This window comes from Schistocerca americana, chromosome 3 (genome assembly GCF_021461395.2).
Source record: "Schistocerca americana isolate TAMUIC-IGC-003095 chromosome 3, iqSchAmer2.1, whole genome shotgun sequence".
In the NCBI taxonomy this organism is placed as follows: domain Eukaryota; kingdom Metazoa; phylum Arthropoda; class Insecta; order Orthoptera; family Acrididae; genus Schistocerca; species Schistocerca americana.
Genome location: NC_060121.1, coordinates 543,618,611 through 544,772,043, shown reverse-complemented (window position 1 = coordinate 544,772,043; position 1,153,433 = coordinate 543,618,611). Strand labels below are relative to the sequence as shown.

Genomic DNA, 1,153,433 nt, shown 5'->3' with positions numbered 1-1,153,433 from the left:
GGAAGCGGCGCCTTTCCGTTTGAAAAGTAGTAGAATGGCATAAAATCGTATTTACTTTTTATCTCAAAAAACGTTGTTCAGAAATAACTTGTTAACGGAATACTTTTTTACTTTCAACTTAATTATCAATACCGTACTGGAGCATTTAATTTCATGGTAAAACCTTAAACCGACTATTTACTAACCGTGTGAGGCAAATATAACAAGAAAATCATATTTTATTTTAAGCATAATTTTTTTCTATTAAGTATCTTTTTTGCTATGGAACCTTATGGAAAACTCAGAGTTAACCTGAATATGTATGGAATAGCTTCAGATCCTCGCGTTCCTGGAAATTATTTGTTAAAATTTCCCTGAGCTTGACGCCTGTCTCAGCCGTACAGTTAGTAGCTAGGTGTAGAGCGTTGGAGACATAATTTTCATGCTACTGTGAAGAATTTGACTTAAGGAACATAACAGTGAAATAAAATCTGTTCAAAAATACTCTTATTTTATTCGAAACAAACTGTTCAGTCTCATTAGTCATATTTTTAGGATTTTATAGATTCCTACTTTAATCCTTATACATCTTCGTCTGATGTTTCTGCTTCATAATCCAATTTACAGACTGTTTTCGTTTTTGTTTCAGAAGATTAAGGCGACAGAACAGGTGATAAGAACCACAAACGATTCTTCAATTTTTCTAAGTTGCACGCGAGGTGTCACTGTTGACGATCTGATATACATATATAAAGCTTGGAAATACGGTTCTTTGGCTTCTGTGGCAGCACAGGATCATAAAAGGAAAACCAACTACAGTCTCTTTTTGTGGCCGTAAATCAATTTCATATGGAATATAAACTTTTTCAATACACAAATAGCTTTCGCTACCGACCTTGCATGATGGACCCCTTTGGAACACGGAAAGATATTCCATAGGATTGTTCTTCGAGAAGAGAGTAGGTAGTTAATGCAAAAGCTATCAGCATAATCTTTTCAAATATGTTACACATACAAGATAATTGCAAGTATCTTTCGTATTTTACGCTGCTGTGACAGAAACTAAGGATTTAGCTAAAAAAACGTTCAGCGTGAGTTACATGAACGATTTTTTTCTGATCTTTTCCGTAGTAAGTTAAATGACCCAAATATACGTAAACTTATCAGCACTGGTCTAATAGTAAACTTTTCTTTTCTTTTATTTTCAAACACATTTGGTGTAAAGTTTATATTTTAAGAGAATTAATACGTATTCTCTGAATTTTTTAATTTCATATTCCTTTCGTCCTTGTCTTTTCTTTCTCAAATAAACGATGATTGATTCCATGCGTGACCGTCGGGGTCCCTTTCAACTGATGACTGATCAAAACAGATTATCTTTTTCAATTTTAATGACCTTCAGGGCATTTATGTGCGTTATGTAGTCAACGTTTTGAGAAAAAAGTCTTGTTTCTTTTCACTTGTGAAATTCCAACGATATCCCAGCATATTTATATTGTTGCCCCGATTACTGACACAATTGTTCTGTTAGTACGCTGTTTAGGCTCGAGTGGCAGAAGTCACGATTTTTCCACAAAAAAAAAAAAAAAAAAAAAAAAAAAAAATCTGTGCCTCCAACACAGATAGTATGGCACTTTCATGCCTAATTCATCAACACACTCGCACATCATATCACATTATGTCACAGGTCCACAACTCGTACTTCTAAAATTTCTGAACACTACAGGAACGCGATCCAATCGATCATACATACAAGTACGTCGTTAGTGTTCCAGCACTGGCAAAATAATGATCCTAGACAAGATGGTAATCGCCCTATCCTACCCTCACACTGCCATTACGAAAATTTACATGCAAGTGTTTGCCATACTAACTTAAAACTGTTAATCTGTCTCTGCATATGTGTATGATGTCCATAATACTATATAAAGACAAGCCGTTGTTTAACGTTGTTAGCAAAAATCTCGACACGTTCATGATCGATGTACCCCACATTTTTACACAACACCCTAATAAATGCTCGGACGGATGTAGGCTGCATATTTATAGTGCATGTGGTGTATAAACAGATACATAAAATCTGTACCACTCTAGAAAGACAAGTCGTGGTTTATCATTGTTACCAAAAATCTTGAAAATTTCTTCAGCGCGATACTCTAATAAACGTTTGGACGGATTTAGACTTCTTATTTTCTATGTACACATGAAGCAGAAATGTTGATAGCAAATATATCGAAAAGCTCTTCACCGATTTGCTTCAAATATTTACACAAAACTCTAATGAACATTCTGACTGACTCGGACAAAAACTGTTAGCAAAAATCTCGGAATTTACTTCATATTTTTACACGATACCCTAACAATCATTGGTTGGATATAGATTATATATATTTTGCCTCTATAATACATAAATATCTTGTTGCGGTTTCCGGCCATAAGGCTGGTATGATGCAACTCTCCATGCTGTTCTATCCTGTGCAAGGCTCTTCATCTCCAAATAACTACTGTATCCTACCTTCTTCTGAATCTCCTTACTGTATATAATTCTTGGTATCCCTCTACGATTTTTACCTCCAGTGCTCCCCTCCACTCCTAAACTGGTGTTCCCTTGATGTCTCAGTATGTCTTCTACCAACCGATCCCTTCCTCTAGTCAGATTGCACCACAAATTTCATTTCTCCCTAAATTCTATTCAGTACCTCCTCATTACTTACGTAATCTGTCCACCTAAACTTCAACATTCTTCTGTAACACCACATATCAAAGGCTTCCATTCTCTTATTATATACAGTGCTTATCGTCGATGCTTCACTTCCACACATGTATACACTCCATACAAATACTTTCGGAAGAGAATTCCAAACAGACAAATCTATATTTGATATTGAAAAATTTCTCTTCTTCAGAAATCTTGAAAATCTTTCATGTCATTGCCAGTCCACATTTTATAACCTCTCGACTTTGGCCATTATCAGTTACTTTGCTATCAAAATAATAAAACTCACCTACTACTTTACGTTTCTCGTTTCATAATCTAATTCCCGCAGCATCACCCGATTTAATTCGACTGCATTCCGTTGTCCTTGTTTTGCGTTTACGTCCATCTTATCCTCCTTTCAAGACACTGTCCATTCCGTTCAATTGCTCTTCCAAGTCCTTTGCTCTCTCTGACAGGATTACAACGTCATTGGCAAACTTCAAAGCTTTTATTTCTTGGCCCTGACCTTTAATTCCTACTCTAATGTTTTCTTTTGTTCTCTTTACGGCTTGTTGAGTGTACAAATTGAGTAACTCTGGCGATAAGCTACAAAACTGTCTCATTCCCTTCTCAAGCACTGATTTCCTTTCATGCCACTCGACTCTTATAACTACCGTCTTGTTTCTATACAGGTTGTAAATAGCCTTTCACTCCCTGTATTTTACCGGTGCTGCCATCAAAATTTCAAATGGTATGCTCCAGACAACTTTGTCAAAAGTTTTCTCTAGTCTAAAAATGGTATAAATGTAGGTTTGCATTTCCTTGGTCTATCTTCTAAGATAAGCCGTAGGAACAGTAATAGCTTCACGTGTTCCCACTTTCTCCGAAATCTGAACTGATCTTCCCGAGGTTGGGTTCTACCAGTTCTTCCATTGCTCTGTAGAGAATTCGTGTTACTGTTTAGCAACCATGAGTTTTAAACCGATCGTTCGGTAATATTCACACACGTCACAACCTGTTTTCTTTGGAATTGGAATTAATAATCGTTCTTGAAGTCTCGGGGTATTTCGCCTGTGCCATACATCAAGCACACCACATGAAAGAGTTTCGTGATGGCTGGCTCTCCCAAGGGTATGAGTAGTTATACAATTTCGTCTTCTCCCGGGGCCTTGTTTCGACTGAGGTGTTTCACAGTTCTATCACATCTATCACATTCTTCTCGTAGTATCGTATTTCCTATCTAATCTTCATTTACGTTCTTCCAGTTCTGAAATATTCTCTTCAGGTTCATATTCCATGTATAGACTCTCTATATACTCCTCCCATCTTTCAGCTTTCCCGTCTTTGATTCGGATTGGTTTTCGACCTGAGCTGTTGTTATTCATACAACTGCTTCTCTTTTCTCCAAAGGCCTCTTTAATTTTCCTTTGTGCTTTATCTAATTTTCCGCTAGTGATTTATGCGTTGTATATAATTACGTATTTACTCTAACCATTCCAGCTTAGCCATTTTGCACTTCCTATCAATCTGACTTTTAGAAGTTTGTATTAATTTCCACCTGCTTGATTTTTTATATTTTCTCCTTTCATCGGTTAAATTCAGTATCTCTTGTGTTATCCAAGGATCTGTACTAGGCCATATCTTTTTACCTATCTGATCCTCTGCTGCCTTTACATAAATACATATTTCTTAAAACATGGAAAAGTTTTTAGCAGAAATCTCGACAAGTTTACCTATTTACTTCAGACGTTCATAAGTTGCTCTAAAAAAAATATCTGGACGAACACAAATTACGTATTTGTAATATATAATATACATAATATGAAAAAGTCGTCAGCAAAAATCTCGAAATATCTTGACTTTACGCTTTTACAGTGTTATAAACATTGGGACAGCTACATACTTTTCTAAATAACAGACAAATCTATATTTGATATTGAAAAGGACATGTTCTGAGGCATCAAGGGATCACAAATTTAGCATTGGAGGGCAGCGTGGAGGGTAAAAATCGTAAAGGGAGACCAATAGATGAATACACTAAGCAGATAGAGAAGGATGTAGGTTGCAGTAAGTACTGGGAGATGAAGAAGCTTGCACAGGATAGAGCAGCATGGACAGCTGCATCAAACCAATCTCAGGACTGAAGACCACAACAACAACAACAACAACAATGTACAAGCTTGCTGTTAAAAGCGACTGAGAGAAAGAGAATGTTGTGTTATGTTGCGCAGTTTCATTTTCGTTCTCGCATACAGTTTAAACTTCGGTAACACTTCATTTCAGCATTAGACAAATTGTTTCTTCCGTATAGTTTTTTTCTCCTTATATCTAAACTTAAAAAAAAACTGTGTACACAACTATGCTCTGTTTTCTTTTCTTCCCCGTAGTCAGTTTTAACAGAAAATAAGAAAGTTTATTTATTGCTTATCGGCTTTTGAGTGGAATACTACTACTACTACTACTACTACCGCATCTAAATCGCGCAGAATTTTATATTCCAACTAAGCAAAAAGACTGTCACTGAAGTTGCTGTTGTCACAGATCCAGTAGCAGGAGAGGTCTCTGATGTTCCGTACACCAATGGTCGCAACCAATTTATCCATTCATCCTAAGCTTCTTCAGTTCACAATCAAGGTTTCGTTGGCAACAACAACAAACATGGCTCAAGGTCACAGAGAGGGGTGAAGAGGAGGGAAGTGGAGGCAACCAAAGTGGTAAGTTCCTATGGGACCAAACTGCTGAGGTCATCGGTCCCGAGGCTTACACACTACTTAATCTAACTTAAACTAACTTATTCTAAGAACAACACATACACCCATGCCCAAGGAAGGACTCCAACCTCCGACAGGGGGAGCTGCGCGAGCCGTGACTAGGCGCCTACACCTCGCGGCTACCACGCTCGGCATAAGAGGGGGGGCGGGGGAGTCAACATAAAGAAGAGGGAGGAGAGATGGACAGAAAGAGGACGAGGCGGAGGTGAAGAGAGACAGGAGAGGAGGGAGATGGACAGAGGTAGGGGGAGAAGGAGAAATTCAAAGGATACAAACCTCTTTTGAGAATTGAAAAACTTCCTGAGTTGCTTATTTTATAGGCTTTTCTGGTCTGGTTTGAGAATATCAGATAACAGTCAAATAATAATAGATAATGATAATAGCATGTGATCAGAGCATAAATTTCTAATAGTGCTTAATACAAACTTTGGGGGCATGACAATGACTTTCTGCATGACGTCCGTTCATTGTAAGTTTGACCGTTAGTGACTCTTCTGAAAATGTTTCTTTATCGGAATGAGAGCTGCATCAAACCAGTCTCAGGACTGAAGACCACAACAACAACAACATCGGAATTCGTAGATTGAAGAATTGCAAATCATTGGCTCATGTTGGACTATTCACAACATTTGCCACACGGAACCTTTAGCCATGCCAAGACGCCGTTTGATTGGAACAACAGCCTGTAACATAAATGAAACACAACATTAAATAATATCACTGTATTCACAAAATATTACGCGAAGTTAAATCACATAGACACTTATATTAATTCTGTTGCTGTGTGTAACTATGAGTACGCCTAGTGAGATTGCGTCTCAATAAAATAGTGATAGTAATAAAAATGGTGTGTCAAATAATTATCTGCAGCGATGGCTATAACAACAAAAATGTGCCGTCTTCTTCGCAAGACAACTGAACTGCGTAATTATTCTAATGTTTCAGCCGTTGCACGCCACAATCGATACAGCCGCTTATACTAATTAATATCTTAAGTAATTCTTTATTTATATTCTAACTTAGGTCTACGTTTTTGCACTACATTAACGCCCATGTTGCAAATGTGTCTTTAAAGGTCCTTCGGTAAAATTCTCTAAAGTTAGTTTAATGTTGAAACAGTTCTCGTGAAACAAACGCGGTACTGTGTTTCAGATCGAAAAATTGTATGGATGTTCCAAGTGTTTCATTTTATATGGACTCAATAGCAATTATTACACAAAGAGATGCGTTCCTTTATATAAATTACGAAGACCCCTGTCTTAAAGAAGTATCATCCTCACTCAAGGAGCTCATGACCAGAACTGATCCAGAAAAATATGCCTTTTATACTTTAAGGAGAGTTACAAAATTAAACGAGCGGGAGGCATAATTACAGAAACCAGTACCTGTATGTTAGAAGTATTGATCCTGGCTGTTGAGACACTTGTCACACTGCGACACAAAGCGGTGAGTGGCTGTCGCAAAAAATTCCTGAGGCTGAGATGTCAACCAGTTCCGCATGTACTGATGGACGACGTCGTACAGACGAGTGCAGGAAAGGTTATGCTGACGTCCTTCTTTGACCCCTTCTGATGCAATTCCTTCAGCATGGGACGACAGCATAATTCCCAGCGTTATTCGCAATCCTTGACCACCTTTCACCAAGCGATCAGATCAAAACGACCAGGCCATCTCACCGATGGGATCATTTTGCTCCACGACAATGGAATGCCGCATAGGGCCAACACAGTCACGGCACTCTGCAGAAATTCAAATGGGAGGTTGCCGGCCACCCTCCATACAGTCCGGACCTCTCTCCCTGTGATTACCCCATTTTTTGCCCCCTTAAAAAGGCTCTGAGCGGCAAACGATTCACCACGGATGACGACGTCCAGCTGTACGTGCGGGGCTGGTTAACATCTCAGCCAGGGTCAATACTTCCAACATGCAGGTACTGGTGTCTGTAATTATGTCTTTAACTCGTTTCTTTTTGAACGCCCCTTATATATAGATTTAGTTAGGAAGCTAACTGTCCAGTCAGGCTACACAATCGTTAAAAACATGTTTCTTCTGCACCAGTGCTCTCCTAGCGATAGTTGTTTCACCTATACCCTGCACCTGCAGTTAAAATCAGCAAAGTTAATATGTGTACGCAATAAATCTGGAAAGAAGCAGAGAACTGTGTAGCACCAAAATATTTCATGAAATCATCTTTTCGCAAACTCACAATAGCTTTTGTTGTTTCTTATTTTTTGTTTTTCCTTTTTTCGTAAGTAAGTACGTTCATAATTTTCATTCGCTGCGACTTCCGTGTGTGTCGTGGTCTAATCTAAACTAGCCTTATTCCAGTTGGTAGCAAGGGTCTTCGTTTTAAAATAGGAAGTCTTACGACAATGGAGCCGGCTGACTTGACTTTGCCAGAGGAAATGGACATGTTTTGGTGAGTGTTAAAATTTGAAACTCAGATGAAAATCAATCATTTTATTTTGTAATTTCAAGCAAGAACCAATCCATCAGTACACCCGATCCCATATAAATAACGTAGAGGAATATAGACTTGCCGACGTTCGACTAACACTAAAGTAAAAGTTTCGTCTCTAGCCGAAGTGTGGCTAGTAAGAGGCTAACCGTGACAGTAGCGTACTACTAAAATCTCCTGACGACGCTAAGGGAGGCTATCGTGACAAAACTTCGCGGTAAGGGGGTGGTTTTATTAAACAACAACACCACAGCTCATTCGGCAGGAGACTATCACTCCTGCAGTACAGTCCTGACATGACATTCAGTGTCTTCTTCTTTCTTCGCTTGAAGAAACCACTGCGTGGCAGGAATTTACAGATTGACAATAAGGCGGTTTTCCAGGAGCAACATTTCCTGAACAGCCAAAACGCACTTCTACAACCAAAATCTCCACCAGATCATCAAGCGTTAGTGGTAGATATGTTTCAGTGTAGGGCGAATATGTTGATAAGAAAACACCAAGTTTCACAGTCACGGCTTGATTTTTCCGATGAGATAATTAAAAGTTTATGAGTAACATATGTATTAGGAACTGCGCCCAGCCAGAGGGGTGATTCAGCTCTTTCCAAACACAGCAGGAACGCGAGTCACTACGAGCTAACGGACGCGCAATTTGCATGCAGCGTCGAAAGGGCGGAGTCCCGCGTGCTGTATAAAGCGCAACACGGCACCGAATCACCGCAGGTCGATGTCAGCGACGCTCCGCTGCTGATGAACAGACTGGCGCGCCGTGACGTGGAACGGTATAGGAGCGGGGCGGAGCGCAGGGCAAGCGGCGGCCGGTCGTACGCACGTACACGCGCCCACTGTAGCGCACCCGGGTGTGGGACGAATCTGTGTTTGCCTTGCTGTCGCGACGGTCGTTATTCACAGCTTATTGGCGAGCGCAGAAAGCCGTGTTCCGGTCGATAGGAGTGTACAGCTGTGCCTGTAAGCTCTCCTCGTCTCGCACTGCGGTAAGCAACTGTTCGCCGAACCACCGTCAGAGCAACGGAGAGAGGCGGAAAAAAGTACATGCAGAGTGGGCGCCACACAAAAATATTTTGCATTAAATTATCCTCTAAATAGCGATATTAGGGTCAACAAACTTTTATGAAGGTTTAATTAAAAGTTTCTAGCCAATTGTTTGGCATAGAACTTTGAAAAGAAGTACCACATACAGATCAGAATACGTAACAAATTTACTTCCGCTACATGTGTAAAATATGACGACAAGTAAGTGGAAAAGATTGACGTGTTAAATTCTTGGAATTACGATTTTGTAATGGATTCAATTGGGCGTAGCATACCACGGAGCTGCTGAGGCACCCAAACAAATCTCTGTTTGCAGTGTGGATGTTGTCAGGTAAAGGAAATATAAAGAAAAAGCTACCACACGTCACTTACCTCCTTTCCACTCTATCTTTTGAGATCATTTTTTGGGATAACTCAAAACACCAAGCTAAAAATTTCAGAATCCAAAAGCGAGTAATTTGAACTATTTTTCATGTAAACTCAAGAACGTTTTGCAAAGATATCTTTAAGGAACTGGTGATGCTGATTGCTGTTTCCCAGCATATTTATCCATAACACAGTTTGCTATAAAAAAAAATCTCTTCTTCAAAGCAGCAGTTCAGATCATCGAATCACTGCTAGAAATGAGAATAATTTTCATACATACGTAAATTACCGACTGGGGTGGCGCAATGGTTAGCACCTGACTCGCATTCTGTAGGACGACGGTTCAAACCCGCGTCCGGCCATCCTGATTGAGGTTTTCCGTGATTTTTCTAAATCGCTTCAGGCAAATACCGGAATGGTTTCTTGGAAAGGGGCCGGCCGACTTCCTTTCCTATTCTTCCTTAATCCGGTGGGACCGATGACCTTGCTCTTTGGTCTGCTCCCCAAATCAACCAACTTACAAACAGACGTAAATTAATTTGCTTAGGCCTAGGAAGCCCTTGTTCGCAGCTCGTGGTCGTGCGGTAGCGTTCTCGCTCCCCACGCCCGGGTTCCCGGGTTCGATTCCCGGCCGCGTCAGGAATTTTCTCTGCCTCGTGATGACTGGGTGTTGTGTGATGTCCTTAGTTAGGTTTAAGTAGTTCTAAGTTCTAGGGGACTGATGACCATAGATGTAAAGTCCCATAGTGCTCAGAGCCATTTTTTTGAACCAAAGCCCTTCATTATACAGGAACACACATTATCAATAACTTGCCAGCTGCTATTACAATAGACTACTAACCGATTTCAGTTTAAGAGGAGCCTGTTTGTTCGAGGCCAACTTCGTGTACTCCACTGCACAATTTCTTAGTAGAAAGAACTGCTGAATGTATTATTAATATCAGATAACATGAGTGTTAATGATGGTCGAAGTAGAGAAGATATAAAATGTAGACTGGTCATGGCAAGGAAAGCGTTTCTGAAGAAGAGAAATTTATTAACATCGAGTATAGATTTAAGTGCCAGGAAGTCGTTTCTGAAAGTATTTGTATGAAGTGTAGCCATGTATGGAAGTGAAACATGGACGATAAATAGTTTGGACAGGAAGAGAATAGAAGCTTTCGAAATGTGGTGCTACAGAAGAATGCTGAAGATTAGATGGGTAGATCACATAACTAAGGAGGAAGTACTGAATAGAATTGGGGAGAAGAGGAGTTTGTGGCACAACTTGACAAGAAGAAGGGACCGGTTGGTAGGACATGTTCTGAGGCATCAAGGTATCACAAATTTAGCATTGGAGGGCAGCGTGGAGGGTAAAAATCGTAGAGGGAGACCAAGAGATGAATACACTGAGCAGATTCAAAAGGACGTAGGATGCAGTAAGTACTGGGAGCTGAAGAAGCTTGCACAGGATAGGGTAGCATGGAGAGCTGCATCAAACCAGTCTCAGGACTGAAGACCACAACAACAACAACATGAGTGATACGTAAGATCTGATGCTCACATGCTTAGTGCAGTAATGTGATAAAAGTACAGAGGTGTCGCACATTGATATTCTGTTTGATGATATGTGGCTACAATAGCCTGAAAATTATTACGTACACCTCAGCGTATTTTACTTTGACATGCTTTGTAACTGGTATGTTATCACAACTTAAACAAAAATATGTTTAAGACCTTTTGATTTATTTCACACCCGTCAGTAACATTTCACTACGAATCTGGGGAAGCAACATAGCATATCGGTCTTTTTCAAAATGTGTTCTGTGTATTGTAGTATGATGACTTATGTTTCATCCTTGAGAATCTTGTCGCTATGCCCCTATGAAAGACTTCCCTATCTAATCTAAGGACATAATCTTTATTATTCATTAAGAAAACCTAAATCATTCTACAATACAAATGACATCGGAAGCAAATACCTCTTATATGTTAGGCGGAATGCATACTGGAGTGATACGACAACTTTCGTGAATTGGAAGTGATATGTTCAAAAATGGTTCAAATGGCTCTGAGCACTATGGGACTTAACATCAGTCCCTTAGAACTACTTAAACCTAACTAACCTAAGGACATCACACACATCCATGCCCGCGGCAGGATTCGAACCTGTGACCGTAGTGGTCACGCGATTCAAGACTGAAGCGCTTAGAACCGCACAGCCACACCGACCGGCTAGTGATATGTAATTATCATCCTAAAATAACTTGGGAGTTAGCAGTTGTAACACTCACTACACACTGAAAATTGCTTCATGATAATATAAAAAAAGGTTGTTAAAATAATCAGTACTAATTGTCTCATGGACTCATTAGCTCTGTGTTTAATAAAACACCTACAGATATCAAATGACATTCATTTCTCATAATTTTGAAGATAAAACAGTTCGAAGGAAATTCTTTTTCATTATAAACTTAAGTTAGACACTGGGTGAGGAAGGGGGCAGAGAGGGTACTAGCTAATATCCGATTGCATTGTGGGGTAATGCTGTCAGAAAAGTTTGGAACAATTGCTCTGTCCCATTAATAAATAATGAATAAGACAATCAGAAATAGCAGTATCTGGACCTTAGTGCAACTACGAGGACTACATTAAGGCATAAAATGGTTCGCATATAGATTTAAAACCGTTAAATAAATATGTTTCTCCAAAGTTATGATTATCGGCTCCTAGGGTATCCACCCAGCGTTCGTCAGAAACCATATTTGTACTACGACATCTAGAGTCTTATTGGTGTCTCCATTGACTGAAACCGCGATGACGGGAATTTGGAGAAGGATATGGCACCGGCTTAAATCACAGGGAAAAAATTAAAACTCCGTATTTGCAAAACCTGAGAACGATGTCTTTCGCGATGGCACTATTGAATAAAACATTCTCGGACTTCTTGCCGCGCCAGTTCAGGGTAAAACATCGAGCTTTCGACGATTTCTACCATCATCTTCGTCAGTTGCTCCTGACGAAGACGACAGTGGAAATCGTCGAATGCTCTATGTTTTATCCTGAAATGAAGAGGCAAGTTCGAGAATACATTTACTTCTTCTGTTTGCGAGCTCCATGTGTCATGTCATACAAAAGATCGTGCATCACTTCATTAAGTTGGTATTACTCGCTGTGATGCCAGTAGATGTACATGTTCCTTCCCCGGTTTATGATAGAAGATATAGGAGCTTTTTGTTATAGTGATTTTGCTTAAAACTCGTCCTCTCTTAATTTCTAACTTCGGTCCCGTTGGTATCGCACTTTTAGTTTGCTGTAAGAGACAGTAAGGACACATGTCAGATGACAGTGTTTCTGTGTCTTTATGCCTGGTATGCTATTCAGTCACTCGAAAAGGAGAGAGGTCTCGCGAAATGTTTCCCCGACTGTATAATGACAGAGTTGTAACTACAACCAAAAAATAATAATTACGTCAATTGATTTTTTTCGAGACAATAAATTTACCTTCACGACAACCTCTCACAGTTTATATGCAGAGCGTTTATTTAAGAATCTACACAACACATTAGATGTGCAGATGTGCAGCCAAATGAAGTAACACACACAACAAATACACTCTAAGACATAAAAATAAGATAAGACGCACCACGAAGGGATTATCCAAATGGGACGGAAATCGGTGGATTTGATGTACGTGTACAGATAAAGAAATGATTAAAATTTCAGAAAAATTGGATGATTTATTCAAGAGAAAGAGCTTCACCAACTGGGAAAGTCAATAACGCGTTGGTCGAACTCTGGGCCTTATGCAAGCAGTTAGTCGTCTTGGCGCTGATTGACAGAGTTGTTGGTTGTTTCCCCGAGTATATCTTGACAAATTTTGTCCAATTGTCAAGTTAGATCTTCAAAATCCCGAACTGGTTGGAAGGCCTTGACCATAATGCTCCAAACGTTGTCAATTAGGGAGAGATCAGGCGATCTTGCTAGTCAAGATAGGACTTGGCAAGCACAAAGGCAGACTGAAATGTAAGCCCACGATGGCTGGACATGAAGGGCAACAAAACGAGGTGCATAATATCGTCGACGTACCACGGTACTGTTAGTGTGCCGCGGATGACAACGAAAGGGTTCCTCCTATGAAAAGAAACGGCACTCCAGGTCGTCACTCCTGGCTGTTGGGCCTTATGAGCAGTTTATTATCTCACCGCTGTCCACGGCGTCTCCAGAAAAGTCTGCGGCCTGGAATCTCATTGACTGAAATTCTTCAGTGATAAGTTCCACTTCGAAATGAGCCCAAATGACCAGCGATGAAGTGTCAGGAGACACGCTGAACAGCGGTGGGATACCAAGCTGACTGTTGCCCGCCATAATGCCAGACAACTAGGGATCACAGTTTGGGATGCCATTTCTCATCTGAGCAGGACACCTTCGGTTGTAATGCGCGGTACTCTCAGCACGGATGTATTTCGACGATATTCTACGCTCTATTTTGTTGTCCCTCACGGGAAGCCATTCTGGGCTTATATTTCTGCACACAGCTAGAGTTTCTGCTGCTAGTGTTCGCGCTTGCCAAACCTAACGTGGCCAGCAAGGTCGCTGGGTCTCTCCCCAGCTGGGAACTTTTGGAGTATTATGGACAGGGCCAACCAACCAGCTCAGCCTTTTTGACAACATAACGCAACAACTGGGCAGAATTTGGTGCGATATTCGTCAGGAGCACATTCAGCATTTCAGCTCCAAGCCGAACAGTAGACCGAGCGTGGTAGCCCAGTGATTAGCACACTGAATTCGCATTCGGGAGGACGGCAGTTCATACCTGCCTCCGACCATCTTAATTTAGTCGAGCAAATTCCGGGATTGTTCGTTTGAAAGGACACGGCAGACTTCCTCCCCCATCCTAGCCTAATCCAATGGGAACGATTACCTCACGCGTTGGTTCCCTTCCCAGAACCAAACAACCAACCAAATAACTGCTTGCTTGTGGATCAGAGGTGGATCAACGCGTTATTGACATTCTCAGTTTCTGAAGCTCTTTCTTCTGAATAAATCATTCAATTTGTCTGAAAGTAACTGTTTATGTACATCACATCGACCGATTTACATCCCATTCGTAATAGTAGTAGCAGTATTTTTTCCTTAAAGTGTAAATTCAAACTCAAGGACCTTGAAGACAATATTTTGCCAAACAAAATTAAAATATGGAACTGAATATTAACGCGCAGCGGCTTTATAGCCGTAGCCTATCCCTAAAAATCAGTGATACCCCAAGTATGAAGCATGACCTGCTAATGAACGCTGTTGTTGTGGTCTTCAGTCCAGCCACTGGTTTGATGCAGCTCTCAATGCTACTCTACCTTGTGCAAGCTTCTTCATCTCCCAGAACCTGCTGCAACCTACATCCTTCTGAATCTACTTAGTGTATTCATCTCTTGCTCACCCTCTACGATTTTTACCCTCCACGCTGCCCTACAATACTAAATTGCTGATCCCTTGATGCCTCAGAACATATCCTACCAACTGATCCCTTCTTCTAGTCAATTTGTGCCACAAACTTCCCTTCTCCCCAATTCTATTCAATGCCTCCTCATTAATAAATGACCTACCCATCTAATCTTAAGCATTCTTCTGTAGCACCACGTTTCGAAGGCTACTATTCTCTTCTTGTCCAAATTACTTATCGTCCATGTTTCACTTCCATACATGGCTACACTGCATACAAATACTTTCAGAAACGGCTTCCTGACACTTAAATCTATTCTCCATGTTAACAAATTTCTCTTCTGCAGAAAAGCTTTCCTTGCCATTGCCAGTCTACATTTTATATCCTCTCTACTTCGCCCCTCATCAGTTGTCTTGCTCCGCATCTACTACTTTAAGCATCTCATTTCTTAATCTAATTCCCTCAGCATCATCCGACTTAATTCGACTACGTTCCATTACACTCGTTTTTCTTTTGTTGATGTTCATCTCATATCCTCCTTTCAAGACACTGTCCATTCCGTTCAACTGCAGATCCTTTGCTGTCTCTGACAGAATTACAATGTCACCGGCGAACCTCAGTTTTTATTTCTTCTCCATGGATTTTAATTCCTACTCCTAATTTTTCTTTTGTTTCCTTTACTGCTTGCTCAATACACAGATTGAATAACATCGGGGAGAGGCTACAAACCTGTCTCACTCTCTTTCCTACCACTGCTTTATTTTCATTCCCATCGACTCTTATAACTGCCATCAGGTTCCTGTACAAAATTGTAAATAGACTTTCGCTCCCTGGCACCTTCAGAATTTGAAAGAGAATATTCCAGTCAACATTGTCAAAAGCTTTCTCGAAGTCTACAGTGCTAGAAACGTAGCTTTGCCTTTCCTTAATCTAAGATAAGTCGTAGGGTCTGCCTCACGTGTAATTTTCCATTCGTCTGTAAAGAATTCGTGTTAGTATTTTGCAGCCGTGACTGATTAAACTGATAGTTCAGTAATTTTCACATCTGTCAACACCTGCTTTCTTTGGGATTGGAATTATTATATTCTTCTTGAAGCCTGAGGGTATTTCACCTGTCTCATACATTTTGTTCACCAGATGGTAGAGTTTTGTTAGGACTGGCTCTCCCACGGCTGTCGGTACTTCTAATGGGTTGTTGTCTACTCCCAGGAACTTGATTCGACTTAGGTCTTTCTTTGCTCTGTTGAACTCTTCACGCAGTATCATATCTCCCATTTCATCTTCCTCTACATTCTCTTCCATTTCCATAATATTGTCCTCAAGTACATCGCCCTTGTATAAACCCTCTATATACTTCTTCCACCCTTCTGCTTTCCCTTCCTTGATTGGAACCAGGTTTCCATCTGAGCTCTTGATATTCATACAAGTGGTTCTCTTTTCTCCAAAGGTCTCTTTAATTTTCATGTAGGCAGTATCGATCTTACCCCTAGTGTAATATGCCTCTACATCCTTACATTTGTCCTCCAGCCATCCCTGCTTAGCCATTTTGCACTTCCTGTCGATCTCATTTTTGAGACGTTTGTATTCCTTTTTTCCTGCTTCATTTACTGCATTTTTATATTTTCTCCTTTCATCAATTAAATTCAGTATATCTTCTGTTACCCAAGGGTTTCTACTAGCCCTCGCCTTTTTACCGACTTGATCCTCTCCTGCCTTCACTATTTTATCACTCAAAGCTACCCATTCTTCTTCTACTGTATTTCTTTCCCCCATTCCTGTCAATCGTTCCCTAATATTCTCTCTTAAACTCTCTGCAACCTCTGGTTCTGTCAGCTTATCCATGTCCCGTCTCCTTAAATTCCCACCTTTTTGCAGTTTCTTCTGTTTTAATCTACAGTTCATAACCATTAGATTGTGGTCAGAGTACACATCTGCCCCTGGAAATGCCTTACAGTTTAAAAACTGTTTCCTAAATCTCTGTCTTGCCATTACATAATCTGTCTGAAATCTTCCAGTGTCTCCAGGCTCTTCCATGTATGCAGCCTTCTTTCATGATTCTTGAACCAAGCGTTAGCTATGAATAAGTTATGCTCTGTGCAAAATTCTACCAGGCGGCTTCCTCTTTCATTTCTTACCCCCATTCTATATTCACCTACTACGTTTCCTTATCTTCCTTTTCCAATTGTCGAATTCCAGTGACCCTTGACTATTAAATTTTCGTCTCCCTTCACTATCTGAATAATTTCTTTTATCTCATCATACATTTCATCAATCTCTTCGTCATCCGCGGAGGAAGTTGGCATATGAACTTGTACTACTGTGGTAGGCGTGGGCTTCGTATCTATCTTGGTCACAATAACGCGTTCACTATTCTGTTTGTAGTAGCTTACCCGCACTCCTATTTTTTATTTGTTGTTTAACCTACTCCTGCATTATCCCTATTTGATTTTGTATTTATAACCCTGTATTCACCTGACCAGAAGTCTTGTTCCTCCTGCCACCGAACTTCACAATTCCCATTGAATCTAACTTTAACCTAACCATTTCCCTTTTTGAATTTTCTAACCTACCTGCCCGATTAAGGGATCTGACATTCCACACCCAGATCCGTAGAACGCCAGTTTTCCTTCTCCTGATAACGACATCCTCCTGAGTAGTCCCCGCCCGGAGACCCGAATGGGGGACTATTTTACCTCCGGAATATTTTACTCAAGAGGACGCCATCATCATTTAACCATACAGTAAAGCTGCATGCCCTCGGGGAAAATTACGACTGTAGTTTCCCCTTGCTTTCAGCCGTAAGTTGCCCAAATGATCGTTGGAAGTAACCATTCGACTGAAATGCAGCCAAAGACCGCTGTATCGTAATGTGCTTTCTCGGCTACTTTGTCACTCCAAAGAGCTTCTGCGCCCCAGTACAAAGATACATGCATAAGTTTGTGGCACAAACAATCCTCATGCTGCTAAGTTGTGTGTCAGGCGCACACTCACGTCGACACGGACGCGTTTCAAGTTCTCGGACTTGAATGGATTTTCACCAGATTGGCGTTAAGTAGGAAGTTAATTTACTCACGAATTCTTAATAACACTTGACTGGTGTACCACAGGGCTCGGTGGCTGTATTAAGTCTGAGCGATGTCATCCGTTTCCCAGCACTACTGTAATGTACGCTACACCGGAAGTGGCACAATTAAAATCTGTCCTGGCTGCACACCTTCTCGCATCCTTAGGAGCGTGTAGGCGTCGGTAAGGTGGAACGAAGGTAAGTGCTCTCCTCAGATGACGAACTGGTCACATCTTACTCGATGTTGTCTACAGCAGTACTTAATAAAGCTAGACAAAGCGATCCCCCATATCTCTGCCCCACCGCATAAGCAGACAGCACCCTACTATACCTCCCTGCCGCTCTCTCTCTCTCTCTCTCTCTCTCTTTCTGTCTTCCTCTCCCTCTCTATCTCTCTCTCTCTCTCTCTCTCTCTTTCTGTCTTCCTCTCCCTCTCTCTCTCTCTCTATTTCCGTCTTCCTCTCCCTTTACCTCTCGGCGCCACCGTCGTCCCCATGCAATGGGCTCTATAGCACTGATCAGTACGTCACGCGTCTCCACAGCAGTACGCCAACTGAATAAAAGCAACGTTTCTTCATTTTCACATTTGAATGAATATATTATGACGAATTTCCAATTTACTGCTATCGTTTTGGTATTATCTATTTCTGGCACTATGTATCCCCAAAATCTTACCGACAGAAGCTTTAGTGAATGAAAATAAAAAACATTAAACGCATAATACGCATTCAAATTATAAAAAAAATACAGGCCAAGAATGATGAGATGTTTCCATCAGCCGCGTAGATGTATGAAGGTGCTTTATTCGGAACTGTCGTATTCACGTCAATATAGACACATCTTGAGGTTCACAAGATTATAAACGTCAAGAGTCAAACCACATTGGTGTTGTCATAATAAAATGAGTTTGCCCAAAAGATGTTTGTCAAAAGTGTACAAAGTATGACTGCTGAATGAGTCAGGCACTAGGATATATTACAGGATTTGGTAAACACCAGCTGTATAAAACCGATATTAAGAGGTCCGAGCAGATGTAATTTTATGTAAGAGGTCCGAGCAGATGTAATTTTATGTAAGAGGTCCCAGCAGATGTAATTTCGATGTATTGCTCATGCGCTGCCTGCGATATGCAAGGTATAAGAGAATCGCTGACCAGAGAGCAGTGTTGACTGAGTAGGAACTGTGTAGCTGTAGCAGTAAGTTGTTGCTAGTCTGCGCTTGTCTGGTGTGGAGTCTGGTCTGGTCTGGTGTATCGTGTTGACTGGCCCGGTCGCGGTGCAGCGATGCTGGAGCCCGAGTATTATTGTATAAGGTAAAAAGCAGCCTCGCGCATATCTAGTAATGTTATGTGAACTCCCATGTAAATTTTAAAAAAAATGTCCTAATAATAATCTTTCTGATATAAAGTAATTTTTAACAAGCTTTCATTTCAATTTAAAGAATTTACTAATTTCTTCAATCCATGATCATTCCTATTGTTGCAAAAGAAAAATCAGTTGCTTCCTTTCATAAATGGCAAATCTATCGGCCAGCATTGCACAGAGCTGTGCCGGAAAATTTTTATTAAGAGCAGATATATTCGCCGTCTTTGTTGAGGTAAGAATTGTTACTTTTTATTCAGAATGATCTTACAGGGCTATCACGAAGCACTGCTGTCGTCCAAAATTTACCAGGTTACTGAATTTATTTTTTATTACGAGGTATTGGAATTTTTCTGTTTCGAGCTTACATTAAATGAAAAAACGAATTTTTTGGGTACATTAAATGTGAATGCATTTCTGTACGGAGATTATAAATGGGAACCAATTTTGTTCTGAGGTTACACTAAAATTGGAATCATATTCATATTATTATTATTCTTATTATTTTTTTGTGGGGATGTTACACTAAAGTCAGAATCATTATCCATAATATTCATTTTATTAATTTGTGTGGGGAGGTTACAAAGCTAAACTTAAAATCCTGTATGATGTGTGTACACAGTGTACCAACAGTGGTTCAAATGGCTCGGAGCACTATGGGACTTAACTGCTGAGGTCATCAGTCCCCTAGAACTTAGAACTACTTAAACCTAACTAATCTAAGGACATCACATACATCCATGCCCGACGCAGGATTCGAACCTGCGACCGTTGCGGTCGCGCCGTTCCAGGCTGTAGCGCCTAGAACCACTCGGTCACTACGGCCGGCCACACAGTGTACCGCTAGCCTCCACGGCCTATTACACACATCGGCCTGTAAGCAATACGGCGATTGTTTGCACTTAATACAGGATTTTAATTTTTACTTGCATCAATTTTATAAGGCTGATGTCTACCGAATCCTGTAATACGTCCTACGGAGAGTTATCCGGCTTGGGTCATTCAGCAGTCATGCTTTGTACACTTCTGACAAACATCTTTTGAGTGTACTCGTTTTACAGTGACGTCTGCCCCCTCAGCTGAGTGATCAAGGCGTCTGACTTCCATGCAACGAGTCCGGTTTCGATTCCCAGCCGGGTCGGAGATTTTCTCAACTGGGAGACTGAGTGTTTCGTTGTCCTCAGCAGGCGAACTTCCGCAGGTGGGGACGCCCGGGCCTCAATGATGTACGATCATTTCATTTCATTTTATTATGGCAACCTCCCAATTTGATTTGACTCTTAATGTGGATAACGTCTAGAACCTGGGACTTTATAACCATTATAAATCTGAAGATGCGTCTGTACTGACGTGATACCGGAGTTTCGAATAAAGCACCTTCATTCAACAGTGCGGTTTTTGGAAACGCATCATCATTCCTGATTTTTCTAATTGTTAAAAGTTTTACGATAATTTGAAGGGCTATTGAGGGCTCAGTATTTTTTTTAGTTTTTTATTCACAATGTACCTGAACTGTGCTTGCCCTCCCCAGAAAGTTTGTTTGCAGAAACTTTAGTGCTACCGACAACACACACATACAACCAAAATTTTGCGTTCAGCAAACTGTTATCCGTCGACTATTATGCTAATGAGCTATACTTGGACTCATATAATAACATACAGGAACATAGGGAACGTATAATTACCCTGCTGTAACGTCTTTTGGTATATGGAGGCTAATGAACAGATAGGCTCGTCGTAGATAAAGCGGGTGCTAGACTTCGGTCCATTGGTAAAATATTGGAAAAATTTAATCACTCTAAGAAAAGGAGATCGCTTATGAAATATTCGCATGACTCGTTCTAGAATATTGCTCAACTGTGTGGCAATCGTACCAGACACGAAAATCAGAGGATATTGGAAATATACCGGGAAGGGCAGTACAAATTACAAAAGGTTTGTTTCACCCATGGAACAGCGTCACTCTGAGTCCGTAAAACGTGGACTGGCAGACGCTTGAAGATAAACGCCAACTATCACGCGAGTACCCATTTACAATGTTTTAGCAGCTGCACGAAGTTAAAGTTTTAATTATTGCCTTGAAAAAGTAAAGTTAGGTAATTAATTTTTTGTTTACCTAAAGTTAAATGTCTGCAGTCCAGGAACATACTTAAAACCCCGCGAAACAGGTCCGTATCACGCCGACAGAGGAGCCACAGCAAATCAAAAAGTTAACTACGTAACTTAAGTTTTCCGAGGTGCTAATTAAAACTTTTGTAACTAGTTCTCGCAGAGATTCAGGCAGTGTTTACATAGATATTTGTTTTGTTACCTGTTTTTGTGATGTTTTATGATTTTTCTACGGTAGATGTTGAGGACTTCACTTAGTATCCGTTAGGCAGTATAAGCGTGTTTCGTTTATTGTGTGCCCAAATGCAGACCATCTTCCAAGCTGCATAAAAATAAGCTGTAGGGAGTAAAGAAAGACACGAAGAAGTAGTTTTAGGAAGAATGTGAGAAAGCTGCAGGCAAGATTATGAAATTACACAGTAAATGGCTACGAGCAAATACGAATTCTGAAATAGAACTTACGTATTGTCAGGCATAAAATCACGCTAGTAAAATATATCGTAAGAAAAAGAAACAATACCTAAAACAACGCATTGAAACTTTTCACGAAAAACGTCAAAATAATAACATTCGTACACCGTATGATACAGTCAACAAAACTAAAAGACGTTTCAGTCAAAAATCTAAGGCTATGTAGGATAAGAATGGTAACATGGTTTTTCAACAATAAAACATTCTGTCACCAAGCAAGAAATATTTTGACAATCTACTGAGCTGTTCTGATCCAGAATCACGAATTAAAAATTCCAGCAGCAGCCCTAATAATGACAGAATTCTAGAACTTACAAATGGGAAGGTCCTTGGAAGTATCAGACAACTAAAAAATGACAAAGCAACGGGTGTGTTGGAATTGCAACTGAGATACTAAAAATGGAGGAGAACCACTGCACAGATGTCTCTGTCACCTGATGCAGGTAATCTGGAAAATTGAGGGTATGGCTACAGAATGGAAAGAATCATTAATAGGGATCTTTCCATTCTGAGATTATTCCCTCATAAAAAAGGAAACAAGGAAGACTTTGAAACCATACACAGAAAACGTAATCGGTTTTAATCAAATTGGTTTTCGCAGATGTAGATCCACTACTGACAATATTTTGTAGTCAGTAAACTAAATGAAAAAATGAAGGAATGTAAACAAAACGTACATTAATTTTTCATAGATTCTATGAAAGCTTATGATTCTATTCACAAGCGAAACCTGTAGAATGTAATGATGGGCTTCGATTTCCAGTTAAACCTCTAAATATTTATAACATGTGGGTGGATGGTAATATAAGCAGAGATTTACTAAATGCAAAAAATTTAAAGTTTTAAAAATAAAAGACAGGGAGATGTTCCCAGCCCCTCTCTCCTTCAATGTAGCCATGCAGAGAGTTGTGAGAAATCTCAAAGTAGTAGCTGCTGGAATCCTCTACAGAAGTAGAGTTAAGGTTTTAGCGTGTGAAGATGTGCTCATTGGAAAAAGTGAAACAGAAATTATAATGTTATTTGTGGAGCTCGTAGAAGAAGCATCGTAACGTATCCTAAAACCAGATAACAAAACACGTAATAATTTAAAGATATAGAGATGAACAATACAACCAACGGCGTCTAACAAACGGTAAACACAAATTCTAACTCGCAGAGCAGTTAAAATTTCTGGTTAGAATTATACGAACAAATCAGAGACAAACAGGAGTGGAAACGTGATTGCAAAATGCTAATCGAGCCTTCTACGCCATAAAAAACTTCCATAGTCTAAACGATTGAGAAGGTAAATCAAATTGAAGCTACATAACAATATCATGAGACGAGACCAACTTATGGAGCAGAAACACGGAGCTTAACTAAAATGGAAGAAAACTAGTTACAAGTATTTGAAAATGAAGTTTGCAGGAAAACCTGTGATCCATAGTATGGCAATGAATCACAGAGCTGGAGGAGAAGAGTCAACACGGAAACCCACATGCTAGCAGAACAGGTGACAATAATGAGCTCAATACATTCCAGAAGACTTCAACAGTCAGGCCATCTGCTGAGAATGAGAGACGAATAAGTGGTTTCAAGAATATTCACAGAGAATTCTTGTGCTAAGAGACATGGAAAAATGAAATTAAAACAATATGCAACTGAATGGACTTAAATAATTGGCAAAAATTAGCGCCAGATGGTGGCACGGGAGCTTCGAGTCCGTGAAAAGCCAAGAAGAAAGTTTTAATCTTTGCTCTTTCATATTATGCAGTAGCTATTGTTTCTTGGTTTGTATTGCGAAGGAAGCTTTTTGTCGTGTTAAAATAGCCTGTTGGCTACTGATGATTTTAACAGAACAGTAGATAGTGCAGTACATCTGGTAATAGAACCAGACACAAGATTCTACTAAGACAGTATATCTCCTTGGGTTCTATCAGTTCAACTTTAAGAAGATATCGAAGGAATTCAGAGACCTGCGACTCGTCAGAGCCTATTCATAGGTATAAGAGATTATAAGGGAAATTATTTGAAATCGTAGGGAGAAATGTAATTAAAGAATCACACAGACAGTCTTTCAGATTGCGAATCTCATGAAACGTAAGAATACGACTGTCATTGACTGTAAAATAATTGAATCATAGTTAGTCAGTTACGTCATAAACATTCTTGGAAGTAATAAAGTGTGGAGAAATTGACTGAGAAATCCACATGAGTTCCGTTGCAGACAAAGCTGATGGAAAGGTTCGATTTAGTGGAAGTATAGTGGGTAACTGCAATAAGTCTACGAAAGAGGTCGCTACAACTGGAATACTATTACATCGAACAGCCAAAGAAACTGGCACACCTGCCTAATATCGCGAAGGACCCTGGCGAGCACGCAGAAGTACCGCAACATGACATGGCATGGACTTGACTAATTTCTGAAGTACTGCTGGAGGGACCTGACGCCATGAATCCTGTAGGGCTGTCCATTAATCCGCAAGAGTACGAGGGGTTGGAGATCTCTTCTGAACAGCACGTTGCTAGGCATCTCATATACGCTCAATAATGTTCATCAATGGGGAATTTGGTGGCCAGCGAAATGTTTAAACTTCGAAAAGCGTTCCTGGATCCACTCTGTAGGCATTCTGGAAGTATGGGGTGTCGCATTATCCTGCAGGAATTCCCCAATACGCAATGGACACGAATGGATGCAGATGATCAGACAGGATGCTTACGTGGGTGTCACCTGTCACAGTCTAGACGTATCAGGAGTCCCAATCACTCCAACTACACACGCCCCACATCATTACCGAGCCTCCATCAGCGTGAACAGTCCCCTTGCTGACATACAGGGTCTATGGATTCATGAGATTGCCTTCATACCCCAACACGTCCATCCGCTCTATACAATTTGAAACAAGGCTTGTCTGACCAGGCAACATGTTTTCAGTCATCAACAGTCCAATCTCGCGAAAATATTTGTATCGTGCAATCATCAGGGTTACACGAGTGGGACTTCGGCTCCGAAAGTCCATATCGACGATGTTTCGTTGCATGGTTCGCACTCTGAGACTTGTTGATGGCCCAGCATTGAAACCTACATCATTGTGGTGAAGGGTTGTACTTCTGTCACGTTGAACGATTCTCTTCAGTTTCCTTTGGTCCTGTTCTTGCAGGATCTGTTTCCGGCTGCAGCGATGTTGGAGATTTGATGTTTTACCGGATTCCTGATAGTCACAGTACACTAGTGAAATTTTCGTGCGGGAAAATCCCCTATTCATCTCTATCTCGGAGATGTTGTATCCTATCGCTCGGGCGCTGACTATAATACCACGTTAAAACTCACTTAAATCTTAATAACCTGCCATTACTGCTCCAGTAACCGGTCTAAAAACTGTGCCATACACTTGTTGACGGCAGCGTAGTATTCTGGCTGTTTACATATCTCTGTATTTGAGTACGCGTGCCAATACCAGTTTCTTTGGCGTTTCAGTGTAACATGCTTTGGATACATATGGACTAGCATAAGGAACATATACAAAGAAACACGGACCATTTGGTCGCAGGTGCGTTTCTACATCTACATACACACTCCGCGAGCACACCTTCCGGTGATGGCCTACACAGAAAAACTGATCACATACATGGCTGCACTATGAGGACTCAATGGTCTTCGTCTCTCCGAAACGAAACGCCAAGACATGAGCTACCTCGTCACTGTGGAAGATGTGGACAGCTGTTTGAAAACACTCCACAATTCCGCAAGCTCTTACAGTTTCCACGTGCTGCGCTGTCTTCCATATTTTTTTTCAATAAGAAACACCACTTCTGTCTTTTATTTCAACCATCCTCTGCGTTGTAGGAGCGGCGTAGTTTACACTATGAGATGTGCACATTTCTATAAGAGTCAATGGTTAGAAACATGTTAATGTTGTAAAACAATAAACTGATACCCAAGATCGAAGGAAGTCTTTTTATTCCATGATGACCAGTTTCGGCGAAATTAAAGCCGCCATCATCGGATCTTAGGACACATGCAGTTTACAACATCAACTGTATATGTCCTAAGATCCGATGATGGCGGCTTTAGTTTCGCAGAAACCCGTAATCATGGAATAAAAAAAATCCTGCGATCTTGGCTACCAGTTTATTGTTTTACAACCATCTAGATCGCTCCCACATGAGCACAATATGCTCTCTACAAAATGTTAATGTCGATTTAGCACATGACATAGACCTCAAAGTCATGGCGATAAAACAAAATTTATGGCTGTATACACAGCTATGGTCATGCACTGCTTCGTGCTTCGATATGTTAAACAAACACCCTCTCCTTTGTGACTGATACTCGGTATGGTCTTCCTCCAGTGCAGGTGACAGTACTTTCCACAGATCTGTGGAAGTGACTTCGATCACTGGCGCCTGCTCCAGTGGAACAATACATGTATGTTTAATGGGATTCCCACATATGGTCGATATCAACATGCAGACGTTATTTGTTTCCTGATATATAGGAAGAGATGCGGCAAAAATCTTACAGAGTTGTCTGTCGGTTGACGTTAGCGGAGCTTTTATAGTTCCTAAGTTTTCTCTATTGGAAGGTACAGAATAAGGATGATAGAACGTTTGGGTGATAGAAGTGAATGGACTCTTAGGGGTACAGAGGTACGGAAAATCTTATTGAGTGCTCTACCAGATGACACTAGCAAAGTTTTCATAGTTGGTAGTTTTACTCTGTTGGATGTTACACAAATAACAAGGAGAGAGAGACAGAGAGAAAGAGAGAGAGAGAGGGACACTGTGCTATCAACGAAAACACAGTCTCCATTACACTGTCTCATTTCTAATGTGGTAATCATAGGGACATGATGAAGGAGATTAGGACATTTAGAAAGTGATATTTATAGACCGTCGTTCGATATAGATGAATTGTAGGTGTTACGCTTCTGAACTTCTTTGTGCACTCCGCATGTACTCTGCATGGTTGTGAATTTCCCCCTGTACGTTAGTGACCTGTTTTATTTTGTATGATACCTCTCTACCTGTCAGCCTTCTAACTAAAGGAACAGTACTGTCGGAACATGATGGGATTTCGAGAGAATTAGCAGGGGTCGGTGACTTGACGGGGTGCACTCGTCGAAATCAGCTGGATTCAAATGCTATATATCGAAGACAGGACGATTCGTGAGAATACGGTAGGTGAAAGATACTCTGAGGAGAAGGGAGTTACGAGGTTAGCTCTATACCGTTTCTTCTAAGTATTGTGGGCAAAAATGTGATAACCTCTCCCATACGTCTCCCGAGGGGACTGCAATGAGAAAATTAGGGGCTGATGAGAAGGTTTTTTACAGAGAGACAACCAGCAGCAGAGGTTCCGTATTTTGTTTTCTCGATAAATAAGAGATAACATTCTTCAGTGAGTTTTCTGTGCCTATAAATGGATGGACTGACATCTTAATTGGTGGAATAAATTTACATTTACATCCATATGCTTACTTCCCAAGCCGTCATACGGCGTGTGGCGGAGAGTACGATGTACCATTAATGGTCATTCCCTTTCCTATTCCACTAGCAAACAAAGTGAGGGAAAAATACTACGTATGTGAATCCCTAGGAGCGCTGATTTGTCATATCTTACCTTCGTGCTCCTTATGCGAAATGTATGTTGGCGGCAGTAGAACCCTTCTGAAGTCAGCTTCAAAAGATTCTCAATAGTGGTCTTCAAAAAGAATATCGTCTTCCCTCCAGGGATTCCCACTAATTTGGCGGGATCCAATAGGAACACTTCTATAGGGCAGCATTCTGAGGGAAACCTTAGGCCTACTGACTCTTACACGTTTGGGAAGTGGCGGTCAGTATATAGGTATTTTATTATTGGTCACTTTGTCAGCCTTGCCAGGATATTTCGAAAACACATCTCAGAATGTTTCGGTTGGCCATAGGAATGAGGGGAAGCATATTGTTCAACATCTTGGAACTTACCCCAGCGACATTTAAGCTCCCAGTCCTTCTGAGCAGGAGAGTACAACTTTTCCGAGTCTGGAATCATTAACAGCTGTTTTCGGCCAGAAGAGGTACAGCCCTGACACGTGGGTGTAGGTTCGCCATCCAGTAGCTGCGGTGGCAGCTGTTCACAGGCAACCCAGTGGGGTGGTGTCGCAGGGGTGGGGAAGAAATTGAAAAAAACATCCTACTGTTCCCATGGTGTTCGACAGGTCTCAGCAGGAAGTAGTATACGAGAATTCTAAGTGGCTCACTTCCAGCAGCATGACAAGACGACGGTGAGAGACAGAACGCATTCAATGTAGGATGTCTTCAGCTATTTGACGACGGTTACCATCTATTTTGGTATCGGAGGAAGTGTCTACCCAGCCTGTGGGAAGCCTCCAGAGATGTCACGGAAGCGTCTGTAACGGTTACATGGCGACTGTAATCCGGCTCTGAGCACTATGGGACTTAACATCTGAGGTCATCAGTCCCCTAGAACTTATAACTACTTAAACCTAACTAACCTAAGGAGATCACACACATCCATGCCCGAGGCAAGATTCGAACCTGCGACCGTAGCGGTCGCGCGGTTCCAGACTGTTGCGCCTAGAACCGCTCAGGCATCCCGGCAGGCGACTGTAATCCGACTACAGGAAAAAAAATACTCAACATTCAAAGGGACTCTCATGATCAATTTCATTAATAAGCCTGACAGTTTGATATCAATGACGTACCACCGGGCGGGTGCAAGTGAGGTGAGATTGCCAGCCGGAGTGGCCGTGTAGTTCTAGGCGCTACAGTCTGGAACCGAGCGACCGCTACGGTCGCAGGTTCGAATGCTGCCTTGGGCATGGATGTGTGTGATGTCCTTAGGTTAGTTAGGTTTAATTAGTTCTACGTTCTAGGCGACTGATGACCTCAGAAGTTAATTCACATAGTGCTCAGATCCATTTTTTGAGGGTGAGATTACCACGGATATGATTGGAGTATTGGAACGGTAATCAGCCGCATTTCGTTGCTGATAGACCTTTTAATGGAATTTCAATCTCCCACCTACACATCGAGAGATGATCAGCTATATTATCGAATTTATAAAGTAATATTCAGTATAAACTAGATATTTACAACTTCTCTCTGCGCTGTTTTTTACATTGCCAGAGACTTTGAGTGTGTCGAAACATCTGTTAACTTCCTTAAGAGAGTTCGAAAGTGAAAAGGCTTCTTGTGACAAAGGTAGAATGCTCTTATCACTCCACCATGAGCCAAAAATGAGTTTAATATTCTAGTCCTGTGATGCAGGACGTAGCAGATTAGAATACATATACATACCTTATCAGGAAATATAGTCTATGCCATGGTGTTGTATAGGATTTTCACAACAAGTAACGATACTTTAGCGATGTGTAAACGCGTTTATGGTTCGATTTCTTCTGTCTTTGAAAATAACATATAAACGGAAGAAAATGCAAGGTGTGTTGACAAAATAGATCCCCATTTAGAATTTTTTGAACTGAGGAGTCTATGTCATGGATGGAGCTGCGGTTAGTCCAAGTCGCGCCACATGGTGCTATGACCAGTGGCAGGAAAGGTCACAAGGGTGTCAGGCAACCCAAAGTCGAGGCTTAATGCTGAGCGAGCGGCGGTTTCCCAGCCTTCTAACTAAAGGAACAGTACTGTCGGAACATGATGGGATTTCGAGAGAATTAGCAGGGGTCGGTGACTTGACGGGGTGCACTCGTCGAAATCAGCTGGATTCAAATGCTATACATCGAAGACAGGACGATTCGTGAGAATACGGTAGGTGAAAGATACTCTGAGGAGAAGGGAGTTACGAGGTTAGCTCTATACCGTTTCTTCTAAGTATTGTGGGCAAAAATGTGATAACCTCTCCCATACGTCTCCCGAGGGGACTGCAATGAGAAAATTAGGGGCTGATGAGAAGGTTTTTTACAGAGAGACGCTCACAGTACACTCGATAGATGGCGCTAGGTTAGTCTGGAGGTGACTGCTCAGTTTTGTTTTTTGTCTTGAGACGTTATGTTCACGTGTGTTAATGAACACTACATTTCTACAAAAATCACAGTTCCCGTGCTCCTGTTGGCCAGAATGTGACCTGCTACCCATTAACAGCAATAAGTGTCTTTCATTCACAAATGTTGTTGCTACAGGAGTCCTGTACATAGGAGTAGGGTGTTACAGACGTATTAGTCCTCTACACCTCCCGCCGACTTGATCCCCCTCATCCCCTGGTTGCTCCTCTTGTCTCCAACCCCCACCCTCTGCCGCTCCTTCACAGTTGTGCCCCCCCCCCCTTCCCTCCATCTCTACACCGTTCATCTCCTTTCTCAAGGTGGCTTCCGTCGACTCCCCCTCCCAGATGATGCCCTCTCTCCCTCCATTTATCCCTCCTATCAACTATGATCCACACCTCCCCCTCCCTTCCTCTGTCCTTTTCTTGTTCTCCTTCTCCCCCTTCCATCCTGTTTTTCCCTGCCTACCCTCTCTCTGCCTCCCTTCTCTCCCCTCCTCTGAGTCCTTTTGCTCTCCCCTCCACTGCCTTTCCCAGTCCTTCTCCCATCCTCCCAGGCCCCCCTTTTTCTATGTCCCCTCCCTCCATCGGCTCCCCCTTTCTTTCTTTTCCTCTCCTCCCCCCCTTTTCCCCCTCATCAGTCCGGGTTCTTCCTCTCCCCCCCATCTGCCGCTGTGTCATCTCTATAGTGCTGTTTTAAGTGAGTGTTCAGTGTTGTGGGTCCACTGTCACTAGTTGTGTTTTTTATCATCTGAAAACAAAAACCAGACTGTTGCTGTGTTTTTTAATTGTACCTCTCTATTTACTATGTGTTTTAATCAGCATCACCGACTGTTTGTTCTTATTTTTCTTCACATCTTTTCCTCCATGTATCAGTTTTTAAAAGTCTCCATTTTATCGCCTGATTTTATTGTTCTCATATGTCCTCACTCTGTTTTTCAACTTTTCTCTAGGCTGCAGAGCGGCGTATTGTAAACCTGCTAGCCCCCCCGCCCCTGGAGGGAATCGAAATTCAATAGAAAAAAAAAAACAGATGTACTTCCTCACCCACCTGTTCATCACCTCTAATTTTCTGATGACACCGCTTTCCTGGCCCTGTATCCACCCTTCAACGGTCCCAATGTACTCTCCAAACCAACCTTGGTGCAACCAGTGGTTCCTCCTTACCAACCCCTCCAGGACCCAGGCAATCATCATAGGCTGCACCACCCACTCCTTCCATCTCCATGATTTCTACCTAACCATTTATGGTCGTCCTCACCCTTGACCGCCACCTCACCTGGACCTCTCATCTCCTTACAATCCAACACAAAGCCCACAATAGACTCCGCCTCCTAAAACTGATGTCTGGCCAGACATGGGTCCTTCCGACATCCTTCACGCCTACAAATCCTTGATCAGCCCAATCGTTTGTTATGCCAGTGGCGCTTGGATTTCCACCCCACCCAGATTCCATAAAACCCTCCAAATCCTAGAACACCATGCACTCTGCCTTGCCTTTTGTATCCGCCTTCCGTCCCCCAAACAAATCCTCTATGACTTCATCCCCTTCCCACATCTCCTTCTTTCCTTTGAACACATCTGCACCCTGTATATTGTCCAACAACTGGTCCCCCTCAGCCCCTGGTGTCTTCTGTCCTCTCTACCCCCACCCTACTGCTGTGACTTTACCACTGTGTCCAATCCTCTCTCCATCTCCACACCCTCCACCACCTTTCAGCACCTACCCCTCCCAGATGATGAGCTTCACCCTGATCACTACCCCTCCTACCAAATCTAGCCCCACCTTCCCCTTTTCTACTCGTCAGAGCTCCCTCTCCCCTCCTCCTTCCTTCCCGTGAGTGGTTTTCCTGCCTCCTACACACAAACCCCTCTTTCCTGTGCCCCCTTCGGTGTCTCCATGTTCCCTCCTGCCCTCCCTTCCCTCTCCATCCCCTGCCCTGCCCATCTCTTGCCTCTTGGTGCACCCTGACCCCTCCGTTTTTCATTCCCTCCCCCCCCTCTCCAGCCACCTCCCCACTGCACCTTTCTCCCCTCTTTATCCCTCCTCTCAGGCCCCCTCTCCCTCGGCAGGTCCCTCCTGGCAGGTTTTATCCCACATCTGTGCTACATCACTTACAGTGGTATTTTAAGTGTCTCTCGCTCTGGATGCTTTTGAACTGTGGCCACCTTTTAACTTGTGTGTGTGACTCCAGTGTCTTTTAAGTGCTCTACAACTTGCCAACTGTGTTCTTTTAACTTTATGTTGACTTATTTAAATGTTCCACAATGAACATACCCTTGTCAGTGTATATTTTAATCCTCATTGTCTCCATTTATTTTGTTTTCAGTCCCCCTTTTTCCACCTTTTTGTGTATAGTTTGCTCTTTTTATTTCTGCCCATGCCAGCCAGGGTGGCCGAGCGGTTCTGGGCGCTACAGTCTGGAACCGCGTGACCGCTATGATCGCATGTTTGAATCCTGGCTCGGGCATGTATGTATGTGATGTCCTTAGATTAGTTAGGTTTAAGTAGTTCTAAGTTCTAGGGGACTGATTACCTCAGAAGTTAAGTCCCATAGTGCTAAGAGCCATTTGAACCATTTTTTTCTTCCCATATAGGGCAGGAGAATGAAATCACAATAAAAAATAGACAGCTGTACGTCATCCAGAAGGTTGGAATCCCTCCTACCACACAGAAGTATCTATTTTCTGGTTGGTAGCTCAGTGGCCCCACTCTACACCGTCTGCCATCGCCACTGTCGCCTGCTGCTTTGGGGTCCACAATTGGCCACCCACCGTCCGCCATTCACTGCTTTCCGCCCCCCCACATCAGAGCTTGTTGGTGGCTTCCTGCTGCCGCTGCCGCCACCACTGCCCATTGCCGTCACTGTCACTGTGGTGCATCTTCATCATTTCTTGGAGTATCTCCTCCAGCCCTCCTCCTTATGCCCATCCTCCCCTCATTACTGTTTCTTCCCCCTCCTACTCCTCCCCCATTAGTCTTCTCCTGCTCCTGTTACCATCCCCAGCCATGCCACTTGTCCTGACGAGTTTCCAACTCCCCAGTCACCCACAACCCCAGCACTCCCTTCACCTGCCACCTGTCCTGTCAGGCCATAGTCACCATGAAAGGCGAGTCACTGAAAGCACCCCCTGTTGATGCTTCTGCATCCCAAGCAGGGCCTGCGTCCCATCACCTCCAGTCTATTCCTAACCCTTCTTCCCAGACCACCCTAAAAGTTCGAGAGAGTCAACCCCACTCCTGCCCCATCCACCAAAAAGCCACCACCCACCTCAGCCCTTCTGACCCCAACCTGGATACTTCCCCATGCACACCTTTGTCCTCTCCTGCCCCAACCCCAAGTTCCTTGATGTCTGGAAATCTGCAAATACTTCCCCAATGCCCCCATTTCCCAACTTATTTCCTGACAAGGACTCTGTCCTTACCAAATCCCCCAGTCCCTCAATCCACACCGACCTCCTCAGAAAGATCTCCCATGTCACCTTTGGCCCCCATGCCACCCTTACAACATTCCTTATCATGTGCCTGCCAGCCCCAACCCCATCAGTGTCCGCCAACCCTATTGCCATAATCACAAAACTCAGCCACATGGTCGTGGAGGCAGAGGTGCTGGTGGAACTGAATGCCTGGCCTGCTCTCGAAATACATTCCGCCCGCCATATCTACAATAACTCTGGACCCACTTTCCTTATCGCTGTCTTCACTGAAACCCCCTCCTTCATCGACCACCTACTCACCCAGGGAGCCCTTATTTTTAACTGCTGCCACCCTGTTGACCCTCCCTGCTCCCCTCCCCAGTACCAGTGCCAGAAGTGCCTGGTTATATCGATCACCTTATCTGACTGTAAAAATTCCCCCACTACAAAGCCCCTCATTTCCACCAACAGTGTCCCAATCTCACTTCTTCCTACAATACATCCCACCTATTCCTCTAAATGTAAGGCAACCCCTTCCCCTCCACTGAATCAGAGTTCAACAGCCCTGTTTGTCCCATTGATGAACCCCTCCATCCCAACAATTCCCTCTGTCCACTCCCCAAAACCAAAACCAAAGATATTGTATGGTTCCCTGCCATTGTCTTTCAAATCATCCACCCCTTCCAACATCCATATACCCTCCAGCAGATCTCCCTCACTGCCTGTTCCATTTTCCACCTGCAAACCTATGCCACCTACTCCCACAACCAAACCCACTTCATCTTTAAACACATCGACACCCTCATCTATGCATTTCTCAGCTCCACTCCTTCCTCTCGCTCTCCATCCTGGCATTTCAGTCAGTGTTACCTCCTTTATCAAAACATTTGCTCCTTCCCTACCAACAAGCCCCAATTCATGTATATCATGTCCCAGCATCAGGTTGACACCTTCATCCTCAATAAAATCTTCCTCCAACCTTACCACATTGTCCGCACTTCTCCCTACGTCCTTCGCCGTACTGATAATTCCCGCCCATTAGGGTGAGGTGGATCGCTATTGGTCACCTTAAGCATATCCCCATGTGTACACAACCCCTACTCAATGATCCTACCGAACACCTGATCTTCAGTGTCTTTTCCCCCACCCTAACTGTCACCTGCGCCACCATGTATGTCCATCCTACTGTTTCCATCCCCTATGACTTTCTCTCCCATACTGACAGCACCTTTTCCACCTTTGTCATTGCTGCTGACATCAAATTTCATAGCTATGACCCTGCCAACTTCCTGTGATAGCATCTGTCTCTTTCCACCATCCAAGGCGACCTTGTCCCCTCCCTCAGCATACCCATCCCAAAAGTAACACAGTCCCCATTGTCGTCCTTGCTTCCCAAAACCTCATCAGGCATATCACCACAGAAGTCCTCGACCACATTGGCAGTGACCACCCACCAGTCCTTCTCAATATCTCATTTGCCCCTCGCCCTCCCCAAGCTCCCCACCCAATCTCCCCTCCAAAGGTCATCCAAGACTACTGCCATGCCAATACATACCAACCCCTCCCCTTCCATCATACTGATGACATCGCTCACACCTCGTTCTTCCTCTAGAACATGGCTTCCCCACCTTTTCAGTCGAAAATCCATGGCGGACCCCTAGTCAGTCAAGAGCACAGTAACTTTAAATTTCAGAGTGAAACCCATGGGAACTGACAGCTTCTTAATGCAACTGCCATGTTCCCAATGACCCCCCCTCCCCCTACAAAGTATCAATAGTCTGTGATTTGGAGATAAATGAAAACAACTTGAAACTAACGATCCAATATGAATTTCCACTGTATCCAGACACTTACTAGTGGATTTACTCCCTTTGTTCAACACACTATAGCCTGATTAAAATTACTTGGTAATTGACATTTCACACGTTGGAGCTGCCTTCCTCCAAGAGCAATCAACGTCACGTCCAAACTGTTCGCTGTTGACAAGCTGCCACTTGTGATCTGTTCACTTCCACTGTTTGGCTACTGTTGTGTAAGGAGCACGCATATTTCGTGACAGTCGTGTGTGTGGTTTTTCGTGAAATCTGAAGAAAAATGTTCAAATGAATGTAAAGTCTATGGGACTTAACTGCGGAGGTCATCAATCCCTAGTCTTACACATTATTAACCTAAGTTTAACTTCCGCTAAGGATAACGTTCTACGAGTCGGAGCGTGGAATGTCAGAAGCTTGAACGTGGTAGGGAAACTAGAAAATCTAAAAAGGGAAATACAAAGGCTCAATCTGGATATAGTAGGGGTCAGTGAAGTGAAGTGGAAGGAAGACAAGGATTTCTGGTCAGATGAGTATCGGGTAATATCAACAGCAGCAGAAAATGGTATAACAGGTGTAGGATTCGTTATGAGTAGGAAGGTAGGGCAGAGGGTGTATTACTGTGAACAGTTCAGTGACCGGGTTGTTCTAATCAGAATCGACAGCAGACAAACGCCGACAACGATAGTTCAGGTATAGATGCCGACGTCGCAAGCTGAAGATGAACAGATAGAGAAAGTGTATGAGGATACTGAAAGGGTAATGCAGTATGTAAAGGGGGACGAAAATCTAATAGTCATGGGCGACTGGAATGCAGTTGTAGGGGAAGGAGTAGAAGAAAAGGTTGCAGTAGAATATGGGCTTGCGACGAGGAATGAAAGAGGAGAAAGACTAATTGAGTTCTGTAACAAGTTTCAGCTAGTAATAGCGAATACCCTGTTCAAGAATCACAAGAGGAGGAGGTATACTTGGAAAAGGCCGGGAGATACGGGAAGATTTCAATTAGATTACATCATGGTCAGACAGAGATTCCGAAATCAGATACTGGATTGTAAGGCGTACCCAGGAGCAGATATAGACTCAGATCACAATATAGTAGTGATGAAGAGTAGGCTGAAGTTCAAGACATTAGTCAGGAAGAATCAATACGCAAAGAAGTGGGATACGGAAGTACTAAGGAATGACGAGATACGTTTGAAGTTCTCTAACGCTATAGATATAGCAATAAGGAATAGCGCAGTAGGCAGTACAGTTGAAGAGGAATGGACATCTCTAAAAAGGGCCATCACAGAAGTTGGGAAGGAAAACGTAGTTACAAAGAAGGTAGCTGCGAAGAAACCATGGGTAACAGAAGAAATACTTCAGTTGATTGATGAAAGGAGGAAGTACAAACATGTTCCGGGAAAATCAGGAATACAGAAATACAAGTCGCTGAGGAATGAAATAAATAGGAAGTGCAGGGAAGCTAAGACTAAATGGCTGCAGGAAAAATGTGAAGACATCGAAAAAGATATGATTGTCGGAAGGACAGACTCAGCATACAGGAAAGTCAAAACAATCTTTGGTGACATTAAAAGCAACGGTGGTAACATTAAGAGTGCAACGGGAATTCCACTGTTAAATGCAGAGGAGAGAGCAGATAGGCGGAAAGAATACATTGAAAGCCCCTATGAGGGTGAAGATTTGTCTGATGTGATAGAAGAAGAAACAGGAGTCCATTTAGAAGAGATAGGGGGTCCAGTATTAGAATCGGAATTTAAATGAGCTTTGGAGGACTTACGGTCAAATAAGGCAGAAGGGATAGATAACATTCCATCAGAATTTCTAAAATCATTGGGGGAAGTGGCAACAAAACGACTATTCACGCTGGTGTGTAGAATATATGAGTCTGGCGATATACCATCTGACTTTCGGAAAAGCATCATCCACGCAATTCCGAAGACGGCAAGAGCTGACAAGTGCGAGAATTATCGCACAATCAGCTTAACAGCTCATGCATCGAAGCTGCTTACAAGGATAATATACAGAAGAATGGAAAAGAAAATTGAGAATGCGCTAGGCGACGATCAGTTTGGCTTTAGGAAAAGTAAAGTGACGAGAGAGGCAATTCTGACGTTACGGCTAATAATAGAAGCAAGGCTAAAGAAAAATCAAGACACTTTCATACGATTTGTCGACCTGGAAAAAGCGTTCGACAATATAAAATGGTGCAAGCTATTCGAGATTCTGAAAAGAGTAGCGGTAGGCTATAGGGAGAGACGGGTCATATACAATATGTACAACAACCAAGAGGGAATAATAAGGGTGGACGATCAAGAACGAAGTACTCGTATTAGGAAGGGTGTTAGACAAGGCTGTAGCCTTTCGGCCCTACTCTTCAATCTGTACATCGAGGAAGCAATGATGGAAATAAAAGAAAGGTTCAGGAGTGGAGTTAAAATAAAAGGTGAAAGGATATCAATGATACGATTCGCTGATGACATTGCTATCCTGAGTGAAAGTGAAGAAGAATTAAATGATCTGCTGAACGGAATGAAGTCTAATGAGTACACAGTATAGTTTGAGAGTAAATCGGAGAAAGACGAAGGTAATGAGAAGTAGTAGAAATGAGAACATCGAGAAACTTAACATCAGGATTGATGGTCACGAAGTCAATGAAGTTAAGGAATTCTGCTACCTAGGCAGTAAAATAACCAATGACGGACGGAGCAAGGAGGACATTAAAAGCAGACTCGCTATGGCAAAAAAGGCATTTCTGGCCAAGAGAAGTCTACTAATATCAAATACCGGCCTTAATTTGAGGAAGAAATTTCTGAGGATGTACGTCTGGAGCACAGCATTGTATGGTAGTGAAACATGGACTGTGGGAAAACCGGAACAGAAGAGAATCGAAGCATTTGAGATGTGGTGCTATAGACGAATGTTGAAAATTAGGTGAACTGATAAGGTAAGGAATGAGGAGGTTCTACGCAGAATCGGAGAGGAAAGGAAAATGTGGAAAACACTGATAAGGAGAAGGGACAGGATGATAGGACATCTGATAAGACATGAGGGAATGACTTCCATAGTACTAGAGGGAGCTGTAGAGGGCAAAAACTGTAGAGGAAGACAGATATTGGTATACGTCAAGCAAATAATTGAGGACGTAGGTTGCAAGTGCTACTCTGAGATGAAGAGGTTAGCACAGGAAAGGAACTCGTGGCGGGCCGCATCAAACCAGTCAGTAGACTGATGACCAAAAAAAAAAAAAGGACAACACACACACACACACACTTGCGCGAGGGAGGACTCGAACCTCCGACGGGAGTGGCCGCGCAATCCACGACGACATGGCGCGGCCATTCCGCGCGGCTGTGAAGAAAAGAGACAGACCCATGATTCGGGATACAAACATATCGCGAAAGAAAAGAGGCCAAGGAATTGCCTTTATTGTGACGTCTGTTGTGCAATGTGTGGGATACATTCCCCCAGTTTACATGCGTTTCCAAAACCGTATTTCATAAGCTGATGTGCCAGTTCTGCTTTTGGTTGGTCAGGTAAACACTTCAAAATCGATTATGGAAATCTGCTTTTATAAAGCCGTTTTCCTGTTCCACAATCGATTTTCGTGCCCATGTAAACAGCTCGGAAAGTCTAGTTATTTTTACGTCTTTGCATATCCACTGAACGGCAGCTGTCAGTCCATAGCCGGCAGCTACCAGGTAGCGTTGCAGCAGTGTACTGTCAGTTGGTAGCTGGCAACTAGCTGGCGGTGTGGCAACAGTTTAGCCACAGCTGGCAACTTCAACTACTACTTACACACTACATCGTGGCAGTCAGCCTCGACTGTAAACAAATCAGGAAAACAAACAAACAGACTCTCTTATTTCTACATAAGAAGACAATTTCACAGGACGTAAGACTTTTTTTCTCAAAGGAAACAATTCTGGCAGAGGTGGTTTACCTTTTACAGGGTGGCACGTGAAAAGTCCTCATTTGTTTACGCTCGCAGCCAGTTGCCACAATATGGGGTCAGAGTAATAGCAAGTAATTGTAATTGAAGTATAGGTAGGCCATATTTTTAACTGAGAGGAAGGAATATATTATAAAGAAAAGAAATTAGCTTTAGAGAGTATGTTAATTTTTGTAACAAAAATATCAATGCCAACATAATTCAATTAATAATTATTTTGTAAATGATAGAAGACGTAAACAAAATTCCTACAGAGTTACAGTTCAGGTACGTTCACTGAGTATCTACGAAGAAAAATGCTTTCTTCTTTACTACAGATGAGTCTGTAGGAATAATAATGGAATCCTAATGTGATGGTTGAGGGTGCTTGTCCTGACGCAATTTTGAAAAGCTGGGTTCAATTCTTGACAACTGGAGACGGATTCTGGTTCCACATCTAGATAGCTTCGGTACTTAGTTTTGTGGGCAGCACAGATCGAGAATCCAGATTCACACATGTACGTTATGGCAAACGGGAGAAGTAGGCCTACACGTTTTGCCTTTTCAACAAGGGGGTAGTATTTCTTGCTATCCAAACGGATCCAAAAGTGTAACTGTCAAAGTCAAAACTTAATTTCAAGGTAGGGTTTGTGGTAATTTCCATCAACAACTCCTATTCATTGATGATAGAATGTTCGGCTTTTTGAATACAGCGAATGGGTTGACCACCCATTCGTATTTCTGCAGCTTCCCATCTTCATCTGTTGGGAAATAATGCTCCAACATTGACATCAATTTTCGAAGGTGTTCCAGGATTTTATGAAACAAATTCTTCCCAAGCGCCAATGTTTTGTTTTGCAAAAACTCCTTGAGAAGAGGAAAACACTCGACCTCCCCCTCCTCGACACTCTCTGCCCAAAAACTGATTTTCGTCTTGAATACTCGAACTTTGTCGATGGTAGTGACCCTTATTTCACTTTGCCCTTGGAGTGAAATATTCATTTCGTTCATTTTGGAGAAAATATTTGACAAATAGGCAAGTGTAAACTGCCAATTTTCGTCATTAATAATTTGGTGTTATGCTCCAAAAGGAAAGCTAAGACTTCCAATCTTAATTCGCACAACCGAGAGAGTGCATTCCCACGTGGGAGCCACCTCACTTCTGTGTGTAGAAGCAGGGAAAGATGAAGGCTTCCCATATCTTTACGTAGTTAATGATTTGAATGGATTCGTCTAAAACTTTCGTAAATGAAACAGGTACTTGTTTCGTAGCTAAAGCGTATCTGTGGTGAGCACAATGACTACTGCTGCAATTCTTGGCGTTTTCTTTCATTTTCGTTATTGCTCCGACTGTAGGACCCGTCATAGCTTCTGCATCATTGTGCACACATCTATGCAATTAGACCATGAAACTTCGTTAGTCCTTAAAAAATCATCCAATAGATGGAATATTACAGCACCTGCTGTGTTGGCAGGTAATGGTCTACACAATAAGAGGTCCTCCTCAAAACATCCAGAATATTCATAACGGACAAAAGCCAATAAAATAGCTAATTTTGCAACATCAGTGGATTCATCTATCTGCAAAGAAAATGAATTGTTTTGGATGCAAGAAACAAGAGTGTCTTTTACAAAATTTGACATGTCAACAATGCGTCTCTTGATAGTATTGTTTGATAATGGCACCGAAGATACAAGCTTTACTGCCTTTTCGTCTAGCATGTAAGAAACAATATCTCTAACACACGGCTTTATGAGATTTTCTGCAATGGTATGAGCTTTGCCTATTTTTCCACTCGATAACTAATCAAAAAAGAAGCTTTTAATGTATTTTCATTAATTGTTTTGGCACGAGTTTTCATGTAATGCTGAGACGCAGCTAGCTCAGCACTCTTCCTTTTGAAAAAATCGATGTCTTTAGCCTGGAAATCCGGGTGAGTATCTTCAAAATGATGGCGCAATTTAACTGGAACCATTGAACTGTTCCTAAGGAACGCGCACAAATTACACAGTGAGCTTTACCCTCCTTTGTCTCCATAAAGCCCATTTCTAAACAGCTTTCGTTGTACTTACACTTCCACAGGATATTGCAACCAATGGAGTACTCGCAGCGTTTTGACATAATAAATCTGACTGTGGAGCTTCTTGTGATTGTTCTTCCTTTGGTCGTCCTCCCTCCTCATTCATTTCAACTGGAAACTTCCCTTGTTGTGAAAGTGATGGAGAAACTGCACCCTTTTTCAATGATCCTGACTTCAGCCACCGATCCATGTTATAAGTAATAAACTGGTCAAAAATCGACTTATGAAATAGGTAGTGCACTGACAAAGCAAATTTAACATTTAATGATGCCTGGGGCCGCATACATGCCAGCGAGCGCTGTGATTGGTCGACAAACCTCACTCCGCGCATGCGTAAAAGGTTTCAGCGCATCTAGCGCCGTGAGCCGGCGCACAAACGACCCCCGTATTGTTGCGAAACAGTCGATCAGAGAAGCCGCATTCTCCCACACTTAACTGTGTATGCGTTCTCACTTAGGAACCGCAAAGGCTTCTTGGGAATGCGACCTGAAGTAAAAGTACAAATGTTTTTCACACACAAAAAATAGTGATGAATTTGATTTTCACATTTTTTTTCAATAATTTTACTCATTATTTTACACGATTTGGTGAAAGGTGGCCGCGGACCCCCTAGAAAGGTCCGGCGGAACCCTAAGGGGTCCGCGGACCACACGTTGGAAAGCCCTGCTCTAGAAGATTGTCTCTGCTGCTGCGGTGGCCCACGTTTCCTCCAAACGTATCCACCTCACTGGCCTATCCTTCTTCCACAGGCCATACCCCTTCTCCACGAATCCTACTGGCTCTACCGTTCCTTCATCCACACTCTTGACCAGGACACACTCGTCTGTCAGCAGCAATTAAAAAGACACATTAGAAACCTTCTGACAGCAAAGAAACGACAAGACTGGCGCCATACCTGCACATGACTCAACGCCATACTCCCTATCAACTCCTCCAAGTATTGGTCTGCATTTCATTCCCTTACTGGTAGCCACCCAGGCCCAATTACCCACTGCTCCACGACAATTGCCCCTTTCCTGATAACCTCAGAAAAGGTAACCATTTCGCTTCCTACTTTCAGAAGTATTGTCCACACCAAATGATCCTCACTTTGATTCTTCCCTGTTCCCCAATGTCTTTGACTGCACTGATCCACTGCTCTGCCACTTTCTCCAAGCTTCCTGTACTTGTACCAGTTACTGCCTTGAGAACTGAACACTTATATCACAGCACAAGACATTAAACTCATCATCTGCTCCAAATGTGCCCCTGGTCACGATTGCATCACTTACTGCCACTTTAAGGAATGACCTCTCTCCTTCCTCACCGCCCTTGCCACCCTGTACAATATCATCCTCTCTACTGGTTTTTATTCTGACCTGTGGAAGACTTCCCACATCCTGTTGTTTCTTAAACCTAATAAACCCATTTCTGATACCTCCTCCTATCGCCCCATATGCCTCACCTCACCATTTAGCAAGGTCTTCGAGTCCATCCTCTCCCAATGTATCCATTACTGACTAACTCAAAACCACTTCCTCACTCTTACCCAGCGTGGTTTCCAGCCCTCCTTCTCCACTGACAGCCAGCTCCTTAACTCTACCTGCCTCCTCTCCCTCCAACTTAGCTCCTGTCGCTCTGCTATTTTTGTCTCCATAATGCCCATGACCATGTATGGCATTTGATTTGGGCTCCTTTTCAAGCTCCAGACCTATGTGCTTCCTATGAACTTCATCCGCCTCATTGCCTCCTTCCTCTCTCACTGTCCTTCCTATGTCACCATTCATAATACCAATTCCCGTATCTTTACCCTACTACAGGTGTGCCCCAGGCCTCTATCCTGACTCCTCTCCTGTACCTCCTGTACACCACTGATATGCCCAAACCACATGCACCCATCCATCTCTTTCAATATGCTGATGACACCACCTTCCTACTGTTCAATGGTCCCAGACCTCCCTACAAACCCACCAAAACCAGTTTACCACTTGGTGCAATCAGTGGCTCTTTGAATCAATCCTTCCAAAAAAATAGGCAATCATTGTAGGATGTAATACCCCTCCTTCCAGCACCATTATTTCTACCTCAGCTCTACGACCACTCTATCCAACTTACCCCACACTGAAATAGCTTGGCGTCACCCTTTTGACCATCACATCACCTGGATTACCCATCCCCTTACCATCTAACACAAAGCCCACAGTAGATTCCACCTCCTCGAACTCCTGTCTGACTGGACATGGGGATTCCATCGTTCCACCATCCTTCATACCCATAAATCTTTCGTCTATCTCATCCTTCGTCCTTCGTTACACTAGTGTCACCTGCATCTCCACCTCATCCCTTTCCCACATCTCCTCCTTTTCCTTGAACACATGTGTATCCTCTAAACCAACTGCTGCCTCAATCCCCCCCATCCTCTGGTGTCTTCTTTCCTCTCTACTCCCTGTCTCCTGCCATGCCTTTACCGATGTGTCACGCCCTCTCTCCATATCTGCACCCTCTGCCTCCGCTCCCAAGGGAACTTTCAACTTCTTTCCATCCCAGATGGTATGCTTCCCCTTCGCTCCCCTGCTCTCTTGATCTCCCTGTCCTTTCCCTACCCTCTGCTGTTTGCTCCCTACTACACCCTGTCCTCACTTCTCATATCACAGTCCTTGTGTTCCCTCCTGGGCTGCTCCCTCCCCACCTCCCCTGTTTCCTGCGCCTTGGTGTGCTACTGGCTCCCCACTTCCCATTCATTCCAGCTGCCCCTCTTCTGTCGACCCCCAATCCATCTTCCCTCTCTGGCCTCGCCTGCCTTGGCAGGTCCTTCCAATTTTAATCCAGTTACGTTGTCGTGTCTTGGTGTTCACTGTGTATGTAACATCAGTGAAATGTGTGTTCAGTGTCATTGTCCTGTGTGGCTCTCATTACTGTGAACATCGTTTTTAAATGTGCTCTTAGTGCTGCCAGTGTGTATGTGCTACATCTTCATCGAGTGTCGTTTTAATTATATGTGGATTTTATGTAAACATGCCTCGTGAAACTACTTTTTTTTGTATATTTTAACTTCCATTCTTTCTCCTTCTGATACATGAACTTCATCTTTTATCCCAATGTAAGCAGGCTGGTTAGGTTTTTTTTATTGGTAACGCCAACTCTGTATGAAAATCACTGGCTGTGCTGTGTGCAGTCTGTGGCTAGTTTGCATTGTTGTCTGCCATTGTAGTGTTGGGCAGAGGCAGCTGGATGTGAACAGCGCATAGCGTTGCGCAGTTGGAGGTGAGCCGCCAGCAGTGGTGGATGTGGGGAGAGAGATGGCGGAGTTTTGAAATTTGTCATGAACTGCTATATTTATATATGATGATATCAAGGTAAATACATTGTTCGTTCTCTATTAATATCTTTCATTTGCTAACTATCCATATCAGTAGTTAGTGCCTTCAGTAGTTTGAATATTTTGTTTAGCTGGCAGTAGTGGCGCTCGCTGTATTGCAGTAGCTTGAGTAGCGAAGATTTTTGTGAGGTAAGTGATTTGTGAAAGGTATAGTTTACTGTTAGTCAGGGCCCATTCTTTTGTAGGGATTATTGAAAGTCAGATTGCGTTGCGCTAACAAAAATATTGTGTGTCAGGTTAATCACAGTCTTGTATAATTGTTCAAAGGGGATGTTTCACCAATATTTTATGTATGTACCATTCTCCTGTGTTGTTTTATGTAGTCTCTTGGCTGAAGAACTGCGAATTGTGCCGCTGCCAGCCCACTCCTGCCCACATGAGGCATATAATAACAAGAAAGGAAAAAAAAAAACAGACATTCTTTGACAGTGGGTCACTGTTCTAACATTATTATTACCCATCCTTATGTTCCTCCCAGCAGCTGGTCAGTTCTATATTGGCAGGAGGCTACTGCCGTGGACTTCAGTGATAGCTCGCTGTCCTGTCATTATTACCCATCCTTCTCATGTGAGTCTGTTGACTAGACTGGCTGGAGCAACTCTCTAGTGCTAGACTAATAGTAAAAATATCCACTCCACATCTGGCAGCTATTGATGAACCTGTGTGGAGTTACTGTCTAGTACTCAATCAATGGCAAATAAACAACATTCCACACCGTGCACAGAACGAAGACACACGTCTGTTCCATCAGCAGCTCAGCACAGACTAAAGCTCCATAACAAGTGCTGCAGGAAAGGGGAGTTGGAATGGCCAATAGCACCTTCTGGTGCTGGTGTTGTGAACTAGGTCAGTTGGTCTCCAAACCTCAAAGTTAACACACAAAAATTTATATTCCCATCAACAAATTTGAATATCATGCCATTTTTTAATTTCCACCAAAAATTCAATTTCCGCCATTTCCTGGGGACAGAGGTTAGAGGATGGGGTGGAGATGGGAAAGAGACCCATGTGCATGCTGTGGAAAACCCATGACATCGTGAGTGGTTGGGTTAATTAATCGATCAATTTAATTAAATGACATATTAAATTGATGTCAATTTGATATCAAAAGTGTGCCAGAAACCCTGTTACCCTACTGCTACCGTTCTTTGTTGCATTACTTAAGAAGTCTTCGAGGCACTCACATATTTGGGAACCTATTCCATACGTTCATGCTTTTGTTAACAGTCTCCAGTAGGCGATCGTGTCAAATGAATTTCGGGAATCTGCAAATATGGAATCTGCCATTTTCTCTTCATCCATAATTAGCAGTGTATCATGTGAAAAACTGGAAGCTGAGTTTTTTACATGCATTCTAAAACCATGCTGATCCATGGACGTAAGCTTTTCGATCTCAAAGAAGTCAATGATATTCGAACTGAAAACGTCTTCAAGAATTCTGCAGCAAACCTCTGTTAAAGATATCGGCTTGTAATTTTGAGGCTCCGTTATTTTTCTCTTCTTAAATATAGGAATCATTTGCGTTTTCTTCCTAGTCGCTTGGGACTTTGCGGTGGGCGACAAATAAAAGTAGGGAGCCAATGATGTAGAATATCTTTTGTAAAACCAAATTGGGATTCCATCTCCACCTGGCGACTTATATATTTTTAACTCCTTCAGTTCCTTCCCTGCGCCAGGAATGCCTATTTCTATGCCTTCCATGCGGGAGCCTGTGCGATAATCAAACGACGGTATGTATGTCTCCTGCGTGATCGATTTCTTTAACGCGAAATTAAAACTTCGGCCTTCTTTTGGCTATGTTCTATTGCAATAACGCACTGGTCAACTAGTGACTTTCAGGCAGCCTCAGACCCGCTTAGCGATTTTACATAGGACCAGAATTTTCTCGGGTTCTCTACAAGATACTTCGATAAGATATGCCAGCGATAATTACTGCATGCTTCACGAATAGATCTTCTCACAGACGCTTGAATCTCTACTGACCTTTGCCTGTCGTCATTTTCACGTCCTATCTTGAACCGAGTGTGAAACAGTCTTTGATTCCTCAGCATTTTTCGAATTTCATTGTCAAACGACAGTGAGTCATTTTCGTCCTTAATCCACTTATAAGAAGATTGGAGGAGCGAACCATAAAGGTAGACATTCGAACGTATCTGCTGTATATCTTCCAGAACACTGCTGAGATAATTCCGAGAGATGGTTTCAGCGAGGAGACTAAGAACATTCTTCAGCCCTAACTTACTGATCAAATAGCGATAGCAAACATAACTTCTACATCTACATCTACATGATTACTCTGCAATTCACATTTAAGTGCTTGGCAGAGGGTTCATCGAACCACAATCATACTATCTCTCTACCATTCCACTCCCGAACAGCGCGAGGGAAAAACGAACACCTAAACCTTTCTGATCAAGCTCTGATTACTCTTATTTTATTTTGATGATCATTCCTACTTACGCATGTTGGGTTCAACAAAATATTTTCGCATTCGGAAGAGAAAGTTGGTGACTGAAATTTCGTAAATAGATCTCGCCGCGACGAAAAACGTCTTTGCTTTAATGACTTCCATCCCAACTCGCGTATCATATCTGCCACACTCTCTCCCCTATTACGTGATAATACAAAACGAGCTGCCCTTTTTTGCACCCTTTCGATTTCCTCCGTCAATCCCACCTGGTAAGGATCCCACACCGCGCAGCAATATTCTAACAGAGGACGAACGAGTGTAGTGTAAGCTGTCTCTTTAGTGGACTTTTTGCATCGTCTAAGTGTCCTGCCAATGAAACGCAACCTTTGGCTCGCCCTCCCCACAATATTATCTATGTGGTCTTTCCAACTGAAGTTGTTCGTAATTTTTACACCCAGATACTTAGTTGAACTAACAGCCTTGAGAATTGTACTATTTATCGAGTAATCTAATTCCAACGGATTTCTTTTGCAACTCATGTGGATCACCTCACACTTTTCGTTATTTAGCGTCCACTTCCACCTGCCACACCATACAGCAATCTTTTCTAAATCGCTTTGCAACTGATACTGGTCTTCGGATGACATTATTAGACTGTAAATTACAACATCATCTGCGAACAACCTAAGAGAACTGCTCAGATTGTCACCCAGGTCATTTATATAGATCAGGAATAGCAGAGGTCCCAGGACGCTTCCCTGGGGAACACCTGATATCACTTCAGTTTTTCTCGATGATTTGCCGTCTATTACTACGAACTGCGACCTTCCTGACAGGAAATCACGAATCCAGTCGCGCAACTGAGAAGATACCCCATAGGCCCGCAGCTTGATTAGAAGGCGCTTGTGAGGAACGGTGTCAAAAGCTTTCCGGAAATCTAGAAATAGAGAATCAACTTGAGATCCCCTGTCGATAGCGACCATTACTTCGTGCGAATAAAGAGCTAGCTGCGTTGCATAAGAACGATGTTTTCCGAAACCATGCTGATAACGTATCAATAGATCGTTCCCTTCGAGGTGATTCATAATGTTTGAATACAGTATATGCTCCAAAACCCTACTGCAAACCGACGTCAATGATATAGGTCTGTAGTTCGATGGATTACTCCTACTACCCTTCTTAAACACTGGTGCGACCTGCGCAATTTTCCAATCTGTAGGTACAGATCTATCGGTGACTGCGTCTTGCCGCTTGTGTACTTTACATTTCTACCAAATTTCGAGACAATGTTTCGTTGTGGAACCTATTAAAGGCATCTCGCATTGAAGTCCGTACTAAATTTCGCGCGTCTATAAATTTTAGCCAATCTTCGGGATTTTGCGTTCTTCTGAACTTCGCATGCTTTTTCCGTTGCCTCTGCAACAGCGTTCGACCCTGTTTTGTGTACCATGGGGGATCAGTTCCATCTCTTACCAATTTATGAGGTATGAATCTCTCAATTGCTGTTGCTACTATATCTTTGAATTTGAGCCACATCTCGTCTACATTTGCATAGTCAGTTCGGGAGGAATGGAGATTGTCTCTTAGGAAGGCTTCTAGTGTCACTTTATCCGCTTTTTTAAATAAAATTATTTTGCGTTTGTTTCTGGTGGATTTAGAAGAAACGGTATTGAGCCTAGCTACAACGACCTTGTGGTCATTAATCCCTGTATCTGTCATGATGCTCCCTATTAGCTCTGGATTATTTGTGGCTAAGAGGTCAAGTGTGTTTTCGCAACCATTTACAATTCGCGTGGGTTCGTGGACTAACTGCTCGAAATAATTTTCGGGGAAAGCATTTAGGACAATCTCAGAAGATGTTTTCGCCTACCACCGGTTTTGAACAAGTATTTTTGCTAACATATCGAGGGAAGGTTGAAATCCCCAACTGTAACCGTATGAGTGGGGTATTTATTTGTTACGAGACTCAAATTTTCTCTGAACTGTTCAGCAACTATATCATCGGAGTCTGGGGGTCGGTAGAAGGAGCCAATTATTAACTTAGTTCGGCTGTTAAGTATAACCTCCACCCATACCAATTCGCACGGAGTATCTACTTCGACTTCACTACAAGATAAACCACTACTGACAGACACGAACACTCCACCACCAATTCTGCCTAATCTATCTTTCCTGAACACTGTCTGAGACTTCGTAAAAATTTCTGCAGAACTTATTTCAGGCTTTAGCCAGCTTTCTGTAGCTATAACGATTTCAGATTCTGTGCTTTCTATTAGCGCTTGAAGCTCAGGGACTTTGCCAGCACAACTACAACAATTTACAACTACAATTCCGACTGTTCCTTGATCCAAGCACGTCCTGTATTTGCCATGAACCCTTTGAGATTGCAGCCCACCCCGTACTTTCCGGGGCCTTCTAACCTAAAAAACCGCCCAGTCCACGCCACACAGCCTCCGCTTCCCGTGTAGCCGCCAGCTGAGTGTAACAAACTCCTGACCTATTCAGCGGAACCCGAAGCCCCACCATCCTATGGCGCAAGTCAAGGAATCTGCAGCCAACACGGTCGCAAAACCGTCTGAGCCTCTGATTCAGACCCTCCACCCGGCTCTGCGCCGAAGGTCCGCAGTCGGTTCTGTCAACGATGCTGCAGATGATGAGCTCTGCCTTCACCTCGTAAGCAAGACCGGCAGCCTTCACCAAATCAAATAGCCGCTGGAATCCAATTTCCTCAGATCCAAAGCGACACACATCAATGCCGACATGTGCCACCACCTGCAACTGGCTGCACCCCGTGCTCTTCATGTCAACCGGAAGGACCCTTTCCACATCAGGAATGACTCCACCCGGAATGCACACTGGTTTTCTTCCCCTCCTTAGCCTAAGGGGCCCCATTACGCGCCTAACATTGGAACTCCCAACTACCAATAAGCCCACCCTCTGCAATTGCCCAGACCTTGGCTGAGAATCAAACCTCTGAAACAGGGCAGGCAGCTGCATATGGCTCAGCCAGAGACAGTACTTAGTCTGATAAGAATTCACACAGACACTTAAAAGCAATCGTTCTTGCCAGGCCCTTTCCATGAACTGAGTCACAATGAAGTGTATTACAATAGAACAAAAAATGTCTTCTGTCCAACATTTTACAGTGATTGGCAAGGTATTGCCGTTGATCTAGACACATTCTACGATGTACATTCAATTCCGTTTCGTTATCACCGATTTCAAGTGTTGGAACTATTGGATGGCGCACTCAGGAAAATTGACACTCATTTGAATGCCTTATTTAAATGGACATCCCGTCACGAGAAAGTCAATCTGAACAAAGCAAATTGTGTACGGTATCTGCTATCGACCCCTACAATTGTGACATTTACAGTTTTCCAACTGAAATTAATCGAAATTTGATTTTAATTAATTTGTACATAATTTGTTTAAATATACTAGCTACAGAACAGCAAAATATTGTTCTACTGTAAAAATCATAAATCACTGTTTTAGCATCCTTCAAAATGACTCTGTAATTAGTGTAACGCTTCTTATGTTTGTCTATCTAAATAAACATTCCTTTCATTTATCATTTCGCAAGTCACAGAGAAAAACGCCTTATTCCACAAGGCATTATTCAGTGGAAATATGCAAAATATGTCAGGAGGTTGATTCATTTGTTTGCAAGATTAGCAGTTATACGAAGAACAAAAGTAGCTGAACTTAATTGTTTTAGAAACTCAGAAATAAGCTTCTTCCAGTTCAATTTTTCTTCAACATTACACCTAAAATTTAGTTTCATTGTACTGTATTTACTGGCATCTGATCATGTGCTGGTATGACTCTGGTTGTTCTGTAGAACTAGGTATAGTGTGTTTCTTCAAAATTTAAGGAGAGCCCATTTTCTGAGAACCACTTTCAGTTCTTTGGAAAATATCATTTACCCTCTCTTCTGTTGTTTTCTTTCTAATGGGATCTATTAAACATTAGCATCATCTGCAAAGAGTATCAATTCTGCTAGTTTAATATTAATTCGAAGATCATTCACATATATGAGGAATAGGAATGGACCCAAAATTGAGCCCTGTGGGACATGCTTTGTGATTTTTCATTTTTTCACACAGTCACTAAAATTTGCTACCTTTACGACTTTATTTGAATTATTCAGCACACACATTTGCATTCTGTGTTAAATATGCTTCAAACCAGCTGTGCTTGGGACCATCAATTCCATAAAACTTGAGTTTTTCTGAGAGAGTAACATGACCTACACTGTCAAACGCTTTGGAAAGAGCACATAAAGTATCAGCTGGCTTATTTTATTGTTTAAGGCTTTTACTATTTGAGGAGTGAATATATAAACAGCATTCTCAATCAAGCAATGCAAAGTGTGATATGCTAAGTAAGTTGTTTCCACTTAAGTGTGAGACTTGGTACATTACTCTTTCGAATGTTTTGGAAAAAGTTGTCAGTCAGGAAATCGGACGATAGTTGTTTAAATCCGTCTTGTCACCTTTCGTATGAAGAAGTTTCTGGCTTAATGGTGTACTGACCAAGCCAAATAAAAGAAAATACGGGAAATCATGCTGATGAAAGAAATAGAAGATGTGCCTAACATGGCTACCGTCGACATCTCGGTCACTCGAGGATTTGCGAACCAGATGCGGTGCTACCGAAATGCTCGGATCTCTCAGACACAGCGGAGAGCAGCGAGCGTCTGAAATGCAGACCACAGTGCAGGAGATGTTACGGCCGGCGAGGCGTGAAGAGCGCGGCCGGACGGGCCCTCCGAGGGCTCTTCTGCGCATGCGCAGCCACGAGCCGGGCAGCGCTAAAAGGTTTACAGCCCGCAAGCTCTCAGCCGCGGGGCACGTTACCACCTCTGCCCCGCCGGCGGCTGCGGCCTCTCGTTCCCTCCGTCCTGGGCTGCGGCTCCAGGAAAACACAACCAACTACTGCACAGCGTTGGGCCTTCAATCCTATTTGCGAAAAGCAAAAGCGACAGCATTCACAAAGTAACGCAAAATACAGAATCAGAGGCTTGACACGCTGAAGAAACAAGAGAATATATTAAAAATGTGATTCCACAAATCTTTAAACCACTAGAAGTAGCACCAACGTCCTTCATTGAACTCAACACGATTATAAAAATTCTAAAAAACAATAGCTCTTATGTGGTTGATGAAATTTCAGACAGAATTCTGAAAAGTTGTTGCCACTCCCTAAGCATTATCCTTAACGATATATGCAATGTATCACTGCCATAGGTAATTTTTCCAAACAGGTAAAATTATGCAATAATGGAACATTGTAAGCAAAGTGACTAGGCAGACTTAAGCAATTATCGTCAACTTTCCTTGCTGACATCCTTTTCCACAATATTCGAAAAAGTAATGTACTTAAGAGTAGGTGCACATTTCAGTGGAAACAATTTACTTATTATAGCGCAGTTTGGGTTCCAGAAATGGTGCTCGACTGAGAGTGCTGTTTATGCATTCTCTCATCAATAGTACAAGCCTTAAATAATAATGCGCTGCTAGTTGGTATTTTCTGTAATGTTTCCAAGGCGTTGGATAGTGTCAACCACGATACTCTCTCGGAGAAACAGAAGTTCTGTGAAACTGATGTGTTAATGCACAGCTGGTTTGACTCATGGTTGGCAAACAGAATGCAAAAGTTAGAACTGAATAGTTAAGACAGAGTTGGAAAGATAGAAAAATTATTTCTGTGCAACATACCCGTACCTGATGCAGCAAATGACCAGAAGTTATTAAGTAGGGCAGAATGCTCCCAAATTTTTAGGTATACGTATTCCTGAAAAACTTGAACTGCTTTAGATTGAATTATATTAGTACTTGTTCCAAAGATCATGAATACGACACTTTGTAATGATGTGGAACGTGTCAGGTTAATAAAAGGTGTCTATACTACTAAAGTAGTACTAGTTTATATGCCAACTAGCTCTGCAGATGACGAAGAAATTGAAGAAATGTATGATGAAATAAAAAAAATTATTGAGATAGTAAAGGGAGACGAAAATTTAATAGTCATGGGTGTCTGGAATTCGGTAATAGGAAAAGGGAGAGGAGGAAACGTAGTAGGTGAATATGGATTGGGGGTAAGAAATGAAAGAGGAAGCCGCATGGTAGAATTTTGCACAGAGCACAACTTAATCATAGCTAACACTTGGTTCAAGAATCATGAAAGAAGGTTGTATACATGGAAGAAGCCTGGATATACTGAAAGGTTTCAGATAGATTATATAATGGTAAGACAGAGATTTAGGAACCAGGTTTTAAACTGTAAGACATTTCCAGGGGCAGATGTGGACTCTGACCACAATCTATTGGTTATGAACTGTAGATTAAAACTGAAGAAACTGAAAAAAGGTGGGAATTTAAGAAGACGGGACCTGGATAAACTGACTAAACCAGAGGTTGTACAGAGTTTCAGGGAGAGCATAAGGGAACAATTCACAGGAATGGGGGAAAGAAATACAGTAGAAGAAGAATGGGTAGCTTTGAGGGATGAAGTAGTGAAGGCAGCAGAGGATCAAGTAGGTAAAAAGACGAGGGCTAGTAGAAATCCTTGGGTAACAGAAGAAATATTGAATTTAATTAATGAAAGGAGAAAACATAAAAATGCATGAAATGAAGCAGGCAAAAAGGAATACAAACGTCTCAAAAATGAGATCGACAGGAAGTGCAATATGGCTATGCAGGGATGGCTAGAGGACAAATGTATGGCTGTAGAGGCATATCCCACTAGGGGTAAGATAGATACTGCCCACAGGAAAATTAAAGAAAAGTTTGGATAAAAGAGAACCACTTGCATGAATATCAAGAGCTCAGATGGAAACCCAGTTCTAAGCAAAGAAGGGAAAGCGGAAAGGTGGAAGGAGTATATAGAGGGTCTATATAGGGCCGATGTTCGTGAGGACAATATTATGCAAATGGAAGAGGATGTAGATGAAGAATTAATAGGAGATATGATACTGCGTGAAGGGTTTGACAGTGCACTGAAAGACCTGAGTCGAATCAAGTTCCTGGGAGTAGACAACATTCCATTAGAACTACTGACAGCCTTGGGACAGCCAGTCCTGACGAAACTCTACCATCTGGTGAGCAAAATGGATGAGACAGGCAAAATATCCTCAGACTTCAAGAAGAATATAATAATTCCAACCCCAAAGAAAGCAGGTGTTGACAGATGTGAAAATTACCAAACTATCAGTTTCATAAGTCACGGCTGCAAAATACTAACGCGAACTCTTTACTGACGAATGGAAAAACTGGTAGAAGCCGACCTCAGGGAAGATCAGTTTGGATTACGTAGAAATATTGGAACACGTGAGGCAATACTGACCCTACGAGTTATCTTAGAAAATAGATTAAGGAAAGTCAAACCTACGTTTCTAGCATTTGTAGATTTAGAGAAAGCTTTTGACAATGTTGACTGGAATACTCTCTTTCAAATTCTCAAGGTGGCAGGGGTAAAATACAGGGAGTGAAAGGCTATTTACAACTTGTACAGAAAGCAAATGTCAGTTATAAGAGTCGAGGGACATGAAAGGGAAGCAGTGGTTGGGAAGGAAGTGGGACAGGGTTGTAGTCTTTCCGCGATGTTATTCAATCTGTATATTGAGCAGGCACTGAAGGAAACAAAAGAAAAATTTAGAGTAGGTATTAAAATCCATGGAGAAGAAATAAAAACTTTGAGGTTCGCCGATGACATTGTAATGCTGTCAGAGACAGCAAAGTACTTGGAAGAGCAGTTGAACGGAATGGATAGTGTCTTGAAGGGAGGATATAAGATGAACATCAACAAAAGCAAAACTAGGATATGGAATGTAGTCGAATTAAGTCGGGTGATGCTGAGGGAATTAAATTAGGAAATGAGACTCTTAATGTAGTAAAGGAGTTTTGCTATTTGGGGTGCAAAATAACTGATGATGGTCGAAGTAGAGAGGATATAAAATGTAGACTGGCAATGGCAAGGAAAGAGTTTCTCAACAAGAGAAATTTGTTAACATCGAGTATAGATTTAAGTGTCAGGAAGTCGTTTCTGAAAGTATTTGTATGGAGTGTAGCCATGTATGGATGTGAAACATGGACGATAAATAGTTTGGACAAGAAGAGAATAGAAGCTTTCGAAATGTGGTGCTACAGAAAAATGCTGAAGGTTAGATGGGTAGTTCACATAACTAATGAGGAGATACTGAATAGGATTGGGGAGAAGAGAAGTTTCTGACACAACTTGACTAGAAGAATGGATAGGTTGGTAGGACATGTTCTGAGGCATCACTTGAGTAGTGAAGATCATCCTTTCTCATAGTGTTGTAGCTATGTACACTGCTATTACTTTTGAATTCGTTCGGATTGTTAATAATAAATTTCATAAGTGAATATATATATATATATATATATATATATTGTGAGGCTACAGTGAGGATCCCTAGCTCTTTAAATAAGTGTCTGCAGGATGATCTTGGATGAGCTCCAGCAATTATTCTGATTACACACTTTTGTGCAGTGAACACTCTTTTACTCAATAATGAGTTACCCCAGAATAAGATGCCATACGAAAGCACAGAATGAAAATAGGCGTGGTAAGCTAATTTACTGAGATGTATATCAACAAAATTTGCAATGACCCTAATAGCATAAGTAACTGAACTCAAACGTTTCAACAGACCTTCAGTGTGTTTTTTCTAGTTCAACCCCTCATGTATGCCTACACCTAAAAACTTTGAATTTTCTACCTTAGCTTCCGATTTCTGATCGAAGTCCATATTTATTAATGGTGTCATTCCATTTACTGTGTGGAACTGTATATTCTGTGTTTTGTCAAAGTTTAATGAGAGAACCACTTAACGATTTTCTGAAAACCATCGATTACAATTTTATTAGTTAATTCTTGTCTGTTGGGTGTGATAGCTATACTTGTATCATCAGCAAAAAGTACCAGCTTTGCATCTTCGTGAATACAGAATGGCAAGTCATTAATATATATTAAGAACAGCAGAGGACCCAAGACCGAACCTTGTGGCACCCCATTCATGATTGTACCCCAGTTTGAGAAATCATCAGTTTTTTGCAGAGTATGTGAACTGCTTATTTCAACTTTCTGCACTCTCCCAGTTAGGTATGATTTAAACCATTTGAGCGCTGTCCTATTCATACCACAGTACTTGAGCTTATCTAGGAGTATTCCATGATTTACACACTCAAAAGCCTTTGAGAGATCACAAAAAATTCCAACAGGTGACTTCTGGTTAATCAGAGCATTTAATATTTCATTAGTGAAAGTATGTATAGCATTTTCCGTTGAAAAACCTTTCTGGAAACCAAACTGACATTTTGTTAAAACTTTATTTTTTCAAAGGTATGAAGCTACTGTACAATACATTACTTTTTTCTAGAATTTTGGATAAGGCAATCAGAATAGAAATTGAACAGTAGTTGTTGACATCAGACGTATCTCCTTTTTTATGCAGTAGTTTAACAATGGCATACTTCAGTCTATGTGGGAAAATACTCTGCTTCAGAGAGCTGTTACGTATGTGCCAAAGAATCCCATTTATCTCTTGGGAACAAGCTTTTATTATCCTGCTGGAAATGCCACCAATTCCATGTGAGCTTTTATTCTTGAGAGAGTTTATTATCTTCCTAATTTCAGAAGGAGAGTTGGGTGGAATTTCAATTGTATCAAATTGTGTGGCTAAGGCCTCTTCCATTAACTGCCTTGCTTCTTCTAATGAACATTTAGATCCTATCTTCTCTACATTTAAAAAATGATTATTCAAAATGTTTTCGACTTCCAGCTTGTTGTTTGTTAAGTTTCCATTCACTTTGATGGTAATGCCGTCATCCTGTACTCTTGGTTGCCCTGTCTCCCTTGTGATAATATTCCAAATTGTTTTGATTTTGTTATCAGAGGTATAAATCTCAGATATAGTGCATATGCTTCTGGACTTTTTAATAACCTTTCTTAATGTAGCACAGTAGTTTTTATAATATTTGGCTGTATCTGGGTCATACCCTTTCTTTCTGTTAGATACAGTTCCGTTTTGTGGTTACAAGATATTTTTATTCCTTTAGTAAGCCAAGGGTTTGTGCATGGTTCCTTATAATTAGATTTAACTTCTTTCTTGGAGAAACAGGTTTCAAATTCTCTTACAAGTTTATCATGAAATAAGTTATATTTTAAATTAACATCAGGTTCCTTGTACACCTCATCCCAGTCTAAGTGCTGAAGATTTTCCCTGAAATTTCTAATTGTTGAGTCATTAACTGAATGCACAACTTTGGAGGGTAGTTTTGAATTACTGAATGGAGCTATGTCATATACTGTAACTATTTGAGCACCGTGATCAGAAAGGCCATTCTCAACAGGACAAGAATTTATGTTTTTAAACTTATCTTCGTCTATAAAAGTGTTATCTATCAATGTGCTGCTGTCCTTTACTACCCGAGTAGGAAGATAATGACAGATGTCAAATTGAAAGGACCGAGCAAGACTTCCAGGTCATTCTTCCTATTACACTCTTTCAATGAATCAGCATTGAAGTCCTTACGAATAATAATTTGCTTTCTCCTATCCTACAGATAGCACAACAAGGCATCCAAGTTTTCCAGGAATAAATGAAACTTTCCTGAAGGGGACCTGTATACTGTTACAATTATAAAAGAGCCCTCCTTCAGTTTAAGAAGAGAGGCACATGCTTCTGTATGTTGCTCTAGACAAAACTTTTTTGTCCCTAAGCTTTTTACACAGTGATAACTTTTGCCATATATGGCAACTCCTCCTCTCACCTTATTCTCTCTACTAATATGTGCAGCTAGTTTATAACCACTGATATTTACCTTTTCCATATCAGTCACAATGTGCTGTTCAGACAGGCATAGTGTATCTATTACATTATCAGATTCAATGTCATCTAAACAAACCAGGAGCTCATCTACTTTATTCTTGAATCCCGGAATATTTTGGTGAAAAACGGTAACATTATTTTTTACTTTACTTTAGTGAGAATCTACTTTTTTCTTTAATCCACCAATATTTCGGTTGAATATGGCAAAATTATTATTTACACTACTGTTGTGAGAATCTTGCGAGTTTTGGACCTCTCTAGCACCTGCCTGCCTGAACTGGAAAAAGTATATTACTGACATTCTCCATCAATTAAGTTCAGCTACTTTTACTCTTCGTAAAATTGCTAATCTTGCAAACAAACGTATCGATCTCTTCACAAATTTTGTATATTTCCACTTAATAATATCTTATGGAAAATTTTCTGGGATAACTCATCACTTAGAAAGGTAGTATTGATTATACAAAGGCAGATAGTAAGTATAATATGTGGTGTTTAGCCACGGACGTCATGTAGGAACCTCTTCAACTAGTTCGACATTTTAACTTTGTCGTCACAATGCAGTCTTCCTTGCAACAAGAGTTTGTTGATTATTTTTCTGCGAATAAAGCTGCCTAGTACACTTAATATGGTTACATTTACTACATTGTTCAGGCAGCTGCCATCTCAGAACTTAGGATTCGTAAAATAAAGTTAGCTGTCAGTTACAATAAAACCTATATTGTCTGATCAAATGTATCCAGAAGCCGATATGAAATGCAGAATGGATCGCTAGATGTCACGAGATGCGGACCGGACAGAATAAAGGAAGATGTGGATCACTGTGTTGCCAATAGAGAAGTAGTTATCACAATGGGCCAACCAGGAGAGCTTCAAACGTGGGCTTGTCATTGCATGTCACCTGAGTAACATATCGACCAGCGACATTTCAACCCTTCTAAATCTGCCCGAGTCCATGTTGGTGATGTAATTATGAAGTGGACACATGAAAAATCAACTACATTAAAACCAAGGTCAGGCAGACCTGACGAACCGACGAACAGGGATCGTCCAGCATTGCAGAGGGTAGCTGTAAAAAATCGCGTGAAATCAAAGGAAGGGATGACTGTCGAATTTCAGAGTGACGCCAGGAGTCCAGCTAGCACAGTGATCGCGCTTGGGGAGTTAAAAAGAATGGTGTTCAATGGTAGAACAGCTCCTCATAAGCCACACATCTCTATTCGTATACTCAGTGCTAAGCGACGCCTGAGGTGGTGTCAAGAGTGACGACACTAGAGAGTGTATGACTGGAAACGAGTGATTTCTGGGGATGAACCACGCTATAGCCTGTGGCAATACGACGGAAGGGTTTGGTTTTAGCGAATGCCTGGAGAACGTTACCGCTCATCATTTATAGCCATTTATTTCTAGCTTCCATTACGCTACCAATGCCATTCTCTAACGAGACCATCCTTTCGTCTGCAGTTACTATAACCTCCCTCAATGTATTTATCTCCCCATGTAGAAATTCTATGTTTTGTTTAACGAAGATACTACGTAACATTTGTTGAGTCCCTTTCATCAGTTAGTTGGGTTGTTGCTGTGACGTCGTTATTCAGTAGCAGATAAATAATTTCCATTTCCTTCCTTGTTCCTTCTACTATCAAAGTTGTTATGGGAAAAGAAGTCTCTGCCTAACTACTGCAGTTTCTCGTACAAGGGGAACAAATTTCTTACATACTTTGTTTCTTCTTAACCTTCATTCTGCTTTTTAGTATAGTTTAACATCTAATACAATTGATTACAATACTAATATTAATCGCAAATATTGAAGTGTTCAGAGAGAAATTATAATACTACGCAAACAGTTTCTTACGCTACAAACAGATGGCATTACTAGTTACAGTTAGAACATTGGCCCATACTTTGAAATACCCCAAATCGGATTGCGATTTGAAATTGTTGAGTTCACAAATAAAACTTATGCTGTGCCTTTCATGCTTCACAAGTGAGTGACTTTAAGTGCATGCTATTGCCCTGGCATAATTGCGTCGTTACACATGCCCCTTCAGTTCAGCGTAGGTTTTCAGCAGAGAACACTGACTGAACTGCCAGACTGTGCAGAAGAGATACAAAGATGTTATAGATGAACCTATGGACGTGTAACTGTCTGTGTTACCTTTAACAAATAATTTATAGAATTTACTTTCTCTTGTTTAAAAGGAAAAGATTATATATAGCTACTTGATCAATTCTATTTATATGAAAATATTAATAATAAATTGATATAACGCAATGCTATACTTGGTGTGATAAGACCGAACTGAATCAGCACTAATCTGTCTATGTACCATAGGTGGCCCTAGAAATGTGTAATTGTTTGTGCTGTAACACAAACTTTAACCTCGTTACTAAATAGTGTAACAATTAAAGAAAGTAAAAAATATATGGTACATTTCTCATGATCATAGCAAAATAATTAATTCCGAAACTCAATAGAAGTTCTACAGCTATACTGTAAGTAGGCTGTTTATGTTTTTATATTGGTAATGCCACGTAGCGCTCTGTATGAAAATCACTAGCTGTGCTGTGTTCAGTCTGGGGCTGGTTGTCATTGTTGAAATATTCTCTACTGTAGTGGACAGTTGGACGTCAACAGTGCGTAGCGTTGCACAGTTGGAGGTTAGCTGCCAGCAGTGGTGGATGGCTTGCGGAGTATCAATGTAGATGTAGATGTAGTTTTGAGAGCGGATGATCTGGACGTGTGTCCCTCAGAGACAGTAAATTTGTAAGACTGGATATCATGAACTGATATATATATATATTATGACTTTTGAACACTATTAAGCTAAATACATTGTTTGTTCTTCATCAAAATCTTTCATTTGCTAACTATGCCTATCAGTAGTTAGTGACTTCAGTAATTAGAATCTTTTATTTAGCTGGCATTAGTGGCGCTCGCTGTATTGCAGTAGTTTGAGTTACGAAGATTTTTGTGAGGTAAGTGATTCATGAAAGGTATAGGTTATTGTTAGTCAGGGCCATTCTTTTGTAGGTATTATTAAAATTCAGACTGCATTGCGCTAAAAATATTGTGTGTCAGTTTAGTGTTGATCAGAATAAGTAAAGAGAGTAATGTCTGAGTACATTCAGTTTTGCTCAACTGTTTGAAAAGCAAATAATGTAAGAAGTTTATCAGCACAGCAACTCATAAATTTTTCTAAGGGGACGTTTCAATACAAATGATCAAAATGCTTGTATGCTAATCAGCAACTAAGTACTGAAGGTTGTAAATTCTTAAGAAACAAGAAAATATTGAAACATACACCATACAAATGTTACCACTCTCATATTTAACTAAGAAAAATTGTACTTATTAATAACAATATATATATTGGAATAGACATCACTTATTAGTTATGCCTTTGACCCTTCAATTGTTCATTGTGCTCTGAACATCCACTGCACTTGTCAATATTATATCTCTTTAGTTTCATAACATAATAAATGATTCAAATTACTCTATTTGTCACCAATACCAATAATAATATTTTACTAATTTCTAGCTATTTGTGTGAAAAGCAGTCACTTTGTCAAATAATGAATAATTGTATTTGTTAATGCCCCTTGGTACAACCATATTTGCAACATCTACATCTACATGGATACTCACACTTAAGTGCCTGGCAGATGATTCACTGAACCACCTTCACCATAATTCTCTGTTATTCCCCTCTCGAACAGTGCGTGGAAAAAACAGCTATATCTTTCCGTGCGATTTCTGATTTCCTTTATTTTATTGTGATGACTGTTTCTCCCTATGTAGATTGGCGTCAACAAAATATTTTCGCATTCGGAGGAGAAAATTGGTGATTGAAATTTCGTGAGAAGATTCCGCCTCGACGAAAGACGCCTTTGTTTTAATAGTGTCCATCCCAAATCCTGTATCATGTCAGTGTCATTGTCTCTCCTATTTCGCGATAATGCAAAACTTGTCGGTCTTCTTCGAACATTGTCGATGTACTTCGTTCATCCTATCTTGTAAGGATCCCAGACAACGCAGCAGGGCTTCAAAGAGGACGGACAAGCGTATTGTAAGTATCCTCTTTAATAGATCCGTTACATTTTCTGCCAATAAAACGTAGACTTTGATTTCCCTTCCCCACAATATTTTCTCTGTGTTCTTTCGAATTTAAATTGTTCGTAATTGTAATTCGTAGGTAATTGGTTGATTTCATGGTCTTAAGATTAGATTGGTTTGTCGAACAACCGAAGTTTAACATATTCCTTTAAGCAGTCATGTGGGTGACGGAACACAATTCATTATTTAAGGTCAACTGCGAATTTTCGCACCATTCAGATATCTTTTGTAAATCGTTTTCAATTTGTTTCGATCTTCTGATAAGTTTACTAAACACTATGAGCATCTGCAAACGAACTAAGATAGCTGTTCGGATTGTCTCCTAAATCGTTTATATAGATAAGGAACAGCAGAGGACCTATAACACTACCTTGGGTAAAGCCAGAAGTAATTTCTGTTTTGGTCGATGACTGTCCATCAATCACTGTAAAGTACAGGTTATTAATATTGATATAGTTCTTCCACATTTGCCTCCTCCTATATATTCATGATCATCGTCTCATTTAGAGTTCAGTGGTAAAGCAGCGAATGACCTTAATAGCACAACTTATTTGTGGACAATTAATCACTAACCTTCCTTCAGTACTCATGGCCTCTTTCTACATCATGTGTTAAATCCATTTGTATATCAAAGTGTCTGTTCACAAATTAATCACGTCCTACACCTTGAGCCACATGTAACAACAAAACTGAAATTAATATTATTTTCCTTGGACAAATTTCTACCATATAAGAAACTCAGTGACACACTCAGTAACACATTAAAAACGTCATCTGCCTAACTATTCATACATTGCATCATCATCAAAATGAATTTATAAGAGAGACAAGAATAATACAAAAATGAATTTTTGACAGATTGATAGAACAGTACAAGAAAAATGCAGTAGAGACAAATGAAACTGGAAAGTAGCACTATATGGCTCAGAGTCCTGTGCTCACCTACAGCATGATCCACAAAGAGTGTGAATCCCCGTGAAGTCAACTATTCAACTATTACAGTCAAGCCCCTGCTTGTACAACTTAATGTTCACAACATTTCTTATAGCTATTTTTTTAAAATGTCCAAACATGCCTTGAAGGTCCAATGATACCGACCGGCTGTCGTGTCATCCTGAGCCCTTAGGCGTCACCAGATGCCGATACGGAGGGGCATGTGGTCAGCACACCGCTCTCCTGGCCGTTTTCAGTTTTCATGACCGATGCCGCTACTTCTCAATCAATTCAATTGACTTCGCAAGGGTAGAGTGCACTCTGCTTGTCAACGTACCCGGACAGTGACCCATCCACCTTCTAGTTAAACTCGGGAACACTTAACTTTATTGATGGGAACCAGTGTTATCGCTTCAGCAAAGCCGTCAGCCAATTTCTTGTATAGATCGTGGAAAAATTAGATAATAGTCATAAATGAGTCTAAAAACGTTTCTCACCACGTATAATGGCTTAGGGCAGCTGAATCTGACACGGTTTCATTTGCAGGCTTTTTCTCAACACTCTCCAAACAGTTTCTTTTGATATTCCTAGGTCGCGGCTGACAGGACTTTGTCGACATCTGAGTAAAGTTTCGTTGACACTTTAAAACAGTTCCTTAGATGTTGACGCCACCCTCTGCATCTGTCTTTACAAAGACTTCTTGTTTTCTTAAACTTCTATTGCCCCTCGTAAATGGATTGAATGGTAGGTGGAGCCTTGTTAACTGACGTCCAGAATTTCCAACACACTGTGGTGATGGACTCGCTCTGCAGAATTACGTCTTTCAGAATGCCTTCACCATTGGTGTAGGAGCCATATTGTTGGAAGTCACTGAAACACAACAAACTTCTTGAGTTGCAGTTTCCATACAGATTATCATACAATATCGTACCTGAACACAAAATTTTTTAAACTCACTTAATGTGTCTAGATCATTTTCAATAACCTTGATTACGTGAAATAATTACGAGATTTCCAACTGTCATATGCTTCGATTTTCCATCGATATTTACTATCATTTGGTTTCGTATCTTAATCTTAGAATCTCTGAATTTATATCATGTCTCTTTTTTCCTTGTCAGAATCTGTTTTTCCATACATTGCTTCACCAATTTTATTTTCTCCTCAATTATCATATCTTGTTTGGGTGGAAACCTAACGAATTCTTCCGTTAAGTTTCCTGTTCTTACTCACTTCAAAATTTCCTCAGGAGTGAATTCAGTACTCCCCTGATTTAAACAGTTCATTGTACTTTCGAAATCCTTCAGATACATTCCCCAAGAACTGCTGTTGGTTACAATACCTCATGAAGAATCTGCCCAACTACCACATTAAACATTCTGCAGGATTGTTGGCCATGTGTTATGCTGCTATGTGTTAGGTTGGTGCATAACTTCGTAGCGTTTTTGTTTTACATGTCGGTATTCCGGTTCTATGGGTTCACTTATTGATTGTCATTTCTTATTTGTAGTTCACGGCTACTAGTTTACATATTCTCATTTTGTCATTCAGAGATAATGAGTGGAGCTGTGGTCGCTAGAATATGGAGTGTCAAGTGGAGAAATCGTAACATTTACGACACATTGTTCTGTTTGAGCTCAGTAGAGGGGTGACAGCAGCGGAGGCAGTTAGAAACATTTTTACCATGTATGGCGACAATGCCATTTGACAGAGCACAGTAAGAAAATGGTTTTCTCGTTTAAAGGAGGTCGTTTTGACTCTTGACGTTCAAGAAGACCTTTCGGGTTTGATGAGAATCGTTCAAATGCATTAATCCACAATGCCTACGTGTACTAGGGAACTGACAAATGTGATGAAATGTAATCATTTTACCACTGTGAGACATTTTCATGCAATGGCGAAGGTTAAAAAAAAAACGAGTGTTTGGGTAAGGCATAGTCTAAGGCAAATTCACAATAAACAGCTGGTGGCCACATAATCCCTGTTTGTTTGTTACCAAATGACTCGTGAAAAAAAAAAAAACACTGACCTTTTCCATATAGTGTCGTTACTGGTGACGAGAAATGGTGCCTTTTTGCTAATATTAGGTAAAGAAAGGAATGGATGATCTTGCAGAATTCCATCTTGTACATATACAAAAGATAATGGTACGCATCTGCTGGAACAGCGATGGTATGTTGTATTACAAACTGCTTCCGCGAGGTATAACCGTCACTGCTAACACTACCAACAACTGAGACGTCATGCAGACGCAGTCCAAGAGCAATGACCTGGAAAACTACTCCACGGTAACAGCTGACCACATTCTGCTAGACTGACAGAAAACACTAAACAGGAGACGTGTTGGGAAGTCATTCAGCACTCACCTAATTCACCTGATCTTGTGCCACCAAATTTTCACCTTTTCCGCTTTCTTTCGAAAAACCTTCAAGGAACGTCCTTTCCAGATGAAAATGCGCTCCAGACATGGCTCGACAAGTGCTTTACGTCAAAACCATGTAATTTCTACAGTCGCAAATTTGGAAAATTAGCCCAATGTTGGCAGACTATTGTAAACAGTGTAGGAAGATATATTATTGATTACTGAAGTCTCTGTTATGTATATCGGTTGTGTTTATTGAAGTTACAGAATAACGCTACGAACTTATGCACCATATTAATATTTTAATTCAGCTCCAGATTCAATCAATGCATTTTCCTACACTTTCAGAAATGCATTTAGATCCATTATCCAATAAGGTAACTTCAGGCTCACCTACTTGCACAAAGGAATCTTTGATCATTTTATCCCTTACTTCCTGTGCCAGTGGCTATTTTTAAAGGGTAAAACTAGATTTATTTTGAAAAAAATATCTGCTGCAACCAGAATATAAACAAACCCAGCGAAGCTTTCGGTAGTGAGCCCGACAAGTCAACAGTCCAAAACCACATACTTCATTAACCAAGACAGATTACATGGGTCGTTTATTTTTGAATTTAGAAACGTTTGAATTTTGACATTTGTCACATGTCCTTATTCATTCCTGCGCCTTCCTAGATGTGTAAATTAATCACCTCTATTATTTCTCCCAAGCACTTTTAAGCTCCACAGTGACCATATGTTAAGTGTATGCATTTAATGAGTACTTGCACATGCTTTTTTGGCCAAAACCCCTTCCACTCATCCAAATGTCCCTCTTTCTGCCTGAACAGAAGCCCTTTAAGTACACAGCAATATTAAGATAAGTTATTATCCCTGCGTTTCCTCAATTATCTTTTCACCAATTTTAAACATTCATCACCAGTTTGTTCCCTGCACAAGTTTCTATATATTCTGTCTATCTCGGTCTGTCCAAAATTTTCAATTTTACCTCCATAATTGCATATCCATTATTCTCTTCCATACCTACAGGCAACATAGAAAAGATTTTTAGACAACATAGTTGCGTGGAGATAGCAGCGATTGGTTTACTTATAATCAATCAATCAAAATGCCAGTCACAGTCGCGTTATTTATTTTGTCGCCAACCGGTCTCAACCCGTGATGGAGTCATCTTCAGGGCAATTTACACCATTTGGTTGCTCGCTGAAGTTGTCACCCTGCCTATGCACGGTTGGTAACTATTTACACCAAATGGTGTAAATTGTCCTGAAGATGACCCCGTCGCGGGTTGAAACCGGTTGGCGACAAAATAAATAACGCGATTGTGACTGTCTTTTTGATTGACTGAACCGATAAAAGGTTTCAGGCAATATATAATGTCCAACTTGCAAATGCAACGGTTCTGTAGTTAACTGGGGCAAGAAATCAAACTAAACGCAACAACAATGTAATGAGCTGCCAGTGAGCATTGGTCCCTTACAACTAGATATTCATAAAATGTCTGAACAATCCCTGAAATTTTGTCACTTGGGTTAATTGTTTACAACGTACCACAATGGTGAAGGTGAAGTTGGGACAAACCAGCTGATACAGGAGACCGTCAAAGCGGCCTACAACCTAGGGGTGCGTTAATGCTGCATCCTCGCTGCTGACACCTCGCTGCTTACTGCTCGCTGCTGGCGCATCGCTCCGCGCTGCCAGCCGGTAGCACCGTTGCATCCACACTGCAGCCTCGCTGCTTGCTGCCCGCCAGGAGGACTTACCCTGCAGCTGTTCACATATCGAGCAGAGAGCTAGCAGAGTCAGACATGGTGCTGCTCGAGTGACTTTGATGCAACCAATCATGGCTCGAGTTTCAGGTCATAAGGCGATGGTCACAGCGTGAAACTCAAAGCATCTTGATACCATCGCCTGGCGGACTGCAGTGAGCAGCGTTGGTTCAGGTTAAGTGAACCGGTAAGACGCAGTGGGTTTGATCCACGATTGCTGGCGAGCAGCGAGATGGCAGCATAACGCACCTCAGGACAGGACAGTACAGGACCACCGAGCGAGATTTCGGCAAAATTGTCCATGACTATTGAGAACCCTTTGTTCTTGCTCTTATAAAATGTATAGCTAACATAGCTGTAAATTTTAGTTCAACGTATTGTTACTTTTAACAACCTTAAATTAACAGTCAGATCTGTTTGTCTGTCTGGCCTTCTTACCACGGAACTGCTGTGCTTATAAGGGTTAAATTTATACAGAATTGTTGTCGTATTTACGTTTTTCGCAGCATTTACAAGTCTTTTCTCTTTCGCTACATTCGCGGGAGAGTTTAAATATATTAACGAAATAGCCAGCTAAACTGATGGCGTAAGAGAGCGAGAGGATATTGACAAATCTCGCAACAATTTAAAAGTTGTTCCCCAGATGGACAGACCGCTAGTACCCTGCATGGAACTGTTCATCTCGATATCCAATACAGCACTTGAGTACGTTGTAAATAGCTATCGGTTATGCCGTGTATATATATACACTGTTCTAATTAAGGTCAGTATTTGCTGCTTCACAACCTCAAGGATTGATTACAGGGACGAAACTAGCTGTTACAAGCGTAAATCGTTCAGGTCTCCTGACTCTGTTTGAGCTCTGCATTGCATTACATATAGTTCCAAATATTAAAGTTAACGATATTTCATTCTGTTTAATGAACAGTTAAAATAACATCAGAGGACCTCTGTGATGCTTTTGTTCGCTTGCTCTAGCATTACCATAACAGGTAATTCGAGCAGGACTAGGCATTTCTTTTTAAAGGCAGTAAGGATTTGGAAATTTGCAAATATTTCATCAGTACTCAGAAACAGAATTTTCGTGTCGAATCTCTAACGGTTAGTGCACTGATTTCTGGCCCAGAACGTGTACAGACGAGCAAAGTAAAGCACAGTTGCAACTAGCTTGCAGGTAAGCAATGACAGAAACAGTGCAGTGCTTCGAGAAACTGCCATGCTATTCAGTGTCTAGCAAAGATTCGGATTTATGATAGCCTTTTTTTGGAGCGTGAAATATACTTTATGGCCTATTGTTAGCTCATATTGAAAGTCGCAATAAGAAGCACTTTGCGTACATTAACGTGCATATGGTTTTTTTTTTTATAACTGTGTCTCAATTTAGGTGCTTTTTGATGTAGTTCTGAAATTGGGTGGCGTGTTTATTCCATGTTCTGAGAAACGCGACGTAATAATAAATAATTAATACGATCCTTTATTAGCTGCACATAATAACAGCTAATATATTTCGTTTATTTAAATTTCTCAAATTTTTAAGTAATATTAGCTGGGCTATAGCACATTAACAACATTATACGAAGAATATGTAACTTACACGCAATTATACTGCACTATGGCGACCGTAAAGATAAAATATAGAAAGGAAAGCATTATTCAATACAACAATTAGAAGCGTAAGAAAAAAATGGTTCAAATGGCTCTGAGCACTATGGGACTCAACTGCTGTGGTCATCAGTCCCCTAGAACTTAGAACTACTTAAACCTAACTAACCTAAGGACATCACACACATCCATGCCCGAGGCAGGATTCGAACCTGCGACCGTAGCAGTCGCACGGTTCCGGACTGCGCGCCTAGAACCGCGAGACCACCGCGGCCGGCCAGAAGCGTAAGAAAGAGACGTTACAAATTATCAACCCAAAGGGACAGTGGAAAGTACGGCAAAGATAATGAGTTTGATTCCCACCTTGAGGATAACTGTCAGTTTTAAATGTGCCGTTACCTTGTGTGTTCACGAGGAAACATTATATAATGTAATTCAACGATAGTAAAGGTCGCGTCATATGTTACCTCTAAATAAAATGAAAGTTAGTGGCTGTTCGGATTAGGCCTTCGGTAGTTAAAACCTTCGTAAGTGCAAGGTACCCAGGAAATAATAATAATAATAATAATAATTGCTTTTATGGATTACAACCATGTAGAGTATAGCGTACTTGATTGACATACGGTTCCAGTCTCTGGTGGAATGAATGAACTTACTGTTGGAAACAGTCTCAGGTTCAACCTCATTTTGTCTGTATTTGTTTACAAATAAATTAGTATCATGGAATTCTTAGTCTTCATCGTGATTCACATTTCACAATCCACAGACTTTTCTGTTTTCGCAGCTAGCAATCTCGTCGCTCTTGTGTATGTTTTGTTTTTCATGCTTCACTCCTTATCCAAGAGGACACGGACGGCTTCTGCTATCCCATGTGTTTCCGTCCCCCAGAGCTCAAAAAATGGCTCCAATGGCTCTGAGCACTATGGGACTTAACATCTGTGGTCTTCAGTCCCCTACAACTTAGAACTACTTAAACCTAACTAACCTAAGGACATCACACACATCCATGCCCGAGGCAGGATTCGAACCTGCGACGGTAGCGGTCACGCGGTTCCAGACTGAACCCCAGAGCTCAGTGGACCGGAATGGGACAAGGTGAATCCCATCATGGGAGGTGTGTTTCTGTATCTGGCAGAGGATATTTGTGTCTCTGACAGTTGTCTTATAACCCATTGAAGCTTCTCGTAAATTTGGTCATAACCCAAGGAAAGAAGTAGGCTGAAGGTATAGTTGTTGTCTTTCTCCTTCCGTATTTCCTTTCTAATCCTCCTCCTTGCGGCTCATATCCGATCTTCTTCTACTTTACAAGTGCCGTGCTGATTTCTTACCCGTCTACCTGTGGGTAACTGGTACGTGCTATGAATTATTATATTAAGTGTTTCAATATAGTAATATCAGAAAAACTGTTAGAAGCTTGAAGGAAGATGAGTTTATGAATATAATGTCATTATGTAATCTCGTACCCTGTGGATTTAGAAAAAGACACAAAAAAAGAGTTTTCTCTACATTAACGTTATTTATGTAAGCGTATCACATGAATAAATATCAGTTATTTTGTAATTGTGCGATTAATGACAGAATAAATGAACGTATTTCGGATCGTTGAAATAATATTCTAGTGATCAGAATGTAAATTCAGATAATAGCTTATTTTATGGGCAAATAATGGCTAATGTTAAACCAACACCGTACTTCAGAATTAAAACGAATTAGTTTGATCTATTGAGAGTGTATTTGTTTTCACAGCATACATGCAACAAATTGTCGACAAAAACGACACCAAATATACAACGTACATTTACGCATCTGTATGAGCTTTTTTGGGCGTGATATTAGGTTAAAAACGTTTGTCAGGGATTGAGCTGGAAATGTTTGACCCTTATCCTTTGCACTGCATTCATTCCGTGAATCGTATTTGCAGGCTCGGTAAACGGGACGGCCTTTTGTGAAGGGATGCCTGTTTGTCGTTTGACGTGTGGTTCTTTGGCTTCATTGTGCAGGGCTGGTTGGTTGGGTGCGCTGTGTACACCTCGGATCTGGCGGTGACACGGGGCGCAGTCGCCTCCCCCCCCCCCCCCCCCCCCCCATCGCTGCAACTGCATGCAGCCCGTCCGCTGTCAGACGGTGCGGGCGCTGACACGGGAACAAACAAAGTGGGCCGCGTGTGTCATGTGCACCGGCTAAACAGCCGTGTTCAATCGCCACAACATATTACCAACATCAGGACGACAAACAAGCTCTGCGTTTGACATTGGCTTTTTCTGCAGTTCTAATCATCCGGAATTACGAACGAGGGGAAACATGACTATAATTGATTGACGTCGTACTCCGCCGTATTTACGCTGCATACTTAAGTTTTCTTAAACGAGCTTTTTTGAAACAATTTTTAAACGATTATCGTGAAACTGATATGTAGTAGCAATTAGCTTCTCTTCGTAACCGATGCATCTGAAAAGTTGCGATGTGTGTGTGTGTGTGTGTGTGTGTGTGTGTGTGTGTAAAAAGTAAAAAAAAAAAAGTTCAGTACTGTAATTTGAGTGTCAAGAGATTTAGTTAGTTTGATTTAGTGCTTAGCAGGTCCGTAAATGATTTGCCTAAATATAGGTGTAAGTTATAGGGAAAGATATGTTTTATATGTACAAGAATCAAGAGGGAACAATAAGTGTCAAAGATGTATATATAGCCCAATAGGTCGCACAAAATTTTTTGTCACATTGACCATGGTTTCGACTGCACCTGGGCAATGTTCAGAATAAAAAAGAATTATATGAATTACATGTAATCACACCACGGATAAAAATGTCTGAGCAAAAGAGCTCTCGTCAAATTCAATTGTAACAGGAATAAAAACTAAAATGTAAAACTATAACATGTTTGTCAACTGGATAAAATATTCCATGGAAATACAATGGCAGTCGCAAGGTCGCTTAGGGCCAAGAGCGCCATCTACACAGCTGCTACTGTCTGACATTTTCACCCATGGTGTGATTACATGTAATCCATGTAAAAAAAAATTTATTCTAATGAAGATTGCCTGAGTGCAGTCGAACCATGGTCAATCTGACAAAAAAAATTGTGCAACCGATGTGGCTATATATACATCCTGTAACAAAATGATGTATGGTTGCTGGATCTCAGCCAATAAAAAAAATGGTTCAAATGGCTCTGAACACTATGGGACTTAACATCTGTGGTCATCAGTCCCATAGAACTTAGAACTACTTAAACCTAACTAACCTAAGGACATCACACACATCCATGTCCGAGGCAGGATTCGAACCTGCGACCGTAGCGGTCACGCGGTTCCAGACTGAAGCGCCTAGAACCGCACGGCCACACCGGCCGGCGCCAATAAAAATGCTTAAAATTTCAAGTATGAAACACCAAGAACGAAGTGCTCGGATTACAAAGGGTGTAACAAAAGGATGCAGACTTTCGCCCCTACTTTTCAGTCTATACATCGAAAAAGCTATGACGGAGATCCAGAAGTGGGACTAAATTCAGGCTGAAGATATATCAGTGACAACAGTTGCTGATGATATTGCTAACCTCAGTGAAAGTGTAGAAGAATTACAGGACATTTTGAATTGGTTGAACAGTCTAATGAGCACACGCTAAGGACTGAGAGTAAACCGGAGAAATACGGAGGTAACGAGGTGAATGAGACAGAACATTTTTGACAAACTTAACATCAATATTAGGAACTACGAAGTAGACGAAGTTGAGGAATTACTGTACCTTGGTAGCAAAATAATGCATTACGGAGGAAGGAAGGAGGTCATAAAAACCAGATTAGCGCAGGCGAAGATAAAATTCCTGAGCAGAAGTAGTATTATTCGTCGCCTTTAGTGTGAGGAAAAGAAATGTGAGGATGGAAAACATTGTATGGAAGTGACTGTAAGAAGGCTGTAAATAAAAAAGTTGAAGGTTTCGAGGTGTCCTGCGACAAATGCATGGTAAAAATAAGTTTGAAGGATAAGAATTCGGTTTTCTGCGAGAAAGGAATATGAGGAAAACACTGACAAGAACAAAAGACAAGAAGGCAAGAGACGTGTAAAGACATCTGGAAACAACTCCCGCGGTACAGCTGAAGAGGGTAAAATCTGTAAGGGGAAGACTGGAAAATATCCAGCAAATAATTGAAGATGTATGGATCAAGAGCTATTCCGGTGTCAAGAAGTTGGCACAAGAGAGAAACTCTTGACGGGACCAGTGAAAAGCCTGATGACGCAAAAAAAAAAAAAAAAATGGAATGAAGACGACAAAGTGCATTATTGTTATCAGTCCGCCAGCTATGGAGAAAATACCGCCAAATACCACCTTGTTGGCTTTGGAAAGACGTAGCTCCCCTTTTTTCCTCTTATTTCATCTGTTTCTCTTGTACCATAGATTCCAAGGCCTGTATCCACTCACAAAGTTTAATGAGGACCAAAGAATTTATAAATGAAATATGAGCTCTAGAACGAAGTCTCAACCTGCAGTGGGGCGTGCAGTAATCTGAAACATCCTGGCTGGACTGGGACTGGAGCATGTGACCTCTTTCTTGCTGTGCGCAAGTGATCTACCGACTCTTTTCTACAGTCTTCCTTTCCATCCCACCCAGGCCCTCTCCATTATGCCTTCATCAGCCAGTTATTGCTTTGCGACGTCACGCCCTGATATTTAAAAGACGTGACTGTCAAGCAGCACACTGCTAATGTTGTATTCAAACGTTATAGTTTTGGTGTTCCTACTCATCTACATTAAATTACATTTTTCTACGTTTAGAACTAGCTGTCATTCATCACACCAACCAAAAATTTTTGTCTAAGTTATCTTGTATCCTACACCTTCCCGTACACTACAGTATCATCAGCAAACAGCTGCAGACTGCTGTCCGTCCTGTCGGCCACATCGTTTATTTACGTATGAAGAAAATAACAGCAGTGCTATCACACTTCCCTGGACTACACCTGATGATACCATTGACTTTAATGTACCGGGTGATAAAAAAGTAAGTATAAATATGAAAACTGAATAAATTACGGAATAATGTAGATAGAGAGGTACAAATTGACACACATGCTTGGAATGACATGGGGTTTTATTAGAACCAAAAAAATACAAAAGTTCAAAAAATGTCCGACAGATGGTGCTTCATCTGATCGGAATAGCAATAATTAGCATAACAAAGTAATACAAAGCAATGGTGATGTTCTTTACAGGAAATGCTCAATATTTCCACCATCATTCCTCAGCTGTAGTCGAGGAATAATGTTGTGAACAGCACTGTGAAGCATGTCTGGAGTTATGGTGAGGCATTGGCGTCTGATGTTGTCTTTCAGTATCCCTAGAGATGTCGGTCGATCACGTTACACTTGCGACTTCAGGTAACCCCAAAGCCAATAATCGCACGGACTGAGGTCTGGAGACCTGGGAGGCCAAGCATGACGAAAGTGGTGGCTGAGCACACGATCATCACCAAACGACGCGCGCAAGAGACCTTTCACGCGTCTAGCAATATGGGGTGGAGCGCCATCCTGCACAAACATCGTAAGTTCCAGCAGATTTTTATCAACCAGGCTGGGGATGATGCGATTCTGTAACATATCGGTGTACCTCTCACCCGTCACGGTAGCAGCTTTATTGTCCAGCGCCATCTGTCGGACATTTTGTGACCTTTGTTTTTTTTGTTCTAATAAAACCCCATGTCATTTCAAGCATGTGTGTCAATTTTTACCTCTCTATCTACATTATTCCATGGTTTATTACGTTTTCAAATTTATACTGACTTTTTGATCACCCGGTACATTCACCTTCGAGGGAAACGTACTAGGTTCTATTACTCAAGAAGTCTTCGAGCCACTCACATATCTGGGGACCTACTCCATATGCTCGTACCTTCGTTAACAGTCTGCAGTGGGCCACTGTGTCAAATGCTTTCCGGAAATCCAGAAGTAAAGAATCTGCCTGTTGCCCTTCACCATATTTCACAGCATGTCACGTGAGAAAAGGTCAAGCTGAGTTTTTCACGAGCGCAGCTTTCTAAAACACTGCTGATTCGTTCACAGAAGCTTTTCCGTCTCAAGGATATTTATTGAAAATATGTTCAGGAATTCTGGAGCAAACCAACGTTAAGGATATACAGGACGACAATTACTGCACTATATGAAAAAAAACGTAATTTAGTTAGAAACTACGGCGTGTACACACTGTATTCAACATGTAACCATCACTACAGATATTCGGATTTAGGTTATGACATGTTCGATATGCCTACCATCCTTGACGAATAGCGAAATTCTGCATGACCGGCCGAAGTATCGGAACATCGATGCTGTCGATGACCTCCCGAATGGCTGTTTTCAGCTCAGCAATGGTTTTGGGGTTATTGCTGTACACCTTGTCTTTAATACAGCCCCACAAAAAGGAGTCGCATATGTTCATCATCATCAGTGTTCTGCAAAAAGGCTGGTTTTCACATGGTAGTTCTCCAGGCTATCCGGTCTTCCGCCATCCTCATCAGGTCTGCATAATTTCCTCTTTCCTTTATGTCGTCTATCATCTTGTATCTCCTCTTCCTCTCAGTCTTCTCCCACAATCCCTCCAAAGCATCTGCTAGCAAGCACCCCCTTCTCAATGAATGTCCCAACCAGTTCTTTTCTCTTACAACCTTCAGCAGACATCTTCTCTCACCAACCCTTTCCACTACTCTTTCATTACTCACTCTTTCCACCCAGCTTATTCTCTCCATTCTCCTCCACATCCACATCTCTAATGCTTCTAATCTTTTTTCATCCTCTCGTCTGCCCCACATAGTGCCACACTCCAGACAAAACATTTGCCAAGACTTTTTTTTAGTCCTTTATCTAATTTGCCACATAGGAGTCTCCTCTTTCTGTTGAATGCTTGTTTCGCTATGGCAATTCGAGTTTTCACCTCCTGGTGACATTTCGAGTCTTCAGTTGTTGTGTTTTCAAAGTATTTAAAATGCACTTACTTCGCTAATGGTAGATTGTCCTATTTTGATACTGGACTGTCTGCGTCTTGTACTGATGACCATACTCTTTGTTTTCGCTGTTTTTATTTGCATCCCATATTCCACACAAGCTTCATTCAGATTTTTCAGCATGTTATTCACTTTCGCTCACTTTCTGCCACTAATACCATGTCATCAGCAAATCTTATAATTCTATTCTCTTTCCACCAATACATATTTCTCTTTTCCCATCCAAGCTTTTCGCAATAATCTCTTCAAGGTATACATTAAACAACAGCGGTGAAAGGCAACAACCTTGTCTAACACCTAGTCCAATGATGCTTCCTTCTGGCATTTCATTTCCAATTTGGTGTAAATGTAGATTCTGTATCAGTCGTCTTTCTTTCCAATCTACTCCTTTCCTCTTCAAAATATCCATCAACTTGTTCCACTTCACTCTGTCAAAAGCCTTTTTCTAAATCTACAAAAAAGCAAAGATTTCTCTACCTTTTTCCATATATCTTTGCCCTATAGTTAACAGGCCAATAGCATATCTTGATCCTTATCCTCTTCTAAATCCGAACTGCTCCTCTGCAATCCCTCTATCCAGCTTGCCATATAGCCTTCTATTCAACACTCTCAGCAATACTTTAGCTGCATGATACATTAGACTGTGCTCTTCACATTTTTTAGTGTTTCTCTTTTTCTCTATTGGTATCATAACTGTCGCAAGGAAGTCCTCAGGCCATTCCCCTTTGTCATATATCTCGTACATGTTCAGATCCGAAAAATATGGTGGCCAATCGAGGCCCATTCCAGAGGCCTCTGGGTACCCCAGAGCCAGAGTGCGGTTCTCAAAGTGCTCCTCCATGACATCAAACACTCTCATGCTTCGATGAGGTCGATCTCCGTCTTGCATGAACCACATCCTGTCGTAATCAGGGTCAGTTTGGATAATGGGGATGAAACAATCTTCCAAAACGTTCATGACCGTTTGATAGTCACCGTGCCATCAAGGAACAGCCCACCGATTATTCCTGACTGCACATTGCACACCACACAATCACCCGTTGAGGGTGAAGATATTTCTCCATCGTGAAATGCGGATTCTTAGTCCTCCAAATGCGCCAATTTCGTCTATTGACGAACCCACCCAAATGAAAGTGGGCTTCGTCGCTAAACCAAACCATACAAGGGCATACTAATTCCCATCATGTCCCACGGCCAACCCTGCGGTTTGGAAGTCCTAACTCAAACCGTCGGAAGTTATGACGATTTTATTTCATATAGTTTAATAATTGTCACCTGTAGGTCTGTAGCTTTGCCGCTCCGATCTCTTACCTTTTTAATATACACGAGTAATCGGCGCTTTTTTCACTGCTGTCTTCCATCCAAAATTCAGTGGGGAGGCAGAAAGAATGGCCGCACTCTTAAGGAGAAAATGAAGGCAGCAGCACTACAACATTATTAACTTTTTAGGGTACCTACAGAGCCGCACGGGCCGCTGGGAAAAACTTATCAGAGCTCCTGCATGGCAGACAGCCACATATCCTTCTCCAGCCAAAAACAGCATCAGCGAGGGTTATTATACCATTTGTAACATGGCTGGTAAAGATCGCTACACCATTCTGTATCAGTTCAGTTATATTTTATGTTGATATATCAAGTGGACTTTAGTAGCAGATGCGTAATGACTGAAAGGTTCTAATTCAAGGAAGTGGATTCTGGGCCATTCCGTGTTTACTCTGGAGTTGCAGCAGAAAAGCTTGCCTCCAGTTGGATGGCATTGTAGGATGGTTCCTAAGGCGTACTCGGCGTAGTCTGAAGTTCCTGTTTCCACGAGTTAGTACTTTATGCCCCGCTGCGGAGTGCCTCAGCTCCCAGGAACCCATGAGAGACGTAGTAAGTATCTATTCTGCATGGATATCAAGAAGCATTCCGCCTTTCTGTTTCGCACTATCTCAATATCATTTCTGTTTGTACAGTCCTGTGTTTCGCCTCTGCTGCTAGACATAGCGTAATCTATGTCAACAAATAATAAAAGGCCATTCAAACTCGTTACCGACCTACTAAATTGTTTAGGCACATTTGTACACCATATTAGGGAGACTTTTGAAGCGTTCCTCTCTATTTTCATTCTCGTTCATCATATTGCCTATAAGCACGTTGCCATCTCTCCAGAAAGTTGGATTGAAAAGCTGTAACTTTTTATTCTTATCATTTGCTTCCTGACTGTCGTTCTGAGCCGACTATGCAGTTTTAAGATGTAAGTGTCGCTTTTTCTAAGAGCATGAGGTCTTAGTTTCATATCTCAGAGTCTGTGCTCTAAGCAGCTTGCTTTTATCTGGTTGTTTGTGCATCATGGATGTGGAGGTCATTGGGTTATTCGTCCTGTTATTCTGAAAATGCGGGTTGCGCAGATGAGGAACTCTGATTTTGTTCTTCTTTCAGTTTGCACGACAGTGTCAGTAAAAGTTGCACAAAATGAGCTGTAGTATTTCATGTTATTTATCTGTGGTTTTGCTTCACAAAACAAGAATTGTGGTGGAGCTGTTCCAGAAAGTGGACACGAACAGAAAAACGCAGCAGTTTCGTGTAAAACACATAGCACGAAATAAGAATGTAGTCACAGAATCACTATCCTACTCATCCGTCGGGCTGAGTCGAGGAACAGGAAAAGAAATCAACTAACATAGGTCTGATATTTTATTCCTGATGAACAATTGGAAATTTGTGGTAAGGACTATGGAACCAAACTGCTGAGTGGTCCCTAGGCTTACGCACTACTTTATCTAACTTAAACTAACTTACGCAAAGGGCAACACACATACCCATGCCCGAGGGAGGACTGTGACAAGACGCCTCAGACCGAACGGCTACCCCGCGCGGCCCTGAAGAACATTTCATAGGAAATGCCCTAATGAACAAAGATCTGGAACAAGGTGAAGAACCAGCACTGCAAGTGGTGAAATAAAAGATGAAATACAAGAATTATTCAGACTGAGGCAACTCTGCCTGCTTAGGAATGAAGTTTTATTCCACCACCGAAATTCGAATAGCTCTTGATGGCAGGTATGTGTGCTGGAGGAACTAATATACAATCGCATGTGGTACAAGAACCTGAGCTGTACCCATTTTGGATCAGACAAATGCAACAATGAGCTTAAGGAGTTGGTCTGTGTTAATAGTGTGGACTGACAGATGAAAAAGTCTGTGCAAATTGTGTCAGATGTCAACAGGCAAAACGTCCAACTACAACACTAGCTGTTCGCTTTTTACTAGTAATTCCTAGGAAATTAAAACAACGCACAGCTGTCGACATCAAGAGACTGGTAAAGAGAATGAAAAATGGTTACCATTATATCAGCATAGCTGTTGAACAGGTGTCAAAATTTGTTACCTTCACACCACTTATAAAGACTACACGAAGCTCTGTCTCCAAGACATTGACCTGAGACTTTCTGAGAGTAGTGGGACATCTCAAAAATGTCTTCTCTAACAATGGGAAACAATTCGTTTCGTGACAGTGGAAGGGAATGGTGAACAACCAGAAAATAAAGGAAATATACACTTTAAAATACCATCCACACGCCAATCCAGGGAGTAGAATGACGTGAGAAATGGGAAAGATCTGTCTTACTTACTACAAGAAGTTACATGATACCTAGAATGTACTTGTTAAAGGTTTCGAGTGGATACTCACGACGCAACAAAGACGATAACAACACAAGTCCTGGGGACAGATTAGAGAAGTGGTGGCATTTCCATCGCAACAGCTGGCTCTACACAAGCAGACGACTGTGGAATCAATCGTAAACATCGAGGAAGTGGCAGCTAAAAGACAGAGAAGCAAAGCCACGAGCTGTAGGCAGCGATTTTTCTATGTGTACCAGAATGTACCTGTGAGGAATCACTGTATATCCCGTAAAGCGCAAAATAATTCACACAAGGTGTTTTCTTTATACACTGGCCATTTTCAAATATAGCATCTACCAATGCAGCAGTGCTGGAAAGGCTACATCCAACAAGAACCATAGCACGCACTGATTTTCAAGCATGAGAGGTTTCATTCACTAGAGTTCATTTATTTGTGTTAAAGGTAAGTTTTTGCTAAAATCTGCCTAACTTTTAATTTGTGCTCCTAATGAAAAAGTATTTAGATTTATGTGTCTTATCTAATATGATGTAAAAGTGTAGCATAGTGTTTGCAGGCACACCTCCCCTAGCACTTACATTTATCATAAGGTTTCTTTTATTATTGTATAAATATCATTGGTAAGCTGTTTGTGTTTTTATGTCCTCGTGGAGCAGCGTTATGTTTTGTGCCAAAGAAGAAACGTGTGAATTACTGAACAGGATGTTGGGGACAGGCATTCCTGCAGACAGCAGTCATGAATGTAAATATATTCTTCATTTCATGCTGATAAACAAGCAGAGGGCATAAGAATCAGATTCACCTCGCAGTTTTACAAAGTAAGACGTAACGTTGAGACAAACCACCTTTTTCTTCAGAATTAGTGTCATCATTGCATCAGACAGTAACTTCATTTTTCTTTTGTTTTGTCAGTCAGTAAGTGCATGGCTTGGGAATCCTGCAGCTCAAAAAAAAAATAATGCCTGTTTTCTCAAATGTTCTAGATAAAGTTCTATAGCAATAATCAGTGAGCGATGTTGAGGGTTGTTATTCCTTTCAGCCCTTTCGCAGTGTGACAGGAAAGGTAGAGTAATGCGAAGTACACTACTGGCCATTAAAATTGCTACACCAAGAAGAAATGCAGATGATAAACGGGTATTCATTGGACAAATATATTATACTAGAACTGACATGTGATTACATTTTCACGCAATCTGGGTGCATAGATCCTGGGAAATCAGTACCCAGAACAACCACCTCTGGCCGTAATAACGGCCTTGACACGCCTGGGCATTGAGTCAAACAGAGCTTGGATGGCATGTACAGGTACAGTTGCCCATGCAGCTTCAACACGACACCACGATTCATAAGAGTAGTGACTGGCGTATTGTGACGAGCCAGTTGCTCGACCACCATTGACCAGACGTTTTCAATTGGTGAGAGATCAGGAGAATGTGCTGGCCAGGGCAGCAGTTGAACATTTTCTGTATCCAGAAAGGCCCGTACAGGACCAGTAACATGTGATCATGGATTATCCTGCTGAAGTATAGGGTTTCGCAGGGATCGAATGAAGGGTAGACCCACGGGTCGTAACACATCTGAAATGTAACGTCCGCTGTTCAAAGTGCCGCCAAAGCGAACAAGAGGTGACCGAGACGTGTAACCAATGGCACCCCATACCATCACGCCGGGTGATACGCCAGTATGGCTATGACGAATACACGCTTCCAATGTGCGTTCACCGCTATGTCGCCAAACACGGATGCGACCATCATGACGCTGTAAACAAAACCTGTATTCATCCGAAAAAAATGATGTTTTGCCATTCGTGCATCCAGGTTAGTCGTTGAGTACACCATCGCAGGCGCTCCTGTCTGTGATGCAGCGTCAAGGGTAGCCGCAGCCACGGTCTCCGAGCTGATAGTCCATGCTGCTGCAAACGTCGTCGAACTGTTCGTGCGGATGGTTGTTGTCTTGCAAACGTCCCCATCTGTTGACTCTGCTAACAGTCATTGGATCTCGACCAACGCGAGCAACAATGTCGCGATACGATAAACCGCAATCACGATAGGTTACAATCAGACCTTTATCAAAGTCGGAAACGTGATGGTACGCGTTTCTCCTCCTTACACGAGGCATCACAACAACGTTTCGCCAGGCAACGCCGGTCAACTGCTGTTTGTGTATGAGAAATCGGTTGGAAACTTTCCTCATGTCATCACGTTGTAGGTGTCGCCACCGGCGCCAACCTTGTGTGAATGCTCTGAAAAGCTAATCATTTGCATATCACACAATTTTTTCCTGTCGGTTAAATTTCGCGTCTGTAGCACGTCATCTTCGTGGTGTAGCAATTTTAATGGCCAGTAGTGTATTCTGAATCTTGAAATTGTAGATATTGTGTCCCCTTTCATTTCTGTCATGTCCCATTACTTTAAGAATATTGTAGCTCTTGAGATTCCTAAGCTCTTGTGTAGACTGTGGTTTCCTCCGTTTGCATAAAGTTTTGAAGGGTGTGACTGAATTCACTGTTGTGTACGCTGTAAGTCTGGAGTACATGCCATGCGAATCATTTATAGATATTCCTTAGATGGTCTGTGTGTGAGCAGGATACACTCTAGAGGCTCTTTTATGAATATGGCATACTGGTGCTAGCGAGTAAAGTTCTGGAGGTTCTATCACAAGTTTTAGGATATGTTATGAGGACTTTATCAGACGTCAGTTTGTCATAACAGCGCTGGGCGATCTTGATTTTATTTGTGTTGTGGATATTGCGAGAGTATTGTCAGATGCCGCTGGAAGAACTTGATTTTCATTTCTGTTAGGGACTATGTTTTATTTTCCATGCCAGTTTGGTCACAATAGCTAGCAGATATCATTTGTTTTTGCCATTATTGCACCACCAAATACAAACATTTTGTGCATATCAGATGTCCCACCAACACGATCACTAATACAACCTAATGAAACGGTACCAGTGATAAATACCTTCTACAAGTATGTGGAAACGGTTTTGTCATTTATAATGTTTTTTAAATATGTTGACTGTGAGGTTAAATATTATAACCCTAATTTTTTAATTTCTGTGTTACACACGCTTGCTTTATTTTTTAGAATCAAAAGGAATTTGGTATTTTGACAGAGTTATCAAATGGTTGTACTAAACCATGTTCAAGTATAAAATATGTTAACCATATTTACATGAACCTGCTTCCATTTTGCAGTGAAGGTGAGTTGCAGAGGTCGAGGGGATGCTTACGGGAAGAGACAGTATCAGAGCAGAGAAAAGATGGGCAACCAGCCCTGGCAACAAGGGGAGGGGCGGGGGGGAATCCATCTCGGTCATGTGGTCAACACAACTATCAATAAAACTTGCAGTGATTTGTCTGACACAAGTCGCCAGAAAAGATGACACACAAATCACAGTTAAGTCAGAATTATTTTCGGTTATTAGGACAACACGAAGTTAATCTCAACTTATCTTCTGTCTGTTTTTTTTTTTTGTTATAATAATAAGTGAGCAGTGTGCTGTATAGTATTTTTCCATAGCACGCTTCATGGGCCTGCAGCACCGCTTTTGAGAACGGACACTGGTGAGCAGCGAACCTCTCTTTCTTTCAGGCACCGTCTGATCTTTATTCCCCCCAGGTTTTCAACAGGAACAACTAGAGCCAGGGAAACTTTTCCAGCGCCATCTCAGCTGCGCTATACCAAGATGGTCTGGCGTGACGTGTCCCAGTGTCTTCAGCAGGGTGGCTAATGTGTTCCACTGGCAGCATATGTTTCTTACCAGGAGATTTGCTGGACACTGGTTCTGTCGAATGAGTGAGGGTAAGGGCTTCGTGATGAAAGTTGCAACCCCTCACTTGTGTACTGGGTCACAGAATACGTTGTTCGAGCTCTGATGCGGTAACGAGATCGAGGGATGTAAGCATCTGCGATCTTACAGCACAACATGGACTCCACAGGAGGTCCTGCAACTGTGTTATTGCTCGGCTTTGAACATGGCCCACGTGCGGGTTTTGCCTTCTTCTGCGTCTGATAGTGAGTTTGGCGATGGACTAGCAGCCATTTGTGTGATTTTCTTTTTTTTCCTGACTAGTCCTATTCGGACTAATTTGATTCACTCTTCGTTTCGCAACGCCTTACACTTAAGGTGAATTCAACTGGATGATTATACTGGCCCACATGAACGAGGTTCTCCGCTTGGTTAGTCAATTGCCTTTTAAGAACCTTGTTTGACTGTCTTCATATTCAGCATTTAATATTTCTATGTGGGCTTAGAGTAACTGCTCGTTATTGGTTTCGGGTATTATGCAAATGTTAACTTCATCTGCTTATGTCTTATTTTAAAAAAATCAAGTGCCGTGGTATTTGCCTTGCCGTTTAAATTTGATTTTCAGTGTAATGCCTTATTTTACGAGTAGTGCCTATTGTTTTATTTCGGCCTGCGCTGGGATGGATACAACCATTAACGGGCAGTTGCAGTAACTGGTTTTCAATAGACCTTTCTAATTTCGGCTAATAGGTCCGTTTGTAGGGTGAACTCAGGTACTGTGCACTCCTGTGTCTCGCTTCTAAGGATCGCCCATGTTGTTTGCGTGTTTGCTCGTGGCGCAGTTGTACTCAGTGATGCTTGTCTCCGACCCATTCCCGTTTTGTTTGCTCCTACCCAGTGCCTTAAATCACTTGAAGTGAGATCATGTATATGCATGCACATTGATATCTGTGTGTATTTTGGTATTTTATATTGGCCATAACTGGTCGCTTAAGGGCAACCTTAGTGTGTTATGGATGTGGCCCTTCTGTGGGTTTCCCCACTGCAAGTAGCCTGTCTAGGATGGAGTCACGACAGTGTCCCGTCCTGGAGCCGAAGTGTTCAGTCCACCTTCGGCTTTGATTACATTCATTTATTGTAGTACTGTTATCAAATAACTTTGCTAATTCAGTGGCTACAGTTAAGAGTTAATTACTTTGGAAATATGAACTTTAGTATGAAAAGCTATTTGTTTTAAGAAAAATATTTTCTTACCATAATTATTATAGCCATTCTGGGCGAAAGAAACTTACAGTAAAGTTTATTGCCTTGGAGATGAAAATTTATCTCTTTAAGTTTTCATTGTTTTGAGTAAAATTTTCTCATTATTACTATTATCGTTACTTTGGGCTGAAGATACTTACAATCGAAATTAAGTGCTATTAGGATTAACATTTAACGTCTGAAAACCTCATGGTTCTGAATACAAATTCTGATATCTTTGTTATTATGCTAATTTGGGTGAGCATATCTACTGTCAAAATTATGCTTGGGGACAAAATTTTAACTATTCAAGATTGATTGTTTCAATTTTTTACGTTTTATTATTGCCACTTTGTGCAAAAGAAACATACAGCAAATTAATTGTCTTGGAGATGAGAAGTTAACTAAAACCTCATCGTTTTGAGTAAGTTCTTCTCCTTCTTATCATTATTATTATTATTATTGTAGTTATTACCATTTTGGCTGGAAGATACTTAAAGTAAAAACGTAATTGATTTTGGGGTTAAAATTTAACATTTTTAGAACCTAACTGCTTTGAGTACAAATTTGTATATCTTTATTCCTAAAGCTAATTTGGTTGTATTAAAATTATGCTTGTCGATAAAATTATAACTATTCAAGACTGATTGTCTTGGTAAAATTTTCTTACATTATTATTATTATTATTATTATTATTATTATTATTATTATTATCTACATCTAGGTACATACTCCACAAGCCACCGTACGGTGTATGACGGAGGGTACCTTGTACCACTATGAGTCATTCCCTTTCCTCTTCCTGTTGCAAATGGAGCTAGGGAAAAACGACTGTCTAGATGCCTCCGTATGAGCCACAATTCCTCGAATCTTATCCTCGTGGTCCTTATGCGCAGCAGTAGAATCGTTAGGCAGTCAGCTTCAAATGCCGGTTCTCTAAATATTCTCAATAGGGTTCCACGAGAAGAACTTTGCCTTCCCTCCAGGGAAGTATCTCCATAACACGTGTTGTTAGAACCTACTGATAACAAATCTAGCAGCACACCTCTCAACTGCTTCGAAGTCTTCCTTCAATCCGAGCTGGTACGGATCGCAAACACTCAAGCAGTACTCAAGAACAGATCACATTAGAGTCCTGATGTGGTCTCCTTTATAGGTGAACCACACTTTACTAAAATTCTCGCAATAAACCGGAGTCGATCAGTCGCCTTCCTTACAACAGTTCTCACGTGCTCGTTCCGCCCCATATCGCTTTGCATCCTTATGCCAGATATTTAATTTACTTGACTGTGTCAAGAAGGACACTAGCAATGCTACAACTGAACATTACAGGTTTTTTCTTCCTACCCATCCGCGTTAATACAGATTTTAACTCGTTTAGATCTATCTGCCATTCATCACACCACATAAATATTTTGCGCAAGTCATATTGTAGCTTCCTATAATCACTCAGTTTCGATATCTTACCGGACGAAACGGCATCATCAGCCATTTATGCATATAGAGAACAACATCGGTCCTGAGGCACTTCTGACGATACCCTTGTCTCCGATGAATATTCGCCGTCGAGTACAACATACGGGGTTCTATTACTTAAGAGGTCTTCGAGCCACTCACATACCTGTGGACTTATTTCATATGCACGTACATTCATTAATAGTCTGCTATGGGGCACCATATCAAATGCTTTCCGGAAATGTAGAAATACGGAATCTGCCTTTGCCCTTCATCTGCTATGGGGCACCATATCAAATGCTTTCCGGAAATGTAGAAATACGGAATCTGCCTTTGCACTTCCTCCACAGTTCGCAGTATATCAAGTGACAAAAGGGCCAGCTGTGTTTCACACGAGCTATGCTTTCTAAAACCACTCTGATTCGTGGACATTGACAAAAGGGCCAGCTGTGTTTCACACGAGCTATGCTTTCTAAAACCACTCTGATTCGTGGACATTAGCTTCTCAGTCTCAAGAAACTTTAATTATATTCGAGCTGAGTATGTTCAAGGATACTACAGCAATCCGAAATTAGGGATATTCTTGTGTAATTTCGCGGGCGGGACCTTTCCTTTACACTAATATACTGGAGTCACCTGCGCTTTTGTCCAGTCGCTTGGAACTTTGTGCTGCGAGAGAGATTACCTATAAATGCAAGCTAGAAGAGTGGCCAGTGCCATGGAGTACTCTACGTTAAACTGAATTGGGATTCCATCCGGACCTGGTGATTTATTTGCCTTCAAATCTTTCAGTTGTTTCTCTCCGCCTGGGACACTTATTACTATGTCGTCCACACTGTCCGATGGTCAAATGATGGTATGTCTGTACGATTCTCCTGTGTGAAAGATTTCTTGAACCTGAAATTTTAAACTTCTTCTTTCCTTTTGCTATCTTCAGCTGCCACACCAGGCTGGTGAACAAGAGACTGAATGGAAGACTTAGACCCGCTTAGCGATTTTACATGGTACTAGAATTTTCTCGGGTATTCTGCCAGATCTTTTGCTAAGGTTTGATGTTTGTTTTATGCGTCGCGCGTAGATCTTTTCACAAACGCATGAATCTCTACTAACCTTTCGTTGTCGTCATTTGTGCGTTCTCCTTTGAAGCGAGAGTGCAACAGACTCTGCTTCCTCATCATCTTCCGGATTTCGTTATTAAACCATGGTGGGTTCATTCGATTCTAATCAACTTACTAGGCACGTAGCTCTTCAGAACAGGATTTACGGCCCGCTTAAACTTTGCCCATAATTCCTCTAACTCCATCTTACTGGAACTATGTGAAGTTTTTCCCATTTTGGGCGAAAGAAATTTACAGCAATTCATCTGCTTTGAAGAAGGGAATTTAACTATCTGGGAGCTTATGTTTCGAGTAAGTTTTTCTTATTATATCATCACAATTTTGTGCGTAAGATATTTACAGCCAAAATTTAATTGCTTTTGGGATTGAAATTTAACCTCTTAAGATCTGCTTTTTTTTCAGTGGAATTGTCTTGTCCCTATTAATGTCACCATTATGACCCAAGAGACCAGACGGTTGTAGTTGTATCGCTTATTGCTTATTAACCAAATATGGATTTTCAGTGCCTGGATTTTAATCACTTTGAGATAAATTTTTTACCGTTTAAATTTTTTAGGGGGGCGGGAGGGAGGTGGCATAATTGTTTTTCTTGAAGAGTAAGTTCTTGTTTATCAAATGCAATCTGGTGAAATAAAATTATCGTATGTAACTATGAATGCTGCTGCTCTTGCATGCTTTCCAGGTCCAGTCCACCACACCACAACCATGTGTGCTGACCCTTGCGCCGTTTATTTACTTTTTTTCACCGAAATTGAAGCATCAGAAAGAACACGCTTTAAGCATGTATTAATAGTGTTTTCGGCAAAAACTGCACAGTTAACTTTGCTATACTTGGTGTCACGCGCTAGTGTAAAAATTTCGATGTTTACGCTTATAGCACAGTAAGTTCACAACACAAATATCAATATCGAAAGCTGTTCTATGCGACTCTAAAAAATTCTTGAGAAAATCTAACACCCTAAAATAAAGTCAGTTATTTCGATAGGCATGGTGGACCTGGGCAGAGTGCTTAACTTACAACTGGGAGTCGCGGATTGTTATGAGTGGAATTTTTTTTTTTTAAGAAAAGGTGCATGGTTCATGAGCATTTCCGTGAACTGCAAAATATATAAGATTGAAAAAATTTATTTGCACAATTTCTTTTAAAATTTAAACGCCCTATGTAGACAATGTTCTATAAAACATCGCTAATTAAGAATTTTTATTGCAAAGAAAACTCGATTCGCGTATGCAATATAACTGGTAATTGAAGACGTGCATTTTTAATAAGAATGACAGTTATGTGTTAATTACCACATATTTGATTAATTTTATATTGATATTATCTAAATATTCGAAATGAACGAAGAAGAACGAAAATATAAAACGCGAAACGAGACACGAGCGCTACTGATTTTTTTCTGTTTGTACGTATTTTACGCTTTACTGAAGCTGTCGTAAAACATCCACCTCTGTTTCAAAAAAAGATCTTACATCGGCCAGAAATCAAACCCAGACCCCGTAAGTGCAAGGCGAGCTTTGTACCAGAGAGCTACGGCACCTGTCGATAAAAATAGACCTTCGTTCAGAGTATTAAGAACTGTCAGAAAACTTTAAATTTTATTTTCTCGAGAATTTTTGAGGGTTGCATCGACTGCTGTGGATGATTGATCTGTAAGTTCTGAACTTCATGTACTACAAAGATAAAAATTTACTGTCGCTTGCAGTTCGCCGATGACAGGGCCCGGAATCAGTTCTGTGGATATGATTGATGTACTGTGTAAACTTTTACTGTGCTTTATCTTCAATAAACCATACGTTATGGCAAATGTATACGCAAAATATGAACAAAATAAGTAAACCACAGAAAAGGGCCGTAAAGGTAATAACCATTGTAAAGTTCTGTTCAAAAAATGGTTTACATGGCTCTGAGTACTATGGGACTTAACATCTGAGGTCATCAGCCCACTAGAACTTAGAACTACTTAAACCTAACTAATCTAAGGACATGACACACATCCATGCCCGAGGGAGGATTCGAACCTGAGACCGTAGCAGCAGCGCGGTTCCGGGTGAAGCACCTAGAAACGCTCGGCCACCGCGGCCGGCAGTTCTATTCAAAACAGTTGGGATTTCAACTACAACATGTGAGTGAATTTACCAATTAGTTATGCATATGAAAATAACACAGATAATAACTTTTAAAAATCTGTCCATGAACACGGAACAAAAAAGCATCCATTAAACAATGCATTGCATACTGCGAAGGATTACTTACATAAGACAGAAAGGCATTTGAGAGAAAAAAATTATCGCAAATAATTATAAAAGAATCAATAATTTCAGATAACTCTTTAAGATTGTGTTTCCTTTTGTTTCTTTTTCGTTTCTGTAAAACCTTGCCCGAACAGCCCAGAAACGTGTGATACTAACGCCTTATCCTCTTTCTGCTCTCAACACCTCACTCATTCTAGAGAGAAGCAGATTCAGTTTTGGAAAACATATGGTTGCACTCTGATGACCGTACGAAGTGCATTGTGAGATCAGTGTTACGCTAGCAATGAATCTATCGTTATACACTGGTGGAAAAACAATATGAGCACCAACGAGGAGTTGTACGACATAAAAGAATGATCTTAGTCAAAACAGTCTTTAAGGCGACAAGGCGCCACTGAGTTTGAATGAGGTCATGTTTACTGCTACGAGAAGCTGCATGTAACTTCTGCAATATTGCAGAAAGACTTGGCAGGAATGTAGCCACTGTACACGATGGCTGGCAGCTGGGGTCACGAGAATATACGGTCACAAGAAGTCCCAACTCCGTACGGCTACGTGACTATCGAGTGGGACGACCGTCGTGTTCGGCATATGGCTCTAGCGCATCGCACTGCGCCTCGAGCAGCAATTTAATCAGCGGCACCACAGCGAACTGTTACAAATCGGTTATTCAGTGACAACTCCGAGCCAGGTTCCCTGTAGCCCACATTCCACTGACCCCAAACGACCACCAGTTGCGACCAGTGGTGTCAAGCGAGAGCTCGTTGGAGGACAGGATGGAGGTCTGTTGTGTTTTTTGATGAAAGCTGGTTCCGCCTCGGTGTCAGTGATGGCCGTGTGTTGGTTAGGAGGAGGCCAGTTGAGGGCCTGCAACCAACCTGTTTGTGTGCTAGACACACTGGACCTAAACGTAGAATTTCATTTCGTATGACAGCTGGAGCGCTCTCGTGGTTATCCCCCGCACCCTGATAGCAAAATTGTACTTCAGTCTGGTGATTCGACCTGTTGTGCTGCCATTCACGAACAGCATTCAGCGGGTATTTTCCAACAGGATAACGATCGCCCACATACCGCTGTACCGAGTGTCGACATGTTGCCATATCCTGTTCGATCACCAGATCTGTGTCCAACCGAGCTCAAATGGGACACCAGCGGACGACTCCACCGTCATACAGAAACACCATTAACCACCCCTGTATTAGCCGATCAGGTGCAACAGGCATGGAACACCATCCGACAAACTGACATCCGGCACCTGTAGAACACAGTGCATCTACTTTTGCATGCTTGAATTAAACGTTCTGGCGGTTACACTGATTGTTTAAGTACCAGCATTTCACTTTTACAATGGTTTACCTCGCACTTCCATTAACTTGTGATCTTGCAACGATAATCACTTAAACGAGTTAATAGACAAACGTATTCCCAAAATTTCGTAATTCTACATCAATTATTTTCCGGCCTTGTGATTTTTTGTCCGTCAGTGTAGTCTGATTTTTCCATGAAGGGCGGCAGTTCCTTGAAGTTGCAAGGGGAGAATATGCTCCCAATGGCCTGTAGGTGCTGTTAAGTGGGAAAACGTATTTGTATATAATTATGATAGCTATATATTCCTCAGATTGAAACACGTAGGCAATATGCACATCAGCTGTTCTAGATAGCGCTGGAAAATGACGGGCGTGCCGAAAATCTAAAAAGGAAGTCTCTGAAACTGATATTAGCTAAATGACACATTTGAAACTAGACCTATTCGTACTCTGGATGCAACAGAAGTAGTAAATTTGGGTCATACAGCTCGACCTTGGTACAACATTCATCTCGTTTTCGTGTGGAAACTATATCTTCAGGCTGACAAATCCGAAATGTGTCTACAGCACTTGGGAATTTACTGTTTTGAAGTCCTCACAAAGTCTAAGGGAACCATTTATCTTCTCAGTAACTACTAATAGAGACGCGCAGGAACTATATAAGATGGACGTTAAACGTTTTCTTCCTGGGGATCAGGGGTTTACAAACGTGCTAGTACCGCATGCCATAAACCCCTCAGCGTGACTACTTAACAACCGCTAGTAAAAAAAAAATTAAAAAATAATTAAAAACTGCGTGCATTGAGAGGGGTTGCCCCCTGTTTGGCTTGGCACCCGTGGTCTAGAGGATGCCGGCACGGTATTTCAGCATGTTCGGTCAGAGAGCTGGTTAGCCTCTGTAATGAAAAAACTGAGTGAAAGGATCAATAACGAACTTGAACGGATATGTGACGTCCGCAACGACCAAACACAACGAACAAAATGCAAGAAAAAAAGGGTAGCGTCTTTGATTAACAATCATCGGTCCCGGGTTCGAATCTCGCCGTAGGCCTTGTCAAAGAGGGCGGAGGAGCGGATAGAGGTTCAGGGCACTCTCTTGTCCTAGGTGGGAAACTACCCCTACAGGCAGAAGAATCAGCAGTGATCAACGGCATGAGGATGCAGAAAGCAATGGAAACAACTGCATTAAAAACATGCGACATGAATCCACAGGACATGTGGCCTGAAACTGATCTCTCCATTGGCAAAAGATTTCGTAATAGTCCCCCATTCGGATCTCCGGGAGGGGACAGCCAACGGTGAGGTTACCATGAGAAAAAGATTGTATAATCAATGGAAGGATAACGTTCTACGAGTCGGGGTGTGGAATGTCAGAAACTTGAACGTGATAGGGAAACTAGAAAATCAGAAAAGGGAAATGTAAAGGCTCAGTGTAGATATAGTAGGGGTCAGGGAACTGAAGTGGAAAGAAGACAAGGATTTCTGGTCAGATGAGTATAGGGTAAAATCAACAGCATCAGAAAATGGCAAAACAGGAGTAGGATTCGTTATGAACAGGAAGGTAGGGCAGAGAGAGTGTTACTGTGAACAGTTCAGTGACAGGGTTGTTCTTATCGGAATCTACAGCAAACCTACACCGACAGCGATAGTTCAGGTATAATGCCGATGACGCAAGCTCAAGATGAAGTGATAGAGAAAGTATATGAGAATATTGAAAGGGCAATACAGTATGTAAAGGGGGATGAAAATCTAATCGTCACGGGGGACTGGAATGCAGTTGTAGGGGAAGAAGTAGAAGAAAATGTTACAGGAGAATTTGCACTTGGGACAAGGAATGAGAGAGGAGAAAGAATAATTGAGTTCTGTAACAAGTTTCAGATAGTAACAGCGAATACCTTGCTGAAGAATCACAGGACGAGGAGGTATACTTGGAAAAGGCCGGGAGATACAGGAAGATTTCAGTTAGATTACATCACGGTCAGGCAGGGATTCCGAAATCAGACATGGGATTGTAAGACGTACCCAGGAGCGGGTGTAGACTCAGATCACAATATAGTAGTGATGAAAAGTAGGTTGGAGTTTAAGACATTAGTCAGGAAGAGTAAATACGCAAAGAAGTGGGATACGGAAGTACTAAGGAATGATGAGATACACTTTAAGTTCTCTAACGCTATAGATACAGCAATAAAGGATAGCTCAATAGGCAGTACAGTTGAAGATGAATGGACATCTACAAAAAGTGCTATCACAGAAGTTGGGAAGGAAAACATAGGTACAAAGAAGGTAACTGCTAAGAAATCATGGGTAACAGAAGAAATACTTCAGGTGATTGATGAAAGGAGGAAGTACAAAAATGTTGCGAGAAACTCAGGAATGAAATAAATAGAAGTGCAGGAAAGCTGGGACGAAATGGCTGCAGGAAAAATGTAAAGACTTCGAAAAAAATGATTGTCGGAATGACAGACTCAGCATACAGGAAGGTTCAAACAACCTTCGGTGACATTAAAAGCAATGGTGGTAACATTAAGAATGCAACGGGAATTCCACTGTTAAATGGAGAGGAGAGAGTAGATGGGTGGAAAGAATACATTGAAAGGCTCTATGAGGGGGAAGATTTGTATGACGTGATAGAAGAAGAAAGAGGAGTCGATTTAGAAGAGATAGGGAATCAAGTATTAGAAAAAGAATTTAAAACAGCTTTGGAGGACTTAAAGTCAAATAAGGCAAAAGGGATAGATAACATACCATCAGAATTTCTAAAATCATTGGGGGAAGTGGCAACAAAACGACTATTCACGTTGGTGTATAGAATATATGAGTCTGGCGACGTACCATCTGACTTTCGGAAAAGCATCATCCACAGAATTCCGAAGACGGCAAGAGCTGACAAGTGCGAGAATTATCGCACAATCAGTTTAACAACTCACGCACCCAAGTTGTTGACGAGAATAATATACGGTAGAACGGAAAAGAAAATTGAGAATGCGCTAGATGACGATCAGTTTGGCTTTAGGGAAGACAAAGGCACCTCATAGGCAATTCTGACGTTGCGGTTGATAATGGGGACAAGAATAAAGAAAAACCAAGGAACGTTCGTGGGATCTGTCGACCTGGAAAAAGCGCTCGATAATGTAAAATGGTGCAAGACATTCGAAATTTTGAGAAAAATAGGGGTAAGCTGTAGGGAGAGACGCATAATATACAGTATGTTAAAGAGCCAAAAGCGCATAATAACAGTGAACGACCAAGAACGATGTGCTCGGATTAAAAAGAGTGTAAGACAGGGATGTAGTCTTTCCCTCCTACTGTTCAGTTTGAACATCAAGGAAGCAATGATGGAAATAAAAGAAAGGTTCAGGAGTGGAATTAAAATACAAGGTGAAAGGATATCAATGATACGATTCGCTGATGACATTGCTATCCTGACTGAAAGTGAAGAAGAATCATGTGATCTGCTGAATGGAATGAACAGTCTGATGAGTACAGAATATGGACTGAGAGTAAATCGAAGGAAGACGAAAGTAATGAGAAGTCGCAGAAATGAGAACAGCGAGAATCTTAATATTAGGATTGATGGTCACGAAGTAGATGAAGTTAAGGAATTCTTCTAGCTAGGCAGCAAAATAACCAATGACGGGCAGATCAAGGAGGACATCAAAAGCAGACTAGCACTAGCAAAAAGAACATTCTTGGCTAGGAGAAGTCTACTAGTATTAAATATGGGGCTTAACTTGCGGCAGAAATTTCTGAGAATGTAAATCTGGAGTACAATATTCTATGGTAGTGAAACATGGACTGAGAGGAAACCAGAACCGAAGAATCGGAAATAAATGGAATATATGGGAAACACTGACATGGAGAAGGGACAGAGCGATATGACATTAGTTAAGACGTCAGGGAATGACTTACATGGGACTAGAGGGAGCCGTAGAGGGCAGAAACTGTAGAGGAAGACAGAGATTTGAATAGATCCAGTAAATAATTGAGGACCGAGCTTGCAAGTGCTGCTCTGAGATGAAGAAGTTGGCACTTCTCTTGTGATTTTCTCTGTACTGCCATTGTAGTGCAGCTTACTGCTTGGACATTATGTTGTTTTAATGACGTACTAAAGCCATACAAAGTTTGAAGTAAAAACATCATCCCAACGTCGTGGCCTCCCTTTGTGAGATAAAGAAGTGTGAGCAGTCGTACAGTATTTATCAGTGCTGTAAATTTTTTTCAGCATACCTGTATTTTTAAATAGCAAATGAAAACACTGAACTCATGCCTCATCATAATTCACTCCAGTCACTAACATTTCTTTCGTAGTTTCTAGATCAATCTGTGTTTTGTTACTCATCCATGCATTACTTATCTGGCAAAATACCCTTTCAGTAGCAGCACACTGATACAGGTGAAATGAACTAAGTTGCGATAAATAATTTCATAATTGTTCGGTAATACGAGAGAAATCGTTTCATAATTGTTCACTCCGGGGCAAATAGATGTCCTGAGTTACTTTTGAAAAAAATCGGGACAGTGCAAAAGAATATTGTGATTGTCACAAGGAAAAGAGGGAGGGCACGGATGGTCACCTTAAATATAAACGCTCCCAACAGCACACAGCATATCTAAGCGATATTCCGGTTCCATGAGCGGCCTAGCATGTCCTCGTTAACGTGTACTATTGCTGCTCTGATGCGAGCTCACAGTTCCTGCACGTCCCGCCCAAAGAAAAAAAATATTCTATAATGCGGTCCCGCAGGACTCGAGTGCCAGATATGGTTTACACCAACCATCCCACACACTGTGCCAATTGCTGGTGACGGTGGGAGCTGGAGGGCTGGGGATGGATGGCCAGTCAATAACTAACATGGAGAAAAAAAATAGCTTTAGGAGAGTGTGAACGCTACACCGCAAACCGCACCTTTCTGCCTACTTCCATTTTTAAAATCTTTGTCATCAGAATTGTAAAGATTATTTTGAAACATCCTCTATATGTGTACCAGGGCGCCTAAGCGTGCTTGCCGCTGTGTTTTTAATAGACTAAAACGAAGAAACTACCTACGGGCTGGTCCTCAGTTAATGAATTTCAATTAAAGTTTATTACAGTCTCTCTATTTACAATCAATCAGATTTCCCCATACATGAAAAAAGTACACTTGTATAAAAATCGCTGCAGTACACCACTGGACGCTTTCAAAATTACGACCAATCTGGGGAAACCCGCACTTACAGCAGCTCTAGTTGGGGGTGCAAATGTGGGGGTAATGGTTCCCTTATGGATATACGAAAAAAGTCTCGTTTTAGAAACAGTTTGCATTGTTGGTAGTGTTGTTGTGGTCTTCAGTCCTGAGACTGGTTTGATGCAGCTCACCATGCTACTCTATCCTGAGCAAGCTTCTTCATCTCTGAGTAACTACTGCAACCTACATCCTTTTGATTCTGCTCAGTGCATTAATCTCTTGGTCTCCCTCTATGATTTTTACCTTCCACGCTGCCCTCCAGTACTAAATTGGTGATCCCTTGATGCCTCAGAACATGTCCTACCAACCGATCCCTTCTTCTAGTCAAGTTGTGCCACAAACGTCTCTTCTCCCCAGTTCTATTCAATACCTCCTCATTAGTTATGTGATCTACCCATCTAACCTTCAGCATTCTTCTGTAGCACCACATTTCGAAAGCTTCTATTCTCTTCTTGTCCGAAGTATTTATCGTCCGTGTTTCACTTCCATACATGGCTACACTCCATACAAACACTTTCAGAAACGACATCCTGACACTTAAATCTATACTCGATGTTAACAAATTTCTCTTCTTCAGAAACTCTTTCCTTGCCATTGCCAGTCTACATTTTATATCCTCTCTACTTCGGACATCATCAGTTATTTTGCTCCCCAAATAGCAAAACTCCTTTAGTACTTTAAGTGTCTCATTTCTTAATCTAATTCCATCAGCATCACTCGAGTTAACTCGACTACATTCCATTATCCTCGTTTTGCTTTTGTTGATGTTCATCTAATATCCTGCTTTCAAGACACTGTCCATTCCGTTCAACTGCTCTTCCAAGTCCTTTGCTGTCTCTGACAGAATTACAATGTAATCGGCGAACCTCAAAGTTTTTATTTCTTCTCCATGGATTTTAATACCTACTCCGAATTTTTCTTTTGTTTCCTTTACTGCTTGCTCAATATACAGATTGAATAACATCGGGGGGAGGCTACAACCCTGTCTCACTCCCTTCCCAACCACTGCTTCCCTTTCGTGCCCCTCGACTCTTATAACTACCATCTGGTTTCTGTACAAATTGTAAATAGCCTTTCGCTCCCTGTATTTTACCCCTGCCAACTTTAGAATTTGAAAGAGAGTATTCCTGTCAACATTGCCAAAAGGTTTCTCTAAGTCTACAAATGCTAGGAACGTAGGTTTCCCTTTCCTTATTCTTTCTTCTAAGATAAGTCGTAGGGTCAGTATTGCCTCACGTGCTCCAATATTTCTACGGAATCCAAACTGATCTTCCCCGAGGTCGGCTTCTATAAGTTTTTCCATTCGTCTGTAAAGAATTCGCGTTAGTATTTTCCAACTGTGACTTATGAAACTGATAGTTCGATAATTTTCACATCTGTCAACACCTGCTTTCTTTGGAATTGGAATTATTATATTCTTCTTGAAGTTGAGGGTATTTCGCCTGTCTCATACATCTTGCTCACCAGGTGGTAGAGTTTTGTCAGGACTGGCTCTCCCAAGACTGCAGTAGTTCTAATGGAATGTTGTTTACTCCCGGAGCCTTGTTTCGACTCAGATCTTTCAGTGCTCTGTCAAACTCTTCACTCAGTATCATATCTCCCATTTCATCTTCATCTACATCCTCTTCCATTTCCATTATATTGTCCTCAAATACATCGCCCTTATATAGACCCTCTCTATACTCCTTCCACGTTTCTGCTTTCCCTTCTTTGCGTAGAACTGGGTTTCCATCTGAGCTCCCTTATGGATATACGAAAAAAGTCTCATTTTAGCGACAGTTTGCAATCCGGTTCATAAAAAGGGTGTGATGATTTCCAAAAACAAAAAATAAATTGGATCTACCCGGTAAACATGTTTTCAAGCATTTATTAGTTTGAAAGATATGTATTTTGTATAGAAAATTACGTCAGTGGCTCTATACGTACAAATACACCCATGCACACAGTGCTGTCTACATTTCACACTCTGTGAAAAGTAGCTTGCGTTGTATTTCATGGGTGTGAAGAAGTACTATTCAAATTCACACATTGTTAGTTCAGTTTCCTTTTTAGGCCTATCTCAAGGCAGATTTGTAAACACTGTATAACAGTGTAACCAAGTTCGCATTCTAGCAACCTGGGAGCGATAACTGGAATCGCCTGAGCACCGGTGCGTTCAGTTCTTAGAGGAAACAATGGATCGTTTTGGTGCTGTTAAACCATTATCATTGACTGCACTGTGTTTCCACCTTTCATCAGTAATAACGCTGTTCCCATAGGTTTTAGATCAATTTTTCGTCCGTGTTTATTAATAGTGTATTCACGTTGTAGTGAGTGACCGTTGTGTTTGCCGTTTGGATCAATATGCCGAAACACTCAGTAGCGTCCGAATTTTACACCAAAACTGAATGAGATGTTTCGTTCTGTACGATATTTGAAAAGGAAACACGTTTTCATGGTTCATCCAATAATGCAACCGACCACTTGAAAAGGAAGCACTATCAGTTCTCACACATTGCATCTCTTGATAATTCGTCTGATGGTACGACAGGTAGGCCACTCGCTCCATCAGCTGCTGGCACCACGTCTACCTCTTCCATCTGTGGCTCCTCTGGTGGCACCCTATATTCACGGGTGTAGCAGGTATGCCAGTGAAACAACAGTAGTAAACCAATCTTCTAATCGTGCAAGTACTGCAGTCCCACAAGCGTCTAGAAAAATACCAAGGCAGGCGACGATTTTGGTACCGTGAAGGTAAAAGAGCAATCTAGTAGTAAAAATAAAGAGACTGACATCCTTTTTTTGATTGTTCATAAATAACTTTGGTACAATTATATCTATATTCAACGTTAACAAATTTCTCTTCTTCAGAAAGGCTTTCCTTGAGATAACCTGTCTACATTTTATATCCTCTCCACTTCGACCATCATCAAACTCCTTTACTACTTTAAGGGACTCATTTCCTAATCTAATTCCCTCAGCATCACCTGATTTAATTCGACTACATTCCGTTATCCTAGTTTTGCTTTAGTTGATGTTTTGTTTTTTGTTGATGATAAACTGCTAGAAACATTCTTTACCGTAAAATTACGAGTAACTATTGTAGGGAAGCAGCCTACTCACGCCGTATAAAATTCACATCAGCCTTTCGATTGTGTGCCAGCCAGTCCGCTGTAACTAGCTCTGACGTCATAAATGTTGCACAATACTTTAAAAATCAAGAAAATTACCTGAAACGTTTCTAGCATGTCAGGAGCAATACTAAATCAATATGTGTTGAGTATCAGTTCAATAACTTTAACCATTTTCGAAATTTGGACGTTTTTCTGTAAAAATCATTGGCGCAACAGAAAAGAGCTAGAAACTTAAAAATTTATATTTAGGTTCCTTTTGCATAATAATTTAGTAGAAACAGTATTCTGGATATCACAAATTAAAATTTTAGTTGAAATTCATGATTTTCTGGTTTTTGTCTTAGAAATTAAGGAAGCAAGATAGATTAAGTAGGCGAATAAATAAAGCTAGGATGTTTAAATTTAAGTAGAATGGAGATCCGCTATAATCATAAATATGTGAGAAGTTTCAATTGAATAACTATAAAACTATAGAGATAGTGTGTCTCCAAAGGGCAAGTTCAGAGCTCGTCTACTGCATGTAGTGTAAGTAAATTAATTCTCTCGCCCAAAATATTTGGCTTAGCCACGTCAGACTTTTATTATGATTACTTACCTGTGTGCTGATTGCATATTTAAATTGAGAGCTTCATCGGCCATCAGCAAAGGAAGCAATGATTTATTCGGTAACTTAAAGTGGTGCATTACTAGCCCAGCGGCTAGTCGGGAGAGCGGATTTGATCAGGCGTTCCCTTAGCCGTACGCACCGCGGCTTTATATGTAAGAAAACTGCGTGAGAAGAAGGCCCCAGTTCTCTCCAGATGCTGATTAACGCACCACCTGTGCCGGGAGTCGCGTCGCGTCGGTATCATTGCTATAAACAGCCTCGGATGCCGTAATAAGTTACTCGGGATACGCGTAACCATGAAATCGTTTTCGAGTGAAGTGTTAATTCTGGGATGACTTTAATGATCTATCTTCAGTTTGCGTATGTCGTATTTTCACGTGCCGCCGCGGGACATTGAAATGTCCCCTTTTGAACATTTATACATGACTGTGCTTAAACTGACACACAATATTTTGTTAGCGCAACGCAATCTGACTTTCAAAATTCCCTACAGAAGAATGGCCCTGACTAACATTAAACTATACCTTTCACAAATCACTTACCTCACAAAAATCTTCGCTGCTCAAGCTACTGCAATACAGCGAGCGCCACTACTGCCAGCTAAATAAAAGATTCAAACTATGGAAGGCACTAACTACTGATAGGGATAGTTAGCAAATGAAAGATATTAATAGAGAACAAACAATGTATTTACCTTGATATCATCATATATAAATATAGCAGTTCATGACAAATTTCAAAACTCCGCCATCTCTCTCCCCACATCCACCACTGCTGGCGGCTCACCTCCAACTGCGCAACGCTACGCGCTGTTAACATCCAGCTGCCCCTCTACAATGGCAGACAACAATGCAAACTAGCCACAGACGGCACACAGCACAGCCAGTGATTTCATTTTCATACAGAGGTGGCGTTACCAATAAAAAACCTAAACAGCCTACTTACATAGCCCCCATGCTCCCCACAAAAAAATTTACAAATTATTTTGGGCAGTGGCCAAAAATGATTTGAAAAAATTTTTCATAATTGCAATAACAAAGATATCAAATGCACACACTTATTGATACAATGTTGGTCAAAAGCTAAAAATTTCTCACAGTCCATAAAGACAATCCAGATTGTTCATCACAGTAAAAATGCAGAGTTTTTCTCAAAGTCTGAGCAGTAAAAGAAAATGCACACGGAAGTAGTGGATTTCCATGCAGTCCTGAAGAAGTAGTGTTGTCCTTCCAACGGAAAGACAGTGCTGACTCGACATGCAGACAGGTAATGGGCCACAACAGAGTAAACCCACAGCAGAGTCAGTCGACGTTTTGAAGAATATTGGTAGTTAGGTCATCACAGAGCAGACCCACTGTAGTCCTGGTAGAGATTACGGTATTGGTGGGCCACCAGAGGTGCAGACCCACTGCAGGCCTTGTAGAAATAATGGTACTGGTGAGTCAGCAAAGGTGTAGACCCACTGTAGTCCTTGTAGAATTGGCCAGCAGCCATCTGTTGCGACTGTGCAGGTGCACAATCACCATCGAAGAGTCTTGCAGAGAATATAGCAAGTCCATAAACCACCACTTGTGCACTCACAAAGTGTTTGGAATTGTCCTTAGAACCAGCAATGCTGTTATCCAGTCCCTTGCTGAATTATTAACACACGTGCAAACACTATCAGTCTCTACTTCTCACATATTGTCCATATACTACGACCAACAGAAACGTGTGCAGTGAAATGTAACTAACAAGTTAATAATATCATGAACTGGTGACAATTACAATTTGGTAACATAAAAATACAATAACAAAGGTACAAAATACATCATTAAAGAACATAATAATACAGATAACATTTGTAGTACAGGCTTTACAAAAGAATAGAAATAAACATATACATCAGTGGAATTATGACATGAGTACATACATAAAAGATCAGAATAACTTTCGAAACACCAACTTCACACATGAGCATTAACACAAAACAGAATAAATAATGTCTAAACATCTTTACAAAGTAAATAACATATTATTAATGCCAATTATATTCGAGGATAACAGTATTCCTCATCATAGTGAATGTAGCTTAATATTAAAAGAAGAAAAAATTCTATGAAACTACACAGAGACAGGAAGAAAACAAATACACAAGGGTACACAAACACATAGTGGGATAACACCAATAGGAAAGGACAGGGTTCGTTTTCAGTGTAACATTTGGTACTGCAGTCCAACCCAAAAGTTCATATATCTTTCCTCTTATTTCATCCTTTGTTTCCACCAAAAAAATTCTATCTAAGCATGCTTTCTGTATTTATATGTTCACACATTTCTTACCTCAACATTTATTTCCAAGAAAATCCTACCTAAACCTGTTTTCTCAATGCATTTCTTCCAATTCATCGCAACTCATTCTCTTAGAGGCTACCCCCTCTTAAGCTAACTTAAATCTACTGAGCTCAGATGCTAAACTAAGGGACGAGGCAATGCAGCAGCACAAAATAAGTAACACAAACAGCAATGACCAAAAAATTGGAAAATTGCAAAGCAAGCTACAGTAAATCTAAATTACCAAGCAATGCAACATTACAACTAATATGAGCCAATGTGCAGCAACAAAAAAATAAATCTGGCTTAGCAGAGTAACACAAATTAAAATTCAGTAGCACTATGCCTGGCAAACAGCAGCTTATATCTAAACATGACATAGCTCAAGCAGAAAAAATATTACAGTAAAAACAACAATGCAGATAGGGAAGTGTATATTCACATCTTAATGTCTATGTAAATTAAACTGGTGCACCACAACAACTTATTGCAAAAAAAAATATTACCATATACTTCAAAAGAAAATTATGTGTTACTGTTACTAGTTCCTTCTTATTGTTCTTTCCTTTCCAAGTGCTCCTTTTTTGAAGAATGTGGATCACAAAATTATTATTTAATAGATCTGTTGACAGAAAGTGTTCACATTAGCAAATGCATTTAATTTTATTTTATGAAACCAATGCTGCAACACAGCTGAAAAACAGATGTCAAATGAAATAAGCAATTACGCAAACCAAAGAATAAAAACATCATTCAATAGTCATGTGGCATTTCGTAAGTCAGTAGCAATTCTCTCAACTCTCATAGAAAGACGCTTGTCGTAATCAGGTGTGCAGATGTAAAAATATTTCTCGTCATTTCATTAGGCATTTCAGTAAATATGCCGGCCGAAGTGGCCGTGCGGTTACAGGCGCTGCAGTCTGGAATCGCAAGACCGCTATGGTCGCCGGTTCGAATCCTGCCTCGGGCATGGATGTTTGTGATGTCCTTAGGTTAGTTAGGTTTAACTAGTTCTAAGTTCTAGGGGACTAATGACCTCAGCAGTTGAGTCCCATAGTGCTCAGAGCCATTTGAACCATTTTTTCAGTAAATATCATAAATTACGAGCTCCACAGTATGCTTTCAACAAGGAAATGTCAATATAATGGCCTCCCCCTTCTTTTTTTTTTTTTTTCTACCTGTGCTTCCGGAAAGGCACACCCTAATGGCTTGTTCTCCAGGTGTCTGACACAGCGGTGTGCCGACGGCGCACGTGCAGGTGGTCACTTAACTTTCTTACGGAAATATTTACGACAGCAGTTTCCGCTACAGTGACAGTCTCACATAAAAATATTTCACAGGTCAAGAATTAGCGTTGCAAATCTGTAGAAAGAAAATCCTATAAATATAAGTGTCCAAATAAAATATTCGTCAGCATTGTGATACAGTCACGCATTTACGCACATTTCATAACTCTTAAAGTACGATTCTTGGTTTCCAACATACTTCTTATTCCTCATATACGGTAGCATCATCTTATTGATCATAAACATATCTCAACAGCATAGTACACATCGTCGTCGTAATAATAACATCATAACACCTCAGTCAAATCTCAAAAACGTCGTAGCTTTCTGCAATAATTTCAAACCCTAAAAAAAATTCTCTGCTCATTTCAATAGTGTCATCTACCTCAAACGTACTTTAAAAATCATGATCACATACCAAATACATCATTCAAAGCTCTCATAGTATCACAATGATTCCGAAAAAATATGAACAGTTTACAAAGTACAGACAAAATACAGTTTCATAAGTGTGAAGTTATCCAACTGTGTAATTACGTAAACATCTGTCACTGATATAGTAAAATAAATGTTTGTCTCTCTCAGTTAAATGATCAGATAGCTGTGTAATTTGTGTGTTAGAGAAATATGGTACCGATGTGTAAAGTTGTATAAGCAAATACCATATTAGCTAGGGTTCCTTGTGCTTGCCAAACACATGGTACACAAAGTAGGCGTGTACCCCCCTGAGGATTAATGTAATTATACCCTCAGGTGCTACAGATTACACCAATGGAATGAAATATATCACGGAAAACTTTCTTTGTAATTCAAAAATCTTTAAAAATAAATGTTTTAAGTATAAAATTGATCACTCAAATACGTGTACTGTAGCGCTAAACTGTGCGTCTTGTAACATAATCTCTGTGGAAGTGTCGTAGTTATCGTCCTCCGAAAGCTAAGTTCTGCAGAAGTCAATGTACTTACCTCATGATAAACAAAAGTGAAATGCTTTGCGTATAGATATCGTAGCTATTATGCTTATTGGCGTGATGAAGAAAGTACTGTACAGTAACGTATTGTTGTGCCACGAAAAAGGCTGTCTCATTGTTGCTATACCACAAAAGTTACTACTAAAACATGTTTTTCTTTCCAGAAGAATTCAGAAAACTGTGCAGATATAAAACAGATACACCGCAAAAGCAACATTGTAAATTGTCACTCATTAGTAGTGTCGTGATAAAAATCGTGTAGCTGTCACATAAACTAACCTCTGTGTCATCTGGTATCTCTCAGAAAGCACTTTAAATTCAGAATGTATTTTCAAATAAACCAAAATGTTGCATTAAAATCTCATTAGCAGTACTGGTAAATGTTCTAAGTATGTGAGCCTTATAGTCATTACGTAATCGTGCAACAAACAAGCAAGAATGTACACACACAATAACACTGTGACGTCTGTTCACTATAACAATGCATTCGTCATTTCTGTTTAAATAAGTTCTCTTGGTTCTTGATTGGATATTTAACTTCAAACATTGTTGTATGTTAACAGATTCTAAGTCTGACAAAGCATATTAGTAATGTGAAGCGAAAAATTTTATGGCAAAGACAAAGTTAAAAAGCAGATTATCTTTCAATAATCGGTTTTACATGTGAAATGTGGTACAATCTTTTACTCTTCAAAGTACTCAGAATTTCAGCTTGAACGCAATTATCATGCAGTATACGTCGGTAAAGAATACTGGAATTTTTCACAGGGTTAGCGTCAATGTTATTTTTCTCTGAGCCAGCCGGCGCACGTGGGTGCCTGCGGCGCGAGTTATTGTCTGTCTCTTTGTTGCCGCGCGTTGTTATTGGGATTAGGAGACCTAACTTCTACAAATTCACCGTGACGAGAGGGCCCTGCTCTGTTTGAATCCCGCCAGTTCTGATGCAATTCAGGTCTGTCGTTACGATCATATCGTCTGTCGTCATGTCGGTAGATTCCATAGTTTCTTTCTTGTCGGTCACATGGTGGAGAATTTCTCCTTGAATCGTAACTGCGCGCTGATCCGTTGCGTCTAAAGTTATTCTGTCTCCCTTGATAGTATTTATTTTGGTTCCCATATTGTCTGTTTCTCTTATTGTCTCTGTGATAGTCATTACCACGGAGAGATGATCTTTCCCTGTAGTTATTACTACTTTGCCAACGGTTGTCATACGGGTGGTGTCTGTTTTGGTCACGATTTGTGTTGTGATAATAGCCTTGTCGCGTCCAGTTATCATTTCTGTCGTCACGGAATTGTGACGGATGTGACCTGTAGTGATTGTTTTCCTGTTTTCGCATCCCGCGACCGCGACGGTATGTGTCAATTTCCAGTTCTTGTAACAGTCCCTGAAATGCTTCAATGTCGTCTTTGCAACGTCCTGCTAAAATAATATGTCGTAAATGTTCAGGCAATTTGAGTAAGCAAATGCGGATGAGTTCTGAGGGGCTGTATGGGTTTGAAAGATATTGATTCTTATGCAACATGTCTTCAAAATATTTGACAAGACTGGAAAATTCAGATTGTTCAAAGTGTTTCATCATCATGATGCTATGTTTTAAACGGTCTTGTGTAGCTTGAGACCAATATGCTGAGAGGAAGGCATGGTAAAACTCTCCTTCACTGTGGCAATCGTGAATTACCGATCGCATTCTTACAGCTGGTTCATTCTCTAAGTAGCCACACATAAATTCTAATCTGTGCTCCAATGACCAGTTGGGAGGAAAACAATGAGAGAATTGATGGAGCCATGCTTGTGGATGAATGTCGTTGCCAGAATTCTTAAATGTTTTGAATTTACGTGTAGTAATGAACAGCTTATAGTCAAAATCATCATGTCGGCGAGTCGCATATCGGTCATTGTTAGGTCGTGTCGGCCGTTCCATCTCAAAATTCGGTGCACATTGCCAATTTCTTTCATAACTTCCGAAATGCCCTGTGTTATTATTTTGCGGCTTTTCCGTATTTCTAAGTCCCTCTTCCCGTGTTGGAGCGCGAGTGTCCTCTGAAATACGTAATACTTGTATTACCTGTGTCAGCTGATCTTGTACTTTCCGGATTTCTCTTTGGTGTTGTGTATTAATTTGATTCTGATTTTGTTTGAATTTCCTAATTTGTTCGTACTCTTCCGTGTCATTAAAGACTACCGGTCTTGCGTCAATCAGATTATCATCTACCTTCGTAGATAAATTAGTGAACTGATCCAAAAGTTCGGCTACTTTCTCCGATAGTGTACTTATTTCCTCAGTGTGTTTTTCTGAACCAAATTTCAGAGTATCTACTGTGTCCTTAAAGTTTTCCTGAGTTTTTGCAAGTTGCGTAACCGAATCGGTAGATGCAACTGAGTCAAATTTAGCTTGCAAGGTCTCATGATTTTCATGAACAATAATTTGCAGTTCTTTTATGGCTGCTTCGTGATTCTGTAATGCATTTTCATGCCGCGAAAAAATAGGTTGAAAATGCTCACAAATTTGAGTTTTTACGTCATTACAGACTTTTTGACATTTCGATTCAATGTGATGTAACTCAGTAGTTAAATCTTCACGCGTTTTTTCAAGAGTTTGTTCCAATGAGTCTAAGTTTTGAAGCTGTTGCTGTGTTTGTCTCTGATTTTGTTCCATTGTGTCTAACTTTTTGAGATTTTGTTCCACTGTGTCTAACTGTTGCTGTGTTTGTCTCTGGTGTTGTTCCATTGTGTCTAACTTTTCAAGCTTTCGTCCCATTTGTTGCATTAATTGTAATAACAATGCACTGGTGTCTGAAACATGTTCCTCAGTGCTTTTCGGCAGTGAAGTTGCACCGGCAACATTCACATTTTGACAAGCGGAAAATGTGTCTTGACTCATTTGAGAAAACGGTGAGAACCCAAAACCTGAGTCTGCAGTATTTGCAATATTGTGTTCTGTCATTCCCGATTCCTGAGGCGAGCTGTTGCCGACCAATCGATCGATAATGCTTCCCTGTTCACTACCTGTTTCACTGTCTACACCATTGTTTGCCGCCCGCTCCATTTCCCTATGCGCAATTACCAAATTACTACTTTGAACATTAGTTAATTCATTACTCTGCGGCGCTAACACACTGCTTTCATTTTCACTGTCATTTCTCAGTTTACTTTGGAGCCTAGTATTACGTTTTTCACACGCCATAATTGTCACAATATTTCACACGATAACACAGAAAAGCAAAATTTGAAGAGCAAAATAAAATAACATAGCAATGGAAATAATGTCTACTTAATTGCCAGCGCAGCTGCGAAATACTTGGTGCAAATCTACATGCATGCCACAACTGTTTTACTGTACAACAATGAAAAATTACAACTACAAAGGAAATTCTCTCTATGATTACGCGCTACCAATAAACAATAGCTACACCAATTACACAAACTACAAGAAAAAAAAATCAGAAGATTCCAGTGAGGTATCCTCGGCTAAGGGTCGACATATGAAACGTCCCCTTTTGAACATTTATACATGACTGTGCTTAAACTGACACACAATATTTTGTTAGCCCAACGCAATCTGACTTTCAAAATTCCCTACAAAAGAATGGCCCTGACTAACATTAAACTATACCTTTCACAAATCACTTACCTCACAAAAATCTTCGCTGCTCAAGCTACTGCAATACAGCGAGCGCCACTACTGCCAGCTAAATAAAAGATTCAAACTATGGAAGGCACTAACTACTGATAGGGATAGTTAGCAAATGAAAGATATTAATAGAGAACAAACAATGTATTTACCTTGATATCATCATATATAAATATAGCAGTTCATGACAAATTTCAAAACTCCGCCATCTCTCTCCCCACATCCACCACTGCTGGCGGCTCACCTCCAACTGCGCAACGCTACGCGCTGTTAACATCCAGCTGCCCCTCTACAATGGCAGACAACAATGCAAACTAGCCACAGACTGCACACAGCACAGCCAGTGATTTCATTTTCATACAGAGGTGGCGTTACCAATAAAAAACCTAAACAGCCTACTTACAACATACATTCTACCATTATTTAGCGTGGCGTTTGATGAACATTATCATCAAATTATGGCGAGCATTCACTTAAACATTTAATTTGAACAGTTATGGTTGCATCAGCGCATTAGACTCTGAACTGCTCTGGTAGTTGGATTGTGTGGGTTCTTTTTGGTCTGTGACTTTCAGAATATAGTGAACATTTTAGAGAAAATGGTTTTTGATTATGAATCCCAGACAATCTCCTAATTCCTCAGAGCTATAAGCTGTAGCTATAAATGTATTTCTCAGATGAAGTGGGCACTAGGAATTCTAATTACAGGCTTCACGTTTTGCTAATCACTTTCTGGTTGCCAATATTGTAGTTAGAGAGCCAGCGTCGAGAACGGCGAACAACAGCATTAAATAAATAACAACAACATATTTCATAACAAATAATTCCTCCCGCCGCCCCACATATGGTGCATCGGCCGGGAATGCATCCTTTCTACATTACATTCTACATGTTATAACAACTAATTCCACCCGCCGCCCCACACTATCTAGACCGACCTTAACTGGAATGACCAAATAATACGAATATTAGGAAAATCAGACGCCAGACAGATTCGGAGGAAGAAAAGGCAATGTAACTCGTCCACAAAGGAAGTGGCTTACAAGGGGTTTGTTCGACCGATTCTTGAGTACTGTTCAATCAGTATGGGATCCTTACCAGGTAGGACTGATAGAGAAGATCCGCCGAAGATTGGCGCATTTCATCACGGGAGAGTTCAGTGGGAGCGAGTGTGTTGCAAAGTTGCTCAACAACCTGCGGGTTGTGCGTCACAGAGAGGCTTAGTATTGAAATTTTGCGAGAGCACTTTCCGGGAAGATTCAGAAACATATTACATCCTCCCGCATACATCACGTGATTTTCATGATGAAATTCGAGAAATAAGAGCCAATACAGAGGCTTACCCCTAATAATTCTTCCCACGCCCCATTCGCGAGAGGAACAGGGTAGGCGGGATAGCTTCGCGGTACTAGAAGTGCCCCCTCCGACCACTGTCACAGACGATAAATATCGCAAACTCATCGATGATTTGAATAAAGATTACTAGTGAATCACTGAAAAGCGCATCGCGAACCACATTTGGAACACCCAAGGAATTTGTCTGCGTAGTTACTGAACAACAATCGTGCAATATGACACCGCTCGTCTACACACAGCGGGCGCAGCTGAAGAGGCTCTGAAGTTCGAACAGACTCCACACCTTCTTTACTTCCCCAATCTGGCGCCTTACAATATGTATTTCTTTCTCAAGTCAAGAGAGACCTTACAGGTTATCATTACACCTCGGTTTAAGAGGTTAAGGGAGCTGTCAAGTCCTGGATTCGAGAAAAGTCTAAGAATTTTTCAGTGACGGAATGAAAAACATATTACACGTTGGGAGAAATTTGTTAGTCTTGACGGCGACTACGTGGAAAAACAAATTTATGATTCTGAAGCTCAGATACTGCACTTAAATGCACTTTTTGCCCGACCTTCCTAATTATTTTGGTTCATGTTCCACCAGCATGTGTGCCTTACTTTTCAGCCTACCACTGTATAAAACCTATTAGTATTCACTTCAGTTAAAGTAACAGCTTGGTAACTATTTCAAAAATACTCTCCTTCAGTTGTGAAGTTTTAGAACCACCTCATGTCCAGATCTTTAGTGCTTTTCTTTTGTTGAGTCGTACACTACAGTTACCATTATCATTTACATTCTAAAGCAAACAGTGTCCGTTAGTATTAAACAGTTTGTCGCTATTAAATTCAACCAGAAATCTGTTCCATTCATGAATAGTTAATTTGCTAATACATGCTAGGGTGTGTTGTTGTTTTAGCAGCCGATTTACCAAACAGGTTTCTAAGTAAAATGAAGTTTAATGCCGGCCAGAGTGGCCGAGCGATGCTAGGTGCTACAGTCTGGAACCGGGCGACCGCTGCGGCCGCAGGTTCGAATCCTGCCTCAGACATGGATGTGTGTGATATCCTTGGGTTAGTTAGGTTTAAGTAGTTCTAAGATCTAGGGGACTGATGACCACAGAAGTTAAGTCCCATAGTGCTCAGAGCCATTTGAACCATTTTTTTGAAGTTTAATTCGGAAGTTATGTTACTTTGTTTACTGCGTATTTGGCTGCAGTTAGTTTCACCTGATTAGGCGGCAATCACCTTTAATATGCATGGCTCTGAGCACTATGGGTCATCAGTCCCCTAGAACTTAGAACTACTTAAACCTAACTAACCTAAGGATATCACACACATCCATGCCCGAGGCAGGATTCGTACCTGCGACCGTAGTGATATGCATGAGCACAGCTTTACGGTTCTACTATAATACCATGGTCCGATTCCCGCTAGAATACCTGTTATATCCTTCACAGAGTGTATCAGCCTAGGAAACGAATTACAGTCCGATTACCTATCCAGTAACTCATACAATCACCATCAACGTTAAATAACATTAAGGGTTAGCATTTTAAGGTGTTATTGCTATTACAGTTGCAAGCATTTGCTTACTTTAATCACACATATATGTCTGAGTGATATTAAATGCAATTATTTTTACATAAAGAAAAGTGTTATCTTCTCAGTAACCTTCAAATCGTGAGCTACACACTTAATTTCTATGTATGCATTAGTGAATTGAGTCATGGTACTTTTGTTGCCTTTGCCTGCGGTCACTTTAAGATCTCAAATTAATAATCTAATTAATTAATTTAGTAAGATTTAACTTTAAATTGGTGGCTTACCTGTGTACCACCACACTAAAATAAAAACAGTGAATAATTGATGGAGTATGAATGAGAACAGTGATATATTTCAGTTGATAAAACAATGACAAGTTTTATTAACCCTTCTGTAACTACAACTAGCTGGTAAATCTTATACAAAAATGACAAACACAAATGAGGCAAGGGATGGAGCTCGATTGGCAAAGCATACATTGTGGTGGAAGTTATACAAATTCTCCCCTGAATTAATTCCTTTTAGAATGCAGTCTGACTTTGTTTGCGTGAATCCTCAGTGAGGCCCAACTCTATGCAAATGGAATTAATTACTACCAAGTATACCACAAACTATGGTTCACTTGAGTACAGGGAGCTGTGAATGTCATTTAACAACCTTACGTCGGTGCAGCAATAATTTACCTTTTTACGTTGATTTCGGTGACAGCAGAAGGGCCGACCAGAGTGGCCGAGCGGTTCTAGGCACTACAGTCTGGAACCGGGCGACCGCTACGGTCGCCGGTTCGAATCCTGCCTAGGGCATGGATGTGTGTGATGTCCTTAGGTTAGTTAGGTTTAAGTAGTTCTAAGTTCTAGGGGACTGATGATCACAGCAGTTAAGTCCCATAGTGCTCAGAGCCATTTGAACCAATCGACAGCAGAAGGCGACGCACTACGGGCGAGGAGCGGTGCGCTGTGGCAGCTGTAATGTTCTGACGCGTCCGCGAAAATTTGCAAAATACGCGGTCTGGCGTTCTGTTTATCAGAGCGCAGGAAACTTCCTATCAGAGCCCTGAAATCCCGGCAGGTTTTAGTGTAACGTGTTTTTTTTGCTCGAGTATCATGTCGTTTTTGGAAACCCAGAATCTACTATGTAGGAATCAACATGGATTCCGGAAACAGCGATCGTGTGAGACCCAACTCGCTTTATTTGTTCATGAGACCCAGAAAATATTAGATACAGGCTCCCAGGTAGATGCTATTTTTCTTGACTTCCGGAAGGCGATCGATACAGTTCCGCAATGTCGCCTGATAAACAAAGTAAGAGCCTACGGAATATCAAACCAGCTGTGTGGCTGGGTTGAAAAGTTTTTAGCAAACAGAACACAGCATGTTGTTATCAATGGAGAGACGTCTACAGACGTTAAAGTAACCACTGGCGTGCCACAGGGGAGTGTTATGGGACCATTGCTTTTCACAATATATATAAATGACCTAGTAGATAGTGTCGGAAGTTCCATGCGGCTTTTCGCGGATGATGCTGTAGTATACAGAGAAGTTGCAGCATTAGAAAATTGTAGCGAAATGCAGGAAGATCTGCAGCGGATAGGCACTTGGTGCAGGGAGTGGCAACTGACCCTTAGCATAGACAAATGTAATGTATTGCGAATACATAGAAAGAAGGATCCTTTATTGTATGATTATATGATAGCGGAACAAACACTGGTAGCAGTTACTTCTGTAAAATATCTGGGAGTATGCGTGCGGAACGATTTGAAGTGGAATGATCATATAAAATTAATTGTTGGTAAGGCGGGTACCAGGTTGAGATTCATTGGGAGAGTGCTTAGAAAATGTAGTCCATCAACAAAGGAGGTGGCTTACAAAACACTCGTTCGACCTATACTTGAGTATTGCTCATCAGTGTGGGATCCGTACCAGATCGGTCTGACGGAGGAGATAGAGAAGATCCAAAGAAGAGCGGCGCGTTTTGTCACAGGGTTATTTGGTAACCGTGATAGCGTTACGGAGATGTTTAATATACTCAAGTGGCAGACTCTGCAAGACAGGCGCTTTGCATCGCAGTGTAGCTTGCTGTCCAGGTTTCGAGAGGGTGCGTTTTTGGATGAGGTATCGAATATATTGCTTCCCCCTACTTATACCTCCCGAGGAGATCACGAATGTAAAATTAGAGAGATTAGAGCGCGCACGGAGGCTTTCAGACAGTCGTTCTTCCCGCGAACCATACGCGACTGGAACAGGAAAGGGAGGTAATGACAGTGGCACGTGAAGTGCCCTCCGCCACACACCGTTGGGTGGCTTGCGCAGTATAAATGTAGATGTAGATGTAGATGTAGACCTGTTCGCTGGTCTGGCCAAGCCGATTTGACTAACGGTCACGACGGTGGGTGCTGGAATTGTCAACCGTCAGACGGCCGACTCGGGACGAATAAGTTCGCCCACATGACACACGATATATCCAACATGATATGCCGCTCCACTGTCGGTAGAGCTGGAAACTGCCACTGGCTGTAACCCCACCACAAGATACAGACCACAAGTCTCACCTACTGGGGGAAGATCTGAAGTTCTCCACCAGGGGAGGACCAGAAGACGAAGAAGGAAAGAATCACAACCACTTTCCTCCAAGCCTCGGTATTGGAGACGAATTAGCAGTATTGATACCGCCCCCACATTGCACGAACCAATCGAACTATCCTCTACTTATTGAATCTCCCCTCTTGGCTGTTCTGTTGACCTGGTAGCCTATCCTGACGCAGCACAGGGGTTCCCAGCTGACGATCAAGACTACATTTTGCATACCTTGAGAGGAGCCAATCACCAAATCCAAGTCCCTCTTGTCCGAAGAAAGACGATTTTGGACTAGGGAGGCGTCGTTCTCACCATAAGCATGGCCATGTTTTGGCAAAAAACATCTACCTAGACGGGACAACATTCATTTATGGGGAGATCTAATCTTTCTGAAAGAAGGCTGTAAAGCTCCCTAGACAGTCATGCCCATGAAATACATGTTTTTGACCCTTGCTAAAGGAACCTGGCGACTTCCTGGCGTCAGGGGGTTTACAGCCTTGCCTCCGGAATGAATAGAGTCCTATGACCTTCCCACTGTTTGCACAAAAGCTCTGTTTGCAGTAGTCTCTCTTAAATGGCTTCCTCCACGCACTTTCTGCCAACTGGCTGCCTTCTCGATGGACTGTCACCTGGTCCAGGTAAAATATCTTGCGAACCAGCGCCTTTTCCTCCAACCCTACACGGGAAGGAGGGGAGCGCTTCGGCCAGATGTCACTCTGTAGATACGATCCACTGAGCGCTGCTTCCCAGAATCGTCCACATAACCCGGTCGCTGCACTCAGCATTTATGGCTCCCAGTTCATCTCTCTCCCAGTTTTCCATCACCTCCATTATGGTTCCTCAAGTACATGGACTCTATAGGTTATGCATGCAATTATATCAATATTCTGTCCATAATTTCCTCATGTAAGAGGTCATTAACCACATACAGTAAATCTGTGGTCCACCGAGATCATGACCTAAAACATGAACGTTAATCTGACTGACGTTGTTAAGTGAGACAGTGACGTGCTCTCACAGTAATAGTCTGCACTGTTATAAACTGCTTTCAAATATCAGAATTTGTTCTGAGCACCATCTCCCTTTCTTAACAGCTGCTTCACATGGAAGCCGCGCGAAGCGGACACGTGGTTTAGGGTGCCATGTCACGGATTGCGCTGCCCCTCCCGCCGGAGGTTCGAGTCCTCTCTCGGGCATGGTTGTGTGTGTTGTTCCTAGCATGTTAGTTTAAGTAGTGTGTAAGTCTAGGGACCGATGACCTCAGCAGTTTGGTCCCTTAGGAATTCACACACATTTGAACATTTCTTTCTTCGCATGGAAACTTCCTGATAGATTAAAAAGTGCGAACCTGAGCGGGAATCGAACCTGAGACCTTTTGCTCTCGCCGACACTCTGTTCTGCTAACGGAGCTATCCATGCACGAATCGCCCTTGCGACTCCACTTCCATCGGTAGAAGTTCCTACCTCCCAACACTCACAGAAGATATCCTGCACATCTTGCGGGACAAGCATTGCTTGAAGAGTGGATATAACAGAGAATTTATTTAGTTACAACTTCGGAATTGTTTCCATAATTAACTTTCAGCCTGCAGCGAACTGTAAGTTGACTGAAACTTCCTGGCGAATAAGAACGTGTGCCGGACCGAGACTCGAACCCTAGACCTTTACCTTTCGGTAGCTCTGTCGATAGAGTTCTTTAACGCTAAATGTGTTCTGGACATGGTTACCACCCTATTTCTTGCTCACTATTGACGTCTTTTAGATATTTGAGTGAAATACTCAACTGACCAAACGGGAATACCTACCTAGTTGTGCACATCTGTCTTATGACTGTTTTTGTGTCGCATATATCAGTTATGAGACTTCTTTATTTCTCTGCCACAATAACGCATAGGTACGTAATTAACATATTGCCGCTCTTAATTTGTGATGTTTTGCGCATAACTCTTCAAACTATGGACAATCACAGTGACTATTCCGGCTTTTACAGTCTCTCCACCCGTATTTCAATATCTTTTATGTAAAGCAGAACGGTGCACAGTCATTTACTATGTACTTGCGCTGGCGTAGCCCCACGCCGTGGAAATTCTGTTAACGTGCCACCTGGTATTGATTCCCTAATCCTCATTTTTGCGGTAATTATTAAAATAAACGCAAATTTTAGTACTCTAAATTAATTACACCGTCATCAGCGGAGTTGCCTCAATAAGTTAATCGGTAGACTTATTATTCGGCTTCCGCCCAACATCATCAACATCAATTTCGACGTTAAGCAGTAATTTCGGCGTTAATTCACGCTCCCTCGGCTAGCGGATTAGTAACGACTATTGATATTCGTCAGGTGATTCACACGGACACGGGAGTACGCCAGAGGCAGTGCGTAAATTTATAGCTCTGTACAGCAAACACTGTCTGGGCAAAGGGTTCGACGAGCGCTGATTAAAAGTACTGCCTGGCCTACAGCAATAAATTCCGACAATCGTTTCGGGCCAAAAGCGATAATAAATAGAATTTCAGCTCTTTTACTTTCATTTTCGGACTCTGATCTTTTTCCACGACCTCGCAAAAATTCCGCACGGTGCAGGAGATAACAATTGAAATAACGCGGCATCAAGTACGTAACTCACTGCGTTCGGTCGTTTAGATTCCATTGTAGTAGCATTTGAATATTCCAGCATTAACCATCCCCCCCGCCCCTCTCCGATCCCCCTCTCCTGTTCATGCGCATTCGTGCGCATGTATGTAAGCCAATATCAGAAGGGATACTGACATGGGATGTACAAAGGGGTCGAAAAGAAACAAATGATAGAAAAGCTATTAAATGCGTTCGTTTGAGAAGTCGACTGAGAGATAATGGCTTACTCCATAAATCCGATTATCCTCCAAAAAAGCAAAAGGACGAAAAGCCAGAATATACATTCGGTGTGCGCCATTTAACTGGGAATTTGATCTGGACGTGTACAGAAACTTCACGCTGTATGGTCGCTGTCCGCAATCGTTCCCAATATGAAAAATAAACTTTCAGAAAGCAAAGGGAGAAGAATAGCAAGAGGGAATATATTGTGCAGCGGAGAGAAAATATTGTGGGTGCATACATCAGTAAGCATTTCTCGTGTTCGAATAAAATAACCGCACAAATAAAAAACAACCCTCAGCAAATAATGAGATGATTGGTATATCGCAATAGCTTCATTGTGAATCCTGGACTACAAAAATAAGCAATTATTTCATTCTCCGTAAGTAATTTGTCCTTCTTCATATGTAATTTATCGATTTTTAAATTTCTCGCAATGTTTTGCTTTCAAGATTGGTATTTCGTTGAAGTGCACGAAACATTTCGCTTTAAGTCAAAAACGTTTTGCTTTTTTGTTCCGAAAAATCAGGACGTGTAAAATGTTTCTTGTAGAACGTAGTCGTTACACATACACATATACTGAACTTGAAATATCCGCTGGTCCAACAACAATATCGTTGAGGTTAGTTAATGAAGGCATTTTAGAGCAAACTGCATATGTTTTCCACTTCGAATTAGGTTGGAATGGATTGCATTCAATAAACGGTTGCATATACTTAACTGGCTTCCAGAGCAGTTACGCTGGTGTGAAAAAATATAGGTTACGACATATATTTCTGTACACTAAAAGTAAAAAATTTATGCGTTATTTCAGACTAAGTTTTTGTGATAGTACATTTAATAATTATGTTTATTCAATTTCGTTTTAAATCAAATGCAAAGTACCTCGACGACCATTCTTTACGGTGCTGCAACAGTCATGTCTTCGAACATATATAAAATATTCGCATAAACTTTAAATGAGAAACGAGCCTGCATTAGCGAAAGCGAGCAGAAATAAAAGCGCCCTTTGCCAAAACCGAAAGACATAATGTCTTCGCTTAAGAAATCTGGCATCGATAGATTCAATAACGGCCACAAAGCATCAGCCCAGGATCGTTATAAAATTTTCTCTCGCTCTGGTAGGTTAATAAAAATTACGTTTTGCTGTCACATTTCGTTTATTGTGTATCTCCGTTGTTGAACTTGTGTTTTATGCGGCTCCCTTCGACTGTTTACAATTTCCATAGCATGTACATCTACATCTTCATCTACATCTACATGGTTACTCTGCAATTCACACTTAAGTGCCTGCTAGAGGGTTCATCGAACCATTTTCATACTACTTCTCTACCATTCCACTCTCGAATGGCGCGTGGGGAAAAGGAACACCTAAATCTTTCCGTTCGAGCTCTGATTTCTCTTATTTGATTATGACGATCATTCCTCCCTATGTAGGTGGGTGTCAACAAAATATTTTCGCATTCGGAAGAGAAAGTTGGTGATTGAAATTTCGTAAATAGTTCTCGCCGCAAAGAAAACCGCCTTTGTTTCAGTGACTGCCCCCCCCACCCACTCGCGTATCAAATCAGTGACACTCTCAGCCCTATTGCGCGATAACACGAAACAAGCTTCCTTTCTTTGTACATTTTCGATGTCCTCCGTCAATCCTACCTGGTAAGGACCCACACCGCGCAACAATATTGCAGCAGAGGACGGACAAGTGTAATGTAGGCTGTCTCTTTAGTGGGTTTGTCGCATCTTCTAAGTATTCTGCCAACAAAGCGCAGTCTTTGTTTCGCCTTCCCCAAAATACTATCTATGTGGTCTTTCCAATTTAAGTTGCTCGTAATTGTAATTCCTAGGTATTTAGTCGAATTGACACCCGCTAGATTTGTGTGATTTATCGTATACCCATAATTTATCGGATTTCTTTTAGTACCCATGTGGATGCCCTCGCACTTTTATTTGTTTAGTGCCAATTGCCACTTTTCGCACCATACAGAAATTCTCTGTAGATCATTTTGTAATTGGAATTGACAGTCTGCTGATTTTACTACACAATAAATTACAGCGTCATTTGCAAACAATCTAAGGGGGCTGCTCAGATTGTCACCTAGATCATTTATGTAAATCAGGAACGGCACAGGGCCTACGACACTACCTAGCGGAACGCCAAATATCACTTCTGTTCTACTCGATGGTTTACCATCTATCACTAAGAACTGTGACCTCTCTGAGAGGAAATCACGAATCCAGTCACACAACTGAGACGATACTCCATCAAATGCACTTAATACAGTAATTAAAAACAAAATATAGCCCGCATCTCGTGGTCGTGCGGTAGCGTTCTCGCTTCCCACGCCCGGGTTCCCGGGTTCGATTCCCGGCGGGGTCAGGGATTTTCTCTGCCTCGTGATGGCTGGGTGTTGTGTGCTGTCCTTAGGTTAGTTAGGTTTAATTAGTTCTAAGTTCTAGGGGACTGATGACCATAGATGTTAAGTCCCATAGTGTTCAGAGCCAAAAACAAAATATATTGCACGTTGAATTTATATTAACAATGTATGCTCGAATGAAAGGTATCAACTGGGCCTTCCGATTCGGACATCGGAAGTTTTGCGTAGGACTATTTATTACTCAGTACTGGAACGTAAATTTAATAACGTGACATGCATGGCTTAAGTGTTAGCTAGCACTCCACCAAATGGAACCTCGTTCAGGTCACACACGCAGCTACCATCCAAACAAGAATGGTGACGGAATGCATCAAAGTCACGAATAAACTTTTAAAATAATACTCGTTTAGCCAAAACGTAAAGCTATTTAGAAAAAAATTCGGTGTAAGGATCATTAGCCAAGTAGTGGATGACAGCAGGCGAAAATAGCAACTCCAGTTTATCTCGGGGCAGCGATGAGGTAAGATAATCCATTAGAAATGGATTCCGTGATAATGCAATAACGACATTGAAATACGCAGTCATATGTTTTTCTATTTTGAAGGGGACGAAAAATATCAGGTACCGGATTTCAAAAATGGATCACAAAAATTCATCTTAATTTGGATGTTTCATATTAATGCTTTTGTCCCTTTTTAGATTTACCCCACAGATTAAAGTGCACATATTGTCCGAAACAAGTACGTGCTTTGAAATACTACAGGACAGCAATTCCGAGTCAGGACGCCGTAAACGGAATGCGCCGCTGAGTACAGAGAATCACTTAAGTGTCGCAGTCAGAGAACACAAAAAAAGGATATGTAAATATAACCTATTCTTACGTTGTGCTTAAATACCGTAACTGACGAGGTTCGTAAGTGTAGAAACAGAGGAGTTTCAGTGACGGTAAATGGTGTGAAATTAAATAAGAGCAGAAATTTATGCTGTCATTAATGCAGAAACTGACTAACATCGCTACAGTTTTACAAAAATTACAACGTCCTATACTGCTGTCGTGTGCCTATGTCTGCAGAGCTTTAGGTTTTGAGTTGTTGTTCAGATAATCACTCGTTAAAGTCGCAGTCCATATTTCAGAAAGAGATGTTATACAAGAATTAGTGCTCTTGATTGCAGAAGATTGATATCTAAACTGTGCAGTCGACAGGAGGTATTCACTGATCAAACTAATGTAAGTCAATGGCATCACAAATCACTGTTGATTTATTTTATACGAACACTTTTTTTAACATGAAAAGTTGCTATTGATTAAAATACAGGATGACCTAAAGTCTCTCCTTGATTGCAGTCATGCATAAGGCAGAACATATCACACCCTAAAGTGTAAGTAACGTATTCAAATATTCAAGGTAGGTAGTGCCGTTTCACTGAAGCAAACGGTCTTATGACTTTCTTGTGCGTGAGACCACACCACACGTTCAGCTTACGGCTGTCTCTGATGGTCTCAAACACTGCATGGGAATCCTCGTACACCAAGATCCTAGCATTGCGTCGGTTGAAAACATCTTCAAATGAAATGTGACCTCATCTGAGAAAAGAGCACATTTCAGATAGTCATCATGGCAACAGCAAACTCATAACGAGCTTTGTAATCCTTTTGTAGGAGGGACTGCACTGAACTTAGTACGCACGGGAAAGAAGTTGTTCATGCAGGATGCGGTGCACTGACGTCACATGTAATTCAAGATAAAACGTGTTGCTGTCTGTGTCATACTCGTATTTTATGAATTATGAATGTTTGTAATCAAGAAAAGACTTGTGGGACAACCGTTGTAAAATACATTCTAAATAAAAGTAGTAAATAATAATAAAGTTTTGGTGTTAAATAAAATTTTATAACTACTTAAAAGCAGCTGCTGTTGCTACACATAAACAATGTCTTTCATACACCAAATCAAAGCAAGAGTACTAATTAAAGCAGAGTATTCTCTATCTATACGTTGACAACAGTTTTTATGTGGTACCAACTTTACATATGAATATCCTGCTCGTTTGATTCTGGTGAGCAGTGACGCACTTCGAGTCAATATTGCTCAATGCAGAGGCACGGGCACAGCGCATCTTGTTCTGCTTTCGCCTTTTCCCGTTTCTCTCGCTCGATCGGCATAAGAGTTGGGGAAATGTTAGTGGTAGCAGGTGGGCCGATACCCTTCACAACACCCCTACTTTCCTCGGGACGGCATTCGTGTACCGCATCTGTCGGTGTCTTGAGTAAATCTATGTGCAAGTGTGGAAACGTTTTTCTAAATGGTCGCTGGCGTGTATGCGAGGTGCAAAGTTGGAACCTGTTCGGTCTTTATCTATTGGGTTTGTGCGTTAGTACGTAGCGTTTTTGTTTTGCACGTTGGCATTCCGGTTGCTACGAGTTTATTTATCGCTTCTGAGTTTTTGTTTGAGATCACTGTTGCTATTTCAGTTTACATATTGTTATTTTGTCGTTTGGAGATCGTGAGTGCTGCTATGGACGCTATAAAATGGAGTGCCAAGTGGAGAAATCGGTACATTTCCGATATATTTTCCGTTTGAGTCCAACAGAGTGGTGACAGCAGCAGCGGAGGCAGAAACATTTGCACTGTGTGTGGCCCTTTGGACAGAGAGCGGCAAGAAAATAGTTTTCTCGTTTTAAGGAGGGTCGTTTTGACATTAGTGAATCTCCATGTTCAAGAAAACCTTTGGAGTTTGATGAAGATCGTTTAAACACATTAATGCACGACTGTGTACTCCATAATTGGCAAATGTGATGACCTGTGGTCATTCCACTACTGTGTGATATTTGCACGCAACAGGGAAGGTTCAAAATTCGTGTATATGGGTGCTGTATGTCCTAACACAAAATCACAAAAATAAGAGTGTTTCAGTATCTGTATCTCTGCTTGCTCGTCATCAATTGGCGGGAGAACAACACCGACTATTCCTATCCAGTATCGTAACTGGGAAATGGTGTCTTTATGCCAACAAAAGGAAAAGAACGGTATTGTTGAGTCCAAACAAAGCAGCAACTCCCCGTACGAAGACCTATGCGCATCCACAAAGATAGTGTTATGCATCTCGTGGAACAGCGACGGTGTGATATACAGGGTGATTCAAAAAGAATACCACAACTTTAGGAATTTAAAACTCTGCAACGACAAAAGGCAGAGCTAAGCACTATCTGTCGGCGAATTGAGGGAGCTATAAAGTTTCATTTAGTTGTACATTTGTTCGCTTGAGGCGCTGTTGACTAGGCGTCAGCGTCAGTTGATGCTAAGATGGCGACCGCTCAACAGAAAGCTTTTTGTGTTATTGAGTACGGCAGAAGTGAATCGACGACAGTTGTTCAGCGTGCATTTCGAACGAAGTATGGTGTTAAACCTCCTGATAGGTGGTGTATTAAACGTTGGTATAAACAGTTTACGCAGTTTACGTCAACTACTCGAGGCGATGGATCGGCCGCCAGGCAGCCCGTGACAGAGCACTTCATCACTGGCCTCCAAGAAGCCCTGATCTTATCCCCTGCGATTTTTTCTTATGGGGGTATGTTAAGGATATGGTGTTTCGGCCACCTCTCCCAGCCACCATTGATGATTTGAAACGAGAAATAACAGCAGCTATCCAAACTGTTACGCCTGATATGTTACAGAGAGTGTGGAACGAGTTGGAGTATCGGGTTGATATTGCTCGAGTGTCTGGAGGGGGCCATATTGAACATCTCTGAACTTGTTTTTGAGTGAAAAAAAACCTTTTTAAATACTCTTTGTAATGATGTATAACAGAAGGTTATATTATGTTTCTTTCATTAAATACACATTTTTAAAGTTGTGGTATTCTTTTTGAATCACCCTGTACTGTGAATTGCTCCCCGAGGTTTAACCATCACTGCTGTCATTTATTTTCACCAACTGAGACGTCTCGCAAACACTATCCAGGAACAACGACCAGGAAGACCGCGTGAAGTAATGCTGCTCCACAATAACGCCCGCCCCCATTCTGCTAAACTGACAAAAACCACTATAGAGGAGTTGGATTGGGAAATCATTCCGCCCCCACCTCATTCACCTGATCTTACGACCTCAGATTTTCACTTTTACTGCTCTCTGTAGAATAACCTCCAAGGAACGTTGTTTCCAGATGAAAATGTGCTCCGCACATAGCACGACAAGTTATACGCCCCAAAGTAACTTTATTTCTACAGACGCGGCACCGAAAAGTTACCTCAGCGTTGTCAGATTGTTGTACATATTGAAGAAGAATATATTATTAACAACTAGTCTCTGTTATGTGTATCTGTTGTGTTTATTAAAATTAAAGGAAAACACAACCAAATTTTGCATTAACTCTTTAGTTCAAGAGTGGACAAACGGCATCCCGCGGAAAGCCATTGGTTTCAGTCCATCCCGCGGAAAATATTCGCTAAGTTACTCCTAATTATTGCAGTGCCTGTGTTGTTAAGAAGAACATTATTTCTTAACAACACAGGACCTGCAATATCATCTTTATCTGCCAATACCAGACTGCAACTTTCAATTAAAATGTCGTCCTCTGTTCGGGAATTGCATAATGTGTGTACGAGTACAGGTTCTGACACAGAAACGACGATATGTGGTAGTTTGGGTCGGAGAGGGAGTAGTGCGAGGGTAGACAAAGCGTTTGAGGCGACAGCTCTCTCTAAAGCGGGAAATCTGGGTTCGAGTCTCGGTCTGGCAAGGATTTCCATTCTTGTCATTGCCTTATACAACGGTGGCGCTAGTTGGTAACGCCCGCACGTAGCTGCGACCTGAGATGCTGAAACACGTGCCGGATGGTTTCGAGGCGTTTCTGCCCAGAATGACTGCAGCTCTCACAACGTGCGATCATCGCTCCTACTTCCAGCTAATAGGTTCCTCACGCGTATTCAAATACAGAGATATGTAAACAGGCAGAATACGGCGCTGCCCGCTACGGTCGCAGGTTCGAATCCTGCCTCGGGCATGGATGTGTGTGATGTCCTTAGGTTAGTTAGGTTTAACTAGTTCTAAGTTCTAGGGGACTAATGACCTCAGCAGTTGAGTCCCATAGTGCTCAGAACCATTTGAACAATTTGAACGGCGCTGCGGGCGGCAACGCCTATATAAGACAAGTGTCTGGCGCAGTTGTTATCTCGGTTTGAACTTTGCGTTGCTCGGAGTGCGAGCGATGGGACACAGCATCGCCGAGTTAGAGACGATATGGGGATTTTCCCGCACGACCATTTCACGAGTGTACCGCGAATGTCAGGAATCCGGTAAAATGTCAAATCTCCGACATCGCTGAAGCCGGAAAAAGATCCTGCAAGAACGGGCCCAACGACATCGCAAGAGAATCGTTCAGCGTGACGAAAGTGCGACCCTTCGGCAAATTGCTGCAGATTTCTGTGCTGGGCTATCAACAAGTGTCAGCGTGCGAACCATTCAACGTAACATCATCGCCGGCCGCTGTGGCCGTGCTGTTCAAGGCGCTTCAGTCCGGAACCGCGCTGCTGCTACGGTCGCAGGTTCGAATCCTGCCTCGGGCATGGATGTGTGCGATATCCTTAGGCTAGTAGGGTTAAGTAGTTCTAAGTCTAGGGGACTTAGATGACCTCAGGTGTTATGTCCCATAGTGCTTAGAGCCATTTGAAGCATTTTGAAACATCATTGATATGGGCTTTCGGAGCCGAAGGCCCACTCGTGTACCCTTGATGACTGCACGACACAAAGTTTTATGCCTCACCTGGGCTCGTCAACACCGACATTGGACTGTTGATGACTGGAAACACGTTGCCTGGTCGGACGAGTCTCGTTTCGAATTGTATCTAGCTGATGGACGTGTACGGGTATGGACACAGGCTCATGAATCCATGGACCCTGCATGTCAGCGGGGGCTATTCAAGCTGGTGGAGGCTCTGTAATGCTGTGGGGCGTGTGCAGTTGGAGCGATCCGGGACCCTTGATAGTCCAGATACGACTCTGACATGTAATACGTATGTAAGCATCCTGCATCCATTCATGTCCATTGTGTATTCCGACGGACAATTCCAGCAGGACAATGCGATACCCCACACTTCCAGGATTGCTACAGAGTGGCCCCAGGAGTACTCTTCTCAATTTTAATACTTCAATTGGCCACGAGACTCCCCAGAAATGAACATTATAGAGCATATCTTGGATGCCTTGCAACGTGCTGTTCAGAAGTGATCCCCACTCCCTCATACTCTTACGGATTCATTGATAACCCTGAAGAATTCATGGTATCATTTCCCTCCAGCACGCGTTCAGACATTAGTTTAGTCGATGCCACTTTAGTCGATGGCACTTCGGGTGCTCACGGGGGCCGTACACGATATTAGGCAGGTGTACCAGCTTACCAGTTTCTTTGGCTCTTCAGTGTTAATGTATGGCGTACGAAGAGCTGTTGAATTATGGTATCGTATTCTTTTCATCTCTCTACGCACAGTCATTGCACTACCTGGACTTGTGATAGCACTATGAATACTACCAATGTTTTCTTCCTCCGATTTCATGAGATTTTTTTACAACTACGCTCCGCGATGCTCGTCGGTCCCTGTCCGTCAGGACATGAGGTCTGCCTGGACTTGTTTTAGTTGTGGTCGTTCTTTCACGTTTCCAATCACAGCTTTTCAAGGCTCAAATGTCTCTGAGCACTATGGGACTCAACTGCTGAGGTCATTAGTCCCCTAGAACTTAGAAGTAGTTAAACCTAACTAATCTAAGTACATCACAAACATCCATGCCCGAGGCAGGATTCTAACCTGCGACCGTAGAGGTCTTGCGGTTCCAGACTGCAGCGCCTTTAACCGCACGGCCACTTCGGCCGGCGCTTTTCAAGGGTTGAAATGTCTCTGATGGATTTGTTGCACATGTGATATCGAGTGGCTAGTCAGCTCTCCTGACCGACCGATTCTCCTATTACTGATTGTCTGCTGACGATACTCCCCGACTTTTTTATATACTTTCGGGTCCACCTCTCGTGACGTCTAGTGCTCAGTTCAGAAATACATAGCCGCGTTCGTATACCTCTGACAATAAAGTGTGTGTGAAAACTATGGGACGATTAGTGAGTCAAGTAGGGCTTGTAAACTGCTGACAAACATAATATGCAAAAGAATAAAAAGAGAAATTGAAGACGCATTGTGGGATATCAATCTCATTCCAGAAGGAGAACAGTTATGAAGAAGCAAAAAAATGGCTCTGAGCAGTAAGGGACTTAAACAGCTGAGGTCATCAGGCCCCTAGAACTTAGAACTGCTTAAACCTAACTAACCTACGGACATCACACACATCCATTCCCGAGGCAGGATTCGAGCCTGCGACCGTAGCGGTCTCGCGGTTCCAGACTGAAGCGCCTAGAACCGCTCGGCCACTCCGGCTGGCTATGAAGATGCAATTCTGACAGTATCCTGGTAATAGAAAGCAGCTTAAAAATATAATATCAAGTTCCGTTTTTACAGTTTATGGACCGAGAGACAGCCTTCGACAATGTAAGGTGGCAATATAATCCTTAGAAGTACAGAGAATTATGAATGATCTAAAACACATTCAAAACCCACGTGTGAATGATAAAAGCGAAGGGTCAGGAGTGATAAGTTCATGTTAAGAAGGGTGTAACTCAGAACTGCACCTTATCACCACTGTTGTTCAGCTTGTATCTCGAAAAATCAATAAAGTTTAAGGCAGTTTCTGTTTGGAGACGAAATAGCTCTCCTAGCCTTCTCTCCAAGACTTCTTGAAAGGAACGGACAAACACAGGGTGTATCAAAAAGAATCATCCGCTTTAAGAAAAACATAACTACGAGTATTATGTTACCTGAGATAGGTGCGTGAACAGTGTACTGTTGGGAAGAAGAAACTTTCGAGTTTTACGTGGTTCCCGTTAGGTAGCAGCAGTGTGCGCACACTTCAGTTCACTTTAAATCAAACGATTACTGAACGATGGATCGGTCGCACTGGACCAAATTTAGCCTTACATACTGGCCTCCAGAGTCACAGGACCTAAGTGGATGTGGTGGGTTTAAAAAAACTCTGTTTATGTGCCTCCGTTACCAACAACCATGAATGAAGTAAGACATTGCGTAAGAGCAGGTGTGCAAGCTTTAACTCAAGACTTGCTCGTTGAGGGTGTGGGAACAATTTTAATTGCGCGTTGACATATGCTGTGCATCTAAAGGGGGTATATTGACCACCTATGAAAAGGTATGAAAAAACTTTTTCAGTTTCTCATTCGTCAAAAAACAAAATTCATTGTATATGCTTATTAGTTTCAGAAATATAGACGCCGGCCGCGGTGGCCGTGCGGTACTAGGCGCTGCAGTCCGAAACCGCGGGACTGCTACGGTCGCAGGTTCGAATCCTGCCTTGGGCATGGATGTGTGTGATGTCCTTAGGTTAGTTAGGTTTAAGTCGTTCTAAATTCTAGGGGACTGATGACCTAAGATGTTAAGTCCCATAGTGCTCAGAGCCATTTTTAGAAATATAGACATGCCAGATCGGATGATTGTTTTTGATGCACCCCATACTTAACAAGGAATATAGGTTGAGGATAAAGAGAGCGAAAAAGAAGGTGATTAAGAGCAATGGAAACGGGAATAACTGCTTGTTTAACACCAAAACTGAGAACTAAGCAGTAGTGGAAGAAGTAAAATAGTTCTCTTATCTACACACACAGGATAGCCTGTTAGGAAGATATTATATGAGACCTGGTCTATGCGAAGAAGATAACATACTGATAGGGCTCTACTGATAAGCTCTGCGTGCACCACATTCTCATTAGCTAATTGCTGTGGACTTTCCGAGTTGATCCCACGAAAAAGGTCTTAAAAGTACTAGCAATCTCCCTCCTTCTAAAGAATCTGCTGTGATTAACCACTAACACACAACATTTCCCTTCCAGAGCAGGGCAGAAAGTAGAAATTCCTTCCCGCTATGAGGGTAGTTTCACGTTAAGGCCAGTGACAGCGGCTGCTCGTAGCCATTCACAAATTTTCATCTGCGCTGCAAAAATAATTCATCAACGGTGATGGACACTCACCTGAAGATGGCTGGACGATTGCCAGCCGAAATATCGCGGCAAGAAGTCACGATGATCCGGCTGCAATCCCGAAGCCTCATCGAACATGTCTATAAACGCTTCTCTAAACGTGAGTTTACAAGTTGGCGAGTTTGGTGATCTCCCGCCCACTTCTGTGATCCTCACCGGGAAACCAAACACCAACCAAACACCGCCAGACGACCAGGGACTCTGTCTTTTAGCGAAAAACAGTTTTACGACCCACTTACTATTCTACCCCTGCGTCCCTCGCATTCTCAAACGCCAGACTCATCTCACAGAAAAATTACACGTAGCTTCCACCACTACATAGAAAAGTATGGAGAAGTGGGCCTACTTATTAAATTCTCTATCATTGGTGTTTGTTTCAATTACACGCATAGTTGCATGCATTGTTTGAAATTTTAATAGGCTTTGTAATCTAATTTGAACATTAATTAGGTTATCAAGTAATTTCTGGGAAAAACTGACCTGTGAAAGTGTAAAGTTATCATTGAATAATCTTTATAATTCAATTTCCAGTCTTACAAACGCATTCTGTTTTTTATGTGCACCTTTCTTTGAAGGCTCTGGCAGGAAGAAGAACAGAACTGTTACCGTAGTAACATCCTTTGATGCCTCTGCCTTTCAGTTGGTGACCTAGTCCAACCACATGAAGCCAAGTGTCACTAGTATGTTTTAAATAAAATATTTCTACACATATCCGCTTTGATAAATCGATCCCTTAGCTGTGTCAAGACACTACTCACAGGCAGCTGGGGTACAAGTATTCCGTTCCTGGGGGGAGTGACGCGGTGCTCACAGGAAGGGCATCTCGCAACCTCTTTAATTAATCCTGACAAACGCATGAATAATCATGCTGACCCTGCGACGATGCCGGACAAAGGCATAAGAAAAACAACAAAATTCTGTAGCTGTGTCAAGCAGGAGCGCTCTACAAGCCTGACACGACAGCTACATATAGCAGCACGAACTTCCAGGTAGTCAGCAATATATTTTATGTTCACAATAGATAAATCCTAACTTCTATACATCGTAATTTCATCAAACAGCCGGCCGGAGTGGCCGAGCGGTTCTAGGCGCTACAGTCTGGAATCGCGCGACCGCTACGGTCGCAGGTTCGAATCCTGCCTCGGGCATGGATGTGTGTGATGTCCTTAGGTTAGTTAGGTTTACGTAGTTCTAAGTTCTAGGGGACTGATGACCACTGCAGTTAAGTCCCATAGTGATCAGAGCCATTTGAACCATTTTTTTTCATCAAACATAATAATAGTATTTTGACCAGTGAAACACTGTTGAAATTATCTCTCTTTAGAACGACGACACTAGCAGAAGAAGTTACTGTAGACCCTTTCGAAAAAGCATAGTTAACACCGATATCTGAGTAACTAATATAGCTGTGAGAAGAGACTATGTGCCATTTAGTGAAGATTATTTCACAATTCATTTGGGTGAAAACAGCATTACAATTTGTTAAACTGTTCATAAAACATCTGATGTGTGCTGCTCAGCGGAATCACTCTGTATTTAAGAGTCAAGTGTTAGAGAAATTTGGAATGATGGCAGTGCATTCCCAGTCGATACGTTGCATGAACATGTATTTCGAGCAATTTTCACCTCCAAGTGAGTTTTGTATATGATACCCTAAGTCATTTCCTCCGGATTATGCGGATTTTCAAACGTTTACAGTCACTTAAAAATTACAATAGGAAACTGTAGTTGCAGTATCAATGATGTGTGGAATGATTACGCACGATTGATATTCTACTTTCTTCAAGCACACCGCAGATTAAAAAAATGGTACCAGGAATAAAAAACCGAAGAATTTCACCCAGGCATTGAAATGCAAAACGAGATCGGCAGCAAAAAAGTAAGTATACTGTTATTTATTTAAAAGTAATTGCCATAGCTCTTATACGTGTGGCAATATGGTTAGTTCCTTCATGGAAAAATGTTAGCGATACGCTACAGAACAAAGATTACACCCAAACTCGCATCTCTTCGTCCGAAGTAAATCGACAGCAACAGATGTTTTTCTTCAGGGCTCGAAAAATGTGGAGCTCGCATGGGGAGTGATCGGAACTGTAATGTCCTGCCCAGAATCGCAAATGTCGCTAAGATTGTCTCGACTACGATGCAAATTTCCCTTGGAGGCTCTCTCACATCCCCCACACAGTTCCGATCCCCACGCCCCTCCCCTTGCATTTTCCGTATTTCTGGAGACCTGAAGAAAGACATTCATGGCCGTCAATTGGTTTCGGACGAAGAGAAGCACACCTGGGTACAGTCATGGCTGTGCAGGCAACTGCTAACATTTTTCCACGAAGGCACTGAGCGTCTTGCCTCATTGCCTCACAGTGGGATGGATGTATTGACAGTTACGGCGATCACTTCTCAAATAAAAGCAGTTTACGTACTTTGTCCCGTCTGTCTCGATTTCATTTGACTGCCTCTTATTTGAATTTCAGAGTGTGATAGACAGCTAACTCGCTGCATATTGTGCGGTGTCGGTTGTGGTTGAAGCGTACCCCCAGGGTGCACAGATCCAAACTCTCGTCACCAACAGTCAAGGGCACTGTTGCGCAACAGAAAACGTGTTATTTAAGTGAATATTAACAAAGGAACGAGTCGGTACCATACCACTCACGTGGATCTTTTGATATCGGCTTCCGGCAAACTTCTCAGTACTTACAGCCGAGCTCTTCACCCTGTATCAGGACACGGAGTACATCCGGCGACACAGATATTTCAACTGTGTCCTCTGATCACTCTCTCAGCGCCCCTTAAAGTCTATGTGCGCCGTACACCGCCAATCCTTTGGCGCAACGGGTCCAGGAAAACTGTCACTTATAGGGAAGGTCAGCGTTGGCCGTAATTTTGATGGTTTATTGGCAGCAAAATCGATTTTCAATCACATAATGATCATCTTCAGTGCTGTAGTGTACAAATTTGTACTTAACTGTAGAGTAACATGTGTGAATAGGATCATTTATTGTTAACTGGATTCAATTGTGTAAGCATTAATAATAGGCCATCTTTGTAAATGCGAGTGTGCATCTTTAATAATGGCGCTACAATCAAACAAGAACGTTATATAGCCAGTGGGTGGTGAATGTTTATTGTAATTGATGGTGTTTCCATCTTATATTTTCTCTGAAATACAGTTCCCATTACACCAGTACGTATGACTGAGTGTGAGGTAGTCTCCAGATGGATGTGCTTGCAGAATGTTAAAATGTTCCTCTTGGCACGTCTGTCATCGAACAATGAGTCTGAAAAAAAATCCCAGACCATCTGAAAATGTCTTTGACGAAATTCTGCAACAGATTTGTCTTAGCACAACTTCATTTGCATTCATTTTAATTCGCGACAGGGGTGTCATGTAAAGTGCCCATTTTTATCTGAAACTGTCCACTGAGATATTTCAAAGGATGATCTGCAAATTCCCTTGATCAAGTAGTCGTTCAGTTGCAATGCTCTGTAATTACAGATCTGGATTAGCATCGCCAGTGGCTGTTTTAGTTTCACTGTTTGTTCTTCTGTTTTTGCTATGTAATTGGTGGAGGCATCGAAGAGCTGAAAGCTTACTGGTTGGGTGCGCGAGGGGAACATGCCGCAAAACTGTTGAGTTATGGGCAGAGGTGCTGCTGCAGGTGGCCACATTGGCATCCACATCCATTCCAGCTCGCTCTCCAGGACGGTTAGGGGACATGCTTTTTTCTGTCGAAAGAAACACTGAATTCTTCGTTGACGCCTTTTAGCTAGATAAGAGATCCCTAAGCAAGAGTGGCTTCCCTCAGGGCGTATTAATGTTTGTGACCTTGCTTCGGAATAATGTTCAGTTCAAACTTTCAGAATCTTACTTTCTTATTGGGTTACACAGTTAATTTCGGGAGAGCCTACACTTTTTCACTGTGGCTCCGTGCAGAGCACTAGGAAGGCCTTTTTATGGAATGTGCCATGGAGTGGGACAGATTCTCTGTCTTCCTCCACACCTAAGAGCTCTATCTGGTTAACATCGTAGTGAAAATATGCGAGAGTGAAATACGAGGGTTGGAACTTTACTAGTGGCAACTATTTATTTACAGCTGGTACAAAATAGATACGTCTTTCAAAGTTTTACCGACCTTCAAAGTAGTCACCAGCATTATGTACAACCCGTCACCAGCGATGTGGAAGTCATAGGATACCCTTAGCAGTGTCAGTTGTGTTGACAGTTCGAGCGGCGCGGTGTATTGCCCAACGAATTTGTAGCAGTTCTGAAGCGAATGACGTGAAGTGTTAAAAATCGTGTTGAACTCACGAGGTCTAAAGTCAAGGGAGTGCAGTAGGTGGTATAGCACTTAGCAGCCCCATCAGTCAAACAAATCAGTAACAGCTTGCACTGTACGTGCTTGAGCATTGTTCTGCAAAATGATGGTCAGGTGCTGCAGAAAGTGTCATCACTTCTGTCTCTAAGCTGGTCGTAGGTTGTGTTCCAAAAATGAACAGCATAGAGACATAAGTGATGACACTTTCTGCGGGACCTGCCCATCATTTTGCAGGACAATGCTCAAGCACGTACAGTGCAAGCTGTTACTGATTTGTTTGACTGATGGGGGTGCTAAGTGCTATACCACCTACTGCACTCCCCTGACTTAAGCCCTCGTGAGTTCAACTCGATTCCTAACCCTTCAGGGCGTTCGCTTCAGAACTGCTACAAATTCGTCGGGCAATAGACCGCGCCGCTCGAACTGACAATACAACTGGCACTACTAGGAGTATCCTACGACTTCCACATTGCTGGCAACGGGTCTATACACAATGCTGGTGACTACTCTGAAGGTCAGTAAAACACGTATCTATTTTGTACTAGCTGTAAATAAATAGTTGCCACTATTAAATTTCCAACCCTCGTATTTTTTAACACCTTCACTTGAGTTTTACTGGTCGTCACTCGGAATGTTTGCCACCATAGATCCAATGTGCTCTTGCTCTGACAAAAAAAAAGTCCAGAGCAGCCAGAAGGATAGCACTTCACTTTAGGTCACCGTAAAGTAATGACTTCAGGTTAGGACAGGAGAGATGGCTAACGAGACGAGCCTTGCTGCCGTGGGAAGGATGTCCGTACAGAAGCACTAAGTACAACGAGAGGGCGGAAATTGTATTCTAAGGTCGCTGCTGCCGCCGGCTACTTTATTAACTTTCCATGTGTTTTTGGTAAGATGGGCCATCGTCCACCCGCTAATATCATTCAGACGTGAGGTTAATTTGCCCCCTTTCGGAACCGAGTACGTGATCTTAAAGCAACGCATCCAGTTTGTTGCTCTCAGTGCATATATTGGCTGTGTTATGGTGTTTGCTTCTATCCTTCAACATACTGACTGCTTTTAACTAACAGATTTTGCAGTCACTGTCCATGTCCACTAATTATCAACGTAACTGTGTTTCATCCTCCCAAACCACATGTGCGAATGTTATTCTTCAGAGTCATATTCCACTGTCCGTTTGCCAGTAGTTCTTTACGAATATCAGAGGGTAATTTTCATGTTTCAACATAGTAAATCTAAATGTTATATTGACAATTTCTCCCCATTCATAGCTAGAAACTCCGTCCTCTCATTAATACGTCCACGTGAGCATTGTTTTGTTTTAGAGCGCAAAAACAACTGAGGTCATACACTCCCAAGTCAAAACTATAGAACACGAAGACACAGAGGAGCTAAAACACGACTATACGTCAATCCCAATTGACATAAGAGAAGACAGCTAAGACAAGGGACGAGGAGAAAGGGCTACAAAAGACACCATACAAAAACGGAGGTCCAAAACTAAAAATTAAATGGCCTTCGCCATATTGCTTTGACGGTAATAAAGTAAAACGCGGTCGACAGCCCGCCCGTCATTTACTAAAACGGCCGATAACTCAGACGGCAAACCCAAGTGGAAACGTAAACGGTTAAAAAAATGGGCAGTCTGTCAGGAAGTGGCGGACAGTTAAAACCAGGGCACAATGTGTGCAATGTGGTGGGGGAGCGCCACTTATCAAATGATGATGGCTAAAAAGGCAGTGCCCAGTACGCAGCCCAGTTAACATGACATCCTCCCGGCGGGAGAGCCGACAGGAGGTCGTCCAAGCCGCTGGGAGAGGCTTAATAAACCGGAGCTAATTCCCATGAAATCGCTCATTCAGTCTGAACCATAGGTTACTGCATAACACATAATCTCAAAAAGAATACTGTTTTCACTAGAAAACTTGAACAGTATTATGTTAAACGACATTCGTGTAGTATAGTAAAATGAATGGAACTTAACAGACCACAAAATAGACGTATAGTAAACCATCGAATTACAATATAAAGCTCCCCCGCCCGTTTATTGTGTGTGTTTCGTACAAGCGTGATTTTCGCGAGTAATTTTCTAACTCTCAACTGCATCAAAGGTAAGCGGGTGGGCCGACCTATCTGGGCTAATGTGCGCAAAGGAAACTTTAAATTAACGCAGCAGTTCTATACAAAAGCACATTACCCAACAAATAACTGAACTACGAGCATTAGTATATAGGTGTATCTGACAATGTTTGTCATGTTCTTCACCTTTATTAAACGGTTCCAGGCCTATCAAAAGATGTCTAATCGCTATATACCCGCTTTTACAGCAGTGGGACGGAATCTTTGTAAGCTGCCAAAATACTGCCATCATACAATAGAAAAAGATTTTTAAAATAACTAAAGCATATGTACACAAAAATTAAACATAGAACAAATTAACGAACCATTAGTGGATACTGACATCGAAATCCTGCCATTACTTTCGATAACTACCCATCAGCAAACATTTCTGTAGCTGTGTGTTCAGTGTGGCTTGCATATCAGTAAATGAGTATTTACGAAAAACGTCAGAAGTAGTACCAAGAAAGTTGTGTACACGGTTACAGGCAGATACAGATGACTTTAAAAGTAACTGTGGCACCGCTAATGGTGCCCGATGAAAAATGTTTATTTAGTACTGAATTAAGCATAAAAATAGAACTTTCGCTGTAAGTAATATATTGCATCACTGATGGCATGCATTAAATTTCAGATCACAATGTATGTTAGCGGAAAAACCAGTTCTACAATATTTATAAGGCCGGATGGCCAGTCTTTAACCAATTATCCCTAAATGTACATTATACAAAAACACAAAAGAAAAGAAAAAAATTACATTACTGTTCTTCAGAAGAACACTGTTCGTCACATAGAAGGCTCCTGTACATCTTCGACACATGAGATGAGTAAACGGGTTTTCTAGTTTTCATAGTTTCAGCCAAATCTTCTCGCGCACGTGCGACGCCAATCACAAGTCGAAAGTCTGTTCAAATGTTTCAAAAGGCTCTGAGCACTATGGGACTTAACATCTGAGGTCATCAGTCCCCTAGAACTTAGAACTACTTAAACCTAACCAACCTAAGGACATCACACACATCAATGCCCGAGGCAGGATTCGAACCTGCGACCGCAGCGGTTGCGCGGTTCCAGACTGAAGCGCCCAGAACCGCTCGGCCACACCGGCCAGCGAAATTCTGTTCCTTGTTGCACGTGACGTGTCTTGACTGTAGTTAAAGTACTGACCAGCATAGAATTTGTGTCCGCAGCCTGCTCTTTATAGTAATTAGTCCGTCTCTGCCTCACTCGCAGCTTGTAGCAACATAAGAGTCAGGAGCTATCAACTCTGACCAGTCCTTTGTAGATGACGTGGGCAATTGCAAAAGTGTTCATGATCACAAGTGTCATGTTAAGTGTCATATAAGAATGTTCACTCTACTACAAACCCGAAACTGACAGCAAACTTCGGGCCAGGAACCGTCTCTTTGCGAGGCATCGGGCTATCTGTGGCCGCAGAGCATGGAAGTAAACTGAGCGGCCTTCATGGCGCGCGACGCGTGTCTAGCTATCTCCCCCCCCCCCCCCCCCCCAATGTTTACGCAAAACCACTGAGGTTCAAATCGTATTGCGCGATACAGGGGGAATGAAATTTCAAATAATCAGATTTGCTAAAGAAAACACTGTTTAGTGTAGATGAAACATAGATACATCCTTCTCTGTAGTTAGTTTCTCAGTAAAACTTTTCCCATTAAGAAATAAAAACCTCTGTTTTAAGATATCTGCACGTTCTCCGATATCCAGTCTTTGTCATCCGATTTTCAGGAAACTATTCGGTAGGAAAATATTATTTTTCTCCATCTTCTAGCCACACATTGCAGCTTGAAACTGAATTTGTTTGCTTTATATTATGGCCATAGTTATTGTGATGCTCAAAGTAAAGTACGACACCGCACATATTTTGAAAAGTGTGCAGTGAAAAATGTAGTAGTTGGCCAGTTTACGTTTGATGCGTTTCACGCCAACCATTACTGCCTACGAAATGTAGCTAACATACTGAAATGTTTTTTAACTGTGGAAGGAGAGTCATACCTCTTTCCATTCTCGAGAAAATACGAGAAATAGATTGGAGATTGTCCGCGACGAGGTGCAGCTACTGCTGCCTATGTGGAGGGCAGAGCTGCGTCGTGTTTCTCATCTTCGTACGCTGCCAGTACAAACGGAAGCTGGCAATGAAAGAAAAAGTTAATGAAATGAAAAGACACCGCCATCAGCTCATGACGCTGTCTGTATGTTTTTTTAGTCTATTCTGAATTGTTTGAGGAAACAATGTTACCTATATTATTTCGTTCATAACGTTACCGACAGTATTGAATTTTGTTGGTTGTTTCTGTGTAACCTGTTCGCTTTACTATTGCCGTTTCAGTCAAGCACGCTGCTAACTGTGGACTGTTCTGCTATTTGTTGTTTCTAATGATGCACGAGCGATATAACTGCGCTCTATCAAAACGTAAAATGATTCGTGGACTACACTTCGTGTACGTGCTGCAAATAAAACAAACATACGCTTTGTTGACACATTCTTCTGCAGAAAAACATTCGATATGAAAAACTGGCAAATATAATTATTTTATGGTCGCACAACGCACTGTGCATATAGCACACAACGGTACATTCTGTTTTAATATATCCTCCTACAGGAACGCGTAGGAAATGGAAAAAAAGAAATAAAATAAACCTGTTATGTTACTCTCTAATAACTGAAGCGAACGTGTAATACATATGCTATTAATACATTGTTCTACAGAGAAGCGTACGAAATTAAAATAAAACTGTTGTTTTCCGATGTGATGACTAGAGTTGGGGATCAGAGCACCGCTACAGACTTCTTCGCACCTTTCTCATTTTCTTTCATTGGTCTCAGAAAGCGTGCGCGTCATTATGTCCTCCCTCTCAATCAGAAATATTTTATTTTTACATTTTTTGAAACGTAACAAATCTGTCCCTTTTTCTTCTAGACAGAACTGAACTGCGTTATTTACTAACAAATTTCTATATGATTAGTTGGTTGGTTGATTTGGGGGAAGGGACCAAACAACGTGGTCATCTGCCTCATCGGACTAGGGAAGGATGGGGAAGGACGTCGGCCATGCCCTTTCGAACAAACCGTCCCGGCATTTACCTGAAGCGATTTAGGGGAATCACGGGAAACTTAAATCAAGATAGCCGGACACGAGTTTGAACCGTAGTCCTCCCGAATGCGAGTCCAGTGTGCTAACCACTGCGCCACCTCGCTCGGTCGCTTCAATCTGAGCGTACTGTTCGACAATGTTTATTCGCGCGATGACTGTCCATTTCAGCAGACGCTAATAATACGCGAGAGTAACGCATTATGACCACAACGTGATTGTACTGGGTGTTCAAAAAGTCTCTCCGCAGTGCCGTATGATGGTTAGCCGCGCGTGCCGTATGCCGCTGTGAATACACCGAAATGAAACTCAGTGAAATACAGGTTATTAATTTATTGAATATTCATTTTTACTAACAAATTTTCATATTAAATGTTGAAAGTGTTTCCCCTGTTGCTGAATACACAATTCAATTCGTCTAATCATGTTTCCAAACAAGCTGCAACATTTATTCTGCAACAGAAGCAGTGAAAGTGGATATTGCAGTTTTCAATTCATCTATGGATTTTGGACGGATTTATAGACAGTTGCTTTCGCTGAATCCCAGAAGAAAAAGTCAGTATTAGGTCAGACATCAGCAAGCAGTGACATTGAAACGCGAGTTGTATGCGCGGTTGCACCATCTTGTTGAAAATAACCGTTCAGTATTTCACTTAACACAAGTTCTCCTATGAATGGGTACAGACTATCACTGCAATATCGTTGTGCGTTTATTGTTTCGTTGAAAATATGAGACCCACAATCCGACGTCTAGAAATTGCAATCCAAACCCCTGTTTCCACAGATTGAAGTGGTTTCTCATGAATACACAATGGATTTGCAGTACTCCACGTAAGAGAATTTTGCGAGTTCATACACCCGGATAAATGAAACCACGCCTCATCAGTAAAAAGCGTTTCATTAAAAATATCCCTTCCATTTTGTTGAACGAAATTTTTGAACCATTGACAATAATGCAGCCTCTTGCCATGATCAGTATTTTTCAGTTCTACCATGACTGTCACTTTGTATGGGAAAAGTTCTAATTTTCTCCTTGTAGCTGTGTGGGCCGTTCCGACACTAACATCGACTTCCTGGGCTAGTTTTCTTACTGACTTGTTCGGACCCATGGACATTTTATCGGAAATATCGAGTAGTTTATCCTCAGACAAGACGCTAGGACGACCACGTCTCGGTGCCTCTGTCACTAAACCCGTACTTCGAAATTTGTTAATCAAATCTGCACAGTATCGCGATGTGGGAGTGTTGTCTTCGAGAAAACTGAATTAAATGTTTGACGAACTGAAACTGTGTACTTATCTCCAGCTTTCAACACTTGTTCGACTAAAAACATACGTTCTTCAATGGTTAGCATTTTAACAGTGACAGAAACGAAACAAACGAATAAAAGAACTAAACTTAAACGTCCACGTCAACCCGTAACGACACACACCAACGATACTACTGACGCTGGCTCAGATAACCGAAAACAGAGGAATGTTGGGAGAGTCCACTTGATGAGAAGTAACCCAGGTAGGCGAACAATCATACGGCACGGGCGGCTAACAATCATACGGCACTGCGGAGAGACTTTTTGAACACCCTGTACAAAGCTGAGCGACGTGCGTCAGTCGGGTCGTGTATTTCCGAACGCCTTCGGCCCAATCTGTACAGTAAACAAACCTCAGTTCCACGTTCTGCCATCAGCAATTGTAAAATGAACAGGTTATAATTAACTTTAAAAACAAATCTAAGGGAGGCCCGGTATAAAGCCGAGTTAAGGTAGTGAGTAAACAAGTAAACACAGTGAAAACCGCAGCAATACTGCTGCTGCGCTAGGCGCTGTAGGTACCGAAGGGATGATGGGTCCGGCACATGGCCTGAGGTCCTTAGCCACAGGAAACGCCACTCTACTTACTTCTATGCTCTGTTCCAATGGCGGAAAAGGCGCGTTTGCAGGAGAATGTGCCTGTCCGTGTGGTAACTGTGGAGCGTTGCCATGCGTACATGGAGCCCTCCCTCGTCCGCTTGGGTCGCAGTGGGACGTCTCCGTAGCCCGCGGCACAGATTCGAGGTTGCATTTCCTCCACTTGAGTCAGCTGTGGTTCGCCCCAGCTCTTGCCTCTAGTCTCCGCGCGCTCGTCCGTCTCACGTTGGGCGTAACCGCCTTTGAACATTCATACCATTTAACATTAGATATACAGTACACCAATTTCAAAAGAAATCATTTCACAGGAGAACCTGTAACACCATAATTAATACTGTAAATATTTTGTGCCGATTGATTCTGTTCAGTGTCAGGTATGTATTTTTCACTATGTAATGTGTCTGACCTATCGTAATGAAAAGGAAAATTCTGTAAAATGTTTCCTCTTTACCATTTAAATTCTTTGTATTAATTGGATAAAAGTAGTATTTAACTATGGTTACTCTATTTTGAGTTATTAATTTGTTTAAATGTTGGAATTTTATTAAATATGTTTGCTTGCAACTATGTATAAGCTGGTTCATATCTAGGGACTTGCATAGTATAAAATGAAAAGCAACAGTACTTCCCATCTGCAACGGAAGTGATTTGGTGCACTAGGAAAAGGTGGATGTGGCGCTCAATCTGGGCGCCAAGTGAGAGAGCACAGTCAGTCGGCAGCTGGCTACTCGACAGCTGAGCAGCAAGTGAGTGAACAGTGCAAGTGCTGAGGGTAGCATCCAGTACCTGGATTAATATGGAGAGGCCTCGGATGTTTGTGCGGCTATAAATGGTGCTCTATTAATGGAAAAGGCTCTAATGTTTGAAGTATCGTAGCCAAGAAGAAGATAATGGAGCATATTTGTGGTGTGCGTACCATAAGACCTTCAGTACACACACCATCAGATTATTTGACTTGTCGCTCTAACGAAGTAGGCGATTGTCAGCAATATGCCTCGTGGTCTTATCGTGGCGTGTTTATCTTCTGCCGTTAGGTCAGACGATAGAAATGCCACTTGCACGCTTAGAGTAGCAGATTGACGGTGACCAACTTTAAAAGGAACTTGATTAACTTTCACACACATTTATTAAAATAATAACAAGCATAAAAATGACTTAACTTGATTCTGGATGCTATTTACAATTGACAATCTGAAGTTTCTTTGGTATTGGTATGTTAATCTGATTCTCACATATATCTCTGATAATTGACAAAAGTGTCTATACATTTATCTTCATGGCTATGTACAGTAATATGGTAATCTTATTAGGCGCAGACTGAAACTTGACTATATACTGGTACAGACAATTGTAGAACTGGTACAGACTAAGGCAGACTGGTACAGACTGGTGCAGACAAATGCAGACTGACTAATCGGACGTCTGTACACTCGTTATAATACCTCGCACGTTCATGTATCATCACTGTGCAAGTGCGATCTGCGAGGAGAGAAGGTTCTACGTTAGCAGCAATCTCATTGGCTGCGTTACATATTAATACGCGGATCGGCAGAAGCAGAATTTGGTCCATCTCTATGGCAGCGCCATCTTGTAGTGCGGAGACGGACAAGCACCGCGCCTGCGCTGTTGTGCTTAGCGGGACGCGCTCTAGTGGGAAAGTTGTGTACGCGCTGACTACGTGGAAATATGTACACAACAATATTACATCCAGAGGAAAGACCAGGTAGCCACCATGTACTCGCCACCAATATTGCTCCTTCAATTCAGCAAATCTAAAAGGTCGGATTTATGTCAAAGTATGGTTCAAATGATTCAAATGGCTCTGAGCACTATGGGACTTAACATCTTAGGTCATCAGTCCCCTAGAACTTAGAACTACTTAAGCCTAACTAACCTAAGGGCATCACACACATCCATGCCCGAGGCAGGATTCGAACCTGCGACCATAGCAGTCCTGCAGTTCCGGACTGCAGCGTCTAGAACCGCATGACCACCGCGGCCGGCTGTCAAAGATGAACCAGTACATTTAAGTGTTGTTTAGTTTGTAATAATAAGGAAAATTTTGTGAAACTTGTGTCCGATACTTGATTTGGTTCCTCTCATGATACCTCTTCGGATCCACTCCACATAAATATGACATCTGAGAATCTTGTCTGTTAAAAAATTGATGAAAATGAGTATTTGTTTATTTGCATAATTCTGAACGCAGAAAGATATCTGGAGGTACTGTGGTTTCAATTGCAGTTAAGGGAGGATGTTAGTGTTTCATTTATGAAAGCCTTCATAGTGACTGATTTGCTTTACTTCAAAGTTGTGCTTTAACCACTACCTGCATTAAATTATGTTAGTGAAAATTACTGGTTGTATTAATGGCAATAAGACAGCACGTTGTCTTGAAGTTAGTTAGAGTGTAAATGCAATTTAAGTCTTACTTAAAATTATATAGACAGAATTGCCGGCATTAACGGTTTTAAAAACCATGCATGGTGAGTGAAATTAGTGAAAGAATAATATCAAAATTTGCATCTTACAAATTTTCTCAGAAAATTGTGTTTAATTTGGTTTATAGTAGTGGACAGTGTAAGTCCCCAATTTTGAGTCGCTTAAAATGAATAAACCTGCTTGAATAATGAATATATAAATTGCAGTGGAAGCAAGTTTTGAGTTTTGCTTGCTTTGTGTGATGAAAACTGAAAGCCAGTTTGAGAGCCCCCACCAACAATTTCGGTTATTGAAGATAAAGTTACCGTTATTGCCCTTATACATAAAAAAATAGAAACAATATTACTTCTTACAGAGAATAAAAATCCTATTGCAAGTGACTTTTAATTATATTTGTAACTTTTTGGAAAGTTACTGTTGAAATAGGACTAAGTCCATGTCCATTTCTGGTTTAATATTGACTTTCATAACTTTTGATGATCACGTAATTCATATATAACAAAGTAATGACTAATGAGAAGAAATAAGCTTTTAACTGTTTGTATGAGAACTTGCATATACTATCTATAACTGCTAGCATCACTGTACCACTTATCCGATTATAGTAGAGTTCATTGCACCACTTTGAGAAAGAAGTAATAGTAGCTTTCCTTTATCATAACTCTATTCAGATTATATAAAAGTAATGTTTCACATTACTATGCGTAATTAGTTTGGCGACCGATTTTTATTTCATTTTGTAAACTTGGTTACTTAAAATATTTTCCAAATTGCAATCTTTAGCTTTCTAGTTTCTTCTGTAGCACTGAATTCAGGTTCGATAAGCCAAACTCATTAGGTAACTCATGGTCAATTTTAATTAAATCCTCCCAGAGGGTAACATTTACTGCATCGTAATACCATATTTGGTAATACACATTGTATGTTGATATAATACGCGATGCAGTATAGTGTTACAAACCATCTGCCCACAATATAAGATAATCCTAACTTATAAATTATGTAACAGTGATGATAGTGATGACTCTGTAGTCTTCGATGAATTTTACATTACAGAACAAGGTAATTCTAATCGAAAGTGTGACACAACAGTACTACAGGATGGGGCAAAGAAAAGCGGCCAGGACGAGTGGATACGATTGAAAGAGAATGTATGCACTGACTTGACGCTCGTATCAAGTGTACGTCCGCCAAGCGATCCACACCGGTTCAGAGCGTAGTGCGGGCTGTGTCAGTGTGAGTGGAGCAGTGTAAAGGGGACGACGTATTCACAGTGGAGCAGCAGTTGTTCACTGTGGAAAGTTACGTGTCAACAAAATCATGGAAAAGGTGCGGTCAGTTGTTCGCTGAGAAGTTTAATGGTGTCGAAGTGCCAGCAAAGAGTGCCATGCCACGCTTAGTTCCAAAATGGTGTCACACAGGATCTGTTTTGAATAAGTCAAAAAATGTTCCAAAATGTTCCCGCACATCAGAAAATGTGGCTGCAGTTCACCAGACAATGCTTCAGAGTCTTACCAAATCAAGCAGACACCTGTCACAAGACAACAGCACATCACGTCGGTCATGTGAACGAATACTCCTGCATTCTGGTCGCGGTCAAAGCTGACCACCCACATCACATGATCTATCAGTGTGCAAATGATTTGTGTGGGGAGCCCTCAAGTCTAAGGTGTATCGGAACAACCCTCATAGTCTTCGAGAATTGCAGTAGAACATTTCGGATGAGACTGCAGCAATTCCAGCAGTCCAGCTTCGACCTGGCTTCAGTAGCTTGCTGACCAGGGCCCAAAAGTGCCAAGAGACAATGGTGGTCACTTTCAGCACCTGCTACAGTCAGATTAGTACTGTATTTCCTTTCCTGTGCGGTGTTTCTTTGTACGCTGGAACTCTTTCCTCTGGGCACTTTTACTTGTCCCATCCTCTAACTGTTGCTCGATCGCCTCAAAACTTTAAAATTGCGTAACGAGCAAGCACTGTAGCATTAAAATTCTCAAGTTACTTTGGCTCTGGCCTATGAACAGTCCACCAGATTACAAAACATCTACAGTATGACCCTGGGCTCCATAGTCTTGTAAAAAACTTCTAATCTAACAATAAATTTGGAAATGCCGTTCAACAGATGTTTCTGTGGCCTAAAATACGTACAATATATTGAGAATTCACGCTATTACGCTTTTAAACACGACTTTATTCAAATGATGTGCAAATACAACTTAGAAATCGTGCCCAGAAAAGCATTCATTTTTACAGTGACAGTGAGAAGGGGCCGGCCGGAGTGGCCGAGCGGTTCTAGGCGCTACAGTCCGGAACCGCGCGACCGCTACGCTCGCAGGTTCGAATCCTACCTCGGGCATGGATGTGTGTGATGTCCTTAGGTTAGTTAGGTTTAAGTAGTTCTAAGTTATAGGGGACTGATGACCACAGCAGTTAAGTCCCAAGTGCTCAGAGCCATTTGAACCAAGCCAGTGAGAATGAAATCATGCATTACTAGGGTAATCACCGTTAGCAGTTATGCAAATAGTGGTGAATAGCACGCATTTTCGTTCTACGGTTGTTGCCACGCCCTACGATCAGTTACTCTGAAAGTAACGAAACTGATTATACTCGTTGATTTACATGGTGGACCGTCATATCGCATTTTCTCTGTCCTTTCCCTTTTTTTCCCAGTTTAAGATACTCCCTTTTAACAAACGCATGTTTTAGTATGATAGTCATGAAACATACAATAATCACGAACATAATACACGTTTAATTACTTCACAAAGTATGAATTTTTCTAATCGCACTCAATAAATCCAAACGTTTAACTCAAATACTTCCATGCGATTCCCGTACTGAACTCCACATTACCTCTAACCTTACTTTCACTAATTCTTAATTTTCGTGGGCGATATCACTGCTGTAAACTGGTTTAATAAGTGAACTTCCACTGTTCAATCGTCTCATATCCTACGAACAGCATATTTAAACAACACACTTTCTGATTTCTTGGACACATGTACTTTTACGCGGCATGGCGTGCTGCAAAACTACTCTCCCCTAAACAGTCGCGCGGTGTCTTTCCCTACTGGCGTACTAAAGTTCGGCGCCTTGCCGTGTCAGGAAAAAAGACTTCTGTGCTCTTTGGCTATCGGTGATAACCGCTCAGTGCACGCCGCTACTGGTTATAAACACCAAAAGTAACGAGCAAGGCCTCGTTATCGTCCAATACACTCATTATCGCCATCCCTTAAATATTGCCTCAAAGGCTTAAATATCGCCGAAAACTCATCCTCCTCACTGTTCCCCTCTTCTTATCTTCGTCCATCACTATACTCATGGTTATGTACTGAACAAATTTCTTGAGTTGCGAAATGTGTTGTCTGCCTTTAGATCTTCGGCTTCAGTTGGTCTCAATTCCCACAACGTTATCGTGGATAATTTTTCTGACGCGTTATGGCCCACATTATACAATACATAGGAAAGCTTATAGCTGAAAAATCTCCTTTTACATGACCTACTCCTAGTTTTCAGTAACACTTTATTGTTCAAAAACTGTCTCCATCATATCGCTCTATTGTGGCGGGACGTCATCTGAAACAAACATTTATTTTATGGATACTAATGGCTCTAATGGGACTTAACATCTGAGGTCATCAGTCCCCTACAACTTAGAACAACTCAAACCTAACTAATCTAAGGACATCGCACACATCCATGCCCGTGGCAGGATTCGAACCTGCGACCATAGCAGCCGCGTGGTTCTCGACTGAAGCGCCTAGAACCGCTCGGCCACAGCGGCCGGCTGCATACTAATGATTCACATCTCTTTACCTCTCTTATTGCACCTCCACTGCACGAAATACCTTCCAATTTTAATGGCGTCTCATCGTCTTTATTTTCGTACTAAGTTTTCAGTGCTGACGGATTCTTCTACTGCACATCCAGTACTCAGTGTTACTTCTCCTTCTCTTACTGCACTTCCAGAGTACAAAATATCTTTTATCTAATTTACTTCTATTTGTAGCGCATTAATCATCAATGATCCACGTCATTGTACACGAGAACTGGCAAACGTGATCACCTGTGACCATTCCATCACAGTGCAATATTTGTATGCAATGGGCAAGGTTCAAAAGTTGGGTTATAGTTGCCGCATGCGCTAAGCTAAAATCGCAAAATCAGCTCATGGCCGTATGTGCATCTTTGCTTGCTCATCATCGACTGGCTCGTGAACAACACCGACCGTCCCTATTCTGTATCGTTACTGTTGACGACAAATGCCGACATAAGGAAGAACGGCTGAGCCCAAACAAAGCAGCAGCTGCCCCTAAAATGTCCTGTGTGCAGGCAATGTTATGCGTCTGGTGGAACAGTGACGGCGTGCTGTACTACGAATTGCTTCCCTGAGGTGTATTCATCACTGCTGACGATTATTGTCAACAATTGAGACGTCTTACAGACACAGTATAAGAAAAACGACCAGGACGACTGATGCTACTCCACAGTAACGCTGGCCCACTTCGTTTGGCCAGCCGGTGTGGCCGAGCGGCTCGTGGCGCTTCAATCAGGAACCGTGCGACCGCTACGGTAGCAGGTTTGAATCCTGCCGTGGGCATGGATGTGTGTGATGTCCTTAGGTTAGTTAGGTTTAAGTAGTTCTAAGTTCTAGGGGACCGATGACCTCAGATGTCAAGCCCCTAAGTGCTCAGAGCCATATGAACCATTTGAAGCCACATCCTGCTAGACCAGGGGCGGCCGAGTGCTCAGCCTCGTTGTACATTTCCCCTACCGCCAAGCCACGATGTCTGTGCGCGAGGAAGAGGAAGAGGGAAAAATTACGAACCGCCGCATTAAAATTGCAGTGCAGTCACACTGCGTAAGACTTGATTTTCTATTTCACATGTCTCAACAACACCAATCACAAATAAAATCAATTCTCAGCACTATTTAATTATTTTTGGCATGCTGGAGACAATATAATTTTTATTTGGTGCAAACTGTGGCATTTGTCCAGACGCAGACATTTCCACAGAGCTTCAAACTCAGGTCACCACGTAATTGTGGCTAATTTAGTTTCACAATCGAAAAGAAGTCTTTCACGCATGTACATCCATTAAAATACTGAAGCACACTTGCAGCCTCGTTATAGAGACGTGGAAACCCTACCTGAGGAAATCAATGTAGATGTCCTAGACAGTTTTAGCGTTAAAAGGATTCATCTTTGAAACAGGAATTACATTGGAGATCAGTCAGTTAGATCTGCACATGCGCAGAGCGGATTTCAACCGAAACAGGGAGAGCTCCAAAACAGATGTAAGACTAGCAGTGTCCTCAATATCTTTAGGGAACTATTCTTGTACTTTTTTCAAGGACACAATAAATTCTTGAAATCTTGAGGTTATTTTTAATAGCAGTGAGCTTAAGAAACTGGACTGTCTTTTTCGGAATGTGTCTCTTCAGGAACAAGATTTTCTTTTTAACTGAATCGCCATCAAATCAGAAAGAAGTTACCCAGCAATATCTTACTGTGGGTAGTGTGCAGTCAAGTTCACATAGAAAGCGAGGTCTCCAATCCATTCTGGCTGTTCTGATTTTCGTTCCTGCACTCCTTTTTCGCCGGCCGAAGTGGCCGAGCGGTTCTAGGCGCTACAGTCTGGAACTGCGAGACCGCTACGGTCCCAGGTTCGAATCCTGCCGCTGGCATGGATGTTTGTGATGTCCTTAGGTTAGTTAGGTTTAAGTAGTTCTAACAAGGGAACATCCCCATCGCGCGCCCCTCAGATTTAGTTATAAGTTGGCACAGTGGATAGGCCTTGAAAAACTGAACAGAGATCGATCGAGAAAACAGGAAGAAGTTGTGTGGAACTATGAAAAAATAAGCAAAATATACAAACTGGGTCGTCCATGTGTAATATAGGCACTGTTAAGAGCAGTACGAGACTGGGAGCGCCGTGGTCCCGTGGTTAGTGTGAACAGGTGCAGAACGAGAGGTCTTCGGTTCAAATCTTCCCTCGACCGAAAATTTTAACTTTTTATTTTCAGTTTGTGTGAAAAACTCTTATGTTTTCATCACTTTTTTGGAGTGATTATTACATCTACAAGAAAACCTAAATCGGGCAAGGTAGAAGAATCTTTTCACCCATTCGCCAAGTGTACTAGTTAGGTGGGTCGACAATATATTCCTGTCATGTGACGCACATGCTGTCACCAGTGTCGTATACGAAATATCAGACGTGTTTTCCTGTGGAGGAATCGGTTGACCTATGACCTTGCGATCAAATGTTTTCGGTTCCCATTGGAGAGGAACGTCCTTTCGTCAACAAATCACACGGTTTTGCGGTGCGGTCGCAAAACACAGACACTAAACTTATTACAGTGAACAGAGACGTCAATGAACGAACGGACAGATCATAACTTTGCGAAAAAAAAGAAAGCAAAATTTTCAGTCGAGGGACCTCTCGTTCCGCAGCTGTCCACGCTAACCACGGGACCACGGCGCTCCTCGCCTTACATGGCCCTTAATATGGCCTATCTTACGCATGAACGACCCAGTTTGTATATTTTGCTTATTTTTTCATAGTTCCACACAACTTCTTCCTGTTTTCTCGATTGATCTGTGTTCAGTTTTTCAAGGCCTATCCACTGTGCCAACTAAATCTGAGGGGGGTGTGATGGGGATGTTCCCTTGTAAATTCTAGGGGACTGATGACCTTATATGTTAAGTCCCATAGTGCTCAGAGCCATTTGAACCATTTTAACTCCTTGCTTCATAAATTCAACAACCGAAAAATCGTTACAGGTGTGTCCCTTTACTTAATCGACGTACTCTTCAAAAGCATACGAAGTCTCCACATTCTTCGTACAATTCTATCGAAAAGTGTTGCAACTGACAAAGGAATAATGCGTGCTACTTCAGAAATTTTTCTATTTGTACCACGAATTTCTTCACGTGCTCCGCACCTGCAAATTTAGCACTAAGTGCTTCTTGATGTATAGAACAGTGAATCCCGTCTGTCGCTCGTTCTAATTTTTTGCACTTTCGTTGCGAACTAAATCTTTACATTCTTTCTACGTGGTATTGTAATGTCGTTTGACAGCAAATATGCAGTATCTGTCGCTTATGCGAATTGAGGTTTCTCATCCCTCTCTTCCGTCATTCTCATTCATTTTAAAGACTTGTGATGATAGAGTTGTGCCAACCGAAAAATGCCGGACTGCAATACTCAACGAAATGTCGCGCTGTACCGGGTGCTCCCGAGGACGACCGGACAAAGCCGTGTGACAAGCCAGGCCTTGGACCGCCCCCGGCCCGCGCACGCTACAAGTGTTAATTTTGGCATGCCCTGTGCTAGATCAACAAAAAACGCTATACAGGAGCTGGGTTGGGAAGTCATTCCGCACCCTCCTGATTCACCTGATTTTGTGCCCTCGGATTTTCACCTTTCCTAATATCTACCGAACAGCCTCGAAGGAACTTCCTTTCAGGATGAAAATGCCCTCCGAACGTGGGTTGACTTGTCCGCCTCAAAACCAAATGATTTCTACTGTAGCGGAATCGACATGTTACCCCAGCGTTGGCAGACTGTTATAAGTAGTGAAGAAGACCAACAGAACTGCCGGACCCCCCGGTTCAGTGATACAGTGTGTTTCAAAAATGACCGGTATATTTGAAACGGCAATAAAAACTAAACGAGCAGCAATAGAAATACACCGTTTGTTGCAATATGCTTGGGACAACAGTACATTTTCAGGCAGACAAACTTTCGAAATTACAGTAGTTACAATTTTCAACAACAGATGGCGCTGCGGTCTGGGAAACTCTATAGTACGATATTTTCCACGTATCCACCATGCGTAGCAATAATATGGCGTAGTCTCTGAATGAAATTACCCGAAACCTTTGACAACGTGTCTGGCGGAATGGCTTCACATGCAGATGAGATGTACTGCTTCAGCTGTTCAATTGTTTCTGGATTCTGGCGGTACACCTGGTCTTTCAAGTGTCCCCACAGAAAGAAGTCACAGGGTTTCATGTCTGGCGAATAGGGAGGCCAATCCACGCCACCTCCTGTATGTTTCGGATAGCCCAAAGCAATCACACGATCATGGAAATATTCATTCAGGAAATTAAAGACGTCGGCCGTGCGATGTGGCCGGGCACCATCTTGCATAAGCCGCGAGGTGTTCGCCGTGTCGTCTAAGGCAGTTTGTACCGCCACAAATTCACGAAGAATGTCCAGATAGCGTGATGCAGTAATCGTTTCGGATCTGAAAAATGGGCCAATGATTCCTTTGGAAGAAATGGTGGCCCAGACCAGTACTTTTTGAGGATGCAGGGACGATGGGACTGCAACATGGGGCTTTTCGGTTCCCCATATGCGCCAGTTCTGTTTATTGACGAAGCCGTCCAGGTAAAAATAAGCTTCGTCAGTAAACCAAATGCTGCCCACATGCATATCGCCGTCATCAATCCTGTGCACTATATCGTTAGCGAATGTCTCTCGTGCAGCAATGGTAGCGGCGCTGAGGGGTTGCCGCGTTTGAATTTTGTATGGATAGGGGTGTAAACTCTGGCGCATGAGACGATACGTGGACGTTGGCGTCATTTGGACCGCAGCTGCAACACGGCGAACGGAAACCCGAGGCCGCTGTTGGATCACCTGCTGCACTAGCTGCGTGTTGCCCTCTGTGGTTGCCGTACACGGTCGCCCTACCTTTCCAGCACGTTCATCCGTCACGTTCCCAGTCCGTTGAAATGTTTCAAACAGATCCTTTATTGTATCGCTTTTCGGTCCTTTGGTTACATTAGACCTCCGTTGAAAACTTCGTCTTGTTGCAACAACACTGTGTTCTAGGCGGTGGAATTCCAACACCAGAAAAATCCTCTGTTCTAAGGAATAAACCATGTTGTCTACAGCACACTTGCACGTTGTGAACAGCACACGCTTACTGCAGAAAGACGACGTACAGAATGGCGCACCCACAGAGTGCGTTGTCTTCTATATCTTTCACATCACTTGCAGCGCCATCTGTTGTTGAAAATTGTAACTACTGTAATTTCGAAAGTTTGTCCGCCTGAAAATGTACTGTTGTCCCAAGCATATTGCAACAAACGGTGTATTTCTATCGCTGCTCGTTTAGTTTTTATTGCCGTTTCAAATATACCGGTCATTTTTTAAACACCCTGTACATTCCTCTTTTGATTTAGTTCTAATTTCACCGTTTACGCGTTCATACTCATCTGTCAGTCATAACCTCGCCCCACCCCTTTTGTTAGGGGGAAACAAATCAAACCAAACGTTTTTCCAATCTCTTCAAATCCTCCGACACGTTAAACCAAACTTCTTCCCATTCGTCATCGTCCTTATCCGACATTTCGTCCGTTTATTTGTTGTTTTCTGTGACTACTACGGCGATCGCCTTTGTTTTCTGTACTCCAGCTGAAACAAGGGCATCAGTCCCATCTTCTTCCATTCTTAAAGCGTACTTCCACTAATTTAGCGCCTTCGCTTTGGTATGATGAACTTCCTTCATGAGTAGTCTCCCAGTACTCCCTCTCTCTTTCACCTTCGTCTATTTCCTTTAAAATGAGTCTATCATTTCAAAATTTTCCTCCCACGAATCATCCTGTTTATTCCTGGATTTTAATCTGAAATCTATCCTGTCTGAATGTACTAGTACATACCTTTGTTTCATGTACACCACCACCTGGTAGAACTTGACAACATCGATTCCGAGAACCGCTTTTACAGACAGTTTTTTTAACATTAAAAAGTTGTCGTTAATTGTTTGTGAGTGTCACGGGAAGTCGTCTCTGACTTGCTCGTTTACTCCTGTAGGTTTTCCTTGTATTTCACTTTCATCCCTTGAAAGGGTCCTGTAGCCACCTTTCAGTAGTCCGGTAGCCCATTTTCATTACCATTTCTCTTTCTTTTCCTTGTTTCACTATTCTCTTTACTCTCATAATAGTGTGATTGAATGAATGTGGTTGTGTGTCATGTTGCTAGACGGTGGCGTAGTCTGCTGCAGAAAGTCTGCGATAGTCGTACAGATTCAGCAGCAGTTGCACAGAATAGCCAACTCTCGTAGTGGTCAAGTCGGCAAAGAGGTTTCTGCTACTTGTGAGAAATCCACCTGCGTTAGGTTGGTGGCGGAAATGGCATCCTGGGGTTTTCCGGTCCACGCGGAGCGTGGAAGAGGCTGGAGAAGCGGGAGGCAGTCTGCCGCCGGTACGGGAAGCGTCCACAGCTGTGCTCCAGTCGAAGAAGGGTGAGTTAGACTGACCGCGTGGCGCGTTGTTACTTGGCAAGGGGAGAGCTGTTAGCCTTTGGTCTCGCTTTTCAAATCTGGAAGATTGCTTTGCCTTGTCGCAGCAAGGAATGCAAAACTTTGGCAGATTTTTCTTTTAGCAAATTTCTGTAGCAGACTTGGATCCGCCGGAAGAGCGCCACACAAAGGTGTCGATAAGAAGTGAGCACTCGCTTCTGTATGAATGTCTGTTTGCCTTCAGCTGTGCCTGTATAAACTTTCACCTTTCTAAATATTTAGAGCCTTGTCTTCTCGTAAATTTTCCTTACTTTCCGTGTCTTTCGTCCGTGGGGAGCCAACCACGTGGTAGAACATTATAGTTGTTGGGCTACCGGCATCACTAACTGTCCGATCGCATGTTTGTTTTAGAAAATGTTAACATGATTGTATGATGTGATATTGTTGGAATTTGGCACTATACCTAGAAATTGTGCCTCCACAAACCACGTGTTATCAGGAATCGTGTACATGCCTCACATCCTTAGTTTAGGAATAAATGATTTTATCTACAATTTTCTCTTGTGTTCCGAGATTACGTTTTTGCGCCTAAGCCACTCACCACGTAGCTCTCCCATTAGCACAGCCAATGCGTTTCCTTATGCACAGGTCCAGTGATTAGTCTCCTCTTGTATTTTATAACAAATGCTTTAGAGTAAGTCATATTTTCAGGTGTGTTGCTGGGAGCTGATCTTATGCAGTGTTCATGCATTTTCTATTTTATTTTAACTGTTTGATTGTCGTGAACAGCGCACGGGCAATACTATTAATTACATCGTATCCGCTGTGAGCGACCTCACAACGTATGCATTTTTGTGAGTTTTTGGTCTGTGATCAAATTAATTTATTTTCCGACTCGACCAAATCTTTGATTAGTTGTATGGTTTGAGTCGGTGGCGACCCTATTCTTCTCACGTTGATTTCATAAGCAATAAGTATTTCCATTCCCAATAATAAGGAATAACCCGTAGTAACCGGTTAGTTACACCCTTGTATTTTAAACATCACCCACTTCTTATCCTTACCGCAAATGTCATAAACGTTCTTATGGAGTACCGAGAGGTGACTGTCTGAATCTGAAATGACCGGAACATACACATCCCTAACGTCATATCAAGCACTGAGTGCGCAGTATCTTCCGTTCTGTTGTCGAAATGAACGACACTTTGGACGGTTACTTCTTTAAATCTTCGAAATGGACAAATATGGTTCCTGGCAGGTAAATTCAATCTATCGGTGAAGCAAAAGCCTCAGCGTCTAGTCAATCTCTGCTCATCTTCTTTTCTTCTTCATTTCTTTGCGGGTTCCTTCGTTGATCATCACGTCCTCTGTGATCCCGCTTATCGCCGGTTCGATATTGTTGTTTCCACGAATTGCGATGATGATTATCATTTTTGCAGGGTAAGTGCTTTTCTCGCCACTATCCACTTGGTGACCCACGTTGTGGTGAACTATAGAGCGTTTGCACAAAATGCATTGGATCTCTGACCTCGTTTTCTCGATCGTAGCCAAGTTCACCATGCAAAAACAAGAGTCCGCCTGCGTCGTCCATACCACCGCCCGCTCCAGTAAATGTCTCCTTGGACTCACATAAGAAATTTCATTTGGCAGATCCGTATGAGTTCCTTCACCTCAAACGATGTGTCCAAAAATCGGTTTCTCCTAACCATTTCATTGAAGTATTGAGCCGGGCTTCGAAATTGAGAACCTGCGTAAGGTTACACCACTAAGATGCCTAATTTGACACGTTCCTGTTTCTCGTTCGCCCAATATTCGTGCAGGAATTTCTTAAAAGTTTTGTGCTTCGACGTGATCACGCGCATAGTCGCACCTGCTTCTTCGCGTAAGTGTGCGCAGATAAATTTGATCCTGTAACGCTCATCAAGATCTCGGAGCACCTTCTTGGAACCGTTCAGTCCAAATTTTGGGATGTAGACTATGTGATCTGTCTGGAAATAATGCATACTTTTGAGCTGAGACGAAATTCTTTCGTATTTCATCCTCGCCCACGTCCCGATAATTTATGCCAACCGTTACCGATGATTCCATGTTCACTGGAGGTGGTACCGGATCATCGCGAATGCAACAGATCCTGCCAGTTAATTCATGCAATTCTTGTTCTTCCTTGTATCTGTTTTCTTGACTAATTAGTGTTTCTCCGTTTCTCTAACTGTTGGTCGAACCGCCGTTTCGCTGGCTCTGCGTAAATAATTCGACCAATGCTTTCCGATTCCGACGGTCAGTATCAGTCTGAATTTCCTTCCATTGAAAAAGTAGTTTTATCTCTTCCTCGTCTCTTAAATCAAGAGGAACGGTCCTATCCGAGCTCACACCACTGCGAGTTGTCAAAAATCTTCTGCTACTTTCTTTATTTGGGACGCGTCGGTGAGTACATCCTTGCTAACTTTAATGCTGTGAGCGTCCTTTCGTAATCCAACGGTCGTTTTCTTCACCTCTTGAGTCTCCGTTCTTAATTTATTCTCGGAGCTGCTAATCTGCTCCTCTCTTCAGATTTCTTGACTTCTTCCCCGATTTTTTTGCCCGACTTTCCCATTCGTTCGTCACACCCTTGCACATGACGGGTGAGTTGTTCTGATTTCTTAAGGTGATCGGTGTGTTCCATCAATTGATCTGCATGTTCACAGAAGTAAAAAAAAATGTTCTATTCCCTATTTCACGCTCTCAGAAGTAGATTTTCTTTTTATTTTCTAAAGTACCCTTCGTTCTTTCTCAGGGTTCAAGTAACCTCCACACCAAATTTCATCGAAGTCGGTTCAGCGGCTTACTTGTGAAAACATAACAGAGAGAATAAAATAACGTGGGTATTACGTCGCATTATTATAAAACGCTAAAGCAACTAAACTGCCGACTTTAGACCGACTCGCTGTGGTTCCCTTTAGGGCTGTCCCGAAGCGAAAAATTATAGACCTGCAAGATTAGGAATAAGGGCATTGTATTGTTTGTTAACTTTTATGCTTATACTTAATAACACACTTACGACTATCAGCTTATTCTAGGTCAATCGTACAATGTTCGCAAATAATAATGTTCTTATTGCCTTTGCTGTCATTGTCAGAGCAGAGTAAACGCACACGATATGTTTTCATAGACCTTGTTACTGGATTTAGATGTTTCATTAATTTTCCTATGCTGTGTTTGCTACTGCTAGTGGGTTGAAAGTATACGTGACTAACACCTCTATGGTACAATAGTTGTGTGTGATTCCAATTAAGTCCTATTTGACAATATTTGTGTATAACCTTTGTTGAATTTCATTCTGAGTATAACAACTTAAACATTCGATTAGTTCATCATTAGCAACCTTTACGTATGTATTCCAAGAGATAATCTCGATAAAATAAAGATATCAGTTGTTACTAACAGTTTGGTTATGTTGTGAAACATGCATCTGTCATAAAAATTGATAGAGCAATAAGGACCAACATTGTATGTAACTGGCATGAGTGACCTCAAGTCAATTAGTGACTGTCATATCACTTAGACACTAATCAGGGAGCCACACTTTGAGAAGGGCAGAATAGTAAAATAATATTGTAACGTAAGTTCAACTCTTACCTGGCTAAAGCTGTGAATGGTTCGACCTGCTGGAGATTTTATATTCAATTTGTGAAGTTATTGATGATCAAAGAATCGCCTTGAGCACCATGGCCAGCTTTAAGGATGAATGTGTCAGACGGTTTCCCTGTGAATAAATGTGTGTCGTTTTTCTGATTTTCACTTCCATGTTCCGAGCGGCAAAGATACTTTCTCATGTTTTACACTCTTTCCTAATAGTGACAATGAGTATTTAAACTTGCTGACTTTCTCAGATACAGCTCACTTGGACTGTTGGTGGTCCAAACCTCTCTCTAGAGGAACACTTCCTGCACAGAATTTCTATGCAAGTGGGGTGTGATGGAAAGTTACAAGCCTTTGGCTCACCTCTTTTCATTTACCACATTTATGACAAATAATTCGGCTAAATGGGATTTGTGTTAGACATGCTCTGAGCATATAAAAGTATAAATGGATTGTTGAGATTACAATGGTTGTGTGTGCTGTCTTCATTTCTTTTTTTCTTTTTTCTAACATGGCGCTGGCTACATCAGTTGCTTTTCTGGGTGAGCTTTAGTAGTGAGAAGCGCTGTGGATATCGGTTAGGTGAGTTGTAGAGACGTTCGGCGAAATCTCTCTCTCCCTAGTGAGAGCGCAGAACTGTGAGAACTGTGGGCAGGGGAGCGACATATAGAGCCGCTCACACTGTCATACGAAAGCCGCTTCGGCGAGCATCGTACTGGCACCCGGGCTTTGGACGGTGGAGTTGAAAGCATTAAATCTGGATGATGGAACTCTGCCAGCAGGAAGTAGGAGCTCGGGCCATGTTAAGGAAAACGCTTCCAGCAGATAAACACCTCCTAGCTTTCCAAGAAAAAAAAATGAAAACAAGTTTCGAGTGCAGTTTTTTAACTTTTTCCAGGGCCTATAATGCGATGCTGGCTGCTGCTGGGAACACACCGATTTGTAAAATTGACTCAACAAGTACCAGGAAGTTTGTTAGAAAACGGGAGGAAATCCACATCTTTGGTTTCTTAACTTTTCACCCCTTTCGCAAGGATATTTTTTAAAGATACAGTTTGTAAAGGGACATCTTCCTTTTGCGTTATTTTTCCTCAACAGTAGTAGTCGACACCAGTAATATTTTTCGAATTTTGTAGAGGTCCATATTATCTCAACCGTTTTTCTGAAAAAATTCAAGTAATTTTATACACAATATGTTATATTTCAAGCTAAAACGCATGAAAGGAATTACCTTAGTTTCGTTGTTGCAATCGATATGCACTAGCTCTGAATGTACAGTCAAAATTGTTTTTTAGAAGCATTTGAAAATTACGAATTATTTGACACACTTGAAATTTCTATTATTAATTACCCAGTCTAGTACTGTTTATTATGTTTATTTCTGGATTCATGTAAAAAATAATGATCTAAACTACTACAAATTCATTTGTCGGTTAAAAACTGTAAGCCCTTCCGATTATTGTCATTACCGCAGAATGAGGGAGTAGTTGTAAGCATGCCCCTGATGTGATCGGACATATTTTTGTATTTTGGACAAACAATGTAATTTCGGCTTTGTTAATGTGAAAATTAAAAGGACAGTGTCGTATATCTATATCTACATCTACATATATGCTCCGCTAGCCACCAAGCGGTGTGTGGTGGAGGGCACAATTCGCGCCATAGTCACATCCGCCCCCCCCCCCCCTTTCTGTTCCATTGGCGAATCGTCTGAACGCCTCAGTACGAGCTCTAATTTCCCTATCATTGAATTGTGGTAATAATATGTGCTCTGCATCCTCGGTGAAGATTGGATTTCGGAATTTAGTGAGCAGCCCCTTCCGTTTAGAGTGCCGTCTATCTGCAAGTGTGTCGCACTTCAAACTATAAAGTATAGTAAAATGTGACACAATAAATTAACGTAGAAAGAAAAATTCTACAACGATGTTCTTCAAAACTATTTAGAATAACTGGACCATGAGATCCTAAAATGTGAGAATTTCAGCTTCAAGATTCAGACCCCCAGATATGAAGAACTGCAGCCAACTGTGCAAGAAAACGTAAGTAAAAAAGTTTATTGTAAATCTTATCCTCTCGAATCTTCAGTAAAGACTTTACCATAGTGGAATACTGGGCAGTAGCAACAACAAGGATGGAGGGGTAGATTACAAGTTACAGAATTGATGGGCTTATATAATTTTAAAGGGGATTGGTTGTCGATATTCTCGGTAGCAAGAAGGTAGCAGTCAGTTCTTTACTGACTATAAAGAGGGACATCGTCTCTGTACTTGACACTGATCACATCGATACTCCGCTGAGCACGCTCTCAACTGTAACAGGCAGTTGGGGTTCGATGTTCCGAGTACAGTGAGATCGCGACAATCCGGCACTCGACAATATGGCAGACCCGATAGTCCGGCACTGATCAAATATTTTCCCGTATTTTTAGCTAGGCGCGATTGGCAGTGCAGTCGGACGTCTTCGAGAAACATCGGAATCGTTCGACACGGTTCCTCGTCTGTAACATTTATTGTCTGCCTCAATGAACGATTGTACTGTCGCCAAGATAAGACAGTTATATTGTTACCTTTGCACCAGTATCAACGATTCTTCGTTCACTAGACCTACATTTACAGTACTTACATTCGAATCAGTTCCGTGAGGTTTTATTAAATAGTTATTTAATAAAGTCATTGTACTGCAGCAACATTCAGCTACTGGTACGTTTGCCAAGTAAATTATTTACGATGCGTAGACGACTGCCTGGATGAAAGCTGATTTATTCAAAGACTGGTCCTACCACCACTTCGTTCCAGCTGTGAAAGAAAGTTTCGACAATATATGACTATCAACATACTCTAACGCGTTTCTCAGCCTTGACAATTGACGAGCTCAGTCACCATAATCAGAGATTGTGTCAGATAATATTTTTTGCTTGAGTCTTCCTGCCAGTGTAACGTCACTAATTCAACCGTTTGACCAAGGGGTAATACAAAACTTCAAGTGCTGATAGAGAGGGATGTTTGTGCAAAAGCAGCTAAGCTCAGATTGCAGCGTCAAAGAGTTCCAACCCAATTTTAACATTAAAGACGCTATTTTCACAGCTGCAATTGCTTGGACCTCTATGAAAAATACAACACTGCGTAGGACCCGAAGAAAACTATGAGCTAAACTGTCGGAGACGCCGAGAAGGGAGAGGCATAAATGATGATGAGTCGACAACTGATCGCTCTGAAATTGTACGAGTGATAAATTTTGCAAAACCTAATGAACTGAGTGCGGTTTCAGCAGAAGTTGACAACTGCATCGACACTGACAGAAATTTTGCTATCGAAGACTGACTGAGGATGTAATACTGCGAAGTCTTTTCAACTCAGAGGAGGCACCAGGAACTGTTAGTGACGAAGAAGAAGCGCCTACAAATCAAATGTCTTGGGCTGAGGCTTAAGAAGGCCAGCCAACAACAAAACACGTCTGTAGTTATGAATCTGCACATCAAACAAACTAATTGTTGTCAAGAAAGAGCTGTATCCCAGAAACAAATTAGCGTTTGTGCAATGTTCCAGTCCGACATAATACACTACGACATAATACACTACTGGCCATTAAAATTGCTACACCAAGAAGAAATGCAGATGATGAACAGGTATTCATTGGACAAATATACTAAACTGCCATGTGATTACAGTTTGGGTGCAAAGATCCGGAGATCACAAATTGTTGCCTGTGGTCTAGTGGTAGCGTCTTTGATTCATAATCAAAACGTCTTCGGTCCCGGGTTCGATCCCCGCCACTGCCTAAATTTTGAAAAATAATCAGCATTGGCGGCCAAAGACTTCCGGCATAAGAAGTCAGCCTCATTCCGCCAACGGCCTTGTCAAAGAGGGCGGAGGAGCGGATAGAGGTTCAGGGCACTCTCTTGTCCTAGGGGTGGGAAATTGCCCCTAAAGGCGGAAGAATCATCAATGATCAACGACATGAGGATGCAGAAGGCAATGGAAACCACTGCATTAAAGACACGTAACGTGTATCCACAAGACATGTGGCCTGTAATTGAAGAAGTGTCATGATGATCTCTCCATTGGCAAAAGATTCCGGAATAGTCCACCATTCGGATCTCCGGGAGGGGACTGCCGAGGGGGAGGTTACCATGAGAAACAGATTGAATAATATACGAAAGGGTAACGTTCTACGAGTCGGGGCGTGGAATGTCAGAAGCTTGAACGTGGTAGGGAAACTAGAAAATCTGAAAAGGGAAATGCAAAGGCTCAATCTAGATATAGTAGGGGTCAGTGAAGTGAAGTGGAAGGAAGACAAGGATTTCTGGTCAGATGAGTATCGGGTAATATCAACAGCAGCAGAAAATGGTATAACAGGTGTAGGATTCGTTATGAATAGGAAGGTAGGGCAGAGGGTGTGTTACTGTGAACAGTTCAGTGACCGGGTTGTTCTAATCAGAATCGACAGCAGACCAACACCGACAACGATAGTTCAGGTATACATGCCGACGTTGCAAGCTGAAGATGAACAGACAGAGAAAGTGTATGAGGATATTGAAAGGGTAATGCAGTATGTAAAGGGGGACGAAAATCTAATAGTCATGGGCGACTGGAATGCAGTTGTAGGGGAAGGAGTAGAAGAAAAGGTTACAGGAGAATATGGGCTTGGGACAAGGAATGAAAGAGGAGAAAGACTAATTGAGTTCTGTAACAAGTTTCAGCTAGTAATAGCGAATACCCTGTTCAAGAATCACAAGAGGAGGAGGTATACTTGGAAAAGGCCGGGAGATACGGAAGATTTCAATTAGATAACATCATGGTCAGACAGAGATTCCGAAATCAGATACTGGATTGTAAGGTGTACGCAGGAGCAGATATAGACTCAGATCACAATATAGTAGTGATGAAGAGTAGGCTGAAGTTCAAGAAATTAGTCAGGAAGAATCAATACGCAAAGAAGTGGGACACGGAAGTACTAAGGAATGACGAGATACGTTTGAAGTTCTCTAACGCTATAGATACAGCAATAAGGAATAGCGCAGTAGGGAGTGCAGTTGAAGAGGAATGGACATCTCTAAAAAGGGCCATCACAAAAGTTGGGAAGAAAAACATAGGTACAAAGAAGGTAGCTACGAAGAAACCATGGGTAACAGAAGAAATACTTCAGTTGATTGATGAAAGGAGGAAGTACAAACATGTTCTGGGAAAATCAGGAATACAGAAATACAAGTCGCTGAGGAATGAAATAAATAGGAAGTGCAGGGAAGCTAAGACGAAATGGTTGCAGGAAAAATGTGGAGACATCGAAAAAGATATGATTGTCGGAAGGACAGACTCAGCATACAGGAAAGCCAAAACAACCTTTGGTGACATTAAAAGCAACGGTGGTAACATTAAGAGTGCAACGGGAATTTCACTGTTAAGTGCAGAGGAGAAAGCAGATAGGTGGAAAGAATACATTGAAAGCCTCTATGAGGGTGAAGATGTGTCTGATGCGATAGAAGAAACAGGAGTCGATTTAGAAGAGGTAGAGGATCCAGTATTAGAATCGGAATTTAAAAGAGCTTTGGAGGGCTTACGGTCAAATAAGGTAGAAGGGATAGATAACATTCCATCAGAATTTCTAAAATCATTGGGGGAAGTGGCAACAAAACGACTATTCACGTTGGTGTGTAGAATATATGAGTCTGGCGATATACCATCTGACTTTCGGAAAAGCATCATCCACACAATTCCGAAGACGGCAAGAGCTGACAAGTGCGAGAATTATCGTGCAATCAGCTCAACAGCCCATGCATCGAAGGTGCTTACAAGAATAATATACGGAAGAATGGAAAAGAAAATTGAGAATGCGCTAGGTGACGATCAGTTTGGCTTTAGGAAAAGTAAAGGGACGAGAGAGGCAATTCTGACGTTACGGCTAATAATGGAAGCAAGGCTAAAGAAAAATCAAGACACTTTCATAGGATTTTTCGACCTGGAAAACGCGTTCGACAATATAAAATGGCGCAAGCTGTTCGAGATTCTGAAAAAAGTAGGGGTAAGCTGTAGGGAGAGACGGATCATATACAATATGTACAACAACCAAGAGGGAATAATAAGAGTGGACGATCAAGAACGAAGTGCTCCTATTAAGAAGGGTGTAAGACAAGGCTGTACCCTTTCGCCCCTACTCTTCAATCTGTACATCGAGGAAGCAATGATGGAAATAAAAGAAAGGTTTAGGAGTAGAATTAAAATACAAGGTGAAAGGATATCAATGATACGATTCGCTGATGACATTGCTATCCTGAGTGAAAGTGAAGAAGAATTAAATGATCTGCTGAACGGAATGAACAGTCTAATGAGTACACAGTATGGTTTGAGAGTAAATCGGAGAAAGACGAAGGTAATGAGAAGTAGTAGAAACGAGAACAGCGAGAAACTTAACATCAGGATTGATGGTCACGAAGTCAATGAAGTTAAGGAATTCTGCTACCTAGGCAGTAAAATTACCAATGACGGACGGAGCAAGGAGGACATCAAAAGCAGACTCGCTATGGCAAAAAAGACATTTCTGGCCAAGAGATGTCTACTAGTATCAAATACCGGCCTTAATTTGAGTAAGAAATTTCTGAGGATGTACGTCTGGAGTACAGCATTGTATGGTAGCGTAACATGGACTGTAGGAAAATCGGAACAGAAGAGAATCGAAGCATTTGAGATGTGGTGCTATAGACGAATGTTGAAAATTAGGTGGACTGATAAGGTAAGGAATGAGGAGGTTCTACGCAGAATCGGAGAGGAAAGGAAAATGTGGAAAACACTGATAAGGAGAAGGGACAGGATGATAGGACATCTGCTAAGACATGAGGGAATGACTTCCATGGTACTAGAGGGAGCTGTAGAGGGCAAAAACTGTAGAGGAAGACAGAGATTGGAATACGTCAAGTAAATAATTGAGGACGTAGGTTGCAAGTGCTACTCTGAGTTGAAGAGGTTAGCACAGGAAAGCAATTCGTGGCGGGCCGCATCAAACCAGTCAGTAGACTGATAACCAAAAAAAAAAGATCCTGAGAAATCAGTACCCAGAACAACCACCTCTGGCCGTAATAACGGCCTTGAAATGCCTGGGCTTTGAACAGAGCTTGGATGGCGTGTACAGTTACAGCTGCCCATGAAGCTTCAACACGATACCACAGTTCATCAAGAGTAGTGACTGGCATATTGTGATGAGCCAGTTGCTCGGCCACCATTCACCAGACGTTTTCAATTGGTGAGAGATCTGGAGAATGTGCTGGCCAGGGCAGCAGTCGAACATTTTCTTTACCCAGGAAGACCCGTACAGGACCTGCAACATGCGGTCGTGCATTATCCTTCTCAAATGTAGGGTTTCGCTGGGATCGAATGAAGGGTAGAACCATGGGCCGTAACACATCTGAAATGTAACGTCCACTGTTCAAAAAATGCCGTCAATGCGAACAAGAGGTGACCGAGACGTGTAACCAATGGCACCCAATACCATCAGGCCGGGTGATACGCCAGTATGACGATGACGAATACACGCTTCCGATGTGCGTTCACCGCGATGTCGCCAAACACGGATGCGACCATCATGATGCTGTAAACAGAACCTGGATTCATCCGGAAAAATGACGTTTTGCCATTCGTGCACCTAGGTTCGTCGTTGAGTACACCATCGCAGGCGGATGTCTGTGATGCAGCGTCAAGGGTAACTGCAGCCATCGTCTCCGAGCTGACAATCCATGCTGCTGCAAACGTCGTCGAACTGTTCGTGCACATGGTTGTTGTCTTGCAAACGTCCCCATCTGTTGACTCAGGGATCGAGACGTGGCTGCACGATCCGTTACAGCCACGAGGATAAGATACCTGTCACCTCGACTGCTAGTGATGCGAGGCCGTTGGGATCCAGCACGGCGTTCCATATTACCGTCCTGAACCCACCGACTCCATATTCTGCTAACTGTAATTGGATCTCGACCAACGCGAGCAGCGATGTCGCGATACGATAAACCGCAATCGCGATAGGCTACAATCCGACATTTATCAAAGTCGGAAACGTGACGGTACGCATTTCTCCTCCTTACATGAGGCATCGCAACAACGTTTCACCAGGCAACGCCGGTCAACTGCTCTTTGTGTATGAGAAATCGGTTGGAGTCTTTCCTCATGTCAGCACGTTGTAGGTGTCGCCAGCGGTGCGAACCTTGTGTGAATTCTCTGAAAAACTAATCATTTGCATATCACAGCATCTTTCCCTGTCGGTTACATTTCGCGTCTTTAGCACGTCATTTTTGCGGTATAGCAATTTTAATGGCCAGTAGTGTACATACTCTTAAGCCACGTCCTGTGCAACGTCAGATGTCGGCGCTAGTCCTAAAGGCAGTGACTTCAATTAAAGTACACCATATTTTTACGAACAATTTTCATTAATTACCTTGTCCTTTATCTTTTCAAATCAGTAATGTTTATTTCATTTCGTGACTAGGATACAAGAAATTATTTATTTATACTGAAATTTCCTAACAGTTCGAGCCTTAAACAGATTTAATTACGTAGTGCAGTATCCGATTTTTAATTCAGTTTTGTTCTTACGGAAAAGTATTATATATTACTAATTCTTTATATTGTAATCCTTCCTGTTGCGTTTAATAAAAACATTTTCTTGCTATTCTACGTTAATAGTATTGGTTTAGCTTATGCCCCTTCTTTAAACTAGGTTTTTAAAAATGACCTTGATAATCCGGATCCCTGAGCGTGCCGGATTATCAGGGTACTACTGTACTTATCAGAGCAATTCCACCGTCGTACATCATGGCAGACAGACGTGGTGTCGCCACTCTGCTCGCATTTCGCTGAAGATTGTGTTGAGCAAATCTAGCAACTGCGACATGTTAGGACAACAGTGAGCTCAGAGTTGAGATTGTCAGATCACTCTCAGATGCACAGGCTCCATCGGTTCTCTATTCACATAATCACTGCAGTTTACGCGCAGGCCAGGTAGCGACAAATTTCACATAGTCATCTGCGTGATTATTAAGCAGTTTAGACCCCTTCGAGTAACTTTTCCAACCGATCGATTGATTTCCTAATTCTCACGGTTAATTCTATCTTTGTAATTTTAGTAATTTCATGACTGATTTAGATGGTTGTCCATTCTAATGTTTTTTTTCAACAAACTAAAGCATTCGTTTAAATATTATCATTATTACCATATTTAATACTTTTCAATGTCACAACGCAAATTCCCCGCCTTATAATTCACTGCCTTGGCCACAATCCATTGCAAACATTTATTCTATCTCTGGATCTCAAGGATGCTTGTGTATTGTAACCTCCCCACAGAAATTATGGAATGATAATTTGAAATGGAACCAAGTGTAACCTCCTCACACAAAAATTAATGAATGATAATTGACCATAAACCCACACAATAATATTAATTAAATAATGAACCATGAACGAAATGTAACCTCCTAACAGAAATAATAATATCTGGTAAAATTTATAAGGACAGCAGCACTGACCTTCGGCCCTGTATTCTGAATAAAACAAAAGCAAAATTCTTACCTCAATAAAAACTGCAACTATATCTGCTCTTATTTATCGACACAGCTTCGTGCAATGCTGGCGTATATATATATATATATATATATATATACGCCAGCATTGCATATATATATATATATATATATATATATATATTATTCTTGGAAGGAATGCATAGGAAAAATTCTTTAAATTGAAATGAATGCTTTTTCTTCAAAAGAGTGTAAAAATTCTTTAAATTGAAATAATTACTTTTCTTTTAAAAAAGTTACTTTATAAAAATTATTATTGGGGCATTTTTTCTGAACAAATTAAATTACAATTAACATACATTATTAAATATGCGCAAGGCTGCCTCTTTACCTTCTACAATAATACTCATCCTCCAGAGTCCTGACCAGAGTCGCGACCAGAGCACACAGCCGACGCATGCCGACCCCCGCAGACTACCGTATCCGACTGACTACTACTGCAGACTCGCGACAAGCAACAACTAACAATAAACTACTCTCTGGTCAGAGATTCTGTCATGCCTCGCCCATCGCCGGCGAAGCATACACCTTACATAACCCTCCACTGGAGGGGGGGGGGGGGGGGCAAAAATTTGGCAGTGATGGTGAGTCAGTTGGACTTGCCTTGAGCAACAAATTTTTCATAATTAACTAACTTTACAGTCACAGAATATTTACAGATATATAAGTGCAGAACATGAAATAAAATATAGTGCACACGCACTGAGTACAGACATATCAAGCAATGATAAAATGTATACACAATGAGTACAAAACATATTAACAAATGGCAAAAGTGCACACGCACTGTAGTAGTGAACATATCAGGAAATCACAAATGTATAGGCAACGAGTACAAATCATATTGAGAAACGACAAAAGTGCACACGCACTGTAGTTCAGAACATATCAGCAAATCACAAAATGTATAAGCACTGAATACAAATCATGTTAACAAAATGACGAAAGTGCACACCGACTGTAATACAGAACATATCTGGGAATTACAAAATGTATACATTAACAAATGGCATAGAGTGCACACGCACTGTAAAACTCTCTAGCATTTTTTTACAACAAATAAACATATCAAGGAGTGAAATAAAGTGCACATGCACTATAGAAGTCTTTAGTATTTTTAGGTCTCATACGAGTTGCCGGTTTGCCTTCCAAAAAACTGCAAATAAATTCAAGTTTATGTGTTACGGGCCAAGTCGGTGGAAAAGCAAAGCTAAATTGTTGTATCCAATCCAAGGGGTGAATCTGTGTTCTGTCATTTTTAAATACTTCAAATTTTCTCACTGATAGAAAATGTTTCTAATCAAAATTATCATCTCTGTATGTCTGAACAGGTTCACGATTGTATGAGAATTTATTTGTCTGTGACTTTTCGGTCGGAATCTAACTCACCTACTCTCTGTAAATTACCTAAATTATATTGGCTGTGTGAGTCTGACAAATGTTCGCAAAGTGGCGTCTGATGTGATGTATTAAATGCTGAAACATTTTTCATCTCTGTTACCTCTTGCTGTAAAGTTGACAATTTTCTACGCAATGTATTATTAGACGAATCTATCTCACTGATTGTCTGCTGTAGATTTTGGAATTCAGGTGTTTAATTAAACGAAATCGGTGAAGTATTGTCTGATTTGCTGTCATTATTACTTTCAATAACGTGAATACGACTGGCCAATTCATCATATTTTTCGGTCAGTATTTTTACCTGATCATCGTTTTTAATGTCAGAAGCATTAAATTGTTTTTGTATTTTACGTGTGGTTTCGTTCAATTTCTTAACGTCAGCTTTGATGTCATCGGAATCCTGTGTTAGTTCTAATTGTTCGAGTCTGTCTGTCACTGTCTGAATATCTACTGTGTGTGTATCTGTTTTTTTATTTAAGATCAGAAATTTCATCACGCAATTCTGTGTTCAACTGCTTGATAGTGTTAATTTCGTCTGATACTGGAGCAGTATTATTGTCTACGTATGTTTTTGCTTTCGCAAACAATTTACGTTTATCTTCCTGTCTTTGTGCGGTAATTGTTTCCATGACTTGTCGTTTTAGTTTATTTTGTTCCTGTATAAATTTACGGAAACGCGTTTCACTGTTTTGTAGGTGCTGATTAAAACGTTCGTCAATTTGACTGTTCTGTATGTCGAATTTCGCGTCTACTTTTGCATCCAATGTGCGCGAAAGTTCTGCTGTCATTAATTTTAAACTCGTCGCATAACTGTGTTGCTTTTTCAGAGCATTGTTTACCGACTGCACTAATTTCGTCTCTAAGTGATTCTGTTGAAGCTGTTTGCATATCCCTTAATTCTTGAGCAACAGATCTAATTTCTTCACTACTTTTCCTATCACAAGCCTCAATTTCCGCACGTAATTGTTCCTTAGTATCATGACACTGCGCGGCAACGGCTGTAATCTGTTCACTAAGCTGTCTGGAACTGTTGTCTAATTTTTCATTAAGGTTGTCTTGTTTTTCATTAAGTTGTTTGTTCTGTTCACTAAGTTGTTTGAAATTTTCATTAAGGTTGTCCTGTTTTTCATTAAGTTGTTTGTTCTTTTCACTAAGTTGTTTGAAATTTTCATTAAGCTGTTTGTTCTGTTCACTAAGTTGTTTGTGATTGTAGTCTTGTCTTTCATTCTGTTGTTTGGAATTGTTGTCTAGTTTTTCATTAAGTTGTTTGTTCATTTGTAGCAACAATGCCATAATTTGATCCGAGCCAAAATTAGCAACTCTATTCTCTGTGCTGTGTGATGGTGTATCTGCAATTGTCACGTTTTGTGTAATCATTCGGTCATTTTGTGATTCTTGAAAATGCTTGCTAATCGGATGTGTACTGTTAGTCACTACCTCGGAATTAAACAAATCTGTCGTACTCTGATTACGCTGTTCATTTTCGTTAGGAAAATTTGTCTGTTCGTTACGTAAATTTTGCAAACCGGGTGTGTCAAGCTGGGCAGCGCTCATTGCAACAGAACGCCCCGCGTCATCAATTGTCGTTAAATTAACAGAGAACACAATTGAATTCGTCTGTTCATCACTAGGATCAAAATCAACATTAGTGGTCGGTACACACTGATTGTCTGTAAATGGAGGATTGTCATCATTACACTGCGTGTCGCAAGTACTACAGGTCAAGTTATTTAAGTCGGCTATTTCACTCATTACACATCGCGATGTACTGTTAACAGTTTTTCGCGGCATTTTTCACTAATCAAAATTATTCACAAATGAAACAAAGACAATACAAAATCCAACAAACACTATTACAACAAAGAGCAACAAATTGCCGATGATCTGTGGAAGAAAGAGTGACAAATTAGTAAAATGCGTTGCGCCAGATGCTAACTACGTTTAAGCATACAGTATCACGATTCGTTCAGACTCAGTTAAATTCACTCACACATGCTCTGTGTTTAACACAGCATCCAGGACCAGTCCGAGTATATTTTTCGGCACAAGTGACATATCATTTGGCGCAGCCTCCCCGCGTTACCTCCCTCTGTCGTACATTAGATGCTGTTCCTCAGGCTCTTGTAAGACCTTTAAAAATAAATCTAGAGCTAGGGGACGTGGGAACGAATCATTTTTCGCTACTAATAATGGTACACCCTGTATACAAATGTTGTACTAGACGCGCCCCTGGCATCCCTTTCAGCTGGGCGTCCCAAGCCGCCACTTGTGTCGCTTGGCCTTTAAAACAACTGCGTATCTAATCTCTGATAAGTATCACATGTATCAGTTTTGCTCTCGGATTTTTTGCAAATACTAGTGCATTGATTATCTTAAAATGATGTAGCGTTATCATCTTTCCTTTACCTATGACAGCTGAAGGAGTGCAAAGAACTGTGAAGCCCTGTCAGTCGTCTCTAAGTTCTCTTACGTTAGTACTGCACACTCAGAGGCAGCGTTCTTTTAATAGTCTGCATCACAGACATGTTAATACGTTCCACAAAAGACGGCTGACAATAATAAGGCATAATCGTATTGTGAGAAATGCCGTTATTAAAACAATACTTTTTGAATTCATTTGACGTAACTTCGGGAGCACTGTCACTTAATAAGGCCTCATAAACAAACAAATACCGTCCGAATAGGCCTTGAAGACCCAAGGGTACCGACCGGCCGCCATGCCATCTGAGGATGGCGTCACCGCATGCGGATCTGAAGAGGTATGTGGTCAGCACACCGCTCTCCCGACCGTTGTCAGTTCTCGTGACCGGTGCCGCTACCTCTCAGTCTCGTAGCTCCTTAATTGGCCTCAAAAGGGCTGAGTGCACCCGCACTTTCCAACTGCACTCGGCAGTCCCGGACGGTGACCATGCAAGTACTAGCCAAGCCCGACAGCGCTTAACTTTGGTGATCTGAAGGCAACTGTAATTCCACTGCGGCATGGCCGTTGAAACTAAAGCCTTAGGAGGACCAAAAATTGCAAAAGTAACACTTAGGCCCTCGATACTAACGGCAGTCGTCGTTCCTTTACTAGGCACTAACCAGACATATCTCATGACGGCATCAACCACGACTAACTTGTACATATTAACATTTATGACACTCTCGATGGACCCCAAATAATCAATAAAATCGTCATTTTTTTTCTTCTACCGTTGTTCCTCCGTTGCTTCAAAATTCATTGAGGTATGTTCCATCTTTGCAAATAAATAAAAGGCAGTTTGTGTCGTCCTGGAGATGTGTTTACTCAGCTCCATACTCCAGATGGACTATTTTCGGAACTGTCAACAAAAAAATGGTTCAAATGGCCCTGAGCACTATGGGACTTAACATCTGTGGTCATCAGTCCCCTAGAACTTAGAACTACTTAAACCTAACTAACCTAAGGACATCACACACATCCATGCCCGAGGCAGGATTCGAACCTGCGACCGGAGCGGTCACGCGGTTCCAGACTGAAGCGCCTAGACCGCACGGCCACACCGGCCGGCAACTGTCAACACACAGCGAAAGGTGCAAGTGAAGTTTTGTAATCAATGTGGGTGAGAAAATGCCGAAAATCGGCCATCAGGCGTATGGAGACCGAGTAAACACGTCACCAGGATCAGGACGCCACACGTGGACTAGAAACATTGGAAATCGCCAATGAAGGTGCTTCATAAATGACAAAAGCGAAATGCGTACTGTAATAATAATAACGTATCTATCATTCAGTTGCAAAGACCGAACACACCTCCGTGAATTAAAACAAGGTTTATCCATGAGTTGATATTTCCGGGTGTTCTGTAGAAATCCTCTTTGGTGTTAGTGATGGGCTTAGCAGTCTTACACTCTTGACACTGACAATCCAATACGTAGTGTGTGTATTGTGTGTGTGTGTGTATTGAACCAGGGACCTAGAAACGACGGAGAGACTCCGTAACGCGTAGCCCTCAGTGGTTCACAACCCCACAATAGGCCACAGCAGTCCACCCACCCCACTGCCGTCCCACACCGAACCGAGGGTTATTGTGCGGTTCGTCCCCCAGTGGACACCCGCCCCTCCCCTCCACCCTCCCTCCCCCAGAACGACTCATACCAGACGAGTGTACGCCAAACGTTTGTGTGGTTGAGTAATTATGGTGTACGTGTACGTGGGGACAATGTTTGTGCAGCAATTGCCGATATAGTGTAACTGAGGTGGAATAAAGGGAACCAGCTCGCATTCACTGAGGCAGATGGAAAACCGCCTAAAAACGATCCACAGGCTGGCCGGCACACCGGACCTCGACACTAATCCGCGGGGCGGATTCGTGTTGGGGACCGGCACGCCTTCCCGCTGGGTAAGCAGCGCGTTAGACGGCGCGGCTAGCCAGGTGGGCCAATACATAGTAAATAGCACACAAAGAAAACAAGAACCCAACAACTAACTTTGAAGCAAGCCCGTCAGCGATAGTACATTTTCGACGTCACTCATAGAAGTCTCAAATTCTTAACTTAAAATGAGCCTTCCCTACCGTGGTATCGGTAGCTACGATGCCACAACGTAGGTGCGCTGCGCTGGGTTGACACTACGACACCGACGCCGACGACAGCGCCATCTAGCCGGTTCTGTGCAGCTCTACGACGGCCGCTTCAGATTCTACCCAGTTGATTTCGAGGAGACGACCTAGCAACATTGTTTCTACTTCATAGGGGGCTAGCCATTACAGATTTTACCTTTGTACCTTCTAGCCGATGTTTGATTTATGCACAGTTTCGCATCTACGTGCTCATCTTCAGTGTAAAGTTACGTATGTCTTTGTCTAATATTCTCTATTAAATATTCTGTCAAGTTAAACGCAGTACCGAGGCATTTCACCTTTTCCTGCTCCTACTCACTTCCTACATTCGGCCTACCCTTCAGTTTACAGGAGCAGACCCACGCGCCGCCTTCCAGGCGGGATACAAAACCTACAACATTTAATAAATCATATGAAACAGAACGGAAGTTCCGCGAACAGCGGGTAAACGAGAAAATTTCCCTACCCGGTGGTATCTACAGTATATGCGGCAATCCATTAAAGAGATGTTACTGCCATAATCCAGCAAAGCACAATTTTTTTCTGGACAGAGGGTGGCAGAAGCAAGAGGCAGAAGCACTTTATCAACAACGTATATCTTACGACAGCCATCAGGCAGCGAATGAGGACTATCACTCCACGCTCAGGGTTGTCAACTCCTCTGCCTCCGATCCCTCTGCTCCACACAGTCTTTCATAAAATGATCAATCCTGCCACGGCCGAAAACGTGTAACCCAGAGCAATCTCCGTGTTCTATCTGGGCCAGCGGAAACGCCATCAATGACCAACCTTCTGTCATGCCTCTGCCCCCAATTTTTCGTTTTTCAGCAATGAGTGGTATTTATTTGTACCGACAACCATTTTCTCTAAAGCAGCTTGTTAGTGAACAATATCCTTGAAAGAAATTACAGTTAAATCAATTCCATTAGCTGCTGACAGGCGTTGATATACATCAACGGGGACAGTTGAAAATGGGTGCCCCGACTGGGACTTGAACACGGGATCTCTTGCTTACATGGTAGACGCTCTAGCCAGCTGAGCCACCGAGGGCACAGAGGACTGCAGGGGCTTATCGCCGGCACGCTAGCCGTGAGACCCACATTCTCAACCTATAGTCCACACACTACGTTCGTGGTGACCCTGCCATTATACTCATTACTCGCGGCAGACAATCCACGGAGACCCGTAAGAGTTCAGGCAATTCGCGAGCATCCACACTGAATAAGGTCATCAACCAGTTAGCCTTAACGGTATGAAGATGGCATCTGTTCTTTCGAACATGTCCGAAAGATCAGATGCCATCTTCATAATATCCTTGGAAGGTCTTCCGGTTACATCCCTTTCAAACATGTCACATTAGAGCCAGCCTGCCAATTTCCTTTTTTGTTAGGAGTGCTACTCAGTCTAGAGATAGGGAGATTACTTTTCCCTTTTCGTGTTCGTACAATATGGGTTTTGACGTGCAAATGAATCTTGCATCATGACTGCGGATGTTACAATTTCCGCCTAACAAAGTATTTTCCATCAACTGCATGTTGCATGGGGGCTTAATTTATATAATGAAAATGATTTTGATAGCTGTATGTCCGATTACGCTGTGTCTCGTAATCGGCTGGCCCTGACCAGTATTATTACGCTATCTGACTGCAACAATCAATGTAAGTAGATTTTCGTAAACACAATTAATTAATTAAGTCCCCAGCAACTAAAAAAAAAAAACCAACAAAACCAATAAGCAAAAGAGTCACTGTTCTGTATGTGGGAGTGTGACTCAACGTCCACATGTGGCACGGTTCTTTTCCAACAAGACAAGAATTTTGATACCAATTATACTGACGTGACAAAAGAAATTTAGAAAAACTCTAATTACGCAAGAAAAGCAAAATTCACTCTAATACAAGAACACGAGCCAGATGCTTTGTTGACTGAACCTGTAGTGACACATTATTTCAGATACACAACTAATAAAGGAACATTATAAATTTTACCTTCATATATATTGACGAAATGCACTCATTACAATAACATCTGCTATCTCTCCCATCAAATAACTGCATAAGACATGGAACTACACTCTTTACTACAACATCTTGCTCCAACTTCACAACAACCACGAGCTCTCGACAAAACTGTCCTCTACGATCTCTTCACAAGCACTGACTGCCACGAACTCTAAACAAGCACTGACTGCCACGAACTCTAAACAGGCACTGTCTTCTACGATCTCTCGACAACCACTGACTACCACAATCTCATAACAAGCACTGTGGAGGCGGCTTAATAGTACTCTTTGGCGCACTCTCTGGCGCAGTGGCACAGTGTAGCCACCTTTCATATGCCTCTCCTCCACAGGCCAGAATTTGATGGTATTTTTGCCAGCATTGGTGGTGAAAATACCACCAAATTCGTCCACAAAAATACAGAAAAAAATAAAAGATAATATTAATACCTAAACATCACATAATTAGTTAAAAATTTTGGCTTTGCACTGACCTTTCACTAACCTAATGTATGAAATACAGCAAGCAATACAACTTCTTTTCATACATGTGACTTTACATAATAGTTTACAATATACAAAAATCAGTTTATGCAAATGTTCACATAAAATGCCTTCAATGATTAGTTTATACAAAAAAGAACACCAACAGGTAACATCTTTTCAGTAGAAGCAGTCCATCAGTTGCACCCAGTAAAGTTTAGCAGGTACACCCAGCAACAAGTCACATTAATTCAGTAGAAACAGTTCATCAGTGGCACCCAGCAATGTTAAGCAGGTGCAGACACCAACAAGTGACATCATTTCAGTAGAAGCAGTCCATCAGTTGCACCCAGCAATGTTGAGCAGGTGCAGACAGCAACAAGTGACATTATTTCAGTAGAAGCAGTCCATCAGAGGCACCCAGCAATGTTGAGCAGGTGCAGACACCAACAAGTGACCATCATTTCAGTAGAAGCAGTCCATCAGTTGCACTCAGTAAGGTTTAGCAGGTACACCCAGCACAAGTCACATTAGTTCAGTAGAGGCAATCCATCAGAGGTACCCAGCAATGTTGAGTAGGTGCAGACAGCAACAAGTGACTTCATTTCAGTAGAAACAGTTCATTAGATGCACCCAGCAATGTTAAGTAGGTGCAGACAGCAACAAGTGACATTATTTCAGTAGAAGCAGTTCCATCTGTGGCACCCAGTAAAGTTCCAGAGGTACACACAGCAACAAGTCACGTTAGTTCAGTAGAAGCAGTCCATCAGAGGCACCCAGCAATGTTGAGTAGGTGCAGACAGCAACAAGTGACTTCATTTCAGTAAAAACAGTTCATCAGTTGCACCCAGTAATGTTGAGTAGGTGCAGACAGCAACAAGTGACTTCATTTCAGTAAAAACAGTCTATCAGTTGCACCCAGCAATGTTGAGAGCAGGTGCAGACACCAACAAATGACACCATTTCAGTAGAAGCAGTCCATCAGTGGCACCCAGCAATGTTGAGTAGGTGCAGACAGCAACAAGTGACATTATTTCAGTAGAAGCAGTCCATCAGTTGCACCCAGCAAAGATGAGCAGGTGCAGACACCAACAAGTGACATCATTTCAGTAAAAACAGTTCATCAGTTGCACCCAGCAATGTTGAGCAGGTGCAGACAGCAAGAAGTAACATCATTTCAGTAGAAACAGTTCATCAGTTGCACCCAGCAATGTTGAGTAGGTGCAAACAGCAACAAGTGACTTCATTTCAGTAGAAACAGTTCTAACAGTGGCACCCAGCAATATTGAGTAGGTGCAGACAGCAAAAAGTCATATCTCTCAGCAGAAGCCGTTCCAAAAAATTCACTAGCACTGATCACACTGTTCATCAGCAGAAATTAAACACGACCAAATGTCACACATCATATTGAAAAGTGCAGGTAACAGTTCAGAATATTTATCTTCACTAATCAGACAGTTCAGGCATGAACAATAGTTTGAATGCACATACAGTGCTTTTACACTAAACATACAAATCATAACAAACACATAAATGATATCAGATAATTGTCCTATTAACTATTACAATACACAAATACCAGTAAACCTATAATATTCATGGGTGTCAGTGCAAGCCACTACCAACAAATAAAATAATATTTAGGAGATAGGTGGGTAGGATTAGGAAAGGAAAACACACAGAACACACTCACTCATCTTTCATTCACATTAAATACTACTGTGTAATTGAATAGTGTTAATTGTGTAAATGAAATTCTGTCTAAATCTGATGTTCATCATGTGTATCAAGTAGTACTGGCAGCAATGTATAACAGTCAATAATAGTTAGTCAACGTCATAGTCATCATGTCAAGACCAATGTTTGCCAAGCCAGATCAAAATGTACTGTTGTTGAACAACTGTCAGTGAGCCAAGATATGCAATTACTTCCTCTCTCCAAAAAAAAGTATATACTGCTTATTGATTTAACAAAGTGTGTATAGACAATCTTCCTTCTATTTTAGTGTTCTAGTCTGCTATCTTCATCCTCCTTGTTCCATAAGACCAACAAAAAAAATATGCTCCTCACTTACTTTACCTCTTATACACCAAAACTCCAATAATTATCAGCATCACATAATCTCAATAATACCTCAATAATACGTCGATAAATGTAAACCTCAGCACCAATATCACCTTACCTCTTGTCCACAAACAACTTCATATACTCTCAATACCTATAATAATACATCGATAAATATAAACCTCAGCACCAATATCATTTCACTTCCATAACAACTCTTTCCTCTCGTCAGTCTCCTCGAACAAGTACAGATAAAATCCTAATGCAACTTCAATTCAGCATCCCATACAATCCGAAGACACATTGTCAACACACAACCTCTGTGTAATCCATCTGACCCAAATTTTCTACTCATTATAAATTATAAGATACATTTTGGTTCCTTGTCCATCATTAAATAAAAGAAATGCATACCTGACCTCTAACAGACTTAGTTCGAATAACTCTCAGTAATTAAGTACGATTACGGAGTGTGAATGATCATAATATTTCACAGTGTGTACACCACTTCAAGAATTATGGCAAACAGAAGCAAACATGTGGAGTATTTCTTGTGTCAAGTGTCACTTCCTATTTCAATTGCTTACGAAAAATGCAGTCTAATAATTGTTAATGGTCTAAACCTAGTTTTGGTCTGTCATGTTGTTAGCTTCCTTCCTATTAGCATAAATTTATACAGCTTCTATAAAACCTCAGCTCATGTGACTTCTATCACTTTCTTGTACTAATGTCGTTCGTCGAATTATAGCAGTTCATTTTCTTATCTTAAAAATGTAAGGCACTGAGCGTAAGCAAAACAAGCAATAGCGAGTAAATATACCAGTAGAGAACAGAATGTCAACAAGTGGACGCAGCACAATTCCTACAACGAGGCTTTGCCAAGCGAACAATCTATAATTAATACCACAGTGTAACCTAAACTCTATGTTCGTACACTGTACATCAGCATTGCTATACACCAAATTAAAGAGCAGTTATGGCAACAAAACAGAAATGTGTAAATATGTAATCCATACGCATAGCAGTAAACATATATCTTACGTAATAAACAGGTCATTAGCATCATATCAGCCTAAGCAAATAAATGTTCATATGTCATCTTAATAAGTAAACATGAAGGCGCAAGCAGATAAATCACAAAGTATAACTTACATACATAATCACAGTCAGCACAATTAATCAGGTTACAATTATGTAAATATGTAATCCATACAGAAAGCAGCAAACATATATCTTACGTAATAAACAAGTCATTAGCATCATATCAGCCTGAGCAAATAAATGTTCATATGTCATCTTAGCAAGTAAACATGGATGCGCAAGCAGATAAATCCAAAAAGTATAACTTACATACATAATCACAGTCAGCACAATTAATCAGATAACAATTATAATTTAAATAAATAAGCACAGCAGGCACATAATAGAAAAATATGACATCAGTGAAAAAGCAGTGCAGCCAAGCGATGCATAATATATACAAGTTACAACCCAGTTCATTAATCAATAATTGTCAAAATCAGTAAATGTACGCAAGCACGTCGCTTCACAAGTAAATTCATAGAACATAAAATTAGCACAAAGCATGAATCACGTAATCGCGAGCAGCAAATTACGTCTAAAGTACGTACCTAAGTGGAAATATGTTACCTGAAAAATAAACTCCATTAATAGTTACCTTTTTAGTTTATTAGTTTCTTCTTCGAAATTACATTCTTCCTGAAAATTTCTCGATAGCAAGTCGTCTTAACGTCGGACACGCACAGAATTTACCTGAAGGTCTTAAATACTTTATACACCGTATCCTGCAAAATACTGAATGTTAATAACATAATTCATCAAGTCACTATAGCTCTATACTGAATTTAGCCGGAGAAATTAGACTGTGTGTTTGTTTACGGCTGTCAGTGCATTCGCACTGAGCGCTCGATCAGTTGTGGGCGCGTGACGTAGGAAGCTATTGTTCGCGGTCAACGACTGCCTTGTGCGGCGCGCAGACTTGACTGTTGCTTTGAGTATGTGCCGCCGCCAAAACACAGCGCGGTATCCTTGTACTCTCCGCATGTTTACATGTGGCTGTTAGTTCTCCAAAGTATGTCATTCTACAAAAATTTTTACGTTTGATATATGATGTATTCCTTTAGAGCGTCGAGATTTAAGAGTTTCTACTTCAACAGTGTTATCATGAATAATTTTGCGAATTCTATATGGACCGTTATAAAGCAGAAAAAATTTGCGACACAAGCCTTTTCCTTTGTGAGACAAACGGTGGGACTTAATTAATACCTTTTGACCAACTGACAAGATTTTTGAACGACCAGGGCGTCTAACTGATTTCTCTCTTCTAGCAGCCGCAGATGCAATATTTCGTAGAGCCAGGTTGACAACTTCAGAATGCCGCAGTTTCCGTGAAGGCGGAAAAGGAACGATTTCAGAAATGCGATTTGTTGGTACTTTATTTTTTAGTATCAATAGAGGCGGTAAAGAAGTTGAATCATTAGGGAGTTCATTCAGAATATTTTGAAAAATATGAAGATACTGATCCCAAGTTCTGTGATTCTGATGACAATAAAGACGGCACAATTTATTGATTTCCTTCATCCATCTCTCTGAAGCGTTAGATTGAGGGTGAAAAAGTGAGATGAAGATTGGTTTAATTTTACGACGCTGTAGAGTACGAAGCCAAACTTTAGAACGAAACTGTGATCCATTATCTGATATAACCTTGTCAACATGACCAACTTCTTTAAGAAAATGTTTGAGGAAAGCATTAGATACTGAACGAGCTGTTGCTTTGCGTAAAGGTGTGAAACACACATATTTTGACGTCAGTTCCACTGCTACGAAAATGTACGCAAAACCATTAGTAGAACGAACCACTGGACCGAACAAATCGACTGCAGCCATCTCCTTTAATTTCGCTGGAATGATGGGAAACAACGGTGCTCTGTGAGAAATCGTTGGAGGCATAGCCATTTGACATAATTTGCATTTGGCAAGAACAGATCGAATACGTTTTTCCATATTACTGAAATAGCAATTTTCTCGTAATTTATGATAGCATTTTCGGGGACCAAAGTGTGCATAACTGAAATGCGTATACCAAATCAATTTATTGACCCACTCATCAGGAATACAAACTAACCAAACGGAGTTGTCGACCGATTTTCGTTTAAAAAGAATGTCATTGCGAACTAAATAATGCTGTCTAATCGCCACGCTTTCCTTTCTCCTCCACTTCTCCTTAATATCCTTCCAGATTGGATCCTTATTTTGCTCCTTAGCGATGTCCTGGAGCGAAGACGAAATAAAGTTCTCAAACGCAACACCTTGAATATACATCAAACAATAATTGTTTTCCTTGTAGTCCTCTTCAGCATTTTGTTTCAAACCCATAGGTGCACGTGATAAAGCATCGGCAACAATATTAGAAGAACCCTGTATGTAAACAATACTAAAGTCAAATTCCTGGAGGTACAACGCCCATCGTGACAATCTGCCGTGAGTTAATTTTGTTGACATAAGAAATTCCAGAGCTCGATGATCGGTGTAAACCTTAGTATGTCTGCCATACAAAAATGTGCGAAATTTTGTAAAAGCCCAAACAACAGCCAAAGCTTCAAGTTCCGTAATCGAATAATTCTTTTCGGATTTAGAGAGAACGCGACTTCCAAATGCAATAGTCTTCTGTACTACAACGCCGTTTTCTTCTATCTCTTGAAATAAATGTGCACCTAGGCCCTTGTATGATGAGTCCGTTGCCAAACAAAATTCTTTAGATAAATCTGGATGTGAAAGAAGTGGAGCAGCAACTAAAGCATCACGAAGCTGTTCAAATTCTGACTGAGCTTCCTCATCCCAACACCAATTAGATTTCTTTCCAGATAGTTCACATAAACGAGGTGTGGCCAAATCGTCCAATTTAACAAAGCGTCGCAGAAAATTACAGACACCAAGGAAACTACGAACATCACGTTTTGTAGTAGGAACAGCATAATTACGAATAGCGTCTAATTTCTCTGGATCAGGAAGAATACCTTCTGTAGAAATAATGTGACCGAGAAATTTCACCTGAGAACGACCAAATTCAGATTTTTCCAAGTTTACTGTAATGCCAACCTTTGCAAAGACACGTAATAATGAGTCCAAAATTTTGTTGTGTTCACTCCAAGAACGTTTAGCAATAAGAATATCGTCAACATATGAAGTAATATTGTCACGAAGATAAACAGGTAAAATTTCATTTAAGCTACGAATGAATGCTGCTGAAGATACAGTAAGTCCAAATGGTAATTTCCGAAATTGGTAACAGTTACCAAAAGCTAAAAAGGCAGTATATTTTCTACAGTCAGGGTGGAGTTCTATTTGCCAAAAACTTGCGCGCATATCAATCGTGGATAAAACTTTAATTCCATGGAAATGTTGAAGAAGTTCATCTAAATTTTGTGGGCGGTCAGTTTCAGGAATAATGATGTTATTTATCTGTCTGGAATCCAGAACCAAACGAATTGACCCATCCTTTTTAAGAACAACGTGTAATGGGCTAGTATAAGGACTGACTGCAGGCTCAATAATGCCCTGATCTAACATGTACTGAAGTTCATTCTTAACCTTGTCTCTGTAGGCCAAAGGAATAGCGTACGTTTTCCCGCGAAATGGTGTGTGTTCTTTTACTTTAAATAAATATTGTAAGCCGTGTATAGTTCCTGTGTGATGACTAAACACTGTAGCATGTGAAGTTAAAATGTGGTGCAGCTCTTCTCTTGCAACGTCATCTGGCACTTCAGCTTTCTTAACCTTCTCTTTAATTAATTCTTCGCTATTAATTATCTCATCCATCGCGTCTCTGTATCTATTGTCATTATCATGAATAAACACATTGTCGTCATAATGCTCAACGAAAACATCAGAAGTAAGAAACCTTAAACATTTTGTATCTGACTCAGATCTTGTTAAACACTCGAAAAATTTTAAACATTTCGGCATTCCAGCAACAGTCAAATTTACACTTCCTTCTTTAAAGTTCAAAATTGCCTTATGTGCGTTAAGAAACTCCATACCTAATATAATTTGTGTACTGAGTAATGGAACAATAATAAAATTAGCAGAAAATTCGTATCCTTGACAAATGAAATTTAAATTGGTCTGTTGTTTGACCTCCACACTTTTTCCGGAAATCGCTCCACGAATTGTAGTTTTAGAAATAGGTAACACAGGACAGGCAATAGTTCTTTCACATATACGAAAAACTGATTCACTAATGACATTCAATGGGCTCCCAGAATCTAAAACTGCAGTGAACTTATTCTTACCCACACATACTTCAATAACAGGATGTAAAAATGCGTCTACATTATTTTCCTTTTCATCTAACAAAATGTCTCTCATGTCTTCCAGGCGTACGTAGTGTAAAGTCGTAGTGTCATTACCTTCTGAACCGTCTATATTGCTCCCAGAAGCCGAAGCTGCAAGTCATTGTCGATTGTTTGCGTCACGTCTTTGAGTATTCGCGTCATTTCGCGGATCCATTTCTACGATTTGCACTTGTCTCTCTGAAGTTCTGTCACGTGGAGGATGCCAATTAGGTCCCTCCTGTCTGTTAGATGCAAATTCTGGGTTGTGTCTGTTATTAAAATTTCTATTTTCCTGTCTGTCTGCATAACTACTTCTTGTATAATTTCGACTGTCACTTCTGAAATTATTGTTGTATCTACTACCCTGGTTATTTCTGTAGTAAGAATTTCTATTACTGTATGAATAATTTCTGTCCTGATGATACCGATTACTGTTTCCGTATGATTGATCATTCCGGTACGAATAACCGCTATTGTCTGTGTAATTTCTGTTAGAACGTCTGTTATTGTCATAGGGCTGGTATCTATTGTCGTGTCTGTTACGTCTGTCATTCTCAAAATTACCCATATAACGCCCGTTCCGACCACTATCACTTTTCTCTGAAAATCTATTGTAATTACTGTTACTGAAAAAGTTACAAGAGGTCCCGTCGTCGTTGTCATACTCCAGTTCTTGCAACAAAGTCTTAAAAGTCTCAATGTCATCTTTACATCTTCCGGCCAAAGCAATTTGTCTTATGGATTGTGGCAGCTTAGTTAAACAAATGCGAATTAATTCAGTCGGGCTATAAGGGTTGGACAGGAACTGATTCTTTCGAATCATGTCTTCAAAGTACTCTGCCGGCGTGCGGAACTCAGACTGTTTGAAATTACGCTGCATAATAAGACTGTGTTTGACTCTGTCTTGCGTGTTTTCGGACCAATATGCCGATAGAAATGCATGATAAAAATCATTCAGATTATTACAATCTCTAATGAGTGCGCGCATCCGCGTCGCCGGTTCGTTTTCTAAATATCCACACATAAATTCCAGTTTGTGACTTAGTGGCCAATTTGGTGGAAGTGCGTACATAAATTGATCTAACCATGCACATGGATGTATGTCATTCTTAGAGTTGCGGAAGATCTTAAATTTCCGAACAGTCAAAAAGTGTTTATAGTCAAAGTTTTCGCCTCGTGGCGACAAAGACCTACCGCGTCTGTCCCAGTCCGAGTGTCGATTATTATAAAGTTCGCGCGCCTGGCGCTCTCTTGTTGCATCCCGTAAATGAAATAAATTACTTTCTTCATACCCCTCTGCTATCTGTGATTCTAAGTTCCTTCTGCCGTCTTTTCCTACGATTTCGCCTTCGATCTGCTTGACTTGCTTTCGTAATGCCTCAAATTCCCTTTTCACGCGTTCATTAAATTTTCCCTGATTTTCAACATGCTTATTTATGTTCTGGTATTCTTCGGTTTCTGCAAATGGCAATGGGGCTGTATCATCTGAATCTCTGTCCCCATGTAAACTAAGATTTGTCAATTTATCTGAAATTTCCTCAACTCTTTCCGATAAGTCACCTATTTTTTCTTTCTGTTTATTTACGTCTTCCGTAAGTGTCGCGACTCGGGTTTCAATACTGACACATTTGGTAGTTAACTGTTCACACTGTTGCGTTAAGTTATTTATTCTGTCATTTGGTACGGATTCCTCGATTCTTTCAATTATTTCTTCCTTGTCTTGTGCACGTTGTAAATTTAACTCTGAAAATTTCTGCACTATCACGCGATCTCTTTCTTCCTGTTCTCTATCCTGTTCCCTTTGTCTAATTTCTACTGCAATTAATCTATTATTGTGAGAATTCAGAATCGGTTGTACTTCTTCCCTGATTTCTTTCTTTAATTCATCTTTCATATTTTTGAAACATGTCCCTATTCGTGAATCTATCCGTGTTTCCAAAGTTCCCATCTCTGTTTTAAATTCAGATCCTATCCGTGTTTCCATTGTTCCCATATCAGTTTTAATTTCAGATCCCAAAGTTCCCATCTCTGTTTTAATTGTTCCCATCTCTGTTTTAATTGTTCCCATCTCAGTTTTAATTGTTCCCATCTCTGTCTTCATTGTTCCCATCTGTGTTACCATAGTTCCCATTTGTGATCCCAGATTTAATATTGCACCCATCAACTGTTCCAAGGTAGCCGGTTCGCAATTCTTTCCGCGCCTAACATTTCCCGCACAACCAGTTTCCTCCGTCATAGCTGTAAAGCTATCTGTGTTCGATACAATTTCAGAATCTTCTATCGTTAATCTCGGATTCTGTGAATTTTCTGATTGAGAAAAATTTTGAAATGGTTCCGGACTATTTTCCCGACTTATTACATTGTTTTCCACTTCATTATCCATCATACTGTTTTCCTCCGTTGGCGAGTTCGCCATGTTAACAATTTCATTATTCTCACTATTCATCATTTTTGCCTTTTTCATTGATCGCGTAATCATTTACAAAATATACGAAAGATTCGTCACTGTACGAAAATTACACACAATGACTCTTTATCTCCAACAATACTATTCACATGAAATGTCTCCCTCAGACACGATCAATCGAACAATTGAAATAACTGCACTAATTTGTCAAACGCGTATACAAGGCAATAAAAATTAAATTTTGAAAAATACCATTAGAAGAATGCCAATTACCAAATCTACACATGCAAAATAGACTACAATTATTAACTACAAATTACTACCACAATACTACAGTCTACAATTTTCACAACCAGAAGAATCCAAGGGACGATCCGAAGCAGCGGTCGCCACGTGCATGGGGGCTTATTTAAATTTATGTGATTGAAAATACTTTTGTAACTGTCTGTCCGATTACGTAAGTCTCGTAATCGGTTGGCCCTGACTAGTATTATTACGCAATCTGACTGCAAAGAACAATGTAAGAAAATTTTCGTAAACACAATTAATTAATTAAGTCCCCAGCAACTAAAAAAAAAAAAAACCAACAAAACCAATAAGCAAAAGAGTCACTGTTCTGTATGTGGGAGTGTGACTCAACGTCCACATGTGGCACGGTTCTTTTCCAACAAGACAAGAATTTTGATACCAATTATACTGACGTGACAAAAGAAATTTAGAAAAACTCTAATTACGCAAGAAAAGCAAAATTCACTCTAATACAAGAACACGAGCCAGATGCTTTGTTGACTGAACCTGTAGTGACACATTATTTCAGATACACAACTAATAAAGGAACATTATAAATTTTACCTTCATATATATTGACGAAATGCACTCATTACAATAACATCTGCTATCTCTCCCATCAAATAACTGCATAAGACATGGAACTACACTCTTTACTACAACATCTTGCTCCAACTTCACAACAACCACGAGCTCTCGACAAAACTGTCCTCTACGATCTCTTCACAAGCACTGACTGCCACGAACTCTAAACAGGCACTGTCTTCTACGATCTCTCGACAACCACTGACTACCACAATCTCATAACAAGCACTGTGGAGGCGGCTTAATAGTACTCTTTGGCGCACTCTCTGGCGCAGTGGCACAGTGTAGCCACCTTTCAATGTTGATTTTATTACGGGTCTGCGTAGTACTTTTTCTGAGTGTCGGCTGGCCGCTATCAAAGTGATCCAGCAGTGCAGATTGTGGGGGTGTGACAGTTTCTTGGCACCTCAGATACGCTAGTCGTCAGCAGCATGGGTGGTCCTTCCTCCCTCATCCCCCAGTGCTGAGTACTTGAGTGGGTTACTGACTGCTCGCTAAGCTACCCCGTGGAGCGCTGTGCACAGACCAAGTCCTCATGTTCTAGGCAATTTTGCCAGGTGCTGATAATATCTTGCGAAGGCCATAGCAGAGCAAACATGTACACTTCATGTGCAATTGGAATTCCACCATACTGCCAACGAAGCCCGCCCATCGAGCCGAGAGGGCGCTTCTTGAAAATTTTGGCCATAGCTTGGACTGTGGACAAGATCTTGGGGAGGATTTGGTGAGCTGTCTCGTACATTAAGATCGCTCTTGAATTTCGCCACCGCCATCCTGGCGTCGATACTACGAGCATATCTACTAAAGATTTTGACGTGGGAAGTCGCATATCCGTCGATTGGACGATGTCATAAAAATTGGCCAAAGTGGGAGAACTGGCACCGACTTTCTAAGAAACGGAAGCTAGAGTTCTCTCACATTGGCCAAGGCTTCCACAGTCTTCCCGGATGGGCGTCTAGAACCAAATTGTTGTAAATTTGTTTAAGATGATGAACTAAGACATTGGTCCGAGTAATGGCAAACTTTTCGGAAGAGAGAAGAAAACGATTGCTACGTGGTATCTCATTGGTGGCGTTTCTAACATTCTGGCTGATTGGACAAGCAGTAACCTTTGGCGGTCTTTTGACAGAGTGCACAGAGGAGCGTCGTTTTTAAAGTAATCTCTGTCAGCACACAATGCAGTACAGTACGCTTAGTTAGGAGGCGGAGCCAAAAGGTGCTACCGAGCAATATGTCTCAGCGGTTAGCGCACTGGATTCGCATTCGGGAGGATGACTGTTCAAACCAGCTTCCGGCCATCCTGATTTAGATTTTCCACGATTTCCCTAAATCGTTGCAGACCAAGTCCGGGATGAAGGGCACGGCCGACTTCCTTCGTCATTCTTTCCCAATCCGACGGTGCCGATGACCTTGCTGTTTGGTCTCCATCTTCGAATCAACCAACAACCAACCAAACCGCTACTCGTGGTGAGGACCGGGTTGTAGCAGTTCTCTTCATCTGGACGGGGACCGAGATGAGTAAGTCAAGCCCTGGCCTTGGGGAGAACTTTCAGTCCAGATGCCTTTTTCCATTGCTGAAGTTGCAGCTCATCTTCTTAAAGTTGGTAAATTCTGGCAGCAAGGCGAGGCAAGCTGTTAGTGATGAAACAGGAGTAGACACGTTTACAGTTGAAGCACTGGGGATCTTACTTTGAATCACGCTCTAGCAGTCGATGGCTTACCCATGACTCGGTTATTTGGTTTCTTTTGCAGATTTCATGTTACAATTTTTACTTACCTCCAGTGTGTGAGACAGTTAACTACATATGTTTGTTTATCATGTGCTGTTCTTCCTGGAGACTATATTTTAATAAACGATGGTCTAAGTTAACGCTCGGTCACTTCACTATTTAGAGATGAAACCCCTTGACACTTATTATCACTATTAACTTCGACAACAACCACACCCACAACTCACGTATCAGGGCCATCCCTCCTCTTTTTGTTTCCATTGCACGCAATTTATTAAATTCGACAGATTCAGCGTGTGGGGGCAACATACATATCGAACAGGCTCTTTCGTTTCAGATCAGAGGAACTGTTTATGTTTAGCCGTAGCGCAGTGGCATCTTGCATGTTCACTCGTTTAGATACAACTAATGATTAATTACGATGTAACTCGACCAGAGGAAGCGACTAGGGTCATTGACAATTTCGTTGATAAACATATCAGTAAATTAGCCTGCTATGCCTATTTTCAGTGACTACTTTCATATGGCATCATATTTTAGAGTAATTCATCATTAAGAGAAAAAGTATTCGCTGCACAAAAGCGTATAATCAGAATAATAGCTGGTGTCCAGCATAGATTACCTTGCAGACATTTACTTAAGATGTAAGTAGGCTGTTTAGGTTCTTATGTTGGTAACGCCACGTAGTGCTCTGTATGAAAATCGCTGACTGTGCTGTGTGCAGTCTGTGGCTGGTTGGACTCATTGTTGGAATATTCGGTTGTGTGATGTTGGGCAAACGGATGTGAACGGCACGTAGCGTTGGGCAGTTGGAGGTGAGCCGCCAGCAGTGGTGGATGTGGAGAGAGAGAGATGCCAGAGTTTTGAGCGGACGATCTGGACGTGTGTCCGTCAGAAAAAGGAAATTTTTTAATTGGATGTCACAAAATTATATATATATATATATATATATATATATATATATATATATATATATATATATATATTATGACTTTTGAACGCTATTAAGGTAAATACATTGATTGTTCTCTATCAAAATCTTTCATTTGATAACTATGCTTCTCAGTAGTCAGTGCCTTCAGTAGTTAGAATCTTTTATTTAGCTGGCAGTATTGGCGCTCGCTGTATTGCAGTAGTTCGAGTAACGAAGTTTTTTGTGAGGTAAGTGATTCATGAAAGGTACAGGTTATTGTTAGTCAGGCCCATTCTTTTGTACGGATTATTGAAAGTCAGATTGCGTTGCACTAAAAATATTGTGTGTCAGTTTTGTGACGATCAGAATAAGTAAAGAGAGAACTGTCTGAGTACGTTGTGTATTACCCAGCTGTGTCTGTATCAAAAAACGTAAGAGTTTTTCCTGCACTGTCATTCATAATTTTTCAAAGGGGACGTTTCAAAGAAAGTCAGGATATTCGCACTACCTTCGCAATACATTCGTTTATTTATGAAATTTGTTATTAATAACTCGTCCCAATTTAAAAATAGTAGCAATGTGCATAGCTATAACACTATAAGAAAGGATGATCTTCAATATTCTGCGTTAAATCTGACTTTGGCATGTAAAGAGGTGAATTATTCTGCCACAAAAATCTTTGGTCATCTAACAAATAGCATTAAAAGTCTGACAGGTAGCCAACCAATATTTAATAAGAAATTAAATGAATTTCTGAATGACACCTCCTTGTACTCAACATATGAAGTTTTAGATACGAAGAAGCAAAAAATAAAAAATAAAAAAAGTTATACATGATGTAAGAAAAAAATTATGTTGTGTAAAAAAAACTTGTGTTAAGCCGATACGTTCCACATCGTACGAAATGACGTATTCATGATCTATGGAACAAGTGTTAATGTAATGTCAACATCAACTTGCGGGTAATGATAGTTGTAACGCTCTCACAGTAGGTACACTTCGATGAACTGCTTCCGTGACCAGACCAGACGAAGCGACTGGATTCACCACACGAAAATGCTCCATACCAGCAATAGAAGTCCAGAAGGAACCGAACAGTTTATGTGCGGCTACCAGTCACGTAGCGAAACCTAAACTGGGAAGGCCTTCACCTTTTCATGTCGGCGACCGTTAGAAAGAGAGGTCAGTGTTGACGCGCTCTCTGCGAATAGGAGGCTCTGTGCCCAGTGTCCTATCAAAGACCCATTCTTTGCCTTGTACTTGCGCACCGTGTTAAGACCGGCGTATGTGGAACTCGTATTCCCTAGCGACGCGCCAGGTAGACACCTACCGTCACAGGTCGACCCATCGATGCTATCTAACTGGATATCGATATGAATGTATCAGAATCCATCTGCTGTTCCGAGTATGCTTGTTTAGTGATACTGCGTTAACTAGAGATTTTGCATTTGTGTCTGTATTATCACTATCATTGGCTGCCGGTCAGGGAAATCGATTTGTCAATTGGCTGCAGTCGTACTTCCTAATGTTGCAACTACATCTGCCGTCTCCGCCTTCAAAGGAAGAGAATGAAATGTAATTTAAGAAAATAAAAAAAAGAGACATCGAGATGGAGTTAAGTAAAGCTGCTAGTAAAGCTGATCACCAGCCTCAACGCTCACCGTAGCACTTTTCCGCAGCCATCCGCTATGATAGTTCCGCGTCCAGTGTTAATCGAATCTCCCGCCATTGTCTGTGCAGACGAACTGATATTACGTCCGTAAATCAAACTTTTCCATTTCCTCTGACAGTGCGCGAAGCTGCACGATGATGCCAGCCTTAACTTCTCCCCCTCGGTACACAAATGCCCTGCCACGTCCGCAGCGTCCTCTGGGAAGCTGAGTCGTGACTCATCAAAGTTTGTTGCGATCGAAGGGCACATCCGCCGAAGCGCAGCATAGCTCTCTACACGGATTTATGACTGTCGCAAAGCTGCAGCTGAAGCGGTAGCAATAATTTGGCCACATCTTGAAGTGCTCCTTTTTGTAACTAGAAGATGTTTTCAGCAATGTTTGGAAAGAGCCAGTCTGCTGTGCACATGTGCGTTTTTTTTTTTTTTTTAAACAGTTTCTGTGTAAGGAAGAAGAAAAGATGTCACACAGTTCCCTAGATGTTCAATGTAATGTAACAGCAATTGTATTGCGTGACCTCATTGGAGAAATTTATCGGCCGCCAGCCATACTGAAATGCCCTATTGCTGAAACAGGTAAAACTGTAGGACTTCTCTCTCTCTCTCGTTTTTTATACGAGAGTGCCTTTGGAATCTTCTGTTGCTGTCGTAGCGAACAGACATGTTATGTAAGCTACAATTAAGTGGTTTGCTAACTTAGAGTAACTAAAAGTGATATCTGTTTCGAATTACAGTAATTATATTAAATTTACTTTTTCCTAGTGCGGGTGCGTACATGACTTTTAATGTTTTGAAATATTTGTGGGACTGGAACCAGCGGAGTCAGCAGGTCGTTGTGAACAAACCTAACGGTCGAACGCGCATTCCGTTCAATAATTAGTTTGTTTTGCTCATAGCGATCAGCGGCCCTGGGATTAAATACCGATCATTTTAATGTATCTTGCATGCATTCATGCAAGAGATATCACGAACGATTTTGTCATTCGTCTCTGAACAATGATGCTCTTTGTCTTTGCTCATGCCAGACACCGTGAATAATTAGACTGTGATGGGAAAGGAAGCCAGTTCACGTATCCCTTAGTTTACTGCCATTTTACTGAGATTGTACGTCCCCTTTTTGTGTGCTAATCCCAGGTGGGGCATATTATTCACATCCTATTTCTTCTGCCATCTTGTATGATGGGTTATCCTGCCTGGTGATCATGCTTACAGTAAAAGTAGATGCAATACTTTTTATTTAGTCCAGCTGATTGTCTCGTTGACAAACTTTCTCAACACTCACGTGAAATTCAATACACAAAAAAATAGCGTGAGGCAGGGGAACTGTAAGGGTAACGCGCCAAAATGTGTAGTGAATAAGTCGTGCTTTTTCCACTTCTCTTCCTAGGTGTCAAATGACGTGTCCGACTTGTGATTAGAGACTGAACATCTGTAACGGAGCTACAAATTTTCCTTCTATCGAATCAAGATTTTTTCATACTCAGTTGTGTATTTCAATTCTCAGAAGAGCTTACAATCAATAAAGAATTGCAATGAAGCTTTAACGGGGAGAATTTAAAACACATTTTAAGATGAAGAGAACTGTTGTAAGAGCAATTCTGAACACTCTGGATTGAAGTATTAATAAACCAATACCGTCTAACTTCAAGAAATGTCATGTTCATGAATGAGACCTCAGAGTTTCTTGTCTGTATTTCACTAAAATGCTTTGCGGTTTGCCAAAGATTTTCTAATTCTGGCAGAGGCGGCAACAGCCTTGCAAGAGCAGTTGAATAGAGTGGATACTGTCTTAAGTGTAAGCAAAAGTAAAGCAAGGGTGATCAAGATCGCCTATACGATAGTTTCTTTAATTTGTAGGGGGTGGGGGTGCTAGACCCTGAGGTATGGAGTACTTTTAACTATTTTGAACACATATGACGACTTGTAAGTAGCAAAAAAAAAAAAAGATCCAGTTAAAAAGCTACGTAATATTGACTTGTTAAATCATTTTCTTTAAAAACACCCGATTACATTACATTGTTTTATTTGCGTGAGAGCTAGGGGAGATGGTGGGGGCTTTGCCCAAAGCAGGGGCGCCCTTGAGGGTGATGTAATGTTGCTGAATTAAACCAGGTGATGCTAAGGCAATCGGATTATGAAATGAGACACTAAAAGAAGTCGATGACTTTTTCTAAAAAAAAAATGGCTCTGAGCACAATGGGACTTAACTTCTGAGGTCATCAGTCTCCTAGAACTTAGAACTACTTAAACCTAACTAACCTAAGGACATCACACACATCCATGCCCGAGGCAGGTTTCGAACCTGCGACCGTAGTGGTAGCGCGGTTCCAGACTGTAGCGCCTAGAACCGCTCGGCCACCACGGCCGGCTGACTTTTTCTATACGGGCAGCAAAATAACTGACTACAACCGAAGTAGAGGGGACGTAAAATGCAGCCTATCAAGAAATGCATTTCTGAAACAGATATGTTTGTTAACACTGAACATATATTTAAATTTTAGGAAGTCTTTTCTGAAGGTTTTTGTATGGAGTGTAACCTTATACGGAATTGGGACGTGGACAATAACCAATTCATACAAAAAGAGAATAGAAGCTTTTGAAGTCTGTTGTTGCAGAGGGCTGTTGTAAAATAGGTGAGTTGGCCGAATAACTAATTAGGAAACACTAATTTAATTTGGGAAAAACAAGAAATTTGTGGCATAACATGGCTGTTGTTGGACAATCGATTCAACTGTTTTATTGATGGTATTTAACTCGCGTGGTCGATTTCGAAATTCTGCTGACGGACTTGTGGCATTGAAGCTCAACTGAAGTATTGAAGTACAAGTGATCTAAAACATACCCACATTGAAAAGTAGGAGTGCTAACGTAAGCATGAATTCTACCAGTTCTCGTGTGCTCTCAGTGTGATGGCCGAGCGAAGAGAAACCAAACAAATACGAAAGTTATTACTGCAAGAGAAATAGTACTTATAGGCGAAAAGCAAGTTGTAAAATACTGATAGAGAAAATTGATAAGTAAAAAAAATCTGGAGACCACATTCGATAAGGTGGAAGTGAAATATGATTTGCTCAATATGCAATTCTATACGTTATGAAACTGGATATATTGTGCACATGGTTCAGTGAGAATGAAATTGTCAATTGGTGAACAGCAAAAAATTGCCCAAGGCATACCGCATCCTGAAACATACGGCGACACTGCATATGTCGTCAACCAAAGACAGCTAGAATTACACGATACGTCAGTAGTTCCTGCTTGGTCTTAACCTGTGAAACTTTTTAAACGTGACGAATGTTGCGGGATGTTTATTTACCATCGTGGTCGCGTATCATACCTACGCCGTTGTCTCCTTCTTGCAAAGAAACTCTATATCTACAACTACATCCATACTCCGCAAGCCACCTGACGGTGTGTGACGGAGGGTACCCTGAGTACCTCTATCGGTTCTCCCTTCTATTCCAGTCTCGTATTGTTCGTGGAAAGGATTGTCGGTATGCTTCTCTGTGGGCTCTAATCTCTCTGATTTTATCCTCATGGTCTCTTCGTGAGATATACGTAGGAGGGAGCAATATACTGCTTGACTCTTCGGTGAAGGTAAGTTCTCGAAACTTTAACAAAAGCCCGTACCGAGCTACTGAGCGTCTCTCCTGCAGAGTCTTCCACTGGAGTTTTTCTATCATCTCCGTAACGCTTTCGCGATTACTAAATGATCCTGTAACGAAGCGCGCTGCTATCAGTTGGATCTTCTCTATCTCTTCTATCAACCCTATCTGGTACGGATCCCACACTGGTGAGCAGTGGGCGAACAAGTGTACTGTAACCTACTTCCTTTGTTTTCGGATTGCATTTCCTAAGGATTCTTCCAATGAATCTGGCATCTGCTTTACCGACGATCAACTTTATATGATCATTCCATTTTAAATCACTCCTAATGCGTACTCCCAGATAAATTATGGAATTAACTGCTTCCAGTTGCTGACCTGCTATTTTGTAGCTAAATGATAAGGGATCTATCTTTCTATGTATTCGCAGCACATTACACTTGTCTACATTGAGATTCAATTGCCATTCCCTGCACCATGCGTCAATTCGCTGCAGATCCTCCTGCATTTCAGTACAATTTTCCATTGTTACAACCTCTCGATACACCACAGCATCATCCGCAAAAAGCCTCAATGAACTTCCGATGTCATCCACCAGGTCATCGTTCAGACCGCAGGTAGGAAATCGACTGGAATAAGATCTCCGTTCGTTTCCTTACTCCAACCGAATCGACCGCCTTGGCGTCCTCGCAAAGCGACGTGTGTGTCGTGTGACGCCATCGATCCCCAGCTGAGTGCGTTGTTGCCCTTCGTTGCCGGCCGACGTGTTCCACAGTTTCGGACCGCGACCGCGAGGCGGCTCTGCGCGCGGCAGGCGCGCATGCGCAACAGTGGCGGCGTCCGGCGGCAGCAGTGCTGGCGCAGGTTAGCTGGCAGGGAGGTTGTGTTCCGCCGTCACAGTCCTGCTTCACCGCCGCGCAGCGCGCCCCGTGTCACAACATGGCCATGTGAGGCTGAGGCTGAGGCTGCCGACGACGGCTTCCAGCTGTAAGTCTGATGCGTACTCCCCGTAAGCAGTAATTAGCATAGCTTGGCTGTAGCAACCACAGTGACGAGTTTGTGGATTGTGTTTACCTATACGCCTAGCAGCGTTACATTCACGATCTTGAACAAACTTGCACCTGGTTGTTACAGAGTGAACGATTTCAGATCCAACTTTGTTTTCTGTTTCTGATATGCTTTAAATCATTTGCTGTTTATATTTCCCTGCCTTAGCGTTATTGTGCCCATCGATTTTAACAGTGCCGTAGTCATAGAGTTTGTCAGCTCCTGTGTCTCAACAGTGGCGGAAAAGAAATGCAGTGCTATTTTCCGTTGTGTCAATAACTTTGAATCGTGTGATTCTTAATAGCATTTTTCGCCAGAAACTAAAGAAATAACATTTACAAGTGACTTACTGATCTCGACGCTTGCCGAAAACGCTACTGTCATTGTGTGTTTACAGTTGGTCGATGTAGCGTTTTGGCGTCTTTGTGATGTACAACTAACCTAAAAAACTGCCAGCTTTGTAAATATAGCTATAATTTGTCTTCACCTTTAGAAACACCTTTGTTGAGACAGTATTGGGCAGCAGATATTGTTTACGTGCGTCATTCCACGAGGCGATTTCTTGGAACTAAATTGTCACTTACGTATTCGGATTATAAAAGACGCTACTTGGTAACACCTAGAATAAATCTGCTAACAATATTATATCATAGCATTTTTGTTGAATTAAATAACCTTTTTAGGTCTACGAAATACGTATTTATAGTAACACTCCTAGAAATAGTAGCAAATACAATTCGCACAGTTTTAAGAAATGTTAGCGTTCTCCAACAATGTTCACATATACACCATTCTATAAACGTTGCTTTTGGTAACGTCGCACTGTTCTTGGTGTGTTTAGATGGCGAAAAATCTTCAAATAAAAGTTTACAGTGTATTAGAAAATTTGACGTCCACAAACAGTAACATTTCCTTTTGATGGATATGCAGTGAAATTCCCCAGATTTGCCCGTCTGGCGTCTGAGGAATGCATCTCCGTCGACAATGATTAAAAAACATTGCGAACAAGAAATATGACAGGTGCAACGCATCAATTATTGTCATGTTCATTGCATTGTTTGATCACTGCGGTGCATCAAGACTGGAAGCATCCTCAATACGCCATGTGATCTTCTACGAGCTTAAATACGTAGCTCGTTTTCCACGGCATCACTGACAGAACTCCGTTTTGTACCTTAGGTCTTGTTCCGTGCTGACATTATTAAAGATTAGTTTAGAAATCTGAATGAAGAGTGTTCACAACATTGAATAGTCGGTTTCATCAATGTTATTGGACAGCAGTTGACGTGAACGCTGTTACGCTCCTTGAGAGAGACGTCGAAAAATTACGTGAATCGCTGGGTAATTTCTACTGCCAAGTGAGTAACTGAGGTAACTCGCTTGAACCAAAGAAAAGTAGGGGATGCCCTTGGCACTTTTTTTGTCTTAGGTAGAACAATATCGTAACAATCATTAACGGTTTCGGCCATACATACATCACCTTCAGATTCTATAATAGAAAATGCAGAGATCTGTATTACAATTATTTTTTCAGTTCCGTTTGTAGTTATTGTAAAGTAAAAATAAATACATTAATTTGATACCTATATATCGTAAAAGGCATTCAATAAACATACGTTATAGTACTAAATTCGAGGATAATACTAGGTAATCAAGGAATAAACATAAAAATTACAGTGAATGAGATTAAAAAAATTCTATTCCACAATGTTTGTTTATAATAAATAATTCATAATTATTCGTATTTTACATTAACTTACAATTAAAAATATATTAAGTGCAAACCAATAAATTTAAAGACTTATTTAAGTAACAAAACCATGATAAAAACAGCACAAGAACTTTTTTTAATAAAAACGCAGGAAGAATGCAGCTCTTTATACATACTCCCAACTGCTGACGGCGTTCCATTTCCCAGTGCGAGGTATTTATTTTATTAGCTACACGCCCAGATAACGCTGGGCAGGACTGCGCTAAAAAGAATCCACAAAATATTTGTACTTTAAAAGAAAATCTCTTGCTCGTAAAAATAATGTACGGGATGCAGTCGGATAACGTAATCGACAACCGTCAGTATTTCGGCAGGTGAGGTTCTCGTCATTTTCAGGGCACAAATGCAACTAAAGTTCGCTGTATATGGTAAATTCAACGTTGGGCAGGCGTACACCAACTAGGAATCAAATGACGATGTATACAGAAAAGAAATACACACCGTAAATTACTAGCACCACCACAGTATCAAAGGTAACCAACATCAGACGTCATCAACAGCAAAATTTTATCTAACAATGGGTCAGTAAGTAGAATTAGCTTGTTCCTCTGTTTAACCAGGGAGACGGCAGGGTTTCAGCTAGAATTTAAGCAAATACCTGTGTCCAGAATGAAATTTTCACTCTGCAGCGGAGTGTGCGCTGATATGAAATTTCATGGCAGATTAGAACTGTATGCCAGACCGAGACACGAACTCGAGACCCTTGCCTTTAGCAGGCAAGTGCTCTACCATCTAAGATACCCAAGCACGACTCACGACCCGTCGTCACAGCTTCAATTCTGCCAGTGCCTCGTTTCCTTCCATACTTCACAGAAGCTCTTCTGCGAACCTTACAGAACTAGGACTCCCGGAAGGAGACGAGGTACTGGCAGCATTTACGCTGTGAGGAGGGGTCGTGAGTTGTGCTTGGGTAGTTCAGCTGGTAGAGCACTTGCCCGCGAAAGGCAAAGGTCCAGTTTTAAGATGACGGGAAGTTTCAAATATCTCTGTCTAAAAGGTCACTTAGTAGCTTAATCCCCATGACACTATCCCAGCAACTGTAACTATGCGCCAGAATCTGTTATATCCCACTGGATGACTATTACTAAGGCAGTGTACTGCAATCGCAGATATGCTCGCCTTTTGTAAGCATGTGTGATGCTTACGTGTAATACACCGGTCTTCCATGGCCAAACAACTGCAGGGGATACAATACACACAACCCTTGAGACTTAGGCAAAGCAAGACCATACACTGAGGCGCCAAAAGTCTTGGGATACATCCTAATAGCGTGTCGGATCTCATTTTGCCCGGCGTAGTGCAGTAACTAGACATGACACGGACTTAACAAGTCACAGGAAACCCTGCAGAAATACTGAGTCCTGCCTCTATAGACGTCCATAATTGCGAAAATGTTGCCAGTGGAAGATTTTGTTACATATATGTTCGAATGGATTGAAGTCGAGTCATCTGGGTGGCCAAATCATTCGCTCGAATTGTCCAGAATCAAACTAATCACGAACAGTTGTGGCCTGATAATATGGCGCACTATCAGCCATAAAAAATTCCGTCGTTGTCTGGGAAGGTGAAGTCGATTAATGGCTGCACATGGTCTCGAAGTAGCCGAACATAGCCATTTCCAGTCAGTGATAGGTACAAGAGAATCTAATCAATTCCACGCAATTATTAGCTCAAACCGTCCTCCCCCAGTAGCTGAGTGGTCAGCGCGACAGAATGTCAATCCTAAGAGGCCAGGTTCGATTCCCGGCTGGGTTGGAGATTTTCTCTACTCAGAGCCTGGATGTTACGTTGTCCTAATCATCATTATTTCGTCACCATCAACGCGCAGGTGGCCAAAGTGGCATCAAATCGAAAGACTTCCACCCAACGAATGGTCCACCTGACGGGAGGCCCCTGTCACACGACATTTATTTTATTAGCCCAAACTCTTATGGGACCACCACTAGCTTGCACAGTGCCATGTTGACGACTGGTCCATGGCTTCGTAGAGTCTGCTCCACACACGAACTCTTACCAGCTGAAATTGGACCTGTCTGACAAGGTCACGATTTTCCAGTCGTCAAGGGGCCAAACGATATGATCACGAGCCCAGGGGTCCTATTCTGTGTCGTTCATACTGATCGGTGCAGTAGGTTAGCCTCGATAGTGACGTCATTTTCGGTTCTTTATCAGAAGTTCCTATTCAGTAAGCTTCAGAGATCTATTACCGATCGGTCTTCCCATCAATTTTTCGACAACTGTACTGAGAGATTTTGGATTTGAGTATGGCCCTCTCGTTCGATTCGGTGTGGTTTTTTTACACCTAGAATTTATTTTAAACATATTGAGCGGTTTTAGTTTCGAATTTTGTGATTATGTAACTGAATAATCATTAGGACGCGTCTGGTTGGAAAAGGAGTTAGACTATTTTCCTTTGTTAGAAATATGGTTTGTATTTTTGTTACTGTGAATGATTATAACAAAATTTCGATCAATATTTTCACAAAATATCTATTTTTATGTAATTAAGAGTTTAAAAAATCATTAGATTTCAAAAGGTCGGTTCTGCTTACTCATGAGCGTTAGCTGAAATTACTAGTGACTTCGCGTACTTTTTTCCGCAAATGCATTACTTATTAACTACCCAAACGCATTTAAAACTTTTAAGTAACGCAAAGGAATTTTGTTAAACCTGGTAGAGGAAACCTTCCAAAATTTCATTCATTTACGGGTTACGCCCGCATCATTGGCTACGAAGTGAGCCTGCGTCTCTCTATAGTGGAATTATGTGGATTTAAGCGCTGCTCGCATGTGAATTGTAGTAGCTTACTTTTAACAATATTTGGAGCGATGAACATATCGGATACAAGATGTATATGGAAATTGAATTCGATGAAACATTTAAAGTATCAAAATCACATGCTCCGAATTGTCTTCAACAGAATGGCTATAGGTTAGAAACTGGATTCCTCGTGGAGAGGGGATGGGTTGGGTCACGTTCCCGACCCTAATCTCACCTGCAAGCCACACACTAAAAATAAAACAGCAGTACAGTAGATACAAGAATATGACGGCAAACATCTGGTGTCTGTTACAAAGGAAGATCTTCAACTCCCTAAGGATGCGTTTAGAAGGCTGGAACTGACAAAAATAACAAGGCAGTGAAGGGCTTTGCGATGTCGCTGTTCGGGACTTCTCTCCTGTCCACGTAATTTACCCTGGAAGGAACACACATCAAGGATCTGCTGAATGATTCATTTGGGTCTGGGAAATGATGCGGAACCTCAGGCTGCAGAAGAAGAAAATGTGCATGCTGAACTGCCACCAGTTGAAGGAGACAGTGAAGGTGCTAAATGTGTGCTACTGCTAAAAATTGAATACCATTCCTCATTCTTTGAATGCTGTAATTTATGACTGAAATTATCTGTACCTTATTTGTCATTTCATTGTAAGCTAGCCATTTTTGTTACTGTTTTTGTGGAATGAAAAAAAAGTGGGTAGGGCAACGAACTGTGGTGTCGAAGATCGTAGGTTCACAGATCGCTGGGTAAGCAAATATTTTTGTTTCCTCTTTGTGTTTGTAACACATTCTGAAACTTCGTTAATCGTCTAACTTAAGCATTTTTCTGAAATATTTGTTGTTAATATACACGTAAGACCACGCGTTCTCAGAAACGAGTATCTTCGATTTCGTGACTTCCATATGTTTAAGAAATGAAAGATGAAATTGCTGTGAGTGAAACAACTGACAGTGACATTTATAATTTCTCTTGTAACAAATAATTCACCGTTTTTTCTGAATACGTGGCGATTTCCGAGAATGTGTTCAGATGGGAATCTAAGAGCACAAATTAAATTACTGCGAATGAAACTAGCATCAATCCTCTTCATACTCTAGCTTGTCACAAGTATTCATCCGCGATAGAATCCTTAACAGTAGACAGTGATGAAAGATTCGTCAGATGCATGGTATAAAGTAGAACAAACTTCTGTAGCTGCACTCGCCACACGCTCTCGAAAAGGCGTTTTTTAAAATTTTTTATGAACCAAATCCTTGATGTATCATATAGGGAAGTTGGCTACTTCATCATCTGGATCTCTTGGACGAGTTACAACCACGTTCTATGCATCTTCTTATTCTTAAGCAATTATGGCAATAAGAAAACTGCCTTCAATTAGTTGCAAAGACAGAACGCAGCCCCACGAACCTCCATGAATTTTGAAGCAACTAAGGAACGACGGAAAACACAAAAAATGACAAACTTTCTGGTGTTTCTATAGATGTATTCGTACAATGTGGTACTAAACTCCATTCCTAACTCATATTCCGAAACGTAAAATCCAAAACAAGACGTCGATGTGGATGAGAATAAAACGACGTATTGTGGCATTTGACTGTTTCCAGGGCACAGTCAATATTCTGTCGTTATCATGCATTTAAGGAAGCACGTGGTCAGTGAAATTTGAACAGTATTACGTACTGTAACCACACTTTTCAGGACTGTGAAGAAAGGCGTGCTGCTGACCGGTTAGAGTTCGTGGCGCTGCAGTGCGCATGTGCGGATCTGAGGCAGATCGCTTTTGATTGGTTGGCGCGAGGAGAACTGACAGCAGTGATCCTGTTCACTAGGACCATTTGGCATCGCTTCCGAAATGCTTACTGAATAATGGTGCGTGTCTCCTTCGAAAACACGACCGGTCGGTGCGCTCGCGTACCGAACCGTTCGGCAAAATGGGGGAAGGATACAGAATAGGGCCCCAGGAAAGGCGCTGCAGGCGATATCGTGCTGTTAGCAAAGGCACTCGCGCAGATCGCCTGCTGGCACAGCCCATTAACTCCAAATTTCGCTGCAGTGTCCGGACGGATACGTTCGTCGTACATCCCACATTGATTTGTGCGGTTATTGCAGGCAGTGTTGCGTGTGTGTTAGCACCGACAACTCTACGCAAACGCCGCTCCTCTAGGTCGTTAAGTGAAGGCCGTCTGCCACTGCTTTGTTCATGGCAATGCCTGGAATGCGGTATTCCCAGCTAACTCTTGACGCTGTCGATCTCAGAATGCTGAATTCTCCAAGTATTTCCAGAATGGAATGTCGCATACGTCTAGCTACAACTGCTATTCCGCGTTCAAAGTTTCTTAATTCCAGTTGTGTGGCCATGATCACGTCAAACCTTTTCATGTGAATCGCCTGAGTACAGACTAGTCTAGGCCAGTGCACTGCCCTTTTATACCTTGTGCTCGCAATACTCCTGCATCTGTATATATGCATATCGCTATCCCATGGTTTTTTCACTTCACTATAGTGTACAGGGCCTTAATCTTAGAGTTTGGGCGAAAACACATTTCGCACTGTATTTCCTCCGCCGGGCGCGGTGGCCGAGCGGTTCTAGGCTCTTCAGTCTGGAACCGCTGCGACCGCTAAGGTCGCAGGTTCGAATCCTGCCTCGGGCATCGATGTGTGTGGTGTACTTTAGTTAGGTTTAAGTAGTTCTAAGTTCTAGGGGACTGATGACCTCAGAAGTTAAGTCCCTTAGTGCTCAGAGCCATTTGAATTTTGTATTTCCTCCTAGTGAGAATAATCCTACTGAAAGACAAGAGCAGTCTACTGAGGCGCTGCCTCATTATTCTCATCACTGACCCGATTCACGGTTTGTCGGCCGGCGCAATTCTCGTCTGATCTGTCTCATATCCATTCTGCCGAAAAATAGCGTCAGTGTGGACTAACTCAACTGAAAAACTTTCAGGGGCTGAGATGACGTGAATCAAATGAACAAAGGTAAGAAGTACATCTTCATGCTTAGCCAGGCGCTGACAACTGTCAGCCTGAAGACACAGATCAGTGTAGGTTTGGGTTCCATTGAAGGACGTATCCCAACGTACCGAGATCATTCCTCGTAACCATCAAGGAAGGGATTGCAACGATCCTTCTACACCTGCGTAGTGAAGGGAATACTAGTGTATTGAAGAGAGAAGCTCTAAAAACTGTGCAAATTCTCGTAGCCTTAAGGCGAAATAAGAAATGTTTCGTCTGCACATCTACAAAAACATGCAGGTTTCAAGCCGCCGACTCGCGATTTCTTTCTGCGAAATCTTCCATAAAAAAACTCCCAACGATAGCTGACAAAGGGTTCCCAATGCAACTCCATCTACCTGCTCATGGAATCAAAATAAATGGAAATGAACCCATGTCGAAACCAAACCAAACCTAGCCTCAGATAGTCGTCTCGAATTCGACGGAAGAACACGTTGGAGACCACATTAAAACTTAGTAAGATAACCGGCCAGCCAACGCTATCCCTCTGATCTTTTTACAGGGAGTACCTGAACTCCCTTCGAAGGCTTCGAGGACAGGTTTCCTACGCCAAAACAGAAAACGTCTAGTAAACACGGACTCTAAAATGCACACCTTGAGAGCTATGAGCACTCTTCTCAACAAATGCTCAGCTCTTATTTAGTTTCGAGTCTATGATTACTAGACTTTTTTTCTAATTTATGTGGAAGGAACCTGTCCGCGAAGTATGCAAAGCGAATTTAGTAGAAATACGTCTGATTCCTTGTTGACTCAATAGAGTAGCAAGGTACATCGTAGCACATAAATTGCTGTTAACTGATCTATGTGAAACCTTTTCTTTATGGAACTTCGGAAGGCCTTATGATCAAGGAGGGCAGCGGGATATTACAGTACACTGCGACAAGGAACTTTTCGTCAGAAGTTGTTAATCTTCCTCTGAACCCTTTTAGTAGTGTCAGCACTGAGTCCCGCGATAGGTTTTATCTGTTTTCGCAAACTGTCTGATTAGCTCGTCAGTGTCTGACCTCTTTGTCGACAGAACGTTAAAGAGTAAATTTCCAGCTTTCCTCAAGTACATAGTTCATTATTGTATGACCAGGACCACTGCGCATTTTTTGGCCTAAAGACAATGTGGGAGCGTTCACTGCATTCGAAAGCAAAATCCTACCTGCGATTCGTTAGAAACCCCATACATAATGATTCTACGTTATATGAATCAATGGGTCATTGTCGCCCTACAGATTCATTCGGCAAGAATGACATCAAAACATAAAACGACAAAATTAAGACTGAATACAGAAATTCTTTTCTGAGACTGCTTCGTCGAAGACGCCCACATCACTGTTCCTGCTTTATATCGTCACAGGGATGGAAAAATTATAGGTAGAGAAAGAACTGAACGCGGAATTGAAAAATTACTGGATACGGGACCAGTTAGTCGTGTAACTGATAAACAGAAGAGTTCTCGTCTTTTCTTCCTACAAAACATTGGAGATCTTTTAAGTAAAGAAGCCTCTGACACATATGCAGGAAAACTGCAGGTTTTTATTCTTTACGGAAACGCGCTCGATGGATAATCGAAACTACAAACCTATCCCACCGATTTAAATTCAGTATGTAATGGAACACGTTTTCAGCTCGTGAATAATGACTTTCCTAAACGCCAATTATCTATTCTGCAGGTACCACTTAGATTCCGCAAGCAAAGGGCATGTAAAACTAAGCTTGCTCTGTTCATTCATGATATCCAAGAGACAGGTTGATACTATATTTCTTGGTTTTCGGAAAGCGGTACACTTCGACCCCTTCGCCTAGAAAAAAAGTGGATACAGAACATCGTGGCAGATATGCGATTGCATCGAAGACTACGTAGCCAGCAACACAGTAAGTGGTTCGTAATGGGGAGGCATTGTTGAATGCGAACGTAGCCTCCCATATATTCCAAAAAAGTGGCAGTGACTTCACAGTTCATTACGTATACGTAAACGAACCGGCAGGCAAAGTTTTGCCTCCGTATAGCTGTGGCAGACGTTGGTGTTACACGGCTGCGTTCCAAGAAGAGGTTCAGTTTTGTTGCTTATGAGTTTACGATGACCAGCGCTTTGTAGAACTGATAAAAGACTGCTGACATAGTTGAAAAGAGCGCTCGGTGCCTTTTGGTTACACGATCGGTGATCAATAACTGCTGTCAGTTAAAACGTCCCAGTATCTCGTAGTATTTGCACGTAGCTTTTGAAGGCGGAACGACCGCTTAAACAGCGTTGTGGAAGACGCAAGCCAGACTGAGTCGCGCGAATATTCGAGAAGAAATATAGTGTACCTACGAAGGATGACCCTTACGGAATCCGCAATCGACGAATTGTTAAGTTTCTCGTCACGCTGGTCCTTATCAATTGCGTGTAAGGGAATAGGGACAGAACAAAGGAGAGCCTAGTATTTCTTGATAAGTTTTTTTCAGCGAGCATGAGTGTCATGGAAACGACCAGTACAGTGGGAGACATAACAAAAAAAGGCACTACGGTCGCGTAGATTATTGTAAAAAGTCGTAGAGCCCTTATTCCATTAAGAGTCAAGAAAGCCTGCACTTCCTCCAACTTATGTATCCAATAATGGCCACCAGGAATGAAATACGGAAATACGCAAAAAAGTTCACATAACAGTACCGACAATCTTTCCTCCGCACATTGTCCGCGAGTGGAGCAGCAGGAAGGAAAACATTTGTCAGTTGCTGCACCATCCAGAATACATGTTGTTTTCCGAAATGCGCTTGTAGAAGTCGAGAGCAAATATAGGTGTGGCGACGTAGTTATGCCTACGATCGCAGCCAGTCACGTAATATTATTAATGCTCGTGTTTCGGTTGATGATGCGGCGTTGTAGACCCCAACTTATCAAAATCGCGGACAATAAAAAGCAAACATTAATCGCTGTTGCAGGTAAGATGATTTGTTAACTCCATAAGGTACTTCTTGGGATCAAACTAAACGATTATGGTTTTCTCGTTCGCTGTAAACGAGCTATTTATTACTTTTTTCATTAATAGGTGTGATTCAAAGACCAAGAATGTCTCGCTCTTTACCAAGCTTGCAACTACTAACTTCTCAGTGGTGTTCAGTGACATTCTATGATCTATCAAGCACCGAGAGACAGTCTGATTACTGCAGACTTGCAGTCTGTAATTACTGTCTTTGTCGCCTGCGTTAAGACTGTAGAATTTTGGTCCTTCTTTACGAAGTCGGCGATCGTCTTTTACTGAACATCTGACTAATCTTACATTTTAGGTTTATAAGTATGTTGCTATGTTGAAGCTCCAGCCGAATTTTGAGGAAATAATTTCAGCGCAAGATAAAGAACGTATTAGACAACATAGTCTGATATGTGCCGTGCGCCCTTCTTTGCCTGTCTAAGAGGCAGCTAATAGGAATTGCTTATATTTTTACCTTGAAATCTTGACTATTCTTTAGTCCTATAAATGTTTCGGCTCTTCTTGGTTTTCTTAACGCTTTCTCCCTCTCATTTTTTAGCTTTTTAAATTCTAGTTCCCATTTTGGGTTCGACCTCCATTTTCAAATTTTACAGAAGTGCGGGCCGTTGAGGGAAGGACGCCTTACTGTGATGCATTAACGTTCTGCTGTACGCTATTATCTTCTGCACCTACCAGCCATGTGGATCTAACTCTGCTCCCGAAATGCAGCGTGGTTTTCACTCCGTCGTGGTGGGGTTGTCTCATACCCTCTCGGCAGTAGCCCCTGAAAACGCAGGGGTCGCACTGCTGATGCCTAAGCTTTAAACTCCCCGTGTCAGCCAAGGAGTATGAGCGTGTGCACTACTCGGACAATGACTACCGTGCTACGTGGCCTATGCCTTCGCGGGGCGCCGCCCATGGGGAGAGTCTTCGATCGGACTGAATGGCACCGAGACGGATGACCCTCAATGTATGGGTCAAACTCAATGATGGCTGAGCCAACACGACCTTCTCATGAATAAGTCATTTTAACGCAAACGTTTACAATCCTATGACTTGTCCGTCTCTCACCATGCCTCAAGACGAGAGCCAGGTAAAGAGAAATCGAAGTGGACAGTTTGCCGAGTTCTTGGTTTGTTCCTCAACTGACGGCGACTGTTTCGCTATGATGAAGAACGTTCCTGGGGAGGTTGCAGCAGTAGAGAAAATGAGGAATGGATCGTTGCTGATCGAAACAACACACATCATCCAATCACAGGCACTTCAGGCCTGTGTCAGGTTAGAAGATACACCAGCCACCATTTCTCCTCTCAACAACCGGAGTGGAATTCAAGGTGTTATCTTCCAATGGGACTTATCACTACAAACTGATGAATAGCTGCGCACTAATTTGGCACGCGTCCATTTTGTTTTCCGCATCAGGAAGGTTCCAAAGGTTTATGGAGTGGACACTGGAGCTTTTATCCCAGCCTTCGACGGCAACATTTTGCCTGAGAATGTTAAGGTAATGATCTATAGGTGTGATGTCAGGCGTTATTTTCCTCCTCTTGAGATGTTTTAAGTGCAAGAAGTTAGTGACACATGTTCTCCCACTGTTCTAATGGGGCCGCAGGGCCTTCAATGGCACAAGCATCATCCATCTATGGATAATTTAATAGCATTCAGAAGACTCCGGGTGAAAGGGCGGTTTTTCATAAAGAAACGGAAGCAAGAGTGTTGGAAGCGATCCCACACCCCATTGTTCCAAGAATGGACTAAACTCCGCCACAATGTGAACATACATCGCCCACGGCACTTCCTGGGATCCTTGTCAGTGGTAATATCTACATGGTACTTGAATATTTTGCTATACATTTCGCTAAAGTGTCCGCTTGCAGTAATTACCATCCTCACTGCCTGACTCGGAAATAACTTATTGAGCGCCGGTCGCCATCCTTCCAGGCACACGGCTCTCTATACTACAGTGTCCCTTTTACTGAGTGGAAGCTTCCCCCAGGGGGTCCACAACTCTTTTGTGGATACGTGCGTAGCGAGCACGGGACCCCAAGCTAATGTGGCCCTCCTTCCTTTCCGGGCTGCATACCTTCCCTTCCCACATCCTTCCCTGTCCCCCATCTTCGCCCCCCCCCCCTCACCTCTGGCTCTTTCCTTCCCTTTCTCCCCCTCTGGGAGTATGGTTTGAGCCTACGTCCAGAGACGGACGCTCGAAACTGTTACAAATTCCTTGCTTTCTACACTTGCAAGTCTTCGTCCTTCCTCTGTCCTTCTCTTTTCCTTCCCTCTTCTCTTTGCCCTTTTCTCCGCTGCGGCGTTTGAGACCCCTCTTCTTTCCTTTCCCTTCTCTTTTTTCCTCCCTGTGTGTGTCTGAAGGCCGACCCACGCACTTCCATGCGTAGCCGGTGACGGGGTAACACGTAATTCCCCGCCCCGGGTAGACAGGTAGGACACTTACGCACCCCCTGGTAACGGCCAGGCCCAGGGAGGGGTGATTACCCGAGCTGATACCTACCGAAAATGCCGATTGGTCCCTCCGTCCGTTTGTCGGGAGGTGTGACCTGAGGTGTGAACAATCACCTAAGGCGGGAGTGCCCTCAGAGAGGGCCCCCACAAGGGAGGAGCGCGCCATCGGAGACGCAGGTAATCATGGGGGATTCTTCCGCAATGGTTTCCTCACCTTCCACTATGTCGGCTCACAAGCGTAAGTTCAATGAGTCTCAGCCACAGACAGTTCTTCCATCGTTGCCACAGTTCCTTGTTGTTTCTCGGTCTGACGAAGGTCACGACTTCTCCACGGTCAACCCTTTCATTATTCAGAAAGGTGTCGATGCAATTGCAGGTCTTGTAAAGTCTTGTTCCAGATTACGGAATGCCACCCTGTTGCTAGAAACAGTCAGTGCCCTCCAGGCACAAAAATTGCTGTGTACCTCACTACTACACACCTTCCCTGTCTGGGTGGAACAGCACCGTACTTTAAATTCCTCGCGTGGAGTCGTTTATACACGCTCCCTCGATGGATTGTCTGACGAAGAAATTCAACACTACCTGTCTGACCAGGGCGTAACAGCTGTTCATAGTCATGAGAAGGGTTGATACGAACATCATTCCAACCCACACTGTCTTCTTGACATTTGACAAAGTTCAACTCCCATCGAAAATCAAAGCAGGCTATGAGATAATTTCCGTTCGCCCATACGTCCCAAACCCTACGCGTTGCTATCGGTGTCAGCAGTTCAATCACACCACCCAGTCCTGTTCCAATGTGGACAAAGTGTTACGTCTGGCAAGGATGCCCATGAGGGTGCTTGTCCACCTCCATCCCCTCGCTGCATCAACTGTATGGGTGACCACGTTGCTTCCTCTCGAGATTGCCCCGTTTTTAAGGACGAAATGCTTATCCAGGAAATCAGAGTGAAGGAAAAAGTGTCGACCTTTGCTGCTCGAAAATTATTCGCCAGTCGACAGCCCACCGTGCCTCAGACAGGAAAATACAGCACTGTCCTTGCTTCTCCTCGGCGAACAAAGGAGGCGGCCACGCAGACTTGCGACCTCACCTTTAGTGCCACGGTCGTCATATCGGCCAGCGCAAAGATCGCCCGTTCAACCTCACCACTTTCGCCTGCCCACTCCATGGCTCACCCTTCATCGGGTTCTGCTAAATCTGGAGCCCAAAAGTCAGGCACCAAGACTTCGAAAAAAGAGCAAACTCGTGAAGATTTTTTACGTACCCCAACTTCACACCCATCGGTTCCTCCTTCATCTAAACATCATACTTCCAAGAAGGCTACAAAGAAACCCAGTTCATCTCCTTCTCCGCCAAGGCGTGTCCCATCCACAGCACCACCTGGCGGAAATCGCCCTCGGCCGTCTTCTGTGTCGCCGAGGCGCACTGCTGGCGGCCGATCAACCTGCCGATCGCTGGTGGCAGGAGCTGCTCGTGAACAACCTATGGATCAGGATCTTCTGCCTTCGGCTGAATGCCATTCCATGCTGTCGGTCGCAAGCTCTGAGCAGTCGTTGAGTTGACAGCGACCTTGGTCACATTCCTCCATTTTCTGTTCACCCTATGTCCATTATCCACTGGAATATCCGCGGCATTCGAGCCAATCGGGATGAATTGTCGGTCCTCTTACGATCCTACTCGCTGGTCATCTTCTGTCTTCAGGAAACAAAGCTGCGTCCCCATGACTGCTTTGTTCTCCCTCATTTTCAGTCCGTCCGATATGATCTCCCCTCTGTTGAAGGCACTCCAGCCCATGGAGGACTCACGATTCTTCTCCATGATACTCTCCATTATCACCCAATCCACTTAAACACTTCCTTCCAAGCTTTCGCTGTCCGTCTTTCCCTTTCCGGATATCCCTTTTCTCTTTGTACTGTGTACATTCCATCGTCCACACCATGGCACGAGCTGATCTTTTATCTTCTTGGTCAGCTTCCACCCCCCTATTTGCTGGTTGGGGACTTCAATGCCCACCACCCGCTTTGGGGATCTCCACATCCTTGTCCACGTCGCTCACTATTGCTAGACGTCTTCCACCAAGCAGATCTAGTTTACCTCAACACCGGGGTCCCTACATTTTTGTCTGCCTCCACGACAAATTTATCTCATTTAGACCTTGCGGTCGGTACTGTTCCGCTAGCTCGGCGCTTCGAATGGTTCGCCCTTGACGATACACACTCGAGTGACCACTTTCCATGTGTCCTTAGACTGCAGCCTCAACTGCCATACATGCGCCCGCGACGCTGGAAGTTTGCCCAAGCTGATTGGACACTTTTTTCGTCTCTAGCGACATTCGATGACCGTCACTTTCCCAGCGTCGACGATGAGGTCACATATTACCGACGTTATTCTTACAGCTGCGGAACATTCAATACCACGCACCTTCGAATTGCCCCGGCGCCCCCCAGTTCCTTGGTGGAACGAGGCATGCCGTGATGCAATACGTGAGCGGCGACGTGCTCTCCGCGTTTTCCGCCACCATCCTACTTTGGCCAACTGTATCCGCTATAAGCAGTTCCGAGCGCGATGCCGTCGTGTCATCCGCGATAGCAAGAAGGCAAGCTGGAAATTCTTTATTCGCTCATTTAACACTTTCACTCCCTCCTCGGAAGTTTGGAGTCGGCTTCGACGGTTCTCAGGCGCGCCTAGTTTCTCCCCGGTCTCTGGGCTCACTGTCGCGCATGATACATTAGTGGACCCCGTCGCAATTTCTAACTCGTTGGGTCAGCACTTTGCTGAGAGTTCGAGCTCTTCAAATTACCCGCCAGCGTTTCTCCCTAAGAAACGTGCAGCGGAAGTGCGACCTCTTGCTTTCTCCTCTCAAAATCGCGAAAGCTACAATACTGTTTTCTCCATGCGGGAACTCCAAGGTGCACTCTCTTCTTCTCGCTCCTCCGCCCCAGGACCGGATGGTATCCACGTCCAAATGTTGCTGCATTTATCAACCCATAGTCTGCGTTACCTCCTTCGCCTTTATAATCGAATTTGGACCGACAGTACTTTCCCCAGACGATGGCGGGAAGCTATCGTCGTTCCTGTTCCGAAACCTGGAAAGGACAAACATCTCCCCTCTAGCTATCGCCCCATTTCTCTCACGAGTAGTGTCTGTAAGGTTTTGGAGCGTATGGTGAATTACCGTTTAGCGTGGTGGCTGGAATCCCGCAGTCTTTTAACACCTGCCCAATGCGGATTCCGAAAGCATCGTTCTGCAGTTGACCATCTTGTTGCTCTCTCCACTTATATCATGAACAATTTTCTCCGGAAACGCCAAACAGTAGCAATATTTTTTGATCTGGAGAGAGCATACGATACCTGTTGGCGGACAGGCATCCTCCGCACACTGTTCTCTTGGGGCTTTCGAGGTCGGCTGCCCCTTTTTCTTCGCGAATTTATGGCAGAGCGCACATTTAGGGTGCGGGTGAACACTACTATCTCCCGTACTTTCTCCCAAGAAAACGGGGTACCCCAGGGCTCCGTGCTGAGTGTTGTACTGTTTACCATTGCCATCAATCCAATTATAGATTGTCTCCTTCCTGATGTCTCGGGCTCCCTCTTTGTGGACGATTTTGCGATCTACTACAGCTCTCAACGGACCAGCCTTCTTGAACGACGTCTTCAAGGATGTCTCGATCGCCTCCACTCTTGGAGCATCGAAACCGGCTTCCGTTTTTCTCCCAGTAAGACCGTTTGTGTTAATTTTTGGCGACGTAAGGAGTTTCTTCCGCCCTCCTTACATCTAGGTCCTGTCAACCTTCCGTTTTCAGACGTCGCTAAATTCTTGGGTCTTATCTTTGACAGAAAACTGTGCTGGTCCTCCCAAGTTTCCTATCTTTCGGCTCGCTGTCTGCGATCCCATAACACCCTACGTGTCCTGAATGGTACCTCCTGGGGAGCGGACCGAGTGGTCCTTCTCCGCCTCTATCGCGCCTTAGTGCGCTCGAAATTGGACTATGGAAGCATAGTCTACTCCTCTGCTCGGCCGTCTATTCTTCGGCGTCTCGACTCTATCCACCACCGTGGATTACGTTTAGTGTCTGGAGCTTTTTACACCAGCCCTGTGGAAAGCCTTTATGCTGAGACTGCTGAACTTCCGCTGTCCAATCGGCGAGCAGTCCTCCTGAGTCGTTACGCTAGCCATCTGTCTTCCATGCCTGCTAATCCAGCCCATGACATTTTTTTCGACGCCTCCTTTGATGTAGGGTATGCAGGCCGCCCCTCCTCCCTACTACCACCGGGAGTCCGCTTCCGTCAACTGCTCCATTCTCTTTCCTTCCGCTTTCCTAAAACCTTCTTGACAACTTGGGGTACAGCACCGCCTTGGCTCCGTCCCCGGATCTGCCTGCTCCGTGATCTTTGTCGATTTCCCAAGGTTGGTACCCTTTCACTTGTTTATCGTCGGGCATTTGCTGCTCTATGTGCACAAATGACAGACGCCACATTTATTTACACCGACGGCTCGAAAACATCGTTAGGTGTAGGGAGTACCTATATTGTTGGCGACACCCCAAATCACTTTCGGCTTCCCGACCAGTGTTCGGTTTATACTGCGGAGCTTTACGCTGTTCTCCAGGCTGTCCACTACATCCGCCGCCATCAGCGGATACAGTACGTTATCTGCTCAGATTCTCTCAGCTCTCTCCTCAGTCTCCAAGCTCTTTATCCTGTGCACCCTCTGGTCCACCGGATTCAGGACTGTCTGCGCTTGCTCCACCTGGGGGGCGTCTCGGTGGCGTTCCTCTGGCTCCCGGGACACGCTGGTATCTGTGGAAATGAGGCGGCCGATATTGCAGCCAAGGCTGCAGTCTCTCTTCTTCCGCCAGCTATTAAATCGATTCCCTTCACCGATCTACGGAGCGTTTTATGTCCTCGTGTTGTTCATTTATGGCATACGCATTGGTCGACACTTCCCCATAATAAATTGCGGGACGTGAAAGCTCTTCCTTGTGCTTGGACCTCTTCCTCCCGAACGCGTCGTCGGGAGGAGGTAATTTTAACTAGACTCCGGATAGGGCACTGTCTTTTTAGCCATCGACATCTTTTAAGCGGCGATCCTCCCCCACTCTGTCCCCCCTGCTCTCAGCTGTGGACGGTAAGACACCTTTTAATTGAGTGCCCCTATTTTAATCCGTTACGCTCCCGTCTCCGGCTATCGCCTGATATATCGTCGATTTTAGCAGATGACACGCGCTCAGCCGACCGCGTTCTCAAGTTTATTAGTGCCAGTGAAATGACGTCAGTCATTGGAAGCTTTTTTTGGGGACAACCGACCCCTTTCTGTAATGGATTTTTAAGCCTTCCTTCTGCTTTTAGTTTCTCCAATTTTATGACTTTCGTTCCCATTGCTGCTGGTTTTCAATTTCGGTTTTTTACTGGTTCCTAAGTCACGGACTGGGCGCAAATGACCATAGCAGTTTTGCGCCCTAAAACCAAAACAAACAAACAAATACCTGTGCTCTTTTCCAATCATTTGGAACGTTCCGTTCCTCTAGAGACTTGCGGTACACGGCTGTTAGAAGGGGGGCAAGTTCTTTCGCGTACTCTGTGTAGAATCGGATTGGTATCCCGTCAGGTCCAGTGGACTTTCCTCTATTGAGTGATTCCAGTTGCTTTTCTATTCCTTGGACACTTATTTCGATGTCAGCCATGTTTTCGTTTGTGCGAGGATTTAGAGAAGGAACTGCAGTGCGGTCTTCCTCTGTGAAACAGCTTTGGAAAAAGGTGTTTATTATTTCAGCTTTGCGCGCGTCATCCTCCGTTTCAATGCCATCATCATCCCGGAGTGTCTGGATATGCTGTTTCGAGCCACTTACTGATTTAACGTAAGACCAGAACTTCCTAGGACTTTCTGTCAAGTCGGTACATAGAATTTTACTTTCGAATTCACTGAACGCTTCACGCATAGCCCTCCTTACGCTAACTTTGCCATCGTTTAGCTTCTGTTTGTCTGAGAGGTTTTGGCTGCGTTTAAACTTGGAGTGAAGCTCTTTGCTTTCGCAGTAGTTTCCTAACTTTGTTGTTGTACCACTGTGGGTTTTTCCCGTCCTTCAGTTTTACTCGGCACGTACCTGTCTAAAACGCATTTTACGATTGCCTTGAACTTTTTCCATAAACACTCAATATTGTCAGTGTCGGAACAGAAATTTTCATTTTGATCTGTTAGTTAGTCTGAAATCGGCCTTCTATTACTCTTGCCAAACAGATAAACCTTCCTCCCTTTTTTTATATTCCTACTAACTTCCATATTCAGGGATGCTGCAACGGCCTTATGATCACTGATTCCCTGTTCAGTACATACATAGTCGAAAAGTTCGGGTCTGTTAGTTATCAGTAGGTCCAAGATGTTATCTCCACGAGTCGGTTCTCTGTTTAATTGCTCGAGGTAATTTTCGGATAGTGCACTCAGAATAATGTCACTCGATGCTCTGTCCCTACCACCCGTCCTAAACATCTGAGTGTCCCAGTCTGTATCTGGTAATTTGAATCCCCACCTAAGACTATAACACGCTGAGAAAATTTATGTGAAATGTGTTCCAAATTTTCTCTCAGTTGTTCTGCCACTAATGCTGCTGAGTCGGGAGGTCGGTAAAAGGAGCCAATTATTAACCTAGCTCGGTTGTTGAGTGTAACCTCCACCCATAATAATTCACAGGAACTATCCACTTCTACTTCACTACAGGATAAACTACTACTAACAGCGACGAACACTCCACCACCGGTTGCATGCAATCTATCCTTTCTAAACACCGTCTGTACCTTTGTAAAAATTTCGGCAGAAATTATCTCTGGCTTCAACCAGCTTTCTGTACCTATAACGGTTTCGGCTTCGGTGCTTTCTATCAGCGCTTGAAGTTCCGGTACTTTACCAACGCAGCTTCGACAGTTTACAATTACAATACCGATTGCTGCTTAGTCCCCGCATGTCCTGACTTTGCCCTGCACCCGTTGAGGCTGTTGCCCTTTCTGCACTTGCCCAAGGCCATCTAACCTAAAAAAACCGCCCAGTCCACGCCACACAACCCCTGCTACCCGTGTAGCCGCTTGTTGCGTGTAGTGGACTCCTGACCTATCCAGCGGAACCCGAAACCCCACCACCCTATGGCGCAAGTCGAGGAATCTGCAGCCCACACGGTCGCAGAATCGTCTCTCTGATTCAGACCCTCCACTCAGCTCTGTACCAAAGGTCCGCAGTCAGTCCTGTCGACGATGCTGCAGATGGTGAGCTCTGCTTTCATCCCGCTAGCGAGACTGGCAGTCCTCACCAAATCAGATAGCCGCCGGAAGCCAGAGAGGATTTCCTCGGATCCATAGCGACACACATCATTGGTGCCGACATGAGCGACCACCTGCAGATGGGTGCACCCTGTACCCTTCATGGCATCCGGAAGGACCCTTTCCACATCTGGAATGACTCCCCCCGGTATGCACACGGAGTGCACATTGGTTTTCTTCCCCTCTCTTGCTGCCATATTCCTATCGTCGAGCTTTTTACTTAAGTTTGCAGGGAGGGAGAATTTCCCTCTCAATGGCGGGAAGGTGGTGTTATTCCTGTCCTGAAACTGGGAAAGGACACACACATTATAGCTACCGGCCTGTCTCTGACGAATGGGCTGTGTAAGCTATTCGAACGAATGGTCAACTGCCGTCTTTGTTGGTGCCTTGAAGTCGGAGGGCATATATCACGATTCCAAAGTGGCATTCGGGATTTCTGGTCCACCACAGATCATATGGTTCGCCTGGAATCTGCCGTGCGCAATGCTTTCGCGCATCGCCAACATCAGATCGCTACGTTCTTTGATCTACAGAAGGCATACGCTACCATCAGTGACATCACATCTTATCTACACTGCATGAGTGCGATTTCTGGGACTGTTTAGTCATTTTTATCCAGAACTTCCTCTGGCTTTTCCAGGCCCAGATGAATTTAACTCTCAGCAGCTAATATGTACAGGAAAGTGGAGTCCCTCGGAGATCGGTCGTGAGTGTAACACTGATCGCTACAGCCATCTGTGGTGTAGAATATGCTGTGAGCTTCACAGGCTTTCAATCACCGTATGTAGCTTATGTTTGCCTTTATTATGCCTCTGCTTCACTGTGTACCACTGATTGCCAACTTCAGAGGGCTATCTGCAGAGTTCATGACTGGACCCTGAATCACAGCTATCAATTTTCTCCAGTAAAATAGTTATGCATTTTTGCCAACTCTGAACTGTGCACCTGCACCCAGAAATTTATTTTGGTGACCAGTTCTTGAAGTCTTTGAAACTTTTCGATTCCTAGGTACTTCATTCGATAACAAGCTAACTTGGCTGCCACATGTCCGCCGGCTAAAGGCAACTGGCATGAAGAAGCTAAATGCTTTGTTTTTTTTAGTAACTCCTCGTGGAGTGCTGACCACACAGTTCTTCTGAGATTTACAAAACGCTGATTTCGTCCCACTTTGACTGAGGACATGTTTCCTATGAATCGGCAGCACTGTCCACACTGAGATTGCTCAAAACTGTTCACCACGCTAGCCTGGAGTTGGTAGTGGTGGCCTTCCATACGAGTCCTATGACAGACTCCTGGCGGAAGTTGGTGTCCCACTGCTGCAATTTCGACGATGGCAGCTTCTGGCAAATTACGCAGTCACAATCTGTCAGATGCCTACTCACCCTTGTCACTCAACTCTGTTCCACAATCAACAGATCAGACAGTTTGGGCATAGCCCACAACTGAGTAGAACAACTGAGATACGACACCATACTCTACTGAAGCACCTCAGAAACAACCTCCTTTAGTCTTTGTCCCTAGAGTTCCCTCTCAACACTCCCTGTGGTCTCCAATCTGTACTGTGATACAGATGGACGCCTTTTGTGGACCAAAGAAGGATGCCGTTTCTACCCTTCTACCAATCCTGTTTCGTTCGCTCGTCCAGGATTATTCAAATTCGCTACGCATCAACACGAATGGATCGAAAGTCAGTTAGTTGCTTACGCTTTCGCACATGCAAGGGGACACGAGAGGTACTCTGTGACGAGTGCCCCCAGTTTATACACTGCAGAGTTGGTTGCCAGATCTCAGGCTTTGGCTTTGCAGTATGTCAAATCCTTGGCCAAGACGGATTTTTTGGTCTGTAACGATTCCATGAGTTGCTTAAAAGGCATATCCCCGTGTTGCCTAAAAATCTTTCACTCGCCAACATCCAGGACGTACTGGTTGACTTCTACAGCTCTGGAAAGGCAGTGACCTTTATCTGGACATGGAGCTACATAGCCTACATAGGCATTCCAGGAAATTAACTCGCCGACCGTCTAGCTGAAGGCGCAACTACATGAGATCAATTTAACGTCAGAATACCGGGCAGAGGCTTAGGTTACAACTTCGACGCAATATTTTGAGGCTCTGGGAACTGGAGTGGCAGGCTAGTAAGATGCAAAACGATTTTAGGCGATTAAAGGCTCCACTAAGGTGTGGCAGACATGTTCCCAGGACTCTCGCAAAGATGCCATTGTGTTGTGCCGGCTACGCATTGGCCACACGACTCACCCACGAGTTTCTTATGTGCCGGTAGAATCCTCCTCACTGCAGCTGCGGCATCTACTGACGATAGCGCACGATCTTGAGTGCGCCTTGCCGACCGAACCGCAACACGCTCTCAACTTGCCTACCCCACTATCTCAGACGCTTGAGGATGACGAAAGAGCCACTACTAAGGTGCTGCATCCGCTGAGCGAGAGCGGATTTTACGCTAAACTGTAATACTCCTCAACTTTCAATGTTAGTGATGTTTGTGGGGGAAGAGCCTCCCCAGCGGCGGGTACCCCTCCATGCGACCGCTGGTTGCTTTCTTCCCCCGTCCCCTTGTTGTGCCTTTGCACACTCTTGTGCAAGTGTTTATCTCTGTTTTCTTTTACCTATCGTTTTACAATTATCACGCCCTTTTTCAAACTCTTTGGCTTGTTTTTATAGCTGGAGCTGCCAAGTTTCCAATTTCTTCGCTTTCTTCCTTTTTAAGTGTTTTACGGAATAGGGGACTGACGATTTAGTAGTTTAGTCCCTTCAAACCAATAATACCAATAATAATCAGTCGGCCCGGAAATCAACATCTACACAGAAAGAGTAACAACCTGCTGAGAAATGTGCTGAGATAGACTGAAAAGTCTGCTGACGTGGTTGTGGTTTGAGACATTCCGCCAGTTGTCCACCCTGTCACAAGAGAGGACTGAAAGGAGATCAGGACGACACAACACTGAAAAAACCCCAAACATTTCCGTTTAAAACCTCTATGGTTTACTTCGGGGTTAAACTCCCCTTCTTGATAAGTGTGGCACGTCTGTGGACCCCTTAAAAGGTGCAAGTTCCGTCCACTGTGAAACGAAACATCAAGTAACCGTCATATAAATGGGCAAATGTCAGCACCGGATAGCAAGCTCTGTAACCACCTTGTTTTAGGACAGAGGGGAGGTGACTTCACGCTCTGCTTCTCTTGATAACGGAGGGATCGTTCCCATATGTGGGCTATCAATTCTCCATATATCTACATCTACATAATCTGCCTCAGAAAAAAAGTAAGTACGAACAGGGGAGAAAAAAACGAAGGAAAGCTACACCGGGTGAATGGCTATGTGATGTCATTTCAGCTTATAAATAGCAACCGGCCAAATAGACCAACGGTGAAGCTTTCTTCGAATTGCTAGGTGGTGATGCTGTCTTACGCGTCTGTGTAATACATTGCTTAGTCAACATCCCACAGTGTTAACGCCGTTATATTCCGAACCCATACTAGGTTTAGTAACTACACTACACTACACTAAAGTTGGACAGCACTGAAGCACGCTGGTGGCATTTCTGTCACAGAAAATGCCAACTAATCATATACAGACACGGCGATAGTGTGTATGTGTAGCAAGTTATACAGAGATCCAATCATTTCTTCTCAGCGCTTCATTTTTTTTTTTTTTTTTTTTTTTTTTTTTTTTTTTTTTTTTGAGGCAGTTTATATACGCCACAGGTACGTACGTGCTAATAGTATTGATTTTTTTCCCTATGCAATTCCTGTACTGAGGCAGACGAAGACTACTATGTGTATATTTTTTATCACTTTCTCATGACCCATACGTGTAGTATAGCATGGTGTTGTCACACGTACCTCTTGGGGTACGAGTCACAGGATTTCACATTCCGGAGCATTTTAGTGACACTTTCGTATGACTTGTACTGGGCTGTTACGGTGCTGTAAAAACTAGCAGCTCGTCTCTGAATTTGTTTGTTGTATGTTGTCCTGGCACTTGGGAACACCGGTTACTGGAACAATTTGAATTGACTGAACCAGCGTTTGTGGTGTGATTTCCTCGACAGATGCACTGCATTTTCCCAGAACAATTCCAACAAATCCAAGTTTTCCTTTAGCGTCCTCTAATAATGATTCTACGCGATCCGCCCATTTCATATCGCTTCTTAGTATAAGAGGCGATCAGAAAATTAGCGTTTTAGAGCGTTGCTGCAGCGTATATGCGAGGCAACGTGACTCCAGTGAGGGTGTATAATCACTGACATGTGGGAAAGGTAAATGAGGGAACGTTAACTATGACGACGTTATTGCCAAATGCTTTCAAACAGGACGAATGTGTTATTCTTGTCTTGGTTGCCGAAGGACGAGTTTCGGTAGACATTGCAAGTATATGGAAAAACTTCTAAACTCGCTTTTGTGTCTGGTTGGTATCTGAGGCATTGGTGAAGCTTACTTTGATGTCGAAATACGTAAATGTCAGTGCAGGGCAGCAGAAATGTGTTAAAATCAAATTTTGACCGGAAATATGTTGACTCTTGCTACACGATGCGATATACAGGGATAGCCAGCACATCAAACAATTCGCCTGCGAGAATGCAAATCAGTTTTCAATGAAATTTACATATTCTGTTTGGATGGAAAGAAATGACTCAGATTAAAATGTTAGCCCTGAACATTGTTAATCTTTCTCTACCCCTGCAAACAATCACTGTACCACAACTGTTACTTTAATTACAGAGCAAATGGACATATAAATAAACGCATCTGACTTTCTGATAAACTACATGAAAAGTTAAAAGATAGCACTTTTCTGAAATCATTTGCTAATTTAAAACCTCTGAAATTATATGATACTTTCACAAATACATTGCGACATTCACCGTACCTCACAGTGGACATGACTCTTGATGATAATTAAATTCACTGGCCTAGCTATGCACACAGAGCACTCGTCAGTTCTGCAACCTGTTACTATCGCGATAATGATGAGACTCTCAAAAATAAAATTCTATTTATCATACTTGTGAAGTGCAATGCAAGACGGTACGGTGTCTTATCACTTCTCGTAAGAATATTTCTGCAGCACATAACTCGAGATGTGCAATGAGTATACAAACACATTTATAAGGGTGAAGAATGAAAAATGAGGAACTAAATTTAACGACTGATAAATACGAACAAAGACTCAAAGTACAACGATACTTCATTAAGCCATAACAATAGACCGTTTCTTTAAGCTCTCACAACTAGGCAAATTAACAAAATACACTCCTGGAAATGGAAAAAAGAACACATTGACACCGGTGTGTCAGACCCACCATACTTGCTCCGGACACTGCGAGAGGGCTGTACAAGCAATGACCACACGCACGGCACAGCGGACACACCAGGAACCGCGGTGTTGGCCGTCGAAAGGCGCTAGCTGCGCAGCATTTGTGCACCGCCGCCGTCAGTGTCAGCCAGTTTGCCGTGGCGTACGGAGCTCCATCGCAGTCTTTAACACTGGTAGAGTGCCGCGACAGCGTGGACGTGAACCGTATGTGCAGTTGACGGACTTTGAGCGAGGGCGTATAGTGGGCATGCGGGAGGCCGGGTGGACGTTCTGCCGAATTGCTCAACACGTGGGGCGTGAGGTCTCCACAGTACATCGATGTTGTCGCCAGTGGTCGGCGGAAGGTGCACGTGCCCGTCGACCTGGGACCGGACCGCAGCGACGCACGGATGCACGCCAAGACCGTAGGATCCTACGCAGTGCCGTAGGGGACCGCACCGCCACTTCCCAGCAAATTAGGGACACTGTTGCTCCTGGGGTATCGGCGAGGACCATTCGCAACCGTCTACATGAAGCTGGGCTACGGTCCCGCACACCGTTAGGCCGTCTTCCGCTCACGCCCCAACATCGTGCAGCCCGACTCCAGTGGTGTCGCGACAGGCGTGAATGGAGGGACGAATGGAGACGTGTCGTCTTCAGCGATGAGAGTCGCTTCTGCCTTGGTGCCAATGATGGTCGTATGCGTGTTTGGCGCCGTGCAGGTGAGCGCCACAATCAGGACTGCATACGACCGAGGCACACAGGGCCAACACCCGGCATCATGGTGTGGGGAGCGATCTCCTACACTGGCCGTACACCACTGGTGATCGTCGAGGGGACACTGAATAGTGCACGGTACATCCAAACCGTCATCGAACCCATCGTTCTACCATTCCTAGACCGGCAAGGGAACTTACTGTTCCAACAGGACAATGCACGTCCGCATGTATCCCGTGCCACCCAACGTGCTCTAGAAGGTGTAAGTCAACTACCCTGGCCAGCAAGATCTCCGGATCTGTCCCCCATTGAGCATGTTTGCGACTGGATGAAGCGTCGTCTCACGCGGTCTGCACGTCCAGCACGAACGCTGGTCCAACTGATGCGCCAGGTGGAAATGGCATGGCATGGCAAGCCGTTCCACAGGACTACATCCAGCATCTCAACGATCGTCTCCATGGGAGAATAGCAGCTTGCATTGCTGCGAAAGGTGGATATACACTGTACTAGTGCTGACATTGTGCATGCTCTGTTGCCTGTGTCTATGTGCCTGTGGTTCTGTCAGTGTGATCATATGATGTATCTGACCCCAGGAATGTGTCAATAAAGTTTCCCCTTCCTGGGACAATGAATTCACGGTGTTCTTATTTCAATTTCCGGGAGTGTATTTCGTAATAACTTTCTTTTGTATAATTACTTTTCTTGATACTTGTTTCAATTGCGAGACAAAACCATATCGCCAAACTTCAGTCATGTGCAATGTTCCAACAATAAGAAATTATAAAGTTACAAATATATTTAAGAACTTAATTAGCTTAAATCCTCCTCTGACATTATTGTACTGGTCTAATCTCATTTTCTTTACTCAAAACATATTCGTACGAAATCTTGTTTAAGTAATGCTGCCTCCACTACACGGCAGGGCAGCTTCCATCCTTCTCAAACCAACTACGTAGCCAGACTGTCCCAACGCACTCTCATTGTTACTCTCTTCAAAAGAAATAACCTCTAACGAACATTTGTCGTCTCAAGAAAAAACTTACAAAGATTTTTTTTTTACATCGATACTACAGATTTTAAGTACATTAACCAAATTCGCAACTACATTCACATTTATGGCCAAAACATCTTGGAAATCGTCGTAGCAAATAGGACAGCTACCTTTCAACATCCATCTGAGATTGAAGAACACGTATGGGGCAGCATGTGTCTCTAAAACCACCGCTGTGGAATGACGTGAAACAAGGGGTGCTGCAGCTTCATGATAACGCACGAAGAAGTTAGGCTAACTCAAGTCGTAGACACTCCAGCAGCTGAGCTGATCTCTCCACATGCGATTATTACGCCTTCGGTCCCTTGAAAGAGGCGTTGAAGAGTCAACGATTCCTGTCTGACGGGGATGTGCAGCAGGCAACTGCGGACTTCTTCACACAGCAGGACCAAACGCGTATCTTAAACCCGGTGCGTTGGTGGGAAGACTGCCTCAGTGCTCACGGCGATTTTGCATTCTTGGCATACCGTTTCTGGACTGTACGGCCTTCGAACGGAAACTTTTTGATCACCCCTTATATTATCCCATCAAACTACCAAATTACCTGATATGCTCTAGATGTTTGCTTCTCCTTTTTATAGACGCTGTTACATGCATCCTTACTTAGAGAGAAGTACCATTCATTGCATTAAGAGAAATTTTTCTTAAGTCTTTCTGCAATTCGTTAAGACTGACCAACGATGAACTCTTCTGTAGACCACAGGACCGTCAGCAAATAATCGGATGAATCGTTCATGAGTACAGAGAACATTAAAGGTCCTATTACGCTTGCTAGGAGCACACCCAATGTTATTGTAGAGGTCTAACAAATGCCGCCTCATATGCCAGTCGACGATAGACAAGTGGAGGAGCGGTGAAGGAGTGCTGTGGAGTGCTCTGGGGCGCTAGTGAGGAACCATTCGGTTAAGACGTTTAGTTTCGAGAGTTTTGAAGTCACTCGGTCTTCTTCTCAGTGCTGCCTAGCAAGGAGGCCCGCGTTGCTCGAGGGCACAGAATAGCGCGTCAGGACCCGGCGAGGAATGTGCAAGTGCGGGCTGTGGCGTTAGCTGTTGTGGACTGACAAGACAGCCAGTCCACAGCGACGGGTAACCGAAAGGCACGCGCTTAAACTCACGCAGGCTGGCGTGAGGTCTGAAACAGGATACGTAATGAATGCTATAAAGAGAAGTACGTAGCTGCTGGAATGCTTAACTTTAATCCACAATTGGTGAACATTGGTCTTGTTACTGTACATGCTTCATTAGATACATAGCAAAGGATAAATGGCGCCTTGCTAGGTCGTAGCAATTGACTTAGCTGAAGGCTATGCTAACTATCGTCTCGGCAAATGAGAGCGTAATTCTCAGTGTCTGTTGCTAGCTACGTCGGCTGTACAACTGGGGCGAGTGCCAGGACGTCTCTCTAGACCTGCCGTGTGGCGGCGCTCGGTCTGCAATTACTGACAGTGGCGACACGCGGGTCCGTCGTATACTAGCGGACCGCGGCCGATTTCAAAGCTACCACCTAGCAAGTGTGGTGTCTGGCGGTGACACCACATTAGCTAAGGTCAGTGCCGCGGTCCCGTCATAGGAGGGTGCGGCGACCGGAGCGTCGGTACAGACCGGCGAGGCTGTGGACGTCTGTCGAAGCCTCGGCATCTCGTTGAGTGAAGGTGCGCTTAGGCTCAGCCTCATAAATCTCCATACCCCTGTTGTCAGTTGCCGAGATGGCATGCAGGCAGACGAGCCAGGGGCGGCCTGAGAGGCGGTCCCAGCATACAGCCGGTAAGGCGGTACCTGTGCCGCCCCACTAGTGGCAACACAGGCGCCCTGCTCCCAAGTTCAACAGCTCGCTGGTGGAAATATCAGTTCTTCACTCAAGGAAAGCAGGAGCAGACCTCATATTCAGTCACCGCTCTGCCCAGCAGGAGCGCACCTCGCAGACTAGCAGTTCCCTCCCCAAGCAGACAGCTGCGGAATCGTAGCAGTGGACTCCAGGGTGGTGGGTGGCGGCGGCTTAGACTGTTGTATTTACCAGGGCATTCTGCAACAAGCAGATCTGACCTTCCATCGGTATTAGTGATGCTGATGGAGTGGCCTTAATCTAAGAGCGAGAGGAAGAAAGGCGAGGATTTTACAGTAGTCGGACTTGATTACGCCCCTTACTGGTCATCGAATGTGCTCCTGTTTTCTGAGCCTGTCAGCACTCTCTGCTGGCTTAATGCTTAATTCAGAGCTTCAGAGCGTATTTTTACGCAAAATTTGCAGCCTGAAACACCTTGCGTCATCCCTAGGTGAAGTAACCACATGTAACCCCGTTATATGAGGGTGAGTCAAATGAAAACCTTAAATATTTTTTAAAGTATTATTTATTGTGCAGAAGTGGTACAAAGCTGTATCACTTTTCAACATAATCTCCCCCACGCTCAATGCAAGTCCTCCAGCGCTTACAAAATGTATAAATTCCTTTAGAAAAAAATTCGTTTGGTAATCTGCGCAACCATTCATGCACCGCGTGGCGCACCTCTTCATCAGAACGGAACTTCCTTCCTCCCATTGCGTCTTTGAGTAGTCCAAACATATGGAAATAACTTGGTGATGAGGAATGGCGCCATTCCTTGCTCGCTCTCTTCGTTTCCGGTTGGTGGAAGTGAACCCAGGTTTCGTCGCCAGTAACGATTCTTGCAAGGAAGCCATCACCTTCTCATTCAAAGCGCCGAAGTAGTTCTCCACAAGCATCAACACGTCGTTCTCTCATTTCAGGAGTCGGCTGCCGTGGCACCCATCTTGCAGACACTTTGTAAAACTGGAGCACATCATGCACAATGTGGTGTGCTGACCCATGACTAATCTGTAAACATGCTGCAATCTCATTCAGTGTCACTACGCGGTTTTCCTTCACTATGGCTTCAACTGCTGCAATGTTCTGTGGAGTCACAACTCGTTATGCAGGCATACCTGGACGAGGAGCATCTTCCACTGAAGTCACACCATTTGCGAACTACCTACTCCATTCGTAGACTTGCTGCTGTGACAAACGTGCATCACCGTACTGAACCTTCATTCGTCGCCGAATTTAAATAGGTTTCACACCTTCACTACGCAAAGACCGAATAACAGAACGCTGTTCTTCCCTGGTGCAAGTCGCAAGTGGGGCGGCCATCTTTATACTGATACTGCGATGGTATGTGTGCATCTGCACTATGCTGCCACCTGCAGGCCATTCTGCAAGCTGTTTGTAGCTCGCTTACCAGCTTACAGGATAACGGCGCGAAATTGCGATTTGTTATTAAAAATTTAAGGTTTCCATTTGACTCACCCTCGTAGAAGAGCATTGTCTGCTGTCCACTGTTGTCAACGTGACGTTCCCTCTCGCACACTCAGACAAATAATCTGTGTTTAGTTCTATAGTGTTAACATCGGTTACACCACCGTTGCGTACTCAGTGTACGTTATCCACTTAGCGTCGTACCAGCCAGTTCTAACAAAGTTTCGTTCCTACACTCAATTACTATTCTGCTGTGCAACATTAATTTCTAGTGAACAGTCGCTGCCAAATGTAACATCCTGGATTCGTTGCCTTGCTGGAAGTGCCGAAGACATGCGAACAACACAATACCTGTTCTTGCTGGAACCCAAAATCTCGAGTTCCACTCTGTACCCGTCGGCTTGGAGAATGCAGTGCTTGCTAGGCGGCTCGCCAGGTGTGTTCTCCATCCTCAGCGAGCGTTCTCACATCTTCTGAAAGATAACCCAGAGCAATCCCGTAATGTCATCACAAACGAGCCGGGCTTTTGAGACCTATTTTCGTCGTCTGAACGTCTGGCGCACTATCGTGAATCGTTGCAAACCTGCCAAATTTGTGGACAACGCTCGATATGGCGGCGCCTGTATTCTCGTCTAGGGAAGCGTCGTTGTAGAACTCACGAGAATTACAAATAAATTTTCTCATGTACAAAAATTAATGCTATCGATTGGGATTTAGTCACAGACTTAAATCATATTTAAAATCTACATCTTCATTATTTCGTTACTGATATTTATTACACGTTAGCCACTTAATTCAATTGCTACATAAGTCCTCTTAAAGGCCTTTGGTGTCTGAGTAAACTGAATGATTTTTTTATTTCGCCCGTCTCATTTGCATTGATACAAAGTTCAGATGTGGTGTTTAGCGGCTTCGAGATTACACACCACATACCTTGCTATTAACCACAATTATTCATACAGCCGGCCGGAGTGTCCGTGCGGTTCTAGGCGCTACAGTCTGGAACCGCGCGACCGCTACGGTCCCAGGTTCGAATCCTCCTCGGGCACGGATGTGTGTGATGTCCTTAGGTTAGTTAGGTTTAATTAGTTCTAAGTTCTAGTTGACTGATGACCTCAGAAGTTAAGTCGCATACTGCTCAGAGCCATTTGAACCATTTTTTTATTAATACAATATAGAGCCAAAAGGCACAGCAAAGTACATGAGGGCCACAAGTGCCCTCATTGTTCTTGGACAATGCGTCAGTTAGTACTGATTGAAAACCAGTGTTGCCCACTGTGTAAGTTGCTGTCTTCTGGCGCCATATGGTATAAATAATTACCGTTAATAGCAAGGCATTTGGTTTGAAAATGGGCATGTCAGCCCGAAACCGGTAACCACTATAGCTGAATTTTAAATCAATGCAAGTGAAAAAGTCAAAATTAATTTTTTTAATTCTAGTTTCTTCAGTACCGAACAATTACGGACCTACCATCTCGTGACAACATGCCTCGAATAATCAAAACGTTTGCTTTTTCGACAGTGCGTACTTTCTGATGTCATGTTCCCACCGTCGATTAGGATGTCGTCTCGGACCTTCCATATTTCTTTGAATCCAGTAGGGACGTTCCATAGTTTTACAATCATCTGTTCGCCAAACCAATTTCATTTTCCTTGTTACGCATTCCGCTCCAGCCTGTTCGCTGCGAAATTCGACTCAGAGGTAAGGCAGCTCGAATCATGGTGGTGGATCAGATTTGCGTCAGTGTGTTGTATTCAGTTTCAAATCTTCCTGCAGTGCTTACGAAGGAAGTGAGGGCATGTGACACTGTTGATGACGATCCGTCCGTTGGATGGGGGTGTGAAGCACGGCGTCTCCATTGATGCTCTTAGAGAGGACTAGGCTATGTACTGGCACCTGCTTTCACTCTCTCCCTTCTCTCTTCACCACCATGAGCCGCAGTGCTATACTGCGCCATACACGCTTCCAGTTCACTCACGGACTCCACAAACATACGTACAATACAACTATCACCTATTCACGAGGAAAGGGGGGGGGGGGGCAATGTGCGCGGTGGAAGAACGCACTTTCTGCTAGGCAGCTAAACCCACCCCTTCAGACAATGCAGCTAACAATGCCATACGACATTTCGCCAGGAAAAATCATTAATTTTCTATGTTTTACTTTTTTCCTGTGTCTCGTAGTTTTTCCAGTCATGCAAACCCATCGCTCGCTGAAGTACTCCCAGTTTTACCACGGTTTCCGCAATGAAAAACGTCTCGTTTCTGTATATCAATAATTGTAGTGTTCTCCAATTGCAGACGTTCACATTCAAACACAGTAGAACTTTCCTTTTGCAATCAACTCTCAAGGAATTTTTACTCACGTGTTAATTTCTTTTGCTGCAGATCTAGTTGTACTAGTCAGCACTCAACAGTGAAAAGTTCTAATAGTAGCTAAATACTTACTTGGTGTGGCGAATAACGGGGAGCTAAATTTGTTTTTCTGTGAGTGAGAGTATTTTTACATAGTGAAATTCGAAACAGTCCAATATCTTCTGTTCCACAAAGGCATTATACTCCAAACAGATACCGATAAAATATAAAAAGCATTTTGAATAGTTTCCATTCACCACAACTTGCAGATACAAATACATAGTCTGCGGTGCTAACAATGAAAACAAGATCTAGGAACGTTATGAACTCGGAATAAGGCCTGAGATGTTAATCGGCGGACACAAAACGGAATATAAAAGAGACCATTAGGATTAACTCTCCAGTGTCAAACTACTTGTGTTAATAGAAAACGTACAAACCACATGAATTTTATTGATTTGAGTGCCTATGGCTCTGAGCAATATGGGACTTAACATCTGAGGTCAGTCCCCTAGAACTACTTAAACCTAACTAATCTAAGGACATCACACACATCCATGCCCGAGGCAGGATTCGAACCTGATTTGAGTGATAATTATTGATTATGATTACTCACTTATAAACATGACCGCTAAATTTTGGTTTTTAACTCTTGAATTCGGAAAGAGATTTAAAGTTAACGAGTGTTTTAGATTTACCGATGACATAGTAATTCTGTCAGAGGACAGCAAAGGAGTTTGAAGAGACGTTGAACGAAATGGACAGTGAAATACAGAAACAGCCAAAATAGCTAAATATGATTTTATTTTTGATGACCAGTTTCGGCAAATCAATGTGGCTATCATCAGATCTTATGCAAACACATCCCAGTACATATCCATCATATGTATAACCTTTCGTGTCGAGACACTACATTCCAAGAACATGCAGTATCACTAAATGTAGAATTATACACACATCAAAAATATTTTTGCATCACCCCGGTTACCAGAACTCCTCAAGATGGACGTTCACTGTGAATATTGTATCACACACACAGTTCCATTGACTGTTCAGAGATGTCACTAAACCCACCCGAAGATGTAAACAACCATGCATGAGCAGCTCCCATTAGACGGAGGGGGTTCGACAGCCGACCAGTACCAGTAATTCCACGAGCAAGGACGTACACGGCTCGTGTTGCCCGTAGTTCAACCATGCCTAGACGATCAATACAGCGGTTCGATCACGTCCTCATTGTTCACTGTCAGGAAGGGTTCTCAACAAGGAAGTGTCCAGACGTCTCGGGGTGAACCAAAGCGATATTGTTAGGACATGGAGATACAGAGACAGGAACTGTCGGTGACATGCCTCGCTCTTGCAGTCAAAGGGCTACTACTGCAGTGGACGACCGCTACCTACGGATTATGGCTCGAAGGAACCTGACAGCAACGCCACCATGTTGAATAATGCTTTTCGTGCAGCCACAGGACGCTGTGTTGAGACACAAACCGTGCGCAATAGGTTGTATGATGCGTAACTTCATTCCCGACGTCCATGGCGAGGTACATCTTTGCAACCATGACACCATGCAGCGCGGTACAGATGGACCCAACAACATGACGAATGGACCGCTTAGGATTGGCGTAAAGTTCTCTTCACCAGTGAGTGTCGCATATGCTTTCAACCAGACTATCGTCAGAGACTGGATTGGAGGCAACCCGATCAGGTTGAATGCCTTAGACACTGTCCAGCGAGTGCAGAAAGGTGGATGTGCCCTGCTGTTTTGGGGGTGGCATTATGTGGGGCCGACGTACGCCGCTGGTGGTCATGAAAGCGCCGTAACGGCTGTACGATACGCGAATGCCGTCCTCCGATTGATAGTGCAACCATATCGGCAGCATATTGGCGAGGCATTCGTCTTCATGCACACCTTGTCAATGACTTCGTTCAGGATAACATAACTCGACTAGAGTGGCCAGCATATTCTCCAGACATGAACCGTATCGAAAATGCCTGGGATAGATTGAATAGGGCTGTTGATGGACGACGTGGCCCACCAATCACTCCGAGGGATGTACGCCTAATCGCCGTTGAGGGGTGGGGCAACGTGGACAAACAGTGCCTTGATGAACTTGGGGATAGTATGCCACGACGAATACAGGCATGGATCAATGCAAGAGGACGTAATACTTGGTATTAGAGGTACCGGTGTGTACAGCAATCTGGACCACGACCTCTGAAGGTCTCGCTGTGTGGTGGTACAGCATGCAATGTGTGGTTTTCATGAGCAATAAAAAGGGCGGAAATGATTATGTTGTTGCCTACTCCAGTTTTCTGTACAGGTTCCGTAACTTTCGGAACCGAGGTGATGTAAAACTTTTTTGATGTTTGTATTAATTTGATCTTGGAAGTTAAAATTCTTGCTTCTGCATTTAACATTGATCTAAATCGCTCCCGCACTTGAATGATGTCAAGCATAAGGAATGTACAAGAGTTTTGAAAGTTGGATATAAGATGAACATCAACAAATGCTAAACAAGGATAATGGGTTGTAGTCGAATTACATCGAATTAGATTAAGTTACGAGACACTAAAAGTAAATGACGTTCGCTGTTTGGGCACTAAAATAAATTACGATGGCCGAAGTAGAGGATATAAAATATAGACTATCAATGGCAATAAAATGGTTCCAAAGAATAGACATTTATTAACAACGAATGTAAATAGCGTCAGGAAACCCTTTATGGAGGCATTTGCCTGGAATGTAGCATCGTACTTAAGAGAAACGTAATCAGGAAGTACTAAATAGAATTAGGGAGAAAAGAAATCTGTGGATAACTTGACTAAATAACAAGATCAGTTAATAGAATGCGTTCTGAGATATCGAGGAATCGTCAATTTGGTAGGAGAGAGAGAGAGAGAGAGAGAGAGAGAGAGAGAGAGAGAGAGAGAGAGAGAGAGGCGGGGGAGAGGGGAGGGTTAGGGTAATAGTTCAGATAGTCCAAGAGACTAGTATAATAAGCGGGTTCACAGGGGCGTGGGTTGCAGCAATTAACCGTAATGAAGGGACTTGCACGGGATAGAAGTACCATGGAGAGCGGCCTCAAACCGGTCTTCGGAGTTACGACCATGACGATAGTAAAACTTAGATTTGGTTAGGAGATAAACTGTGTTGGGTTGCCGCTGATCAATTTCTCAGCTTCATGTAACAATGCACACAGTAGTGATTTGATGTATTTTATGTAACAGCTGTTAACATCGGTAAATGTGACCATGACATGCGTATGTGTCACATGATTTTTAGGATTTGCCATTGATGATGCGTAATTATTTTCATTTTATAATGACCTTACGGCTGAAATTGCAGCTGTCGGTTGTGCAAATAAATAAGGTGGCGTTGATGTCAGTTACAAAATTACTGGCGGATTTCTGATCCTGTTCAAGGTTGCGGTCTCGGAAGGATCAGTAATCAGTGTTTTAGAAGCGCAGCCGCCAACGCTGACCTGATACACGTCTAACAGTAACGTGAAGTCCTCGTACCAGTGGCCCGCCTCGATTCCCCGGACGTGAATCTAATTGCCTCTTTAGCGTGGACAGGATTACAACGCTAAAGCATTAGCTAACTTTGAACTGGCGTAGGCCACGTGTTAGCAGCTGAATGGATCTCTTAGTGCTTAGCGGAGCGCTCGGCTCTCCAGCGACTTTCAGTAGTCCGTTGCGCAACGAGGACAAGCTGTTTTACGAGGTGCATTCAAGTTCTAAGGCCTTAGATTTTTTTTTCTAATTAACTACTCACCCGAAATCAATGAAACTGGCGTTACTTCTCGACGTAATCGCCCTGCAGACGTACACATTTTTCACAACGCTGACGCCATGATTCCATAGCAGCGGCGAAGGCTTTTTTAGGAGCCTGATTTGACCACTGGAAAATCGCTGAGGCAATAGCAGCACAGCTGGTGAATGTGCGGCCACGGAGAGTGTCTTTCATTGTTGGAAAAAGCCAAAAGTCACTAGGAGCCAGGTCAGGTGAGTAGGGAGCATGAGGAATCACTTCAAAGTTGTTATCACGAAGAAACTGTTGCGTAACGTTAGCTCGATGTGCGGGTGCGTTGTCTTGGTGAAACAGGACACGCGCAGCCCTTCCCGGACGTTTTTGTTGCAGTGCAGGAAGGAATTTGTTCTTCAAAACATTTTCGTAGGATGCACCTGTTACCGTAGTGCCCTTTGGAACGCAATGGGTAAGGATCATGCCCTCGCTGTCCCAGAACATGGACACCATCATTTTTTCAGCACTGCCGGTTACCTGAAATTTTTTTGGTGGCGGTGAATCTGTGTGCTTCCATTGAGCTACCAGGCGCTTTGTTTCTGGATTGAAAAATGGCATCCACGTCTCATCCATTGTCACAACCGACGAAAAGAAAGTTCCATTCATGCTGTCGTTGCACGTCAACGTTGCTTGGCAACATGCCACACGGGCAGCCAGGTGGTCGTCTGTCAGCATTCGTGGCACCCACCTGGATGACACTTTTCGCATTTTCAGGTCGTCATGCAGGATTGTGTGCACAGAACCCACAGAAATGCAAACTGTGGAGGCGATCTGTTCAACAGTCATTCGGCGATCCCCCAAAACAATTCTCTCCACTTTCTCGATCATTTCGTCAGACCGGCTTGTGCGAGCCCGAGGTTGTTTTGGTTTGTTGTCACGCGATGTTCTGCCTTCATTAAACTGTCGCACCCACGAACGCACTTTAGACACATCCATAACTCCATCACCACATGTCTCCTTCAACTGTCGATGAATTTCAATTGGTTTCACACCACCCAAATTCAGAAAACGAATGATTGCACGCTGTTTAAGTAAGGAAAACGTCGCCATTTTAAGTATTTAAAACAGTTCTCATTCTCGCCGCTGGCGGTAAAATTCCATCTGCCGTATGGTGCTGCCATCTCTGGGACGTATTGACAATGAACGCGGCCTCATTTTAAAACAATGGGCATGTTTCTATCTCTTTCCAGTCCGGAGAAAAAAAATCGGAGGCCTTAGAACTTGAATGCACCTTGTATTTTTAGCGTTCCTAAATTGTTGTGGATTTGTGATACAATTATTTGTGATAACATGAGTTACTGCCAGTCGCGATTGCGAATACATCAAAACATCAACAAAGAAAAAACCGTCACTCTTATCACCCTAAGAACAGTGCCATAGACCAATGGTGTTAGTGATTTCGTTTTGTAGAACACATTTGTAATCGTCTTGGGGCAGTGTGTAAACGGAAGTTGGGCTTCACTCCTTCAATGGCAGTGCTGTACACAAGCAGGACACACAAATCCAATACAGGCTATGATAGGATCACGTTTGCTTAGTTCAATTCTGTCTTTTCTCATCTCTAAAATGAGTGATAAATAACCTCAGAACCAGTGTCACTCGGGTGCTATGTCCTTAAATTATGTGTCGCAATGTTTTTAAGAAGTTTTGCCTGATAATAATCTGTGCCATACGGTGATCACGTATTTCATATTGCATCTTGCGGCTGCCGGCGAATTGTGGCCGACCGGCGTACACGGATAATGGTGGCCAGAGTTATGGATATAGGAGCTTATCGCCCGTGGCCTAAGCAAACAAAGGCCCAGCACGTGCGGGCGGGCCGGCGATTTTGCTCTGTGCACACAGCATCTGGGGACGGCTGGCAGCCCTCCATTCCTCTTTTTCCCCCATCCATTGGTGCCTGGCACGTGGATACAAACGAGGTCATCCCAGCGAGGCGGCTCACTTTGCTGCTACAATGTTTGCATAATGATCGGCTGTTTGCGAAAACAAAAAGCACTGAGCATTGATAAGTCTCGTGAAGATGATTCACGTGAAGATCCTTAAATTGCAACCACAGATGAAAAACATAAAAGGAACAATATTTTACTCGGCGATATGCGGATACAACTGTGACATACTTCATACCATAAGCACACCATAAAAAACAATGATACATTTCATACACAGAAATCGTTGAGACGGGCGTCGGATTTGTTGAGAACTGACCAAAAGCAGTTGTAATGTTCCCACGATTTTAAATAGAATTAAGCTGTCTTGTGTTATGTGCCGTACATGGATAGGCCTATTCGGTAAGAGCATTGCACACTATATGCAGGGATCAAATAGAGGCACGCACCGGCACTAAGTTTTTATCTCATGTTTCACGGCAGTTGATGTGGAAGGAATCACATTAGAGTTCTAATTACCGATTGTTTCGAAGGGTTAAATGGAAAATTGAGTGCGTCTTCTGGAGCAACTGAATCAGAAAAGCCAAAGGAGCCCAGCTTTATAAAATGAAGTGTTCTGGCCAGGATTGTTGTAATTTAACGCGACCCAAGCGAAAACACGAGTTTAAAAATAGCCATCAAACCTAGCTATTTCTAATTACGAAGATTTAATTAACATACAAAATGTTGCATAGCTAACCTCACAGAAATTAGAAAGAGCCGTTATATTTATAGAAGGCAACTATTTACTGTCACAAGAATTTATTCTAATGCTGTTGTGTTTTAGCTTTTATTGCAATGTAAGACGTAGATTAGTAATATTTGTACTTCCAAAAAGCCTTCAACTTGATGTGGGATCGTAATGACCGTAAAGCACAATTTACCTCTTATGGGAAGCCTGCAGAAACCTACAGATCTCCACTAATTTCTTGCGTCCTTTCTCTGATGAATTATTTCTCAATTTTGATCACACAAGCCCATAGGTGGAAAAGGCTCTCAATGGATGCAATGCTGGCATGGCAAGAAATGAGGCACTAATTAAGCAGTTTAAAGATTGAGTTAGTGTACTGATTAAATTGATCATATAAAATTTAATTTAATTATTTACTCGTCAATACAAAAACCCGTTTTTACCCACTGTATTTGTATTTTAAAAACAGTACCAGAGTTTTTCTCATCACTTGTTTTAACAGTAAGGAAAACTGACTGATCTGAATGAAATACCATTTGTTGGAAAATCACATTCACGAGATTTTTCATGCTCTGACTTGAAATAATTCTCATATCTCAACACGTTAAACAGAGTTTTGAAGGAGGGTAACGGTCGTGCTAACCACAGATATTCCTGACAGCGCTGCAGGAACATTCGTTCAAAGCAACAAGTTTTTCATAATGAAGATAAAACTCGACTACGATTGAAGAACATTTGTGGTCTCAAAGGAAACTGGCAAAATACGAGAAGCACACGCTGCTATAGTTTACGTAGTAAAAACTACTTGAGCGAAAAGTAATGCTGCTACCAAAAACAGTGAAAACACCGTGTTGTGGCTTGTTCCATGTTTTGTATGTCGATGAAAAATTAAACTCCTAAAGTGATGAAGCTGGATGGAGACTCTAAATAGGTTGTAAAAAAAGGGTAATGCAGTTCAGTACAGTTATATCAGATGGCGCTGTATTAATTCGATTAGGGTATGAAGCAATAAAAGCGGATTAATTTTGGTATTTTGGCGTCTGAGTAAGTGACGATGGTCAAGGTAAAGAGGATATAAAATGCATACTGGCAGTAGCTAGGAAACATATCCTGAACAAGGGAACTCAGTTAACAGGTGGTCCGTTACAAAGTATTTCAGAAGGTATTTGTATGGAGTGTGTGCAGCCTTCCACAGAAGTAAAGTATATAGCCCCTGCTAAAACAGGAAGTAAAAGAAGAGGAGCTATAATGGCAACAGATGAAACAAATAAGAATAGGAAAAGAATAGAAGTTTGTGAAATATAGATCTACAGGGGAATGCTCTAGATTAGACGGGTAGATCGTCTAAGTGATGAGGCAGTACTGGGCAGAGTTTGGGAGAAAACATATTTATGGCAAAGCTTAAAAAACGGGATCGGTTGGTAGGACACATCGTATATCAAGGTATCTTAGGTTGGTGATGGAGGGAAGCAGGGAAAAACGATTGTGGGGAGACAGACATGACGATAGTATGTTCAAATGGATGTGGAATGCGACATTTCCGGAGATGAAGAGGCTTGTCACCGGCTCGACGGCGTGGAGAGCTGCAGCGAACCAGACTTCGAACTGAAGTCATCAACTCGTCTCGCATCCGCAGACAGCATTCAGAGTCCTCATCCATATTAAAACACATGTAAAACTACACTACACAAACAAGCAACGGGCTGTCGACACGCGCAACAGAACTCTACTGGTAGACACTTAGGAAAATGTAAGAACTGTGCCTAATAAATCAGATTAACACGCAGAGATTAAAAACTGAACTAAGAAAGCACTCACGTGGGACTAAATAATTTGCTCCTCATTAGGAACTTGTAATATGTCACAAAATCGGTTTACCTTCCGATACAAACGAAAACGCGAGAACGCTGTCCATTAAATATTAAATTAACAAGCAGAACTTCAAGAAACTAAACTGCCAAAGTACACAGATAAAACTATAAAATTCGCCTCCGATTAGGAGCTCGTAAAGCGTCACAAAATCGGTTACTTTCCCGTTGGTGCTCATGTCTTGGCCGGCTGTTACTGCCTGACCATAGTCGCAGAGCTGGCACCACTTCAGCCCTCCAGCCACCTCAGATGCGAGGTCAGGCCATCGCTGGGTGGATCGAATTCAAACCACCCCTCTTGTTATGTTGGGTGTGGTGTCCAGTTTTCTGTCGACGGACGCCTACAGTGTTGCGGCGTCCGGATTGATACAAAAGGGACGAAAACTGCTCTCGCCACCTCAGACCGTCTCAGTTCTTAGCCAGAGCCACTTCGTGACAGCACTGGTGCGGGTGTCGCCGCCATTTTCATCTCTGCGTTCATGTCTCTTTTACTTGGTACCAGCCACAGATCAAGCAGCTCTTGTTGGTACCGCCATTGTTTAGTAAGACGCTCGTAGATATTTCGGTCGTGATTATCTATTGATCCTTCCGCCAGCACCTCGATTGATAGGCATTTCGAAGCTGTCTATGCTTCCGCGATCAGTTATTTCGTGCTTGGATTTGTTCAACGCAGATCATTGCTGTTAACTGTTTTGAATGTAATTTTCAGTTCTCTCTCTCTCTCTCTCTCTCTCTCTCTCTCTCTCTCTCTCTCTCTCTCTCTCCCTCCCGCTATCATGTTGTTACACTTGGTTAGTGAATGCCGTTATTTTCTCTTGACCAGCAAGACTTCTCCGTGCCAGAATTTTACTTAATTGGTAAATTGGTAAGAGTGGATTAACCGCTACCGGATTGTAACAGTCTCCCTTGCATTTCATGTGTTTTATGGTCAATATACGCGAGGCGTTCAATAAGAATGCAGCTCATTTTTTTTCAAAGCAGGTTGGTTTTATTAAGGATTGCAATACATCATTACCTGCAAAACCCTGTTTTTCAACAATCTTGGTTAAAAGCGACAGTCTTACGCCACCTTACTTAGAGGGTCTGGGTACCGCATGGTTTCATTTTACTGGTCGACGTTGGAACTGATATCTCGCTGCATAAATAACCTCCCCATCGTCCAGGTACTGCTGCCCGTGAGGTGCATCCTTCATTGGGCAAAAACTATGGAAGTCGGGAAGTGTGGTCTTCCGTTTGGCAGTGACGAATCCAGCGGGCACACACAGAGTACCCCAACTGGTGAAAGTGTGTGTCAGCATTACCAACGGAGACGTCTAGTTGAGCAGCAAGGTGTTACAATGTGATTCGTCGATCACCTCGACTGAGTGTATCTTCACGTTCCAACATAGCAGGGGTCATAGCCGTGTGCGGTCGGCCAGCAAGCCGGAGATCGGACAGGTATGCGCGACTCTGTTTCGATGATGACAGACGCCTTGCCCAAGGACTCATCGCGCTTTTGTTCGCTGCCAGGTTTTCGTAGACGTTTTGCGAGCGTCTGTGAATATCAGCGACTTTCTGGTCGCTCTGTGGTTCGAACGAATTTGCGTTACAGACGCCATTTTGAAGGCTAGGTACATGAAACCACAGGGGCTGAAACGGGAATTGTCCACAACGTCCCACAACAAATTGCGGATTTTTTTAACCGAAATTGGCAGAGATGAAAACGTGTTGCATTACTTATTGAACGCCCCTCGGATTTGAATTTTACCAGATCTGTATGTCAACTGGGCTGTAGAATTTCCTTGTAGCCACATCTATAAAGTTTTATTTAGAAACCAGAATCCTCTTGGTCGTGCCCCACCAAGGCGAGTCAGCAGCAGATTGGCAGGTGGGACTAATTAATGTAGCTAATTGGGAATCAGAGGTAGACAGTTAACTAATCTGACGATTTACAATCGTCATTCCGCATCCATTTCATTTAAATCATCATTAGCTAGGTCTACAAACCGACTCCTTATTCAACACCTCCAAAATATCAAATCAGAAACGCGTGCTGCTTAAAGCTGTAAAGGTTTTTGTAGCTGCTGCCAGCGGGTGCTAAAAGATTGACTACTACTGGATAAGATGATATGGAAAACTAGCGGTTGTTAAGACATTGACGGCAGACTGTTTAAGAGATGCGATGGAAGTGAATGTATTAGAGTAATACATTATGCTACGAATTACCGTCTTTGTATTACTCCACTCAGCTAGAGTGGATAATCGCGACGCTAATGGGAAGTCGCAGAAAGTGTCTGTGAAAGATCACGCGACGTCTAATGGCACTGAAAATTTCACTCATTTAATTCTTTTGTATGTGTATTGGATTAATAATATCCGTCGTCCCACGCGATGCCTATCAGTGAAGACTTCTAGGATTTGACTTGGAACTAACCACAGTGAAAGTACTCACCACATGGTGTAGACCACTGTGGCTCAAACTGATAACGACAGACACGCTACACAATGCTACGTCTGCAGTCTGCGACTATATCTGGAGGTGACTCAGGCGCTGGGTGCGGCCTCATATGCACAGGAGATGCTAGCAGCACTGTATCTCGCGAAGGCCTTAACTGCGAAATTTACAGCGATTTCAACCGTTATTCTCACTCCTACACGCTTTGGGATATGGCGTTGTGGGCAGATCCTGTATTCGTCATGTCTAAAGCAAATGGATCTGCACCGAGCATTCGTTCCACTGAGCGCAGTAAAAAAGTAAGTTACCAATACTATGCATGTATTCGCGTGCCACTGCATCTGCGAGCGAACCGCAAAGTAAATCCAGAGAATTTATCGGGACGTGCGGTGCAACAGAGAAACGGACAGATAACATCCCCATTCACGTTACGGAGTTTCCCCGTCACGGTGATACAAAGTGTAATCGAACGCTGGAATCAGTTGGAAGAGTCAACCTCTCTAGCCTATTGGGCCAGCCTGCTTGTCTAACGAAACCAGCTAGTCTCATTTCGATGTCAGCATTGAAGTGGCCACGTCGCTGTCAACTCAAAATGTCAAAAAGAAATGGTCGTATGGTGTTTTTCAGTCTATCAGCAGTCTACGCCGTGTTTATACCGTAGTCTAGATTTCTCAAAATTATTACTTAAAACATTAGGGTGTCGCTAGAAGTTAACAATGTTTTCGTTGTTGCTGTGGTCTTCAGTCCGAAAATACAGCTCTCAACGATTCAGTAAAGCTGCATGCACTCGGGAAATGTAACGGGTGTAGATAAATTTGGGTTCCGGATGTCATGGACTGTGCGGCTGGTCTCGGCGGAGGTTAGAGTGCTCCCTCGGGCATGGGGGTGTGTGTTTGTCCTTAAGATAATTTAGGTTAAGTAGTGTGTAAGCTTAGGGACTGATGACCTTAGCAGTTAAGTCCCATAAGATTTCACACTCATTTGAACCTTTTTTTTTTTGTTCCGGATGAACGCTGTAAAAGGTGAGGAAATACCGACCCTACGACTTACCTTGAAAGATAGTTTAACGAAAGGCAACTTTCACCTACAGCGTTTGTAGATTTGGTGAAAGATTTCGACAATGTTGACTACAATACGCTCTTTGAAATTCTGAATTTGGAAGGGATAAACTACATGGAGCGGAACGTAATTTAAAAGTTGTACAGAAACGAGACGGCAATTATAAAGAGTCTAAGGGCAGGAAATGATAGCAGTGACTGAGAAGAGAGTAAGACAGGCTGTAAACTTATCTCCAACGTTATTCAGTATGCACACTGAGCAAGCTGTGAAGGAAAGAAAGGGGAGATGTGGAAAGGTAATTAAAGGAAGAAGACAGAAAACTTTGTGGTTTGCTGGTGACATTGTCGTTCTGTCAGAACTTCAAAGGACTTTGAAGAGCAGTTCAACGGAATGGACAGTGTCTTGATACTACTACTCATATATAAGATGAATATTGAGCAAAACGATGGTAATCTGAGTCGAATTACATCAGGCGATGATGAGGGAATTACCTTAGAGAATGAGGTATTAAATGAAGCAGATACGTTTTGTTATTTGTGCAATAAAATAACTTACGATGGTTGAAGTAGAGGAAATAAAATATAGCATTGCAATGGCCAGAAAATAGCTCATGCTCACTCACTGTGAGGTCAGGGTGTAGATTCCGCGCAGGATACGGTGGCCAATGCGCAGTGAGAGTTTTCGTCCTAGGCGCTGGGCGAGCTCATTCGTTCATCCGGAAGGGGACGGAGGGCAGACATCGTCTACCTGCTTTCGGTCGGTCGGTGACAGTCAGAATCGAGGCGCACGCCCTGCAGTCTTTATCAAACGATTTTACAGAAACTTATTTGGTAAAAGAGCTCATTTTTGCGTTACTTACAGCTTCGTATGTCAGCTTCGTGATGTGTCCATTTCGTTAATGGTCATTTTATCGTGATATTTGCACTTAAGACATTGTTTGAAAGTTGAGAAAGAATGCAATGAAAAATAGGAGTCACTATGAATTTGCGTTTGGTACGTGTTACATAATATGTTGCTGTATATGAAATTTAACTATCATAATGAATTTTTCTTTAGACTTGGATGGAGGTCCCTACCTGTCACGAATCTCCAGAAAATTGATCTGATGTAGCATACTCAATTGCGATCACGCGCACCAGCAGTAACGCCAAAATGAAATATTCGTTACATCCTTCATGTTTCATAAATTGTTAGAGATATCGAAAAGAGATTTTGGCAAATGATAGCACGCAAAGGGGAGAGTATTTTGCCATAGTGTTTTTCCACTAATTACAAACTTTTTCGATGAAAGGATGTAATATTTAAGGACCGCCGATAGATGGTGAACAGAGCAATGTTGTGGGTTTTGGAAAAACATAAGTGAAGACATGAAAAGTTTAGTTTTGTACCGAGGACGTGCTTCGTCATAAGCCATTGACAGTACTTTCCCTCAGTTACTCATTTAATAAACCACTGTTTCAGAATTCTGTCGCAGTTGCGTCTGCACAACATGTTAGTGAGTTGACATTGTGAAACGCCGCTGTGTTCTTGGGCAAAAGACGCAAATTTCAACGTGGCAACAAGATAAATGTAGATTTTACTCAAAATGCGCCACTTATTTGTAAGTTTCAAATGGTTAACAAGCCAGGCAAAAATATATCGTTGCTTTTTCAGAGGAGTTCTTTTTAGATACTAACCAAAGCAGAGGTCCTATTGAACGGTCTCCGTGCAAGTGAGGTTGTGGAGGGGCTCCACTTAATATTTATAAAAAATGTTACAGCAGGCTTCAGTTTAGAATCGCACTCCCCCTCCAGCAATCGACATTCCCCCGTAACAACCGCCACTACTGCTCTCCCAACACGTTCCCTGCCAACGGCGCATCTACCTGCCAAGTTTTCCTGCGCGCACTACACGAGGTATTCTCAAATTCATTAGTAGTTAGATCGCGTCTGTTAACAGCTGTGCCAACGGCGACGATCTCTGCCGACAAGTACCGTATTGCCAAATTGTCGCGGCGAAAAAGTGTTCACTTGATTATTTTTGTATATTGAGCGCTTAGATCGCGTGCTGCAACTATACATAGTACCGTTTTTAAGGTTGTGAATTTTGTTCAGCGTGGTTAGTTTTTCAAAGAAACAAATGCAAGATAAGTGTAAGAGAGTATTTCAGACTTGTTGGACTCAGAAATATGGCGTGGTCTGCAACGAGTTTCTCGTCTGAAATGTCATTGTCCAGCATGGTAAACCTGTTGGGCACGGGAAGTTTTGAAGGACGCATGGTTAACATGTGCCCAGTCACTTTCAGAAGATTTTGGAAATAAAGGTAAGGTAATTCGGCGAATAATTCTTCTCCTTTATCTAGAAGCACAATAAAAACGGATCCTAAAACGAGCGGAAAGTGGAGAGCAAAAAAAAAAAAATCTAATCATAGCCTTTCATTGGGTTATGCCTTGACAAAAGTACAGGTGTAACTAAATCTGCCTGTTTAGTGGTGATTACTCGATATTGTGTTGTGAACGTTTCATCGTATTATCAAGATTCGTATGCAGAGTGGTTTCGCTTTCCCTGCTAGTATCCGTAGTCGCAAAATAGTGAAGATTATATCGTCACAAGCGTTTAATAAGAGAATGTTGGAAGCGTTGTTAGGTGAAGTCAACTCTGTGTACAATAGCTTAGTGATGGCTAATATTTGTTGGTTGAGCCACGGCAACGTACTTTAAAGATTTGCGGATTGTGTGGAAGAAATCAGACTGTTTTCCCTCATTTAGAAAAAAAATTGTTCAATATTCACAGGTAATGACGTAAATTACGTGGCTGACAAACTGACCAGTGATTTGCGTTTACACGAAAAGTCAGACAAGGAAAAACTGGTTTTCTTTGGTAATAATAGCCTTCAATCGAAATATGATTGAGATTTTTCTGAGACCAAAGAGTAGTCGGAAACATTAAAATTTATTATGTATCCACAGGTGACTTCAAAGCATAAATTGATCTTCCCTGAATTTCATTGCTTTGAAACTGAAATGCAGCTGATGGATTTCCAGTGTAGTTTAATATGGACACAAAATTTCTCGAAACAAGAAAAGAATCGGCACTAAATTAATTAGAAAGACAATTTGAGCAAGGATGCCGACATTAACGTCATGCAAACGTGGGTTCCAGTAAGAACTTCTTTGATCCATCTATCTTCCATTCACCTGGTTGCTATTCTTCCACCTCTGTTTCATTTCCGTTAGTGTGATAATTACGTCTTGCATTTTAACTTTTCAATGTTGAATTTTTGTATAGCATTTCGCACTCTATCCAGATACGTGCGTCTAACATTTTAAACTTTTCCCTAAATGAATTAAAGGTGACGGCTTATCTTTCACAAGCCATTTGGCGTATGCACTCCTTTCGACCGGGCTTTTTAAACTGCTTAAATGCTGTCGCTTATATCTTTCCAACCCGCTAAGTTTCATTTTTGCGTGCTTTGTCAATGCTATGTTTACACTTTCGTGGCCTTGTCCGCTTTTCCTTGTCTTCTATCACACCCTTTCTTAATTCCTTATCGTGACCACTAGTTGAAAGTTTACTCAGTTTCTTTTCTTTCTTTTCTTTTTTCTTTTCTTTTTTCTTTTCTTTTTTCTTTTTTCTTTTCTTTTCTTTTTTCTTTTTTCTCATTATTCTTCGTGGTTGTTTCTCGCTGTGTCTTCATCCTCTTTCTTAGCTTTATCGTGGTATAACACAGTTCATTTTTATTTTTCTTTGCAGCAGGATGACTAATCTGTCGCCAGTCGTCAGGTAACTTATGGGAGAGAAGTCGTATGCGTCATCAGTCTGTCAATTGTACATACTAATCGATAATATAATACAAACATCCTAAGTTTCTCTACTTCGTAATTTCTGTGTGTGTGTGTGTGTGTGTGTGTGTGTGTGTGTGTGTGTGTGTTGGATGAGGGGGGGGGGGGGGGGGGGGAGGCAGGCGCTCACAGTCAAACAGAAAGTGAAAGCAAAAAGTGGCAAAGTTGATAACACTTGAGAAAACAAATGCCAATCTTTGACACCGAAAATGACAGTTGAATTGTTTCGAAACAGTGACTACACAATGGGGTTTCAACAGTTTTTCAAGCGAGGGAAAGCTACACGGTTCACTGTAAGTACCTTCTCATTTTATTATGAAATACTTTCATGAACTGTTTTTAAATCCATAACGAAATGTGACTACGAGAAACTAATATTAGAGGACAGCTACAGAAAGTGCCTTACTAAGAAGGCGAAACGCATCTGGGTGCATAAATAAAATAAAAATTGTTTCCTAGTATGGAAAAGGCATTTTTCTTGTAAACTACTGCAAAACTTTGTGCGGTTTGTGTACCATAATTTGTGTGTCGGAGATTGGTAACAGTTTGCCTAAAAGAGCGTGGAAAACCGCCTGATAAGAGAGTTTTGGTTGGTCCCTGGACATTCAAACGGTGTTCATACCTCTGCGCAGATCCGATGTGGGTATAGGTCACCTCCCTGTCTCGCAAACAAGCACGCTTCGCTTTTAACGATACAAGCAGGTCCTGTGCGTGCCGTTTGTGTGAATCATAGTGCATATAGCATCAGCTGCTGGAACACACTAACTTGGTAAGTAATTATTAATGCTTTTTACCAGTACACAGTACCAAGTATTATGTAGGTTAGTAGCATCCTAGTAAATTGGTAATCCAGTTTTCTAACGGTAGAAAACAAATCATTTTAGGAAATATTTCAACAAATTATGTTATCATTGTACTTCCGGACAACACAAAACATATCTCCGTTGCTGTTGGACGTTCTGTAGCACACGTTTGACAGCAGAAGCAGTTAACGTCCCGCTCAAGTTAACGTAATTGTGATCTCGTGTCTCGTCCTTAACTATAGCGAAAATGTTAATCTCGATAACACTACCCTTCATCTCTAAATGACGCGGTACACGCTCAGATATTTGCACAGAGTTTTTCGTGCAGCTAGTGTCTGCACAGACAAACCGTTGGCTGCGAATGAATTGACGACGGAAAAGTTTGTCCATATTACTGTCTGTGTTCTACCTACATGAAGTCTGGCGGCGCTTGAACTGACGCAGACCAGCTGAAGTGCTTTAGTACTTCATGTATGGCAAAAACTTTGTGATACCAGAGCAGAAAATTTAAGGCCAGCTTAGCTTCTGCCAGTTGCCAAGTGCCCCAGTGTTACTGTAAGTCTTCCATAGATACCAATTGATTTTTAGCGTCATTTCTCCTTGTATACCTCGGAATAAACAGCGATTAAAATTAAAATATTGGTACTTCAGGAAAGGGGGGGGGGGGGGGGGGCGAGCGATCGCAACAAAATTAGTTTGTGGAAATGTTTTTAAGGACATGGGGGAAGACGGAAAATGAATAAAACGTTGAAAGAAACATACGAGAAAGTAACGCTCGTTAACTGCGTACCTGCCGGCCGCGGTGGTCTAGCGGTTCTAGGCGATCAGTCTGGAACCGCGCTACTGCTACGGTCGCAGGTTCGAATCCTGCCTCGGGCATGGATGTGTGTGATGTCCTTATGTTAGTTAGGTTTAAGTAGTTCTAAGTTCTAGGGGACTGATGACCGCAGATGTTAAGTCCCATAGTGCTCAGAGCCATTAACTGCATACCGTGCCTATGTTCCAGGTTACAAATGCTGTTCACTAGAGCAGTGCATGATCTCGAAGTCTCATACCCACAGGAAAATCTGCTTAGTCTATGAATTACTCATCCCAAAAACAGTAGTGTTAGTGATTCCCATGTAAAGCTCCATGTCACTACGAACGATCCCCTATTGACCTTACCAGAAAGGAATTGCGATAATGCGAAGAAACAAAATATCTCTGTAGTAGGACCAAAACACATTTCAATGTCATGACTCATTTCTAAATTTCCCTCTGCTTAAAAGACGCAATCTGAGAAACAATTTTTTTTCTACTTACCCAATAATGTTGCGTACTACTCAATCTACAATGTACAGGTGTGGGATTTCAGGAAAATGGTTAAAGCAATGTGGTACAGAATACTATGTTTGAATAAAGCGACCTTTTCCCACTAAGTATCACTTTCGCATTCAAGCAGTCCTACATCAAACGTCAGTGATAACATTTTTAAATGGTGTTGGTAAGTCAGTGTCGTGACGTGTCTTTCGACAAGCGTATTCTAACACTTTTTTACAACGGTGCATAAAACTGTATAGAACAGAGTGTAGTCTAATGATAAAATGAAGATCGCCTAACTTGAGGATTTGCACACTGTAGTCATCAAAATCGACGATCCTCTTGATGTAGAGCTTAATTGCCTAAAGAGACATAAGGGGAGGTTGACGATATTTTCTTGTCCCGAGTGTTTTACATTGATATTTTTGGTTTTTCGCGTTAGCAAAGTTTCACATTACATCATGCACAGGTGATCATTCAAATGTCTCTTGTGGTGAGACTTGCAGTTTCCCACGCGAATTGCTCATACTACTATTTTTTGGACAAGCGATTTATATTCTAAGCACATTTTCGTGCGGTCCTTAACGTTAAAGATCACGCATTGCCTTTGTCAGTGTAAACCACTATCTGCGTCCACGACAGCTTGGAATCCCACTAGATACCATTTCGAAACTGTTAGCGGCACTTCTCGAACAGTGGACCATGGAATGTTTAGCTGTCGTGATACAACTAGTGCACTGTTTCAGGATCGCACATTATTTTCGGCATTCTTAGCCCTGGAAACAGTAACTTCAACGGTTTGTCCTGTAGTTGACCATCAGCCTCTTACCAGGAGCAACTCCAAGATAGCAAGTTAATTCGAACCCCCGAATTATGTTCTTCGACCATGGTGCGGAAAGAAAACACATCAGTCTTCTTCTAGTGCCACTATAAACCCGAAGAGCAGAAGCACTATAGATTTTCTGATAAAACAGCTTTGCGAATTAAGCTCCGCTCACTTGGTCAAGACTCGTGTTGACTGTCTGCAAATGTAATTCGCACTTACGCTTCTGTTTCAAAGTCGCCGCAATAGTATTGGAAGCCTAATGGCGAGTCATTGAACTTACACTACTAACAAAGCAAATTTTGTAGCGATCAGTTTGAATATCACTTCTTTGAAATGGAATACCTATACGGCAAATAATTTTCCATCTAAACAGGCTCAACTAGCTAAAGTTTACATATAACCACCCTGTATACTGCAATAACTGCAACAAAGAATGTCTCGTCATCTTAGGACCTAGGTTGTTTGATCAGTTCCGTTTTTCAGTAATTAGCTCCTTCAGAAGAGTGACATGCGAAAGCATTACGTGTTTTAGAAGGCATTCTTTCGTCCATCTTCTCCGTACTGGTAATTTTTTCGTAACTTCTGAAATACTGGCACTATCCAGAATAATTAATTTATAAGTAAACTTAATTAATTTTGCCATGACCAGAAAATATTCTGCACTCTTGACTACTGATTCAGTACTGCACGAAATCTGTACTGAGGTTGGAAGACGTAAATGCAAACTGAATACTGCAGGCAAGATGTGCAGAAGATACACAACCCTCAGCTTGCAGAAGGGGCGCTAAAGATACAGTAGATAAGCTGCGATTAATCCTTGCAACGTGCAGAGAATGTTCCTTGACTGGGGTTTGTCGGTGATCATGTAGGCTTCCCTCTTTCTACTGAATTAAATTGTTACAAACGTTAGACGATAATTACTGTAGCATTATTCATAGCGGTATGTGAAATACAAACCACTGTAACAAGACAATATATCATTAACAAACGGCAAAATAGGCCAAACACAATAGTTAATTTTACACCTAACATCTTCGTTCAGTGTAACCAATGTAATACAGACAAATACTTACTAGCTGCGGACGAAAAACTGTACACTGAGGTAACAAGTCATGGAATACCTCCTAGTACCGTGTCGGACCACCTTTTGTCCGGTGTAGTGCAGTAACTTACTTGACGAGGGCTCAACAAGTCGTTGAAAATGTTGAGCCATGCATCTTCTATAGCCGTCCATAATGTCGAAAATGTTTCCAGTGCAGGATATCGTACACGAACTGGCCTGTCGATTATGTCCCATAATCTTCGATGGGATTCACGTCGGGTCCATCTGAATGGGCAAACCATGCGCCGACTTGTACGGAATGTTCTTCAAACAAGTCGTGAACAACTGTGGCTGTGTGACGTGGCGCACTGTCATCCGTAAAAATTCATTGTTAGCTAAAATGAAGTTCATGAATGGCTGCAAATGGTTTGAGTAGACGAACATCCAGGGGACACAGTTTGTTCCATGTAAACACTGCCCACACCAGTATGGAGCCACCAACAGCTTCCACAAGGCCGCCATCAGCCTATTAGCCGGTATGTCCACCTTTGGGACGAATAACAGCGGCGACACGTCGTGGCTGGAGGGAGTTGGTACCGCATTTGCACACAGAAGTCACCCAACTCCCGTCAAGCTGCAGTCAAGTCTGCGAAGGAAACATTTGAGAATTCACGACATGCAGAAACAGATGGTCCCAATATCGATAATTTATTGGAGGTACATATGGCACCTAAAGATTGGATACTGAATTGCCGAAACACATTGCGAAAATAAAACTTCTCAATTTGCAAAGCTGTTTGGCGAATTTCTTTGTTAAATAATTGCCGTAAATTCCGAGGAGGGGAGCGATGAGCTCTGACGCCACTTGCAATCACATCCAAGATGTGTTCGATCGGGCTCAGATCTATAGAGTTGGAGGACCAGCACATCAACTGAAACTCGCCACTGTGTTCCACTCCATCACACTGCTGGCCTTATGACATGACGCACTATCTTGCTGAAACGTGCCACTGCCGTTGGGAAACATGATTGTCATGAACGGGTGTACACGATCTGCAGCCAGTGTACGATACTCATTGGCCATCATGGTGCCTTGCATGTGCTCCACTGGACCCATGGATGACAACGTGAATGTTCCTAGCTTGTCTCCCTCCCGTAGTACAGTCATCGTGGAGCTTCCCCTGGAAGACGACGGATTCGCGTTCTGCCATCGCCATGATGAAGGTACAGGGATTCATCAGACCATGCAATACACTGCCACTGCGCCGACGTCCAGTGCCGATGTCGTGGTGCGGAGGTCCATCTTTAGGAGTGTTCGGTGCACTTCGTGTCCAGACACACTTGACTCTGCTCAGCATTAAAGTCTGGTTTTAGTTCCGCACCAGTTGGCCGCCTGTTCTGTTATGCCTACGAGTCCTACATCTGGAATGAGGAGTGGCGGCTGGACCCCACGACGCCTGGACAAGGTTTCGCTTTGGTTTCGCCTCAACACTCCTCGAACGCTCGACAAGTCGTGCAGTTTCTGAAACGCTCGTGTTGGACCTCCGGGCCATCATAATCTGCTCTCGGTCACTCAGATAGATCGCGCGCCTTCCCCATTCTACACACGGGCTGCACGCTCACCGATACTGTAAGCACTGTGCGTGTGTCCGATCAGCAATCATTCCTCACCAGTTGACGCTGCGGTTCCCTGGACGGGTTTATATCGATAGCAGGTCGGTGTTCATACTGTTCTGGCTGAAAAGAGCACACATTGCTTTTAAATGTATGTCTGCATACACTATTCGTCTCCTGTTCGTCCACTGCTACACGCCGTTCATTCACAAACCGTTTCACAGCTTTGTCCATGCGTTCTTGTTCCTGTGAAGTACTCGCCATTGTGCCATGAAAGTTAGTTCAGTACAAATGACTGTACTGTGGAGCATCAATGTCCTACTTCACGCCCGCATGTCGTGGTCGTGCGGTAGCGTTCTCGCTTCCCACGCCCGGGTTCCCGGGTTCGATTCCCGGCGGGGTCAGAGATTTTCTCTGCCTCGTGATGGCTGGGTGTTGTGTGCTGTCCTTAGGTTAGTTAGGTTTAAGTAGTTCTAAGTTCTAGGGGACTTATGACCACAGCAGTTGAGTCCCATAGTGCTCAGTCATTCCTACTTCACGCTGGCTGCGAGAAGACGTAACATCCATAGAGGCGAAGAGGCGTCTTTTACGACAGGAACTGCAATTGCCTCATGTTTACGGGCGCCTTTAAATTAGAGGTTGCATGATTAAAGGAAGAGTTAGCTTGTGAATACTCACACGGTGATATGGAAATGTGTCGCTCGACAAAATGTGCTCGGATGTCGCTTTTTTTCGTAGTGAGAGGGAGACGGCTTGACTCCTTCAACGACAGAACATTTCGCTTTTAGTTTGAAGTGGATTCCATTATCCGTAATGGCGGGACCGGAAATGGAACTCGCCCGACTGTGCCAGAAAATCTCATACCCTGCACTTCTGATTCGTTGCTTTTTGTTAATGATCGGTGTTTTGATCAGTTCTCTGCCACTGTATGAAGTTCTACATCTCAATAGGTATAGGGGGCAGTCATATCAAAGCGAGACAGACGGAAAAATAAAAGTAAACCGTCAATTATTTGGAAAGTAATGACCGTAACTGTCACTACACTTACCCCACTGAGAGACTACACAGTCAGTGCCTTAACGGAAAAATGTTTCCGGTTACAAAAAAAAATGTTCAAATGTGTGTGAAATCTTATGGGACTTAACTGCTGAGGTCATCAGTCCCTAAACTTACACACTACTTAACCTACATTATCCTAAGGACAAACACACACATACACACCCATGCCCGAGGACGGACTCGAACCTCCGCCGGGAGCAGCCCCAAAGTCCATGGCTGCAGCGCCTCAGACCGCTTTTTTTTTCTTTTTGTTCGTTATTGATCGTTGTTTGGTCGTTGCGGACGTCGCAAGACATCCTGTTCAAGTTCGGTGGTTGATCTTTCCACTCAGTTTTTTATTACAGAGGCCAACCGGCTCGCTGACCGCACACGCTGAGCTACCGTGCCGGCGACCGCTCGGCTAATCCCGCACGGCTTCCGGTTGCCCACGAAACCATGATTGTACCCTGGCGTGCACCACTTCGAAGCAAATCGTTCACCCATGTCTTTCTCTAGGGCTCTAAAAGTATGGAAACAGCGTAGAAAGAGAGGGGAGGATGTGTAAGGGCTCCCCAGAGAAACTTCTGCAGTGTACTCCAGACAACATTGGCAACATGTCGGCGGGCATTGTGTTGGCAGGTTCTTTCGACTACGCTGCGTAACCTTAGCTGTGCAGCTCTTACGCTTTCTACAAACAGCTTTGGTGTCCCCATGCGATTTACATTTCTCTTTGGAGCCCTCATGAAAGACAACCGTCGCCCCAAATTGCTTTGGGCGAAGAAGTGCACGCCTGGATACAATCATGGTTTCGTAAGCAACCGCAAACATTTTTCCATGAAGGCACTGACCGTCTTGTCACACAGTTGGATAACTGTGGTAAGCTATGGCTGTTACTTTTGAAACAATAAATAGTTTACTTACTTTATCTGTATCGTTTCCATTTGACTGCCGCTTAGCCGGCCGCGGTGGTCTAGCGGTTCTAGGCGCTCAGTCCGGAACCGCGCGACTGCTACGGTCGCAGGTTCGAATCCTGCCTCGGGCATGGATGTGTGTGATGTCCTTAGGTTTAAGTAGTTCTAAGTTCTAGGGGACTGATGACCACAGATGTTAAGTCCCATAGTGCTCAGAGCCATTTTTGAAGTGCCGCTTATAGGGTACATAAGGGTTCTGCAACATTACCAGATTGATTGTAAATGCGTCGTTGTTCATAGTCTACTTAGATTTATATCCTATTAAGTTATCAACCTTTCCAGACAAGACGGACTACTTAGCTACTTTTTATTTCAGTCTATAGCTGCATTTGTGTTAATAACGATTACCAATTTCGTTCAGTTTCTTGAACATCTTTGGATTTGTTAGTTGCAGAACAACCTGTTAGTTGTGTGTGCTGTGCCAAGTCTCTATAGGTCAATGTACACTGAGGAGAAATGAATCATTTTGAGAGCAAGAGGCAGGAAAAAGCTTTGTTACCTGTAGCAAAAACCTACCTACACTACATAGTCAGCACAGTAAAAAGACCAGTAAAAAGAATGCTGCCGACAGAAGATGAATCTGTCGATAACATTTCTTTAGCAGAGTACAGTAGGAGCCAGATAAGAGAGAGAGAGAGAGAGAGAGAGAGAGAGAGAGAGAGAGAGAGAGAGGAGGGGGGGGGGACAAACGTGGGCGATGAACAGAAGACAAGAAGAGGATAGTCTTTCAAGTATGTGCAACAGAAGGATGCAGGAGATGGACAGATCGCGTAACTGTTGAAGAGGTAGTATAGAAATTTGTGACACAACTTGGCTATAAGAAGGGACTGGTTGCTAGGACACGTTCAGAGATATCAGTGGATAACGAGTTCACTATTGGAGGTAAGTGTGGGGTAAAAAATCATAGGGGAACCAGGAGATGAATACAGTAAGCTGATTCAGAAAGATGTAGATAGCAGTAGTTACTCGGAAATGAAGAGAGTTGCACAGGCGAGAGTAGCATTGAGCGCTACATCAAACCAGTTTTTGGACTTAAGACGAAAAAACAACAATTGGAAAATACTGTATTGCATTATAGTATATAAAACCTACAAAATCCGACTACTTAGGTTCATTTTACACCTTTTCGTTTGCATGTATTGTTTTATGTTCATCATATGCAACAACTGAATATGGCGTGGTTCACATCGCCTCCCTCCACGTAACCTCTGTGTTTATTAACATCCACTGGGAACGTCTCCTCAGTCGCCTTATTCCTATTCCTTGGCGGCTTTACTATTCTTTCCATACAGCATCTACGAAATCTATGAAGTTATTTCGTTGACTGCGTCAGTGTTAATCGTGAGACGTGTGTTAAAGTTCCTGTATATTGACAAGTCATACCAAATATTATGTTTATTTAACCTCATCCCTACCAATTTTTTTATTTTTATTTTCAGTGCCTGACGGATGCAGGAGTCATTGGCACTAGAGAAACGCTGCTTCCATAATGTAACAAGATTTTTGCACCGCTTTATATCCGAATTAGCGGTATATTGGGCTTTCGCTGCAGTTAGCGGCATCTAACTAGTTCTTGCTTTTTTCGAGCAATCAGCAGCCATCTGCATATTAGCGAGTGACGCAGTACAGGAGATTTCTTCGCTGTCGTGTACCTCTTCGGGAAGACGTGGCGTGCGCGGCTTGTCCGCTTTGAGGAGCGCGGCAGATAACGAGTCTCCTTCGGGCGACCTTGAGAGCCGCCGTCACTCAGAGTGGGCTGGGTTGCGTGCAGCTGGTGAGTGAGTGGGTTGAACGAACTTCCGGTTGGTGCAGGGGCCGCCAAGGACGCCCCAGGCCGGGCGCCGAGCTGTCTGCCCGCGGGCGTCTACGTGGCAGCGTACTGCTTAATTCGACATGATGGGTCACCACGGTCCCTAGCAAAGAGAACACAGCTTGTCATTGTTAACGAAAAAAAAACCATCATATCTAACAACTTAGGACATTACTGAAAGGCATATTACAGTATTATTATTGTAATTTTCTTTTTCGGCTCACCTAAAGGTGGCTGGCAGTTGTCCAGCCGAAATACCGTGCGACGAAATTTACGACGACCGGCTGCGACCCCGAAACCTTTCTCAACAGATTATTGTTGTCCGCGATGTATACAAATACCTACAGTACAACGTCTGGAACGTTCTGGGGCTATTCGTAGAAGATAGTTGTGTAAGGTGTCAAATGAAAACTGAACGCCGGCCGTAACGGAATCATGGAATGGTTCCATTCAAATGTAATCTCCACACACGTTAAGTGATGTATCCTACTGGCATCCACGGCCGCGATCAGGTCTCGCACTTCTTCGGCCGACTAAACCCGACGTCCACGCATGTCTTATTTAGGTCGCCAAAGACATGAAACACACAAGGTGTAAGATCCGGGTTTTACGGATAATGTTGCAGTGTTTCCCCAACCAAATCGCTGAAGCATAACCTCCGTTCGGTTGGCAGTGTGGAGGCGGCGTCATCATGCAACAGGATGATACCGTCAGACATCATTCCTGCGGGTTTTGACTTCATGCCGCGTCGGAGTATTCTGCAAAGTATCCTCATAGTGCTGCGCACTAACTGTTTCCACGCACGAGGAGCTCTACGGACACAGGGGCCCCTACAAACGAAGATCATCATGATGACCTTACCAGAACTTGTGCGGATAGCTTTGGAATGTTGTTGGCGAGGAAAATGTGGGATGATTCCATTGTTGGCTTTGCCGTTTGCCCTCGGGATGTCTGAATGCTGCCGGACGGAATCATGCTGTAGCACGATAACGCCTACCCGCACTGCCAATCTGACAAAGGCTGTGCTTCAGCGATTTGGTTGGAAAACACTGCAACGTCATCCGTACTGCCATGATCTGTCACCAGTGATCTGTCACCAGTGATCTGTCACCAGTGATCTGTCACCAGTGATCTGTCACCAGTGATCTGTCACCAGTGATCTGTCACCAGTGATCTGTCACCAGTGATCTGTCACCAGTGATCTGTCACCAGTGATCTGTCACCAGTGATCTGTCACCAGTGATCTGTCACCAGTGATCTGTCACCAGTGATCTGTCACCAGTGATCTGTCACCAGTGATCTGTCACCAGTGATCTGTCACCAGTGATCTGTCACCAGTGATCTGTCACCAGTGATCTGTCACATCTTTGGCGACGTGAAGGACGCACGTGGACGACGGTATCAGTCGAAATAGCAAGTGCAAGATTGGGGTCGACGTTCTGGATCCGTTAGAGGGCGACCACGTTCTACGAAACAGGAGCTGATAGTCTCTTCTCCGTTTGGGACAAATATCTTAACGTGTGTGGTGATTACTTTTGAATCGAACCATTCCATGGTCTCGTTGTGGTGGATGTTCGGTTTTTATTTGATTTCCCCTTACGTGCAGACGAGTCGCAACGTTGGAAAATTGCATTGAAATGCAGGACGACCTACTGAAGGTCCGCACTATGTGAAAAGCCGCTAACACACTGAGCCTGATACATGTTCGAAACATGTTTCCGGCCACTAAATGTGATCACCGTTTGCAAACGTGTTTCGAAACACGGAAGCAGCTATCCGTAGCAGTATCGATACACGTGAAAGGAAACTACGTTTCAGGCCAGCTACCATGTGTCACCGGTACACGGTAGCAGCGTATGTTTGTACGTCGCGTTGTATCGACTATAATAAATAGTTTCTATGTGTTGTTTCCGCTTGCTGCATTAAGTTTTTCCAAAAGGAAATGGAGTGGACGAGGCAGTAGTGTCGAGTTGTCACTGCACGTACCAGGCTGAGGGCTGATATTCGAATGTGTGAAGCGAGCAGTAAAAGAATAGCAAAAAATACCAAGACACTGCAGAGACTTGGTGCCACGTTTATTACTGACGAGAACTGCTTGAAAAGGAATCAAGGTCGCTTGTCGTAGTTTTCTTCGAAATGCGAAATAAAAACTCAGAGCTTTGAAGTTAATCTTCCTTTGTCTGAAACGAAGACTAACAGCACGTCTTTTATTTACTCTAACTGCTTTCATTACCGTTGTTTTATTTTGAAACAGATGGTACTTGCGAGAAATTCGAAATCGGTAGACGTCATCTTCCAGAAATTATAGAAAGCAGAGCCATCTTCCATATTCAGCTCAAACAGGAAGTTATTTCCAACAGTTCTTGTATAGTACGTCTTTGTTCACCAACGACGGCTACGTCTTTTGTTTGCGTAACCGTTCGACTAGTAGTAATGCAGCACCAAATACAATTAGTTTCCTCGTCTCTAGACATAATGTAGCAGACGGTACGAAAACAATAAGACAGACAGCGTTGTAGACGATGCGAACAGACTACGAGAAATGTTTGCCGCCGCCGCAGACAAAGACAAGAAGCAAAGTTAGAAACATGTTGCGAAAAACCGCACGAAAATTGTTTCCAGTGGCAGTGTGTACGGAGCTTAAGGATTGGCGGTTGACACGCATCGGAGACAAATGTAACGCATTGCTCACAAGTAGGCGAAAACGGCCGTTATTGTGTTAAATAGTTGCAGCGCTATCACTGAAAGGGGTCACATACATAAAATATCTGGGAGTACGCGTATGCAGCGATTTGCAGTTGAAACGACCACATGAAACGAGTCGCAAGAAGGGCAGATGTTAGACGGACAGTGAGATTCATTGTATCGTCAAGTGTGCTGCAGCCACGAAGGAGATAACTTACAAAGCCGTCGTTCTGCCTATTTGCCAGGAGGACGCAGCAAACGCTGCGTAGATACGAGTTTCTGAGCGCATGACGTCAGAGATGAACACTTACAGACCATGTTTCCATACTTGAATGTTGGAGGGTGTGTGATTTCGTGAGTGTCGTCGCTGTTTTGTTAGTGTGGTGAGCGGTTTGGAATGGTTTTGCGTGTGTGCAAGCAATGCCTTGTTCTTATGTTATGGGCAGTAATTCTCACAATCGCAACAATAAAAGAACTGAAGTGTTTCTTCAGGCTTTCCTTTGAGACGCAAGTCTGCAAACGATTTAGCATTTCGAAATGCTGTAGAACAGAAGCTGTGATATTGCTAATGCTAGAATACATCCTCGTCGTTTCAGAGAAACTGATTTATAGATACTTGCTCTCGTAACACTTTAAATTTACCGTGGAAACGAGCACTTAAGAGTGAGGCATTTCCATCGTGTAATTTGCCTTGCAGTAGCGGTAGTGATATCACACCACATTCGACGTAAGACAGGGAGGAATGTTACAACAAGCATGAGATAGAAGCAGCACAGAACTTCATAAAAACTTTCGCCACCGAAGAATGCTGATAAATGTATATTTACAGATGAAATTGTTTGTATTGCTTCAGATAGTCAGTTTACAGATTTCCATAGCGATATTACAGAGGAGAAACGCTCATTTGAGAAACTTGTGCGTGAAATTGCGAGCACGTAATAAAGATACTCAATCAACGAATCTGCGTCTGAAGAATATAATAAAAATGCATCTGTGTCTCCAGAATTTAATGGAATATTGAGCAAAATACTTTCACCCAATCAAATCTGAAGTTCGTTACAGGGGTCAAAACTGTGTCTAGGAGTCGAAGACCGGCAAGTTGATTGCTTTGCTCTCCGTTCGCAGAAAAGAAAATTTTCTCGGGGGAAAACTGATATCCACAACCTGCAGTGCCAACTTTGCGTTCTTGAATAAACAGCAGTTTGAAACTTCCTGGCAGATTAAAACTGTGTGCAGGACCGAGACTCTAACTCGGGACCTTTTCCTTTCGCGGGCAAGTGCTCTACCAACTGAGCTACCCAAGCACGACTCACGACCCGTCCTCACCGCTTTAATTCCGCCAGTACCTCTTCTCTTACATTCAAAAATCACAGAAGTTTTATATTAGCGCACACTCCGCTACAGAGTGAAAATCTCATTCTGGAAACAGCAGTTTGTTGCCATCCATGAATTTTGAAGAGCGTCTAAGACAGATCAGCTAAACCAAATGCTTTCTGCAAATAAGGCAGTGTATGTTTGAAAGTTGGGGAAGTTACCGATTGTAGCAGTAACAGTCTGGCAGTGGCATAATAGCAATTTACATTTCATTATTACAACAGAAATTAAAACAGACCACAGATTCATTGCATAAATGCGCGGCCACATGTTATGTTGTTCCCGGCGAATAAGCTTTTCCTTAGTGGCGTCAGTCAGCTACCGGCAGCACACAACGCTTACAGCCCAATCTTGCTTTTATAAAGGGCCTTGATTCAACCGATAAAGAACCAAGGAAGAGCAGCGCCTTTCATCAAACGTTTCGTTCAATATGCGCGAACGAAGCAGCTCAACCAACCTCAGTAATAGATCCTCCAAAAGACATACTGTGCAACAAGGTGTGGTTCGCTCTCATATGACTGATCAAATACAGAGAGCGTGCATTTTTGCAAAAGTAGCCAGTATATTCTTCCCTCTTATCGGCATTTCAAGGAAAGACCACGAGGATAAAATCAGAAACATTGGAGCTCACATAAAGGTTTAGGAACACTCCTTCCCGAGCATCTTTCTCAAAGGGGACGGGAGAGGGTGGAAGTGGTAGCGGTGCACATTTCGCCCTGTGCCACACGTCAGGTGGCGTGCAGAGTGTGGCTGAAGATGTAGGTTGTATTCAGTTTGAAACTCTAGTCATCCAAAATGGTTTTGCCAACCAAATTTACTTGCGTGCTACACCTGTGTACAGACATATTTATCTGCACTCAGCAAGCGTATGGCAGACACACTGTAGCATTCTAATTTCCTCCGCAGTATTTAACAGAGGACGAGATTCAAAAGTGTAAGCCCCATTGCGTGGGCATTTCTCCCTTCAGAGTGCATATACTTCAACGCGAAATAAAGGAATAAGTATAATTTGTTATCCTATCATTTCATTTTCTGATTGTAAATTCGCTAGTTTCTCCTGGGTCACAATAAAATTCCACCAAGAATTCTTCCCATCTTCTCTCCGTACTTTCTGCTCCCAATAACCAATTGCTTTTTCATCTCTTGCCATTGCGCTCCTTCAAATGATTGAGAATCCTACAGACTAAAAAACAAAGCTGGCCGCTGTTTCAACAAGTGAGATTTGGTCTAATGAGCTCAGTATTTGCACGGTGAGTACATAGAATGGCGATTTGAATCTTCTGTTGCCCATTTAGGCACACTACAGCCGCATTTGCTTACGTCGGACATAATTTGGTAGTTATTTCAGTTTTTATTCACTAACATGAAACAATACCAGGAGCTGCTAAAACTGAGTAAGAAGAGTTTAAAATACGGAAATGTCTATTCTATCAGTTAGCAAAATCATTTATTTGTACAAGCCTGCTTTTATGTAGATCGGTGTTCGAAGGCCAATCAGTTTGGAAATTACAGGCGACAAAGTTGCCGAAAAAACAGTAACATGTTAAGTCAGTTACCACTAGCAGACTGATAAGTCGCAAGTGAGGCATTATTTAGCAAGAAACTAATAATATACTTGGAACAGTATATATATTAAGACATGAAGTAGTTCCCAAAGAAACTAAAGCTGAATGAAGCGAAAATGAGCGTAGCAAGAGCAATGAGAGAAACTTTCCGAGACCTTGAAAGTAAAATGTTGTCAACTAATCTGACTAAAATGCCTAAAGGTCATAAGTAAAATCAGTAAGCAGTTCGAAGTCATCTGTTCAGTAACTTAGTGACAGTACTGGCACCAAAACGGAGGATAACAGAGAAGGCCGAAACGCTGACTTCGGTCTTCCGAGAAAGGCATCAGAACCAGATGAGAGGTATCTGGAAAGTTCGACAAAGATAACACGAAAGAACTTGCTCCCGTTTATATCGTCTTCCTCTCCTCTTAGGCGTTAAAATATTCTCATTTTATCGCAAGATGAGGGCAGGATTGTTGTGAAAAAGTAAAGGATACGGTATTTAATAGACAGTTGCCGTCGCGTAACTATGCACGTTCGTAAGTGGGGCTTACAATACGCAGACTATTATAAAGGTTGCTACGAATGAACAGATTAGTAAAAATAAGTATAGTTTTGCTTGCAATGGTTTAATTAAGCTATCTATACTCGCGGCTGGCTCAAAGATAATCAGAAGTAGCATGAAACTGTTAGTGTTATTGTCCCTTAAATTAATTGAAAAGAGAAGCGGAATAACCACCAACGTAGCTTATGTATCTGTACTCAAGATAAATAATTTCATCGATACAAATCTGGCTTCATTTTAGGTTAAGCATTTCCTTGACAGAAATAAATTTAAAAGCAAACCTAAGCCTTGTTGCCTACTGCAGTTAAATCTATCCATGCAATTCCGTAAAAATTCTGATAAAATGAACTACGGAAATATTAATACTTTAAAATTAGCAGTATTAAAAGAATTTTTTGTGTTAACTTCAGGGTCAAGCCCTGTATTTAATATTTTAATTACGTTCCACGTAATGGTCGCCTGAGCGCCATTACGACAAAAGAAAGCCAGATGGGCTATCTTCTTCAAAACTGAAATAATATAATTGTTTTCACTTAAATATGCCCACAGGGACTGTTTTTGATGAAGGAGAAATTAACTTCTTCCCATCTGTTATTACATGAACTAAGTACATCAAATACTGCAGCCGGCCGCGGTGGTCTAGCGGTTCAGGCGCTCACTCCGGAACCGGACGACTGCTACGGTCGCAGGTTCGAATCCTGCCTCGGGCATGGATGTGTGTGATGTCCTTAGGTTAGTTAGGTTTAAGTAGTTCTAAGTTCTAGGGGACTAATGACCACAGATGTTAAGTCCCATAGTGCTCAGAGCCATTTGAACCAACCAAATACTTCGTGCGCCAGAACAGCTAAGCGACTTAATTCTTCAACAGCAGACACAAAAGTATTATTCGATCTTTAACCTTATTGGGATAAGATGTCCATGGTTAAAAAAAATGTCTTGACATTCTATTGTTACTCTTTGATACTAAAATACTTACTTTACGGTATTTACATTTTAACATAAATACCATATTAACGAGTTTTAGGCTTTATAGTTACGTCATATTGGCTATGGTTTTTACCAACACAAATACACTCCGTTTCGTGCTTTCTTTACACTACACATTTACACGTCTGGTCTAGGTTAAGCTTAATCTTAATTTTTATACGGCTTTCCAGGAGACGTCAAACCTTCCAGCAGCAGTTTATCGTAGATCGCTGGAGAAACGGAAGTTACCTAGCGACTGGAAAAAAGAAAAGGGCATTCCTGTCCTCAGGTAGTAGGGGCGTAGGATAGATGCATACAATTCTAGGCCTATTTCGTTGACATCAGTCTATTATGGAATAATGGAAAATGTATTATGTTGAGAATTATGTCTTCTTTGGAGGACGAACATCTCTATAAATGTCAACATGGGTATCACAATCAGATCGTGCGAAACTCAGCTCGCTCTCTTTCTCCATAAGATCCGTAGCACAGATTAATGCCGTGTTCCTCTACTTCAAAAACATACTTGACGCCTTCCCGCACTACCGTTAAACGAAAAAAGAAAAAACTAGCATACCGAGTATCGGATCAGAATTTCGACCGATTTCAAGACTTCCTCGCAGATAGAATCGAACACGCCGCCCTCAACGGAACAAAATCGATACATGTAAGAGTAATTCTCGGGTTATCCCAAGGATGTGAGATGGGATCGTTACTCTTTACGGTCCATATATATGATGTACTAGAAAGCGTCGGATGCTCTTTAAGACGATTTGCAGACGTTACCGTTGTCTATGAGAAAGTAGCAACGCCAGAAGACGGTATCAATTTGCAGAATGACGAGTAGAGGATTTATGATTGGTGCAGGATCAGGCCGTTTGACCTTCAACATAAATAAATGTAACATACTGCGCTTGCACAAGAAAGGGAATCCAGTGCTGTAAAGTTTCACTAGTGATGACAAATTACTGGAAACAGTATACGAGGATACCGTAAAATCTCTGGAAGTGTGTGTCGAGTGAGACCTAACGTGGAACGACCACATAAAACAGTAGGGAAAGCAGATGGAAGACTTTCATTGGAAGAACCTCCAGGAAATATAACTCATTCACAAAAGAAGTGGTTTACAAACCGCCTGTTCGACCGGTTCTTGAGTGTTGTTAATCAGTCTGGGATCCTTAACAGGTAGGATTGATAGGGGGAGGGGGGAGAGAATATCAAATGAAAGGCGGCGCGTTTCATCACGGAATCCTGTAATCGGCGCGAGAGCTTTACGTAAATGCTCAACAAATTCCAATGGCAGGCGCTGCAAGAGAGGTGGTGTGCATCACAGAGAGGTTTACTATTGAAATTTCGAGAGATTACTTTCCGGGAAGAGCAGGGAAAGATTTTACCCACTACGAAATACATCTCGTGGAAACACCACGATGAAAAAATTCGAGAAATTAGAGCAATATGCAGGTTCTTAGTCATTCACTAGTGGAACAGGGAAGTACCCTCCGCCACACACCATCAGGTGACTTGTGAATTATTGATGAAGGTATGGAAACAGAAGTTTCTGTGTTGTCATCGGTTCTTCCTCTATTCACCATCGAAATACAGATGGACAGTTTCAGTGAAGTGATTCAAACACAGTGGAATAAAACAGTGCGTACGCTTGATAAGAGCAGCATATGGACTGGCTTATTTTTTCGAAGTGCTGCATCAAAAGCTACAGTGAGCACATCATCCAGGTCTTTGCCACGAGCTGTTCATTTCTCTGTTTCTTTCACATTTGCTCCTTGATGATCAATCAGATAAGAACGTTAGACAGCACAGCAACTTCTGTTTCGTGGAAATATGATTCTGCAATCGCTGCGTGTTGTAACATACATAAACGTTTAACATTTTCTATTAAAGGCTTCTAGGGGTAGTAGATGGGGGCTCAGTAGATAAAGCTTCAAATGCGAACCAATGTCGAGAAATTGACCGTACGGATGCAGAATAGTTTAAAGATCGTATCTCTTTCAAGCCTCCCGCTTTACGATAGCGGAGTCAACGAGATCTGACGTGAGTCTCCACATGAGCTGCACTATCTGTCGACTGCAGACTTCGTTGCACACGGTGTATCAGCGTCACGTGCTTTTATACACACGGTCCAAAACCCTGGCGCGCGTCCGTAGTGCACCGCAATCAACCCTTCTACCTGTAGTTCGAAACGTATGTTTGTCGTAGCCGTTATGGTAGTCGTACGAAAATTGTGTGATGGACTGAGGCGATCCGGAAAAGGTTCCGTTTACGTGCATTTGGCGTTTCCACCAACACATACCGTGCCGTAAAGGGGGAGATTTTTAAGTGATGGGAACTATACACTTCTTTTGTATCCAAATAGAACCTTTCCGGACAGGGGTTTCTTATCAAGACCATCTACAAAAGGCTCTACAGCAACCACTCGAAGTCTGTGAAAAACTGTTCGTATTGATCGAAACCGGGGGTTTCCAAACATTTGCTCTGACGGAGCCCTTTGAGAATGCCGATAATTTGATGGAGAACCTTATTTGCAAGTTGATGAAATTAACAAAATTTTAATAACTGAGAAACTTGTTTTATTCCGAGATTACCTCAGTTTTAAATCGTAACTAATGACACACAAATTCATAAAATTTTAAAAAATGAAAAAAGTAAAAAAAATGTTATTCATAGTTTACGCGGAGCGCTTACTCACCTCCCGTGTTGGAAAACTGTTCTAAGCAGATGTTGAGAGGCACCCACATGCCTTGCTCATACCGTGGCATCAAGCAGTCAGGCCTGCAAGATGAGTGGTCTGCCAAGCGAGTGGATTCATTCTTATTTATCAAGTAACATGAGCTCTAGTACTCACAATTAAGTTCCAAATTATTCTCCTGTTTGAATATTACGCAACGGAAACGGAAACTCACATCTGACTATTAGTAATTTACACAACTCTGACTGTTCACTACGCACTGGCAATACCACATTTTCTTTCTTATTTAACGGCTTTGATCAACACGTGGCCATCGCACTGAATATGAATGGCGCACACATTATAAATTCTGGGTATCATGACTACATACTATTCAAAGGAAAAGGCCACCAATCTTTTTCTTTTCACTATCTTATTTATTCCGATAAATTCTATAACCTAAAAACACAAATTCTATAGCTTACAACAATAACACATGAGAAATTCCGCCCAGTGGGCATGGCTTTACATTGGTGATTCTCTATCTTATGGTCTCTTAATTATTTAACGCTACAGTGCTCATTTTGGATAGGATGGTGGATCTTTAGCTATATCTCACACTTCGACTCTCACACCCATCATCACGAAAATTTCCTCCAGACCGAGTGGTACCAAAAGGAACATGCATAACCCACTGCCTCTGAAACTATCTTGTTACTCTCCCATGCCAACCACACATACTTAAATTTCATGAAATACATCACACTGGCAACATACAATATAAAGAATAGTCACAACGTTGTAATCACATCACTTTCAGCTTTCCCACTTCAATTCGTATTTATCACAGTTTCACACGACACTGCCCCACTTCGTAACTTTTCTTTCCTACTATGAACTCTGTAGGATATATGCACGCCTTCCTGTGCAATGCAAGCCAAGTGGCGTTGCTGGATAGACGGCTGACTCACCTTGCTTCTCTCTGAGTATAATAGTTTGAATCAAGCGTCACACGGAAACATAACACGCAAAGTAATATTAAAAACGTCTTCATCACACACGCGAGTCCTCAACTGATACCATGGGCGAGTACTTTTCTTAATCCTTTGTCTTATACACAGATTGAGACCCACAAAGTACTCACCACGTGGAAGTACTCGTCTCTAATTTCAAGTCCTGCACACGCCATTTCTTAAATATTTCCAACTTATAGTACACGCGCTAGTGATTCAGCTTAACTTAAACACTCGGAAGTATTTCAACTTATTGCTACACGTGGTTTCATTGTGACCGTTGGTCACTTCCGAAGATTACTACGATGCCCTTAATATTACCTGCCTGACATTTAATTCTCCCCACAAAATTCCTGAAATAGAGAAATTATTATTCCAAACTACTCTTAAGTATTTCACATGTATACCATGTCTCCACTCTTTTGTCTTTACGGAGCACACGTAAGACAGGTCTTACCAACACTAGATCCAGCGGCAGAGTGCTGAAACATAGCCGTTCTTCAGGTCATCTCGCACCTCCGTCGAGGTGGGGGAAGACCATGCTACCCATTGGTCAGCCACATTTCAGGCGCTCAAAGCTCAGGTAAATGTCATCTGTTTGGTTCCACCAATAGGTGATCAAAAGATCGTCCAAAGATGATCATATATTCACATTCACCATCTGCGGTTAGCAGACGACCATACATTCATTCATTCATTCATTCATTCATTTCACAGATCTCACCAAACTGGATGTAGGGATTTATTTTGTGGGAGTGCATATGTGATCAATTAACTAAATAGTCATTCTTTCCCGCACTGGTATCCGGCTTCGCTGTATTAAATGAAATTGAGTTGTTATTAGAAAAAATATGTTGTACTGACAAGAATATCGAAGAATGTTGTACCTATTTTCAATGTCGGGCGGTACTGTACCCTTTCAATGTTAACCCCTAATTAAGCATCTGTGCACCTTTAAAAAACAGAGTTTGAAGTGGATGTTTTTCTCCCGTCAGTCAGTCTCACATTGCCGATTTCTTTTTTTATTTGAACTGGCGCGGCTCTAGTCGGGCTTTAGTAGACGTGCCCAGTACACACACTTTGAAGATATGCAAAGTACACTACTGTCAATTAAAATTGTTACACCACGAAGATGACGTGCTGCAGACGCGCAATTTGACAGGAAGATGCTGTGATATCCAAATGATCAGATCATTCACACAAGGTTGGCGCCGGTGGCGACACCTACAACGTGCTGACATGAGGAATGTTTCCAACCGATTTCTCATACACAAACAGCATTTGACCGGTGTTGCCTGGAGAAACGTTGTTGTGATGCCTCATGTAAGAAGGAGAAATGCGTACCATCACGTTTCCGACTTTGATAAAGGTCAGATTGCAGCCTATCGCGATTGCGGTTTATCGTATCGCGACATTGCTGCTCGCGTTGGTCGAGATCCAATGACTGTTAGCAGAATATGGAATCGGTGGGTTCAGGAGAGTAATACGGAACGCCGTGCTGGATCCCAACGGCCTCGTATCACTAGCAATCGAGATGACAGGTATCTTATCCGCATGGCTGTAACAGATCTTGCAGCCACTTCTCGATCCCTGAGTCAACAGATCGAGACATTGGCAAGACAACCATCTGCACGAACAGTTCGACGACGTTTGCAGCAGCATGGACTATCAGCTCGGAGACCATGGCTGCGGTTTCCCTTGACGCTGCAGCACAGACAGGAGCGCTTGCGATTGCGTACTCACCGACGAACCTGGATGCACGAATGGCAAAACGTCATTTTTTCGGATGAATCCACGTTCTGTTTACAGCATCATGATGGTCGCATACGTGTTTGGCGACATCGCGGTGGACGCACATTGGAAGCGTGTATTCGTCGTCGCCATACTGGCGTATCACCCGGCGTGATGGTATGGGGTGCAATTGGTTACCCGTCTCGGTCACCTCTTGTTCGCACTGACGGCACTTTGAACAGTGGACGTTACATTTCAGATGTGTTACGACCCGTGGTTCTACCCTTCATTCGATCCCGGCGAAACCCTATATTTTAGCAGAATAATGCACGACCGCATGTTGCAGGTCCTGTACGGGCTTTTCTGGATACAGAAAATGTTCAACTGCTGTTCTGGCCAGCACAGTCTCCAGATCTCTCACCAACTGAAAACGTTTGGTCAATGGTGGCCGAGCAACTGGCTCGTCACAATACGCGTCACTACTCTTGATGAACTGTGGTATCGTGTTGAAGCTGCATGGGCAGCTGTACCTGTCCATGCCATCCAAGCTCTGTTTGACTCAATGCCCAGGCGTATCAAGGCCATTATTACGGCCAGAGGTGATTGTTCTGGGTACTGATTTCTCAGGATCTATGCACCCAAATTGCGTGTAAATGTAATCACATGTCAGTTCTAGTATGTTTGTCCAATGAATACCCGTTTATCATCTGCATTTCTTCTTCGTGTAGCAATTTTAATGGCCAGTAGTGTTGATTCCATAATGGTCTGGACTTGCTGGCAGGACCGCGTCTCGTCACTTCTAATGGTCAATTCCGCGTGACACGGGTGTGCTAGATACTTTTGATAAAATAGAGTATATCGCACTTCGTGAATACAGGGAGAGTTTTGTGCACGGGCTTTTTAGTAATTCTCAATTTTTTGCTTATTGCTTCATATTTAATATTTTTAGATAGCAGCGGATTCAAATGCTTAGTTATGCTGCCGATCTTAGACGATCGATGTTGCCCCTCCGTAGGATGCTGTGTACCAGACGTACGTCTTGCATACAAATATTTGATTCTAGTAGCGCTCTTTTGTCGAAGAAAGCTGTCTTCCCTTTTGCCAATTCCCTTCTGAGGCGTCCTTGCTTCGTCCGGCCTTAAGTCATCTTACTTCGTAGAGTCCTTTCACTTCGTTACAATGTCGCTCCTACTTCGGACGTTCAGGAAGTCGTTAAAGCCTTTCAACTACTCTTACCTTTCGTCTTGGCTTTGTTTATTCTCAAGCCATATCCTGTGATAGGTATGTAACCAGTCCTTTCAGCATGTTCTCAAAGTCGTCGTTACATCCGACCAGGACCGCTTTCTCGTCTGCGAACCTTAGCATTGGCAATAGTTACACTTGCACCGGTTTTCCTCTTTCAAATTTCTTTCCACTTCCTCCATTGCAGTTTTCTGTAGCACAACACCAGAGTTCATATTATTATGTCAACGGTTGAAGATGCGCACCCAAACAACTTAGCTGATTACTGCTAAATCCTTCCAAATGCTGGGAGAGCTTTCAATTGACGGTGTACCACTTACGTTCATTGACACAAGTAACACTAAAATGTAAAAAGTACTTTGTAAAGGTGGTGCCACACAGCTCGTAATTACCTTCGATAAGAGTAGAAGCTGAAGCAATGTACTAAAATTGGTGTCACAGTGTAGTGGTTAGCACATCTGCCTAGTAAGCAGGAAAACTAGGTTAAAGTCATGGTTCCGGTACAAATTGTAATTTATTGCTTCAGCTTTTAACCTTATCGGAGTCAAAGTTGGCAGTCATAGTCTAGCAGTTCTAGGCGCGCAGTCCGGAACCGCGCGACTGCTACGGTCGCAGGTTCAAATCCTGCCTCGGGCATGGATGTATGTGATGTCCTCAGTTAGGTTTAAGAAGTTCTAAGTTCTAGGTGACTGATGACCACACATGTTAAGTCCCATAGTGCTCAGAGCCATTTGGGAGTCATATGTCTACACGAAAACGTAGTTCCGCCAGATCAATAGCCAATAATTATGTTTGTCATTTTGCAGGCCTGCAAACAGCTGTTGATGAATATTGGTATTAACTAAGGTTTTCTATCATTCCATCAGCTTCAGTTATAAGTCTACATAGCAACGTTGTTAATGGGTCACCAAATGAAATCAGTCATTGTGGGTCACAGTCACTAGCAGTAAATTGTATTACATAGTGAAAAAGATCAATAACCAGTGTCAAAGTGCTTTACTGTTGAATCGCATAACACTTGCGTGTCTTTTGCTTCGTGAACGATTCAGTGTATCGAAACGACGTTCATGGCAAATGACAACTGGCAGAGGGGCACGTAATTTTGTTTTGTGATTAATAATCTGAATTCTCGTATCAACCCACATGTTGATGCAAGCATTTTTTCAATAGCCACAAACTTAAACAGCTGTTGTAAGTAATTTTATGAATCCTGAAGATGATCAGGTGATAGAAACTTCTGCTTGATACAGATTCATTTAAGAGATTATTTCGGCGGTTCTGAAATATAACTAGTTTCAAATATTGAAATTTGGAACCATCACAACCCACGTGTTGTGAGAAACTGTATAGTCGCTAGGTGTGGTTGGAAAGGCGGGCTAGGAGAGCAGAACCGAAGACACCGCAGATGCGACTAGCCCCGTTTTCGCCTGCCGTGAACCTTTGCCCTTAAGGTCGGCCCGTGAGGAGGACTGCTGCCGCGTACTGCCTTTGTTTCGCCCTTCCGGTCGAAATCCGCAAGACGCGGTGCGCAAACAGCGGCACTTTGTCTGCGGGGCTCCCGCTTGTCTGCTGCTTGCCCTCTTCTGTACATTCCGACGGTTGACGTCACGCACCACTCGCTTGTATTGTTTCTTTGTAATATCGACTGACCTTATCGCACAACTGGACCTACACAGAACGAAGCAAGGGGGCTTAGTTTAACGTCCCTTCGACATCGTGATCCCTAGAGACGGGAGAGGAGTGACGTTCAATGGAACACAGCCTTACCGAGTAAACCACGTCTGAAGTAGCCGGGAGTAATTCGCAGACTATTGCTCTGTTCTGCATCTATACTTCGCAAACCACCTTGCAGTATGTGGCAGAGGGTTCTTCACTTTCCAGTTCCAGTCGCGAAGAGTTCGCGGAAAGAAAGCTTCCGGTAACGCTCCGCGTGGGCACTAATAAGATTTTATTTTTACGCTCTTTTCGCAAGATGTACTTGGGAGGAATTAAAATATTTTTTGACTCGTCAAGGAACGTACGCTGTTAGAGCTTTAACAGTAAACCACACTGTGATGCAGAACACCTATCTTGGGGCATCTACCAATGGAGAGGCGCTTTCGCCCTTAGCAAACGAATTGTAACCTAACGCGCTGCTGTTTTGCGGGTCTTTTCTACTTCATCAGTCTTATCGGGTCTGGGTCCCATGCTGTCGAACAGTATTACAGTATTGGTCGAACGAAGGTATTGTTTGGTTGATGGACTAACTTTCCTTAAGATTCTTCCAATAAGTCGGCTGGATCTACCTTTCTTGCGATTAGTGTTACGTGGCCATTCTACCTAAAATCGATCCGTACGCATACTCCTAAATATTTTATAGGAAAAATTGCTTGCAATTAATGTTTCGAATAATTTAAGCATGCAATAATGGGTCTTCCTAGACATTTGTACACAATACTTCACAATCGTTTGAAGGTCAATGGCAACTCCCTGGACAAAGCATCGATCCCCGGCAGGTCTCCCGGCATTTCGCTATAATTTCCTAGCGGTGCGGCTTCTCTGTATACAGCAGTGTCATCCGCGAAAAGCTTCATGGAACTGTCGTTGTTGCCTACTAATATAGTGAGAAGTAGTGTATCTATAAAACTTCCTTGGGATACGGCCGAAGTCATTTTATACGCCTGAAGACTTCTTTCGATTAAAAATGGCAAGCTGGATTCTCTTCGCTAGAAACACTTCAGTCCAGTCGCGCACTTGGTCTGATATTCCTTATGCTTGTATTTTGTTCACTAGGCGGCAGTGCGTAACTGTATAAAATGCCTTACTGAAATCAAAAAACACGGCAGCTATGTAGGAGCCAGTATCTATCGGCTTGTGGTCCTCGCGGACGAACAGAGCTAGGCTAGGTCTCACACGACCGTTGCTTTCTGAACCTATGTTGATTCCTACAGAGGAAGTTCTTCAGTCTCCATAAATGTCAGTACGCTAGCATAAATTACGTTAAAAAATTTTACAACTGACTGATATCGGAGATAATAGGCCTTCAGCTTGTTCGTCTGTTAGACGTTTTGACAAACGGGAATGACCAGTGCTTTTTGTTTTTCGATAATCAGCAACATTTCGCTTCTCCAAAGACCTATGGTACGCTACTGCTAATAAATGGGCAAGTTCTTTCGCACACTTCATGTGGAATCGAACTGATATCCCGTCAGATCCAGTGGCGTTCTTTCAGTTGAGCGATTCCAGTTACTTTTCTATCGCATGGTCAGTTATTTCGGTATCAGCTATTTTCTCGTTACTGCGATCTTCCTCTGTGAAACAATTTTTGAAAGGAGTTTTAGTATTTAAAGCTCTTTTTTCATGGCTTTCAGCACTATGGGACTTAAGATTTGAGGTCATCAGTCCCCTAGACTTATAACTACTTAAACCTAACTAACCTAAGGACATCACACACAGCCATGCCCGAGGCAGGATTCGAACCTGCGACCGTAGCAGCAGCGCGGTTCCGGACTGAAACGCCTAGAATCGCTCGGCCACAGCGACCGGCTAAAGCCCTTTTGTGTCGTCCTCCATTTCAGTGCTGTTTTGGTCTCAGAATGTCTGAACAGAAGCCTTCAATCCGTTTACTGATCCAACATAAGATCAAATATAATTAGCATTTTCTGTCAAGTTGGTAGACAGAATTTTACTTTCGAATTCCTCGAACGCTTCACTCAAGGCTCTCCATATGTAGATTTTGGTTTAGTTTCAATTTTGTTTGTGAGGCTTTGACTATGTTTAAATTTGCAATGAAGCTCTTTGCTTTCGTAGCAGTTTTTCTAACATGGCTTGGAACTACGGCGTGTCTTCTCCATCCCTCACAACTCTACTCTGCACGTATCTGTGCAAAGAGTGTTGCACAGTGCTTTGGAACGTCGCTCATTAATGCTCAACTTAGTCACTGCTGGAAACAAGACCTCCTGCTCTCGCCTTTGGAACAATCTCCCCTGCTCTTTGCGCACTGTTCAGTGACCTGCTGTATTTAAGAGAAGCGCTCAAACACTTGCTGCTGGCAGTATTTTTTAAAGAAAGCTCCCACCTTCTCTCCCTTACGCTCCTCTCTCTTCCCATTTCGCAATCAGTCACGCTGCCTTCTTTTCTCCCATCTCCACTTGACTTTTTATCATGCTCCTCTTTACCTATCTTCCACCCAGTCCCTCAAGTCCATTGCTGCCCGCACTTATAGTTCAAATCCACTTGCCGGTAATTTGTTTATATTGTTCTGCTTTTCATAAGCGAATATAAATTATTCTCTTCTTCCACCATTTGTCACATTTGCTTCTAAATGATGCGTTCTACATTAAATGTCAAACGCCCAATAATGTGATCCACACATATTATAAAATGCGTAGTCTATGTATGTACCACATCACTTTCAACCAAACTTGGCATACATATCACGTCTGGAGAGAAACGGTGTGGCGGTAAGAACCACCGCCGTATCATGGGGGTGAGGGGGAAAATGAAGTGTAGCCCATGACGCGCTAATACAGGCTTTATTCATCCAGTATTTGGGAATGGAAGCGCTTTGTGACTTGGTACGGACTGCCCACACGATTTCAAACCTTCACGAAACTTTATCTCTCTGACAACACCCACAAAATGATGAATGGCAAAAAAGTTCACCACTTAATACATTTTCCCTGTTAATGCAGAAAAACTGCTCCAATAACCATGACGTTTAATTTATTACATATTTACTACTAAATTTTATCAGAACACCGCCAAGGGCCCACGCTTCTTTCGAGCGTAGCGCCCACTGGGCCCCGATCTATTGCAGCCCATTATTCCTTCATGAGCTGCATTTCCTTTCCAGTGCCCAACTCTCCCTGTCCTCACTTCTTCCCAACTGCCTCCTCCTTCCCCTCCATCAGTGTTCTTTTTTACGTCGACATGGCTGTCCACCTGTCCACCTGTTTTCCTGTGTTCCTAACCTTTATTTTGATCCTTCCTTTTTGGCATCTTTGGTCCCCCTTGGGATTGGACCTCTACTTTTAAATTTTCTCTCAGTAGTGTTGAGAGGTAGGCATGAGCCCCCTCTCATATTTCTATCTTACGATTTTCCTCTCCAATTGCATGCAGTGAAAAGTTGCTATTCCTTCACACGCGGACTTCCCACGCAGCGTCTCTCGTCACCCAGGAGGTCCGGTGACAGGCGGGCTCTGCCGATCTTGAAGGGGTAAGCCGACGGGTGTGAGGGAGTCGAGTGAATGCTTTCCAGACGCCTACATTGTCAAAAGACACGCCCGGAGGGGCCTGAAGTAGTGGCTGGGCTAGAGGATCCGTTACTTCACAGAAACTTAGCGAAAACACTTTCTGGCGGGCTACCAGTGAGGCGTGGGAATGACTTGTGTTCCCAAGCAGCCTTGGCGCGCAAATTCCCGCGTTTTCTGCCGTATAGTAACTGTGATTGGCTTGCTCAGGGCTTAGCTCCGTGACGTAGCAATATCGGCGCAGAAATTGGCGCCAAGAATCTCCATTGGTGGAATGGTAGTGCTCTGGCAATAGAGTGGAATTTTCCGCCGGTTTTCGAGTTGCTGATTGGAACGGTTAACCACGGCCACTGTCGTGGGGGAGGGAATGTTCTGTGTTCGGTTTGTACGGGTGCTCTTGTGGGGTAGTTGGCTCTCGCCTTTCGGTGGAAGTAGGTTACAAGACTGAGCTCTCGCTGCTCGGGTCAGCCTGCCTTCCGTTGGCTGTCTAATATACTTTTATTTAATTGTAACTGTTTGACGAAGTTTCTGAAGTTTCGACTTCAACGTAACTTTCCGAATTCAGTTGGCAATTGAGCGTTCTGTATACAATGTTGACTGTATCAGAGTTACTGGGTGACTTCGCTTGTTAAAATCAATCACTGTACCGTCAGTGATTGTGTGGCGAGCCTTCTTCGTCTCCCTCAGAGGCGCATTTGTATTGCTAGGAAGTCTTTAGTCTGGAACAACCAGGCCAGGATAATTTGTTTCGGGCTATACTCGCAACATTATCATCACCACGACGGGACGTTGAAGCAACCAACCATCGCTTCCAGTACGCCAGATCGTGTCCTTGCAGCTAAGAAGACAGCTGGGTAATGTGCGTCTGCAGCACTGGCAAAGAAGGCATTTTTGCTAGGCGATAATCAGAGCTCAGCAGAGCGTGGCTGTTCGTCTTTTCTAACTTTGTTCTATCTTGGGTGTTCATCGTCTGAGTTCTCACTAATGTAGCAGCAATTAATGTTGGGTTAGCTGTGTGTCTCTCTTAAGATTTGAGTGGCAAGGAATTGGCTCCACATACCACTTCGTCATAAACCTCACAATCTAGTTTAGGGACAACTTCACCTTCACAGCGTTTGTTTGTGTATCCAATTTGAGCCAATTTGATGTATTGTAAATGTTTCATGTGTTTTTGTTTATTATTTTGTGTTTAGTCTTAAAAAATCATATTGTTATTTTGGACAGAAATTTCATTCTGTTAATCGGAAGAGCTACCCTGTCATTTCTCACTACGTTAATGAAATCTTCTTTTATTTAACTTATTTATCAAATTAAATTATTGGAGGTGCCAAACTCTTTTCTACTCCACTTGCAGGGTTGATTACAGTCAGTTCGCGTATTTTTTTAAATCCATGTGCAACAGCAAAAGTCGGAGTTAGAATGGGGGGGGGGGGGCTTAGAGCATCATCTACATATGTAGATTCTAGAAGAATTTAGTGTTAAATACACTGCTAGCCCCGGCACCTCGCAGTGTGAGGCAGTTCGGGAAGAATTCCTTCCCCCAGTGTCGACGGCGTGGATTCCTCTAACCCCTCCCTTCTCCCTTCCATACTGTAGGTCCCCTCAGCCCTTCTAGGTCACCAGCACGTGCAGCCAGTCCATGGGATGGATCTGTTGCGTACCCATCTGGCTGAGCCCCTGATAACACAGGGATCACACTTCCGATACTTGAGCTGTTGCCTTCTTGGACTGGGGGATATCAGGGTGGATGCTTCGTGTACGAGACTTATCAAGCTCCAAAACTCTGGTCGTTGCTCTACAGACGTCTCTTCAGTTGTAACAGATAATTGAAAGCTGCTTCTTATGACCCTACGGCCTTCCCTTCCCTGGCTAAACTATGGGAGGAGGGTCACGCTCACCGGATTTGGGTGAAATGCTTTCCCCGCTGCCTGGTCTGTATTAGGATGGACAGGGACACATTCACAAACATGAAGCCGTTCTTTTATTTTTCTAAAAATGTTGAAGACAAGTTTCACAAAGTGGAATCTCTCAGTAGGGTGTGGTCACATTCCTGATAAAAATTTCTTTTGCCACCCAATATATGCAGCCCAATATATGCAGCCCTTCATCCTTCTGATCATCTTCGCAACGTCCTGCTCTCCATTAACCTCACCAGTCTTTGAATGTGGTTCAGGGTGCCATTTTCATTAGGAGCTCATACTTCAAACTGATAAGAAACTCTTGGCCAGTCTTGAACGATGGGAATTTCATTTGTGACTGTGAAGCAGGACACTACTAATACTGTACCCGAACATTATGGGTTTGTTTTTCCTAATCATCCACTGCAACTTACGTTTTTCTACATATAGCGCTAACTGCCATTCATCACACAACCAGATATTTTGTGTACGTCATGTTGTATCAAACTGCCGTCACTCAGCTTCGACACTTTCCAGTACATGACAGCATCATCAGCAAACAACCGCAGATTGCTGCCACCCTGTCCGCCAGAAGAAAATAATAGCGGTCCTATCCCACTTGCCTGGGCACTCAGAGCACGTGTCGTCGAGGAACATGTAGTGGGTTATGTTACTTCAGAAATCTTAGAGCCAATCACATATGTGGCAACCTACTCCATATGCTCTATCTTAAAGTCTGCATCGGGGTATCGTACCAAACACTTTTCGAAAATCCCAGAGTACGTAATATGCCTGTTGCCCTTCACCTATGGTTCACACAATGCTTTCTAAATCCGTGCTGATTCGCGGATATAAGCTCTTTCGACTCAAGGGAATTTCAGATATTCGAACTCAGAATATGTTGAATTGTCTGGCAAACCGATGTTAAGGATATTGGTTTGTAATTTTGCTTGTCCGCTGTTTTACCCTTCTTACATAAGTCACCTACACTTTCTTCCAGTCGCTTGACACTTCGCGCTGGGCAAGAGGTTCGTGAAAAATGCAAGCTGAGTAAGGGGCCAATGTAGTAGTACTCTCGGGTGAATGATTTCTTAAAAGCGAGATTTAAGGCTTCGGCTTTCCTTTTGCTGTCTTCTATTGTCACAGGGGACTGGTCAACGATTAACTGGTTAGAAGCCTTCGATCTGTTTAGTGATTCTGCGTAGGACCCGTATTTTCTCGGGTTCTCGGCAAGAGCTTTTGTTTCTGTGTATTAATCAAAATTCAACTTCCCTGCACCAGCAAATGCAGACAGCAAGGAAAGAAACGAGAAAAAGTAGAAAACGCTGAGAAGATAAGGAAAATAGGTTGTTGAAAGTTCACAGTAACATCATAATAATCATGATAGTGAATTTAAATGATGACCTGGGTAAGGAGAAATTGTTCCGAAGATGTATTGAAGTAATCCAACTGTCAAGATAACTAACACGAATTGCTCAAAATTAGGAGTTACGTGCAGGTCATTCTATCTTAAAAGCATTAAAAACACTTAAAAAAACTATTTACAAAGCAAAAAGCAGAGTTACAACGGAACGCAGAACATAGAAAAGCATCAGATCATGTCACCAACCCCAGATAAAATTTCAAGAAATCAAAAACGTTAGAGATGTGAGGAATGGAAGTAGATTCAAACCACTACCCAACTTAGAGCTACATAACATATATTCTAAAACATATCATGGAACAATCCAGTACGCCTAAGAGATGTAGTAACAAAACTTTCAAGGAAATTGAATGTTCTCAAAATATGCCGAAGGAAGTGAATACTGATGTCAACACTACAGGATTGCATCTGAGATAGCACCACAGAAGAAGAAAACCAAGCACAGTTAGTGGAGTAGTAAATGTCAATAAACGATTAACAGAAAAGAAGAAAGCTTGTAACGACTGGTGTAGCAGCAAAACAAGCAGTATTCGGAAAATGTGTCCTTGCGAGGTCGTTAGCAGATACAAATATTAGCTCATAAAGAAGTACTTTGAAAAGGAGCAACTTGAAACTATAGAAAGAGTTTTAAAAAATGACAATTACAAAACATTTCAGGACTCTGAGTGTATTTCATAATGACTGTGCTTTAAGAAATAAAACAGAAAATCTGCACTTAACAGTGAAGGTAATTGTAAGCTCCTGACAGTATGTTTAGAAAATCTATTGAACTGCCGCAAAACGGCCGGACAATTGGACTTCCATGATGATATTCCAAATGAAAATTCCAAACTACAAAATACTGGTATGATAGAAACCTAAATCAAGCAAAACTCAACAAAGTTTCAGGTGAAGACAACATCACAGCAGATATGGTAAAACCAAGTAGAGATTTAGGTGTCACAATTATAAAAGAAAAACGATAGACACTGAAACAATACTAGAAAACTTGAGTTCCATTAATTCACACACTTAATAAAAAACGGGAGAAAACAGATATCAGTAATTGCAGAGGTATTTCATTGTTGCCCTTAAGAGTTCAAAATGTTATCGAAATCTCTTACGAATATAATAAATCCTTTATTATATAAACAAGTTTAAGAGTATCAAGCTGGATTTAGGACAGACAGATACTGTCCAGAGCACATTCTAAACGTTATTAAATAATTAGATAAATGCAAACTAAAAAAATAGATTTTAAAAACGCATATGATTCATAAAGACACTCTCCTCAAAGTCTTGAAGGAATTTCCAGTAGATAGAAAACCTCTGAAATTAATTAAAAGAACCCTTACAAACAAACAGTCTGAAGTTAAATTTCTCGAAACAGCTTCTAGTCCCTTCCGAAATAAGTCACCTGTCAGACAAGGAGACAGTTGGTCACAAGTTATTCAATTTTTTGTTGAAAAAATAATAGAACGGAAAACAGAGTAAAGGAAAAAAGTTAAGAAATACAGGAAGTTGGGTAGATCGAGAGAAGCAATAAATTGTTTGGCGTTTACAGATGATATTGTGATAATGCGTGGAACCTTCGAGAACGCAAAGAAAGCTCTAGAAATTACGAAGTAAACAGGTGAAAAGGCAGATCTACAAATGACGTTGACAGAATACATGACCAATGACAGTAATTCACAAGAATATTTGAGACGAAACATGACAATTGAAACAAGAGACAAAACATGTGGGTGAAAATATAACATAAAAAGCGAAAAAGAAGCCCAACTGAAAACAAGTGAAAAGACCATAGATGCAAGTTATAATTTTGTACAATAAAAAGGTCTCTCTGAATTGGTAACTGAAGGCATTATATTACAGTCGTAGAAGAATTACTCTGTAGGTCAGAAACACTACTTTTACTTGGTTTCAAAATGGCGTTAGATGATTTGGAAAAGATAGAATATTGCAAAAAATCTTAGGTCCAATCAACAGTGAAGATTACAATTAAGTTTTGAGAGCAATTAAAGAGGTTCTCACTCTACCCTAAAATAGCGAATGAGATCAGCAAAAGACGTGTTACATTCTATGAATATCTGAAGAAAATGGACGATACACACATTCTTCCAAAACAGGAAAACACGAAGCAAATGAGTGGGGAAGCAAGACGAGAAACGACTAACAAGAAATGAAGACTGAACAAGAGACCTTGCTCAACAGACAAATTCAGACTAGAAGTTAAGAATTCAAATTGCAGCCCTTTTGGAGCGATGAAGTAGTGTGCGTAATGCGTTCCCAGGCGCGAGCATTGAATTGAGTGGGTTAGTTTCAAAATCCCGTCACTCTTTTCGACAATTCCGTTTTATGAGAGAAAATGAAAGTTGAAGGGTAGACTCATCACTATATGTAGGAACGCCGTAAGTATTCTGTACACAGTCCCTGCGACGGGCTCGTAAATATTTGGTTTTGGAACTCCTTAAGTCAATGACTTCAGTGGCTTTCCAACGTTTTACCACCAGTGTGAAGCAGGCAACCGCAGCTGGTAACAGGAATTTCAGTGATGTTCCTAAAAATGCAAAACATTTTCGCATTTTCTCGGACGGTTGTTCTGCCGAAAAGGGGAGTACTGCTACGACGAGAATGCTTCTTAGACTTCTTAAAAACAGATTTCATCCTGAATGGTGGACTCCATGTGCTTCCCAAGCCGTGCAGCGACCTTAAACCATAAAATTACCAAATACTACTCAGGGCACATATTGGTTGAAAGCACCGATGATGGCTGTTAATCAGTTGAAATCGATTTGCAAAAGTGAATAAATAAAACATGATTTTGCGACTGGTTGCTGCACATTTGGTGATTTTAGATTCCATTCTGTAAACAAAAAACACTGAGAGACCCTTCCTCCCTTCCTTCCGACAGACATTCCTGCCACCGGAAAAAAGATAAAGAAATGTGATAGTGTATGTACATTGATAGTGTTGTTACTGATTACTAATGCAAACAGGAACAATAGACCCACAGTCAACACCGTAGAAGGTAATGATGTAGTTGATTATAAACCTTAGTAGCCTCACTTATTCAGGAAAAATGCCATATCTATTGAATCCTACGGTAGCGAGAATGAATGCTCTGAAAAAACTGGCGGAATACCTGCCAAATGAGGAGGAAATTAAAACTTTATTGAATAGTAATGTAATTCGAGCACCACTAATGAGTAGATTACGACTTTTCATTTAAGAAGCATGTTCCATGTATCATTACGTATTGCAAATATTTATCTTGTGAAATTTGGGCGCAATTTATTGGTACTATAGGTACTTATTACTTTTCTATTCAAATAAAGTAGATACATCAATGAATCCTAAGAGTATTGATGGTGTAGTTTTAACATCTGTATGTCAAAGTTTTTTGTCCGCTGCTCGTGGTCGTGCGGTACCGTTCTCGCTTCCCGCGCCCGGGTTCCCGGGTTCAATTCCCGGCGGGGTCAGGGATTTTCTCTGCCTCGAGATGACTGGGTGTTGTGTGATGTCCTTAGGTTAGTTAGGTTTATGTAGTTCTAAGTGCTAGGGGACTGATGACCATAGATGTTAAGTCCCATAGTGCTCAGAGCCATTTGAACCATTTTTTTTTTTCAGAAAGTTTTCATATCATACCTCCATGCTGTACTTCCATTTAGAATAGGTGGACTTGATCGGTAAGAGAGACCTCAAAGAAAAGCGCGGAGCCATTTACCTGGTGGTGGTGGTGGTGGTGGTGGTGGTGGTGGTGACGGTCTTTGTTGGGGTTAATCAATGCTAAAAATTTTCTGTTTGGGTGCAGATTTGAGGGTTATGTTGTTGCCTGACTCTTTTTCTATTTACTTTTCATTGTACTCCTATTTTGTTGTTGCGACGATTGCCGGCGAGAGTTCGTACTCGTTAAAGGCTGTGAAAGACTATTAGCGATGTATATATTCCAATCCAGTGATCGGATTTCGGAATCTTTCAGTTAACATTTGGTTTGCGACAGGTTTTTTAATTATTGATGTTACAGTTCTAAGAAGAATAATCCCGTCTCACAAGTCAAAGCGAGGTTCACAATCTTAATTCTAACACGATGCTACATACTTCGCAGTGCCGGTAATTTACCTGCGTCTGTTAATGTTTCCGTGTTGGAAAGTAGGGAATCTGGCGCATCTAAGGCATTTCCACTATAGTTTTTGTTCTACAACAACTAGTCTCCAATTTTCGTATGGCATTAGGCGCATGTGTTTACTATACCTTATATTAAAGGCATAAATATACCAATACATGTTTCATGATAAAAAACTGGTAATTACGTCACTGCATTGCGCCATTTCATCAGAATGGTGTAAGGTATCCAAATGCACACACTTCATGATACCAAATATATATATTGAATATTATGTTTATTAAAGAAAGCACTTAACTAGATAGTTTACAAAATGAATACAGCGAAAATATCTGCTTAATTAACTACGGAACAGATACGAAAAACTGTGTTATTACAAAATGACTAGGAAAATGAAGATGAGAGTAAGTGTATCCAGTAACTGGTCTCTTGGATATTCCTAAAACTAACGCTTCTTCAGACAAGAGTGACAGTTTTAGTATTCACGAGTATCCCACTCGCTTCGTTCAGAATGGCACGAGAAAGCACATGAAATATACCGGTACCATTCCTCGCTATCTTTGCCAAATTCACCACATACTATGCACAGATCTTTGCCTCTGGTATGTAATACTGGGTAGCGATCTGTTTAATAGAAGCCCCATTACGAACATCGCTGACGGCATTTCTTAATTCACTGCCCAGGAAGCTCTGTTCGTTTTGCAGGTATACGTCCTCGGCATCTAAACAGGGGAACACTTTCTTACAAACATGGTGCACTATGACGCACTCGGCCTGTGTGTGTAAATTACACGAAGAAGCATGGCGTATGTAAAACTATTGTTCCACGCTCCCGCTTTATTTAAGAGAAATAATAATTACATAATCGCGAGAGTTAATGTGCAGAGATGGGCATAATAAAAAGACTTCTATTTCGACATAACACAAAATGGCGTCCCGTTAGAAACTAGAAACAGAAAAACGCACTACTGCTTTTTGCGCCGACATCTGGCAATAACGGTTCCCTCGTTCTGCATGCTTATTTGTATAACTAAGCAACAGATGGCACCACCGATCAGATAAGACTAGCTGTCACAGCTATACATATTGACGTGCGTCATTGTACCCGCTGTGCCAGATTCCACCATTCCCCCTAAATGCTCGGAGAAGAACGTCGATTAATTTCTTTCGCGCGAAGTACATCTGCAAGAGTGCACGGATTCTGGCCACGGCCGCCAGTGTGATTTCGCGCGACGTTACTGAAGCTTGAGGAACGGACCGAAACGAACGTTTCAGCAGTGTTGGTGTAACGCAAACAAATCCCAAATGGAGACTTGTTAATGCAACCGGCTTTTGAGAAGGCTGACGTGGCCACTTCATAAGAGTGGAGTCGAGGTGGGCGAAGCGGAAATACTACCCGAAACGCAAAGCATTTTCGTAGTCACTTTCTGCAGCATTAGTTGTGTGGGACGTCACTGAGAACAAGGACACGATAAATCCCTGGTTCTGAATCGTCATGCTGTTCGTGCTCCGCTTCTCTCGAAATCACAGAAATGTTCTATAACCACTGCGTAATTTCGTGTGATGAAACAACAGTTGCGATAGTAAGACCACATGCTGATCAAGAGTTACTCCTGTGTGGAGGACGGGAATCAACTACACAGCGGAGGAGGACATGCAAGGTGTCTGTGGATTGCTACACGAGTAAGTCTTGCAGCTAGGGTGGCATGTTAACTGCACCCAATGAAATTTGCGCCCAGGAAAATTTGACGAAAGGTCACCGTGTCTCCCTCTTCGAACTATGAAACTTGTCCGGCAGGATGTACACTGTAAGACAAAATCAACGCACCACGAAGGAATCACCCGAATGGAACGGAAATCGGTAGATCTGACGCCCCGGACAGAGGTGAGATACTAACCTGACTGTCGCCCCACATCCGTTTAGAAATCCAGGAGTGATCGTCTGGGGTACCATCTCATTTCATAGGACTCTTTTGGTTGTCATCCTCGACACGCTTAACAGCAAAGCAGTGCGTCGACGAAAAATCTACGCCCCGGTTTGTTGCCCTTCATGACAAGCCCTCCTCAGGTTAAATTTCAGCAAGATAAATCCCGCCAGCACTCGGCGAGACTTCCTACTGCTTGTCTTCGTGCTTCCCAAACGCTACCTTGTCAGTAAGGTCGCCAGATCACTTCCCAATTGAGAACGCTTGGTGCCTTATGGGCCTTCAGCCATCCCGGGATGGACATGCTTTGGCACGATATCCCTTAGTAGGACATCAAACAACTCTGACAATCATTGCCAAGCCGAATAGCTGCTTGCGTAAAGGCCAGAGGTCGACGAACGCGTTATTGACCTTACGAGGTCATCAAGTGCTTTCTGTCGATCATAAAGTTTCTCTTAAACTGTAATGATTTGGTTGTGTGTACACACACTTCATATTTCCGTCCTATTCGGATAATTACTTCGCGAAGTGTCTTTATCTTAAAGAGTACTGTACAATAACTACTTATGAAGAGGACTGAAGATTCTTGAACAAGAAGTGTAATGCTATAGTTCCTAAAATCGAGGATTACCGTAATTCATTATGTTTGATGCTATTAGAAAATGTTTAATTCAGAAATCACAATGGAAAACATAAAAATGAAATTACAAGCATGAAATTAAAAAAATTATATTTTGTACTTGATAATGGATGCCTCAAAATAAGCACAAAATAAAGTACCGAAAAAGATCAGCGATATCGGTCCATCGACATCATTAGAGATGGAGCACACGCTCTGAATGTTAAAAAGATAGGAAGTCGGCCGTGTCAAATGAAAGGAGCCATCCCACCATTTGACTGGAGCGATTTAAGGAATTCACGGAATATCTATGTCTGCACTGCAGGACATGGATTTGAATCATCGTTCTCCCGAATGAGAGTCCAGTGATCTAACCACTGCACCATCCCGTTCGATCAGTAATGTAAGTTCCAAACTATTTAACAGCATATAGCATACGTGTGAGAAACGGAAGTCTTCCTCTTGTGCCTTCTTCGATTGATTCAGTGTGTTATGCACAGAAGAGAATCAATTCGTTTGAGACATGGTGCTGCAGAAGAATGTTGAAAGAATTGAGGAGGTTCTGCGCAGAATCAGCACAGAAAGGAGCTTACGGAAAACACTGCCAAGGAGGAGGGAAAGCGGGAGAGGACATTAAGACACCAGACAACAACATCCGTGCTACAAGAGGGAGCTGTAGAGGGTAAACACTGTAGAGATGGGCAGAAATTGGAATACATCCAGTAAGTAACTGAGGACGTACTTTGCAAGTCTTCTTCTAAGATGAAGAGATTGGCAGAGGTGAGTTCTTCGTGGCAGGCCGCATCAAACCAGTCAGCGGACCCTTAAAAAAACTTATAAATACAGCGTCCTCAGGAGTTAAACTGCTACTCTCATGAACTAAACAGCTTACAGTCTTTCCTCGACAGTATGTTGATCTAAGTTTTGAACAGCACAAAACCAGAGTTCCCAACCCTTTGGTTCTTTTTATAATGTTTATTTGCTATTTTATTTTGGCCTGTTGTTTTCATACAAGAAAGGACCAAACGTTGCACAGCAATTGGCATGAATGTAGCATATAATATTAATAAAAATTCCAGATGTGTTAGGATAACTAAGCATTATGATATTTAAGGGGAAGACTCTACATAAAATATCTACATTAAAATGATTTTTAAATGAAAAAAAAATCTACAAACTACCCTTCGGTCATATGGCGCACGGATCCAGAATCCAGAAGGCACGTGCTACTGTTCTGCTGTACTACGCTGCAGTGCTGTATTAGAAATTTTGTAATTTATAATGGTAGACTGATGATGCACCCGTGTCAAGGGGTAGCATCTTTGATTAGGAATCAAAACGTCATCGCTTCTTGGTTCGGAAATAGCCACTGCTTAAATTTTGATTAATAATCAGCACTGGCGGCCGGAAGACTTCCGGCGTTAGAAGTCACCCTCATTCTGCCAACGGCCTAGTCAGAGGGCGTAGGAGCAGACAAGAGGTTCAGGGCACCCTCTTGTTCTTGGGTTGGGAAACTGCCCCTTAATACGGAAGAATCAGCAATGATCAACGGCACGAGGATGCAGAAGGCAATCGAGGCCTTGCATTAACGACACTTCACGTGTATCCGCAGGACATGCGGCCTGTAACTGAGAAAGTGTCATGATCATCTCTCCATTGGCAAAGGATTCCGGAATACTCTGCCATTGGGATCTCCGGGAAAGGACTGCCAAGGGGCAGGTGACCATCAGAAAGACTCAGTGACCAGCGGAATGATAACATATTACGAGTCGGGGCGTGGAATGACAGAAGTTTGATTGTGGTAGGAAAGCTAGGAAATCTAAGAAGGAAAGACGAAGGCTCAATCTAGATATGGTAGGGGTCAGTGAAATGAAAAGGAAAGAAGACACCGATTTCTGGTTACATCAGTATAGGTTAATATCGACAGCAGCAGAAAATGGGATAACGGGAGTAGGATTTATAATGAATAGGAAGGCAGGGCACAGAGTGTGCTATTTTGAACAGTTGAGTGTTAAGTTGTTCTTACCAGAATCGACCGCAAACAAACACCGACAACGATAGTTCAGGTAATCATGCGGATGTCGCAAGCGGAAGAGATATAGTAAGTGTATGAGGATATTGAAAGGGTAACACAGTGCGTAAAGGGTGACGAAAATCTGATAGTCATGGAGGACTGGAATGCAACTGTAGCAATAAATAGAAGAAAAGGTTATGGGAGGGGATGGAATAGGTACAAGGAACAAGAGAGAACAGACTAATTGACTACTATAATAAACTTCAGCTAGTGCTAGAGAATCCTCCGTTCAAGAATCACAGGAGTAGGTACACTTGGAAAACGGTGGATTGCTTTGTTTATACGTGTCCAGAACAGTACCTATTGTACATAATATATTCCATGTGCTGCCCAGAATTCCACTGCTTACCATTGGCGACAACCAGATCGTCCATGGAAACAGGTTCCGATAGCTTCCTGCAGTACAGATAACTTGTTAGATTACATCATGGTCAGAGATTCCGAAATCAGATACTGGATTGAAAGGTATATCCAGCAGCAGGTATAGTCAGATCGCAATTTAGTAGTGATAAAGATGTGGAATAGCGTTCGACAATGTCATATGGTGTAAGATGTTAGAAATTCTAAGAAAAACATGGGTAAGCTATAGGGAGAGATGGTTAATATGCAATATGTAAATGAGTCAAGAGGGGATAATAAGAGTGGACGACCAAGAACGAAGTGCTCGGTTTAAAAAGGGTGTAAGTCACGGATGTAGTCTTTCACCCATAATGTTTAATCTGTACATCGAAGAAGCAGTGATAGAAATTTAAAAAAATGGTTCACAAGCGGCATTAAAATTAAAGATGAAAGGATATCAACGATAAGATTCGCTGATGACATTGCTATCCTGAGTGAAAGTGAAGACAAAATACATGATTGGCTGAATGGAATGAACAGTCTAATGAGAACAGAATACGACTTGAGAGTAAATCGAAGAAAGACGGAAGTAATGAAAAGTAGCAGAAATGAGAACAGCGAGAGACTTACCAGGATTGATGGTCACAAAGTGGATGAAGTTAAGGAATTCTGCTACCTAGGCAGTGAAATAACCAATGACGGACGCAACAAGGAGGGCATCAAAAGCAGACTATCAATGGGAAAATGGGCATGCCAGGCCAAGAGAAGTCTACTAATATCAAATATCTGGCTTAATTTAAGGAAGAAATTTCTGAGTGTGTATGTTCAGAGCACAACATTGTACGGTAGTGAAACATAGACTGTGGGAAAACCGGAATAGAAGATAATCGAAGCATTTGAGATGTGGCGCTACAGACTAATGTTGAAAATTGGATGGACTGATAAGTAAGGAACGAAGAGATTCTGCGCAGAATCGGAGGGGAAAAGATATGTGGAAAATACTGCCTAGGAGAAGGGACAGGATGATAGGATATCTTCTAAGATATCAGGGAAAGACTTCGATGGTACTAGAGGAAGCTGTTTAGGGGAAAAAAAACTGTACAGGAAGGCAGAGATTGAAATACATCCAGCAAACAGTTGAGGACGTAGGTTGTTGGTACTATTCTGAGATAGGCTCAAGAGAGGAATTCGTGGCGGGAAGTATCAAACCAGTCAGAAAACTGACGACTCAAAAAACAAAGAAGAAAATTTGGAGTACGCACAGCACAGCACAGCACTACACAACACACTAGTGCAGTTCGTGTCAGAAAAGAGCTAGATTTCTCATTTGTTGGGTAGTTAGCCTCTGGCGCCCTGAGGTACGACTGGATTCACAGAGGCTGTGCCACCAGAGCTGTAGATATTGAGAGATGGCTGCCAGCGTCTCAGAAAACCCGTCCTGGTCCTCCCTGAAGCTCATCTCCTCACTGCTTCCGGAAGATAGTTTCAGGTGGATATTCTGTCACGATGTATGGTCTTTTCGCCGTTGTCTTTCTGCGGTGTAGGCTTGCAATTCATAAGCTGATATTTTAACTGTCAGCGAATTCATGTTGCGTCACTGTACCGCATTCGTTATTATGTACAGACAATTGCACTGCCAAAGAGGTTTCTGTCTTAGTGTGTAAAATTTTGTCTAATTTCACACTCACAGATGATGTCTGGGGTGTCCATTGCCCCACATTCACAAATGTCTGGTGCATTGTCACATATTTGGTAAGTAGCTGGAATATGTACCATGTCCAGACGGGTAGTTAATAGCTCTGTTGATCGAAAGGAAGTATGACATTCTGGATCTTTGTCATGTTAGGAAGGCACTGCCAAGTCCCCTCTTTCTTCCCCGTCCCTGATATCTAGCCTTTCTCTATCAGTGCATGCTTTTATTTCCTTATTCGTTGTGGCTCTTGCGCCCAGTATCTCCTTTACTTACCATATCCGCCATTTTTGACCTATTTTGCGCATATCTTCCCTTACGGCTAGGTGCAAAGGTAGCAGGCTTAGTATCACCAACAGGACGTAGGAGCACACTTCTCTGTGCTGGCTGGAGAGGCTTGTGCTATCCTTAACTGCAAACTTCTTTGGCCAGTTGTTGCTATTTTGTTCGGGATTTTAATGCTTTTCTGGCAGACTACTTCTATATATGCATGAAAGTTTTGCTTTTCGTCGATGTTTATTCATTCCTTTTCACAAGTTCGTCATTTATTCCGGTTATGAGGTTTCTCGGTCGTTATAATGTTTCTTTTAGTAACGTATAAAATGTTTTGTGTGCTGATGTCAATAGGTTTCTCTGCGCCAGCTGATAGGGTTTCAAGAACCACCTTACTATTTTCCTATATTTTAACCTCTATGTTGTCAGTCCCTGTAATTAGCAGATCTGCGCTGACGCTGCAGCCTGTATTTTTACGTTCTTAAGCTGATTCAGTATTGGCTCTGACAACATCCCAGACCTCTGGACCACAAACAGAGCCGTACAGGCAGCTGTTGGTGGCGTTCTTCACAATTTTCTTTCCGGGACGTTCCAGTTGGACTTGCCTGTCCGTGCAATAATAGCATACTAGTTTACATAGGCACTTGGAACAGTCTGTTCCATTCTTTTCAGCAGGGCAATATACTATAAATTGTCAAACGCCCCAGCTTCCTCAGTCATTACACCTATAATGTTCTTGTTGTCTGAAGTGTTTGTAATATTCATTGCATGATATATCGCATTCTCTGTGTATTTTCCGTTCGTGAAACCATACTGCAGGGGACTCAGGATAATTACCTGCCTTTGATCCTTTGAGCAGCGGCATAAAAGTTTTTCTTGTACTTTGGCTGGAGCGTTAACAAACAAATCGGCTAACAAGATTTCGATTTTCTTGGGTCTTTTGGGTTCCCCTTTTTTAATATAATCACATTCGTGATTTTTCAGATTCTCTGCATCAGTCCCTGCAAAAGGCATTAGTTTAATAACACAGTTATATACACTTCTGCTATAATTCTGTAAGGCTCTGGTGCTTTTTTCCTTCTGTAGCTTCAGTGTTGCCAGCTCACCACCTCCTGGCTAGGTGTAATCTCTGTTTTGCAGACTCGGCTCTTAGTAATACAGAACGAAGATGATGATGATGATGATGATGATGATGATGATGATGATGATGATGATGATGATGTTGCCATGTCTTCGTTGTTGCTGCCTCTTACGTTGTTGTATCATCCGGGAACGGAGTTCCGTGTAGGTACTTCAGTGTTATCTCAACGTCTTTCATCATGAAGCCATCATACCGTCTGAGTTGATAATACAGTTGCTGATCGAACCTTGTTTGTTGCAAGTTTGGATGGAAAACTCCGAACATCTGTTACCATTTGAGCCGTGATGTATGCCTCTCATTTTTATACTCTTGTTTGGTGTAATAGCTTCTTCTACTGTTGCGTGAATGTTCGGTGGAAGCTCGGGCTTCGTCATTATGCTCCTGTGATAGTATCTTCCCAGGTGCCTTTGTGTGTGTGTGTGTGTGTGTGTGTGTGTGTGTGTGTGTGTGTGTGTGTGTGTGTTCAAAGTGCAAGTGAATAAGTCTCCCATCATCATCATCCTGCTATCCACTGTAGTGAAATGTGTTACTCCAAAGAGCTATACAGTTTGAAGTCAGGACAAGTGTTCTAATTATGACAACCAATGGGCTTCACATCATTTTGAACTTACTATAAGTGCATTCTTATGTGACAGCTTGCCACATTAAGTTCGAAACACAAGAGCAAAGAGACAACTTGTCTAATGTCCAGAATGGCAGGAAATTCAAAAAAATCTTCCTGTTCTAATTTTAAAGCGGTGGCAAGAAATTTAAAAAAATTTAACTTAGGGCAAGTGAATTTTTGAGTGCCGCTTTGAACTTAAAACTGGAAATTTTTTCAATATTCCGTAATTCCAAACGTGGGCAAAATGGACTCTCGGATTTCCAACAGAGGGTGTATAGCTGTGATGCCAGAGAGGCAGGGAAAATTGTTTAAACTCACACTAGTACTATTTTAAACTTAGACAAGTGACCTGGCACCCATGCTTGTGTTGCAGTCTTGAATTGTGACATTAGAGAGTTGCGATTGTGTTCCCGGATCAGCCATATTGCAGTTTTTGAATTTAACACCTACAGAACAGTGCCCAGTCCTGGATTTTTTAAATTTCCGAGCAGTTTACACTTACAATAATTGATCTCTGAACTGTCATAGGAGTGGGGAGGGGCCGGGGGAGGGAAAAATTAAAATGTTTTGAATTTCCCACCATTTTCTACATAGGGCAATTGGCCTAAGATATCAGAGGGATGGAGACAGGCGAGGGGACAGAATCTGGCAGGAGTGTGTGAGGTCATTGCCGCACAGGAATAGTGTGGAAACTGACAACAATGCAGGCTGTCTTCGAATTGGCCCAACTGTACTACAAAGGCCCCCATTCATAGGCTGCCTGTACTTGCTGTCTACAACAAATCCGACACAGTTCTTTAATCCACAGGCCGAAACGACAGACCACAGCAAGTCAATTACGGGAAGACTGAAAGGGGGAGGCCCTCCGCTAAAAAAAAAACTAACAAACACTGCTTCTCCTTACCACAGTTGGAAACAAGTCATTGGCACACTCGCGTGGTCGTGGACAGCAGACCTGTACTCTCAATCATAGTGCAAGCTGAAATATTGGTAATGGTGAGTGCACACTTCGATTTTGTATCGCCGGCCGGAGTGGCCGAGCGGTTCTAGGCGCTACAGTCTGGAACCGCGCGACCGCTACGGTCGCAGGTTCGAATCCTGCCTCGGGCATGGATGTGTATGATGTCCTTGGGTTAGTTAGGTTTAAGTAGTTCTAAGTTCTAGGCGTCTGATGACCTCAGCATTTAGGTCCCATAGTGCTCAGAGCCATTTGAACCATTTTTTGATTTTGTATCTTGTAAATTGATACTATTGTAAGTTGTGCTAAGCATGTATAGCCCGCAAGATAACTGGTGTTATATTGAAACATTTTGCATTATTATTTTTATTATTATTAATCCTAGAGGACTGTGGTACCTTAAAGGGGAACTGACAGCAGATTATGTTTGCAAAAAGAGGGGGCGCGGAGGGAGAAAGTAAGTAAATGACTTTCCCCTCACACCCCCTTTCCCCCCAGAACTCAATACTGGATCCACCCCTGGCACTACTTCAGGTGCCAGTAGCATATTATATGACCAAACAGAGAAAATGGGTTTTAATCGTCTGAAACCTGTAACAGAGCCATGGAACATCTACAAATATAGGATAAAATCCTTCAGAGGATAATATAAACAGATTTCACAGCTGTGATAAACATCTTGAAAAATGTTTCCTGCATCGGCTGTTTTTTATTTCCATTTCACTTTTTTTGTACTACGAATTCGCGACTGTGCGACCTTCCTCAAGTCAAATGTTCCACCAGTTAACTACAGTCTTGCAGTCAGTCAAGGAGGTCAATTCTTGGTCTAAATCGCACGGACGCGATGTTGTGGGCAATAATGGAACGGTCTGGTACGACAATAAGTTTTGCGTTCTGTCAGGTCTGGTTGAATATTGAAGGATACTCTGATCTGTTGAAATTTGGCTTGTTTACTTTGTAATTTACTTGACTGCTCGCCATATATATATATATATATATATATATATAGTAGTTCAGTATTTGCTTACAAAGTGCTAACAACAGAAACATTGATTTAAATACGAAAATAGTTTCACTGATGGCGTAGATTGGAGGAAAAGGAACCAGTAAAAATATAAACTGTCTGAGGCAATGTCTTCTGGCATGGGTTGAGCTTGAATTCTCATATCCTGTGGGGCGACTCGATACTGAAGATCCGTTCGCGAAATAATGACGACGTTGCGCATGCCTGAGATCATATCTGTAGAAAACTATAGATTTATTTACGCAGCAGCTAACATACGACTGCCATAATTGACATGCTTTTACAAATAAAGTATCTGATAACTCCGATGACTTTTGTGGTTTTCGTGCTTTCTTATTTTTGACGTATTTCTCTACAGCACTAAACAACGTTTGTAAGTTTCATGGTATTACTCCGTCTGAGTGTATTTCAAGATTTTATAGACTGGTAGACATTACTACAGGGATATTAGAATTAATATCGGGTGTCACAAATCACTTACAAAGAGCGCGAATACGACAGCGTCATATTCTCGCCTCAGCTGACCACCTGACGTCACTTCCTCATTAGCCAGGGCAGACCGCGGATGCCGAAGTAGAGCGTGGGAGAAGGCTTCAGTGTTCACACCGGTCAGTGACCTGTTTATACGATGTGCGGCTTCCACAACTCTTCGGGTATAATTATCTTTATGGGCAGAGACAGACGTAATACGAGCCCAGAAAATGCCTGTCTGTAACCTGCCGACGTCTACGTGACACAGGGAATCACATTTTTTTTTTTTTTTTTTGCCTGTCTCGTCTGTTCGGACAATACCCGATTTATCTGGTTGCTTGGCGAACTGATTTTAATAAAAAGCATCAGGTTAGTTTTCGGAACGACCCCTAGTCCTTAAAAAACACGTTGCTCTACAATCTACTACTACCTTCACAAGTTGTTGTTGACACACAAACAAATAATCGCATTAAAAAAAAGTTGCTTCATAAATACGTATAAATATTATCTTATTTCCCAGTGATTAGAGAAACTACGGAAATGTTGAAATTAGATGGTTGGACGGGTTCTAAACCCTGCACATCAAGAATTCTCCATCACGCGCAGTAAGGTAGATGTAGATGTAATGGTAGTTCATTATATATACATCGCTTGACAAGTGAAGCACCAAGAAGCGGAGGAGGAAACGAAATGAAATTTCATCAGCTTTAAGGGAAATGTGTGGTTTTTTCAGTGACTACAAAAATGAGTTAAATGTACAATAAATTTGGCAACATGAGCCCACTTATTTCTGGTCTCGATATGTACACTGATTAGCTTGGAAACAGTGTCAGAAAACCGACGTATTGTCTCGTGGGACGAGCTGGCCCAAAAATGCGACGGGTCCTTCGTATCCTGGATACTGATAATGGGACGAAGTCCGAGTTGGTCCGATACAGTCTATTTGAGACGGATCCGGATGGAATCCCAGTATGGTTTTACAAAGAGTACTCCACAGCATTGGTCCCTTACCTAGCTTGAATTTATCATGAATCTCTCGCCCAGTACAAAGTCCCAAGCGACTGGAAAAAAGCGCAAGTGACTCCAGTATATAAGAAGAGTAAAAGAGCGCACCCACAAAATTACAGCCCAATATCCTTAACCACCCGTGGTCTAGGGGATGCCGACACGGTAGCTCAGCGTGTCCGGTCAGTGTGTTGGTTGGCCTCTGTAATAAAAAAACAATGAGTGAAAAGATCAACAAAACGAACTTGACCGGATGTCATGTGACGTCCCCAACAACCAAACACAACGAACAACATGCAAAAAAAAAATCCTTAACTTCTGTTTACTGCAGAATCCTTGAATATACTCTCATTTCGGATACAATAAACTTTCCTTAAACGGAGAAGCTTATGTCCACGAATCAGCATGGTTTTAAAAATCATTGTTCTTGCGAAACTCATATTTCCCTTTTCTCAAATTATATGCGGCGAGCTATGGATGAAGGCCAACAGGCAGGTTGCACCTTTCTAGATTTTACGGAAAGCATCTGACGCGGTGTCCCATAGCAGGCTGTTAACAAAAGTACGATAATATGAAGTAAGTTCACAAATATGTGAGTAGCTCGAAGGATTCGTAAATAATAGAACACTGTATGTTGTCTTTGACGGCGAGTGTTCATGAGACACAAGAGTATTGTCAGGAATGTCGCGCGGAAGTGTGATACGACCGCCGTTGTTCTCTGTATATATTAATGATTCGGCGGATAGGGTGGGCAGCAATCTGCGGTTGTTTGCAGATGATGCCGAGGTGTACGGTAAGGCGTCGAAGTTGAGTGACTGCAGGAAGAGAAAAGACAACTTGGACAAAATTTCCAGTTGGTGTGAAGAATGGCGGCTGGCCCTAAATCCGTAAAAATGTAAGTTGACGCGGATGAGTAGGTAGATCATAACTGTAACGTTGGGATACAGTATTACTAGTGTCCTGCTTGACAGTCACATCGTTTAAATATCTGGGCGCGACGTTGCAAAGCGATAGGAAATGGAACGAGCATGTGAAAACTGTGGTAGGGAAGGCGAATGAACGACTTCGGTTTATTGGGAGAATTTTAGGAAAGAGTGGTTCACCTATAAAGGAGACTGCATATAGGATGCCGATGCTACCTGTTCCTGAGTAGTGCTAGTGTGTTCGGGGTCCGTACCAGGTCGGATTGCGTGAAGCATCGAAGCAATGAGAAGCGGGTTGCTAGATTCGTTACCGGAAGGTTCGAACAAGGAGATGCTTCGGAAACTCAAATTGGAATCCCTGGAGGGAAGTCAGTTCTTTTCGAGAAACACAGTTGAGAAAATTTAAAGCACCGGAATTTGAAGCTGACTGTCGAACGATTCTACCGCCGCCAAAATCCGTTGCGCATAAGGACCACGAAGATAAGATACGAGAAATTGGAGCTTATACGAAGGTATACACACAGTCGTTTTTCCCTCACTCTATTTGCAAGCGAAACAGGAAAGGAAATGACTGGTACAGGGTACGGAGGCCATGCACCGTATATATACACTCCTGGAAATTGAAATAAGAACACCGTGAATTCATTGTCCCAGGAAGGGGAAACTTTATTGACACATTCCTGGGGTCAGATACATCACATGATCACACTGACAGAACCACAGGCACATAGACACAGGCAACAGAGCATGCACAATGTCGGCACTAGTACAGTGTATATCCACCTTTCGCAGCAATGCAGGCTGCTATTCTCCCATGGAGACGATCGTAGAGATGCTGGATGTAGTCCTGTGGAACGGCTTGCCATGCCATTTCCACCTGGCGCCTCAGTTGGACCAGCGTTCGTGCTGGACGTGCAGACCGCGTGAGACGACGCTTCATCCAGTCCCAAACATGCTCAATGGGGGACAGATCCGGAGATCTTGCTGGCCAGGGTAGTTGACTTACACCTTCTAGAGCACGTTGGGTGGCACGGGATACATGCGGACGTGCATTGTCCTGTTGGAACAGCAAGTTCCCTTGCCGGTCTAGGAATGGTAGAACGATGGGTTCGATGACGGTTTGGATGTACCGTGCACTATTCAGTGTCCCCTCGACGATCACCAGTGGTGTACGGCCAGTGTAGGAGATCGCTCCCCACACCATGATGCCGGGTGTTGGCCCTGTGTGCCTCGGTCGTATGCAGTCCTGATTGTGGCGCTCACCTGCACGGCGCCAAACACGCATACGACCATCATTGGCACCAAGGCAGAAGCGACTCTCATCGCTGAAGACGACACGTCTCCATTCGTCCCTCCATTCACGCCTGTCGCGACACCACTGGAGGCGGGCTGCACGATGTTGGGGCGTGAGCGGAAGACGGCCTAACGGTGTGCGGGACCGTAGCCCAGCTTCATGGAGACGGTTGCGAATGGTCCTCGCCGATACCCCAGGAGCAACAGTGTCCATAATTTGCTGGGAAGTGGCGGTGCGGTCCCCTACGGCACTGCGTAGGATCCTACGGTCTTGGCGTGCATCCGTGCGTCGCTGCGGTCCGGTCCCAGGTCGACGGGCACGTGCACCTTCCGCCGACCACTGGCGACAACATCGATGTACTGTGGAGACCTCACGCCCCACGTGTTGAGCAATTCGGCGGTACGTCCACCCGGCCTCCCGCATGCCCACTATACGCCCTCGCTCAAAGTCCGCCAACTGCACATACGGTTCACGTCCATGCTGTCGCGGCATGCTACCAGTGTTAAAGACTGCGATGGAGCTCCGTATGCCACGGCAAACTGGCTGACACTGACGGCGGCGGTGCACAAATGCTGCGCAGCTAGCGCCATTCGACGGCCAACACCGCGGTTCCTGGTGTGTCCGCTGTGCCGTGCGTGTGATCATTGCTTGTACAGCCCTCTCGCAGTGTCCGGAGCAAGTATGGTGGGTCTGACACACTGGTGTCAATGTGTTCTTTTTTCCATTTCCAGGAGTGTAGATCTAAGGATTTTGAGGGCCACTGGACTACCTCAACATCATGCAGACGGTTCATAGAGACTCTTGCCTTGTGTGGACGGGTACTGCCCTGTTCAAAATTGGCACGACGATACTGTCACATGATAGGTAAGACTGACGTAGGATATCCGTGGCACATAGTTGCGCTGTCAGAGTTCCTTCAACCACTGCCAGCTGTGACCTCAACTGATACCCGCCAGGAGTAACACGGCTGTGCTTCTGCAAAACGGTGTGAGAATGTGACTCCACATCTCGCCGCCGTACTCTCCAACTGTGGGTATGCCTAACGGAACAGAAATAAGTGTCTTCGCCGTTCAAAATGCGACCCATTCCTCAAGAGCGCATGGTTCCCAGCCACAGCACCATTCCAGTTCCAGCCGTTTGTGTTGCGTTGTTAACGGCATCATACACATGGGACGGTACTTCACTAGTCAGAGTACGGATAATCTCCGACAAATGGTGCGGGATGACACAGAATTTTGCAGGGAGCCCATTACTAGTTCTCGGATGGCAGGCGTAAATGTGAATAGCTTAAGATGTGCTTTGTGCACTATACGGCGATCCTCTCTTGTAGTGGGCAGATATGGTCGACCGCGATCTTGGCGACGTGTATACGTGCCCTCATTTTCCCACTCACACTGGACCACTTTCACATCCGAATGCCCCACAAATCTGGATGTTTGACCATTCTGCTACCCAGCCAAATGGAGACGCACGAAGAGACCCCTTTCAAACTGTCAGATGTTACACGCTCTCTTAAGACTATGCAGCATCTCCATGTCGTTCATAGCGATCACTCGATATCTGACGCTGTTCACACCCCTTATACAACCTACCAAGCCGTGTAATAACACTCAGCACGAGCGACATTGTGGTAACCGTTCTACCTGTCACAGAGAAATGCAACTTTCCATTTACGAGTAAATACCATTCACAGTGTGTACGTGTATGAAATTACATTGACAGTCGACCTACCTTCTGAGCGCGCGACTATTTTTTGTCAGGCAGGCAGCGTTAGTAAAGAATGCGTGGATTTACACTCTGCATGTAAGTAGCTTATCAGTATTTAAAGCGGGTTATGTAGATCTTGCGTGTTATGACCAGCGTGGTCCTCTCAAGGAACCTCTTACACTGCAGTGTCTTCTTCTACAAATGGGGAGTTCTACTAAATCTTTATTCCCCTGCAAACGTATGATTAATAAACACGCTGCTTTATTTCAGTGACACTCTAGTTATACTTCAGGCTTACAGTTTATTTAAAGGTTACGTGTACACACTGTGGAAAACTGAAGTTTGTTAAACGAAAAAGTTTAACTTTCGCATCAGTAAAATATAACTAATAACAGATTCTACATTACTTCAACAGTCAGAAATAAGATATAGCGTTGTCGATCAATAACTAAATACGGAATAAGAACGCGAACAATCACAATCCCATGAGTGAAGTAAATCATCGGAACAGTGTCGATTCTGCAGCTTTTTTTTATTTTCTTTCCATCAGTCTTCTGAGGTTCCATTTGAGCTCATCTCCTCCTAGCGCTTAGACCCAACGTATTGGATAATTTGATGGATTTTTTTTGTTCAAAAATGGCTCCAAGCACTATGGGACTTGAAATCTGAAGTCATCAGTCCCCTAGACTTAGAACTACTTAAACGTAACTAACCTAAGGACAACACGTCCATGCCCGAGGCATGATTCGAACCTGCGACCGTAGCAGCAGCGCGGTTCCGGACTGAGGCGCCTAGAACCGCTCGGTCACAGCGGCCGGCGATACTTTTTTGTCTCAGCGTTCCCTATAGCTTTTACCCTACATCGCTCTTTCTATGGAAGTAATTCCCAGAAATATTGACACATGTCCTATCACTCCTGTCCCTTCCTTTAATTGGTATTTTATACGTATTTATTTCCTTGCTGATTCTGCACAGTCTTATTTCATATGTTACGTCGTCAGTTCACTTGGGTTTCACCATCTCTGTGTAATACCATACCTCAAGACCATAGGTTTTTCTTCTCGTTTGTCACTGTAGATGATTGAATTACACGCAGTGAGTGTTTTACACGTATGTTTTTTAAGAAAAGCAGTGACTTTTATTCGCGAAATCAGTGTTGATTCGAAATATTGCGTTACTATAGAAAATGGAAAAATGATCAGTGCTATTTTAATAACAATGCTGGCAGAACGAGCAATAAACACGTAGCGTAAGAATTAACACAGCACTGCTGAGACAGTAACGACCCTGTTGCCGTGTGTTGTGTAAGACATGAACCGAGGCTAGTCTATACGATAGCTTCTCGCTGTCGTCGTAGGACATGCGTTGTATTGCAGAATGGCTCTATTCCTTGTCTCCTAATGTCTTTACGCAGTGACGTAGCAATGAAGTACATTGTTCCAAAAATTGTGTTCAAATATGTTTTAAATCTTATGGGACTTAATAGCTATGGTCATCAGTCCCTAAGCTTACACACTGCTTAGCCTAAATTATCCTAAGGAAAAACACACACCCATGCCCAAGGGAGGACTCGAACCTCCGCCGTACAATGTTTCATTTGCTTTAAAAGACTAAAGATTTGTCTGCCATTTCTGTGAAATAATCGAGGAGGAAGGAAACTATATAGTACAGTAATAAATTAAAAATTTGACAAAATTTATCTATAGCACACAATAAAAATAGAAAGTAGCCGATCTGCTGCTTGTATCTACATAACATGGCTGTATCTGCTTGTAGCCATTGAGAACGGACAGATTAACACGCAAAACAAAGATCCTCGGCGTCTGTGTTCACCCTTTAGCACTGGCTATTCGTAATGCCTAAACGGTGGGGTGATATTCCGGTTACAACACGATTTTGGAACAGTTTCAAAAACATTAAGTCAACCACTTATTACTTTGCGGGACATCGAACGGTGGATGAGCTAAGTTTTCTTTTTGATCCTGTGCGTATTAAAAGTGAGTGAAATTTTTTTTAACCTTTCTTCGATTTGCACGAAATAAGCGATTTTTTGTATTTTATTTCTGTTACTTTAGAAACCGCTTATTTTGAGGGGTTTTAAGTCGGGTTACACTGGCATGGAAAAAAAGAACGATATAACCGAAAACCGTTAGCTTCATCGATTACCGACCCCACCACACACACACACACACACACACACACACACACACACACACACACACACACAGAGAGAGAGAGAGAGAGAATGTGTATGTGTGTGTGTGTGTGTGTGTGTGTGTGTGTGTGTGTGTGTTTACTTCATCCCGTGTCCCAATTTGTGGCAAGTGGTTGCTGGCGAACGTGAAGGATTAAGTGGAGTGGAGTCAGATGGGTAGGAGAACGACCTCTTGCAGCCGACGCTGAGCGGTAGGGAGTGGTAGTAATTTCGTAGTCCCTGCAGTCTCCTTCTCCCGGACTCGCCCACACACTCCCCATCGGAGGGTTTTGCGGCAGCAGAGGGGTTAAGCTGCGCTGCGGCCGGCGGTATCTCTATTAAAGACTGGCGGTGAGCGGCATGGCGGGAGCGGGGAGGCCTCATCGACAGCTGGCGTTACGGCGGCCTCGGCCTCGGCTGTGGCTGCGGCTGGCGGGCACCTAATGCCCGCGGCCCTGGGGTGCCGTCCGGTTATTGGCCCCGAGCGCCGCCTCGCCCTCGGCAGCAGCTGGTCGCGTCATCAAAGCCGAGCTCACGGACAGATACGCCGGCCAACTTTGCACCGGCGGGACGCACCATTCCGCCACATCCTCGGTGGTGCCGCTCTGTTCCACTGCCATCCCTACGGTAATAAGCTTATTACGCTTCTGACTTGCTATTTCCATTGAATTCGGCAAACTCAAACGAGGGTATGTGAGTAGTCTTCACTGATTTTTTTTCCCCCCCTGATTGAGAATCGTTCAAATGGCTCTGAGCACTATGGGACTCAACTGCTGTGGTCGTAAGTCCCCTAGAACTTAGAACTACTTAAACCTAACTAACCTAAGGACATCACACACATCCATGCCCGAGGCAGGATTCGAACCTGCGACCGTAGCGGTCGTGCGGTTCCAGACTGTAGCGCCTTTGAAAGCTCGGCCACTCCGGCCGGCCCTCTGGCTGTAATAACGGCCTAGATACGCCTGGGCATTGAGTCAAACAGAGCTTGGATGGAGTGTACAGGTACAGCTGCCCATGCAGCTTCAACACGATCCCACAGTTCATCAAGAGTAGTGACTGGCGTCTTGTGACGAGCCAGTTGTTCGGCCACCATTGACCAGACGTTTTCAGTTGGTGAGAGATCTGGATAATGTGCTGGCTAGGGCAGCAGTCGAACATTTTCTGTATCCAGAAAGGCCCGTACAGGACCTGCAACATGCGGTCGTGCATTATCCTGCTGAAATGTAGGTTTCGCAGAGATCGAATGAAGGGTAGAACCACGGGTCGTAACACATCTGAAATGTAACGTCCACTGTTCAAAGTGCCGTCATTGCGAACTAGAGATGACGAAGACGTGTAACCAATGGCACCCCATACTATCACGCCGGGAGATACACCAGTATGGCGATGACGAATACACGCTTCCAATGTGCGTTCACCGCGATGTGGCCAAACACGGATGGGACCATCATGATGCTGTAAACAGAATCTGGATTCATCCGAAAAAATGACGTTTTTCCATTCGTGCACCCAGGTTCGTCGTTGGCTGTTGACTCAGGGATCGAGACGTGACTGCACGATCCGTTACAGCCATGCGGATAAGATGCCCGTCATCTCGACTGCTAGTGATACGAGGCCGTTGGGATCCAACACGGCGTTCCGTATTACCCTCCTGAACCCACCGATTCCATATTCTGCTAACAGTCATTGGATCTCGACCAACGCGAGCAGCAATGTCGCGATACGATAAACCGCAATCGCGATAGGCTACAATCTGACCTTTATCGAAGTCGGAAAGGTGATGGTACGCATATCTCCTCCTTACACGAGGCATCACAACGACGTTTCACCAGGCAACGCCGGTCAGCTGCTGTTTGTGTATGAGAAATCGGTTGTAAACTTTCCTCAGGTCAGCACGTTGTGGGTGTCGCCACCGGCGCCAACGTTGTGTGGATGCTCTGAAAAGCTAATCATTTGCATATCACAGCATCTTCTTCCTGTCGGCTAAATTTCCCGTCTGTAGCTCGTCATCCTCGTGGTGTAGCAATTTTAATGGCCAGTAGTGCACTTAAACCTAACTAACCTAAGGACGACACACACATCCATGCCCGAGGCAGGATTCGAACCTGCGACCGTAGTGGTCCCGCCGTTCCAAACTGAAGCGCCTAGAACCGTTCGGTCTCTCCGGCCGGCTTGGGAATCGTTACCAAGTTACTTTATAAGATAGTAACTGTCGCCAAGATGATAACTTTCATTAAAGCTAAGTTATTGTATGAATCTCAAGCTTCGCACTTGCAAGATGTTGTGCGTCAAGTTTACAGTGTCTGGACACTTAACTCTCCCGAATGGTACCTCAGGCACTGCTGCAAAAACCAGTCAGGGTGGTCATAAAATGTTGTGCCCCTTTGTTTTCCTTACAGTTTTCCACGAAGCAGTGCTTTTAAATGACACCGAAGGAGGTGTCCCTAACTTGTACAGTCTTGGAGGGGACGTAATACGCTTCCACTAGCGGTACAGTCAGCTACTGGGCCACCTACACTTACTGGACACCATGTTGTAATAGTGTTCCAGAGCGCTGAAAGCTCAGAAAGTGGGAAAAGACTGCAGGTTTTCGACGAGCAAAGCATTTAAGCGTTTTGTTGCTCGCTACGCGAGACAACCTGTTTAACAAATGTGATGATCGCTCGAAATTACGGCCGCAACCCAACCGTAGGGTCATTCATACTGATGCTCATGTGATGCTAACTTTCCTGCAACCGTAATATCATTTGAAGGCGTGCCATGCCATGTTCTTTAGGCATTGATGCATTTCTGAAGGACATAGCATAGTACAATGCTAAACGCATACTGCATACAGTATTACATGCCTAGACAGGCTACGATAAAAGTGTCTCCGTGTGCGGGAATCACAGTGCGGCACGTGGGAAACTCAGTGGCATTTGGAGGTTTTTGTCGTTCCTGGAGGGGTGCTCGGACAGCAGAAGTTAATAAGAAGACTGCTCGCGCAAAGTGGAAAATCTGTGCTTGAGATCTGTCTGGCACAAATGTTTATTTTTATGGAATAATCCTTCGGTACTTGGGGGAACATAGACATATTAATAATTTGTATACAAAGTATTAATGATCCACAATAATTTTTAGTTAGTTATGAACCGACTTTCGACTTCTTGAGCTGTCGTCAGATAATTTAATGCTCAACAGATAGTCCACACGACTTCACCCGAGAATTCATAGCTGACAAAGACAGGTGGCAATTTAAGACTGTAGTGATACAAAAGACAAGCATAATGTAATACCTAAGGAGACTCTGACCAAATAACTATTACAGAAAAGTATATTCAAATATTGAAACCATGTGAGTGTATAAAACAGAAATGCTCTAAAAGTGAGTAATGGCAAGGCTTCTACGTCATGTGGACAAAGTGGTGAATGTGACGAACAGACCGAAAATAAACTTACTGAGACTGAAAAAGAGAGATTACACCTTTGCTGAACATGCTCTGAGTATCATTCCTATGACGTGAAGTGTGGTGTTCTCCATAAAGGAACTAAAGGGAGAAAACCAACATTACTTTAAATTCTGGCCATTAATAAACACCAATCAAAGAATCCTTAATGACCACACACAGTTAAATTTTCACCCTTATTAAAGTACCAGCCAGCTAGCTAATAAGCTTGTTATATCTGTTCCACACCCACATTCCATATATTTCTCTCTTCCCCCTCCCTTTATTCCGTCTGTTCGTCGCATTCGTCAGTTTGTGCATATGACATAGTTGCCTTCGCCATTACTCGCTTGTAGAACCTTTCTGTTCTGTACAATCACATAGTTTTAATGTTCGAACATACGATAATATAAGATTTTTTCTTGTTAAGAGTCCCTTCAGGTATTACATCATCCTTCTGTTTTGTATCGATATAGTCATAAGATGTTATATATCTTCGTACAGCTACGAGTTCTCGGGTGAAGTTGTGTGCACTATCAGTTAAGCATTAAGTTATCTGACGATGGCCTAAGAAGTCGAAAGCCGGCTCTTAACGAGCTAATAAATATTATCGTGGAACATTAATACTTTGTATTCAATTTATTAATAAATTTTTATGTCACGAATAAATTTTGCAGCTGAAGTGTGATCGTATTCGCAATTCCAAATACATTCCTTATCTCACATATAGCTCTGTAGATCGTAGCAGTGTCTGCATGTAGTCATTTGGCGCGAAGCCGGTAGCAAGCGAAGTGACTCCGCCTTTTCTAATTACTCAGAAGTCCCGTAAAAGTTAACAATAAAGTGATAATTTGATTACCTGATCGTAGCACAGTATTAAGAATTATCTGTGATTATTACGAACAAAATCTGCATGATCGAAGATGCTAGTTTTGGCACGCATGTAGAGGGTAATTAATCTTTCGTTTCACCGATCAAACAGCACGAAAGATGATACAGTTCCCGAAAGCTGTGGCTCCGAAAACCAGAAATATTGCAAGTGTAGTGGAGCCACAAACGCAGTGCTCATAGGTAAAATTAAAATCTTGATTTTTTTTTTTTTTTTGACAAATTCATTTTTCCCTGCTCAACAGTGACGATCCCATTCGTGTGATACGCTGTCATGGTAGCTACAATCTGATAACGCACAGTGTTGGACGCTAGTGTGTGCAGTAGCAAAGTTTGATGGTGAACGGTGCCAGGTGATCCAACTCGGCACCTTATTACAGTGAGCAATCGGAGCAGAATTCGCTTGTCAGAGTAGATTCAGAATCAATGACATCTCTACACGCCATTATTCAGCAGTACAGCTCTCGATAATGTGATGAATCTTACAGGAAAGAATTACTGATTCGTTGCTTTTCAGACTTCCGTATTTGCGTTATATGTCGACCATAGAACGTCTTCAGTATAATTGGTCGGCAACTTGTTCGTTGCTATCGCGCATTAATCATTGAGGATGACGCGTGTACTCATATACAACATACGTGGCAAGGTTTTCCTCACGAAAATATCGAAGTCTTATTAGATTCCACGTCGTGGGATTTCACACACCACTGAATCTCCACGGTCGATATCACGTAGTAGTCCGTAATTTATGTATTGCAATTGATGATGTAAAGTTAAGTAACATTTACAGTTTGTTACGAAGGAACAATTTCGCAAAGATTATCACCTGCTGATTTCCTTACATCAACAGACAAGGGATGGAAAATAAATGGACACATCAAAATCGCAACATATTGCCTAACACGGTGTAGCAGAACCGTTGGCGACCAAAACAGATCTCACTCGTCTCGGAGGGGGTACGTACGGATCCTTTGTTTTCAAGAGAGACTTACACCATTCTTCCTTCACAGTAGTGCTAACTGAAGGTAATGGTTTTTAAGGAGGATAACGATCACGCAGTCCTCTCTCAAAATTACACCACAAAGCCTTAATAACGTTGAGATCTGGTAATGGTAGTAGCCAGGGGAGACGAACCAGTCATGGACCATGGGAGTGAGCGAGCGGGGCCCCCGTCGCCATGGGATGTAACATCGCCGTTGGGAACAAACATTACATCCTGGGATGGACCTTGCGGGCTTTCATATGAAATGATGTGGTGTGGTGCCCCCAAACTACATACCCTGAGACTCAGGCTTAAAATATCAAAAGTTTTGGATGGTTTCGTTGTCTAGGGGCTGGGATACGTAGTTGCCGCATTACAAGCCAAATACTGCTGAGTCTACAGTATACCATATGAATACACACAAGAATCGGCGTCAGTGAGGCTCTCACCGATAGTCGTCAGGGCAGCGCGAAAATGCTTGTCTGGCGGGCATATCAAACACTACAACATTATGTCCTATGTTCATCTGGTTACGGTTTTTTATGTTAGGTTTGCGGCAAAGATGACTGAAATGCCTGGGCTAGCAGGACAGCGCGGATTAGGTTGTGGAAAGGGGCCTTAATGAGTTCCTGTCAGTTGCACACAACATACAAACTTTATCAACACACAATATTACAACAAGGATGCAGAACACTCAAAACTTTAATCGACTTTTTTGAATAACTTTAGATCGGCTGGAGGTCACATTTAAAATCCAAGGCACAAGGCTTAAGCAAAATTGAAATACAATGTTCTTCTGGAGGTTTCACCCAAGAGTATTTTATAAATCTTCAATCTAATCGGCTGAAGGCCTTAGCAATTTAATTTTAATGGAACTAGGCTGGGCCGGCCGCAGTGTCCGTGCGGTTCTAGGCGCTACAGTCTAGAATCGAGCGACCGCTACGGTCGCAGGTTCGAATCCTGCCTCGGGCATGGATGTGTGTGATATCCTTAGGTTAGGTAGGTTTACTTAGTTCTAAGTTCTGGGCGACTGATGACCACAAAAGTTAAGTCGCATAGTGCTAGGAGGAGGCTGGAGGTGTCACATATTAAGCAATAAGAGGAGTTTCAATTAAAAGGCAGAAGGCCTTATCTTAAAACATTCCAGGCAAGTTGGGCTTAAGGCCCCATTCAAAAGCATAACAATCTTACGCCTTAAGGGCAAGACAAGGACATTAATTTAAGAGATATTGATACTCGGCGGAAAGCCACACATCAACCAAATAACTAAAATCCAAACAGGGAAATTAGTACATAAGACACAAGGTACGACACTTGGAAGTTTCCAAGGGTCGGTCTGGGATTGTAACACTAATGCCCGTTTAGGTGAGACAGGCAGCCTGTCCAACCACTTCTTAATCTGGAGGCAACCCAACCAATAGACAGCCGACCGACCAATCAACCAACTCAGTTCTGCTCCGTGCAACCAGCAAAACGACCATATTATTTCAATACACGACACACAGAATATTGGCGCCCACAACGACCAACAACGCCTCTGCTGTCGAACTACACGCCGCGCTGGACAGCAACAAGACGACGAGGAAAATACACTGCCTAAAATTACATCAACGACCAGGGCAGGTAAATGGAACGTAAACGGCTACAAGGCAGAAGATACCGCTGGTGAACAGGGAAGAAATTTAAATTTCACAGGAAGATGGCTGGAATGTAAGGCGACTTAAATACACACACGTTGTCGCTCCCGGGAATGTCCCAAAAGCGACAACCAGGATGAAACGAAAAAACGTAAGTAAAGCGAGGACTCAACTGTCACGTCAAAGATCGATGGGCGACGAACTGCGTAGCACTCGCAAGTAGAATTTCACACTCCAACAGCGCGTGCACGCCGCCAGCGGCTCCAGCCCGACTCCGCACGACGGTCTTGCTTGCTGCTCCAAGCCAACCGACCGACTGGACTGCTGATCCGTCCGCGACTGCACTGCACTGCTGGTGCGTCTCCCACTCACTCACTCCATATCCGACACACGACGACTCAGAAATACTATCAGTTGCTCCAGAGATGGTACGGCAGTGCGCTTATCGATATGCGCTGCTGCTGCTGCCACTCATGGGTAAGTAAGGCAGGAAGTTAGTGACGTCAGTAAATTGAGTAAGAAAACAAGGCGGCACTACCGTAATAGAAGATGACAAACAATTAAAGGGATGAACACGAGCCGTGTACGGCTCAGTGACAGTCAAAGGCAGTTAGATCATTCACCTTTGGCTCTCTCTCATAAAGGTCTGTGGATGAACTACAGTGCTGTTAAAGTTCACTATGATTTACATATAATGAATAAACTATCTTACCAAAAGTACTCTGATACCTCTACGTAAAGTTGTTCACGATGTGACTGTGCAGTAGAACGGCTTAGGAGCAAGCGCAGCTAAACAAAGCCCAGACAGACCTCACGTACTGACGGGCTGGGACTGTCCAGCATTGCGGAGGGTAGTTGTAAAAACAACCAGCATGAAATCAGCAGGAGGAGTCCCCAGTGAGTTCCAAATCGCTGTCAGCAGTGCAACTAGCACAACAGCAGTGCGTAGTGTCGCGTCCTAGCACAGCCTCACTATATCAGAATGAAGTAAGTGCGAACTGCGTAGCTCAATCGGGACGTTAACGACAATGGGTTGGTTATAAATTGCTGTCAACCTTTATATCGGAGATGAGAGGGAGAGAATCTCCTTGGTTTGAAGCAAATAAGTTTCCTGAAATAGGTTACAGAATTGCAGTAGGCAGAAAAGATTGGTTAGTTACTACCAAGTTTATTCTCACATACACTTACGTGAGGTGTTGGACCATAAACCCCTTAGTAAGATTCAGTCTATTTATTCGGACCTGCTACTTCAAAGCTAAATGTCGGTACATATAAGAATCAAGTACAAAGAAATCACTTGTTCTTGTTCAGCACTGAAATCTCTCTTAGTAATTGAGACAGACTGACAGCCTCTGTTCGACACTATTCCAATGAAACTCTGAAAATCCTACATGACTGGCAGTTCCTGAGTGAGTGTCCAGCAGAGTCTATCACAGTCTTCTCGTAGTTGAAGTCTTTATCAGCTGTATCGGCTGCTATGGGCCTACTCGACCCCACTGGCGTCTTGCTACAGAATCTCCAAACTTTCGGCACTGGCTCTGAATCTGCATTTGAATCTCTGCTTCTAGCTATTCCGCTGCCTAGCCTTTTATTACGTTTCTCATGTACTTGGGTGCACACGAGTTAATTTGTTTCACACGACCCTCTCATTTCTAAATGGTCGGCCTGCGCAAGAATTCCTTCGGTTCCACACGACACTTTCGTTTCTAGCTACACACAACTTAATTTGGTTCCACAAAAGTCTTTTCCGCACGTGACTGACATTCTCTCTTGCTGTCTTATCGCCGTGGTGTTTGCGTCTTCCATTGCGCAAGTTTGATTCATGCTGCTTCCTCTGGCAGGAAGTCGAACACTAAGTTATTTGATCAACAAGCCATACTTGGCAGCCTCCGCCGCTTATCTTGTCCCTACGTCCTGGTGGACTATTTCTTAATGTCGGCTGGCTGTTTGCCTATGGAGCCTGGACTCTTACTATTGTCACAAAAGCAAGAATAAAGGTTAACATTTTCTATGGTCACAACAGTAGGGAGTACCATGCTCGAGCAGACAATTAAAAGCCATATATTTTTGTACTCAGTGCTAAGCGACGCTTGTGGTGATATAAAGATAGAGGCAACTGGACACTGGATGACTGGAAACAAGAGAGAATCACACTGAAACCCGTGGCAGAACGATGCAGAAGGATATGAGCACGTTTCACAGCATTGCCTACTGCTCGCAGTACACGAACAGTTCGGAGAAAATGATCGTAACGCAGACAATGCGCTCTCTCGTAAAGCAGCAACTGTGAAATAATGGTCTGTTGACAATAAAACTCCTGGAATGGACTCGCCTGCCCACAGTGCCGATGTAAAACAAGTAGGACATCTTGGGATGAGTTAAAATCAGACTTGGCTCCGGACTGCAGCGTCCAACATTACTGACATCTCTCGTATCGGATCTTGAAGAAGAATAGGCTGCCATTTCTTCAGACATTAAGCATCTCGTTGAAAGTGTTCCCAGTAGACGCCAAGCCGTCATAAAGGCTAAGGGAGTACACACTGAGTATGAATATCAACTAATAGTAGTCCAGATACAGACAATACAAACGGGTTGATAAAATGATCTAACTGTAAACTGAAAGTATAATCTCCTAATGTTGTTTAACCATTATTTGTTCTACTTCAGAACAAGTAGAGTGAGTTTCGAAAACACTCATGTGCTGTCACTCTACTATGTCTTCCACATGAATGAAGACACATACTTGCAGTGAATTTTAACTTGTTACTAAATTTTTATTTTGAAGGATAACCATTCAACTTTTCAAGGGCATGTCCCTTAAATGCTTCCACGTACAACCTTGGTTATTATTTACAATTAGGTTTAGGACCAGTCTTAATATACCTTTCACAGATGTTCAATATATCCTTCACCGGATGTACGACTAACATTCAGCCGACAGTCAAACTTGTCGCATACATTTACGAGCGTGTCTGGAGTCACTACTGCCGTTAACTGGCGCCGACGTCCACCTACAGTGGTTTATAATGGGATGGACGTAGAATTAGCCTTCAACAAAAACCCTGCGACGAAAGTCACGTACCGGAAGGTCAGGCGAACCTAGCGGCAAATGGTGCAGTGTGAGACCCGCATCTTATATGCTGCCAGTCCGTCGTTGCAGTGGCTTACTCACGACGAAAAACATGCCACGTTCTAACTGAATCAGCCCTCTTGAAACGGAGAACGAGAAGGGCCTCTGGCTGCCGTTTCGACGCTACTCACATCCGCTATTGAAAGAGGGACGAGGTTGCGGACGAGGGAGCTGCACCAAGAGATCCCCACCCGGCCACCACATGAACCGGTCAAACTTACAACTGGCGCGGAGCTAAACTTCCAGTTTCACTGCGAGGTTAAAATGTATTCCACATTTGCCTTTATTTCTAGTAACAGAAAGGAGAAAGAAATTTTTTGAATGCGTGCTGGGTATTTATATGCCTTCCGAAAACGGCAGTCAACCGGTTTTCTCACTTGACATCCTGAAAGCTATGGATCAAGGCAATCAGGTAGACGCAGTATTTCCTAACTCCGTAGAACACAAAGTATGACCATATGGGGTGTAAAACGAACTATGTAAAGAAATTAAGGATATGTTGGTATAGAGGATGCAGAATTAGAAGTAACTTCAGGCTTACTAGGACCCTTGCTGTTGATGTTTTACATGAATGGCCTAGGAGAAAACGTTAACCGTACTATCTGGCAAAAGGTGCTCAAATGCAGGCTGATTTGGATCAGGTTTCAAATTGTTGCAAAGGATGTAATCTTGTTTTAATGCACAGAGTTGTAAAACTGACCTCTTCACAAAAAGCAAAGTAATAACCCCATGACTGCAGTGTCAGTCGTTCAGTTGGAATCAGTCAACACGTACAAATACCTGGGTATAACAATTGGTATGAAAGTGAAATTGAATGATGAGATAAGCACGTAGTTAAAGTCGGTGACAGAGCAGTTTGTTGTCAGGCTACTTGGAAAATACACTTAGTCCACAAAAGACTGCTAAGAAATCACTTGTGCATCCCATCTTAAAGTATTGCGTAATTGTGTGGAACTCGTACTTACGACTAATATGGGATAGTGGTCGTTAACAAGGTGGGCAGCACCAATCGTCAGTTTTAATCATCCTACAGCGTACCTTTTCACGGCCGATATTTGCGATATTGTTGATATTTAATTTAAGAGTATAAGGGCGTAGTCAAAGACTTAATTCTCTGATTAACGTTTCGTTTTCCACTGTTGGCTTCATCAGAGGCTTTGAATCACTCATAAAACAGGTGCAAACCCAAAACAAGCTTAGCAAGTTTCTACAGCCCCACACAACACGTCAGTGCGACTCCTCGATCTTAGAGACAAAGGTCTGACTACGTCACGAAACGACCGTTGCCTAGACATAAACAGTTCATCTTGCTGAGCTAATTTCGAGCCTGTAACAGCTTCCTGAATCGTTAAATTCCTGTGGTCTGCAACAGTTGAAGGCAGAGAATTACACCTTGGACCACAGCCTTAGGTCAGCGATAAGGTCACATGTTCGTTTTGCTTATTCGTGACTGTTACGGAATTGGTGGTAATCGCGAATTGGCAGGTGAGTAAATGTATCCGCCACGTATAACGCAAAAGGTAACTTACAAAATTTCAAAAACCAGTCTAAAATGAAGAATGTAGGGACTTGCTTTAGCTTCCTACGTATCGCTCCTGTGAGATCGCGAAGACAATTAGTGAATTACAGCGTGCACAGAGGGGTTTCAGCGGTCATTCTTCCCACGCTGCATGTACGATTGGAACGGGAAGCATCCATAAGATAGGCTTCAAGAACTCTCTTCACGGCTGCTTGCAGTGTATGTATGTTGATGTACATAGACTCATATACACGCTCTTCTAACGATTAAATGTACAAAATAATTTAAAAAACCCATGTGCGTTTTAAGCAGAGATGAGCAATACCTTGAAAGTCTGAAGAATTAACCAAGGGCAGTGATGATTAGACGGAGGGCTTTACCAAACTTCACTACGTAAGATACGGTATTCTTCGCACTCCATTAACTAATTAATAGAGCAGTTTTGGGTAGGATTTCGAAAGAAAACCATTGATTGCAGGAAAAACAATTAGATTAGATTCAGTTATCATTCCATAGGCACAAAAAGAAGATTCTTGTGGGCGTGGAATAAGTCAGAAAGTATAAATAAAAATCAAACATTTCAGTATACGAGGGTGACTCAAATGAAAACCTTAAATATTTTTTAAATATTATTTATTCTGCAGATGTGGTACAAAGCTGTATCACTTTTCACCATAATCTCCCCCACGCTCAATGCAAGTCCTCTAGCGCTTACAAATTGCATAAATTCCTTTAGAAAAAAATTCTTTTGGTAGTCCGTGCAACCACTCATGCACCGCGTGACGTACCTCTTCATCAGAACGGAACTACTTTCCTCCCATTGCGTCTTTGAGTGGTCCAGACATATGTAAATCACTTGGGGGCAAGGTCTGGTGAGTATGGTGGATGAGGAAGTCACTCAAAATGCAGGTTTGTGGTTGTTGCAACTGTTGTACGGACAGTGTGGGACCTTTAGTTGTCATGTTGCAAAAGGACACCTGCTGACAGCAATTCACGTCGCTTTGATTTGATTGCAGGCCGCAGATGATTTTTTAGGAGATCTGTGTATGATGCACTGGTGACAGTGGTCGCTCTAGGCATGTAAAGCTCCAAAATTACGCCTTTTTCGTCCCAAAAGAAAGCCAGCATAACATTCCCTGCTGATGGTTCTGTTCGAAACTTCTTTGGTTTTGGTGATGAGGAATGGCGCCATTCCTTGCCCGCTCTCTTCGTTTCCGGTTGGTGGAAGTGAACGCAGGTTTCGTCCCGAGTAACGATTCTTGCAAGAAGGCCATCACCTTCTCGTTCAAAGCGCCGAAGTAGTTCTTCACAAGAATCAACACTTCTCTCATTTCAGGAGTCAGCTGCCGTGGCACCCATCTTGCAGACACTTCGTGAAACTGGAGCACATCATGCACAATGTGGTGTGCTGACCCATGACTAATCTGTGAAAATGCTGCAATGTCATTGTGTCACTAGGCTGTTTTCCTTCACTACGGCTTCAACTGCTGCAATGTTCTGTGGAGTCGTTGTGCCTGACCTGGACGAGGAGCATCTTCCACTGAAGTCACACCATATGCGAACTTCCTACTCCATTCATAGACTTGCTGCTGTGACAAACATGCATCACCGTACTGAACCTTCATTCGTCGATGAATTTCAATAGGTTTCACACCTTCACTACGCAAAAACCGAGTAACAAAATGCTGTTCTTCCCTGGTGCAAGTCGCAAGTGGAGCGGCCATCTTTATACTGATAGAGCGGCGGTATGTGTGCATCTGCACTATACTGCCACCTACAGGCGATTCTGCACACTGTTTGAAGCACGCTTACCAACTTACAAGAAAAAGGCGCGAAATTTCGATTTGTTATTACAAATTAAAGGTTTTCATTTGACTCACCCTCGTATTACTCAGTACCCTGATCATTTGTCAAGAGACTGTCAAAATAGGTGATTACAATAATCTGGAACTGCTAATATTTACAGAATTAATGCACTGTCAGAAGGATCTTAGTTATGCAGTGACAAAAAAATATAAATGTGCATAACATTGTTTCCTATTTAAGATTATCATGTTCTGTCAAGCACCGACGAAAAATCCTCCCAATGTTAAATTAAAAACATAATATTGCGATCGCAGAAATGACTAGTACTATCACAGAAATTGGTTTCCTCTACTGTGAGCAGCATTTAAACGAAATGATTCTCCATTGCACTTAAGTAATTATTAAACAGTGTCATTGACTTAAAGTTTGATTTGGAGAGAGAGAAGTGGGAGACTTCCATGAAGGAAATAATGGATTCCAAAGGTCGTATAAAGCGGTTAATAGATATGAAATGTCAAACTCAGTAATTCGTTGATACTGTTTCCGCCTGTTACGCAATCGAAATTTGTGATGCATATTTAGAGTAAACGCTCATAGCAAATATCAGCTACATAACTGATGTAAATATTCAAAAAGATTAAGTACCCGACTGAGTACCAAACGCACTGCCGGAAAAAAATTAGTACACCTGGAAAGACGTCAATTTTGATCTGGTGATGGCATATGCCACCTGGGAGATGGTAGTACTAACACCGGTTTTAACGTTATCCGTCAACAGATAGCGTAGTGGAATATTTACCAGGGCGCCATGTGTGTGTCAACCTTTCAATAGGGAATTCTCACAACAAAACGGTTCAGTATGGTGCACACATGTGAAGCAAGCACACAACCACGCCATGGTGACCCACTCGTGTTTCATGCCGCCAACTGAGAGAGTTTGGAAAGGGTCAAATTGTGGCCTTCCTAGTGGCGGGGTGGTCCTTTCTGAGAAATGCCGCACAAGCTGGACGCGCTGCGTTAGTTGTGCCACGATGCTGGTATCAGTGGTCACGTCAACATTCTCACAACCATAGACGAGGTTCCAGACGGGCACGCAGCACAAATACCCGCCAGGATCGTCGTATTGTAAGGGCAACAGTGGCAGGTCGTAAAGATAAGATGGTTCGTGAGCCGAGACGTGCCAACAGGAACTGTTGCGGACCGGTCATTAGCAGTGGGACTACGTGCACGCACCCCTGTAGCTCGTCTTGCACTCACGCCGCAGCATCGAAGTGCACGACTCGAATGGTGCCGTCAGATGACGACTTGGAAGATGGAATGGCGAGCCGGGATCTTCAGCGATGAAATCAGATCTGCCTGTATGCAGGTAATGGTCGTCTGCGTGTTCGACATTGACCTGGCGAGCGCTGTCTTGTAGTGTAGTCAAAGGCACACTGGCCGCAAACCAGGTCTAATTGCCTGGGGGTGCGATAAGCTACAGCTGTCGTTAAGCTTTGGTGTTTCTGGTGGTAAGGGGAGGAAGGGTGGGGGGCTAACCAGCGCTCGGAACGTGCAAAATGTTGCTAGACTTTTCTTGTCGTTCTTGCAACAGGAAGATTCTGTTGTTGCAACACGCTAATGCTCGGCTAGCCACTGGCCGTGAAATTCAACGTGCCTTGCAATGTGCAGCAACTTCCTGTCCAGCACGATCTCTGGACTTGTCGCCAACGGAGCACGTGTTTTGGGAAGTTTGATGGCACGAGAAGTGACTGATGCGACTCGTCAACCAACAACTCTTACAGACTTACGTAAACAGGTCGAGCAGGGGAGTATTCGCCATCTCTACGATCAACCAGTGTCAGCGCCTGCATTGCGGCCCGTGAAAGCTATACCACGTACTAATAAAAGTACTTCACTATGGTTTAATACCTATTGTCTCAGAACTGCTTGTGCTAGAATGCTAGTTATATTTAAATTTAATTATTTCCTGTACTCCATATGCACTGTTTGAACAAAAAATATTGACTGAATTGGAAAACTATAAAGGATGTAGTAAGTTTTTTTTCCGAGCAGTGTGTAACATAGCTGTGCGAAAAGGTCAAATTTAATGGTGAGTTTCGTATCGAGTTGAGTATGTAATTATGTTCGCATTAATTAGAGAATAATTACTAGTCATACATATTACGCCAGTGATGCCCTTCACTCTTCCGTAGACCCAATTATATAGCTCGTACGCGCCATGCAGGTCCCGTGGGGCCCGTTGCGCGCGCGCCTTGGTTCGTCTCTCGCCTGCTATTGGAACAGACGTGCGGCGTTATCGGAATGACGTAGCGCGCGACATGAAATTTTCAGCGCACTTCAGCCGATGCCTTTTCCAGCGGCCATCTGCAGGCGCCGCTAGCCGGCAGGACTGGCAGAAATAATTAACAGCTCGGACGGCCATTGAGCGGAGGCGATTTCCCCCAGAAATGGCAGTGAATTATTCGGCCGGCGGACGAATGGTAAATCATGGCGCGCAATAAAAGACCGTTTTATGAGGCGGCTCCTCATTAATTGCGAGCGCCCGACGCCGCCGTTATTGGTCCTGCCCGTGCGCTGCCGGCAGATGCGCCGTGTTCGCTCTCCCCCACTCCACCCCCGCCCCCCCCCCCCTCTCTCTCTCTCTCTCTCTCTCTCTCTCTCTCTCTCTCTCTCTCTCTCTCACCCCCCTCGACCCATAACCCTCGACCGCTTTCGCCACAGCTTCGTCGCTTTCCGTGTTACTAGGGATCGTAAAGAAGCCGCTGCCAGTGACACTTCCCGTGCAGAGTTCAGCGTTGCTCTAGCCTACTGGTACCTCCATTACACGGATGGAGATAGACTTATCCTGCTAACACACCAACGTTACTCACAGCAAGCGGATTTCGCAGGCGAAATGGTGTTAAAGCACAAACAAAAGTAAAGCTTGTGGACAGGGCAACCGTAGCTTTTAGTGATCATCATGGGTGTTAACAAACGGTTCAAATGACTCTGAGCGCTATGGGACTTAATATCTGAGGTAATCAGTCCCCTAGAACTTAGAATTACTTAAACGTAACTAACCTAAGGACACCACACACATCCATGCCCGAGGCAGGATTCGAACCTGCGTCCGTAGCGGTCGCGTGGTTCCAGACTGAAGCGCCTAGAACCGCTCGGCCACACCGGCCGGTGGGTGTTAACAAATCGCATCAGCTGTATAAAGCCCTTTATTTTTAGATCACTGTGTGTTCCATGACATATGGCCACATCTTCAGGTCAGTATCTGCGTAACAGTAAATCAAGCAGGAATAATAATCCTGAGATATCAACTGACAGGATAATTTTCCAGAATTAAGATTTTTAAAAAATTTTAAAAAGCTTTTATAAAGTTCTGTGTAAGAATATTAAAATATTTCTCACATAACGAAAACATTAGGGCTAAAAAGCTCAGAACTTCATAGCAAAGATTCTTTGCCCATCAGAATAAAACACGACTAAAAGGCGCCTTGTCATGGAGTAAAATAGCTGGATGTATGGATTCCAACACAATATGGTTGATAGGTAAAATTTTTAAGTTTTATTATGGGACATTGTCGGCAGGTCTCTTCCTTTGCAGTAATTACGTGCGTCTCGTGTCCCTCTTAAGTCATTAAACACTCTTCGTTCAAGAGCTCCTTTAGGTTAGCATAACTTACAGATGTTACTAATGAACTGTCACCTTTATATTCTAGGGATTGTCTTTTTTTTGTTTTTTGTTGTTTTTTTTGAGAGTTTTTGTACTTACCTCCGTATTCTTTGTTCTCATTCAGAATTTGCGCGTTGCCCCAAAAGACTACCGATCATTTGGTTGAACCCGCTCATCAGCGCATGCGCGCGCCCTGTATAGACTGTTGGGTACAAAGTTCCGAGCGTTTTAGCTATTATGCTTTAGTTATGTAAGTATAAATATTTTAATACTCTTAAAAGTTTCTAAAGGTCCTAAAGTTATAGAAAATAATCGTATATTGCAGTATCTCCCGATGTTGTTATTCCTTCCTGATTTATTCTTATGCACATCTGCACCTGAAGATCTGGCTCTGCGTCATGAAACCGGCAGTGATCTAAAAATAAAGAACTAAATACGGCTAAAGGTATTTATTAATATCCAAAACTTAATATTCCCCACATTGATCATCGTTATGAACTTCGTGCCGTTACCTACAGGAGATGGATAAAAATATGGGGCCATTGCGAGGAATGCGTACTTGAACATACGTTGCAAATGTCAGTCATGGTTCGAATAGTGTTCTCTGTAGTAGAGTGCATTACGTCGGAGCTAAGTGCGCTCGAACGTGGACCTATTGTTGACGCTCGTATGGCGGGTGCTTCGTAACAAAGCTAGGCGAACAGTTTGGTGTTTCAAGAGGCAGTGTATCGAAGATTTATACCGCCTACAGGGAAAGCGGAAATACATCATCCTCTAAGCCACAACGCGGACAAAAGTGTCTGTTGAGTGATGGTGACACACACATTGAGGACGATTGTGACGAAAAATAAGAGGATGACAGCCGCATGAGTCGCCACAGAACTCAATGTCGCAATCGCAAACCCTGTCAGCACCAAAACAACACGAAGGGAGCTCCATAATCAGAGAATTGCAAGATGAGTTAGAAATCCCAAATCACTTACCAGTGAGGTTAAATGTCACTAACAGGAAGACGTGGTACCTGAGCCGTAAAACCTGGATTATGAAACAATGGAACACTATATCTTCTTAAACAATGTTCCCGAATTCTGGTAGACTTCAGTCCCAAGTGTGCAACATAGCAGTGGTTTGGACCTGATTTGGGCAGCCATATGTTAGTATTCGATGGGCCGCATGGTTGCTCTGGAAGGTCTCATTGCTGCCAAAACATTTTGACTGATCAAGTACAGTGTTTTTTCCCCATGGTGGCCTTGTTCCAAGATGATACGGCCCATGTCCACGTAGCTCGCATTGTCCTCAACTCACCTGGTGAACGCGACGGTGAATGGTCGCATCTATGCCAGCCACCGTCACCAGATCTCAGTATTATTTAGCCTTTGTGGTGTACTTTGGAGAGAATGGTGCATGATCGACATCCATCTCCATCATCGTTACTTAGTCTTTATTGGGCAGAAACTAAATCGTACATGACTTGTATCAATCCCTTCAGACAAGCATGAAAGCTTTTTTGAATTCCAACTGTTTTCCTACACGTTATTAGGCATGGTAGTGTGTTGTTTTTGGTGTTCCATATTTTTGTCGGCCCACTGCATGTTTGGGGTCGATTACAAAAGGGCCAAATTCCCATTCAGTATAGCGTGACAAAAATTCAGTTTGTGGATTTCATCAGTTGATTGCAGGTCTCTGACCCTGAAATTCACTTACATTTCAAAGTTTTGTAACTATGTGCAATATAAATATTTATGGTTCAAATGGCTCTGAGCACTATGGGACTTAACTTCTCTGGTCATCAGTCCCCTAGAACTTAGAACTACTTAAACCTAACTAAGCTAAGGACATCACACACATCCATGCCCGAGGCAGGATTCGAACCTGCGTCCGTAGCGGTCGCGCGGTTCCAGACCGTAGCGCCTAGAACCACTCGGCCACTCCGGCCGGCATATAAATATTTATATATCAAAGTATATCTTCATAGCTCAGAATTGATTTCGTAAAGAACGCGTAAAAGAAGCTCATGACTGACATCGGACATGTTTATGCGCAGTTGCCAGCCTACATTTGGTTATACTCACAAAAGTAAAAATGCACCATAAGTCTACGTGGCGTGAATCGTAAACTCTTTCACGAGTGATAGTTCGCGTCTGTCAAAAATGCATACAAAGACACCCCTCTCCCCGCTAGTTTAAGGCATGTGATGTCACAAAACGAAGTATCAAAATGTATTTATTACTAGAATTAAGATCACTGAAACCTGATTCAATTTTATTTACTTTAGTGTTAACTTAGTTTTTCTATTGCATATGACATTTGTACGAGTGCTTAACCATACTTCATACGGCTATTATTTCTTAAAGCTTGCCTGTCATCTTAGCAAAACAAGAGTATTTTTTACGAAATTTAAAAAGACTGAGATTTCGTGTAATTCCTTTCATCTGAAAGGAATTTTTGCACAGTTCCCAAATCTGCTCTTACACTGTGAGTCCGTGAGGTTTCCCAAGTAGTGTAAGATTTAATATTTTGACCAATATTTTAGAAATATTTTTTCAGCTGGTGCGTCTGGATTACAACTGTAGCTGTAAAAAAAAGTTACTTCTCAAAAATCCTTTTCACTGAATTTGAATGGCACGCAACATACATACTTGTTCGTATGTGATACAATTTTCGAACAGCCAAATAACGTTGTCTCCCATGGAGCCTACTATCCATTACGGTCTTTAGTTTCTATTGAACTTCAATTCAACGTACCAAAATATCGAGTAACGCATTAAAGTGGTTTCAGCATTCGAAATGTGGATTTGTTACAGGAATCATAATAAACATTTTCTGCGAAATTTTTGTTCGGTTTAGAAAGTTTGTTGCAGGGGGTCGGGATCGACGTTGCATCGATAGTTAAGCCTGAAATTATCAGTAAACCCCAGAGCCCCAAAAGAATCGAATTCCACGTAAAAAAAAGTTTCAAACGTGTGATCACGTAACGAACGAATTTATAAGTGTCTGAAGCGTCCACGTCACAGCTCCTGAACTATGTGTCGTACAATGATGATATTCTCCGGATACATTCATGATATATGTAAGTACTGTCAGAAAAGTGTGTTGCTGGTAGAGTAAGCAGTAAAGAGGTAATAAATTAAAACCTCATATACGATGCTGTCGGTTTACTGCATGAACAGCTGAAATACAGTAAGCGAGAAACTTCTTTCCTTCCATCATTTTGTGATGAGTGTCAGGTACAAAATTTCGAAAAGGTTTGAAATTGCTTGTAAAATTAGTTGGAAGTCACTAAGTGGTCTTATTCTCAAATAATGGATGAGTGAAGTCCAAGCATTGGCGCACAGTCACTTTGCCTAGAGACGAACTCGCAGTTACTGACTGTAATACGTACGTTGTGTTAATTTTTAACATAAGATTTAGATTATAACAACTTAAATTTTTGAATGCTGTCAATTACGCGAAATATTGATAATGAGATTTCTCTGGTGCCTGGAAGCCGTTAGATACGCAACTTTCAAGTGGGTTTGGGATTGTTTTGCGGGAGTAATGCTGATATCACACCTTCAAACATACTGCTTCTGTGTTTCCGGAATAAAGTCTGTGTTTGGGCAGGACACAAAGTAGCCATCTATGTTTCATGCAGCTAACAAAGTCACAAAATAATCAAAACTTAACATTTCCCCTTCATTACTATTTTTTTAATTTATTTTTTTGGCCTACTGTAGACCATGTTGCCATTAACTCTGGCTAACTTTTGACTTAGCCCAGTATTCCACGGTAACACTGCACCGATTGTACTAAAAGGCAAAGTGTTGCAACTAGTGGTGTCTAGAGAAAGTATGATTTGACAAGCCTTACTTGTACCAATCTCATAGATACCACCTGGATATATAGAGGGGATGTAGAAGGCGTCTTGAATCACAAATTGAGGATAGTAACCCATGTCCGGAAACAATGGATGACCGTGTCGAACATGGGTTTCCATCCGCAGTTTTTCCCTGGAACCCTCTAAAATCTCCACTGTTATTTAACATACAGGAGAAAAATAAACTGCAGATGGAAACCAGTCATCGGCCAAACCAACAGAGTATCGCATCCTAGGAAACAAGGTCTGTCTACGTAGCAGCTAGCTGCATTTCTCCATTGAGGATCGGCAATCAGTCGCGATCACTGAATAACAAAAAGCGTTGCGGTTAGTTCCGACTACGGTCCGTCTACGTACGAAGTCACGTTTGCTGTCTAAAGGGTTGCCTAGTGGTTGTCGTCGTTGAATGAAGTGTCCCGACACGGGCTTGTATCCCATTTGTTCCTCTAGACACCCTCTACACCCCGCAACATTTCTCGGACACACTGTTTATTAAAGTATTTCAAATTTTCGAACTACTTTGCCGCCTCACCCTAGCATGCCATCCTTCTGGAGAAATCCAACTTTCCTAAATGGATTGTAGTGGAGGTGATTTTATCGGTACCGAAATTTGAATGAGAGTTTTTACAGCTATGTAAGTATGCTCATAGACCTGTAGTCTGTCGCCGTAATCGGTTATTCGAACGCCGTTGCTCATGTGGTATTCAACAGGCTCCTAAAACTTTGAAAATCGATCTCTCGAAACTCCCGAGAAGCACTTGGTACGACAGTAGCATGTTTTACATCTAAGCGTGTCCCGCAATCTAACGGGCGATGAGACACATCGGCGAGCTATTTTGTGTGTGTTTAGCGTGTTAGAAAACTGGCACACTGGCCCATGTTTGCCAGCAGAATCGACGTTACTGTGTAACCTAATAATATCTTGTGATAATCTGCCGCGAAAGTATACCATTTCGTAGGCCTTGTTGTAATTCGCCTTGCAAAGCGCCGCTTCCCGGACGAGATGTTGCACCGGCCGCGAATCAGATCCACCCGGCGGGTGAACGACGAGGGTAGTGTGCCGGCCAACCTGGATGTAGTTACTAGGCGGTTTCCCACATCGCCCTTGGTGAATACCAGGCTGGTACCAGAGTTCCACCTCAGCTACACGATTCGTTCACTTTCTCATAGATAACACTACACCCTCATCCCAGAGGTAATGATGGGGCGACAGGAAGAACATCCGACCACCCTTAAATTGACCAGCCCAGATCGGTTAATAACCATGCCGACCCTGCGCCGATGCGGGACAAATGTACAAGAAAAGAAGTAAGACTCGACATAAGTTTTAATCATATTACGATTTACATAATTATTTAAAATGTGTTACTTTTGGTTTAAATAACAAAATAGTACTCATAATATTGTAATCAGAGAATGTGAAACCAATGTTACTAAAATGTTAAGAGCTTTCCTTACAGGGTACAGAATCAACCAGACGTATGAGTGCCACGTGGCGTTATTAGTGACATTAATAATAAATGTCACATACAGTATCCAATAAAAATCGTATCACAAGATATGAAGCAATATAGGTAGTGGCCATTCTCGTAATGTGAAGATATGCAGAGGCTCACAATATGTATCAAAAAATTGTCACACCTATTTGGCTAAGACATTCCGAGCTGTTACCACTTGTCGAATGAGAAACCAAATGCTTTATCCTCTTCGGAGAAGGATATCATCTTAAAGAGGGATTATATCGGATGGTCACAACTATAGTACACTTTTTCACAGAGGTCCATTGTGGACTGTATTTATCGTACGGCAGAGAAAGATTGTAGATATTCTAATGCGTTAATGTGGAACCGATTTAGGTTCGAAAAAATTTGGTCTAATTTTGGCCACCAGATGCAAATCTAGCAGTGTGAATGGAAGAAAGACGTATAAAAATGATTCCGTATGTATTGCATTAGGAACGGACCGTAGCAGTCGCTCGGTTCCGGACTGAGCGCCTAGAACCGCTAGACCACCGCGGCCGGCCTTTCGGCACAAAAGGTGAAACTAATGAGAGGAACATAATGTTGATTTTATTATTAACCACGCCCTTCCATTATTTATTCAACATGAGCACCGAGATTATGAAGCACGCCAATAATGTTCAGAGGGAGGAGGAATGTGTGAAACGGAATGGTACCTGGATTCAGGGTTGTATATCATTCTTCCACCATGAGGCGGTAGCTAAAGCGAACGACAGTAATCGGCCACGGCTAGAATTGCGCTGTAAATTTGAAAATCTGTACCTCATAACTCTGCGCAGGATCATTCGGAAAGGATTTCTCTTCAGTAAGAAGCGATCCTCTTTGACCTTTATCGAAGCTGCATACCTCCTTGAACGTGTCCTCGCAGATGAGGCAAAATACTGAGTCTTACCAAGTAATTTATTCGACCACGGCGTAACAACCCTGGGCATGTTAAGTGAGAAATTACCGACCGTGAAAGATGGCGCTTTCTGTTTAAAAGTGGTAACAATTTCTGTGTATCAGATTTCAATGTCTTGTTACCGTGACCAACTTTATAGGAGGGCCAAAATATTTTAGTGAACACTTCGAAACCTTCGGTATTCTTATTGAGTTGTTAGATGTAATACCATTGAACTAAATTGCCAACTACAGTCACTGCGGACGTGGAATGATCGTAGACACAAATCCACAACAAACATAAATCACACACATTTGATTAACAATAAATATCAAAGAACTGTGCAAGTCACCAAAAATAAAGACACGGCACCATAGCTTGTACAGTTTACAACATATTAAAATGACATTGGCTTTGAGATGAGATGCAACGGATCGCGTAGCCTTCACAATCAAACGGTGCCTATGACCATCCTGACAGCTGCCTTCACAAATACATTGGCAAATAAGACTCAGGGGAGTCAAAAACACACTTATAAAATCAAGAACACAACGCTAACAGATGAAGCGGTCAATAATGCCGATATTAAAAAATCAGAAAACTGCTTTAAAGGGATCAAATCTTACTCTACCAATCTTGCTGTCGTAAAAAAACAATTAACGTAACTTAGCAGTCAGTAAATGAACCATAAAATCTTCATTCAAAGAAATGCGGGAAAAAGTTCCACGACTTTCAAGAGGAAACTTAAATTCTTTAAACAGAAAAATCCTAAGAGAACGTTCCTTAAAGCAGATCTTAGAATACTAAGGTTAAAGTGATTTAAAAGGTATTAGCTCTTATTCTCGGCACACAATAGTCAGCCGAACTAAATCACCGAGAATTTACAGCCCAGCTAGAATCTTTCAGTGCTACTCACTCCATCAAAAACAAAACAAAAAAAAAAAAAAAAAAAAAAAAAACTCATCGCCCTGAGTGGCTGTAACAGAAAAAATAAGAATGTGAGCCAGCAAATGAAAAACTTAGAAATACCGCTTCGTGCATAATTATGTGGTATTTTTTTAAGTATGCAGGCGCCTTAAGGCAAAGTAGCGCACCGCAGCATCAAGAAACAAGAAAATAATTGAGCCACGCGTCCCAACACGAGCCAAAACTGTTAATTGCCAATATAACGCTCACCACTTCTTGCCCTCAAGTGTTCCTTGCTCTCCGCAATAAAAATACATTGGTCATGTATCGGGAAACATTCACAATCCGCAACTAGTAGAGCCAGTGTCTGGCAGCTTCATCTAATCCGTTCGATCGCACGCAGATAACCCTATTAACAGACCGTGTACCACGGCCATCACGGCTAGTCCCCTCCAGGGTGCACGTGTCGACCGCCAAATTACGTTTCTACCAGCTGTATCGACATCGCACAGCCAACACTTGGTCTTCCCTAGAACGTAGACAACTACTGCCTAGCCAGAGGAGGCACTGCCTGCCAAGCCACTGGAAGAGGGTGAGAGGTACTGCTGAAGGAGAGAGTATATACCCTAGGGTTGAGGGGCGTGGGTATGAAAAACAAAGTAAATCAAAGGTAGGAGATGGATATTGGGAAGTACAGTCAGTAGGTATTCCTGCCTGTCGTAAGAGAGGACTAAAAGGAGTCTCACACCTTTCGGTCTTTATGTGATGGTCCCCTGTAGGGTTTGACCTCCATTTTTCAAAATGTTCCCGAAGAGCGAACCAGTTGGGGAAGGGCGCCTTACATGCTGCATCGTGTCCATCGTGCATTGAGATCTTTAGCCCACTTTCTTGTCGTCGCATTGCAGTCCGCTCATCCTCCATCTCTTGAACGAGGACACCTTCCTGGGTGCATTTTCCTCCACCCACTATCCAGTGTCGTTTTCTGCGCCAACGAGGACCATGGAATTCCTTCCACATCATATCCAGCACGATAGCCAGTCCGTTGTAGTGGGGCCGCCATGTACCCTGTTCGTAGTAGCCCCCTGGCTACACAAGGAGTGCTCTAGATGCCTGCGCCGTTAACTCCCCACGTCAAGGAATTGAATGCTCGATAGGGCGTTCCGAACGTTGTTCACGTGGACCTGGTGATCATCTTGAAAAATAGTCTCGTATAGCTGTGTCACTTTTCAGTATAGCGCAGCATTCAGTAAAAGTTATTTGGCCTGCCATAGTAATGAGTAACTCATTTTTCTAAGACGACTCTTACAAAAATTCACTGAGATCTGAGATCTGCCAATTCAACGTAGTGATCTCATCCGCTATGTTCATTGTAGTAGTATTAGTATTATTATTATAGAAACAAAGAAAAAAAGGATCTCTGAATATGCTTCGAAAAGGCCAAGATTGTGACAAGCTTAAAAACCTACCGAAATATTCTTAAATAGGAGAATAAAGACTGCAAAGGAATTAAAATATATTGGAGAATGTATCAGCTGGAATGCCCTGGAAAAATAAATGTAATCTGAAAGAAGTTGGACTGGTCTTCCAGCTCACCAAAACACACATTACGAAGTCCCTCTCATGGGGAGCAAAAATAAGGCATTACATCACAGTCGACAAACTGGAACCCCTGTATGCAACCGAAACACTGTCCATCACCAACAGTGGCCCAGCGTAAAGGCTGAATATCGAAGGAAGATACTAAGAAAAATCATTGGCCCCAGATCCACCCCCCACCCCATTTGGCGCCTCAAGTGCTTGTAATTTGGCCATGTGTCCTCGCATTGCAGTGCTAGCCCCACTCCATGAAGATCGTGAACGACGATTACATATGACTGCTCCTTGTGTCCCTTTCCCCATCTGTGTTAACTGTGAAAATCACTATTGGTCCTGCTTGCCAAATGGTGACTTCGGTTGACAACAGAGCGAAAGATGGAGTTTTAGGTCGTGATGACTTTTTGCAGTCCGATTTGGGATAACGCCAGTGTCCGCTAGTGCTGTATCATAGGGGTAATATGCACTAACTTTTCTTTCCATATGTATTATACTTCACCACCACCACAATCTATTTCGTTTCGCCCGAATTTGGGTACAACTTTTAATGTTCTATTAGCCCAGTATTAATTCTTTCTGATCTTGTTTTCGTTTCTTCAGAGATTTGGATCGCTCGCTTTATTTTCATTTTGACTTACAACCATTCTTTCTCATCCTTTTTTTGCAGTTTCATCTCTGTGCTTATTTTCTGTGATTTGGATTTTCGAATGTCGTCATCCATTTTCTTAAGCTAATTTGGTGGTTTGTTCTGTTGCGGAAACAGTCAAAATATTTTTGTTGACTTATTTGCGTTCATTATGAGGATGTGTCCATAAAAAATCATTTCACCTTTTCCTCATTGTCAGTTTTTGCGTAGTTTTGTAAAGGGTTTCATTTCTGATGCAAACTAGTATGTTGCTGTGGAACTTGGTTGGTTGGTTGGTTGGATGATTAAATGGATTAAACTATTAGGCCATCAGTCCCTTTTCCTCGAACAAACAGATCTACGTAACTGTACATCAGAGATGGCCTACCGCGCAAAATTCAGGGGAAGAAAATCCTAAGGTTTGCCAAAGGCCAACGAAGGCTAGTAAGGGACAAGCAAGAAGAAAGGGAGGACATAGGATGAAAGGCAGGCGAGATGCCCTGTTCATGGAGCAGCTGGAAGCCCACCGATCGACTGTTGTTACTGCGTGTTAACTTGGCGTGTAAATATATTACTCCCATTTTTGAGCTGCCCATGGCCTATCGTCACAGCACTGCTCTGTGTGTTGACAAGGAGTTTCCACAAGTCGATGCTTTGAACTATGGATACAAGTGGAACGGTGTTTACCATTGCTGAGGACACATGTTTTAAACGGCTATCGAGGAGACGCTCAGGGTTACTGTCATTAATGAGATCCGCGTTAATTGTGTGTTTTATAATAATTAAACTTACGTTGCAGTAGAATGGTGAGCGTAATATAATCAGTTTTCCTGTAAAAAATGCCGAGAGACACTAACACGAATTTCCTTCCATTGTAAAGAGTTTCTCCTGAAAATGATAATACGAGGGCAGTTCAATAAGTAATGCAACACATTTTTTTCTCGGCCAATTTTGGTTGAAAAAACAGAAAATTTCTTGTGGAATATTTTCAAACATTCCCGCTTCATCTCGTATAGTTTCATTGACTTCAGACAGGTGGCAGCGCTGTACGGAGCTGTTAAACTGGCGTCTGTAACGGATGTGCGTTGCAAACAACGGGCAGTGATCGCGTTTCTTTTGGCGGAAAACCAAGGCATCTCAGATATTCATAGGCGCTTGCAGAATGTCTACGGTGATCTGGCAGTGGACAAAAGCACGGTGAGTCGTTGGGCAAAGCGTGTGTCATCATCGCCGCAAGGTCAAGCAAGACTGTCTGATCTCCCGCGTGCGGGCCGGCCGTGCACAGCTGTGACTCCTGCAATGGCGGAGCGTGCGAACACACTCGTTCGAGATGATCGACGGATCACCATCAAACAACTCAGTGCTCAACTCGACATCTCTGTTGGTAGTGCTGTCACAATTGTTCACCAGTTGGGATATTCAAAGGTTTGTTCCCGCTGGGTCCCTCGTTGTCTAACCGAACACCGTAAAGAGCAAAGGAGAACCATCTGTGCGGAATTGCTTGCTCGTCATGTGGCTGAGGGTGACAATTTCTTGTCAAAGATTGTTACAGGCGATGAAACATGGGTTCATCACTTCGAGCCTGAAACAAAACGGCAATCAATGGAGTGGCGCCACACCCCCTCCCCTACCAAGAAAAAGTTTAAAGCCATACCCTCAGCCGGTAAAGTCACGGTTACAGTCTTCTGGGACGCTGAAGGGGTTATTGTGTTCGATGTCCTTCCCCATGGTCAAACGATCAACTCTGAAGTGTATTGTGCTACTGTTCAGAAATTGAAGAAACGACTTCAGCGTGTTCGTAGGCACAAAAATCTGAACGAACTTCTCCTTCTTCATGACAACGCAAGACCTCACACAAGTCTTCGCACCCGAGAGGAGCTCACAAAACTTCAGTGGACTGTTCTTCCTCATGCACCCTACAGCCCCGATCTCGCACCGTCGGATTTCCACATGTTTGGCCCAATGAAGGACGCAATCCGTGGGAGGCACTACGCGGATGATGAAGAAGTTATTGATGCAGTACGACGTTGACTCCGACATCGACCAGTGGAATGGTACCGTGCAGGCATACAGGCCCTCATTTCAAGGTGGCGTAAGGCCGTAGCATTGAATGGAGATTACGTTGAAAAATAGTGTTGTGTAGCTAAAAGATTGGGGAATAACCTGGTGTATTTCAATGCTGAATAAAACAACCCCTGTTTCAGAAAAAAAATGTGTTGCATTACTTACTGAACTGCCCTCGTAAATAGGGTGTAACATGTAAGTGCGTATATGTTTGTGTGGTTCCATAATACACTGAGGTGACAAGTCATTGGATACTTCCTAATCGAGGTGGACCTCCTTTTGCCCAGTGAAGCGCATCAGCTCGACTTCGTATGAACTTAACAAGTCGTTGGCAGTCCTGTGCATAATCGCGAAAGTATAGCCGGTCCAGGATGTTGCGCACGAACTGACCGCTCGATGGTGTCCCATAAATGTTCGATGGCATTCATGTCGGGTGACCTGGATGGCCAAATCATTCGCTTGAATTCTCCAGTATGTTCTGCAAACCAATCGGGAACAATTATAGGCCGGTGGCATGACATCGTTGTTTGGGAACATGAGGTCGACGAAGGGCTTAAGTGGTCTGCAAGCAGTCGAATAGAAAGATTTCGTCAATGATCGGTTAAGTTGGGCCAGAAGACCCAGTCCATTTCATATAAACAGCGTCTCCATCATAATGGAGCCACTACCACCTTGCACAGTGCCACGTTGACAGCTCGGGTTCAAGGCTCCGTAGGGGTCGGTGCCACAGTCGAACACTACCAAGTGAAACTCTTACCAAGTGAAATCGGGACTCACCCCCGGACCAAGGTTTTACAGTCGTCTACCGTCCAACGGGTATGGTCACGAGCCAAGGAGAGGCGCTGCAGGCGATGTCGTGCTATTAGCAAAGGCACTCGCGTCGGTCGTCTGCTGCCGTAGCCCATTGATGCCAAATTTCGCCGCACTGTCGCAATCGATACGTTCGTCGTAAGTCCCATACTGTTTTCTGCGGTTATTTCTCGCAGTGTAACTTGCCTGTTAGCACTGACAGCGTTGCGCAAACGCCACCGCACTCGGTCGTTAAGTGAAGGCGTACGGCCACTGCATTGTCCATGGTGAGAGGAAATGACTGAAATTTGGTGTTCTCGACACACTCTTGGCACTGCGTATCTCGGAATATTGAGTTCCCTGACGGTTTCTTAAATGGAGTGTCCCATTCCGCATTCAGTCTGGCAATTCCGGTCGTACGGCCATAAAGACGTCGGGAACATGAGTACAAAAGTCACCTTCATCAATGCACTACCCTTTTATACCTTGTGTACTCATTAATACCGGCATCTGTACATATGCGTATCGCTGTTCCATGACTTCTCTCACTTCAGTCTGTGTACACTCATCAGTGTGTAGGTTGTTTCACCTCTGCGACGAACAGTCATCCCACAAAGACGCCACGAACTTAAGGACCTGGTGTTTCCTGCTTGACTGTAGTACACCATTAAGTGCAATACGCCTATCAGTATAGACGAACGTTTTGTGTCCACGCGCCCAAACTTCTAATACCTGACCTGATGCAGAGGGAAAAACATACATTCCAGAATGAGATTTTCACTCTGCAGCGGAGTGTGCGCTGATATGAAACTTCCTGGCAGATTAAAACTGTGCGCCCGACCGAGACTCGAACTCGGGACCTTTGCCTTTTGCGGGCAAGTGCTTGGTGAGACTCGAACTCGGGACCTTTGCCTTTCGCGGGCAAGTGCTCTACCAAGCACTTGCCCGCGAAAGGCAAAGGTCCCGAGTTCGAGTCCCCGTCGGGCGCACAGTTTTAATCTCCCAGGAAGTTTCAAAAACATACATTAATGGCTCGCTCTCGCCGCATCTACATGGAGGCATTACCTAACCTAAAAACATGACTATAGCTATAATTATTAGTTAAGAAATTACGTAAATTCTGATGTAATGTTGTTCAGTACACGATCCTCAGATACGAATAGAAATATCCAAAATTATACATTCCGGGTTCGATTCCCGGCGGGGCCAGGGATTTTCTCTGCCTCGTGATGACTGGGTGTTGTGTGATGTCCTTAGGTTAGTTAGGTTTAAGTAGTTCTAAGTTCTAGGGGACTGATGACCATAGATGTTACGTCCCATAGTGCTCAGAGCCATTTGAACCATTTTAAAACTATACACATTTGACCCTGTGTATACGTTGGCGGTAGTAGAATTATTCTGCAGTCAGCTTCAAAATTCCGTTCTCTAAATTTTATCAGTAGTTACCCTCGAAAAGAACATCACCTTCCTCCTACGGATTCTGATCAGTTCCCAAACCATCTTCATAATACTTGCACGTTGTTCAGTCCTACCGAACTGTTTTGATGTGTTCCGTTAATCGTACCTGGTGTGGATCCCAAACACTCTAGCAGTATATATGAAGATAGTAACTGTTCTCGAAAAAACAGATACCATTGACGGTCGTGCAGGTTCTCTAGAATAAATAATTAATTCAAACCCTCAGCTGCCGACAGGTGTTGTTGATATACCTCGATGGGGACAGCTGAAAATGTGCGCCCCGACCGGGACCCGAACCCGAGACCTCTTGCTTACATGGCAGACGCTCTATCCATCTGAACCACCGAGGACACACATGGATAGCACGACTGCAGAGACTTACCCCTTGCATGCCTCCCGTGCGACCCACATTCCCAGCTGCCCACAATTTACATACGTAATGTTTCTAGTTAAAGGTTACCCAGCGATTGACCTTCATCTGTGCAAATGCGCACAGGTTGCCCGAACTCTTACGGGAATCGTCACCTTACTGGGCGCGAGTAATAAGTGGGTGGGCAAATATCTATTAGGAACATTACGTATGTAAATTGTGGGCAGCTGGGAATGTGGGAGGCGTGCAAGGGCTAAGTCCCTGCAGTCGTGTTATTCATCTGTCCTCGTTGGCTCAGATGGATAGAGCGTCTGCCATGTGAGCAGGAGATCCCGGGTTCGGGTCCCGGTCGGGTCACATACCTTCAGCTGTCCCCATCGAGGTATATCAACAATACCTGTCGGCAGCTGAGGGTTCCAATTAATTATCATGTACTCTAGCAGTACTCAAGAATAGGGCGCCCTAGTGTCTCACAGGTGGTCTTCTCTACACACGAAACACACTTTGCCAGAACTCTCTCAACAAACCGAAGTCGACCATTGATCTACCATGCTCATCCATTTCATACCACTTCGCAACGTTACCTCCTGATATTTAAACGACGTGATCGTCAAGCAACACACTACTGACGCTGTATCCGAAGATTACAGGTTTTCTTTTCCTATTAGTCGGCATTAACTTACATTTCTCTATATTTAGAGCCAGCTGTCATTCATCGCACCAACTAGAAATTTTGTCTAAAGCATCTTGTATCATCCTACAGTCACTCGACGACGATTGCTTCCCATGCACCACAGCATCGTCAGCAAATAGCTGCAGACTACTGCCCGTGCTATCCGGCAGATCATTTATGTATATAGAAAATAACAGCGGCCCTGTCATACTTCCCTGGGACATTCTGACGATACCCTTGTCTGTGATACACTCTCCGTCGAGTACAACGTACTTACAAAGTCTTAGAGCCACTCACATACCTGGGAACCTATTCCATACGCCCGCACCTTCGTTAAAAGTGATGGGGCACCGTGACAAATCCTTTCCGGAAAAATCTAAATATGGACTCTGCCTGTTGGTCTTCACTCATAGTTCACAAAATATCCTATGAGGAAAGGGCAAGCTGAGTTTCGCACGAGCGATGCTTTCTAAAAAGGTGTTGATTCGTGGTCAGAATCTTTCCGGTCTCAAGGAAACACCGTCTTTGCCCGGACTCCTGTCTGCGTCCTCAAGAACATCCATTCTACTACATTTTATAGCATCAGAGAATAAGAAAAAAATGGCTCTGAGCACTGTGGAACTTAACATCTGTGGTCATCAGTCCCTAGAACTTCGAACTACTTAAACCTAACTACCCTAAGGACATCACACACATCCATGCCCGAGGCAGGATTCCAACCTGCGACCATAGCAGTCGCGCGGTTCCGGACTGAGCGCCTAGAACCGCTCGGCCACTGCGGCCGTCAGAATAAGAACTACTTCCATTGAGTAGCCGGGTTTCAGGGGTTAAAAATAGTTCTCCCTGACCGTCGTGCCTCAACAGTTGACGTTAAAAATGAGACGTTTTTAACGACTGTAATGTGTATCAGGATGGAACGGTACGAGCAACTGCAGACTACTGAGGCACAGTGAGAGTGTTTCTGTAACGGTAAACGTAGGCGTGGACTCGAACCGTCCAAAGAGAGATTAGCAAACGGTAAGGGGACAGTGTGTACAGAAGGTCAGGACAGGAGGACTCTGCTGTCGGTATACAGCACAGTGGAGTACAGTAGGAGCGCGCTTGTCGATTGGACGGCCACACTTGACGCGCCATTGTCCGCCACCCCCGCTTCTAATTAAGGTGGCGCTGCTGCCGCTGCCCACAGAGACGCCTGCAGCGCTCGTCCGCTCCGCCCACGGGAAATTTGCTGCAGGTTCCGTCGTACACGCCAGTTGTTGTGTGCATCCCAAACCGTGGCCGCGTGTTGATCATTGATTAGGGCACCGACGAGTACGCAGTGACAAACGAAACGTGGATAGTGAATTAAGGGCTTTTTGTAAGGCGAGTACGCGGTGACAAATGAAACATGGATAGTTAATTCAGAGCATTTTGTAAGAAAAAGTGAGGAAACATAGGATAAAGGAGAGTAACTTGTTGATTACCATTAAAAATGGTGGGGAGCAGTGTAAGCAATGAAACAGCTCTACCTAGGAAGCAGTAGTAGGTAGGACATGATAGCTTCCCGGTATATGTGAATGTTTGTTCGAGGAAACATGTTGTGATGGCTCACCTCACGTGACCCACACCCAATACAACATGTCAAGTGCAACCCACAGTAGATAAGGCCTTTAAAACATGTGCCTCGACCCTACTTACAGACGTAAAATCAAAGATTTTAGCCGGCCGTTGTGACCGAGCTGTTCTAGGCGCTTCAGTCTGGAACGCGCGACCGCTACGGTCGCAAGTTCGAATCCTGACTTTGGCATGTATGTGTGATGTCCTTAGTTTAGTTAGGTTTAAGTAGTTCCAAGTTCTAGGGGACTGATAACCTCGGATGTTAAGTCCCATAGTGCTCAGAGCGATTTGAACCATTTTTTTCCAAAGATTTTATGGGGATGTATTTGAAAAGGAAGTATCGTAGGCTTACTACAATCATAAAAAAAGAGTACCCGTAATTTTACTCATTAAGTGAAATGTATCCTACGTCAAATATTTGCAAACTCCTGAGATCAGGAGGGAAGTGTGCACTATTAAATAATATCAGGTTTCACATGTGAGCAAGTATCAGTTACAACTAGAAGTAGCCAAACCACAACAAGGAAGGGACTATAGGATTCAGACGAGCGGGAGAATGAGAGAGAAATACTAACAATGCAGAATAACAGTGGAGCATGTTGGCGTGTTATGCAGCATGTGGGCTGTAGCGTATCGCCGTGTTATACAGACGGTGGCAGGCGGTTGTCTTCTGATCGCGCGATTCGCGTAGATCATTCACTTGCCGTGAATAGTAAACCTCATATTTGATTTTCAAAGGTTGTAAGTATTTGGAGCCTTAAGCAGTCTTTTCATGGGTGTGAAGTTGGTGACATCATCGCCAGGACAACAGGCCACTAGTGCACGTACGTCACAGCCATGACTTTGGCGGGGAGCGACGAATTATTTGAGACGCGTTTAATAATTCTTAACTGGGCATTAAAATGGGTGCAAACTCTCGGTATGGAATGACGAAGTTAAGACCTCTAGTGAGTACCTTTTCACTGACGTACTGATTTCTCGTGAGCTCTGCACGAAGCCGAGCGTTCGCAAATTGTGATGGCGACTAGTGTGACGTCACAACTTCGTTGTGCAGCCCGTATTCTCGTGCGCCCCTGTGGGAGTCCATCTCACAAGATTGCGGAGTGTGAAGTGAAGAATCTGACGTGTCAGATTTTGCCTCGTGAAGAGGAATGTGGCCAGTGAGAGGTGACATCATTTTGCGTCACAAGCAGACCTTAGGAGACATCATATTGTATGGAGTTACTTGGTATTTGCTATATTTTTTAGTTATAGAGTATTTGGCATGAATATAAGCTATTCCTAAGCCTCAGCAGATTTAGGATCTCTCAAAACGCGTCTTTTCGCTACAATTTTGTTACAATAAAATGACAGGAAGCAATATCAGTAAATAAAGGCTTCCTGTGTTAGATGTTTTTAGTGTTATAACTATGAAAGTACACAGTTCCTATGCTATGGCACAATGGTGACCTATCATAAGAGCATTGTTTTGATAAAATTTATCGTAGTTAAATATCAAATAAATGACGCTTGTAGATACAGTTTTAGACAGTGTGTACCTTATGTGGAGGCTTGGATGCCATGTTGATGCCCTAGCATAGCTAATACCGTCGTGATCTGTGAAGAGAAAGGTATGAAGTTCACATCTACTTCCCACATTTATTTCTCGTTTTGTTTTCTAAATGATTCCTGGTCATTCTCATTAATAGAACTTTTACCTGCAGTAGTCGATCTTATTATAAATAATGTATCTGGTGCAATTTTTGTTGCTAAGGCAAACGACGGGAATGTTCACCCCGTGGGCACAAATCTTAACATAACTGTCGGTCTGTCAGAAGTTGAACACAAGTTACACACTGAAAGTTTTCGCTCTTACGAAACTTTGTGTAAAATATATATAAATATCTCCTTTGATTTTGTGGACATCTTCATGTTTGTATGATGTCGGTAAATATCTTCCTCAGTGATGGTGAGCAGATTCGAAAAAAATCTTCTCTTCAAATAACATTAAGAAACGAATATCGATCTTGAAAAATCTTGATCAGGTACGTATTTCGGAGGGATGGTAATCAATGCAACATCAAGAATATGGATATTATGCAAGTGCAAATTTTCACTACACACTGTACTTCAACAATATTCGATTTGAATTTGAAAATGGGATGAAGATCCAGTGGAGTAGTGGAATAGCTCCCACTAGACTGTAAGAGTACGTACACCGTTATCAGCATTCCTCGCTTTCAAGCGATTTCCCCCGCTTTTCTTCGGCTATTGTCAACTGAGTTAACACAGCTACGTTACGATCGTCCATTTTCGTAAATAAAACGGTGTGATTCACGCACCAGATGCCGCAGACTACCGCTGGAGAGCGCTGAGGTCGTAAGCCACGTTCCGCGAGATGCAGCAGGTCGCTTCAGAGCATGCAGCAACCACGGCGGACGCCACGCCTGGCGTGCGTCGCGACGAGGAACACGTTCCGAGCCAGGCGATCGTCAACAGGGCTCCTGTCATGGAGTTCTGGGTTACGGACATTGACTATGCGGATGCTGTTTGCCCGTTACTCCTGTACACTAGCAAAAATGAGGCCGAACAACCCTGCTGGGTCCTGTTTGAAACTTCGTTCCCAGCAAGGAAACAGCAGAATGTCAGGGTAGGCGGTATTTTCTAAAGCTACGACAAAACATCCGTTGCTACGAAAAGTTATTTCCGTCTTCGAAACGAGTTCTCTCCATATCTGTTAGGCTGTCACTATCTGGCTGGTACTAACCGCTAGCTGCCTACCGGGATGGTGGCCCTTCGCGCCTGGCGTTATTCTTAAAACCAAGGAGCCTCAGTAACGGTCGCCGCCACCACTAGCGCAGTAGTGAAAAGAGTATAATACAGAGTTCCTATAAGAGTAATAGTACAGTGTCTGAAGCATACATGTATGGAATTTATTACGAAAGTAGTAGATACATACGAGACATAAACAACCATGACGGAATTATATCGTTCCCTTCAGAACATGAATAACAAAATCAGGCGTTTGCATTTCTTGGATGGATATTTGTATAAAGGCACTCACTGTCTTGTTGTGTTATTGCATATTTAGTACTTTCTCAAACCTCTTTTCATCATAATTTACATGAAATTCTCTTCGGCATTGATGTTGCAAGGGTTTGTAGTTCTTCCAATGAAATTGTCTTCCTGTATCTCTCTTTTCAGCTCACATACAACCTCCAACTGTTTTCTATTGCAAGTATTCCCCCCAAAGGTTTTTCACTAGGTTCAGATCCGGGCTACGTGCAGGTGGTTGTAAGAGATATGCACATGTGCATTAAATTGTTGAAACTCTAGACCTTCGTCCCCTAGGTCCTCATACATTCTAATTAGTTCTGTCTCTGGCATCGTAGTACTCGTGTTAGGCTTCATTGCGAACACCAAGCAATTCGTGGTTTATCTTTAGTGCAGAAGGCTTCTCAAATGAGGCCATTTCCACCACCAAAATTCTTGCTCTTTCTTACCTGCTGTTCAGTTTTCAGCCACAGATCCATGCTTTCCTTCTAAATTCAACTTCTTCTCATCACTGAAGATCACTTTATCCTATTCTGAAGTCATGACATGTTTTTCAGCAAAGTCAGTCTAGTGTGTTTATGTATGGATATTAGAGCAGGTTCCTGCAGTCGTTTCTTGAATGCAAGATGTTTGACACAATCTGTTGTACACGTCTGTCAGGTACTGGCAACTGTAAATCAGCAACAAATTCAGAAGAATAACGTTTTGTGGCCCTTGCTTCGTGTAAAAGTAAGCTTTCGATGCCTCAGGTAACTTTATATAAAGTCCATATTTTCCATTCCGTCCGAATCGTGCGCCCTATCTGACGAAATCGCCTGTCACTGAAATTGAACGGTTGAGCTGCTTCAGGATTTGACGATTAGTGTCCCACTTCCACGTACGCATAAATCGTTGCTTTTTCATGATGTGATACGCTACCGCTTATTAATTTCAATACTCCCTGGTATTTCAGATTTATTACACCAATCAAACGTTATTTCTCACAAAATGTAATTATATTCACTTCCACGTGTATAATAATATCACAATCACTATATTTTTCTTTCATGAAAGTATCCTCCTTTGGATTTAATTACTGCCTCACAAACTCGAGGCATGCGGTCCATAATTTTTTGTAGCTATTGTGAATCAATATGATTCCACACATCCTTAACAATTTTCCGGAGATTTTACGTACTGGATATATTAACTTCCCTGATAGGTGCCGGCCGCAGTGGCCGAGGGGTTCTATGCACTTCAGTCCGGAACCGCGCGAATGCTACGGTCGCAGGTTTGAAACCTGCCTCGGGCATGGATGTGTGTGATGTCCTTAGGTTAGTTAGGTTTAAGTAGTTCTAAGTTCTAGGGGACTGATGACCTCATATATAAAGTCCTACAGTGCTCAGAGCCATTTGAACCACTCTTCCGATGTCGGATTTCGATGTTTTCTAGCACATTCAAGTCTCTCGTGTTTATTTATGGGCCTTACGAGGGATTTCTTGCTGTGACACATCATTTCAAGCCGGCTTCAGTCAGTCTCCTTCTTACTGTTGCAAGAGATATTGTTGCCGTGTTCATTTCCACCGACTCTGCATGATTTTGGGGCGCTGTTTCGAATCTTTCTCTTACTGGGAACTCTGATAAATTTATCATTTTTAGTGTTTACGTGGTCTTCCAGGTTGTGGTATGTCCTTATTGCTACCTGTTGTCTTCTGGCGGTGAAGGGTTTATTGCACTTCCTCTATAGACACACTACACTGTATCACAATTTGGGGAATAGATAAACCTGCTTGGCTAAGTGCTACAATTGTAGCATGTTTTTCTATGGATATCTCCACTCCTGGAGCCATACTAGCGATGTGCACACTTCAGTGTCACGAAAGAACTGACGTGCAGGAACGACATGTTACGTACCGTATCAGTGCTTGCCGTTCGCTGCGGACGTCACTTAACTACAGGGAACAACACAGGTGCAACAAATGACGCGTCCGTCGGCAGATAAGTAAACAAACATATCAAATAGGTTCATAACGTTTATGTGCACGGCATTGTTAGATATTATTGTAGATTGATAATCACAAACAAAAGCCTAGCGTAAAACCGCTCCTGTCCAGAGGGAATGCCACATAACTCCAGTTTAAAAAAAATTGTGGAAAGATCTCGTCGCAACGAAAAACGCCTATGGTTTTATGATAGCCACCTAACTCACGTATCATATCCGTGACTCTGTCCCCTATTCGCTATAATTAAACATTCCTTGAACTTTTTCGATATGCTTCGTCAGTCCTATCTGTAAGGATCCCACACGATACAGCAATAATCTAGCAGAGGATGAAAACGCAGAATGTAGACAGTCTCTTTAGTAGACCTCTAGCATCTTCTAGGTCTTCTGCCAATAAAATGCAGTCTTTGCTTTTCCTTACTCACAGAATTACCTCTGATCGTTCCAATTGAAGTCGTTGGTGATTTTAACTCTACGTATTTAGTTTAACTAACATCGTCTAAATTCGTGTGATTTATCGTATAACCGAAATTAACAGCTTTCTCTTCGTACTCATGTGGATGACCTCACACTTTTCCGTAATGAGATGCGTTGCAACTTTTCGCACCATACAGATATTGTCTGTCATATTGCAATTGGTTTTGATCTTCTGATGACTTTTCTAGGCGGTAAATGGTAGCACCATCTACAATCTGAGTGCTGCGGATATTGCCTCGTAAAACTTTTAAATAGATTAGAATCGACCAATTTTTAAGAAAAAGTCGGATTTCATTCCTGTTTCACTTGATTATTTTCCTTTGATTATTATGTACTGTGCTCTTTCAGACAGAAATTAGACTCTAAACACAGAACTGAAGCAATACTCCGTACACACGCAATTGAATAAGAAATCTGTCATAAGGAGCGGTGTCAAACGTCTTCTGGAAATCCAGAAATATGGAATTAATTTGAGATTCCCTGTAGATGGCACTCGTTACTTCATGCGAATGAATGTGACACACAGTCCAGACTGAACGTTCGCACGAACTATAAAGATCGTCTGCGCTAGGAAACAGGCAATAAGACTTTTGAATTAATTAATTCGAAGAATATTTAATCAGACTGTTCAGATAATTATAAATACGAGATCTATAATTTTTGTGTTAAATACTTGTAATTTTTATTGTATTTTGTTACTGGTGTAGGCCAACAGACCATTCTGTCAGCGCCTTGTTATGTAAATCATTCATCTGATGCTTAAAACAAATTGTGGAAGAGCCTACACAGCACACAGCACACAGTACCTCTTAAAGGTAAAATTCGCAACACGAGTGGTCTGTCCATTGACCTCACTGTATGCAGCTTACAGGCTTGCTTCGCCGCGGCACTAGGAGGGGTAGGTTGTAATAGTCGGTAACAGGTCAAAGTAACACATCGTGGTAACTGGGGAAAAAAAATAAAATTATTTCAGATTGCTGAGAGAAGGAAAGATAAATTACACTGCTTTGTTTTGAAATGGTATTCAGATACAAATTTCTGGTTATGCGATGGTGTCTGCAAGTTAATCACTAAGTAGTGCGTACATTTGACTGTGGTGTATTGCAGAAGATCACTGTGGGAGTCCAATTGTGCCTGCAGATCACTCTCTCTTAAAAAGGGTTGTGGAACATAATCCATTTCCTGATGCGGTAAAAGTGGTGATTATTTATGGGAAGTTTTTATGAATTTGCTTACTTTCTGGTTGCGGTGCGGAAAAAACTTGGTTGAAATAAACATGTAATGCTGAGTTTCCCGAATAGGTTAGGCTGTCTGTGAAGCCTATCCAGCCTCCCCGAGTAATAGTCCATCCGCGAAGACTGCAAAACACTCGTCCGAGCTAACCTGAGCAGCGGTACTCAGATATTTTCCAAATAGAATTAATAGCTGAAACAAAGAAGATCCAAAGAAGAGCAGAGTGTATCTTGAAAGATTTCTCCAATGAGCCCGAAAGCGTCGCGGAGATAGTCGCTTAACTCCAGTGAAAGACGCTACAGGGGAGGCGTTGCGCTTCCCGGCGTAGTGTACAGTACAAATTTCAAAAGAACAAGTTCCTAGGAGAGTCAACAAATATAATTATTCGACTTATTTATATCTTGCAAAAAGATTATGAACGTAACATTAACGAGATTAGAGTCCCCACGGCGTCTTACTGCGCGCCATTCGCGACTGGAACAGAGATACCAAAAGTATCCTCCACCATACACGATAAAGTGGCATGTACATGTAGACGTATGAATCCAAATCTGAAAGATTTTCACCGCTACAGACGGCAAATATTTCATATTAGGAGGAAGCTAAATTTGTAAATTTAGGTTTACTGTTATTTAACTATCATCAAAGTTTTACTTCTATCGTATTTTCTAGTGCCATGTGAAAAATGTAAGCCAAAAACCCTAATCATAGTCACTTGTAAATCAGTTCCATTCCACTCCCAAACTCTTCACACTCAATAGAAACAATAAACAATAATCTACTAAGAATGAAGTGATACAAATTATCATTTAACGCAGGGGATCATCTCACCTTTCTTCATATATTAGGTCTAGTGTTCAAATGGAGCAGTGGAAAGTGCTCGCACTTACCATTAACTGGTTAAGTATTCGCCAAACATATCTCCTGAAGAGGAAAAAAAACGAAAATCAGAAGCTGGAATGACTTGACCATAATTTTGTATTTGTCAGACAGGTTGGGGAAGGAAATTGGGCGACATATCATGTGATTTGTTAGAATTAATTTTGTAAACCACACTGATTCTAAATACAGATTTTGGGGTGGAGATTTGAACTCCTCTCCTCCAAACAGCTTGTCCAACGGGTTACCCTCTGTACAGTCTCTCACACTGTGTTCTACAGGGTGGAGTAGGATGACTAAAGTGCTTAACAGCAGACTTTTACAAGTTTCAGTATTGGCAAGGAAATAGCACAATAATTTGTGCACTCGATATGTGAAAGACGAAATTGCTAGAAAATATCTCATTGCCAGTTCACTTGTGGCTTTATGTAACCAGGTCAGTGAGACTTCATTTTTGCGTTAGTAGCAGTTCGAAAATAAAGTTCGAGTGAGCTTTTAACTGACGCCACAGTGGTGTACGATGAGTGGGAAGCCCAGTGTGGCTATGTAGCGGAAAATTCCTGCCAATCCAGGTCATTTGAGACGAGATCGCCCGCGGTATTTGGTGAAATGACGCTTTCGGAGATGTCAGCGACGTTTTATGCAGACACGCCTCATTCCGCCAAATTTACGTCGCAAATGTCAAACGCTTAACAGCGGACACAGAGCCCGCTGAATTTATGTCGACGTCGCAAATTCCCTGCGCGCCGTGTAATGCCCATCCCGTGATGGGACGCTAATGGCGCGGCGCACATGCGGCCGGCCAATATAGTACAAATTCGTGCATTGGCTTCTGTTCGGAAGTGTATTTTATTTGAACAACGCACAAAATTTTTTATGCTGTAATAAAAATAATTGTTCAGTGTTCAAGAGTGATAAACGTTAATATGAAATTATTAGATACGAAAAGTTTGCTTTGTTTTAGAGATAAAAAAGGCGTAAAGTGCGAGTTAGTGTTGTGGGTTGCATACTTCATAAACCAAGGCGGCGCTCTTCCATCCTCTCCCTTCGTTCCTGCTGTAGTTCGACGCGTGTAACGAATCTGAGAACTGTGGTGCTGCGGCCGCTTCATACTCGTCCATTCGTTCTCTCTTACTGAAGCTTGTCGAAGTGTAAGTCTAGTCGTAACTTAATGTTCATACGGAAGAGGAGTTCACGACCTAGCTGCTGTAAAGTAGCACTGACATGGCGAAATGACCGATTTCCAGGATCAGATGGTCTTTAATGAAGCTGTGTTTTGTGAGACTGCAGACGGTTTAAGGCGAAATGCAATTGATGCTAAGTACACAATTGCAAACACGTTGCAACATAGGAGGAGTGCTGTCTGGAATAAGTTTTAGACTGTAGTTCACACGAAAAACGTACAAATTTGCTACAGTGCAAACAAAATGGTTGTATTCCTGCTTATTCCACCTCCACCACGAGAAAAAATGCGCTGTGTCAAACGAAAACTGGGCACAGAGCAACGTCGCCTTTATACCCATGCAACAAATACACTCCTGGAAATTGAAATAAGAACACCGTGAATTCATTGTCCCAGGAAGGGGAAACTTTATTGACACATTCCTGGGGTCAGATACATCACATGATCACACTGACAGAACCACAGGCGCATAGACACAGGCAACAGAGCATGCACAATGTCGGCACTAGTACAGTGTATATCCACCTTTCGCAGCAATGCAGGCTGCCATTCTCCCATGGAGACGATCGTAGAGATGCTGGATGTAGTCCTGTGGAACGGCTTGCCATGCCATTTCCACCTGGCGCCTCAGTTGGACCAGCGTTCGTGCTGGACGTGCAGACCGCGTGAGACGACGCTTCATCCAGTCCCAAACATGCTCAATGGGGAACAGATCCGGAGATCTTGCTGGCCAGGGTAGTTGACTTACACCTTCTAGAGCACGTTGGGTGGCACGGGATACATGCGGACGTGCATTGTCCTGTTGGAACAGCAAGTTCCCTTGCCGGTCTAGGAATGGTAGAACGATGGGTTCGATGACGGTTTGGATGTACCGTGCACTATTCAGTGTCCCCTCGACGATCACCAGTGGTGTACGGCCAGTGTAGGAGATCGCTCCCCACACCATGATGCCGGGTGTTGGCCCTGTGTGCCTCGGTCGTATGCAGTCCTGATTGTGGCGCTCACCTGCACGGCGCCAAACACGCATACGACCATCATTGGCACCAAGGCACAAGCGACTCTCATCGCTGAAGACGACACGTCTCCATTCGTCCCTCCATTCACGCCTGTCGCGACACCACTGGAGGCGGGCTGCACAATGTTGGGGCGTGAGCGGAAGACGGCCTAACGGTGTGCGGGACCGTAGCCCAGCTTCATGGAGACGGTTGCGAATGGTCCTCGCCGATACCCCAGGAGCAACAGTGTCCCTAATTTGCTGGGAAGTGGCGGTGCGGTCCCCTACGGCACTGCGTAGGATCCTACGGTCTTGGCGTGCATCCGTGCGTCGCTGCGGTCCGGTCCCAGGTCGACGGGCGCGTGCACCTTCCGCCGACCACTGGCGACAACATCGATATACTGTGGAGACCTCACGCCCCACGTGTTGAGCAATTCGGCGGTACGTCCACCCGGCCTCCCGCATGCCCACTATACGCCCTCGCTCAAAGTCCGTCAACTGCACATACGGTTCACGTCCACGCTGTCGCGGCATGCTACCAGTGTTAGAGACTGCGATGGAGCTCCGTATGCCACGGCAAACTGGCTGACACTGACGGCGGCGGTGCACAAATGCTGCGCAGCTAGCGCCATTCGACGGCCAACACCGCGGTTCCTGGTGTGTCCGCTGTGCCGTGCGTGTGATCATTGCTTGTACAGCCCTCTCGCAGTGTCCGGAGGAAGTATGGTGGGTCTGACACACCGGTGTCAATGTGTTCTTTTTTCCATTTCCAGGAGTGTAATAGCGTTATTTCTGTATTGTTTTGATCGTGGCACCTTGTGTTAATGGGCTATCAGCGACTTGCGTAGCTTATCATTAACTTCTGTAACTTTGCTGTAAACCGTTATAAATTCAATTTCATAATCAGTATTTAGAGATTGCTCTTCATCCTCAAGTCCTGTATTCTGGTGCTGTTACAAAATCGGTAATGCCTCGAATGTGTCGTATGTGAACGTAATTCTTACATTCCCTGAATAGATATTAAAAGAGAAAATTAATTTCCAGTCTTCGAAAACGTTTTACACTTCAGACACGTACACACACATACATTCCTACATACAATTATGTAAATACAGACATACACGCACACATACGTCGAGTCTACGAGTGCACGGAGACGGTGAGTTCGGAGATGAAGTCACAGGACGTTCTAACGAGTATATGGAGCTCATTTTTGATATCTACTTTGTAGCTGCCCTGTGACTCTTTACACCACGACGAGGTGGTCTCGTTACATGCTGTGAAACTAACATTCTGTCAGTCAGTAAGGGGGACATGGATTACTCGGTGTGCTGGAAGGAAGCTGTTCGAGTTAGAGTCCTGGTTGGACACACGAGTTGAATTTCTTACAGATGTTCCGCCACTGCGCTGACTCAACGCTGTAAATGGATAAGCAGTCCTACCGGGTAGAGAAGCTTGGCCAAAATTTTATGAAGTGTGTTCAGGATTCACACAATCCACGAGCTCGATCGAAAATTAACAACGGTTCAAAAGCTTTGTAAGGATTGTGAATGACAACTCACGTAAGTGCTAATAGTAACTAATATTTTGAAGAAAAGTGTGATCAAAACATATTAAAGATACGTTTCAACAATTATGTTCGTTCTAAGACGCCTCTTGACAAATTTTACGCGGAAGAATACTGCAGAAATACTTGTTTCGCCCACACTCCGCTGTTCCATTTAAAATCAACAAAGTTAAGTGTCTGCACTATACTTACTTTTTGTAAACTATTTGCCGGCCGCGGTGGTCTAGCGGTTCTAGGCGCTCAGTCCGGAACCGCTGGACTGCTACGGTCGCAGGTTCGAATCCTGCCTTGGGCATGGATGTGTGTGATGTCTTTAGGTTAGTTAGGTTTAATTAGTTCTAAGTTCTAGGGGACTGATGACCACAGATGTTAAGTCCCATAGTGCTCAGAGCCATTTGAACCATTTTTTGTAAACTATTTGATTGTTAGAATCCTTACCTCCTAACTGGCAGAAATTGGAAGAATCAAGTTGCCAATGCTTTATGCCTGACAGCTGCCACCGGTATTAATACTAAAATATTAAATACTGTGTAGACCTTTCAGCAATGTGGTTACATAGTGACTACTATGTTAAGCAGTCAATTATTTTGTTTGTCTTCTGCAAAATGAATGATGAAGCCATTTCTGGACCATAAAAGAAACTTCTGGGTTTGTTGTGGGAACTACCTACAACTCTGAGGAGGTATTTTGATCAGACATTTACGAATATGTGATGCCTACGTCTCAGTTTCTCCATCGTAAATATGTGGGTAGTGGGTTGACTATGTTACCAATATGTTGGTCATAAATTACTTTTTCAAGGCCTATACGACACTGTGTCACGTGTTCATGCTAGTATTCGAAAATAAATTAAATTGTTAGCAATTTACGTACTCCATATTACTGTGTAACGAAATAATAACAGTAATGATATTTTAATAACAGATTTCCATAACCGAAACATAATCACACCCTTTCGTTTTTACCGCTTATTAAACGACGTCTTAGGGGCGTGTATTGATTACGAGAGCTGAAAATGAGGGAGAGGCGTGAAGGATCCGGTAAACTGTCAAAATCTCATTTAAGGGGAAGAATATTTAGAAAATATTCATTATTGAAATGGATAACATTTTGCTTGATAAAATTAATCCGAATCACAGAACACTGAAATGTCCACCAGTCTTTATGCCCTCTCTAAAATGAGTGCCGGGGAATCCCGGCCATGCACAAATGTCACTCAAGTGTCAGATTTCATTCGGGTGGTTCCGTGTTGCGCCGGTCGAAATCACTGCGTCTGTCAGCAAATCAGTCGTGATATTCTACAGTGTGTGTAAAGCCGGTGGTATCGCGTTCAAAATGAACTTGTATCAAATCTTTTACAATACGTATGTCAAACAGTACGCGCCAGCGGGTGGTTAATCGTTTGTGGAAGAAAACTAAGTTCACCGACAAGAATTCTCTGTGTGATCACATAAATCAAGAGACAAAAAAGCTACGTAATCATGCGGTTCAATGTAAAGTACAAACAATGATGTCTTCCTTATACAGAGTAAGTAAAGGTTCATTGATAAGTAATTTACCAGTAAAAGTTCGTTTTTTGGTGGTTCATCAAAACGCTCAATAGTAATTTCGCACGTCTTAATACCACTCAGGATAGACATGTTTAAAATAGTTTTTAATCACGTGTATGAACGGCATCAACACCTTAGTATCCCATACATGACACTGTTTAATACAATTTCTAAATCTAGCTACTTCATTTTTTTCTGCGAAATTAGAAGTTAAAATGATCATTACGTTTAAGATCACTGCAGCGAGTTTAGTTAAATTGTCTTGAAATCCGCCAAATGGCTGAGAATGTACAGTACTATAACGGAACTGAAGTTGTGTCATAAAATTAATTTCGAACGAACTAATAGGTGTTTTAGTAGTATGTAACGGAAACATGAACATATAAAATAAACTTAATTATTTAAAAATTACGGGGCAAACTTCACGTGAAGGGAGGGGTGTCCCACTACATCTCACAATATGTCACCCAGGGGGAAATACAGGTTCAATTTTTTTTAACCTCAGTGGCTGTCTCGTTACCCTTGAGGAGTGTAACTACCCTCAGATTGGGAAACACTATGTTAAGTGGTCATGCGATCCTCCACGGCTGACATAACATGGCTATAATGTGGTGTGTATGTGCCCGTCAGTTGTATGTTCGGTACGATGGTCGACGTGTAGAAATCATGAAATGGCAGAAAAGAGCTCTCGTGGTCGGACGTGACAAATACCACACTGTTAGTAAAGTTGCTCCGATTGATTACTGTATCAACGCGGACTACCCAACGTGCCTACAAATAATGGTGTACCGCTCGCAACTATGTAACACGGCGTGTAAACTTACAAAAAAGATCATGCCCGACAGGGACAGATAAGTGTTTCATCCTCTTTCAATGAGAGTCTGAAAACCCGACAGAGATTGCTGCTGCCATTGAATGCAGGTGTATCTCAACATGTTTTCATGGCAAATATTGCGAAGGTAACTGCGTGCCCCTTGAAGTGTACTCGTAGTGAGGAGCGATGAAACACACTATTTAATAGCAGCTGTTAGCGATATGAGAAAGTAAACTGAAATACAAAGTCCGTGGATGGATGTCTGCACAGCTGCAATACAAACAGAATTGTCTGTTCTCGACGTTGCCTGAGATGCATCTACACAATCAAGCCCACGAGTCATGGTAGGCGGTGAAGCAGGTGGAGTCAAGGATAATCGCCGTCGGGATCCAACCAGGCACTCTAAATATCTCCCTGAGACCACGGTACTTCCAGAATTTCGAGCATAGGCAGTTGTCGGAGATGATGACACAAACGATGATAGCTGCCGGTGGGACGACAGTACTTCAGGGATGTTGGGCGTCGGCAGGTGGCAGAGGCGGTGCCTCAGACGCCGATAGTAGGCGGTGTAACGACCTCTGGCGTGGCATCTGAGAGCGGCAGACGGCGGTCTTGAATGCGCCAGCGACAAAGCTGACGGCGAAGGCGATAACTCCGTAAGGTGAGCTGCTGGTGCGGCTAGCGTGAAGCCCGGGTACGGAAGTCCTCCCGTATGCCCCGGCAGCGGCCTACATAGTTACCCGCGCAAGGATACTCACGTGGCGCTGCGAGGGCACGTGACGTAGCGTAGGGAAGTAGTGCGGTGCGTACAACGCTCCCTGCTGCGACAGGCACGTAGCCTGTCGGTGAGGTTGGCGCCCCTAGCGGCTACTGGCGGCTTAACTGTGTACACTACCATGACTTTCTGTTTACAAACAACCTCCTTGGTGAGGCAGAGACTCTACGTGGACCGCGAAGCATACGCGTCATTGTGGCGCCAGTGAGTGCTGAGGGCAAGCCTACATACATAACTGACACCTGTAGGGGAGTACCACGTAAAAAGAAGTTGCACGTTTTCCCTGAGCTAAGAACGGAAATTTGACGATAGGTGAGTGGAGGAGTGTAGTGTGGTTCGTCAATTTTCCAACGTGTCTCATTTTTTATGAAATGAGAGGCCCAGACAGCACAGACGGTCCAAAGAGCTGCTTAATAAGTAGGGCGTGGAAGGTGCACTTCAGGCTTGAGGTTGTTCTGTGATGTAGCTGTTCTTTTATCTTAATTAGTTAACGGCAAACTGAGTGAGAGGGCCCGTCAATCAGGTTGTTAATTTCAACTTTCCCGGCGGGTAAGGGTTGATTCTTCATCAGCACGTTCTTAACGAGTGTGCTGCGGACGCTCCCAAGATGGTAACAGCCGTGTTCGCAAGGCAGCACGTAACTGCACGCTTGCCTCCTGTCACGCTATCGCACTTCCACTGGCCCGTTCAATTGCTTGATACCGGTCCCAGACGTTTGGTAAGGGATTGTTTGGAGCAGCGGGTGAAACGTAGCAATCAACATCCCCAGAGTTTGGTAGCCCTGGTGGACCGAATTGTTAATGAGTCGCTTCAGCAGGACGTACCGCACCTGAAGAAAATTTCGACTCCCTTCCAAAACGAACCGGACCGGTTATCAAGGCTAGAGGAAGTATTATATGTGATCAGGATCTCCTGGAGTTGACTTTTTGTCCGCTAATTTTTCTAAAGAACTGCGCGGTAATGAATCAGCATTTGTAAGTTCGTACATTACTTTGAAAATTATCAGAAACACAGTAAGTTAATGGCAAAAACGTGCTTTCCTTCACAATTTGAAATAATCAAGAGAAATGGAGCATTAATTTACGAATTTGATTCGTATTAGCGAGGAGACATACCCAAATTTTCGTTCCCTTCTCCAGACTAAGACTTTCTGCGACTGAAATTAATTCACCTGTGTTGGTTGGCTGTTTGGGCAAGGAGACCAGACTGCGTGGTCATCGGTCTCATCGGTTTAGGGAGGGATGTGGAAGGAAGTCGGCCGTGTCCTTTCAGAGGAACCATCCCGGCATTTGCCTGGAGTGATTTAGGGAAATCACGGAAAACCTAAATCAGGATGGCCGGACGCGGGATTGAACCGTCGTCCTCCCGAATGCGAGTCCAGTGTCTAACCACTGCGCCACCTCGCTCAATTCACCTGTGTTGTGGTAGATCATATAGAAGGCTTCATTGTTTCTTTTCCGCGTCCTTTTCCAATACCGTGTTCCCTCAGGAACGACCTAGAGGTCGACTGGGTGTTAAATGATGACCATTGTCCTTTTGAACGAGATATGAATAGAATTTCGAAAAAGATATTTTTATTGCCCCTTAATTGCCTTGATTTCTTATGCGAAGAGTAGTCAAATTCCCCTCACCCAAGCAGTGCTAGATTTTTTTTTCCGACTGATGAACTTCTTGATTGTCGCCATGTGCCAACAGAATTCCGTCATATTCGGATAAAATACTTAAAAACAAAGACGTAAAATAGTAACAGAAGACTGTTAGGCTTTTTTCACTAAATCTTCCTGGAAGTGCAAGTGACTTCGCCGCGAAAGTCTGTATTCTTGAACAACCGTATGAAGTTTTACTACTGGTTTCTGTCGGCCGCTCCTCTTTCATGTTAAACGCAGCCATGGTCTGAAGTGAAACGACGAATTTAACCTTCTAATCATTGATTTACGCATTACCTCGTCCCCATAAGCGTAACAAGTCTGGCGGTGATCTTACAAAGTACGGTGCGTTCTTCAAAAGTCGAGCCGGTACTGGACGCGGAAGTAATGAAAGGCGACGAGTGGAGTCCTTATCGTCTTTGCAAGCAACTGCCACCACTAGTAAAAAGTTCTCTGACTGCAACTTCCTAAAAGGTTTAAAATTTATTGGCAATACACTTGCAAACTGAGTTAGGCACGACCCACGATCCGCCCTTACGTCTTCAGTTCCATCAGTGCCTCTCTTATATTCTTCAGACATCAAATGGGACAGTAGGAGTGACATACTGGCAGAACTGAAGCTGTGATAGCGGGTCGTGTGCCGTACTTGGATTGCTTAGTCTCCAAGACGGTTCCATGTGAATGTCATGATTTGGATTCGAGTTCCGGCCTGAGACACAGTCTTAATTCGCCAGGAAGTTACAAAACGGCGCACACTCCGTTCAATAGTCAAACGTTGTGGCCCTCATTTGTTGAAAGACAAAACTGAAGTACAGGGCAGAAAGGCAGCACTGTCCATTTATCTACAGAAGAAAAGACACTAAGCAGGTATGCAGATACATTGTTGGAACCGAATTGTTCGTATACGCTATAAGTGTGAGTGAATTATGAAAGCAGTCGGACGACCTTGACACCTATACATCAGTTCCAGTTGATAGTGAAATAAATTGTACAAAGTTTGAGGAATAAAGACGTGGAATGCATAATAGAGAAGTAATAAACCTTTTGGTAATCGGTAGAAGTCTATAAACTATCTGAGCAAAAGTGTTGGGATACTTATTAGTCCACATTAATATAGGATGTGTCCACCTTTCGCCTATATGACAGCTTGGGCTCTGTTGGGGACACGCTCAAAAAAAATGTGTGAAAGTCTGGAGAAATGGCACCCATTCTTCCTCGATACTCGGAACCAGAGAAGGTACTGACGTTGGACGCTGATGTTTGGAGCAAATTTGACGTGGGACTCTGGACAGACCAGTCCATTTCAGGAAAGTTATTGCCCACAAACCCTTGTCTCATGGACGCTCCTTTTGATGGGATATCTTTTCGTGATAGTCCTCGCGTTTGATCTGTTCCTCTACCGTGAGCAGCACAAAGCGCTGTAAAACGATTTGATATCCTTTCATATTTAGTGTTTTCATCAGTGCAATAGGGGGACTACACCCTAACCTCGAAAAATCCCCATAACGTAATGCGACCTTCGCTGTACCTCGTTGTTGCAACTGCACACGGTGGCAAGTAACGTTCACCAGATATCCACCAAACTCAAACGCTGCCATCGGATTTCCACTATGTACTCCCTCCAGTCACCCACTGTCTATTGACGTCGTCTCTCTTTACACCACCTTAAGCGTCGCATAGCACTGACTATACAGGGTGAACGTTAATGAAACCGACTGGACATTGAGGGGGAAAAAAGTCCTATGAACATGGGTCCCGAAATGCTACGACGTCACGAGAGATGGCGCTGACGAATGAAAGTTCCTCTGACCACGTGTCGTGTGTTTTGTGCGTGTTACAGGCCGTGTGATGGACGCTGCGTATTGTAAGCAGCAGAGTGGTCCGGTATTCATGTTGGGAACAAGCCGAATTGGTGTTTGTGTTCGGCCAGCAGATGGAAACGGTCGAGAGGCAGTACGGCTGCGCGCCAACGTGGGTTAAGCCAAAGTACCATTACGTCTTTCCTGCATGACACCGGCTACTGTCACTATTACCTGCAGTGATTTGAACATCTGTTGTGACGTGAATGCGCTGCAGCTCTGTACTGTAAAATGGAAATGCCGGGTGGCTGGGGCCTCCCGTCGGGTAGACCGTTCGCCTGGTTCAAGTCTTTAGAGTTGACGCCACTGCGGCGACTTGCGTGTCGATGGGGATGAAATGATAAGGACAACACAACACCCAGTCCCTGAGCGGAGAAAATCTCCGACCCAGCCGGGAATCGAACCCGGGCCGTTGGGTACGACATTCCGCCGCGCTGACTACTCAGCTACCAGGGACGGACAGCTCTGTACTGTGCTCCGGAACGATTCTTTGTCGTTGCCGGACACACTTTCCCAGGACCTTCTGTTCCTCCACTTCCAGTCAGGAATCCATCCCTGCAGTTAACCTGTTTCATTAATGTTCACCCTGCATAAACGTGTAGCCGGACTTCAGTTAGCACTTTAGAACTCAAGACTGCTTTCTTCCCCGGTGGTCTTGTTTTAGCAGTGGCTGTTACCACTTCAGTCACATCACCAACAGTCGATTTGGCAGCTTTAGAAGCGTTGAGGTCCCTCGTAGGTTTGTTACCCAGGTGATATCTGGTGACTAGTCCACGTTCGAAATGACTGAGCTCTCCTGACAAACCATTCTGCTGCGACTGCTTCTCTACTCCCCGCCGCCTCTAGATCTGCCGGGTCCGCTTATCGTCACTTCTGCTGGTCAGTTTCATATTATATAGGGATGTCGAGATACTTACGATCGGATAGGGTAGTTTACGAAGAGAGGATCGTAGGGTTTGAAACACTATATCAAATGCACTAAAAGCGTAATGAGAGATTGTACACGTCTCTTTTGCTAAATTTGATAAATTGTTAATCATACATGTGTAATGTTATTCTTTCCACGCTGTGGATAAATTTGCTGTCCTTTTTGACAAAAACTCCGAAGCTAAACGTGGAGAAACGATTGAAAATTGTCGTCTGAGAAGTTAAGTTTCTTACAAGAACCCTTTCAGTCCTGAGTGGGTGGCTACTACTTTGTGTACTTGCCACGCAAACGTTACCTTTGCTGAAAACACACCCTCTTTGCTCGCGCGACAGACACACTATCTTCGGAGCCACTGTATAAATCACGCATGGTCATGCCGCAAGTTAGCAGAGATCAAACGCAGTGAGTGTCGATATCTGGTAGTGTTAGCGCAGCAAGCGATAAAACTGCGTTTACAGACGGGTGCGGCATGATGAAGTACTGTCTGAAGACAGTTTTTAAAATAGGACTAGCTGTTCAGCGGAATTTCAGAAACTTCTCCAGAAGGGCTAAGAGACGAGGGGCATGCTTAACACAATGGACTCGCATAAGGGACCATCGTCAACGAGATGTAGTTCTTTCGTGATTTACATGAACTGCTTAACGTGAATGCCGTAGTATTTTCCTTGAAAGGGAATGGTTGATTTTCTTCCGCATCATCCCATTGTCTAAGCTGTCCATGACGTCACCGTCGAAGGAACGTTAAAAATGGTCAAATGTTTGAACTCCTAAGGGACCAAACTGCTGAAGTCATCGATCCCTAGACGTCAAAACCTAATATTAAATACGTCAGTAGAAACGGAGCACTAGACGAGCGGGAGGGCAGCTGGGGAAAGAAATTGGCCTCATCCAATTAATGGGAGCCATCCGTCGTAGGCATCTACTACTTTAACAACTTGAGGAAATCGGGGACATCCAAAATCTGGATGGCTGGGCAGGGATTTGAACCATTGTCCTACCGAATGCAGGTCCAGTGCCTCATGCAATGCACCATCTCGCTTGATTCCGTAATGAAGCTCTACCTGGCCCAGGTAATCGTTTCCTACAGATTGCCTTTAATATAAAACAAATGTACCAAGTCACCCGCAGACCGTAAAACTGGCGTCCTCAGGTGTAGCATCGTCGCCCGCACAGTTAGAACTATCAGTGCTATACGCGAAAGAACGCGCTAATTTATACGCTTCCATGGGTCGTATCCGACGATGTGTGCCCCGCGTTCAGAGTTGCGGATTCGAGGTGCCTTGAGCCGAGCGGGTGCGGCGTGAGGCAGATGCATCGTGCCGGATGGGTTGCGCCGGGATCTCCTTTCCCGGTGCTGCGAGGATTTATTACGAGCATAAATCTGCCCGCCGAGCATTCAGGTAAATGAAGGAAGTTGGCCCGCTTCGGAAATAAATGACACGTGCTACTTACGTAGATGGAACGTGTGCCATTCGCAGCGATCATTCCGGCCGGCTGCTCTTGCTGACTGTCGGACTGGCGGCGAAAACGTGAACCAGTGGCCACGGGGACGCAAGAGGGGTGACTGGCGTACGCAGCCCGATGGCGACTATAGAAAACGTTACGGTAAGCGTTTTCTGGTGTAAGAAGTTACATTACGTCCTTTGTTTGAAATGTTATTTCTTTTTAACAGTCGAAACTCATGCTAGAACTTTACTTGAAGAATTATAGCAACCAGGCTCTTCTACATTACTTTATTTGTAGACCGTGAGAACTAAATTGAAACAAGGCTCCTCGAGCAGACGACATTCTCTCAGAATTGTTGAGATCCTAGACAGCAAAGTTTGAATGTACGCTCTTTGGTTTCCGTGTGGAAACATATTTCATGATACCCCGTTATCCCACAGATGCGGAACTTGGTTGTGGCTCTGCCATTTCATATCTCTTATCCTATACGCACGTTCATTAAAAAACATAATTTTACTGAAAGTCAGAAAATACTTTCAAAAATAACATTTTCACAGTTAAAACACCTGCTGAAAATAGTCACCCTGTACTTCTGTGCGTTTTACAGCGCGTGATATCACACTCTCATTTTACGCAGAACTGTGACGTCGATCATTTCAGTACTCCGGCGTACGTTTCCCTTCAGTTCATGTACCGTTATAGGGCTATTTTCGTACAATTCTCCTTTAAAATATACTTAGATAAAAATCACAAGCAGGCAAGGCCTGCGAACAAGGCGGCCGCAGACATTCGCTAGTTCGTTCTTCCGTGAATAAGTCACGAATACAGGACAGCGATTGCCGAGAAGTGTTGCGCGTAGCTCTGCCTTGCAGGAAAAAACAGTACTGTCTTTAATGTTCCTTGAAATGTGAACAGAAACCGTGAAACATTTAAAGATAAACGTCTTTATTGAAAAAGAACATTGGACAGCTTGTTTGACATCCAGAAACGGCGCATCACACTCAGATTTTTATTCGTGAAAAGTGAAGATTTGCAGTGGACCACTAGCGGTTAATCTGACTTTTCACATAGCTATAAATGTGAAACTGGGGGGTCGTCACTTTCAAATTGTAGTGTCGGGTCATGTCCGCTATGCAGAGTCTTTTTAAGCAGCCGCTAGGAACATTTAACTCCCCTTTCTATATCAGTTGAAAGTAATGCCTGGTCCGCGCAAAGTGGTACGGTTTCAGGTCTGACTACTTGACTACAGTATAACAAATAGTACTTCTAACACACGAATGTAGCGAAAGCAGCATGACGGATTTCTTCGGGGCAGCATTAATTTTCCAGACAATGTTTGTAGTACCTAACTGCTACCAGACTCGACTGAAGGCTTACTGATTAAAAAATGTGGAGCACCCAAAAGGGGAGGAGGAAATGATATCAGACTTCATAGTTTGAAAGGATATGTGACATTACTGCAGTGATTACAATATGGAGTCAAATTTACAAAAAAAAACTTAACAGTATGAACCTGCTTATCAGCATCACGTTGCATCCCATTTACGAACCTACTTACCAATTGTTGCGTCCTATCTGGCGTAGATGCATGTACTGATTGGGTTGGGAAGGGTTCCATAAAGTCGTTACATCCTCTTCCTAGGAAAACTGGCACACAACTCCTGTATAGAATTTTAGAACATTTCAGTTTCGCGTATCATGTCCTTCCTGGAAACCCAGAATATACCCTGTAGGAATCTACTCTGTAGGAATCAACATGGATTCCGGAAACAGCGATCGTGTGAGACCCAACTCGCTTTATCTGTTCATGAGACCCAGAAAATATTGGATACAGGCTCCCAGGTAGACGCCATTTTTTCCTTGACTTCCGGAAGGCGTTCGATACAGTTCCGCACCGTCGCCTGATAAACAAAGTAAGAGCCTACGTAATATCAGACCAGCTGTGTGGCTGGATTGAAGAGTTTTTAGCAAACAGAACACAGCATGTTGTTCTCAACGAAGAGACGTCTACAGACGTTAAAGTAACCTCTGTCGTGCCACAGGGAAGTGTTATGGGACCATTGCTTTTCACAATATATATAAATGACCTAGTAGATAGTGTCGGAAGTTCCATGCGGCCTTTCGCGGATGATTCTGTAGTATACAGAGAAGTTGCAGCATTACAAAATAGCAGCGAAATGCAGGAAGATCTGCAGCGGATAGGCACTTGGTGCAGGGAGTGGCAACCTACCCTTAACATAGACAAATGTAATGTATTGCGAATACGTAGAAAGAAGGATCCTTTATTGTATGATTATATGATAGCGGAACAAACATTGGTAGCATTTACTTCTTTAAAATATCTGGGAGTATGTGTGCGGAACGATTTGAAGTGGAATAATCATATAAAATTAATTGTTGGTGAGGTGGGTACCAGGTTGAGATTCACTGGGAGAGTCCTTAGAAAATGTAGTCCATCAACAAAGGAGGTGGCTTACAAAACAATCGTTCGACCTATACTTGAGTATTGCTCATCAGTGTGGGATCCGTACCAGGTCGGGTTGACGGAGGAGATAGAGAAGATCCAAAGAAGAGCGGCGCGTTTCGTCAGTGTTATTTGGTAAGCATGATAGCGTTACGGAGATGTTTAGCAAACTCAAGTGGCAGACTCTGCAAGACAGGCGCTCTGCATCGCGGTGTAGCTTGCTGTCCAGGTTTCGAGAGGGTGCGTTTCTGGATGAGGTATCGAATATATTGCTTCCCCCTACTTATACCTCCCGAGGAGATAACGGATGTAAAATTAGAGAGATTCGAGCGCGCACGGAGGCTTTCCGCCAGTCATTCTTCCCGCGAACCATACGCGACTGGAACAGGAAAGTTCCGTCCGCCACACACCGTTGGGTGGCTTGCAGAGTATAAATGTAGATGTAGATAGATGTACATGTATCATTGGTATCGTGGGTACTGGCACTGGGACGCAGTTAGGTGGCAAGCAAGATCCCCAATTCTGTTCCCTATAGAACACGTTGGGACCAGCTCGCAAGCTAACAGCCTCAACATCGCGCACACCGTTCATAGTCAGACGCGGAAATAGCAGGCGAGTATTGTCCTATTGAAAAATAGCACCCAATGAGAAGACAACACGAGGACACAAGAATTCCTCCAGTCACTGGCAGTCGTGACCTGAACCCATATTTAATGGCACCACACAACAGGGGTAACAAAGCTGTGATTCTCCAAGCGAAACATTGCCAGAAGGGGACTATGCTTCCTGGCCACGGTCTCACTCCAAACTCAATGGTGCTAATGGCAGCGTACGCGCGGTCCGGTAATTTCTTAGTTAAGATACTGACAGTATTCAAAAAATGGTGCGAGATTACAGAACGTTGCAGGGAGGCCTTTATTTGTTCTCCAAAAGCAGTCTATGTGAAGGGGTTGTACTGTGCTTGGTGCACAATACGACAAATCTTGTGTTGGTCAGACTTGGTCGACTGGAACCTTGTCGAATGTAGTTAAACATTAGGCCAATGTCATATCTGAAAGCCCCACAAATCTGGATATTGGACGATCCGACCGACTGACCAAACGGAGACCCACAATGTGACCCCTTTCGACCTCTCGCAGGTGCTGATAACGCTTTCTCACTAGAGTACACAGCATCTCTTTGACCTTCAGTCGTCACTCAACATCTGTGGCTGACCACACACCTGATGTATCATACCGAGCGTGGTATCAACGCTAAACACAACACTAATGTACTTCCGGCCGTGGTGTCCGAGCGGTTCTAGGCTCTTCAGTCCGGAACCACGCGGCTGCTACGGTCGCAGGTTCGAATCCTGCCTCGGGCGTGGATGTGTGCGATGTCCTTAGGTTAGTTAGGTTTAAGTAGTTCTAAGTATAGGGGACTGATGACCTCACCTGTTAAGTCCCATAGTGCTTAGTCATTTCAACTAATGTACTCCGCTGATCGTTTTATCCGTCAATTAGAATTGCTACTGATTATAATTTACATTTCCGCGGATGCTGTGTACGTGTATGAAGTAACCATGTGTTTTGGTTGCTGCAGCTTTTTGTTTGCTAGTATACAAACACCACTGCTAGATAACCGTTTTGTTATTAACTCCGAGAAACTACTTTTTCCAGTTCTTCTAGAATCCAAGACTTACTCACGAAAAATTTCTCTAGATTTCTTAAATGAACCAGCCCCAATGTAAGCTTCAGATGTAGGTTTACAGTGTACACAACCGTAACTTAATATCCTTCATGTTTCTGGAAAGCCTGCAATGGTGTAATTATGTGACTTACCTATGGAACCGTTCATATTTTTAAAATAACTGTGCATAGTTTCAAACTAACTCTAGACGAAAATATGCACACAGTACTTTAAACAAGAACTAAGGCTGTCTCATTTAACGTTACTTGTCAGGTGATCAAAAATGATACTGTAGCTTAAATTACAAATAGTCGTAAGAACAAGGAAGTTTTGTTTTTGAGGGATTAACATCCTCTAATCACTTAATAAAAGAAAACATTGTCCGTAGTAGGCAGTAATGAAGGTATTTTAATTTAAATCCTGTGATTAGCTAATTTCGACTACTTCTCAATTTCAAGCATATGTATAGTGAAAAACAATATGACGATTACGAGATGTAATACTCAATACTATACGTGTGCTTGAAAACGCCAAGTCGTCAAAATTACCTAATAACACATTTAAACAAGGATCGTCTACATTACAGCCTACTACGTGCCATGTTTATTTTTATTGAGAAAATGAAACATGTATCGTTTGCACAGTTTCGTAACAGGATACCAGGCTTTCATATAATATAAATTAATTTATAATTTCAATTAACAAGGATCAGAAACAGAATATTTTTTAACCTCCCATGCGTTACAGAGGCCTTAGTTACGTGCGTGGTCTCGATTTCACTTTGACATACTTTATCTCCGTTAAAAATCCAGGCACAAGACCCTCATACTACAGACACTCAACAATTGCTGATAATATGTAGTTGTATATGTGGCAGACACAATGCCTTCGTCACGGTTGTCACAAAAATTTTGCGACTCGGGCGGCAAGTACCTGTGTGTGCTGCAAACAGAAGCTGCTCTCGATTCAGCAGGGAATAAAACTTAGCCTTGCAAAGTGATTTTAAGGTCGAGGATAACAACTGAAACAGCAGACGGCTGCGTGCTTCCGCCGGTTCTGGGAAACGTCGAGTAATGACAAGCAGGTGAATCACGGAGGAGACTCTGCTGTTTGCGTGAAGAGTTTCCGGTGGCGGTCGGCCTTATCCAAATCCCTCACTTTCACCTCCACAGCGAAGTTGCTTGTCGGCGGCTGCTGCTGCAGCTCCTACTTCTGCTAGCACTACCTTTACTGCTGCCGTGGAGGGACGGCGAAGCTGCCTCATTTGTCACCAGCCTCCCCTGGTACGCCAGAGTTACGCGCCTACTTTGTTCTCGGGGGAAAACCCGGCCGCCACACCGAATCAAGTCCGTGTGCCCTTTGTCTGTGCGCGCGCGCGCACACACACACACACACACACACACACACACACACACACGACTGAACAGGATGTTCGCTACCCTCTCTGAAGTTTGGTTCTTCAGCACCAACTCCACCGGATGTACGAAGGCTATCAGTACTTGCAACTGTAAGTCCGGAGTCTGTTCTGTCTTCAGGAGCTAGCATGAACGTTCGCAGTAGCGACAGCTGCAGAAACCCATGTCTTCTTCATCTGAATGAAGTGGCCTTATGGCAGTCTAACCTTTCAGGACTGGATGGATTGATATCCCCATACGGTCCTTCTGTAGTAAATGCTGGGTTAGCGTCATACAGTTGTATGCGATGTGTGAAAGGAAGAAGTTTATAGATTTGTTTTTTACCTTTTATGGACTACAATATTTCATATTAACAGCTGTCTATGATGACTACTTTCACACCAGAGTACAATTTTTCGATCACATTGAGCCATCATATGTAAACATGAATTATAATTCTTGTAACGTGTACTTTTAACATGTAACCGTGAAGCAGATTTGAATCACACAGTACAGTGCAAGTTTCCGTTAACTACTTGGCAGAAACCCGGAACCTAAAAGGTTGCGCTTCTGTAGTTATAATGGAAACCGAAATTGCTCGGGATTTCACGTTAAGATAGACTACTTGGAGCCAGCTGATCAGTCTTTGGACGTCGGAACTTCCAGGGATTCGGGAGAACACAGACCTCCATACTATGCGACTCCTCAGTGATTCTAGAATCTTCTCAAACGACTTAAGAGTGGTGGCAGCTTTCTTCCTCCTATTCCAGTGAGTCTTCTGGGGGAAGCAAGAACCCCAAGCTGTTCAGTGTATTCTCAGTAGCAGGCCACAGCCAAGGGTGGTCACTAGATCCCTACTTATATTTTCTGTACTATATCCGTATAAAAATTTAGTGAAATATGTACGGTAAGCAGTTTACTGAAGAAAAGAATAGGTTTTGAAGCGTGGTGCTTCAGGAGTAGTAGTGAACCAAGCTATCGAGAAAATATAAATTTATGCCACACCACTTGATGGCCGTGTGACGGTGGGAACTGTCAGGATGCAGCATCCACTTGTCTGCAATGTACGGTCTCACTCGAGTCACCATTTTTCTTGTCCTTTAAGGGACATGTATGCAAAACACTTCGTTGACAGTTTGTCTATAAGCGCGATACCACTACTGTCAAAACAGCAAATCAGCATTGTTTTGATCTTTGATTTGCTCATTCGAGTTTTTTGGTCGAGGAGATGTCTCATTGTGACTCTCTTCACTTCCCAACTTTGTCTCAGGATCGTACTCAAAAATGCAGCATTCATCACTTGAAATCACGCAACTGAAACATTCATCGTCATAGTCAGTTCTCTCAATAGGATCAACACACACGTTTCTTCGACTGCCCTTCCGCTTAGTTGTGAGGTTTTGACACAGGCATTTTACATGTGCAAAACGCCAGTGAAAATTTTACATACGATGAAATTAAAGAACTTACCCATCATCCTTACTGTTAAACGTCGGTCTGATCACACAAGAGCACGCAAACGTTCCGCGTTTTCGTCGGTTTTTGAGGATGGAGATCTCCGTGAGTGAGGTTCACCTTCAATGTGATCTCGTCCTTCCAAAAAAGATTTTTGCCAGCGAAAAACTCATGAGGAACGTTCACCATTGGCTTCTCTCAATTTTTTAAAGGTCCCACTCGTGGATGCCCCAAGTTTTTGCTATAAATTTCTTTGGTCCCTTTTCGTAAAACACAACAAAAAGACAGTTTCACTGGTGGCGCTTTCAAAAGTGATGTGGTGGCTCTAAGGTGTTGAAACTCCTACTGAGCATCGGGAAGGGAGGAACACACTGCTCTAACAAGTAGCCCAAGAACAAAACAGCTTTGCCAGGTGGCTCGTGTGTTGTCAGTCTCATTAATTCTCTCACACACGTCATATGTGGTAGTGGAAGGAACTGTGAGGGTAGAAACTGTAGAGGGAGACGAAGCTTTCACTATAGTTTCAAAGCTAAAATGATATGTCACAGTAGCTGCGCAGAAATGCAGGGACTATACAGCAGCGAACAGTGCGAAGAGCTGCATCAAATCACTCTTCGGACTCAACAACAACAACAACAATTTGTTCATGCATTCGAACTGGACTGGTGGATGAAACCTTCCTTCGTCATAGTATTGGCTGTATACTGACTTCACCTTATTTAGGAAACCCTTATTTTTTAGGTGAAGTGCTATTTCTGTTGACGGGGGAATGTACGGACTATACAGTTTACATTAATTAGGGGCAGATGTTGGCAGTAGCTGAAACATTTTACGCGTACTAATGAAATCAGTAAATAACCGTTAAGCCATCTAGAAGCATTATTCGTGAAATTCCGTTTCGGTCGGCTGATCACCAGGTTCATAAAAGTATTCACAGCTTCATGTTAGGCGAAATATAAAATACTTATCGTCGAATAATAAAACCATGCATTAGACAGTGTTATCATATCGTAATATAAATTACATTGTCAGTCGATTAATATTACGATATGATAGAACCGTGAACGTCATGGTTTTATCATTTGGCGACAACGATTCCGTATTTCGCCTAACATGAAGCTGTGAATACTTTCATGAGCCTGGCAATTATGGTATGTTTTTACTTAAAACCTGTTTACTTAACCTTTAAATCTAAAGGGGATGGGAGGGCTGACCCAATAAAGTGAACATTTCAATTCCAGTGGGTTTATTAGCAACCAAAACAATCTCTCAGAATTTGACAGGCGCCACTCGGGTAAGATTATTTAAGAGACTTACATTACATAAAATCATAAGCACGTTAATAAATCATCTCGCATCAAAATTGACAGAACCCACTAAGGCTGAGTTGGATTGGGTTGTTTGGGGAAGGAGACCAGACAGCGAGGTCATCGGTCTCATCGGATTAGGGAAGGAAGGGGAAGGAAGTCGGCCGTGCCCTTTCAGAGGAACCATCCTTTTGCCTGGAGTGATTTAGAGAAATCACGGAAAACTTAAATCAGGATGGCCGGACGAGGGGTTGAACCATCGTCCTCCCAAATGCGAGTCCACTAAGGCTGAATTTAATCATAACTTTAACAAACAACTCTAGTTAAGACACATTGAAGACCCTTTCAATTTCAGCTTTAACATTACGTGTAAAATAACAGTGGACACGCAGTCTCAGCTTTAACACGAATACTGAAAACATAGTTATTAAACGTAAGCTGGGCAATCTTGCAGGGCGAACCTGAAATTATTCAAGTGCCCATTGACTTGTAAGATGGACGTTCACGGCATAGAAAGTTACAACTTTGTACAATGATAAATGTGTAACAACAGAAGCAAGGTCCAAGCTTGTAAGCCGACGTTTAACCACGAACGGTGGAGCCGACTGAGAGAAATAATACTTGACTTCGAACCAAAATGTGAGCCAAGCAAACGCTACCAAACAGGAATACACGAGCTCATGCGAAGTCCACCAACCGTAATCCAAACTTGTAATCTAAAGGGAAGCCCAGTGCTTCGGTTGCCCACTGTCTCAGCTCACTGAAGCACAGACCGCCCGACAACAGGAGACAGAAAAACTTGCCTTAACTTTTATATTTCCGCATAACATTGATGTGTTTGCATGTGTGTCATTAAGTTCTAGTGAGTGTGTGTTCTCGGGAGCCAGTTCATTTTCCACTCTTAGTGTTTCGTTATCAAGTGCAGTTTTACTTAAAAGAAGCACTTGGGTGTGAAATTAGTAGTTGTTTAGCCTTTATTTTAGAGAGTTAATTTACTGGTATACTACAATAAAATTCTGCCGCCCTGTGGAAATTAAGTAGGGCTAAAATAATCAAACACAAAGTATCCTCTTAACAACAGAACATGGACAAATAAAGAAAAAGGTCATTCTGGCCCTGCAACAGGCAACCAAGAAAAAACATTCTAGGTATTTGAGAAAAGGAATGATAGTGACAACACTGCGAGCGATCCGGCAACGCTGTGTTGTTCTACTTGTGCAGACGGCTGTGTTCATCCCTTCCACGTGCTCAGTCCGTGTTTGTGCTCCATACATCCCCCCCCCCCCCCCCCCCACGTGTTTTTTTTTTTAGATCGCCATCAGTGAAGTCGTGTTTTTGTTGCAAATTACGACAATTGAACAGTGGAATTTAGAGCAACACTATGCTATCTAGTTTCGTGTAAAACTTAGGGAATCTACGTATGTGACCTTCGAAAAGTTGAAACAGGCCTGCGGGGAACATTCCTTATCTAGAGCATATGTTTTTGCTGGCACAAATCACTTCTGGAAGGCCGAGAACACATTGAAGATGAACTTCGCTCAGGTAGACCTTTAACTTCAAAAATCTAAGAGAACGTCGAACTTGGGCGCGCTTTTAAGCGATTGTTCCTCCGGGACAAACTGTCACAGAAGTTGATTCGCGACTCCATAAAGTGCTGTGTGCACAACGACCATCTACGTGAAATTAGAAGGAAGGTCAGCGTTGGCCGTAGTTTGGGTACTTTCTTGACAGCAAAACCGTTTCTCGATCACATAATGATCATCTTCAGTGCTTTAGCGTACAAATTAAAGCTGGTAGTCACTGGTGTCAAGTTATTATCAGTAACCAAAGCTATGAAACGATCACAGTAATATTGCAGACAAGTGGATACTGCATGAGGACAACGCACCATGTCACACGGCCACTTCCTTCACGGAATTTTTGACCTCAAAAGGCAATCTTATTGTTCCACAGACCTCCTAATCTCCTGGTCTGAGTCCTTGTGACTTCTTTCCCGGAAATTGAAAAAATCTTCAAAGGGCGTCACACTGGGACTTAGGAGAACAGTCAAAAGAATGACATCGACACGTTAAAGGCCCTGCCAGCTGAAGCCATTCAGCACTGCCACCAATACTTGGAACGACACCATCACCAGCGTGTAGCAGTCTAAGGTATTTTCTTTAAAGGGGACAGTATTCTTGTTTGATAAGAGTAAAAACTTTGGTATGTAAAAAGTCATTGGTTAAATTTCTAACGCACCTCGTAACAATGTAAAATTTCTGGCATTCTGACATCATCAGACATAACACGGGAAAAACATGAAATGCCAAAAAAATATTAAAACTTTATCAGTAATGAAACCTCTAACTATAGACTATGAACTGCTTGTAGTGGCAACCTCTGCCACCGAATGTAACAGCAACACCAAATGTAGCGGGAAGAAGTAGAAGGCACCATATTAAGACTCATCTGAGCTTTCCAAGTGATTTATTGTTTCCACCTACAGTGCCCCCATTCCTCTCGATCTGTCTAACTGGATCCCGCAATGCTGAGGACACTAATTTGCTGCCTGCGAAACGGTTTGGAGCGGAATGGCTGCCTCAGCGACCAGTGCACACCCTAATGTGAGTCGGCCTTGTATGGCAGCGGAATTGCGGCATCATCAGGATGCCGGCAGTTGACTCGCGGTCTCCGACTCAGCGCCACTCGGTGTGAGCCTTAGATGGCAGCTGCGTGCTTCTCGCTAGCATGGCTAAGATCGGGGTGACTACAAGCGCCCGCGATCCAGTGTGTTAATCTGCGGCCCTCGCATCGGGATGCCTCCGGCGTGTGTTCAAAGCCAGGACGACTGCCCGTGGTAGCGAGCCATGGAGTGGCCTGCCGCTGGCTGGTTACGGACTCCACTTCGGTCCCAGAGGGTCGAACCAGATTCCCGCCGTGGACAAGAATGCTGGCGCCCCATCTGCTACTGCGTTCAGCAGTAGTGCGATACACTCTGTCATCCAGGAGAGCTGCCACACTTGAATGAATCTCGTTAGAAACCCGCACCTGGCTGTAACTTGTGCTCGGAATATTGCACAAACCTAACTTTCCCTATCATAAACGGCGGTGCCGCTACATGCTGTTACCACCGACACACGACAACTAAGACAGCAGCTACTAACAATACTACCAAGCTACCCATGCTTATGTCACAATAGTCACACAATTACTCTGAGACAAGAAATAGGCGCCGGCCGCGGTAGCCGAGCGGTTCTAGGCGCTCCTGTCCGGAACCACGCTGCTGCTAAGGTCGCAGGTTCGAATCCTGCCTCGGGCATGGGTGTGTGTGTGTTGTCCTTAGGTTTAAGTAGCCCTAAGTTAGGGGACTGATGACCTCAGATGTTAAGTCCCATAGTGCTCAGAGCCATTTGATCCAAGAAATATGCGCACCACGAAGGAACAACTACCCCAACTGGACGAAAATCGGTAGGTACAATGTACATGTAACGTACACAGACAATCAAATGGAAAAAAATGGATGATTTAAGAGCTTCAGAACTTCAGCATGTCAATAACACGTTGATCCACGTCTGGTCCGTTTGCAAGCAGTTATTTGGCTTGACACTGACTGATTTATTGAGTTATTGGATGTCCTCCTGCGGGATATAGTGCCAAATTCTGTTAAATTGCCACGTTATGCCGTGAAAATTCCTACATGGTGGGAGAACACCGCCCATAATGCTTCAAACTTTCTAAATTGCGGAGAGGTCTAGCAACTTTTCTGGTCAAGGCAGGGTTAGACAAGCAGTAGGAAACTCTCGCTGTGTGCAGATGAACATTATCTTCCTGAAACGTAAGCTAAGGAGGCCTTGTCACGAAAGGCAAAAAAATAGGGCGTAGTTCGTCGTCTATGTACCGCTGTTTCGTCAGGGTGTCGCTGATGACAACCTAAAAGGTCCTACTATGGAAAAGACCATCACTACTAGCATACGGGCCCTGTGGCAGGGGACAGTCAGTTTGGTATTCCACCGCTGTCCGGGGTGTCTCCAGGCACGTCTTCGCTGATCATCAGGGCGCTGTGTTCGATCCGGGAGTCATCACTGTAGACACTTACAATGCAGTCAGTAAGATGCCTGCCCACACACGACTGGAGTCTCAACTGCTTGTCTTAATGCTTGCTAAACTCTATCTTGACCAGCAAAGTCGCCGGATATCTGCCCAATTAAGACCGTTCGGAGCAATATGGGCAGTTTCCTTCAACCTGTTCGGGGTTTTGACGAGCTATCACCCCATTTGGACGGAATTTAGCACGATGTCCCTCAGCCGGACATCCAACAACTCTATCAGTTAATGCCAAGCCGAATAACTCCTCACATAAGGGCCAGAGGTTGACCAATGCGTTATTGACCTACTCGTTTACTGAAGCGCTCTCTCTCTCTCTCTCTCTCTCTCTCTCTCTCTCTCTCTCTCTCTCTCTCTCTCTCTCTATTGAAGAACACAATTTTTCTCAAATTGTTATCATTTGTTTGTCTGTAATGTACTCCACATCTTTAGATTTCCGTCTCATTCGGATTGTTCCTTCGTGGTGCATCTTTCTTTTCTGCAGTAATTCAGTATATAATCAATTCATAAAAACCACTGAACAAACACGTGTCCACACTTCTAGTGAAAGACTAACAACTTCCGATTATGAAACTTCCTGGCAGATTAAAACTGCGTGCCGGACCGAGACTCGAACTCGGGACCTTTGCCTTTCGCGGGCAAGTGCTCTACCATCTGAGCTACCCAAGCACGACTCACGCCCCGTCCTCACAGCTTCCCTTCTGCCAGTACCTCGTCTCCTACCTTCCAAACTTTACAGAAGCTCCTCTGCGAACCATGCAGAACTATCACTCCTGAAAGAAATGATAGCTTCTGTAAAGTTTGGAAGGTAGGAGACGAGTTACTGGCAGAAGTGAAGCTGTGAGGACGAGGCGTGAGTCGTGCTTGGGTAGCTCAGATGGTAAAGCACTTGCCCGCGAAAGGCAAAGGTCCCGAGTTCGAGTCTCGGTCCGGCACACAGTTTTAATCCGCCAGGAAGTTTCATATCAGCGCACTCCGCTGCAGAGTGAAAATCTCATTCCGAACTTTCGATTAATTTATTTAATGACGTCCACTGCGTGTATTGACAAATTTATGCCTGGTTTGTGTCACAATACACAATTAGCATGTTTCGTGTGCAGTACCTGCAAACAAGTGGTTACACAACACTGAGACTTCAGTTCAGGAAGGCTTTTAGAAACGCCTACACTAAATGCACATTCGCACATAACACGATGTACGCCGAAGCCGTTCCTTCGTCTCCACTGCAACGATTTGCGTCCGACCTAAGGCACCCCCCTGCGGGTCTGGGGTAAGAATAGGCCCGAGGTATTCCTGCCTGTCGTAAGAGGCGACTAAAAGGAGTTTCAACCGTTTCGGCCTTCCATGTGATGGTCCCCCTTGGGGTTTAACCTCCATTTTTCAAAATTCTACAGAAGTATGAGCCTTTTGGGGAAGGACGCCTTACGTCGTGTACCACTGGTCCTCAGTGCACTAAGACCTTGGCACTCAGCATTGTACCGGCGTTGTAACCCTACCCACTATTCCTCAAATTGGGCCTAAACGCCTGATGGGTTGTACAAGTTACGCCCATAGTGCGTCCCCATCTGCACCTACGATCATGATGGACTTTCCACGGCACCAGAAATCCAGCACGGTAGCCAGCCCGCTGTGGTGGGGTCGTCATGTACCCTCTAGGTTGTAGCCCCCTGAAAACACAGGGATCGTACTGCCGATACCTGAGCTGCACCCTCCTCACGTCGGCCAAGGAGTAGATGCCCGTCTCCTTGGGGCATCAGGACTCCCGGCAATGGTCATCCTGCCAGGTGGCCCTTGCTGAGGCTGGGTGGCGCCCGTGGGGAGAGCCCCTGGTCGGAGTGGATGGTATTGGGGCGGAAGTTTCGCAGATGAAACGTCAACACGTATCAGGTCGCTCTGCGGCCGAGTCTTTCAAACGGAAAGGTATTTTCTCTGTCTCTGCTTCTGGTTCTCCTGCCCTTTAACCCTTGGCCACTCCCTGGGAGGAGGGACAGGCCCGCCGGCTTGGGGCGAAGTACTTCCCCCGCTATTTGGTCTGTTCTCGAACCGATGGGACGTTCGCCACCTCCAAGCCCATGTTCTTTGTTCAGCACATTGAGGACATCTTCGGGGAAATCTAGGCTCTCAGTAAGATGCGTTCGGGGTCCGTTCTTATAAAGACCACCTCTGCCACACGGCGGCGCTCCAGGCGTGCGACCGCCTAGGGGACATCCCAGTGTCCATTGTCCCGCATCTGGCACTAAATAGGATGCAGGGGGTTATTTTTCATCGGGACCTCCTGCTGCAATCTGATGAGGAGCTCAGGGCCAACCTGGAGCGCCGAGGCATGCATTTCGTCCGGCGAGTCCAGCGCGGCCCCAAAGACCATCGCATCGACACGGGCCTTTATCCTCACCTTCAAGGGGGACGTTCTCCCAGAGAAGGTAAAGGTGATGTGCTACCGGTGCAATGTGCGTCCTTACGTCCTGCCTCCTATGCGCTGTTTTCGGTGTTTGCGCTTTGGGCACATGTCGTCACGGTGTGAGGCTGAACCCCTTTGTGGCGATTGTGGACGTCCTCTTCGTGAGGAACATTCCTGCACCCCACCACCTCGGTGCGTTAATTGTCCTGGCATCCACTTGCCTAGATCCTCAGACTGCCCCGCATATCAGAAGGAGAAGAAGATACAAGAACTCAAGGCTTAGGATCGTCTGTCTTATTCTGAGGCCAGGAAGAAGTATGACTGCCTCCATCCCGTGCCGTTGACCACTTCGTTTGCCTCAGTTGTGTCCACTCCTTCCGCGGTATCCTCACCCATATCCTGTCCCCCCCTCCGCCTCCTCCCCCCACCCGGGGTCTCTGCCTCCGCCTCCCAAATCCCTCCCTTCCAAATCCTCCTCCCCCGTGGCCCCCACCCCCTCTGCCCCAGGGGCCATCCTTCCTTCTCCTCCTCCCCCCACGCCACCTGATAAGCGATCCTCTTCTCAGGCGTCCATCGGGTAAACGTTCTGGACCCCAGCTTCCGAGGTCCGGCGTTCCAAAACGGACCCCGCGCGTGAGGACCTCCTTTGGGTCCAGCCCACCATCCCTGTGCCTCCTCGGACTTCCAAGAAGGCCTCCAAGAAGAAGTCTCTATCCCCCTCTCCACCCCGGCGCGTTTCGTCTGACACTCCATCCGTGAGTCACTGCTCCCGGCCGTCCTCAGTTTTGCCGGGACGCTCTGCTGGCCTCTCGTCGGCAAATGATGCTGCCCCTCCTACACAACCAGGGACAGCGGCTGCAGCTGGCGACGACTCGATGGAACAGGATCCGCCTCCCGCCGGTTGTAGCGTTGTTCCCTTGAAACCTGGCCTTCTGCGGCCGTCGAGGTGACCAGCTCTTCCCCCGTCTCGTTCCCCCTCTTTTTTGACTAGCGATGGCCTTGTTACATTGGAACATAAGAGGTATTTGATCTAATCAGGAGGAATTACAACTGCTCCTCCGCCTGCACTGTCCGCTCGTCCTTTGTCTCCAGGAAACCAAGTTGCGCCGGACTGCCGTATTGCCCTTACCCACTATACCTCGGAGCAGTATGACCTCACCCCTGTGGACGGTATCCCAGCTCATGGTGGGGTCATGTTGCTCGTTCGAGACGATGTCTATTACCATCCCATCCCATTGACCACCCCACTCCAAGCAAAAACTGTCCGTATTACCCTTTCTGCTTTTACTTTTTCAGTTGGTACCATCTACACTCCATCGTCATCCGCTGTTAGTCGGGCTGACATGATGCACCTGATTGTTCAGCTTCCCCCGCCGTTTTTATTGTTTGGCGACTTCAATGCCCATCATCCCCTTTGGGGCTCTCCTGCATCCTGTCAAAGAGGCTCACTCTTGGCGGATGTCTTCAACCATCTCAATCTTGTCTGCCTCAATACTGGCGCCCCGACTTTCCTCTCAGACTCCACTCATACCTACTCCCACTTGGACCTCTCGATCTGTTCTACCACTCTTACCCGTCGGTTCGAGTGGTATGTCCTTTCTGACACCTATTCGAGCGACCACTTCCCCTGTGTCGTTCGTCTCCTGCACCACACCCCATCCCCACGTCTTTCGAGCTGGAACATACCGAAAGCTGACTGGGGACTTCACTCCTCCCTGGCGACCTTTCCGGACCACGATTTTCTCAATTGTGACAGTCAGGTCGAATACCTCACGGCTGTTATCAATGCTGCCGAATGTTCCATTCCTCGTACTACCTCGCCTTCAGGTCGCGTTTCCGTCCCCTGGTGGAACGAGGCTTGTAGAGATGCTATCCGTGCTCGACGACGTGCTTTACGCACCTCTCGCCGCCATCCTACGCTGGCGAATTGTATTGGATACAAACGACTCCGAGCGCAATGCCGTAGAGTCATCAAAGACAGCAAAAAAGCTTGTTGGGCCTCTTTCACCAGCTCCTTCAACAGTTTTACTCCCTCTTCTGTCGTATGGGGTGGCCTGCGCCGGCTGTCGGGCATTAAGGCCCACTCCTTGGTACCTGGCCTGACCTCAGGTAATGAGGTCCTCGTTGATCCTGTGGCTGTCTCCAACGCCTTCGGCCGGTTTTTCGCGGAGGTTTCAAGCTCCGCCCATTACCACCCTGCCTTCCTTCCCAGGAAAGAGGCAGAAGAGGCTCGGCGACCTTCCTTCCACTCGCTGAATCTGGAAACTTATAATGCCCCCTTTACTATGCAGGAACTCGAACGTGCACTTGCACTGTCCCGGTCCTCTGCTCCGGGGCCAGATGCCATTCACGTTCAGATGCTGGCACACCTTTCTCCGGCGGGCAAAAGCTTCCTTCTTCGTACCTACAATTGCGTCTGGACCGAAGGTCAGGTCCCCATGCGTTGGCGTGACGCCGTTGTTGTTCCTATACCCAAACCCGGGAAGGATAGACACCTTCCTTCTAGTTATCGCCCCATTTCTCTTACAAGCTGTGTCTGCAAGGTGATGGAGCGCATGGTTCATGCTCGGTTAGTTTGGATTCTTGAATCTCGATGGCTACTTACCAATGTCCAATGCGGCTTTCGTCGCCGCCGCTCCGCTGTTGACCACCTTGTGACCTTGTCGACATTCATCATGAACAACTTTTTGCGAAGGCGCCAAACGGTAGCCATGTTCTTCGATTTGGAGAAGGCTTATGATACCTGTTGGAGAGGAGGTATCCTCCGCACTATGCACAAGTGGGGCCTACGCGGTCGTCTGCCCCTTTTTATTGATTCCTTTCTAACGGATCGAAAGTTTAGGGTATGTGTGGGTTCCGTATTGTCCAACATCTTCCTCCAGGAGAACGGAGCGCCTCAGGGCTCCGTCTTGAGCGTAGCCCTTTTTGCCATCGCGATCAATCCAATTTTGGATTGCATTCCACCTAATGTCTCAGGCTCTCTCTTTGTCGATGACTTCGCGATCTACTGCAGTGCCCAGAGAACATGCCTCCTGGAGCGCTGCCTTCAGCGTTGTCTAGACAGCCTATACTCATGGAGCGTGGCAAGTGGCTTCCGGTTCTCTGAAGAGAAGACTGTTTGTATCAACTTTTGGCGATATAAAGCGTTCCTTCCGCCATCCTTACATCTCGGTCCCGCTGTTCTCCCATTCGTGGAAACAACTAAGTTTCTAGGGCTCATGTTGGACAGGAAACTGTGTTGGTCTCCGCATGTCTCTTATTTGGCGGCCCGTTGTACACGTTCCCTTAATGTCCTCAGAGTTCTTAGTGGTTCATCTTGGGGAGCGGATCGCACTGTCCTGCTTCGCTTGTATCGGTCCATAGTACGATCGAAGCTGGATTATGGGAGCTTCGTCTACTCGTCTACTCGGCCATCCCTCTTACGCCGTCTCAACTCCATCCACCATCGGGGTTACGTCGTGCAATCGGAGCCATCTACACTAGTCCCGTCGAAAGTCTTTATGCTGAAGCTGCCGAATTACCATTGACCTACTGGCGCGACATACTGCTGCGTCGGTATGCCTGCCGGCTGTTGTCTATGCCCGACCACCCCTCTTACCAGTCCTCCTTCGCAGATTCTCTCGACCATCAGTACGGGTTGTATGTGTCTGCCCTGCTGCCCCCCGGAGTCCGCTTCCGTCGCCTGCTTCGACAATTGGATTTTGCCCTCCCTACCACCTTCAGAGAGGGTGAGAGCCCGACACCACCTTGGCTCCAGGCTCCGGTTCATATTTATCTCGACCTCAGCTCACTCCCGAAGGAGGGTACTCTGGCTGCAGTGTATTGCTCACGGTTTGTCGAACTTCTTGCTCGACTTGCCGGTCACACCTTTATTTACACCGATGGCTCCAAAACTGACGATGGTGTCGGCTGTGCCTTCGTCGTTGGGGCCACCACCTTTAAATACCGGCTCCTCGACCAATGTTCGAGCTTTACGGCCGAGCTTTTTGCTCTCCATGAGGCCGTTCAGTATGTCCGCCGCCACCGCCATTCATCGTATGTACTCTGCTCTGACTCACTCAGTGCCCTTCAGAGCCTTGGAGCTCCCTATCCGGTCCATCCCTTGGTTCAACGGATACAGCAGTCTCTCCATTCTTTCGCTGATAATGGTTCTCCTGTCACCTTTTTGTGGGTTCCCGGACATGTAGGAGTGCCTGGGAATAAGGCTGCGGATGCTGCAGCCAAGGCTGCAGTCCTCCTGCCTCGGCCAGCCTCCCATTGTGTCCCGTCATCTGACGTTAGTGGGGATGTTTGTAAGAGGCTTGTGTCGTTGTGGTGGGATGCTTGGTCATCCCTCCAAGGAAACAAGCTCCGGGCAGTAAAACCGCTCCCAACTGCTTGGACAACCTCCTCCCGACCATCTCGGCGAGAGGAGGTCCTTCTGACCAGGTTGCGGATTGGGCATTGCCGGTTTAGCCACCGCTAGCTGCTCTCCGGTGACCCAGCCCCGCAGTGACCTTGTGGTCAGGCATTAACAGTGCGCCATGTTTTATTGTCGTGTCCCCGCTTTAGTCAATCTCGTGTTGTCCTGTCCCTGCCATCTACTTTACCGGATATTTTAGCTGATGACGCTCGAGCAGCTGCTCGTGTTCTGCGTTTTATAACTTTGACTAGCTTGTCCGAAGACATCTAACTTTTTTACTTATTGTATCTGCATCTTTATTAAGCCTTTCTGGTGTCCTCCCGTCCCCTTGAGCTTTACTAGATTCCATGTGCTCTAATAACTGTGACTGGGCGCTAATGACCTCAGTAGTTGAGCGCCCTTAAACCCCACCAAAAAAAAAAAAGACCTAAGGCAACAGAATTCTGTAAGTAGGCTAATGCGAACAGCGGACAGTTTTTAAGGTGCCCCCACTGTGGTGATAAGCTCACTCGCCTTTGCTTATAACACATCGTCATTTGAGTCATGTGACAACGTATGTCTCATTTCAGTATGTAACTACCAGACAGCATTTTAATTAATTGCAAAAAATAACCACCAAGCAATTTACTACAAGAAATTTGCAATAAATGTCTGTTCAAAACTAACTGCACCGTATTACGTTGGCCCGAGAGCGTATTGTAACATTTCGTTGTTTAGTCCTCCAAATTATTGAAGTGGAAAGATTTTTCCAGTATTTGATACATTACCTTCCTACCGTTTCGTGTCACCTGCAGTATGAAGGTGAATCCTGATACCATCGCCAAAGCCTGAGCTATTTAACAACACTGCGTAGTGAAATGTTTTGAGCCTTATGTTCACCAGTAGCCTAATGTCAAAAATAGCAGCTACTGTTAAAGAAAAAAAACAAGAAAGATAAAACTTGTTGAAAATACGCTATGACTGAAAGTCCCTAATATGAAACATCTTACACATATCCACGTAACTGTGAAAGGTAATATTGGTTCTATACCCGAAATTATTCGTGTAGCTAAACGCTGCACATCTTACCATTTTCCTTTACGTACCCTACTTAAATGTACAGACAGTAGAGTTACGACTAACGAGTACTGCTCGCATGCACAGATAACACATTTAATTTACGATCTGTGTCCTTACAAGCGACAACACACTTGTGTTTACCAGAGGCTTATCACCACAACGGTGTCCAGCCGAAGGTTCAGAGTATCCCGCGTCTTCAACGCCTTCTGGGACTCAAGTTAACGGCCCTACACAACCCACCGATAAATTGAACGCGTGTAGGCATTGGGGCCAACCACCACTCCACCCAGCAGCGTGTGCCATGATGTAGCACTGTTGTACCAACTTTCCGACTGATGTTAGTCCAACGAGTTCAGATTTCAGAGAGTGGCCGTGCCTGAAACAACCGCAGAGGATTAGCCGAGCGTTCTCAGGCGCTTCAGTCATGGGCTGTGCGGCTGGTCCCGGCGGAGGTTCGAGTCCTCCCTCCGGCATGGGTTTGTGTGTTAGTCCTTAGGATAATTTAGGTTAAGTAGTGTGTAAGCTTAGGGACTGATGACCTTAGCTGTTAAGTCCCATGCGATTTCACACACATTTGAACATTCTCGTACTTCAAACAAACTGTCCGCCATTTTATCTGTAGTATAGGGCGACGTCTGCTTTCTCTCCACCGTCCACCCACGATAACTTCTTGTTGTATTGTATTGTATTGTATGTTAACCGGGGACCTAGAAACGACGGAGAGGCTCCGTCCCCGCCGCAGTGGTCTGTTGTTAAAATATGAACGTTGAAACGTTACCTTCCAAAATAATATATTGGAGAAATCTCAATCAAAGATTACAGATCAACTACTCGTAGCTGGAGTTCCTTGTCACGTTAAATTTGGTAAATGACATCATGGTTGCCTTTTGACTGTACAATTGTTTATTTGTAAAAAAACTAATATGTCAGTTTCGGCCACGTGGCCGTTATCAAGTGGAAATAATTGTGCTTTACCAATGTCAAAACGTTAAAATTACCTGACCAGAAACAGAAGGTGGTTTCATTGAACTATGTTCAAGATTACGACCTTATTATCAATACGTTACTCGTATCGTTCTTAATTTTTGCTCGCATTCGTAATATTGACTGGGATTAATGATTTCATATTGGTTTTGTTTCATATGAAACCGGTTTTAAAAAAATGTACAAATGTGTGTGAAATCTTATGGGACTTAACTGCTAAGGTCATCAGTCCCTAAACTTACACACTACTTAGTCCATGACTGCAGCGCCCAAGACCGCTCGGCTAATACCGCGCGGCAAACTGGTTTCGTTGCACAATATTTTGTAGACTCATGTCTGTTTGTTACTGTTTATGAATCTGAGTGTGGACTACTCGATTTAAATGCACTTTAAGTTCATTGTTTGTACTGTACATTATTTTTGTTTGCAACTCTTTTTCGTACTTCCGCACATTTAATGGAAATTGGAGACAATGCTGCTAGTACATTGGTTTCCGCTAAAATGTATTGTTCGTAGTAGACCTACCTGTTAATGTTGTGTGAACACACTTACATACCTACTGTTGCATTTTTACCATTTACAAGGCGAAATGCTCGGCACTAAGACTACAAAGCATACTCACCAACGTGTGTGTATGTGGCCGAAAGAACAAACACCATTTTTTATTCTGCAGCCATATATATTATCATCCAAAGGAAATAGACACATCAGCAGCTACTGGCATTGAAATACATAAGTGGAGAAAGTTGAATATTTGTGCCTGACGGGACTCGAACCCCGATTTTTCTGTTTCTCGCAAACGTTCACTATGACGGCGCAAATTTTAAACTTCGTCCATTGCTGTATTGCAGTGCCGAATAGCAGCTAATATCTTTATTTGCTGTGGGTCATAAATAATCGTAAATTTACAGAAAATGAAGTGACGAAGCCAGCTTCAGTTTCATATAAAACAGAAAGAAATATACGAGGGCGTGCTGAAAAGTGATGCCTCAGCATTTTTTATGTAAAAGCTCATAAAGCTTGTTCAATAAAACCAGCGTTGTATTGTATTCTATTGAACAGGGGACCTAGAAACGTCAGAGGCTTCGTCCGCGCCGTAGCCCTCAGTGGTTCACAACCCCACAACAGGCTACAGCAAGGTTCGGCCCCCAGTGGACATTCCTCCTCCCCCCCCCCCCCCCACCACGATCCCGGGAACAAACTATAACTCTGAAATAAATATGTGCTGAAAATGACAGAAACATCATTTCTTGTGAGTAAGTTACTAAACGATTTTGAGTTGGATTCTGAATTCTATTTCCTTTGGTACTGCAAAAAGAGTTAATACATGTTAACTTCAATCAGCGTTACCAATCCAATGAAGGGGAAGTAACGTCGGTATCGAGGAGATAAACATCCATACCTTGCGAATTACATTTTCACTAAAAATTAGAAAAAATTGCATGAATCCTCACAGTGATAAGGTATCGCAAGAGCAAGGTACATAACGCAGTGCAACATATATTGCCGAGGGGCTGTTCAACCTAGCTTACCTTTCGCGTATTGTTGGTGTTTACAGCGATAAATGTAACAGAATGTCTCACAACGAGCTCGTAATATTTTCCCGAATTACGCGAAAAAACTGACTACCTGTTGGTTATTTAACTTAATTTGTACTAAACAAGAAAAGGGCAGAAATTTCAATGGCATTAAACAAGTTTCTTTAGATATTTTAAAGGTGTAGATACAGTATACAAATCCTTAGGTAAATTCTTTTACAAAGTTACAGAAATATTAGAACAAAACTTGATCATACAGGGTGGTCAGAAACAATCTGAAAAGGTTCTAAGCGTGTTGCGAGGTAGGTTCTGCTGAAAAATAAGTCTCAAGAAAAAAAATCAATACGTTGCGCTATTTCCGAGTTAATTAGCATTGAAGTCAACCAGTCCGGCCGTTACTCGCGCAAATTCAACCAGTCCTGAGATGATGTCGCCAGACGTGTACTTCATTATCGTTTTCAAAAAATTGGAAAGGACATCGATAAAAAAAAATTGTGGGATGTTAGTAGGGATCGAACCCGAGCCAAGAGCTGAATAGTCTCGTGGCTAACTTCACCGCTGATTACCTCGGAAACGGCACAACGTAACGAATTTTGTGTTCTTAACGATTATTTCTCAGAAAAGCCTGCCCTAAGCACCCTTACAAGCTTTTCAGACTGTATGTGACTGCCCTGTAAACGACATTCCTTGTTTCCCCAACTAATGCAGATATTAATAAATACGTCGAATGAATCAACTCTTGAACAAGCGACATAAAGTTGCCCGGGGGAAACATGTCATTCTCATTGTCGCTCAACAACATGTAATAAACGGCCCCTGCCATGTACTAATTGGGATCGAGAACACTAATCACACTGGAAGTTCGCTTCTATAAGCGTACTTGGCCTGTCTCAGTCCATTATAATTGTTTTCCATATAGGTAGTCACATATGTATCAAGTTTCGTCGAAATTCGCTCCACACACGCACGCACACGCTTCTGGCCTTTTCAGTCTGCGAATTTTCACGTACCTCTTGTATGTCCAACACTCAAATGCCTTATGGGCATGTTGCGTCGTATTCGTATCTGCACCGTACCTCCTACTGGTGTAAGAAATTGAATTAAAAAAAAAAAATGTTCAAATGTGTGTGAAATCTTATGGGACTTACCTGCTAAGGTCATCAGTCCCTAAACTTACACACTACTTAACTTAAATTATCCTAAGGGCACATACACCTATGCCCAAATTCAATAAAAGATTATGATTTCTTATAGCGGAGCTGCGTTCTGGAGCATCACTAAAAGCGCTATCCGTCGACAGTGGCTAACTAGCGATCTTCGCTTTTGCGGTGTGGGTAGGGAAGCGTTACGACAAAAGAACGTCTCCGTATCAAAAACATCAGGAGGAAAAGGAAAACGTAGCTACGTCTACCACAGGGAATTGCCTTTTTGTGCGCTGGGAATGTGCGGTCGGTATCTATAGGGACATTTTTTAGGCTGTCAGATTCCGGGACCCGGGGAGAAGTCCAATAACAGCCCGTCCTGAATCCCGAGTCGAGATGAATTTACGACTCGGTTCGCAGCGCCGCGCGTGCACACACGTGTGTGTGTGTGTGTGTGTGTGTGTGTGTGTGTGTGTGTGTCATGTGCAGAACCAGTGCTCTGAGTGGACGCGTTTTTATAACGCCGTCAATGCGCTTCCCAATAAACGAAAAGAGCTTTCTCGATGAATGTGCCAGTTTCTCCCTGACGCGTCTCTCTGGCAGCGGAAATAGCTCTCATTTATTACAAACTTTGTTCTGTCACACACGGTACTTTTTCTTCTCAGAATGTACGCTCTGCAGATTATTTATTTACTTTTTCATTCTTTAGGTATTGACGGTGTAGAAGAGGGAGCAACTATTCCGTCGCAGCGCGCAAAACATGTGTCCAGAGCGTTGGTCACTGGAAGTGCATACCGCAGATGCGCCTACTTCCACTGTACGAAGGTGTTTATAAATTGTCACACAAGCCTTCTTGCTCTCTCCTTGCGAGTCTGAAGACTGATTGCGTTCACTATATGGGAGTTTTTTTTTCTGAGAGGTTAATAACAATTCTTTCCAACGGGTGAAACAAAAGTAATTCTACGAAATGTTTCGAATTAGTCCCAAAGTCAAGTTATTAACTAGTAGCACGTCCTTGAAAACTAAAAAACGTAACACTTCAGAAAGTAGTCACGTTTGGAGGAAGAGTCCAGAATGGACAATGTAGGACAACCTGCAGAACAGTGCAGGAATATTTATACTCTTACCATAATAGCACAGAATGGATTGCCCGATGCAGTCCCGTGATATGTTTTGGAGGCATTCCTGGATTGCAAACCCCAATTTTATCACGCAGTATTTCCGAGAAACTCGCAAATACTCCCTAATAGTCTCGTGTCCTACCATACACGTATTTTCTTCCAAACTGTTAGTGGGGTTACGTTCTGAATACAAATTTGTTAGTGGCAGATAATTCTAATTTACTTTGTCATCCGTTTTCTGTGGCAGGAAATATCATTTATTTTTATTAGTTGGCTCTAACACACCGAGATGTAAAGCAAAAGATAATTAACTAACGTTTTCAGAAGACTCTGGTAGTTAGACGAGAAACATTTAGCATATGGCTCGACTACTGTTTAGATATTAGGATGACGTCTGTATCCTGCAGTGGTATCAGAGCTGTAACTATTTCGACGAAGCAATACGGTTTCCCATTCATACTTGTTCATTCAGAATGAGCTGCTTGAATGACTGACAAGAACGCAGTGATTGTTTTTCAAAGGGATTGTGGGAAATGGATGTCTGCAACCATACAGTTATTTCGTCAAGTGAAGATACTTCCAAAAGCTTGATGTGGAAAGCTTACGTGCGTTTTCCATACGGGCAGATCACTAAAAGTCCTTCAGACGTTCTCTTTAATTCTAGTTAATATAAGGGGTACCATACTTCTGCCAGTCTTTCTTCATTTCTCTCTGGATAACGATAACACCCTCTCCACATGCGAGTGCTGTACTTATCTTATTACAGCTCTTAGCTCGTTAAAGTAGCTGTGATGGTCGACGGCTTAGATTGTCTTCCTTGTGTTCTCGTAAGTCAGGTGCTTAACATGTCTGTAATCATGTAATACTTACACCGATGTACCGCAGGTTATAAGAAGACTGCGCAACTTACCAGCGAATATCATCTCGTTTGCTAATCCTAGATTCATAATTTGGAGGTGGACCATTTCCTCGCCTTGCCTAACCTTAAATCGTGCTTGATTAATTGTGGTTATAGTATGTACACCGGTCAGCCAGAACATTATGACCACCGACCTGCTATCGATAAAACCTGTCCAGGCGACAGCAGCGTCATCTGGCGAGGAATGACTAGTAGTCACACATCGACGGTGCATGTATCAGTGAGCGTGCTGTCCATGTGTAGAACGGGGAAGGCGCGCGATCGAACAAAGTTTGACCGAGAGCAGATCGTGATAGCCCGGAGACTCACCTCGAGCATTTCAGAAACTGCACGACATGTCGGGCGTTCGAGGAATTCCGTTGCGAAACCAAGGTGAAACCATGTCGAGACTTCGTGAGGTCGTGTGGCCACGCCTGATTACAGATGTCGGACGTCGTAGGTTGGGCAGACTGGCAAAACAGGACAGGAGGAGAAATGTGAAGGAACTAACATAGGACTTTAATATTGGGCAGAATACAAGTGTATCTGAACACACAGTGATCCGAACACTACTAACGATGGGCCTTCGCAGCCGGCGACCAATGCATGTGCCTATGTTGACACCACGGCATCGGTATCTACGACTGAAATAGGCACGTGACCTCCGGCAGTGGACGTCGGCGCAGTGGGAGAGCGTTGCATGAATCCCGATATATCCTCCATCATGCCGATGGGAGGTAACATTTCCTTGACTCCTGTAGTACGGGACGGAGACAAGCTGGCGGCGGTTCCATTACGCTGTGGGGAATATTCATTTGCTAATCCATGGGTCCAGGGAAGCTCGTGCAAGGCACCATGACGGCCATGGAGTATTGTACACTGGTTGCAGACCACGTATAGCCCTTCATAACGATCATGTTTCCTGATGAGAGTGGTATTAATAATACGGCGTATTGCAAGACCAGGAGTGTAATGGAGTGGCTCTAGGAACACAGTGTAAAGTTGCAGTTGATGTGCTGGCCCCCATCTCACCAGATCTGAACCCGATCTAACACGTCTGGGATGTGATTGAACATAGCGTCAGAGCTCATCTGAATCCTCCACGGAATTTACGGGAATTAGGTGATTAGTGTGTGCAGATTTGGTGCCAGCTTATTACAGGGACCTACCAAAGCCTCATTGCTTCCATACCATGACCCATCGCTGCTGTTATCGGTACCAGCGGTCTACATACCGGCTGCTAGGTAGGTGGCGCGTAATATCGGTAAGTGCCACCATGACAGGTCTGTTGACATTCTCCCTTCACTGATGGTGTAGGTAGCAAGGCGCCAAAGCAAACGAGTTAGTGGCCAACGACACCGAACAAACGTGTGAGGTGAGTCGGTCGAGACAGCAACATTATCAGTAGATTACTATGCAGAAAGCGGCTCGAATGGTGTCAGATCCTAGAGGTATCATAAGAGGGATCATACTATCGTCTTAGCGCGTGGCGCTCGCAGTGGATCGGTTGATAACTGTGCCATTAATGAGCCGAGCGCGGCGGTCTGACAGTCACTGTCGAGCAATGTACGAAGCTGTACGTCACACGCCACTCAGTCTTGGATCCAGCTCGGCTTCGTCTCAATGTCTTGCTTTTGACTTGGTCTTAGTATATACTGCGTTAGGTTAACGACATCGTGAGCTTTGTACTTGTTCCAGACATGCGTTTTACTGCCTATCGCGAAACATATCGTCGTCGTAACCGCCTGGGCCGGTCGCTGGCTCGCTGGTATTTGCGCAGCTGTGAAATACACTGTTTACGATCCCACTGCTGCCTCCAGCAGGCGGTCTGCTTGCAGGCACGCAGCAGCCGTTTCTAAACAACTTCCGCGGAATGCCACATAATATTTATTTCAGATTACTAGGTCATTTCACTGACGGAAGTGGTTGTTAAAATTCGTCTAAGTTTCAAACTTAGTTGTCAAATTTACAATTGGTACAGCACCACCTACACATCTCTTCGTCATTGAAATACAATAGATGAAATTCATCTACCACCAGAGCGTTTTAAACGACAATCTCTGACGAGCGTCACCACACAAGCCTGCGTTAGTGACCTCCGCTACAGAGGTTATTATCGTTGTTGTGTACATCAGTGTTCGTTGTGTGACCTTAACCTATCCCGGGGATCGTCTGTTTGCGTTGCTGTCGGTTGTCCTGCAGTCATCTTCAAGCGATTGCTGTAGAATGAGCGTTTTGCTACATCGCATCTCCTTCATACTGCCTTCGCACCCCACGCCTTTCACTCACCATCAGGCAGCACGCCTTGACGTTTAGAGTGATGGGAGAAGCGATCGTTGACTGCTGGACCAGAAGTTCTCGCTCTCAGTGTATCTGCCGCTCAGGTTGGGAGCGGAACTCTTTCGGCGAACGTTGTGACTTCAATTGACAGAGCGTTGTCTCTATTGGTCAGACCGTCTAACACATGTATTTCAACAGCCTTCTTTAGCCCATTAACTGCCGAATTATTTTTTTTTCAATCTACTTTTATCACTGGGTTGCCTGATTTACACACAGAATGGGGCAAAGAATGTAAAGTAAAAAACAGGAAATAACCTTGACATAAACATTGTACTTTAACCGATCCCCAAATGGGGATCACGGCGCATGGCACACCTTGTACATTTTTTCTATTTTTTTTTTTTTTTTTACCAAACAAAGAATTTCATATGGAGTCCCATATTGCACAAAGAGCAGTAGTCCCTTGGATTTCTCTTGAAAGTTAAACATTTTCTTTGTTTCACAAACGTCTTGGACTCAATCACGTGCGCAGTTCCAGAAGTTCTTAGTTCAACTGCTACACGTGAAATGGATGCTTTCAGCTATCATGGATGTCTTCCCCTTTTTTGCGTCAGAAACAGCGAATGACTAAGCAAGATATGCCCTTGGCACCATCGTTTTGAATTGGAGCAGTGGAATATTTTCATTCGCGTGGCAGTAGATATGGGAACAGCTAATTGTCCACTGTTTGAATTCGAATCTCACTGGTTTCCTGTACAGGAGTAGCTTCAGATAATGATATCCCTAATACTGAACTATTCGCTCATCAATGATCAGGCTATCAGAAATACCTGAAGCATCATAAAATTCTTGTTCAGCATGTCGATCATGGGATGCATTTTGAAAACTTTATCCCTTTCGTCAGCTGGCTTTCTATTCAGATGTGAAGTGAAGGTGGAACTTCATTTCCACATAACTTCCGCAGCTCATACAGTGTCCTACGCACCTTATATCAGTGTCCTCATCTTCATTCTAATACAACTGTTCGTTTGGGAGAGAAAGGTACCGATATATTGCTTTCCACTGGATACCAAAGGACCTACTTAGGGGTTCGTTGGATAACTCAGTCACGATTATTCTTCTGTGTAGAATATCGGGGGCTTACATTGGCAGTAAAGTTCAGTACTTATTCATCAAAAAATTCTTCCAAGCAATGAATTCTGGACTTAGGTTTTAGTGGTGCTACCAAATTGCAGTTGATCCGTACATTTTCTGCTACATCGCGGTAGATTTTACTGAAAGTTGTATCTTTTATTTTCCAGTTAGATTTGATATTAAATTTTATTTTCTTATTGTGATTGCATTTTCCTCGTCGTCCCTGAACTTCCATGTTACCTAAAACATCATCTGGAAGAGTATTTTTCAACAAACTTTTTGTCGATACCATCACAGTCAAACATCTCACCTGCGCCACCTGGAGGGAGCTCGCCAGTATCAGTGGTCTCATTCACTTCACCCTCACAATCGGAAGAAAGCATGAAATTAGGGTCATTTATAATGTCTTACATTCCCCTTACAGAAAGTGCTTTCAGCGACACACTGTGCCTGCGGCGAAAAGAAAAACAAAATGTTTTAAGCAGACCTGCCATGAGTCCCAAATGGGGATCGAAATAAAGAGAGCCCTTTCGACAAAATAAGATAAGTCTTGGACGTAAATAACCGATGAACATCTTTTAAAGCAATTAGACAACATATCAGTACACAGGTCCTGGAAGATATTTGTGTAATAGAATAACTTACGCTATTTTGAAAATGGTCAACTCTTGCAGCTCTGAAAAACGCTTCTTCTTCCCACAGAGAATCCTGCAGAGTTCACGCGTTTAACAACAGCTGACTAGCAATCAAAGTTCAAGCCTGACAAAGATCTAGACGACTATGCGAAATAGTAAAAATTGCTGCCAACATAATTACAAATACTAAATTCCGGTTAGAAAGACCTACCAAAAGGGCTTAGAAAGCTGTAAAATAGCGGGTTTAATGCTGTCACAGAGTAAGTATGCATGCGCCAAAGATGAGCTACAAACAGCTGTGAAGCGTGAAGCCTTCTCAGTCGAATGCAGCATCTTTGGTGTGTGTAGACAAATCTTGTGTAAAAGCTGTTATTTTGTTTCCCTGGAAAGATAAGTGTAATAATAGAGCACCGAATTGTCGTGAAGTTTCGCATGAAACTTGGAAAAACTGCTGCTGAACCTATCTTTTACTAAAAGAAGCGCGTGGCGCAGACTGTTTATCATGTACGCGAATTTTTGAGTGGTGCAAGCCTTTCCAAGATGGCTGAGAAGACTTTGAACGTGATAGATGCCCAGGACGTCCTTAAACTTCAAAACCGGATGAAAATATGGGAAAAGTACGTAATCTCTTTCCATCTGACGATCGGTTACAGAAATGGTAGGAATTAACAAAGTATGCGTAAGGCAAATACTGAACATTTCCACGATCGCACAAAAATAACCTCTTGAAAAAGTTTGTAATGACACTTTAGATAACATTGAAAATGACCATAATTTCTTGGAAAGAGTGATAACACGTGGCGAATCTTGGGTTTTTTTTTTTTTTTTTTTTTTTTTTTTTTTTTTTTTTTTTTTTTCTTATGATCCAACAACTAATTGACACTCGATGCATTGGAGGGTCTGAACTTCACAGACTGAGCTAATAAAGATTCAAAGCGATGATGATTGATTTTTTTTTTTCAATATTCATGGTATTGTGTGTCTTGTCTGGGTTCCTGAACGTTGAGCTATTAATCAACATAACTTCCTTGAGGTTCTTGCTTAGCTCCGTGACGAAATAAGAATAACCGACCCGAATTATGGAAGAACAAGCCATGGATTCCTCGTCAAGACAAGGCACCAGTCCATCCCACATTGTCTGTTAAGAGGTTTCTGGCGAAGTACAGCATCCCATTGTTAAACCACGCACTTTATTCGCCTGGCCTAGCACCATGTGACTTTTATCTATACATAAGATCAAATCTGCATTAAAAGTAAATAGATCTCAGTCCGTTGAAGCACAGAGAGAAAAAGCGGCGTGCATCATAAAGAAAAGGAACTCGTAGAAGAAAACTACCAACACTGTTTCTATCAATGGAAAATTCACATGGAGCGTAGTAGGGATTGAGGAGGGGAGTGTATTAAGAGTGACTATAACTAAATAAGTATGGTTTGAAATAAAATGTTTCACAGCAAGGATCCCATTATTGGCAAATAAGTGACCACATTCGGATAAAATTCCAATTCAGTTTTACAAAGAGTACTCTACAGCATTGGCCCCTTACCCAGTTTACATTTATCGCGAATCTCACAACCAGCGCAGAATCCCAAGCGACTTGGAAAAAAGCGCAGGTGATTCCTGTGTATAAGAAGGGCGAAAAAACGGACTCGCAGAATTGCAGTTCGAATATAGCAAAATTTTAAGGCTGGGGAGGTTACGCCCACGAATCAGCGTGGTTTTAGAAAGTATCGCTCGTGCGAAACTGAGCTTGCCCTTCTCTCACATGATATACTGGTAACTATGGATGAAAGGTAACAAGCAGATAGTTTATTTCTAGATTTCCAGAAAAGCATTTGATACGGTGCGCCACTGTAGTTCGTTGACGAAGGTACGAGCATATGAAATAGGTTCACATGTGTGTGAGTGGCTAGAAGACTTCTTAAGCTATAGAACCCAATGTGTTGTCCTGAACGGCGAGTGTTCGTGAGAGACAACGGTATCGTCTGTGTCCCAGGGAAAAGTGATAGGACTGCTGTTGTTCTCTGCATACTAAAATGAGTTGGTGGACAGAATGGGCAGCAATCTGCGGTTGTTGCCGTCGAACATGTGGTGTACGAGAAGGTGTCGAAGTTGATTGACTGTAGGAGGATACATTGTGACTTAGACGAAATTTCTATTGGTGTGGTAAATGGCAGCTACCTCTACATGTAGAGAAATGTGAGTTAATGCGGATGAGAAGGAAAAAGAAACCCGTAATATTCGGATACAGCGCTAGTAGTGTCGCGCTTGACACTGTAACGTGGTTTAAACATCTGGGATTAACGTTGAAAAGCGATATATGATATGAAATGGAATGAGCATATGAGTATTGCAGTAGTGAAGGCGAATCGTCGACCTCGGTTTATTGGGACAATTTTGGGAAGGGTGGTTCATCTGTGAAGCGGACCACATATAGGACGCTAATGCGACCAATTCTGGGATCTGTACCATCGACATTTTAGACAATTTACAGGCAGTTTCTAAATTTGTTGCTGCTAGGTTCGAACAACATGCAGTTACTACGGAGATGCTTCGGTAATCCCTGGAGGGAAGGCGACGCTCTTCTCGAGGAACACCACTGAAAAATTTTAGAGAACAGGTATTTGAAGTTAACTGCTGAACGATTCTACTGTCGCAAACACGCACTGCGCGCAATATGTAGAAGTAGATGTAGATTTTACAGCCACATCTCTGACACCGTGAAGCTAGAACCCGCTTGAGCTGGCTGACCTGCATCGTGTCGTTTATGTGGTTGCAGATGGGACACGGAGAGGGCGCGCGCCCGCTGTGGCTGTTGCTGGTGTGGCCGCTGCTGCTGGCCGCCCCGGCGCTCTGCTGGAGGGACTGGCGCGACAGCGACAGCGACAATGACGTCATGCCGGCCACGGGCGAGCCCGACGACTACAACGTCTCCACAGCGTCCGCTGGTGAGTCTTCACGCAGCGTCTGCGACTGTTACTGTGTTAGCGCAAAATAACGTGGCTCCGGCGTAGAAACGCTTTACTGCTGGACGAGTCCACGCTGTTGTTCAAAAGGGGCGGTCGCCGCAATTGATTGTCGTCTGCCGACGTCTGCTCTTGCTGCATTCCCGTAGGTATCTCATCACTAGAAAGTATGACACCGCAGCCTCAGTGCACCACAGGTGTAAGGAAAATTCTTCATAATCAGACACATGTAATTGCAGGACCTTTAAATTTGGTGGAGGAGACAGGTGAAGAAGCAAAAATCCTATTAGAAAGCGTGCCTGAGAGGGTGGCAGGAACCGCTATCTGTTCCAGTAGCACAATAAAAAGGGAAGGACAAGAAGCCAAACGAACTTAATGTTACCGTCCATAGATAGAAATTTGGCTCGTAAATTTTACAGGAGGACCAGGAATTTAAAGGACTATTTAATGGTTTGGATCCAATGAGATTGCAATCAATGACAACGTATGTAGGGAAGCGCTTATTATTGACGAATAAACCACACAAATAAAAGATACATATTTGTCCTTTAGCATACGAGACGCATGGACACTGAGCTAAGACAGCCGCCCAAACGAACGGTCTTTTACAACTGGTCTCCCCCTCGCCATGGCGATTGTCTTGTTAGTCGTCCTTGGAGGGTTGGTCCTGGCCATTGCCGCTAAGGTACAAATAACTCGAGAGAGGGCAGCACACTCCAGCGACTGGGTCGAGTGTAGCATACACATATACTAACACTTACCAAAGCTTCATTGCTTCAGCAAATATGTGGAAGTAAGAGAAAATAACTGTATTTACTTAATATCTAAGAGCAGTTTGACAGGGTACTGACATAATTTCCACATTCTTTGTTTCACATTGGCCGGCCGCTGTGGCCGAACGGTTCTACGTGCTTCAGTCCGGAATCGCGTTGCTGCTACGGTCGCAGGTTAGAATCCTGCCTCGGGCATGGATGTCCGTGATGTCCTTAGGTTAGTTAGGTTTAAGTAGTTCTAAGTCTAGGGGACTGATGACCTCAGATGTTTAAGTCCCATAGCGCTGAGAGCCATTTGAACAAATTGGTTTTACAGTGTCAGTTCCACAGAAAGGGACATTGTCCGTCAAGCTACATTTTTTACTCCTTCTTTTTATGAGAATTCTTTCTGGTAGCACATCGTCCAATTAGTTTAGCTTTGGTTGATCCATTGTTTATGCGACTATTTCTATTTCGGTACTGCAGTGACAAACTATAATTCAGCGGCCTTGACGCATTAGTAACACCGGTTCCCGTCAGAATACCGAAGTTAAGCGCTGTCGGGCTGGGCTAGCATTTGGATGGGTGACCATACGGTCTGCCGAACGCTGTTTGAAAGCGGGGTACACTCATCCCTTGTGAGGCAAACTGAAGAGCTACTTGATTGAAAAGTAGCGGCTCCGGTCTCGGAAACGCGTGAGGCCGGGAGAGCGGTGTACTGACCACATGCCCCTCCATATCCGCATCCAGTGACGCTTATGGGCTGAGGATGACACGGCGGCCGGTCAGTACCGTTGGGCCTTTATGGGCTGTTCGGGAGGAGTTTAGTTTAGTTTTTAGTGAGACATTTGTCTGATTCTTTCACTGACTGATATCACCTGTTCAATACGATCGATTGATCGCAAAATAAATCTTTTTAAAAAAAGCTGATAAAAATTATTTTGACACCGTCCTGAGACAGTCTGCCCTCCTTCCAATCTGACTATGTAAGCGCACACCAGATGCGGACCGAATCCAAAAAAAAAAAGGTATAGACGGCAATTGAGAGACGTAATATACCAAATGAATTAATAAGAGACGGTACTCAAACACCCCATTGTGCACAAAACACGTAGGAACACTGTTCCAGAACCAAGGAAAAAAGCATTCCAAATTCAAGAGAACACAACATTTCAAAGATTGACGATGTTTCAGTGGAGCTTCAACCTTACCGGTAAGTCCAATGCGAGATGATTTTAATAGTTTTCACAACGAAACACTCTGGAAATACGGCAGGAAAGTCCACCAGAGGTAAGACCGAATCGAAACCGTTATTGCGTGATAGCAATAGTAACGTTGCTGAGCACATGACACTTAAGTGGGGTTACTAAACAGTTTCCCGAAATTTCTTTACCATAAAAGATTACGCACATATTCCAGAATCCGAATCTATAAGTGGTGCTAAGATGAGCAACTTGGAAGTAGATATCCTTAATTTAGCAAAGCAAATTAAGTCACTTAATAAAGGCAAGTCCTCTGGTCCAGGTTGTATACCAGTTAGATACTTTACCATAATAGACAAAAGCACGCTCGACGAGGGATCCGTACCTAAAGACTGGAAGTAGCACCGATCACATCAATACTCAAGAAAGGAAGTAGATGTAATGAGATAAATTGCAGAACCATGTCACTGATGTCGATTTCCGGTAGGACTTTGTAAGACAATATGTTCCAATACTATGAATTACCTCCAGGAAAACTCTCTCTTGGCACAGTCGCCAATTATTGAGGAAATATCGTTTTTGTGAAACTCAACTACCTCTTTATTACTACGAACTAACGAATGCTATAGACAGCGGATCTCAAATTAATTCTGTGTTTCTAGATTTTCAAAAGGCTTTTGATACCGTTCCTCACAAGCGCCTTCTAATCATATTGATTGCTTCGGGATTATCTTCTCAGTTGTGCGACTGGATTCGTGATTTCCTGCCAGAAAGGTTGCAGCTCATAGTAACTGACGGAAAGTCATAGAGCAGAACAGAAGTAATATCTGGCGTTTGCCAAGAAAGCGTTGCAGGATCTCTACTGCTTCTGATCAATATAAACGATTTAGGAGACAGTCTGAGCAGCCCTCTTAGATTGTTTGCAGGTGGTGTTGTCATTTACCGTGCAATAAAGTCATCAGAATATCATAGTTGTAAAATGATTTAGACAATGTTCCCGTATGGGATCATACAGATGAGTACTAAAAGGAATCCGCTAAATTTCGGTTACACCCTAAATCAGACAAATCTGAAGACTGGGAATTCAACTAAGTATTTAGGGATTATGATTATGAATAACTTACATTCGAATGACCACATCAGTTATGTTGCGAGTAAACGAACCAAAGGCTGCGATTTATTGGCTGAACACGTAGGAGGAGGAACAGGTCTACTAAATAGAGATCATACTAGAATTGGGATGGAAATCATTAAAAGAAATTTTGTATTGTAGGCACCTACAGCTGTAGATTCATATCATGATGAAAAGATCGCTTCAGCTGTATAATTAGTCTTTATCATTTATAAATTAATATTTATCACTCGCCTGAAGCGGCCTTCATCATCATGGATTAAGACAAAGGCATTGTTCTTTGTGACACAGTCTTCTTATGAAATTCGTCATCATCTTCCTCTTCTTCCTCTTCTTCCTCTTCTTCCTCTTCTTCCTCTTCTTCCTCTTCTTCCTCTTCTTCCTCTTCTTCCTCTTCTTCCTCTTCTTCCTCTTCTTCCTCTTCTTCCTCTTCTTCCTCTTCTTCCTCTTCTTCCTCTTCTTCCTCTTCTTCCTCTTCTTCCTCTTCTTCCTCTTCTTCCTCTTCTTCCTCTTCTTCCTCTTCTTCCTCTTCTTCCTCTTCTTCCTCTTCTTCCTCTTCTTCCTCTTCTTCCTCTTCTTCCTCTTCTTCCTCTTCTTCCTCTTCTTCCTCTTCTTCCTCTTCTTCCTCTTCTTCCTCTTCTTCCTCTCCTTCCTCTCCTTCCTCTTCCCTTCCTCTCCTTCCTCTCCTTCCTCTTCTTCCTCTTCTTCCTCTTCCCTTCCTCTTCCCTTCCTCTCCTTCCTCTTCCCTTCCTCTTCCCTTCCTCTTCTTCCTCTTCCCTTCCTCTCCCCTTCCTCTTCTTCCTCTCCCCTTCCTCCTCTTCCTCTCCCCTTCCTCCTCTTCCTCTCCCCTTCCTCCTCTTCCTCTCCCCTTCCTCCTCTTCCTCTCCCCTTCCTCCTCTTCCTCTCCCCTTCCTCCCCTTCCTCTCCCCTTCCTCCTCTTCCTCTCCCCTTCCTCTTCTTCCTCTCCCCTTCCTCTTTTTTCCTCCTCCATAGGAAGAAATAATCATCGTAATTCAATGAATCAGATCTCACCCGGAAAAATTCAAGTGTTCGTTTCTTCGGCGCTCTGTTAAAGAGTGCAACGGTAGCGAAATAGCTTCGAGGTGGTTCGATGACCTCCTCCCCCTCCCTAAAGGCACTTAACTGTGAATTGCAGTGTAGTTGTCCACATGTAGACGTAGAACGACTCAGGTTTCCGAGGTCAATGGTGTCCAAGGCGGCTTTGGTTAATCGCACAGTGTAAACCGCCACATAGGACGAGTACTTGTGGACGAATGTCATTCCCATCCTCAGAGCTACGAGGGGCGTTCGATAAGTAAAGAAACAATTTTTTTTCCTAGTCAGTTTCGGTTGAAAAAATTCTGAATTTGTTGTGGGACATTATCGAGTATTCCCACTTAAGCTCGTATAGTTTCGTGAAGTGGAGGTAGATGGCGGCGCTATACGTAGCCATCAAAATCGGAGATACATTCCAATCATAGCGCTCTCATTCAGTTTCTTTGGCTGGAAAACCAGAGCATCACAGATATTCAGAGGTGCTTGGAGAATGTCTACGGAGAACTGGCAGTGAATAGAAGTATCGTGAGTCGTTGGGCGAGGCGTCTGTCATTACCGCAACAAGGTCGCGCTCTCCCGCAGTGTAGGAACGATTTGAATGTGGAAAATCAGAAACGCACTTCTGCCAGGACTCTGAGCAGACTTCAGCATTCGACCGTTGTCTCGTGTCCCAGGGCCTTCCCATGGATTCTGGCCGCTCAGCGTAGCATTTATGGGCTTACGAATGTTTATTGATAGAACAGAGCCGTTTAATAAAATAACAACCGACTCTTTGCACCCGCCAATACAACTTACTATTACTAAAACCGGCGGCATAGTACATTAGTGGATACTGTAATCGCTACAGTTACTGAAGCTTTACCGGGGGAGGGGGGGGGGGGGGTGGAGGAGGCGTTTCAATCAGATCACAACAAAATAAAAATGCGACGAGGCCTTAAAGTAATTGGCCTAGTGACGTCGTCATCAACTTAAGGCAAGTTAGTTGATAAAGACACCGAATAGATCCCCTGTGATACACAAAGCAGATAAAGATACTACTACAGAACAACGAAAAATGCAAGCCATATTTGAAAGAATGCAGAATTTCCAAAATCAGTGACGGTTTACAGATTCTCGAAGCTTAGTGTGGACTTCAGTGTGGACTTCAGTGTGACATTCCTCCACCAGTTTCCACAGCGAAACTTTGCCTCGAAATCCTGCAGATAATTAAGGTTTCTGGTTATATCTGAAGTGTATCAGCCGCAGTTCACAATCAGTACCTTCGCTGTCTGATAGCAGCAATGGTAATGTTAGCAACGACAGCGCCACTTAAGCCGATTTACTAACACCGTCTTCTGAAGTACTTTCATCAAAGAACATGCAATAAATATCCCAGAATTCGAATTAAGAAGAGCTGCCTACATGAGCAGTTTGGGAATAGATATCCTCTGTGTTTAGCGCCTTGAATTACTTAATAAAGGCGAGTCTTCCGTTCAAAACGGTATTCAGATTAGATTCCTTTCTGAGTATAGCGATGAAACAGCTCCATGTTGGGAATCATGTACAGTGCATCCGCTTACTCGACGACAGGTCATTACCTAAGGACTGAAAAGTTGCACAGATCACACTAAGCCACAAAAAAGGAAATTAAATTTTAGATCATATCCTTGACATCGATTTGTAGGAGTAGTTTAGCACATGCATCATGTTCCAATAGTATTAAATACTAAAATCGCTCTATAGACATGCAACCAGCACAGTATATCCACAGGGGGATCACAATTTAAGCCCATGTTTGTAGAAGTCCAGAACACTTTCGACACATTTTCCCACAAGCGGCTTCTAATCACATTGCAGGCCTATGGAGTATTCTTTCTTTTATGTTATTAGATTCAGGATTTCCTCTCAGAAAAGTCAGAGTTCGTACTAAATGACAGGGATCCGTCCACTAAAACGGAAATCGTATCTGAGGGTTGCCAATGAAGCGTTATGCGCCTTCTCCCTATAGTAATACATACAAACGATTTAGGAGAAAGTCCAAGCAGTTCTCTTAGGTTATAAATTACAGATCAAAATGGTTCAAATGGCTCTAAGCACTATAGGACTTAACATCTGAGGTCATCAGTCCCCTAGACTTAGAACTACTTAAACCTAAATAACGTAAGGACACCACACACATCCGTGCCCGAGGCAGGATTCTAACCTGCGACCGTAGCAGCAGCGCGGTTCCGGACTGAAGCGCCTAGAACCGCTCGGCCACAGCGGTCGGCAATTGTAGATCATACTGTCGTTTACTGTCTAGTGAAGTCATCAGAACGTTAAAACGAATTACAAAATTACTTAGACAGGCTATAATTATCCAAGGCGCGAAAAGTGTGAGCTGATCCCAAACATTAAAAGCTATGACGTCCTCCATTTGAGTAGTAAAATAATTATATTCATTTATGGCCATGTTGAGTCCTACAAGTTTCAATGTTGTCGATCAAATACCTAACGATTAAAATTATGGACGGTTTAAACTGGAACCATCACACAGAAAATATTGTGGGCAAGGCGAGCCAAAGACAGGGTCTATAACATACCTCATTCCTCAAAAACATTTATTTAGTTGTGAAAACTGTTACAAATCATAGGTTAAAGAACTTTTACTTTAAGCTCCGGTAGGGTCTCTGTCAGTCACTTATTCTCGTAAAGCTATTCGAAGTGCTTTTCAACTGCTTTATTTCTTTTTTAGGCAATTTACTCTCAATTGCCCAACTTCCACAGATGTTCCCCTGCTCTTCAAGGAGTTAGACGCATGATCCTCTGAAGCTAGCTATTTCTAAGAGCAACCAAGAGATATCTGGCAGTGGTAATGCGGACACTGGACTCGTACTCTGGAGGACGCCGATTCAAATTCCAGTTCGTCCATGCAGACGGGAGTTTTCCGTGATTTACTTCCAGAAGTAGCTTGCGGAAAATGCCAAGATCGTTCGTTCTAAAAGAAAACTGCCGGTTTCCTCGCCCATACTCCCTCGACACGAGTTTGCTCTCAGTTTTTAATGACCGCCCCGTCGGCGGGAATCGAAACCTTATTTTCCGTCTGCGTCTCTGGAACCGCTCTTCCTAAGCTGTTGTATGCAGCTACAACGTGCATCTCTGACTTCAAGGCCGCACTTCGTACATACATTTTCCGAAATTCCTTCACCAGGGAAGACGAATGGAATATTCCAGAATTTGAAACACGAACAGCTGCTAGCATGAGTTTCTTAGAAGTAGAAACCTTAGGGGTTGCGAAGCAACTCAAATCGCTTGATACGGGCAAGTCTTCAGGTCCAGATTGTATACCGATTAGGTTCCTTTCAGATTACGCTGATAAAATAGCTCCCTACGTAGCAATCATATACAACCGCTCGCTCACTGATAGATCTGTACCTGCAGATTGGATAATTGCGCAGGTCGCACCAGTGTTTAAGAAGGGTAGTAGGGGTAATCCATCGAACTACAGACCTATATCATTGACGTCGGTTTGCAGTAGGGTTTTGGAGCATATACTGTGTTCAACCATTATGAATCACCTCGAGGGGAACGATCTATTGATACGTTATCAGCATGGTTTCAGAAAACATCGTTGTTGTGCAACGCAGCTAGCTCTTTATTCGCACGAAGTAGTGACCGCTATCGACAGGGGATCTCAAGTTGATTCCGTATTTCTAGATTTCCGGAATGCTTTTGACACCGTTCCTCACAAGCGACTTCTAATCAAGCTGCGGGCGTATGGGGTATCGTCTCAGTTGTGCGACTGGATTCGTGATTTCCTGTCAGGAAGGTCGCAGTTCGTAGTAATAGACGGCAAATCATCGAGTAAAACTGAAGTGATATCAGGTGTTCCCCAGGGAAGCGTCCTGGGACCTCTGCTGTTCCTGATCTATATAAATGACCTGGGTGACAATCTGGGCAGTTCTCTTAGGTTGTTCGCAGATGATGCTGTAATTTACCGTCTAGTAAGTTCATCCGAAGACCAGTATCAGTTGCAAAGCGATTTAGAAAAGATTGCTGTATGGTGTGACAGGTGGCAGTTGACGCTAAATGACGAAAAGTGTGAGGTGATCCACATGAGTTGCAAAAGAAATCCGTTGGAATTAGATTACTCGATAAATAGTACAATTCTCAAGGCTGTTAGTTCAACTAAGTATCTGGGTGTAAAAATTACGAACAACTTCAGTTGGAAAGACCACATAGATAATATTGTGGGGAAGGCGAGCCAAAGGTTGCGTTTCATTGGCAGGACACTTAGAAGATGCAACAAGTCCACTAAAGAGACAGCTTACACTACACTCGTTCGTCGTCTTAGAATATTGCCGCGCGGTGTGGGATGCTTACCAGGTGGGATTGACGGAGTACATCGAAAGGGTACAAAAAAGGGCAGCTCGTTTTGTATTATCACGTAATAGGGGAGAGAGTGTGGCAGATATGATACGCGAGTTGGGATGGAAGTCATTAAAGCAAAGACGTTTTTCGTCGCGGCGAGATCTATTTACGAAATTTGACACCAACTTTCTCTTCCGAATGCGAAAATATTTTGTTGAGCCCAACCTACATAGGTAGGAATGGTCATCAAAATAAAATAAATCAGAGCTCAAACAGAAAGGTTTAGGTGTTAGTTTTTCCCGCGCGCTGTCCGGGAGTGGAATGGTTGGGAGATATTATGATTGTGGTTCGATGAACCCTCTGCCAAGCACTCAACTATGAATTGCAGAGTAATCGTGTAGATGTAGATGTAGATTATTTTTAGTGGCTTATATCGAATCTGAAAGCGTCAAATTGTTTTTCAAAACATAGTTCTACACTTCGTTCTTTACATTTCTTACTCTTCCGAATAATGAATTTATAAGTGGATAGATGGATTTTGTATCAGCGTTCCCTTGAAAGTACCCCAGGAACAAATTTTATGATCTTACTGCCGTAGCGTGCTGCAAACGAAAACTTTTTTTGATGTTGCCAGATGTTTCAAAATTCCGGACAGTTCCTTTATTAGCCTCTTAACCACCACAGTGCCTTTGAAGACTAAAATGAAATTGTGATTTCATTATTTTTGCACATAATTGTATATGCCATTCTTGAAGGAAGGTTCGACATGAGCTTCGTCACAACTAGCTCCTATCGTTGTATATATTCAGTTAACTAATGTTCGTATCGTAATTCAGATTGATCTATGTCCTGGGTGAAGGAGGTGCATCTTTACGTATGAATGATTTCTAAGGCAATCGTTCGTTATTTTTTCGTAGGGAAAGACTTTAGCTGACTGATCGCTTTCCTAAATTTTCCGCTTTTCCTTCCCCATTTTAATTTTTCCTGTTTCACTCTTTCTTTTAATTCCAGCTTGTGTTGATGGATATAGCCCCAGTCGTCCCAGCCTAGTTAAGCCCCTACTGTTATCGATGGATAGGTTCCTTAATTTTGCGTGATCATTTCCCACATAGCCACTCAGAATAAACAACATATCGCGATGCGACGCTGTTCTCAACAATACAGTGGTCTCATCAGATGCTGTTGCTTAGCAACAGTTTGACGCGAGGCGATTGGCGAGCAACATGAGTGTGCCTATCACAGTCAGCAAAATCTTCAGAAAAACATCAGATGCAGTAAGAACACGGAGAAGTGGTAACAGTTAAAAGGTAAGAAGACATCAACAAACACTTCAGTTCCCCATCCGGTGACGCCTTAAACGGAAGCGTCAAATCAATTGCACATTTCTGCGGGTGCAGAACATAAATTGTCACAGGTATGTAAGATACATTCAATGAAGACGGAGGTGTTTGGCACAGGAACTACATTTACGGTACTCGGAATTTGATTTTGCAAACCACTCATCCAGGCTGTTTATCTTCTGGTTTCTCTGAGGCAGTCACCCGTTCTCCTTTGAAGTTTCAACGCCAAGTGATCGTTTAGACATTATTCTAGAACTAGAGTGTGTGGCTATAATGTTTTCAAACACAAGTTGGGTCAATTCTAGTGTCCGATACCACCCGTCGGCTTTGACCAAAGACGTAATGTGTGATGTTATTTTGTTTGTGCCGCAGATTGCTGTCGATGAACGTTAAATGACTTCTCTGTATTTCCTCGTTACACGCGTAATTTAAAAATTCGATGTTGATCGTTTTGTTTTCATCTCGTAATTTGTTTTCGGCCTCTTTTGTTAATGAAAGTAGTCGTGATTTATAAGTAGTCATGATTTATAAGGTCTTGATTTCTCACCCTGTTCATTATGGATGAGTGAATTGTTTCTACTGCGAAAATTCTGCTTCAGAAAATGAGTGACCGTAAATCAACTACAAAATTTTTGCAATCATTGGGCGTCATTGCGGAGAAAGAGAAGGATTTCAGTGTTGCAAGGCCATTTAGATGAATACTTTTGGAGGAAGTGTGTTCCTAAAGGTTATTGTTTATTTCTTCCATTTATGAAAGTAGTCGGCAAACTGTACAGCCCTCGTTTTGTTAAGTATTGGTGGGTCTGATACTTTCCCTCGTTTTACGTTACGTTTCTTTTTACTGTATTGTGCGAGTGCTACTTTTTTAGTTTCTCTGGAGGGAGATTTTTCTGTTTTAATATTTTCTAGTTACAATGGTGGACATAGGGGTATTGCTGTGTCTTTGCCGGAGGGTTTATGTGATTGACTCGTGGTTTCATTTTTTTATTGTTTTAAAATTTTGCGTCTGATTGAGGGCAGGTGGTAGGGAAGAACTGTTAGTTATTCTGGATTTTGCTTCTTTCGTTAAGGTTTGACCTCCTAACATTGTTATTTCTTGTCATGTCCTTATTTCGTTCTTGTCACCCTCGACCTTAGACTCCTTTGGAAGTTCATATGCGGTAAGTTTCTTTTTATGCAGCTAGAGTACTTTTATGTTTTCCTTTTCGATATTTTTGCTACACTTGTCTTACTTTTACTGTCACTCCTGGTGTATCGATTTTGCTGAGTGTTATTTGGAGCTACTGCAGCTGGTATGACTTTCGTGTAGTATAGTTATCGGTTGCAAGGTTTGGTCTTTTTTGCGTTTTATTTCTTTGCGTGAGCAGTTACGTGTATAAAGATTTTCATTGTTTGAAAGTCTAGTCGTATTCTGTAGTTCACAAACAAGATCATTTTTAAGCACGTTTCTGATATAAGATTTTTACGAAACAAACAGTAGTATCCGAATCGGTAACTAGAAATGACCTCCTACATAGGTTGCTTCTAGTTACCGATTCCAACTACTCGACAGTTCATTATTTAGATCGTTTTTGCAGTACGTGTGGAAAACATAATAGAACAGGCTCTGCTAACGGTATACTACGACTTCCACATCGCTGGCCACGGGTTCTACACAACACTGTTCTTTTATATTATATAATATATGCACTCGTAATTGCTCTCGTGTTATTTATTTCAGTCATCTTCAACTCGTTTAAATGAAATTCGCGCGTAAATAAGTCGCGTTAAATGTATTATTTTATGGGATGCTACAATCGTTTGTTTACGAGTATAATCCGTTCCATTCATAGCTTGTCCATTGCAGCATCTTTGCCTTACGTATGACGTCATTCGTCAAAGCCGACGGGTGGTATCGGACACTAGAATTTATCCAAGTTTTCTATGCGTGTAACACAAGAACAAACGCGATTTTCTAAGGCTTTCTAAAGATCAAGCGCACTGTCCGATGCCACTCATCGGCTTTGAACAGTGACGTTCTGTGTTACGTCATGAGGTTACGATGCAAACGAGGTAAGCGGTCTGTTATTAAATGTTACCTGTTGCTGTCTTTGTAACTTGTGTAAACTGTGCAGTTAATTCCAAAAATGACGTCGTGCGTCAAAGCAGACGGATGGAATTGGACCGTAAGTAATTTCCCAGAATGATTGCCTATAGAAGTCGCGGGGTCCAAACGATACATATTGAATGTGCGATCGCAAATCGATCATGTGACTCCGGTGGCGGGTGTTGTGATCAATTACTTGTGATCAATTATTTGTGATCGTCATTTTTATCTGTTTTCCGCCGTTCCCTTAGTTGGTCTAAATTACATACCTCTGCGAATCGTTTGTGAGTTGCTAGGAAAACCCAGACGATAGTGAGTGGGATGTCTGGTGTTCTTGACGTTTCTTCGGCGGATTCTCTCACATGCAAAAATCTGATTCCATGTTTATCCAGCGATGAAAATTATTCGACGTTTTGACGCAAATACGGAGTACTGCCGGACGATGAAAGAAGGGACTGTGTAGACTGTGGTGGTGCAAGGTGTGTAAAACTTCGTAAGAACAGTTTCGATGCTGAAATACTGTTACAGTTTCATCGCGGACGGTGCGGGAAACAAACGAATATCGGGAAGAATACGTGGTTTGACCCTTCCGAATTGTCCATCCAGAGCACCGTAATGGAATTTCACATGACGACAACACGACGACGAGTAAGGCAAGTCGTCTCCTTTGCAATTAAAAGTATTTTTGTAACGCTCTTCGTTTGTCGTTGCTGCAATGAGCACTGTAAACACTCTCGCAACACCCACCACCGGAGTCGCATGATCGATTTACGGCCGCACGTTCGATATGTATCGTTTGGACTCCGCGACTTCGATAGGCAATCATTCTTGGAAATTACCTTCTGCTAATCCCCTTTCTAACGATTGTAGATGAATTTTAAACATTACGCTGTATTTTTATCAAAGTAATTTGACTTTTAAAAATGAGATTTGAAATTCCTGTTTCTGCTTACAATGAACTACATTAGGTGGATTAGCTACGGTGTTCGTGCCACTGAAATTCTTATCCTCAACACCACTAAAACTCGTCCACATGTTCTTGCCTTTTCGTCTCCCTAGTACTGAATCGGTAGAGGTCGCTCGAATTCTAGCCGCTAATATGCGGATACCTCTTGCTGCCAATTTTGGCGATGAATGATGATATACGCAACAGGCCTGACACCATAATCATGAGCGTTTAATGCTGACTTTAATGTTGATAAGAAGTCACTTTTGGTAATGAGTATCATTTGTAAACTACCTCTTACGCAATTCTGTGTTCCTGATCTAAAACAAGAAGTATTACTCATTTGCTCTGAGAAGACTTTCGGAGCAGCGTCTGATAGCAGTAGCAATTTCGATAGAAATCGATAGGCAGTGTTTGACTTCAGACAAATACTCATTTCTTTGCTGTCATTAACAATTCTAACTTTCAGTGTTGTGTGCAAAGTGCATCTTCATTGAACTCGTCAATAAAGTTCAACCATATCAAATCCAATTACATACCGGGTGGACATAATTAAAGTGCAGCTGCTCACGAAGGTCTAGCGTGGGTTGTAATTTAGATGTGGCAACGGAACTTAACAGAAATGTTAATGCGTTAAAGCGGAACCGATTTACGCTGAAAAACAAATTACTTCCAATTTTGGCCGCCCTGTGCAAATCCGGCGCCATACACCATTCCTATGACGGTATGACTTACACGCTGTCATTTGACAAGTCATAATACGAGTGAACAGTGTGGTTATCAAGAAGAGACAGTGCGCTGTTAGTGAAACGGTTTTATATGAACGGCAGCAATTACAGAACTGCATTGAGAGAATATTACCGATTGAAAGGCGTGAGGAGGGGCCTGATGTCATTAAATGGTTTAAGGAAGATAACAATGAAATTCAATTATACGGGTGGGATTAGTGTGGCACCTGGAAGAGGAAGGCTTCCAATCATTGTGAAAGTTACTGACGAGGTTGTTGTTGCTGTAACTGACATTGCACAGTGTGTCAGGATAGTGATTGTGCAGTGCAACAAGAGTTGTCCAGCCCCTAGTAAACAGAACGGAAAGTTTTGCTGTCTGTTTTACACTCATGCCGGTACAAGATCCAGACGGAGAAGCAACTGAAACCTCATGATCCACAGCAATCTTCTGAATTCGCTCTTCCGCTTCTGGCACGGATTGAAGTTTGACATAGGGCCGGGCAATATTCTATGGAGTGATTACTCACATTCTACACTACAGCTTGTAGTGAATACACCGAATTGTGGGATTTGGGGTACTGTTAAACTGCGTTTTGTGTACGACAAGCCGCTGCACTTGAGTTATATTACAGCACGTTTATTTTCGGTGCGTTCTTCTTACAAGAGAATACACCCAGAGGGCCTGTCAGGTGTACCGTGACGCCTTCATGTTGTGGAGACCTCCTTGTACAGCATGTGGTTCCTGTTTTGCAAGAGCGCAACTGGGTGGACATACCTATTTTTCTGCAAGACGAGGCAACACTCACCCAGTGAAAGATATGCTTAATGCAAACCTTCGCGAACGTGTTATCTCAAGAGATTTTTCAGATGCATGGCCTGAAAGATCACAGGGTCGGAATTCATGTTGTTATTGACTTTAGGGATATCTAAAAGAACTAGTTCAGCACGGACACGTTCGGTCTCTGCCCAATCTGAAGGCCAGTGTACAGGAATATGTTGCTCATATTGCACTGGAATTGCTGCGAGCTGTCACATCCTTTTATGGATGCAGCATCTCGTCGACGTCTCCCATGCTTACTACTGAACAAACTATGTAAGATGCGATTAATAACAAAATCAACATATCGCCTTTCTCACTTGTTTCACCTTTCCTGCCCACGTCCAGTTCCTAATCCATCACTTGCGGAAAAATTTCTGTAAGTCTTTCTTGGATTAACAGCGCCAGATTTACACATGGTGGCCAAAATTGGAACTAATTTTTTCCAGTCTAAATCTGTTCTGCAAGAAAGCATTACAATACCTACTAAGATTCGCTGCCACAAGATAAGAACAGCCAACACTAGATATTTGTGAGTAGGCGTACTTTAATTATAACCACCTGGTATAAAATGTCTGCTACCTTTAACTGTTCGCGTTACGCCAGCCTTTGTTTACAAGGACGTAGACGCTCGCAACACAGCATCGTCTGCTAGTTAAGTTTATTAAATGCTTCGCATATTTTTGTTAGAACAATTTCCAAGACCAGCTTTGATTATTAACCTTGGATGCAAGTGTTGCCATTGTTTCTGGGTACGCGGAACTATCAAAATTGATATTGGTCTCACCCCTAAGTGATACGTAGGGGTGAGACCAATGTCAATTTTGCTAGTTCCCGTACCGAGAAATAGGTGACAACACTTACCTCTAACCTTTTACATTTGAATGTTAGTCCGTGTTTCCGCGCATGTCTTCAATTAGTCATAAGGTTTCTAGGGATTCGCTGCAAGTGGCGACACACCCTGTAAACCGCAGTGCTTCCCACCGTGTCCACAGCTCTCACGTAAATGTCGTAGCCTCGACCCCGGGCGTGCGCGGTCTCCGGTCCGACATCTGTTAAAGCCGTATCTCGCGATGCTAAGGAATGTATAACAAGCCAGTACTCTGCAAGCTTCAATTCATGGTAATGGAAGTCAGAGCTGCTGTTACCTAACACGGCGGCGCAGTGCTGCGCCGATGTACAAGGCGAGACGAAACGAGTGAGTGAAATGTGCGAATCTTCCCAGCGAGAAAGCGAGCGTGTGAGGTGGAGTGTGGTGTCTAATCTAGAAGTGTGCCTCAACGACTGAAAACAGTCCACAGTGCCAGTACTACGTGGTGGCTGCACTCATCTACATCTCTTACGTCTTTGTGGCGGAGGCGAAGACTGTTTTCATTCCTAAGGTTACCCTTTCCACGTGATATCAACACGAAGTCCCGGAGGTAAACTTCTCATTCCGCATCCGCGTAGTCCACACAAAATTAGATCGCAAATGGCTTTTCCTAACGGCCATAGTCGTATTGGGAATTTTAATAAAAGTGATTTACGGTAATTTAGTCTTCTGTGTGAATTCCTGTACATGAACATCTTCAAGTAATTGAGTATTCTTCTTTTACAAGGAACTGGGCTATACACACTGTGGGACCTGTCCTTGGGTGTGTTATACATCGCGGAAAAGTATTGTGAGCGGTCCACTTGCACGTGGAGCCCGATTTTGTAATATATTTCATGACAAATGACATGGAATGGTTATCACATGTAGAAGAGATTGTATCTTTGACACCAATGAACCAAAGATGTTGCCTGAGTGACACAATCGATCGTAAGTAGGGACTCTGTTAAAGGTAGGATGTAAAAATTAAAGCTAGTGGCTAGCTGTGAGAATTTAGCTGTTGGTCTGTGGACACAGCATAATACAGTTTTGTAAGGTAATGAAATTTTGTATATTTAGTTTTAAGTATGCAGCAACGCAAAGTGGATCTTGCTAATTTTACAGTGCTGATCCTTCAGTACAGGAACCAAGTATTTGCCATCGGGTATGTTATATAGGTTGATTAGGTATACCCGATTTGTAATATTTTGTGTGTTTTGTAATCCTGATACAGACTAGTGAAATTTTGGAATAGCTTTTGTTATATGATGTTAGACTTTTCACCATGTAACAATCCAAATGTGTTTAATTACGTCAGTAAGTGAGAAATGTAGAACGATTGAGAAGTTGACTGATTTTGAAGTTAATGTAAAATGTTTCATATTAGATTTTGTGAAGGAGAAACTTTGAATAAAATTTTCTAACTGAAGCATTTCGTCTCAGCATATCCCGTTATCAGTACCTCATCCTCTTCCGTGTCGTGTTTAAATCCAATGAGTATTTTTTTTAAAGAAATGATTTTTCAATCAGTCAGAAAAATATTAATGTGCCATAATCAGAAAGGTACTAATGTTTGTAACAGTTTCAATGCGGGCAGCCCTGAGCCAATATCCAAAATTATCACTGAATATTATCAACTAATCTACTGACATTATTTGTATGAAGCTATTTTACGAAAGGCATTGCAGTTCGCTAAGGTAAGATTGAATATTGTGTATGCCTACTGTGGAGAGAACAGAATACCAAGATTACACCCGTTGCGAATGAAAAGCTAAGGAAAATGTATTTCATTGTTTATTTGCATACGGAATTTTATCAGTTTATTGCATAGGGCCATAGAACTCGGTACTCACGAGACTGAGTAAACTTCAGAGGGATTGATTTCGTTATAGGCATTACCTACTGGTATTCCAGATTAAGTTGTTTAATTTTTCTTTGTATTACAGTAAAACTGATTACGCACATCATTTACTCAACAACACATTGTAAAGTAACTTTCCACAAAACAAACATTACGCAAAATAATAAATATTTATAAAAAAACGTTACAGTATCAAGTGTAAAGACAGTTGTAGCCTCTTTATATGCCCATTACAAGGCAAAGGTGATACGACTGAGTTCCTCGACAGATTGTATTATGTAAGGGTGTCAACTGTGACTGCACTGAAAAATTTTGGTTGCTTTCCAGCAGGATAAGCTGGAGAGCTTCTGTGACATCAGGAAAGTGGGAGAGAGACGCTGGCGGAAGTGAACCCACGAATACGGACCATAGTCGTGGTTGGTGAGATCAGTCGGAAAGAGCACTAACCCTGAAAGATACGCGATCGGCTTAGAGATTGGATCTGGCGTACAGTTTCAAAACCTGTTCCGTAAGGGGCCACAGACACGGACGTCAGAACGCAACAGTCGGTCGCTAAGTCGGTCGATTTCTCAGTAGATCACAGACCTCAGATCAAAGCGATCGATCGCTGATAGCTTCGGATTCCTGTGCAATCTAATGAATTCCATACGACGGATCAGCCATGTGTGACAATGTGGCTGCCACGCTGAGACTCGTTTTTTTAGTCTTTATGCGTGGATGTACGTTTTTGTTTCGTTTCGTTCGTCCACCTGGAGTACGTAAGAATTTCACGTTAGACTTTGTAGCTATTCAGGAACCACGAACCACACTGAACTATGAAGCTCAAGCCGGAGCTCCCACTTGTACTAAGTAGTAATACATATAATAAAAAACACTGACACTATTAGGTTTCTCAGGGATAAGCATTTTGATGCCTTGCTGTGGAACTAGATATTCATCGGAAGTTCATAGTCACAATCAGGTTATGCTGGGCTCCATTTGTTGATTTAGAGTTATTTATGAAACACCAATACGCGTTATTAAACGTCTTAACTTTTGAGCGGAATGAAGTAATAATAAGTAGTCCTTTCAATTTTATATGTGTAGGGCATTCTGTTTTACTGCTACACTAAAGTCTCTTGTTTCGTATACACTAACTCTCACTCATACATCTGGCAATAATAATCATGAAATCACCAGTACCACTAGTGAACTTCTCTAGAGACATATCAGGATTTCAAACGAATTATGGAAATACTTTCAGGTGAACTAAACCAATAAAAAGAAAAGAAATTGTATCAGCCCTTTGGAAAGCCGTACGCAACCCAATTGGCGTCAACGATGTATGTAATCTGTAACAGTTCGTTAGGAGAGCGTTGCAAAAAAAGCTAAATAAACCTCGTATTCCGTTATTTATGTATGTATTTATTTAATTTAATAGTACTTATACGGAAATCGTCTGCCACTGATATTAAATGTAGTCAATGTTCCATAACAGGAATTAACGACAGAATGGCGTTCGTTATACTGGTCAAAATTGCTTGGTAAATTGCTCATGTATTTGGCGATTTCGAAGCGGGCTACGTACTGCAGGAATATCACAAACGTTTCGTCGCTAGTGTGTGGGGCGCTTTACAGTATACACCCAGCGTCAAGTGAAAGTTTCAATCTGGGTTTTGGGCGTACGATATCAACGGACGAAAGGAGACGGCTCTGTGGTATGCACCCAAATTGAAGCAGTAAACTTGCTAAGCACGACATTAATATAAGATACGATGGTTAGTTATATTGAGGGTTCCCATTTGCCCCCTGACTAAGTCCCAGATCATGTTATCCTAATGCATTATTTGGCAGTTTCCAAGAGCAGTTGATTGCCTTCGCCCCTCTTCCCACCCTGAGTCCAGTTATCGGAACCTTTTGGTTCGAGTTTCTTTTATTACATGCGACTTATAAGATTAGAATCGCGGCTCGGTACGCAAAATCTCGGAACTATTTACCACATCCGAGCACTCTTGCCAGACAAACTCACTTTCAACTCGCAGTAGTATCTCTACTTGTTTAAGAGTTCGGCCGAGACACTCTCATTGTGGTCTTATAATTATCGCGCGGGAGAATGAGTAAGGCAAAGGTTTTTGCTTCTATTCAGACTGAGGGTTATTACCGACACGGTACTGTGGGTGGAAATGGGAACAGGTAGGAAAAGCCTGTGCTGTATTCAAGACTTCAGTCGTGCGTGACCCTGGAGAGCTTAACTGGTGGCTACCAGTCCTCGGGTATGCCGGGAGGCTTATTTTGCGTACCAGATAGGTAAAGTTTAATCTTGCGTTATAAGCACTCTGGACAAAAAAAAATTAGTCACACTCCTTCGCGGGACACATCACGCTAATAGTGTGTAACATCGACTCTACCCATGATAGCGACGTCAGTTCAATGAGGAGGGCACCCAGTTTTTTCAGGTATGCTGTTTAGATTCGGTAGATCTATCAGACCGCAGAGATGTTAGCTTCCACGTTTCACCCGCTGCCTGTAATAATCACGTATTTCTGTTGGATTGAGATCGGGTAATTTAGAGGGACCGGTCGAGGTAAAAAAGGATGCCGGAGAGTTAGTCTTGTCAGAAATGTGTGCCTGCAGCTTTGTGAAGACAGCTCTTGTCTTCAAAGACTAGCGTATCCATAGAAGAAACGGCAACCCTTGGTTACCGAGAGCGTTCAAATAGACGTCCTAGTTCATGTTAAAGATCACCTCAGTGTCTGGGCCCAAGCCGCGGTACGAAAACTACCCGCACAATATTACAGAGCCACCCTCTTCCAAACTGCGCCCTCCACACACGGTGAGCTGCTACACGCATCACTGGGTCGACCTTTGCCCTCGACGTGTGGCGTGGTTTTAATAGAGACAATCGTTACTCGTCGAAGCGCACTACACACCTTCTGTCAGCTACTGTCCACTTTCTGTGCTATTTGGCCCACTGAAGGACAGCTTCGTTTGGCGCTATAAACGAGTTCTCCAAACTCTTTGCCTCGTAGACTTCGTGCCAATTTTTTTGTTTTGGGTAGACCCCCAATATATATTACTGAATCTCACAAATTCATCAACTTCAAATGTGTTTTCACAGCTAATACAGAGCTACCCCTTTTGGTAGATGTAACTGTAGAAGTGTAGAGTGGAAAACCTTTAAACAAATGTAAAGTTCTGTACATGGCACACTGTAGACGACACAAAATACAAATATAGTAAAATAATACATAAATGCTTGTAATTGTAGGGACGAGCCTGACGTTTCACTATCAAATTTCCAGCATTTGGCTTCAATTAAATTACATTTAACCTCACTTCAGATGTTAAGAAAGAGATGGACTTCTTAGTTCTGGATAGGCAGTAGTGCGTAGAAGACCGTCGTTTTTGGACTGCTCATATTTTGTATCCCACCAGTGACACTCAGATATGTAGCACAAAGTCTTGAGTTTGTAGCCATTGCGAAGTGATTGTTGTCCCGTGTTATGTTGCCTAGCTGATAGATACTGCTCTTGATGAGGGACGAAGTGGTTTCTGGAGCATCAAGGGCAGCGCCAGATACTCTTTCCCCTCTTTGGAGAAGGGCGGAGGGTACTACCTTACAGAGAAAAATAATTAATAAGCTCACTGAATGTTGCGAGCAGCAGAGAAAATAAATAAGTACTCCACCCTGTGTTAGCCGAGGAGACATACGGCGACGTGGGGAGGTAGCTTCAATTATGTGAGAGAATCGGTGCGGAATTTTGGATGCGACCTGCCAAAATGGGGTTCACTCTCATGTACCTTCATTTTCCTGTGATTTAGCCCAGTCCATTTTCGGTGACATGGACCCATGGCAGGTTGCAGTCGATGTAGACCACTTCAGCAGTCACTGCTGTAAACAATGGACTTTTGTGTGAGGTACCTCATTGCAAAAGTCCTTTGAATGCAGTTCGCTTCGCAATGTCTGTTTGGAAACAGTTTCAGATGGAGCTGCATTCACTGAGTTGAGTTGGTAAGGAGTGACACTCGTGTCTGGTCGCTGTCACGTAGGGTCTTTTTACAACGACCTGAAACGTTCCTTCCCTATGTGCCTCGGAACTTCGGTGGCGTCGCGCGAACTATCACTTGCGACCGCAGCAGGAATCCTTGTGCAAATTAGGGGACTTAATACTCAGCAGCTTTCATTGTAAACGTTTATTGAAGGACCTGGCTTCTGTTATGCCATCAATTAAGACTAAATACGGCTCACTAGCAAGGCGACGTTTTTCACACAACCGACATATTTGGCGCCGCTGTACTCTCGTGACGAATTAGGACCAGCATATCTCGAAGTCGTTTTGACACAACGAGGATTAAAATTTTAATTCTTCATTAATTCGAGTTGTTGCAAATAATTAATTTCATACCTTGCTATTTTCCCATACTTTTATTTACGTTATTAACGTCGCAGTTACCATTAATTTCGATACGGATAAAAATACATATGAAAGAAAGACACACGCAGTACAACTGGGAATCGAGCCTTCCGCTCCACAGCCAGTTTGTCATGCGTGTTCTGCAAGTGCTGCTCTTTCTGAAGACCGTTAAGCCTACTAGTACGTAAGCGGCAGTTAGTTTCTTTTGGGAGGAGAAGTTCCGCCTTATGCAAGACACCTTTTTCTTTTTTGTTTCACCCATACATGTTTCAGCACTTTCGTGCTCTCATGAAGGGTTGCAATTTTTATTTTTAACTGTAAAATTGGTGTTACATATTAAATTTATGTTGAACATCAATTTTACAGTTAACAATCAAACCCACTGATGATAGCACAAAAGTGCTGAAACATGTATGGGTGAAACAAAACAGAAAAAAGGTTTCTTACATAAGGCGGAACTTCTCATCCCATTTTCGTATGATACACGGACATAACAAGAACTGCGCCACAAGATAATTCAAGTTTCTTTTCTCGATTTCTGGGAAAATATGTGTGTTCAGGCCCCATTGTGGTGGTTGTGGTGAAAAATGCCCAGTTTTCTATGCGCCATCGATACCGTCAATTTTGAGCCGATAGCCTCATAAACTGTAATGCCAGTTTTCTCTCAAACCGGGTGACAGCAATTCAAAATATCTTTGACGTCCTTCATTTTAGATGGTACAGATGTCACCTGTCAGATATGAGTCGAATCCGTTGGCCATGTCTGAAGCCTTCCCCTTCTTAGATTTTAAGACAGCGGTTGAGGATCTCGTAACCACCTGTCACCACATCTTCGTTATTTACAGCTCTCAAAGGCGACTATGTTAATTTAAGGACTTACTTGAATTATTGCCTGCTGTTCCTGTCGAACCACAGGGCAGCATTAAGGACCTTCCTGTTGGTTCTGCTGCCAATCACTTTTCACTTCACTCCATGTTTTACCGAATTTCAGATCTTTCTTCCACCGTTTTTTTTTTTTTTTCCCCAGGATTTTCAGGGCGGCTAAGTCTGTGTATTCCTTCTGGATTCCAGTCCAGTGCTGGCTTTTCAAGAGCTCCATGTTGTTCACGTATTTTGTGACCGATCCACGCCGGCCGCAGTGGCCGAGCGGTTGTAGTCGCTTCAGTACAGAACCACGCTGCTGCTACGGTCGCAGGTTCGAACCCTGCCTCGGGCTTGGATGTGTGTGGATGTCCTTAGGTTAGTTAGGTTTAAGTAGTTCTAAGTTTAGGGGACTGATGACGTCAGATGTTGAGTCCCACAGTGCTTAGAGCCATTTGAACCATTTGACAAATCCACCTCATTTCCAGTCCTTTATTTGCTCGTAGACTGCTTATTTCACACAATTCATTATTTGGTATTACATCCGCCAACCTGACATTTGAAATTTTTTTAGAGACCCAGCTTAACGAAGGTTTGCAAGCGGTTTAAAATCTTGGGTCACTTGCGAGGGTAGCCAGTATTTTGCCCAGTGAGCTTATTCAACACGGGGAGTACTACGCCGGAGCTAAAGATTCCCATCTAGTACGGCGAATTCTTCTGCAGGGCCCAGATAACTGCTTCTCGTGAGTCCAGCCTGCTAACACCTTTGCAAGTAGCCGAAGTGTGGCGAGATCTTGACGATTCATCACTAACAGCATACCATCGTGTATCTGAGCCAGTTGAAAAGAATGGCTCGTTTAAAAATGCCGGAGCATTTTATTGTTTGCAAGACTTGTCGTACCTGTTCACTGAAACCGTCGAGAAGAATTCCAGCATTTTTACACGGTTTCTTTTCTGTCAAAACTATGCAGGCAAAAGCTGTACACGTGCCCGCAGATGGCAGACTGACGTTACAAGGACACCACGGTAAGTGGACACGCGGCAGACGGAGGAATACCAGCGCCGTGCTGCCGAGTAATGCCAGCGATTTCCAGTCGCATTCTGCTGGAGGAATGGCCGGCCACTCTACGCGCAGGTAGTAGACGGCAGGTAGCGGCGGAATGTGGCGCTGGAGCCGCCGAAACGGGCGGCGGCAGCGGCGGCGGCGGCGGCGGCGGAGGCACAGTCGATCGATGTTCGTGATTCGTTCAGCGGCGCCGCTCGGCCGGCGTTTTCTCCTTACGGGAACCGCGCTCGCCATACAAGCTAACAGGTCCCATACGATTCCACCATTAGTCCGCTAACGGCGTAAACTTGACTTCTGCTGTATGGTAGGAAAAACAACACCCAGTCACTATTTTTGTTGCTAACTGTCGTCGTCGTTGTTGTTGTGGTCTTCAGTCTGAATGTAGCTCTCCACGCTAATCTGTCTTTCTTCATCTCCGAACCTACAGCCATTTCAACCTGCTTGCTCCATTCGCCTCTCAATCTTTATCTAAAAGTTTTATCCGCAACACTTCCTCCATTTACATTAATAATAGGTAGCATTCAACCGTAGTTTTTGTTCTGCGCACAACTCAGCAGTGCTCTTCGAGAGACCATGATTGTTAAACTTAGCTCATGAAGTTAAAACACTAAAAAGGCTACCACCACAATTGCGCCATTCAATTTGCCCCTGTCCTTTCGTCTTACACTAAAATCGACTTCTGTCAGTGGCCGTCCCACCTCATACCGCACACTGCACCAGGACGCGCCCTACTGTGTGCTGTGGGCTCAAAGAGCGTCAAGTTGATGCTGCCACAGCGCTCCGGGGGTGGTTATGAGCTGATGTCAGCGGCATTACTGCGTGAGTGCGGAAGATCGGGAGTTTATAAAATCCAATGCGCATCTTGTGTTGCAAAGTTTGTCGGACAAGCCAGAAGAACGTCAGGTGCAGGGAACATTATGATGCATTCAGACTTTGTAATTATGATAAATCAAATATTGTGAATTATGTATACGAAGCAGGCCATCCCCTTAAGGGGATTAAAAAAGACTTGGAGACCTTACATTAAGAAATGGAGTAAACTAGACTCGCTGGAAGAACTGGAGATAGCCGTTAGTGAAAGGAAACATGACATTATTCTGAATGCGCTAGGTTATGACAGCGGAATGAAGTATCTTAAACCCTTTGTTGCAATACCTCTTTCACGAAGTAGCTATAAGCTGACGACCGTACACTTAAGAAACGAAGAAAATGCAGGCGACGAAAGAAACAGCACTTTGATCGAGCCAGTGGCCGCGTCCACTTTGCGATACCGCGGACACGCCAGTTCACAACCGCCCCCGGAGCTCTGCATAAGCGTAAACTTGACACATTCGGAAGCCACAGTACAAAGGGGGACGCGGCCTGCTGCAATGTGCGGTGGGAGATAGGAGTGCCATTGACAGAAATCATCATTTCAAGTAAGACGAGGACAGTCAAATGCGTTTTTATTCCGTTTTCAACTGTGAACTCCTCAATTCCATGGTAGACTTTTTAGCGTTTTAACCTCATGTGCTAAGTTTTACAACTTGATAATCAGAGCACTGTCTCTCGAAACGCATTGTTGGATTGTGTGTAGGGCAAAAATTGCGGTCGAATGCTACCAATTATTACTGTAAAAAAACTTAACACTCGTTACCTCAAATCCGTAACGAATAATACTAAAACTAACTATCTCTCTCTCTCTCTCTCTCTCTCTCTCTCTCTCTCTCTCTCTCTCTGTTCTGCAGTCCGTGACGAACCTTGGCCTCATGTATCACCTCCATTCTTCTCTGTTCATCGCCTTCCTTCTCCAATTTCTTATGCCCATGGCCTTTAGATTCCTTTCCATATCGTCCAGCAACCTTTTCCTGGGTCTACCTCTTTACCTTCTCCCGTCACGTTTTCCCATGAAAACTTTCTTGACACTGGCATTCTCTGTACATGTCCCGCCCATCTTACTTTTCCCTTCTTAATTTTAACAATAATATCCATCTCTCGAAAAAGCATTTGTAGTTCTACATTTGCCCTTACTCACCAGCCATCTTCGTCTCTCACCGCTTCAAAAATCCTTCTCAGTATCTTTCTCTCCCATTTCAATAACCAGTTCTCCTCCTTTAATGTCAATACGCAGCCTTCTGATCCATATCTTACTATACGTCTTAATGTGGTCGTGTAAATTTTGATTTTTGTATTTCTACTCCCATCCTGGAATTAAATACATTCTGCAAGGCAAAATAGCAACAATTTCCACTCGCTATCCTTTCTTGAATTTCTACTGCTACTTTATTGTCCTCCGTTATTACAGAACCTAAATATTTAAATGTTTTCACGCCTTCACATTCTTTTTCATTCATTACTAGTGAATTCTTTTGCCCGCTTATATCGGGCTCCCCCATCACCATATACTTCGTTTTGTTTATGTTTACTTCTAAAGCTACGTATCTTCAAAAAATGGCTCTGAGCACTATGGGACTTAACTTCTGAGGTCATCAGTACCCTAGAACTTAGAACTACTTAAACCTAACTAACTTAAGGACTTCACACACATCCATGCCCGAGGCAGGATTCGAACCTGCGACCGCAGCGGTCGCGCGGCTCCAGACTGTAGCGCCTAGAACCACTCGTCCACAACGGCCGGCCTACTTCTCTTGTTGCTTCCTCTAACGTATCGCAGTTCTCTTTAGTGCCCTTACATTCCTTGCCATTAATGCTACGTCGTCCGCATATGCTACCACTTGAACTTGCCGATTAAGTATTGTTCCTCCTGGGTTTATCGGCATTTGCCGCATCACCTATTCTAAAACTAAATTAAATAGCGTTGTAGAATTCACATCTCTGTCGTAGTCCCCCCCCCCCCCCCCCCCCCCCCCCCCCGCACTTGGAATTCACCAGATCACCTGACAGCTCTTGTTCTATGCTCTATCCTTACCTGGCGTATACTGTTGCTTTCATTGTAATTTCTGTTAAATTGACCAGTTTTAATGCGATTCTAAATTCTTCCATGATCTGTATAATTTTCTTCCTGTGTAGGCTGTCGTACGCTTGCTTAAAAACAATGTGCAACTCATTTAGTTGCTTGTCATACTCTTAAAACTTCTCTAGCACTTGTCTTAGTAACAATATCTGATCCATCGTGGATCTGTCCCTCCTAAATCCAGCCTGATAGTCCCCCAATATCCGTTCTATCATCCCTTGAAGTCTGGAGGTCAAAATTTTATTGAATACCTTATATGTTACGTCCAAGAGTGATTCCACGATAATTGCTACAATCTGATTTGTCGCCTTTTTTTATGTAACGGGCAGATAATTCCCATGTTCCAGTCCTTTGGCATTACCTCCTTTATCCATGTTTCCTCTATCAATTCGTGGACTGCCTCCTCCATTTTCTTTCCTCCATATTTTAACAATTCGGCCTGTATGCCGTCTTCACCTGCTGCTTTATTATTTTACTTCCTACAATACTGCATTCAAGATTCTTTGATGTCTCAGAACGCTGCCTGTCAACCGATTCAAGCTAGACCACAAATTTCTTTTCTCCCCAATTCGACTCAGTACTTCCTCGTTAGCTGCACGATATACCCATCTAGTCTTCCACATTCTTCTGCAGCGCCACATTTCAAACGCTTCTACTCTCTTCTCGTCTGAAGTGCTGGTCTTCCACTTTCCATTGTTGTACAAGGATGCACTCTAGATACCTACAGAAGAAATTCCCAAACACTTAAATTTATGAAATTTATTCGTAACTGCGGAATCTTCCTGACATGAAATTCATTAGGCATGAAGATATTACCCATCAGTGACAAATGAAAATTTGTGCCGGACCGAGGGTCTAACTTAGCTGTCCCGCTTGTTGTGAGTGGTCGCCTTAAACACTTCGGCTATCCGAGCACTCTTCCAGGACCGACCCCAAGTTCCATGTGCCATACCCTCTACGACCCACAGCTGGCAGATTTACTTGGGACCCGCCACAGGATTTCAAGGAGACAAACGCATCCAATGTTAGTATTACGGTAATCATTTTCACAGTATGACACACGCAAGTTTGCGTCGGTGCTGGAAGTGTGCCCAAATAGTTCAGGTGGTTAATAAACTGGTCGCGACAAGTGGGAAATCTGGCTTGGAGTCCCGGTCCGGCACAGATTTTCATGTGACAGATGGGTAATATCTTCATATCTAACGCAGCTAATATGAGAGAGATTCCGCAATTGACAGTAAATTTCATAAATTTAGTACAACTGCAAGGTAACCACCAAGGTCTCTTTCTTCAGACATTGTTAAAAATAAGTGTACTTAAATTTATAGTTCGGCCTTTACAGATTTACCTTCTGCGGAAACGCTTTCTTGCCATTATCGGTGCTCATTTTATATCCTCTCCAGTTCGGCCATCATCTGCCATGTTGCTACACAAATAGCAAAGCTGGCCGGTTACGTTTATAGTGTCCCAGTTCCTAATATCGGCGTAGCTTGACTTAATTCAGCTACGTTCCATTAGCTATGGCTTACTTTTGTTGATGAACACACAAACTCTTTTTCAAGATACAATCTGTTGTGTTCAGCCACTCTTCCAAATACTTTGCCGTCTCTAACAGAATTACAATGTCATCGGTAAATCTGAAAGTTTTTACTTCTTCTCATTGAGATTTTACTCCCTTTCTAATTTTATCTTTCATTTATTTTATCGCTTCTTCAGTGTACAGGTTGAATAACAACGGGAATGTGTTACAACCGTGTTTCATTCTCTTCTCAATTTCTGCTTCCTTTTCATATTCTTAGACTTGCAACTGCAGTATGGTTTGTGTGCAAGTTTAAAACAAACTTCGGCTCCTTGTATTCTATCCATGCCAGAAGTTCAAATAATACAATGCAGTTACTTGCTTGTATAGTATTGAAACGGGGACGTAGAAACGACGGATAGGCTTCGTCCCTGCCGTAGCCCGCAGTGCTACACAACCCCACAACAGGCTACAGCAGTCCACTCACTAACCGCCGCCCCACACCGAACCCAGGGTTATTGTGTGTTGTGCGGTTCGGCCCCCAGTGGGCCTCCCCACCCCCCACCCCCTGCGTTAGATCGCACGGCTAACCGGGCGCGCTGTTGCTTGCTTACTTAATCACGTATTTATCCAGCGTTCACGGGCCCTGTAGACGATGCGTTGCGTCAGCAATCATTCTCCACTCCGTTGTGTATGTTACTGTTTCATTTCAACTAAGTACATTCAGAACTTCTGCATCTTTATGTTACATGGCCCGTCCATCTCTTTCTTGGCCTCCCAAGACATTTTTTGTTGCAATGTCGTCAATGAAAGCGTCCCTACAAAGTAGCGACTCTGGCATACAGATTACGTGAGCTCCACATTGGTGTCGTCTGCTCTTTCAATGTTGTAAAATGTTGCAATGGTTCATGATCTCATAAATTTCTTTGTTATTTGTTGTTCTCAAAGTATCCCCGTCTCCTACCAGGCCCTTGATTCTTCGCATGGCCTTTCTTTCAAATGTTGGGGGCCTTTTCGTCTCCAGTTCGGTTAATGTCCAGCGTTTCGAACCATAGACGACCGTGGGGCGTATAAAGGCATTCTGTATCTTCACTTTAGCAAAATGTGATACATTTCGACGTGTCTCTGAGAGCCTGTAGGCGTCTGGAGCCAGCAGAGATTATTTCGTTTACGTCTGTGCGTATTTGATTACAATTATTGCACTAACTTCCCATGTGTTCCAGTTAACATTGTGAAAAGTTTTCTGTAAATTCATGCGTGCTATAAACGTTGCTTGGCTTTCTTCAAACTGTTTTCTGAGATAAATCATTGTTTCGCCTGTTCCTACATTTGTCCGGAACCCAAACTGATCTCCCCCAGGTTGGTTTCTACAGATCTATTCATCTGTTCATAATTCGCTTGTAAGTATTCCAAACCATGACTAATGAAATTGGTAGTGTACATTGTACAAGTCTGTCGGCACCTGCATGCTTTGGAGATAGAATTATTACATCCTTCTTAAGGTCGGCTGTGCATCTTGCACAGCCGATGGAATAATCTTCTCACAGCTGGTTCTCCCAAGGATACCATGAGTTGTGAGAGAATATCGTCCACTTGTTTCGACTTAGGTTGTCCAGTGTTTCTCGCAGTATCATATGTTTCGTTACAAGAAGCTGCGACACTCCATAGGTAGCTGGTGTACTTAATCCCAAATTACGTTACATTCACACAGCACTTAAATAATTTGTCAGCCAAGAAAAGCATTCATTATATCTATTAACGATTTGAACCAGTTTTCCACATGCAGTTAAAGTTACACCACTCGAGTGGCGTCACCGAATTTGCATATGGAGACACCCAGATTGCCACTTCAAGCCGTGCCACTAAAAGTTAAGGTCGCTTTAACTTTGTGGCACAACTTCCTTCTCCCGAATACGCTCTTTCGACTAGCATGTCGTGGCTGATTACCGAAGCACTTTCGCTGTATTCTGGTTTTCATATTAGTTAAACATCCGTCCAGTGAATCTGAGAATGGTAGAAATATAATTTCAGCTTGACGGTAGTTTCAAATAAATGAACATGAATACGCAACCACCAAATATACTTCAATGTCTTTTAGTGCTCTTGCGCAAAGCGTAGCACTAAAATTCGGTATAGAATAACCTTGATATTAGCAATTAGTTAACTGTCTTATGTGGGGTGTAAGAAGAAAAACGCACTTCCAGAAAAAAATTGGTACACCCTTTGAGGTTTCCAGTTCACTCAAGATTTATTGTTACAAAGTGCATTCGGAGTACATGAAATGGGTACATTTACGGATCAATTGCGTTAGCGATTCCGAGGTAACAGGTGTCAACTCGTGCTGAATGACCCTTATTGTTTCATGGTGTAGACTCCACGTGCGCAATTTGAGGCGCCGACTCTGGCATCCAGTTGATCGTACATATGGAAAATACTGTCCTGGGATACTTCATGCGACGCATGCTGGACCTTTCGTATAGTTTTTCAAGAGTTGTTCGTTGACGAGTCTCATTAGTCACTTCTCGTCCCATCTTATCCCACATGTTCTTGATGGGAGAAAAGTCCGGAGATCGTCTTGGCCGGGAAGTTGCTGCATATGGGCACTGTGTGGGCGAGCTTTATCCTGTTGGAACACTCCTCTGTTACAATAACGGGTCGAACAACATTCTGCATGTTCCAAACGCTGATTAGCGTCCCCTCCAGAGACACCAAAGGTGAGCGAGAGTTGTAGCCTGTCACACCCTAGACAATAAGGTCTGACGTCGGACCAGTGTGTCTTGATGAATGCTCTCTATGATGCAGCGCTCACCAGGCCATCATTTGAGAGCAGGCAGAATCTGCTTTTATCGTTGGAGTTCACAGCGCACCACTCCATCTTCCAAGTGATACTCTTGATGGCTCAAGTGGAGCCATGCTCGTCGATGCCGTGGCGTGAGTGGAAGACGCGCCAGAGGTGCGCGTGCCTGTTGTCTCACTACTAGTAACCGGTTCCCAGCAGTCCGTGGTGACACGTCTGGGCTTACAAGCCATATTATCTGCGCTGTGGTAGCTGAGCGATCTGCCACTGCTGCCCTTACAATACGACGATCCGGGCGGGCGTCTATGCAGTGCGGGCGTTCAGAACCTCATCTAGGGGTGTGAGAATGTTTGCATGACTGCTAATACCAGCATCGTTGCAGTACCGAAGCAACACGTCCACCGTGTCTGACAGTTGACAGTTCTGCTAAAGGACGATCCTGTCACTTGGAAGACCAAAATTTGACGCCTTTCAAACTCGCTCACTTGGTTGTAGGAAGCGCGTGTTTGTCTCCGTGGCATATCTACTGTCCCTCAGATGGCATATACCGTCATCGGATGAAAACTGTCGTCGTCTTTCCAGGTGTACTAATTTTTTACGACAGTATATTAGCTTTCAAATGAGGTTTCAGGACACAAAAGAGTCAACCAAATCACATAACTGTGTACTTTCGGGGCTGTGGTGTAAATACTGGAAAGATGACAAGTAATCGCCACATGGGAAATACCGAAGTGTCTCTTGCAGTTTCACTCGAAACACTACTGCATCTTTAACATGACCTCGTGAGCTCAATACACAGCTAAAGAAGCACTCGAAGTTTGCTTTTGTTACTCGAAAGTGGTTCATGACTAGATCTTCCTTTAAGAGTGTTACTTTTTTATAAGCACAAGCCTCCCCCCCACCCCCACCTCTGTTACTTCTGCGCAAATCCCTCTTCTAAATACAATGGTACTAACGCTGTCTTTTTCTTCTTATTGGGTTAGTCATTCAGATCCAATGCCATAACCTGAATGACAATGCCAATGTCTTCCCGAATAGTCTATGTTGACACCGTGCTGAAAACGGTGCCACTATAATTGGGGAAACACCAGCACACACCGTCAATACCCAATCAGCCATCGTGCAGCTTCCTGTTGCTTGTTGAAAGACGTACTTGTGTAGTGTACGTGAGATAAGGTAAGAGTTCTGTGAAACTAACGCCTTTGCGTGCACTCATTTTTGCTTATTTTAGTATTTTTCACCATTTTTCCTCTTTGTTTTTCTATTTTATTGTGCTTATAAGCCCGGGTTTTAGTCGTCACATATGTAGCTAATTCCGCACGATGGCAATTGCTCCAGTGTCGAGAGATGCTGATTTAATGATGTTTGATGTATGGGTATTTTATGAAAAAAGTTATTGTATAGAAATACATAAATAATTTTGGAAGTGCTTTTTTGAATTAATAATTTCTAAATTTAAAATTGCAAAATGTAACATCTTACCAGGGAGGAGGTCACATAAATTGACCACCTGTGACAAGGACTGCAAGGTGGGTGGTAGTGGTCGAGAGGGGCGGGGGGGGGGGGTTTCTAGCGCCCCAAAAATCATGAAATTTTTGTGACGTAATTCGAGGAAGGCTCGATAACAACTTTGTAACGAATCGTAACTTATCTTCGGTATACTGTACACATGTGTGCACGCGCGCGCGCGAACACACACACACACACACACACACACACACACACACACACACACACACACACACAGTAACCTTCCTCCATGCTCCTTCCTATAGCCTCACATTGGTCATTCGATCCACTGTCACATTCACTGTGGCCGGCGGAGCGGAAAATTATAGTTACGTTGCGATTTAATACACATATACTGTTCTAAATGTCCGGTGTCGTCGTGTTCCAGTGAGGAAAGACTAATCCGTGGGAGATGCTGCAACGCAGTTCCGGCCTAATTAAAACCCTGTACGATTATAAGATTGTGAAAGTAATAGGGCAACACTAATGTTTGCAGCTTTTAATATGGGAAACTTCAGAGTGGATATTAGTACTTACGTTGAAAAAGTTGAACATGTGTTGGAATAGATTTTTCAGAGCGCTGAAATTCACAACGAAAACGGGTTCTCATAACCCTGAAATTTATAAAAAAAAAACCATTTTCGCACATTAATGTCTTACATTTGTTTATTACTATCAGGTGTCCGGCTGACTCGTTACCTGGCGTTGGCGTAATAAGCCGAAAATCGATTAGTAATAAACAAATACGTAGTAGAACAAAAACTAATTCTAGTTTCATGCCAAAATTGCTCGGCAAAAAGCGAGACAGTGAAACGTATGAAAATCTTAGTCTCATTCAATTTTTACTTACCGAGTGTACATTTCGAAGCACAGCTGCGTCATCAAGGGCTCACTTGGTTGGCAACGGACGTTCATTGCCCTGTCAACACACCAGACTCCCGTATCTGTAGGAGGATGCACCCACTTGTACTGTCATTAAAAAACTCTGTTAATTTCTCAGATTAATTAATAGTTCCTGGATATTGTATAAACGGTTTTTCACACTGAATTCCTGCTCAATATGACAGTGATTATTCCTCTGTGGAGCCGCATGATTTTTAAATAAGTCATATGCTTTGCAATCGGTAATGTTAATTTTCATTGTTTAATTTCAGCCACCAACAGTAACAAACGGTATTACTTTCTTCGTAGACTCACATAACAATTTGTTTGAAGGCTAAGTTTCTTTATAGTCTTTGGACTGCTGACAGATCCATGCAATTTGCTATGTTCTTTGACACTGTCGCCTCTTTGAAAGCAGTTTTATGTTTTTATAATACTATAGTCAACGTGAGGAAACTTAAGTCATTGAGATGGCATAAACAAGAGAAATCAGCTTTATTTACGGGTATACAAGAAGTTTTAACGGAAGTCAAGACGTATTCTTCTGCAATACTAGTTCCAAGACAACTTTGCACACCTCAGTTAAGAAAACAAATTTGTACAATCTCCCACAGATAAGCGTTTCTGGCGGTTGCAATTGCAGTGAATGCTGTTCAATATGCAAATGAAGCCCTGACGATGAAGCTATGTTAAAATATGTACATAGCCGAAATACATGCGCAGTTGGCAAACATCGTTGTAGAGTTTTTCAAAATACAGGTTGTTTCATTTCTTATTTTAATATTAAACTGCTCTACCAAGAAGCAATGGAAGAATTATACGTAAGTACAAAATAGTTTAAAAATTCACTGAACAAGTGTTAATCTATGATAGCGAAATTTTGATATTAGTCGTAGATGAACTCAATGTAAAAAAATAGCAATGAAACTAAAATGTTACTGTGGCTATAATTTTGCTTTCGTATGCCCTTTATTAATGTCACCTATGAACAACTGCAGTCATTCAGGTTGGAATTTGGCGATGTAAGAGGAATATGTCGGTGGATCCGCTCGCAGACTTCCCGACGCCTCTAGGTGATTAGGGACGCGCAGCGCCGGGGGCAGAGGAGTTTTCCTCAGAGCTTAGCGGTCTTCAGTGCAGAGCTCACGGCTCGCCGATGTTGTCAGGCGCTCCCATCCGAGTCCAGGAAACGTCAGCTGTGTTTCCTGCTGCCTGCGCGGCCTGGAGTCCTCTCAAAACTGGGACTTCCAGAAAAAAAGAGGGGGAGGGAAAGGGGGAAGCGAGAGAGGCCAGAAACAAAAAGTTGGAATTATGGCGGCCGTTGTGATGGCGAGGCGGCGGGGGAATCCCCTCGAGTTCTCCGCACATCTGCACTCGTGCCCCCTCCACAAGAAAACCTCCCTGAATTAAGCAGGTTTATTACGTAACTCGCGGATGGAGGGGGTGGGGGCCGCGTTAAGGGATGAGGTCGAGGGTTAGCGGAAGGCGGAATGAAGCGAATATACCGGCTGCCTCGTGTTGGGCGCGAGGGTGGAGAAGGGGAAATGGGCAGGGAGGAGGGGCAGAGCGAGATGAAGGCGCCGGAGGGCAGACATCAGCATGCAAATGAATGCCAGCCAGTAAAGTTGGCAGCCCTGGCGCGCGGCCGGACCGCGGCGCCCTGCGCATGCAAAGCAACCTCGCGCCCGTGGCCATGGCCGCCAACCTTGCTTATGAATTCGTTTATCTTAATCACGTTCCACAGATCGAGAGGACACCTGCGGCCGATGCCCGCCGTCAGAGGAGAAGGGTCCTGCGGTCTCAGCCGAGGCTAAACTGTTTGCCAACAACGGTCCGACAGTGGTGTTGCCGAGATGGTGACCCCACACACCACCTGGCTGCATCGAAGGAACATTGTGGCCCACGTGACGTTAAGTGAGACACAGTGTCTTTGCAGTAGTCCACCGCTGATATTGAGTACCTCTTCGTCCCATCTGTCGGAGAAGTCTGCATCCATAAACCGTTGGCACGTTATTTTTTCAAAAATGGTTCAAATGGCTCTGAGCACTATGGGACTCAACTGCTGAGGTCATTAGTCCCCTAGAACTTAGAACTAGTTAAACCTAACTAACCTAGGGACATCACAAACATCCATGCCCGAGGCAGGATTCGAACCTGCGACCGTAGCGGTCTTGCGGTTCCAGACTGCAGCGCCTTTAACCGCACGGCCACTTCGGCCGGCGTTATTTTTTCAGTGTAACTGTGTGGGGAGGGGGAGTTCCGTATGTCAACACGTAGTTATTTTACGAAATAAAATATGTAAGTCTTTTAATCAGTAATATCAAAAATTCGCAAAGCTGGCAGTCCGACGTACCAGAAATTTTTTGTTTGACAGATGATTTAAAAAAACACTGTTTTGTATAAGGCTGAAGAATAATTGCGAAACCGTTGCTTTTCTTTGTAAAATATAATATCCTTTCTGATTTCTGACGAAACGTCCATCGTCTGAAGCTCACAGGGATTTTTACAGCTGCAAATATCCTGACAGTGGATACGTGTAGAGTAGGATGACATTTTCTAAATGGAAATGCGAGCTTTCGGCGAATATCATTGATGAAATCACCTCGGGTTACCAGCGGAGTCGTGGCGTCGTGCTGTGGCAACGTTTCCACAAGTTTTCCAAAATCGTTAATGTATTCATTATTAAGCATTTTTTTAAGTTCTGCACAGCGACACTACATCAGTGGTCTAAAATAGCGTCAAGGCCCGTCACACATTTGGTTTCCTGTGTGCCTTTTGCCTTATTTAGTGGTTGAAATGATTCTGAGCTACTGGAGACGTGGTGGATCTGGAGACACGGTGGACGAAGGTTTGCAGAGTGGTTCTTTTTCGTTTCGTTTGTAGATTCACGAAATGTTGTTTTTATACTGATCTTACCTGTAATGTACACACCTTCGTTATAGAGCACACACTTAAGAAAAATTACATGAAGAAAATGGCGGCTGCGCTGCAGTGTGCTGAATTCAGGACTTGACCTAGTCAAAGATCTATCACTTTAAAAAGTGTGGAAATGTAACAAGCAAGTGACGGAAATAACCTAATTCCGCAATACATTATCCTATGACACTCAGCACGAATTGATGGCACGAGAAAAAATTAAAAAATAGACAGTTCTTAAAACGAAACTCTATGCACTACGTCCATCTTGACCCAATTCAGTCTTGGTTGGTTGGTTTGGGGGAGAGGACCAAACAGCGAGACCATCTGTCCTATCGGATTAGGGGAGGATGAACAATCCCGGCATTTGCCTGAAGCCATTTATGGAAATCACTGGGAAACCTAAGTCATGATGGCCAGACGCTGGTTCGAACCGTCGTCATCCATCCTGGAAGAATCGTTGTGACGTCTTGTACATCCGCTCTTGCACCGCCTGCATAGCCTTGCCTTCTGGCTAAGTCTAGAATTTACGCAGGTACTCCTTCATCGGACCAAGAAGATGACGTAGGCCTAGACCGTAAGGTAGGCACTGGGAAGCTCAAAACCATAATTTGAGGGCTCGGGCTTGTTTCCGCTACTGTATGAGGGCGCCCATTATCCTGAAGGGACATGAACATTACGCCTTCTGGATGCTTCTCTTTTCTCATTATTTATATACAGTGCAACACAATTAAAGGGTCACTCCTCTTTTTTTTCTGAAGCCCCATAATCGTCTCACATTCCGAGGCAGAAGTTTGAAATTTGTTTCAAATGTGACTACAATATTCCTCTGTAAGGAGTCGAAATCGTGACGTCCTACGACATCTTCCATGGGCTCTGCGACGCTTCAAACAGTAATGTGTCGACACTTGGGGGGGGGGGGGGAGGGGGAGGGGGGAGGGAGGGAGAGAGAGAAGAGTCAGAGCTCAGAACTTCATGCGAGGTGTAACGGGAGCAATGTGTCACATTGTTCCAAATTTCACCATAGTGCCGCCCAACGTTCCATGGACGTGTTCACCCAGTGGGGAGGTCGTCATACCCTCCCTCTTACCCATATTTCACCCATCACGAAAAGACTACAGAAGGTCGTATAAAGGGCGTCAGTGAAACCACTCCTTACTCTGAGGCGTTGATTTCCACACATCTCGCAGTCGGGAACGACAGTTCAGTGCGATGAGCAACAGGACGACGTCCTTAACAGTCTTCCACACTGATCGCACCCCTTGACGATTCAACCCTTCCCTAAGAACTTCGTGGGCTAGCAGTCCCACTGAATGAATGTGATCGCACCCCTTTGTAATGTAGGGCGACTACAATTTTTGCTCTGGTATGCAGCGTGGGACCAATAGTGACCGTTCAATACCATCTGACGAAATTTGAGCGTGTTCCGAAGTAGCAGAGGTTGTTGATGCTTTATCAGGCTTTCTGCTTTGGGCACTGCTGTGGTGTGGTGTAATCGGCGGCGGGGGGGGGGGGGGGGGGGGGGGGTGCGACATGGATGCATGAGTGAATGAAACGCCAAAAGGCAAAAGGTTCCCTCGGAGGAGACACCCCCCCCCCCTCCTTCTCCACTCCCAGTTCAACAACACTCTCGGCGCCACCCACCCACCTTTGTTGAGCACAGTACGGAGACAGCCAGTCACTGATGACTAGGCGCCTGGTTGCCAGGAAACATTCGGCACACCTGACTAGAATTGCGCTGTGTAACTGAACCACCGCCTGCTATCGCTTGTAAGGGATGTCGAAAGCCGTGCCTGTTACGCTGGACTGCAGTAACAGTTACCGATATTTTTCGACTTGCCACTTAACTTCTGAGTGAGGCAAAACACATTTATAAATTATTCCCATTCGCTCATAAAGCACTGCGAAGAAGTTTGTGTTTGTAGGGCGAGCCTTAATAAAGATAATTCTTTTCACTACATCGTCTAGCACAGATTTCAAAGCATCGGACTTGCGTTTAGAAACGAGAATCTGTCTGAGTGCCACAATGTGTCTAACAATCTTTCGGCGCTACCAATTTCACTTTGCCAACAAACCCAACGTAACACCCTATCATAGATTTCGTTCCATCTGAACACACACAGCAAGTCCAGTCTATTGAATTTTTGAGGAAGTTACTTAAATGTATATCCTCCTGTAGTTTTCACTTCAAAGTGTGTGGAGAACAGCAGTTCCTCTTCTGCAGACTCTGCATTCATATAACCGAAGAAAAGTAACATTATGGCTAAACTGGCAACAACAGTCGATTCGTCAAGTTGAATCGAAAAAGGACTGGCATGAACTCTTTGAAATCTTTCCAGAAATTCATTTTCGACATGATTTGACACGACTTTAGGCGGTTGATCGTATTTTCGGTGGTTGGCACCATATTGATTTTATTTATTTATTTATTTTTGTCAAGGATTCTCAAGGTACGCACTGTAGTACATCATTCACACGTAGCCGCACTAAATCTTCTCTTTTTGAATAAGGTTTTGCAGTTTTAGCAATTCTGTAGCTAACGCAGTAAGACGCTTCCAGAGCATTCCCATTGTCACCAATTGCAGCGGATACAAAAATAGTTAAATCATCTCTCCACTCGTTAGCTTTCCACGTAAAAATAAAGAAAAAACGAAGTGGCTAGGGTGTTTAGTTTCTAAATAGCATTTGAGTGTAGGTTTCAGATCGCTTTTAGCAAGAATGTTGCCACAAACAACACACTGCAGTCTTAAACAGTTCTAGTCACCTGCGTATATATGAAAATCCAAACCTAATCATCGCACTTTCCTTTCTTTACACGCTATTCACTTTTTCGGACTGACATACATTACCAGAAGCTGAGTGACCTGTTGACGCAACACTAACTTATGATTTGTTAAGCCCTGTTTCGCTACGAAACTTCCACTTTTCTACCAGTTGTCCACTTTAACGTGAACGGAAACGATTCTGATTGACAATTTAATTCATTTGCAACAAGGGAAGATGAACTAGGCTATTGTTCAAAATCAAAGGCCTGACTGCCATGTAACCGTTCCTTTGTGGGGTCGCAATACCGATGTTAGTACTGTTAGTTCACAAAGAAGCTGGCAGACTAAATTTCCGTTGTAGCGAATTCAAACGCATTCCCAACGGTATAACACAACTGGAAGTAAGGCATTCGCGGTAAATACTAACTTATTGTGGAAATAACTTGATGCGTTACCGATGTTACTTATATGTATATTATACATGTGTGTGTGTGTGTGTGTGTGTGTGTGTGTGTGTGTGTGTAACAGTAGTAGTGGTGACAATAATAAATGCCACAGAAACTAAGGAAACAGCAGTAGGCCTAACCTCGAAACGTGCCATTATGGAAAAGACTTTTGGCGAACCCCTTGAAATATTTTGCAAACCCACAGAGGCTTCGCGATGTACTAACGGTTCACGTAAACAGGTCGTGGTCATTTATCCAACTGGCTATCATACTCTAACGCGAGGAAAAAATACATAACATTTGAAATCGTGTCAGGCGAGCGAGTGGACAGTGAAAGTGTCAGATTTAACAGTTACGGTTAGCGTGGGTTAAAATTATTATGTTTGTATGTTGTTGTCGCGGATCGAAGGCGGCTTGCAGTGTTGCCATGGCATGGTGATAAGATGAGAGGGTAACTCCTATGCAAAATTTAGCGACATCTCTGAATTCCAGTAGACGAGTCGAAGGAATCAGCACGAGACTGAGGCTCCAGTCACATAATATAAAGGGCGTTAAAAAAAAAGTGTCGAATACTTTGAGAGGTGGTAGTGCTCAGGGAAACAAGAAAAGAAGTCCAATAAACATGAGTCGGGAAATGCATATTTTTTTGCGATAAACATGCACTGGCAGGGGCTGTTAAACGTGGTGTCCATTCATCACAATGCACTATGCGCAACGAATGAAAAATGTCACACCACGGCCATCACAAAGGTTCGCACCATCGAAATCGAAGGCGAACCCTTTCGTAGTTACAAACCGTGCAAGACGTTCAGCTAGGTATCGATTCTTAAAGAATGCATGCACACTGGAGCGCCAAAGAAATAGGTATAGGCATGCGTATTCAAATACAGATATATGTAAATAGGAAGAATACGGCGCTGCGTTCGGCAACGCCTGTATAAGACAACAGGTGTCTGGCATAGTCGTTAGATCAGTAACAGCTGCTAAAATGACACGTTATCAAGATTTGAGTTTGAACGTGATGCTATAGTCGGCGCACGAGCGATGGGACACAGCATCTCCGAGGTAGCGCCGAAGTGGGCGATTTTCCCATACAACCATTTCTCGACTGTACCATAAATATCAGGAATCCGGTAAAACATCAAATTTCCGACATCGCTGCGGCCGGAAAAAGATCATGAAAGAGAATCGTTCAATGTGACATAAGTGCAACCCTTCCAGAAACTGCTGCAGATTTCAATGCTGGGCCATCAACAAGTGTCAGCGTGCGAAGCATTCAATGAAACATCATCGATAGGGGCTTTCAGAGCCGAAGGCCCACTCGTGAACCATTGATGACCGCACGACACAAAAATTTACGTCTCGCCTGGACCCGTCAGCACCGACACTGGAGTGTTGATAACTGGAAACATGTGGCCTCATCGGACGAGTCTCTTTTCAAATTGTATCGAGCAGATATACGTGTACGGGTATGGAGACAACCTCACGAATTCATGGACCCTGCATGTCACCAGGGGACTGTTACAGTTGGTGGAGGCTATCTAATGATGTGGGGCGTGTGCAGTTGGAGTGATATGGGACCCATGATACATCTAGATACAACTCTGACAGGTGACACGTACATAAACATCCTGTCTTAACATCTGAATCCATTCATGTCCATTGTGCATCCCGACGGACTTGGGCAATTCCAGTAGGGCAATGTGACACCCAACACGTCCAGAATTGCTTAAGAGTCGCTCCAGGAACACACTTAAGAGTTCAAGCTCTTCCGCTTGCCACCAAACTCCCCAGACATGAACATTATTGAGCATTTCCGGGATGCCTTGCTACGTGCTGTTCAGAAGAAATCTCTACCTCCTCGTACCCTTACGTATTTATGGACAACCCTGCGGGATTCATGGCATCAGATCCCTTCGGCACTACTTCAGACATAAAGTCGAGTCCATGCCACGTCGTGCTGCGGGTCTTCCGCGTGTTCGCGGGGGCCCTACGTGGTATTAGGCAGGTGTATCAGTTTCTTTGGCTCTTCAGTGTGAACCCATATTGGTGTAACGGGGTGATGAGAAATGATGCCATAACATTCCACGCAACCGAGTGCGAAAGTCAATCATGAAGCTTACCGTGAAACTGGTTATCTTTATTTATTTATTTATTTATTTATTTATTGTTCCGTGGGATCAAATTAAGGAGACGTCTCCATGGTCATGGAACGAGTCAATACATGAAATTATAACACGATAGTAGAAACAGATAAAATGAAATGTAAAAAAACATATTCAGGCGACAAGTCGTTAGTTTAAATAAAGAAAATCAACAATGTAACACTGGAATTTGCGTAATTTTGTAGCTCTTCCAGGAGGAAAATATGCGAAGTAGACTACTTTTCGTGTTGAAATGTCACTTATTTCAGATACTGTTCTAATGGTAAATAAAGCAGCATTTAGTTTCTGAACAAGATCCTGGACATGGGCTTTCCACAACAGCTTACTATCTATCCGAACGCCTAGGAACTTGAACTGTTCTGTCTCGCTTATAATGTGCCCATTATGTCTGATCAAAATATCAGTTCTTTTCGAATTGTGAGTTAGAAACTGTAAAAAACTGAGTCTTACTGTGATTTAACATCAAATTATTTTCCACAAGCCACAAACTTATTTCATGAACTACATTATTTGATACTGTTTCAATATTACACACAAGATCCTTCACTACCAAGCTGGTGTCATCAGCAAACAGAAATATTTTTTAATCACCTGTAATACTGGAAGGCATATCATTTACATAAATAAGAAACAGCAGTGGCCCCAGCACCGACCCTTGGGGAACGCCCCACTTAACAGTGCCCCATTGGGACTGAACATCACTACCACTCTCAATATTGCGGAGAATTACCTTCTGCTTTCTGTTCTTAAAGTAAGAGGCGAACCAATTGTAAGCTACTCCCCTTACTTCATAATGGTCCAACTTCTGAAGTAATATTTTGTGGTCAACACAGTCAAAAGCCTTCGTTAAATCAAAGAAAACACCTGGCGTTCGCAAACTTTTATTTAATCCGTCCAAAACCTCACAGAGAAAAGAGAATATAGCATTTTCAGTTGTTAAACATTTCTAAAACCAAACTGAACATTTGACAGCAAATTATGGGAATTTAAATGCTCCAGTAACCTTGTATATACAACCTTCTCGATAACTTTAGCAAACACCGATGGCATATAAATAGGTCAACATTATCCCTGTCTCCCTTTTTATAAAGTGGCTTCACTACCGAGTACTTTAATCGGTCAGGAAACCAACCACTCCTAAAGGAATAGTTACAGATATGGCTAAGTGCTGGGCTAACATACATTGAACAATACTTCAGTATTCTGCTAGATACCCCGTCATATTCATGAGAGTTCTTGGTCTTCAGTGATTTAATTATTAACTCAATGTCCCTCTTGTCAGTATCATGGAGGAGCATTTCAGGTAACAGTCCCGGAACACTTTTTTCTATGAGCGCTATATGATTCCCTGTTGGGAACAGATTTCTATTTAGTCCTCCTGCTATTTTCAGAAAATGATTATTAAATACTGTACATATATGAGACTTATCAGTAACACGGACATTCCCACTACGCACTGATTCTATATCCTCAACCTGTCTCTGCAGACCAGCCACTTCCTTTACGACTGACCATATGGTTTTAATTTTATCCTGAGACTTAGCTATTCTATTTGCATACCACATACTTTTTGCCTTCCTAATAACTTTTTTAAGCACCTTACAATACTGTTTGTAATGGGCTGCTGCATTTAGATTTTGACTGTTTCTAACGTTTTGATATAATTGCCACTTTGTTCTACAGGATATTCTTATCCCTCTGGTCAGCCACCCAGGCTGCCTGTTTGTGCTAGTACCCTGTTTTGAACGTTCTAACGGAAAGCAACTTTCAAAGAGCACGAGAAAAGTCTTGAGAAAAGCATTATATTTATTGGGTACTGTATTAGTGCTATAAAGATCTTGCCACTCTTGTTCCTTGATAAGGTTTACAAAGGTCTCTACAGCAACTGGATCAGCTTTCCTAAACAGCTGATGACTATATTTAACACGTGTTGCAGCACAAAAATCTTTTAGAGTTAAAATTTTTGCATCATGATCTGAAAGGCCATTCACCTTCTTGCTAACAGAATGCCCTTCCAGTAATGAGGAATGAACAAAAATGTTGTCTATGGTTGTTCTACAGTTCCCTTGCACTCTCGTTGGGAAGAATACGGTTTGCATAAGATTATATGAATTAAGGAATTAAGGAGGTGTATCAGCATCCTCTTCCTTGCACAATCACTTATACAATTAGTATTGAAGTCACCACATATAACTAACTTTTTGTATTTCCTATAAAGTGGACCGAGAACCTCCTCTAGCTTTAGCAAAAATGTTGTGAAATCGGAGTCTGGGGATCTATAAATAACAACAGTTAGAAGTTTAGCTCCATTAAATTTAACCACACCTGCACAACATTCAAACACCTTTTCAGCGCAGTACTTTGAAACATCAATTGACTCAAATGGGATGCCGTTTTTCACATACATGGCTACTCCCCCAACCGCAAAGAGCTCCTAGAAAAGCTGCCAGCCAACATGTAACCTGGTAAAGGAAGCCTCTGAATTATCTCCTTATTTAAGAAGTTTTCAGATATACCAATAATTTCAGGGTCAACATCTATAAGCAGTTCACTAACTTTATCTCTAATACCTTGCATATTTTGATGAAATATACTAATTCCCTCATTACTCGGATACCTAAGCTTTGTCAAAAGTGGTTCCTTTGTTAGAGAGACTTCCCTTAAGCAGGAATACCTATCAGCTGACTTCAATCTAAAAAAGGTGCAGCTCTAACACCCACTACTGCGGGAATTTTCCCATGAGTGATCCTTTAAGGTACAGCTGCAGATAGTGCACTAATGTTTTAGAGCGGCGGAGAAACCAAATGCCCACAGACTGAACTTGTCCGGTGTTTCCAGGTGGTATGAGCTACACTGTCACACACTTCTCAGGAAGGATAGTTTGCTCTGAAGGAGTATGATTTTTATACGCAGAGAAGGAATCAAGAAAAAGCAAGGTACCCTGGGGAGCTTTTGGCCAAAAGCAGTGCTCTTACCGTAGTTCTAGTTCTGTTGCGCCCACTTTCCCATTCTGGCTAGCTGTGACGTAAATATTCCCTACCACCCTTGCAAGATCACGCACAGGAGAAAGGATCGTAGGGGACACAGCACCTCCAGCTTCACGCAGTCGAGTAGATAACTTCCTAGCCAATTTACCTTCCAGGTGAACAGTCGGCTCAATTGTATAGGAATGCCTTAAAGCATTAATGTTAGTTGCTCCTGAAACAATTCTCTATCTATTTCTGATTTACAAGGTTCTTTTCATAAGCAATTTCCTCGTCAAATCCCGATTTGTCGGAGCTGAAAACAAATTTCTTACTGGACGATGTGGTAAGTTTGTCTCATGTATAAATTTTCTGGCCGATTCCGCAGTTTCCTGTATATCGCCAAGTTAACGCTTTGTGTGAAATTCCGTTACTTACGTCTTTCAATTCTGTAGCACATTTGAAGTTTGCAACCTTCCACTGCTCCCCTTGGAATCACTTTAATCTGTGTATCGTGGAACTTGATGTGCGTAATGTAAAAATTCATTATCATGCACATCCTGTAAATTGTATCGAGCATCCTTGAAACAGGCAAACACGTGTTTTTGTAACAAGTGCGGCTTGTCTCCCTTGAATATCCGTAATTTTTCTTACACACTACACGGTTATATTGTTGTGGACTTATTCGACAGTCTGGAACCACGCGACCGCTACGGTCGCAGGTTCGAATCCTGCCTCGGGCATGGATGTGTGTGCTGTCCTTAAGTTAGTTAGGTTTAAGTAGTTCTAAGTTCTAGGGGACTGATGACCTTAGAAGTTGAGTCCCATAGTGCTCAGAGCCATTTGAACTTATTCGAAATATGTTCATAATTTTTTTGCTATGCTGCGGATGGTCTTCGATTTACGTATTTTTGTTTAGTACCCGCTCCTTAGACAAATATTGTGCTTTTCTGTGTTTCACTAGACGGGATTTGCGGCTCCCTGTCCGACAAGAATGATTAACTGCATATCTCGGCACATAGTTCAATGTCACTTCCACTTGTTAAGCACGTGTCATCTTTATTATACTTATGTACATTGTCAGCACAGTCGAGCGTATAAGACACAACACATTCCTCTGATTCGCCTTCTAGAAATGCTAATATTTCATCTGCCACTTCCTTCTCACCCTGCGAAAATTCTTGAATTTCCTTCTGACGAAATGTCAAGTTCGGCAACTGCTGTTGTAGACATAATGCAATGTTTACTTTATTTATCGTTGCCATTGCTCTGCTTTGTATCAGCACATCTAGGCTAAGCAGTTAAAAAAGTATGCTCCATAGATTCATGCTGTGCCCACCATTGGACATCTCCAGTCTCGCACCCCGTTGCCATTAGCAGCCAGTATTGTGGTTGATGGCAGACAATAAGTGGAGTGTCAAATGCCGTAAACGTTGTTGGCCTTTTGCGACCTCGCACTCAAGTGGTTCCTTGTGAGGCTCTCCCCTTGTAAGAAGGTATTGGAATCCCATTTACATAGGAAACAAAACGTAATCTGAACTTGATGAAATGTACCTGTGTTGGACTTCCAGTATTTAACCTCATCTCTGCCTACATTCCTCGGCATTCTTTGAAGTCTACTCTTATCTGTGTGGGTAGCCAGTTCTGTTTTCTACAAATACACAATTTTAATTTTTTGTACTTACATAGAAAGCCTTAGTTAATGCCACTGCTGTAATTGGGATAATTTTGCTCACCGTTCTTACCTCAATCTCTTAGGATCTATAATCTTTCTTCCTAATGGTGTTCGGTCGATATGAACAGCTTCTGAATGATGATAATGACTGAAGAGGGAGCAGTTGCTTCTTTGAAATGAGATTTATAGGAGCATTAATTTTAATCCGTGAAATTTCGGGCGAACTGCCGCATGTCAGTAAACAGCTGCAACGATATTTACGCACAGTGTCTTCTGGGCATATTCGGGCGTATGCTGGTGAATGTAGGCTGAGCTAAGATTCCGGAGGATGCGTACTGTACATAGTTATTACTGCGTACAACACTGACGTCCGCTACTATTATACCATAACCTTGAAGTTGGCGGCAGTTCATATAACGAAATTATTTTTATTCAAGCAATTATAGTATAAAGAAGCAGAGCAGTGTTACCCTCTGAGAAGAATTTTGTTATGTTGACCGTGTTGTACCTAACGGAGGTAGCTTATCGGAAGTGAAAGTCAAAATTACGTAAATATTTAAACAGTAACAAACAATATTTTACCCATCTACACTGTTCAAAGAATAAAGAAAACGGTCGCCAGCCTAATTAGGCATAAGAATGATTGACGTTCTTGTTCAAGAAAATAGGTATGAGTAACTTTAACGGACAAACACAACGTATACTTAGCCACACGCGAGTGCAATGAACTCTGGAACCTGAATACAGTATGTTCACGTTAAGGTTAGAGCTACCAGATCAGAACAAATTATTTGCATAAATATAACAGATAAGGAAACACACTATTACCTTGAGGACTTAGTCAAACTGAATGGTCTCAATAATATTACTGTTACAGTGAATTTTAGAATCATAAATTGGACATAGGTTCAATATTACTTTTTCAAACATATTCCTGTCTGGCATGAAATATCGATATGGTTCACAGCAAAATTAACTATTATGAATAGATTAAGTTTCTCACTAGTAAATACCTTTCCACTTAGTGACAATTAAATGGAGCTCACTAACAAATTATTTCTCACTGTCTTTTGAATAAAGAAACAATTGTTTTCATAGATAGTGATCTTGCTATTAATCGTTATCTAGCATCAGAACAACAGACAAACTGTTCATCCTGTTAAACATCCTGTTTGGAGCCGAGTAGAAGCCTTAAACCACAGGCTCAGACGATTCTGCGGAGATCTGGGGTGCAAATTTCTCGACCTCCGCTATCAGGTGGAGAAATGTAGGGTCCCCCTGAATAGGTCGGGCGTGCACTACACGCAGGAAGCGGCTACAAGGGTAGCGGAGTACGTATGGAGTGCACATGTGGGTTTTTCAGGTTAGAGAATTCCCTCCCTAGGCCCGACAAGACGCCTCCTGAGACGCGGCAAGGTAGTAGTAGGCAAAATGCAACAGGGAATAACAATATTAATGTGCTAATAGTAAACTGCAGGAGCGTCTGTAGAAAGGCCCCAGAACTGCTCTCATTAATAAACGGTCACAATGCACACATAGTACTAGGGACAGAAAGTTGGCTGAAACCAGATGTAAACAGTTATGAAAATCTAAACTCAGATTGGAATGTATACTGCAGAGACAGGCTGGGCAGTGAAGGGATAAGGGTGTTTATAGCGATAAAAACTGCAGTAGTATCGAAGGAAATTTACGGAGATTAGAAATGTGAAACAGTTTGGGTGAAGGTCACGGTTAAAGCAGATTCAAACATGGTAACTGGATGTCCCTATAGGCCTCCTGGCTCAGCAGCTGTTGTGGCTGAACACCTGAAGGATAATTTGAAAAATATTTCGAGTAGATTTCCCCACCATGTTTGAGATCTGGGTGGAGATTTTAATTTGCCGGATATCGACTGGGAGACTCAAACGTTCATAACGGGTGGCAGGGGCAAAGAATCCAGTGAAATTTTTTTAAGTGCTTTATCTGAAAACTACCTTCAGCAGTTAAACAGAAAACCGACTCGTGGCGATAATATATTAAACCTTCTGGTGACAAACAGACGCGAACTATTTGAAACAGTTAACGCAGAACAGGGAATCAGCGATCATAAAGCGGTTACTGCATCAATGATTTCAGCCGTAAATAGAAATATTGAAAAAGGTAGGAAGATTCTTCTGTTTAGCAAAAGTGACAAAAAGCGGATTTCAGAGTACTTGACGGCTCAACACAAATGTTTTGTCTCAAGTACAGATAGTGTTGAGGATAAGTGGACGAAGTTCAAAACCATCGTACAATATGCGTTAGATGAGTACGTGCCAAGCAAGATTGTAAGAGATGGAAAAGAGCCACCGTGGTACAACAACCGTGTTAGAAAACTGCTGCGGAAGCAAGGGGAACTTCACAGCAAACATAAACATAGCCAACCCCTTGCAGACAAACAACAATTACGCGAAGCGAAATGTAATGTGAGGAGGGCTATGAGAGAGGCGTTCAATGAATTCGGGTCCGCAGCTCGTGGTCGTGCGGCAGCGCTCACGCTTCCCGTGCCCGGGTTCCCGGGTTAGATTCCCGGCGGGGTCAGGAATTTTCTCTGCCTCGTGAGGACTGGGTGTTGTGTGATGTCCTTAGGTTAGTTAGGTTTAAGTAGTTCTAAGTTCTAGGGGACTGATGACCATAGATGTTAAAATCTCATAGTGCTCAAAGCCATTTCAATGAATTCGGAAGTAAAGTTCTATGTACTAACTTGGCAGAAAATCCTAAGAAATTCTGGTCTTACGCCAAAGCGGTAGGTGGATCAAAACAAAATGTCCAGACACCCTGTGACCAAAATGGTACTGAAACAGCGGATGACAGACCAAAGGCCGAAATACTAAATGTCTTTTTCCAAAGCTGTTTCACAGAGGAAGCCTGTAGTTCCTTCTCTACATTGTCGCACAGATGACAAAATGGTAGATATCAAAATAGACGACAGAGGGATAGAGAAACAATTAAAATCGCTCAAAAGAGGAAAGGCCGCTGGACCTGATGGGATACCAGTTCGATTTTACACAGAGTACGCGAAGGAACTTGCCCCTCCTTGCAGCGGTGCACCGTAGGTCTCTAGAAGAGCGTAGCGTTCCAAAGGATTGGAAAAGGGCACAGGTAATCCCCGTTTTCAAGAAGGGACGTCGAACAGATGTGCAGAACTATAGATCTATATCTCTAACGTCGATCAGTTGTAGAATTTTGGAACACGTATTATGTTAGAGTATAATGACTTTTCAGGATACTAGAAATCTACTCTGTAGGAATCAGCATGGGTTTCGAAAACGACGATCGTGTGAAGCCCAGCTCGCGCTACTCGTCCACGAGACTCAGAGGGTCATAGACACGGGTTCCCAGGTAGATGCCGTGTTTCTTGACTTCCGCAAGGCGTTCGATACAGTTCCCCACAGTCGTTTAATGAACAAAGTAAGAGCATGTGGACTATCAGACCAATTGTGTGATTGGATTGAAGAGTTCCTAGATAACAGAACGCAGCATGTCATTCTCAATGGAGAGAAGTCTTCCGAAGTAAGAGTGATTTCAGGTGTGCCGCAGGGGAGTGTCGTAGGACCGTTGCTATTCACAATATACATAAATGACTTGTGGATGACATCGGAAGTTCACTGAGGCTTTCTACGGATGATACTGTGGTATATCGAGAGGTTGTAACAATGGAAAACTGTAGTGAAATGCAGAAGGATCTGCAGCGAACTGTCGCATGGTGCAGGGAATTGCAATTGTATCTCAATGTAGACAAGTGTAATGTGCTGCGAATACATAGAAAGAAAGATCCCTAACATTTAGCTACAATATAGCAGGTCAGCAACTGGAAGCAGTTAATTCCATAAATTATCTGGGAGTAGGCATTAGGAATGATTTAAAATGGAATGATCATATAAAGTTGATCATCGGTAAAGCAGATGCCAGACTGAGATTCATTGGAAGAATCCTAAGGAAATTCAATCCGAAAACAAAGGAAGTAGGTTACAGTATGCTTGTTCGCCCACTGCTTGAATACTGCTCAGCAGTGTGGGATCCGTACCAGATAGGGTTGATAGAAGAGATAGAGAAGATCCAACGGAGAGCAGCGCGCTTCGTTACAGGATCATTTAGTAATCGCGAAAGCGTTACGGAGATGATAGGTAAACTCCAGTGGAAGACTCTGCATGAGAGACGCTCAGTAGCTCGGTACGGGCTTTTGTTGAAGTTTCGAGAACATACCTTCACCGAAGAGCCAAGCAGTATATTGCTCCCTCCTACGTATATCGAGAGACCATGATGATAAAATCAGAGAGATTAGAGCCCACACAGAGGCATACCGCCTATCCTTCTTTCCACGAACAATACGAGACTGGAATAGAAGGGAGAACTTTTACTGCAGTAGAACACAACTTGATGTGGTTATAAGACATTAGCTCACATTTGGTTGATTTTAAACAGACTGCACTGTGATCATTTAGTTTGCAAAACTCTATAAGCTACAGTTTTGAGAACTTTCACTTTAGAAGTATGCAACAAAATTTTAATAAGCAGTTTTAATAGAAAAATTATTTTCAACAAGCATTGTTTTCTATATTACTCAGTTCTGCTCCATATACTTTAACTTTCTTTTTGCTATATTCGAGTGGCATTGATTAGTAAAACACTGGGCTTTCCTATTTTCACAATATGGACACACGGTCAGCATTTTTGACATGGGAAGGACCCTAAGTGGTTCAGTGACTAGGGATAAAGAATCAAGGTAGGTATAAGAGTTCGAGTATAAGTTACCTTATAACTGCGCACACTTAAACACCCAATGAGCCGATCCTTCACTTCACATATTTACCATTCATTGGTTCCTTTTTCAGTGATTGCACAACGTGGTGGCGAGTGCATGTCGGTGGGTGGATTAGCAGGCGGAAATGATGAACCATGTCATTTCTTGGTGGCGGTAATAGGTACCAATTCCAAAATAGTTCCAGCTCTTTATCCGTCCATCCGAGACATTGGAAAGTGGCACGAAAACCCTCTCTCGGCACCAGCACGATACACAACTTTTACACGAGCAGTTGACAGTTTGGTAGCTCGTCCCCGACTGACTCTTAATCCACCTCTTCTACCTATGCCAACCACAACTTGTGCGCGCTACTCAGTTCCGTTCCCGAGGGGAATCACACCACCTTCTACATACGAAATAACTAAGAACCCTAAGTGAAGGTCACCCGTTTGCTTAACAGTAACCAAACATATTAAATAAGACAGAACATTTGCACGTATTGACCTTTCTACAAAACATTATTCACCCAAATTCCAAATGTATACAATAAGTTTTGTCACCCTGCAAATGAGACAAAGAATTTCAGTGATAGATACACGACATTGCATGGAATCAAACCATGATATCAAAGTTTTTACAAAGGAAAGAGCGAACACTTTTGTGCTATTAATGCAATCAATCAATATTTACAATATCTTAATGATAGAAGGTAGAACAGACAAAACAGAAAAATTTGTCAGTGGATCTATGGAGCTCTGGTGTTACATGCGCATGCTTTACTTTAGGGTATACGCTTCTGCAGCAAGTCTGTGAGTTGGTCCCAGCGCAGGTCGTGATACCAACTGTCACAAATATCAAATAAATCGTCTTCATGCAGTATAATAGCAGAGCACGGAGTTTCCTACGACATGGTGCCATGCAGTATCTGTCTGTAACTGCTGTCCAGATCGTTAACGGCCTCAGACGTATTGCCACTGAATCCCTGATAATGGCATTCCTAAAGTTTGATGTATGGCGCTCAACTTTAGTTCCATTGTATTTCACTGAATCACCACGTGAAGTACAGTGCTCGGTGATACCGAATTTGTAGGCTTGCCAAAGAGCCCGCCTCTAGATACGAACAACGATGCCTCACCTTCTTTGGGTCATATTCCTTTGAAGGAGACTTTAATGGAATTTATGTGGACATGTGTGGTCATAGTTGGACGGAGCTCCAGCACACAAACAAATCTTCAGGCGCACGAGCTTTAGGAACAACATCGAGTGCGCTGGGTTGTGCGCCGTTCTCCTGGGAGCAATTACCCCCTAAGGTGTAAAATAATTTTTTCAGTGGGTAAGAACAAGAAGGGTTCGATAACGGCTCAGTCACGAAACCAAATTGTTTCAAGTACGAGTAACCAACATCACTACCTCTCTACAGATAGGTAATTAATTCTCCGAATGTATTAACAACATAATAGGAAGTCCTCGCGCACTCCACTATTACACCTGGCCGCAGGTGGCCACTTGAACTTGGTATGGTACGTTCGTTATTGACTTTACCGAATTGTCAGTTCGCTAGCAGTTCTTTTGTTAGGTAGTTAGTGGTTCGAGTAAACGAAAGCAGAACCTGAAGTACCTGCTGATCTGCTAAAATGAATTCCTTTGCGTAAACATAGCGAAGCTGCATCCGTTGCTGAAGTAGTTTATCAGAAAACGTTCAACTTTTTACAAAAAAATTGAAAAATCACAGATCTTTGGATATACACATTATTTCGCTGGGACTTACACACATCAAAAGTTTTGCATCATCCCAGTTCCCAGAACTCCTGAAGATAAACGTTGACTGTGCATATTGTATTGTTCAGAGATGTCACTAAACTCTCCAAAGATGTAAACAAACATGCATGAGCAGCGCCTGTTAGACAGAGGGGATCCGACAGCTGATCAGTTCCAGGAAGGATGTACACAACTCGTGTTGTTTGTAGTTGAACCATGCCTAGACGGTCAATACCGCGGTTCGATCGCGTCCGCATTTTTACTTTCGGCCAGGAAGGGCTCTGAACAAGGGAATTGTCCAAGCATCTCGTACTGAACCAAAGCGATGTTGTTCGCACATGGAGGAGAAACAGACACAGGAATTGTCGATGACATGCCTCGCTCAGGCCGCCCAAGGGCTTCTACTGCAGTGGATGACTGCTACCTAAGGATTATGGCTCGGAGGAACCCTGACACCAACGCCACCACGTTGAAAAATGCTTTTCGAGCAGCCACAGGACGTCGTGTCGAGACTCAAACTGTGCGCAATAGGTTGCACAACTTCATTCCCGACGTCCATGGCGAGGTCAATCTTTGCAACCACGACACCATGCAGCGCAGTACAGATGGGCCCAACATCATAGCGAACGGACCGCTAAGGATTGGCATCACATTCTCTTCACCGATGAGTGTCGCATATGTCTTCAACCAGACAACCGTCGGAAAAGTGTTTGTAGGCAACTCGGTCAGGCTGAACACCTTAGACACACTGTAGCAGGGTGGAGGTTCCCTGCTGTTCTGGGGTGGGATTATGTGTGGCCTACGTACGCCACTGGTGGTCATGTAAGGCGCCGTAACGGCTGTACGATACGCGAATTCCATCCTCCGACCGATAGAGCAACCATATCGGCAGTATATTGGCGAGGCATTCGCTCCCATCGTGCACATATTGTGAATGACTTCCTTCAGGATCATCGCTCGACTATAGTGGCCAGCATGTTCTCCACACATGAACCCTATCGAAAATGCGTGGAATAGATTTAAAAGGGCTGTTGATGGAAGACTTGGCCGACAAACCACTCTGAGGGATGTACGCCGAATCATCGTTGAGGAGTGCGGCAATGTGGACCAACTGTGCCTTGATGAACTTGTGGGTAGTATGCCACGACGATTACAGGCATGCATCAATGCAAGAAAACATGCTACTGGGTATTAGAGGTACCGGTGTGTACAGCAATCTGGACAACCATCTCTGAAGGTCTCGCTTTATGGTGGTACAACATGCAATGTGTGGTTTTCATGAGCAATAAAAAGGGCGGAAATGTTGACTATGTTGATCTCTCTTCCAATTTTCTGTACAGGTTCCGGATCTCTCGAAACCGAGGTGACGCAAAACTTTTTTTAATGAGTGTCGTTCACAAAAAGCTGCCTGGAAATTATTCGGTAAAAATATTCGACTGTTTCGCATATTGATCTCACTTCTCAGCTTTATGATGAAGAGGCTATCTTGCTTTCTTTTTGTTTCTGGCCGTTGTTATTACGATTCCTCGAAATACGTAACTCGCTGCCTCTTGTTCGAAGAATTTCCATTGAACTACAGGAGGTCGACAAGCATATGGAAACACCACAAACACAACAATCTTCCATGTCTTATAGAGTGCAAGAAAACTGTTGGCGTTGAAAACAGCGTCCAGGAATCTAGGAAAGGATAAATATACGTCTTGCATGGTATTAGAGGGAATCTTACAGCTTCTACCTGCAAAAAAATAGTGGTAAGCTCATGTAACAATGATGGATGTGGATGGCAACCACGTAGCGCTCTCTCAAAATTAGATCACAAGAGCTCAGTAATACTGACTTCTGGAGACTAGTCGCCAGGGAAGTAGCGAAAATCGATCTTCATGCTAACAAAATTAGTCCTGGACGATGCGAGCTGTGTGAACAGGGACACTGTCGTCTCGGGACATAGCGTCACCATTCGGAAAAAAACATTATACCGTGGGATGGAGCTTCTACCTGATCAGCCAAAATGTCCACACAACCCTGGGCAGCTAATGCGACGTTGCCGAGTAACCATAGGGCCCGTGGAATACCGGAATATGGCAGCCCAAATCATCACCGAACCCCCGCCATGTTCCAATCTTGGGCTACAAGTTGGAAACAGTGTCCGAACAGATCACTTGCTTCCATTGCTCCATAGTTAGGTTTTATGGCTACGAAATCACGTTTTCCTGTTAGGAGCACTTACATCACTGGTGAGTGGTTTTGGAATTCCAGAGTGTCCTGCGAATCCCAACTTGAGGAGCTCCCTTCATACTGTTTTGTTAGTGACAAGGGTTTGCGAGTGCGACGTTCAGTTCTGTGGGGACTTCGATGCGGTGCCTCTTTAAACACAAAACAACTTCCGCGGGTTCTAATTCATTTAGCTCCTGCACAATGCGCTCACGGTTACACAGAACACTATTCTGACTGCGACTGACACTTGCAACATGTTGAGGACACAGAACAGCTAGCGTCTGCGGTCAAGTACAACAGCCCGATTTGCCAGGTTGGCTAGCATCTGCATTTAGGTTCAGGCGTGGATTTCTCGTGGTGTTTGGAAATTTTTGTTCAGCCCTGTTCAAATGTGGTTTCTAATCTGAAAGAAGCAGAAACTGGCAGTCTGAAACTCTCGTCTTTACTCCAAATGCATCTCCCAATCATCTCTAGAAAACTTTAGAGATCTTCTGTAGTCATGCACAATGGATTTCTGAGTCCCGTTCCATCCTCTACAATTCAGGGCTGCCCCCTTAGGGGTCCGCCGCCTCTTTCTAGGGGGTCCGCGGCACCTTTCACCAAATCGTGTAAAATTACAGAATAAAATTGTGCAAATCAAATTCATCACTTTTTCTTCGTGTGAAAAACGTGTGTACTTCAGGTCGTATTACCAAGCAGCCTTTGCGGTTCAAGTGAGAACGCATACACAGTTTAGTGCAGGAGAATGCGGCTTAGTATTTCGCAACAATACGGGGATCGTTTGTGCGCCTGCTCACGGCGCTAGATGCGCTAAAGCCTTTTACGCATGCGCGGAGCGAACTTAGTCGACCAATCACAGCCGACGAATATGGCAGTGGGTGCGTTTCCCCACACTATGGCCGCGTATCATAGCTCTTAATTCACGAGGTACATGTGCTTCGAGGTGAGGTCTCTGGGACCCCTACATTTAAGCAGAGATTTAAGGCGTAACACATTTTAAAATTTTTATTTAAGTTCTACAGCATTTAAGTTTACAATTATTTAAGTGTTTTATGAATACTCCTTGCTGATTTTATTGCGTCGAATAAAACCTGCAGTCTTTCCTGTTTATCACACAATATCACATACTTTCGTGTTGTTTTTCAAATAGTGGACATTAATGAACTGCTAGGCAACTAAACTTCACATTCTGAAAAATTACAGTATTTTTCCAACAAGCAAATTTTCACGTAAAACTGATTTTCAGGATTGACACTTGCATATAAAAATTGCACTCGATAAATACAAGAAGTGTGAAAAATTGACATTCATTGTTGAGCTCTACGTTTTTCTATATCACTACTCAGAACACATTTGATTTTAACTACCACTTAAGTATTTGATTGGAGAAGCAGAAAGGTTCCCATCACAAATGTCCTGAAGGTCTTCCTCTATTGTGTTTCTCCGCTAACAGTACCGTGATCACAGGCTAATCGTTGTCCTTTTCGTCTGTTTCTTGATCTATATCACTGACGTCTTCTCTCACCCACCGACTAAAAATTTCATCCAACTTACGATCCTTACAACTGACACGTTTTTGAGTACACATTTGTACTACACTGGGGAAAAAAGCAAGTGTGTAGTTCACGAGACGCGGTCTAGGGAACCCCAATACGTATCAAAATAAACAAATAAGGCTATAATGCGACCGACAGCAAAACAGTGTATGGTTGGTGATTTAAGGAGGTTAAGGGGGTTACGAAAGCATTCCGCCACAGCTGACCTTAGAGAGAGCGTTCGCAAAATTTTCGCGCGACCTGGTAAGAGACAACGCCTCGTGAATCAAGGAATAGTACAGGTCGGATCAGTGCTAGATAAAGCGTGTCACCACAGTGTGGAGGAAGCGTCGCCTAAGGGTTTAGCATGTGGAAAAGTGTCTTCAGACGACCAGATGCTTTACACGAAAGTTTCCGGACGTGTGGTTCACAGGTGAAGTGCCTGTCAAGGGTTTCACTGAAGTACTTCGCTGTGCGAGACTATGGCATAGCGCCTACCGTGATCGGCACAGGCTGAAGAGCCAATGGTACTCCGCGCCGCGCAATTACTGTGCGCGTGTGTGCGTGTGTGCGCGTGTGTGCGTGTGTGCGCGCGTGTGTGTGTGTGTGTGTGTGTGTGTGTGTGTGTGTGTGTGTGTGTATAGAGAGAGAGAGACTTTGTCCCGTGAACTCTTACGTAGTTTGCTCTGGTGCACACTTAACCAGCCGGCCGAAGTGGCCGTGCGGTTAAAGGCGCTGCCGTCTGGAACCGCAAGACCGCTACGGTCGCAGGTTCGAATCCTGCCTCGGGCATGGATGTTTGTGATGTGCTTAGGTTAGTTAGGTTTAACTAGTTCTAAGTTCTAGGGGACTAATGACCTCAGCAGTTGAGTCCCATAGTGCTCAGAGCCATTTGAACCATTTTGAACACTTAACCAACGCTGCTGTGTCATTAACGTCTCAAGTCGGCATGATGCATGCCGTGAAAGTTGACGGTAAACAGTGAATCAGATAACGACACGTTGTGTGTGTCCTGTGTAATACATGACAGAGATCCAGCCTAGTTTTCAATATAAAATAAGAAGCACTCCAGAAAGTATGCCTGACATTTTTAACCGCTGTAATGACTTATATCGAGTTACAACTAAGCTACCACCGATATTATCCGAAATCGTTGGGTTCAAACGTTGGCTTTTGTAAATGGCTCTCCTACGACCTTAATAGAACAGTTAACAAGTTCAGATGTATTTCCGTGCACGTTGGAAGTGGACGGTCATTTTTCTGCCTTTCGGCAGAGCAACACAGTTAAATTGACTTCCTCATTGTTGAAACTCTCTCTTCAAATATAATCTGCACAAAAGAATTTGATTAGGGTTTTCTATGAAATACTTGGGGAGCTATTCGGAACTGTGATATTTTTTTTCCCGAACTGGTAATCAATTTTTTATAAGATTCAGATTTTCGCGTATTATATGTATTTACACGAAATGCTCCAGAACTATTCAAATTTAGTACCGAAACAGCTAGAACTAAAACATACTATCAACTAATCTGAAAGGAATGTATATGTATCTCGAAATTCTGGTGCGAACTTCGCCTCACTCAAAATATTCTGTAATAGGACCCGATGTCGGAATCAGTCCACATAGTCTTGATGCACGGACGTGCCATTATCGAAGTTGCTCCATTGCCGATTGTTACACAGTCAGAAGATGCGCTGGAAGCTCGGGAAAAGGATACCAGGCTTTACCGAGAAGATTTGACACTCAAATATCCCTGCGAGGAAACGGTGCATGTCGTATTCCACAGCCTTCTGGCATCTTAGGAAACATTCATCTCTAGCACACAGAAAATAACAATTGAAGAAGGCAAACAGACAACGCCATAGGTAAAAGACGAGCTTTTCGAACCATCTCCCAGCCGACAACTGAAAGGGACCGTTCTGGAAGCAAAAATGACACAAACTATAATGTGACTAAGATATCGTCTGAAAGCTGTAAAATATCGAATGTAACATTCCAGTATGGGAATTTCGACTTCTAATTCATTAGACTGTCAGCGAACTGACAATACTTTACACCCCAAGTTTTACTGGAATGCACTAAATTTCTAATTTTTGATCCTCCAAATTGTATCCATCATTTCGAATTTTATACAGGGCTATTACAAATGATTGAAGCGATTTCATAAATTCACTGTAGCTCCATTCATTGACATATGGCCACGACACACTACAGATACGTAGAAAAACTCGTAAAGTTTTGTTCGGCTGAAGCCGCACTTCAGGTTTCTGCCGCCAGAGCGCTCGAGATCGTAGTGAGACAAAATGGCGACAGGAGCCGAGAAAGCGTATGTCGTGCTTGAAATGCACTCACATCAGTCAGTCATAACAGAGCAACGACACTTCAGGACGAAGTTCAACAAAGATTCACCAACTACTAACTCCATTCGGCGTTGGTATGCGCAGTTTAAAGCTTCTGGATCCCTCTGTAAGGGAAAATCAACGGGTCGGCCTGCAGTGAGCGAAGAAACGGTTGAACGCGTGCGGGCAAGTTTCACGCATAGTGTTGTGAAAGATTCAGTGTTTAAACCTCCTCTACCAAAAACGTGCCAGAACTGCGAGCTCGCATCAACGATGCTTTCGAACTCATTGATCCCCCCAGGGGGTCCACAACTCTTTTGTGGACACGTGCGTAGCGAGCACGGGACCCCGAGCTACTGTGGCCCTCCTTCCTTTCCGGGCTGCATACCTTCCCTTTCCGTATCCTTCCACATCCCCCATCTTCGCCCCCCCCCCCTCACCTCTGGCTCTTTCCTTCCCTTTCTCCCCCTCTGGGAGTAAGGTTTGTGCCTACGTCCAGAGACGGACGCTTGTAAATGTACCGCACTCTTCGCCTTCCTTGCTTGTATGTCTTCATCTTCCTTCGTCCTTCTCTTTTCCTTACCTCTTCTCTTTACCCCTTCTCTTTACCTCTTCTCTTTACCCTTTTCTCCGCTGCGGCGTTTGAGACCCCCTCTTCTTTCCTTTCCCTGTCTTTCTTCCTCCCTGTGCGTGTCTGAAGGCCGACCCACGCACTTCCATGCGTAGCCGGTGACGGGGTAACGCGTAATTCCCCGCCCTGGGTAGACAGGTAGGACACGTACGTACCCCCTGGTAATGGCCAGGCCCAGGGAGGGGTCATTACCCGAGCTGATACCTTCCGAAAGTGCCGATTGGTCCCTCCGTCCGTTTGTCGGGAGGTGTGACCTGAGGTGTGAACAATCACCTAAGGCGGGTGTGCCCTCGGTGAGGGCCCCCACAAGGGAGGAGCGCGCCATCGGAGACGCCGGTAATCATGGGGGATTCTTCCGCAATGGTTTCCTCACCTTCCACTATGTCTGCTCACAAACGTAAGTTCACTGAGTCTCAGCCACAGACGGTTCTTCCATCGTTGCCACAGTTCCTTGTTGTTTCTCTGTCTGACGAAGGTCACGACTTTTCCACGGTCAACCCTTTCATTATTCAGAAAGGTGTCGACGCAATTGCGGGTCCTGTAAAGTCTTGTTCCAGATTACGGAATGGCACCCTGTTGTTGGAAACACACAGTGCCCTCCAGGCTCAAAAATTGCTGCGTACTTCTCTGCTCCACACCTTCCCTGTCCGGGTGGAACTGCACCGTACCTTAAATTCCTCGCGTGGAGTCGTTCATACACGCTCCCTCGATGGATTGTCTGACGAAGAAATTCAGCACTACCTGTCTGACCAGGGCGTCACGGCTGTTCATCGGGTTATGAAAAGGGTTGACACGAACATCATTCCAACCCGCACTGTCTTCTTGACATTTGACAAAGTTCAACTCCCATCAAAAATCAAAGCAGGCTATGAGATAATTTCCGTTCGCCCTTATGTCCCAAACCCTACGCGTTGCTATTGATGTCAGCGGTTCAATCACACCAGCCAGTCCTGTTCCAATCCGGCGAAATGTGTTACATGTGGAAAGGATGCCCATGAGGGTGCTTGTCCACCTCCATCCCCTCGCTGCATCAACTGTATGGGTGACCACGCTGCTTCCTCTCGAGATTGCCCCGTTTTTAAGGACGAAAAACTCATCCAGGAAATAAGAGTGAAGGAAAAGGTGTCGACCTTTGCTGCTCGAAAGTTACTCGCCAGTCGACAGCCCACTGTGCCTCAGAAAGGAAAATACAGCACTGTCCTTGCTTCTCCTCGGCCAACAAAGGAGGCGGCCACGCAGACTTGCGACCTCACCTTTAGTACCACGGTCGTCAGATCGGCCAGCGCAAAGATCGCCCGTTCAACCTCACTACTTTCGCCTGCCCACTCTATGGCTCACCCTTCGTCGGGTTCTGCTAAATCTCGAGCCCAAAAGTCAGACGCCAAGTCTTCGAAAAAAGAGCATTCTCGTGAAGAGTTTTTACGTACCGCAACTTCACAACCATCGGTTCCTCCTTCATCTAAACATCATACTTCCAAGAAGGCTACGAAGAAACACAGTTCCTCTCCTTCTCCGCCAAGGCGTGTCCCATCTACAGCACCACCTGGCGGAAATCGCCCTCGGCGGTCTTCCGTGTCGCTGAGGCGCACTGCTGGTGGCCGGTCAACTGGCCGATCGTTGGTGGCAGGAGCTGCTCCTGACCAACCTATGGATCAGGATCTTCTGCCTTCGACTGAATGCCATTCCATGCTGTCGGTCGCAAGCTGTGAGCAGTCGTTGAGTTGACAGCACCTTTGGTCACGTTCCTCCATTTTCTGTTCACCCTATGTCCATTATCCACTGGAATATCCGCGGCATTAGAGCCAATCGGGATGAATTGTCGATCCTCTTACGATCCTACTCGCCGGTCATCTTCTGTCTTCAGGAAACAAAGCTGCGTCCCCATGACCGCTTTGTTCTCCCTCATTTTCAGTCCGTCCGATATGACCTCCCCTCTGTTGAAGGCACTCCAGCCCATGGAGGACTCATGATTCTGCTCCACGATACTCTCCATTATCACCAAATCCCCTTAAACAGTTCCTTCCAAGCTGTCGCCGTCCGTCTTTCCCTTCCTGGATACACGTTCTCTCTTTGTACGGTATACATTCCATCGTCCACACCAATGGCACGAGCTGATCTCCTTCATCTTCTTGGTCAGCTTCCACCCCCCTATTTGCTGGTTGGGGACTTCAATGCCCACCACCCGCTTTGGGGATCTCCACATCCTTGTCCACGTGGCTCACTATTGCTAGACGTCTTCCACCAAGCGGATCTATTCTGCCTCAACACTGGGGTCCCCACATTTTTGTCTGCCTCCACGACAAATTTATCTCATTTGGACCTTGCGGTCGGTACTGTTCCGCTAGCTCAGCGCTTCGAATGGTTCGCCCTTGATGATACACACTCGAGTGACTACTTTCCATGTGTTCTTAGACTGCAGCCTCAACTGCCATATATGCGCTCGCGACGCTGGAAGTTTGCCCAAGCCGATTGGACACTTTTTTCGTCTCTAGCGACATTCGATGACCGTCGCTTTCCAAGCGTCGACGATGAGGTCACACATATTACCGACGTTATTCTCACAGCTGCGGAACGTTCAATACCACGCACCTCCGAATTGCCCCGGCGCCCCCCAGTTCCTTGGTGGAACGAGGCATGCCGTGACGCAATACGTGAGCGGCAACGTGCTCTTCGCATTTTCCGTCACCATCCAACTTTGGCCAACTGTATCCGATATAAGCAGCTCCGTGCGCGATGCCGTCGCGTCATCCGCGATAGCAAGAAGGCAAGCTGGAAATTCTTTATTAGCTCATTTAACACCTTCACTCCCTCCTCGGAAGTTTGGAGTCGGCTTCGACGGTTCTCAGGCGCACCTAGTTTCTCCCCGGTCTCTGGGCTCACTGTCGCGCATGATACCTTAGTGGACCCCGTCGCAATTTCTAACTCATTGGGTCAGCACTTTGCTGAGATTTCGAGCTCTTCCAATTACCCGCCAGCGTTTCTCCCGAAGAAACGTGCAGCGGAAGTGCGACATCTTGCTTTCTCCTCTCAAAATCACGAAAGCTACAATACTGTTTTCTCCATGCGGGAACTCCAACATGCCCTCTCTTCTTCTCGCTCCTCCGCCCCAGGACCGGATGGTATCCATGTCCAAATGTTGCTGCACTTATCAACCCATAGCCTGCGTTACCTCCTTCGCCTTTACAATCGAATTTGGACCGACAGTACCTTTCCCAAGCGGTGGCGGGAAGCTATTGTCGTTCCCGTTCCGAAACCTGGAAAGGACAAACATCTTCCCTCTAGCTATCGCCCCATTTCTCTCACGAGTAGTGTCTGTAAGGTTTTGGAGCGTATGGTGAATTACCGTTTAGCTTGGTGGCTGGAATCCCGCAGTCTTTTAACACCTGCCCAATGCGGATTCCGAAAGCATCGTTCTGCCGTTGACCATCTTGTTGCTCTCTCCACTTATATCATGAATAATTTTCTCCGGAAACTCCAAACGGTAGCAATATTTTTTGATCTGGAGAGAGCATACGATACCTGTTGGAGGACAGGCATCCTCCGCACACTGTTCTCTTGGGGCTTTCGAGGCCGGCTGCCCCTTTTTCTTCGCGAATTTATGGCAGAGCGCACATTTAGGGTGCGGGTGAACACTACTCTTCCCCGTACTTTCTCCCAAGAAAACGGGGTACCCCAGGGCTCCGTGCTGAGTGTTGTACTGTTTGCCATCGCCATTAATCCAATTATGGATTGTCTCCTTCCTGATGTCTCGGGCTCCCTCTTTGTGGACGATTTTGCGATCTACTACAGCTCTCAACGGACCAGCCTGCTTGAAAGACGTCTTCAAGGATGTCTCGATCGCCTCCACTCGTGGAGCATCGAAACCGGCTTCCGTTTCTCACCCAGTAAGACCGTTTGTGTTAATTTTTGGCGACGTAAGGAGTTTCTTCCGCCCTCCTTACATCTAGGTCCTGTCAACCTTCCGTTTTCCGACGTCGCTAAATTCTTGGGTCTTACGTTTGACAGAAAACTGTGCTGGTCCTCCCACGTTTCCTATCTTTCGGCTCGCTGTCTGCGTTCCCTTAACACCCTCCGTGTCCTGAATGGTACCTCCTGGGGAGCGGACCGAGTGGTCCTTCTCCGCCTCTATCGCGCCTTAGTGCGCTCGAAATTGGATTATGGAAGCATAGTCTACTCCTCTGCTCGGCCGTCTATTCTTCGGCGTCTCGACTCTATCCACCACCGTGGATTACGTTTAGTGTCTGGAGCTTTTCACACCAGCCCTGTGGAAAGCCTTTATGCTGAGACTGCTGAACCTCCGCTGTCCAATCGGCGGGCAGTCCTTCTGAGTCGTTATGCTAGCCATCTGTCTTCCATGCCTGCTAATCCAGCCCATGACCTTTTTTTCGACGCCTCCTTTGATGTCGGGTATGCAGGCCGCTCCTCCTCCCTAGTACCCCCGGGAGTCCGCTTCCGTCAACTGCTCCATTCTCTCTCCTTCCGCTTTCCTAAAACCTTCTTGACAACTTGGGGTACAGCACCGCCTTGGCTCCGTCCCCGGATCGACTTGCTCAGAGACCTATGTCAATTTCCCAAGGATGGTACCCCTACACTTGTCTACCGTCGGGCATTTGCTGCTCTATGTGCACAAATGACGGAAGCCACATTTATTTACACCGACGGCTCGAAAACATCGTTAGGTGTAGGGAGTGCCTATATTGTTGGCGACACCCCAAATCACTTTCGGCTTCCCGACCAGTGTTCGGTTTATACTGCGGAGCTTTACGCTGTTCTCCAGGCTGTCCACTACATCCGCCGCCATCAGCGGATACAGTACGTAATCTGCTCAGATTCTCTCAGCTCTCTCCTAAGTCTCCAAGCTCTTTACCCTGTGCACCCTCTGGTCCACCGGATTCAGGACTGTCTGCGCTTGCTCCACCTGGGGGGCGTCTCAGTGGCGTTCCTCTGGCTTCCGGGACACGCTGGTATCTGTGGGAATGAGGCGGCCGATATAGCGGCCAAGGCTGCAGTCTCTCTTCCTCGGCCAGCTATTCAGTCTCTTCCGTTTACCGATCTACGAAGCGGTTTATGTCGCCAAGTTGCTCATTTATGACATGCGCATTGGTCAACACTTCCCCATAATAAATTGCGGGAAGTGAAAGCCCTTCCTTGCGCTTGGACCTCTTCCTCCCGAACGCGTCGTCGGGAGGAGGTAATTTTAGCTAGACTCCGGATAGGGCACTGTCTTTTTAGCCATCGACATCTTTTAAGCGGTGATCCTCCCCCACTCTGTCCCCACTGCTCTCAGCTGTGGACGGTCAGACACCTTTTAATTGAATGCCCCTATTTTAATCCGTTACGCTCCCGTCTACAGCTATCGCCTGATCTATCGTTGATTTTAGCAGATGACACGCGCTCAGCAGACCGCGTTCTACAGTTTATTAGTGACAGTGAAATGACGCCAGTCATTTGATTTTTTTTGGGGACAACCAACTCCTTTCTATAGTGGATTTTTAAGCATTCCTTCTGCCTTTAGTTTCTCAAATTTTATGACTTTGTTCCCCTTGCTGCTGATTTTAAATTTCGTTTTTTTCCTGTTTCCTACGTCACGGGCTGGGCGCTAATGACCATAGAAGTTTTGCGCCCTAAAACCACAAAAAAAAAAAAAAAAAAACAAAAAAAAAAAAAAAGAACTCATTGATGGGAACATGCTGCGCCGAGTGTGGGAGGAACTTGATTATTGGCTTGATGTCTGCCGAATCACTAAAGGGGCACATATCGAACATTTGTGAATGCCTAAAAAAACTATTTGAGTTTTTGTATGTGTGTGCAAAGCATTGTGAAAATATCTCAAATAATAAAGTTATTGTAGAGCTGTGAAATCGCTTCAATCGTTTGTAATAACCCTGTAGTTACGAAATCGGGTTCCCAATCAGGGTCCAAATAACCTGGATAGAACACAGTTTTGTAGAATTTTATATCCATTTTTCTGTTAAGGTTTTCGAGCGATTGGCCCACTATGCGGCGTTTGATTTCAAACGCCACTTCACGGCCCAGACCCCTGAGGCGTCGCAATCCATCAGCAGACGGCCACACAGCACTTCGACTTTGAGGCAGCGGGTGCAGAGAACCGCGTATAGGGCTGACGACTCTCTCTCTCTGTTCCTGGGATGTTGGACGTGTATAAGGAGTACAGCAGGGGGCCACGGACGGTCCGGCAGTCCCGCTTGCATCGTCCATGGTGTCGTGGAGTCTGGCTCTGTGGCTCTTCCCTGTGGCGCCCTGTCTGTACACACACTCGAAGAAGAAGAAGAAAAAAGTACTATGCGCCACGAAGAAGTTATCCCAATTGAACCGGAAGTCGGCAGACGTGATGCTCACCCGCAGAAAAAGAAATGTTCACGATGTCAGAGAAACTGGCTGATTTATTCTAGAGAGAGAACCTAACAACCTGAGCAAGTCGATAACGCTTTGGTCCACTTCTGCCCCCTTACTGCAAGCAGTTACCCGGCTTTGCATTGATTGACAGAGTTGTTTCACTTCTTTCCGAGGGATATTGTGCCAAATTCTGACCAAATGGCCGCGCTAGCTCGTCAGATCCTGAGATGGTAGGAGGACCTTGCCCATAATGCTCCAGACTACCTCAGTTGGGGAGAGAACCAGCGGCTTTGCTGGCCAACGTGGGGTTTTGGCACGCACGACAAAAAGAGAAGAATCTTTCGTCGTGTGCGAGAGAGTATTATCCTACTGAAGTGTAGGCTTGGATGGTTTGCCATGAAGGGCAGCAGAACAAGGCGTTAGAATATCATCGACTTACCGCTGTGCTGTAAGGGTGCTGCTGATAACAACTAGAGAGATCCTGCTATGAAATGAAATTGGCAACCCGGTCCATCATTTATGGTTGTTTGGCTGTATGGTGGACGACTATCACGTTGATACCCCACCACTGTGTCCGTGGTGTATGCAGACGTGTCTTCGCTGGTCATCTGCGCTCAGTTCGAACTGAGATTCATCACTGAAGACAATTCTGTTCCAGTCAGTGAGATTCCAGGGCCCCCCCCAACCAGCTCCGGATTCTGACGATCTAACCCGCCAGCTGGACAGAATTGGTACGATATACCTCAGGAGGAAATCTAGCAACTCTGTCAATTAATGCCAAGCCGAATAAATGCTCGCATAAGGGCCAGAGGTGAAGGAACGCGTTATTTAACGTGCTGAATGTGTGAAGCTCTTTCACTTAAATTTTTAAGAAATTGTGTTTTGTCTTTCTGTACATGTACATAAAATCAAACGATCTGTCTCATTCTGACAATTCCTTCGTGATGTTTAAACTAACCTGTTTCTACGGGTTATTACGTTATTATTGGGAATGGAAATACTTATTGCTTGTGAAATTAACGTAAGAAGATAAGGGTCGCCACCGACTCTAACCACACAACTAACCGAAGGTTTGGCCGAGTCGAAAAATAAATTTGATCACAGACCAAAAACTCAAAAATGCATACGTTGTGATGTCGCTCATAGGGGATGCGATGTAATTAATAGTACTGCCTGTGCACTCTTCACGAGAATCAAACATTTAAAATAAAATAGAAAATATCATGGACACTGTGAATAAGATCAACTCCCATCCACAGACCTGAAAATAAGACTTAATCTAAAGCATTTGTTTTAAAATAAGAGGGGAAACTAATCACTGGACCTGTGTGTAAGGAAACGCGTTGGATGTGCTAACGGGAAAGCTATGAGGTAAGTGGCTTAGGTGCAAAAACGTAGCCTCGGAACACAAGAGAAAATTATGGATAAAATCATTTATTCCTAAGATATGGATGTGAGGGACGTACACAATTCCTGATAACATTAATTCCTAAAACATTAAAGAAAAGCATCCATACATTCACCGTTATAATCTACACCTAAAATCATTGGTGTGAATCATTCATTCAACTGCTGTTGCCTGATAAATGATCGCAATAACTCGTAAAGCGGTACACCCACGTGCCCGCGTGGTTTGTGGAGACGCAATTTCTGGGTATCGTGGCCAAGCTGCAACAATATGACATCACACAATCATGAACAGTTAACATTCTTTAAAACAAACATGAGACCGGACAGTTAGTGATGGCGGTAGCCCAACAAACTCTAGTGTTCAACCACGTGGATGGCTCCCCACGTACGAAAGATACATAAAGCAAGGAAAATTTACGAGAAGGCAAAGCTATTATTATTTAGAAAAATGAAAGCTTATACAGGCACAGCTGAAGGCAGGCAGGCAGGCAGGCAGGCAGACATTCATACAGAAGCGCGTGCTCACTTCTTATCGACACCTTTGTGTGGCGCTGTTCCGGCGGATCCAAGTCTTCTATAGAAATTTACTAAAAGAAAAATTTGCCAAAGTTTTGCATTCCTTGCTGCGGCAAGGCAAAGCAATCGTTCAGAGTTGAAAAGCGAGACCAAAAGCTAACAGCTCTCCTCTCGCCAAGTAACAACGCGCCACGCGGTCGGTCTAACTCACCCTTCTTCGACTGGAGCACAGCTGTGGACGCTTCCCTTACCGGCGGCAGACTGCCTTCCTTTTCCTTCTCCAGCCTCTTCCACGCTCCACATGACCCGGAAAACCCAAAGACGCCATTTTCGCCACCAACTTAACGCAGGTGTATTTCTCACAAGTAGCGCAAACCTCTTTGCCTACTTGACCACTACGAGAAAAAAAATGGTTCAAATGGCTCTGAGCACTAGGGGACTTAACATCTGAGGTCATCAGTCCCTTAGAACTTAGAACTACTTAAACCTAACTAATCTAAGGACATCACACACATTCACGCCCGAAGCAGGATTCGAACCTGCGACCGTAGCAGTCGCGCGGTTCCGGACTGAAGCGCCTAGAACCGCTCGGCCACCGTGGCCGGCCCACTAAGAGAGTTGGCTACTCTGTACAACTGCTGCTGAATCTGTACGACTTTCGCAGACTACGCCACCGTCTAGCAACGTGACACACAAACACATTCATTCAATCACACCACAATGAGAATTATGAGAAAAGAGAAACAAGGAAAAGAAAGAGAAATGCTAGTCAAAATGGGCTACCGGACTAAGGAAAGGTGGCTACAGGACCCTTTCAATGTGTCGGTTTTTGCTTCTTTTATATTCAGAGCGTACATTCGTACCGTATGTGGCACCGGATGCAGCAGGTCGCAGTGGCAGAGGAATAAAAAAAAGTCAGAACGTGCTGCCGTCGTGGACAACAGCTGTGGCGGCAGCTCTCCGAACAGCAGCCTACGCACAGCAAGCCGCGCTATTGAAACAATTGGGGAACGCCTGCGGGTGCACGCAGGCAGTCGGGGGCGCAGCAGAGGTTGCTGCGCTCTGCGTGGGTTTTGATGGCGGGTGCGCGGCGCGCCGCCGGAACGCATCGAGTTTGGGTGTCGTTAGGCTGCGCGCTCGGCGGCCGCCGCGAGGCAAAATGCGCACTGGGCCACGAGTAACGAGCCGGCCGGCCGGCCGGCCGGCCGGCCGCGCCTTTGACCGCCTGCCGTGAAGAGCCGGCGCAGGCGGCGCGATGCCGAGAGACGCGCGGCGAGGCTCATAAAATTAACAGCGACCGCCGCACTCCTGAAATACTCCAGGCAGCAGGCAGGCCGGCCAGCCGGTCTCGTGCACCGCCACATCCACACACAAAAACACTGCCTGCCTTTTTTCGCTTTGCGTGCCGGTCTGCCTGAACGACGGGTCACGGTTTAGAGGCGCTGACAGATGCCATGCTCCGTGCTGGCGATGTTGCGTTTCAAAGGGCGGGCCTTCAGGATAAACACTGTGCGCTCGCTCTCTCTCTCTCTCTCTCTCTCTCTCTCTCTCTCTCTCTCTGTGTGTGTGTGTGTGTGTGTGTGTGTGTGTGTGTGTGTGTGTCAATATATCGATATATCGGCTGCCACTCACTCATTTTCCAACTGACTGACGTACCATCAATGTAAGTACTCGACGCAACAGAATTAAAGGATCACGTTCTTCGAAACCCTGTAATTCCCACCCATTGCGACGTATCAGTTTGAAATTTGACTCAAAGGTGCGTACAGCTTTTCTCTCAAATGGCGTAAAAGCGTGGCGTCCTGCGACGTCAGCCCCGGGCTCGATGACGCTTCATACAGTAAGGTGGCGGCACATGGGAAAAAATGCCGCAGCTCTCAACTTCACGTTACGTGCAAGATAGGATAATGGTGTCACATTGCCACCTAGTTTCATTTCCACTCTGCCAAACTCCACTTGTCACCTGATCTGCAATCCATCTCAGCCCCTCTTACTCATATTCCACACCTTGTTTTGGCGTCTCTGCGATGGAGGTTAGAACAGCGATGTGCAGCTTTGAAGTCACACGGTTTTCTTAACAGTGGCCGAGGTACACATTCCAGACAGGAAGCTGCTTAAAATCGGCACGAAAAGACCTCAGGGTTTTCCCCTAAGGTGTTGTATCCCACATATTTCGCGGTCGAAAACGACACTTCGCAGTGCGAAGTGCAACGGGAACATGTTCTCGACAACCTTGATACCGCTAACGCCCTTCTGTAAGTACTTCGTGGGGATGCATCACCATTAGAGGTGACCTGACGCCTTTGGAGCACAGCGTGACTGCTATTTTTGCCATCGCGTATAGGTTTGAAGCAGTAGTGACCGTTAAAAACCATTCAACGGAATTTAGACGTGATTCGTGGCAGGAAAGGATACCTAGGGAATTTCGCGTTCTCCTGTGGTGAATCAAGGGGCTGGAGAGGGCGCGACATATACACACGCATCAATAAAATGGCAAAGATTACCTACCTCTTAGACCTCAAAGTTTGGCAGAATTCTCGATAGTATCTGACCATTACTAATGAGAATTTTAAAAATGATCGTGTACACGACAACGTGTAAATTAGTCAGAGGCCCCTGCAGGTAGGGAACTCATTAACACCTCGGCACATCCAGTTGTCTACCTGCAAGTGCCTCAGACCACGTTTCAGTTTCTTTTTTTTTTTTTTTTCTGTACACATTCATTTTTAAAATCCCCCGATAAACGTGGGCATGAGCCACAGAGTTTTGCCCAAGTGGAGGTTCTAGAGGCACCCCTTTCCCTCTTACTCATACATGTGTCACTGTCACCACCCCGCCTCTCCCCCCTCCCCCCCTATCGTGATCACGTTACAGCAGCGCGCAAAATAAGAGGGATGAAAAAGCATAAGAACCCTTTGCTGCTTTGATCAATTCCACATTTCGTCTAATGGTTTTAAATGTCTCCAAGTGGTTCCAAACTGTCCACGAGAGCAAAAACTATGGTCGCGCCGCGCTCTAAAGGGATGTGGTACCGTTTCACGGGGATACAGCCCCACAGTGTTCTTACAGAAGGGTGAAAACGTCAGAAAGTGTCATAAGTGTCATCAGTGTCGAAGTTTATCAAAAACGTCTCCCCATTGCTCACTGCAGTGCAGGCTGTAGTTTTAGACCATGAAATGTTTGGGTATCAATACTCAAAGAAAGGTGGTTTCATTGACGCCCTTTATGCCAACCCCTGAGGCCTTTCGGTGCCGATTCTGAGCGGCGGTTTGTCGGGAGTGATCCTCGGCTGCTCCTAAATTTCAGTGTTGACTCAAAAGTTCTAGCCCCCATCGCAGAGGCGTCAAAAGAAGGGGTGAAATGGTGGTAAGAAGGTTTGCGACTACCTTCCCCTACACGTACTCGGTGCCGTTGGACAGAATAGTGTTGAAGGTTGGTGCCAATATGACGTCACTAATCACCTTACACGTCACACGAACTTTCGATCTATGGCCTTTCTTTCAAACGAGCCAACACCTTGCAGCTCGAAGCGACATGGAGCCCGAGGGTGGCTTCACAGGGCGACACGCTTTTGCACGATTAGAGACGGAGGTTGGACAGACCCATAAGCGAAATTTAAAACGTTTCAGTGGGAAACGACTATGGGTTTTCGAAAAAATGATCCTTTCATTCTGTTGTGCAGCGTAGTTTCGTGAGAAAGGGACCAGAGCCGATGGTCGTGGCTGAAAATGAACACCCCATTATCCCACGTAGGCACATGGTATCGAACGATAAGTAACGTGCTCTTTGAAGAAAAAATGTGTATTGACATCTTGAAGTATCAGTGTTTATCTTTGATAAACCTATAAACGGACGAATCTTCAATTAATCGTACACTCACGTGTAAAACACCTTCAAAGTTGATTACAAATGAATTTCAATGCGTTAAATATTTGAGTCTGAGCATGAAAGCTAGAGAAAGTTTAGGAATGGTTTAAAGTTTGTTGGAAATGTGGAAGAGCCCACATTGTGGAACACTGGATCGATAATCCGGGTATTTTGCGCCCAGTTTTACGACAAAGCTTATTTTTTCACACATTTGGTGTTTAAGTTGTCATATCTCCTTAACGAAGGACGTACAAAGATATAATTTTGCAAGTACATTCAGTGGTGTGTGCAAATACTGTCTCCAAATCGTGTTGCGAAAACATGCAGTAATAAACAAATAATAAATTAAAACTTGTTCGATGCTGACGTTTACTGGAATAACAGCGAAAACGTATGTAGCGATAAACTTTGATTTCATCATTTTATAAGACAAGAAAAAGGTTCTCAAATGTTTAAAATCGCGAATGAAGTTTGCTGTACGTCGTTAAGTGCTTTCCTTCTCAAATGCTGAATGAATATAGTCGTGGTAATTTCCGACCCGCGTTGCTGCACTACTTCTTACTGTAGTGATAAACGTAGAAAAGTGTGATATTCAGTTGTTCGATCACTACCAGAATCTTATAAAGTATTCGTCAGTTTAAAACAATTATTTATAGCCGCGCGGGGTAGCCGAGCGGTCTCAGGCGCCTTGCCACGGTTCGGGCGGTTACTTCTCGTCGGGGGTTAGTCCTCCCTTGTGTGTGTGTGTGTGTGTGTGTGTGTGTGTGTGTTTTGTTCTTACCATAAGTTAGCTTAAGTTAGATGAAGTAAAGCGTAAGCCTAGGGACCTTTAATGAAATTAAATTTAAAAAAAATAGTTACTTTTTTATAATGTTTTTTTTGTTATTTTTTCCTTCTTTCTTTCAGTACGAACTTTGTTGTAGAACCTCTTATTTACATGTGATAATAAAAATTCATTTAGACAGAATTAAGTACATTTAAAATTACGTGAACTTAGTCAACCCTCTCATGCTGATAACTTCATATTAACTGATTAAGAACATTTAGTTGAGAATTAAATCTTTTACATTATTCGGCCTTGGCACACATTTTCTAAATGCAGTGGTTTTTTTAAAAAAAAAATATTTACTGAATTCTTTCCCGGCGTTAGCTATGGAACACAAGACTCTCTCTATTAGCAGAAAATGGTTAAATATTGCCAAGCCGACGTTTAATTATCATTGATAAAACACACTTCACTATACATTTAAGTTATTTGAAAGAACCAACAAATTGTTAAATTTCAACATTAACTATCCGCCTATGAATGCACAAATGTGAAACTAGTAATAAATTCCGTCAGTCTGTGGATCGCTGTAAAAGAAAAACATTTTCTTAATTCACTGCTAATTATCTGCTCCCGATTTACGGGTTTGGTTAATTTTTCTTAGCGGAACAATTTTTTAAATGTGCCGCCGCTGCAAATCGTTCGGTCGCGGCACAACCCAGCAACACCGCTAAAAATGCTGAAAATTCTTTAAAGAAATATTATAGATGACATGGGCAAGTTAATTTATATTAGTAATACACACTTTTGATAAATTATAATGTATTTAGACCACAACAATAATTCAACTTACATTAGTTTGTAATTTCTCCTCTAATGGCGGCTAAATCTAGATACAGACAGATGAAGTCTACCCATTCATAAAATGCTACGTCACAGGTTTCTCTCTCTCTCTCTCTCTCTCTCTCTCTCTCTCTCTCTCTCTCTCTCTCTCTCTCTCCCTCTCTCTCTCTCTCAGCTCTCGAGGAAGACGACAAAGAATGCACACTATGTATTCCTATTTATATCATTATCAACCGTAATGTCTCTTTGCAATCTGCGGCAGTATTTTACATTTTTGCTATCGCAGATATTGACACATTTCGTAATTACGTTATGAGTATAGAAATATTACAATCATAAATACATCGAGAATATTACTACAGAAAATATTGCAATAATAACGAATGTCTTTTACACAAAATTAAATAATATTTTTGTTAAATAATTACAGTATATACAAATTGCTTCATAGCGGCGTATATAGTACAATTAAATTTTAGTTTATTAATAGTGTGACTGTTGCCAGGGAACGTTACAGACCGATGACCTTAGCAGTTTGGTCCCATAGGAACTTACCACAAATTTCAATTTTTCCAAATTATTTATAATCAAATCTCCAATTAGGTCCCAAACTTTGTTTGGGATATTGGATGTCATCTGACCTCGGGTAAAAGTCTCTCAAAGATTGGGAACAAAACGGCTGGATAGTACACGAAAATAAATAATTTTGCCTTCCTGTTACGGTGGGGCTTTTTTTTTTTTAACGCTTTTTGACACCTGAAGTGTTTCACGAAGCTTTCAAATATTTGCACCATGTAACGTAACGTGGGGAAATCCTCGTGAGAAAACGTCTCGATGTGTATGAGCAGTGTGAGAGCAGAATGACGGCGAGTGACTCGGCGCACGCCTAGTCGACGGGTACACGGTCATGGAGAACGGGTTGTTTTACGTCGCCCCAGAAGATGGGCTGTCATTGTCGTCGGCTGGGAAAAAAGTTTGGCTGTTGAGAACCATCCTCCCACACGGACTGTAAAAATGTCGTATGACATTTGCATTAGTCTATGACTACTTGCATTAGTCGTGATATTTCACGAAGGAATAAAGTTAATCTATAGGCAAATACGAGTACTTCAAGGTAAAGCTGAGATGGAATTACTGATTATCAGGGCTCTTTAATACTTCCAGCCGCTGTAGAAATACAGCTAGTCAAAAAACGTACTTCATTACCATACATTGGAATCAACTGTGTTAGCAAAATTGGTGCGGCACTTGGCGAGATGTCAACAGATAGATTTCGCAGAGGGCCGTCTGTAAGTATATTCACTTCTATTGTTCATATGTTTGCGTAGCTGATGGGAGACAGTCACAAATTACTGAAACTGACGGCCATCAACGTCAATGCAAGCATGACATCGGCGGACAAGTTTCTGACGCACCCTGACAAAAATCCCTGGTGTTTCGAATCACGTCACAGGCAGAAACAATTCTGGTAACTAATTCCATCTCCGAATCCACTAGGGTTTCACGCACAAGTGACTTTAGATGTCCCGATAGGAAATAATAAACGTGATTCAGGTGAGATGACCTCGCAGGCCACGGAATACGACCTCCCTTTCCAGTCCAGCGACCAGGAAATAAAACACTGGGATAGTTGTGGACACCCACACTGAAGTGAGTCAGTGTCAACATCCTCTCACGAACAGCCAAATGTACCGTCTCCAACATCTCAGAACTTTTTGTACGAACCTAAAGTACAGGTGGCCATTCACACAGCCATGTAGAAGATATAGCCCAGTGAGATTGTCGCCTACAATTCCGGCCCGGATACTGACAGCAAAACGTACTTGATACTGCGACTCTACTACAGCGTGGGGGTTTTCCTCATCCCACACATGGTATTTCTTGCTGTTCGAAATACCATCACGATCAAAGAGGTCTCGTCAGTAAACAGCAGTATTTGGAGGAAACCTGCTCGATCAATCCATTGTTGGAGCAACCACTGACGCAATGCAACCCTTGGTGCAAAACGAGGCACAAGCATTGCATGGACTCGTTGTGGATGGTATGGGGATATTGTTTTCGTGGAGTACTCGCCACACGTTAGCATGTGCAGCGCCCGTTTCAAGTGTAGCGCGACGACTACTTGTAGTGGGGTCCGCTGCAACACGTTCCAGCACCACCTCTTCAAAATCGGGTGTGCAAGTGGTCCTCATGTTTCAAGGTCCCTCGTTTCTTCTTTCCAATGAGCCAGACTCCCGCATTCGTCGATCGACAGAAATAAACACTCGTCGTGACGGATGATGCCTGTTAGGAAATCGTTACCTGTAAAGCCTTCTAGCAGCGAGAGCATTGCAACGTACTTCCCCATACATAAGGTGCATGTCAGTAAATGTGCATGGACAAGTGAAATGAACAAAACCTGCACTGTGACCTCCTAGTAATCAGGCCCATCCTCCTTGTAATAATGTACATGTAAATAAAAAGCTCAGTACGTCACAATTTTTACACATGTTAGTTGTAAATAAGCTAGAAAATAGTAATGCTAGACAAGGCGGTAGACAAGTTTACTTCCTGATCTCCTTCTCCGACCCCAGATTCCCTACCTCAAAATGTTCAGTGGAGCATTTTCTCGGTCCTGTTACATTTTTGCACGCTTTTACGGAAACACCCTGTAAATCGCGGTTTAATTATTGTAAACATCATATCAGGTGGTGGGCAAAAATACGAAGTTTTGGATTCTTGAGACAGTGATGGGTTGAGACGAAGAGAGGGGGGGGGGGGGGGGTGTGCGGTAAAGGGTGTAAGTTTCTGAGACGCGAATGTGGGAGAGGCACTACTGCGCGAGACGCATTATGGGCCACACTTTACTCGCGTTGGTGAAGTATGTCTCGTGACTAGTGCTAAATTTCAAGACTTGAACTTTTGGAGGGACTTGGTGCTTGATGGCTGATTAGCAACTCCCGATAGTTCAACTTTTGAAGGGATTTAGCGCTGAGAATAATGCTGTGCTCCATACGCTGAACGTTGCTGCGACTCAGTGTAATTAATGACTACTTAAGTGTCTTCGGTGGGACTTCGGGAAGTCAACTTCGAGCTACTTAAGGCCTACTGATCCTACAGTTCACCAGGCTCAGCACGTGTCTGGGGATACTAAACAATTAACTGAACCTTAATTATAACATGTACCATAATTTGTAATCAGCTGCACAACATAATTATATTCTTACAAATATTCCGATGGACAATATTTGCGGGATCAGAATGCAATGTCATACGGCACCTCTTTTGACAGAGATGAGCCATAAACATTAGTTATTTTTACTTTCCACCGTGGGGGTAAGATAGTCGACATTTATAAAAATTAACATGACTTTATTTTAAAACACCAGATAGCAGCTGAAGCGTCGCAGCCTCACTTCATTCTTATCCAGTTTATCAAAACAGTGACAACTTTTCGCTTTTGGTAGGCGCTGCTCTCTCTCTCTCTCTCTCTCTCTCTCTCTCTCTCTCTCTCTCTCTCTCTCTCTCTTCTGATTCATTAATTCTTGCTCCTAAACTGTTCTAAACAACATCACAAAAGCAAACAAGTCGAAGCGTGAAAACAAGGCGATTTAAAGGATACCAAATGCGAACGACACGTTTCCAGGGTTGGTGAAGCGTGGCGAATGTTTTCGTACATTCACACTGTCGTCCGCGCACGTAACTGTCATTCAATTGTTCACCTGTTAGTGCTAGCGCGTTCAATTGTGAAACGTTTACTACCCGAGTCGTGTGACCAATTTCATATCAAATGATAAAAATTTAATAGATCGTTCCTAGGATCATTCTGTAAAACGCATGCTATAAAGTACTCATATTAATAAAATTATCAGTTGAAAAATGTCGAGTAAATAGTAGAGGTTTAGAGATGAAAGTGTTAGATACCGCAGAGAATCGCAAATATCGACTGGCTGCCCTGACTCATGCCTAAAACATCACTTTCTCTTCCTACTACTGGCTTAATTCGACTTGGCCTGACGCTTGGCCACTATCACTGCGATTCAGCTTAAGGCCCTGGCGACATAAGCCGCAATAGGAAGAGAATGTGATGTTACATGCAGTGAAGACAGCAGCGAGCAGGCATGTATGGGTGCTAGTCTTAAACCTCGTCAATAGGCTTCTTTTCCACACATTCCTCGAGATAATCAGGATTTATGGCAGTATCTGCACACCGTTGATTAATTGATACGCTCTCGGTGACTCAAAATTTAAACGTGCTGAGTAGGCGTTCGGCAGTCCTTGTGATAGCAAATGGAATGTAGTGGGTGGTTGTAGCGTGTCTTATTCATTGGCTTTCGCACTTAGGGTTCCGTGCTTCTGCGGTCTTCTTCGTCCGGTGATGTCTCACTTGCATTATGTTGGTTATTGTAGGACCATTAGACGAAATATTAGTCATGATTTTAAGAGCGCAGCGATAGCTTTCGAGAGCTGTGTATAACGTAGAACTGTCATCACGGCGTAAGTCGTGGCAGAAAAGCAATGTGTACGTGCCAGTGGAGTGTATGGCATTAGTACAGTACGACAGTTCGACGTGGAGGAGTGATTGGATAGCAGAAAGCAGCTATCCTGTTTGAACGTGCTCATCATCATGCTGTTCATGCAGTTCACCGATTTAGCTGTGTATCACCGCAGACGTTCAATGTGTCTACAAGGGATGGTGCACCACTAGCTGCTACGTAACATGGCTGAAGGTTGGCCGTGGAAAGATACTAAACAACGGAGACCAGAGACGAATGTCACGCCTTGTCAGTTACAATCGATTTTAAATCCGACAGGTATTAGTGCTGTCGGTGAACGCAGATTCGTCTTAACCAGTTTCAAAGCGAAAATTGCGAAGGTAACTACGTGAAACGGACGTTTCAGTCTGGTACCATCCGAAAGTTCATTGCTTACAGCGGCACATGAAGCTGTAAGTGTTCAGTGGACCAAATAGAGAAACTGGAGAGTAGCTGGCTTGAAGACTGCAGTGTGATCAGTTGAGTCCCGATTTGGCTCCCTTCCAGAAGATAAGTCTTAGAGTGCAATGGCACAACGAGGCGTTTAATCCGCATCCTGTGGAGGGTGTAATCCTTGTCACATAGGTGGTTGGTTCTGTATGGTTTGTGCATGTTTTTCACTTAATTACTTGGGTTCTCGAATCCAGGTTGCATGTCATTTTGATTCTTGAAAGGTGTCAATGTCATGTATATACTGAAAGACGAAAAGAGCATAAATTATTTTTATTTATTTTTTAGAGAAGTAATTTCTGCTAAGACGGCAGCACTGCGCAGCTAATTTGTCGGAATGATTATTGTCAGCTCGAGAACTTTATTGACTTGCTCAGAGCTGAGAAAAAGACCACTCCACTTCCCAGAGTCGTGCATTAACATATGAACTGATTAAGCTGTTTGGTTTTTATAGAAAATCTCTGTTAACATTGTACCCGATTTAAATTATTGTTCGCTTTGTTAAGCATAGCGTTGTTCTGACCAGTGTTAAGCGAGATCATCACGCGAAGTTTTATTCTGTCTTCTTGAATACGTACTTCATTCTAAAATCGTTGTCGTGGAACATCGCTCTACAGGAATAGTTGTTCTTCCTATCCCACTGTTTAAGAAGGTATATCGTTACGCATTACCTCATTGCACCATGCGGTATGCAACACTATCAATACTGTTATGAAATTTTGTTTAAAAATAGTCTAGCTTAGCCGCTGCCTATTTGCTGATCGCTGTTGTACTTTGGAGAAATCTGCAACATTGTTGTCAAGACGCGAGGTAAGTGGAAATTTTGATTTGGGCCATATAATTGCTTCACTTATATATTTAATGTATAGACAAGTTGTACTTAGACCAGTCACAGCTCTAAATGCAAATTAGGTTCTGATGAGTCAAAGGTTAGCATACGAGTTTAAATTGGATAACAGTTTTTGGGTACATAGTTTTGGTAATACGTAGACTTTTTATAGGTTGGGAGATAATATCTGGGCTAAATTTCATACAGGAGCACATAGTGGGGAACTTAAAAGGTTACCGTTAACATGAAACACCATGTTGGTTTCAGCATTGTCGGTGACCTTTTGTTATTGTTCCTTCCACATCTTCATGATGGGTATGCTGTCAACACGCTCGTCTTTCAGAATGATATCATCAGTGTTCACTTGGCTGCACGCGAACTTTCCTCATTTGACGAGTACTCGGGCTCCCCATCGCACTCCGACTGACGTGCTAAAACTCCCGACGTTATTCCCGTACGAAACATCTTGCCCTCGCAGGCACAGCGTCCGAAACTTACCAATAAATATCGTAGCAATACGGTAGCTCTTAGGGGAGTAATCACCAGTGAATGTCTTCTGCTGGATCCGGGATAGCTTCGAATCCCGTGGACTGTCTTCGTCGCCGAACTGAGGCCATTAACAAGGCTGTAGGTGGTTTTACACGGTATTAACTTGGTGTTATTAACTTGATGTCTCCTGCAGGAGACAATTTTTTTTTTTTGTCATTGTCAACTACCGAGGAAGGTGGCGGCAGCGATGTGCGGTATTCGTATCTCGCAATACAGGGGAAAGTGTTGGTCACCATAACGGAAAAATAAAATGAACGCTATGTTCTAACCTCCCCACCGAAAAATGAATGACTTAAAATTAATAAATGGGAGCCAAGCGTAACCTCCCTAGCAATGAATTCTACTGACAATGACAATAAAAATGTGAAAATTGCAATCTGTCTCAAGTGTAAGCTCCCACAAAAATAATGAAAGATAATTCAATGCTAATGAGACTTCAGTGACAATGTAAACTCAATTAAACCGAAATATCGGTCTTTGGCCCTGTGCAAAAATCAGAATTAATTTCTTACCTCAGTATAACTGCATGTCAAAGTTCTGCTCTTATTGTTGGCCGCGGCTTGGAGGAAATGCATTGCAAGTATTATTTTTTTTTTATTTTGAAACTTAACTGAAACTTTTCTTTAGAGGAAATGGAAGGAAATCGTTCGTTCAATTAAATGGTTCTTTTGTCAGAATGCATTGAAAACAAAATTATTATTGGGGCACTTGTTGAAAATTAATTACAATAAATAAACTTTACATTATCTGATGTGCGCAATGCAGCTTGGTTACCTTAATTAACAATATACCTCATTCAGCATCTTGACCAGAAACCCATGTCGACGCCTGCGACTGCGTCCCGCTCGCGACCGTACTCGAATATTACTGCTAACAGACTACAACAGACTGCACTGGCCTACTGCTACCGACAGACTAGGAACGACAAATAGCTCTCTGGTCAGAGACTCTGCAATGCCTCGCCATCGCCGCCACACAACATACGTGTTTCAATGTCTCCCCTCCGGCTGCCCGACCCCGCGAAAGTTCACTATGGTAAGGTCTAGTGTGGAAGGTGTGTATCGAATACAGCTCTCCAGGCACAGGATTTCGCGTTCCGTATACCTCAGGGTGGAATGAGCTCTTGCAATCGTCCATTGTTTATGTCTCCATTACATTACGACCTCCAGATTATCAACGACTGCCGGAAAGCAATGATATTATCGCCATTCTATCAATATGTTTCTTCCTCAGATTCTGTTCTCTCAGAAAACTTCCATAAGGGCAGGATGTGCTGAGAGACCTCCACCTAAAAAAAATATACCGGTGATATTTTGAAGCTACCGCTATAGCTGTCCAACACACTAGTATGTAAATCTGATATTCATCTCTGCTTCTCTAGTTCTTTTCTAACTTTTTTTCTCTCTGAGACAAACTATACTAAAAATACAGTTCTCTATACAGACAAATATTCGTTCAGATCCCGCCCCGGAGAGATAAACATGAATACAGACATGTCGTAAAACTCCGCAGAGAGAAATTCTGCAGATCATTGATCAGGGACATCAAAGCGATCATACTTTATAGATGATTTGGCTTGTCAGTGCAGCCCTTTCAAGTGTTCACTCTTCCTTCTTTTGTGCCTTCACAGGCACTCGATTTTTTGACTTTTATGTCGGTCAGAGAAGATAGGTAATTCCGCGAATGTCGTCTGTAGTCTTTGACTCTGCTGCCATTGAAATCATTGGTAGAATGCCAGTCTTTGACAAATTGTCCTTAGCTCCTGAAAGTCATGAGAATGGTGCGGTATCTAGGAAAGGAATGTTAGTGAATGATTTTGTGACAGACTTGACGAAGTATCTATGGGGAGCCTTACTGGAAGCAGATTACACGCAGAGAGAACAGGCATTACACCATCTTACAGCATTAAATGAATCTTCCGTCGGTTCTTGGTAGGACAACATTATAATAAACGAAAAGCGCTAGTTTGCTTTTTTCTGCAGTATTACTTGTTTGTGTTAAGGGATTTTCGGCTTACAGGGCCATCTTCAGACACTTACTGACAGTAAATGTCTGAAGATTGCCTTTTTAACACAATAATGGCAACTCCGGTGAACAAAAGCAAAACTTGCGCTTTTGATTTGTCATTTCCTAGTTGGTTGCCCTTTCGTTCTAAATCTCTTGGAAACTAGATAAGAAATTTCTTGGTCTATACGATACGAAAAATACTGTTTGTAAAACAAAAACAAGTAACATCCGATATACAGCTCCACTGTACACCTGGGATAAAGCAATAATTCCAAAAACAGACAGGACATTACAGCAACCATGTTACGTGTAAGAGCTTCTGACGATAGCATTTTGCCGAAATGGGCTCATTGTGAATGAGATGAAACATAAAAAAAATTTACATAGTAGCGTAGCTGGCTATTATTCGTAAATAATCAACTGGTGGTTAGTTGTCCATCGTTAAACAGATTATCGGGTAGGTATAAGTCGAAAAAAATTAAGACTGCCAGTAATATGTTGCATGGTCAAAATATGAATGTTTGTTCAAATTTATTACTGAGTAGCAGTAAAAGAGCACATAAATGTCCACTGCACCATTACACGATAGATGCCCCTGACGTGCCTTAGGCACCTCCCATCTGAAATAAATTAGATTATTATTGCAGAAAATTTCGAATACTAACAAAAATCGTCTAGCTTCATGGTTATTTAAGTGAAACCATATAAGATTACTGGAAATTTTTTTACCATTACGGATTTTCAATTTTTTTACTATTGCTTTTGGATGCCGCGACATCTTAGCCGAGCGTGGATCTAAGCTTACACGAATGAAGCAATTGGACCGGAAAAGAATCGAACGTCGCCACGTAAAGAAGTAAGACTTCTGTAAGCCCTCGATGTGCCAGTAATGCATGAGCGAACAAGCCGTAAGCGGTCACTGTGGTTGTCCCAGCCTCATCCTTAATTCTTCTGTTTACAATGGCGTGAAATTTATTTTGTAACAGATCAGATATTTAATAAGAAGAAATATTTACGTTCATACTAAAAGTTGTGAAAACTGAAAGCTATTGTATTTTAAATTATTTCGAGGACGAATTCAGCTACATCAAAGCTGTAGGTTATTTCTGGTCACCTTAACGTACGAATATGAGCGTACGTGTACGTATATCCAGGACTTCACGAAACCATTCAAACTACTCAAATAATAACTTCCCATCTCCATCAATGATTGTGCGGAATCTTTTGATCGTATCACATCGTCTTCCTTTTGTTAAGTGTTGGCCAAGATTTCAGTGGTGGCCAAGATTTCAGTTCGCAAGCCATGCCCAGCCCGTGTGCCAAAGCGTTCAGCCTCGCTCCACATTACCCCAAACGCCACGCACGCCCTGATGTCTAAGCGCGAGGAGGGGGAAGAGAGGAAAACAGAACGTGCCGTATTTAAATGGCAGTACAGTCGTACTGCATATGACTTGGTTTTACAAAATCGTTCAAATGGCTCTGAGCACTACGTAACTTAACTTCTGAGGTCATCAGTCCCCTAGAACTTAAAATTACTTAAACCTAACTAACCTAAGGACATCACACAAATCCATGCCCGAGGCAGGATTCGAACCTGCGACCGTAACAGTCGCGCGGTTCCAGACTATAGTGCTTAGAACCGCTCGGCTACTCCGGCCGGCTACTTGGTTTTACATTTCACATTTCTCAACAACATAGATCACAAACAAAACAAGTTTTCAGCCTTAATTTATTTATGGCACGCTAAAGCCACAGCATAATTTTTTCGCACTAAAGTTGCCACCAGATCGTGACTAACTTAGTTTCAAAAAGGTCATGTAAACAAATATGTCAGTCAAAATATTGTAGTACTTTTGCAACCTCTTAACGGAGACTTGAAAAATCTACCTGAGAACAGCAACGCAGTCGTCGTGGACAGTTTGAAGGTAAGATGATTTGTAAAGAAAACTGGAAGTACGATGCAGGCTGATCAGTTAAACTATGTGATCAAAAGTGTCCAGACACCTGGCTGAAAATGACTTGAAAGTTCGTGTCGCCCTCCATCGGTAATGCCTGAATTAAATATCGTGTTGGCCCACCCTTACCCTTCATGGGAGATTCCACTCCCGAAGGCATACGTTCAATCAGTTGCTAGAAGATTTCTTCACGGAGTGCTGCACTGAGGAGAGGTATCGATGTCGGTCGGTGAGGCCTGGCACGAAGTCGGCGTTCCAAAACATCCCAAAGGTGTTGTCTAGGATTCAGGTAAGGACTCTGTGCAGGACAGTCCATTACAGGGATGTTACTGTCGCGTAACCACTCCGCGACAGGCCGTGCATTATGACCAGGTGCTCGTTCATGTTGAAAGATGCCATCGCCATCCCCGAATTGCTTGCTCTTCAACTGTAAGAAGCAAGAAGGTGCTTAAAACCATCAATGTAGGCCTGTGCTGTGATAGTGCCACGGAAAATAACAACGGGTGCAAGCCCCCTCCTTGAAAAACACCACCACACCATAAGACCATCGCCTCCGAATATTACTATTGGCACTAGACACGGTGGCAGATGACGTTCACCGGGAATTCCCCATACCCACACGCTGCCATCAGATCGCCACATTGTGTACCGTGATTCGTCACTCCACACAACGTTTTTCCATTGTTCAGTCGTCCAATATTTACGCTCCTTACACCAAGCGAGGCGTCGTTCGGCATTTACCGGCGTGATGTGTGGCTTATGAGCAGCCGCTCGACCAAGAAATCAAAGTTTTCTCAACTTCTGCCTAACTGTCATAGTACTTGCAGTGGATCCTGATGCAGTTTAGAATTCCTGTGTTACGGTCTGGATAGATGTCTGCCTATTACACATTACGACCCTCTTCAACTGTCGGCGGTCTGTCAGTCAACAGATAAGGTCATCCTGTACGCTTTTGTGCTGCACGTGTGCCTTCACGTTTCCACTTCACTATCACATCGGAAACAGTGGACCTAGGGATGTTTGGTAGTGTGGAAATCTCGCGTACCGACGTATGACACAAGTGACACCCAATCACCTGGCCACGTTCGAAGTCCGTGCGTTCCGCGGAGCGCCTCATTCTGCTCTCTCACGATTTCATTGGCGGTTTCAACTGAAACGGTAAACCGTCTCGAAAACTCGAAAACAGATGTAGGGTTGACAGTGTCCTCAAAACCTTTATAAAACTGTCGTCGTAGTTCTTGCAAGGCCACAATGAATTCATCAAACTTCGCGCTTTCTTTAACGGCCGTGAGCTTAGAGAACTGGATTGTCTTTGTCAGAATGTGTCCCTTCTACAGCGCAATTTTCTTTTTAAATGCATCCTCATCAAATCAGGAAGATGTTACCTTGCAATGTCTTACGTTGAGCAGTGTGCAGTCAAGCCTGCTTAAAATGTGAAGTCTGTAATCTATATCGGATGTTCCAATTTTCGTTCCTGCACTGCTTTTTCGTCCCTAAATTAAACAGCAGCTAGTTTTAAATCGAAAACCCGTTCCAGGCATTCCCCGCTGGACTTAACCAACGTTCTTTGTAGTAACATACAAAGTCTCAATACTCTTCGTTCAATTCCATTGAAAGCTGTTGCAGCTGAAAGTGGAATGAGTGCGACTTCAGTAATTTTACTGTTCTTACCACCAATATCTTCAAGTGCTCCATGCCTGCAAATTCAGCACAAAGTGCTTCCCAATGTACAGAATAATGAATCCCGTCTGTCAATCGTAGTAATTTTTTTCTGTTTCATTGTCATCTATAAGTTTAAATTCTTTGTGCATGGTACCCGTCGCTTATGCGAAATACGAATTCTCATCCCTCTCTTCCATTACTCCCATTCATTTGAAAGTATACGGACGATATATCTCTAGACTGCCTCTTTTTGTGCAAACAGCCACCGGATCTGTGAACGTCCTTTGTACCACGAACAAATAGCGAAGGGTAACCAGCGCTGACACCACGACGCTGCCGCAGCGCAGTGCAGTGCTAAATGAAATGTTGCGCTGTTTCGAGTATTTCCGAGGACCGAGCAAAGCCGCACGCGTCCCGCACACGCTGCACTTGCGAAGTTTGATACGCCGTGGCCGGCCCTCATTTTGTTGTGTTAAAGATAAATGTTCCATCTTCAACGATATCGTTTAGAATAAAAGAATCCAATAAAGGAGAGCCAATGGCCTTGATGTAGTTCTCATCTAATAGGTAGCACCCATTGATCGGGTAAAATCAAGGTAATTTGACTACGCTACCTCTTGTTGGTGGGTTCATTATCGTGGTTGGTTAGTGCTGTGGGTCCTTGGAAAGCCCACCAGGATGGAGTTCCCACAGGTTTCAGAGCCAGTCAAGCATCAAAGTTTGTTATCCATCCGTTCTCTTGATTCCGAAAAATGACGTCATCGGGAAATAGCTTTTCATTTTTTGAGTCTTGAGGCTTGTTTTTAGCTTGAATATTAAAAAATGGGAAGTTAGTGTCCATCTGATGTGGTGGCCAGCATTACTGTTACGCGCTGATTTTCTCACCCAGGAGTTTTGATGGTAACTTCTTTTGTACCCTTCTCATCAATCGTGTAATTACATGGCATATCAAACCAAGTTGCAGTCTCATCAGCTTTGCCTATTTGGCCCATCGAAAAATTCTTCTGTTTACGAAGTGTGATAACATTCCGCTGAAATTCTTCAAGTTTCTTCTCAAAATCTTGTGGAAGCTTTTGGCATATTGTTGTACGGCGTCGCAAAGATAAGCCCGCTAGTTTCATAAAGTGACCAACCCATCCCTGGCTAGAACTAACTTTTGCTTTCGTGTATTAAGAGCTGCAGCCACCTAATTTGCTTTTTTTAATTTATTTATTATAGTGTCACTGGTCACAAGTTGCCTATTCTTCCTCCTTTCTCGGACGAATTCAAAAAATCATTTACTTCAACGTCAGGATGGCTTCCTTTGCGAGGTCCAATGAATTTCTTTCTAGTAGCGTTAGTTGCAAATGATCCCAATTTCTTTTCCTTCCACAAGCGAACGTTACACTCTGCTACATTGAACTCTCTTCCTGGACTTCTGTTACCATGTTTTTCAGTATAAAGAATTACTTTACGCTTAAAAGTAGCTTCATACGACATTCTTCTATGCTCGCTTTTCATTTCGTGGCTGCCTAACGCAAACACAATGCGAAATACTGTAGGAGGTCAACAATAGTGAAAGGAGGTTGAGAAGTACAACGATGCTTTGTACTGTACGGGACAGTACCTAAATTTCATCGAGCAAATAAAACAAAAAAAAATGAAGACACGTTCTGTTTAAACCAGCGACTAAAGAAACTAAAGAATTTCCTCTCGTGGCACTAATGGATTTTGTTGTGGCGCCTGCGAACAGAATTCGAACCGTGCGACCGCTACGTCGCAGGTTCGAATCCTGCCTCGGGCATTGGTGTGTGTGATGTCCTTAGGTTAGTTAGGTTTATGTAGTTCTAAGTTCTATGGGACTGATGTCAGAAGTTAAATCCAATAGTGCTCAGAGCCATTTGAACAGAATTCGGAACTGGGAATCCCAGCTCTTTTGACTCGAGAAACTCTATAACCTCTTACACGATTTACGTATTTTCTTTAATTGACAGATACCGTAACTATATTTTCTTGCTAGTGCTTAATAAATGTCCTGCTACTGCAGATCACATACGGTAAGAAATACTGGTGAACGATTCGTGTTTGTATTCGAATCTAAATGGTTCAAATGGCTCTGAGCACTATGGGACTCAACTTCTGAGGTCATCAGTCCCCTAGAACTTAGAACTACTTAAACCTAATTAACCTAAGGACGCCACACACATCCATGCCCGAGGCAGGATTCGAACCTGCGACCGTAGCAGTCGCGAGGTTCCAGACTGGAGCGCCTAGAACCGCTGGGCCACTTCGGCCGGCTATTCGAATCTAATGCGCCATCGAATCCTATGCGCACACCAGTTTTGAGTATTACGTATGGTAAAAAAAAGTGCGCACTAGATTCGCATTACTTCTTCAGTTGTGATAGTGATCTCCAAATGCGTTTTATTACTGTATCATCCCATACTAAACGCTTGTATCAACGGTTTCCACTTACGACACTATAATACACCCTGGTTGAGACCAGTCTCCGACTTTACATAGACTGTGCTTGTACTGCCAGATATGTAACAGTTCTGTCACTAAATGTAACTGGGTTTTCTCTTTTGATGCTAGTTAATTGTCAGGGTGAGCATTACTGCAAAGGGCATTTGATTCTAAAACATTGTCAGGGTGAAAATACTAAATTAATTAATTTTTCTCTCTTAACAACATCTGGGCAGGGTGGGTTCTTCCTTGGCTCGGGTATGAGGTAGAATGAAACAGCATTTTTACATAAGATAACTTTTATTGCAAGTTTCGTACAACTGTTTCCTTACTCGATGTTCTGGCTCGCAGAACGGCAGCTGTGTCGTTTGCGAAGCCTTCTGCTGCGGCAGCGGCGGCGGCGGCGTCTGATTACGCGTGGCAGTGTATATCTCGTGTCGCCGTCTCGCCCAGCTGACTGGAGACGCGCAGCGCGAGGTGGCCCGTTTAATTATTGCGAGCGAAGTCGTGCATCGGATGGTGATACCTTGGATGTGGCGTCCCAGTGTTTCCCTTCTCTAAGTGGCCGCGTGTGTTGTGAGTCGGCCAGCGGAGCTGCGCGGCGGGGGAAGGCCAGTGGCCCGGACTCGAACAACGGACTCCCGCGTGCTAGTCTTTGGCTGTCAGATCTTCATCCCAGCTCACAGGTGACTGCTGATGTGAGGCCGTCTCCTTCCCGTCCTCACGAGTCACCCGGGTACGTAAAAATCAGACTTCAAATACCTTCTAACTCCTGTCTTCTGGCGCCGAGGCTGCTGCTTGCTGTTCCATTACAGCGGCGGATTTGGTGCGTCTGTGCATGATGTAGTCTCTTCTTGCATGACCGTCTTCAGCACCGAAACTGACTGAAAACTACTGCTACTATTCTTCACTTCTTTTCTTCGTCCGTCGGGCCCACTGCGTCTCGCGTATTTATTCACTTCAGTTTACTGGAGGTGAACGACTTCACGGTCATTGGCTCTTCTGTCACGTTGAAAAGCTTCTCGAAGAATCTTCTTAACGTCTGTCATTGGCTCTTTGAATGTAGGCGAGGGCCTTTGCTCACATGTGACAACTGAGAAACACGTGAGCCGGTCGGGCGATGCCCTGACGGCTGAATCGACAGCGTCCGGTTATGTGGGGTGGGCGATGGCTTCTGAAATTGCTGACTTCACGGTCATTCTCTCGTCTGCTCTGCTGCTCTTCCCGCTGTTTGCCAGTGTGTAATTCTTCTAAACTAAACTAAGTTTTTCATTTATTTTCTAATTTCTACATCACTTTGATTTCACTAATTTATTTACTTAAGTACCACTCAACAGATATGTAATCGAGCGAAAACCTTTTTCCTGAATCTGCGCGTGGGAAGCGTGCATCCGACGCACAACACGAGTTGGCGTGGAGCAGCAAACAACCATTTTTACTGTTGCTGCAGAGGATGGGTAGTGGAGAAATACTTGATAATGGTGTCTACTTTATCGCTGTGGATAATGTGAAACGAAGTCAAAAAGTAGGGAAGCTCTTCTACATCATTAAAACTTACGGTTTTCTTCCCCCCACTCACAAAACTCGCTGACCCTAAACAATTTGCATTCTCCTGCTCTCGTATCCCTAATGAGTTCAAAGTTCCTTCAGACACTTACAAATGATGTTGTGCAGTCATTTTATTCGTCTTCCGTCGTTCTTTAGTTGCTTCAAAATCCATGAAGATGTATTCCCTCTTTGCAGCTAAATGAAAGGCAGTTTCGTTTTTGCCATACGCGTTTCACGTATTTTATTTGTGGAGCATCCTCACTGGCCTATAATACTTAAGTGTTTCATGTTCGTAATAAATGCGGTATATGTTAGTTACAAATATGTTCCTGTATTAAGTTTTCTCCAGTTATTAATTTGTTTGTCAGCCTAGAAATAGCTTTTGCAACACAAGTTTCGTGAGGTTCAATTATCATTCCACCTCCCCCTCCGTCCCTCCGACACACACACACACACACACACACACACACACACACACACACACACACACACACACACACAGAGAGAGAGAGAGAGAGAGAGAGAGAGAGAGAGAGAGAGAGAGAGAGAGAGAGAGAGAGAGAGAGAGAGAGAATTTCACTCGCACAAAAAATGAAGGGTGTCTCAAAGAATCATCCGATTAAAAAAAAATCATGACTTCAAAGATGCTATCGAAGGCGGGTGTTAAATGACTGTGCGGAACGGAAAATAATAAACGGTAAAATGATTTGGCCCTGTCTGACTACCCCCTGAAGCACATCCTAGGATCTCCTAATGCTCTTTAACATATAAATTCCAACCTAAACAGAAATGAATGATTAAGGGAACTAATTATACTAAAAGATAAACGTTGTTGCTGCTTATACATTTATTGTATATTAAAAACAATCTTTATTACAAATGTTTATATTTCATAACTGAAATTACTGATCCATTGAACAACACTGCCCTTTCATTATGACAGCGCGATCTAACATAAATAACGCGAAATGACTGACATCATCTATGTACCAAACACAAGAAGACACTACTTTTGAAGACGATCTACAATAGAGTGCAACATCAGTGGAAATAAATCCTATGTGCTCACAGCTGTTTAGCCTTATATCCCCTAATAAGCCAAAGAAGTTTGCAATTATCACCGTAGATACTGCGCCCAGTGCGTCGGAGTGATGGTTCTCGTACACGTCTGCGACGACGGAAGAACTCCAGCCGCAAAATAAACTTTTTCGAAGAGTAGGACGCCTGAAGGCGGTCCTCTGACTAATATAATACTGTTTTCTCCTCTCTGTGTTCTACACATGAGAACGCGAACTGCCAGCCACAAGGACGAAATTCAGATAACGTCTCAACGTAAGTATAAGCAGAAGTAGTGCTCTAAATCACTGAACGCCGCGTACTCAACGACGACTTCCCACCTGGAGGCGAAGTTAAGAATCGTATAAGTTTACAACAGTACAGTGGCTAGCCGTTGTAACAATAAAATCTCGTAAGAGCAATGACAGCAAGTCCGTCCGTACCAACAAGAAGCTGATAACTGAGCGACTGTCACACACGGGAGCTCAAAACGAGACCCCATCTCTCCAGCGCTGGCTTCCCAGCAAAGCTTGCTTCCCCACCATCGTAATTCCGAAAACGAATCATATTCCTGAAACCACGGAATATTCTCCCTCTCAACAGATTTTTCTGAACGCAGACCAATCATGTTTTATTTAGTCTTTTGTTGGCCAGAGCGGGAAGTTTGCGAGGAAGATCCTATACTCATATAACGGTACGCTTCTGAGTAGAAATCCTTGGGAATAACCCAGCCTGCGTGGTTTCCGAGGTGCCGCTTCTTCGTCCCTCTCGCTGCGTCCAAGATTTCCGTAGGTTACGAAGTATAGTCCCGCTCGGCTACAAAACCGGCCGGTCGCGACTCTGTTGCGCTCCAGCGCTTAGATGCTACGATGTCCGTCTCCTATTTCCTTCGTTTAAGTAAGACCAACACACCTGTATGGGCCTTCTACCCAGGGCTTGAGTTCTGTCTGCCGTTTCATTTCCACTGTCGTTCCAACCTCTACTAGTGTGATAATGAAGACACTCCGTCACCTTTCATGCAATAAGCGTTAACAATTATTTACAAGGCGTACGTCACAATGTCAGTCTCCTTTAAATATTCATATATACCATGTACTACCCATCAAATAATATCTAATGTGGTTGTAGATGACAGCGAAGTATGTGTATAAGTGCTTGTAAGGTGCGAAATTATAGCCACCTTACAAACTATTATATTATTTGAGATTTGTGCTTGAACAACGTACTTTTGGAAAGAGCGAACTCTTGAGTTTTACATAGTTCCCTCTGGATAACAGCAGTGTGCTCCCGCTTCAGTTCTAGTAACAACGGTGTCAGGACAACACAAAGCGTTTTGTGTTCTACGTTTTGCGCAGTGCGGGTCAATAATAACTGTTCAGCGCGATTTCCATGCTAGGTATGGTGTGGATCCTCCTACAGCACAGAGCATTAGGCGATGGCATGAACAATTCCGAGAAACAGGCTGTTTGTGTAAAGGCAAATCGCGGGGAGGTCCCCCGCGTGGGTCTCACAGGCGTCGAACGCATCCGCCATAGTTCCACAAGGAGTGCGCAGAAATCCGTTCACTATGCTGCTCGACATGCCCCCGATGTCAGTCTGGCGTGTGATGCGTCGACGTTTACACATGAAACCATACAAAATTCAGCTACTGCACGCTCTTCGTGAAGGTGACAAACAACAATGTGTGGCGTTCTGTAATTTTGTTCTTGGCAGGATGGAGTATGACAATTTTCTTCTACGCCTAGCGTTTATTGACGTGGCTACATTCCATTTAAATGTAATGGTAAACCGTCATAATGTGAGAATATGTGGTACGGAACTATCACATGAAGTTGTACAACATGAGTGGACTCTCCAAAATTTAATGTGTTTTGTGCAGTTTCACGGGAAAAGGTGTATGGTCCGTTTCGCTTTGCCCGATGACGCAGCTAGAAGAAAGTACCTCGATATGCTTGAGAACTCTTTCGCACAGTTGGAGACTGATTTGAACGACTTTATTTACCAATAGGATGGGGCACCGCCACAATGGTATCTGGAAGTGCGGGAATATTTAAATCAAAGGATTACTGAACGATGGATCGGCCGTACTGAGCCAAATGATTCAACCATACATTGCTGGCCTCCAAGGTCACCGGACCTGAGTGTGTGAGATTATTTCTTGTTGCGGCTTATAAAAGACTGTTTATGTGCCTCAGTTACCATCAACAATGAATGAACTGAGACATTGCATAACAGTAGCTGCAACTAAAGACATCCTCGTTGCGGTGTGGGAACAATTTGAATATCGTATTGGCATACGCTGTGCATCTCACGAGAGGCATATCGACCACGTATGGAAAGGTGTGAAATAAAAACTTTTTGAGTTTCCCATTTATCAAAAAATAAAATTCATTGTGTATGCTTATTAATTTCACAAATATGGACGTGCCAAATCGGATGATTATTTTTGATACGCCCTGTATATGGCGTCCCTGTTAAGTCGTCAGGCGAATTTTCTCTTGTGTTTCAGTTCACATTTTCAGTTTCATTTTTGCTTTGTGTAGATAGTGTCGGCCGAAACAAATGCTGCTCATGACGTCATTCATGCGACGCCCACTGTAGACGGAAAGCGTCGGTTTATTTTTCCTTACAAATAGTGATTTTTTAAAGCGGAATTTTACGTGCCCAATCGATAGAGCGGCCCCAGATTATTATAGTGCGATATCTGTTTTATCGCTATGTATTAACACGGATAGTAAAACAGGGAAAATAACCAGCACTACAGCAGCACAGACACCTACGCGTTGACCAAGGCGGTGCTGTCGCGACTGGAGTCCTGTTTATTTTTCGTGTTTCACTATCCTCGTAAATACATACTAAATCTGCGGCTGCTCTATCGAAAGGTCACGTAAAATTCCGCTTTAAAAATCACTTTATTTGTAACCGGAAACAAACCGACGCTTTCCGTCTACACTGGGCGCCGCATGATGACGTGATGACTGCTTGCTTGAGCTGACTCCAGCTACACAATGCAAAAACGAAATTGCAAATACCTGCTGAAACATCAGAGAAAATACGCGTGATGATTTTTAGGAGAGACACCCTTTATATATACGAGTATAACACACGCAACAAATGAACAGATATCAAAGCATACGGAGACACTACAGCACAAACAAAAGACGAAGAACAAATAGCCAACGACAGTTAGTAACACAACACAGTGTAAACACGAAGATGAAAAAGAACATCATTAATGGTAACTAACACTTAATGATAATTTAATATCACGAAACTTCTACTGCGTAAGTTGCTTGTAACTCGAGAAACAAGAAATAACAACAGAAAATGTAACATAGGAACAGCTTTGTAATTATTGTTGACCACCTTTGTTACATAGCGTGTTCGGAAATTACTCTTACAAACTTCTGGGACATACAGAGGGGAGTGAGTACATAATATTTTCTGTAGGAACCCATGTCGGGAAACGCATCGTTTACGTTCAACGACGGTTTCAATTCGGATACGTAACGCGTCCACGTCTGCTGGGGAAAAGAGAAAAAGTCAGAGTTGCTTGTCTTGCTCTGCAGTAGGTTAGACTGGGCGACTTTTGCTACTTCAAACGGTCACCCGATGTTGAAACGAATAATGCGTCAGTACTGTTCTGTACGTACAGTATGCTGTTTTTTTTATATGTCAACACGTATTGTTTTAGTGTTAGTACAAACAAATGTGATTCAGCTATAATGAATGTTGCGTTACGTTCCCTCTTGAATTGTTACCTAATAAACGTACTGCGTCACGCCTAATTAAATTCCTCAAGCAGAAGTGGATGAGTTAAACATCTGAATTGAAACCTTTGTAGAACGGCAACGGTACGTTTTCGGACGAGAATTACTTCTCAAAATACTGTGTACTCACTCCCTTGCTCAAGGCCTAGAAATTTGTAACGGGAATTTGCGAACAGCCTGTAAATACAAAAGAGATATGTATCACAGGCCACTGAAGATGCTTCAGAAATAAAAGAAACGTAGCGCGTATGGCAAAAAACAAACTGAATTTCATTTCGTTGTCAAGACGGACTACATCTCCATGAATCTCCTGCAGTTTGACAAGATTCGACAGTTAACTGCGAGAGTTCAACGGTATTTACGAGAGTACAGTACGCTTTACTTCTGGGATGACCTTAGACAGAAAAATCCAGAGGATTCAGATCAAGTGATCTTTTGTCATATTGGTGCGTTTGATTGTTTTTTACTTAGCGTTTCAGAAAGCTACACATTTCGTGCAACGTTAAGACGAACGCAGAACAGCAGTCGCGCATTGTCACAAGAGAGTACATGTTCCAGATTTCCAGCAAACGCAGTTCTCCGCGCGACCGCTACGGTCGCAGGTTCGAATCCTGCCTCGGGCATGGATGTGTGTGATGTCCTTAGGTTAGTTAGGTTTAAGTAGTTCTAAGTTATAGGAGACTGATAAGCTCAGAAGTTAAGTCACATAGCGCTCAGAGCCATTTGAACCAAACACAGTTCTCCTACAGTCCACACACGGTGGTAGTGAAGTAGCCCAACAGCGGTGAACACACTCCTACGTCGAAGAACGCAAGACAGTACAGCTCTCGTGAGCAGTACTCGTAAATTGGACACAGATTCACCGTGATATTTTGGTGACATATGGGTCAAGTTCATTGCCCCTTTCACGCGTAGTGAAATGTTGCCAAAAATGTGACCAAGGCCGCGCAGATCAGTTAGAAACTGATCAACCTGTTCAAATCTTGCACCATGCGATTTTCCTCTTTTCGTAAAGCTAAAAGATAATCTTGTGGGTGGGACGGGGGAAGGAGAAGAGCTATTTCAGCAACAAGGACGTTCAAAAACCGGTTCTTGAATAGCTCAGTGACAAGGAATCGTACTTCTATCGCCGAGGAATTGAATTATTGTTAAAATGTTTCCGCAGCTGTTTACAGATAAATGGCGACCACGTTGAAGAATAGTGCCAGGCACCTGTGTCAATCTGATGTGTAGATCAGAATTCAATAAAAATTACTTGGCCAATCATAATTACGTGTTACTTACTTTTCGAAATCCCCTCATACACTGGGAGCAAAACTTGCCGACGCCTGTCATTCATGTACCACCAACTCCACATCATTGGGCCATGGCTGAGATACGAGACCAATTAGATGACGATCTAATTGTAGTCAGTTGTGGCTAAAAATCACACATCCGCATATCTGCCGCGAGCGGCTCGTCAATGGATCGGTATTCACTGGGACGGCACTGCTTTCATTACTGATGATTCTCAACCTTTTAATTTTTCTGCGGTTCGTTATGACCAGCAGTAAAATTCTCCAGTCACAGCATTCAAAGGAGAATATGGTACTCCTCAAAAGAAGGCTGAAAAGTGAGGAAACAGCGGCCTCAGTCCTCACTCCGCATTCCACGCCAAAAATTTTGTCATGCAAACGTACTCGTGCTATGCCGAGCGGTTCTAGGCGCTACAGTCTGGAACCGCGCGACCGCAACGGTCGCAAGTTCGAATCCTGCAGCGGGCATGGATGTGTGTGATGTTAGGTTAGTTAGGTTCAAGTAGTTCTAAGTTCTAGGGGACTGATGATCTCAGATGTTAAGTCCCATAGTGCTCAATGCCATTTGAACCATTTGAACTTTCACCCAGCTGCTCTTTCTGGTTTAGCCTTCATACTCATCATGTCTTCTTATTGCCACTGTCTTTCTCCCATTGTCTTACAGTAAATCCCAGTACCACCTTCTCCCCTATATTTCTCTCCCGCTGTAACTGTTTCCACCATACCTCGGCGGCTGAATAACTGTGGGGGGTGGGGGGGGGGGGCGCAATTTATTTTTGTTCCCAATATCAACGTATCTAAAAATTAGGTCCAAAACTAAATGCGTCCTCCCTTATAACTACATTTCAATGTTCACCGGTCTGGGAAGGTACAGATTTCCGACCCGCCACCCTTCCCAAGCTAATGTGTGGTCTCCACTTACATGTAGTAGTAGTTTTCATTTACTTTGTTTCCTCTCTCTTTTGCTCCCGCTGATTTTATCTCCATCCCTCTCTGTTTCTCTTCTACTGCCATTCTCTCTCATTGACCGTCAATATCTCCTCTCTCTTTGACTCCCATTGCTATTGTCTTCATTTATAACCTTTTCTCTTTCACTGCGATTTTCTCTCTCCAGCTGGCACTGCCTCAGCTACTTTGTTTCAGGACAAAAAGCGCGAATATGTTCACATGCCTAAATTTTTGGTGACGAAGGCGGAGTGAGGATTGAGGCAACTGGTTCCCCATTTTGCTGTCACAGTCTTTCAAAGAGAAGCATATTCACACTTTTTTGCCCCGATAGGAGTGCTTTTCCGCTAGTTGCCTTCATTTTCCTGCTACAGCAGGGTGTACAATTTATATAACACGAATTGTATAGATCAGTAAAGCTTTGGAAGTTTATTTACACAGAAGCACCAAAGAAGCTGGTATAGGCATGCATATTTTAATACAGAGATATGTAAACAGGCAGAATACGGCGCTGCAGTCGGCAACACCTATATAAGACAACAGGTGTCTTACGCAGTTGTTGGATCTGTTACTGCTGCTACAATGACAGGTTATCAAGATTTGAGTTTGACTTTGAATGTGTTCAAATGTGGGTGAAGTCCTAAGGGACCAAACTGATAAGGTCGTCAGTCCCTAGACCTACAGACTACTCAAACTAACTTACGCTAAGAACACTCACACTCACTCTCACACACACAAACCCATGCCCGAGGGATCACTCGAACCTCCGGCTGGAGGGACCGCAGAGTCCGTGACACTGCGCCTCAAACCGCACAGCCACTCCGCACGGTTAAGTGCATTTGAACTTGCTGTTAAAGTAGGCGCACGAGCAATGGTACTCAGATCTCCGAGGTAGCGATTAAGCGCGGATGTTCCCGTACGACCATTTCACGAGAGTACCGCGAATATCAAATCTCGGATATCGCTGCGGCCGGAAAAAAGGTCCTGTAACAATGGTACCAACAGCGGCTGAAGAGAATCGTTGAACATGACGGAAGTGCAACCCTTCCGCAAATTTCCGCAGATTTCAATGCTGGGCCATCAACAAGTGTCATCGTGCGAACCATTCAACGGGACATCTTTGATATGGGCCTTCGGAACCGAAGCCCACTCGTGTACACTTCATGACTGCACGACACAAAGCTTTGCGCCTCGCCTGGACCGGTCAACACCGACATTCGACTGTTGATGACTGAAAACGTGTTGCCTTGTCGATCGAATCTCGTTTCAAATTGTATCGAGTGGATGGACATGCACGTGCATGAAGACAACCTCATGAATCCATAGACCATGCTTGTCAGTAGGGGACTCTTCAAGCTGATGAGGGTTCGGTAATGGTGTGGGGCTTGTGCAGTTCGTGTGATATGGGACCTGTGATAAGTTTAGATGCGACTCTTGATAGGTGACACGTACTAAGCATCCTACGTGATCAAATGCATACACTGATGTCCATTGTGCATTCTGACGGACTTGGACACTTCCAGCAGGTGAGTGCGACACTCCACACGTCCAGCATTGCTACAGAGTGGTTCCAGGAACACTCGTTTGAGTTAAAACACTTCCGCTGGCCACTAAACTCTCCAGACATGAACAGTATTGAGCATATCGGGAATGCCTTGCCACTTGCTATTCAGAAGAGATCTCCACCCCCTCGTGCTCTTACGGATTTATCGACAGCCCTTAAGGATACATGGTGTCAATTCCATCCAGCACTACTTCAGACATTATTCGAGTCCATGCCAAATGTTGCGGCACGCCGCGTGTCGCACACATTAGGCAGGTGTCCCAGTTTTTTTTATTTATATAATTTGACACGTATAGATAACAGATAAGTACGCATAATATACGGTTAACACTAAATCGCTTGCTTTACATCTTTTCTTGAGACCTCGCTCACCTATCGCAATTCTTCCGAAACGCACGATTTAAAAGAACAAAATGTTGTGAGAAATATTTTAAGGCATTATCAATCTATCCAGTTTAGCATATTTTTTGTCAGTCTTTTAAGTTCTTTCCAAGCCTGTTAAAATCATTTTTACACCATTTGTCACTGAGCACCACTTACGGCATATTGGTGTAGCGTGAAATGCCCATCATACGCACATAGTGCGTTATAAAGTCCTACAGTGAAAAAATGCTGACTCTTGCCCTTTCCTTGTCAGTTAAAACTGCATTTCCGCCATAGGCTGGATATTAAGTGCTTTTACCTGCTTAAGTACGATAACTTTGAACGTCTGGATTTCGGTAATGGATAATGATATCTAGAAAACTTTCGAAGTTCCCGGAGAATATTATCTTAAGGACATATAGTAAAAATTTTGGCGACCTCCAACGAATAGAAATAAGAGTTTTCCATCCCCACAGTAGTTACTTTTCACACTCAAAAATCATGGTTTTTCGTGTTTTTCTCAGGAATCGCTCTTATATGCCGCCTTAGGTCCACTGTACACCACACCCAATGCAAAAGAACGAACCGGTTTGTTAAATTTGCATGGGCTACAGGAAGTGTATAATGTTTAAATTTTGACCCTATATTATAGGATAGCTGCAGCATACCTGTTCTCCCGATAGGTGTGCAAATGGTCGCTAGGCCATGGGTTGTCGGAAATACTTGACCCCTTGTCTCTGTGATCAGCAGAAACCGAGGTGTGACACCTGGAAAATCGCATCTTCGTGCGCGGCTTTTTGGAACATACAGATACCGTGCAGTGTCGTGCACGCACCGATACACGCTGCGTACCTCATTCCTTCGGCGTGACAGCTACCTCCAGAACCGTATTTTCTACTCTTGTTCGTGTTCATTTACTTTTTTCTGGATATTTTCGGCGTAATGTTCTCATCATTTCTGTCCCTACTCAAATGATACAGCTGCCACAGTAAGTTTCGTGTTTTTTGTAGCGGCTGAAAAATCGGAAAGCGGTGACGTTTTAAAACAACGCCGACGTGAGACAGAGGAACGGCGGACGCCTGCTATTCTTAGCCCGACAACACGCTCCAGCTGTTGCTGCGGCACAGTGTTCTCGTCTGGCGCATCCATAGAGAAAAAAAAAAAAAAAAAAAAAAACAAAGCCCTTGTGTCGCCCTGTCTGCTGCGCGACCGATGCCTGGTCCTCGCTCTCCCGGTTAGCGGGAAAAACGAAAGAGTTCCCATTCACCAGCGTGCAACACCAGGCTATGCCGCTTCGACTCAAGTTACAGGCGGAAGAAACGACACAGCCCATGGGCGTACTGCTGCTCTTGGAGAAGATAAGATTTGATCCTCTCTCGGAGCTTACTCTCAACATAGACGACTGAAACACAATTCGAAAACAATAAACAGCTGTATCAGAGAAAATCAGTACATTCCGTGCCAACATAAGCGTAGTCTTTTGCGGTTGTCACGTAAAACATTCCGACTTCGGCACAAACTGATGATGGTTCAAATGGCTCTGAGCACTATGGGACTTAACATCTGAGGTCATCAGTTCTCTTAGAGTTAGACTTCGAAGTACTTGAACCTAACTAACCTAAGAACATCACACGCATCCATGTCCGAGGCAGGATTCGAACCTGCGACCGTAGCAGCAGCGCGGTTCCGGACTGAAACGCCTAGAACAGCTGGGCTACAGCGGCCGTCCAAATGACGATCTTCATTGCTTGCGGAAGAAGGAAAAGATAGAACAAGCGAAGCAGTAATGACGCCACGACTTAACTTATAAGATATTTTGAGGAAAGACTAAGCTTAACAAAAGGGTCCTTGAAATTCTGAAGGACTTGGGGAAAAATACAGGTAGTGAATGGTTATCTACCACTTGTACACAAACGAGACTGTAGTTATAAGTGTCCAAGCTCATGAAATGGAGGCAGTAGTTGAGAAGTGAGACTGTTGCCTATTCTCGATGTTATTCAGTCTGTACACGGGGCAAGCAGGACAACCATCTTTTACAGCGTGGACATAGGAGTCAATGAGGTTCTGAAATGTAGAGCCGCGCCGTCTCCAGTTCCTTGGCCAACTGCGCTACGTTTCACGGTTGAGGATGCAGGCGTGAACAGCTTCATCGAGGTGATCCCACAGATTCTCAATTGGGTTTAAATCCGTGAGGTTTGGCGGTCAAGGGAGTACAATAAACCCATCCTGGTGCTCTCCGAATCACGCGTGTACACTGCGAATTGTGACACATGGTATTATCCTGCTGGTAGAAGCCATCGGGCTGAGGAAAAACAAACTGCATGTGTAGATGGAAATGGTCCATAAGGATAGATGCATAAGATCTGTTGATCCATTGTGCCTCGCAGAATGTCGAGATCACCTCGGAAACGCTACGAAAATATTTCCCAGACCTTCAGACAGCCGCCGGCCGTTGTGACAGAGCGGTTCTAGGCGCTTCAGTCCGGAACCGCACTACTGTCGCAGGTTCGAATCCTGCCTCGGGCGTGGATGTGTGTCATGTCCGTAGGTTAGTTGGGTTTCAGTAGTTCTAAGTCTAGAAGTTAAGTCCCATAGTGCTTAGAGCCATTTGAACCATTTACATTCCCTCGGGTCTTCGGGCCTGGGCCTTTCTCACGTTGCAAGGCCGTACACGTTTACGGCCATCTGTCCGATGGATCATAAAACGTGTTCATTTGAAAAGGCCACCTGTCGCCACTGAGTGGATGTCCAACTGCGGTATTGGCGTATCCCAGCCTTTGTCACCGATGAGCAGCGGTCAGCTTAGGTGCAGGAACGAGGCGCATGCTGCGGAGGCTCATACGCGGGAACGTTCGCTGAACGATCGTTGAAGAGGCAATTTTGGTAGGCTATTGAGTCATCTGGACGGTCAATTGCTCAACAGTTGCGCGTCCGTTCCCCGGTGCACATTTCCGCAGCCGTCATTCATCCCTCGTCATTCATCCCTGTCATACGAGGTTTGTCCGGAAAATACGTATAAAAGTTGAATAATGTCGTTATGTTACAAGTTGCAGTCACCGTCAGGTGGGACTACTGCTGTAATCAATCCCATCAACGCTCAGTTCGAGTCAGAGGACTCTGCGTGAAGGTGAGAGTGCGCGGCAGCTTGTTGACAGTTACCCTTTTTCACCTGCCGTCGTCATGGAGCTCTCTCTGATTGAGGAACAGCGCGTCAACACAAAGTTTCTTGCAAAGCTAGGCAAGAATGGCCGTGAGATTTTTGAGTGTTTGAAACAGGTTTACGGAGGCAATTCTCTGAAGGAACCAACCGTGAACAAGTGGTTAAAAAGGTTCCGGGATGGCGGAGAAGTAGTGAACGATGACCCTCGCCCAGGACGCCCGTCGACATAGAGTTCCGATGCAAATGTTGAACGAATTCGGGCTTGTGTTCTTAAAGACCGTAAATTGACAGTGAGAATGATTGCTGACGAGCTGTCAATCCCCAAAACAATCGTTCACGAAAGCCTGATACAAAAACTTGAAATGAAGAAATTGTGTGGGAAAATCGTACAGAAAGCAAAGAGGGTTGAGTGCTTTGAGGATTGGTTGGAAGCAGAGGAACGAGGAGACTTTCTCAACCGAGTCATCAGTGGAGAAGAGTCCTAGTTTTACGAATTCGATGTGGAGCTCAAATCTCAAAGCAAGGAATGGAAACTAGCAGGAGAACCGAGAACAAAAAAGTCGCGAAAATCAAGGTCCAATGTGAAGGCAATGTTGATTGTTTTCTTTGATACTAGGGGCATTGTTCACAAGGAATTTGTCCCTCCCGGCCAGAGAGTGAACGGAAATTTTTACGTTGAAGTTCTGACACGTCTCAGAGCTCGTGTGGCCCGAGTTCGACCGGAGTTGGCAAAAGGGGGCAGGTGGATCCTTCATCACGACAATGCGCCCGCTCACACGTCGCTCGTTGTGCGCGAGTTTTTGGCCCGAAGCTCAATCACGGTGACAGACCACCCGCCTTATTCACCCGATTTAGCCCCGTGTGACTTCATGTTCCCGAAATGCAAAATGGTGCTTCGGGGACGGCACTTCGGAGATGTGGAACCCATCAAGGCGGAAACGACACGGCAACTGAACAACATCACAACTGAAGACTTTCAGCAATGTTATCAACAGTGGAAACGGCGTTGGCAGAAGTGTATCGCGTCTCAGGGCGAGTACTTTGAAGGAGATCATATTGTAATACTTGAATAATTGTAAAATAAAGTTATTATTTAACTTTTATACGTATTTTCCGGACAAACTTCGTATATGGCCCGTCATACACCACAGCTGCCTCGGCGCCAGTTTTAAATAGCGCCATTTAGTCATGCACGGTGACCTTTTGCCACGGCGGCAAGTGAATAGTTGACAGTCTTAGCCGTCTCGGAAATGCTTCCACCCATGGCCCGAAAGCCGATGACTATGGCCTTCTGGACGTCAGTTTAATCACTGTTTCCGCAATACGGAAACGACTGCACTGTTTCACCGTTGCCCCGACACGCTTTATATACACACACCAGTGCTAGTGCTGCCGTCTGGGAGTGGTTATTGAACATAGGTGGTGCTCACGTTAATGTGACTCTACACGCAGAGCAGACAGGCAGCCTGCAAAGATTGTAATTAGTGCAGTGCAATATCTGTTGTATCGTTATGTTTCAACAGAAACGAAGAGCAGACAGTACTCTCGCAACTGCTGACAAGGTCAACTCCCCATTGCACTCATTTATTGCACTACTACTACTTCGTCTTGGCACTTTCACTGTTTCTATTTTGCTATTTTTTTTCCACGGTTCAGTACACCTTCTTCCTGTTTCCATGCTTGATTTGTGTCCAGTTTTTGATGAGCTATCTACTGGGCCATCTTACCACTAAATTTTTAGGGTTTGCAGTGGGGAGTTTCCCTTGGCATCGCGGTAGAACTCAGCACGGACCAGGGTAGTCCAGTTGCTGCTGGAGTACTGGTTATTCTTAAGGTTTTTTGTAGCTGTTAATACATAGCGCTAACTGAACTATCCCATGAGACTGATTTAGGACCACGGTATCGATCGGTCTCGGAAAATCCGCAATAAAAAACTTTTATTGTGTAACAGAAAACAAACTGACGTTTACCGTCGACAATGGTCGTCGCATGAAAGACGCGATGAGCTGTATTTGTCTGCGCCGAAACCAGCCACAGACTGCATAAAATAAACGGCAAATATCTGCTGAAACACCAGAAAAGATGCACCCGACAAATCTCAGGAGAGACGCCATCTGTACAGTGCTTCACGGATCCTATTGCAGGCCACTTGGGGTTGTAAAAGGGCAGGGGGGTTGCACTAGGTAAAGTTTTAATAAGGAACCCGTGCCCGGAAACGTGTCGGTTATTTGTAAACAACGTCTGAACGTCGGATCACTTTCACGTCCCCTGCTTCACGGTGCGCATACAGTGGATATCATGAGCTTATCTTACATGTGTTTTCCACAGGAGTCTTTGGCCAGTGTTTAGAGTACTCGTCACGAGTTTCTGACGAAGGACGTCCTTTACAAATTCGCGAGTACAATGCGTCCGTGTACCACTGCAGTCAATTGCCTATAAACAAGAGCAATGCCCAGATCAAGGTTCTACTAAGAACACGTTATTGCCAACACAATAAAAAAGGAAACTACCGTGAAAGTCATCTCTCTGCTGGATCGATAAATGATGTCCCTGTAGAGCAGAAGCAACGCTTCGCAGATCAGTCTTATTGGTTATTGGACATCAGTCGAGATAATGAGAATGTGGACACGCGCCTTAATTTCATTACGGTGCAGTGCAGCGCATTCTCTTTAAGTGAGTGCCCGCCTTGCTAGTTAAAGGGCGAGGGAGAGTGCATGGTATGCGTCCAATTGAGCATCGCCGGTGGTGATGCGTCCGCTAATGACGGCGCGGGCCTGATTAGGCCCGCATGCGCATGCGTCGAGCTTCGCTTTGGCCGGCCCGCCGCCGGTAATTAGAGAGAGAGAGAGAGAGAGAGAGAGAGAGAGAGAGAGAGAGAGAGGGGAGGGAGGGGGGGGTGGAGGCTGCTATAGGGCAACGAGCAACAGTGCTTTCAGTCTGGGGCGGAAATAATTCCGCAGTTCGCTTCCACGTTAGCAAATGGTTCAAATGGCTCTGAGCAATATGCGACTTAACTTCGGAGGTCATCAGTCGCCTAGAACTTAGAACTAATTAAACCTAACTAACCTAAGGACATCACACACATCCATGCCCGAGGCAGGATTCGAACCTGCGACCGTAGCGGTCACGCGGTTCCAGACTGAAGCGCCTTTAACCGCACGGCCACACTGACCGGCTCCAAGTTAGCAGTTGTGCTCTGTTAGAAGGTACATGCTGTTCCTAAACCGTTTACCCCCTCACATTTCCTTCCGTATGTAGTACACGTGCGCGGACGCTCCAGCTCACTTGTCTTAGGAAAGCTGTGGGCACCTATATCACTGGTGCTGCGTAACTGACAAACTGGAACAGGTGCGATGTTAATTCTGCTGCTAGTCAATGTCACCCGCGGATTACTATTCTGGACTTACTGGACCGCTGGTCGCTTTTCCTGTTACTTACAGCTACGCAAAAGAGATAGTAAAAACAGAAGACAAACGGTGCAAGTTGATGTATAATGTAAATACTCACTTACTGACATGACAAGTCATCCCTAAAAGTGAAGCCGGCCGGTGTGGCCGTGCGTTTCTAGGCGCTTCAGTCTGGAACTGCGTGACCGCTGCTGTCGCAGGTTCGAATCCTGCCTCGGGCATGGATGTGTGTGATGTTCTTAGGTTAGTTAGATTTAAGTAGTTCTAAGTTCTAGGGGACTGATGACCACAGATGTTAAGTCCCATAGTTCTTAGAGCCATTTGAACCTAAAAGTGAAATTTCTACACTTCGGTACTTTGACTTTTGGATCGTAGAAAAAAAATGTAGAAGGATCAGCCGACTGGACGCAAGATTAAAGTTATATGCTAAGATTTTGAATAAAAAAAAGTGAAGAACAAATGGGCTTTAAAATGGAAAATCCATTTTTTCGTGTTAAAAAATGATTTTAAAAACACAAACAGATTTAGTATTCATAAAATTTATAGGAACTTTTGAGAAGAACATCTGTGGAGAAAAATGGAAAAAGAGGTTATTAGTTTCATATGATGTACGCTCTGTAAAATCTCAGCCTTCCATCATAGAAGATGCAAATGGTACATTAATACAGGCTGTCCTGACAAAAATGGTGTCATACGAAGGTGTAGTGTGTCATACACATTTTCTAACATATATGTGGAGAACGCAATACCACAAGCTGAAGCCAGTTCTATGGTGGTATTCTGACTAACTGACATTCTTTCATTCTCTCTCTCTCTCTCTCTCATATGCCGACACTGCCTTTCATTCTCTCTCTCTCTCTCTCTCTCATATGCCGACACTGCTGAAGTCTTCATCCTAAAAGATGACATACGAAAATGAATGTACTTGTTTATGAGAATTTGTAAGAAACATAACCTAAAGAGATCAATGGAAATTAAGTCCCATGCTTCTTGACATAGCGTAGGGGAACGATGCGGGAGACCCGCACCGCCGTACTAGGCAAAGTCCTAATGGAGGTGGCTTGCCGTTGCCTTTCTCCGACCGTAATGGGGATGAATGATGATGATGATGATGATGATGATGATGATGATGATGAAGACGATGATGATGATGATGATGAAGACGATACAACAACACCCAGTCATCTCGGGGTAGGTGAAAATCCCTGACCCCCACCCGGGAGTCGAACCCGATAGCCCCTGCTCCGGAAGCGAGAACGCGACCACGAGCTGCGGACAAGGAGATCAATAGAAGAATAAAAAGACACTATTTTAAGGAAAAAGACGGTTACAAATAAGAACTGTTTTATTGATAATGGAATATTACAACGAATTAAATATTTTACCTATCAAGGAAGTGATATTACACGTGAATATGATAAAGATACCAAGAAGACACTAGCACAATTCTCAAATATTTGCGGAACAGGTGCCTGAAAAACAAAGCAAGGAAAGAGACCACAGTTAATCCTACTTATTTGCATGGAAGTGAGTCATGGGTCACACACCAAGAACAACGGTATAGAAATGAGGAGAGCCTTAGAGCAGTAATGTCATGTACTAGATTAGAATAAAATTAAGTACCCGCCTTAAAAAGGTGAGCGACCAAGGATTGAGTGTGAAAATCATACGATAGGAACACATAGGAAGAAGATAAAAGACTAAGGGAGAGATTGGGTACAGCAATAGGCAAATAAGCAAAAGCGAGAAGAGGAGACCATCTCATTGGACTGTGGTCTGTCAATTTCTGGTGCAACAGCTGCTGAAATGACTGCTTATTCCACCGTGGCTCTAAAAGAGAGAGTTCATTACTTTCTCAAGCAGTTGTGAGCTCTGCACTTGCTCACTTCCATTATAATTACTCTTCTCCTTGTCGCTTACTTACTGTTTCTTAATTAGCATCATACTACGTTCGCCTGGGTGTAGTTCGTTAAGTAAAATTTGACTGGACTGTCACAATTTATTTTATCGCGTTTTTGGGACTGATTATTGAATTACAGTAAAAAGCAATCGTTCCATGAGATTCGAATAAAACTTCCATTTTCATGAAAATTCCAAGCTTGTGTGAAATTTCCTGCATTCGTATTGTCGTTTAGTGTTATTACACTTTGCCCGAAACGCGGGCATATAATTCAGTACACCGCGTAGCTACCATTCCTCTAACCGAATCTTCGGGACGCACCGCGGGGGCATCGGGACACGGGGTACTACCATCGACCTCTTTTCTTTCTCGCTCATGGATGAAGTCTCACATAGTCTTCTTGAGGCTTATACGTCTAATGAAATGGCCAATATCTGCCCCTAGTCGAAATAATCTTTTCCAGGCAATACTTCGTCTCCAAATCGATCAAATGGATATAAAGAAATACGTAGCACTGTCTTCATCCCCTTTGTATCGCTTTACCTCAGGGCTCAAGAAAATCTAGTCTGCAAATCGCCTCTTGACGCTTCCTTAATTCTATCTTCTATTCCATAATGAAAATTGGTCACGCAAGAACAATCTCCACGGTTCCCATTAAAATCGTTTTCTTGATCAGGAAACCAATTAAAATTTGCAGTGGGCCTCATGTATTAGTAACACCAGTGCACATGGTATCAGATGATTAAAAACAAATATGCTCTGAGCTAACATTTTCATACTGATTTGAAAATGTTTCAATTTTTTCCATTACGTACAGTTTTATTCATAGCAATATGATTCTTTAAGTATATGAATTTTATTAAGACAGAAAGCAAGATGATGCTAAGTCTTTTTCGACGTCAGAGATCCGATACTCCTCGAGTTCGTCGGGCACGGAATAACCATTAACTGTGACATTTATTGTGGGCGCTGCATGGGGGCTTAATTAAATATAATGCAAATAATTTTGGTAGCTGTCTGTCCGATTACGCAAGTCTCGTAAACGGTTGGCCCTGACTAGTATTATTACGCTATCTGACTGCAAAGAACAACAACAAAGAATGAAATGAAATTTTCGTTAACACAATTAATTAATTAATTAAGTCCCCAGCAACTATAAAACCAACGCAACAACAAGCACAAGAGTAACTGTTCTGTGTGTGGAAGTATGACTCAACGTACACATCTGGCACGGATCTTCTTCAATAAGACAAGAAATTTCAAATACCATTTATACTGAAGTGATAAAAAAAATAGAAATACTATAATTGCTCAAGAAAACCAGGATTACACTCTAATACAAGAACACAAGCCAGATGCTTTGTTGACTGAACCTGTAATGACGCATTATTTAGGACACTGAAATAATGAGAAAAAAAAGAAAAGTAGTTTGTTACCTTAATTTATATTGATGAAAAGCACTCTAATCATTACAATCTCTCCACACCGACTCGTTACTATCACATCTCAACCAGAACTCTCCAATATCACATCTCAGCAAGCACTGCCTACAAACACTCTCTGCTACGAGTTCTTAACAAGTACTGACTGCTACGAGTTCTTAACAGGCGCTCTACTACGAGTCCTCGGCAGGCACTGACTACCACGAGTTCTTAACAAGCACTGTGGAGGCGGCTGAATAATACTCTTTGGCGCAATCTCTGGCGCTGTGGCTCAGTGTAGCCACATTTCAGCACTCCGTAGCTTACGCAAGTGCTTCAGGAGCAAACGACCTGAGCTGCTCAAGGAGGGATTCTGCTCAACAATAACGCGATCCACACACTCCCAGGTCACACAAAGTGTAGTTGACAAGTTAAAGTGTTCGATCCGCTAAAAAGACACCTCCGAGGGAAGCACTTCAACTCGGACGATGGGGCTGAAGGATACATCGGAAGACTGGCTCCTGTCGCATCTACAGGAATTCTTGGAACAGAAATTCGTTCGGCTCGTGAGAAAGTGTGGTAGTTGTACTCAGGCCTCTAGTGATTACTTTCGAATAAACCATAGGAGATTTCGTCGCCGTTCTAAACAGACAGTGTATAAAACGATCGAGAACATAGAGTTCGCCACAACAGCTGGAGACAAGAAGAACCGCATACCAGTGAAGAGTGTTGCTGCTACTGCACTTGTCGACGGACCTTGTGTTTCCTGTGGTTGTAGACGTAATTTTAGTATTGACATTAATGATACATTCTCTCATGGTAACGTGTATCCACAGGACATGTGGCCTGTATTTGAAGAAGTGTCATGATGATCTCTCCATTGGCAAAAGATTCCGGAATAGTCCCCCATTCGGATCTCCGGGAGGGGACTGCCAAGGGGGAGGTTACCATGAGAAAAATATTGAATAATCAACGAAAGGATAACGTTCTACGAGTCGGTGCGTGGAATGTCAGAAGCTTGAACGTGGTAGGGAAACTAGAAAATCTCAAAAGGGAAATGCAAAGGCTCAATCTAGATACAGTAGGGGTCAGCGAAGTGAAGTGGAAGGAAGACTAGGATTTCTGGTCAGATTAGTATCGGGTAATATCAACAGCAGCAGAAAATGGTATAACAGGTGTAGGATTCGTTATGAATAGGAAGGAAGGGCAGAGGGTGTGTTACTGTGAACAGTTCAGTGACCGGGTTGTTCTAATCAGAATCGACAGCAGACCAACACCGACAACGATAGCTCAGGTATACATGCCGACGTCGCAAGCTGAAGATGAACAGATAGAGAAAGTGTATGAGGATATTGAAAGGGTAATGCAGTATGTAAAGGGGGACGCAAATCTAATAGTCATGGGCGACTGGAATGCAGTTGTAGGGCAATGAGTAGAAGAAGAGGTTACAGGAGAATATGGGCTTGGGACAAGAAATGAAAGAGGAGAAAGACTAATTGAGTTCTGTAACAAGTTTCAGCTAGTAAAGCGAATACCCTGTTCAAGAATCACAAGAGGAGGAGGTATACTTGGAAAAGGCCGGGAGATACGGGAAGATTTCAGTTAGATTACATCATGGTCAGACAGAGATTCCGAAATCAGATACTGGATTGTAAGGCGTACCCAGGAGCAGATATAGACTCAGATCACAATATAGTAGTGATGAAGAGTAGGCTGAAGTTCAAGACATTAGTCAGGAAGAATCAATACGCAAAGAAGTGGGATACGGAAGTACTAAGGAATGACGAGATACGTTTGAAGTTCTCTAACACTATAGACACAGCAATAAGGAATAGCGCAGTAGGCAGTACAGTTGAAGAGGAATGGACATCTCTAAAAAGAGCCATCACAGAAGTTGGGAAGGAAAACATGGGTACAAAGAAGGTAGCTGCGAAGAAACGATGGGTAACAGAAGAAATACTTCAGTTGATTGATGAAAGGAGGAAGTACAAACATGTTCCGGGAAAATCAGGAATACAGAAATACAAGTCGCTGCGGAATGAAATAAATAGGAAGTGCAGGGAAGCTAAGACGAAATGGCTGCAGGAAAAATGTGAAGACATCGAAAAAGATATGATTGTCGGAAGGACAGACTCAGCATACAGGAAAGTCAAAACAACCTTTGGTGACATTAAAAGCAACGGTGGTAACATTAAGAGTGCAACGGGAATTCCAGTGTTAAATGCAGAGGAGAGAGCAGATAGGTGGAAAGAATACATTGAAAGCCCCTATGAGGGTGAAGATTTGTCTGATGTGATAGAACAAGAAACTGGATCCCCTATCTCTTCTAAATAGACTCCTGTATTAGAATCGGAATTTAAAAGAGCTTTGGAGGACTTACGGTCAAATAAGGCAGAAGGGATAGATAACATTCCATCAGAATTTCTAAAATCATTGGGGGAAGTGGCAACAAAACGACTATTCACGATGGTGTGTAGAATATATGAGTCTGTCGATATACCATCTGACTTTCGGAAAAGCATCACCCACACAATTCCGAAGACGGCAAGAGCTAACAAGTGCGAGAATTATCGCACAATCAGCTTAACAGCTCATGCTTCGAAGCTGCTTACAAGAATAATATACAGAAGAATGGAGAAGAAAATTGAGAATGCGCTAGGTGACGATCAGTTTGGCTTTAGGAAAAGTAAAGGGACGAGAGAGGCAATTCTGACGTTACGGCTAATAATGGAAGCAAGGCTAAAGAAAAATCAAGACACTTTCATAGGATTTGTCGACCTGGAAAAAGCGTTCAACAATATAAAATGGTGCAAGCTGTTCGAGATTCTGAAAAAAGTAGGGGTAAGCTATAGGGAGAGACAGGTCATATACAATATGTACAACAACCAAGAGGGAATAATAAGAGAGGACGATCAAGAACGAAGTGCTCGTATTAAGAAGGGTGTAAGATAAGGCTGTAGCCTTTCGCCCCGACTCTTCAATCTATACATCGAGGAAGCAATGATGGAAATAAAAGAAAGGTTCAGGAGTGGAATAAAAATACAAGGTGAAAGGATATCAACGATAAGATTCGCTGATACATTGCTATCCTGAGTGAAAGTGAAGAAGAATTAAATGATCTGCTGAACGGAATGAACAGTCTAATGAGTACACAGTACGGTTTGAGAGTAAATCGGAGAAAGACGAAGATAATGAGAAGTAGTAAAAATGAAAACAGCGAGAAACTTAACATCAAGATTGATGGTCACGAAGTCAATGAAGTCAAGGAATTCTGCTACCTAGGCAGTAAAATAACCAATGACGGACGGAGCAAGGAGGACATCAAAAGCAGACTCGCTATGGCAAAAAAGGCACTTCTGGCCAAGAGAAGTCTACTAATATCAAATACCGGCCTTAATTTGAGGAAGAAATTTCTGAGGATGTACGTCTGGAATACAGCATGGTATGGTAGTGAAACATGGACTGTGGGAAAACCGGAACAGAAGAGAATCGAAGTATGTGAGACGTGGTGCTATAGACGAATGTTGAAAATTAGGTGGACTGATAAGGTAAGGAATGAGGAGGTTCTACGCAGAATCGGAGAGGAAAGGAATATGTGGAAAACAGTGGTAAGGAGAAGGGACAGGATGATAGGACATCTGCTAAGACATGAGGGAATGACTTCCATGGTACTAGAGGGAGCTGTAGCGGGGCAAAAACTGTAGAGGAAGACAGAGATTGGAATACGTCAAGCAAATAATTGAGGACGTAGGTTGCAAGTGCTACTCTGAGATGAAGAGGTTAGCACAGGAAAGGAATTCGTGGCGGGCCGCATCAAACCAGTCAGTAGACTGATGACCCCAAAAAAAAAAAAAAAAAAAAAAAAAAAAAAAAAACACCACAGTGTTGCTTCGCACCGTTTCTTTTAAACTCCTGTCATATATGAGTGCGATAGCCCGGCGAAGCAGAAGCTTTGGAATGTAAAGGTTTCTCCAACTTGGAGAAACTTCGTGTCTGAGACTAAAAACATACTGCTTGAACCGCCTGTAGACCAGAAAAAAATATTGCCTCGACCACTACATACTAAATTCGCTTCACTGAAACATTTAGTAAGTGGTTTTCCATAAGATGTATCTCGCTTTAAGCAGCTCGCTGTGTATTTTCGCTTAATCTTTCAAGAAGAATTGAAAGCTGTAACTTCTGTTGGCTCAAGTTCACAAGTTCGTGGCCTATTACAACTGTCAGAATACAATGATTAATAGTTGAGAATACGCATCAGCTACCTTCTGGTGCGTTACTGAAAATGTTCTCGGGACTAAAAAACTTCTGAATGACGTTAAAATTGTCAAAAACATGGTGCGAAATTACAGGAAGTTTGTAACGCGAATGTAAAAGTCCACTTCTTTCTCTCACAATGACAACTTCATTGTATTTGACATACGTTTTTCGAATCTATCTTTGTACAATGTCCTAAAGGCTTCAACCGCTGATCGTTACCCAATATTTAATAAAAATAAATGCACAAAAACCGTGGTTTCTGAGACACTCAAATGTGCTGGTGCCTTGAAACAGAACATATTTATAGTATGAAAGTCACATTATAAAAACCACCAAATACGAGTTTCATCCTCTGACCGCGTAGTCTAGTACAGCCTCTGTTAAGCTTTCCTTCAGACGAAGATAACGATCTTGCGTCCCACGTTCCTCGCCATGCTGCAAAACTCGGACTCGCCTGAGTCAGCCTTCGCCATTGGGAATGATCCGCGACTCAAATTACGCTTCCTTCCGCGTTGTGTCGTCACGAAACACATCCATATCGTTAACATCCATATGGTTACGATCGATTTCACGTTCTGTGCGAGGACGGTTCGAAATGTTGAGTGCGAATGACGAATTGGCTGTGGCACTCGCAGGCAATCGGTGTGACGTAAAGAGAGCAAGCTACGACCAAACAAGTGAAGACTGATCGTGAGGGCCTGCAAGTTGTGTGGAGGACTGACTGTCAGCAGGCGACGATCATGCCTTTTCCCACCAACCGCTAAGCTTTGTTTTCTGCTGCAACACATTGACTATTAAGACAATTTTCATACTAATTATGAACTCATCTGCATTTGTTGTTTACTTTTTTGCACATGTTCTGGAAACCACTTACGGTGTCATCCTCAGGCACAGTTACCGAAATGAAACACACTCTCAAATGTAACTTCGTATTTCATTTCGATAACTGTGCTCAAGAGTCCGAGGATGAAACTATAAATGCCTCCGAAATCGAATAGAAATAAACTAAACAACAAGCTGAGTGGAAAATTAGTATGAAAATAGACTTCGTGTTAAAAAAACAATTACAGCTACAATGGATCACAGCATAAAACGGGAAGCATCGGTGGTTCTCGTGTTCCTCCGATGGGACTTGCGGACTCTGGTACTGCCCAGGCAGAGGTCTGCATGAATAAGAGAGATACAGAACGGTCACAAACTTTTATCGGCTTGAGAGGGCCCCCATGAAAAACGATTGGTCGTAGGGCAATGAAACTTTGTGGAAATATTTGTAAGGACATAAGGAAGAGAAATAAGGAATAAACCATTGAAGAAACACATTTTAATTTCCACATGACGGGTAATATTCCTCAACTGCGTACAAGGGTTACGTTCCGGGTCACAAACTTCGCTCAGTGTGACGACCGTCTGCATCCACGATAGCCTGGAACAGCACTAGAGATTTCTCTACTGCTGCCCGAAACATCTCCGGTGGGATATTGGCTATCTCCCTCGCTATGCTGAGCTTCAACATCCAATTTGTGTTAGTGTCCCGATGATAAACCCTGTATTTCTGGTAACCCAACAGCCAGAAATTACACGCGTTCAAATCTGGTAATCTTAGTGACCGAGCAGTTTGGAACGATCGGCCAGTGGTTTGGTTTCCTCCAGGTGTGTTACGGAGTAACCGGGTGACCTCAAGAGCAAAGCTTCGATACTCACGAAGAGCAGCAGCACTATTGCTGTTTTTCTAATGAAACAGCTTTACGAGTACAGCCCTGCTCACCTTGTGCGGACCCATGTTAACTGTCTGAAACTCTAACGCACACTGATGCTTGCGTTTCAACCCTTCGTCGCCATACCAGTACCGATGCCAAACAGCATGTCATGACACACTACTAACAACGCAAAATCTGCAGCGCACCGTCTGAACATCACATCACATTCGTGTAAATTTGAGTACCCATAACGAAAACAGCTTCCCGTCTATGCTAGCTCAAGCAGCTTAACTTTAATTGTAATCACCCTGTACTATCCGCATCCTAAAGTCCATTATCCACATCAACAGATATAAAATTTTGCCAAACATTTTAAGGTGTTATGTGGCATACATTGGATCTCTGTAGCTAGGCTTGCAACTAATCAAAATTCTCGTCTGCTGAAATCGTACCTCCTACGTACCATTGACTCGAAAGCTAGAGGATCTGCTCGTATACACTGCCGTGCAGCGCGCTAACTTGCGAAATAGGGAGGTGGGCTGGACCCGGATCGAATCAGAGGGCACATTAACGACCGCTGCTTGACGTACTTTTGATATAGTTCAAATAAGAAACTTTCCGATGCTGATCATACTCAGGTTTGGCTACAAAGGTGGATTGATGGAATTTGTCAGCTGTCAGTGGCTGCTGTAAGCCTTTCAGTGGTAAGGCAGTTGTTAAAAATTTCCTTTGATAATTTCACTTCGGATCAAGCTTACAACGAAGGTGTCTCTAGTCTCCTTTTGTCATGTGCTACTCAGTAGGACATAAGTTATCAACTTAGATAATTCTGCAAAAGGCTACAAAAAGAATGACAGAATTACACTGATGGCTTCCAGTAATGAGGGCAGGAATTGTAAGAGCGTCCTTTCGTTTGTATAGAAATTAAAAAAATTAAAACGTCAATCTTTCTTGCTTGCCAGTTTCTTAAAAGTCCTGGAAGCATACATCGATGAACTTCCTTTAAGTGGTTCTTTGAATGTTTTGTATAAAATGTAACAGAAATTTCTAAAAGAGTTTCTATGAACGCTATACTTTTAATTGACATGTCCCGGGTTGTGAAAGATCTGGTCAGTGGCTGCATCGAAAATTTCTGTTGCGTAGCAAAATGGTTCTGTTTAAGCCACTGGGCCAAGTAATCTTGAAGACGTTAAGTGTGTGTGTGTTTGTGTGTGTGTGTGTGTGTGTGTGAGTGTGTGTGTGAGAGAGAGAGAGAGAGAGAGAGAGAGAGAGAGAGAGAGAGACAAGAAAATTGCAATGGGAAACGGGGAAAATGGTGTATTAACACTTACAGAATCGATAAACGTCAAAGGCATGATTTATATGATTTCATCCGTGTGGAATCATATTACCGAGGCCGGCCGCGGTGGCCGAGCGGTTCTAGGCGCTTCAGTCCAGAACCGCGCTGCTGCTACGGTCGCAGGTTCGAATCATGCCTCGGGTATGGTTGTGTGTGATGTCCTTACGTTAGTTAGGTTTAAATAGTTCTAAGCCTAGGGGACTGATGACCTCAGATGTTAAATCCCATAGTGCTTAGAGCCATTTGAACCATATTACCGAGTAAATAGCCATATTGGCAGGCTATGGAAGGAAGAGAGATAGAACAGCAAAATAGAGAAACGGCTGACGATTAGAAGTTGAGGACTTAATTGTGTGGTCAATAAAGCAGTAGCAACTGACATGTTTGAGAACTGCATCCCGTGAGTATTATTTCACTTTCTGTTTTCTCGAAAAACTACAATACAATGTGGTGTATACCACTCTGGTTTCCATATGCACCAACGCCTCGCAAACTGGTAATCAAAGTTCGATCCTGCTGCAGCGTTTACTTAATATTCCGGGGCAGACAGTGAAACCGCGCAGTAGAAGATTGCCGTTGCACGTACGTCTTTCATCGTGTAATATAGCATTACAGTCTGCTAGTTTGGAAGGAGGAGGGAATGGGAGGGATGGGAGGGATGGGGTGGTAAAGGCGAGGGAGATCCATGAAACGAGTATAGTAACGAGTCAGGAATGAGTGAATAGATAGCTGTACTAAAAACAACACGATTGTGCTAGATGAGATAGCAAGGAGGTAGCGCATTCTCGTGATGTCTCTACAATTCGCTCTTTTTCTGAAGATCAGTCACGATCAGATTTTAGCGGGTAATGAATGCAGTTACATACACCTTAATTTTCTAATGGACACTGGTGGTTTTTGTTTTAATGGTAGTGCGCCAAGAACACTGGCAAAGAACGACGCTGTATGTAGATACAAAGCTTCTTTGAGGGAAGTTAGCACTAGGCACCACTGGAATGGGCTCGCGAGATATCAGATCACAGTCGCAGGCAGCCGTCTGAGTAGATTTAGAACGGGATTCCTTGGAAGACGGCCACGGATTCCTCTTCATATTCGTATTACGCCGCTCGTCTTGGCGCTCTGCACTCCAGCCGGCGTAGAATTTCATTTAAAACAGTCGACAACTTTTCTGTTTCATATAGCTGGATTTTTAGCTTGTAAATGCTAAACTCCCTTTTTTAAAAATTTTGTTTTGTTTGTACACCGTGCAACACAATTCAAGCTTCATTTCTTCAAAACCACGTAATTGTCTTCCATTGCGACGCAGAAGTTCGAAATTTAGCTCAATGGTGCCTACGATCTTCCTCTGTAATGACGCAAAAGCGTGAGCGCCTGCAACGTCACCTTCGGACTAGGTGACGCGTCAAACAGCTAGGTGTGGATGCAAGTGGAAAAAAAGGGCCAGAGCTCATGTGGTCCATGTGATGTGTAAGGTGGGTTAACGATGTCACTTTGGCACCGAATTTCGCACAAGTTGTGCCCGACGCCGCCGGGCACGTGTCACCTGATGAGAAGGTCGCCACAACTCCTCTAACCTACATATTACCCTCTTCTTTTGACGCCTCTGGGGAGGAGGTCAGAACTTCGACGCCCAACGTTGAAATGAGGGCGTTTTCTTATGGGTGTTCGACGAAAACCTTTTGATACACCGCCGCTCAGAATCAACACGAAAAAGCCTCAGGGAATAGCATAAAAGGCGTGTGAAACCAGCCGTTCCCTTGGGGAGTTGATTTACACACATTCCGCGGCCGGAAACAACATTTTGCAGTGCGTTAAGAAACAGGACTGTATTTCTTGACTACCCTTGGCACTCTTGAAACCCTGGATGTTTAAACCCTTCTCTAAGGACATGGTCGGGCTGCATCACCATTGAACATTATCGCAACCCTTTGAAGTGCACCATTGCTGAAATTTTTGGTTTTGTGTCCAGATTGGAACCACTAAGGGCCATCCAAAAGTATTCGACGAAAGTTTAATATGATCCGAAGCAGCAAGGGGCGCTTGTGCATTTTCAGCCCTTGTATTTGCAGCCCTCCCTGTGCCGCGATCGTGGGGGTGGGGGGTGGAGGGAGAACATTGACACATGATTGAATGAAAGGGTCCTTTAAGCTCTCACGCCCTCACAACCTCTCCCCAGTTGGACTACACTCTCGCTGCCACCTGCCCACCTCTATTAACAATTTTAAAAATGTGCCTTTACAAACCTATGAAGCACTAGTTCCAGGCGCCTGGAGGCGAGTAACTCCTTGTCATCCTAAGATTCCACGTGTCAGCCTGCAGGCGCCTAGGACCACTTTGCATGTTGTCGCTTTAAAGAAACATTGGTAAATTCTTAGTAAAGGTGCAAGGGTCCCACCGAGGATATTGGCGAACTTGGAGGTTCAAATGGCTCTGAGCACTATGGGACTTAACATCTATGGTCATCAGTCCCCTAGAACGTAGAACTACTTAAACCTAACTAACCTAAGGACATCACACAACACCCAGTCATCACGAGGCAGCGAAAATCCCTGACCCCGCCGGGAATCGAACCCGGGAACCCGGGCGCGGGAAGCGAGATCGCTACCGCACGAACTTGATGGAGGAGGGGGGTGGGGGAGACTTAAGACACCCTTTGCCGTTTTGTTCTTTCATGTGTCGCCGTCAAACCCCCTGTTATCACGACTGAGGAGAACGCGAACAGAATGATTGAAAATGTGAAGTAGAGGTTACTTACCATTGTACCATATGATACTGTTTCATCCCTTGCCATTCATGTTCGGAGCGTGGGAAGAAGAACTGATTAAATGCATCGCATTAGTTAGTATAATTTTGTTCTTGCGGTGCCTACGGGAGCAATAGGTGTAGGGCTGAAGTGCATACACAAATTCTTCACTTAACACTAGTTCGTGATACTTTGTCAGTAGGCTTTGGCCAGGTAACTAGCGTCTGTGTTACGCTTCCTTTCTCTGTACACGTTCAATACTTGGTATAAGTCTCCCATATATGAGAAATATTCTTATGCAATGCAAAGATTACAGATTTCAGATATACTGCCGTTGGAAAAGCGAAGAAGTCAGAAAAAATTCTTCGTTCTAGTCTGTAGTTACAATTTCTTATTTTGCCTATTGCATACCGGGTTGGGTGCACAGTGCCATCCCCTGGCACGCAGTCGTCATACTTGATACCCAAGTATTTGACACAGTTGCGAAGGGAGCGTGACGACTGTTTGTCAGAGGATGACCTGATGATGGTACTGTGGATAAAAACTGGAAGCCACTAGCAAAATAAAAGTTTGCGACTATAAACTGAAACAAATATTTTTGCGGATGTACACGCTGTCAGCAGGCTGTTTTGTAGGTCATTTGCAATTGCCCCATATCCTCCCAATGATCTGAAATAGGCCACTTCGTTTGCCTACAATTGAGTCGGTTCGTTATTACATGCCACAGCCACCATAAATTGTTACGCCCAGTTATTCGCATGAGTTGACTAATTCCACGTGTGATTTACTGATATTTTGACACTAGGATACTACATTTCCTGCGTTTTGTGAAATGCACAGTTCAGCATTTTAGTACATTTGGACCACTGTGAACTGTAATCAAGATCTCACTGGATATTTTTTTAAATTATCATTATAAATAAATGAATCATGTACCGAAACTTTGAAATTATTGTTAATATTGTCTGCCGGCTCATTAACACACACGTCCCCTCTGGTACGCCTGAAGTTACTTCAATTCCTGACGATGACTCTCCAGCCAAGGCCCATACTGTATCCTACGTACCAAGAATTCTTGAATCCAGTCATAAATTGTATCACTATACCGGCACACACACTGAGACGAAAAAATGTCATGGGATGGCGGTAAGCACGTTTACTGATGGCAGTAGTATCGCTTACGCAAAGTGTAAAAGGGCAGTGTATTGGCGGAGCTGTCTTTCGTATTCAGGTGATTCATGTGAAAAGGTGTGAGACGTGATTATGGCCGCAAGACGGGCATTAACAGAGTTAGAACGAGCAATGGTAATGGAACTGGGCCACTGGGATATTCCATTTCAGAAGTCTTTCTGGAATCCAATATTCCGAGATTCACAATGTCAAGTGTGAGCGGAGAATACCAAATTTCTGGCATTACAACACAGTGTCTGGTGACTTTCATTTAATGACAGAGGGCTGCGGCGTTTGCGCAGAGTTGCCACTGCTAACAGACAATCAACACTGCGTGAAATAAGCGCAGAAATCAATGTTGGACGTACAACGAACGTATCCGCGAAGACAGTGTAGCGAAATGTGGCGTTAATGGTTTATGGCAGCAGACGAGCGACTGGAGTGCCTTTGCTGACAGCACGACATCCTCTGCAGCGCCTGTCTTGGGCTTTTGATCATATCGGAAGGAGCCTAGACGACTGGAAAATCGTGGTCTGGTCAGATGAGTCCCGATTTTAGATGGTAAGAGCTGACGGTAGGATTAGAGTGTGGCGTATACTCTAGGAAGCCATGGACCCAAGTTGTCAAGAAGGCACTGGGTAGCCAGATGATGGCTCCATAATGATGTGGGCTGTGTTCGGATGGAATGGACAGGGTGGTCCTTCTGAAACGATCACTGACTAGAAGTGATTATGTTCGGCTACTTGGAAACCATTTGCAGCCGTTCGTGGACTTCATGTCCTCAAACAACCACGAAATTTTATGAAAGACAATGGGCCATGTTACCGGGCCACAATTGTTGGCGACTTGTTTGAAGAACATTTTGTACAGCTGGACCGAATGATTCGGTCACCCAGATCTCCCGACATGTATCTCATCGAACATTTATGGAACATAATCGAAATGTCAGTTCGTGCACAGAATCCTTCATGCACAACATTTTCGCAATTATGGAAGGCTGTAGAGCTCAATTTTGCTGCAGGGGACTTCCTACGACCTATTGACTCCACGCCACGTCCAGTTATTGCAGTACGCCGGGCAAAACGAGGTCCGACACGGTATTACGAGGTATCTCATGACTTCTGTCACCTGTGTGTATATACCCAGCAAGACACTGTGCACTGCTTGCTGGCGAGTACTTAGTACCTGTTTGAGCAATTTTATGCCCTGTTCGTGTATGGAGAACGCCTCCCCACGAAACGTTATTTCTCATATTCCCACATTCCCCCTGTGAGAGGTAATATAGAGACGGAATAGCTGTCGCACAGTCTACCACAAACACCGCTCTGTAAGTTTTAAAACCATGTTTAGCGAGAGTACGGTCGCCTCACTTAAATCCCCTTAACATCAATGTTGTATTTTTTCCTGTGCTACACAGACGATCGTAGCAACTGAGGAAGCGGACTCGATTTCGAACGGACGGCGGACCCGAATTCTCGCCCGGCGCTTCCCTTTTCCCGAGGTTTCCAAAAATCACTCAACGCAAATTAAGAGATTTTTGCTATGATATGAACACAATCGTTTTCCTTGCCCATCCTTCCTCCTGGTCGTGTGCGGGCTGTTAAACTGTGATCTTTCTGCTATAATCCTAGTAGAAAGTCTCAGAATTCGTTTGATGTCTGTTGTCATAAGTACTTAATTACACTCTAAAGACCGGAACGACACTACACAAGTAGTGCACTAACGTCTCCCAACCTGCTTATTTGGATCAGCTGAAGTAAACGACACCGAATGTTGGCTTTGTCCCGTAACATAATAGTGACGATATACATACACAAACAGAAAAACAGTATGGAATACTTTATCTTTTGAGCTTGTATTAGTTTTTGGTATGTACGAGGGCAGTTCAATAAGTAATGCAACACATTTTTTCTGAAACAGGGGTTGTTTTACTCAGCATTGAAATACACCAGGTTATTCCCCAATCTTTTAGCTACACAACACTATTTTTCAACGTAATCTCCATTCAATGCTACGGCCTTACGCCACCTTGAAATGAGGGCCTGTATGCCTGCTCGGTACCATTCCACTGGTCGATGTCGGAGCCAACGTCGTACTGCATCAATAACTTCTTCATCATCCGCGTAGTGCCTCCCACGGATTGCGTCCTTCATTGGGCTAAACATATGGAAATCCGACGGTGCGAGATCGGGGCTGTAGGGTGCATGAGGAAGAACAGTCCACCGAAGTTTTGTGAGCCCCTCTCGGGTGCGAAGACTTGTGTGAGGTCTTGCGTTGTCATGAAGAAGGAGAAGTTCGTTCAGATTTTTGTGCCTACGAACACGCTGAAGTCGTTTCTTCAATTTCTGAAGAGTAGCACAATACACTTCAGAGTTGATCGTTTGACCATGGGGAAGGACATCGAACAGAATAACACCTTCAGCGTCCCAGAAGACTGTAACCGTGACTTTACCGATGAGGGTATGGCTTTAAACCTTTTCTTGGTAAGGGAGTGGGTGTGGCGCCACTCCATTGATTGCCGTTTTGTTTCAGGTTCGAAGTGATGAACCCATGTTTCATCGCCTGTAACAATCTTTGACAAGAAATTGTCACCCTCAGCCACATGACGAGCAAGCAATTCCGCACAGATGGTTCTCCTTTTCTCTTTATGGTGTTCGGTTAGAGAACGAGGCACCCAGTGGGAACAAACCTTTGAATATACCAACTGGTGAACAATTGTGACAGCACTACCAACAGAGATGTCAAGTTGAGCACTGAGTTGTTTGATGTGATCCGTCGATCATCTCGAACGAGTGTGTTCGCACGCTCCGCCATTGCAGGAGTCACAGCTGTGCACGGCCGGCCCGCACGCGGTAGATCAGTCTTGCTTGACCTTGCGGCGATGATGACACACGCTTTGCCCAACGATTCACCGTGCTTTTGTCCACTGCCAGATCACCGTAGACATTCTGCAAGCGCCTATGAATATCTTAGATGCCCTGGTTTTCCGCCAAAAGAAACTCGATCACTGCCCGTTGTTTGCAACGCACATCCGTTACAGACCCCATTTTAACAGCTCCGTACAGCGCTGCCACCTGTCGGAAGTCAATGAAACTATACGAGACGAAGCGGGAATGTTTGAAAATATTCCACAAGAAATTTCCGGTTTTTTCAACCAAAATTAGCCGAGAAAAAAAATGTGTTGCATTACTTACTGAACTGCCCTCGTAGGTTGTGGTAACAGACTGATCTAGTGCATAGGCTGAGTTCTTGGTTAAGTTGTAAGGTGAGAATGTGGTTGTGAGTTGGCAAAGCGGTGTCGAATGCTTCACTTAATCTCTTTTCTTTACAGATCCACTGCTCTTTCCCAGAACCATTCCACTTATTTTGAGTTTCCCATTCACCTTCCTTAATGCTGACTATAAGTAAGTGTTTTCCCTAAGTACAGAAAGGATATGAACGGATTCGAACTCGTGCAAACAAATAGTGTTTTATAACGACAACAAAAAAGCCTAAGGAAGGAAGCTCGTGCTCGAAATGGAGCCGCAGTGCACCATAACGCTAATCTAGTTAACTATCACTTAAGCGCTGTATCTGCGCCATCCGCTGAGGCAGTAGAGTTATGGGCCTTTTTAGCGCTCCGTGGCGTTACTTTCCTTATCTGCTTTTAAGGGGTCACAGCGCTCGCAAGCTGCTCTCCCTCTCTGGAGCAAGAGCAGCGCTTCTGCCTTGCAAAGTCTACTGGTGCCTCAGGAAAATACTGGCGCGCTGTCTTCCATAGGGATGGTGCCTAGCTTCCTCTGGGAGATGGTCAAAATAATGTATAACGTCCTGCTGTCTCTTCTTATTTTCTTATTACATAAACAATTCGTAGAAGTGATGTTTTGTAATTAACCAGTAAGACTCTACTAACGTTCCGAAAAATTGCAACATTAAAATAACACATGCGAGTGGAATGAACTTTTCTACGTGACGTCTGGCTCTGAGAGTTCAGCTCAGTGCATATCCTCAAATATATTCTGTGGTTATGGCCTGGGACTATCCATACTACTACACTACTGGCCAATAAAATTGCTACACCACGAAGATGACGTGCTACAGATGCGAAATTTAACCGACAGGAAGAAGATGCTGTGATATGCAAATGATTAGCTTCTCAAAGCATTCACACAAGGTTGGCGCCGGTGGCGACACCTACAACGTGCTGACATGAGCAAAGTTTCCAACCGATTTCTCATACACAAACAGCAGTTGACCGGCATTGCCTGGTGAAACGTTGTTGCGATGCCTAGTGTAAGGAGGAGAAATGCGTACCATCACGTTTCCGACTTTGATAAAGGTCGGATTGTAGCCTATCGCGAGTGTGGTTAATCGTATCGCGACATTGATGCTCGCGTTGGTCAAGATCCAATGACTGTTAGCAGAATATGGAATCGGTGGGTTAAGGAGGGTAATACGGAACGCCGTGCTGGAACCGAACGGACTCGTATCTCTAGCAGTCGGGATGACAGGCATCTTATCCGCATGGCTGTAACGGATCGTGCAGCCACGCCTCGATCCCTGGGTCAACAGATGAGGACGTTTGCAAGACAACAACCATCTGTACGAACAGTCCGACGACGTTTGCAGCAGCATGGACTATCAGGTTGGAGACGATGGCTGCGGCTACCCTTGACGCTGCATCACAGAAAGGAGCCCCTGCGATTGTGTAATCGTTGACGAACCTGGATGCACGAATGGCAAAACGTCATTTTTTTCGGATGAATCCAGGTTCTGTTTACAGCATCATGATGGTCGCATCCTTGTTTGGCGACTTCGCGGTGAACGCACATTGGAAGCGTGTATTCGTGATCGCCATACTGGCGTATCTCCCGGCGTGATGGTATGGGGTGCCATTGGTTACACGTCTCTGTCACCTCTTGTTCGCACTGACAGCACTTTGAACAGAGGACGTTACACTTCATATGTGTTACGACCCGTGGCTCTACCCTTCATTCGATCCCTGCGAATCCCTACATTGCAGCAGGATAATGCACGACCGCATGTTGCAGGTCCTGTACGCGCCTTTCTGGATACAGAAAATGTTCGACTGCTGCCCTGGCCAGCACATTCTTCAGATCTCTCACCAATTGAAAACGTCTGGTCAATGGTGGCCGAGCAACTGGCTCGTCACAATACGCAAGTCACTACTCTTGATGAACTGTGGTATCATGTTAAAGCTGCATGAGCAGCTGTACCTGTACATGCCATCCAAGTTCTGTCTGACTCAATGCCCAGGCGTATCAAGGCCGTTATTACGGCCAGAGGTGGTTGTTCTGGGTACTGATTTCTCAGGATTTATGCACCCAAATTGCGTGAAAATGTAATCACATGTCAGTTCTAGTATAATATATTTGTCCAATGAATACCCGTTTATCATCTGCATTTCTTCTTGGTGTAGCGATTTTAATGGCCCGTAGTGTAGTTATCGCTTGGTGACTTAGGTGTCACCTGTCTTAATTGCAACTGTTTTGTATAGGAGACTATGGTGTGTGTGTGTGTGTGTGTGTGTGTGTGTGTGTGTGTGTGTGTGTGTGTTCTGGTGCCGGTCATGAGAGCAGCCGTCTACTCCTCTCGTATAGCACCAAGGGCGTCGCCAATCTTAACGTCCCTACCCAATAGATGGATCATTATTATCGTTTCACGTGTCACAGCTCGAAGATACGCTCTCGAGTACAGCACAGGATAAGAGCTGGATCCAAGGGAGTGGCGGCGGCTGGAGAGGGGAAGAGACAGGAGGCGCAAAGTAGCGTGAAAGCAAATTGTCACGAGCTGTATTTAACACAGAATGCTTTTCTTTAGCGTCCCCTAACGGATAGCATTGTGGCCTTTTTGGCCACAGAAAACATTGCAGTCAGTTAGCAGCGCCGATTCTCTAGCTGACAGTACCCGCTGCCGGCTACAAATGCGACACTGTTTGTGAGCGTACTGACAGGACCAGCAAACCACAGTAAGTTGAATAAGGTGGGATAGAAAGTGAAAGACGCACCACTACAAAAATATTACAGAAATACTGAGTTTACAGAAAGTGGGCAGAAGCATGTGACTGAAAGATTCTCCCTCTTTTTGTGTTGAGTAGGTGATGCACACTTCCGAAGAAATGGATGCGCCTTAAGAGCCAAAGGACAAAAGAATTTAATTACTCTCCTGCACAGATACAATTTCTTAGAATGTCTGTGCTGTCTCTGTTTATGCTAGCGTAGTCGCCGACATTTCCTAGTGTGTCCTAATAGGGTATTACTGCCGTAGCACTGGTCTGTCCTAATAGAGTATCACTGACATGTTTGGAAAATGTTCATACATAGACATGGTCTGTGATGGGACATAGTCATCAGGCAACAGGCTCAGGCTGCTGGCTCTCAGCTGTGGCCGGCGTTAGGCCCCGAGTGTACTATGTTCGTGAAGAATGTAGCTATGACTGAGGAACCACGGAGTGGCCAGCATTAATCGCAGGTAACTGTGAACTCCTGATGCCGATTGACTGGAGGAGAGTGGCTGGGTGGCACCCTGTAAAGCCGTCTAGTGGAAAAATACTGGTAGAATGTGGTGATGGCACACGACTTCGGGAAGTGACGTAAAGCCGATAATAGCAATGCTGCATACTGGGAACTTAGTGCCATCTCGTACTGTTGAAGCTGTTGGATGTAATCTCCGGATTGTGGTGCTGGCGTATTGAAAGGGCGGCAACCTATAGTACACAGCTGTGTTTCTGGTGGCTGGTCGGTAGGGGCAGCAGTGTGTGTGGGATCCCTTTTCCCTAAGACGAGCTGGAAGAGCAGTCTCGGTGTGAGATTGGTGGCTGTGACATTGGCGGAAGCTGAGGATACAGCACTCCTCTCCCACTATGCTTGCGTAGCCACAATCTGCAGATAAGTGTTCACTGGTCCTCCGTGCACTAAGACCTTGGCACTCAGCATTGTAACGGCGTTGTAACCACACCCACTATTCCTCAAATTGGGCCTAAACGCCTGATGGGTTGTACAAGTTACGCCCATAGTGCGTCCCCATCTGCACCTACGACCATGATGGACTTTCCATGGCACCCGAAATCCAGCACGGTAGCCAGCCCGTTGTGGTGGGGTTGTCATGTACCCTCTAGGTTGTAGCCCCCTGACAACACAGGGATCGTACTGCCGATACCTGAGCTGCACCCTCCCCACGTCGGCCAAGGAGTAGATGCCCGTCTCCTTGGGGCATCAGGACTCCCGGCAACGGTCAACCTGCCAGGTGGCCCTTGCTGAGGCTGGGTGGCGCCCTTGGGGAGAGCCCCTGGTCGGAGTGGGTGGTATCGGGGCGGACGTTTCGCAGATGAAACGTCAACATGTGTCAGGTCGCTCTGCGGCCGAGTCTTTTAAAAAGAAAGGTACTGTCTCTGGTTCTGGTTCTCCTGCCCTTTCCCCTTTGGCCACTCCCTGGGAGGAAGGACAGGCCCGCCGACTTGGGGCGAAGTACTTCCCCCGCTATTTGGTCTGTTTTCGGACCGATGGGACGTTCGCCACCTCCAAGCCCATGTTCTATGTTCAGCACATCGAAGACATCTTCGCGGAAATCGAGGCTCTCAGTAAAATGCGTTCGGGGTCCGTTCTTATAAAGACCACCTCCGCCACACAGTCGGCGGCACTCCAGGCGTGCGACTGACTAGGGGACATTCCAGTGTCCATTGTCCCGCATCTGGCACTGAATAGGACGCAGGGGGTTATTTTTGATTGGGACCTCCTGCTGCAATCTGATGAGGAGCTCAGGGCCAACCTGGAGCGCCGAGGCGTGCATTTCGTCCGGCGAGTCCAGCGCGGCCCCAAAGACCGTTGCATCGACACCGGGGCCTTTATCCTCACCTTCGAGGGGGACGTTCTCCCGGAGAAGGTAAAGGTGATGTGCTACCGGTGCGACGTGCGACCTTACATCCCGCCTCCTATGCGCTGCTTTCGGTGTTTACGCTTTGGGCAAATGTCGTCACAGTGTGAGGCTGAGCCCCATTGTGGCGACTGTGGACGTCCTCTTCGTGAGAAACATACATGCACCCCACCACCTCAGTGCGTTAATTGTCCTGGCATCCACTCCCCTAGATCTTTAGACTGCCCCGCGTATCAGAAGGAGAAGAAGAATCAAGAACTCAAAACTTTGGATCGTCTCTCTTATTCTGAGGCCAGGAAGAAGTATGGCCGCCTCCATCCCGTGACGTTGACAACTTCGTTTGCCTCAGTCGTGTCCACTCCTTCCACAGTACCCTCACCCCTATCCTTTCCCCCCTCCAATTCCTCCCCCCATCCGGGGTCTATGCCTCCACCTCCCAAATCCCTCCCTTTCAAATCCTTCTCCCCCACGGCCCCCGCCCCCTCTGCCACAGGGGCCAACCTCCATCCTTCCTCCTCCTTCCTCCCCGCCGCCTGAGAAGCGATCCTCTTCTCAGGCGTCCATCGGGAAAACGTTCCGGACCCCGGCTTCCGAGGTCCGGCGTTCCAAAACGGACCCCGCGCGTGAGGACCTTCTTCGGGTCCAGCCCACCATCCCTGTGCCTCCTCGGACTTCCAAGAAGGCCTCCAAGAAGTAGTCTCTATCCCCCTCTCCACCCCGGCGCGGCGCGTTTCGTCTGACGCTCTATCCGTGAGTCGCTGCTCCCGGCCGTCCTCAGTTTCGCCGGGACACTCTGCTGCCAGGCGCTCAGCTGGCCTCTCGTCGGCAAATGATGCTGCCCCTCCTACGCAACCCGGGACAGCGGCCGCAGCTGGTGACGACTCGATGGAACAGGATCCGCCTCCCGCCGGTTGTAGCTTTGTTCCCTTGAAACCTGGCCCTGCGCGGCCGTCGAGGTGGCCAGCTCTTCCCCCATCTCGTTCCCCCCTTTTTTCCGACTAGCGATGGCCTTGTTACATTGGAACATAAGAGGTATTCAATCTAATCTGGAGGAATTACAACTGCTCCTCCGCCTGCACTGTCCGCTCGTCCTTGGTCTCCAGGAAACCAAGTTGCGCCCAACTGACCGTATTGCCTTTTACCCACTATACCTTGGAGCGGTATGACCTCACCCCTGTGGACGGTATCCCAGCTCATGGTGGGGTCATGTTGCTTGTTCGGGACGATGCTATAACCATCCCATCCCATTGACCACCCCACTCCAAGCAATAGCTGTCCGTATTACTCTTTCTGCCTTTACTTTTTCCGTTTGTACCGTCTACACTCCATCGTCATCAGCAGTTAGTCGGGCTGACATGATACACCTGATTGTTGAGCTTCCTCCGCCGTTTTTATTGTTTGGCGACTTCAATGCCCATCATCCCCTTTGGGGCTCTCCTGCATCCTGTCAAAGAGGCTCCCTCTTGGCAGATGTCTTCATCCATCTCAATCTTGTCTGCCTCAATACTGGCGCCCCGATTTTCCTCTCGGACTCTACTCATACCTACTCCCACGTGGACCTTTCGACCTGTTCTACTACTCTTGCCCGTCGGTTCGAGTGGTATGTCCTTTCTGACACCTATTCGAGCGACCACTTCCCCTGTGTCGTTCGTCTCCTGCACCACACCCCATCCCCACGTCCTTCGAGCTGGAATATATTGAAAGCTGACTGGGAACTTTACTCTTCCCTTGCGACCTTTCTGAACCACGATTTTCTCAGTTGTGACAGTAAGGTCGAATACCTCACGGCTGTTATCATCAATGCTGCCGAACGGTCCATTCCTCATACTACCTCTTCTTCACGACGCGTTTCCGTCCCCTGGTGGGCCGGCCGAAGTGGCCGTGCGGTTAAAGGAGCTGCAGTCTGGAACCGCAGGACCGCTACGGTCGCAGGTTCGAATCCTGCCTCGGGCATGGATGTTTGTGATGTCCTTAGGTTAGTTAGGTTTAACTAGTTCTAAGTTCTAGGGGACTAATGACCTCAGCAGTTGAGTCCCATAGTGCTCAGAGCCATTTGAACCGTCCCCTGGTGGAATGAGGCTTGTAGAGACGCTATCCGTGCTTGACGACGTGCTTTACGCACCTTTCGCCGCCATCCTACGTTGGCGAATTGTATTGGATACAAACGACTCCGAGCGCAATGCCGTAGAGTCATCAAAGACAGCAAAAAAGCTTGTTGGGCCTCTTTCACCAGCTCCTTTAACAGTTTTACTCCCTCTTCTGTCGTATGGGGTGGCTTGCGCAGGCTGTCGGGCATTAAGGCCCACTCCTCGGTACCTGGCCCGACCTCAGGTAATGAGGTCCTCGTTGATCCTGTGGCTGTCTCCAATGGCTTCGGCCGGTTTTTCGCGGAGGTTTCAAGCTCTGCCTTCCTTCCCGGGAAAGAGGCAGATGAGGCTCGGCGACCATCCTTCCACTCGCTGAATCTGGAAACTTATAATGCCCCCTTTACTATGCGGGAACTCGAACGTGCACTTGCACTGTCCCGGTCCTCTGCTCCGGGGCCAGATGCCATTCACGTTCAGATGCTGGCACACCTTTCTCCGGCGGGCAAAAGCTTCCTTCTTCGTATCTACAATCGCGCCTGGACCGAAGGTCAGGTCCCCATGCGTTGGCGTGGCGTTTTCCTTGTTCCTATACGCAATCCTGGGAAGGATAGACACCTTCCTTCTAGTTACCGCCCCATTTCTCTTACAAGCTGTGTCTGTAAGGTGATGGAGCGCATGGTTAACGCTCGGTTAGTCTGGATTCTCGAATCTTGGCGGCTACTTACCAATGTTCAATGCGGCTTTCGTCGCCGCCGCTCCGCTGTTGACCACCTTGTGACCTTGTCGACATTCATCATGAACAACTTTTTGCGAAAGCGCCAAACGGTAGCCGTGTTCTTCGATTTGGAGAAGGCTTATGATACCTGTTGGAGAGGAGGTATCCTCCGCACTATGCACAGGTGGGGTCTACGCGGTCGCCTGCCCCTTTTTATTGATCCCTTTTTAACAAATCGAAAGTTTAGGGTACGTGTGGGTTCCGTATTGTCCGACGTCTTCCTCCAAGAGAATGTAGTGCCTCAGGGCTCCGTCTTGAGCGTAGCCCTTTTTGCCATCGCGATCAATCCAATTATGGATTGCATTCCCCCTAATGTCTCTGGCTCTCTCTTTGTCGATGACTTCGCGATCTACTGCAGTGCCCAGAGAACATGCCTCCTGGAGCGCTGCCTTCAGCGTTGTCTAGACAGCCTATACTCGTGGAGCGTTGCAAATGGCTTCCGGTTCTCTGAAGAGAAGACGGTTTGTATCAACTTTTGGCGATATAAACCGTTCCTTCCGCCATCCTTACATCTCGGTCCCGTTGTTCTCCCATTCGTGGAAACAACTAAGTTTCTAGGGCTCACGTTGGACAGGAAACTGTGTTGGTCTCCGCATGTCTCTTATTTGGCGGCCCGTTGTACACGTTCCCTTAATGTCCTCAGAGTTCTTAGTGGTTCATCTTGGGGAGCGGATCGCACTGTCCTGCTTCGCTTGTATCGGTCCATAGTCCGATCGAAGCTGGATTATGGGAGCTTCGTCTACTCGTCTGCTCGGCCATCCCTCTTACGCCGTCTCAACTCCACCCACCATCGGGGGTTACGTCTTGCGACTGGAGCCTTCTACACTAGTCCCATCGAGAGTCTTTATGCTGAAGCTGCCGAATTACCATTGACCTACCGGCGCGACGTACTGCTGTGTCGGTATGTCTGCCGGCTGTTGTCAATGCCCGATCACCCCTCTTATCAGTCCTTCTTCGCCGATTCTCTCGACCGTCAGTACGGGTTGTATGTGTCTGCCCTGCTGCCCCCCGGAGTCCGCTTTCGTCGCCTGCTTCGACAATTGGATTTTGCCCTCCCTACCACCTTCACAGAGGGTGAGAGCCCGACACCATCTTGGCTCCAGGCTCCGGTTCATATTTATCTCGACCTCAGCTCGCTCCCGAAGGAGGGTACTCCAGCTGCAGTGTATTGGTCACGGTTTGTCGAACTTCGTGATCGACTTGCCAGTCACACCTTTATTTACACCGATGGCTCCAAAACTGACGATGGTGTCGGGTGTGCCTTTGTCGTCGGGGCCGTCACCTTTAAATACCGGCTCCTCGACCAATGTTCCAGCTTTACGGCCGAGCTTTTTGCTCTCCATCAGGCCGTTCAGTATACCCGCCGCCACCGCCGTTCATCGTATGTACTCTGCTCTGATTCACTCAGTGCTGTTCAGAGCCTTGGAGCTCCCTATCCGGTCCATCCCTTGGTGCAACAGATCAAGCAGTCCCTCCATTCTTTCGCTGATGGCTCTCGTGTCAGCTTTCTGTGGGCTCCCGGTCATGTAGGAGTGCCTGGGAATGAGGCTGCGGATGCTGCAGCCAAGGCTGCAGTCCTCCTGCCTCGGCCAGCCTCCCATTGTGTCCCGTCATCTGACGTTAGTGGGGTTGTTTGTAAGAGGCTTGTGTCGTTGTGGTGGGATGCTTGGTCATCCCTGCAAGGAAACAAGCTCCGGGCAGTAAAACCGCTCCCAACTGCTTGGACAACCTCCTCCCGACCATCTCGGCGAGAGGTGGTTCTTCTGACCAGGTTGCGGATTGGGCATTGCCGGTTTAGCCACCGCTACCTGCTCTCCAGTGACCCAGCCCTGCAGTGCCCTTGTGGTTAAGCATTAACAGTGCGCCATGTTTTATTGTCGTGTCCCCGCTTTAGTCAATCTCATGTCGTCCTGTCCCTGCCATCTACTTTACCGGATATTTTAGTTGATGACGCTCGAGCAGCTGCTCGTGTTCTTCGTTTTATAACTTTGACTGGCTTGTCCAAAGACATCTAACTCTTTTACTTATTTTATCTGCATCTTTGTAAGGACTTTCTGGTGTCCCCCCCCCCCCCCCCCTCCCCTTGAGTTTTACTAGATTCTATGTGCTCTAACAATTGTGACTGTGCGCTAATGACCTCAGTAGTTGAGCGCCCTTAAACCACACAAAAAAAAAAAAAAAAAATTCTTGTAATTTATGCTGAAGTAATGTATTAATTACATAGTTGCAGAATGGAGGTATTGCCTTGTTGGAAAATTTTAGTTTTGTGTGCTCACCTTGACATGCAGAATTGACTGAGCTTGTGCACAGTGCCACCACCAGGGCATATTCCACCCCTCACCCCTCATCTCCTCCATACCCACCCTTCCTAGAAGAACTTGGCGGGGAATATACTGATACCTGAGAAATTCCTGTCGAAACACATGCCCTCTCTCTCTCTCTCTCTCTCTCTCTCTCTCTCTCTCTCTCTCTCTCTCTCTCTCTCTCTCTCTCTTACTCTCTATTTGACATCATTTCTTACCACATATTCTAGAAGTGTTTCTGAATTAGTACGGTTTTCAACACTTAGCACAAATGCGTTGTTCTTCTGTATGTTTGTGTGCCCGTATTGCTTTCATGTGAGGTGCCCCCCCCCCCTCCCCCCAAACCACACTCGGAATCTACCAGTGGTGAATCCGCCTTCAGATATCGACGTGGACTTAGAGCGAGTGGATTCACCTTCAAACCCTGCTCTGGCCGTAATGTGTGATAGACCCACCTCCGAACCCTACCCACAACCATAATGCATCAAAACCTATCCCAACCGTAATGCATGGTGGATCCACTTTCGAACACTATCACACTGTAGTCAAGGCCACTTTGGTGACAGGTTGACAGTAACATAGTCGTTGCGATCGTGTTTTTAATAGATGGTCGCTTATAAGACTTCTACGTCTCTCTTCCTAAGACACAGTGGTACCACTAGCAAGACACCAAAATGGAGTGTGTCCATCCATCACATATTGGGGTTTAAAGTTACTGTGGTCAGTGTTCCAACATGTGCATAGAAAATGACTTTGTCCAGTCATAAGGGAGGTATGGATTTGACTTGTAAAACTGCAGTTTCAACCCATCAATAGCCATAAAGGGGATGAAATATTTCACAAGAAAAGTTATGTCCATTCATAAGGAGGTTACAGATTGTTATTTCAATGAGAGATTCATCCCAGAGTCACAACAATCAGGAGAAGGTATTTTTGATACGTCTCTCATTGTCGAACGTCTCTAGATAGTGATAAATATGTGGCTGGCTTCCTAGGACGATGACTCGACCGGCCATCTGAATGTGTGACAGAGGTAGCCGATGACCAGAACGAATTGACATGTCTGGGTTAAGGCTGTCGCAAGTGGCAGGTACAAAGACAAGCTCTGACCGACCGGCTAGTCTGTTTTTGCCTGCAGCCGCGAGAAGAAACAGCTGAATAGTGAACCAATACTCAGTATGGATTGGGTTGTTTCTTCTGCGTGTCTTGCGTCTATTCACCACGGAAAATTGGGCGATTCAATATCGATCAGTGCCAAGTGTTGGAAATAGACGTATTGATACTGTCTGAATTCCTACCATGCCATTCTTCCTTGGATGCCCTCCATGGGGATGGAGGGGGGGGGGGGGGTGCGCACTCTGGCAGACACAGGCGTCCACAACTGTGGCTGCAGTCACGGCGGCAGTTTCCTCCAGCGTCTGAGCATTGATGCTAGTGGCGTACGAGACGATGGGCGTTCTGCATGTGGACGTCTGGGAGGTGAGTGGGCTGTATGCATGTGTGTTTTCAGCAATATCAGGTATCTAGCCGTGACAACCATTAGTATCGTGGTTTAATGCTTCTCAACACATTGCAGCGCAGTCTGTCTTGTAGTAATATTTGTTGTTGTTACTGTCCTATCACTCGGTAAACCCTTTCGTCGCCCTCCATCATCCGGGTGTAACTGAGAGAACAAACTTAGGAATTCTATAGTGCTTTTTAAAATATACATAGCAGACCTCTAGTTGTCAGGAATTCCATAACCGCGATGGTTGTAAATTACGCCAAAACTTGAAATTCCAACTGACATTTTATACAATACTGCTGCCAGTAAGACGTCAAATTCCCGATTGGTCAGTTTATTGTTTCCAATAGTGCTACTGCGAGCGCACACAACAATCCAACCCCTCCACAGGTTGTTTAAGGACATAGCATGCAGTTGAGCTGAAATTTGAAATTCTCAGGTACCTCCAATGTAATGGACTTCGTACTAATCGGTAATTAAGCCAGTATCCACCAATAGGAGGCAAAGGAAAAAGAACTCCAGAGGGGTTTGGAAATCAGGCAGTTGAGAGATCAAATCCCACCAAATATATGAGTCCTAGTATTAACCAATAGGAAGCAAGGGAAAACTGTCTCACACAGAGGGGTATCGATTTAATCAATTAGTCAATGTGGCAGAATGAGGGAATTTTTCCAAGACATCCGCACCAGATGATTTACCAGGTATCCACAACTTTGTTCAGGACAAAAGCGGGGTTAGTGTGGCACACAACAGATGCTAGCTGGGCAGGAAGTAGCCACGTGTGAGAGAGAGAGAGAGAGAGAGAGAGAGAGAGAGAGAGAGAGAGAGAGAGAGAGAGAGAGAGCCCGTATGTGATCAAAGGATGCCGCCATCCAGTCTGTGGGCAGTGGCATTTAATATCATATCGTGATCTGTAATTATGACATTGGGTGTTTTCTGACCTGTGCCCAATCTGCAGCAGTTTAATTACGTAATTTGGACATGTATTGCTGGATGTGAGCTTTTTCCCACCGAATACAGAGATTCAACAACTTAACCACTGCTGTGTAACTGACACTGACTTCAATTTCGTATCATGAGGGCCTTCGTCTCTAGCACATACTGAGTACTTTTCCCACCAATTTCCAGGTGTGGGAGGGGAGGGTAAGTGGTGGACGGGAGGGGAGGGCTGGGTTATTTCCCAGAGGGGGACGGGTTAATTAGTTGATCGATGTAATTAATTAGTCAATTAATTTGATATCAAAAGTGTGCTTCTATCAGCAAGGGGGAGGGGGATGACTAGGATTTCCCAGAGAGGAGGGGAAGAGGAGGAGGAGGAGCAGGAGGGGGAGAGGTAGGGGATTCTCAGAAGGATGGATTACTCCCAGAGGGATCTTAAATAAATAAGCAAACAATAGGTTAAAGAGAGGGGGTCATAAATTAATAAGGTTTGCCTCCGAATGTATGCAAGCCACACTAACAAAATGGCTCAGACTACAGTTTGCCCTTCTACTGCCGTGACCTGCTGCTTGAAGTAGTTCATAACTGCCCGCCCGCATCCTTGTCAGAGTGTAATTGTCGACCCATCAAGGTCCCATATAGACTGTCTACTCGTGTTTATTGCACTTATTTGGCGTACCTTTTGCTTCCGACTTCTGCGAAATGGAGACGTGCATTCTCATGAAGCAACAGCACCTCTTCGGCGTATGTCACACACATTTTTCAGTGTCTGATGGCTGGTTACCGGTCCTTCGGCAGCACGTTGGTTCTGTTTGGACGCATTTGGTAATAACATCGCCATAGTTCGTTTTCCTCGTTTACCGCACGCCCGTCGGTAAGAGACAAATGCTACTCTGACCTCTTACCTTACTGTCGGTGCTTACATACCCGCATCGGAGTTCGGCTACGTTGCATGTACGCTGCAGTAACACCCTCAACGGGAAGCTTCTTGATCGCCCCCTTAAAAAATCGGATGGCTATTTTGAAAGTAAAAACTTTGTAGTCCCATGCGTTAAGAATTCTCCTCCTAGTCTCTGCCTTCATTCAAGTAAAAGAAATAGTGATGGAACCTTCTTGCAGCCCTATAATTTCTACACGTACATCACTGCTGCGCAGTTCACAGCAAAGTGCCTAGCAGTGTTCACAGAACCACTTTATACAGTTTCTCGACTGTTCTACCCTCCAGCAGCACGTAGAATAAACGACAACCTAAATCTTTCCATGCGAGCTCTGGCTTCTCTCGTTTGGTTTCGATGTCTTTTTTTCCCACGTTGGTGGGAGTCAACAAAATATTTTCACATTCTGAGGAGAAACTTCACTATCGAAGTTTTGAGTAAAGTTCTCGCCACAGTGAAAAGAACCTCGTTTTAATTGATGCCGCCCTAACTCGTGTATCTTATCCGTGACGCTGTCACCACTATTTCGCGATAAAATACAGAACGAGCTCCCCTTATTTGAACTTCTTCGATGTCCTCAGTCAATCCTCTCTGGTAAGGATCCCAATCGCGCATTGGCGCAAGACGAACGAGCGTAGTGTAGGTAGTCCCTCAAGTAGATCTGTTAAATCTTCTCAATTTCTGTCAATAAATCGCAATCTTTGGATCGTCTTACCCACAACATTTTCTGCGCGTTCATTCCAGTGTAAGTTGTTCGCAATTGTAATGCCTCGGTAATTAGGTTCATCGACAACCTGTTTTTCCACGATTTAACAGGTAACTGAAATTTAACGGAGTTCTTAATACTCGTGTGAAGCACCTCACGTTTTTCAGTGTTTAGGATCAGTTGTCACTTGTCACTTACCGCACCACGCGGATATCTTGGCTAACTCAATTCACTTTGATCTTCTGGTAACTCTGCTACAAGGTAAACGACAGCATCATTTGCCTCGAAGCATCTAAGAGGACTGTTCATATTGTCTCCCAAATTGTTTGCGTATGTTTGAAACAGCAGAGGGACTATCAACACTTCCGTGAGAAGCGCCACACATCACTTTTGATTCATTCGGTGACTCCCGTCAGTTACTAAGAATTGTTCTTTTTGACAAGATATGTGTGTAGTGAAACCTTTTATGGGTGACCCATGGTTCTAGGATTCCCCTCCATCCCAATAAGTTTCCCCACAAAAGAAGCCTCGCAACTTCGTTGCGTCTCGGAACGGCTTCCGAAAATATGTGATGTTTTTCCGCGTTTAAGTCACTTATTGCCTTAGTCTCTCTCAAGTCACTTAAAGCACGTGTAATTAATCTACTGATGGAAATCCGGATAGAAAAAGTACTAATTCGGCAACCCTTGGCTACAGTTTTGGAAAGTATGCGAGGCGCGTTCTGTAACTAACGGCATAAATTTTTCTCCTCTCCTAATTTCGGGTGAAAAAAGTAGAATTTGCTGTGGGAAATCATGAATATTCTCGCTCCAGCGATATGTGGCGGCGCTATACGTAGCCTTCAAAATGACGTCTGTAACAGAGATGCTTTCCAAGTAGAGATCAGTCACCGCGTCTCTTGTGGCGGAAAAACAGAGCATCGCAGATATTCATAGACACTTGCACAATGTGTGCGGAGACATGGCAGTGAACAAAAGCACGGTGAGTAGCTGTGTGAGGCGTCTGTCATCGTCGCAACAAGGTCGCGCAAACTTTTCCGAGCCGGCCGCGGTAGCCGAGCGGTTCTAGTCACTTCAGTCCGGAACCGCGCTGCTGCTACGGTCGCAGATTAGAATCCTGCATCGGGCATGGATGTCCGTGATGTCCTTAGGTTAGTTAGGTTTAAGTAGTTCTAAGTCTAGAGGACTGATGACATCAGATGTTAAGTCCCATACCATAGTGCTCAGCGCCATATATGAAACTTTTCCAATTTCCGGCGTTCCGGTCGGCCGCACGCAGCTGTGGCTTATGCAGTGTAGGCACACTCATTCGAGGTGACCGACGGATCACAAACACTCACTTCGCTGCACAAATGGCCGTCTCTATTGGTAGTGCTGACACACTTTTTCACCAGTTGCTGTACTCAGAGGTGTGTGGCTTGCGCGTTATGAGGCTGACGATGACAGTTTCTTGTCGAACATCGTCACAGGCGTTGAAACATGGGATCATCACTTCAAAACGGCAATCCATGGAGTGACGTCACAGTATCTCTCCTCCAAAGAAAAAATTCAAAGCTTCACCCGCAGCCAGTTAAGTCATGGTGACGGCCTTCTAGGACTTTAAAAGGGTTATTATGGTTTATGTATCCAGCAACTCTGAAGTGTATTGTGCTATCCTGAGCAAACTGAAGGAAAGATTTCAGAGTGTTCGTCGCCACGAAAGTAAAAACGAACTTCCCCTTATACACTACTGGCCATTAAAATTGCTACACCGAGAAGAAATGCAGATGATAAAAGAGTATTCATTGGACAAATATATTATACTAGAACTGACATGTGATTACATTTTCACGCAATTTGGGTTCATAGATCCTGAGAAATCAGTTCCCAGAACCACCACCTCTGTCCGTAATAACGGCCTTGATACGCCTTGGCGTAAAGTCAAACAGAGCTTGGATGGCGTGTACAGGTACAACTGCTCATGCAGCTTCAACACGATACCACAGTTCATCAAGAGTAGTGGCTGGCGTATTGTGACGAGCCAGTTGCTCGGCCATCATTGACGAGACGTTTTCGATTGGTGAGAGATCTGCAGAATGTGCTGGCCAGGCCAGAAGTCGAACATTTTCTGTATCCAGAAAGGCCCGCACAGGACCTGCAACATGCGCTCGTGCATTATCCTGCTGAAATGTAGGGATTCGCAGGGATCGAATGAAGGGTAGAGCCACGGGTCGTCACACACCTGAAGTGTAACGTCCACTGTTCAAAGTGCTGTCAGTGCGAACAAGAGGTGACAGAAACGTGTAACCAATGGCACCCCATACCATCACGCCGGGAGATACGCCAGTATGGCGATCACGAATACACGCTTCCAATGTGCGTTCACCGCGATGTCGCCAAACAAGGATGCGACCATCATGATGCTGTAAACAGAACCTGGATTCATCCGAAAAAAATGACGTTTTGCCATTCGTGAATCCAGGTTCGTCAACGATTACACCATCGCAGGGGCTCCTGTCTGTGATGCAGTGTCAAGGGTAACCGCAGCCATGGTCCCCGAGCTGATAGTCCGTTCTGCTGCAAACGTCGTCGAACTGTTCGTGCAGATGGTTGTTGTCTTGCAAACGTTCCCATCTGTTGAGTCAGGGATCGAGACGTGGCTGCACGATCCGTTACAGCCGTGGGGATAAAATGCCTGTCATCTCGACTGCTAGTAATACGAGGCCGTTGGGATCCAGCACGGCGTTCCGTATTACCCTCCTGAACCCACCGATTCCATATTCTGCTAACAGTCATTGGATCTCGACCAACACGAGCATCAATGTCGCAATACGATTAACCGCAATCGCGGTAGGCTACAATCAGACCTTTATCAAAGTCGTGATGGTAAGCATTTCTCCTCCTTACCCGAGGAATCACAACAACGTTTCACCAGGCAACGCCGGTCAACTGCTGTTTGTGTATGAGAAATCGGTTGGAAACTTTGCTCATGTCAGCACGTTGTAGGTGTCACCACCGACGCCAAACTTGTGTGAATGCTCTGAGAAGCTAATCACTTGCGCATCACAGCATCTTCTTCCTGTCGGTTAAATTTCGCATCTGTAGCACGTCATCTTTGTGGTGTAGCATTTTCAATGGCCAGTGTACATGACAACGCAAGGTCTCGTGCAAGTGGAGGAGGAGGAGATTAGTGTTTAACGTCCCGTCGACAACGAGGTCATTAGAGACGGAGCGCAAGCTCGGGTGAGGGAAGGATGGGGAAGGAAATCGGCCGTGCCCTTTCAAAGGAACCATCCCGGCATTTGCCTGAAGCGATTTAGGGAAATCACGGAAAACCTAAATCAGGATGGCCGGAGACGGGATTGAACCGTCGTCCTCCCGAATGCGAGTCCAGTGTGCTAACCACTGCGCCACCTCGCTCGGTCTCGTGCAAGTCGGCGCACCCGAGAGGAGATAACAAAACGTCGTGGGACTGTCTTCCTCATCCATCTTAGAGTCCGCATCTCGCACCTTCTTACTTCCATCCGTTGCCCCAGTGAACGACTCACTTCGCGGGAAGCAGCACATGCATGATTGGGACGTTATTGATGCAGCAAGACGTTGGCTCCGACGTCGACCAGTAGAGCGGTACCTTTCATGCATGCAGGCTCTTCCAGAAAAGTGGCCTAAGGCCGTCGCATTGAACGGAGATTATTGAAAGATAGGATTTTGTAGCTAAAAGAATGGGGAATAACTGGTGTATTGGAATCCCGAATAAACCCTACCCGCTTTCGGAAAGTAAGTTTTGCAGTACTTACTGAACGCCACTCGAACATTTAATCTACAGTGCATCACAAAAGAATTTAACCACCCTCATTGTTCTTGAAACGTGAAGCTCTCTTCGAACATCTAAGGCCTACGGGAAGCAATTGCCTGTCCATTTTGTAGTGTGAATATTGTCTGACAATGTACCACAAGCAGTTCGCTGTATAATATAATTAACTACGTGCAAAGTATATTTGCATCATAAGACACCACAACATGCAGTCCCTTTATTATTCGGTCACATGTCGTATAGGCGGCGGTGGTGCTAGCTGTAGACCGAGCAGGCACATTCTGTGTTGCGTTTCCCTGTTGTTAACACGGTACGATGGGCCGGAAAGGAAAAAATACGTCATTTGAAAAGAGACAACCTGTTACTTTCCATCACGCTAAAGGACGTTCCGAAAGACAACTGCCGCATTGTTGCAAGCGAGTAAAAGTACTGGTGACGTTATACGAGGATTCAACAGAGAAGACAGAATTGAAGATAAACCAAAAAAGCTGAGTAAAAGCTGAAACGTCCCCTTTGAACAATTATACACGACTGTCCTTAAACTGATACACAATATTTTTTTAGCGCAACGCAATCTGACTTTCAAGAATCCCTACAAAAAAATGGCCCTGACTAACATTAAACTATACCTTTCACAAATCACTTACCCCCACAAAAATCTTCGCTGCTCAAGCTACTGCAATACAGCGAGCGCCACTACTGCCAGCTAAATAAAAGATTCAAACTATGGAAGGCACTAACTACTGATAGGGATAGTTAGCAAATGAAAGATATTAGTAGAGAACAAACAATGTATTTACCTTGATATCATCATATATAAATATAGCAGTTCATGACAAATTACAAATCTCCGCCATCTCTCTCCCCACATCCACCACTGCTGGCGGCTCACCTCCAACTGCACAACGCTACGCGTTGTTCACAGCCAGCTGCCTAACACTACAATGGCGAGTATTACAACAATGCAAAGCAGCCACAGACTGCACACAGCACAGCCAGTGATTTTCATACAGAGGTGGCGTTACCAATTAAAAAACCTAAACAGCCTACTTACAAAGCGAAGTAGTAAGAGAAATGAAAACAAATCAAAATTGTTGCCGCGGTGCTCTTCTGGAGCACCTGTCCGCGCAAGTTCACCTGTTTCTATGTGGTAGATAACTGATGACAAAATGTTAAGTATAGTGAAATATGTCAACAGTGCCAGAAACCGACAGTTTGGTTCAAAAATGGTTCAATTGGCTCTGAGCACTATGGGAAGGACGTGCACCCTGAAACGACGAATTACACTGTTCTACAAAAATAAACTTTTTAACTATTTCTAATAAAAAATATTGTGATCCTAGCTGTATTTTGAGTGCTGAATTGAAAACTGTTTTTGGTTTTTTTCTGTCAGGGATAGTTTATGAGTAATCGCAATTTTATTTCTCTTTTCAGTTTCTGATATACGGCAGCAAACGTGAGGTGAAATTCGACAAACAAATGCCCATCTTTATGATGTTATAAGTTCATCACATTAATGGAGGGTGTGATCTAACATATAACACAGTAACCTATGTGTATACACTTTGAAGCATTTATTTGACATGAGAAATTACAGAAAATTGAAAAACAATGAGCCACTGCCTTGTAATGCACATCACTTTTTTCTCTTGTATTGTGAATCTTTCTTCTCTCGAATGATATTCCAGCAATAATCTGCTAACATAGAAGGTACCCACTGCCCTTCATAGCGCCTTTCTATGGTAGAAATGTCTTTATGGAATCTTTCCCCATGTTCATCCGATACGTCACTACAACTCTCTGTGAAGTAGTCCAGATGAGAGTCCATCATATGTACCTTCAAAGACATATTGCACCCCAAATCCTGATATGCTTTGATCATATCCTTCACCATTGCTTTGTAGTTAGTAGCTCTTCTTCTTCCGAGGAAGTTTTCCGACGCCATCTTGAAACAGTCCCATGCGGTTTTTTCTTTATCAGTTAAACATGCTTCAAAATTTGCATCTTTCTGCAGATCCCTGATTTGTGAGCTCACAAATACACCTTCCTTTATTTTTGCAGCTGAAAGACGGGGGAATTTGGTAGCTAGATATGCAAACCCACAGCCTGTTGGATCCATGGCCTTCACGAATTGTTTCGTCAGGCCAAGTTTGATGTGAAGCGGTGGAAGTAGTATATATTCAGGACCTACCAGACTTTCACGTTGTACATTCTTTTCGCCAACTTTCCATCTTCGCCTAGGCCATTTCTTTTTCACGAAGTGAGAATTTCGGTCTCGACTATCCCACTCGCAAAGAAAACAGGCATACTTTGTGTAGCCTTGTTGCTTTTCCAGTACCATAGCAATTACCTTGAAATCTGCACATATTTTCCATTTGTGTTCATTCTATTCCTTTGTACGAATTCGTAATTCTCTTTTGTCAAACTAGCGTAAGCTACTGGAACAGAGGGTATTTTATTTCCGTTATGGAGCAAAACACCCTTCAGACTTGTTTTCGATGCATCTATGAAAAGTCTTCACTCCTGTGAAATATAAGTGAAGTTCAGCACTTTCATCAGGCCAGCAACATCATTGCAAAATGTCAGTGCTTCGTCAGTTGAAAAATAAGAAATAAAGGCATGTTCTCTGTGCCTGAACACACTGATTTTAGTACTTTGGTGCAGTAGATTATACTCCTGTAATCTTGAACCAAGTAGCTGCGCCTTTTGTTTACTTAGTCCTAGATCACGTACTAAATCATTTAAATCTGCCTGTGTTAACAAATGTGGCGATTCTTTATCTTGGTCTCCTACCTCTACTCCAAAGTAATGTTTGTATGCTTTCTTTATGACTGAAGAAATTTTCTTCCTATTTCTTGCAAAAGTGAACTTCCCACAGATGTAGCAGAAGTTGTCCGGCTTATATTCACGTCCACGACGACGTGGCATTTCTGCAAATTTAAAAATACCGCTTTGGTAATACACCTGTATTAACTTAATAGTAGGGAACATGAGGAACGCTGATGTGTAAAAACAAGCAGTCGTTTTACCTTCAGCACCAGGCTCAATCAGTTTACACACTGGAACTAAAAAATTCAACCGTGCTCGGAAATACGACAGACAGTTACTTGTCAGCCAAAACACCCACTCGTTAAGACTGACACAAACTGCGGCTAACACCACTGTTGTAAACTCGATGCACCTGCCCCTAGGAGGCGTGAAGCTTTACTGCCGAGGCAGCGACCGGCTGTCGCCGTTCGAGTTAATGAGATGTTTCAGGTGGTCTTAGTGACATAGGTGTGGCGGGGGATAACCTAATGATGCCTGATTCTTCCCACCCGCTGTTGCACAAGAAATTATCACGTTCTATCACTACTGGATGCGGCAACACACCCGTATTTCTCTATAACGTCTCTGTGTTTGCCATGAATTGTGAATATACATATATATACATATTACATAAAAAGTATCCCTGACAACGATATTTTGTTTACATATTTGAATTTCCCACTTTAATATCAGAAATAGAACCCATGTCGAACAGTGTTATCTCAGACGAGTGGGGTATAATGGTTGAGTAAACGGGAAGAAGACTATGATGAATGAGAGGAATAGAAAGAAGCGACTGGACTTCGCGAAGCAGCACGTAAATAAAAGTGTCAGTTGGTGGGACGAAGTAATTTTTGTCGATTAATGTCAAGTGCTGATGTTGTCCTCAAACGGAAGACCTATGACTTGGAGAAAACCATGTGAAGAATTTCAGTCGCAGCATCTGCAACTCACATTTAAAGACGGTGGTGGTGCTGTCATGATTTGGGGTTCCATGTCGCCATCTGCGGTAGGCGAATTAGCATTCATTGAAGTCACAATGAACAAGCATAAGTATCTGAACATCCTAAAAGAGAACTTATCGCAAAGTGATAAGTTTAGGGCTTTCGAGGACATTCAAATTGTATCAAGACAATGATCCGAAGCATAAAGCGGACATCGTGAGACTGTGGACACTGTATAATTGCCATAAGGTTTTGGATACCCCTCCTCACAATCCAGACTTGAACCCAATAGAAAGTCTTTGCAGTGAATTGAAGCGAAAAGTACAACAAACGCCAGTGACATCAAAACAAGCTTTAAAGGAACGAAAACTGGAACAATGGCGACAAATAAGTCCTGATTACACGCGAAAGCTCGTTCACAGCATGTCTAAACGCTTGGAACAAGTTACTAAGCAAAAAGCTTTGCCTACAAGGTGTTAAAATGTACAAGGTTGTGCTTGCTATACTTGCCGCCCGAAAACTTCTGTGGCTGTGATAGTGGGTTTGTTTCCTTATTTATTATTGTTTGTTGTTTGAGTTGTTTGCAAATAAGAAATTGCTGTTATTTTATTTATTACATAGTCCTATACTATTGGAAGAGCAGTTGAATGGAATGGACAGTGTCTTGAGAGGAGTATATAAGATGAACATAAACAAAAGCAAAACGAGGATAATGGAATGTAGTCGATTTAAGTCGGGTGATGCTGAGGGAATTAGATTAGGAAATGAGACACTTAAAGTAGTAAAGGAGTTTTGCTATTTGGGGAGCAAAATAACTGATGATGGTCGAAGTAGAGAGGGTATAAAATGTAGACTGGCAATGGCAAGGGAAGCGTTTCTGAAGAAGAGAAATTTGTTAACATCGGGTATAGATTTAAGTGTCAGGAAGTCTTCTCTGAAAGTATTTGTATGGAGTGTAGCCATGTATGGAAGTGAAACATGGGCGATAAATAGTTTGGACAAGAAGAGAATAGAAGCTTTCGAAATGCGGTGCTACAGAAGAATGCTGAAGATTAGATGGGTAGATCACATAACTAATGAGGAAGTATTGAATAGGATTGGGGAGAAGAGAAGTTTGTGGCACAACTTGACCAGAAGAAGGGATCGGTTGGTAGGACATGTTCTGAGGCATCAAGGGATCACCAATTTAGTATTGGAGGGCAGCGTGGAAGGTAAAAATCGTAGAGGGAGGCCAAGAGATGAATACACTAAGCAGATTCAGAAGGATGTAGGTTGCAGTAGGTACTGGGAGATGAAGGATCTTGCACAGGATAGAGTAGCATGGAGAGCTGCATCAAACCAGTCTCAGGACTGAAGACCACAACAACAACAAACAATACTATTTTCTGCTGAGACTACTACTGTAATATGTGATGCCTGTATATAATGAAGTAAATATAAAACATAACACTGGTGACCGAATACTTTCGTGAGTCACTGTACAAAGTTGAATAGTAGCTGTATCATTTCAGGTAATCGCTGATCAGTCTCTGTATTTATTGCGTGCAGCCCCTTGGCGCGTGGCCCCTGAGTGAGCACAGAAGATTCGATTAGCTACCAGAGTGAATGTCCACTGGTGGTGGCGGGGCGGGCCGCTTGTGTAGCTAAAGCGCGGCGAACACGATAGCCCCGGGCGGGCAGTTTGCCGACAAGCTGTCGCGCTTGTTTACCGCCGCTCGCCAGATATTAGTTGCCGCGCACGCTGGCGGTGCCTTGTGATGTTAAACCACGGCGCGCCGGAACGCACGCTCGCGGCTTGTTTGATAGCATCGGCTACCAACAGCCGACGTACTGTCCATAAACCCATTTGCGAAGCACTGTTGTGGCAAATGACCTACAGTCTCCATAATTTTGAGCACTAGACGATAATACGCTCTCGACGTTCCGTCGTATGCATAGTTAGATAGTTTTACCTGTTCTGTGCCCCGCGTATTACGTAGCATACAGAAACATTCACGTAATGAGTGAACAGCATTTACTGGATGTTTGTAAATGAATGTCCCGAGAGTTCGGGGTGTGATATTTTTCATCCAGTGTTCCCTTTGCAAATCAGACAAGGAGGAAAGTGTTGAAACAAAATTCCAAGCGGAGGTACATCATTTTTTCATATGGGTGGCCACTAAAAATAGAATTAATTCCAGTACATTCTCTCTCTCTCTCTCTCTCTCTCTCTCTCTCTCTCTCTCTCTCTCTCTCTCTCTCTCTCTCTCTCTCTCCTTTTCCTCGCCGCATTATCAACAACTACTACTACTACTCTGCATTCACCGTTGACTACCATTACTCATCTTTGTACCCCCGACTACTCTCCACTTACACCTTTAGCTCCTACACTACTCCTCCCTGTTACTTACACATGGAATAAATACGCATTAGCATAATAAATGTATGACAAATCATAGGCGAAAAGAACATATTTAGATAAAGTGGAGCGTAGCGGTTACGTTGGCAGTACTGCTCGCAAAAAGAAAGAAAACCGAAACAAAGTCGGTTTAACCAGTGGTACGCTAACAAACAGCAATGGTGCTGTACTGTTTTGCATTTCACATCAAGAACTGTGTTCCGCTGCAAGCCAACATGACATTCTGCCAAAAGAAGAAAAGAATCAGTAATAAGTGGAGCACTATCTCAGGAATATCCGAACGAAACTTAATGATGTAAAGGAAAACCGGATATAAAATACCCTAAGTAAAATCTTACTTCATCAGTGTTTTAACAAACTGTTTTTAGATCTAGAAAGAAAAAAAATTCCATACATGTTTCGTTGCCGATCACTAACGATATTTTACATCAATAAAACGCAACGCTTATGGTGATGCAAACAGCTCCTTCCTTGCAATTCCACAGACGGATATCAAAACACATTGAAACTTATTTCTTATTGATAACTTTTTGTCTTCAGGCAACACTGAACAGTGTGCTTTAGAAAATTGTGGTGTACCTGCAGTGTCTCATTTCTTTCAATGTATCGTTGAGATCAAGTAATGCACTCTTTGTCGTTTGTTAGCGAGACGTCTTTTGTTTCTTTGCTCAGCAAACAGACGACAGATCTGGCACAGACAGTGAAAGGGACAACTTAATTTTCCTCTCACACTACGTTTTTTTGTGTTAAACAAGTTTCCTTTCCTGTCACCTCAACCTACCTAATAATACAATATATTACCTACATCTTCATATGTCTTCTTGTGTATCTTAGCCACCGAACAACCTAGATAGTGTGGTTTACCTATTGTACTGGCATTTCGTAAGGAGATCCGCGAACACTCTGTCAATAAGAGGGATCATTTACCAGTCTGAGATGATAGTCTTTTCACATATTACAGGTTTCTGATTATTTGACCTCCATATTCAGATCCGGTGTGGTTCTTTCACTATTGTTTTGTCCATTCGAGTAATTAGGGCGTTTGTATTGTTCCAATTGTCAACGGGGTGTTAAACTCCAACTTTCTTATCTCACAGATTATTTGACAATTAGTTCATCAGAAACGCATCACTTTCTCATTTGGTCAAAAATGGAGAAAAACTGACCCGTTGCTGGTATCCATTCATGTAGATAAGTCACTGAAAACCACATCAGGAGGGAGGGTGGGGTGTGAACTTCAATATTTCTGAATGCAAGTCCAAACGTGAAATGTCTTAACTACCTCGCCCAGTACAACCAACGACTGCAATCTCGCATTTACCTACTATTTTATATTTATTAGCGCCTCAAAAACCTCCACATTAGTCATCCGGTCAAAGCATCAAACATTTTCCGACTTCAGAAATGGCTATATATCAGTAATGCAGCTGTTACGTCTCACCTTGTTTACTTAATTAACGTACTCTTACATTTCTCTGGGATTTCCGACACAAAAAATAAGCCTCAACCAGACACGGTTCTATGTTGGTAGGTTTTACTGTCCACGGTTTTTATTGATGATGTATGTTACTTTTAGTGGCGCTTCGGAATAGTTTTAATTTTCGAATGAATGAATTGTGCGTAAATAGAGTTCGCCACATTTACGATAAGTCATCGTTTCTAAATGAAAACTGCGTGATTTAACCTTTCGCTTTGCAGAAAGCGACGAATGCAATAGGTACCTGTTAAAACAGTTTGCTTCCAACCGATTACTGTGGTTAAAAGTGTACATGCCTTTCAATTAACTTGTATTTTCAGGTGTTAGGAAGTAAGATAGAGTAGTGATGTAAGTGGGAAAGTATGTTTTTAATCTGACCCAAGACTTTTGCTTCAAGAGCGTAAGCGGCACCTGGTAACTGTGTTCATGTTGAGATCATGTAATCGACCACGATCTGAGTAAAAAACACGAGTGTTAACGGTGAATGCTACGATATTATCATCGTTATTCTTAACGGATAGTCACGGAGAGAAGACACATGATGAAGACTATTTAATCGTTACATCTAACTATTAGGAGAAACTTTCTGCTTTTGTAACAGAAGATACATGCTTATACACACTTAAAAAAAAAAAAATTGCATCACCTCTCTTCCAAGAGTTCGGTAACCTGTACAGAAAATTGGAATAGAGATCAACATAAACATTATTTTCGCTCTTTTTATTGCTCACGAAAACAACACATTGCATGTTGTACCACCATACAGCGAGACCTTCAGAGGTGGTGCTCCACATTGCTGTACACACCGGTACCTCAAATAACCAGTAGCACGTCCTCTTGCATTGATGCAGCCGGCCGGTGTGGCCGACCGGTTCTAGGCGTTTGAGTCTGCAACCACGCGACCGCTACGGCCGCATGTTCGAATCCCGCCTCGGGCATGGGTGTGTGTGATGTCTTAGGTTAGTTTAGTTTAATTAGTTCTAAGTTCTAGGGGACTGATGACCTCAGCTGTTAAGTCCCATAGTGCTCAGAGCCATTTTTGAACCATTTTTCATTGATGCTTGCCTGTAATCGTCCTAGCATACTATCCACAAGTTCATCAAAGCACTGTTGGTCGAGATTGTCCCACTCCTCAACGGCGATTCCTTGTAGACGCCTCAGAATGGTTCGTGCGTCGCTTCGTCCATAAACAGCTATTTTCAATCTATCCTAGGCATGTTCGACAGAGTTAATGTCTGGAGAACATGCTGGCCACTTTAGTCGAGCGATGTCGTTATCCTGAAGGAAGTCATTCACAAGATGTGCACTACGGGGTGCGAATTTTCGTCCAAGAAGACGAATGTCTCGCCAATATGCTGCCGATATGGTTGCACTATCGGTCGGAGGATGGGATTCGCGTACCGTACAGCCGTTACGGCACCTTCCATGACCACCAGCGGTGTACGTCGGCTCCACATAATGCCATCTCAAAACAGCAGGGAACCTCCACCTTGCTGCACTCGCTAAACAGTGTGTCTCCGACGATTATCTGGTAGAAGGCATATGCGACAGTAATCGGTGAAGAGAACGTGATGTCAGTCCTGAGCGATCAATTCGGCATGTTGTTGGATCCATCTGTACCGCGCTGCATGATATCATGGTTGCAAAGATGGACCTCGCTATGGACGTCGGGAGTGAAGTTGCGCATCATGCGGCCCATTGCGCATAGTTTGAGTCGTAACACGACACCCGTGGCTGCACGAAAAGCATTTTTCAACATCTTGGCGTTGCTGTCAGGGTTCCTACGAGCCATAATCCGTAGATAGCGGTGATCCATTGCAGTAGTAGCCCCTGAGCGGCCTGAGCGAGGCATGTCATCGACAGTTCCTGTCTCTCTGTATCTCCTCCATGTCCGAACAACATCGCTTTGGTTCACTCAGAGACGCCTGCTGCACGCTTTCCTCGTTGAGAGCCCTTTCTGGCACAGTCACAATGCGGACGTGATCGAACCGCGTTATTGACCGTCTAGGTATGGCTGAATTACAGACAACTTTAGCCGTGTACCTCCTTCCTAGTGGAATAACTACATCTTATCGGCTGTCGGACCCCCTCCGTCTAATAGGCGCTGCTCGTGCATGGTTGTTTACATCTTTGGGCGGGTTTAGTGACACCTCTGAACAGTCGAAGGGACTGTGTCTGTGATACGATATACACAATCAACGTCTATCTCGGGAGTTCTGGGAACCAGGGTGATGCAAAACTCTTTTTGATGTGTGATTATGGACTATATGATCAAAAGTATCCGGACACCCCTGCGTGTAATGCGGAATTGACCAGCGGGTGACACGAGAGGCGGACTCGCCACTGTAAAAGGAGGCGGAAGTGTTGTGTTGTTGTCTGTAGAGGAGTGACAGCTGACTGTCTTAGTCAGGAGAGCTCATTGACTTAGAGCGTGGACTAGATATTGAATGTCACCTAAATAACAAATCTTTTTGAGGGACGAAGCTGTAATGGATCATTGAGGATTTAGTGACCAGTCAGAATGATTCTAAGTAATCTCCATTATGGTACACTCTACCTAACAGAGCATCATCATCTGTCAGTTGACATCCAATTCTGGATAAGAGCCTCCTCTAGATATGTCTGTGCACTGCGACTTTGAGCGATACGAATCCCTGCGGCTGTTGATTATTTTCTAATGCCATCTATCTACGTACCTACCTACCTTCACTTACTTTTTCTCAATCTTGTGCTGTTTTTTGGCATCTATAAGAGAATTTCCTTTGCTCTTGTACCATTCACCTTTTTGGCTGCTTTCCACCCCACTTCCACCTTCTTCTGCCTTTATGGCAATTTACGTCTTCCACTCTAGTCCGTTCCGTAAACCTTTCATTTGCTTTCTTGTCCTTCCCACTAATTTGCAACGTGCATCTCTCCATGCGTCGCTGAGTAGCCCTCGAAGTTTGAATGGTTTTCATGTTAAAAAGCCGTGGGTCACTGTAAAGAGTCAAGAGAACTGGAGACCATTTTAACTTTTCCATTTATTTCTTTTGCTGTCCATCTGGTGATGGTAGTTATCACTCGTTATTATTAAATTCTAGTAGCAAGTATTTTTCTGATGTGGAAAGCTCGCAAGTAAATATCTCGGCTCTAAAATCAAACTCTGTTACTGGTGGAACATTCTCAGACAATGAAATTAGTGCGGATGATCCCGGCGGAGGTTCGAGTCCTCCCTCGGGCATGGGTGTGTGTGTGTTTGTCCTTAGGATAATTTAGGTTAAGTAGTGTGTAAGCTTAGGGACTGATGACCTTAGCAGTTAAATCCCAAAAGATTTCCCACACATTTGAACATTTTTGAAGTTAGTGCGAGAGCACTATTCCTTGCGCCTCGAAAAGGAAACACACTCAGAACAGCTTTCCTTGAAAAGGAACAGATATTAATTTAGCGAAAGTTCGGTGGTGAGTAGCTATTATTACTGGAAGAGCTCGTAAAAACACGGATTCCATTCGCATCATACAGGTGTGAATGTGTCCCCCTGCGGGTCCGGGGGATAGAATAGGCCCGAGGTATTCCTGCCAGTCGTAAGAGGCGACTAAAAGGAGTTTCAACCGTTTCGGCCTTCCATGTAATGGTCCCCCTTGGGGTCTGACCTCCATTTTTCTAAATTCTACAGAAGTATGAGCCTTTCGGGGAAGGACGCCTTACGTGGTGTACCACTGGTCCTCAGTGCACTAAGACCTTGGCACTCAGCATAGTACCGGCGTTGTAACCATACCCACTATTCCTCAAATTGGGCCTAAACTCCTGATGGGTTGTACAAGTTACACCTATAGTGCATCCTCATCTGCACCTACGATCATGATGGACTTTCCATGGCACCAGAAATCCAGCACGGTAGCCAGCCCGTAGTGGTGGGGTCGTTATGTACCCTCTAGGTTGTAGCCCCCTGACAACACAGGGATCGTACTGCTGATACCTGAGCTGCACCCTCCCCTCGTTGGCCAAGGAGTAGATGCCCGTCTCCTTGGGGCATCAGGACTCCCGGCAACGGTCATCCTGCCAGGTGGCCCTTGCTGAGGCTGGGTGGCGCCCATGGGGAGAGCCCCTGGTCGGAGTGGGTGGTATCGGGGCGGACGTTTCGCAGATGAAATGTCAACACGTATCAGGTCGCTCTGTGGCCGAGTCTTTCAAAAGGAAAGGTACTGTCTCTGGTTCTGATTCTCCTGCCCTTTCCCCCTTGGCCACTCCCTGGGAGGAGGGACAGGCCCGCCGGGTTGGGGCGAAGTACTTCCCCCGCTATTTGGTCTGTTCTCGAACCGATGGGGGGCGACGTTCGCCACCTTCAAGCCCATGTTCTTTGTTCAGCACATTGAGGACATCTTCGGGGAAATCGAGGCTCTCAGTAAGATGCGTTCGGGGTCCGTTCTTATAAAGATCACCTCTGCCACACAGTCGGCGGCGCTCCAGGCGTGCGACTGCCTAGGGGACATCCCAGTGTCCATTGTCCTGCATTTGGCACTAAATAGGACGCAGGGGGTTATTTTTCATCGGGACCTCCTGCTGCAATCTGATGAGGAGCGTGCATGAGGCGTGCATTTCGTCCGGCGAGTCAAGCGCGTCCCCAAAGACCGTCGCGTTGACACCGGGGCCTTTATACTCGCCTTCGAGGGGGACGTTCTCCCAGAGAAGGTAAAGGTGATGTGCTACCGGTGCGACGTGCGACCTTACGTCCCGCCTCCTATGCACTGTTTTCGGTGTTTGCGCTTTGGGCACATGTCGTCGCGGTGTGAGGCTGAGCCCCTTTGTGGCGATTGTGGACGTCCTCTTCGTGAGGAACAGACATGCACCCCACAACCTCGGTGTGTTAATTGTCCTGGCATCCACTCTCCTAGATCCTCAGACTGCCCCGCTTATCAGAAGGAGAAGAAGATACAAGAACTCAAGACTTTGGATCGTCTCTCTTGTTCTGAGGCCAGGAAGATGTATGACCACCTCCATCCCATGCCGTTGACCACTTTGTTTGCCTCAGTTGTGTCCACTCCTTCCGCAGTATCTTCACCCCTATTCTGTCCCCCCTCCGCCTCCTCCCCCCATCCGGGGTCTCTGCCTCCGCCTCCCAAATCTCTCCCTTCCAAATCCTCCTCCCCTGTGGCCCCCGCCCCCTCTGCCCCAGGGGCCACCCTTCCTCCTCCTCCTCCTCCTCCCCCCCCCCCGCCGCCTGAGAAGCGATCCTCTTCTCAGGTGTCCATTGGGGAAATGTTCCGGACCACAGCTTCCGATGTCCGGCGTTCCAAAACGGACCCCGCGCGTGAGGACCTTCTTCGGGTCCAGCCCACCATCCCTGTGCCTCCTCGGACTTGGTTGTAGCGTTGTTCCCTCGAAACCTGGCCCTCCGCGACCGTTGAGGTGACCAGCTCTGCCCCCGTCTCATTCCCCCTCTTTTTTGACTAGCGGTGGCCTTGTTACATTGGAACATAAGAGGTATTCGGTCTAATCGGGAGAAATTACAACTGCTCCTACGCCTGCACTGTCCGCTCGTCCTTGGTCTCCAGGAAACCAAGTTGCGCCCAACTGACCGTATTGCCTTTCCCCACTATACCTCGGAGCAGTATGACCTCACCCCTGTGGACGGTATCCCAGCTCATGGGGGGGGGGGTCATGTTGCTCGTTCAGGACGATGTCTATTACCATCCCATCCCATTGACCACCCCACTCCAAGCAATAGCTGTCCGTATTACTCTTTCTGCTTTTACTTTTTCAGTTTGTACCATCTACACTCCGTCGTCATCTGCTGTTAGTCGGGCTGACATGATACACCTGATTGTTCAGCTTCCCCCGCCGTTTATATTGTTTGGCGACTTCAATGTCCATCATCCCCTTTGGGGCTCTCCTGCATCCTGTCAAAGAGGCTCACTCTTGGCGGATGTCTTCAACCATCTCAATCTTGTCTGCCTCAATACTGGCGCCTCGACTTTCCTCTCAGACTCCACTCATACCTACTCCCACTTGGACCTCTCGATCTGTTCTACCACTCTTGCCCGTCGGTTCGAGTGGTATGTCCTTTCTGACACCTATTCGAGCGACCACTTCCCCTGTGTCGTTCATCTCCTGCACCACACCCTATCCCCATGTCCTTCGAGCTGGAACATACCGAAAGCTGACTGGGGACTTTACTCCTCCCTGGCGACCTTTCCGGACCACGATTTTCTCAGTTGTGACAGTCAGGTCGAATACCTCACGGCTGTTATCATCAATGCTGCCGAACGTTCCATTCCTCATACTACCTGTTCTTCACGTTGCGTTTCCGTCCCCTGGAGGAACGAGGCTTGTAGAGACGCTATCCGTGCTCGACGACGTGCTTTACGCACCTTTCGCCGCCATCCTACGTTGGCGAATTGTATTGGATACAAACGACTCCGAGCGCAATGCCGTAGAGTCATCAAAGACAGCAAAAAAGCTTGTTGGGCCTCTTTCACCAGCTTCTTTAACAGTTTTACTCCCTCTTCTGTCGTATGGGGTGGCTTGCGCCGGCTGTCGGGCATTAAGGCCCACTCCTCGGTACCTGGCCTGACACCAGTTAATGAGGTCCTCGTTGATCCTGTGGCTGTCTCCAACGCCTTCGGCCGGTTTTTCGCGGAGGTTTCAAGCTCCGCCCATTACCACCCTGCCTTCCTTTCCAGGAAAGAGGCAGAAGAGGCTCGGCGACCTTCCTTCCACTCGCTGAATCTGGAAACTTATAATGGCCCTTTACTATGCAGGAACTCGAACGTGCGCTTGCACTGTCCGGTCCTCTGCTCCGGGGCCAGATGCCATTCACGTTCAAATGCTGGCACACCTTTCTCCGGCGGGCAAAAGCTTCCTTCTTCGCACCTACAATCGCGTCTGGACCGAAGGTCAGGTCCCCATGCGTTGGCGTGACGCCGTCGTAGTTCCTATACCCAAACCCGGGAAGGATAGACACCTTCCTTCTAGTTACCGCCCCATTTCTCTTATAAGCTGTGTCTGTAAGGTGATGGAGCGCATGGTTCATGCTCGGTTAGTTTGGATTCATGAATCTCGACGGCTACTTACCAATGTCCAATGCGGCTTTCGTCGCCGACGCTCCGCTGTTGACCACCTTATGACCTTGTCGACATTCATCATGAACAAACGGTAGCCGTGTTCTTCGATTTGGAGAAGGCTTATGATACCTGTTGGAGAGGAGGTATTTCCGCACTATGCACAGGTGGGGCCTACGCGGTCGCCTGCCCCTTTTTATTGATTCCTTTTTAACGGATCGAAAGTTTAGGGGACGTTTGGGTTCCGTATTGTCAGACGTCTTCCTCCAGGAGAACGGAGTGCCTCAGGGCTCCGTCTTGAGCGTAGCCCTTTTTGCCATCGCGATCAATCCAATTATGGATTGCATTCCACCTAATGTCTCAGGCTCTCTCTTTGTCGATGACGTCGCGGTCTACTGCAGTGCCCAGAGAACATGCCTCTTGGAGCGCTGCCTTCAGCGTTGTCTAGACAGCCTATACTCATGGAGTGTTGCAAATGGCTTCCGGTTCTCTGAAGGGAAGACGGTTTGTATCAACTTTTGGCGATATAAAGCGTTCCTTCCGCCATCCTTACATCTCGGTCCCGTTGTTCTCCCATTCGTGGAAACAACTACGTTTCTATGGCTCACGTTGGACAGGAAACTGCGTTGGTCTCCGCATGTCTCTTATTTGGCGGCCCGTTGTACACGTTCCCTTAATGTCCTCAGAGTTCTTAGTGGTTCATCGTGGGGAGCGGATCGCACTGTCCTGCTTCGCTTGTATCGGTCCATAGTCCGATCGAAGCTGGATTATGGGAGCTTCGTCTACTCGTCTGCTCGGGCATCCCTCTTACGCCGTCTCAACTCCATCCACCATCGGGGGTTACGTCTTGCGACTGGAGCCTTCTACACTAGTCCCGTCGAGAGTCTTTATGCTGAAGCTGCCGAATTACCATTGACCTACCGGCGCGACGTACTGCTGTGTCGGTATGCCTGCCGGCTGTTGTCTATGCCCGACCACCCCTCTTATCAGTCCTTCTGTCCTTCTTCGCCTATTCTCTCGACCATCAGTACGGGTTGTATGTGTCTGCCCTGCTGCCCCCCGGAGTCCGCTTCCGTCACCTGCTTCGACAATTGGATTTTGCCCTCCCTACCATCTTCAGAGAGGGTGAGAGCCCGACACCACCTTGGCTCCAGGATCCGGTTCATATTTATCTCGACCTCAGCTCACTCCCGAAGGAGGGTACTCCGGCTGCAGTGCATTGCTCACGGTTTGTCGAACTTCGTGCTCGACTTGCCGGTCACACCTTTATTTACACCGATGGCTCCAAAACTGACGATGGTGTCGGCTGTGCCTTTGTCGTCAGGGCCGCCACCTTTAAATACCGGCTCCTCGACCAATGTTCCAGCTTTACGGCCGAGCTTTTTGCTCTCCATCAGGCCGTTCAGTATGCCCGCCGCCACCGCCATTCATCGTATGTACTCTGCTCTGACTCACTCAGTGCTGTTCAGAGCCTTGGAGCTCCCTATCCGGTCCATCCCTTGGTTCAACGGATACAGCAGTCCCTCCATTCTTTCGCTGATAATGGTTCTCCTGTCAGCTTTGTGTGAGTTCCCGGACGTGTAGGAGTGCCCGGGAATAAGGCTGCGGGTGCTGCAGCCAAGGCTGCAGTCCTCCTGCCTCGGCCAGCCTCCCATTGTGTCCCGTCGTCTGCCCTTCGTGGGGATGTTTGTAAGAGGCTTGTGTCGTTGGTCATCCCTCCAAGGAAACAAGCTCTGGGTAGTTAAACCGCTCCCAACTGCTTGGACAACCTCCTCCCGACCATCTCGGCGAGAGGAGGTCCTTCTGACCAGGTTGCGGATTGGGCATTGCCGGTTTAGCCACCGCTACCTGCTCTCCGGTGACCCAGCCCCGCAGTGCCACTGTGGTCAGGCATTAACAGTGCACCATGTTTTATTGTCGTGTCCCCGCTTTAGTCAATCTCGTCTTGTCCTGTCCCTGCCATCTACTTTACCGGATATTTTAGCTGATGACACTCGAGCAGCTGCTCGTGTTCTGCGATTTATAACTTTGACTGACATCTAACCTTTTTACTTATTTTATCTGCATCTTTGTCAGGTCTTTCTGGTGTCCCCCCTCCCCTTGAGTTTTACTAGATTCCATGTGCTCTAACAACAGTGACTGGGCGCTAGGACCTCAGTAATTGAGCGCCTTTAAACACCACAAAAAAAAGGTGTGAATGTGCGCCTTCGATCACGGTGGCAATGAAACCAAAAACGAAGAACTGAATTAACGTTATTTCTTGGTGTCGCGAAAGTCGTTGACAGCGTAAGAGTTTGTTGTTTGAACTGAAAATCACTTGTCATTTTGAAAGATGAGTGTTAATTATTTGTAATTTAATGTTTAATTAGATCATAAACGTTGTTTGATAACATCGGATCTTGTTCGGTGATGAATGTTTCAGGAAGGCTGGGACCACTGGCTTACAGGATTAAAAGGAATGGGGTTCAGTGATCAAGTTGATCCTCGTTTCTGTAATCAGTGGTACACAGCGATTGAGGTAGTGTAATGAGAGCCGTCACTGAACAGCTGGATGAGGTGAAAAAGGTGATTTGGAGTTGATGAATCACGCCATAGCCTGTGGCCATCCGATAGAATGATGTGGATCTGGGGGACGTTATCTGCCATCATATATAGTGCAAATATTGGCGTACGGTGGAAGTGGTGTTCCGGTATGGGGGCGTTTTCCGCGGTTAGGGTGTGGTACCGTTATTGTTCTTTAAGAAAAACCTGAATACGGAAGGATGTGAACACACTCCATAAAATTGTGTACTGCGTGCAATAGAGGAATAGTTTGAAGACAATGATTGCTTATATCAGCACGATTAACCATCCTGTCTTAAAGAAGCAGCTGTGAGATGATGGTTTGTCGACAATAATATTTGTCAAATGAACTAGTATGCCCAGAGTCTCGATCTGAAATCAGTGAAACACTTGTGGGAGGAATCCGGACGTAGATTCCTGTGCAAACCGCAGGGTTCAACATCGCTGTCTTCTCTAGTTTCTGTTCTTGAGGAAGACTGGGCTGCCACTCTTCCGCAGAAATTCGGGCACCTGATTTAAAGTGTCTTCATCAGAGTTCCAGCTGTAAAATATTCCGAGGGTGGACACGTCCCGTTTTAATGTCCGCAATTATTTGTCCGGGTACTTTTGATCTTGTCTATTCCAGTCCGCCGTTACGTTATAATAACATAATCTGGCAATATTTCAGCTTCTAATTCAAAGACATAAGCTCAAAAGAAAGTAGAGTTTTGTGGTGGTATTCGCTTGGAGGCGTAGAAGGTCCGGTTTGTTCGCCCAATCGGAAAGGGTTCTCTTCCTCCGCACTCAATGGCCATTTCCGCGTGCTGTGCTGGGACGTGTCTGCAGTGTACGTAAGAGATATTCTACGTATAATCATCAAAAACCTGCCATTAATTTCTCTTTTGCAGCAATTAGTTTCTTTCATAATCATCTAGCAGACTTCAAAGCTTAAAATGGTTTATGCCGTACGTACACTATGGCAGGTGTATGACCTATTGCAATACACCTGGCTTCTGGAACGTTAGCAGTATGTACAATGCATTTTGCAGTAGTGGACTTCTGGTACGTGTAAGCGTTTAAGCCTACCGGATGACGGCGAAAGAAAAAATCAACACTGTCTGCAGTAACATAAATTGTAATAATAGGTGTTTGGTGTTAGACTGTATGCATAAAAATGGTTTTTATCAAAGCTATGGAGCACAACTTGGATATGTTTCAATGTGTCAAGTGTGGATGACTGTAAGGGATGTGTGTGTAATGCGGTGTTACGTTTGCCTTTTATAATGGTGAGAAAAGGCAGAGTATGAAACACGATACCAGCTCTTACCCTGCTGCTACTAAATAGCAACAAAGAGGCCAGTGAGCTTAAAGTCATCATCAACGTCACTATTAGCGACATGCCCACTGGGGTCAATATCCCTAATAGCCCTCACTCCATGAGACACTGGTGACAAGTTTGGAATGTAATCCAGCACACTAGTGCAATGTCTGATCAGAAAGCCTCTTCTCTCTCGCCGGTTGAAAACCGGTAGTGAAAATTTTTCTCCGACGTGACGCCACAGCCTAATCTTCCTCCTTTTCTGTAACCTCTTGCATGACGCAGTTACAGTAGGTGAAGTATTTCAAAGATACCTAGAATATTAGATTACACTTTGCATCAGTTTATTAATAGTCCTACTTCACCACTCGAGACCATGGAAAATATTTCAAGGCAAAATATTTTGCACAGTTACAGACTTTATCTGTTCGAAAAAGCGAAGAAATTGCAGATCTTTGGTGTGGAAACTCTCAGAATTCATCATAGCAGTATTTTAATTTGTCTCAAACTGCAGTGTCTAGTTTCCACCATTTTTCCTAGTACAGTGCGCAACATAAATTTGTAGCGCTACAGCTTTTGAAAGGTTGCGCATGGGAAGTCTCGAGCTCTAATCTGCGAACAGAGGGCCTCTTATCGTAAAGGGCGGCAAGAGCGGTAAAAAGATGTGTGCCCCGGAGAAACGACCGCGCCGCAACTCGCGAGGTATTCTCCCCGCTGGAGTCTTGTGTGGGATGCGAGCTCTTGAGTTATTGCGGGCAACCCAATATGTTGTCGCCGCCACACGCGAACTTGGCTGCTCGCAAAGCTGCTTTTCTCGCTAAATCTGTGCCGGCGGAACAGAAAATACTGACGGAGCTGCGGTAGCTCGCGCGACATGTGAAGGCTCCGCTGACGGTCTGGGGTTAGCGGCTCTGAAAGAAAGAACGGAAGGAAGGAAAAGAGAGAGAGAGAGAGAGAGAGAGAGAGAGAGAGAGAGAGCTGGAGCTCTGAGCGGCCGCCTTCTGGTCGTATTTCTCTCTTTAAATGTGTGGCGTGCCCCAAACACAAGAAACGGCTTGGAAGGTGGTAAGACCTGGGAACTAATGCAGCAAAAGAACACCAAAACACGCCTTCCACCACTATCACTACCGTGTGAGTGCACTGAAGGTGTTAATGAACCTTAAGAACACCGGCTGAAGGCGTGGATAAAACTCAGTCTGTAAAGTCACTGTTAACTTCAGCTCGCTTGCCCCCAAGTTACTGCCAGTGCTATCATATACTGAATTGAACTGTCAATTTTTTGGGAAAGCTACATGTGACATGTATTGTAACGTGACTAAGAGTGCTACAGACAAAAAATACAGTTGTTGATGACTGTTCCCTGGTGACGCCACATTTTCCTCTTTCTGTGTTTCACCTTTTGATTATTTATTTATTGTTTCTCCTTTTCACTTTGGACCCCTGAGGACAACGATAATTCGGGTCGGGTCTCGTTTCTTCTGACGTCTCTCCTTGTTCTTCGATCCTCATACTTCACAACCATCTACGCTATTCTGTCCGTGATGACTTTGCCTTGGATGTAATTCTGTCCTGTAAATCTGACACAGTCTGAATTCCTGATTTGATAGTTACTCTGTTGCAAATCTGTTTCCTGTATTTCCAGTTCTTCCAGATCTCTTTACACCACCTGAATCCAGTGTACTTTCATTCTCTTGTTCAGAAGTAGTTTTGTTATCGGATTTTTCTTTTCCCAGGTTCGTTCTTAAGGACGGTAAAAGAACACGGCCCATCTTCACCTAAAATAACCTGAAAGTGCGAGATTCATTCTCTCTCTCTCTCTCTCTCTCTCTCTCTCTCTCTGTCTCTGTGTGTGTATACAGTTATTGTTTTATCCTGTCTAACTCATCCAGTGCCTAGGAAACCTGCTTCTCAGATCACTAGACAACAATTCAAGCAAATGGTAGTAATAAATCTTATTACAAAATGAAATGATTACAGTACATATATTTGTGAAATACAGATGTGTCACAGGCAAAGGGAGACAGACAAAATAAGAAATCTTTTCAGTATAGAGAATCCTACATAGTAGAAGCGAAATGACTAGTCTTGGTGCTATTCTCGAACTCGCTCCTGTGGAGCTCGCTAGTCTTCAACTGGGCCGCGGCGCGGCGCTTATGTCCTCTTCGTGTCGAGGGCGCTGCCGTCTGGTTGTCGTCCTGGAGAGGGGCTGACGTCTTCTCCACAGCCCTCTCTGGTCTGACGTTCCCTACCGGCGTGCCGGCACCTGACTTTATCCCGGAACAGTTCTTTGTACGGTCAGATTCAGTATTGACCGTCCCATGCTTTTCGTGACTCCAATATCCTCCTAAGAGTGCTTCTTTCGATAAGTTGCAGCGTCTTCAGTAATTCTGTTCTTCCGAGTCTTGGATCTTCTCTGGTATATAATGCTTAAAGGCGGACCACCATATGGTAATGTTCGAATTTAGCATTGATCGAGACGTTCTTCTTATTGTAGACGTTAATAGTTGGTTTGTATGCTATGTTCATCTTACTTATTCGTGCTCCCATTGCTTCCTGTACTGTCAGGCCAGTTTCTTCCCTTCTAGGTACTGAAATCTCCATACATTCTGAATTTTTCCCTCTTATTGTAAATGGTTTCTCCGTTTATTTCTATGTTCCGTTTTGGATCTCAATTCTTCGTCCTGCTGGTCATAAAAACATAATTTTGGCTTTAGAATCTTAGAGTTTTCAGTTTGAGAAGGTAACTAGTCTTCACACCCTTTCAGTATTGCATGCCGTGACGCTGCATTTTAGCACCGTATCTTCCTGATGCTGTCCTGTCATTATTCAATGTGCGATCAACAGTATCACGACATCTCTCCTAATGCAGAATTTATCACTATACACTATGTGAACAAAAGCATTCGGACACCCCCCCCCCCCAAAAAAAACTACATTTTTCCTATTAGGTGCATTGTGCTGCCACCTATTGCTAAGTACTCCATATCAGCGACCTCAGTAGTCATCATGAGAGATGAGAATGGTGCGCTCCGCGGAACTCACGGGCTTCGAACGTGGTCAAATGATTGGTTGTCACTTGTGTCATACGTTTGTACGCGAGATTTCTACACTCCTAAACATCCCTAGGTACACTGTTTCCGATACGATAGTGAAGTGGAAACGTGAGGGGACACATACAGCACAAAAGCGTACACTGGACTCGCATTCGGGAGGACGACGGTTCAATCCCGTCTCCAGCCATCCTGATTTAGGTTTTCCGTGATTTCCCTAAATCGTTTCAGGCAAATTCCGGGATGGTTCCTTTGAAAGGGCACGGCCGAATTCCTTCCCCGTCCTTCCCTAACCCGAGCTTGCGCTCCGTCTCTAATGACCTCGTTGTCGACGGGACGTTAAACACTAACCACCACCACCACAAAAGCGTACAGGCCGATCTCGTCTGTTGACAGACAGGGACCGCCGACAGTGGAGGAGGGTCGTAATGTGTAATAGGCGGACATCTTTCCAGACCATCGCACAGGAATTCCAAACTACATCAGGATCCACTGCAAGTACTAAGACAGGTGGGAGGTGAGAACTTGGATTTCATGGTCGAGCGGCTGCTCATAAGCCACACATCACGCCTGTAAATGCCAAACGACGCCTCGCTTGGTGTAAGGGGCGTAAACATTGGGCGATTGAACAGTGGAAAAACGTTGTATGGAATGACGAATCGCGGTACACAATGTGACGATCCGATGGCAGGGTGTGGGTATGGCGAATGCCCGGTGAACGTCATCTGCCAGCCTAACAGTAATATTTGGAGGCGGTGGTGTTATGATGCGGTCGTGTTTTTCACGGAGGGGGCTTGCACCCGTTGTTATATTCCGTGATCCTATCACAGCACAGACCTACATTGATGGTTTTAAGCGCCTTCTTGCTTCCCACTGACGAAGAGCAATTAGGGGATGGCGATGGCATCTTTCAACACGATCGAGCTCCTGTTCACCATGCACGGCCTGTGGAGTAGTAGTTACATGACAATAACATACCTGTAATGGACTGGCCTACACAGAGTCCTGATCTGAATCCTATAGAACACCTTTGGGATGTTTTGGAACGCAGACTTCGTGCCAGGTCTCACCGACTGACATCGATACCTCTTCTCACAAGGGAACCTCCCCATGCGATGGGGAGGTTCCCCCGTCAGATTTAGTTATAAGTCGGCACAGTGGATAGGCCTTGAAAAACTGAACACAGATCAATTGAGAAAACAGGAAGAAGTTGAGTGGAACTGTGAAAAAATAAGCAAAATATACAAACTTAGTAATTCATGGCAAGATAAGCAACATTAAGGAGAATGGTAAGGCAAGAGCGCCGTGGTCTCCAGGTAACGTGAGCAGCTGCGAAACGATAGGTCCTTGGTTCAAATCTTCCACCGAGTGAAAAGTTTAATTTTTTATTTTCAGTTTATGTGACAAACTCTTATGTTTTCATCACTTTTTTGGGAGTGATTATCACATCCACAAGAAAAATCTAAATCGGACAAGGTAGAAGAATCTTTTTACCCATTCGCCAAGTGTACAAGTTACGTGGGTCGACAACATATTCCTGTCATGTGACGCACATGCCGTCACCGGTGTCGTATAGAATATATCAGATGTGTTTTCCTGTGGAGGAATCGGTTGACCTATGACCTTGCGATCAAATGTTTTCTGTTCCCATTGGAGAGGCACGTCCTTTCGTCTACTAATCGCACGGTTTTGCGATGCGGTCGCAAAACACACACTAAACTTATTACAGTGAACAGAGATATCAATGAACGAACGGACAGATAATAACTATGCAAAAATAAAGAAAGTAAAATTTTTCAGTCGAGGGAAGACTTGAACCAAGTACCTCTCGTTCTGCAGCTGCTCACGCTGCCACGGGACCACGGCGCTCCTACGCTCACATTGTCAATTATGTTGCTTATGTGACCCATGGACTACTCAGTTTGTATATTTTGCTTATTTTTTCACAGTTCCACACAACTTCTTCCTGTTTTCTCAATTGATCTGTGTTCAGTTTATCAAGGCCTATCCACTGTGCCAACTTATAACTAAATCTGAAGGGGGTGCGATGGGGAGGTTCCCTTGTCAGTGGAGCACTCCCTGAAGAATGGGCTGCCAAACCCCAAGAAACCTTCCAGCACCTGTTTGGACGTATGCCTGCGAGAGAGGAAGCTGTTATCAGGACTAAGGATTGGCAGACACCATACTGAATTCCAGCATTACTGATGGAGGGCGCCATGAAGTTATAAGTCATTTTTAGCCAAGTGTCCGGATACTTTTGATTACGTAATGTACCTCAGAAGAGACGAACCAGCAACAAGAGGAGGCGGTGAGTACTGAGTTACCAGTAGAGAAGCAGTAACAATAGACTGGGTTCGTTGGAACCACTCAGTAACGTCGGAGGTTAACTACTCGTTGAATGTCGCCTAAGTAACAAACCCTTCAGGGACATTTTCACACTCCTAAAACTGGCCAAGTAGACTGTTTTCGATGTCATTTTGAAGTGGCAAAACAAATGAACGACCACGGTAAATCTTGAGCAGGCAGATTTCGTGTACTGGGGATAGGGACCGTCGGGCATTGCGGAAAGTCATTATAAAAGGTCAAATGAGACCAGAAGAAGGAACGAGTAGTGAGTTAGAGTGCTAGCAGCAGACCAGCTATCAGAGCGATGTGCTTAGGGAGTTGTAACATCGGGATACAGTTGTCGAACATCTCCTCATAAGACACGCATTTCTGTACACAGTGCTAAGCGACGCTTGAGGTAGTGTAAAGAACGATGCTATTGGACAGTGGATGACTGGAAACGTGTGATCTGGAGTGACGAATCCAGGTATACGCAAGCCTTTGTTGAAATTCTGCCCACACGCAAATCTATTTAAATTTCGCAGAACATCATTTGATGTTTGGGACATTTGGTAGACTCCGACAATAGCCACTTCTGAACTGTCACTGAACTGTAGTAGGTGACCTTATCTTATGAAACGCGTTTTCTCCTGCATAGACGCCATCTTGACAGCAGCATACTATGCTACCTGTAACAGATTATAAAGAGAAGAGAAGTCAGATGCTGACAGAGCACATATAGAAGGGTACCAGCATTATCGAAAGAAGCCGCCCGTGAAAATGCGATTTTCCAAGCGGTCATGTGTAGAGTTCTGTTCATCACGAAGGTAAGAGGTAAAGTGTTTTGTAAATTCATTGGCCCAGCAACCACTTGAATACTTACCGGAAGAACGGACATACTGTAGATGCCCTACAGTGCACCATCAAAATTTGAACATCCCACACTTTCTCCAGCCCAGGCAGACTCAGCAAAACGGTTTGTTCTTTCGCATTAGATATGTCTCGGTTGGACCTTAGGCGACTTAAAAAAGCACCATTTATTGATGGGCCTTTCCTGAGGTAACCCCGAGAATCCGTGTGTATTAAGTACGAAAAGTACCAACTGTGAGGATGGATAGAAATTCTACGTCCCTTGTTAAAGAACGTCGATGGCTCGTCTGCCATTGCCACTAAGCCTGACTTCCAGTCACTGTACTATCTGTTTCTCTGAGTCTACATCCGTAGGGATGGCAGGCGCCGAGGCTAGCTAGTCCGACGTCGGGCACCGTGTGACACACACAGACAGTTACCTCTGGATACTGCTGTTCCCTACTCTGTCCTGTGAACTGATGTACTCAGTGGTTCACAACCACACAACATGCCACAGCAGCCCACCTACCACATCGCCATAGGTTATTGTGTGGTCCCGCCCCCAGTGGACCCTCCCCCCTCCCCCCGGAAGCCTCATACCAGACGAGTGTAACGCCAAATGCTCACACGTGGTAGAGTAACGGTGGTGTGTGTGTGTGTGTGTGTGTGTGTGTGTGTGTGTGTACGTGGAAATGGTGTTTGCGCAGCAATCTCCGACACAATGTAACTGAGGTGGAATAAGAGGAACCAGCCCGCATTCGCCGAGGTAGATGGAAAACCGCCTGAAAAACCATCCACAGGCTGGCCGGCACACCGGACCTCGACACTAATCCGCCGGAGGATTCGTGCCGGGGACCGTCCGGCTTTCCCGCTAACGAAACAGCGCGTTAGACCGCGCGGCTAGCCGGCCGGGCAGTCACGTACTTAATACGCTTTCATTACCATACTAGGCTAGATTTGGAAACTGTCCCCTCCCTCGGAGCTGCCTATGTCCTTGATTGCTGCGGATTACGTAGCCCTGCCCGTGAAACTGTTAGTTACATGGTGCCACGAGGTCGCCTCGGATCGTTGTCGCTGTTAAGCATTGAGGCAACGCTTCCTACCTGGAGCCGACTTTGGCACTGTTCCAGCGGAAGTATTCAGGTATTCTCGAGTGTTCTAATAAATATATCTGGCGGGACTAAGAGTCGCAACAACGAAAAGGTGAACGTGCTCCTGTTTAAAACACTCTGGCTGAAAAGTGGCGTACCAAGTACATTCCTGAACACCTTTCAAGACTTCCCCAAAAATTTAGCAAGCGAACATATTCACGCTTTTTGTGTTGAGAGAGAAGACAACCGAAGTACTAAATTCCGCGTTTAAGAAACCATTCACACAGGAGAATCGTACAAACATAGCGTCGTTTAACCATCGAGCAGACTCGCCTAGGGAAGACATAGTAACAACCATCCTTGACGTAAAGAAACAACTGATGTTGTTGAAAACAAATAAGCCGCCTGATCCGGATGGAATTCTAATTCGCTTTTACAAAGTGTTCTCTACGGCAATGGTGCCTTACTTAGCTTACATTCACAGGGAATCTCACGCTCGCTGCAAAGTTCCAAGCAACTGGAAAAAAGCACCAGTAACTCCTGAATACACTGTTGACAAAAATCATGTGTTAGCTATATTCACATATAATGATGGCGGTAGTATAGCGTGCACAAGGTATAAAAGGGCAGTGCATTGGCGGAGCTGTCATCTGTTCTCAGGCGATTCATGTGAAAAGGTTTCCGACGTGATTATAATCGCAAGACGCGAATTAACTTATTTTTAACGTGGAATAGTAGCTGGAGGTAGACGCACGGGACATTCAGTTTCGGAAATCGTTAGAGAACTCAGTATTCAGAGATCCACAGGGACAAGAGTCTGTCAAGAACACCAAATTTCAGGCATTACCTCTCACTACGGACAACAGAGTGGCCGACCGTCTTCACTTAACGACCGAGAACAGCGGCGATGGCATAGAGTTGTCAACGTTAACAGACAAGCAAACACTACCTGAAATAACCGCACAAATCGGTGTGGGACGTACGTCGAGCGTACCAGTTAAGATGGAGCTGCCAGATTTGGCATTAACATGCTATGGAAGCAGACGATCGACTCGAGTGCGTTTGCTGATAGCATGGTATCGCCTGCCGTACCTCTCCTGGATTCGTGGCCGTATCTTTTGGACCCTAGACGCCTGAAAAACCGTGGCCTGATCAGATGATTCTCGATTTCAGTTGGTAAGAGCAGATTACTACGCGTGCTGCTGTTATTTCCATACGTTCAGTATGCCCCGTTACACCTATTTGGTTTGGTGCCCATGCACTAGAGTAATACTCTCGGATTGGTCACAGTACTGTTTTGAACGCAGTCTCCTTTGTAGCTTGTGAATTTCCTTGGTATTTCACCAATATGCCGCATCCTATGACCTTATTCCGGCTCAGTTACACTATGTCGGCGATTGCTGCACAAACAAGTTCTCCACGTACGCGTACACCACCATTACTCTATCACGACCACGCAGACATAGGGGCTACATTCGTCTAGTGTGAGACGTTCCCTGGGGGGGGGTCCCCAGGGGACCGCACAATAACCCTGGGTTCGTGGTGTGGGGCGGTGGCGGAGGGGTGAAGTGGACTGCGGTAGTCGTCGTGGGGTTGTGGGCCACTGCGGCTGCGGCGGAGATGGAGCCTCTCCGTCGTTTCTAGGTCGCTGGTTAACATACAATACTACTAAGACTATGTAATCTTTCAATTTTATATCTCTACAGATCGTTACATCCAAGTATATGTTTGATTTGATCGACTGTGACTCACTAATACGTATTCAGGAACATTTGGTATTTCGTTCTCTGATGTTAAAATTTATATGTTTATAAACATTTAAAGTAAACTGTCGATCTTTATAAGATTTTGAAAGGTTATCAAGATCAGACTGAATATCCGGGCAGCTTTCTTCTGACAGTATTTCATTATAGATAACTAACCCATTTGCGAAAAGTATGTGGTAACTATTTACATTGTTCGAAAGCTCATTAACATGCAACGTGAACAGTAAGAGTATCAACACACTGCCCTTGGAAACACCTGTAATACTTCTACATTGATAACTCTTTGTGCGAGATAACATGCCGCGTTCTCCCTACGGTACCGAGAAATCCTCATTCAAGTCACAAATTTCACTCTATACACCTGATGCTCGTAGTTTTGGTAGTAAGCGTAGATGTTGAACTGACTCACACTTTTCAGAAGTCAAGAAATACTGCGTCTGCCTGACTGCCATGATCCAAGGCTTTGAGGAAGTCTTATGCGAAAAGTGCGAGTTCCGTTTCGGAATCCATGCTAGTTGTCATGGTGGAGATCATTGTTTTCAAGATAACTGATTACGTTTAAGCTTATAATATGTTCTAAGATTCTACAACAAATGTTTGCCGAGAAAGTCGGATAGTAGTTCTGTGGATCATTTCTGCTACCCGGCTGATGTCGCTTGTGCTTTCTGCCAACCACTGGGCACTGTTTTTTTTATAGTCTGCACTATATTACGGTTAAAAGCTCAGCTCAGCGGAAAGTTCTGTACAGAATCGGGCAGGGACTCCTTCGGTCCCTGGGGCTCTGCTCAGTTTTAACGATTTCTGCGGTTTCTCAGAGCCATTGACAGTAATATCTATTTTAGTCGTCTTTGCAGTGGTACGAGAATTGAACTGAGGAATTAATCCTGGATTTTCCTATTTAAAGGAACATATGGAAATGGAGTTCAGCATTCCTGATTTTTGTTTGTAACCTTCAATTTCAGTTTGTCTCGTCCATGAAAGTCTGCAGCTCTAGACACTAGCTTTGTTGCCATCAACAACCTCTACATATGACTAGAAACGTTTCAGGTTTTGTGAGAGATCTTATGACAATGTTCTGCTTCGACAACAGAAGTTGATGCTTAGCGGTAAAGCGTGTGCCTGAAAACAGAGGTTACGGGATCGAATCCCGTTCGGATCACAGAAATTTTCAGTATGCCCCTAATCTATCCTTCATCTCTAAGTGATATGAGGAGTAGCCTGGAACGAGATGGGGGTTTGGATTCGACCTCAAACTGTAGATTCCCTTTCCCCAGTTGCATAAGTATGGAAGATTAGGGACACAAAAGTCGCCGAAGTGGCGTCCAATCGAACGACCTTCACTCTGAAAGTGACCTACAAGAAATTATTAAGTTGTTAGTGCCACTAGCAGCCTTCACATAACAGCAGAATGTTTTCGGAATTTCTGAGAGTATTTCCGATATTCTTCCTTAACAGTATTCGGTGAATGAAATGATAAAATACGGGTATGGATACACGATCGTAATAAAATAGAAAGGTTTGTGTGCCATTTGGTGGCGAGCAGAGACGGCAATCGAAGCATTGGCAAGTATCGGAAAACACATCCCGCAACTGCTAGATAGCGTCAAAAAGCTACGTGGTATAAAGGAGAACCTGCGCCCTCGCCTACCGCACGACCTCACAGGGAGCCAGTAGGGCTTAATAAAAGAAAATAAAGTATGTGAAAACTTCAAATTCCAATCTAGATACAATGAAATGTGATATGAGAGATTACATAAATGGAAGTTTACCGCAGAAGCAATTACTTTACATTTGCGTGGAAGCAAAGATAAGCGTAGAGACGCCAGCCGTCGCCGTGGTGACGCTAGCGTGGAAACCGTCGATGAGATGCGTCAGTGGCGAAGAGTATAGCGTGCTAGAGATGTAACGGCGGAAGGATGTCATCGGTCACCATGGACACAGGGATCGATGAATAGTGATCAGTACCGCAGCTTCGGAAATAATAAACCCAAAACTCGATGGTCAAAATGTATAAGAGGTGAAGAAATGTCTGGATACATTACACATTTGTCGCAGTTAAAAAAACTATGAGAAGATTGTGCACTGGGAATTAGTCAGAAAGAGGACTGTATTTACTATTACATGTTTATGACTTTAGTCATAACAGGTACAATGATATTATTACCACCTTTATAGTCTAAAGTTTCTCGTACCGAAAATGCGAGCTAAAAAGAAATATGTAATATATAATAAGAGAGGAGGATGCCATAAGAAAGATAATTTAAAATATTTTTCGGAATAAAAAAAAATAGAGCAGAAAAATCATTAAAAAGATCAAAGAAATGCTTCTCCCTAAAATTCGGAGACTTGTCGGTGCTCCACTCGTCTCTGCTCACCACCAAGTGATACAAAAATCTTTGTTTTTTTATGATCCATATTTTACTGTGTAGATGAACTATACAATTTTCGTACCTTTAACCTCGAAGGATAGTTTTGTTGCGTTCGGGGGACATGGCCTGATGATGATAGATACATGACCGGTGGCCATTGACATGAGACTTTTAATTTTTAGTAAAAATTGCAATCAAGACTGAATGTTATTTCAAATTACCTGATCAGATTGCTACTTTTTCCAATAATGTCTTCAAAAATTACTAACCCATAGTTCTTGAACATACTCCTGCCAAGAACTAAACTTTTCAAATTCCTCAAATGGCGCAAATGGCTCTGAGCACTATGGGACATAACATCTGTGGTCATCAGTTCCCTAGAACTTACAACTACTTAAACCTAATTAACCTAAGGACAGCACACACATCCATGCCCCAGGCAGGATTCAAATTCCTCATTGAGGTAAGAGTCGGTATAAGTATTGGTGTATAAAACAGTAAGGGTTTAACAGATAGATCCAAAATACCTCCAGCCGCATCTTCCTCTTTGTTACAAGGCTCGAGGCGTACACACAGTGAACAGAAGGTCTGTGGAATTTCCTTGTTCTGGAAGTTTCGTGACCGTGCTGCTGCTGCTGCTGCTGCTGCTGCTGCTGTTTCGTGTGCCCCACCAGTGGGCTTCCAGACGCTTTCCACCAAAGTTAAAGACAGCGTTTGCTTTGATGTTTAAACTGCAGCCCTCCTTTGATCAGCGGCGCGAGGGATATTGCCGGAGAAACGGAATGAATGCAGGCGCGCAGGGGGGTTAAGCACGTCAGATGCCAAAAAGTATTATTTTTAAAGCGACCGGCCCCGGTGCCTTTGCCTTCAACTTCTTTGCTTTGCCCTGCTTCCGGCTTCGGCGGCCTTACGGTCTCGCAGCGTCGGCGCAGTCATAAGACGTTAATTACAGCCGCTCTGACGGAGAGGGGAGGGATTCCAGACAAGGGCTTTCTCTGGGAGTAATGTTATTTAATCAGCAGGCAGCTCCATTCTGGAGCCAATTAGTTTCGAAAAATTTCCTAACCGTATTCTGAAGTAAGGACTAAAGCTCAAATTACAGCCTCATTGTTAGAGCTGCGGAGGGTTAAGAGAGATCATTGTCCTCCGGCGACAGAGGTCATAAAGTGTCTTATGCGCTCTTCTCACAGTAGATAGTAACTGAGTGGAAAGTTCTCGAACTGAGTCAAGAATACTTTGCACTTCCACCATTACCGAAAGTCAGAAATAGAATTCATGGCAAGAGATGCTATCTCAAGTTCCAAGGCTTTCAGCATCATTCCACTGCTCCAATATTTTTTATACGACAAATGATTGATCGATACGTGAATGGAACTAGAAGGAACCTAATTTTTGGTACAGTGGAAAGTATCATTTGCCATACAGTCAGGACCGTTCAGACTCTTTCCCAAGAGACATATCAGTTGGCGACCATCCTTCCTTAGACGTAAGCTCATACGTACTTTTTGAGAACATTTAACGTGGAAAACAGAGGTTTTTCTTACTGAAACCGGTAACCATAAAAATAAGTTTCTTTAAAAACAAATTTAAATCTAGAGTACGTGGAAGTGAACTGTTCCTTTTCTCAGTACAATTACACAAATATTCTGCTGTAATCTAAACATTAAAAGAACAAAAAATTCATTTTCGTTGAAGGTAATCTACGCGGTCTTTAAAAACTTTCAGGGAAATTTTCTTACTAAACGAGGTGTAGTTAGAAAGTCTCCAGGATTTTCATTTTTTAGAAATAATTTTATTTATTCGTGTACGGTAATGCCACCTGTTTCAAAGTCGTCCCCGTTAGATATACAATTACGGCAGCGCATCTTCCAATCCTCTGAACACTTCTGGAACTCGGCCTTTGGGACAGGACTTCGCTTTTTCAGGAATGCGCTTTTAATCTCATCTACGGTTGTTAAACGGCGGACATGTGAGGTTCTTTTAATTTTTGGAAACAGAAAAGGTCATACGAGGCCAATTCTGGTAAATATGAAGGCTGGGGGACCATTAAATTGGCGTTTTTCGCCAAAACTTCGCGAACAAACAACGAAGTGTGAGCGGGTGCTTTATTGTGTTACAAAAGCCATGAATTGTTACACACGTTTCGTATCTAAACATCCGAAAAGATTTTTGGGATGAGCCAGTTTATATGCAAGCGTCATCTGCGACATATCTGATTGTGACTCAGTGATCGTTCATAATCATTTCTTTCGCTTTTCCACATGTTCACCATGTGTTGATGTTCTGGGGCGCCCAGAACGCCCGTCACGTTCAGCATCTCCTCCATCTTGGAATCGCTTACACCACTCGTGAACCCTTGTTTTACTTATAGCAGACTCATAAAAATAAATATTTAACATTTCTGAAACTTTGTTACATTTTATTCTGTTTTTGTAGCAAAATGTAATGCAAATTCTCTGATCCATTCTCAAAACAAACTAGGAAGCAGACACATGTAACTTTGAGGTCCAAAACAGCTGCCAGTGTACAGATACGTTCCAAACATTTACGGGGAAAAATAGCGAAAAGTAACGGGAATCGAGCTAATAAAAGGGTGAAAATATACGGTAACAGTAAAAAAACGTCCCAGTAAACACGGATCGGCAAACATCCGGTTGCGTGTTAATTGTCAGTGTGTGGTTATGACTCGCCACCGACTTCAGTATGAAATATTTTACTTATTTAGTGGAAATGTATTTGGAATGTAAGCTTTTCGACTTTCTCATTTAATTGGAATCAAATTTGAACGATGCGCAACAGTGGGTGGCACATGGATGATGGGGACAGGCTCATCTTACAGCTGATGGTACATCTAGCGTACCAATATGCCCTAAGATGAATAGGTCAAACACAGCCGGTATCTTTGCCCCCAGGTCACTTGGCGTCAGACTATTGGGTTTTCTGTCAGGATCAGTTCAGAAGCGTGGTGTATGTCACTACCGTTGATACTGTTGAAGCACTGGAACAGCGAATGGTAAGCTGTCGACAGGATTTAAAAGATTATTATTGGATGGAGGTATTTTAAGGAATTTTACCAGTGACCTTACCTTGGTGATAACAAGGTTCTAGTCAGATCACTAAAGTTCAGAGCTGTCGGGATTGGCAAGCACTTGGATGGGTGGCCAAGTGGGCGTACCTAATGCTGTTGGCAAGCGGGATGCACTCAGCCCTTGTGAATTGAGGAACCGCTTGACTAAGAAGCAGGGCTCTGGTCACGACAACTGGCAATGGCTGGGAAAGAGGTGTGCTGAGGATGACACGACAGTCGGTAGATATCGTTGGGCCTTCCGAGGCCAGTTGGGACGAAGTTTTAAGAAATTCGTGTCCCACTGCAGAGGCCACACGTGAACACACCTCATTTAACAGCTACGAGTGAGCAGTAATTCATAAATTGCCCAGGTAGTATTTTATTTCATACAAAGGTAGGCTTTAGTTGAAACTTGTGCCAAACTTTCCTTTGCATCTTGCATCTTGCACCTCGCCATCGAAGGCACCTAAAACCCTAACCCCTTTTCTGGTGGTGGTGGTGGTGGTGGTGGTGGTGGTGGTGGTGGTGGTGGTGGTGGTGGTGGTGGAAGGAGGAGGAGGAGGAGTCATTAAACAAAACAGCAAAAATGAAGATGATAATCTGAACAAGCAAGAGGTAAAATATCGTATCAAACGACGTGTATTAGTTGAAGCAACCAGAAAGAATTACTCCAGAAGAGACATCGATGACACACTACGAAGTGCTCGAGTTGAGACAAAACTGTTTGAGTACACCGTAGAAATCATGGTGTGTGAATAAAATACGGCAACCAGAAAATATTGCACAAAATCACGAAACTTAAAACGATGGATATCAAGTACGAAATCGTCCATTAAACAACAATTAACGGAGTAGTTTTGAAGAAAGAACTAAGTTTAAATGCTTGAAGTTCTTTAACAGCCTTCAGCCAATTTTATAACAGATTTCAGCTGAAAGTAAATGATTACTTCGTGATTATAACAGCAAGTTTTGGTAGTATAGTAACCTAAGTAATTAATATTTCTCCGCACACTGCTTATCTACTACACTGTGATAAGCTTGCGAATGATTATACGGAATTACGAAGATAAAAAACAATTAGTGTTGTGCAGCAGTACAATGTACAGCGTGCAGTGCGCTATATTGGATAAATAAAGCGCGAAACCCTGAAATCGGTAGTGAAACGTCTGACTGAGAGTTTACGTTCACAAGATTCGTTCACCCTAGTGTCAGGAGAAAAATATCCACATCTCACAAACAAGCTATGTGCTGCAATTCTACGAGTTAAAAAAAAAAAAAAAAAAAAAAAAAAGCATTCTGGGCCCTTCACGATAACAACGACAACAGAACAAGTACAACAGCGGCTTATATGACTTAGTCACTTTTCTGCCGCCGCCCCCCCCCCCTCTCTTTTCCAAGAGGCCCACTTCTAGTCATTCCATCGGCCAAGACAGTGTACTTGGTCAGTGCTTCATACTTTAGTTGTTAGTTACGTATGTATTCATCCTATAGATCATTTGCAAAAATCACAAATAGTAATTGACGAATCATGCATTCAGTTAAGTTACCTCGCAAAGATCGATGTTGACATGTGAATTGTGTGCCAGAAGGTATTTCCCATTGTATCACGTATTAGGGTTCCTAACCGTTCCATTCGCTTATGCCTTGATTCGCGTTGATGCCTTTGGTCATGCTCCAGTTAGATTGATCTTGTCTTCGTGGTCTCTGCGGGAGAGATACGTATGGGTCTAAAATATTTCTGGATGACCCGCTTGATACCATTTCTTCAAACTTTGTAAGTAGATTCTCGTGGAATAGTTGGCGTGTGTCAAGCGTCTGGCACTATAGGTTATTCAGCATCTGTGACGGACGAGACAAAGCTGTGATCAATCATGCTGCTCTTCTTTCAATACGGTCTGCATCCCCTTTTAGCCCTGTTTGGTATGGGTCCCAGACACTTCAGGAGTATTCTATAACGGATCGCACATTTTCTGTAAACACTGACCACAGTAGGCTGATTGCACTTTCTCCCTGTCCTATCAATGACCCGAAGTCTACCACTAGCTTTACCTACGACTGAGTCTTTGAGAACATTCAATTTCTTATCTGTAGTAATTGCACGGATCGACTGTTTCTACTTCTCATCATAGGATACTATACCATGTGTCGTTTGGTGAATACGTTATTGCAGCTAGTGGGCTCAAACTCAAAAGTTGATTTAATTGTGAACTGCTCACTCGCTTTTTGGATTTTAGCTTTTGTGTGTGGTATTATCGTAAAAGCTTTTACGATGGCACCCGCGTGGATTCAACAAACAGTATCGCCAGTTAAAGATCAGACTTTTATTTATTTCTTCAGCTGTGAGGCGATGTTGTTACACACCCTTTGTACGGGTGCAATGAAGTTTCACAGAATTCTGAAATGATCAGACGTGGACATGCTTGTTATTTTATTTTGTGCGAAAAGCTGTAGCGAACTCTGTAAACAGCAGCACAGCATTAAAAACAGACCGCTGCTGCGTAAGCTGACGCACGTTCTGCGGCCGCTGCTCGCCGCGTTGCCGCAGTTTATGTATTTGTTCAACGGGGCTGGAGAAACACTGACTTCATACAAGCAAGCAAACAAACAAACGAGGTGACGACTCGTGGTGCCGTCATAATGTTCACCTCGTCTTGGCAGTATCGGAGGCTAACATTTTCGCCAACGGACAGAGTAAAATACATAGAAAAATATCAAACTGCAATTTCTCCTTATTGTTAAAAGTAAAGATAGGAATATCGTAACCGATTCAGTCGGTTGTTGGAAAACAGTAGTCCAGTGCAGTTTTAGTTTTATGTCTGGGTTGATTTACTCATTCTTTTGAGTGAAACCGATCTACAGGAGCAGCCGAATGGAAACGATCAGTTCACTGGATTGTTACTTTACCTATCGGTTGGACTATTCATTGATATTTTCACCAAACTCAGGAAGCACCCAAATGAAAGCACTTGATTCAGATGGTTTTAGTTTTACGGAGCCATAGGATTATTATTGATCCATGTGTTTAGAGTGAAACAAGTTTGTGGAAGCTACCAATGAAAACAGTCGACGCAGTCCGCCGTCTTGAGCTATGAGCGGAAACATTCAATCCCTTTGCCATTGCTGAATCACTATTGTTTACTGCACTCTGTAATCTCCTGTCTACACTGTTATTGCTTTTCTGATATTTTCTTTTTATTGAGTACAAAGAAGTAACTATTAATTCAGTTTTTCGTCCATGTTTATGAACAGTCGATTTCTTAGTATTGAATTTTTGTGTCTGGATCAAAATGCCAAAATGCTCAATGGCGTGGGAATGGAAGAAATCAGTGACTGCATAAAAAGTCGTTCTCAAGATAAATTCACTGCAGGTTCACAATATCTCTAAAGTTGATACAAACTATATTAAATAAATTCAGAGATAATTAACGAATGATGACAAATAATTTCTCACAAAAAATTACTTTCCTTAATGGCAGTACAAATTTAAAAAGCATGTAGCTTAGTCACCAAACAATTACAAAAATTATATCTTATACGATCTGTTCACATCAGTTCAGCACTTACTAAAATAGATTTATCGGTTTTTTAAATGGACACAACGCCATTTGACTGTGTTGTTGGTTATTTAAATATGACTCAGATTTCGACCTTTTATGCCATTTTAAAGTGATTGAGTTTATTGTTTATGTCATTAACATACACTGCAGGAAGTCAAGCTCCAAATGGGCCATAAATTAAGAAAAATATTCGCCCACCTATCCCCCCCGAAATGCCAGATGTAATATCGTCATCCAGTAAAAACATGACATGCTCCCACTGTTACTCACTCATCTTTTTACAAGATGATTATTTTACATGTGACATTTCATGGGGAGAGAATGTTTTTCTTAATATATGGCCAATTTTGTGCTTGATGTCCTGCAATATATGTTAATGACATAAACTCAATCACTTGAAAATGGCATAAAATGCCGAAACCTGGATCGTAATTAAACAACAATGCAGTCAAATGTCGGTGTGTTCATTCAAAAATTACTGTAAGACAGTTGCTTCAGATTTATTGTGATTGGTGCAAACCAGCTGAAAGTGAGAGGTAGATCATCAGCGAATTTAAATAAAGAAGTAATAGTTAATTATTTAAACGTAAATTTATAATATAGCACCAGTTATTAATCTCTTGAAACAACCGAAAATCTATATTTAATGCCAGAACTAAGAGAGAGTATCGCGTAAATGGTATAATATTCTGGCAAACCATGTGAAAATACATGACTTCTGTAATCCCCAGAGTCTGGAGATGGGTGTAGAAAAGCAAGCAAGCAAGCAGGTCGGGACCAGAAACAGTAACGTCTTAGAGTCGAGGGGAAGCGACTCGGCCTTTGGACAAAAGTTTCGAGAGTGACTTCAATCCACGCTCTGGTCACATGTTGGGAGTGGATAACCGCCCGACAGCGTGGGAAATATCTAGTGCAGTGAGGAGTATTCCTACAGTGCATGTGCTTATGCTGTCTGTCTTCACGGTATATGTAAAAGTGTCTGGCAGCCGATAGCTATACGAATGATATAAAAACAGCTGCAGAATATAGCAAAGCAAGTGTTCAACTGGACCTGCTATAGTGTATAAACAGAATGGGCAATATGTCTGTAACAATACGTTCGCTCATCGGCACCCCTAAGCGTACCCTTGCATTTTCATTGTTGTTCTATCGATAGTGATGTTGATTGCAGTACACCAACCCATGTCGGTGATGTCTTTCCAAGCATTACGTCTGTAGGTGTGGTATTCATTATCACATAGTGCTGGACGCCTGTTCTTCACATCACTTGTTTGAGAGAATCTTGCCAGGATGCAGCACCTTCCAGAAGCGCTGATTCGAAGACTGTGTCAGATATTTTCCTAGGACTGAGGAGAATTGAGACATACAGTCTTGTATGTATTTGATGATCTGTAGACAATTTTTGCGGGGTTTAACTGCCAGTGCAATATGGCGATGTATACAAAATAGTTTTTGCCGCTGAACTTGTCGTCTGCAGAAAAGAATGGCAGATAGTGCTCCGACAATGGCAGCAGCAGCAGCAGTTTGACTGGTAAATTCAGTGATGGACAGGCTGTTCCATTAGGATTGCTAGGAAGAATGCACCCTGTGCTGTCCTGGGAAGCACTGGAACCTCTCTTGGCTCTGGACCTGCATTGCAGCTATGCATCATCGCACCAGCAATGGTGCCTGGGTGCATACATATTTCGACAGGAATTTCTGGGGTGTCATGTATGAAACAGATGCCACCGCCTCATGCTTGCAGGACCGGAATGGACAGCTGTGAGGAGTCGGCAGCATTGGCGTCAGGTGTCGAGTGGCAGGGTGTGTTTATTAGCGATTTTTTGTTCAAACTATATTCCATCGATTTCACTGACCCATAGGATTCTGCGGCTTAAAGAAAAAACTAACCCATACATGTGAAGAATATCAAATTAATTAATTTGCATAAATTTTGTGTATCAGCATGGTGTTAGCGGTACAATAATTAAATTGAGGGTGTGTGTGAGTGGGTGACATGTAGCAGAGTAGCATGTAAAGTCTCAAACACTAGGTTAATTTGCATAATTTTTATGGAAAACGCAGTACAGTAGTTTAAGGGAGGTGGGTGACAAAAAAGAATGCGCCAGAAATGGCGTTCAAAAGCATGTGAAATTCGAAAAGTGTACCATAAAATGGCGGGAGGACATAACTAATTACTTAATTTGGTATCAATGGCAGTACAATAGTTTAAGGAGATGGAGGTGACATGGAAAACTACTTAATAGAACTATAGGTTAAGTGCCAAGAAAGGGTCAAACATTAGGTGAAGACACTCAGAGTACGCTGCCAAACATTAGGTTATGCAACATGTTTGGACCATGTAATTACTTCTCACAGGGCCTACATGTTTTCAAACAGCAAATAATGATGAGCATGAGAAATCTAACCCCCACAAACTGAATTTTTTTTATAAATAAACAATATACCCTTGAATTTCCTGTTATAAGATCCTTTCTCTCCACCTCAAGACCACCACCTTAGGTTACATCACAGAAGGGATGAAAGGACCCTCTGGTGGCAGTACTGTGTATTAGGTCAGTTGGACTTCGCACCTCAGGGTGAACACACTTGATAGTGGTACTGCCTCTAATTGTTTAAAGAAAGACTTATGTCCATCCTATCCAGCACAGTCTGAGTCCCTTCCCAGACAATTCGTAGGAGAAGGTGGCGGTCGGATGACTTAGGTTAGTGAAAATAGTCCAAGTGCCGTTTTTTCCCGCCATTTTCTCAGTTTAGTGGAGGTAGCCATGGTATGATCATTGTCCTGATGGAACTTCCCGCCATTTTCTGCTGGAGGGGTGGGGGAGGGGAGGGGATTTACCAGTGGGTGGGAGGTTAATTAATTGATCAATTTAATTAAGTAGTCAATCAAATTGATAAGAGTGAGAGGAGCTATTTCAGTAACTCAGACCTGAAAGTGTACCTGCAGCAGCGAGGGGGATGGGGGAAGGGTGAGAGGGTAGGGGAACAGTTGGTTAAGTACCTGTCAATTGGTAGGAGAACAACAGGTTTGCCCATGGGTGCATACCTGTCCCTGATGTAGGCAACCCGCACTAACAAAATGCGCTACAAATGGCCTGGCCCTACTACTACCACCTTGTTGTTTGTGCTTACCGGTTTTTCGTGTTAAGCGTTTTCGAGGGAAAAAAAGAAAGTTGTTCACTATATCATTAATTGGGAGCCACTGACAGGTTCAAGACGAAACACGTGGAGCCGGTCGCGGTGGTCTAGCGGTTCTAGGCGCTCAGTCCGGAACCGCGCGACTGCTGCGGTCGCAGGTTCGAATCCTGCCTCGGGCATGGATGTGTGTGATGTCCTTAGGTTAGTTGGGTTTAAGTAGTTCTAAGTTCTAGGGGACTGATGACCACAGATGTTAAGTCCCACAGTGCTCAGAGCCATTTCGAAACGCGTGGATACAGTGCATTTCCCACTTGCTCTCCTGTGGGGAATCTCGCTCGCTATTCGAAACCAGAAGGGGTCCCCTGGTAGCGGGCTGCGGCTTTTACGCTGCGCGGCGCAGTGCAAGCAAGTGCGGACCCCTGTGAATATTGCACTCGCTGCAGGGTGGGTGCAGTGCGCGGCTCGGTTGCATACAGTGCCGGCAGCACGGCGCCAGCCTAGCACACTGCAGGCCGTTAATGATTCACGCACTGCGAGTTTCACCGTCCAAACAATCATCTGTTATTTATATGCGCCCTTTCATGCAGAAAAGCAAACAAGAGTACTTATCGTTGGTGTGTGATACCGTATATTCCAACTGACGCTGTTTTATTCAATCTGTCGGCTCGTTCAATGCTATTTGAGTTTACCAGGACAATAATAAATCTTTTCATTTGAGATTAGCGCTGTATGCCAGGGCTGCAAACGTAACGACTAAATAATATATCGTATATATTCGCTGCTGTCGCGACACACACCCAGTACAGTGTACTCCTTACTACCGCAAAGTAAATCCATATGCCATGATTGACTGGGAGTTTCTCACTAGTGATGCTCAGCGGCTGTTTGCAGGTTCTTTCAACTGGACGTCACATAGGCTACTAGGACGTTTTTAACCTATCCCAGTAATACTACAGCGAAAGAAACGAAAAAAATTCCGAACCGTGTGTGGTTCCTGGCATACCTCATCAATGAGAGGTGAAGGATAGTATAAAAATTCCGATGTCTGACAGGGATTCGATTCCGCGACCTTATGGTCACTAGCCTCGTACTTTACCACATACTTTTCTTTGTTGTTAGGTATATTCGGCATTTTTCGTTTGCGTTTCTATGCGCATATCACAGACACCTCAAATTCCATCGATTCCAACTTCAATATGTTTTATTTTTCTATTTTTAATTACTCAGCTTGGCCAGTCTTCGGGCTGAAAACGCAGAGCTACCGTGTAGGGCTACTAGAGCAATCGTTTCTCAACCGCCGTACGTTGATCTGTGACGAATACATGTTAGGTGTTTCGCGAGATTTCTAATGTCTCTTAATATTTCGCAGATAGAATGTCAAGAACACACACAAATTATAGCAAATCGTTTCTTGGAGCAAATTGATTTGCAAGAAATCATCCATCATTATAAGTGATTATATGCATAGTATAAAAAATCAGTTTATGTACTTTACGTATTTGCTCTTTTGCATTAAGAGTGTCGCGAAAGTTTCAAACGTAATTTGGTGTTCCCCAAGCGAAATAATGGGAAAGAAACGTGGCACGAGACGACCGATTCCAACGTTACCGTAGTTTGTACACCTCGTTGTACATAAAATGAGTGCAGTAAAACATGACGTCACCGCTCAGCAATGAGAGCACTGGTATTGGCTGACAAACGAACGACGTTAAACGTGACGCAAGGGAAGATAGTTGATTATTTTGCGATGCAGATAGCGCTGTTAAGGTTATGTTTCAATGTTGCATTTGATTTCATAGTTACGAAAGTGGATGGTTTTCGTTCCATAGCTTGAGTGCGACGAACAAATGCTTTTAATAGTCCCAGACATACTGAAGAGCTGTCACAAAAGTGTCGTTTCGGCATGATTTGTTAAAATGAAGTGGCGGGTAATGGTACGTCGACATAAACTGAACAGCAGGTAAACCCTTACTCAGAAAATATCGCAGTGGAATTGTCACTTTGTTTCAGGTGACGTAGTAGAAATGTGTAAATGGGCTCGAGTAAATGTTACTTCATGAAAACCTCTATCTTCCGCAGTCGAAAAGGATTGGAGGCATTTTACAATTTTGACAGTAATCATTTTTTGTAGCTGTACTTTATTCACTGGTTCTTTTAGAAACTAAAAGAGGCTTGCCTGGCTCTCAGATTGTACAACAAACAGACTGCTGTAATATACAATTAAAATTGATAGGCACTGGTATAAAGCTATAACCACAAACTTAGAGCGAGTTTATGTGATAGCTCTAAGCTTGTGGTTATAGCTTGATACCAGTGCCTACCAATTTTAATTGTATATTACAGCACTGAGGATGGCCACTAAGTGACTGAAAATCGATTTTGCTGACAATAAAAGAACAAAATACGGCCAATGCTGATTTTCCTTCCAATTCTATCCACTATTTGGTCGTGGTGCACACAACACGCCATGAAGTCGCCAATCAATGAAGTGCATTATTTCAGTGTATTGGTAGTCACTGCAACGTCGAGAATACGGATATTATGCATTCGCAAATAGACATTAGACGCTATACCTTAACTACATTCAGTTCAAAACCGAAAAGGGATGAAAATGCAACTGAGTTCACTGGTAGCCTCTATTAGTACGTATCTCAGGTCGTTGTACAGTATTATAAATTGTGTCTTCACCAGCAAGTCGCTATTCCAGCCATAGACAAGAGCAGTACTTTCTGCGTGATTTTCTCCGCTCTTTTTCGACAGTCCCTTTCAGAGTTGACGCTGCTATTTCACGCGCGTTCGCTTTCGTAAAGAAATTGTGTGATTCGCAAGCCATGTAAAGCCGACGAAGGTCGCTGGAGAACGCAAATCACGTCAACCAACTCGTTCCAAGTGCGCCATCTCTCGTGACATCGTATATCCCGTCCGCGCTCATGTGAGCGTTAGCTGCCTCGTCCTGTTGTAGCGTCGCAACTTGTTCCGAGCGTACGTTTGTTTTAGGATAGCTTGCTGCGTGTAACTTCGGGGGCTGACGTCTAGCGGCCTATGCGGGAGACACACGTGCATCTGTCACTGCCTGCCGTGGGAAAGCTATTCAGTGTCTCTTACTGAACGCGTACATGCACCACTTATGAGAACTTAAATATTATTCAATCATTTTCAAAATCGATACACTACCTTTTGTTATGCAGGAGAAGATTGTATAAAAAATCTCAATATTGTAACTATCATAATTTCGGAGATAAAGAAAAATACGTAAAAACCAAAAACAGACACTTAGAGAATTCAGTTAGGAACTATAATAGTTCATCTTTTGGTATCATTTGAAAACATAAACAGAGCCCTGAGTGTGCAGAATTAACTGAGATTTTCATATTAAAACTTTAATTATTTCTCATTTTCGTAATATAAAAATCAGACGAAATTATTATTTGTGTCTAATATTGTTATGTGAGCCTGCGAGTAAATGAGTGTGTGTACGTGGGACATATATCGAATTATATTCCGTCTTAAGTAACCTGCAAGAGTAGCACAAGCCTGTCGTGGGAAAATGATCCTTGGGGATTTACCCACTTCTCTGATGACGTATGTCTAGACGTGATTGCTATCGTAACAGAGCAACCAGAAAGTCTGCTGGAGTAAAATCTGTATCTAAAGAATATTTCCAGAATTGTTGGCTTTTCATTTTCGTTTATTAAACATTACTTAAATATTTTCATGTCAGATTGACGTAAATGCGTCTGTGTATAAGGATTGGTGCAGACCAGTTTTGGTGAGAGTATGATCACGAACGAGTATTCTGACTGGCAGTCAGTATGGTCAGCCAATCAGAATTGAGACGGTTCCCCCCCCGTTACCTGATAGATATACTGGGAGGGAGGCTGGAAGAGAGAAGTCGCTCGCTAGCTTTGAACGCGGACGGTCATGTTACTAGTGCCAGTAAAAATGTGCAAGATGAAGAATTACATAGTGTTTCAGTTATTGGTGAGCTAAGTCGATAATAGTTGTTAGGGACTGCTTAGCGAGGTTTTGACTAAATCTGTTGGACAGATAGTCCTGTGTAAAAATTTGGCCTTCATAGTATCTGCGTGGCATGTTTCAGTATTCAACCCCTGAACAATTTTGGCGAGCAGTTTCTCTTTTAGAAATCCACAAGAAGGACCGAGTGTAATAACTCATATCTGTGGTGAAATTGACTGTGAAACGGTATTTAATTTGGGTAGGGTTTGGACAGATTTCTGCCTGCTGTGCGTGTGAAATGTGTGTATTAATCATGAACTGTAAGGTAATAACCAATAGTTTAAATATGGACTGAGTAGTGCCCTTTCTTTGGTTATTAAGGAAAAAATAAACATTATTGTGTGGAAATTTCGGACATTATTTTCCAGAAGCCAATCCATTTCTTTACGGGCCGATAAAATTAAGTGAAAGTTTCTCTACAGAACTTTCTTTCATAACTAGAGTTCTGCGACCTCAGTAATTATAGATATTAGGTGGTGTTTTTTATCACCGCTGCTTTTAAATCATCTTGTACGTATCTACGTTGGCGAGTGAAGGGACATCGAGCAGACGCCGTTCTGAGGCGGTGGACTTTAAATTTGAACAGTACCACGAACGACAAAGCCGGCCGCTGGGACCGAGCGGCTCTAGGCGCATCAGTCTGGAACCGCTACGGTCGCAGGTTCGAATCCTGCCTCGGGCATGGTTGTGTGTGATGTCCTTAGGTTAGTTAGATTAAGTAGTTCTAAGTTAAAGGGGACTGATGACCTCAGATGTTAAGTCCCATAGCGCTAAGAACCATTTGAACCATTTTTGAACGAACGACAAGTAGCAATTAAACCCCGCTCCGCCGCTCTGTGTGAGGACGTCGGCTTAAGTACACTACTGGCCATTAAAATTGCTACACCTCGAAGATGACGTGCTACAGACGCGAAATTTAACCGACAGGAAGAAGATGCTGTGTGATGCAAATGATTAGCTTTTCAGAGCATTCACACAAGGTTGGCGCCGGTGGCGACACCTACAACGTGCTGACATGAGCAAAGTTTCCAACCCATTTCTCATACACAAACAGCAGTTGACAGGCGTTGCCTGGTGAAATGTTGTTGTTCCTCGTGTGAGGAGGAGAAATGCGTACCATCACGTTTCCGACTTTGATAAAGGTCGGATTGTAGCCTATCGAGATTGCGGTTTATCGTATCGCGACATTGCTGCTCACCTTGGTCGAGATCCGATGACTGTCAGCAGAGTATGGAATCGATGGGTTCAGGAACGCCGTGCTGGGTCCCAACCGCCTCTTATTACTAGCAGTCGAGATGACAGGCATCTTATCCGCATGGCTGTAACGGGTCGTGCAGCCACGTCTCGATCCCTGGGTCAACAGATGGGGACGTTTGCAAGACAACCATCTGCACGAACAATTCGACGACGTTTGCAGCAGCATGGACTACCAGCTCGGAGACCATTGCTGCGGTTACCCTTGACGCTGCATCACAGACAGGAGCGCTTGCGATGGTGTACTCAACGACGCACCTGGGTGCACGAATGGCAAAACGTGATTTTTTTTTTTCAGTTGAATCCAGGTTCTGTTTACAGCATCATGATGGTCGCATCCGTGTTTGGTGACATCGCGGTGAACGCACATTGGAAGCGTCTATTCTTCATCGCCATACTGGCGTATCACACGACGTGATGGTATGGGGTGCCATTGGTTACACGTCTCGGTCACCTCTTGGTCACATTGACGGCATTTTGAACAGTAGACATTACATTTCAGATGTGTTGCGACCCGTGGCTGTACCCTTTATTCGATCCCTGCGAAACCGTACATTTCAGAAGGATAATGCACAACCGCATGTTGCAGGTCCTGTACGGGCCTTTCTGGGTACAGAAAATGTTCGACTGCTGCCCTGGCCAGCACATTCTCCAGATCTCTCACCAATTGAAAACATCTGGTCACTGGTGGCCGAGCAACTGGCTCGTCACAATACGCCAGTCACTACTCTTGATGAACTGTGGTATCGTGTTGAAGCTGCATGGGCAGCTGTACCTGTACACGCCATCCGAGCTCTGTTTGACTCAATGTCCAGGCGTATCAAGGCCGTTGTTACGGCCAGAGGTGGTTGTTCTGGGTACTGATTTCTCAGGATCTATGCACCCAAATTGCGTGAAAATGTAATCACATGTCAGTTCTAGTCAAATATATTTGTCCGGTGAATACCCATTTATCATCTGCATTTCTTGTTGGTGTAGCAATATCAATGGCTAGTAGTGTAATACGTTCGTACCATGACCAACGCCTGTAATGGAGGCAGATGGAAGAAAATATAGAATAAAATATAGAATGGTGTGTGTGTGTGTGTGTGTGTGTGTGTGTGTGTGTGTGTGTGTGTGTTGGTTATATGCGACGGATCAGAGGTTGAGGATGCGCTGTGTGCTGTGTGAACCGGCCCCTCTGCGGACAGCAGCGAGCAGGAGGCAAAGCGACCACAGAGCTGGGGTTGGCTCGCAGGGGGATAAATCGGACAGGTGCGGATAGAGGGACCTGGGGATTGGGCAGATCGGTGGGGGTGGCACGGGACAGGGGTGGATCCCGCGAGAGGCGGATCCGGCCGACCGCGGCCGCTGCACGCTGGTTTGCCCCGGCAGCCACGTGTCTGCATCCGCGCCAGTCCCACTAGTATGGTTTCCCGAATTACTAACTAACACGGAAAAACCTGTACTGTCTCGCGGCTGGAGTGTTCAGATTCACCGTAAGTCACGCTATATTGCGTTAGTAGCTATTTACACGTCCGTTCTAGCACGTAACTAGAGCTCGCGGAGTTGCGTTGGTTGCCTAAACACGATTTCGGTCTACGTCTACATCTGGCAGTAAATCTTATGGAGCTCCTCTCAAGCGCTTCAAGGGTCAGCTAAAACACGTCATGAGGATGTCTGGCGTAAAAACAAAAACGTTGGAAGAATGTTCTGTCGACTGCTTACTGTGGAGGAATGCTGCATCCACCGCTGTCAACGTGATGAAACGAGAACGCAGCGCACACGTACTGGTCAAGCGGCAAGCTAGAAAACTCCGTGAGTTGCGACCCCACCTTCCTCCGACAATCCATTGGTGTTTATGTGGAGGCATGTTTTATGCCAGGATTCGTCCTTTCAGCCACCTTACACACATCCATAAGTTGAGTCGATATGCCCATTCTCTACAGAAAGAATTTGTACATATTCGGAACAGAATTTCAGCCGCCGACGACGACGACGATATCATACTCACCAAGCCACCTAACGTTGTGCAGCGGAAGGTACCTCTGGTACCACTAACTGATCCCTCCTATCCTGCTCCACTCTCGAACGGCACGTCGGAAGAATGATTGTTGGTAAGCCTCTGTGTTATTGTTGTGGTCTTCAGTCCGAAGACTTTTTTGATGCAGCTCTCCGTGCTGCTCTATAATGTGCAAATCTCGTCATCTCCGAATAACTACTGCAGCTTACAGCGTTCTCAATCTGCTTACTGTATTCTTACTGTATTCATCTCTTGGTCTCCGACTACAATTTTTACCCACCGCTCTTCCCGCCAATACTACATTGGTGAATTTTCTGGTTTCGGTCATTTCGTGACATGTATGTGGGAGAAAGTAATATGTTCTCCAACTATTACCGGAAAGTCGAGCTTTCAATAGCAAATCTTTCCGTCGTGGACAACGCCTCTCTTGTAACGTCTGCCACTGGAGTTAGTTGAACATCACTGTAACACTCTAGCGCGAACTAAACGATCCAGTGAGGAAACACGCCGCTTTCCGTTGGATCTTCTTTCTCTTATCAGTCCTACCTTGTGAGGGTCCCAAATTGGCGAAAAATACTCCAGAATCGGTTGAACAAGTGCCTTACAAGCCGCTTCCTTTGTGGATGAGTTAAATTTCTTTACGATTCTCAAGTCTGGTATCTGCTTTTCCTACTAACTGTTTCATGTGCCCATTCCACTTACAGTCGTTCTGTATAGTTACTCCTAGATATTTTAAGGTGGATACTGTATCCAGCAGTTTATCAATAGTGTATATCTACAGTAGCGGATTACTTTTCCTATGTATGCGCAGTGTGTCACATTGATTTACATTCATTGTCACCTGGCTGTCCCTGCAACATTCATCAGTCCTCTGTAGGTCATTCTGCAAATCCATACTGTCTTCTGGCGTTGCTACTTACTGACAGGCAGCCGCATCATCTGTGGACCACCTTAAAGAGCGTCCGACCCTTTCTGCTACATCATTTATATACACCGTAAACAGTTACTGTCCTATGACACTAACTTGTGGTACTCCGCAAATTACCTTTACAGCTGTCGATTTTGTTCCATTAAGAGCAACGTGTTGAGTTTCATCTGCAAAAAATGTCTTAGTATTGCATGGAACCAAAGGCAAGTCAGTACCAGTACGTCAACGCGCATACGGTGTAAGGTGAATGCTGCCAATAGGACCGTTCAGTGTCACCTGTATCTCAGTCGATAAAGACATCTGCAAGTGTGCACATCGCAGCTCCCGTGGCGCGCTCACAAAGTGATTTCGAGAAATTAAAGTACAACCCGACAAATTCATGCAAACAACGCGTCATAATTTCATCTGAACAATATCAACTGAAGCCGTGTCTTTTTCACATCTGAAATAAGGACATGCGTGATACAGCATTAAACGAAATACGCTAAAAGTTAAATGTGTTTTAGCCGCAGACAGTAGTGAAGGAAATTAAAAGGAAAAGAGAAACGCATCGCTGACACTACTTCACAGAAAGCCACGCCTTCGGGACCTCGAAGAGAAATGCTGCTGCTACTGCCGATTAAAATGTAAAATCTATTAAAGTCCTGTCATAGGGCGACAGTTATAATGTGCAATGTATTCAAAAGCAGAATAAAGGATATAATATTTGCTTGTCTTGTCTGACGACTTACAGCAAATAGGCATATAACTCCAGTTATAAGTCACAGTAAAATAGAGGTGGTTCCACAAAGAACGACGTGATTTCGAAACTCCATATTCATTGACAAAAACATACTACAAACTTGAGATAAATTTCAAAATACTCTCTAGATCTTGAGTTTTTAGCTGTGCTATTACAAATGCTCTGTGTTTCCATCACCTACAGCACGAACAACATCTAGGCAATAGCTAAATTAGTCATAAACTTCACACTTAACATCTGCTGTTATGGAAGTTATGTCGGCTGTTATTCTGCTTTTCACTTCGTCTACGACAAAAGATAAAGGAGAGATGAACAGTTTCCTCCAAACATTCTCACAAGAAAAAATCGCGTGGGGTCATGCCTGGCGATTTTGGAGACCAAGAATGCAAGGAATTGTCCCTGGGTCCCGTGCGCCCTATCCAGCTTTGACCTAACTTCAAATGTTGCAGTATTTGCTTTTTCCACAACTTCGGGACCACTCCTGTGACTTCACTTACCAAAAGGACGGAGCTCCACCACACTGGCACAACAACATCTGTCAGTTTATCGATGGCACAGTGCGTCACCGTTGGACAGGGCGCACGGGACACCGAGACAGTGCCCGCCATTCTTGGTCTCCAAGATTGGAAGACGTGACACCATGCGATTTTTTTCTTGTGGGGATGTGCGAAGGAGTGCGTGTTCGTCTACTTCTTATTTCGTGACATAGAAAAAGTGAAGAAAGCAAATGCAGTGTTCAAAACTATGACGAATTTACCTGTCGTCTACTACAGTGCTGTTCGTGCTGCTGTTGGTCACACAGAGCATTTGCAATAGCATAGACAAAACTTCAGATTTTGCGAGTATTTTGGGAGCCATCCCTTATCTGTTAATTTTTATTTATCAGTAAATAAGAAGTTTTGAAATCGGATCACTCTTTTTCAAACACCCTCTATACTGGAATGAGATTTCCACGCTGCAACGGAGTGTGCGCTGATATGAAACTCCCTGGCAGATTAAAACTGTGTGCCGGACCGAGACTCGAACTCGGGACTTTTGCCTTTCGCGGGCAAGTGCTCTACCATCTGAGCTACCCAAGCTACCCAGCGTTCGCAGAAGAGCTTCTGTGAAGTTTGGAAGGTGGGAGACGAGATCCTGGCAGAAGTAAAGCTGTGAGTACGGGGCGTGAATCGTGCTTGGGTAGCTCAGATGGTAGAGCACTTGCCCGCGAAAGGCAAAGGTCCCGAGTTCGAGTCTCGGTCCGGCACACAGTTTTAATGTGCCAGGAAGTTTCACCCTCTATACTGTTTGAAATAAATCACGAAGTTGCAGGTTCTAAAATTTGCCAAAAGGAAATGAGTGTCTCATTAAATTGCCTTGTCAGAAAGATAAACACGTACATATTACAATACTTTCACTGCTTATTATTATGCTCATATAATTCAAAATAATTTTATGGTTGATGGTTTTAGGTTCCGCTCTAAATGACATGATAATATTTTTCAAACAAATTATAAGAAATATAGTTCATTTATCGTAAGATGATACACGTACCTCAACATATCGGTCTTACAACTTACAACAGCAAAATAGCAAATGCAAAATGGCCACGTAATATAATACAGTACAATATAATGTTTCTCGTAATGCAGCGAGTGATAGAGAAAAATGGTTCAAATGGCTCTGAACGCTATGGGACTTAACATCTGAGGTCATCAGTCCCCTAGATTCAGAATTACTAAAGCCTACCTAACCTAACGACGTCACACACAGCCATGCTCGGGGCAGGATTCGATCCTGCGACCGTAGCGGCCGCGCGGTTCCAGACTGTAGGGCCTAGAACCGCTCGGCCACTCTGGCCGGCAGCTGTCATACATCATGTGTGTAGGAATATGTGTTGTTACCATCCACATATGTTCTTGCAATTATTAATTACGTGTGGATATGTCTGGTGTCATTCTGGACAGGTAATTTTTGTTGCAGCGTCTGGCTATATTAGTTCTGTTGGCGTTTCTTTATTTATGAAGCTTTTTATACGTTGATATATTTTAGGTGTACTTGGTAATGACTTAAATGTAAGAACTGTTGAGTACTGCGAAATAAATATTTATTATCAAAGTAACAGCGAAAACGGAAGTGGTCTGTTTACACGTTTGACTGAGGATGTGAGAAAACTGAGTAACAAAAATAATGTAATACTGAGATGTAAAATGCCTTCAAATGCAGCCGTGACATCAGGATCCTGCATACTAAACGGTGATACAAAGTATTGTGAGCTGTTAATGACGGTTACTGTTGAAATAGGAGTTCGGAACGGCAGGAAGCTCTAGTGAAACACATACAGAGGCTCGACATTTGGAATGGGTACTCGCAGTTGACCGTCAACAAAAAGAAATGTAACGATTTGCGCACGAACCAACGATTTGCGCACGAACAGGCGGAAAGACTAACTATTGTTAGTGGGCCTTCTTACGTGACTGGCAATCATTCATTGGAAACAGACGCAATGTAAAATATCCTGTGCGCGTAATGTCCCTGCTAACAAGCTGTTCATAACAGTTCGTGTTGACACGCCAAGACTCACAAATCCTCTTACTTGTGCTGTGATAGCTGCACGAACTGCCACTACTGCCGTTACAATACGAAGGTGATGATGGGCGTCTGTGCTGCGCGGACCTCAAGAACCTTGACTATGGCTGTGAGAATGTTCAAGTGATCACTGATATCAGCGTCGTCGCACGACAGACGCAACACGTCCAACTTGCGTGGCAGTTTTCCGGAAGATCCATCCTGCCACTCTGAAGGCCACGATGTGACCCCTTTCAAACTTGTTAAGTTGGCTGTAGAAAGCACGATTACGGTCTCCATGGCAAGACTGCCTCTTTGCTTCAGATGTCTGCACCACACTGAGCTTTGTGGCTGCGTCCATTCCCTATTAAAGTATAGTCTCAGATGGTGCTCTGGTAGTTACGCCACTACGCTGTCTGTTGGCGCATGACGTTTAAACCTTTATCAGTAAATCTACTATCCTCGAGGTGGCATATTCCATCATAGGATCAAAATTGACTTCTTTCCAGGTGTTCTAACTTTTTTTCGGCAGTATGTTTTTCCCCTTTCTCTCTTTCCTCCATTACCTGGCCGTTGTAGTCTGTGGGCGGCGTCAGTATTCTTAATTTTGGATCAGCATCGCCCATGTCTTTGCGGCCTTATTCAGATTGTTGGCACCATTTCACTATGGCTGGACGCGACGGTGGATTTGGTCCATACACCACCAGAATTTCACGGTGAATCTTCATATAGTTCAGACGTTTTGTCCACAAACACCGTTGGCATCGTTATGTCCCGCATACTTAAACATTTTGTAATATGTTTCATTTCAGCCGTCTGTGAGGCACCTGCAACAAATGTCGGAGTAGACAATCCCTCCAGGAAACCCAACACATGCACTCTATTAATGCTGTCTGAAGTCTCTATGTAGCTTACTAATTTGTGTGCCGTTCGCTCGCGTTTAATTTCGCGTAATTCCCGCGGGTTTGGAATCCCTCTGGCCGCAAGAGCGCTACTGTCTCCGGTAGAGGGCAGGTCGGAGGACAGGTGGTTAACGGCTGCGGCGACATGGAGAAGTGGAGTGTGTGACGTGGGCGGCAAGGAGCGCAAGCGAGGTGGCGTCTGCCGTGGCTCGTTGGAAAGAGTGGTGCCTTTGCTCACTGCGGATTTGGTGAGGCCGAGCGTTGGTCGCAGCCGTGAACATTGCTCTTTGAAGGCTACTTCGGCAGGACGCATAGTATTCGGCGTGTCCTCTGCTACTGAAGCTGCAAGCAGTTTGTGTCCATCGTGGCGCTGGGTTGGAGTCCGGTCTGAACTTCGCAATACTGGACGCGGTGGCGTGTGCTGGATGATGCCCGTATGTTTCCGACTGCGAGTAACCTTCGTTACATCCTTCTCTCGGCTCTCTAAGCAAGCGTGTGTGAATGGGCGCTGGATTTTACGAGAAATCACGGTGAGCATCCGATTAGTGCGCACGTCACTTGGTGTCGCGTTGTGGCTATTTGGACTCCTTATCCAAAACGGCCTTGCTGTGCTGGTACTGCGAACGGCTGAAAGCAAGGGGAAACTACGGCCGTAATTTTTCCCGAGGGTATGCAGCTTTACTGTATGATTAAATGATGATGGTGTCCTCTTGGGTAAAATATTCCGGAGGTAAAATAGTCCCCCATTCGGATCTCCATGCGGGGACTACCCAAGAGGATATCGTTATCAGGAGAAAGAAAACAGGCGTTCTACGTATCGGAGCATGGAATGTCAGATCCCTTAATCGGGCAGGTAGGTTAGAAAATTTAAAAAGGGAAATGGATAGTTTAAAGTTAGATATAGTGGGAATTAGTGAAGTTCGGTGGCAGGAGGAACAAGACTTCTGGTCAGGTGACTACAGGGTTATAAACACAAAATCAAATAGGGGTAATGCAGGAGTAGGTTCAATAATGAATAGGAAAATAGGAATGCGGGTAAGCTACTACAAACAGCATAGTGAACGCATTATTGTGGCCAAGATAGATACGAAGCCCACACCTACTACAGTAGTACAAGTTTATATGCCAACTAGCTCTGCAGATGACGAAGAAATTGAAGAAATATATGATGAAATAAAAGAAATTATTCAGATAGTGAAGGGAGACGAAAATTTAATAGTGATGGGTGACTGAAATTCGAGTGTAGGAAAAGGGAGAGAAGGAAACATAGTAGGTGAATATGGATTGGGGCTAAGAAATGAAAGAGGAAGCCGCCTGGTAGAATTTTGCACAGAGCACAACTTAATCATAGCTAACACTTGGTTTAAGAATCATGATAGAAGGTTGTATACATGGAAGAGCCCTGGAGATACTAAAAGGTATCAGATAGATTATATAATGGTAAGACAGAGATTTAGGAACCAGGTTTTAAATTGTAAGACATTTCCAGGCGCAGATGTGGACTCTGACCACAATCTATTGGTTATGACCTGTAGATTAAAACTGAAGAAACAGCAAAAAGGTGGGAATTTAAGAAGATGGGATCTGGATAAACTGAAAGAACCAGAGGTTGTACAGAGTTTCAGGGAGAGCATAAGGGAACAATTGACAGGAACGGGGGAAAGAAATACAGTAGAAGAAGAATGGGTAGCTTTGAGGGATGAAGTAGTGAAGGCAGCAGAGGATCAAGTAGGTAAAAAGACGAGGGCTAGTAGAAATCCTTGGGTAACAGAAGAAATATTGAATTTAATTGATGAAAGGAGAAAATATAAAAATGCAGTAAATGAAGCAGGCAAAAAGGAATACAAAGGTCTCAAAAATGAGATCGACAGGAAGTGCAAAATGGCTAAGCAGGGATGGCTAGAGGACAAATATAAGGATGTAGAGGCTTATCTCACTAGGGGTAAGATAGATACTGCCTACAGGAAAGTTAAAGAGACCTTTGGAGATAAGAGACCCACTTGTATGAACATCAAGAGCTCAGATGGAAACCCAGTTCTAAGCAAAGAAGGGAAAGCAGAAAGGTGGAAGGAGTATATAGAGGGTCTATACAAGGGTGATGTACTTCAGGAGAATATTATGGAAATGGAAGAGGATGTAGATGAAGATGAAATGGGAGATACGATACTGCGTGAAGAGTTTGACAGAGCACTGAAAGACCTGAGTCGAAACAAGGCCCCCAGAGTAGACAACATTCCATTGGAACTACTGACGGCCTTGGGAGAGCCAGTCCTGACAAAACTCTACCATCTGGTGAGCAAGATGTATGAAACAGGCGAAATACCCTCAGACTTCAAGAAGAATATAACAATTCCCATCCCAAAGAAAGATGGTGTTGACAGATGTGAAAATTACCGAACAATCAGTTTAATAAGCCACAGCTGCAAAATACTAACACGAATTCTTTACAGACGAATGGAAAAACTAGTAGAAGCTGACATCGGGGATGATCAGTTTGGATTCCGTAGAAATGTTGAAACACATGAGGCAATACTGACCTTACGACTTATCTTAGAAGAAAGATTAAGGAAAGGCAAACCTACGTTTCTAGCATTTGTAGACTTAGAGAAAGCTTTTGACAATGTTGACTGGAATACTCTCTTTCAAATTCTAAAGGTGGCGGGGGTAAAATACAGGGAGCGAAAGGCTATTTATAATTTGTACAGAAACCAGATGGCAGTTATAAGAGTCGAGGGACATGAAAGGGAATCAGTGGTTGGGAAGGGAGTAAGACAGGGTTGTAGCCTATCCCCGATGTTATTCAATCTGTATATTGAGCAGGAAACAAAAGAAAAATTCGTAGGTATTAAAATCCATGGAGAAGAAATAAAAACTTTGAGGTTCGCCGATGACATTGTAATTCTATCAGAGACGGCAAAGGACTTGGAACAGCAGTTGAATGGAATGGACAGTGTCTTGAAAGGATGATATAAGATGAACATCAACAAAAGCAAAACGAGGATAATGGAATGTAGTCGAATGAAGTCGGGTGATGTTGAGGGTATTAGATTAGGAAATGAGACACTTAAAGTAGTAAAGGAGTTTTGCTATTTGGGGAGCAAAATAACTGATGATGGTCGAAGTAGAGAGGATATAAAATGTAGACTGGCAATGGCAAGGAAAGCGTTTCTGAAGAAGAGAAATTTGCTAACATAGAGTATAGATTTAAGTGTCAGGAAGTCGTTTCTGAAAGTATTTGTATGGAGTGTAGCCATGTATGGAAGTGAAACATGGACGGTAAATAGTTTGGACAAGAAGAGAATAGAAGCTTTCGAAATGTGGTGCTACAGAAGAATGCTGAAGATTAGATGGGTAGACCACGTAACTAATGAGGAAGTATTGAATAGGATTGGGGAGAAGAGAAGTTTGTGGCACAACTTGATCAGAAGAAGGGATCGGTTGGTAGGACATGTTCTGAGGCATCATGGGATCACCAATTTAGTATTGGAGGGCAGCGTGGAGGGTAAAAATCGTAGGGGGAGACCAAGAGATGAATACACTAAGCAGATTCAGAAGGATGTAGGTTGCAGTAGGTACTGGGAGATGAAGAATCTTGCTCAGGATAGAATAGCATGGAGAGCTGCATCAAACCAGTCTCAGGACTGAAGACCACAACAACAACAACATCCTGCTTGCCAGTTGTTAGGTATATGAATGTCTTACTTACTAAGATATTGCCTGGTACTACTTGAGTTCAGTTGTCAGTGTGTGTGTGTGTGTGTGTGTGTGTGTGCGCGTGTGGCTGTCACTATTCCACACTGATTTTAGAATCTAAGGGAATATAATGCAGATTTAATTCTTCTGATTTACGAATTATACTTCATAGTCAGAGAAAATTGTTGAATCTAGCTACCTTATTTCTGAGTCATGTCTACAGTTACCTGTTGCCTAGCTCGAACTGTTTACTAAATTGTTTGCATCTACAAAAAAGAATTAAAGAAGAATTTCTGAATTTGTAGTATGTTTAATTTCTACTAAATCATTAACGAGTTGTGTCCGTATTACAGGATAGGTGATAATATCTCTTGTTAACTGTCATCTAGTTACAGATCACTGTGTCCCATCACTGAAAGTTGTAATAAAGGTTTCTAGTACTGTGGTAGCGACAAGTGGCGTCCTATTTTGGTAGAGGAGGAGCAATTGCTGCTACTAGCGTTGCCTCTGCCACCGTCTCTATCATCATAAATTTGAACCACATTTGCCAGTCATTCTGGGTACTTCGAAGGCAAGGCGTTTTGATAATTACTTACAGTAGCTGATGATTGAGATTTGTGACATAATCGTTTCATCATATGTTTTGCTGTTTGTAACGTAAATGTATTTTTTTTTACTTCATTTAATATTCTTTACCGAAAGGAACTGATTTTATACTGTTGTAGTTTTGAGGTTATTGCTATCACTTGCGTTATTGAAATTTAGTCTTTTCCGTTAATGTTATTCTTGGAGTTTTGCTTTTAAAAATAAATTCATTAGTGTTTTTAGAAACGTTAATAAATGGATTATGGCTCAAGACCTTTCCACCGGGGATCGAACAGCACAGTAACCCTGGGTACGGTGTGGGGCGGCGGTGGGGTGCGTGGACTGCTGTGGCCTGTTGTGGGGTTGTGGACCACTGAGGGCTATGGCGAGACGAAGCGTCACCGTCGTTTCTACATCCACAGTTTAATACACAATACACAATGGCAGGCAGGTCGATCGGTCATAGATGCTACTCGTCTAAAGCCAGGTCAGGAGTCTAGTACATAGTGAACCTTAAATGCTCCGGTTCAAGCTCTTAATTGAAAAATTAATCTAAAATGATATTTTCATGAGTTAACTGTCACAAACTTTACCCTGGTGAGCCCTGCGCAACAGGTTCAGCCTATGTGTATATAGATCATAAATTGACTCAACAGTAAGTTTAAACACAAAAAGTAGTAATTGGTTAGTTATCCTCTTTCTACAACACAAGTGCACACGCGGATTAATACTGTTCTTCATTTACATGAACTGGATACATTTACTTTACCTGAATAGAGTCCATGCTTTGTGGTACAAACTCATCAGTAATATTCCTCTTGCAGACTGATGTAGTGTCAATATCGGCAATCTTGCTATTACAAACTTCAGTTTCTCACTGCTAGTGAAGTACAATTCTGGTTGAGATAAACTAGTCCCGTTATAGTCATTAATCTGGCCGCTATGTACTGCCGTAGCCTGTTACGAACTAAACCCACTCTGCGAGTAGACTGACAGACGTCAAATTGGATGATTGAGTGAGGCCCTCCGTTCAGCGGCGGCGGCCAACTCCATGCTGTCGAGAGGGCGTTGCCAGCGTGTTGCTTGTGGGTCTCTCTCTGGCCTCTCTCGTGATAAAAGCACTTGATCCAGCGCCTACTAATCGATCTTCGCTCTTCATCTTTGCTGACCGGAGTGCTTGCGACAGCTTACGCCAGCACAGAACCTAAGGCTCTGTTTCTCGCAATGAAACCAAATGGACGACGGCTAAGGTTGTAGCACGTGAGAACGACATCACACTATCGTGAAAACATAGTTCAGCTTTTCCAGATACCAGTTCAATCTTGGTAGGCGACATATGCCTAAATTGTACCACTTCTAATATTGTATTTATTATAGCCTAAAGAGTGCGTTACGATGTTATTTAAACAATGCCATCCTCGCTGTTGCGCCCGCAGGAGGCGCGCTGGACATCCTGCGGCTGCTGAACGTGTCGGGCGGCACGCCTGGGGTGCGCGTGGTGGCGGGCCTCGCCCCCGGCCTGGAGGCGTACCGGCTGCGGCCCGCCTACGGCCGCGTGCGGCTGCCCGCCCCGCAGGCCGTCACCGCCGCCCTCACCGCCCCCACCGGCTTCACGCTCGTCTTCGTCTACCGCCAGCAGCGCAAGTCCCTCGGTAAGAGCCCCCTCTCCTCCTGCACGGCTACGTTGAGGCTAACGTAGTGACCGTGGGAATCAAGTGTTGGTGCGGCCGCGCTCCTCGGTCGCATTTCATAATAACGCTAGCTGTTACCCACTGCTTCGCTTGCATACCGGTAGTTATGTTACACTGAAGAGCCAAACTGGTACGCCTGCCTAATATCGTGTAAGGTCCCCGCGAGCACGCAGGAGTGCCACTACACGACACTGCATGGACTCGACTAATATCTGAAGTAGTCCCGGAGGGAACTGTCACCATGAATCGTGCAGGGCTATTCCTAACTCCGTAATAGTACGAGTGGGTGGAGATCCGTTCTGAACAGCACTTTGCAAGGAATGCCAGATATCCTCTATAATCTTCATGTCTGGGGAGTTCGGTGGCCAGCGGAAGTGTTTAAACTCAGAGGAGCGTTCCTGGAGCCACTCTGTAGCAATTCTGGACATGTGTGGTGTCGCATCGCTGTCCTGGAATTGCTCAAGTCCGTCGGAACGCACGGTGGACATCAGTGGATGCAGGTGATCATCTGGATGCTTACGTACGTTTCACCTTCACAGTCGTATCTAGAGGTATCAGGCGTCCCATATCACTCCAACGTCACGCACCCCACACCATTACAGAACCTCCACCAGCTTGAACAGTCCCCTGCTGTGCTGACATGCAGGGTCCATGGATTCATGACTTTGTCTCCATACCTGTACACGTCCATCCACTATATAAAATTAGAAACGAGAGTCGTCCGACCAGGCAACATGTTTAGAGTCATCAACAGTCCATTGTCGGTGTTCACGAGCTCCGGCGAGGCGTAAAGCTTTGTCTTGTGTAGTCATGAAAGGTACACGAGTGGGCCTTCGGCTCCGAAAGCCCTTATCGATGATGTTTCGTTGACTGGTTCGCAAGCTCACAATTGTGATGGCCCAGCATTTAAATCTCCAGCAGTTTGTGGAAGGGGTGCACTTCAGTCACTGCCCTGCGAGTCCGGAGGTTATAACAGGCCCAAGGTATTCCTGCCTGTCGCAAGGGGCGAGTGAAAGGAGACGCACACGTTTCGGCCTTCATGTGATGGTCCCCTGTCGGGTTCGACCTACATCTTCCTAAATTTACCCAAAGAGCGAGCCAGTTGCGGAAGGGCGTCTTGCATGGTGCATCGTGCCCATCGTGCATTGAGATCTTTAGCCCACATTCTTGTCGTCGTGTTGCACTCCCACTCTTTCTCCATCTCTTCGGTGAGGACACCTTCCTAGGTGCGTTTTCCACCACGCAATAAGCAGTGCCGCTTTCTGCGCCGACGTTGACCATTTGCTTCGTAGCACCTCATATACAGCACGGTAGCCAGTCCTTTGCGGTGGGGACACCATGTACCCTGTTGGTTGTAGCAGAGGGATCACTCTGCTGATGCCTGCACTTTTAACTCCCCACATATGCCATGAAGTAGACGCCCATCTCCCTGGGGCATCAGCACTCCCGGCAATGGCCATCCTGCCACGTGGCCCTTCCTGAGGCTGGGTGCACCTGTGGTGAGTGCACCTGGTCGGAGTGGGTGGCATCAGGGTGGCTGACACGCCATGAAGCGTAGTACGTCATCTCTTGCTGGTGATCCGCCACCAGCAGTCTCTTAGTGGGCAAAGTCTAACTTCAGTGCTAAGAAATATGACCCCAAATCGTTCCCCTCCCTGGCTACACCATGGGAGGAACGACAGGCTAAGGATGGCAGCGAAGCTTATTTGCCCCGGTACCTTGTGTGTACGAGAGTTGACTGGGAACCTTTCATGTTCCTGCAGCCTCAGTTTTTGCGGAGCATTTGGAGAACCAGTTTGGTTGTGGGCCATTCTTGATAAAAACATCATCCTCTGCCCAGTCACGGGAATTACTCACTTGTGACAAGTTGGGGGATGTTTCTGTTACCATCACGCACCACAAGAGCTTAAATACAGCCCAGCGGATTATATTCCACAGGGACCTTCTTTTGTAGTCTGACGACGAGCTGCGTTCCAATTTAGAGCAACGAGGTGTTCATTTCGTCCGGCGCATCAATCAGGGTCCGAGGGGTAATCAGGTTCCCATGGGTGTCTTGATCTTGGCCTTCGAGGGTGACAAATTGCCTGAGAAGGTCAAGCTGATGGTCTGTTGCTGTGACATCAAGCCATACATCCCTGCCCTGATGCGGTGCTTTAAGTGCTCGAAGTTTGGCCATATGTCTTCCCACTGTACTTCCAGTGTCACATGTCGAGATAGTGGATATCAATCACATCCCAATATTCCACGTGTCCTGCCTCCTGTCTGTGTTAACTGCACAGAGAATCATTCACCTTGCTTACCAGACTGGAGGATTTTACAGAGAGAGAGGAAAATCGTGGAATATAAAACCCTGGACCGACTGACCTACACTGACGCTAAGAGGAAATCTGAGCACCTACATTCTTTGACTGTGACCACCTCTAATGTTGCCACAACGAGAACACTTCCCGTATTCCTGTCGCCTCTCAGAACCAGAATGCTACACCTGCGCCCTTGACGGTGGGGGCCACTTCCCTCCCTGCTTCTCCCACACAATCTACCTTGGGAGCAACACCTCCAACCATCAGGGTATGTCCCCACTTCTCAGCCAGAGAAGCATAACTCTTCTTCGGCTTCTCTCACTAGGAAGGGGTCCCTTGGGTCACTCCCTTCCCAGGTTTATGTTAGTGGGAAAGATGACACCTGCGAGTGGCTGAAGTGCCCAAAAGCTGGTCACAGGGCTTCACACTCATCCTCAGTCCTGGAGACTGAAGCAGTGAAGTCCTTCCAGCCAGGGAAACCCAAGGAGCAGTGAAAGAAATCCAAAAACAAGGTCCCCAAGACCAAGGGAATTGCGGTGGCACCCACACCACCGCTAACAACAAGCTCTGTGTCTGTGTCTGCAGATGAGGTGGAGATTCTAGCGTCTGCTGAGGACGTAGATCTTGCCGGACCCTCACACACAATGGATATAGACTGCTCAGGCAAAAAGTCAGTGGCAGCAGGTGACCCTTAGGCGTAAACTGCCTCTTTGAACGTTCCATGCCTTCCCAGTCTCACGATGACGTCATCCTCCAGTGGAATTGCAACAGCTTTTTCCGCTGCCTTGCTGAGCTACGGCAACTGTTAAGGTTTACACCTGCTTTCTGCATTGCTCTCGAGGAAACATAGTTCCCGGCAATGAGGACCTCTGCCCTCCACTGTTATAAGGGATACTACAGGAATCATAGCGACTATGATAGTGTCAGGTGGAGTTTGCGTTCATGTCCGAAACTCGGTCTATAGTGAAACTGTGCCCCTTCAAATCCCCTCTTGAAGCTGTGGCTGTCAGAATAAGGATGACACAAGAATTAACTGTCTGCAATGTATATCTTCCTCCCGATAGTGCTGTATTCCTGAAGGTATTAACTGCAATGAGTGACCAACTCCCTAAACATTTCTTACTTTCGGGAGATTTTAGCGCCCATAACCCCTTGTGGGGTGGCACCGTTCTTACTGGCTGAAGCAGAGATGTCGAAACTTCACTGTCTCAGTTCGGCGTCTGCCTCTTTAATACTGGGGCTGTCACACATTTCAGTGCGGTACATGGTAGTTACTTGTCCACTGATTTAGCACTTCGCAGCCCAGGACTTCTCCCATCTATCAGCAGGAGAGCACATGACGACCTGTGTGGTAGTGACAACTTCCCCATCTGTCACTACCCGCCCGTCAAGCCCATAGACGCCTGTCCAGATAGGCTTTAAACTAGGTGGGCTGGGAGACTTTCACCTCTGCTGTCTCCATCGAATCTCCCCCACACCGTAACATCAATGTGATTGTTGAGCAGATGATTACCACAGACGTTCCTGCGGCAGAAAACGCGATCCCTCGCTCTTTAGGGTGCCCCCGGCGAAAAGCAGTTCCTTGGTGGACGCCGGAAGTCGCTGAAGCAATTAAGGAGCGTCAGCGAGCTCTACAGCTGCATAAGCGGCAGCCTTCCCTGGAGCACCTCATAGCCTTTAAATGGTTCCGCGCCCGCATTCGCCAACTTACAAGACGACGGAAGCAGGAGGCTTGGGACAATGTCTCGACCATTCGCTGCCATTCGTCACCTTCAGAAGTCTGGCCAAAGATCAAACGTGTTTTCGGGTACCAGACACCATCAGGTCTTCCTGGTGTTAACATAAATATGCTGAAACATATGGTGTGTCAGCAGTTGGGTTGGGTCTTGGAATCACGTGGCCTACTGGCTCCATGTCAGGCCGGCTTCCGCCAGGGTCGCTCTACCACTGATAATCACGTGCCCCTTGAGTCTGCCATCCAAACAGCCTTTTCCAGATGCAAACACCTGGTTTCCGACTTTTTGATTTATGAAAAGCGTGTGACACCACCTGGCAACATCATATCCTTGCCACATTATACGAGTAGTGTCTCCGAGGCATGCTCCCGATTTTTATCCAAAATTTCCTGTCGCTTCGTACTTTCTGTGTCGAAGTTCGTGCCTTCCGTAGTTCCCTCCAGATCCAGGAGAATGGAGTCCTGCAGGGCTATGTATTCAGTTTCTCTCTATTTTTAGTAGCCATTAATGGTGTAGCAGCCGCTGTAGGGCCGTCCATCTCCCGTTCTCCGTATGCAGACGATTTCTGCATTTTGTAATGCTCCACCAGTACTGGTGTTGCTGAGCGGCGCCTACAGGGAGCCATCCACAAGGCAGTCATGGGCTCTAGCCCACGGTTTCCAGTTTTCGGCTGCAAAAATGGGTGTTACGCTCTTCTTTCGGCGTCGTACGGTTCGTTCAGAACCAGAACTTCATCTTAATGACCATCCAATCACTGTAGTGGAGAAATATCGATTCTTTGGACTGGTTTCGACGCCCGATTGACTTGGCTTCCTCACCTTCGTCAGCTTACGAGAAAGTGATGGCAGAACCTCAATACCCACTGCTGCCTGAGCAACACCAACTGGGGTCAGGTCGCTCTACGCTGCTGCAGCTCTACAGAGCCCTCGTTCAATCCTGCATTTACTGTGGGAGTCTGGTTTACGGTTCGGCGGCACCCTCAGCGTTGCGTTTACTTGACACAGTGCACCACTGTGGCGTTTGACTAACGACAGGAGCTTTAAGGAAGAGTCCGGTGACCAGTGTCCTTGTGGAGTCTGGAGTCCCTCCATTGCAGGTTAGGCGTGCACAACTGCTGGCCAGTTCCGTTGCACACATTTGTAGATCTCTTGCGCACTCCAGTCAGTGTCTCCTTTTCCCAACCATTGCAGCTTATCTCCCGCATCGTCGGCCCAGATCAGGGCTTCCAATTGCAGTTCGTGTCCAATCCCTTCTTTTCGAACTGGAGTCCTTGCCTTTACCACCTAGACTTGAGGTCCATTCACGTACACCTCCATGGTGTACACGTAGGCCGCGTCTTCGCCTGGACCTTTGACTGGCCCTAAAGACTCAGTTAACCCTGCGGCTCTCCGCTGCCACTTCCTCTCGATTCTTGACATGTACCGAGGCCACGAAGTGGTTTACACCAATGGCTCGATGGGTGATAAACAAGTCGGCTTTGTGAATGTCCATGGAGGACATATGGAACAGCATTCCTTCCTACGGCTGCAGTGTTTTCACTGCCGAACTGGTGGCTATATCTCGTGCTCTTCAGCACACCTGTACTTGCCATGGGGAGTCGTTTCTTCTCTGTCCTGAATCCTTGAGCAGCCTACAAACTATCGACCGGTGCTACCATCGTTATCCTTTCGTAGCGACCATCCAAGGGTCCATCTGTGCCCTGGAATGGCCCAGTCGTTAATTGGTGTTCGTCTGGACCTGGACCTCAGGTCACCTTAGAATCCCAGGCAACAAACTTGCCAACAGTCTGGCCGAACAGGCTATACGGAAACTGCTTATGGAGATCAGCTTTTCTGCAACTGACCTGTGTTCAGTACAACGCTGGAAGGTTTTGCGGCTTTGGGAGACGAAATGGCATAACCTAAGCATGCACAACAAACCGCCAAAAAGAAAAAAACAGGTGCAGGTGCAGGGTTTGTACCCTTATCGCCAGCTTGGTAGCATTGAACCTTAAGCCCCTGCGCTACGCTCCCTCAGTTAAAACATAATTAACGTTATGGATGTAATTAGTATGCATAAAATTTCATCATGGATATTCTCAGAAACTAGGGGCCGACTCATGAGAAGCCACTAGCAAAGTACTTAAGGCAAGTCCCTCTAGAACATAACAAATACTCCCTGCAGGGGCTTGTCACTCTTTGGTGGGTTCGTGCTTGGGTACCATGGGACCTCAGCCTTCGGAGCACTTTTTTTCCCTTCCATGCTGCATGTCTATCCTCTTGATATTCCTTTTACCCTCCCTTGGGGAAGATGTCTGGGGTATTATTGGGAATGTTCTGCATTCTGTTGCTGACCTATGAACAGTCTCAACTCCCTTTTTGGCTCCTTTTGCCTTTCTTTGTTTCCCTTTTCCTCTCGTTCCTCCACTTCGGCGTTTGAGGATCCTCATCCTCCTCCTTCCTCCTTGTGCACTCCTTAAGGCCGGCCCATGCGTAAAAGGTGAATGGGTAACGCGTAATTCCCAGCCCCATGTCGACAGGTAGGGTTTAGGGTTCGCACATACCCCCTCCCCCTGTTGTATGCTAGTTCCAGAGGGGGGGGGGGGGTAATTGCCTGAGCTGTAACCTTCCCAGATTGCCCATTGGTCCCTGTGTCAGGTTTTCGGGAGGTGTGACCTGAGGTGCGAACAATCACCTAAAACGGGTGTACCCCCTTGTGTAGGGGGCCCCCACTTGGAAAGAACGCGGTATCAGAGATGCTGGCAATCATGGGGGATTTCTTCACGATGCGCCACTCATCATCTTCAGCGACGTCGACGAAATGTAAACGTAATGAGGCTACTGATTCGAAGACTCTTCCCGCTGTGCTGCGGTTCCTTGTGGTATCACTCTTGAGAGTTGCTTTCCATTAGAACATTCTAAACGTGGTACTAGCATTAATAGGCAGCCCAGGTGGCTAACTAGTGGGATATCATGTAGAACAAAGCTGGAATTATATCAAAATGTTAGAAGTAGTCACAATCCAGCTACAGTAGCCCATTACAAACAGTATTGTAAGGTGCTTAAATGTTATTAGGAAGGCAAAGAGTATGTGGTATGCAAATATAATACCTAATTCACAAGATAAAATTAAAACCATATGGACAGTTGTGAAGGAAGTGTCTGGTCAGCAGCGCATTAAAAATATTTCTGTCACTGATAAGTCAGATATGTGTACAGTATTTAACAATTATTTTCTGAGCATTGCTGGTGAATTAAATAAACATTTAGTTTCTACAGGAAATCATAAAATTTTCTTGGCAAATGCCTTTCCGAGATTGATGTCTGAAATAATCCTCTGTGATACAGACAAGAAGGAGATTGAGTCAATAATTAAATCACTGAAGAGTAATGACTCATGGTTATGATGGAGTGTCTAGCAGAATATTGAAGTACTGTACTGCACATGTTAGCCCTTTATTTAGCCATATTTGTAATTTTTCCTTTAGGAATGGTCAGTTTCCTGAGCGATTAAAGTACTCAGTAGGATAATGTAGATATACTTAGACCTATTTCTGTGCCATCAGTGTTTGCAAAAGTTATTGAAAACGCTATGAATGTAAGGATAATTGATCATTTTATATCACACGATTTGCTATCAAATGTACAGTTCGGCTTTAGAAGTCCGTTTAACAACTGAAAATGCTATATTCTCTTTTCTCCGTGAGGTACTGGATGGATTAAACAAAAGGTTTCGAACGCTTAGAATATTTTTTTATTTAACTAAGGCATTTGATTGTGTTAATCACAAAATATTGCTCCAGAAGTGGGACCATTACAGAATACAGGGAGTAGCTCACAATTGGTTCACCTCTTACTTTAATAACAGGCAGCAAAAGGTCATTATTCGCAGTGTTGAGAATGGCTGTGATATGGGGTCTGAGTGGGGTACTGTCAAGTGGGGGGTGTCCCAGGGATCAGTGTTGGGGCTATTCCTGTTCCTTGTTTATATAAATGATACACCCTCTAGTATTACGGGTAACTCTACAATATTTCTGTTTGCTGATGACACTAGCTTGGTAATAAAGGATGTTGAGTGCAGCATTGGTTCAGTTTCAAATAGTGCAGTACATGAACTCAGTTCATGGCTTGTAGAAAATACAGTAACGCTAAATCACAGTAAGACTCAGTTTTTAGTTTCTAACACACAATTCAACAAAACCTGACACTTTAATTTCACAGAATGGGCATATGATTAGTGAAACTGAACAGTTCAAATTTTAGGTGTTCAGATAGATAGTAAGCTGTCGTGGAAAGCCCACGTTCAGGATCTTGTTCAAAGGCTTAATACTGCCATTTTTATCATTCGAACGATATCAGAAGTGAGTGATCGTTCGACACGAAAATTGGTCTACTTTTCTCGTTTTCATTCGCTATTGTCGTATGGTGGTATATTTTGGGGTAACTCTTCTCATTCTAAAAGGATATTTTTGGCTCAGAAACGGTCGGTTTGGGCAGTGAGTGGTGTTAGTTCACGAACCTCTTGTCGACCTCTGTTCACGAGTCTGAGTATTTTGACATTGGCCTCTCAATACGTATATTCCTTAAGTCGTTTCTTGTTACCATTATTAGTTTATTCCCAAGAATAAGCAGCTTTCACTGCGTTAATACTCCGCAGAAATCAAACCTGTATTTGGATCGGACTTCCTTAACTCTTGTGCAAAAAGGTGTGCAGTATTCTGCTGCATCCATGTACAATAAGCTGCCACTCGAATTCAAAAATCTTAGCAGTAATCCACGCTCTGTCAAATCGAAACTGAAAAGTTTCCGCATGGATCACTCCTTCTATTCTGTCGAGGAGTTCCTTGATAAATTAAGCTGATTTTTATTGTACTGCTGATAGTGTTTACTTAAACTTATGGACTGACTTTTTTAAGGTTCGCCGGCCGGGGTGGCCGAGCGGTTCTAGGCGCTACAGTCTGGAACCGCGCGACCGCTACGGCCGCAGGTTCGAATCCTGCCTCGGGCATGGATGTGTGTGATGTCCTTAGGTTAGTTAGGTTTAATTAGTTCTAAGTTCTAGGGGACTGATGACCTCAGAAGTTAAGTCCCATAGTGCTCAGAGCCATTTGAACAATTTTTTTAAGGTTCATGGACATTTATTTTTGTCTGTTATTACGTTTATGTTGTAATTTCATGTACTGACACGTCCCATGACCATGAAGATTTCCTCTTCCATTTCGTCCTACGGAACTTGACGAGTAAGTAAAAAATAAATAAATAACCTACTGAAGATGGTCAGGCGTTCGCTACGGTCAATCCGTCATCATTCAGAAAGGTGTTGATACAATTGCTGGCTCTGTGAAATCCTGCTCTCGTTTGTGGAATGGCACCTTGCTTTTGGAGACGGCTTCTGATGCTCAACCACAACTACTACTTGCTGCCTCGCTTCTCCACGGCTGCCCTGTCGAAGCACATAGAACTTTGACTTCTTCCCATAGTGTAATTTACACGAGGTTGCATGATGGGCTAACCGAGGCTGTCATTGCCATTCATCGTGTAATGAATAAGGTCAATTCCTCCTTGGTGCCCACCTGCACTCTTTTCCTCACCTTTGATAGGGTGGTACTGGTGTCCAAAGCAGGCTATGAAATCATCACAGTCCGGCCATACATTGCAGATCCATTCTTCTGTTACCAGTGTCATGGGTTCAGTCACACTAGAACGTCTTGTCAACACTCAGCCAAAAGAGTAACCTGTGACAGGGATGCACACAAGGGCGAATGTTCACCTCTTTCTCCCCGCTGTATCAATTGCAATGGCGGCCATGCCAACTCCTCCACGGATTTTTACATGTATCTAGATGAGCAAGCTGTTTAAGAGATTCGGATGAAGGAAAAAGTGCCTTACCCAATAGCTCGCAAGTTACTGGCTAGTTGCAAATCCTGTGTTCTCCCATATGGCACTAACAGTTCAATTCTTGTTATCCCTCGCTCCATGAACGACATGGCTACACAGACATGCGACCTCAAATTTGGCTCTGAGGTTGTTAAGTCACCCCGTGTCAAGGTAGCATCACCATCCCCCCGTCCCGCTGTGCAACAAACTGTCAAACTCTCGCCTGAAGGGGCGGAGCTACCCACTACACAACTGACAGGCAGGAAAGGCCAGAAGGAGTACTCCCATGAAGACTTCCTACGTCTCTCCAGCCAAACACCACTCAAGTCGTCCTCTACCCAGAAGGGCTCGAAAAAGTCCGCTAAAGACAAACGGTCTTCTCCTTCACCAACTCGAAGATCCTGCTCGACGGTGTCTTCACGTGGCTGCTTAGTCCGGCCAGCCTCTGTCTCGCCGGTGCGCACCACCAATCGTTTTGTAGCGTTGGACTCCACCGACTGCCCGCACGAGCACGCCGATGCTTGTGTGGGCCCCATGGAGAAGGATCCTCCTGCTTCTGTGCCCTGTATTAATGACCCTCCACTGGCTTTCCCTCGGCGGAAACTGAGCTGACGCTTCTACATTTCTTCCTACTCACGACTTCCTCAAATGGAACGTTCGCGGCCTTCAGTCCCACAAAGAGGATTTGCGGTTGTTTCTCTAATCACAGCATCCCCTTGTACATTGCCTTCAGGAAGCGAAATTGCGCTCTCAAGACCGCTTTGAACTTCCACATTACTTACCGATTCATTTTTACCTTCCACCTGAGGTCGGCATCCCATCTCATGGGGGCGTCATGCTGCTTATATGGGTGGGCCTTCATAATCAACCCACCTCTCTGACTGCCCATCTTCAAGCTGTTGCCGCTCGCCTCTTTCTTCCCCACCGGACTTTCTCCCTCTGTACCATTTATGTACCTACATCCTTCGATATCACCAGAGCAGACTTCCTTCAGATTATTGGGCAGCTACCTCCACTGATTTTGCTCCTCGGTGACTTTAATGCACATCATCCCTTTGGGGTTCTGCCAGGACCTGCCAGAGTGGTACCTTCCTGGCTGACATTCTTAACCAACTCAACTTCTTCTGCCGTAACACTGGTGCACCCACTTTCCTTTCTGACTCCGTGCACATATATTCCCATTTGGATCTATCCTTTTTCACTGCCCAGCTTGCTCATTGTCTTGAGTGGTCCGTTCTTTCTGACGCCTACTCGAGCGACCATTTCCCGTGTGCTCTCCTTATGCTGACTCCTATCCCATCCAAATGCATGCCCAAATGGCAGCTTACTCAGGCTGACTGGCAGCTTTACTTCTCCCTGGCGACCTTCGCAGAACAAGATTTGCTCAGTTGTGATGATCAGGTGGACAATCTCACAAACGTTATCCTTACTGCTTCAGAACGTTCCATTCCTCACACTTCCTCTTTACTACGTCGTGTCCTACCCCTGGGGGACTGAGGCGTGCCGCTACGCAATTCGCTCGCGGAGACGTGGTCTCTGCGGTTTTAACCGCCACCCTACAGTGGAAAACTGCATTAATTATAAACAGACGGGTGCAAAGTGTCGTAGAGTTCTTTAGGATAGTAAAAGAGCTAGCTGGATTTCGTTCACTAATTCTTTTAACAGTAGCCACACCTTTCTCTGTTGTCTAGGCGAACCTCCTACGGCTCTCTGGAACCCAGATCCATTCCCCCATTTACGGCCTCACAGTAGGTACCGCTGTCATCGTGGACCCTGTAGTTATCTCCAACACCTTGGGCCGCCATTTCGCGAAAGTTAACAGCTCTTCCCACTATCAGCCTGCCTTTATCCATTGGAAACGAGTGGAGGAGGCTTGCGAAATACCCTTCTCCTCTCCGGATCATGAGTACTACACTGCCTCCTTCACTGTGAGGGAGCTAGATCATGCTGTCAGTTCATCTCGGTCCTCTGCCCCAGGGCCAGACGCTATCAACATTCAGATGTTGCAGCACCTCTCTCTTGTGGGCAAGCACTTTCTGCTTAACACATACAACCACATCTGGGCTGAGGGAACATTCCCTGGACGCTGGCGTGAAGCCGCAGTCATACCCATACCTAAGCCCGGTAAGAACAAAAATATTCCTTCTAGCTACCACCCCATCTCTCTTACCAGCTGCGTTTGAAAGGAGATGGAACGTATAATTCATGCCCAGCTGGTGTGATGGCTCGAATCTCGCCATTTACTCACGAATGCACAGTGTGGATTTAGAGCTCGGCCTTCTGCAGTTGACTATGTCGTTACTTTGTCCATCCATGTCATGAATAGTTTTCTGCGGAAATCCCAGACTGTGGCAGAGTTTTTCGATTTGGTGAAGGCCTACGACACCTGCTGGAGAACTGATACCCTCCATACTCTTTACACGTGGGGCTTTCATGGGTTCTTGCCCTGCTTTCTTCAGGCATTTTTACAAGACCGAGTTTTTAAGGTGCGTGTGGGTTTTACTTTGTCGGACACCTTTATTCAGGAAAATGGTGTGCCTCAGTGTTCCGTCCTGAGCGTCATGCTCTTTACTATCGCCATTAACCTTATCATTGCCTGTCTGCCATCGGGCATCTCTCGCTCCCTTTTTGTTGGCGATTTTACCGTCTATTGCAGTTCTCCACGGACCTGTCTCACTGAGCGGCGTCTTCAGCGCCGTCTTGATCGTCTTTGCTCCTGGAGCATCGCCAATGGCTTTCGCTTTTTCACTGACAAAACCGTCTGTATAAATTTTTGGCGGTGCAAATGGTTTCTCCCACCATTTCTTCATCTTGAGCCTGTTTCCCTTACATTCATTGACATTACGAAATTCCTGAGGCTCATACTCGATAGGAAACACTCTTGATCCTCCCATGTCTCTTTTCTGGCAGCCCACTGTATGCGGTTCCTCAACGTCCCACATGTCCTCAGTGGTATTTCTTGGGGTACCGATCGAACCATCCTCCTCCTTTTGTACTGGTCGCTTGTCCGTTCGAAACTCGACTATGGATCTTTGTTTATGCATCTGCACGCCCATACCTTTTACGCCGTCTCAACACTATCCATAATCGTGGCATCCATTTGGCGACGGGTGCCTTTTACACCAGCCCGGTTGCTGAAGCTGCTGAGCTACCACTGTCCTACCACTGTGACTTTCTCCTCAGCAGGTATGCATGCCGTTTGTCTGCCTTGCGGGGCCATCCTTCCTGTGCCGCCTCCTTTGATGATCCTTCGATCGTCAGTATGGGGCTCGTCCCTCTTCCCTCTTCCCTGTTACCTCCTGGAGTCCGCTTTCGCCACTTGCTACGGCGGCTTAACTTCACGCTGCCTGCAACTTTCCCCGTGGGTGTAAACCCTTAGCCACCTTCGCTTCGTGAAGCGGCCCATGCTAACCTAGGCTTTCATTCTTTTCCTAAGGACACTACTCCAGCCTCGGTCTCTAACCTTCAGTTTCACGACCTTCGTCTGAAATTTATCGATAGTACCTTCGTATACACTGATGAGTCTCGGACTGACCATGGGGTTGGGTGTGCATTCGTCATTGGCACCCGTGTCTTTCGATATCAGCTTCTGGCCCACTCCTCAGTATTTACAGCCGAGCTCTTCGCCTTGTAACAGGTCGCGGAGTACATCCGGCGACACAGACTTCCCAGTTGTGTCCTCTGCTCAGACTCAATCAGCGCCCTCCAAAGTCTCTGCGCTGTTCACTGCTCATCCCTTAGTGCAGCGGGAACAGGAAAAACTGTCATTTGCTCACGCTTGGTGGAGCCAATGTCATGTTTCTCTGGGTCCCTGGTCACGTCGGTCTGCCAGGAAACGAGGCGCCTGACTTTGCTGCCAAGGCTGCAGTCCTCTTACCTCAGCCCGCGAGTACCTCCATATCCTCCGATGATCTCTGCGTTGCCGTCTGTCAGGTGGTGGTGTCCCTTCCCTTGACGGGAAGAAGCTTCGGCATATTAAGCCTCGCCCGGCGCCTTGGACGACCTCCTCTCGGCCCTCCCACTCAGAGATGATTTTAACTCGGCTGCACATTGGCCACTGCCCTTTTAGCCATCGTCATTTCCTCAGTAGCGCTGCCCCACCACTCTGTACGCATTGCGCCCAAATTTTAAATGTCCGCCACTACCTGCTGGAGTGCCCCCTTTTTTTTTTTTTAACTACCTTACGTTCCATCTTGGGTTTGCCATCTGATTCACCAGCTGTTTTTGCAAATGACGGGCGGGCTGTAGCCCGCGTTTTCCTTTTTATCCAATGAAGCAATATGGTGAAGGCTATTTAATTTTTAGTTTTGGATCTCCATTTTTGTATGGTGTTTTTTAGTCTTTTCCACATGCCTCGTTTAGATGTCTCCTTTCCATTGGGACTGACATACAGTCGTTTCCCTTGTCTCTGTGTTTATGTTCTACAGTTTTGACTTGTACGCGTGTGACCTCAGCTGTTTTTCGCGCCGTAAAACAAAACAAACAATAACGAATACTCTTCAAAATCCATGATTAACAGTATGATGGCCCCATTGGGAGACAATTTAGACGTAACCTACCGCATTGAATAATGAATATGTGCAACGGAGTAAAAGATTCATTCTGGACTGTGGCTAAGATATTTCCTCTCTGTAGCTTTTCTTCCACGAATAATAATTCGGCAAGGTAAAAAGTTATGGTGGAAAACTTACGTCAGAAAGATTTTCTGTCAAGTTTAGAAAGTACGAGAGGTACTGGCGTAATTAAAGCTTTTGAGGTCGGATTGTGATTCGTATCTGGGTAAAACAGTCAGCAAGAGTTATTTCAAATAAAAGACAAATTTCCGTAAATCTTTCATTAAGTTTCACACTGCTTTTCGTATTCTATTCGTGGCATTTCAGTTCAAAGCAAGGAGTAGGACACTCCAGATGGTGTCAGATGCCGTCATTGTATTTTGACTTTAGGATTAGTCTGAATAGGTCCCTGTAGTATACATATTTGGACCTCAATAGCGTAAAAAGAAATCCTTCTCCGACAAATCACGAAGGTATCCAACAAATGGCCTCCTGGGTAGAGGTCTCCTAGTCAAGGTGAAATATATAGGTTCTCATTCGACCTACAAAGAGCAAAACCAACTTTGATATGCAGGTTTTAGAATCTCATCTCTTTTCTCTTTCAATTTTCCTCCTTCAAATATGTGTGTGTGAGTTCCTAGGGGACCAAACTGCTGAGGTGATTGGTCCCTAGACTTACACACTACCTAAACTAATCAGTGCTATCACACACACACACACACACACACACACACACACACACACACACACACACACACACACACGACGGAGGACTCGGGCCTCCGACGGGAGGGGCCGCTCAGTCCATGACATGGCTCCTCAAACCGCACTGTCGCTAGCGCGGCTGTTACTATCTAATCGTAGGACTGTACAAAGCGGATTTCAGTGATCTCAACGTCAGCTTAAGCTTTCTAATGAGTGTGTGTGGTGCTGCTGCTGTTCCCAGTGTTATTGCGGTTTAGCGGACAGTAGGGGTTTGGATGACACAAAGAAACTTTAAACCACATGGGCCAATTCAGAAGTCAGACTTAGGTTTCGCTGACGTCCTCTCACTGCCCTCGTCAACTGCGGACTCATTTCCGCGTGGTTATGTAGTCCAGTGGCACTCCGGAAAGTTGAACGTCCCTGGTGTTCGGCCGTCACTTGTTAGCGGCGACGAGTGTCCGGCTTCCCACGGAGTTTAACCTGGCACTCCACACCCCTCTCCAGGTCCTCACAGTCCTGCCACGTCCTCTGCGTGCTGGCCTTCTATGTGCTGTTCCTGAGTGGCTCTCATCCAACTTTTCATTCCGTGTAGAACATTATCAGCAATTTCAGCGACGTAATTGGGGTAAGTTAATTATCAGAGCTTCCGATATACTGTACACAATCGAGAATCTTTATTATGACCAAGTGCTGGTATCCGTAATAACAATCTTCGCAGGTATCAGGAACAGTCATGTCCATTATAATTATCCGGGCTGTTATGCCGTGGTCGGTTGATGAATTCTGTTTCGATTCCGAACGTTTCGTCTCCGACTGCGGGAGACATCTTCAAGGAAGAATTCGACACATTTCATCAGCAGATTGAATGGTATAGTGGTCCAGCCGGAGGACATATTGATCAGCTTCGATGTGGTATCGCTGTTTACCATGGTTCCACTTAATGATGTATTGGAACAGCTGGATCGAATTTTTCCTGCCGATATTGCAGAACTGTTTAAGTGTTGTTTGACGACCACATACTTCAAGTGGAATGAACAGTTTTATGAGCAAACGGATGGCGTGGCTATGGGAAGCCCCCTAAGTCCCGTAATTGCAAACTTCTTTATGGAGAAATTCGAAGAACAGGCCTTAGGTACTGCCAACAAAAAAACCAAATGTATGGTTCCGATACGTGGATGACACGTTTGTGCTGTGGAGACATGGTAGGGAGGAACTAAGCCGGTTCCACGAACATCTGAACGGTATAAACTCGAGAATTCAGTTTACAATGGAGGAGGAGGTAGACGGCAAGTTACATTTCCTCGATGTGCTTGTTTTTAGAAGCGAAAATGGTAGTTTGGGCCACTCAGTATACCGCAAACCCACGCACACGGACCGTTATTTGCACCGGGATTCGAACCACCACCCACAACAGATGCGGGGTGTTATCAAGACGTTAGCGGACAGAGCTAGAAATATTTGTGAACCTGAGTTGCTCGACGCTGAGATGGAACATCTCCACAATGCACTAATGAAGAACGGATATTCGTCCGCCGAAATAAAACGTGCGTTGAGGCACCCACGCAGAAATCATACTGACATACAGGCTACTGCAAAATCTAAGGTTTTCCTGCCGTTTGTTAAAAATGTAACGGAAAGAATAGGGAGGATCTTGACGAAGCGGAATATTACCGTAATTTACAAGCCCACCAGGAAGATACAGGAATACCTTAAGCCTGCCAAGGACGCTCGCAAACCACTGGAAAAAGCTGGAGTGTATAGGATCCCATGCAGCTGTGGTGATGTTTATGTACCACTAAAAGAACTGTTTCTAAACGTTTGGAAGAGCATAAGGGAAATGGCAGAAGAGGAGAAACGGAACGACCAGCTGTTGCGGAACATGCTTTCCAGCCAGGGAACCACAATATTCGTTTCGAGGAGACGCAAGTACTAGCTGCCACAAGCGGATATTACGAAAGGCTCTACAGGGAGGCAATCGAAATCGCTAAACACCCTAATAATTTCAACCGTAAGGAGGAGGGTGTGAAATTAAATGGCATATGGATGCCGGTGTTAAAGAAGATGTGTACCATCCGCCCAGTACTGGGTGATGGCGACGGCGACGGACAGCGGCCAATTGCACTGGCGTTTTCAAAACACGTGACGTAACGCCGCGGCGTGGGAGCGCGCGGACACGGAATTTAGCGGCAGTCAGTAGCGAGCCAGTTGGTGTGTTGGACCTTCCATTGAGCTACGGACCCCTTTGAAGATGTCTCCCGCAGTCGGAGACGAAACGTTGGGAATCGACACAGAATTCATCAACCGACCACGTCATAACAGCCCGGATAATTATAATGGACATGATATTTCCGGCCGTGAAAGTCTACATTTTAGCATCAGGAACAGTGTTATCTGCCGTGCTTTCTACTATTCTTGAAGATTGCGTGTCATAGGATTTACACAGAGAACATCACACGCAAGATAGTCTCAAAATTATGAAATCGATAAATGGGAAGGCTGTGGTAGTACTTTGCAAATACTTAACTGATAACCCTCTCCGAGCCAGTTGCTCTTCTAGCAATGTAGCAACGTGCGCTGCCTGCCAGAAACATTCCATCCACCCCAAGGCATCCAACTGCAAATGGATAAATGTGATATTCGAAACGGATTCGTTGGAAAACTGGTAAAAACTATCCATCTCAAACATCGATGGACTCACCAAATGGCACTGAAACTTTCGCAAGAGTGAAATCTGCTTTCACGGCCTTTGCGATTCTCATCGGATACGCTGCAATTCAGTTGTCAGAATTACACCTTTTGCAAAAGGATCCCAATAGTGAATTTGCAGTACACGTTTTCGATAATGTCCAGAAAATTACTCCCTGCAAATGCTCGTCGGTACAGATGGCAGCGGTCATCAAAAGCATTACACTCAGGTTACCACTGTAACAAATGTAGTTCGCTGCCTTCCACAAAACGTCTCCCAGTCCATACCTTTCATTAAACACTGTGTCCAGCCAGCTAACACCTCCTGGAACGAAGACTATTCCTACAGAGTACTTGCGCTCTCGCTAAACCGCCACATCTGACAAGAAAACCGGTAGATGAAGTAGATTCCATGACCGTAGATGGAAACGTGTTTGTGAATTACTTTGTATGGAGAACATAGTTTTGTGTATTAGGAGCGAACACTAACTCCAAAAATGGTTCAAATGGCTCTAAGCACTATGGGACTTACCATCTGAGGTCATCAGTCTCCTAGACTTAGAACTACTTAAACCTATCTAATCTAAGGAGATCACACACACCCATGCCCGAGGCAGAATTCGAACCTGCGACCGTAGCAACAGCGCGGTTCCGGACTGAAGCGCCTAGAACCGCTCGGCCACAGCGGTCGGCCCAGAAATAGTAAAAACTCGAAATGAAAGCAATCTCCGACCAGAGGAACTGCGGCTTGCTCCCTGCGTCCAGTAGGGCTGCCACATGACATCGCTCAGAGAAAACTACCAAAACTTCTTAACATTCGGGTCATTCATTCTCAGGAGCAGAACGTCGACATTTTCGTTGTTTTATTTCCCTGCCGTTTCCGGTGGGAGCTGCGGACGGCTTCCTGCCAGTATTTTTCAAAAGTTTACGTCCAGCAGTTGCTGGAATTCACATGCCGCCATGGGGAAATCACTAGCCCTTCAGACAGAATAGTAAGCTCTGATCACAAACCAGTTCAGATGGTTTAGTATCTGCACATGAAGACAACGCTGCTACAGTACACTGTCGGCACGGGTACTTCACGGTCGACGGTGGCTCGATAGTAAATGTGGCAACTGAACCGAAACGAAAACTCGCCGTGGGAATCAATCTATGGCAAGCAGACAGTCCGAAATTTCGTAGAGACGTGCACAGGGATAAGGCCAGCACGCGGCTGGCGCGGACGGCTGTCGACGGGGTACTCGGTATGTTCCGCTAGGCGAGGTCCGCGGTAGTTGATCTTACGAGGAAAACACGGCTAGGGCCGTAATCCAACCTCCCAGAAACTTCACTCAAATAGGAGTAGAAATCAACTAACTCATGTCTCCGCTTGTCCGTAGATAGTCGGTCGTTTTTGAGAAAACGACGGTCAACGTTGTCGAGGTACTGTATTAGCCTTTAAGCGAGTATAATTTTCAACCGAAGCTGTGGCACAGGGGCTACCGTAACGGCTTCATGCTTTTGCGCTCCGTGTTCGAAATCCAATTACTAGTTGTAGTTCGGTTCTTCATTTACCTACCCATGCCCTTAGAAGGTAATTTTCCGATGTAAATTTAAATAATGTTGTCCTTATTCGTCTACTAATTATATGTCTGGTGAATGAACTAAAAAAAAAAGACTGAGAAATTTAGTTAATATTGTTTCCGGTGAAATTCCTGTAGTATGTCCTGATTCATAGTAAGTTGCAAGCGCCAGTTTTCGGCAAAGTGATCCGCTAAGCGTGATTCACCGCGAAATTACTGCCAACGCGCAAAATCTTCAGCAATGTTAACGACATCTCTTTCCCGAGTAAGTTTCATACAACGAAATATCACTGTGGCAATGCTGCCTTCGCGCAGTGCTCGTTGTGTTCGGAATTTGTATGTTTCGAATGTTTCTACGATCGGTATCATCCAAGTAAATGCACAAAATGATCCTGAAGAATTAATATAAGAACAAAATATAAGAATTGAGACAAGAATGAAATAGAAGAATACGCGAATTTAAAAAAATAGTAACTTTTCAAGCTACCATACAAACACGTATTATGTAATAAATGTATGACACTTGGTGTGAAACCCAGTTGTAATTATACAATTAACATAACATCCTTGCATGTTCTAACTCGATAAAAAATGTTCGTGTAGTACCCTTCTACGGAGGTGGGTAGATAAATAAAAAATAAAAAGTAAAATAAATAAAAGCAATAATTTCTCGAACACGGGGCAGAAAACGGAGAGCACGCGAAGCTAGCCACTATGCCACCTTTTTGGTTGACATTACCGCCCGCTAAAAGGCATCTCAATTAGGCCGAAAGCTTTGACCGTCGTGTCTACAGAACCGGTCGAATACTTAAGAATAAGTTGAGACACGTGTTCGCGTATTTTACCTTTCATTCCACTGTACGAAGTTTTTGGAAAAAAAGCGGTTTATGGCACTTGCCGTGTTCTCCTCGTGGGTATAAGCACTGGTCCGTCTGGCTTACTGCCGCCCGCAGGTATAAACTTCCGTCAGCGAGTCTGCCCCCGCTATGTAACGCGTGCGCACTCTATGGCAGATTTCCACACAATTCCGCTGCACTACCCACGCCAGATCGTCTGCCTCCATAACGATGTCTGCGGTGGCGGTACGAAATCCTTTACCCTTGAAAAGGCCATTTAGAACCGAAAATGGACAGGCTTGAGCCGCGACCTCCGGTGCAGAACCAGAGAGGCCTCCGGAAAACGCGGCAGCGGCTGGACCTCCGAAGGATGCAACGTCGACGTCCTGTCCCCTGTGGTGACCAGTGTTTCGCCCATTGCGCTTACAATTTTTTCAGTGTGTGCATAATATTATTGTAGTATGCAGATGGGACTACATGGTCCCAGAAGACCTATTCAAGCCTTAAACGTCTGTCATGTATATAGGTAGCCTGAAGTGACGAATGAAAATTTATACAAACACTTGGATTCGAATCTTGGTTTCTTGCTCACTGTGCAGTTGCTAACCATAACGCCAACCTGGCACAGTGGCTTTGCACAATTGCAGGGACTGCCGTAGCAGTTGCGTCTCAGCCGACTTCGTACTCCCCCTGAACTCGAACAGCATTGCAGACGTGGAGTCTCTCTGCAATCGGCGGTGCTGAACCTCATACACATGAGCCAATATGTGCTGTTGTATACTAAAAAACTAGAAACCCGCCTCGATTGCGAAAAAAGCACCTAGTGTTAACCTTGGTTTCGGCGCAGATAACTACACCTTCTTCAGAACAATAAAACCCACAAGTGCCTAAGAAGACCTTTGTCAATGATTAAAAGAACACCATAGCTATACATTTATAAACGAAAAAAAGGAAAACACAAACAGTACGTATGTACAAATTCAAAATCACTACTTAACTTAATGGTGTACGCTCCACTTCACACCGGCCTATTTTCGATGGGCCATGACCCGCCATAAACTGCAGCTAGAAATGGTCGCTCACTTACACGCCCGACCCGCTACCTATGCACATGCACATGCGCAAGACAAGGGAAGTTACTTGAATGCGCATGCGCATACGAATACGAGAAAGTTTATACATGGGTCGGGGCTAAATAGCCCATATATTCCCAACCGTGGATCAACGTATATCAAAAAATAGAAAGGATAGAATAAGTGACGAGCTAAATAGGAGATGAAACCTAAAAATAACCGCACACGGTTGCTTATGCTAGGAAAGAAACATATGAAGCTCCCTATGACAACAGGAGGCACTCTTAAAAACTATTCCTAAAGCCAATAGTTAGCCTGGGGGGGGGGGGGGGGGGGGGTTGGCTGAGGGGACGTAATCTAAAGACGTCGTGGTAATAAAGATATAGGGATAAAACGTGAGGTGTTCAACGGGCTAAAATCACCTTCATCGTTAAAGGAGAATGAGGAAAAAAGAAAAAAAGATGAACAGCTTGACCAACCGCGCTCGCCAATCAGCGCACGCATGTGAAAATCCCCAGATCATCAGATTTACAAGTATGAAGAACAAATCAAAACAGGAAGTTTTAGAAGAAATGCAGATCTTTAAGCATCTGCAACATGATAAAGACAATATCCTCAACGACCAACTCCTACTAAGAAACAGAAAATGCCTGAATTGGAATATGCGACGTTGAGGTGATTCCTCCCACGAGCATCAAAATGTGCTGGACTCCCGTCTGCTGCAGCCATGTATACGTCCGAGCACTTAGTGACATTACATCCAATAAGCTAGGCAAAACATGTCTAATGAATGTGAGGTAGATCGGTCCTGGTAGTCTGTTTGGCAGTGGATATGGCCCAATGGTATGGTCACCAATTATCTCGACCCAGACTTGATGACTTGAATCACCTGCGCGCGCGGATTTTTGTCCGCCAAAATATGCATGTTGTGCAAGTTTTTATATGTCGTTTCTCGTAAACGTGCATTCATCTGTGATTAGCACCAAGCTCGGGAATTGTGGGTGGTGAGTGCATTGTTGTAAAGACTAATTCGCAAACTGTACCCGCCGTGAGTAGTCCTCCTCCCGTAATGCTTGGACTTCCTGCAGGTGGTATGGATGGAGCTGGACAACACGCCAAACGGCACTTTTAGCAATTCGCAGCGCCTGTGGCATCTGCTGGATCCTCTTCGGACACTGTCAGCACATCCTCCTCCAACTGTAGTGTTCGTGCAGAACGTGGACGACACGCATCACGTTTTGACACCGACCAAACGACAAACAGTAGACTGGGGGTAGTATTCGCAAGTACCAAACACAAAATGCTACTACTTCTCAGTACAGTAGAGATGCCAGAGACACCAACATGCAACATGCAACTTTCGGCTTCTCTCAACGGCTGCGAACGTGGAAATGATGTGGGGTACGTCCGTTTGGAAAACTTTCAGAAAACTATCTCGTAGCAGCTCTCCGTCTGCAATCCACTTTGTAGTATGCAAGCACACTGTCGGTCATTTCCTCAGCTGTGTACTGGTACATATTGCACTGCTATCAACGAAGTTAGTGCACTGGCAAGCCACACAAGGACTGCAGTAGCATGCACACAAGGGCCTGTGGAGGAATGTAGCGCATGCGTAGGAATGTTAATGGGGCTTAGTTCGGCCATCTGCAGTTTACAGATGGCTAAAGGACTGCATACCTTACATGTTAAGACACCAAAACGAACCGGGAAAACCGTTACAACTGTTCGTTCTTATACTACGACGCTCTCCTGTACCCAAGCCGGATATGAGTTCCTTCTTGAAAACCAATCAGTTTGCCTTCCCGCACAACACACTAAGAGTTACTTTCTCTTTCACTCTGTAGAATTACTCCATTATGGTGCTGCTGGACGCCAGCGTTTACTTCTCCGAAAGCCAAGAGGACTGTTTGCATGTGGTAAAATTTGGAAATTTGTGGTAAGGACGATGGGAACAAACTGCTGAGTTCATCGGTCCCTAGGCTTACTCATTACTTCATCTAACTTAAACTAACTTACTCTAAGGACAACACACACACACACACACACACACACACACACACACACACACACACACACACACACACACACCCATGCCCAAGGGAGGACTCGAACCTCCAACGGGGGGGAACCGCGCCAACCGTGACAACACGCCTACGACAGCACGGCTACCCCGCGTGGCTTGCGTGTGGTACTTCGGCACGTAGCTGTAAGCGATCCTGTATTGAATCTTAATTCACAAGTCGGTTTCTATAGACTTTAACAGTATTGATGTATTGATAGCAATCAATGTGGTCAAGATTATTAAAATTTGTAATAGTGACAGCTGTGTGTTATTAGCCGGACAATGTAAGATTTGGCTGGTAGGCCTCCGTTTAACATCAGTATTCAACGTACAAATCTCTTAGTTACGATACGATGTCCCTCCCAATTACAGAACTCATGGCGTATTACTTCAGATGAAACTACAGATTTAAAGAGCAAGCCGAAGAATGTACAGTACATGCGACATTGCTACCTTGCGAGGAAAACCATCTTCTTTTGAGAACCTGCGTTTTAAGTCGCTGAAGTCTGACCTATTTTATGTGATATAACCCTACGCGGCTTCAATACTTGCTGTTCTTTATATCCATGCCAGTCATAAAGCTTTTGTAGCTTATAACATCACGTCTGTGTGCGATTCTGTATTGCTGTTGTTTCTTCAACTGCACGGAATCAACATGTTATGAGCAGTCGTCAGGAGTTATTTATGGGACGGACGAAGTTGTGTGAGGGCACTGTACTTGACTCGTTGATGACAAAGCTGAAGGTTGTGTATGCAGTATAGCGTACCAGAAGGGTGAGTGAAGCACCTTACGGCAGCATAGTCTTTCTTTCCATGTGAAACGGTACTACTGCAGTTCTTACGTATCCACTATTTGTGTGTGCACAAAGGCATCATAGGGGCTTCAGAGAATAGTGTCATGTTTAGTTACAACAGAAAATGCCATCGCGTATCTACTACTCGGATATCCTCGTTAAATGTGCGTTAATGCAAGCCAAAATTTTGATTGTTAATTATGGAAATCAATGTTTTTTTTTTTTTTTTGCCAACGTTTGTGGTATTACGGAAGCCCCACGCAAAAGATCGAAGTCGCAGGTGCGACGCCTGCCGTCATCTCTAAGTAATACAGCAAGTTAGCGAGCTGTCAGGTCTAAGCAATTAGATGAGGAAGACTCTAGAATTGCAAAGCATACTGACCAGACCTCCCCTGTCCTCACCTACTAATAAGAACATCTTCAGCATCTGATGATCTTCAGGTATCATTCAATTATTTGTAACTTCTTGTACGTCAGCGTTCTTACCGTGATTTCAAGTAAAATAAAATGATCCCTAGACGACAGCCACGGTAAGAACGTCGCCATACATACTGTTGCCAATTTGTGGCACCAAAAAATGATCAGACGATCGAAACAGGCGGGTAGTAATATATATTATAGTCAGCAGCTCTCGTTCCTTCCGAAATATTACTTTTTCTAATATTTACCAGTTGTGATGCACCTTCTTCTTCACGCGATCAGGCCCAGAGGACCGCGCGCCACCACAGTTAGAGCTCTCCATCCGTCTCTGTCTTCTGCTATCTGTCTCCAGTTTTCCGTGACTCCCAGCTGCAACAGGTCTTCTCTCACTCCATCGATCCACCTCTTTCTAGGTCTTCCCACTGGTCTGCTGCCTGACGGGATCCAGTCCATTGTGATTTTGGGCCATCTTGTTGCCTCCATTCTAACAACATGTCCAGCCCATTGCAGTATTTTGCTTCTCATCACTCCCAAGATGTTAGGCTCCTTGTACAGCTCTTGTAATTCAGTGTTATGGCGTCTTCTCCATTCCCCAGTAGTCTGATCTCTAACTGGTCCAAATATTTTCCTGAGGACTTTCCTTTCAAGTGTTAGCAGTCGCTTAAGGTCTTGTTTTCGAGTGCTCCAGGTTTGAGAACCATAATGTACTACTGGCATTGTTAATGTCTTATACAACCGTAGCTTTAGTTGTTGCGAGACACTTCTACATTTTAATATAGGGTCTAGAGAGCGATAGTATCTGTTTCCCGCCTGCAGTCGTGCTTTTATCTCTGCTTCAGTTGATGTTACTTCTGTAAAAAATGATCCAAGGTATTTGAACTCTTTCACATGTTTATACCTGGTGTTGTTCACAATTAAATCTTGAGAGTTCTGGATCTTTCTTCCTATGGTCATATACTCTGTCTTTTCAGAGCTAATTTGTAGACCGATCCTAGCTGCCAATAACTCCAAGGTCTGGATACTTCTCTTCAGATCTTCTTGTGTGCATGCTAATAGTGCAATGTCGTCTGCATAGGCCAGATATGTAATGTGTTCATTACCAATTTGAATGCCCTTGATGTTTTCTTTGTTGAAATCTCGCATTACCTTCTCAAGTGCCAGGTTGAAGAGGACAGGTGATAGCCCATCTCCTTGGCGTAATCCTGTTACAACTTGGAAGCTTTCTGTCATTTGATTGCCTACCTTAACCTTAAGTTTTGTGTCATTTAGGCATACCTCTACCAGTTTGACCAACTTCTTTGGTATACCAAACTCTGTCATAGTTCTAATCAGGCAAGGTCTATGTATACTGTCGTAAGCCTTCTTGAAGTCTACAAACAGGAGATGTATCTCTCGTCCGTATTCGTACATTTTTTCACAGACCTGTGTTAGGACAAAAATCTGGTCCGTGGTTGATCGCCCTGCCTGGAAACCTCCTTGGTATTCTCCAATTATGTCTGTTGCTATAGGTTTTATTCGTTCTAATAGGCAGTTGGAGAAGATAACAGGTGTTGAGTAGCGCTATGCCCCTGTAGTTGTCACATACGGATTTGTCTTTCTTTTTATATATGGGGCATATCACAGCTACCTTCCATTCCTCTGGTATTTCATGTTTTACCCAAATTTGCTCGATTAGCTTGTGGATTTTGAAACAGAGGATTTCGTCTCCAGCCGTGAGAAGTTCAGCAGGAATACCGTCCTCACCTGGACTTTTACCATTCTTAAGGTTTTTAATCTGGTTCCTTATCTCTTCAATGGTGGGTGGAGGATATTCTGGGTCTACTGTTACTGGTTCATCAAACTCAAGTAGTTCGGTTGGTTCATCAGAGTTTAGTAATTCTCTGAAGTATTCCATCCATCTTCTTCCAATTTTTTGATCTTCTGTTAACATTCTTCCATTGGCATCTTTTATAAATCTGTGTTGATGGTATGTCCCTCCTTTAAAACTTTTCACTTTTCTACAAAGTTCTTTATACCTATTTCCATGAAAGTCTTGTTCAGCTTCCTCCATGATACTTTTAACATATTTTCTCTTTGCTTTCCTCAATGTGGCTTGGGTCTGCCGTCGTGTTTCTTCAAACTTCGATTTTTCTTCTTCTTGCATATTGCTTTGTATCCACAGTAGTTTGGCCCATTGTCTCTCCCTGATAGCTCCCTCACACTCCTCATTGAACCACACTCTTTTTCCCCTAGTTCGATTTGGGATTACTTCTTGGGCTGTTTCTTTAATGGTCTCTGCAATCGCCTTCCAGTTCTGATCTACCACAGTATCTCCTTCCTCTTCATTCAAAGCCTCAAAACGGTTTGTTAGTGCTATCTTGAAAGTTCATCTTATATTATCTTCAGTCAGACTCTCATGGTCATATCGAGTGACTCTTTGCATTCTTTTGTGCTTCCTGGCTCTCCATATTGTTTTCATCCTTCCTCTGACAAGGAAGTGGTCTGATCCACATTCCGCACCTCTTGCCGATCTAACATTTTGTATCCACTTCTTTATTCTCTTCTCTACAATTAGGTGGTCAATTTGGTTCACTGTTTTCCCATCTGGAGACACCCAGGTTCCTTTATATATTCTCTTCCTGTCGAAATCAGTACTACTTATAAACAAGCCTTTTGCAGTCGCAAAGCTAACCAGCCTAGTGCCGTTATCACTACTCACATCATGTAAAGTGTGCTTTCCGATGGTCCCCATGAAGGCTGCTTCTTTCCCTATTTTCGCATTAAAATCTCCAAGGATAATTTTGTAATGTTCACTTGGTACATTGTCTAAAACCGTTTCTAATTCCTCGTAGAAAATATCTTTTTTGATGTCATCGCTTTCTTCGGTTGGGGCATGACAACTTATGTATGTGAGTTTGTGTTTTCCCGTGTCTATGGTTAGGAGTGAGATTCTGGGGTTGATTGATTTAAAATCTATGAGAGTGGTACTGAGTGATTTCTTCACTGCAAAACCAGTTCCTAGTGAGTGGTTTGTTTCTGAGGCTCCATGGAATATGACATAGTTTTCCATTTCTGTAGCTCCGGTTTCTGTCCACCTAGTTTCTTGCAGGGCCAATAGATCAATTTGATACTTATCTGCCTCCCTTACTACACATTTTGCTGCCCCAGGTTGGTATAGGCTTCTGGCATTCCAGGTCCCTAGTTGTATTTCCTTCCGTAGTTCTTGTTCTTGCTTAGGTCGTTTTACAGAGATCAGTCCTATCCGAGGCTCTTCTGTGATGCTAGTACCGGTGATTATTTTTTCCAGGACGGGTTGGTAGCCCGTCGCCAACCCCCAACTTGGAGGACCAGGATTTTTCATTCGGGGTTTTCTCCCGTAGAAAGATTGGCTTCTCCACGCCTATAGAGGTCTTTCTGCCCTTTTGTACATATACCAGGGAATGACAGGAAAAGGAAATGGTGAGGACAGGTTTGGGATAGGAAAGGGGAGCGATAGATCGTTGTGGGACACACTTTGTCTGGCTCCTCCCCTTTGGCCTGTCCGGCATGGGTGACCCTGCTGGTAGCTACGCTACCGCCGGCATAGCCCTCCGGATCCGGAGCACGCAAACCACCTCGCCCGCACGGACAGTGCTACGTTAAGGCTGTGTCCCCTGAGGAGGAGCTGTGGTGCACCACCTGTATAAAATGTATTAGATATCGACTCGAATAAGAATGAAAGGAAATTTGTCACAGAATGACTAGACGAAGGGATAAGTTGATAGGACACACCTTGAAATCTAAATGAACAGCAGATTTGGTAACGGATAGAAGCCAAGGTGCGACTACTATGTAGAGGTTTCAGTGGATGTAATTTCCAGAAGGTATGCAGAGGCGGAAAATCTCGAACAACTAGACTAGGGTGGAGAGCTGAACCAAACCCGTTTTCGGACTGAAGACCACAATTAATAGCGGTGAACTGGAGTAGAAGCTACACTGAGGTGACAAAGGTCATGAGATAGCGATACGCACCTATAAAGATGACGGTAGTTTCATGTACACAAGGTATAAAATGACGGTGCATTGGAGGACCTGTCATTTCTACTCGGTGTCTCATGTAAAAGGATATTCTGCGTGATTAAGGGCTCACGACAGGAATCAACAAATTTTGAACGCGGAATTATAGTTCGAGCTAGACACATGGGACATTCGATATCTGAAATCGTTAAAGAATTCAGTATTCCGACATCATAAGCGTCATAACGCGCCGAGAATACAAAATTTCACGCATTACCTCTCACCATGGACAACGCGGTGGCCAACAGCCTTTATTTAACGACCGAGAGCACCGTCATTTGTGTAGAGTTCTCAGTGCTTACAGACAAGTAGCACTACGTGAAATACTCGCAGAAAGCAATGTGAGACGTACCTGCGAACGTATCCCTTAGAACAGTGCGGCGAAATTTGGTGTTAATAGGATATGGCAGCAGACGACTGATGAGTGCTTTGCTAACAGCATGACATCGCATGCAGCGCCTCTCCTGGGTTGGTGACCGTATCGGTTAGACCCTAGACGACTGGAAAACCCTAACTTGGTCAGGTAAGTCCCGACTTCAGCTGGTAAGAGCTAATGGTAAGGTTCGAATGTGGGGCAGACCCCTAGAGGTCATGGACCCCGGCTGTCAACAAGGCACGTTTGAAGCTGACGGTGGCTCCATAATGGTGCGGGCTGTGTGTACATGGAATGGACTGGGTCCTCTTGCCCAGCTGAACCGATCATTGACAGAAAGTGGTTATGCTCGGCAACTTCATGTTCCTAAACAACGATGGAATTTTTATGGATGTTAATGCGCCATGTCACTGGCCAGAATTGTTCGTGAGTGATTTGAAGAATATTCTGGACAATCTGAGCGAATGATTTGGCCCCATTGAACATTTGCATGACACAATCGAGAAGTCAGCTCGTGCACAAAATCCTGCAACGGCAACTCTTTAGCAATTACGGACAGCTGCAGCTGGAGAGGCAGCATGGTTCAAGGTTTCTGCAGTAGACTTCCAACGACTTGGTGAGTGCGTGTCACGTCAGGCTGCAGCAGTACGCCAGATGAAAGGTGGTCTGGCAGGATGTTAGGATGCATCCCATGAATTTTCTCACCTAGTATAAGAAGTTAGATGACAACTAATAGATGAAGTTGATATTTCAACTTGAAAATCCTAGGTGTGTCAGGGAAATCTCTCGTAGGATCCTGCCGGTTATCACACACTATTAGAGAAAAGAAAGGCTTTCGGCTAAGTATTTTCAGGTATCCCTCAAACAAGACTTGAAAACTGATCACAATGTTTGGGTTCGGTCTAATGACGAGCATTTTGTTCGTTGAAACTTCCTGGCAGATTAAAACTGTGTGCCCAACCGAGACTCGAACTCGGGAACTTTGCCTTTCGCGGGCAAGTGCTCTACCATCTGAGCTACCGAAGCACGACTCACGCCCGGTGCTCACAGCTTTACTTCTGCCAGTATCTCGTGTCCTACCTTCCAAAATTTACAGAAGTTCTCCTGCGAACCTTGCAGAACTAGCACTCCTGAAAGAAAGGATATAGCGGAGACATGGCTTAGCCACAACCTGGGGGATGTTTTTGTTCGTTGTTCCATATACTGCAGAAATAATCGCTAGATCATTGCTCTCCATTTCCCACTTGCTCATGTTTTTTACGTCTTACTGTGTCCTGTCAAACATGTGTTCATATCAACCTTGACACTGGATGTATTGAAATTATGTCATGAACGGCAGATCACAATTCGTGAATAAAGTAATTACTGTTCCGGTGTTTAGACATTCACTGTTCGTCCAAAAAGTTCCGACACTAGTTTTATTCCTGTCATATAAGCGCGACAACGGCCTTGCCGCACTGGGAACACCTGTCCCCGGCAGATCACCGAAGTTAAGCTCTTTCGGGCTTGGCTAGCAGTTGGATGGGTGACCGTCCGGTTCCACCGACGCTGTTGGCAAGCGGGATGCACTGTGCCCTTGTGAGGTTAACTGAGGAGCTACTTCATTCATAAGTAGCGGCTCCGGTCACGAGAACTAACAACGGCCGGGAGACCAGTGTGCTTATCGTAAGTCCCTCCACATCTGCATTCAGTAACGCCTAATCGGCTGATGACGACATGGCGTTCGTTCCTTACCGTTGACTCCCGAGGCCTATTCTGACGGAGCAGTAGAGCAGTGTAAGCGACGTCAGCGCAGTAACTGCGATGGCAGCATGAACTAACAAGTGTGAACTAGAAGCATGAATGCGACCAGTCAGTTTAGAGCAAGCAGCATCAAGTAGGCAACGTGCGAAAGTAGTGTGTCAACGTTGTTGTCACAAATCACAATGGAACAGAAAAGTGTGTGCTAAGTCAGCTCCGCACACTTTGATTCAAATAAATAAATACAAAAAAACTACGCGTGGACGCTTGCTGCGATTTGGTTGAATGAAAATCAAAGGCGATTCTTTTCTCTGAAAAAAAAAAAAATCCTGGGTGATAAGGCATCATGGGTGACGAGACTTCGTATTAGCAATTATTTATTTGTACGGCTAGGGCCCCCGATCGGGCAGACGGTTCGCCGGGTGCCGTCTTTCAATTTGACGCCAGTTCGGCGACCTGCAGGCGATGATGATGATGATGATGATGATGATGATGATGATGGCAGCACAATACCCAGTCCCTGGGCGGAGAATATTCCACGACCCAGCCGGGAATCGAACCCAGGCCCAGATAATTGATAATCCGTCACGCTGACCATTCAGCTACCGGGGGGCGCACGGTATTAGCAATACCAACGTACTACAAAAAGACTAGGTGCAGAATTGGTCTCCGACTGTTCGCCGAGACTGAAGAACTTGCGAATGTGATGCGTACGCTATTAACCATTCCAAAGGAAGGCTTTCCTGAAAATTTCACATGGCTTTGTGAACGTTCCGTGACCTACCCTCAAGTGGGGAACGGAGACCATGTAGAACAGCTGGAAGCCACTGGTCCATTGATAGTGACCGGGCCAAATACCTCACGAAATAAACATCAAACAAAAAAAAAACTACAGAGAACGAAACTCGTCGAGCTTGAAGGGGGAAACCAGATGGCGCTATGGTTGGCCCGCTAGATGGCGCTGCCATAGGTCAAACGGATATCAACTGCGTTTTGTTTAATAGGAACCCCCATTTTTATTACATATTCGTGTAGTACGTAAAGAAATATGACTGTTTTAGTTGGACCACTTTTTTCGCTTTGTGATAGATGGCGCTGCAACAGTCACAAACGCATAAGTACGTGGTATCACGTAACATTCCGACAGTGCGGACGTATTCGCTTCGTGACACATTACCCGTGTTAAAATGGACAATTTACCAATTGCGGAAAAGGTCGATATCGTGTTGATGTATGGCGATTGTGATCAAAATGCCCAACGGGCGTGTGCTATGTATGCTGCTCGGTATCCTGGACGACGACATCAAAGTGTCTTGACCATTCGCCGGATAGTTACGTTATTTAAGGAAACAGGAAGTGTTCAGCCACATGTGAAACGTCAACCACGACCTGCAAAAATGATGCCGAGTAGGTGTTTTACCTGCTGTCGCGGCTAATCCGCACATCGGTAGCAGACAAATTGCGCGAGAATCGGGAATCTCGAAAACGTCGGTGTTGAGAATGCTACATCAACATCGATTGCATCCGTACCATATTTCTATGCACCAGGAATTGCATGGCGACGACTTTGAACGTCGTGTGCAGTTCTGCCACTGGGCACAAGAGAAAATACGGGACGATGACAGATTTTTCGCACGCGTTCTATTTAGCGACAAAACGTCATTCACCAACAGCGGTAACTTAAACCGGCATAATATGCACCACTGGGCAACGGAAAATCCACGATGGCTGCGACAAGTGGAACATCACCGACCGTGGTGGGTTAATGTATAGCGTGGAGGATGGATAATAATTGGCCCCCATTTTATCGATGGCAATCTAAATGGTGCAATGCATGCTGATTTCCTACGTAATGTTCTACCGATGTTACTACAAGATGTTTCACTGCTTGACAGAATCGCGATGTACTTCCAACATGATGGATGTCCGGCACATAGCTCGCGTGCGGTTGAAGCGGTATTGAATAGCATATTTCATGACAGGTGGATTGGTCGTCGAAGCACCATACCATGGCCCGCACGTTCACCGGGTCTGACGTTCCCGGATTTCTTTCTGTGGAGAAAGTTGAAGGGTATCTGCTATCGTGATTGACCGACAACGGCTGACAACATGCGTCAGCGCATCGTCAATGCATGTGCGAACACTGCGGAAAGGGAACTATTCGCTATTGAGAGGAATGTCGTTACACGTATTGCCAAATGCACTGAGGTTGACGGACATCATTTTGAGCATTTATTGCATTAATGTGGTATTTACAGGTAATCACGCTGCAGCAGCATGCGTTCTCAGAAATGATAAGTTCACAAAGTTACGTGTATCACATTGGAACAACCGAAATAAAATGTTCAAACGTACCTACGTTCTGTATTTTAATTTAAAAAACCTACCTGTTACCAACTGTTCATCTAAAATTGTGAGCCACATGTTTGTGACTATTACAGCGCCATCTATCACAAAGCGAAAAAAGTGGTCCTACTAAAACACTCATATTTCTTTACGTACTACACGAATATGTAGTAAAAATGGGGGTTCCTATTTTAAAAAACGCAGTTGATATCCGTTTGACCTATGGCAGCGCCATCTAGCGGGCCAGTCATAGCGGCATGTGGTTTCCACCTTCAAGCTAGACAAGTTTCGTTCTTTGTAATTTTTTCGTTTGGTGCTTATTTCGTGAGATATTTGGCCCGGTCACGATCAATAGACCACCCTGTAGATATAATTTTCTCTAAACATTTTGTAATGACCCGGTACATTTCCTTTAGATTCTAAGAGTAACGTATTATTTCTGTCTTTCAAGAAATGTTTCCCCAACACGCATTAGGACTTTGCATCAGTATTTACTGGACCAGCATAGCAGAATTCAAAGCCTCTTCTGATCATACAGATTGAGATTTCTCGTATATTTCCCACATCGATTAACGCTACTGCCAGGATGGTTTCTTCAAAAAGGACGTACGCAATTTCTCTCTGCTTCTATATCTTTTTCCACTTCAAGCTGTGGCCACTGTGGCGCTGCTGCTAAAGGACGTTTCCGTCAGAGCGTGCAAACATTTAACGAGACATAGAGGATGATCAACCGAACAATTTGTAGTAAGGAACCTGGGGTCAGGTAAGCCATCGCAAGGAGATAATAGGAATAAAATCACGTTACATACTCTGTAGTTTTGTATTTACATTAGTTGCAGTTAACTACAAATACCATCGTTGACACAATGAACGCACCATTTGTACTGGGTCTTACAAAATCTGCTGAAACTGACGGCCAACAATCTCAATGCAAGCATGACATCGGCGAAGAAGATTCTCATACACCCTGCCAAATATCCCTGGTACGTTTCTAATCACATTACAGGCAACTACAATTCTGGCAACTAATACCATCTTCATATCCACTGGGATCTCATACGAAGTGACTTTATATTTCCCCATAGGAAATAATCAAGGGAATTCAGGTTACGCGACAACGCGGGCCATGGAATAGGACCTCCCCTTCCAATCCAGTGAGCAGGTAATATAGCACTGAGATGGTTGCGGATATCCACACAGAAGTGAGGCGGTGCACCATTAAGTTGTATGCACAACCTCATATGAACAGACAAAGGTACGTTTCCAACAACTCAGATAGAACGCTATGCACGAAAATCAAGTACAGGTGGCTTTTCAGACAGCCACGTAGAAGATAGGGCCTAATGAGGTTGTTGCCTACAGTGCCAGTCCAGATATCCACAGCAAAACGTGCTTGGTGTGACTCTACTACAGCGTGAAGGTTTTCCTTATCCCACGTATGGCTATTCCTGCTTTTCGAAATACCATCACGATCAAAAGAGGCCTCGTCAGTAAACAACTCGATTTGGAGGAAACCGGTCCATCAATCCATTGTTGCAGCAACTACTGACCCAATGTGACCCTTGGTGCACAGTCACAAGCATCGCATGGACTCGTTGTGGGTGATACGGGTGTAATTGTTGTTGGTGGAATACACGCCACACGCTAGTATGCGCAGTCGACGAGTACAAGTAATGGGTTACGCTACAAACCGTTCCAGCACCTCCTCTTCAAAATAGTCTGCGAGTGGTTCTCATGTTGCCAGGGCCCTCGTTTCTTCTTTCCAATGAACCGGTCTCCCGCATTCGTCGATCGAGGGAAATAAACAGTCATTGTGACGGATGATGCCTATCAGTAAATCGTTGTCTGTACAGCCTTTCAGCAGCGAGAGCATTGCAACGTGCTTTCCCATACACATGCTGTATGTCTGAGTGTTCTGACAAACTGTATCGGTACTGCTCCGTCGTGTCGCACTGTACTTCTCTGAATAGACTGAGTAATGAATGAGTCTGTCGTTTGATTCATAGCACGTTGTGTCGTGGGACAATATAAATACGATGCAACAGAGCCACCTTACGGACAAATAAAGTAAACAAAACCTGCGTCATGAGTTCCTGGTAAAAAGACTCGTCCTCTTTGTTTCCTAGTGGAAAATAAAGAATCTCCACGTAAATAAACAGCACTGTACGTGTAAACTTGTAGGCATGTTAGTTGTAAATAAGCAGGAAAACAGTAATGGTGGACAAAGCGGTACAGAAGTTTACTTCCGTATCTCCGACCCCTACCCAGTATTGTTCAGTGCAGCATTCTCTATCTCCCGTTACATTTTTGCACGCTCTTACGGAAACACCCTATATAATGAGCTCATCATCGATAGGTCAATGGGCCCTAGAACAGGGGCGACCATGGTGTGACACACTATGTGAGCCAGGTGTGCGGACCGTGTTCAGGTCGAGGCTCGGCCTACCTCGGCTTTGCTCGGTGCTTCTCGGAAGTACTCGGTGCAGCGCGACATTTCACGTAGTATTGCGGTGCAGCGTATGTCGGCTGGCAAGACTCTCTTCAGCTTGGCAGGGTGTCGGAGCTGTTTACCCTAGGCTATTTGTTTGTCGTATGAAGGATGTTCACAGATCCAGTGGCTGTTTGCACAAAACGTGGCTGTCTAGCGATCTACTGTGTTAGAGGTTTTGGAAAACGATTGGGAAGCTCAGAAGAGAGATGAGAATTCTCAATCTGTTATGCAGTCGCAGTAGCACGAATATGCTATGAAACGCTGAGACAGTGAAAGAGCAAAGAATTATGTTGATCAACAGACAGAATTCACCGTTCTGTACATCAAAAAGCGGTTTGTGCTGCATTTGCGGGCATGGACCATGTGAAGAAATTGGTGGTACGGTTAGAAAAAGTTTTGAAGTCACACGCATTATTCCACCCTCTTTTCCAATAGTTTTCGAAGCAACTGAATGAGGAGTATGGAGACTTTCTATATTTCTGCGAATAACGCCAGTTACGTCATGGGACATGTTTGGAACTATTTTTCGTTTTAAAACCCCCAGTTGTTGAGTGTATGAAGAAAAAAAGGAGCGGTGTAACGAAAATTGGATTGTTCCAATGGGCATGGATTGCGGATTTCGTTTTTGAAGTGGGCCCAACTGCATGCAGCCCGCAATAAGACATTGCAAGACGAGAATCAATTTTTTTCTGATTTGACGCATTTTTAGAAGACAATCTCATTGTAGACAAATTCAGACAAGACACAGTCCAATTCCCCAAGCTCATCGGCATTAAAGAAAACGCGAAGACAATTCTCTAAACGTTTCGAAGACACTGCCCATCTTACATCTGTTATCGAGTTGCTTCCGATACAGTTTTCCATTTCAGATGAAAGCACCCCTGTGCATATGCCGAGGGAACTGATTGATCTGCAATATAATTTCCATTTTAAAGACAAGTCCTTTTACATTAGAACTTTCCAGGACATCTACGTTGTCCTCGGGAAGAATTTCCATGCCTGCTTAATGAGTTCACAAATGTGAAATATTTCGGTCAACATCTGTGTGACAGGCCTTTTATCGATTTTGAAGCTAAATATGACATCGTTGTAAGAAGACATAAGTGCGAAAAACTGAAATTGTCTGCCTCAGTCCATATGCTGACGGTTTGTACCTGATAATTGTGTCATCAGTGAGCCAAAAACATATAAATCATTATGAAAATTTTGTTTGTGATCTGTGCTGGTGAGAAATATGAAACCAACTCGAACGCACTGCCGTCTAAATACTGCGTGCTTGCAGTTTCCCCTTCCTCCCCCCCCACCCCACCCCCCCTCCATCACGCTCAGACAGCATGGTGTGTTGGTGGGGGAAGTGGGCAGCCAGACTGAACGCTATGGCACGTGAGCCAGGGCACAGCTCGCGAGCCGAATTATTGGCTGCCCCTTCTAGTTGATTTATTTATTTTATTTATTTATTGTTCTGTGGGACCAAATTAAGGAGAAGTCTCCATGGTCATGAAACGAGTCAATACATGAAATTATAACACGATATTAGAAACAGATAAAATGAAATATAAAAAAACATATTCAGGTGACAAGTCGTACGTTTAAATGAAGAAAATCAACAATGTAACACTGGAATTTGCTTAATTTTTTAGCTCTTCCACGAGCTCCTCGACAGAATAGAAAGAGTGAGCCATGAGGAAACTCTTCAGTTTAGACTTAAAAGAGTTTGGGCTACTGCTAAGATTTTTGAGTTCTTGTGGTAGCTTATTGAAAATGGATGCAGCCGAATACTGCACTCCTTTCTGCACAAGAGTCAAGGAAGTGCATTCTACATGCAGATTTGATTTCTACCTAGTATTAACTGAGTGAATGCTGCTAACTCTTGGGAATAGGCTAATATTGCTAACAACAAACGACATTAAAGAAAATATATACTGTGAGGGCAATTCAGAATTCCCAGATTTTTGAATAGGGGTCGACAAGAGGTTCTCGAACTTACACCACATATAGCTCGAACAGCCCGTTTTTGAGCCAAAACTACCCTTTTTGAATCAGAAGAATTACCCCAAAAAATAATACCATACGACATAAGCGTATGAAAATATGCGAAATAGACTACTTTTCGTGTTGAAGTGTCACTTATTTCAGATACTGTTCTAATGGTAAATAAAGCAGTATTTAGCTTCTGAACAAGATCCTGGACATGGGCTTTCCACAACAGCTTACTATCTATCCGAACTTGAACTGTTCCGTCTCGCTTATAATATGCCTATTCTGTCTGATTAAAATATCGGTTCTTGTTGAATTGTGAGTTAGAAACTGTAAAAACTGAGTTACTGTGATTTAGCATCAAATTATTTTCCACAAGCCACGAACTTATTTCATGAACTACATTATTTGCTACTGTTTCAATATTACACACAAGATCCTTCACTATCAAGCTGGTGTCATCACCAAACAGAAATATTTTTGAATCACCTGTAATACTAGAAGGCATATCATTTATATAAATAAGAAACAGCAGTGGCCCCAGCACCGACCCTTGGGGAACGCCCCACTTACCAGTGCCCCATTGGGACTGAACATCACTACCACTCTCAATATTGCGGAGAATTACCCTCTGCTTTCTGTTCTTAAAGTAAGAGGCGAACCAATTGTAAGCTACTCCCCTTACTCCATAATGGTCCAACTTCTGCAGTAATATTTTGTGGTCAACACAGTCAAAAGCCTTCGTTAAATCAAAGAAAACACCTAGTGTTCACAACCTTTTATTTAATCCGTCCAACACCTCACAGAGAAAAGAGAATATAGCATTTTCAGTTGTTAAAACATTTCTAAAACCAAACTGAACATTTGACAGCAAATTATGTGAATTTAAATGCTCCAGTAACCTTGTATATACAACCTTCTCGATAACTTTAGCAAACACCGATGGCATAGAAATAGGTCTAAAATTGTCAACATCATCAATGTCTCCCTTTTTATAAAGTGGCTTCACTACCGAGTACTTTAATCGGTCAGGGAACCGACCACTCCTAAAGGAGAAGTTACAGATATGGCTGAGAAGTGGGCTAACATACATAGAACAGTACTTCAGTATTCTGCTAGATACCCCGTCATATTCATGAGAGTTCTTGGTCTTTAGTGATTTAATTATTAACTCAATCTCCCTCTTGTCAGTATCATGGAGGAGAATTTCAGGTAACAGTCTCGGAACACTTTTTTTCTAAGAGCGCTATATGATTCCCTGTTGGGACTAGGTTTCTATTTAGTTCACCTGCTATATTCAGAAAGTGATTATTAAATACTGTACATATATGCGACTTATCACTAACACGGACATTCCCACTACGCACTGATTCTATATCCTCGACCTGTCTCTGCAGACCAGCAACTTCCTTTACGACTGACCATATGGTTTTAATTTTATCCTGAGACTTAGCTATTCCATCTGCATACCACTTGGATTTAGTCTTGCCTTTTTTGTTCTCTTTTATTTTCTTCCAGTGTCTACAGATTGTTTTATAATTACACTGCTTGCCTTTAATACTGGAACATAATAACATTAGCATAGAGCAAATGTCAAATCCTTGGATACAGAACTGGTTTGTATTTCAGAACAACCGCATAAAGTATGTATATAAGGAAAGAATATGCAGCAGCTTTCTCATTCAAAAATCGCATTCGAATGTTGGCTGTTTCCGACATCATCTTATGCCTTGCTTAAGAAGAACAAATATCTACCAGTCCAGCATGTATCAGGGTTCCGCAGTGGCAGGATAGCGGTCTGCAGAGACAGTGGCTTACTGTTGCGCGATATATTATTCCTCACTTTGGTCTGGATGCCACGATAGTCACGTGAATGTGGAATCGATGGGTTCAGGTAAGCCATGTTCAACTTTATGTGGAATCTCAATGGCTCCCCTCGTTTAGGGCATGTGAGGACTGACATTTTCTCCGCTCGATCGTGCAGATTTGTATTTATGCGAGGGAGGAGAGGTGAGAGGACAAAAGCATGCGCATCCACATACGTCTGTCGTTTGCGATCTAAATTGAGAAAACTAGAAACACATTTGTACCTTCCTGATACATTAGAACAATTAGTTGACGAACTAACAAGAAGTCACAGAAATCTGAAGACCAGTGCTGAAACAGTTGAGAGTGGTTACAGGTGTGAGTGGACAGATTGTAAAACAAAACGGTAACTGGCTGCGGTTTCGGGAAGTTGCACTAAAATTGTATCAGCAGTTCCGTAACTCATTCAGAGATATCAATGCTTACGCCGTCTACTGTATTGTAAATGGCACTGTGGTTAAGAGATACGAGGTGTTAAGAGGTATTTAGTTTATCTTCATTTGAGTAACCAACCATGGTAAACACTTACGCTAAGGAATCTTAATTCTTCTAGAGTCAGTATAGTTCCTCTCCTCATCCCTCGTGATGTAGTATCTTTCAGCACAGTCTTCACGCATGTACATGGCCGGAATCCAAAACATGCGAAGTGTTACACGATAGTTCATTTAAAGAGTGGTTTTTCAACAGAGATACATCAATTATCAGCGCTGCCACGCTCATAAGTCTTGACAAAGATCGTCAGCTTCGCTTTGATACACAGGACGTGGTTAAAGTTTTCACCAATCCTATACCAGTTGCATTAAGAAAGTTTGTAAGATATAATTAATCACTCGACTGCAAAACGTGCATCGCGAACACTCAGCGCTCCACCTTCATCTGGTTAATTGCATTTCCTCCAGAAAAAAGCAATATAATAGCTGAAACATAAAGAGGCCAAGATCTACGACGAAATAAAAACATTTAAAGTTTCCACGAAAACAAATATATTTTATTCACTTCTAAATTAACCTTTCCGAGACACTCTCCTCCGCCTTCACCACTTCCAGCAAGCTAATTGCGTCGCCATCTACCACCAGATACCGTAAATCACTAAGGTGAGTTCAACTAAAAAAGTTAATAAAAGAGGAACAGATCGGTATTCCACACTTTTGCACAGGATCACACTTGAGGTTTCTTGTATGCTTTGCTCACTTGGAGAGTTTAACTTGATCAATCAGTACATATCACTAACTTAAGACTTCAGAAAAATTCAATATTTTTTAACATTGCTTCCTGCTTAAAGACCTCACAGTCGTCTCCTACACCCTCTGCAGCAGCGATACTCAAAGTGTGCTCCGCAGAGTACTGGGGTTCCCCAAGGCCGCACGAAGGGCTCTACCACAGATGAAAGTACATAAAGTCTCGTCATACACAGAGGAGAAAAACTACTATAAACACCGGCATCGTATCAGTGTTGGCTTTATAAAAGTTACTTTTTCTCTGTATGTAATAGACGAAAATGAAGCAATACACGGCGTAATAAATCTACAATAATGCTACGACAGAAAACTACAAACAAAAATATCTCTCTCTCTCTCTCTCTCTCTCTCTCTCTCTCTCTCTCTCTGTGTGTGTGTGTGTGTGTGTGTGTGTGTGTGTGTGTGTGTGTGTGTGTGTGTGTGTGTGTGTGTGTGTAAGTAACACACGTACACGTGCACTGTCCCATCTACACACGCCTTGAACAATCTACTACGGTATCTCCATCCCTCTCGCTCATGCACAGACACCTCGAACAGCCTCGCTACACCGCCCGGGGCTATAGAAACAGCGCTCCGCGCAACACAGTAGTACAGTTCGTACTAGACTTTGCAACGCACATTCCACATCGGCACGCCAAATCCGCACTCCGATCTTGGACCGCAGCATATTAGATCTTTGTTTGTTGCATTCAACACAATAAATTCGTCTTGCAAATGGGTAACTAGATTGATGTTGCTGGACTGGCCATCTTGCTGATACTTACGGGATTTTCATATAAACTTCCGCTCAAAGAATATTTGCTTATGTGAGGTTCGCCACCAGCTAACACTAGTGGAAAAGAAATTTCAACCACGATTGACGATTTTTTAAATAAACCATCTCAGTTGGAATGATTGTGTCGATACTTGTGCAGATGGGGCCAAGGCAATAACGGTAAAAGAACAGGAGTGGTATTCTAAATAAAAAGTCCGAACCATTGTATCCTCTATAGAAAAGCACTCAGGAGAAAGAAGATTCTGCCAAATCTAAAATTCGTTCCGGATGAATCTGAAACAATTTCATTGTTCAATCACACCCTCTTCAGTGTTGAACTTTTTAAGTACTGCATGAAGATTGTGGGAACCGACATAAAACACTAATGCTGCACGCCGAGGTTAGATGGTTACCTCGCGGTAAGACCTTAACAATATTATTCGAACTAAGAGTTGAATTATGATGTTTTCTGACTGACATTTCCTTTAAAAGATCGTTTGAGTGATGTGACTTGGTTATTCAGACTATCGCTTTTAACAGATATATTTGGAAAGATAATTGAATAATATCTATCTTTACAAGGAAAACAGACAAGTTTCAACACTAATAACAAAATACCCGCCTTAAAAGAATTAGATATTTTGGATTCTTTTTATTGGTATGAGAGATTTGGGAAGCTTTTTAACATTGAATGTGACGTTAGCGAGACAGCAGAATCACCAAATGAAATATTTGTAGAATTGGTCCAATGTGTGCATGATTTGCGGGCATCTTTTGAGACGTACGGGGGCAATCCCAAAGGTAAGGTCTCCCATATTTTTTATAAGTACAGAACTCTGTTTGTGTGGCAGTTGGTCACACTATTATGAAGAATGCTTCACACGCTGTGTGTAAACATTCATACGCCGCGCTGAGGCGCTCAGTCTTGGCTTTGTAGCCGTTGCGGCTGGAGCTCCCGTTGGTTGTTACTGCCAAGTGGCAATTGCGTGCAGTTATTCGGTTTTTGAACGCAAAGGGCACTGCGCCGATTGAAATCCATCGCCAACTGACGGGAGTGTATGGTGAGTCGTGCATGGATGTCAAAAACGTCCGTAAGTGGTGTAGAGTGTTTGCAGCTGGTCTTGACAACCGTTTTTTGGGATCGGAAAGGGGTATTGTTGGTTGGCTTTATGCCCACTGGGACACAATTAACGCTGACAGGTACTGGTGAGACTCTGAAAAAACGCAAATGGGCAATTCAGAACCGGAAAAGAGGAATTTTGAGCAAGGGCGTACACATTCTCCGTGACAACGCTCGCCCACACATCGCTCGGCACACCGTTGCTCTCCTGCAACAGTTTCAGTGGAACATAATCACCCACACACCCTTTAGTCCTGAGTTGGCGCCCAGTGTCTCTCACCTGTTCCCTATCTTAAAAGAACATTTGGCCGGAAAACGATGCAGCTCCGACGACGAGGTGAAAAAAGAGGTTCATAACTTTCTGAACAGCATGGCGGCGAGCTGGTATGACATGGGCATACAAAAACTGCCACAGCGTCTACAAAAACGCACAAACAGAAACGGTGATTGTCGAAAAATAGCTAAATGTTCAAGCTGTAAACTGATGTAAACCATTGCAGAAATACACGGGTCTATGTACTCATAAAAAAAAGGATACCTTACTTTGGGATTGCCCTCTTATTTTCCTCCAGAGCAGACTAAAAAACTGAAAATTAATTCATGGGTTCATAATGCTTTTGTACCGAATTTTCAGTTGCCAGAAGATAGGTCAAACGAAACCTATTAATCCTTTTAGGGTCCCGTGTCTCAATCGGTAAATTCAGACCCCCTTACAGATTCTTATTAAAAATGAAACTCATCTAGAGGTACTTAAGATTTTATATTTATTTGGGTACTAGTTTCAACGTTGCGTCAACGCCATCTTCAGGCCCGTACACTTTAATAAAATCAATTGTGTGTGGCTCAGTACTAGAAGTCGGTGAGACCTACATGAAATGGCGTTGACGCAGAAAGTCGAGACTAGAAGCCAAATAAATATAAAATCTTAAGTACAGCTGGAAGAGTTTAATTTTTAATAAAAATTATACCAGCTGTGTCCCACCTTCATCCAATTTAAATATGGATGTACGAAGACCTTATAGATTAGTTTTGTTGTCCATCTGTTGGACTGTAAAGAACCCGTTTTTTCAGGAGCGAGTAGAGATATCAAGTCCAATTTTATCTCTCATATTAAGGTCTATGGTCCCATGGTGGTGTAAAAAGTTTAAACTTCTTAGTCAATTCAGTCAAAAGATACGGCCAATTATGTCACATATTTTTATACTCTAAACTCGCTCATTAAAACCTGTAAGATATTTCACGTTGACATAGACTCACGAAAGCTGACAATAATCAAGCTTTCACAGAAAAATGAAAGGGAAAGTCCGTAATTGTTAATATGTAATTTGTTATCCGACTTTAGACGTCAAATTAAAACATTCTTCCAAAGTCCTGGAATCCCTGGGATCAATATCTTGCCATTATCAGAGTCGCTAACAGACCAAAATCGTAAATATCCTCGATTCCTGGGATGGATAAAGTGTCTACATAATCAAGTTTGTACGGAACCCTCAATGCGCGAAATCGTCACTCACCTAGCCATTTTTTAACCAGATTTAAACTTGAAACCAGTGTTCAAAACAGTCTCACTTAATGATTTTTGATGCAGGGTACAGGTTGCGTGATTAATATCCACAGACTCTGACCATTCTCCCATTCCTGGCAACATCCTTCTGTGAAACAGGATTCTCAGTTTATGCAGCTACAATGACAAAATATCGCAGTGGACTGGATGCTGACTCCGACATGCGTTTTCAGCTGTCTATCAAGCCCTACATTAGTCAAAATTAAGAAGAAAAAAGCAATTTCATATCTTTCATTATAGGGACCAATTTCATCCATCTACAGAGGATTCCATGCAGTTTTATGTATTGCATTATTGCTGCTTGTTTTGTATTTTGTTGTAGATATCAGTAGCGTATGATATACCTATTTTTGTATATTTTCAGCAAATGATTGTAATTAAGGAGTGAACGTTATACCGGATTTTGCTTATTTTAGCTCTTTGTAAAATGTTTAACATTTCAGAAGAGCTCCGTTAAAAAATAAATAAAAAAATAAAAAAAAATCACTGCTCCATAGCTACCCTCTAGCCTCCTATGTTTCGCTAGGTCCAAGTAATTTCCGAAATTTTGTAATTAAACGTCAAGGACTTCCAGCTATTCAGCCCGAGAGTGCAGAAATATTCGCTTGTGGCTGAATGGGCGGAAATTCTTAATGCTCATCCCATTCCGCCCCCTAATAGCGCTTCTCTGGTGAGAGGTACTAACGACAGAATTTCTTGCGTTATTTCCCACTTAATGTTACAGAATGAATAAGAGAGGTAACCGGCAAGCTCCTAAATGTTAAATGAGTGTACCGAACTCTGAGCACAACATTAAGGGTGAATTGTGAAACTCCAAAACGACGCCCTTCTCACGAATTGCTGAAGATATGCCCTTCATCTCCATGCTCGCGACAAAGGCAAACATTCCAAACCCACGGGGCGTGACAGTGCCTCACGGCAACCACCCCAGAGGCGGGCTGTCGCCTCAGTAACAGGTGATGTCACGTTCCGAGGAGTGCTCAGTAACTGAATCCGACGTAAAATGTCTGTCCCTATTCTCCTGTGGGATAGCTACTCGTCCAGACACTCATTTGTGGACTCAGTATGAAACGTTAAAAGTACTTACCCTAAGTCTCTTTCAGTCAAAACTACTACTCCATTAAGCACTAGGTACTGTAACATGTCTTTGGAAAGCGCCCCGTGTATGAATCAGTATTATTAAATGACTGAACCGATGCAATATATATATATATATATATATATATATATATATATATATATATATATATTCCTGGAAATGGAAAAAAAGAACACATTGACACCGGTGTGTCAGACCCACCATACTTGCTCCGGACACTGCGAGAGGGCTGTACAAGCAATGATCACACGCACGGCACAGCGGACACACCAGGAACCGCGGTGTTGGCCGTCGAATGGCGCTAGCTGCGCAGCATTTGTGCACCGCCGCCGTCAGTGTCAGCCAGTTTGCCGTGGCATACGGAGCTCCATCGCAGTCTTTAACACTGGTAGCATGCCGCGACAGCGTGGACGTGAACCGTATGTGCAGTTGAAGAACTTTGAGCGAGGGCGTATAGTGGGCATGTGGGAGGCCGGGTGGACGTACCGCCGAATTGCTCAACACGTGGGGCGTGAGGTCTCCACAGTACATCGATGTTGTCGCCAGTGGTCGGCGGAAGGTGCACGTGCCCGTCGACCTGGGACCGGACCGCAGCGACGCACGGATGCACGTCAAGACCGTAGGATCCTACGCAGTGCCGTAGGGGACCGCACCGCCACTTCCCAGCAAATTAGGGACACCGTTGCTCCTGGGGTATCGGCGAGGACCATTCGCAACCGTCTCCATGAAGCTGGGCTACGGTCCCGCACACCGTTAGGCCGTCTTCCGCTCACGCCCCAACATCGTGCAGCCCGCCTCCAGTGGTGTCGCGACAGGCGTGAATGGAGGGACGAATGGAGACGTGTCGTCTTCAGCGATGAGAGTCGCTTCTGCCTTGGTGCCAATGGTGGTCGTATGCGTGTTTGGCGCCGTGCAGGTGAGCGCCACAATCAGGACTGCATACGACCGAGGCACACAGGGCCAACACCCGGCATCATGGTGTGGGGAGCGATCTCCTACACTGGCCGTACACCACTGGTGATCGTCGAGGGGACACTGAATAGTGCACGGTACATCCAAACCGTCATCGAACCCGTCGTTCTACCATTCCTAGACCGGCAAGGGATCTTGCTGTTCCAACAGGACAATGCACGTCCGCATGTATCCCGTGCCACCCAACGTGCTCTAGAAGGTGTAAGTCAACTACCCTGGCCAGCAAGATCTCCGGATCTGTCCCCCATCGAGCATGTTTGGGACTGGATGAAGCGTCGTCTCACGCGGTCTGCACGTCCAGCACGAACGCTGGTCCAACTGAGGCGCCAGGTGGAAATGGCATGGCAAGCCGTTCCACAGGACTACATCCAGCATCTCTACGATCGTCTCCATGGGGGAATAGCAGCCTGCATTGCTGCGAAAGGTGGATATACACTGTACTAGTGCCGACATTGCGCATGCTCTGTTGCCTGTGGCTATGTGCCTGTGGTTCTGTCAGTGTGATCATGTGATGTATCTGACCCCAGGAATGTGTCAATAAAGTTTCCCCTTCCTGGGACAATGAATTCACGGTGTTCTTATTTCAATTTCCAGGAGTGTATATATATATATATATATATATATATATATATATATATTATATATATATATATATATATATATATATATATATATGGGTCCAAAAAATGTATCCACTGTTAAAAGTCCATAACTGGCAAACTAATTGACGGAGTTGTCTCATCTTTGGTAGTGTAGTAGTTTATATTTCCAGCAATCGCCACACAAGCATTGTATTGCATTGTTTTGTTTTGTCAGATGACAGTCGCCAGATAGTCAGTGTTTTGCTCTTAGTTGCACCCAGTTACTCGAGTAAACATGGCTGGCGCAAGGCTTACATTCGATGAAAGGAAGTCAGTTTTGAAGTGGTATTTTACCTGCCATCCGAGACTTGTATGGAGACCGAAGAGTTTACTTTCAACAAGATGGTGCCCCAGCCCAGTAACAAAATCGTGTTAGGGCGCATCTCGACGAAAATCTACCAGGAAGATGGATAGGCCGTAGAGGTGCTGTGGAGTATCCACCACGTTGCCCAGACCTAACTCCTCTGCACTTTTACCTGTGGGGAACACAAAGGACGTCGTTTATCGAGAAAAGTCACGTTCGCGGCGTGTCGGGTTCGGGCGCGGTCGGGCGTTCCGTCGGCGCGGTTCGGCGCGGCGGCGGCGGGTCGGGTCGGCGGCGCAGTTCGGCCGGCATCGTTTGTGGGTGGATGTTAATGGTGCCCATTTCCAACACCTACTGTGACAGCTTTAAGCTGGACTCTAAGCTACACTTTCACCAAAAATGAGACAACTCGTCAATTAGTTGACAAGTTATGGACTTTTAAACAGTGGATACATTTTTTTGGACCCCTCTGTATATATGCATAGTTAACGCTCACCGGCCATTTGATAATCTTCTTCTATGTGGATGCACAAACAGTGCCCGAACTCTTACGGGAATTGGCAAAAAAAGCTGCGAGTAATGAGTATAATGAAAAGGGGCACTATGAATATAGTGCAGGATAATAAGTTGGGAATGTGGGTCTCACGGGAGCCTTGCGAGAGATTAGTCCCCGCAGTCGCACTATCCTGTGTGTCCTCGGTGGCTCAGATGGATAGTGTGTCTGCCATGTAAGCAGTTGATCCCGGGTGCGAGTCCCAGTCGGGGCACATATTTTCAACTGTCCCCGTTGACTTATACCAACGCCTGTATGCAGCTAGGGATATTCAGTTCATTGTAAAATTTCCGTCGTAATTTGATCATTAAAAGGTATAATCCTATGATAAATCTATAACACAGTAAGACAAGAGAATCAAGTGGAGAATGAAAATTTGTACGAAGTAGGGAATTCGAACCCAGGTCTTCTGCTCACTATGCAGCTGTCCTAACCACTTCGTCACCCTGACACAGGGGCTTTGTATTGCTGCGCGGACGACCTTACCACGCCTCCCTCCTCAGCCCAAATCCCCATTTACACCACAGCCCATTCGGTACTACGCCTAAACTCAAACAGCATTACAGAGGCTGTCCAACTGTATTGCAATAGCACCTCATAATCGAATGAAATTCGGGATGCTGTCTGAAATCCAAGCACAGGTCCTTTAATCAAATGAAGCTATATGGTTCCAGAGACCTTTTCAACTCTGAAATTACTGTTATGTATATATGCATCATGGATGTTTGAGACTCAAGCGTCATAGATGTTTGAGGCTTGGACAGGTCTCTGGAGCCATACCCCGTCATTTAATACAAATATAAGACTTAGAAACTCTGTACTAGGCCTGAGGTACCATAACTCACGGCGCGCATATTACCCAGAGTATATTCGTTCAGCATTTGAGAAAGAGAGCGCTCAGCGACTGTCAACAAGCTTCACACTCAATTTCAAACCTTTACGAAGCTTTCTCTCGCTGACACACCGCGGAAAACGAATAAGATTACTGCGTCCTAAATTTTCGCCGCTAACGCAGTAAAACTTCGGCTTCTCGTATGACGTTTCCATCTGGTACTTCTTCACTACTAATCCCGTTCGTAACACCTCTTGCGGTCAGTATCCACATTCACCACTGAATTTTCCTGAAAAATTGTATCATTGGAACACACAGAATTCAGGAGATAATGACATCATAAACATTGAGATACTTGGAAAAACTAACCTTTGCCTAAAACGGAGCGGAAATTATCCAAACTACACTGATCCAGTAATGAGAGCACTTAGCGACTTGCAACAAACTGTAAAAATAACTCCAAACCTTACCTAAACTTTTTCTCGCTTATGTGCTTCACGCGAAATATTTAACATATTAACAAATTTGTGAAGTAATAAGTACTTTGAAGCTGTTTTATACATGCGAGTTAGATTCTGTAAAGAATCGCGGCTATACTGGTAAACAACTAACCTACAAGGCCGTGGAAATAATGCGAAGTTTTCCGAAATGTCAGAGGTTCTGCCCTGTACCTGCTTCCCCATTTCGCTATTTTTCCTACCACTGGCCAGGACCGTTATTCTCGCACCCACGGACACTGCAGTGGTGCAAGAACGACTGGCGCCAGTTGGGTTCCTCGTATCGTGTAGTTATAGTAAAATTGTAGCTACTCATAGAGGTCCAGTGTAGACTGCAATCGTTGGCAGTGAAACTTGGTAGATAGACTAATACGTTAATGTGGAAACGGTTTACGCTGGAAAAAATTAGTTCCATTTTTTGCGACCAGGTGCCAATATGGCGCTGTACTGCATCTCGTAGATGTAGTCGATGCTCATATTGAACAAATGGTGTAAGCGGCGGTTGATAACATTAACGTTATATTTCCCTCACTTGTTTGACATCTTCTGCCCACGTCCCGTACCTACCCCATTAAATACGGAAATTTTTATGTGTGTGTTTCTTGCGTTCGCAGCGCCAGACTTGCACCTGGTAGCCAGTGTGAATTGATTTCTCCATTACCGCATTAGAATTTCTACCAATTTTCGATGCCGTAAGGCAATTGCAAACCCACAGTGGATCTCTGGAGTAGCTGCTCTTCAATATCATAGCCACCTGGTAGCTGAAGAGTTACAGTGGCTATACGCAGATTGTCGATTAAAACCGCATCTAAGAAGTAGCTACAAAATTCACACAATTATTTCGCAATAACAGGAAACAAAACTTAAAGTGAAGCTCTGTACGTTGTAACATCTTTGGAGTTCTATAATGAAGTTGTCACACTATATGTACTTGTTATGCAGTTTGTCTGTGAATCCAAGAATTAATCCAGCATGGACATGAAGTCTCGACACATATCTGGCAAATAATGGATGCACTCACATAATATGTACTTATAATCCATTTCTGTGATATGCGGGGGACAACTGGTTACCCTTTTTTTTCGGAATAATCAAGGCCTTCCACAAAAAACGTTCTTAGCGCGAGTTGCGCGGCTTATTTTCTCTGGAGGGACAACATTAGCTCAGTCGGAAATTTCAGAAGCCAGACGTCATGTACAGTAAGAGACTGTTCAGCGAATGGGAGATCGAAAGCTGGAGCCAGCTCTTCGTTTAAGGAATGAGCTAGACTTGCCACAATGAAGGAGTCTGAAAGCTTTACACTTTGCGTTAAAGAAAAAGGCGTACCATATTCACGCGCTTCACTGGAAGATACGCAACTTGCCAAGCCGCGTGTTACGATTTGACTGAATCTGCACACAACGAATACCTCGTGGATCACACTTTGTTTACTGATGAGGCTACTTTCCATATCTGCAGAAAAGTTAACAAACATAATTACCGCATATGGAGTAACGAGGCACCTCACGCTACACCACTGGACAACACACGCACGTCGGAAGTGAATGTTTAGCTTGGGTTTGCGAGGACTACAGTGTATGGACCCTTTATTTTTACGGAAGACACACTCACAGGAATCATTTAACTTGATATGCTGCAGCAAATCTTGCAACCACATCTTCAACAAGAGGATATTGACGACACTGTTTTGTTCCAACAGAATGGAGCATCCTTTACTTTATTAATAAGGGAGCACCTAAGTCGAAGATTGGCCAACAAACGGACAGGCAGAGGATCAGCAAGACTGGCCGTCGCGTACACGTTATTTGACATCCTTCGATTCCTTCGCTTGAGGGTACATAAAATCAAGGGTGTAACGATTCTCCAGGATGTAAGAGATTGAATCAGCGATGCAGCGTCAGCTATTTCTAATGGTACGCTTCAGAATGTATTCGGGGATGGTCATCAATGAACCGAGCTGTGCTTCGAAGTGAACTCTGGTCATGTTGAAATCCGATGAAAATGTGTACATAGACTGCCTTAGCTACACATGCCTGTAGTACAAGAGTAAATGCATCACTCATTTCGTAGAAATGGATCGAGACGCTCTGGCCACTTTGTCCATTCCAAGGAGACAATTCGTCATATTTTTTCAGTATGCCTGCCATTCTTGAGAACAAAGAACCACCAGACTGATTTTAAATTTGATTTTACATGTTGTTCACCGTCGTAGCTTTTTGAGTTCCGTCTTGATGTGCTCTAATAAATCTGATGATTATTTCTTTGCCTTCTAATTGTCAAATGTACCATATTTGCTATTAGCACGTTATTATGTTGTTTTTGGTGCAAAGATAAAACTTATTTTCTGGTTTAAACATAGCCTGTATCTAAAATCCTAAGTGTTGGATGGAATTAATTTTATTTTTGCGTATTTTGAGTTCATAGAGATGTAGTTCTCTCCTTGTGCGAACTTCTTTGTCGCGATACCCGCCACGGTACAAGTTTAACGTTGATTACTGGGTGTCAGATTTATAAGGGGGCTGGCACATAAAAACGGGATAGGTGGAAAAAATAAGTTAACAGTCTGTTATTTCAAAAGTAATCATCATAACTGTTAATGCATTTATTCCTCTGTGGGACAAGATGGTGCATCACTTTGTGGAAAAATGTTTGCGATTGTCTGCTGAACCATGATTGTACTCTGACGTACACCTCTTCGAAGTTAATCTACGGCCACGAATGTCTTTCTTCAGGGATCCAAAAACAGGGAAATCGCATGGGGAGAGATGGGGACTGTATGAAGCATGTGTAAGGGCTTCCCAGCGAAACTTCTGCAGGATAGTGAAAATGACCTTGGCAGCATATTTCGGGGATTATCTTGCAAAAGAATTATCCCGTCCGTCAACATTCCTGAAAGTTTGGGCTCGAAGGCGAGATTCAACTTTTGCAAGGTTTCCACTTAGAGCTGTGCGTTAATTGTGTCGCCGTGTTCCAGGAAGTCGGTGACCAGCGGGTCCTTGGAGTCAAAGGAAAAAGTCATCGTGACTTTCCCAGAGCTGGTAAGCCTGTTCTTTCGACTACGCTGCAGAAGTTTCACTCGGATCTTTTACACTTCCTATAGACTGTCCCGATTTCTCTCATGCCATTTCATTACTTTTGGGGCCCAGGAGAAAGATATTCGCCGCCGTCGATTTGCTTTGGGCGAATAGGTACTCGTTTGGATACTATCATGATTCCGCAGACAACCGAAAACGTCGACCGTCTGTCCTCACAGTGAGAGAAATATATTAAGCTACGGCGATTACTTTCGAAATAATAGTTTACTTAGTGTTTTTCCGTCTGTTTCATTTCATTTGACTGCCCCTCGAATTTTATTTAGCTTTGCAATTGTCGCGATTATCTGATTAATGGCCGAGTGGGAACATGATAGTCAGTTTAAGGTGTACTTTTATGTAAATGTTGTCTTTGTTAAGATCTGGATATTTTTCTTGCCTTTTGTTCCGTCTGAGTACTTTTATTAGCTGACTGTAAAATGATTTTGCCCTGATTTTCTTTTAAAATTTATCTCACTGTAGAGTTAACACATCTCTTTCACAAAAAACGTAACGAATTCAGTTTCTAATGAACGTGAAAGGAACTTGTTAACTTCGAAACGTGGGAACACCTCTTTCGGTTTCCACGTCCTATTTAATAATAGGGGAGATGGTGATAATGTGAAAAAGGGTTGTAATATGAAACGCCATAGTATTTGCGTACCACTAATGCCATTTGACCGCGCCTTCAGTTATCGCAACCGTAATCTGGTTCTACCAATAGAGGCATCAGAGATCAGTATCACGTTATTTATGGCTGTGAGCAGATGCACTTTGTTTTTTAACTTCCAAAACTTTTTGCAAGGTTAGATTCAAATATTTTTTTCTACTACCGTTATATACAAATTAGTATACGCTTTCTAGTGTACTATTTGGTAAGAGAATTAAACCTACAAATGACAATTTTATTTACTTGAAATTGCTTATCGAATTTCTAGTTTCATTGATAAGTTTTGTAAATGGCATTCGATGTAATTATGACACACCCTGTTCCACGGTACAATCCCTCTTATGTTAAGTAGATGTCACCATGCCAAGAAGCAGGTTATGGTATGGAAAAAGAGGAATGACGGAAATGGCGCCCTGAAGATAAGGTTCAAGCATTAACGGTTGTCAGGGATGAAACTAAAACACTAAATGAAGTAGCAAGATGTTTATATATAACAAAAAATACACACTAGAGAAAGGTAGCTATAAAGGATATAAATGTAAATACTTTGACGCTTGAAAAATGAGCTAGAAAACCTGTTTCTTATTACTACCGCACACGAAAAAATTCATAATCTACATAAAGTTAAAAATCTATTGTGTTTATTGAACGCTCATTTTTCATTACAATTATTATCGATCATTTACAATACGTAAATAAACTAAGACAGAGGACATCGTTGATGGAACAGGCACTTTTGAATTGAGTATTTCGTTTTAAACGAAAAATTGTTTCATATTACCACTACTTCCCCGCTGTCTTTGCTTTGTTTCTTACGTCCCTTTGATTTATTCATCCTCTTGCAGTGGGTAATATAGCGGTTGTATTCTGATTGTGAATATATTCCCTTTTTCAGAGAAACTATCTAAGATCGAGAAACGAGATTGTTGCTGTTAATTTTGAGGGGAAATGTCTGAGCATTGTAACAGTCTCTAAAGATGGCTGTGTTTATCGTATTTAGTTCGTTAGGGCCTTGAAATTGCAGCGTAGCTCCGATTTTCCTCAGCGTATTGCTGTTACTCTGAGTGGACCACGTTTCTGTTTCGTTCTCAATATTTTTATCGTTTCCACTTTGTGGACCCTTCTGTAAGATAACACTAGAATAGATGTTCCTAGCTGCAGCAAATTAGTCTTCTTTCCGTTCTGTTCGTTGCGGGTGCTTTACAGTAAATTTCCATTATTTCATATACTTCATTACTACGAAGTGCACTAATGATTAATTTTTAATTAAAAATAAAGTTACTTAATTAGTTTTATGTTTGTTTGGAAGTACAAATTGAAATCCCCACGCCACCACAGTAATGCAGCACGCCGCTAGACGAGCGAAAACGGAATGACGCAGCCAATTCAAAAAGTGAGGCATCATCCACTAATTAGTTTCTGTATTTGAAGAAAGTGACAGCGCTGCAACGATTCATGCTGAGTTGATGGAAGCGTATGTCATTAATGCACAATTACATTGTTGTATACGGTCCCATCACATTGAAGCGACCACCGCCTGTGTTCGACGTCAATGTGCAATAACCCCTCACAGACGGCAGCTGACAGCACTAGCAGCTGACGATATATAATGTGTATGTGTGTGTGTGTGTGTGTGTGTGTGTGTGTGTGTGTGTGTGTGTGTGTGTGGCGGGTAGTGGGGGTGCTGGTGGGAGGGGGGGGGGCGTGGCGGGGGTGGAACACGAAGCAAAACAGAACAGCAGCAGAGCATTCATTGTCGTAATGCGGAAACCGAGCGATTTATCTGACGTCCGAAAGATCCTGATCATTGTCTTTTTGAGCCAAGAATGGAAGAATTTCCGAAACGGCTAAGTTTTTAAACTGTTCGCGTGCCGCCATGGTTAAAGTACACCGTGCATGCCAAAATGGCGCTACTCAAAGCCAGCGCCCAGACAATTGCGATGCACTGCGGGCCTTAGATGGCAGAGGTGAAGGAAGGCTGCAGAAGTGTGCAACTGTTCAGCAGCTGACCGCCCAGATGGACAACGGGGGCTATCAACAGTGCCTATTCAACGGCCATTCAGCTAAAGTTGCTGCGTCTGGGCCTTCGCAGCAGACGCCTGGTTCGTGCACCCATGCTGACGGTTGTTCTTCGGCGGCGAAGGCAGGAATTTGCACGCCAGTACTGCGGAACTGGATGTCCACTAAGTGGCGACAGGTGGCCTTTTCAGATGAACCACGGTCTATGTTCCGTGGGGAAGATGGCCGTTGGTTGTGTACGGCGTGAAACGTCTGAAACCAAACAATCCTCCGAAGAGTCCAGGCCGGAGGAAGGAGCCTTGCGATCTGGCAAATGTTTTGGTGGCATTTTTCGTCATTCTAAAAAGCACAGTGGCTCAAGACACAAGTATGAATCTTTCCTCGGCACCATGGCATCTACGAACACGACAGTCCAACCTATCACGCATCTCACAGTGTACGCGCGTGGTTCTAAGAGCACCAGGATGACATACCGTACTTTCCCGGCTACCAAACTCAACGGATTCAAACCCAATCGAATCTGTTGGGCCACTTCAATCGGACTGTTCCCGCCTTGGATCCTCAACCGAGAAACTGTAGTCAGCCTGGCTCTACATCCCTACCGTTACCTTCCAGAATCCCATTCCGCCTCTTCCTGCACTTCTCGCAGCACTCCACTCTGCAACAGATGATTTTTGGGGCTTCTGACAGATGCTCACATTGACATGGCTGGAGAGCGTTCTACTCACTGGTTAGATGGCACAGACCCTTTCAGTGTGGTCACACAGGTCTGAATGACGAAAAACGAAGTGACAGGCACTCCATCTGCCAAGAACCGGGTGTCGCAAGATAAGTCGAAGCCGAGGTAGACGAACAACGACGCACCACAGTTGAACCGATATTTGAAAAAGTTAAAATCAGTCACGGGTGTATTTGACGACACATGCTCGCGGCCGTTACGTTCCTCGTCTGCACTAACGCACCCTCTCAGAAAGCTCTCCGAACCTAGACAGCAGCGGAAATGTCACAGCTACGTCACAACAATCCAGATCATTACTTCAGCCGCCTGATCACTATGGGGCGAGCGCTCGGCGAACCAATGTGACACAGAGACCAAAGAGCAAAGCAAGCAGTCGAAACATGTGCATTCACCATCATCTAAAAAGGCGAAGACCGAACCATCATCAGACCCGATGATGCTGAGTTGTTTTTGCGATATCCATAGGAAGGTGTTAAACAAATTGTATTCGTTCGGTACAAACCGTTATAGGACGTATTGCTGGAGGGAATTCGTAGGTCGATCACAACAAATTGTGGTACAAGACATAGTTAGACGTCCTGGCTCTCTCGGTTGTATGACTTTTACCTCATCCCCATCCCCGTATTCTCCTAACTCTGCACTCAGTGACATCCTCCGCATCCATCGAACAAAGCAATAGCTGCGTGGCAGGCATTTCCTGAATGACGACGAAGTAGTTTTTGAGGTGGAATATTTCCTGGACGGTGAAAATGCCGATGTCTACAACCAAGGCAAAGACTGGCGAAGTTTTATAGAAGCTCAAAATTTGGCGCGAACTTCAATGCGAGATTCTTATAAATAGCTCCTACAACGAAATGCTGTCTGGGAATATGCCAGAAAACCCGAAGAGATTGGGGTTGTATGGGAAATACACGATCGGCAAGACACAATCAATACAATCACTGCGCGAAGGCGATGCTAATATTACCGATGACAGTACCACTAAAGTAGAGTTACTATATATGGTTTCCCGATAGTCTTTTATCAAAGACGACAAAGTAAACATTCCAGAATTCGTACCAAGAACATGAGTAACATAGAAGCAGATATCTCGGTGTAGCAAGTAGCTAAAATCACTTAATAAAAGTAAATCCTCCGGTCCAGATTGTATACTAGTTAGATACCTTACAGAGTATGCTGACGTAATAGCTCCGTAGTTGACAATCATATACAACCGCCCGTTCAGCGGAAGATCCGTACCTAATAACTGGAAATTTGCAAAGATCACACCAGTACTCAAAAAATGGAATAGGCGTAAACTAGATAATTACAGAACCATGTCATTGACGAATATTTGCTGTAGCGGAACGTATATTGTGTTCGAACATTTATCAGTTACCTCGAGGAAAACTATCTTTTGACACAGTCAGCACGGATTCAGAAAATATCCTCTTGTGAAACACTGTTAGGTCTTTAATCCCACGAAGTAATAAGTGATATCCACAGGTCGTCTCATATTCCTTATATTCCCTTTTTACACCGTTCCTCACAAGCGACTTCTAATCCAATTACTTCATTACGGGGTATCTTTCCAGTTATGCGATTGGATTAGTGATTTCCTGTCAGAAAGATCTCAGTTCGGAGAATCTGACAAAAAGTCACAGAGTAAATACAGATGTGATCTCTGGTGCTCCCCAAAGAAGTGTGACAGAAACTCTGCTGTTCCTTATGTGTGTAAAAGATTTAGGAGACAGTCTCAGCAGTGCTCTTCGATTTTTTGAAATGATGTGAAAAGTAGCAGTTGATTGTAAATAATAAGTGTGAGGTCATCCAAATGAATTAAAAAAAAAAATCCGTGAAATTTCGGCTATACGATAAAACATACACATCTAAAGGCTCCCAGTTCGGTTAAATACATAGGAATTAAACTTAACGAATATCTTAAATTGGAAAGATCACATAGATAAGCTTGTGATGAAAGCAAGCCAGAGACTGCGCTTTGTGGGCAGAAAACTTGGCTGATGCCACAGGTTTACGAACGAGACTACCCGTACCCCACTTGTCTGCTCTCTTCTAGAGCAGTGCTGTGCGATCCGCATTAGATAGTATTGACGGAGGAAGTCGAAAAACTTAAGAGAAGGGCATCTCGTATTGTATTATCGTGTAATAGGGGACCGACTGCCACGGATATGAAAAGCGAATTATGATGGTAATTATTAAAACAAAGGCGTTTTTCTTTGCGGTGAGATCTTTTGATGAATTTTCAGAATAGTGTTATTCTCCGAATGCAAAAATATTCTGTTGACACCCACCTAAATACGGAGAAATCATCATTGTAATAAAAAAATAAAATCAGAGCTCGTACGGAAAAATTTAAGAATTCGTTTTTCCCGTGCGCTGTTAGAGAGTAGAACGGTAGGTAAACAGGGTGAAATAGGTTCAACTTGCCTTCTGTCAGGCACTCAATTGTGAATTGCATATTAGTTATACAGATGTAGACGCAGAAGGCCAAGTTACCCATCGTGCGAAAAATGTCAACTTCAAGAATGAGTAATGTAGGCAGGGACTATCAGTATCGCCAAGTTTCACTTCGCAGTTTGACTTTTTCGGTGCGATGATTAAAACTTTCTAATTACCCTCTTACAGACTCTGTGGCTTTTTCCACCTTTCCGACGCTGTTTGAGCACCTTCGCCAGTGTCACCGCCCCCGCCTTGTCCGCAGGGACGCTGCTGTCGGTGCACTCGCCGGGTAAGGTGAGCCCGTGGCTGCAGCTGACGTCGAACCAGAGGACGGGCCAGATGCTGCTGCACTACCGCCTGCAGGGCGACCGCAAGCTGCACCAGCTGTCGTGGCCGCTCTGGGCCGGCCACGGCGGCAGCGTCGCCGAGGCGCGCAGAGGTGAGTCGTGCCACGTGCTCACTGCACAGTGTTCCAGCGCGTGTTCTGTGCCACTCCCAGTGCTCATTTGTGTTGTTCTACACCACAGACTGCAACAGGGACGTTAGCTGAGATCAGAACTCAGGAAAAAAACGTAGCTGTTCTACCTCTTCGTCCAAATAGTAAAACAGTAGCAGGAATAAACGGTCTGGTCAGAAGTATACCTTCAAATAGTGCTTAACGTAAGCTTAGTGGCTTGATTTCTGTTGGGGACACTTTCAATGAGGTGTCTGAATGTGTGTGGAAGAACGGCAGCGGTTCTAGGCGCTTCAGTCCGGATCCGCGCTGCTGCTACGGTCGCAGGTTCGAATCCTGCCTCGGACACGGATGTGTGTGATGTCTTTGGGCTAGTTAGGTTTAAGTAGTTCTCAGTCCAGGGGACTGACAGCCTCAGATGTTAAGTCCCATAGTGCTTAGAGCCATTTAAACCATTTGAAGAACGGCAGCCCACTACTACTCAAGAGTCGAAAGCAGAGAAGGTATTGTTGGACGCTGGGGTCTGGTGCGAAGTCGACGTTCCATCTCATCGCACAAGTGTTCCATTGGGTTCAGGTTGGAACTCAGGGCAGAGCAGTCCACTTCAGGCATGTTAGAGTCCGCGAACCATCACCTCACGTATTCAGTTTTATGTCGGGACGCACTGTCATGCTGGTAGAAACAATTAACGACCTATTTCTCTGCCGTATGCAGTACACAGTTCTCTAAAATGTATTCATATCCTCTTGTATTCGACGTTTTCTGAAGCGCAATACGAGGATAATGCCATGACCAGGATAAATGCCATCATACCCTAACACCACCTCCTCCGTATTTCAGTGCTGGCATCACACATGACAAGAAACCCTTCCGTTGCCCCAGCGTACACAGAGATTCATCACACCAAATGACTCGTTTCTACTCATGCACAGTTCAGTGCCGTAGCTCTTTCTACCACCTCAAGAATCAGTTCGTGTTGACTACTGAAATGTACGGCTTATTAGGTGCTGTACGGTCAGATTATCGATTCTTTCTACCTCTCACCGCATATCCGTTGTGTTAGCTGGTTTCCTGGTAGCACTTCGGAACTAGCCGCGCGGGATTAGCCGAGCGGTCAGGGGCGCTGCAGTCATGGACTGTGCGGCTGATCCCGGCGGAGGTTCGAGTCCTCCCTCGGGCATGGGTATGTGTGTTTGTCCTTAGGACAATTTAGGTTAAGTAGTGTGTAAGGTTAGGGACTGATGACTTTAGCAGTTAAGTCCCATAAAATTTCACACACATTTGATCATTTGAACTTCGGAACTGGCGAGTGATTCCTTCCTCTGATTTCTTGCGATCTCTTAGAAACGCCCTCCATTGTGCGCAACAGATCGTGTCCGTCAGTACATGGAGATATACTTGGTCTTACTTTAGCTGTGGTTGCTCCTTCGCGTTTCCACTTAACAGTCACATCACCAGCAACCGACTTCAGCAGCTTCAGGAGTGTTAAAACGTCTCTCTCAGATTTGTTACTCACGTGATACCAAGTGACGTGTCCATGTTCGAAGTCACTGAGAGCTCCTCACCGAGCCGTTGTGCTGTTGCTTCTTCTACACTGACAGACCAGTAATCATCACCTCATTTTACACTGATGCGTACGCTTCTCGTGACATATAGAGGCAAATTCCGCATTAAAATACGGATGTCCAGATACTTTTGATGAGGTAGTGTGTGTACAGTAGAGCATCGTTTTTCCGGACTACGTGCGACTGTATCGAAAATCCAGATATCCCGAAATTCAGAAAAAGTTGAAAGACTGGTCAGATGTCATACACTCGTGATATTTATTTTCACACAAATTGTACATAATATGCTACTCTTTCGAAAACTGACATTTTGAGACAGTGGCCGTGTAAAACATACGTTGATTCTGTCAGTGAAGACAGCAACCAGTCACTATTGATAATCCTATTAATTTGCGTAAATAGCGCTGTAAGCGGTTTCGAATCGACAGCTTGATCTTCAGACAGTTGTTCATCCCAAGATGTACAGTTTTTGAAGTGTAGGTAAGTTTTTGGCTCGTTATTCCCCTTTGTGATATGTTCTTGGGATGGTGGGGCCGTCGAAAATGCTGCGTAATTTTCTTGGAATGTTCTTGGCTTGTATTCTCGAAATACTGTAGATACGACTATATGCAGCACTTACATGATTTTGATGTAACCACACTGCGTAAAGCACCACACCCATCGAACAGCTATTGTCAAATGGGAAATGCACATAAAGGTTGCGATATCGCAAATCAAACAAAAACGTGTATCTTGATGTGAATAGCCGTCTGAACATAAACTATTTACGTAAATAAATAGTGTTATAAATTGTGGCTGGTAGCTGTTTCCTTCATTGAAAGAATCAATTTACACTGAGATGAGAAAAGTCATGCGATACCTCCTAATATAGTTTTTTTTTTTTTTTGGTAAACATTTTTGGAATACAGTGATCAATTAATTGTTATATTTAGATTAAAGTTCAGTCTTGATCACGTTATGTCTGTTTTAATGAGTAACCGGTTTCGGTTTTTTCTATAAAACCATCATCAGACCCATTGGCTCCCTTGGGTTGGTAGGTGGAGCTCTCCTTGCTGCTGTGCAGTCAACTCATTGACTGCACAGCAGCAAGGAGAGCTCCACCTACCAACCCAAGGGAGCCGATGGGTCTGATGATGGTTTTATAGAAAAAACCGAAACCGGTTACTCATTAAAACAGACATAACGTGATCAAGACTGAACTTTAATCTAAATATCCTAATATAGTGTCGGACCTCCTTTTGCGCGGCGTATTGCAGCAACTCGACATGGAGTGAAGTCAACAAATGGTTGGAAGGCCCCTGCGAAAATAGTGAGCCATGCTGCCCCTATAGCCGTCCATGGCCACGAAGTTGTTGCCGGTTCGGCATTTTGTACTCTTAATTGTCCAGAATCTACTTCAAAACAGTCGCGAACAGTTGGGGCCCGGGACAAGGGCCATTGTCATCCATAAAAATTCCATCGTTGTTTGGGAATATCAGATCCGTGAATGGCTGCAAATGGTCTCCAAGTAGCCCAACATATCCATTTCAGTCAATGATCGGTTCAGTTCGACCGCAGGTCCCAGTCCATTCCATGTAAACACAGCCCATTCCCTAATGGAGCCACCACCAGTTTGAACCGTATAGTGTTGACAATATTGGTCCATGGCTTCGCTGGGTCTGCGCCATCCTGGAACACTATCATCAGCTCTAACCAACGGAAATGAGGACTCATTTGACCAGGACTCATATGGCCACGAGACCACGAGATGCGCTGCAGGAGATATAGGGCTGTTCGGAAAGGCACTCCCCTCTGTCATCTGCTGCCATAGCTCATTAACACCAAATTTCGCCTCACTGCACTAACAGATAAATGTCTTACATTTATTTATGCAGTTATTTCACGCAGTGTTCCTTGTCTGTTAGCACGGACTATTCGTCGCTTCGATCATCAAGTGAAGGCCGTCGGCCACTGCGCCGTCCGTGGTAAGAGGTAAGGCCTGAAATTTGGTGTTTTCGGACACATTCTTGCCACTGTGGATCTCCGAATACTGTATTCCCTAACGGTTTCCGAAATGAAACGTCTGATGCTTCTAGCTCCAACTACCATTCTGCTTTCAAAGTACGTTAATTCATATCGTGCGGCCTTAATCGCGCCGGAAACCGTTGCACATGCATCACCCGAGTACAAATGACAGCTCCACCAACGCACTGCCCTTTTATACCTAGTGTACGCGATACTATCGCCATGTACATATGTGCAAATCGCTATCGCATGGCCTTTATGACCTCAGCGTATGCGTAGTTTTCACGCAAATTTTGACCGTACGTGGAATAAATAAAAAAAGCAAAAAGACACAGATTCATACACTGGAATAATCTGTTACGATTCGTGTGAGTCATATTCGTATATGACGATCAGGCAGTAGTTCCACTGGCATTCGTTCAGCCGAAGTTGCTTACGTCTGGCTTTCAAATCAACCACTATTTAGCCCAGTTGCAGTTTTACCTCTGTATGTGTCGTGATGTCTTCAGATTCAGCGTAAACTTAGTCTCTCTCCATGTCGTTCTTCCACCTTTCCAGCCAATGCTGACTCTGAAGTTAGGATAACGGTTAATAACTTCCTACTCTACAACCTGCGGGACCAGAGGCTACAATAGGACTGAGGTATTCCTGACTGTCGTAAGAGGCCCCCCCAGGGGGTCCACAACTCTTTCGTGGATACGTGCGTGGCGAGCACGGGGCCCCGAGCCATTGCAGCCTTCTTTCTCTCCCGGGCTGCATTTCCTTTCCCTTCCCCTCCTTTCCCCTCCATACCCCTTTCCCCTCGCCCTCTCCTCTCCCTCTATTGGTGTCCTTGCTTATGTTGGCCCCCGCTACCCTCCTGGTTCTGTTGGTTTTACACTCTGGCTTTGTTGCGTAATCATCTCCTCCTTTTGGCATTCCTTGGTCCCCCTCTGGGGTTTGACCTCCATTCCAAAATTTCTCTTTCCGTAGTGTGAGCCATTTGGGGAAGAGCACCTTACCTAGTGTCTCCGACGTGTGCCCTCCTAGTATATTCCACCTTTTCTTCTACGTCGTTGTCTGATGCTAGGGTGCATAGCCAGCACGGTAGCCAGCCCGTGTGGTGGGGTCGCTATGTACCCTTTTGGTTGAGCCCCCTGAACACACAGGGATCACACTTCTGATACCTGAGCTGTGACCTCCTCATGCATGCCTTGGAGTGGTTGCTCGTCATCCTGGAGCATCGGAACTCCCGGCAATGGCCGCCGTGCCAGACGGCCCTTGCTGTGGCTGGGTGGCGCCCGTGAGGAGAGCCCCTGATCGGAGTGGGTGGTATCAGGGCGGACGCTATGCAGATGAAACGCATAAGGGTCCAAACCTCTGGCCGCTCTTCTGCGGCCGTCTCTCTGCGTGGTACTGATTCCTCAAGTGCTGCTTCTCTTGCCCCTTCGGCCTTCCCTTCCGTGGCTACCCCCTGGGAGGAGGGTCAGGCCCGTCGTCTAGGGGCAAAACCTTTCCCCCGTTATCTAGTTTGCACCAGGACTGATGGAGATACTTTCACCGGTGTCAAACCTTTATTCTTTGTGGAACACATTGAAGACAAGTTCGGCGAAGTGGACTCCCTGAGCAAGATGCGGTCGGGTTCATTACTCATAAAAACTGCTTCGGCTGCCCAATCTGCGGCCCTTCGTGCCTGTACCCATCTTGGCACAATTCCCGTGTCCATTACCCCTCACCAGTCTCTAAATATGGTACAAGGTGTGATTTTTCACAGAGACCTCATCCTTCAAACTGATGAGGAACTTCGGGACAATCTCGGACGGCGGGGTGTTCACTTTGTTCGGCGTGTTCAGAAGGGTCCTAAAGATAATCGTATTGATACTGGTGCCTTTATCCTGGCCTTTGAAGGGGATACCCTTCCTGAGAAAGTTAAGATTATGGTCTATCGCTGTGATGTGAAGCCGTACATCCCACCTCCTATGCGGTGTTTTAAGTGCTTGCGTTTTGGCCACATGTCTTCTCGCTGTACCCAGGACCCTCTCTGTGGTGACTGTGGACGTCCACTCCATGAGGGGAGTCCCTGTGTTCCCCCTCCTGTATGTGTAAATTGTCATGGTAGTCATTCTCCACGTTCAGCAGATTGCCCAGTCTATAAGAAAGAAAAAAAGATACAGGAGTATAAGTCTCTTGATCGTTTAAGCTACACAGAGGCCCGTAAGAAATATGCACGATTGCACCCTGTGTCCATGACATCTAGTTACGCCTTGGTTACATCTTCATCCCTTCCTCCCCCTTCCTTACCCCCGTCCCGGACCCCTCTCCTTCCCCCCTCCCCTGCGGCTCCCACACATTCTCCTCTGGGCGCCGCTCCCCCTCCCCAGCCGGAGAAGTGTCCCACTCCTTCGGCGTCTGCCGGTCAAGGGCGCCTCTCCCGGGATGCCCCTTCCCGGCACCTTCCAGGTCAAAGGTCTGCTGCAGCGCGGCGACCGCGAGAGCCACGGTCTATCGGCCCCCAGGTCGCCCGGTCTCTTTCTGTTCCTGATCTTGCTGCAGCTGGCTCCATTATGCCACACAGCCCTCCTCGATCTCAGCCTGAAAAGAAGAAGAAACATAAGTCCCGGGACAAAGAGCCTCTGGTGTCACCGGAGGTCCCTTCCCCGGCTTCACAACCGGATTCTGACCTGTCGTTTATGGATGTCGCCCCCTCCTTGTCGGTGACAGGTGGGGACCCGGCGGTATGACTGGATTTAGCGTGTTCAGCCCTCATTTAAACCATCGTTCTGTGGTTCTCCAATGGAATTGTAATGGCTACTATCGTCACCTTCCGGAATTGAAATCCCTTCTTTCGTCCTACTCAGCAGCTTGTGTGGTTCTCCAGGAATCTCATTTTACTGATGCTCACTCACCGACCCTCCGTGGGTTCCGTGTTTTCTGTCGAAATCGGGTCGGACCCTTGCGGGCTTCTGGTGGCGTTTGTACGTTGGTCCGTACAGACATTGCTAGCACGTGGATTCCTCTCCAAACTACATTGGAAGCAGTTGCTGTTAGGGTCCACTTAGACTCTGCAGTCACAGTATGCAATCTTTATCTCCCTCCTGACAGGACTCTTACACCTGCTGCCTTAACCACCCTTCTTCAGCAACTTCCTGCTCCCTTCCTCCTCCTTGGGGATTTTAATGCTCATCATCCTTTGTGGGGCAGTGCCTTTCCATCTAGACGAGGTCTTCTTATCGACCAATTTATTGCAGACCACGACCTGTGCCTTCTTAATGATGGCTCCCCTACTCATTTCAGTGCTGGTCATGGTACCTTTTCTGCCATTGATCTTTCTCTTTCTTCTCCCTCTCTCCTCCCTTCATTACACTGGTCGCCACACGACGACCTTTGTGATAGTGACCATTTCCCGTTGATTATCACGCTCCCTTCCCGCTCCCCGATGGAGAGGTTACCTCGTTGGTCTTTCCACCGCGCCGATTGGCCTCTATATACTGCACAGGTCGAGTTTTCTCCCTCTTTGTCGGGTTGTATTGATGACGTCCTACGTGACGTGTCTGACGCGATTGTTCGCGCTGCTAACCTTGCTGTCCCGCGCTCATCTGGACAATTTCGTCGTCGGCAAGTCCCGTGGTGGAGTACGGCCATTGCCATTGCCATCCGTGATCGCCGTCGAGCTTTGCAACACTTTAAGAGGCACCCATCTGTAGCCAGCCTTTCTACCTTTAAGCGCCTTCGCGCTAAAGCCCGTTATTTAATCAAACAGAGCAAGCGGATATGTTGGGAACGATTCGTTTCTTCCCTTGGTTCCACTGTCCCTCTGTCACGGGTATGCGCTATACTTCGCTCTCTCCAAGGTTGCCATCGGCAGTCCACCCTCCCAGGCCTTCACCTCCCAGATGGCATTTGTACGGACCCATTAGTTCTCGCAGAACATCTTGCGACCCATTTTGCAGTGGCATCAGCGTCGGCCTCCTATCCAGCTGCTTTCCTTCATCAAAAACAGCAGGCTGAAGCTGTCACCTTATGTTTCACCACTTGTGAGTCAGAATCTTACAACGAACCTTTCACTGAATGGGAATTTCTTTCTGCTCTATCTGCTTCTCATGATACGGCTCCTGGCCCAGATTCCATTCATAACCAGCTGCTTCAACATCTCAGTGCTCCACAACGGCACCATCTTCTTCGGGTGTTTAACCGTATCTGGCTCCAGGGTGACTTCCCTTCTCAGTGGAGGGATAGCATTGTGGTTCCTGTCCTTAAGCCTGGTCAGAACCCCCTATCTGTTGACAGCTATCGGCCAATTAGTTTGACCAATGTTGGTTGTAAGTTACTTGAACGGCTGGTAGCCCGTCGGCTCACTTGGGTCCTCGAATCTCGGGATCTGTTGTCCCCTTACCAGTGTGGCTTTCGAGAGGGACGATCTCCAATCGATCATTTGCTTCGCTTGGAATCCGCAGTTCGGCAGGCTTTTTCCCAGCGCCGCCATTTGGTTGCAGTGTTTTTTGACCTTCGCAAGGCCTATGACACGGCCTGGCGCCATCACATCTTACTAACCCTTCATCAGTGGGGTCTTCGGGGCCCACTCCCGATTTTTATCCGCCAGTTCCTGATCCATCGGTCATTCAGAGTTCGAGTTGGTACTGCTTTTAGTTCTCCACGGACCCAGGAGACGGGCATCCCACAGGGTTCTGTCTTGAGTGTCCTTCTTTTCCTCATTGCTATCGATGGACTTGTGGCCTCTGTCGGTCCCTTGGTCGCCCCTGCCCTGTATGTGGATGATTTCTGCATTTGGGTTAGTTCCTCCTCGATGCCATCTGCAGAACGGCAGCTCCAGGTGGCTATACGGCGTGCCTCTGCATGGACCCTCTCCCACGGGTTTCAATTCTCTCCTTTAAAATCGCGGGTGGTCCACTTCTGTCGCCGTACTACGGTCCACCCTGATCCAGAGCTCTATCTCGCTGCACAAAGATTGCCTGTGGTTCCACAGTTTCGTTTCCTAGGTCTTCTTTTCGACAACAAGCTCACTTGGCTGCCCCATATCAGACTCCTGAAGGTAGGATGTTTCCGTAAACTCAATGTCCTTCGCTTCCTTGCCCACTCCTCCTGGGGTGCGGACCGTTCCCTCCTCCTCCGTCTTTATCGTGCTCTAGTTCTGTCACGTTTGGACTATGGTTGTCAAGTTTATGGTTCAGCTGCTCCTTCCACGCTGCACGTGCTGGATCCAGTCCACCATCGTGGTATCCGTTTGGCCACCGGTGCCTTCCCTACTAGCCCTGTTGATAGTCTCCTGGTTGAAGCTGGGATCACCCCCCTTTCTGTTCGGCGGTCCCAGCTTCTGGTGTCTTATGCCCTTACTATCCGTTCTTCTCCCACTCATCCTTCCTATTCTATCCTATTCCCAGACCATGGGCGTCGCCCGCCTGACTCCCGCCCTCGGGCGGGTTTACCGGTTGGGCTGCGCCTTGCGTCTCTTACCCGTGATTTTCGGCTTCCTTCTTTGTCCTGTCTTCCTCGCTCCCTCCCCTCCACCCCTCCTTGGTTAGTTCCTCGGCCTCGAATTCGGATGGATCTCCGCCGCGGTCCGAAAGATTCCATCCCCCCGGTGGTGTTCCGTTCCTTTTTCCGCCAAATTTTATGGGAGTTTCGGGATGCTGTTGTTTTTTACACTGATGGTTCTAAATCTGCTGATCATGTTGGGTATGCCTTCACGTCCTTTGTTGGAACGGAAAATCATCTACTGCCACCCTCATGTGGGGTGTTTACTGCGGAATTGATGGCAATTTCCCGGGCCCTTACCTTTATTAAACAATCCCAACACAACCGTGTTTTGTTATGTACGGACTCGATGAGTGGCCTTCTTGCTATTGACCGGTGTTTTTCGCGCCATCCCTTGGTCTCTGCCATCCATGACCATCTCGCTGATCTTCACCGTGCTGCTTGTTCCATTGACTTCCTATGGGTCCCGGGCCATGTGGGTATCCCGGGTAATGAGCTCGCTGATCGTTTGGCTGGGGGAGCAGTTACTTACCCCCCGTTTTCTGTAACCCCTCCTGCAGCGGATTTACGGCTTCACATCAAATCCCACTTTGCACAGTCATGGGCCAATTCTTGGGAGGCTACTCCACTGTCTAATAAACTTCGTGCCATTAAGGTGAATACAGGCCCATGGCGTTCTTCCTTTAGCCTCTCCCGCAAGGACTCGACCACACTGTGTCGTCTCCGCATTGGCCATACCAGGCTGACCCATGGTTTCCTTTTGCGTGATGAGCCACCCCCGCTATGTGGTTGTGGAGCCTTCCAGTCAGTGGCCCACATTTTGGTTGAATGCCCCCTTCTTTTGGCTCTGCGTGCTAAGTACAGACTCCCCCACACTTTACCTTTGATGTTGGCTGACGATTCCCGGATGGTCTCTCTGGTTCTAGGTTTCCTCCGGGAGAGTGGTTTTTATTCTCAGTTTTAAAGTTTTTAATCTCCCTCTGGTGTTGGGGCAGGGTGGTGAGTGTTTGGGTGTCTCCCACTGTAGGCAGTGTTCAGAGATTCCCGATTCACCTCCCTGACCGAAATCCTCTTTTCTTTCCCTTTTACTCTGTTTTCACCCCTTCTTTTTAAGGCTTGGTTAGTTTTTCTATTCCCATACGTACTTTCTGCATTATAGCAGTTGTACCTTTTAAGTCACAGGTGGTCTTGCCTATGCTGTTTCAGCATAGTGTTGGGTTCGTTCTCTTGCCAACTTCCCTCATTTGTTTTTACTAATGACACAGTGACTGCCCTTTTACATTTCCCCTTTATCCGTTTTATTTTTCTGACTATACTGAGATGTCCCGTTAGCAGAATGGAGTCTATTTGAAACAAGGGACTGATGACCTTGCTGTTTGGTCCCTTTAACCTCAACCAACCAACCAACCAACCATCGTAAGAGGCGACTAAAAGGAGTCTCACACGTTTCGGCCTTTATGTGATGGTCCCCTGTAGGGTGTGACTTACATTTTTCAAAATTTTCCGGAAGAGCGAGCCAATAGGGGATGGGCCCCTTACATGATGCATCGTGCACTAAGACGTATCACAACCTTCGTCGACGTGGATCTGCACTTCTGCTCATTCTCCAATTGGTGGGCGAGGTCACCCTCCTGGGTGCGTATTTTTGCCATCAACAGTGCAGTATAGTTTTCTGTGTTGACGATGATAATAGACATGTTTGCTTGGTTGCACCTGATATCCAGCATGGTAGCCGTTGTGGTGGGGTCGCCATGTATCCTGTTGATTGTTGCCCCCTGACCACACAGGCATCGCTCTGCTGATGCCTGTGCTGTTAATTCCCCACGTATGCCAAGGAGTAGATGCCCATCACCCTGGGGCATCTGGACTCCCGTCAATGGCAATCCTACCAGACGGCCTTTGCAGCGGCTGGGTGGCGCCCATGGAGGGGCCCTGGTTGGAGTGAGTGGCATCAGGGTGGATGACACGTGATGAAGTGTAGTATATGATCTCTTGCTGGTGGTCAAACACCAGCAGTCTCAAAGCTATCACGGGCACAGTTCAACGCACAGAAGTACGACCCCAAATCGTTTCCTTCCCTGGCTGCACCATGAGAGGAACATCAGTCTAAGGATGGCAGCGGCTCATGTTGGCCTCAGTACCTTGTATGTTGGGGAGCTGATGGGGAATCTTTCATAACGATGAAGCCTCAGTTTTTTGTTGAGCATGTAGAGGACAGGTTTGGGGAGGTGGAGGGCTTGTCCAAAATGCGCTCTGGGTCATTCTTGATCAAAACAGCATCCTCTGCCCAGTCACGGGCGTTACTCGCTTGTGACAAGCTGAGGATGTTTCTGAAACTATCACGCCTCATAAGAGCTTAAATATGTCATATTCCACAGGGACCTTCTTTTGCAATCTGACGATGAGCTGCACGCCAATTTACAGAGGCGAGATGTACATTTCGTTTGGTGTGTCCACTGGGTTCCGAGGGATAATCAGGTTGCCACTGGTGCCTTCATCATGGACGTAGAGGGTGATACGTTACCCGAGAAGGTCAAGGTGATGATCTTCAGCTGTGATTTAAAGCCCTATATCCCTCCCCCAATGTGGCCCTTTAAATGCTGGAAGTTCGGCCATGTGTCTTCCCGCTGTACTTCCAGCGTCACGAGTCGAGATGGCGGACGTCCATCACATCCTAGTACTCCATGTACCCCGCATACCATCTGTGTGAACTGCGGAGAGCACCATTTGCCTTGCTCTCCTGACTGCAGAATTCTCCCGAAAGAAAGGAAAATCACGGAGTAAAAGACCCTGGGCCGACTGACCTACACTGAGGCTAAGAGGAAATATGAACGACTGCATTCTGTACGTATGACATCGTCTTACGCCGCTGCTACAACAGTTGTAGCCCCATTAGCTCTGCCAATCCCAGTCACGTCTCCGAGCTGGAAGACTGCACCTGCTCCCTTGATGGTGGGGGGCACTTCTCCCTGTTGCCCCTGCACCACCTAATTCGGGAGCAACACGCCCCCCCCCCCCCCCAACACACACACACACCATCGGAGATATCAGTCCCAACTTCTCAGCTGAAGAACGTAAGTCTTCTTCAGCTCCTCTCGCTAGGAAGGGGTCACTTGGGTCACTCCCTTCCCAGGTTTCTTCTAGTGGGAAAGATGACACCAACCAGTGGCTGAAGAGCCCAAAAGAAACTGGTCAATGTCAGTCCCGGAGACTGAATCAGTGAACCCCTCTCAGTCAGGAGCAGCAACAGAAATATAAAAAGAAGGTCCCCAAGACGAAGGGCAATGCAGTGGCACCCTCACCACCGCTACCTACAAGCTCTGCGTCTGCAGATGAGGAGGAGACTCTGGCGTCCGCTGAGGACCTAGATATCGCTAGACCCTCAGACACAATGGATATAGACGTCTCAGGAAAAAAGTCGGTGGTAGCAGGTGACCCTGAGGTGTAAACTGCCTTGTTGAATGTTCCATGCGTTCCCAGTCTCGCGATGACGTCTTCCTCCACTGGAATTGCGGCGGTTTTTTCCACCACCTGGCTGAGCTACGGCAACTGTTAAGGTTTACACCTGCTTTCTGCATTGCCCTCCAGGAAACCTGGTTCTCGGCAGTTCGGATTCCTGCCCTCTATGGCTATAAGGGTACTACAGGAACCACAGCGACTATGATCGGGTGTAAGGTGGAGTTTGCATTTATGTCCTAAACTCAGTCTGTAATGAACCCGTGCCCTTTCGAACCCCTCTTGAAGATTTGGCTGTCAGAATACGGACGACGCAGGAAATAACTGTCTGCAATGTATATCTTCGTTCAGATAGTGCAGTACCCCTGAAGGTATTAATTGCAATGATTGACCAACTCTCTAAACCTTTCCTACGTTTGGGAGATTTTAACGCCCATAACCCCTTGTGGGGTAGCGCTGTGCATACTGGCCAAGGCAGAGATGTCGAAACTTTACTGTCTCAGATCGACCTCTGCTTCTTAAATGGTAGTTACTCGGCCATTGATTTATCAATCTGCAGCCCAGGACTTTTCCCAGCTTTCCACTGGGCGACCTGTGTGGTAGTGACCACATCCCCATCTTCTTGTCACTGGCCCGGCGTCAGGCCCACGGATGCTTGGCCAGATGGGCTTTAAACAAAGCGGACAGGGAAACTTTCACCTCTGCTGTCACCACTGAACCTCCCACACATGGGAACATAGATGTGATGGTTGAGCAGGTGACTAAAATAATCGTTTCTGTGGCAGAAAACACGATCCGTCGCTCTTTAGGGTGGGGGGAGGCGGGAGAGCACCATCATTCCGGTGCTCAAACTCGGTAAAAAACCCCTTCATGTGAAAAAGCTATCAGCCCATCAGCCCCACCAACGTGCTTGTACGCTGCTGGGATGTATGGTGTGTTGGAGGTTGGGCTGGGTCCTGGAATCACGTGTCCTAATGGTTCCACGTCAGGGCGGCTCCCGCCAGGATCGCTCTACGACTGATAACCTTGTGTCCCTCGAGTCTGCTATCAGAACAGCCTTTTCCAGATGCCAACACCTGGTTGCCATCTTTTTTGATTTACGAAAAAGTATGAAACCACCTGTCGACGTGATATCGTTGCCACATTATACGAGTGGCGTCTTAGAGGCCCGCTCCCGATTTTTATCCAGAATTTAATGTCAATTCGTACTTTCCGTGTCCAAGTTAGTGCTTCCCATGGTTACCTCCATATTCGGGAGAATGGGGTCCCGCAGGGCTCTGTATTTAGTGTCTCTCTCTTTTTTGTGGCCATTAATCGTATAGCAGCAGGTGCAGGGCCGTCCGTTTCACCTTCCCTGTATGCAGACGACTTACGCATTTCGTACTGCTCCACCAGAACTGGTGTTGCTGAGCAGCGCCTACAGGGCACTCATGGGCTGTATCCCACGGTTTCCAGTTTTCGGCCGCAATGTCGTGTGCTGTGCACTTCTGTCGGCGTCGTACCGTTCACCCAGAACCAGAACTTTACCTTAATGACGATTCACTCACTGTAGTGGACATATATCGATTCTTAGAACTGGTTTTTCGACGCCCAGTTGACTTTGCTTCCTCAGCTTAAGCGGAAGTGCTGGCAGCACCTCAATTCCTTCCGCTGCCTGAGCAACACCAACTGGGATGCAGATCGCTCTACGCTGCTGCAGCTCTACAGAGCCGTTGTTCAATCCCGCCTTGATTGTGGGAGTCTGGTTTATGGTTGGGTGGTGCCCTTTGCGTTGCGTTTACTCGACCCAGTGCACCACTGTGGCGTTCGCCTAGCGACAGGAGCTTTTAAGAAGAGTCCGGTGACCAGCGTCCTTGTGGAGGTTGCAGTCCCTCCATTGCAAGTGAGGCGTGAAGAACTGCTGGCCAGTTACGTTGCATATGTTCGTAGTTCTCGTGCACATCGCAGTCATCTCTCGCATAGGCAGCCTGGTCAGGGCTTCCAATTGCAGTTCGTGTCCAGTCCCTTCTTTCCGAACTGGAGACTGTGCCTTTACCACCTATGCTTGAGGTCCATTCACGTACACCCCCATAGTGTACAACTAGGCCGCGGCTTCGACTGCACCTTCTACATAGCCCTAAGGATTCAGTTAACCCCGCGGCTCTCCGCTGCCACTTCCTCTCGATTCTTGACATGTACCGAGGCCATGAAGTGGTTGCACCAACGGCTCGATGGCTGATGGTCACGTCGGATTCGCGTATGTCCATGGAGGATGTATTGAACAGCATTCCTTGCCCGATGGCTGCTGTGTTTTCACTGCCAAACTAGTGGCTATATCTCGTGCTCTTGAGCACACCCGTTCAAGCCCTGGGGAGTTGTTTCTTCTGTGTACTGACTCCTTGAGCAGCCTTCAAGCTATCGACCAGTGCTACCCTCGTCATCCTTTCGTAGCGACCATCCAAGAGTCCATCTGTGCCCTGGAACGGTCCAGTCGTTCAGTGGTGTTTGTCTGGACCCCAGGTCACGTCGGAATCCCAGGCAACGAACTTGACGACAGGCTGGGCACAACGGGCCACGCGGAAACCGGTTATGGAGATCAGCTTTTCTGCAACTGACCTGCGTTCAGTACTACGCCGCAAGGTTTTGCCGATTTGCGAGACTAAATGGCATAACCTCAGCACGCCGAACAAACTGTGTGCCACTAAGGAGACTACGAATGTGTGGCAGTGCTCCACGCGGGCCTCTCGCAGGGACTCTGCGGTCCTCTACCGGCTCCGCATTGGCCACGCTTGGTGACACACGGCTACCTCCTGCGCCATGATGACCCGCCTCAGTGTCGGTACGGCGCCCGGCTGGCATTGGCCCGTATCTTGGTGAGCCGTCCTTCTTTGGCTGCCCTGCGACGGACTCTTCAGTTACCGGACTCGTTGCCATTAATTTCAGCTGACAACGCTTCATCGGCTAATTTAGTTATACGTTTTATACGTGACGGTGGATTTTATCATTCTGTATAAGTTCTAGCGCATGTCCTTCGTCCCTTTGTGTTCTCCACTCTAATGCTTTTAGGGTGGATGTTTTAATGTGTCTCAGAGTGGCTGGCTTTTCCTTTTTATTGTCGTGGTCGGCCAGCCACGGTCATCTGCTCTCTTGTTTTTACCACTTCTACCTGTTTCTTGCTTCTCTCTGTGGTTTTCTGTTCCTGTTTTGTCCATAGTAGTGTAGGTTGTCCTTCTGTCGTTCTTCTGGTTTTTTCTTTCTCCTGTTATTTTGCTGTATGTCTCCTTTCTTTTCTTCTTTCCATGGTGTAATTATTTTACCAGAAACAAGGGACAGATAGCCTCGCAGTTTGGTACCCTTCCCTTCCCTTCCCCCCCCCCCCCCCCCCCCCCCCCCCCGCCTCTTTTAAACCAACCATCGAACCAACTTCCTGCAATACCGGGTCTGAAATCGGAACGCCGCACTCCCTATATGTACTAAACAAGGTATGTTCCTCATCTAGCAACTCATTCTTCGGTGTTTTGGTTGTTTTGTGACTCTAAACTGTCCTTCGTCATAATGTTGAAACGAAAGTATTCGGTTTATTGCCGGTTTTTCCAGTTTGGTAAGTGGATTCATACTTCAAATTTTTTTCTAAAATCTGGCTTTATTTTGTAATTACTGATACAGATGCACAGACGCCGCCGGCCGGAGTGGCCGAGCGGTTCTAGGCGCTACAGTCTGGAACCGCGCGACCGCTACGGTCGCAGGTTCGAATCCTGCCTCGGGCATGGATGTGTGTGATGTCCTTAGGCTAGTTAGGTTGAAATAGTTCTAAGTTCTAGGGGACTGATGACCTCAGATGTTAAGTCCCGTAGTGCTCAGAGCCATTCGAACCATTTTATTCACATACCTTCTCAATTCGTGAAGTTTCATTTCATTTCCTCCTATCCTTCTGGATCTTTTTGGTTAGGCTGCGTTTAACAGTCAAAATTTACCTTCGTCGTAAGCGCTAGAATTGTAACGACGTAAGAAATCCACATTCTCGCAGGAAAGTTACATACGGGTTTGGCAGGTCAGTCTATAGAACCCATAATGGCCGTTTGCTAATTCATTAATCTGTGTGAAATGAAAGGTTACTAGCCTCAATACTGAAACACGTGTACATTTCCAGATGTATAATTACGCGGCTGAAATTGAAGCTATCACGTTCTCTTTAGTTCCATTATTAATTGTCAGAGTGGTAGTATGCCCTTATATATTTAATTAATGATTATACTGGACAAAGTTCAGTCGTTCATTTCGTTCGTGGCGCCTTTGTGGTAAAAGTGTTGTTATGGCAAACTCACTCCAACTTGCTTCTTGTCCCAGTTGCTCGTTTGCTTATTTTCTATTTAAACGTCGAGGTTTCTTTGTCAACATTGATACACTTCAAATTAGTGTGAGCTGTTCGGCTCATGGTACTTCCATGTTTCTAACAATGTATTCTGGTTGTTCATGATATTTAAACCGGGAGAGGGGACCATAAGGGGCGTCTTCGACTCTGTTTCACACTTAGAAGATTTGAAGCGTAGTGCCCGGACGTAAATTATCTTAAGCAGTACCACGCTGTTCTCAACAAAATCTCGAAAGAAATCTCCTTTTGAAATTGTAAGATTTCAGAGAGTTGTTAAGTATAATGCATTGTCATATTTAAATAAATCGCCGGTAGCCGAGTCGGCAGCGAAGTAATTCAGTTGTCGCGAAGTCGCTCGTACAGGGCTCGCTAGTGGTGTCTGGTTTTTACTTTACCAAGTCTTTATTTATTATGAAACGGGAATGGTAGTTATTAATAAATATTACCTAATAATTTTAACTTAACGTAAAATCTTTTGTTTTTAGTTATAACTGCATGAAAATAACTTAAAATGTCATCCCTATATACGAAATAAGTTACTGTTAAATGAAGAACTTCACGCGTCCGTAATACTATGCAATCTCTATAAATATAAAAGTGTTTAATTTCTCATTCACATTTCGTAATGTGTTTCAGATTTTAATTTATCTTGATTACTAGCGTTTCCATGCTATTAGTAATTAAAAACACAGTTTGCACATGGCATTACCTCTGCAGAAGTACAGTTGGCACATCACATTAGCTCTGCAGATAACTGCTGGATAATTAGTCGTTTTTATTTTTTTGTCTTTCAGGCGTATTTACTGTTCTTTTTTTATAGACTTAAAGCAGACGTATTTTCCTCGGTGGGAAGGAGCAACTACTCGTTGCAAGATAGTGGCAGTACAAGGAGTAATATGGTCTAGGTCAGTTATGACTTAATCTCGTATTGATGTTTCAGGAATGTCTGCAACTGTGTCATTCATGATTTAAATAATGAAAACTGCATCGGTTACGTCTTTTTTTTATGTTTTTTACAACGCGTTTCGAGAATTTATTCCCATTTCACGTGCATTTGGCATTTGTTTACATGAATATGTTTGGCGATGGTTCCGTGTCTGATTTTTCTCCCTCTCTTGCGTCATATTGTAGTTACACTGCAATCGGAACACGGGACAAATTGGATCTTAGAGTGTTTTTAAATGCTAGTATTAGAAATGGTATTTTGTGTGTGTCTAGTTACAGGTATTGTGTCTCCCCTATTATACAAATCATACACACGCAAATCATCACTTAAACTGTTCATTTACAAAGCATGCTACAAAAGGATATTACGATACTATAGTTTCACAGAGACTTTGTACACAGTCACAGTTGTTACAGTGATTTTGATTACGTTATGGCCATTAAAATTGCTACCCAACGAAGATGACGTGCTACAGACGCAAAATTTAACCGACAGGAAGAAGATGTGATATGCAAATGATTAGCTTTTCCGAGCATTCACACAAGGTTGGCGCCGGTGGCAACATCTACAACGTGCTGACATGAGGAACGTTTCCAACCGATTTCTCATACACAAACAGCAGTTGATCGGCGTTGCCTAGTGAAACGTTGTTGTGATGCCTCGTGTAAGGAGGAGAAATGCTTACCATCACGTTTCCGACTTTGATAAAGGTCGGATTGTAGCCTATCACGATTGCGGTTTATTGTATCGCGACATTGCTGCTCGCGTTGGTCGAGATTCAATGACTGTTAGCAGAATATGGAATCGGTGGGTTCAGGAGGGTAGTACAGAACGCCGTGCTGGATCGCAACGGCCTCGTATCACTAGCAGTCGAGATGACAAGCATCTTATCCGGATTGCTGTAACGGATCGTGCAGCCACGTCTCGATTCCTGAGTCAACAGATGGGGACGTATGCAAGACGACAACCATCTGTACGAACAGTTCGACGACGTTTGCAGCAGCATGGACTATCAGCTCGGAGACAATGGCTGCGGTTACCCTTGGCGCTGCATCACAGACAGGACCGCCTGCGATGGTGTGCTCAACGACGAACCTGGGTGCACGAATGGCAAAACGTCATTTTTTCGGATGAATTCAGGTTCTGTTTACAGCATCATGATGATGGTCGCATCCGTGTTTGGCGACATCGCGGTGAACGCACATTGGAAGCGTGTATTCGTCATCGACATACTGGCGTATCACCAGGCGTGATGGTATGGGGTGCCATTGGTTATACGTGTCGGTCACCTCTTGTTCGCATTGACGACACTGTGAACAGTGGACGTTACATTTCAGATGTGTTACGACCCGTGGCTCTACCCTTCATTCGATCCCTGCAAAACCCTACATTTCAACAGGATAATGTACGACCGCATGTTGCAGGTCCTGTACGGGCCTTTCTGGATACAGAAAATGTTCGACTGGTGCCCTGGCCAGCACATTCTTCAGATCTCTCACCAATTGAAAACGTGTGGTCAATGGTGGCCGAGCAACTGGCTCGTCACAATACGCCAGTCACTACTCTTGATGAACTGTGGTATCGTGTTGAAGTTACATGTGCAACTGTACCTGTACACGCCATCCAAGCTCTGTTTGACTCCGTGCCAGGCGTATCAAGGCCGTTATTGCGGCCAGAGGTGGTTGTTCTGGGTACTGATTTCTCTGGATCTATGCACCCAAAATGCGTGAAGTGTAATCACATGTCAGTTCTGGTATAATATATTTGTCCAATGAATACCCATTTATCATCTGCATTTCTTCTTGGTGTAGCAATTTTAATGGCCAGTAGTGTATTTGCTTCGCTCCGCTTGTATCTGGCGAATTGTTGTGGGTGGTGCTGCAATATACCAGGAGCTTCAATCGCGTAGAGCGCTGCTGCCAAGTGAAGAACATAGCGTGCTAGAAGCCTTAGCCGACGCGACGGTCACGCCTTGGGCGTGAGACGCCGGTGGACGCGGGGCTGCTGGCTGTCGATAAGCGGGAGAGAAGCCCTACTTGATGTCAGCGTCCTCCAAGAGCCTGAAGCTGCTTTGTCACGGTGCTACTTCATTAACTGCAAGTGCCAGGGCGTAGCGAAGGCACTCAGTACAAACTCCTTCTCTAGATTTTCTCCTCCCTGACCACGATAAAAGAATGTAGTTGCAGTGGGCATGTCGACCACATATTCCGCTTGTAGCGTGTTTCCGCAAGTAAAAATTCACATTTCGTTTGTTTATCGCACTTCCTGGTAATATTAGCCACTATAATACCATCGAAAATTAGGTGGAAACGATGTAGTGGTTGCCATTTAACAATTTAAGAAGAAACTTTGGTTCAGCCACACTTTCAATGTTAATCACATTGAAATCTGGTCTATTTGTAACTGTAGCGCTTCGAAGTGCAAGCATCCGTCTTCAGGCTTAAAACATCCGAAAGTGGTAACTCAGGACTGAGGAGGTGAGTTGATGACGGTAGGTGGGGCCGAGGATTTGGGTTCTGAGAGGCGTTGCTGTCCTGTGGAGTTTTCAGACACGCAACGGAAATACGATAAATGTCATTTCTCTGTTGCACAATCAATTCGGACTTGTTTTCCCATTTCCAGGAGAGGTTCGTGGCCTGTGTACTTTCGAAGGTTGTTGATTTAGTGCGAAATGGACTCGCATTTCACGAATCCGGATTTATGTTAGCAGTTTGCAACACATGAAGATTTATGCCGGCACGGGACTAGAACCCGGATTTCCCGCTTTTCTCGTGCGGTCACGCCAATCAGTTCGGCTATCGGAGCTCGCATCCACGACCGATTCAAACTTCCGTATGTCACCGACTCCACAGCTCTTACGCTCGTACATTTCGTGATTCCTGCACAGAGAAAGACAAATATTTTATCGTCATTATAGCCCGCCGAGACATTGATAGAACATGGTTGGTTACGATGTCTGTGGTTATGTGACACTATATAAACACACAACTATCCATGATGTATCACCGGCCGGGGTGGCCGAACGGTTCTAGGCGCTACAGTCTGGAACCGCGCGACTCCTACGGTCGCAGGTTCGAATCCTGCCTCGGACATGGAAATGTGTGATGTCCTTAGGTTAGTTAGGTTTAAGTAGTTCGACGTTCTAGGGGACTGATGACCTCAGAAGTCAAGTCCCATAGTGCTCAGAGCCATTTGAACCATGATATATCGTCGATTTACTTGTTACCGTCACTTGCAAGGGATAAGCTATATTCTTCCTTCAACAGTATTTCATCCTAAGAAAGTCTTACTGGTAAAAGAAGAACAAATAAAAGAAATTTATTTATGCCTTCAACAGTGAGAATGTACTTTAACTTGCTGTACCAGAACAGTGTTTATTACATTAAAGTTAGCACTTAGCTGCGGGAAAAGCTTGTCCTGAAAGTAAATGGAACAAAACAGAGAGCGCTTTGTCTCTCTCTCTCTCTTCTACAGTTGGTCGCTCGAAACACTAACTTAAGAAGGGCCGAGCCAGAATTGAGAGGCTGTAGTGTGCTGAAAGCAGAAAACAAGAATGGCGAGCCCAGCGCACCTCAAGGAAAAACTTTCGCTTGCTGGCATGGCGCGCAGAGATCCACTCATGAACTTGTTCTTTAAGAAAGAGGCGCTGGTGGCTTTTTACCGGCCCAGTTACATTAATGTGGCCACAGCCTACGTTCGACTTCAACGTGGAGCACCAATAGCAGCGGAGGCTATATAGTGTTTTGTTGGCGTGGCGGGGAAGGGGGGGGGGGGGAGGAGGAGGAGGAAGCAGCAAACAGTGCAGTTGTTATCGTAATGTGGAAACGGAATGATTTTTTCTGACGTCCAAGGGGGCATGATCCCGTAGGACGGCAATCCGTCACGCTAACCACTCAGCTGTCGGGGAGGACCTGTGGCTAGAAGAGCACCAGCAAGAGTCTGCCATACTCGCCCAGCCACCGATTTAAACCGAATCGAGATTCTGTGGGACCACCTCGATAAGAATATTCACGCCATGGCTCCTCAACCAAGTAACCTAACGCAGTTGGCCACTTCACTGGAGTCTGCATTGCTCCACATCCCTGCAGGTATCTTCCAGAACTTCACTGACTCTCCTCCTAGACATATCGCAGCGTTTCGCGCTGCAAACGTTGGCTATTCAGGCTTCTGACAGGTGGACTGTGCAGCTTTACTGCTGGAATGTTGGCAACACAAAGCCACATAGTGTGGACGGCAGCGGTCGCACCTTGTGCGCTGCACCCTCGGCGTCGGGTTGTCGAAAGTACTGATATTCTTCCAGGTAACGGCAAAAATAAGCTCTCTTTTATCAGCACCAAAATTTTCTTAGCAGCTTTCCATCACATTTTTCCCAACTCAACTGTTGCTTATTAAATATGCCGTCGACGTCGTACTTAAATGTGCGAAAGTAAAAGTGCGGGGTATTTTAGTGAGTAGACTAACTGTTCCGGCAGTTTACGATTATTATCTTTAGTGGACCGAGTAAAGTTTGATCCTCCAAGGATATACCATTTTAATATCAACTATTTCACAAGAATGGAGTCGTTATACACCACCCATTCATCCCTCCAACTGGCAAGATCCTTCTAATTCGTGTATTTGTGTTATGTTTTCCTTTAAAAAACAATAAAGAGGAGGAGGCAGCTGCATTCTCTCGCAACGATTATGGAAACAAAATGCTGCAACAGGAAGCAGCACATCAACGAATCGCATAATTGTCAAGGGAGTCCTGTGTTTGAGTAAGTCTCCATTGTGACAACAAATTATTTTGAATTGTGCAGCGTTTCAGGTCAGTAGCACTTGTCACGGCTTACAGCAGCTTGAAACTACCTTGCCGTATGCTGTATGCTGGACTGGAACTCGAACCCGGAATCTTGGCTTTTGCGGGTCATTGCTATTCCCACTCTACTCTACTATCCCGGTATGGCGCGCGCGCGCGTACACACACGCACACACACGCGCGCACGCGCGCACGCGCGCACGCGCGCACACGCGCACACGCGCACACGCGCACACACGCGCACACACGCGCACACACGCACACACACGCGCACACACGCGCACACACGCACACACACACACACACACACACACACATAGAGCTATACTTCTGCCGGTACCTTCTGCGTACTTGCGAAAACGAGTTTAATCCTCGCACCACTACAAAACAGTGTGATACAGATGGGTCAGCGGTATCTAGAAACAGATGAAATCGCCGAAACTGAACAAAGCCTTCTGGTCCTATGGAGTACCCATTATTTTCTATGCAGATTTTACTTCTAAGTTATTCCCTTTTTTAACCGTGATATAGTTTCCTCCAACAAAAATCTGTGCCCAGTGGTTGGAAGAAAGCACTGGTTACCCTGCCTCCAAAAAGGGTATTCAAAATGATATCAACACAGTGTTCCACTATCGTGACTTCCTTCTGGTGTAGAATATTGGAAAATATTCTGAGGTCGTATCTCGAGAGGAATGACTTCATTCATACTAAACAGCACACATTCTGAAAACATCGATATTGTAATCCCGGTTGTATCCATCAGTGGATATCAGTGCAGAAAGACGGGTGGTCAGAAATAGCTGAGCAGCGAACCATCGCCGCAGAGACGTGGGCGACGGCAGATAATTAATCTGCACGAATAGTCTGTAAACGTATGCTTGCGCGACTTCGTGCAAACCATACCTATTGACCGTAAACGTAGTTCCATGTACACAGGAGTAGGCGCCAGCACTCAGCTACACAATAGGAATGCGGCGACGCTACGTAGTCCCCACACTAGCTCGAGGTGAAGTGGCCCTGGTTGCCGCGAGGCTTGTCTTATTACCCTGTCTGCAGATGTCGCTCCTGTCTGCGGCCGGTGGAGGCAGCCCCAGCGGGCCGGCATCATCGGTTGTGGTGTTGTCTCGCGCGACTGCTATCGGTGTCCGCTGATACCTCTCGATGCGCTACCAACTGTCGCCGGACGTCGACTGCGGTGGTAGGGATGGCAACGACACCACAAACCCAACTTGCCGTTTTCTCAGAGGACGTGGAGGAAGGCAGGGATGAAAGGACCCTGGTAGATGAAACTTTTCTTGACTTACGAAAATATTTTGACTTAGCGCGACACCAGTTCGTACGAACGATCATGCAGTCATATGAGGTTTCAAACGAAAGTTGTGAGTGAACTGAGGAGTGTCTGGAAGGCAAGTTTGGATGGAGAGAGAACTGCGGGCGTTTCCCGGGAAGTGCGTCTGGGCCCTTGTGGTTCAGGTCGTACGTTACTGATTCAAATGGTTCAAATGGCTCTGAGCACTATGGGACTTAACATCAGAGGTCATCAGTCCCCTAGAACTTAGAACTACTTAAACCTAACTAACCTATTAACATCACACACATCCATGCCCGATGCAGGATTCGAACCTGCGACCGTAGCGGTCGGGTGGTTCCAGACTGAATATACGTTACTGAACTGACAGAGAATACTAATAGTAACCTCAATCTTTCTGCAATTGATGCAGCAATCTATAATGAAGTACAATACGCAAAACTGACATAAATGTCCAGGACCGTACTGATAACATTTCAGAGACTGGCAGCCTGCTTTAAATGTTTAGAAACGTAAAGCTGCACTTAAAAAATGTAGTAGAGTATCGATCCTTACAAGACAGTGCGCGGTAACAATATGTTGGAAAAAGCCGCGCGCCAAAATGTGATACAGCAACCTGCTGATCAGAGATAAGAGGCAAAGTGTTTTGGTTAGCCATTGGCCTAGTGACCGTTTGTATACCTAGTGGAAGAAATGACATACTGTAACTGGTCTGTAGCACAGCGTCAAAATTTAAACATTGCAGACTTTCTCTAGCCAAGGGAAATTGAGCAAATCGTTCGGTTCTTTAACTTTAGGTATGGTCTGCGATGATCCTCAAGCGGCTTATAAACCAACCATTTGTTCATGCGAGGTTCTTGAAGAAGTAGAAAAATAAAAGGAAAAACCAAAGACACGATTTTTTGTGTACGAAAAGTACCTCTAGTGGGATGGTCGCTTCTGTAATTTCTACTCACGCTACATGCCAAAATTTTTGGAGTATATTGTTAAGATAATCTCGGGGTACTTCGAAGATTCTTTTGATATGACTTCCGCTACCGAGATCAGAAGGTCAAAGTCAGCGTACGTATATACGTAAAGTGTGCACATAATATCGGGTGTAAGACGTAAATGTAGTTAACTGAGGTAGTGAACCAGTGGCAACGATTGTAGGGTCATCAGAAGGGTTCCGATGCCACCAAACTATGTTTTAGTCAACATTTTTTCACTGGTAACATTTTATGACGCGCTGTCTGTGCACAATGGCCAGCCGCTGTAGCCGAGCGGTTATAGGCACTTCAATCTGGAACCGCATGACCGCTACGGTCGCAGTTTCGAATCCTGCCTCGGCCATGGATGTGTGTGATGTCCTTAGGTTAGTTAGGTTTAAGTAGTTCTAAGTATAGGGGACTGGTGACCTCAGATGTTAAGTCCCATAGTGCTCAGAGCCATTTGAACCATTTTTGTGTACAATGGCACTTCACGCCTAGTATACAGATTTGCTCAAGTGGTAATGTAATGACAAAAAATGGCCAGTAAAAGCACTTTGACATGTCTGAAAAGAACTTAAAACGAATGCTGAAACTTACGTACAACTGAAAACAGTGGAAATTCAGTAAATTATTTCTCTTAAGATTTTTACTACTTAAGATACAAATGAAAGGGTTGGGTTGTTCGAGGAAGGAGACCAGACAGCGAGGTCATCGGTCTCATCGGATTAAGGAAGGATGGGGAAGGAAGTCGGCCGTGCCCTTTCAGAGGAACCATCCCGGCATTTGCCTGGAGTGATCTAGGGAAATCATGGAAAACCTAAATCAGGATGGCCGGACGCGGGACTGAACCTACAAATCAAAGGCCAGGTGTTTGCGATGAATTGCTATCGATGAACAACGTATCCAGAGAAAATGTAAAACGAACTGTTATGAGTAAACGTTGTATTATGCATACGCATTTGTTGTTTACATGTGTCGAAGTATGTAAATGTGTGAAGTACATAAATAAAATGTCAAAACATCACTAACCTGTAGAATTCATTTTACTCAATCAGGACACCCTTCAGTAGCAGCCAAAATAAGGGAACCAGCGGAAAAATTCTGCCAGTGAATACAAAAACGCTTATGCTCCTGTCGGACGGAAAAGTGGGGAATCAGCTGCCTCATTCCGCTATCGTCGCCAAAAAAATTGGCATGTGCACATGTTCGTGTTTTTTGTGTTGAATGTAGTAGAGAGACAGTGATGGTGGTTGAGAGACGAGACTGCCACAAGGAGAGAGAGAGAGAAGGGGAAGTTATGGTGGGAGAGAGAAACTGGCAGTGAAAGAGAGAGGTGGATAGAGATAGAAGCAGTAGGAGCAAAAGAGAGAGGAGAGAGTGGAAATAAAAAAAAAATGTAGACGATTGGAGACCATAAGTAGGTTTTCGGGTCTAGATCCTCCCACATCGAAGAACATGAAAACGTAGGTATAGGGGAGAGCACACTATGGACGAAAGTCTTAAACACACGGTTATAAGGAAAAATAAGTTGGACCACCCCAGAATTTTTTAGCTGGCGATATATGGTGGAGACAATGGGAATGGTAAAGAACGTCAAAAGGAGACACTGTTAAGTGAGAGAGGAGACAGTGACAGTCGGATATACTGTAAATCAGTGGGACAAAAAGCAGCCAGTGGGAGAGAGACATGCATATACGGACAGTGGAAGTGATACGGAGATGGTATGAACACTTAACTGCAGAGAGAGGCTGGTTGAAGTATTTAAAATGTTGTGTGTTGATACAACGCAAATCTATTTGCAGGCCAAAATCATTTTCTGAGAGATTGAGGCATCTGGTGCCCAACTTTTGTCAGTCTTTTGAAGAGTAGCTCTGAGAAGAGCATTTTTCCGTTGGGTATTCTACGACTAAAATATCGTTGAGAGGGTGCTGGTATCAGTCGGTTCTTACAAGTAACTTTGTGTAACGATCTATTGGGATGTGAAATCGAATGATCACATAGGGACAAGCAGAGGTAAAGGAGATGGTAGATTTTCTTCATTGTCAAAGTACTGGAAAATTGGAAAACCTTACCAGAGAGATTGGTTACAAAATACTTCTGCAACACAGATTATTGCTCGAATGGATGTGAGTCACAGCAAATGGGTCCAACGAGGTATATTGAACGTATACATAGAACGTCACCATGAATGGCCAGAGGTTACTTTGATCTGCAGGAGAGAGTCATAGAAATGCCGAAAAACCAGAACTGGCGGAGACAGAGAGATTGATTACAAAGGTTACCTGAAACCCTACTTTCCAGACCCAGTATCAAGTGAAATATCTAGAAACATACTTCTGCTCCACAGTTGTCGCCCCCACAGGGACCGCAAAGAAACATTAGACTACTTACAGTGAGCACAGAGGCATTCGTCCCACGCAAAATAATCAAATGAAACAACAAGGTTATTATAAATGATTGAAACAATTTCATAAATTCGCTGCAGCTACGTTATTCGACATACTGTAAGAAAAGTCACCAGCATACTACAGAAGAACCACAAGGTGGTTTGTATTGTTGCAGTCACGCTTCATATTTCTCACATGAGAACGCAGCAGTGAGCAGTTAGGGATGATGGCGAAAGGCGCAGAATAAGCGTATGTTGTGGTTCACGTCAGTCGGCCATAACAATACAGCACTTCAGAATGATATCCAACAAAGATCCACCTACTGCCAACTCCATTCGAAGATAGTACGCGCAGTTAACTTCCGGAAGCCTCTGCATTGGAAAACAAATGTCCGTCTCGGTAGCTGCGCGGTAACCACGGCATGTTGCTAACCGAAGGGGCTCAGTTTCGATTCCCTACCGGGTCGGATATTTTCACGTCATGATCGACATTCCACCATTCTGATGGTTGCATGAGCACGTACCGAAAGCGAATAAATTGAATATAAACTAAGGGGAACATGAATGATGGGCCTGCAGTGAGTGAAGAAGCGGCTGACCGCATGCGGGCGACTTTCGCACGCAGACTACAGATGCCGGCAAAGCGAGCAAGCAGAGAGCTGAACGTACCACAGTCTACCGCTTGGAGGATCTTAAGGAAACGATTCAACCCGAAGCCTTATAGCTTCAGTTGTACAAGCCGTGGCTCCCAACGCTGTTTTCTCGAGAAAGACGATGGAATTTGTGAGGAACCTATCTTCACGGAAGAAGAAATATGTTTTGTGAATGGTACAGCGAACAGGCACAATGTGCGAATCTGGGGGACAGACCCCCAGCCTATCGTGCAGCAATTCGAGATTCTCCAAAAGTTAATGCGTTCTGTGCAGTCGGACGGTTTAAAATTTATGGTCCCTTTTTCTTCTGCGAAAAGATCGTTACAGAACCCGTGTAGCTGAAAACGATGGAAAATTGGCTCATGCCACAACTGGAGACAGACAGTGTAGTCTCCATATACCAACAGGATGGTTCTCGGCCCCACTTACATCGTGATGTCAGTGAATTCTTAAACAGGAAATCGAGGATCCGATTGACCGGTCGTGATAGGGTTGGTGATCAGCAATTCATGTCAAGAGCTCCACGGTCTCCCGATCTGACCCCATTTTTTGTATGGGGTTAAGTGAAAGATTCAGTGCTTACGCGTCCTTTGCCAGCTAACCTACCAAAACTGAGAGCTCGTATGAATAGTGCTCTAGAACAGACAGATAGGGACATACTGCACCGAAGGTGGAGGACCTTAATTGTCCACTTGATATGTAAAAAGTCGAAAAGGGGAACATACGGAGCATTTGTAATATATCAAAAAACTTTTTGAGTTTTTCTATGTGTGTGTGCAAAGCCTCGTGACAACATTCCAAATAATACAGCTACGCGAAATTTGTGAAATCGCTTCAGTCATTTATAATAACCCTGTATGTGGTACAACGAGAATTACCCTCTTCCATGCGTTTCAGTCGTTTGCAAACGATGTAGATACCGATTGGGAAGGAAAAGTATGTCACATTTGCTCGTCAACATTCACGCAGCTGCTGTCAGGCCTGGAGGAAGAAATATAGCGTTCTTGAAATTACGAGCCTCTTTCACTTGGTTCATCACTTGAAACTTTTAGTGCATTTTGTGGCCAACGTGTCTGGTTTTATACGAAGCAGCATCATGCGATTTTTCTACTGTTGTCAGTCTGGATATGAAGTAGTTCGTTTTACGTTCTTCTCACTTGTGGCTTGTGAGCTGCAGAATAGTAGCGATAACTCTGTAAGAATTGGTTTGCGTGAAAAGTGGCACACAACTTTACAATTGCTGTGTACATTATCTGCACGTTGACTGATAACTGTAAATATTGAGGGAGTCCATATTTTCTAGACCAGTGGTACCCAACCTGAAGATAATTATCTCTCGAGCGGTAAAATGTAATTTTCTGTGGGGTAGAAACAAAGGGGTTAAACTGAGTTTCCGTCACGAAACTAAATTATTTAAAAAATGTTTACTGTTACCACTATTTATAAAGATTATAATACATAATAGAGTAGTAGAAATTAATATAAAGATCTGGATATCTGCAGTAAAACTAACACTGTCGGCTAGAATAGTTGTGCACAATGCATATGTAATAGTATGGTTTATAGTATACCGAGAAATGCAATAAAATGGTGTCACATTTGATGTCTTTCGTGCAGTATATAACAAGACATCGACGATTCAGGTGGTAGAGGATCGATTTCTGTATAAGGGCAGTCGGCCCTGCGCGGTGTTAGTGTGTGCATATGTTCTTTTACTGCAGACAGAGAACAGACACGATTAGTAACAGAGGACGTTATTTCAAAAATGGTTAAAATGGCACTGAGCACTATGAGATCATCAGCACTACGGAATTATCAGTCCCCTACAACTTAAAACTACTTAAACGTAACTAACCTGCCCGAAGCACGATTCGAACCTGCGACCATAGCAGTCGCGCGGTTCCACACTGAAGCGCCTAGAACAGCTCGGCCACCGCGGCCAGCCCACGTTATTTACATGAAACACGGTTGTGACAATTCCACGCCGAAAACATTTATGTGATAAAAAAGCAAAAACTCGTACGTACAAGGAAATAAGACTTTCTAATCGTCAAATTGCTAGAAAATGAACTTTTCAAGTACAGTGACTGGTAATTTCGTTAGATTGGGCACAAGGTGTGGACAGACAGGAAAATATGGTAAAGTAGCACATTATATGAGGCATATAAAGGGCTACTTCTGTGTAAAGCAAGGGTCAAAAACCTTTATTCTTCTCCACTTGTTGCTGATTTATAGTTCCCAGTAACTGCCAGACGTGTACGACAAATTTTGTCACATGAAAAACATCTTGCATTGGAGAAACAACAGCAGATACCCGCAGTAACATCCAAACATAAACAGACTAGATTGGAGTCTGCTGAAAGTCATATGTCGTCGACTTCAGAATGGGATAAAGTGATATTCAGTGATGAGAAGAAGTTTAATTTAGATGGGCAGGACGCATTTCAATATTACTGGCATGATCCGGGAACAGAGCAGCAGGTGAGAATGAGTAGAGATTTTGGTGGTAGAAGTGTTTAAAATTTGGGCAGCCTTCTGCGCAAATGGTAAATCACGAACTGCTTGACTGAACACTAGAATGAACTCTTAATATGTACCCTCAGATTCTGGAAACAGAATTGATTAGTATGTATGAGGACGTACGAGGCGAAAGTCTAACGTTTTAAGAAGATAATGCAGCTGTTATAGTTCCGCTAGAACCAAAAATAGCTTGGAAGATAAAAATGTCTGAGTTATGCCCTGACGAGCACGTAGCCCAGACTCGAACCCCATGGAAAACGTTTAGAAAACACTTGCAAGGCATATTTATCGCAATGGAAAGCAAATTGAGGCCGCGTGTGAGCTGAAAAGACCGATACTATAAGAATGGGCAACAAACTTTCACTTCAAGACCTACAAGCCGTAAGAAGATGAATGAGAATTTTTGATGTAATTTGGAAGAACGGAAGTTGGACAATGTACTAACAGTGCAGTAACACAGCCGGACAGTAAGTGCCTTCGTACCAGTTTCCATCCAGGAAATGCAAATTCCTTGTTTTGTTATTCGTGTTATAAAAGAAAATTCCTAGTCACATCATAATAGTTTGTCTTATATGTATCGACTGCATTCATAGTAAATTCGATACCTGTATGATTCAGACATTGCAATATTACTTTCGTGGATCCCTGCTTTTTTACTATTATGCACTACTGTACGTATGTAACTATGTGTTGGAGCTCACAGCTTCTTCACCTAAAGTATAAATATCTTCCTCACGTATTCCACCCTCTACATGCATAATTTGCACCGTGTGCAGTGCATCGATGACACTAAAATTAAGACATATACATGACATACGATTATTTATCGTATGAAAATTCCTTCTGTGAGTTATAGGTAGTCCCCATAATAGACTAAAAATTGCTTGACTTTTCACTTCGCAACAATAAGCGAAGTAATTGACAGCACAACACAACAGTTACTTAGTAATGGGTGCCACACTGCTGTAGGGCCTCCACTGCATTATTATTATTATTATTATTATTATTATTATTCTTTCTTTCTTTCGTCAGACGTTATGTCTGGTCAAAAATGGAAAGTGACGCGGACCTTGATCAAGCGTGACTTCCTTTTAACTGTACGGTATATGTTATATTGCATTTAGGAACTTTCGGGTAATTGAACATGTATCAATAATTACCGATTTCTGTAGTTGTATGTATAAGTTTGGATGTAGCTGTATTGCATTGATGTACTGGTGGATTATTATTATTATTATTATTATTATTATTAATATATTACTAGTGGCAGCGATCAGATACAAATCATTGGCATCCTGAAGTTCTTCAATTTCTGGCAGTTCATAATTAAGGGGTACAACAACCAACTGATTAACAAACAGTAGGGCTAAGTGTAAGGCACAACGTAAGTTTGTTGCCAATAAATGAGGGTGCAGGATGTGAGTGAAGGAGGTCCCGCTATGATGAGGACTGGTGCATAGGAAAAGTGCTTTCATGTGGACCGTTAGCTTTCGTTTATGGGAAATTGGATGTAGCACTCGAGACGCACGCAAATTTGCTTCAGTATTGTGTAAAAAAAGGTTATTAGAAATTCTCCCGCAACTTCTTGAGTCGTTGTTTAATAAAACACCTACAAAAATTAAATACCATTAATCTTTCGAACTTTTAATAATGAAAGAGTTCAGTTTTTTTTTTTCATTGCAAAGTTTAGTTAGGCGCCGGTAACGGTGGGTGTGAGGGTCGGGGAGGGGGAAGGGTGTAATAGCTAGTGTCTGGTTGCACTCAAGAAGCAATGGTGTCAGAAAGGTTACCGTGTAACCTCACCTGGAGCCCCCAGCCTTACGTGTATCGATACGGAAAGTTGCGTAGCGGTGGTACGGTGCAAGTACCACAGAACACTCTAATATATTCCCTTTAATCCCTTCCTCTCCTGTACTGAGGACGAAACACGCTTTTCGTCTCGTTTTCGAATAACAACATTCCGATGAAATTAACCCGGCCAACGACGACGGTAATAGAATTACAGGGGCTGTGCAGAGCGGTGAGCAACTGCCGCCCTTTCTGTCCCCCTCCCCCTGCCCACCCACCTCCCCATCCTCCTCCCCCTCCCACCCCCACCCCCACCCCCAGCCAGAGCCAGTCCCGGGCGTGCAGTGGTGCGTGGCGCCGCAGCCGGCAGTGCGCCAGGGCTCGCGTAAACAACGGCGTGTCGTCCGCGATGAGCCTCTCTGCTTGTGAGAAACCGGAGCCCCGATAACAAGGTTCCAGCGTGAGGCTGAGAGCGGCCGCCTTTTGTTTTCTTTGCTCCTCTGCGGCCGTATCCGCGCTCGCCTTCTCCCTCCCCACTCGACGCTCTCTCACGTCGGCCTGTTTCTTGTTCCGCCACGGCTCTTAGACATTCAATAGCGACTTGTGTGTTCTGCGCTCTGTTTACCTAATAACCTCTGCTGCGACACTAGTGTGCCTGTCGCCGATCTGAGCTTGGTTGGGAATCGCTCTGATCTTTCATTCGTAATCCTGGTGTCCATTACCTGGAGTGGCTGGGGGGCAGCGGTTACAATTTTCTTTCTTGCCGGAGATTATATGGGCCACCTGTCCTGTTGATAGCTTTTTAAGTAATGGAGTTCGAGACTGCTGAAGCTTCACAAACAGTTATTAATTTTTGAGCAATAGCAGCAGGTCATATGAAAAGAAAGAGGCTCACAGGGAATCACATACATTAAAACTGTTAGATACACAATGAAACGGCTTTTTTTTAAGTTTTTTTTTTTTAACTTTGACATTAAACCACCGCCGAGTACATGTCAGAGAGCGTGCCCACGGTGGGAGACGAATTGTGCATTATTTCCTACGAATCCATGAACATAATTGCACGGGCCGTAATGCATGACAAATGCTCCTCAATTTTGGGATGATGTGTCGTCGCCTCTGGTTGGTTAAAAGGCAGATGTTACAGCACCTGCTGTTGGCGAGAGAGCCATGTTAGATACCTGCAGCGAGCTGACCGGGCTCTGTTGTAAAGGGTTTCACAGCTAAGACCGAGTTGGCCTAAAACAATTAAGAAAGAAAAAGCAAAAACGCACATAAGTAACTATACAGTCTAAATGCATACACACACTACTTACGTGTTTGATCATCTGCAGCAGGCGAGCTGGCCTCATTCTGGTTAGACATATGCGAAGCTGGCAGACTACGCATTTCCATCTGACCAGCATCGTTCAACAATCCGAAAAGGAAAATGATAACGTAAGAATATTATTGGTAAAAATGCTGGCATATATGAAGACTTGTACTTAGGATCACAGTCCCCTTTATTTACGGAGAGGGAGGGGCGGTGGTTAAGTCGTCTTAAACCAGTTACCACCCTCAGGAGCACTGATAATTTCCCTCAGATTGTCTAAGGTTTCGTTTCCCATCAGTGGTTGCGGCATGCTGGCATCGGTAACCACAGAAAAAGTCATTAGGTCATATAGCTTTACATACATGTTAGCAAACCAGATGGGGCACTTCCTCTCATCATCACACCAACCCCCACCAGACTGATCATAGGAAGAGTGCTTCATAGCTGATAGTGCAGATTGTCAGTCTTAAACTGGAATGGATTCAGGTGGCGCTGTCATGCTTCATATACTCTCCGGAGGGTCAGTGGAGTCGGAATGCAACACGGAACATTCATGCATATACGTCTTGTAATGTAGGCTTGGATAACTTACGGCAAATGGATGTTGTGAATGTGAAGCTATACTGACACGAGAATATAGGTTTCAAATGTATTGTAGTAGTTATTAATACGTATTCCAAATTTACCTGGATGTTAACGATAATCTTGGAGGATCATACAAGTGCTAAATACACTCCTGGAAATGGAAAAAAGAACACATTGACACCGGTGTGTCAGACCCACCATACTTGCTCCGGACACTGCGAGAGGGCTGTACAAGCAATGATCACACGCACGGCACAGCGGACACACCAGGAACCGCGGTGTTGGCCGTCGAATGGCGCTAGCTGCGCAGCATTTGTGCACCGCCGCCGTCAGTGTCAGCCAGTTTGCCGTGGCATACGGAGCTCCATCGCAGTCTTTAACACTGGTAGCATGCCGCGACAGCGTGGACGTGAACCGTATGTGCAGTTGACGGACTTTGAGCGAGGGCGTATAGTGGGCATGCGGGAGGCCGGGTGGACGTACCGCCGAATTGCTCAACACGTGGGGCGTGAGGTCTCCACAGTACATCGATGTTGTCGCCAGTGGTCGGCGGAAGGTGCACGTGCCCGTCGACCTGGGACCGGACCGCAGCGACGCACGGATGCACGCCAATACCGTAGGATCCTACGCAGTGGCGTAGGGGACCGCACCGCCACTTCCCAGCAAATTAGGGACACTGTTGCTCCTGGGGTATCGGCGAGGACCATTCGCAACCGTCTCCATGAAGCTGGGCTACGGTCCCGCACACCGTTAGGCCGTCTTCCGCTCACGCCCCAACATCGTGCAGCCCGCCTCCAGTGGTGTCGCGACAGGCGTGAATGGAGGGACGAATGGAGACGTGTCGTCTTTAGCGATGAGAGTCGCTTCTGCCTTGGTGCCAATGATGGTCGTATGCGTGTTTGGCGCCGTGCAGGTGAGCGCCACAATCAGGACTGCATACGACCGAGGCACACAGGGCCAACACCCGGCATCATGGTGTGGGGAGCGATCTCCTACACTGGCCGTACACCACTGGTGATCGTCGAGGGGACACTGAATAGTGCACGGTACATCCAAACCGTCATCGAACCCATCGTTCTACCATTCCTAGACCGGCAAGGGAACTTGCTGTTCCAACAGGACAATGCACGTCCGCATGTATCCCGTGCCACCCAACGTGCTCTAGAAGGTGTAAGTCAACTACCCTGGCCAGCAAGATCTCCGGATCTGTCCCCCATTGAGCATGTTTGGGACTGGATGAAGCGTCGTCTCACGCGGTCTGCACGTCCAGCACGAACGCTGGTCCAACTGAGGCGCCAGGTGGAAATGGCATGGCAAACCGTTCCACAGGACTACATCCAGCATCTCTACGATCGTCTCCATGGGAGAATAGCAGCCTGCATTGCTGCGAAAGGTGGATATACACTGTACTAGTGCCGACATTGTGCATGCTCTGTTGCCTGTGTCTATGTGGCTGTGGTTCTGTCAGTGTGATCATGTGATGTATCTGACCCCAGGAATGTGTCAATAAAGTTTCCCCTTCCTGGGACAATGAATTCACGGTGTTCTTATTTCAATTTCCAGGAGTGTATTCTGCCAAAAGTGATTGGACTGTATAATTCATCTGTAAATCACTAAGTTAAATAAATGTTCAATATAATAAGCTTCTACACACAGTATTTAATGATACTAAAATAGTGTATTCATTAAAACATAAATTACTGTAGGTGATTTGATATGTATAGTTCACACACGTTTGATCAATCCCTAGAACTTACATTTTAAGGGATAGCAAATGTGAAAATCTGCTGGAAGTTTTTGCACGGAAGAATTACAGAGCAGCTCTGAACCACATCACAAAAACGTGGTATTAGTTAAATGGCTTGCCTTCCCTCATTGGACAACAGCAGAAAAGATGCAAGTGATTAGGTATATAACAGGGCACGCAAACTTAAGACTGTGCAGTAGCATAAGAAGAGTAGGAGGCAGTATCAGGGCCAGTGACAGGATTCTTGACAAGTTACCTGGTAGAAATAAACATTCCTACATGAAACTACCGCAGGCCAGGAACAAAGCTTCAAAAGTGGCTAGCCCATGATGGTTATGGAATTAATCTGTCAGACAAAGTTTCCAAGGAACATGGTATAGCGTACACTACGAATAAAAGTCGCACTGCAAATCGAATTTTAGTTGATAAAACTAGATATACATGGAAAAAAGACACTGGTATGGGGCAATGAATTACAGCATTTTCGGTCGATACAACTAGGTGCAGAAAAGGTAAATTTTATTTCTGGGTAATTTTCTGCCCTTTGTATGCTAAAGAATTTAAAAAATCTTCATTTAAAATTGCATTCTTTCAGCTGAGACAGCAGCTAAAATCGTGCTGAATCGAAACGGACTAAGAAAGAGAGGATCGATTAAAATGTCTATGACTTCAGCCAAAATTATCTTGTTCCTGATTCATGTACTGGCAGGACTTCGAGATACTCGATTGTTATACAGGGGGCAGCAGTCTTTCCCAGACAGTGAAAAACGCGAAAAGCATTCAGGGACCGCTTGACAGATGACAACACGTTAAAGGGTCTGTACTGTTCATAAAAATGCTCCTAGCTATACTGCCCAACGAACGACTTCAAATTACCTCCACCAGTCAATTCAAGCATGGGGTATTGGAATATTGCATTGAATGGATTGGAGACGTACAACACCATTCCTAATGTCACCAAGGCAAATAATAAACAGCATCCAAAATTTGGTGGTGAAAAAGACAGTGTTGAAATGTTATCTAGAGCACATCTTCTTCATGATCTAAACGCAGTTTAAAACTTTTTGTAAAAGGGTATGAGGTACGTGCTGTGCACATATGCTTAAATTGGAAGCAAGGACATGATTGCTGACGATAAATCTTGACCAAGAAAGTCCCTGAGAACCACTGCTAGCTTGCTCAAGACGCCAAGTTTTGCGTCATTGTGAAAGACATTAGGAGTCAGCACGATTCACGTTGTGGATAATACTGCAACGAATGTGCGTCTCAGTGATAAATTGATCCAGACTCTATTTACATATTTTTCCCTACTGGTGGCCACAGATATGAGAACGTTGCGGCACCCATCAATGCCATATACCTTCCAGTGACTGTCCAAGTATTAGACCATTCAGAGCTGCACACTGTAGACCATAACAGAAACCTAGACATGCTTCTCGGTGAAGAATTCATAATAAGTCTGCACCCAAGGCAGGATGAGCCTACCATATAAAACCACTAGATGCAACCACTTTGCCGGCCGGGGTGGCCGAGTGGTTCTGGGCGCTACAGTCTGGAACCGCGCGACCGCTACGGTCGCAGGTTCGAATCCTGCCTCGGGCATGGATGTGTGTGATGTCCTTAGGTTAGTTAGGTTTAAGTAGTTCTAGGGGACTCACGACCTCAGAAGTTAAGTCCCATAGGGCTCAGAGCCATTTGAACCTCTTTTTTTTTTTTTTTTTTTTTTTTTTTTTTTTTTTTTTTTTTTTTTTCAACCACCTTGCAGTGGAGACAATGTGATGACACAGAAGAACTACCAATTCCTTAATTCGCTAGGTTTGAAACTTCACAAGGCCATCACTCGACATAACAGCTCCTGGAGAATATGACTGAATTATGCCTCAGGAATATTTTTCGCACAAGCCCTATGCTACGGGGAAATTTACTATAAATGATGAAATTAGGATACTTATTCGGCACCAGAATGCTGTAACCGTTAGATGGAACCGTTTCCTATTCTCGGATAGGAAATTTCAGAAAACAGATACTGATGCTATAGTAGCATCAATGCTGACTTTTAATGCTTTAGCATTCTTGTTTCAGGAAACAAGATATGAACTGCATGGAGTTGAGATTGGTTGCAAACATTGAGTTTCGTATCAGCCCTTAAAAGCAAACATTTCTGCATCGCCCTTGGACTTCAATGGTTTAAAGAAAGTTAGGTGGTTCATAGACAAAGCGGCAGACAGAAGACCATTGGAGTACAGACGCTTTAGCACGTGTTAACACTATGATGTGTCACCCAATTATTACTACACAGGAGTCTGGTTGCTCCATGTAAGCCTCCAAGAATATTTAGTCACCAAAACCATGTGCTATGTCTCTATAAATTTTACCTAATTTTTACTGCAAGCAGATTCTGGGTGTCACGTGGTTCCAAGAATCTCTCTTCCGAAAACGTTTCTATAATTTTGGTGAGTTTTCGCTCTATTGGCCACCGTCTCCCAGTCCTATACTGCCACTGGCTGAAGAATGGCAATACTCGTAAGTCAGCCCACTAGTTGCATTCCGACTCTACAGACCTTCCGGTGAGTATATGTGGAGTTCTTGAACTACTGTCTCCACCATTGTTTAATGATCTGTATTTCTCCAAACACAGAAGTTACTGGTAAGATTGCATTTGTATCAGCTGTATTTCCTGCAGTGGCCAATATGATGAGCAGGCTAAACTATAGTGCTAATTCATTGAGATCATCATACATCAATTGCAGAGATCGATTGTTCACATGTTTATCCTGACCATCGACACCTTTGCCGATTTCATGTGAAGCCTCTGATGCCACTTCAGTAACGTTTTTGTATTTCACAGGGCTTGTGCATTTTGGCGTTCTTACATAAATCAGTCAAATGTAACATTTCACCATACATCTCTAGATCTTTTGATGAATAATGGTCATGTCTTGTAGCTTTTACGAATGTTATATTTGGCACCGGTTGTTCCTTCACTCTCTCCACTATCTACTTGTATCGTGTGCACAGTTATACTTACAGGTTGTGTGCTCAGCATATACGGTATTCCCCTGCTGGCACCATTATTTGATCGGTCTTAGCATTTTTCTGATGATTAATGATACTGGTGATGGTACATTATTCTTTTTTCGGCTATGAGTTATTTGAGAGATTCAGAAACACATTTAACAGTGTCTCTGTGAAATTAATCTCGTCCCAAATGCCCTTTCTTCAGTAATGGTAATTTCTGTCAAATGACTTTGTGCCTCGATGACTTTGCATTTTGTTGACATGCTAGTGTGTACGAAACAATGTTGAGGTAGTGTGAAAACTTATATAATTTCGTGGAATTTCTTCATATTCATAAAACTGTTTCAGTTTTGTCAACTTTGAAATTAGATTGACTTTGAAATGTTCCTAATATCAGCAATATTTGTAGTGTGTAGAGATTTTAAACTTCACAGAACTGTGCAGTTACGGTATTCATATAGGCCAAAATAGCCCTGCTTTGGCTGTCTTCTCCAGCATTTATAGCACTTCAGTCTATTCATTATCATTGTAAGCAAGTTGGTTTGGTTTATGAGAACTTGGTTCAACATTTCAATATCCGTGTTATGACTGGTAAGATTTTTGTCAAGAGTTTGAAGTTTGTACTGTATCTTCGTGTTATCACTCAGTATTGCAATTATCTCAAACTGAATTTTCGGGCGTTCATACATCAGTTAGATTTATGTAGAAGGATGTTTAAGACTTTCATCTACTGTTTTAATTTTTTGCATCCACATGTGGATAAATATCCCCCTTCTTGGGCTGAATCCATGGCATTCATCCAAATGTTTCCACGATACGCGATATGCTGACACAGTTTCATACTGGTACACCATATTTCAAAATGAAACTATTGGAAATTTCGTCCATATTACCCATCATTCAGTTTTCCCATTCTATCAATAACGAGAAACCCATACTGCAATTATCAGTAATATATTATTGGGAAGTAGGTTCAAGTCTTCTTCTTCTTCTTCTGGTTTACAGTAGTAATGCAGCACCCATCGATTACTACGAAGCCCTTCTGATAAGGCTGTTTTACCAACTCTGCCATGGTGATGACTGTATGCTAAAACCGGCATGCAAGGAATTTTACAGGGGGGACAAACACAAACATGTGGTTTTACACCTTTGTATTACAAAACTTTACCTATTGTTGATTATATGTACATACTTAAATAAGGATGTAGTTGAGTGCCTGCATGTTGCATGACTAATTCACACCACATTTGCATGTATCGTTGGACAGCAAGCCTCATGAAGTTAAGTGATGGTTTCTTCCGATGGATGCACACTTGAGTGCACAAACTCTACTGTCTTGGTCCAGATTTCCTCACAGAATCTGTTCACAGATGGCTGCCAACTTAGTTGTTTATCTAGTATGCCCTGGATCACACAACTATCGTGAATTGAATTTTTAAATGTATGTTCTTGTAAATAAGTGCACTCTCTCTTGTTAAAAAGTTTAACTGTTTGTGGGAGGTCCCATATGCAGAAGGTACGATAACCTAAAATCACGGAGAGGGTATAAACTCTGCTGTGGAATACATAGCAATTTGCATTGAAGCATTACATAGACAAATCCAGTTAATCAGTTATAATATGAATTTCATGTTGCAAAATGATTTAGACAAGATACATGTGTGGTCTGAAAAGTGGCAATTGCCTGTAATTAATCAAAAGTGTGAAGTCATGCACATAAACAATGAAAGGAATCTGCTAAATTTATATGATAAATCAGACGATTGTAAGGGCACTGAATTCAGCTGGTCTCTTAGAGATTAAAATTACGAGTAACTTAAACTAGGACGATCACAAAAATAATATTGTGGTGAAAGCAAACTGAAGACTTTAATTTATTGGCAAAATGCTTAGAAGGTGCAACAGGCCCACTGAAGAAATTGCCTGACCACGCTATTCTGCCCTTTTCTGGAATGTTGCTGCACAATGTGGAATGGAAGTCAGGTAGGACTGATGGAGGACATCGAAGTAGTTCAAAGAACGGTAGCTTGGTTTTCATTATCGCAGAAAAGGGAACAGGGTGTTACAGAAATGATACGTAAGTTGAACTGACAATCATTGAAACAAAGGCGATTTTAGTTGTAACAGTATCTTCATTGCAATCACCAAATTTCTCTGAATGTGAAAATATTTTGCTATTGCCCTCCTACATAGGGCGAAATAATCATCATAATAAAATAAGAGAAGTCAGAACTCGCATGGAAAAATTTATTTTTTTCAAAATAAAATTCAGTCGTCAGTTGCGAGTATTTTTTTATTATGGCTTACCGGTATTGAAAAATTGCTTTGTCATCCACAAAAAGCCTACAAAATTAGTGAAGTTACAAATCTTTAGACTTAGAGTATACATTTGTGTGAAGTATAAGAAGGTTATATTACATTACGAACCTTGGTTATATTTCTGTATGCTTTTAGGCAGCTTCTTTGCTGCTAGCACAACTGGTTGACATATGCATAGAGAGACATGCAGTTACTGTAAACAGTTAATCTGTGTTTACAATAATCACATTTTTTTTACGTTTCTTGACATATCGCGGCATTATGCTTCAATGAAAAACACACTGACATCTACTAAACCAGTACTAAGTAAGTTTCTGTAATACACTTCGTATACTTCAGTGTACAGCCAAGGTGTACAGATTCACAATATCCCTAATTTTGTAGGCTTCTGAAGATGATAGATAAATTTGTCAAAATTGGTTAGACCAAATAAAAATATCTTTCATATGAATTATGTTGATGTGTATTGTCTGTTCTTTCAGTTGCAGTGCAGCTGATATAATGAGTCCCCTTCCCTTCCCCCCCCCCCCCCTCCCTCCACCTTCAATTTAAATAATAATGAAATATTTGTAACTCATGGTTGAATTTTATTATGCAAAACATATACTACAGTTACTGAAAATTAAAGCCATGAATAAAAATAATAATAGAAATTTAAATGTTCGCTTTCCCCATATACACTTCAGGAGTGGAATGTAAGAGAAACAGCTTGAAGATTGTTTGATGAATCGTCTACCGGGCACGTAATTGTGAATTCCAGAGTAATCTTGCAAATGCAGATGAAGATGTAGATGGTGATGGGAAGGGCATTACATGTCATGAATTATAATAATTGGTAGTAAATTATAGAGAGGGTGTGGCTGCGATTGACATGTAGTAATAGTCAATAGAACTGACAATCATGCTGTCAGTTCCAACTTTTCTTATCAACACCAGCTCCCATTTTTTTTAAATTTCACTACATATATGTACTTCACCCAAGGTCTAGAACTATGGAGTAGGGTAGGGGTACGGTGGAGGTGATCTGACAACAATCCAGGTTGTCCCAGACTGTACTCGGTCCCACACTCAGCAATATGTGTTAGTGTGAACAAGGATTCTGTGAGGTATATGACTCCAAATGTCCATTCCATGAATTTCCCTTTTCGCTCAAAAACTAACGAGATATTTGTATCCTGCCTCTGAAGCTGTTTTCCCGGATCGCTTGACAACGATTCAATCAAATCATATGAATCGAATTTATTGCAGTAAGTCAAATTGAAAGTACTTTGCGTATTCACAAAGGTGTCGCAAGCAAATGGCGACCTGCAAACAGTCACTGCCTTTCGGTTTATACAACTTCAATGCAAGCAAAAAAATACTGTTAAGTCACTGTTGTAGCGCTTGTATGACGGTTCGTCGTCGACTCGGGCCGCGAATAGGCGGCGCGGCGCTTGTATTCTCTTCGTGTAGATGTTGATCCTGTCTCAAGTCGTCTCACAGCCCCGTACGCTCTTCCCTTCTTGATCGTCGTGCCGCCACTTTCCGTTGCGCCGGAACAGAGATGGACCTGCTTTCACCGGCATCTGCAATTCCTATCTCGTTTAAGACCTGTAATGCCTGACAAGTTGTAACACTCTCGTCCCTGTCGCTTAGGAACTGCTGTTCTTACACCATGTTTTATGGCTGTGAGTTGTGCACCACCCTCGTAGACGTATTGGACGATCTACGTTGACATAGCAACAGATCGAGCAACAGGATTGACAGTGTGATAATCGAAATTTCCAAACACTGCAGGTCCTTTCTGCCATCTGTCGCGTTGCAGCAACTTCTCTCGACGTTACTGTCGATGACATGATGATGTGGGCTGTTTGTAACAGCCAGATATTCTCGCGGGCGTTTCAGGTGGACATGTACACTTACAGCATACATCAAAAATAGATTTTTCTACTCATAGATGTGTCCTTTATTTAGAGGACATCGCACGGTCGTACGTCTGTTGGTAGCAATCATGTGACTGCAACAAGGATTGCTCAAAATGATCAGTGGAATGCTTGGCTATTGGCAATGAGTATTCAGATATTTTTGTGGATGCCAAGACATTATTATTGATCACGAGAGCTATGCTTGGGAATGCATACCTCTCTTATTCACGGTACTTCGAAATTATCTCACATTTTTTAGGCTAACGTAGCATCGACAACAGTAATATTTACAGCATGCTCAGACACCGTGTACGTATATCTCCACGCGTGTTCATCGGAAGAACGTAATTAAATTTAAATTGTGCTTTTAGCGATAAATATTACGCCTCCACGTAAACCCAACTCACTGCGCTGATAACATACAACCAATAAGAGTGCACATTAAACTTTGCTGACATGACGATAGCAGCTGTCGCGGATCACAAGACCGCCCAGTATCTTTTGTAGACTGTCTGCAATGCTCCAAACTGATCGCTGTGTGCATTTAAGAATAGTGACCAGTACACTCTTAAGACAAAAGAAATGACGAACCATGAAGGAGTTATCTGAATGGGACAGAAATCGGTAGACGTGATGTGCATGGACAGACAAACAACTAATTAAAATTTCAGAAAAATTTGATTATTTATTCAAGAGAGAGAGCTTCACAAATTGAGCTAGTTATTAACTCGTTGCTGACCCTGTTGCCCTTACGCAAACAGTTTTTAGGCTTGGTACCGATTGATAGATTTGTTGGTTCGGCTCCTGAGGGATATTGTACCAAATTGTCCAATTGGAGCGTCAGATCGCCAAAATCCCGAGCTGGTTGGAGGTGCATGTCGACAATGCTCCAGACGGTCTCAGCTGGGGAGAGATCCAGTGGCTTTGCTGGCCAAGGTAGGATCTGGCAAAAAGTAGGAACTCTCGCTGCGTGCGGACGGGAATCATCTTGCTGAAATCTGAGACAAGGGTGGCTTACCGTAATGGGCCACAAAACGGGGCATACAATATCGTCGATGTACCGCTGTGCTGTACGAATGCCGCGCATAACGACCAACAGGATCCTGCTGTAAAATGAAATGCCACCCCAGACTATCACTCTTGGTTGTCGGGCCGTACAACGGGCGACGCCATTTAGGATCACGTCATCGCCGCCGTCTTGGATACATCTGATACCAATGCAGAGCAGAATCGTACGCTCTTTGTCCCAATACTACTGGTTTCATTGAGTCCCACAAAGGTGCTCTCTCAGATGCTGACAACTGTGTATATTGTTCACCCATCTGCCTGTGAGGCATACTTACTGTCCAACTGAGTGCACAGAATGAAATTCCCAAAAGACTTTATGCCCTGGTATCGACATATTCCCAGTTTGCCAGCCTTGCCAATTGCGCCATGAAATTGCACTGCAGCGTCATACATTCATCAACTAGCCATCAATGTTAACAGTTTTGCATTTTCCGTCGGTAACTGTATGAATCTGTTTGTGGCCAATTGGAATAACTCTTTCGTGGCGCAACCTTTTTTTTATTTTTTATTTTATTTTATTTTTTTTATGTACGTTTCAATGGAAGACAGTGGCAATGGCTCTTGTTAAAACATAGCAGATATGTTTTGCTACCACCCGACAAGAGTTTTGCGCCTGCAGGGTCTACATACGTACAAATTATTTGGTCCGGCAAACATTCAGAGCTCAGGAGCGTATTAACAGAATAAAAAAAAATGGTTCAAATGGCTCTGAGCACTATGGGACTTAACATCTGTGGTCATCAGTCCCCTAGAACTTAGAACTACTTAAACCTAACCAACCTACGGACATCACACACATCCATGCCCGAGGCAGGATTCGAACCTGCGACCGTAGCAGTCGCGCGGTTCCGGACTGAGCGAACAGAATAAAATATCCGCTTCAATTGCCAAGAATATCTTGTTTTTCGCACGACCGGTTTCTAAGGCTAAAGCTGCTTCAGGTGCCACCAACTGGGAACAGGAGGAAAAGCTACTAGCATACAGAAAGCCGTTAAAAGTGGCGTACTTACATAACTATGTAGGCGTAAATATGTGGTTGTCGGGCCAGTCAGTCATGCGGAGTCCCACCCACGTCAAACAAACCCATGGGCCTTGAATAAAGACGCTGACATAGGAGGGATCTGGATAGAAATAACTTTTGTAGCTGATACAGTATTAATTGATAAACGCGAAACAACCTACTCCTTCAGAATTAATTCTTTCTTTCTACTGTTGCAAGCACTGGTCAGAGAGAAAATTGGCACAGTAAAACCATTTTTTTATTGGAAATTAATTTTATAATTAACATATGCATATGATTATCGAGGTCACAGAATTTTTTTTACGCGCCGTTCTGTTAATATTACTCCCAACACTAAGCTATGTTGCAGAATTGTCAGTTATACTAAAGACTAAAATGGCAGAACTCGCCCTACTATTGTCAGCCACACAAAACATGTGTTGGTGTAAATACGTACTCAAATTGGTAGTTGATGGTTGCAGACACAATATCACTGCGACAGCATTTTACGGAAACCAGTTCATTCATGCTGGCCACCGATGGGATCGTGTATACAATCAGTCACACACCTCAGCATCAGCTAAGGCTTGAAGATGGCGTATTGAGTCACCGAAACTGGTTGCGTTATGACAAAAAACATCAAAAAACAGTTTCAGGTGTTTCATTGTATTACATATTTTATTTACGTTGTCTTATAAACTGTAAATGATTATAAATTGGAGGACATTCGTATTAAATTGGGTTCAGCAGATATTAGCTTCATACTCGCATCTTGCGATGATTAGAAGAATCCATGTTGCATTGAGGTACTACGTTATATGGATATCGCTATTATCATCAACTTGACATCCACTGCTAGCTAAAGGCCTACTTCAGGTTTCCACAGCCATTACATTTGTAGCTGATAAACATTCATGTTGTTCTTACATATTCTGTCAAAGTAATCTGTAGGCTCCAACAATGAGGTCGCATTTTGATTTTATCTCTTTGACTGAACTAAAAGCTTTATTGAGATGTTTCCCACCCATTCTACGGTTGTCGTTGCCACTTGCATTTAAAATTCCAGCAACGTTAATTTCTTCTACCATATTATTCAAGCCAGCTGGGAGTCACTGTGCCAGGCGCGAGTTTACGTTTATTTCCGCAGAGATTATTTTCTTTTAGTTGTTCAAAAAATATGTTTCATTAGCCTCAATTTTGCAGACATTAGAGACACCTGACAATGATGTTTTTGAGCCACACTGGTGTATTTTTGATTGCAATGTCTAGTGCTCTCTTCTCCAATCCCTATCAACAGTGCCTTCGGTTACCAGCGTAAATAGTAGCGAAAGTTTCTAGAAAGTTTCCTCAGTGTAAGATCAGTAATGAATTACATAGTGACCACTCAGCTGAGCGAAAATATTTGGTTCAAATGCCTCTGAACACTATGGGACTTAACATCTATGGTCATCAGTCCCCTAGAACTTAGAACTACTTAAACCTAACTAACCTAAGGACAGCACACAACACCCAGCCATCACGAGGCAGAGAAAATCCCTGACCCCGCCGGGAATCGAACCCGGGAACCCGGGCGCGGGAAGCGAGAACGCTACCGCACGACCACGAGATGCGGGCGAAAATATTTGATTCTCGAAAGATTTGGTACACCTTATTGCTCTCGGAAATCCTTTGTCTACACTTGTGACGTCATCCATGTAGAGTCTGCTATTTGCTGATAATGTATGTAGTTCTATTTATTTTATATTGTTTTTAAAATTTAATCAATATATTTTTAGTTCTATTACATCCTTATTATTCTTATTTTCAACTGAAGTAATGTGCTAAAGACGAGCACATGGCTGTTCTTCGGAAATTACAATAACTTCATAACATCCCTGTTTCTGGTACCGTACCCAAAGACTTATACTGAATAATCGTTCTGTAGTTGCTGTCTCTCACTCGTATACAGAACTTAACGACGAAAGAAACTTTCGCAGCCGGTCTTGGTGGCCGAGCGGTTCTAGGCGCTACAGTCTGGAACCGCGCGACCTCTACGGTCGCAGGTTCGAATCCTGCCTCGGGCATGGATCTGTGTGGTGTCCTTAGGTTAGTTAGGTTTAAGTAGTCCCAAGTTCTAGGGGACTGATGACCTTGGAAGTTCAGTCCCATAGTTCTCAGAGCCATTTAACTTTCTCATGATGTGTCAGAGCCAAATAAAATAACTCAATGAAACTTGGACTATACGTAGGAGGAACTGCTGCGGTATGGTACTGGTAACTGAAAGACATACGCAATGAGACGGACAGAATTGACACGTTTATTCGAAGACAATAATTACATTGAAGTCGCCGCTGTTTATGATGGCCTCTTAGAAATCACAAAAGGCGAGACGTGGCTCTTAATAGGGTGAGCGATCACCACGGACTGAAATGCTTGACCCGCAACGTGCTCCCAATCTGGTCATGAGTTCGGCAAGGAGTTCTTGTGGTAAGGGCTTACCACTCATTCGACAGTGGGGTTAACAGCTGCTGGATGGCCGTTGATGCCTCTGGACTTGATGCAATACGTCTCGCCTATGAATCCCGTAAGTGCTCGAGGGTTTGAGTCGGGAGAACGGCCACTTCAGTCCATTCGCCGAACATTCTCTCGTTCCAAGAGCTCTTCCACCTGCCCTGCTCGATGCGGTCGCGCATTTCTCTCAATAAAATGGAAGCAGTGGCTAAGGCACCCGTGGAAAGACGCACATGGGGAAGTAGTACAATGTCACAAGGACGTTGTATAGTGAGTGTATCTTATTCAGGGATCAGGAGGTCAGTACACCCGACATCATAAAACTTGCACCACCTTAATCAAGCTTTTCGACAATGCTGGACTTCACCTCACATGACGAGAGGTGTCAACACGTTCTGTACCCAGGAACATTGTCGAACATGACCGTTTTAAGGGGAGACGTTGATGAAAAACACACACTACTTCAAAAATGCACCAAATCCACAGTTTTGGAGATACGGCAATGAAATTTTGTACCAAGCTTTACATGAAAGTAACATATTTACATATAAAATGCTTTAATTATACATATTCAACTGTTTTTGAATGAAATTTGAAGTTTTATTTTCAAAAAATGTGTCCCTTCTTCTCAAAAAGTATTAAAGAGATTTCCAAAATTTCTCTGTTTCATCTCTTTACATGTTGTAAGTTTCTCTCGTGCGGTTTTTGGAATAGGTCAAACAGGAGAATTTTCATAATTTTTTAATTATAATTCCACAAGTAAAATTTTAAATTCATGCTTATTCCAAACATTTTGCCCCATATCTCGGCTTGCAGTCAGAATTTCAAAATTTGCTCGTGAGACAACGTTTATTAGGTTTACAGAAATATGTGTACAAAATTTCATAATTCTAGCATTCTTAGAATCTGAGGAAAAGGTACATGAACTATATAAAAAAAAAAAAAAAACTTTTCAGGAAACGCAACTTAAAGTTCAACCTAACTTTTTTCTTTGTCACTTCTTCAGAAGGCACCACATTTGTACTCTGGGTCGTCTTTCCCTTCAAGGCTTCTCTTCTGGTTTCTTGTTGTCTGGCTTCTTTCCTTTACCAGGTCTTCAACTGACATTTCAGCTGCAGAGACGCGCTGTAAACCTATTTTTCTCAGGATGTCTTGAGTAAAATTTCGTATCTTGAAGTCCATTCTTTCTAATACCTTCATCCTCCCGACGTTCCCAATATTAAATACACTAACTGCGTCGTAAGTTGCACACAATATGCAGATTGGCTGCCAAGCCTACTCCCTTACCACACGTCTTACAAACACAAGAAAATTTTGCTGCTACAGTCAATATTTCAAGTTCAATTAATCTAAATCCAGTGTACCGAGATTCGTCACTGTAGTATGCACCACTCACCTCACCACTTTTTCGCCTGGAGCTGCTAGGAGACAAGTTCTCACTTTCAGCAGATCTTCTTACTTCGGACGTAGCCTCATTGCTGGTTTGTCAATGTTTCTCACGTCTTCTATTCACTAACATATTCAAACGCAGTTTATCCAGTTTTTTATACACTCTTTGTGATTGTGGCATAACTGAATGAAGAAAGAATCGAACACTTGTATAAATCTCCGTCAGTATCACAAGGCAAAAAAAGAATTGCTGCGTCATAAACGATGCAGTTAGTTTGTTATTGTTTATAAGATACGGAAGAGAGTCAAAGATGATGTTTAAAACCAAAGAGTATGTATCACGGCCTTATAGATATATCCCGCACACGTTTGGTTGAAAGTAACACACAGAATTGTTGTTCACTGAGCTGGTATTGAAGCGCTGCTTCAAAACGTGGGCGTGGCAGTGAGGCCGCGTCACACTTTTAATTAATTTTCAGGCACTTCCGATGCGATTTCAACATTGCAATTTTGGGAACTTATTGTCCATGAGTTGTACTAACAAATAAAAAAATAAATCGAAAATTGACATTTTTGGACAATTTTATCAATGTCCCCCCTTAAAGCTACAGGTGTTATGATGTGAGGAAACATAACGTTGCACCCGCGAACTGACTTCCAAATCTTTGAACGCTGTATAGTCAACGGCTAACTTTGTCGTAGTGCTGCTTCCCCACACGCGGCTTTTCAGGCGTGCGCTCGGTGCTGACTTTATTCTCATGGATGACAATGCGCGACTGCAAGGACTGTGCAGATAGAGGAGCTCTTGAAACGAGAGGATTTTCGGCGAATGGACTCCGTCGCCCTTTGCCCCGACTTAAGACCCATCGAACACGTGTGGGATTCATTGGAACCGCGCTGATGGGGGTATGGAACATACTACCACAAGAACACCTGACCAACCTAGTGATCAGCGTGGGAGCACATTTGGAGAACATGCATGACCCTCCGTGGTGAAGACACACCCTACTGAAAACTGTCCCGGCTTTTGTAATGTCCACGACAGTAACATTAAGCACGGTGACATCAGTGGAAGCTTTGTCTTTGAATAAAAGTGTCATTTCTACTAGTCTTATTAAGTTTTTCGTTCAGTTGCCTTCCGCACTATACTACAGCAGTTCTTTCTGAGTATCGCCTAAGTTTCATCGAGCTATGTTACTTCGGACTGACACATCATGGGAAAGTGATTTCCGTTCTTAAGTTTTACATACCAGTGTACTTTATGTGCAAAAATCTCACGTTATCGTCCTCTAGTTGGAACTGCTGTCGTTTATGAGTAACTTGTCATAGAAGCCTTCTTCCTGCTTATCAGAATCTGATCGCTTTTGTTAACAGCGTTAAATTATTTCCGTGGAATATCTTTTGCTTATTTTTGAAACCAACGTTTTGTTCTGAGACAATTTGCTGCTTGTAAGCTTAATGAACAGTGATTCAGATTCCACTTTAAACTGGAGGGCTCCAGATAACTATCTATTGAAATGAGTTTGAGGTGGTATTGAAGCCAATCACTAATTTCTTTCTAGCGTAAACGTCGTATTTGCCTTTTCAGTCATCGAAAGAACATAGGTTACATGTTCTTCCGCTCATATTCAGATAGTACTGGAAGGGGGCAATCAAAAAGTTTGTTAGAATGCCGTACAGTGGAGAATCGGTATGCCATTCAGGCAAAATCGCCGTGAGCATTGAGACAGTCGTCCATCGACGCTCCAGCTTGAAGATGCCCCTTTTGGAAAACACCGTCCCATGCTGTGGTAAGAAGTCAGGAACTGCCTGATGCACATCCTGGAATTGTAGACTCTTCAAATGCTTTGTCAGGGGACCGAAGGCATGATGATCGCATGGGGAGAGATCAGGGCTATACGGCGAGAGCTCGAATTGTTAACCGCCTGAGTTGGCGATCTTGTGCTTTGCTACATTGACTCTACGGGGACGTGCGTGATCACGAAGCAGCAGTAAGAAACTTGGAATACCATTCCATGGTGGTGGTTTTCGACAGACACGCTGGCCCATACACGTTGCTCGTTCTCTGCTGTATTTCTACCGCTGTCCTTCGCCAGACAGGAAAAGAATAACATCACGTTGATTTTGTAACGATGCTTTTGGTAACAACTTCATCATAGTTCATGTTTCTGCGTTTACCGCACTACGCATGTTGCAAAGACGAATGCTACATTAATTCCGTTCCAACATCTCGGTGCCTCTATACCAGCATCGGAGTCGTGCTACGTTGCTCACATAAGCTGAAGAAACGCCCTTTAACGGAAACTTTTAATCACCCCTTTATAGTCAAAACACCACTGATAATTACGAAACACTTGTGCAGATTTATTGACAGTTCACTGGTTCGACTATCTCTTTTACATCTCATATTTCTGTATTTACTGATAACGCTCCATCAGAGTTAATATTTTTTTTCCAAGTTATTAACCCGCGTACCCGGTGATAAACGTACCTAATTATGAAATATCATCATTAATAAGGTGTCAGATTTTGCTTTGCTTCCGACGCCTTAGCAGGTAATTCGACATTGGCAGGGAGATTTTTGCCTCGTTCCACAGCTCGGGTGATACGCTCCTTGAACTCCAACAGAGAACTCGTTAAAAACTCCGGCAAGTTCCCCCGGGACGTCCGCAGTTGTACGGCAATTCCGGCGAGTGTAAACCCCGGTCGGAACTTTACTGCTGCCCGCCGCGCCCCCCACTGTTCGCACTTCCGCGAATTTCCCGCCGCCTCAGCGCTTCCGCGCGCCGCTACACTCCGCTGGAAATATTCCAGACTACTCCGCGGAACTTGGCGCAATCGACCGAACGAAACACTAACCACACAAAATTTATAGGCCTTTGTCACGATTGATGTGCATGCAGCGACTGTAGCTGCGCCAGTTTTCCTTATTTCTTCCCACTGCATCCACGACTTACTATTTCTCGAAATACAATGCCTTTCTCCCGAAGAATTAAGTCATCAAAGTAACAGTAGGTTTTAATTAATGTCACTTCATGGAATTACATATCTTTCTCGGAATTTAATGCTAAAGATATCAAATACATCAATATAAAATGGTTGGGAACACGTTATGTAAAATCCGTAGTATTCAGTGTCACAATGTAAACAGATTTTTTGTGTTACACTGAGGTGGCAAGTTATGGGATAGCGACATGTACATATACAGATGGCGGTACCATCGCGTTCACGAGGTATAAAAAAAGCAGTGAATTGGCGGAACTGTCATTTATATTCACGTGATGCATGTGAAAAGATTTCCAACGTGTTAATGGCCGCAGGACGGCATAGCAGTTGCAGCTAGATTCATTGAACATTCCATTTCGGAAAGCGATATGGGATTTAATATCGCGAGATCCACAGTGTCAAGATTGTGCCGAGTATAGTCACGTAACGACCGAGGGCAATGACGTTTGCGTAGAGTTGTCAGTGCTAATAGACATGCAAAACTGCGTGAAATGATCGCAGAAATCAATGTGCGACAGACGACAAACATATCTGTTAGGACAGTGCGTCGAAACGTGCTTTAATGAGCTATGACATCAGATGACCGACGCTAGTGACTTTGCTAACAGCACGACATCGCCTGCAGTGTCTCTCCTGGGCTCCTGACAATATCGGTTGGACCATAGGGGACTGGAAAACTGTGGCCTGGTCAGTTGAACCCCGATTCCGGTTGGTAAGGGCTGATGGTAAGGTTCGGGTGTGGCGCAGACCCCCACGAAGCCACGGATCCAAGTTGTCAACTAGGCAATGTGCAAGCTGGTAGTGGCTCCATTATGGTGTGGACTGTGTTTGCATGGAATGGACTGGATCTTCTGATCGAACTTAACCGATTATCGGGACCAGTTGCAGCCGTTCGTGGACTTCATGTTCCCAAAGAGCGATGTCATGTCTCCGGGACACAGTTGTTCGCGATTAGTTTGAAGAACAGGCTGGGCAGTTCGAGCTAATCATTTGGCCACCCAGATCGCACGACACGAGTCCCATGGAACATCTTTGGCACTTGATCGCGAGGTTAAGTTCGTGCACAACATCCTACATCGGCAACACTTCCGCAGTTATCAACGGCTATTGGTCAGATCTTTGCAAGGGACTTCCAGCGATTTGTTGAGTCCATGCCTAGTGGGGTTGTTACACTACTCTGAGCAAAAGGAGGTCAGACACGATTTTAGGAGGTACCCCATGAGTTCTGTCACCTCAGTTATGACATTATTAGGATTCCGCGGTTGTTACCATATGCTATCTACTAATTTAACCCTAGCAGTACCAAGGTATTTCCCTTAACACGCGTCACCAAGGGTGCGGGGAGTACTTTCTACGGTATGTGATCAAAGGTATCCGGACACATGGCTCAAAATGACTTAAAAGCTCGTGGCGCCCTCCATCGGTAATGCTGGAATTCAGTATGGTGTTGGACCACCTTTAGCCTTGATGGCAGCTTCTACTCTTGCAGGTATACGTTCGATCAGGTGCTGGAAGGTTTCATGGGGAATGGCAACCCATTCTTCACGGAGTGTTGCACTGTGGAGAGGTATCGATGTCGGTCGGTGAAGCCTGGCACGAAGTCGGCGTTCCAAAACATCCCAAAGGTGTTATATAGGATTCAGGTCAGAACTCTGTGCAGGTCAGTCCATTACAGGGATGTTATTGTCGTGTAACCACTCCGCCACAGGCCGTGCATAATGAACAGGTGCTCCATCGTGTTGAAAGATGCAGTCGCCATCCCCGAATTGCTCTTCAACAGTGGGTAGCATGAAGGTGCTTAAAACATCAATGTAGGCCTGTGCTGTGATAGTGCCATGCAAAACAACAAGCGGTGCAAGCCCCTCCATGAAAAACACGACCACACCAGAACTATACCGCTTCCGAATTTTACTGTCTGCACTACACACGCTGGCAGATGACATTCACCGGGATTTCGCCGTACCCACACCCTGCCATCGGATCACCACATTATGTACCGTGATTAGGCACTCCACGCCCTCTTCAACCAGCCTCTGTGACCGAGCGGTTCTAAGCGCTTCAGTCCGGTACCACGCTGTTCGTACGGTCGCAGGTTCGAATCCTGCCTCGAGCATGGAGGTGTGTGATGTCCTTAGATTAGTTAGATTTAAGTAGTTCTAAGTCTAGGGGGCTGATTACGTCAGATGTTAAGTGCCATAGGGCTCAGAGCCATTTGAACATTCCCCCCCCCCCCCCCCCCTCTTCAACTGTCGGCGGTCTCTGTCAGTCAACAGACGCGGTCGGCCTGTACGCTTTTGTGCTGTACGTGTCCCTTCACGTTTCCACTTCAATATCACGTCGGAAACAGTGGACCTAGGGATGTTTAGGGGTGTGGACGTTTCGCGTACAGACTATGACGCAAGTGACACCCAATCACCTGACCACGTTCAAAGTCCATTAGTTCCACGGAACGCCCCGTTCTGCTCCCCACGATGTCTAATGACTATTGAGGTCACTGATATGGAGTATCTGGCAGTAGGTGGCAGCACAATGCACCTAATGTGAAATACGGATGTTTCTGCAGGTGTCCGGATACTTTTGATCACATAGTGTACCTTCCCTAAATAAATAAATAGAGAAAAAACCAGAATTCATTAATTGTTGCTGGCTTATACTAACGACTTCCTTTTTACCGAGGTACTGATATGTGAGTAGGGTCCAGAACCTGAAAATATCTCTTAGCACACCCTTAACAATGTCAACGCGCTTTCATAGGGGAGGAGGTGTGCCTTGTGCACACATTGGGAAAAGCGAAATCTACTATAAATTTAAAACATTAACGAATTTATTTCAGAATTTTAAAGTATGAAGTATCTCACTAGATTACATTATTTTCTAAAAGTGAGCATAAAGTGCTCCCCAACCTCGTTCCCCTGGAACTCCAGAAGTAACTGCTTTCTTTAATGTGTTTTATTGTTTTTTTTGCCATTACCTGTTTCGAACCGTTAGTTCATCATCACATAGCTGCAGCCGGCCGCGGTGGCCGTGCGGTTCTAGGCGCTGCAGTCCGGAACCGCGGAACTGCTACGGTCGCAGGTTCGAATCCTGCCTCTGGCATGGATGTGTGTAATGTCCTTAGGTTAGTTAGGTTTAAGTAGTTCTAAGTTCTAGGGGACTGATGACCTCAGATTTCAAGTCCCATAGTGCTCAGAGCCATTTGAACCATTGAACCATTTTTTTTAACATAGCTGCATTGTCCTAGTTGCTTAGAAGACTTCCTGTTTTTTCAGTTTAGTACGAAATATTATATTGAATAAACATACCAGTATCACTGTGTTGTTTTTTAGTCACGATCACGAATCCTCTGTAATAGTTTCATTCGGGTAACAATTGAATTGTTGGAAGGGTGGCCGCTGTACGAGGTTGTAAGGTAGCTATAGTTTCACACCTTACATACACTCATCTACATATTTTGCCGTGATCTACAACCACAATTAGGTATCATTTGGTAGGTTGTACATCGTATATATGAATATTCAAAGAGACTGACATTGTCACGTATGTCTTGTAAATAATTGTTGACGCTTTTTCATGAAAGGTGAGGGAGTGTCTTTATTGTCAAAACAGCGTAATGAATGATCGCCTATAGTAGTGGAGGTTGGAACGCCAATGGAGATGAAACGGCAGGCGGAACTCAAACCCTGGGTGGAACGCCCGCACAGTTGTGTTGGTCCTGCTTAAACACAGGAAGTAGCAAGACGAATGTTGGGGCAGCTGAGCGCTGGAGCACAATAGGGTCGTGGCCGGCCCGTATTGTAGTGGGACCGGAAGGATAACTGGGAACTCTGCAAATCTTGGACGCAGCTGAGAGGAGCGAGGAAGCGTCGCTTCGGAAATCACGGAGGCTGGGTTATTTCCGCGGATTTTTACTCAGAAGCGTACCATTGTATGAGAATAGGTATTTCCTCGCCAACTTTCCGCGCTGGACGAAAGAAAGACTAAAATATGGTTGGTCGGCGTTCGGAAGAATCTGCAGATTGGGAGAATATTCCGTGGTTTCGAGAAAGTGATTCGCCTTCTGCAGTTACGAGGGAGGGGAGCCGAGTCTTGCTGGGAAGCCAGTGGTGGAATGGAAGTGGTCTTCCATTTTGAGCGCCCGTGTGTGACGATCGCTCAGTATCAGCTTTGTTGGTACAGACGGATTTGCTGTCTTTGCTCTCATGGGAGTTACTGTCAGAAATGTTGGTCACTGTACTGCTGCGAATTTATACGATTCTGGACTTCGCCTCCGGGTAGGGAGTCGTAGTGCAGCGTTCAGCGATTGAGAGCACTTCTTCTGTCTATACTCACGTAGAGACGTAATCTGAATTCCGTCCTTGTGGCTGGGAGTACGCGTTTCTCGTCTGTAGAACTCAGAGAGGGGAATTTTACTAGTCAGAGGATCGCCTTCTGCCGTCCTAGTATTTGAAAGAGGTTTTACTTTGTGGCTGGAGTTCTTCCATGGTCGCAGATGTGTATGAGAACCATCACTCCGACGCACTGGACGCAGTACATACGGTGATATTGCTAATTGCTTCTGCTTATTAGGGCTATAAAGCGAAACAGTTGCGACCACACTAGTTCATTTCCACTGAGGTGCCTCAACACCGTACATCATCTTTGAAAGTAGTGTCTTCTAGTGTTTGGTACGTAGATATCAGTCATTTTGCGTTATTTATGTTAGATCGCGTGGCCATAAGAAGGGGCAGAGTTGGGCAATTGATCAGAAATTGTAGTTAGGAAATATAGACATTTGTAATGAAGGGTTGTTTTTTCATGCACAGTAAACGTATAATAAGCCACAACGTTTATCATTTTGTAATATTAGTTGCCTTAATCATTCATTTAAGTTGAGTTTGTAATTTATATGTTAAAGATCATTAAGAGATCCTAAGATCTGCTTCAGGGGGTAGTCAGACAGGGCCAAATCATCATTTTAGTGTTCAATATTTTCCGCTGCGCACATGCATTTTACACCCGCCTGGAGTATCATCTTGGAAGGTGTGTTGAAAGCAACAGAAGTATTTTATGGGAAGTAATTACAGGTATTCGTCTACCATCAATATAATCCTCTTCAAAATAGTCCCCGTCAGATATTGTACAGCTATTCCATCGCTTTTTTTCAGGGCCCCAAACACTTCTGGAATGCTGTATACGGGTTGTCTTGTGGTTTTCTTGGTGAATTAATCCCTTCTGCTCGTGAAAAGCGACGGACCTTTAAAGTTTTATTTATTTTTGCGATAGAAGAAAATCACCTGGTGCCATGGCTGGCAAATGTGGAGGCTGGGGAATCCCTATGGTATTGGTTTTGTCCAAAAATTCACAATCAAGCTACGAAGTGTGAGTAGACCTATGGCCGTAGTTTAAAGAGACATGAATAGTTTCAACACAAATCCGTTTGGTTTCGGATTGTTTCACGCAGATGCTGTGTTGTAATCTTAAGTAGCGCTCTTTATTAATCGTTAGACCTTGTGGAAAGAACTCGTGGTGCAATAAGCCGTTACAACCCATGAGCATTCTTCTGGAGCTATTTTATTACCTTGTTGATCATGAATGCGTCCTTAGTTTCGACATCATATGCATAAACCCTTGGTTCATCATCTTAAACGACACGTTGCAATAGTTCCCCATCGTTGCTGACATTGTCTAACGACTCCTGAGCAACTTAGATTTACGTAGAATCGGCGTCCCATGTTTTTGAAGCTTTGAAATCTGGGAACTCACTTGCAGCGCCCAAGGCCCACTGCTGCAAGTTTCTGGTAGTAACTTGCTGGAAGTTTTGTCGAGCTTCTACGAAGCGATCATGTACCCATGAATCGATGGTACAATATTTATTAAATTTGCTACCGCCACGTTTGATTTGCTCTTCCCACCTGGATAAATAGCCCCTATTTGTCAAACGAGAGCACCCCTTTTTTGTAGAATTTTGAGACTCCAGACTGGATGTTCTTTGGCCAGATTGACAGCTATAATTTTGTAATCCAGAGAAATATAGCCGCACCCTTTTTTTTTTTCTTCTCGTCCGGCTCGTATTCGTCTGATGATTCGTTGGCAACGGGATTCGTTTCAACGTCTTCGTAGGCATTATTATCGTCGATTTCATTAATGTCTATCAGTTCCTCATCATGAACGAGGATTTTTTCGGCGAGCATTTGCAGCGTATTCTGGAACATTTCTTCCCCAATTACCATGGCTTCTTCGTTGATTGATGTTGACGGTTCTGCTACGATGCGATTACTATTACGAAGGAGGCTTTCAAAATACACCAACGCATTTTTCAATTGTTGTTTCGCCACTTCACTGTGTGTAGAATCTTCTTCGATCACATCACTTTCATGCGAAGGGCCCGGATCGCTCTCCATTTGTACCGCCTCCATTTTTCCATTTGTTTAACAGGTAGTACCAAAGCTCTCACGTACGCACTGATTTTCGACGATGTTATAAGTTGCGCTAGGGACCGCATCTACCTTCTTTCGAAGTTAGCAGGCAACTACGCTGTTGTGCGGCGGCTCGTTTCGGCCCATTCAACATCTGTCCTTCAAGTGTAACGAGCGAGTAACGGAGTTTATATTTCATACCCGCCACATTAATTTGTGTTCGTTGGGTCTCTATTCTAATTCGAACGTTTGACTTACACTATACGTATTCGTTTCGGAATATCGTTTCTACGTCTTCCGTTAGCTATACGTGGTAAACATTATGAAGACAATTAATAACATTTGTGAAATCCAACTTTGCTTGCGGAAAACATGATGATGTTCGCAGTCGCCAAATACTAAAAAAAAAATGTTGCATGGCGCGAGATTCGATCCGGCTACCTTCGGATAATGAACCCGAGCGCTTACCGCTGCGCCACGACGCTCTAGAAAGTTATTAATCGTAGAGAGTATTTCACCACAACGGTTTCTTTTAACTGTCGATTTTCTCAACTTCGGTTGGTAAGTGCATCTTGGTGCTTTGCCACATTACACGTCTGACCATGAGCTTTTATTATGTGCAGTATGAATCGAATCTGAATTTCACAATTGGCGGCCTCTCCTTGTGAGTCTAGAGATCGGCTTCTAGCTAGCGGTTTTCCTCTTCCGCGATCAATTTTCGCTTCCATGCCAACGCACAGTCTGTTTTGAAACGTTCTTCGGCTGTCGGGTTACGTGTTGTTTTTAAAAATTTTCGGGTAATGTGGACAAAGTGACGTTTTGTGCAGTGAAGAAGAACTAGAAATATTAGATTGAGCAAGAAGATGTCTTCCTCTTACATTTAATTAAAGAGAAATAGATCATTATGTGGACTGAATAAGAAAATAGAACAGCTGTTTTTCACACGCCAATTTAATTGGTCTCCAAATCCACTTGATGCCTTAACGGCTTAACATGTAAACACGACAGCGAAAAACTGCTTTAGAAATTCGGTATTCGTCTTCTGGAAGAAGTGTCGCATGTAATCGTAGTGAGAGTGACCTTATGTTTACATCAACTTTGTTTTATGAACTTCATTACGACGCTTAAGGAGGACGGAACTGACAGTTACAGCTGAGTGCACCAACGTCGGTGAAAAAAACTAGATAAACAAGGTCCTATGATAACGGTTAAAAATAAATCGTCTTGAAAATGTCAGTCGGTGCACCGAAGTTAAATGCCAAATCAAGTAAACCGTAGTCAGCCAACTGCTCATTTGACCGCGGCTATCTCCGTGTAATGCAATTTGTTTTTCATTTAGCTAAACATAAACAAGGTCCCACGTCATTTAGATATAAAATTCTTCAAACACATGCTAATTAACACATTTCATAATTTTACTTCTGTCTGTATAGCGGTACTGCACTCAAAAGTCCAGTTTTCACTGCTAACAAAAATTCTTAATTACCTATATTTTACAAAAGATTGTCCAACGAGATTGTATAGTTGAAAGCACTGGAAATTAAATTTTCACTACCTTTTTGTACTTTGTTTCACGTAAATGTTCATAGAACACGCAGTTCTGTTTAAAAATTTGAATTCACCTAGAATGTAACCAGCGAGCAAGCATGCTAGCGCAGAGCCACACTGGTTGTCAAAAAAATTCTACTTTATTGTAGCGTATTAAACATGGTTGTAAGACTTAGAAGCCGATTTTCTTGAGAATGTTAGAGAGTTGCATCGAACTGGTTTAGGAGAGGTATATTTGACTTTCGAACTTCACCTACCATAAATGTAAAAGATTACAAAAATCTGGTTGTCGTGTGCTGCCCTTGTTGGGAAAAAAAGGCAATGTGGTCATATGTGGAGGCACAATTAAATTCTACTCCTGGTTAAGTTTGATTCATAAATTAATAAAATTTAAGGGTTAATCTCAAGTTTAGGGTAATTACGTACGATGCCTTGCGTCTGTGTCAGTACATCGTGTTACGGCGTACGGTCACGTGCCAGCACGCCTGTCGGGAACGACGAGAAGAGAAGGCTGTGAGAAGAAGTCAACCAATCACACACTGACCGGACCTTCCTCCAGGACGACAACGCGACAGCAGTGGCCCCTGTGTGAAGAGGACATAAGCGCCGCGACAGACTGGTGACGGCCCAGTTCAATAGCAGCTTCAAGATCAGCGTTTTCGATAGTTCAGGAAAGACTTGTCAGAGAGCAGCAGTCACTGCAAAGACTAAGATTTCGTACGTCGCCCTTTGCTTGCGACACATCTGTGTAGTTCCCAAAGTTAAGTATCTGTAATTCTCTTACTGTAATAAAACTCATTAATACGACTTGTTTGTTTGTCTAGCGAACAGTGTGTGCAGGCTTCCTAGACACTACAGATCGAAACACGTCACGGTCTTAATGCCCTACACTTACAAAAGACTGATCATCACGGAAAACCAGGCGTGAGCCAAGGTCACATTTAACTCTGGTAAACTCCGTTCAGTTTCGGTCGAGGTCGGTGCATCAGAATTTTGCGTTGAACAGGGTTAAATGCCGACTTCAGACCGGTTAAATTTTAATCGAGGTTGATGAACTCCGCCGTTAGAGTCTGTTATTGAACTTTATACGGTGAATGAACCGGGCCGCACCCCTTGCAGTCAAGGCTGGTGCGCTCTGAAATAAAAGCTCAACAACTCTCTGGCGTCACGCAATGCGGTTCTGCAGTGCGCTTCCCATCCAGCAGGGCCTGCATGTACAGAAGACTGAGCACTTCGCAGCAAAGTACCTTAACGCTTTCATAGTCTTAACTCACCGGTAAGATCTCATTTGCCGGCAATTATTCCAGCACAGTTTGTTCATGTAGGAATGACTTGCGCCATCAACTAGTGATGGAGCAACCAACTTGTTTCGGCAACCGATTGGCCAGTCGTTTTGTCGCTTTTTCCAGTCGAATGTAACTAGTCTTGTATGGCGACGCCATCTGTATGTTGTTTCCGCTCACTCTCCATGTTTCAGTGGTTCCACGCCATGAGAGAAAACACATTGACCCAAGTCTCTGACGATAGTGTCAGATGTACGATCGTTTTCTCTCGGTCTCCAGGTAGCTGGGTTTTCACTTACACACTCGTTCAATCTTTCGATTATACTTTTTAGAGAGAAATATTGTATCTTACTCCAAGGAGAGGTAAATAAAAGGCATAGTATATCCCCCAATGTTACACAGTCTGTAAACTGAGCAAGCAGTGAAGGAAACCAACGAAAAATTTGAGGTAGCAGTTAAATATGAAGAGAAACAAAATAAAAATGTGCAGGTTTGCCGATGATACTGTGATTCTACCAGAGACATCAAATCACGTGGATGAACAATTGAAGGGAATGGACAGTGTCTTGAAAGGGTGATGTAAAATGAAAACAAAGAAAGTTTAAATAATGGTAATTGAATGTAGTCAGATCAATCTGAAGATGCTGAGGAATTACATCAGCAACATACTCACTAAAAGTAGTAGATGCGTTTTGCTGTTTTAGCAGTATAATAACTGATGATGACCGAACTAGACAGAATATAAAACGTAGACTGGTGATAACAAGGAAATCATTTCTGAATTACAGGCACAGAATATAGGTTTTAGTTTCAGGAAGTTTTCTCTGGAGGTACTTGTCTGGAATGTAGCCTTGCTTGAAAGCGAAACGTGGATGATCAACAGTTTGGAAAAGAAGAGAGTAGAACATTTTGAAATGTTGTGCTACAGAAGAATGCTGAAGATTAGATGGGTATATTGTATAACCAATCCGGGTGTACTAAATAAAACCCGAGAGAAAAGAAATGTCATAATATGATTAGAAGAAGCGATCGGTTAATGCGACATGTTCTGAGATATCAAAGGATCATCAGTTTAGTATCGGAGAGTAACAATTGTACAGGGAAACGAAGAGATGAATACAGTAAGCAAGCTCAATAGGACGTACGTTGCAGTGATTGTTCGGAGATGAAGACGCTTGCACTGGATAGAGTAGCATGAAGAGCTGCGTGAAACGTTTTCGGACGGAAGTGCACAATAGCAGCATTTCTAAAAACGAAGTATTTTCAGAATTAAGTGTTTATTTACTTAAATACGAAGTTTTAGTGCTTCGGATATTAGATATCAATTATTGGTTGGTTTTAAAAGTTTAATAAATGGTGCTATATTGTAAATTTGTGGTCAAGCAAATGACCAAATACATCATTAATTTAAGTTTATTGCAGCTCTGCCCGTCTCTTCCCGTCGGTTTGCACTCATAACCAACATTCTCCTTCGTAAGTGCTGAGCTAACGTTAAGAGAAGACACATAGGATACAATTTTGTTAACTGTTTGGTGAAAACACTTGCTTTGTGAGCATATATTGCCACTTATGGGAAGTATTTTTTCGCGAATTGTATTTATCATTTGTTCGATTTCTCAGAATAGTTCGAGTCCATCATTCGCCTAGACGAATGTGGGGAAAGCGTTAAGACCCACATTTAGACTGGTAGGCAGATCCGACGGAAAGACTACCCACTTGTTTCACTTGAAAAGAAGGAATGAATCATTCAGTCAGCGTGCAACACTGCAACGGATTTTGTCAACTGTTTTCATTCAGTAGTCCCTTCCTTACATCAGGTGCTGAATGAGGAAACAACGAACCTAAAGAACCGTAATTTAAAGTCACGATCGCGTTTAATTAATGTAGCTATTACTGTTTTCGCTTCTATTTCGCTCTGAGCACTATGAGACTTAACATCTGAGGTCATCAGTCCCTTAGAACTTAGACCTACTTATTTAACCTAACTAACCTAAGGACATCACACACATCCGTGCCCGAGGCAGGATTCGAACCTGCGACCGTAGCGGTGTCCCGGTTCCGGTCTGAAGCGCCTAGAACCGCTCGACAACCGCGGCCGGCTTCGCTTCTATTTACATCATTAGATAGCCTATTAAGAAAAACTAACGAAAATGCGGTTTCATTTTTGTTACACTAGCTGACGAACTTGGCATCTGTCTGGTATTCACTTCGCCTATTTTCTATTGGAAATGAAAACATAAAATCAACTGGGTTTGTAGTGTACGGATATGTCATGTACTCGTTTGAGGCAGTGTTACCAGCACCTGACAAAGTCTAGAAGAAGCTTCATTGCAGATGTCCGTTTGGGCTGACTGGTCGAATCCTGAAATATCCACCTTTCTGGAATACTTGTATATGACGGTGGCCTGATGTTAGACTACATGGAAGCATGAGGGCAAGCAGTGTTCCATTCGATCAGGTCTGAACACCACAAGGCAGTAGCGCTACATTGTACACAAAGTCCATCACACCTTTTCACATCTGCGCCTGCCGTCCAAGAACATACAATGGGTACTCTACAACATTCTGTTTCATCCCGAATCTTTGGTTGGAGATTAGCTGCAGCCCAACTAGCCAGTTACTGCAATTACTGTCCAATGTGTAGGCTTCCAGTAACATCACAGAACAAATGGCTGGTTGGAGTGTTAGCACAACCGGGAACCATGGACTGCTGATGAGTGCCATCACAGTGTGTTCGGTGATGAACCAAGGTTTTGCTCCATCCCGGATGGCCGTCGTGGAGAGAGTTCACTGTCTCCAGTGTTTCGGAGAGGCATAGCAGTGTTACTCCTGGAGTGATGGTGTGGGGAGCCGTCGAGTATGACTGCATGTCACGCCTAGTAGTGGTTGAAGTGACTCTGATGATCAGGGCCAGTTCAAGAACATACTTTCCAACTTATAATTTTTCCGCATCCCCCCCCCCCCCTCTTCGCCCGTTCACTTTCATCCATGTCCGTTATTGCTACTGGTTGTGAAATGTACTGTATACCAATCTTGCACTTAGGTGCCGCTCTCAGCCTGGCGTCCCAAGCCGGCACTACCGTTTCTGATACTTCCTTTACAGGACATCTACAATTGTGGCTCCTCTGGCGCTCCTCTCAGCTTGGCTCTCTAGCTGGCGCCTTAAACCGCCCCAGCTAGGCAGAATGGTTCATCACGGTTATCTGCAACCCCATGTGTTATCTTTTATGAGGCAGTATCGTGGCGTCATTCCTCAAAAGAACAATGGCCGTTCAAACATCGTACGTGTCTTTAACGAACGGTCTGCTTGATCTACCTCCTGTGCCCAGCAACATCTCCCGACCTAACCTCACTAGAACAAGAGTAGGACCAGCTGGGGCCCACTACTCAGGGTATCAAGCACCAATTATAACAGTCGTAGTGCAGCTTGCCTCAGAAGAGAATACGACAGCTTTATAACAGAGACCCACATCAACCGGTTCAGTGTTTGCATCGATGTCAGGCAGGGTGGAACATCGTACGGCTAAGAGGCCCATACTGCCTTTTTATATTTGATTTGGTTTTGTAAACGTAGATATAACAGCACGTACCCTCTCAAGCAGTGAAGTAAAAATAGCGTCAGATAACCCTGTTTCTGACCTACACATTACGCCATGCAACTTCCCCATCCTTATCTCGTGCCAATCATAGTGCACTATCAAAAATGCAACATGATTGGAACGGACCGGCTGTGTGCTTCATACGCTCTCCCTGCCTCCAGCTTCAAACTATCAGAACTTATTATTAGAAATGATGCCAGATACGCAGGAAAAAACTGAATCTCAACTTGAAAGTCTCGTTATTTCCATGAAAGTCAAAGACTATCATTATTTCTGGCATAGAAATGCTGTCAAACTACATTATTTACCTGCAGACCAGTTGTGTGCCGTGTGCTCCTCCCTCTCGTTTTTCTATCCTATTAAAATACAGTATTAAAATTATGTGCCAGATATGCAGTAAAAAAATTACGTAACCCTCAGTTTAAGGCCAAAGGTATATGCATTACTTCCGTGAAGGCCACATATTTCTCACATGGTATTAAACTTGAGTTCAAAAGTCAAATGTATGCATAATTTACACACACATACACCTGGTGTAAAATTAAAATTGTTCAAACGTCTAAAGATACGAATAATACAATTTAAAATAGCCCGGAAACACTAAATGTGATCTCTGATAATCATTCCCTGTCTCGCGCTCACTCCCAAAATTGTATGGTTCAAATGGCTCTGAGCACTATGCGACTTAACTTCTGATGTCATCAGTCGCCTAGAACTTGGAACTAATTAAAGCTAATTAACCTAAGGACATCACACACGTCCATGCCCGAGGCAGGATTCGAACCTGCGACCGCAGCGGTCGCTCGGTTCCAGACTGTAGCGCCTAGAACCCAAGGCCACTCCGGCCGGCAAATTTGTATGCAAGTTACCTTATAATTACAAGAAATTGCTAAGGAATTTAACTAAGAAACAGTATATTTAAAAATATTTTTATTATAGAAAAATTTTTTCAGGGAATAATAAATTTTCACAAGGACCTTTCACTATTTATACTGTGGAAATAGACAAATTCAGTGTACATTCTACATCGTCCTCCACACTTTCTACAGAATCGTCTATTGTAAATGGTAGATTCTAGCAATTTGAGTAGATACTTGCAACAACTCCACTAGATAACCAGGGTCTCAATGCTGAATCTGTCATAACGAAACTGAAATGGAACTGAATAACAGTATGTGGCCCAACTCTCTACATTATAAATAATATATCTTTAAAGTAGCAATTTACCAGCTTCTTACACTCGAACAGAAACAATTATGTGCAGTTAATACTTTCATAACTGTTGTATGCTTTGAAAACAACGTAGTGCTTGGAATTGGTTAAGTATTCTCTCTGAAGCAATTGTTATATTCGCTCATTAGCTTCTATAAAAGTTTTGACACCACGAATGAATTTACATGTGAGAGCTAAACACTCCTGAGAGTAGCATAGTCGCAGCAGACCTCTTTTAGAGGCCTAATCTTGACATCTACTGCTCTTTCGCTGCAGGATACTTTGCGAACAGAAACTGACATTTTTATGTATGCAAACAATCACATATTGGTATGTCTTTGTTATCCTCTATTTGTAAATACATCATGCGCATATTGAAGCTGTTGAGAAAATCGTGTTCGGAGGAATGCATGGCTGAGTGTTGCAGTTCAGATGAATCAGGACCATTGATCCAAATTTGGTGGTGACGCATTTTGGGTATGGTATCGGACTTCTCCACCCTTTCTCCAACGCCGACAGTCTTGCAGTGTGTACTGCACTCCGCTGACTCTTCAGTTTCTGTGACATGGAAGCCCTGCTTTCATGTCTTATGGCCAGTAACTAATCAACAAAACTGTATAGATTCTTTTAAGTACCAGTGCCCGTTGTACTTACATCTATTTGTAAAGACAGCGACTGTGACGTCGACACTCCAGTGGTTCTGCATCAACTGAAAGTTTCCTAACGAGCTTTTTCCCAGCTTTGTTAGTATGTGTCCTTGCTGTGTCAGCTGGAATTTCTAATCCTGTCTGCTGATTGAGAGATTCCGCAATCACATTCCTGGATAAACGCCACTTTCCAGAAACACTAAGCGTGAGGAAACAGAGAAAACCTACGCAACGTGAGGTAATTGCTTTTTCCGCCAAGGAAAAACGAGTTAAAACTTGATAAGGTTTATGGCACTCAGCTCCTTCTCCTGACTGCGAGCCTCTAGAGAAGCGTAGGAGACGTTCTGCACTAAAAATAAGTGCCACGAACCAGTTCTAAAACATCAATACAGGGTGCGTCAAAAAAATGTACACACACTTTGAGTCGTCATAGAAAATTTATTTCCCGTTCTACAATGTCAAATTTCTGGAAATGGAAAGCTTAAAGTCCGATTGGAAAAATAAATGTACTTTGCAAATGTGATTAATGTTCAAACTGGTGGCCTTCGGCATCAATACATTTCTGAGTATGAGTCACCACTGATTCTGTACATCATACCAAAGTGTCCAATGAGATTTCTGCGCACACCGCCTGAATCTCATTCCAAGTGTGTCCAGGTTACGTGGTTTACGTTTGTAGACCTCATATTTTACTGTGCCGCATAAGAAGAAATCCAGCGGCGTGAGGTCTGGAGAGCGTGCAGGAAACATTGGTCCTCTGCATCCTATCCACTGGCCTGGCACATTGTGATCCAGGTATCCTCGTACGTCCCTATGATAGTGTGGCGGGGCGCCATCTTGTTGCAAATAAAACTCATCATTACCGTATAATGCACGAATGGCAGGGAATATGGAGTAAGCAAGCATTGTTAGGTACGTTACTCCAGTAACAGTACCTTCAAACCAGAAAGGCCCAATGAGCCCCCTTGCAGACAAACCACACCACACATTTACACCAGGCAAATTCACAGCTTTTTCAACCGTAATGTGACGATTATCTTCAGCCCAGTACACAAAATTGTGCCTGTTGATAGTTCGATTAAGTTTGAACTGGGCTTCATCCGACCAAATTATGCTACCAATAAATCCCAGTTCACGTCTCACCATCTCTTGAACCCATTCACAAAATTCTAACCTTCGATCTGGATCGTCGTCGCTTAGCTGTTGCACCAGCCTTGGAATGTACACACGAAACTTGCCTTTCTTCAGAATGCATAGTACACTACTAGCACCTGCATTACTGTCACCCGCTGCTTGCCCTGAAGATTTTTGAGGCGAACGCTGAAACAGTTCCAAGACCGCAGTTGTGGAATCATCACTTGTAGCTGTACGAGGTCGCCCTGATAGACCTTTATACACATCACACACTGTTCCACGAATTTCGAATTTGTCTCGTAGACGTGTAACTGTTAACCTTGAAGGGGGTTCTGTACCATACTCACTTCTCCACTGTCTTCGAACAGCAGCTACATTCTCAAACTTCCAGTACCACTTAATTATCTGCTTCCGCGCTTCAAAACTCAAACGCACGTCCGCCAAATTGCACTTACTTCCTTGCCACTGCTGCCACCTGTTGAAGAAACATCACATTACTTTCTCACAGATATTTAACCTTGTAGAACGGGAAATAAATTGTCTATGACAGTTCAAAGTGTGTATACATTTTTTTGACGCACCCTGTAGTTATGTGTGTTATCGAAACAGAATTCTCACATAATGATTCAGTGCAACAGATCGCGTCCCAGCAGCAACAAGAGGCTCGCCGAAATCCGTGCAAGAGATAGTTACGTGCGTCTGCCTTGCAGGATGCCGTCTAGAGGTTGCTTTGTTTGCCTCGCTCCGCGCTCTTGGAGTAGCGCTGACTCTAATATTCTTATTTTTTCTGCAAAAGCCTGTAATCTATTGTTTGTGGTCCTATCCCAATCAGTAATTACATGGATCGTTCCCGAATGTAGTCTTTCGCTCCAGTATTTTCGTCAGTCCTCAAACTATTGGATAGTAATCATTGCTTCGCGACGTTCTTCTCCAGTAGATAATATTTCATTAACATGTCAATTACTGCCCGCTGCTTTCGAAGCTATCGAGAATACTAATCGCTCTACCGATTCATTTGGGTCGTAATGTATTGGTGATTTGTTGGAGACCATCTTGTAATCATGAATGCCATGATCCTCTTCCTTTTGTCCATCATAATCTGCATCTTCTTCTTCATCTGCTGCTTTCATAATACATCCCTTTTAACATCTTCATCTGTTTCCTTTCGGAATAGCTGACTCAATCTCTGAGAAGAGGGTTGAAGTGCATGCTTGGTGAACAAAATCTTCTTCGTATCCTACAACAAAGCAGGTTGGGTTTCTTGAGAAACAGCTGGAATTGCATTCTCTGCCACACTGATACGTATGTCGCCATCACCTGTCAGTAACGATTCATCACTTTTGACTAATGCGACCTTAATCAAACGCATAGATTTGTAACCGCTGTTATAATTTGCATGTCTGTAGGGAAGATGACTTTGCCTGTGAGTGTTCGTGAATTGTGTGTATTCAATCACAACATCCCATAGGAAAGGATGCTTTCATATGATCTTATCACAAGCCATATCATCAAGAATAACAATCGAAAGCAGTAGCGCTTCAAGCAATATTACATCCATATTACTTGAAAACGTGGAATGTCCAGTATGATTAAAATTTTCAAACACTAGTGTTTGAAAATTGTATTTATATCGCCGAAGCAGTTTGGAATATACGTACGCATTTTTAAATGAGTTGCCTTTCTCGAGAAACACCATCTCTTTCTTTGCAGACGAGTGTGTTTGAGAGGACAACGGATTAAGAGGAGAGACCTTACTTCTTCACAACACGACTACGCGTTAAAAAAGAAATTATGACAATATTTTTTAAAAAGCGCACCATGATGATTAAAGCAGTAATGCACCATTTTTATGTGTAATTTTAATACTAGTCCTCTTAGCACGCGCTGTGGCCTTTCAACAGATAAGGTTTCGGCGTTGCCTCATACATACGATTGCCACCTGTGCTTGCTCACGCTTTACATTTTAAGCATGAAACTAGCTCAATTATTTCCATAATATTTTCGATTTTTCCGCTGAATTAATTATGATCTCTCATCATCAGTTGCTATAACCTAAAGCGTGCTGTTCGATTCAAATCAATAAATACGTGGACCGTTTCAAATCTAAAAATTAACATTTTTCAGACGTCTGACAACCGGTGCAGTGTCTCCACACACAGTGTCTCAATCTTTCACTCTCGTATTTTCGACAGACATCGTAAACGTCAGGTGATAATCAAAGTGCCTCAGCTGGATTCTGGTTTATTTCCACTCTTTAACCTTATTTGCAGTGTTCTATGAGATATTTTAAAAATTTTAGCTCTCATATTATTCCACAAACCTCTAGCAATAACCTGTTTCGCCCTTTCAAAGCTTCTCTTCAATAAATAGTATTTCCCTATTGTGTGAATTACTGCCACCAACTTTTGAAACCAGCAAGAAAATTAATCGCTTCACCAATTCATTCATTTTGAAATGTGCTAGCAATTGGTTGGAGACCACCTTGCAATCATGAATGTCACCTTACTCTTCCTCCCCCCACCTACTGCTTCCATAAATACGCCTCGTTTAATGTCTTAATCTGTCTCCTATTAGCATAGATTTCCCAATCTCCTGGACGAGGGTGGAAGTGCATGCTCCTTAAGTTGCATCTTCTTCTTCTCCTTCTCCTCTGCCAAAATCAGGCGAGATTTTTTACGCATAGCTGTAATTATATTATCGTCCGTGCTGAGATAAATGTCACAGTTCTCTCACAATAATAATCCACCAATGTTATCTCATGCAGCCGTACCTATATGCATATACACTCCTGGAAATTGAAATAAGATCACCGTGAGTTCATTGTCCCAGGAAGGGGAAACTTTATTGACACATTCCTGGGGTCAGATACATCACATGATCACACTGACAGAACCACAAGCACATAGACACAGGCAACAGAGCATGCACAATGTCGGCACTAGTACAGTGTATATCCACCTTTCACAGCAATGCAGGCTGCTATTCTCCCATGGAGACGATCGTAGAGATGCTGGATGTAGTCCTGTGGAACGGCTTACCATGCCATTTCCACCTGGCGCCTCAGTTGGACCAGCGTTCGTGCTGGACGTGCAGACCGCGTGAGACGGCGCTTCATCCAGTCCCAAACATTCTCAATGAGGGACAGATCCGGAGATCTTGCTGGCCAGGGTAGTTGACTTACACCTTCTAGAGCACGTTGGGTGGCACGGGATACATGCGGACGTGCATTGTCCTGTTGGAACAGCAAGTTCCCTTGCCGGTCTAGGAATGGTAGAACGATGGGTTCGATGACGGTTTGGATGTACCGTGCACTATTCAGTGTCCCCTCGACGATCACCAGTGGTGTACGGCCAGTGTAGGAGATCGCTCCCCACACCATGATGCCGGGTGTTGGCCCTGTGTGCCTCGGTCGTATGCAGTCCTGATTGTGGCGCTCACCTGCACGGCGCCAAACACGCATACGACCATCATTGGCACCAAGGCAGAAGCGACTCTCATCGCTGAAGACGACACGTCTCCATTCGTCCCTCCATTCACGCCTGTCGCGACACCACTGGAGGCGGGCTGCACGATGTTGGGGCGTGAGCGGAAGACGGTCTAACGGTGTGCGGGACCGTAGCCCAGCTTCATGGAGACGGTTGCGAATGGTCCTCGCCGATACCCCAGGAGCAACAGTGTCCCTAATTTGCTGGGAAGTGGCGGTGCGGTCCCCTACGGCACTGCGTAGGATCCTACGGTCTTGGCGTGCATCCGTGCGTCGCTGCGGTCCCGTCCTAGGTCGACGGGCACGTGCACCTTCCGCTGACCACTGGCGACAACATCGATGTACTGTGGAGACCTCACGCCCCACGTGTTGAGCAATTCGGCGGTACGTCCTCCCGGCCTCCCGCATGCCCACTATACGCCTTCGCTCAAAGTCCGTCAACTGCACATACGGTTCACGTCCACGCTGTCGCGGCATGCTACCAGTGTTAAAGACTGCGATGGAGCTCCGTATGCCACGGCAAACTGGCTGACACTGACGGCGGCGGTGCACAAATGCTGCGCAGCTAGCGCCATTCGACGGACAACACCGCGGTTCCTGGTGTGTCCGCTGTGCCGTGCGTGTGATCATTGCTTGTACAGCCCTCTCGCAGTGTCCGGAGCAAGTATGGTGGGTCTGACACACCGGTGTCAATGTGTTCTTTTTTCCATTTCCAGGAGTGTATTTATAACCTCTGTTGGAATTTTCTTGCCTGTAGGCGAGATGGCTTTGTTTGAGCATTTGTAGCGATCATACTGAAGATTTGCGTTGTGTAACTGGTTTTCCGAGGTTAATAATAGATAATATAAGCCTGTCATTCCTTGGGTATCTGACAGTGTGAAATACTAAACCATCTCTTTCGACAGTCACTTGCGAATATCCAGTCACCCACTGTCTTGCTCTGGGTTCAGATTTGATGTTTGTATGCACTGGTCACATGTTCCATATATTGGTTTACTAACAAATGATGGCGCCAGTCTACACCATACTTCTGGTATACCTTTCTTTCGTTGCTGCACTTCAGCATCGTCATCGTCTTCCTCTTCTTCTTCTTACATAAATAATTTAGACTCATTTCGTACATTGAGTTACGTATTATTCTACTACCAGAATAATTTTCCCAGTTTCTCTAGCGGTTGAGAAAATCACTCCGTCTTCTGACCACATCTGGCCTTCGGACCATCCGATCGCCGTGTCATCATCAGCTGAGGATGCGGATACGAGGGGCATGTGGTCAGCTCACCGCTATTCCGATCGTTCTGATGATTTCCTTTGACTGAAGCCGTTACTATTCGGTCGAGTAGCTCCTCAGTTGGTATCATGAGGCTAATTGCACCTCATAAAAATGGCAACAGTGCAATGCGGCCCGGACGGACACCCATCAAAGTGCCGACCACGCCCTACAGCACTTAACTTCGGTGATCTGACGGGAACTGGTGTAACCACTGCGGCAAGGCCGTTGCTAGCGGTTGAGAAAGAAGGTCTAAATTTTCTTTGCAGTACACAGTCAGTTTCAGCTTGCCTTTTTTGCAGAAAGGCCAATTTCCTGCGAATATTTCGTCAAGGTTTCAGCACCTGACTTTTAAGACTACTCTTTTTATACAATCGCATTGATAGGAGTGTTAACTGCAGTGCTCGATCACAACTGAATCGACTACAATCAAACGTTGCACTCTATAGTGCTTATCGCGGCATTACGCGTTAGGTGTTACTGTGTCTTACATGCACTGAAGAGCCAAAGAAACTGGTACACGTGCCTAGTATCGTGTAGGGCCTCCGCGAGCACGCAGAAGTGCCGCAACGCGGCATGGCATAGACTCGACTAGTGTCTCAAGCAGTGCTGGAGGGAACTGACACCATGAATCCTGCGGGGCTGTCCATAAATCCGTAAGAGTACGAAGGGTTGAGATTTCTTCTGAGCAGCACATTGCAAGGCATTCCAGCATTGTCTGGGAAGTTTCGTGGCTAGCGGGAGTGTTTAAACTCAGTAGAGTGTTCCAGGAGCCAACCCATAGCAATTCTGGTGGGGGTGTCGCATTGTCCTGCTGGAATTGCCCAAGTCCGTCGGAACGCACATTGGAGATGAATGGATGCAGGTGATCAGACAGGATGCTTGCGGATGTGTCATCTGAGAGAGTCATATCTAAACGTATCAGGGGTACAACACCCTTCAAATTGCACACGCCCCATACCATTACAGAGCCTCCGACAGCTTTAACAAATGGTTCAAATGGCTCTGAGCACTATGGGACTAAACAGCTGAGGTCATCAGTCCCCTAGAACTTAGAACTACGTAAACCTAAGTAACCTAAGGACATCACACACATCCATGCCAGAGGCGGGATTCGAACCTGCGACTGTAGCGGTCGCGCGGTTCCAGACTGTAGCGGTCGCGCGGTTCCAGACTGAAGCGTCTAGAACCGCTTGGCCACAACGGCCAGCTCCAGCTTGAACAGTCTCTGCTGACGTGCAGGGTCCATAGATTCATGATGTTGTCTCCATAGCCGTACACCTCCGTGTGCTCGATAAAATCTGAAACGAGGTTCGTTCGACCAGACAACATGTTTCCAGTTATCAGTAGGCCCATGTAGGTGTTGATGGGCCGAGGCGAGGCGAGGCGTAAAGGTTTCTGCCGTGCAGTCATCAAGGGTGCACGAGCAAGACTTAGGCTCCGAAAACCCTTATCGATGATGTTACGTTGAATGGTTAGCACCCTGACATTCGTTGACGGGCCAGCATTGAAATCAGCAGCAATTTGCCGAAGGGTTGCACTTCTGTCACGTTGAACGATTCTCTTCATTCGTCGTTGGTGCTCTTCTTACAGGGTCTTTTCCCGGCCGCAGCGATTTTACCGGATTCCTGATATTAAAGGTACACTCGTGAAATGGTCATCCGGGAAAATCCCCACTTCATCGCTACCTCAGTGATGCTGTGTCCCATCGCTCTTGCGCCGCCTGTAACACCACCATCATATGCATTTAATAAGTTTCCTTTAATTTCCGTCTATGGTCACAATTTTTTGTTTAACAGATTACCGGTTTCGGTCTTTGATGACCATCATCAGATCTGCAGCAAAAATGGGACTAATATAAATACACTCGCAAACTGGATACAGCTTAAGAACAATACATAGAGCATATTGAAAAGTAGTGCTGACAAAATTTACATTTGTGCGGTTTAAATGTAAAGAGGCATACCTGTCTCATAAAATCGAAGTCCTAATGCACTGCAGCCATAGAGGCATAGTCAACTATTAAATGCGGAATCAGCACCAGCATCGTCAAATGCATACAAATCACATAACATGCACGAGTCATGTTGTCAGTAAAACTACTGTTTAAAACAAGCTGCCGTACAGTAGTCACAAGATGTTTGTGTAGTAAGTAGACCAGATGTCGCTAATGCCAGCATACACTATTTTTCAATAATTAATTGAAACAGGGAAAATAAAAGGGGGGATACAATAGTTAAAATCTGTAATAAGCTTATAAAGTGTAAAAAGTGTTACAGTAGTAAAAAGAATACGACAAAAGTAATATTGTTAAAAAGACGAAGAGTTAAAAACAGTGGTTGACATGTGCTCTAGGGCCAATATTCTAGGCAATAAGATAAATCTTAAACACCGTTTATATTGCACCGGGTAATATAAACAACATAAAACAAATCGCTAAAGGAGTCATAAATGAAAGAAAATATAGTTGTGCACATAATCAGCGCCCTCTTTTAGCGCTAACTCTAGAATTCCGCACAGGCGGGAAGTGGTTGGAGGAACGTGACCGGCAGAGGGCCCCTCGTACCCTGCGGAACTCCGTTGCAAGAAAAGAATGATAAAATTCCATAACAGTGGATGATTTACATTATCTGATTAGTGCAGTCAATGAAATGAATAAGGAAGGAACAAGAACGTACTAGAGTCATGTGTAAAACGTATGAAAACAAAGTAAATATGTGATATACTCAATACTAGGAGAACTTGCAGCTACAGGACGTCGTGTTACGACTCAAACTATGCACAGTGGGCCGCATGATGCGCAACTTCACTCCCGCCGTCCATGGCGAGGTCCATCTTTGCAAACACGATACCATGCAGCGCGGTACGGGTGGGCGCAACAATATGCCCAATGGACCGCTCAGGATCGGCATAACGTTCTCTTCACCGGTGGGTGCCGCATATGCTTTCAACCAGACAATCGTCGGAGATGCGTTTGGAGGCAACCCGGTCAGGCTGAACGCTTAGACAAATAGACGCACTGTCCAGCGAGTGCAGCAAGGTGGAGGTTCCCTGCTGTTTTCGGGTGGCATTATGTAGGGCCCACGTACGCCGCTGTTGGTCACGGAAGGCGCCCTAACGGCTGCCATCCTGCGACCGATAGTGCAACCATATCGGCAGCATATTGATGAGGCATTCCCCTGCATGGACGACAATTCGCGCCTCCATCGTGCACATCTTGAGATTGACTGATTTCAGGATAACAACATCGCTCGACTAGAGTGGCCAGCGTGTTCTCCAGACATGAACCCTATCGAACATGCCTGGGATAGATTGGAAACTTAAGTCCCATAGTGCTCAGAGCCATAGATTGGAAAGGGCTGTTTATGGACGACGTGACCCACGAACCACTCTGAGGGATCTATGCCAAATCACCTTTGTTGAGTGAGACAATATGGACCAACAGTGCCTTGATGAACTTGGGATAGTCTGCCACGACGAATACAGGCATGCATCAATGCAAGAAAACGTGCTACTGTGTATTAGAGATACCGGTGTGTACAGCGATCTGGACAACTATCTCTGAAGGTCTCGCTGTATGGTGGTAAAACATGCAAGTGTTGTTTTCATAAGCAACAAAAAGGGTGGAAATAAGGTTTATGTTGATCTCTCTTCCAATTTTCTGTACAGGTTCCGGAAAACTCTGAACCGACGTGATGGAAAAACTTTTTTTTGATGTGTATATTTGAGTACGCATGTCTATACCAGTTTCTTGGTGCTTCGGTGTAGTATTCCTTGAAGGCATAACACCTTAGCTGTTAGGTATTAGGTGTAGGCATTGTGCTGCTGGTGTGTGTGTTTGTGTGTGTGTGTGTGTGTGTGTGTGTGTGTGTGTGTGTGTGTGTGTGTGTGTGTTTGTGTGTTTTTGTGTGTGTGTGTGTGTGTGTGTGTGTGTGTGTGTGTGTGTGTGTGTGTTTGTGTGTTTTTGTGTGTTTGTGTGTTTGTGTGTGTGTGTGTGTGTGTGTGTGTTTGTTTGTTTGTTTGTATGTGTTTGTTTGTATGTGTGTGTGTGTGTTTGTTTGTATGTGTTTGTATGTGTTTGTTTGTATGTGTGTGTGTTTGTATGTGTGTGATGCATATCTTTCGGCATTGAAATCATTTTAGCGTTATGGCAGTGTTATGTATGTGTGTTAATATTAAACCAGGGGTACGTGACTTTGATGGAAGTAATACGTATAGCTTTGACTTTAAATTGGGGTTGCATTTTTTAAACGAAAACTGGCACATCATTTTAATATTGTGCTTTAACTGGTTGGAAAGAGGAGAGCGATGTATATAAAGCACAATTCGGGACGTTTGCATTTCATGAGGTCTACCAACCGAGCTACCAAAGCATGACTCACAGTCCGTCCTCGTAGCTTTACTTCCGCTTGTACCTCATCTTGTGTGTTCAGTCTGAAATGAATATATTTGTCTTTCAAGGAAATAATGATACTTTTTAAAGTTGAGGGTTTGTGCTAATTTTAGTACATATCTAGGACCACTTTCCAATACAATGCTCTAATTTGTTGGGAAGTGGAAGGAAGGAGAGGATATAAAGCACATAATTTATCTCCTTCCATCATCTTGTGTTTTTAGTACTGCTCTAGGATTAGCTAGAGATGAGGATGGGGAAAGATGCTCAATTTTCCGTCAACTCAATTGTGTTACTTACGCCATAACTGGTTTTTCATACTGCGCTATGACTGATGGGATATAAGTAGTAATACACGGTTATTGGTTGGAGGGCATTGTTTACATTTCCCACTAAAGAAATTGTTGTACTTGCGCTGTTCTGATTTTTTTAGTATTGCATTATGATTGGCTGGAGATGAGAGTATAGGGAGCGGAAAGGGACGTGGCTCCTCAGTGATGTGAATAATGATGTCACTGATAGCAACGATGCCAACAATGATAAGGATGACGAAATTGTTAGTACTGTTAAATAACTGAACAGAAAACAAAGTGTTTTGGTTTGTAAAATATTATTTACAAACTTCCATTTGGTACAAATACAAACACAACAGCTGATTATCTAGATCTTCTCTTACATTGTGTATTGCAGATGTCATTTGTTTTCAGAGAAAAATAAAGACAAATGGCTATACTGTTTACGAAACTCTGTTAGGAACGTGAATGTAACCCTGCAGACGTCACTAGATCAGTTACCTGTGCTGATCAGAGTCGCCAATGGAAACAAAGTGAAGCAAAGTTGATACAGCGTTACTACTTACCAGCTACATTGTGATGGGCCCAAAATGGCAAGCTGGAATACGAGTGCCGTTCAGTAAGTAATGCAACAATTTCTTCCTTGGCCAGTTTCGATTGAAAAAATACGAAATTTGCTGTGGGACATCACGGAATATTCTCGCTTCAGACCCCATAGTTTCATGAAGTTCTGGTAGGTAGCGGCGCCATACCTAGCCTTCAAAATGGCGTCTGTAACGGAGATGCGTTCCAAGCAGAGAGCTGTCATTGAGTTTCTTTTGGCAGAAAACCAGATCATTGCAAATATTCGGAGGTGCCTGCAGAATGTCTACGGAGACCTGGCAGCGAACAGTACCACAGTGAGTTGTTGGGTGAGGCATCTGTCATCATCGCAACAAGGACGCTCAAATCTCCCTGACCTGCCCTGTCATTCGACTCCTGCAATGTCGTTACGTGTGGAGACTCTCATTCGAAGCGATCGTCAGCTCACACTCGAAAACACCGCTGCACAACTGGACGTCTCTGTTGTTAGTGCTGGCACTCTCTTCCACCACTTAGGTAGTCAAGGGCATGTGCCCTCCGGTTTCCTCGGCACCTAACAGCAGACTGTAGAAAGCAACGAAACCATCTGTGCGGAACTGTGGATGGTGGAGAGGTTACTGATGAAACAAGACGTTGGCTCAGGCGTCGACCAGTATAGTAGTACCACGCGGGCGCAGTCCTTCACAGAAAGGTGGGGTAAGGCCGCCGCATTGGATGTAGATTACGTTGAATGGAAGCGTCCGATTCCACCCGTCTGTTTTGACGCCTCATGTAATGGTGTGGTGTGTGACGTCGTTATCGTGCGGAGGTTTTGATCTGGTTGTTTTTGTAGATGTCGTGTTGTTGCATTTGAGGGTGCCCTTTCGTGGTTTATGTGGACGTGCTGAGTTTAACTTGTGGCATTAGGTTTTGGTTAGCATCATGCAAACGTGGTTTTGAGTTTAGGTAGTTGGTGTGGGTATGATTGGTTTATTATTTGTTGCGGTTTTGGTGGCAGCCTTTTATCTTGGTGGATTTTCCCCATTCCTCATGCGTGGGTTGTGGAAGTGTTTTCAGTGATAAAGGTTCTTTTTTGCTCATGTGTTTGGCGTTTTTTTTAGGTCTGATTAGTTTTGCGTTAGTTGTGCGGAAATAAATCTAATTTTTTAATTGTTTTTCGTTAGGTATGGATATGACACTGAAGTTCACGAATGTATTATTACGTTCCGAGATGAGTGGTAGGATATGATGTCATACTGTTTTTCCAAATGTTCGGTCTTGTTGGTGAATGCTAAGTGTCACGATTGTGGCGTGGCGTTCGCCCGCGCCTGCATCTAGATGGTTCAAAATGGTTCAAATGGCTCTGAGCACTATGGGACTCAACTGCTGTGGTTATCAGTCCCCTAGAACTTAGAACTACTTAAACCTAACTAACCTAAGGACATCACACACATCCATGCCCGAGGCAGGATTCGAACCTGCGACCGTAGCAGTCTCACGGTTCCGGACTGCGCGCCTAGAACCGCGAGACCACCGCGGCCGGCCATCTAGACGGTATTACCGGCTTTTGGGCACTTGGGTTTTTGAGTTGTGCGGGTTTTGGTTCCATCTTTCGCAGTTGTAGATGTTGTTTTTCTGGTACCGGTAGCTGCGGTTCAGCTGTGGCCAGGGGAAAATGACCGATTCCTGTGGTTTTGTTGGTGTACCGGAATGCTGTAATTCAATTTTTTTTTTTGGATATTGCTTCTGGAAGGTGTGGTGTTTTTTCATTTATGTTTATTTATGTCCCCGCCCTAAAACCTCAACTTTTCCGCGGTTGTCCCGTTACTTCCGTTATATTTTTGAAGTGTGACGTTATTGTCTTTCTTATTTTTGTTCGCATTAGTCGGCGTGTGTGTATAGTAACGTAATTGTTTTCATTTTGTACACGCTGTAAGTAGTGGTTTTCGACGTATTGATGAAGTCATGGCGCAAAGCTGAAGGGTGGAATCGGACGCTTCTGTAATGCCAAAATAAGATTTCGGAGCCAGAAGAGTGGAGAATAATATTGTAGTACCGAAAAAAATTGGCCCACTTTCATCGGGAAGAAAGTGCTACATTACTTACTGAACGCCACTCATATTTTCCATATACAGTTCTGACATTCAGTTTCTTTGAACCGTGAATTTACTTTCAAAACCTTTTCTTAAGAATTTACTTTATTTACCAACTATTCATCAAGAACATTAACACATTTAATCACACTATGTGAGCGTGGAAGTAGTTGCCAGTGGGTAACTGATGAGAACAAATTTCAGGAATTCGGCCGTTACACTTCAAGCAATAAATTCGTTAACACCGAATCCGACAAACATGACAGGGGCAGCTATTAACGTGCGGCAGACTGATAGACACACACACACACACACACACACACACACACACACACACACACACACACACACACACACACACACTCACACTAACTGCCTAACAAATGCGGACGAGAGACAGACGAGCAAGCTGGGGACTGGGACGAGAGACTGACCAAGAACGCAAGTAGAATTTAACAAGTAAATGAAACAACATATCACGAATCAGTTAAGCATTAATAAACTGCGACGTCTGGCGAAGACCTGGCGCAGCACCCCCAAAACGCTCTCGCGAACCGTCCGCTGCCAGCCGCTTCAACGGACGCAGGAAGGCGCGCCGATCTCCCGTCTCACGGCGTCGCAGCTCGCACCGGCCAGACCGATGTCGTGGGCTGACTCCTGTTGCTCTCGTGTCGGCCGCGAAGCCACTACCCCTCGCTATACGGCGCGGCTCACTGGACTCATGTGGCGACCTCACATGCTCCGACGCTCGAGACGGGCAAGTCATCTTGTGTCCCAGTACGCGACCGACCAACCGATTGATCCAACCGCCAAAGACCGTTGCCTGAACAAACTCGAGCAGACTGGCGGCCTAACGCATACTAGCACTCGGGACGACACACACACTCTGACTGCCCCACACTGACCCGGCTGACCGGCTGACCAGACTCCCCACCCCACCCCACCGCGCGAGCTCATCGCGCCCCTAAACAGGGAACCTTTCCCACCAGAGGGAGACACCAAAGCTGCGATTGCCACAGCGGCGCCACCGCCAGAAACGGAGGGCGACTGCTTCACACTACGCGCTGCCACGCGCTCTTCAAAAGAGCAATTTTTACCACGGCCCAATGGGGTATTTGGATTTTTGAGTTGGACTTAATTTGGTTCCATCTTTCGCAGTTGTAGATGTTGGTCTTCTGGTATCTATAGCTGTGGTCGGGGGGAAATGTTTGATTCCTGTGGTTTTGTTGGTGTAGCGGAATTCTGTAATTTAATTTTTTTATATTGTTTCGGTATGGTGTATGGAGGTTTTTTATGTATATTTATGTCCCCGCCCTAAACCCTCAATTTTCCGCGGTTGTCCCGTTAGTTTCGTTTTCATGATTGTTCGCGTTTGTCGGCGTGTGTGTATAGTAACGTAATTGTTTTCATTTTGTGCACGCTGTAAGTAGTTGTTTTCGGCATATCGATGAAGTCATGGCGCAAAGCTGAAGGGTGGAATTGGACGCTTCTGTAATGCCAAAATAAGATTTCGGAGCCAGAAGAGTGGAGAATAATATTGTAGTACCGAATAAAATTGACCCGCTTTCAGCGGGGAAAAAAGTGTTATATTACTTACTGAACGCCACTCGTGTTTTCCGTATACAGTTCATGACATTCAGTTTGTTTACGTGACATGTCTCTGTGAATCAAAAGTCGCTCACTCTAGCGTCTATTTTCAAGCTTTTCCTCGTTTGTATGTGTGTGGTGTTACATTGCTGCCTCGCGAGATAAGCCGCGCGGTCTCAGGCGCTGCAGTCATGGTCTGTGCGGCTAGTCCCGGCGGAGGTTCGAGTCCCCCCTCGGGCATGGGTGTGTGTGTGTGTGTGTGTGTGTGTGTGTGTGTGTGTGTGTGTGTGTGTAATTTAGGTTAAGTAGTGTGTAAGCTTAGGGACTGATGACCTTAGTAGTTAAGTCCCATAAGATTTGACACACATGCGAACATTTTGTTACCTTGCCTCCACCTGTGTGTGCCGCAGCGAGCTCGGGCTGGACGCACGTGGCGGCGGCGTGGCAGCCGGGCGCGGGCCGGCTGCTGCTGCACCTGGACTGCGCGGCGCCGCGCCGCCTGCGGCTCGCCTCCAGGGCGCCGCTGCACGTGCCGACGGACGCCCTCGTCTACTTCCGCCAGGAGCCCGGCCTCAAGAAGAAGTTCCTCGTGAGTACACACCAGCCAGTCCGTTGTAGAATTCTGGAACGTGTTTGGTGGTAGCCTAGTACGATACTGCTCTACAGGAGCCAAATGGGTTCCGAAATCAACGGAAGTGTGGAACTCGGCTCGCTCTCTTCGTCCAGGTCGCTCTGTTCGCCGACGAGACCAAGAAATCAGTAAATACCGGAGCCCAGGTAGAAGTCGCGTTCCTTGTCTTCCGGAAAGCGTTCGATACAGGTCAGCGTTGCCACCTAAGGAACAACAGCGTACAGAATGTCAGACCAGCTGTGCTACTCGACTGAGGAGATCTCAGCAGACAGAGCACCACATGTCGTTTTCAACCGAGAGAAGTCTTCGGACGTAAAAGTAACATCGGGTCACCCGAGAGAATGTTGTAGGACCAATACTTTCCACAATACCTATATACTGACGCGACAAACGTCATGGCATAGTAATGTGGTGCTGCACAGAAGGCGATAATATCGCATACACATGGCATAAAAGGTCAGTGGGTTGGCGGAGCTGTCATTTGTACTGACGTGATTCATGTGAAAAAGTTTTCGACGTCACTAAGGCCGCTCAAGACTGTGAACGCGGAATGGTAGTTGGAGGTAGACAGATGGGACATTCCATTCCAGCAATAGTTACGAAATTTAACATTCCGAAATACACAGCCTCAAGAGTGTGCTCAGAATACTAAATTTTAGGTATTACCTCTCACCATGGACTCTGCAATGGCCGACGGTCTTCACTTAACGACCGACAGCAGCGTCGTTTGCGTAGAACTGTTTGCGCTAACGGACAAGCAGCACCACGTGAAATAACCATATAAATTAATGTGGGACGTACGACGAACGTATCCGTTACAACAGTGCGGCCAGATTTGGTAATGGGGCTGTGGCAGCAGACGACCGACGCGAGTGCCTTTTCTAACATGACGTCGCCTGCAGCCCCTTCTTGGGCACCTTAGCATATTGGTTGGACTCTAGACGACTGTAAAAGCGTAGCTCGATTGAAGACAAGTCTGGATTGTGCTGGCAAGAGAAGTTGCTGCACGTCTTGCAGAGCGTATTGAGTTTCACGGGTATTGTGTGGACGAGCAATACCCTATTGAAACAACGCATCATCTTCCTGTTCAAAGACCGAGCGAGGTGGCGCAGTGGTTAGCACACTGGACTCGCATTCGGGAGGACGACGGTTCAATCCCGTCTCCGGCCATCCTGATTTAGGTTTTCCGTGATTTCCCTAAATCGCTTCAGGCAAATGCCGGGATGGTTCCTTTGAAAGGGCACGGCCGATTTCCTTCCCCATCCTTCCCTCATCCGAGCTTGCGCTCCGTCTCTAATGACCTCGTTGTCGACGGGACGTTAAACACTAATATCCTCCTCCTCCTCCTGTTCAAAGAACGGCAAAACGGTGGGTCTAACAACATTCTGCACGTACCGAACGCAGGTTAGCGTCCCATCCAGAAACATCAAAGATGAGTGAGAGTTGTTGCTTATTGCACCCAAGACCAGCTGGTCTGTTTGAGATCAGCGTTTCTTGGACGAATGAATTCTACTAGACGGCGCTCATCAGGTCTACGTCGTACGCGCAACGATCATCACTTGCGTGCAGGCAGAATCTGCTCTCATCGCTGAAGACCATTTCATCTTCCAAGCGATCCTCTGACGGCACCTGTCGAGCCGTGCATACTCATGCTCTGGCGACTAGAAGACGGGCTAGGATATTGTTTGCCCATAGTCTCTCTGCCAATAACCGTTTCGCAACAGTTCGTGTTGACACGTTTGGGCCCACAAGACATCTTATCTGTGCTGTGGTATCTGTACGATCTACCACTGCTGCCCTTACGACGCAACGATCCTGGCAGGCATCTGTGCTGCATGGACGTCCAGAGCGTCGTCTACTCGTGTGAGAATGTTCACGTGACCACTGATACCAGTATAGTTGCACAACTGACGCAGCACGTGCCACTTGTGTGGCAGGACCATCCCGATACCAGGAAGACCCCAATATGATCCCTTTCAGACTAGCTCAGTTGGCTGTAGGAAGCACGAGTGCGTCTCCGTCGGATGGTTACCTGCTTACATCACACGTATGCACCACAATGAACCTTCCGGCCCTCAGATGACTCCAGATTTCAGTTGTTAAGAGCGGTGGTAGTGTTAGAGTCTGGCGCAGATACCACGAAGCCATGGACACAAGCTGTCAACAAGGTACTGTACAAGCTGATGGTAGCTCCATAATGGTTTGGGCTGTGTTTGCATGGGATGGACTAGGTCTTGGTTATGTTAAGCTACCTAGGGACCATTTTCAGCTATTCGTGAGCCCGAATTTCTCAAACAACGACTTTTTATGAATGACAATGCGCCATGTCACCGGGCCTCAATTGCTCACCACGGGCTAGAAGAATATTCTGGACTATTCGAGCGAATGATCTGGGCAAACAGATCATCCGATATGAATGCCATCGAACGTTTCTGGGACATAATAGGGAGATCAGTTCATGCGCAACATCCTGCACCGGCAACGCTTTCTTAATTATGGACAGCTGTGGAGCCAACATCGCTCAGTATTTCTGCAGGGCACTTCCAACGAGATGATGATGTCCATGCCACGTGTAATTGCTCGACTACGTAGGGCAGGAGGTGATGCGACACGATATGAGGAGGTACCCTATGACTTTTGCCATCTCAGTGTAAATTACCTGTTGGATAACGTCGGAATTCCCATGAGACTCTCTGCGGATCATGCCGCTGTATAACAGAAGTTGCAACGCTAGACGATTGTGGCGAAATGCAGGAATCCCTACAGTGGATACACTCTTGGTACAGTGGTTAGTTATTTAGATACATAATTAGTTTGTTAGTTTCATGCTCCTTGCATATTATGCACGATAAATCGTAATGATACGGAAATGTGGAACATCGCAAATTAATTTGTGAATATGGCTACATGATAAACATCCATAAGAATCCTGGTCCAGCAGTTTTATTTTACCAAGAAGTTCCGAGGGGTATACAGTTTCTTTGAGTCATTTCAGTCCATGTCGGAAACTCAGACCGTCACTTATGTTCTTGGTAGTGGGTCTTTCCTTCTTTTTTTCCTGCGTTACCCCACTGACGCTGTTGTACGATTACATGACGGAAGAACAATCACTGGAAGCAGTCACATCGATAAAATATCTAGGAGAACGCATACGTAGCGATTTAAAATAGTACTACCACATAAAACTAATAGTAGGTAAGCCTCATGTCAGTTGAGATTCATAGAAAGAAGTCCATCCACGAGGTAGGTAGCCTAAAATTCTTCGTTCGACCAGCATCTAAATATTGCTCATTATTCTGGGATTCGTACCAGATAGGATTGGTAGGTGAAATAGAGAAGATCCAAAGAAGAGCAGCGCGTTCCGTTAAAAGTTAGTAAGCGCGAAAGACTCACGACAATGCTCAGCCGACTCCAGTGGCAGACACTATAAGAGAGGAGCTCTGTGAGGAGCGATATAGTCGCAGCAGAAATCCGCAGTGATGCCAGATCGTGATTTTATATTTATTCCAATTATGAACCATAATATTTGACACCAGATAATTAACTTCGGTCTATGATCACCATCCCCAGTCCTTCAAAACAACGAAACAGATGCATCTTTCCGTACGAAGTACACCAAACTTACAATGTAAGGCAGTCAAAGATCAGTTTATGCGTAAATAATATTCTCACACTTTAAAGACAAAATAAAAATAGTTATCTTCCGTATCACGGTGTGGTTTGCTGTTAAAATTCCGAGAGCGTACGATCCTAGAAGACTCAACCAATATAACGCTTTCTGGTAAGTATATCTCGTGAAAAGACCATGAATTGAAAATTATAGGAATTCAAGGTCACGCGGATTCTCACCTACAATCGTTCTTCCCGAAAACCATTCACGTCTGCAACAGGAAAGGACGGAAGAGACGGTGAACACAAAGCAACCTCCTCCACATACCGTAAAGTGAGGTTGTGGTGTGTGTAGATGTAGAGGAAAAGGTTAGAAGTTCTCGCCCTACAGTGAAAAACGGTGCTTTTCAGGCCAAAAATCCCATCATTTTTCTACTGAGTCTCCTTCTATTTTAATGCAGTTTAGCCGCCGCTAGAGTTGTGCAACTATCAAGACGGAACATGTGATGGTGCATCTCGCCAAACCCCCTCCCCTACTTCCTACAGTAAGATTTTTTTTCAAAACTAAATTGAAAAATACTTAATGATTTTAAAAAAAATGGAAAGATACTTTGCCATCAAGCTACACAATGAGGCCATAAATACTTTTTTTACTAAATTGTTTCTTTAAAATCACAAGAATAATAGAATAATGTTCCCATTCGCGCAGTAATCCAAGCGCGTGTTTCGTGCACTGTTTGGATGCTTCAGCTACAACAGCAGTGGGCTCACGCCATTGATTTAATAGTCCTGTGTTCGCAGCTTATATTGTTATAAAATGGTTGACACTAAGCTTAAATTGCATTTTCGGGAAGAGAGAAGGTTCACAAGTCGGGCCAAAATAAAAAGCTCCTTTTGTTGCAATTTCAGCCCTAATTTTGTAACCCAGTATCCTTTTAATAAGAAGCAGATGGTACCGAAATTTGGCAAATTATTTTCTTTCTGAAGCAGTGGTTTATTATGCGAGAAACTAGGGACAACACACGTCAATAGTTTATCAAGAAGTATATTCTTATTATCAAAATAAACATTTCATTTCTTCACTCACGTTGTTTGCAAAAACCCCCACCAAATCTCGTTTCTCTGTCTTTGAACTGGTTATAAATGCACATTATCTTTGTACATTAAAATGTAATTATGGTGAAGAAGTTCACTGCTTCACTCTCAGTAGGGATAGGAACAGAAATGTAGTACACTCCTGGCTGCAATTTATTTTCATGTTTCTCGGATGAGCAGGGTGAACATCGTTTGGTAAGTTTCCATTCCAGTCGTTCACTGTTAAAAATGCTGAGATACAACATTCCTCAAAAGTGCAAGAGAATTGGCGATTTCTTTTTTGTGCGAATTGTTAACGTCATCACATTTGAAAAAGCGTCAGGTATGAGTAACGGCTACATTTCTCTTGTTGACCAGTTTAAATTGTTTGTTTGTTTGTTTGTTGTCAAAACGCACCATAATTTGCTCGAACTCATCGCGCAATACCTTCTGTGACAGAACCTTGAAACAAAGTATCTTACGAAAGTTGGTTTGCTGTAACATGAGGAAATAAATTTCAAATTTATTCTCATACCAGAAAATTCTCTTTTCAGAAGCTTTCAGTGACTTTTTGTTTTAAAAAGTACTGAATTGAAAAAAATTAAATACTGTAGATTCGGCTGTATCGACGTAGATAAGGAAGTTCCTCACGTTAATCATATGAGAAAGTACCCCTAATCGTTGTGTACTATCATTTTCTAAAATCTCATCTCGATGTCACGAGCTGCTTAGTAGAAATGAGGTATGTTATGAATATTTCATTCTCGCGCGCGTGCGGTCGGAAGTGATCATACTAAATAAATTCGACTTTCTCGAGATTGGAGACCGGTACCTCCTCCCAAGTCTAAAGAAAAGTTGAGTATCTTAGCTAAATTTCATTAGCTGAAAAATACAATGTAATATACACCAAACGATAAATCGTAGCGACCCATATTTTTCATTACAAACTTTTCCGAATATTGCGCAGCGCCTTTGTTAACTCCAAATATCACAGTAAGTGTGACCATTAGCGACATGATGATCACTTCACCATGAAACAGACGTCTAAAGCTAGAAGTACGTAAAAAGCAGTTTTTTAAATGAATAGTCTCTGTAAAATCGTGTGAGAAAGACTACGGAGATCACGGAGCACGCGTGACGTTCTACCCATTATGGGATTGCTGCACCTTGACTAGCAGGCTAAACAGCGTTCTATGCGTACATCCGTAGGTGCATATAGCTGTGCTGGAGCACGGGCCGACTCTTCAGACAAATTGCCGGCTCTCTTCCTGTTCTTACACCAAAGCAGGATAAATAGTGAGTTTCTTCGTACATCACGACAAAACCGGTACAGGTACAAATGTTTCGCACCACACCGTTCAGCTCACATTGTTGAGCATGAGGCTCTGCAGCAGAAGATCCGTATATGTTCCCCCGTTGGCCCAATGACATCGTCTATTAAGATCGTACTGGACTCGGGATCGCCGAAATTGGACTGCGGATAAATGGAAACTAGTCGTCTTGTCAGACCAAGCACGTTTTGTATTACATAAGGTCGGTGGTTGTCTGGATACTCCATCATCCAGGAGAACGGCCATTTATAACATGCACCGCCCTCGGACACAAGCTGGTTGGGGCAGTATTATGTTATGGGGGACATACACCTGGGCTTCCACGGGACCTGGGGAATCCAAGCAAGGACTTCTCTAATGCATGCCAGGCAGAGTTAGACTAACATGCTATTAAGCACTCGTCAGTTTATGTCTGACTTGTAGTATGGCTGTTGAATAACATCATTGCTTTCTTATCTCTGCAGTTTTTGTATGATTGTTTACTATGACTGTACTAATTAAAGATCTTAATTGACGTTACTGGTTGTAAACTACATGTGGAACCCTATAAACGCTATGAGGGAATAGCTGATACGTTCTTAAGCGAGATGCAACACAATACTTAGAGTATAATTGTGTTGTTTCTCCTTTACCACTGGTTTTTGTGAATGAAGGTGGAAAATGATTTCCTTTGGGATATTTTAACAAGACGATACGCAGCACCATGCATTATCATTACCATAAAATAATTGCATTAAAGACTTACACACATCAGGGAGTAAGACACTGTTCGAAACATAAAGGAAGTCGTCGCAAGGTGGTAGATAGTTCGAACGAAACTTGTTAGAATACTTGATAACAACCTTACGACAGCATTATTTGCAAATGATTATGTATATGTTAGTTCAGAGGATTAAATACGTTACACTGCACTGATTAACAAAATTATCGGAGAAAATAGCTATAGACGAAACCTAAACAATGACATTTTACGGTGAAACCTTGATCAGTGCAACAAAATAACACAAAATTCTGACGTTTATGTGTTACGTCGCTCACATTACATGTAAATCACACGATTCCTACAGCAAACTTTTACATGTTTCGTGAGAATCGTATAACGAACACCGGGTCACAAAGATAAGAAAGAAAGTCTTGTTTTGAGTTACATGATGTCACTGCGCTTCCATTAGTGCTGAAGGAGTGTGAAAACTAGACTCCAGCATTTTTCTGTGTGAAGCGTATACAGGGTGTTACAAAAAGGTACGGCCAAACTTTCAGGAAACATTCCTCACACACACAAAGAAAGAAAATGTCATGTGGACATGTGTCCGGAAACGCTTACTTTCCATGTTAGAGTTCATTTTATTACTTCTCTTCAAATCACATTAATCATGGAATGGATACACACGGCAACAGAACGTACCAGCGTAACTTCAAACACTTTGTTACAGGAAATGTTCAAAATGTCCTCCGTTAGCGAGGATACATGCATCCACCCTCCGTCGCATGGAATCCCTGATGCGCTGATGCAGCCCTGGAGAATGGCGTATTGTACGAGTATCACAGCCGTCCACAATACGAGCACGAAGAGTCTCTACATTTGGTACCGGGGTTGCGTAGGCAAGAGCTTTCAAATGCACCCATAAATGAAAGTCAAGAGGGTTGAGGTCAGGAGAGCGTGGAGGCCATGTAATTGGTCCGCCTCTACCAATTCATCGGTCACCGAATCTGTTGTTGAGAAGCGTACGAACACTTCGACTGAAATGTGCAGGATCTCCATCGTGCATGAACCACATGTTGTGTCGTACTTGTAAAGGCACATGTTCTAGCAGCACAGGTAGAGTATCCCGTATGAAATCATGATAACGTGCTCCATTGAGCGTAGGTGGAAGAACATGGGGCCTAATCAAGACATCACCAACAATGCCTGCCCAAACGTTCACAGAAAATCTGTGTTGGTGACGTGATTGCACAATTGCGTGCGGATTCTCGTCAGCCCACACATGTTGATTGTGAAAATTTACAATTTGATCACGTTGAAATGACGAAACTAAAATGAGCTGTAACACGCAAATTAAGCGATTCCGGACACATGTCCATATAACATCTTTTCTTTATTTGTGTGTGAGGAATGTTTCCTGAAAGTTTGGCCGTACCTTTTTGTAACACCCTGTATACTTCAATAAAGTTCATTCGATACGTATGTTTTTCACTGCTTGACTGCAGATAAAGTGAAAATACAAAAGAAGAGACGGTAGTTCAGAGCACTGCAGCTAAAATAATAAAATATGACAACTGGTTTCTGCATTTGCAGCTCAATTCTGAATCTAGGACAGCCGAGACACTAATACAAACCAATAGATCGATGAAGTTGGAAAACAAGGCAGTACCATTAAAGAACTGAAACACACCTGGTGCAGCAGTAGCAGCACTTTCAGCTGTTGTTGTTGATGATGATGATGATGATGATTTAACAACAGATTACAAAGTCAGCAACTTGGCCGGACGTAATGCGCAATGTTCCATTGCCTGTTCTCATCTATCAGTTATTGCTCTCTGTTTACACACATGCCGTAGCGGAGTTAATGCTTCACAAAGCTCTTTGGAGAAATATTATTTTGGAATGTTCTGACGTGCCCGTAACCAGTTCTCCTTGCTGTCATCAACTGTATACAAGCGGTGTTCTTTTAGCACTGCGTTTAATTTTAGAAACAACAAAAAGTTTCAACGTGGATAGCGGTCAGGGGAGTAGGGCTTTGTTTGTCAGGAACTGCTTGAACAATCTGACGGTGGTGAAACGTTCACCATTCTTTTCGCAGGAATAGTGGACTTGCAGCTATGGCCCAGACACAGACTAACACGAACATACACAAATCTGGGCCACCTTAGGCTAGGTAGTGAAAATGAAATGTTACTTCAGGATGTTTTTCGTAACTAGATCACACTTCCGTCGTCGGTCGTCCTCATCCTCGGTAACAATCACACCTTATAAGGCCACCGAGACGATACGATAAAGAAGGGATGCGCCCTCATCTGCTCTACGTGTGTCAAACAGTACTACTAACATCAGATTAGTGTTACAGATATGATCATCTGTACGATATCCTTACTGCTAAATTTAATTTTAAGTTAATAATGTACCGTAATGTGCCATCTGTAAACATTTCCTACATCAGCAGGACCGCACTGAAATGGAAATAGTAACAGAATGCTGGGACCTAGCCGTGCGGTGTATACCCGTTCTTTATGCCAACTTCACAGCCAGCAGCGGCTGCGGAGAGCATTTAACCCACAACTCTTCCTCTTTTCTATACTTACTTTTCTCTGTTTGTAGTTTAGTTAAATGTTAGGTGGAATGCACATTGGAATGACCTCCTTTCTCAGTAGCTCATGTTACAGAGAGTTGCTTGCGTAGTGAAGTCCCCTGTGACTGGAAAATGTCACCCCTATTTACAAGAAGGGTAGTGTATAGAATTCTCAAATATAGACCAATTAGTTTAGCGCTCGCTTCTTCGCTCGCATGTGCGTAGTAATTATAACGAAAATAATTTTATAAACTTGCAGTGATGGAAAAAGAATCACAACACCTAGAAGGAGTTGCGCGGCATAAACGACATGTGGTAGGCGTGTTTCTATATCTGAAAGATGATGTCTATTCAGATTTCGCGCAAGTCGCGTAAGAGTGGCGTTAGTAGCCTCACAATGTGGATGCAAATCAGGTTTGCGTAAAAAAAAAATGTATATTAAAAAAAAGAAAAGGTTGTGAGGGTTTGTTACTTTTGAGATTGGACGTACTGAGCTGATGTTAGTCAAGAATGCCTTTAAGGGGACAAATACGCCATTATCAACACTCACTGAGTTTGGACGAGGTCTTGTAATAGCGCCACGAGAAACTAGACAATCGTTCGACGATACTGCAGAACAACTTGGCGGAACGTAGCCACTGTACGTGACTGCAGGCTTCGGTGGTCAGTAGAATGTACGGCCACACGGCACTGCCAAGAGGGAAGACAATCGTGTTCGGCGTATTGCTGTGGCCAATCGTACTGCATCTGCAGCAGCGATACGAGCTGCAGTTGGCACCTCAGTGACGCAACGAACTGTTACAAATCGGTTACTCCAAGGACAGCGCCGAGCCAGACGTCCTTTAGTGTGCATTTAACTCACCCCAGCCCACCGCCATTTCAGTGATGATGTCAAGCGAGAGCGTTTCCTGATGCAAGCTGGTTCTGCCTCGCTACCGGTGATGGCAGTGTGTTGGTGAGGAGGCCACAGTCGAGGGTCAGCAGCCGCGCTGTCTGCGTGCAAGACGCGCCGGACCTACATGTGCAGTTACTGCCTCGGATGCGATTTCATACGACAGCAGGAGCACTCTGGTGGTTATCCCAACCACCCTGATTGCAGATTTGTATCAGTCTGGTGGTTCGACCAGTTGTGCTGCAATTCATGATAACCTCTACATCATCTACATCATACTCCGCAAGCCACCTAATCGTGTGTGGTGGAGATTACTTTTAGTACCACTATTTGATCCCTCCAACCCTATTCCATTCGCAAATAGTGCGTCGGAAGAATTATTGTTGGTAAGCCTCTGTATAGGCTCTAATTTCGGAATTTTCTCCTCGTGGTCAATACGCGAGATGTATGTGGGGGGAAGTAATACACTCCTGGAAATGGAAAAAAGAACACATTGACACCGGTGTGTCAGACCCACCATACTTGCTCCGGACACTGCGAGAGGGCTGTACAAGCAATGATCACACGCGCGGCACAGAGGACACACAAGGAACCGCGGTGTTGGCCGTCGAATGGCGCTAGCTGCGCAGCATTTGTGCACCGCCGCCGTCAGTGTCAGCCAGTTTGCCGTGGCATACGGAGCTCCATCGCAGTCTTTAACACTGGTAGCATGCCGCGACAGCGTGGACGTGAACCGTATGTGCAGTTGACGGACTTCGAGCGAGGGCGTATAGTGGGCATGCGGGAGGCCGGATGGACGTACCGCCGAAATTGCTCAACACGTGGGGCGTGAGGTCTCCACAGTACATCGATGTTGTCGCCAGTGGTCGGCGGAAGGTGCACGTGCCCGTCGACCTGGGACCGGACCGCAGCGACGCACGGATGCACGCCAAGACCATAGGATCCTACGCAGTGCCGTAGGGGACCGCACCGCCACTTCCCAGCAAATTAGGGACACTGTTGCTCCTGGGGTATCGGCGAGGACCATTCGCAACCTTCTCCATGAAGCTGGGCTACGGTCCCGCACACCGTTATGCCGTCTTCCGCTCACGCCCCAACATCGTGCAGCCCGCCTCCAGTGGTGTCGCGACAGGCGTGAATGGAGGGACGAATGGAGACGTGTCGTCTTCAGCAATGAGAGTCGCTTCTGCCTTGGTGCCAATGATGGTCGTATGCGTGTTTGGCGCCGTGCAGGTGAGCGCCACAATCAGGACTGCATACGACCGAGGCACACAGGGCCAACACCCGGCATCATGGTGTGGGGAGCGATCTCCTACACTGGCCGTACACCACTGGTGATCGTCGAGGGGACACTGAATAGTGCACGGTACATCCAAACCGTCATCGAACCCATCGTTCTACCATTCCTAGACCGGCAAGGGAACTTGCTGTTCCAACAGGACAATGCACGTCCGCATGTATCCCGTGCCACCCAACGTGCTCTAGAAGGTGTAAGTCAACTACCCTGGCCAGCAAGATCTCCGGATCTGTCCCCCATTGAGCATGCTTGGGACTGGATGAAGCGTCGTCTCACGCGGTCTGCACGTCCAGCACGAACGCTGGTCCAACTGAGGCGCCAGGTGGAAATGGCATGGCAAGCCGTTCCACAGGACTACATCCAGCATCTCTACGATCGTCTCCATGGGAGAATAGCAGCCTGCATTGCTGCGAAAGGTGGATATACACTGTACTAGTGCCGACATTGTGCATGCTCTGTTGCCTGTGTCTATGTGCCTGTGGTTCTGTCAGTGTGATCATGTGATGTATCTGACCCCAGGAATGTGTCAATAAAGTTTCCCCTTCCTGGGACAATGAATTCACGGTGTTCTTATTTCAATTTCCAGGAGTGTATGTTGTTCGACTCCTTCTCAAAAATGTTGTCCCGAAATTTCAATTGTAAGTCTGTCCGTGGTGCACAACGCCTCTCTTGTAACGTCTGCCATTGGAGTTTGTTTAGCATCTCCACAGAGCTCTCTGGCCAGCTAAACGATACCGTGACGAAGCGCGCCGCTCTTCGTCGGATCTGCTCTATCTCCTCTATCAGTCCTAGGGATCCCAGATAGAGGAACAATACTCAAGAATCGGGCGAACAAGCACTTTATAAACGACTTCTTTCGTGGATGAGTTACATTTCTTTGATATTCTTTCGATGAATCTGAGTCTGGAGTCTGCTTTTCCCACTATCTGTTTTATACGGTCATTTCACTTAAGGTCGCTCTGGATAGTTGCGCCTAGATATTTTACGGCAGACGCTGTCTCCTGCTGTTTGTCATCAGTAATGTACCTGTACAGTAGGGGATTCCTTTTCCTATGTATGCGCAATATGTTACGTTCAGGGTCAACTGCCAGATCCTGCACGATTCATCAATTCTCAGCAGGTCGTTGTGCAAATTGTTACTCTCTTCTGGCGTTGCTACTTTGGTATAGACTACTGCATCATCTGCCTTAAAGAGCATCCGACGCTTTGTACTATATCATTTATGTGTATTGTAAACAGCAACGGTCCTAGCACACTTCCCCGAGGTACTCCAGATATTACCTTCACATTTGTCAATTTAGTTCTTTTAAGCGTGACGTGTTGAGTTCTATCTGCAAGGAAGTCTTTAATCCAATCGCAGTTCTGCTCCGTTACTCCGTAAGCTCGTATTTTTTTTTTCCATTCAACGGCAATGCGGGACGGTGTCAAACGCCTTACTGAAATCAAGGAACACGGCATCAACCTTTGCGCCGTTGTCCACTGCGCTGTGGATCTCGTGGAGGAACAGAGCGAGCCGAGTTTCGCAGGATCTCTGTCTGTGGAATCCATGTTGATTTTTATAGAGGAGACGTTCATTTTCCGAACACGTCATAATTCTTGAGCATAAAACATGTTCCATAATTCTACAACAGATTGACATCAACGACATAGGTCTATAATCGTGTGGCTCTGTCTTACGGCCTTTCTTAAAAACGGGGATGACCTGCGCTTTTTCCAGTCGTTAGGTACCTATCGTTGCTCAAGCGATCTACGATAAATTACTGCTAGAAGGGAGCAAGTTCTTTCGCATAATCTTTGTAGAATCTCATAGATATGTCATCTGGTCCAGAAGCCTTTCCGCTACTAAGCGATTGTAGCTGCTTTTCAATTCCGCTATCGGTTATCTCAATATCTGCCATTTCGACCTTCGTACGACGATTAAAAGGACGGACAGTATTACCATCTTCCGCGGTGAAACAACTTCAGAAGACCGAATTCAGAATTTCGGCCTTCTCTCTGTTATCTTTCGTTTCGGCGCCGGTGTTGTCGCTGACAGAATGAAGAGATGATTCTGACCTGCTTATTGATTTCTCATACGACCAAAATCTCTTAGGGTTTTTACTCAGGTCGGTTGACAACGTCTTACTTTCGAAATCATTGAACGCTTCTGTCATTGCTCTGCTTACGCTCATTTTCACTTCGTTCAGCTTTTGTTTGTCAGCTAGGTTTTTACTTACCTTGAATCTGAGATGAAGTACTCATCGCTTACGTAACGCTTTTCTAACAGGGCTATTACACCATGGTGGATCTTTCCCGTCACTTAAAACCTTACTCGGAACACACTTGTCTAGGTTCAAAAATTGCTCTGAGCACTATGGGACTTAACAGCTATGCTCATCAGTCCCCTACAACTTATAACCACTTAAACCTAACAAACCTAAGGACATCACACACACACAGTCATCACGAGGCAGAGGAAATCCCTGATCCCGCCGGGAATCGAACCCGGAAACCCGGGCGACTTGTCTAGGGACTATTGAACGATGCCTTTCAATTTTTCCTATTTGTTCTCCACATCTTCGTCCTCATCACCGAATATTTGATTCTGACTGCTGAGATATTCTGAAATTTGTATCCTGTCACCCTTGCTGAGCAAATATATCTTCCTATGTTTCTTAACATTCCTTGTAGCACCAGTCGTCATATATGCTGTCACAGCCTTATGATCACTGATACCTTCCTCTACGTTAACTGGTTGGATAAGTTCAGGTCTGTTTGTTGCCAGGAGATCTAAGACGTTACCCTGAGAGTTGCTTCTCGAACTGTAAGCTCAAGGTAATTTTCGGACAAAACATAAAGAACAGTGCCACACGATTCCCTGTCCCTGGCACCAGTTTTGATGGCATAACGGTCCCAATCTATACTTGGCAATTTGAAGTCACCTCCCTTTTACAACGGCATGATCAGGAAAATTATTAATGATATTCTGAAAGTTCTGTCTGAAGCGCTCCACAACTACAAATCCTGACCCAGGTGGTCTATAAAAGCACCCGATCACCATTTTTGACCGTTCTTTGATACTCAGTTTCACCCTGATCGGTGATGACCTCGCTAGATTTTACCAAATTTGTTCCTGCAATAAACACGCTGCCACCATTGACGACTAACCTATCCTTATGGTAAACATTCCAATCAGAACTTCGGATTTCGTTATCATTGATGTCTGGATTCAAAAAAAATGTGTGTGAAATCTTATGGGACTTAACTGCTAAGGTCATCAGTCCCTAAGCTTACACACTACTTAACCTAAATTATCCTAAGGACAAACACATACACCCATGCCCGAGGAAGGACTCGAACCTCCACCGAGACCAGCCGCACAGTCCATGTCTGGATTCAACCAGCTTTCTGTTCCCAGTAGTATGTGTGCATTATAACTTTCACTAAGCGATACTAGTTCTGGAACCTTTCTTTGGATGCTCCTGCAGTTTATTAAAATCTTACTAATCTTTTCTATCTGTGAGCTGCGAGGGCCAAGATTCTCTGAGGTCGCTGTGGCTGATTTAACAGGCAAATCGTCTTTGATCCAAAGGGAGGAGTTCTCTAACCTAAAAAAGCCCCATGTGCACGCCACACGTACTCCACTACCCTAGTAGCCGCTTCCTGCGTGTAGTGCGTGCCTGACCTATGTAGGGGAACCCTATAATTCTGCGCCCGATAGCGGAGGTAGAGAAATTCTCATTCGATACCGTCGCCGAGTCGTCTAAGCCCCTGGTTTAGACCTTCCACTTTGCTCCAGACCAGAGGACCGCGATCAACTCTGGGTACGATGCTACAAATAGACAGCTTAGCCTGCACCCCGCGTGCGTTGCTAGTTGCCTTCACCAACTCAGCTAGCCACTGAAAGGAGCCGAGGATGGCCTCAGAACCCAAGCGGCAGGCGTTATTCATGCCGACGTGTGTTGCTCTACATGCATCAGGTTGCACCCATTGCGCTTGATAGCGCCGGCAGGGACTCCTCCACATCACGGATGGGGCCTCCCGGCAAACATACCGAATGCGCACTGGAATTCTTTCCTGCCTTGCCTGCTATCTCCCTTTGGGGCTCCATCACCCGCCTAACATTGGAGCTCCCAGAGAATAGCATTCCAGGGGGTGTTTTCCAACAGGATAAGGCTCGCTCACATAATGGTATTGTAACCCAACATGCTCTACAGAGTAATGACATGTTGCATTGGCCCGCTCCATCACCAGATATGTCTCCAATCGAGCACATGCGGGACATGGTCGGATGACAAGACCGTCATCATCCACAAACAGCATTAAGTGCCCCTGTATTGACCGACTAAGCGCTACGTGCGTGGAACTCCATCCGACAAACTGACATCCGGCACGTGTAGAGCACAGTGCATGTAAGTTTGCATGCTTGCATTCAACATTCCGCTGGTTACACCGGTCGCTAATACACCCCCGTTTTCCATTTACAATGACCTATCTTGTACTTACATTAAGCTGTGATCTTGCAATGTTAATCACGTAAATACAGCACCGAGACAAATATAGTCGCGAAATTTCATTGCTTTACATTAATTATTTTTTGATGTTACGATTTTTTCCTCAATCATTGTTCATTAGACCTACTGAAAAATTAATATGTTAAAGATCATTTTCTTTTCTGTGTAATTCTGATAAAGCCGATTAGATTTAGCTCACAAATTGTGCCACCTTATAAACTTTTCACGCCAATTAAGATATTTCCTGGATGCACTTCTGACGAAAACGGGATCCTGGTAGGTGGATTCGGAGCTTTTTGTTAATCCTGGCATTCATAGAAACTTTCATCCTCTGACACATATATTTTTATTTTCAACCGAGAAGTCAAATACCAATATTCTTGGATTTAGCTTCAAAAATGGTTTCAAATGAAATATCGTCGTAAAAATTTTCATTCCCATTCGGGCTGAATCTCCAAAAGCACAGAAACACATATTTCTTTATTTCTAACGAAGAAGCAAAACACAGACTTCCATAGATTTAGCTTAAAACTGCGTTGGTAATTAAATATTTCCGTACAAACTTTCATCCCGTATTTCACCTCCTTAGGGGTGTAATTTCGAAAACACTCTTTTTAAACTAAGCATACAGTGTAAGATCAACTCCCTCTCCAAATTCGAAGTTCCTGTCCTTACCGATTTTGGCTGGGCGATGATGATGGTTCAAATGGCTCTAAGCACTATGGGACTTCACATCTGAGGTAATCAGTCCCCTAGACTCAGAACTACTTAAACCTAACTGACCTAAGGACAACACACACATCCATGCCCGAGGCAGGAGTCGAACCTGCGACCGTAGCAAGAGCACGGTTCCGGACAAGCGCCTAGAACCGCTCGGCCACAACGGTCGGGCGGCGATGACGAGTCAGCTAATAAATCAGTATATTTCCTTTTATATGTACAGAAGGCGCTGACGTCCTTACGTTGCAGAATCCTAAAGCATAACCTGAACTCAAATATGACGTTGCTAGAGAAAAATAAGCTTCTTTCAAAGATTCGCGCCGATTCAGAAAAACCATTCGTGTAAAGAACAGTTTGTTTCGTTCGTTCAGAACATCTTATAAACAACAGATGCATGTAAACAGATAGTTCCCTCTTCCTGCATTTCCGAAAGGCGTCGATCACTAGTCACGATACCATCACAGTTAGTACACTCCTGGAAATGGAAAAAAAAGAACACATTGACACCGGTGTGTCAGACCCACCATACTTGCTCCGGACACTGCGAGAGGGCTGTACAAGCAATGATCACACGCACGGCACAGCGGACACACCAGGAACCGCGGTGTTGGCCGTCGAATGGCGCTAGCTGCGCAGCATTTGTGCACCGCCGCCGTCAGTGTCAGCCAGTTTGCCGTGGCATACGGAGCTCCATCGCAGTCTTTAACACTGGTAGCATGCCGCGACAGCGTGGACGTGAACCGTATGTGCAGTTGACGGACTTTGAGCGAGGGCGTATAGTGGACATGCGGGAGGCCGGGTGGACGTACCGCCGAATTGCTCAACACGTGGGGCGTGAGGTCTCCGCAGTACATCGATGTTGTCGCCAGTGGTCGGCGGAAGGTGCACGTGCCCGTCGACCTGGGACCGGACCGCAGCGACGCACGGATGCACGCCAAGACCGTAGGATCCTACGCAGTGCCGTAGGGGACCGCACCGCCACTTCCCAGCAAATTAGGGACACTGTTGCTCCTGGGGTATCGGCGAGGACCATTCGCAACCGTCTCCATGAAGCTGGGCTACGGTCCCGCACACCGTTAGGCCGTCTTCCGCTCACGCCCCAACATCGTGCAGCCCGCCTCCAGTGGTGTCGCGACAGGCGTGAATGGAGGGACGAATGGAGACGTGTCGTCTTCAGCGATGAGAGTCGCTTCTGCCTTGGTGCCAATGATGGTCGTATGCGTGTTTGGCGCCGTGCAGGTGAGCGCCACAATCAGGACTGCATACGACCGAGGCACACAGGGCCAACACCCGGCATCATGGTGTGGGGAGCGATCTCCCACACTGGCCGTACACCACTGGTGATCGTCGAGGGGACACTGAATAGTGCACGGTACATCCAAACCGTCATCGAACCCATCGTTCTACCATTCCTAGACCGGTAAGGGAACTTGCTGTTCCAACAGGACAATGCACGTCCGCATGTATCCCGTGCCACCCAACGTGCTCTAGAAGGTGTAAGTCAACTACCCTGGCCAGCAAAATCTCCGGATCTGTCCCCCATTGAGCATGTTTGGGACTGGATGAAGCGTCGTCTCACGCGGTCTGCACGTCCAGCACGAACGCTGGTCCAACTGAGGCGCCAGGTGGAAATGGCATGGCAAGCCGTTCCACAGGACTACATCCAGCATCTCTACGATCGTCTCCATGGGAGAATAGCAGCCTGCATTGCTGCGAAAGGTGGATATACACTGTACTAGTGCCGACATTGTGCATGCTCTGTTGCCTGTGTCTATGTGGCTGTGGTTCTGTCAGTGTGATCATGTGATGTATCTGATCCCAGGAATGTGTCAATAAAGTTTCCCCTTCCTGGGACAATGAATTCACGGTGTTCTTATTTCAATTTCCAGTAGTGTATCTTCGGAAGTATTCGGTCCAACCACATAAATGTGGCCTCCACCTATGATCGACGTGCAATAACCACTCACAGACGGCAGGTGGCAGCACTAGCACTGGAGGCTACGAAAAGCGTCTCGGGAGGACGTGGGAAACAATGCAGTTGTTGTAATGCGGAAGCGGCGCGATTTATCTAACGTCCAAAAGGACAAGATCATTGGGTATTGGGCCATGGGTGGAAGCGCTTCCGAAACGGCTACGTTTGTAAACTGTTCGCGTGCCGCCGTGGTTAAACTGTACCGTGCATGGCAAAATATCGGAAGTCGTGCAGAGGGGACTGTGGTGCATCATGGGCCATAGATGACAGGGCTGAAAGACGGCTGTGGAAGATGTGTCTGGACGAATAGATATGAGACGGTTGAGCCTCTTCCCATCCAGGTGAATCAAGGACCTACCAACAGTGTCTCCTCAACGCGGCGGCAAACGTTTCTGCTTACAGGACTCCACAGCAGGCGCCTGGTTCTTTCACCTATGCTGATTGCTGTTCATCGGCGACAAAGGCTGGAATACACGCGCGAATATCGCAACTGGACGTCCACAGTGTGATAATAATAATAATAATAATAATGGTGTGTGACGAGGGCCTCCCGTCGAGTAGACCGCTCGCCTGGTGCAAGTCTTTGGATTTGACGTCACTTCGGCGTCTTGCGCGTCGATGGGGATGAAATGATGATGATGATTAGGACAACACAACACCCAGTCCCTGAGCGGAGAAAATCTCCGACCCAGCCGGGAAACGAACCCGGGCCCTTAGGATTGACAATCTGTCGTGCTGACTACTCAGCTACCGGAGGCGGACCACAGTGTGATGACGGAGGACCTTTTCAGATGAGCCACGTTATATGCTCCATCAGACAGATGGCCGTTGGCGTATACGGCGTGAACCGCCTGAAAGCAGACATTCTAAAAGAATAGTCGGTTGAGTCCAGACAGGAGGAGGGAGCGTTATGATGCCGGGAATGTTTTGCGCGCAACGGTGGTTCAAATGGCTTTAAGCACTATGGGACTTGACATCTGAGGTCATCAGCCCTCTACACTTAGAACTACTTAACTAATCTAAGGACATCACACGCATCCATGCCCGGGGCAGGATTCGAACCCGCGACCGTAGCAACCGTGTGGTTCCGGACTGAAGCGCCTAGAACCGCTCGACCACAGCAGTCCGCTCAACGGTGGATCAACAGAAATTTGCATCTATAGTTCGGAACCACGTCGACGCCTATATCCGCGGCACGATGGGAAAGTGTCACACGGCATGGTTTGAAAAGCACCAGGATGAGTTAAGCGTACTCCCCTGGCCACCAAACTGCCCATACTGAAACGCAGTCTAGAATCTGTGGGACTGCCTCGCCCATACAGTTCACTCCATGGATCCTCAACGAGAAATCTAGTGCAGCTGGCCGTGGCACTTAGTCGGCATGACTACGTCTGTTAGTAGCTTCCAGTATCTCATGGAATCTCTTCGTACAAGGTTTCACAGTGCTCCACGTTGCAAAAGTCGGTTAATGTGACCTGACAGTGTGTGAGACTGTCTAATACACTCCTGGAAATTGAAATAAGAACACCGTGAATTCATTGTCCCAGGAAGGGGAAACTTGATTGACACATTCCTGGGGTCAGATACATCACATGATCACACTGACAGAACCACAGGCACATAGACACAGGCAACAGAGCATGCACAATGTCGGCACTAGTACAGTGCATATCCACCTTTCGCAGCAATGCAGGCTGCTATTCTCCCATGGAGACGATCGTAGAGATGCTGGATGTAGTCCTGTGGAACGGCTTGCCATGCCATTTCCACCTGGCGCCTCAGTTGGACCAGCGTTCGTGCTGGACGTGCAGACCGCATGAGACGACGCTTCATCCAGTCCCAAACATGCTCAATGGGGGACAGATCCGGAGATCTTGCTGGCCAGGGTAGTTGACTTACACCTTCTAGAGCACGTTGGGTGGCACGGGACGTGCATTCTCCTGTTGGAACAGCAAGTTCCCTTGCCGGTCTAGGAATGGTAGAACGATGGGTTCGATGACGGTTTGGATGTACCGTGCACTATTCAGTGTCCCCTCGACGATCACCAGTGGTGTACGGCCAGTGTAGGAGATCGCTCCCCACACCATGATGCCGGGTGTTGGCCCTGTGTGCCTCGGTCGTATGCAGTCCTGATTGTGGCGCTCACCTGCACGGCGCCAAACACGCATACGCCCATCATTGGCACCAAGGCAGAAGCGACTCTCATCGCTGAAGACGACACGTCCCCATTCGTCCCTCCATTCACGCCTGTCGCGACACCACTGGAGGCGGGCTGCACGATGTTGGGGCGTGAGCGGAAGACAGCCTAACGGTGTGCGGGACCGTAGCCCAGCTTCATGGAGACGGTTGCGAATGGTCCTCGCGGATACCCCAGGAGCAACAGTGTCCCTAATTTGCTGGGAAGTGGCGGTGCGGTCCCCTACGGCACTGCGTAGGATCCTACGGTCTTGGCGTGCATCCGTGCATCGCTGTGGTCCGGTCCCAGGTCGACGGGCACGTGCACCTTCCGCCGACCACTGGCGACAACATCGATGTACTGTGGAGACCTCACGCCCCACGTGTTGAGCAATTCGGCGGTACGTCCACCCGGCCTCCCGCATGCCCACTATACGCCCTCGCTCAAAGTCCGTCAACTGCACATACGGTTCACGTCCACGCTGTCGCGGCATGCTACCAGTGTTAAAGACTGCGATGGAGCTCCGTATGCCACGGCAAACTGGCTGACACTGACGGCGGCGGTGCACAAATGCTGCGCAGCTAGCGCCATTCGACGGCCAACACCGCGGTTCCTGGTGTGTCCGCTGTGCCGTGCGTGTGATCATTGCTTGTACAGCCCTCTCGCAGTGTCCGGAGCAAGTATGGTGGGTCTGACACACCGGTGTCAATGTGTTCTTTTTTCCATTTCCAGGAGTGTAGAACCAAGTACGGTTATACTGGACGGCGAATGTTCCAGAGGAACGAGGATCGCATCAGGTGTAGCACAAGCAAACGTAATACCACATAATGCTTTCAATACTGATTAACTATATCGTATAGCAATATTAGGACTGTAAGGCTGTTAGCTGGCGATGCAGCTCTGTACGGGTAATTATCGTCTTTGGACGATCATAAGGAACTCTGTAGGCTCCTCCAGCGGCTTGCTAGGGTACTGCGACCTGGAGCTTTCAGTGTGTAGCAGGACTGCAGAGACGTACCTGCAAACAAAGAAAAATTTATTTGCAGAATGAATTTATTCTGCCAGTCAAATATTTTGTAGAAATTCGTTACGTAACTCTGTTTTTCCAAGGCGATAACTAGAACTTCGCTGTTGCAGATTCCACAAAACTGCTTTACTGGTATCAGATATTGACATGCTAGATAGAAAGATGTTCCCCATTTATGTGCCGACAGCTTGAAATAAATCGACTGTGTATTGGACTAGTGAAAACTCAAAAATATTGTATACCATTTTCCTTTCTTCTATTACTTCTCTAGGAAATCTGGCTTATTTGACACAGGTAAAACTGTCTTCTTGGTTAATTTTATAGCTTTGGCGCTGCATTCTTGTGAAGAATATAACAATATGCAAAATAAGAAGCATATGACACAAACTTGGCAAACTCATAATAAGTAATATTGCAACATTTCAGTGTAAATCATCTAATATGACTAAGGCTCTCTTTCACATCCAGTCTTAAAGAAAACCTGTCATCATTATCTACTGTTCATGGTTTTCTAGTTTAATTTAGACTTGTTGACATAACTGAAACAGCATTTCCACTCATGTGAAAAATTTTGGCTTTTCTTTAAATGTATTTTCAAAATGTGTTAGGTAACTAGCTGTAAAGACACAATAGCTAATTCTCTGTGATTGTTCATGTTCTTGGAAATGCTAATCAGAAATAGCAGTAACACTCAGACCTTACAGCTGAGTGAATACATTTACAATGAAGTTAATCAGCCATTATAACTTAATCAGTGATTTGCAATTTAAATTTATATGAAATGTCTCAAATGCAAATTCATAGGATTTACATGGAAGGAGGAGAGAATCATTAACAGTTGACTTAGTCAGAGGTTCTGTTTAATTTTTTAAGAATCTCTTAAATGTTATTCAAATGTTACAACTGAATCACTATTCAAAACTTTTGGTCATTAATTCTTCTGTTTTACTATTATTTTCAGGGAACCATCCAAGTGGCAAAATTGCTGCCCTATGCCAGCCAGATGCAGCAGGAGTGGACATGCAATGGCACACATCCCCAGCTCACATCAAAAGAAATCCCCAGTGTTGTTGCTCTTTAGGAAAAGTCAGGAGCACAGTGAAAAATATACATATATACAGCGATGTACTTTTGTAACTCCACTATCACAAACATATGACATATTTGATATCCAGGAAAGTATGATACAGTCACCAAAAGTTCCTAATAAATTTAGGTGACACGATACAGGACACTACTGTGATAGTGCTGTGGGTGAGCCACTTAAAATGAACTCCAAATAGTTGCAATATTGATATAAGTTAAGACATAAAGATCTTTATTTCATTGTGAACCACATGATGACATGAAATAAATCCACATTATTTAGGTGTAAGAGCAATATAATTTGTAATTTTATGATCTGAAATTAATTGTAATTTAATTAGTTTTAGTAACTTTACTGTCATTAAATTATAAACTACTTTAATAAGATAATGCATTCATGTTGTTTGAATGTGACTTGCATACACAGATCATACTGAAAAATGAGGATAATAACAAAATCACTGAAAACATAAATACAAATTAAAATTTTAAGATTTGTCGTTTTTGAGGAATTTAAGTTAACATTTTTTCTTACTCTACAGTTAAAAACTAAAACTCAAATGTAACTGGAAATTTGACAGTTGTTATGTCTTATTAGATATTCAAATCTATGTCAGAATATGTCTTACTTTGTAGCTCACATCTTGAAAAGGAGTTGATCTATGTTCAAATATATCAAACAGATATATGAAGACTGTTGAGAGTAGGTTAAACAAAGAAACTGTCTTTGAAACGTTTACTGTCAGTGGAAACCTTCAGAAGAATGCCAACATTCACAACAGACAAAATATGTCTTAAAAGTAGAGGTTGTGAGTTATCATTGATGTGCACTGGGATGATTTATTGAAATGCATCCTTCCCTTCATATAAAAAAAAAAACTGAAAACAGAAAGTCTCCATTTTTTAATTTTGCTAGAAGGATTTGAGGAAAGCATGTGTTATCAAAGTTCAACTCTGTAATAAATTATACATTCACTTTCCAGTATGCTTTTCAGAGGTATAACACATCTACATCAAGTAAATTAAATTGGTATCACAGTAGCTTTACATTAATTCTAGATATAAGTTTGTCTAGAAATATACTGAAGGCACTAGTGTCTAGCAGAACAGTTGATTGTAATGTAGATTTTATAATCAATTACTTGTTCAAACTCAATTATTTCAAAGTTTTTTATACAGTTTTATTGCAATTTATTAGTTCTTCCCTTTTCATCTAGAATTTTCTGCTTTATTCTCATGCTGGAGACATAAAGTAATGTCACAGTGAAAGTATTCGTACTGAATATGAAATTATAAATCAATAAATAACATCTAAAGTTTTCATATGCCTTCTGTGTTTTTAGGTGTACTCATGGACGCAATTTATTTCCAAGAGAATACTTGTGTTACATAAAAAAAAAAACAATCATTCTACTGATAACCTAAAACACTTTTTTTGTTTACAATTTTAGGTATGTACAATTTTATTGTTGGTATTTATATTTAGCATCTGTTAATAGTGTACATTGATTATTGATACTTAAATTATTTTTCAGCCTTCACTGTTAAATTTGTGTTTAATTTTTGTTGGTAAAACCATGCTGCAATAAAATGTTTTTGTGGATTATTTCCTTGTAGATACTACCTAGTTGCCACAATTACATACCCCTAAGCAAATAATAATTGCAGTTTACCAGAGCTGCAGACTGTGGCTTAATTTTTGATAATGTAATACTTGCCAAAGCTCATTGACATCAGTGACATCAGTCCGCTGTTTGAAATTAGAAAGCACACTTAATATGTTAAGAAAACTGTGAGGTTCAGGTTTGAAATGTAATTTTGCCTGCCCATTAAATCAAAAATGAAAATAACACTTCCATGAGCAAGATGGAAAGCCTCTGTAGTGCTGGTTGAGATAGGGGGAACACCAAGTAGACTGAGGCAGAATGGAAATTTGGATTGAGGAGGGAGTTATGCTTGTGTAGTCCATGCTCTTGTGGGAAGCCACTGTGCCAGGATGGTATAGTGGTTAGCACACTTATCTATTGAGTAGAAGACCCTTATTTGAATCCTGACCTTCACACAAATTTTCATTTGTTGCTTCAGTCTGCATATATACAAGTGGTTAGTTACCTGACTGCTGTTGTGGTGCTTCCAGGTCTACCTCAGATGTTCCTGTCATGGCAACACTACATAGGCCATATAAGACATAACATAATTAAATGAACCTTAACATTGACACATACACTGGTGAAGTGGTACAGTCCCAAAGGTATTCCAACAAGCTAAGGGTAACACAACTTTCATTATGATTTTGTTATGTCAAAAGTCTTCACTGCCATTTGTTGTTACAATCATTACAGCTCTCCTGTAACCTGTGTTGCATGTTTCTGTGTTTGACTTTCCATTTGTTACTCTGCAGTCTCTTCATTATTAGTATGGCAAAAGCTTGATTCCTAGTATTGGAAACATATTAGTGACTTTCTGTCACTGTGACATTGAGGCACAGTCAGCTATTTTTTTAAGGTACTGAATTAAGTGATGTTTACTAGATACAGCAAAAGCATATACAAAAATAGTTTGGTTCACTAGCTGTGTAGAATGGAGATGCATGTACATAAAAAAAATTATTGTGCCTTTTTTCCTTTATTCTGGCTAACTCAAAATAAATATTTATGCTTTTTTTAGGTTTACTCCATATACTAGACTGTTTGATTAAGTTGCCAATGTTATGAGAACTTTTCAGTGGTGCATTATCCAGTGATTACCAAACCATAACAATCCTAAGAGTGGAATGACTGGGTGTCCTGACTGAGATTTCTTAGTTTCACTAAATCACCTCAGAATACTTGTGGAATCACTTTCTGACTACTTTTTACCTGAGCCTTGTTGGTGGATGATATGGAAGCTAATTGGTGTCACAAAATCTAACTTTACTTAACACCCAATGTTCCAGTGCTGGCCACTGAAATGTCATTGTGGAGCCTAATTAACACAATGAACTGATACCTAATGATCCTTAAGGTGTTGAAGAAATGTGCAAGATACCATGGGACAGACTATCAGATACTGATCGACTTTCATGAAAGGAAACTAGTTTTAATAATCCGGCAGTGAACTGAGAATTAATATGGTGGTGTTTTACATGTTCATTGCTGGTCGAAAGTTATGCAATGTTAGTGTTGGACAAATTAGTCATGCCAGTGTGCATCAAAACTTTAACTGTTTAGCCTTTGTTAAACTTAATTAGTACCAATACCACAATTCATTAAATAATTCTAAGACTGTGGGAAGCTATTGTATATGACTTCATGAGGTTAAAAAGGAGAGTCACCGATAGATGCAGTATATCCCATCACCAGCTGTGATGCAACAATCCACATTTGCACACCACCACACTTGATTGAGTAGCCTAACTAAATAGATAGTCAAATAACTGGCTTCAGATGATAAAAATGTGTGATTCAGTTGGTTCAAATAGATGGGATTAACAGACTGGAGAATTTCAGGTACTGAGTACCAACCAAATTTTGCTATGTTTACATGGAATGTGACACACACATCTGTGAAATGTATAGAATGAAAAGAAATCAAAATCAATTAATTAAAAAATAATTAAGTATCCTCCACACACAAGTTATGTGCATATATCAAGGTCTGACTCAGACTGGATTTTTTTAGTGTTGGCTGAGACCAAGATAAAATAAAATTGTCGCCAGAAATTGAGACCGAGATTTGAAAGTATATGAAGAAAAATACAGTTTCCCAAAAAATTATTTAATAATTAGATTGTGCTTGCTTACTTAATAATTCTCATAATCAAAATTAAGCAATGCAGTATTATATAAGAAAGAAAAAACAATCCTTTGGAACTATTCTTTTAAATTGGGCTGCCTTTCGTCGTGTAACTGTCAAGCCATAATTAAAGCTGTTCACTACCAATACCTGTTGGTATTACTGACAGAAACTTGGTAGCTGCTGGTCTTAGCACTTTGAACAGAGATGAATGGAATTATTAAAAAAAAGTTAGCATTACTTTGTGGCCTTGGCTCTCACTGTTAAGTGTTACATTCTTCTCTTATGTGACTGTAGTATTCATATTTACTTTCTGGTTTTAAAAAAAATATGTAATAGAAGAACAAGAAAACAAACTTGACTCCACAGAAATAGCTATGAGAAAAGACAGTCAGAACCAAACCTTTGACACACAGAAAACCCACAACACACACAATAACAAATGAAACCTCAAAGCACCCATGGAATTATGAATAACCTCCAATCAGATACATGTTACTAAGCAGCAGTAGATCCTATAAAACAAATAGCTTTAAAATGCATAGACAGAAACACCAATAGATAAAGTCAACAGAAAAAAAGAAACAGAAGATGAAACAAACAAAGTAAACTACACTGAACATAAACCCAGACACATGGAAACTCTTTGTACCTGCAATAGTAAAAATAATATAAACAGTATAATCACAAGAAAATGGCATACAGTCACCCCTTCATAACTCACATACAGAATCAGTAATACATTAAAAAGAGGTTAGAAATATTAAAAATAAAACAAATGACTAAATATGGAAACACATCCCAAAACAAAAGCAACAATGAGACAGATACCCACAGTCTGTGTAAACTGTTCAGTAAATTAGTGCCCATAAAGGTCAAGGAAAGATCCACCATTCCCACTGTGACACTGCCATGGAAGTGACCAGCAATATGAACACATTGATGTCCGCAAAAGAGCACAACCAGCGGCAACATAATGTGCTCATGCACATGCATATAGCATGATCCTGTTTATTTCAACATTTAATTATATTTTCCCTTAATTTGAGGTGCATCCTCTGTCCTAATATGAAGAACCACATTAATTATTCTCACATTTAACTTTTTTGTGTGTTTTGACATTGGTTATTTTGTTGTGCATACTCTGATCTTTTATAGTACATGCTAATTAATATATAAACTGATAATGCTCATTTATTTTCTGCTTGACAACATCAACAGTCATCTGCAGAACTGTAATTTTGCAGAAAGTCAGTCTCATTGCACACAACTGAGGATCACAGAATAGCCAAAGTTAAAGAAATTATTTTCATGTTTTTAACTCACATATAGAGGATGCAGAAATGTCACGCTATAAGTGTGAAGGAGAAAATACGCACAGCTTATATTACTATTATGTCTATGCTTATGACCTTTCAGTTAGTACCAGTAAATTCCCAGGTCTGTAAGGAATTGAACTCCTATTTTTGAAATAGCTTGAAACATCAGATTATTTTACAAATGAGTTGATGTGTTAAGTATTTGACGTTAAGCATGTAAGTGAGAAAATATTTAGAAAAGGTTTAAAATTATGTATAACATTTGTTAATTAATTTAAATGCCGTGAGTTATGCTTCTCAGGAAATATAAACAGTCTATAGTTGTAATACTTCCTTTACTGTATGGAATCTTTAACATAAAATTACACCTCCTGAAGAGCAAATTATGAAAGTGTTTCAAATTGCTAAATTCCGTAAGTAACCATGCGATACTTTTCTTGGGTATGGGAGCCGTAAGAGAGACAACATGCAACTATGACCCAGCAACACGAAATATAAACCATGAACCTTGAACTGCATCGGCCTGTGAGTAAGATACATGGTCCAGTCACTTTAACATGACCACCGCCTGTGGTCCAGGTCAGCATGCAAATAACCTTTCACAGATGGCAGGTCACAGCACTGTCATTGGAGGGTATGTAAAGCATGTCTGCAGGACATGGAAAATAGTGCACCCATTGTCGTAATGCAGAAATGGAGTCATGTATCTGATGTCGAAAAGGTCATGATCATTGGCTTCCAGATAAACGGTGGGAGCATTTCTGACATGGATAAATTTGTAAACTGAATGTGGGCCATGAAGTTAAAGTGTACAATGTATGATAAAATGGCGCTATGCAGAACTGGCACCAAGACAACTGCAGTGCACCACGGGCTGTAGATGGTGAGTGAATGACGACTGCAGAGATGTGTAGAGGAGAAAAGACAAGTAATTGTTGAGCCACTCACCACCCAGATGAACCAACAGTCTCCTCAAAGACCGTTCAGCGAACACAAGTGTGCATCCATCTTTGCAGACAATGTCCATTTTTAATAATTTTTCATAATGTGGGGCCACAGTCATAATATATTTCTTTAGAGTCAGTACCACCATTAGACTGTTTTTTATTTGCAGTGTTACATTTACACGATCATGATTTCGGCTTCAAAGTGCCATTATCAAGTGTGTTAATGTTATACAGTGCCTAAGATGGCATAGTGCCGTATTTAAAATAATAGTGTATTTTAAACACGACAGTATGCCATCTTAGGCACTCTATAACATTAAAACACTTGATAATGGCACTTTGAAGCCAAAATCATGATCGTGTATATGTAACACTGCAAATAGAAAACTGTCTAACGGCGGTACTGACTCTAAAGAAACATTCCATTTTTCTCTTCATGATGGCATCTACCAGCGGGGCAATGCTTTGGGCCACACAGCTAACAGTGTACATGCATGGTTAGATGTGCACTGTCCTACCCTGGCCACCAAACTACCCGGATTTGAACCCAACCAAGAATTTGTCGGGCTGGATTGTGTTGTTTGTGCTGCTGCACGGCACAGGAGTCAACATGGCTCCGCAGCCCTGTCAGTACCTTCCATAAACTCACTGACGCTCGTCCAGCACGTCTCACAATGGTCCATACCGCTAAAGGTTTCTCAGGCTTTCCACAAATGATATCATTAGTGTGACCGGACAGTGTAGATGACATCTTATGTATATTACATGTACCACATGTTGATTCAAGTGTTCATCCACTGAGATTGAAAAGGACATTTGAAAATCATGTAGCACATATTTCACTGGCCGCAGTTATATATAATCTCCCTGCTATGTAACCTTCTAGTTAATAGGGACTGTGATAAAATCCGCAAGAGGTATAAGGAACACATCAGGATGCGAAAATAGTGGCAGCAGATGAACTTCAACATTAATCTCATTGACCAAGTAGAAGAGAAACTACATGAGCCTCACAAAAAATGAGCAAAGTACGAACTGTGTTTTCCATTCTCGAATAGCACTTGAGGAAAATAAAAACCTACAACTTGTGGTGCGAGCTCTGAATTCTTTTTATTTTATTAACATAGTCATTTACATCTATGTAGGTGAGATCGCACAAAATATTTTAACATCTAGAGCAAAATTTTAGCTTTTTAAATATCGTGAAGATTTCGCCACAACGGAAAACGGCTTTATTTTAATGATTACCATCCCAATTCGCGTATGATAGCCGTTCCCCGTTTAGCAATAATATAAAACATGGTCCGCTTCTTTGAACGTTTTCTGTGTCCTCCGTCAATCCTTTCTGGTAAGGATCTCATACAACGCCGCAATACTGTAGAAGAGGAAGGACAAGCATAGTCTCTTTCGTATATTGATTATTTCTTCTTAATGTTCTGTCAACAAATCATAGTGTTAGGGTCCTTCCCCACAGCATTTTCTGTTTGTTGATCCGAATTAAAGTAGTTTTTAGTTGCAGTCGCTACATATATAGTTGAATCTACAACACTTAAATGCGTGTGATATCTCGTGTAACTGAAATTCAACGGAATGTTTTTAGAACTCATATGGGGAACGCCGCACTTGTTATTGTTTAGGAATTGACACTTTTCACACCATTCACTTAATTATTCAAAATAATTTTACAGTTCGATTCGATCTTCTGATGGCATTACTAGACTGCAAACAACGGCACCATATGCAAACTATCCAAGAGGGCTGCTGAGATTATCTTCTAAATTGTTTAGGTACGTTAAGAACAGCAGAGAGCCTATACACTTTGTCGGACCCAAATACCACTTCGGTTTCACTTTAGAAGAAAACCATCACAAGTTATGCAACTAAACGGCGAGATAAATGTCGGAAGCAGTCGCTATATAAAAGCACTGAACAAACCAAACGACCTGAAGGGAAAGAAACCGCTCTCTCTCTCTCTCTCTCTCTCTCTCTCTCTCTCTCTCTCTCTCTCGCCCCCGCCCTCCGTCTCTCTGTCCCTTCTTTCCATTTCACCTTTAGCCCATCTCCCCGTTTCTCCAAGCCATTAACAACTTCCTCTCCCCTCCCTTACTTTGTACTCACTGTTCACTACCCTGATTCACTTTCGACCGCTGCCCACCACATCTACCCTTCATTTGCATCTTCAACGCCCGCATACTCTTTAATCCGGTTTAAATTAACACCATATGAACATAAGGAAAACTACATAACACACACGTGGAAAACCGCAGATGGAAATCAAATTTAACGGTTGATTTACCAATACTACAAGTACAAAATACAGGCAAATTTTTAGCCATGAGGACGTAAACAAGCACTAGTGGTGTTATATACTGTCGTATTCCATATCGAAAACAGTGTAGGCCCTAGTGGTGCAAGCCATCGTGAAATTAGACTGAGAACATCGCTACCAGACACAGGACTACCTGGAAAGTGTGCACACGGAGAAACTTCCCGGTTTAAGAGGAAATATGACCAAAATACTGTAAATAAAATCATATAAATTGTTTAATTCTAGAGCAATCACGGTATTTTAAATACAGTATAGTAACATAAACACGTATTTTTTTTAGTTGCAAAGATGAATCAAACACTTTTAATAATAAAAATGTCGAGCACCCTGTTTGCGTTTAATTCTTTGTTCATTCTTTCATCCTCAGATTCAATCCTATGATGAAATGCTCACAGACTGGACTCATTTGTATGTGAACTGATCTACGCAGTCGAAGCAGATGATAAATTATTTTTATGTATTTCGTAAATCTGAAGCTTTTCAGCACTAACTTCGTTTTTAGGGACATATTTGGTTCCTCTTTCTTGCATCTTTGATTGCTGCAGTAATCACAGACATGCTGCTTTCACGAACAAGAACCGCTGCTTTGTCACTAGTAATTTACTTTCATTATATCAACCACTTGCTTTAATGAAAATAATTTTCATCTTTATTACCCCAGATTTCTAAGAATTTGCGTTTAATATTCCATTTCACATTATCTCCTTTGACAAGTAGGATGTGTCCGTGGCCATATTCGTCCAGTTGTCTTTCCGTTACAACGAAACTACTTTGCACTGAATCTTATCGTATATTACTGACATTAACTGAGTGCGTAAGTATTTTCCGACACCATTATGTATGTCTTTGAGCTACGTAGATTAGCAAAATTAATACGTTTGAAACGTTCACTTGTAACTGTGGTGTAAACCTGCGTGTTCACTATTTAGTAATCATCGACTGCTTTATCATTATATTGGGCAATTGAAATGATGGCGGATGTGTCAGTAATTATTGTACAGTAGGTTGAAAAATACTGATATTGTTGTCTTTGAATGTCGCAGATTTCAGAATTATTTTTGTTTCACAGCAGTTTCCTTTTTATCAGTATCAGGTAATTTAATCAACTAGTCTTAATTATCGGATGTATTGCCTGCTAGATATTTAAGCCTTAAAGTGTCGTTTTGGTTGTGCATTTCCAAGCTACACCGTTTTATTATACAGTTTACGTTTCGTCTTAGAAGAAGAAACGGTTACTTTTGTTCAAATTTTTTTCAGAGAACTTAAACTGTAGGCACATCTAATCACCAGCAAAGGAATTGTTACGTGGTAAACATACGATTTATTTGAATTTCTTAGTAATAATAAAAACCAATAAGACGAACTCTAGGCGGCTATACACGTGACATATGGATACTTTTTCACTGATCGGACAAGACTATAAACAAGCAATACGTGTGTACACTTCATAGTTGATCAACGCATTGACACCTGCCTCTGTTCCAGACCGTTCGATTGGCGCGCTATTGTTCACGATTCCTTATTACCGTTTATTGGAATTTACCGACATAATTATTGCTCATCAAAACAGCATATAGAAGGCAGCAAAAATGTTGCGTCTGAATTATTAGTACTAAAAATTGAAGTGAGTTACGCGGAAAAAAAGATAAGCAAAGTTTTATAATCAATTAAATCACTTCAGACTTCGTTTAGTATTCTTAACGCCCGGTGAAAATAACTGTATTACATTTTTCACTATAATCGCTCCCCGTTTTCGTGTTACTTTTCTTTTACTTACTTTCAGCCTCTTTGTTCTGTTAACGAGTTACATAAAACACAACCACCATGTTATCATCGATGTGGTGTTACAAAAAGGGTGTATAGAACTGAATGTGTGTGTGTGTGTGTGTGTGTGTGTGTGTGTGTGTGTGTCTTCAGACTTTGGCCTCCACAACAGTCGTCAAGCAAATTGAACCGTGTTTGACACCCAATGCCACATCAAATGGTAATAAACAGCTATAATTAATCATCTCTCGGAATACCTACGCACCAAGCAGGATTCACAATTACTGAAATCTTCATTGAGTTCTTCGCAAATCCTGTTTATTTCATTTCGTAGTGAGTCATTTTGCTGTATTCCTGTTTTTTCTTATAACATATTGGTACTTCCTTCTTTTAATGATCATTTGGGTATGTCTGCTGTTATCCAAGGTTCCCTCACAGTTTCACTCCTTCATAGTCAAACGTCTTTGTTGTCCTTTTTTGAGATGTCCAATCCTCTTCAACTGAGCTGCTTATTGTGATATTCGAGCAATATGGACAGGCTGACTATAATTGAAGTTCCAGTTTCAAAATGCTGTAGAAAGAGAACCTCTTCTCAGAATGATGTCAAATTTGAACAATATATTATTGACACGGGGGGAAACGTTATGGGAAGAAAATTGATGAAAAGTTTAGCAGTACATGGAGCTGTAAGCGTTTTAACGCAAAGGGGGCCAGCTACAAACGACAGATGAATTGCAATACAACGACTATGGTCTGAGTTGCACATTGCACCATCCGTAATGGTCAATGTGCATGACCGCACAAATTCGGCATTCAACAGTTGTGGCACTACTAGTTCGACAAGCCCATCCATCACGCAAGGTCGTGTCACATCGGATTTGAAAAGTCGGGTTTTGATTATCCTGGGCCGGAAACCACAAAAAAGCATACTGACGTCGGGTTCCGAATGATTCAAATGGCTCTGAGCACTATGGGACATAACATCTGAGGTCATCAGTCCCATAGAACTTAGAACTACTTAAACCTAACTAACCTAAGGACATCACACACATCCATGCCCGAGGCAGGATTCGAACCTGCGACCGTAGCGGTCGCGCGGTTCCAGACTGAAGCGCCTAGAACCGCTCAGCCACGCCGGCCGACGTCGGGTTCCAACTGTCATGAAACTGGCGCAGGACATGGTCAATGTGTTGCCCACAATTTTCTGTCACAAGTTGAAATAGAGAAACAGTATGTTCCACGACATATCGGAGTGTCTCTGGAGTCACGTTCAGAACGCGTTGCGCAATGTGTGCCACAGCCAGAAGTCACACGGATTAAGATCAGGTGATCTGGACGGCCAGGCTGTAGGGAAAAGTCGGCTGAAAAATTCAAACATTTTCGAAATGCTTCCGCAGCAGCCGCTTCACTGGCTGTGCAATGTGCAGACGAGCACGATTTTGCACAAATATGATCCCACCCACACATCCACACCATTGAAGTATTGCAATAACGTTGCTGAGAAGAAAGATAACCTTAGCGTGTAGCAGTGACGCTACAGGTAACAAGCGCCGCAGGACCCATCTCCGCGAAAAAAAAATACGGCCCTGCGATAAACGATGACGTCAACCAGCGTCACGCAGCCACTTTCGCAGAATGAAGTTTCATCGATTGATGTGCTTGCGGATTTTTCGGTGCTCATGTTCTTCAATTCTGTGTATTGACACGCCCTTGGATATGAAAATGTGTTTCACCTGTCCACATAATGTTCCACGGCCATGCATTGTACACTTCCATATGAGCAAGAAATTCGAGAGTGAAAGTTTGTCTTGATGACGGATCAGCAGGAAGCAACTCCTGAACGTGGGTGATTTTGTATGGATAGCAGTGCAGGCGCTGTTTTCTAGGATTCTATGCACTGTGGTTACAGGCATGTCCTGCGTTCGGGCAATTCCCGTACACTGCGTGTTTTCACACCACCACTCGAGCCCTCATGTGGTGCTGTGGCCACATCTTCGACAGACGTTGGATCAGCTACTTTCCTCCCTCTGCCCTGCCACATTGCGCTTCATACTGCCTTTTTGAATTTTGTAATGGTTTTCTCCAGACCCTTAGCAAACGTCGTACCAATGCCGTTTAGTATTTCTGATACTCTTCAGTGTCTAGTACTTCTTCAGGGCTACTGGCGCGCAGTCACAGTTTTTGCAATAGCAGGGCGGGGTTCTTCATGGGGACGATCGCGTTGTTCGTCTTAGACGCAAACTAAGGAACAGTCATGTGCCACTCATCTGTTGGTGTGTATATTCTGACATCTATAGCACCATCTGTTGGTCAAATTTTCGTTTTTTTTTTTTTTTTTTTTTTTTTTACTGACTTATCTTCCTGCGTCAGTAATACGGTGTTCAAATTTGGGGTCATTGCGGGAGGTGGTTCTCCCCCTACAACGTTTTCAAACTGGAACTCTATTTATGGAAACTCTGTACAACCTCAGAATTGAAACACACTTCAGCAACGTCAGTTTTTCAGTAGTCCACTTGGATCCACATTGATTCTTCCAGACGATTTCCGAAATCTTGACCGTAATGGAATCTACCTGGAATCTTCCTGTGCCTGCAAGCCTTTTCTATGTGTACCTTCTGCTGTTGTGATTTTTGAACAGTGTTTTCTCTGTCACTAGCTGAAATTCGTTGCAGAACTCAATGAGTCTTTCTTCTCTTTCTTTCTTACTACCGAGCCTGCACCCTCCCGTAATTCCCTCTACTGTTCCTTACCCTACAACAGCTTTCTAATCACCGATGACTGTTAGTTTTGCATGTCCCTTTACATACTAAATAACATGTTCAGTATCCCTATACACTTTCACTACTTGTGTTGCGGCACGCACACCTGTTGGCGCTGGTTTACCGTTGTTTCTGATAATAATACTCGTCTCAGTAACCTGTACACAGATGCTTACTCTCTGCCCCAGCCGGCCGGACTGGCCGAGCGGTTCTAGGCGCTTCAGTCTGGAACCGCGCTACCGCTACGGTCGCAGGTAGGAATCCTGATTAGGGCATGGATGTGTGTGATGTCCTTAGGTTAGTGAGGTTTAAGTGGTTCTAAGTTCTAGGGGGGTGAGGTCAGTCGTTTGACGGCGCGTTTCGGGGCGGGCCCGCCCGTTGCCAGCGCGCCGTAGGGCACGGAAGCTCGCACTGGGGCGTATCGCTTTCCAGTCGGGTGTGCCGCGGCAGTCCTCACAGGGGAAGTGAAGCGTCTCTCATAGCCTCTCCTTCCCAAGTGGCTCTTTCCGCCTTCCCGTGGTGCCAGATGTTAAGCTTGGCATTCTGCCTTGCGACAAAAGGGAGAGCTGCGACCCAACCCGATGCGAAAGCGAAGGGTGCGTGGCACAGGGGGAGCTGTGTCAAGGGACCGAACACCAGTCCCTTTCTGTTCGCAGGGCACAGACCAGCAGGTGCTCTGCATGCCGGCGACCTCGTTTGTCGGCGTGGGATCACGGCGCGAGTCGGCAAGGGTGCTTCGCCGCGCCCCTGGGTAACCGGGGCGTGTTCTGCCAAACCCAGGAGGTGGTGACATCGCCTGGGCTAGGTTAGATGGGCCCAGACCGCCGAACGACTGGGGGACCGACCCACCACCTGAGTAGGAGTGGGTCCTTGGCCTTCAGGTGGAAGCTCGGGCAAGTAGGCGGCGAAGGGCGAGGGGTGCATCCGCCTCTCCGGAGTGCGGGGTGCAGTTGCCGAGGAGCGTCGTGTGAAATCGTCGATGACGAGGCCATCGATGGGGACCAGTGCGCTGGCGACGGCGCGCTGAACCCGGCAGCTCTGGAGTGCCCTTGACCTAGGGGCGAGGTCGGTGGGCGAGCTGCAGAAGTTCCCCCCCCCCCCCCCCCCCATGCCAGAGGAGCCGGTCTGGGGCAAGAGACGGGCTCCCACCCCTTTTTTATCACTCGTTAATCATGGAGACACCAGAAACGAGTGATTCTAGTGCGCCATCGCGAGCTTCTGTGATGCCTGTACCTGCTCCACAGGACGAGTCAGGACAGGCAAACGAGGAAAACGTTCTGCAGAGACATACAAGAATCACTTTGCTCCTTGAGCAAAATATCAAAAATGGGAAAATTAGCCAGGCGGCATTGACAACAATAAAAAATGAGCTGGCGGCATGGGCCATAGCCAACGCCAAGCTCGAAGGCCGCGTTGAAGAATTAGAGAAAGAAAATGAAAGATTGCGTAAACAACCGGCAAAGACCTGGGCGGGAGTGGTCGCACAAGCGCCACCAAAGTTACAAACAACCAGAGACACAATCGCAAAAGTATCCAAAAGAACAGACACAACGGTGTTCCTAAGGACCCTACCCGGTCAGGACACCAGTGTGAAAAAGATACAGGAACTGCTCACCACTACAATCAACCCTATAAAAGACAAAATCAAAATAAACAAGATCAAACCAAGTAAGAATTCCGTAATTGTAGAAGTGGCCTCTGAAGAGGATAAAACTAAATTACTAAACAATGCCAAACTAAACTCGGTGGTCAAATGCGAGCCACCGAGGAAAAGAAACCCGTTGGTCATCCTATATGATGTACCAACTACTATGACTAGTGAGGAGATACACGAAACCATTAAAGCACAGAATTTCGAAGAGATGACAGAAGACGAATTCAAAGAAAACTTTAAACTGAAATTTAAAACAGGACCTCGGGACCGGGACGTGGTTCACCATGTCGCCGAGGTCTCCTCTCAGATGTGGAAAAGAATTACTAGAATGGGCAAACTTTATATTGGCTTTCACGCCATAAACGCACGCGACTATCTTGTGGTACCGCGTTGCCACAACTGCGGAGATCTCGACCACGTTCTGAGGCACTGTACCAGGGGGTCGGTCTGCTCGAAATGTGGTGAGGATGGACACGTCCGCAAAGATTGTAGGGCTGCAACAGTCTGCATCCCATGCAAAAGAAGGGGCAAAAAACCTTGCGGCGCCACTGGGCGGAACTGCCCCACCTACAGACTCCTGGAGCAACGGTTGATTTCAAGGATAGACTATGGCTGATCAAGTAAAAGCGAACAGGATGCCCAAAAGAAAATCCCCGAGCAAAAGGAGGAGGGATGCCATGAGGGCAAGAGCCTTTAAGATATTTTTGAGGTCGCTCACTGACGCCTCAGTCATCACAAAAGACGTGAGTACCCAAACGGAATCCACCAGAACCGATAGAGGAACTAAGACTGATCCTCTCAAAGTCAAGTCTCCCTCCTCCCAAAGCCGGGGGATAACGCCGACCAAAGAACAACGGCAATGGCATCCTGCAACCGAGACGGCAGCAATCCCAACAGAAGAAAGTAGGAACATCAACCAACCACTCCAAGAAAATAAAATAACTAGCTCTTGTGAACTAACATGAAAGATCCTGTTGTGAGATTGCCGCCCATTGACCCAGTCAGAGTCTACCCAAATCTGGAATTTACTATGCAGTTAGCAAGATTAGAGCAGCCGACTACCCTGACCACTGCCTTAAGACACGTGGTCCGGGTAGGACATGAATATGGTAGGAAAGTCACCTTCTCGGTAATGGAGGCTGTAGACAGAATCCAACTTAAGTCAGTGAATCTCCCCACCGACTTCGGAGCCCTGCGAGACTTACTCAAGAAGGTCTTTGAAAGACGTGGCGAAAAGTTTGACTTGAACGATATATATGAACAAGCAGTTTTAGCAAATGGACGTATCACATTTGACTGGAACAAGACCTGGCCAAATGACAGAATCCATACATACTTTCCGTAAAAACTAATGACAAAAATCACCATTGGACAACTAAACGCCCACAACAGCAGACTTGTGATGCAGGAGCTACGCAAGGAAGTGGAGGAGAGGAGACTGGATCTGATCTGTCTGCAAGAGCCGTACTCCCTAAATGGAAAATTAGCCTTTACAGCCGCGACATGGCAAGTTATAAGTAGAGGAGAAGACCCGAGATCGGCAATAATTATCACTAACAAAATCTTAAGAGCCATAGTTCTGACACAATTCACAACAAGCCACTGCAACGTCGTGGAGCTGCAATCTCCATCCGGTAACATTATCCTAATTAATATGTACTTCCAGTATGGTGATGACATCGAAAGACACCTGACACACCTTACCACAGTTATCACGGCGTTGCGGGGGCGAAAAGTAATTATAACTGCCGACATAAATGCTAAATCCCCCCTATGGTACAGTGGCACAAGAGACCCAAACGGTGAGAAGGCAGAAGAGGCCATCATGGCCTTGCAGCTAGTGGTGGTAAATAAGCCTGGAAACCCTCCGACATATGTGGCGGGAGGTGGCCAAGGCACAAACATCGATGTGACCTTGGCTACGCCTAACGCGGCACACCTAATTCAACAGTGGGAAGTGGTAGAAAACGCCACCACTAGTGACCACAACCTCATTACTTTCAGTGTGGGAGACAGGGAGAGCTGCTGGACCATGGGGTGGGAGGTGCAATACAATTACAAAAGAGCCGACTGGGAGAAGCTAGCTAGGGAGTGCGACATTCCTGCACTACCAGAAGGTGACGGACACTTGGACTATGACATAGACAACAGAGCTGAGGAACTGATGACGACAATAACTCGAGCGGTAAAGGCTGCTGTACCTACTAGGAGGAAGGCCATAGCGGCCTCTCCGTCACCATGGTCAGCTGAGCTGGAGGAGATGCGCCAGTCTGTCAGAAGGCTCAGGAGGCACTACCAGCGCAGTGTCGTCTGGCTAGAGAGACAAAGACGGCTGCAACTATACCGGGAAGCGAAAGAAAATTTCCAAAGACGCCTACGTGAGGTCAGATCCGAAAGTTGGGAACACTTTGTTCTAAATCAACTCACTTTAGACCCTTGGGAAGTTCCCTACAAGCTTGTCCGGGAAAAAATCCGCTCTTCGATGGAGCTCTCAACCGTCAGGCGTGGGGATGGGATGACGGAGTCTTGGCAGGAAACTGCTGAGGTCCTTCTCCAGTCCCTGCTGCCTGATGACACAGCGGATGGAGAAACTGACGAACAACAGCAGCTGCGGGAGAACTATAACAGTAACGAATATGGAAACAACACGGCAGTCTACCCCTTCTCTGAAGAGGAGGTAGCTGCCCATATAAAATCCCTGAAGATAGGGAAAGCTCCCGGGCCAGATGGCATTGTGGCGGAGGTGGTGCAGTTTCTGGCTCCCCAGATAGTCGCCCCTCTAACTCATCTCTATAATGAATGTCTCAGGCAACAAAAGTTCCCTCGAATCTGGATGAGGGCAAATGTAGTGATAATTAAGAAAGGAGCTGACAAGGACCCAGCAGAAACAAAGTCCTACCGCCCAATCTGCCTGCTTGATCTGCTTGGGAAGGTTCTGGAGAGACTGCTGGCTGACAGACTGGCTGCGCACCGAGTGCTGTGCGGGATGAGCAGCAGACAATTCGGCTTCAGGCCTGGGCGATCAGCATCTGATGCACTCGCCCTGGCGGCTGAGGTCTGTGGCTCTACCCCGTACAAGTACGTTGTTGGCATCATGGTGGACATAAGTGGCGCCTTTGACAACCTGTGGTGGCCTTCGCTCTTCTCCTGTTTACGGGAGAAGGAGTGTCCAGGGCTGCTATATGGGTGTCTGAGGAGCTATTGTGAGGATCGGGAGGTCTGGCTATCATCCCCTAGCACAAGGGTAACAAAAATAATCACCAAGGGATGTCCCAAGGGCTCCGTACTAGGTCCCCTGTTTTGGGACATCCACATGGAACCTCTATTAGACACACTACAGCAAAGTGATGACGTGCTAGAGGTGATAGCCTACGCCGATGACCTCCTCCTACTGGTTGGCGGCCGAAGCCGAGAAGACATATAACCTAAACTAGAACGTGCAATAGGAACACTACAACTTTGGTGCCGGAAAACTAAGATGACAATATCACCAACAAAGTCAACTTATCTCCTTCTAAAGGGACAGCTAGTCAGGAATCCAACAGTTAGGATAGAGGGCTCACCAGTTCTCAGACGACGTGAGACTCGATACTTGGGCATCATCATTGATGAGAGGTGGTCATTTGGCAGACACATCGTAACACAAAGAGCCTTACAAGTACTCAATAACCTCATCTCCATTGGACACAAACGTTTCCACCTCCCACCACATCTTATCAACCTATATCATAACAGCATACTCACCTCCATAGTGGGTTACGGTTCTGGAGTCTGGGCACATAGGCTCACGAGGGTGGTGCCCGCCATGACAGCGAGAAGAATACAAAGAAACATGATTATGAGATCAACGGGGGCTTACAGGACCACGTCGGGAGGGGCCCTATTAGTCATAATGGGACTATGCCCCTTAGATATCAAAATTCTAGAGCAGGCTGCTTGGTACTGGGCAAAAAAGGGGAACGTGGATAAAATAGGAGAAATTTTAGGGAGTAGGACTGAAAATAAAGTTGAGATCAGGTTAAGAGGGGATCAGCTGTGGCAACATTCATGGGAAAACAAAGAGACAGGGCGAAGAACCTTCAACTTCTTACCATACGTCAGGGAAAGATTGGAAATGAAGTATTTCGAACCAACTAGGGGACTGATTCACCTTCTCACTGGCCATGGACCCTACCCGACATACTTATGTCGATTTGGAAGAAAGGCGACACCCGCGTGTGACTGTGGTGTTCCGGAGGGTACTCCTGACCATGTAGCCTACGAGTGCCCCCTTTTCAATGATGTGGCCTCTGTGTTACGCAACCAACTACCTCACAATGACACATTCAGACTGTTGAGACAACGCGACACTTTTCAGACCATCAACGAATTGGCAAACGCGGTATCACAGAAAGTCTTAAGGGACTATCTGCGAGAACCGAACTAGCACCTTACTAAGACACCTTAAATACCGATGAAGTCCAGCACCCTGTTCCCAAACCGCCTGAGCGCGGAAAGGCCGACTTTTTCAGTTGAGAATCCGCTGCGCTCGGGATTGGGGGAGTGGGGTGCACTTATAAACTGAATTAGACAACGCACCCAAACTTGACCCTAGGATAAGTTTAGTTGTAGAACCTAGTTTATAGACTTTAATTATAGGAACCTGCAGCGACTAACTCCATGGCCTGCCCAGTGTCAGGAGCACGCTCATTGGGGTTAGCTCAATGAGCAAAGCCTTATAGTAGGTTTATATTTCTAGCTGACACATTTGTAACGCTGCAGGCTATAGTGACTAGTCCATAGTAGTAGTTAGTGGGATACCACTTAGTACTTAGAACATATAACTATGCCCATTGTAGTTTTCATACAGTGCACAACTAACTAGTTACTAAGTTGTATGTAGAATAGCTGCAATAAGATGAATAAATGTATATGTATTACGGTCCACTAATCACATAAGGTAGTGGGCTACATTGTATGATTAATATGTATTTGGAAATAAAGAATTTTTTAAAAAAAAAAAAAAAAAAAAAAAAAAAAGTTCTAGGGGACTGATGAGCTCAGAAGTTAAGTCCCATAGTGCTCAGAGCCTTTTGAAAAGATTTTTTCTCTGCCCCAGTCGCGCGGGATTAGCCGATCGGTCAGAGGCGCTGCAGTCTTGGACTGTGCTGCTGGTCCCGGCGGAGGTTCTAGTCCTCCCTCGGGCATGGGTGTGTGTAGTTGTCCTTAGAATAATTTAGGTTAAGTTGGTTCAAATGGCTCTGAGCATTATGCGACTTAACTTCTGAGGTCATCCATCAGTCACCTAGAACTTAGAACTAATTAAACCTAACTAACCTAAGGATATCACACACATCTATGCCCGAGGCAGGATTCGAACCTGCGACCGTAGCGGTCGCTCGGTTCCAGACTGCAGCGCCTAGAACCGAACGGCCACTCCGACCGGCTAGGTTAAGTAGTGTGTAAGCTTAGGGACTGATGACCTTAACAGTTAAGTCCCATAAGATTTCACACACATTTTGATCTCTGCCCCGTCTTCCTATTCATGACGACTCCTGCTCCAGTCAAATCATTTTCTGCTACTGTTTATGTTATCCTATATTCGTCTGACCATAAATCTTCATGTTCTTCACATTTCAATTCAATGGCACGCATTATATCTGCGCTAATGTTCGGAATTTACCATTTTCAGTTTTTCGAATTTGCCTACCACATTCAGATTTCAGACGTCCACGCTCCTATGCAGAGAATGTTACCCTTACGTTGATTGTTATTCAATCTTATTCTCATACGCACATACTCCTTGGAATTTCCCTCCCAGAGATCCGAATGGGGGTGGCGGGGGGGGGGGGGGGGTTGGGGTGGGGGTGGTAATCGTAATCTGAGATCCTTTGCCGAAGCAGATATAATGACACTTCCTCAGTTACAGACCCCATACATTATGTCTTTAATTCGGTGGTTTCCACTCCTTCTGCGTCCTCATGCTATTGTCCATTGCCGCCTTGTAGTGACAGTTCTCACTCCAAGGGCAAGGTGGGTGCCCCCAACCCTCAGCCGCTCCACCGCCCTTTTTAACAAGACCATCTTCAGAGTGACGGTGATTTTTTTCCCCAAAAGTCTTCAGGCGTCATTGCATTTTACTCACAATTGAAGCAATGGCTGGGATCGAAAGCGGAACCCCACGAGTTCTTCATTAATAGTCATACACGCTGCCCCCAGGCTACCATAAACAGGTATGTATGCAATTTATTACTGATTTGAACTTCCCCTCACCTGTACGCTGCTCCTCCTTATTTTTTTCCTTCTTCCATTCTAATAAGTTTTGACTTTAATCATGTTTCTTTCATCTGGTCTGCTGCAGCTCTATTTATTTATCCTCCTCCCCTTTTATGCTTTTATCTTCATTACTTCTGTTCCTCGCCTGTCCTGATTTTTCAGTAAGAAAGCCACCCTAGCTTCCCATGCAACTGTAATAGATACTTGGTACCTCTTCGGCGTTTCTGGTTGCTTTGTTTAACTCACGGCTAGATTTTCCGTTTCACTCGTTCCGCTTCCTTGAGAAAATTCTGAGCCGGATATAGGCTCCGCGCTGTGTTCGTCATTTCATGAATATAATGTTCATTTCTTATTTCTGTCCTTTTCCAGCACCTCAGCAATGATCTTCAATAGTGATTATTTGTCGCTCACACTACAGAACACCATATAAACAACGGAAGATTTTCGTCGATGATGCATTACAATTTCTGTTAGCCCTCACCATTCTACTATTATTAGTCGTCCATCAGTTCTAAATATGCTGCTGGTTTACACTGTTGGCCTCCGGTGATGGCGTCAGTACTAGGATAAAGTACGTTTTGTGGCATTTTGATTTGTAGGTGGCATACATTCAGAAATAAATTACCCCCTCCAGCCCTCTTTAATCTGTTGTTATGTTAAATGTCTTATGACCCCCAGCGGTTGGTTTATGACCATCTGGGGACAAACCATCCTTCTGAGAAACTCCTCACCCCTCCCCATCCCCATCCTCCTACCCCACCTTGCTGGAAAAAGTGACACTTTTTTGTCACCCCTCCACAGTTCAGTTCAGAGCACTTTTCCCCTTCCTGGGAAATCTTTCAACCCTCCCTTCTCCTCTACCAATTCCCCTCCCCTCCCACACTTGTGAATTGGTGGGGAAGAGACTGAATCTGTGCTGGAGAGGTAGGTCATCAGGTGATGTTCATATTTATTTATTTTATTTGCTTTTTAAAATGTTGGATTGTCCTACAGCAGCCCCCACCCACCCTCACTTTCAACGGCTGCCTGCCCCCAATTTGTCAGATCGCATTTGTTCACCTTGCTATGTCCTCTAGTCAACAATAGTACTCGAAATTGGCAGGATACTGCTAAAACAATAACCGATACAATCCTATAAACTGGCTAACACAATAAAGCACTTCTTAGAAATTACAGGGTGCTAAAACTGAGAACCGACAAGGAATTTAAAATTGAACTACAAACACAAAACTCCATAGTGCTCACTACTCATCTAGCTGTCTATCATTAAAGAAAGCCACAGATAATTACACTGTTCTAAAAAGCAGGTGTTCTAACATCGTGCTAAAAACGACCGTATATCACAAACTGTGGTATGTGGATATAAATACTTCATCTCTAAATTACAGCTGTAGGAACAAAGAAAAAATGTTTGCCATGCGGGTTAACAGATATAGAAAAACTTTGGAAAATTCTGGGTGCTACCACAGCGGAGGTTAAAGAAGCTGCTGCTAATGCTATACACACAACCGGCCACAAACGCGATCACATATTTAAAGAAAATAATGCCGAGAGTGGCATCTATTGGGTGCCGGGCGACACGACGTGTGAACATGTGTAGCCGGCTCCACGGTCTGCTGGTAACTGTCGCCTTGTCTTGGTCCCAAAACTGCCGCCTGTGGCGGTGTCTGACCTCACTCTCATCTAATACTTTCCCCTCTTTGGGGAAGTGTGTGGGGGAGTATGTAGCCTTACGGCTTTTACTCCACTGTGTACATGTGTGTTTGGACTCTGCTACTCACTCCAACTGCCATCTAGTGGCAGCTTCAGACTGGCCAGGTCAGACTGTCCAGTATAGTCTGCTCCCTGTCGGAAGAATTTGCAACCTATGTGCGGAAGTGGACCTCCCAGGTCCTTTGTGTGCGCAGGTAGGATTAGCCGTTGTAACGGCTAAGCAGGTAGCTGCGAGACCCCGTAGCGGACGGGCGTGTATGTCTTCCAGCTAAGCCAGGAGCCGCAGTTGGCGCGCTGCCTGTGCAAGTTGTAACGTTTAATGTAATAAACAATTATACCAGACAACTTGTTCCGTCTAGTTATTGTGAGTGGAAACAAGGGGAGGACAGTAAGTCCTCTCGTACTATACATTCACACTTCAATGTGCCACACGGGAAGAAGAGCCCGCGCGCACATTTTTTGGTCCTCCGGGCCGGATTAGTGACCACGCGGAATTTACGTTCGCGCGGATTTGTTTTCCGGTATTTGTGAACTTCTAAAAAACCACGTGTGAGCTGCACACGTTATCGGTTTCGTTGTTGACTGCTATCGAGTGACTCAAGGCCTGTTCGGGACTTCGACAATAACAGCCTCAACAACGACGATCGGGGACGTATTTGTGAACATTTAATGTGTCTCTAATTCAAACGCGAGAGGCACAGAAACGCGTCGGTGCAGCATCGTCGGTGACGTCACCTCCTGCTCCCGCCGAAACTTCGCGCCGCCGGAGACTGCAGCGCCTACCACGCCAGCTGCCAGTGCCCGTGACCGTGACACCGCTGCTGTTCCAGTCCTTACTGCCTCTGCAGCCTGGTAAGTGCAACTGTTGGCTTCCTACTATCATCTTCCTGGTCCTAAAATGGAGCCCTCAGAGAAAACAAAATTAGTCAAGCAGAGAGGTGTAGCAAAGGCCGCTCTCGCGCGCTTAGCGAGCTTTGTGCAGTCTGCAGACAGTGCCAGCATCGAAATGTTGGAATCAAAATTAAATCGATTGACTCGGATTCAGACTGATTTTGAGTCGTCTCAAACACGGCTGGAAATTGAAGACGAATCAGCAGATCACAGTAAGGACAGGGCAGAATTCGAGGATTCGTGGGACTTTGTTGAATCCACTATCAAGGGTTCAATGAAGAGGTACACCCAGATTCCGCAGCCTTTGGGCTCGAATCCATCAGGCAGTGTCAGTTCTTTGAAACTACCCGCTATTAACTTGCCAAATTTTGAAGGTGACTACCTTAAGTGGTCATCATACAGGGATACGTTTTTGAGCCTCATTATGAATAACAATTCAATTGATGACGTTCAAAAACTTCACTACCTTAATTCGTCCTTGCGAGGTGAAGCTAAAGACCTTTTGAAACATATACCTGTCACAGCAGGAAATCTAGCGATAGCCTGGGCACTTATTACGCAGAGGTATAATAACCCAAAAATAATTGCAGCCAGACATGCTAAGGCTTTGTTGGCCTTGCCTACAGTCGGCCACGGCGCAGCGAGCGATTATAGGCAACTAATTAATCACGTATGCAGCCATTTGAAGGCCTTAGAAGCTCTCAAACCTGATGTTCCACTTCATGAAGTTATTCTTTCGGAAGAGATTCTGTCCAATATGCGACCCACAGATCGTCATGAGTGGGAGGTAAAGATGTCTGGGTCGACATTCACCACATTAAATCAACTAATAGATTTTTTGGAGACAAAATGTCAGGCCCTTGAGTTGATCAGGTTCAGGGATAACACCTCAAGGGATTTGCAAGGAAATGTCAATAATTTAAATCAAACAAGACATGTGAGGAGGGCTCATCTCGCTAATGCTGATGCTGAGGAATCATGTAATTTTTGTAGTGAACCTCATACTATCACTAAATGCAAGGGGTTTCAAGCACTAAATGTCGATGAGCGGCGGGCATATGTCACAAAAAATAAGCTTTGTTTTTTGTGCATCCGCTCTGGTCATTTCTCGACTAAATGCAGGATTTCTCCATGTAAGACCTGTAAAGGAAGGCACAACATACTGCTCCACAAGCCTGCTGAACCAAGGAATGGGCAGAATAGTGAACCAGGAGGCCATTCCCTGGCCCATCAAACTACGAACGGGAAGGCAAACACCCATTGTAATGTTTTGTTGGCAACAGCTGTTGTCAACATTAAAGACAGCATGGGTAGACAGCAGGTTTGCAGAGTTCTGCTAGATAGTGCGAGTCAGCTATCCTTTATATCTAAGGGCATGGCAGAGAAATTAAAACTGAAACGAAGTAAACATTCGTTTCCTGTGAAGGGCATAAACAATGCCTTTGCTGCCTCAGTGTCTTACACTTGTGATGTTGAACTATCGTCTAGGGTCAACGACTTTCGTGTCAGAACCACTTGTGCTGTCGTAGATCATGTCACCAGTGACCTACCAGCGAGCAAGATAGACACAAGGTCCTGGAGTGTCCCACGTAATCTTCCGCTTGCTGATCCAGAATTCAACAAACCTGCCACAGTAGATATAATTCTTGGTGCTGAGGTTTTCTTTGACGTTGTTTGTAAGGAAAGGCTGGTGAAACCAGGTCATCCCTCACTGGTCGAAACAAAATTTGGCTGGATTTTGTCTGGTAGGATGCCTTCAGTTTCATGCAACATGCCTCGTTCTACAGTGACCTCGTGCTTTGTTAGAGGTGACAATTTAGATGCCAAACTGCAAAGATTTTGGGAGTTAGAGGAACTGCCTACGAAAACGATTAGTAAGCAGGGTAAAATATGTGAGGCTCACTTTCAGCGCCACACGGCACGAGATGAAGAAGGGAGATTTGTGGTTCGACTACCAGTGAAACCCGACTGTAAATCATTAGGCGAATCACGACAACAAGCATCTCGGAGATTGGCACACCTTGAGAGGAGGTTTAAAAGGCAACCGAATCTGCAGAAGGAATACGCTGCATTCATGCATGAATATGGTAATGAGATCGCTTTGTTGAAGGCCAGCTCCCCTATTCCACATTATAGCAAATTAAGGGATTTGCACCCGTTTGTTGATGCCGAAGGTATTTTACGAGTGGGAGGGAGATTAATGAATGCTGATGAACCATATGATGAGTGCCATCCTATTATCGTTCCGCCTAAGCATCATTTGACAAAAAATTCTCATTATAGATGAACATGAAAATCTGTTTCACGCTGGGTCACAACTTTGTTGGCTATGTTGCGTAGGAGGTTATGGATCCCCAATGGGCGTAACACAGTCAAGGGAGTTATCAGAAAATGTATAAAATGCTTTAGGCTTAAGTCCAAGACAGCAGTTCAACTCATGGGTCAGCTACCTGCAGCTAGAGTAAACCAGTCTCATCCATTCCAGCACTGTGGAGTAGATTATGCAGGCCGTATTGCTGTAGAGCATGGTGGAAGGTGGAGTAAAGTTACCACCAAGGCTTATGTAGCTTTATTCATTTGCATGGCAACCAAGGCCATCCACTTAGAATTAGTTAGTGACTTGGTAACAAGTTCATTTTTGGCCGCCCTCAGGAGATTCATTGCAAGAAGAGGGAAACCTTCTCACATGTACAGTGACAATGGTACCACATTTTTAGGTGCAGACAATGAGCTTAAACGTTTTCTCTCCAACGATGTTACTGTTGAAGGTGTGGTGAATCATTCGACCTCAGAGGGAATCAGTTGGAGGTTCACTCCACCTCGTGCCCCTCACTTTGGTGGACTCTGGGAGGCAGGAATCAAATGCGTGAAGTCGCATCTCAAACGCGTCGTCAGCAATGCAGGGGTGACATTTGAAGAACTGACTACTGTGTTAATTCAGATAGAAGCATGCTTGAATTCAAGGCCGTTGTGTCTTCTCTCTGACGACCTAGATTCTCCTGCTGCTCTCACTCCTGGTCATTTCCTAATCGGACAGCCCCTTTGTGCTCATCCTGAACCCTCTGTCCTTGAGGTTCCCGCCAACAGGTTGCACAGATGGCAACTTGTGCAGCAGTTGCATCAGTCCTTTTGGAAGAGGTGGTCCACAGAATATATACATGATCTGCAGCAACGCAAAAAATGGACATTGGAAGGAGCATGGCAACCCCAGATCGGCGATCATGTGCTGGTCAAGGAGGATAATTTGCCTCCCTTGGTGTGGAGGCTGGGTGTCATTGACCAGCTGTTTCCTGGTCCTGATAAGTGTGTGCGTGTGGTAATGGTAAAAACTGCTAATGGGCATATTAAGAGGCCTGTAGCAAAATTGTGTCCCCTACCTAAACAGTGAATCAGTTAAGTGTTCCCTCAGATCTGTGTAGTGATGTATGATACAGAGCCACTGCCAAATTGTCATTTACTGGAATAACCTCATAATTCATAAAATCAGCTTGGGAGGCTGTGGATGTTCCTTGTGGACTAACTGCTGTTAGTATTGATTTCATGTTTTTATGCAGTATAATATTAATACTCTATTGTTTTGTGTCCTGCATGTTAGTACCCATCGTGTTTCACATGCAGCATGACAATGGTGTTTGGTGATGTGGGCATCCCAAATGTTAGTGTATTCATGTTTTATGTGCATTGATATTGTGTCTAGTTATATTTTTATTGTTTACTTGTTTTGGTGTTGATGTTTGTTAAAATGTTGGTTATTTGTAAAAAATGTTAGTGTATTCATGTTTTATGTGCATTGATCTTGTACCTAGCTATATTTTTTTTATTGTTTACTTGTTTTGGTTTTGTTGTTTGTTAAAATTTTGGTATTTGTAAAATGAGAAAACTCATTTTAGAGTGGGAGTATGTTTGGACTCTGCTACTCACTCCAACTGCCATCTAGTGGCAGCTTCAGACTGGCCAGGTCAGACTGTCCAGTATAGTCTGCTCCCTGTCGGAAGAATTTGCAACCTATGTGCGGAAGTGGACCTCCCAGGTCCTTTGTGTGCGCAGGTAGGATTAGCCGTTGTAACGGCCAAGCAGGTAGCTGCGAGACCCCGTAGCGGACGGGCGTGTATGTCTTCCAGCTAAGCCAGGAGCCGCAGTTGGCGCGCTGCCTGTGCAAGTTGTAACGTTTAATGTAATAAACAATTATACCAGACAACTTGTTCCGTCTAGTTATTGTGAGTGGAAACAAGGGGAGGACAGTAAGTCCTCTCGTACTATACATTCACACTTCAATGTGCCACACGGGAAGAAGAGCCCGCGCGCACAATGTGTGTATGGTTATTTCTGTAGTTTTTGGGTGTCTGCGTGATGTGATGAATGTTTCGTGTGTGTCTGGTACTTGCAGGAGGATGGAGAGATGATTGATATTATGGGGCAGGGAGGAGGATTAGGAATTGGGTATAGGGATTTTCTCTTCGACTCAGTCGTCGAAGATTGTCATTGGGCATTTGTGCTTATCGCAGAACATGTCATACCGATCTAGGGAGTGGATGAGGACGTTTCCTGATGTGGAAGAGCATTCATATAAGGCCCTTCCCAGATCTTGGAAACGCTCTTTAAGGTGTGCGATTTAAGTAGGGGCGTGCAGATCGTAGGTAGGGAATCTGAGGGGTAGATGCAGTGCGGCCCTGAGGTTGCGGTTCTGCAGCCTCTGGAGTTTGTCCAGGTGCTGCTTCTCCGCATATCCCCAGACAGGGCATGCATACTCCATTACTGGCCGAATGATGGCCTGATAAACGTTGACTCCTACAGAGCAGGGAAGGGAGCTGGAGGTGTTGAGGACTGGGTATAGGATGGACATTCTGGCACAGACCTTAGTGTGGACCTCGTCTGTGTGGGGTTTCCACATAACACGAGAGTGCAAGGTTACGCCAAGGTACTTGGCATTTCTGCACCAGGGGAGTTGGCTTCCGTTTAGGTGAAGGTGGAGGGGAGCTGTTGAGGAGGTCTGTGCCTTCTGAGCCTACGGGTGATCAACATAGCCTGCGTCATTTCAGAGTTGATGGTGATGCACCAGCGACGGGCAAAAGTTTCTGTGTCATCTAAAACCCTTTGTATCCTACAGATGACCTCAAAGGGTGCGGGGCAAAGTCAGGACATGTGGGGACCAAGCAGCAATCGGTATTGTAATTGTAAACTGTCGAAGCTGCATTGATAAAGTACCGGAACTTCAAGCGCTGATAGAAAGCACCGAAGCTGAAATCGTTATAGGTACAGAAAGCTGGCTGAAGCCAGAGATAAATTCTGCCAAAATTTTTACAAAGGCACAGACGGTGTTTAGAAAGGATAGATTGCATGCAACCGGTGGTGGCGTGTTTGTCGCTGTTAGTAGTAGTTTATCCTGTAGTGAAGTAGAAGTGGATAGTTCCTGTGAATTAGTATGGGTGGAGGTTGCACTCAACAACCGAGCTAGGTTAATAATTGGCTCCTTTTACCGACCTCCCGACTCAGCACCATTAGTGGCAGAACAACTGAGAGAAAATTTGGAATACATTTCACATAAATTTTCTCAGCATGTTATAGTCTTAGGTGGAGATTTCAATTTACCAGATATAGACTGGGACACTCAGATGTTTAGGACGGGTGGTAGGGACAGAGCATCGAGTGACATTATACTGAGTGCACTATCCGAAAATTACCTCGAGCAATTAAACAGAGAACCGACTCGTGGAGATAACATCTTGGACCTACTGATAACAAACAGACCCGAACTTCTCGACTCTGTAAGCGCAGAACAGGGAATCAGTGATCATAAGGCCGTTACAGCATCCCTGAATATGGAAGTTAATAGGAATATAAAAAAGGGAGGAAGGTTTATCTGTTTAGCAAGAGTAATAGAAGGCAGATTTCAGACTAACTAACAGATCAAAACGAAAATTTCTGTTCCGACACTGACAATGTTGAGTGTTTATGGAAAAAGTTCAAGGCAATCGTGAAATGCGTTTTAGACAGGTACGTGCCGAGTAAAACTGTGAGGGACGGGAAAAACCCACCGTGGATCAACAACAGAGTTAGGAAACCACTGCGAAAGCAAAGAGAGCTTCACTCCAAGTTTAAACGCAGCCAAAACCTCTCAGACAAACAGAAGCTAAACGATGTCAAACTTAGCGTAAGGAGGGCTAAACGTGAAGCGTTCAGTGAATTCGAAAGTAAAATTCTATGTACTGACTTGACAGAAAATCTTAGGAAGTTCTGGTCTTACGTTAAATCAGTAAGTCGCTCGAAACAGCATATCCAGACACTCCGGGATGATGATGGCATTGAAACAGAGGATGAAACGCGTAAAGCTGAAATACTAAACACCTTTTTCCAAAGCTGTTTCACAGAAGAAGACCGCACTGCAGTTCCTTCTCTAAATCCTTGCACAAACGAAAACATGGCTGACATCGAAATAAGTGTCCAAGGAATAAAAAAGCAACTGGAATCACTCAACAGAGGAAAGTCCACTGGACCTGACGGGATACCAATTCGATTCTACACAGAGTACGCGAAAGAACTTGCCCCCCTTTTAATAGCCGTGTACCACAAGTCTCTAGAGGAACGGAAGGTTCCAAATGACTGGAAAAGAGCACAGGTAGCCCAGTCTTCAAGAAGGGTCGTCGAGCAGATGCGCAAAACTATAGACCTATATCTCTGACGTCGATCTGTTGTAGAATTTTAGAACATGTTTTTTGCTCGAGTATCATGTCGTTTTTGGAAACCCAGAATCTACTATGTAGGAATCAACATGGATTCCGGAAACAGCGATCGTGTGAGATCCAACTCGCTTTATTTGTTCATGAGACCCAGAAAATATTAGATACAGGCTCTCAGGTAGATGCTATTTTCCTTGACTTCCGAAAGGCGTTCGATACAGTTCCGCACTGTCGCCTGATAAACAAAGTAAGAGCCTACGAACATCAGACCAGCTGTGTGGCTGAATTGAAGAGTTTTTAGCAAACAGAACACAGCATGTTGTTATCAATGGAGAGACGTCAACAGACGTTAAAGTAACCTCTGGCGTGCCACAGGGGAGTGTTATGGGACCATTGCTTTTCACAATATATATAAATGACCTAGTAGATAGTGTCGGAAGACCCGTGCGGCTTTTCGCGGATGATGCTGTAGTATACAGAGAAGTTGCAGCATTAGAAAATTGTAGCGAAATGCAGGAAGCTCTGCAGCGGATAGGCACTTGGTGCAGGGAGTGGCAACTGACCCTTAACATAGACAAATGTAATGTATTGCGAATACATAGAAAGAAGGATCCTTTATTGTATGATTATACGATAGCGGAACAAACACTGGTAGCAGTTACTTCTGTAAAATATCTGGGAGTATGCGTGCGGAACGATTTGAAGTGGAACGATCATATAAAATTAATTGTTGGTAAGGCGGGTACCAGGTTGAGATTCATTGGGAGAGTCCTTAGAAAATGTAGTCCATCAACAAAGGAGGTGGCTTACAAAACACTCGTTCGACCTATACTTGAGTATTGCTCATCAGTGTGGGATCCGTACCAGATCGGGTTGACGGAGGAGATAGAGAAGATCCAAAGAAGAGCGGCGCGTTTCGTGACAGGGTTATTTGGTAACCGTGATAGCGTTACGGAGATGTTTAGCAAATTCAAGTGGCAGACTCTGCAAGAGAGGCGCTTTGCATCGCGGTGTAGCTTGCTCGCCAGGTTTCGAGAGGGTGCGTTTCTGGATGAGGTATCGAATATATTGCTTCCCCCTACTTATACCTCCCGAGGAGATCACGAATGTAAAATTAGAGAGATTCGAGTGCGCACGGAGGCTTTCAGACAGTCGTTCTTCCCGCGAACCATACGCGACTGGAACAGAAAAGGGAGGTAAAGACAGTGGCACGTAAAGTGCCCTCCGCCACACACCGTTGGGTGGTTTGCGTAGTATAAATGTAGATGTAGATGTCCTTTTTCGCATTTGGGGTGTAGAAGTCTGCGTCGTCTGCGTACTGTGTGCTGTGCAACTGGGGGGCCGTTGGTGTGTCCGCAGTGTACAGACTGTACAAAACGGGCCCCAGGACCGATCCCTGTGGCACTCCAGCACAAATACCCCTTTTGGTGGAGGTGGCAGTTTCTACTTTGTAAGAGAAAGTTCTATCTGTGAGATAGCTTTCAATCTGCTTAACTATGCTCCCGGAGAACCCTTGTGTGTACAACCCTTGTTTGTATGGCACAGAGTTGCCCTCTGTGCCATACTGAGTCGAAGGCTTTGGCTACGTTTAGTAGCAGTATCCCACAGTAGCCTCTGTTGTTGAAGCCCTCTGTGGCTGCTTCAACCACTCTCATGATCTGTTGTGGGGCAGAATGGTTCTGCCGGAATCCGAATTGGAAATCCGGCAGAACTTGCTCTCTGATAATGTGGTCCTGTGTGGGTATTAGCAGGAAGCGCTCATAGATCTTCCTGAGAGTTGGGAAGAAGCTAATCAGCCTATAGTGCTACAGGAATTGAGGGTCTTTCCCTGGTTTGCGTACCGCGACCACTTCCACGTGTTTCCAGCAAGCTGGGAAATCGCGGGAACGAGTAATCTCGTTGAAGACGTTCGCGAGGTGTGTGATCGCCGAGGGTGGGAGGTTTAACTAACTGATTGGCGACACTATCATGTCCCAGCGCCTTTTTTGTGATGGTTCACATGGCTCTGAGCACTATGGGACTGAACTTCTGAGGTCATCAGTCCCCTAGAACTTAGAAATAGTTAAACCTAACTAACCCAAGGACATCACACACATCCATGCCCGAGGCAGGATTCGAACCTGCGACCGTAGCGGTCGCGCGGTTCCAGACTGTAGCGCCTAGAACCGCTCGGCCATTTTGTGAGTAGAGACCCAATTACGAGTACTTTTGACATATCATCAGGGGCGAAAAGTGTGGGTTCGTCCTCCTCAGCATTGAGGAAGACAGCCAGTTAACGTCAGACTACCTCTTCATGTTCTTCATCCTAGGGCTCTGCCGCTTGAAACTGCTTCTCGAAGGAGTCGGCGAGGGCATTAGCCTTTTCAGCATGGCTGGAGGCCAGACCCCGCTCACTGTACAGTGGCGGCATCCTAGCGCGTCTTTTTGTGAATTGCTTGGTTGCTTGCCACAGTGTGTGATCATCTACTTTGAGAACTGTGTGGCGGTTTTTCCATTTCTGGTTTCTATGCTCATTGAGCGATACCTTCAGCTCTCTCTGTAGACGATTGAGCAGCCTCCTGGTGGTCTGATTTCTGGTGATCTTCCACTCTTTTTCCACTGTTCTTATGTCTAATTTGAGCTAGCAAGTGTTCCGGGAGCTGTACTTGCAGGTGCGGCCTGTCCCTCTGTGGAGGGGGGGGGGGGGGGGCTCTTCCAATGCCTGCAAGATGGTACCAGTTAGGTCTTGTAGCGCTTGTTCTACTGTTTCGGCAGTAGGTGGTGGAGTGCAAGCAATATCAGAGGCGACAGTTTCTTGGTATCGCTCCCAGTCTGTACGTTTGTAAGACGTCTGGTACCGTGGGAGTGCAACCCATTCTCCCACACCGACCTCTATAATCACCGGGTTGTGGTTGGAGGACATTCTGTTGATTGTCCTTGTGGCCACAAACTCCATGATCCTACTAGTGAGGGCTATGTCTAGCACATCGGGCCTACCTCCATTTTTTGGAAAATGTGTGGGCTCAACTGGACCGCCTGTTTCGAAGTGGTGGTCGCACGCTAGTTGTTGCAGTTTGACACCTGCTATGGAGATTACTCTAAGAGTTCCAATCTGGGTGTTTGGCACTGAAGTCGCCTCCTATTATGAGTTCAATTTGCCCTAGAGCAGCTATGGATCCCTCGTCTATTTCGTCTTGTTGGGGCCAGTAGATTGCAACAATTGTTAGGGGTCTGGTGGCAGTGGTTACTTCCACCACTACTGCTTCGATTTTATTAGTAGCTGGTAAGAGTATCTGGTGGTGGGGGATCCCTCTTTTTATGTATGTGGCCACTCCTCCACCTTGTGTTGGCCTGTCTTTATGGTAGCTAACATAGTTGGGAACTGTCACTTTTATTCCCAGTTTTAGATGGGTTTTCCCCATCATACATATGTCGAAAGGGAACTCCTTCATGAGTTCTCTGAACTCGACCTCTTGACTAACAATGCCATCTGCGTTAAAGATGCACATTGTCAGGCCTTGGATATTTGGTCGTCTATCCATGATGGGGTTTTGAAGTTACTGAGGAAATCGCAGAGGGGAGCGACTGCTGGACTGCTGCCTGCAGGGCAACGAGGATATGAGTGTTCTGCTTCTGGGCCTCTCTGAATTCCTTCATCATTTCCATGACGAAGTTCATGGTCTGCTCCATAATGCCTAACAACTGATCCGAGGGGATGGACTGAGTGTGGAGTTCCCTAGAGCTTCCTCTGTCTTGCTGGATCTGGTCGTTGTTGTTGTGTCAATCCTGGTGTTGTTCTCGTGACTGTGTTTGGTGTTGTGGTGATAAGGCTACGTTTTCGTGGCTTCTCGAAGGAGAAACCACTTCTGTGTATGTTGCCCTTGGTCTGTCTGTTCTTGGTTTTACCTACGCCATGTCCATGTGTGTTGACGTGTTTTGTTTCTTTGTGTGACTGGATGGGGTGGAGGTGTCTTCTTTTCGTGTGTAGGGACCGCCCTTTGCACCCTTTGCCTGCTGTGAGTGTCTTTTGTGAACCTCACAACCATGGAAATCTGCTGTGTGGTTTTTGCCACACAGCACCCACCTTGTTTGTGGGTCCGAGGGTTTTAGTGTACACGACCTCGTGTCGTGGTCCTCGGCGCACTTTCTGCACCTTATCGCCATGGTGCAGTATGCAGCGATGTGATTTAGGCCCTGACACCTGAAGCACTGCACCATCTTGTTTTTGTGGTGCAGTGGCTTGGTGGTGACAGGCACAGCCAGGACCATTTTTATCTCCCTTTTGTTCTGCTGGATATCTGGGAATGTGACCTGGTATAGCGGCCACTTGCTCTCTACTTTACCCAGTTGCTGGACAGCCTTGACGACGTACCCCTGGGCAGTAAAGTCTGTTTTGATTGCCTGTGGCGGTGTCTGCTGGCTGCTGTCTGAAATAATGCTCCTACGGTCTAGGGTACCCAATGGCTGTTACCTGTTAGAGATGGGTCGAACTCGTTCATTCCCGTGAAGTACTTCATTCACTTCACTCTTTGCCGTGAAGCGTTCAAATGAAATAGTTCATTTATGAAGTACGGAAGCCTGGCGAAGTTGCCCAGTTCGCCGTTCAGCCGCGGCTACGCTCGCTTCGCCTCGCTCGTACAATAATGCTTCGTAATACTTCATATTTTTACCAACAGATGGCCGAACTATGCAGTAACGTGCACGCAACGTTTTGCGTCTTACAGCGTCTGAGTTAACTTAAATACAGGATGGTCGAAGGGGACAAAGGAAAGATAAACAGAGAAGCCTGTCACATATAAAGAAGGTATTACGTTTAATCTTGCTCGACATTTTCTCATGAAGCGCCAAAAAGAGTCTTCATCTGCCAAGTGAAACCTTATTTGTTGAATTTATGGACTGAAAACTAGGGCTACCAACGAAATGCAGTCCAAGTTTATGTTCGTTTTAAAATTTAATCCAAAATAGAATGAGTATGTTTACCACTGTCACAAAGTCTATATACCTACGTTAAGTAATTATTCAGAAGTTTTCCTGGAGATTTTATTTTTATTGAGAATAATAACCCTCTAAATTCAAAACATAAACTGTCACCTGTAGTCATTGGTACGATTTCAGGTAAAATCCCTCTTTATTTTATTCGAAAGCAGTTTTTGTGTCTGTTCACGGTTATACAATGGCTAGCAACACGCGATCGCGTAAAAGTAGTGAAATTTGAGGTTTCTTCGCGCGATTTAGGTTATGTGAAAGCAAAGTGCAACTGTTGTTCTAAGTGTATTTCACCGCGCGATTCGTCGACAGGCAGTACAGGGAGGATTGAAGTGAAGGGAGAATGAGTGACGTAGCGCCAATGTAGTGAGAGAGGGAGAGGGGAAGAGAGTGAGTGAATGAACTAGAAAAAAGGTGTGGAGTGTACTATCTGTGGAGAGTTTGAAGTACCAGTTCATTGAAATTGAGTGGTTAGTTCACACTTCACTGGAGTGAAGCGTTCATTTAAACGACTCATTCACGAGCTCCCCATCACTATTACCTGTGTCTGTGGACCATTACACCAGCCTATCACATTTAGTGACCACCAGGCATGCTTCTCGATACCTGATCACGACTCATGTTGTTCCCCAGCCAGAATAGTGTTTACATCAAATGAGCACTATCATTCCTCCCCCCCTCCCTCCCCACCCCTCCCACAGATATGTTCCGAATATACCAGAAGAAATTGCAGATCTGTCTGACAGAACAATATATTTCGCTCACAAAGACGACACTATCTCCTTTCCTAGAAAGGGGGGGGGGATGTTTCGTCGCAAATAGACCTGAACAGCTAGGAAATATATTTAGTTACCAACTTCTCTTGTGGGAAGTCACAGTTTTGTCTGAAACATGGCAATTTGTCTCGCTAGCGATCTACTGGCTTCTAAGAATCAGACCACTCAGTACACGTCTCTGCTTGTCAAATACGATGGGCACAGCTGCATGTCAGCACGTTCCTGCCTGTGTGACAAAGTCTTACAAAATTTGTCGTCCAGTATTCATGTACTGACTTGATCCAACTTGTTGATCGCCGTTTCGGCGTTCCTGTTGGCTACACAGAATCAGTGAACCTATATAAAGCAACCACCCTCCTCTTTGGTCATCACTGTGTGATCGACCATGGCTGCATCAGGTTGTCTGCGTCTTTCCCTGTCTGCTTTTTGGCGTTCCCAGTCTTCGTTAGTTTGCTTGTGTGCTACACACTTAAAGATGGAACGATCTGTCAGCAACAGCAGCAGTCCCAGTGGCAAACGCCCAAGGCAATGAGAATTACCTGGTAAGTCAATACTCCAATCGATAACTGTAACTTTTTTCTCACAATCCTTTCATTAAGAATTTCGTAGTATTGAATACATGTCTTATTCTGGTTGTTTCATCTTATATTAACAACATACTGGATCAGCTGGAAACTGAGAGGTACAACGACTGCAGCAGCAGCAGCACCAACAGCAGTATCATCAGCATTGTTAGAACATATTTTCTTCTTCGTAGTGCTGTGTGTGTATGTAATATGTTGCTGAGACATATTCTTTTCGTTAAGAAAATTCATCATAGTGCTGCGTGTACACGTAATTTGTTATTATATGAGGCACATTTTTGTTGTTGTAGATGATGTTGAAGCAGAGGAGCAGGGAGGGACAGAGGTTGTGATGCTTTCACATCACAGCTACCGTGTAAGTGCACGTTCTGAAAAATGTTGTCCTTCAGATATTTTTGTATATACATAAAATGTTGCTGTTATTTAGTGGTCAACGAGTCTGATACAGTCTTTTCCTTAAAACATTTTTCTTTCCAAAATTTCATCGTAGTCCTGTGTATAAATAATATATTGCTGTTATATTGCGGCCAACGAGTCTGTAGCATATTCTTTGTTGTTGTAGATGATTTCGAGGATCAGGAGCAAGGAGAGACGGAGTTTGTGATACCATTCACATCACATCTTCCGTGTAAGTGTAAATTCTAAACAAAGTTTGTTCTTCGTAGTTTTTGTGTGTGTGCACGTTTTGTTTTATTAAAGAAATATGTCGCTGTTGTAGGTGATTTCGGCGACCTTTATCGATGGATCCATGATGGTTCAGACGAGGGTGATGAGATACCACAGTGCGTGGAGGAGATGGAGACAGAGCTGTATGAGCGCGAGGAGACGCTGAGGGTAATCCCCGGTTAAGTAAGGGAGATGTCACAAGCAATATAGGTAGTTTATGTACACACACACTCTGCTCGTATATAGTCTGTGTTCTTCCCTTGCAGCAGCAGCAGCAACAAGTAATATCTAGAACTTAGTTTTTTTTTTCATTATTCTTCTTCTCCCAGCGGGTGTCTCACCACAATACACCAACGCGCAGGTATTTGGGGGCGGTGAAGAAACAACCACCTAGACGTGATTCTGTGCATTACACTGCTATGTAAGATGCCAGTCGTTGGTGCATTGGAAGTCGCAGCAGCTGCAGCGGCCACCACCGCCACCACCACTGCACCAGCTTCGCTTTGGTGTCCGCTGATCAGCCTCCCTCTGGCAACTAGCTCAGGGTTGAGGCAACTATCATCGCTGCAGCCTCAACCAGACTGCTCACACTGGGGCAATGCACTATCTCCGCCTTTCCCACTTTCTCGCTTGAACCGCAGAGTTCGTGCACCTACCTGTCCTTGCTGCAGCCAGCAGTAGCAGCATCATCCTCGTGTAGTTGTAGTTATAGTACTGGTAGTAAGCCCGTGGCTAGTGGCAGTACACCCTCCCATCCTTTTAGTGGAGGACGTCACATTAGTAACATGATACCGCAGCTAGAGTACTCAATGACTGCGGACGCGGGGAGTGACCCTCATTTACTAGGATCAAGAACCCAGCACGGGACTACAATGACCCTGTATGGTTTCCCAAACCGTATCTTCCTGTTCTGGAAACGGAGTTCCTCAAGGCTGTTAATGATCCACAGTATCCTGCCACTAAGTGCACTGCTGTGCTTGTGCATTGAACTGTCGCAGCCCCCTCCCCTCCCTCCCACCCACAAATCAGACTCTGGCACTGAAGAGACAAGCCTTCGCTATGTTTGGGAGGATAAAATGACATAGTGGAGCACATCAATTGCCAAGTGATTTCATGAGTCCACCTGGAGTGCTATACTGGACTAGTTTTCCAAGATGGAAGTTAGTGTGTCAACTAAAGCACTCCATCAAATACTACCTCCTTACATCGATATATATGTCTGTGGTCCAGTGCATGGAAAGTCTAGCTATATCAAGCTTCCTATAGATATTTCTGATAAGAAAGCATGTATTAATGTCGAAAACAAAACCGACCAGGCTTGTTTTGCATGGTCAGACCTCGCCTGCAAAATAAATTACGAGAAAGACCCACACTGTGCATCTCAATACAATGTTGGGACTGACGTTTCTAAGTGTTATAACTTCGATGCTATCGAGTTTCCCGTCAAGATCCAGGACATACCTAAATTGGAGGTGCAGAATACTGGAATTTCAGTTCTTGTTTGTGGCCTGGAGAAACGCAAATCAGATGAGCAAAACAAGCAGGCTAAACATGTAATCGTTGGATCCCTCCATTTCTCAAAATTCGCCAGTGAGTGTAACGTTCATGTGAACTTGCTACTATTCTCAGATGCGGAAAATAGAGACAATTATCATTATTGCAAGATCAGGGATATGTTCCGACTCCTTGCTTCCTAGATCAGTAAACATGAGGGTAAACAGCATATTTCCTTAACGTGCCTCAACGCCTTCTCCTCAGACAAGTTATCAGCAAAGCATCTAGTAGACTGCACTTGCAAGGACTCAGTACGTGTTGTTATGCCTACAAAGGAAAACAAATTTATAGGGTTTTAGAACGCTCACCATCAGGAGCGATGTCCATTAGTGGTGTATGCCGACTTTAAATGCCTCCCCACTCCTGTGGCCTGCTGTGAACATGACCATACAGTTCTCACATACTACCTTCACAGACAAAAGATGTACCATGTACGGCAGTGTACCAAGTTGCATCATTCTATTATTCTACTGTAAACCGACACAAATCGTATGTCAGGGATAATCCCGCAGTTTCGCTTCTCACTGAGGTCGAAAAATGTTCATGGGAGTTTGATAAGCCTTACAGCAAGAACACTGCCATGACCAAACCGGAGAATCAAGATTTGTACAATAACGTGCTTGACTGCCACATTTGTGGGCGGCCATTAGATAGAAAAGCGGAAAGTCCTTGTAGGGACCAGTGTCATCTTATGGGAAGTACCATAGCGCCACCCATAACACATGCAAATGAAGTATCAATTAGCACAACACACAGCCGTTTTCTTCCTTAATGCAAGTGGGTGTGACGCTCCCTTTCTTGTCGCCTAATTTCGGTATGGAGAAGGACCAAGCCAGTGTCCTGCCTGAGAGTGTTGATAAGTATATTTCATTCTCCAAACGAATGACCAAGAATTACGCTCTGCTTCCTTAACCCTCTACGTTTTATGCAGGCGCCACTCCAGAAATTTGTTTGAAATGTGCATCAGACGGCTATGCCCATCACTCGAGCTGCCTTTCCCAAAGAGGAAAGGTTTCAGCTTGCGACTAGTAAGGGGTTTTTTCCATACAATTATCTGGATAGCATGGCAAAAGTCAACGAAACCAGGCTACCCAACTTGTGGCATTCTCCAGCAACCTAAAGGATGCCATATCGGATGCAGAGTAGAGCATGCTGTGAAGTTTTGGCGGGAATTCAACGTCGCACCTGTAGGAGAGTATGCACTGCTATACATGTAAACAGACGTGCTCTTGCTCGCGGAAGTTATCGAAAAATTTCGGAATTTATGCCTGACCACATATTCTCCGGATCCCGCCTTTTATTACACCGCATCTGGGTTTTCTTGGGACGCTACGCTCAAGAAAACGAAGTGCAGTATCGAACTATTGACCAATGCTGTAATGCTTCTTTTCTCTGACTGAGGTGTCTTTGGGGGACTTTGTCAGTGTGGCATAGCCACACAAAGGCAAATACCCCACTTGTGGATGAAAGTCTCAGTGTATCCCATGATTCGATTTATGTCATGTATTTGTATATCAATAGCCTGTAGAGGTACATCATGCAACAATCACTGTCGATTCGTGGAGTTTCGATGGGTGCCCCAGGAAGAATGATTCCAATGTGAGGTATGAGGTGGAGGCAGAACTCACATATCCTATTAGTTCACATGATGCACATGCTGATTGTCCACTGTATTCAGAGCAACTAGTTCCACGAGGAGGCTTCATCCCAAAACTTACGACACCACTGGGAATAAGCACAGATACATTATTAACTATCTTAATCCCCAGTACTGTCTCAGATTGGGGATGAGACTGATTAAAATCACTTGGGCTATCTTCTTCAAGCAATTCCCCTGGCTGAAGGAGTACATTGATTTGAATATGACACTGAGGGCTTCTGTGACGTGTGACCTTGAGAAAGATTTTTTAGTTAATAGATAACTCAGTTTTAGGCAAAACAAAGAAAATTTTAGGTACCATCGTGAAATTCTGATTAGAACTGAATTGGATGGACATTGGGGTGTAAGAGGATGCATCACCAGGCCAAATTTTAAACGAGTCACAATATTCAATGATAGCTTTGTTGCTGTGGAGGTTGGCGATGGTTGCAGTAGAGTTTATGGAATCTATGTATATGGGAATGTGCCAGCCAGGGTGGTCGAGCGGTTCTAGGCACTACAGTCTGGAACCATGCGACCGCTTCGGTCGCAGGTTCGAATCCTGCCTCAGGCATGGATGTGTGTAATGTCCTTAGGTTAGTTAGGTTTAAGTAGTTCTACGTTCTAGGGGACTGATGACCTCAGAAGTAAGTCCCATAGTGCTCAGAGCCATTTGAACCATTTTTATATGAGGATGTGCATACAATACCTGTCCAAATTCCCCATACACCGATTTCATTATGAGTTTGCGAAACGTTATTTTACTGATCTTGAGTTACTTCATATAGATACAGATAGCTTCATGTATTGGGTGAAGAACTGCAGTCCATATGAAGTAATGCTCTCCCATGGTGAAGAATTTGACACATCACCATACCTGGCCAATAATTCTTAGGCTTGTTCCACAAAATGAGAAGGTTACCTTCAAATGAAACACAAGCCTAATGGGTTATCAGTTTTGGAGTTCGTATGTATGTGAGCAAAAATGTATGCATATTGCACTTTGGAATGTGCCACACCATACAGTCATGGGCTAAGGGTGTGTGCTGTGTGGCATTGATAGCCCCCTCTGTCGAGAACTATTTGCAGTGCCTCCATAGTGGTGTTTGTGGTGCTCCACCACAGCCACAGCATATGGTGCACCAAACTAGAATCTGATTGAGAGTACATGACATGTACACTGTGCTGCAGTCTAAAGCCAGCCCGACTGAAACCCTCCTATACTCACACAATGTCTTTGTTGAGAGAGAGTGGTTGGGGGGCTCTGGTGGAGTGACAGGGGCAGAATGAGATGGGTGTAAATGTTGCAGAATAGTATGACCCTTTTCTCATAGTGTGAGTAGGTGTGTGTGTGTGTGTGTGTGTGTGTGTGTGTGTGTGTGTGTGCATGTGTGTGCTAATATTTAAGTAATGTGTACTGTGTGCACTTCTAAATATACACCCAGTAAAAGTATACATGTTCACCATATTTCCCAATAAGAATAATACTTGTTAAATATCTATGCACTGTGTGCACTAACAAAAAAAATGCATGCTGACAATATACGAGGGTTATTCCAAAAGTAAGGTCCGATTCGCCGTAACTATTGAAATTTGGCGCCAATGACAAAACACGCATGCGCGCCGACTCCCGGCAAGCCTTGCGCGTCAAACGCCGCCATTCGCTTTGTTACTGTTGCTGAGTGTAGTTCACAGTGTCACTTTACAATGTTTAAGACAATTGATCAGCCCGCCGCTTGTGAAGTAAGGGCAGTGATACGGTTTTTGTCTGCAAGAAACAATTCAGCGGCGGAAATCCATCGGCAGATTACTGAAGTGTACGGTCCTAACATAATGAGCGACAGTAAAGTGCGCAAGTGGGTGCGAGCTTTTAATGAAGGACGGGATAATGTGCACGATGAACCACGGTGTGGCCGACCATCAGTGATTTCAGACGATTTGGTCAATGCAGTTGACAAAAAAATTCGTGATGATCGCCGATTCACTATTACAGACGTAGACATGCATTTTCCGAATGTGAGTAGAACAACTTTGTACAGAATTGTGTCTGAACATTTGAAGTTTCACAAATTGTGTGCCCGTTGGGTTCCCAGGCTGCTTACTGAGCCCCAACGAATGAAAAGAATGGCTTTTGCTCTTGATTTTTTGGAGCAATATCATAAGGAAGGTGACAGTCTTTTAGACAATGTTGTCACAGGGGATGAGACATGGGTTTCTCACATCACTCCGGAGTCTAAACGTCAGTCAATGCAATGGCGTCACACGTCATCGCCGGTCAAGGTCAAGGCAAAGCAGACAATCTCAACACGTAAGGTTATGGCGACTGTGTTCTGGGATAGACGTGGAGTATTGTTAGTCGACTTTATGGAGAGAGGAACAACGCTTAATAAAGCCGCCTACTGCGCTACCCTGACTAAACTTCGACGTGCAATCCAGAATAAGCGACGTGGTCTTTTGTCGTCTGGAATCTTGTTGTTGCATGACAATGCCAGACCCCACACTGCAAATGAAACGCAAGCTCTGATCAAGAAATTTGGATGGGAACAGATGGACCATCCTCCTTACAGTCCGGACCTGGCGCCAAGTGATTTCCACCTGTTCCGTTACTTAAAGGAGTTTCTCGGCGGCAAGCGCTTCGACACAGATGATGAAGTGAAAGAAGCAGTTAAGGACTGGTTATCGTCACAGGCGGCCGATTTCTATAACATGGGCATTCAAAAGCTTGTTGAACGATGTGACAAATGTTTAAATAAGTATGGAAGTTATGTAGAAAAAAAGATTAAGATGTAAGGAATGTAAATAAAACAATTGTTTTGAAAAAACATTTTAGTTTTGATTTTTTTTTTTTTTATAACCGGACCTTACTTTTGGAATAACCCTCGTATATACTCACCTTCGACATCATGAAAATAAAATAGATTTTTAATTTTTGCCTACCATTAGCTGCCCAAGTATGATAGTTCTTAAATTTAGATGTATATATACATAGTTCACAGTTTATGAGAATTGTAACTGCTACTATCAGGTCTGTGGAATTTAGTTGTAGTGTAAGAATAAAAGTGTCTCTGCACTAGTTTTTAGCATGGATTTATGTATGTGAAAATTGTAATTATCCCAACCAGTAAATTTTTTTGTTGCTGTGTGAAAAGAGTATCTCTGCACTGAATATTACACCCAAATTGTACCTCAAGAACTAAATGGTATCTCAAGAAACAAACTGTACCTGTGAGAACTGAATAAAAGAAAAATTCGTTACCATATATCTTTCCTGTTGTTATTACAAAAAGTCTATCCCAGTTTTATAAATAAAGGATGAGCAAGACAAAAATGACATAAGTTTTGAAATTGGTGAAGTTTAACATGGAAGATATCATGCAGCATTTGTTTTTTTATGGGAGCAGATAGCGTGTGCCCATGTCTGCTTCCAAAGACATACGGCAAACATACCTAAAATTATATCACCAGTACTTGAGAGATCGTATCTGGGCAAAGCTGTATACAATCAAGGTGGGAACAGAATGAAAATAAATCATACACAGATTGTGAGATAAAAATTTATTTATTTTTCATCCAACTTAAAAACAATTTTACACTTTCATGAACAGACACAACACTATTTCCACACATCTCCTTTGTCTTGAGTGGATGGAAAGCAGGTTACGCATAGCTTTCTGGGTTCTGAATAGTAGTAAACTTGAAGATTTGACACATCCATGTGATCTCCTCATCTTTGATGTAGATGGTTTCGGTGCAGCCGAATAATTGAAGCAACCTCAACCACATATTTATAGGATATGCCAGATTTATCCTATTGAATTTCATAGTAGAAAAGGGTTAACAACCTTTCACTCCTCCTCGTTTTAGCACACTTCACTCCCTTGACAGACCTCAGCAATACAATGTTTGCTGAGAATGTCGCTATTATACTGGCATCTTCTGTGTATGCTATGAATGCAACATCTTTAAATGTGAACTATGTATGCTTGTATGAATGCAACATCTTTAAATGTGAACTATGTATGCTCGTATGAATGCAACATCTTTAAATGTGAACTATGTATGCTCATCATCGTATAAATCCTGAGAGTATGCAGTGATGTTCACATCTTGAGATTCCATTATGAAATGCTGGGGTATGGCTCAGCACCTGTTCATTTATACAACTCGTTGCACAATACCAGTGACTGGGCAATCATGTAGGACTAGAGCATATGCTACAATACATTCTGGTAAATTTGATGAAGACTCAAATTTTAGGTTCTGATTTAAATATCTCACTCTGTTTTGACTAGTTTATTACGATGATTGGTGCGAGCTCCTTGAATTTCCATGGCCTAAGTACACACCCCTCCTCTTCATAGTATGAAGCACAGAACTTTGCTTACATCTTTATTCTGTTGCAAGTGGAAATTATCATACTGGTAGAATTCGTAGTTTAGGTGGATTATGGCATTATTTAACCAGCAGTTGTCAAATTTAGTGGAGTCATTTGCAATATTCCCTCTTCTACTGGTCTGAGTTCTAATTATGATGATCTTGGGTATCTGCAGTTGCGCAGAGGTTTTAGTAGCCCTCCTTTGTCTGCTTGCAGTCGATACTTCTGTGTACTCAAAAAGTTTCCATGAACATTAAGATAACCGTAGAAATACACCAGCGTTCAGAACTTTTAAAAGCTTCAAATGCAGCGCATCTAACAGAGTGATGTGTGGCATTTTCCATATTATTTTATTGATGGCGATCTCATTCTTCTCTTGTAGCCCAAGCGAGAATCAGTTCCTATCTAGCATCTAGAACAATTCACCACATGCCTTCAAAGCATCTCATAAGCAGTTTTAGAGATACATGCAGTAAATCTCTTGTACTCTTCCATTGATCTGCCCACTGGCTCGTCTATGAACCACCCAGCGTTTTCTAAATAGTTCAGATCTGAGGAAGGAACAGAGACATGAGTTTAAAAGTTGATGCTATGCCTAATTTGCAAGTACAGCTAAGCTTGACAACTTTATGTTTATATCGTGTCTCGTGGAACAAGAACGCTAGAGCATCACTTGTAAAGTTCGATACCACTGTAGGAGTACCACCGCTTTTCTCAAATGATCCAGCAAAATATTTGAAACTTTTGCATTTGAGGGTTAAATCGTCGTGTGACATCCTAATTTCACCGGTTTTTAAAAATGTGGTTGATTTACAAGATTTATGGGAGAAGTATTCCTGGCATATAATAAACTCGTCGTGTTTCACTGAACTAGTTGTATCAAACTACGTCATTGCTAGGTTTGATACCTACTGATTTAAGAAACTCGTATTCTGGATGTGTTAATGTGTTACCACCTTGCTATTCTGTTGTTAAGTGCTGTGTGTTTTGAATGTTGGTTTCATACTTTACATCCATCCTGTCGTCATTGACGATACAAGGACACTGGGGAAGGGGGGGGGGAGTAGCTGCTGAGGGTCCTGGCTTGTTGAAGGCTGCCACTGCTTCTGGTCCTGACAATTTGAAGGGCACCACTGCTTCCATTCTTGACAGATTTCTGCAAATGTGCAGTCACTGGTGGTGCTGCTTCAGATGTAGTTGTACAATGAATTCCTCGCTACAAAAGTCGATGAGTAGTTTTCCTGGTGTACAATTTTCAGCTCCAGATAGTCCAATGCCTAACCTGTCACTGGGAAATGAGTAGTGTTGATAGGGATCTTGTACACCCTTTTTCAGCCAATGGAATGAATCCATGAAGTGTATGAATGAGTCTGTTGTTGAGGTAGGAGTTTGTTGCAATGTTATATTCGCCATGGATTGCGCTGACAGGAAGTATATCTATTAATTAGTCAGATCTGTAAAAGTTATCAGGGTCCTCCTTCAAAACATGTCCTTCTGTGAAACCTAGCTTCTATTGAAACTTTATGGTTAAATTCAATCGCTGCATTTGATATCTTCATTTCAGATTTAAATGTGTTGATGTTTGTACATAGCACACTCATTTGCCCTACCATTTTAAAACGTCGTTTAAATCGTCAATATCTTATGAACCTGGTTCTATTTCTATAATATATTTTCCACCGTTTATTTCCAGATGAATTTTATTATTAGCCTCTTTGATATTCAGAGTATTGTTGACTGTATCCAGTCGAGTCAGCACAATACTCCACTCTTTGTTGCTTGAATCAGTTGTACTGACGATCTTCTTTTAAAGTTAGAGTATATGACATCACATCTGTATCTCAACTGATGAGTGGATGTTTTATGCACCTCCTTAGGGGTGTATCCTTCTTCGTAAACGTTGGAAGGAACATGATACTCAGATGCCCACACAAGTAAGTATTAAAATCTTGGTAGCAATAGAAATTGAACACACATCTCCTGATGGTCTAGCATCATTGGAACTCTTTTGGTGGCTGCAGGTCTCCAAATGAGTCAAAACCGTAGACGATATTACTTTATTTGAATTTTTCTTGACACATACCACCCAGTGGTTTCTTGGTCCCATAGCAACTTCTAAATTCACAAGTCCACATTCTCCGAGTTTCCACGTAGTCTTCAGTAATGCATCCTGCATAAACATACCACAGAATCATGAATTTTTCCTATCGAACTTGAGCAGATCTGCATTTGTAAGCTGTCTACCTGGTAGGAAAGCGAACAGGCTTTTTTTGATTATGAAGAGACCTAGTCCTTTCTTGTATGGTTTCAGGTATAGCCCTTTGTCTACTATTTGCTCCTTCTCCTAGCTGCTCTTGGGAGTTCTGTGCATTCTTAGCAGTCCATAGTCACAGCACCACCAGCCAATGAACCCATCGTTGAAGGACCTGTGAGGGTAAAATGAGGAAGGGGATAATTCTTCATGATGTCAACAACCAAGAATCAAGAACTTTATTACCCATAAATCATTTTGCAATGGTATGGGTTTCATCAAGATAAAGTATATACAATGCACAGTAGTACAATGTGTAGCATTAAACATTAGTTTTATGCAGTACATAATAATACAATTAGAAGTAACAGTTTTTAAAAGTGAATATAATAACCTGGTAAATCAAAGTATTCTTTAATATCACAAAAACGGTGATCTGTTAACCAGTTGTGCCACTTATATTTAAAACTAATTATATCCATAGTCCGAGCAGAGACTGGTAAATTATTCAAAATTCTGAGTGGGTTTAATTTGTGAGAATTTCCAGTCATTTCCTGTGCCTAGCTGTATCTAACTTCAACTTAAAACTAATATTGTGGTCATCAACTTATCCCTGACAAGAAGTTCTGTCATATTATTTTTAATTTTAAGTCCAGCAATATATATATATATATACTCCTGGAAATTGAAATAAGAACACCGTGAATTCATTGTCCCAGGAAGGGGAAACTTTATTGACACATTCCTGGGGTCAGATACATCACATGATCACACTGACAGAACCACAGGCACATAGACACAGGCAACAGAGCATGCACAATGTCGGCACTAGTACAGTGTATATCCACCTTTCGCAGCAATGCAGGCTGCTATTCTCCCATGGAGACGATCGTAGAGATTCTGGATGTAGTCCTGTGGAACGGCTTGCCATGCCATTTCCACCTGGCGCCTCATTTGGACCAGCGTTCGTGCTGGACGTGCAGACCGTGTGAGACGACGCTTCATCCAGTCCCAAACATGCTCAATGGGGGACAGATCCAGAGATCTTGCTGGCCATGGTAGTTGACTTACACCTTCTAGAGCACGTTGGGTGGCACGGGATACATGCGGACGTGCATTCTCCTGTTGGAACAGCAAGTTCCCTTGCCGGTCTAGGAATGGTAGAACGATGGGTTCGATGACGGTTTGGATGTACCGTGCACTATTCAGTGTCCCCTCGACGATCACCAGTGGTGTACGGCCAGTGTAGGAGATCGCTCCCCACACCATGATGCCGGGTGTTGGCCCTGTGTGCCTCGGTCGTATGCAGTCCTGATTGTGGCGCTCACCTGCACGGCGCCAAACACGCATACGACCATCATTGGCACCAAGGCAGAAGCGACTCTCATCGCTGAAGACGACACGTCTCCATTCGTCCCTCCATTCACGCCTGTCGCGACACCACTGGAGGCGGGCTGCACGATGTTGGGGCATGAGCGGAAGACGGCCTAACGGTGTGCGGGACCGTAGCCCAGCTTCATGGAGACGGTTGCGAATGGTCCTCGCCGATACCCCAGGAGCAACAGTGTCCCTAATTTGCTGGGAAGTGGCGGTGCGGTCCCCTATGGCACTGCGTAGGATCCTACGGTCTTGGCGTGCATCCGTGTGTCGCTGCGGTCCGGTCCCAGGTCGACGGGCACGTGCACCTTCCGCCGACCACTGGCGACAACATCGATGTACTGTGGAGACCTCACGCCCCACGTGTTGAGCAATTCGGCGGTACGTCCACCCGGCCTCCCGCATGCCCACTATACGCCCTCGCTCAAAGTCCGTCAACTGCACATGCGGTTCACGTCCACGCTGTCGCGGCATGCTACCAGTGTTAAAGACTGCGATGGAGCTCCGTATGCCACGGCAAACTGGCTGACACTGACGGCGGCGGTGCACAAATGCTGCGCAGCTAGCGCCATTCGACGGCCAACACCGCGGTTCCTGGTGTGTCCGCTGTGCCGTGCGTGTGATCATTGCTTGTACAGCCCTCTCGCAGTGTCCGGAGCAAGTATGGTGGGTCTGACACACCGGTGTCAATGTGTTCTTTTTTCCATTTCCAGGAGTATATATATATATATATATATATATATATATATATATATATATATATATATATATATATATATATATATAAGCATTTTGAGCCTGGTGGATGACAGTGTTCCAAATGACCTGTCTTACAAATTAAGCACAAAACTTTCTTTTATAGTTTTAAAATCATATTGATATGGGGAGTCACATGATATATGCGATTGGAAAAGTCCAAAGTATGTCATCCGAAGGTAATCCATGCTTACCATCTCCCTTTGTTTCAAGAAGAGGTGTGATACCCGAGATATCATTTTTCAGACACAATTGATATGTTATTGCCAATTAAGTTTGGAGTCAATGTGAATACCTAGAAGTTTTACTGATTTAGTTTCTATATCCTTTGTCATGCCTAGTATTTGCAGTTGTGTTTTATCGGGATTACGTAAGAGTTTATTAGCAGTAAACCAGTCCAAAGCTATGTCGAGAGATTCTTTTATTATGTGATTGAGTTCAGAGATGTTCTGATGAGAGGTAAACAGTGTAGTATAATCTGCGTAACATATGACAGGATGTGATATGTCGTAAGGCAGGTCATTCATTGCAACAATGAAAAAGAAGGGTCTTAGGATAGATCCTTGGGTAACACCTGTGTCTATCTTGAGCAAGGCAGAATGCATACTCCTGACAAATCAATTGTTTCCTGTTGTTCAAGTAAGAAATGATGATGGCGAAAGTGTTCTCTTGCAACCCATAGTATTCCAATTTCCTTAGTAGGATGTCAGCAGGAATGCAATAAAATGCCTTGCTTAAGTCACATAAAAAAGTGATCCTTTGGCGAAGAGTTCTCGGGCTTCCAGCCGGGTGGCGGTGTTTTCAAACTGCGACGTTTCGACGAGTGACATACTCATCATTTTCTGGCGAAGTGCGGAGACTTTGCGGATGCCGGTCCCTTTATACCTGCGGTGTGCCCCCCACCACCTGGCCGCGGGAGGCTGGGTCCAGTGGAGCCGTCGGGCGGGGTGGAGGGGGAAGCGGGTGCGCCGTCAGAGCATTCTGATCGCGTCTCGTGAGCTGGACGGTTCTTGTTGCGTTCCTGGCGTATTGCGGCTAATGCTGGATTCCAGGCCGCGCTCAGTTGATAGCCTTCGTCCCTGTTCACAAGATTCTCGTGGACCCGTATTTCTATTGATTCTTTAATGACGCTATCCCAATAGCTCCCGGCTCGGCACAGCACTCTGGTGTTTTCGAAATCAAAGGTGTGGTTTCCTTTGATGCTATGTTCAGCTATAGCAGATTTCTCTATCTGTCCAAGTCGAACATGCCTGATGTGTTCCTCGCACCTTTTAAGAGATGCAGCGCTGCGTTTGACCAATGTACTGCACACCACATTCGCAGGCAATGCTGTATATACCAGGTGTGTTTAGTTTGAGTGGGTCTTTAGCTGAGCGCAGCAGCTCTTTCGTCTTCGGCGGTGGTCGGAAGACGGTATTTATGTTTGATTTTCTTAATAGCCTCCCGATTTTGGCTGATGTGGGTCCCAAATATGGAAGAAAGGCGAGTCTCTTGTTAACTTCCTCTTCCTGAAATTTGTCAGCCTGTCTCCAATCTGTGTTTCACTGTACCCGTTTTTCCGAAATACCTCTCTTAGGTGGTGTAATTCGTCTGAGAGGCTTTCTTTGTCACAAATGACGTGCGCCCTATGTACCAAGGTGGTCAGTACTGACTGGCGTTGCGCCGGATGGTGGCAGCTGGTTGCATGGAGGTACAGGTCTGTGTGCGTCTTTTTTCTATATACTGAATGGCCCAGCGTGCCATCCTCTTTCTTCCTGATTAGTATGTCCAGGAATGGAATACAGCCCGAGAACTCTTCGCCAGCTGTATACGCCGGGAAAGCATACATTCACAAGTGATTCTTTGTTTTTGTTTTCAATAGCAACTAATGTTCGATCAATGATGTCTAAAATAGCAGCAGTTTTGTGTTTCCCTTCTTGGGTATCATAAGAACCAGAGGTGCTTTAACTGGTCCTTTGTTCTTCAGGGCACTTTTGTCCACACACATCGCCATTAGGAAACTGTTTTTTAAACACCCCTGCACCGGCTTCTTCTTCTTCTTCTTCAGTGCATGACATAACTTGCTTGAAATTTACACCGAAGCCCTACGTATTTTTACCATGCTTGCTTTTATCAACTACAAATGCTGCACTGAGCTGCTCTATATCAATATCCTTTCTCACATGCATTGCCTTGGCTTCATCAGAAACAATTCGGTCAGCAGCCTCACGACTGTTTTGCATATGCATTGTTGTGTTGCAAATGTGCCTCGTCAAGCAGGTTAGTTCCGTTATCACCACAAGCGAAACGCTTTAGAAGCTCCATACCAGCTCCACAGTAATTATACCCCAGAAAGAGCAATTCAGCTGGAAGTTAGCTGAAAATACCAGCGCCACTTGTAATTTGACTGCTACTGTATATGTTACGGAACTGTGCTGGTTGTACTCTGTGCGTCCCATTATATATCAAATCGTCAGCGTCATGTTTTGTGTTGCTGGAAAACCAAGCCATTCAACTAGTGCTCTCTTCCCTCAATGTATTATCTCATGCTCTATGAGAAATGCATGTGGTTCTGAGTTGTTCAGCATTTCCACTGTGTAAAAGCATCCTGAAATTTCAGTGCCGCTGCTATCCTTTATGGTGTAAGTTGGGGGATTTGTTCTCTGCACTTTTGAAACTGTGAATATCTCACTCAACCAGGTTGAGAGATATGGATTCTCAAATGCTGTTTTTTGTTTTAAGATATGTACCAAATCATGCACATTAAATTTATGTATACATGGATCCAGCATTTTAATATGATAGTATACCATCTGCCTGAGGCCTTTATCAACAACGTCGAGTGGTCTCGGTTTTATTGTGCTTTGTTTGGCTCAATTATACTGTGAAATTATTTCTGGGAGAATATCTGTCTGTTAGCATGAGCTGCAAAGATTAAAGTGCATCTACGTTTGACCTTTTGTTGTTCTATTCAGACATTCCACGACATTCACCTTCACGTGGGTGAATGTTGAGTAGTGATGTATTCCATACCGCTACATCACGATGTTGAAATACCTATTGTAAAACTCTCCAATGTAATCAGTTTGGAGGTTGTCCAGGCATCAGTTAGTCCCTGTCTGCAAGAAACACTCGAACACCTCCACGATATCCCTCTCCGTTTTTGTTTTAACAGTTAATGTCCAGGGAAATTTGGAGTATGCATTAATAATCATTAAAATATATATGAATCCATTATCTGAAGGTGAATATGCTTGCATATATAGAAGATCAGTCTGCCGTAAGTCATCCAAACCTTTCTCATAACATACCTTCAGGGATATTTTTTGCATACTGGTTTCTACAGATATCAAACTACTGTCTCCATAATGAGATTTTCACTCTGCAGCGGAGTGTGCGCTGATATGAAAATTCCTGGCAGATTAAAACTGTGTGCCGGACCGAGACTCGAACTCGGGACCTTTGCTTTTCGCGGGCAAGTGCTCTACCAACTGAGCTACCCAAGCACGACTCACGCCCCGTCCTCACAGCTTTACTTCTGCCAGTACATCGTCTCCTACCTTCCAAACTTAACAGAAGCTCTCCTGCAGGAGAGTAATTGATGGAAAGTCATTGAGTGAAGCAGAATTGATTTCTGTCGTTCCCCAAGGTAGTGTTCTAGGCCTTATGCTGTTCCTTATCCACATAGACGATTTATTAGACAATCTTAGCATCTGACTTAGGTCGATGATGCTGTCGTTTATGAACCAGTAAAGTCATCAGAAGATCAGAACAAATTGCAAAATGATTTAGGAAAGCTATCTGTATGGTGCAAAAATTGGCAGTTGACCTTAAATAACGAAAAGTGCGAGGTCATCAACATGAGTGGTAAAAGGAATCCATTAAACTTTAGTTACAAGATAAATCAGTCAAATCTGAAAACCGTAAATTCACCTAAATACCTACGAATTATAATTATGAACAACTTAAACTGGAAGGAATACACAGAACATATTGTAGAGAGGGCTAGCAAAAGACTGCGTTTTATTGGCAGGACGCTTAGAAAATGTAACAGGTCTACTAAAGAGACAGCCTGCGCTATATTTCTCCGTCCTCTTCCATAATACAGCTGCGCAGTTCAGGGTCCATGCCATATAGGATTGATGGAGTACATCGAAAAAATTCAAAGGAGGACAGAACGTTTTGTACTATCGCGAAATAGGGGAGAGGGTCTCACTGAAATGACACAGGATTTTGTGTGGACATCATTAAAACAAAGGCATTTTTCGCTGTTGCAGAATCTTCTGACAAAATTTCAATCATTGACTTTCTCCTCCCAACGCAAAAATATTCTGTTTGACACCGGCTTCATAGGGAGAAATGACCATCATAATAAAGCAAGGTAAACCTAAGCTCACACAGAAAGATAATTATTGTGAAGGTGGTTCGATGAACCTCTGCCAGGCACTTAAAAGTGATTGCAAAGTATCCATGTAGATGTAGATGTAGAATTGGCTTTAAATTCAAAGTGTGTTGCTTGAAAGCTATAACGAGTTTTGCATTATCCCTTACTAGCTGTTTCAGGAATGTGGAATATTTTTCTTTCAAATGAAATACGCTAACACCTATATGACGACCAAAACAGGAATATCTTAAAATTTGATCCTAGTTTCAAAGCAACATTGTCAGATATGAACATGGTGTTTGGCTTTACTTTCTCTGGCAGAGGAATCTGACTGCTTTGACTGAATGTCACGAAGGTTACTCCACCTACAACCTACAGCATCTTTCGCAATAACAGCGTTTTTGAAAATACGCGTATAGGCTCGAAGCAGACTCCATCAAGGTGTGTTAGCAGTGAAAAGAGAACGTTTGTCTTGCTGTAGTTGGATGAGCCAATAATTACCACTTGTATATTATTGGGTAGGAGTATCTCATTTCTCCTCTTCTGATCGTCTTCTGCACCATCACAGGACCAGTCACTTACAGCGAAGTCCTGATGTTTCATGCCCCCCCCCCCCCCCGCCCCTCCCCCATGACACTAAGTACATCAGGTTTTGGTGTGTATTGGTCGTTTATAGAAATATGAACACTTGTAATAATAATAATAATAATAGTAATATTTGTGGTCAATATAGCACAATGATCTTATTGACTCAGCTACAATGGCTTCATCTTATATAATGACAGAGTAGTTAAATAAGAAAAACAATAAAGATTTGCAATAATATTTTTTATTACTCATCGACAATGGTATACGTTAGTAGAAATTCAGTGGTTGAATCTCCACAACAGTACAGTACTTTGCAAATAAAGGTTTCTTGCATGTAGAGAGTTCTTCTCTCCTTTAGCTTCTTCCACATTGATGCAGTGTTGTAAATGCACACTATATGTGTGTAGATAGTTCATAATGTCTTTATACACAGTTTGAACATAAGGCTGCCCACAGTTCAGTCTTTCCAACACAAGAGATAGCACCACCCATAGGACGAACAAATTTGGAGTGTTGCAGTTCAATTAATCGACTACCAGATTTCACCATGATCACCATACCGTCATACAGTGATGTTATAGGTAACTTTAGCCCAGAAACTAAATGTCCTGGAGTGGACAAGATGGAAAATACTCAGAGGTCATCGATGTACTGTTCTGCATGATGCCGTTCATCCCATTCCAACTCTTTAAATTACGCTTTAACACTTCTCAGTGCATTTTCAGTCTCCAACACAACAAGCCAGTTACTATCCCTTGATGCATCTATAGTAATATTTAAATGCTTTGAACCACTAGCTTTTAAATTATAAGTTGAAATGAACAGTAGAAATAGCACATTGGCTGGAAGTGGCAGCTTCTTATCTACACGCCAATACTCTGACCTTGCAGTAGCACTGGCATGCTCTCGAATGGTTTGCATGTTGGAGACCATTATTGTGGTGTAGGGCCCCAGCACAGTTCTTCTGAGAGGTGACGATTGGCTGGGTGTCTTCATCGATGAGCAGGATGGATAACAGGAGCTTGTTGTCGTGCTCCAGGTGTTCTACAGGATTTATAGTGCAGCTGCCAGTACTGGCCCCAACAGGCTGGAGATCGCTATAGCATACCTCAGTGTTGCTGCCACTGCTGGTCCAGACATGCTGGAAGTTGCTGATGGTTCAGATATGCCAGAGGCTGCTGAACAAAGAGGAGGAGGCAGAAGAAGAAAAAAAGAAACAATAAGTATTCCCGAACAAAGACATGGAGTTGAACAAAGACTTGGATCAAGATCACATGTGCTAACTTTTACACTTTGAGAATCTCAGCTGGTGTTGGCACTTTATGGTCCTTCCACTGACTGACTGCAACTGACGCTGAATTTGTCTTAATATCACCCAATGTCACAATCTCGTGAGCAGGTGTGATCTTCGCACATTCCTATTGTTTCCCACCAATTTTCAAGGGGATGGGGCAGTGCTGCATTCCTATTGGTTCCCAAGGAAACTGGTAGGGGAACAAAACCTGTTCAAGCGCCCTCTGGTGATAATATTGTGAACCATCTCAGTCAAAGTCCATGCACCAGGGGAAACTGATTCATTCTGTCAGTGGTAATGGAATAGGACGAAGTTGTGTCATTCACTGTGGATTGGCAGGCCATTTCAGAAAACATGAACCACTTCAGCACAGACAGTAGTCTCTATGAGTTATGAAATTCAATGTCAGCCCATTCTGCTGCATCACCATTATTTGCTGAAAAGTATTCATCTCACAGTCATCCATTATCACCTCATTCCATTCCTTGCGTAGGAGGCTATGGAAACAGTCTTGAGGTGTATGCTTACAGGTAATACACACATTGAATTCCTCTCTGTCCAACACCAACATCTCATCAGTTGAATACATTTCACAACGAAAATAAAGTCAGCACTTTCCTCTCCAGCCCTTTCACCACCAATTCGCAAATGGGGCAGGGAAGGAGACCTATTACTCACAAACTGATTAAATAAAGAATATGCAAATTGAACTGAACCATATATTGTTATGTCAATTGTCAGTGATTTGAATTTTGCATTGTGTGATTCTTCCTCCCCAGCATCTCAGCATACACTGAATCCTGTTCTGCCAGTTTCCAGATGAAGGTGGAGGAGAGGGAGGTAGGGCTGGGGGATTTCCCAGGAGGGGCACAGGTGGCTCAGAACTGAACTATTGTCCCTTTTCTCAGAGGAGTGGGGGTGGAGAAGATGGAGGAGGAGTGATGTTGGGGGGGGGGGGTTTCTCAGAAGGAAAGATTACCCCAGAGGATCATAAATCAAACCCCTTGGGGTCATAAATCAGTAAGTATAATAATAATAGGTAAGGGGAGTGGGACAGGGTTAAATTACCTCTGAATGTATGCTTGCTCTTAAATGTATCCCACATGAACCAAATGCTCGAGAACAAACTTGATTCCCCTACTGGCATCATCCTCTGTAGCAGTCCTGTTACCCATTTCATAATGATTGATCCCTGACTCTGAGCTCATATTCTGGCCACATCGTATTACTGAAATCGTGAAAATGTCTACTTTTATTTAGTGCATGAGAATTACATCTTAGTTGAACACACGCGATAATATTTCAGAGAAACTGTGCTTTTTCTAGCTTTTTTGGCGAGTGTCAAATTTAAGGACACACAAAAATCAGACCGAAATTAGAAGAAAAATTTCCTTTTCTCAGTTTAAAGATACAACCTTGTTCTATTTACAGGCAATTTTCGTCATTTTATGATTGTTCCTTTTATTGCTATAATGTCAAACGCAAGATGCTGCCATTGAGCTTACTGTTGTAGCTATTGTGGCAGAGAAGGCACTGGTGTCGAGCTTGAACTTTTGTTGGTTAAATTACATATCTCCACTAATGAATACTCCTCTGGTTTGTTAGTTAACAGTTTGTAAAGTACCTGTGTTAGTAGCTGGTATAAAAGCTAGACAGTGGTGGAGTGTAGTTGCCACATTGACGCGTCGCCAATGTTGTAATGCACCGTAAGCGCGAATAAAAGCAACTTTGTAGTCGCATTCCAGTACAGCAATGCCGCATTCAGTTTTCGTTGCGAGCAGAGGGAAATAATATATAAAATTGCAAATAAATGCTCGCTACACAAGCAACTCACAATAAATGAACATTTGTACAGCACGTTTCAACAGTGAATGGAAAAGTCGATTAGCGCGAATAAGTTTTGCAGTAAAGAATGATGACTGAAATAAAACTACCTTAATCGCTTTCGCTGCTGGCTGAGGTCTCGCTGCTACTATTGCAGTCGTCTACTTGGACCAGCAATGGTTCCATTGCTATGTCAAGACAGTGGGCTCTTTCTGCATAACTCTTTTCAAGTTTCTGTACGTGAGTCACTAAATTCCTCCGGAAACTTTGGGGAACGCTTACCAGAAATGATGATCTGCACCTCCTTTCTGCCCACTAAAACATGAGATGGAATTTTGCACGAACCCATCTTTGTTCCCCATGTGTCACGTTATAATCCTTTTTCCGGACCGGACAGTGTTTGAATCCCTCCTTTCCAACTGTTCCACTCTTGAACACCTCCACTGTGATAACCATAAACATTTTCTGATGGATAAGGCATTTTTTTCCTTTCTAACCACACTTTCTGGAGTGATTTATACCACGTCAACTCTCATCAGTGTAGTAAATAGTCCATCCACTGTTGCATAAGTGTCTTATTTCCCGTAAGAACCTCCCTATTTTTCCTGCTACTTGGTTATTTTCCACCAGCAGAGGTTTTTCGTTTAATTTCTTATATTTGAAGACCAATTTTTGAGTAGAAGACCAATTTTTGTTTCACGCGTATCAGGAAAATTTCCCTGTGTAAACTCGTCTAACACAAAACTTCTGTCGACTGCCAGAACTCGTTTTTGGTGATACAAAATGTGAAATTGCTCTATATTCTCTCGAAATTCCCTTCACTGTACTTTCACTAATTCTGAGACATTAAGAAATTCTCTTTACTGCGCGTGGAACGGAACTGCTCGCGCCCTGTTCTTTTTCGGCCTCAAAGTAAGCAAGCGCACTCATCACCATAGATTTTTCACAACTCCGTAAGTGATGCATGGTTTTACACAAGCACAAGGCAACTAATTATGTTACGAACACTGTCTTACACGAATACTCAACAACGAATGGGAGCACGATTGTTTCCTATCCGACAGGAAGTCGTCATGTAAACAAATGGCTCTGAGCACTACGGGGCTTAACATCTCAGGTCATCAGTCCCCTAGAACTTAGAACTACTTAAACCTAACTATCCTAAGGACATCAGACACATCCATGCCCTAGGCAGGATTCGAACCTGCGACCGTAGCAGTCACGCGCTTCCGGACTGAAGCGCCTAGAACCACTCGGCCACCACGGCCATGTAAACTCTAAAACAATGAACAAGAAGTGGAAATACTGTTCAGAGGTCTGGAAACGTAGCACACGTGAGCACGCGGCGTATAGAAACGCAAAAGCAAATAAACTGAGGATGTGATAGCGCTTTATGTAGATTTACATGCATAAAAACATTACAGCTGTGAAACACATGAGGCGTCTTGTCACGGTCCCCGTGGCTTCCCCCATCGGAGATTCGAGTCCTCCTCCGGGCATGGGTGTGTGTGTCGTCCTTGGCGTAAGTTAGTTTAAGTTAGGTTAAGTAGTGTGTAAGATTAGGTACCGATGACCTCAGCAAATTTGCCCCGTAAGACCTTACCACAAATTTAATTTCTGAGACACAACAACAGAGCTTGCATTTACACTTTTCGTCTTGTTAATATGTATCACTGTTATACGAATTGTAGCAATCCACCCCACCCACATTAGGGCAAAGCGACTAATTGGAAAGCAAAGACAATTCGTCTGGCAGCTGAATATGGTTGTATCTTTACATTGTGCAAAAGTAAATTTTTCTCCTAGTTGCTGCCTAACTTGTACGACTCCTGAGATTTGGTACTCGCTAAAAAAGTGTTCGAAAAAGCACACTTTCTCTTAAATATTACCGCGGTGCCTCCCCCGTTTTCAACTAAAATGTAATATTCATATAAAGAATAAAAATTGACTTTGCCTGCAAGGTATCGATGTTCGTCATGCGAACAAGGCAGTGTTCTACATACCTCGACGACCGGAAACTGCAAAAGTTCCAGACAGTTAGCAGATTAATCGCATCAAAGCAAATATCACCACCAAAGTTACGTAACTACCAACATGCGCTACTACATATGTGTCGAATCTGAAACAACACTCCAGAAAGTCAACACCTCAAAACAAACGGAGACAAATAGTAAAATTATAAGCATGTACTTTTCTAAGTCCAACTGCGAAAGCTGTTCCCCCATACAGGCTAAAAAATTTAAAGGCGCTGCATAAACTGCACTCTTCTTCTTGAAATGGTACATCTCCGACACCATATGATCTGAAAAATGATTAAGTATACATATTTTTTGCACAGACTCTGATTAACCTCCACTTACCTACATGGTCAGGTCAGGGTGTGGATTCACTCGTGTTTCCAGAAGCGTTGCGCCTTGTGAACATGGGACGGAACATGCACTTCAGCACTGTTGCCGGCCATCCTCCGTTACTTGTCTGTACAGTGCCTACGGTAGTGGTTCACAACCGTTCTGAGATCGTTACCCCTACGTGCAATCAGATACCAGTTAGTAACCCTCTCCCCTCTCACTGTCAACACTAGTACCTAACTAAACTTCAGAATGTAAAAGAATTTTCATTGAACACTTTCATTTGTATAACGACGAAGGATAAATTAGATTAGAATGGCGAAGCTATTTTTAGTGCATTGAGAGTCTTAGCTTCAACTCCTGTTCAGAAACGAAAGTTAAGTGTCCACTATTGAGCACAGACATTTGTTACAAGACATGCTTCCTCTGCGACACCATTCTCTCCAGCGTCATGTGCTTCATCCGCACCCTATACCTCCCGTTTAAAATCAAAAAACTTAAAATATGTGGCATTTATATTTAAATCTGCTGTTTGTAAATGACTTGGTTGCTGGACTCCTTACATCTTAACTGACATAAATAGGAAGACTTCAGGCTGCCAGTGATTTGTGTCTAGTCACTACCGCTAATAATGATAACAATAAAAATAATGTTAATAATACAATGTATGCAACAGTGTAGTAGCCATTACGTAGTTGCTATTGTGCTGTGCTGACAGTTAATTCGTTTATTGTTGCGAAGTGAACAATGAAGTAATTTCTGGCCTACTTCGGGAACTATTTACAACTCGCGGAAGGCATTATATGAGATATTTAAACATATGCTATGTATATGTCTCAATTGTTCTTACATAGATGCAGTGGGTGCACTGATGTTCCTTATATATTCCTCTGACAAGCTGTAACCTCCACTACATTGTGTCACGTGTTAATGCAAGTATCTGAAAACAATGTCATTAATGATAACTTCTGTAATCAATATTACAGTCTTCCGAAATAGTGATTATAGTAATGATCTTTTAAAAATTAATTTACTTTTGTGATCGAAACACAGTTGAGTCTCTTGTTCTTATGCCTTAGGAAATTACATGTTACCCCTCGGGTGTAGTACTCCCTTGTTGGGTTTCACTGGTCGAAGGGAAACTGTAATGGAACTGCGTTACACACACATTTCTGTAGTGTGTTGTCAGTAGTTGAGAAAACGCATTAATGATTATTGCAATGTGAATGTGAGGAGAAGGATGTCATAAAATGATTGCAAAAGTTTATTGTAATTAGCAACTAAACACTTTATTTCATTGTTCTAAGTTCATGTATCTAAATCAGTCATATTTGTGAAGTCTGGTTTCTGCCTGAGGAAGCAGTAAGTTATTGCAGTGGAAAGAGAGGTATTTAGCTATCGAAACTGGGAAGCCATGTTAACTGCCAAGCTTTTCCCAGGTCCTTTCCATTTCTGGAACGTCGAAATGAGGTGTGCGGCAGACTGAAATAAAGTAGACAGCTAACAGTGGTTCAGTGTGGTCGCATTATAGTGTGCCCTTCATACTTTTAATATTTTGTGATAATATTGGAGCAATTTATGGAAGAAGTCAATAATTAGTACTTTGCTGTAATAAATCATATTATGTCAATGGATATAAGATACTTCTCTAGCAAAATTATGTCGTTGCAACAATTTCACCATCTTACTTCAAGAATGGTTCCAAGAAGTAGACACTATGACATGTTTGGTCTGATGAATGATATGAGATGTGATGATACTGTGGAAGCAAATGTGTTCCATTTTCTCAACTGCACTACTTCGAACAATGGAAGCTAATAGCATTTTATTTCGTAATTAAAAATGCAATAGAAAAGTCAGAGCTCTGTTAACAAAAATTATGATGATTGTGTTTTCAGGATTAACACAGTAACAGTTAATTCTCAAAAGTGTAACGATCTTATTTCAAGTACCTTATATTTACTTCGCTTAAAACCTACTTTAAAATTATTATTTGCCATGTGGAAAAGTAACTGCGGTTAATGCAATGTTAGGGTGGTTCATTTACATAATGAAGTAGATATATGTAACATGAATGGATCGCATTGCAACAGTGCTTAATTAAATACATTTGCTTAGATTCTCGAGACAAAAGTAAAACTAATCCGGAAGTAATGATGAATTTCGTATTTATTTAAAAAATTTCGGTAAGTGATCTGGGCCTAAAAGCTAAAATTACAGTTATTCAACGGTAAATTCATTAACTGTTTCTTGTTTGATGAACATAATTTGTTTTCAAAAGACGTCCCATATCGACTGATGACCGGTATCAGGACGCACAGTTATTAGTTTTCGGAACAAAAGTTCTCAAGATGAGTGTGTGTTGGTTCCCGGCTCTGCAGAAAACTGTGTTTTAATGACAAAAAATGACTGTCAAAACGTTAATTAAGCGGTAAAAAGTGAATTAAAGTGTCAAACCTTCTTTCTAAATAAAATGACCCCTTAATTTTCAACTAAACGCTCCGGAATAAGCATTATAATGAAAGTAATACTCAAACAGGTTTACAGGCTGTTAATACTTGTAATAAAACCGAGCCAGATCGCACAGTGGTTAGCACACTCGACTCGCGTTCGGGAGGACGATGGTTCAAAGTCTCGTCCGGCCATCAAGATTTAGGTTTCCCGTGATTTTCGTAAATCGCTCAAGGCAAATGCAGGGATAGTTCCTTTGAAAGGACACGGCCGATTTCTTTCCCTATCCTTGACACAATTCGAGCGTGTGCTCCGTCTCTAATAAACTCGATGTCGACGGGACGTTAAACCCAATCTTTCTTCCTTCTTTTTTAACATTTGTAGAAGAGTCTAGTTCGAGTCAAGAGAGTTCTCAAAGTGTAAATGTTATTATTCTTTGCGCGTGCTTAGTTAGACGGTACCAAAGCCACTCAAGATTACAGCAAGATCGTCCAGTTTAGCAGGTTCGACCATCCACTTGTAAAAAATGGCAAAAAATGTATGCTATGCTCTAATTAAAAAACAAGGTAGAGGTGTGTAGGCTGATGCTGAGTAAGCGTCTAGGTCATCATCTTCCATTTACCCCCCCCCCCTCCCCAGTCATGTAGTCATTAAGTGCGAGCTATTTCTCAGCATATGAAACGAAACGTTATTATTAATCAGAGAATTCTAAATACAGATAGAGGTAGTCACTACTGTGGGTCAGTGTTCTTCTTTTTTTCGTTCATTGCATTGTCCCCTTTTACAGTTGTTCCAAAACTACCAAAAGCTAAGCGTAGGATGGAAATGAAAGAAAAAAGCATGAGCAATAACAATCACGGCAAGTCTGTTGCCTGCAAAATGAAGACGTACTCCCTGCTTGAAATAGGCAGAATCATAACTAACCCAGAATTATTGTCATGGCCGCCCTTCCCTTATAGGAAGTGTGTGGATTCTTACAGAAGTGGTGCAAATGCGACATTTGAAACACGTTTGGCAAGAAGAGTCATTGGACACCTCAAAGGAAGGCAGATAGGAACCGCAGTCTCAGCAGCATTCATTCCGCACAAAGTGCTACGTCAGAACTTTGGTGAAGGTTCCATTATGTCACAGAGCAATGCAAGGGCCACCCGTATTTGTCAGTCCGCAAAAGGCCCGACACATGTTCTTCACTGCATGACTAAAATCAGCGACGTCTCCAAGGAAATTGTCTGCCCAACTTATCAGTGTCTCAGTAGTAGTAGTTCCTCTGTAAATTGTGTATCCGAGGATCGTAGGAGTTGGTCTTTAAGACAGACATCAAGCAACATGCATCCCTCTCACGGCAGCCATTGTGGTGTCAGCAACATCGAGGTTGAGCAGTGAATGAAACCCCGGCTACCTTCTTCACAATAGTTCTTGGCCCCCATTCTTCTGGAGAGAAAGTGGTAGCCAGTACAGTGACAGAATAATTGTGGAAGGTAATAGTTCAGTAATGGTAGGGACCTGCTGTTCTAAGTTGTAATGTTATATGAGCTAGTCGGTCTTCACATCTGCGTTAATGGTAGAAGTATTAGTGAGCAGAGGTGAAAGGTGAGGTGTTGCAGTCACATGCGTGACTTTACAGAGGCGCAGTTGTTCCAGACTTTCGTTGTTTGCTCCTGCATTAAACTGTTCTGATGGAGAAATTGGATCAGTCAACGGCGGTCGAACATTGTCGACTGGGGACAAAAATTCGTGCAGCCCCAGTTTTTGTACAGTGTATGGGTGGGGGAGAGTGTCATGAACAACATACTAAAAATCCTGACCAGTGGGGCGTGAGCGTGAAGGGGGTAGGGGGCGGGTTGTGGAAAAGGGTGTGTGTAAAGGCCACTTTTCTAGATTTTTCTTAAATATCTCGAAAACTGACACATCCGGCGAAAGTCTTTTCCAGTATAAAATAATCTAAATTAAATTTGCTGCAATAAAGGCCCTATTCATTTTTTTCTCTAGGACTGATAGTTTCGGCATTGCAGGGGATGTAAGAAACGCTGGTTATTAGAAACAATATGACAAAGCTATAAAACTATTGTTTATTTTTAAGTGGTGTAGATTAAGGACAAATATTAAATGTCTGTACCACATTTAACTGCAGTACAGCAGTGTTAAGGGATAAATTGTGCTCTGGGGGCGTAACATGGTGGAAAGATGCGGGGGATCGTAAAAGCGTAAGGGAACACAGGACGGTGGTTGTGGCCATGCTCTTCCCTCCTTCATAGGTCTACAAAATGATGAGCGGATGGATAATTCCACATTCTCTCTACAGCACTACGCCACAAAAAGCAACTACAAGGTATTTTGCAAAGTTATATCGACGCTTCTATAGCATTCCTTGTTAATCACTAGCGACGCAGTGTGAATTCACTCCAAGGGGTGTGTTTGTTTTCCACAAAGTGTGTTATCACTACATGGAATACAGATACAAGTTGTTAGTAATGAAAAAGCAAGAAAAGCATGTGGATAGATTCTGCTTTAATCTCTACACACAGTTCTACGCTGCTACAGAGGAAACTGATTCTTAGTACTCTTGTACGGCAGCAGAAGCGTTGTTCCGAGAAGCGCAACTTCCCCCACCGCAGCGCTGCTCACTCCTCATTTACGGACATATTGTGTCTTTCCAGCACTTCCTTTTGTAATGGGACGCGAAATTAAAGCGTCACCCCATCCACAAGGATCAGCTCAATTTGTAGGTAAATATAAGTTTAATATAGTGCTTTGTTTACGTATTTGTAATATTTTGTTATGTTTGTAAAATATTTAAAATTTTGTATTTTTGTTTCGAATGTTTCATGTTTGGAGAGAGCAGCGCAACTCGCGGAAACAGCATCTTCACTGCCGGAACCAGAAAGAAAATTACTGGCCGCTAGACGTCGCGGGTCAACGGCCAAAGAGCAGCAGAAGATCCTGTGACCGGGTTGTGTAATGACGTCACAGAATGTTTAGTTCATGTTGTATTTTGTTAAGTTCTGTTTTGTCGAGTCTGATGTACACATCTGTATGTAGCATATACGAAGACAATAAAACAGTGTATGGTCTAAAGCTTAAATACGTGTTCGAGAATTATTTATGAAGAGTTATATTGAGGAAGAATTATTACTTAAATTTTCCAAGATATTAATTTTCAGAAGAGTTTGATTTCGATTTTTGAATCTTAAAGGTTTTACAGTCTGATTTCAATATGGGAAAAATAAGATAACTTGCAAGAATACAATTTCCAAGAAGAAACAAACGACATCTAAATTTCAAAAGTTTGCGCAAACTAGTTGGACTGAGTGATGTAATTCTGCACAAACGACTCAACTGAAGGTGTTTTAATTACAGTTTCGTTCAAGAATCTTTTATAGAGAACTTTAAAAGAATTTAAATAATGTTTTGAAGTGTTTTGTAAACGACGTGGGTGACGAAGTCTGCACATGGTCATATTTCAAACAAAAATCATTGAGTCATACGCATCGTGACACTACACCGTGGCGACCTTATAAACAGGACTTGTGTGCAAATAAAGGCACACTAGTACAAAACAATTAAAACATCAAGAGTCCTTCGGAAGTCAATGCGGGTCTTCGTGGAGCCTTCACCAGCCAGGAGCGACTTCGCGGGTGTGGGAATCTGACGGAGCGCAGCCAAGCAGTACGGTCACGCAGTTATTCCACGAGAACGCGCACCTGTTGGGCAGCAGCTCAACGCTGCAAACCCCGACAATCTTTTTCTCTCTAAACTAACAGGCCCAGTACTTTGGCTGGGGGGCCCCGGCTGGTATTAACGGTGTCGCTGAGGGCTTCGCCTGTCTACGGTGCGGCCGAGCGTGGTCGCAGCCAGTGACGTCTCCGGTGTTCGACTCAGCGTCCCGCCGGTTGCGGAAGCGCGGTCGCAGCATCTCAGCGGTTGCATCGACGGCTGGGGTCTAGTGCAGCAAGGGATACAACCCGTCGGCTTTGAACAATGACGTCACAAGTCGCCAGAGACCATGTATTACAAAGATAAAAGAGCTGAGGAGAATGTTGAGTAACAAAGGAATGCGAGAGAGATAAACATTGGTCTTGTCAAAAGCCGAGAACCGATTCTTCTTAGTGTTGTAGCTCCCTTCAGTAGATAATAAGTGTTTTTTGGCTTAAAAAAAATCTCACGAGATATAATAAACTGATCCTACTTTATTAAGCAATATCTTGTCAAAAGCCGAGAAGCGATTCTTCTTAGTGTTGTAGCTCCCTTCAGTAGCTGATAAGTGTTTTTTGGGTTTTTTTAAAAAAAAATAAATCTCACGAGATAGAATAAACTGATCCTACTTTATTAAGCAATCAATAAAAAAACTAAACTAAAACATAACAGCTTTTGCTGTTATGTTTTAGTTTAGTTTTCTTTATTGATTGCTTAATAAAGTAGGATCAGTTTATTCTATCTCGTGAGATTTTTTTTTAAAAAAAGCCAAAAAACACTTATCAGATACTGTGAGAATTTTTTTAAAAAAAAAGCCAAAAACCACTTATCAGCTACTGAAGCATCTGTATCTTAGGATCAGGTTATTATTAAGTACCGGCCGAATAAAAAACAAACTATTAAGTTAATTAAATCACACGTTTAATGATGTACCGAATATCAGGCGATCGCTTTTAGATTAACATTCAATTATTTTAATGATAGTGCTTATTAGAACACAGAACTGCTTTATTATCTATGCCTCGAAGTGAAGACATTACGATCTATGACTAAGGAATGATGTCATTGTTCAAAGCCGACGGGTTGTATCCCCTGCTGCACTAGACCCGACGGCTGTTACTTCTGCAGCTCACAGCAGCGCACTGATCACCGAGAGCTACAAACTACAACATTAGTGCCCGGTGAGTCTGTTTTATGTAGGAAGTGGTGTGTTGCACTTAGGGAAGTGTGCTTTTAATAGGATTGGTGATTACAAGTCTGCGTGTATAATTAGTTAGCATTTTTCAAAAATGTCGGGAAGTGAAATGTCGGACGAAGAGCAATCTGTGTCTGATAGGAGCATGAAATCTTTTTTGGAGCTATGGCTAAGATGGAAACCAGGCTGAAACAATCTAACGTTGAGTCTATAGTTAGACTTAAAAGAGGAACTTAAAAGGGAACTAACAAAATCTACAGACAGGTTACAGGAACCTCTTAATGAAACCAATCGAGAATTAAGTGGTAAAATAGAGGCTTCTAAAATTGAGACGCAGGAAAAATTAATAGGACTTAGTAATAAGATTGCTGATAATTGTAAAAGGTTAGAAGAGCATATCCAGGAATCGCGTGAGGAAAAAGCTCGCATGTGAAACGATATTACCGACTTAACCGAGAGACTAGATAATGTCAATGTCTTAGTTGTAAATGAAATAGAGAAAAATAATGTTAAGTTACAAGATAATTTTACTATGCAAACAGAAACTGTTCGTAGAGAATTATTAGAATCTATTAAAGAAGTCTCTACCAAAACTGTAGAGATTTCTTCAATAGATAATGTAGAATTAGAGACATTGGCTCAACGAGTAGAAAAGGACCATACTGAAATCGAAAATATAAAATCTTTAATTACTGAAATATGCAGTAATATCGATACTCCCAAAGATAATAATGATGGTGAAAGTACAGAGCGTTCACATCGTGAACATAGTGAAGAATCGATGTTATCAAACCGTGTATCCTGCACAGAGATGCGAATACAGGAAATTACTAAACGGCTATCAGAATTAGATAATAATGAAAACATTTCAAGTAGTAGAACTAATAACGTAATCAGAGACAACAGTCGCATCGTGTTTGGTAGCATGGAAGACAACAATGCAAATAAAGAAACCACCGCAAGCAAGTCCGACGCAACTCCGCCTCTGCAATCTAAACAAAATCCGCCCATGCCTCTCGCACAATGTTGGGACGATATAATGACAAATTCAAATGAAGCAAGTCGATTTCCTGTATTCAGACCAGGAGGCGAGCTTCACCCTATAATCTTCATAAAGGCTTTTGAAACTTCTTTATCTCCTAAATGGAGTAATGAAAAACGGATCAATTTATAATAGGGCATTTAGAAGCAGAAGTCGCAGAATGGGCGGTACTGCATAGGACTAAATTTAGGGACTGGGAGGACTTTGTTAAGCAGTTTAAACAAAATTATTGGTCAAGAGGAGAACAACAACACTCAACTTTAGAGTTGTTAGAGCCTCCTCCTTATTTTAGACGGTGGGGAGGTTATAGAAATTATTTCGAATGGCATTTAAACCGCCCTAAATTAATTGAAGAACCAATTATTGAAAGTCATTTAATACGAGTCTTAATTAGAAGATTACCGTATTATGTGAAGGAAAAAATGATAGAAAGGGAATGGTTGCAACCTTGCGAATTACTGGGATATTTAGAACAGTTACATATACTTAGTAGAGAACGGCAAGACGAGAAATTTAGATTTAGTAGAAATGAAAATTCTCGAAACAATAATAATTCATAACCGCGAAAATTTAACAACAACAATCACAGCCTGTTTTGTTACATAAAACGTCAATCTAAAGATGAAAAGAGCAAACAAAATCGGGGTAATAATTCTAAAATGCGGAAATTACACAATAACGATAATGAGACAAATCACCCTCAAGTAATTAATGAGGGTCAAGTTGTAGGTGATGTTATCATAGAAAGTTCGGAAAACTAGTGAAGTCCTTTAGTACGGGTCGACTGAAGGGAACTGTCAGTCAAAATTATACAAGACCCACTTGCAGTTTTTCATTAAGCTGCCAAAGGAGGGTGATTAGCAACAAGATTTACTTCGTGAAGACAATCAGATAAGAGAGAATATAACTTATAAACCCATTATTAAAGGTTATATTAAAGATACCGAAGTAAATATTGTAATCGATTCAGGTAGCGAAGTAAGTATTTTGTCTAAAGAATTATTTGAACTTAAAAGGAAATACTGAAATTTTCCAACCTTACCTGTAACTGCTGTGACAATTATTGAAGTTGCTGGTAAAAGAAGTCAAAATATATTTACTTGTTCTAGCCAACTTACACGTGACGATAATCTTAGGTATAGACTGGTTGTGTAAGTATAAAGCTATATTAGATTTTAAAGACTCTTCCTTAACCATTCATAAGGAAGCATATACTTTTAAAGTGGTGTTTTGTAATAACCAAGTATCTGAAAATTGTTACGAATCTTTACAAGTTAAGTACACACGGCCCATAAACCTATTAGTAGGTTCTAATGATCTTGAATATGAGGAGTACCAGTGTGAGGCTAGTAATAGTACCGAAACCGAAGTGAAAGAAAAATGTTATTCTATGAATTGTCTATCTGAACAAGAAAAAGAAGAGCTAGAAATTTTATTGTTAGAATTTAGAGCCCTCTTCTCAGATGAATCAAAGATTACTTTTGTAAACTTAAAATTAGGGATCAAAAACCGTTCTTTAAAAAACCTGATCCTATTCCAGTACAATTAAAAGAACCAGCTAGCAGGGACATAAATAAGATGTTAGAACAGAATATTATCGAACGATCATATAGTGCTTTTAACAGTTCTTTGTGGGTAGTTAAGAAAGCTGCTGGTGGGGTACGACTGGTTCTGGATGCTCGTGAATTAAATCAAATTGTAGAGATGGAAAGAGACAGACCTATTCCTATGAAGGAGGTATTTCTTAAAATTCTTGGTTCTCGCTACGTGAGTACAATGGATTTAACTGCTGGTTACCATCAAGTCATATTACACCCAGATTCTCGGCAGTATACGGCTTTTCTTTTTGATGGCAGATTATATCAGTTCCAAGTTTTACCTTTCGGACTTAATATATCAGTGTCAACTCTCATTAGGGCGTTAGATTCTGCTTTGGGTCAGCAATTATTACAGAAGATTATCTTATATGTAGATCATATTTTGGTAGCCAGTGAAACATGGAAAGAACACGTAACTCTTACGGGAATTGTTTAACCGTTTAATTGACAGAGGAATCACTTTAAAATTATCTAAATCTTACTTCGGAAAAGAAGAAGTGAGATTTTTAGGGAATATAGTGGACAGTAAAGGTATTAGGCCAGACCCAGCACGTATTGAAGCTAATGCTCGATGTCCAAGACCTAGAAATCGGAAACAACTGAAATCATTCTTAGGAATGGTAGGATTTCTGAGAAGCTTTGTTCCAGGGCAGGATATTGTGAATCCTAAATTACTCGATTTATTAAAAGAGAAATCGGTATGGCTCTGGGGTAAAGAGGAAGAGGAAGTCTTTAATAAGATAAAAGGGGCATTAATAGAAGCTAAAATGTTATACCACCCAGATTTCAATCAGGACTTTTGTATGTGTACAGACGGCTCTGATTATGGTGTGTCTTGTGTAATATTCCAAGGTGATTTGAATAATGAAAAGGAATTATATCAAGCTATTGGATTCGCTAGTAGGACTTTAAATAAACATGAAAGAAATTATTTTGTAACCGAGAAGGAAGCTCTCGCAGTGGTATGGGGTTTTCAAAGATTTAGAGGATTATTAATTGGAAGAAAAACAATTGTATATACTGATCATCAGGCTTTAACCTTTTTAAACAATTGCCGGTTACTTCACTGTAGGTTATTACGTTGGGTATTATGCTTGCAGGAATTTCAGTACGAAATTAGGTATATAAAAGGATCTCAAAATGTAGTTTCGGATGCTTTGTCGAGACTTCCAGTAGGAATGAAGAATATTAGCATTGCAGAAGAACCAGGAACAAATTACCGTGTTTATTTCCTTTTAAATCAGGAGAACGAACGTAAGGTTAAACGGTTAATAACTGCTATTAAATGCAATCAAAGAAATGACGATCAGTATAGGGATGTTATACAAAACCTTAGTAGTGGGGAAGAAACAGTTAACACTAGAGGTGTGGTTATATTTCAACGAGTTGTTGTATTGGAAAGCACAGAGGGAACATCAGAGGTGAAAAATTTGCATTCCGAAAACTGTCGTTTACGAATTAGTTACTTATATCCATGAAGGTTACGGGCATTTTGGTATTCATAAATGTGTCAAACATCTAATGAAGTATTATTGTTTCAAAAATATGTCCTGTATTGTAAAAAGTATTATTAGAACTTGTGAAATCTGCCAAAAAGTTAAAGTTAGTAACAAATCTAAGCATTATAAATTATGTGCGGTAATTCCTCGAGGTCTATGGGATCTACTATCACTGGATTTTTTCGGTCCTCTGCCTAGTAGTTCAGGAGGATTCAGTTATGTGTTTGTTATAATGGAATGTTGGTCCAAACATGTGAAACCATACACTTTGAAACGAGCGAAAACAGCAAGCGTTATACGCTGTCTCACTCAAAGTACTTTGTTAACTGGGGCATTCCTAAACAACTTATGTCCGACAAAGGTAGTGCTTTTATTAGTCAAAAGTTACGATAAAACAATTTGGAATACGGGACATCTTAATCTCAAAATGTCACCCTCAAAGTAATTTAGTAGAAAGAGTTATGAAAGAATTAGGACTGTTATGTCAAACATATTGTGCATCTAGACATACTCGGTGGGCCAAACTAATGCCTGAATTCGAAAAAATGTTAAACGAATTGCATCATCTAACGACAGAGTTATCACCTATAGAAATTTTAGGCAAACGAATTATAGGAGAGCCTTTACTAGCTGCTTTACCTTGGCCACCAGTAAATGAGACCCAACAATGCATTTCAAGTGACATTTCAAGTGAACAGATTGTTAAGAAAGCTGAACGGAGACTTAAAAGTTATAACCAACATGCTATAGAACCCTCATTTCGAGTGGGAGACCTTATATTAGTACGATCTCATGCTAAAGTTCGAAAATTTATAAGGAATGTAGGAAATTTTTCTTTACCTTTGAAGGTCCATATGTTGTCCATAAGGTTGTATATCCCAAAGCGTTACTTCTTATGGAACCTTCCTCAGGTGTAATTAAAGGTTTATATAGTGTTGATCAAATTAAACCATTCATTCCTAAAGAAGTTAATATTTAGTTTATGTTACATATGAACAAGTGTTCGTGGTTCATTCATGCAACTTTTTTTGTGATAGGGACGTATTATTTTAAGGAAATGGCAAAAACTTTACACAAGGGCTCAACAATAATCTACCAGTACTTCAAGAAAGGAAAGATAACCAAAAAGGGTTTATATGGAAGAAATTTTGTCATTAGGTCAGAAGGAATTTTGTATATTTTTGTATTTACTCGGATAGTAGGAACCAAAGGGGATGGTTAATGGTTTTAGGGACCATGGGCGTCTAGAGCGATAATGCTCATGAGGACATAGCAGAGTGCTTTTAATAGAGATTGGTAACAGTGTTAATATAGAACACACCAAACGGCGCTCTCTCGCTTGTTTCTCCTAAATAAACTGCCATTAGCTAATAAAAGTGTCCAAAGGTAAAGAAAACCGTGCTGAGTTCCTAAAGAAGGTTTGCTTGATTTCTTCTTGACCTCATGCATAAACAAAGTAGGAGCGATGTAAGGTAAATAGTACTAGCAGTTATTGTGAGAACCTCATTATATATATATATATATATATATATATATATATATATATATATATATATATATATATATATATATATATATATATTGGAAAGAGCAGCTTTAGTAAATAAATAAACCTGAGACGAACCTATAACAATGCTCTATCCTAATGTAATAACGTTAAGGAATGTGCTAAGTCATTATTTACTAGAAACTATTAAGTGGAAAGGAGTAATCTCCGTATATTCAGCTACGAATAACAACAATAACAACGACTAAAAAGTAAATGACAAATAGTCACAAACATTCATGATATTATTTCTTTAAAGTCATAAAAGAAAAAATCTATCTAAACTCAAAGACATTAGACTACGTAAAATGTAAGAAAAATGTCTGAAAGTTTTATTACCTTAACAGTTAATATTGCATATACGAGAAGGTTTATTTTCGGTTAATTCCTGCCAAACTGAGTTTGTGGGTGGGGTATGTATTGGGACGCAAAATTAAAGCGTCACTCCATCCACAAGGATCAGCTCAGTTTGTAGGTAAATATAAGTTTAATTTAGTGTTTTGTTTATGTATTTTTAAAAAAAAGTTCTTTATTTCCATAACAATACTAATTATACATGTTAACCCACCTCCTAACATGATTAGTGGGCCATAAGGTGATACATAAAATTGGGTTATAATGCAGCTTAAATGTTACAGTTATGTTAGTGAGCTACAGTCTAAACTACTACAGTGTGTTAGTTTTCTACAACAATGGGCAGTTTAATTTAACCTACTTGTTAATTATCTAACCTAGAATGACTACTAACTGCAGCGTCACAGGTGTACCAGTAATGTACAAACCTACCTAGGATACCCAGGCTTCACGAGCTAACCCCGAGAAGCATGCCCCTGGCACTGGGCTGGCCAAAGTTAGTATTAGGTGCAGTTTCCAAAATTAATGTCCTACATCTAAGTCCTACAAAAACTAACTTAGCCTACGTCATATCCGGTGCTTTAGACATAATCGGTGGTATTGACCCCCCCCCCCCCCCCCCCTAGTCCCGTACGTGGCGGTTTCCAACTATGATGGATATCGGCCATTCCACGCACAGGCGGTATGGGAATGGGATCTGGTCTCAGTCGGTTGGTCTATGAGTTGGTACCTATTCCTGGTCCCTCAGGTATTCTGTTAACACTTTCCGTGATACCTCATCTGCCAGAGCATTCAAAGTTTGAAAAGTGTCTTCTTGTCTAAGTAGTCGGTATGTGTCATTGTTCGGAAGTCTGTCTCGGAGTGTTGTCGCGACATCATTGAAGAGAGGGCGCTCGAAAATCACATGGTCGGGAGTTCCCTCTGCCGCGCCACAGTCACAGTTGGGGGTTGTCCTCTTCCCAAACCGACATAAATATGTCGCATAGGGCCCATGACCATTGAGAAAGTGAATAAGTCCTCGTGTAGGTTCAAAATATTTCGTACCCCCACGTCTTTTACGTCTGGTAAGAACTGGAAGGTTCTTCGCCCCGTTTCCTCTTCCTCCCAAGCCCTCTGCCAAAGTTCCTCCCCTCTGTTTCGTATTTCCCTCTTATCCTCCACCCTCACACCCATGATCTCTATTATATTCTCCCTGTTCCTCTTTTTGGCCCAGTACCTTGCCGCTTGCTCACGTATCTTGACATCTAGCGGGCAGAGCCCCACTATGACTAACAGAGCTCCCCCCCCCCCCCCCCCGAGATGTTCTGTAGGCCCCCACAGATCTCAAAATCATGCTTCTCTGTACCCTTCTCACTGTCATGGCGGGCACGACCCTCGTGAGCCTGTGCGCCCAGACTCCCGAGCCATAACCCACTACTGAGGTTAGAATACTATTCTGATAAAGTTTTATGAGATGAGGGAGATGAAATCTTTTATGTCCAATGGAGATGAGGTTGTTTAGTAGTTGGAGAGCTCTCTGGGTTACGGTGTCTATGTGTTTCCCGAAGTTCCATCTCTCGCCAATTACGACTCCCAAGTTTGGAGAGAGCAGCGCAACTCACGGAAACAGCATCTTCACTGCCGGAACCAGAAAGAAAATTGCTGGCCACCAGACGTCGCGGGTCAACGGCCAAAGAGCAGCAGAAGATCCTGTGACCTGGTTGTTGCGTCGAACCTCCAACATTCAAATAAATACAAATTTGTGATTTTCCATTGTAATGACGTCTCAGAATGTTTAGTTCATGTTGTATTTTGTTCAGTTCTGTTTTGTCGAGTCTGATGTTCACATCTAAAGCTTAAATACATGTTCGAGAATTATTTATGAAGAGTTATATTGAGGAAGAATTATTAATGAATTTTTCCAAAATCTTAATTTTCAGAAGAGTTTGATTTCGATTTTTGAATCTTAAAGGTTTTACAGTCTGATTTTAATATGGGAAAAATAAGATAACTTGCAAGAATATAATTTCCAAGAAGAAACAAACGGCATCTAAATTTCAAAAGTTTGCGCAAACCATTTGGACTGAGTGACGTAATGCTGCACAAACGACTCAACTGAAGGTGTTTTAATTACAGTTTCGTTCAAGAATCTTTTATAGAGAACTTTAAAAAAAATTAAATAATTTTTTTGAAATGTTTTGTAAACGACGTAGGTGACGAAGTCTGCACATGGTCATATTTCAAACAAAAATCATTGAGTCATACGCGTCGTTACACTACACTATCCAGTTCTGTTACAGAGGGAGCCAGTTTAAACCTCTGGTTCTCTTAAGATTTTGGGTAAGTTGAGGGTGGGGTTTGTTTGCTCGATTGATTTTTATTTGGTCCCAGTTGTTTACATTTTGTAGAAAGTGTGTACTTGTAATACAGGACAACTCAACCTAAGCCTATTTTCTTGCAATATTTAACCTATTTATTACACCAAAGTGGCAATATTTATGATAATGTTGCATAGATTTTTCACCCAGTTTTTAGGTCCTGAAAATTGTCTATGTACTACATTATACTCATATTTATATTTTTATCTCAGTATTTACATCTCAAGTTATTTACATATCATAATATGTTCAATTAGTTACAGTATCTCTGTAAGAGAAATAGCAGCATTTTTCATTCATTGATATGTATACTCTTCTACACTATAAAATTCTTTTTCCATTAAATAATCCTTTAAAAGTCGGTGCTGTATGCTTCTCAGCTGGCCTTTATTTCTTGTTTCATATGTACGAACGTCTGCATTTCTTTCTAGTACTACATTTCTTTTTATTAATTGTGTTATTATTTTGTAAATGTATAGAGATGGAAATGTCAGTATTTTTAGACTATGGAAAACAGTTCTGCATGAGTCTCTTTGTTGCTTATTCAAGATGGTCCTAACAGCTTTTTGTTGCAAAGTAAATATTCTTTTTCTATTTTTTCTGCTGGAATTTCCCCAAACAGTAATTCAATATTGTAGGAATGGCTCAAAAAGAGCATGGTACACTGTACATAGAAGCTCCTTGTTGGCATAATGTGCAATATGTTTCATAACAAATATTGCAGGCCTTAATTTACAGCAAACACTAACTTATTGTCAACTGTAATCCCCAAAAATTTAATAGTGTTAACTTCTTACAGTCTTGTTTCATCTATGTGTTCTTCCTTTTCTCTACTTTTGAACACCATGAACATAGTCTTTTTTAGATTTAAAATTGAGTCATTTTGTATAAGCGACTGTACTGTGTTATTTACTGACATAAACGTACTTCTTTCCAGTGTTTCCAGATTTTTTCTACATTCATTAGTATCATGTAATCTGCATATAGTACTTTTTTGTCTTTCTCACTGGGATCAATATTGTTTACAAATAGGCTTAACAGAAGTGGGCCAAGTACAGATGCATTTGATAACCTCGAACAGCGTAAAGTGTTCCAGTCACTGAGTCTGGAGACAATGAAATCGACATTGTCGAACACATACTGACAGCATGTTACGTTTGGGGCTGGTTCTTCAGTGTGGTAAGCAGTTGACAGCACTAGTGGTGGTGGAAGTCGACTTTCCCAGAAGTGAGTTAGGCTGCCGTACGGAATGACGAAGATCCAATTTCCTCTCCACCAATACAGAATAGTGTGCATACATTTACGTAGACTCTGTCCATATGAGTTCCTTGCGTTAGTATTATTAAATGGCTCAAATGGCTCTGAGCGCTGAGGGACTTAACTTCTGAGGTCATCAGTCCCCTAGAACTTAGAACTACTTAAACCTAACTAACCTAAGGACATCACACACATCCATGCCCGAGGCGGGATTCGAACCTGCGACCGTAGCGGTCTCGCGGTTCCAGACTGTAGCGACTAGAACCGCTCGGCCATAGTATTATTAGTAATTCGTATTTGTCTTCCATGTAGTGTTAACGCACTCTGTGGGAAAGGGCATGTCTGGACACTGCATTGCCAGTGATTCACAAGACGAGCAACAGAAGGGTTGGTATAACTTTGGGAAACACCGTGGAGTTGCTTTCTGTGATGTAGTGTGGTAGAAAGAATGGGAAACTGCCTGTTCGCTCTTCATTTTCCAGACCTTAGAAGGAGGGAGGTGCATGGTCACACCTCTAACCTCCACTCCCGCCTTTCTGTTCTTCTTCAACCCCAGAACACACTGTATCTCTTAACACGGTGTTACTGCTCTTATACGTTGTGCACACGTTTTCGTTCTTAACCCGCTTCATTTAACAATAACCATCAATTTTATACCTTTAAAACACTGTTTTTTACAATCAGCCATTTTCCCATCTCCTGCGATACGGAAACTATTAGTCCTAGAAAATAATGAATCGAACCTTTTTTGTAAGAAATTTAATGTGGCTTAATTTTCTACTAAAACATTTTTTCGTTAAAAACTGCGTTTTCGATGTAATGTAGAAAAACCTAAACAGGTGACCATTATAGGCTCCCCTCCTCCCCCCCCCCCCCCTCTTCCTCACACGCTCACCAATCAGCAGGACTTTTCGCATGTTTTATTTATTACACTCCCACCTACCACCGTACAAAAATTTCCAACTACAAGAATTTTTCCCCAAATTTTCCTTCGTGGACTGCACTAAATTCACAGGTGCGTAAACCCCCAAGGACTGGCTAGAGAGGTCACTTGATCCATATCCTAAAGACCGTGTCCGCTAAAATACTACATTCCTTATGGGAAGCGTCTTGAAATAGAAGACCAGCGTCTAATTGATTCTCATTTTTTCTTGACGAGTTGATTGTAGTTCATGGAAACAGGAGACATTTTCCCGGAACACTGCGAAACACTCGACAGTTTAGGAACCTCTGGTGAGGCCTGAGTAACACACTACTATGAAATCTGGTGCTGCGTCACTCAATAGCTAAACGTAATACAATTTTATATATTAAAATTGTAATGGATATTGGAAGAAGTTTATTTTTTCATCTCAGTTCTGTTGTGTCTAGGCAAGACAGCCTAGACACAATGAGAGGAAGCCAAAAGGCACACGCTTAAACTCACGCAGGCTGGCGTGAGGTCTGAAACAGGATACGTAATGAATGCTATAAAGAAAAGTACGTAGCTGCTGGAATACTTAACTTTAATCCACAATTGGGGAACACTGATCTTGTTGATACAGTATTATCATCTCAATATAACTTGGTGATGGCGCCTTGCTAGGTTGTAGCAATTGACTTAGCTGAAAGCTATGCTAACTATCGTCTCGGCAAATGAGAGCGTATTTGTCAGTGTGGCGTCGCTAGCAAAGTCGGCTGTACAACTGGGGCGAGTGCTAGGACGTCTCTCTAGACCTGCCGTGTGGTGGCGCTCGGTCTGCTATCCTGACAGTGGCGACACGCGGGTCCGGCGTATACTAATGGACCGCGGCCGATTTAAAGGCTACCACCTAGCAAGTGTGGCGTCTGGCGGTGACACCACAAGTTCCACATAAAAAAATAGATGTTGACATCTTTGAAGAAAATCGTACTTACGAATGAACAGATGCAGTTAACGAAATAAAACTTTATTTGCTAACGGTTTCAATGAGCCGATCACGACTTTGCTGTATTAATGTACTATTGACTGAATTAAAACACTTTAATATTGCCAGCACGCAAATGTTTTTTTACGCCACTCTACAAATGATACCACGCAGACTGATGAAAGAATACTGCATGATTTTTACTGAACTACCTGATAAGAAATATAATTAAACCTTGAACCATTGCCAGCCGGTGTAGCCGAGACGTTCTAGGCGCTTCTGTCCGGAACTGCGCTGCTGCTATGGTCGCAGGTTCGAATCCTGCCTTGGACATGGATGTATGTGATGTCCATAGGTTAGTTGGGTTTAAGTAGTTCTAAGTCTAGGGGACTGATGACGTCAGATGTTAAGTTCCATAGTGCTTAGAGCCATTTGAACCATTTTGAACCTTGAACCATTCCGTGCGACCAGCCTTTTTGTCATCGATAGACGAATCATCTCAAAGTCAAAACCTCGCGACCCGCTCATACAGCCATTCACTACGACCGCTCTACGATTCTGTCGGCCGATTCCCGCTGTCCGCGGCGCTAAAAACAGTGCAACCCCCTCAACACCACCACCACCCACTGTTGTGGCAAAAGATGCAGTTTAGCTCATGATCACAATTCGCCGAGGCTATTGCTCGCTAGGCTCGTATGCACATTTCGACATTCGGAAGAGCTGTCAGAACAGAAATTTTACAAGTTCTTAGTGGTTCTTAAATATGACTTTCTTCAAATGTGTGAACATTCATTTGTTAGCTATCATGAAACAGATCTTCCTTAAAAGGATGTTCTTAGAATGTCCTTGGCCTTTCAAGTATGGTACCATAGAAGAGACCACAAGAGTGAGTCATGTACCAGCACAAATATTACTCAAAAGCACTAGCGTCTCATGGGTATGCATTCTGGGTGTTCACAAATGTTTAGATTCAGATAAATCTGAGAGTGTGAAATTAATACTGTATAACAGCTATGCTTATTAACAAGATTATACAACAGTCACTACCAATAATGATAACAACAACAACAATAATAATAATTTATCTGACAAAAGAAAGAATTGTTTTTGTTGAATTTTGGTATTTTGTACATAATTAATTACAGTTTAGGGCAATAACGAAATAATGTATAAGCTTTCGCAACTCTCAGTTTCACATTTTTGTGTAAGCGAGAGTTTTCGTGCTTTTCCATTTTTTCAGACAAATGTACAAGATGCCTAACAGATGTATTAGTTCACGAATTTACTTCCGAGCTGAAAATAAGATATTCCTACGGTGCACCTATACAACAACTTGTGCTAACTGTACCCTTCCTTTTTAAATGTTCGCTTGTGGTCACGCTTATTTGATTTCGTAACTCTTTCAATCTGTTGTCGGAGGCCCTAGTTCATTTGTGGCAACCTTTTGCTGGCAATTTACTTTTTTGTTCCCAGAATGAGATTTTCACTCTGCAGCGGAATCTGCACTGATGTGAAACTTCCTGGCAAATAAAAACTGTGTGCAGGACCAAGACCGGAATTCGGCACCTTCGCCTTTCGCGAGCAAGTGCTCTATCGACTGAGCTACACAAGCACGACTCACGATCCAATCTCCACTTTTCTGTTAGCATTTAAAATAGACTCAACATAGTTCATGTTTACACTGGACACGAAAGCCTATTCCCGCACAGTAAACAGTCAGCTCCAAACACAAACTGCCATGTGTGGAAACGATTACACTCAAGTAGTAATATCTACTAACGTGGTCACTTGATTAGAATACAAATGAGGCGCTGAGATCCAAAAGGACCTATAGCACACCGATGTCGATCTCAGATTTAAGTAAATACCAGAGAAACAAGTGATCCAGCTTTTCATGTATTTTGAAATACAGAGTATGGGCCTACAGCACACACAAACGTGACTCGCCATAAGATCAACAGATTTCAGAAGCATGAACGAAGGCTACAGTCTCACGATAGACGGTGATGTGCTTGAGGCCCTTATGATTCTCAGCACCTCAAAGGGATTACTGTATGATAAACTTCATAACTTAATGTACCGTAACTCACTCAAAAACCAACAAAATATGTTTACTGCCAGTGCAACTTTAACACATACTACCTTACGATCTAAGTTTACTCTATAGTAAGTGAATTAGCATATCTGAGGGGTGTGCTATCATCTAGCAGGATTTATACTGAGCGAACATGAATGAAAGTCTGCGGCTGTGTGTTACCATCTGGTGGCACTGACGTAAATTTATAGTTGAGTGGCAAGGGCTACCTGTGCACTTCGCGAACCGTACACATTTTTTATCAAATTCGTATGTATTTGGCCTTTAAGGTAAATACATCACTCTAGTTGCGCATGCGCTAAAAGCTACTTAAGCGGTGCACAACTGGAAGTGTGCTCACTGCCCTGTTGCCAAGTTTCACAGAGTCTACAGGAGCAGTAACACGGTAGATTACATGCGGTATCTGTCAGACTGCAGCATCTATGTTACGTTTAACAGCATTCAAAGAAAAATGACCAATAAATCCGCAATGTGTCGAAAGTTAGTTAGTGTTCAGGTGCTCTTTAAACAGCAGTCACCACTGTTGAAAGAGAACTCGGCCATTAGAGAGTGGGAAAGAGTGAGTTTCTTCCCCACCGTCAGCGTGTTCTCTCACTAAGCTACTGGACACACAGATGTAGCTGAAGCCGCCATCGCGAAAACAAAAGCGTGCGAAATGCAGTCCAGTGTGCACCTTCTGTAGCGTCGCCATACCAGTATGTAATAATAATATTTTTTGCAGGTGAAGTGAGATGTACAAAAACTATAAAAAAGAGGTCGTGTGTTTATGAAACGCGTAAAGACAGTGTTTTATGCGAGAAATTACGAAAATTAATAGTTTAAAAAGCAAAGACAATAATGATGTATTAGAAAAAGAAACGGTATCATTGTACTGACAAGTGTTCACCTGCGGTCTTCAACTGATTTATATACGTAAAGGTTCTCTCTCTCTCTCTCTCTCTCTCTCTTTCTCTTTCTCTTCCTGGTTGTCTTCCGAATCTTATCGAGGTCTATCACGTAATGTTATGTAATTTACTGGGCTGATGTCAAATACATACTAAGGTAAGTCTGAGACGACTATTATATACAGAAGTGTTAACCTATGTCAAATAATCCCAGTTTTCAAAATTATAGCGTTGCATGTAGCGAAGCGAAAACAGAATCGCTGGAGCACTGCAGTTCGCCGCCAATAAGCATCACATTGAAAATTTACATTATTGTTTTAAATGCAAGTTTTCATCAGTGCATACTAATTGATAATTTTTCTTCTAGCAAAACTGGAGACCAGTACCAGGCACATTAATGACGAATTTCCCAGTCATTTTAAGGTAATGTGTGAAATTATGCCCTGGCCTGTCCTACATCTAAAGGAGGACAACATTCATTACAAAGAGTGAACATTATATTTGACCTAGCACGGCGAAAAGCAAAGTGACGGCTAAAAGCATATTTATTTTCACGAATAATGATTAAGGTGCATTTGGCTGTGTTTTAATGTGTTCGTAAGATATCGATCATATGTGGCTTAGAATTTGCATAGAATTGCTCGATTGTTTTATCAATTGTAGAGCAATATTACGTCACATATAGATAATTTCCCTGAAACAATAATATCAGTGAAACTTTTAAGTAACAGAATAATAACATTTTCAAACAATATATGTATATAACATAATTCTGTCAGAGTACGGACACATTAAACTTCTTACACATGCAGTTCAGCCACTTGGCAATCAAGTAGTTGCAGAAAGCATGATTGATACAGAAAACGACTGTAAAGCAGTTTCTTACCAGATAGTCGTGAAGTCATTACCCGCGACAGACTTACAGCTGTTTGTTGCTGTTGCACTGTATGTAGGTGGAGGCCCCGAGATGGCGACAACAGGGAACGTGACACGGGCAACCCCTTCCATCCACCCTCAACTTCGTTCGTCCTCCGTATGGATGACGGTTAATGCAGCCACCGTGGCACTTCGTCGCGTTTACATCTCTCTCTGTCTGAATTTTGTAACATTTAGTAGTGTGTCGAAAACCTGTTCTTGAGGGCGGCGATTTTCTGCGGGCAAAGCAATATTTCGTTTCCCATGACGCTCATAAGGCAAAATATGCACTACTTCTGGACGGAAGTGGCTTTTCCCTTCCCAGAGAAATTTATAATAAGGTTCATATTTTAATTATCCTATTTATAAACTAAGCATATGAAAGCATAATTAAAAATATAATTTCTATAATGCGAAGTGATAAGGAAACCATATGGATTTTTGGCACAGTATGACTCCATGATTATTTATGGTTATCTACAGTACGACACACGGCAAAACAAATGTTTTTAACTAAATTTTACGCTGATTTCAACATTGTTCTTAGGTTTTCTTCAGTTTTCTAATAACTGAATTATTGTGTTCATTTTACTTTTAGTTGTGGGAATTTCACTAGGCCATCAAACTAGGACCACCAAAATCCACTGCTTTTTGGGTCAGTGGGGTAGCTGGTAAAAAGAAAGCATTGGAATATGAAGATTTGGCCAAAGCGGAAATTTTTTATCTGGGTCTAAAACTATCTTAGTTAAACCTTTTCTGGACCACAGCTGGGCCTTATGAGGAAATTTGTAAGGAAATTTTCAAGAGACTGATAACGATTTCAGTACGTTTCCTCAAATTTCCTATTGTCAGTCAAGACAAATTGAAAGCTAGAATTTTTATTCACCCCCCGAATCCACAGATTAATGAATGATAATCAGTTTAAGAATACAATGAATGTTAAAGAAAAAAAAGCTCGGACTGCCTTATGCTGTGCTTTCCTGAAAATTTTCTAGGAAATTAATAACGTTCAGATTACCACATCATTGTCCGGCTCACGTTGGAAAATTTCAAGAAGTTAGGGTTTAATGCCGAATATCACTTCCATCTTGGTAAAATTAACTCTGAGTATTTGCGGTAAATTGAGGATAATCATACGTATACGAATGTCTTTCATGAAAAACAAGGAACTGTAATAACGAATATGTTCTAAATGAACGCGTAAAGTGATAGTCGAATAATGGAACAAAGGTAATAACGTTAAATGTCAACAGAATTCGAAGTCCACATAAAATTTCAGTTTTAAAAGATTTCCTGTATAATTCGGATACGGTGTTACTGTCTTGCTAGAGGTAATGATATCAAAACTTTAAAGATATAATGCTTTAAAAAAATTTTTTTGTAGCTGGCGATAACTTTGTCACCAAAGTGATCGACAGAAGAGAATCTGACTCAACTTGGAGAGGGCAAATCTTATACTGAAGTTAAGTTCTATAAAGTCTACACCAGAAGAGACCATAAGACAAATTTTGGCAATATGTTAAAACAATATTTTATAAGAGAGAAACATAATTATTGTAAGAAAAATGAAGCAGGACATACATTCTACGTCAAGAAATACTGAACGAAGATAAACACCACGTACGACGTAATTTTACATATTCAATCCACAGAATATCTTGTACGAAAATAACGAATGAAAATCGGTTAACTATGTGCCTTGCATACTTTACATTTTCTTTCACCCCTGTTTTATCTACATTATGTACGTGATTTGATATTTTTCTTCTTCACGTCGGTCCAACAGTGTATATTAAGGACTTCAAAAGAGGAAGCAATAGTATTTATTAATATTTTTTCCTCAAGAACAAGATAATTAGTGTAGAATCAAATATATTGTATTACATGTTTTCTCTTTTCAAAGAATACAGGTGTAAATAATTCCTATTTAAATTGAGCAAGCAATAAAGGAAACAAAAGAAAAGTTCGGAGTAGGTATTAAAATTCATGGAGAAGAAATAAAAACTTTTAGGTTCGCCGATGACATTGTAATTCTGTCAGAGACAGCAAAGGACTTGGAAGAGCAGTTGAACGGAATGGACAGTGTCTTGAAAGGAGGGTATAAGATGAACATCAACAAAAGCAAAACGAGGATAATGGAATGTAGTCGAATTAAGTCGGGCGATGCTGAGGGAATTAGATTAGGAAATGAGACACTTAAAGTAGTAAAGGAGTTTTGCTATTTGGGGAGCAAAATAACTGATGATGGTCGAAGTAGAGAGGATATAAAATGTAGACTGGCAATGGCAAGGAAAGCGTTTCTGAAGAAGAGAAATTTGTTAACATCGAGTATTGATTTAAGTGTTAGGAAGTCGTTTCTGAAAGTATTTGTATGGAGTGTAGCCATGTATGGAAGTGAAACGTGGACGATAAATTATTTGGACAAGAAGAGAATAGAAGCTTTCGAAATGTGGTGCTACAGAAGAATGCTGAAGATTAGATGGGTAGATCACGTAACTAATGAGGAGGTATTGAATGGAATTGGGGAGAAGAGGAGTTTGTGGCACAACTTGACAAGAAGAAGGGACCGGTTGGTAGGACATGTTCTGAGGCATCACCAATTTAGTACTGGAGGTCAGCGTGGAGGGAAAAAATCGTAGAGGGAGACCAAGAGATGAATACACTAAGCAGATTCAGAAGGATGTAAGCTGCAGTAGGTACTGGGAGATGAAGAAGCTTGCACAGGATAGAGTAGCATGGAGAGCTGCATCAAACCAGTCTCAGGACTGAAGACCACAACAACAACACATACCTAACTGTCTGTTGATTCCCGATTTACGAACGATGTAGGATGTGTCATTGACAGGAAGTACGGTCAATGTGTGAATGTGCGCCGGCCGTTGTGGCCGAGCGGTTCTAGGCTCTACAGTCTGGAACCGCGCGACCACTACGGTCGCAGGTTCGAATCCTGCCTCGGGCATGGATGTGTGTGATGTCCTTAGGTTAGTTAGGTTTAAGTAGTTCTAAGTTCTAGGGGACTGACGACCACAGATGTTAAGTCCCATAGTGCTCAGAGCCATTTTTTTGTGAATGTGCGGATTTCATTGGCGGAATGTTTTCTACAAGCCCACGCACGTTGTCTAATCGTCAGGCAAGCTGCCGAAAAGTATCGTGTGCTAAACATTTCCTTTAATTTTCTAGAGTTCCTTGTCATTTTAGAGATTATTAAATTTTGTTTTTCGAAAGTCTATTGAGAAATCTAGGAACTGAAGTGAGTTAAAATGTAAGCACTTGTAAAAGTGATGAGCGAAAATATCGAACGTTCTAAGTGCAACTTCACACAAAAAGTGTTTTCAGCACAGTTTGTTCTCGGTACTGTGTTGGATGTCCCAAGATTTGTTCCAAGTGTCAGATCACGCGGTAGATGTTTCAAACACTCATTACAGATGGCGCATGCTCTTTGTGCCAAACAGTGGAGTTCCAAGTGCTCTGCGCCAAGGTCTCCTTTGTTTAGCCTGAGATGGTTTCAGGAGGTGAGACACAAGTTTTTGGTCAGTGAAGACAGCTTTTTGAGTCGCGACAGAGACTTTGCAATAACAGAGGAACGAAGAAAGGTAAACAAGGCCTTTTATCCGCAAGGATTACGCAAGATTGTTCAGTCAGCCAAAGGTACACGATTCAGTCACAGCAGTGTGACCACATGTCAAAAGCCTGAATAACCATTTTTTGCAGTGCCGTCCGCTGACAGACACGGAGGAAGAGAGCCAGTGACGTTCTGGAAGGTGCCGAAGGGATGTAAGGCTGTGCCCAAAAATGGAGGAAGGAAGGAAGATTAGGTTTAACGTCCCGTCAACTTCAAAGTCATTAGAGACGGATCACAAGCTCGGTTTGTATCAGGGATTGAGAAGGAAATCGGCCATCCCTTTTCAAAGTGACCATCTCGGCATTTGCCGGGAGAGATGTAGGGAAATCTGAATGGCTAGACACGGATTTGAATCGTTGTCCTCCCGAACAAAGAGCCATGTTGACTCCAGTGCCGTGGCCACTTGCGCTAGGTTTCTCAGTTGAGGATCCATGTCGCGAACAGCCCTATCGAGGTGGACCCACAGATTTTCGTCTGGTGTTAAATTTGGGGTGTTTGGTGGCCACGGTGTACGATAAACTCATATCGGTGCTCTTTGAACCACGCACGTGATCTGCGAGCTGTGTAGATCGTTGCATTGTTCTGCGGGTAGATGCCATAGTGCCAAAGAAAAGCAAACTACATGTGGGTGTAGACATGTTCCCCAAGGATGGATGCATACTTGGGTTGATCTACTGTGGCTTTCAAAATGACGAGGTCACCAAGGGAAAGCCACTGAAACATTCCGCAGGCCACAACGCACTATCCTCTGGCCTGGACCCTTTCGACGATTGTTACAGAGCGGTGCACGAAAACAGCCATCTGCCCGATGGAGTATAAAACGTGGTTCACCTGTAAAGGCCACCTGTCGCCACACAGTGAATTTCCAGTTGCCGTATTGGCGTACGAATTCCAGCCTTCGTCGTCGATTAACAGCAATCAGCGTAGGTCAGTGAACTAGGCACCTGCTGCGAAGACCCGTAAGCAGCATTTCGCTGAACGAACTTTTAGGAGACACTGTTGGTAGCCGCTTGGTTCATCACGACATTTTCGCACGTCGCCCAAGTGGTGTCCAATTCAAAGACTTGCACCAGCCCCAGAGAGTCACACGAAATTATTATTATAATCTGGCCAGTCAGTTGCTCAACATTAGCACGTCTATTCGGCCGTTAATATCTCCACACCCGTCGTTCTCCTCTGTCATCTGTGGTCCTTGATGCGGCACACCTGGCCCCGCGCCCGTTTTGGATAGCGTCATTTCGTCATGGACGGTATACTTCAACCATGGCGGCATGTGAACAGTTTACAAACTTAGCCATTTCGTAAATGCTTCCACCTTTGGCCCCAACGCCAGTGATCATGCCCTTTCGAACGTCAGATAAATCGCTCCGCCGGCCGAAGTGGCCGTGCGGTTAAAGGCGCTGCAGCCTGGAACCGCAAGACCGCAACGGTCGCAGGTTCGAATCCTGCCTCGGGCATGGATGTTTGTGATGTCCTTAGGTTAGTTAGGTTTAACTAGTTCTAGGTCCTAGGGGACTAATGACCTCAGCAGTTGAGTCCCATAGTGCTCAGAGCCATTTGAACCATTTTTAAATCGCTCCATTTCTGCATTACGTCACCAAATGCACTGTTTCCCGAAATACCCCGACACGCTCCATATATATCCTCCAATGCTAATGCTGCCAGCTGCTGTCTGTGGATAATTACGGCACATTGAGGTCGAACACAGATGACGAACAAGTTAAAGTGACTGGATTGTGTATAAGACCGTTCCATGTAATTTCAGTGTATAAAACTGATTCTTTCTTGGTTTTACGGTACTGCTGAAACATTGTTGTCAATGCTGGCGTGTAGGATCTCCAAATGCCGTATGTTAAAGTGTCTCAGTTACTATTAAAAAGTCTTCCTCTGAAACAGAAGAATGGAAAAATATCAATGTACTCAAAAGAAGAAATATTAGTTGCGAAACAGAAAGACCTCTTGGCGATGTTATCATTTCTTCCTCAACAGCAGAGGGAATTCTCCAGTAAACTTTGCAACGCCTGACCGAAGAATGGAGCTCGGTATGAAACAGCACACTGTGTTGAAAGACTAATACTTGATTTTAATTTTTTTAGTTTCTTTAAAACGTTTAACAGATAAGAGAAACAATTTTTGTCATCGACAGATCTTCTAGTCAAATTATTAGTGCTGTAATTCTGTACTTGTATTATCACAAATAAAACGTAGTGTCTCAGTATTAATGACACTTAAAATAAAAAGTTCCATGTTGGCAGTGCTGTGGTATGATGCTTAGAAATTTTTTTTGTCAGTGAAAAGGTTTGCAGCACCTTCTAAAAATTTAGGAGCTAAATATCCCATGTACAAAGAGGAATACGTTTACTATTCATATGTTCTTTGGAGCACGGTCATGATGCACATGGCATCCTCTCCCTCTCCCTCCCCCCCCTCCCTCTCACCAGCCAACGTCACCCTCCCTAGGATCTGCACATGCTATAGAGTCAGGCACCCGTGCGTCTGAAATAGTTCCTACATACTATTGGTCCATTTTGTTAGAAACATAAGCGCAAGACGAGCCCACCACGCAGTCGTTGTTGGAGACTACGGCGGCATCGGAAGCCCTCCGAGGCCACAAACGTGGAGCACAAATGTATGTCTGCCCTCAGTAGCGCGGTCACGGGGCTGTTTGTCCTGCGGGGCTCGCGAAACGCCGTTCTCTGCTGCCAGAGTACTATGTTTACGCCCACTTGTCGCGCCGCCAAGTGCAGCCGTATTTCGCGCCAGCGACAGTCGTTTGTTCCCGATAACGCGCAGAGTGGAGGAAGAAGGGTAGAGAGGGAAAGAGGAACGTGGGGAGAGAGAGAGGGAGAGAGAGAGAGAGAGAGAGAGGAAGAGGGAGAGGGAGGGAGGGAGGGAGGAAGGGTGGGAGGGAGGGAGAAAGGGGGGGGGGTGGAGAGAAACTGTACCGCTGCTCGGGTCGCTTCTGCCTGCCTCGGCCTTAAGTGATACGTCAGACACAACTGATACCCGGCCTGCTGCGTCTAATTCTGCATCGGGTACCGAGAGCGACGCTGGAGTATCCCACCCAGGCCGAGCTGCGGGCGGAGTGCGTTCTGCGCGGAGCTGACTTCGCCGGCGAAGAAACCGAAAGAAATATCGAGCACTGCGTTGCCGCCCACTGCTGCTTTGTGGAACGAGATGAAATATTGATGTCCAATATTTCCTGCCGAATAACGCCGTCCAGGAGATTTGTAGCTATCGCTTAGAAAAAGGCCTGTTTTCGAGGGAAAGATTAATGCCGTCCGAGGAGGAAGTAGTAGTTTATTCAGGAACGAACGACCATGTAGCCAGTAGTCCCTTTGTTTTCGCAATAGAAGTATCCCATTCCCTCTTTAAATCCTCGAGATATTTATTAGATCACACGAAAATTAATGTAATTTTGGAGAAATTTATACGCAGATTTTTCGGTGTCTCTATAAAAACGTGTTGTGAAGACCTGAAAAGGGCTCTGTGATGCTACCGGTACCATAAATTGAAAACTAAATAACGAAAACAACTGTTGTAACACGATGACTTAGTGACAAGAGTATGACGAATCTGACTTGCTACAGCGCTCTGAAAATTGAAATTTGACAATAGCCAAGGTGGTGAATAAGGTACAATGTTCCTTGTTCTTTGCTGTACTCATCATCCAGCCGAGCCAACAGAGAAACTAATGACTGTATATACAGGACGTCTGACACAACTTGGATGCTTCAAATTTTCTAAACAATTTGCCGCATTCAAACAGAGTTGTAGATTTGTGACAGTATTCAAGGGACTAGTGGTTTCATGTGAGGTCGTTTCAGATACTGAAGCAATTATCATTTTTGTTTTGTTTTGTCAGCGTCAGGCCATCAGTTCAAACTCTTTTATGCTCTATTGATATATCAATGAACTTGAATGGACTGCCTGAGTTGCATGTCAATTCCGATGTACATTTTGTTACATTTTGTTATAAGCTATACTCAGATACTGCTGACTGCAATATGACTGTTCTCCGTTTCTATTAAGGGGTGCGGAAAGATATTGATGTTCTTTCCGATTTGCAAAAGGAAATATGTGTAGTTGAGAACACACAGGTAACAAACATTAAACCAACAACAGTGTACCAGTACATTTGTTTACTATCAAATTTCATTCACGTGATTTTCAGTGAAATGTTTGAGTGGAGCGAAAACAAGAATCCTTAGAAATTGCAAAATGGGTTTTTGTCCGAATTTTCATAGCGAAATGGAGATTAGCTAGACAGGTGGGATATCAGATTTACTAGCATTAGGTGTAGTTTTGCATAAAAGTATTCATGGTAATTAGGAAGAACTTCATTAGTGATATGAAAGGAAACAAAAATACAGGGTGACCCAGAAGTCAACCAACACCAAATTAAAAAATCCTGATCTTTATTGGTGTCACAGTTTATATTTTTTCATCGCAGATGTTGGCAATGCCCACCGTGTGCTGCAACACGGCCCTCAACACCTTTCTTCACGTTCGCTGCTACTTCTTGGATGGTCGCTCCACTTAGGTGAGGCATTTCAACTTCGATGTTGTGCTTCAGTCGAACGATCGTGTGAAAGTTGGGCTTGAAAACTTTGTTCTCCGAATTTTTCCAAAGAAAAGAGGCGCGGGAAGATAAATCTGGGGATAGCAGTAGGCATAGATCACGTGAAATGTTGTGTCCTCCCAAGAAATCACGCAACATTATCATGGTGCTATTCGCCCCGTTGCGCTGTTCACCATCTTCCCACAGGCAGCAGTGTAGTTCATCAGCCTCTAACAATGCTCAGAATTGCATGATGATGTCCTGGTAACGGTCGGCAGTTGTCGTCCCCGAAAAAAAAAAAAAAATTGGGCCTACAATTCTTTTGCGCGGTATTTATGTCACATACTAAGGTCTACAGTTCATTGGCGATGTAAACATTTAAGCTTCCAAGTTAACGCCATAGCCATTTATGTCACATACGTAGTTTGATACTCATAAACTCACTCACCAAAAAAGTTTGTTGGCGTAGTCATCATCAGAACCTGTAAGACTCTTCCCGGTGACCTAGAATCACGAAATGTTGCAAGAAGTAAGATTTTACTGCACAAGTAAAGAAAAGTCCGAAAATGGTTAATTTGTAATTACATCACAAAAACTTCTTTTCCACTTATTATCTGACTCTCTCTATCTGTCGATCTCTTAAGTAGTGATATCGATAAAAGGAAAATATCGACGAGGTACTCGACTCCCGGAATGGATGAACTATCTATATACGAGGGTAGTCCCAAAAGTAAGGTCTCCAATTTTTTAATAAGTACATAGACCTGTTTATTTCTACGATGGTTTACATCAGTTTACAGCTTGAACATCTAGCTATTAGCCGGCCGGGGTGGCCGAGCGGTTCTAGGCGCTACAATCTGGAACCGCGCGACCGCTACGCTCGCAGGTTCGAATCCTGCCTCGTGCATGGATGTGTGTGATATCCTTAGGTTAGTTAGGTTTAAGTAGTTCTAAGTTCTAGGGGACTGGTGACAGAAGTTAAGTCCCATAGTGCTCAGAGCCATTTGACCCATTTAGCTATTTTTCAACATAACCACCATTTCCGTCGATTCATTTTTGTAGACGTTTTGGCAGTTTTTGTGTGCCCATGTCATACCAGCACGCTGCCACGGTGTTCAGAAAGTTATGAACCTCTTCTTTCACCTCGTCGACGGAGCTGAACGTCTGGTCCCTTTAATCCCACAAACCAACCAACCGGAGCTGAACCGCTTTCCGGCCAAATGTTGTTTTAACCTAGGGAACAGGTGATAGTCACTGGGCGCCAAGTCAGGACTGTGGGGTGGATAGGTGATTATGTTCCACTGAAACTGTTGCAGGAGAGCAACGGTTTGCCGAGCGATGAGTGGGCGAAGGTTATCATGGAGAATGTGTACGCCCTTGCTCAACATTCCTCTTCTCCAGTTTTGAATTGGCCGTTTGAGTCTCACAGTACCTGTCAGCGTTAATTATGGTCCCAGTGGGCATAAAGTCGACCAACAATACCCCTTTCCGATCCCTAAAAACGGTTGTCATGACTTTACCGGCAGACTGTGTTTGAATTACCGCGGCTTTGGCGAAGAAGGATGCCGCCACTGGCGTGATTGTTGCTTGGTCTCAAGTGTAAAGTTGTATGCCCAGGTTTCGTCACCTGTGACAACTGAGTCCAGAAAGGCTGCAAGGCGGTGAAGAAATGTGTGGGAATCATCAGCCTCTTGCCGCATGAGGTCCCCAGTCAGCATGTGTGTCACCCATCTTGCGCACGCCTTCCGGTAGTTCAGCGTTTCCGTTAAAATTCTGTGAGCGGTGCTTCGGGAAACCTCAGGAACCAACGTGCAGAGATCATCCAGGGTGATCCGCCGATCTTCACGCATTATTTGCTCAACCTTCAACACTGTCTCCTCAGAAACTGACGGTCTCCTGCTGCTTTGTTCGTCGTGAATTTCGGTCCGACCAGCTGCAAACTTTACACCACTTACGAACATTTTTGACATCCATGCACGACTCACCATACATTTCCGTCAATTGGCGATGGATTTCAATCGGCGCAGTGCCCTTTGCGTTCAAAAACCGAATAACTGCCCGGAATTCGCACTTGGTGGTAACATCCAACGGGAGCTCCATTCTCAACGGCTGCCAGCTCGGTGTCCGCATGTTTACACACAGCGCGTGAAGCACTCTTCATAACAGTCTGACCAACAGCCACACAAACAGAGTTCTGTACTTGTCAAAAAACAGGGTACCTTACTTTTGGGATTACCCTCGTACATAACTAAGTTTGTACCGTACCCTCACAGCGCAAGTCTTACTCGCACTTGTCAATTTTTTGGTGTATTAGTTAGTTTTTCCATATAATTAAGTCACACTGTTTGTTTCATAACAGGATGTTTTCTTACATCAGTTCACTACATGAGTATTACAAGCAGTTGGCAAATGTATGAGCCTTATACCCACTTTTTACTGTAACTGTTGACCGTTAGTTACTTTTAGTAAATACTGAGCCATGGGGATTTCGCGGGCCTTGATTTCGGACGTTATTCGCAGGCAGCACGAATCGATTGTAGCTTCTCTCTGATTATCTCTGACACATCGAATGATAAAGTAGGCCTTAAGCAGCGTAGCTGGTGCAGTAAGAGCCAGGCAGCCAGTGTCAGCGGGCTACAGGGCGTCACGGGCCGAGTTCCGGACGTAGTTGGTTATAATCGAGCCAGACAACCCTTCCGTGGAAATGTGGGCGATAAGGTTTTCGTCCGGAACTCTAATGTGGGCAGTGGACATCAGTGTGGATCTACTGGGAAACTAACTCTGTTTATGTCAACACTTGGTGCAACAAGTGAAGTCAGAGTTATGACACTGAGCTAATTTCGGTGTCCTTCTGTCCGCGTCCATTTGTCCGGCTTTGTGTACCATGCTGTGTGGGACTGGGTGCTGGGAGCGACACTGGATACTTCCAGGATTATCAAATATCTGCCACATTGTGCGTTTATGGTCAGTATTTCTCACACTACGGTATGTCCACCCCTATTGCCTGCGTTTGATGGTTTACTGAAATATCTGTTTGAGTGTTATTATCTGAGCTAAGGCTCTGCTGCTTCAGATTATGTATATTTCTGATCAGTCGAATATTTGGCTGTATATGTAATTGTGATTGTGTTATGGATTTGCGTGTACCACTGAGCGCTTCATTGTAGTGTATTTGTGTTGACTATACGCAGTATGAAAGACTAATTTCAGTGACTAACCTTAATGCTAGATTTTCCCACTGATATGGCCGTCGGCTTTCTTGTGCCGTAATACTCTTTATAAGTGTTCTGGCAATAAACTGTGGCAAAAAATTTTGCCGGCTAAATTGTCATCTTAAGTGTTTTTAAGGATTTTGCATTTAATCTTTTATTTTATGTTTTGTTTGCTTGAACAGGAATTTCCTGCATTTACTACACACGTTAAATTTTTGTTGTAGGTTTCCATGTCTAAAATCACGGAAGAAAGCATTGCTTGTACGATCTAATTATTAAGTACCGCCTCATAGAAATAAGCTTGTCATTTGTCAGATCTTATTCTCTGGGCATTTATTAAGTTTTCTTGTATCAAATTTTATTCAGTTAAATGGTTTAAGAGACATTATCTTCGCCATTATTGCATATTGTAAATATTTTGTTAATTTGTTAAAGATTGTGTTTATTTATTCATCATATTATGTGGTGGTCAAATAAGTGTAACCATTCAAACGACAAATGACGATGCTATTCTGCCCTTCCATACTTCCCTTGTCCTACCCCATCCTGTATTTAGAAAATCTGCTTATTAAAGGTTTTAAACAAAAGACTTAAAACCAGACGGAAGCAGTACTGCATGAGGAACAAATAAGTTTTATGAAAGGATGCTCTACGATAGATGCAGTTTTTATTTTACTGTAGATAATACAGATAGCAGAGAATATTACAAAGAAACACACATTGCTTTTTAGATTTTAAAATAAGCTTTTGACACCGTCAATCGACAGAAAATTTGGAAGATAATGATGAATCATGGATATTCAAAACATCTAATAAATGCGATAAAAAGTATGTATCAGAACATGACTATCACTCTTATCTCAACGGAAAAATGATTATTGAGATACCAACTAACGAAGGAGTGCGACGAGGCTGTTGTATCTTCCGAACATTGTTTAACAGTTCTTGTTGTTGTCTTCAGCCCAGAGAGAGTTTTGATGCAGCTCTCCATGCTACTCTATCCTGTGCAAGCCTCTTAATCTCCAAATACCTACTGCAAGCCATATCCTTCTGAATCTGCTTAGTGTATTCATCTCTTGGTCTCCCTCCACGATTTTTACCCTCCACGCAGTCCTCCAGTACTAAATTGGTGGTCCCTTGATGCCTCAGAACATTTCCTACCAACCGATCTCTTCTTCTAGTCAAGTTGTGTCACAAATTCCTCTTCTCCCCAATTCCATTCAGTACCGCCTAGTTACTTACGTGATGTATCCATCTAATCTTCAGTATTCTTCTGCAGCACCACATTTCGAACACTTCTGTTCTCTTCTTGTCTAAACTATTTATCGTACGTGTTTCACTTCCGTACATGGCTACACTCCACACAAATTTCCTGATACTTAAATCTATACTCGATGTTAACAAATTTCTCTTCTTCAGAAACGCTTTCTTTGCCATTGCCAGTCTACATTTTATATCCTCTCTACTTCGACCGTCACCAGTTATTTTACTCCCCAAATAGCAAAACTCGTCTACTACTCATTTCCTAATCAAATTTCCTCTGCATCACCTGATTTAATTAGAATACATTCCATTATCATCGTTTTGCTTTTGTTGATGTTCATCTTATATCATCCTTTCAAGACACTGTCCATTCCGTTCAACTGCTCTTCCAGGTCCTTTGATGTCTCTGATAGAATTACAATGTCGTCGGCAAACGTCAAGGTTTTTATTTCTCCTCCATCGATTTTAATTCCTACTCCAAATTTTTCTTTTGTTTCCATTACTGCTTGCTCAATATACAGATTGAGTAACATCGGAGGTAGGCTACAACCCTGTCTCACTCCATTCCCAACCACTGCTTCCCTTTCATGTCACTCGACTCTTATAACTGCCTTCTCGTTTCTGTAGAAATTGTAAATAGCTTTTCTCCCTCTGTATTTTACCCCGGCCTCCTTCAAATTTGAAAGAGAGTATTCGAGTCAACATTGCCAAAAGCTTTCTGTAAGTCTACAAATGCTAGAAAAGTAGGTTTGCCTTTCCTTAATCTATCTTTAACAGTTACGCACATGAAATAAAGCATATACAGAAAACATAACTTCAAAAAGGTATATATCTAGACAGAACGACTCTTTTAAATAACTCACTATACGCTGACGATTAAATGATCCTAGTAGATAAAGAAGAGCACCTTCAGAAAGGAATTTACTTACCGAAACAAACAAGTGCGAATTTTGACGTGGACATGTCAAAAGAAAAACCAAGATAATGACCTCCATGGGGAAACAACACATTAGGACCAAAATAGTGGTATATGAAAAGCTTTTAGAGCAAGCAACCACTTCATTTACCTAGTATGTGACCTGACAAATGATACAGCAAAGATATAGAAATTAAGTTTAATAAATTTAGCCAGGTATGTGAAACAATTAACAGAAATCTTAAAAACCAAACTAGGAAAGATACTCAGATTAAATTCTACGAAACAGTTGCAGTCCCCGCACTGCTCTATGGAAGTGAAACCTGGGTGGTTAGCAGAAAGCAATAAAGTCGTATCCAGGCACAAGAAATGAAATTCCTGAGACGAGTTAAAGGTGCCACAGTAGAAGAGAGACTAAGGAATCAATATATTAGAAAAGAACTAAAATTTTTTAGTATAAATGATAAAATCGTAGAGTATAGGAGAAAACTGAAGAACACCTAGTGACAATGGAGTGTGACGGACTCCCCTTAAAGGCTAGAAAATATAAGTTCAAATGGTTCAAATGGCTCTGAGCACTATGGGACTCAACTGCTGTGGTCATCAGTCCCCTAGAACTTAGAACTACTTAAACCTAACTAACCTAAGGACATCACACACATCCATGCCCGAGGCAGGATTCGAACCTGCGACCGTAGCAGTCGCACGGTTCCGGACTGCGCGCCTAGAACCGCGAGACCACCGCGGCCGGCTAGAAAATATAAGTACGAAGAAAGAAGAGACAAGGGAAGACCCAAGCAACGATGGGTACCGTAACAGGCAACCTCGTACAATACTTGAAGAGGAGAAGAAGATTAAAGGTCTGTGACCGATTCTTCCAGCAGTGCCAGGAGTTTAAATTTTTATCCGCTGTTTAAGAATCACGCATCTTGCTAATCAGTTTAGTTCAAAACTAGGTATCGTCTGTGACACTGCTATTTTAAGATGGTTGATTCAGTTGTTCCCTATGTGAATGTAATAGTGCCATTTCTTCGTTTCACAAATTCTGTAATGTGGGAGACCAGGTCAAATAGACCATGTTAGGGTTAAACATTTTTCGTAAATTCACTTTCAGAGAATTGTTTTTCCTTTCGAGTATCCAAAAGTTGCGTCTAATTGTGTAGAAGTTAGTTATATAAATTTTGAATTTATTGCAGTCTCAATTATTTTGCCAGCTTTAAAAGCTAATGCTCTTTGACACAGGACAATATGATAATACCGATAAAAGTTGAATATATTTTTATTCTTAGAAAGTATAAGACAAAATATTTATCAGTTATACATTGCTACATATTTCTTACTGAACAGCATTTACTGAAAGAATTATTGTGACGAAAACGAATATAAGTCTAGACCAGTATTTTTCCACGACAGAAATCGCACACGAATTTTCTTCCTTCGAAGTCTGAGATATTCTCATCTCATGTGTAGCATTTGCAACATACTACCCAGGCGTCTCACCGAGAGCCATTGTCCATCTCATCACTTGCAAGACACGGTAGAATACTTCCTTTGGAAATTTCTCGGTTTCGTCTGTAACGAGATAGTGATCTGTGGTCTTCGGCACAGGGAAATGATTTTTGTTAAACACAAAGTGATTGCAAAGTTCGATCTCACATTCCTTGAACCCTCTAACTGCATTCTCTTTGTAAGTGCTTTGAATAATCAGAGCTCAATAGATATCGAGATCGTCAACTTGCTCAGTTCAGTGTTTGATTTTTGGAGTAGGATTGACAAGAATAAGTTATGAATAAATAGATATTGTGAAACTTATTCATTTTCTGTTCAGTCATCTACAATGAAGATTTACCAAATACCTTACCAGTTATGTGGAATGAACTGAAAATTGTAACACGCAAGCAGCGCGCGCAACAGTTACCTTGCGCCCACTTAACTAGCAGCAACAGTTCCTTGTGCGAGTCTTTCGCATGTGACCGTGCAAAGCGTTAGTAGGGTCCGTATGATGATCCTACCTGGAAATGATTAGACCCCTTACCCCGCTCGTCGACTTGTCCTGGCCTCCTGTTGTTGTTGTTGTTGTTGTTGTCGTCGTCGTCCTCTTCAGTGCAAAGGCTGGTTTGATGCACCTCTCCATGCTATCTTGTTGTGTTTATCTCTGAACTGCAACCTACATCCTTCTGAATCTGCTTCGTACATTCATCTCTTGGTCTCCCTCTGCGACTTTTATTCCCCGCGCTTTCCTCTACTACGAAACTGATTACCCCTTGATGTCTCAGAATGTGTTCTACCAGCCGATCCCTTCTTTTAGTCAAGGTCTGTCATAAATTCAGTGCCCCCTCATTAGTTACGTGGTCTACGCATCTAATCTTTAACAATAGTCTATAGCACCACATTTCAAGTGCTTCTATGCTGTACTTATCTGAACTCTTTATCGTCCATGCTTCACTACCGTGGAAGGCTAATTTCAGAAAAGACCTCAAAACACTCAAATGTATATTCTATGTTACCTAATTTTTCTTCTTCAGAAACGTTTTTCTTCCCTTTGCCAGTCTACATTTTATATCCTCTTTACTTCTGGACCATCGGTTATTTTATTGCCCAGATAGCGAAATTCGCCTACTATTTTTAATGTCTTGTTTCCTAATTAAATTCCCTCAGCATCGCCTGATTTAATTCTACTACATTCCATTACTCTCGATTTGTTTTTATTTATGTCCATCTAATATCCTCCTTTCAAGACACTGCCCATTCCTTTCAATTTCTCTTCCAAATCCTTTGATGTCTCTGACAGAAATACAATGTCATCGGCAAAACTCAAACTTTTTATGTCTTCTCCGTGTACTTCCTTCTCAAAAATTTTCTGTGGTTTCCTTTAATACTTGCTCAATATACAGATTGAAAAACACTGGTGACGGATTACAGCCCTGTCTCACTCCCTTCTCAACCACTTTTCCCTTTCATGTCCCTAGACTCTTATTATTGCTTCTGCTTTCTGTAAAAGTTGTGTATAAACTTTCGCGCTCTGTCTTTTATCTCCGCTACGTTAAGAATTTCAGAGTGTCTTCCAGTCGACATTGTCAGAAGCTTTCTCCAAAGCTATAAAGGTTTACCTTTCCTTCATTTCTCCAGAATCCAAAGTGATCTTCCCCGAGGTTAGCTTCCACCAGTTTTCCATTCTTCTGTAAATAATTTGCGTTAGTATTTTGCAACCATGACATAGTAAACCGATATTTCGGTAATATTCACATCTATAAGCACCTGCTTTCTTTGGAATTGGAATTATTTTATTCAGTATCAAGTCTGACTTTATATCTCCATTCTTGTACGTCCTGCATACCACGTGGAATAGCTTAGGTTACGGTTGGGTGCTCCAAGGATATCAGTAATTGTGAGGGAGTATCGCCTTCTCCAGCAGCCTTGATTCGACTTAGTTCTTTCAGTGCTCTGTCAAATTCTTTACTCAATATCATAGCTCCTATCTCACCTTCACCTCCGTCATCCTTCGCTTCCATAACCTTGCTTTCATTTCCATTGTGTAGATCCTCTACACACTCCTTCCACCTTCCAACTTTCCCTTCTTCGCTTAGTACTAGTTTTCCACCTGAACCTTTGATTTCATACAGCTGCTTTTCCTTTCTCCAAAGGTCTCTTTAATTTTCTTGTAGCTGATATGTATCTTTCCCTCGTTATATATGCTTCTACGTTCTTGCATTTGTCGTTATGTATGCTTGTGCGCCCTTGCATTTGTCCTCTAGCTACTCCTGCTTAACCATTCTACACTTCCCGTGAATATCATTTTTAAACATTTATATTCCCTTTCACCTGCTTCATGTGCTTCATTTTTATACTTTCTCCTTTCATCAATTAAAACCAGTGTATCGTGTGACATCCAAGGATTTCTACAGGGCGTTATTTTTTTACCTATTTGGTCCTCTTCTGGCTTCACTATCTCAAAGTTACGCATCCAGTGATTTTATTTTTCATTTGTACTTTTGATGATTTCTGTAAATCTGAAACCGATTACCTGTTCAGATGAACTCAGATGTGATCAAGAATGTAGATTTTTACAGTTTATCAGGACAGTCTGGCAATCAGAGAGAGGATCATAGTTCTGCGATGATTCAAGAGCATGACATCTGTCGAGAAACTCGCAGCGTTTCGGGTAGCAAGAGCCACATACCGCTGGACTATTGAGGGAAGCGGGAAAATATGGCGAGTTACCGAACGCAGTCAGTTATTTCTCCAAACTAACACAGTTGTCAGAGGGCTACATGATTTACAACGATGCAAAGTGCTCTATTAATGCTGTTATTCGGAAAGGTACCTTCCACACCAGCAGCATGGATCAGACCATGATAGAGCTTTTAGTCTAACACACAACCAACTTCAGACAGGATTAAGCTTTATGTCTGTGTCAAGCGATTTCTGGAATCAGCGGTTAATACTTCAGATCCACAAATGAAGTTTTATGGGCTCCCACCGACTAGCAGGTAAAAATTTAGAGACTGGTGGAATGGCAGAAAATATCACTAACATGTTTTCCACTGATAAATCCATATGCATGTAATTTAACCGTCTCATACTGTTACTTGTTTGTCTAAGTTAAATTTAAATATTTGGCCAATTTTGGACTCAAAGCGTACCTGGCTGCTGCTGCTGAGGGAACTGAAAACAACGTCCCGGATTGCAAAATAACATGACACTATAAAATGCAAAATCAAATAGAGGTAATGCAGTAGATTTAATAATGAATAAAAAATAGGAGCGCGGGTAAGCTACTACGAACAGCATAGCGAACGCATTATTGTAGCCAAGATAGACACGAAGCCCACGTCTACGACAGTAGTACAAGTTTATATGCCAAATAGCTCCGCAGACGACGAAGATACTGAAAAATTTGTATGATGAGATAAAAGAAATTATTCGGATAGTGAAGGGAGACGAAAATTTAATAGTCATGGGGAACTAGAATTCGATTGTAGGAAAAGGGAGAGAAGGAAAAGTAATAGGTGAATATAGAACTTGGTTTAAGAATCATGAAACAAGATTGTATACGTGGAAGCGGCCTGGAGACACTGCAAGATTTCAGATAGATTACATAACGGTAAGACAGAGATTTAGGAACCAGGTTTTCAATTGTAAGACATATCCAGGGGCTGATGAGGACTCTGACCACAGTCTATTGGTTATGAACTGTAGATTAAAATTGAAGAAACTGCAAGAAGGTGGGAATTTAAGGAGATGGGACCTGGACAAACTGAAAGATTTGAAAGATTCAGAGGTTGTAGAGAGTTTCAGAGAGACCATGAGGGAACGATTGACAAGAACAGTGGAAAGAAATACAGTAGAAGAAGAATGGGTAGCTTTGAGAGATGCAATAGTGAAGGCAGCAGAGGATCAAGTAGGTAAAAAGACGAGGGCTAGTAGAAATCATTGGGTAACAGAAGAGATACTGAATTTAATTGATGAAAGGAGAAAATATAAAAACGTAGTAAATGAAGCAAGCAAAAAGGAATACAAACGTCTCTAAAATGAAATCGACAGGAAGAGCAAAACAGCTAAGCAGGGATGGCTAGAGAACAAATGTAAGGATGTAGAGGCATATATCACTTGGGGTAAGACAGATGCTGTCTACAGTAAAATTAAAGACACCTGTGGAAAAAAAGAGAACCACTTGTATGAATATCAGGAGCTCAGATGCAAAAATAGCTCTAAGCAAAGAAGGGAAGACAGAAAGGTGAAAGGAGTCCAACATTCCATTAGAACTACTGACAGCCTTGGGAGACAAAACTCTACCATATGGTGAGCAAAATGTATGGGACAGGCGAAATACCCTCAGACTTCAAGAAGAATATAATAATTCCAATCCCAAAGAAAGCAGGTGTTGACAGATGTGAAAATTACCGAACTATCAGTTTAATACGTCACAGCTGCAAAATACTAACGCGAATTCTTTACTGACGAGTGGAAAAACTGGTAGAAGCCGACCTCGGGGAAGATTAGTTTGGATTCCGTAGAAATACTGGAACACGTGAGGCAATACTGACCTTACGAATTATCTTAAAAGAAAGATTAAGGAAAGGCAAACATACGTTTCTAGACTTAGAGAAAGCTTTTGTCAATGTTGACTGGAATACTCTCTTTCAAATTCTGAATGTGGCAGGGGCAAAATATAGGGAGCGAAAGGCTATTTGCAATTTGTACAGAAACCAGATGGCAGTTATAAGAGTCGAGGGACATGAAAGGGAAGCAGTGGTTGGGAAGGGAGTGAGACAGGGTTGTAGTCTCTCCCCGATGTTATTCAATCTGTATATTGAGCAAGCGGTAAAGGAAACCGAAGAAAAATTTGTAGCAGGAATAAAAATCGATGGAGAAGAAATAAAAACCTTGACGTTTGCCGACGACATTGTTATTCTGTCAGAGACAGCAAAGGACCTGGAAGAGCAGTTGAACGGAGTGGACACTGACTTGAAAGGAGGATATAACATGAACATCAACAAAGCAAAACGAGCATAATGGAATGTATTCGAGTTAAATCGTATGATGCTGAGGGAGTTAGATTAGGATATGACACACTTAAAGTAGTAGATTGCATTTGCTATTTGGGGATCAAAATAACTGATGATGGTTGAAGTAGAGAGGATATAAAATGTAGACTGGCAATGGCATGGACAGCGTTTCTGAAGAAGAGAAATTTGTTAACATCGAGTATAGATTTAAATGTCAGAAAGTCTTTTCTGAAAGTATTTGTATGGAGTGCAGCCATGAATGGAAGTGAAACATGGACGATATGTAGTTTGGAAAAGAAGAGAATGTAAGCTTTCGAAATGTGGTTTTACAGAATAAGGCTGAATAAGGCTGACGATAAGGTGGGTAGATCACGTAACTAATGAGGAGGTACTGAGTAGATTTGGGGAGTAGAGAAATTTGTGGTAAGCCAAGCGTCGTCAATAAAGAAGGTTCCTTTCCGATGGTGAGAATTTTTCAATGATAGTTGTTATGTGTGATCGTCACTTTTGCGATGGATTATTGTCGTGAACAGCGCGGAGCCGTAAGGTTTTGCTTCTTGCTCGTAAAAATTAGCAGAGAATCTCTTGAAACGTTAAAAGCAGCCCACAAGGACGAAGCAGTTGAGATAATTTACAAGTCTGCGCGTTTTTCTGTTTCAAAAGAGGTGAAAAGTCAATTGATGACAAATCTCGCTGTGATAGTCTTCCACAACTTGAACAGATGAAGATTTTGAAGAGAATTGCGAAATAATGATGGAACCTCGACGATGGACATGCGCAGAAGATGTGGAATTGTCTGGAGTGATTTGGAGCTCAGTTCGGCTAATTTTAACGGATGATTTGGAGATGAAAGTAGCTGCTTTCAATTTATTATCTCGACTGCTGGCTGCTGAACAGAAACAACGTCGCGTGGAAGCGTCCCGCGTTTTGAATAACAGTTCAAAGTGATCCAAACTTTTTTTTCCAAGGTCGTCACAGGTGACGAATCATGGTGCTAAAACGAAGCAATAAGGAAAACATTGGAAGATTTCAAGTTTGCCTCGCCCCAAAACAGCTCGCAAAGTCAAACGTCAAATCAATCCTAATAACTTTTTTTTTTTTTTTTTCGAGTGAGAGCAGTTGGTCATTCAGAGCATGTGGAACAAGGTCATCAGACTGTTAACCAGGACTGGACTTATATCTGTATGTTTGGAACGGTTGCGCAATAATTTGCGATGGTAGAGGCTTGAGTTGTGGCATATTTTTCCACATCGCTGAAGTCCACACATCCATGTTCGTACTCCAGTTTGGATCTATTCAGGAGACCTTTGTTCCTTGCGCGTTTTTTTCCCCTTGTCCGAATGAAAATGAAGAGAGATAGGGAAGGAAACAGTTTTTCTGACATTGCTAAAATGAAGATAAAAACCACAGAGGCGATGGTGCTTTTTATTTCAAGTACTGAATAAATAAATTTAAAAGAATGAATTCGGCCTCTTTTGGATACGCCCTCGCATATTCTAATGAGATGACAGAAACAAAATTAATGGGAACCTAATCTCTGCTTTCTGTATTGCTCGGTCTCCAGTCAATCTTCTGCACTTGTCTGATGCAAAGCGACTGCCTCATCACTTTTTAGTCTAGTAAGCAACCAGCCACGCTTTTATGTTGTACCGTTTTACAATATTCGCTAAGAACTGCCTGTTTCTATCGCTAGTTGCAGTACGGATCCGAGTCCAAGTAAAAGCGTACGTCTCTCTTTAATTGATTGTGTAAGTCAGTTAAAGTTCAAAGTAAGTCAACAGCGTACCAGCTCCAACATTACCATGTATTGGGAAGCAATGTGGTGTTCCAACTAACCCTCGGGTTGTTGATAGCTTTCTGTTGTATAAAATGTCGTTGATTGTCTTGCAGCGTCAAATCAGAGTAAAAACACAAGCTTTTCACGATTACGTGCATAGTTGCGGCTGTCTTTGTTTCTTTATTGTTATTTCACCCTCCTCGCTCTATATAGTAGGAGGGTAGTCTGCCAGTGGTACAACACTGCATCCTTCAACAAAAAGCTTTAAAATATACATAAAGACGAAGCAAGTATTACTAAAAGGTGAAAATTTTACAAGTGTTTTTAAGATGCATGAAAATATGGATCTTTGATGCGTTTTGATAAAATTACAGGGTTGATTATTTTTCTTTTTTGAATTGAAATCGACGTACTAAAAGGTAAAAATGATGCAGGATGAGTTTTTTGGGAAGGCAGGGCCATAGTATAAACAACAGAAGGGACAGGGAAAAAAATGGCATTGAGCACTATGGGACTTAACTTCTAAGGTCATCAGTCCTCTAGAACTTAGAACTACTTAAACCTAACCAACCTAAGGACATCACAAACATCCATGCCCGAGGCAGGATTCGAATCTGCGACCGTAGCAGTCGCGCGGTTCCGGACCGAGCGCCTAGAACCGCTAGACCACCGCGGCGGACAGGGAAAGATAGAAAGGGAAGGGTGAGCCCTCATGTGAAATGGTGTAACTAAAGTTATAGGGTGGATAAATATCGTGGTTGATTTCATTGTCTGGGAGGAGCAGTCTGTTGAATTTGCTTTGGGACAGAGTCTAGAGTGTCTATCAGTGCACGGATGGTGGGATATATTGGTACAGGCGCGGCACATGCTAGAAGTGGTGCTGATAGGGAAGGCAGTGGCGTTGTTGGAATCCACTTTGCGTATAGTGTAGGATATTCGGAGGTGTTCATGTTGGTTAGGAGGAGTTGGAATTCGATACTGTAGAGAATTCATCTGGGGGGAACGTAAACAGATTCTGAATATAAGACAATGTGCATGACGTTCAAGGGTCTGGAGGGAGTGATAGAACTTGGATGGAGCGGACATTAAGGCATCAATGTCATAGGAAATGATAGGGAGCATCAGGGTTTTGTAGGTGTGCAGTACAGTAGAGGGCAACAATTCCCATGTTCGGCTGGTGAGTAGTTTTACTACTTTTAGTCTATTGTGACCTTTCGATGGATGTTTAGTGGGCGACGTTCCCAAGTTATCTGCCGGTCCAGAGTTAATCCAAGATATTTCAGAGTATTAGTTAATTTGGTAAGACAGTTGTAAATTGGTTACACCAGAAGATGGCTAAGATGGAGGGATTTTTGTAGTGTGGGCAGGGGACGAGGAAAGTAGTGTTATTAACGTACTGAGGGTGGAGTGCTGGAGGGTTTGGCTTAGGCGTATCGACACTGTGAAAGTCATAAAGGAGAGGAGGGAGACAAAGCCTTGAGGCACAGCTGAAGCGGAATATTGGTATTTTTAACAACAATAAAGATGGGCGCTTAAGTAGAAAGCAACCAGTTCGGCCGACGCAGTTATTTGGAATAGCATATGCCTGGAGCTTGAATACGGATCAGAATACCATTCTCGGTCATAGGACTTTTTCGAGGTCAAGGGAAACGAAAATTTCCGATATTCTAGTGTTGATTGGATAGGAGATATGTGATCTGCAGGAGTGTGGTCATCAGTGGAAACTTTTGGAGAGAAGCTACAATGGTTCATAGGAAGGGGTAGGACGCTACGAGGAACTGCCAAAATTGGATATAATGTCGAGCGAGTTTGTGTTGCTGCTCTACCAGCTTATATGCCCGAGAAGTTCAAAGGGCGGTGTTGGTGTAAGGTAGCCGTTGAGATCGGTTTTTCATTTGTGTCTACAGAAATCACTGCCAATGTGGAATTGCAAAGGGGTGTAAAATTGTTTGGCGATCTCCTTTATGTGTAGACTGTATGCGCTGCTGTTCAGACCTACCCCCTGTGCAATAGTGTTCTTTATATGCTTTAGTTCTGAGGTACCCTGCTTTTGTTTAACTGGCCTACATTGGTAAAATTTTGTTTAAGTATCCTACATTGGGGTCGGATTGGGATTCATGAACATAATGTGTATTCGTTTTATACGATTAATCTTGGTACTCAAGATTAATTTTAGTGATTGCCTTGAGGGCATTCTTGCGTAAACTTCATTTATACGTTCTTTAATAAAACTAGCCTGAGTAATCTCAATTTAAAATCAATCTTTGAACATTTCTTCCTATTCTTTAGCTGTGATTTTTATTTTATTAGATTTTTTTTATGAGTGGACAGTTAATATTTCTCTGGTCTATATATCACATTGTTTTGCAGTCGTTTCTTGCCTTTTCTTATTTCATGCCTTTACAGGTGCTAACTGAACAGTTTTTGAAGTTTGGTGTATATTTTTGGGAACATGGGTTCATTAAAATGTTTTTGGTGGTTTTACTATTAACTGAAGTCATAGTGCGCTTTGTTGAATTTACTTAGTGGGAAAACCAATTGAGTGAGGGCAAGGTTTCCACTACCTCACCTGTTCAAATTTCAGCTCAAAGTTTAAATATTTATTTGTCATTCCTTGCATTTATCCGAACTTGTTAATTTCTAATGATCAAAGAAATTCTAACAAAAGCTTGGAGAAATTTTTATTTAATAAAGTGGTCTTTTATGGATAAAGTGTCATGCTTTTGTGGCCTGGTACATTACCACTTTCTACTCCTCGCTTGCTGAAGTATTTCATATACCATCAGGGTTTGCCTCTAGCGGCAGAGACCTGCAAATACGTAGACGTGAGAATTACAGATGTAGAATGTAATTTTTTTTTTTTTTTTTTGCTTGAAAAGTTTGAAGAGTTTCTACAAAAAAATTCGGAGGTATTACTTATCAGCACGCCCTCATATCATGAAATATTACTCTTTATTTCTGAATTATCAAATTCTTGACTTTCATTGTGCTGTTAGTGTTCCGCACATCTGTCAGTAAATGTATGGATGGACAGAGCGATGTAGCCATTTCCGCACTCACAAGCTGGCTTATAAATTCCGGTGACTCTGAGGTCGAGACTATCCTAAACCAGGTGCATCTCCTTTATTCTCTTTCGTGGGCAGTAGATAGGTGTTATGCCTCGTTTTCCCAGTTTCGCTAGGTGTTGCACTGCGAAAAGAAGAAATCGCGATATGTGGATCATCCCATGACTGTCACACATTTTCGACAAAGTGCGCTAACTTAATACACTGCAGGGAAAAAATTGCAACGGCACAAACACAAGGTCATTGTATTGAAAAGTGAGGTGATAGGTAGTTCGTCGTTCTAGGAGTACATGATATTCGGACAAAATGAAACACGCAAGTCACAGTAAAGGACGTCGAACAGTCGCATCAGTACACAGAAAGCTTGTACATGCATGCGTTGTTGAAAGATGTTTCCACCACCCTGTACACAAGAAAGCCGTCCTGAACAGGTTGGTTTATAGAGCCAAGATTATCTCTGACGACGACCACCTACAGTCTGAATTGCAGAACTTAAAACGTGTTTTCGGGGAAAATGGATACAGCAAAAGAGACATCGCAAACGCTTTCAAGTGCCGCCGACACCTGGTGAATCAATAGAAGAGGCCAAAGGGACTGTACTCCTGCCATACTGCGGAGCAACTAGCAGTAAGTTAGGACGTCTGCTGCAGAAACATGGGCTAAGACCAATGTTCCGGCCCACCCCCAAGATACGAGATATGTTGCGCCCTGTTAAAGACGACATTGCTCTTCTAGTGTCCGGTGTGTATGGTGTACCCTGTGAATGTGGCACCATGTACATTGGACAAACAATTCGCACGGTTGCGGAGTGTTGTACTGAGCAAAAGCGCCATATAAAACAAAGGAAGCTTGACAAGTCGGCCATAGCGGAGCATTGTCTAGAAAACGGACATAAAATACAGTTCGAAAATACAAAAGTGTTGGCTCATGCGTCTACATATTGGGACTCCGCTATAAAGGAAGCGGCTGAGATTCGTTTAAACAACAACAATTTCAACAGAGACCAGGGATACACACTCAGCAGGGCACGGGGACGGGCGTTGGACATCGAAAGAAAGCAGACACTGATGCGCGACGTGGGAGCGGCAGTTTCAAACGTGGCGCCTGCCCCTGGCACCACCTAACGTCACCGGTGCTGTCACGGGCAATAGCTCCGCTAGGTGCTCGGGTAGACTTACGCGCGCGCGCCACATTGGATAAATCTCATTGGCTGCTGATGATGTCATCATGCCTGTATAAGCGAGAAACCGTAGCAGCCCCCGCTCCTCTGTCTCCTGTACACTACTGATATGCCCAAACCTCCCCCGCCTGTTCACCTCCTCCAATTTGCTGATGACACCGCCTTCCTAGCCCTTTATCCTACCCTCCAAACCCACCTTGACCAATTAACCGCCTGGTGCAACCAGTGGTTCCTCCGTATCAACCCCTCCAAGACCCAGGCGATCATCATAGGCCGCACCGCCTTTCCGTCTCCACGACTTCTACCTCACCATTCATGGCCGTCCTATCCATCTCACTCCTACTCTCAAATACCTTGGCCTCACCCTCGACTGCCACCTCACCTGGACTCCTCATCTCCTTACCATCCAACACAAAGCTCACAACAGACTCCGCCTCTTGAAACTACTGTCCGGCTGGACTTGGGGTCTGCATCCCTCCAACATCCTTCACACCTACAAATCCTTGATCTGCCTCATCCTTTGTTATGCCAGCTTTGCTTGGATTTCCGCCCCTCCCAGGAACTATAAATCCCTCCAAAGCCTCGAATGTTATGCACTCCACCTCGCCTTCCACATCTGTCTTCCATACCCCACGCAGATCCTCTACGATCTCATCCCCTTCCCTCACCTTCTCTTTTTCCTTGAACATATCCGCACACTATATATCGTCCACCGCCTTGATCCACCTCACCCCCTGGTGCCTCCCTTCCTCTCCACCCCCAGCCCCTTGCCGCGCCTTTACCGTTGTGTCCCACCCTCTCTCCATCTCCACACCCTCCACCTCCTTTCCCAGAGCAACTTCCGCCGTCTACCCCTCCCGGATGATGAGCTTCGCCCTGACATCTACCCTTGCTACCAACTCTAACCCCATCTTCCTCCTCAGGGATCCCTCTCCACCCCTTCCCTTCTCCTGAGTGGCTTTCCCCTCCTACTCCGCCTCCGTCTCTTGTGCTCCCCTTCAGTGTCTCTGCACATCCTCCTGCCTTGTCTTCCCTCTTCATCTCCTACCCCACCTGTCTCCTGCCTCTTGGTGCACCCGCTGACGCCCCCTACTCTTTTCATCCCGCCCCCTCCCGTGCTGCACCATGCTCTCCCCTCCTTCTCCATCCTCAGCCCTCTTCTGCGGCAGGTCCCACCTGGTAGTTTTATTCTTCATCGTGTGTGCTCCAAGTGGGACTAAAGTGTGTTGTTCTGGAGTGTTTTTACAACTGTGTCCAACTTTTAACCTGTGCATATGACTTCAGTGTCTTTTTTGTGTCCCACGAATCACCAACTGCGATTTTTAACTTTATGTCGACCTTCTTTAATTGTCCCACCATGAACGTCTCCATGTCAGTATATTTTTACCTCCATTATCTCCCCTTACTCTGTTTTATGTCTCCCTTTTATATCGCCTCATATGTAACATTTTATTCTTTTATTAGTTGTCGTGTCACTCGGCTGAAGAACGGCGGATAATGCCACTGACAGCGATCCCCTGCCCATATGGGGCAGGGGAATGATATCACAATAAAGATTAAAAAAAAAACAGCTCCGGCAGCCAGTGAACTCCTGACGCCGATGGCGGAGATGGCCATCGAAAGCTTGAGGCTTTTATTCGAAATGACGCGGCTGGAAAACTGAGAACGTTTTATTCATGTATGCCGTCGCGAAAGACTCCGAGGACACAGGCACTACAATATCGTGAAGCACACGCTGAGACGAGCCTGGTTGCTGTGTTCATACCTGATTATAACAATCACTTTTCTCTGAGTCAATAATTCACGACACTCTGCGAGTTCTTTCAAGTTATTCTTAATACGCATTAAATTTCTTTCTCAAATAGTTATAGAATACAGTTAACGTACTACAATGAAATGTGAACTTCAGTTAATTATCACTGCTTTTAGTTTCATGAATCACCCAAATTTAAGTTTTGATAGCAAGTACATGTAAGTTCTTTCAAGTCAAATAATACGTCTTTCAGTAAGAGGTAATGATGGTAGGAAAGGATTCTACTGATGGTTGACGATCTAAGAAAATCATTTATCACTAAATGCTATTCACAGTCTGCCGTAAAGAACTATAATGTTCGGAAGTATAGAATCTACGACACCGGGAAGTCTTTCACAATACTACACTGCTAAATGGCATTGTCGTACTTTGTGATGAGTTGCAGATGGTGTGGTGTAATGCTTTCGGTGGCACCGATAATTGGCAACAGACTCTTCCTTCGGTATCGAGCAATTTTTATTAACTCTGGTCACACAGTACTCTTCTTCCGATAATTCATTTTGTCAACTTTTCTTGACTTAATCTTGTACTGAGATGTATGTTCGCACGTCAGACATTTACAGTTCCTTGCCTCACCTTGGATACCCCATCAACAATATACTTAATTACGCACGCTGTAACATAGTCCCCATGTTTGTTTCCCTTATACAGTCCATTTATATATTCCTTCCGCCTTTCGGTTTTCTCTTCTTTTCTGCTGAAAAGTAACGTTTCTGAATTTTTTGTGGGAAAGCTCTTAACGTAAAACAAATGTTATTAACATTCCACGTCTACAGTCTCCATGGGTACTCATTTGCAGCACTTTATCGCTAGAGGGCTCCGAATTGTAGCATGTAACATGGCGTTGTGTAACGGACGTATGTCGTTGCGTGAGAAACAGCGTGCTGTAATCGGGTTCCGAATTAGAAGAGTTCGTCCACACAGTGATCACCCTCTCATTTAGCAAGAAAAATCCAGACCACACACGAGCGCTGCAACAACAAATCCGATGCCTTAGGTTCACAGTCAACGATCATCCTCCGTCCGGTCCCATTTGGCCCCATCCGATTTTCATTTGCGTCCAAAACTTAAAGAGTGCCTTCGAGGAATTCACTTTGTTTGTGATGAAGGGGTGCAAGTAGAGCTGAGGTTGTGACTCCGTCAACGAAGTCGTACATTCTACAGTGATGGTTTAAACAAACTGATATCTCGTTGGGAGAAATGTTTTCATCGCCAGATGACTATGTTCAGAAATAAATATGTAGACGTGAAGAACAGAGATGTATAATGGTAACAACGTTTGTTTTATTTAAAAAGCGTTAAGAGTTTACACATAAAAGAAAGGAGGCATTACTCTTCAGCACACCCTCGTAATACTGGCTGGCTCTCTACCTGAGCTCTTGAGCCCTTCGTACTGATACACCTGCTTCTCTTTCCTTCAGAGACCTCTCTCATTTCCCTGTGAATATGTGGATACCGATATTTGGTCTTCCTTTGCACTCATATCTGTTCGTCAGAAAATTATGGATCATATCGGAAAATCATCTGTCAGACGCTTGATAATTACAGCTTTTTCCTACTACGAATGGCACCATTGCACTAAAATATACTTCCACTATCGACGCTGCATTTTCTGCCATTTTCAGCTGCATATCTCATATGACGACATAGGAGTGGATCTCAAATAAACACATTAAATAGAAATTGGTTACCTACTCGACTATTATATCGTTCGGCACGTTTATGTCTTTTTAATGGGCAACATTTTGCCAAATAATCTTAGGTTAACGTTTGTCTATGTTTTGTTGTGTCAGAGTTTTTTCCATAGTGAGATTCTTCTGTATTTACGGTACCAGCGTGATGTATCTGATTCAAGTTTTAGTGTTCTCTTGATAGTTTCAGCTTGTTACGCCTTACGTGATTGCTATTTCGTATAACAGACGGTACTATTTTAACTTGTGTTCGTATTTTGTAGGTGTCTTGTACTTTTAATGAATTGGTGTTAGACATGTTGTGAGTTGGGAGGAGAGCCAACACCGGGTACTAGAGGAAGCCGAAAGGCACGCGTTTTAGCTCACGCAGGCTGGCGTGAGGTCTAGAACAGGACAAGGAATTTAGACTTTAGAAAAACGGACGTAGCTGGTGGAATACTTAACTTTAATCCAATAATGATGAGCCTCGCTCTTGACTGTAAATGACTCAGTATCAATAGTAACTGGTAATGGCGCCTTGCTAGGTCGTAGCAAATGACGTAGCTGAAGGCTATGCTAACTATCGTCTCGGCAAATGAGAGCGTATTTTGTCAGTGAACCATCGCTAGCAAAGTCGGTTGTACAACTGGGCGAGTGCTAGGAAGTGTCTCTAGACCTGCCGTGTGGCGCCGCTCGGTCTGCAATCACTGATAGTGGCGACACGCGGGTCCGACGCATACTAACGGACCGCGGCCGATTTAAAGGCTACCACCTAGCAAGTGTGGTGTCTGGCGGAGACACCACAAGACACATATGAGAACGGGTTAATATATTATGTATAAACCTTTAATAACTCCTCTTTAGTTTAGTAACTAATTTATGTACTGTATAAATGCTCAAGCAGGGGGGCAGCACACTTAACTTTAGCTTTGACCATTCAAGTCACGTAATATAGAAGAGTATCAGATGAGACCCTGTTACGTATGGAGCAATCTACAAAAGCGGTGTTCCTTTGCGAGGTAATATCACGTTTTCAATAGGGTCTTTAGAGACAAACGGATCGCAGGCAGCAAAATCTGTGCTTCATTCGGCGCACAGTGGGGTGGTGGTCGGTGGAGCAATAGGAAGTACAGAGTGCTCGGTAACGACAAGATTCACGCAATGAACGACTGGCTAGAAGCAGTGCTCACAACACAGTACTGTCATCGTAAGTGCACATGATTAGTCCAGTGTAAATACTGAAAGCGGGAAAATCGTAAAACAAGCAGAAGTGAAATAATGTGTCAAATGGCGCGGTCTGATGGTTTTATAGAGACAACAGACAAATGGCAGGACGGAGTCGAGCCTGGGCATTTAGGCGCAGAACACCGCCCATTGTACTCTAGGCTTACGCCGTCTGCGAGGCTGCGAGGAACTGTGTCTGCTTTCCAGCCGCAATATCTCGCACTCTACATCGACAGTACGGCTTGGTGGGAATCCGATTCACTGTCAGATACTGGAGGGATGGTCCGTCATTTAGTAGTAGGAGTCACTAAGTAGAGGTCTCCTATATTTCAGTGTATGTGGTTTCCCATGATGACATAAATCGATCAGGAACGACTTTTAAGTGTTTCTACCACATTTTATAATGCTCTTGACATTATTTGTGTTGCAGAAATGCGTGACTATGCGGGAGTATGACATTCATCCTCATTACCCTTTGTTATCAAGTTAAAGTACAAACAAACTTCCAACACCATTTGGTTATTTTGAAATGCATGAGCAGGAAACATAACTGCATAAAAATGGCACGTCACTTATCATAGACATTTGCAGTTTACATATAATCTCTACGAACCCGTAGAGGCTAATAAATTTGGTGGGATATACATACTACGTGATGTAGTTCCATAATGTATTGCACTGGTTTAGTGTTTAGGGATGGACAAAAATATGTATAGAAACACCAAACAGACAGTTCCAGGCCTAATATGATGTGCGAAAACCGTTGTCATTCAAATCAACTTCCTATCGTCCCGGAATTTGTAAATACAGCTCCTGTGTGGTTTTCAAGGAAATTATATATACCGTTCTTCCTGCAAAATGGTGGCAAATTCACGTAACGATGGTGGAGTCGGGTAGCGACCACGCGCCGTTCTCTCCAAAGTAGACCACAAAGGATAAATAATAGTAAGATCTGGTTACAGTGGTGACCGAGGGGAGATGCAACAACTCATACTCGCTCTCACAAGACGAGTCCTTGACGACGCATGCTGTGTCAGCGGGGGTGCTGTCCTCTCAGAACACAGTATCATCAGTAGGGAACAAACACTGTTCCATGGCATTGACCTGTTCAGCTGAAATGGTTACATAATCCTAAGCAGTCATGCATCCTTGAAGGGTTCCCATGGGGGGACATGTACAATACCACGATATGGCTGCACACATCCGCACGCAATGCAATTCCCTGTTTCCAGGGGTCCCTCCTGTGATTTTTTTTTTTTTTAGTGACGGCCATTTGTCGCGTTGTGACTTAACGGATGACGTTTTTCCACTTCTAGAAGGACCAAATACTTCAGCTACCGTGGTTGTGGAAGCACCCACCATGTGAGCACCACCAATTTGTCTACCATCGAAGTAATTTGTCTGCGACATAATGCGTTCAAACTTCACAGAACGCTGTTGTAACTATGACTAACACTTATAAATCATCGAGGACATTGCACAGCTGACGTTCGTGGTCAAACGCCAAAGCTCAACCCGTAGCCTTGACTTCGTCTGTGTTTATGCCCAAGCACGCAGGCCGTATTTCTATATTTTCGGTGACGGCACACAGGTATACATTCTGGGTGTTCACAAATTTTTAAATTGAGGTAAATATGAGAGTGCGAAATTATTAGCATCTGCTGTATAGCAGTTATGCTATCAACATATTTATACAACTTCAGCCGCTGTCAATAATAACGATAATGATAGTAATCCTAATAGTAATAGCAATAATAACAGTAATAATAATAATAATATGCGTCACATGTCTGAAAAAAGGAATTTTGTTGTTTTGTATATAATTAAGTACAGTTTATGGCAAAAACGAAATAATGTTCAAGCTTTCGCTAGTCCTCTTTTCGCATTTTCGTGTAAGTGGTAGTTTTCGCGCTTTTTTATTTTTTCGGACAAGTGTACAAGATTCCTAATTCATGTATTAGTTAACGAATTAACTTCTGGGCTGAAAACCAGGCATTCTTACGTTGCGCGCGCGCACACACACACACACACGAACACACATTCACACACGCACACACACACACACACACACACACACACACACACACACACACACACAAAACAACAACAACTTACGTTTATTATACAATTCTTTGGTAGATGTTCGCTTTTAGTCACGCCTTTATGATTTTGCCACTTTCTCAGACAACGGATCTGATCTGGAACGCCCTAGTTTCTTTGCGGGTAAATTCTGTTGGTAATTTTTTTTCTGTTAGCGCTTAATACAGGTTCAACAGAATTTGACACTCCACATCAAAGCCGATTCCTGCACAGTAGACAACCTGCTCCAAACGCAAACTGTCGTTTGCAGAAATGATTAAATTCAAGTAGTACTATCTACTGACAAGCTCTCTTGACTAGAATACAAATGAGGCTCTGAGAGTCATGAGCGCCAAAAGCAAGCCGTCTTAGCCCCCCCCCCCCCCCCCCCATATTTAAGTGAATATCAGAGAAACAAGAGAGATAGCTTTTCGTGAACGTTAAGATACACGTACAGTGTGGACCTACAGTACAGATAAACCATAAAAGCAACAGATGTCTGAAGTATGAATAAATGCTACAAGCTCACAATCGACGATATGTGCTTTATGGTTCCACTGTCTCAAACGGAATACTATATGATAAAATCCAAACTGTAATGTACTATATCTCATTTAGAATCCCGCAAAATAGATTTTTCTGTCAGTGTAACTATAATATACACTGATATTTGGATCTACTGTCACTATATAGTGAGTGAATTCGCATATCTGTGGAGTGTGCTACCGCCTAGCGGTGTTTATGCAAAGCGAACGTAGACAAAAGTCTGCTACAGTGTGCTACCACCTGGTGGCATTGGCGTAAACATGTAGTTGAGTTGTAAGAGGTACGTAGCAATGCACGCCGTGTGCCGTGCACATTGTTTATCAGATCCGCATTTGTTTTGGTCTGTAAGGCAATTACGTTACACCAGTTACGCATGTACAGAAGATCTTTAAAAACTGTACAAGTGAAGGTGCGCTCGCGACCCTGATGCCAAGTTTCACGGAGTCTAGGGGAGCAATACGTAGCATAGCCTAGTAGATTTAGGGTGGGGTATTTCAGATTACCGCATTTACATTACGTTTAACAGCATCCAAAGAAAAATAACCAATAATTCCGCAAGATGTCAAAATTCAGGGTGCTCACGTTCTCCTGTGCTCTTACACAGCAGCCGCCACTGCGTATTTTTATCCAAACCCTGTACATCTCTACTGGGGACAGGTACATCTGACGATGCGATTAGAAGCCTCGAAACAGATAATGGAAAAATAAAATACATCTACTGGGGACAGGTACATCTGATGATTCGCTTAGAAGCCTCAAAACAGATAATGGAAAAATAAAATGAAGAGCATTTAACTGTGGTCTGAGGCAATTTCTTTTTTTCTGATTAATTCACACGACCGCGTTCCCCATTGCCCCATCAATGACGATAAATCCATGCATATTATAAAAATATATGTATGTATATAAACACGCGCGCGATCGCTTGTGTGTGTGTGTGTGTGTGTGTGTGTGTGTATTTTCCACATCTCCTCCTGAACCTCTGGGCAGGTTTCAATTAAACTTACTGCATATATCTTTCGCTGTCAAGAAACAATCGGAATTGGCATAAAAACCACCTACCTAACATGGTAGTTCAGGTGATACGATGTCATAAACAACTGTATTCGCGAAGATCTACCGCATCAAGCACGATGTTTAAATGTATTACTCCTGCAGTGCTAACTAAATTTGGAGTAAATTTCGGAGACGGTATCTAAATATGGCGTTAAATTCACCTACAAAAATATGTCATGGTACCACAAATAGTTCAGGAGGTATGACGTAATAAACACTGAGATGCGTGAAAACTTGCCGCAGCATGCTTGACGTTTAAGTTTGTTATTACTAAGCTACTAATGCTATTCACATCACAATGTATTTCGAAGACAGTATTCACATACACCGCAAAATGTACCTACACAAACATATCGGTGTACGACACATAGATCAAGAGATATGACGTCCTAAATACTGACATGCGTGAAAAACTGCCGCATCATGCATGAAGTCTTAATACATTTATCATCTTCTACTAAGACACTCGTTCTAGGCGACTGATGACCTCAGAAGTTAAGTCGCATAGTGCTCAGAGCCATTTGAACCAGTAGCCGCCTAAATAGCTACGACGAGTCGTTGCCATGGGGACGTGTACAAAATCGCGTTGTAGACAAGGGGGAAGCAGCTGTACCTAGCGCACGGAAAGTGTGCCGGATCGCGTTTCTTGATTTGGGTACTGTACTTTAAATTTGTATGTACTGTTTATTTTTTTGTACTACTGTTTCATAATTTCAAAGATGTTTTCACGCTTATATGGGAACGGAATTTTTCCAGTACTTCACGACAAACATAGTTCATTTTTTTTTGTTTTCGTTTCTAATAGAAAATTGGCAAATTGAATACCCGGGCAATGACTGTTTTGTCAGCTTGTTACTTACTATAAGTGGGAATTGGATTTCCTGTTGACGTGTGGATTTAGAAAGCGGCGCGAAGTAAATAATGGCGTATAAATCATGAACGCCGTGCGTGTGTCTGCTTTGTCTCTGCCTACAGCGCCACTCTCGACAGATGCTCTCGGGGTGGAGTGTTGAATGAGGCCCCTGCGGCGCCCCGAATATTGATACCGGCGCACGGACGCGCACGTTGGGTTGCATATCTCGCATTCGCAGGCGCCGCGCCTCTGGCGGCAGCTGCGCCTCCGTCGGGTACTGGCAGACACGTACCGCCCGCCGGCACAGGTACAGCACTGCTGTAGCCACGCCAAACAGAAGACTGTCGGCGCTGCCATGGTGCCCGAATATTTGCTGCTGGCGCAGTCGCGGAAAGTCTGTTGCGAGATACAACAACGCCTTAGATGAGAAACGCAAGCGAGACATGCGATTCGAATTACAGTAGACCGTAGTGGGAAGAAAGAGAAAGAGAGTGTTCTAGTCTCACAGAAGCCATATGTATTCCTCAAAATAACCGGCTTCTGTTAACTATGAAATAGTGCAATTACGTACATTAAGATTTTGAAGAAATGTTTGTGTGGCAGAGGCAGGTTGACAGAATCGTAGCAACCGTCTGCAACAGGAGCTTAACATAAAAATCACTGTATAAGCAACAGATTTTCCAAGAACAATTGAGGTATTGTCATGAGAAAACGTGTAAGTCAAAAAGCGAAAATCAGTTTTTAACGGTTCCGTATCCCAATCGTAAATACGAAACACTTATAGGATCTCGTCGTTGTCTGTCTGACTGTTAGAAACCCTTTTTCTCAGGAATGGATAGACTTATCACGTTAAAATTTATATTACATACTACGACCTACGGCCCGTTGGAGTTAAAACACATAGTAACTTATAATATAATGCAATCAAAAGCTACGGCCATATATGTCACATATTTTGATACTCGAAAATTCATCAAAATCTATAGGGTACTTCCCTTTAGCATAGAATCATGATATTCGACACGAAACAAGGTTTCACAGTACAGCTAAATGAAAAAACCGAAAGTGTTAATTTGTAATTATATCACACAAAAAAGATTGTCATTTTTTATCTATCTGACCATCCATCTGTTATTACCCCTTTTCCTCATGAATAAGTTGATGTATGAAGCTGAAATGTGTCTCACATGTTAAGATCTATGGTACCTTGGCTGTGTAATAAACGTTATCTTTCAAATCAATGCATTCAGAAGGTGCCACCATCTATGTCATAAATTTTGATACTCATATTGGTAAACTCACTCATCAAAAACCTGTAGGGTAATTCCTGTTGGCCTATAATCATGAAATTTGGCAAGAAGGAAAGTTTCACACTACAACTAAAGGAAAAAGACCGAAAATTGATAGTTTGTAATTATATCACACGAAAATAATTTTTATTTGTTATCCGACTTCAAACTTAAAATTAAAACATTCTCGAAACTCTTGGAATTCCTGTGACCGATATGTTGCCAGTATCACTCTCGATAACAAGCACAAATCGTCGATATTTTCGATTCTCGGGATGGATGAACCATCTATACACACAATTGAATTTGTACGGAACCCTCACATCGTGAGGTTTACTTGTACCTGGCCTATTTTTCACGGATGAAATGGTATGAATCTATGTAAGTGTCGTGGTAAAGCCAGTAAAAAGACAGATAAAACAGTTTAATGACTGCAGCACTCGAAAGATTGTATAAGCAGTAGGTATGGCGGCTTTGCCTTGCCACACAGAAGTAGTAGATTAATGTCAGCTGTTGACTGAGTATAATCTTTCAAATTACGTTCTCAACAGTCTTAATTTGTTCGACGCTACCGTCGGACTGGTTTAGCAATTGGCTAAGAGGGCGGGGTACCACCTAAAGTTTCCTGCAAACCGGTAACCTACAATGTGTGATTGTCATCCACAGTTACATATTTCTTCACTGTTTGCTCTTCAACTAAGCTTCATTACTTTTGGTTATGTTTTGTCAGGTCACTTGCAAGTGCCGCTACAAGAGTTGGGTCGTCACACAACACGAAGAATGTAAACTATATTGCACTGCACAAAGAAGAAAATTTTATTTTTGTCCTTGCAAAAATAAAAAGGAGATGGCTGCCTTATGACGGTCTCGAATCCCAAACCTCTAGGGGACAGGCTTCGATCAACTATACTTTATCTACAACTCGTGATCACATTCAGACATGTGATCATCCATTTAGAAATATTTTGGGACTTTCTGGCATTCGCGTTTACACCAGCATACGGAAAATGAAGAGAGGGGTTGTCATGTACCAAACTTGCGGGGACTGGACTCTTAATTTCATCGCCACAAGTCGAAATAAGCATAACAGGATGTCGAGTTAAATAAAGCTCGTATTTCCTGTTTCCCAGCGGAAGGAACTTATTACAGACGACACAAGCCTAATAAGCTATCCGTAAGTCTAGATTTAAACATCCGCAATATGTACCGAACACTTAAGATAGCTCATTCCACAAAAAACACTGACCATCGGTTCTACCTACGAGTTTTCAGAAAACGCTTCAAGAAACTTTCATTTCACAGTCGCCGTTCAGATACATGAGCAACCCGTGGCCAAGTAACAAACAAAAAGTAACTGTGTATCCTAGAAGGTGGCTTTGATAGGTAAAAAAGTACTACAGCTACGAGAAACATAAAAAAACCACAAAGAACCTTGGTTCAGACAACTCTAAACCTCGAATGCCTTCAAGTACCTTCTGCTCACTTTCTAAGAACATGTAGCAAGTGATCGTATTGGTGAAAACAGGCAAAGTTACATGTGTTTGTGGCACGAGAGCATAGTTGGAAGAAGTGGGAATGAGGTCGCATTGTATCTATTAAAAATAACTACATGACATGGATTTATTTATAAGACTTCCTACAGATCTGGTTTGATAACTGTGCAGGACGAAACAAGAACCGCATGGTTCTTATGACACTTATTCATGTTGTATCTGATAAGTACTTCGAAACAGTTGACAGGAAATTTCTAGTGTTGGACACTCCTATTTGTCTTGTGACAGAGATTTCTGCATAACTGAGAAAAAGTAATAATGTGTGGAAAACAATGATGCCAGAAGAAGTTACAGATGTGATACGAGACGCGAAACATGTTCCGGCATTCACCGTTACTTCCATGGTCCCTGGAAATTTTCTTGACGTGGCAAGGGCAAGGACGAACACCTGAATAAAATCACTCCGAAAAGCAACACCCTCTCATGGATCATGGTGTCTAAACCTTACTTTGCCCTGGTAAAAACATGCCTTACATTCAAAGAGATTGACACATGGCTGTTGTTGTTGTGGTCTTCAGTCCTGAGACTGGTTTGATGCAGCTCTTCATGCTACTCTATCCTGTGCAAGCTTCTTCATCTCCCAGTACCTACTGCAGCCTACATCCTTCTGAATCTGCTTAGTGTATTCATCTCTTGGTCTCCCTCTACGATTTTCACCCTCCACGCTGCTCTCCAGTACCAAATTGGTGATCCCTTGATGCCTCAGAACATGTCCTACCAACCGATCCCTTCTTCTAGTCAAGTTGTGCCACAAACTCCTCTTCTCCCCAATTCTATTCAATACCTCCTCATTAGTTATGTGATCTACCCATCTAATCTTCAGCATTCTTCTGTAGCACCACATTTCGAAAGCTTCTATTCTCTTCTTGTCCAAATGACACATGGTAGGAGATAAAAATTACCATTAGAAGGCATTCTTTGGATACCATCACTCATGTGGGACCTTTTCCAACAGTCGAGACCAAACCATAGGTTAGTGAACATAAAAAGAAACATTTATTGGCAATGCTTGAATTTTTGTTTCCAAAATATCACATATTTTATAGAGATGTTTTCTCTACATATTGGCACGTGTATTACAATTTGTTTGTATTATGTTTTGCTTTCTTTTTCTTTTCATCCCATGTTGTATTATTCACATGATACACTTGTTCACTTACTCATATTACTTGATGTCCATGGATTGACATGAGTTTTGTATATTTTGCTACCAGTTTATGGAAATAAAACCGTTTAAAGCTACTCCTGTATAATTAGGTTTTTGGGAATTACATGCTTTCCCATGTCAGTGCCTCAATTAATAACAGGGTTATCCGTCTCTTGCAGCCCTTGTCCCGTCGCTCAGCAGGTGCTTATAACGCATCAATCTATTTTCTTTTTTATTTTGGGGTTCTACGTTAGAGGAGGAAATAAAATGGGAATGTAAGGTAAAAAAAGTGAGACGTAACAATGTTATGACTACACTGCTAACGTCACAGACATCACTTTCAGGTACATGATGATAACGTCATATATTTCACCTCTGGCGATTATGTCACCAAAACGTAACTAGCAAGGAAAAATAAATCCACTCGTAAATTCGTATGTCTGCGGTAAATACGTGAAAATCAAAAAAGTGAAAATTTCTCTCCTGTTTGCCATTATGTCACAGGAAACGTAAAATTAGTGAGATGATGCAAGTAAACATGAACTCTTTGTTATTCAGTCACACCGATTCGAGTTTGAATGAAGTTTATTTCGAATTATCAAAAATAAAGGGAGATGATAATTGTTTTAATATAACCATATCAGACGTAACTCTTTTCTTTAGTTAGGGATTTCAGCTTCTTTCACTAACATACGAATTATTCCCTGAGTTTGTAACACATGTCCTGTCATCGTGTCCTTTCTTGTCGTCATTGGTTTCCAAATATCTCTTTCTGCACCAACTCTGCAGGGAATCACATTCCTTATCTTATATCCACCTAATTTTCAATATGCTTATATAGGACCACATTTCAAACGCTTCGAATCTCGTATTTTCTCGTTTTCCACTAGAGAAAGATTGAATAACCCATCACATATTGTTTTTAATTCTGGAACCGGTTTTCGGATGTCATTCTATTTTCAGGTTTTTGTACATCATATGGCATCTGTTAAACAAATCCCTCTAGGTATCAGTAGTGTTATGTATACGTGCACTGTGCACTTCAGAATAACATACATGCTCATTATACAGCGAGGAAGTACGACAATCCATTCAGACAGTATCTAGTACGATACACGATGACTTGGAAATGGAATGACTTGGTTGTGGAATTAAAGATAAATATGTGATACAGCTGGATAGTTTTATAAAAAGATTGGTCGTATCCGAACTATAGGCACCCAAGACCTATCATGGACGAATCATATACAGGGTGATTAAAATTAAACTTTCAAAATGCTGTAGAAATGACACTACTGGTCAGAATGACGTCAAATTTCAACGGAATATTATCAGAGAAGCGGGAAAACATATGGCAGAAGAAAAAATTAGTGTGAAAATTGATCAATAGATGACGCGGTATGTGCCAGAATACGTAAATGAAAACACCTGTCATGCGCACGACCAGTGAAGTTGGTATAAACACGCCGGGAACACAGCTTTTCCTCCGTTCGCGTCTTCGACGTTTGCCATGGCTGCCTCAGTGCCGGAAATGCTGCAGACGTTCCGGACATTGAAGGGTTTGAAAAAAGGCGTTGGTCCGATGACTGCCGTGGATCTGGAGAAAATGGTTCGGAAATTCGAAAAGACAGGTTCTTTTGGTATGCAACTTGGTAGAGGGAGGAAACGAATTGATTCGACGTCAGTGGAAGCAGTGACCACAGCAATGCAAGAGGAGAAGAATGGTGGTATGCAAACGTGTAGTGCACAACGAATTGCCCGAACATTGGACATACCCATGAGCACGGTGCGTAAAATCCTAAGAAACATCTTTCTTTGCCATCCATTCAAAATTACTCATGTCCACGAGATGCTTCCTGCTGACCTGCCAGCAAGAGAGACCTCTGCTTTAGAATTTCTTGCTCCCATGGAAGTGGACACTGATTGGCCGTGGAAGATTTTGTGGACACGATGCCCACTTCCGTCTGACGGGATACATCAATAGACAGAATTGTCGGATATGGGAAACGGGAAATCCACACGCAAATCAACCAGTACCACTTTATCCTGAAAAGATCACTGTGTGGTGCGGGTTTACGGCATCATTTACCATAGGGCCATATTTTTTCGAAAAGACAGGTGCTTCCTGTCCTATTACCTGTACCGTCACTGGTATGCGCTACAGGTGTCTTTTGCGCAGCCACGTCATTTCAGTTCTCCAACAGCGTGAATGTGTGGATGAGATCATTTTTATTCAAGGTGGCGCACCTTCGCACATTGCAAATTCAGTCAAGCAGCTGCTGAAGTGCCATTTCGGAAACGGTAGAATTATCAGGCACCATTTCTCGACAGCCTGGCCGTCCCGATCACCTGAGCTTAGTCCGTGTGACTTCTGGCTGTGGGGCTATCTGAAAGATGTTGTGTTCAGTGTTCCGATTGTAAACTTACTGCATTGAAGGCACGCACTGCGCAGCACATTCTGAATGTGACCGCGGAAACACTTTGATCAGTTGTGAAACATGCTGTTTCTCGATTTCTACTTTTTGCAGAAAACAGTGGACAGCATATTGAACATGTTTTGCGCATCACAAGGAAATTAATAATTCGATTTGATTTTTATTGGTGCTTTTTATGTGGTTTTTGGTCTCAGGACACTTAAAAACCGATGTGACTGATGCTTGTTGTGTGGTTTTTGGCCTCAGGACACTTAAAAACCAATGTGAGTGATGATTTTTATCCGGTTTTTGGCCCCAGGACAATTAAAAAACGATTTTTCCCATCCGATGTCATATGACCTTTCCGTGATGGATGGGATTACGTAACCAACAGTATCACACATGTACACCTATGCACACTGAGTAGTACAGTTTGTTAACGTTGTAAGACGTTTATATTTCTATTGTCTATCGTCAAACCACAATTTATGAAACATGTTTATATTTTATTAATAGGATTAAGTAGGAATAATTAATATTTGTCATGTAGAAATAATTGTGGTAGCAGGGAATGTCTGCACCAAAGTATTGTTGGCAAGGAGACCACACATTGATATAATTTTAAAAAGGGAGGGAGAGACAGCGTATGGATGCATTTTAAGAAAAGAGTGGGAAAGACCGCGCATTGATACATTTTGTAATGGTATCAGGGATTGTCTGCACCAGAAAGCATTGTTGGCAGGAGAGGCCGCACCTTAGCGTTCGTAGGAAGTCAGTAGTAAGCGAGATGTGAAGTGAGTTGGTAGCAGGTCTGAAGCGAGAGGTTGAGAGGAGCAGTGTGCCTGCCAGCCGCCAGCTATGATTTACAAGAGATTATAAACGGATACTCAGAGACATCAGCTAACTATTATCATAGGAGGAACTAATATTATTGAATTATTTTCTTTGCGAAATTCAAGACTACTGAAGGTATGTTTGCGCAACGCTAGTTGTAAGATTATTGTAAAAAGTAAGTCTCATTTGAACGTTTGTAAAATCATTTCATTACCAGCAGTAAATATTTGAAGAAACACTTTCAGAATATAACTTATTTTTGCTAGCAATGTTGCATTACTGATTATAATCCATCTCAAAAACCATCAACGTAAAACTTTGCAAACATTTTATTTTTGTCAAGCAAAAGTGTAACTATGAATTACGTAACTTCAGTCAAATTAATTAAAGAATAACGTCAGCTTTGTTATTAAATAATAACTCAGCTTTGGTAATAAATACAGCCACTTATTATGACAGCCCACCAGCAGTTAATAGAGTATAGTAAACCAGAGTAAGTATATTCATGTCGCAGTTTGATGTAGCAGTCAGATGGTGATTCAGTAACAGTAAAAAAGGTAAGAAACAGTTTTGGGTTATTGCAGATAACGACTGAGGGCCACGACGACGACACATTCTATGTTTCGTCGAAATAATCAGAAAATCACTTTTAATAAGCAGCAATTAAATTTGTATGCGAAGATTGAGAAAGAGAATTAATTTCAAAGGGAAGATTTTATTTGTTATTAATAAGCAAGAGGCAGAAATCCCAAGGGAAGGTTTCGTAGGTTATTGTAGAAGGGAACAAAAGAGATATAGAGGAGACGGGAAGGTTTCAACGTCAAACGTACACCTCAGGCAGTGTTGTGTGATACATTTGTCATTTGTATTCGACCACTATTATTATGCTGCTTATTATTATGATGCTTACAGCGCTATCTTTTGCTACATTTTGTAACTATTTATTTTTCGTCTGCCATACGTCCCCCCCCCCCCCCCCCCCCCCCCCCTCCGATAATATTCCGTTGCAATTTGACGTCATTCTGACCAATGGTGTTATTTCTATAGCGATTTGAAAGTTTAATTATAATCACTCTGTAATAGGGTGATTCTTACCAACATTTGAAAACTTAGGAAGCGACGTAGACGACGCTGCGGCAAGTAATTTAAGACACATGACGCCGCAAATGTCGGCCAATGCCCCAAACGTGGACGACAAATATTGAACATGTCACTAGATAACGTGCCTCGCGTCAGGTGCAACGGTTGGGCTTGTCCATCTTACCCTCGACAACAGGCTGCAGTGTTACACATCGTTCCGCTAGGGTGCTCTCATTGCGTTCTTGCATTATACGATGTGATACGGTAGTTTTCCCGGTAGTGGTCATACAAGACTACGATAATCGGTTTACATTCACAAAAACAGAAAAGCGTATGTAGCTCTGCCCCCTACCGGCGAGGATAGGATCGACAAGCCCAAACGCTGCACTTGTACAGCATTACATCATCTGGTGACATGTTCAACATTTTTCATCTACTTTAGAGGTATTTCCCGACATTTGCGGTCCCATGGGTCTTATATTAAATTACTTGTCTCAGCGTCATCTACATCGCTTCAGGAGTCTTAAACTTTAATAAGGATCACCCTGTATAAAACTTGTTTCCTACTTCGCCGACTGCAGGTTCAAACCCGAGAAGAAAATTATAAATTCACATGATTTCTCACGTCTACTGACGAAGAAAAATCGTTATACACTATTTCTTTTGATCTCTCAGTTTTACTGGAGAGAGAAATAGCTTTCTCTATTTTTGCGTTTTCGGAAACGTCAAATTTCGCAAGGTAAATCGCATACTCTAGCATAAATTCACACCATCTGTCAAGTTCTAATAGAGAGAATCAGGCATCTGTTTTGTTCGCATTGTGCACAATATCAAAAGGCTCCCTCTTAAAAGAAAATGAAAACCACAAACAGTTTTCATCGTTATATACTGTAAAGTGTACGGGATTTGTTCAGTATCAAGGAGAAATTACCCGCGTACACGATGTATGCTACTGTATGTGGTTAATTTCATGAGTTTACTACATTAATTTTATTGTTTGATCCAAAGCGTTTTGTTTGTTTTTCCTTATTACTTGTATGTCGCAAAGGTCTGGCAAGAGACGAAGGCTACACGTCTTGCAACAGGAGTTTATTACGCCATCGTATTCAATACCCAACTGGCTGGCGGTCGTCCAGCAGGAAAAGAACCAAGATGGTATTCGACATCTCCTGCAGCGGTTGTGATCTGACAGTGACATACGTGGGCTATTCGGAAAGTAAAGTCCGATCGGTAGTGAAATAGAAACCACAGTGAAAATCGAATGAAGCTTTGCACAGATGAGTTGAGCAGTGTCTCCAATAAACCTGTCGATCGCTTCACGTCGCTCTTTTAAGTTCGGAACACACAGTGAGCACGTAAATACGCCAAGACCAAACGTCTCCATCAAGTATGCATGCCGGCTGAGATGTTTCCCCTGATTTCATGCAACTCCGCAACCATTTCAATTTTCATGACAATTTATAACACTGAAAATGCAGATAAAATACCTTCTGCACCATCCAAAATTTTTGCCATTTAATATCCGCTCATTACTTGCACTGTGCTTTTGATCCTGAAGCTGTAAGCTGCATTATAGAAACTATATTTAATACGTAATCAATGTACTAGTGTATTTATTTTTGACTGTATGTAATTGATCGTAATTATAACGAAAATATTGTAAATTTGTGGGTAATTGCCAAGGGAACTTTATTGAAATGTTTCGATAGCACCGGCAAATTGGTAGTAGCTATGCCGTTGTTTATATTTGCGTGTGGAGGGTCTCCGTCGCGTTGCGAGCAGAGAGCAGGCAGAGCAACTTGACTGATGAATGAGTGCGGAAGTGTTTGTTGGGCGCTCCCGCCGACGCGTGCGCAGCCATGCGCGCCCCAGTGTAGGCGCGTCTCCTTAGTTAACCCGCGAGTATTGAGAGTTCGGTAGGAGTGGACAGGCGGAGGAAGCTGCAGTTCCAACTACTGCCTGTCCCATAATTATCCGTGGCTCTGGAGACGACTCGGGGTTCTTTTCACCAGAACAGCAGCAGCAGCAACAACGACAGCTCAGCATTGTCGTCGGCTACATTCTTCGTCGTCCGCTCGGCTACAGCATCGTAAGACTGTTAAGGCATTGCCCAGCAATATTTCTTTCACAGAGTATGAATAACTTGAATAATAACTAGCAATAGTTAAAACTTGTAGGGAACCTGTGCTGTCATCGCCCTCAGACATTATTAGCAAACAGGGTCCCTTTCCTTTCCATCCAATCACCGAGTGTCGTAAGAACATGAAAAGTGATCAACTATTTACTGCCAGTTTGTGTGTTTGCTAAAGAATAGTTTCAGTCAAAATTTTCTGCCACAGTAACGGTTTATTTTTGTATTGCACATCAGAGGCTACTTAAAGTAATGTAAAATTTCACTGCCAAAACTAATAACTAAAGATACTGCACCAATTAATAGTGCATAATTTCATTTAATCTGTATTTAGCTTAGCGATGACTTCTGCTGGCTTGGTATGTATTTTATTGTTGTTATTTTAAAAGTAAAACCAATTGCTCGTTTGAAACTTCCTGGCAGATTAAAACTGTGTGCCCGACCGAGACTCGAACTCGGGACCTTTGCCTTTCGCGGGCAAGTGCTCTACCACCTGAGCTACCGAAGCACGACTCACGCCCGGTACTCACAGCTTTACTTCTGCCACTACCTCGTCTCCTATTCCACTATTATTATTTTTTTTTATTTTAATCTGCCAGGAAGTTTCATATCAGCGCACACTCCGCTGCAGAGTGAAAATCTCATTCTGGAATTGTTCGTTTGTTTAAAGTAAATTCAGTTCAGCCTTTCAATAATGAAAAGTAAATTGCTTGCCTTTTTCTAAGTTTTCCATTACGTAACACTGAGGTTACTGAAAGTTATTTTTTTACACAACAAAGTTAAGTTAAGCCAGTCATTTATTTGACCAGTAATTCCATTTAATGTTACTTTCAAAATTTAGTATTTCAGAACAAGTGACAGCAAAGTCAGTGCTTTCTGAATCATTTACTTTTCTCGTGTACTGCTGTGCTGTGAAAAAACATCAGAACCTACTGTTGCCACGCCAGTGATTATTTGCTTAAAATTCTTTGCCATTACTTTTCTTGGGATTTTGGAGATTCATTACCCTAGATGGCTAGCGACCATCTCATTATCCCTTTTTTAGCTAATCGATGTTTTCTTTGTATTATCTGTGATTTTTGTATTAAATATTTCGTGGTAATCTACCCCCATCCCCCCGTGCGGTTTGTGAGTGATTGCATTATATTTCACCCATTTCAAAATTATCATCTAAATTTAGTGCAAATTTCGAATAGATTCTTCTTTCAGAAGAGTCTGTTGTACGCTTTCCTCCAACTACCGGTGTTATTTTCCTTCGGTAACGACAGACTTATTTACTCCAAAATTTCATGAGGCTTATGCGATCACGATCAGTTTTATAGCAATCCAGTAGGTCGATTAGTAAGGAGGAGGTTACAAACTCTCCGTCGCACATTGCAGGGGCAATGACGACCCTTCTGCAGCGTTTTCAATATGAAGTGTTTTATCAGCCATCATACAGTCCGGACTTGGCTCCCTCTGATTTACATCTCTGCTAACATGAAATGCTAGCTATGAAGGCAACATTTTGGAACACTCAACAAGCACCAGATAAAGGTAGGGAATTGGCAGAAAGCACAGACGGATGCCTTCTTTGACGAGGGTAGTGAAAAGTTTGTACAACGCAACGACACATGTCTTATTCGGAGCAGCGACTGTGTAGAGAAGTAGCGGGAAGGTGCAGCAAACTGTTGCAAAGAATAACTTTTTAATTCTCGTTGTCGTTTCCATTTGGTGACCGATCGCACCTTACCTCCCGAATAGCCCTCGTATCAACGAACGAATGTTCAGACACGTTGCGCCGTTACGCCTGCAAGGCCGGCAACACATCATACATCGCAGCGTCGGGGGTTGCCGATTTGTCAAGCAATCGGTTCTCGCCGAGAAGCAGAGTTCCTATTGCCACACCAAACGACGGCTGCAGAACTGCCATAGGTCGCCATAGGTGCCATAGGATACTTGCTTCCACCATCCATGTGATCCAAAATACGTACAAAGATATCCTGCCGTTAGACGGTATTTAGGAAAGCACACGGCCGTCCAGTGGTAGTTCACTCCGAGCCAGGACTCCAGTTCGGACATTCAGTTCCATGCCGAAAAGATCGTCTTAGCCGCCGACCAGCCACCGCTGCCGCAGACAACCCCCTGGGCCACTCCGATGACGCCGACAGAACTGTCTTCGCTGTTGCGGATGTTACAAAACCATGCTTACATCATTCATGTAGAACACCGACTGTACACTTTTGTAATGGGTGTTTAACTGTAGACGAAAGATCTTGAAAGCTTCTGTTGAATGTTAACCCCATGCGTACACGGAAAAACGTAAATTTTTCGCTGGCGTAACACCGTGCCAAGACGGAAGAACTTAGTGTCTTAGTTGAACTTTGCTTCAAGACGGTGTCACTTGTGTAACAAACTTTGTTCTAAACTACAGTCAGTGACTTTCAACTTGGTTATCAGGTGTTATTATTCATCAGAGTAGACCAACAATGTTTCTTATTTATTTAAAATTAACTTTTTCAATATCTGTGGCATTTTTTGTGCCGTCTACGGTGAATTCTTCATATTCAGTGTGAGATATGTCTTTGGAAAATGTGCTCGGTCTCTTCTTGGCCACCCTCGAGTTAATGTAATTTTATGGAATAAGTAAGGCATTTCATTACATGGCCACTTGGTGTATGGACAGGGCTATTACAAATGATTGAAGCGATTTCATAAATTCACTGTAGCTCCATTCATTGACATATGGTCACGACACACTACAGATGCGTAGAAAAACTCATAAAGTTTTGTTCGGCTGAAGCCGCACTTTAGGTTTCTGCCACCAGAGCGCTCGAGAGCGCAGTGAGACAAAATGGCGACAGGAGTCGAGAAAGCGTATGTCGTGCTTGAAATGCACGCACATCAGTCAGTCATAACAGTGCAACGACACTTCAGGACGAAGTTCAACAAAGATCCACCAACTGCTAACTCCATTCGGCGATGGTGTACGCAGTTTAAAGCTTCTGGATGCCTCTGTAAGGGGAAATCAACGGGTTGGCCTGCAGTGAGCGAAGAAACGGTTGAACGCGTGCGGACAAGTTTCATGCGTGGCCCGCGGAAGTCGACGAATAAAGCAAGCAGGGAGCTAAACGTACCACAGCCGACGGTTTGGAAAATCTTACGGAAAAGGCTAAAGCAGAAGCCTTACCGTTTACAATTGCTACAAGCCCTGACACCCGATGACAAAGTCAAACGCTTTGAATTTTCGGCGCGGTTGCAACAGCTCATGGAAGAGGATGGGTTCAGTGCGAAACTTGTTTTCAGTGATGAAGCAACATTTTTTCTTAATGGTGAAGTGAACAGACACAATGTGCGAATCTGGGAGGTAGAGAATCCTCACGCATTCGTGCAGCAAATTCGCAATTCACCAAAAGTTAACGTGTTTTGTGCAATCTCACGGTTTAAAGTTTACGGCCCCTTTTTCTTCTGGGAAAAAAACGTTACAGGACATGCGTATCTGGACATGCTGGAAAATTGGCTCATGCCACAACTGGAGACCGACAGCCCCGACTTCATCTTTCAACAGGATGGTGCTCCACCGCACTTCCATCATGATGTTCGGCATTTCTTAAATAGGAGATTGGAAAACCGATGGATCGGTCGTGGTGGAGATCATGATCAGCAATTCATGTCATGGCCTCCACGCTTTCCCGACTTAACCCCATGCAATTTCTTTCTGTCGGGTTATGTGAAAGATTCAGTGTTTAAACCTCCTCTACCAAGAAACGTGCCAGAACTGTGAGCTCGCATCAACGATGCTTTCGAACTCATTGATGGGGACATGCTGCGCCGAGTGTGGGAGGAACTTGATTATCGGCTTGATGTCTGCTGAATCACTAAAGGGGCACATATCGAACGTTTGTGAATGCCTAAAAAATTTTTTTGAGTTTTTGAATGTGTGTGCAAAGCATTGTGAAAATATCTCAAATAATAAAGTTATTGTAGAGCTGTGAAATCGCTTCAATCATTTGTAATAACCCTGTACATTGATGGAAAAAATATTCCATCACCAAAAAGGAGTTGTGCGACATAAACGAATCAGGTAGGCGTGTTTGTTGGTTGACGTGTTTCTACATATGAAAGATGATTATTCAAATTTTGCGCCAGTCGGATAAGAATGGCACAACTAGTGCCACTATGAGGATGCAAGTCAGGTTTGCCTTAAATGCGCGCTGCAACGGTCGTGAGCGCTACTTACCTTTAAGGTTGCACATGGTGAGATAACGTTAGTGAAGAAAACGTCTTTAAGGTGACAAAGATTCCATTATTAACACCTCATTGAATTTGAACGAGGTCGTGTAGTAGGGCTACTAGAAGCTGCATGTTCCTTCTGCAATGCTGTATAGGAAGACCTGGCAGGAATGTAGCCATTGTACATGATTGATGATTGCTGGCAGAAGTGGTCACGAAAATGTATGGTTTCGGGAAGCCCGGGCTCTGGAAGACCGGGCTTTGGATGGCCACGTGGCGCTACCGAAAGGGAAGACCGTCGTGTTCGACGTTTGGTTCCTGCGCATCGTACCGCATCTGCACCAGCAGCAGTTTGCACCATAGTGACACAAGGAACTGTTACAAGTCGGTTACTTGCAAGACACCTCCCAGCCAGACGCTCTGTAGCGTACATTCCACTGATCTCAAACCACCACCATATGCGACTTCAGTGGTGTCAAGCGAGAGCTCATTGGAGAGCAGGATGGAGATCTATTGTGTTTTCTGATGAAAGGTGGGCTGCCTCGGTACCAGTGGTGGCCCTTTGTTGCTTAGGAGACTAGTTGACGGCCTGCCTGCATGCTACACACACTGGGCCTGCAAGTGGATTTCGTATGGCAGCAGGAGCACTCTCGTGGTTATCCCACACACCTTGATTGCAGATTTGTTCGTTAATTTGGTGCTGCACCCTGTTCTGCTGCCACTCATGAACAGCATTCCTGGGGATGTTTTGCAACAGGATAACGCTCGCCCACGTGCCGCTGCTGTAACCTAACGTGCGCTACGGAGTGTCGATATGTTGCCTTGGCCTTCTCGATCACCAGTTCTGTCTCCAATGGAGCACATATGGGGCGTCGTCGGACAACTCCATAGTCATCCACGAATAGCATTCATCGTCCTTGTATTGACCAACTAAGAGCAAGAGCATAGGACTCTGTCCCACAAACTGACATCCGGAGCCTGTAAAACACAATTTATGCACGTTTGCATTCTTGCATTCAACATTCTGGTGGTTACCCCATACATAAATGTACCAACATTTCACATTTGCAATGGCTCATCTTGCGTTTACATTAATCTGTGATCTTGCAGTGTTGGTCACTTAAATATATTACCTAGCCAACTGTATCCCCGAAATTTCATTACTTTATTTTTGTTACATTTTGGTACTGCAGTTTTCTCCCGTCAGTGTAGTTGATGGAAATAAAACAGCTAAAAGTGATTAATGAAACTTAATTAATATTCATTTTATGAAGTTACCACCTGATATTTCCATGAAGAAGATTTCAGTCGTGTTTATTATGAGATTTTAATTAACTGGTTGGATATACACTCCTGGAAATTGAAATAAGAACACCGTGAATTCATTGTCCCAGGAAGGGGAAACTTTATTGACACATTCCTGGGGTCAGATACATCACATGATCACACTGACAGAACCACAGGCACATAGACACAGGCAACAGAGCATGCACAATGTCGGCACTAGTACAGTGTATATCCACCTTTCGCAGCAATTCAGGCTGCTATTCTCCCATGGAGACGATCGTAGAGATGCTGGATGTAGTCCTGTGGAACGGCTTGCCATGCCATTTCCACCTGGCGCCTCAGTTGGACCAGCGTTCGTGCTGGACGTGCAGACCGCGTGAGACGACGCTTCATCCAGTCCCAAACATGCTCAATGGGGGACAGATCCGGAGATCTTGCTGGCCAGGGTAGTTGACTTACACCTTCTAGAGCACGTTGGGTGGCACGGGATACATGCGGACGTGCATTGTCCTGTTGGAACAGCAAGTTCCCTTGCCGGTCTAGGAATGGTAGAACGATGGGTTCGATGACGGTTTGGATGTTCCGTGCACTATTCAGTGTCCCCTCGACGATCACCAGTGGTGTACGGCCAGTGTAGGAGATCGCTCCCCACACCATGATGCCGGGTGTTGGCCCTGTGTGCCTCGGTCGTATGCAGTCCTGATTGTGGCGCTCACCTGCACGGCGCCAAACACGCATACGACCATCATTGGCACCAAGGCAGAAGCGACTCTCATCGCTGAAGACGACACGTCTCCATTCGTCCCTCCATTCACGCCTGTCGCGACACCACTGGAGGCGGGCTGCACGATGTTGGGGCGTGAGCGGAAGACGGCCTAACGGTGTGCGGGACCGTAGCCCAGCTTCATGGAGACGGTTGCGAATGGTCCTCGCCGATACCCCAGGAGCAACAGTGTCCCTAATTTGCTGAGAAGTGGCGGTGCGGTCCCCTACGGCACTGCGTAGGATCCTACGGTCTTGGCGTGCATCCGTGCGTCGCTGCGGTCCGGTCCCAGGTCGACGGGCATGTGCACCTTCCGCCGACCACTGGCGACAACATCGATGTACTGTGGAGACCTCACGCCCCACGTGTTGAGCAATTCGGCGGTACGTCTACCCGGCCTCCCGCATGCCCACTATACGCCCTCGCTCAAAGTCCGTCAACTGCACATACGGTTCACGTCCACGCTGTCGCGGCATGCTACCAGTGTTAAAGACTGCGATGGAGCTCCGTATGCCACGGCAAACTGGCTGACACTGACGGCGGCGGTGCACAAATGCTGTTCAGCTAGCGCCATTCGACGGCCAACACCGCGGTTCCTGGTGTGTCCGCTGTGCCGTGCGTGTGATCATTGCTTGTACAGCCCTCTCGCAGTGTCCGGAGCAAGTATGGTGGGTCTGACACACCGGTGTCAATGTGTTCTTTTTTCCATTTCCAGGAGTGTATACGGCAAAGTTGTTTAACTTCGAGAAGTGAGTGATAGTGAGAAGTATATTTCAGCTTTATGACACTTCGACAATGAATATTTAAGAAAGAATAATTTTGTGTTTCAAAGACAGGCAGGAAATACAAACTGTGCGTTAATAAAAAATTTACGTTAATATTACCTGAGAAATAACCCCAGGTTGAGTTAATTTTGAAAATTTAACCGCTAGAGCAATAGGCATGGTAGAAACCCACGACTCATCGATCCCATTGTGTGCCTGTTAAAACAGCTTCTCTGTTTGTCTGGGGGAGAAAATCAGTGACTGAACTAATGACAATTTCCAAAAGTAACTACAGAACAGAATTTTATTTTCTTTAACATGTTCCTCAAATAAGGTCAGCCAGCATATATTCATGGATTTAACGAAATACAGTTAAATTGTAACAAGCATAAGACGAAATTGTGGTGATGACAGATCAGCACATGATCTTAACATCATAAATTATATTCTTTAATATTGTTTCATTTTCGAAAGGGATCCGTGTCACAACAAATACGGAATACTGTTTCACAAATAACAGATGCCTGATATGTTTACCTCCGTCGGCAGTGGTGAATGAGGTGCCAAGAGCTGGAAGAGTGGCGTGAACCTTGAATAGTGTCTACCAACGCCTTCGGCAGATGATGGGGCAACGGTCGGTCAAAAGAAGCACCGCGCTGTGGTTTTGAGTCTGATCACGAAGTCGGGATTTGTCTTTCCTTTACATTTACATAAATGGTAGGAAAACTTTTAACCGTTTATTGTGACATACATGCAGCTCGGTTAACACGATAGCTGGCCTCCGTTCACAGTCGATGAATATAACGGTGCACCGTAGTAAGTCGGTGCCGTGTGCTCATGTCGCCTTTACAATATTCACTTCCTTTCCCTATATAAGTCTCTCTGCCCTAAGCAAAGTGGTGAAAACCAAGACCACACGTATGTTTATTTAAAAAACGGAAGCACAATAAAATTCATTGGGAAGGCCTGTGGTGTTCGTGAAAACAATTTTATACCGGGTCCAACGTTCGTGGAGCTACGTTCCGTCTATGCAACTAACTGACGGTAGTTTGTTTATTCCTATACGTGTTTCGTTTCTTCTATTTTTGAACCATCTTCAGCGGCTTGTAATACACATTTCTTTTTAAAAGTATAATAAATGCATTATGTGGTAGTTACAATATGTTACTATGTTACATTTTGTCACGTTTTTCTCCTGTTTTTTAGGTTAGAATCAACTTTTGTAGCACAAATTTCGTGATGTGAAATTATTGTTCGGTGTTAGTTACGATTTCCAGTGATGCTAGCCCATGAGTGCGGTTCTGGAGATGTGTTCATTAGTCTTCATGCTCCAGTTGGCCGATTTCCGGCGTTCCTCCGCCAACATTTGATTCAACACATCGCATAAATCTCTTACACTTTACATTCTGTGTTCGACATGAGTGTGTTTTCGGTTTATAGTGTTGCCAACTGTCGCTGTTTATTTATCTCTCGTCTTTTGTTTGCTTTGTGTGTGTGCGTTGATATTTGCATTTGTTTTATGTGTGTGTTTAACATATATAAGTGCAGATATTTTTATACATGGCGTCTTAATATGTACATACAGTCAGAGTGTTTGCTGTTTTTTCTCTGCGACGAACAGTCTTTCGACGAACATGTCACGTAATTCACTATCTGATATTTTTTGCACTGTCGTAATTACACCACTAAGTGGACTACGCAGGTCAGTATAGACTACCTGTTTTGCGTCGGCACTTAAACAACTGACCTGTTGCCCATGAGAAAAAAGCATTAATAGCGTACTTTTTTGACATCTACTTGAGAGTTACAAACTAACTTAAAAACATAAAAATCCTGATATATATATAGTTATTTATCTGCAAATGACGTAAACAGTGATGTAATGTTCAGTATACCGCACTCGGCCACCAACAGAAATATCTGCACGTACACCCGTTACCGAATGTTTGTTGTTGTGGTCTTCCGTTCGACGACTGGTTTGGTGCAGCTCTCCATGCTACTCTATCATGTACAAGCCTCTTCTTCTCCGAGTAACTACTGCAACCTAGATCCTTCTGATTCTGCTTGGTCTCCTTTTACGATTTATATTCCCCCACACTTCCCACCAGTACTAAATTAGTGATCCCTTGACGTCTCAGAATGTGGGCTACCAACCGATTCCTTTCTCCTAGTCAGGTTGTGCCAGAAATTTCTTTGCACCCCAATTCTCTTCAGTACCTCCTCATTAGCTACGTGATCTACCTATATAATCTTCAGCATTCTTCTGTAGCACCATATTTCAAAAGCTTCTACTCTCTTCTTGTCTAAACTGTTTATCGTCCATGTTCCACTTCCATACAAATACACTCCATACAAATACGTTCAGAAAAGACTTCCTGACAGTTAAATCTGTATTCGATGTTAACAAATTTCTCTTCTTCAGAAATTCTTTCCTAGCCACTGCCAGTCTACATTTTATATCCCCTCTATTTCTGGCATCATCAATTATTTTGCTGCCCAAACAGTAAAACTCATCTACTGCTTTATGTGTCTCGTTTCCTAATCTAATTCTCCCACCATCACTAGATTTAATTCGACTACTTTCCATTATCCTTGTCCTTTGAATAGAGTGTTTATTCCCTTCAATTGTTCTTCCAAGTCATTTGTTGTCTCTGTAAGATTTACAGTGTCAAAGGCAAACCTCAAAGCTTTTTACTTCTTCTAAATTTTTGTGTAAACTCCTAAGGGATCAAACTGCTGAGATCATCGGTCCCTAGACTTACACACTACTTAAACTAATTTAAAGTAACTTATGCTAAGAACAACACACACACCTATGCCCGAGGGAGGACTCGAACCTCAGACGGGAGGGGCCGAGCAATCCGTCACATGGCGTCTCAAACCGCGCGGCCACTCTGCGCGGTTTATTTGTTTTCCCTTAAATTTAATTCCTGCTCTAAATTTTTTCTTTTGCTTCCTTTACTGCCTCCTCAGCGTACAGCTTGAATAACAATGGCGATAGCCTACAACCCTGTCTCACTCTCTTCTCAACCACTGCTTCCCTTTGACACCCCTCGACTCTTATAACTGCCGTCTGGTTACTGAACAAGTTGTGAATAGCCTTTCACTATTTTACTCCAACTGCGTTTAGAATTTCTAAGAGAGTATTTCAGTGAAGATCGAAAAAGCTTTCTAAATGTCTACAAATGATATAAACGTGTGTTTGCCATTCCTTAACGTATCTTCCAAGAAAATTCGTGGGGTCAGCATTGCCTTGTGTGTACCTAATTTGCTCCTGAATCCAAACTGATTTCACCCGAGATCGGCTTTTACCAGCGTTTCCATTCTTCTATGAAGAATTCATGTTAGTATTTTGCAACACTGGCTGGTTAAACGGATAGTTCGATAATATTCACATCTGGCACTACCTGCTTTCTCTGGAATAGGAATTATTGCGTTCTTATTGAAGTCTGAGGGTATTTCACCTGTCTCATACATCTTGCCCCAGTAGATGGGTGTAGTTAGTACTGATTAATTTGTGTTACATGTCTCTTACGTACAGATCAAGGGACTCTGTATTTTTGCTACGGTTTCTAGATTGATTATTGTGACATGACCAGGTTGACCGACTTTGTGATGAAAGAGGTCTGACTCAGTTAATATGGTAGAGGTGTAGTCCACTATCTTCTCCTTTATGTACTTCTCTTGACATTCGTTATGAATACCCGTCGTTCCACACCATCTTCGAACCCAGAGCGATCTTATACGTCAGCTGTTTTGGAGCGTTTATAGGGATTTAAGATGTGGTTCCCCAAGCCGCGCATCCGAAAAGAATTGTTTGCTGCACTCTCGATTTATGAAGCTGTATTTTCGTCTTCGGATTTAAACCTTTGCTGGGGAAAAATTGTATCAGTGCTCTGGTAATTTTAAATTTTGTTTTCTTCCGTTCACTGCTGTTAGTTGTGAACGTTAATGATTTACGCAGGACGATGCTGACGTATTTTGTAGTGGCCGAGCACTCGGTTTCTTCACCAGGTATTTGAAATATTGTCCTTTGCCCAAGTTTCCACGATATTTGTTTCGCTTTCTGTTGGTAACCCAGTCGACGTCAGGACCGCCGTGTCATCTGCGTATGCGGCACAGAGCTACAGCTTCGTAGCAACGGTCTGAATCAGCTCTTCCTGACAGTGACTCTACAGGACGCCGGAAGTACTGGGGCCCCCTCATGAGTCACAACCAATCAAGTAGTCACTCACAGCTCACGAAGGTTTGTCGGGGAAGGGAGCCAGAGACGCACATCCCTCTTGACAACAAGCCGGACTCGCTGACGTCAAGCAATGTTAGGAAGCCATGAATATACTACCATGCTCCCCCCCCCTCCCCCAGATACACCTAAGCTCGTAGTCCGTAGGACACTATAACGTGTGTGTGCCAGAGAATACACTGCACTAACCTTATATAAACGGAAGTAGCCCATCTCAGTAACTCCCCTCATAAAGATTTCAGTACGTAGTAATCGACAGAAAATCGTTAAGTAAAACAGAAGTGATGTCAGACATTTCCCAAGCACTTGTTATACAGATGATGCTGTCATTTACTGTCAGGAAAGTCATGGGAATATCAAAACCAATTGCAGAAGATTTGGACACGATATCTGAATGGTGCGTAAAGTGACAATCGTCTATCAATAAGGAAAAGTGTGAAGTCATCCACATGGATATAACAAGAAATGCGTTAAATTTCGAGTACATGGTAAATCACACAAATCTGAAGGCTGTCAATTCAATTAAATACCTAGGCCTCACTATCAGGAAGAACTTAAGTTGTAACAATCACAAATATAATATTGTGGGAAAGGCAAACCAAAGACTGCGTTTAATTGGCAGACAACTTAGTATTGCTAAGAGTATGGCTGTGTTATGTGGGATCCTTACCAGATCGGACTGACGGAAGATATCGAAAAAGTTCAGAGACAGGCAGCTCGTTTCGTAGTATCGCGAAATAGGGGAGAGAGTGTCCCGGATATGGTAAGTGACTTGGGACGGCAATTATTAAAACAAAGACGTTTTTCGTTCCGGTGAGACCTTTTCACGAAATTTCAGCCACCAACTTTCTCCTCTGAATGTGGAATACCTACATAGGAAGATATCACGATCATAATAAAATAGGGAAAAATCAGAGCTCGTACAGAATGATTTAAGCGCTGATTTTTCCCACGGGCTGATAAAGAATGGACCGGTAGAGAAGCTGTCTGCAAGTGGTTATAAGAACCCTCTGCCAGGCACTTAAGTGACTTTAAAAGTTCTCTAGAATCATATAGTTTAATTTGATTAAAATTAATCAGAGGAAAAGCAGATGTTAGAGATTCATTGGAAGACTCGTCATGTATTCGACTCTTGAAGGTGGTATTATACAAATGTCTTGGTCGACCGATACTTGAGTTCCGATAGCCAGTCTGGGCTTAGGCATACGATCTCAGTTGGCCCATGTATTGCTCCCTCTACATACATCTCACGAAAGGGCCACGAAGATAAAGCCAGTCATCTTCGAGTTCACATGAAGGCTTTCCGACAGTCACTCTTCCCGAGCATTATTCTCAACAGGAACACGAAAGGGGAGGCGAGATAGCGGTACGTGAAGTACAGGGTGTACTAAAAACAATCGTCCAATTTTAAAAAATCATAACTATAATGTTATTTGAGATATGTGCGTGAACAACGTACTGTTAGAAAGACCAAATCTCGAGTTTTAGATGGTTCCCTCTAGGTAGCAGCAGCGTGTGCCCACTTCAGTTCTAGTAAAAATGGTGTCGGGACAACAGTAAGCGTTTTGTGTTCTACGTTTTACGCGGCGCGGGTCAGTAATAACTGTTCAGCGTGACTTTCGTACCAGGTATGGTTTGGACCCTCCTACAATACAGAGCATTAGGCGATGGCAAGAACAATTCTGAGAAACAGGTTGTTTGTGTAAAGGCAAATACCCGGCCTGTCCCCGGATGTTTGACACAGACGTCGTACGTATTCGCTATAGTTCGACAAGGAGTCCGCAGAAATCCGTTCGCCGTGCACCTCGACAGCTCGACATGCCCCCGATGTCAGTCTGGCGTGTGTTACATCGATGTTTACACATGAAACCATATAATATTCAGCTACTGGAAGCTCTTCGTGAAGGTGACAGACAACAACGTGTCGACTTCTGTAATTTCGTTCATGGAAAGACGGAGGATGACAGTTTTCTTCCACGCTTAGTGTTCATTGACGAGGCAACATTCCATTTAAATGGAATAGTGGACAGTCATATATGTGAGAATATGGGGTACGGAACAACCATATGAAGTTGCACAACATGAGAGGAACTCTCGAAAATTTAATATGTTTTGTGCAGTTTCACAGGAAAAGGTGTATGGTCCATTTTCTTTGCCGAGAACACTATTACAGGGAAGCACATATTTCGATGTGCTTGAGAATTCTTTTTCCCACAGCTGGAGACTGATTCGAAGGCCCAAAAATATGGGGCACCGCCACACTGGCATCTGGAAGTGAGGGAATTTTTAAATCAGAGGACTACTGAACGATGGATCGATCGCACTGGACCAAATGATTCAGTCTTACAATACTGGCGTCCAAGGTCAACGGACCTGACTGTATGTGATTATTTCTTGTTGGGATTTATAAAAGACTCTGTTTATGTGCCTCCATTACCAATAACAATGAATGAACTGAGACATCTCATAACAACAGCTGTGGAAGCTGTAACTCAAGACATGTTCGCTGCAGTGTGGGAACAATACGAATACCTCATTGACATATGCCGTGGATATCAAGGGGAGGATATTGAACACTTGTGAAAAGGTATTAAAGAAACTTTTTGAATTTCCCGATCATCAAAAAACAAAACTATATGTTTATTAGTTTCAGAAGTATGGACGTGCCAAATCGGATGATTCTTTTTGATACATCCTGTATTTTCCTTGCAGACAACGAATGGTGACTTACAGAGTGTGGATACAGATGAAGATGTAGACGCAGATGCGCTATATACACTATGTGATCAAAAGTATCCGGACATCGGGCTGAAAATGACTTACTAGTACGTGGCGCCCTCCATCAGTAATGCTGGAATTCAATATGGTGTTGGGCCACCCTTAGCCTTGATTGCAGCTTCCACTCTTGCAGGCAGACGTTCAATCACGTGCTGGAAGGTTTCTTGGGGAATGGCAGCCCGTTCTTCAAGGAGTGCTGCACAGATGAGACGTATCGATGTCGGTCGGTGAGGCCTGCCACGAAGTCAGCGTTCCAAAACATCCCATAGGTGTTCTATAGGATTCAGGTCAGGACTCTGTGCAGGCCAGTTCATTACAGGGATGTTATTGTAGTGTAACCACTCCGCCACAGGCCGTGCATTATGAACAGGTGCTCGATAGTGTAGAAAGATGCAATCGCCATCCCCAAATTGCTCTTCAACAGTGGGAAGCAAGGAGGTGCTTAAAACGTCAGTGTAGGCCTGTGCTGTGATAGTTCCACACAAAACAACAAGGGGTGCAAGCCCCCTTCATGAAAAACACGACCACACCATAACACCACTGCCTCCGAATTTTATTGTTGCCACTACACACGCTGGCTGATGACGTTCACCGGGCACTCTCCATACCCACACCCTGCCATCGGATCGCTACATTGTGTACCGTGATTCACCATTCCACATAACGTTTTTCCATTGTTCAGTCATCCAATGTTTACGCTCCTTACACCTAGCGAGGCGGCGTTTGGCATTTACCGGCGTGATGCGTAGCTTATGAGCAGCCGCTCGATCGTGAAATCCAAGTTTTCTCACCTACCGCTTAACTGTCATAGTACTTGCAGTGGATCCTGTTGCAGTTTGGAATTCCTGTGCGATAGTCTGGATAGGTGTCTGCCTGTTACACATTACGACCCTCTTCAACTGTCCGCGGTCTCTGTCAATCAATAGACGAGGTCGGCCTGTACGCTTTTGTGCTTTACGTGTCCCTTCACGTTTCCACTTCACTATCACATCGGAAACAGTGGATCTATGGATGTTTAGGAGTGTGGAAATCTCGCGTACAGACGTATGACACAAGTGACACCCAAGCACTTGACCACGTTCGAAGTCCGTGAGTTCCGCGGAGCGTCCCATTCTGCTCTCTCACGATGTCTAATGTCTACTGAGGTCGCTGATGTGAAATACCTGACAGTGGGTGGCAACAAAATGCACCTAATATGAAAAAGTATATTTTTGGGGGTGTCCGGATACTTTTGATCACATTGTGTATATCTTGAAGGCGGACTCTGTTATCGTAACCATATTGCTTCGTAATATTTATTTTATTGTAGTTTTTGACACAGTTGTTCTGTTTATACTTTCGTGAAAATCATCCCCTCAACAGTCACTCAGTTTTACAATCGAAACAATACCGTGTCATATGCTGTTGATGTTGAAGTATCTGCATTTTCATATGGAATTTTTACACTAAATACCTTGAGGAAATAGCAGTCTCTGTGGAATGAAGTCCCTAAGGAAGTGATCGGCCTGACCGAAACTGGGCAGTCCAAAATTGCATCTCAGTACCATTTTCTTTCATCAAAACTAATATCTGGGAGTGTTTGCTAGTGCAGTTAGGGCTGGTAAACAACAGACTATAACAAGCGTTCAAACATATCTGACGTTTATACATAAGTGAGTTATTGGTTGTTTTACTGTACGAAACATTTCTCGGACAACGCCGAACAATGTCTTCTACATAATTAAAATATCTTAAGTTTATTAGTCGCATACAAGCTTCAGGTACGAACCACCTGCGTTATTCTGAGTTTTATTGTACTTAAAAATGTATTTTCAGTATAGTAAAGTAAGTCAGTTTTTTAGGAATATATACTGAGCTTCAGTTTCAATTATGAGCATCTTGGCCTCCCTTAAATACATTTGCAATAGTAGTAGGGAGGTCTCAGTTGACTGATGCTAGGGACAGGGTGTGATGCCTGAAGTTTTGCTCTGTCAAATGTGGAAGTATTGGCTACCATCTTGTCCCATCTTCTGTTCTAATCAGACAGAAAAAAATGTGTTCTACAATTGGCGACGCGTTTTTGAACCTTTTGTCAATGATTTGAATTCCAGCTAGACAATTAGAGTAAGTAATAAGCTATTACTATGGAGACTGATGTTCCGACGATTGTGGCGTGTTGCAAACACAGCTTGACATGCACATAGAAGAAAGAAGGGCTAAGAACGCTGGAAGATCGTCTCATAAATACGGATTTTCACATGTCCTCTCCAACTGGAAAACACATGCATCGCTACATCTAGCTGTGATTCACCAAGCTTAGTTTCCATTTCTCTTAAACAACTACTATCCATATTAACATCTGTTAAGACGGCCTTCTTAGGCAGCAGCAGTTACAGTAAATCTTTATTAAGCTCTCTTTTGCCCCAAGAGTACAGCACATTGAGAAAAAGTTATACCATAACGTTTCCATTTGTTGGCAAAGTGCGCTCAGCAGTGATGTAAACATTTTGAATATGTATTTCCTTTTGATATATCCATTACTCCGTCATCAGGCCACGAGTGGCCTACCGGGACCATCCGACCGCCGTGTCATCCTCGTGGAGGATGCGGATAGGAGGGGCGTGGGGTCAGCACACCGCTCTCCCCGTCGTAAGATTAATATATCCATTACTACAGACTTAATAGGATGTAATAACCTACTGTGTAAGAAAGGAAACAGAAAGGAGTAGGAATCCTTAGAGGACAGGCTTCAGCTGACACATATCTTTTGACAGATTTTTATATGCTGAAAAATCTGCCTCCTTCGAAATATGTCATTTTTAATAAGTTACAGCATTTACTGTTCTGTTTCACATGATATGATGAATTTTTTTTCTTTTCGTTGTGAGCAGAGGGTGAAGTCGCAGACATGCGCTGAACATTGACAGGTCACTTGTTTTTCGGCGTTTAGAAGCCCTGGTTTTCTTTTCCATTTTATATTTTTGTACTTCTCATTTTCAACTAGGAGGACTTTGTATTAGAGCTCATTTGCGAAACTACACTATAAATGTGTGTGTGTTTTGCACTCAGTACTGTTTATATCTTTAACCGCCAATGCCTAGAGTGGACTGCTTCTTTTATCATTGCTTGAATGGACGACTGCGTGGGCGCGTGCGTTTATACGTATGGGGGGAGGGGGCGGGGGGGGGGGGGCGGGAGGATTATGGGATTAGGGAGTAAATATGTTAATACTTTGCAACGTAGGTTCAGACTGTCAAAAAAAAAAAACTTCTATGTGTGGATTACGCAGCGAAGCTATAAATTATATCCCACCTGATTCTTGTTATGTTTCTGAATTCTTTTGAAAGTCTTTCAATTCTGGTGGCTGGTATTGAACTCCACCTCGTGCAATGCTTCCTCCAATTGATCAGTTAAAGTTTGGCGTTGGTAATTCTTAAATAGTTTATAAGCTTTAACCGTCACTGAAATTGCAGGTTGTAGCACGCCTCACCATGAATTGCCAATAAACAGCGTACCACGTCACTTCTATCTTGAAGGATCAATCAAGAAGGTTGAAATAGTAATTAACATAATCACTCGGATTACATTTAACTGTCGCACCTTATTCTTACGACGTTTATTAATTCTTTGAAAATATTACGGCCGTCAATATACGAATCGCACCTAGACAAAAATGGGGTGGTCAGTCTTTAATGAAAGTACGTCCAACTACAAGACCAGAGCATGTGTAAAATTTCCATCTTTTCAGTTCATGATTTCGGAACAGTCAAATGAAGGCAGAGAGGACAGCAGGTAATCTATGCATGGGCACTGCACTAGTGACTTATACTGCATGTTGCTTTGAACTCAGTGCTGCCACACTGAGTGCCCCACAATATTTGCAAGATACTATTTACAATTGCTTCATGCTCTTCGTTTCTGCCATGTGCACGGAACAGTTGTTTTAAACAGTAAACGTTACAGTGCTTCCGTGTATAATACATGTCGGGAAGGCATTTTCAGACGTTTTTTCTGGTCTTAAATGCATATTAGATACAGTATCACGACGCATTTAGCTTCGTTAATGTAACCTTGCTTTTATTATATGTTTTGCACAAACAAGAAGAGAGGTGCGTAACGTGACAAGTCTGCATTCGTAATCCAGCATTTTCCTTAATATGTACTGATGAAACTGGTGTTAGTCCTATGACCTCTTCCCGAAATTTTCTGAGAACATATTTTCCTATGTTAGGTCGGTTTTCAGTCTTTCCTCCCAACAGCGTTCACCCAATGAGCTTTTGGAGTTGGGGGAGTTCTGAAGCCAAATGACAAAAATAAAACGACTACAATAGAAGTAATCAGCGAAACCAAAATTCATGTTGGCCTATATGAAAGAAAATATGGCTTGAATGAGTCAAATTACACTCTAGGCTACAATCAGAATGATTAATACACCAGTAAATGACGCAAGCTGGCATTTTTTATCAAAACGCATCTACTTAAAATTAATGCTTCGAGCAACTAACATAGCTGACGTCGACTTCTAGTTTGTGACATCATAACAACTCCCCTTATTATACCTACGTGCACATAACATCACCATCTCTAGCACAGCGGATATTCTGGCTGGCTCTGGCTCTGAGCACTAGGCGACTTAACTTCTGAGGTCATCAGTCGCATAGAACTTAGAACTAATTAAACCTAACTAACCTAAGGACATCACACACATCCATGCTCGACGCAGGATTCGAACCTGCGACCGTAGCGGTCGCTCGGTTCCAGACTGTAGCGCCTAGAACCGCACGGCCACTCCGGCCGGCCGGATATTCTGGCGTACACTAAATTTCTTAATGTTTATATTATATACTATAGTACTATCCATGGTTGAATATGGAGCTAATATACGAGTGAATAGGTCAAGGATCATTAAAGTTACGTTATTTGTTCAGGTGCATTTGTTTCAATGAAATTCTAGTGGGTGTGTGACCGCGACGTGATGCGATAAAACTAATGACGTTTGGGCTACTTATGACAGGCAGCCCCCGTCAGGGTGACTACTTTAGGTTTGTAGTTGCTGCTTTATATATAAGAAAATCCATAGTTGTCTGGGAGTACTATGTTTTGATTTGGTGACAGGATGGAAGGGGAAAATGTCATACGCTTTTTCTGGGAGTATTTGATACTAATTTTTATCGATTGTTATCCGCAATTCCGGTGGAGGCTGCCACTGAGATATAATACTGCTAATATGTCAGCTGACGGAGCCTGCGACTTGTCATTGCTTCCAGTAGACTGTAGCGCGTTGTTTACGCCAACGCAAGCGCGGGCGGCCAGACCTGCAATTAATGGCAACCCAGACGGGGAGAGTCTGTGGCCCACGTCGGTATTAATGTTGGGCGGCCGTTTTGCCATCTCAACTGCCTCTCTGACCGGCACTCGGTGGTGAGTGCCTGCCTGACTAAAACACGGGTTGGTGTAAACTGCATCGATCGCCACGATTGTCTTCATGTTATGCCGCCGAGTATTTAGTACGCTGAGCAAGCCGTACATATCGCTTGTGTTCTGCAATCAGTCTTTGACCGACGTTGACCGGTACACAATAACAATTAAGCTCGTAAACTTCACTGGTGTATGAAGTTTGCCCCGGCTTCTGTAGTAGAGCTCAGGAAGAAGTTTGCCATTCTTGCACTAAATGTATTTAATACCCCATCCTACCACTAATATCTCGTACCCATTATGGGCGGGCTATTTGCTATGGCATTTCCTCCAAGAAGCCCTTGATCTGGTCTCTTGTTACCTTCGCTATCTTTGTGGCACTCTCACTACATCCATTTGCTATGAAACTGGTTCATTGCTTGCGAAGTTCATCCACCAGGCTGTCAGTATTGCTGTTTCGGTGTGCTTTGTTGGGCAACATGTCAGTCACTGAGTTCTTCAGCTTTGGGTGGTGATGGGACACTCAGCTTTGGGTGGTGGTGGGACTCTATGTCCACGTTTCTCGTCACGCCCTGAAAAGGAAGCTCGCCGTCCTTTCCGATCTCCACCACTCACTGTATTCATACATGTTTGATGATTTGTGTAATGGTGAAAACCGAAATTAGCAAATGAGCAAATGGTGACTGTTCCATCCACATACCGGATACAGCATTCAGGGCGAATGAGAGAGGAGAGAAGATGTCTCTCCCGTAAAGGTTTCATCAACAGGTTTGAGGTTATTTATGAGAAAGGGGAACTCATTACCTCGCCGCACGTCTAACCGCTAAATTTGTCATTCCAGTAATCAGGACTATGTCAAAATGGCAGCTTCCAGCGGATTGGCCAACAGCGGTCTATAATAATGTATATGAGATATTCTCAGTATTCTCAGCAGTAGCATCCGATACCCCTGCATTGCCTGGTAGTGAATCACGGACCGTGGTAAAACCAGGAAAGGTGGCAAGTGTTTCACGCCCGTCGTTACACATGCATGTTGACGGCGATGACAAATGAGGAGATCCTCCACAGAATCGCCGAGGAAAGAAATATGTAGGAAACTCTGAATATAAAAAGGGACAGGACGGTAGGACATGGGTTAAGACGTTATGGAATATCTTTTATGCTAATAGAGCGATGTGTTAGAGGGTAAAACTGTATGGGAAGACAGAGTTTTGAATATACATAACAGTTAATCATTGATGTCGGGTGTAGGTGCTTTATATACGAGGGTTGTTCAGAAAATAAGTTCCTATCGGTCCCTAAATGGAAACCACAGTTCAAAATGGTTCAAATGGCTCTAAGCACTATGGGACTTAACATCTGAGGTCATCGGTCCCGTAGACTTAGAACTACTTAAACCTAACTAACCTAAGGACTTCATATACATCCATGCCCGAGGCAGGATTCGAACCTGCGACCTTAGCGGCAGCGCGGTTCCGGACTGAAGTGCCTAGAACCGCTCGGTCACAGTGGCCGGCGAAACCACAGTGAAAAGCAGAAACATTTTATTTCCAGATACTTCTCTACATAGTCGCCGCTCCGACTTAGACATTTGCCGGAGCTGTATTCATTAAGGCGAAGCCTCTCAACCAGCTCTCCTACTTACCGGGAGACATCGTTGTCCTAGGCACCTTTACTCGCTCACAGTGCGCTCACAACTGAAAAGAGCGTCTTGATACGATCGACGGTCATACTAGAGACACTACCCGACACATCTGCTCAAAGCTTCATCAGGTTTTCGCTGTGGTGTCCATTTCAAGACCGATCGCAACTTACTTTCTGGACAACCCTCGTATGTAATAAGTTTAATACTTTAAAATTGCCTGTTTCCTAAAATTCAAGGCCTGTACAGTGTGACAATGAAACTGAAGTTGAAAAGAATTACTAGACGAGAATCACTCCACTTAAAAATAAAAAGAACGACGGACAACGAAGGAATTATCCGAGTGGGAGGGAATCGGTAGATGTGATGTACATGTACAGACAACAAATGATTACAGTTTCAGAGAAATTGGATGATTTCTTCAAGAGACAGAACTTCACAAATTGAGCAATTCAATACCAGTTTGGTCGACCTCTGGTTCTTACGCAAGCAGTTATTCGGTTTGTCACCGATTGATCGAGTTTTTGGATGTTCTCCTGAGGGATATCGTGCCAAATTCTGTCCAACTGGCGCGTTAGATCGTCAGATTCCTGAGTTTGTTGGAGGGTCCTGCCGATAATACTCCAAACATTCTCCATTGTGCGAAGATTCGTCGACCTTGCTGGCCTAGGGAAGGTTTGGCAAGCACGAAGAGAAGCAATAGAAACTTTTACCGTGTGCGGTCAGTTATTATCTCGCTGAAATGAAAGCCCAGGATGGCTTTCTATGAAGGTAACAAAATAAGGCGTAGAGCATCGTAGACGTACCGCTGTGCTGAAAGGGTGCCTCTGATGACAGCCATAGGTGTCGCGTTATGAAACAAAACGGCACTCCAGATACCATCACTCCTGGACTGTCGTGCCGCGTAGCGGGCGACAGTCAGGTTCGTATCTCACCATTCTCCACGTGCTTCTTCTACTGTCATCTGGGCTCATTTCGAAGTGGGACTCATCACTGAAGACAGTTCTACTCTAGTGAATGAGATTACAGGCTCGAGGATCAGTGTGGAGACGTTTCGGATAACAGTGCGATTCCAACCTGACTGTCGCCTATGATACGGCCCTACAACCCAGAGTGATGGTCTTGGCTGCCATTTCTTTTCATAGCACCGCCCCTTTGTTTATCATCCCTTATAGAACAGCAGATCGTCGACAATGTTCTACGCTCCGTTTTGTTTCCCTTTATGGCAAACCGTCCTGAGCGTACATTTCAGTACAGTAATGCCCACTCTCACACGGCGAGAGTTTCTCGTGCTTGTCTTCGTCCTTGCCGAATTCTACATTAGCAAACAAAGTCGGTGGATCTCTCCCCAATTGGAGCATTATTGGCAGGTCCCTCCAACCACCTCTGGAGTCCGACGATCTAACACGACAATTACAGAATTTGTCACGATAACCCTGAGGAGGACATCCAACAAGTTCATCTATTAATGCCAAGTCGAACAACTGCATGCAAAATCGTCCTAAAATTATAAAATTACAGTCGTTTGCTTGTCTGTACACGTATATCACATACACCGAATCCCATCCCACTCGGATAATTCCTTCGTGGTGGGTCGTTTATTAAAGGGTACATGTCAAGCAGTAACCACAGATCACGCAACGCTGATGAACACTGCGCGCAACTTTACTCGAGCCATCGGTAGTTTTATAACATCACTAGGCGCTCACACAGCCAGAAGAATTCTATTGAAAAGGTCCGTGAACGTGAATGCCTGCACTCCTGTATCAGGTGCATTTGGTACTAGACTCACTAACCCAGTAAAGATTAATTTTTGTGTCGTGAGAACATTTCTGCGTCTTCGAGAAAGAGGACTGATTTAACGGTGGAAGTTATCACACCACACGAACAAAACAATTGGGACTCAAGTAGACAATCGCATCTGCTTCAGATGACTTGTGGGCAGAAAGATCGGACTCTTCTGCCAGATTGCTTCACTACGGATGGAGCAGTGGTCCAAATAGCTTACTTAGAACAAACTGCTGGTCTTGTCCACTATTTGATAATCTATAGCCTCTGTCAAAAACAAGTCTGTAATTTGTTTAGAAGGTATGACCTAGCTGCGACCATGCAACAACAGGTTCGCCTGAGGACATTCTACTAAAACGTGCACAGTAGGCTCTGTTTCTTGGTAGGAGGGAGACAGTTGCTAGTGTCCTCCCTAGAAGGCAGCAGTTGCTCCATGTTTAATATAAAGGTAAACTCTACCATAAGTCACACTGTGTCTCCAGCCAGTCTTATTTTCTAGAGTTCGCGTCCTTACGATGGCCACTAGCGTTTGTGGTCGACACATTCCTACTGGGACTGGTTTTACACTACGCTGTTCCGGCCTTCGACGGCTAATTTGGTTGTTTTTCGCGAGTATTTATCTTCTTCATATTTCCCTGTAGTGTGCTTTTCTGGGAAGAATCCAGATGTTTTACATTACTTCTCATCTGTGTTAATGAAGCAACACCTAGCTGTCAGAAAATGAAAGTGACTGTAAGTGCAAGTAAGTAAATAAACGCAAAAATGTAATTAAATCCAGTACAACTCTTGCGAACATTTTACTACGTTTGAAAAGTCGAAAAGAAACGTAAGTGCATCGAAATTCTTCGTTTCGTCATTTGTTCGATCAAAACAGCTTTTAAATCGTAACAAATAATTTTTATATCTCCGGTATAAATACATACATTTAATAGATAATGCAATCATTTACGATGTCCTTTTAATGCTTTAAAATCGTCTCTGTTTCCTAAAATTCTTCCGCCCGTGAAGTACGGCAATTAAACTGTAGGTTAAAGAAATTACTACACGTCACTCACTCCACTTGGTGTAGCTGTACAAGACTGTGATACTGGCGATTTGATTGGAAAGTGTTTCATACCAAAAAGCGTATCGTTTCGATGAGAAGCAATTCTATCTGTCATAGTTAATAAGCGATAATTTTCTGTAAATTTTGTTTCGTTTTATCTCAGAATACCTAACCATTCTGTCTCCTCTTATTTTATATCACTGTCCTCGCTGTTTTTCATGTCGTGCTCCGCGACTTTTTCTTTCCTCTTCTCTGGCAGTCTCTTCATCTCAGAGTAATATCAACATGCAAGTTTTTCAATTAGTCGTTGCATACCTGTATTCTCTCTACCTTCCTCTACTATTTTTACCCTCTACGCATCCTGTTACTTATTTTACGCATTAATCTTTCCTCAACGATTCCTCGGAACTTGCCGCCCCCCCCCCCCCCCCCCACACACACATTTATGTTTTTGTCACCAATCCATTTAATTACCAGACTCGTTCTCTAACATGTCTCAGAAGTTTCGATCCCTTTCGAGTTTCCCACAGGGCATGATTCACTTCGAAACACTGCTGGGCTCATATGTACATTACATCGTTTCTCAAATTAAAGCCTATGTATGACATTATCAGACTTCTTTCGGCGAAAATGTTATCGTTATCTGTGCCAGTCTGTTTCTTATGACCTCCGTGCTTCGTCCGTGATCTGCTGTTTTGCTTCCATTGTACGGAAGTTCCTTCACTTCGTATATTGTGTAGCCGTCAATCTTCGTGTTTTATCACCAATTTTATTTCTGCTGCCCTTTAGAACATTCGTCTTTCTTTGATTAACTCAGTCCATATTATGTATTAAATAGACCCTACTTTACAATTAACAGTGTCAGAATTTTTCCTCACATCCACATAGGACTACAGTCTCGTCAGCGAACCTTATCATTGACATCTTTCCACCTTCATTTTTGAAACACTTTTCTAAAGGTTGTTTTACTTCCTTCATCTCTTGTTCGGTGAACCCATTGAACAGTAGGTGAATGTATCCCTGGATCACGCCCTTTGAATCCAAGTGCTTCCCCCACGTGGTCTTCCATTCTAATCGTTACGTCTTTAAGCGTTTTTACGCGTACCACAGTCATAATGGCTTCCTTTAGTATGTGAGTAACAGAAATGTATCACCAATAAAAATAAATCACTGTTCTGCAGTGCCTCTTGTCAGCGGTGTACTATGCAATTCCCTGCAGACAAGCATGTATGTCTGAAAGGAACAGATACTGTTATCATCGACAGCTGCATGAAATATAAGTGTATTCGCAATTATGGATAAGATTAGACTTCAGGTGCACAGTTTATTAGTGATGGACCAGGACTCTAACTCGGATTTCCCATTTTATGTAAGTGTTCGCCTTAGCCACTTAGGCTGTCCGAGCACGCTACTCGGACCGACCCAAACCACCACATGTCGTTGTGTATCGACTTCCTGCTTTCACACAATTGCTGTGATTCCCGTATAGGGAGAGAATAATGTATTGTTGTCCCACAACAGTGGATACATTTGTTCCACTTCATATAGCTGTAAATCGCAGCAGGTCTGTTCCTCCGGACATACATGTATGTCTTAAGCACACTGCATAGAACACTGTAAAACAAAGACACTGCAAAACTATTAGATTGGTGCATTTTTGTTTTGCGTGTTGGCATCCCGGTTGCTATGGGCTTATTTACCGACACTGTTCGACATGGGTTCTATTTCTGATATTAAAGTATGTGCTTCTAGACCATTTTACCGTGGGAAATTCAAATATGTAAACAAAATATCGTTGTCAGGGATACTTTTTATGTAATATGCATATATATGTATATTCACAATTCATGGCAAACACAGAGATGTTATAGAGAAATACGGGTATGGTGCCGCATCCAATAGTGATAGAACGTGATAATTTCTTGTGCAACAGCAGGTGGGAAGAATCAGGCATCATTAGGTTATCCCCCGCCACACCTATGTCACTAAGACCACCTGAAACATCTCATTAACTCGAACGGCGACAGCCGGTCGCTGCCTCGGCAGTAAAGCTTCACGCCTCCTAGGGGCAGGTGCATCGAGTTTACAACAGTGGTGTTAGCCGCAATTTGTGTCAGTCTTAACGAGTGGGTGTTTTGGCTGACAAGTAACTGTCTGTCATATTTCCGAGCACGGTTGAATTTTTTAGTTCCTGTGTGTAAACTGATTGAGCCTGGTGCTGAAGGTAAAATGACTGCTTGTTTTTACACATCAGCGTTCCTCTAGTTCCCTTCTATTAATTTAATACAGGTGTATTACCAAAGTGGTATTTTTAAATTTGCAGAGATGCCATGTCGTCGTGGAGGTCGATATAAGCCAGACAACTTCTGCTACATCTGTGGGACGTTCACTTTTGCCAGAAATAGGAAGAGCATTTCTTCAGTCATAAAGAAAGCATACAAACATTACTTTGGAGTAGACGTAGGAGACCAAGATAAAGAATGGGCACCACATTTTTGTTGTGCTAGATGTTACTGCTAACTAATTCAGTGATGGAAAGGTAAAGAGAATGTGGCGTTGTTTGCTGTTCCCATGGTGTGGAGGGAGCCTAAGGACAATGTTACTGATTGTTATTTCTGTCTAACAAAAATTCAGGGTTTTACAAACAAAAAGTCAAAGAGGCACATTGTTTACCCAGATCTGCCTTCAATGAGAATGCCAGTGCAGCATTCCGACAACCTTCCAGTACCTTCAAGAGCTCGAGGTCAAATTCCAAGTGACAGTGAAATAAGTAGTACTGAAGAAATGACAGATGATGATTCTTTATATTACTGCACAAGTGAGTCATCACCACATTTGTTAACACAGGCAGATTTAAATGATTTAGTACGTGATCTAGGACTAAGTAAACAAAAGGTGCAGCTGCTTGGTTCAAGATTACGAGAGTGTAATTTGCTGCACCAACGTACTAAAATCAGTGTGTTCAGGCACAGAGAACATGCCTTTATTTCTTATTTTTCAACTGACAAAGCACTGACATTTTGCAATGACATTGCTGGCCTGATGAAAATGCTGAACTTCACTTATATTTCACAGGAGTGGAGACTTTTCATAGATGCATCGAAAACAAGTCTGAAGGGTGTTTCGCTCCATAATGGAAATAAAATACCCTCTGTTCCAGTAGCTTTAATTACGAATTCGTACAAAGGATGCTAAATTCATTAAAAGACAATGAACACAAATGGAAAATATGTGCAGATTTCAAGGTAAATGCTATGGTACTGGGAACTCCACAAGGCTACACAAAGTATGCCTGTTTTCTTTGCGAGTGGGATAGTCCAGGCCGAAATTCTCACTACGTGAAAAAGAAATGGCCTAGGCGAAGATGGAAAGTTGGCGAAAAGAATGTACAACGTGAGAGTCTGGTAGCTCCTGAATATATACTACTTCCACCGCTTCACATCAAACTTGGCCTGATGAAACAATTCGTGAAGGCCATGGATCCAACAGGCTGTGGGTTTGCATATCTAGCTACCAAATTCCCCCGTCTTTCAGCTGCAAAAATAAAGGAAGGTGTATTTGTGGGCCCACAAATCAGGGAGCTGCAGAAAGGTGCAAATTTTGAAGCATGTTTAACTGATAAAGAAAAAACTGCATGGGACTGTTTCAAGATGGCGTCAGAAAACTTCCTCGGAAGAAGAAGATCTACTAACTACAAAGCAATGGTGAAGGATATGATCAAAGCATATCAGGATTTGGGGTGCAATATGTCTTTGAAGGTATATATGATGGACTCTCATCTAGACTACTTCACAGAGAGTTGTAGTGACGTATCGGATGAACATGGGGAAAGATTCCATAAAGACATCTCTACCATAGAAAGGCGCTATGAAGGGAAGTGGGTACCTTCTATGTTAGCAGATTATTGCTGGAATATCATTCGCGAGAAGAAAGATTCACAATACAAGAGAAAAAAGTGATGTGCATTACAAGGCAGTGGCTCATTGTTTGTCAATTTTCTGTAATTTCTCATGTCAAATAAATGCTTCAAAGTGTATACACAAAGGTTACTGTGATATATGTTAGATCCCACCCTCCATTAATGTGATGAACTTATAACATCATAAAGATGTGCATTTGTTTGTTGAATTTCACCTCACGTTTGCTGCGCTATATCAGAAACTGAAAAGAGAAATAAAATTGCGATTACTCATAAACTATCCCTGACAGAAAAAAACCAAAAACAGTTTTCAATTCAGCACTCAAAATACAACTAGGATCACAATATTTTTTATCAGAAATAGAAAAAAAGTTTTTTTTTTTTGTTGAACAGTGTAATCACATTTTATTTGTAGTTCGGTCCTGCTATTTGAGTTTATGTACCATCATTTTGTTATTTGAAGACAGCGAATGGAGTTTTGGACGCTAGAAAATGGAGTGCCAAGCGGAGAAATCGGAATATTTCTGATATATCCTTCTGTTTGACTTCAATAGAGAGGAGACAGCAGCAAAGGCAGCGAGAAACATCTGCGCTGTGTAATAGGGATAATTCCATTGGACAGAGCACAAAATGGTTCAAATGGCTCTGAGCACTATGGGACTTAACATCTGAGGTCATCAGTCCCCTAGAACTTAGAACTACTTAAACCTAACTAACCTATGGACATCACATACATCCATGCCCGAGGCAGGATTCGAACCTGCGACCGTAGCGGTCGCGCTGTTCCAGACTGAAGCGCCTAGAACCGCTCGGCCACATCGGCCGACTGGACAGAGCACATTAGTGACTCCACGTTCAGGAAGACATTCAGGGTTTGATGGAGATCGTTTGAACACATTAACGCACAATGATCCTCGCCATTGTAGTTGAGAACTGGCAAATGTGATGAACTCTGATCATTCCATCAACGTCTGACATTTTCATACTGTGAGGAAGGTTCAAAAATCGGGTGTGTAGGTACCGCAGTCTCTAAGCCAAAATTACAAAAATGAGTGGGTGGCCATATGTGCTTAACTACGTACCTGTCATCAAGTGGCTCATGAAAAATACCGACCATGCCTATCCTGGTGAGGAGAAATGGCGACATTATGCTAACATAAGGGAAAAAAAGGAATGGTTGTATTCAAACAAAGCAGCAACTTCCTTTACAAAGAGTTGAGCGCATCCACAGAAAATAATGCTATGCATCTGGTGGAACAGCGGCGGTGTGGAGTATTACGAACTGCTTCCCTGAGGTGAAACTATAACTGCTGACATTTATGATTAACAACTGAGACGTGTTGCAGACGCAATACAAGAACAGCGACCACAAAGACGTCGTGAAGTGATGCTGCTCCACGGTAACGGCCGTCCGCCTTCTGCTGGACTGACAAAAAACGCTGTACAGTATTTGGGTTCAGAGTTCTTTCCGCAACCCACCTTATTCACTCGATGTTGCGTCCTCAGATATTCATCTTTTCCGCTCTCTATCGAACAACCTTCGAGGAACTTCTTTCCTATATGAAAATGCGCTCCGAACATGACGAGTTCTTCGTCTCAGAACCACTCTCTTTCCGTAGTCGCGGAACCGAAAAGTTACTCTATCGTAGGCAGACTATTGTAAATAGTGAAGCAGAATATTCACTGAAGCCCCAGAGAAACTGGTGCAGGCATGCGTATTCAAATGCGGAGATATATTAATAGCCAGAATACGGCTGTGCGGTCAGCAACGCCTGTATAACACAACAGGTGTCCGGCGCAGTTGTTAGATCGGTTACTGCTGTTACAGTCGCTGCTTAACAAGATTTAAGTTAGTTTCACGTGGTGTTGTAGTCGGAGCACAACCGATGGGACGCAGCATCTCCGGAGTAGCGTTGAAGTGGGGATTATCCCGTACGACCATTTCACGAGTTTACCCTGAATATCAAGAAACCAGTAAAACATCAAATCTCCTACATCGCTGCGGCCGGAAAAAGATCCTGAAAGAACGGGACCAACGACGAATGAAATCCATCTTTCGACGTGACAGAAGTGCAATCCTTCCGCAAATTGCTGCAGATTTCAACGCTGGGACATCAACAACTGCTAGCGTGAAAACCATTCAACGAAGCATCATCGATATGGGCTTTCGGAGCTGAAGGCCCACTCGTGTACCCTTGATGAGTGCTCGACAAAAAGCTTTACGCCTCTACTGGGCCCATCAACACCGAAATTAGACTGTTGATGACCGGAAACATGTTGCGAGGTTGGACGGGTCTCGTTTCAAATTGTATCGAGCAGATAGACGTGTACGCGTATGGAGACAACCCCATGAATCCATGGGCCTTTCATGTCAGCAGGGCACTGTTCAAGCTGTAGGAGACTCTGTAATGGTGTGGGGCGTGTGGAGTTTGAGTGACATGGAACCCCTGATACATCTAGATACGAGTCTGATAGGTGACACGAACGTAATCATCCTGCCTGATCGCCTGCTTCCATTCATATCCATTGTGCATTCCGACGGACTTGGGCAATTCCAGCAGGACAATGTGACACCCAACACGTCCATAATTGCTACAGAGTGGCTCCAGGAACACCCTTCCGAGTTTTATCACTTCCGCCGGCCACCAAACTCCCCAGACATGAAAATTATTGAACATATCTGGGATGCCTGGGAACGTGTTATTAAGAGTATATATCCACCTCCTCGCACTCCTACGGATTTATGGACAGCGCTGCAGGATTCATGATGTCAGTTTCCTCCAGCACGACTTCAGACACAAGTCGAGTCCATGCCACGTCGTGTTGGGGCACTTTTGCGTGCTCGCCGGGACCCTACACGATACACGATATTAGGCGGGTGTGCCAGTTTCTTTGTCTCTTCAGTGTATTATTTCTTACTAAAGGCTCCTTTATGTGTATCTGTTGTGTTTATTAAACTTACGGAAAAACGCTACGAAGTTATGCACTGACTTAATAGTTCTACATGCGTACACAGGGCGCCACAGTAATGAATAAGTCTCTCCCTGTGTGGGAGAGTGGAGGATGTGGACACACTGCGCATGTGGAGGTTTGGGTCGGTGCGGGAAGTGTGCTCGGATAGTCGGAGTTGTTAAGGGGGTAGGACGTCAAACGGGCCGACTTTGAGAAGGAGAGGCACCATAGGACATTGTAATTTTACTGTCTATACTTTTACAAATAAATTAATAAAACTTTGTCAGCATGACCAGGAAGGATTCAGGATTCACACTCACAGCAGTGGAAATTCAAAAACACGAAAAAATAATATTTTTTAAATGTGAAATTTCATGATTTTTTTCACTTACTGTTGGCTGCATTTGTTGCTATAGGTACACTTTTCTTCATTTGTAAGAGAGATTCTTCGATGAATTTTGCATAGCTTACAAGCCGTACTTGCAGGTGTATGAAACTCTAGAATTTATTTACTCTGTGGAAAAATGAATGGGCTGTTACGTTTTAAACTTCGTGTTTAGAGAAAACTCGAATTTTATAGTTAATTATCTCAATTTCTACCACAGTTTTTAACAGATTTGGGAAATTCTAGAGTTTCATACACCTGTAAGTATGGTTTGTATGCTGTGCAAAATTTGTCGAAGAATCTCTCTTACTTATGAAGAAAAGTGTACCTACAGCAACAAATGCAGCCGATAGCAAGTGAAAAAAATGATGAAATTTCACACGTAAAAAAAATTTGTTTTGCTATGTTTTTTGAACTTCCTCTGCTATGAGTGTGCATCCTGAATCCTTCCTGGTCATGCTAACAAAGTTTTATGAATTTATTTGTAACAGTATAGACAGTGTAAATTAAAATGTCCTGTGGTGCCTCTCCTGCTCCAAGTCGGCCCGTTTCACGCCCTACCCCCCTTATGGCGACCATTCGTGGAAAGTGGTAAGTCCGGGTTCGAGTCCACGTCCGACACACATTTCCGTCGGTCACAAATAAACTGTGGTACTGAAGCCCAGTCGTATTCGCACTCGTGAATACGCTTCTTTTAAAAATAAATTGTCCACAGTGAGATTTACAACAGTGCAGAATTTTATGCAGAGCAATAGCGGAAGCAGCATGGCGTGTTCAGCTTCGCGGCATCAAATTTCCATTCGCAGTGCTCGTCAGGAATACGTCGCACCTTGCGCGGGCGTTTTCAGCCCCGCGTGCGCGGCGCTGCTGTGGACCCATTCATGGTGGGCGCGCCGCTCCGGCGCGGGACAGCTGCGATCGCGGGGGCACCACGCAGCGGCCGGCTGCGGCTGCGGCTGCGGCTGCACTGGCTGCCGCCGGCACATGCATTATGGATCGGCGCGCCGCCGCGTATCTCGGCACGCACGTCCGCCGGCCTGCAAATTCGGACGGCGACCCGCGTCTCGTGCATTATTCAGCGGACACTGGGCCCGCAATCATAGCCGCCGCGTGAGCCATCGGCCGAGCCCGGGGCCGGGGGCATGTCCCAGCACGCACCCGTCTGCTACCCTATCACTCCCGCCAGGTGATTGCTTTCCTCTCTCGGCGGCAGTAGCACTTTCGCGGCAGTAGTTGCGTTTCGACATGATGATTACTTCCGAGCTGATGATGACAGTCGTGGCGGTAATGAGTGTCCCCGAACAAAATGTGCAACCGTGGTACAGACAGATGGGAAATAATTATGTAAGTAAGTAAAATTGCCCATGTGGGAGTAGGACTAGCGCTCTGAGGGTTCGATACAAACTTAATTATGTACCGGGTGATCAAAAAGTCAGTATAAATTTGAAAACTTAATAAACCACGGAATAATGTAGATAGAGAGGTAAAAATTGACACACATGCTTGGAATGACATGGGGTTTTATTAGAACGAAAAAGAAAAGTTCAAAAAATGTCCGACAGATGGCGCTGGACAGCAAAAAGGCAGTGATTGCGCATAACAATCGTGTATAAAAGGAGAGAGTAATGAGAGAATCAGATGCGCCAGCAGTCGCAGCATGTTGACGTTACCTGAAAAGGTGCTTTTAGTGAAACTGTATTATCAGAATGGGGAATGTGCTAGTTCAGCGTTACGATCCTATCGCCACAGGAAGGGGATTCGAACGGGTAAAGTTCCGTTGACAAACGCAGCTGTGGCGAGAATCATTTCGAAGTTCGAAGCCACGGGTTGTTTAGACGATAGACCCCGTAATGGCCGGCCGAGCACAAGGCGTAATGCTGCTGAGACAGTTCAGGAAGAAATGGAGACTGTAGCGGGTTCATCGATGCACGGGGAAGTCAGCGCTCGTGCAGTCGCACGTCGCACCGGCATTCCATACACTACTGTTTTGTTGGCACTGAGGCGTACCCTCCGATGCTATCCGTACAAAATCCATCGGCATCATGAACTGTTACCTGGCGATTTAGTGAAACGGAGGGCATTTGCGGTGTGGGCGTTTCAAAAGATGGCGGAAGATGACGATTGGTTGAGAAACGTATTGTGGACCAACGAAGCTCATTCCACGCTCCCAGTGTCTGTCAACGCCCACAACTGCAGAATTTGGGCTACCGAAAATCCTAGAACTGTCGTGGAAACTCAATTGCACGACGAGAAAGTCACGGTATAGGTTGGATTTACCACATCTACCATTATCGGGCCTTTTTTCTTCGAGGAAATGCTTGATTCTGGTTTTGTAACTGCTACCGTGACGGGTAAGAGGTACGCTGATATGTTACAGAATCGCATCATCCCCAGCCTGGCTGACAAACACCTGCTGGAACGTACGATGTTTATGCAGGATGGTGCTCCACCCCATATTGCTAGATGCGTGAAAGATCTCTTGCGCGCGTCGTTTGGTTATGATCGTGTGGTCAGCTGCCACTTTCATGTTTGGCCTCCCAGGTCCTCAGACCTCAGTTCGTGCGATTATTGGCTTTGGTGTTACCTGAAGTCGCAAGTGTCTCGTGATCGATCGACATCTCTGTGGATGCTGAAAGACAACATCTGACGCCAATGCCTCACCATAACTCCGAACATGCTTTACAGTGCTGTTCACAACATTATTCCTCGACTACAGCTATTGTTGAGGAATGATGGTGGACATATTGAGCACTTCCTGTTAAGAACATCATCTTCGCTTTGTCTCACTTTCTGATGCTAATTATTGCTATTCTGATCAAGTAATGCGTCATCTGTCGGTCATTTTTTGAAGTTTTGTATTTTTTTGGTTCTAATAAAACCCCATGTAATTCGAAGCATGTGTGTCAATTTGTACATCTCTACCTTATTCCGTGATTTATTCAGTTTTCAAATTTATACTGACTTTTTGATCACCCGGTAGATACACAGTTCATTCATCCCCGAAATCGAGAATCTCAAAGATTTTTGCCTGTTGTCGACATTGATACTGGCAACATATCAGTCTCGGGAATTACAAGACTTTTGAGAATGTTCTAATTTCAAGTTTGGAATCACACAACAGATGACAAAGGAATTATGTTTTGCGTGATGTAATTACAAATTAACAATTTTCTGATTTTTTTTCCTTTACTCGTACTGTGAAACCTGCATTCTTGTCAAATTTCATTATTCTAGGTCAACGGAAAGGACCCTTTAGGTTTTGATGAGTGAGCTTTCGATTATCAGAATATGTGGCATAAGCAGCCTTAACTTTTAACTGCACTTACTTAGATATTTACATTGGTTACACTACCACAGGAACTTAGACCTTAGTAAGTTGCATAAATTTAAACTTTGAAACGTCTCCTTAGAAAAATTAGTGGATTACTGTGCTGATAAACCTCTACGTTATTTGATTTTCAAACAGCTGAGCAAAACTGAACGTACTCAGACATTACTCTCTCTACTTATTCTGATCAACACTAAACTGACACACAGTATTTTTAGCGCAACGCAATCTGACTTTCAAAAATCCCTACAAAAGAATGGCCCTGACTAACAATAACCAATACCTTTCATGAATCACTTACCTCACAAAACTCTTCGTTACTCGAACTACTGCAATACAGCGAGCGCCAATACTGCCAGCTAAATAAAAGATTCAAACTACTGAAGGCACTAACTACTGATAGGCATACTTAGCAAATGAGAGATTTTGATAGAGAACAAACAATGTATTTACCTTAATAGTGTTCAAAAGTCATTATATATATATATATATATATATACATATATATATATATATATATATATATATATATATATATATATATATATATCAGTTCATTACATCCAGTCTTACAAATTTACTCTCCCTGATGGACACACGTCCAGATCATCCGCTCTCAAAACTCCGCCATCTCACTCCCCACATCCACCATTGCTGGCGGCTCACCTCCAACTGCGCAACGCTACGCGCTGTTTACATCCAACTGCCCAACACTACAATAGCAAATTCCAACAATGCAAACAAGCCACAGACTGCACACAGCACAGTCAGTGATTTTCATACAGAGATACAGAGCGCTACGTGACGTTACCAACATAAAAACCTAAACAGCTTACTTACAACTTGGTACATCTAAACGTTCTTGGCAGAAAGGAATTTTAGCAGACGTACAGGCAGTCAGAGAGTCGGATTACAAGTGACTACAAGTTTCTGTGTTATATAATTACAAATTAACCATTTTCGCATTTTTTCCTTTACTTTTACTGTGAACCTTTGCTTCTTGCACAATTTCTTGATTCTACGTCAGCGGGAAGTATTCTGTTAGTTTTGATGAGTGAGTTTCCGAGTGTCAAAGTATGTGACATCTATGGCTATATCTTTTGATTGCAATGGCTTGGAAGCTTCAATTTTTTACACTGCTAAGGGACCGTAGACATTGGTATGCGACGTAAATATCAACTTTTACGCCTACCCGTCCCCTGAGAAAAAGTGTTTTTAACAGTCGGACTGATAGACAGACAAAGGGACGACAAAATCATCCTATAGTGGTTACTTTTACCGACAGAAGTATGGAACCCTAAATATTTTCTAATACAACTTTTTAAAAAGGAATAAAAAGTATAAAATAATTTATTCCTAAAACTATACAGTTAGTCGTTAAAATCTGAGCTTGTGAACTTTTAATAGCTATGACAATATTTATAAAATTTAAAACGAAAAATGGGGCGTGTATGCAATAGGTAACTCATGCATGATTTAGTTCACTTGCGTTCCAAACAACTTCATCGCACAGCATATGATATGAATTGTTCTCAATGACAGCTACTGCCTGCACTCCTTACTATTATGTGTTACACTTTTTTTCGTTTTAAATTTTACAAGCTATTAAGTTTTACAAGCTATTAAGTTTTACAAGCTATAACAAATTCACAAGCTCAAATCTTGAGGACTATCTGTTTTTTATTGAAATGCTTATTTTCCACCTTTTAGTCTCAAGTGTGCAAAACTTTTCAATCGATTTCACACGTTTTAGTGCGATTACAAGAAGACATGCGGTAAATTTCAGTTTCCGTTCAGCTGAGTCAACCAATATCTTGCTTCCTCCTAGCTATATCACGCCAAAAAGGCCATGAAGGTAAATATTATAGAGAACCCAGAGGCTTACCGGCAATTGTTTTTTCCGCGAAACTTTCATGAGTGGAACAGGAAAATGGGACAATAGCAGTTATACATAAAGTACACTTCGTGACACACCAGACAAGAAAGCGAGTTAGTATTACATTGTCATCTAGTTTTGAACTTTATTAGAAGTTTCAAGTGTGCAGCTCATTGGAAAGTTAGTTTAAAATAATTTGCAAAATTTGTTAGAATCATTTGCAAAATTTATACTGAACCGACACAGAGACAAGAAAGCGATCTAATAAAAACGTAAAAAAAGTAGCAGATTTTAAAGTTTATTTCGGGTGTCCATGTTGTCTCAAGGGCCGTAACCAGCCGCAAAACTTCAGTAAAGCATTCTGAAAGCTCACATTCGGGAGGACGACGGTTCTATTCTCCGTGTGGTAATGCAGATTTACGTTTTCAGCTGTATTGTGCTTCCACGCTCAGGTGCCCATACCATCCACCTTGGCACTTCCTGTGTGATGCAGGACCAACACACCCGTGCGGGCTTTTCCACCTAGGGCTTGAGTTACGCCTGCTGTTTCATTTCCACTGGCGTTCCAACCTCTACTAATATAGACAGTCATTCATTACACCATTTTGGTAATAAAGACACTCCGTCACAATTCATGCAATAAGCGTTAACAACTATTTTCAAGGTGTACATGACAATGTCAGCCTTCTTTAAATATTCGTATATACGATATACAACCTATCAAATGATACCTAATTGTGATTGTAAATCATGACAAAGTATGTAGATGAGTGTTTGTAAGGTGCGAAATTATAGCCACCTTACAATCTTTCCACCTTGTACGAGGTCAGCCCAATGGTCTTCTTGCCTGGAGAGTTCCTTCAAATGCTTACTTGGTGATACTGTTGTTTACCATTCTAGCCACATTTCTGGATAATAATGGGTTGCTTCATTAACTGATAAATTTTATTGTTTTTTCGACTTCTCCATACGCCATTCTCCAACACAGGTCCCCAGATTTTTCTCATTACTTTCCTTTTGAAAACATTCAGTTTTTGTCTTACATTCTTTGTAAGCGTTCAGATTTCTGAACCGTACAGTACTATGGGGCAGATGAAAGCGTTGTATATTTTCATCTTTGTGGTGATTGACAACGCTTTACTTTTGAATGGGTTGCTTAGTGAGTACAGAGATCTAGACCCTGAGGCTATTCTTTCGTTTGTATCCATTATTATGATATTTTTACTGTTGAAACATGATCCAGGGTATTTAAACTGAAGAACGTTACTGAATTTAGAATATTGGGTTTATGGCTCGACCTATTTTCATATATTCTGTTTTCTCGTGGTTAATCAAAAACCCCATTTTGTTGGCACTATGCCTGAGAGATCGTACATGTCTTTCAGTTCTTCTTCAGTTTCACTCAGCAACACTGTATCCTCTGCATAATCCAGGAGTTTTACTTCACTGTGTTCGAATCGGAGACCATTGTATAGATGTTAATTACTCTCCCGAACTTACTTTCCTATCCTTCCTTTAACCCAGATTCTTCTCCATCTCTAATGATCTCGTTATTGTTGGACGTTAAACACTTATCTTACTTTCCTTTCATTCTTAGTCAAGGATCAAAGTAATCAGGTGGATGCAGTTTTCTTGACTTGCGAAAGGAATTTCACTCAGGACCACATCAACCCTTATTAACCTTACCGATTTGAAGAGGTATCAATTGAAATTTGCTGCTGGATTGAGGAATTCTTGGTAGCATGTAGCCTGGGATGGAGAGACATCGAAAGGTGCAACAACATAAGGAACATTCATAAATAAACGAGGTGGAAGTTGTAGAAAGAAAATCCCTGAACAGATCGCAATACCATTGCCTACGGGAAAAGGTGTGGTCCTCAGAACATGCCCAGGACAGAAGAGAATCGCAGCGGGGCGTTACAGAAGAATGTTGAAAATTAAGTGGACTGGTAAGGTAACGAATGAGGAGGTTCTCCGCAATATCGCCTAAGAAAGGAACAAATGGAAAACACTGACAAGAAAAAGGGACTGGATGATAGGACATGTGTTAAGATATCAGGCAATCTCTCCAAGGTACTAGAGGGTGCTACAGAATGTAAAAGAGGAAAGAGACTGGAACATATCCAACAGATAACTCAGGACGTAGGGTGCAAGTGGCACTCTGAGGTGAGGAGGTTAGCGCAGGAGATCAGTTCCTGGTGGACGCATCGAACCAGTATAAAGACTAATGACCCAAAATAAATAAATTGCTATTATCCCAGTTTCGCCACTAGAGGGACACAGGCGCACACCCATATGGTGGCAGTGGGAGGACGCCCACACGTCGACCGTCCACGCTGCATTCAGTCGATCTGAAAATGTTGAAACGAAAATTCGAAAAGAAGAGGGAAGACGTGTAGTCCGTTTTGAGTGGCGGCGACGCTGCAAGCTGCCACTGGGGACTGATTTTGACTCGCGTTCAAAGTTATGACACCATGCCTAGTCTCGAGCGACCACTCGTGATAGGAACTCATTCACTTCCTTGGCACACCACTGCAAATGTTCAGGAGGCAGTCAAATTCGACATACGTCCTGTGCTTGCTGTTGACTGTGAAGATCCCACTGGACGCTCACTCTGCGAATTTTCAGTCTGTTCTGACGGCGTGAACAACTCTGACGCTCAATTCGACCTCAGCAACAGTGGTTCCTATCGTAACTGGCCGATCTTGATTGGGTATTCACCTGCCAGACAGTGGAACAGGTAATGTACTGTGGCATTCCAGATTGTGCAGCGTCTGTAACATTAGTCCTTTCCTGAATCGCTTATGTTACACCTTAATCTTTCCAGTGAACAAGTACTGCTGTCGGTACACTTGTGTCATTCGTCGATGAATTTCTGTTCCCCGCCCTCCTCCCAAAGCCATGAAATGCACTGCTCCCCTTTGCTCTACTTTTAAAGTTTCTATTTCACTGTTCACAGCTCGACTGAGCTTGCGCGTGCTACGCCCATCATCATGTGGCTGTGCGCCAATGACCCTCTGGTGGCTAGTTTGAAACATCACTGTTCTTCTCCCGTAGGCAATGACATTACGATCCCTTCAGTGGTTTTTGTTTTACAGTCTGTGGCTCGTTTCTTTTAGAATGCACCTTGTAAATTCAGGAGTGCCCCAAGGACGTGTGATGGGTCCTTTGCTGTTCATACTCTGTACTAGCAATTGCTAAATATGTATGGTAATTGGATATACATCCTAAAGTCCTACCTCCCTCCCTCCCCCACCTCCCTCTATTTATCTCTCCAACCCACTTTCACTGTCCATCTCCTTCTCATCCGCTCTCTCTGTGTCCATCACTTCCCCTTCCACCTCTGAGCTTGAGTCTTGTTTATTATTGCGTGAACGATTGGGAATGAAAGTAGCTTAAAAATGAATCGGCAGGAATCTTTGGTATACGAGGTACGAGAGATACAACTGCTGGATCTATGAGGACAGTAGCTACAACGATAGTATTTCGCACAGTTTTCATCTGTGGATCAGCAGGGTTATAAAGTTTCGAATGACTCGTATTCTGTCGAAATGTTCTAATTATAAACCATAAATACACCTTCCCTGTTTCCTACAACGAACGCCAATGGAGCAAACAAAGCATAACACTATTGTGTACACAATTTTTGTTTGAAATTATTTGTAAGTAGAAAGAACATACAGGAATATTCAGAAAAATTTGCTAACAACCTTTCCCCATTATATATATAGGGTGAGTCACCTAACATTACCGCTGGATATATTTCGTAAACCACATCAAATACTGACGAATCGATTCCACAGACCGAACGTGAGGAGAGGGGCTAGTGTAATTGGTTAATAAAAACCATAAAAAATGCACGGAAGTGTGTTTTTTAACACAAACTTACGTTTTTTTAAATGGAACCCCGTTAGTTTTGTTAGCACATCTGAACATATATGCAAATACGTAATCAGTGCCGTTTGTTGCATTGTAAAGTGTTAATTACATCCGGAGATATTGTAACCTAAAGTTGACGCTTGAAACCTCCGACGTTCAGTTGCGTGTTGTAACAAACACGGGCCACGGTCGGCGAGCAGCATCTGCAGGGACATGTTTACGATGACGACCGTGTTTACGAGTGTGGCTGTAGTGCACTGTTGTGGTTTGGTCTAGATGTCGCCGTGTCCGCATGTAGCGCTTGCTGCTATTGTTATTCTGCATTCGTCTCTGCACGCTGACCAACTGTAGTACTCCGTGTTACCAGACGCCTGTGATAGTGTAGTGTTGTAGGAACTGTGACCATGGTGTATTCGAACTCTGAAAAGGCGGAGATGATACTCATCTATGGCGAGTGTCGACGAAATGCAGCTGAAGCCTGCAGGGTGTACGCAGAACGGTACCCGGACAGAGAGCATCCAACGTGCCGCACATTGCAAAATATCCACCGCCAACTGTATGCAATAGGTATGGTCGTAGCACGCAAACGGGTCCGTAACAGGCCCGTCACAGGAGAAGCGGGTGCAGTTGGTGTGTTAGCTGCTGTTGCCATGAACCCACACATGAGTACACGGGACGTTGCGAGAGCCGGTGGACTGAGTCAAAGTAGTGTCATGTGCATACTGAATCGTCACCACTTTCACCCGTTTCATGTGTCGCTACATCAGCAATTACATGGTGATGACTTTAATCATCGAGTGCAATTCTGTCAATGGGCATTAACAGAGAATGCGTTGCAGTTCTACCTGTTTACCGAAGAAGCGGGTTTCACAAACCACGGGGCAGTGAATCTACGGAACATGCATTACTGGTCCGTGGACAATCGTCGCTGGCTCAGACAGGTAGAGCGATAGCTACCGTGGACTGTAAATGTATGGTGCGGAATCATTGGCGACCACCTCATTGGTCCTCACTTCATTTCAGGGGCCCAAACAGCTGCAACATACATCGCGTTTCTACAGAATGATCTGCTCGAAAATGTCCCACTGGAAACGCGTCGACGTATGTGGTATCAGCATGATGGTGCATCTGCACATTCCGCAATTAACACTAGGCTGACCCTTGACAGGATGTTCGACGGGCGTTTCATAGGACGTGGAGGAGGCATAAATTGGCCAGCCCGTTCTCCTGATCTTACACCTCTGGACTTCTTTCTGTGGGGTACGCTAAAGGAGAATGTGTACCGTGATGTGCCTACAACCCCAGAGGATATGAAACAACGTATTGTGGCAGCCTGTGGCGACATTACACCAGATGTACTGCGGCGTGTACGACATTCATTACGCCAGAGACTGCAATTGTGTGCAGCAAATGATGGCCACCACATTGAACATCTATTGGCCTGACATGTCGGGACACACTCTATTCCACTCCGTAATTGAAAACGGAAACCACGTGTGTACGTGTACCTCACCCCTCATGGTAATGTACATGTGCGTCAGTGAAAAAGACCAATAGAAAGGTGTTAGCAATGTCAATATATAATTCCCGGCAATCAGTTGCAACAATTATGCATACAATAAGTTTTTGAAAGTCGTTTGTCGTGGAAAAACTGGCGACTTCGAACATCATTATGTTTTCCGCAAACAAAGTTGTATTTCACAAATATTATTAATGCCTTCATAATGTTAACGACGTATAGTTAACGGAAGACGTAGAAACGAATACGTATAGCGTAAGTCAAACGTTCGAATTAGAATAGAGACCCCACGAACACAAACTTGCTGCGGCAGGTATGAAATATAAACTGCGTTACTCACTCGTTACACTTGAAGGACAGATGTTGAATGGGCCGAAACGAGCCGCCCCATAACAGCGTAGTTGCCTACTAACTTCGAAAGAAGGTAGATGCGGTCCCTACCGCAACATCGTCGAAAATCAGTGCGGACGGGACAGCTTTGGTACACCCTGTTAAACAAACGGAAAAATGGAGGCGGTACAATTGGAGAGCGATCCGCCTTCACCAACATGCATTAGCAATTCATTAATGAATTGCAAAAAAACTAATAATAAAAAAACATTGCATGGCGCGAGATTCGATCCGGCGACCTTCGGAATACGAACCCCAGCGCTTACCGCTGCGCTATGACGCTCTAGAAAAAAATTATTAATCGTAGAGAGTATTTCACCGCAACGGTTTCTTTTAACTGTCGATTTTCTCGACAACGGCTGAGAAGTGCATCTTGGTGCTTTGCCACATTACACCTCTCGCCATGAGCTTTTATTATGAGCAGTATGAATCGAATCTGAATTTCACAATTGGCGGCCTCCCCTTGTTAGTAGAGTAACGTGCTAAAATTGGAAGTAAGTCGGTCAAGAACTTTTCCAGACTTTTGCAAACAACTTTACATGTCGACTTATCCTTGATAACAGAACAAATTTTAAATATATATTTATGTATCATATATATTAAAAATATGTAGCATATGTTCGTCCAGAGGTTTATTAGATTATCGTGTAGAAAGCTGAAGTAAATTATTTCTGCTAATAGCATTGCCCATTGAAGCATCCACCTCATTCATCAGCTACGGCATCTTCAGACTTTTATCAGTTCTCACATTTCGGAAATTTGTGGTTAACATCCATTCTGAGTCTGTTATAGTTATCGAGGCAGCCTTAAATAAGTATTTTGTAGAATTCCAAAATCACACGCTAGGTACAGAATTTAAAAGTGTAAAAAACGTTGGCCTAAGTGTATTAACCAGAGGTGACATCGAAAAATTAGTGTAGTTTTGTCTTGTCCTTAATTATTCAATCTTTTACCACTAGGCCCAGAAACTTTCATGTTCCTTTTTTTTTTTTAATTACCATGAAGAGAAGTATGGTCGCATTGAGACTGAATAGAATTAACGGCACCTGTAAGTGCGTACCACATTTAACAAGCGTTTTCTGTGCAGTGGTAAAACATGTTGTAAGTGCAGTGCAAAAGACTGCTGCCTTTTAATATGCACTAAGTGATCACAAAGGTTTTAAAACTAATGTCAATAACAAGACTACTTTTTTAAAAGTTTTATTACAGTTGCTAAAATTATGTATAAAAATACACAATGTGGTATCATAAATAATTACATTTAGTGAACTTATCGTGATTATTTCGAAGACACATCTACTGGCACATAACTTTTAAAGGGTCGATTTTATTCATGCACTGTCCATCTGTATGCGGTCTGAAAAATAACCAATAATATGGTAGTATAGTTTGACTGAAATAACTTAAGAACACACAAAGCGACAATGCAGAAAAAATATTTGATTTAGCGCATCTTACTATAAGATACGTAATCAAGACATGCAATATTTTATTTAAATGTGTTTCTTATACATTCACTCTCTTGAAATATAAATACTATTGAACTATTCACTGCACGCACTCGCACGTTCACTCCCAAACTCTTTCATTCTGGAAATTGATGTAAGATTGCTCGACGACTCCCGTCGAAATCTAAACATCTCTTGGGTATGAAGATAATGGTGGGTGCACATTAAGTTCATATCAAGGACTATACATCATGTTTGATATACGGTTCGATTATGTCAGTTCCTGGAAAAAGTCACTCAAGTACCACTCTGTTCTAAAATTATTTCGTGTAACCGTTACATTCGCACTGAGAACAACGAAATGAAACACGTAAAATTTTGAAAGAAAATGAATATTATCTGACGACAATGCCAGAATTGAGAGAGGAACAAGCTTCTTGTGATTTATCTGTGGGAGTAAACAGATTTCTGTAGCAGGAGCCAACTAAGTTTCTGTATCGCCACAAACTACAAAACTGGTAGCAGGTGTCTACGATATTCCCCATAAAAACAAAAGTGCTCTCTACTTCGAAGAATATACTGTATCAAACTGATGTCAAAAGTTTGCACTCAGAGTATAATTGTGGCTGGTTATATTCGTGTTTTTGTCTTGAAAGACGCTTTTTCGCTACTGAACAAGAACAACAAAATGTCTCGCAGCCACAAAAATCGTTATGATTATGAGACAGAGAAAACTGGACTATTAATAATACTCAGATTCTATGTCAAATAGCTATCCTGGAAACTATTTCCGGCTTTGTAGCAAAGCTTATTTATGCAACACAGCTAAACAAAAGAGGAGACAACGCTCTTTCTCATATAAACGAATTTAGTGCCTATTAATGATTTTCGAAAGATTTGCAGAAAATATTTCTGCTGCAACGACTGACCAAAGCATCATGGCAGTGCGCATAAAACACTGCTTGTCAGACTGAGATGGGCTGAAAGTACCGTAGTTAGTGAGTGACTCCTTGCAGGTAATTGTTAGTTAACTCTGACATAAATAGGGTAGTGTAAATTGCCAGTATGGCTATAAATACGTGGGACTAGCGGTTCAGGGTCGCCTTCATGTGGCGAGGTAATAGCAGTGTCCTTTGACAGAGAGTCCTATCACTTTTGCTTGGTCACTTCACTGCGGTGGCGCTGGCCTCAGCAGGTTTCCACGAGTGAGGCGTCCTCAGGACGAGGGTTTCTGGCTGCGCGTGTGGTCGGCGGCCGTTAGCGACAGGTCCTGCTGGGCCTTCCCGTCCAGCACGGGGTCTGGGAAATGGCGCAGGTACGAATCCCGCGACGTCCGGCCTCCCGGTGTAGCTGACGTTGCCGCCGTCGACACCTGCAACATCAGCGCCAGAAGAGCGTCACTTTAGCCTACACACTGACACACGCTTACTCAATACAGTAATGGAGTACTAAATTGGAACATTAATACTGGCGGGATGTATCCTTCGCCGTGCATTGTACAGTAGAGCGTCAATTATCCGAACGTCCGCTTAACCGAACTGCGTACTCGCTCGCACCTGTTACTCTCCCACCCTACCGTCCATCATCCCCCTCACTCCAAAACCAAGTTTCCCACAGTAGTCGCCGCACTGGGCCACCGCTGGCGGAACATTGCTTCTAATGGGGCCTTCACAAGGCGCTGCTGACAGGCCAAGCCGCCAGTCGCTGTGTTTCAACAATCAGCACACATCTGTCGGCTTGGCACTGGCAGTAGAAGTAGCGGCAGTATCAAAGCTGTTCACAACAGCTGCGCCAGCTTAGAGTTGAGGCGTGCCGCTCCGCGCAGTTTTGAAGGACTTCTTATTGCAGCCCATGGATCAAGGCGTTGTTGAGACTTTCAAACGGTATTACAGGAAAGAATTGCTGCGTAAGTTATTGTTAGAAAGAAAAGAGGATGGAGAAGAAAGTCTCTTAAGAAATCATAAGAATATTGCCTTGAAAGACGCGTCCTACATGATCAGCGCAGCATGGAATAGTGTAGAATTTGAAGAAAGCCTGCAATAAAATTTTGGACACAGAAGAATATTCACAAGGTATGATTGAAACTGACGAACAGAATATTATGTCAGAAATTCTCGGTATGCTAAAAGAAATAGATTGCCACGAATGGGATGAAGAAGACGTTCATGAATGGATGAATATCGATGATGCAGATCCAGGACACCAAATCATGCAGGACAGCGAGATTGTAAACGTCGTCACTAATAAAGATGACGCCGCCAGTATCTCATCAATCAGTGCTCCAGAAAGTGAAGACGAAAGTATACCAACAGCTTCTGAGGCGTTCACTTGTTTAGATACTTCCTTGCGATGGTTTGAAGCCCAAGATGAAAGTGACCAGTTTCAGATATCTGTAATGAAAAAAGTACGTGACATAGCTGCTCGTAAGCGTGTAGGCTTGCTTAGGCAGACCAAAATAAAGGATTTTTTTAAACGTTAATTTTGTATACTGTGTGTATTGTTCATGCAAAATTCGTATGAAATATGTGCATTTTTGTTTAATAAACTGTGCCACATACTATATATTCCTACTGAAGTTGCCTTTGTATGTAACTTTGTAATACTGAAAGAGATGCCTGATTTTATGAATAAATTTACTGTACAGTACTTGTTTTTGGCAAATAAACATGTACAGTTCGATTATCCGAACAAACCAGTTTTCCGAACACCCATGTCCCCCAATTACTTCGGATAATCGACGCTCTACTATACAATGATTTAAGTACCTTCCGTCATGCACTGTACAGTTATTTCCTGGGTACAAAGAAAGAGTGGAAATGTCAACTGCCAAATCTCACAGTTGTCAAGAGAATCTAAAAACATTGTAAATAACTAATTTTTACCATAAAAACTGAAAAGGTACTCAATAATGCACAATTATGCTCCTCACGTCATCACTCCACAAAATAATAAGATGAATTACACTACTGGCCATTAAAATTGCTACACCAAGAAGAAATGCAGATGATAAACGGGTATTCATTGGACAAATATATCATACTACGACTGACATGTAATTACATTTTCACGCAATTTGGGTGCATAGATCCTGAGACATCTGTATCCGGACCAAGCACCTCTGGCCGTAATAACGGCCTTGATACGACTGGGCATTGAGTCAAACAGAGAGCTTCGATGGCGTGTACAGGTATAGCTGCCCATGCAGCTTCAACACGATACCACAGTTCATCAAGAGTAGTGACTGGCGTATTGTGACGAGCCAGTTGCTCGGCCACCATTGACCAGACGTTTTCAGTTGGTGAGAGATTTGCAGAATGTGCTGGCCAGGGCAGCAGTCGAACATTTTCTGTATCGAGAAAGGCCCGTACAGGACCTGCAACATGCGGTCGTGCACTATCCTGCTGAAATGTAGGGTTTCGCAGGGATCGAATGAAGGGTAGAGCCACGGGTCGTAACACATCTGAAATGTAACGTCCACTGTTCAAAGTGCCGTCAATGCGAACAAGAGGTGACCGACACGTGTAGCCAATGACACCCCATACCATCACGCCGGATGATACGCCAGTATAACGATGACGAATACACGCTTCCAATGTGCGTTCACCGCGATGTCGCCAAACACGGATGCGACCATCATGATGCTGTAAACAGAACCCGGATTCATCCAAAAAAATGACGTTTTGCCATTCGTGCACCCAGGTTCGTCGTTGAGTACACCATCGCAGGCGCTCCTGTCTGTGACGCAGCGTCGAGGGTAACCGCAGCCATGGTCTCCGAGCTGATAGTCCATGCTGCTGCAAACGTCGTCGAATTGTTCATGCAGATGGTTGTTGTCTTGCAAAGGTCCCCATCTGTTGACTCAGGGATCGAGACGTGGCTGCTGCACGATCCGTTACAGGCATGCGGATAAGATGCCTGTCATCTCGACTGCTAGTGATACGAGGCCGTTGGGATCCAGCACGGCGTTCCGTATTACTCCCCTGAACCCATCGATTGCATAATATGTTAACAGCCATTGGATCTAGACCAGTGGGAGCAGCAGTGTGGCGATACGATAAACCGCAATCGCGAGGCTACAATCCGACCTTTATCAAAGTCGGAAACGTGATGGTACGCATTTTTCCTCCTTACACGAGGCATCACAACAACGTTTCACCAGTCAACCCCGGTCAACTGCTGTTTGTGTACGAGAAGTCGGTTGGAAACTTTCCCCATGTCAGCACGTTGTAGGTGTCGCCACAGGTGCCAACCTTGTGTGAATGCGCTGGAAAGCTAATCATTTGCATATCACAGCATCTTCCTCCTGTCGGTTAAATTTCGCATCTGTAGCACATCATCTTCGTGGTGTACCAATTTTAATGGCCAGTAGTGTAGGTGCCACACCTGCTAACTGACTGGATCTGACGAGGAGAACACAACAAGAGCCATAACCCGGTTTCTTAGAAACTTCGCTCGGTGGAAGAGGGATCAAAATGAGCGAACTTGTGTCTCAGCTTATATGTAGATACACCACCGTTTCTGAGAAAACGACGGTTACAGTGTTCAAGGTAACCTCTGTGTCTCTTAGCGAATAAATAGCACAACCGAAGCGGTAGTACAGCGGCTAGAGTCGCGGCTCTTCGCACTTTTGCGCTCCGTGATCGAAAGCCGATTATTATTTTTATTTTTGTTTTGCAGTTATCTACCCTTGTCCGTAGAATATTACTGCACGAATGATTTCAAATGTATATTTAAGTAACGTTGTTCTTATTCGTTTACCCAGCGTATTTTTTGTTAATGAATTTTAAAAAATAAATGAATAAGGAAAGTGAAACTTCCTGTCAGATTAAAACTGTGTGCCCGACCGAGACTCGAAATCGGGACCTTTGCCTTTCGCGGGCAAGTGCTCTACCATCTGAGCTACCGAAGCACGACTCAGGGCCGGTACTCACAGCTTTACTTCTGCCAGTATCTCGTCTCCTACCTTCCAAACTTTACAGAAGCTCTCCTGAGAGGTCGATCAAGTGAGTGAGTGACGATATTTTGCCCGCCATCGTGGCTTTTACGGCGTTGTATTTCTTTCTGATGTCTTCTATGCCACGCTCGTCTACTTCATTTAGTTGTGTTAGTGTTACACCTGCTACATCTGAGATAAAGTTCTTGGTAAACTGCTTTCGTACAAGTTTAGAGTGTGAAACTTGTTGTTTGGCCCGGTTAATTGAGGTTAGTGTTTAACTTGGCTTGTCGTTTGTCTACCTGTGCCTGTACCCATGTATGTTACGCGGTGCAAAGAACAGTCACGTTTTATTGAGAGGTTAAATTGTAAAGCTTCCTGCCAAACAAACCTCCCGAACAGGCCATGAAGGCCCAAAGGTACCGACCGGCTGCCGTGTCATCCTTAGCCCACAGGCGTCACTGGATGCGGATATGGAGGGGCATGTGGTCAGCACACCGCTCTCCCGGCCGTATGTCAGTTTCCGAGACCGGAGCCGCTACTTCCCAATCAAGTAGCTCCTCAGTTTGCCTCACAAGGGCTGAGTGCACCCCGTTTGCCAACAGCGCTCGGCAGACCGGATGGTCAACCATCCAAGTGTTAGCCCAGCCCGACAGCGCTTAACTTCGGTGATCTGACGGGAACCGGTTCCAAATAAGTGAAGCTATACATCTCAGGTAGCAATCGTTCCATTCTGTAAGTTTTAGTCCGTCACTTGCACCAAAGCTATGTGAAGACTTCGATGTGTGTTAAGCTTACTGTAGTACATGTCATTTACGTTATTTCACGCAGAGTTTTGTGTTGACTATTTGTTTTAAATAATTTCTTGTCTGCTCAGTGTCCCAGTTGCGCTTTATTGCTTTCACGATTGTGAAGACCTTAGTAATTATTTCTCGACAGCCTAAAAGGGTCAAAGATACACGTACATAATTTAAATCTTTCACCGGGTAAAGCATTGTGCATACGTGGCTTCCAAAAAGGGCCAGTTAACTTAGACAGGGATATTGGTAACAATTTGTGTCACCCTATCTCCTGACTTGAACTACGAAGAGAGCATTTCAGCTGCTTATAGTAGCACTGTAGCACTGAAATCACTACAAAATGGTTCAAATGGCTCTGAGCACTGTGGGACTCAACATCTTAGGTCATAAGTCCCCTAGAACTTAGAACTACTTAAACCTAACTAACCTAAGGACATCACACACACCCATGCCCGAGGCAGGATTCGAACCTGCGACCGTAGCAGTCCCGCGGTTCCGGACTGCAGCGCCAGAACCGCACGGCCACCGCGGCCGGCGAAATCACTACAAGCCCATCAGACAAGTGCATGAGTGTTATGTGCTAGATGTAGAAATGAGGGTGGTACGAAGGTGTGCACGTGGAAATGAAGACCTGCGCTTACAGCTCGCGATGCCGCTCAACTGAGCAGGTTCCCGAGATGCGACGCTGGACAAGCCGGTTTCCACGTTAATTATCCCGGGCAGCCAGTGAAAACTGCGGTCGGGGGCCGCGGAAAGTGTAACGGAGGCGGCTAACTGCAGCCACGTGCTACTTCTCCCTACCAGCACACACCTCGCCAATACGAAGCGCACTCACCAATTGTCGCTTCAGGTAAGTCAAGTCACAGTTACAAAAGTCGTGTCCTCAGATACCAAAAGGTCGGTAGACGAAAGATGTACAAGGTGATGATAATCAAACTTTCAAAACGCTATAGAAATAACACCACTGGTCAGATTGACATCAAATTGAAACGGAATATTATCGGAGAAAGGAGGAAAACGTATGGCAGAAGAAAAAAAATAGTGTGAAAATTGATCAATAGATGGCGATGTATGTGCCAGAATACGTAAATGAAAACACCTGTCATGCGCACGAGCCACTGAATTTGGTATAAACACGCCGGGAACACGGCTTTTCCCCCTTTCGCGTCTGCCACGTTTGCCATGACTGCCTCAGTGCCGGATCCCGCTCTGCTTGTAAAGCTGTATTACAAGAATGATGACTGTGCACTCGTCGCTCTGCAGAAGGTCTGGACACTGAAGGGTTTCAACAAAAGGCGTTGGTCCGATGACTGCCGTCGGTCTGGAGAAAATGATTCGGAAATTCGAAAAGACGGGTTCTTTTGGTCTGCAACCTGGTAGAGGGAGGAAACGAATTAATTGGACGTCAGTGGAAGCAGTGGCAACAGCAATGCAAGAGGAGACGAGTGGTGGTGTGCAGACATTCAGTGCACGGAGAATTACCCGATCATTGGACATACCCATGCGCACGGTGTGTAAAATCCTACGAAACATCCTTCTTTCCTATCCATTTAAAATTACCCGTGTGCACGAGTTGCTTCCTGTTAACCTGCCACCAAGAGAGACCTTTGCCTTAGAATTTCTTGCTCGAATTGGAGTGGATAATGATTGGCCATGGAAGATTTTGTGGACAGACAAAACCCACTCCCATCTGACAGGATATGTCAATACACAGAATTGTCGAATAAGGGCAACGGAAAACCCACAAGCAAACCAACCAGTACCACTTCATCCTGACAAGATCACTGTGTGGCGCGGGTTTACGGCATCATTTATCATAGGCCCATATTTTTTTGAAGAGACAGGTGCTTCCGGACCTGTTACCTGTACCGTCACTGGTAAGCGCTATGATTGTATTTTGCGCAACCACGTCATTCCAGCTCTCAAACAGTGTGGATGTGTGGATGGGATCATTTTTATGCAACATGGCGCACATCCGCACATTGCAAATCCAGTTAACCAGCTGCTGAAACGACATTTCGGAAATGCTAAAATCATCAGCCGCCATTTCCCTACAGCCTGGCTGTATCAATCAGCTGATCTTAATCCGTGTGACTTCTGGCTGTGGGCCTATCTGAAAGATGTTGTGTTCAGTGTTCCGACTGCAAACTTAGCTGCATTGCATTGCGCAACACAATCTGAACGTGACCCCAGAAACACTTCTGTCAGTTGTCGAACATACTGTTTCTCGATTTCAAATTGTTGCAGAAAACGGTGGGCAGCATACTCAACATATTTTGCGCCAGTCGCACGGAAATTAATAATCCGATTTGATTTTTATTTATTCTTTTTATGCATTTTTTGGCCTCAGGATAATTAAAAACCGATTTTTCCCATTCGATGTGATATGACCTTGCTGTGGTGGAGGGGCTTACGTAACTCACAGTATCACACCTGTACACCCATGCACACTGAGTAGCACAGTTTGTTTAATGTCAAACGTACACCGTAGGCATTGTTGAATGATTCATTTATGGTTCAAATAGCTCTAAGCACTATGGGACTTAACATCTGAGGTCATCAGTCCCATAGACTTAGAAATACTTAAACCTAACAAACCTAAGGACATCACACACATCCATGCCTGAGGCAGGATTCGAACCTGCGACCGCAGCAGCAGCGCGGTTCCATACTGAAGCGCCTAGAACCGCTCGGTCGCAGGGACTGGCGATTCATTTATCATTTGTAGTCGACTACTATACAATTATTATGCTTACAGAGCCATCTATTGCTACATTTTGTAACTATTTATTTTTCTTTTGCCAGTCGTTTCCCCCATTCTCTGACAATATTCCGTAGCAATGTGACGTCATTCTTCAGTCTGTAACCGCGCGACCGCTACGGTCGCAGATTCGAATCCTGCCTCGGGCATGGATGTGTGTGATGTCCTTAGGTTAGTTAGGTTTAAGTAGTTCTAAGTTCTAGGGGACTGATGACCTCAGATGTTAAGTCCCACAGTGCTCAGAGTCATTTGAACAATTGTTTTTTTTTGACGTCATTCTGAACAGAGATGTTATTTCTATAGCGGTTTGAAAGCTTAACTTTAATTATAATCACTCTGTATAAGAGCTCCCAAATGACCAAATTAATCCCGACTTATACGTGGTGTCATGGCTATAAGTGCAGATATTTTTATACGTGGTACCTTAATATGTGCACACTCAGTGTGTTGATTGTTTTTTCTCTGCGTCGAAAGTCTTCCCACAAAGACATTACTTAATTTACTACCTAATGTTTTCTGCATTGTCGTAACTGCACCACTAAGTGGAGTAGGCCTGCAGTTTAGGCCAACCGTTTTGTGACCACGTGTCGATGCTTCAACACCTTATATGCTTTCAATGAGAAATTAAGCATCAATGGCTTGCTCTTGTCACATGTACTTGGAGGTACTAACCAACCCAAAAACATACTACTCCTAATAGCTATAATTATTTGTCTGCAAATGAAAAATACTGATGTAATGTTGTTCAGTAGGCTGTCGTCAGTCACCAGTATCACTAGACGTATCTTACAGCCGTTGCACCCTGTATGTGGAAACTGAATACAGATGACGAAAGAGAAATTCCGATAGCAGCCGCATTCGAGCAATGAAATAAATTTAGTGGTATGTCGGGCCGGGACTCGAACTCGGATTTCGTGCTTGTTGCCAGCGGTCTCTTTAACCACTTTGGCTATTCGAGCACATTTACCGTCCAAACCATATTCCCATATATCGTACGCTACATACGTAGTGTCCCCATTATCCTCATTGATTGAAGTTCCAATTTTACTAAATTTGTCCACACTCGTATCTTTTAATGTGTGTCAGGGCGCTGATGACCTCGACGTTGAGCGCCAGTAAGCACCAACACACACACACACACACACAAACACACACACACACACGCAATTCCCGCAAGAAGTGCATACACTCTAAAGGTATTATTACTTCTTGTCAAGTCCCGTGTATTTTTATGTTTGGTGTTGCGCTTTCGGACATATCCGAAAAAACAGGCAACACACACGTAAATTAATCCAAATAATGGCATGCTCAGGGTAACGGCTAGAGCAATGGTTCCCGCTGGGGAGCTTACCCCCTGAGGGGTACAATAAAATTTTATGAGGGGTAAAAGCAAAGGGTTCAGCTGTTTTTGTGTCACGAAACCAAATTATTTTTAAAACATTCAGTATTTAGTACGACTGTAACACGGAATACATAAGTTACCAATAATTAAATGTATTTAAAAAACCAGTACTAACATTTAACACATTGTGGTCGAAGTTACAACTTGTGAAACAAATTTATGATTATCTTCCTCAAACAGTGCACCTACTGCACACACACTTTGTATCATGTCTCTACGACAGTAAAATTGAAACACGCACACCACACATACTTAAATATCTGATGAAAATGCCGTCTCTGAGAAGGCTTCACTATTCACTTCGCATCAGCAAACGAACTAATTGACAGCGTAACACAACATTAACTATTTAGTGGCTTCTACACTGATGTAGCGCCTGCACTGCGTTATAACAGACTTTATGATTTTTTAGTGCCAGTGGACAGACACAAAGCATTAGCAATCAGAAGTCTTCCAATTTCTGCCTGTTCACAAGTAAGGAGTCCAGCAATCAAGCGATTTAGAAACAGTAGGCCTAATTGCAGTTCACACATTTTAATTTTGTTGGGTGAAGCAAGCGCTACTAGAGAGAGGCTCATATGGCTCTGAGCACTATGGGACTCAACTGCTGAGGTCATTAGTCCCCTAGAACTTAGAACTAGTTAAACCTAACTAACCTAAGAACATCACAAACATCCATGCCCGAGGCAGGATTCGAACCTGCGACCGTAGCGGTCTTGCGGTTCCAGACTGCAGCGCCTTTAACCGCACGGCCACTTCGGCCGGCTACTAGAGAGAGGTTCAGTCCCATATATCTCGCCTCGCTGTGGACAGTTAGCCTTATTTTCTGAGGACGAGTTGTACGTACCACCCTCGATGCGGTAAGAATTGCTTCGTAGTTCTGTAAGAAGAGGTTAGAAATAAGCAGTAACAACTGTCTAATTAGTTCTTGGTTTAATACACAGCACATACAAAAACTAAATAATATTTTTCTTTCTTCGTGTTAGAAATAAAGATATTCAAGGAAAATTCATTTTCATTGTAAAGTTTAATTAGACTGAGGTGACGGAAGGCATGGTGTACTTCCTAATATCGTGTCGGATCTCCTTTTGTCCGGCGTAATGCGGCTGCTCGACGTGGCATAGTGTCAACAAGTCGTCGGATGTCCTCTGCAGAAATACGGAGCTATGCCGCCTCTACAGCCGTCCATAATTGCGAAAGTTGTATCAATACAGGAGATTTTACACGAACTGACCTCTCGATTATGTCCCATAAATGTCGATGGGATTCATATCGGGCAACCTAGGTAAGCAAATCATTCGCTCGACTTGTCCATAACGTCCTTCAAACCAATCGCGAAAAACTGTGGGGCGGTAATCTGGCTCATTGTCATCCATAAAGATTCCATCGTTGTTTGGGAACATGTAGTCGATAAATGGCTGCAAATGGACTCCAAGCTGCTGAACTTAACCATTTCCAACCAATGATTGGTTTAGTTGCACCAGAGGACCCAGTCCATTCCATGAGAACACAGTCCACGACATTAGGGAGCCACCACCAGCTTTCACAATGCCTTATTTTCAGCTTCTGTCCACGGCTTCTTGGGATCTGCACCACACTCTAGTCTAACATCAGCACTTGGCAAGAAATCTGGACTCATCTGACCGGGCGACGGTTTTCCAGTTGTCTAGGGTCCAAATAACATGGTCTCGAGGCCAGAAGAAGCACTGTAGGCGATGTCGACCAGTTAGCAAAATAACTCGCGTCGGCCGTCTGCTGCCATAGCCCATTAACCCCAGGTTTTGCAGCACTTTTCTAATGGATACGTTCGTCGTATGTCTCACATTGTTTTCTGCGGGTATTCCAGGCGGGGTTGCTTGTATGTTAGCACTGACAACTCTACGCAAACGCTGCTGCTCTCGGTCGTTAATTGAAGGCCGTCGGACACTGAGTTGTTCGTGGTGAGAGGTAATGCCTCAAATTTGGTATTCTCGGCACGCTCTTGACACTGTGGATATCGAATTACTGAATTCCTTAACGATATCCGAAACGGAATGTGCCATACGTCTAGCTCCAACCCCGCGTCAGGATCTGTTAATTCCCATGATCCGGCCATAATCACGTCGGAAACCTTTTCACATGAATCACCTTATTACAAATGACTGTCCCGCCAAAGCACTGTTCTTTTGTACCTTCTGTGTACGATAATATCTGTGAATGTGCATATCGCTATCACGCTATCACATGACTTTTGTCAGCTCAGTGTAGGTGCTAATGCTGAAGATGATCGTGATGGAAGGTGGGGGTTACTAGCTAATATCTGATTGCACTCAGGAGTAATGATTTCAGAAAAGTTGGAAGCCACTGGGGTAGAGTCGTGATTCTTTATTTTATCTATCGCCTCGAAGTACGAGGGGTTGCATGTAGTTTTAACTACCAACTAGAAAAAAAAAATTACGTAGTTCATTAACTTGTTTGTTCGCAGCTGCAATTCTGCAGTTGTGGTACAAACTCACATCTCCGCATGACAGTACCGCAGCACAGCACTAGAATAGCTAAAATAAAACCGCACGCAGCTCAGTGGTAAAGTAGAGCATCCGGCAGTAATTTGTTTTCAGCAGCAACGGAAATGCCGGAGCTGCTGCCAAAAATGGATTAACACACAAATGGTACAATAAGCGGGTAAATACACTGCTGTGTGAAGAAACATTAGAACATGCACCTATATTTAAACACTTAGGAAGCGGAATAGAAAGTGACTAGAAGTGCAACACGGGAATTAATTCCAGAATAGCTATGGCGTAATAGGCATTTTTTAGATATGAAGAAGAATGTGGACAAAGAGTTGATGATAATACAGATAAAGCGTTTTGCATGAAATGCCCTCCTGAATAGTGCTGGAACGTGGACAATGAGGACGAATGTTAGAACAAGATTGGGGGCTCCTGAGTTGTGGACGTAGAAGAAGAGAAATGTATTGGGAACCAGAAGGGAGGTAGGACGGTATTTGAGATCTTGGACAGGAGCGTTCAATAGGAAGCAATACGCCTTAAGAAATGGAGAGGCAAAAGGACCCGCTAACATCGAAAACTAGACGAGTCGTCAGGAGCGCCCCATGGACGTATGCACCGTTGTTCTCTATATACACAAATTCCCTGACGGACTAGATGAACGGCAATCTGCGGCTGTTTGCTGAAGACGCCGTAATGTGACTGTCATCTTCGAGTGTCTGTAGGAGCACGCCGATTTCTTTGGACAGAATTTCTATTTGCTATGATGAAGGGCAGCTCGCTCTAAACGTGGAAAAACGTAAAATAATTCTAGAACATTCGAATACGGTATCAGTGCTGTGCCGCTTGATACACTCGCGTTGATGAAACATCTAGGTGTAACGCTGCAAAGCAACATCAAATAGGAGTCAGTTCGGCTATAGGGTAGGCGGCTAATCGTCCGGAGTATTGGGAGAATTCTAGGAAAGTGTAGCTCGTCTATAAAAGAGACTGCGTACAGAACACAGTCATGACTACTGCTCAGGTGTTTAGGATCACCGCCAAGGCGCGCTACTGGATTTGTTAGCGGTAGGTTCGATCAACCTATGAGTGTTACGGAAACGCTCTATGAACTCAAATGGGAGTTCATGGAGGGAAGAAGTTCTTTCCACGAAACACTGCTGAGAAAGCGTACAGGAACGACATTTGCAACTCACCGACGTACATCTCGCGTAACGTCCAGGAGAGCAAGAGAAATCAGGGCTAGTACGGAAGCATGAATATAGTCGTTCTTCCCTCTCTCCGTTTGCAAGTGTAACAGGAAAAGAAATGACAAGCAGTGGTACAGTATTACACGAACCCTCCTCCATGCGTCGTTTGATGATTTATGTAGTACGTATATGGATGTGGACATCAGGAAACTGATGATGAAGACTCCACATTACCAAGGACCGGCGCTGTTGTGTTTTGGCCCATCTGGCGGCCAGCTACGGTTCGGCGCGGAGGTCTGAATTTGAACCAGGACTGTTGACCTACACTCGCCAATAAACAAAAATAGATTACGTTACCTTATTTTTCGGAGATAATACTTAAAACCTTACGACTACCCAGCGAATAAGTAGGATTGCCTTCCAAATGGTGATGCAACAGTATCCGGTGGCAGTCATAGTCCCTAACTAAAGTATATATCAGTTCAGAACTAAAGCTCGTATCTCTACAGAAGAAATTCACATAATGCCGTTCAAAGGGTTTGGTTGTTAGAGACTGAACAAGGATACGCAAGAGATTGTAGCGTCTCCTTCGTGGGGGACCGATCATTGAAACCCTCAATGATTATAGTCAGACGGGATTTGAGCTCTATTTATCCAGAACGCAAGTCCAAGGCTTTAATCAAAGGACCACGTAGTTAGATTTTAAGGTGATGCCGGACAGTTGACTCGTAGACATAGTGTAGTTAATTTTGCGTTCAAAGAAAAACCACAGAAACAGACAGGCTCTGGTATTTTTAGCCCCGTTTATCCGAGAGACATGGTAGGCAGCTGTCAAGACTCGTTAAAGTGTACCCAACAACTGGTTGCCTCGCGAAACAGGTTTCGTATGTGGCGTGTTGCATACCTTCTGAGTAGTAAAAGCAGAGGTAGACAGCTCGCTGTAGCCTGCGAACGTGTCGTTATATCTCTAAAGGCTCTGTGTGGCTGTTTCTTTTCTTTTTTTTTCACATTGCAATATACGTGTAGATATTATGAGTGGTTCTTCAGTCCTTTCGAGACATTTTCCTCAGATGCTAAAATTGAAAGTCACTCGCAATGTTTGCTCAAGTGTAAACCATGCATTTATTTCGATGACCTTGAACCTTTTACCCCCCGCTAGTGCCAACATTTTCAGTCTTTAGTGTGATCAGACGCATTTTATAGTTAATGACAGAGTGTTGATTACCCTCCCTAATAACAGAACACGTTAAAGCGCTGCTTCCGGGAGGGGGAGATGCGCCGACTACAGGTCGAATCCGCCCGGCTGAGTGACGACTAGGGTCGGTGTGCCGGCCAGTCTGGATGTGGTTTTTCGGCTGTTTCCCACATTCCATTAAGTGACTATCTGGCTGGCAACCAAGTCCCTTTTTAGTTACACAATTTGGAAATATTCAGAAAACTGTCGCTCACTTTCACATGCGTACAGCTACACGCTTCAGGCAAATGCGGGGATGGTTCCTTTGAAAGGGCATGGCCGACTTCCTTCCCCATCTTCCGTTAATCCAATGGGACCGCTGACCTCGCTGTTTGGTCTCCTTCCCCAGTCAACCAAGCCGGCCGGGGTGGACGAGCAGTTCTAGGCGCTACAGTCTGGAGCCGCGCGACAGCTACGGTCGCAGGTTCGAATCCTGCCTCGGGCATGGATGTGTGTGATGTCCTTAGATTAGTTAGGTTTAAGTAGTTCTAAGTTCTATGGGACTGATGACCTCAGAAGTTTTGTCCCATAGTGCTCAGAGCCATTTGAACCAACCAGTCAACCAAGAAACCTGGTACACGCAAACTGTTAGGGTACACATATTCCGTCCAGTGGGGTAGCTGTATGGCGTTGAGAAGGGCAGCCAGCCGCCTCTTAAATTAACCAGGCCAAACCCGTTAATAACCTTGCCAACACTACGCCAGTGCGGGACAAAGACAGAAGAAAAATAATGACAGTGTGTCGCTTATTCCTTGAGAAACGTGAGGTTCGATAAGAAAAATCCAGGCAGTGTCTCTTTTCCATTGTACTAATAATAGTGTTACTAGTATTCGTTATTCAATAGTTATTTCTTCATACTCGTAACACATCAGTAATATTTTAAAGCAACTCAGTACAGACTATTTTACAACTATGGAAACACCTAAGTTGGAATCCATTAAATAATTGTGGGAGCAGTGACTTCCGAGTATTCAGGTTTAAAGAAGACAGAAATCAGTCTCAAAATCCGTCATTTACTGGAGCAGATCTAATGGCATTATTCTTTCGAAGAGAAAGTAAACTGAAAATGAAGTATTACTGGTGTAATGAAATGCATAATCGAATACAACTAAACTCATGGGTCTAAGTATTGTATTACTGGATAGAGAATCTGTAGAATCGCGTCTCATACTCAGAGCTTAACAACTGAAGCAATAAGCTTTCACACGCATTTTTGTTGTTTCTCTTCCGCGCATCCTTACATATGTTTCCATAAAGTTTCATTACCGTACGATCACTTGTGTTTCACGGTGCCGTATATGGAGTACAAGAGCGGTCCTATGAAACTTCTCTGGCCACTCCTTGATCTGACACAGAGGCTCCATCTAGTACAACATACTGGATTGTTGATGTTATTGTGGTCTTCAGTCCAGAGACTGGTTTGATGCAGCTCTCCGTGCTACTCTATCCTGTGCAAGCTTCTTCATCTCCCAGTACCTACTGCAACCTACATCCTTCTGAATCTGCTTAGCGTATTTATCTCTTGGTCTCCCTCTACGATTCTTACCCTCCACGCTACCCTCCAATACCAGATTGGTGATCCCTTGAAGCCTCAGAACATGTCCTACCAACCGATCCCTTATTCTAGTCAAGTTGTGCCACAAATTTCTCTTCTTCCCATTTCTATTCAGTACCTCCTCATTAGTTATGTGATCTACCCATCTAATCTTCAGCATTCTTCTGTACAGGGGTTATGTAACTTAAAAGTCTTCGAGTCACTCACGTGTCTGAGAATCTACTCCGTATCCTCTGACCTTTGTAACAGTCTGAAATTTGGCACAGTATCAAACGATTTGCGGGATTCCAAGAAATTGGAATCAACCTTCCGGTTAACGAAAGCCTTATCTTCTCTATGATGCATTAAGTAACATTTCTCCCGCGTGCAGTTCTGAGTCGCGCCGTACGTACAGAATATGCCTACACATCTCAGCAGTCGATTCCTCCCCTTAGTCTCACACCCCAGTAGTGGATAAGAGGAACGGAACCTACCGTAGTCATAAGAGGACTTGGATGTTCTACCTCGTGTGCGTTTCAGGTACTACGTCACATGTTGCTGAGCGGACATGGCGGGGACGCCCACCTTGGAGTGTCCGGTGATGGTGTGGATGGCGGCAGCGTCCGGGGGCGAGTACGTGGGCACGTCCAGCAGCCGCAGGAAGACGGCGCCGGCGCGGGACCGCATCGCCATAGGCGTCGGCGGCGTCGGCGGTGACGTCGGTGACCCCGGCGACGTCGTCGGCGTCGGCGTCGTCGAGTTGCTGAGCTCCTCCTCTGCAAGGAACAGCACGCGATCAAGTTCAGGTCACCTAAAGCGACAGCAGCATTTCCCGCTGCCTACAGGATACATCAGAAATTATATCACAGTTTTTGCAATACGAGAAATTCAGAACATTTTTCCGATCCGAGGATTTGTGAGGCCTGTACGACGAACACATCCATAACAACTTCATTCAGTCAGCCATGCTACAGATGCAATCAGTATTTCTGCCACTTCGCGAACACTGTTAGTGTTTTCCTCATCCCTGTCTCTTGCTGTTTCTTTTCCCCTCTTCTCACCTATTAACCTCATCCTGCCACTTCCTGCTCTTCTCCAGTCCAGTGAGTTTTTCCACATTGCGTTCCTTTTACAGTGTTGCTATATATTTCTGTCAAATGTCATTAATCACATTCGACAGACATGTAACGAGTAAATTGCTTAATACAGTATTAATTAAACTGACATTCCTGAAATGCCATACCTATATTAGTAATTATTACTGTTATTGTGATTACTGTATTTGTATACAGGGTCAATCATTTTGTCTTGAAACTCTACCATTGATCCGTGTTTGCATAAAAACAATAACATAAGGTTATGGGCACGCCTTGATGAAAAACACTTTTCCTTTATTTATTTTCCTTCCCAAATTAGCTTCAGTGACATATCACCATCACCAGTGGGTTTTTGTTTATTCTAAAACATGTAAAACGAGTATTCTTATAAACATTTATTACATATGTACCGTTTGGTTTTAAATATTATATTCTGTGAATGGTTTTACAATACCTTATTTAATTAAAGTCACATCATGGTCTCTACGTTTGTTGCTGTTATTTTCTACATGTTCTGTTACCATTTCTCCGGCGTTCAGCATGTCGTCTGCGACCGCACGAACTAATACAGATGAGCGTTACTCTATTGGGGAATGCCGTAGTACCGAGCGAGGTGGCGCAGTGGTTAGACACTGGACTCGCATTCGGAAGGACGACGGTTCAATCCCGCGTCCTGCCATCCTGATTTAGGTTTTCCGTGATTTCCCTAAATCACTCCAGGCAAATGCCGGGATGGTTCCTCCGAAAGGGCACGGCCGACTTCCTTCCCCATCCTTCCCTAATCCGATGAGACCGATGACCAAGCTGTCTGGTCTTCCCCAAACCAACCAACCAACCAATGCCGTAGTGATGTGGATACAGTTTTAGTGTACATTAGACTGCTACGTGTGGTAGTGGTAAGGTCTTATGGGATCAAACTGCTAAGGTCATCGGTCCCCAAGCTTACACACCACTTAATCTAACTTAAACAAACTTACGCTAAGGACAACACACACACCCATGTCCGAGGGAGGACTCGGACCTCTGACGGCGAGAGCCGCGCTAACTGTGACAAGGCGCTCGAGTCCGCGCGGCTGCCAAGCGCGGTATTCCATGTTTCCTTCAGTTTACATTGTGAAGTGTGTTTGTCGACATACGGTGCTGATGTTACTTTTAGCTCTTCTATCCTGTTCCGTGTTTCATGTAGGAGACAGATTATGTCGCCGTAAACACACTCCACTTCGCAATAACACACTCTTTACGGCTTTAACAAACAGAACTGACCCAGAAGACCTACCCACCCACCCACCCGCACCCACCCACCCACACACACACACACACACACACACACACACACACACACACACACAGACAATCACTCTCCCAACACACAAAGAAACATAAGCAAGGAACAGCGGTCGTCAGAACTACCGCTATTATTTTCAAACACTTCAAAACATCTTCGTGACACATGCGAACAGCAAGATGACATAGTGTTTTAAACAATGGCTAAGTTGTAAGAGTTACGTTTTTCTATGTGTAAAACAACCTGCAAGCCGACTAACAAACGTGAATACATGAAAAATTAAGTAGCTGTTAATGCACACCAAAATTGTATCCACGACACTACGACAATTCCCAATAGTATAATGCTCACACATATAAGTTCACTCTACCATATTTTTTAGTAACGTCCGTTCATACAGTAGCAGATGACACGCTTCATGCCGAAGAACCAGCACCAAAACGCAGAAAATATGCCTGAAATAGCGATAACAGTCGTAGAAACAATGCTGCAACGTCCACTGTTCAAAGTGCCGTCAATGTGAACAAGAGGTGACCGAGACGTGTAACCAGTGGCACCCCTTACCACCATGTCGGGTGATACGCCAGTATGGCGAAGACGAATACACGCTTCCAATGGGCGTTCACCGCGATGTCGCCAAACACGGATGCGACCATCATGATGTTGTAACCAGAACCTGGATTCATCCGATAAAATGACGTTTTGCCATTCGTGCACCCAGGTCCGTCGTTGAGTACACCATCGCAGGCGCTCCTGTCTTTGATGCAGCGTCAAGGGTAACCGCAGCCATGGTCTCCGAGCTGATAGTCCATGCTGCTGCAAACGTCGTCGAACTGTTCGTGCAGATGGTTGTTGTCTTGCAAACGTCCCCATCTGTTGACTCAGAGCTCGAGACGTGGCTGCACGATCCGTTACAGCCATCCGAATAAAATGCCTGTCATCCCGACTGCTAGTGATACGAGGCCGTTGTGATTCAGCACGGCGTTCCGTATTACGCTCCTGAGCCCACCGATTCCATATTCTGCTGACAGTCATTGCATCTCGACCAACGCGAACAGTAATGTCGCGATACGATAAACCGCAATCGCGATAGGCTACAGTCCGACCTTTACCAAAGTCGGAAACATGATGGTACGCATTTTTCCTCCTTACACGAGGCATCACAACAACGTTTCACCAGGCAACGCCGGTCAGCTGCTATTTGTGTATGAGAAATCGATTGGAAACTTTCCTCACGTCAGCACGTTGTAGGTGTCGCCACCGGCGCCAACCCTGTGTGAATGCTCTGAAAAGCTAATCATTTGCATATCACAGCATCTTCTTCCTGTCGGTTAAGTCTCGCGTCTGTAGCACGTCATCTTCGTGGTGTAGCAGTTTTAATGGTCAGTAGTGTATATGATTGTAATGCATTTATAATTACTTCCTGTTGTTACATTAGGTACTTTTGGATGTGCTTAATGCTGCTGCTTAAAATACGAATTTTTTGACTGAGCAATCACACTCATTTAAATAATGTTTTGTGGACTTTATGTACAAAGACTCTCTTTCACTTTACACGAATTTGACTTGAAAAAAAAATTAGTAATAGTCCTCAATTATCGCAGACTCATTTAGGGGATTTATTTCCTTAATTAACAAATTGTACATCGGAACTGATATGGGCTCACGTTTCTTTCAGTCGTTACCCTCTTTCTCTCTACGGTGTTTTCCCTCATACACTTAGCGACAATACTGGGTTTTCACAATTTACGTGGTTCACAGCAGTGAACTACCTAGCGTGTATTAAGCTGCTGCACATAAATACTCCCGAATTTCAAACAGGCGTCCACATTATGACCGCGCTATAATCATAGACGAAATATTTTCGTTGATTCTTACGTTCGTTGGTGCCAAAGTAGTGTTTTGTGTGTGTGTGTGTGTGTGTGTGTGTGTGTGTGTGTGTGTACTGAAACGGAATTTCGCTGGCCTTATTTCAAACATTTGTTTTTTTTTTCTTCTTTAATAAATGTAATCTCCTAACTGAAATTGGTACATTTCTGTATATATATATTCGGTTGTGTATGTGCTATGGCCAGAGAGATTAATGGTGTAAAATCACAGGAAGGGACAATGAAAGGAAATGGAAGGAGGGAGGAAAAAAGATGGTTGGTGTCAGATTTTCTGAACATCCAATGTGTGAAGGTGAGCGTCAGAACATTCCAGGGACTACTAGTTAGTGAAACAGGTGTATTACGGTAAAGTAAAGAACATGTGATTTTAAATGATTGAAGTTTTTCAGAATCAGCAGAGGATTCATGAGCACAGTGAAGATGGCGTGAGAGCTACAACTGAAGAAAGAATGTGGCTTTTTGCTTAATTACGGTGGGGAATGATTGATTAAAATAAAAAATAATACTTTAGTGAAGACGCAACACATCTAATTGCGCTTTGTGTCTTTTCTGTTTAATAAAGAATAGCGCCCCTATGGTTATGTGATGGTTTTTTTTTATCTCCGATTGATCGCGAAACGGAAAGTGAAAATCACGAGGTAGGCGAGAGTTCTTTGCATACAACGTGGGGCATCAAAAAACTTTGACAGCAAAAATCAACCAAATGAACAGTCTCACTTGTATGTAGCAAGAAGAGACATATATTTTTAACGCTTCCTTCCATTGCGTAGAAGAAAACAAAGGTAGAAGCAAAGTCAAGTTGAATTTAAATAGTTGATGTACTTATTTGACTGTACTGGAGCGCTGGTGTAGACACACATATTTCTCATATTGGGCAATGGACATTTAGGGGAGGGTATTAAACCAGAAGTAAATTAAAAAATTATTTGAATAAAAAAGAATTTTTAGTATACCATGGTTTTAAAACGAATTAAAAGAATATATCATTTATCTCCTACAGATAGTACCAAATATTAAAATTTCATTATTATTTAAATACTTATATTTATATCACTATTGACTCTGTGAAATTTTTCAGAGTGTTTGAAATATTTTAAAGAGATTACAGCAGAAACATGTGCTAAGTGCAGGTTTATTTCATATTCTTCTCACCTGACGGCCACCATTATATTGATTCCTCCTACATATATCTCGCAAAAAGGCTCAACGTAAAAATGAGAGAGATTCGATCCCACGCCGAAGCTTACTGGCAATCGTTCTTCCCGCGAATCATACGCGATTGGAGCAGCAAAAGTGGGAATGACAGAGGTACACAAAGTAGCCTCCACGACACACCACACAAGAAAGCGAGTTAATAATTTATTGTTATCCAGCTTTGAGTTCTGCTGAAAGTTTTAAGTCTCACACGCTCATTGGGATTAGTCGGGGGTAAACGAAGTACATTTCGCCACACTCCAGGCAAGAAAGCGAGCTAATATTGCATTGTCATCCAATTCTGAGCTATTTTTAAAATTTCAGGTGTCTAGCTCATCGGGAAGTTCGTTTAAAATCACATGCAGAATTTTTACTGAGCAGACAGACAAACAAGAAAGCGACCTGTTGAAAACTTGGTGAAACAGGTATTCTTCGCCAGCAGCCATCTGGCTATTTTGGGAGGTTCCGCTTGGTAGTCAGGTGAGTGCCACAACTTGAGCTCACATCCAGAATATTCTCAACTAAGAAACCTCGCTGTCGCGCTGGGATATCTGGCTGAGAAAAATAATGGTTGTTCTGCAACAGCCCACCCATCTTGGCGCGATAAAGAAAGAAATTCGTGAAAAAAGTTATAAAACTTATAATCATATTAATAATTGCATGGTATGTTGTACTAGTCAGTAGTACCTTAAAAGACAGCACACTTAGGCACTAGCAAGGAATTCGTCTACAGTGTGCAATACTACTAGTTGGCAGCCAATATCACGGTTTTTTCGGTTTACAGGAATCCAAGATTTGTCTAAGCATGAATTTCATATGTGATTTGTGAATGTAATGTTGTCGTTGAAATAAAGTTTGGGAGCAGGAGGGCATTTTAGTAAGGACGTAAAATAAAGTAAAGAGTGTTGACCAGCAGAAAAGTGTTCCAACCGGAGCACAGAACAAGCGAATACGCTCCTGTTTAAAAGACTGAAAAGTTCGGTACCCTCTGCCTTATCCTAGCTTCCTCAGCACCTGTAAAAAATTCCCAAAAATTCTGGCATACCAACATGTTCGCGCTGTTTTTAACATCAAATTCACCTCTTACTCCCACGAGTTCCCATAACTCTAACTCGCTCACACCCAATAGTCCATCGCCGTGTAAGTCTCTCATATCCACACACTACCACTTGCCCATTCTCACTCACTCATTCAGCCCAACTCATTATCATTATCTCTTGGAGTCTCTCTAATAGTCACTGTCTCCTGTCTCACAGCCAAAGTCTCCTTCGTACTGTCCCACTGCTACTGTCTCCTCTCGCTGCCACTGTCTGCCTTTTGCTCTCACTTACTACTACTATCTCATTCCTTACCACTGCTGCTGTCTCTCCTCACTACATCTCCCTTCCTCGTTGTAATTGTCATACAGTCTGTTCATCATTATAACTGGCTCTCAATCACTTCCACTTTCCCCTTTATTCCTGTCCGACTGTTTCCTTCAGTCTTTTCCTAGCGCTGTTCTGTCATAATTAACTATGTTCCATTGCCACTGTGTCCCTCTCTTTCTCTCGCATTGCCATTGCGTCCGTCGCTCTTTCTATACCACAACCAATTGCTATGTACTATCTTCCAGTATTTATTACTTCACCGTCTCTTTCCCACTGCCTCAGTCTCCTTTTCTCTCACCATATAAAAGCTGAATATGTTCTCATGACATTATTGGGATAATTTTTAAAGGTGATGAGGAAAGTAGAACGGAGCAGCTATTATTTTTCAGTTAGTTTATCAGATAGGAGCGTATTTGCATATCTTGTGCCCCAGTGGGAGCATTTTTCCGCTGGTTCCCTTCTTTTTCCTGCTGCAGAAGATCGTGTCATTCACATGAAAAGAACTTAACGGGTTAGTAAAATTTTGACAGTTTAATTTTTTGCACAGATATTTTGCTTGTACCTCAGTACTAGAACATGGAGCTCCCAGAGCTCTTCTGATGTTACCGGAGACACTCTGCAGCATATTTCTCCGTGCTATGTTACTCAGATTTTACATGCGCGTTTTGCTTGTAAAGTAGGGTAACTTTGAATATTTATATCTCGGAAACGGACAAAAGTATCAACACAATTTTCTAGGTTTTTCTTTGGAACATATCGTAACAATTTCAGCCATTTGATGTGCATAGCCATCATGGAATCCGTGGCTTGGTTTAGCTACCGAAATACCAAATTTCTGGAGTGTTTCTAGGTAACGAATAAAGATTTTCGAAAACTGAGAGGTGGAACTTCTAGATAAATGCCTAGAGATTATTACGTTAAAATTTGAGCAATTTTCTGCGATTAGTTATTTAGATATCCGGCGGCGAAAAAATGGTGAAAAAGACTTTTTCAGGTTTTCTCAGGAGCCGCCCAGTATATGGTGCCTCCATAAGCCCGTTAAGGCGCACCGTAAACCACATCTAATACAAAAAGAACCAACCTATTTGCTCTATTTGCCTTGGCTGGAGGAAGTGTGTAGTATTCAAACTTTGACACTACACTGTAAGACATTAACACTACGCCGATCCATCGGTTGGACATACAAATGGTTCCTAGCCCAAGGGCTATCCAAAACATCTGACTATCTTTTATCACAAATAGAACCCGAGGCATGAGCACCGGAAAAATCACGTTTTTATGCGCAGCGTTTTGGTAGCGCATATAGTTACACTGTGCTTGAGTGCGTGCGTACGCTTGTGTGTGTGTGTGCGTGTGTTTGTTTGTTTCACAAAGATGTGTGATCGATGTGTTGGCACATATGTTCCGTGCTTGCCCGTCATCGGCGAGGTGTCCCCTCGGCCCTCTCGTATATCACGATCCCTCCATTAACCTTTAGCCGCGTCCGCTGGATCTGATTGAAGCGTCTCACGCAAACAGCTATTCCCTGAATAATAGCGCCGTTACTCAAAGCAGTGTGTGGGTACGTGCACACGCACGTGTGTGCACGTAACACGGCCACGTTGCCGCTCCATTGGCCTGTATTGCAGTCCCGATCCCCAAGCGATTCTGCACAACTCCATCACTGTTGCACGGTGTGTGGCAAGAGCGAGCTACAACTGCTGAATAAGGATTGCACTCTTGTATTTGTTTGGCAAAACAACCTCTACAGTTGGGTAAACCTTTGTTGCGCGCTGCAGGAGGCGGGAAACTGGTATCCCTCTTGTGAATACAAATGACGTAACATCTTTCTGCAAGCTCTGAAGCGTACTTGAAATACAGAGTGTAAACCCAGGATTGTGTACAGAATCCATCTTCCATGTATAAAACATCTTCAAACTTCTGACTACAAATGAGTTAGTCTGTTAAATACACACTAAGACAAGAAAAGACACACAACGAAGGAAAGACCCGGAAGGGACGGAAATCTGTAGATATGATGTACATGAACAGATCAACAAATAATTACAATTCAAGAAAAATTGGATGATTTATTCAATAAAAAGACCGTAAAGCGAGCAAGTCAATAGCGCGTTATGCCCTTTATGCAAGCCGTTATTCGGGTTGGCATTGTTTGGTAGAGTTGTTGGATGTCCTCCTGAGGGTTATCGTGCTAAATTCTGTCTAACCGATCCCTTTGATCGACAAAATACCTCGATGGTTGGAGCTCCTTGCCCATAATGCTCCAAACTTTCTCATTTGGGGAGAGATTTGGGGACCTTGCTGGTCAAGGTAGGGTTTGGTAAGCACAAAGACAAGCAGTAGAAACCCACGTCATGTGCGGGCGGACATTATCTTGCTGAAATCTAAGAACACGATGTCTTGCCATGAAAGGCAACAAAACAGCGCGTAGAATATCGTCGACGTACCTCTGTGCCAAAAGGGTGCCGCGAGTGATTACCAAAGGAGTTCTTCTATGAAAAGAAATGACATACCTGACACGTACTCCTGGCTGTCGGGGCCATGTGGTGGGTGACAATAAGGTTGGTATCCCACCGCTGTCTGTGACTTCTCAGCCGGCCGAAGTGGCCGTGCGGTTAAAGGCGCTGCAGTCTGGAGCCGCAAGACCGCTACGGTCGCAGGTTCGAATCCTGCCTCGGGTATGGATGTTTGTGATGTCCTTAGGTTAGTTAGGTTTAACTAGTTCTAAGTTCTAGGGGACTAATAACCTCAGCAGTTGAGTCCCATAGTGCTCAGAGCCATTTGAACCATTTTTTTTGGTGACTTCTCAAGACATATTATTGGCATGCAATCGCACTGACTGGAGTAGTATTGTCTTCAGCGATCAGTCCCGCTTCGAAATGACCAGCAATGACCAGCGACTCTGAATTTTAAGCAAGCCTGTATCTTTCTTTCCTACTCGGTGAAATCCATGAGAGATTCTTCCTTTAACTATGCTGCACAAGTACATATAGATAGTAGCCCGCCCGCCTAGCCGCGCGAGCTAACGCACTGCTTCCCGAGAGGGAAGGCGTGCCGGTCCCCGGCACGAACCTTCCCGGTGGATTAGTGTCGACGTTCGGTGTGCCAACCAGCCTGTGGATGGTTTTTAGGCGGTTTTCCATCTGCCTCGACGAATGCGGGCTGGCTCCCCTTATTCTGACTCAGTTACACTATGTCGGCGTTTGCTGCGCAAACACTGTCTCTACGTACGCGTACACCATAATTACTCTACCACGCAAACATTTGGGGTTACACTTGTCTGGTGTGAGACGTTCCCGGTGGGGTCCACTGGGGGCCGAACCGCACAATTATTCTGGTTTCGGCATGGGGCAGCGGTGAGGTGGGTGGACTGCTGTGGCCTGTTGTGCGGTTGTGAACCACTGAGGGCTATGGCGGGACGAAGCGTTTCCGTTGTTTCTACGTCCCGGTTCAGTACACAGTACACATACACATGGAAAGTGGGACCCAGAAATTTCCAGTTCAGCAGCTGTTGTCAGCAGTGGGACGCATTCTTGTTGCTGAGATACCGCTGGTCCTTTGCAATGAAAAGAAGGCTGAAGTCGGGCAGTCGGCCTGCGTCAACAAGTAATCAGCTGGGTGAAAATTCGTCTAGGGATGGGTCAGGAAACGAGCGGAATATCTGACCAAAATGAGTACCCATCTTTTCGCTGAGTTGGCGGCGTCGCTCCTGGTTGGGAAGTTGGAGCTGACGGGTGGTGCGTGATACCTGGCCTGCGTTCCTACAGCTTGCCGGTGGAGGTGGTGGGGTGGAATGAGGAGGGGGGGGGGGGGGGGGGAGCGAGGCTGTGGAGGCGGCTGGACTGGCGCGTCGGTACTCGCGCCGAATTGCCAATCAGGATGAAGTGGTCCGCGGATCGATTTCACTTGCCACCCGCGGGCGGTGGCTGCGGCGGCGGTCAGCCCTCGACGCCTCTTGCGAATGCTGGCGGCAGCGCCGCGTTCTGGGCGGCCTCGGCTGCCCGTGTTTTCACTGATAAGCGGGCAGGCCAGTGAGAGTTCCGACCCGAGGTGCGCTCTGAAATCCAAGCAGGACCGCCTTCCCTCTAGTGAGGAGCCTCCTCCACACGGCGAAGGCCTGTGCCGGCTTAAAAGTTCGCCAAGCGCGCTGTGACATCAGGCGTTTTCCCAGAGAGGGATCTCTGAGCTTCTCGGGTGAGGCTACCTGCTACCTACAAGTAGTCGGCAAAGTTCATAGCGATTCCTCGTCGGTTCTCTGGTAAGCATGAGCGTCAAGTACAAGTAACTCACGTCATACGTGTAACTGTGGAAACAGGGTCCTACCCTCAGCAAATACAATTTTTCTTCTGCAACACCCATACATCGTTCGGTGAAGTTTCATTACCGTCATTGGCTTCCTTTCATTGTCTGTCACATAACAGGTAATATTACGCATAATACACACTTTTTTTAAAAATTGTGTTATTTTTACACGTAACATTATTAATAAAATACGTAGTATGTTAAAAATGTGTCACATATTACTACAGGAGGTAACACTGGTCGAAACTAGAAGAAAAGTTTGTTTGCATGGCCATCACAACAAGGACAAACAAAATGAAAAGTGGGAAGAAAAATGTTCGAAACATGCTAATGTTTCGCAAATAGTGCGACTTCCATATGATCAGATGAGAGGAAACACCGATGCTAACAAAAAAACGTGTAGAACTATCCCATTGATGACACCTTGAAAGTGAAAAAATGCGAAAAGTCTCTGAGAGAATAAAATACAGTGGAGCAAGAGAAGGCGTTCTTTATTTACAAAACAAATACAGAAGAAAAGTTCTTATTATGATGTGTGCGAAAACCAGTACATGTTGAGATCTGGGTCAACATGTCCTTCGTTCCTCTCCGATTATACGTAAAAGTAGGCAATACAGGCGAGAATGCGTCCTTATACACCCTTCAACTCTTCCTCGCAGTGAATCACGAACTCTTCCAAACGCACCTGGCCCCATACGGATTGCGTCACTTGCGTTGGTCACACTGTTCTGTAACTTCTGCACACTGTTCCGTAACCCTGCGTCTGGGCATTCACTAATGACTTTAAATGTTGCCACAACCACATGTCCAACGGATTCAGGTCCGACGAACTGGTACACCATCATACAGAAGTTCCACGACAAAAAGATTGCCCATGAAACATTGCACTCAGGTTCTGTCGCACGATGCATAGAAAATGGAGTGGTGCCCCATCTGTATAAACAACAGCCGTCGTTCTTCTGCAAGGGTTACGTTCTTCAATACTGTTGGTGGTTCATCGAGTAAAAATCGGTGATACACAGCACACGTTAATTTGTCTGGTAAAACTGTTTATCCGTATCCGAAAATTCCTGCCCTTACAATGTTCTCAGAGATAGTTCGGGACCTCGGTTGTTCAGTACAGAATGTCAAATCTAACACCTTTCAGGCGTCTAAATTTCCAAATTGTTATTTTATTGGGCTACGAATTTAGGCCATATATTACGCCATCTTCAGGCCCCCTTACCAACGTGTAGGAAGATTTCAACCTCCGTTCCAGCCAAAATAGAGGCCAGCATTCAAAGACTGGTAGTGTAGATTTTTGAGGCGGCGATCACTTCAAACACCACCTGCCGACTCAGAACGGAGGTTCGAATCGTCCATCAAGGGGCCTGAAGATGGCGTAATATATCGCCGAAACTGGGAGCCCAATTAAACGATAATATGGAAATTTACACGGCTGGAAGGTGTTTGATTTCAATCAGTGGTGACAGCAGAATGTAAGTTAACTGCAGTGCTGTCATGTAACATCAATAAAGTGGGAAATCAATAGTCGTTTAACACCAAACATTTTGGTAAGTATATGTTACACATTGTTGAGAAATTCTTTTTTGGTGCAGATGACGAATTTGACTAAAATATCAGTTGTACTGCAAATGACAGACAGCTGCCAAAACACCAATACGTGACATTAAAGTACAGTTTTTTAATAATGCCAGAAACCCAAATACCTTGAACCTCAACGTGTACACACTATAATGCCAAATTCTTTACCTGTTATTCGAAAGAAAACGAAATGTATCCATTAACCACGAAGAAACTTCACCGAATCATATATGGGTGTTAAACAAGAAAATAGAGTTTGGTAAAGCCAGAACCACATCTCCATAATTATGCAGGGTGGTCAGAAATAGTCTGAAAAGCTTGTAGGCGTGTTGTAGGGTAGGTTACGCTCGCGCCAGGTTAGTGTCAGTTGTTCTCAAAACGTAGACGACTGCGCACGAGACTGCTCAGCCTTTGGCTCGGGTTCGATACTTACTACCATCTCCTGTCTAATTTTTGTATCGCTCTCTTGTTTGGTTTTAGGAAACCAAATGAAAAACACGTTTGGCGGGCCATTAGAATTTGCGCGCACCAGGGCGTGATTGGTTCACTACAACGGTAATCAACTAGGAAACGGTGCAACGTATCGAATTTTTTTTTAACATTTATTTCTCAGCACAACCTAGCCTGTGGTACCTTTACAACCTTTTCAGACTCTTTCTGACGATCCTGTGTATTTGAAGCCAAACACGCGCAAAAAGGGAACTTCAGTCAAAGATGCATTACTTCACACAGTTGTGAATTTTGTGGTGGAGATCAACATCACAAAAAAAGACTGTACCGACAAACTCCGAGCGTTTGTAGGGAAGGAAATGTGGGATAGGAACTCATATCCCGCGCCGGCCCTAGATCGAATCCGCCTGGCGGTTAACGACGAGGGCCGGTGTGCTGGGCAGCCTGGATGTGGATTTTAGGCGGTTTTACACTTCCCACTAGGTGAATACTGGGCTGGTCCCCACGTTCCGCTTCAGTTACACGGCTCGCAGAAATCTAAACACATTCGCTCTGTTCTATGGATTACACTAGACGCTGACAGTTGGGGTACACTAACTCCTTCCCGGTGGGTATGGGGTGGCGACAGGAAGGGCATCCGGCTGCCCCTTAACATTAACATGCCACATCTGATTAAACCAGCAAACCTCGCAAGTCGGGATAAATCCTTAGAATGAGAGAGATTGTAAGTTATGAAGCCACATTTACACAGATTGGAGTCCATAACACACTAAGTAACTATCAATGGCTGCACAAATACTAGCATGCGACAATGGAAATAAAACTTTAAGTTGGCGTCTTTGTCAGTGTGTGGTGCAATATGGTCTGTTGTGCGATTGATAAGTCCATTTGGTTCGAAGAAACAAATGACAGAAGACGGTTAAATTTTTTTACCTATAAAACTAGTCGTTGATTCGCTGGCCACTCAAAAATCAATGTAGTCTCAGCTCGATGATGAAGTCGAGTGGTCAACGGCCTAGTGCAAGAATTTTGCCGATTTATTCCTGTTCCCCGGCTTGCATTACAAGTACAGCTGTCCTATATAGGTGCTTGTGATGAGTGTATTTGTAGTGTTGTGTTTGTGTAGCTGCTGATGATGAGGGCAGGAGAGGGGAGGTCGCTTATGGCATTGTGGGGTGAGATTTGAAATTTCAACCGGGACACTGGCACAAAGCCATCAGTTACCACCTCTTCTCATCATCCCGACCAAATTTGTTTCACCAGCACGATTCCGTACGAAGCCACTGGTCAGGGAACAGTGCCACATTCGGATGCTCGGCAGGGTCACTTCATCCCCTCGAAGCGACCGCTACAAGCTACGCGACGGAGAGGTATGCTTGGCCCAGAGAAGCCTATTGTCCGTCACTGCCATCCACTCTTTCTCCCATGGTTTCATGACTCTCTGACTGAACAGCGAAATGACAGTCTGAAGGAGAATGGGGCATTGTGTCACGTCATTGGCGTCTCTTGCTTCTTGTGCATTTTCACAGATTCTCAAGTGCTCTGGTACCCAGTAGAATGATACATGTTTCCCTTGCTGCTGAAGAACAAAATGTCCTGAATTTTTGTATAATTTTCTCCGCTGGCTTGTATGGACATGAGATATTTTATACAGGTAGCAGATAGAAAGAGTGCAATGGAAGGCAGTGAGGTAGGTAATGGAAGCTACAAGAGGACAAGTAGTGCCACAGAAATGACAAGTAAACTAAAAAGAAATAGCATTACACAAAGAAGTAAAAGTGCCATTTTTGAGGGAATTTACCAAACCTGTCTGAGTGAGAACGCGTGGGAAGATATAGGACGTAGAATAGTCTCAGATGATGTGCACAAAGGAAAGAAATCCCTAATTCATTGTGTTAAATCCCGGAATAGCAATGAGGGTAAATATTCTGTGCTGATACAGGAGTAAACGATTGGAATTATTTTTCCAGGATATATACTAAGTCTTTTCCAGAAAGAATCACCATATTTAATACCTGGTTCTCAAACGGCAAAATGCCCGAGAATATGGAAATCAGCATAAGTGTCAATTTAGTAATAAGGAATAAAATTTACTTATAAAGTTAGGCTATTGTTACGTTCATCCCCATCACAACAGACGTATCTATAAGTTAATAAAAATTAATGCGTAAGTGAAAATGGTGTAAATAAAATGATCTGTCGCGTTGATGGCAAGACTGCCCTCATAAAGGTACGCAGAGATGTGCTAACACAAGCGACACTAATTTTCTGCTGAGAGCAGAAAATTGAAATGAATTTTATGATGGACTTTCTGAAAGTTGGGTGAAACACGCTTATAATTGATTATGAACTTATAAAAATAGTTGCGGGAAGCTTAAATGTGTACTGCAAAAATTTACATACTTGAAACTTCACAAACGAATTGTAATCAATAGCTTATAAGTAGACAGCCATGAATTAAAAGGTAGTTTTGAGCATGATAGCGCTTTACAAAGCAGGATCCCGTTGGAGGTGGTACACCGTTGCATTCCTCCGAGCTTTGAACTGATCCAGCCAGTTGCGAAGGCACCTGCAGTTTAACGCGAATTTCGAGACATGGTGCAACTCGGCATGCTTCACATCATCAAACATTATCAGAGGTGGAGGAAGCGATAAGCGACAGATAAAAACCCCAGGATTGCTGGGGATCGAATCCAGTCCTTGGATTTATTGTTTGCCACTTCACCACTGATCCACAGAGCCAAATAAAAAAAAAGACTAATAGAACTACGAGGGCAGTTCAATAAGTAATGCAACACATTTTTTTTCTGAAACAGGGGTTGTTTTATTCAGCATTGAAATACACCAGGTTATTCCCCAATCTTTTAGCTACACAACACTATTTTTCAACGTAATCTCCATTCAATGCTACGGCCTTACGCCACCTTGAAATGAGGGCCTGTATGCCTGCACGGTACCATTCCACTGGTCGATGTCGGACCCAACGTCGTACTGCATCGATAACTTCTTCATCACCCGCGTAGTGCCTCCCACGGATTGCGTCCTTCATTGGGCCAAACATAAGGAAATCCGACGGTGCGAGATCGGGGCTGTAGGGTGCATGAAGAAGAACAGTCCACTGAAGTTTTGTGAGCTCCTCTCGGGTGCGAAGACTTGTGTGAGGTCTTGCGTTGTCATGAAGAAGGAGAAGTTCGTTCAGATTTTTGTGCCTATGAACACGCTGAAGTCGTTTCTTCAATTTCTGAAGAGTAGCACAATACACTTCAGAGTTGATCGTTTGACCATGGGGAAGGACATCGAACAGAATAACCCCTTCAGCGTCCCAGAAGACTGTAACCATGACTTTACCGGCTGGGGGTATGGCTTTAAACTTTTTCTTGGTAGGGGAGTGGGTGTGGCGCCACTCCATTGATTGCCGTTTTGTTTCAGGTTCGAAGTGATGAACCCATGTTTCATCGCCTGTAACAATCTTTGACAAGAAATTGTCACCCTCAGCCACATGACGAGCAAGCAATTCCGCACAGATGGTTCTCCTTTGCTCTTTATGGTGTTCGGTTAGACAACGAGGGACCCAGCGGGAACAAACCTTTGAATATCCCAACTGGTGAACAATTGTGACAGCACTACCAACAGAGATGTCAAGTTGAGCACTGAGTTGTTTGATGGTGATCCGTCGATCATCTCGAACGAGTGTGTTCGCACGCTCCGCCATTGCAGGAGTCACAGCTGTGCACGGCAGGCCCGCACGCGGGAGATCAGACAGTCTTGCTTGACCTTGCGGCGATGATGACACACGCTTTGCCCAACGACTCACCGTGCTTTTGTCCACTGCCAGATCACCTTAGACATTCTGCAAGCGCCTATGAATATCTGAGATGCCCTGGTATTCCGCCAAAAGAAACTCGATCACTGCCCGTTGTTTGCAACGCACATCCGTTACACACGCCATTTTAACAGCTCCGTACAGCGCTGCCACCTGTCGGAAGTCAATGAAACTATACGAGTCGAAGCGGGAATGTTTGAAAATATTCCACAAGAAATTTCCGGTTTTTTGAACCAAAATTGGCCGAGAAAAAAAATGTGTTGCATTACTTATTGAACTGCCCTCGTAGTTCTCATACCGAGGCCGTTTGATACAGAGCAAGTGTCTACACGAACTTCATTTCGAATGGCCATTTGTGCTATATCCCCTAATACTCTTCTTTCATCGCGGTACGCCTTTATAACAAGAATAAGAGCGAATACATCGAACAAGCGCCGAACTCTGATGTGACGGTAGTACATTGTCCCCAGGTTGTGCCTAATGGAAACTAACGAAGCTGCCTAATACATTTTTGTGCTACTACTGGTAAAATTTAAATTATACTAATTACCAACCCTTTAATGCTGGTGATAGTGACACGATTTGGCCTCACGCGGTTCGGTATAGACCTCGCAAATCATCTCCGCTATACACGGAATTAACGAACCATGAACGGATGCGCGACATAAGACTGAACGCGACAAAAGAAGTACGTGTTTCCCATTCTTATCTTGGATCCAGACTTAGAACTGGCCTGGCTGTTTTAAACTGTAAATTTTTGCTTGTAATATAGAGTAAATTTCATGTAACAAAGGTCAGTAAATGTTACTACATCTGCTCGTACAGTATGCAAAGGTACATCCAGCTGTTCTCAACATTTAAAAATGTATTTCCATATTACGTGATCGAAGGGCACCATTTTCTTCATTTTACAAGTGTGTCATTACGCTACTTAACGATCTATCGTAGCTACGATTGATCATTTACGTAAAGGTTTATTTATAATATTTTACTCAAAATAAACAATCAGAAAATGAACAAGTAAAAAGAAGAAAAAGGGCTGAAATTTTGGCTGGGTTACATTTCATAATCATACTTCGACAATAACAAGGCATCGTAGGCCTTCTAATATTTGAAGATCTCCATAAAGTAATGTGACTTTCTCAGATAAATGCCTTAGACAGAGATCAAAATAATAATAATACAGGCGGTATTTTATTACATGCTTAGTGAACTGGTAAGTAATAATACAGGCGGTATTTTATTATATGGTTGGCAAACTGGTAGATCTGTAATTCAAATCGTGATCGAGCAAGATAAAACACCGGCACGAAGCAAACGTAGTCACAGTTGTTACGCTAACAGATCTAAGGCACATTCTGCGTCATCATTTTATTTCCTACACGGTTGAACAACTATTTACAGAAGAAAGTGAGGACTAGTAGAAACCGATCATTGAGAAGATCAGCTTGACTGCCGGAGAAATGTAAGAACACGCCATTCAACGCTCACCCTACGACTTATTTTAGAAGACAGGTCTAAGAGAGGCAAATTTACGTTTATAGCGTTTGTAGATTAAGAAAAAGCTTTTGTCACTGTTGACTGGAGCAAATGCTTTAAAATTCTACAGCACGAGGCGAAAAGTAAATGGAGCGGAAGGCTATCTACAACTATCCAGAAACCAGACTGCATTTGTAAGACGCTAAGGGAATTAAAGAGCAGGTGGGAGACAAGTTTGTGGCCTATCCCCAATATTATTCAATCTGTACGCTGACAAAGCAGTAAAGGGAACGGAGGAAAAATCTGGAAACGGAATTAAAGTTCAGGGAAAAGAGATGATATTTTGATTCTGCTGGAGACAGCAGAACATTCGGATGAGCAGTTGAACGAAGTGGATAGTGTCTTAAAAATTGGTTAAAAAATGGCTCTGAGCACTATGGGACTCAACTTCTGACGTCATTAGTCCCCTAGAACTTAGAACTAGTTAAACCTAACCAACCTAAGGACATCACACACATCCATGCCCGAGGCAGGATTCGAACCTGCGACCGTAGCGGTCTCGCGGTTCCAGACTGCAGCGCCTAGAACCGCACGACCACTTCCGCAGGCATTGGTTAAAAGATGAATATCAACAAAGTTAAAACAAGAATAACTGAATATAGTCGAATTAAATAAGCTGATGTTTACAGCATTAGCATAGGTAATCGATGAGTTGTGCTATTTGGGATCTGCCGGAGTGGCCGTGCGGCTCTAGGCGCAACAGTCTGGAACCGAGCGACCACTACGGTCGCAGGTTCGAATCCTGCCTCGGGCATGGATGGGTGTGATGTCCCTAGGTAAGTTAGGTTAACATAGTTCTAAGTGACTGATGACCTCAGAAGTTAAGTCACATAGTGCTCAGAGGCTTCTTTTTTTTTTCCATAAAAGAGAGGATATATAAAGCAGACTGGAAACAGCAGGGAAAATGTTTTTTAAGTGTTAGCAAGTGTTTTTTGGAGGGTTGTAAGCAGTCTACGCCTGTACGGAATTGAAACGTAGACGATAAGCAGTTCGGATGATAAGAAAAGACGAGATTTTGAAGCGTGGTATAACAGAATAATGCTCAAGATTAGACTGGTAATGGAGTTATTAATGAGAAGGTACTGAATCGAACCGGGGAGAAAAGGTGCTATATCTATGGTACCACTTGACTAAAAGAAAGGATCAGTGTATGAGACACATTCTAAGGCATCAAGGAATCATCAGATTTGCTAATGGACGGAAACATATGTGGTAAAATTGTGAAGATATACGGTGGCTTGACTACAATAGAATCAAATGATCGTGTGCTATTGATGGCCGACAGTTCCCACCTGGGAAGTTTGGCCTCCGAGATGGAACTTTTTTCAACTGATGCCACATTAGGCGACTTGCGTATCGATGATGATGAAATGATGGCGAACACAACACGACACCCAGTCCCGGAGCGGAGAAAATCTCCGGCCAGGCCGAGAATCGAACCCGGGCCCGTTGCATGGCAGTCAGACGTGCTGCCCAGTTTGTTTCTTTCTTTTCGTTTTCTTTGTTGTGTTTGGTGGAGGAGGATGTCACATGACACCCCTTCAAGTTCATCGTTGACCCCTTCACTCAGTTTATTTTATTTACTTTGATGCTACGAACCTACGCACGGTCTAATTCCGTAACGGAAGAATCTTATCCAACACGGAATTGTGTAGTCCTCTCTATCGAAATTTTTCTTGGACGTATCTTATCAGTTCCCAAACGTAAGAACTGTCACTGCAGAAAGACTATCTCCGAGCGAGCTATTCAGAGCTCTTTACCTGAACATTTATATTACGCTCAGACAACCGGAGTCGCCGAGTAGTAGTAGACTGTCTCTACCGAGCTGCGTATCTCATTATATTTTTTCAGAACAGATTTACATTGTCATTTAATGGTGCTCTATATTATTCAGCAAACACAGTCAACAGCATTTACAGATCCTATAAAATTTCCAGTCATTAAAGTAAAGTTAATTATAAAATTCACTTTCATGTAACTGCGAGATTACAGTCTGATAAGTAAGATCATGGTTCGCTTAATCAGTAGAAAAATGTATTTTAAAACAAACCAATACATATACATACACCATTTATGAACAAAAGAATAATGCAGTTGCTATTACTAATAAGTCCAGTCACCCGCAGCGTCGACAATTTCTTGGCATCTCCGAAGCATGCTTGAAACCAAGTTGCCCACGTATTCACGTCGAAGAGACCTCCAAATGCACAGAATTAGCGCTGACAGCTGTTTCGAAGTGAATCTATTTTTCCTTGCAACATCTTCTTGATATAAGACCATACACTTTCAAAAGGGTTAGGGTCAGACGGCTGTGAGGGCCAATGCAGTACCCGCACACCTTTCTTCTTTTTCCAGGCACAGCAAAGACTGCCGCGATGCTTCCTATCATTGTTCTCTTGCAGTTTCCAGTCTTTATTTTTGTGGATGGAGCAACGTTTGGCAATCGGCATCAAGCATCTCTGATAAACGCGACGCATAAGCTGCACCCATGTCTCTTCTTGCATAACGCAGTCAACAATTCAAAGTAAACTAATGCTTTATGGACACCGCATAAACGGTCTATTGACACACAGTCAACATGGGTTTAGAAAACATCGTTCCTGTGAAACACAACTAGCTCTTTATTCACATGGCCGGCCGCGGTGGTCTAGCGGTTCTGGCGCTGCAGTCCGGAACCGCGGGACTGCTACGGTCGCAGGTTCGAATCCTGCCTCGGGCATGGGTGTGTGTGATGTCCTTAGGTTAGTCAGGTTTAAGTAGTTCTAAGTTCTAGGGGACTTATGACCTAAGATGTTGAGTCCCATAGTGCTCAGAGCCATTTGAACCATTTTTTTTATTCACATGAAGTGCTGAGTACTATTGACAAGGGATTTCAGATCTATTCCGTATTTCTGGACTTCCGGAAGGCTTTTGACACTGTACCACACGAGCGGCTCGTAGTGAAATTGCGTGCTTATGGAATATCGTCTCAGTTATGTGACTGGATTTGCGATTTCCTGTCAGAGACGTCACAGTTCGTAGTAATTGACGGAAAGTCATCGAGTAAAACAGAACTGATTTGTGGCGTTCCCCAAGGTAGTGTTATAGGCCCTTTGCTGTTCCTTATGTATATAAACGATTTGGGAGACAATCTGAGCAGCCGTCTTCGGTTGTTTGCGGATGACGCTGTCGTTTATCGACTAATGAAGTCATCAGAAGATCAAACTAAACTGCAAAACGATTTAGAAAAAATATCTGAATGGTGCTAAAAGTAGCAGTTGAACCTAAATAACGAAAAGGGTGACGTCATCCATATGAGTGCTAAAAGGAACTCGATAATCTTCGGCTACACGATAAATCAGTCTAATCTAAAACCGTAAATTCAACTATATACCTAGGTATTACAATTACGAACAACTTAAATTGGAAGGAACACACAGAAAATGTTGTGGGGAAGTCTAACCAAAGACTGCGTTTTATTGGCAGGACACTTATGAAATGTAACAGACCTACTAAGGAGACTGCCTACACTACGTTTGTCCGTCCTATTTTAGAATATTGCTGCGTGATGTGAGATCCTTACCAGATAGGACTGACGAATTACATCGAAAAAGTTCAAAGAAAGGCAGCACGTCTTGTAATATCGCGAAATATGGGAGAGAGTGTCACAGAAATGATGCAGGATTTGGGCTGTAAATCATTAAAATAAAGGCATTTTTCGTTGCGACTGTATCTTCTCACGAAATTCCAATCACTAACTTTCTCCTCCGAATGCGAAAATATTTTATTGACACCGACCTGCATAGGGAGGAACGATCACCACGATAAAATAAGGGAAATCAGAGGTCGTACGGAAAGATATAGGTGTTCATTCTTTCCGCACGCTATACGAGATTGGAGTAATAGAGAACTGTGAAGGTGGTTCGATGAACCCTCTGCCAGGCACTTGAATGTGATTTGCAGAGTATCCATATAGATGTAGATGAAGGAAAAATTTCCCTGCGTTGCGTTGTGAAAGAACTAGGGTGACATCTTTTACCATCTGTATGTAATGTGGTCCACGCTCTTAGTAGACAGACTGTAAATCTGATTTTCAGTAGAAGAGATCAGGTGAAGTTGCAGATAAAGAAATTAACTTCAACAAAACAAAATAAAGGGAAGTGATGATTACTTGCTGCTATATTACCTGTGCTGAATAACGACACGAAGTCGTCGAACAGGGTGTTGCCGGCGCTGGCCGTGCTGTTGGCGTCCTCGTGGACGGTACTGCTGCGGTCATCTGCTCGGGCGTCGCCGTCTGCCGCCGAGAAAAGCGTCTGCAGTGGCAGCGTGGTCGCCGGCGTAGGCCTCACGACGAACCGCGGCGAGTGGAAGTCGAATTCTTGCGACTTGCCCTCACGGTACGACTCCCCCGGGGTGTACCTCCGCTGCGCTGTCGGCGTAGTCGTCCCTTCCAGTTGCTGCTGTTCCCAAGACGAGAGCGGTGTCACCACGTACACCCTCTCCTTTGTGATTGGCGAGATTGACACCTGCAGGTTGGTCCACGGCGCTTGCGTCGTTGGCGGTGGCGTAGTCGGCACTTCCGGCTCTGTATCAGTTTTCTGTCGCTCTTCTGCAGGTTCCGTGGTGACCTGTTCTTCTGCGGGCGTGACAGTGGCTGCAGTCGATGCGACCGTTGTAGTTAACACAGTCACGGCTTCTGGGAGTACGAGGTTATTCTCAAAAAATTTCCATTTGTGGTCCACAGGTTCGCTGACCCCGTTCGTCTCCTTCTGCGATGGTCTGTCGTACGCGTTGGCTGTAACTGCGTGGCTGTGGCTACCCGCAGCTTCGTGGTCGAAGAAACGACTAGAAATTGGGGGCGAACTGGAAGCAGTGCTCGGCTTCAGGGCAGGGACGGCAGTCGGTGCGAAAGGTTCCACATTCTGGTTGATATCGTCGTACGGCAGTGGTGTAGTCGTCAGGTACTCTTCTGGGATCTGCTTGGACGAAACTAAGCGGTGTCGGAGGGCACTGACTGGTGGTTTTGGTGTCGTCGTCTTGCGTTCCTCTGCTCTGTTGTGTTTGGAGTAGGCCAGTGCTGTCCATTCGTCAATGTTCTTCTGGAGCCGCAGAAGAGTGTCCTCAGTTACGTTCTTCACCTCCTCTTCACCGCGCAGTAGCTCACGAATGTTAGATGCGAAAATGTGTTGAATTTCTCCTGTCTTTGAGACTGTCTGGTGATTTTTCAGTTGTGGGTGGTTCTGAATGGTGGCTTTCTGCGTCGCTGGTCTGGATTCCTGATGCTGTTGGTAATCCTGTGAATTATCTGAAGGCTGCGAAATGTAAAACTGAGATGGGTAGCAGAAAATGTAGCCTTGCCAAGGTTTCTGTGGATCACTACAGTTGACTTGTGGGACAGGCTGCTGTTCTGATACGGCCACACCTTGGTTAGTTTGCGGTACGGGTGTCCACGGACCAGCATTCAGGTCCGCTGCATTCTGACTGCCTGCAGAGGGGAATTGAGCAAGGTCTTTGGTCGATGTGTATGGAACTATTACTTGAATCTTCTTTGGCCTTTTGTGCCCCTGTTGAGGGGTCTGTTGGGTAGGTTCCTGCTGCGGCAGTGGTACTGGTGGGGGTGGATATAGCCCAGGACTGGAGAACGAAGCTACAGCACTACTGTCAGGGAGGTATTTGAAAGGTGGAGGACCTCCAGCGTTTGCCCATGGAGCACTGTAATCTTCAGCCGACTGTGACCAGATAGGTGGTGGATTGATGCCTGGAGGGTTCAGAAATTGAGCGGGAATGTCAGGTTTGTAGAGACTCTGGAACGCAATGAGTGGATTTCGAAAGGAATTCGGTGGTCTCACGAAGGAATCGTGTACTGGCCCTGGGCCAGGAGGAGGGACAGCTGGTGGGACGCTCTGAGGAGCAGTAGCGCCTTGTAACCCATTCTGGAAGGACACAAATACTGCCGTCTGTGTCGGACGGTTGGGAAATCCATTGGGAAATGGAGCTGTTGGTGGTGGAGCCTTCAGATTGTTGATCTGATAAATGAGTGATGCTCCTTGAGCAGACGTTTGCACCGATGGCTGTATATCGACAATGACTCTCTGGCCTTCTGGCGGCTTCACGAAGCCACTTTGGAGCAAAGATGGTGTTTTCTGTGATGGTAACACATTCTGGCCCTGTGGAACCAAATAATAATTGTTTCCACTCTGCTGACGCGGCGGCTGTAGAAGCACGTTGGATTGTTGATGAAAATCTAGTCCAGATGTTTGCTCAAGAAGAGGCTGGTCGTTGGTCTGGCTATGGTCCTGACCATATACATTGTCAATGGAAGTACTGTGCTGTTGGGTACTCACACCAAACCCAGACTTATTATCCTTTGTTTGGCTTTGCACATCTTGTGGGAATGTGATGTTCTTGTTTCCTGCGTTAAACGAGTTCTCATTTGAATAATGGCTAGATGGTAAGGAGAATGACTGAGGGCTCTGGTGTGTGGTCCCGAGATAAAAATTATTCCCTTCTGATTTTAGGTCACTTCCTTCTGTTTGGTCCTTAACAACTGAGTTTACGTTGATGGGTTGCTTTATAGACCCACTTTGCTTCTGATCGCTCTGATCATTTTCTCCTTGCTGATTAACATTGTTACTCAGATTTCCAGAATCATCACCATTATGATTTTTATATCCTTCATTGCTCGTGCTCTGTGCAACCTGTTTTATATTTAGTTCGCCCTTCAGAAACGGTTTACCAATTACTATTTCTTCATTCTTCGGAAGATACTCAGGATTTTCCCTAACTTTCTGTTCTGCAGAATGGATGCTGTTTCCATCATTGTCAACTGGTGCATCTGGGGATACATCTACATAAGATGGAGACTGTATGACTTCTATTGGGTACTCAATTGAGGACACAAAATCTGCCAGTGGCACGCTCTTTATAACTTCTAGTTCATTTCCTCCATGCCCTTTGGTTTTGGTATGCTGAGTAAATTCAGATTCTAATGTATGCTGGTCAGTAAATGCATTATTTCCTGCCTCTGATATTGATGAGTGAGCTGTAGGTGGAGACGGCCAGTTAGGATTACTTGCTGGTATAAGGTGTACAGGAGACTGGTACAGTTGACTGTTCTGCCCTGGAGTGTTGATGGTAGGAGGATAAGATTCGGAAAGCAATGTTACAGACTTCACAACGTCCAGAGATTGGTCTCCTTCTGTTGAACCCCCGTAAATTGCATTTTGCGTTGCTGCAGCATTCTGTTGATGTGACTGAGACGACGATATAGTAGGTAAGTAAGCTGAACCTTGCTGGATGCTTCCTACTGTCGATGCAGAAGCTGTAGATTCTGATGCACCGTATTGTATGTTTGGAATCTGTAATAAGGGTGGAATAGGCGGAGGACCATAGTTGCCAGGAGATCCGTTTGAATTGGTATGTGAAGTGTGAATGTGCCCACTTTGTCCATTAGATCCACTTCCAATGTGTCCCTCTATGCCAACAGCTGCGTTTCCTGAATTGTAAGCAGAGGCATCAGGAATGTTCAGAGGTGGAGGAGGTACATATGAGCTTGATGGTGAGGGCAAATAAAGCCCACCTGATGATGCAGAAGAAGATGGAGGCAGATCTGATACTCCTCCTACAGACATCGGAACCCAAGGAACCCTGTTGCATGGATTGCAGTCCTTTTTCGGTGGTTTAGGATGACTGACAATTCCTGGAGATCGGGGTGGACCATACCCTGGCGATGGAGGCCTGTGAGATGTAAGTAGTCCTGGAGATCCATATGTTGGTGATGGTGGTCTTGATGGCCGGAGGGGCCCATGAAATATTGAAGATTGGCCACTGCTACCAGAAGGCTTTGGTGAGCCGTAATGAATCGATGGAGGAGTTAATGGAGGTCCAGATATACTGGGAGGTTTCAGCGATATATAGCTGGCTGGAGAAGAAACAGATGGTCCACCGTGTGCGTTGGTGGGAGGACCATAATTACTTGTAGGTTTAGGTGGGCCGTAACTAGAGGAAGGGGTTTTGGGAGGTCCATACTGATTTGCTGGGGGCTTTGGCGATCGCAAATAGTGACTGCCTCCAAGATCAGGACGCTTTGACGGTTTTCCTTCAGGACGAGAGATGAAAAAGCCAGGTGGTGGGCCGCTGGGGAATTCATGTTGATTCGATGTCTTTGGAGGACCGTAATGAGTGGTAGGTGGCTTTGGAGGACCGTATTTGAATCTGGGTGGGCCATAGTTGGACTTGAGTGAGCCATGTCGTCCATGGGAGCCGGATGGATGAGGCGGTGATGACGGTGGCGGCGGTCGACCGTAGTCCTCATGGTGCCCAGCTTCATCATCACCCGAGGAAAAGAACCATCGAGCTACCCTCTGCACAACAGAACGGGGTTCTGACGATGGCGAGGGAGGACGCAGGAACGTTACTGGTTGCGGAGGCTTCTCAGGCTCTGCGAAGGCTGCAGTAGCAAACAGCAGCCATATCAGCGCCACCTGCAAAGGAAAAGGGGTAGTCAATGCACTGCAGTCCCACAGGAAAGCACTTTACTCAGATTTACAATGTCTAATAGGGTATGCTGCATATACTCTGTTCATCGCATATTCCCTTTCCAAATACGAATACATAACCGATTTTTGTTAGACACTTCAAACGGATCATTGTAGAATCGTTCCCTGGATGCAACACTTAATATTTCTCAATGAAATTTTCCAGCCACGTGTCTTATATATTAATTACTAATTATACGTTACGGCAGTTGGATGTATCATAACATGAACTTAAGACAACAAATGGCGACAAAACATAATTTGGTTTGTTATACTGTGCAATGAGGTGTGTTCATTACACACATTTCAAAGCGAAAATGGAATCGTTACGAAATGATTGTTTTCCTTTTTTCCATTTTACTCAGTGCGACGAAAATTTTAAAGAAAGAGATGGTAATGAACTGACGCAGAGGTGAGAGAACAGACAACGGAAAGAATCTTGAATGTGTACTGTTACAACTGTGTCCTGCTGAATACTGTCTTCAAACGTTAGAAAAACATAACTTAGGCCAACAGTTCGTAGCTTAGGCCTACAGTAATACATTGACTTCAGCTGAAAACTAATTAGAATATGTTAATCTTTGACAGTTCTTGTAGTCACAGCATAGCCGTGCACGCTATCCAGATATATTTTTTGTGAAACTTGATTAACAATATCTAAAGTGGTGAAATAACATTGAGCGTGGTTTTCTGTCACATTCGTCAAGACAAGCAATCATTACTTCCATACTTCAAGTCATGAATAACACCGTCAGTTGCGTGCTTGCATTTATTATTTATTTAATTGCGGTCGGTTTCGGTGGTACCCTCCACGGTTGTCGGGCCCCCTCTATGGTACATGGTGGTCATATGACCAACGGTAATCATCACTACACAAGGGCCGAAAACATCGGCGTCCGCACATCTGCTCACGTGTGGTACGTCTAGTTGCAGCACTGGCTCCGTGCAAACGGAGAAACTGAAAGGGCTTACAAAATATTAAGACTGAGCAATTCGATGGTGTGTGAATTACAGAAGTGGGCCAATTAAAGTCGAGTAACTACCTCAATGGAGAAGATACAAAGTGTTCATAGTAAATGTTACGCCCACAATATGAATAAAGGTGCCATTTGGCAGATAACTCTATAATACCAGGTGATTATAATTAAAGGCAGCTGTTCACAGAGGTCCTGTGTGGGCTGTAGTTATCTTCTGGCAGCCAAACTGGGTAGATATTCTGATGCAATAATGCGGAAGTGATTTATGATGGAAAAATTTAGTTCCAATTTTGGCCACCAGGTTCTAATCTGGCGCTGTGAACGCAAGAAAAACATGTAGAAATACGTATATGAAGATAGTAACTGTTCTCGAAAGAACAGGTACCATTGATGACCGTGCAGCTTCTCTAGAATAAATGATAATTAATTGAAACCCTCAGCTGCCGACGGGTGTTGTTGACAGACCTTGATGGGGACGGCTGGAAATGTGTGCCCCGACTGGGACCCGAACCCGGGATCTCCTGCTTACATGGCAGACGCTCTATCCATCTGAGACACCGAGGACACAGATGAATAGCGCGACTGCTGGGAATTATCCCTTGCACGCTTCCCGTGAGACCCACATTCCTAACTGTCCACAATCTACATACGTAATGTTCCTAATAGATACTGTGTCCTCGGTGGCTCAGATGGATAGAGCGTCTGCCGTGTAAGTAAGAGATCCCATGTTCGGGTCCAGTCGGGGCATACATTTTCAGCTGTCCCCGTCAAGGTATGTCAACAACACCTGTCGGCGTTTCAATTAATTGTCATTTACATGTAGAAATGTTTCCATATGTAATAAATTAGGAAAGGGACGTGGGCATAAAAGGTCAAACAAGTAAGAAGGGCATAACGTTCAAAATGGTTCAAATGGCTCTGAGCACTATGGGACTTAACAGCTGTGGTCATCAGTCCCCTAGAACTTAGAACCACTTAAACCTAACTAACCTAAGGACATCACACACATCCATGCCCGAGGCAGGATTCGAACCTGCGACCGTAGCAGTCGCACGGTTCCGGACTGCGCGCCTAGAACCGCGAGACCACCGCGGCCGGCAGGCATAACGTTGATATTATTATTAGTCACAGCAGTATGAACATCGGAGACATCGACGAGATGCTACATGCGTAAAACGACGTGTTCAACAATTGCTCGCCGCAGTTCCGATGGAATATGAACAACTGTATACTCGCCATCAGATCAGGTAGAGACTGAACGTGTCCCTGGTGAATGCGTTCTTTTAAGTATCCCCAGAGACAATAATCACATGGATTCAGATCATCTGATCTTCCAAGCCATGCATCTGAGCAATCTCTGGAAGTAACACGTTCGTCGAAGACTGCATTAAGCAGATCTTTCACTGAGTGAACGACATGAAGTGTTGCCTCACCTTCTATTAAAACCATGGTTTCCACACAGCTGCGCTCTTCCAAAGCAGGAATCACATGATGTACGAGGATGTCTCGATAACGTGCAAACGTCACGGTGCACCCGACAGGCTTTTTGGCCGTATTCTTTTCAAAAAAGGACGGACCAAGAATAGAGGTGCTTGTGAGTCCACATCATACAGTTACATACGGCAGTGCAGTGGCTCTTCGTGCTCAACACGCACCCCAAATCTGGCAGTTCTGTGTATTCAGTGCTCCATCTAGTGTAAAATGTGCCTCGTCACTTCCATAGAATGTTGCCTAGTCACACGTCATGAACTTCGATCCACGTCATAATGCGAAGAGCAAGTTCAAATGGTTCAAAAGGCTCTAAGCACTATGAGACTTAACATCTGAGGTCATCAATCCCATAGACTTAGAACTACTTAAACCCAACTAACCTAAGGACGTCAGACACATCAATGCCCGAGGCAGGATTCGAACCTGCGACCGTAGCAAGAGCAGGTTCACGACGTTGCTGCGGATCATGAGGCTTCAGTTGCTGTACCGTCTGGATCTTGTACGGGTATGAGGGTAAAGTAGACAGCAGAACTTCCCGTACTGTTGACCACGGGATGGACAACTCTCTTGACACTGCACGAACACTAGCGCTACCCGGGGCACGTGCTGCATGGTCAGTTAACAGCAACAGCAATCTCGTCAATAACATCCATCGGAATAGGAGTCCTTCCTCTTCCAGGTGCCATATCAAGCTCACCCGTGTTTTAAAATTTCGTCATAACTTTTTCTAAACAATTTAATGACATCGCGACTCTCCACAGACCTTCAGTCAGCGATACTCTCTCAATGCAGAATTTTAATTGCTGCCGTTCACATAAAACAGTTTCAGTAACAGCGCATGGTCTCTGTTCTCTCACGTTAGGGCTTGTCAAATGACAGCGTGGACGTCATACCGACATACAGTGTACAGTGCCAGATTTGCGCCTGGTGGCCACAATTGGAACAAACTTTTTTTTCATCATAAATCGATTCTGCTTTAACGTATCAGCATATCAACCAAGTTTCGCTGCCATATAATAATTACAGCCCACGCTAGACCTCCGCGTGTTACTGCGTGTAATAAAGGGAAATGATACCACTGCAAAAAAAAAAAAAAAAAAAAAAGAAAGTGAACTTGCTCACAACTGTACTTCAGCGTTAGCAAAGAGAGAAGATAGCTTCAAAAGCTACCTCATTAAATGAATGACCATGAGTGGACGACAGAGCAGTTGCAAAAAGGCATACTACATTACAGCTTTACAGAAAAAGAATGAAACATCAGAGTTCAAATGGCCGGTGGATTATTTACTCGAGACGAATTAACAGTCATTAAATAGTAAATAAATGACGAAAATGTCACAATGTCGCGCATTTGCGAAACTAATGTGAGGAAAAAAGCAAGGAAGTAAGATTGCAAGTTTAGCTTCCCGCCGACTACGAAATCATTAGAGACAGAACATAGACGTAGATGGAGGCAGGATGGAGAAGGAAATCGGCCATGAGTTTAATAAAAGGGACCATCCCGAACCGTGGATGGCCAGACGGCGATTTGAGCTGCAAAACTCCCAGATGCGAGTTATTTCTCACCACTGCGCCATCCCACTCGGACTAAGTTCCCATCAAACTTTATTTGTTGCTAGACGACCATTTGATAAAACTGCTCAATTTGTAAGAATGCCGGAGTGTTCGCTGTTGTTGACCACCTCTCTCCTTCGGAGTGTTAAACTCAACGGTGGAGCTGGTCTAACATCACCTTCAGTTTGCGTTGTAAGGTAATATTTATAGGCTCAATAAATATAGCTACAATGGCAGGTGAGTATTGTCTTCTTCAGGAAAAGTGGTCGAGCTGCGACTCAACGAACCGCCGGAGTCCTTCCACAACAGTTCATTTCCTGTTGGCTGAAATCAGCAACCTTTTATTCCAGCTGACAACAAAGCGTGCCGTTAAGCTTTAAACATTACACAGAGGGTTCCAAAAGGATGCATCCGAATTTACAAGGCTATACTTTCTATATGATAGAACGACAACGAAAATAGATATTCCAATAATGGAAATGTGAAGGTATGTGAGCACAGGAGTACCCAAAAACAAACAGTGGCCCTCAGTGGAAGATAAGTGGTGCGCTCTGATCTGCCATCATGTTATCTCGAGACAGTAAGATACGTATTGCTGTACCCGAGGCCATGGTTAATCTGGTGCGGAAGAACTATACAAGCCAATAATAGTGAAGTTAGTCTGTGTATATTTCTCAATCTATAGCGAACAGAAAATGTGTGTTATCATACAAGACGACGTACTACTTAAGTGTGCCTTGAGGATCAGCGACCAAAATGTGATTAGAAGTGATATAAGTAGAGGTATAGTATTATTATCGGTCACGTAACAGGGCCTACCAATATTTGTAATGTTCAAATGTGTGTGAAATCTTATGGGACTTAACTGCTATGGTCATCAGTCCCTAAGCTTACACACTAATTAATCTCAATTATCCTAAGGACCAACACACACACCCATGCCCGAGGGAGAACTCGAACCTCCTCCGGGACCAGCCGCACAGTCCATGACTGCAGCGCCTAAGACCACTCGGCTAATCCCGCGCGGCGAATATTTGTAATGGGCTACTTGTGTTTGTAGAAGTAGAAGCAGTCTTGATTGCTGCGATAGCACTAATAGCAGCAGATGACAAAGATAATAGCCTAATCAGTCAAAACGAAGCGAAATAAGCAAAAGCTATGGCTCATTTTCTGTGACGAGAGCGATACTGTAACTGAACTGCATGCAAAGTACCGTACAGGTAGCAATAGAAAGGGTAGAGGAATAGAAACGACGAAAAGTAATATGACAGATATAGTAAACTTAGTTAAACGTTCAGTCTAGAACAAAAGCACTCTAAGAATTGTTGTCGTAATGCGTTACGTAAATACAATCTGGCCTGCAACGGTTTGTAGTCATGATCAAGAAAGTGGACTGGAATGAATACGTTAATCAAAATTATCAGTCCTATGTTCATAAGATCAATTACACTCTGGAAGCTCTATACGTTACACTGCATAAATCGTGTATTTGCTCAGTATATGTAACTATAACGAATACTGTCAGTTGGGGGGGGGGGGGGGGGGGAGGTTTCTCTTCGTATTGGTTGAGCAGTGTAACGTTATTTCAGTTCAGATGGGATACGTTTCTACTTTGATCGAACCTCACTTGTGTATAGTGATTGGAAAGTTTCTTGGATACCTCCCGTCTAATATACAACAAGCAAAATTAGTTCTGTGAATAGCCTCTCTCTAAATTTCAAAAAGACACAACATGTTCAGTTCTAGAGGTCAACGCCAATGGTCAGTGTAACAAGCGATGAAGAAATAATATCTAGGGTGGAAACCAAACATGTAGTGGTCCATATTGTTGAGAATTTGAACTGGAAAAGACACATTTCTGAAACTCTTAAAATAACTTAGTTGCCATATTTGCACTTCAAGTGATTGCAAATCTTGGCTAGAGACAAATCAGTAAGTTGACATGTTTTGTGAATGTTCATTCAAATGTTGTTTCGGGGAAACTCATTTTCAAGAAAGAAAGTCTTTATTGCTCAAAAAGATACTGTAAGAATAATGTTGGATCACCCACAATCATCTTGCAGACATTTGTTTCAGCAGTTAGGCGTTCTGTCTACTGCTTCACAGTATATTCATTCCCTTATGAAGTCTGTTGTAAATAATCCTTTGCAGTTAAAATGTACAATGATGGATGTAGTTACAATTCCAGAAGAAAGAATGACATTTATTATCTCGTATTAAGGCTGTGTTTAGCGCAAAAAGCGCACGCAACAGTGTCACCTGACATAGGCTACAGCAAAGATAAATTCGAAAACAATCTGAAGAATTTCCCCCGTGACGACTGGTTGTCCCGTAGAAGAATTTCTGTTTTTGTAATGTGTTTAAAGGTGCATGGTAGGACTTATTATTTCATGTCTGTAATTAAAAATGAAGAAACGGTGAGCTTGTTGCCATATCTACATGAGAATATGTAGTGTGAATGTAAAATGACTCGTCCCATATAAATACGATTAATCATACAAATGACTCATGGAAAATGAAATAACTAACGAACTGATAAACTAGTTAAGAACTCAAGGTAGAATTCAATATAAGGCTTCTGAAACTCAATTACCGTTCAGTGTCAAATCACTTCTTTCGTGAGACTTATGTTCAGGTTATCGGGAATAAACTTTATAAATAAAGTTGAAATACTTAAAGAATTTCATTTCGTCATTGAATTATTTCAGTCCTGCGGCATTTTTCCTCAAATAAACAGTTCAATATTTGTTAGTCTTAAGCGTTTATATTTCCGGCACAAGATTTCCGTGGTAACCCACCTGAACTGCAAACTGGTGTGTCTTTTAGGTATGTTTCTTGAAAAGGAACTAAAAAATGTTGTAATTTAATCCCAAAGATACAAGAAGAAAATTTGTTCGACTGTCATACCAGAGGAATACTCTAAAAAACTTTTTTATCATTGAGAGACAAAGGACTAATTTCGAGATTCTTTTATTACTTCTAGTATTAACTACCCTTTTTGTTCTGATGTGCTGGCGTAAAGACGTATTGTATAGTTTCATGTCTATGTGTGTATTAAATGAAGGTGTTAAATGATGAAAAATGTGTTTTATAATTTCTGTCAAGATCAAGTCTAAATCCCATACCAATGGAGTACAAATTATTCTGTTAATTCGAGAAGGCGAATTTTAGATGGATGCGACGATCTTTACGACGGCGCTGCTCAACAACAGAGGTACGTGGTTGTGCTCACTACTTTCCTTTGGTGGCCGCTAAGATTAATTTCGATGTGTTTATGCTGAGACATTCAGAACCTGCAATCTTCCTTTTCGTATAAAAATAGGAGTCCGATTGAAAAAGAAATATTCTTAAATTTAAATAATTGCAATTCCTTTACCCAGGCCACGGGGAATGATAGAAAGTATGTGCCTTTACCCTGATTGTACGTTCGCAATCTCCGAGTGTTACGACGTAATTATTTTACACAAAAAATAATTAAGATAGGTCTTTCTCATCAGATCGCAACCACTCGTACGCGAATGTACGTACCCTCTGAATGTGTCTAGTCAGTCGTGCGCATTGTTCTAAAGCTTTTCTGTTAATATTCTGTGGAATTGCATCTCCACAATTAATTTTTGTTTATGCCGCAAATCGCACTTCACGCGAAGTATTTATTACGCAAGTTTCAAGCTCCATTTAATGTCAAAAAATTCCGAAGTACGGCTGACTAAGCAAACCGCTACAATAATTTCATATCTCTACAACTACAATAACAAGAAACAATAACAAAAAACAATAACAGAGAGGGGACGTTACATTCTGCACGCAGCCATAGGATCACACACAGATCCTACAGCCGTAAGGACCGACTAAGGTGGCGCAATGTTTAGCATACTGGACTCGCATTCGGGAGGACGATGGTTCACATCTGCCTCCGGCCATCCAGATATACGTATCCCGTGATTTCCCTAAATGGCTCAACGTAAAGGCGGGGATGGTTTCTTTGAAAGGGCTCGGCCGATTTTCTTCCCCACCCTTGACACCATCCGAGCTTGTGCTCCATCTCTAATGACCACGATGTCGATGGGACATTAAACTCCTTCAGTCAGTTGTAAGGAGATCGATGACTGCACTATTATCGAGCTGCGAGCTCTCTGTCTAATCCAACTCCTGTTTTCTGTCATTTCCTAAATCGTTAAAAGCGGATGTTGGAGTGGTTCCCTTGAGAAGGACACGGCCTTGAGAGTCCAAGCTTGAGCTCTGTCTCCGACAGTCTTTTCGACGTCTGGACGCTGCATGACAGTCTCCTCCCGTTGGGCGCCTATGCGTGCCGTGTACCACAGCTGGAAGAGGCACGTGTTAAGACGTCACACATCAACACAGCAAGAGCAGAGCAGCCGGCACGCGGCCACGCCGCCTGGGTTGTCGGCCTCCGTGTGATGGGAGTCTCGGTGTCGGCCGTGGGAGCGTCCCACGCCCACGCCCAGACGCAGACCCAGTGATTCACTAACCCAGTGCGGCCGCTGACTACTCCGCTCAGGTGTGCCTACACCCGTGGAACCGTGTTTGCTTTCACTTTACTTACTCTCCCAGGCCACCACCTACGCAAGTCTATACACTTAAGGCTGGCAAAACTGGTTCCCTCCAGTAAACTCGTCTTCAGATATACGTAACAAGACTGCAGTATGTGATCACAGGAGCCTACAAACAGGAGCGAACCACGGACCTTGCTGTGGCGGGACAGCACGCGTGCCTCAAAGATAAAGACAGACGGGCAAAAGGTCTAGGTCTCTACAGCTGTTTCAGAGATAATATATATATTATAAAGTGTTATGTTCTCAAAACTATCACCGAGTGAGGTGGCACAGTGGCTAACACACTGGACTCACATTCGGGAGGGCAGCGGTTCCAAGCCGCGTCCGGCCATCCTGATTCAGGTTTTCCGTGATTTCCCTAAATTACAATGAAATGAACACCCTTAGCTGCTTACAGGCGTAGACATACGTCAACGGGGACAGATGAATATGTGTGCCCCGACCGGGAATCGAATCCGTGATCTCCTGCTTACATGGCAGAGGCTCTATCCATCTACGCCACCGAGGACACAGAGGATAGTGCGACTACAGGGATTTATCTCTGGCACGTCTCCCACATTCTCAACGTATTGTCCCGCACTACATTCGTAGTACCCCCGCCCATTATACGAAGTGCATTCAAGTTCTAAGGCCTCCGATTTTTTTTCTAATTAACTACTCACCCGAAATCGATGAAACTGGCGTTACTTCTCGACGTAATCGCCCTGCAGACGTACACATTTTTCACAACGCTGACGCCATGATTCCATGGCAGCGGCGAAGGCTTCTTTAGGAGTCTGTTTTGACCACTGGAAAATCGCTGAGGCAATAGCAGCACGGCTGGTGAATGTGCGGCCACAGAGAGTGTCTTCCATTGTTGGAAAAAGCCAAAAGTCACTAGGAGCCAGGTCAGGTGAGTAGGGAGCATGAGGAATCACTTCAAAGTTGTTATCACGAAGAAACTGTTGCGTAACGTTAGCTCGATGTGCGGGTGCGTTGTCTTGGTGAAACAGCACACGCGCAGCCCTTCCTGGACGTTTTTGTTGCAGTGCAGGAAGGAATTTGTTCTTCAAAACATTTTCGTAGGATGCACCTGTTACCGTAGTGCCCTTTGGAATGCAAAGGGTAAGGATTACGCCCTCGCTGTTCCTGAACATGGACATCATCATTTTTTCAGCACTGGCGGTTACCCGAAATTTTTTTGGCGGCGGTGAATCTTCCATTGAGCTGACTGGCGCTTTGTTTCTGGATTGAAAAAGGTCATCCACGTCTCATCCATTGTGACAACCGACGAAAGGAATGTCCCATTCATGCTGTCGTTGCGTGTCAACATTGCTTGGCAACATGCCACACGGGCAGCCATGTGGTCGTCCATCAGCATTCGTGGCACCCACCTGGATGACACTTTTCGCATTTTCAGGTCGTCATGCAGGATTGTGTGCACAGAACCCACAGCAAGCCAACTCTGGAGAGCGATCTGTTCAACAGTCATTCGGCGATCACCCAAAACAATTCTCTCCACTTTCTCGATCATATCGTCAGACCGGCTTGTGCGAGCCCGAGGTTGTTTCGGTTTGTTGTCACACGATGTTCTGCCTTCATTAAACTGTCGCACCCACGAACGCACTTTTGACACATCCATAACTCCATCACCACATGTCTCCTTCAACTGTCGATGAATTTCAATTGGTTTCACACCACGCAAATTCAGAAAACGAATGATTGCACGATGTTCAAGTAACGAAAACGTCGCCATTTAAGTATTTAAAACGGTTCTCATTCTCGCCGCTGGCGGTAAAATTCCATCTGCCGTACGGTGCTGCCATCTCTAGGACGTATTGACAATGAACGCGGCCTCATTTTAAAACAATGCGCATGTTTCTATCTCTTTCCAGTCGGGAGAAAAAAAATCGGAGGCCTTAGAACTTGAATGCACCTCGTACTCATTACTCACGGCGCGTTGCCGATTCCCGTAAGAGTTCGGGCACTGTTTGTGCATTTGCACTGAAGAAGATGGTCAAGTGGCCGGTGAGCCTTAACTATATATATATATATATATATATATATATATATATATATATATATACTAAGATGGTATCTGTTCTTTCAGACATGTCCGAAAGAACAGATACCGTTTTAGTATATATTTCCCTAAATCGCTCAAGGCCCTGCCGGGATGGTTCCTTTGAAAGGGCACAGCCGACTTCCTTCCCCATCCTTCCCTAATCCGATGGGACTGATGACCTTGCTATTTGGTCCCCTCCCTCAAATCAATCACCCAACCAATCAAAACTATCGGTCTCTGCGCCACGGTTCTGTCATTGGAGGAACGAATGCGTTGTCTAATTTATATTCGTTGCCACTAGATGTCGCTTGTCTTCCGTTTGCTCGGTTACCGTCACGTATTGCAAAATGGCTACTCCACACTAGAAATCATTTTGTGTTCTCGAGTTTACTAACTGTAATTCCATGATTACAGTGCAAAGACGTTTCAGGCTGAGGTATCAAACTGATCCCCCAAATGGATTGAACTTTCGCAGATGGTATCAGAAGTCTGTAGACACAGTATGTGTATTTAAAGGAAAGAGCCCTGGCTGCCCTGATGTTTCCGACGAAAACGCCGCACTGATTCAAACCATTTTCCAAAGCAATCCTTCAAAATCTACTCGTCTTGCCAGTCGGGAATTAAAACTGTCTAAAATAACGATTTGAAGAGTCTTGAGGCGTCGGTTGGTTACGATGCCGTACAAGTTACAGTTGTTATAGTCTCTACGTCATGATGACAATCGCAAAAGTGTCACATTTTCTCACGAGCTTCAGAATGCTGTTGACAATGATAACACTTTCGCACAATGCATCGCATCAGCAATGTTAAATATTAGGGCCTACAGAACTGACATGCACACATTTAATACGCGCGAGATTCATGCAAAGTCAATGTGTCTGGGTCCTACAGTCTGGAACTGAGCGACCGCTACGGTCGCAGGTTCGAATCCTGCCTCGGGCATGGATGTGTGTGATGTCCATAGGTTAGTTAGGTTTAAGTGGTTCTAAGTTCTAGGTGACTGATGACCTCAGAAGTTAAGTCGCATAGTGCTCAGAGCCATTTGAACCATTTTTTTTTTCAATGTGTCTTGTGCAATATCCCACTCTTTTTTTATGGAAACACGGCTACCCGTCAACAGTATCTTCCTATGTTACGTTTCCGAGGCTGAACGAGGACAATTTAATTTTGCAACAAGACAGGGCACACCCTCCCTAGCGTCGCAAAGTGCATGAACGTCTTAAAGAAACTCCATCGAGCCGTTGGATCGGTCGCCAAACAGTCGGCGACGTAGCACTCCTCAGCTGGCCTGCAAGGTCACCTGATTTCACGCCCTGTGTCTTCTTCCTATGGGGTTTATTAAGGATACCGTATGTGCACCATCATTTCCACAGAACCTAGACGAGTTGAAAAACCGGATCCGTACTGCCATAACACCACTAACGATGGACACGACTACTCGAGTATGGGGGCAATTCGAGTATCTGTGTGACACTGTTCGTGTCGCTGGTGGAGGAGGTGTAGTTCATTTGTAATCTAAACTTGGGGGATACACAAATACGTAAATATGTGTTCCAAGTTTCATACATGTATGTACAACAGATTAATAAGTATGTGAGTTTGAAATGCGTATATTCTTTTTCATACACCGTGTACATTGGGCGTGTGTCTGTGGAGATGCTAGTCTATCATATAAAGAGTGGAAATTTGAAACTTTCCAAGTGCCATTTTTTCTACAAAACACATTTTCAGAGCTGTTTGTTTCCGGTACTCTACTGCATATACCTAGAATTGTTCCGAGTGTCAAATTATGTAGAAAATGTTCCAAACATACATTACTAGATGACACACGGTCTTCGTGCTAAGCAGTACTTCCTTACGGAGTTCCAAGCGCCATCTTTCTAAGTCTTTTCCATTAAGTCTGGGGTGGTATGAAGAGACAGCACACAAGTTTTTTCTGAGTCACTGCAACTTTTTGAGCTGCGACGAAGGTTTTACAGCTGTAGAGAAACGAAAAAAGGTAAGCAAGAACTCTCTTCCGCAAGATTTACACAAGTTCGTTATGTCAGCTAAAGTTATGAACCCTTTCTATGTAATTTCAGTGCATACAAATAAATTCTTTGATTTTAAAGGTGCTACTGAAACACTGTCCGCCCCGATAGCTGAATGGTCAGCGCGGCGGTCTGTCACGCCAAGGGGCTCGGGTTCGTTTCCCGGCTGGGTCGGAGATTTTCTCCGCTCAGGGACTGGGTGTTCTGTTGTACTCGTTATCATTTCATCATCGTCAGTGGAAAGCAACGAGAAACCACCACTGGAATCTCTTCCCTAGACGCTCATGCGATGGACCTCTCTGACGAAGCTCCCCCATGACAAGACCTGCCGTAAGGCAGAACACAGAGTTAACTGAAACATTGATCTCAATGTTGACGTGTATGATTTCCAGATGTAGTGTTATCAAAGAGTCCCATATTCGTCCATCTCAAATAGCTGTTAAAAATTCTTGCTCTTGTAACAGAAGAACGGAAAAATGTGAGTGCTTTCAAAAGAGGATAAACAATCGCAGATGTATGTCATGCCGCACTTCGTCTGAAAGATCAGCTATGTTTATCAGTTGCAAAGCAGAAACACATGTCGGCAATGTTGCCATTTCTTCCTCAACAGCTCGGGAAGTTTTAGAATAAACTTTGCAGAATCTGTTGGCAAGATTGGAGTTGTATAATAAACAGAAACCAAGATTTTTTTTCCTTAAATTTAATTTTGTTGTTCTCTTGTAAATAATTTGAAAGAAATGAGGGCTTGTTTTGTTGACTAGTTTTACTAATATTGTAGTAGTTCTGTACTTGTATTATCACAAATAATACATAGTCTTAATGGAAGTTGCAAAAACGTTCTTATTAACACTTGGAACCAATCAGTTTTCTTATTTCGCGCTTAGAAAGTTCTTAACAAATTATTTCATTTCTAATTTGTCTCTTTTTTTCGGTGATAAGGCTAGAAGCAAAAATCTGTGGTATCAGAATACCTTCTCAGATTTCTGGGTACAGATCAATTATATACCAAGACACACATTGTGCCTGGGCTCTCCTGGCAAATGTGGGATTTGGTACTTAGAACCTTGTCCATTTCCGCTGTTCATACGGTTCCTGAAGAGGAATTAGCTGCAGGGACAATAGTCTGAACGTTTGGTTGATCTGGCCTTATATAAGTATGTAGGCTTTCCTTGTTGCTGTGTATGGTGATGTGTCTTTTTTTTTTTTTTTCGTCATCAGTCTACTGACTGGTTTGATGCAGCAGGTCACGAATTCCTCTCCTGTGCTAACCTCTTCATCTCAGAGTAGCACTTGCAACCTACGTCCTCAATTATTTGCTTGACGTATTCCAATCTCTGTCTTCCTCTACAGTTTTTGCCCTCTACAGCTCCCTCTAGTACCTTGGAAGTCATTCCCTCATGTCTTAGCAGATGTCCTATCATCCAGTCCCTTCCCCTTATCAGTGTTTTCCACATATTCCTTTCCTCTCCGATTCTGCGTAAACCTCCTCATTCCTTACCTTATCAGTCCACCTAATTTTCAACATCCGTCTATAGCACCACATCTCAAATGCTTCGATTCTCTTCTGTTCCGGTTTTCCCACAGTCCATGTTTCACTACCATACAATGCTGTACTCCAGACGTACATCCTCAGAAATTTCTTCCTCAAATTAAGGCCGGTATTTGATATTAGTAGACTTCTCTTGGCCAGAAATGCCTTTTTTGCCATAGCGAGTTTGCTTTTGATGTCCTCCTTGCTCCGTCCGTCATTAGTTATTTTACTACCTAGGTAGTAGAATTCCTTAACTTCATTGACTTCGTGACCATCAATCCTGATGTTAAGTTTCTCGCTGTTCTCGTTTCTACTACTTCTCATTACCTTCGTCTTTCTCCGATTTACTCTCAAACCATACTGTGTACTCATTAGACTGTTCATTCCGTTCAGCAGATCATTTAATTCTTCTTCACTTTCACTCAGGATAGCAATGTCATCAGCGAATTGCATCATTCATATCCTTTCACCTTGTATTTTAATTCCACTCCTGAACCTTTCTTTTATTTCCATCATTGCTTCCTCGATGTACAGATTGAAGAGTAGGGGCGAAAGGCTACAGCCTTGTCTTACACCATTCTTAATACGAGCACTTCGTTCTTGATCGTCCACTCTTATTATTCCCTCTTGGTTGTTGTACATATTGTATATGATCCGTCTCTCCCTATAGCTTACCCCTACTTTTTTCAGAATCTCAAACAGCTTGCACCATTTTATATTGTCGAACGCTTTTTCCAGGTCGACAAATCCTATGAAAGTGTCTTGATTTTTCTTTAGCCTTGCTTCCATTATTAGCCGTAACGTCAGAATTGCCTCTCTCGTCCCTTTACTTTACCTAACGCCAAACTGATCGTCACCTAGCGTATTCTCAATTTTCTTTTCCATTCTTCCGTATATTATTCTTGTAAGCAGCTTCGATGCATGAGCTGTTAAGCTGATTGCGGGATAATTCTCGCACTTGTCAGCTCTTGCCGTCTTCAGAATTGTGTGGATGATGCTTTTCCGAAAGTCAGATGGTATATCGTCAGACTCATATATTCTACACACCAACGTGAATAGTCGTTTTGTTGCCACTTCCCCCAATGATTTTAGAAATTCTGATGGAATGTTATCTATCCCTTCTGCCTTATTTGACCGTAAGTCCTCCAAAGCTCTTTTAAATTCCGATTCTAATACTGGATCCCCTATCTCTTCTAAATCGATTCCTGTTTCCTCTTCAATCACATCAGACAAATCTTCACCCTCATAGAGGCTTTGAATGTATTCTTTCCACCTATCTGCTCTCTCCTCTGCATTTAACAGTGGAATTCCCGTTGCACTCTTGATGTTACCACCGTTGCTTTTAATGTCACTAAAGGTTGTTTTGACTTTCCTGTATCCTGAGTCTGTCCTTCCGACAATCATATCTTTTTCGATGTCTTCACATTTTTCCTGCAGCCATTTCGTCTTAGCTTCCCTGCACTCCCTATTTATTTTATTCCTCAGCGACTTGTATTTCCGTATTCCTGATTTTCCCTGAACATGTTAGTACTTCCTCCTTTCATCAATCAACTGAAGTATTTCATCTGTTACCCATGGTTTCGTCGCAGCTACCTTCTTTGTACCTATGTTTTCCTTCCCAACTTCTGTGATGGCCCTTTTTAGAGATGTCCATTCCTCTTCAACTGTACTGCCTACTGCGCCATTCCTTATTGCTGTATCTATAGCGTTAGAGAACTTCAAACGTATCTCGTCATTCCTTAGTACTTCTGTATCCCACTTCTTTGCGTATTGATTCTTCCTGACTAATGTCTTGAACTTCAGCCTACTCTTCATCACTACTATATTGTGATCTGAGTCTATATCTGCTCCTGGGTACGCCTTACAATCCAGTATCTGATTTCGGAATCTCTGTCTGACCATGATGTAATCTAATTGAAATCTTCCCGTACCTCCCGGCCTTTTCCAAGTATACCTCCTCCTCTTGCGATTCTTGAACAGGGTATTCGCTATTACTAGCTGAAACTTGTTACAGAACTCAATTAGTCTTTCTCCTCTTTCATTCCTTGTCCCAAGCCCATATTCTCCTGTAACCTTTTCTTCTACTCCTTCCCCTACAACTACATTCCAGTCGCCCATGACTATTAGATTTTCGTCCCCCTTTACATACTGCATTACCCTTTCAATATCCTCATACCCTTTCTCTATCTGTTCATCTTCAGCTTGCGACATCGGCATGTATACCTGAACTATCGTTGTCGGTGTTGGTCTGCTGTCGATTCTGATTAGAACAACCCTGTCACTGAACTGTTCACAGTAACACACCCTCTGCCCTACCTTCCTATTCATAACGAATCCTACACCTGTTATACCATTTTCTGCTGCTGTTGATATTACCCGATACTTATCTGACCAGAAATCCTTGTCTTCCTTCCACTTCATTTCGCTGACCCCTACTATATCTAGATTGAGCCTTTGCATTTCCCTTTTCAGATTTTCCCTACCACGTTCAAGCTTCTGACATTCTACGCCCCGACTCGTAGAACGTTATCCTTTCGTTGATTATTCAATCTTTTTCTCATGGTAACCTCCCCCTTGGCAGTCCCCTCCCGGAGATCCGAATGGGGGACTATTCCGGAATCTTTTGCCAATGGAGAGATCATCATGACACTTCTTCAATTACAGGCCACATGTCCTGTGGATACACGTCACGTGTCTTTAATGCAGTGGTTTCCATTGGCTTCTGCATCCTCATGTCGTTGATCATTGCTGATTCTTCTGCCTTTAGGGGCAATTTCCCACCCCTAGGACAAGAGAGTGCCCTGAACCTCTATCCGCTCCTCCGCCCTCTTTGACAAGGCCGTTGGCAGAATGAGGCTGACTTCTTTTGCCGGAAGTCTTCGGCCGCCAATGCTGATTATTTATCAAAATTTAGGAAGTGGCGAGGATCGAACCCAGGACTGAAGATGTTTTGATTATGAATCAAAGACGCTACCGCTAGACATGTGTCATATTGGAAAATAACTGTCACTGACTACCATCGACACTTCGGCCACAATTGCAGTGGTCAGAAGACGCAGGATAAGGACATTGCAACCAGAGCTGAAGCGTCGATTTTATACAGTGACAGTAATTTTACAATATGACGCAGTATTTTACGTCAAAACTTGTATATTAACTGATATGTCTTTGTAATGTTACCGTCATGGCCACGCTATCTCGATGTTGGGGACACCTGAAAACAAACGGAAATTACAGCAGTTCTACTTGCCGAGAATATGCAACTTTACAGTACAGTTTAATGATGATGGAATCCTCCTGGGTAAAAATGTGCCGTATTCGTATTTTCTGCCGGGATTTTCTCAGGAAGATGAGGTCATCGCAAAATCAATCGTGGTGCTACAGAATAATGCTGAAGGTTATACGAGTTTATCGGAAAATGTTCGAAATCTGGAATAGGAAAGCATTTCTTTGTAGCATAAGTTTACCTAAAAGAAGGACTGGATGGATGAGGTAGAAATAGAGTACAGCAGTTGATTCTAAATAAGGGCCGATCGGAGTGGCCGTGCGGTTCTAGGCGCTACAGTCTGGAGCCGAGCGACCACAACGGTCGCAGGTTCGAATCCTGCCTCGGGCACGGATGTGTGTGATGTCCTTAGGTTAGTTAGGTTTAATTAGTTCTAAGTTATAGGGGATTGATGACCTCAGAAGTTCAGTCGCATAGTGCTCAGAGCCATTTGAACCATTTTTTTTTATTCTAAATAAATTTTACTTTCTTGGAAATAAGAAATACACTGGCAGTTTCTTAAAGTAATTTTGTACAAGAAATGCAGTGATACCGATAATCAATATCGCACTGAAGAGAACAAGCATTCAACTTCGCACTTATAACTTTAAAAGTTTCCACGCGCCCTTGACATTCGGAGGACATCAGAGGCTGAGATTAAAATCAGGTGAAATTTTTGTCTTTGAAAGAACCGCCCTGTAACAAACACTAGGTGTCTGTTTCTCCGTTGTACAAGATTTTTCTTGAGAACATTAGTCTAACTTGAGAAGACAATTCTTCCTGGATTTTATTAATATTTGCTTTTAAGTTATCTGAGCAAGGAAGCACAATGCTTTAGGTGCTTGAATTTCTATTCTGGAGAAGTGACGTAAGCTTCCCCATTCCCCATTCCGCCTGTGTGAGGCTTTCCAAATTGCACTCTGTCGTCTTCGCCCTCTCCACCTTTTTCCACTGCCTCCACTCGTCAGGAGCTTTTGTTAGATCACGTACGCGTACAACTACGATGTCGATGGTAGCAAAATTTTTAAAATTCCCATAATTTTGTTTTAATCGCGATAGTCAAAGCATTCGATCCACTAAGGCAGTTGCTAGAAGCCGGTAGTCATAATTAACAAATGTTGTCATTTTCTGCCCTGAAGATGGCATGAAAAACTTCCGATTGGTATGAAGCGTGTTACATGTTTGGATAAGCAATTGATTAGCATTTCAAAGAAAAAAGCATGAAGTTGGTGAGAGTAACGCGAGCTATATTCGGTATGTGAGGACAGGTTAAGCATCGAATTACCACTGAGAATGGTTCAAATGGCTCTGAGCACTATGGGACTTAACTTCTGAGGGCATCAGTCACCTAGAACTTAGAACTACTTAAACCTAACTAACCTAAGGACTTCACACACATCCATGCCCGAGGCAGGATTCGAACCTGCGACCGGAGCGGTCGCTACCACTCAGAAATCGCCTCAGAATATCGCTTGTTTGTCGGAAGAGCGTGTTACGCCTCGTGCATAAACGAGAAAGCTCTACAGGCATTTGTCAGAAATCGACAGTAGTGGATCGCCGCCTGTCGCCAATGCTGTTTATCGGTTCTCGACCTTGCTGCTCGCATTGCTCGGGATCCTACGATTGTCTCGTAAATGTGGAATCGATGGATTCAGGAGGACCGTACTCAGTGCCATACAGGATCTCTACGGCCTCACGCGCCTAGCGCCCGAGAGGACAGGCGTATTGTTCGTTCGAACGTAAGAGATCGTACAGTCACAGCACGTAGCTGAAGTCAGAAGATGAGTTTGTTTCTAGCAAGATTAGTGTCCACACGGAAAGTCCGATGAAGTGCGGAGAACCATGGACTGTCAACACAGCCGTTACTGTTGCGGCCACCTAGGAAAATGAAGTAGTGAGAGATGCAAAATAGTGCGCCTAGCGACAAGACTGGAGACAGGAGTGCCACCATTTCGTTTTTTGAGATGATTTCCGATTATGGATACGGCACTGAAATGTACGTATCCGTACGGGAAGACTCCATGGAACAACTGCATTTGTCTTCGTCGTATAGATTCAGCGTCTGGCGTAAGGGAATGCTGTACCATTGGGTGCACAACACGATTACTTCCAGCTCGCATAGACATTATTTTCTGCAGCACCCGTTACTGTTCTGACATGTCAGGGTTGCCGGCTGTGCCTCGTCTTTGAGATCTCCCTGTTATCTTTCAGTAGTATTATGCAAGACACATGACGGAGGTGCTGTCCTGACCTCGATACAAAGGACGTTTTACTGCTGCCGTGGCTAGCACGTTTTTCAGAATTCCCGTTGGAAACATCTGGTCATGTGATACTGAAAGACTGACAGGCCACAACTCGCAAGCCACTAGGATTGATTGGAATCAACTTGAAGCAGATTGGGAACGACATCCGTGCCCTCATCCAACCTAAGTTCGACACAAGTCTGCTCTGTGTACAGCACTAAATTTCGCACCGTGTGTACACCCAAATGACATATAAATTTAATCATAATCTATAGCACTCCGTCATCAAACCACAACTGGCCCATCGGTACCATCCGACCACCGAGTCATCCTCAGCTGACGATGCGGATAGGAGGGGCGTGTGGTCTGCACGCGGCTCTCCCGGTCGTGATGATGGTTTTCTTTGACCGGAGCCACTACTATTCGGTCGAGTAGCTCCTAAATTGGCATCATGAGGCTGAGTGCACCCCGAAAAATGGCAACAGCGCATGGCGGGCAAGATGGTCACCCATCCAAGCGCCGGCCACACCCGACAGCACTTAACTTCGGTGATCTGACGGGAACCGGTGTATCCACTGCGGCAAGGCCGTTTCCAGTCATAATCTATCCTAATCATAAATCTGTAAAACCATCGTATCCGTCTGTTTGTCTTTTGGTATGCTAATCTCCAAAACCACTACACAAATTTTCATGCGGTTTCCGCAAGTATCTTGAGTATAGCTTGGCATATCGCACAGATTTATTTCATCAAAATAGGATAAAGAACAGAAATATATCCATACTTATTATAAAAATATATTTATACTCCATATCTCTTCCGAAAACACTGGGCCGATTTCAGCCAAACGTGGTACACATAGCACTTACGTCCGGAAAGAATCGCTGTGCGGGAAAAACCACCTACCTATCAAAGGAGAGGGGGTGGACCTGAAAAATAAGTGTAGCCGCTGACGCGTGAGTACCCAGATTTTATTCATCCAGCATTTGAGAACAGAGTACTTCGTGACATGGAACAATCTTTACACATAATTTCAAACCTTTACGAAACTTCTTCCTCTTGATATCCCCTAAAAAATAATTAAAGAAAAAAAAGTTAATCTCTTACATTTTCGGTGTTAATTTTCGCGTCAGGGAAGACTATAAACTATATTCTGTAAAACCTTTATTAGACAGTGTTCACATGTACCACTGAAAGCGCGTGCAAAGTTATATCGTTTTACGGCACATAATTCAGGATATATGACGTGATAAACACTGAGGAGCATGACAAACTGTCGCATCGCGACGTTTAAATTTATTATTTCTAACTCGCTTAACCGATTTCTACATCTACATCCATACCCCGCAAGGCACCTGACGGCGAGGAGATGGTTGAACCATGAGAAAAAACATAAGCTGCTTTAGGAAGTGTGTAGTAAACAATACTTATTGATCTGAATAATATCGAATTACGGGAAAATATTTACTCCTTGAAAAAGCCATCTACTCATTGACTTTCGAAGTTTATCATGCTTGTGTAAATGCTTTTATTTGCTGATACGTGCTACGTGATACGATTCAAAGTAATGGATACAATTCTTATACAGTCTACAATCTATTTATTCCATACTTCCACTTACATCTTTAACTTTTGTAATCCTATCATCCTTAGTTGCGTTTAATGTTACAGTATGTTGATAACTATTACTTTGGGACCATCTAATCAGAGCTTAGTAACACAGCATTTTTGTACCATAAGCGTTTGCCTTTATACTTTGCAAGGCATCTTCAATAGCCCTCAATATGCACATATTGTTGATTACACTATTTAGTGTGCATTTAGAACGTAGTATATCTGGGTTATAATCAGTTCTCACATTTTTACATGATGTAGTAATAATTTACTAACAGTGCGTAGGATATTAAATTATTATTACATCATAGAGAAACAAAAACTAGTAATAATTTAAGATATACTCACAGTAAGTAGTACATTAAATTATCACTAAGTCATAGAAAAACAAAAAGTCCCAGGAGTGTTTGTAACAATAAAAACAACGCCCTAAATGTAAAATAAATAGTATCAACGAAAATAAGTACATATTCCACCCCACTGAAGATGCCTTGCAAGGAAAAGAAACGAAACAAATATGCCACAAAAATGGTATATTATTCAGTTATGATTAGCCGGTCCCATAGCAGTAATTATCAACATAATATAGTGGCACACTTCCACTTACTTGTTGCATAATGTACACGTTATGTAATGTTGTATAATACTTCAGTAGCACAATGCGTAGAGCACCGCTCCTGCCCATTCCCCTCTGTAAGCACTGGTCAGCAACGGTGTCGAGCGTACCGACCCATCAAGAGTTCAGACAGCTTGGGAAGAGCTAGAGCGTGGCGCTCATCAAGAGCTGTGCATTCCTGAGCAGGCAGACAGCTAGGGGCAGCTGATGTTATTGCTCTTACAGTAGCTTACTTACTCATCATAACTAAAGTACTGATATGCGGGCGCAGCCAAAGGGCAACAGCCACTCATAATGAGTGAAAATTCTTTATTTTCTACTCTTCTTGGTGTTGCGATTTTAATTACCGTTGGTGTATTTTCCTGAAAAATTGTAGTATGGAAATGTTACTCAAAAAAGTGTACCACACTCTCTACACTGATTGAAATGCACATCCTCACATTAAAGTAGCTCCTTCAGTGGTCTACTCACTGTGTGACACTAATGATTGTGTTTCAACATACTACACTGAAGAGCCAAAGAAACTGGTACACATACCTAATATCGTGTAGGTCTCACGAGAGCACGCAGAAGTGCCGCAAGATGACGTGGCATCGACTCGACTAATATCTGAAGTAGTGCTGGAGGGAACTGACGCCATGCAGGGCTGTCCATAAATCCGTAGGAGTAGGAGGGGGTGGAGCTCCCTTCTGAACAACACATTGCAAGGCATCCCAGATATGCTTAATAATGTTAATATCTGGATAGTTTAGTGGGCAGCGGAATTGTTTAAACTCAGAACAGTGTTCCTGGAGCCACTCTGTAGCAATTCTGGCCGTCTGGGTGTCGCATTGTCCTGCTGGAATTGCCCAAGTCTGTCGGAATGCACCATGGACATGAATGGATGCAGGTGATCAAACAGGATGCTTATGATACGTGTCACCTGTCAGAGTCGTGTCTAGACGTAACATGGGTCCCATATCACCCCAACTGCACACCCTCCACAGCATTACAGAGCCTCCACCGGCTTGAACAGTCCCCTGCTGACATGCAGGGCCCATGATGGATTCATGAGGGTGTCTCCATACCTGTACATGTCCATCCGCTAGATAGAATTCGAAACGAGACTCGTCTGACCAGGCAACATTTTGTTTCCAGTCATCAACAGTCCAATGTTGGTGTTGACGGGCCCAGGCGAGGCGTAAAGCTTTGTGTCGTGCAATCATCAAGGGTACACGAGTAGGCCTTCGGCTCCGACACTTGTTGATGGCCCACCATTGAAATCTGCAGCAATTTGCGGAATTGTTGCAGTTCTCTCACGTTGAACGACCCTCCTCAGTCGTCGTTCTTGCAGGATCTGTTTCCGGCCGCAACGATGTCGGAGATTTGATGTTTTACCGGATTCCTGATATTCACGGTACACTCGTGAAATGGTCGTACGGGAAAATCCCCACTTCATCGCTACCTCGGAGGTGCTGCGTCCCATCGGTCGTGCGCCGACTACAACACCACGTTCAAACTCACTTAAATCTTGATAACCTGCCATTGTAGCAGCAGTAACCGATCTGTCAACTGCGCCAGACACTTGTCGTCTTATATAGGCGTTGGCGACCGCAGCGCCGTATTCTACCTGTTTAGATGTCTCTATATTTGAATACGCATGCCTATACCAGTTTCTTTGGCTCTTCAGTGTACAAGGCGCCACCATTAGGAATCTCAGTCTGCTGAAAATTTTGGTTTTGATGTTAATAAATTTCCAATGAAGTAATTTCCAACGAGGGAGCACAGTTTTCGCTGCCAGATTTAACTCGCCGTTTGCGACGGAGAGGGTTCTCAATTTTGGGCAGAAGCGGTGCACGGCGTGATTTCCCAGGGCAGTGGGCGCGTTAATGGAACCGCAATATCGGATCACGCTCGGCATTAGCGGGCGCGGCTCCTGCCCAGCCCGCGATAATCTGTCGAGCCTGCCCGTCACTTACCCTGCGGCGCGCTCGATTAGGTATTCCACTGGTGAACCGCTTTCATTACCTGTAAGCTCTCTGCGCGACACGGATTAAAACTGTCGGAAAACACGGCGCAGAGGCGGAGAGAAAAAGGAAGTGAAGCTCCACGGACTCGAAACTGCTGCCTGCGCATTATTTAGTTGACGCAGTGGTGTACCAATCCAACTGTAAAGTAGTAATTTCTGACAGCAACATTAAACGAAACTGTGGAATTCTGCCACAACTGCCGAGCTTACGGCACATCCTTACTACACTACATGGGCACTCTCTCCACATACTCTCATCTGTAAATGAAATTCAACAAACTTTCACTGGGTCCCCACGAAACACGTCCTGACACCTTTGCATCCTATCAAATCTGAAAGAACAGTTCTTACCCTTTTGTATTAGGCGTCTCTTCTTTCTACTGCAATATTCCGTTGCCAGGATTTACACTTGATTACCTCGTCCCATCATTCACCAGATTCAATCATTTCATATCAGTTCCTAGACAACCTCTATCCTCCAATCCACTTCTTACATTTCCATACCCGAAATTAGAGTCAGTTTTTAACAGAATTTTAAAAGAAATGCGTATCCAATGAGCTGATGATTAATGGTGTGATTTCGTTCACCATTAATCAATTTCACCGAGAAGACCTGCGAGACAGCTGATCATAGTAGTCGGCTGTAACGCGTAAGCCATTTGAAAAAATACAGTGCGAGCTAGCCAGACATTTTTTGTATATGTCTATCATGGTCGCACACTTCTATAAGACTTCCTTTCATTATCAACAGCTCTGGAAGACTTGCGCCCAAAGAAGGAGGAACGCGTATATAAAATTCCTTCAGATTTTCTAAAGTTATTAGGAAAAGTGGCAACTAAACTACTCTTCAAGTTGGTGGTTAGAATTTATTGGTGTGGGAACATAGGACCAGACTTAGGAAAAAATATCATCCACGTACTGCCCATGCTAGCAATGGCAGATAATTGCAAGGACTTCTGCGTAATCAGCTTAACATCTCATGTATCCAAGCTTCTGAAAACAATAATATACAAGAGAACGGAACAGAAATTTGAGAAGCTTTTAGATTAGGATTAGTTTGACTTTAGGCACGGTAAACGCTCCAGAAAGTAAGTTCTGACGTTGCGCTTCATAATGGAAGAAAGATTTAATAAAAATCACGACATGTACACTGGGTCTGTCTGCCTAGAGAAAGAGTGCGACAATGTAAAATGGTGCAAGATGTTCGAAATTCCCACGAAAATAGATATGAATTATAGGGAAATTCTCACGAAAATGGATATGAATTATAGGGAAAAAATGTGTGTGAAATCTTATGGGACTTAACTGTTAAGGTCATCAGTCCCTAAGCTGACACACTACTTAACCTAAATTATCCTAAGGACAAACACTCACACCCATGCCCGAGGGAGGACTCGAACCTCCGCCGAGACCAGCCGCACTGTCCATGACTGCAGCGCCTAAGACCGCTCGGCTAATCCCGCGCGACTATAGGGAAAGACAGGTAGTCTACAATGTGCAGAAGAATCAAGAGGGAAAAATGGAAGACCAAGAATGAATTGCTCGAATTGAGAAGGGTGTAAGATAAGGATGCAGTCTTTTACCTTCAATGTAAACGATAGATTCGGGAGTGGAATTAAAATGTAGTGTGAAAGGATAGCACTGTTAAGAATGATGATGAAATTGCCATTCCCAGTGAAAGAGCGGAAGAAGGGTCTGTTGGACGGATTAAACAGCCTAATGAACGCAAACCTTGAATTGATAGTGAAACGAAGAATGATGAAACTAATAACCATTAGCAGAAATAAGATTAGCGATAAAGTTTATATCAGAGTTGGTGTCTACAAATTAGAAAAAAATTGGAAGCAAAACAACATGATGAACGAAGCAAAGAGGACATAAAAAGCAGACTAGCACTGGTAAAGAGAGCATTCCCGGGAAAAAGAATTTCACTAGCATCAAACATTGGTCTTCATTTGAAGAAGAAATTTTTAAGAATGCAGTTTTGGAGCACAGAATTTTATGGAAGTTGATCATGGACTGTGACAAACGCGGAAGAGAAAACAATAGAAACGTTGCAGAAGGATGTAGAAAATGAGGTGGACTGAGAAGATAAAAAATTAGGATTTCTGCAGAATCAGTGAAGAAAATAATGTGTGGAAAACACAGACAAGAAGAAGTGACACCATCGTAAGACGTGTGTTAAGATACCAGGGAACCACTTACATGGCGTTTAAGGGAGCTGTAAAAAGTGAAAGCCGCGTCGGAAGACGGAAATTGGAATATATCCAACAAATAACTGATGACACTGCGTGCAACTGTTATTCTGTGATGCCATGGTTGACATGGTGGCACAGGACAGGAAGTCGTGCCTACATTAAACAAATTAGAAAACCGACGATAAAAATAAATATCAACCCTCCGGCCACATACTTTTTCTTCACATAACAATAACACTGTCATGAAGACAGCATTTCACTTGTAAGATAATGACACAAACTTGAACAGCTGTTTTAATGTAAAAGTTGCAAATCAGAATCATCAGTGTTGATTCATAAACTTAAGGTGAACTTCGTCAGCGGCTTGAAGGCAAATGTATAATCTACATTTTGAAATACTATGCATTTTAAAGTTTACTTGGTTAAAGAATACACACTTTGTGTTACTCACAACCGGTCTTAAGCCCATGAGGATGAATAGATGTCACTGCATGACATTTGTCTGTGTTTCGGCTGCAACGCTTTTGTATTCGGCGTGCACTCATGCAGTTTCTGATTCTAAGAATCTCTCAAGGGGAATGTCACGATGTTGTCCTAACAAAGGCATGGCCTTTGAGATAGTCTTGTCGATCTTCGTTAGCGAATAAATCTTTTTAAATCCTTTACATTAGTCTCATCAGTCTTAATTGCTCACTTCTTTCTTGTTTTGTCACATAAATTTAAAATTAATCAGTCAGACTGGTGATACTTCGTGTCTTCTTGAAAAAAACTGTTGAGTAAACATTTGAACTAAATTTTCATATGAATGCACCATCATTCGGTTCCGTCCTTTAGAAATGTTGTTAGTGTGATGACATCGCCCATTGCCGTTCCACATATCGCACGGCATATGCTTGTTATTGAGCCACTGGTCCACAGAACAGTCGTAGAAATCCTGAAGCTTTTGGTTTCAGAAGTGCCCTCCCGAATACACAGACAACTATCATCCTACATTTCCAGCTGAGGATGTCCTAGAGCTGATGAAATTCTTGTGTGGCAGTGTATTCCTTTGTTTTCCTTATAGGCAGGCAGAACAATTTCGAAGTCCATAGTGAGAAATGCAGGGTTCTATCCAGGCATGTTTGTTTCAACAGCTTTAATATAATCAACTGTACCTCGGTTTTTGTTCTATAGCAAAGAGTAGACAGCTGGAATAGTGTTTGTTTCCTCCCAAGAACTTGTAAGATCGGCGTGAAACGTAAACATCTGTCCTAATTGCTTGCTGGAAGCGGCTTTTCTCATTAGTAAGTCGCAGACAGCTGCGTTCAGAGCGGTGTATCCTACTTTTGGACAGCCTGCTACGAGATCTGCCACCTGAAGTGTATTGGGCTGCGCAGAAATGTCAACACATCCCCTTTCGCTTCTCCGTTCAACTGTCACAAGCTCGGCTCTTTCAAATTAGCCATATCCCACCTCCTTTCTGCAACATCTTCAGTTTTAATGTGGAGTTCATAAGCAAATGTACACTGAGACGCGTGATGCCAATTGAGGAGCTGCTTCACCACGTAATAGCGGCTGCAGGTCTCGAAAATTCAGAACGGCCAGGAGAGCGGTGTGCTGACTCCACACCCATACATACCGCATCCGGTGATGTCCACTGGCGGAGGGTGAGGCGGCGGTCGGTCGGTACCAGTGGGCCAGCCAAGGTCTGTGGACGGAGTTCATGTCACAACCAATAAATTATGGTCAGAGCGCTCGTCGATCCTTGGGAATGCACTGAAGTTTAAAATATGCCTTCGAAATCCCTGTCTTGCCATTATATGTAACCTGATGACTTCTAAAGTAGAGGTGAGCAGCCACTTCCTAATTTTTCTGAATATCTTTCTGAATTTTTCAGTAATTTTACGAAGATGCCATCTATCTGTAACAACATATTTGAACTATTTTCTCAGAAATTTGCTGCCATATGGAAGAGCAGGAGTCTTGAAAGGTGGCCGTGAGACATGTTCCATATAGACCGTCTGACTAAAAAGGTAAAGCACACGTAAGACGTGGACGGCTGTCGGTGTAACTTCGTATAACACGCACCATCGGCAGGTAGAAGGGCCACCAGAGTGCATTAAGGCTTTTCACGTTTAGTGCTGTTACCAAATGGCTCTGAGTACTATGGCTCTGAGCACTATGGAACATCTGAGGTCATCAGTCCCTTAGACTCAGAACTGCTTAAACCCAACTAACCTAAGGACATCACATACATCCATGCCCGAGGCAGGATTGGAACCTGCGACCGTAGCAGTCGCGCGGTTCCGGACTGAAGCACCTTCAACCGCTCGGTCACCGTGGCCGGCATCTGTTACCAGGCCAGGTATATAAAGGGCGGTAACAGCGCCAGATGTTGAGTGATCAGTAAAAGACAGAGAGATGCCGTGTACTCGTGTGAGACAGCGTTATCAGAACTTGAAACTGTTTGAAATGGGTGTCCATTTGGCGGGCTGGTCGAATCGTGCAGGATCTAGATTTGTGTAGCGTTCAGAAGTGGCGGTGGCATGATGTTGGTATACATGGGAACGCGAGGGCAGGCGTACTCGTCATCAAGGTTCGAGTCGACCACGTTTGAGGAGGGAGGACCGTTGTACTGTGCACCGAGCACATCACAGCACCTTCACGTTTGCGCCTGCCATCTGGGAACAATAAATGGATTCTGTGCTAAAGTCTGCCTCGTTCCGTAACATTTGTCGAAGGCTAGCAGCAGCTAGACTAGAGTATTACCGTCCCACGGGTAGGCTGTGCTTCATGTGGTGCTGTGACTAAGACGCAAGCACTGCTTCGGCAAACAATGGCTTCTTGCAGCGATGAACTGCAGTTCTGCACAAGCCTGCATGACAACCGTTGGCGAGTATGGCAGCGATAGGAGAAGAGGTCCCATTCTGCCAATATTTTGGAAAGTCACAATGATGTTACTCTGGGCATCACGGGGGCACTTATGAACTTAGTTGTTTTTGCGCCCTCAAACACAAAAAGGGCATCATGGTGTTGGAAGTCATGGGGTATGACAGCAGGTCGCACCAGGCAGTGATTGAGGGAACTGTGTCGGCACTTCACGCTGCAGTATCGTGGTGGCATTTTTCAGCAGAACAACGCTCGTATACGAACGTGGCGCAAATTTGTGATGCCCCTTCCAACCGAAACAGTGAATGCATCCAGTCAAAGGTGATGCAACGACATACTGATAAGCGGGCAATTACTATCAAGTTCTTTGTAAATTCGACTCTATTTTGTAATCACTGAAATAACATAATAGGCCTATACCCTTTCAACGTGTGAAGTTTTATACCGTTTCCTCCTTCCTGCGTGGGTGTATCATTTTTTTCTGTCATGCACTGTGTTTCATTGACGATAATCATTCTACGTTTAGTAGCGTGTGCTCGCCTTACCTGAACTGCCCCTGCAGCAAGCCTTGCTTCCGGGCCAGCCAGCTGGTAGATAGGCAGGGGGGAGGCGGGCTCGCAACGCCCCCCCCCCCCCCCCCCAAGTCCATCCGCTGCTCTCAATGCGGCCTTCGGGGCCAAAACGCGTTACCGCGGGCGGTGTGAAATTCTCGGCTGCGCTTGTACCCCGTTACTGCCCGTAAAAGTTAAATCCTCGGGGTGAATTGCATTATGCATGCGCAACTTTTACAGCTACTGTTTTACGGACCACCCTCCTACGAAGCATTAGATAACCATACTGTCGATCTGCGGGGTTTGCCTCTCCCTTCTTCTTCACCACATTACTTCCTACAGCTATCTTACTAGTTGCTTCCCTTTTTCTGGTCTCTCTCTCTCTCTCTTCTGTCTATCTCTACTTCACGTCATTCATGCTGCTTCCTCCTCCTCTCATCACTGCTTCCATCATAAACGACCCTTTAAGACATGCAAGAAGTCGACCACATGGAAATTTACTGCTGATCCGTTTTAGCTAGGTTAAAAATGGACCAGCGTACTTTATAGACCATATGGTATAGACAGTAGTAAACGTCGTGGCTCCGTGTTCTTTGTATTGGAGGACGGGATAGCTAGGTAAATATGTATCTCAGCATGTAGCAGCGAAAAGATGAGAAATGCAGGAAGCGGTGAAATTTTATCGTTGAATAAAAAGTGGGGGAGGAAGTTACGATGCTTTTTCTAGGTGCTTAATCTGTTTTTGCAGAGGATGAGCTTCACCTGGAGATGAGTTTAAAGGAAGTAAACGACCCTTGCAACCAATTACTTCTAAATACATAAAAACGTTTTAATTTATCGCTTTAATTGGACAATGATTTTGGTGGATTAATAAGATAAAATATTTTTGAACTGCTGTGGCGTACCTGTAATCCTGTAGCGCTTATTGTGTACTTTCCTCGAGAGCCCTGTATAAACACAGTCACTCTCTTCAAATTTTACCAGAGATGTTACAAATACGTGTTTACAGAGGTGTTACGCTTTTGCCTGTAATTATCTGCAAAGAGTATTACACAGCTGTATATGATTGTTATGTTACTATTTTATACACAATTTTTATATATATATATATATATATATATATATATATATATATATATATATATACATATATATATGTCGGTGGTGAGGGGCACAGGCGAGGCGTAAAGTTTTGTGTCGTGCAGTAATCAAGGGTACACGAGTGGGCCTTCGGCTCCGAAAACCCGTATCGATTATGTTTCATTGAATGGTTCGCAGGCTGACACTTTTTAATGGCGCGGCACTGATATCTGCAGCAGTTTTTGGGAGGGTTGCACTTCTGTCTCTTTGAAAGGTTCTCTTCAGTCGTCGTTGGTCCCCTTCTTGCAGGATCTTCTTCCGGCCGCAGCGATGTCGAAGATTTGATGTTTTGCCGGATTCCTGATATTCAAGGTACACTCGTGAAATGATCGTACGGGAAAATCCCCTCTTCACCACCACCTCGGAGATACTGGGTCCCATCGCTCGTGCGCCGACTGTAACACTACGTTCAAGCTCACTTAAATCTTGTTAACCTGTCACTGTAGCAGCAGTAACAGATCTAACAACTGCGTCAGACATTTGGTGTCTCATATAGGCGTTGTTGACCGCAGCGCCATATTTTGCCTGTTTAGAAATCTCTGTATTTGAATACTCATGCCTATACTAGCTTCTTTGGCGCTTCAGTGTATGACGCACGACAACAAGCAGTACAGTGCGGCCGGTGCTCACGACATAGTGGCTCTATACGTTACGGTACTTGCGTAATATCTGTTGCCTGCACACCTACCTATTATTTGTAGAAAAGACGTGCAAGTGGACGATGAATGTTGCAACAACGGAAGAAAAAATTGAAATGATCCTGATTCACGATGAATGTAGGAGAAATGTTGAGGCTGCTGTTGCTTTGCATGACGAGGGTTTTCCAGAGAAAATTCGCACTTGTTCGTTCTTTTACGATGTGGTGAACGCCTTTACGTCTGATGGCAACGTACAGACCGACAAAAGGAAACGAAGCAAATGTGTTACAGGAGAAGCTAATGAAACTCCTGTACTAGCGTCAGTGCACCACACTCCACGGATAAGCGCCCGCCAGTTACACCGTGATTCCGTTATGTCCGTAGGTAGTATTGTCACAATACTGCATGATCATAAGTATCATCCATACCACGTGTCACTGCATCAAGAACTTCATGGCGCCATAACCACGTAGTGCTTTGTGAGTGGGCTAGTCAACAAACGCAAACAACCGCCACGTTCTTTGCCGAGTTACTATTTTCCGATGAGTCTACATTCACAAACCATGTTAGCTTTAACCGGCATACATGCAGTGTTGGTGTGTAGACAATCCCCATTGGTTATGGCAAGCTGACCATCGACGTCCTTGGCCGGGCGCCGGCCTCTCTGACCGAGCGATTCTAGGCGCTTCAGGCTGGAACCGCGCTGCTGCCACGGTCGCAGGTTCGAATCCTGCCTCGGGCATGGATGTGTGTGATGTCCTTAGTTTAGTTACGTTTAAGTAGTTCTAAGACTAGGGGACTGATGACCTCATATGTTAAGTCCCATAGTGCATAGACCCACTTGAATCATTTGAACTTTTGTCGGATAACGTATGGTGTGGCATCTTGGGGAACGAAATCATTGGTCCTTATTTTATCGACGCCACATTGAATGGACGCAAATATCGAACGGTCCTGAAACAGGAACTACCGGTACTACAGCAGGATGTTGCCCTGGCCGTTCGACGACGCATGCAGTTTCAGCATGAAGGCTGCTCAGCGCGTTGCTCAACTGAAGCATGGGAGGTATCAGACAGCGTTTACGCTGGTCGGTGGATTGGCGGAAGTGGTCCTGTTATTGGCCTGCTAGGGCCCCGAATTTGACGTCGTCATATTTTTTTCTGTGTAGATATATAAAAGATAAGTTGTACCTGGAGGTGCCACCAGGCCGTGAAGACGTGGTCGACCACATCAGAAACGTCTGTGCTGACATTTCGGCAGATATGCCTCTGTCCTGTGTACGGTCATTTGAAAAACGGATCACCAAGTGTATTGAAGTTGACGATACTACGTTTGGACACTTACTGTAATTGGACAAGTAGAGTAGCTTTCGCTACGAGTCGTGGCCACAGTGGCGCGCTGAGTAGTCTGAGTGACATGTCAGAGGAATAGAACGTTGCGAGGGGGGTTTCCAATTAGAGGTTGTGAAATACTGGTCTGTCCTACCCTTGCAGCATGGAGGTGGTTTCCCACATGTCATTGGATATTCAAGGCCCATTGAGTGGCATGTCATAATTACGATTGTGCACCCATTTCTATTCCTCCGATTACATCGCCATGTATGGCGAAACGAAGAAAATTCTTCAGACAAAACGTATGTAGATTATGCCGTAAAATCGTAGTCCGCAATAAAAAAAAGGGTATCCCACTGAAGATCTGGAAGTTACTCCCCGCCACCCACGCACGGGGTGTTGTGGCAGTGTTGAGTGTGGTATCATTGGGTGTCCCCCTCCGAGACAAAGAAATTGGAATCAAAACTTTTTTTTTGATCGGATCTGTAGTTTTCGAGATACTCCAATGTCTTCAATTAAAATGAACACCCTGCATATGATGAAAGGGAAATACGGGCGTCTGCCGCAATTGGTAATTGAAAGAATCCAGTGGCGACAAGTGCAAAATTTGTGCTGGACCGGGTTCTAACCCAGATTTCTTGCGTAATGCCAGCAGTCGCCTTAACTGGGGTGTACGCTACATTTGTAGTGTGCGACAAGTTGAGAATTTGGGTCGGGCAAAAAGCATGCTCGGATAGCCAAGCCCCAGGCAGAAAAAAGCAACCGCGCTATTAAAGCGGGAAAGCCCGTGTTAGAGTCCCAGTTCAGCGCAAATTTTCATTTGTCGGCTTTGGATTTCTTTCAGTGCCCCATTGCAACTGAGATCTTATTTTACGTTGCGTCATAGGAAACAGAAGGTTGTCTGGTGTTCACAAACTGGGAAGAGTTTAAATCTGATTGGAGTCACGTAAAGTGGGGAGGGGGTGGGAGAATACCAAAGGGTTCTGTTCTCGGTTAATTGTTTTTCTTGATAATACATCAATGACCTGCCACAAAACATGACAGATGACTCGAAAACTTCTTTTTGCAGATGACGTAAGGATTATTGCGTAAGACGTGGACTGTAATATAGATAATACTGCTAGTAGAATAGTCGATAATGTCAACACATGTTTCCCGCAGTACAGATTAACGCTTACCAGTAACAAAACGGAATACATACAGTTTCTGACTTGGAGCTCTTGTAAAAGGGAAAGTTTATTGTCTGAAGATGATTAAACAGTCAGTGAAGTCGATCATTTTAAATAGTTAGGACTCAGGATAAGTGAAAAGCTTGGAAGTTGTAATTGGACATCTTTTCTAACATAAACTGTTTTGTTTTAGACGTAGCCGATACCAGGATTAATCTCGAACCTGGTATAGGAGAACATTCTCGGCTGTTTCACTGAAAGAATTACATTTGATTTTGTATACGACGTATTATATTTCAGGCTAAAATGTATAAAAAGAAATTAATTTGTTAGTACTCTGTACGTACACTTAAAATTACTCTTTTTTTAACAGTACTTGCTTCTGGTATACTTAAAATTCATATTATTAATTGCGCAATATAAAACTAATTATTAAATTTATTTCTATATTCATGTATATAATAATGTTATATCTTGGCGATGATTCTTCTTTTGTCAAGAAAGTCTGTGAACTCTTTTGCTTTATAAACTCTTTGGAATATTGTGAGTACCGCAGAATATAGGACGTAGTGGGCACGCCTCTGATGGAATCACACGTGTTTTTGATTGTGTCACAAATAATGAAATTTGTGGTGTGATAGGAGTGGAAATTATAAAGACGGTGTGACGTTTAATAATGTGACAAAGAATAAAATTCAAGAAATATACAGGCAAATCTTCATCAGTTATTTAGTGATCAGGAACCCACAATGTTAAATCAAAATTTCAGCCGCAAGAATATACCCCTAGACGCAAGAAGTGGAGCCATCACAAGAAGAGAAAATGAAGATAAGTAAAAAGTTTCTGTTTTGTATATTTTACGTATCTCGAAGCTTTTGAAACTAATGAAGACACTAAGAAAAATTTAATAGTGCTGTGTGGAAGGGAAAGATTACAAGGTTAAAAAAATGGCTCTGAGCACTATGGGACTTAACTTCTAAGGTCATCAGTCCCCTACAACTTAGAACTACTTAAACCTAACTAACCTAAGGACATCACACACATCAGTACCCGAGGCAGGATTCGAACCTGCGACTGTAGCGGTCACGCGGCTCCAGACTGAAGCGCCTAGAACCGCTCGTCCACCCCGGTCGGATAATTACAAGTTCTTGCGCAGAAACTGAATGGTACTATTCCTCGCTATGAGAATGATCTTCACTGTCTCTGAGACTGGAACACAAAAGACTTGTCTGCTAAGTTTACTTTCAGTCATTACCTCGTACAGTGTTAAGCTTTGCAGTCATCTAGAGTTTTTCTTAGCCCAGAAACGGGCTGTCAGACTGATCGGCTGTGTCAGTACGCAAACTAAATCTAGCCATGAGTCAGGTTTCTGAGAACTGTAACTCTGCCGCCGCTGCACATATACTCCATCATGAGATACGTTGCTGACAATAGCGATTTTTCAGAATAAACAGCAACATTCATTCGTTGAACATTAGACAGAGAAACGTTATGAACTTTAATAACGCTTCCATAAGAATTTTTCAGGAAGGGATGTACTATTCAGCAGGGTTCATTCGCGGTTCCTTGGCGCAATTTAAGCGCAAGCGTAGCTCACGATGAGTTCTGCTGGTAGTCGATCGTCAGCGAGAGAGTCGGTATTGTGGCCTGAACTGGATAGCCGTGCAAGTTTGCTCGCCGCCATTTGATGACGGATATTTTATTTTGGAGAAAATTCTTGCACCTACAGCAGAGTCGCCACGTCCATCAGCCTTTGCGGTAGCAGGCTGTACTTTGGAGTTCGACTAGTTCCGTTTCCTGCTGCCTTGACTAGTGTAGGTGGCCATATACGTCGTCCTTTGTTACTATAGTTTCAATGTAGGAATAATGGTGAGCACCATATGTTGTGTTTGGTAAAACCGCTGTGCTTTTGCTACAGAGTTTCTCGTGGCGTTCTTGCCGTAAGCTGGTCTGGCATATACTATTGGCAGGTCGACCCGTTTAACGTGGATCAGCATCCCCTACATGAGGACGTGCACCTTTTAAACATTGATTCAGTTGTGTGAGGGCTTACGTGTTTACCGGCGTGTTTTGTGGGGACCTGCTATAGAGAGATTTGCCTTTATCTACACTACTGGCATATGTATTTTCTAGACTAAGGAATATTTAATGTTTTTCAGTGTCAACTGAAAAACATTAAATGTCAGTTATGTTTAAGTACTTGTGACCCGAACGGAATCAGTTATTGACTTTGGGTTCTTTTATCAGCAATAAAAAGCCCATGTGTACACTGTAATTTAGTTCGTTGTGTAAAATATCCTTAAGTATTTGCAGGCAAAATAACGGACTGAGTTGGCTGCCCTGATTCACACTCCCATGGTTGGAGGGCCATGAACTACTTGCCATTTGAAACTTCCTGGCAGATTACAACTGTGTGCCGGACCGAGACTCGAACTCCGGACCTTTGCCTTTCGCGGGCAAGTGCTCTATCAACTGAGCTACCCAAGCACGACTCACGCCCCGCCCTCACAGATTTACTTCCGCCAGTACCTCGTCTCCTACTTTCCAAACTGGGTAGCTCAGTTGGTAGAGCACTTGCCCGCGAAAGGCAAAGGTCCCGAGTTTGAGCCCGGTCCGACACACAGTTGTAATCTGCCAGGAAGTTTCATATCAGCGCACACTCCGCTGCAGAGTGAAAATCTCATTCTTGATAGTTGCCATTTATTTATTAAATAAATTTGATGCATATTTTACATGTGTATTTTAGACACTGCACTGAGCCGGGGAACCGTTTGGGGTGTGATCCTAGCTGAAGCCGATGACCGTGTTTTGTCTAACACCTGTCTTCAGTCCGCTTATTTAGTTTCAATTTGCCTTATTTGCTCTTGAGAAAAGCTGCTTATACTTTCGATTTTCTATAGCTCCCTTTTTTATTTTAAAGGCAATACAAAAATTACATATTCTGCTACATTGTAAGTTTTCTTGTTCTTTCAAATGCTACTCACATTATGGACAATGTGATACTGATTTTTAAATTTTCAAAATAATTGTTGTATCCTCTGAGTGCCCCTGGCAGCGATTTTTCAAGTGATCATCAAGTTATAAGGTTTTCTTTCCTGTAAATTACAGAATGAGAATTCTTTGAGATATTTAAAAGACAGTGATTTTAAATCAATCCAACTTATACTGGTGTTCTGGAGCTTAATTTTTCGTACGGTTTACGTTAAACTCGCCTCTGTGGCAAATAAATATTGTTCATCTCTGCTTATGCTAAATTTGGTCTCTGTCGAAAACAAATATGTTGAAAAGGATTATTTTCCTAATTCCCAGCATCTTACCATTTTCAGATCCAAGCTCCCCACCATTTCAGTTCCTTTGTGGCACTCCCCCCTCCCCCTTCTGTCTGTACAGGAGCTCCTCGCAGAAGTTGAGAACTTTTCTCTTTAATATGTTACTCATTCAGATATTCTGCTTTTTCGTGATTTATTAATTATTTCGTTTTTTCTTCATAAATTTGCTAATCAGCATTCTGTAAACTATGTACTGACTCGTTCCGTGACCAAGTAGCTGTGACTCGCGTAGAACGAGGTAGTTTGATAAATAAAGAAATACTGCTTGTCGTATAACGTTGCCCATAGGTCGGAGAAACTCTGTAGGAAGTCACCTCAGTTATTAACTTTTCAGCTCTGTAGTTACAGCAGCCTATTTCGGATGATGGAAGCGCCATCAAAACACGCTGGAGCAGCAGTTAAAATAACTTAAGTTGTAATAGCCGCACAGGCACTATGTTTCTCGCTGATTGCGTAAAGACCGTATAAGCAATGCACAAACTATCGAGGGGACTGCCTTTTAATCCGAGTTTTAGGCAGTCAGGTGCTACGAAGACTCTTATGCTAAACATATTCGTAAATTGCAGATTTCCTTTACAGAAGTGCATCGACCTGTCATTTGTATGAGGTGTAACGTGGTACTAAAAGCACCCGGAGCGAACGCAGGAGTGTTTCATTATGCTGCAGTAAAGTGCAGGTGCTCTTTTCCTTCTCTTGGAGTGCTTAATGTGCGTCACAAACCGAGAATAAGACCCAAACAAAGCGTGTGCGCGCTTTCTCTCTGTCAATAGCGACACAGAACACCGCTCCTTCTGGCACTGGCTTGAGAGAGATAAGGTGCTTGGACTCAAGTTAAGTTCCGGAGTGAACCTGAACGAACGAGCGGTCTGAGGCGAATGGTTGTTCCGTTTTATCACAAATAAAACTGAAAGATATATTACGACAAGCAGTAAAATCAAGAGCTGTACCAACCAAACTGCGAAAGTGTGCCACAGAAAAAGAAAGATCACGTCAGAAATATTTATGACACCGCCGGAATCTCAGCGTTACGGTAAAATGTCTTGGTTGCCTCATCTGGACAGCGAGGTCCCGGAATCTACAATATTTCAAAATTCACAGCTGTTTTTGGTGCTTTGTACGAAAATTTAACACCTGCGGCAAGAGTGGAGAATAGGGAATATTTGCACAATATTGCAAATATCAACAATATGCACTGTGTATCTTGTACGGAAATAAACTATCTCCATTTATACACGGTTCTTGTTGTTACAGTAACAGTAATACCCACGTTACTCTTCGCCCACAAGCTTGCAATTAGTACTCCTCGGTCCTATCTCGGGTTTGCTTTGATGACAGTGTTAGTTACATGTTAACAGTGATACCCAGCAGTATGGATAGATTTACTTATGAAGAACTGCCGATATGCACCTCATCCATGCATTCACTGAAGACAATGGAAGAGCGGCGCACCGATGCTATGGTAAGCTGGTCTCACAGTGATGTAACCACATCACAGTACTTTTGCATCTCTCTGAATGCTGTTGCATTAATCTGTGCTTTGTGTTGTACAATTTCGGTGAACGTCTAATGCAGAATTTTCACTGCTGCGGAGACATTTTCAGAGGAAAAAAGCTATTGAGGGTAACAATCAGAATAGATCATGATTGCATTATTAGTATCGAGCCACCGGAGACAACGGCCACTTTATACTAAAACAAACCACGAAATATCTTTGAAACTACAACAAAATTATGTCGCTGGAATCCTGGTCCACCCAGCACACACACTGATAAGTCAACAGTTCTCCGCAGGCCATTGTAATACGATTTTTATTTTGTGAGTCGGCCGTTATGGCCGAGCGGTTCTAGGCGATTCAGTCCGGAACCGCGCTGCTGCGATCACAGGTTCGAATCCTGCCTCGGGTATGGATGTGTCTGATGTGCTTAGGTTAGTTAGGCTTAAGTGGTTCTAAGTCTATGGGACTGATGACCTCAGATGTTCAAGTCCCATAGTGCTTAGAGTCATTTGAAGCATTTTGAATCTGACATGCTGATATCCAGCGATGTTCATTATCTTCACATGCATATTCGTAACGTGACACGATACATAGCACAGAGGGAGGAGATTGTAGAGCATAAGATCTGAAGATGTTAACATAGTCTTACCGAAACCGGTTATTGAAATAAATGCTTGACTAGCGATCTTGGCTTTCTGAAGTCTTTCTTCTAAGTTTATTATATTTTGACTTAATGAGAAGATGTTGCCAGGGTAAAGAATGGACTTGAGCACTCACTGCATCGATGGTGACATATTTCTCTGTCCTTCCCGAGGTTGTGGTTGGTGGAGGATATGTGTTTTTCTGGTATTCACTTTAGACCAGTTTTTTTGTAAGTGTGTGCTGTGGAGAAGGTATTCATTATTAACCCTCATTGCTCTTCAAACGATGCCACGACCACGCAGTCGTCAGCGTATTGTAGCTCAATTAGTGATGCAAAAAAAGTTAGGGTTCTTGCTTTTTGACGGCTCAGATTAAATAGTTCCCAGTTCATCCTAAAAGTTAACTATATTCCTGAAGAAAAGACTATCTTTGATTAACAGCGTTAACAGCGGGTTACACGCAAGGAAAATAACGTGGGGACATTCTCACCCTCTTACCTAACACCGGTACTGACGTGAAATGCCTCACCAACATCGTCGTTACCAATGACAGCTGTTGTCATAAATGTGTATAGCAATTTCAGGATGATAATTTCTGTGGAAAACCATAAAGAGCTAAAATCTTCAATAAATGTTCTCTGTTTTCCATGTTAAGTGCCTTAGTGAGGTCAAAAAAAGTAATGTAAAGGGGTGTGTTTTGTTCGCTCCATTTATCCGGAATATCTTTGTTTTCTCTAGAAGTCTTGAAGGTACACTGGCCCTCTGATACTACCCTTGCCTTCTCTAAGGGCGCAGCGCGATTTGTCCCAAGCTGGACAACAACGATATTCCGCTGCAGTTATTGCAATCTGTGCGGCCTCCTTTCTTAAATAAGGCAACCATCAGACTATTTCTGAAATCAGAAAGCATTTATTCAGTGTACCAAATTCCGACACTCATTTCATATATATGTCTTACGAGTTCTTCACCACCTTTTTGAGAGCTGCCGCTGGCATATCATCGGGACCGGCTGACTTATGTTACTTTGCTTGACAGAAGTACTCCATCTAATGTTGGTGGGGAGCCAAGTTCGGCTTTGATGGATGCTTGCCCTATTATGCCGTACATCTGTTCATCAACATCTGATTCCTGATTCAGAAAGTTTCCAAAATATTCCTTCCACCTATTCATGATGGAGCAATGTTCTTTTACAACTGTATTCTTATCACTGAACCACAGTGGATTTCAACCACTGGTGGTAGGACCATAAACAGCTTTCTTCGTTGGAGGGACTGTCGCATATCTGTCTCTACGAGACACTGTAGCTCTTTGGCTTTTCTTAACCGCCACCCATTCTTCAGTGCACAATTGCTTTACGAGGCATTCCTCTACTGTGAAATCAATGCTTCAGTTTCTTCATAATTTTCATCAAACTAGTCCTAATCTTTTCTGGTCTTATATCCTAAAGTTTCTTCGCAGACACCCGGAATAGTCGTGTCCAAATTCTCCCAGAGTTGTGTTACATCATGATGACATTTATTCGACGGTATCTGATGAAGCTGCTTCTGTGCACTACCAAGAGACACCTAGAAGAGACACACGGATTAAATTTCACTTTTTTAACGTGACTGGATGTCCCTTAGATTTTGGATCAGACATTCATGAACCCGAAGAAGCTGAGATTACTTTTATAAAAAATATTTGCAACAAAAATTTCTTATGGTAACCAAGATGTATTTGACACCTATTAGTAAGGTAGAAACGCTGTTATTGACTTTCCATCTCCTTTTGAGAGTAGAGTCGGCAAAATTTTCTGAAGAAACAGCATACCGATTTTTCGATAAATTGCATGAGATATCGATACTGACATCTCAGATTTTCGTTTTATTAAAGAGTTTTTTTTACCTCAAAATGTTGCTAAGAGCGAAGCAGGAACTGCTACAATTGATCTGCAAGATGTGTGTCGCTGTTCGTTTACAAATCTGTTTGCCGGCCGTAGTGGCCGAGCGGTTCTAGGCGCTACAGTCTGGAACCGTGCGACAGCTACGGTCGCAGGTTCGAATTCTGCCTCGGGCATGGATGTGGGTGATGTCCTTAGGTTAGTTAGGTTTAATAGTTCTAAGTTCTAGGGGACTGATGACCTTAGCAGTTAAGTCCCATAGTGCTCAGAGCCATTTGAACCATTTTTTTTTTACATATTTGTTTGGTCGAGAAAGTTATTTAATTTTTGTTAAGAGATACCTAATTTTCATTCCTTATAAATGAAATACAATGTACAGAGCTGGCTAACTAACTGCAAATGCAGTGATGTAGATATCTGAGAGGAAATATCCACAGAACTTGATTGAAAGAAGGTTGACAAGGAACCTCATGAGATAATTGGTAACTTGATAATGGAGAGACGTGTGGGGTTGATATTTATATAGGGACGCCAAGGCTTAAACATAATACGCTGGTTCAAAAGATGTAGGTTACAGTAGTTATACTGACATAGAATTATACAGCATAGACTGGCACCGAGCGAGGTGGCACAGTGGTTAGCACACTGAACTAGCATTCCGGAGGACGACGGTTCAAACTCACGTCTGGACATCCTGACTTAGGTTTTCCGTGATTTCCCTAAATCGCTTCAGGCAAAGACCGGGATGGTTCCTTTGAAAGGGCACGGCTAATTTTCTTCCCTATCCTTCCCTCATCCGAAGGGACCGATGACCTCGCTGTTTGGTACCCTCCCCCAAATCAACCACCCAACCAACCATCGACTAGAGTGGCAAGCGAGCCGTTTCTAGAATGATCACCACAACTTCAATAAAATTTGACAGAATATGTGAGAAACACTGATTACATACATCCTGCATACAGTAAATTTTTAGAGGAACTGTGATTACGAAAGCCCGACAAATCGAGGAAATGTACAGATATTGTCGATGTATCGGAAATATTATTTCTAAGAAGCATGTGTATTTTCGATATATCGACAATCATTTCCGTTTGCATTGAAGAGATATAGGAATTGCTGGAAAGGGTATGCCCTGGAATTTTCCACTTACATTGCCTCCTTCCTTAATACTGCTGGCCAGTGCTGCCACCATCACGCTATCGCAAGTGGTGTACTATAGCGCTGTCTACGTAAGGAGGAGCGGCTTCCCCCTAGCTGCGCGCCCCTGACGGTGACCCTGTGTTATTCATAGGCGATCCTGGCGCCTCCCAGAGGCAGCTGCATAATGCACGGGCAGACAGCGTTGCGTCCCACCTCCGGATGTGTGGCCCTCACGCCCAAATTAAAGCGGATAGTTGGCTGGCAAGCGCAATTACGGAGTAAGAAAACAAGGTCGCCAGCAGCACGTTTACAACCCTCGACCTTCCGCTTGCTCTCCTCCTCCCTTCCTGTTACTTACCCTGAAAACACAGCTGCTCGCTCTCACCAGCTCCACATACGACATTTTTGTCTTCTCGCAGCGGTCACATTCCTCCCACTAACACTGTCCCAGTGAAGGTCTGAGTATAAATACTTTACGAAATGTATGGAGCAAAGGAGACGATTGAAATTTCTCTAATTCTGAAGTAATCATAAACATGTCTCACAAGGTTCTGTCTTAGGTCCATTAGTAATCGTCCTGTATTTGAGTCAGCTCAGATTAAATTCTGCCAAGAGTAGCTATATCTTTTTTGTATGCCTGACACAAGTATTATAATCAATCACAGTAGGAACATTAGTACATTGTATCTTACAACCTAGAGAAATGGAGTTAAGAATCAATAATACGAAAATTGGCAACTGACTCTAAATAATGAAAAGTGTGGGGTCATCCACATGAGTGCTAAGAAGAACCCATTAAACTTCGGTTACACGATAAATCAGTCAAATCTAAAGGCCGTAAGTTAAACTAAATATCTAGGAAATACGATTACAAACAACTTAAACTGGAAAGAACAATAGAAAATGTTGTGGGGAAGGTGAACCAAAGTCTGCGATTTATTGGCAGAACACTTCGAGATGCAACAAATCTACTAAACAGACTGCCTACACTACGCTTGTCCGTCCTCTTTTGGAAAGCTGCTGGGCGGTCTGGGATCCTTGCCAGACAGGAATAACGGAGTACATCGACAAAGTTCAAAGAAGAGCAACATGTTTTGTATTATCGCGAAATAGGGGAAAGAGTGTCACTGATATGATATAGGATTTGGGGTGGATATGGTTAAAGCAAATGCAGTTTTCATTGCGGTGGAATTTTCTCATGAAGTTTCAATCATGTAAAGTTCTCCTCCAAATACGAAAACGTTTTGTTGGCATCTATCTGTATAGGGAAAAACGACCAGCATAATAAAATAAGGGAAATCAGAGCTCGCATGGAAGATATAGGCGGTCGTTTTCACCGAGCGGTATTCGAAATTGGAATAATAGAGAATAATGGCGAATGTGGTTCGGCACTTAAGTGTGATCTGCAGAGTATCAATGTAGAAGTAGGTGTAAATGAATTAAGTTTTAATAACTGTGGATCCACTGCAAACTGAAAATTGTGCTTGACGCAACTGTGATATGTCAGTTATTTCCACCAAATGTCAATGTGATGAGTATAGAAAACACTGATACACGGAACAGTCATTTCAGTGGAGGGCTGGACGTTTCCCAGGTATGAGTTACGTTCAGTGCAGCAGTATCTACCTTCCTAAGTTCACATATGATTTCACAGCCAACACTTAAAAGTTTTCGGAAACGAAGTGTGTGTAGGCAGTACTCTGTTCCCTTGAGAGCAACTCAAACTTGAATAGAACGGCATCCCAGAATCTTTCTTTAAGTAACACGTTTTCTGTACGCTGCAAACGGCGGCAGGTAACACGATAAGAACACCCTTCTTCAGTGAAGCAACACTTCTTTAGAATTCTTCTCTGATACGTCATAATGCCTTCACAATAGATTTACGTCACCTCTATCGTTCCTACACGCTAGATTGCGAAAGGCGAGCGTTGGAAAACTACGTTTTGCGGACGTTCAGCTAGCATAGGACCCACAGTTTATGAGATCATGTAGTTATTCAGATTATATTACTATTAGCCTTGCGGCTCATAAAGCTGAATACACATTTATACAGGGTGAGTCAGGAGGAAAGGTACGTGTTTTGACGGGTGATAGCATTACTGATTCTGAACAAAAAACTTGATAGGGACATATGCCTTATTCCGAACGGTTACCGAGATAGGACACTTTTAATGTACTTTTGTATTTATTTTCTGTATTATTCATTTCATTGTTTACAACGTACCACAGTAACATAGAGGAAGTTGAGACGAACATTTTGATGCAGGACGCTTGTGGTCTATCAAATCGGAAAACCACCTCAAACTGGCCTACAAAAAGTACCTAAGATACAACGCACGCGCGTCGGGTGAAATTTTCAATATCGCGATCTCTCCGCGCAAACTGTTAGACCTAAACAAAAAATAAATAGGACATTTTTTGTAGCAAATTTAATTTAGTTTAATTGTGTACTGAGACACTTTTCGTCGGAATGTGCGGTTTTCGAGATATTAAAGAAAAACGTAGAAAAGTGATATTAAACATATTCTACCTCGAAAACCATTCGCAATGGGGCATATGTCCCTATGAAGTTTTTTGTTCAGAATCATTAATGTTATCGCGTCTAAAAGAATGTACCTTTCCTCCTGACTCACCCCGTATATTGTCAAATGATTTGTCGCTAGTAACATCCCCACTCCAGTACAACCCCCTAAAGTTATGTTCATGAGAAGTTCTGCATATACAGGGTGACCAAAAATCATTTAACATTTAAAATTGCACTAATTCAGTGAATAATGTAGATAGAGAGGTAAAAATTGACACACATGCCTGAAATGACGTGAGATTTTATTCAAACGAAAAACGAGTGCAAGAACAGTCGTACAGATGGTGTAGACAGCAACACCTCAGTGATGCTGCATGAGAATCGTGTGTAACATTAGCTGCTGTGACAGAGGGAGTCAGATCATCCCTAGCTTAGCTGATAGAACACCTGCTGGAAGGTACGACTTATCTGAATCGGGTGCAGACATCGTTTTGCGAAATATCGGTGTGTCTATCATCGGATTCGTTGATCAATAGTCATCGATGCTTGCTTTTTTTACAGTTTCCATAAGGATAGCAACCCCAAACCATTTTCTAAGTTCGGGTCCCGTAACTTTTGACAAATTTGGCAATTTTTTTTTAATCCAGTTTCCTTCTATTGCAATTTTGACTGTAGTACTTGTTGATTTCGTTGTAATATATTCACATAGATCGTTCCCAATATATAATTCTACGAAATCCTCGACGCTCTGTGTATCTTCGGAAAATAGGTTTGAACCAGGAGATCCTTCAAATTTATTATTGGTCCACGGTAAATCAAAGTCTGATCACTATGCACTGTATTCTTCTTCTGATTCGTCCGAATCAGTTGGCAACCGTAGCTTCGCCGAATTCTTCTTGGACGTATTTCACTACCTTCCTGACCACTATGCGCTGTATTCTTCTTCTGATTCATCCAAATCAGTTGGCAACCGTAGCGTTCGCCTTCTACCTTGCCTGATTTAGGTTTTCTTGCGGATGTGATAATCACTCCCAAAAAAGTGATGAAAGCATAAGAGTTTGTCACATAAATTGCAACAAATGAATGCAACAGTTTCGCAGTCGCACAGTTTTCCCTGTGTTCTGTCAAAACATATGTTTTTAACGTTTTCAAATTTTTCCGTGTGTAGACCGTCAAATCCTGTATATGTCCAAGCAAATCTGAACACGTCCTGGAATTTTGGAGAGCGAAGTTGATTATGTGTGAGTGCCTGAACTTTGATAATTGACACACGATCACGTAAACAATACTGCTCTGTGTACCTGTGCAGCTTCGCAAAATCATAGAATCTTTTCACAAACTATTTCACTTGCCGAAATCCAAACACATCTAACGGCTGCACAAGAGGTGTACAACCTGGAGGAATGGTAATCACGTCTACTCCCACACTAAAACTGTACAATGCCTGATCCTTCTGTCCTGCGTAGCTGTCGAGGAGTAAGGCAAAATCTTTGTCCGCGTAAGGAGCAATCACACGTTCATTAAAGTCTTTCACTAGTATTTTCTCCATTTTTCCTGACGCACTGCAATTCACAATGACATTCGGCATTTGTGCAAGTACCCTATTCACCTGTTGCTGAACTTGCGGTCCAAATACACCAATTTTTTTCTTGCAAACATAAATAAAATGTAGGTAAAAGAAATCCTGCTTTGTTCAGAGCATATTGTATGGTATAACTATGTGAAGTGGCATGCAGCTGGTCTACAGTACATTCCGTGTTGCCTTCTCCAACTAACGATAACGTGCGGGTCGATTTCATTTCATAGTTGAAACCGGACTGATCTGTGTTGATAATATATGCGTCGTCATACTGTTGGAATCTGGCGTTAGTTTCTGTAATAAACGTCTCTGAACACTCTGAAAGTTCTTCCAGTTTATTCGCGTCGCCCGCATCTCGTGGTCGTGCGGTAGCATTCTCGCTTCCACGCCCAGGTTCCCGGGTTCGATTCCCGGCGGGGTCGGGGATTTTCTCTGCCTCGTAATGGCTGAGTGTTGTGCGCTGTCCTTAGGTTAGTTAGGTTTAAATAGTTCTAAGTTCTAGGGGACTGATGACCATAGATGTTAAGTCCCATAGTGCTCAGAGCCATTTGCACCATTTTTATTCGCGTAGTTCTGGCTTACGTATTTCGTAATCTTCCTGCTCGTAATTTTGTATTTTCTTTTGAACGTGACACGCCAATGAGATGAAGCCTTGATGTCCAGGCCTATTTGTTTAGCGTAATGCAATCCCCAAATCTGTAGGTCTGTATCATGCACTGCACTTAATTCATTTCTGGCTTTAATTAATTGTCGGTATACATGGTTTTCTTGTTCACTGAACTTCTGTCTCCGGGTTCCACCTCGTTCCACGACTTCTTTGCAATATTTAATTGTACTTTTTTTCCTCCATTCCTTTAAATTTCTTAAATTTATTTGTTACTTCACTCCATAATCTATATTTGCGTCTTTTAATTAGTTTGGACAGTAACCTGTGTTGGAGCATTTCCTTCATGTAACCCAAAGAAATACCATCAGATTGAAGTCGCAGTATTTCCTCTTCGTGTTCTTCGTACGGACCATCAACAATCTCATCATCTGGTACATACAGCCCCGCAGCAATCAGCAAGGTATCGTCGTCACCACACGTACTGTTTATCAACAAATGTAGGAAATAATCATACAAATGTTCGACAATCGTTTGATCCCTTAAGGAACTTTCCAATTCCTTGCAGTTCGGAAAATATTCATTGACCTTGTTATTGAAGTCGCTAGCGATATGTTTGCTGGATTCATATTGCCCATGAAATACATCTCACGTATTTAATACACTCTCGTCCAAAGTAGCGAACAGTCAACTGCCAGCCAGGGAGCCTCGTTAGCAGGAGTACTCTCTCCTCCGTGCGCTGTAGTCGACTGACGTCGTGTGTTTCGATGTTTGTTTAGGTGTAGCGTCATCATACTACGGCGCAGTTACCTCGCATCGGACGGACGGACGGACAGATAATAATTGTCTGAAAATAAAAGATTAAACTTTTCACTCGAGGGAAGACTTGAACCAAGGCTCTCTCGTTCCGCAGCTGCTCACGGGACCACGGCGCTCCTGAGCGCACACTCTCCTTGATGTTGCATATCTTGCGCATGGACTACTCAGTTTGTATATTTTGCTTATTTTTTTCATAGTTCCACACAACTTCTTCCTGTTTTCTCGTTTGATCTGTGTTCAGTTTTTCAAGGCCTATCCACTGTGCCAACTTATAACTAAATCTGAGGGGGGTGCGATGGGGAGGTTCCCTTGGGAGCGATACTATGTACACGACACCACTATGGTGTCGCCGGCCGTTGACCGCTGTTTTGACACCACTGTGGTGTCGCCGGACGGCATAGTGCTAATTTGAAGGAATAGTTTCAGAACATCCTGTATGTCGTGAGCAGCAACAACAATGGATACTCTGCTTTTGGGTACGTGCATCGTCGGAATTCGTCTGGTAAACAGACAGCCTGACGAGCGCAGTCCATAAAGCTTGCTGGGCGCAGTGAAGCGTGCTACCCACTGGCAGGCAGCGGCGCTCAGCGGAGAGAGTGACGTACGCGCAAGGCCGCAGCAGCCGCTACAGCACGGAGCAGCGCAAGGCCAAGTTCACGGCCGCGACACACTGGCGGACCGGTGCGTGCTGTCTGCCGGCTGAAGGCTCGCGCCGCCGCAGCAGCGGCTGTTTCGTAATTGCTTTCGGAAGGGAATTACGTATAGTCTTAGATCATACGAGGGTCACTCCAAAAGAAACGCACACTATTTTTGTAAAAATACAGATTTCATTCTGCATGTGTGAAATTTTTACAGTGTGTAGATACATCCTTCCCGCTTGTTTCCAAACTTACAAGGGGAGGCCGCCAATTGTGAAATTCAGATTCGATTCATACTGCGCATAATAAAAGCTCATGGCCAGAGGTGTAATGTGGCAAAGCACCAAGATGCACATCTCAGCCGTGGTCGAGAAAATCGACAGTTTAAAGAAACCGTTGCGGTGAAATACTCTCTACGATTAATAGTTTTCATACAGCCTCGTGGCGCAGCGGTAAGAGCTCGGGTTCGTAATCCGAAGGTCGCCCGATGGAATCTCGCGCCATGCAACCTTTTTTTAGTATTTGTTTTTTAATCCATATATATATATATATATATATATATATATATATATGTATATATATATATATATATATAATTCCCGGCAATCAGTTGCAACAATTATGCATATAATAAGTTGTTGAAAGTCGTTTGTCGTGGAAGAACTGGCGACTTTGAACATCATCATGTTTTCCGTAAACAAAGCTGTATTTCACAAATGTTATTAATTGTCTTCATAATGTTTACCACGTATAGTTAACGGAAGACGTAGAAACGATATTACGAAACGAATACGTATAGTGTAAGTCAATCGTTCGAATTAGAATAGAGACCCCACGAACACAAATTTGGTGTGGCAGGTATGAGATATAAACTCCGTTACTCGCTCGTTACACTTGAAGGACAGATGTTGAATGGGCCGAAACTAGCCGCAGCATAACAGCGTAGTTGCCTGCTAACTTCGAAAGAAGGTAGATGCGGACCCTAGCGCAACTTGTAACATCGTCGAAAATCAGTGCGTACGTGAGAGCTTTGGTACACCCTGTTAAACAAACCGAAAAATGGAGGCGGTACAATTGGAGAGCGCTCCGCCTTCATCAACATGCATAAGCAATTCATTAATAGTAAAGACTAATAATAAGACCTTCGGATTACGAACCCGAGCCCTTACCGCTGCGCCACGACGCTGTAGAAAATTAATAATCGTAGAAAGTATTTCACCGCAACGGTTTCTTTTAACTGTCGATTTTCTCGACAACGGCTGAGAAGTGCATCTTGGTGCTTTGCCACTTTACATCTCTGGCCATGAGCTTTTATTATGCGCAGTATGAATCGAATCTGAATTTCACAATTGGCGGCCTCCCCTTGTTAGTTCAACCTGTTCCCGTGAGTGGCGGCGTCACAGCATGTCTTCAAGATGGCCGCTTCACTTGACTATCGTCAGAAGCAACGTGCTGTCATAGAACTCCTGTGCTGTGAAAACGAGACAGTGGGAAACATCCACAAGAGGTTGAAAGACTTGTATGGAGATGCTGCTGTCGATCGCATACAGTCAGTCGGTGGGCAAGCAGGTTACGTGATGAAAGCGGGCACGGCAATATTGAGGATTGTCCTCGCAGCGGCGGGTCTCGTACTGCACACACTCCGGACAATGTGCAGAGAGTTAACGAATTGCTGCTGCTGACATACGCATCACAGTGAACGAATTGTCACGCTACGCTGGGATAGGGGAAGGAGGTGTTTGCAGAATACTGAAAGTGTTGGCGTTAAAAAAGGTTTGTGCCAGGTGGGTTCCCAGGATGTTGACAGTGGCTCAGCCGGCCACGGTGGTCTCGCGGTTCTAGGCGCGCAGTCCGGAACCGCGCGACTGCTACGGTCGCAGGTTCGAATCCTGCCTCGGGCATGGATGTGTGTGATGTCCTTAGGTTAGTTAGGTTTAAGTAGTTCTCCGTTCTAGGGGACTGATGACTACAGCTGTTAAGTCCCATAGTGCTCAGAGCCATTTGAACCATTTGAATTTGACAGTGGCTCACAAAGAAACAACAAAAACGGTATGCAGCGAACTTTTGGAACAGTACGAGAATGGTGGAGATGAATTTCTTGGAAGAATTGTGACAGGTGATGAAACATGGCTCCATCATTTTTCACCAGAGACGAAGAGGCAATCAATGGAGTGACATCATGCAAATTCACCCAAGGAAAAAAAAAAAAAATTCAAAACCACACCTTCTGCTCGAAAAGTTATGGCTACGGTGTTTTTCGATTCCGAAGGACTCTTGCTTGTGGACATCATGCCAGGTGGAACCACCATAAGTTCTCGTGCATATGCGACGACACTGAAGAAACTTCAAGCTCGACTGAGTCGTGTTCGACCACACAGGAAAAAGCAGGACGTTTTGCTGTTGCACGACAATGCACGGCCACATGTCAGTCAAAAAACCATGGAAGCGATCACAAAACTCGGATCGACAACACTGAAACACCCGCCTTATAGTCCTGACCTGGCTCCATGTGACTATCATCTCTTTGGGAAACTGAAAGTCTCTCTTCGTGGAACAAGGTTTGAAGATGATGACTCCCTCGTGCACGCTGCCAACAGTGGCTCTATCAGGTTGCTCCAGAATTTTACCGTGCGGTTATACAATCGCTGGTTCCAAGATGGCTTAAGGCAGTTGAGAGGGATGGAAATTATGTGGGGAAATGAAAATATTGTTCCTCAAGGATGTATCTACACACTGTGAGACTTTGAAACGTGTAGAATAAAAGATGAATTTCAAAAAAATTGTGTGCATTTCTTTTGGATTGACCCTCGTATAGAGGGTGAAAACTGTTTAAACCGACAGCCTCTGGAAGTCTGCTTGGGACACTGAAAACACTTTTTGTAATGTGTTTTCCCATGAGGCACCATTTGACGAGGACATTAAATCTTACTTGCGGTAAACAAAAACTGTCGCAGACTATTTTTAAATTTTTACTACCAAGTGACAACATCATTAACACTACACTATTACTTCAGTTTCAGTAGAGGTTCAAAAATGTTTCCATTGATTTGTATACAAAGGTTACACCGGTGAGTCATGTTCTGTCTGATACTTTCAAACACTGCAGAAGTGTACTTAATGTCTCCTGCTGCTGCTACTATCCGGGTAACTACACTCCTGGAAATGGAAAAAAGAACACATTGACACCGGTGTGTCAGACCCACCATACTTGCTCCGGACACTGCGAGAGGGCTGTACAAGCAATGATCACACGCACGGCACAGCGGATACACCAGGAACCGCGGTGTTGGCCGTCGAATGGCGCTAGCTGCGCAGCATTTGTGCACCGCCGCCGTCAGTGTCAGCCAGTTTGCCGTGGCATACGGAGCTCCATCGCAGTCTTTAACACTGGTAGCATGCCGCGACAGCGTGGACGTGAACCGTATGTGCAGTTGACGGACTTTGAGCGAGGGCGTATAGTGGGCATGCGGGAGGCCGGGTGGACGTACCGCCGAATTGCTCAACACGTGGGGAGTGAGGTCTCCACAGTACATCGATGTTGTCGCCAGTGGTCGGCGGAAGGTGCACGTGCCCGTCGACCTGGGACCGGACCGCAGCGACGCACGGATGCACGCCAAGACCGTTGGATCCTACGCAGTGCCGTAGGGGACCGCACCGCCACTTCCCAGCAAATTAGGGACACTGTTGCTCCTGCGGTATCGGCGAGGACCATTCGCAACCGTCTCCATGAAGCTGGGCTACGGTCCCGCACACCGTTAGGCCGTCTTCCGCTCACGCCCCAACATCGTGCAGCCCGCCTCCAGTGGTGTCGCGACAGGCGTGAATGGAGGGACGAATGGAGACGTGTCGTCTCCAGCGATGAGGGTCGCTTCTGCCTTGGTGCCAATGATGGTCGTATGCGTGTTTGGCGCCGTGCAGGTGAGCGCCACAATCAGGACTGCATACGACCGAGGCACACAGGGCCAACACCCGGCATCATGGTGTGGGGAGCGATCTCCTACACTGGCCGTACACCACTGGTGATCGTCGAGGGGACACTGAATAGTGCACGGTACATCCAAACCGTCATCGAACCCATCGTTCTACCATTCCTAGACCGGCAAGGGAACTTGCTGTTCCAACAGGACAATGCACGTCCGCATGTATCCCGTGCCACCCAACGTGCTCTAGAAGGTGTAAGTCAACTACCCTGGCCAGCAAGATCTCCGGATCTGTCCCCCATTGAGCATGTTTGGGACTGGATGAAGCGTCGTCTCACGCGGTCTGCACGTCCAGCACGAACGCTGGTCCAACTGAGGCGCCAAGTGGAAATGGCATGGCAAGCCGTTCCACAGGACTACATCCAGCATCTCTGCGATCGTCTCCATGGGAGAATAGCAGCCTGCATTGCTGCGAGAGGTGGATATACACTGTACTAGTGCCGACATTGTGCATGCTCTGTTGCCTGTGTCTATGTGCCTGTGGTTCTGTCAGTGTGATCATGTGATGTATCTGACCCCAGGAATGTGTCAATAAAGTTTCCCCTTCCTGGGACAATGAATTCACGGTGTTCTTATTTCAATTTCCAGGAGTGTAGATCGTCTTCTGATTCAACAGGGGTTTTGTAAACGAGGTTACGCATCTCACCCCACACAAAAAAGTTCAGAGGGGTAAAACCATGGTATCGGGTAGGCCATGGTACAGGACCATTTCTGCCAATCCACTTTTCTGGAAACTGTCTGATCGAGAATCGATACACAGGACGCCTGAAATGTGCCGGCGTCCTGCCGTGCTGGAAGCACATGCGCTGTCTCGAAGCCAGCGGCACGGCATCCAGCACTTCTGACAGTGTCCTGGCGAGAAAATTGTAATACCACCGGCCATTTAATGGGCTAGGTAGGAGCTATGGTCCAATTAAATGGTCAGCAACAACGCCTATCCACACATTCGAGTAGAACCGCACTTGAAAAGCGCGAGTAAATATGGCATGTGGGCTAAACCCACTCCAAACATGCGTATTGAGGTCATTGAAGACCCCTTAACGCCCGAACGCTGCTTCATGTGTAAACAGAACACAGCAAGAAAATGTAGGATGCGTTTGACACTTTCCAAAGTACCAACGAGAAAATTGTGTTCTGAGTGGATAATCATCTGGTTCCAGGTTGCGCACACGAAGTAATTCAAATGGATGTAACACTTGCTCATGAAGGACGTTTCTTACATTTATCTGATTCGTCCCCACGTTGGTGGCAGTTCCGCAGATGCTGCTGGAAGGATCTTGCTCCACTTGCTGCAGGAGAGCTTCCTCAAATCGCGCAGTTTGCACTGTGCGATTTCGTCCCTGTTCAGGTAATCTCCGAAATGACCCAGTCTCACGCAGACGTTGATGCACAGCAGTAAACGTCAAATGATGCAGGGTACGGCGATTGGGATACTGTTGTTAGTAAACGCACTATGCTGCTCGTTGTTGCGGTTAGCTATGTAGGATGAAGAGGAAGAGATTAGTGTTTAACGTCGCGTCAACAACGAGGTCATCGGAGACGGAGCACAAGCTCTGATTAGGGAAGGATGGGGAAGAAAATCGGCCGTGCCCTTTCAACGGAACCATACCAGAATTTGCCTGAAGCGATGTTAGGGAAATCATGGGAAAACCTAAATCAGGATGGCCGGATGTGGGCTTGAACCGTCGTCCTCCCGAATACAAGTCCAGTGCGCTAAACGCTGCACCACCTCGCTCGGTCGCTGTGTACCAGGCATCAACGTTATTGGTGTACTCACTCTAAGTATATCGCTCCATAGGTAAACTGTGATGGTTCAAGACGCACAACTAAATGTCAATGTGAAAAAGTTATCGCAACTGAAGAGCGAAGTATTCCGTCTATCGGTACAACAGAAACCGTTACAACGAATCAGTCATTGCAACTGAAGAGCGAACACGACCTCTACTGGTGCAAAAAATCCTCACAGGAAAATATGACACTAAAGAAAAATATTCATTTTGGCGTCCCGTGCAACCTGCCACAGTGTGTCGGATTACATAATTTTCACCCTTTATTCGCACACAGACAGCGCACGGACACGTCTTGTGATGTTAAAGTTTGGAATAAACATCTAAGTCACGTGATGGAGGCAAAAAGTTGAGTTTGTGTCACTACGCACTATGTGCTGTGGAGCTGTCATTTACGGTGTATTTCATTTCTAAATTAAATCATGCACTGCTTTCAAAACTTGATCGACCTGATGTTCTGGTCTTACACACTTAGTAAGTACTGCAATTAAGCTAATGTTTCCAAAATTCCCAATATTAAAGTGATGGATCTTGTTTTTGCATTTGGCCAGGTGAAACGGTAACTAATAGTTCGAAACGCTGCATTGACAGTTTTTGTTTTCTTTTTGCAAGCAACATAATTACAATTCTTAAATAAATTCTTGTATTTTTTGCTCTGTGAATCATTTAGTTCACTGCTTTCGCAGGAGTATAAGAGAAAATATCAGTCTGGCAGGAATAATTTAGCTTTCTGATAAGCCCTCAACAATATGCGGGAAATATTTTGTTACTCTTTGATATTAAAGGGCATCCACAATCTCCGGTTTTTACACAAAATGAGCCTTTATGTTTTGTGGCTTCTGCTTAACTCAGTACAGATACCGAAATAAAATCAAGATGCATAACATGTTAGAAAATATTGACTGTAGAGAAAACCCTTGTAGTCAGATAATAACATTCTGTCGTCTCAAAATCTTCTTCATTCATCGAATTTTAGATCTGAGTACTAATGTAATTACCCGATGTAGATGTGCGGGTCCGGCCAGAGCTCCACTGCCAAATTTGAAGAGATGGTAGCACGCAACAAAATAAAAAGGAAGTCCTGTAACCACGGACCCTAAAATGCGTACCGCAGAAGCTGTGAGCACTTGTTCATCATCGCAATTATGAAACAAGTCTTTTCTACTGGAGAAGTTCTCATAGCTCTTAAGATATGCAGTTTAGAATCCATGTTTTCTGGCCGTTTTTTTCCTACTTGTAGTATTACCTGTGAAAGTTTGTCTGTGGAGTTCTGGTTCACACTGTATAATAACACGTTCATTTCGTATTATTTACAAACAAATCAATCTCGTCAAATAGGAGAGCGTTCCCATCTGTTGGTAACGAATTTACTCATTAGCTTCTGTCTGTAAATTCTCTAGCCGCTACAGTCTGGAACCGCGCGACCGCTACGGTCGCAGGTTCGAATCCTGCCTCGGGCATGGATGTGTGTGATGTCCTTAGGTTAGGTTTAAGTAGTTCTAAGTTCTAGGGGACTGATGACCTCAGAAGTTAAGTCCCATAGTGCTCAGAGCCTTTTTTTTTTTTTTCTTTGTAAATTCTCTGACTTAATAGGGAAAAAAGTGTTCACAATTGTTTTGGTGCTTCTCGGACAACTTTACCTCTGACACGAAATATTACTTCGCTCATATCGCAACCAGGCAAGAACAGTGACACAACTCAAAACCCCATTATTTGAGAAAATTATATTTAAAGAATTAAGTTTATAAAACTTATTTTGAATTAGCTGAAGCTTCCTTTAAATTACAAGTAAGTATTGTTGGTAGTAAATTCCATTATATTTCTCGTGCGTGTTGGGGCACTTCATACGTATTTTTTTGCCGTTTTTCGACTTGTGTGACTTATCTTCTGGTGCAAAGAAACGCTGCACATGAATTCACCATTGTAGTACAAATCTTTACTGAAAACACCACAATTAAGTGTAAATCATGAAATGGCGTAAGGATCAAAGCGAGAATCTGCGGTACAAAATTAGTATGCCGCCACCGGAACGTATTTGGTCATGCGCGGTTTTGGCAAATTTGTCACTGCCTTCGCGAAAAGTGATCTACGTTTCTTCAACATCATACAAGTTTAATTATTATTGGTTACAATCTTCTGGTTTGTTTTCACCTTGCATCCCAAGTCTAGTCTACATGCACATTTCACAAACTGACACTGACCTTTCGGTCTACTCACTTTTCATTTTAATGTAGACGTTATAATATTGTAGTTTCACACATCCAAGTTCTTTGCATTGACATTTAAACACTATGTTTAGATTTTATAAAAGCAATCAACATCTATGCTGGCTGGAGATCGAGAGGTCCGCGACCGTTAGTCAATTCTGGTGAAGAACGCAAGGAGCGCCGTCCACCGGAACACACACCAATGACCCAAAACATCAAGACCACTTGTTCAGTAGCGCATTGGTCGTGTTGGTCTGATACTCAAACACAATACGTACAGCAGCGATTCTGATTGGTATGGATTCTACAAAGCTTTGACAGGACTCCAGAATTATGTGGCACCAGACGCCTCCGCACAGATCACGCAATTCCCGTTAATTTCTGGATGGTGGTTTACGGACACGCAGCTGGCGCCCGATATATGTTACAGTGAGTACAGATCAGGCACATTTTCTGACCAAGACATCAATGTGAGTTCACGATAACTCTTCTCAAACCACTGTTGCCTGATTCTGACCTTGCAACACGGATAGTTGTCCTGCTGGAAGATGTCATCGCCGTAGCGGGAGACTTCTACATCTACATCTACAACTACATGGATACGCTGCAAATCACATTCAAGTTCCTGGCAGAGGGTTCATCGAACCACCTTCACAATTCTCTATTATTCCAATCTCATATAGCGAGCGGGAAGAATGAACACCTATATCTTTCCGTACGAGCTCTGATTTCCCTTATTTTATCTTTGTGTTCATTCTTCCCTATATAAGTCCAATCTCATATAGCGAGCGGGAAGAATGAACACCTATATCTTTCCGTACCAGCTCTGGTTTCCCTTATTTTATCTTTGTGTTCATTCTTCCCTATATAAGTCGGTGTCAACAAAATATTTTCGGATTCGGAGAAGAAAGTTGGTGATTGGAATTTCGTGAGACGACTCCGTCGCAACGAAAAACGCCTTTCTTTTAATGATATCCATCCCAAATCCTGTATCACTTCTGTGACACTCTCTCCCATATTTCGCGATAGTAAAAAACGTGCCGCCTTTCTTTGAACTTTTTCGATGTCATCAGTCAGACCTATCTGGTAAGGATCGCACACCGCGCAACAGTATTCTAAAAGAGGACGGACAAGCGTAGTGTAGGCAGTCTCTTTAGTAAGTCTGTTACATTTTCTAAGTGTCCTGCCAATGAAACGCAGTCTTTAATTAGCCTTCCCCACAACATTTTCTATGTGTTCCTTCCAATTTAAATTGTTCGTAATTGTAATTCATAGGTATTTAGATGAATTTACGGCTTTTAGATTAGATTGGTTTATCGTGTAACCGAAGTTTAAGGCGTTCTTTTTAGCAGTCATGTGGATGACCTCACACTTTTCGTTATTTAAGGTCAACTGTCACTTTTCGCCCCATTTCGATATTTTTTCTAAATCGTTTAGCAGTTTGTTTTGATCTTCTGATGACTTTATTAGTCGATAAACGACAGCGTCATCTGCAAACAACTGAAGACGGCTGCTCAGATTGTCTCCCAAATCGTTTATATAGATACGGAACAGCAAAGGGCCTATAACACTACCTTGCGGAACGCCAGAAATCTCTTCTGTTTTACTCGATGACTTTCCGTCAAATACAACGAACTGTGACCTCTCTGACAGGAAATCACAGATCCAGTCACATAACTGAGACGATATTCCATAAGCACGCATTTTCACTACGAACAGCTGGTGTGGTACAGTGTCAAAAGCCTTCCGTAAATCCAGGAATACGAAATCGATCTGAAATCCCTTGTCAATAGCACTCAGCACTTCATGTGAATAAAGAGCTAGTTGTGTTTCACAAGAACGATGTTTTCTAAACCCATGTTGACTGTGTGTCAATGGACCGTTTTCTTCGAGGTCATTCATTACGTTCGAACACAATATAAGTTCTAAAATCCTGCTGTTGAAATTGAGTGGATTGCTCCTACTACCTTTCTTGAATATTGGTGTGACCTGCGCAACTTTCCAGTCTTTGGGTACGGATCTTTCGTCGAGCGAACGATTGTATATGATTGTTAAGTATGGAGCTAATGCATCAGCATACTTCGAAAGGAATCTAATTGGTATACAGTCTGGAGCAGAAGGCTTGCTTTTATTGAGTGATTTATGTTGCTTCACTACTCCGAGGATATTTGCTTCTACGTTACTCATGATGGCAGTTGTTCTCGATACCTATTCTGGATGACGGCGTGTAAGGACCCAGCCATCGACCTGGTATAACTAGGAATGCGACTCATTTGACAGGCGACACTTTTCTGTTAATCCATGGTGAAAACTCAGTGATGCTGTGCCCACTGCAATCCTAACTGACGACGTCGATGCGTCAACACAGAAACACTTGGGGGTCGTGTAATGTGGATCTCCTTGCTCAACAATGGCCTTTCAACAGTGTTCTACGAAACACTTGTGCCTTCACCAGTAATGTGCTCTGTCGTCATATCTCCCACAGATTGCTGCCTGCCTTGGATTGCACAGTGGAAGATGCACCAACCTCCACGTTTTGTGACGAGACTAGGTCGTCCAGTAGGGCCTACTCGTTATTTCACCATTCTTCAACCACTTTCACGATAGTAATACAACAGGCGACCAGCTTCGCCGCTTTCAGAGATTCTTGTTTCCAGTCTCAGCGCCACAACAATGTACCGTATGCAAAACCGCTTATATCAGTCGATTTCCGCATTTGCGGTCCATATCTTCGCTATGATGACTGCCCATTCGTATCTCTTCCGCTTACATTCTTTCCTTACTGCGTCACGTGCCCACAACTCCACCAGGAGGCTCTCAACCTCGCAGTGGGCAATGGTCACAATGTTTTGGGTCATCAGTGTATGTAAGTGTCTGTAGTGGTTCCACTTTATACGGGGTGCTCAAAAAGTCTCTCCACAGTGCCGTATGATTGTTAGCCGCGCGTGCCGTATGCCGCAGTGAATATATCGATATGAAATTCAATGAAATTCAAGATATTAATTTATTGAATTTTCATTTTTACTTACAGATTTTCACATTCAAGGTTGAAAGTGTCAAAATAGCTCTGAGCACCATGGGACTTAACATCTGAGGTCATCAGTCCCCTAGAACTCAGAACTACTTAAAACTAACTACCCTAAGGACATCACACACACCCATGCCCGAGGCAGGATTCGAACCTGCGACCATAGCGGTCGCATGGTTCCGGACTGACGCGCCTAGAACCGCTCGGTCATACCGGCTGGCTTTGAAAGCGCCCCCCCCTGTTGTTGAATACACAATTCAGTTCGGCTAATCATGTTACCGAACACAAGCTGTAACATTTCTTCTGTAACAGAAGCAGTGAAAGTGGATATTGCAGTTTTCAGTTCATCGATGGGCTCTGGACGGTTTTTATAAACAGTTGCTTTCGCTGCACCCCAGACGAAAAAGTCAGGTGGTGTTAGGCGATCGTGGAGGCCAAAGTCCCTGTGAAATTATGCGATCACCAGAAACATCAGCAACCAGTGACATTGAAACGCGAGCTGTATGCGCGGTTGCACTATCTTGTTGAAAATTACTGTTCAGTATTTTACTTAACACAAGTTCTCCTATGAATGGGCACAGAATATCGCTGCAGTATTTAATCAAATGTAGGCACAACAGCATGTATTTAGTATCCAAACAACATACGAGTATAAAGTGGCGCCAAAGAATCAAGTCTTCTTGTACAGTGCATGAGCGGACGGCGTGCTGCTGACGAATACATTAGTTTAATTGCACAAATTAGCCATCTGAACATGAGCATGACAACCCCAAACCTCTGATAATATAAAAATGAACCTCTTTTAAAAATGAGTTTGTTTTTTACGTCGCCATCCTCCACAGCAAACACAGAAATATTTGTTTTGTACATAAAAAACGCCTTCTCTTGCCGCACTGTGTTTTATTCTCCCAGACGCGTTCCCCCTTTCCGTTTAATGCATAATCAGTGGGATGTATAATGACACAGTTATGATACACTTACGTTTCAACATGTATTATTCGTAGATTATAAAACAGTTCACTTCTCGATTTTGATGTAAAGGCGAAACGCGTCTGGGAGAATGAAATACAGCGCAGCAAGAGAGGATGTTTTTTATTTACAAAACAAATACATCTTTTAAGAATATTTGTAGCTCCTTGCGTTCTTCACCAGAACTGACCAATGGTCGCGGAGCTCTCGAGATCCAGCCTTCATGGATGTTGATTGCTTTTATAAAATCTAAACATAGTGTTTAAATGTAAATGCAAAGAACTTGGATGTGTGAACCCGCAATATTTTAACGTCTACATTAAAATGAAATGTGAGTAGTGCTGCAAATAGAAAAAAGACCGAAAGGTCTGTGTCAGGTTGTGAAATGTGCATGCAGACTACACTTGGGATGGCAGGTGAAAACAAACCGGAAGATTCTAACCAATAATAACTAAACTTGTATGTCGTTGAAGAAATGTAGTTCAGTATACGCGAAGACAGTGATAAGTTTGCCAAAACCGCGCATGACCAAATACAGGGTCGCGCACAAAATGTGTTGCCAATTGTTTCTTTCACAATTTACGGCGCGCATTAGATATCCCGCTGGGATCTCTACAGCAGTAGAAAAACAAATGAGTTACGAAATGACGTGTAATTCACGATACTGCTAGGAGACTAGTGAGCAGCAATGGCTGACAATGGAAGACTGACGACACAGCAACGATCGGCAATTGTGTTACTTTTTCATGAAACGAAAAGCCTTGTTGTGACTCCGAGGCGTTTTCGACAACAGTTTAACACACGATGGGTCGCTTGCAGGAACACCATCCACAGGTTGTACGATAAATTTGTGCAGGAAGGAACAATATTGGAAGCGAAGCGACCTCGGCCTAAGCCTGTTTGTTCGCCGGAGAATATTGAAGCGGTACGAGTTGCTGTACAGAGAAGTCCCGGGAAATCGTGTAGAAAGGCAGCAGTGCAACTGGGAATATCCAGACGCTCCGTTAAACGCATTCTTAAAAGTGACCTCCATATGTACCCATACAAGATGACCTGTGCACAGAAGCTCACTGAAGAACACAAGCAGCAGAGACTACCCTTTGCTCAGTGGGCGGAGGATAGGGAAGAAACTCTCAACAACGTTTGGTTTTCAGACGAGGCGCATTTTCATTTAGACGGTGTGGTTAACAAACAAAATGTACGCTTTTTCGCCACTGAAAACCCACAAGTGCTTCATGAACGACAACATTATGCTCCGAAGATTACAGCGGACTTATTGGATCCTTTTTCTTTGAAGAAACTGTGAACAGCGAGCGTTATTTGAGCATGCTTCGCAATAGTTTCATTCCACAGCTTCTTGCTACTGCCTTGCCCTTCAACACGCAGTGGTTCATGCAAGATGGAGCAAGGCCACATACTGCAAACTCTGTGTTGGAGTTTCTACACGACCATTTCGGCATGCGGATTATTTCACTCAGGTTTCCAGATCGCTTCAATGAGAGACAAAATTGGCCCCCCCAGTAGTCCAGACCTCAATCCATGTGACTTTTTTCTTTGGGGGTACCTAAAGAAAAAATTTTTCCCGAAACACCCACGTGATTTAATGGAGCTCAGAAGACTTATTCTTCAAGCTTGCAGTGAAATTACGGAAGATATGTGCCGTAGGGTAATCACTAACTTCAGTGTTCGTTTGAAGGAAGTTAGGAAACGAAATGGTGGACATATTGAGCACGTGCTGAGCTAGAAAAAATCTCCATGGACGGCTCTTCATTGTAGTATACGTTCCTTTCAGATTGTATTGACAATAAAGGTTATATTCAAAAACAAAATGGTAACACATTTCGTGCGCCACCCTGTACGTTCCGGTGGCGACATACTGATTTTGTACCGGAGATTCCGAAGACGGAAGAGAACAGAACCATGTAATGATTATCCTCCTGTTAGAAATGTTTCATCTGCGAAGAAACAGTATGAACGCCGCAGATTGTAACCAGCAAACCGTTACTAATAAAGCTTGAACGGCGGCGGCCGCCCAAGAGGAATGCAGACTCTGATAGTTGGTGCTCTTTTTCATTTTGCCTTTTCAGCTACCGTTCGGGGGAACCAGTCGGCGTCATCAGTGAAAGCCAGGAGGGTGGGGCGCACCGCCACGCATGTGGGATTGTAGGCCAAAGAGGAGGCCTGAAGACGCCGACGGTAGGCGGTGCGAAACGCGGAGCGAGGCCCGGTGCATAAATCAGCCACGGGCATAACTACTCGTCCGGCAACAGCTGTGAGAAGCGTTTACTACATCTTCTCCGTCTGGAGTGTGCAGCGCAATGTGAAATCGCCCATTTCCAACCGGTTGTAAACCAACCTCACCACTTTTGTACATAAAATAGTAGCAATTTACAGTGGTAATTAATGACTGACTAGTGTTTCTCACGATCTGGATGAAGAAGACGTAAGTGCTCTGGTTTAGGTGAACAAATACGTGGATGGTTCTATTTCTTCTGGAAAACACCTGGATGAACTGGGTATTGTTGTTTTAAAATAGCTCAGTAAAAAGCGACGGAGCACAGTACAAGTGCAAAAGTCGATCTGTTACAGTATCTAACTATATCTCAATCATTTTATGCCAATAAACAATGCAGTTTTGAAGACATCTCTAGATTTACGTTTCTTTAATTTCATTTTTCTTGACATCCCACACACCGAACTGTGAATTCTTCGATATTTTATGGTTCAAGTTGTGACACATCAAACATTTATCAAATTTTGCGCCTCATTCTCGAATGTTGTTGCAGAAACGTTCAGGGCGAATCGCGAGTTTTTTTCTCATCGATTAAGCAGCCCTTTCAATAATATGATTGTACGCTCACTTTCAGGATGGTACCTGTTGCTCAGCCAGCGATATGAATGTCCTGTTGCTTGAGGCTTTCCCGGCGGACTAGTTGTAGAAATGGTTCTCGGGCGAGATGTCGGATGTCGTTGTGAAATTTCCACAATATTTCATCGGCGCAGCTGACCGACATCTTCCGGTGTGGCGAGCACAGTGCTGTGTTCGCAGCGCCTGAAGAGGTCGGTCACATGGGCCGATGAAATATTGTGGGAACTTCACAACGACAACAGACGTTTGACCCGAGAACGATACGGAAGTTCCTTCATTTTTCATCTCCGGGAAACGAAGATGATAACCGGAGTAACTCGTCATTTTTCAGTGGGTCGGTTTCTGAACAAATATGTGGTTCGAAATGGCTCTGAGCACTATGGGACTTAACATCTGAGGTCATCAGTCCCCTAGAACGCGAACTACTTAAACCTAACTAACCTAAGGACATCACAGACATCCATACCCGAGGCAGGATTGGAACCTGCGACCGTAGCAGTAGCGCGGTTCCGGACTGAAGCGCATAGAACCGCTCGTCCACCGCGGCCGGCTGAACAAATATAAAATTATACAGACAACGTGCTGGAAATGTAATAAAATGACGTATATTCAAGCGAAATCTCACACAAAATTTCGCGAAAGTCCGTTACGAATGGCAAGTACGTGTTCAGGACGGTGCACCAACAGACTGAAAATTCAATCCCTCTTATTGTAAATGCGACATCTATATGAGTCTTCTTTGAAACTCAACGGCAAATAAAATACCAGTGCTAATGTGACAGTGCTACCTGCTTTCGACATGTCTGAAACAAACAATATTTTACCCCTCGTGGAGAGATAGTGAGGAAACCATCACGTCTGGATTACAACTAAGTGGGAGCTCAGTTTACGACAAACATGAAATTTCTATAATGATTAATGTGTTAATCAGCTCTAAAATAACGACGTCAACAATTCTAGCCCAATTTGGGATAATTTCGCTTTCTGGATAAAACGACAACAATGCATCAGACACACTACGACTGCTTCTAAACGGAGCTAAACGGATGGCGGCATGTCACAGGTGTTTTCATCTCAAGGAGGTCATGCCTAGCACTCTGATTTCCGAATTCAAATTTGTTCATTAGCGATTCCCCAATTTTGGAAACCAAGGCTCGTTATACTGTAACATCGATGAAGAAAAGACACGAACAGTAACTAAAAACTCGAGAAACGAAGGTAGCTAAAAATTCGAGATGCGGGTGTGAAGAGGTGACGACCATATGATGGACATAATTTAATTAAACGTTAGTATGAGATGATATTAAACGAATTTGCAAGTTACATGAAATCATTCAGCCTAAGTAAGATATTTCCAAAACACATTTTGCACTTTGACAGAGTCGAGAATTTTGTAAATTGATAGCGGAACAGACCGTTCCTGTCGGAGGGGCTGCTGATTTGGTAGGAGAAACAATACAAGATCGATTCTCCAAAACAGTATAATAAATATTTTGAGAGTATCCGAGCTGTTTACCCGAATTAGTTGCAGTAACTGAGAGACTCCTTTATCCTTGCAGTATCAGCCTAGCACTTTGCGGCCATTGCGTTCTTTAACAACCATTCCTTTTTAGATGCATCACAAATAGTGTTTCACTTTCAGCTCCCTGAGTCAAGTTACTCTTTAGATGGACCTATGTAAAAGATTTTTTTAATATATATATATATATATATATATATATATATATATATATATATATATATATATATATATGAGGGGAAGGAAGATCAGATGCTTCATCTGTAACGGCACAGGGCACCGATATTCCCGGCCATGCTGTCGGGATTGGGCTGCTTCGTCACGTCTCTCAACTCCCTGCCTCGCTTCCGTCGCCGGCAGCAGGTAGCTCCAGCGCCCAGCAAGAATTTTACGAACTTGGTTCGCTTGGGAATGAAACCAAGAGAGACTCTGTAAGCTGAAAAAAATATATACATTCCTGGAAATTGAAATAAGAACACCGTGAATCCATTGTCCCAGGAAGGGGAAACCTTATTGACACATTCCTGGGGTCAGATACGTCACATGATCACACTGACAGAACCACAGGCACATAGACACAGGCAACAGAGCATGCACAATGTCGGCACTAGTACAGTGTATATCCACCTTTCGCAGCAATGCAGGCTGCTATTCTCCCATGGAGACGATCGTAGAGATGCTGGTTGTATTCCTGTGGAACGGCTTGCCATGCCATTTCCACCTGGCGCCTCAGTTGGACCAGCGTTCGTGCTGGACGTGCAGACCGCGTGAGACGACGCTTCATCCAGTCCCAAACATGCTCAATGGGGGACAGATCCGGAGATCTTGCTGGCCAGGGTAGTTGACTTACACCTTCTAGAGCACGTTGGGTGGCAAAGGGATACATGCGGATGTGCATTGTCCTGTTGGAACAGCAAGTTCCCTTGCCGGTCTAGGAATGGTAGAACGATGGGTTCGATGACGGTTTGGATGTACCGTGCACTATTCAGTGTCCCCTCGACGATCACCAGTGGTGTACGGCCAGTGTAGGAGATCGCTCCCCACACCATGATGCCGGGTGTTGGCCCTGTGTGCCTCGGTCGTATGCAGTCCCGATTGTGGCGCTCACCTGCACGGCGCCAAACAAGCATACGACCATCATTGGCACCAAGGCAGAAGCGACTCTCATCGCTGAAGACGACACGTCTCCATTCGTCCCTCCATTCACGCCTGTCGCGACACCACTGGAGGCGGGCTGCACGATGTTGGGACGTGAGCGGAAGACGGCCTAACGGTGTGCGGGACCGTAGCCCAGCTTCATGGAGACGGTTGCGAATGGTCCTCGCCGATACCCCAGGAGCAACAGTGTCCCTAATTTGCTGGGAAGTGGCGGTGCGGTCCCCTACGGCACTGCGTAGGATCCTACGGTCTTGGCGTGCATCCGTGCGTCGCTGCGGTCCGGTCCCAGGTCGACGGGCACGTGCACCTTCCGCCGACCACTGGCGACAACATCGATGTACTGTGGAGACCTCACGCCCCACGTGTTGAGCAATTCGGCGGTACGTCCACCCGGCCTCCCGCATGCCCACTATACGCCAACTGCACATACGGTTCACGTCCACGCTGTCGCGGCATGCTACCAGTGTGTTAAAGACTGCGATGGAGCTCCGTATGCCACGGCAAACTGGCTGACACTGACGGCGGCGGTGCACAAATGCTGCGCAGCTAGCGCCATTCGACGGCCAACACCGCGGTTCCTGGTGTGTCCGCTGTGCCGTGCGTGTGATCATTGCTTGTACAGCCCTCTCGCAGTGTCCGGAGCAAGTATGGTGGGTCTGACACACCGGTGTCAATGAGTTCTTTTTTCCATTTCCAGGAGTGTATATCACGGAGCGACCGATGTCACTTACCCATGTAAAACCAAATGAGTTCTTTTTGTTTTACTTTTAGAGACCAAAAACACATCCGATCTTTCTCAGCATTTTATTGGAGAGCCCGTCATGAAATCTACGAATGGCATAGGTAAAACAGGCGCCATTCCTGTCCAAAGTGATGTAGAGAGTCATCTATGTAAGAGCATTTGTATGGTAGTAAGACATGCACTATTAGAAAACCGGAACGGAAGAGAGTCGAAAGCTTTGAGATGTGGTGCTACAGACGAATGCTGAAATTTACGTGGACTGATAAGGTAAGGAATGCGGAGGTTCTTCAGAGAACTGGCGAGGAAAGTATGGTATAGAAAACAGTGACAAGAAGAAGGCACAGGATGGCAGTATATCTGTAAAGACATCAGGGAATATCTTGCATAGTACGAGAGGGAGCTGTAGAGGGTAAAAGTTGAAGAGGAAGACACAGAGTGGAATACATCCAACAATTAACAGAGGACGTAGGCTGCTACTGCTACTCTTGTATGAAAAGGGTGGCTCAGTAAGAAGGCTGATGACTGAAAAAAGAGCATTTTGTCCTTTGCGTCTTCCTAGGCCTCAATCGGCAAAAACTAAAATAATTCTAGTCGACAGCGTTTATTCGCAGTACTCTGCTGTACAAAAAACCGTTAACACATTAATAACTTAAGATGAATTCTCCTGTTAATTTCCGAGTGCCATGCACGTAGGTTTTGTTGCATCAGTACGTCAATTTTCAAGTTCACGAATTCTCATCCAAAGTGTAATTCACAGCCGCTGATAATACTGTATCCGTAACCTAATCACCTAAACCATACAAAAATCTTATCACTCAGAAGAAAACTGGATTTCTCGCTGCGGCAGTTTTATCAAAATCCTACTGAACATCTGTGCAGTTTTCTCAGGCAGTACTTTACCACAGATAAATGCATCATCTGCGAAAAGTACAATGTTACTATTAACATTGTCTGGAAGGTCAATAATACACAACATTAACCGCAAGAGTTCCAACAAATTTCTCTAGGGCGTTGAGGACTCTCCGTCCAAGATAACATGCTGCATCCTCCCCCCTAAGAAATCCTCAGTTTAGTCACAAATTCACTTTGAATCTGCATACTATCGTACTTTCGGTAATAAACGTAGCATCTACATGACTGTCTTGATCCATAGCTTTCAGGATGTCCTGAGTGAAAAGTGCAAGTTGGCTTTCATGTGATCGATGTTTTCGGAATCCGTGTTGGTTGGCACGAAAAAGGTCATTCAGTTAGAGGTACTTTATTACATTTGAGATTAAATATCGTCTACGATACTGCAACAAATGGATGCCAAGGATATGACACGGTAATTTTATGGATCACTTCTGCTACCCTTCTTATAAACGGGAGTGGTCTATGCTTCCTTCCAGTTACTGGGCATGGTTTTCCGTTTGAGGGTTCTACAGTACATTGTGGCTAAAACAGAGGTTAATTCAGCTGTAAATTCGATATAGTATCTGATAGGAACTCAATCGATCCTTGTAATGTTGTTGAATTTTAGTGATTTCAGCTGTTTCTGACACTAACAACTGTATTCCGGTAATAGACGTTGATTTTACTTTGTAAAGGAACATCTGAAGGCGGAGCTCAGCATTTCTGCGTTTGCCTTGCCACCCTCAGTTTCAGTTCCTGTCTCGTCCATGAGTGTTTGGACACCATCTTTGGTACCACTAACAGCCTCTATAAACGACCAGAAATTTTTTGGATTTTGTGAAAGATCGTTCGCTAATATTCTGCTACGGTAATCGTTGAAGGCTTCGCGAATTGCGCCCTTGATAGCCCAAAACGTCTCCTTCAGCATCTCCCCATCAGTAGCTATAAATTTTGTTTTGCATCTATTATACAGTAGTCTCTTGTTTCTATAGACGTTTCTTTGCAGTTTCTGTATAACATGGAGGATCCCTACGATCATAAACTAGTCTAATTGGTACATACCAAGACCACCGTCAAGTATTCTTCCAAAATCAAGCCGCAGTTCTTTTCCATGATGCCCTCCAGAGCTAAATATTTCGAATTCCTAATTGACGTACGCCACTTCTGCCTCTTTATCTTGTTTGCTGGACATATAAATCCTTCTGCTTGTTTTAGTTGCCCTTTGTACGTGTCTAACCATTGTTGTTACAATTGCCTTACGATCACTGATACCAGTTTCAATGAGGACACCCAGAAAGAGGACAGGTCTGTTCAGCGCTAGTGTATCCAACATATTTTTATCGTGGTTGGGCTTCCGAACAATCTGCCATAGGTAGTTCTCAAAGAACATATGTAGCAACGTTGCTCAGGACGTTCTGTCAAGCCCACCGCTTGCGAAACTATAATTTGCCCAACTGATTGTTGGATGTTTTAAGTCTCCTCTATTGATAACAGTATAATGCAGGAACCTACGCACTCTAGTACTTAGGTGTTCTTTCAAGATTTGCTTTCGTCTGGAGGAGAGTGTTGTAGTCGGTAGGATCCGATTAAAGTTTATGCCAATCTTTGGTAGTGAGTCTTACCCAAACAATCTCACATGCAGTTTCCAATTTCTATGTCGGTGGATTTGAGTTTCCTTTCTGCTGTGAGAAACACACTTCTTCTGTTTACCATTAACCCATCCCTTTGCATTATACTTCGGTTTTACCCAAAAGTCGCACTGCTATCACTTTGGAGTTTTTTGTAGCTAGTATTATGTAAGCTCCACTGCTTTTTATGAACGCTTCGAACACTATAAGTTGCGAAGGCTTCGTAAGTTAGTCATAAGGGTTCCAATTCTGTGTGGTGAGCGTTTCTTTAGATTTCTGCTGAAACTACCAGGTCCCTTACAACCACTGTTATCTGGACTGGATGTAGAGTTGCCTAACCTAAAAGACCGTTGTGTGCAGCGCACACGCAGTTTGCTGCCTGGTTAACAGCTTCTGATGTGTAGTGCACCTCAGACCTACTTAGGGACACCCTATAGTTCTCATCCCTAAGACGCAAGTAAAGGAAATCGCAGCCGAGCATGTAACAGCACCTTCGATGTTTCTGGTTCAATTCTGCTTGAGATTATAGTCGTTAACAATCTCGAAAATAGCGTTAATCCATACATATTATAAAAATGTATGTATGTACGCGTGTGTGTATGTGTGTATGTTCCACATCTCCTCCTAAACCACTGGACCGATTTCTACCAATCTTGGTACACATAACCCTTACCGTCACACAAGAATCGCTGTTGGGGTAAGAAGTACCTTCTTATTGCAGTTCAGTAGATGTGTCGTCATAAATAATGAGACGCGTGAAAAACTGCCGCATCATGCATGACGTTTAAATTTATTACGTCGTTGCTACGTAATCTACTTGCAACATATTTCGCTTATTCCGCAGAATATACCTACACAAATATATCACTGCGAGACACATATTCGAGAGTTATGCCGTCATAAAGACTGAGATGCGCGAAAAAGTACCGCATCATGCATAAAGATTTAATACATCTTTTCTTTAGTGCTAAAACACTCCTACAGTCGAGTCCACTTAGGGAAATGCCTGACAAATGGCAGCGCTTTTGACAACTTTCAATTGTGAAGCGCAGACTGCTGTAAGATAGCCGTCTACAGTGCTATGAAGAGGCGTTGCCATAGAGAAGTTTACAAAGCCGCGTTCAAGATGGGCGAAGGAGCTGCACTCAGACTACAGAAACTAACCGGGGTCTTTGTAAGACTATTTCACAATTTCAAAGGCGTTTTCATGAATACATTGAAACGAAACATTTTTGATATTACAGTCCAAACGTAGTTAATTTTTTGTTCTCGTTTCCAATAGGAAACTTACGGTATGAACATCCGAAAATGGCGGGTTTGACAGCTAATTTACAGTGAATGGCAACCTTATACGCTCCTGCCGAAAGGGAAAACTAATTGTAACATGGGGTGCGAATTTAGCTATTTGACGCCCCTAGAGAGAGAAAAATATTTCTGCTCCTCATTTAGACATAAATGTACCGCCAAGTAACTTAAATCTGTACGTAACTGAATGCTGTAACTGCTGCAGATGCTAATAATAATAATAACAATAAAGTCGTCGCTCACATCTTCATAATCTAGTTGCTCGACTAAGTTAGAATTCATGGAGAGGGGGACAAGATGGTTGATTCAGTCCTGCACCATGGACGACTGCAAAATCATCCTTGAGTCTTTTGGGGAGTGAGAAAGAGCACCCGGCCAAACAATTGGCTGCAGCGATTGGCATAAATATTCGTAGTGCAATCTCAAAATTAGGAACTGATATGAGCTCTGTACACGTTCGAGAAGGAAGGTATGATGTGCCCCCTTTTCTTTTATGTTCAGCTAGAAAAGGATCGAATTCTGGTATTAGCTGTATTGCCACCCCGGAATTTCCGCAATGTGTTGACCCAGACCCATAGTTGTGACCCTGAAAGATTGGCTTTATATGGAAAACGGTTTTAGCACAACAGTAACTCGTTTTAACACGCTCTTCCAATGTTTTACCGAGTTGAGTCGATAGTTTCTTGCCTCTTCTTCACGTGATTAAGACACATTTCCCATGTTCAGGTGAATTCTCATGGACAGTTAATCAGGAGAGACTGACCGTTTATCCGGCCATAAATCCCTCTATAGGTTTTGCAAACTGTGATGGTCCATTAAACAATAAACACGTGATGTTACGGTGTAAAGTCAAGCGCCGGCACGCCAGTCGGAAACGACAGGGAAGAGATGGCTGTGAGAAGACGTCAGCCAATCTCTCCAGGACGACAACGCAACAGCAGCCGACCCTAGGTGGAGTGGGCATAAGCGCCGCGCCCACCTGGCCGCGGCCCAGTTCTACAGCAGCTTCGAGACCAGCAACTTGGAGATAACTGTCAACTCTAATCACTTGGTTGTATTGTCTATGTAACTCGGACTTGGGAATTGTTATACTGAAGAGATTTCTTATTTTGTCTGTCGCCCTTTGCTTGCGACACATCTGCGTAACACAACGTTAAGTATTGTCTTTTTTTCATTTTATAATAATACTTCACAATAAAAGATGGCAGCCAAAAACAGTTGCAGGATAGAATTTTTTTATTAAAATTCTTGACTAAGGTTTCAGTACATATAAATATACCTTCATCAGAAGTAAACTTCCTGAATAGAAAGACACATTCATTAGAAAAGCCATATCAACGAAAGTGAGAAACAGAAGCTTAAATAACGGTGAAATTGCTAAAGTAATACAGGCACACAATCTTTAGTACTTACTAAAATTACATCATGCACTGGAGAATAATGAAACAATTATGCCATAAGGCGTCGTCAGTAATTAAAATATCATTTCCATTTGAACAACATGTGTAATGGGCACAGGATCAAAGCGAACAGTTTAACAATGTTACTTCGCCTATGAACTGTTGAGACACGAGTGTGAAGGCACTAGGTAGATTGTTTCGCCGAGAGAGGGCACTTGCACGTGCCAGACTCGCGCATATTACAATCCATAAATACATACATAAGCGCATCAAAAATTATTAAAGGTTGTGTTAATTCAAACTTTGTCTTAATAAATAAAGCGTATCACGCCAATTAAAGACATTTATGTAAACTAGAAATATAGAACCAAATTTACCTGTGTCCTAGTGTCAAACGGATAAAGCTTGCGCTTGGAACATCTAACGAGAGAGGGCACTACTGTAATGCGCGAGAGTGTCGCGTAACGTAAGCAGTGAAATACATACTAGCGAAACAACCAAAATGTTATAATAAAACGAAACCATCGGTCTGTATGAATAAAACATAGTAGTCATCTAACCACACATACACATTGAAATTCATAATTAACAAACATCACAATATGTAGATCCCAACAAGATAGGAAAAGCGCATTTCACCGGCATCAACAAGCAAGAAAATAACTCCTAGTCAGCCAGACTATATTACATTAAGGCAATGAGGGGTTTGAAACTGTCTAAAAAATTTTTGTTTCGAAGCTGCACCTGTTCATTAAGAACAAAACCATCTTTTTGGCTGCCATCCTTTATTGTGAAGAATTTTAACAGTTGCTGCTGCAGCCATGTTTAAAATCTTGTTATAATAATACTCATTAATACGATTTGTTTGAATTTTGTCTAGCGATCCGAGAAAACAGGTTTCCTAAACACCCCATATTTGACGACTAGGCTGGACTTAACACGTGACACAAAATGTACTACCCTTGCTTTGAGAGTATACCAAAAATAGTCTTTGTCGTTTCTTGCCATTCCTCTTGTTTGCGAAAAAAAGGACCTTTATTTAAATATCTCAGAAAATCAGTACATTGCCTGCATGAATCCTATGCCACGTGACCTTGTTTGGTGATATGACCACCACGGAATTCATTTATTATCCAGTTCGCAGTATCGACGGAAACTGAATCACTATCACCATTTGCCTTATATGCGTCACTTGCGTGAAATGAAATATTGTTTCTGGGCCGTAATTATTATTTCTAATATCAGGAACGCCTAAATCAGATAAACCATACATTGCACTATTTTCGATACTGTTTACAACATTATTGCACCCCAAATTATTGTACTTTGGTGTTTTTAGACTCTAGATCGAACTAGTTGGCTGTGTTTGATTTTTAAATAGCACATCGATTTTATCACTCTTTCTCACAATTTTCTCTTTCTTTATTGCCTTATTCTTGGCGAGTTTCCGGTAATGTGAACCTCTTACTCTTCTGCGACTGTCACTCATTTTAATTAATAGTAAGATATAATACACAAAGTAAAATCTAAGCCACTGGTTGCCTCACGTTTTCAAATTAAACTGCACTGCCAGTCAAGCGGCCGCCTCTTAGAGTGGCTGGCGGTATTTTCCTTGACTTTGAAGTTTAAATAGGCATTGTTGGTTGTCGACACTGGCTACTCATATGACAGTGTTAGCGGCGTCTCGCGTCACATAGTGTAATTGCAAGCAAGGATTTGGCCTTCGTAGTGTATACCAAAAGAGAAAGAACTACGCTGAAACAAGTGACGAATGGTCACATTATCAAGAGGTAATGTCATTGCCAAAACAAAAATTCTCCTTTTACCGTTCTATAACGAGACCGTACATGAAATTTGAGCTGATTGTTGCCAATGTTACTCATAACTGTTTCAATGAATGTGAAGTTAGAATTCCTTTTTCAGTATTTTTGAAAAAAATCTAATTAAAAAATCGTAAATCACTCCCTACAATCAGCCGCCCTAGGCATCTGCCTATACCTAAAAGCGCCTTCTGCGTTACACGATATGTTAGTTAGGTAGAGATTTCAGAAAACTGAAAGTGATTTAAGTGTCGTCCCACGCTAATACCAGTGCGTATAAACATTGACATATTGTCAAATGGAAGTACAGGGTGTTTAAAAATGAGTTATAAAAATGTAACTTTTAATTGTGCGAAAGGTAAATAACTTAGAGAAATGTTTGATACACCACTGAAATCAATATAGCCTCAAGTTTTGTTTTTTACAATTGCTCAAAATGATTACCATCTGTAACACGACAAATGTCCCATCTGTAATCAATTTCCTGCCAAATCCTGTGAAGCAAGTCTTGATGTATGGTGCAACTGTGGTGTCACCGCCAGACACCACACTTGCTAGGTGGTAGCCTTTAAATCGGCCGCGGTCCGTTAGTATACGTCGGACACGCGTGTCGCCTCTATCAGTGATTGCAGACCGAGCGCCGGCACACGGCAGGTCTAGAGAGACTTCCTAGCACTCGCCCCAGTTGTACAACCGACTTTGCTCGCGATGGTTCACTGACAAAATACGCTCTCATTTGCCGAGACGATAGTTAGCGTAGCCTTCAGCTACGTCAATTGCTACGAACTAGCAAGGCGCCATTACCAGTTACTATTGATACTGTGAATCATGTACCGTCAAAAGCGACGTTCACCATTAAATGGATTGTTGTTGTTGTTGTGGTCTTCAGTCCTGAGACTGGTTTGATGCAGCTCTCCATGCTACCCTATCCTGTGCAAGCTTCTTCATCTCCCAGTACTTACTGCAACCCACATCCTTCTGAGTCTGCTTAGTGTATTCATCTCTTGGTCTCCCTCTACGATTTTTGCCCTCTACGCTGCCCTCCAATGCTAAATTTGTGATCCCTTGATGCCTCAGAACATGTCCTACTAACCGGTCACTTCTTTTTGTCAAGTTGTGCCACATACTCCTCTTCTCCCCAATTCTATTCAATACTTCATCATTAGTTATGTGATCTACCCACCTAATCTTCAGCATTCCTCTGTAGCACCACATTTCGAAAGCTTCTATTCTTGTCCAAACTATTTATCGTCCATGTTTCACTTCCATACATGGCTACTCTCCATACAAATACTTTCAGAAACGACTTCCTGACACTTCAATCTATACTCGATGTTAACAAATTTCTCTTCTTCAGAAACGCTTTCCTTGCCATTGCCAGTCTACATTTTATATCCTGTCTAAATCGACCATCATCAATTATTTTGCTCCCCAAATAACAAAACTCCTTTACTACTTTAAGTGTCTCATTTCCTAATCTAATTCCCTCAGCATCACCCGACTTAATTCGACTACATTCCATTATCCTCGTTTTGCTTTTGTTGATGTTTATCTTATATCCTCCTTTCAAGACACTGTCCATTCCGTTCTACTGCTCTTCCAAGTCCTTTGCTGTCCCTGATAGAATTACAATGTCATCGGCGAACCTCAAAGTTTTTATTTCTTCTAAATGGATTTTAATACCTACTCCTAATTTTTCTTTTGTTTCATTTACTGCTTGCTCAATATACAGATTGAATAACATCGGGGAGAGGCTACAACCCTGTCTCACTCCCTTCCCAACCACTGCTTCCCTTTCATGCCCCTCGACTCTTATAACTGCCATCCGGTTTCTGTACAAATTGTAAATAGCCTTTCGCTCCCTGTATTTTACCCCTGCCACCTTTAGAATTTGAAAGAGAGTATTCCAGTGAACATTGTCAAAAGATTTCTCTAAGTCCACAAATGCTAGAAACGTAGGTTTGCCTTTCCTTAATCTTTCTTCTAAGATAAGTCGTAAGGTCAGTATTGCCTCACGTGTTCCAATATTTCTACGGAATCCAAACTGATCTTCCCCGAGGTCAGCTTCAACCAGTTTTTCCATTCGACTGTAAAGAATTCGCCTTAGTATTTTGCAGCTGTGACTTATTCAACTGATAGTTCGGTAATTTTCACATCTGTCAACACCTGCTTTCTTTGGGATTGGAATTATTATATTCTTCTTGAAGTCTGAGGGTATTTCGCCTGTCTCATACATCTTGCTCACCAGATGGTAGAGTTTTGTCAGGACTGGCTCTCCCAAGGCCGTCAGTAGTTCTAATGGAATGTTGTCTACTCCCGGGGCCTTGTTTCGACTTAGGTCTTTCAGTGCTCTGTCAAACACTTCACGCAGTATCATATCTCCCATTTCATATTCATCTACAGCCTCTTCCATTTCCATAATATTGTCCTCAAGTACATCGCCCTTGTATAGACCCTCTATATACTCCTTCCACCTTTCTGTTTTCCCTTCTTTGCTTAGAACTGGGTTTCCATCTGAGCTCTTGATATTCATACAAGTGGCTCTCATTTCTCCAAAGGTCTCTTTAATTTTCCTGTAGGCAGTTTCTATCTTACCCCTAGTGAGATAAGCCTCTACATCCTTACATTTGTCCTCTAGCCATCCCTGCTTAGCCATTTTGCACTTCTTGTCGATCTCATTTTTGAGACGTCCGTATTCCTTTTTGCCTGCTTCATTTACTGCATTTTTATATTTTCTCCTTTCGTCAATTAAGTTCAATATTTCTTCTGTAACCCAAGGAGTTCTACTAGCCCTCGTCTTTTTACCTACTTGATCCTCTGCTGCCTTCACTACTTCATCCCTCAAAGCTACCCATTCTTCTTCTACTGTACTTCTTTCCCCCATTCCTGTCAATTGTTCCCTTATGCTCTCCCTGAAACTCTACAACCTCTGGTTCTTTCAGTTTATCCAGATCCCATCTTCTTAAATTCCCACATTTTTGCAGTTTCTTCAGTTTTAATCTACAGTTCATAAACAATAGATTGTGGTCAGAGTCCACATCTGCCCCTGGAAATGTCTTACAATTTAAAACCTGATTCCTAAATCTCTGTCTTACCGTTATATAATCTATCTGATACCTTCTAGTATCTCCAGGATTCTTCCATGTATACAACCTTCTTTCATGATTCTTGAACCAAGTGTTTGCTATGATTAAGTTATGCTCTGTGCAAACCTCTACCAGGCGGCTCCATCTTTCATTTCTTAGCCCCAATCCATATTCACATACTACGTTTCCTTCTCTCCCTTTTCCTACTCTCGAATTCCAGTCACCCATGACTATTAAATTTTCGTCTCCCTTCACTACCTGAATAATTTCTTTTATCTCGTCATACATTTCATCAATTTCTTCATCATCTGCAGAGCTAGTTGGCATATAAACTTGTACTACTGTAGTAAGCGTGGGCTTCGTGTCTATCTTGGCCACAATAATGCGTTCACTATGCTGTTTGTAGTAGCTTACCCGCATTCCTATTTTCCTATTCATTACTAAACCTACTCCTGCATTACCCCTATTTGATTTTGAGTTTATAACCCTATATTCACCTGACCAAAAGTCTTGTTCCTCCTGCCACCGAACTTCACTAATTCCCACTATATCTAACTTTAACCTATCCATTTTCCTTTTTAAATTTTCTAATCTACCTGCCCGGTTAAGGGATCTGACATTCCACGCTCCGATCCGTAGAACGCCAGTTTTCTTTTTCCTGATAACGACGTCCTCTTGAGTAGTCCCCGCCCGGAGATCCGAATGGGGGACTATTTTATCTCCGGAATACTTTACCCAAGAGGACGCCATCATCATTTATCCATACAGTAAAGCTGCATGCCCTCGGGAAAAATTATGGCCGTAGTTTCCCCTTGCTTTCAGCCGTTCGCAGTACCAGCACAGCAAGGCCGTTTTGGTTAATGTTGCAAGGCCAGGTCAGTCAATCATCCAGACTGTTGCCCCTGCAACTACTGATAAGGCTGCTGCCCCTCTTCAGGAACCACACGTTTGTCTGGCCTCTCAACAGATACCCCTCCGTTGTGGTTGCACCTACGATACGGCCATCTGTATCGCTGAGGCACGCAAGCCTCCCTACCAACGGCAAGGTCCATGGTTCATGGGGAAGTCAATGGATTAAAGTTAAGTATTCCACCAGCTACGTCCGTTTTTTTCTAAATTCTAATTTCCTTGTACTGTTCCAGACCTCACGCCAGCCTGCGTGAGCTAAAACGCGTGCCTTTCGGCTTCCTCTAGTAACACGGTGTTGGCTCTCCTGCCAACCACAACAGCAACTGCTTGTGTTATCCGTTGTCGCAGCTCGTCGATGTTTCGCAGAAGCGAAAGGAGAAACGCTCTGTCTATAATGTAACCCCATACAAAGAAGTCCACTGGAGTTAAATCAGGTGGTCATGACGGCTAGGATTTTTTTCCACCACGTCCAGTCCAAGTCGGCACATTCCCACGGAGATACTTGACGACTTCACGATAATAATGTGGTGGCGCGTCAGCTCTTTGAGTTGTCGACGCTGTACGCCTGGTAGGTTAGGAAGGAGTTGAAGTTTGTGGTACGTAACTCATATGACCCGATCTCATTTTCTGTAACGTTAAGACATGTTGAGCGTGCTGTTCACTTATGTTTTGTACTATTTGTAACAGACGTCTGAAGATGGGTGTAATCCCGAAACGCGTAACATGTTCTAATAACACAGTCAATTGAACATCTCATGACTTTACTGCGATTTGACTTTGTAGTGCTATTGCAACCTGAAGATGACGTTAATAGTTCGAAACATTCTGCTTCGTTAAGTAATTTAAGCTTCAAGAAGAATATAATAGTTCCAATCCCAAAGAAAGCAGATGCTGACAGATGTGAAAATTACCCAACAATCAGTTTAATAAATCATGGATGCAAAATAATTACGCGAATTCTTTACAGACGAATAGAATAACTGGTAGAAGCCGACCTCGGGGAAGATCAGTTTGGATTCCGTAGAAATATTGGAACACGTGAGGCAATACTGACCCTAAGACTTATCTTAGAAGCTAGATTAAGGAAAGGCAAACCTACGTTTCCAGCATTTGTAGGGATAGAGAAAGCTTTTGACAATGTTCACTGGAATACTCTCTTTCAAATTCTGAAGGTGGCAGGGGTAAAATACAGGGAGCGAAAGGCTATTTACAATTTGTACAGAAACCAGATGGAAGTTATAAGAGTCGAGGGACATGAAAGGGAAGCAGTGGTTGGGAAGGGAGTGAGACAGGGTTGTAGCCTATCCCCGATGTTATTCAATCTGTATATTGAGCAAGCAGCAAAGAAAACAAAAGAAAAATTAGGAGTAGGTATTAAAATCCATGGAAAAGAAACACAAACTTTGAGGTTCGCCGACGACATTGTAATTCTGTCAGAGACAGCAAAGGACTTGGAAGAGCAGTTGAACGGAATGAATAGTTTCTTGAAGGGGGGATACAAGATGAACATCAACGAGGATAATGGAATGTAGTCGAATTAAGTCGGGTGATGCTGAGGGAATTAGATTAGGAAACGAGACACTTAAAGTAGTAAAGGAGTTTTGTTATTTGGGGAGCAAAATAATTGATGATGGTCTAGTTAGACAGGATATAAAATGTAGACTGGCAATGGCAAGGAAAGCGTTTCTGAAGAAGAGAAATTTCTTAACAGCGAGTATAGATTGAAGTGTCAGGATGTCGTTTCTGAAAGGATTTGTATGGAGAGTAGCCATGTATGGAAGTGAAACATGGACGATAACTAGTTTGGACAAGAAGGGAATAGAAGATTGCGAAATGTGGTGCTACAGAGGAATGCTGAAGATTAGATGGATAGATCACATAACTAATGAGGAGGTATTGAATAGAATTGGGGAGAAGAGGAGTTTGTGGCACAACTTGACTAGAAGAAGGGATCGGTTGGTAGGACATGTTCTGAGGCATCAAGGGATCACCAATTTAGTACTGGAGGGCAGCGTGGATGGTAAAAATCGTAGAGGGAGACCAAGATATGAATACACTAAGCAGATTCAGAAGGATGTAGACTGCAGTAGGTACTGGGAGATGAAGAAACTTGCACAGGAGAAAGTAGCATGGAGAGCTGCATCAAACCAGTCTCAGGACTGAAGACCACAACAACAACAACAACAACAACAGCTATCTCTGAACAACCTGTTCATGTAGGTCGTGAGAACTGTGCTCCATGGAAGTTTTGCTCCCATATATCTGCTACACGGAGCTAACTAGCATTTCAAGGTGTAAGTTTACGAGAAGCTATTCCCTCTTTGAAAATACGTCATTCGATATCACCACTTCTAAAATTAATTTTTATTAAAATCTGTGTGGAAAATACTCGAAATGGTTCCTAATAATGCAGTATCGCAAACATTATATTTTGGGTCGGCTCCACCACAGAGCGTTTGACTACGGACCACTCCTGCTCTCAGGAGTGCAGATAGCGTGTGCCTTCGCCACAGCTCCGCAGGTAAAACTGTGCACGTGTACCTTGTAATGTTGATGCATTAAGTCGTTCTGAAAGCGGTGCTGATATTCAAGACAATAAAAATGGGTTAAAAACTGTGAGCTATCTGGGGAAGTTAACCTTGCATTACTGAGCAACTGTTTCACCAGGTATCCAGTCTAGCTTACCAAATTCCCAACCAGACAAACATTAATTATAATCTTTTAATAGTCATCTTACGACAACCGGTGATGTATAAATATAAAAAGAGAATTTAAATAAAATGAAATAAACCAGATACATTTGGACATTTATTTTAACATTGATCATTGTTCCGTTAAAATTTCAGCATATTAAACTTGATTTATAACTAAACTGGTGCCTTATTTAGGATTGTGAAAATGTGAGTTTGTAATCTTACGGAACACATCAAATATGGAGCCAAGATTGGGAGACTGCATACAACACTGCATTCATAAAATAACACACGAAGAACGTTGAAACATATGCAAGAGGAAATTAACCCCAACCAACCGATTCAATTTTCGCCCAAAGAAGTTACGTTCGTAGCGCAATCCTGTCCGTCATGTAATTACCACACACTGGTATACTAAATTCATACTAACTCTCTGCGAAATCTTCCCGAAAAGAATAGCTGAGGGCTACTTTGATGATTACACCGCATGCTTCACGTGGTCAACTTGGTTTACACAAAGAGTGTAACTCCATAATAATTTTGATAATTAAAATAAATTACATCGAAACGCAATTTACAAAAGAAAAACCTCGAACTGGTTAGTATCGTCTTACTATTAACCTGATGGGTCAAACAATTGTATAAGCACGTGGTACTGGTCTCACAAAGTACACCCGACGTGGGTTGATCGCAAAGAAAAGTTGCTATATTGAAAAATATTGTCAAGACGAGACGTTATAATCTCACGCACATTCGCATTTAAGATTGATTATCTTAGTTAGAGTTACGGGTCTTCCACACGTGGTTCCACTTTACTCACAAATTAGTGACAAAGCAACTACCGGAAGATATTCTGAACTTCACACTCGAATTACACTGCGTTGCAATTTAAGATAACGTAAGATATTTTAGATCTAAACCTGAAATAAAGGTGATTAAATTTTCAGTTAGGCTGAACTTAAGAAATTCATTGTGCTACGGACTTGGCAGAGACGCGCTTAGCCGGAGATCTTACCACTTCAGACGCTCGCCGCGGACCAACTGGCCTGGGCCCCTACCGAGGGTGCTTCCAGATACAAACGGAAGTGACCAGAGAGGCAGCTTCCTATACCAACATGACAAGGGAGGACAGGATCATACTAAGAACAGAAACCTCTTTGCTTTTAGAAAGCGTAGCTGCCTGTTCCGACGTTGGTCCTACTGTTTTCTAGCAGACAGGCTTGTCTGCTACCATCAAGCATGCAACTAGAAACACATTTGCTCATTCATTCTTTCACACAGAAGGGAAGGGGGATGACAGTATCTTGTCGTATACAGTATATAAAAGAAAGCGGATGTAGGTTCTGTATGAGACTGTGTGACATGAATTACATATAAGCTGTGTTTTAAAGTGTAGTAGTGTGACAGATCGTTCTTGATTATGTGTAAAAGTAACACGTTCCACTGCTCAGTCTCCTTCCAGATAGTCAGAAACACCACAGTAAATTTAGAAGTGGAATGTATGCCGTAAATGACAACAGTTTTAAAAAATTAACATGAAAGGAATCCAACAGAGACGTTTCAACCTATACAGTACGCCCGACAGGTAAACCGGGACTCCTCTCGGCTTTGCCTGTGCGGCTAGGAGCAGCTACTGACTCGGCTGCACGTGTGTGTGAGGCGACCTGGGTCGCCGCGCCCTGGCGCTGGCAGGCTGCGCGTTCCTGCGGGTGTCTCGCGGTCTCGCCTGCCTGCAGCAGCCGCGGGGCGCGTTTCTCCGCAAGTGGCACACTCTCTCTCTCTCTCTCTCTCTCTCTCTCCCCCCCCCCCCCCAATTCCCGCCCCTGCCACCCACACACGCCTAATGACTGTCGGCAGTGTGCGATGATTACCCTAAACACGCGCAGGGCAGGCGCTCGACCGGCTAACTGTCGTCAGGGAGAGCGCGTTTCCATATGCATCCTGTTGTTCGTAGAGGAGAAGAAAACACCGCTTACTAATGTCGCCAGGCTCTCGTTGCCGCCAAACTGCGAGAACACCGCCACACGAGAACAACCATTGCTTCCGTACGCTACAAATACTTTCATTTATTTTCTTTTTTTCTTCGACGGTCGTAACACTGGAACGCAGCTATTAGTTTGTTTTCGAACACAGGGGCTGTTTTCTAACTAACATTACACTCACGAGGAGGACACGACAAGTGCCATAACCCGTTTTCCCAGATACTTCGCTCAGCGGAAGAGGAGTCAAAACGATTGAACGCGTGTGTCGGCTTACCTATACATACTCGATCGTTTCTGAGAAAAGGACGGTCAAAGTTTTCGACTTAATTACATTCGGTTTAGAGGGAGCGACAATGGTGGCAAACTGGCTACCGTTGGGGGTTCCAGTTTTGTGCCACGGTTCGAAAATCGAATATTTTTATTATATATTTTATTTTATAACTTTTTCGTTTATTTACTTATGACATTTGAAGGTTATTACATTAACGTTTCTTACCAGGTTAAGGGTACAAGGGCGTTACATTAATGGTAAAATTACAATTGCGTTCCACGATAAGTGTCATACATTTTTATATAATATGTGTACATATGATCTTTTCAAATATTACAATCAATTTGAGTTCTCCTATTTCATTCTTACATCAATTCTTGTATTAAGTCTTATATTTTATTCTTGTGTTTATTCTCCTGGAGTATTTGAAGCCTTCAAAAAATGATTCAAATGGCTCTGAGCACTACGGGACTTAACATCTGAGGTCATCAGTCCCCTAGAACTTAGAACTACTTAAACCTAACTAACCTAAGGACATCACACACATCCACGTCCGAGGCAGGATTCGAACCTGCGACCGTAGCGGTCTCGCGGTTCCAGACTGAAGCGCCTAGAACCGCTCGGCCACCAGCGACCGTCTTGAAGCCTTCCCTTAGATGTTACGGATCGTACAAACTTTCGTAACATTGAAATTCCGAACACAGTGAAAATCGCGTGAAGACAGGTTCACCACACTGACATTTCCTCGTACGGATTTCATTCGGGAAAGAAACGGAGATAACATTGCTAAAGATTTCACGCGTTGGCAATAATTTGACGGTGGCAAACCACGTATCAGGGATCACTTTACCGAAAACTGGCGCTTGCAGTTGATTATGAATCAATAAACACTATAGGAATCCCACCGAGAATAATAGCAAACAAATCCCTCATTCACTTTCTTTTGAAATTCATTCAGCGGATATACTACTAACAAACAAAGAAGGACAACGATATTTCAATATATATTGAAAAACATTCGTGTGGTAGTCTTCTACGGACTTGGGTAGATAGATGAAAGACAAAAATAAAAATAAAAATTCGGTTTCGAACACGGGGCGCAGAGGTGTAAAGTCGTGACGCTAGCCTGTGCCATTCCCTCTGCGGAACAGTGAACTCACTGAAAGGCACATAAAGTACCTTTTTCTCAGAATCGAGTGTCTGCGGATAAGCCGAGACACGTGTTCGCTTATTTTGACTCCTCTTCCACTGAGCGGAGTTTCTGGGAGATCCTATTATGACACTACCGTGCTCTCCTCGTCAGCTATGTTTGTTTACTTCATCTCAATGTCTGTGGAGGAATGACAGCATACTCTGCTTCAAGAGCCGAAACCAGAGAAGGTAGTGACGTTGGACGCTGAGATCTGAAGCCAAGTCGTCGTTCTATTAGGTCTACAGCTTTGCTTCACCGTTTTGCAGTAAGTGGCAACAGCGGCAAGTGATGGTGCAGGTTGTAATCCGTAAGTGTCATACAAAAAGCCAAGGCGTTTCAGAAACATAACGCCATCAAAATGTTAGTCGATTTATGATTGCATCATAAAGCTATCCACGATTGAATATGTCAACCTAGAGCCGAATTCTCATAATTTGCGGGGAGTTTTAACTTTCTGCTTTAACATGAATAAACCTGCGGCTGAGCGTCATAAAAATCTTGGGAGGACATATGGTCAGCCACCTATTAGTGCAAGAATTTGCAGAGAATGGTTTCAACGCTTCAAGAACGGCGACTTCTACATCGAAGACCGACGTAGCGGTGGAAGAGAGAAGGTTTTCGAAGTTACTGGAACCGACGGCAAAAATCACGGGAGACTGTTCTCGAAAGCAGCTGATGCGAGCATTGAAAGACAAACAGCCAGCCGGCCGCGGTGGCCGTGCGGTTCTATGCACTTCAGTCCGGAACCGCGTGACTGCTAAGATCGCAGGTTCGAATCCTGCCTCGGGCATGGATGTGTGTGATGTCCTTAGGTTAGTTCGGTTTAAGTAGTTCTAAGTTCCATGGAACTGATGACCTCAGCTGTTGAGTCCCATAGTGCTCAGAGCCATTTTCGAACAAACAGCCACCAGACAGCGACAGAAAAGAGAAGATGATTTTTGCACCATGACAATGCTCGACGTCATGTCGCAAAATCCGTCAAGACATACTTGGAAACGTTGAAATTGGAAGTGCTACACAACCCGCCGTGTCCTGCAGACATTGCTCCCTTTGACTAACACCTTTTTCCTTCAATGGTACACGGTCAGGCTAACCAGCCCTTCCTGTCATATGAACATGTGCCATATTGAGTCGACTCATGGCTCTGATCACTATGGGACTTAACAGCTGAGGTCATCAGTCCCCTTGAACGTAGAACTACTTAACCTGTCTAACCCAAGGACACCACACACATCCATGCCCGAGGCAGGATTCGAGCCTGCGACCGTAGCGGTCGCGCGGTTCCAGACTGAAGCGCCTAGAACCGCTGGGCCACATCGGCCGGCTCGACTCATGGATCTCCTCAAAAGACACCCAGTTCTTCCATTGCGGGATTTGTACGCTCTCCGAAAGATGGAAGAAATCAGTGACCAGTGAGGACCAATATTTTGAATCGCATAGTTTTTGTCTTATTTTTCTCAATAAAGCTTCGAACTTCGAGAAGAAAAGGTGAAAATAAAGTTGTAGACCTAATAATTCGTCCGAGAGATGTTATATTGGGACTCTGGGCAGGTCAATCCTTTTTCAGGAATGTTACTGTGCGCAAGCCGTTGCCTCACAGGTGCTGCTTCATGACAGCGTGCATTGTCATGCTGCACAATTGCCTTTCGGAACTGTTTCTCTATTGTGCTCTGGACACAACGCTGTAAAATATTTTTATATCCTTCCGGATTTAGGTTTTCCTTAAGCCCAGCTAGAGGATCGCACACTAAGCAGGAAAAGAAAAGAAAAACCTTATACTGTAACACGACATCCTCCGTATTTCACTGTCGTCACTACGCAAGGTGTAGATGACATTCACTTGGCATTAACCAAATCCAAATCTTTCCATCGGATTTCCAGAGGGTACAGCATGATTAATCAGACCGAATCACTCGTTTCCTGTCGTCCACTGTCCAGTGATGTCACAGTTTACACCACCTCATGCCTCGCTTAGTGCTGACTACACAACTGTGCGCTTTATGAGGGGCTGCTTGGCCGTTGTTCCCCACTGTACGTACAGTCATTGTACTACCTGGACTGTTGTTAGGACTTTGAGCTTGGTTCAAATGGCTCTGGACACTATGGGACTTAACATCTGAGGTCATCAGTCCCCTAGAACTTAGAACTACTTAAACCTGACTAACCTAAGGACATCACACACATCCATGCCCGAGGCAGGATTCGAACCTGCGACCGTAGCAGCAGCGCGGTTCCGGACTGAAACGCCTAGAACCGCTTGGCCACCGCGGCCGGCTGGACTTTGAACTCACGAGTGATTAATTCCGCTGATTTCGTGCGATTGTTTTACAACCACCTTCCACAATTCTCGACTGCGTCTGTCCACCAGCACATGAGGCTTGCCCATTTTTGATTTAAGTGCGACTATTCCTTTGCATTTCCATGTCACTGTCACATCACCAACAGTACCGTTGGACTGTTACGCAGATGACATGCAGTGGCTGGTCCGCTTTCTGAATAACTAAACTCTCTTGACCGATCCATTCTACTGCCATATTTCACTCATTCGGTTAATAAGAAAGTAGCATCTCGTTGGTAATGTTGTTTGTAAGCTCTAACAGGTATAAAATATCAGTCACTACACCAAAGCAAATAGTCATAAACATTACGGCAATTCTTCATACAGTGTGACCATTCAGTTGTCGTAAGTCGCTTAGCATTGTAGAAGCAAAACACGACGGTGTAAAAAAGGAACAATATTACAGATTGTTATCAAGTGTGTAAAATATTTCTTCTGAATGGTCTGATACACCAAGGTAACATCACACTCATGGTCGGGAGAGACGATCGAAGTACTAGACAACCAGATCACACTGAGGTTTGCAGCAGTTTTCGTTTATCAGTCAAAGGTAATTTTCCTTCGCCGTGCAATCCGTTCCACTCCCCCCCCCCCCCTCCCCTCTCCCGAACCCAGCTCCACTTTGGAACGGAATCGTGAATTTAAATAGAGGATTTCAAAATTACTGTAGTCGGCTGGCGCCTGTAGTTGAACGACGTGACTATGACACTCACCGCCGAGCAAATGTTATTACAAGAGAAAGTATATGAATGTAGTTTGGTAGTATATTAAATTTTAATGAACTACAGGCGATTAGAAGTTACATGATACCTGTGTTTCTTATCAAAATATCCTGTAACCGTAGTAAAATATACAAGCATTCCACACCTGTAACCAGCCAACTATTTTAACAACAATGCATTGAGACAAGTAGAAACGCAGGCCACTTACATTGCACACAGCACGTGAATTGCCTACCCTTCACAAACTGCCACAAAACTGTTACACAGCACGCAAAGCTGCCAGCATGTAACGCGAACACTTAAACGACTCCATATAATTCTCGGCGCTCTTTACAGCTACGCTCGTGAAGACGAGTTAGCTCACTTCCTTGAGAGACAGGGGGCAGTGGGTAACGCACCCGAACGGGCTGTTCCTGAACAGCTTGTTGCAGTCGCAGCAGACGAGATACTTCGCGTTCCGAGAAACCGCAGCGGCGAGCAAAAAGAAAATAAATGAATAACAAAGCTTCGTGTCACTGTTTTTGGATGAACGCAAGAGGTGAACTGAAACCGCAACAAATGCTAGTCAAACACTCAGTTCGAGTTCCGCTTCTCTTGTAGAAACACGCCACTTGGAGCTGTTTTACGTGTTTTCGGAAACCGTGCCGACAACTACATAAAGTGCGTTGGTAATGTATGTCCTTCCGCCTTCACTTCATTACACTAGCAAGAAGAGCTTAAGCCAAGAAAGGTGCCTGTCCCGTCAAAGTACATTAGAATATGTAGATGGAAACCGAGGAACGTAAAGATTTTGTGTGAAAATAGTTCCGATGGGACCATGGGAAGTATTCCCTTACTTTTTTTTACCCTTGCTGTAATATTGTTACCAGCTTAAAGATGTCCTACTTCTTTTTAAAACTTCAAGTGACCCTATGAAGCATGAAGAAAGGCAAGGCGAACAGATATAATAGTTTTTAAACATAAATAATTAAACTTGTTGGGAAAGTAACACAAGAAGGAAGTCACAAAATTACTTAAGAATATTTGAGAAAGAAAACAATTCTCCACAGCTAGAACAAAGCTGTAATTGCCACTAACTCACAAGAGAGGCTGCACACAAGACATAAGTCTGTAGGACAATCAACTCCCGTTCTGTAAGGCACAATATACGTTTTGCGCCTATATTTCCTTATTAAATGCAGTTAAAGTGTCCCTCTTGTTCCGCAATCGTGGACACAGCTAAGAGTACCCACAGATGCACCATGTGTTCAGAAACTTACTAAATCTCATGAAAATAAAGGAAAATTACAAAACTTATTGTAATTGGTCTCTCTTACGCGACTGGCGTAATTTAATTCGATACTACATCATCTAAAATAAATGTTCTTTGAGGAACTGTGTTCTTTGAGGAACTGTAACATCTCATCACTTGAGTTCTTTACGCAAAGGAAAGCGTTTGAGGGTGAGCTTTGTAAGCAGCAATGTTAAAATAGGGGCCTGTCCCACAAAGAAGTCAGATGGTGATAAATCTGGAGACCAAGGGGACTAAACCGCCTTCGAAATCACTTGTCCATTAAAATACCGATCGAAGAAAGTCATGACGTTGTTCTCTGCATGAGACATAGCACTGCTCTGCTAAAACCACGTATAGCATATTGTAGTCGATTCTTACGTATAGTGTTTACAAATTGCTGCATCATTAGTATTTAGAAGTCACTGTTCACTGTACTAATGACAGAATATGATGAAAACTCTCCCGCATGGCGTTACACGTGTAATTTTTGTACGAACAGAGGAGACACGTGCAGTTGATACGGATTTAGCATAGACCAAACGGGTGAATTATGTGCATTCACGTATCCAACAAGGTGGAAACAAGTCTTACAATATCAAAATCAATCACTGAGCTCGTCATTCGGCTTTACAGATGACAAGGTACACTGACGGAACCTACAAGTTTTCTGTTTTTCACAGGTGGCAAAGAACAGCGTTATATCTGTAGACATGCATTTTTAAACTCTTGCGCGATTATGTGTGCGTCATAACAACAGAGAGACCAAACATACTAGACAGACAATCACAACCAATTCTAAATAAGGTGCAGCTTCCTCTTCGATCAATTTTTCTTGCTTTAGCGCTTTACGTACATCACTTTCAGCTTTATCTGACACTTTTCCTGTCCTTTGGCTTAGCTGCGGTTTCAGTTTGCCTCTAGTGTTCATCCAAAAAGCAGTGACAGGAGGGCGGTTGATGGTAAGTTCGTTTTGAGCATTCTTACCGTATTTTTTTCCATGGGGGCGTTCTGAGATTCGGCATAGCTGACTCACCATATGTATTGGTTGACCATGGATACCCACTGCAGTAATGTTTTCGTCAATGAAACAAGGATCATACCTGTAACAAGAAGGAAAGCTCTTCTGTAACAGTAGTTCCGAACTGGACGGAATTACCTCTTGAAAGGCAATGTGAAATTTTCTGAGGTGTAAAAACAAAAAGCATTTGACTATCGTTTACTTACCGATTTCAGTTATCTCTTCATATTGCTGCTTTATTAAATATCAATCTTTATTATATAATTAAACATAAATTAAGCTCCTATTTTTTTTTCAAAGAAGAGCACAAGTACGTGACATGATGAGACCAAAGCCAGTGCTTGTGAAGGGAGTGTGCGAACGACGTTACTTGAAATCTGCGCGCGGTCGGAGGCGACCACCAGTTACAGCGACGCTCCGGTAGTTTACGGCCTCGCTCGTCTTTCATTTTACGCCACTTAGTTGTCTCCAAGACTGAGGTAGGTATTGCGTTTATTTTCAACCTGGAATTTATTGTGGATTCATTTGAAAAAATAATTCAAGAAAAACTCTCAAATATTTTTAAGAGATAAAATAACGTCGTCATCGTTACTTTCAAATTCGACGTTTACAAACGTAGAGCTGAAGTCGAGGACTTCCTGATGTTCCTGAAACTGAAAACGATGCTAGCTGAGAGTCGAAAAAATACTAATTCACAGATTAGATGAGTCAGTACTTATCATCAATAACTGAATTGGCTTTTATAACTCTGTCAACAACTATTTTCTTGATTTGGAAACATCGCCAAGTAAATAACTAGGTTCGCAAACAGCTTTAAGTAAAAGAAGGGTTACATCTACATCTACATCTACATTGATACTCCGCAAGCCACCCAACGGTGTGTGGCGGAGGGCACTTTACGTACCACTGTCATTACCTCCCTTTCCTGTTCCAGACGCGTATGGTTCGCGGGAAGAACGACTGTCTGAAAGCCTCCGTGTGCGCTCTAATCTCTCTAATTTTACATTCGTGATCTCCTCGGGAAGTATAAGTAGGGGGAAGCAATATATTCGATACCTCATCCAGAAACGCACCCTCTCGAAACCTGGCGAGCAAGCTACACCGCGATGCAGAGCGCCTCTCTTGCAGAGTCTGCCACTTGAGTTTATTAAACATCTCCGAAACGCTATCACGGTTACCAAATAACCCGGTGACGAAACGCGCCGCTCTTCTTTGGATCTTCTCTATCTCCTCCGTCAACCCGATCTGGTACGGATCCCACACTGATGAGCAATACTCAAGTATAGGTCGAACGAGTGTTTTGTAAGCCACCTCCTTTGTTGATGGACTACATTTTCTAAGCACTCTCCCAATGAATCTCAACCTGGTACCCGCCTTACCAACAATTAATTTTATATGATCATTCCACTTCAAATCGTTCCGTACGCATACTCCCAGATATTTTACAGAAGTAACTGCTACCAGTGTTTGTTCCGCTATCATATAATCATACAATAAAGGATCCTTCTTTCTATGTATTCGCAATACATTACATTTGTCTATGTTAAGGGTCAGTTGCCACTCCCTGCACCAAGTGCCTATCCGCTGTAGATCTTCCTGTATTTCGCTACAATTTTCTAATGCTGCAACTTCTCTGTATACTACAGCATCATCCGCGAAAAGCCGCATGGAACTTCCGACACTATCTACTAAGTCATTTATATATATTGTGAAAAGCAATGGTCCCATAACACTCCTCTGTGGCACGCCAGAGGTTACTTTAATGTCTGTAGACGTCTCTCCATTGATAACAACATGCTGTGTTCTGTTTGCTAAAAACTCTTCAATCCAGCCACACAGCTGGTCTGATATTCCGTAGGCTCTTACTTTGTTTATCAGGCGACAGTGCGGAACTGCATCGAACGCCTTCCGGAAATCAAGAAAAATAGCATCTACCTGGGAGCCTGTATCTAATATTTTCTGGGTCTCATGAACAAATAAGGCGAGTTGGGTCTCACACGATCGCTGTTTCCGGAATCCATGTTGATTCCTACATAGTAGATTCTGGGTTTCCAGAAATGACATGACAGATAGCGAAATCCGAGCCAAAGTACAGTTTTTTGGAATACGCTAGGACAACGCATTGAAAATAGCCTTGATGAAACAGAATTTGCAAGATTCTGACTGCGAACTTTTTCATCTATCTTACCACTGTACCACATACTTATAAGTAACTAACGCTGCTCTACTGCAATGCATATCCGAGATACTGAGTTTCAAAATTTTCAATGCGTACTTGGGGTACAAGTACGCCAGTCATCAAACAATGGCATTAGCAACCGGCCAAGGCACCAGGCTGTTAGCCTCTACGTAATAAGTTCGATTATCGCATTTTTTTAAAAAAGCTGTCACTAAAAATGGCTCAAATGGCTCTGAGCACTATGGGACTTAACTACTGTGGTCATCAGTCCCCTAGAACTTAGAACTACTTAAACGTAACTAACCTAAGGACATCACACACATCCATGCCCGAGGCAGGATTCGAACCTGCGACCGTAGCAGTCGCGCGGTTCCGGACTGCGCGCCTAGAACCGCTAGACCACCGCGGCCGGAGCTGTCACTAAACATAATAATAATGTCAATCATAGAGGTACATTCGTAGTGAGGCTTAATCGATACATACTGAGACATCGTTATGAACATTCATTGATAGATAAAGTCATGTGCATATTAACACTTTTGAGATGAGGCCGCATCTAACTCTGACACCTGCCCATAGCCACGGACATCCTGTCTCCTGAACTATGAATCGTGCTATGATATTATTTTGCAGGCACATTCCCTGCAAAATTTGGTACAAACATGATTAGCAGTAAAGAAGTAGTAAATTAAAACGTCATGAAAACACTCATCTCCGTCTCGAAGGTGTTAAACAAGTTATTGTTGGTGAAGTCATTATACCTATAATTCTTTGCCTCCTTGGTAGGCCGGCAGCGTTTGGTGTGTTACCATAAAATCATAAAAACATAGCATAGACCTGTACGAAGCACATTTCAGAAATGCCACTCTCCGACACACAGCTCTGATTTTTAATTACGATAGCGGAAAACACTTTAAAGGTTTAAAAAGGATGTCCATTCAAAAACGAAGCATATTTCAACCTTGATCGAATACCGGAAATGTCAACTATACAGTGCCAGTGAGTGAATAAGATTAATGCGGTCTTCACAAGATGTTAATATGTCTTTGGCTCTGAAACAGTGTATAATCATTCTGCAGTCGCTTGAGGAAAATTCAGACCGGTTGCGCTAACGCCACTGCTCGAGCTTCACCATATTGTGTGTTACACACAAAGCTTATAAAATCGATTTCTCGGAATCGACTGAGAAGTGCAGTATTTGTTACATCTGTACTCTAGTCGTGCGAAAGACGAGAAAGATGGGCGACCCGCTGGCTGTATGCTTCTCTTGTAAGTGTTTGTAATGATGAACCAGTATTTCCGGGACAAAAGCACTACAAATACTGATTCCATTCACCTCAACGTACAGATGTGAAACTGAATTTTTGACTGATGTGAATTAGCTGACATCAAAAGACTGTCAGAAATAGGCAAGTGGCTCATCATTTCTTGTTTAATAAAATGCTTACCAAAACATGTGAGTCCTTACTTGCGTGAACATGAAATAAACACCATTCATTGTCCACCAAAAATTGAAAGTGTTACGTTCTTTTCTCGCAGCTGTCGCCCCACACTTCGTAAGGGATTGAAAAAAAAGTCATTTTTAAGAACTTCCAAGTGCTGCTGGTAATTCTCTCATAACTACCGGTTTCAATCATTTGATTATCTTCAGCTGGCCGAGCGGTTCTAGGCGCTACAGTCTGGAACCGCGCGAGCACTACGGTCGCAGGTTCGTATCCTGCGTCGGGCATAGATGTGTGTGTGTGATGTCCTTAGGTTAGTTAGGTTTAAGTAGTTCTACGTTCTAGGGGACTGATGACCACAGAAGTTAAGTCCCATAGTGCTCAGAGCCACTTGAACCATCTTCAGCTGTCACAAAATTATTTTTAACGACCGACACGAAAACCAATAAAATAAAAACCTAGCATCACAGCCGTCAGTACTAAAAGACATTATACAATCAATGATAAAATGCTCCATCACGGTACGTCAGTTTTCGTTCACGATCATAATCAGGTTCCATCATTCCGCGTGCAGCGTGCTACGAAATCCTAAAACCCTAATGCAGAGTGCACCCCACAGGGAAGGATAGAATCTGAGTCTGTTAGCTGAACCCCTAGAACTTGAAATCCCCACTCGCAAACGACAGGACAACAAAATACCAACGCAAAACTTCAAACTTACTAGGAGGCATTGCTGAGCTGAGCTGAGCTGAGCTGATTTACGTACAAGTTGTACTTTTCCCTACACATTTATTTTTGAACAACACCACAATGCAATAATTGAAATAGTAAACAACCATCACAATTAAAGTACACTCCCAGCCAAGAAACGATTCTTAAAACACAACTCATTTACACGTAACAAGAGCTTGTACATTTATCAGAATAATTAATAATTTTCTAAAGTACGCAGTTATTAAAACATTGAAGATGAGTACATTTAAAACAAATACATCTCAGACATGTTCTAACATCACCACTGTGGCATCCACGAAACCAATATAAACAAATTCCGGCCACTGTGATACAGTGACCAAACCTTCAATAGTATTCAATTTTCTTATTCATCTCTATCAAAGGCGAATCAGGCTAACGTTTGGATGGCAGTCTGAAAATGAACTAGCAGTAATACTAAGCATTAGCATTTGAGAACTTATGGGCTAAACCCAACTTAAGATGACAGCTTACGAACTATAACACAAAAGACCTTTGCTTAAAAATACCTCGGCAAATTTTATCTTTTACGATAGGAACGAAAAAGAAAACACGATTTGTGAAATAACTAGTTTGGCCACATGCTATTAATGCCACACAATTCCACGTACCGCTCACGCTGCAGGTATATATTATTTATTTATTTATTTATTTGGGGAGAAAAGACCATTCAGTCAACAGTAGTTATAAAATCGCAATTCCCACAGCAGAACAATAAAAAAAGAGTTCGCTATACAAACATAAGATTATAATGTGAAATAAACACATCAAAAGACGAACATCATAGAGCCAGCCAGTAGTAGTTACAACACTTCCAAGTTAACATTAGTGCAGTTGTCCCAATAGAACAATGATAAGAATGTGAAATACTAAAATAAGTAAGTTATATAAATTAAAAAACACAAAATTACGACCCAGGTTTCTAACTGGTTCTGTTCCAGAGGAGTATGACATCCACGGCAACTTGAAAGGTGGAATACAGCGTCTGTTACAGAGATAAGTTCTTACTGCAGAAGAAAAACACAAACAGACGTCCCAGTTTTCGAACCAGGCTGATTCCATGGGAGAATAAGAACCACGCAGCTACGTCTTAGGTAAGGGCCAACGCATTCCGTAAATAGGCAGGGTGCGATAACTGCCCATACAGAAAGTCCTACGCAAAACATCTAAGCAACAAAACACATCTGCGGCTCACGATATGTCCCGGATGGCCGAGCGGTTCTAGTCACTTCAGTCCGGAACCGCGCGGCCGCTACGGTCGCAGGTTCGAATCCTGCCTCGGGCATGGATGTGTGTGATGTCCTTTGTTTAGTTGGGTTTAAGTAGTTTCTAAGTCTAGGGGACTGATGACCTCAGATGTTTAGTCCCATAGTGCTTAGAGCCATTTTTTATGTCCCGGAAGGGAAGGCAACGAGAAAAGTCGGAATATCAGGTTGCAATGTGCAATACGTTTCACTCCAGTTGTATGGATTACAAAACTTCGAACCATTGCCGTCAACACCCGCAACTCGGGATAGAGTTCCAAACACAGATCTCGCTTAACGAATGCAGTGTACAGTCTCAGATCTGTACCCTGTAATTCACAGGCGTAGAGTGTACAACGTGCCCCCTGGACCATAAGACAACAGCCCCAATCAGTACGGGTCTCCACAAAGGCTTACTCCGGCTCCGAATGCAATCAGTCATCACTTCCATGTAATGTGACTGAAAGTTATTTTAGAAAAAAAGAAAGAAAGAAAAATCAATAAGGAGCAGACGAAAGAAACTGGAAAGATTGTACGTTCCACTAAAAGTAGGAATGTTGTGAAGAACCTTCAATCCTTTTCAGATGATAACATTTACGTAAAGCTTCAAGCAAAGAACATACCACGCAAGAAGAAAAGGTCAGTGAAGGAGTTGCGATGAGGAATGAGTATTACTGTCTAAATTGTGAAGGAAAGTATGAAGATCCTCCTACAGAGGATTGATACAAATGTAAGTTATGGGCTCTGGGCCCACGGAAACAGCACGAGTGTTAAAAGTACATCTAGAGGATTTATCTATGGCTTACGTGGTGATTAGACTATGACCGTGATTACCCCATACATCATCCATTATTACCCTGTAATATCTCTGGTGTTGCAGACGTCATATTCAGGTTCAAATGGTTCAAATGGCTCTGAGCACTATGGGACTTAACATCTGAGGTCATCGGTCACCCAAAAATTTAGAATTACTTAAACCTAAGGACATCACACACATCCATTCCCGTGGCAGCATTCGAATCTGCGACCGTAGCGGTCGCGCGGTTCCAGACTGAACATATTCAGGTACAACAAGCTCTTTTAATAGCAGTTGTGAAGGTAACAGTGGCAAGATGACGTAATGTGGGATGAGGTACCGATGACAGATTATTTGTTCGGTACGGGTACCGTGAGAATTACCGCCTAAATTGTGGTCCTTCTCCGCGATTGGAGTTGCGCGCCAAAATAATAATATTCTGTTATTAATATTAAACAAACTAAACAGCGATTTACTTGCATCTCAGGTTAAGGCATCTCTCAGTAGCGTGCTATCATTATTTCACAAGTGTAAATAACCAGCATAATGATAAACAACTGCTAAATGAAAATCAGACGAAGCACTTCGGAGATCTTCGGATCGCGCCTAACTTGGATGACGTGTGAAGTGGTTCGGCTACAAGATTACAGCTGGTTCGGCACTCTCGGAGGACGGTCGTGTTGCTGCCGCAGTGTAAATTAAGACTTAACTTGCAATGTCTGGTTTGGAAACGTGAGAGCGGTAATTACGGAAATACGCAGTTCATTAATTTGTTGAAGAATAGAAGTTATTTGTGACTCTAAAGTGGCAAGTAATCGTGCAGTTTCTAGTGTTCTGATAAAAGGAAAAAAAACTGATTGGGAATTTAATTATTTCTGAAGTAACAGTTCCTCGCTAAGAGATTCTTACAGCCTCAAGATAACGGATTCACGATCTACGTGCTGTTTTCTGCGCAGGGGACAATAACTATAGAAGACTGCAGGTTGGTTAACATCTGTTAGAACTTATGCATTCCACTCAGGGCCACTCTCTCTGTATCTCTCTCTCTCTCTCTCTCTCTCTCTCTCTCTCTCTCTCTCTGTCTCTCTCTTTTTTATCTTTCCATAACCTCACACTGTGTGGGGTACTCGCGGACGCCAAGGGTTTTTGTTGTTGATATTTGATTTTGTATTGAAAATTTATCTCCGTTGATTATGCTAATGTACACTACTGGCCATTAAAATTGCTACACCACGAAGATGACGTGCTACAGATGCGAAATTTAACCGAGAGGAAGAAGATGCTGTGATATGGAAATGATTAGCTTTTCAGAGCATTTACACAAGGTTGGCGCCGGTGGCGACACCTACAACGTGCTGACATCAGGAAAGTTTCCAACCGATTTCTCATACACAAACAGCAGTTGACCGGCGTTGCCTGGTGAAACGTTGTTGTGACGCCTCGTGTAAGGAGGAGAAATGCGTACCATCACGTTTCCGACTTTGATAAAGGTCGGATTGTAGCCTATCGCGATTGCGGTTTGTCGTATCGCGATATTGCTGCCCTCGTTGGTCGAGATCCAATGACTGTTAGCAGAATATGGAATCAGTGGGTTCATGGGGGTAATACGGAACGCCGTGCTGGATCCCAACGGCATCGTATCACTGGCAGTCGAGATGACAGGCATCTTATCAGCATGGCTGTAACGGATCGTGCAGCCACGTCTCGATTCCTGAGTTAACAGATGGGGACGTTTGCAAGACAACAACCATCTGCACGAAAAGTTCGGCGACGTTTGCAGCATCATGGACTATCAGCTCGGAGACCGTGGCTGCGGTTACACTTGATGCTGCATCACAGACAGGAGCGCGTGCGATGGTGTAGTCAACGACGAACCTGGGTGCACGAATGGCAAAATGTCATTTTTTCGGATGAATCCAGGTTCGGTTTACAGCATCATGATGATCGCATCCGTGTTTGGCGTCATCGCGGTGAGCGCACATTGGAAGCGTGTATTCGTCATCGCCATACTGGCGTATCACCCGGCGTGATGGTATGGGGTGCCATTGGTTACACGTCTCGGTCACCTCTTGTTCGCATTGACGGCACTTTGAACAGCGGACGTTACATTTCAGATGTGTTACGACCCGTGGCTCTACCTTTCACTCGATCCCTGCGAAACCCTACATTACATTTCCTGTACGGACATTTCTGGATACCGAAAATGTTTGGCTGCTGCCCTGGCCAGCACATTATCCAGATCTCTCACCAATTGAAAACGTCTGGTCAATGGTGGCCGAGCAACTGGCTCGTCACAATACGCCAGTCACTACTCTTGATGAACTGTGATATCGAAAATGGTTCAAATGGCTCTGAGCACTATGGGACTCAACTGCTGAGGTCATTAGTCCCCTAGAACTTAGAACTAGTTAAACCTAACTAACCTAAGGACATCACAAACATCCATGCCCGAGGCAGGATTCGAACCTGCGACCGTAGCGGTCCTGCGGTTCCAGACTGTAGCGCCTTTAACCGCACGGCCACTTCGGCCGGCAACTGTGATATCGTGTTGAAGCTGCATGGTCAGCTGTACCTGTACACACCATCCAAGCTCTGTTTGACTCAGTGCCCAGGCGTATCAAGGCCGTTATTACGGCCAGAGGCGGTTGTTCTGGATACTGATTTCTCAGGATCTATGCACCCAAATTGCGTGAAAATGTAATCAGATATCACTTCTAGTATAATATATTTGTCCAATGAATACCCATTTATGATCTGCATGTCTTCTTGGTGTAGAAGTTTTAATGGGCAGTAGTGTAGTATTAATCCGTTTAAGTGAAGTTTCGTAATTTTATTTGGTTTTGTTTTATTTCAGTTATCCCCTAAGTGTTCGCAGTTACCCCACTCTCCCCTAACGATAAAACAAATATCGCACATCCAGTCTTGTTCATCGCCGATAGATTCACAGAGGTTGGGAACCAGTGTTTTATAAGGTCGCCTCGCGTGCTGAACGCCCTATACGTGCAGATCGTTTGGCCAGGGCCGCAGCCCGCCCGGCGGATAGTCGGATGCTTCGTTAGAGGCGGCGAAAGCTGTGCCCGGCGGCGGCGGCGCGCGTTTCCCAATTAGCATTCGGGACGGCGTGGGCCCGGCCGGGGGCGCGGCCGGCGCTTAGCGCGCCCGGCTTACGGCTCAGGCGTTCGTTAGGCGGCAGAGCGCGCCACGTGTTTACCTGCCGCGACACGCGCCCGTGCGCCCGCTGCCTGCTTACCCACCCTGCCCTGCCTCTTGCCAGCCCAGCCAGCCGGCCGGCGCGGGGCGGCAGACTAATTAGCGCTGCTGGTGCTGCTGCTGCTGCTGCTGGAGCAGGCCTCGCCTCATCGGCATGCAGCCGGGCGAAGGCGGCCCACACACACACATCCCGCCGCAGGTTGCGTCTCTCTCCCCGAGCCAGCGTCGACGACACCTCCCAGTGACGCCGTCGCTTAAAGGCGCCCTCACACGGGGCGTCAGACCGTTCGTGGACGCGGATATTGTGACGTCACAGCGTGGAATTTCGCGTTCCACTACATTGCGAAGTGTAAACTGAAGAATCCGACGTGTTACATCTTTGCCTCGTGAAGAGAAACTTGGCCAGCGAGATGTAGCGTTAGTTCGGTGTCACAAGCAGTTCCTCGCAGAAACCCATATTCATCTATTGTATATAGTTCCATTTTTTTTGCGGCGGGGGGGGGGGGGGGGAGGGGTCACTAGTATTCTGACTACTTCGATGCCGCCACGAATTCCTCTCCGGTGACAATTTTTTTTCATCTCAGAGTAGCATCTGCAAACTACATCCTCAGTTATTTGCTGGATGTATTCCAATTTCTGTCTTCCTTTACCGTTTTTATCCTCCAATGCGACGGAAATTATTCCGTGATGTCTTAACAGATGTCCTAGCATCCTGTCCTGCTTTTTGTCAATATTTTCTACAAGTCCTTTCCTCGGCGTTTCTGCGGAGAACCTCCGCATTCTTTAATTTACCAGACCACCTGTGCCGGCCGTTGTGGCCGAGCGGTTCTAGGCGCTTCAGTCTGGAACTGCGCTGCTGCTGCGGTCGCAGGTTCGAATCCTGACTCGGGCATGGCTGTGCGTGATGTCCTAAGATCAGTTAGGTTTAAGTAGTTTTAAGTCTAGGGGCTGATGACCTCAGATGTTAAGTCCCATAATACCTAGAACCATTTTGAACCAGACCACCTACTTTTCAACATTCTTCTGTAGCGCCATATCTTCAACGCTTCCATTCTCTTCTATTCCGGTTTTCTCACAGTCCCTGTTTCACTATCATACAATGCTGTGCTACAGACGTGCACTCTCAGACATTTCTTCCTGAAACCAAGGCATATTTTTGATGCCAGTAGACTTGGCCAGGAATATCCTTTATGCCAGTGCTAGTCTCTTTTTTATGTCCTCCTTTTTCCGTCCGTCATGGGTTACTTTCTGCCTAGGTAGCAGACAAATTCGTAAGTTCATCTGTTTCGTGTTCACCAGTCCTCATATCAGTTTCTTGCTGTTCTCGTTTCCGCTACTTCTCATTACTTTCGTCTTTCTTCGATTTACTGTCAATCCATATTCTCTGTTCATTAGGCTGTTCATGCAGTTCGACAGATTCTGTAACTGTTACTCACTTTCAGTCAGAATACCAATGTAATCAGTGAATGTTACCGTGGATGTCCTTTCGCCTTGAATTTTGCTTTCACTCTTGTACCTTTCTTTTATTTCCGTCATTGCTTCTTCGATGTATAGACTAAACAATACGGGCGAAAGACTACATTCCTGTCTTACACTCTTTTTAATCTGAGCACTTCGTTTTTGGTCTTCAATTCTTATTTTTCCCTCTAGGAACTTGTACATATTGTACATTACCTGAATGGAGCTACGTTCCCTCTTTGGTGCTTGTTTTCTATTATACTCTTAGTGCACACGGTATGAATATAAGCTATATATTTCTGACATAGCGCCAGAATAGGGGCGATCTGTAGTGTAATAAACTCAGAAGAAAAATTTCAAAAACCCAAGATCGCTACAAAAGCATTTATTTTAATAACCGGTTTCGATACAACTATGTTACTATCTTCGAACCTTGTGTTCACAGCTATGTACCTTGTCACATTACGAATATGCATGTGAAGGTCATGAAAATCACTGGATATCGGCATGTCAAAATTAATATAAACGATATGTACAAAGACAAGGATAGTGCGCCGATTACATGGGCTCATGCTCACACAACAGCTGCTACAGTTAAATCAGCTGGGGTGAGTGAGCATGAGCACCTGTATTCGGCGCACTATCCTTATATTTGTACATATCGTTTATTTTAAATCTGACATGTCAATATCCAGTGGGATTTTCATGATCTTCACATGCATATTCGTAAGGTGACACGGTATATGGCACAGATGAAGGAGATTATGTGAATTTGTACGGCGTAAGATCCCAAGATGGTAACATACTCTTACCGAAATCGCTTATTGAAATAAATGCTTCACTAGCGATACTGACTTTTTGAGGTTTTCATTCTGAGTTTGATACAAGCTACTTCAAAGGCATTTACGATCTTTCTAATACACGTCGAATCAGGTACGGTTGTTTATACTAAAATTACAGGAACTACATGGTAGTTAAGGGCTTCCAGTATTTGATGCTTTTAGTGTTATAACTTGTATGGTAGCAAAGTATACAATTTCAGTGCTAGGGCGCAACGATTACCTATCAATGGCACGTCATTTTTGGTGCAATTTGCCGTAGTTAAACATCAAACAATGACGTTTGCAAATACACCCTTTCCATGTAAAGCAATGGCTGAATGCGTAGATCTCAGGTCAAATGCGAATTTTGATGTGGAAGTGGACATACTGATTTAACTGTAGGAAAGTTGAAAATGGAAGAAATCGGAATGGAGCAGCGGATACATGAATAAGAGAAAATCTCTTGGTGGATTCACTTTGTTGTCTTTATTTTTATGATAAACGGACTATATGCCTCCTTGTGGGTTCGCAGGCTCGTGAGCTCGTGAGGTGGTAAGAATGCATATACGTGGAGGAGAGATGAATGAGGAGTCGTTCTAGCAACCTACACGTGCTTTAAATGAGGAACTCCTTTGAAGTGAGTGAGAATGAATATATCTAAACCTCTGAAACTAATCAGTGAAACTAAGTTCTTCTCACTGCTTTTAGCTATTAGTCTGCTGAGATACCTTCTAAAACACAGTGTCTCTGACAAAAAGTGGTCATGTAGTTGCTTCCTAATGTTCAAAGTTAATCTCTTTGTTACAAGAAATGTCATGTTACGACAAGTTGCTATTCCCTCATACTGTTCACAATACAGGGGAAGCAGCCGCTTCGTACCTTATCTATAATATGGATCGCCGACCGAAGTGGCCGTGCGGTTAAAGGCGCTGCAGTCTGGAACCGCAAGACCGCTACGGTCGCAGGTTCGAATCCTGCCTCGGGCATGGATGTTTGTGATGTCCTTAGGTTAGTTAGGTTTGACTAGTTCTAAGTTCTAGGGGACTGATGTCCTCAGCAGTTGAGTCCCATAGTGCTCAGAGCCATTTGAACCATATAATATGGATCTTCGCCAGAATACGGACTCAACCGTGGAGCAAGAATTATAATTCGATCATCTTTTGGAAACTGTGAAAGGTGGCTACACTGAGCCACAGCGCCAGAGATTGCGCCAAAGAGTATTATTCCGCCGCCTCCACAGGCAGTGCTTGTCGAGAACTCGTGGTAGGAGTGCTTGCTGAGATGTCGTAGTGAAGGGTGCTTGTCAAGAACTCGTAGTAGTCGGTGCTTGCTGAGATGTCGTAGTGAAAATTTCTTGTCGAGAAGTCGTAGTGGAGAGTGCTTGTTCCATGTTTTATGCAGTTGTGTGGTGGGATAGACAGCAGATGTTGTTCTAATGGAGATATTGTAATGATCAGAGTGCTTTTCGTCAATATATATGAAGGTAAAATATTCCCTGTTTTTTTCATTATTTCAGTGTCTTAAATAATGCGTCATTACAGGTTCAGTCAACAAAGCATCTGGCTCGTGTTCTTGTATTAGAGTGTAATTCTGGTTTCCTTACGCAATTATAGTATTTATATTTTTTTAATTACTTCAGTATAAATGATATTTAAAATTTCTTGTTTTATTGAAGAAGAACCGTGCCAGATGTGTACGTTGAATCACACTTCCACACACAGAACAGTTACACTTGTGTTTTGTTGTTGCGTTGGTTTTATAGCTGCTGGGGACTTAATTAATTAATTGTGTTAACGGAAAATTTCATTCCATTCTTTGTTGTTATCCTATGCAGTCAGATTGCGTACTAAAACTAGTCAGGGCCAACCGTTTACGAGACTTCGTAAACGGACATACAGCTACTAAATCAAAAAATTAAAAGTATTTGCATTTCATATTTATATAATTAAGCCCCCATGCAACTGTAGAACCTTTTAACTTCTTTGTTTGCAAGGAAAAATTGGAAAACAGTTCTGCCTTATCCAAGGCATACTTCATTTATTTTCTTTTTTCGTACTTTATGTATTATGTTCCAGATTATGTGTTAGCTTGTATATCTTTTAATTATTGCTGCCGGCAGGTGTGGCCGAGCGGTTCTAGACGCTTCAGTCTGGAACCGCGCGACCGCTACGGTCGCAGGTTCGAATCCTGCCTTGGGCATGAATGTGTGTGATGTCCTTAGGTTAGTTAGGTTTAAGTAGTTCTAAGTTCTAGGGGACTGATGACCTCCGATGTTAAGTCCCATAGTGCTCAGAGCCATTTAAACCATTTGAACCAATTATTGCACTATATGAAGACAGCACGTAAAGATAGGGACCACGTGTGGGTAAATGAATTATAAATAAATTGTGTCTAACATATGGCGGAAATTTTTTGCGATTACAGTTAGAATAAAGTTCATGTATCATGGCTTTCATATTTTGCAACCGTTGTATAATAAGTCTTGAAGACATCGGAAACGTATACAGTCTCTTTAGTGTCCGGACTCACTTTGTATTTCTGCTTTAAGTTATTATGTCTGTTATCCAAGGCCTTAACTGCTCTCTGTGCTTAGATTGCGAACCAGTACGCGTCACTACACCAGGTAACTAACTGAGATCATACTTGTCTTTGCAGTACGAGGGAAAAACATAAAGCTGCCGTTATCTAGTTTTCTGCATTGTTGTCACAGCAAACTAATGATACTCGAAACAAATAGTTAAAGTTTTAGAAAACGCAAGTGTAACACCGCCAGGTGGCAGCACTGACAGAGGACGGTATATAAAGAATGTTCGTGGCGGGAGGTCCACAGACGGAATAATGCAGTCATTGTCTGACATCTGACTTGAAAAAAGGCATGAGCATTGGCTTTTGGCAAAGGATAAAAGCATTTCCGAAACGGCTAAGTTTTTAAACTGATCACGTACTGCTGTGGTTAAAGTGAACGACGGCTGTGGACATGTGTAAAGGCGAATAGACGACCACCTATTGAGCGGCTGACAGCCCATGTGAACCAAGCGGCTGCCAATAGCGTGTCCAGAACGACCATTTAACGAACGTTACCGCCTCTGGACCTCCACAGCAGGTACCTTTTTCATACACCTGTGCTGACTGCTGTTCATCGGCGACTAAAGCTGGAATTTACAATCCAATATCGGAGTTGCATGTTCACTGAGTGGCAACAGGTAGCCTTTTCAGATGAATAAGGTTTTATGCTTCATTGGACAGATGGCCGTTAGTAAGTATGGCCGTACAACAATTGTCGGAAGTGTCCAAGAGGCCAGAGGGGGGACGGTACAGTGTGGGGAATGTTTTCGTGGCATTCCCTGGGCGACCTAGTCATTCTGGAAGGTACAGTGGAGCGACACCACTATGCATCTGTCCCTGGAGATTATGTTCACCCCTTCATGAAGTTTGTTCTTTCGTCGGGACGATGGCATTTACCAGCAGGACAATGAAACGTCTCACACAGCTCGCAAAGTACGCCCGTGTTTCGAAGAGCGCCAGGATGAGATAACAGTACTCTGCAGACCACCAAATTCTCAGTACTAAAATCCAGTCGAGGGACTGTGGTACCACCTCTGCTGGACTGTCCGTACCATACACCTCTGCTGGACTGCCCGTGCCATAGATTCTCGACCCAGAACGTTAGGGTAGCTGACCACGGTACTAGAGTCGGCATGGCTCCACATCCCTTGCGGCAACTTCCAGAATCTCACTGTCTCTCTTCCGGCACGTCCGTGCTGGAAAACGTGGTTATTCAGGCTTTTGGGAGGTGGTCACATTAATGTGATCTGGCAGTGTATAATGAACTGTCATCAGACAACCAAGCAGAAGTGAATAAATTTTTGCATACTCGCGTCTTTTTTCCAATGTGTGGGTGAAGTAACTCTAACAAGTTTTTTATAACTTCCTGGCAGTTTAAAACTGTATGCCGGACCGAGACTCGAACTCGGGACCTTTGCCTTTCGCGGGCAAGTGCTCTACCATCTGAGCTACCCAAGCACGACTCACGCCCCGTCCTCACAGCTTTACTTCTGCGAGTACCTCGTCTCTTAGTTCGAGTTCGAGTCTCGGTCCGGCACACAGTTTTAATCTGCCAGTAAGTTTCATATCAACGCACACTCCGCTGCAGAGTGAAAATCTCATTCTGGAAGTTTTTAAAAGTTTGGCGGCTTATTCGGAGAAAGCTGATGTAAACTTAATAATCAGATTCTGAGTGTAATACTTTCTTTGGCAGATTCTCATGGTTGCATTTCTCTCTCTGATTCAACCAGTGTCTGGACTAGCATTTTGTTTTCTTCTTCTTCTGTATACACAATGCTAATGTCAAGGAGCTTTGCTATTTGCGGAGGAAAATAACTGATGATGTTCCAAGTAGAGAGGATATAAAATGTAGACTGGCAATGGCAAGGAAAGCGTTTCTGAAGAAAAGAAATTTGTTAACATCGAGTATAGATTTAAGTGCCAGGAAGTCGTTTCTGAAAGTATTTGTATGGAGTGTAGCCATGTATGGAAGTGAAACATGGACGATAAATAGTTTAGACAAGAAGAGAATCGAAGCTTTGGAAATGTGGTGTTACAGAAGAATGCTGAAGATTAGATGGGTAGATCACGTAACTAATGAGGAGGTATTGAACAGAATTGGGGAGAAGAGGAGTTTGTGGCACAACTTGACTAGAAGAAGGGATCGGTTGGTAGGACATGTTCTGAGGCATCAAGGGATTAGCAATTTAGTATTGGAGGGCAGAGCGGAGGGTAAAAATCGTAGAGGGAGACCAAGAGATGAATACACAAAACAGATTCAGAACGATGTACGTTGCAGTAGGTACTGGGAGATGAAGAAGCGTGCACAGAATAGAGTAGCATGGAGAGCTGCATGAAACCAGTCTCAGGACTGAAGACCACAACAACAACAACGTCAATGGAAAAACATACTTTGTTTGCGTTGGTAGCCATAGGGACTACTGTCACGAACAGCATCTCCTTCAAACGCAAGGTTAAAGTGACAAACGTTTTTAGTACATCTTCAAGGTTGTTTAACAGCCCCATGGATAGAAAAGAGGAAGTCTGACAAAATAGTTCATGCGGGCCTTAATGTGCCGCTCATCAGATAAGAATATCTTCTGCTATTCATTGTCCTGTTGTTAATACGTTCAAGTGTTATAATTCCGTTCGCCACTACTGTCAAAACACTTCGTATTGAAGGTGGTACTAAACGGAGCTTTAAGTTTTAAACGAGTTACCATCACGGCAATTAGTATCTGAAAATACTCTTGTGCGATGAACGAAACTAAGAACACTTAAAGAACCGCGACCTGTGGTGATTTTGTGTACATTAACGCGCGTGAATGTCAATAAACTATTGGAGAATGTACGGTGTCCAGACGGCTGCCTGCAACGGTTTCGCTGTAAATCTTGCTGTATTCGCTCGCACTGAAGTGTACGTGGTGACGTGGTTGCGGCTCTCTAAGACGCCGCGCTGTGTTCCTCGGTGGAAGACGGGATCTATAGCGGTAATGCGGTCTGAATCGGACACAGCGCGGCCATCGGAAAACTGTCCACAGCTGCTGCGCCGAGGACATCTCCTCTCCCCATTGTTATTCCCAGCAGCTGCAGGCAGCCGGGGTTCGCGCCGGGCCAGCGAGCATTGGACAGGACACGCTCGCAGTGTGCCTGGCAAGGAGAAAGGGAAAGAGAGAGAGAGAGAGAGAGAGAGAGAGAGAGAGAAGCGGTAGACTGGGACTGCTCCTTGCATCACGGTGCGCGCTGGAAAATTGTCCAATCTGCGCGCCTCGTAACCCACCGCAACTTCTCATTACACATTCTTGAGGCGCGCATTCGTCTCGTTGCAGCTGCTACAGCTGTGCCGCAATCCTTATCAGAACGGTTTGCAACTCGACAGCCGGACAGAACTGCGGGTACTCCACACGATGTATCGTTACTTGCAGTTGCCGTTACAAAATACGCAGAAATTTGGGTGCAACAATAAATACTGTACCCTGAGGGGATTGTATTGTATAGTATTGTATGGTATGGTAACCGGGGGTCTAGAAACGACAGAGAGGCTCCGTCCTCGCCGCAGCCGCAGTGGTCCACAACCCCACGACGACTACCCCAGTCCACTTCACCCCTCCGCCGCCCCACACCGAACCACTCTTTCAGGGTTATTGTGCGGTTCTGCCCACAGTGGACCCCCCAGGGAACGTCTCACACCAGACGAGTGTAACCCCTATGTTTGCGTAGCAGAGTAATGGTGGTGTACGCGTACTTGGAGAACTCGTTTGCGCAGCAATCGGCGACATAGTGTAGTTGAGGCGGAATAAAGGGAACCAGCCCGCATTCGTCGAAGCAGATGGAAAACCGCCTAAAAACCATCCACAGACTGGCCGGTTCACCGGACCTCGACACAAGTCCGCCGGGCGAATTCGTGCCGGGGACCAGGCGCTCCTTCCCATCCGGAAAGCCGTGCCTTAAGTTACGTTGTGCAAGACGCGACAGTTGGATGCGACTGCGACGCTGCCCCCTCCTCTTTCCCCACCCTGGCAGACGGCGACACGGCCGCAACACGACTGGAGTCGTCGCCGTTTCCCAAGCTCCGGTCGGCGGCGGCGGATTCAAATACATAAGAAAAATAAGAATTCCGATTTTCTTGCTGTAAAAAATACTGTATGTTAATGCAACAAAGTTACATCGGCTCCCAGAGTTAGTTTTTCGACACAGATTCTCCTTTTACTTTAAAAAATTGAAAAGTATCTCTTCCGGTTTTGCGTGTTTTTTTCGCTGTATATTACTTCTCAATCAATTGTGAGGAAAGTAAAAGGCACAAAAAATTTATGTTTGCGTATCTTACAGTTTCACATCACAGCTTGAGAATGAGGTGTCTATTTTTCCGATATTCGTCACAGTTATCCCGATACTTAATTTACAAGTAACCTACTGCATAAAATTTGAATTGTGTACAGTGAAAAATGTGGTCGCTGGATACTTTACGTATGGTTCACGTTAGGTCATACATCGTTGCCGATGAAAAGAAGCTAACATATCGAAATTATTTTTTAAGTTGAGATCAGATTGATATCGATCTCCGTTTCCGAGATTTGGGCTCATATATCTCCGGGAGCGTCGCGACTAGCCGCCAGTTCTGTCGACGCGCAACGAGAATCGTGTGGTCATCACACGATAGAGAATGCATTTGTTTTGTTTCGCTGACACATTTGGACCTAATGAAACCATTTTATGTCATATTCCTCCGGTATGAGTTACTAATATTTCTCCATATGCTCTTGACAATTTCATTTAAAATGCCACGAAACGTAGGTTTCTTAAAGCCAAGTGATCAAGCAGAACCCATTTTCTTGGTTTTGCTGAGGCATCTGAACCTGTTCCAAGCTTTCTTTCTCGTTTATTTCTCTGATACGAGTCCCGAATATTCCTCCATCTGTTTTTGCACATTTCACCTAAAATTCCAATGAAAGATAAGTTTATTAACAATAAGTGCACGCTAGCTTCATTGCATTGTTTCAAGTTCTTGACAACAAGATAGGGTTACACCCTAAACATCTCTAGAATTTTGATTCTGAACGTCTACAGTACACACTGGCAGAAATGTGGAAGAAATAATGTCCATGCTTGTTCACAAAATTTCCCCAAATTATACTTGTCAGTTTCTCCCATGCAGAAACTTTTGGAACAAGCTAAGGCAACTTTCATAGCCGACTGAATCTATATTCCCATCGAAATGAACTTCCATATTCTTGTATTCTGACAGCATACATCGTTATGGATGACATCAACATTTAATCTTGCCAAGCTGCACTCAAAAGATGACTCCAAGATTTACAAAAGACGAATTTCAATTGTGAACTGTGTCAGACCAGAAGGGCCTTTTAAAACAGTAGTGCACTTTTGGCACAAGTTTTTTGAGCACCATCTTCTACCAATGAATTGAAGTGAATGTGACAAATTACTTATTGCAGCATACTGTTTGCGCAATCTGTTGAGAAATGCCTTCCTCAAAAACGAACATCTATTGATTACAGAAAGCTGTACAACAATCTGGTGGTGGTTTTTCACAACTAGAAGGTATCATCAAGACACCAATCTACCGTTTACTTTCAAAGTGAAGGTATTGTAAAATGTAACTTTCTCGTTGTACTTTAGATTGTTCATTTTATAATGTATTTGCCGTTTTCAATTTTTATCGTCACAAAAAAGAGTAATGCGAAAATTGACCTTCAAGTTCATTTTCATCATTCTAATTCTACATCTGCATGGATTATAATGATTTTCATAACAGGCCTGAAAAATTTGCATTAATGGGAAAATATTATATGTTTCACTCACCTGCCAGTTTCAACTGTGCACCAATTTCTTCGCAAATTCTGTCTCTGAACATAGTGTCTCTATATTTAGGGTTCTTCAAATCGTAAAGGCAAGGCTGTTGCGAGACCAGCTCACAGAGCATCACATCCTGTGAGTGGCTCATTTCAGTTTTCCTTGACTGGCTCGACATCTTTCTCGCAGCCGTACACCTTTGTGTCGTGCGACTTCCGTCGCAACACTGCTCACTGGTGCAGTGCTGCGACAGCTGCCGCAACAGTCGCGCGTCGCACCCCAAACTCGAACTGCGCATGCGCCAGCGGACAACTTCTGACGTCACGTAGCGACCCGTCGCAGTCGCTAGTGTGCGTCGCGTCTTGGACAACGTACCTTTAAGTTACGTTGTGCAAGACGCGACAGTTGGCTGCGACTGCGACGCTGCCCCCTCCTCTTTCCCCACCCTGGCAGACGGCGACACGGCCGCAATACGACTGGAGTCGTCGCCGTTTCCCAAGCTCCGGTCGGCGGCGGCGGATTCAAATACATAAGAAAAATAAGAATTCCGATTTTCTTGCTGTAAAAAATACTGTATGTTAATGCAACAATGTTACATCGGCTCCCAGAGTTAGTTTTTCGATATAGATTCTCCTTTTACTTTAAAAAATTGAAAAGTATCTCTTCCGGTTTTGCGTGTTTTTTTCGCTGTATATTACTTCTCAATCAATTGTGAGGAAAGTAAAAGGCACAAAAAATTGATGTTTGCGTATCTTACAGTTTCACATCACAGCTTGATAATGAGGTGTCTATTTTTCCGATATTCGTCACAGTTATCCCGATACTTAATTTACAAGTAACCTACTGCATAAAATTTGAATTGTGTACAGTGAAAAATGTGGTCGCTGGCTACTTTACGTATGGTTCACGTTAGGTCATACATCGTTGCCGATGAAAAGAAGCTAACATATCGAAATTATTTTTTAAGTTGAGATCAGATTAATATCGATCTCCGTTTCCGAGATTTGGGCTCATATATCTCCGGGAGCGTCGCGACTAGCCGCCAGTTCTGTCGACGCGCAACGAGAATCGTGTGGTCATCACACGATAGAGAATGCATTTGTTTTGTTTCGCTGACACATTTGGACCTAATGAAACCATTTTATGTCATATTCCTCCGGTATGAATTACTAATATTTCTCCATATGCTCTTGACGATTTCATTTAAAATGCCACGAAACGTAGGTTTCTTAAAGCCAAGTGATCAAGCAGAACCCATTTTCTTGGTTTTGCTGAGGCATCTGAACCTGTTCCAAGCTTTCTTTCTCGTTTATTTCTCTGATACGAGTCCCGAATATTCCTCCATCTGTTTTTGCACATTTCACCTAAAATTCCAATGAAAGATAAGTTTATTAATAATAAGCGCACGCTAGCTTCATTGCATTGTTTCAAGTTCTTGACAACAAGATAGGTTTACACCTTAAACATCTCTAGAATTTTGATTCTGAACGTCTACAGTATACACTGGCAGAAATGTGGAAGAAATAATGTCCATGCTTGTTCACAAAATTTCCCCAAATTATACTTGTCAGTTTCTCCCATGCAGAAACTTTTGGAACAAGCTAAGGCAACTTTCATAGCCGACTGAATCTTTATTCCCATCGAAATGAAGTTCCATATTCTTGTATTCTGACAGTATACATCGTTATGGATGACATCAACATTTAATCTTGCCAAGCTGCACTCAAAAGATGACTCCAGGATTTACAAAAGACGAATTTAAATTGTGAACTGTGTCAGACCAGAAGGGCCTTGTAAAACAGTAGTGCACTTTTGGCACAAGTTTTTTGAGCACCATCTTCTACCAATGAATTGAAGTGAATGTGACTGCGCAATCTGTTGAGAAACGCCTTCCTCAAAAACGAACATCTATTGATTACAGAAAGCTGTACAACAATCTGGTGGTGGTTTTTCACAACTAGAAGGTATCATCAAGACACCAATCTACCGTTTACTTTCAAAGTGAAGGTATTGTAAAATGTAACTTTCTCGTTGTACTTTAGATTGTTCATTTTATAATGTATTTGCCGTTTTCAATTTTTATCGTCTCAAAAAAGAGTAATGCGAAAATTGACCTTCAAGTTCATTTTCATCATTCTAATTCTACATCTGCATGGATTATACTGATTTTCATAACAGGCCTGAAAAATTTGCATTAATGAGAAAATATTATATATTTCACTCACCTGCCAATTTCAACTGTGCACCAATTTCTTCCCAAATTCTGTCTCTGAACATAGTGTCTCTATATTTAGGGTTCTTCAAATCGTAAAGGCAAGGCTGTTGCGAGACCAGCTCACAGAGCATCACATCCTGTGAGTGGCTCATTTCAGTTTTCCTTGACTGGCTCGACATCTTTCTCGCACCCGTACGTCTTTGTGTCGTGCGACTTCCGTCGCAACACTGCTCACTGGTGCAGTGCTGCGACAGCTGCCGCAACAGTCGCGCGTCGCATCCCAAACTCGAACTGCGCATGCGCCAGCGGACAACTTCTGACGTCACGTAGCGACCCGTCGCAGTCGCTAGTGTGCGTCGCGTCTTGGACAACGTACCTTTAGACCGCACGGCTAACCGGGCGGGCTATCACTGAGGGGACAAACGCGATGGGACACCTCCATATATCGCGTCGGACCTCCTTCATCACGGCGTAGTGCAGCAACTCGAACTCAACAAGTCGTTAGAAGTCACCTGCAGAAATATTGAGGCATGCTGCCTCTGCAGCCACCCATAATTGCCGAAGTGTTGCCGGTGCAGGAGTTTGTGCACAAACTAACCTCCAAATCATGTCCCATAAACGTTCGACGGAATTCATGATGGGTGACCTGTGTGCCCAAATCATTCTCTTGAACTGTCTAGAATGTTCTTCAAATGAATCACGAGCACCTGTGGATCAGTGGCGTGGTGCGTTGTCATCCACAAAAATTCCATCGTTGTTTGGGAACATGTAGTCTATGAATGTCTGCAGATGGTCTCCAAGTAAACGAACATAACCATCTCCAGTCAGTGATCGGTTCAGTTAGACCAGAGGACCCAGCCCATTCCACGTAAACACAGCCCACACCGTTATGGAGACACCACCAGCTTGCAAAGAGCCTCGTTGACAACTCGGGACTATGACATCGTGGTCTGCGCCAAACGCGAACCCTACCATCAGATCATATCAACTGAAATCGGGACTCCTCTGACCGGACCACTGTTTTCAAGTGGGTCCAACCGATATGGTGACGAGCGCAGAAGAGGCGAAGCAAGCCATTTCATGCTATTAGCAAAGACACTTGCGTCGCTCGTCCCCTGCCATAGTCCATCAACACCAAATTTCGCGGCACTGTCCTAACGGATACGTTCGTCGTTCGTTCCACATTGATATCGCCGGTTATTTCGCGCAGTGTCCTTGTCTGTTAGTAATGACAACTCTACTCAAGCGCAGCTGCTCTCGCTTGTTAAGTGAAGGACGTCGGCCACAGCATCGTCCGTCGTGAGAGGTAATTTCTTAAATGTGTTATTCTCGGCACACTCATGACACTGTGGATCTCGGAATACTGAGTCAATTTCCAAACGATTTCCGAAACGGAATGTCTCAATCGTCTAGCTCCAACTACCATTCCGCTTTCGAAATCTATTAATTCCCGTCGTGTGGCCATAATCAAGTAGAATACCATTTCACGTGAATCACCTGAGTTCAAATGACAACTACGCCAATGCACTGCAATTTCATACCTTGTGTACACGACACTACCGCCATATGTATTAGCGCATATCGCTGTACCATGACTTTTATCACCTCAACAGTGAGATCTAGCTATTGCTTATTTCAAATAGCATTCAACATGAGCTGCAAGTAATCGTCCAATTGCGGGCGACGCGGACGTTTGCGCCGAATTCTTTCCGGACAATTTCGCAGGTTTCGCGACTATCGCATCGGATGTACTTTCCGCTCTGTTTACACGTCGGAAGTTGTGATTCTCCCGTCGAATATTTTTCTGTTCCTCTGTAACATCTCAGGCTGCTATTGTCCCGTCAAATCGTTTTATGTTGCTCTGGAATTCCGGAGATCGCTATTTTTCCGTCTGAAACACTGAGAGTCGCGCTTTTCACGTTCTCCGCTCTCACTCACGTACTTACACATATCGCTTCTCGTGTCAGCAATTTTGTACCCATATTCCCGAGCTTGTGTATGGAACCACGCTTCAAAATATACAACACTAAGAAAATTTATCCATAAGTTTACTTTGCTTTTGTAGCGTTGAAAGCGATTTTCCCGCGTTACTTACGTTAAACATCTGTTAAAAATCAAGTCTAAAGTAAATTTTTGGTTTTCTTGTTACATTCCTACAATTCTATCTTTACAACTATTCTGATTATCGATTAAAAATGCCCCGCGACTTAGTAGAGAAAAATCGGGAAATCGCCCGCGACTAGAGGGTTTGTAACGTAGTACCCATATCCACAACTTCCTTCAATATTCTTATCATATGGTCGTCCACGCCTTCAAATGGTTCAAATGGATCTAAGCACTATGGGACTTAACTGCTGAGGTCATCAGTCCCCTAGAACTTAGAACTAATTAAACCTAACTAAGCTAAGGACATCACACACATCCATGCCCGAGGCAGGATTCGAACCTGCGACCGTAGCAGCAGGGCGGTTCCGGACTGAAGCGCCTAGAACCGTTCGGTCACAGCGGGCGGCTCCACGCCTTCGTACTTCGAATCAGTTGATTTTTAACTTTATAAATAAACGACAGAAACTTTGCGTACTGTTTGCTTATTTGGCTTCCAAATTAAAAACAACACTAGCAGCAAGTACCCAGCTACCTCGATGTCTCGCTATGTCAATATTGCCACATTCACGCTCGGCACAAATAGTGTAGCGCTATCTCGAAAGATACGCACATCTGTAGCTGTCAAAGCGTCTCATTACTTTTTCACTTGCCGACGGTGTGTCGGAACTCTCCTCGAAACTGCTGCTACTGACAAATTACCCTGACGCAACGCCAGAATTACGACGTGTCTTATGAATCATATGAAGTTTCATGTCTAAGCTATACTGATACTGAGTTATACATGTAATTCAGTGCACACAGATGACAAGGCGAATTCCTAACAAATTGTCGGCTCTGTTCCCATGCGAATGTTGCTTACAACGTACTAACTGAACCGTGTTGACAATGGGTCGAAAATTTAACAACATACAAAAAAACACCAGAAAAGTATCAAAATAGAAATCTACCTGGTATATTGTTATTGTACTATATACGAAACGACTCCGTTTCGTCAGAGTATTACGAAACATCCAAAGGACGTTCAAAAAGTAATGCGACACACTTTTTTCCTCGCCAGTTTCGGCTGAAAAAATGGGATATTTTTGGACGACATCGTGGAATGTTCTCCCTTCAGCCGCTATAGTTTCGTGAAGTCCCGACAGGTGAAGGCGCTATACGGAGCCTTCAAAACGGCTTCTGTAACGGAGTTGCGTTTCAAGCAGAGCGCTGTCATTGAGTTTCTTTTGGCGGAAAACTAGACTACCACAGAAATTCATGGGCATAGAACTCTACGAAGACCTGGCAGTGAACAAGAGCACGGTGAGTCGTTGGGAGAGGCGTCTGTCATCATCGCAACAAGGTTGCGCAAATTTGTCCGATCTCCAGCCTGCCGGCCGGCTGCACACAGCTGTGACTCAGGCGATGGTGGAACTTGCGGACACTCTCACAATCAATCACCTTGCTGCACAAATGGACATCTCTCTTGGTAGTGCTGACACACTCGTCCACCAGATGCGGTACTCAAAGTCGTGTGCCAGCTGGGTTCCTCACCGGCTAACAAAAGACCATAAAGAACGATGACCGATGCACTTCACGTGAAGCAGTACGTAGATGATGAGGAGGTTACTCATGCAGCAAGACGTTAGCTCCGACGTCGACCAGCAGAGTGATACCATGTGGGCACAGAGAGCCTCCCCGCAAGGTGGCATACGACCTTCGCAATGAACCTAGATTAAGCTGAAAAAGAGTGTTTGTAGCCAAAAGAGTGGGGGAATAACTTGATGTATTGCAACCCTGAATAAAACCAACATGCTTTCAGTAAAAACTTTGTCGCTTTACTTATTGGACGCACCTCGTAATTTGGATTTTGTCAAGACAAAGTATTTCGACAGTTATCTATAATTTCTTGTCGATGCTTCCTTTAAATATTTAATAGTAATTGAAACACCGTCTTTTGACGAAGACTATCTAACGGTTAGTAAAGCTAGAGACAGTTTATGAAAACTATACCAAATACGGAAACTAAAGCACATGAAGAATGCTCATAAATTAAAGGGGCGATCAAAACGTTTCCACCTGAAGGCGTTGCTGCAGCATGCTCGTATATGCTACGTAGCGAGTGTAATATGTAGGCGAGGGTTTAGAGCGGTAGTCGTTTCCCCCGACGTGCGTACGGTAAATGCGGAAACGTGGACTATCGTGTTTCAGTCTGCTACGGTCGCAGGTTCGAATCCTGCCTCGGGAATGGATGTGTGTGATGTCCTTAGGTTAGTTAGGTAAGTAGTTCTAGGGGACTGATGACCACAGATGTTAAGCCACATAGTGCTCAGAGCCATTTAAACCATTTCTTTGGGCTATCGTGACGTTATTACCAAATGCATCGGAGTGAGACCAATGTACTGTTATTCTCGTCTTGGCTGCCAAAGGACAAACATCGGTAGATATGCTTCGGAGATGGTTCAAATGGCTCTGAGCACTATGGGACTCAACATCTTAGGTCATAAGTCCCCTAGAACTTAGAACTACTTAAACCTAACTAACCTAAGGACATCACACACACCCATGCCCGAGGCAGGATTCGAACCTGCGACCGTAGCAGTCCCGCGGTTCCGGACTGCAGCGCCAGAACCGCACGGCCACCGCGGCCGGTATGCTTCGGAGAGTAAAGAATGTATATGGGGTACAATGTCTGTCGAAGACCACCGCTGTGGCTTGATGCAGCAAGCTCCATGCTGCTTCATGATGACGCGCGTTCACATATCGCAAATGTCATAACACAGAAGTTACGCCAACTCAAGTGTGGTATACTCTAGCTCCCGTCCTATAGTTCTGGTCTCTCCCCATGTGATTACACGCTTTTGGATCCATAAAAAGAGTCTTGAAGGGTCGACAGTTCCTGTCGGAAGACGATGTGCAGCAGGTAGTTACGGACTTCTTCACACCAAATGGGTATCTTCAACCAGGTGCGCTGGTGAGATAATTGCGTCAAAGGTCACGGCGATTTTACCTGATTGGCATACCGATTATGGATTCAACGCCCCACGAACGGAAACTTCTGATCGACCCTTATGAATGCAAAAGTAAAATCATCGATATGGAAAGGAATGGATAATATCATGAAACTTTATGTAGTGGCCGAAAGCTTGTGTTATGTTACATTATAACCAACTTATATTTCGAAGAATTTTGGGTTATTGTTTACAAAGGAATTTTCATATCAGGCAATCGATTTGGAACAGAAAAAATATTCGCAATCTCCGATTTAAATAAAGAGCGACGAGTTCAATAGAAATATAACACTACAGATTACTGGAAGAGTTTCACCAAACGGTAATGCTACATCGCAAGGTATTTTGCAAACAAGAGCAATTAAAACATTTAATTAGAAACGTTCGTATAGAGGTACACATTACAAAGCAGAGTAACGAAACCGGAACATCCACCGGAGCAAAGCAGTCAATACGCTATGGAGTAAATGCTAAAAGCCATAAATCTTGGTGATGTCGAGGCAAGCTCTCCTTGAAGTGGTTCAGAACCTTTACTTACAATCCTGCCCACTGCTTAAAAGCGGCTGCGTGAATGTCTGGAAAAATCTATAGGTGATGAGTCACAGACTGCAGTTCGTGCTCTCATTCAAACTGAGACACGTTCTAAGAATACAGATTAGAGGCTTTCGCTAACCAGTTAAAGCGATAGACATCTCCACCTGCCATAAAACCGTTCACCAGAGCACCTCGTCCCGAAGGGATGCCGTCGTCCATAAAGCCGAGGTCTGTAGCAAATTAACCTCCGAGTGCTTGCAGTACTCCATCTCTGAACTTACGTCGTATGGGCATTAACAAATATATGAGTCTCATAATGCCCATTCAGCATGACGTTCCCTTCAAAAGAGGACCGCGCCTCCATCATCAAACTGGTCTGTTTACACAACAGTAACGAATATCGATTTTCCTCCACACGAATTAGATCCAAGAACCATTTCGCAAACTTGTATTCGTCGTGTTTCGAAGAGCACCAGGATAAGATTATCATACTCCCCTGGCCACCCAATTCCCCGGATTGAAACCCAATCGAACATCTGTGGTATCACATGGGCCAGGCTTTTTGCACCGTGGATCCTGACCAGAAAAAACTAAAGCGGTTGGCCACGGCACTCGAGTCGATATTGTTTGACATTCCTGTCGGTAGCTATTGACTCTCTTTCTGCGTGTCCGCGCTGCAGAAGGTGGTTATTCAGGCTTTTAACAGGTGGTCACATTACATATACAATGAAGAGCCAAAGAAACTGGTACACCTGCCTAATATCTTGTATGTCCCCGCGAGAACCCGGAAGTGCCGCAACACGACTTGGCATGGATTCGACTAATGTCTGAAGAAGTGCTGGAAGGAACTGACACCATGAGTCCCGCAGGGCTGTCCGTAAGTAAATACGAGTACGAGGGGGTGGAGATCTCTTCTGAACAGCACGTTGCAAGGCATCCCAGATACGTACAATAATGTCCACGTCTGTGGAGTTCGTTGCCCAGTGGAAGGGTTTAAACTCAGAACAGTGTTCCCGGAGCCGCTATGTAGCAATTCTGGATGTGTGGGGTGTCGAATTGTCCTCCGGGAATTGCCCAAGTCCGTCGAAATGCACGATAGACGTGAATGGATGCAGGTGATCAAACAGGATGCTTACGTACGTGTAACCTGTCAGAGTCGTATCTATACGTATCAAGGGTCCCATGCCACTCCAACTGCACACGCCTCACACCATTACAGAGTCTCCATCAGCTTGAAAAGTCCCCTGCTGACATGCAGGGCCCATAGATTCATGAGGTTGTCTCCATACCCGTACACGTCCATCCGGTCAATACAATTTGAAACGAGACTCTTCCGAGCAGGCAACATGTCTCCAGTCATCAACAGTCAAATGGTTCAAATGACTCTGAGCACTATGCGACTTAACATCTATGGTCATCAGACCCCTAGAACTTAGAACTACTTAAACCTAACTAACCTAAGGACATCACACAACACCCAGTCATCACGAGGCAGAGAAAATCCCTGACCCCGCCGGGAATCGAACCCGCGAACCCGGGCGCGGGAAGCGAGAACGCTACCGCACGACCACCAGCTGCGGACCATCAACAGTCCAATGTAGGTGTTGACGGGCCCAGGCGAGGCGTAAAGCTTTGTGACGTGCAGTCATCAAGGGTACACGAGTGGGCCTTCGGCTCCGAAAGCTCATATCGATGATATTTCTTTGAATGGTTCGCACGCTGACACTTGTTGATAACCCGGCACTGAAATCTTCAGCAATTTGCGGAAGTGTTGCACTTCTGTCACGTTGAACGACTCTCTTCAGTCGTCATTGGTCCCATTCTTGCAGGATCTATCTTCGGCCGCAGCGATGTCGGAGATTCGATGTTTCGCCGGATCCCTGATGTTTACGGCACACCTGTATGGAAAAATCCCCACTTCATTGCTACTTAGGAGATGCTGTGTCCCGTGCGCCGACTGTAACACCATGTTCAAAATCACTTAAATCTTGATAACCGGCCATTGTAGCAGCAGTAACCGATCCAACAACTTCGCCAGACACTTGTTGTCTCATATAGGCGTTGCCGACCGCAGCGCCACATCCTGCATGTCTACATATCACTATATTTGAATACGCATGCCTATACCAGTTTATTTGTCGCTTCAGTGTATATTGCCGAGTACGACGCTGCTATAACTGTTGTCGAGTAAACAGTGGACTTCGTCAGTCATTAGGTTAGCTCGATACATTTAATAATTTGCACGTTAAATTTGGTCTGGAAACCGCTAAATAAAGACCGACAATGAAGAAACCTCGTCGGCAGCTTTTGTCGTCGGCGAAGAACGCTAACCAGTCCTTCGTCTCCACACACTCCCGGCTTCGCTGATGCTGTAAATGCCAGAGACCGTGCCCGTAAGGTTTCGCACCGGAAACGCGGCTTTCGCGACTTCCTGCGACTTGGACGCTATCAGTCTCCCCGACAGCTTTCCACGTAAGCGTGTGTTCGGTGGAGGGAGTGGCGACGCAATGTTTCGTTAGTGTGTGGGCTCTAACAGCCACTCGCTGCCTTCGGCCCCAGTGAAAGTGTATCCTCCCACTCAGTGTCATCAGCACCCACCTGCGCCTCTTCTTCCGCTTCCGGATCGCCGCTTCTCAGCCTGCTTGCTGGCCGCGTTGTACGGTGGGTGTTGCTCCCTTTCGCGAGGGGAAGTGCTTCTTCCGTTAGTCCCACGAGCTACAATAACATGCAATACGGCACATCGGATGCGACTTCCGTTCCTCGTTGCAGGTGTCGGTGCGAGCCTTTCAAAGACTTTCTCCACTCTCTGTCTTCACGATTCTAGAAGCTTTTTAACTGAACTCAAACTACAGCCATAATAGTAACTATTCGTGACTGTTCTGCTAACATGGCGTTAAGTACAAAGAGTCGACAGGTGGCAGAAAAGTGCAAAAACAAATTAGTCGGATACAGTTGCCAGCAGAGAGATGTGATTTTCACAGAAACTCATGGAACGTTGACCCTTGATTTTCCAGCATAGCTACAATGCTACAATGTAAACGTCTATTTGCTAGTCGATCGAACTTTCTTGTCTGACAAAACACCGTTTCTACGAGACCAAAGAGTATACATAGAGAGGCTGTCGCACGTTATTTAGTGGTTCTTGTGGTGTCACGATATGTAGTTATGGCCATATTTTTGGAAGTCATTGCATGATTGTTTTGGAAGCGAAGCAGTACGTGTGCGAACTTTTAAGATAATCAGTTACCGTTCTAGGCGGTACAGTCTGGAACCGCGCGACCGCTACGGTCGCAGGTTCGAATCCTGCCTCGGGCATGGCTGTGTGTGATGTCCTTAGGTTAGTTAGGTTTAAGTTGTTCTAACTTCTAGGGGACTGATGACCTCACAAGTTGAGTCCCATAGTGCTCAGAGCCATTTGAACCAATCAGTTACCGAATTTCTTTTCGAAATCATGACTAAGGTTTGCGCAGCGTGTAACTGCACACATTAAAGCAATAAAACTGCGAATACCTCCTATTTCCTTCATATTTTCATGAATGTAGGTGCGCGCTAACAAAATATTTTCACATTCTGGGAACAAATTTAGTGATTAAAATTTCATAAGAGGATCCAACCGCAACGAGAAACGCCTTTTTTAATGACTGACATACAAATTCGCGGCATTCTCACACCTATTTCACGATAATACAAAACGAGCAGCCCTTCTTTGAAGGAGGATTCGAAACTATCCAGGAGCGTGTAGTTTGCAAGTAGCTTCAGAAACACAGGAGGCGCTATTGGTTTAATCCGTGCCTACAGTAGCTAGTAATCGACCGATAATGCCTTCAATCGTGTTCTCCAAATTGCAGAAAGGGCGGGGAGCGCTAACGATCGATGTCGCTGGCGCCTTCGATGGCCTGTGACGGCATTTGATGTTCGATCGTCTGCGATCCCCAGATACTTTCAGTATTCGATGAGTCGACCAATATTTTATGACCTGATGACTGAAATGTTGTTGGAACTGTTGAATGGTGCTGATGATATGAACGGACTCATAGCTTATACTAATTACATCTTAATTCCAAAACTTCCACGTCGCTGAAAGATCTAAAAAACATTAAAACACTGCTTTTGTTTTATTTGCTTTTAATTGGCAAGTAGACCTACATTCCTGTGTACTTCTTCCTGGTTAACTATGCTTTTTTTGCTACGCACTGTTTACCCCATTGGTGCTTTTTGCTAATGAGATTTCGATAAAACTGCATTCCTTAATACTGCATTAATTGAAACGAGCATAATAGATGTAACAGTATGTAGAGGACATCCCCCATTTGGTATCGTTACCTTGTCGCGGTGGTGAGGCTTGGGTAGTTAAATGATTTTTAGAGATGTGCCGGCAGTAGCTTTGCTACTGGAAGGTGCTCCAAAGCCGGACGGATCAAGGGTCATAATCCAGAGTAAAAGTGATACCCTTGTCCTCCAAGTTGCGGAATTGGACGTGGGGCCAAATGTCCCACACCGTAAAAGAGGTAGCTGGTACAATATGTCGAGAAAACGTCTCGAATTCAGTGTGGAACAACAAAAGAAACATCACCAGAAAGTCAAAGGTTGACACCAGAAGACCACAGAACAACCACAGATCAAGTGTGGCAACTGGAACTGCGAAGGTACTGGATGAAGAAGTGAACAAGTCCCAGCTTCAGACGAGATCCATCAAGATTCGGATTTATAGGACCAGAGGCTTGGACTCTGACCCAAAAGATAGGCGGAAAGCCCCTGGCATTTGAGAATGCTGTCTTGAGAGAGATTTTTGGGCTATTGGAGAATAGAAACAGCGAACTACAGGAGTTGTAAAAATCGCTGGACATGGTGGCAGTGATTAAAGAGAGGAGACTGAATCGGTATGATTAGGTCACCAGGCATGTAATGGAAGAAGACATCAGGGGTCGTAGACTGGGGGAATGACCACAGCTGAGATGGATTGACGGGGTTGGAGAAGACATAACTACGATGGTACTTCCTGGAGAAGATGGAGAAGAACACATGGACCGAGAAAGATGAAAGACGGTGACTGGCAAGGCAAAAGACCGATTGAGCTTTGTGTGGGCACCCTAGGAAGTAAGTAATGTAGAGGACAAGCAATATAATGAATGTACAACACGATCTGATTAACACACACACACACACACACACACACACACACACACAAAAGCGCGCGCGCGCACACACACGCACGCTCAAACACACACACACACACACACACACACACACACACACACACAAAGCGCCCATCTCCGCGTGAAACCATAAAATCAGGAAGAAAAGAAAAAAATGACTCATGAGAAACCATTTACGCTGCAAGGTGACATTAAGTCCCATGGTATTTTCAAGAAAAAGATTACCTCGTGAATAATACCTGTGAAAAATTCTGAAGTAGTTAGGTACTCGATGTAGGACTACGCTGTGCTCTCTAACTCTTATATTTATTCTACAATACCCTGCACGCAAAGTTACTGAAATCCTTCTCTCCAATCATTTTTTTAAAACCGTCATTCCGAATTAGCTAACTCTGCATCGAGTGTCGCCACTCCACAGCCTGATACCCCTCTCTCTCCCCGGACTCATCATTGCTTTTGTGCATAAGACATGCACAGTAAGACTCCCAACCACTCTCGTACCGAATAAGGTAGTGCAGTGCTGAAGACATTGGACACGCTTGCGGGAAGATGGGAATTCAAATCTCTGTTCCATCATCCAGATGTAAGGTATTCATAGTTTCCCAAAATCTTGTATAGCAAATACAGGTATAGTTCCTCGGATACGGTCGATTTTCTTTCCTATCATTTCCCGGTTCGGTTCTGAGCTCCGCCACGAATGACTTTGGAACTCTATTTGTAATTATAGCCTATCATATATACATTCAATTAATTGAAAGAGAGTTTAGGTTACATTGATTCACTTAGAGAAACGCTAAGCAAAACACTTTATCTACTGGATGATAAAAATATTTAATCCTGAAACTGCCAGTTATACAGCATAGTACATGTGGTTGAACAACCCCGAAAATGCCATGACACTCACGTAAAAACATTTTCTCGCATGCCTTGATTCAACAGTTGCGAAGCAGTCATTGTCACTCTTACACGTTTTCTGTCAAGCTGCTGGTTACTGTTCTTTATTTATCTTTCATTAGCTTCATGTTGCCTTTTTCATTAATCAGTGTTGTAATTTATGATCCCTTATATGAGAATCCGCAGCAGATGTGATGAAATCTTCTCGTGTATCAACCAAGTAATAGCGTCACTATCGCGCATCGAACTTGCCGAAATCTAGCATCAAATTCGTGCTGTCATTCAGCTAATAATGTGATGGTCAATAATTTTTTCTGGTGTTCTCTACACGCTGAAATTTACGCGGATGGTCAGTGAAACGCAGGAAGCTAAAGTTTACGACCGCAAGGCATTAATGGCTGAGTAACATCGGCAAATAGTTATGCTCTGGAGTAGGCAGGTTATCGCATCGCTTGCAGGTGAGGCTGCGACGTAAGTACTGCTTTCTGCGACAAATGACTGTCATAAGAGTACGTGTAGTCCCGTGTAACGATTATAATGTTGCTGACGACGGGGAAAAAAAGAGGAAAGAGAGTACGACGAGTAATCTGTCCAGCGAGCGACACGTTCGAAAAACTAGTCAAAACATTAGTTGTCTCTCACACGTTCGACCTGTCAAACGCTGTGAAGAGCTTTGAGATTTGATGAAGGACCATGCCTTGCTCTCCATTGTTTTGGCGAACTTCATGACACTACACACTGAAGTGAGAACAATCATGGGATACTTCGTAATATCGTGTCGGGCCTCGTTTTTCCCTACGTAGTGTAATAATTCGACGTGGGATGGACTTGAGGAGACGTTGGAAGTCCCTGCAGAAATGCTGAGCTATGCTGCCGCTATAGCCGTCCATAATTGCGATAGAGTTGCCGGTGCAGCATTTTGTGCACGAACGAACCTCTTCAATTACGTCCCATAAATGTTCGTTGGGATTCATGTCGGACGATCTCGATGTTCAAATAATTCGCTCGAATTGTTCAGAATTTTTTTTCAACCCAATAGCGAACAATTGTCACCCGATGAAATGGCTCATTGTAGCCCATAAAAATTCCATCGATCTTTGTATGGCTCCAAGCAGCGGATTGTAACCATTTCCAGTCAGTGATCCATGTAAACACAGCCCACACCATTACGGAACCACCACCAGCTTGCACAGTGTCTTGTTGACAACATAAGTCCATGGCTTCCTGGGGCCTGCGCTACACTCTAACCCTGCTATCAACTCTTACCAACTGAAATCGGGACTCATCTGACCGTGTCACGATTTACCTATCGTTTAGGGTCCAATCGATATGGGCACTAGCCCAGGGGAAGCGCTGCAGGCGATGTGCTGCTAGTAAAGACACTCGCGTCTGCTGCCACAGCCCATTAACGCCAAATTTCGCCGCACTGTCCTAACGGATACGTTTGTCGTACGTCGCACGTTGATTTCTGCCGTTATTTCACGCAGTGTTGCCTGTCTGTTAGCGCCGACAACTCTAGGCAAATGCCGTTACTCTCGGTCGTTAAATAATGGTCTTTGGCCACTGCGTTGTCGGGTGGTGAGAGGTAATGCCTGAAACGTGGTATTCTCGGCACACTCTTGACACTGTGGATCGCAGAATACTGTATTCCCTAACGATTTCCGAGACTAAATGTCCGATGCGCCTAGCTCCAGCTACCATGCCTCGTTCGAAGTCTGTTATTCCTCGTCGTGTAATCACAACGTCGGAAACCTGAAACGTCCCCTTTTTGAAGAATTATACAAGACTGTGCTTTAACTGACATACAATATTTTTTAGCGCAACGCAATCTGACTTTCAATAATCCCTACAAAAGAATGGCCCTGTCTAATATTAACCTATACGTTTCACAAATCACTTACCTCACAAAAATCTTCGTTACTCGAACTACTGCAATACAGCGAGCGCCACTACTGCCAGCTAAATAAAAGATTCAAACTAAGGAAGGCACTAACTACTGATAGACATAGTTAGCAAATGAAAGATTTTAATAGAGACAAACACTGTATTTACCTTAATAGTCATATTATATATAGCAGTTCATGACAGTCTTACAAATTTCAAAACTCCGCCATCTCTCTCCCCACATCCATCACTGCTGGCGGCTCACCTCCAACTGCGCAACGCTACGCGCTGTTAACATCCAGCTGCCGCTGCCCAACACTACAATGGCAGACAACAATGCAAACTAGCCACAGACTGCACACAGCACAGCCAGTGATTTTTCATATAGAGCGCTACGTGGCGTTACCAATAAGAAAACATAAACAGCCTACTTACAAACCATATCATATGAATCACCTGTGCACAAATGACAGCTCCGCCAATGCATTGCCCCTTTATAGCTGCCTACTTCTGCACTGAGTCCCACCACGTCACAGTTGGGTAACCACCAAGGAAGGTAACAATACAATCCGGAAGAAAACGTGTCTATTAAAGGTGTATGTGTTCGTGGTACATTCTGGACAAAAATGCAATCAGGACACAATCTGTAGTTTTGTTAGTAGTAATGTTTGTCTTGTAGCAGTGTGAATCGTTGATGGCCACTGGGGAAATCAGGAAACTGTGGAAATTGAGCAAGTGTATTAAGACGAATGCAATGGAAATTGTCTTTTGTAGTACATGAAGAGGTGAAACGGAAAATATTTACGAAATGCGTCTTGCAAATATTTAACGATTTTTTGTACAACACAACAAAAAGGTTGAGGACATTGCTTCACGAATGGAAATTAGGAAGTAAAATACAAATGTTCGAAATATCCACGGGTGTATTTGATTATCAAATACGCCGGGAGAAACTCAAGAATCACAAAATACAATGTGTGTGTAATAAATTTGTAAGACGCGAACTCTGATGTACAACATGGAACGTGAAAGTGGCTTAGAACCCTCATGAAACAAAAGAAAAAGCGGTGGTCATTTTGTGAATGAATTGAATTTGAATGACTGTAAACGTGAGAACACTCTACAGAGATGAGTGACGAAACTGAGGTGGCAATGCCCTAGCCAGCATAATTTTAAACTCGAACAGTTCTCTGCATTTCGACCCCTTTGTTCGGAACGCTTTCGCTCGTTATATGCAAATTAAGACACGTATCCGTCTGGTGAGAGCACGCTGCACTCTGCGAAGGTCGACAGCGTCGCGTCTGGGTACGAGGTACAGTATTTACACCGACCAGTTTCCGCGGTGTTCGGACGCCGTTTCCTGACAGGATCCCTCCATGACATCGCCTTCCACTCTGGCGTAAAAGTAAACTTTTGCATGGTTAGGGCACCAAATACCTATAATATCTATTAGACTACGTGATGTAACAGGCATGGAATTCAAGCTACACAAACTTACGAAATTACTCTTGGCGTGATACGCAAGATGAAGAAGGAAGATACATAAAAAAAGATACTAGTGACATTCTAGGCCATATCGTCATTTTATTGTTTTCCGTATTTCCTTAGTTGCTACTAATTCGTGGAGGTATGTTCCATCTGTGTAATTAATTAAAGGCAGATTGTTAATTGCGATAGGCGTTTCGCTTCTTTTATTTATGAAGCATCTTCAGTGGCCTGTAATACGTGTTTCCTTTTTATATATATAATAAACGTATTATGTGGTAGTTAATGTTGCGCAGACTAAATAACAACCCACTCAGCAAGCAAAACTATGAAAAAGAATTACAAACACTACAACTCACAGTCACAAACAATGGTTACAACATCCGTGTAGTACAAAAACTCAGCCATAAACAACTAAAGAAAAATGAAAACAAGCAGAAAACACAAATACCAAAATACCCCAAACACACTACAGCACACACGGAAAAACAAAACAGTAACACTCATGATATGACTAACAGAAAAAATGGCACACTATTACACACAAACACAAAGGACCGCACCAGATAGCAAATATATTAAAGAAACGGGGATTACACATAGCTTACAGAACAAGAAACACACTCCAACCACATTTAACAAACAACAGACAAACCAGATAAATACCAAGGAGCAGGTGTATACCAGCTTCGAGCGCCAAGAAAGTAAATCGCTATAACTGGGGATGACAAGCAGGAACTTTAAAACAAGATATGAATAATATATAGGAACTTGGAAATATGAAAATAGCCATTCTACCTTCGCCGAAAACCTGATATGGACACGAACCATCCAACATGGAACGTGACATGACAGTTATCAGAGTGAATAATCACAACAAAAAGCTCCTGACCTTGCAAGAAAACTTTCACATGCAAAGAGTCATCGCAATGGGAAAGAAAGTACTCAATGACCAAATCCATACAAGCAATAACTCTCTGATCATTGTAGCCACCAAAACAGTAACAGAGATCCGAAATGTAACCAGAAGAAATAATTAATGAATCTTCCACCCCCCCTCTTCTCTCTCGCTCTTTCTCTCTCTCCCTCTCTCTCTCTCTCTCTCTCTCTCTCTCTCTCTCACACACACACACACACACACACACACACACACACACACACAAACAAACAAACACAAATACAAACGTAAAAAAATCCAACTTTCAAGAAAGAATGACACATTTAAACACAGCAAATACAGGCGCGCGCGCACACACACACACACACACACACACACACACACACACACACACACACAACAAATGAAAAAATCAAACCTCACACACAAAACAAACAAAAGGCGACAGATAAACACACAACAATACAACACACCGAAAACATACATATGTTGATCACAAAACGGGAAGTACAAGTGATGTATGCGATGTGTTGCGTCAAATGTGAGTGGAAGAACGCCGCAAATCGGCCAGATGGAGCTTGGAAACTAACGATTACGTCTCCAGAACCACACGCATGATCTAACAGCGCAGAAAATCGTAGGTAACACCGATCGATAATTTCACATCACGAAATTTGTGCTACAAAAGTTGATTCTAAGCTAAAAACCAAGAGAAAAACATGACAAAATGTAACATAGGAACATACTGTAACTACCACATAATACGTTCATTATATGTATAAATGAAACATGTATTACAGGCCACTGATGATGCTTCACAAATAAAAGAAGCGAAGCGCGTATGGCAATAAACAAACTACCTTCAATTAGTTGCACAGATGGAACATACCTCCACGAATTCTAAGACACAATCTTCTGGAAAGAGAGAGAGACAGAGAGAACACAGCTGTAGCTATTCAGCTATTTTTCACGTGTTGCGCATCCAGTTTCCATAACAAACGTTTTCAAAAGTGCTTCTCGCCACTTCACCTTGCAATGAAACAATGAAGTACAGCATGAATGGAGATCATGTTCCAAACAAGAATAGTTCTCTCCCGCTCAGTTGTAACAAGACACGGAGTAGAGAGTGGTTTTTGTCTGCCTTCAGGTGAAAGGTGTTTACCGCCTGGTGCCCGAAGCCTACTAATAATAAGAGGCGGACGGACGTAAGTAACAGGTAACAAGAACCAAGCGACGTGCGCCGCAAACCGCAGGCTTACAGGCTGGAGTCGGCCGCATACTTGGCTAACCGCAGGCCTGCACGCCTCCTCCTCCGCTTTCTTCACCGTCATCACCGCTTATAAGTGGCGGAGCAACTACTCCAACCTACTTGTTTTCTTAAGGAGCCAAGTGAAGCAAACCTGACGTTTGATGAACGTCTCTGGAGGTGGACGCTAATGATGATGACGTGAACATGTTCTCATCGCTTTGTACATTGAGAGAAGTTCCGACGGTGACAATAACTCAGGTATTTTTCTAGTTTCCACAATGAACTATTCACTCTGCACTGACGTGTGGGCTGTTTTGAAACTTCGTGGCAGATTAAACCTGAATGCTAGACCGGGTCGTTGACAAGCAAAAGTGAAGTACCAACAAGCCAGTCGTGTGAAAATTACGGAAGAATGGACGCAATGCCATATGAAGCAGCGTTCAGGTATCTGCTCCAAAACAGAACAAGTAAAATTTACACAGTAAATATTTTGTTGATGATGTAGACACATATTCAGCAGAGCGTAAATTATCAGAGCTAGCAGGGGGACACGAGTGTTCCGAAAACCGGGTTATTCGGATAATCTACGTGTATACTTTTATTTACTAACTTTCCAATAAAAACAACATATTTTTATATCAAAATGAACCTCTTTTATTGTTACAAAGGTAAGTACCGTAGGAACGCATGTTGTACATCCTAGTACACAAAAAATACGCAGTGTCTATGCATTTTGCATGTTTAAAGGTGTGTATGAGTTGTGTTAGCGTGAGTAGGTGATGAACGTTGTCCAATTCTACCGAAGGCCTGTTCTACTGTAAGTCTTTTTTTTTTTTTTTTTTTTTTGTGCCTGCCTGTCTGCGACTCAGTATCTTCGCTATGTGGTAATAAGGACTATCCTTTTCAGAATAATGTCTGTATTTTGCATGCACAGTACATAAAAACGCTTAAAAATCCTTAATTTTGGTCTGTCTAAGCAAGCCTAACAGCTTACGAGCAACTAAGTTCAAAAATGGTTCAAATGGCTCTGAGCACTATGGGACTTAACTTCTGAGGTCATCAGTCCCCTAGAACATAGAACTACTTAAACCTAACCAACCTAAGGACATCACACACATCCATGCCCGAGGCAGGATTCGAACCTGTGACCGTAGCGGTAGCGCGGTTCCAGACTGAAGTGCGTAGAACCGCTCGGGCACCCCGGCCGGCAGCAGCTAAGTCAGACACTTTTTTCAGGACAGAAGTCTGCTGCTGGTGGCTTTCATCTTGAGCTTCATACGATCGCAAGGGCGTATATGAACAGCTAACTGGATCAGAACCAGCCAGTAATTTTCATCTTCATTTTCCGGACCGTTAGTTGATGAGATTCTGGCGTCGTCAGTCTGTCGGTGTCGAGGTTTACAATTTCGCTATCCTGGATGATTTAGGGCCCTGGATCTGCGTGGTCTAAACTCGTCCGTTCTTGAACGTTTTCTTCATCATATTCATGGGTACTGAATTCTTTAACCCTGTTAAGAATTTCGGACGTCTTATTCTGTCCGCCATTTCGAGTTTAGCTTTGAAGACTTTTCGCCACACCCAAAATTTAATTCCAGGCTTTTTCCAAATGCTGTTCCTTTACACTTTTCCATGCTGCTCCTACCACGAAGGACGCATGTTTCAAATCAATATTTTTATGATTTCTTAACAGACTTCCTTCTCCCTCTTCTGTTTCTAACAATAACTTAAGTAATAATTCTTTTCAGTTATACCGTTCGAAAGTCTCACTAATGGCTTGATCCATGGTTTGTAATAAGGAGGTTACGTTAGGTGGAAGAAGCATCACTATGAACGCATCCTTGTCGTTCACATGAGAGATGTTGTATCGTCAGGGAGCAGTAATGCTTTCTCCCCTTTGCCATTTTTAGCTGATGTGCTTGTACAGAGGGTAAAAATCTTCCATTAACGGTTTGGTGAATATCATATTATGCATCCAGGCGCTCTTCTGTGTGGTGAAAACAACAGGTATAGCCTACGTATTAACGAGTTTGAAACACGTGTTTCTTGCTTTTACCAATGGCGAGCATAGGCAGTCAGTGGATACCAGTAGCATTCAGTACAAGCTAAAGCAGTATACGATCCCTGCTTATTGTAGGTTCAAAATGGTTCAAATGGCTCTGAGCACTATGGGACTTAACTGCCGAAGTCATCAGTCCCCTAGAACTTAGAACTACTTAAACCTAACTAACCTAAGGACTACCACACACATCCATGCCCGAGGCAAGATTCGAACCTGCGGTCGCGCGGTTCGAGACTGTAGCGCCTAGAACCGCTCGGCCACTCCGGCCGGCCTTATTTTAGGGCCAGGTGCTGCTAATTCACGACATGAACCAAAGATTATTTCTTGGTAAGACTTTCCAATTGAGCCCATTTTCGTCAGCATTCTAAACATTTTCGACAGTATAATCTTCTTCCCTCAACACGTCACTTAGTTTGATTCTGAAAGAATCAGCAACTTAAGAATCAGCAGACAGTTTTTCTCCTTGTATTTGAAGCTCAAAAAATGCTGTGGCTTGACTTAACACGTTTTAACTAGCCCATGCTTGCTTTAAACTTCGACGGCCCTCCAAGATTTGCATTAACTAGAAATTCCCTTTCTAGTAGAATTGAACCAGACATAGGTTCTCCTTGTGATCTTTTTGTGTTAATCAAACGTTAACTCCATCATATGAATCCGTGTTCGCGGCGAGCTTCGTAGTCTTTGTCTTCTCAATCGAACCAAGCTTAGATATAAAATTTGTGATGCTCGTCTTTTTTATACAAGACCGTAATTTTCGACTTACCAACGTTGTACGTCGTAGGTAACTTGGGTACAGATTACTTTACGCCGTAAAGTTGACACAAGTGATCGTAACGAAGCGCAAACGGTTACTGTCGTCGGCAACTCGGTGTCGTGGAGAGGTAGTTGGGGAGGGGAGAGGGGGAAGGGAGAGAGGGATGGGGTAGGCTGGAGATGTACGCATTTCGCTTGCAGACCTCTGGTCCTGCATTCCTACATTTAAGTTTGGAGTATGTAATACAAGAGGACTCACTGTCCTCCCCAGTGGTGGGACGGAACACAATCTTTACGTGAAAATACTTCATTCCGTACTACCTTACAAGTACACAAAGTGATATTCAGTAATACATTACAAACTGCCCGCTGGTCGAGACATACGTCTGCTCGCTGCAGCGTCTCCAAGCTGCCTGAGGCGTCTTTTCTCAACGGATGCTCCATAGTACCTGCCATAACGAAGGACCTGGAAAGTCCAGATCCGCATACACAAAATTACAATATTTCGCGAGAGGGAGCGGATTATACTGGATAAATTGACCTGTCCGGTTTGCAAAATGCCGCTAGATGGCACTTGGAGTGGCAGGTGGGTTACTCAACTCAACGAAGGGCAAGTCGGTAGCGGGGGCAGGGTCGCAGAAGCCTTTTGATACCGTTCCTCACAAGCGACTGTTAATCAGAGTCCGTGCATATGGAGTATCGTCCCAGCTGTGTGACTGGATTCGTGATTTCCTCTCAGGGAGGTCACAGTTCGTAGTGATAGACGGTAAATCATCTAGTAGAACGGAAGTGATATCTGGCGTTCCGCAAGGTAGTGTCATGGGCCCTCTGCTGTTCCTGATTTACGTAAATGATCTAGGTGATAATCTGAGCAGCCCCCTTAGATTATTTGCAGATTAAGCTGTAATTTAACGTCTAGTAAAATCGTCAGACGATCAATTGCAATAACAAAATGATCTAAAGAGAATTTCTTTATGGTACGAAAAGTGGCAATTGGCACTAAACAAAGAAAAGTGCTAGGTCATCCACATGGGTACTAAAAGAAATCCGATAAGTTTTGAGTATATGATAATATGCACAAATCTAAGGGCTGTCAATTCGACTAAATACCTAGGAATTACAATTACGAGCAACTTCAATTGGAAAGACCACACAGATAATATTGTGGGGAAGGCGGAACAAAGACTGCGCTTTGTTGGCAGAACACTTTAGAAGAAGCGACAAACCCACTAAAAAGACAGCCTACGTTACACTTGCCCGTCCTCTGCTGGAATACTACTGCGCGGTATGGGATCCTTACCAGGTAGGATTGACGGAGGACATCGATGAAGTGCAAAGAAGGGCAGCTCGTTTCGTGTTATCGCGCAGTAGGGGTGAGAGTGTCACTGATATGGTACGTGAGTTGGGGTGACAGTCACTAAAAGAAAGGCGGTTTTCTTTGTGGCGAGATCTATTTCCGAAATTACAATCGCCAACTTTTTTGTTGACACCTACCTACGTAGGGAGGTAATCATCATAATAAAATAACAGAAATCAGAGCTCGAACAGAAAGATTTAGGTGTTCCTTTTTCCCACGCGCCATTTGAGAGTGGAATGGTAGAGAAGTAATATGAAAATGGTTTGATGAACCATCTGCCAGGCACTTAAGTGTGAATTGCAGAGTACCTTGTAGATGTAGATGCAGATGTAGATGTAGCAACGCTTCGGTTAAGTGGTCATTTGGTTGACTGACGTTCGGATAATCGACGCTCCACTGTACTATTATACAGCAATTTCTGAGATATTATGAACAATAGAAAGACAACCGTCTTTGCAAAAACTTCGCTGCTATTGTCGCACAAAACTGCTGAGGAAAAAAAGTTATGCATCTATGGGGTATAATTTTAAAAAGTGCCTGGATAATAGAATCTTAATTTATTTTTCATACGCACTAGACCGTGAATAAATGTTGAAAAGTGACATAACTCAACGAGTTCTGCCAAACAACAATGCAAGAGCACGTTTCATTGTTGTGAATGCCGAGTTTCCTTTCATGGTCACTTCTCCGCTATGACTTTGGATTGTCGTGTAGAAATTAAGAGAAAAAATTTAAAAATACTTACAGACAAGGAATCTGAGGCTTTGGCATTAGTTAAAGAGCACAAACACCTCTTTATTCTCCTGACAAAATTTTTCGAAACAATGTTCCCCACGTGCTCGGTGCCGTAGCATCTAGATCTAAATCGTATAGAACTGGTCGAAAATTTTGGAAATAATAAGACCCGTAGTTGTAATGCGTTACGCGTCTCACCCCCTAACCAAAATAAATAATGGCTGATACTTTTGCATCTAATAAACAAATTTCATGTATCAAGTTGTTCCGACGTGAGGCTACTTTGGTGACTTGACTGTAAGTCAATTTCGATGCTTTTATGTTCAAGAAGCTTTCCAGTTGGCCTCACGACGCTGACTGTACCATCTTCCTGATATTTCCACCAGAAAACAATTTGAAGTGATCTTCGGGATACGAACCAGGGACCTCAGCGTTTCTGGCAAGAATGATAATCACCAGTCCAAGCAATCAGCTTGTTCTGGCAGCTGTGCTGTTTGCTTATAGTGTTGTGGAATTAGAAGTTGAATTTACATCTTTTAGATTACACTGATTTATCATGGAACCGAAGTTTAACGAGTTCCTTTTAGCAGTCATGTGGATAACCTCAAACTTTTCGTTATTTGGGGTCAACTGCCACGTTTCGCACCATTCAGATATCTTTTCTAAATCGCTTTTCAGTTTGTTTTAATCTTATGATAACTTCATTAGTCGATAAACGACAGCGTCATCTGCAAATAACCGAAGACGGCTGCTCAGATTGTCTCCCAAAGCGTTTATATAGATAAGGAACAGCAAAGGGCCTATAACACTACCTTGGGGAACGCCAGAAATCACTTCTGTTTTACTCGATGACTTTTCGTCAGTTACTACGAACTGTGACCTCTCTGACAGGAAATCACAAATCCAGTCACACAACTGAGACGATATTCCATAAGCACGCAATTTCACTCCGAGCCGCTTGTGTGGTACAGTGTCAAAAGCCTTCCTGAAATCCAGAAATATGGAATCGATCTGAAATCCCTTGTCAACAGCACTCAACACTTCATGTGAATAAAGAGCTAGTAGTGTTCCACAGGAACGGTGTTTTCTAAACCGATGTTGACTGTGTGTTTCTTCAAGGTAATTCATAATGTTCGAACACAATATATGTTCCAAAATCATGCTGCATATCGATGTTAACGATAGGGGCCTGTAATTTAGTGGATTACGCCTGCTACCTTTCTTGGATATTGGTGTGACCTGAGACATGTCTTTCCCTTTCGGAAGTATAGAATAAATCTGAGACAGTGTGCTAACCACTGTATCGATTCGCTCGATGCTAGATCTGAGACATGTCTTTCCCTTTCGGAAATATAGAATAACTACTCAACACTTAAAGGTTTTCTTCCACGCGCCACATGCCTTTTCTAAATTGTAGCAAGAAGACAACCTACGGCGTACAGAGTCACTCCGCGTGCACGCTGACTGTGAGACACTGTGACTGGGGAGGAAACTGAAAATATAATGAAATCAGTTGGCGTGGATTCGAGCAAAGAGTCAGCATTATCTTGCGTAACTGAAACAGCAGACAACTGCGAAACCTTGTTCAATATTTTATGAAATATCCTCCAGTTATTGCTCAGTATTTTAGACAAGGTGAGCAGACCTGGAAGCGGCACTAACGCGTGTTTGGAACGCTACTCGCTCTCGGTAGGAGCGCCACTAACATAAGCGGAAGCGTTGCTTGCGAACCACTGGGCGACGTTGCAGTGTGGTGGCCCAGAGTGAAGTCGGCAGGTGTGTCGGCCAGTGGCAGTAAGCAGTGGTGATGCAGCGGCGCCAGCCAGTGTGGCGGGGCCGCGTCCCCATTATGACGCGTCACTGGCTGCTGCCGCCGCTGTTGCTGGAGTTGCCGCAGGACCTCGCTGCCTGCTGCCTGCCGGCTGGTGTTTGTTTTGTCGTTAGCACACCCGGCTGGCTGGCCGACCCGGCACTCCTGTGCTGCGAAAGTTGGGCTGGCAGCCGGCCTGCAGCCCGTGTTTATTTAAACACGCGCACAAACAGGGTGTCCCGAGGGAAGCACCGCCCTGCCGACAAACCGGCCTGAGACTGAGCTGCGCCGCCAGCGAGCATTTCATTAAGCCGAGTACCGGCTAACAGTGTCTTCTTTTATGTAAACAACAATAGAATGTTTATATACTGCTGATCATTAAAACTGGAGAACCAGGAATGATAACAAGTAAAAAATTACAACTACTGTGTATACACTGTAAGGTAGGCTACATGCTGTGGCCGAGCGGTTCTAGGCGCTTCAGTCCTGAACCGCGCTGCTGCTACGGTCGCAGGTTCGAATCCTGCCTCGGGCATGGATGTATGTGATGTCCTTAGGTTAGTTAGGATGAAGTAGGGGACTGATGACCTCAGATGGTAAGTCCCGTAGTACTTAGAGCCATTTGAATCATTTGAAAGCTGCATGATAAAATTCTGCAGGTAAATGTCGTGTGACTAGGGCCTCCCATCGGGTAGACCGTTCGCCGGGTTCAAGTCTTTTGATCTGACGCCACTTTGGCGACTTGCGCGTTGATGGGGATGAAATGATGATGATTAGGACAACACAACACCCAGGCCCCGGGCCCGTAGGATCGACATTCTGCCGCGCTGACCGCTTTTCTCTCTCACTCTCTCTCTTTTTTCTTTTTTTTTTAATTTTTTTTTTAGGGGCCTCCCGTCTCCCCTTCTAACCCTTCCATTCGCTCTCCTTCAAGCGCCTTCTTCGGCGAGCTTCAATACACCACTTTTTTTAATGGGTTATGAAACTGAATTGCATCTTGAAGACAATGTTAGAAAATTGTAATCCGAATAGATTACCGTGAAAATAACTCTCACTATTATACTGTTGACTGCATTAACGGAACGCAAAATATTCTTCCATTAGAATTTAAACAAAAATGAGAGAGACGCAGAAGTAAAATTAAGAGAGGAAATTAAACTTCTTCAGTGATGCACGTCTTATGCATTAGAATAGTTTTCCCTACTATTCTTGTGCTGTGGCATGACTCCTGTTACTGTCTGGGAAACATGCTTTTTCGGGGTTCTGTTGAGGCCTTCACGGCTACCGTAGCGGCCCCGGGGCACACGAAGTCCCCACCGTACTTCACACTCATCAGCAATCCCCTACTTTGGCAGTCTATCTTGTTCCGTCGATTTTATATTATTTAGATATTAACCGATGCCTTGTTTCTGAAACAAAGTTAGCATCATATTCCCGAACTTCTCTTTATGGTCTTTGTTCCGCTATATTTTGAAGAATTCATCTTTCATATATTCTCGATATTCTTGTATATTGTCATTACCTTTGTTGTTGACAACATAATTGTCAAAATTTCAGAATAGCCACAAGATGACATTGTTTTTTTGTGGTGGAAAGGAAACTTCTTCTGGGAAGAGTATATCGTGTAGTGTGATCTCTCTTCCATTGGTCCGTTTGAGAAAAGCGACTTGCAATACAATGTCATTCCAAATATTCTTGTATCCATTAAAAATGAAGCGATGCGTTAAGGAGTCCAAATTGTGACATTTTTGGCACACATTGGTTGCATGTAGTCCTACTGAATACAATTTTTCATTGGTACTAATGATGTTGTTGACAACTCTGTACCATGACGCTTGCACTTCCGTAGTCAGTGTTTTGTTATTTATATTAGTCCATATTTTTTCCCATTTTTTGCTGGGGTACTACCACTCAGCTACCGGAGGCGGACACTTTGTAGGTGATTTCTGGATATACTGCGTCCGAAATTTAGTGCCCGGAGCTGCCACCTTTGGCAGGGAAAATGGCTCTAGCTCGGTTGGACATAGCGTCGATGTGAGCTTGGACGACAGATGCAGGTACGTCGTTCCACACCAGAGTTCACCAGTCGTAGCGGATGACGAATGACGACTTGTCAGTCTAAAACTAATGACTAGATGTTTTCAATTGGTGAGAGATCTGAAGGAGGTGATAGGTGGGGCAGTAGTGGAACAACCTCTGTATCGAGGTCCGTTAAGGCCCTCGTATGCGATCAACCATTTTGTCAAACATAAGTATGCTTGACAAATATTTGCCCGTTAACGGTGCAGTTTGACGAGTTTGTCAAGCATCTTTTACGTGTATGCGATAAATTTTGATTGACAGAAAGTTTGAAAAGATGGCAGACGTTTTTTGTGTCGACGTTTCGCTGCATATGTTTAGTGAAAACTGGTTTCTAACGATTTATCTCACTGTGTCGTTCGTTTCCACTACTGTGAAAACTCCGATCAGGTATAAAAATAAAATGGCACTGATAGATACCAAATTGGTAGAGGTACCACATCTTTGTCAGCCGTGCAGTACGCATGAAGAGGCTGTGAGCAAAATCAATAGTAATCCACGTATAGAATGACATATAAGAGGAGTGGAATGAAATAAAGGAAACTGAAGTTCTCTGGTTCTTCTGCGGACGGTATGGGTTATTATGTTCACACATTGCGGTATTTTAAGTATCTGTCATTAAAGGACCAAGTAGAAGATTTTCGCATACTTGTGTCTTCTTCTTCAGTGTGAGGGTGAAGCAAAGTTAAACAAGTTGTTTAACGTTTTACTGTCCATCTGCAGAAAGTCGGTGTAAACGTCAGGTTTCCAGTTGTATATTTCTCATTTTAAATCATTCCCTGTACTGTGTCTTATTTTCTTTTTCTTTAAACAAAGTGTCAGAGGCAATGTAAGAAATGCGTTATCTGCCTAGTAAGATTTATAAAGTTCATTGTCCATTCGAGAGACAGCGCACAGTCTGGATGGAAGGATCTTAATTGTGGTCCCTCTCTTTTGAGCCCAACCCGACGGATACCTATGGTAGATCGGGGAAAACCACCGTTCAGGTCGTGTTGCCGGCGGGGCCGGGAGGTGCTTGTGCATGATGTACTCTACTAGGAGCCCTGTAGGCTCAACACAAACCGTTAGCGTCATTACCTTATTACGTTTACCACAAGTATCCTTTCATTAGCAACTTTGAGCCAAGCACAAAATCAGTTACCTCTCTATTGTATATCGTAAATAGTTTAGCAGGCTGGACATGGAGGTCTTAGTCTTAGTTTCTAGCTTTAACGTACCCTAATCTCTTCTAGTTAAGTTTGTTTTTAGGATGGTAGATGTTAAAGGCATGGTGAGCGACGGCCAGCGTCTTGAGGGTCATTCCAAGACCCGGGCCGCCGCCCACAACCAGGTGACGGGCAATAGTATACCTATCCCTTCTCTATTCAATTCTCTTCCTTCCTTCTTCCTAAATATTTAATTTCGTTTTGTTTATTAATATCTCACTTGATTTTGTATTAGTTATAAGTTTTTCTAATGCTGCACAAAAAAAATATATCAAATAGATGTAAACAAATAGAGCGAGCACGCCTCCACGTGGCGGGACACGGGCAACGGTGTGAGTGGGGACGGGAGCCGGTGTGGTGTTACTTTCAGTCACTCCGGACCCCGGACCCAGTCACAGCGGCTAAGTGGCAACATACGACCCACCACCCACCATAAGGAATTAGACGGTGGGTCATAAAATACAAGCAGCTAGTGAAAAAAAAAGGTGTCCATCCGAAGAAACCTGGTGTAATCATCCGGTTCTGAGAGTAAAGTTTCCGTTACCAAATTTTCATGGCTAAATCTGTCATTTTAATTCATTCCCTGGATCAGAGTCTTATTTCCTCTTCTTCTTCTTCTTTAAACACAGTGCCGAAGTCAATGCCAGGACTGCTTTGTCTGCATTTGTGGCCGTCCTTACTACTCTCAAAATACACACGAAAACGAAAAGCGCATGCTTCAAAGTGAGGTTAAACTGACAAATATAGTTTGAACGCGTATGGCCTTGCATAGCAAATCCGTGGCTAGGTAAGATCGATTTTGTCAAACACGCTTGATTCTTTACGGGGCCTTTAGGACAGCACAGGCAAATGTGCTTCTTGTTTTAACTTGTTAGAAGATAACGCCATAGAGAATGTGAAGACAGGTGACATCCAACGGTCGCGTCTGAAATGTAGCAGCTGTAAGAACCAGAGGTGACCGTGTTGTGCACGCCAAGATACCCCACACCATCACTCCAAGGGATGGGCCAGTACAACGATAACAAATGCGAACTGGCAACGTCCGTTCCCCTCGAAGCCTCCATAGTGCTAATGTACGCAGAACTTGGACTGTTCGTCTTTATCCAACAAACAACTGAGCGCATGGGCTACAAGTGCCAAGTACTACGCTGAGATGACGATCCGCATCAAACCAGTCAGAAACTGGTGCCCAAAAACAAAATGTCCTGGAACTACACCGAGCTTGTATTCAGTCTTCAAGGGGTTGTCGTCGAAGAGACAGGGGCCCTGTCTTCCGTCATCTCTTATCGTATAACTGTAGTACCACACATAGGTGACCCATAGGTGTCGGGAATCTGTGACAATCAACGACAAAGTAGATGCCGAAATCTCAGATTGCCAAAAGAGATGGTGAATTGGACAGATGATGCAATAGTATTGTGGAGGAGCATAGTCTGAATATCAAATAAATAATGGAAAGGAACAGATCTTATTTACGAATTTTAAGCACTTCAGCCTTACTCATCTACTGTACAGTTCGCTTCTTCGGCCATGATGATTGGTAACGAAATATTCTGTATGAAATTTAAAGGTGTTGGTAATGAGAAGAATATTGAAAACAATAGCATCCCAAGGTTTAGCGAAAGCTCCCGGTACGGCAGTGGAGCTTGGCGTACGGGGATTTGAATTATTTTCCTCCAGAATGCGACGCTAGAGTGTTACCTGATATGCTACCATACTACATTATCTCCCAGTAATGTGGAAGGTCATCATCGTTAAAAAAAATCTATACAATATTTTTAACGAATCGTCGTGCCCCTCGGCGCCGCTCAAATGGCTCTGAGCACTATGGGACATCAGTCCACTACACTTAGAACTACTTAACTTAACTAACCTAGGGACATCACACACATCCATACCCGAGACAGGATTCGAACCTGTGAGCGTACCGGTTACGCGGTTCCAGACTGAAGCGCCTAGAACCACTGGGCCACAGCGGCCGGCGCGCCGTTCAATTATTCAATCAGAGAAAAAATTCTGCAGCAATATTTCACATGGTACCAATATGTCAGCACAAGTATTAAACAGTGGGAACGGATGCTATCAAAGTTTTTAGTAGAGAAAAACATTTATTCATTATTATTATTATTATTATCAGTTGGCGTAACAGAACACAAAAATTCACAAAGACTTTGCAGGTGACACTTTAAATTTGAGAACTAGGTATCAGCCTTAGGTGACACTTCATGCAAGTCTTTTAGACGAACTTCCTTAGGGTTAAGCGGGAGGTTCTCCGCAATACGTCGTACTGTCTGTTCCTCTGCACCACAGTAGCTCGCAGAACTTTCACAATAATGCCACTTATTCAAAATGTGGCCACACCTCCCTTGTTCCGATGCGGTAGACCATTCCTGACGGGGAAGATCAAACCCTGCAAACTTCGTTGTTGTGTTTTGAATTATTTGGGCGTTCTGGTGTAGGTGCTCATTCCAGCGATGTTCCCACTTTTCGGTGACCCGAAGATCTGCGTGACTTCAGAGATATAAAGTGTGGATTCTGGAAAGCGCTACTTAGAAATGAAAATGTATGCTAATCTGTGTTTTTAACAAAATATACCCTGCCAGTTTTTCTTCTAAGGCCCAGAAGAGCAATATTGGACAGAATAGGCAATCACTTAATGGGAGTAGATTAGACAGTGCCACTGCCAATGTTGTCCCTCCGGACTCTCTTCACGACTGTACCGAATTGTATAATCTGAATTGGGCCACTTCCGTCTTAACTGCTGAGGTCATCAGTCCCCTAGAACTTAGAACTACTTAAACCTAACTAACCTAAGGACATCACACACCTCCATGCCCGAGGCAGGATTCGAACCTGCGACCTTAGCGGTTGCGCGGTTCCAGACTGTCGCGCCTAGAACCGCTCGGCCACTCCGACCGGCTCGGGTTGACAGCTGAGTCAATGTGTCTTCTCCGACAACGTTTCAGCAAGTTTCTTACTTGCAATATTCAGGCGAAGTCTGAAGATGGCAAGTAAGAAACTTGTTGAAATATTGCCAGAGAACGACACACTGACTAGTCTGTAAACCCGAGAAGATTCTATCATCTCTCATAAGATTTCGCGTTATTGCATGACAGTATCCTAACACAGTCCCACGTGAACTATGTGGTTCTTTGAGCCACACTGTCCTCCGTGCCGCTAGACATAGCACCTAGAGGTACCCTTTTCAGACTGCTGTAGGTGCACTTGAATGTTAGGTGATCCAAAACACAGCTGATACGGATACTGAGCACACCGTCATGACATGATTACAGGGCCCTGATGCAAATTTCTTCTACGCACGTTTCGATGCTTTATTGTACCGATGAAGCAAATGAAAGGAAAATATGATGAATATATGTTTTTCTTTTCCTCCAGTCACCCGTAATACCAGAGAAAGGCGCAGCTAATGTTTCTTCTTTCAACAAGAAACAAAGGAAGATTAGTGTCTGACGGTACGTCGCTGACGAGGCACCTAGAAACTTATCTCAGTCATGGATTGGAGAAGGAAATCGGCTGTGGGCCTTGAAAGGAACCGTCATGACATACTTTGTCTTAAGCAGTTTAGAAAAATCAGTAATAGAAAACTACTGGACAGTTTAACATGATCACATTTTTGGGCTGTAGGTGATACTTAAAAATTTCTTGACAGATTGAATGTGAGGTGTGGTACCATTAAAAAAACACTCAGCCAAAAATTACTAAGGGACGGAATGTTAAAATTTTATGAAGTTACGGCAGTTCTCTGTGGACTCTAAGGAAGTGAAAAATGTACTGTTACCTTTAAAACACATAGTAGACTCCACGCAGTCGAGAAGAGATTTTTGAGAACCGTCTAGTAAGTGGAAGAGACAGGTTAAAAATATGAGACCTTCCAGAAGAACGTAGCAGTACAGTAGAATCCTAAAGGGAGAAGAGACATGATGGGTGAATCAAGAAGTTTGAACGGACCTATTGGTCCAACGCTTGAGGGAGAAGAAAAAGAGGAAATCAAGAAAAATCTAAATTCAGATGGTTGTAGAGTGATTTGAATTTGTCACTGCGCCATCCCGTCGGTTTATTTCAAGGTAGGGGTCTCTGCTCGCCCTATGGATATATCGTTAGTTAACGATGTACAGCTTTAGTCAGCTAAAGACGCACAGCGATGCTTGCTGGAGTGACCTCCACTCGGCAGTTGTAGCTTCTGGTCACTGGAAAGTGACCAGAAGCAGTGTGACTGCCGTGAGGTAAAGATTGCCGTGGCTGATAGCGAACAGTGGTCTCGGCAACAGGGACCGCCCCCCGGCCGGTCATGATTCGTGCGTGACGGCAGGCGGCAGCTGCCTGCCGCCCGCGAGGCATGCTTCCCGCCGTGCCGGCTCTGAGCAGCCGTAGCCGCGGGAGTGGACGCATCACGCTCTCACCATCAGCCACATTTAAAGTCGATTTTACACCAGCTACTTTCTTGCCAAAATCGGCTTTTCGTCCTAGGTGCACTTCAAGCGCATGCATGAAAATCAGCCGCCAACCACGTCCTTCGTGGATCAGTGATGTCAACGATCAGCTGACTGTGCCGAATGTGGAGTTCTAAAATACTGAGCATGCTGCAGACTGTGCACAGGGACAGGCTTCGTCTGCTAACGTAGGTAGTGAAGCTCCTCTTGCCGAACTCAATCCTTTAGTAGCAATGGATTTTGTCAAACCAAACACCTTTCAGCCTTATAAATTGCCAAATTATTATTTTATTGGACTAGCAGTTTCGGCGATATATTATGCCATCTTCAGGAGCCCCGACCGACGGTTAACATGATTCCCGTCTTCGGTCCAGTTGAAATAGGGGCCAGCATTCACTGACTGGTAACTAGATTTTTGAGACACCGATCACTTCAAACATCACCTGCCGACAGGTCGCCTCCGGACCGAATCTACCGGCCGGATTAACGACGATGGTCAGCTCGATTAGATCGGTACTCAACTGATACCCACGTTCCGCCACAGTTGCACGTTTCACAAACACTTCGAATACGATCTCACACCTTCACAAGGGTAAAAATACATATTTGGGGTTGTAAGTAGGCTGTTTAGGTTTTTATGCTGGTAACGCCACGTAGCGCTCTGTATGAAAATCACTGACTGCTGTCTGCAGTCTGTGGCTGGTTGGACTCATTGTTTGAATATTCGCTTGTGTAGTGTTGGGCAGTTCGATGTGAACAGCGCTTAGCGTTGTGAGTTGGAGGTGAGCCGCCAGCAGTGGTGCATGTGGAAAAAGAGATGCCAGAGTATATATATATATATATATATATATATATATATATATATATATAATTTTGACATCCAATTAAACAAATTTCCCTTTTCTGACGGACAGACGTCCAGATATATATATATATATATATATATATATATATATATATATATATATATATATATAATGACTTTTGAACGCTATTTCGGTAAATACATTGTTTGTTCTCTATCAAAATCTTTGATTTGCTAACTATGCCTATCAGTAGTTTGTGCCTTCAGTAGTTAGAAACTTTTATTTAGTTGGCAGTATTGGTGGTCGCTGTATTGCAGTAGTTCGAGTAACGAAGATTTTTTTTAAGTAAGTGATTCATGAAAGGTATAGGTTATTGTTAGTCAGGGCCATTCTTTTGTAGGAATTATTGAAAGTCAGACTGCCTTGCGCTAAAAAAAAATATTGTGTGTCAGTTTAGTGATGATCAGAATAAGTAAAGAGAGAACTTTCTGAGTACGTTCAGTTTTACTCAGCTGTCTTTGTATCAAATAACGTAGAAATTTACCAGCACAGTAATTCATAATTTTTCTCAGTGAACGTTTCAGGGTAGACAAACTCCGTCCACAAGCGGAAGGGTTGGCAGTAGGAAGGGCCAGTGCCAAATCCAGATTAACATGCCAACTCCACAAAGATACGGGATAAGACCAAGAGAAAGAAGAAGAAGAAGATCCTGAGAAAAAAATCAAGAGGCGTGCCCAGAAGATCTGTATTACAAAAGTGGTATCAGTAGGGGTAACTGCAGCAACTAAACCAAATGGTAAAGGTGGCTCGCGACAGAGATGGAGGATGACATCGACAAGTTCCTGCAGATGACATCAAACTGTATTCTGATATCCTCCTACCACGTCTAGAACGACAGCAAAACTGACGCTTACGATCATGTAAATTATCTGAGAAATAATACGCGTTTTGAGAGCAAACGCGTCGTCCAATGGGGCAGCCGCCGCGCCTCCACGGCTGCAGGTACAGTGGCCAGCGTTTAGCCAGCGAGTGCCCGTGCCGGCACCGCCCAGTGGGCGCAGGTGGTCGCGCAAGCACTGTCATAAGCCCCGAGGAGCGGCCCCCGAAGCGCCGCCGTTACGCGCTATTTTGTAGAGCAAACAACCGCCACCAGTTGGCTCGTATTTCGCGGCGGCGTGCTTCATTACGGGCGCGGGACGGCGTACAAGCCAGCCTGCCGGCTCGTTACGCGACGGAAGGCGGCAGTTAGGGGTCGAAACGGCCTGTGAGCGACGCTGTTTACCTCGCTCCAGCCCACGCTGCAGCCGCCCATTGCACGGCCCTCACAACTCAGCTTGCGCTCCTGGCGGCCTGCTAATTACATCTCAGACTCTGGCTCCTCTGACGGAAAGGCTAATACTGCCGATATTTGACTGACGACTGTTGAAACCCTTATAAAAGCTGCAGTAACATTTACTCTGGACTAGAGACCCGACCCGGTCTCGCGCAGGCAGCATTAAGGGTCTGCGACCAGACGACTTCAATGTCGTAGCGTATTTTGTTTGAGGGCCACGAATTAAATCCAGAGAACAATGTTAAGTAAGTAAATATCATCACACTTCGCATCGTTCCTGTGAAACACAACTAGATCATTATTCACATGAAGTGTTGAGTGCTATTGACAAGGTATTTCAGATCGATTCCGTATTTATGGATTTCCGGAAGGCTTTTGACACTGTACCACACAAGTGGCTCGTAGTGAAATTGCGTGCTTATGAAATATCGTCTCAATTATGTGCCTGGATCTGTGATTTCCTGTCAGAGAGGTCACAGTTCGTTGTAATTGGCGGAAAGTCATCGAGTAAAACAGAAGTGTTATAGGCCCTTTGCTGTTCCTTATCTATATAAACGATTTGGGAGACATTCTGAGAGCCGTCTTCGATTGTTTGCAGATGACGCTCCCGTTCATCGACTAATAAAGTCATCAGAAGGTCATAACAAACTGCAAAACGATTCAGAAGAAATATCGAAATGGTGCGAAAAGTGGCAGCTGACCTTAAATAACAAAAAGTGTGAGGTCATCCACATGAGTGCTAAAAAGAACGCGTTAAACTTCGGTTACACGATAAATCAGTCTAATCCAAAAGCTGTAAATTCATCTAAATACCTAGGAATTACAATTACGAACAACTTAAATTGGAAGGAACACATAGAAAATGTTGTGGGGAAGGCTAACCAAAAACTGCGTTTCATTGGCAGGACACTTAGAAAATGTAACATACCTGCTAAGGAGACTGCCTACACTATGCTTGTCCGTCCTCTTTTAGAATACTGTTGCGCGGTGTGGCATCCTTACCAGATAGGACTGACTGATTACATCGAAAAAGTTCAAAGAAAGGCAGCACGTTTTTTATTATCGCGAAATACGGGAGAGTGTCACAGAAATGATACAGGATTAGGGATGGACATCATTAAAAGAAATGCGTTTTTCGTTGCGACGGAATCGTGTCACGAAATTCCAATCACCAACTTTCTCCTCCGAATGCGAAAATATTTTGTTGACACCGACCTACATAGGGAGAAACGTGCATCACGATAAAATAAGGGAAATCAGACCTCGTACGGAAAGATATAGACGTTCATTCTTTCCGCGCGCTATACGAGTTGGAATGATAGAGAAATGTGAAGGTGGTTCGATGAACCCTCTGCCAGGCACTTAAATGTGATTTGCAGAGTATCCATGTAGATGTAGATGCAGATGTAACTTACACCATGTATGCAGCGCAAGTCAGTAACATTGCCTGGAGGTGTGATGTTAGGTGTTTTAAGTTTGGAGTGACATTCAAAATGGTTCAAATGGCTCTGAGCACTATGGGACTTAACTGCTGAGGTCATCAGTCCCCTAGATCTTAGAACTACTTAAACCTAACTAACGTAAGGACATCACACACATCCATGCCCGAGGCAGGATTCGAACCTGCGACCGTTGCGGTCGCGCAGTTCCAGACTGTAGCGCCTAGAACCGCTCCGCCACTCTGGCTGGTCGGAGTGACATTCCGTGGCAATGATGGGAGCATAGCGTTATGTAAGTAATATGTTTACAAACAATGTAAAAACTGAATGCAAATTATGAGTATTTGTGTGTGTGTGTGTGTGTGTGATTCAGTATCTATCTGAGGCTGGCTGCAGTGCCACAAACAAAATTAAAAAAAAAAAAAAAAAAAACCACGTATGATCTACACGTTTAGCTCGTGTTAGAGCATTGCACTTTTAAAGTTAAGCACTCACTATGAAGCGCTATTGAGAGTCTTTGCCGCAATTCTTTGTTGTACAGTCTTTATGGCAGACTTCTTCGCTGTGCCATGTGTCCTCAAACGACTGCACGGAAACTACTGGTTAAAAATTATTGATTATTTCAAACTATAAGTGATACATCATAGCCTGATGACGTGGTGGTCATCTTTTCGTTGTTGGACGTATTTGTTACGATACTTCAAAGTTGACTATATCACTGCCCTTTTTTCGAAGAATTTGCGGTGCATTAAGAGTGCATGTTGCGACATTTACTCTGAGGGACGCAGAAATTGCTTTCCGAAACTGTCGCATATTTCGAAATGCGTTCCTCAACCATGTATAGGAGTTGTAAGGCGTCCGGATGTAACGGACCGTACATGGACTAAATACATAACAATAGTATGATACAGTATGAGATCCTCAGAAAATAATAGTTGCATTATATCAACATAAGGCAATTGCAGTTAATCCCATGTACCCGAAAACTAACAAAACAATCTCTACCAATATATGGGCAGTGGCATGAAACAAACAAGTTAATGCGAAACGGATTTTAGAGACGAACCGAGTAGGTGGGTAATGATATCTTAAAACTCCCATTAGCAAGAGAACGGCGAGCTTCAGCACAGAAAGGGGTAAGGCCAGAACAATACAGCATTCCTTTAGCGTAAATACGGCCGGGACCGAGGGTAAGTAGCTGCACATCATTTACAGGACTAGGCCGCGGGCCAGAAAGAAAAATAAAAATGTTTATCCACCCCTAGCTAGACGGTGATGGGCTGAAGCCGTACTTGGCGACGCAGACGCGACACTGTGGGGAGAGACCTAAAATTAAGGCTCTGTCTCTCTCCTCCTCATCTCGCGCCGAACCACGCAAATGTGTGGAAATAAGAGAAGGTATTGAGAGTTTGCTTTCTGCAAACTGATGACGATACGCTTCACATATCGTGGCGACAGATAGCAAAACGGTAGTTAAATATTCCTGCGGGCATTTTTTGCAGGCAAAAAAAAAAAAGTTCAAATGTGTGTAAAATCTTATGGGACTTAACTGCTAAGGTCATCAGTCCCTACGCTTACACACTACTTAACCTAAATAATCCTAAGGACAAACACACACACCCATGCCTGAGGGAGGACTCGAACCTCCGCCGGGACCAGCCGCACAGTCCATGACTGTAGCGCCCTAGACCGCTCGGCTAATCCATCGCGGCTTGCAGGCAAAGAAATTGTGCACGTCGCTCCAACCCATAGCGAGTGTGTAATAGCCATTATTTCGACTAGGGAAAGATTAACGTTCTGCGGAACGCAGGAAAGTTGCGACTGAGTGAATTCAGCCAAGGCCAGAGAAGGGAATTAGCGTTTCAGACCCAGCACGGAGATAACGCCGTTTCAGATGCTGCTTGGTAAAGTACCATCACGAATTAGGCCACAGTCAATGTTGAGTCTAGATTGTGCTCATTCCAACTTGCGTACGCTTTGAGCATTGAATATCAAAAGTTAGGATACTAACCTACCCTCACATTGACTACATGAGAGTTTTTCATTGCTTCAAAGACTAAATTTATTCTCCACCATCTCGGTGCATTGACTAGCTACGACAACGTAGATTTAAATGAGCTGATGAGGATTTTTAATATTCATTCTTTCCTATGATAAAAAATTTTCATGTGTAGAGATAACGATTTTAATAATCGTCATTTCAATATGGCCAGGAATTAAATATTTTGTCATTGATTATCAAAAGTAATTGAACACGATTGTTGTTTATCACTTGGCCCCTGAAAGCAACAGTTGATAAAATGGTTCAAATGGCTCTGAGCACTATGGGACTTAACTACTGAGGTCATCAGTCCCCTAGAACTTAGAACTACTTAAACCTAACTAACCTAAGGACATCACACACATCCATGCCCGAGGCAGGATTCGAACCTGCGACCGTAGCGGTCACGCGGTTCCAAACTGACGCGCTTAGAACCGCACGGCCACACCGGCCGGCAACAGTTGATAAATTATGTGTAGAATAAAAAAGGGAATAGCTGTTTTGTCTTTCTAGAATAGACCCCAAACTTTCATTTTTATTAATTCATTCATTCTGGGTACTTGACAGCTGCATTTCTAATGATTTTTGTTATGATCCGCACCTGATATTAGCTGCCTTACAAGGCCAGGCTCATATTTATTTAGAATGTCTGTTTGACATCCTGGGCTTGAAAAGACATTTGCGCGCTAAGGGGTAAACATATGTTTGCACACATTAGTACACTCACTGTGCAGATACAAAGGTCGGACTTACGACAAAATGGCGACTGAAGGAAGCAGAAATTGCTTCCTGAAACTGCCACACACTTCAAAATGCATCCCTCAACCATGTATAGGATTTTTTCAAAATATTGTATACTCATCCACAAAATATTTCTGAATACCATTCGAGAAGATCGTGCCCATGTCTTTATCATCTTTAAAAAGTTTAATCTCGTCCTTTAAAAAGCTTAAATCTCTTCCTCTCTTTCTACCTGAGTATAAGTTTTATGGCCTTCTTTTGTTTACATCCCCTACTCATTATAGTTGACTGTATTGTTCACAACAATTTCACAGTAGGTTTGGAGTGGGGGAGATGAAGTTCTGAGAATATTTTCTAAGGATTTCTAGCTCCTCCATTCACATTATGATCAAGGGGAACCTTCTAAAATAACTCATTTTTCTTGCTTGTTATTTTTTTCGTTATTTTCTTTCTCTATTCCAAATTTTGGAGAGGGGTCTTCAAGATCCGGGCCATCAATCAGTCGCGGTTCTATTTAGCAGATTATCAGTCAGTGTGGTAGTGGTGCAGATGGAGAAATGCCAGTTGGAAATAGATGGAGGAACCTACCAGTTCTGGCACTTGACCCACAACCTAGGAAAACCTCCCAAAAACTTTGGATGGAACTGGGTAATTGGAACCATATTAATGTATTTCTGGAAAATCGTTCTTCATTGTGGACATTGTTCCAGGCAAACATTTTGGGGTGACACAGAGCTTAATACAGTTTTTTTATTTGTAGTTCTATGTGGGCTTGATGGGATGCTTATGTCACTACATAGATCTTAAGATGATCAGCTTTGGCCGAAACTAAATAAATGCACAACTGAGAAAACGAGTTGTTAATGTAGACGAAGTAGAGAAGAAAGCGGTGAGGTCAGGATGGCCGGTAGGTCAACTGCATCAGATTTGCTGACGACATGGTATTTCTTGGAAATAAAACAACATGTCTTCAACGAGCACTGAAAAATGAAATTTCGTGTGGTGAGGGCCTCCCGGCGGGTAGACCCGATTGCCTGGTGCAAGTCTTTGCAGGTGACGCCACTTCGGCGGCTTGCAGGTCGATGAGGATGAAATGATGACGATGAAGACGACACAAACACCCAGTCCTTGAGCGAAGAAAATATCCAACCCAGCCAGGCATCGAACCTGCCCCCCCCCCCCCCCCCCAAGCATGACAAACTGACACGCTGTAGACAATTTCTTTTTAATTTCATGTTGTTCCGTATTGTTCGTTGAATTTGTTCCGGGTGGACGTCCGATTACACCCATTTAGGTTCTTTGTTCATTCATTGACTCATTTTTTTTATTTTTTTATTTTTTTATTTTTTATTTTATTTTTATTTTTTTACAGAAGACTAGGTAATTCTCTAACCTAAGATGCTGAGCTACCATGCCAGCACCACTCAGCTATGGTGGCAGACTTCGAAAGCTGACCATACTTGAAAAAAACATTGCATCAGTATGGAGTAAAAATGAGCCAACAGAAAACTAAGATGATGAGAGTGCATGAGACAGAATATATGTAACTGATAACGATATGTCAAGTTGAGCAGACTACACTGTACAGATACTTGGGGAGCATGCTAACTGATAACTGGACGAGCATGCTTCCTTAAAAGGAACGCTTATTATGCGGCAAACTGGGATTGGAGTTAAGCAAAAGGATAGTTAAACGATTTTTATGGAATGTTTTTCTCAACGACGTTGAGAGCTGGGCATTGAAGAAGAGAGAGAACGACACGAAACTGAACCATTCGAGCTTTGGAATTGGAGGAGAATAGAGAAAATTAAATGTGTGGATAGAATGATAACTGTGAAGTAGTAGGAATGTTAAAGGATGTAGGTTCTCCGCTAAAGCAGATTGGGTTGGACATATTCTGAGGCACTTCGAGGAAAAGGAACTCCGACAACTGTTACAGAATATACAGTGGGAAGACAGAATAAATAAGGACAGAAGAAATGAAGAAGAAAGTGAAAACAGGAAGACAGCTTTCAATGAAGCAGCTGGAGATAGGTGGTGTCCGGGACTCCCAACAGGCACAACAACGATGAAGATGAACTGAGATGGGAAGTTAAACGATAAATTTTTAAGTACAGATACAGCTCTCCTTTGCCATTCCTCTCCTCGTGCGGGTATATCCGCGGGGCTGTACTGAGTCGCCCCCTCAGAGACTTGCACCTAGCGCAGGCGCCTCTCTGCCTCTTTCCAGCGTCACATCCGTGTGAGCCGGCGCGATGCTGCTGCTGCCGCCGTGTGCCAGTTTGCCAGTTCCCGCGCCTCCGCAGCCGACAATGGGAGACGTGAGAGCGCGTACCTTACCAGCCTCCAGCCGCCAGCTGCCAGCTGTCGCAGGGACGCCCATTCACTGTGGTTCGCCGCCTGATAACTGTAACGTGTGTGGCTCCGCGTCAGTCTACTGTCACTGCTGTCGCTGTTTAGCACAAGGGCTCTGGGGGCGCTGGTCCCTCACACAGCCGCCTCAGCTGACACGCGTTCCCCACGTAATTGGTCGGTTCAGACTTATGGTGTCTGTAACCCCCTTATCACGCAGATCTCGTAAAGCGGCCGCGACTGTAAAATAGGAGAAAATCATTTGGACGTTCCACGACAGTCGTTGTTCCAGCGCACTAATTAAGACAGGAATAAGAAAGGGATTAAGTGTATGCGGTACCAAAAGTATCCTCTGCCACAATCTAAAAGATACTTCTACATGTGCATCTGCAGGGTGGTTACAATTAAACTTCCTCTACTTGAGAAGGTGCCCATGAAAAACGTGTGAGACATTGAGAAACATTTGTAAGGACATGCGGAAAGGAAATAACGAATAGACCGTTGAGAGAAACACATTTAAATTTCCGCATGAGGGGGTAACATTCGTCAATTGCGTACTATGTTTACTTTATAGGTCACAAACGTTGCTAAATGCGACGACCATATGCACCAGCGACAGCCTGGAACTGCACTGGAGATAACATTTGACAATCTTTCGCAGCGCTTTTCGAACGGTGGACCATCGAATGTTCAGCCGTCGTGACAGAGCTGGTGCACTGTCTAAGATCACACATTGCGTCCAGCTTTCTCAGCCATGACAACAGTAATTTTTGAACAATTTGTGGCGCAAACTGCTATCGGTCACTCTCAGGAGCCATTCCGAAGTCGCCAGTTAGTTGACCTCTCCGTATTCCTTCAATGCACCAGTAATCGCGAAGAGCAGGAGCGCAATTGTTGTAGTTTTGGTAAAACAGTTTTCCGAGTAAAACCCTCCGCACCTTGTACAGATGCATGTTGACCGTCTGCAATGCACACCGAAGCTCGTGCTTCAATCCTACTTCTCCGTACCAGTACCGACGCCTAACGTCAAGTCATGGCACTAACATATCTAATACCGCAAATGTTACAGCACACTGTCTGAATATCATTCCTATACAGTTTGGTATCCATACGGTAAATATTTTTCCAACTACACTGGCTAAAGCACAGAAAGTTTAAGTACAAGCGCCCTTACATCAATACTTTGGGAACCACTGTTAAATGCGTAGCAGAAGGTACTTCCTGTGATAGTGTCATAGAATTCTTCGCCCTGATTTGACGTAACACAGTTTAGGCTACTACACAGAACTGTTTGAAATTATCCATCTCTTCCCATGCAGATCCTTTTACCACTTTTTTTATTAGGTCGCTTTTTTGTCTGTTTGGTTCATGTTTTGCAATTGATTTTGTATTAACTCCTCTATGAGCATGAGACTTGAAATTCTAAACATAGTTCAAAACAGGACGACAGTGCAATATTAACATTGTTTCTTGTCTGGTGTATGGTGGAGGGTACAATTTTTTACCACTCCCATTTCCCGACGAGTTAAGAATTTGAAATTTTAAACACCTCAGTACTGGATGACAACTCGCTGTCATGCCTGGCATGTTGCGGAGAGTTGTTTGTGTACCACTGCTGTTTCCCCCTCCCCCTGCTCCTGTCCCGGATGTTTCGCAGGTACGATTGCTGGTAAGCCCCTTAGTGACCTTGAACCACTCTAACTTTTACCTTCGCGGTCTCTTTGCAAGATGCACGAAGGAGAGACCAATATATTGGCCGAGTCAAGTGAAGGAAAACAGAGATAAATATGAAATTTACCACATGTCTCTTTTTGTAAACTCATCAATATTTTGGAAATCGATTAAAAATTTCATGTACAAAAGGCTAAAAAGCAGAATAAATATTTAAATAGAAATGAATTGTTAATATAACATGTTTTCAAATTGGACTAAAAAGTAAGGAATAATTTCTCTCACGCCATACAGTTTCCTAACCCCATACAGATATGCCTGAAAATCTGTCACTGTGTATTTTTAATATCTATGAAAATGCGTGTAAGATTTAAAACCGTAATAAGTACATAATATAATACATAACTGAAACATGAATAATTCTCCTCCTTACTTCACACTGCTTCCTAATTCAATCGTCCATAGTTCACCCTCTTACTATTATCTGTCACATGCGCCCCACATTTTTCGTTTTAAATCTTACATATACTTTTCACGGCTATTAAAAATTCAGAATCATAAATCTTAAGGACTATCCGTATGGGGCTAAAAGATATTCTGTTAAATTTCGTAGCCCGATTTAAAAACGTAATACGTTAAAAGTTCATTTCGATTTAAATAATTACTTTATATGTTTACTTTACTATCTTTCTTCATTTAATTCAAGTTTTCGTATTTGATACCTCCTTTAGAAAATAGTCACCAGCTTTACTAACATTCATTGGAAGTGAGAACTATCTCTTACCAACAGAGAGGGTTCTGAACTCGCGTGAACCAACCCTGCAAGGTATGAGATGGGAGTGGTGCTCGACCTACTTTTAGACGCATTACTTTAAAACCATTCTTAGCAACTCACATGACAAAGTCGATGCACAAGATCGAAATGATTCGATACAGCTTGATTAGTTTCATCCGAAAGGCGATATTTTAAGTAATATTCATTAACTCAAAGATCGATAACTTACGAGATACTCTGAACTGGAAAAAATTCAGTTCCAGATTTGTAGCCTGTCGACATGTATGGCAAACACATTCTGTTTAGTTTTGATGTTAACATTTTTGAAGTGATTTTCGTTTTTGTGTGAAGGAACGAGAAGAAGAGGGAGATCCAGAATCAGATGGCGGGATAACATTCGTGAGGACACGACGAGGATGAACAAAAGCAGCAACTGGACATACAGGGCATTGGACAGGCAGAAGTGGAAGAGGCTCATAGAGCAGGCATATGGTCGATAAGGCCCTTGCCACATGTGAAGTAAAGTAAATTATCTGTGAGGGTCGCAAAATTCTATTTTTATCCACTGAATCGTACTGAATATTCGCGTACAATATCACTGGGCATTTGATTCATATGGCACTTTGTAATTCTGACGTAGGGCTTGGTAGACGCCATATGAACGACGGGACAACGCAGAGTAACCGGAGCAACAGTTGAGATGATTTGATTCTATTTAAATAGTATGGTGGCAACACTGATGACGCCATACTAAAATGGGACATGCGTTTTTTAAACTGTGCTGAATAAACAGAGATTGTGCAATGTTTTTTTTTTAATTTTGTTTTGTTTTCAGCTATTTCAAATCGTCTCACATATTAGAAATAATGGAACTACACCCCCTACAATAATAATCGAGAGAGGTGTGAATATAACTGCGGGAGCTGTAGAGATGGAACCTAGTGATGACAGGTGTGTGTGTGTTTGGAGCGTACGGACGCTCAAAGCCGCTGTTATCAGCATCGTGTTGACAGCTGTCCTTTAATGCCAAAAGAATGATACATAGTGCAGTGTCACAAACCTGCTCGTACTTGTGACACATATTTTATGCAACATCCTAATATTGTATATCTTTGACACATTCAAGTTTAATTACGTTCTGAATTATATGTAGATCTATTACGTCATGTAATGGCTGATCACAAGGTGTGACGCCTTTGATAGAAGCACCGCGCTGGTCACGAATTTTTCCGCGTCCGACTTACGAAATTCATAACCTAACATTAAACCTTTTCGTGACAGGAATATGCATTTCACCTCATTCAGGAGAAGAAATAAAACATGTATTAAGACAAATTACACCTGATGATGGTCCAACAGGGTCCGAAATGCATCGTGTAGTTAATAGAACACGGAAAAGTTGCGACTTAAAGCGTTGTTTAATTCATACCTCCAATGTTCTTAACTTTATGTCAGTGGAACGGTTCTGAGTGGAGTTTAATTTTATCGGATTTGGCTTGATCATTCTATCGTGTAATCCTTCTAACACCAATAAACGTTCCATGAAGCTACAAAGTTGACGCAGTAGTTGCTCTGGATTTGCATATATTGACTTTTATGAAGAGACGGATATCAATTTTAAGACAGGAACAAAATTATAATTTTTCTTGTACGTTGGAGCCTGAAGATATGTTTAGTGAATTATTTACGAATATGAGGACAACTTTAAGAGACGAGAATACGATTTATTATTATTGAACCTTATACAGAAGTTATTTGCCACTCAGCAGCAATTTAAAGAATGCTATTGACGACAGATGTATCATGTTCTGCCAAGCACTGACGGAAAATTCAATTGATATTATTGGAAGTTTATAACAGTCGTCGCCCCTGCTCGACGTATCCTTTTAGCACAGTATAGAAACCCGAACTGTAGATCTAAAAATGGAAGTTAATATTATCAGTCGTAACACAGCAGAGAACATAGAACTTTGATAGGGATTTTTTTCTGTCTGAATTGTTACGTGGTATTCAACGAACTTGGAGGAGATAGCATATAATAAGTAGAAAACACGACGATAACCCCACTGTAGTTAGATCTAAGTATCACATATTGGCGTTTCTTCCCATTCCATTCGCGTAAGAAAACAACACCTCTTGAAATGCGCCGGCGCGGACGATAATTAGTCTCACATTGCTTCGCGCTCGCTACGATGCCGATACAGTCATGGTAGATGGTGTACTTTCCCGTGTTATTTGGCGTCTGTCTTCAAGTGTCTGCTGGTACGTTCAGGTTTTTCAACATTCCCGAGACGCTCTCTCGTGGTTCAGACTAGCCTGTTAACATTCGTTCTGCCCTTCTTGTTATACAGGCATTATCATAATTAACGGTGTAAACGCGTACAGTTGGAAGATCACGACACTAGGAGCAAAAAGTGCACTAAACATGGGCTCTAAAATGTATACCGTAAGAGCTATGAGTACTTGTTCATCTTGGCTACTGTAAAACACATCTCTTCTATTGAACAAGTGCTCATAGCTCTTAAGGTAGTGAGGGGTCCACTTGTATGTGGAGCCCAATTTTGTAATATACTTAATGAAAAATGACATGAAATCGTTATCAGATGTAGAAGAGATTGTATCTTTGACACCACTAAACCAAAGATGTTGCCTGAGTTGCAGAATCGATTGCAAGTAGAAGCGCGCGGACAGCAGGAGCAGTTGCCGTGGCACTCTGTTAAAGGTAGGATGTAAGACATAAAGCTAGTGAATAGCTGTGAGAATTTAGCTGTTGGCCTATGGATGCAGAATAATACAGTTTTGTAAGGTAATGAAATTTTGTATATTTAGTTTTAAGTTATCTGTGCACCGTTCAATCTTTCGACCAACTTTGTTGTATGGGAGCGAAAGCTGGGTGGATTCAGGTTACCTTATCAACAAGGTTGAGGTTACGGATATGAAAGTAGCTAGGATGATTGCAGGTACTAGTAGATGGGAACAATGGGAGGAGGGTGTCCACAATGAGGAAATCAAAGAAAAACTGGGAATGAACTCTATAGATGTAGCAGTCAGGGCGAACAGGCTTAGATGGTGGGGTCATGTTACACGCATGGGAGAAGCAAGGTTACCCAAGAGACTCATGGATTCAGCAGTAGAGGGTAGGAGGAGTCGGGGCAGACCGAGGAGAAGGTACCTGGATTCGGTTAAGAATGATTTTGAAGTAATAGGTTTAACATCAGAAGAGGCACCAATGTTAGCACTGAATAGGGGATCATGGAGGAACTGTATAAGGGGGGCTATGCTCCAGACTGAACGCTGAAAGGCATAATCAGTCTTAAATGATGATGATTAGTTTTAAGTATGCAGCAAGGCAAAGTGGATTTTTCTAATCTTAACAGTACCGTCCCTTAAATGTAGGAACCAATAATTTGCCATTAGATTTAATGTATAGGTTGATTAGGTATACCCGATTTGTAATATTTTGTGTGTTTTTTAATTCTGATACAGATCAGTTGAATTTTGGAATCTGTTTTTTAAACGATGTTAGACTTCTTGCCATGTAACGATCCAAGTGAGTAATTACGTCAGTAAGTGAGAGCTGTAGAACAACTGAGAAGTTCAATGATTTTGAAGTTAACGTAAAATGTTTCACATCAGATTTTGTGAAAGAGAAACTTCACTTTGAATACAAGTTTCTAACTGAGCCATTCGGTCTGAGCATATCCCTTTATCAGTACCTCATCCTCTTCCACATCTAATTTATTTAAATCCAATGAATATTCTTAAAAGATGTAATTTTTCAATCAGAGTCAAAAAAATTAATGTGCCAGAACAAGAAAGGTATTAATGTTTGTAACACTTTAATGCGGGCAGCATTGTAGAACGCTGAGCAAATGTCCAAATTTATCACTGATCATTTACAAGGTTATTCATTTATCAACTAATCTACTGACATTATTTGTATGAAGCTATTTTACCGCCGGCATTGCACTTCACTGAGCCTAGATTGAATATTTTGTATGCCTACTGTGGAGAGAACAGAATATCCAAATTACATCCGTTGCTACTCAAGTGCTAAGAAAAATGTATTTCATTGTTTATCTGCATAAGGAATTTTATTAGTTTATTGCACAGGGCGATAGAACTCGGTGCTCACGAGATTGAGTAAATTTCAGAGGGATTGATTTCATTATAGACATTACATACTGATTTTACAGATTAAGTTGTTTAATTTTTCTTTGGATTACAGTAAAACTGATTAAACACACTATTTGCTCAACAACACATTACACAGTAACCTTCTGTAAGACGCATTTCACGCATTGCATATCCAATAACAAACACAAATAATAATATTTTTATAAAAAAAAAAAAAAAAAAAAAAAAAACGTTTCCCGGGTTCGATTCCCGGCGGGGTCAGGGATTTTCTCTGCCTCGTGATGGCTGGGTGTTGTGTGCTGTCCTTAGGTTAGTTAGGTTAAAGTAGTTCTAAGTTCTAGGGGACTTATGACCACAGCAGTTGAGTCCCATAGTACTCAGAGCCATTTGAACCATTTTTTAAAAAAACGTTATACGGTATACATCTTAGAGTGCATATTTACTACAAAAACTTTTTCTTTTTTGGTCCATACTACCTCCCTCTAAAATATGATAAGTATAGATCTTGCAGTAGAAGGACTTCGTTTCACAGATCGAAGATGGAGAAGTGCTCATGGCTCTTAAGGTATGCATTTTGAAGCCCACGTTTACAGTAATTTTTTGTTTCTAATATCATCTGCTGTCAGCTGTACGCATTTGCACCATTGCTTTGAGCAGTATTATAGTTGGGTCGCATGAGTGTCTCCTTTGTGGACTCACTAATTTTTCAAAGTATCCTATCAATAAACTGAAATCTACTACTTGGGCGTGCACATAAATTTTTCCAAGAGGAGGCAATGTTTTGAAATTACCACTTTTAATAAAACTGATTCGGTTAGTTTGAAAACGCGCCGTGCTCCAGAAAATAATGAAATAGCCTACTAATTAAACTATCAACTAAAGCTAGAAAAAACTACAAAAAAATTAATACATAATTTTGCAGCGTGAAATGAAACTGCAATTAAAATGTGAAACAGATAAAAGTAGCATCCTCCTCGATATGCATAAAAGTAACCAACTTCAGTAATCTTCCAAGCCGAGGAACAGACAGGGTAAACTTCAAAAAAAGGCTCATTAGGTATGATGTCATCTACAAGACTTCCTTTGCTTGTAAAACATATCGAAACACGTTAATTGATTTATTTCTTCACTGCCATGCTGTACCTTTTTTTTTTTTTTTTTTTTTTTTTCTTTTTTTTTACTACTAAAACGAAGGAAGTTTAGAAAGTTTGTTTTGAAAAGTACAACAGTTTGCCGTAGTTATGTAAAATGTTGCCTATGGCCTGTAACCGATTAGATCAATGTGAGAAATCGTTCGAAACCACCCCCAAAGTGTCCCATAGATTCAACGTTTAACGGCCTAGACTGAACCAGTTCAGTTCTCGTCTTCCCAATTTGTCACATTTTGTGCAGCCACACCAAGTCGTCTGTTGAATTTGTGGCTGTACGACTGCATTTAGGGCCGTATTACACCTCATAGAGTTGAGAAGGCTCCAATTTCTGGAGAGGATGTCTTTTCGATCCTGAAATGCCAGCTGGCCATTGTGGCCGAGCGGTTCTAGGCGCTTCAGTCCGGAACCGCGGTGCTGCTACGGTCGCAGGTTCGAATCCTGCCTTGGGCATGGATGTGTGTGATGTCCTTATGTTAGTTAGGTTGAAGTAGTTGTAAGTCTAGGGGGCTGATGACCTGAGATGTTAAGACCCATAATGCTTAGAGCCATTTGAGCCTGAAATGCCATATTTTTCTTCGTCTCGTGTAGCGGATACAATGGCATTTCCTGTTTCGACTGAAGCATTTATTGTCGTCGAATAAGTAAAGACGGCAATGCCCCTCAGATCTTACTGTAATAGCTCCGGCGTGTAAAACTTCTTTGTCCAGAGACGGACAGTAAAGTGCTACTAAGTTTCCGTAGTGAAGCAAGAGGATGCAGCGTTGTTGAGGACGTTGGGCGCCGATGCAGGCGCTTATGCCGTTGTCGTGCTTATGTTGTACCGAAGCTCCGCTTCAGGTTACTGGCTCGGTACAACTCGAAAAGGCTGTACGAGGAGGAGACAGAGAAAGGGTAAGTGACACTATTTCAGAAATGTTCTGTAAAGGGTCACATCCATTTTGAGTGTCGAAGGGTCCGAAACTGTCACCGCGCCTAAGAATCAGGATAATTTCTAGTGAACCGTGAAAAAAAAAAAAAAAAAAAGCATATTGTCATTGCTGAGGTCACAGTATCTCCCGTTGCGTCAGACAGTTTTAAATTGCTGGTTAATAGTGTCGCAGTTCATATTTGTTAGAAACTCTAGACAATTCTGTAACAAATAAATAGTCTGTATCCCAGTTTAGAAGGTGGCAGCTGCCCTGCTTACGACTGACCCTTTGCGATAATTCCATTTCACATCGCTTCAAATACACAAATACATGCATGAGCTGAGTGATTTCAGTAGCAGCTCATTGCTATACACACAGTATGAGGATGCCGTGGCCGTTTCTGCAATCAAAATAAGACAGTGTCTGCTAGAAATTAAAATTGAAATAGTCGGAACCAGCAGTCAGTATATCACAGCTCTTTTAGCCGCGTAACGGCTGCTTACTGTTGACGAGTGTAACTTCTCTTCGTGAGTGGCCACAGGATAGGCAGAGGCGCGCAACCTACGTCGCGTGTTTCGTTGGTAGTATAATTTTTAAGTTTAGTGAACTTCCTAGTTCCGGTGTAGTAGCAGTTCAATAGTAGATGTGGCACATGATATGAGTAAAAAGTTTCGACTATGACCTGCGATTCAGCAACTTTGGTGATCCTCGATGAAAAGAAAAAGACCACTCACATCGCTCTTCATCCTCTGCGTGCCATCGAAAAGACGGTGGGAAGCTTACAAGCTGGATTCTACGATTCTGCTTTTCTTGACGTGCAGAGCCTTACTATTCTCAACATTCAAAGTAAGTTGTAAATCTCCGCAACGCTTAGAAGTCTCATCAACACATCAGTTTAAGAGCCGTGGCACACGTCTTTCTCCTTAAGTAAGCACAAATGCCACATTATACGAAAAACGCAGTTCAGAATGGAAATTATTACCCGAAACTCGTTGTGCAAGAAATTAACAAAAGAAAATCGTGACTTTCAGCAGCAAAAGTTATTTTATAACAAAGAAAACATCCTTTTTACAGTCACAGGCTTTCATTAACCATTCTCACGAATAAAGCTATCAGATCAGTAAACATGTAAGTAAGCTTGGGTCTCTCTGTAGTTGGTAGAGTGTAGGACTGCTGATATTTTTAAAAATGTCGGGAATCCGATATATTAATATCTAGAAAAGTATCGTTTTCGGCTCTCGACACATCGATAAAAGTTGTCGATATATCGACGGAAAATATATCTACGTACGGGCCAAAAAAAAATATCGGCTGCCCATTGCAACTATACTGCCAGTCTTAGAGCTGTATATTTAACTGATTTATTATTAGGTATTTTGTTCATCAACAAGCTTCAACTACATGATGTTCAAAGCGTGTAACAGTGTTTGTAATATATCTGTACGAAGCTCGTTAGTGGACTAAGCACATCTAAAGATGTCAACCATTCACCTAAACCGGTAATGTGAATTTTTTTATAAATATTTAAGCAATTATTATAAAACAAAGCGCAGCGTTGGTACTTCTGTTCGCCATTTGAAAAGTTCACACTTCTATTTAAGTGTTAGAGACACGTGCGGATACTCTCTAATGTCAATTTAGACGTCGTTCAGAAAGGGAAGGGAGACATAGTTTGACATGTCGACCTCAGACGCACAGCACAATTAGATATGGTGGCGTAAACGAATTATCATTCGCCTACAGGTTTGTCGGCCGGAGATTTGAAGCTCACTTCACCGGTATCCGAGTACAGCGCCTTGACGACTGCGTTACGTCACTGAAGGTTTCAGTACAGAAAATGGTGTCGTCGGAGTTCGTAGTTTTTGGACTGATATGGACCACGGCTTTCGCACAGTCGTGTATACAGACCCACAAGTTGAATGGCGTACTTCGTTATTCGGCCTTATCTACAAAACAGAACGAGACAGTGGGCTCGCGCTGGGTAGCAAGGCGGTTAAAATATTCGTCTAGCCATCCATATTTAGGTTTTCTATGGTTTCCCTCAATCGCTTGTGGCAAATGCCGCAATGGTTTCCTTGAAAATTCTGCTCATATTGTTGCTCACTCTTCCTTAACCCGAGCACGTACTCCGTCCCTAATGACCTCGTCGTCGACGGGTCTTAAAACGCTAATGTGGCTTCTCCCTATTTTACCTACGGAAATTCTTTTGTACTCGTCCTCTCTTTCTTTTGATGCCCCCGGCCCACATAACAGTGCATTACAACGGAGGAGACGGATGGATAGGAGAGCAGGCAACTGCGTGACTTTTGTGTGGGGCCTGAGGCAGGTAGCGTCCCTGCCTCACCTGTGGGCGGCCTGGGGGGCGATTAGGGGAGCCCCGCCGTGTCTGGCCTTGACTCCACTCTCCTGGAGTGGGCGACGCATTCCAGCGACCCCGGAACCTTGGCCGCGCGCCCGACTCACTCCTGTGGGACGTCTGCGTCTCACGCAACTTGAAACCCCCACAATGGACCCCAACGAATTTTCACTCTGCAGCGAGAGTACGCTCTGATACGAAACGTCCTGGTAGATTAAAACTGTGTGCCGTTCCGGGGTTCCATCGGGCAAAGTTAGGAGATGAGGTACTGACGGATGTAGAGCTTCGAGTACTGGTCATGAGTAGTGTGCGCATGCGATAGAGGACTTGCCTGTGAAAGGCAAAGATCCGGCATACAGTTGTAATCGGCCAGAAAGTTTCAGATCAGCGCACACTCCGCTGTAGAGCGAACATTCATTCTGCAAACTTGGTTTAAGTGTGCAGAGATGTGAAACTGTGTATTTCATAAAAACTGCGATATCCCACGACTATAGGCAACACACACAAAGACATGGGCGTTAAAATTTGAGGTCATATGAAGTGCTATGGTCTCATAGGCTCCACTGAAGGTAAGGCGGGTGGTAGACTTCAGTTCGTTGGTAGAATACTTGAAAAATACCGTCAGTTCAAATGGTTCAAATGCCTCTGAGCACTACGGGACTTAACTTCTGAGGTCATCAGTCCCCTAGAACTTAGAACTACTTAAACCTAACTAACCTAAGGACATCACACATATCCATGCCCGAGGCAGGATTCGAACCTGCGAGCGTAGCGGTCGCGTGGTTCCAGACCGTAGCGCCTAGAATCGCTAGGCCATCCCGGCTGTCAATACCGTCAGTTGAGGAGATTATTCACCAGACGCACATACAAGCCATCCTAAATATTACTCAAGTGTATGGGTTCATGCCAAAGGAGACTAACAAGGGATACTGAACATATGCAAAGAAGGGCGTCACGAATGCACTAATTGCAGAACCATTCAAGCAGTCATTTTCCCATGCCCCATGTTCCAATGGAACGGGAAGAAATCCCAGTATATGATAGATTGGAGGGGATCTTCTGCCAAACACTTCGAAGTGCTATACAGATTATTGACGTAGATGTAAGTGAAACTAGGTACGGAGAAGGTTACAAATGTCACAATATTATAGTTAAAGCATGAAGAAATTAGCAACAGTAGTAGTGTTCATAAATGGGGGAAACGAAACTGATAATGGTTTTTTTTTTCCAAAATTTGTTCGGCGATTTCTATACACTTCCGATACATTAAAAAAAGAAAAGCGTTATAAAAACATTTCAAAATATAGTTTATATCCTCGCGAATATATATACAAATACAAGAAACAAAATTTAGAACGCAGTAGATGACGTCTATTTGACCTGCCAAATAACGACAAAAAAAAAAAAATAAAAAAAAAATCCCTCCTTCAGCAGACCTGACTGTTACACTGTAAGGTCAATTTTCACTGCCCACATTCATGCATAGTGTAGTTTCTTCAAGCATTGTAATAATCGATGTTTTTTTTCAGGTACAGGTTTGTTTATGGGTGATCGCCCCAAGGAAAATTTGAGATTCTCATACAACCTTCGCAATCTGTCATTAAAACCAAGCAAGCAATAAAATAGGAACTAGGAAATCACAACCGCACAAAATCCAGTACTATAACACAGCGCTGCAACGGTAAGTTAACTTAACATAGCTAGCAGAGAACGTGAATGTCAAAACTTTCTTCCCGAAGAATGCATTGTGGAATGTTTTGACGTTGCGTTCCGTTTCGTTCTATGAATTATAGCGTGTACCTAATCTGACTGATCAGTTATGAGGGATACACACAAAAAAATACATTTATAAGTGTTGTTTATGGTTCAGTGCTATATTGTATGTTATACTGATTCACTTACGCGCTTTGTGTACTATTAAGCTTCATAAAAGCTGTAGATCTCAATTTCTTGTGGACTTCAGTGGACTTAACACGGGTCAGTATGTTGCATGGTGGAGGAATTCGAAACGTACGCCGTCGACGGTTGTCCGGACAACATGGTTTTCCATTGCCATGATTCAAAACAGCGATCTGCGTCGCTTTGTGTCTATAGAGTGCAGGCAGACTTTCTTTCCTGACTTGAGTATAATCGTACAATCGAGAAAAATGGTACTTTGCCGTAGTTCCATTTTTGCCGAATAAAATGTACAAAAACAGTTTTATTTGTGTATTTTGCCATTACTCTAAATTATTTGGGTGCAGACTTGTTATCCTTAGTGAAAGCTGTTACTTAATTATTGACGTGACTTACTTTATCAAAAATCTATACAATAACGTAGTAGACATTTTATGAATGAAAATCAGGCATCTTTCTCTGTTTTAAAAAATGTTTCACTTTCATTTAGAGCAACAATATTTGTGAGGAATTTTACTGTGATTTTAATATGATTCACTGGTGCCATTACTACGTTAGGAATGTACAAAGCCTCATGTTTGTTCTAACAGCGTGTCAGCGCGAACCTCATTTTTAAAATTACTTCGGTTTTTTAACAAGAGCAGTGGTAAACCTTGTTTCACGTTTTGTTTGTAACATCTAAAAACGTCACTCTTTTCATCAGCAATGAATCTTCAAATACGACCTCTCCTTCTCGTTCACAGGGCAAACACTTGTCACAAATGTTCCTGACCGCCGATTCATGTGACAGAGTTTTTTAGTCACTACGCTGATATTTATAGTTCAGACCTTATCCGTTCATCCTAGTTCCTCTAATGAGTCTGGTGCTGAATCCAATGTGAACGTCGGATTTTATCCAAATGAGCCAACGTTTTGTTCTTAAGGGACACAGAATCACAACGACTCAAATGTATAATTACATTCAGTCTTTTGTTTCCATGTACTCTCCTTGCATTTCAGTATCTAGCTCGAGTAGCACCGTTGCTCATCTTTTGAGAAACCAAAGAACTTCAAGAATAACGTAGAAATCCTGATCATGAGAAAATTCTGATTCGATACTTCCAGAGAGGTTACAGCTGTATGCTGAACCAGGTTTCGAAGTCGGGTGGGAAAATCGGTCCGGCAAACAGTTCGAACCTGCCTTGAAGTTTCATTGTAGTGTACACTCCCTTTACCACTGAAAGATCTACACTACATTGTTTATATTTGCTTTTCTTTCTTCCAGTGTTTCGCGATAAAACTTTTTTTGCAATGTCTTTAGGTAGCACCTGACCTGGATAAGAACGGCGTGTCACTGATGCCACACTATCAGTAAATTTCCTCCTTCGTTTTCATACTTGTTTTTATGAAATCATGGATTGACATTAAGTTTCCAGTTGCCTATAAATTTCGGTTTCCTTCCACACTCATTGCAGAAAAACAAGAGAGGTCTTCTCTACTTTCTGACGGTCCCACGTGCAGCGCCCATTTCTACACTCTGTAGTGACGATATTTCCGGTCGTATAAACAGTTGCCATAAAAGGGTCTTCAATGCAAAGTTTTTACCTGAGCGTAATATCTATAGACAATGGCATACAACTCTACATTTTTGTACAAATTTAAGCTTTTCGCTTGATTCACACTCGTAAACCCCAGAAACGGTTTCTTTCCCTCTGCAGTGATTCACAGTATCTTCGTTCCTCTACAGTGCTTCGAAATTAATCATTTAATACACCCTGTTATTACTCTGTTCGAACTGTCTCGTAAATTACAGCTTGTGAAGAGGTGAGGCGATATCTAACTCCACAATCTGCATCTGATACATGTGAATACATGGAGACGGAAGCAAAAAAGGAAGCACACGGTAACTATTAAAGTGAGACGTGTTGCAACCAGATAAGTCTGAGAGGAACGTTAATAGACAGAGTGTTTGCTAATCAGTTTCAGCGACCAGTGTCACGGGTCGGCCACGAGGTGTAATCAACAGCACGAGAGTTTTGACTGGTATTTATTTGCATTATTACTGGATGATATCTTAATTGCCTCTGTCGGTCGTTATAGGCAGTTAAATAATGCAGTTCTCTAAGGGAGATAACATCTTTCAACGATATGCCACGTAAAACGTGCCACAGGATTTCAACAATTATCGTTTTATAGATGTATTTTAATCGAAAGTGCGCCAGGCTGACATATCACTGTTGAAGACGGATATTCTTATTTTCGTCGAGTACAGAAACATAACTACACATCAGCATCTATTAAGATACTTTTATCGAAACCGAACGATCTCATAAAGCTTTGTTGGATGAGGATATCGAGGACAACTTTTCCTCTCTTCGTCTGCGGAAAAAAGTGGTTCTTTCAGATTCTGCCGTACACAAAACAAGCTTAAGTCACAGTCGTACGAAGAGTACTGTAGAATTTTTCAACTGATATTCTCCGTGTTAATGGAGTATATTTTTCACTTTTGTGCTCACGTTTGTTTCCACTCAAAATAATTTTGCTTTAACCATTTTTGTCAATTAACGCGACTCTGATCTATAATGCTGTTTTTTGGCATGTGAAAATGCCGAATTGCACTGTGTTTGAGAGTATATTGTAAACCACAGGTTCTCTTCTAAATAGAGAGCAGATTCGTTACACGGATTGTAGGAAATAAATACCAATCACTGCCAATCAGACAATCCTTAATAGCAATTGAAATATTCATATTAAGCTTCTAGTTGGCCAATTGTTTACCAACTTTGTGAAAGAGAACTTGTAACACCTTCAATACCTAACAATATCGGTCTGCATTAAGGGCGTATTGTCCATGAATGCATGCTCTATTAAATATTGTGAGGTGTTAAGTCACAAATGTTTGTTGTAATTCCATTCGTAATAATTAAATTATAGTATAATATCCATTTCACAATTCGAATTTTCTTTCCCTTGAACCGACAGCTAGTTTATATCCTGCACAAGTGATAGTGCGCCTGCATGGGCGCTTCATTGTAGTGGTTCTTGAAAAGCATAAGCAAGGCACTGTGTTAGTCTCGACTCCTATTTGGTCGTTCGTGACACCACACAAAGGTCGGGTGAAACACTGGTGGATGCGAGCAACAGGAAGATTGCATTTAGCACATTTTCTCTTCTACTACTCTCAATTAAGAGAGAGTTGGTGAGTTTAGTGACTGATGAATGCATCGTGTTTAATGTGTCTGAATAATATTTTATCCAGCAGTTTCGCTAAATGAGTGATAGCAATAGTGAGGTTATAGCGTTTTTAATAAATCTTGCCACTCACGCTCTAAGTGATACAATGTCTTTGAGAAACTATTGTGCTTGGCTGAAAGCACGTGTGATACTCTAAGGAAGGGAAGAAAGAAAACCTGCACAGAAACTTCTATAAAGGATGATTACAGGAGGATGTACCTTGAGATATTAGATACTATAATCATCCAGGTAAACGTCAGATTTGATTCGCCCTCTGACTTGAAGCTTACTGCAATGTTTGACTTGAAAAAATTATCAAGACTTGCAGATGTATCTCCCAAGTTCGAAAACCTTAGGACAATATATTGGAATCCTGTGACGTTTTAGGTTACAGTCTGATGTGAGTGCTATGTTTACGTCAAAATATTTTGGAGCCAAGTCTGAGAATGAAATACAAAGCTTCCTGCATCAAAACGACCTTCACATTGGACTTCCATAACACTATATATTCTGTGACCTGATTTTATCCATAACGTCGATATCCTCTTTAGTAGAACGATCGTTTTGCGCAACGAAAAGGATAAAGACCTTCATAAGGAATGTACAAGGACAAATTAATCTGACCTTATTCTTCCTCATAATCATAGAGTAGGGTATTTTGTCGCACATGAAAGTTCGAAACATAATTTTAGACGACGTTACTAAGGAGTTCTGCAAGGAGAACTGCACTGCGGAGTTCCATGGCAGATAAAACCGTGGTGCGTAAGCTATGTCAGATATACATACAACTGATAAAGCAGCATGTTGCAAGCCGTACAAACACCTGCAGGATACGCCACTGCTCTGCATTAGATTTAAACTCTCGCCGTGTTCAAATGGTGAGCAACTTTGGAAATTACGTATCGCATTACTTACGATGCTGGATGAAAGGTATAGTTCTGTTACGTACATTAATGGTCTAGTTTTGTAGGTACTGACACATTGTGCTATCTGCAAGTAGTTTGTAAGTGAAAGGATGAAATCCACTATTTTACCATGATATCCTGTAACAGCCACCCATCGTCACCGCAACGCAGACACAAGAAAACCTCTAAACACGCTCATCACATATTCACGTAAAACATAATACTGCCGCTTTGCAAATGAAAGCTGCTTGACGAGCGTGAATGAGGAATCCCATGTCAATTTGTGCAATGATTCACTAGATAAATACGGAGCCAACAATGCTACGACTCTAGATGAGTTTTCAGCAAATTTTTAAGAAGTTCTTGTAGCATTAGAGTACTTCGGTGCTTTCTAACCACTACACGGCGAAGTCTTTTATTGCTATTGGGTCTTAGTTTCGAAGACGGGTTGATGCACCACTCCACGCTAGCGTAGCCCGTACAAGCATTTTAGACTCTGAATAACAACTGCAATCTTTTGAATGTGTTTATCGTAGTTAAGGCTTGGTCCCCCTATACAATTTTCACCTACCACACTACCTTCAATTACGAATCTTACGACCAGACGAAACGACACTTAGATTCACTGATTAACGAACTGTTCTCTTGAAGTACAAGGTTCAACCTTTATAAGAGTATATTTGTACCTGAGACTTGAATAACTTTTTAGTCCAACTGAGTCTTGTTGACTGCTTCAACAGAGATCATGAACTGGGGCAGAGCGCTTCCATGCTGAGCTCTGTATTGACTTCCCTGCAAGTACACTGCGGCGCTGAGAGAGAGGACTTCTTCAGCCTCTCCCATTCCTCTTAGCGGACTGCAGTGAGACATAGCTAATGTCTGTGATGTGAAATATTTGCGTAGTACCGACAGTGGTGTCGGACCGTGATCTTTGGACGATACCACATCTAAATGAAATAATCATTGTTGCCTCAGGATTTTTCCCGTTAATAGATCTTTTCTCTTACCCACGTTGCCCCGCAGATTTCTTGTTTCCCCATCTCATTCATATCTTCTCAGAGCGTGCAAGGGGTAAGTCCCTGCAGGCGCACTATTCTCTGTACCCTCGGTTGCTCAGATGGATAAAGCGTCTGCCATGTAAGCAGGAGATCCCTGGTTCGAGTCTCGAATCGGGGCACACATTTTCAACATGCCCCCAATGAAGTATATCAACGCCTGGTTGCAGCTAGGGTGTCCATTTAATTATCATTTCATTCTAGCAAATCTCCATGGTCATCTATGGTAATTGTTCCTTCGGGAAGAGATACTACCGTCATATATACTCCTTGGTCTTATATCAAGTTCTGCCTCTCTGGTCACAAACGGATTAATCGGGACCGACCGACCGCCGTCTCATTTTCAACCAACGGCGATATTTGGATGCGGATATGGAGGGGCGCTTGGCCAGCACAATAATCTCCGTGCCCGTTCTCGGGTTTGCTGGCCCTGGAAACGCTACTTCTCGTTCAGGTAGCTACTCAAGTGGCATCACAAGACTGAGTAGGCCAGTTTCTAGTTCTCCTACCAAGAAAAATTCCCTGGCAGTAGCTGGAATCGAACCTGAATCCTCCGCGTGACAGTCCTCTTAGTTGACCACGAAGCTAAGGAGGCGAATCTTGATCTTGCATGATCTTCGCAAAGTCTACAATCCTCGGACTATGAATAGGCGAGACGTTCAAGTCAGCAATGGTGTTGCCCACAATCTGTAGCTGAACGCCGTAACAAGTGTTCCTGTCCTCCAGAATGCCGCGCTGCTGGCAGCCTATTACGGAGAGACACGTCGCCGGCGCTCCACATATGGCCGAGGCTGGCCCGGATGCAGCCGGCTCGCTCCTCGGTGGCTGTCTAGCAGCACAACGGCTCACGCCGCTACACGCAAGACACCCAGACCACTGATTCACGCCCTGCCTACCTGCTCCCCCATGAGAGAATTTCTTTTCCTATTCGAATATTCCAAGCCTTAGACGATATGCTTCCTTAACTTACAAGAACTAATAATTTAAATAATTAAGTTTTGCACCAGCTGCGTCTTTTCACGTGTAGCACACGTGTTTCAGCACATTATTCTCATTTTCGAGTGCAGGGGGAATTTGTATTAGTACTGGACGTGACGTCTGGTTGTGTGTTCCTCTGCCTCTATTTCTCAGTTGTCTCTTTTTATAATAATAAGGTATTGTCCCTTCTTGTGATTGTTAACTAGCCGTCCGGTGTGGCCGAGCGGTTGTAGGCGCTTCAGTCCGGAACCGCGTGGTGACTGCTACGGTCGCAGGTTCGAATCCTGCCTCGGGCATGGATGTGTGTCATGTCCCTAGGTTAGTTAGGTTTAAGTAAGTTCTAGGGGACTGATGACCTCAGATGATAAGTCCCATGGTGCTCAGATCCATTTCAACCATTTTTGATTTTTCATCCAGGATGATTCAGATGCCCCTACCAATGTCGTTTTTATTCTATATCTGGCTTTCAAAAATCGCGCGCGAGATTTTCATACTCTGTCGACCGCTACGCACAAATTATTAGTCCTACAGAAAGAAATGAACAGGACCTTCTTGAAGGAAATTTATTATAGTTAAATTCTGTACTGGAATTCTTTTTTCTACAAGCCGTAGTTTTCGAGTTATTCAAGAAAAACTTTCAAAAGTGACCTTCAAACGCATCCCCACTTCCACACTCAGTTCCCACTGGTCAGGATTTCTAGTATGTTGTTCATGGCACTTCCTCCTACCATTGAACAAAATTTTGCAACTGCACGAATCATTTGCCACATTCGCGCTTTTATCGTCTTCATTGACCGCGTCATTACACCACTGGCTTTGTCGAGCATTTACAAATTGTTAAACTGATGTCTACGTTAATTTTTCTAGTAATTTTGTGACCTTAACAGTATAAAATAAACAATTACATCATTATATTCATCAGGCCTTCTGATTACGAAACTAGTGTGCTTGTAAAGGTTAAATTAGGATCGAATTGTCAGCGTTATTAGTTTTGACGTGACGTTTACAAAACTCGTTTTTCTTTAATTAACCTCACTGGCACTTTTAAATCAATAATGTTAAAGAAACAGCAGACTGTGCAGTAATAGCGCAATCAACAGAGACAGAAAATGACGAATATTGGGAATAGTTTGTGTAGTCGTAAATTTTTGTACGGTGATAGAAAGGAGTGCCGCGGACAACATGTCAGAAATCCTGACTGATGAGGGATGACTGTGGATGTGAAGGTACGTTTGATGGTCACTTTTGCACATCTTTCTTGAATAGGTCAAAAACCGTGTCCTCCAGAGAAAATGTATTCCAGTACAAAATTTAACCAAATTAAATTCCCCACAGAAAAGCGTTGTTCACTTTCTCTGTAGGACTAACGGTTTGGACGCGATGAGAGAGAGAATATGAAAATCTCGCGCGTTGCTTTGAAGGCCAAATATAGCACTGCGGGTTGTGTAAAACGACATCAGTAGGGGCAGCTGTGTCACAGTGTATAGTGAGGTCTTCATCAAATGACATATTTCAACACAACATCACTATTTGACTGTAGGCCAGTTGAGAATACCTGCTACCTTAGTCGCAGGAGAATAACATCCGCCTTGTTGCGTTGATAGATAGTGTGTATTGTACGACGACTTGGTGAAGCCAGAAGACAGGCTTATTTATGCGCTCATGAACACAATCTGATCAAAAATATCCGGACACCTGTTAGTGGATATCAATATGGGGTGTGTCCATCTTCGGGTGTATGATGACTCGAACTCTGCTGGAGACACTTTCAGTGAGATTTCTGAATGTACGTAAGGAATGGCACCCAGTTCCTCCTCAAGAGCAGAAACCAGAGGAAGTTTCGATTTCGGACACAGGTTTCTGAAGCCAATTCGAAGTTCTAACTCGTCACATAGGTGTTTCATTGGGTTCATATCGAGGTTCTGGGCAGACCAGCCCATTTCAGGAATGTTCTTGCCCACAAACCATTGTCTAAGAGATTCTGATTTATGACAGGGTCCATTGTGATGCTGATACAGTCATCGTCTCCGAACTGTTCCTCGACTGTACGCAGTACAAACACCCCCAGGCAGCAATAGCACCTCCTCCATACTGAAGTGTTGCTACTATGAAGGCAGGTAACGTTCTCCGTGCATTCACCAAATCCAGATACTTTCATCGGATTGCCAGAGGGTATAGTGTGATGCATCAAGTGTGATGCATCACCCCAAATGACTCGTTTCCAGTAATGCAGTGTTGTAAGGTGTCGCTCTTTGCACCACCACAAGCGACACTAAGTGCTGGCTACAGAAATGTGTCGCTTACGAGTAGCTTCAAGACCATTGTGATCCATTCTCTTTAACTCCCTGCACACAGTCACTGTGCTCGCTGACTGCTGCTGTCTCTTTGGAACTCACTAGTGATTCCTTCCGCTGATTTCATTCGATTTTGTACAAGCATCCTCCGGAATGCTCGACGGTCCGTTTCCGTCAGTACATGAGATCAACCTGGCCTTGTTTAGCTTTGATTGTTATTTCGCGTTTCCACTTCGCCATCACATCACCAACAATTGACATGAGCGGCTATAGAAGGGTTGGTATGTCCGTCATGGATTTGTCTTGTAAGTAGGCTGTTTAGGTTTTTATGTTGGTAACGCCACGTAGTGCTCAGTATGAAAATCGCTGACTGCTCTGTGTGCAGTCTGTGGCTAGTTGGACTCATTGTTGGAAATTCGCTAGTGTAGTGTTGGGCAGCTGGATGTGAACATCGCGTGGCGTTGGGCAGTTGGACGTGAGCGGCCAGCAGTGGTGGATGTGGAGAGAGAGAGATGCCAGAGTTTTTAGTGATTACTATAAGCGGACGATCTGGACGTGTGTCCGCCAGAAAAAGGAAATTTGTAAAGATGGATGTCATGAATTGACAGATATATATATGATGACTTTTGAACATTATTTAGGTAAATACATTGTTTGTTCTCTATCAAAATCTTTCATTTGCTAACTATGCCTATCAGCAGTTAGATCTTTTATTTAGCTGGCAGTATTGGCGCTCACTGTATTGCAGTAGTTCGAATAACGAAGATTTTTGTGACGTAAGTGGGATTATTGAAAGTCAGATTGCGTTGCGCTAAAAATATTGGAGCTGAGTGATGATCAGAATAAGTGAAGAGAAAACTATGAAACTTCCTGGCAGATTAAAACTGTGTGCCCGACCGAGATTCGAACTCGGGACCTTTGCCTTCCGCGTGCAAGTGCTCTACCAACCGAGCTACCGAAGCACGACTCATGACCGGTGCTCAGAGCTTTACTTCTGCCAGTACCTCGTCTCCTACCTTCCAAACTTTACAGAAGCTCTCCTGCGAACCTTGCAGAACTAGCACTCCTGAAGGAAAGGATATTGCGGAGACATGGCTTAGCCACAGCCTGGGGGATGTTTCCCAGAATGAGATTTTCACTCTGCAGCGGAGTGTGCGCTGATATTCTGGAAAGAGAAAACTGTCTGAGTAGGTCGAGTTTTGCTCAGCTGTTTGAAAATCAAATAACGTAAGAGTTTTTCCAGCACTGTCATTCATAATTTTTCTAAGGGGACGTTTCAGTTTTTCAGCTGACATCCAATAAATAGTCAACCTTCGAAGTCACTGAGCTGTCATGACCGATCCACTCTACTGTTACTGCTGCTCTATTGACAATACAATACTACCCGCCTGCTTTTATAATGAGTTTAGTGGTCTGTCTGGCCCAGTATGTTGCCCTCAACGGCGAGTGTTCATCAGAGACAAGGGTGTCATCAGGAGTGCCCCAGGGAATTGTAATAGACTGCTCATTTCTGTATACATAAATGATGTGGCGCACAGGGTGGGTAGCAATCTACGGTTATTTGCTGATGATACTGTGGTGTACGAGAAGGTGTCGAAGTTGAGTGGCTGTAGGACGATACAAGATGACTTAGACCAAATTACCAGGTGGTTAGATGAATGGCATCTAACTCTAAAATGTACAAAAATGTAGGTTAATGCGGATGAGTAGGAAAAACAAACCCGTAATGTTCGGATACAGCTTTAGTAGAGTCCTGCTTGACACAGTCGCGTTGTTTAAATATCTTGGCGTAACGTCGCAAACCGATATGAGGTGAAACAAGCATGTGAAAACTATGGTAGGGAAGGCGAATGATCGACTTTGTTTTATTGGAAGAATTTTAGGAAAGTGTGGTTCACCTGTAAAGGAGACCGCATGTAGGACGCTGTTGCGACGTATTCTTGAAAAATGCTCGAGGGTTTGGGATCTGCACTCCGTCGGATTAAAGGAAGACATCGGATCAGTTCAGATTTGTTACCGGTTGCTTCGAATAATACGCTAGTACTACGGTGGTGCTTCGGGAACACAAATCGGAATCCCCAAAGGTGGGACGACGTTCTTTTCGAGGAACACTACTGAAGAGATTCAGAAAACCGGCATTTGAAGCTGACTGCAGAACGGTTCTATTTCTGCGAACACAGATTTCGCGTAAGGACCACGAATATAAGATACGAGAATGAGGGCTCATGAGCACTCACATAGACAGTCGTTTCTCCATCACTCCATTCGCGAGAGGAACAGGAAAGGAAATTGCTAGTAGTGATACAGGGTACTCTCCGACACGCACCGTGCGGTGGCTTGCGGAGTATGTATACAGATGTAGATGTAGAATTCCGTATTACATAGACATGTCCGGATACTTACGGTAACATAGTGTACAAGAAGATGGGAACCGACGGTCTCAGAAAAGTTAGTTTGTCCATGGTAAAGTTTGCTATGAAGCCTATGCGACACGTGGAGTAGTTACGGAACCACACTCGCTCGAGGATCTCTGTCGATTTTTGTGAACACAGAACGAATGTTGGTCGTTTGCTGCAAAGTGATTCTTTCTGTTGTATAGTAAGTTTAGTTGTTTCTTGGCGATGGCTACATCGGTAAACTGAACTGGAAGGACCTGACAGGGCAGTGGCGTAGAAGGGAGCCGAGTAACTAATGAGAGTCCGCTTTTATGGTTTTTATGAGACAACTTGGGAACAGAGAAAAAAAAAGTTAAAAGTTTGTTAGGGTATGGGAGCTCGTGGAGTGGGCTAGCAGTCGAGATTAGGACGGTGCGCTCTCCCAGAGTGTGGATAGCGCGTGCGGAGTACGACCAGAGATACACAGAGGCGGCGAGTAATCACCACGAAGGAAGAGGGTGACAGTGGGACCTGGAGCGGAGAGACGCAGTCTTCGCTGCGTAAGATAAAGCGCAGAGGAGAATCTGCCGTAGCTGCGTACGGCTAGGAGGAAGGATTATTATTCCGTAAAAGACTGGAGCATCCGTAGTTTTTTTCTTAAAGTGTCTTGTTTTAAGGAGGGACTCGCAGTTTGTAATGGTGGTACCGAAAAGTTGTACTATACCCTAAGCTGTCGACAGGCGTTGATATACATTAATCCACGGGGACAGTTGAAAATGTGTGCCGAGACCGGGACTCGAACCCGCGATCTCCTGCTTACATGGCCGATCCATCGACGGCACAGAGGGTAGTGCGACTGCAGGGATTTATCCGTTGCACGCTCCCCGTGAGACCCACATTCCCAACTTAATGTCCACACACTACATTCTAGTACCCCTGCCCACTACACTCATTACTCGCCACAGACTGTCTTACCGAGTCCCGTAAGAGTCCGGGCAATGCGTGTGCATCCGCACAGGAGGAGGTCAAGGCCGGTTAGCCTTAACTATATGGAGATGGTATCTGTTCTTTTGGACCGAAAGAATAGATACCATCTCCATTAAAAAAAAAGTTGTAATGGCGTGTCTTTCTGAGCAGTTTGTACTTTCCTCTTTAAATGCTGTTAAGTATTTTGCGTTGTGCCTTTATTGCAGTATGCACCGTAATCTACGTGTGCGGTAGGAATAAGGAACGGTAGAAGTCGGACTATCCATTCTGTATACGAGTAATTTTATTCATTGTTGTCAGTCTTCTGGCGTTGCTATCCTTGTAGTACGCTGATTCTCTGAACGGATACCGGGTCTTCGAGAAATGAGCGCTCAAAGGGGCTAGATGATCCGCATTTAGGAAAGTACCTTCGTCTAACGGGGTAAACATTTTGTCGTGAGGCTGGAGACCCAATTAATTTCAGTTAGCGGCATTGGACATTTGGAAAGGTAGGGGTGGGTGGGGTGGAGGGCAATTTTAGAGGCAGCTCAGCGTGAACATCTGTATTTAGGGGCCAAACAAACGGGTGGTACATTAGTCGTTATTACGCAAAAATACACACATACGCAGCACATAACTTATCCTGTTTATTTTCTTTAAATCGTAACAAACATTAGCTTTGTAGTATTTAATGAGCCAACGTCGACAGTTTGAATGATGTGTTGCGTGTGCTTGAATTTCTGTGTAATAAAGAGACAAATTACTTTAATTCCGCAAAAAGACGATTGCAGGGGAAGAGAACGTCACATTCATTGCTAATGTAAACTCACACGACAATTGACAATGGCAATAAATTGCTGAAACACTTTGTGCTATGAGTGAAAAAACATAACTGTCGCAATACTTTATTATTAAATCTGTATTGACATTGCAGACTTTCTGAAAAACATTGTTTATGGCGGATGAAATTAGGCTGCAAGTGCTTACCGTGGAATGAACTAAGCGCCAATCTTCCATACACAGAGTGTCTAAATGTTTGCATTCAACTAGGAACATCAACATACGAGGGCACCGGCAACTGTATTGTCAATCGTCGATGAGGGTAACACACAACGTAACTTGCTGGCTTCACTCGTTGGTGTCATAGAAGTCGGTAGGCACCGTCACTCTAGAGCTCATACATTTAATACAGAACTAATTCTCAAAACCCTCTAAGCAAGTAGACAAGTCAGTGAAAAATTTACTGTACGTGAATAAGTACACTCAATGACATAAAAAAAAGACCGACCCACTACGAAGGAATTATTCAAATGTCACGGAAATCGAGGTGATGTACATGTAAAGACAAACAAATTACTACAATTTGAGAAAAATTGGATGACTTATTCAAGAGAAACAGCTTCACAAATTGAGCAAGTCAGTAATGCATTGGTCCACCTCTGTCCCTTATGCAAGCAGTCACTCGGCGTAACATTGATTGATAGTGTTGCTGGATGTCCTCCTGAGGGATATCGTGCCAAATTCTATCCAGTTGATGCATTAGATCGTCAAAATCTCGAGCTGTTTGGAGGGCCCCGTCCATATTGATTGCTCCAAACGTTCTGAATTGGGGACGGATCCGATGGCCTCGCTGACCAAGATAGGGTTTGGCAGTCACGAAGACAAGCATTAGAAATTCTACCATATGCGGGCGGGCATTGTTTTTTGAAATGTTAGCCCGGGATTGCTTAGTAAAGAAATGACACCCCAGATCATCACTCGCGATTTCCAGGACGTATGGCGGGCGACAGTCAGGTTAGTACCCAACCGCTAGTCATCAGGGATCACTTATAAGCGGATCTCACCACTAGAGACAATTCTACTGCAGTCAATGGGATTCCAGTCCGAAGACGCGTCTGGAGACGTCATGATTTGTTATTTTTGGCAAATACCCACGAAGCAGCGATTTAGGTTGCTATTCTCATTACGAATGGTAGATATGGTAGAAACACCACCTCACTCCAAAAAATTTTGAGACTAGTTTAATACAAAAACTATGGAAACATTAAGATGAAGGTTTTAATGTTTCAGGTGTATTACGTAGTCTCTCTCTCTCTCTCTCTCTCTCACACACACACACACACACACACACACACACACATACACACACACACACACACACACACACACACAACACACACATACACACACACACTATTTGAGTACAGTGCACAGAAAATTCATACAACTTTGTCAAACTGTCAGAAAAGTCCTTGTTTGGTACGTTGTTCAACTCACGCGTCACACTGTTTTGACGCGGTTACGTCGTCAAACCGTTGACGCTGCATGTGAATTTCTGCACTTCGTCGTTTTGTGGTAGGTGCGTATGGATAACGTCATGTTTCGTCACCCATGATGTTTTTTCCAAGAGAAAAACTTTTCGCGATTTCCATTCCAGTCAAGTCGCTGCAGGCGTCCACGCGTTTTGTTTTTCTTCGGGAGTCCTCACACCCTTTTCTCTTCTCCAAACCATTCAGGAGAATATCTTGAACACTTCCTTTAGCGATATTGCTGCAGCGTTATTTGTGACGCACCTGCATTGGCGGACTACTTCAGCACATCCAATTCTTGACATAGCCTGCCCACAACTGACTGGTCGAATACACATCTGTTACAGCAATTAGTTCAAGCTGCCACTGTAATTACTGCACTAACGTCGCTTATATACCACGACTGTTATCTGTCTCGGAACTTCTTAAACTGACGATACTGTTAACAGTTCTCATCGTGGTGAAGGCAACAATTCTCACAATTAAAATCTCATTGTTCGAATTTATATTAAAAGACAGTTTTTGAGAGCACGACCAAATAGGGTAACATAGTTATCTGTGTAAGGTTAATAGGTATGACGTAAAGAACCAAGTAAAAACTGTCTCTATTGAAATGAGGCTCACTGTCTGCCATTAGTGGTCAGAAACACTTGTTACGAAGGACTAATGGGTCGTTTAATAGGTTACCATCGCTTAACCGAGTCACTTCAGTGTTGCGTTGTCAGAACAAGAAAAACGCGCAGCCTAACAGGAGTCTAAACGCTTTGCGCCGATGCTTTGTTCCGGACTGCATGCTAATTGTTCGTATGCCTGTAATTATCTCTCCGCGAGGCAGAGTGGCTGGAGGATTGGACGCCTGCAAAGCTTTTGTCGGTCGCAGCGAGTGACCTTGTGCCTTGTATTTCATGCTGTGCATCTGCGTCCTTCTGCCGAGCACTTCACAAAGCGTGGTTTCACCAACATTCGTCTGTGATATTTCTGCTATCGTGCAGTTTCTGTTTGCGTCAAAAAAGATTACATTCTTCATGTCTTTGTCTATACTAGCTTCACTATGGCTCATCCATACGACAGGGTCAGTAAACTTCAGCTTCCCACGGATCTTAGAGGTCATGTATGCAATTCATTCTCTTACCATCAGCATTTGGACTAATCTGTAGCCTTGCTCACTCTACTTTGACGAACCTAATACCCCTAACGTCTTTAGCAGCCTTCTTTCAATATTCTTTCCTTTTCGTCCACAGTTTTTCTCCTTGGTTTCCACTTACAGCATCAGGTTAACTCAATAAGTGTCCCACTTACCTGTTCCCTGTCATAATAAGAGTTTTCAAAATATTTCTTTCCTCACTTGTTCCTTCTACTACACCACAATTTCACCTCTTTTCGCTTTTACGTAACTTCATTTTCTACCGTTTAGTTTCTAATTTTCACATAACGTTCGATCACTTTCATTAGCCCTTACCTTTCTTCTAATTTACAGTAAGGTTTCTGTTCCGTATTTTTTCACTTATTTTTCATGCTATCTACTAAAATTCTCCTTGGCTGGTATCAAAAGTTTGTGAACAAATATTCGAAAATGTCAGTATAAAACGAAGCCTGCACCACCGCGTACACAATCAAATGTCAGCGTCGTATGGTGGTAAACAATCCGCTCATACTTCCTATGATGTATCAAGAATTGAGGTCAGAAAGTAAGTGAAAACTCAAAACATATACTACTAAGCAGAGGAAATGCTCATAAGGCTTGTGAGTTCATAAAAGGTGGGACATAATGTTCTACCTGTATATCTGATCTCAAATACTCTAATACACTTCTTATTATGGACTGCGGTAAGACAAGTGAAGAAATCAAGTCCTTCATCGATACATACAGACAGTTCTTTCTCGCTACATGAACATTACGGAACGTGAAACTCTTGTTAGGTATTTGTCACTCGACACTGAATAGCAACTTGCCGTTGTACGAAGAGGATGTAATGAACAAGCAGGAGTTAAAACGAAGATCGACATCCCTTATCAGTGGAAAGAAAAAAGGGAAAAAAGAAACTTTGTACGTATCTACATTTATGAATGTTTTCAGTAACAGTATTGCTGTCCGACGTGCATACTTAACTCTTAACGCTCTGGTCTTTTCAGTATCGCGTCGCTCTCAGTTACTAGAAAGAAATTACATCACTCAGGATCTCAAGCACTTCAGATGATTTTTTGTTTCGTAAGTGGACTGCTGAGCACTTTTGGGAGAGACTGCATGTACAGCGTCACGTACTGAATGTCTCACAACTCGTATTACAGGTTTCTGAGAATTGTAGAAGGGACTTAGTAGATAATGTATTGATAAGTAACCCACGTCGGGAAATGTGCCATTTGGATCTTAAATAAGTTTGATGATCGGATCACTTTCAAATCTCCCGATTCACGGTACTCACACAGCGGAGGCAACAAGCTACGAACTGCGTGCTCTACAGGAGGTCAAGACATGAGCAATGTTTCGAGCACTCACCGTCAGGTTCTCTTCTAGACGTGACGAAGGACGTCCTCTTAACAGAAGAGAGTGCTGTGCGTCCGTGAGGCACCACAGTCAACCCTCCTAACTGAGAACGTCCAGGTTTATTACAGCCTTTATGAAGTCGAACGAAAATGGTATGTGATGTCATAGTTAGAACTGGGACTGAAGACGGCGTCCTCGTGGGAGGGGTGGAATTGGTGGAGGACCTAGCTTACCCTGCCACAAGGGGTATGCAATACGAAATCAGTTGAGCGAAATGAACGACTGTGGCAGTTGTGTTCGGAGATCGTGTGTGTGAAAACATCAGTGACAACGAAAGGTTGACTCCGGCGTGGAGGTGCGGCCAAACCAACAGCCATAAGCTGCCCTCCATTAGCACGAAATCCCTGTTCGAATCATAGGCTGGCATAAATTTTCGATTCTCGCTACATTTAAGGCTTATAATAGGTACCCTGATAATGTAATATTAAACTGAAATTTGGAAACTGTATTTACTTATGACGTAAATTAAAACATTTATCTGCGCCACTCACTTTTATTTTCTTCCACAATATGTTCCAAGGTTTTGCATTCTCATCTTCAACTACGTTAAATGAGGATTTCTGTTCCTGGATGCAGACAGTTGTCTGTCTTAAACATCATTTTGCTACAAATAAGTTATTATGTTTCATTTGTAATCATAATGTCTCACTGCAGCAGGTGCAGCTCATTGTTGGTGTGTGAGGTGAGGTCTCCCATAAATGTATATTAAAATATATTTCTCAGTAATGAATTACAGAACTTAAATTATGAGGGTGCATTTGCAATATTTTGCACACTGATTTAAATAATGGCAGTCATCGTTTTTGTAAATTTTCGTATCGAGTGATGTTTTTCAAACAGGAAGAAGCTAAGTATAAGGCTGCACTTTGAAATGTCGAATAGCTCTTTGTTGCAGAGGTCTGGGGCATGGCTTCCGGAAAGCTCATTTCATTCAGCGTAAGAGTGCACTACCAACTTCCACGTGGCTGTTACCTTTCACCGATTACAAAGAAAGTGAACCAACAGAGTGGTTGAACCTTCCTGCCTTACCCCTAAGTTCGTATACCTGCATTATGCTTTGATGCGTCACTGAATGACTTTCAGTGTTAATATTTTGGTACTGCTGAAGATGGTTTTTTGCTCCAGCCGCTGACAACCGTATTTGCTGCAGGAAAGGCAAGCTACGTTTGTAAATATCTCACTACAGTGCATTAGAAACCAGTAACATAAGTGACACCACCTAGCGAGGGTTTCACGAATGATTAGATGGAATAAGATGACATGTACTGTTTAGTTGCTAAGAATTTTCTTGCATGCTGACGACATTTGCGTGCTAAAGTGTGATAGTAAGCAGCTTCTTTTGTGAGGGTATTGTGACGAGGTTCTAGTATGTTTTATTTACTTGGGAATAACTGTAACACACTGCGAGTCTGAAAACAGCACAATATGAAGCTAGTGTGCAATTTATTAGGCAGAAATTCGGAACACAAACTTAATGAGAAAGTGAAGGAACTTGGCCCGCCCAGATTGTACCTAAACATTAGTCAAACACGTAAGCAGTCCAAATCCAGACGAAGAGTAAATACATACTTTCAGCGGAGTGATGTACCCATTGCTTAAGAAGTATAGCCATCCACGCCATATCTCTCGACACTTTAGCACAACGAACCGTACTGGAAATGACGCGTTTTGGAGAGAACTTTAATTTGGTGCATCATTTAAACTAAGATTTTCGTAATACGAAAATATGAACTGAAAAGAAGCAAACACGACCTGTTTACTTCTAAAATACTTAAATCTACATGAGGGATACTCGCTTTGCCTGTGTCAGCTGGACACAGTCAAGAAATCATGTCGTGCGTGCTCACAGACAACGCGAACTGAATAAACGCGCACGCACACATACAAACACACACACACACACACACACACACACACACACACACACACACACACACACACGCACGAACGCACACACACACAAACAGTAAACATACTGTTATAAAATGGTTTCTGCTCGGAAGGTATGTATTGTAGAATTTTCGTTACATCGTCTACTTTCTTTTTTATATTGAAGTAAGTCTGCTATAAGTTTGCTTATATGGTCATGATCCTTTCTTTTACTCAATACGCATCTAACGAGCAGCTCTGTTGCTGGGACATGACCCCCTGTTGTAAAAAACGTTGCGTACAGATATAAAGATCAGTTATGTCCGGTGGAAGTAATTTTTAAAAAAGTGGACATGACGCCTTTTCAAAGTCATTGGTTCAAGTGTAACGTGATCCACTGATGCATTTCAAGATGAGGGGGTAAAGTCTCGAAACTCAGCAACACAAATAATGTTGCTTTCAGAGTTATTTACGAGACTAAGAAGCTTTCATCAGTCCGCAGTCCTTCGTCTAGTTTGAGTCTCTGAACTGTTGACAAAAATCTGATGTAAAGACACACCACAACAGCTTATTCGTCCAAAATGCGGCAGCCAGGCGATGGCGACGGCTTGCGGAGCCGTGTGACCTGTAGTTGAGAGCCCGGGCGTACGGTGGAGAGCGTCATCATTGCTAAGTGCTGCTGCTCGCCGGCTGCAGTGTGGACAGAATGGAGCACAACGAAAGTGCGGCCACGCAGGCCGGGGGCGCGGACTTGGCAGCGCGGCCGGTGGCGGGCCGTGCCTCGGCGCGCCTCTCCGCGCTGTGCTGTGCTGTGCTCTCTCCGACGAGAGCCTTTGTTGTCCCGCGTCCAGGGCGGAGTTTCACCGGGAGATGAGCCAGCGGGGCGCAGCCGGCGCCGTGGGTCGCCCAGAATGCCGATGAGCCACGCAGTGGTCGTGCGTCGCGAAAGCCATCCGCACTGCACTGCCAGCTGCCACCGGCGCCCCTTCTGATTAGGCAGCCCTCTGTGCCTGTCTAGCACAGGTGGCACGAAATACGGCTGCGCAAGAAACGACTACATTTTGTATCCTACGTGTACGGCGTTGTCGAGACGCATATTCGTAGCAAAGTATTCGTTACGCGTTACCTTCGTGGCGGAAGCGTAGCGAAGCGAAAATTAATCAAGTATCTATATCTGATCAAAAGTGTTTGGACACCTATTTGCTGACATCAGTATCGGATGTGTCCACCATTCGCTTTTATGACTGCTTGAACTGTCCTGGGGACGGTTTCAGTGAAGTGTGTCAATGCCTGTGGAGGAATGCCAGCCCATTCTTCCCGAAAAACCGAAACCACATAAGGCTGTGATGTTGGACTAAATGGTTCAAATGGCTCTAACCACTATGGGACTTAACATCTGAGGTCATCAGCCCCATAAACTTAGAGCTACTTAAACCTAACTAACCTAAGGACATCACACACATCCATGCCCGAGGCAGGATTCGAACCTGCGACCGTAGCGGTCGCGCGGTTCCAGACTGTAGCGCCTAGAACCGCTCGGCCACATCAGCCAGCGCACATTCACACATTGACCGTACTTGCTGTCAATGACACATCCTACATCGTTCGTAAATCGGGAATCAACAGACAGTTAGGTATGTGTTGTTATGGTCTTCAGTCCTGAGACTGGTTTGATGCAGCTCTCCATGGTACTCTATCCTGTGCAAGCTTCTTCATCTCTCAGTACCTACTGCAGCCTACATCCTTCTGAATCTGCTTAGTGTATTCATCTCTTGGTCTTCCTCTACGATTTTTACCCTCCACGCTGCCCTCCAATACTAAATTGGTGATCCCGTGATGCCTCAGAACATGTCCTACCAACCGGTCCCCTCTTCTCGTCAAGTTGTGCCACAAATTTCTCTTCTCCATAATTCTATTCGATACCTCCTCATTAGTTATGTGATCTACCCACCTAATCTTCAGCCGGCCGCGGTGGTCTAGCGGTTCTAGGCGCGCAGTCCGGAACCGCGTGACTGCTACGGTCGCAGGTTCGAATCCTGCCTCGGGCATGGATGTGTGTGATGTCCTTAGGTTAGTTAGGTTTAATTAGTTCTAAGTTCTAGGGGACTGATGGCCACAGATGTTAAGTCCCATAGTGCTCAGAGCCATTTGAACCAACCTAATCTTCAGCATTCTTCTGTAGCACCACATTTCGAAAGCTTCTATTCTGTTCTTGTCTAAACTATTTATCGTCCACGTTTCACTTCCATACATGGCTACACACCATATAAATACTTTCAGTAACGACTTCCTGACACTTAAATCTAAACTCGATATTAAAAAATTTCTCTTGTTCAGAAACGCTTTCCTTGCCATTGCCAGTCTACATTTTATATCCTCTCTACTTCGACCATCATCAGTTATTTTGCTCCCGAAATAGCAAAACTCATTTACTACTTTGAGCGTCTCATTTCCCTCAGCATCACACGACTTAATTCTACTACATTCCATTATTCTCGTTTTGCTTTTGTTGATGTTCATCTTATACCCTCCTTTCAAGACACTGTCCATTCCGTTCAACTGCTCTTCCAAGTCCTTTGCTGTCTCTGACAGAATTACAATGTCATCGGCGAACCTCGAAGTTTTTATTTATTCTCTATGTATTTTAATGCCTGCTCCGAATTTTTCTTTTGTTTCCTTTACTGCTTGCTCAATATACAGATTGAATAACATCGGGGATAGGCTACAACCCGGTCTCACTCCCTTCCCAACCACTGCTTCCCTTTCATGCCACTCGACTCTTATAACTGCCATCTGGTAAATAGCTTTCCGCTCCTTGTATTTTAGCCCTGCCACCTTCAGAATTTGAAAGAGAGTATTCCAGTCAACAATGTCAAAAGTTTTCTCTAAGTCTACAAATGCTAGAAACAGGTTTACTGTCCAGAAACTATGGCCTCGTGGATACTGCTTTATGTCAGGTTGCATTCTACTTCTGATCGCCCCTTATACACCAATCATCGTCTCCGAACTGTTTCTCTACTGTACGGAGTACACAACGTTATGAAATGTGTTCGCACTGATCCGCCTTTTAAAGTTTTACTAAGCGCAGTGAGGGGACCACACCTTACCACGAAAAACACCACCATACCACAAAACCACCTGCTCTGAACATTACTGTGGCACTATACAGAATGGCAGGTAACTTTAGAAAGGTTTGATTTGTTACTCAGTTGGCATCCGGTGACTAGTCCACAACAGACGTCACTGAACTCTCCTGACTGACCACTTCAGCAGTTACTGTTTCTGTACTGACAACAGAATACTCCTCCTCTCCTTTTATACGGGGGCGTCCACCTGTCGTGACATCTAGTGGTGAATTGCGAGCTACGGATGTACAGATACTTTTTATCAGATAGTATATCTATTCGATGTTGTCGAGAGACGTACCCTGTGCAAAGTGTTCGATACTAATTTCTTTCGTCACTGAAAGGCAGTGAATCTGAAGTATACAAATCATTTGTTCAGCAAATGCGTGCAGTAAAAATAGTATGTAAAGTTAATAACTGTAAAGCCGCAGCCAGCCAGAGTGGCCGTGCGGTTCTAGGCGCTACAGTCTGGAACCGAGCGACCGTTACGGTCGCAGGTTCGAATCCTGCCTCGGGCATGGATGTGTGTGATGTCCTTAGGTTAGTTAGGTTTAATTAGTTCTAAGTTCCAGGCGACTGATGACCTCAGAAGTTAAGTCGCATAGTGCTCAGAGCCATTTGAACCATTTGTAAAGCCACCTGCGTAACCATGGTCACAAACATAAAGCATGTGGGTGGCGCTCGAGGCAGAGGTACGCCGGTTCGATTCCTGGTGGTGTGGAATTTGCACTGCCATCATTTGGCTTGCAAGGATAGAAGGGTTGGTGGTGAAAAATTCTTAGTCACCTGTATTTGCGGCAATGTCCTGGATTAAATCCCAAACCTCCCCGCAGTGTCACATGAAGGGAGGGTATGTGACACTGTCGGTCTTGATGCGTCCGTCGGACGGGGGCGCTAAACTAGGCGGCCTTCTCTGGCGCTATTTAAGAGGCGTGGGCTTTGTGCCCACACCGGTTTTTACACTCTCCCTTTCTTTCATCCATGACAACACAAATTCAAAACTACACTGTACACGGCGCAGATACATACTTGCCACTCCATAAGAGGTCGAGGGAAGGTAACGCCAAACCACCTACACAAAGACCTTGAGAACAGCGACCACATATGGTTCCTCCATCTACTGCCCTACTCTCAATTCCTGAGTGTGGAACCACTTTGGCTTTGAGATAACAGTAAATCTTGCTCAAGTCTTTTAAGGATGTTTGTAATTCTTACAATCATTTCTCAATACATTTTTTCCACAATGGTTTTTGTTGCTGATAATGGAAATCAGTTTTAAGTAAACTGTGATACAGAGCCACAACACGAGACGCAAAAATAATGTACAAATAGGCGATGTCTCCTTGTTCAGGGTTCAGAACACAGTTATATACTCTTGTAGTAAGACATCCAAAAAGTTCCCACTGACATAAAAAAGTAAATTAAAACAGTTACCTGTGTCACAAACTTTTTATTTTCTCCCAAGGAGCGTTTAGATGGCTTACATCCTAATCTTCAGATGGGTCAGTAAATTTCATTACATTTTTATTTGTTGGATGCAGCCATCAAACGAAAATGTAATTTGAGAAGCTGATCCAGATGAAGGAGGTAAGCCCTAAGGCAGCGTTGTTGGAGGAAATAAAATCTTTTATACCTTGAAAATTCGCAAATCATAGTCCGGCACGAATCACATAAAGTTCCCATCTATCATAAATCAACACACTGCGAATCTCTACGAATTCATATGAAAATCAGGAACATACCTCACTATCCGCTCTTTCTACAAGTTATATGAATATCTAGATTCAGGGACTGAAAAGCTCTGTTACTTACAAAACAAGTAGCAGGGTTACAATGCTATATGTCAAGAAATAATGTAATATAAATAGGACTCTGGAGTACGAGGGAATGGTACAGGGAAACCCCTAAATATACAAGAATTGGAACAAAAAAAGGTCAAATAAAAATAAATTGTCTGGGATTCACGGATGACTTATTCGCTAAAACCATTAAAGAAGCCAGAAATAAAATAAAAAGTGTTTAAAATATAGCACGAAAAGTAGGATTCTAGATATAATTCGAAAATACTGAGATAATGGTAGCAGATCCATTAATAATCAACCGCGTAACACCAGATAACAGTAGAAATAGTGAAACACGTTAAATTCCCATGAGGAATTATGAAGTACAACTTGGAAGAGAAACCTGCGTAACAAGATAGAACTAATAAAACAATAAAAGCTCAAAAATTAAAACATTGTAAGATGGTGGTTCAACCAGAGGTGATATGCAGAAGTGAAACTCCTTTCAGATTCACTCAGAAAAACAGAATAGAGGAAACTCTAAAATTAGAGAGAATAATAGCTAGAGCATGCATAAATAAGAAATATCAAAAAGCTCGACAGTTGTGGATAGTTCGTAGTTTATTGCGACTGTAGTTATAAGATTAAGTTTCTAAGATGTCTTTGTCCCGCTTTGTCTCATGTTAATGGATACCTTGACTCATTTCACGTTCATGATGGTTCTCCTCCTTGATGGGATCTATGGTGGAGCTGCCGTTTGTACTCATGTGATTCATGTCAAAAGGTTTTCGACGTAAAAATGGACGCACAGACAGAATTTACGGACTTTGAATGCGGAAAGGTAGTTGGAGCTACACGCATGGGACATTCCATTTCGGAAATCGTTGGGGTATTCGATATTCCAAGATACACAGTGTCAAGAGTGTGCCGAGAATATCACGTTTCAGACATTACTCTCAACAGGGACAACGCAGTGGTCGACAGCCTTCACTTAGCGACTGAGAGCAGCGGTGTTTGCTTAGAGTTGTTAGTGCTAACAGACAAGCAACACTGCATAAAATGACCGCAGAAATCAATGTCGGACGTACGACGAACGCATCCGTTAGGATAGGGATGCGAAATTTGGCGTTAATGGGCTATGGCAGCAGATGACCGACGGGAGTGCTTTTACTAACAGCACCACATCGAATGCAGTGCCTCTCCTGGGCTCGTGACCACATCAGTTGGACTATAGACCACTGATAAACGGTGGTCTGGTCTGATGAGTCCAAATTTCAATTGGTAAGAGCTGATGGTAGGGTTTGAATGTGGGGCAGACTCCACGAAGTCATGGACTGAAGTTGGCAACGAGACACTGTGCAAGCTGCTGGTGACTCCATGATGGTGTGAACGGTGTTCGCATGGTATGGACTGCGCCCTCTAGTCCAACTGAACCGATCATTGACTGGAAATGGTACGGTTTCTTGGAGACCATTTATTTTCTACATACTGATGAACAGTCACTATGGCTGTTGTAGCATTAATGGTAACAGCTGGAGTTGTAGGAGTTGAGTCGTTGTCTTCGCTACATATAATGAATTAAAGTCCGCCACTGTGTTTTTCTATTTGCACGTGAAGGCTCATCTCAGGAACTAATGTAGGAATTTTAATACGGTTTTTACTAACACGTAAACTGATTCACAAGGAAGGTCTGTATGAATTGTTTATTACCTAGAGCAGACGTAAATACTTAATTCCAAACAGAATCGCCACGCCTGCCCTCGGGTAGGCCAGTATATGAAAGGGCAAGGCACGACCACGTAACTGTCTCCGAGCGGCGGAAATTGCGTTCTAACAGGTTGACGTGTAGTTCTGCTACAATCCCCGTTTTAACACCGTGGGCTATGGAAAAAATGGAAAATTTTCTGTACGGTGGAAACCGTAGCGAGTTAAACGATGGAATGGAGAGCTATGAATATTGCCGACTCCTCCCGAGCGGGACTTGAACTGCATACGGGAAATAAAACATGGTGAATGAGAAAATGTATCCAATACTTCACATCACCAACGACTTACTCCTGTGAGAGTAAGAAATTGGAGGAATATGAAAACTAGTGATCCGACAAAGACGTACGGGAAAGGAAACAGGCGAGTAACGAAAGGTTTCCACTACTCCCAGTACGTTGAGGGTAACGAACTGGAGGAATGCGAAAACTACTGACTTGGCCAGAGCCGGGCACGAACTACGTGCGGGGAATAAAACATGCGAGTAACGAAACGTTTCAGGTAATAACGAAACAGCACTTCCAGCAGCGTGGAATACTTGTTACTCAGTACCGAAAATATACGATACGCAACAGCCCTAGCACGAAATTCTGTACAGACAGGTAGGTGCTCGAAATAAGTTCTTTAGGCTGTTCCCAGAGACATCTTTTGGTCAGCTGCGCGGACGCGACGTTTCCATAGGCACACTAATTCAGGAGAACGTCTTCTCTTTCTTTGTCATTTTTCTTTTCTGCAGAAAGATTTGATGGCGTCCTCCATCACTCTGCATATTCTACTGTTCTTCTCTTCTCTCCATATATATACCACCCATCGATTATTATTTTTCGTATTCTAGTCTCATTCTCCCTCTATAATTTGCCTTTCTACTAGTCCCTCCAGGGTCACGTTAACTATTCCTTAAAGCACATGCTACTAACCGATACATTTTTTCGGTAAGGTTGATCTGTACAAATCTTGTCTCTCCTGTTTCCAGAGTGCCACTCTATTTTGTACTATGTCTTCATTTTGAACACAATTGTCTGTGAGTAGACTACCTAGGTACACATCTTTGAGTCGCTATTAACTCTCACAACAGTTATATTGTGTGGGCCGCATATAATCAGGCGACATCTCTCACGGGCAATCATACTTGGCGGTAGCCACTCTTATCTAAGTATCTTCCCGCGCTCACTGTGCGCTCGGAACTGAAAAGGCAGACGTGATGCGATCAACGGGCATACTAGAGTCACTGCCCAACACAATTAGGCAGAGCTTTATCGGATTTTCACAATGGTTTCCGTTTCGCGACCGTTCGGACCTCACTTTCGGAATACGTCTCGTATTTAAGCTTCTTAAATGAAGATGCACATGTGTAGTCAGTATTGATTGGACATTGTAAACGTAAAGAAGTAAACATCACACAAGGATTAGGCCTCAGGCGCGTTTAGACTGGCCGAGTGCTTCGCACAAAGCAGTACGAGGAGCTATCCACGATCGTTGGACATGTGATCAGAGCATGTCGCCACTCCCTCCAGTTGTTACTTTCAGTAGGTGAATCCTGGTGATGCCGCTGCTTCTTTATTCAAGTAGCTCCTCATTTGTCCTCAAGAGGATGAATGGACCCCGTACCAGACCTTCCTACCTCAGAAAAAATCCGAAGAGTACTGGGAATCGAATCCAGTCCTTCCGCGCCTAAGGCAGCGATGCAAGCCACTTCAAAAAAAAAAAAATATCTTTCGCCTATGGAGGTGGGTGCTAGACAGCCGTTAATCCATTTATCATTCAAGATTTGACTAAATCATCCATTAATAGATAGACAAAAAGCAGAACACTTTTAGGAAGAGAATATTAAACCCAATTATCATTCAAGATCTGACTAAATCATCCATTAATAGATAGACAAAAAGCAGAAAACTTTTAGGAAGAGAATATTAAACGTGAGTCAGCTATAGCCGTGAAAGCGAAAAGATCCTGGCAGCCTAGCGCTGGTAACGGGGTCGGCTGTGTTGTGGCAGCAAGCCAGGGATGAAACTCGCGACTCCTCCCATGCCCCCCCCCCCCCCCCCTCCACAATCCCTTGAGGCTGCAAACAGTAATCAGTGCCAAGTGTCCCAGTGCCGTCTCTTGTTGCGTGGCGGCACGCATTTCACCTTTTCAGCCGCACTCCTTCGTTGTACCGTTTTCCAGTATTGGACAATCAGGACAAACATTTTGGAATGATTGCCGCCGATTTCACTCTCATTACTAAAACGAAAGAAACGTTTCCAGGTGTCCATGCATCTTCCCTACATGTGGCCCAGTATAGGATTTTCATGGTTGTTCGACATGTTTTCAGAAAACTACCGAAATAGTCCTTCAGTAAGACTTCAAACGAATCTGGTTCCAATGACTGTAAAATATTAACCAATGATGAACACGTAATGCATTGGATGTCCACGGCAAGCTGAAATTCATCCCTCCTCCCGGAGACTACCTGCGTGAAGTTACATAGCTGGCAAGGATATCAGCGATATTTTAGTGAAGATCAGCAACAGTTTATCGATGTTTTTAAATGATTTTCAGAATAACAGTTGATTGTAAATGGGGATAGGAGGGACAGATTCTGACATATAACATACACTGCACTTAGAAAACTTCCGAGGGTGCAGTAGCTGTCAATATACGATACATTGTTTAGGTTGGTTGGTTGATTTGGGGGAGAGGGACCAAGCAGTGAGGTCATCGGTCCCATCGGATTAGGGAAAGATGGGGAGGGGAGTTTGCCGTGCCCTTTCAATTGAACCGTCACCGATTTGCCTGAAGCGATTAAGAGAAATCACGGAAAACCTAAATCAGGATGGCCGGACGCGAATTTGAACTGTTGTGCTCCCGAAAGCGAGTCCACTGTGCTAATCACTGCGCTACCTCCTTTGGTGATTATTTAGGAACTGTAATATCTAAATGTTAACTGAATCACGTTAATGGGGAGCTAATGTGAAAATCCTCAGGAGTATAAACTCGAACTTGCTTCGAATTCCTCCATTTCTCATCAAGTTAACCAACTCCAAAAATTTATAACGCAGTTTCCTTTTACACTTCTGCAGTTGCAGGTGTACTGGTAGTCACACGTACACGTTAATACATAATCAGTACTTTTTTATTATGCTCATTTTGAGTATAGTCCATCGAGAGTGTATTTGTGAACAAAATTTAACAAAAATTACTTCGTGTCGTACAATATTTGTAACAAGTTCGTATAATAAGTAACATTTGTGCTGGGATTACATCTTCACAGTAACAAGAGGAAAAAAGTAAATGTTTTACTCAGAAACACAGGACTCATTTCATAAAACTAAAGCTTACCTATTTATAACTACACTGTGTTTCCTGCGAGAATAGTTATTGTCTGCTAAGGAGCCTTTTATTCGGCGCACATGAAATATAAGTTTCAGGACATTATTAAATATTTTTCTAACAGTGATACGTAGTCAAGAGCACACATAACGCAGCAGTTACTGTCCCGAGTTTGTTGTCAACGGATATTATCAAAAATGCTAACTCCCAAATGAGCAAATGTCTACTAATTGAGTTAATGAACTATGGGACTTGTACATCGAATTTTTGTTTTTTCGTTCGGCAATGTTTATAGAACTGTAAGAAAAGTTTATCTTTTAGAATACTGCAGTTTGAATTATACGATTCGTCACACGTAAATACTAACATGATGTTATTCCGTGTTTGACAGTCTCTTTTCGACTACAGCCCTCTGAATACATCTTTGCAAATAATAGGTAAAAACGCATTGGATCGTGAATTATCATTAACCATCTCTCATCAGTAGTATCACGCGTGTTGGCAAGCCTCTCAGCAAAGGGCAAAATAGATATTACATTTTATACTTTAGAACACGGAGTTCGCTTCATGAAACTAAAGATTATCTACTTGTAGCTACAATGTGTCTCCGTGAGAATGGTTATAGTCTGCTAAACAGAGCTACATATTCGTAAAAATTGCATGTCAGGGCAATGGTTATTATTTTGTAACAGCGTTACCGAGTCAAAAGCACACGTAAGACTGCAGCCACTGTCTCATAGCAGTAATGAAACCACCACCACTTCACAGTGTTTTTTTTTTTTTTTTTTTTTTTTTTACTGATAAAACTGATTTCAATTGCAAGTAATGCAGTGTCGTCGTGGATAACTATTGAGGTCGCAATAAATTTATATGTGACGATGAACTCGTAGGTGGGATGCCAAGAAAATTTTCCGTGAAGTACTTCAAGTTACGTCCGGGAACATTTTTTTCTGATTTTGGCTTTCACAACTCTTCAGAAAAAGCACGACCGCGCTTTTGTACCTACAAAAAACATCTGAAGCAGTCGTTCACCCATTTAATCGAACTTCCATTTCACAAGACAGACTTAATGAAATAATTCACCACTTCAAGAACACGTGCCTTCATGTCGTTTACGAAAAAACAGATGAAGAACGTTCCACTAACGCCTCGCAGTAGACGCAGGTCCGGCAGTAGACACAACACGGGAGGCACAGCGTTTCGGCGCCACTCACCTGCGCCGTCGTCATGTTCGTCGCTGAGTCGTCGCGTCGGCTGTTGTGGGGAGTCTAGGCGTCGGGGCGGGCTGGCTGGCGTCGTCGCGCGTGTCTCGGTACGCTGTGGATCTGCTCAGGCGGACAGCATGCCGGACGCGGACGCACTCGCTCGCACACACACACACCACGGGCAGCAGTGAGGCGCGCGCCCGCCCGGCCGGCTATATAGCCGGTGACCCACATCGCCCCTCCACGGGCCAGCGCCGTTTCCCTTTCCCATTGCCGCGGCCGCCGGTTTCCATCTCGTCGGCGGCA

At 43.5% G+C, this 1,153,433-nt stretch overlaps 2 protein-coding genes across 2 annotated transcripts; one reads left to right on the top strand and one right to left on the bottom strand.

The window, feature by feature from the left end:
• Nucleotides 1-192,304: 192,304 nt before the first annotated feature.
• On the top strand, nt 192,305-745,333 carry LOC124605730. The gene is made up of 6 exons (XM_047137609.1): nt 192,305-192,424; nt 381,641-381,809; nt 579,642-579,857; nt 638,080-638,256; nt 720,238-720,416; nt 743,298-745,333. Exons 2-6 carry the CDS (start codon nt 381,641-381,643, stop codon nt 743,415-743,417), a joined length of 861 nt encoding a protein of 286 aa, XP_046993565.1. The 5' UTR covers nt 192,305-192,424; the 3' UTR covers nt 743,418-745,333.
• A 169,624-nt stretch (nt 745,334-914,957) lies between these two features.
• Nucleotides 914,958-1,153,225, bottom strand: LOC124606215. The gene is made up of 4 exons (XM_047138188.1): nt 1,153,137-1,153,225; nt 954,081-958,380; nt 931,971-932,161; nt 914,958-916,414 (listed from the first exon to the last, which is right to left on the bottom strand). Exons 1-4 carry the CDS (start codon nt 1,153,149-1,153,151, stop codon nt 916,259-916,261), a joined length of 4,662 nt encoding a protein of 1,553 aa, XP_046994144.1. The 5' UTR covers nt 1,153,152-1,153,225; the 3' UTR covers nt 914,958-916,258.
• Nucleotides 1,153,226-1,153,433: the final 208 nt, after the last annotated feature.

Bases quoted from the DNA above. Each gene is read 5' to 3' on its own strand.
- LOC124605730 (XM_047137609.1), top strand. From the start codon at position 381,641: ATGGGACACGGAGAGGGCGCGCGCCCGCTGTGGCTGTTGCTGGTGTGG. The intron at 381,810-579,641 runs GTGAGTCTTCAC...TTGCGCCCGCAG, and splicing joins CGTCTCCACAGCGTCCGCTG to GAGGCGCGCTGGACATCCTG. The intron at 638,257-720,237 runs GTGAGTCGTGCC...TGTGTGCCGCAG, and splicing joins CGTCGCCGAGGCGCGCAGAG to CGAGCTCGGGCTGGACGCAC.
- LOC124606215 (XM_047138188.1), bottom strand. The intron at 932,162-954,080 runs GTAATATAGCAG...TGTTCCTTGCAG, and splicing joins CGTGTCGTTATTCAGCACAG to AGGAGGAGCTCAGCAACTCG. The intron at 916,415-931,970 runs GTGGGCGTCCCC...CTGATGTTGCAG, and splicing joins CCATCACCGGACACTCCAAG to GTGTCGACGGCGGCAACGTC.